The sequence below is a fragment of the Apis cerana genome, linkage group LG2 (genome assembly GCF_029169275.1).
Source record: "Apis cerana isolate GH-2021 linkage group LG2, AcerK_1.0, whole genome shotgun sequence".
NCBI lineage: Eukaryota > Metazoa > Arthropoda > Insecta > Hymenoptera > Apidae > Apis > Apis cerana.
In genome coordinates, this window is record NC_083853.1 from 3,386,989 (window position 1) to 4,446,993 (window position 1,060,005).

At 29.7% G+C, this 1,060,005-nt stretch overlaps 32 protein-coding genes and 6 long non-coding RNA genes across 88 annotated transcripts; 19 read left to right on the forward strand and 19 right to left on the reverse strand.

The window, feature by feature from the left end:
- The first annotated feature begins 16,005 nt into the window (after nt 1-16,005).
- LOC107997516 (neuronal acetylcholine receptor subunit alpha-7) lies at nt 16,006-383,012 on the forward strand. 5 transcript variants are annotated; one of them, XM_028666579.2, is made up of 16 exons: nt 16,006-17,764; nt 20,514-20,655; nt 20,910-21,156; nt 123,482-123,621; nt 140,549-140,593; nt 195,408-195,517; nt 213,666-213,846; nt 244,257-244,332; nt 250,766-250,960; nt 276,224-276,310; nt 358,473-358,582; nt 361,454-361,671; nt 363,907-364,107; nt 364,428-364,562; nt 365,977-379,456; nt 380,282-383,012. In XM_028666579.2, exons 3-14 carry the CDS (start codon nt 21,021-21,023, stop codon nt 364,510-364,512), a joined length of 1,584 nt encoding a protein of 527 aa, XP_028522380.1. In that variant the 5' UTR covers nt 16,006-17,764; nt 20,514-20,655; nt 20,910-21,020; the 3' UTR covers nt 364,513-364,562; nt 365,977-379,456; nt 380,282-383,012. The 5 variants fall into 5 exon arrangements, with proteins under 5 accessions (XP_028522380.1, XP_061927752.1, XP_061927751.1 ...); XM_062071767.1 differs by lacking the exons at nt 16,006-17,764; nt 20,514-20,655; nt 20,910-21,156 and adding an exon at nt 121,042-121,183 and having other exon boundaries at nt 365,977-374,753; nt 374,957-379,456; XM_062071768.1 differs by lacking the exon at nt 276,224-276,310 and having other exon boundaries at nt 16,008-17,764; nt 20,514-21,156.
- Nucleotides 234,211-238,009, reverse strand: LOC133665703 (uncharacterized). Of its 2 annotated transcripts, none has more exons than XR_009828918.1 (3): nt 237,857-238,009; nt 234,955-235,587; nt 234,211-234,699 (listed from the first exon to the last, which is right to left on the reverse strand). It is a non-coding gene; the product is annotated as an uncharacterized LOC133665703 (long non-coding RNA). The 2 variants fall into 2 exon arrangements; XR_009828917.1 differs by lacking the exon at nt 237,857-238,009 and having other exon boundaries at nt 234,211-234,427; nt 234,530-234,699; nt 234,955-235,674.
- On the reverse strand, nt 342,859-343,817 carry LOC133665704 (uncharacterized). The gene is made up of 2 exons (XR_009828919.1): nt 343,316-343,817; nt 342,859-343,225 (listed from the first exon to the last, which is right to left on the reverse strand). It is a non-coding gene; the product is annotated as an uncharacterized LOC133665704 (long non-coding RNA).
- Nucleotides 383,013-387,495: 4,483 nt separating the features above from the next.
- LOC107997530 (ADP-ribose pyrophosphatase, mitochondrial) lies at nt 387,496-398,616 on the forward strand. 3 transcript variants are annotated; one of them, XM_028666559.2, is made up of 3 exons: nt 387,496-387,996; nt 397,118-397,323; nt 397,942-398,616. In XM_028666559.2, exons 2-3 carry the CDS (start codon nt 397,119-397,121, stop codon nt 398,574-398,576), a joined length of 840 nt encoding a protein of 279 aa, XP_028522360.1. In that variant the 5' UTR covers nt 387,496-387,996; nt 397,118; the 3' UTR covers nt 398,577-398,616. The 3 variants fall into 3 exon arrangements, with proteins under 3 accessions (XP_028522360.1, XP_016911681.1, XP_016911682.1); XM_017056193.2 differs by lacking the exon at nt 387,496-387,996 and adding an exon at nt 396,837-396,862; XM_017056192.3 differs by lacking the exon at nt 387,496-387,996 and having other exon boundaries at nt 396,455-397,323.
- Nucleotides 390,106-394,291, reverse strand: LOC107997473 (exonuclease 1). Its single transcript, XM_028666557.2, has 9 exons — nt 393,962-394,291; nt 393,769-393,888; nt 392,867-393,128; nt 392,481-392,696; nt 392,102-392,389; nt 391,682-391,892; nt 390,743-391,506; nt 390,394-390,502; nt 390,106-390,295 (listed from the first exon to the last, which is right to left on the reverse strand). The coding sequence occupies exons 1-9, from the start codon at nt 394,120-394,122 to the stop codon at nt 390,261-390,263; spliced, it is 2,166 nt and encodes a 721-aa protein (XP_028522358.2). The 5' UTR covers nt 394,123-394,291; the 3' UTR covers nt 390,106-390,260.
- LOC107997532 (peroxisomal biogenesis factor 3) lies at nt 398,612-404,985 on the reverse strand. 2 transcript variants are annotated; one of them, XM_062071770.1, is made up of 5 exons: nt 404,308-404,517; nt 401,325-404,136; nt 400,665-400,934; nt 399,752-399,967; nt 398,612-399,657 (listed from the first exon to the last, which is right to left on the reverse strand). In XM_062071770.1, exons 2-5 carry the CDS (start codon nt 401,586-401,588, stop codon nt 399,178-399,180), a joined length of 1,230 nt encoding a protein of 409 aa, XP_061927754.1. In that variant the 5' UTR covers nt 401,589-404,136; nt 404,308-404,517; the 3' UTR covers nt 398,612-399,177. The 2 variants fall into 2 exon arrangements, with proteins under 2 accessions (XP_061927754.1, XP_016911680.1); XM_017056191.2 differs by lacking the exons at nt 398,612-399,657; nt 399,752-399,967; nt 400,665-400,934 and having other exon boundaries at nt 401,882-404,136; nt 404,475-404,985.
- Nucleotides 404,986-411,011: 6,026 nt separating this feature from the next.
- On the forward strand, nt 411,012-439,240 carry LOC107997562 (uncharacterized). 4 transcript variants are annotated; one of them, XM_017056252.3, is made up of 4 exons: nt 411,012-411,729; nt 411,801-411,899; nt 432,608-432,933; nt 433,568-439,240. In XM_017056252.3, exons 3-4 carry the CDS (start codon nt 432,621-432,623, stop codon nt 433,882-433,884), a joined length of 630 nt encoding a protein of 209 aa, XP_016911741.1. In that variant the 5' UTR covers nt 411,012-411,729; nt 411,801-411,899; nt 432,608-432,620; the 3' UTR covers nt 433,885-439,240. The 4 variants fall into 4 exon arrangements, with proteins under 4 accessions (XP_016911741.1, XP_016911740.1, XP_028522377.1 ...); XM_017056251.3 differs by having other exon boundaries at nt 411,012-411,899; XM_028666576.2 differs by lacking the exons at nt 411,012-411,729; nt 411,801-411,899 and adding an exon at nt 427,699-428,054.
- On the reverse strand, nt 438,668-441,741 carry LOC107997542 (golgin-84). Its single transcript, XM_017056212.2, has 7 exons — nt 441,414-441,741; nt 440,801-441,216; nt 440,261-440,711; nt 439,988-440,192; nt 439,672-439,911; nt 439,323-439,544; nt 438,668-439,174 (listed from the first exon to the last, which is right to left on the reverse strand). Exons 1-7 carry the CDS (start codon nt 441,563-441,565, stop codon nt 439,115-439,117), a joined length of 1,746 nt encoding a protein of 581 aa, XP_016911701.1. The 5' UTR covers nt 441,566-441,741; the 3' UTR covers nt 438,668-439,114.
- Nucleotides 441,742-441,829: 88 nt separating this feature from the next.
- Nucleotides 441,830-444,283, reverse strand: LOC107997539 (ATP synthase subunit b, mitochondrial). Its single transcript, XM_062071773.1, has 5 exons — nt 444,182-444,283; nt 443,645-443,779; nt 443,079-443,240; nt 442,649-443,001; nt 441,830-442,506 (listed from the first exon to the last, which is right to left on the reverse strand). Exons 2-5 carry the CDS (start codon nt 443,670-443,672, stop codon nt 442,333-442,335), a joined length of 717 nt encoding a protein of 238 aa, XP_061927757.1. The 5' UTR covers nt 443,673-443,779; nt 444,182-444,283; the 3' UTR covers nt 441,830-442,332.
- LOC107997538 (delta(3,5)-Delta(2,4)-dienoyl-CoA isomerase, mitochondrial) lies at nt 444,269-446,607 on the forward strand. 2 transcript variants are annotated; one of them, XM_062071772.1, is made up of 8 exons: nt 444,269-444,739; nt 444,822-444,893; nt 445,025-445,175; nt 445,256-445,344; nt 445,414-445,541; nt 445,671-445,951; nt 446,058-446,184; nt 446,271-446,607. In XM_062071772.1, exons 2-8 carry the CDS (start codon nt 444,848-444,850, stop codon nt 446,367-446,369), a joined length of 921 nt encoding a protein of 306 aa, XP_061927756.1. In that variant the 5' UTR covers nt 444,269-444,739; nt 444,822-444,847; the 3' UTR covers nt 446,370-446,607. The 2 variants fall into 2 exon arrangements, with proteins under 2 accessions (XP_061927756.1, XP_061927755.1); XM_062071771.1 differs by having other exon boundaries at nt 444,579-444,739; nt 446,058-446,607.
- LOC107997541 (dynein regulatory complex protein 8-like) lies at nt 445,613-448,173 on the reverse strand. 3 transcript variants are annotated; one of them, XM_017056210.3, is made up of 4 exons: nt 447,953-448,173; nt 447,318-447,558; nt 447,000-447,210; nt 445,613-446,206 (listed from the first exon to the last, which is right to left on the reverse strand). In XM_017056210.3, the coding sequence occupies exons 1-4, from the start codon at nt 448,035-448,037 to the stop codon at nt 446,192-446,194; spliced, it is 552 nt and encodes a 183-aa protein (XP_016911699.1). In that variant the 5' UTR covers nt 448,038-448,173; the 3' UTR covers nt 445,613-446,191. The 3 variants fall into 3 exon arrangements, with proteins under 3 accessions (XP_016911699.1, XP_016911697.1, XP_016911698.1); XM_017056208.3 differs by lacking the exon at nt 445,613-446,206 and adding an exon at nt 446,693-446,816; XM_017056209.3 differs by lacking the exon at nt 445,613-446,206 and adding an exon at nt 446,693-446,816 and having other exon boundaries at nt 447,705-447,969.
- A 1-nt stretch (nt 448,174) lies between these two features.
- LOC107997544 (cleavage and polyadenylation specificity factor subunit 1) lies at nt 448,175-454,845 on the reverse strand. 3 transcript variants are annotated; one of them, XM_017056223.3, is made up of 20 exons: nt 454,568-454,844; nt 454,268-454,482; nt 453,830-454,137; nt 453,483-453,733; nt 453,208-453,389; nt 452,792-453,076; nt 452,544-452,717; nt 452,165-452,302; nt 451,917-452,066; nt 451,693-451,854; nt 451,316-451,551; nt 451,035-451,245; nt 450,779-450,945; nt 450,464-450,707; nt 450,149-450,334; nt 449,836-450,084; nt 449,241-449,570; nt 448,901-449,174; nt 448,698-448,827; nt 448,175-448,621 (listed from the first exon to the last, which is right to left on the reverse strand). In XM_017056223.3, the coding sequence occupies exons 1-20, from the start codon at nt 454,734-454,736 to the stop codon at nt 448,435-448,437; spliced, it is 4,248 nt and encodes a 1,415-aa protein (XP_016911712.1). In that variant the 5' UTR covers nt 454,737-454,844; the 3' UTR covers nt 448,175-448,434. The 3 variants fall into 3 exon arrangements, 2 of the variants coding, with proteins under 2 accessions (XP_016911712.1, XP_061927753.1); XR_001766024.3 differs by lacking the exon at nt 448,175-448,621 and having other exon boundaries at nt 448,901-449,062; nt 454,568-454,845; XM_062071769.1 differs by lacking the exons at nt 448,175-448,621; nt 448,698-448,827; nt 448,901-449,174 and having other exon boundaries at nt 449,413-449,570; nt 449,916-450,084; nt 454,568-454,845.
- A 512-nt stretch (nt 454,846-455,357) lies between these two features.
- LOC107997483 (general transcription factor IIH subunit 4) lies at nt 455,358-458,227 on the forward strand. 3 transcript variants are annotated; one of them, XR_009828921.1, is made up of 8 exons: nt 455,361-456,263; nt 456,381-456,505; nt 456,564-456,769; nt 456,866-457,039; nt 457,140-457,226; nt 457,356-457,571; nt 457,653-457,921; nt 458,034-458,227. XR_009828921.1 is itself a non-coding variant. In XM_017056094.3 (7 exons), the coding sequence occupies exons 1-7, from the start codon at nt 455,750-455,752 to the stop codon at nt 457,732-457,734; spliced, it is 1,404 nt and encodes a 467-aa protein (XP_016911583.1). In that variant the 5' UTR covers nt 455,361-455,749; the 3' UTR covers nt 457,735-458,227. The 3 variants fall into 3 exon arrangements, 2 of the variants coding, with proteins under 2 accessions (XP_016911584.1, XP_016911583.1); XM_017056094.3 differs by having other exon boundaries at nt 457,653-458,227; XM_017056095.3 differs by lacking the exons at nt 457,653-457,921; nt 458,034-458,227 and having other exon boundaries at nt 455,358-456,263; nt 457,366-457,531.
- LOC107997482 (cyclin-C) lies at nt 458,106-460,084 on the reverse strand. The gene is made up of 5 exons (XM_017056093.3): nt 459,731-460,084; nt 459,550-459,656; nt 459,163-459,369; nt 458,766-459,017; nt 458,106-458,643 (listed from the first exon to the last, which is right to left on the reverse strand). The coding sequence occupies exons 1-5, from the start codon at nt 459,760-459,762 to the stop codon at nt 458,438-458,440; spliced, it is 804 nt and encodes a 267-aa protein (XP_016911582.1). The 5' UTR covers nt 459,763-460,084; the 3' UTR covers nt 458,106-458,437.
- A 1,496-nt stretch (nt 460,085-461,580) lies between these two features.
- On the forward strand, nt 461,581-468,624 carry LOC107997558 (sprouty-related, EVH1 domain-containing protein 1). Of its 3 annotated transcripts, none has more exons than XM_017056245.3 (6): nt 461,581-462,046; nt 462,801-463,119; nt 463,227-463,395; nt 463,635-463,693; nt 463,781-464,328; nt 464,562-468,624. In XM_017056245.3, exons 1-6 carry the CDS (start codon nt 462,027-462,029, stop codon nt 464,716-464,718), a joined length of 1,272 nt encoding a protein of 423 aa, XP_016911734.1. In that variant the 5' UTR covers nt 461,581-462,026; the 3' UTR covers nt 464,719-468,624. The 3 variants fall into 3 exon arrangements, with proteins under 3 accessions (XP_016911734.1, XP_016911735.1, XP_028522375.1); XM_017056246.3 differs by having other exon boundaries at nt 461,587-462,046; nt 463,668-463,693; XM_028666574.2 differs by lacking the exon at nt 461,581-462,046 and adding an exon at nt 462,118-462,528.
- Nucleotides 468,625-468,663: 39 nt separating this feature from the next.
- Nucleotides 468,664-469,734, reverse strand: LOC107997486 (adrenodoxin-like protein 1, mitochondrial). Its single transcript, XM_017056099.3, has 4 exons — nt 469,593-469,734; nt 469,399-469,450; nt 469,026-469,273; nt 468,664-468,939 (listed from the first exon to the last, which is right to left on the reverse strand). Exons 1-4 carry the CDS (start codon nt 469,699-469,701, stop codon nt 468,836-468,838), a joined length of 513 nt encoding a protein of 170 aa, XP_016911588.1. The 5' UTR covers nt 469,702-469,734; the 3' UTR covers nt 468,664-468,835.
- A 270-nt stretch (nt 469,735-470,004) lies between these two features.
- LOC107997534 (sorting nexin-24) lies at nt 470,005-473,159 on the forward strand. Its single transcript, XM_017056196.3, has 3 exons — nt 470,005-470,384; nt 472,145-472,338; nt 472,577-473,159. The coding sequence occupies exons 1-3, from the start codon at nt 470,232-470,234 to the stop codon at nt 472,746-472,748; spliced, it is 519 nt and encodes a 172-aa protein (XP_016911685.1). The 5' UTR covers nt 470,005-470,231; the 3' UTR covers nt 472,749-473,159.
- Nucleotides 473,160-483,594: 10,435 nt separating this feature from the next.
- On the reverse strand, nt 483,595-485,693 carry LOC107997503 (uncharacterized). Its single transcript, XM_017056136.3, has one exon. It carries the CDS (start codon nt 485,691-485,693, stop codon nt 485,085-485,087), a length of 609 nt encoding a protein of 202 aa, XP_016911625.1. The 3' UTR covers nt 483,595-485,084.
- Nucleotides 483,595-880,515, reverse strand: LOC107997499 (semaphorin-1A). 6 transcript variants are annotated; one of them, XM_062071777.1, is made up of 18 exons: nt 880,376-880,515; nt 880,236-880,301; nt 878,000-878,072; nt 877,678-877,879; nt 843,664-843,843; nt 746,713-746,809; nt 738,648-738,699; nt 664,177-664,347; nt 562,823-562,910; nt 525,030-525,134; nt 523,314-523,402; nt 522,620-522,761; nt 501,262-501,610; nt 500,354-500,436; nt 500,176-500,274; nt 499,159-499,443; nt 488,149-488,292; nt 483,595-486,190 (listed from the first exon to the last, which is right to left on the reverse strand). In XM_062071777.1, exons 5-18 carry the CDS (start codon nt 843,758-843,760, stop codon nt 485,874-485,876), a joined length of 2,118 nt encoding a protein of 705 aa, XP_061927761.1. In that variant the 5' UTR covers nt 843,761-843,843; nt 877,678-877,879; nt 878,000-878,072; nt 880,236-880,301; nt 880,376-880,515; the 3' UTR covers nt 483,595-485,873. The 6 variants fall into 6 exon arrangements, with proteins under 6 accessions (XP_061927761.1, XP_061927762.1, XP_016911618.1 ...); XM_062071778.1 differs by lacking the exon at nt 878,000-878,072; XM_017056129.3 differs by lacking the exons at nt 877,678-877,879; nt 878,000-878,072; nt 880,236-880,301; nt 880,376-880,515 and adding an exon at nt 875,958-876,367.
- Nucleotides 755,471-760,196, forward strand: LOC114577506 (uncharacterized). The gene is made up of 3 exons (XR_003697651.2): nt 755,471-755,645; nt 757,374-757,558; nt 759,602-760,196. It is a non-coding gene; the product is annotated as an uncharacterized LOC114577506 (long non-coding RNA).
- LOC133665706 (uncharacterized) lies at nt 777,683-795,043 on the forward strand. Of its 3 annotated transcripts, XR_009828924.1 has the most exons (3): nt 777,683-777,706; nt 777,785-777,856; nt 792,401-795,043. It is a non-coding gene; the product is annotated as an uncharacterized LOC133665706 (long non-coding RNA). The 3 variants fall into 3 exon arrangements; XR_009828922.1 differs by having other exon boundaries at nt 777,683-777,856; XR_009828923.1 differs by lacking the exons at nt 777,683-777,706; nt 777,785-777,856 and adding an exon at nt 785,773-785,955.
- On the reverse strand, nt 878,360-882,750 carry LOC107997501 (uncharacterized). Its single transcript, XM_062071781.1, has one exon. It carries the CDS (start codon nt 882,748-882,750, stop codon nt 881,590-881,592), a length of 1,161 nt encoding a protein of 386 aa, XP_061927765.1. The 3' UTR covers nt 878,360-881,589.
- Nucleotides 878,360-885,282, reverse strand: LOC107997502 (alpha/beta hydrolase domain-containing protein 17B). Its single transcript, XM_017056135.3, has 3 exons — nt 883,974-885,282; nt 883,145-883,277; nt 878,360-883,074 (listed from the first exon to the last, which is right to left on the reverse strand). Exons 1-3 carry the CDS (start codon nt 884,615-884,617, stop codon nt 882,991-882,993), a joined length of 861 nt encoding a protein of 286 aa, XP_016911624.1. The 5' UTR covers nt 884,618-885,282; the 3' UTR covers nt 878,360-882,990.
- Nucleotides 885,283-885,323: 41 nt separating this feature from the next.
- On the forward strand, nt 885,324-890,279 carry LOC107997500 (homer protein homolog 2). 2 transcript variants are annotated; one of them, XM_017056133.3, is made up of 7 exons: nt 885,324-885,466; nt 886,677-886,833; nt 886,910-887,041; nt 887,115-887,366; nt 887,463-887,603; nt 887,709-887,984; nt 888,218-890,279. In XM_017056133.3, the coding sequence occupies exons 1-7, from the start codon at nt 885,441-885,443 to the stop codon at nt 888,401-888,403; spliced, it is 1,170 nt and encodes a 389-aa protein (XP_016911622.1). In that variant the 5' UTR covers nt 885,324-885,440; the 3' UTR covers nt 888,404-890,279. The 2 variants fall into 2 exon arrangements, with proteins under 2 accessions (XP_016911622.1, XP_016911620.1); XM_017056131.2 differs by having other exon boundaries at nt 887,115-887,603.
- Nucleotides 890,280-891,870: 1,591 nt separating this feature from the next.
- LOC107997536 (methylosome subunit pICln) lies at nt 891,871-894,102 on the forward strand. The gene is made up of 6 exons (XM_017056199.3): nt 891,871-892,211; nt 892,597-892,722; nt 892,800-892,945; nt 893,093-893,269; nt 893,334-893,423; nt 893,553-894,102. Exons 2-6 carry the CDS (start codon nt 892,604-892,606, stop codon nt 893,642-893,644), a joined length of 624 nt encoding a protein of 207 aa, XP_016911688.1. The 5' UTR covers nt 891,871-892,211; nt 892,597-892,603; the 3' UTR covers nt 893,645-894,102.
- Nucleotides 893,841-898,810, reverse strand: LOC107997535 (regulator of nonsense transcripts 2). The gene is made up of 2 exons (XM_017056198.3): nt 898,580-898,810; nt 893,841-898,076 (listed from the first exon to the last, which is right to left on the reverse strand). Exon 2 carries the CDS (start codon nt 898,065-898,067, stop codon nt 894,618-894,620), a length of 3,450 nt encoding a protein of 1,149 aa, XP_016911687.1. The 5' UTR covers nt 898,068-898,076; nt 898,580-898,810; the 3' UTR covers nt 893,841-894,617.
- A 36,630-nt stretch (nt 898,811-935,440) lies between these two features.
- LOC133665708 (uncharacterized) lies at nt 935,441-945,020 on the forward strand. Its single transcript, XR_009828928.1, has 3 exons — nt 935,441-937,501; nt 943,927-944,125; nt 944,212-945,020. It is a non-coding gene; the product is annotated as an uncharacterized LOC133665708 (long non-coding RNA).
- Nucleotides 945,021-959,248: 14,228 nt separating this feature from the next.
- On the reverse strand, nt 959,249-983,583 carry LOC107997548 (cAMP-dependent protein kinase catalytic subunit 1). Its single transcript, XM_062071795.1, has one exon. The coding sequence runs from the start codon at nt 982,412-982,414 to the stop codon at nt 981,353-981,355; it is 1,062 nt and encodes a 353-aa protein (XP_061927779.1). The 5' UTR covers nt 982,415-983,583; the 3' UTR covers nt 959,249-981,352.
- Nucleotides 983,584-986,669: 3,086 nt separating this feature from the next.
- LOC107994252 (uncharacterized) lies at nt 986,670-990,821 on the forward strand. 2 transcript variants are annotated; one of them, XM_062071796.1, is made up of 4 exons: nt 986,717-986,916; nt 987,052-987,346; nt 988,698-988,888; nt 989,092-990,821. In XM_062071796.1, the coding sequence occupies exons 2-4, from the start codon at nt 987,327-987,329 to the stop codon at nt 989,250-989,252; spliced, it is 372 nt and encodes a 123-aa protein (XP_061927780.1). In that variant the 5' UTR covers nt 986,717-986,916; nt 987,052-987,326; the 3' UTR covers nt 989,253-990,821. The 2 variants fall into 2 exon arrangements, with proteins under 2 accessions (XP_061927781.1, XP_061927780.1); XM_062071797.1 differs by having other exon boundaries at nt 986,670-987,346.
- LOC133665707 (uncharacterized) lies at nt 988,003-988,401 on the forward strand. The gene is made up of 2 exons (XR_009828927.1): nt 988,003-988,137; nt 988,213-988,401. It is a non-coding gene; the product is annotated as an uncharacterized LOC133665707 (long non-coding RNA).
- A 668-nt stretch (nt 990,822-991,489) lies between the features above and the next one.
- LOC107997485 (probable ATP-dependent RNA helicase DHX35) lies at nt 991,490-1,000,574 on the forward strand. 3 transcript variants are annotated; one of them, XM_062071792.1, is made up of 12 exons: nt 991,490-991,711; nt 992,011-992,225; nt 996,800-996,979; nt 997,449-997,589; nt 997,767-997,929; nt 998,228-998,389; nt 998,464-998,610; nt 998,767-998,908; nt 999,004-999,290; nt 999,439-999,744; nt 999,834-999,987; nt 1,000,066-1,000,574. In XM_062071792.1, the coding sequence occupies exons 1-12, from the start codon at nt 991,681-991,683 to the stop codon at nt 1,000,190-1,000,192; spliced, it is 2,055 nt and encodes a 684-aa protein (XP_061927776.1). In that variant the 5' UTR covers nt 991,490-991,680; the 3' UTR covers nt 1,000,193-1,000,574. The 3 variants fall into 3 exon arrangements, with proteins under 3 accessions (XP_061927776.1, XP_061927777.1, XP_061927778.1); XM_062071793.1 differs by lacking the exons at nt 991,490-991,711; nt 992,011-992,225 and adding an exon at nt 995,982-996,098; XM_062071794.1 differs by lacking the exons at nt 991,490-991,711; nt 992,011-992,225 and adding an exon at nt 995,985-996,053.
- LOC107997556 (ceramide phosphoethanolamine synthase) lies at nt 992,222-995,954 on the forward strand. Its single transcript, XM_017056240.3, has one exon. The coding sequence runs from the start codon at nt 993,636-993,638 to the stop codon at nt 994,710-994,712; it is 1,077 nt and encodes a 358-aa protein (XP_016911729.1). The 5' UTR covers nt 992,222-993,635; the 3' UTR covers nt 994,713-995,954.
- Nucleotides 1,000,575-1,001,221: 647 nt separating the features above from the next.
- LOC107997555 (WD repeat-containing protein 89) lies at nt 1,001,222-1,008,369 on the forward strand. Of its 3 annotated transcripts, XR_009828926.1 has the most exons (9): nt 1,001,222-1,001,701; nt 1,002,113-1,002,339; nt 1,002,494-1,002,828; nt 1,002,909-1,003,034; nt 1,003,190-1,003,284; nt 1,003,486-1,003,588; nt 1,003,657-1,007,680; nt 1,007,762-1,007,831; nt 1,008,080-1,008,369. XR_009828926.1 is itself a non-coding variant. In XM_017056239.3 (7 exons), exons 1-7 carry the CDS (start codon nt 1,001,538-1,001,540, stop codon nt 1,003,810-1,003,812), a joined length of 1,206 nt encoding a protein of 401 aa, XP_016911728.1. In that variant the 5' UTR covers nt 1,001,222-1,001,537; the 3' UTR covers nt 1,003,813-1,008,369. The 3 variants fall into 3 exon arrangements, 1 of the variants encoding a protein (XP_016911728.1); XR_009828925.1 differs by lacking the exon at nt 1,007,762-1,007,831; XM_017056239.3 differs by having other exon boundaries at nt 1,003,657-1,008,369.
- On the reverse strand, nt 1,003,849-1,020,615 carry LOC107998603 (A-kinase anchor protein 13). 10 transcript variants are annotated; one of them, XM_062071785.1, is made up of 19 exons: nt 1,020,456-1,020,615; nt 1,019,999-1,020,089; nt 1,017,255-1,017,584; nt 1,016,125-1,016,501; nt 1,015,827-1,015,976; nt 1,015,560-1,015,753; nt 1,014,068-1,014,205; nt 1,013,610-1,013,685; nt 1,013,418-1,013,544; nt 1,013,131-1,013,323; nt 1,012,076-1,012,147; nt 1,010,632-1,010,685; nt 1,009,926-1,010,478; nt 1,009,610-1,009,839; nt 1,008,956-1,009,500; nt 1,008,403-1,008,608; nt 1,008,048-1,008,227; nt 1,007,281-1,007,981; nt 1,003,849-1,007,116 (listed from the first exon to the last, which is right to left on the reverse strand). In XM_062071785.1, exons 2-19 carry the CDS (start codon nt 1,020,036-1,020,038, stop codon nt 1,006,879-1,006,881), a joined length of 4,404 nt encoding a protein of 1,467 aa, XP_061927769.1. In that variant the 5' UTR covers nt 1,020,039-1,020,089; nt 1,020,456-1,020,615; the 3' UTR covers nt 1,003,849-1,006,878. The 10 variants fall into 10 exon arrangements, with proteins under 10 accessions (XP_061927769.1, XP_061927766.1, XP_061927767.1 ...); XM_062071782.1 differs by lacking the exon at nt 1,020,456-1,020,615 and adding an exon at nt 1,017,745-1,017,930 and having other exon boundaries at nt 1,019,999-1,020,081; XM_062071783.1 differs by lacking the exons at nt 1,019,999-1,020,089; nt 1,020,456-1,020,615 and adding exons at nt 1,017,745-1,017,930; nt 1,018,388-1,018,506.
- Nucleotides 1,020,616-1,021,604: 989 nt separating this feature from the next.
- Nucleotides 1,021,605-1,026,202, forward strand: LOC107997521 (UV radiation resistance-associated gene protein). 2 transcript variants are annotated; one of them, XM_017056171.3, is made up of 9 exons: nt 1,021,605-1,022,066; nt 1,022,330-1,022,534; nt 1,022,723-1,023,310; nt 1,023,384-1,023,556; nt 1,023,649-1,023,875; nt 1,023,948-1,024,118; nt 1,024,207-1,025,166; nt 1,025,274-1,025,340; nt 1,025,417-1,026,202. In XM_017056171.3, exons 1-9 carry the CDS (start codon nt 1,021,953-1,021,955, stop codon nt 1,025,606-1,025,608), a joined length of 2,697 nt encoding a protein of 898 aa, XP_016911660.1. In that variant the 5' UTR covers nt 1,021,605-1,021,952; the 3' UTR covers nt 1,025,609-1,026,202. The 2 variants fall into 2 exon arrangements, with proteins under 2 accessions (XP_016911660.1, XP_028522354.1); XM_028666553.2 differs by having other exon boundaries at nt 1,025,421-1,025,585.
- A 551-nt stretch (nt 1,026,203-1,026,753) lies between these two features.
- Nucleotides 1,026,754-1,028,463, reverse strand: LOC107997523 (retinol dehydrogenase 11). The gene is made up of 4 exons (XM_017056175.3): nt 1,028,191-1,028,463; nt 1,027,830-1,028,065; nt 1,027,439-1,027,736; nt 1,026,754-1,027,238 (listed from the first exon to the last, which is right to left on the reverse strand). The coding sequence occupies exons 1-4, from the start codon at nt 1,028,461-1,028,463 to the stop codon at nt 1,027,065-1,027,067; spliced, it is 981 nt and encodes a 326-aa protein (XP_016911664.1). The 3' UTR covers nt 1,026,754-1,027,064.
- A 1,040-nt stretch (nt 1,028,464-1,029,503) lies between these two features.
- LOC107997524 (small VCP/p97-interacting protein) lies at nt 1,029,504-1,032,360 on the forward strand. 4 transcript variants are annotated; one of them, XR_009828930.1, is made up of 4 exons: nt 1,029,504-1,029,645; nt 1,030,157-1,030,324; nt 1,031,178-1,031,280; nt 1,031,311-1,032,360. XR_009828930.1 is itself a non-coding variant. In XM_062071802.1 (3 exons), exons 1-3 carry the CDS (start codon nt 1,029,580-1,029,582, stop codon nt 1,031,190-1,031,192), a joined length of 249 nt encoding a protein of 82 aa, XP_061927786.1. In that variant the 5' UTR covers nt 1,029,504-1,029,579; the 3' UTR covers nt 1,031,193-1,031,313. The 4 variants fall into 4 exon arrangements, 2 of the variants coding, with proteins under 2 accessions (XP_061927786.1, XP_016911666.1); XR_009828929.1 differs by having other exon boundaries at nt 1,031,315-1,032,360; XM_062071802.1 differs by having other exon boundaries at nt 1,031,178-1,031,313.
- Nucleotides 1,032,232-1,058,196, reverse strand: LOC107997520 (uncharacterized). Of its 5 annotated transcripts, none has more exons than XM_062071798.1 (21): nt 1,056,305-1,057,019; nt 1,051,285-1,051,402; nt 1,047,150-1,047,322; nt 1,041,833-1,042,083; nt 1,039,424-1,039,509; nt 1,038,741-1,038,930; nt 1,038,097-1,038,464; nt 1,037,377-1,037,602; nt 1,037,138-1,037,286; nt 1,036,958-1,036,993; nt 1,036,654-1,036,748; nt 1,036,415-1,036,588; nt 1,036,118-1,036,315; nt 1,035,166-1,035,435; nt 1,034,915-1,035,088; nt 1,034,637-1,034,835; nt 1,034,318-1,034,541; nt 1,033,869-1,034,088; nt 1,033,624-1,033,744; nt 1,033,324-1,033,538; nt 1,032,232-1,032,649 (listed from the first exon to the last, which is right to left on the reverse strand). In XM_062071798.1, the coding sequence occupies exons 2-21, from the start codon at nt 1,051,343-1,051,345 to the stop codon at nt 1,032,495-1,032,497; spliced, it is 3,585 nt and encodes a 1,194-aa protein (XP_061927782.1). In that variant the 5' UTR covers nt 1,051,346-1,051,402; nt 1,056,305-1,057,019; the 3' UTR covers nt 1,032,232-1,032,494. The 5 variants fall into 5 exon arrangements, with proteins under 5 accessions (XP_061927782.1, XP_061927785.1, XP_061927784.1 ...); XM_062071801.1 differs by lacking the exon at nt 1,051,285-1,051,402 and adding an exon at nt 1,055,835-1,055,950 and having other exon boundaries at nt 1,056,305-1,057,015; XM_062071800.1 differs by lacking the exons at nt 1,051,285-1,051,402; nt 1,056,305-1,057,019 and adding an exon at nt 1,058,046-1,058,196.
- Between the last annotated feature and the right edge of the window lie 1,809 nt (nt 1,058,197-1,060,005).

Here is a 1,060,005-nt window from a genome sequence, read left to right on the forward strand (position 1 = left end):
TTCTAATTATCAAGAATATCGATACTGATGCGCTACGTCACAATTTCGATTATCGAATCACGAATTATGGAGGAAAATGCGCGGTAACAAGTCGGAACATGTCGAAACATGTCGAGCGTGACACGAATGCGACCCCCCAATTTCTACGAAAGGTTACATTATACGGAAAAATGTCATCAATCTCGAGCACAACATTGGATGAGAAAAAGAGAAAAATATATAAACATTACACAAAGAAAATTCTGTTAAAAGAAATAAAACATCGAAATCATTAAAATGTCATCAAATTACAGCCTGATATTACGAATCATATTTTCTTAGAAGCTATCCCGATCGAAATCGATCGAAAATTTGTCGAAATGAAAATCAAAACCATCAAAATTAAAACCGCGAAACAAAGATAAAAAAATCATATTAAAATGAAGCAACAAGTGAATTCAAATCTCGATTCAACGAATCGCGAATCATCGATGGCAACGATCGACAGAAAAAACACAGAAAAATTTAAGATATTAATTAATTTCGATATTATAATAATAAATTAATTATTAAATAAACAAAACTAATTAAAAAATTCAATAATATTCAATAATAAAATATAAATTACTTACTGCGTAGTTGAATCACTAAGCCGGCAACAAACACATCCTCTCACTACGACTTTCCACAGGAGACTGACAGCACGCTCCCCGCCAAAATTGCCTAGCGTCTTTCTGATTGGTCGAAATCGTATACATATTCGATAATCGAAATCGATATATTAAAATATATTTTAATTATTTTAATTAACAATATAATATAAGAAAATTATTAATAAATTTATATATTATAATTTTTTTATTTATTTATTATTTATTTAACTTTTACATATTTATACATTTCTTTATTATTTCGTTTATTTATTGACTTATTTATCGATTATCGATTATCAATTTATCGATTTATATATTAAAATAACAATTTTTTTTGTTTTACATATTAATATATATATTTATATTTATATAATACATTTTTTGTTTTATTTATTAATATATATTTTATATATTATATATATATATATATATAATATATAATATATATATATATATATATATATTATATATATATATTATATATTATTTATTGCTTATCAAATATATATCTATTTATTTATTCTTTTATTAATTTATTGATTGATTTATTTATACGTTCATCATTCATTTATTTAATTTATTTTTATTATATATATATATATATATATATTTATATCTAATTTATATCTTTCATTTCATTTAATTTATTTATATACTCTTTTTGATATTATACTTCTTTATTCTGTACATTTATGCAATAAATTTTTTTACTTTTTTTGTCTTACATTTATTTCATTATTTATTTATTCATCCATTTGTCCATTGATTCATTCATCATTCTTTTTTTCTTTGTACACTCATTTCATTTATTCCCTTATTTTGTTTCTTTATGCATACATCAAATTATTTACTTTTTTACTTAACATTTTTTATTTATTTTTTAATTTATTTAGTATTTATTTATTTCATCCATTATTTATTTATTTTATCCATTTATTTCATCATTCATTCTTTCAATTGATATATTTAATTATATTTTTTGTTCATTGATATATATACATATATAATGTATTTTTATACATATATATATGTATTTTTATTTATTTATTTATTTACTTCTCTATTCATTCAATTATTTATGCATTCATTCATTTTGTCATTTATTAGATTATTGAGTTATTTTTACATTTCTTTTATATTTTCTTATTCTTTCTTATTCCATTTTTGCATGCATCAATTTAGTTGATTATTTATTTATCTATTCATTTATTTATTCATTTAATTATATATTTGTTTCAGACTTCCTTATTTAATCATTCATTTTCTTACATTTATTATCCTACATTTTTTAAAATTATTTATTCATTCATATATATTTTTTTATTCATTTATTTATTGATTTCCTTGTACATTTCTGATATATCCCTAGATTCTCTTTATTTATACATATATAATTTTTTTAATTTATTTTGTCTCAAATTTATTCAATTAATTGTATATCCATTTATTTTCATTGTAATTCATTGTAATTCATTTACAGATTTAATTATATACTTCTTTTAAAATCTCTTTCCCTATTTATTTATGTATGCATCAGTAAATATGATTACTCATTTATCCATTCATCCATTTATCCATTTTATCTTTGATTTAATAATTGCATATTTATTTTTTTTCTTTATTTTGTTATTTATTTTATTTATTTATTTTTTGTACATTCATCAGATTACTCCTTTATTTTGTTTCTTTATGCATACATCAATTCATTTTTTATTTATTTATTCCTTCATTTAATTATTTATTTTATCAACTTATTTTGTCATTCATTCTTTTAATTGATATATTTAAGTGTACTTTTAGTTCATTGCCATACATATATATTTTTTTATTTATATATTTATTTATTTAATCCTCTATTCATTCAATTATTATGTTGAATGTAATTCATTTTTTCATTTTGTCATTTATTAAATTATTGATTTATTTCTTTTATATACACTTCTTTTTTACTTTCTTATTCTTTTTTATTCCATTTCTACATTCATCAATTTATTTGGTTATTTATTTATTATTATTCATTTAGATGAGTATTTATGCATTTGTCTTATTAATTGCTTATTTATTAATACATTTTGTCTATTGATATTTTTGTTATTTTATTTAAATATTCTAATTTTTTTTACACATGTATGTATGAATTTGTGTAATTTATTGTTGAATTTGCAATTTATTTAAATATCTACTCTTACATAAGTTGATTATAATACCTAATTAAAGAAATTGATGCATGCAAAAATAGACAGAATAAGAAAGTAAAAAAGAAGTGTATATAAAAGAAATAAATCAATAATTTAATAAATGACAAAATGAAAAAATGAATTACATTCAACATAATAATTGAATGAATAGAGGATTAAATAAATAAATATATAAATAAAAAAATATATATGTATGGCAATGAACTAAAAGTACACTTAAATATATCAATTAAAAGAATGAATGACAAAATAAGTTGATAAAATAAATAATTAAATGAAGGAATAAATAAATAAAAAATGAATTGATGTATGCATAAAGAAACAAAATAAAGGAGTAATCTGATGAATGTACAAAAAATAAATAAATAAAATAAATAACAAAATAAAGAAAAAAAATAAATATGCAATTATTAAATCAAAGATAAAATGGATAAATGGATGAATGGATAAATGAGTAATCATATTTACTGATGCATACATAAATAAATAGGGAAAGAGATTTTAAAAGAAGTATATAATTAAATCTGTAAATGAATTACAATGAATTACAATGAAAATAAATGGATATACAATTAATTGAATAAATTTGAGACAAAATAAATTAAAAAAATTATATATGTATAAATAAAGAGAATCTAGGGATATATCAGAAATGTACAAGGAAATCAATAAATAAATGAATAAAAAAATATATATGAATGAATAAATAATTTTAAAAAATGTAGGATAATAAATGTAAGAAAATGAATGATTAAATAAGGAAGTCTGAAACAAATATATAATTAAATGAATAAATAAATGAATAGATAAATAAATAATCAACTAAATTGATGCATGCAAAAATGGAATAAGAAAGAATAAGAAAATATAAAAGAAATGTAAAAATAACTCAATAATCTAATAAATGACAAAATGAATGAATGCATAAATAATTGAATGAATAGAGAAGTAAATAAATAAATAAATAAAAATACATATATATATGTATAAAAATACATTATATATGTATATATATCAATGAACAAAAAATATAATTAAATATATCAATTGAAAGAATGAATGATGAAATAAATGGATAAAATAAATAAATAATGGATGAAATAAATAAATACTAAATAAATTAAAAAATAAATAAAAAATGTTAAGTAAAAAAGTAAATAATTTGATGTATGCATAAAGAAACAAAATAAGGGAATAAATGAAATGAGTGTACAAAGAAAAAAGAATGATGAATGAATCAATGGACAAATGGATGAATAAATAAATAATTAAATAAATGTAAGACAAAAAAGTAAAAAATTTATTGCATAAATGTACAGAATAAAGAAGTATAATATCAAAAAGAGTATATAAATAAATTAAATGAAATGAAAGATATAAATTAGATATAAATATATATATATATATAATAAAAATAAATTAAATAAATGAATGATGAACGTATAAATAAATCAATCAATAAATTAATAAAAGAATAAATAAATAGATATATATTTGATAAGCAATAAATAATATATAATATATATATATATATATATATATATATATATATTATATATTATATATATATATAATATATATATATAATATATATTAATAAATAAAACAAAAAAATGTATTATATAAATATAAATATATATATTAATATGTAAAACAAAAAAAATTGTTATTTTAATATATAAATCGATAAATTGATAATCGATAATCGATAAATAAGTCAATAAATAAACGAAATAATAAAGAAATGTATAAATATGTAAAAGTTAAATAAATAATAAATAAATAAAAAAATTATAATATATAAATTTATTAATAATTTTCTTATATTATATTGTTAATTAAAATAATTAAAATATATTTTAATATATCGATTTCGATTATCGAATATGTATACGATTTCGACCAATCAGAAAGACGCTAGGCAATTTTGGCGGGGAGCGTGCTGTCAGTCTCCTGTGGAAAGTCGTAGTGAGAGGATGTGTTTGTTGCCGGCTTAGTGATTCAACTACGCAGTAAGTAATTTATATTTTATTATTGAATATTATTGAATTTTTAATTAGTTTTGTTTATTTAATAATTAATTTATTATTATAATATCGAAATTAATTAATATCTTAAATTTTTCTGTGTTTTTTCTGTCGATCGTTGCCATCGATGATTCGCGATTCGTTGAATCGAGATTTGAATTCACTTGTTGCTTCATTTTAATATGATTTTTTTATCTTTGTTTCGCGGTTTTAATTTTGATGGTTTTGATTTTCATTTCGACAAATTTTCGATCGATTTCGATCGGGATAGCTTCTAAGAAAATATGATTCGTAATATCAGGCTGTAATTTGATGACATTTTAATGATTTCGATGTTTTATTTCTTTTAACAGAATTTTCTTTGTGTAATGTTTATATATTTTTCTCTTTTTCTCATCCAATGTTGTGCTCGAGATTGATGACATTTTTCCGTATAATGTAACCTTTCGTAGAAATTGGGGGGTCGCATTCGTGTCACGCTCGACATGTTTCGACATGTTCCGACTTGTTACCGCGCATTTTCCTCCATAATTCGTGATTCGATAATCGAAATTGTGACGTAGCGCATCAGTATCGATATTCTTGATAATTAGAAATTTCATTCTTTCTTGACGTGTGCGATTTATTTGCTACCTAATACGTATGTATTTTCTTCCATAATTATATATTTATTATTTTTATTAATACTATTCAATTGAACACATTTGTTATTATAATTGACAATTTTTAGAAGATTGAATTATTCCTTTTCCTATATTCATTTATTTGACGGTTAGGGTTTCCAACTAGCTCGTATTATAATTATTTAAGATAAAATTTGCTTGAATATTGTTTTATTTTACTATAATAGATTAATTATATATATTTTATGTATTTATTTGAAAATTGTTATTCTTTTTTTTTTTGTATAGATTGTTATATCTAATTACTGATCCAGCTTCAAGGCGGGAAAAATTCCAATATGGATGCCACTACCTCGAGAGATTCTCAAAGAGAAATATTACGGTGTACCGTATGAATTTATTTTATTTGTATTTTATTATTCGATCACTTTTATTTTATTATTTCAAAGTATATTTATATTTTTATAATGAACATTCACTAAATATGAATATTTTGTTTCAAATAATAATTCGAAAATATACATTTTAAATATATATATATATATATGAAATTTTTTATTTATAAAAAATTGGTAATAATTAGTTCGTAATTTTAAAAAAGGATATTTTCTGAAATAATTGTTCGATAGAAAGAATACGGAAAGAATAATGAAAGGTATATTAATTCTTTTTATTATTAATGCAGCTTTATTTTCAGAGAATTTTTTTGATCGCGCGCAATGCGGTCTGTAGAGTCAGTGTTTGCTGCGTAAAAGTTTTTTAATATTTTAAAGTGCAATAGTTCTAATTAAATGTATTTTTTATATTTTATTATTTCGTGAAATTAGAATCAGTGCTCGTTTACCGATTGTAAATTAGATGTTAATAATAGTTTTTTATTTTTATTTTTTTATTTTTTAAATATTTGTTTTTCGATAAAAGATAGAATCAGTGTTTCTGAAGACAATAAATGCGATCATCATGCAAAAAAGTAATTATTCTTACATATTTTCCGCTTATTTCAATTTTTTCAAATAATTAGTATTGTATTTAAATTATGACGTTTTGTTACAGTTTCCACTTTCTCATAATTGATAACTATTTCATCAAGATGGTATTTCATGGATCATGGCAGATACTTCGCATCTATTGGTGAGTCGCATGCATTTATGTTCCTCCGGTCACTCAATCATGTCGTAGGATGAAAGGTCCAAATCGACACGGGTGACTGGTTGTATACGTAGCTTTTTTTTATACGAGCACAGTGACCGCGGATATTTATTATATCCGTGAATAATAACATTTCTATTTTATATATCTTATTTATTAGATTAGGATAGGTTTTTTTTGCACGTCGCGTTTTCAGCAAAATGATATTGATATTTTGTATTTGTATTTGTATTAATAAAACTTTAATGTAATATCAATAATTCAGATACAAAATGAATAATATAAGGTTAATAACTAATTGAAGCATGTGTGATTGAATTCATATATTATTAAATCAAAGTATATTCATTGTATGAACATGCCTATTATGTATTATGAATAAAAGTAAATATTCGAATAAATAATATTGAAATGTTTACTATTAAGTATCTTTTAGTAAAGAAGTCGGATATCCTCCGACTTCATTACAGTAAAAATTTTAATTATTATACATTAATAACAATATTGATATACATATAACGATAATAGTATATAATGTATAATATATAATGTATTGATTTAATTATTTGATTCTTTATTATAAATTTAAATATGATTTGAAATATAAATTAATTCTATTTTCTTCGTATAAAATATTAAATTATGTGCAAAAAGACATTCCGCGACAGGTAGATGTTTGAATCAGAGCAAAAATTTTAAACCTTGTTTTTGTATTTTCAAAAATATGCTTTGATGAAAAGATCGCCTGAGGTTTTTTTTCATTGATATTTCATGTAGAGTCAATTATTTTTTATTATTAATTTGTATAAATAAATTCTTTGCTTACAATTTTTTGATTTTTATCTACATTCAATATTAATATTAGTATCTTATACTGATAATTTATTTTGTAAAATAAATGATTGTTCAAGTTTGAACTAAAATAAATAAATATTAAATCAACAAGAATTAGTCCGTTATTTGAAAGATAAATTAATATTTTTTTTTAGCTCAGGATTTTCAGATTAATCCTTTCCGTATCCATTGCCAAGATCTCACTCACGTGCCCAGGTGTTACTTGGGTGAGAAAAAGGCGATGGGTATGATGATTGTAGTTTATAAGCTTATAATAATTTTTTAGCGACTGACGATTTATTAGTGTATCGTGTACGACGTATTTTCCACATTATGTATGTGTGATTAGGCTGTGGAATTGCGTCGTTTCGTCTATCATACCCTACATATTTCAAATATAACTTGAAATATTAAAAATATAGACAATTATTAATATCATTGCAACATTTTGCAATAATTTACATGTGATGTCAATTAATATCATATTTCCATACTTATCATTTTAATAAAATGAAATTCAAAGATATATCTTTTCGATTATAAATATTTATATTTAAGATATGTTTTTATCGAGTTTCACGCAATGGTCGCTAATTATCGTCAATCGATTTCAGAAAAATGGTACGTAAAGTTAGAGTGTGCGAGTAGTGTGCCAAGCTCGGGTGTCGGAGGCGTCCCGGGACGTTTTCCCTAGTGTAGGCTTTTGCGCCCGAGTATTATGAGTGAGAATCGTGGAATGAATGTGTTGGTATACTTGTTTTGCTATTTTTTAAATATAGGGCTAGGTAGGATAGGTAGTGTACTTCTGGTGTGCCTGTTAATTATAAGTAGGTAGGGCCGGGCAGGTTGTCACAGTCTCTGATCGGGTAGGCGCGTTTTCGCGTGACAATCTGTTTCAGGAAATAAAATTTGAAAAATCGAAGGTAAAGCTGAGACGAATGAATAATGTCATTTGTTTCTGGCTTCGCTTATCAATTTTTCGAATTTCGCGGTCGCGGTCGCGAAATAAATTTCGAAACGAACGTTGCGCTCGAGATTCTGCACATGTACGGACAACGATCATTATGATCATTGATCGTCCATGTGTACTTAGATTCCGCGATTTTTATAAATTTTTTTTTTTTTATTTTTTGCTTGACGATTAGCGAATCTCGAGTCTAGTCTTAAGTTTCAGCGAGCATTGCGCTCGAAAGAAGACGAAGAGGCCCGGCAAACTGCCAGAAGAAGGGCTGCAACGAATGGTTTCTCATCTTCTGGATTTTTTTTGAATCCAAAGGATGGGAAATCATCATTGTTATTATTTTGTCACTGTTGCTCGTTTTAGTAATACGTAGTTTTTGTTATTGTGTGTTGTCTGGCCAATTTGCATGCTGGCCCATCATTTGGATCCAATCATCATGGGCATCGCGATCTTATTATTAAATTGATCGAATAACGGATTTAGAGTTGCATTATTACTCTCGCGTTTCTTCATTATTGTTGCGAATTACAAAATATCGCATTTTTTTTACAAATTTCTATAATTTTTTATAAAAATTATCAAATTCGTAATTTTTTGAAATTATTTTTTGCGATTATTTTTATCGAATTTGTTTTAAATCGTAGTGTTGCGTTAATATATAATCGCGTTTATTGAAGTGGTGTTGCGTTAATATATAATCGCGTTTGATCAAGTAGTGTTGCGAATATTATATGCCCAAACTTCTTCTTCCACTGGGATTGTGGAAACGTCTGTTCCTGTATCATTTGTTGTAGCTCAAAATGTTACACGGATGATTGTACGACGATAACATAATGAAGACCACATTAAATTTCTCGTTACTAGTGTTGCATATTTAAAATTCCATAAAAGAGCACTTATTTATTAGTTTTGCGTTAATTGTTTATCGAGATTCTTCCAATTTCTTTTTTTCTCTTTATTTGTTTTTTTTATAATTTAATTAGTATTGCAAATATATATATATATAATACAAAATATAATGTATAGAATATAATAAAACACTCATCGCGGTTGATTTTTTATCATATAAATAATATTAGTTTATTAGTATTGCAATGCAAAATGTATATTCCACTCACGGTTTGCTCGGTTTCATATTGAGTGAAAAATATTTGTCTTTTAGTGGCTCTTCTAGCTACTAAATAATTTCTTTTTCAGCGCATAACAGTACACTGCATTTATTATCGATGCAAAAGAAGGTTGTATACATCAAAGTTAAAGAAGTATAAATCATGTAATTTCAATTAATTTTTTTTCATCTTGATATTAGAAATAAGTTTTCAATTTCTAATTTATTTATTTGACTATTAAAGATTTTGCTTTTGATTTTCAAAATTTTGATTCAGATAATAGAAAATATAATTTTTCTTGTTTAATTCAAGCAATAATAATTCATTGAATTTTTTACTTCTTTTACTTTTTTTTATTTATCAGTTGTTTTCCTTTATAAGTATTAATCCAATAATGAATATATTTATTTCAGATTCAAAAGCAACATAAGTCCATCATCAATTAAAAGGTAATTGTATAAAATATTACTAATTCTTTTTTAAATTTGTTTCAGAGAATACTCTTATTTTCTACAACATCTCTTTTCTTTGGTCATAATCAGACTACTTTTGCATAAGTAGGGGTCCAAAATAAATCTTAAAATTTTTATGTAGCTAGATTATATCTTTAGATTAGATAGGAAATAGAAAAAAAATTTAAATTTTTATTAGATGAATATAAAAAACATTTAGGATTGTAGTGCAGACAGGAATTACAATGAATTATATGTAAAACAAATTATTCTGAGTTAAAGTTTATTCCAACAATCCATTAAGATGAAGTGTTTAATGATGAAAAACAGTATTAAGTGTAATATGTGCAAAGTTTTTATAAATTACGAGTAATATCATCTCTTCAAATCCTCTCTCTAAATCATCTCTCTATGTTAGGGTTAATTATTATTATAATTTAGGAATTTATAAAGTATTTTTAAGTAACGTTTTGGAACAAATAGATTTGTAGAAAAGCATAATTGTTATTGCTTTAAACAGATGTATGAGTAAGTGATATTGAATTAATAGATATATAGTTATTATTAAAAGACATATATAGTTAATGATTGTATTGATAATGAAAATTTAAATTATTGAAATATATTTTTAAAGTAAATAATTTACTTTTAGAAGTAAATAACTAAATAAATTATCTATTACTTAATTAAATTATTATTAGTAAAATATTTCATATTTTTGAATATGAATATTTTAAAATATTGAAATATGTGTGTACAAAATAATACATGTGTCTCGTACAGACTTATTGGACAATCAGATTAATTGATATAATTTAATTTTTTGAAATTTAGTTTCTGTGTGTTGTGTGTAATTTAGTAATCTTATAATAGGAAGGAAAGTGAATTGTGGCGCCATCTCTTTTGTATGTTTGAAGTGAAGATGTTTCGTACAATCAACAGATGGCACTACCTATCCGTTTCGGTATGATTTTATCCTTTTTCTTTTATTTGCTGTTTTTATCTGCGTTAGTTTCTTTGCGATTGCACAGATGGTGCCACCATTCGGTTTTACAGTATATCCATCCTTCTTTTATGATTGGCCTTTCTTATCTATGTAGTTCCTTTGCCTTTGCACAGATGGTGCCACTGTTCGGTTTTACAGTATATCCGTCCTTCTTTTGTTTTTAGTTTTCCTTATCTACATTAGTTCTGTTTGCGGTACTACAGATGGCGGCACCATTCAGTTTTCTTTACTTTTATTCCTTTTCTATTAAAACGTTAGTCACTTTTCGATATAATAGTTAGCATCACCATTCGTTTTTCAATACTTTCATTGTTTTTGCATTAGTATTGTTAATTTCACCAAATTAAGTTTTGTTTTTGTTGTACAAGTGGCGCCACTATTCTTTTTTTTCTGTATTTTTATCTTTATCTATTGCTAATTGTCATTATCTACGATAGTTTCTTTACCTTTACTCTATAAATTGTGCCAATTACACAATTTTTATTCTCTTTATGTATTTTTTCCTGTATTTACTTTCTTTATACATATTTATTGTACAGATTCTTACATTTAGAAGTCGTGTTGTATTTCTAATTATTGTGAATATATTATTATTCAATTATTTGAAAAATCTTACCAAAATGAAGTTTTTTATAATATGCTATCTTGTCATGATCAATTAATTTTATGTGACAGATCTATTGAATTTTTGCTTTATATCTTGTTTTTTCTTAAAAATCTAGAATCTTAATACTGCAATTTTAAAAAATTTATTTGATTTAAAATATAATCATTATATTTCGGTATTCTTTCTGGTTTCTGTTTTTTATTCTTTTGTTAATTTTTTTAGTATTATAAGTATATTAATATTTAGTATTGTATTTGTATTAATATTCTCGTTTTTAATTATGAAGTAGTATATGTTTAAATTTAAAATGTTCATATGTTTTTTTATGTGCTGCTGAAATATAGACTGTTAATTTGTTATTTTTGAATAACAATTTTAGTTTAGGAATTCTGTTAAGTTAGAGAGAAAAATTATGTTCAGTTAAGTATTAATTTTTAAAGTTAAAAAATAAAAATTCATTTGTATAATTAAAATAAAGTAGAATAAAATAAAAATAGGTTTCTGATATTTAATATCAATTATTTTTTTAATTAATTAATTTGTGTTATATTGCATTGTGATATATTATAACTTATTGAAATAGGTTATAATATAAGAGAAGTAAAAAACAGTTTCATTTTTTTTGACGTCGGTATTTCAGTATATTTGATACAATATACCATCAAAAGATATTACATTTATTTTTTCTGTATTTGATAATTTCATTCTCGAATGTCGGTACATTTTGTTGTTAAAGGAGGGAAACGGTTAAATTCTCATCTGTGGATATATGGATTTATTCGCAAATGATAAAATCTTTTTCTATTACTATTGAATGTATTTTTTGAATGAAAATATTTTCTTATCATATTTTAATATTGCGAGTTTAATTTATAATTTTGAAAATTTTCCTATTTTAATTATTATTTTTTTATTTGATTTTCGTTATTATTCCGATTTTAGTGGTACATTCTATTTTTAATATTGGATTTTTATATTCTTTTTATATTTTTATACTCTTTAGTGTAATAAGAAAAGATTATATTTTTAAATTAAATCTTACATTATATATATGTACATAATAGTAGCATGAAATTCATTCATATTTTGTATATTAAAGACATCAATTCGATTTTGATTTCATAAAAACGTATTTATTAGCGAATTTAAATTATTTATTCTTTCTTGTTAATCAAGAAAATCAGACTTATAAAATTTAAATTTAAATGTAATTGAGTGTAATAATAATAATAATTATTTATAATATCATTTTTATATTATTTATAATATTTTTTTAATATTGAACAACTAATATGAATATAATATATATCTATTATATTATATTCATATATTTTAGTTACGAAAAGTATTTTTATAAAAATATTAATAATAAAATATTTGAAATAAAAGTTTAACTTATTTTTATAATAACTTAATACAAATTTATTTTTTAAACATTTTAAATATGTAATATAATGTCATAATACAAGTGTAATATAATTTTAATCTTCTTTTATATAATTTTATAAAATGGAAAGATTTTGAATTGTTGAATACGGCGAAATGTAAAAGAGACATGATGAAATCATAAATATAGTAATCTAAATTTCTTTAAGAAGAAATATTCAATATTATGAAGTTAATATCTAATTTAAATGAAGTTTTATAAGTATATTTGTATGATTTTTGAAACATAAAAAAAATCTAATATAGTTTTACCATTAAATACATTTTTTAAAAATAAATAATAGATATTTTTATTCATTAATCGGTATTTTTATAAATATTAGCGACTAAAATATTATTATTATAACAACAGCTATATAGATAGATACTTCATCTTTCCTTCGAGAAGAAAACGTAAAATCATATATTATATGAGAAAATAGAATAGGTGAAGACAAAGAAAAATATTTGATATCTATTTTTAGTTAACCAACATTAAAAAAACTTGTAATTATAAAAAGTAATAATAATAATTAAAAAAAGTTTATAATAATGATTTTTATATTTTAGATATTTAAATATTAATTAAAACGTATATTTTAAAATAAAATAGAATAATAGGTAAGATGTCAAAAATTTGTAAGTATGGCAAATTTGTACTATTATTTATTTAATAATAATTTAAAGCATAGAGAAAGAATAGAGAAAAAGTTAATACGAAAAATAGAATATTAGATATTTCTTCTTAATGAAATTTAGATTATTATATTTATGATTTCATCATGTTTCTTTTATATTTCGTCTTACTCAATAATTCAAAATCTTTCTATTTTATAAAATTATATAAAAGAAGATCAAAATTATATCAAGAATTAATCTCTGATTTTCATTATAAAATGAAACAATAAGCAAAATAATTCAGTTTCATATGAGAAAATACAACAAATATGAAGTAAAAAAAAAAATAGTTGTTTCGTGAGAACAACAGAATTATATTCCACAAGTATGTAGAAACTTTTCATATATGCAGCAAAGTATAGGATCACAAAAAATTGGATCACATTCACAGAAATTAATTTAATAAAATTTTTTAGTTGCTTCATTAATTTCAAAATTTCTTATATTTTTATTCGTTTTTTCTAACTTTTTTATTACATCTTTAAATATTTTGTTATGTGTAGATTAATTTAATTCTTTATCTCTAGATTATTCGAAAAATACATTCTAAAAAATAATTGGTAATAATAGAAAGAAGAAAAATTGTTATTCCATTTTTAATAACACACCATTTTTAATAAATGCATGTTAATTCGATAATAATATATAAATATGAAATAAAATTAGCGCAAGGAAACAAAAAGGTTTTTGCAGAAAGAAAATAAAAATTAATGTTTCTTTTTACAACATATAAGTATTTAACTGTTTTCGAGAGTAAAAATTTTATTAATTTTCGCATGATAAATTAACTGTTGAAAAAATATTATATTCATTTAAAATAAACGAATAAATGTAATCTATGAAAATAAAATAACACAGAGATATAGTCATTTTACGCAATATGTAAAAATCATTTTTTCTTTATCTTCCATACTTACATGCCGTTTTATTCCTTATTTTCAATAATACGACCATGCTTAGTATAGATAGATCAGTAGAAATTTAACACGTTATGTCATCACGTAATTTAAATGCTTTGATGAAAGCGCCTTTACGACTCACAATAAAATCTTCCTAAACCTCCATTTCCTCCACCTATCGATAAGGATAGATTTCTACAATGTCGATACAACAATACACCTTTATAAATAAAATTTACGGTTACTCAACGTTTACACTTATATATTTTCGATTAATTATTTAACTCACAGCCTTATCCCTCCACCATCCCTTCATCTAACATTGTATTCATCCATTTCAATCTCGTTTCGTTTCGTTTCGGCGCACCTAGCGTGCAACAAGTACGCCCGGCACATATGCACGCAGACATCATCCTTTCCTTATGGCAATGTCCAAAACGATTACAACGAAATATTTTGGCCAAACTGACCGTCTAATTACCGCTCGCGCAAAGCTTGCTCTTCTAATCGATATAACCGATCATCGAATAAATTTACTTTACGACACTGTGTCATCCCCGCAACATTCAATGCACACAGGTGCGAAATCGATCGATCGGTTCATCAACCGTGTCACCCTAGTACGTTCCACTTTTGTCGTTCGCGTTGAGAGAGAGAGAGGGAGAGGGAGAGGGAGAGGGAGAGTACAGCGATCCGAAGTCGGTCCCGGGAGATCTCGACTCACGCGGCTAATTCCTCTTGGTGGACTTGCCATGCTTGGAGCGTGGTCGTCTACGAGTTTCGTTACGACCGCGGAATCAACGGGTGCATAGACGTGTATTTAACACGCGTGCACACTACGTGATGCACATATGTAAAAGTAGTTTCGAGCCCACGCACGATCCATACACCTGGTGGAAATGGGGGGAGGGGAGAGGATGGGAACGCACACGTTGAAAATCGCACGGTAACACGGCGGTGAGCTATGGGGGTTCGCGAGGGAGACGAAGGGATGCCAGCATCCGGGCTGGTGATAAAGAAAGGAACAGGGTTCTCCTGGTACACGGTGGTGGGCAGAATATTGATCTGTGGGGTGGGCTTCGGGGATGGTGTCCTCGAGCCCTCCACCCCAGACCACCCACTCTCCTGATCCTGCTTCTCTGTCTCACCAGAGTACCCGGCTGGCAACCGAACCAGTAGTGGGGAGGACGCTAGTTGCGTGGTGGTCCAGTCCGCAGCTTCCCGCGAAATCGTGGTGGGACTGAACGCGAGCAGTAGGGGTGCCATGAAGGAAGGGATGGAGAATGCACAGGATGGTGGAGGAGGGAAGGTTGTACTCATCGCGGAAAGCCTTCCTCGCGTCTATATCGCGGCGGTAGCTGCGAGTCGCGAGAGCTCGACCGCCAGCTCGTACACGACCCCGACCGCCTCCTATTTCAGGGTACTTTCAGTTCCGTTTGGATACCCGATCACAGAACGAGGCGGTTTTCTTCCCCCCTCTTCTCTATTTTTGTCTTACTCTCTCTCTTTCTCTTTCTTGCTCACTTTTTCACTCGCCCACTCTTACACCTTCTCACCCTCTTTCTCTTTCCTTTTCTCTCCCGCTTCTCTCTCTCTCTCTCTCTCTCTCTCTCTCTCTCTCTTTCCCCCTCACAATCACTTTCCATCTCTCTCGTTCCTCCTCTCCTCTCTCCATCCTTCTCTTCCTTCCTCTTCGATCTCACTCCCTCACTCTATCTATCTAGCTGTTGCCCCCTTGACTCTATCCGCGCACACGCCTCGCTTCTGTCCGCTTCACCTTTTTCTCGGCCGCTGTCTCAGTCTACCGCGAGTCGCCTACGTCTGCTTGTAGACCTCGTAACGTGGCCGCGTGTGATAGTGTATCAACGATCGTAGTTCCGTTCGCTTGAACTCGTCGTCCGGTCACCGAGCCAACGCGCACACCGGCTTGACTTTGCCCCGCCGGTGCGTGAGATGTCCGTTCCTCGTACCACCTTGTGAGAATGCGTTCAGCAATCAAGTGATCGCGAGTATCGACGAGCTCGTCGTCGTCGTCGAGTGACGAGTGGTGACAGAGCTAATCTGCGCGAGCCCCAGGAATACGCACGGTATTCGTAGAAACGCGAACGATGACGAGGCGGTGTCAGCGTGGATTCGAGGTATAGTGGAGATCTCGAGGAGAAGATCCGAATGGAGGATGCCAGTTTCGGATGAAGGCGGTGAGCAACGATAAAGCAGCATGATTTTGTACGAGAATCTGGAAGCTGGCGGACGCGTAACGAACGAGAAAAGGGAAACGAAGTGCGGTGAGAACATTTGATGTAAGAGCAGCGAGGGTGTATAAGTGGGAGCAGCACGCTTGGCCAAGTTGCCTGGATACGGGCAGCAGCACCGTGTTGCGCTCCGGTGAAGTAGGAGGAAGCGAAGGAGGTGGAAGGTGGTGCTAATACGCGAAAGGATGGAGGGTGCAGTGGACAGTAGTGGGACGAAGAAGACGATGCACGAGGCCGAACAGGCTACGAACGCAGGCTCGTGCCGCGTCCAAGAATCGCGATAGCATAGCTGCCTTCTTCGGATACGATTGCGTATGGTAATCGTGGCGACAGAAACGTTGCTCATTCACCCAACAACGCGCCCGGCTCTCTGCACTCGAGATCCGGCATCGAGCACGAAAGCTCGAAACCTCTACGAAGCCTCGATTGACAGGAATGACCGATACCTTTCGGCTCGAACTGATCAACTTCTTTAACTTCTTTCATGATTCTTTCTCGATTCTCGCTCCAGTGAATTCCCGATGAGAAAAATTTAAAAATTAGATTAGAGAACAAGAAGTAGTAAGAGTGTGTCGACGAGAAACGAGAAGTGTGTTCGTATAATATATCCCGTTCTTATAATCATACTTCCTTAAAGGAAGAGTGTGATAGTGAAATATCGAATTCGTGATCGAATAACGAGAAAGGAGGCATTCGTATCGAATATATATACGCCGGTTGTCACGAACACCTGTGAATTGAGCACGGCTCGAAAACACTTATGGAATTCTTTTTACATACACGGATGTAACGGGCCTCTTTCCTCGAACAACGCGTTCGTTCGATGCGTGCCTGATACTACGCGAAGAGCTAATACCGTTGCCGTGTAATTGATAAATGATACCAAGTGGCAGAAGCCGATCGCAATTGTAGGTACGTCCGTATTGACAAGTTAGAAATAGGTATCGCAACTTTCCAGACTTCCAGAAATTTCTATTTTTTCTTTTTTTTTTCTTTTTTTCCTTCTCGTAAAAGCGTATCTTGCGGTGGCTGAGAAATGTGTTTTCCGTGTTCCATGACTTTTCCGATCCGTGTTTTCTTCGTAAACGAATACAGTTTCAAGAGCTCTTTCGTATCGTAAAAATTGAGGAAAAATGTAACACGTTTGAGTATCATCGGAAGAGATTAAAGTTGAGCACTGCTCGAATATCTAGGCCGGATAATTTATCACGTAAAATCGTTTAAACGTAGTATTAAATAAGAAATTCGGGAGACAGGTAAAATAATTTTAAATTTCAATTGAAGTACATTATTTGAAATAAATAAGTGAGTTTGAATACTTAGATAGTTTACGTCGTGAAATTTTTTTTTAAATATAATAAATTATCTCTTTGAACTTTTAAGGTTAGCTGTACCGTCCAGGCATTTAAAGTATTCTACTTTTTGGTCATTGTCATTGTTTATCACTTAAATATATAAAAAAAACATTTTGAAGTTACAAATTCCTTGAAATGCAGAGTTAAATATAAAATTTAAAAAACAGATAGAATAATTTCAATTTTCAATTGGATTTATTATCAGAAATAAATATAATTTCTTGAATTTTGCATTCGAAAAATAATGTATAAAACTTCGTGATTATAGAACCTCGAAATAAAGCAGCAATCTTTTTATTCGAAACATGTATGGTTTGCATAGTGATTGTACGATATAATTGATCAGGATACGCGAAATTTCATTCACTTATAGCCAAACAGCTAATCGAGAAGTTGGCTACAATTCAAAAGAATCTTTCGATTTCTGAATGCTCGTAAATTATAGTTGTCACGTTTTAAAAAAATATAGTGAATATAGTCAGTTTTAATGTCGTTTTGCGGAGAAATTCTATTTCCCGTTAGTTTCAGTCTTCAAAGTGATGATTTGCATGCTAGGTATCTTTTTGTATAAAACTACATAAGACGCGTGTATACAATTCCGTAAAATCTATTTCTTAGACACGGAAAACATAAATTTTTATCGGAATTAAAGGAAAATAAGTTTTAAATGGAGGTTGAAAAATTTATGTTTCTATATATATTAGTGAAAGGAAAAATAGGAATTTCTGTGAGGAGAATATTATATTGAATTTTAGTTAAAAAGTTTATTTCAGGATTACTCAATAGTTAAATAATTAGATATTTTAATTAATCTTTTGTTTTGATCAACAAGAACTGAAAAGATTGATCTTGATTAAAAAAAACAATTCTGATAATGCGAATGATTTATTTATGTAGTAAATAAATGGCAAATAATTTAATTATATTTTCGATAGGATAAAAAACGTTTGATTTAATTCTTTTTAATATTCAAACGTTTCGTTATTATGATTTTTTAAAGACATCTTTCTAAACTTATTTATACGTTGTTTTATTTCTTATTTATTGTTATTATAATTGTTATTATAAAAATTAATATTGTTAAATTTAAATCGCAAATTTTCTATATACAAAACATTCAAATATAATATCTTTATTTTCATTTCAATTATAGTGTTATGTTGTTTCGTTAACACGACAGAAATTAACTTAATAGATAGAAGATTTTCAATAATTTTCCCATGAGAGAGAAATTTAAATATTGTAATACGAAATAATGTTTGTAGATGATAAATTACAATAGTAATATATTTGTTCAAACATTTTAGAAAATCATATTATAAAGTGTCATCCTAACAAAATAATATAGAATCGTAATAGGAGATAATAATTATGATTTTTGAAATTTGTATTTAAAGTGATAAATTTGAAGTGGAAAAATCTGATTTTTCTTAAAAATTAAGATATATATGTGCTTTTCCACTTACAAGTAAAGTAAAATATTTGTGAAAGACAACATTCCACGTAATTTAAGAAAAAAGAAAAAAATGACAGTTTGATTAAGGTGGCATAATAAAGTGATATTTTATTGGTTTTATCATTTTCTTTAATAAAAAATTTATCTTCAAATAGAAATAACATAGAACATAGATATTTTTTATAACATAGATATATAGGCAAAAAATTAAAAGAGAATACAAAATTTAAGATGTAATCATTCCTACATGATTTTTTCATATCATTTTAGATCATTCTTAGCACAAAAGTTTCCAATATCTTCATCAAATCTAACAAAAAAATTTCCAATCCCGTTCCAAAAATTAAAATTAATTTCCTCATAAAAGAATCAACATCGTGTCACACAACAATGGTAAATAAAAGTAAATAGTACAACAGAAATCATTTACTCTCTTTTACAAATCGATAATTTCCAGACCTCCATTATTTTAAAATCATATTTCCCCAATACAAAAATTTAATTAAAAAATTTCCGCTTCTAATCTATAGTAATTTCATCAAGAGAAACTTTATCTTTATCAGAAAATTCATAGAAGATGAAAGATAGAAAGTTTCGTATACTCTTATGAACCAGTCATTTTCAGATACATCTACCAAAATCAAAAATCGTATCTCTTCTCTCAGCGCAAAAATTTAACGAAAAATTTTCATACACTTTACGATCAAATCCAGCGACAAATTCTCCAGTTCCATCCCGTCCCAGTAGCCTCATCAAAAATGAAAAGCCATCAGCATGTGAGAAAATTCGCAAAAGTAGCACGACACAAAACCATTTACCCCCTCCTGTATTGTCAATCAATTATTTTCAGGTGTATAACGCGAGCATGCTCGACGCGTGGCGAGGTTCGACGCGGACCTAGAACTGCGGTGACGATAGGAAGAGGCAGAGCAACGGCAGTAACGACAACCATCAGAAGGTTGGCGGGTCGTGTATACGTGAAAAGTGGGAAGGTAACGATTGGTTATGACGGCAAAGTCGGGCGGCATCTATCCGGGTGCATCGTTGTGACGATTAGACAAACTCGCGCGACTCGACCGGTTTCTCGACACGATGATCAGAATCAGTGTAACAGTTCGCGACGAAGAGTTCCCGGGCGACGTTCGAGACGGTGATCGCAGCTCGTAGAGAAGTGACACGCGATATATATATATATAGATATATATAGATATAGATATATATATATATATATGTATATATTATATAGTGTGTAGTGCGCGCACGAGTGGAGAAGGGACGTACAAGGGGGTGGTGGAACACGAAAGGAGTGGAGCATTCGGTGAATTCCGGGTGGCCGACCCTTGCGAATAGAGGAGAGATGTCGAGCTGGCCGAGTCTGCAAAATTCATTCGCCATGGCGAACCAGACGAGAGGTCTGCCACAGATGCGAATAAAGCTTTGTATGGTCAGCGCCGGTCTTCAAATAGTCCTTTTGCTCACCGTCCTACCTCAAGGTAAGTCCCATGCTTGCTGATTTTCCTCCATCTTCCGGTTATCGTTCGATTCATCCAAGGACCGCAATTTCCTATCACGAGGATTCGCTTCGATTAGGGACAAGCACAGGGGAGGATAAGTATTAATAAAGTTAGGAAATAGTCTCTTATAGGTTGGGATATTTGGAAAATTTTGTAAGTTTCAAAATGAAGATTTGTTTTGGGGGGATGAATGTAGATAGAAGGGAGGTAAATGTTAACAAAGTTCGGAAATTAGTTTTGTATGGTGGCAGGAAATTGTAGGTACATTGTTTTAATTTTAAATTAAGGATTTGTTTCGTTTGAAAGCAATAGAATATAGGCAAGTGTTAGCAGGAAAATAAAGCTGGATATTAACGGATAATGGATAAGTATTAGTGGATAAGTGTTAATGTTAAAGATAGAAAATCTGTCAAACTGATTTTTTTAGTTTTAATTATTGGAAACACACAGATTTTCTGATTAAAATTAGATTGAGATAATTTAAACGCAATGTATAATTATATATTTGAATATATATTTAAATATACATCATAGTTTGGTTAGTTCTATTCAGAAATATCTATAGATAAAAAAATTTTAATCAATTTAGATACGTATAAGAGAGACGAGAATACATGATACGAATACGAATAAAGCACAAACGTTATTTAATATTCTTTCCATATAATTGACTTTTTCTCGTTTTTTAATTTTTATTATTTAATATTCTACATTCTATTCTTCATCAATTTATCTAGGCAGTAATCGATATTATCAAATTTATTATTCGCAATAAAATTTTTGTCGTAAAAATCGTAAAAATTACAAATATATTTCTGTTCCTAATTTTTTCGAACATTCGAGTTAATAAAATTCAGAAATCAATTATTCAAGAAGTTTGATTAATGCACGTTTGTAAAAAATGACAAAAGCTTAATTTTTCAAAAGGATATTGAAAATGACTAATGATATGGAAATGAAATTTAGTATTGAATTATGTTGGATGATATATCGCTCTTTAAACTTGTTTTCTTCTATATCAATTAGTTTATACCACAGTCAGGTGCCATTTAACGTATAGATTCGTAATTCGTACTATTTGTGTATTCGATCATGTCACCTGGCAATATTAATTTGTAGAAAGTGTTTTATCGAAGGTATTTAACTGTAACTTTTAACCGAACGTTTGGTTAACCACTGGAAAGTGTAGGTTACAATCTGATTTAATCAAAGCGATCGATCGCGGAAACACGAATATTCCGTTGTGCAACCAGCTCATAATAATTTGCATTCTGTATCGGCGTTTCTGTATACAGATATTTTGCACGCTTGAATATTCTCAAATGTTTGTAATGAATCTGTAGATTGCGTGTTTATGTCCGATGGAATTAAATCTGGGTGGTGTTAAACAGTTGTTGTTTGATTTTAATGTTATTCATATTTCAATGTTTCGTTCCTTACGAATTTTAATATTTCTTACAAAGTGATTTGGTATAAGTACAATTTTTTAATAACAAGAAAAAAGATTATTGTATTATGAAATTAGTTTTCGAATAGTTTGTTCGTAATAACATTGAATTTTGCGTATTTTATGTAGAATTTTATTTTTTCGATGTATATAGATTTACATCTCTATTAATTTCGACAAATGTAATCCTGTAATCCAGAAAAAATCTTTTGTGTAGTAGTAAAAGTTTATTCATTTTTAATATCTAGTCGAAAAAGTTGAAAAATTTGTACAATACTGTTTGATTTCAATGAAACAAAATTTTATTAATTAGATAAGTTTGTAATATATTACATTTGTATATGCTATAAATAGTTTAATCTTCGATTTTTTTATACCTATATTTTACAAAACAAGTCTGAAATAATTTAAAAAAAAAATTAATTATTTCTAGTATAAAATATTATCTTAGATGTAAAATTTATCTATAAATTGTATGATAAATTTTTATAATTAATTTTAAATAATTTAATATCTGTGATTTGGATGACATTATTTATATATTATTTAAAATTATTAATTTATATAATAGAAATTATATCATTATTTTGAAATTATTATTAAAAAAATCTTGAATAGCTGTAGATTCCTGAATTCCATTTAATAATAAAAATAAATATATAACATTAATGTTACGTCTATAATGTTAATAGAAGTTTTGTAAAAATAGATAGATAAATAAAATAAATACTTCGCATCGTTTTTAGCAGTATTAATACATAAAAAGCTCTTTCCATAATGTCGTATAATTGCAAATGCTCGATTAATTGTAATCATTATTAAATATTATTACTAATCCTCATATTATCGGGTTACCAATAAATTACCATTAACTGATCATCCACTTATTGTAAAATAATTCACACATAGTAAATCACGTTTCGTGAAGTTTCAGATAACCGTATGTTAATATTACATATGTTCATGAAACGATTACAAGTTAAGCAAAATTAATTGATACGTTTAATGTTTTAAATCGTAAATTACATTGCTGTTATTTTACACATACAACAGAATATTTTCGTTATGGAGTTAATTATATGATATTTTTGAGAGTTGATTTCATGTTGTAATACATCAAAAGACTTAAAATAAATAATAGAAAAATTTCATCCAGTTTCTAAAAGTATATGATTTATAGTAGCATTTTAATACAAATTATATATTGGAATAAATAAATGGTATTACAACAAGTATGAGTATCAAAAGGTTAAGGGAATAAAGATATATTAATTGATGTAATATTTTACTAAATTGCGATATACGAGACTATTTTTTTACTGATTTATGAGAAGATAGATTACATGGATCAAGTTGAAAATAGATATAATGAATGAAATATACATAAAATTTAGAAAGTTACTTTAACGAGGTAATATTTCATTATTATGTAAAAGTCTGTCTTATAATCTTATGTAATCTATCTTCTACTATTATATCTACTAAAAATACTATTCGAAATTTTTTATAATTCTTATTAAATTAATCCTATATTTATGATTAAAATAATTTAAATATATTGGAAAGGATATTATTAAATTATTAATTATTAATTAAATAATTTAGAAATAAAATTTAAAATAAAATTTGAAATAAAAAGAATATCTTCTGAAGAATCAGAAAACTTTAAAATGAAGAGAAAAATTAATTCACTTTAGAATGCATCAATACAAATTCATATGCACTATTCGAAAGTGAAATATATCCTCATAGGGAATTCATAGAATAGAAAAAAAAATATGATAATAAAAACGTACTCTTGGTCGTTTCATGGAAAACTAAGCTTTTTCAAGTTATTCAAAACTAATCCTCTCCTATGTTAGAAAACTTTCGATACTGAAAGAGACAGAAATTGTACGACCTCGTTTTCAGTTCTATCGTAGTAGCTCGGTTACCACCTTGTAAAGTGGAAATCCAAAGTGAACCTTAATTAAAGGTGGTACACCGAGCTTATCGAGACTCGCTTTCAGAGCTATTTCTTCCATTTTCAATCTTTTCTCTATCTTTGCTATTGCTTTCGTTACATATACATAATATTTATATGTATAATTTATATAATATTAACATATTTTATATATATATACATATCCATATTTATTTCTTTGTATATTACATGAGAAATAAATAATCTTCCATATAAGATGGAAAGATTTTAAAATTGATTGCAAGAATATAATTGGTCATGTTAAGTATTTAATAATAAATTTTATAAAAAATATGTTAATAAGGAAAGCAATATATATTTTTCTATTTTGTTCTACAATGGTAATCTGAAAAACTCTTGTTGAGAAAAAAATATAAAATGCATAGTGAAATATATATTAAAATTAAGTTAATAGAAGGCTAGATACTTTTGATATCAAATATAATGGTATGATAATGAAGAATTGAGGATATTTTAATAATAAATAAATGAATAAACAACAACCGGAGATGTTAATAGATTATCAATAAAAAATATTAAAACATTTATTAAAAATCCATATATTGGATAATTCTTTATTAAGAAGAAACGATATCTATAGCTTTAAACAAATTAGTCATTAAGATAATCTTCTAATTAGGATATTGTTTAATATATTTCAAACGTATTTTTATATGTTTATCACTATACAAATTTTAGATCATTATATTACGTATCATATAATTTTTAATAGATTCATTTTCTTATAAAGTATGAAAAGAAAATAGGAAAACTGAATATTAACAATGTATTCAGGAACTAAATATATTATCGAAATTTTTATTTATCATAAAGTATTTTATCGCTAAAATTGAATTTAATCACAAAAAATGAACATTTCTATGTTAAGCATAACTAAATTCTGAATGAGCATATCAAATGAAGTTTTTAAAATTCCAATACTTTCATTTTTTAAATATTTCTTATTTAAACCTACATGAGAATATTTGTATTCTTTTATAATTCTTCCAATAGAACGGACATGTTCGAAATTATATTCGAAATATAATGATTCCATCATACGTTACATCGCCATAGAACTTGCATACAGCTCGTTACACTGAAAGTGGCATGTACTATATCGCGTGTAATATATCGTCTTGTCAATCATGATTACGGTTAGCAGAGGCCTGGTGACAGTGCAATCGGTATAACGAAATCAGTCTCGCTTCACTTTGTTACAAACCACGATTCGATGCCACCATGGAACCGCGTGTCCCTTCCTCTTCTCATCGTGATTGATAAATGTACATGTTTTTATTTCATCTAGTCTCGATAACGTTAAATCTTTTCTCTAACTGGTGTGTGGATCGACGAACTCGTTATGAAATAAAATTAACAAGCGTTCCACGTAAAGATTTTCACCGGAAACTTTTAAAGTAGATCGAATGCTTCTTTTGTTCCATCCAAGTTATAAGTTGCATTCGTTCTTTAAGCTCTAGCTGACTTGATTTGTCCGTGAAAGTTTGTTCTTGAGAAGAAACGTGCTTGAAATTTTTGATACCTTAAGATTGATATTTGAAAAGTAATCAACCTTCGCTAAGGAGATGGATAAGTTTGATTATTGATGATACGTGATGTTTGAGTTTAACAAATTAGTTGAAAAGATTTAGTGTAAATTTGAGATGGATAGATAAATTAGACAAATATTTCTTAAATTATTTGTTAAATATGTTTTCACAGTGCAATTCGATTTGTTTGTAAATTTTATATAACGTAAACAATAAATAATCTAAATATTAATTAACTCATAATCTAATCAATAAATAATCTAATTCTTAAATAGTTTCTGCAAAATTGAATTAATCGTGATTCTAGTAGAATGAATGATCGATAAAATATACGTCATAAAACATGGACTAGAGGTATTCGTGACGGAAACCGAGATTAGAAGCGGCAGTAGATACCGAATATCGAGTGTAGACAAAGGAAACAAGGAACAGGTTAATCGAGTGAAAAGGATTTCCTCTGAACAAGAATATGGAAATTTTCTCTAAATTATTAGTTCGTGTTTAACAGAATGTAAGATGTTATGAAGATTTTCGTTAAAATTGCTGTAAAATTATGGGATGAAGAAAACTAAAGGAGTCTATATTTTTGTATTGGCATAATTTGGTTATTAATTATGTATCCACTATTTACAAATATTCAATTAATATTAAAATTTATTTAAATAATTTATTTATTCTCAATATTTTGTTGATAAAAATTTAATATTTATATATTTATCAAATGTTCAATTCATATTAAATATTTTTATATTCAAATTTTTTTATTTTGTATCTTGTTTGTAAAAAATATTTTGTTTTAAAGTCTATATCTAATAATAATTTTCTTATTATATTGAACAATATTATGAAAAGTTTACACCAATTGTTATGCAATTCATGCATAATTAATTACCTAATTGCGTTATCTACAATAATTAATGAATTAATATTATTTCTGATTAAATATTACTCATTTTCATAATATTATCAGCACTTCTTTCCTATTTGATAATTAAAAAGATATCAATAAATTAATATTAATTCTAAATTAATTTTTTAATCTTTCTTGTTTCTTAAACATATTTAGAAGTTTAGAATAATAATTAAATAATAATATATAATAGTTAAATTATTTATTATTATAAATTATTATAATTATTTTATTATAAATTATTGTTAATATTTCATTTGAAAATTTCCTCCCTTTAATAATATACTTATTCGCAATTTGTTTTTTTCAAAAATCACAATTTTTATCTTATTTTATTTTTAAAATAACGTGTGAATGATTTTATTTCTATTTTTATCCTAGTTATATATCGTATTTAAAAAGTTGATTTCAATAATATTTCGATAAACAATATAGCAAGAACACAGAAAAGACGACGAAGCAATTAATCCATATATCTTCACGCGCATGACCAGCTCAGCAACGCAAAGCACTCGAACGTAAATGCACGCGAAATTTATTCCTTTTACTGGACGTCATTTGCTTTTAAATTCATGAAATTCTGTTTTTAAGCATTCTATTCAAACGGATGCACGTAATACATTTTTTTTTCACGTTCTTTACCGACCACTCTATTCGTACTTCTAAATTTATGATATCCTTATTTTATAATATTCGTGTACTAACACGCAGTGATTCTTTTATTCACATTATCACTAGTGCTGAACTATTATACAATCACTAAAATCGAGGGCTATTTTCTCTCTTGTATATCCTTCCTCGTCGCCATTCGAACAAGATGATCGAGAATCGGAGAAGCGATATTTTTCTTTCGTGCACCATGTGCACATTACGGAAGATAAACAACGAAGAAACGCGTAAAGAAACGTTAAATGCAACAATGTCCTCACACACTGATAAAGAATGTATTTTCAAAGGTCGAAGCTCGCACATTTCTTCGTTCGAGCTGGAGATTATAGTCTATAATAAGTCATCCGATTTATCGGTGTATTCCAGTTGAAATATCCTCTCGAAGGGGCCGGATTTCACGGGTATTCACCCCCAACGGTGCTCGCAATCGTGAGTTATTTTCAACTGGAACGCGGAAAGCTTCAACAAAACTGGCCGAGACATTGCGTATATTTTTCCATTTTAAGGTTTACGCCGACCAATGACGGTTCTCCAATCGTATTCTCGCGATACGATTCATTGCGATTTTTATACCGTTATAAAGTTAGCTCGATATTTTTTTTTATTAATGAAAAAAATTTAAAAAAAGGGAGAAAATTATGGAATAGTTTTGTCTCGTATAGTTTTATTTAAGGATCCGTATAAGAATATAAAGGTAGATTTTTAAAGAAAAAAGATATATATATTCTATGATATTTTTGAATCTAATGGAATTTTATATAAAATTGATCAAGTACAGATTGAATTATACTGATATTTCAGGATCAAATTTTTCTTAAGTTATAGAAAAAAAATTTTATCAATTATTAATCACAAAAATACTATTTTTTTTTGTTAGATAATAATGTAAATAAAAAAATTTAAAGTAAATTTCATTACAAAATAAATACATTTGTTAATTATTTAATAATAACTTAAAATACATGTTAAAATGTTATATTATATATAGAAGATTAAAATAATTGATAACAAGATGCAATCTCTTATTAGGTAATATTTCTAGGTAATTGTGTTTTTATATTTTCTGGCATATTATGATGATGCATTATAACTTAATATCGTATAAAAGCTATTATATTTTTTCTTTAGCGATGTTTTTAGAATATCTCTTAAGATAGTTTCTCGTTGTTATCTCTCGTATTATTCTTCTTTCAAATCTTTCTTCATACTCTTTAAAGAAGAATTATGCGAAATAAATTGTTTTTTTACTCTTATATATTTTTCTGTTATTAATTTAGTCCTTAAAAAATATTTATATATATTCTTCTTTTCGTTTTGCAACGTATAGAAAAGATTTTATTGAATTATTGAGCTTATTCTTTATATAAATGATCTTCTAAAATCCAATATAAGTGTTTTCATATCATAATATCAATCTGAGAATGGAGAAAATTATTTGGATATCTATCATAGATTATTCATCATTAAATGATCAATCGAATTAAGCAAACATTTATCAATTCTATGGTAAAATTAACTATATTATTGAAAATAAATCGCATTAAAATGAACATTCACGTGTAAAAGGAAATTTTAATTTATATTATCAAGAAAATAGAAATGTATCAGGTGATTCGCAAACTTTAACATTTTTAAGAGGTTAATTTTGGTTTTTGGTTTTCACTTTATCTTTTATCATGATGAAACCTAGTTTTATAACTTTTTACGATTTCTCTTTATAATTTTATTAAAAAATTTTATAAAATTTTCTAACTTTTTCATTTAAAAATTCTTTTGCATGTTTCTTTTTATTTTAAAAGACTTTTCTTGACAATGAATGTTGCAGTGACCTGAATAAATGGTTGTCTGACGAGGCAATGTCTGGGGAATATGGATAGATGTTGAGGAATTTCTCAACCAATGTGTAGCGTTGCTTATACATTTCCTGCAATATGTATGTCAATATTATTATATTGGATGACTTTTTTAATTTAAAATTATGATTATTGTTGTACTTCTGAATTTAATAATTTTTATAATTATAATATATGAAAATTTTATATATAAATAATTTTAATTTTGTTTAAATTTTAATCAAGTATTAGAATTCTCAAATATGAGCCATCTCATTTTCGATTTAAATTTTTATTTTAATTAAATTAACAATATTTTAGTAAAATTTTTTAACAAAAATATTTAATTCATATGTAGAAATATTTTAATAAAATTCCTATAGAAGATGAATCTTGTAAAAATATTCGATAGGTATTTATTTTTAAGAACAATAAAAAGATATTTAATAAATGATGTATTAAATATAGATTGATTTTTGTTACAAAATTATAAGATCATATAATATTTTTTTTACATATGTCTTATTAGTTCTATTATTTCTATAAGATATATAAATGTTATTAGTTCTATAGGATATATAAATGTAAAATTATATATTGTTAAATGTTAAATGTATTATTATATATTGATATTATATATTGATACGATTACAAAATATTTATTATAGAAATAGAAGAATGCTGTAGAAATTTATAAATTTTTTAGTTTATAATTAAATATTTAATTAATTATATATTATTAATAATAATATAATTTTATTATATTAATAATAATATATATTTATTAATTATATATTATAATTATAGTTTTAATAAATTCCGTTTTATTTTATACTTTTCATTAAATTACAAAAATTTATTTTCCAATCATAATTTCTTCCACTTTAGTTTCCACTTAGCCTCGTCAAAATTATTATATAAGAATTCAATTCATTTCAATATAAATTTGAACAGATATGAAACTTTACTTATCTTTTAATAACTGACCTAAAAATATATGTTCGAACAGCATCTTCATTTCAAAAATAATGGAAATATCTTTTAAAAATTGATGTTCCACGTAGATGATTGGAACAACGGAGTTCATCTTTTAGAATTGGTGGAATCTCATCGTAGTGAGTTCGATTATGCGGTGCAGCTGTTAGACGTCAAGATTTTTACATCGCATTACCAAGAGGCTGGAAACACATCCATAACGCTCGATATTGATTCGCAGAAACACGCGCCCCACCCTTTCGGTTGAGCGTGCACGGGCATTAACTAAAAGGAGCATTCGAGAGGCTTAGGAGAGAGATTTCACTAACAGTGGAAAATGTTTTTCTGTTATGCGTTAGTAAGCCTTTGCGGCTTAACCTGTCGCCTCTTTCATTTCCACTGTTCGAGTTCTTGTATGCCAAGCATTCGTGATCGTGCTATTGGTGGGGTTTGAAGTCCAAAGCTCTCTTACAATTATCGTCACTGTTGAATGGAATAATCTAATAATTTGAAATGAAAAAAATGATTAAACAAAGAAACAATGAATTTTTACAAAGAGAAAATAGGTAATTTTAAAAATTTATCAAACTTTTAAGAAAATTAGCTTAATATCCAGATTGTGTAAAATTATTTATAGCTATAACAATAGTTTCTAATTTTAATAATATATTTATAATAAAGAAATTGACATGACTTTAAAATACAATGAAAAGAAAAATTTTTAAAATTGAGAATTTTTTTTTTATATTTATTAATATTTAATAAAAGATAGATATAGTAATTCGGCCATCTTCACTCGTTTGCACTTTTCAAAAAAGTCAATTCAAGAAAAATGTAAAAGAAGATGTTTTAGATTTATTATAGGAAATCGTAGCTATCCAACTTATATAAATTCACTTTTCTCTGACTCATTGATCATCATAAAAATAATTCTTTTGTTTACTTTAGGATATTTACTTAATAATTTAATAATTTTTTTCACATTTAGAAACAATTTACGAAGTTCACTTTCAATATTACTATAAGATGTTTGTATAAGATGTTATACTATAAGATGTTTGTATAAGATGTTAATCTTAATTTCATTTAGAATTCAAAATTTCTTTTTTTCCAATCTTTTTTTCCAATGATGATTTTAACTTGGGAGGAAGCCAGAAAAGAGAAATCTGGATCATGTGGAAGATACCAATCCTCTAAGTAAGTTTTGCCAAAACAAGACAAAACTTAATACAGATTCGTTAATCTATTCTTTTTTATTATTGATATTATCAATATAAAAATATTTAAATTCAATAATAATTTTTTTGCTTTCCTGTTGATTAAATTAATAATTAATAATTTTAAATATTTATTCAATAAATCTTATTAAAATTACAAATTAATTTAAATTACTTAAATTTAAATAGTTAAAACTTATCTTGTTAATATAAATTTGTTATTAAATATCTTCTTAACTTTAAATGTAATAATTTTTTTTATTTATTTTTTAAGATTTTAATTATTTTTTTTGAGAATAATAATTAGAACATAATATTATTTGCATTGTTTGTTTCTCTAAAATTGATTCTCTAATCTAAGTTGACTTTTTTTAAATTATATATTCAATCAAAAATCATTCAGCAAATATTTTTACAGACATCTTGAAATGATTTTTAGGACCTATTTACTTTCTAAGATAAATCTCTTTAACAGATATCCTTTAATTCCTTTTAATCTTCCAGATACAGAGATCCTGGCAATCTACTTTTCTAGGTACATTTTTTTCTTTTAACATTCTTTTTTAAAAAACTTTAAGCAACTTGAATACAATTTTTTTCATTAATGTAGACATTCCAATTTTCTTCAATTTTAGATATCTATTAAGTAAGGGACTATTTAAGTTGTCTAAAATTTAATTTTGAATCAAGTAATTTTTCAACAAAAAAATTTAAGAAACAAATCAAACAACTTGCAAGATTCGAATTATATGAATTTAAATTACATAATTATATAATTAATTTAGCAAATATTAATATTAATAAATGTTTGTTTTAAACGGTTAAGTTACATTGAAATTTCGTGATCTCAAATAAAAATATATTCTCGAGATATTCAATGCATCTGAATACTTATCTGTGTAAATCTCATATATTTTCCATTAGATATTGTTGACAGTTTTCCCCATTTATATGGAAATTTATCGATCATTTGTGCATAAAAATTAGTGGATTTTGATGCAAAAATGTTGTCGACGTACAGTGGTACTTGTTCATCGATTGAGAATTATTTTTCATTTAATGCTTTTTGCAATGTTTGTGGAAGATGTGATTCGATAGATATAGTAGATGTGATACTTCAAGTTACAATATCTTTTGTTACGCTTTATCATATTGTTACATTTTATCATATTTGATATATTGCGATGATAACATAACTATAATAACATAACTAAATTTGCGATTGACAAATATAATTTTTTATATTTTGATTGTAATTATTTCAATTGTTAAAAATACATACATATGTCTATAGAAAATATTTCATATTGCAATTAAAGAATTCAAAATGTATTTGTAGATTTTCTGATTATCTGTTACTAACTATGCACAGTTATATTAGTTATTTTATTTTATCTTTTTTAATATCTTTTAATATCTTCATATAATATCTTCTTCTCTTTTTTTAATATCTTCATTCAATTTTCTCTTAGTTGGCTATTATTCTTATTTTATTTGAATATTTTTTTTTTCTATATTTTATTTTATTTATTTTTCTATATATATTTTTTCATACATTATGTACTCATTTTTATTTTGTTTTACATCTTCAATTTTCATATTATTTTCTTTTTATTATAATAAAGATTTTTTGACCGTAAATAAATAAAAAAAAATATTATTTTTTAGCTTTAGTTGTGCATTCTTCTTGAAGTTCCAGAATATCATAGAATATCATATATACAATTTTTCATTTTTATGAATTTAAACAAAACTTGTGTTTAGAATAGGAATTTATTAGTTCAATTTTTCAAAAAAGTTAGAATATGAGTAAAGATTTGAATCTCCTTTTAATTTTAACAATATAACAATCTCAAATTTAATAATAAAACAAAAGAATGATAATTGTGATTTTTTGTTTCAATTTTGTATCGAAACATTAAGACTCCTTTTGTTTCTTGAAACGAGGTCGAAAATAAGACATAAAAATTCGAGAATCGTAACAAGGTTAAGAAGACATTACGTCAACTAAACAGTATGGACTTGGAGTAATGAACTTCTTATCAACAACTGACAGACTTACAGTAAAACGATACTCGAAATTAAGACCAGTAAATTTTATAATAAAACAGACATATTCTTAAATTTTTATGAAATTTAGGTTAGACAATATTTCATTCTATTTACAAAAAAATTGTAATTTGACAATTTGTTTAGCAATATTTATAGAATGACATGATTAAAAATGGAAACAGATTAAATTTACACTTATACCGGACTTGAAAATTCTAATTTTAGATATAAATTTGAACATTCACGTTTTGATTTGGACTTAATGATAGTAAAGAATAATGAACAAAATTTGAATTTCATTTGAAATTCATCAAATTTATTTATTATATGTGATATTATATTTATTTATATTATATGTGATTTTTTTTATTTGAATCCATATCTAAATAATAGAAAGATTTATATAAAATTTATATAAGAAAACATTTTATTTTCTTGTAGATTCACATTGCTCATTCATCAAAGATTCTTCTAGCTTGTTTATCTCAACTGCACTTACATCCATCCTTATTTTTCTTCGTGTTTACACATTTTATTTTTCTTTTAACCCATTTGCTTTCAATCAATTGTATTACAATATAACACAGAATCTTGCCACAATCTTGGCACAATGCATCAAAAATCTCATGTATTTTCAGAATCGCATCGATATTTTATCATGAAATTATTTTATATTTTATTATATTTTATTATTCATTTATATTCTATCATAGAATCGATAATTTCATTTGATATTCACATTTCTATCTTCTTATTTCTTAGAAAATATTATTCACATTGGATGTTATAATTTACAATTTGGATGTTATAATTTTTTTTTGTCAAATAATTAAATTGAATTATTTATTAACTTTTTACGGAGATTTAAGGTAATTTAAGGAGAGACATTGCATTAAAATAATATCATTTAGAAAATGATGAATATTTATTTGTTACAAAAATGTAAGAAAATCTTATAAAATGAACAAAATATTATTTTATAAGAAAGTAAGCTTATTCTAGCTACATTAGAAATTATTTATAGATTAATATCATATAATAACCGCAATATAATAATATATTGCGTTTTTTCTCGTCAAAAGCAAAATAAAAAAGAATAAAACAGTTGGAACTAAATTACTTGCATTTTTTTGCTGTATTATAAAATATTGCAGTATGAATTAATTTTACTTTATTTTATTCTTACATCCCTATTTAATGCTGATTTATCTTATTATACATGTTATACATAGAAAGTTTTAGAAAATAATTAGAATTTATGGCTGGGAACTTTGTTCTTAGTTTGTGATTACAAGAGATTATATAATAAGGATTAAAATATATTTAATGGAATATAAAATAAAATATATTGTCATTTTTCAAATCGATTAAACAAAGATTTCAAATAATTTAAATAATTTAAATAGACAATAATTTTGAATAAAATATAATTTAAAGAATGCGTAATAGTAATAGTAAAATATATGAAATAGATAGATCGAATACTTTTCTATATGCAAATGAATCAACGCAATTTTCATCCGAAATATTTTATTTTTTTCTAAGTTTTATTCTAATCTCTTATACGTGATAAATTTATTTTATTTCATTAGAATATTGGATAAGAATTTATATGTTTTAAAATCAAATTTATTATGAAAAATCTATAGAAATCTTTTCAAATAAAAGATTCTTTTCATAGAAATTCTATCCATTGATACTATGGATATAGTTATACAGAGATATGCATCCAGGAAGATTGAGTTAAGTGAATAGCAAGAGGAAGTCTATGATTAGTCACTTAACATTCTCCAAGGCATTCAAATTACGGTAGATTAGTCTCTACCGTATAGACCTCTATAGACTAGTCGATAACTGTTCAACCAAAATCGTTTGGAAGTAGTTCAATAAGTTAGTCTCTGCTAGTGAATATTAGTTCGAGAATTAGGTTGAGATGAACACATACTATTGTGTAACTGTGTCAATTTTTACGGAAGATATTATCCAGATGCTTCCAAATATTTATAGGATAATTTCTTGATAAAAGTGTATTGAGAATTAGAAACATTTGTATTGAAAATTAATGTTTTATTGTAATTTATGCTTTCAAGAAATAATCGTGTGAAATCGGGTTAAATGGAAAAAATTTTTCATTACGGACTAGTAAATGAGTTTTAATACTAATGAGAGAAAACTTGGGACATACATGAATTGAGATAATAGCAAAAATTTATGTTTTTTCTTTTTATACCATCTCTAATATAATGATTATTTCTAAAACGATTTCAATAAAATTCATTTATAAAATTTTACATGTAACGTTATATTTTTATAATCGTTGTAAAATTGTTGTAAAATTGTCACACACTATTTCATTTTTAAAATAATGTGAATCAGATTTTGTTTTAAAATATATTTTTTTTCTTTCTTTTTCCCAATAAAAATGGAAATAAGCAGGTATATAGATATGTTTCAAATTTTTGTGGTTTTATTTATACAATACATATGACAATCAATACAATATTATATCTCGATCGAACAATTTTTTCGTTATAAATATGAAGTTAAAAACGAATTTATTCTTTAATACTGATAAAATAAAATAAATAGAAAATAAATAACTAGTCGATTAAAATTTCAAAATTAAAAAGATAAACAGAATGAGTGAAAACTCAATATTTTAAATAATTAAAATATATTTTAATAACGAATGATTATATCAATATTCATTTTTAATATTTTTTTATTTTTCTTATATTTAAGTAAAACTATGATAACATCTAGATGTCAAATGTATATTAGCATGACATTAAGATTTATTTTTAAATTTATTAAACAAATTTTTTAGGAAATAAAAATAAAAAAAAATAATGATTTTTAATAGATATACATTTTATATTTTTAGATAATACTGCTACATTTGTTGATTTTATTAGTTTATTATTATTCTGTAGTTGATATGTAATCAAATATATGAATAATAATAATGTATTTAAGAAAATTCTCATTCAAAAATTTCTTTCAATAATTGTAACAAGTACTTGATGAAATTAATTCCAATGATATATAACTACTAGTCGTTTTTTAAATCTTTTTAAAAACAATAATAAGCCTTAAATATTCTGTTTAGATCAGATTTTCCTTACACATCGTGTTAAACATCTCACAAGTGTGAATATGAGAACAAAACTCTCTCATCATTCCCACGGCGAGATGAAAATCAGCGAATCTCATATTAACTCATTCCCTATACGTTATTCTAGATGACAGTATAAATTTCATTCTCGAAAGTTCTAAACGCGTTCCTTTGGGTGTTGGCCCCTAGCATCGCCGAAATGATTAATAATCTGTCATGAAGGCGAGGATTCCCATAGGACTTGGTTAGAGAACGCCACGGCATCTTCATCATCTTGCCCCCAACTTTTCCAAATTTGCACCGCAGGGAAACGTAAAAGAGCAAAGATCCGGCCGTAGTTTTCAAGGTTCGTTTGCGGCCTCATTTCGTACTGAAATTGCCGCCATTCGGCACGTCAGCCAGCGTTTCGTGCGTTTTTAATGATGATTTACAACTGTTGGCCTATCCTCTGGTCAATCCATTTTCGGGAATTTCAAGATATGTTGAAATCGCCTGACTCGATTTTAAATATAATTTGATATGCTTGTTAGCGTGATATTTTCAGGATACTTCTTTCTCGTTGGAATAATTTGGAAATCTGTGGAAGTATTTTTTATCTTTTTACTATAATGTATATTCTATCTGATTGAAATTATTACAATTAAAACTTTTAATTTATTGTTACGACTTATTGTTTATTTTTTACATTTATATTTACCATTTTAAATTTTTCATACCAATGGCAGATCGTTTTTAAATAATATCGATTTGATTACATTTTTGCTATTCATTTAAAAATTATAACTCAGGCATCATCAAATGTGCTTATATTTTATGCTCATATTTGAATATAATATATTATATTTAAATATATTCATATCTTAATGTAATTGTTGTACGATCATTCCATCATCTCGCCTCGAAAAATTCGAAAAATTTAGAAAATAAAAATTCAATGAAAGCGTAGATACTTCTCGGCTCGACTTTCAATCGGATTTAATTTTTTTCATAATCCTCGTGCTTTAAAATTACTTTATATTTTCCAATCTACACAGGCTCACGTTCAAATCCATTTTGCAACATGATAACTGCAATGTATTTCGCATTTCCGCGCGAACTTTCTCATCTGACAAGATTCGCGTCGGTACCGTGAGTGTATAAACTGTAAGTTTTCCGTTTTCCACCGGAAGTTTACCGCACCGATCGCACCCGTGTGTGTTAGGTCGTATATTTATTCCGGCGACACAGCGATATTTCCTCTAGCGAGCATCTCTCTACCCTCTTCGACTTGCTCCACTATATATTTGCTTCTCGCGTTTAGCGGTTTGTAAATAAGCCAAACTGTTTGAGGATCATTGCCAGAAAGTTTTGGGAGATCTCTAGCGAACGAACTTGAGCGGCACGTATCCGGATCAGCGCAAGAGGAAATCGTTTATCCCCAACTTTCACCGTGTTTGGGACTGCGATCGCTCCAGGCTTTCGAATTTAATTGCAGCTTATCCGATTGATTTTTGGATCGATGGTAGAGAATTTTTGTTTTTTTTTTTCTTTAGAAAAGAATCGAAGATAACAAAAGTTTAATACAATATATTCAATATCTAGATGTATAGAAGATAATAAGATATATTTATATATAATAGAAATAAATAAAATTGAAATTTAATACTTGTTTTATCGAAAATTTACAATTACATAGTGCAATGTTCCATGGGATTAGGAAGATAAATCTCGAAATACAGTTTATCTTTGGAGCAGCGTTCAATTTCATTGGTAATCAATGAATTTCGGAAAGGATGCAATTCAAGTCGTAAATAATTGGCATTCTTTGACCTGGAAAACTTGCAATCATGGTTATATATGCGTTCGATGAATGAAACATTTCTCTGGTGTAGGTGGATCGTGAGAAGGAAATTCACGAAGTTTTAGAATTTGAATTTCTTAACACTTGGAAAGATACCACAAAATTGACTTTCGATTCTGAACGTATCCGTGGAATTCATTTTACATAAAAGCGATAACCAATATTTTTGCTTCGATTTTTTTGCTCTTGTTTCATATTTTTAACTTCTTCCCCGATTTAATTATTTTTCTTTTTTATCTTGGAAAATTTATCGCTGAATTCTTTATACGATATTACATTTGCATGATTGGATGGAAAATTTTGTAATTGAACTGTTCCAATCAATATGGTTTTATCTCAAAGTACAATCTGCGGTTTTAACAGATTTGCAATGTCACTGACTAGTTAAATAGTAAGCTTCAGTCCTTGAAATTGCCATTAATCCTTGTCCGTTTCCATTAAATACGAAGTAATCGGACGTGTATTCTGCAAATTCTGTCCTTTGGACTACTGGCGATCAAAGCGATCTCTCAGGCAATTTCATGCAAATGCTAAAGAAGCTTACACCGTAGCGCAACGACAAAGCCAGTTACATATTTAATTGTATTTTGAATAAAACTATAGATCTAGCTGTTCAATACGTTCATCGAATATCTAGTTAATGAAACGTAAAGAAAGAAAATTATGATTTTTATTGAATATTCAAATTTATTGAATATTTATTTGGAATTTAAAATGAAATTTATCAACGAATATCGCAATATTATTTTTTATATAAAAAATTTCAAAATTTATTTTAGATTTTTGTTTTTTCTTTTTTAAATGGATATAGCTTTGTATGCATTGTTTTATTAAAATTTACTAAAATTAAAAGAACATTAAAAGAAAATAAGAACAAAAAATATTAATCATCAAATAGCTAATTTCAAAATGTAAAAATAATTTTCCAATTATGATGTGTAATCTATTTTATATATAAATATGTCGATTATTTTTGAAAATTATCGAATATTGAAAAAATTTTAAAATAATAAGCTATTAGCAATATTAACAATACTATGTATATTTGTTATTTATAAAAATATTTATTTTTAGGATCTGAATTAAAATTATAATATTCATTTACTACAATTAAAAAATACATTTTTAATAATTACTAATAATCATGCATTTTTACCAATTATTAATTTATTTTTAGTTATTATTTTTTTAAATTATTAATTTAAATAATTAAATTATTTAATTCGATAGTATTAGGCGTTATTTATTATATATTAATTCCGCAGTACAATTTAACAACGGATATATTATAAAAATTTTTACCTATATAACATGTTACACATTTATTAAGAAAAGAGAAAATATTCACACATAATTGGATATCTTATATTCTTCCAAAATTATAATATTACATTAAAAAAAAAAGAATCTATTAAAATATTCTAATAATTTCTCATTGATCGGAAAATTGATGCAAGTTTCAATACCTAATCGATATTCCGTTCCCCAATCCTCTCATACATAAAATTCCCTATTGAGCCACGTCATTTGTTAGGTCTTCCACCAATGTATACGTATGTAGGCATCGATATTAGCTCAATTTTCATGCAAAGGATGGGGTATTAGCGTTGAACGGTAGATCAGATCACAGTTGCCCGATACATCATAATCGGTCAAGACTGGTAGACAGGTACGCAGCTGTAGTTCTCGCTGTGGGACGCTAACTTCCTTTTTTTTTTCTTCTTTCTTCTCCCTTGTACTCGAGCATGGCTGTCGAAGTTGCAAAGGGGAAGCAATAGAGCGTCGGAAATAGGCTGGCAAAGAGAGAGAAGCGGAAAGATCCCTTTTATAATTAGGCCCACGGGCGACATGTTGCTCCTCTAATTACCCGTCCAACAATCTGGCAACGAATGAGTAAGTGGATTCAGCCTCGAGATCCAGAGCAACCTTCGTTGTTGCAAAGGTTATTCAGTTACTCAGTCATAGTAGTAAGATCTATAAGTAACCTGTCAACGTTCTTGAGCGTCTTTTTCTTTTCGACGGTGACCAATTTCTAAATTTCGACAAAAACATTCGAGTCGAAGAATTCGGATGATATTGGGATGAAGAAGAAAGAAGGACGAGCGCGAAAAAAGATGGGAATTGTTGAAGAGTTGTAGAAGTGTCTGGTGGTTGAGATTGACTGTGAAAATTCGGAACAAGTTGGATACATTTAGCTGAAGTGTAACTCTCTTGAGAAAAGTGATAGAGAAGTGCGGGAAGTGGGAATGGAATCGTAAATTGTACTTCAATTGTTGGGTTTAAGGTTTCGTTCGAAGGATAAGTTGCTAAATTCGAACATGGAAAAAGTTACTAACGATAAGCAATGTAATTTAAAACTTGAAATTCGTTATTTTCAAATTTACTTGGATCATTGGTTATTTATTATCGATTTATTACGATAAAATTTAGAGTTTTGTCACACAGAAGTGATTAAAATTAAACATTTAATATATGATTATTAAAAATTGGTATTTAATTATATAATTTTCAATCATATTTAATAATTCATACATTCATTAATATTCACAAAATTGATTATTATAATTCCAATGATTTAAATTACATATTTCAATTAAAAAATTTTAACTTTTATTAAAATTGAAAAATCGGAAAAAAATGTTAATTTAATCGAAATGAAAAATTATATTTAAATGAATCTCTGAATGATTACGATACATTTAATTATCCGAGAAGCAAATCTTTTATTAAACAGCTGAGACTCTCGCGTGCTTATTTTTTTTTTTTTTTTCTTTCTCTTTTCTCCTTTCTTTTTACGATGAGCGTTGCCATGCAAAATTGTGCCGAGCTAAACTTCTCGATGCTAGGTAAAAGCTGGTCGTTGAGTCTCAACCATTTACCGACTCGAGAGGAAAGTTTGTGTAATTTAATATGCGAGTACTTCGAATAAATAATGTATAGGGGAAAGAATAAGAGATACTTATCTTCCTTGTATCTTGTAGTTTTGTTAATACAAAACACAGTTCGGAAATATATAAATAATGAATTTAGTTATAAGAATAATTAATCAGGATAAAAACGAATTATCTATGTCGATTAGGATAAAAAATTCTAATCTTATAAAATCAGTTACGTTATGTCTTTATTTTTGTATGTAATCCCAGAATAGGAAAAATCTTATAAGGATAGATTATATATTGAATACGATTCAGAATATTACGATGAAATATTTAATTGTAGGAGACTTATATTAATCGAGATCCTATTCTATTGGCTGATTTATGGAATGTAATAATAAAATACGAAGAAACTAGAACTCAGATTTTTTATTTTACGATATACCAAATTTCTCATTGCATATTTTATTAAATTATTGTGGAGAAAAAATAAATTTGAAATTGTTTTTCTTTTCATACAATACTTTATATAATTTCACGTAAAGTATATCAATAAGTGTATCATAATAATATTTTCAAAATCAATTATATCTCAATCAATCACAAGATAATGGCAAATAAGGTAGATATTAACTGAGAAACGAAATAGTTGATACCAACGAAAAGAGAGCCATGTGCTTTTAAAGCCTTCAGATAGCCTTTTAAATCGTCCTACTACAACTTTCTAATTACTTCGAGCAAGCTGGTTTAATTAGGCCGCTTTAGGAAGCGTCACAGACACGTCGCGCAAAACGAGTGGTTTCTTCCATTGTTACTCTCTTTTAAACTTCAACATTAATCATCAAGACGTACTTAAAACTTCATCCGCGACGTCTGTCATCCTTTTTTCCCTTTTTGTTCCGCATATTAACGTCGACAAATTAAACTTCGCTCTCGATGCATTAACAATGCTAATTGTTTTAACACGAAAATACACTTAACCTAATAAACAATGGAAGTTTGGGAAACTGTAGAGAATAACATCTCGCCGTATTCTCTAACCAAACTTATTTGACTGAATAGAAAGATTCGAAGTAAAGACAATGAGAGTCATCATCCTTTCGATTATACGCGAGTCAAGGTTGTTACGATAAATTACCACTTGAAATCGACCTACACGAGAATGTTTCGCGCGATTTCAACAAGATCGTTGGCACGCTTTCACGACTGAATATTCGGTCGAACTACTAGACTGAAAATGCTCGTACAATATACTCAGAGTATGTGAAACAGTATGTAGTTATGGTAATACGTGATATAGTTGAAAAGTGTACTCTTGTAAGCATGGAAGTTGAACGTAAAACAGCGAATGCAATGGTTCGTGTGGACTAGTATTCTGAAACATAGCGAGAAAGCTCGATAATCAATATCAAGCGTTTTCAGTTGTGAAACGAGAAGAATAAGAAATTGATTTGGGGATGAATATTTATTTAGAAACATTTTTTCAAAGGAAAGTTATTTTACGATGATTATAAAATTCCCTCTTTTTCTGTTGTTTGAAATGGCTTTCAATCTCGGTGAGACACGAGGCCTTCGAGCGGATGTGTATGCAGAGTAAATTGCCTCTTCTATTGTGAAACATTATAAAATAGCAACATCTATTGTCTGCTTCCTGCAGAATCTGATTTTTCTCATGATTTCGCATTTTGCATAGTTGAGACATAGATATAATTGGACTATTAATTATGATTTTATCTAAAGTTAAAAAAAAAAATAAAAAAAAATTAAAAATTCTTTCTTATCGTGATATAATTCAATCAATGCATCTGACAAGTGTTTCTATGAAATTTTTAAATTTAATATAAATATAAATATAAACACTGATTGGTTAAATTTGAAATTCAATACAAAAAAATGAAAATTATATGGCATAAATAAAAATAGAACTTTCAGTATCCAAAAACTTACATATTATCTGGACTTTTTTAAATTCATTAATGTAGATAATATTATTCTTATAAATTTTTTTATTTGTTTATGTTAAAGGAAAAGTATACAATATTTATCAATTAGATAATTAATTAATTTAAATTAAAAATTATTTGTATTGATTACAAAAAATATTTGAAAAAATATTTCAATGAAGCATTTTTGTCAGATCTTACATTTTCATAGTATCGAAAATATTATTAAATGCATTTTAATATACTTAGGCTTACTATATAAATATTATTACGTGTAAGTAATTTTTCCAGTTCTCTATACGATTCATTTAGAAATATAAAATATAATTTATGTGCGTTTTACAATTTATATGTATTATAAATATTTGATGATTATAAATATTTCAAACGAAGAGTTTTTATTTATCATTTAAAAACAAAAATTAGAAATTCAAATCCTTCGGCGTATTTTCGCAAAAATTTCACAGTTTTGTTATCATTTCTATCATGTATTGATTCTATGATCAAAGCTATTGTTCCCTCCCTTGTACAATCATCAGAGTGACGGCAACAAGACGTTAGAATCGATATAGGAGGAGCACATTGAAAAGCGGTAGCCAAGTGTTTATCCAGGAGCAGTAAGCTTCTGTGATTTGAGTAGCCAAGGCTGCCTCGATATCTACTGCCTCTTAAACGTCGATGTGCATATACCGGTTGACCCAATAAGGATGGAAACCGTTGCTTCAGCCTCTAGCCTTTTCCCTCCGTTAGTCTACTTTAGATCAGGAGGAAGCCACCGTTACAGGAAGATCGAAATCCTGGGAAGAGGCTGCACGATTCTCGATCCACGCTTGGTTTAATCCTTGTCGAGTAGCAAAATTACCCGGACGTCAAAACTATTTCACTCGAATGATGCTGTTACTGTACGAGAGATATTGTGCTATGAAGCCAGACATTTATATATTGGTCACTTTGTACTTCTTTGAAATAATCTGACGATGAGGCTTTAAAAAATACGAGAAAGAGATGGATTGCAATCTTCCATCTGTATATTTTATTCTTTTTTATCTCTCGTTCCTCGTCTTTTGTATCTATTTAACATGTTACGATAAAGGTAAAAAAGTAACACGTTTTACTTGTATGTTTTTACAAACGATTCAAGTGATCTCTCAAATTTATTAAAAAATTTCATTTTATTTTTAATAAAAATAATTGTAAAATAACTATTGGAATTACAAAGCTTTTTTTTTCATGAACACAAATAAGTTTTTTCAAACTGATAGTGATTTTTATTAGAATACAAATATATTAGAGAGATTAATTATTTATGTATAATTTTAATCATTTGTATTTCAATTTTTATAAATATTATTTTTTTTGTAAAATTGAATAACAAAATTCTAACTTTTAATAATAAAATCTATTAGTTAGATATCACATATTATATATAAATATCTTAATTTTCTTTTTTTTTTTTACTCAAATACAATTCTAATGTATGCAATGAAATATTTAATTTGAAAATTAATAATCATTATCTTTAAGATAATTAATAATCAATAGAAAATTTAAGTGATTCAAATAGCTAGTTTCTAAATTCATAGTATTTTAGTAAGAAAAGTTAGAATTTTGCGTATGATCCCTCATTATTATGAGAATATAACACTGAGCGATTAATTTATACGAAAAAGTAACAAAAAAAATGTGAACGTAGTTACATTTCAATCACGAATATTAGATATTATTATATTATGTAACATAAAGCGCAACAATTTAGCTGATCATGTACCACAGAAATGTCTAATGAATCCCGTCGTAAAAGCTACCAGAACGACTCTCTGCAAGCTCGCGATTCATCGAGAAGAAAGAATCGAAAAAATGAACCGCGCGTAACCTTCGTCGTGGAGTGTGCCGGTTGTTTGGCCGCAGTCAGCTTTTCTCACCCTAACGAACCCGATACAACCGCCCTTGCAAGCTCTGCTGCCACGCCACCACTTTTATCGGCTACTCACACACCGATAATCGCCGGTTGAATCGTAGTAGTAGCGGTGTAGGTATGCAGGGAACGAAAGCAAAAGAAGGGAAAGAAGAGAGAGAGAGACAGAGAGAAGAGGGAGAGGTGGCGTAGAGTAAGGGGAGGCATAGGCTTGTTGCTGGCGTGGCGGCGGAATGTAGAGCACTGTGTCAGAACGACACCCTTCTGAACTGTTCCCACCGTCACCCACCGTCGCTTAGTTCTCCGCGCTTTCCACCCCCTTTCACAAAGACTTCTCCCTCTCTCCTCGACATCCGCGCGCACAAGCTACGCCTCTCTCTCTCTCTTTCTCTTTCAATATCTCTTCGTCTCTTTTCCTCTCGATCCTTTACTCTCCCTAATCCATCTTCCCTCTTTTGCCTGAGATACTACAATCTACGCAGACACCGAGTTTCTTACTTCTCTCCCCAGCTATCCGACTAGCCCTGCTCGATTGTTTTTGCGCCTTCTCTTCATCCTTGCCTTATCTTCTAACACGAACCCTTCTTCCAATTACCCTCTGAACTCTCCACATCCGGCGCAGACTCGTCACCCTTTTTACCCCACCGAGGTTAACTCGACTTCGTACTGTACTTCTTCGTCAGGGTTTTCTTCGAAACTGATATTGTTTCTACTCAGACAGTTTCCACTTTGACTCTCTCGCCCTCTTTGGACCTCTCCATCGGCTTATTTGCGATGGACCTCAAACTTCGTGCACTTCTTGCACGTCGATGCTACTCCATTTCGTCCGCGTTTAATCTTATCCCCTTTGACCAATTTGCCATTGTGCCCTTCCGACCCTTACAGTTCGTTTCGCTTCATTTCTAATACTTTCACGGATGTATTTTTTTTTTTTTTTTGCTTCGTAGATTCGGTTTCTTGATCTTTTTTCTGTTCTCTCCCTCTCCCTTTTTTTTCTATCAATGACTTTTAGAATATTGCCGGTTTGGACGCGATATTTTTTAATTTATTTAGATTATTCATGGAGATGTAAAATGTGGTAATTTTTGTTTCATAAAATTTATCAGATCTTATAAAATTGAGAAATGAAAATATGTTGTTATAGCTTTTGTAATTATTTTAAAATTTGATTGGCGTAAAAAAAGGGAAATCAGATAAAAATATTAATTAATTATTTTAAGCAATGTTCTTTTTAGAAAAATGAAAATAAAACAGTGAACAAGAAAATCATAAGCAGAAAAAAATACAACAATAATAATAAAAATATGAAAGTTTATTTTAATTTTTCTTTTTTTAAAAAATCATATTTTGGTTAAAATCATTAAAATTATATTTGACTGATATATTTTTATTTTATCGGATTTTAGATTTTATTTTGTATTCCATATTCTATGTTCCATATTTTCATTATAATTTAACATTATTCTCAAATAATAAAATTTGATTAATTTTGAAATATGTATAAAAGCAGCATTAATAGATGCATTCATAAAAATTGAAAATTTATCAATTTAATGACAATTTATTGACGATAATTTTGTTAAAATTATTATAATCATTAATATATCAGATATGATAAAAAAATTTATCTAATTTCCTTTTGTAAAGTTATTATTAAAAAAACATTAATCAAATATTAATGGGCAAAATTACTGATAAAATTATATATATCTGTCTATGACAATCGTAGTATAGCCTATCCTATTTCATGGAATTATTATGTCATTAGTATACCAAATTACCGTGATCAACAAGTGACACTGCTGAAATGAGCTGCATTAGGGATGCTGGGGAAGTTAACGAAGAAATGATTAATTCGTACTTAGATGTACATTCCGCTCGGAATATACTGTTTTACATGATATTTCTTTAATTATTTCTTCCTGGCTATTATATAAATTATTGATGTATTGAATGAATATTGATAAAAATAATATATAATTCAAAGCTAAAGCTAAATACATGAATACAAATTTTTTATTGATAATATATATCAATAAAATTTAGAAATAATTATAAAATTTCTTAAAGTTTATTTCAATTCTTATATTTCTTATAAAATTTATATTTCTTAAAAAATTGATAATTCAATGATTAATTCAACAAATATCGAGTATTCATTATTGAAAATCGATTCATTATCTTTTTCTATAAAGTAATTTTCGTTTTTCTATAAAGCAAGATATGTTTGGCATGCTAATTGAACAATTGTTCAATGAATTTATTTTTTGGAATTATTTGTGTTTTTAGTATTTTAATTAAGGAAACAAAAATATATTTATAAATAAAAATCTAGAAGAATATACAGAAATATTCAAATATTCAATTAAATTCTCTCTGCAGAATTTTTTTCTTTCTTTTAATAAATAAAGATAATATAATACATATACCAGACATATTATTTATCTTATAGATTATTAATAATTTGGTAATAAATTTGATATAACGAGCTTATTAGATCTTTAGTTTCATTTTGAAGATATTTGTTATATCAAATAAAATAACATTTAAACAAAACATATTATATTGAATTATCCGAATGAATAATATTTTTCTTATGCAAAACATAAATCAACATTCCGTGACTCGAATGCGAAATTTGTATTAAAAGTTATTCGACGATGACGTATACATCAAGTGCATTTCATTGCAAAAAACGTGGCGCGATCGTTAATTAAGAAACACGATCAAAATTTTACGAACATTTTACTACACGCTACATCGCTTTAAAATGTTGCGGTCGTTTTCATCAACAAACGACCATACTTTTTTATATCTTGCGAGTAAAATAAGGTCGTTTGTTTGATAAATGACTTGCGTGTTTTTGCAATGTAAAATAGGAAAAAAATACAATAGAGAATATGTAAAATTCAATTTAATGAAATAATAACATTTAAAATATATCCGAAAAATAAATTTTTGTCATTTACAAAATATAATTCGGATATAATTCGTGGAAATTTAACTTGCTTCTGTTGTTATGTGATTTTAGATAGAACGTAAAAATTATAAATTTTTGATAAAAAAGAAATTTCATCTTTTTATTAGGATTAATAGTATATAAATAACTATGTGAAACTAATTAATGAAAAATTCTTTATAGGATATATGTTAAAATATTTCATTGGAAAATTTGGTTATAAATTGAAAAGTTTGTAAGAGAAAAGAGAAATTGAACAATGATATATTTACAAAAGAGTTATTTTTCAAGAGATAAATAACAACAATTTTATTTAATCAAATTCGATTAAATAAATGTAATTAATGTAAGAAATGTTTAATTATGTAAAGCGTGTTTTACATTATATATTACATTTAATAGTCATAATTTGTGATTCTCAAAAAAATATCGTTTAATTAAATGAATATATTTGTTGTAATGTATTATTACAATAAATAAGAAAGTAGCATTGTAATTAAAATGTTAAATTCGTGAAAACAAGTGAAGTATTATTACAATAGGTAAAAATTTAATTTTAATATTCTGAAATATAATATAAAAATCAGTTCTTGAAAAAAATAATAGAAAAAAAATTTTTAAGCAAGTACTTTTTTATTTCAATCTAATTTCATCAATTTTCACTTACATCAATTATTTTTTTGTTTAATTTTTGAGAAAAATAAATTTTTCTCAAATTATAGATTTACAAATTATACAATTTACAAAATATTTGAAAAATATGGATATTTAATGGTAGATCATCACTATTTATGGTATTAATAAAACTAGACAATTTCAATAAAAGTATTTTTCAAAAATTAAATTAAATTAAATTAACAGAAACAATATATATTATACATAATAAGAATTATTGTAATAGTTAAAAGATACAATGATTTAATTGCGAGCAAAAATAAAATTATAACATGATGGATTTATCATTTAATTTGGAATTATTAAAAAAAAGGAAAAACTAATTTGAACAATATTTTTATTTTGTAACAATTTAATAATATAAGTAGCTCTGTTACTATTTATTCAAGTAATGTATATAATCGAAATTGTGAGACGCATACCTTTCTTTTCAGTGACACGGACGTTTGTTCAAATCCGTTTTACTTGGATTTATTGCAGAATGTGACGTAGTGGTATTTCGGTAAATGGATTTTCAGATGGCATAGTCGGAATTACGCATTGCTAAGAATAGAAAAGCAAGAAGGCAAAAGAAGTGGCGAAAGAAAAATGAACGTTTAAAGAATGATCATTGAGAAAAAAAATAGCGAAACGTTTTTTTTACTTCGTAAAAATTTCTTAAACCCCACATTTATAAAAACTTCATTTTATATTTGATGTAAGAGATCTATCTATTCAACAATTCTTTCATTGAAATAATATCATTATGTGAAAATGCAAATAAAATACATGATCAATTTACATTTTCAAAAAATATATATAATGAAATTAAGAATTAGTTATTTTTATCATCATTTTTTATTATTTCAATTTAAAGGAGAAGAAAAAATAATAGTGATCTATTTCGTTTTTCGAACAATCTCTTTTCGGCTTCATCAATGTAATTTAGAAATCGTTCACAGTCGATTTTCTTTGTGTTTATCTATATATTATAATTTATTAATCATGGAATTATTTGTTCATTCAGACACTGCTTATATAATTTTAAATTTGTATAATAACTTGTTATTTTGTATGCTATTGTTGAAATAAATTACGATTATATAAAAGATGACTATATATTGTTAATAAAAGCAAAAGAATACTAAAGAAAAAGAAAAAAAGATGTAGAAAAATACAATATAATCTGCAAGGATATATAATACAAAAAATATGATATCTATATATATTTTTTAAATAATAGTCATTAAATATTATTATTCCTAATTGACATATTAAGTTACAATCATATAAATCATTGAAATACAAATTAAACGATTTTTCATAATGTTTTATCAGCATGAAAGATAATAGTTACAAAAAGAAATTGTTTATTTCTATATTGAATAATACGCAATAAGTAAAAAGAGCAGAATTATATCATAAAATATCGTTGCTCAAAATATTAGTAATCTATTGAAATTTTTCGACCTATCGACTTATCACGAATAACTTCTCCAATATTATGTTACACGTAGTATATATCACGTTCTTTTAATTGAATTTAAAATTTGGAAACGACACAAAGATGTACTGACACGCTATGAGCATTAGTCGTTGAAATATTTTCTGTACAAAGGGAAGAACAAAAATGACGCTTTAAACAGACACATCGAAGACGAGAAAAGGGGAATGTTGGTGGAAAAGGCGGCGGTAAACGGAAAGCTAGAGAGAGAGAGAGAGAGAGAGAGAGAGAGAGAGAGAGAAAGAAAAAGAAAAAAAAATATTTCAGCGACACTGACTGCAACGGAAAAGCAATCGAGGCAATTTCGTTCTCCCTGCAACTGCAGCTGCTCGGTGTATTTCCTCTTGCGCGCGCCTCCAAAGAAAACGCTTTACCCGCCTCTGGAGGGTAATTGCTATCTACGGACGGTGAACCTTGTCGTAATTACTCGCCGTTTAATCTCGCGTCGCTTTTTCCATCACTACTGATATCTCAAGCTTTGCTATCTTTTGCTCTGTGTATTTATGGAACCACTATGGATGTATAGATATAAATATGTATGTATCTTTTTTTTATATTTGATATGCATATATAGTATGTCTGTGCTGTACTATATTCATAAAGTGTGGAGTAGTTTTCGCTTCGGTAAAAATGTTGCTTAAATAATTGATTTATGTTATAGATATAATTTATATCTATAGTATATTTTTTCGTTTATTTTGAACTGAGATCTTGTGGATTTGAATCTTTTTTTAAACATAATGTCCAAATTTTTCTTTTTTCTTTTTTTGATCGAGTAGGAAATATTTGATAGTTTTTATAAATATTTATCTGTTAATCTTTTTAATGATACGTGATTTGATCTCGAGTATATATGTAAGTCTTCTAAAATTTGATTTTTTAAGACAATGTTTAATTAAGAAATAAATAATATTGAATATATATATATAGCTTGATATTAAGATTGTTTTAAATACAATTTTATCTTAATGTATCTTTGAGACAACATATAAAGTATTCGATTAAATAAATCTGTCAGTGTCATTAGATACGCAAGAAAATTTAATTGCTAGCAGAACTTTCACAATAATTATTTACACACGAAATTGTGAAAATTAGAACACCAGCTGCTTCGAGCATAAACTTATATGTTTATATACTTATATACGTACAATGTATGATTACGTATATAATATTTCTTAAATATATATATACATCCATATATTTTCTATTATCGATCTTATCTTAACGATAGAATAAAATATAGAGAAAAAGAAGGGCAGAAAGAAAGGCAGAAGGGATAGAATTTTATTATATGCCAAAGTGTTCTTTAAAAGCACTATAAACTAAATAGCAAGGAGCAAATTTTTTTTATTCTGTATTTAATCTCGAATATTTTCCGTTAATATTGTGTACAAACTCGGGGCATGTGTCTGTCGGTATTGTGAAAAATTCAACCGATAGGAACTGAATATTTATAGATGATATCAAAGGAAGACATTGAAGATCGATTTTATATTCATGCCCGATATTGATTGCAGCAAAAAATAGCGTCTCATTAAAGTATAATCTTAAATGTTTTAATAATTACGTAACGTTCAAACTTTTGCATGCATTTGCGATTAATTTTTTCTTTGAAATTTAAAAGAATTTTTTAATTAAATTTCGTCACGTTGTATTTTGGTCTTAATTGTATTTGACAATTGATTTAAAATATTTATTATACAATTATTCTCCATTGTATATTTCTTTTTTTTTTCATAAATGATGAAGAACAATGAATATAACTTATATCATTTTGATAAAACTTCGTATATAAATCTGCTAAAACCTTTGATGTACTATTATTTAAATTAAATAAAAATTATATTGATATTTGCAATGATTTAGGAAATAATGATATTTTACTTAGGACATTATTTGTTTTAATTTTATATAACAAGATTATATTGTATAATATTGTGTACATAATATTATGAATGTAGATAGATAGTACTAATTATATATTTTATCTTAATTTAATTTATGAACTGGGATTGGAATGTTATGACATAATATTACAATATTATACTAATGACACAAAATAATTAGAAATAAAATAAATTTCACAATTCAGAATAATAATTCCGTAACAAATCTCTTTTGATAGACACTTCAATATGGTAGGAAGTAATAACCAAATGGCTGCCGGATTTTTAGAATTTGTTATAAAAATGACGACTTCAAATACGTTTATTTTTATCCTGACATATTATAGGAACAAATTTTTCCTCTAAAAATTTTATATGGAATTTTTTGAAATAGACACTTCAATTTATGTATCGCAAACTTTATAGAAGAAAAAAGAATAAAAAATAACTAGATTCTTAAAGTAAAACTTTTTATCAATAAAAAATGATTAACTGATACGATAGAAATATTGTATAGCTCGCAACATTCTCTGTTTGCTAGAAGAGCTCATCAAAATTCCGTACAAGAAGAATTCTCGTTGTGCATCTTGTTTGAGAAGAAGTCATTTTAAAGAGCAGTATAATGTATTTAAATCGATCTGAATATTGCAATCGATCTGAATATTCTTTCATTCCTTTTCTAGTCGAATTATTTGAATGTTGCTCCATAACTCTTCCCCTTATAATTTGCAGATGGATAATGATTTTTCGAAAATAAATGATTTTTCAGTTTGCTTTCCATTTTGTATTTATTTTATTATCTAAAAAATCATTTTATAGAATTTTTTGAAAAAGTGTCCTGCGATATCTTTATTTTTATGTTATATTTTAATTTTTGATTTTATAAAGAAATATATAATATATTTGGCGTCTCATCTGATTATGAAAATTTTTGTAATTTTATGTAAAATAGTATTTTAGAAAAAATGTAGAAATAGAAAATATTCAAGAGTTATTATATGCCAATAACAATAAAGAATAATATTACGTTTCGTTAATGTACTAAAATTTGCTTTTTTATGCTTATTTTTTTAGTATGTATTATTTTTAAACTATATTCATTATTCATTATTCAAACATATACATATTTTCAAAAACGCGATATGAAGAAGTATTAATTTCTATATTTTCATAAATATATATAATGAAATTAGAAAGAAGTTCGGAGAAAATTAAGAATCAGCGGCAATGATCATTAGGTTATCTGCTGTTAAATATCAGTATTTTCAACGCCTTCCTCTCTACTTAGGTTCTAACTGTAGCATAGTTAGCGATAATGCAACTGACAGACGAGATTTAAGATAATTGGATTTCAGTTCCAGCTTAAAATGCGGTTCCCAGAAACCGTTTAAAAATGTCGCCGAGACAAGACAGGTTAAATTTTTTGTGAAAATTTAGAGATTTCATTTAGAAATTTTTCACATAAAATAAAAGCTACTTTCAAAAATTAGTTTGTACAGTGAAGATTTGGATAAATTGAAATAAGGATAAAATAATTTTTGGTTGTAGTATTAATATAAACAAATTTAATTAATTGATAGAAATTAAATATTATATTAATTTATAACTAATAATAATACATATATATAATTCTGATGGATTAAAAATGAACGAATTTAATCAATTAGTTTTATTTGGTTAATTTTGCTTAATGAAATTTTTTGATTAAAAATAATATATAAAACTTAAATACTGATGAAGTATTTCAGTTTTCTCCTAGAATATTTTGTATATATATATATGATAATATAATAAATAATGTTAATATATTTTTTAATATAAATATATTGAAGAAAATTTTAATTAAACTCTCTACATTGACAAATATGAAAACGAAAATTTTTCTCAAAGTGATTTTTCAATAATGGATGAATTTTTTATGTTTGGATGAAAATTTGTCAATAAAATTTGTCACATAAAATGATGTAACTAAAATAATTTTACAATCCTAAAATTTCGCGTTTCTCATTTCTAGAATGAACGCAATCTATAAAACAAGATTCGATTGTAAACAAAGAAACAGAAATAGAAAGAGAATCCATTGGAATCACAGGTATAGTCTATAAAAGTATAGTGTTGTACGGGTTGGAAACAGATTCCTTGGATCGTTTACGCACCCCTAGTAGCAAGACTACAGGAAAAATATGCTTAGATCGAATATACGATGGCGTAACCTATCTATCCTGTCGAGCGAATAATATCGTGTATGATACAAGTGACGAGCTTACCACCAACGATAGGTGTACACTTGTGTTTGAAAAATATACTTTTTTTTTTCAAAAATGGCTACGTTGCGTTAAATCTGAACATGCCTATATATACGTACTATTTCTATAATTGAATTTATTTTTCTTGTTATGTCGAAAAGATCATAATTTAATTTTATTCATATTGTACTTTTTTTATTTTATTTCTAGACTTTTCTTGTATTTGTTAGCATTTTTCTCGAGCTAAAATATGTTTAAATATTAAATTCATATATAAAATATATCACGTATAATTTGCATTATTTTTTAAAAATGTAGAATATAATTTATTTCACATGAAATATGAAAATTTCTAATATATAGTCAAATATTAAGAATCTTTTTTAAAATTTAATATTTTTAGTTACAAACATTATTATTTTTTACTTTATATGATAGTATAAAAAGAATGATAATATAGACAAAAAAAAAATATAAAATAAATATAATATTTATATAAAGAAATATTATTTGTTAAAATATTATATACATTCACAGGAAACATATTAATTATATGTTAAATTACTTCAATTAAATTTATTAATTGAAATGAAAGTTCATATTGTTTAATTTCTCTTATTCTATGGTTACGCTATTCTTTCAATCGCAGGTTCAATCGTAGATTAATTGAATTGCTGTCAAGCACCACTTTTATTTTAAATACCGATTTTAAGAAATGAAATCAAGAGTGCTCGTTTACTTCATTATTTTTCTGCATTTATTAGCATCAATTATTCTTGACAATTAATCAAGAAAAATAATTTCTTAATTTTATTATATTTTGAAATAGATTTTTTTATATTATTATTATCATAATTATTTATTATCATAATTATTTTATATGAAATATTTAAAATTGAATTAAATTTTTTTTTAACAATTTTAAAGTAATATGGACAATTTGAGATCTCTGACTTAGTTAATAATTAAATATATATTGTATAATTTAAATGATTATTTATATAATTGATTTTAAAAGCAAGATATTTATATTTTATCATTCAAAAAATATATAAACGAAGGAAACATTTCTTTTTATTATATAAATATAGTAAAAATTATCGTATTTTTATAAATTTATTTTACATGATAAATTTTAGAGGACGATACAAAACATCTTTATTTTGACAACTTTGCAAAGTAACACATCTTTGCAAAGTTCACTTAAGCAACAACGAACTGTATTCAAATATCAAATTATTCGAATAGCCTTAGCCCTACTTGGAAGTATAGCAAAGCACTTTGAAAACAAGTTCACGAATATTAAGAGTGACCCAGTTACGCTTAGCTTAGACAGGGGTTAATTAGTCCGAGCAACAAGCATTATGTCAACGTCGTTTCAATGGGACTTAAGTTCGACGTGAAAATGAAGTGGACGTCTCTTTTCCACTGGATTGCATTATTCCGCCCAGGAAACGTTCAATTTACGTTAGTTGTAATCGCGTTCCGTATACTTCTCCTCCATCTTTGTAATTCCTCCAACTTTCAAAAGTTCCTCCAAAGTCTCCACCTTATTAACGCCACCGAACTTTTTGCTTCCTTCTATGAAAATCGACAGGTTTATATCGGCAAATATTTGCTATGAAAATAACTCGCTCAATTTCTTCGAAATGAAATAGTTGAAATCGATAGTTCGACAGTCATTTTTTTTTTAATTTCATTCTCTTAATTCGAACGTCCATTTTCAAGCAGCTGTGTCTATGAATTAGCAGCAAGTAAATTAGGATTATCGTGAATATGGCCTGCTTTCGATGAGAAAAATGGCTGAACAGTTAAAAGATTAAACTATCGTTTCTCGAATTCATTCCGTTGAATTGAATGATCTTGTCAGCAGAATTTTCTTTATTTTGTTCTCTTTCTTTCGTGGCAATAAAATTAGAAGGAAAACTGATAAAAGTATATGTTGTTGGAAGAAAAGGAGATAAATATTTTTGATATTCTTATGTTAAATGATTAAATATTAAAATTTTTATAAACATATTAAATAATTTTTATGGCTTCTTTAAAATAGTAATTGTAAATATAAATGTTTAATTCAATTTTAAAAAATTTATTTCTTAATATTTAGAAAAAAGTACAATGCATATACATGAATTCAAATATCAAAAAAAGGTAAATAATCAATTATTATTATTTTCTTCTTATTGTTACTTGTTTCTTAATTATTTTGTACTTTTTTTTAATTTTAAAATGCTGAAAATATACATACTAGTTTATATATAACCACTGTAGTATTATATATTTCATTTTTTTAAAATTATTTTTATAAAAAGTTAAATATGAATAAATTCGATTTACAAAATTTCATAATCACTTAAATATGAAATGTAATTACTATACATCTAATTCTTTTTTATTTTTCATAGTAGATCGAAATCAATGTTGATGTTGCGAATAATTTTGTGGTACGACGGTCAGTCAAGTGCCACTTCCGTTTCCGTCAAAATAACTCGGTTATCCCAGTTCGATAACATATGGATGGTCGAGTAGTGTGACGAACAGTCTCGAAGATCGAATTTCTAGGGATGCAGTTTCAAAGACATCCAAAAGGAGAGCGTATCTTGAACGATGTCGCTTTTCATGTCTTTCTAGTCATCGCGTCCCTCGCTGTTGCTATGACGACGTCGGAGGTGGATGAAAGACGAACGTTTCCTGAGAGCCTGAACTTCAAGATTCTCAAAAATATTTTCTATTTTGCTAGAGGCGAATCCTTCGATTAATCTTAAACTTTTGTTTTTATAAGCATTTAACTTCGAATCTCGCTTAATCAATTAATATTTTTTATTATTATTATCATTATCAACTAATGCATCGCATCTCTTTGTTTCTAAAATTTCATATATCAATTTTCGTGTGAATTCGCGATAATATGATTATAATATTTTTACATTGCAGTCATTTTCTTTTTTACCGATTTTGAGAGAAAAGAAATAAAAATTTCTGTTTTTTTGACAATTTTTTGGAGAATAAATTCATATTTATTGATCGCAAAAAATCGAATGAACGATTATAGCTTCGTAAATGATCGAAAAATAGGTGAGTATAATACCAGTGAGTATATCTTCATTTATCAATATAAAGAATTTTATATAATACTAGATATCTTGATATCTTGAGACAAAAAGGAGGAAATAATAAGATATTGATATAATTTTCAAAATGACAATTTTATAAAATATTATAGAAAAATATGTACAAAAAGTGAAAAAGTTAATAAAAAATGTGCCAATATTAATTTTATAAAATATCAGTTTGAAAAGATATATTTTTATCAAAGAGGATTTTATAAAATAATTTTTCAAAAAGAAATCGAAATGTTTGATAAAAATATTTTTTTATTCACATAGTATATAAAATGTTCCTGAAGTAGTAATACAAATTGAAAGGGATTGCATTTACATGGGAAAGAAAGTCGAAAATGTAGAGTGACATTCGAAGCTTTAGTTCTGAATATATCGATATTGAAAATTCGTCGAACATGTATGCAGAATACTTATATGATCTCACTTATATTTACATGTGCACGTCATATCACTGTTTTTTATTTCTATTTAAATTTGTTATATAATTATATGATAAATGATTAAATAATTGATTAAAAATGATAATAAAATAAATTTTTTATATGAGAATATCTTTTGTTAGCCAATTGTTAAAAATGATTTTTTCTTTTTTTTATTACAACATGTCGTATTAAACTATTTTAATAATTTTACTATAGTATTACGTGTACTTTTAATGTAATATCAAATAATGTAATGTCAAATATACAAATGCTTGATACATATTTAACATTAATTTATATTCATAGATATTCAAAAATGAAACTTTTTACAAAAAAAATGTCATTCACATTTTCAACTTTTTCTTATTATGTAAATTCATTTCTTTCTATATCATTAATTCTCTTTCTAATCATTAATTTGGAAAAATTATTCATATAATATATTACATTATATTATAGCAAAAAATTTCTCTTTTTAAATATTTTGATTTTCTCCTGAAGAAAATTATTACAAAATATTTCTCAATGAAAGAAAATATAAATATAACCTTCCTAAATTCATTGGATTTCTTTGGCTAAATAAAATTAATTATATTATAATATAATGTAATATCAAAGAAATTTAATAATACAATATAATTATTGCAATACAATATTCGAAAACAAACATATTTAGAGAATATTTATTTCTTCAAATTCAAACTTTTTAAAAAACAATATTTCTCTAAACTTATCGTTATCTCGTATCTAAAAAAAAAGTCATTTGTATCGTCATTTATGTGGTGAGGTTCGTCTAAATGATCTCGAATATTCTCAAAGCTATTTCGACGGAGGCGTCGTTGTAATGAAATAAGAAGGAAAGTAATCCAGGAAACGAGTTTGTGTCCCGCCAAGTTCTTCTGATTATATCCGTAGGAGTCAGCAAAGAAAATAAAAAGAAAAAACGAAAGAAAACGGCAAAGAAAAAAAAAAAGAAGGAAAAGTGTTCTCGCTTGCGTCTTGGCAACCATGTTTTTCCTTCATTTACTTTTAATCGATAAGTTTATTTCACGGGAAAAGAAATTTCTTTCGTAGAGATCCGTGGAAATGTTCCCACGATTATCGATAATCAATAACGGCCGCGGTTAATTATGGGAAGGGGAAATAATTTTGAACGTGTCCGGTTTTAATCTTCGCTTGAAATTTTCATAAGGATCGGTTCGAACGGATGAAATGGTCGAGTTCGATCCACTTAGAAAGAAATTATTTACTTGGAAAGAAATTCCGGATAATTTATATTCGAAGAAGTGTTGTCTGAGAAAAGTTTTCGTCGCTCGTTTATCTCGAAATGGTGCCTCCGAAGGAAATTGATGAAATAATTAGTCACAGAAAGTATTTTTGCGTGAATTTTTGCTAATAAAAAGAATTTACTGTAAAGAAAAAGAAAACGATTTTTTATTTATATTATGCATAGATTCAGTAAATGTGTACATTTTCAAAAAAAAATTAAATCATTAACATATGACACTGTTCACTGTATATAATAACAACTGTTCATTGTATATAAATATTAGAACAATTCTGCAATATTTGCGTTTTATTCATCAGATTCTTTAGAATTAAAATTCCTTTTCCTATTTCCAGTTTAAAGTAGAATTATTCTTAAAAGTAGAACATTGCAGCAATATTCGATGTATTAATATTTTCTATGCCAAGAAAAAAGTAAAAATTTTATATATTTCAAATGTAAGTGGGGTAGTTTTATTAAAATGGCATTTATATTTAATTTACGATACTTCAATTTTTCGTTACTGAAAAATATAATAAATTAAAAATATATAATTTATTTGCTTTATAAAAATTTTAATTCTATTAGAACATGATAAATCGTAAGTAAAAAAATTTTTATTTCATATATCTACAAGATATGAAGAAATCAGTATTACATTTATAATTAAACAATATTTTGAATATAAGATGATAAAAAAAAGGTTTATAATTTATAGGATTTTATGATGGTGATTTATAGAAATTTTTTGCTAAGAAAAAAAAATGATCAGAAAATTAATATTTTAAAAGTTTTTAATCTAACCTTTCTATCATAAAAACAGAATAAAGATATAATTATAATAAAGTTAAAATTACAATAGAATTGCAATAAATAATAATATTTAAATTATTATATAATTAAAATATAAAATATAAATATAAATTAAATAAATTATAAATATGGAACTATATTTCATTCGAGATTTTGTTTATAAAAAAACTATTTTTAAATATTTGCTAACTCCGCAGGCAATATATTTGACAGTTATTTATTATAGTTATTTATTTATGTGTATGCAGTAGCATTTATTTATGAGTACTCGATATTTGCAATTGTTAAGATACAATAAAAAGCAATATACATTGTATCCAGCGAATTGTAAAAATAATTGATTTTCTGGAAACAATTTTATTCGATATGTTTCACTTATTTGACACAAAAAATTAATCTTTTTAAAATGATGAATTTTATATATATTTTAAAAATAATAATACGATATATAAATTAATATTATTAAACTAAAAAAATAATGATAAGAACGAATAAACATTTAGAAATTTTTAAATGGATTAAGATTGAAAAACTTAGAAGGCAAAAATAATAAAAGAAAAATAATAATTTCTTTGAGTTTAATAATTTCACTTCAACCTAATCGTATATAGTTATAAAATTATTAGTTCAATAAGAAAGCAAAAGTATGATCAATTTTTATTTATTTCAAATTCTTTTTGCTATTTTCTTATTGTTTTTAAATTATTTTATTAGTGTTATTTAATTAAATAAAATTATATATTACTCCTTCTAAATGAGGTTATGAAATGATTTAAATAAAAAATATATTTCCATATGTTAAGTGTAAATTCGTGCAGAAAGATTGTAATTTTATTATTATCGCACGCATTATGCTGCATATTTGGAACACGTCGATTGCTATTAATGATGTCAAGCTAGGGTCCAGTGCTAAAATATAATCGACAATATTGCAAGAGCTTTATGCTAATAAAATAACATCTACATTTTGATTAATCTTATTAAAGTTTTCATTGAAACTTGCTCAAATATATCTAAGTATTTTAATTGTCTGTAAATCAACTATCTCTCTGTGTGCCAAATATATTACATTTGCACTTGTAAATTCTAATCTTTCTCGATGTGATCCCAAAAGATCTCAGGCAATCTATACAAGCTTCATATCTTAAATGTATGAACGCAAATGGTACAATTTATTTGCTAAGTTTTCTATTTGCTAAATATCTAATATTAATTTTTTTTAAAATTTTGCATAATAAAAGAATGATTCAGTTTTTAATTCAATTATCTGTCCTGAATGTCCAGTAGAAATATTTCTCTTCTAAAAAAGAAATATTAAAAAATGTCTTAACAATATTATCTAAAAAATGCAAATAATTTAAAATTCACAATATATACGAAAAATTAAAATTTAATCAAAAAATTATCTCAAGATCTTTTAATGGAAAGTTTAATTGGAATAACAATAGAAGTTTGTTCGGTTACAATTCAGATAATCAACCACTTTAAATTCTATCTACATTTATATAAATAGACTTTGTATAGTTGATGTTCTATTATCTTCCTAAACGAACAAATTGAACTAATCATAATAAAAACGCTTTTACTATTTACATTCGTAACATAAAAGAAACTCGATACTCCTGTATTCAAGATATTCTTCGCAGCAGAATTATAAACTAGCAGAAGAAAGAATATAAATAATAAAACAAACCAGATCGAAAACAACGATCAATGGATCAAGAAACTTCGTCGACTTTGTCCCTTGATTGGATCATCTTTCACGGTAGTTTCACGATTTAACGAAGTCGGCTCTAAACTATCTTTCCTGTTCGAGCAAATTGTGAAACCAAATGAGCGTGTCTCTGATAGGGAGAACGTAAGATGGAAGTCGTCGTTGAGAAAAGAAGAGAAGAAAGAGAGCTTCTGGAACATGATCGAAACGAAGATGAAGGATGAGCGGATCGCTAACAACAGAACCGAAGGAAAGTAGAAAACGAGATGAAAACAAAAAAGTAGAACTTAGAATTATGAATCGAAGTTTCTCTTTGCTCCGTTGATTCCTCCTTTCGAATCGGAAGATGCTTCTCTTTCCTTGCTTTTATCGTTACGCCACTCCCTCCCTCTTCACTCGTCCCTATTTATCTCTTTTCCTCGATTTTCCCCCATGGCTCGAGCAGAGAATTCGCAGGGGAGTGAAATGGTCACCAGAGAAACGTGGACAAATGGCGGTTAACGACGGCGGAAAAGGATGTGCGGGAAGGTATCGTTAAAACAACAGAGAAACTGCGCCTGGCTGACAGCGAAAAATGTTGATATTGGAGGCAAGGATGCACGCTTCGCGGTTGATGAAGGAATTGAGATGGTTTGAGAACGAATTCTCAGAAACGAAAATATCGAGGGTTAGAGTTCGTGGGAATAGGGATCCCCTGCTTCCCCAACCTTTGAGAAATTACGAGACGAAGGAGAGAGATGAGGAAAGGTGCGTGCACCGAGTATGATGGAATCGAGTTGGAAGAAGATGGGCCAGGAATGAGACGATGGAAGGGATGGATAGAAGGGACAAGAAGAATTTTCGGGAATGCCTGTTGCTATGACGACCATCCGGGGCTAAACGGGCGACGATAGAGGCATCCGGGCACGATATCGTTATTCACGTGTAAAATGTACGCCGGGGAAATCATATTCGATTTCGCGTCATTTCTTTTCACGCTGACTGCCTCGGTCTTGGCATCGGTCCGCATCCGGTTTTTCCTTCGACCACGATTTGGATATACACATGCGACCTGGAATCATGCCACGTACCCGTGTGCATTCTTTCCGCCACGGTGTTTTGTGTATCGTATTTGCATGGGATTCGTTGAATACCGCACATGTAAAAGCTGATCAGAATCGCTATGGAGTAAGAATTTGTGATGGATCATTTGAACTAAAATAATTCCAATATTCATTTATATTGTTTTTTCAATCATTTTTGCATAATTCACTGTCTTTTACATATGGTTTCTTTTTCGAGAATAGTAGAGAGAAAGAGATTGTCTATTTCATCTATTTCATTATTTCTTGAAGGAATTTGAAATTTGCAATTAGATGAATATATATGAAGACATGTAAAATTTTAGAATAGTTGGAATAATGCGTTTATCAATTAACTCTTTGTATATTTAACAAATTTGATTTAATCGAATTTTTAATCGAATTGAAATAATATTTTTACAAATTTAAATTTGCATCATTCATAATAAATAACAACCAATACACTAAGAAAAAGTATCTTTTTAAAGAAATGTATGAATTAAAAAATTTAGAAAAACAAATTTTTTATGATCAAATAATTAAAAGATCAATGTTCTATTTTATATATCATATATAAAATTTATTATTTTATAAATTTATATACAATAATTTCAATCATAACAACTGATATACAATAGAATTGTATTATTTTTATAATTTTCCGAATCATTAATAAATATGCATAATAAATTTCAAAAATATATAAAAAATGAAGTTATTATAACATTTATTAATCTGATGGAAATTAATTTATAATCTTATAGTACGATATTAAGTTTAACTTATTTTTGAGATATACTTGAAAAATGTAAATTGATATAAATAATGATATTTTAGAAAATGTAGACGAACGGTATTTACTATTCAGTGGCGAGGATTTTTTGGACGTTTACAGATGTTTTAGCTCCACAACTGCGATTTGCACCCCGTTGAAATTATGGCACGTTTCCAACAGAATAGCTTTCACTGGTTCTAAACGTTGACCATTGTATTTTCTATATCTATGTTTGCTATTATGTTTGATTTTACACATTTTATATGTTTAACTTTTTGAGAAATGGATAAATAATTTCATTTAATTTCTTTTAATAAATAATGAATAATAAAAATCTATTAAAAAGAGGAACTAATACACAAAAAATAATTATTTGAAAAGAATTAATTAATAAGTTACATTGTTTTTCATTAAATCATTCATGTAAATAAAAAAAATAATAATAAGTAAAGTTTTTATTTTACACACAAATCTTTAAATACAAACACAAAAATACAAATTCTTTGCAAAAAATTGTATATTGCTAAATAAAGTGAATAAAATGTTAAAAGTGAATATAAAAAAAGAAGATATTAGTTAGTAAGAATATTATATGTATGTACTAACATCATGCGTAAAAAAATGGAAAACATATTCATAAAGGCGTGCTGAAAATTCGCCATTCAAATGAGAGCAACTAACGAAAAAGTAGTGCATACAAAGAATTTCGTACGAATGCACATTTTATGCAAATAAAAATAATTTAACTTATCCTTCAAAACAGCGAATTATATAAGAAAATGTTAATTTTATTTTTAATTATATAATTTTTATCATTTTGTTATAATCTGATTATCAAATTACGTAATGGTAAAAATTAATTTAATCAAAATATATATAAAATATAAGTAGACTACATTTGACTAGTTTTAATATAATAGTTTAATATTTCCAGGAATTTTTATTAAAACTTTATTGATTAATTAATATTAAACTATTATTGACGAAGAAAATTAGATTTTAGAATTGTCATTAAATTTATAAACTACTAATTAAAAGACTGGTATTAAATTATTAAATAATAATTATAAAAAAATAATAGTAATATTATATATACTTTTTTCTAAAAAAAATATCCTTTATCAATTAATTCATTAAAAACAAATTTGATTTTCATATATATTGCAATGTGTCCAAAAAAGTAAAAAAATAATTTCAAGTTATATCTTCCTTTGCGCCATTCAATTCTTATCTGAAACATTTTGTTAATATCGTAAACAAACAAGATATTCCAGGTGATCAAATTATTTTATTTATCCTGCATAACACCAAATTACATTTTGCTCGTGTTCATTTACCACAACAAGTTGTTTAGAGCGTGTATGTATGCATTATCACACGTGCACTCAAGAAAGACATTAAGAAAATACTATCTAAGTTCCATGGTACTTTTATGAAAACGACAGCTTATCTTCTCGGCCTCCACTCGTTCGAGACACGTCTACGAAATCATGGCTCGTTTCCAAATATCACCCCTTGTGTTCTGCTTCTCTCTACGGTCGTCGGTGCAATGTCGTCGATGACACTTGTGGCACGATTTAATCTAGCGCCGGATTTAAGTAATCGTGGTGGAGAAAAAAGAATGAATAAAGTAAAAAAAAAAGAAAAGAAAAAGAGGAAGAGAGACAATCTAGGAGATTTACATTTTAAATGTAGAAATCTGTTTAGAAGATTACATTTAGATTTAACGAGAGATGGTATCTCGTTTTTAAGCAATTATTTAGGATTTGCATAATTCTTTAAATATTATTTTTGAAAATTTTATTTATTGGAATTTTAGTAACTCTAATTTTATAATTAATATAATGCAAATTTTATTATCAAATTTATATATTTAATTTCTTTTTAAGAGAAAATATGTTACTAGATGAATAGGAAAGTAAAATTATGAAATTTCAGCATACTAAATTGAAAAGTAAAGATTTTTTAAATAAAATAATAATATATGCGAGATATAAATATCAAAACGAAGAGAATGAAAATATTTCATGCTGTTCAATAGATTTGAGGACGCGATTTTATATCCGTTTTATAAATAATCGGAAACTGGATTTACTTCGAGACATCGAGTAAAATTAACAAATAAATATATAAGGAATTTCCGTTTCGGCTTTCTCCGAGGATATACACCTTAGAGAATAGAGATCGATTTTCATTAATGAAGTGGGACGAAGGTTCCATCGACTTTGCGAGTAGCTAAAATATTTCCTTATTCTGCCTTGACCTGTTTAAGCGGTTTTCCCAAGTTTGTGTTTGCTAGGCTTGATGAATTGCTCCCGTCTCTGGAAAAGTGTATATTTTCTTGCATTATTTTAATCTTTTTCAAACAACACATCATCAGTTAATTGAAAATAATATAATAAAAAACAAAAATTTAAAAATATTAGATTTTTAGGATTGTGTACCAAAGAATATGCTTTGCCACTTTTATTAAAAATACTAGGGGTAGTTTTACGATGTTCATTATTTTTATCTTGTTTCTGTAAGAAGAATTTTTCATTATTGAATTTATTAATTTTTAATGATCTTTTTTTTAGATTTTTTAAAAAATTTCTTCTAAGTTTTATTAAAATTCAAAAAACAAAAGAAGAATTTAGGATATTAACAAGTGGTGACTTTAATGTGACTGAAAATTTTTTATTATCGATGAGAAATATAGATTCAATATTAAAAATAATAATTGAAAAATATTTTTAAAAAGATTTAGAAGAAATTTAAAATTTAAAATATTTTAGGATGAAAACCAAAGATTAATATAATATATAAAATCGCCGATTCATTTCAAATTCGAGAAATACAAAAAACAAACTGCATTTTTGATTTGTAGAAATCTGTTATTAAATGAAAGTAAAAGATGTAAGATGAAAAGATATGAAGAACGAATGAAAATATAGAGGATACGTGCTTCAATTGTAAATAGGATATATTCAAAAATGTGTATCAGCATTGAACATGTTTGTCTCTGAAAACAATTTTATACAAGAAATGATTTGGAAGATTAAAAGATATTGCATTGACAGTTTTCGAAAATTTTTAAAATATATTTTATTTAAAATTAAAGAAAAAGAAGAAAAAGAAAATTTAAAATTTGTCAAATATTTATTATTTTATTTTATCGTCACAAATAATGATAAAAAATATATGAGAAATTAGATACGAGATAAGTATCCTAATCAATATTATCTTAATCAATATTATCATTAAAATTATAAATTAAAACGTGATGTAATAATTTCTAATTTATAAAACATTAACAATAAGTGTTAAATCACTGAATTATATTAAAAATAAAATTACATATTCTTCGTTTTATAAAATTAGATTCAATCTATTTATTTTGTCTAATTTATTACAGTTTATACTATGTTATGCTATATTATAATCTAACATCTATTTATAATTTGATTTATTATATTAAATAATAATAATAATAATATTGCATCATTCGTTAAAAAAAAATCCAAAAGGATTAAAAGGCAATAAACGAACAACAAGATTCTTCAAAACTTCTATCGCTGTTTTATTCATCTAGGTTACAGAACGCTATCTCGTAAATCTAATCTCAAAAGCGAATCTGAAAGCAACAGGACAACGAGTATCAATTTCGCCTCGTTCCCTTTAAGGTTCTAACAATCAAAAGCTACCATTATTGACAGAGTGTCGAAGTTTTACGTCCGTAGGAAGCCATGAGGCACACGTCGATCGATATAAATGTCCAACGGTTTGTATCGGAATTGGTTGTACGTGGCAAGCGACTTCCTGTCGGATTTAAGTCCGAATCATTCCGATTTTGTAATTCAACGATCGCAACGTGACTACTATTTCACCGATGCTCGTTACATTACTGTTATTAATTCACGATTAGATAGTAAATTATTTCATCATGTTGATAAATGCTAATTGAACATTCAATTTATTGTTTTATGCGTTCAAATTGTAACATTTTGCGTTAACGTTGAAATTACGTTTTAATTTCTGATTTCAGAGTTTCAGAAATATAAATTCATAAATAAAACTGCGCAATTTTATAAATTGCAAAATTTTTTATATTATAAATTATTTTATATTATTAAATTGCATAATTGTTTTATTATAGAATATATTACAAAATAATTTAATATAATATTTTGTTTCGATTAAATCAAAATTCAAGAGGATATCTCTCAGTTTTCATAAATAATTTTCAAAGCAAATTGGCGTTTCATTTTCACTTTTTACATGTATTGTTTTTTTTAATTTTCAATCACGTTGGTCGCCAAACATACTACGCAGCTTTGTTCCCGTTTCCTCTCGTTTCTCATCCCGCTTCTCATCCCGCTTCTCATCCCGTTCTTCAGCTTATTGGCAATTCCGATTGATCGGTCGTTGATAGTGCACAGTTGCAATTTCAATCACCGATCGTAGAGATCAAAGTTAATGTAACGAACTTTCAAACTAGAAGTTGCCTGTGTGTTCGGAATTTTAAAGAATCGTCAATCGTTCGTTCCGGTTTAACATTTGCAATTTCAAGTTTTATTTATACGAAGTTTCCTGATGATACTTGTGACCCCTCCATGAGAGCTCGATGTGGAAAGAAGTGAATCGTAACAATGTTCTATATATTTTATTTGTTTTAAGTACGAAGTTTTTAGGATAGTTTTTTAAAATTTTAAATATCACATAACATTTGAGAATGATGAAATTATGTTTGAAAGATCAAAATCTGTTTAATTTCTTTTATTCGTTATTTATTTGCCACGAATATAATTTGTCTGTAACTTATTATGGAATTTTATTATATATGATATAATATTATTACATCACTGCACTAAATATGAATTATTAATCACAATTTATTTAATATTTGTATTTATGATTATGAGTATGTAATTATTTCTTATAATTTTTAAATGATTTTCATGAACAATCTTTTTCAAGATTTATTATTCATTTAAAAAAGAAACATTATTTTTAAAATATTATTAATTAAAAATATTTATATAATTAACAAAAGATCAGCATTTTGATTTAGGTAACATTGATAGAAATAATATTCTGTAACTAGTAATAATTTTTTATTGTCATATTGATCGATGTAACATTATTCATAAATATTCATGAATACTGAATATTTTTGGGTTGGATAAAATTTAAAATTTTCGTGACACACGTGATATATCGATTGGTAAACATTTGCATCAGAAAATAACACTGTTTTATATGATAAAAAAATATAAAACGTTAAGGTTTTATAAAATTTTATTTAAAAAATCAAAATATACATCCAATACTAAAGTTTAATTAGAAATTAAAAGTATCTTAAGATTTTTGAACGAAAGTATACATATTAAATTTATTTAACAATAAATTTATATTACGTTCAAAGGTTTGATTTAATTAAATATTATTGATTTGTTTTAGTATATGTTTACTTGAAAGTAAAATTATGACACTATTACTAATGTTTGGAGTATTTTATAATAGAATCCCATAGTGGCAATTAATATAAACTAAACTATTTAATTAAATAATCAAATTGTCTAATACATTAAATAATTTAATATGAATTATTTGTTTTTTTTTCTCAAATTTTGACGAACGATATTATCTAAAGTCTTTATAGTAGTCTATATTATGTTTTTGGAAACGATGTTCAACGTAAATTTATTACATTTATTGAAAAATTGTTTTATTTATAAACAACATTAAATCAGAATAAATAAAACGATTTCGACAATGTTGATATATTTCTCAATAAACTCTATATCTAGAAAACGATTGATGTAGAAAAAAAAAATTGATTCAAATTATTTATATAAAATTCATCGTGATGTTTTATACGGATAATCGATTTCTTCCATGATCTATTCATATTTCTAAATACAAAGATTTTTTTTAAATAGGAAATATATTTTTTTATATTTTATTTCCTTAAATTTTTTTTTTAATTTTTATATTCTTCCCAAAATAATACCATTCTTTCTCTATAAACAAATTCAAGAATTTCAAAATATAAAAATATTAATATTATCTTTAATTACAAAGAGAATACTTCACTCAACGATTTATCCCGTTCTAATTAAATTTCCAAACGATTCAATTCCCGCTCAGCAATGCGTTCGCCTTGTGCGTAGTATTAATGCTATGAGCGTAAGCAGAGATGTAACGTAGCAGAAAATTTCATGAAATACGTACCAACTCTTCGTATCTCCCCGAGTTCCGTGGCAAATTCCGGCTGAAATTCGCCAAGCAATGTTTCGTTGGGGAAGCACACGCGTATAAGGGCCAACTATCAATAACAGAAGTCATAAATATTCAATGCGCGTCCGGGAGTCGACTTAAGGTGATCTATCGAAACGTCGATATTCGATCACAGGCCCGGTGAAGCTCGCGGAAAAGCTGGCTGCCCTCTGTCGACCCTGCCTTCTCATTCCACCTTCAAGCTCCAAGTATCAACAAGTCACCGTACGCTGACAGAAAACCAATGAAAGGGTTGCTTACCGCTTCGATCGGTCCATCGGTCGGCTGGTGGGTTCTTGTTTTAAAAGGGGCTCGCTACTGACCTTTTATCGTGTCCCCCATACCCTCTTCCTGGCATCGTGAGTTCTCTCTCGTCTTGAGCATCCTTCAGCAGACAAAATTTCCATGGACCTCACGGTCGACAAATATTGAAGTGCACTCGGCCGGTAAAATAGAATGGTGGTTAATTAAAGAGGATGTGGTTGTGGATGTTTTGTGTTTGGTAGTTTTAAATACGATTGCTTTTATGATGAGGACACTTGTATTTTGGAATGGTGGAATCGTGGGATGGTGTTGATGGAGCGTCTTGTCGTGAAAAAAAAGTAGATTTTGCATGTGGAAACAATGGAAAAAGATTGTACGAACGAGTATGGTGTTTGTGGTGTTTATTTTTATATTATAGTGAGTTTTTTCTGTAGCACAGTGTATCGTATTTTTCTTTACAAAAAGTGTTCGAAATGTACTTCTTTTTTTATTTGTTTAAGTTTGACTTAAATAAATGGCTATTCTACATGTAATAGATATTTTAAATAATCTAGAAAGTGTAAAATGTTATTCGGTAGATTTGAGGAAAATATAAGATTTTTTGATAAATTATTTAATTAAAAATCATAATCCAATATACTATTATAATTATTATTATACTTTTTTATTATGTTTTACATATATTTAACTATTGAAATTTTATTAAAACTTCCATCTGAATTTGCTTTTATATTTTTTAAAGAAATTTTTGTTTAGTTTTAGACAATATTCAATATAATATTCATTACTTTATAATTAAAAAATATATTATTTAATTAAAGAGTACAATATGAATGTATAATCGTGTAAAATAGGAAATTACGATAGAAATAATTCTTCTATATATAAAATAGTAGGAAAAATTTCAAGGAAAAAATTAATTTTTAATAAATGGTACTTATATTTTTTATAATATTCATGAAAACGAAATATCTAATATTTAAATCAAATTCAGCGACCTACGACATTGTCATTTAATGTAGTAGAAGTCATAAATTAGAGAGATCCAGGAAATCAGGTGAACGTGAATCGTGAGTTGTTGGTCAGCTGAATTCTACGTGACTGTACTATCTACTCATATCAACCCATTTGGTTCTTGACCAAATGCTTCGTGATATGGAAAGCATACAAATATTGTAAGAAAAATATTTTTACAAATTGAATTCTTATAATGTTAAAAATTTTCTTAGATTAATAACATAGAAAAATTCAAATATTTATGTTAGAGGTATGAATGTGTAAATTATTTGATTGAAAAAAGATAATAAATATTTTCTTTTTATTTTAAATATTTAAAGTATAAATTTTAATTATTGAATTATATATCTTTGTCTTCGATATAAAAGGATATTATTCTTTAAACAATAAAAAATTTCTAATTTATATAAATGAGAAAAAATTGTGGTACTATTTTTCATTTTTCTTACAATCAGATTAGAGCTTTTCAATGACGATACAATCGTCAAAAAATCATCGTTTCTCGAACAAAAATTCTTATTGCAAAAAATTCAAGTTTTCAATTTATCGAAAAATTTTGTTCAAGAATTTTTTTACTTAAGAATAACAATATAAGAATGCGTTAAACGAAATTTTCTTAGAAAATATAAGAAAATATTCGCTAACACGAAATATAACGCATTATTAAACTAAAAAATGATAGCTTTGAAAGCTTAAACCAAATTGACTATTAATCTTGAACTGCGATGTTGACGGTGAAAATCCATCTTACTTTTTCCCGGTGGAATCTTGGATAATTAAGGGAAGCAAGATCCGCGGTTAACGTAAATGAATTTCATCTAATATCTTTCTTGAAACTCTCTTTCTCTTATCACATCAGAGATAAGTGTCGGTTTCAGCCGTTGCGCTTATAATTCGCCACAGATGTCAGAAATATCATTCCTCCTCTCAAACTTTCAAGATTCCCAAAATTATTGATTAATTGCCTGGATTGTCGTCATCTGGCATTCCAAATCCTTCTAACGGATTATTGTAATTAGAGGAGAAAAGACGTAGATGTAATAAAAGAAAAATAGGAAAAATAATATAAAAATGGAAGGAAAAATCGTTTCGTTTTGAATCTAATAATGGATTTATCAAACAAGTGAATCTTTTTCGCAGAATTAGATTTCAGTTATAATAAATTTGTGCGAATAACATTTAAATGGGTCGAGTGAAAAATGGAAAGTTAATTAAGATTTTTGATTAAGTTTATTTAAATTTATGCCATGTTTAGTAAATAAAAATTGTTTTTAATAATAAAATTAATATGTAATTAAACATTAAATACAGAAATAATAGAGATTATACTGAAGAACGAGTTTGTAAAGAAAAGAATATAAGAGAAAACTGGAAATTCACTGTATATTAGTTCTTATGCAACTCTTAGTTTTCATATAAGATAGAAAGAAAAATGATATAAAGTTTCTAAATTTCTCTACGTTTTCGATTAATACATTTCTTCCTTATTACATTCCTTTCATAAATTTTCATAATCTTTAGTCCTAAAATATTACTGCATTACCATTTGGCATAAATCCTCCCGTTTTCCACTTTTTAACTCTTCATTCAATGTTTCTGTATTTTGAGAAGTAACATATGATCATTATATATTCATAATATGATTGATTAATACAAGAAATATATTGTAATAAATCTAACGATTCGTATTTTTCAATATTTAATCCCCTAATGAACGAATGAGGAGAGAAAAGAGCCATCCACAGAATATTCCCTCAAAATCTCGTGTTTTGATAAAACACGCACATCTAATACTTAACAAGCTTGCCCAGTATGTGTATCTTAATTTCAGGGCCTCGCGAAGTAATTATGCTTTCATCAAGGTCCCAGCGCAATCGGTGACAATTAAACTCGGTGTATAGTCCTCCATTATTCTCCGACGGAGTGCGAACTAAGGATGGTTTTCAGAGGCGAAGTTTGGCGTTACAAGGAGTTTAAACTACGTTTAACCTGGTCTGGTAGCCACGAGTCACGGTTTCTCGGTCGGGTTACGTGTTCGATTCGTCGTTCGCGATAATAGGGCCAGGACAAAAGCGCGAAACCAAGCTTCGAACAGATTTAAGCACGTGCATGAAGACCAAGATGGATGGAGAATGCGGGGATAGAGAAATGGAAGTAAAAGAGAGAGAGAGAGAGAGAGAAAATCAACGGACATCGTATATTGTTTATGCTTGACGTTGTCACCGCGTTATCCACAGTCTCTGTTCTCTTGCATATTTCAGCTTATGTTTCTCTCTCTAACGACGATGCGCTAACGAGATGATAATAAAATATTTGACGACCTGTGTCCCCTTTATGGAACCAAACCTGATATGCTACGTTTCTAGAGGTAGCGTGTACACCTGAGAATTATGAATTAGTTGAACGATTGGAACTTGATACAACTTCTATCCGAGGCTATTGCACTCAACAAGTTCCATGTTCTTTTAACGCTAGTAGTTTAATTTTGCATCCCTCTAGAATGAAAATTATTGAATGTTTTAAAGTTCGTAAATATTTAGAATTAATTATATTTATGTTTACTATAGATACTAAAACTCTTTTTGTGTTTCTAGTCAGACAAAAAAAAAGATATTCATCCAATTAAACTCTAATAAAAATGTCTCTTTTATTGAAGAAATATTTTAATATCAGTTTATTACTTAATATATTTGTTGAAACAAGAAACTCGAATATAATCTGTTTCCTACGATTTATTTGATTTTTATTTAATGAGAATGAAAATGTAGGAGATAGTTTTTAATTTGTCAAGAAACAACGAACAAAACATTTTCGAATAGTAAGTTGTCAAGAAGATGATAGATCAAGAATCGAATAGCCTAGGACAAGATGTTATATAGCAGTTTGATAAAGTATATCTTCCGTCATTTAATGTACGAGTACGCGTTCATGACGTGACACGTATGCTACGTAACATCACTCGACCTCGAGATTCAGCGAAAGTTCTCGCATGAAATTTCTTGCCTTCAAGAGGGCTGCAGTTAACACTCTCGACGCGCCGTGAAAAGACGCGTATAATAAATAAGGCTAGAAGTACTTTAACAGCTCATAAATTTTCATGAATTTAACGGCAACTCGACTCGTCATTTTGTCGCTGCGAAGAGAATCCTCGTTAGTAAAATCATGGAACGATTAATCTGAGCAACATACGAATTAAAGAGAATCTTACTTTTGTTTAGCATATTTGAACTTGTTTTTAATAATTATAGATAATTTTTTTTTAATGACATACAATTGTTCAAAAATTGTTTATTTTTTCGTTTAATCTGATTGAATTTTTTAAAAAATGTGTTATTTACAGAAATCTGTTCCATTAAAAATATTATACTGTCTTCAAATTTTTGAACAATAATATAAATACACGGTATAATATTATATATGATTATGTGGAATTATTCAAAATTATACATTTTTGCATAACGTTCTTAATATTAATGCAATTGTAAATGGAACTAGCAATTAATTCAATGACCAATACTCATTATTATTATAGGGATTCAAAATAAATTCAATATAAATTAAGAAATCATAATAAATGAGGAAAATTTCCATATTCCGTATGATGCATTAAAATTCCAATGCTTATTTCATTATATGATTGATAAAAAATTAAGAATAATCGAGGAGAATAAATTATCCTCGATTATTTCTAAGAAACATAATACGATTTTAAAATAATTCCAATATTCGAATCGAATTTAAAATGACAAAATATTATAACAGCACTTAAAAAGAAAAAGAATATCGATACATTTCAACTATTTAAAACTTCCCCCGGAGAAAAGTAAAAATTGCTCTTTCCGCCGAAGTAATAAAAATCGTCGAAAGAAAAATTCCACGTCAGGGTGAAAAAAGCTAGAAAGATAGTTCAACCTATCCGGTGGCCGTTTAAAGAAAATCATCCCAGGAGAAAAACTTATTGCCCGCGTCTGACCTCCCTTCGCTAACATTCGACGTCTCATTATCTTGAAAAACGGTTCGCTCTGAAATGTTACCGACCACCAACAGAAAGCTTGGGCCCAGGTTTGCCGGAGAAATTTTCGTGGTTATCCCTGCTTTTTACTTATTCCAAGCCTCGAGGCTTTTTCGTAAGCGCTCCGGAGATTTAATATCAACAGGATATTCGACAACCTTGACTGACCCGGTCTGTGCATACGCCGACGAAATACGCCGTGTTTATATCCACGGTCTGGGGAAATCCAGGGTATGATTACCCACGAGGTTTAAATTGCAAATAGAGGTACAGGGGAATCTACCTCGAGACGCGATTGCAATGTTGAAAATCAGCATAAGTCATATTTCCCGCGTTAATAACTTTCCTTTCTGATTAACGAATTTGGTCACATAATGATGCTTCTATTATATGATATTATAATGTGGAGGATGTTGAATAGATAAATAAGTAAAATATGCAGGAAATTGTAATATATATTTAGAATGATTTTCAAAATGAAATATGTAATTTCATTTGTATTGAGTTGTATTCCGTATAACAAGAAATCATTACATTGCAAAATTATAAATGAAATTTTCAAAATTTTCAGGAAATAGAAAAACTGTGACATTTAAAGTTACTTTGATTATAATATCTTAATCAGTTGTCGATTTATAAGAATTTAAAGCATCTATAGAAATGTTTAAACGAAGAATATAAGTTTCGATTCTCAAAATATATCGTCCCCCTATTAATTCGAAATCGTTGTATCATTATAATTTTCCTCTATAATTTTGCCGTACAATCAAAGAACTTTTAAATCCAATGCAACAATCAGAAAAAATTGACTGTACATAGCAAGCATGAAGAATGATATGGAATGATCTATTGACGATTCATTCGAATAAGTATTTGGAAGTTGGACGATTTCGAGTTGATCGGTGGCGATCGACGAAAAGCCGTATCTCTTCAATTTATTCCGGAGCAACCGGCTTTTGTTGTAAGCGGATTCGAGAGTCCGTCCATTTTTGCCGGTGGAAAAGTCTGCCACGGATAGAATTCATTCTGTTGTGCATACTATCGATTATTCTCGAGTCCCATTCACCGCTCTTACGTGTCGTTTTGACTTTGAAAGCGCGCTGCCGTCTATTCTCTTTATATATATATATATATTTATATATATATCATGTCCGTTGATCGATATATATCTATGTACGTTATACTTACACGCATGAGACACACAATCAATTGGAAATCATATTTATCGTCCACTACGATCATTACTATCCGCGACATTGTTGCAGATGATTTTTAATCGAAATCTCGTTGGAGATGTATTTTATTATTCTATATAAACATAATGAAAACAAATATATAAATATATTTGTAAAGAAAATATTGTTAAAAAAATTAATCATCAGTTGTTTATTTCTAAACGAAAGAAAATGCATTAAAAGTAATTAAAAACAATTTGAAATTATTCCTAAATACTGAAATTCTTTCAATAATCTCAAAACCGCGTGATCAATGTATAGCTTCACAGATATACATGATTAATCACACTCTGAATTCCTTTTCGTTATGAAATTCCAAAAATTGCATAATTCTAAACCACTTTTTGATCAGCATGCACATGATTTGAGACTGCACATAATCGGTCAAGATGTTATATCTTGTTAACGATTAACATTGTTGTGCATCATGTTCAATTATTGTTATCTTTACCATGAAATGAATGATGATTCTTATTCATTTAGAGATTTTGCAGAGATGAGCAAAATTCTAACAATTGAAATTACTTTAATAAGTTATTCAAACCATCTAATAATCATAGTTAATTATAGTACTTAATAACCGAGATTACACGAAACGAATAATCAATTATATAAATAAAATCATAGTAATATAACATTCAAAAAATCATTGTCCAAATATCTCTATAATTAAACATAATGTTCACACTTGCACTATTTAATGTTTCTAATTTTCGCTGCCATTATTGCTTTCTGATTTCCTATGTACCCAAACTGATGGACTCGTTTGTGATAGAGTATATCTGCACATGTATATGGGGGAGTTAAGAGATCACAAACCTGACTATTCCACTGGAATAGAAAATAATGATAACTCAGGTGTAATTACGGGTCATGGTCGCATAGGGAGGCAATTTCACGCGTATCATCGTGCATGTCCTAAATTCCCGACAGTGGTGGAAACCAATCCAATCACACGGAATTCCAGTGGTGACCGATCTGGTAATACCGGGGGCAGCTCTTCCAGTACAGATGCTCATTATTCCTTCCTCCTTCTGCTTAATGCCACACGCATATTTCTCATCGACCGATAAACCAGAAATTCCATCGATAAACCGACGATAAGTTGATAACACATGTTCATAAATTTATTTTTAATTAAAAATAAAATTATTTACACTGCACCTGTGTACGTATATTATATGTATGTTAGATGTCATTGAAATGTAATCGAGATCATTTAATTGTGTATTCGATGTTTCGTTTTTAGGAAAAGAGTTTGAATATTTCAATTTTAATTTCTGTGAAATTTAAAAATTTAATTTATTCCTATGTTCATTAATTTCTCTCATAAAAAAAATCTTGAAGGCTATTACTAAAGGATTTTTAGATAAAATTATAGTCTTGAAAATTTAATATATTTTAGTATTTTAAATATTCTACATAAATTAGAAATATATCATTATGAATAGAAAAAAAGATTGTTTTTATTAATTGGAGTTATATAATATAATATAATAATATAAATGATTTTGCAATCTATTAACAAGCTTAATATTATACTACATTCTCTCCTCTCATTCATCTATTCATATTCACTCATCAACCAATCGAATCTGATACTCAATTGTCTTCTAATTAAAATCACATTAACGTATCATTTTCGTTCGCAACTGAGCTTTTATGATAAATCGGATAGTTTCGACTACCAATCGTGTATAGTTTTCGTCCAGTTCATTATTTGAACGAACATTAATGCTATTTATCTCCATATGGAAAAGAAATAGAACAGTATTTCATTATACAAAACTGTAGCCATTGGTAATTACAAATCGAAACTTCAAATAGATCCAATTTTGTATGTTACTATATATATTCGAAATTTCATGAAATGTTCGTGACCAATTCAATTTAAATAGAATAGTATTATCGATAATCAATTCGATAACCAGAAAAGTTTCTAGAAGGAGATCCGGAAGATTCTCCTTCCGATTTTGGGCACAATATCGACAATTTCATCGATTTCTTTTCTTTTTTTAATTCTAATCTTAACCAATGTTCCGTTAAAAATCGAAATTGCTAAAATGAAATCTCAAGTGAACTGTGTAGATACTCGATCTCTCATGCATGAAGTAATAAATTGCTGCCATGATACGATAAGTCACGTTGGAAGATTTATGCAACAAATTGCCAGGTAAACGTGTAACATCGGATTCTACTATCGTAAAATATATGCTGAGCAAAAAAAAAGGAACAAGGATTTTTAGAATGGCCATGTTTTAGTGAGCGGCTTTGAATCAAACGAATTTATCGCATCGTCTTGAAAATAAATAAAAAGAAATTTTATACTATTCGAATATGTATTAAGAAATGAAGAAAAATGGCATATTTTATAATCTATTAAAAAATTATAGGAATAATTATTTGGATAATGTAATAATATGTCTATAAATTTTTATTGGCACATACATAATGTAATACTATATATTATAATGGCATTAATAATAATTAGTTAAAAAAAAATGATTAAAAATATAAAGCAGATTATTTGGGAAAAGTTAAAAGTACATAATAAGGATGTAATTTTCGATTATATGAATAAATTATTAAATTATTTAAAGTATTTATACTAGTCAATACTTTCTTATAGTATTTTTATATATTTACATTATGCGAGATTCGGTGAAAAAGTGAAATTAATTGAATATAGTGAAAAAGTCGATGACTTAAAAATGATAAATTTTAATAAAATTCACGTATACATGTGTATTTTTCAAAAATTTTATTTTTTTCTAAAAATATCTTTTATCTTAACATCTAGTACACATATACTGTAATAATATGCAAAACTCATTAAAAAATATCCATTAATTATTGAGGAAACTCGAATAAAATCTAATACATTTCACAGTAAAAAATTTTTGTTCGTACCTCTCACAAAAATCTCGAAAATTCGTAACAGAATTTTCATTTAACGATGTTTGCTCTTTTGTATATATATATATATATATATATATATATATATATATATATACAACTGTGAACTATTTAAAATCCATATTCGAATAAACGAATATCTGGACATAGCGCATGCATATTTAGTATCAGTGTACAGATATCATCGTAGATGTTCCTTTATACAAGGTATTCGTATTCCGCTTCCGGGCTTCGGAACAGCGTGACACAAGGATTTCTATTCGACGCAGATCTTGTGTCAAGAAAGCGGTAGAGCATTTCCGTATTTTCAAGGTTGATAGGAATTCAATGGCTCGTTAACAATCGAAGCAATCTGTTCTTTTTTCTCAAACATTTTCAAAAAGGAAAATGCAAATTCCGAATTTCGGGATTTCCGGCACCATCGAAGAATCTTCCTTGAATTTTCTTCGTCATTTAAATATAGAAGAGAGATAATTCTATGAATAATTCTTATCCATGAATAAATTAGTTCGATTTTATATCGTACATTGTTAATAATAGATCATGACTTAGATGATGATTATAAAAAACTGGAATTTAATTGTTATTCGTGATGTTATTAATTTGAAAATGCAATAATTTGATTGGAATTTATAAATAAGTTTAATGGCCTTTTTTAATCCTTTGGTAGAATTGTATTTTTAAATATTGATGTGTAACTATTTCAAATATATTTTTAATTTTTATAATTCTTGTTTATTGCAAAATTTTTTGGCAATAAAGGAAATTTAAAAGGAAAAAATATCAATTCTTGTAATTCAAAGTAATTATTTCTTTTGAATAATTACAAAGATTCTTAAAAGATACATTTATTGAATCATTTAATTTTAAAAAATGCATTCAGTGAGGATGTTAACATATATTCGACAATTACATTAAAATTTTATGAGCACATGAAATGCTTGTAAAAATGGTTGTAATTAACAGATACAATTTTAAAGATAGTTTCTAAGTTAAAGAAACTGCGTAGTTACAGGAAATGAGTTTCAATATATATATCTGTAATTGCATATTCCTTAAATATATTTCTAGAATAATCCTATTCCTTCTTAAATTGTTTTCATTAACGTATATAAATCGATTTAAAAAATCATCAACATTATAAATCATATTCGAATTTACATTTTTCAATTAAATAACAGTATCATATTTAGATGAAAATTAATTTTATTAATCAATTAATTTAAACAGACTTATAACATTACATTATAAACAAGAAAAAAATTGTAACAAAATATGGAAGAAAAAAATTCTACATATAGATACTTAATGCCATCTGTAAAGATAACCTCTTCCAAAAGCCAACAACACGTAGTACTTTTATCCTGTTGCAGAAAGTTATCTAATCTCCTTCCAATCATTCATCAGCCTATTCAGTAACCAGAGACGATGTTCCCGACATCTCGACAAAGTTCAATATAACAAAACACGGAACAAAAAGGATCTCCAATAATTGATTTGAACTGCAGAAACTTCCCCACTATGGCGTAAACGTCTTTAACCCCTAAATCGAGTAGTTCGCGATCGTATCGCGAAAACTTGGCGCGTTTGATACCTCGGCCGCCATTGTTCCACCAATGGCGGAAGTATATAAAGCAGTTAGCAGTTCATTTATTGACAAAAGGATGATAACGGCAGTGAGACACGCAACGAGAGCGCGTATCGGTCGATGCACGTGGTTACAATCGCATTTGCAGCCCAGATTCGGGTCAATTAAAGCTGTACACAATGCTGGCCGCTCCTCGTACACGCACAAACTTTGGAACAAAGCTCGAAGTGTGACCAGAGACATAAACTATATATATATATATATTATTCGCCGCTGGGTAACTTAATCCTTTGTGAGTTGTATAATACTCGAAGGTTTAAAACGGAAGACAAAAGAGCTACGAAGTTCAAAGATTTACGCGGAATTTAAGTTTGATAAGGGGAATCGCGTTTCAATCAATTTATCCAGCTGGAATTAATGTTCGATCGATAATAGAAATATGAGTGAAGATGGATCGTGGGATGAATTTGTGATTAAAACTTAGAAGTTGTATACGCTGTGCCGCCTTGGGTTATTTCGTGAAGTTAGATTACGGCAGGGAATAGCTTGGAAATATTCGCATTATATATTAAGATGAAGCGAGGTGGATTTAATGATTATTTCTAATGGAATTAATCTCTTGATTTGCAACGATGATGATAGTATTGTTAGTTATATAATGTTTCTTGTAATTGTGACATTTTTTAACTTTATCTTCGTGAAATATTTATTTTTATGTTTGTGTTAGTCATAAATTAATGAAATTGTTATCCAATTAATTTCGATATTACATTTGAAGTAAAACAAATCTGTAAAATTGTGATACATTTTAATAAAGAATTAATTTAATAACATTAATAGAAAAAAACATAAGAAAAAATATGATAATGATTTATATATTGTATTATATAAATTTATATTCTAAATAAAAAAGATCAAACGTTAACCAAAGTCAGATTCGTTTTATATATCAAAAGAAAAAATGATCATTTGCTTATACTTTCAAATAATTGTATTGAGATCGGATAATTAATTAATAAGTTTTCTCAATGAATCTAGCTTTTCTTCTATAATTTAATTTAAAATTAAAATTAAGAAATTTTTAACAAACAATTAATAATATATTATATTTATATACACCGAAAATAATTTATAAATAAAAGTATAATTTTTAGTATAAAACAATTCAAAATTGCAAATTCGACTGAAAAATATCTATTTTCCAAATTTTTTGAAATAATTCTTTTACAATTGTGTTTACGAAATGCGCACGAGCACAAACAAACATCGAATTTCTTTCGATGCGTCGATAGTGTTCTGAAAGCTTGCAAATACTCGTTCACGATTGTTTGTCGTTCGTGCATGTTTCGTGACTCTACAAAAAACAAATTCAGGTTAGCGAATGTTATCAAACTATTTGTGTTGGCGATGGATACCCGATTTAATAGATCCTATTTTCCTAAAAGTAAAAAATAATAAAAAAAAGATTTATGTTTAAATCATACGAATAAATTTTTGTCGTCACGTAACATGTTGAAATTCGTGATTGATTTTTTTGTCTAACAATAAAATTCAAATTACATCTCCGAAATATTTTTCTTTTATTTTGCAAATTTCAAAAAATAATATCAAATGTTAAAATTTATTGTAATTCTAGATTAAATGATGCAATTTATAAGTATATTTGTTATTAATAAAAAAATAATATTATCTATTTATTCATTTAATTTATTAATTATTGTTTGTAAGAATTATTTGTTATTAGAAATATTTCTAAACTTTTTATGCATAGTATAATTAACTATTTATTTATGACTTAAAATTTCTAATATGATTATACATTCATATAAATATATCAATCAAATATTATTCGTGATTATTAATTTCCATATGATGTATAAAATGTAATTCTCAAAAATAGCGTTTTCTTCGTCATATCATAAATTTGACTTAACGATAAGCTTTAATACATTAGGAATATTGATCGACCGAACAGAACGAAAACAGGACTTGGTATCGTATTTATTATTTATCAGATCTTGAGGAGAAAAAAGAAAAAAGAAAAAAGAAAAGTAACGAAAAGTAATATGTAGAAGGTAGAAATCGCGCGATATTAGAAACGTGGCTTGAAAAACTAGAATTTTCCTGCCGTGTTCTGGCAGTTTAATCTGAAATTTGATGTATTAAGGTGCTGGAGAAATTGTCGATACGCGGGATCATGTTAGATATAAAAGGGATCGCGTGTACACGCGTATTAAAGTTGATAATGCAGCGGGTGAAAATTGATTCCTCTTCGTGTTATCTTGTTTCGCCGTATTGAGAGCTGTTGGGCCGGAAAGATAGCATAAAATTGGATATTTTCTCTTTTTCTTGTTTTATCGTGTCAGAATCGGTTGGAACAAGAAAATGATACAATATGCTATTATTAGCTCTGAGCTTGCTTTACGATTCTTTTTAACAGGTAGATTTGATGAGCCATGATATAGGCTATGATACTTTGTTATATGTAAGATATCGAGAAATATTATAGTTGCAAATGCTTATTTAGGAAATATTTATTTATAATGAATTAGATTTATGAGAATTAGAGTGATAGTTACATTTTGAATAAAATTGTTATATTTTTTGTCTTTAATTACTGATATACGATAGATTGATAATAATGTAGATAAATTTTGGAAATTAAATTAGATAATAATTATTTTAATTAGATAATAGTCATATTGAATAAATTTTAGCACAAATTATAATACTAAATTCATATAACAGTTTTCTATATACATTAATTGATATAATAACAATGTGAAATTAAAGAAAGCATATAGGAAAATCGTAATTTAATAGTTATTAATACTAACTAGTAATAATAGTAAAAAATTAAAAATAAATTAGAATTAAAATTAAATTTTATTACAAAGAAAGAAAAGTACAAATTAAATTATTTTATTTTATTATTAAAATCAATCAGTTTTTAAATAATGTTCTTAAAATAGAATCAGAAAGAGAAAAGAAAGAAAATTCAAGGAAACATTTAATAAATAAAATAATAAACGATTATTTGAATGATAAAGAAAAAATTAATTCACAAGAAACAATATCTAGTTATTTATTTGAACCATATCCAAGTCGACATAATAATATATTTTATCTTTATTAAAATATCATAATATGCTTTAAAAGTGTGATTTGTGCGACAAGGAGTCAAAAAACAATAGCTAACTAACTTGCTTTATAATACCTCATTTTCCGGTTGAACGTTCCGTTCCAACCGAGGGAAATAAAGACAATGTAGACGAGACAGTAAGTTGCAGTCCCACATCTTACACCCAAAGTCACTGAGCGCAATAAGCAGTCACATACCCCGTGTATACCGAATATGAGTTTCCCGGTTACAAGCACCAACCACTTCCATATTCTAGGCAACGTAATATCAGTGGAGAGTAACAGAAGTAATAGAAGTAGCGGTGAGGTAACACAGAGGATAGAAGATGCGCTCATATAAACTTTAATAAAATCAATTGTTTGATTTTTGGAAAGGAGAAGATAGGTTTAGAGAAAACGAATTTATTTTTCATTTCTTTTTTTTTACTTTTCTGGCACATTCATATTTTAAATCAAACATATTTAACTGAAGTGATATGCAAAAGAGACAAGAGTGTGCAATATCATTGAGAATATGAATATTTAAACTTTTTTTAAACTTTTTAAAAAATGTGATAACAATAATAATTTTTTAAATAACAGTGTTAAAAGGCTATTCGTATCAAATTATCACATTTAACTTGATAAAAAAAATTAGACGTATAAATTTATATAAAAATAAAACTTGTCAAATTTTCATGATAAGATATCTTTTTTCCCGTAATATTCATTTTCAGTAAAACATTGATGGCTGAAAACAAGTGACGTCCATAAATTTCATATTGTCATTTCAAATAATATTGCCAATCTGATAAATATGTTATGTGATTAATTTATGACTAGTTTATTTATAAAAATATATTTCCAATAATTAATCGTTTTATATCTGATGAAAATTTTTATTTGATATTGTATACTTGTACAATACGTTAAAATAGTATTAAAATAATATTAAAAATCGATTCTAACTCAGTAGTTTTGTTATGCATTTGTAAAAAATTTACGTGAAAAATATTGTAAAAGGTTTACATGCATATTCAAAATTATAGTTAAGATTAAGGTATGAAAATTCTGCAAAAATTAACATTTTCACAGCTGGAGATGCTGCGAAATTCTTCACTAAATGCCAGACATAATCCAAAAATCTATAGTTGAATACCATAAGGACCTAATATTAAAGTATGCAAATAAAAAAATAAAAATAAGTATTATTTTATAATATCATTTTTGCAATCATTTATTTTTTAAAATTAAAAAAAACATATTACAAATTCAAATTGTAAAAATTCGACTTTTTGTGAAATAAACAAGATTATTTCAAATGAAGTCATTTTTATTCATAAATTAAGAATCGAAAACAAAACAATAAAATCTTATTATTTATATTCCTATACTATTTAAAAAGAATTACAATTTTTTAATTGTTAACATATAGAATCAACAATTTTTTTTCTCTTCAATTATTATTTGATAAAATTTTATAACCGAGTTTTTAAATACTTCAAATTTGAATTTCAATAAGATGTTTTTATAGGAATTGAAAACATTCAAAACTCGTTTTCCAAAAATTATGATTTAAATAAGCAATATGTAAAATTTATATTGCATAAAACTATATTTTAGAAAATATGTATTAATAAATAACAAATATTCAAGTTATAACTTTAAATAACTTTAAACTTTCATTGAAGAAGAAAATATTTTAAGAATAACATCTTGATTTTTATTGTTCGAAAAATATCCAATATTAAATCTCATAAATCATATATTTTGTCCATGTTATAATATAATAACATAATCAAAAAAATATTTTGTTTTGGTATTAAGATTACATTTCTAGCAACAAGTACATGTTAAAAGAATATTTATCTCCGCTATATGTAACATGTTTTCCTGTATATTTCCTAATTTTCTTTGATATTTACTGCCTCATAGAAACAGACAACAAGTAGAAACTTTTGTTATTGGTAACAGGAAAGTGGAGAAACGTGGAAAAATATTCGACAACGATCGGCTTTTTAAAAAACATGAAATATCAACAAAAAGTTTCTCGTTATTTCTCGTTCAGTGTTGTTGTTTCAGTGAGGATGCAGCTTTGAAAATGACGCATAGTCATAAATTTTCAAAATGACGTAGAACTATACAGTTCACCAACACAGTTTTATATCATTATTAGTTTTACATTTTTAAATTGACGTGAAACTCCGTCGTATGCAAATAAGTTATCAAAACAATTCTTCTTCGTAACACAAACTTCAATATTTTAAAATACATTTTAATCAATAATTCACATTGTTATATAAATAATGTTGTAGAATCTCAGAAATTTTTCCTAAAATTTTAATATTATATAAGCTTAAATTTATTATTAATATAAATTGGCATTAAAAATGTCTTTGTTATATTTATATATATAAGAAGATACTTTTGCATACTTTAGATCAAAGATATTAAAGATAATCTTAATTACTTATGAAATTACTATTATCATTTATTTACATGCAAATTAAGTTTTATTATTTTTAGAAAGTACATAAATCTCCATGATTCATAAACCACACAAGTTTAAAACTTATACTTGTAAAAAATCAAAGAAATCTTCAAATTAATTTTACAAATTAATATTAATATAATCTTTCCCTTGATTTAAGTTTAAAATTATGTAGAAACTTGTTTGCAAAATTATATCAAAATCAATGACAAACTAATTAACGAAACTTTTGCTTCTTAATTCTTGTTGGTCGATGAAAGATTTCAGTATTGTCTTTCGAAATGTAATTGCGCTGGAAAATCACGTAGAAGCTCCGCGCATACTTCATTCGCGACTCTGCAGGAACAGCCATCTCTACCCGCTTCGCAATTTCCTTTACGTAACCAGCTTCAAAGTTGTAAAAGCGTAAGCGGGTGCACAACATTTGCGGCAAGCTTGGGTCATTGACCCGTATATTCTTTGCATCATTTATACGTGTATACGGACCCAGTGCTAACTTTCTAACGAAAAAGTAAAAACTAACTTATATTTCCACACTTTTCTACGTTTTGTTCTTCGATGCTTTAGTTCCACCAAGTTGCTGCGCAAAATTATGTGCACCGGTCGTGCTTCCTTCCACTGTAGTTTCGCTGTTAATGCTCTCGCGAAGAAATACGGTTCGATGATGCAGCAATATTCGAAAAATTAATATCACCATCTCCGATGATAATTTGGAATCATCGTTGTCAAAGTTTCAGTTAATATATTAATATTAATATTTGTTGGCCAGTTTTTTAATATATTTTTTATATCTTCATACATAAATTTTTTTCTTTTCAATAAAGTTTAAAGTTTATATTTATATATCAATATAATTTATGTGTGCTCACAATTTTAGTTATTTATATATTAAGGATTTTATAAGGAAAATTTTTGTTAATTTTTGTTTTATCAAAAAAGAAGAGAAATATCTTCTTTAATAAAATGGAGTAGATTCAAATTTTTTAAAAGAAATATTCATTATTATTTATTATAATTATTAATTATTAGTTATTGTTAATAGATTTTATCTGGAATTATATTGTGAAAATTTTCAATTCTTAGAAACGAATAAATATAGAGAAAATATTATTTTGTTACTGTTGAAGAAAATAATCTATATGGCAGAAAAATTGTAAACAATTGTAATAACAAATTTAATTCTTGTAACATGCAATAATAATATTTTACTGAATGAAAAAAAAGCAAAAACAAACAAAGATGATAAAACGAAATAAAATAAAACAAAAATGCATAATTACAATTTTCCAATTTCAATGTTGATTAAAAATTTGTACGAATTACCAAAATGATCACAATCGAATTATTTTCAAACAAAGTAAGAAAAAAAATAAACAGTAACAAAATAATTCTCTTTTCATATATTTCTTTTTCCTTGAATAATGATATCAAATCAAATCATTCATCTTCTAATTAAATCGATCGATCTCACCCCTTTTCGTATATAAAATTTTTCTAATCGTTCATTATAACTCGATATTATTCGTAACAGAAAACAAACGCTTAACGGCATTCAAAATTTTCATGAGTGCACTTATATTCGCGAAAGATTCATTTAAAATCAAGTGCATCTTTTCAAAGAGCATTAGACTTCTCGCAATATTTGAGAGAGAGAGAGAGAGAGAGAGAGAGAGAGAGAGAGAGAGAGAGAGAGAGAGAGAGAGAGAGAGAGAGAGAGAAACAACTATAACAGGAACGCATTATAGGATATAGGATACAGCATCTATAATGCATAGTTACAAAGGGAAAAGGCGTCTATAGGTTATTCAGATATTCCATCTGGCATGGAATTCCCTGTACATCTTCCTATATCCAGCTACGTGTGTACACATGTGTGTGCAACCCTTTAAGCGCAACCAGTCGCGAGTCTTACTCAAATACTACGAGCTTCCACGGATATTTGACTTAGCCAAGTATATTCGATTGTGACCGAATACTTCGGGGTCACGTTCAATTTGACAATGAGTTTGTCTTGTATTACCAAGACCCTTCATTAAGTGTTCCTTGCTCGACATATCATCTACAATTCGCGTATTCCTTCTTACGAAAAGATTGTTCCATCTTTTGGGACAAATGTAAACTCATAAATGTGGTTTAATAATGTTTATTCATACGAAAATTTTAATGGGAAGGTTGATTTAAACTCTATGAATGAATTTTATATATTATTTTGAGATTTGATACATATCTATCTATAATCTATATCTATAAAGATAATAAAAAATAAGTCGAAAGAATGTGGAGTAATGTAAAATAATAAATCAAACTACTACGATGTAATAGAATGAATTAAAGATGAATTCATGCCAGAAATTAGTTTAATTTATTAAAGTACATATTCCATTTTTTTTTCTTTTATTTTTTCAAAATATTGATGAGATCAGAGTTGTTTTTAATTATTTTTGTTTGTACATTAAATGTAGAGATTCAGCTTCGAAATCCGTGAAAGAGATATACAGTTTGATCAATATTGGCTTTAATAAATGTAACTTTAATGCATCTATAATCTATTTATGTATGTATGTAATTCTGTGATTAAGGTTTTAGGTATTAATTTGTAAAACAAATTGTGTAATTAGAAATTCGTTATTATACTATTGGTCTTAAACATTGGTTTTAACACAAAAGGAGAAATATCAGTTTCTTGTAATTATATTTATTATTTTATTTTTCAATAATAGACTAATTGTACAAAAAGATGTGATATAAACTAACAATAAAAATGGAATATTTATATATAATATTTTTTTCCTTCTTCATAATTTCATACTTCATCTAAACTTTATAAAACAAACCACCAAAATTCATCTCATCGAATTATTCATTGAACGATAAATTAGCATTTAATAAACGGTTGAATTTGACGAATTGGGTACGGAAATTGTGAAGCATCGTCAGCTCGAATACTCCTTTCTTTGATTTTCATCGAGCATTGGCATTACTTCGGTTATAACGATCTCATTGTGAGAAACTTCGAGAATAATTATCGAAGCAAGGGTCTGTCGTAAATCGGAGATGGACTCTTTCACGAAATACCTCCCCTTCGTGCTTCAACTTTTCCTCGAATCTACCAAGTTTCTCTCGGTAAAATTCAAAGGAAATACGAACTATACTACTTTCTGGATCCACGAACATTATTCTGCGAGCTACCTGTGTACGATGAAATGTACGATGTGATCGAAATAATTCAATGAATGGAAAAATCCTGGTGTAATCTACGATTCAATCTTGAATGGTTTTTGAGTGGATTCGCAGAATATACATTTCAATTTTCCTATCCACCATTGTGATTACGTTTGTACAGATAAATGGAAAGCAGCGAAGAGATTAAATCATACAGTCTAGTAATCGAAATAGAATTATGTATGAAAGATATAGAGTGTTAATATTTGGAAGATCGATTTTAAAGGCTAAAAAAAAAGAGTTTATGTACAAAAATATTAGTTCATTTATTATGTTATAAACAATTGAAGTTTACATTAAACAAAGTGAGATAGATATAATAATATTACGTCTCACTATCTCGCTTTATTTAACGAAAATCAATAATTGCTTATAATTTAACAAACAAATCTTAATTAACATTTTTGTATTAGATAAACAATTTATATAGTTCCATTTTAATATTTAAATTGCAAAGAATTTAAAATAAATTTAATATATATATTATTATGATATATATTACGATCTTTGCAGATAACACACATATTATTAACATAACATTTCATTAATTATTAAACTTTGCTAATGAAAATCTATATATTTTTTTCAATTTTATAAATTTTATAATATTATTACAAAAATAAAAATATTGGAAATTTTTATTCGTCAAAATTCGAATAGTAGGACATGAATTATATATAAGTCAGTCACATATAGGACAGAGAATATTGAAGAATATTATGTGAATGTTAAAAATTTCATATCTTATCTGGAACCAAAAAAATAATAGAACATATATATGATATAATAAAATCTAAAAATCTTATAAGACAAGCAATTATCATAAAATCTTTATTATGTTATTCATGAAAAACTGTTCCAGTTAAAAATACAAAAAAAAAGGAAATTCTGTTATTAAATTTTACGGAGTATTGGAATATTTTTATTTTTTAATTTATTTTCGTTATGTAATTTTAAATTATGAGACAATGAACAGGGAAAAATTATTTATTTAATCTAATCTATTAAAATATTATGAAAATGAATATTTGTTCAGCAATAATTCATCTTGTTAATCATAAATATGCATTTTGTGAAGAATGAAAAGATTGTTATATAAAATTATGATTAGATGTAAAAAAGAGAATGAAAGAGAAAAACTCTAAGATGAAGAAGAAGAATTGTTATAGAAATCTAATGAGACAGTGAATTGGAAAAAGTTGAAATGCTCTTTTTTCGATTATAATACACAAAAATAATATTTATTGCTTATATATAAATTATATAGAGGATACATAGAATTATAATACGCACTATTTATAATATATATATATGAAACAGAATATGTAGATATTTATGTCTATGGTATATATTTTAAACTTTTATTACAACAGATTTTACACAACACAAAAAATAATACATTATATTTTTTATTATACAAATATTGATATTACACTATTTATATTACTAATTATTAATGTTTAATTTAATTTTGAAATAAATTCATTTTATAACTTTGAGTTTTTTTGGAGAATACTTCTAAGTTATATATATTATGCTTATATATACTTTTACATTTATAATTTCATAATAAATATACAAATCTTGAACAAAATATTTATAAATATTTCTAGTAATCTTCGTATAGAAAATATAAAATAAAAATAATCACGCCTTTTATTTTTCAACGAAATATTATTGTTAAAGACAAACAATACTATTATTCAAAAATATATTGGAGAAATGAGTAATCTTTACTTCTTTTTATTGCAAACAGTCGACCGCCACGGTGATTTCACAGAAAAACATAAAATTCCTTCCCTTGTGGCTTTCCGCGTATATCCTAGAGCTTTTCTCATAACGAGATTTCGATTCCTGCCAATTTCCCGTGTCCTGCTGGCAGAATAGCACTTGCTTGCCAGTGAACGACACCCATGAAAGGGTTTGATGCGATTCTCGACGTTTGCCACGATCTTCTTGAACCCATTGAGAAACGAATCTCTCTAGCTTCGTGAAGTTTCTCGAGAAATTGGTTTCATTCTGTCTGAATCTGACATAAATCTACAGACTCCATTTTGAAGGATTTTATAGATTTTCTGGCGTGTGATTTATGTATCCTTAATAATTTTATATTGATGGACTTATTGTAAAAAAGTTAAGAAACAAACTAATCTTTTGCGAATATTTTGTATTTATATAATGTATTTTCTTTCTCATCTTTTGAAATGAATATATTGGAATTAAATAATAACATAGGAAGATAACAGTCCATGTATAAATATAATAAATTAGAGATAAAATTCTACTTACCAATAATCATTTCTTTTTTATTGCCGTTAATCAATATTAAAGGCAAAAGTATTTTCTGAATTAATCATTTAATCAGAAAAAAATTTTTACATTATCAATATTAATTTGTATTAATAAAATAGAATTCCAATTATTGATAATTAAATTGGTTATCGATAATTAAAAAAAGAAAAAAGTTCCATCATTGATAATTTCAATTTCATCATCGATAATAATTATTCTCTAATAATATATATTAATTTTCACATAATTTTTAAAATTACAATAATTATGATTTTTCCTAGCTCTTTAAAATTAAATAAGTTATCGTGATCAATTATGAATCATCGAAATCAATCGAAAATTAAATGAAATTTCCATCCAAAAATTATTGCGATTCCTCTGATTCTCGAATAAGAAGTAACTCGAACTTTCTTGCTCATTTTTACGATACCAGATCAAATATTGAAATTAAATGAATTCACACCTGAAAATCGAAAATTTATCACTTTCTTCGAAGTCGTACCACATCGAAGCAATTTCCTTAGTAGAAATGATAGTTCGGTCTAGTGGTCGGCAAAGGGGCTAAATGCGCAATGAAGACTCGTCAACGTTTATCGATATTTATATTTATCAAGTATCCATTCGTTGTCTGCGCGATGGGTACTTACTCGATTCGGTCGAGGTAGGAAGACGCCTTGTTGAGTTTCGTTTTCTCGATTTATCGTTTGAAACGTCAAGAGTGACAAACGATATCGGCAGCCTGCTTCTTCGAGGAACGCATTGTCGAGGAAACGATCTTGATCTCGAGAATCCTTCTTACTCGACGCCACTCTCGCATCGCATTCTGACCTTCGTCACAACTTTGACCACTTTATTCGACCATTTCACGCTAATTTATTATCGTACCGGAGAGTTATTATCTATTTCGATTGATCTGTTAATACGATTATAGAAGATTTTTTATTTACGAAAGAATCGAGAAACTTTGTAAGAGGAAGAGATTTATTTTTGAATATATAATAAAATTGTAATAAAATATTCTGTATAGTTTGGTGCAGATTTGATCCAGATTGGATAAAAAAATTCAAGAAATTTATTGCTGATTTTAGATTTCAATATTGTCGTCATAACTATATTATATAATATAGATATAAAGCAATATTAATTTTGATTCTTCTGACAAAAAAAAAAAAAATAAAAAATATAAATATTCTTTTTTGATTTATTAAACGAAAATATCAGTAAATTATTTTTTATTATCAACACAAAGTAAACATTTTTTTGATATAATAATGGATCCAATTAATAATTCGTTAAAAATTAAAATAAAAACTTATCGATTACATGAAAAAATTTTAATTACTATTTTCTTTTCAAAGTTAAATTTAAGTAAAAATTTTATTTTAATTTTTCTAAAGTTGGTGAAAATGGAGATTCTGAATTCTGTTATATTTATGATGTTACATCGTTACATCGTGGTCATATTGTTAAAGTGATACTTGGCATGATTTATGTGTACTATAAAAGTTTCAGAATGGTTACGAGATAACGGATACCAAATTTGATAAAAGCAGTGATAAACCGAAACTTAAACTCCCATACGGAAAATGTTTTTCAAATCTTTAAAACTTGGTGAATTAGAACAAAGATATTATTGTTAATGCAAAATGGTATATCGATTAAGATATATTTTAAATTCAAATACAGATAAAACTTTAGTAAAAGTTACATTATAAAAGTTCAATAAGATACGTAAACATTAACAATCCATTTTCTTAATATTCTTATTAACTTTGTGAATATTTAGAGAAACTAGATTTTGATCTATAATTGCTAATTTAATTTTTATTATTTACTAATTTAAATTATTGTGAATACAATATTGTGAATTATAATATGGCAAAAAATTTACTTACGAATTATAAATCCTGAAAGTTAAAATTAAAAATAATAAAAAAATTTCAATAATTAATAATTTTTTAATTGTTGTTTATTATCAATTTTTAAATGTATTTTATTTGAATCTTATTATTATTTGAATTGGAAATTTCAATAAAATTAAAATTTATAATAGAAAATTTCACGAATTAAAAAATAAATAAAGTATTTTATTTTATTAAATTTATAAATATTTATTAAATAGTCCAATAATAAATATTTCTTTATATTAATATTTTATTTTATTTCAAACTCTTTTAAGTTTATTTACACTGTTCGAAATTAAATATATCGATAAAATATTTCAAAATTTGACTTCAATTAAAAAAAAAAAATAATAAAAACATACAATAAAATTTACTATCTCCAAACATATAAAATTGTATTCACAATTTATTTAAATTTCATTCGAAAAAAAAGCAACTATAACATTCATCGTAAAATATATTATTGCTAGTGTTTCATCTCATTGAATATCAAATTCGTAATTTTATATTCATTTTTCTCTAAAAAATTCTATAACTAGAATATCCATTTGAAATTGTTTGAAATTGTTTTTCCATTCGTTCAGTTCGATCAAATTTGTTCCATTATTTTCATACCAAACAGATACCGATAGCTATCGTTCGTTTCAAAATTAATATCCTCTTTTAACGGTGATCTTATCGATTATTATAATTAGTGTTTAACGCAAACAAAAATTGAATACAAATATTTCACGATCTCGTATATAATGCGAAATAAGTTGATCACATATTGGTTCAGAACTTTTAGCCTGTGAATGTTTTTCCCTCCATCTCTTTCCGTGTGATTTTCAATCAAACGTTTTCTCTTTCGGATTGACCCAATTTCGGATTCCTAAACATTCTCGCAAAAAAAAAAAAGAAAAAAAAAAAAAAGTAGGTTATCCATCAAAATATCGATATTCTACGTTCTGTTGCACGTTTTTTGGAAAAAAAGAAATCAACTACACATATGTGTGATCGTTCTGTCCGAAATCTGGAAACTATCGTGCTAATAATAGTTTGAATTGAGTGAGAATCTCATTGCAATTTATTACCGTTATTCGATTTTTATTTCTTTTTATGCATATTTTTGTTTTAGTTTTTTATTCTCTATTCTAACTTTTCTCAATAATTATTCGTATAAATATTTATTTGAAATTTTCCATAAGTGAGCAAAAAAGAGGAAAATCCGAGCAAATTTGTTAGAGAACACAGGATGTGTTTAAAGTCATAAAGTATAAAGCAAGCCGCATTGTTTACGGTCAACTCGAGGTTCTCCATGTCCTGGAAATCAGTCGCTGCATTACCTCTGATTTGTTAAATCAGTCACGGATAATGGACGTGACTACCGCAGAAACAATGCATATGAAACACACCCTATAAAACGATCCTATCTCGTCCGCACTGTGAAAATTACCTCTGAATCGAACGGTTCATTTCACTTTGTGAATATGCGGCCTGGCCGAAGGTAGATTATAATGATTTCTGTATCGATATTGACGAAGAGATTACGTGAAAAATAGTACAATAATCGAATAAAATGCATTTAATTCTACCTTTTGAAATTTTTGTTTAAATAAATTAAAAATAAATTATATTTTAGAATAATAAACGGGGTATCGTTAATTTGTACAAATCAATTGTTATATAATTATTTTATAATATTATTATTTGATTATATTATTTTTTTATATTTTTTCAATCAATATATATAGTTACATTTTAATTTATCTATATCATAAGCATTAATTTTATGTACCTGTTTATGTATCTCAAATATTATGCTGTTGAAATTCTTTTATTAAAAGAATATATTGCAGGAATAATTCTATTTATTAATTTGAAAGGGTTAGTGTAATATTTTTATATAATATAGCCTAACATAGGAATTGGCTCATCTTAATATTTATCAATTATCAAAAAATATATCTTCTGAAATATTCTATAAAATATTATAATAACCAATTAATATTTAATCCTAAATAATCAAGCTTTCCTTGTCTTAATTAACAAAATTGTAAGCGAGAAATTTTTACATTCAAATAGAATTGCTTACGTGTTACACAAGTTTAATAATTTAATTAAATAAACTTCTACTTGTATAAGAACTTGTATAAAGAATTAAAATAATTCAATCATTGTAACTCGAAATGGATATTTCAGAAATTATCTAACAATAAGTACCTATAGTTCATTTCACTTTATTTTTCTCAAATTTGTCCTAATCGATTGTTGATCGAACGTTAAACACAGCATCTCTCTTGTTCACGAAAATCTCGATTGATCAGTCCCTACATGGCAATGACCGGTGTATTTGCCGAAATGCGGAAAACACGCGTCGGGAACGTTGTGATTGGTCGCTTTGGTTATGTGAGTTATGACAACCGATGCTTGCTATGGCGTATTCGAGGATCGATCTTCGATAAGTTGTCAACACACCCCGCCGTAATCCGTATGTGCATATAAGCGTAAGTGGGAAGTACGTACCTGGCGGAGTACCCAGGCAAGTGACCCGAATGCCTAAAGCGGTATTTGATTGAACTGAATAATATGGGACGAAGAGCATCGATTCTCTCTCGGTTATAATCACCTTGAAATTCCGCTGCGTTCATTTGGCGCAAACGATAAATTTTCGCAAACGTAAAGAAAAAAGAAGAATTGTGAAAATTTGATTATTTAATGGGATGAAAGATAATGGGATATTGATAATATTTTAAGTATTGTAATGTGACGCATTTTTCTTACATATATTCTTTATTGTATAATAATGATAATGTAAATGTTGGTGCTTTGTATTTTTGTGTAATGAAAGTTAATTTTGAAAGCGATTCTGAACAATTTTTATTTAATTAAAAGGGATATCTTTGTCATTAATAAGATGAGTTCGTGATTTTTTATGAATTTATTATATTTGGATAATAATTTCTACTTAATTTGTTTAAATGGATTTGTTATATTCAATCTTTGATATTATTAAATCAAAATAAGTGATTTATATTTTTAAAAATGATACTTCGAAAATAAAATCTGAAATTTGAACGAGAAATGATAGAAATTTGATGAAATAACTATTATTTTATTTTAATCTTCAAAGAAGAAAATTAAATCAGTATTCTATCATCAAACTTTTTACTATTAAACAATTTATTAATATTAAAATATTTTACAATTATGGTTACAACAATATTAGTTTGATTGTGTAAAAGAATCCATTATTATTATCCTATTTTTTTTATTTTACAATTTTCCATTGTTCCATGAATATCATGGAAACGAATAAATTTTTCTTCGTAAAAATAGAATTAGAAATGAATTTTACAAATTTTCATTGAATTTATGGTATCAATAATTTCACCAACGAAATTTATCACATTCGAAAGTTATCCATTTCAGATACAAGTAGTACCACGTACGAGTAGATCGAGAAATCGTTTTACATATATTTGAAAAATATTCGGGTTAATGGCAGAATTCATAATACTTTGTGGTAAAGTTCGCTTTCGAATTTCGACTTGAAGTTTCTCATGAACGTGCCTCTGCCTGCGTTTATGCGTGAATGCTTTGCATGCAAACATCCCTTTTTCTCTTTCTTTTTTAAACAGGATTTTATAAAACATTTATTGTGATGATATGATCGAATTATATATCTCAGACGTCGATATGAAATCATATGTTCCGTTTAACCCATTTTCGACAAAATTATTTTATTTTATAGATAATTCATATGTTTTAAATCTTTGTTTTTGTGTGATTCGTTTTAAATTATTTTTGCATAAATATATGAGAATCTTTTGATACGCTGATTTCATGATGATTAATAATGAAATTTTAATATTATTAAAATTTCCTTTTGATTTCATTTCGATGGGATCTTTTGATGATGACAATATTTTCTTATAAAATTAATCGAGGCAATCTGTCTTAATTAGTTTGAATCTCATCTCTTTTTGAATAATGAAAATATATTACGATAAAAAAGACAAATGATATGAAAATGTGATTTATTCACATTTTATTTGATTATGAATTATTAAAAGTCATGGTCGTTTATAAGTTATAGATTATTTTTGAATAATGGAAATATATGTTAATGAAAAATTGTGATTAATATGTAAATATTTATAATAATTGAAATTATAATATTTATACATATTATATTATTTTTTTAATTTTTAAAATTATAAATGTCAGATACATTATTATTTATTCAATTTATTCATATAAATTTCAAAAATAAATTTTAATTTATTCCCATTAAATTTTAATATATTTATTCTTATATATTATAGAATAGATATTAAAAGAACATAATAATAATACTAAATATTTGAAAATCCATAAGTACAAATAACAAAAAATCTTTTGATTTAATCATATTCTGTTAATAATTTAAACGAATAGTCTTTTCGATATTATACCCACATTATTTCAATAAAAAGTCTAACCCAATAACTCTTTCATAATGCCTCTTAATAATAAGATAAATGTTCTCCATTCATTCAAATTAATATCGATCAATAAACATTAGCCCAATTTAAGAAAAATTTTCAATCTAGTACAGTAAGTCACTTGGTGTAATAAAGAGTATTAAGGAGTCAGAACTTTAGTTGAAGAGCAATTACCCAAGCTTAAGTTTCCTCGCATAAAATAAAACGAAAAATATCGATTTTCTACATTCTTTATTTTTCATCCAAAATAGCCTGATATTCATCATTGTTACTATAGGTTTGAAACAGGAATTCACTTTATTATTTTACATTTATTTTTCAATTTGTGTTATAATTCAAATATAGATTCATATACAAGATGTAAAAAATTAGAAATTAAGGAAAATTAGAAATATTGTAATTATAAAAAGAAAGGAAAAATGTTTTATAATATCCAAGATATTAATTCTTTTAACAGTGTCTTATATTTGAAAGATGAAATATTGAATTATTTAAATAAGTATAGAAAATGTATCATTATATCAATATGAATTTATTATAGAATTTAAATTATTAAAAATAGTATGTTTGATTAGAGTACGAAAAGAAAATACAATGTTATTCATGATCGTAAATTGACGTAACTAACATTTGCAAAATTTATACAAATTACGTAAGAGAGGCAGAAAGGGAAAATATGTAGGTGTAAAGATAAATGTCACAGAATATGCGTGTATACGTCATATTCTCGTTAATCTAGAAGAGGCAGAACAGTAAATGAGAATTAGTTGCGTTGGTGTATTGTGAACCATAAATAAATCTCTACATATATACATATATGTAAGTATATATATTTATGTAAAGATATATATTAAATCTATATACATACAGAAAGATTTACATTAAAATATAATATAATATTAAAATATATATTATATTTTCAAGTGTATGATTCAAGAAATTAGAATTTAAAATTGTTAGCAACCAAAATGTAAAATTTACAATTGATTTATCGTGTATTATACACAGTTTAATTTTATTATAATATATTTTATGTAATTATTTTTATATTTATAAAATAAATCTAAACTCAAAATCTATATTTCCATAACAATATTAAGATAAAATGTTTCATTAACTTCCATATTTATAAATATTTTCTGAATTTCTCTATAAAAAATGAGAAATTATTTCTCATTTATAATAACAAATAAAATTCCTTCTCAAATTTCATACAATTCTTCATATAAGATGTTCTTCGTTTTTATTTTCTTTTAGATTTCTTAATTAAATTTAGATAATTTTAGTTTCAATCGTAAGTTGTATCCAATTACTACCAGAAATCTAACAGAAATGCTCTTCATTTATTATCTCCATATTTATTTAAGTATTATTGATATTTTATTTTCTCTTTTATTCGTATCATGGCCATCCTGTATACCCAAAATACACGAAACATTTTTTCTTGTTTATAAAAAATGCATAATCACGATGCTTCTTACATCTCGATCGCAAATTTCGAATATCTTGTCGTAACTTGGCTAACCAGGTGCGTGACACCGGTGCATGCAAATCGCGAATGCACCATTCCTCCTACGGGAATCGTTGGACCGGTAACGACAGAATTGATCCCTGAAGCGTGGATATGGAACTGGTTGGTCACAGACGTCGCAGTATATCGGAATACAAGGGTTTATGATACCCTCTTGCTGGCACGTTGCCCGTAAATCGGTCTGACCTAGCCCCCGGGCCGTTGGGAGGCTCGTCCGCGTTCCCGTCACGGATCCAACGGTTTCCTGCCATCCACACGTGCTTCCAGACACCTGTAATCTGAGAAGCGTAGGCAGAACGTGAAACTTCCTTGAATTTTATTCCTTTTCTTTTCGAGCTCGAGTCGCGAGGATTTTCTACGATGTGTTATGCATTCGTTGCAACGATGACACAATTCAAAATTTGGATGGAAAAATTATTGTTACTTGTTATTAGTAGAATATATTGCGAGTGTGTTTCTAAATTGTGAATATTCAATTTGATATTTTGATCCGATGAAAACTTTTTTATAGACTTGAAATATTTAAAGTAGTTTTGCTTAATCGTAATTTTTTAATTGTTAAGCATTAAGAGATATAGATAAAAGTCGCTAAATTTAACAAGTAAAATTCATAGAAGTTGTTTATAACGAATTATTTAATTGACTTAATAATGTTAATTTGTTTAAATTCTGATTACTTTTAGAAAGCATCTCATGTAGTAATTTATTGTTTTTGAGATCATAAATTATCTTGTGAATAATTATTTAAATTCTAAATGTTCATTTTTCAATTATTATCTAATAATCAAGATATTAATCTCATTATAATTCTCAAAATTAAAAATTTTCCTTGAAAATTTCGAGTAATATTCATTCAATAATTCATTCAATAATAATCAAGCAAAGTATGAGTAGTGTAGAATAGTTATAATGAAACAAGTGATATAGAATGTTTAAGGTCAAACAAATAGATATCTCATAATTAACATTGCTGACTTTACTATCAACATGCGCTCATATTTTTTAATATTATTGAAAGAATAAAAATAGTTTGGAATCTTAACTGGATCTAATTCAACTAGTTAAAAACTTTATTTATATATTTAGGCACAAAGAAAAGATTTGCCTAGGTGAAAGGTGCGTCGAAAAATATATACCGAGAGATTGGAGAGGTATTCTGTTGATTCGCTAGTCCTTTGATCACGATGGATTTGTAAATTGATACAGGAATCACATTGAACGAACCACTCGAGGGAGTTTGTTGCGTTTTGAACGTTTCACGTTTGTTGGGTGGGGATCGATGCTCAACAAGTAGCTTGAGTTACGACTGACCGCTTTAAAATCGCTTGATTTTGATCCACTTCAGAAATTTCTATGATTTTTAGTTTTTTTTTTTTTTGGTAGTTAAACTTTCTAATATAAAGATCCATTAAAAGGTAATGCAACATTTATATTTACATATCGATTAATTTGCTTCGATTAAATATTAAATATTTAAAAAAAAAGAACACAAAAAGTCAAATACTTATTATTTATTTTTGATATCTAGTGAATAAAAATCATTTAAATAATTATTTATATTAAATAATCAAAATTCAATATATTGTACTCTAGGAAATCGATTTTCTTCATCTCCTGAGAAATGACTCCTTCTGTGTTCTCCAGATCGGCGATATATTTTTTCATAGAAGTATATGAAAAGCTCGAGAACAGTAAAATATTTATAGATTTCATTATAGGATTTATGGGAATGGTGCACAAGACGATTGCATTATAAGAATGATAGCCGAGTATATCTTGAAAAGAAGAAAGTTCTCAAAATTAATTTTGTAACAGGCTGCAGCGTGCGAATTTGAAACTTTTTGTTCGAAGTAATTTCGTGCTCTCGTGTTAAAAAATCTCATTCGTTGCGCTATTTTACGTTCAATTTTGAATCAAGCTTAACATACGACTGCAGACTCTGATCTAGTGATGATTTTTTCATAGATCTGCAAACCTCGTTTTTTTCAGAATCTTTATAAGCTACTTTTTATGAAACATCTGTGTTCCTCAGAATGGAAAAATCTATGTCCTTTCAGAAAGAAGATATTTATAGTTATAGAAAATATTTGAATAGTTATAGGTATATCTTAATTTCATATAAATTAAAAAAATAATAATTAAAATAAATGGAAAATTTGTGTTTTTCTTATACAAGATTTATTTTTCTTTTATAAATATTAATTAACAATCTTATAAAATTCACTATAATAGAATATAATAATTTAAATATTTTTTATACTTTTATAATTATATATATTTATAAGTATATTTTTTTATTATTTATTTATAAGTATATATTTATAAGTATATTTATTATAAATATATTTTTTTATATTTATATTTTTAAAGTAAAAATTAAATAACATATAACTATAACTATAATTCAATACTAATTAATATAAATAATAATTAATAATTAAATAATAATTAAATACTCTAACAAACTAATTAAATATATTTTGACTGATTTTGACTGAAAAATTATTAAAATTATTAAATAATCACATACTTAAAAAATTATCAACTTATTCGAATTAATAACATTTTCATCTTCATCGTTAATTGATATCTTCATAAAAAAATCATAAAACATAATTGTCAATAATGGCTTCTCAAATATATTTTACATTTTCGACGAAATTGAATATCTAATTATCTATCTATCTCTCCAACTGAAGCGCTGTGACCAAAAAGTCAATATAAATGTAAAAAAGACTTAATTGCAATATTCCGTTAATATTTATGAGAGACTGCAGAGCAATAAGTTTAAAGTAGATGATACGAGTATAGCTAATTCGTCCTTGATGTTAAATTTAATCCTTTAAGATGTAACGAATTATTGGCGCGAAATGAGGAAATCTTAGAATTCTGCTTCGCCTCATAATGAAAAACTCGAGTGTTTCGTGAATTTCATCGTTTCATTCAGACTTTTTAGGAAATCGAGTTTATACATAAAGTTACGTTTTAATGGGAGCAAGTTTCCTTCATTGCGGAGCAATCTTTTTATATGTATATAGTATATGAAATTTCTTAGAGATATTGCTTGAAGAAATTTCATAATCGATGTAAATTTCACCAACAAAGGAAACTTTATTACATTAAATTTTTAAATATCACTGAAAAATATAAATATATGTATAATATAAAATATTAAATGGTATTGTGTTGGTAGAAAGAGATTAAAAACAAAATTTATGTTTTAGATTAATTTATTATTTAAAAGAAATTTTTAAATTTGTATATTATAAACTTATAAACTATAGTCAAATATTAAAAAATAAAATCATAAAATAATAGATACATGTTATGAAAGAAGTTTTATTAAATAACTATTCAAACATTACAAAAATTAACAATAATAATAAATGAGATATTTTTTTAAATATAAAATTATTGAATGCAGTAAAACTCATATCATAAGAATTTAATATAATATTAAAATACAAATTTAATAATATTTGAAAAATAAATATAAATACTTTGCATTTGTATATAATATTTATATATAAAGCATATGTAAAATACTTTGCATATGTTCAAAAAAAAGTTCATTTTATTGCATAAACGATAATCTAACATTTCATTTATGTCTGACCAATTATTAACTATTACTACTTAATAAATTAGCAATTATTACTTTATTAACGAAATAATCAATTTGAATATTATGTTTAATTTAAAATATAAAATTATATACGCATATATTTTCACTGATTATATTTCAATATAAAATAATAAAGTTATAAAACTATAAAAACTACAGTAATAAGAATTATCCAATTATTTATTTAATTCTAATATATTCTACTATGTATAGAATTATTTTTATCTTAAATTACAATCCTCATAAAAATTATTATTTATTTAATGGAAAGTCTTTATTTAAATTTAGTTCAGAATTGATTACACAGAACGGATTCAAACTCAAACTTGTACAAAATTGATATTACACAGAAAGACTCAACCTTCAACACTTTTTACGATATTTTTAATTCTTTTTTAATACAAATTTTAATTTCCTTAAAATCATAAATTTAATCATTCGATTATTTTTATGGAAATGTTTAAATATTAATTCTTTTAATTTTCATGAATGTTTTTTAATAATAACATTAGAAACAAACAATCTGCAACAATACTTTCGATTGTTCTCCAAATTTTGTACGACTGTGATCGGCGTTTCAAAAATTTCGTAGCAAAATCAAATGAAATAGCTATTCAAATTAGGCAAGAAAGAGACGCATAAATTCGGCAAAAAGTTTCAAGTCTATTATAATCGTGACACGATTTAAAATGTGCGATGTAAACTGGGACAAAGAAAGTGCGGAACAATCCAATGTTCTTTCCAGCCCGCTTTGATTTCTTTTGAAACGAATGAATATTCAATTTTATTGCGATATTCGTGACAACTGTCTCGGTTCCTCTCTTGCTTTCCACATTCCTTTCTTCATTCTCATCCAGCCCACGTATATTTCAGCCTTGTCTACTTTTTCTTGTACTGTTGTTGGACCTCCGCAAAGAAAATCTAATTTAAGTTCGCTCGTGCCACTTTCGATTTTCCGCTCGTTACAAAACTCGAACAATGGAGTCATCGATAATCCATTCAGGATTGTTCAAATGAATTTCGCGGTTTCTTAAACAGTTCTGTTGTAAAGTTACAACGAAATTTTATCAATTCTGGTCTATCTAGTTTTCTTTGTGTCGATTGTATTGAGGGATAATATATTTTTCTAGCGTGAATTTTATAAATCAAAACAAACAATTTTCTATTTTATTTTATTATAAATTGCACTACATTTAAAATTTCACAATTTAATAATCACTTCGAATTGTATCGTTTGAAAAATGATGGATATTCTTTTATTTACTTATTCAATATTTAATGTTCTCTTTGTAATATTTCATGTTAAATTTCATATTTTATAATTTCTAAATGTCAAGCAAACATCATTTATTCTATTTTATTAATGTTTTACATTTAATATACATTTCATATTTCAACAATCTTTTTTAGTCTGAACATTTTTAATCTTTATATCATAGAACATTTTAATTCAATCGAATTCTTATTATCTTCTTTATTCATTACCAATTTATCTTTAAAAATTAATAAATTGATTAAGTAGAGATTGAAAAAATTCAGAAAATAATGAGTAGAAAATTATGAAATTATGAGAAAAATTATTAATTTAATAAGTAACTCATACATAAAGCACAGTAAAATTAATTTCAAAACTTTTCATATTCATGAATAAATATCTATATTTAAAAAAATTGGACCAGTGAACGAAATATTATTTCTTAATGTTTAGCATGATAAATGTATAAAATTGATTCAAAATTAAAATTTTTGTGACGTATATATCGATATGGAAAATCTACGAGAGAGATGGACTGATCAATGGAAATCTTCTGTTTCCAGAAACCCAATTAGAGCTTTTGATTAGTCTGAGTCGAAACTTGAACTCATGCTTGCTGATTACCTTCCGGTTATGTAATTATATTGTATCGTGCCGCTAAGCATGACGTATAAATTACAATAACAATTGTATAACGGCATGGGCTAGTTGTATGAATAGCTACGGAACTGATTTATTCGAATATCGAACATATTTCAGTAAACTGGCATTAAAACGAATGCGTTGCTCCAATTCTATCATGATTTTCTTGAAAATGATAAATCAATCCTTTAGAAAATATTATTACCATATAATATTGTAATTTTAAATTATTACTAAATATCTACATTTTTAATCTTGATCCAGTTATGTACAATTACGTAACTATTCTCTTAATTTGTCTTTTCATATTAATTATGATTAAAATTCATATTTATTTTTTTAGAAACAGTTATTTTTTCAATTTAATAATTTATGTTTATTCCTGAACTACAAAGAAATAATATCCATAGCCTCTGATTAGTTTAATTTTTAATAAATTAATTAAATGATTAATGATTAAAAAAGAAAATGTATAAATTAGTTACAATATTTAATAATAATTTTCCTGTTTCATAAAACTAATTTATTCAAAAATTTTAATTCGAAACAATTAAAAATTAAATTAAATTACAATTATAACTTTTCTCCATCTTGTATTCATCCAAAAATCAAAGATGAGCAACCAAAAACTAGTCAGAAACACCAGAGTGAAAGTAATACTATAGGAATAGTCGTACTTTGTTCCCAATCGATTCGAAATAATCAAATTCTCGATGAAAATATTTTGGAAAATCATCACGGGAACAAATGGAGGACGACAACGTCAGATTTCCTCCGGCAGAAACCCAATTAAAGCTTTTGATCAGTCGAAACCGAACTCTCCCGTACGTCGCATGCCTTCCGGTGTCGTACTTCCGTTTCCACGACCGCACAACTACTCCACGCGGTCACTAAGTACACAGAGATACGTTCAGCGTTAGTTTCGCTAAATTTCTCCCTCGTCCCAAGTTTTGTCACTCCTGCGTTGCTTACGTGTTTACAATCCGGTTGCCTTGCTTGGGCGCGGGTGTACGGGATCTGTTTCCGGCCATGCGAATTTCCGGCTTGAATTCATTCGTGGCGACGTTTGACATTGATATCGCGAGGAAAGCAAATATGAGGCTGAGTTTCGAGATATTACAGGGAAAATAATATGGATTCGATCACATGCAAAATTTAATTCAAAATTTGAATAATCACTTTTGGATTTATGGATTTAAAATGAGAAGCCATTATTTGTATTGTTTCGATTCAGAATTCTGTTGATGAGTTTCTAAAATTGTGATTTTTTTAGTTATGTTACTGTATGGTAAGTATATAATATTTTTGAATGATTTATGTTTAGTAAATTTGGAATTTATCAAAGTTTTCATTTTTTTAATATTTGATTTATTGAATCGATTTTAAGAATGAGATGGGGTTAGAAATAAAAAAATCAACAAAAATGAATTTTTCAATATCTCAGTATTAATGATTATTGTATAAATTGTATAAAAATAACAATTTTTGTACAAAGTAATTGTGCACTAATTAAATATAATAGAGAACATAAGCAAATTTGAAGCAAAATAATTATAATTATTTTATTCAATTATATCGTAGATATAATATTAACAAACCAGTTCATCTTATTTTTTTTAACTACATGAAAGTAAACAAATTTATTATTTTGCTTATTTTGCAGTACTTTATAATATCCAATTTAAAAAACGAATTAAAATAATATGAAAAATATTTTTTTATTCATATTTTTAAATTATTTATTAATAAATATTAATAAATATAAAAAATAATTCATTTTTAACAATTAATATAATAGCAAAAATTTCAGTATTATTTTAATTAATTTCAGTATTATTTCGTTAGTCGTGGAACGATATATCACAAGAAAGTACATTTACACTATAATAATGGAAAATTTGCTTTAATATAATAGAAATTATTGAAGATTTTAAATAATTTCCTTATTAAAATAAATTTACGACAACAAATTGTTTCTGCAAATTATAATTTAAAATCTTGATTTATAAATTTACTAATTGTATATATTTTTACTACGTACTTCTATAAATTAGTTAACGTATTCACGCACAAAAAAATAAATTTATATTTACGTAATTATTATTAAATATCAAAATTTTGTTTTTAACGAAACGACTACATTATACATATCACGTTGATGTGTGAATACGATGCTGGCGGTATGTCGAAATTCAGGGAATCACGACGCTCGTTATCGACGATGAACACTATTCAATATAACACGCATATACACACATGTACACACATATATAACAACGCCAATACATATTATGTTATTGAATATCCATATAGATAATGGAATTGGTAATATCTTCGTAATATTGATTTACATGGTTAAAGGGAAGATGGTAAATCCGCGATTAATAAATATATTACAAGATAATACGATATATATAAATTACTTTTGTAATAAATTATTTAATTTCGTGATTATTCTAAATTTTATTGAATATCGTTCTTTGCTAAAAATTTTTCAATAATTAATATATAAAGTCTATGTTAATCTATCATTGTTATTACTATCAAATAAAAAAAATTATTTTAAAAAACAATTTAGTTAATATAAAAAAAATATCTATGTCTCTTAATTTTTCTACATAAAACAATAATATTGAATATAATCACATGAAAAAGCACGTAGACATCTATAGTCATAACAAATACCCTCAAATACTCTCAATCAAAATCTCAACAAAGATTATCTATTTGATATTCATCACTTATATAAGATTTAGATTTCAACGCGTGATCCACACGTTCGCCACCATTCTCGTATCAGCTTGCAACCTGTAAATAGAATTTCTAAGAGAGTCAATATTTAGAAGGGCGGGTGGATGTGTAAGTGAGGGATACTTGGACGCCCGTACACATAACATTCTGCAACTGTCGATGGAAACAAAAGTTGGAAGGGGCGAGAGAGGATAGGGATATTCTGTTTACGCGATCAAAGTACGATGTAGACGGCGTATATTTCTCCTGTGGATCAATGATGGGTTCGAGTCGCTCCTCTCTGCTTTCCCTCTTTCCTATTTTTGGCTTCTCACCACTCTTCACCCTTCTGCTTCCGCTTACTTTATTCCTCCTCGTGTCACTTGTGTTCCTATGAGCGAACAAACTATGAAAGAGAAGATAGAGGTAGTAGAAATATCAAGATTTTGATCTGTACGTAACAATGAATATTTATATCAAAAATTTTGTATATCTATATTTAAATGAAATTTATTATAATTTATTTCGTGATTTTTAAAGAATATAAATTATTGTACAATAATTACGGATTTATAATATTAATAGATGTTAAAAGTATATTTTAAAAAAAAGTATATAGGAAGTTGATAGTGTATAATAGTTAAAATTCATAATTTATCATTTTTAATCTTTCATTTGGATGCCAAGAACAAACTTGAAAAAGGAAAAAGAAGATCTATAAAAAATTACGATCTGAAATTATGTATCCAATATTTATAATATATTAATATTATTAAAATGATATTATTGATTAACACAATCGTTCAAAAAAATACTAACATTGTGTTAGTATTCAAACCTCTATTTGTTCAATTTTATCTTAATTTTAATTGAAATCAGAAATTAACAAGTTTTTTAAAAACATTGCAACATTTATATTATAAATCATTACTACATTATTACAATATAGATCTTATAGAACTTATACACTCTCTTGAGAACGTATATTTAGAGTATCGTAAATTGAACAAGCCGTCCACTCGAGAACTTTTTAGTTCCAAGAGATTCATTGGAAATCGCGGCCATGTTGTTGGTTGCCGGAGGCAATGTTGACAATGGAGAACACGAGGAATTTATTCGAATTTAACGATGCAGAGAATTGTTGTTGATTAAATTTGTCTACTTTCTCGATGCAGTTTTGTCGATATTTCGTTTCACGAACTTTCGAATTGTTACTATTTTACAGGGATTATGTAAGTACGTTTAATTATGCAGATTGACAACAGTGCGCTTGTAATTCAATTTACAAGCTGCTGTAATGTATAATTTGGATGCACAAGTGAATCAATGAATAAGTTTTAAAATTGTGTTTCATCATTGAATTAATGGATTTTTTCTTTCATAACAGTAATTGATACGTTTTTCTATTTATGCTTTCTACAAATACACTGAACTATAATTGTGTAAGCTAACAATTTCTCTTAGTTTTGCAATCTTTGCTCTGCGAATGTATTTGCCGCAGCACGAATTTCTAAAATTTCATAATTTAAAAGCACGTTTAACCCGGACTAGGCACGAATTGCGAAACATTTTCGTAGAAACATAGTTGAATGATAACAAAACAAGCTAGTTGGAACAACGAACAATTTCAGTTTATACACAAGTCGCTTATACAGGGTGATGATTCATAATACAAACGAGATTGGAGAGATTCTATATTTCGTTTGAAATAAAACGGAAATATAGAATAAAAATTTTTATAATGCTTCGTTTTCGAATAAATTTAAATTCGTGTAATCATTTATCGATTGTTGTCTTTTGTATTTGAAAAATTTTCAAATTTGATTCATTCATGAAGCCTCCCACGCGATTTAATTATTCTTGATATTCTTATTTCAAGTCATAGAATCTCTCTAGAATTCGCCTTCGTATCAGAGTTTTGGACCACTCTGTATATTCTTAGGTAAATGTAATTATACTAATGTATTAGTGTATGCAAATTTCTTGTATTAAAATCGTTTGTCTTTGTTAACGGGCACTGAGACCACGCCTTCGAGCATTCTCACTGATAATCCTTTGTATGTTCTGATATCGGATCCGCGTTCCTCGATAGGATTTCGCGTTCTACACGTAGTGCAAAGCCGTTGCGTTTCTGTAATAATAATTTTCACCACCGATGAAATGTAAACCACGCGACGATAGAGATAGGCTCGGTAGCCGGCGATTCACTCGATGGTGGCCATGAACAATGGAAATATACATTGTGTGAATAGATGGCGCGATACAGAAGCTGTAGGAGTTATCGTCTGCTTTTGTTAGTTAAGATGCAAGCTACATGGTCATATTCGAGAATCATTGGATACGTGAAATTTTGTTCCTTAGAATTTTAGAATTATAATTAGTAGACCTAGAATATTTGAATTTTTACTTTTAATCAGAAAATAGAAAATTATCGTTTTTTTATTCATCATGGAAAGTGAAAGTAACATAGAGAAGAGAAACAGTTATAAACGAATCAGTTTTATATAAATCACTATTCTTTCTTTCTTTCTTTTAGTTTTAGTTTTGGAGATGATTGAATTAATAAATTTATGACAATATTTAACGATTTGAATTTTAGGAAGAGATTAGTTGATCTTAAGAGAATTGATAATTTTTTCAGAAATGCTTTCTGAATTTTAAGTTTCAATAATCGTTTATTTGCAGAACAATATTTTTACAAACATTGGTTTATATAAATTGTATTACTATAGTACATTTTTCTATCATAAAACAAACGACAAGGAAAAAAATTTTTTCATTATCTAGTTTTATTAATTGTCTTAAATTATATTATATTATATTTATATGGAATGACTTAGTTTAATTGAGTAATGAGATTATTTGATAAAGATTTAAGAGAAAAAGTCTGCGAATATATGAGCCCTGTGTTGGATTTTCCTAGCTGAATGGGAGTAGAATTTATGTAACTCGATAAAGCAGGAAATGTCATATGTTCAAAGTAACAATGCGAGAACTCCGAGAATAGAATATGAGATAGAATATAGAATTTTACCATCCTCTCTATATTTTCTTGATTTTACACTCACGCATTTTTATTTTTCTTAAATTGATGGACAATTTATCAATAGTCCATATTAAAATAAAGAAAGTAAAAAGAAATATTTCAATCCTACAGTTAATGGTATATAATAAATATATTCGATAAATTAATAATCCATTAATTTTATAAAAATTATTCCATCAAGTAATTTTAAAAAACTAAAACATGAATTTTTCCATTCCAAAGAATTAAATTTTAATTTATAAGTATTAACAAAATTAAAGTATTTTAAGAAAGATTTTAGGAAATCTTTAATGATTTTTGTTGACTAACTAAGTAACTAATTAGTTAAATGAATTAAATTTTTCAACAGATTATCAATTTAATAGATGAAAAAAAATTTATCAAACTAAATATCGAAACTTAATATTAAAATAAAACTTATTGAAACTTTGAGAGCATTTTCAATCTAAGTAATAAATTCCTCGATAATTCAATAAAACGCAAGTGGATAGAGACTCGTCAATAATGAACGCTATTATTTTTTCTTTAATAATATTTTTCTTTAATACTATCAATAATACATTTATACAGTACCGTAACTGATAATAGCGTACCACTAACACAGGCACAAAACTTTAAACCAAATTTCGTGGCGAAGACAGTTTCACAGTGGAACCCTGACGCGAACTTCCCTAGGATTCAGAATTAGGTCTCACGACAGTCAATTTACTACTAGTCTGTAGTTTGTACCAACTATAGTAGCTCGATAGACAGGATAACAGGAATAGTATATTCGAGTTAAGCTGGCGAAACAGCGTGACTCGTGGATCATCAGCTTATGAATGCAATTTCATCAAGCACCACGTGTCAACCTACACGTGTATACGCGTCGATGGACCAATTAACGTTTGTATTTACCAAGGTCGTCATTCATAATGAACATCTTCCATCCTAATCATCCGTATTAATAGAATTACGCGTAGAAATCCCTCATTGGTGTCGAATATGGATTAATTGAGACAATCGATAGTAAGATACAATTGGAGATGTATCTCTCACAAGATCTGATATTTCTTATATTCCTAAGTTATTCCTAATTTCAGTTACAATATATAATTTTAATTCTCTAAGCATTTAAGCAGTCAAAGGAAATTATTATATCTTTGTATTATTTAAAAATGAATGAGTATCTTTTCAAGAAATTGTTTGATATAGTTATATATTATTTGTATTTATATTTATAAATAACATTATTTAAACTTATATTTGAAATTCAAACAACCAAATAATACATGATTATTCATGCATTAAGTAATATCACTATATGACAATTTTATATCAAAAAATTGAATCTTAATTATAATCTTTTCAAAAATGTTGAATGTATCCTAATTATTTATTTTTTATTGCATTTTTTGATTGTGGAAAAATACAGTATATAAAATATCTTAAAAAAATCTTATTCAAATAAATATGTAAATCAACCCAAACAACCTAACAAAAATTATAATAATAAAAATATCAATCTTTTCATTCATGTTTATTAGAAGTTTCTCTCTTTTTTTTTTCTGAGCAAATATTATCTAGTTTAAAGGTTACGAATCTTTTTCTTTTCATCATCCTGTAGAAATATTATAACTGCGACCAAAAGGTCGTAATTTTATATGCCTTTAAAGATTTTAATAGAAGATACCAAGGGATTAGCCTTTATTTTAATTTATCTCCTGTATCAAGTTACTTTTATTAGAGACAGAATTTATGGCACTGCTATTTAATTAAACGAGAAACGGATAACACGGATGCTTTATCGTATTTTTTAAAGTATCGTGTATTATTATAGTCCTCGTTCCATCAGACAGGAACTGGTAAGTTTACGAGGCGTTTGTCCACGATAATCAGGTGCACGTGATCCGCTGCATTCTACGCTTGCTCGAGCATGCATATGCGTGCAGGCGCGTATGTAATGCCCACGCGTGAAAATTACGTGGGCGAGCTGACGTTCTCATAGAAAGAGACAACATGCTATTCTCTTTCTCTCTCTTTCTCTCATACTTCGACGAGAAGTATGGTTGTTAGCACGAACCAATATTAACGACTTCTTTTTAACGTGAAAAAATATGCGCTTCAACTTTCTTTGCTATTTTTTCTGTATCACCAATCTATTTTCTTGCTTTTCTTTTTTTTTCTTCCTGTTGCTATAAAAAAATTTTCCTCTTTTTTCTAAGTAATGTGACAAATATGAAAATAAAATGGAAAATTTTGATAGAAATATATTTAAGAATAATTTGAATCTCATAAATGTCGGATTTGAATAATCTTTTTTGTCATAAAATGATGATACCTATTATGCAATGAACAAAAATATCAATATTATACGATTTCTTCTTCGTATCATCTAAAATAATATAATTATCAATCGTGTTACTATTAATCTCAGACAACGCAATTTTTCAAAATTTTTAAACCAAATCCTACAACACTTTCCATCCTCCAACGATCCATAAATTCCGTCATATCTGCCATTATTCCACATTATTTTCGATCTCCGTTTACTTTTATTCGAAGAATCCTTTCACTTATGTAGACTACGATGTAAGAGTCTGTACGTACAATATCGCACGTGCGAATATTCGGAAGAGCACGATCGTGTTTTCATTCGCAGCGAGTACCATTCATGCCGGTGGTTCCCGCAGGCAGCTTCGAGAAGAACGTTGACGTCGAAGCTGCGAAAAAGAGACCAACCAGCCATTCACGTTGACACCCGTTAACACACATATTTCGTCAAAGGGTGTAGCGCTTCGTCTAACCAGTCTGTAAGCGACGTCTCCCTTCTATTTATCATCTCTCTCTTCTTCCATCCTTATTTATCACATCCTCTTTCTCCTTCCCTCACACTCGTCTCTGGTATGCCCCTCTCTTCCTCTCAAGTTTCCTTGTTTCCTCGGCGCACACTTCCAGCGACTTTTTCAACCCCTCGCCAAGTCATTTTCATTAATCTAAATCGACGTTGACAACGTTCGTTTGAATGAAAAGCGGATCTTTTCCAGCCTCCCTTTGTAGCTAACTATTAAAAGGCTCATCTACCGTCTGGTTCAGGGAGATACGTGTGTTTGTGAATATGGTCGCGGGCGGAATTATTATGGACGATTATTTACGTTTCGATGTTATATTGATTCTAGATGTAGAGGATGATGTATATTTCGAGATGGAAATTTTTTGAATGGAATTTTATCGATATATATTTTAGTTTTTGAATAATTTATGGTTTCGTTATGGTATCTTCTTTTTTTTAAATTGTTGGGGAAATGTGTTTGAATATTATTATTATTATTGAAATTTACGAAATGTTATTTTTCTATTCATCGAATCGAAAATTATTATTCAACGATATAAATGAATTGAGAAAATGTGTATTCAAGGATTATTTAAATTTTATTTATGTTTCAAACTTAAAAATCGTGTTGATATTTTTATTTTAATATGACATGTTAATAAAGAAATTGGATGAATGTTTTCACACAATATTATATTGTGTAGAATATAATATTGAATTTTTAGATAATTTCATAATAAAATTGAAAAAGCATTAAAAAATATTTTTATAAAAGATATCCCAGATAAAAAATAATCAAAAAAAATATACTCAAACAAGTACATTGTTTTCTTCCAATAATAAACACATAATATACTTATTTTCAAGCATATATCTTTCATTTAACTTCTTTTCAATAAAATTTTGCTAAAAATATTATTACTATAAATTTCCAATTAATTTTAAATAAATTTATAGATTTTAATGATTTAACCTATTTATATATCAATCAAAGTATTCACGTATCCTTATCACTTTTATTTTTCTATTACAAAATTTAAGAACTTCCATTAAAGATATCCAAAGATAAGATATTACTCAAATATTGGTATGTAAAAAAATTTTATCGATGTTTTCAATCTTATAACTTTGGAATAACAATTTTCTTGTATCATATCAAAAGCTATCTTCATCCATTTATCAATGGTAGAATATGCTTATTGTTTGTTACATGATTTCTTAATTCGCGTATCATTTGTTATCGTTGGATTCGATAACGTATATAAATCACTCTGAAATATTCTTTGAAAAACACACTGTTCTACTTTCTATATTATTCGCAGTTCATCAATTATAAGGATTGTCTTTTGAACAATATTGAAATTGAAATATGGTTATTGTAAAAGTTCTTCCTCTTTCATCGAAGGTTTTGGGAATGCTTTGAATCGAACTAATCTCGAGAGAAGGATCGTTTAGAGTGACCTAGAATTAATCGATCGTATCATTTTTATTTATAGCTACACTTTTACCTTGATGGAAAATAAGACTAGCTTGTCATCGTGTGTATATTCAGAATGCATCTTGCGAAATATAATAAAATTTGGAGAAACGATGCTTGTCAATGAGACACACATAATGTTCAGTTTCTCAATATTCTCAATATGATCGAATTCAAGTTTGAAATTTAAAAAAAAAAGTATAAATGATATAATTAAAGAATTTAAAAGTATTAAAAATTATGTAATAAATGTAGTATATCTACTAACATTGATATGATAAATGATAAGTAGTCATTGTTTTTGATGTTAATTAAAGATTTCTTCTAAAATTTTTGTAAAATATATCATTATAGAATTATAATTTTTAGTTTAACGCACAAGATGAGAAATTTTACTTTTAAATATCTTGTTTCTCATTTAGATTATTACTGAAATTTTTTAAAAATTAATCCAATGGATAATAAAAAACATAAAGAATGCAAAAGATTATAAAAGATAAAATATCTTCAGTTGTATATTGATGATATTATTATGAAATTATATAAAAGATCTATTTTCACTAAATTTGAAAGTTTCTAAGTCCTTCGATATTAAATATATGGACAAAATATTCTTAATTTTATAAGCATTGAAACATTTAGTAGTTGAATCTCATAAATTAACTTCTAAGAACAATCTCATAGAATATTTTGTCTTCTTGAATTAATATTTCATCCATCAATTAACTTGTAAAGTAGTTGTTCCTTCTAAAATTCATCGTATATTATGATGGAAATAGGAATAAAAATTGATTAATTATAAGCTACTTAATAGTTATACTACTATACATTTTAAAAATAAAAAATTTAATTTTTAGTGTGATACATTTGAAATTTGTTTACAAGTTGAAATTCATATTATTAGTTTTAAAATTTCATATCACAAAGTATCATGTTTTTGTTACATAAAAAAATCTAAAATTTTAAAATTATTGAGAAAATAATTACAAATGTATAAGATACATATTACAAATTTTGAATCGTAATGAAAATTGTGATGCCATAACTTTAGAAATAAAATATAACAAGAAATTAATATCATTTAAAATATTTTATTTTAAAACTTTTAAAATATTTTAAAAATTTTTATTCTAAAATTTCCTAATTATAAATAGAATAATTATACAACAAATATTCTTTTCACAGAATAAATATAACAAAAGCACAAGCTCATATAAATTACACCAATTCCTTTATTGTCTAAAATCGATCAAAAATTAAGAAAATAGAAGGATTTACATTAGACTTGTTCTTGATATTTGCCAATGACAGCAATCGAGATCGTGGCATGTGTTCTGCCCATAATATTACAAAGGTGATTAATCAGCACAATGCAATATGTCTCAGCGCTATATAAACTCCAATTCAACATTAGATCAATAGCACATAATACATTTGCTTAATCTGATTAACGATGACATTGATTTCGTTCGAACGATGAAAATTCACTTTAATGCTCACATCGGCCTAATCATTTCTTAAAGAAGTATTTATAAATAACAAAAAGAATACAGCTAAATTTACTTTTAATTCATCCAATAAACTTGTTTGTTTTATATAGAGGAATGATGAAGAATCTTCATGATCAAGAAACCATATGCAATATTCTTAAGTAACTTTTTTAAATTAAATTTATAATAAAAACATATGTTTTATACGTAAAGATTAATTTAGGCGAATAAATGGAATAAATTCTAAAGTTTTTCATGCAATTTTGCTTTTTTAAAATTTTTAAATATGAAATTATTTAGAATTTTTATTTATAGAACATAACATCTTTACTATTTTCTTCATATGGAATATCTTTTTTATATTTTTATATCATTTATTTATAATAATTTTTTATAAGAAAGATATCATATAAGTTTATTAAAAATTGAATTATTTATATGATCATTATATATATATTCTATGATACATTAAAAATATAAAAGATTCTTATTCTATATAATGTCAGTTTCGAGAAAACATTATATTATTTATTTAAGTTTAAACATAGTTGAAAATTCACGTAGTTTGAGAGAATTATCAGAAAAGTGACCGTATAAGTATTATGAAAAAAAAAGAAATTTGTAGAGCGATTGATAGGATGAAAGTTTTGAAAGTTTCGACAGTTTTGCACGAAAGTTTGAAAACTCCACAGTGGTAGCGAGAGCACTAGAATGTCAATGTGGTTCGAGAAGCGAATCAAGAGAAATCGATATATCGATGTGAAAACTAAATGGAACAAAATAAAGTAAAAAATAAAGAATAAGAAAGAATTAGATTTGCGAATACAACACTTTCAATGATTTTATTTTTACTATTTCTTAAAAAGTATAATAAAAAATTTTCAATCTTCTGTATAGAAAAATAAAATAAAGTGAATAAATAACATATATGACACACAATAATGAATTCTTCGATAAATATTTTTATTATATTTCATTATCAAATAAAAATTGGATAAAAGAAAAATGTAGATCCATGTAAAAATTATAATAGTTTCAAAATTTTTAAATTTTAAAAATAAATTTAATATTACTTATTCATCTTTTATTTTTAATAAATTTTTCTACTAAAAATATATATACATATGAAGAAAAGTTGAAAATAAATAATAATAAGAACAAGCGAAAAATTATCGACAATAGTACACAAATATTTGAAATATTTGAATATAAATCAAAAATAATTTTTGAAAAAGAAGTATTTAAAATTAATCACATTTTTTATTAAAAAAATCTTTTTTTTTTTAGAAAAAAATCTTTGTACACATTTTATATTTTACTTAATTATTGTATGTATCATACACATCTTATATTTTTGAATCTCCTTTTTTTTATCAATAATTTTTTTATCAATTTAAATATCAATAAATTCTCTTTGATATCAATAAATTCGTTTATCGAAAGTATCCCTGATTTCTTTACAAACTCGCAATATTCACATTCGTCCCAGTTGCAATGACATTGAGTTCTCGCACACGTTTTAACCAAGTTCGAAATCCGGGCACGGTGGCAGGACCGAATGCGAAATGCAACAGGATTGTGTCTACAGGGAGAATAATGGCTATAGCCAGAATCGAATTCGGCGCACGTGCATCCATTAAAGACAGACCGAAATATTGCGGGGTTACGACAAATGCACTTGTTCGTGAACTAACCCCTTGCTACGTCCAACAACATCCAGGATTCAATACTCCCTCTCACTTCTTTTTATCCCTTCTACCTTCCTTTCTTTCATCACCTCCATCGCTATTTCCTCTTCCCTGCTTTTTATCAGACGTCTTTTTTTTGTTTTTCATGGCACATTCAGAGCCCCTCTGTTGTGTCTTGATATGCTCGCTTGATCGTAACCATTGACGTAACGTTTTGTGTGAGAATTACTCGCTTTTTGTTCTTTTCTTTTTTATATTTTAAGCGAAATTTTAAATCCGTTTTTATAATTGAATATGTATAATTCTAGAGAATACGTTTAATCGAAGGATATTGAATGCATGAAGTTTATGAAATATGCTGAAAGAGTTTTTCGATAATATTATATGATTTACTATATTTGAAAATATTTAATTTAATTTGTGATTGTATTGTGCAAATATATCAAAATGAATTTCTAGGAAACTGCGTATAAATAGTAAGATCTTTTTGGAGATTTATATAAAAAAACTCTTAATATTTATTATTATAATTAATTAAATAATAATATAGAATATTAAAAAATATATAAAAATAAATAGAAAATATATGTTTGTAAAAAGAGCTTAAATCCGAAAAATATTATTAAAAAATAGAATTTTGCGAATATTGTTAAAGTTCTTTCATTTTTAAAATAGAATAAAATATCGTTTTTATCTATTTTAAGTTTAGTATCAAAAACATTATAAAATCATATAAAAACTATTTTAAATTATGATACATAAAACACACTAGCTTCTACCGCAAATCTAATTACTCCAACGTAAAAGAAAAGAGTCGACGCTAATGAACTAGCACTATGAGCTACTTAGAACCTGTAATAAAAAAAAAACAAAGATATAATAAAGAATAATAATATACAAAATTAGAAACAAAATATTTATTTTTTTAAATTAAATTATTAAAATTTGTTCTATTTTATTGCATTTTTTTAAATACATAAACTTTAATTTTACAATTTTCAGAGATATAATTATTTTTCAATCTTTAGAGAATTCAAGAAATTGTATTTATTTACAATAATAAATATTATTAGTTGGAAAACTAATTATAAAACTATGTTATTATAATTTTTAAATATTCTAGAATTAGATACATTTTCCATTTTCTAATGCTAAATTAAATTTTCAATTATTATATAGAAATAAACTTCATTATATTTATAAATAATAAATATTTACGCCTGTGGAAAAATAGAATGGAGAATGAAAATCTGCTTAATACTTATACATTTGTTTTATTTTGTTTTGTAAAATATGTTTTCGAATAAATTTAAGGAAATATACGTAAAATTTCGCACACAAAAAGAATGTAATATTTTCTATGATATATTTTCCATATTTTCAAAATAAAATTATTTAATTATAAACTATTTTGACAAAAATTAAAAAGTCTTGAATCATTGATTTTATAATTTAATTAACATAAATTGTAATGTTAACATATTGCAAAGAAAAATATTTTATTATAATATTTTTGAAATATTGCAATTAGTTAATTTAAAATAAAATTTGATACTAAGAAATATTGTAGAATTGTTAAATTGTATTATTTTACATACTTTTATATTTTTATTCTTTCATCTATTGTTATTGTTATTCAAAAATAAATATCTTTTTCATATATTTAAAACAAATCATGGATTTATGAAATTTAATAAAAAAAATCACATTCCTTTATTTTATTTTAATTTTAACAAATAACTAACAAATTTCGTTTTATAAAATTTGTATAATATATTATTATTTAATATAAAATATTGAAAGTTATGAATATTTGAAAATAATATTTATATTATTTCGTTTTTAAAAAATTATTATCAAAAATATTAATATTAAATAACAATAATATTGTTGTTAAAATAAATAACATTATTTAAAACTATTCTTATTTTTATAATATACAATTATGTTCAAATATCGCGGTAATAGAAGCAATTTCTTCGGATCCTTTCGTGTAAACTCGGATACTTTCGTGTAGACTCGGAAGCGCGCGCAGCAAACGGCGCAGAAGCGAATGCGCGCGAATAGTGTATTACAAGCTGAGAGTAATGTGTCATCGTGCGTTATTTTTGGTGTATTATTTGTATTATTTTTCTTTCTGAAGACACATAGGAAACTCCAAACTACTTATTTTCATCATATACACATCATACATCGTATGTAATTTATAATTTCTTATTTAATTCTTATTTATTTCTCATTTGATAATCAATAATTTTTTTATTTCAACATTCATAACAATACAAACTATGTCTTAATTACAAATAAACAGTCTCGTTTATACTTATAAAATAATTAATTAATCAATTAATTAATTAAGCATTAAGCAATATTTTATATTTTATTTTAACAATTGTTATAAAGCGATATTTGTTATAATATTTTACTTGGTTATCTCAATTTCAAGACTAATGACGCATGCGTAATGGCGGTTTCCTATTTTATGGCAGTTAACAAATATAATTGCATCATAATTTTTGTCTAAAAAAGATTTTTTCATATATTTCACTTTTCTATTGTATGTTTAGTATAAGCGTTATCGTCAATATACATAACTATTTTAGATTTTATTGGATTTTTCTCTGTTTTAAATATTATTTTTTGTATTTATTTAAATTCAATATTCAGCATTGGAAATTTCTTTTGATTTTTAGTAATACAATCTCAAATGTATTAATTATATACTTTTTTTTATTATTATTATTAGATAATTATTATATATTATTAGATTTTATTATTATTAGATAAAATATGATAGTCATGTTAGATAAAGAGTAAAACAGTTTTATATTTAAATCAGATATTCGTAAAATATTTTAAACATTTTTAATTGTTAATATTTAAAGTAATAATTCATTTTTCTTTTATGGTGCAATCTATGATGCAAGATTATTTTACGGAAAATGTTTATAGACAATTTTATCATTGCATAATTTTTTCTTAAATAATAAATAATAAATAAGGAAAAAGGAAAGGATTGTAATTATAGAATTTCTAGCGTAGGTTCGATTAAAAATTCGTGTAGTTTCAATTTGAGGTCAAAGCTTAGTAGGTCTGCCAAGGGATTACAATGGCTTATTTGCAATCATTGCTCTATAATATTGAATCCTCGTATTCACAACGCGATCTATAATGTTCACCTGAAAAGAATTTTCGAACAAACTTTTGCTAAAAGTAGAATTTAATACGCAACAATGGAAGTTAATATCTAACCTGCATGCGATTAATATTGCAACTGTCACTGAAAACTGAAAAATGTTTCCGTCAAGTATACTTTCTAGTGTTTAGGATCTTAATGGATTGAACAATGATTGATGATATAATACATGTACATAATCTAGAATATCAGATATCTAGAATATTTTACAATATGTTAAAATTATGTTCGATATTATCCTTGTATACAAATTCTCATAATTTAAAATTATAACGTGCATTGATTCATTAATTTAATCTATAAAATGTTGCTATTTTAAATTTTGATAATTGACATAATTATAATTTTTTAGATATTAAATATTATTAAGAATAAAATAAAATTTCAACTATTATAATTCATTAAATTAAATTAAAATATAATAATTATATTCAGTAGTTTTTGCTTGATGTACAAGTATTTAATATAGAGATTTATTATAAGTAATATTATTAGATTTGCATTTTATAAAAGATCCTAATTAATCATTGAAAAAAGAGAGCATAAAGTCGTATATATATTACAGTTAAATATATATAATAATATTTTGAAAAATTATATATATTTAAAATTTGAGGAAACTTTATATGCATCGGTTAATGAAGCAATTTACATCTAGATATTATCATAATACTTAGAACTTTATCATTTTTTATTAAATCATTAGAATGTAAAAATATTCATCTTTTCAAAGTCCGTATGATATCGAAGTAGTATGGAAAAAAAAATTTTCCATACTATTTCCTCGCAAAGTCATTAAATCCTCTGCAAATAAAATATACTTTAAAACAATGTATGCGAAAAATCTTTTTGCAATTTTTTAAACAGCGAAAAAAGAAAAGACATACATAACAAATATAAAAACTACCATGTAGACATGAAGTATATCGTAACGAAAGAATATTTGAAAAGTACGTATATACATAACAAAAATGTCTGACAATGTAACAACACCAGGATGAAACATGTCTATAGTTTATTATATTAAACACGTAAACTTTTCATAAAAACATCACCAAACTTCGCGCTATATGTGAAATCGTTCCGGAAAATGCTTGTTTTCTCGTATTTTAAGTTACTTCTCTAATATTACTTTATTAAATAATTATTTTTGCCTTCTCTATCGACTAACTAAAGTACAGTCGTTCGCTACAATAACTCACGACAAAATTTATATTTATGGCAATTAACTGCCGACCCGACTAGCTGTTTTGGAACGTTTTACACAGGTTTAAACAATAACTTGTTTCTGTTGCAGAAAGCCTGTGCGGACGTCACGAGAAACGTTTGTTGAACGAGCTGTTGTCGTCATACAACACTCTGGAGCGGCCCGTCGCCAATGAGAGCGAGCCTCTCGAAGTGAAATTTGGCATCACGCTACAGCAGATCATAGATGTGGTAAGTTATTTCTCTCGTATTTTCAACGTCGTTAATCTTTACGCGTCAACGAGTTATAAAGAATAAAAATTGAAGTTAATTTTTTTTCGCGATATTGAAATTGACTAATGCAACCGAGTTTCTTTTCATTCTGAAGTGAGATTGTAGATTTTACACGTAGATTTTAATTTCTAATTGGAAGGAATTTTAAATTTATTTTGATAAGCGCTGTAATGGTATTTGAAATAAAATCGATTATATTCTGATATTTTGTCAGTATTGAATTAATTTAAGTTAGAACTCGGTAGAAATTAATTTAGAAATTAGATTATTATTTCTTTTCAGTATAAATAAGATTCAAGATGATAATTTTCCATATGTACATTTTCTGTTTTGCAATTGAAATTTATTTAAATTTGGGAATTTTCATTATTACAATTTAATGAATATATTTACAAAGTTTAAAATTTACATTAGAATTAAATAGAATTATCAGTAATATATTATACTATTGAAAAAAAAGAAAATAAATTAATATCAAATTATATAAAAGTATATAAAATGATATATACTTAATTTATTCTTTAAATATATTTTCTGTATTTCAATAATATTTACAATTAGAACTAGTACTTATTAATATCTTTTTAAATAAAATTACGAGCTTTCCAATTTATTTCAATTTATAAGTTAAACTAATGACACACTCATGCCATTGAAATTTCCAATAACTCTAGAAGAAAAAAGAAATAAATTGGAGCAACCTTAGCGTATAGATGTTTCATCTTCAGATTTTAATATCTCGAGCCATCGTTCATATTATTTTCCATTCGAATACTTCCTTTAACAGTCAGATCGGATTGAAATCCGTCATAGCCGAAACGATTCCGCGTTCTTCTAATTTGATCCCCATGTAATCGCATTTACATTAAGGGAATTACCGAGCCCGGTGCATTTCGCCAGGTTTTCTTCCTTTCTTAAGAAAATCGCATTAAAGAGGATTTACGACGGAAGACGGAATTGGCGGCAAACTGCACAATGGTTACCGGCTCGCATATGCTCGCATACTCTATATCTTATATCTATACATAGATAGCATTTCCATCGATAGAAACTTGCCTGAATGAAAGATTTCCATTATGACCCTTCTCCTTTCTCTCGCCATATATGAGAAGTTATCCGAATATCATATGTGAATACCGTCTGTTCGATCGGATTTCTTTTTTCGTGCATTCATTGCTCGCTTATCCCATCCCCCGCCACGCATTTATTCCAACGTCAAAGTAAATTGAAGCGATGCCAGGAACGGATACAATGAGATAACACCGGCATTTCAGCGAATAATGGCACGAAAGTGTGATAAAAGATTATTCTCGGGGAAGATTTTAAGGATATCGTTCTCGTTTGAGATTAACGAGGTTAGAATATATTTGCATCATGAATTCGTTCTTATGCGAATAATCGTTGGGTAAGGAAAAAATAAATTGTTCGTAAATTATCAGAAATTGGGGATGAAAAGATTATTTTATTAGGACATTGTATAAATTTATTATACTGTGGAATTATATATTCTTGTATTAATAAATTAATTGACTAAACATTGATATTTTATTTATTTTTCGTGCTGTAACATTTTAGAAATCAATAATAGTTATGAAATTTCTTCTATAGTTCTATAGTGATTATAATGTTATTATATATGAACATGACATATTGATGGAAGTTTTTTATTTATTAGCTGCTTACTTTTATAATTGACCTTTATCCTTATACACGTAAATCCTTCCATGTTTCAGATTCAAAAACAAGTTCATTTTTATAAAATTAAACAGTATAATATAAAATTAATTGTGATTATAATATATTTTGGAAAAGTAAATAAATTTACATTTATTTTATAAGAATATTATCTTATAAGATACATATCAATATATTATTGATTATTTATATTCACAAGAACTTTATTTTAGTTAATTATTTAATTTTTTTCTCTTGAAAAATATATAACTTTGAAAATAAGTTAATTAAGTCAGGAATAATAAAATATAATGATATTTTTCATTTTTTAATTCGTATTAGTATAATGAATAGTAGAATTTAACAATTTATATTCTCTCTTTTTCTTCTATTGCTAGTATCATTGCAAATTATCTAAACAATTTTTTTTGTATAATTATTTACAATAATTACAAGCAAATTTTTTCAATTTCTTTATTTTTTACTATAAAATCATCGCATATTTAGATTTATAGATTTATTCTTCCCTTGCTTTCAACTAAACTCAATATCATTGCGTCATGTAATTGAACGGCAAGCAAAAGTGGGTCGAGTATAAAAGATTCAATAACGACTCATCAAATATTCAGTGTCAATGGCCGCGTAATACTTTCTGAGATTACCTTGGAATGGAAGATTGCGAAACTCGTGGCGGCGAAGCGCAATTTTCGCTTGATGCGCCTAACAAAGCTGCCGTTTCGTAATCTTTGCGTGAATTGCAAAGATAAGAAGGACCAAGATTAGCTGGGCTAGTTTTTGCACGTCAAAATATCGGCCTTATCTAAATGAAACCATGGTTAATAGCCGAGGGGTGGAACGAACGAGGATGGAGGCAGTGAACGAGGTAGATCGCATTATGCTCTCCATCTTGGCCACCTCCGCCTCGGTCATTTACTTTATGCACCCTTCCTCTCGGCCACCGTCGAGCTAAACACCGCTCTGCGAGTATATGAACGTTGATAATCCGATATGTTAGCACAAACTGGACATATCTCCTGTGAAAAAACATAATCGTCGCGCGTTCACGTTTCTTTTTGAGTATTTTTATTGGCCAACAACTGTTTATGCGATTACTTTGTTCTGTTTTTTGTATTAGATGTTTGGAAGAATTATAGAGCATTTGAAGTTTCAACAAGAAAGTTCGCTAGATACTATATATAATATATTTTATTATATATCTTATTATATAATATATATATATATTTTATTATATATCTGTTATATATTGAATATAATTTTGAGAGTTTTTTAAAAATTTGTCGAATAAATTTTTAATTATTTCTATTAATTAGAAAAAATTTCAGAATATTGACGAAAAACATTATCAAGATTGTTATTATTTTTATGTCATTATTTATGATTATTATCATTTTTATATTTTCTTTTTAATAATAGAATAATATTATTAGGAATTCGAAATAGGTAGTAAATTTTCTTATCATTAAAGTTTTTAAAAGTTTTTGATTTAATGGAAAATATATATATTTAATTTTTCGTAGTCGATAAATTTTAATATTTGTATTAAACAAAATAACTCTCTTAAGATGAAAAGTTTGTTAAGTGTCAGTTAATTACAAATTATTTGAGTCTTTTTCAAAATATATGCTTTTCATAATATAATATCATAATCTATTTTTAATCTAAGAATTTATTAGGTTATAAAAATATATAAAAGATCATAAAAGTAAAAATAATGAATATCATTATTTTTTTACAACAATAATACAATGAATGAAAAATGGAATTAATCATCTATGAGGATAAAGTAGAAAATATTAAATTAAACTTTTAGTACAATATGTAGAAAAAAAATCTGATTTTATAAAAGGCCGGATTTGAAGAGATATTAATAATTATTTTCTAGAAAAGAAAAGCGATGAAAGAAATAAAATATAATAAAATTTTAAAAGCATATATTTCTATGATTATGTTAATTTTTGTTCATGTATAAGTATAACATGAAGTGATTAATTTTTAGTTATTTTGTAGATAAAAACACATGTAAAAAATGCAAGTTATAAAATGGGGTAGCTATAATTAATTTCAGAAATGACGTAAATGCAAAGGGTAAACAGAGGAAGTATGTTATAAAAATGAATGGGAGCAGTGATTCTTTTTAATACATCGTCGTTGCTTTAATTATAAATAAAGCAAATTAATACGAAAACATTTCAATCAGCGAAAAATATTTTAAATTTAGATTTAAAATTCTTTATCCACATTCAAAAAAATAACTTCAAGCATCAATATTTGTACAATTTGTTAATTACACATTATCATAAACATATGAAGTAATTCAAATTATATGAGAATATTTTATTAGGATATCTTCTATCATAGGATAAACTAATATTTATTACTATATTTAAGAATATTTGATATACAAAATATTTAGTAATACCGTTTAGATTACGCTAAAATATCACGTATAGGAAATACTGTACATAATAATATGTTTCGCCTCGCGGTGTTCTCCTCCTCACCCTTTGTAATACTCAATCCCGCTAATGTCTCAATGCCACATATACTGCTCGAGCATATATGAGGTGTAATTACACTCGACAAGCAAATATTTTCCGGTCTATACAATTTCGCGTGGAACAAAGCGCTCGCGGTGCTTGGAAATTCCAATATAAGACTTACTCGGTATGTAAATACGCGAAACGTAATTATTGCACACTGGCAAACAGGCCGCTCATATCGATGTGCACACACGGGGAAATCCTGATGGGGAGAATCAGGAAAAGCGACGAAAACTCGGTTTTCAATTGAATTGAAAGTTAGATCCAGGGAACCGTGAAAAACGGGACGCCAAAAGAAAATGTCTTCTTCTCTGAAGGAAAACACAATATCCTTCCCCCACATACGTGAAACCATCGGTTAAAAGTTCACTCGATTTGTCTTGTTACGGACACGTGTATCGTGGATATTAAATTTTTAACCGTTGTTACTTCATAAATCCTTGCTTCCTCTGCTAATATCTATTTATAGCGATGACGATCCAACCGTGGAGGCTCGTAAATTTTTCCTGATCATCAATGTCGCTTCGTGCGCCACGATCTCCCCCTTTGAAACAAAGGAACTTTGATTTCATTATCGAATCATAGACATTATCAGATATTTTTATTTTCGTAATTGCATTCCATCGCAATGGCGAAAGGAAATTCGATTTTTCCCTCTATCTTTATTGTTAGAGGACGTTTACTTTGAAAGGAATTATTATTCGTGATATTGGATTAAATTGAACGCGAAATAAATCATACGAGAAATTCGAGGTAATAATAATTGTGGGTGGAAAACTGTTATTTTTAATAGAATTTTTTTTTTTGAGGAAATTTTCGTATTTATTTTTTAAATACTATGATGTAAAAGAAAGAACTCATTTTTTGGGAAAAGATTTTTTAAAACTAAAAAATTTTACTTAATAATAATAAAGTGAAGAAAATAAATATTTTGAGATTTTTGAAATTATATAAATAAATAATATTTTTATAAAATTAATAATAATAATAATAAAATTTAATAATAAGATTTTCTATGATCTATCTTAAGCCTTTATGAAATTGAATTTCTGACTGGATAAACAAATATCTTCCGGTTAATTCTACAGTATTGTTTCTAAAATTCAATCAATAAGAAATTAAAATTTCTAAAATATATTTTAAAATAAATTTATCAAACAAAATTTTTATTCCTATACATTATTAAATTTATTTCACACTGTAATTTATATTTTATCATCATACCACAGTGTTTACTCAACCGATTTACATGAACATACGATCCATCATTCGTATCGATCAAAGGAAGGGAATAAATTTGTAAAAGCACTGTTTATGCTTTCGTTATATTGATAGTTAGGAAGAATTTTAATTAGATATTTCGGCTAGATACAACCAACCAAATCATAAATATATCGGAATATAATTGAATCAAAGCAAAATTTGTGACTAAAACAAATGATCGCGAGCAAGCCAATATAACACGTACATAGAATTTCCATTCGTGTTCTGTTAATACAAACGTTTATATATATATATATATATATTCTGTCCCGTGAAATACAACAAATTTCTATACTATTACTGTAGTATAAAAGATGGTGACTTCGTATACAAATGGAAAAATGTACTACAAGTTTTGACATTTCGTATCAAAAAAAAAAAAAAAAAAAAAATCGGGATTACATTTTTTTTTGGTTCTATTTTATAGTAACAAATTTTTCAGATATGTGTACAAAAAAGAAGTTTTGTTCTAGAAGTTTTAGTTATAATGTTGAATTTCATATAAACCAAAAAGACTATTTCTATATTACTATGGGATTACATTATTATGTGGTTTTTGAAATATTAACCATATACTTTGTATTGAAATTAAAAAAATTGATCAGTTTATTTTTTAAATGATTCATATAAATTGAATTATTGTAGAAGAACAATTATGAATTGTATTAATCTAGTTTTTATAAAACAAATCAGATTAAGAAATATCAATAACTTTTATTACTATTAATTATTATAATTATTATTTTTCATATTGCTAAATAGTTTAATAATTTGCATTAGATCTGATGTTGTCTAAATCTGAAGTGTTATTCGTCGATAAATTCACTCTTAATTTTATAAAATAAAAATTTTTCATCTCGCTAAATATTTAAAATGAATAAACGTAACAGATTTATACTAAACGTTTCCTGAGTAAAATACTATGTAAATGAATCCAATATATCTTATACAATAGATTAATAATGAAGTCATCATTAATATTATATTAAATTTAATAGTGTAGTAAAATTTAAAATTCGTCCATTCATATTTTATATCACAAAGCTTTTTATTTTTTTCTATATTATCTATAATATTTTCTATAATTAGATATGTAGATTAATTTTTTAAATTTTAATTTTTAAAATAATTTTTTAATTAATTTTTTAAAATAAATGATCCAAAAAGCAATTAACTTTGTTAACTAAAAAGTAATTTATAAAAAGATAATTTCGATTATAGTAAAAAATTGTTTGTCTCAAATCATTTAATAGTCAATTAACCAATCTCATTGCCATTATCCATTAATTTATTGAATTATGAGAAATATCTCAAATAATATCCTTAATTGGAAGCCACAAATTCACATATATAACATTAAAATTGCTTCATTATTGTTGATTCATCGTTGGAAACGTAATTTGTGATAAATACGTATGATTAAATTTCGAATTATTATCTTATATAATTTATAACGCTATAGAACGAAGTTATTAATTATAACAAATGTAATATGTATAAAATGTATAAATATATATAAATTTTACATAATTTAAGAAATATAAAGTCTAAAAGTATTAAGTTTTCTAGATTCAAAACATAAAATTTTTAGTTCAAAATACAAAAATTTATACTTTCAAACGATAAAAATTGTTATTGTTTTAAAAACTTTTTTTTTATTCATACTAACTTTATTAAACTTTTTAAAATATATATGTAGATGTATAGGTAAAGTATATATTATATCTTATGACTTCTAAATTTTTGATATTTGAATATGTCAATGTACCTCAAAATGTCAAAAGCCTTTAATCACATTATAAACTTTACATATAAAATACCTTCAAATCTTAGGATTCCAAACTTATAAAAAATTCATATTATATTACAATATCTTCAAGTTTCTTTTTTTAAAATTATGTTGCAAAATATTTAAAGCTATTTATACTGATATTGAGATTTTATTAAATTATATATTTATATATAGTTATATATTTTTTTAAATAATATTATAACAGAAAAAGAAAATAACAGAAAACTTTATATAAGAAAAAATTTTCATCAAGAAAAGTTACTGCTAAATATTCAGTTTATAAAAAATCAATCTTATTCTTTTCGAAATCTTAAAAATTAATAAGAGGATTATATAAATCAAAAAAAAGGGGGAGAAGCAACAACAATAAAACTGACGAACAGTAAATTCTTTCCTACTGCGAGGTATCATAGTCGATAAATGAAAACGGTAAATCTCGTTTCGACGTTGATGTCATTTGACCCTGAACCCCGTATTTATGGTCGACATAATGGAAATTGCACGCCCCCATTTCTGTACCCTCGTTCGCTGTCAGCTCTTCGCAATCTATCGTGACCTCCTGCCGATTTTTAGTTTCCATCCGCGTTCATTGTCGTTTACTATCGTTCATAACCGTGTTCAAAAGCTCATAGACAGTTACATAAATGACGAGCTTTTTCATCAGTGTCGCAATTATAAAATGGTAAAGCGAGCTCATCATATTACTCGGCTTTCGCTATTCTGAGTTGAAAGTTGTAGGATGGAATAAAGACACTGATCAGCGAAATTTCTCCTCGACGCAACCTTTTTGCTTTTTGTGACCCTTTTTCTTCTTACTTTTTTTTATATTTTTTTCTTTTCTCTTTAACTTTAACTTCTCCTTGTCTTTTATTTTCTTCCCTCTTTCCTTATTTCCTCCGTTTCTTCTTGCACTTTTCTTTTCCTCTTTACTTTTTGATTAATTTCTCCGGTTCATGTAGAGAACATGTTCTCGAAAACTTTGACATTTGATAAGAACGTGTTAATAAAATGTTGTTTTTTTGATATTTTGTAAGAAAAATTTACATTTATTAAATAAAAATTAATAAAACAGCAAAGATATTTTCTTCTTCCATAAGTGGACAAAAATTGACAATTTTCTTGTAATCCTTTTAACTCACCATTTCATTACGAAAAAGAAGATGAAAAAGAATGAAATAATTATCTACTGTTAATTATTTTGTCATCGATATTTACTTCGTGGCTATACTCCTCTTCATCAAATAGTGAACATTATTGCATATTAATAGCTAAATTACGGGATTCCCCTCTTACAGTACAAATTATCGACAATCGATATAGGACAAAAAGTTAATGCACGTTTATTTTCGTTTATCCTCCCGCAAAAACAAAGGAGGAATCCTACCTAACAACGATATTCAGTTTTAATTCAGTTATCGGCCGTTAATCACGCTATAACGCTTCTCACCGTTTAATATCAAAGTTTTCCATCATTTGATACTTGCTCATCGTGTTTCTTGCTTATTCAATCCGACATTTTACGCGTAAAAACAAGATGTTCCGAACAGTTTCGTACATGAAAGCAAGAGATATTTCTTAAGTGGAGCAAAATACGTTCCATTACTCAGCTCTCCCCTCCCTTCACCCTTTCTGTTTCCTTAAGTTGTGTTACTCAAGTTGCTTCGAGTTTTTTCACTCTTCCAACCTCTTGATGCTTCCTGAATGTTCATTGCAAAAGAGAATCGCGAACTGCTCACGTTCCCGCATTTTTTATTTATCCAAGCGGAACGAAGCTTCATATTTTCGCTTCCGTGATTCGAACGATTTTTTTGGTCGTTGATTATTTTTCAGTTGCGACGATATTTTTTTTGACAACCATTAATGGCTTTTCACATCCCGTATTTGACCGCTTCTGAACCGCTTTTCTTAACACTTTCAAGTTTAAATAATGATTATTTTATTATGTTATTATGTTTTCTTCTTTGTTGAAAAGGATTCATTTTCGATGACGTTTCGTTTTTCGTTGTTGCATTAATACTTTTTTTTGTTGTATATTGAAAGTATGAATATAAGGAAAAACTTTGAGAACTTGTAAAAGATTTTTTGATATATAAATAAATCTGATTTGATATCTAATATTTCATTTAAATAATTAAATAAAATAAATGAAATAATGAATCAAATTAATATTCAAGAAATATTATTTGTTTATAACTATGTTCATTAATTATTTTTTAATATTTAAGTAAATATCGCAGATATTAAAAATTTATATTTTATATTTTATATTTTTTTTATTTAATGCAAATTTTTTTTATTCATTTCATATTCTAAGTAAATTTATATATATATAAGAAAAATGTATTTATATAAAGAATATCCGAATAACAAATTGTTGTTATAAAATTTGTCATAAACTCTTATTCACTGGTGTAAAGTTAAGAAGATACATTCCATTAATGATATTTTATTTCATTTAAAACTTTTAAATTCTGAAAACAAGATCACATAAATTATACATCAATTTCTATGACTTAGGAAATGCCATAGTAACGCAAAACTAAAAGTTCAAAAATTTATCTTCCACGAAGAAGCGAACTAGTCGGTAATTTTTCACAGTAAAAGTAGTGTCGCAATACTACGTTTGTCTATAAACTTACTTCTGTTCTCCGCTTTCCTTTTCTTGTATGCGTTCGACTAAATCTCGACTCACGCTACTGGTTGGCTCGCGGCCCATATATTCAGCCGAACCACTGCACACTGCATACCAAGAAGATCCACAACCATGATTCTTAACACTTTGAAACAATCGTTCCATATTTTTAGCTGTCATATTCTGAATTTTTAGTTACAATATCAAACAAATAGTATAGAAGGATTTCCATTATCTGAATATATTATTTATTTTACTGTTGGAATGATTTAGTGTCAAAGCATTTTATTGTGAGAATGAATATATTTTTTTAAACTTGCCCCATATTTTTCATTTGTTTTCGTATTTTGAACTAAAAAAAAAAGAACTTTAAACATTATTGTACACTTATTGTGAAAATAATATTTGAGAAATATATTTTATTAGTAGCATCTGAAGAGCATATATATTACCAATCATTTCAACAATATAAATAAATATGGCAATCTATATTGAAACAAAAGATTTTCACTTTTATTGTATTTCTTCTATATGAATGTACAATAAAGATTAAATACGATCATCGAAATTTTTCACTATCGTTTCGTGAACATAGTTTCTTTTTCTGATTCGTTTTTCCGCAATTTTTATTGCTCTCTGAATCACGCACGAGTTATCGCCTGTAAAAGGGTTAAATTGTTTGAAACGCAAATCTTCAAAGTGATTGCTGCGCGTATATAAAAGTGAATAGGATGAATTGTATCATGGTTGTTTTTTATCTTTTATATCGTGGAAATTAATCATTGTGCAAAGTTTTTCATTTCAAAAAATATAAAAAATTAGAATATTTATATTTACTTCAAATATCTTTTTAATAAATGTATAAAATTATAGTTTTCTTCTTTTTTTAACTCATATTAATTAAATAATATTAATAATTCTTAATTAAAATAATATTATCACGTTATATAAATAATATTAATTATTATTAATAAACAAGTAAATTCGTTTCCATTTATGTTTAATGCATTTTTTTTATTTTTTTTATTCATGTTGATAATTAATTTATTTCCATATTAAATAATTTCATTGATGTGAAAAGAAAAAAAAACAATTAATCATAATGATTGAATGCTTTTATTTATTAAGTATTATAAGTATTATAAGTACTTATATAAGTAATATTCTGATTAATGTTACGCAGTTTTGTTAATATTTTTCCACTTTATGATATTCAAATTATACTTAATGAATATAGTAATAATGTTTTTTCATCAATGTGATGCAATGTAATTTTTATCGATACATGAATATCGATTTATATTTATGAATAAATAGCTTTGAATATTTAAATGAAGGTTGTAGGTGCACTTTATACTTATGTATATTTATGAACGTATATTTTAAACTGATAAGAGGTTGGGTGGACAATTCATCATTCACATCATTGAATTTTATTTTGCCATACATTTTTTTTTATTTGTCAGGCTATTTTTCGAAATCTTATAAATCTTGTATAATATATTATAATTTCAATTATTAAATAGAAGAATATTAATCTAGAGATTATAATCAATTACAAAATAAGGAAAATATTTTAAACGGTATATTGCGTATTTTGAAAATACATAATTTAATATAAAATAACGAATAAAATTATTTGCACAAGATTGTATTTATTACGACATATAAATTTTCTATTTCTATAATTAAACATCCATTCTTTGTTTTTCTTGACAGTATTAAAATACAAACAATATATAATTTAAAGAAAAAAAAATTCGAGCAATTCTATTATTTCGTTTAAAATATTCATTCAAATTTAAAACGCTAAATTTCTCCACAAAAAGAAAAAAAAATCAATTTCAACTTGAACGAATTGTTATTTTTGACGAAAAATCCATGTTTCCCAAGTATAATGTATCAGCGAGGGAAATTTTAACGTCAAGGGTTGACCCGTGTTCGATTCGACCTTCGATTCGTGTCTGCTTTGAAGTGAATAGGGGTGCAGATTAAGAGGGGTCTGTGCGTAGACCGTGTGACCAAAGGCGTTGTCAACAATTTCGATTAGTTTCGACACTTGCGTCGTAGCCTTCCGTTGTATACATTGTTTCGGTTAAACAGTTACTCGAGTGATGTGTAAACAAGTGTCCCTTGTAGTTCGCGGTACGGTTGCTAAAAAGCAACTCCCTGAAAATTGTCTGTTAATTAATTTGCCTCGAAATTAATATTTCAGCGAAGTAGCGAACTATGTCCAATAAGTAAAGAGGAGGAAGAGGTCCTTTAAGTTTTATTCTTTCAATGATTTTGAAGTTTTTATTCTGAATTGCAAAAGAATGGAAATATCGAAAACTTTTTTAAATTCATCGTTATAAAAATCTCCATTTAAAAGAAGATTCAAAATGAATCCAACAGTTGAGAAAGGGGAAAAATCCAGATGTTGCAAAATATTTCAATCTTTAATGAAAAATTACTTTTTTCGCTCAATTCCTAGTATAATATAATTTCCTTAGTGATAATTGTAATAATTTTTAGTAGAATATATGTATCTTCAATAAATATTTTATATATCTTCAAAATTATTGTAGAGAATGTATGTTATCAAATTAAATAATTTATTACGATAAAAGTTATTGTAAACATAAATATATATTAATTTTTGCTACACACTATACTACACACACGCATTTCGAAACAATTCGATTCAATTCGATCAAATAGTAAGATAAATTCATTTTAGATCGTATAACAATTGCAAACATTATTAGCCATTGAAACGAAGATCATTTCACCAATAAAAATAATAAATGGAATGAACTTCACGATTACAGGATTGGAGATAATAAAGCGAATCAATTCTTCTCGTAATTCTCAGTTAAGAACAGTTAGAGAAGAGTTCTAATAATCTAATAACCGGTTCGATTAGCATGGACGTCTCTCAGCGTGGTTTGTTTCACTATGATTGATTCGATAATTTGATCGCTTATTGATTTCCGATAATCTGCCGCTCTCTTCCGCCACGAAACATATTAAACAACGATTAATCATGACCGTGTCAAGCGCGGAATTATTTTCGTAATAAAATGGATATGTATTAACGTTTCCTGCATGCTGAAATTTATTGCACGTGCTAATTAGGGTGTGAGGTAATCTGGGTAAGGTATCTGAATATATTTTTTTTTCGAATGCGTAGCACATACGAGAAATCGAATTTTTTTTCGTTTAGAAAAATGTGAGAAGTTCACTCATGTCTTACATTTGAGTTTTGTTTATTTGTAGAATTCATTTGATTTATGAGAAAAGATTCTTGTTTATACAGAAAAGATTTATCAAGAAAAATTGTAATTGAACAAATTTGAAATATTATAAATTATTATAAAGTTATTTATTTGTCTAATTATTATTATTAGTCTAATTCTTCAATTATATATAGTTATATATAATTTAATAACAATTTATTCGATCAATTATCATCGATAGAAATCGAGTTTAAATGCAATAATTTAGAAATGTACATTGTAGCATGTACATAAATTCAAAATTAATAATATTTTAATAAATTCTTTTATTACAATCAACTAATTAGTTATATTTTTATACAATGTAATAATAAAATATATTAATGATTTTAATTTTTTAATTCATTCTTTCGATTCCTCTAGATATTGTAATAATTTTAATAAATTTAGATTTATGAATAATGTATTTATGTATTAATGTATTTCTTTAAATATTTATATAAATATTCATTGCGGATTTGTTTCAAAATTATTTTACATATATTATCATACATACATAAATAGCATGTATATTGTTTTAATTAAATTATTAAAAAATGTTATTAAATTATGATCGTAATAGCTTTAGATTCTTGCGCTAACGTACAGAATGCATATTAAAAAACGTGAAATAAATGGCAATTATATCTTGACATTAAATCTAAAATTTAATATAAATTGGCATGAATTAATACATAGACAATGTATTAAATAAAAATAATTATCTCTTCTTCATTCAATTTCTCGATGATCTTTCCAAAAAAATATTCATTTTTTTTGTATAAAATTCAGATATATTGAAATATATATACTTAAAGACTAATATTTTACATTACGTGACGATTCCGTTACAACTTTTCCAAATGAACATACTTCATTCTCGACTTATTTTTATTAAATTATGATACAATAAAATTTTAAAATTATTCGTTACACACGCAGAAAATTTTGATTTCGTAGCATCTTTTGGTCACGTGTGTGCTTCTTGACCGGAAAACTTTACGCACCGTCGATCGATCTAATTTCGCTTTGAGCCGAACGGAAAATCGACCTTGGATCTGATTTCACTTTGAAGTGGAAATCAGGCGTTAATTCGATTTCACTTTGAAGCGAAGACAAGTATTTAGCACATGCGTGGACCAAGGTTACCAATTACCAAATATCCTAACGAATTCATTAATCAAGGAGATATCTAAACAATCTCACACTAAGACTGTCACACTAAGATTTGTACAAAGATATATTCTTTGGGAAATATCAAGAAAGAGAAATATATTTTTCAGAGATATATATTTTAATAAATCATTTGTGGATGCTTTCAGATTTTAACACATTTTTTTTATATCAATTTTCTTTGTTATTTTTACTTTCTATTTATAATTTTGCATCTTGAAGATCTAATACAATTCTTTTAGAAAATTTAAATTCGTTAAATACTAATTAAGCATGTTTGAATATTTTTTTCTTCCATAAAAAAATAATATAAAATATACAAGAATTATTTTCGATACAAACTCTTCAATTGCATTCCACAAATGTATATTTTGTTCTTACAAAATATCTTTTAATATAAGTATTTTTCCATTCCATAATAACAAAATATATATATGTAAAATGATAATAATTTAGATATTACAAAAATTTATGACTATTGAAAAATTTATAATCAATTTAATTTCATTCTGAACAGTATTAAAACCAACTTTTTATTTCATCTCACTTCCAAGCGAAAATGATGAGGATCGTGTGACTAGTCCGTGTACTGTTGAAATAATAAGTTCACTTAACGTCCAGGTTATCCCTTAATTGCATTTTTTATCACTTCCTTACTATCACCACGTTCTAGCCAAGTTTCACGGGATTAACAGACCATTTTCGTCACGAATCGTTAAACTTAAATCGTTTCATACTTGTTGCATTGGTCGCAAGTTTTCCTCGCATCCTATACAACTTGAGGATACACCATTGACATGCAAATATACTTTCATTCCGCTATTAAACGAGATACGCCTTAGAAATTTTTTTCGTTCGTGACAATAATTTTGAAACATTCAGCTTTTATGCGATTTTTAATAAAGACAGAGAATTTAATTTTAAGTTTTAGTTAATGACGATATTGAAGATAGATATGTATATTTTATAGATATATATATAATAAAATGATAGAAAGGTTTGAAGAAAAATATTGTATTAATATTATTTACTCTTCAATTAGTTAAATTTTATTATGCTTATTTTATTATATAATTCATAATTTTCTTAAACATCTGGTATAACTTTCACTGTGTATTTTTTAGAGTTTATATATTGCGAATATCTTAAAGACATTGATGGTGTTTCTATATTTAAAATAATTTATAACATTTTTCTTTATGATAATAATGTTTTTCTACTCTCTATTCTCTGATTTAATTATACTTTGTAAGGATATATTGCATGTATATGCTATTTTAACAATATAGTGATAATATGATTAGAAGAAAGTTGGTCAAGTTAAACTTAAATTAGTTCTTTCTACTATTCGAGTTATTTTTGAATTTTTGAAGGAAGAAAATTATTCAGAATCGTGAGAAAGTAATTAAAATTTTATTATTATAATATAAAAGTGATATTTTAATTAAAAGACACTTATTAATAATATTAATTATCTGTTACAATTATTTATCTTGAAAACCATTTAAAATCACTTATTAAATACTTGCATGTATTCATTATTTATTTATTTTACATTTATATATTTTTTTCATATATTTTTTTCACAAGACATTTACAATTCGTTTTTATAAAATACTTTCATCATATATATTTCTGTATAAAATATTCTATATTATAATTCTTTGGATAATCCGTGTATCGTAGAAACCATACTCATAAGAGTATCATAGCTTTTCCATTAGTTAATTCAAAGAAAGGCCGAATATATAAGAAAAATTTCCCTTACAATTATAGAAGGTATCGTGCTAAGTAGTATTGGTCAACGATTAATTGGTTGGACACGATCGTTTACCAAGTGGTTTGTTCGTTGACACTATCGTTAAAGTGCATCCATTTTATAAATCACTTTGAAGTTCTGATGAGCCTGTGGTGGAGTGCGGTTCTCTTTAGAGCACTTGGTAAACGAACGATTGCAACAGCAATTTGTGGTTATTGGCTCTCTACTTTTTGCCGTAAATTTTACCATTTGCTATTTATATAACTTTTTTTTTCTTTTTTTTTCTCGCGTTTGATCATTGATCCTATGTCTTATAAACTTCTCTTTCACTTAATTGTACAATGAATGATTTCTATTTTATTAGATATTTGTATATTTATCCTTTTATTTGAGGAAATGAATATGACAGTCAATTTGGAAAATATATCATATTGGAAGAGAAATATTTAATTCTTTTGTTTTTTTATTTTTGTAGTATAGTTTTGATAATTATTCAGATTATTATTGAGGTATCATATTGAATTTGTTATTTTACATGCAAAGAAATTATATAATAATTTACATAATAATAATAATTTTATATAATAATTTTAATAATATATATCAATGTCTCAATTTTAACATAATATAATTCACTATATTTGACAATAATTAAAATATTAAATGATAATAATATTAATCATCAAAATAAACAAATGTGATAATCTTTAATTTTATGAAATCGTTAACAATTTAATTATTGAAATGAAACTAATAATATATTTCTTTTTTCAGGATGAGAAGAATCAAATATTAACTACGAACGCGTGGCTCAAGTTGGTAAGTCATTAATTACATATTTACAAAAACCACAAAGAAAACTTAAATCTTTTTAATATACAAGATTATGCCAAATTTTTTGCAAATAGAAAGTTAAAAAAATATCTCAATATTAAGTTTCGTGCAATACTATCTCTCAAAATATAAATACGTATAAGAAATAATAAATATAAAATAATAATAATACGTAAATTATTAAAATAATTTAAATAATAATATTTAAATTATTAAAATAATTTCAATGGTTAAGAAACAATTTGAAGAAACGTAAGAAACGTATCGATCAGTAATGAGTTCGCGATAAAAAATGAGAAATTTAAAATGCGCTCCTGGTATTACCTTCTTCTTTTTTTCTCTTTTTCGTGACACCAGTTCGCTTACAGGAAATCAATATACGGCAACTAATACTCGCCTGTCGGTTTCTCGCTTTTCTCATTTCTATCGAAGTGATGTTAAAAAACGTAATCTATCACCGAATTGATGCGGGAAAAAGTGTTGAAATAAGTCAACTACTACTAATTCGTGTATTTTTGTATTCTGTTTTACAAGTAGTTCTTTTTATCTTCATTCATGTATTTTTAGAATATATTTAACTCTTTTAATGTATAAGTATTCAAGTCTAATTCTTTTAAGCCGATAATGGTATGAAATATTTCAAGAGAAATCGAAAGATATTAAAGTATTTAGAAGCAGATAATTTATTGTTACTTCAGAGATATCATTCTTTTCTATTGTTCTATTGCATATAGTTTGTATACATTAAGATGAATAATTAGTCATCATTAATTAGAATTATTACAAATCAATAATATTTTATAGAAGATAAAAAACAATCAAATTATATAATTTTTTCAAGAATATCAATTTTTGATTAATTTTAATTATTTAATGAATTTTGTTCAGGATATACAATAAAATTATCGTTTACTTTATAAAATATAACATAGAAACATGTATTTTTATGTAGCACAGACAATTTAAAAATTATTTATTGCATATAAAAACAGAAACTTCACAAGAAAAGTGGATATATAATAATTTATACAACAAACCATCGATCTGTTTCTAATTGTTCAAACTTGCATACTCTTTTTCTTTTTCCTCGTTATTAATTCCAAAAAATTTCCGAAATTTTTTCCACGGTAATTTACCTCTTCGCGCATATTGAGAAATAATCAATGTTCATCTTCCATATCTCGATTCATATCATAATCAGTCACGCGTAATTTCATACGACTACTACCAAGAAGATTCGATTGCCACGTCGAATTGAATTTTCAATTTTGTTAAAATATGAGTATATACGCGCAACGTAGAATCGTGGCAATGCGAGCAGAATATCATTTCCATTTTAATAGAATCACCGGTCGATGCACTCGATTTGGAATTTCTCCTTGTAATAGATAGCAAAAAAAAAAAAAAGAGAAAGAAAAAAAGGAATGTTGTCGATTGATAGAATCGATTTTTCATTTACGTTGCATTCGTCAGACCGATGAAGCGGAAACGCAGCTGCGGTTGTCAGTGTCAATTCTTTTCCTATCGAATGGTTTTCTTGTTGTTTCTACTTAAGGAACGTCTGTTGTATCGAAAATGTGGGAAAATGAAAGGTGCGTTCGGCTTCTTCACGTGATATTCCCTTGTTCAACGAAGAATGTAAACTGGATTATCCTTAGCACTTCGAGTGGAACATGAGATTATTCCATATCCTATTTCAGATTTCGATAAATGAAAAAGGAAATTGAAGAATTTTGAAATTAATTTTGATAGATATTAATTTATGAGTAACTTTTTAAATTTTCGTTAAATAGAAAAATGTGATTTGCGAAATAATTGAAAATTAAAACGGAAATAAAACGATTTGTTATAATGGATATTTCAAAATTCTATTTAAAATTGAATTGTTCATCCTATGTTATTGTATATGAATGTATATGTTGTATTTTATCATTTTAAAATCATATTTATTAATTATAAATCGGACATATAAAAGACTGCAAATAAGATATATATGGAAGATTCAAAAGTCAATGTGGATCAGATTATTTGAAAATAATTTATTTAGTTTTAAAGTTTCTTTATTATTTAAAGTATCAGTTGAAAAATCGATTAACTAATTATTTCTATCATAATTTTTAACAGTGATACAATTGATCTGTCAATTGAAAATTTGAATGATAAAGAGATTTTTGAACAACGTAAATCACTTTTAAAGTATAATTAAACTTAAAGTGATTGATTTCTGAATCCTTTATATATTCATATTAATTAATAAAAGATTTTAATTATGAACAATTAATATACAATAAACATCAAATAAATTATCAAAATTTTCAATTTTCACCATTTCATTTACAAAAAAAAAAAAAAAAGAAAACAATCTTCCATATAATAATACATCCACATCATGAATCAATCCACAAGAAAAAAGGAAGTCAGAGAGGAAGATATCGATTTAAGGAAGGATAATGCCTACAATTCCATTCCATCCCGACATGACCAACAAATTTTCTCGTTTCCCTACGGAGAGGAACAATCCATCCCTCAACGATCCCTCAATGATCTATCAAATAAGATCGGCGAAATTGATCCCACATGCTATTGAACGTTGAATCGAAGGGAAACAGAAGAAGAACACATGGATCAGAGCCGATTCAAACCGGCTCCAGCCATCCTTTTCACGTTTCCTTTCCCGCGTGGCAGCTTCGTGCCTCCCTCGGGTGCGAAAGGGGATGTTGGACGGGAAACAGGAGGTGGTTGGCGGCCACCAAGGGGATGGAAAGTAAGATAAAAGGCGGCTGGCAACCGTGCACGGCAAAGAGGATTCGAGAAAATCGAGAAAAAGAGAGAAAGAAGGAGAGTGGAATGACGCACTCTTACGTCTTTCTGTAGCTGGATCGAGATGAAAAGCATGGACGTTGCTGCTACGAATAAAGAAATGGAAACGAAAGGCCCAGGGATGGCGACGTTTTGGCTTTTTTCCCTACTACACGCGAATTTATTCACACTCTATGCCCGTTCTTCTACCCGAGTTTCATGAGTCTATAAGTTTCGTGTCATGTTTTCGTCTCGTTTTATTTTAATCTCCAAAAACAATTGTATCATGATTATTTGATGCTTTGGTGAAGATTAAGAGATTGTTGTCAGAATTTGAAAAGGCATTCTTATATTAATGATCTTATATAATGGTTGGACTATATCTTAAAGATATTTTTTACGAATTATTCTTTGTTATTTTGATTAAAGACTATCGATGTCTTTTTTAAATTCTTTTCTAAATATTTTTCCTCGCGTGATATCTTAAATAATTGTTAAATCAATCATTTCAATGTATAAATACGTACACATCATTGTACGTATTCATTGATATTCTACAATATTAAAAATAAAGTTATAATTACAAAACTTAATACAATTTAAGAAATAATAATTATTAAAGAAAACATTAACAATTTAAAACTAATAGTTATTTAATAAACAGTCAATTGTAACAATTCCTTCGTGTTTACATTAAAAATTTAATCACATCAAATTTCTATTCTTATATTTATAAAACAATATTTTTTTATCGACAAAATCCAAAAAATCGTACAAGAGCAGCCATTTGATTGTTTATACTTCTATCATAAACTCCATCGCACGAATTAACTCACGAACTTAAGCAAACTCTTATTCCGTTCCGCTCATTATTTTTATTGACCCCCTAAATCATGTTATCGTGTCGATATCATTCCACTTTCCGTTTTATAGCTATTTTATTGTTTCTCAAGAATTGATTTCGAACGGCAATAAGAATTTCCTTCCTTTCTTCGCCCAATTCGTCACATAATTTTTTATCCCCTTTCACTTCATCACCCTTTTCTTCCCCTCGAACCAGCCTGGAATTCGATTGTGTCGTCGCTCTTTTCGATTCGCTTTTTGTTCGCCTCTTCGTTCCGGGCAATTGAGGAGAAAATCTTCGAGGAGATACTTTCTCGAGGAGATGTCGACTATCGATAGATTGTGTAAAAAGAAGTACTTTGTGCTGGATTAATTAGGTTGCAGATTTTCTTGCAGATCCTTTGAAACGATCTATCCTATTCTTTTCCATTTGGAGATATTGATTTTATGTCCATTCGATGTCTCGATAATGATAAAGAGTATCTAGTAGATCTGTGAAGTGGATGGATACAGATTGGATCTCAAATTTTTAAGAAAAGAATTTTAAAAGACAGATAGCGTAGATATTTTATAATGAATGGCGAAGTAAATTGGACATGATATATTATCTCGAGATATTATGTATATTTTGCAAAACGTTTTGTGAATGAAGTCAGATTTGATTGATTAACTCGGATAAATCGATCATAAAAATCAAATTTCACATCTGATATTACTTTTTAATTGTACTTTCGTGTTTCGATTAATTTTAAATTATATTTTTTAAATATAATTATAATAACTATTACATTGAAAGAAAAAATTAAAATTTTCTTTTTACACATTACCTTCACAATTCTCAAATATTGTAGCCATCATTACATAATTTTAGATAATTTTATTTTCAAAATGAATTTTAGTTCGAGAAGATATAAGCGAAATATTTTTTCATTTCATAATTAAAAGAATTTAGGTATATTGAAACAAAATCATTTAAAAATAAGATTTTCAATTTGTTACTCTTCTGTATAATCAAAATGTTAATATCAATAATCATCAGCCATATATAAGTTGTTATAAAATTTACAACAAATTTAATAATCTATCCCGAATCTTTGATTCCTTCTAATTATCATTAAAATTAATTTCAAAATTCTTGGCTAATGACGAAGTTTTAGTTTCGAAGAATATTAATCCCTTGTGCAACACAGGTTGCTTTGAAGCGACCAATCAAAACTTTCTAATGTATTAAGGTAAATAGAATTTCGAAGCAAGTGACGACTTAATTTATATTCTATTATAAAGTAACTCTTTCTGATGTTATTAAATAATACTATTTTAATCATTTTCCACTGATTGGATAATACTCCAGTTCATAGACTAGTTTATAAATCAATTTCATAGGTTCACAGTCAAGTTTTTCAATAATTATCGTATAGACAAAGCAATGAATAATCAATAATCAACAAACAATGATCAACATTTACATAACAAGTAATGTAATGGAATCAGTTTCTACTAATTATTAGTTTCATTATCTATAGATTTATTCTCAATCACAAATAAAAGATAACACAATAAATCTAATAGAGTTTTCATTTTAATAAAATTTCAATTCTCATTCTTTTACTTTTGCTATATATAGTTTTGCTTTCAGGATTGATTGAGAATGTATTAGTTAGTTAAATTTCATATTTTTATTAATTTTGCTCTCAGCATTATTCATAAATAACAGACAACATAATAATTCCAAAGTTTTCGTTCCATTAATTTCACTGCTTAAGATGTTAAGTCTCTAGTTTTTATATTTAGCTCTTAGCATTAGATGAAAGACAATATAGTAAGTTTAGCAGAATTTAAAGTTTTAAAACTCTCATAAGGAATAATTAATTCTTAAAAGATAAAAACTTTCATCCTTAACATCTGTAAACATCTGTACTGTATTTTTTTTCAACTGATTCTTATCAATTTTGACAATAAAATAAATTTATATGGAGAGAATCTATCGACAGAAGTCATTTTATAAGAGTTGAATCAACATTTTTTTAAAACTCTATATTTTTGAGAGAACCACAACTGTATTCTGAACTTTTTTAATAAAATCTATTATTCGAAGCACACGTATGCTCTTCACTATATAATACGACAGAGGCGAAACGTATGTCTTTTCCGTTTCCACCAGAACAACCAGTTGCGGACTAGTTCAGGACCTGTTGAAACCGGCTGTAGTAATTCATCCTCAGAAAAGAGCCACTGAATAGAGGGTTATTTCTGTCCTTTTGCTGGGAAAAGAGCGAGAACGAATACAGTTAGACTAACGAATTGATACGAACTTAATCCAGATTTTTCTCGTGTTGGAATTTATAGTGAATCAAATCTACTGAGAATTTGAAATTACAACCTGGTATGAATGAATGATTAGGATAATGTGTTCTTTAAAAAACGAAATACATTGAATCTCGGATAATGGCGATTAAAGTATAAATGTGAATTTTGTTTGAGGTATAGAGAATATAGAAAATAGTATTGCAAAAGTAGGCATTTTTTTGAAAGAAATTTTATTTTTATTATTTCTTTGTTGAATAAGAGAAACTGGTGTTTAATTAATTTATAGAAAAATGTATTAAAACGTTTTTAAAATTATTCTAAAAATATTAATATTTTGTACTACATATTTAGATTAAATAACATGTGTGCAATTAATCAATTTATGCAAACTTATATCGCTCTTTCTAAAAAGAATTTTTAAAAGTACAAGCAAATACTTATTCAAAAGATTCGAGTGCCTTATTTTATATTTTCAAAAAAGAAAGAATATAAAAGATTTATACAATATACAATATAAACTTATTGCACTTAATGAACTTGAATTTCCTCTACACAAAAATTCATTCTATATTTTCAAATTTCATTCTATGTATAATATAAATACACATATAAATTATATGTTAATCATAGGATACATATAAACTGAATATTTGTTAGTTAGTGAGTTAATATATTCAGTTTCTGAAACAAAAACTGTCAATGTGAATAATAGATGAATTGATATTTCCATATGTAACCAGTCTATCGATCATCCGATTAAACCAGCTGTCCAAGAATAGTTGTTGCTGCACCTGACTTTAACTTAACGAATCTCGATGAGAAAGAACACGAGAAAGAAATATATATCGACGTGATTTTATTCTTAAACACAATTACAAATTTATAATAATTCGATAATATAATAATATAATATAATTTAAAAACGTTAATACTTAAAAAAAACGATTCTAAAAAATCATATAATATTATTATTATAAAGAAATCTTATAATATTAAAGAAATGATTCAAAAAATATTTATTATTCGTGAAAAACGACTGCCATTCCATTGAAGAATTTATCCAACATTTGTTCCACTGGTTGCACATTTGAAATTCATCGGATAAACAAACGATCTGGCAAAAATATCGGAATAATGATGGCAATAATTCCTTGAAAAATGTGAAGGGAGAGGGGAAAAATTGTTGGTTACCTGTTCTTCTGCATTTTACACGATCAAAAGTGAGAGCACATTTTGAAACGAGCACTTGTGCGCGCGAAAGGCCGAAAAATAATTCAAACCGAAGTCTACGCAGCCAGGATACAAAATGTTGAATGCCCTTCCACTGGAAACATTCGTGCACAAAGCATTCGAGCTGAAGCTCGAGCAACTCAGATGCACACGACAAACCGACGCGACGGCCGAACGACGAAACGTATTTCCAACTGAATACGAAGCTTTCGACTTTTCCGAAAATTTCGACGTCGTCCTTTCAATCTTCCATATTTTTTTATTTTTATTATTTTTTTCTCTCTCCTCTTTTTTTCACTCGTCTAGGCGTTTGATAAATGAAACTGTCGATTGTCGAGCAATATAAATATATTGCACATATTTGTGAAGAAATTGGAATACGTATAAAGATTTCGTTTAGAATTCTATATTAATTTGTAATGTAATATAATGGAATCATGAAGTGGAGAAAAATATTGCGACAAAATGTAGAAATATATACAGTATTTGATATATAAATAATTATCATAGAAAATAACGATCAAAATTTAAGTTATTCTTTTACACATTAATCTATAAGAAAATTTATTAATATCGTATAATATATCTTTGTATCAAACAGCTTTAGAATTCAAAACGGAAGAAAATAATAATAAGAGAAAGTACAAACAGCGAATAAGATTAAATATAGATATATATATAATGTTATAATTCGCACGAATATTTCTCTTCTTTCTTTCGTAAATATTTCTATACTGATAACAGTGCACAAGAATATAATTATCAAGTAATTTCAACACCAATCTCGTTAAGGATGACGCTTTTCAAGACACGAGCTGGAACAATGCTCACTAAAGAAACACTCGTCTGCACAAGAAACGAGCGAAATTTCGTGCAACTTTCGAACATTCAAGCTGTTTTCTCAGCAAACGCGGCCAGAAAATCCCGTTTGTTGCGATGTTTCTCTCCTCTGCCAACTCTCCCTTACCTTTTCCACCCCTTCAAATGGAATTCTTCGGGACATCTGCGTTGAAAGTTCATCTTTAGCTACCATTCGGATGATCCTCCGACTTTGAATTGAATCTGACGCTCGAATTTAAGTGTCCTATACCGTTGAAAGTTAGAAGTGTCTCTCGTGGAACTTTTACAGCTTTTGCTTTTACAACGATACTGTTTGTCCGATATTCTCGAGCATCTCTTCGTGTCAGGAAACATAGATGTTGACTGGGAGATTAACTTATTCGGATACTATTATATTATGCAATATTGTGTTAAACCGTATTGTATATCAAATTGGAGAAATCTTATAAATTAGTTTTAATCACGTGAATTATATTCTATTTATATGAATGTCTTTGGAATATATAATAATAGTTGGAGATATATCTTGTATCTGTAATACAGAATAAGTAAAAAATTAATTCATCCTCTATTCAGAATAATCTCATCTTCTATTCACATCTCTGTAAGATATAATGTCATATGATTTTATTTATAAAACTTTCGAAATGTGCCCATTTTTATTATTTTATTTATGACATTGAATTATATCTTTTTATATTTCTCTTCACGTATCAACTTTGTAGCTACATAATATTTTGTATTCAGAAATATGTGTATTGATATATATATATATACATATTTATCATGATTTCTGATCATTATTAAAATGTTATTGGAATAATTGCTCTGTTTATACTCATAAAATATGCAAATTAATTTTCATCCACTTTGATTTACTGCACGAGATACTCAAAATTATTTATTGGATAGTGTTTCGCATTTTCCAATAATAATTCTCATTATTATGCAGGTATTATTGTGCAATCTATATCTATATATAGCGAATAATATACATATAGATGTAATACAATATGATTTTGATTATCTTGGTTAATTCTGCACGAATATCAGTCCATGCAGAAATATATAGAATAGTATGAAAAATTGTACATTTCATTTGTATTATATATTTTTTATTTTTAAAATAAAGGAAAAAGTATTGTTCTTTATTGGACAAGTATTTCATAATAGAAGAAAATTTTTACTACCGAGAAGAGAAATATCGTAGAAAATTACTGCTTTCTTTAAAATAACAATATAAATAGCTTCTATAATAAAAATAAAAAAATAAAAAAAGAAAATATATTTATCGATGCTATAAGATTTCATACAAAATTTTCTTTTTACTTATACAATGTTTATTTAATAAAAGTTTTAATTGATTAATATTATATATAAAATTTAATAACATTTTTTAAGTTGTTTTAGAAGTTAGAAAAGAATATCATTAATATTTTTTTTACCTTCAAAAATTGAATTTTCTGTATTTAAATAGTAGATATAATGACTCTCATAGTGACTTTTGTCACAATCTCAAAATGAGATTCACAATAATATTCACAAATGATATTCACAATAAAAAAGCTCTTTTTCCTGGAATATTAACATTCTCAATTCACAATATAAAATTTCTAAATAATAATCACTTGAAAGAGAGTAGTAATAATTAAAAGAGATGAAAAAAATCAGCATAAGTTTCGTAAAAACTATTCTTCACCTAAAATTTATAGAGCTTATAAATAAACCAAAATTGTATAAACTTATTATTCATGCATTGTTGTTCGTGTATCCAAACGTGTTACGAGAGCAACCAACGAGAACAACCCCTTTCAAAGCTCCCAAAATTCTCAAATACCCTAACGATCGCGTTTAAAGCCCCGCACAAGTTCCATCGACGTGCACGCTATCAAAATAATCGCGTGCACTTTGTCTTTAGCCGCCGTAAAACGTGATTGGCAATGGTTGCTACTTGTTCATCTTTCTCATGAGGGAGGGGGTGCGCCACCCACGCTTAACACCGTCACGTAGGGGAACGCGCGTGTTAGCACAATGCCATTGCTAAATGTATAGAAGCGGAGCACGTTGTCGCAACACTCACGTTTCACTGGCACGAGTGACTGGAATAACGTGCCTCCAGCGCTCGCATTTTAGATCAGTCAGCGTGCTCTTTCGCAGAGAACCGTTTGAAACAGAGATGAAACGTTTCCACGAAGGGAAATCTTTAATGCGCGTTCCCATACGCGTTCGTGCTTCGTTTCTCTCATCGAGACTCCTTTTTTCACGATCCTTGCGCCTTGCGTTTTTGTTATTCAAGCGATGGGATCGTTGAGAATCGCTGCTGAGAAGAGGGACTTGAGATACGAGGGATTGAAGGATTGTCACCTAGATAGAAAATCTTTACGTCTATTAATTTTGACAGATCTATTAGAGGGCTAGAATTATCTTGTCTTTTGAGAAGGATTAAAAGATACTTGGAAAGGAATAGTTTTTGTGAAAAATTAGGTTGCAATACTCTTCATCGTTGCTAACGATTGTTATTTAATTAATTTATTTTAAAATGATATTATTATTTATGAAAGAAACGATGCATTTATAATAATATTCATAATAATCATGCTTATATGTAGTATAGTTATGTCTATAAACATGATTATGAATAACCAAATTATGTTAATTAGGAAATATAGAAGACAATATACAAAATGATATGAGAATATTCAAGTTCTCTATTTACGTTCCATTTCTACAATTGTGTTTATAAAATTATAAATTTTTCATGTAATTTAATAATTACATTTTGACTACCCACTGATTTAATTATTTGATAAAAATACAAATTTTTGCTATAAATTTGTAGTATTATTTTGATTTCATTACTGTTGGATTATTTTATGAATATGAATATTTTTGAATGATATTAAAATATTTTATTTCACGACTTAACACGTAGAATATTCGAATATATTAATCGAATTTATTAATTTATTGTGAAATTTTTAATATATTTTTAATATATTTAAAATAAAATTCAAATTATAAGTCAAATTAATCAATTGTTATTAACTTAATTTTAAAATATTTTTTTATCTAGTTTCTGTATATTCTGTATATTATGTAATACTATGAATGGCATAAATATATCGCATAATACAAATTAAAATTATTATCCAGCGATATTAATTTTGTTATTCATGTACAATTTCAACTTTGTATAATTAATTTTACACAAGTCAAGTCTGAAATACGTCCCATACAAAACAAGTTCATCGTTACAAACAGGCATGAGCAGAATTTACGAAATTTGAAAACGACAGGTTGCGGTACTACGCGAATGACTTTAAAATTACATACGTGTGCAATCGAAACGCACGATCGGCCACTGGAAAATCTAATTAAGAGCTTTCGTTTCACCGAATTTCGAAGGAATGCGGGTAGATGGTGTAGCTTTGCAAACCGCAGGGTCTGTTTGACTTTCACGGAGATACCTGTTTCCAAAGTATTTTTACGAAAGAGCAAATTTAATTAATGCTATCCTTGTTGGTGTTAATGAAAGTTATTACTATTAGAAAAATTTGGTTTAAGACATTTAGATTTAATTACGTAAAAATATTTGGTATGTTTTTATGAAAATTAAATGTTTCTCTTTTAGATGAAGCTCTTTTTAATTTGTTTATAATAAATTTAAAAGATATAATACCTTTGAATTCGAATTTTTTACAATTAGATGAAAAATATAAATTTATTTTATTTATAAATATAAAGAATTTTATTTATGTATAAAGAAATGTAAAAAATTAATTAATTACAATTAATTTGATATTGTTAAATTTATCCATTTCTAATAAATATTTCGAATTTAAAGATTTGATTAATTATATCCATTTCAAAATTCTAATATTATTTCAGAATTTCGCAAAGAATTTAAAATAAGAATTTAATAATATTTTTATTTCGTTATTTCGTATATTATTCAATTATTTAGTAGGTTTATAATAAAATAAATTAATCAACACTAATAATATGAAAAAATTATTTAGAAATGGCCACTAATATCGAAATCAAAGAATTAAAAGGATCAGATGATAAAGAGCATGTGTAATTTTGAAATAAATATTTCTTTCTATCAAACGAACCAATCAGACATTGCAAATGTACATTCATTCTGTACACCCTGTACACATTTACTCTCATTACTGAATTTGACGTCTGAAAGCGAAGGTTAAATCAGAATGCCACGTCATAATGTCAGGTATAACCATCGACAAAACAAAGGAATCGATTGCTATGTAGAACATAGAGTGATTATTAGGTTATGGATCTTTATACGAGAAATTTGAACATGTAATAATATATATAACGAACGAAACAAATTTTTATTCAGATTTCATTTCTTTAATCATATCCACTTTTTAATAATTAATGAAAAATTATCGAAGATCTATAAATTGTTTTTAATTTTGATAATTTTTTTTTATATTTTGTTTCATCGTTCAATTTTTCATTAAATTTTCATCAATTAAAAAGAAGAATTGTTTAGAACAATTTTGAAGATATCAATTTTTATATTATATTGATTAATAAATTTTTTTGCTTGGCCAGCTAATATTATTATTTAATATCGTAAAAAATAATCAATTCACCATAAATGAAAATTATTGATTGTAAGAAATTACATATGGATGTTACCAAAAAATTTGTTTGAATTTCGTTTAATAAAATAGTAATATTGGGTGATATATTATTGCACGAGTAAAAGAACGGAAGAAATTAAAATTAAATCTACCATGAAATCGAAACTGTCCTCGTTACAAACTGCGAACCAATCGGGGAAAAAACAGGCGCAAGGGGAATGACATCGGCATAAATAAGCATCGTAATTAAAATTAAGCCGGCCGTATAATCGAACACGAGCGTAGCATTTCGATCATTTTTCTCTATCATAAGGATAAAAATTAAATATTCCAGAAATTATAAGAATTAATATAATGAAAATAAACAATCATCAAAAAACAAAATCATTAGTAAAATTTCCTTAAAAATTCCTCGTTTCTTCAATAATATTTCTCTGATAGTATAAAATTATTTTTTTTCATTGATTTGAAAAAAACATTAAGATGTTAAAATGAAAATATCAAAGTTTAATATATTTAATATATAATTTAATATACCTCATAATTTGACATATATTGGCCTTTTTTAAATCTTTTATAGTATAAAATAAAATTTCAGGGATTGTCCTACGTGTATTTGTAAAAATAATCTTTTGCAAATTTAAATTTAGTCAAAAATTTTAAATTTTATTTTTCATTTAACATATTCAATGTGACAATCATCTTATAGGAATCTCTGCGATTAAGTAATATAGTTGGATTTTTAGATAGATCGTATTCATTGTCGTTCTCATTGTCGTACTCATTGTCGTTTCAACATTACACCGATGTTATTACATATTATTATTATACATATAATTTCATCACTCGATAAAAACACGAAACGACCAATTCTAGCGAGACTGCCTCGTTTGCTTTTCCATTCCAAGTTGATATTCTCCTTCAGAAATGTAATCAAATAACGGTTGAGTGTAAACTTTTCAATGTATTTTCTAACAAAAGAGTCAGAATCATAATTTTATAAAAGTAATTAATTTATTCTTGAATGTCATTTTAATTTTTAACTTTGTACAATTATTTTTTTTCTTCTTCAGAATTATTTCGTTTCAAGAAATACATTGCACGCTTGTATTATATAAATATACATTGAAAAATATTTATATAACAATTTCAATAACTTAATTCATAAAATGTCTTGCATGTATAGTTTATTTTATTTAATTTATTTTCTATTTATATCATTTATTTCCTTTAAATTGTATTCACTGAACACAATTTTCTCATTTAGTTTAAGAAAGATATAGCAGGCGAAACGTTATTCGACTTTTACACACTTGTAATGATTAATTTAACGCCACGTTAGTGTAATTATATTCGAAACGTTTCACCAGAACGCTTTTAGAATTAGGTATCTAAGGACATGAATTAATTAGTTCGCATATCATGTTAAACGTTGCCTTTTCCAAGTGTAACTGGAAGTGGGCGACACGCCAGGAAGGTAAACGCTGTGAGCGATGGATGGAGCGGAAATTTGCGTGACTGTTGAATCGTAAATTCATCTAAACGATTAAATTAATGATGTGTGAAGTAACGAGCGCATGAAAAAATGAAGATAGGTTGAGCGTTAAATAAAAATGGTATATATATTTTGCGGTGAATAAAAACTGAATTTTAGATGCGGATAGATATTATTGCTGAATTTAAGTCAAGCTTGAAATAATTTTATAAATATATTTATATTTAAAAATGCGAGAAGTAATTAATACGAAATAAACTTTGATATCATACGTATCGATTGGAAATTGATACTTGATAAATTTATATTTTCATTTTATCGTTTGTAAATTAATTGAACAGCTTAACTTTCAGGAAAATTTATAAATTTTATTGAATAAATTCTCTTGTTTTAAAATATTGCAAAATATTGTGTTGGTCAGAGATTTTTCATTTTTCCTAACAGGTAACATTAATAGAATTACATTAATTAAATTGCTTTTTCATCACATAACACGTAAAAGTAGAAGATGATTGAAAATGAAAGATAAAGAAGTACATTTCATCATATTAATATTATTGTACGGATAAAAATTATATGCAAATTCAAAGAAAAGATATGTGCAATAAACGAAGAAAATATTATGAAGGATTATATGTCTAATTATTTGAATCGAATATAATAAATAATAATGAAATAAACACTTTGATTGAAAAATATTTCGAATAGCTTAAAGTATTATAAAAATGTTTAATCTAATTTGAGCACGAGAATAAATTTTCATCGAATACTTGGTCTATTTATAACGAACATGCGTTTCAATATTCGTACAATGAAATAAAGTTGGATACGATACAACGAATATAATTTCGTTCTTATCAAATCTTTGTGCTGCTTCAATCCTTGCAAATAAATTAATAACAAATAAAATCGCGAGGAATAATTCGATAAATCATATAAAACTCTTTGATAGAATCTCCGTTAACGAGTTAATCATCCACAAATTAATCCTTCACGCGTGATTATATGATTAATTTTCCTTCCGAATCTTTCAAATTCTATCTCAATAATGAAATAATCACAGTGAACGCGCTAAAAACGAACGTAGAACTTTCCTAAAACAAATAGCGAATATTCAAATTGCGTCCAGACGACTTGATATCGGTGGAAATCAACGGTGAATTTCAGCTGTGCGAAATTACCTTCGCAAATCCTGAAGAGCCGTCTTGACACATTCGAAATTAAAACATATTTGTTTTCTGTTTTCTCTCTCATTAAGAATAGAATCAAAAATAAACGATCGTCTTCGTTTAACTCGTGTGATAGAAACAATTAAAGTTTTATTGCGTTTTAGAATTTATAAACGTTTTCTGTTATTTTTAACAACAAAAATTTTCAATTCTTTTATTTTTCTTCGTTTATTTTTCTTCGTTTATTTTCGCTTATTACCGCAGAGAATTTAATTTATAAAATTGAGTGAAAATTTGGACTTTCTTCTCGAACAGAATTGCTAGAACAGAAAAACACAGTTGTCAGGAAATAACGTATGATTTTGGGCTTTATCCAATACAATACTAGCAATAGCACAGTTATTTGCTTTTTTCATTTCCATTTCTCTTGTTTTTTCTATAAAAGAATTGGCAATTCTCAATAATAAATTATACGTTGTAAATACATAAAACCTCTTTTTTTCAATTGTAAATGATCACCATTAATATTTTCACTTAAGTTCTCCCTAATTGAGGAGATTGAATCACATTGAAACTGCCAATTTTCGAAGTTTAATTAATTTTCATCGATAATAAAAATTAAAAATTAAAATTCGGAAATAGACAGAAGAAGAAGAGATTTCGAATAAATCAAAACGAATAGAAATTAAAAGTCAAATAAACTAAATATATAATATTATCATTACAAAAATTCTTTTTGTAAAAAGAAAATAACACATGTATGATAATGTTATCTGTATTAGCTATACTTTCAGTCTATATAACATTATTCTTCTATTTTCATTTTTTCGAGAAGAATTTTTCTAGTAACCCTAATCAAGTATTAAAACTAGCTAATCTACTGAATCATTCAAAACTCAAATATATTGGAACCCAAGTTCAAAATTAATCATTCAAGACATATCGATCGACGACAGGGCGCGGAATAGAATAATTTATAGTATTTAATGATTATCTCTGAATCTTGAATCTGTTACCTATTACAACACCGCGTATTAATCCCTACGACGATTCCCTTGGCCAATTTCCGCCTAGTCAGACAATAAATTTTAATGTCATGTTAACGATATCGTGCATCACCGGCTATATTATCAAGCATTCGTGCGATGGATGTCGCGAGATTGGATAGTTACCGCTCCTTCGATAAACCTGCCTCATTTATGTAATATGCACGGCAAACACGAATTGTTTGTCAACAGTAAAAATAATAATCCTGGTTGGTTTTAGTGACCACCTCTTGTGTATCTTCTCTTGTGTTCTTGCGCCTGATGAAATTCGTGTCAACAAAGAGGGAGGAGGTTGGTGAAAGGATAATTGAAAAGGGAAATTAACGTAGAAATACGGCGTAATTGAATTTACAGTATAAAGTTTAAAATATTTGTGTGTACATATGTACGTACATATGTACGATTCGATCGAACGAATTCGAGTAACGCGGATATTGTTTCAATCTGCGTGTATGTGTTTTATTTAATTAGTATATTTCATGATAGTGTGTCGAGTATTTAATTCTAGAATTATCGGCCTGTTGTAAGTATTCATTTTGTAAATATAAATGATTGTAATTAAATAAAATATAATATTAATCTTTGTCAAATATATTTTTATGTATGCAATAACCATAAAATAGAAAATATAAAATCTATCGATTTGAAGAAGTTGGTTCTGTTTTTGTTAAATTTTATAAAATTAGGGAATGTAATTTAAGTGTTATAATATATACCTCTCAATTTTTTTTATATATAATCATTTCCAAACAAATAAAAAAAAGTAAATGAAATTATTTAAAATTATATAAATTTTAAATGAAAATTTTGTTTTGAAATGTAGTATTAATTTTGTAATTAAGTATGTCACAATTAAGTAAGTAGTAATCAATAATAATAGACAAGATATAATATAATTATTAATATTTAAAAATTATTAAATATTTAATATTATTTTCTAATTTAATAATAATAATCATCAGATAAGTAGTAGTATAGAATTATTATAGTCAGACAAATAGACGTTTTATTGATCTTACTAATCTTATTAATAAATTTTGCTATTAACTTTTGTTGCTCATATTCAATTTTATTAAGCATGTGAAATAATTTATTTATTAAAACTTTTATAATTAATTGCTACAGTAATTAGTAATTAGTCCCTTAATTCCATTTTATAATTTTACTTTTTTAATAAATAGAAACAATTTTAATTAAAAGGAATATTAGTATTTTTCTAAATATAAATATTAGTATATCACTAATATTTATATTTATGTTTACGGATAATAATAAAAATATTCACAAATAATAAGTTAAAAATGATAATATCATCAAATATATATTTCATTTATAATTAAAGAATCAACGTAAGTTCTATTTAATTCTTTTATTTTATCATTTTGGAATCCAATTTAAAATTCACGAAGGTTTCGAGATTATACTTAGAAGATTCTTATCTGCTAAAATCTCAGTTCGTTCTCAGAGATCGAACTTTGAGATAGTATTAGTCTACGATTCGATGAAGAAAGAGGAGCGAAACGTATCCACGACTTTCATTATCCTTTCGAAGTTTCTTTCTGTTAAAAGTCTTGAATGCAAATCAAGTTCATGAACGGACGTGACCCGGAAATCAGGTTCATTCGTGAGTTTCTAAAACAAGGAAGCGTATACGTACGTGCGAGGGTGGAAAGTGATGCGCCACTCTAGCGGTTTCCGCGCAACAGGTTCGATTCGAACATAAATTCATATTAATTGCCTTCGAAAAATATAACAGCAACGATAAATAACATATATTTTTTCCTTAAATTATTCTCCAAAAATCTATACATCGTTTTTTCTTTATTAAATATTTTTAGTTTATATAAAAATTATTGATTGTTCATAATATATAGAAGATTTTGAAAAATTGATGAAAAATTAAAGGAAAGGAAAGATAGGTTTTACTTGTACTTGTGGATAAATATTCTATTTAAAAGAATTTGATTTTTAATTATTTTTTTTAATAAGATTGATTAAAATAAATTTGTAAACAGTAAATTATTTAGACAAATTTACTATATTTGCAGTGATTATATAGTTAAAATAATATATACTGAAAAAGTAAAAATTATAATTTTTTTAAAATAATAACATTATAGTTATTAAAAATAACAATAAACAATATTACATAATATTACATAAACTTTTAATATTTCTTTTGATGCATTAACCATATTTAAAATTATCTAATTTAAATTACTTTTTTTAATTACTTGATTTATTAATATAGAAATTATGAATGTAAAAATGTAGTATAATATTATTATATTAATTTCGTGCATTATATACGTTATATGTTATAATATGAAATATATAATATTCTTTTTTCCTTGATAGAAGTGAATATTATTTTTCAAACATTGAATCCACTTCAAGATCTTCAGATTCTCTTAGGTGAACTTACAAATAGTCTAGTACAATATAATGCACTATGGCAATAGAAACATTCAACAGGTTCGCTTATTCGATTGGTGGGTTGGGATGTCCATAAAAATTCCGAGCTCGTAAATTTTTAGTTTTACCTACATGAACCAATTAAATTTTATTTTCTATATGAGATTAAAAGCAAATAATAAATTACTTTCATATTTTCAATTGTACTGAGAATGTAGAATTTAAAATTAATTTCTTTTTCGCTATGCATCTTAGCTATTTATTAATTAAAATCATCATAATACTAATATTAATGATATTAATGATATCATAATTTGAAAAGAAATGGAATTTTTAAAATGGAGAATGTTTATATATATCATCATACAAATAAATAAATATAGAGATAGAAATAATATATAATAATATATAATAATATAGATAGAAATTAATTTTTAATAACAATTTCAATTTCTTTGAATTTGTTTATTTTACGATATCATAGAAAATAGTATTATATTAAAATAATATTATATATTTTTTTAAAAATACAATTGTATTATATATATTTAGAAAATTTTATATATTTTTATACGAAGAGATGAATTTTAAAAATCCATTATTTCTAGATTTCTCAAGAGTTTTATTAATCTGTTTTATTAATCTCAACTTATTCATTTCGTGAGTTAACATGAGTCTTGTATTTTCCAATTTAAAAAATTTCATTAGAATTAATTGAATATTTATTTAATTAATCTTACATTTGTAACACGAATTGTTTTGCACCAGAGATTCCACGACTTATTGCACACCGATTCGGACAACAAATCAAACAAGCAGGAACGAGATTTACTCCTTTATTTCCGCCGAATGCCGTAGGCTAGAACTTTATTCCATTTTGACTTATAGCTAGAAAGCACGGCAAAGCGACTGGTCCACTTGCAGCCGGAATTCTCGAAACATTTCCCAAACAATCGTAAATCATCGATCGCGGATTGAACGTTCTTTTTTTTTTCACACGGAAGTGAAACATGTGTTTCAATTCTGCACCACCAAATATTTGCATACTTGCTGCTGGATTTATTGCGTGGACTGACGAATTTTGTGAAACGCCTCTGTAAAACCGGTTGTACTGTCGTTTCTGTAAACCGTATAATGTTTATGACGATGTGAATTAATTCTTCTAGTATAGATTGTTTTTTTCTTTTTTCATAATGTCGATGATTTAAAATTTTTTTATTGTTGAATAATAACACGATTTCATTGATAATTGACGATTTTAAGTTATGGTTATTTAGTTCGATCTAATTATATAGGATAACTACTATCATATACCATCATATATTTATTATTTTATTTTCTAAAAATCAATATTAATGTGACAAAATTTGCAGTATAGAAAGAAATTTCTTCGTATCTCATCAATAGGTGTAAAAGTCGATAGCTATGTTTAAATTTTATTCGCTAGAGCACGAAGGCCATTATAAAGGAGAACCTGAACCTATTTACGGGCATAGAAGTGATAAACGCGAGCACAGTATTGATAATGCCTCAACGATGCCTCAGGGACAGCAGGAAAACGTCGTCGATCGTTAACCGATAGCCGGACAAATAGGCCCTCGTCGACATAAACATTCTGTTACAGAGCCTCCCTCCATTCTTTCTTCGTTTTTTGCCAGCTTACCACGAAGAAATTTTGGCCAACTTATATCTGAAATATCGACATATCTCGTACATCGTGTATTACGAAGAAATTTAACGACTGTGTAACCATGATATTTCGTCTGATATGTATAATGTATTCCACGATCGGATCTCGTGTTATTTATGGGGTCTGATAGAAACTGCATCTAAAGAAAAAGAAAGAAAATTGAAGAATATAGAGAACTTTAATGAGAAATGATATTTTATTGCGACTTAGTCGCGTTGCCCTAGTTAACATTGAATTGTAATGTATGAAATGGTTGTTCGCACATATGAGTAGAAATATATTTTAAAGGTTGGAAATATGTTTCTTCGTTAATGTGACAATGGATAAAGATTAACTGGAAGTTTATCATCGTTAGGTATTTGTTTCAAATTTTATCCTGGGACCTATTGTTCTAATATGGAATAATATCTTTTTTTTTAATGAACATATTTTATCTATTTTCAAAGATTTTTTAAAAAAATTTATTATTGAATTCATAGGAAATTATATATTCTTTAGATTTAGATTAATATTTTTTTTGTTTTTTATATGCTAGTATGCTAGTATTAAGATAACGATATTATTTAAAATTTTTATTCTCGTATCTGTATATATACATGTTCAAATGTTGCGGCAATAGAAACGATTCCTTCGGATCCTTTCGTGTAAACTCGGATACTTTCGTGTAGACTCGGAAGCGCGCGCAGCAAACGGCGCAGAAGCGAATGCGTGCGAGCAGTGTATTACAAGCTGAGAGTGATGTATCATCGTGCGTTATTTTTGGTGTATTATTTGTGTTATTTTTCTTTCTGAGGATACGTACGAAGCCCTAAATTGCCTATTTTCATCATATATACGTCATATATGGTATGTACATTATAATTTCTTATTTAAGTCTTGTTTATTTTTCATTTAATAATCATGTAATTTTTTTACTTCAACATTCGTTCATAACGATACAAACTACGTCTTAATTAAATAAATAGTCTCGTTTATACTTATAAAGTAACTAATTGATCAAGCATTAAGCAATATTTTGTATTTTATTTTAAAAACAACAATTGTTATAAAGCGATATTTGTTATAATATTTTACTTGATTATCTCAATCATTTCACCATGTTAGACTAGTGACGCATGCGTAATGGCAGTTTCTTATTTTATGGCGGTTAATACAATCGCATACGATTTTTTTACAAGAAAGATTCCATATATTCAGTTTTTTCTGCATATTAATTCAAAAATTGTTATCATTGTACATAATTATCGATTTCATTATATTTTTCAATATTTAGAATTTTATGATTAATAATATTATTCTTATAATTAGTTTTATTTTTCAATCAAAATTAAAAATTAATTAATTTTAAGAATTAAATAATTAATGTAGTTAACAGACTATCGTGATTATAATTGAAATAATTTCATTTTGACATATCATGAATTTGATTGTTTGATTGTTTGATTGTTCCTCAATTTCATACAATATTTTTCATACAAACTTCATACAAATATGTTATGAACTATAATTATTTTTTGTTATAAAAAATATAATAGCAATAATTATTACTATTTTGCGTCTTAAAAAATTAATTAATAAATTAATTAGTGAAATAATATTATTATAATAATATAATTTATAATTTCGTAATAACACATATTTAATTGATTAAATAGCATGTATGAAAAAATAGAATTTTTTATATAAAAGTATTTCATACTGTTATTTCATAAAAATATTTCATATTATAAAGTATCAAAATAGATTAAAATAATTCGTTTTCTTGTATTTTTATAAAATTTAATTTTCATCAGATACGTGTTATTAAAATAAAAATACATACATATTAGGATTCCAATTCATTCCAATACCAAAAAAAAAAAAAAAAAAGAAAGAAAGAAAGAAAGAAAGAAAATGATAATAGAAATAAATCATAAATAAAAATGACCTATTTCATTTCAATTCGAAAGGATTCATTCATCGATATATAACACGTATGTAGATTTCTCGAAAAAAGGTCAAGTATTATAAACTCATAAATGCTTGATCCATATTTTTTTTCTTCCTTCCAATCTTGTGTAGGTTGAATTTAATCCCAATTTTAATTGCATCACGACCGTCAAACATTTCGCTCATACAAAATTCCGATTACATATCATCGTTTCTGTTCCTATTCAAATTTCGTTCATCCTTCCATTTAATTCGGATCCCGTCTGATTTCACGCGTTGCATCACATATACACAGAAATCGCATTCTCAGTCGATATATCGGCAAAGAGTAACAACTGAATACCGAGTTAATCTTCCGTGACAAAGGAATTCGTTTGTTCGTTCAAACGAGTAATGCACAACATTCGATATCCAATCGCGATAGACTGATTTACGAACACCTAAGAGAAATGGAAGAAAGAAAGATCCAAAGAAAGATCTCCCGGGAACTAGACTGTATTTTACGGATACCTACAACGATTTCGGACGATCTAATCCCCTGCATCGTGCATTGTTAGTACATGTCGCTTTTAACGACACCCTGTAGATTTCGTTTACCAACGTATCTCAAGGATCTTAAATCTTTCACTAATCCAGACACAATCGTTTCTTAACTTGATTCCTTTTCTTCTTTAATTGGTTTTAACATCAGAAGTTTGGAAAATTTTATTCCATATGATTATTCGAATTAATCGTTTTATTTAATTGTTGTTATTAATTTGATTGCTTTGAAAAAATCAATATGCGAAAACGAAAATGATACATTTTTGAAATATTAAAATATTCAAATAATGATAAGGAAAAACAAAAACAGGGTATCGAAGTGATTATATATTAGTATTATTATTATAGTTTTAAACTATACACATAAACTGTACATATAGTAGATTATTATAAAAATTGAAAGATATAGATATAATTTATTATAAAACAAAATTTAAGTAGATAGAAACAAGCACAAATGTCTGTTTTATGTTAAGTGAATCATTATCACATCTTATGCGCTGTTTTATGTTAAGTGAATCATTATCACAGCTCTTAGGCACTATTGAGTCTAGATTTTTAGTCCTTTTTACGAAGAAATGATCGTTCTTTTCATATCTTTGCTCTCATCTAATCTACATAAAGTATTCACTCAGAGACTGTTAAACGCATATTTCTTGACCCGATTTCTTCATTGATTTCTTCGTCAAGCTTTCATTGATTTTTTTCAAGGTAGTTTATTGTAGAAATCGTAGTTGATCGTAGTCAAATAATGATGACTAAATCATAGCTAAAGTTTGATAAGAGGTACTTCCTTTGCAATTAATACTTGATTATAATATATAATATTGATTTGTTTTTAATGATGCATTTTCTCATTAAATATTAAAAAGATTATTGATGATTAACAATTACATAAAGTAAACATTAGTTGGATTTTATTATAATAACAACTTGATATTTATTTTATTATTATAATCTTTTAAAATTAAAGTCCTAATCTTAATTTGTTTCAATGAAGAAAAAGTTTAGTACTTTTAGATTTCAGAAAATTTAGCAAAAAATTATTAAACGCGTTCAAACGAAAGAAAGATCTTTCTTAATACGAAAATACTCGAAACGAACCGTTAATTTGATGATAAATTATTTTCAATTGAAACAAGCACGGTGCCCGCAGCATTCTTTGCGGACCAATTTATTTTCGTTATTCTACATCAGATAATTTTAATTAACCCAGAGAACCGTGCATTATATCATTCCTTCGGCTTTAACCGAACAGAGTAATTAATATCTACGTACCAACCCACTGTTCTCGAAATCGTTTCCGTTATTTTCACGAAGACTACATAAATTTTAGAAATAAACTCGTTCAAATTAAAGCACATCTTATTAATTTCATGTATTCTAGATATATGTACACTTCGTTTAATAAAATTTCATTTGCGTAAATCTACTAGAAAATGAACAAGTAAAATATCTAAGTAGAACTTTGCATTTAAAAGACGAATCAATTAGTTGTGCAAATTCGATTTTGTTTAGAAATTTGAAGATATCACAATATTTTGATTCCAAAATATTCCAAAATATTTTTCTATTTGTTGATTGACAATTCTTGTCTTATATAAAATTATAATATCGAGAAATTTTAATAGTTGTCATAATTCATTCTTAGCAAACATATTTTATTTATTTTTTCACCAATTACAATATTTTTTCCAATTTATAAGATTTCTCGTTTACATGAGAAAGTTTCATCAAACAATATATGTATAAAATACCACAAATTTGAATTGTCAATATATACAATATCCTATTATAGATATATATTCACAGTATAGTGAAGTTTAGTTATATTAATAATATAACTATCACTCAAATTATCACTTATAGTTCATTTAATTCAGAACTATTAAAATTATCTTTCTCATAAGTACCATTTCGAAAATTCATCTCGTCGATGTCGTCGAACCAACGATACAACATTCCTTCCAAATTTCTAAAAAAGTCAAGTACATCGCAAGATAAGCAATATTTTCCCTTTTCTACTTCGCCTTTCATTATTCTCGTCTGCTTCTGCACGCTCCATCCGCCCTTGTCTCTCTTCCCCCGCTTCAATTATTCACCTTCATCATCTGTCTCTATTCTGTTTCGATGTACTTTACCCTCCCACGTGCGCGAGCGCGCGGGCGCGTAAACAGACGGACGGGGTGAGGGCGAGCACCCCATACGGTGGCCCACTTCCGTTCGAGGTCTGCATTTGAGGCCCTTCAGGCCTCGAGGATCTCTTCTGACTCGAACCACGCGGAAACCATCTACACACGACTTCTCTCCCCCTCTCTCCCGGTCTAACTGTATTGATAACGACGACTTGACAGGCCACTATAGCGCATTATGAGCTTCGCGATTTCTAGGTCTCCATTGGGTATTGTCTTCATTGTATAAAACGATTCCACGTATATACGATCAGGAATATAGAGTGCCGGGCAAATGAATTTTTTTTTTTTTTAGAACGAAAATAATGTAAGAGAACATGTGCCAAAATTGTTGGGTAATGATATTTTTAAGTTGGATAATTTCATTTTTGAAGTATACTTATAGATGTACTTAGGAATCTATATTTTTTTTCATTTGTGATTAAAATTGTATTTATTAAATGGTATTTAATGCGATAATTTTTATTTATTTTTGTTTAGTTAGTAGGAGAGTTAGGAGTACATGTATGAAATTACAGATATATTTTAGTTTCTTCTTTTTTTTTATTTATGAAAAAATTGTATGATTAAAATATTCATCACATGTACTTATAATTAATGTAAAAGAATTTAAATAAAATGAAAAAGTTAGAAATGTTAGATTGCTGCATAAATTTTATTTTGCTATTAATTTGTTTTGTTTCGTTATAAATAGGAAATCAAAAAAGTATAATTTACTTATTATGAATAATAAAAATTGTGAAAATTTGATGAAATATTTAGAGAAACTAAAATTATATACAATAATCATATTATTATTATCAATTCTATAGCACATTATTCGCGATTTTTAGGTTTCTTTTTAATTAAATACGTATACAATACATTAAACTCACATTTTACACAAAATCTTAGCAAAATAATGATCTAAACATTTAGGTGATTTGAAAGTTTTAATGACCATATTATAAGTTCTAAAAGTACTCTTAACAAAGTTTAATTGCATGAGATTAGAAGTTGATGTACTATTATCAAAACATCTCATTACATCTTAATTACTTGCTAATAAGTCGATATACGAAAAGCGATAAATAATACGCTTACAAAACAATTAATGAACAAAATTATTTAACTAGATTAAACGATAGGAAATACTCGAAATAAATTAATACATTTTAGATGAACTCGTACAAATTTCAAAAATTATGAAGACAACAAATTAAAGACAATAAATTATTTCAATTCTGCACGCATCCAACAACAAAATTTTCAACCAGTTTTCACTTTTCCAAAATTCACACGTATCTTTATTCGTATAGACAAAACACGTGTCATCATTCGCACAGTTCACCCCTCGCGCGTGGCACCTTTTCACATAAATTCTAAACTCGAGTATTAAGCAGAAAAATATACGCATCGAAACTCTCGGTATGAACTCGTTCCAGACGAATGGAAGAGTTTTTATTGTCCATGGAAAGTTTTTCAACTCTCTTTTTTTCTTTTTTTTCTTTTTTTTTTTTTTTTTTTTTCACGAGAACTTTCGACGACTCCTTTTTACAGTGCAGAACGTTTCTCTCTCTCGACAAGAGTCTCGTTGTACATCCGCTGCATAAATTCATTAGCGGCAACTTGGTCGCGATAAGGCATGGTCTCCTCTTGTAAATTGAATTTTTCGATGAATTTTTCACGAATGACAGATTTATCGACAATACCGTGCGAGAGTTGTTTTCGAATTTTAAACTTTTATGGAATTCACATGTCTTGTTATAAAGTATATCAGATAAATTACGTATTATTATAGTTAATTGCTTTTTATATCATTATTTATTATTGAGTAAATGTTAGAAAGTATCAAATTATTTGCTTAATAATAGATACGATGAAATATTAGAAATATTATAATAGATACAATGAAATAATATGATCATGATATACGAATTTATGACGGCTTAATTTTTAATATTTTAAAAAAATAATAAAATTAAATTTCAATAAATGAATAAATATAAAATAAATAAAAATATAATTTAAAGGAATTTGTTAAATAAATGTCAAGAAATAATTGTTGTATATCTAGGTAAAATTTCAAAATATTCAAAACAAAAAATGTGGATAACACAACATTTATATTTTAGTACCGATATTTATTTCATTTTATACTTTTGAAATCGTGTAAATTTAACAAATAAACAAACAACTGGATTTTCAAATTCGATTTCTCGAATTTTATTAAAAAAACTACGAAACTATCCATTAAACTTTAATGTCAATTCCAATATTATCGTGTAATAATTATATTCATCCTTCAATATGAAATCGCATCAAAAAATCGAAATTTCCTGCAACGATCCGTCTTTCATATCGGAATTCTGTCTTTTCATGTACAAAATCTCGTTTCACGGCAATCGGATCAAAGCAACCATTCTTTGGATTTCGGATCATCAAAGCGATACTCGAACACTTTGCAAGATCTCGCGAACTATCTGCACATTGAATCAGTGCACGCTATCTGTGAAATACCTATTCTAATGCAAAAAAAAAAAAAAAAAGAAAATTCTCTCAACGATTCTGTATCGTTCGAATAGCGCGCCAAGTCGGAAATTATTTCGAATAATTACGATAGTGGATTAATTTTAATTTTCGAAAAATTCTTAAATTATGATCTACTTTAATTTAAAATACATTTTACACCCTGAATCTTTTGATCGAGCCAAAGGTACCAGGATATAATTAATAATTGACAGGGCGTGTTACGATATAGACACACGTGAAATGGAATTTTAATTTAATTTCCTTTCACGGATAATCCGCGAGATCTCTTGGGAACAAGTTCAAAAGGGTTGCGTCACTTGTACCACGTGAAAACGAAAATTGCTTTTCGATTTCTCTGCCGCTTCATAATTTATGAACAAAGTGCTCTCCATATTCTCGTTTGTCGCATTTGTTCAACATCGTTCGTTCGCGTTTGAATTACTTAATTACATCTTTTAACAGGAACAGTCCTTGCCTGACAAATAGAAGGAAATTGTGAATTGCTAAGGTTATTAATAATGCATTTATCGTAACAATATTTTTCTTCAAAGTAAGACAGAGATATAATTTGAGATTTTATTTTTAATGATAGAATTTCGATATATTTATAAAAATTAATGGTACGCAGTTAATAGTGAATAAAGTTATTATAAATATTGTTGTATATAAAGTTGAATTTAATTGCAAAATCTAATAATAATAATAATAATTTTTAAATTTTTCAATGTTAAACATTCAGTGTTTTTTAAAAATTTTAAACATAGATATGTATATTTCTATCCTTTCTTATTTTTTTAATTATTTCACATACAATTCTGGACAAAATTTTATCGCGATTTATTCTGAATTGTAAAAATTTTTTATTTCTTCTATGCTCGTTTAAATTTCATTCGCTTCGTTTATTTTTTAAGTGTAATAAAAGCTCGACATCGATTTTTCATTTTTGTCTGCGAAAATAGGTCGATATCTCGTGTCACCGTGCAACAAAATCGCAGACGTATGCGCGGCACGATCAAATTGGTCCTCAGAACCACAACAGATCCCGCCAAATGAAGCGGGAACAGGCAGTCTGTGCAAAATATAAGAGGCATCGCGTCGAGATTTACGGCATTCACAGGGTTACCTCGAAACATTCCTCTGTAACGATAGGACAGTAATCTCTGTGTTCAATGAGCCGCCAAATTTACCATGGGCCGAAACATGCGTAACATTGTGCTCGATGGTCTCTTTTAATTAATCTGAAGTCACTTCGATTACCGGAAGTCCTTCGTCGATTTTCCAAGCCTATTCTGTTCTTACCCTTTGTTTGTAATTTCACTTTGGAAACTAGGTTGGTAATTCGTAGTCGCTTGAGGAAATTGTACTTGTGTAAATTAAGAAAGTTTGTATCGATTCTTTTATCGTTAGTTTTATAATTAAATCAAAGTTGGATCAAATAATCAGGTTTTAATTTGGTGGTTATTTTTAAATTTTATTTTCATTTGTAGACAATAAAGTATTTATATTTCTTATATTTCTTATATTTCAGATCCAATATTCGCTAAATTTTTTTTTTTGGAAAGGAAATTCTTCGATATTTATCGTTGTAGTTCTTCTGTATGGTAATTTACTTTTGAATAAAAATAAATTTCTGTTTAAGATTTTATTTATTTGAGCCTCCATTCGAGACTGGGAAACCAATTACCCTTTTTTCGTTAATTCTTAATTAAAAGCTTGATTCTACGTTTGCTCATCAGAGATTAAAAGTTAAAGATTGATTAACGAACTGGGAATAAAATAAAACATTATAGAGTTTAGTCATTTGTATGCTTCGTTCGTAATTTTCGTGTTGATCTTGAAATTAGTTTAATGAACTGAAATGCTTGTATAGTTTTGATAATACAAAGAGTTTGTCAGAATTTAGGAAAACGCTCGAAGACAGAGTTAGGTCGGAATAATAAAGCATAGTTTAACAACAGTTTCTTGTTATAACATGAAGTATTACAAACTCTGAGACTAAATTTATTCGATGAATATGTAATTAAGTTTTATTATAAATGCAAATTTTCGCTCTAATTGTAAAATGACTAACTATTGAAAGTTATGTGAACGAATAATTAATAAACCATTGAAAAATTAAATTTTTCATTTAACAATTTTTAAATAGAAAATAAACGATATAAACGATATAATATTCATATCGTTAATTTTAATATAATAATAGCTTTATAATTAGCGTTTCAATAATCTTTTTTTTTTTAATTTTTGAAACATTTTCATTAAAATTAATTTTTGCAATAGCATAAATTTCCTACCACTATTATTATATCCCTATTATTTTATTATCTTGTAGTTGCAATATTATCGCTTAAATATTTTATATTCATTAATATCGAGATATCACTAATTCTTACTTATATCTTTACCTTTTCAACGCAATTTTCACATCTCAATCCTCCCCTTCTCTTTTTACTTTTTTCCCTCTCTTTTTTATTCACATACTCATTTATTCGTTTACCTAAGCAAACTTTGCAAACATTCCTCGACAACGTTCACCCATGTTACCTCCAAAAGCTTGTTACCAACTCTTTCTTAATCTCAGATGCATGGTTCCCTTCTAATGGTCGAAACTCTGTCACTTTAACATACACGTTCAGTAAAAAATTTCATACGTTATCCTAATTAGTAGATTGTTTATTCAACGTGTAATGCTATCTTTACATATTATTAGAGCCAAGTTCCTAATGTGAGCCAATAAACGCAAAAGCTAATATAATCGAGTATCGTCGTCTACAAGTTGATATTCAAATTATAGATCATCAATCATAGAGACGTTGAAGTGACAACAGTTTCTGCATTATATTTATTTAGCATTTATTATTTATTATAGAACGTATACATAGGATATTGATTGTTTCGTTATATTCTTTATTTTTGAATGATTTTAAATGATCAAATATCTAGAATTCTTTTTTTATCAATTAATAAATAATACTTGGTAATGAGTAATAAGTAAAGAAACTTTTCTAGACATTTTCGATTGGATTCGTATTATATCTCATAACATATAAATTGTTAATATATAAATTTTTTAAAAAACAGGGAAAATATTAAAAATTATAAACGATCCATATTCTTGAGTATGATTCTTATTAATAATTATCTTAATATATCTGAATAATTATCTGAATAGTATACGAAGATTTCATTCACAAAATATTCTAAATTCGTATCGAAATATTCTGGAATTATTGCCAAATACTCGAGAATATTTGATAATCTTCTAATAAAATCTCATTGGTGGATTATTGAAGTTCTATGCTATAATTGTTTATTTTAAATTTAACGTTCTAATACTGGAATGGAATGTAGATTTACTGTTATGACTTCTCGAGTCACGTTTAATATGGGAGTATTATGTGAGATTTTAAACCACAAACTAATGCATTCTCTCGTTATGACACTACATCAAGAATTATATCTATCATTTATTATTATTAATTTTTTATAGTTGCCTTTTTTTTAAGTTACAAATTTTAATAATAAATGTCATGGTTTCATCAAAAGTCAAAGTTATTCTTTTTCATCAAACGTACAGACTATTTCCAATAGTGCATTTTTATAAACCAAAAATTTGTTATACATCAAATTAAAAGATATTAATTTAAAAATTATTCTTATTGCTCCTACTTTTGTTCATCTGTACACTTACAATAGACAGAAATCTGACATTGAAGTTAGACGGGATTTTTACAAAATTAACGCATTGCTTTTTCGAGATTCAAATATTCCATAAATATGCAACATTTATGTATAACTGCATAAATGAATGGTCTAGTACCCCTTATCATCATAACACTTTATCTTTAATGCATCCTTCCCTCGGTATTCGACATTTTATAACAGCAGTTAAAGTTTCACGTTTCGAGGTATGAATAATTTCGATCATATTTTAACATTTATTCGAAAAAAAAAAAGAAAAAACGAAAAAACCATCAAGAGAGATCTTTGTGCCAGAGATCGCGAGCGTTAAATCGCAAAGTTAGCCTCGCAACGCGTTGGTGGTTTTTTAAGATGAAAGAGAAGTTCTTCAAGTTGTTTCACGAGATAGTGAGAATAATATCATTATAGGGTTTAAACAAACTCGAGGAAGAAAAATTAGAAAGTTCTACGAAGAAGGATGACAACGGTAACTTGTTAATTATTTAATTTACGAGTTATCTGCAGAATTTGTCCAAACCGGATATATTCTCGAGGAAGCTGTTCCATCTCGCTTCAAACAAAAGTTCTTCTCTTGTAAAGTATGCATTTATAAAAACGGAATTCGCGCTGAAAGACGTAATTCTTGCTTACTTTGTATATTTCGAATCATAATGATGTATGATAATATCAAATTGATAATGTAATTATACTGCACATTTTAAAATTCATAGGATAAATAATTCTAAATAAACTTGATATAACAAACGTGTGGAATTATAAAAAATATGTTGAATTTCTGAATTTGTTTGATTAATTTTAAATTATTTCATTATATTTATTGATATTATTTATAATTTCATAGAAATTTATAAGCTAAAACAGAGATTGATTATAATAAATGCATACAATTATTAGAAATGTGTAGATATAATTTTCATTTAAAAGAATTTCGGTATTAGTTGTTTCTCTTTTCGAATTAAACGAAATAGAGATCAGAATTCAATTAGAGAATTCAAGGCTAAGTGTTTTCTCTACACGATAGAGAATCATCACCAATCTTGTATAATGTATATGTAGAATATTTTAAAAAGATAATTCTTTTAAATTTATAATTAGAATTCATTCGCATTTATGTATATTTTTACATAATTATTCTAATAAAGAAATATTACATATTGTATTAAATATTCGATATTTAATATCAAATTATTATTATTAGAATAAATTTCCATATAAATTTATAAATAATCGACAATCCGTATACAGCAAAAACTTGTAAATACATACAATTTGTTACTTCGTAGTAATAATTGTTACTATTATCGTCTATTCGCTACATGGATGTCAATTGTTCTTAATTAAAATTCGTTAACTCCGTCTCAGCTGATAATTTCATTAAATTTCATGAACTTCGAAATAGAAGCGACAGCTGTCGAAATTAAGCAGAGAGAAATTTAATTTTCCACTCCATTTCATTTACATATATCATATTATAAGGATATATTCTTCAGTTAATTTTAATTATTTCTAATACAATTATACAAATAAAACTACACATTAACGTTTGAATTTATAATATTTCAACAAAATATATTAATTTTATTCTTCCAATTTTATTAATGATAAATCGTTAATAAAATAAAATAAAAGATTAATTAATTAGGATATTGTAAATTCTATGGATTTGTTAAATATCTCTGAAATTGTGTCGTATAGCTGTTTTAAAATAGGAATTTCATAAGACTGAAAATTATAAAAGATAGCAGACTATATTTTCGAAAATATAACTTGAAGGCTTACTTATAAAAGTAATATTTCATGCAATGTAATCTTTAGGTTTCATTTATCTTCCGTGCCCATGTCACTTTTGCGAGACACGCATTTTATGAAGCAAATTCTTTAAAAAAAAAATTCTTTCTTACAACATACCATTTCTTAAATCGATGCGACATTAAAGACAATATTTTAATAAAAAGGGATCAAATAATCCCATAGAGAGTATAGATAATTTGCAATTATGAAGCCCCCATAATTGAGAACTGGTATTCCATGATCAGTTACGAGACACGTACATTAGCATCTCGAGATGTTTCTTGTGATAACATCGCCCTTGTTCCGATAGTATTAACAGATTACAGAAATGGTAACGCTGCTTGAGAGCTCGTGAACTTCCTAACGATGATGATTTTCAGGGCGCATGAGCTTTAAGTGCCTCTGCCTCTCATTATCTCATTATCTCTCTGCTGCAGTTGAAACCTTTTCCAATTGTAAATTCAGTGATTTGATATGTGTACTTCTTATTGCTTTTAAATATATTTTCTGATATTATATCGTATATTATTTAAATCTATATTTTTAATTAATTTTTCTGGTACATACATCGATTCGAATATTGTATATTATTTGTATTCACAATTATGTAGACACTTTTCTTTCTTTTTCACAACGTAATATATGTGTCTCGTAATTAATTATATTCTCTGCCAAATATGGAGGCCTTGTAATTTCAAATTCTATAGCAATGTTTCCTTTATTTATTTGGAAAACACGACAACGGAAATTTAATTTGAAATCGACATCGAAACATAAACACGTACTTAATTAGTATTAATTATTAAGATGAAAATATCTTGGAAGAAGACAAAACTATATAATATTGGAAAGTTCTTTATTAATTAAATCGGATAATGGAATTTCTTGAAAATAATTCAAGAAAATAGACAATGAATGAAATAGACTATGAAACTTAGAACTCATGGGAGCTGCTAGTAGGAATACATAATAATAGATCAACAAACTAGATTTAAGCAGAAGGCAGTGACCGTATATGCGAATTGCTCCTGCGCAGTATCATAGATTTACGATATGTTTGTGTCACAAAACGTTAAGTCTCAGTAATTCATTAGATATGGAGAAATACTGATTTTCTGTATAAAGTAATTTCTTAGATCTTAAATGAGTCATTAATCATTGTGTAATGTAAATTATTCATTAAAATTTCCTATGAATTCTTGTACTCTGTATACATATATTCTTTAAATATTATTTTTCTATAAAGTAGATCTATAGTTAGTCTTTTTTTCTGAAATTATGTATATGTATATCGACGTTTAGAATGCATTTTGAGAGAGGATATGTTTTCTTAAATGAAGTGAAATAAATATTGTTTAATTTAAAGGAAGTTATGATGATATAGCAGTAATTTTGGAAAACAGCTTATTACTCTGTGTATTCCTTAAATATTGTATATTAATTAGTAATTTTTATTGATGATTGATTTTTACTGTTCATATTATGATCTCCTCGTCCCATAAAATTTCAATTAATACGCGATTAAATTTTAATTCATTTCATTCATTTAAATCGAATTCAAAGCGATTGTTTTTAGTCGAATAGGAACATTTTAGTCGAGTAAAAACATTTTCAATATAATTTTGTAATTTCCATTGTTAATAATTTTCCATTAAATTCGAAATTTCATAAGTTCTATCTTATGTTAAATATAATCCATTTAATTTTTCGTTTCCAAAATTACAATTTTTCTCTATTTCGCTGCTGCAATTTAATTTATTGCCGATAATAACAATTATTTATGAAAAAGAAAATTTTTGCAAATATTCCTGTGATGAATAATTCATCCAACTAGAATATTTCAGTGAAACGAATGAAAATGATTATCTATAAATTGTATGAAAATTAATATTTGTCGTTTATATTCGAATGCAAATTCCGTTTATTTTCAAAGCGTAGGAACACGTTACAATATATGAAAGACAATCAACACATTACAATATACATCGTCAAAAATATATACATTATCATTTTGATTTTAATGGAAGTGTATAATTAGAATTATTAAAATCACTTTAAAGAAGTGAAATTCATCGTCAAATTTTTAGCATTTAAATTTGAATAAAATTTTATCTGGGAATATTTTTACAATTGAGTAATGGAGCACTAAAATCTGAACATTTTAAATATTTCAAATTTTGCTCTATCTCATATTATTAAAATTATATTAAAAAAAGAAATAAAAGTAGAAAATTAAAACTTTAAAGATCCATTTTACCCTCTCACAGCGATATTCCAATAAAAAAAATTCGCTTGTATAATCTCAATATTCATATCTTATAGTAATTACAACTGTATTTTCAGAATTTAACTCCAATATTTCTGTTACAATAGTTTCGTTTAAATCAAGCTCTTGAATATTTTCGTTTTATCATCTGCTATATATAACACGATACGATGAGAATTTTTCCACGAAATAGAGCAATAAATCGGATAATTCGGTGTATGGGCGGATAACCAAAATCTATTTCCTGGTAAATTAGCTTTCTAGGAAAACAGTGCTTGGAAAATGAGAAATCTTTTTTTTGCTCGTGCACAGAAAGGAATAATGATTGCTTAAAACGAGAGGGAGAGTGGCTGAATCCTTTAAATATTTGTTTCGTTGAGAAAGCTGTAATTCACTTGTGAATCAAAGGATGGGAGGAATCAATTTTTCGGAGCCATCGATAAATTCCCGGACATCAATAGAAGATTTCCAGAGTCTGAATTAAATTTCACATTGAATTTCAGTCGTCGGCTCTTTCTCTCGTCTTTCAACTTTTTCCCCAATCTCAAATTCTTCGGATTTTCACTTAGAATCGTGGACTATTTTACTTATAGATTTGTATCATCGTCCCCAATTTTGAATCAATTGAGCGAAATAAGCTTTATCGCGGATGCTGTTTATTTCATCCATAGAGGGATAGTGTATATAAAAAAAATTATTTTATTTCATTTTGAACTGTAAGAGAAATTATAAATTAGAAATAAAGTTGTAAAAAAAATAAGAATAATTAATTCTTTTGTAAATTATATTGCGAAATTTGCGATATGTAAAATTGACATTCGTTAAAATGGTGATATTAAAATTGTGGATAAAATCAATTTATTATTTCATTGATCTACACGAGAAAAATCAATGAATGAAACTCAACTCAAATTGATCACGTAGAATAAAATTCTAAAAATGTTACTGTAAAAACCTCGGATAATTCGTTTATTTTTCACGATAAAGGAAAATACATCGCAATAAATTTATTGTTTAATTTCAAGCAAAAAAAAAAAAAAATCAATAAAACTTTTATGCGAGAAAAAATATAAAAAGTCAATTTCATTGTTTATAAATAGAATGATACATTAAATATTTTATAAACACAATAAATAAAATAATTAAAAATTATCAAATTCGTATAAGATTAATTACAAATGCAAAATCTTCCAAAATTATTCCACGAATATTATATTAACATTCATACAAAAGATACATATTCATTAAAATATTCATCAAAATTTACATTAGTTTATAAATATAATTATTATTTATTCTTCTTAAATATACTAAATTTATAACACATCCACGGTCTCCTTATCATCCTCACAATCTCCTTACAATACTTATCATTCTTCAAATAACAATTCTTATTACAAAATTCATTGCTAAATTACCTAATAAATTACCTAAAATCCCTTTGACACAAACGATAGTTACAGTTGTAACGTGGTTATAGCCCGTTATCCAATTTGTTCATTCATTTCCCAAGTTCAATTAATATGAAAAGCCAGCCACGTTTAAGCCGCGGTTCCAAACGACCGATGAGCTCAAAGAGGCGAACCACGAATCGGAGGATTTTTAATAGAGAATGATACGTGTACCTTAGCCACTTTATTCGCGCCTATCTAAATCACAGTTCAAAGAGGAATGCGGTAAAGGGCGTATCTCTAACTATTTAGCAAGCAACCATTTGTGGATTCAGCTGGATAAATTGCGGGGTTAGCCAACAACGATGGCAAGTGCGTCCAGTTTAATACTGCGGGGTGAAATGCCGCAGGTTTTCGTTAAAAATTCATACGGCGCTTAATCGACCGGTCGGTACCAAATGAAACCATTTTCCGTTTCCACGAGATCCTCGATTGGTCTGTGTGCACGTGTTCGTTATGGTTTCTATATTCTCGTTCCTTGTTTTCATTTACATATATTTCGCTTCAATTTTCGCCTTTCGTGAATTTTTTGATACGATAGATGAGTGACGAATGATATATATATATTACAATGGTAGCGGTTGATTTCGTTTAATAATATTTATACCGTGAGAGGAATTGTTCTTTACATGATTAAATTATTATCTTTATATTTTTTTATTCGTATTTATGTTTACGTATATTTCTTTTTATCGTTTCATATATTTGCACGAATATTTATATATATTCTAATATATCATTTTTATATTATTTTTTATATATTTCTCTAAATTATTTTATTAATTTATTATTATTATTATTTTTAATATATGGAATATAATGATTGTATTTGGATAAGTAATAACTCAATTAAGGATCAAATAAAATGTGAGTGCATAAATATACTTGTAGATATTGTAATACTTAATTATTATTTTGAAATAGAATTTGTCTAAAAGATAATAGTGAAAAGTGCATCGATTTTTTATAAAGTATTAATAAATAAGTGTACAGTAACTAATATTTTTTAAAAGAGTCAATAAAATTTATCAATAAAAAAGAATTCTCAAGTTATAATCAATTATGATTATTTATTTTTGAAAAAATATATCATTATAATATTAAAAATAAAAAATTTTATTTAAAAATCTCTTTCATCTCTTTCATCAATCAAAAAATATAATTAATATTATTTATCTGCCTCATAATTAAGAGAAGAATTTCTTGGAATGTTACAATAGAGATATTACAAATCATTTTAAACGCTTCATGCGTTATTATACGCTTGCATTGTATTTTCCTTCTGCAATAATTAAAAGCTTCGAGAAAATCTTAATCTGCATTCACTCTCTTTTGCATTAAGCTTATTTCAAAACAATAAATATTTTCTACTCGAAGTTAACACAGAAGTGGTGAAGTTGCTTCAAACTTAATTAACCACTTGACTTCGCTACTGCGAGTCCACGATTTCAAGTGGCTACCGATTTCGCGGCCTGATAGCTGTTGGTGTTTCCCAATTACACCTTCCAATCATTTCCGCGCAACGCAGACCCAAAGCTTATTGACACAAACTTGAAGAAAATTTAGGAAATGGGAAGAAATTGACTTTCGAATTAAACGAATCGAGTATGCGAGAAAAAAAATTTCGGTTGATTTATTGTCAATTGCATTTGCACTCGAACGATAACGAATATCGTAATGCTCGAAAATCGTTGATTGACACTATTGATGATAATATTAATGATTGATGCGATGGAAATTTTGAATTTTTGATCGGTTTCCGCGATCGTTTGATAACTGGTGTTGGCTGGTGATCGAATTGAAAAAGTAAAATGAAGTTTTGATTAATTGATTTTTTTGAAATGTGTTGAAATTATGTTGCAAAATAGTGATAATGATAGTTATCTAGATTAGGAAGAAATTAGAAATTAAAAATTGGATGCTTCTTGCTAATGTTATAATGTTATAATTTTGATATTTAAGATAATTTCAGATATTTGAGATAAATAAATATCTTCATATATTTTAAATAATATTTAATAATAGATATAGTTATTACATAATTATTATTATGTAATAATCAGCATTGTAATAATATTACAATATATGCATGAATTAATATTTTTCCAAAGAAAGTATAGAAAGAAATATAGAATATTAAATTCCAAATGAATAGTAAATTATAGATGTATATTGTATTTCTTCATATTATAATTTCATTTATATGTTTTATGAAACTTATATTGTTCAAAATTCAATCCTCCTAAAGATAATTATTCTAATTCCTCATAGATGAACAATTCTAGCTAATAAAATTTATGAAAAAATCGAAATTTTAATAATAATGATAAATAATATATAATATTATATATTATTATAACATCAATATCATGAAATACAATTTTTCGTTTCAATTAAATTAAATTAAATTATTATCAAATCTCTAAATAATAAAGAATCTATTATTAATATTTAAATGAAACAAAATAAACAATTAATGGTTCATCTGCAAATGTTCTTTGAATCCAGTTTCATTCGAAAATATTACAATCACTTTTTGTATACGAAGAGAAGACTGAAGCAAATGATGCGGCAACCGCGTCGTTTCTCTTTTAATTTACGTGGGTGAGTCTTCAAAGATAGCGCTTCTAAAAAATTATAATTAACAGCACGACGGAACGTCTGTGACTGTTATAAAGTAGATTGCACTCATCCCTGCTTGTTTGCACATCGTACATTTGCACAGCCGAATCAACATCAACATTATGCACGTATACTTGATGGAGAATTGCGGGGTGGTAACTTCTCAAATAAAGACGTACAGAAAGTGCACGGAAAATTGTTTATGAATTTTATACGTTGAAGGTATATATTAAAGAAAAAAAAATTGTGAACGATGAAAGCAAATAATTAAAGTTATAAGGAATATGGAAAAATAGTTTTATATTGGAAAAATAAAATTTTAATCTGTCATTGAAGAAGGTTCGATGAGTTAATAATATTTTTCAATCAATTTATATTTTCACAGATTATCATTCTTTATTATTAGTAGAGTAAAGAAGGGGAAAGATTTTTAAAGATTACTAGAGTATAAAAAATATTTCATTTCAAAAAGTTGTCTCCTCGTGTAATTTTCACTGCTTAAATTCTTTGCATAAAATCCAAGAAATGATGTAATTAGAATTATTCTCGTTCCGTTTAAAATTCAAGAAACCATCAAAAAATGTCTTCATAAATTAATTCAAAATGAAACGATAAGTGACAAGGGGATCCTGATAAAACGTAATTTAGTTGATCCATTACCCTACATTCGGAATAAGACTTTTTAGTGTGTTCTTTCTTCACTTTAATCCAGTGAGTGAAATGCGAAGTAAAATGAATAACGTTTTTCTAATATTTCTTTGATGTAGGAAACTAGTGATCGAGCATTACAAATTGATAATGAGAAATTGTTAAACGAGATCGTAAATGATCGTGGCCATTCGTTGGATAGCTGTGAAAGTTTATTGGTTAAATTTTTTCTCTAAAAATGATAATACTATTTTTTACAGCATCTGTCATAGTAAATTTTTATTAATTCTCTTCGAAAAATAAATTTCGAAAAAATTATATCATATAATCTTTATTGAATTTTTCAAAATTTGTGATTGAACCGCAAGACTTATATGGAAAAGTATTTAATACTATTAAATGATGTATATTATAACATTTTGTAATTAATATTTTTCCATGATAAAGATTATATTTGAGTCAAAATTGTCAAGATTGTTTTAAATTAAATGTTTTATTTATATCAAATATAATGATTGTAACTATCAAGCATCTAATCGAATCATTGTTTGTTTAATGTGAATCAATAATAAATTCAATTAATCGAAATATATTTATTTACAGTTGCTAGTATAATGTAAATTGATGATAGCTTCGTTATAATTTGAAATGAGACAAAATTAAATTAAAATTAAATTAAATTTATTTAATCTTTATATATTAAATACGTAATATCTTTAATTATTAGAAATATTATATATTCCAAGTTTCAAAAGTACAATTCTTAGTGAGTTTCGAATATTTTAATTAAAACACTATTCTTTGTATGTAGTTGAAATATCTTGAAATATAGTATTTTTTCGTTATTTTTTAAAATATGTTAAAATATTCAAAGTTTTATCCTTTAATTTTCAAATAAAATTGAATTTTCTTTGTGGTTTGAAGGAATTTAAAATCAGGTCAAATTTATTTTTCCTAATCAGGAAGAAAAAGATAAAAGAAAAAGATAAAAATTTTAATTTCTTTGTAATTTTATGTGTCTCTGAAAAATAAAATAGATGAAGATTGATTCTTTTTTCTTAATCATTCATTTAGTAAGTCAATGCATTCTTTTTTTTTATATAGAAAAAATTGAAAACTACTTTTTGGAAGATCAAAGAACAATTATTTTAAATTATTTTAAACAACTATTTTTAAGAGATAAGATTGATAGTCAATGCATCAGTATTACTCGAATACAACATACATGAATAAGCAACAATGAAATCTCTTGAAAAATAACAATGTTTACATAAAATAAAAGAGTCGAATGTTGCTCCCTCGAGATTTATTCTTTATTATCAAAGTTTTTCCATGCTATGGCTGCCCTTTGCCAGATGTCTTTCCCTTCTGAGCGATGGTTTATCTCGCTCTTGCCCTTTTCAAATATGCAATTTTTATATATACACGGCACGAGAGAAATCCATAACGAGAGAAAACGTATGTTCGTGGATACGTAGGAAAAAGTTGGGTTTTGTTTTATGTTCTATTTTATTACTTCAAACTTGAAGTACAATTGAGACATAGAATAAATGTAACATGAAGTCTTTTTTTTTTTTTTGTATCACAGGAATTTGGGGTCAACTAACTTTCTTGTCATGAAATACAGGAATTAAAATAATTCAAGATGAATGTATCGTTTCAAAACAATTTTTAACTTTATGTTACAATACAATATACCGAACTCATATTATATATACTACATATTGCATATAAAATAACACAATAAAATAAATGATAATAAAAACCTCCATCAATTTTTTCAGTGTTTAACTAAACAAAAAATAAATCATTTAATTTCCATTTAAAGTATTAAATAATATTTACTTGTAATTTATATATTAAAAATAATATTTTCGAACAATATATTTGTTTATACAAATATTTTAATATTTCATTAACTTATTTCAAATTTCTATGCACATAATTTCCTTCATTCGTGCATAAAAATTCACACTACTTTTCCAATTTATCTCATCAATCGATCACGAACCCTTTAATCATTTTCCACGTTCGATGCTATTTTAACGATCTCGAATCACGATTTCTCCGAAATATTCGTGATCTGGAGGAATGATATGTCATGTATATCATATGTCAACGTGTGCACACGTTGACACGTTCAAGAATTCACGCTACGTTGGCTATGATTTCTATGCAATTATCGCCTTCGCGTATACCACCACCGAGATTCAGAATTCAGCCAAGTGTGCCACGTCCTCGCTATACCCGGTTAAACATTGGTCACAGGTGTTGCGAATCCAAGAAAACGATCGTTCGATGCTAGAATAAACGCGAATTCCCCTGGTATACGATAAATAACGGGAATAAAGGAAGGGTCCTTTCGTACCTAAATCGAATCCCTCGATTTTGTTCTTCCATTATTTACCGGCCGAATGGAGACACGATTCGTCTCGAGCGTGATTTTTTTTTTTATTTCTTTCTTCTCTTTTGAATATTTGAGAAGGATAGAAAATAATGTTCCACGATTTATGATTGAATTTATACAGTCTACTGCAATATTTCTGATATAGATAAAACTATTTCATTTTTTTTTTTTAATTCAAGAAATAGATGTATGATAGAGAATAAAGGATATATGTGATAAGGATATATAATGATACATATTATAAAAAATATGGAAGATAAAACCTTTAATCCATTTTTTTTATAAAAATATGCAACAAACATCCGTAGTCTATTCATATCTTGACATGTGCACTTTTATTTATTTAGATATTAAAATCATAATGTTCTCTGTTGTTTAAACAGATGAAGCATAAGAGATATGATACATATATAACTAGTTAATGAATTTTTATTTTGTTATATACATGAATATTATAAATTTTAGTAAACGTGCAACGTTTTATAAGTAATTATTTTTATAATACAATAATTATTTACTTTTTTAAAAATAAGATAAAAGAAGTGATTGATGCCTGCAGATAATGAATCATACTAATCCATCTGCTAGCGCCATCTATTAGTATTCTTTTCTTTTGTTTTCTTTATACACATACATTATAAATATCTGCATAATTTTTGCTTAGTTATTTTATAATAACAACAGATATATCGTGCTATTATAAAATATAAAAAATATAAAACATGAAAATCGAATTCCAATCCTTGAAAATTAAAAATGTCAATGTGCAATTTGATGTTCTCAGCACGATATTACATAAAACAAAAATCATAGTATTTTTACCAACGAATTATCTTTCTAATCAAAATATTAAAATTTTCATTACACTCTATTTATCCCTTCGCAATAATTCTCCACACTTTTTGTTCGCCATTCAACCCTGTCTCAAACAATTCATTCACAAATTAGATAATAATTAACGAAATTTCGAGACCAACCAAGTTCTTCGTATCTTTGAATTGTTAAGCGAGGTTTTGTCTAGCCAAAGGGAGACTGTCTGTGTCCGAATGTGACACGAATAATTAAAAAAGAAGAGGGATCGCCGAGATCGAGGAAGAGGCCTTTCCAATGACCTTAAAATGGCTCGAGAGGATCGTTCCTCCGTGTTAGCTTTGCAACAATGGTATTGCGACCAGGTCGTTATCGTTTCTTTTCAACGGCTTTGTTCCAACGGAATGGATCCGGCTATTTCTGTCTGTACGTTACTTTAATTAGAGGAAGACCCCGAGTCTTGGGTCATTCAACGATATTTCTGTTTAGCTGTAGGATTTCAGGAAAGGAAAAAGGAATCGGATGGATATACAGGATATTTTGAAACGCGAGGACAATGGGATGGGATCTCGGCAGGAAATGTAATTTTATGTAGAAAAAACTTGCGATAAAATTGTATCTTTATACATAGAGATTTTTCACGGAGAATTCTTTGTTGCTTGTGCAAGATGAAGTTAAGAGAGTTTTTTTACTGAATGAACTTGATATTCGAAAAAATTTCTGATTCATAATGATATTAAATTCTCTATAAGAGATATATTCGGTGTATTTTCTGTTTATTATTTACAAATAATTTTTGTCTAAGTAAGTTTTAAATTTCATTGAATTAAATCAAAGATCAACAGCAAATGTTAGAGCAAACTATGAGAATAAGTATCATTAAAATTGAAAATAGAAAAATAATAATTGATTAATATTTGTCGATTATTGATTATGGTGTACGAAGATATTGTGTAGTATTGAAGAAGAAAGCAATGGTCATTTTTGAAATGAAATGGGAACGTATGTCACTAACAAGGAATAATATTTTATGCAATTGAAATTAATCCCTGTCGAATTCATTGGAGAATATTCCAATCAAGGTTTTAACATTGTTCCTGAAGCAATTAACGTAATTGGTAACGCGAGACGAACAATTGAAACACAGAAAAAGAATGAAAGTAAATGAAAAAGGGGAATTAACTTCCATCAATATTTAAATCTCTCGTTGTTTGCTTGATTATCGAGATTTCTATAATTTTTTTATCGAAATTATACAGCTTATGAATTGAAATTTTTGAAAATATATGAAAAAAAATATTAATAATAGTACATCGTATATTATTCATATTATCACATATATAAAATAATAAAAAAATTAAAATGAAATATTCAAATATTAAAAATGTTTCTTATAGGCTATTCAGAAATTCAAACTAACCATGAATATGTTATTATATTATTAAATTATTTGAATTATGAATTAGTAAATTTTTTAACAAAATATATATAATAATCGATTAATCTAAAATAATAAATTCGATGTAACTTTTTTTTTTTATTTTCTTTTTAGCATTCTTTCGCAGATGCTGTCGAATAATTTTTTAATAAATTTCGTAGCTGCCATGCTGGTTTCGGGATTCCAGAAAAACTGATTTACATTTTTGACATCCTTTCCTCTTATGACTCGTTCTAAACGATTCCATCACGGCATTTCTAAAAAGTTTTTAAACCAGAAAAAACCACGAGCAACCAACACATAAAGGGAATATCTAATGATTCATTTCCATATTACACTGTCTGTTTCCAGAATATATTTACCCGATATTATAAGTAACGAAAAGAGTTCAACATTTTTGCAAAAAAGAAAAATGGTTTCTTATTAATTATTATTAAAACTTTTATTTATCATATATATAATATTATTATGCATAATTTTACTTGTTACATTTGTTTTACATTTTTACATTTCTTATATGTATAGTGGACTTCTTTTATTGTTAAAATTTTTAATTCACTTCAGCTTTTTAGATTTCTTTTATAGAGTATTGTAAAATATTTCAAAATTCTTTATTTATTCATACGATGATTGAGGATATCTATAAACGTTACTTCAATTTCAATTATATTTGATTAAAAAATTTAATTTAAAAATTCATTATTCTATTGCCTAAAAAAAAAAATTCATTTCAAATTTATCTATTTATAAACTTCCAATACTAATTGCTCATATAAAACTACATTTACTTCTCAAATTTTAAACAATACTCTAATATCTCCTTCGAATCGTTCTAAAGAATACAAATAAATTACTTCGATATCTCTATACTAAAAGTTTCAATACTATCAAACATCTTCAAACTATCACGGTTAATAAAGATTGATAGTAAAACTTTATTTTTTCTAATACTTCGCTCCTATTCTTCGTCCATTCTATCCGGTATTTTCAACACGCGAACCATTTCACAATCATCCCTTGTAACCCATCCTGAAAACTTCCCCCACGAATTTCCGTCAAAACATCGGCCCAATAAAGCGACCGCCAGAGTAGTACGCTCGCCAAAAACTGAAGAAAACTAATTTTGTCTCGAACAAAATCTATAAGCCAGGCTCCGCCACTCCCCGTTCGGATTCCAATAACGTTTCATTGTCATCGATGTGCACAATCGATCGTGTGACCGAAGAGAAACAAAGAGAGCGAAAGAAAGAAAAAGAGAGAGAGAGAATTCACTCTATCGCGTCAAGCGAATTCCGTGGCTCGCGACCGAGGTAACCAACCCATCCCTTTATCCGTCTCTGTTGAATTAACGAATTTCCACGAGATCTTCCACGTTTGGATGCGTTTAATCCCAGGGTCAGAGGAACACCGCGTATGTTGCGCATACGTGCGCGTTTGCACATTGCGACTGGACACGAGAGAAGCATGGACGGCGTCGAATGAACAATTCAACCGACATACGGCATGCCCCGGCCTTTCCAACCCATCCCAAAACCCGGCGTAATCTATCCTGAACCGAGCTGCACACCAGTCAACCCCCGTGCAATCTCCTTCGCCGCGTAACCCGATAATTCTAATTATCCTAACGAGATCAATAATTTCTCGCTCGAACCCTGTGAACGCGCTGTCTCGCGTAATCATCCTGCCAGAGATTTCTATCGACGAGGCTGTCGCGCCAACTTCCCTCTCGTGGTAAGATAGGGGTGAGGAAGATTGGCTGCGGTGTAAGTGGTTTCGGATTGTATCGAAATTGTTGTGGCCTCGAAGCGGCGAGATCATTGTACGGGTGTGCGAGATTTAAATGGAGATTTAAAGGTGTCCCTTAAATGAAATGGTTATTTTTTTTATTTTATTTGAGAGTTGTTCAAAATTTGATTTTCGTTTCTTTTTACTTTTTTATGTGGAATTTTAAAACAAAGATTCTCGTTATTGATTATCTTTTACGCAAGATATTAATGCGTAAGTCGAGAGAGAATTATCTTTACATTCTAGAGATTAAAATTTGAAATTGATATAGAAAAATGTCGTTTAAAAATGTTTGTATAAATTATATGATATTTTTTTTAATGTTTACATTAAATATGAAGTGAGAAGGCAATAATTGTAGCTTATATAAAATTTTGGAAACATAACTCTGATGCTGAACAATTATTCAACTTTCAAACATACTGAAGAATATTTTTCTTTAAAATCACGGATATAGTTTCTTATTAGTTAATTTCAAACATTATTATTTCTGACCTAAGTTAATTTTATCCTTTATTAATTTTAAGAAAGATTAAGATGAAGCAACGATCAATTATCGATTGTATTTCACAGAACAAGGCTAATCTAAAGGATTCAATTCCTCCCTATTATCGAAGCAAGCATCGTAACTAGAGAGAAATTACGATCATTTCAGATAATCAGTATTGATATTTGCGCGTTGTTTATGTAGCGCGATTGATTTGTTAATGGCAAACCAATTCAATTCGTATGATTAAACAGTAAGATATATGCAAACGACGTATCATTAGCGTTTCTTATTCTCAATTGCAGATGTCTAAAGATTTCTGTTTTATGTACGTTTGTATTCATTGCCAAATTCCATTGTAAAAATTTAACTATATATCAATTATAACAAAATTTTTAATTGAGAAGAATAAGGAGGAATTTTTTATTAAGACTTCGTGCAAAATTCACATTACAATAAACAAATATATATTTAATATATTTATTTATATAATTTATTAATATAATATTTTCTATTTTATTAAATTTTTGGATCAAGATTATTTTAAGATTATTAATATCGATATAACTATTCATTCGATACAATACAATTATAACATTTTTTAGAATTATTCACTAGAAAATATAAATTTCTCTCTTTAGGGTAATTTTTATTTCATTTGGATAGAATTTCTCTCGACGAAATATCGTCAGTCAAAACGAATCATAATTTTAAATAATTCGCTCTACGTCCCTTCCTCGCACGCATTCACTGATCTATCCTAAATGAGACACCTGTGTGCTGGTCAGTAGTAGAGTCGCAGCTTTTTTTTTACTACTACTACAGGATACTACTACTATGATATTTCAGTTAGAACGTATTTCGAGGAGAAAAAGTAGGTCACAGTATTTCCGAGAATTTTGACCGCCATTCAACAACTCGATGCATTTGGAACGATTTAATAATACGAAGTCTTGGAAACTAATTAAAATAACGGCTTGGAACAAAATGTATCTTTAAAGATCTTCTTTCCCTCGTCAATCGAGATGATATAATTATTTGAACGTGTTAATTTAAATTTGAACTTGAAATTTGGAATTATTATGAATTAAAGTTTTGTATTATAAATATGAAGAATTTTACATGAATTGTATTTTAATGGAGAGAAAAAAAATAGGATGAAATTCTTCTAATAGATATTTTCTAGGATAACTTATTTTCTTATTAATTTTAGATGTATACAGTGCTATATTATATTAATTTGATGAAAACATTTCTCATTTTTTTATTTATTACTTCGAATAATAATTCTACTTGTAAATTCGACTTGTAAAAAAATATAAATAGAATATAAATAAGATATTAATAATAATATGAAAATATATACAACATATAATTATAATATGAAATCCATAAAATGATAAATTTATATACATTACATGTAAAAGATACTTAATACTAAAAATATTCTAAACTTTTAATTACATTCTGTAAAATTACTTTTTCATATATACTTTTTCTAAGGATCATCACAAAATAATATTCATTTTATTCTCATCTATATTTCATATGAAATTTATTACATTAAATTTTAAACATTTTTCAAAACTATTAATCACGATAATTATTATCACCATAAACACATATCAGGAGTCAAAAAAAAAAACATTCCAATCTTTTTTATTCTATTTCCAAAATTTTATTGCCGAAAAGTAATTTTTTCCTCTTTTTTAATTTACTCTTCCATAATTCCTGTATATTACCTTCAATATTACTTCTAGATTAGAAGCAACGACGTAGTATCGATATCGATTTTATCCGCAACCGATTGAGACCGACGTTTGCCTCAAAAACATAGGATAGGTTCCTCGGATTAATACGATGGTAACGATGTAGACTCAGGGTAATACTGCGGTCTCGGAAGATCGCCATTCAGCCTAGATCTTAACCGAAAGCACGCGCTGCATTAATGCACGTGAGAGATCCGGCCAAGTGCATACGCCCACTATTGTGGTCATCCGAAGATGAATGCGGCAGTCCATTGCAGATCGAACGATGGGCATTTACAGAGACCAAACCCGATTCAGATACGTCTTTTTTTTCCCCCGTATAAATGTCAACCATTTCCCGATAGCCGTTGTAATATATGGAGATGCATTCAAAAGGTCTCTTATTTTGAAAAATTGGAAATTTTTTCTTTATCCGTTTTATTACGATTGATATTAGAAAATATGGGTCGATATTATGGATATACCGTATCCGAGAATAAATTAAATAATAAATAACTAAGTTATGATGTGAATTACATGAAGATATTTTATGTGATTATTGATTTGTCAAATTTAAATTTTATATGCATTTATCTAATGTAATTCATGAAACATAAAATTTGTTGAATCAATGAAATGTTTAAATAATATAAAGATTACATTTTTACTTTTTACAAAAATTTTATAAATCCTTAGTAAAATTCTACGCCATATAAAATATTTGTATGTTCTCTTACTAGTGGTCGAGTACTTCTCGAGAGATCACGTTCTGTAGGTGCGAGATTAAACCCCCGAGAGAGATAGTAACATTGCTACTTGATCACTCGCAGGATCACATAATCCACAAACCTAAGTGTCGGTATGCTTCGTAGAAATATCATCCAGTGGAAAAAGGATTATGGCAAAATTCTCTTCCACTGAGTTTCTGCCATTTTATTTATTTCTATTATTGCTTCTTTTTCACAGATATTCACCTTAAATTACTAATTTTTTTCTCACATTTTATACACAATGGAAAAGATTAGATTAGAGTAAATAATAATTATTGTATATTCTATTTATAAATTTCATTATAGAGATAATAAAATATTTTACTTAGTTTATTACAAAATAGATAAATAACAAGTAATGTATAATTTGGAATAAATACCAGTTGCATATTATTATTATATATTATTATATAAAAGAATTATTGTTTAAAATATGAAGAAAATCAATTTTATTTGATCAAATTTTAATCAATTAAATAATGAACAAAATCTAATAAATAATATTAGGAGTAAAGAAATATATTTATCAAATTTAATTAATTATATTAATATTAGTAACAAAGCATTAATATGCAAATAAATTTTGTTAAATAATACTATAATAAACTGTTTTTATATATTACATAAATTATTACAAAAAAATAAATATTATTATAAATAAATGATATTAATATAGAAAATTATATTTCCATAAACATATAAAATATTTATTTTATGAACATGAAAAGTTGCAAATATTTGTAATTCATATTTAAAGACTAATTTAAACACTTACCTTAAAATTTTTAAGATAGAAAACATATTCTCGTTTTTCATTTATTATATAAACAAAGATATCGTTCGAACTTTGTTTAGCACAGACATTATGTAAAAACTTGTAATATTCTTACTTATAATCATCCAATGAAGTTCAATCGTTTCCTTTAAACTTTTCTTACACATTTTATGGAAAACACCTGAGACCAAAAGTCTTCTAATATCTTACAAAAACATTTATAACGATTTCTTAGAAATTTAGAATTTTTGCCATTTTATTTCAAATTTATTTTATTAAATTTTTCTCGAGAAATTTTTTATTGATTCCTAATATTAATATGATATTACAAAATGATATAAATTTAATTCCTTATTTTTAATCCAAGTTAACAAAATATTTATTGTAAATTTTTTTTCTATTGCAAAGAATGATTTGTCTTTTAAAAATGTGTTCATACGTAAGCATAAAATAAGAAACTTGTAAAGATATTTAGAAAGAATCTCGTATAGCCCTTGTTCTTTTCCCTTCTTCTTCGATAATTCTTCTTTGATTAGTCCTGCGTGTGCTTGGATATCAAGAAGGGATTGAAATTCTAAAGAGGCATCACATAGATATTGTATTATACACGGTAAATATTATATAACTATACTTTATATTTACAAAAAGATCATCTTGTATAAGGCTTACCATGTTTACTACTAAATTGAAAATCGAAATTTTAGAAGGCAATCTTTAATAAAAAAATCAACAAAAGAATCTTTGAGCAAAATAATTGATTATTCAGAAGATTGTAATGCAATCATAAAAGTATTTTTCATGAAATTGAAGAAGGTAACTTTATTTGAATATAGCAGTTATATATATATAAATAATAATTATTAACATTATTTTGTCAGATATATATTAATAATTTATTATAAGAAATTAATAATCATTTCTAAATTTTTAACTCATAAGTTGTTGTAAGTTTCGAAAAATGATAAATCACGAAATTCTTTTTATAAAAATAAAAATTCAAAAAGTTTTGAAATATGAAATCCTTTCTGTTCATTTTATACGAAAAGTATCATCTATCTTGTGCAAGAAAATATACAAAACTATTATGTAGCATAGTCAAGTAAAGCACATAAATCATATATGATGAATTTGTGCACTTTTTGGATCTTGATAAATTTTAATCAATTCTTGTCGAAATTAATTAATTTTAAATTACTCATTAAAAAAAAGTTAATCAAAATTTATCAGAAATTAAATAATACAAAATTAGTGTACATTAATTATATTATATTATTTTCATATATATAAATTTCACAAAAAGTTAAAAGTTAATCATTTGATCTCGGAAAATAAAGTAATTTTTAAATTGCAATTTTTTCTTAGCTAAAATATTATCATATTACTATCATATTACTATATAAATAATCTATATAGAGAGAAATAAAAATTATTTTTAAATATATATATATATTGTGTAAAACAAATGTTAAAAATGAAATTGCGCTAATAGAACAATCATGATTAAATAACCTAAAATCAACTATGTTATATTTCTATATCATTTAATTTTTCTTTCTCTATTCGTAACTCTTATACCATAAGATATAAAATAAGATGATTCCGTTAAGAAACGAATGAGGAATGAACTCGGGAATGAACTTTAACCATCACGTGATGGAACACGACATAATAACATAAGACGGAATAAGCTTTCAGTATTTCAACTTCTCGAGAAAATGAAAACACATCTTAGAGCGTAAGATTAAAAGGTAAAAATCCTTCAGCGTTTCTTCACGGATGAAAACCGAAAAATCAGAAAATGAAGAAAGAAACGACGAACGAAATGAAGAAGAGAAAAAGTGAGAGAGAGATAGAGAAGAGAAGAGAAAAGTAAAGGAAAAGAAAGAGACAAACGCAAAGGAAAAAAGGGAAAGCGATCCTTTAATCTCTAACTCCTTCCGGAAGCTCCAGTTGCCAGCAAATAGAAAACGGTCGGTGAGCCGTTGAGACGAAATTTTATTTCAGAACGAAGAAAAAAAAGAAAAAAAGAAAAAACGTTCGTTACGCCTCGTTTCTACGGCTCGCAGGAAGCTAGCGTATCGCCAGGGAAAGGAACTCGAAAATCTCCGCGGGCAGACGCGTCTCCGCCTCCGCGAAGGCGAACTTTCACCCTCTGAATTCCTCGTTTGTGCAATTCACCCGCGTAATCTAATGAGCAAACGCCGAGACTCGGCCGCCCGGACCTGGAAATTGAAGTATACATTATAAAACACCCCGTTTTCTATGCAACCTGCACACCACCAGATCGTGAAACCAGGTCGCCGCATTCCTCGAAAGTCGCTTCGCTTAAATATACACAACCGACGGCCGACGTAGTTCACCCTAAGCCCTTTGCCCGTGTCCATTTCCTTCGTTTGGCTTGCGGTTTTCGTTTTGACGCTCACTCAATCTCGCGAGTTAATGTCTTCGAGTGATGAACCGAGGCGAATTTGTTGTTGTCTTGTTGTGTAGATAGAGTGAGAAGTAAAAGTGTAGACTTTATGCAACTTGGCAAGAATAACAATCTTATTATCGATCAAAATCCATGAAATTGAAATAAGTAAAGTTAATTCTTTATTGTCTTTATTTGTGAAAAGATAATTTTATTAATGGTAGAAGATTTTAGATTGATTTGAATGTTATCTTAAATCATTTGTTTAAATTGAATCTTAAACGTAAGTTTAATTGATCTGACTTGAGTTTAATTAATTTATAAATTTTCTTTAATTTTTTAACCATGAACGCTCTATGCTTGTATCGTTAAAAAATAAAAATTTGTATATTGTTTTTAATCATTATAAATTCGCTCGATTTCTGAAATAAGCTTTTAATTTAAAAAATGGAAAATCTTGGAATCTTCTTTTTTCTTAAGAACTTATCTTACAAAGGACAAACAAATCCAATTAAAACGACTTTCTTTTTTTCCAATCTCAATATCATCGGTCTTGGTGTTATTTTTAATTGCGTTTCGCTTCAATCCGTCCCTCCCCGTCGAGACGAAACAAAAGGCACAAAGAGGATGTTTAGGCAATTTACATTTAGAATGGTCCATTCAACGTTCTCGCGATATTTTCGAGGCTCGAAACAATAACAATTATCCGAGCTCTTTGAAGCGTCTTGTCGTTCGACTGTAATTCACCAGCACCGATTTCCGCTGTTCTACCTACAGCTCTTAGCAAATTTATCTCCTTGAATCTCGGCGCGCTTTGTGGATTGCTCGTATACACGATGCCTTCAAGCTTTAGCCGTTTCCCGAGCCCATTCTTCAAGCCTAGGCAATCAAAGAAAGATGAAAGGATCCACGTTTTCTCTCTCAAAAGTGGAGAACAGTTCGACGACGAAATTCACGGTCGAAATTACGTCGTCGAATTCAATTTGATCGCGTGTTTATTCCACCAAAGCTTTTGAATCGTTTTCGAAACGAAAGGGAGAAAAGAATATATCCGTGAATAATTAATTTTATTACTTTTTTCTTTTCGAGGATTTAATTAATTTTACTAATTTCGTGATTCTTCGTGCTTCATTATCCCCTGCGTGCTATGGAAAATTCATATTCTTTCTGAAATTATTCCCGATAATGGACATTTATACGTGAACTAAAATTAAATTGAATTTTTCTTTTAAATGGATTATATTCTTTAATTTGTTATGAATATATGTGTGTGAATTGTAGTGTATGTTATTTTTTTGTTAGAATTAATTATATTCGTATTTCATCAAAGGATATTATAAGGATTGGATAATGTTAAGTTAAGATTAGGAAATCGATATTAATAAACAATTAAATATTGATCATAGTTTCAACGTATAAATTTTATTTAGACAAGAAATTAATTAAGGAACCTATAAATCAGAATATTTTCTATTTATAAATCTATTTATTAATGTTATTATCATTTGGCATCGTTTTTAAATGATGCATCGTTTAAATTATTCGCATGAAATAAATATCCACTAAATACGTAGTATTACACTTATTAAAATATAATATACATAAACTAACTACTAAATATATATACACGAAACCGCATAATATGCTAGAAAACAATGAAAAAAGTTAATCGACTTTTCAAAAGTCACTGTAAAGAGTATCTCTACAAATGAACAATTTGTAAAAAGGAATAATTAAAAAATTGTTTTAAAAGAACTAGAAACATTCAAATAGGTGAAATTTTTACAAATATATTTTTCATTGTAATATAAAAACATTCTCTCTTTAAAAAATTCAATCAAAAGTAGAGACTTCATCCTTTGAAATGGAGCCAGAGAGAGTATTGTACAAACTTTTTTCTCCAATTTTCAGAGATTGCCAATTTTTTTTAATCTCGTCGACGAGCGTACGCATTATCATTTAGAACTTTTCGAATCCTCTATGGTCAATTCGCGCAAAGAATTAATAAAACGCAATACATATTCCAAAAAAACTTATTTCACTGACGATAATTATTCCATGTTTCAGGAATGGGTGGACTACAACCTCCAATGGAACGAGTCCGAGTATGGAGGTGTAAAGGACCTTCGAATTACACCAAACAAGCTCTGGAAGCCAGACATTCTCATGTACAACAGGTAACCCAATCTTGCCGCATTTGCATAGGTAATTTGGTCCCGCGCGATAAATCGATCGGCGAATCTAATTATTCCCGCGGACGATGTAAAAATCCAATGAATTCCTTCACGGCATAAAAAGAAAAAAAAATCGTATTCCGCGAATGAAAATTATTTCGATCGAATTAAATTTATTTCATTAAAATTGTTCACGGTCCGGGAAATAAAGAATGAAATACGAGGAAAAAGAAGGATGAAAGCGGAAAAGAATTTTCGTATCGCGAGAAAATTCGTCAATTCGATAAAACCAGGGCGGATCTCGATGTAAATTTAATTTCTGTCTAAAAGATTCGAGTTGTACTCGTGAAACTCGTTTAATCCACGATCAACGGTAGAATGTTGCACATCCGGGTTTAATCGATAGAGATAAACATAATTTCGGTCTTCGTTTCTGTCATCGTATGTGTATCACGAATTGCTCGGTTTTATTGCTGTCAAACACTGCTGATTAATATTTGCACGGACAGTGCTTACGATGGTAGGAAGAGAAACAAGAGGGAATGAATATCGTTTTCTATTGTGTATTTCTTTATGATGGAAAATAATGTTGTTTTTGCAATTGGTATAAGGAAATATGAAACGGAATTTTTATACGTGAAACTTTAGTATTAGTATTGGTTTAATATTTAGAAAAATCAATTCTATATATATTTAATTTAATAAGTTAAGTTTTTGTTAAAGTGTATTCGTATTTTGTTTGGTATTCAAAATATAATGATATTTTTATGATATGATAAGTATATTAAAATGACAGAATACTAAATTTTTTCTCACAATAATATTATCGAATTAATAAATTATAAAACGCAGGATATAATTTCCTCTTTTATAACAAATTTAATATTAAATAAAATAATTGGATTAATTTACTCGTGAAATTTAATTTTTTTGATACAAAATTAATCACTATTATTATATGAAAAAATTTATATATCACAAGAAACTCTGATACTCTGATAAAACTTATATTTATTAGATGATTTTACAATTTCAAATTTCGCTCTCGTTAAAAATTTAAGAGAACCTTTTCCAATGGAAGCTTTCAATAAAAAAATAAATAACGCAAAAACATCAAAATATTAAACACAAAATGTTCAAATACAAAAATTTAACTCCCTATCGATTACAAATTAATCGTCATCGTAATCAACATCAAAATATTGTAAATATCATTTCAAAAAATGATGGAATAATATAAATCGAATTTCGCAAACGATATTCCGACATTATTTTTGTCCACAGAAGAGGGATTGGAACCGACAAAATCGAGTTAATTCGTGATACACGCAATACGTTCGCGTAATCCGACACATTCGAATTGCAATTACACGTGGCCGTTCAACCGCGGAGGTTAAGCCGTGGTACTTTAAAACCTCGTTCCCGAATTTGGGTCGTCAAAATCTCACGATATCAGAATCAGAAGGAACGGAACGAGTCCTGAGAAGTCGCGTGAAATGAAAGCCTTCGGCTTCCTCTTTCAAGCAGAGACATTGAAACTCGTTAAAACAAATCGTTGGATCCAATAGAATCGTGAAATCGTGAATCGATTCCCGAGTGGAAAGGAACTAAGATTTTGAGAATGTTTCAGAAAACCCGACGTTACTACCTACGAATGCGTAAATTGAATTTACGCGCGCCCTTCCCCCCTCCCCTTTTTGACGATTTTTTAAAGAATATATATAGATTTAATTCGTCGAGGGTACGTAATTATTATCCCAATGTTGCTTCGCATCTTAACCCTTTCCAGACTCTTTTGGCAATGAAATAATTAAGGAGCAAAGGTTAATTTTCAAATTTTTTTTATTAATAATTCGTTAAAAATAAATAATTTGTTTTATAATGCATTGGTCTTTTCATCCTGTTAGTCTCGAAAGGGTTAAAATAGTCTTTCACATATTATACGTACAACTCTGTCACACATACTTAAGTACACATATATAGTTATATATTATATATATATATATATAAATATAGTTTATCGAAGACCCTGAAGTGCATGCGTTTTCTTGAGTCCCAGTATTTCTTATTCCAGTACGTACTATTTGTAAATTTACATATTTCTCATTTGTACATATTTTATACATTATAGATAGATCTGTCTATTATACGTATACTATATTCTTCCCACAAAATTTTTCGATCCTAAGACCGTAGATACATTTTCTTTCGCGAGTCGATCCGTCTTTTCCCTCTCATTCTCTCAATAAGCATGAGTATCGCGTTTTTTCTTTTTTAGCTCTCAAGAGTGCGAGAACAGGTTGAAAAGAGGGAAAAAATAACTGGTCGGCTCGTGCGTGTTTTTTGTTTTTTTTCGTACATTTTGATTTACATGAATTACGATAACACAGAGGCATTAATTGCATATATACGTCGATCATGTTCATTTTTTCAAAAAATTAAAAGGGCCACGGTGTTACGTCCTTCAAAATTTGATACTTCAAATTATAAAAGCAATAATTTTACCTTTTAACTGATATAATTATATTCCATCGAAAATTATTTCGTATTTTGAAATTTTCAAAGCGAAGCATCAAAGATTAAAATAGTGTTTTCCATCTTTTTTTCGTATCAGTCTCCAAAATTTTCCACGTCTCAAAACTTTCTACGCTTCTCCCAATATGCAACACAACATCATCATTTTTTACCAATCGCATTCCAAGAAATACTTAAATTAATCCCCAATGACTTCCCCTCTCCCTTTTTTGGAAAACACTAGATCAAAGAAAACTACTACTCAAATTTCAAGTGACAAAATCTTCACGATGCTTCAAAAAAAGAAAATCCTTTCCCTCTGTTTGCAACTTTCGATTTTATCAAAAAAAAAAAAAAAAGATTCACGTAACAACCTTGAGATCAGGATCACTAGAACCTCCCCGATGGGGCGATTAACGCCGTGGCTCCCTCTGTTGAGTTCTCAACCACTTGTTCACACAGCCTCCTTAGATTAATTAGTTCTAGATTATTAATAGGCAAATGCAGCATCAACTTGTGCATATAAATTAGGAGCGGGCGAGCAAGACGCGGGGAAGATCGTCTCGTTTCCACGTTCTGCTCGGCCGCGAAATTGATACGCCCGCCGCACGACTGTCAGCCGATTCCCATCGCCGCCGAGGGGGATCGATCGCGATCCCCCTTCCCCTTAACGCCGAGACACACCCGCCGAATTATTACACATTCTCACTGTGATACCGCATCACGTAGGGCGCGATCCGCTCGTTGAATAATGGATTAACGAGCGGGGCCGTTACCGCGATTTAAGCCGATCAGACATCGGGATCTTTGGGGATAACGCGGTTTCGTACTGTGTGTATATTTTATACGGATCGAGGAGGATCGATCAATGGGATTTGACGTTCGAGACTTTATTTTTTTCTTTTTTTTCGCCCGCGCCAAAGCGGAATATATATGTATACGTGGATACCAGGAATATTTTTAAAGAGTCGCGAAAGTAAATGGATAAATTTCGTATTAGAATTTATTGGAATTAGAAATTCGTAGGATACATTTGAAAGGATTTTTAGAGATTGAAACGAATGCAAAAGAGTTATAGAGATGTGTAAGATGTTAGTTGAGATTTACATTCTCATGATAAACGAGTCTTCATCTTTGTATAGCAATTTTTGTATTTCTTTTGGCCTCTAGAATCGATCCTGCAAAGATATTCTAACTGAAAAGCCGAGTGATTGCTATATAACCAAACAGTTTTATCCCTTTAAAATGAAATCTAATTAAAGTATGAAGTGACATGTGCACGTATTATAGTGAGTAAATTGAAATTTTATTAGAAGTAAACTCAAATTCTATCTAACTTATAACTATCTAACCTAACTAACATGCTTGGAAAGATAGTCTCTCTCAATTCGCATTCCCACGCCAGTTTATCTCAAAATCGCTTAATTCTCGTAATCGTGTTGATCCTCTCAGTCCGAGAGAAACTCCTTTCGAACTTCGATAGTTCACGGGAAATCCGGGAAAACGAGTTCTGGCATTCGAATTGCCAAAAAAAAAAAGAAGGAAAGAAAACGAAAGAGTTTAAAGGGGAAAAGAGATAGTTACGAGCGGATTACGCATGCGCATAGAGGAAAAAATAGGAAGAGAAAATGGCGGGATCGGACATAGTTCGTGGAGGAAGGAACAAGAGAGAGGTTGAAACGCTGAATGCTCTAACGATTCACCACCAGTTGGTTAAGGAACTAACAAGAACCGAGAATTGCTGTCCCTGTAAAATCTCGTGTCAAATCGTCAATTTCAATTGATTTCGCTTGCTAGGAACTTCGTTTACGGACATTGGTAGCGTTCTAGTGACTTTTAAGAATCTGTAGATTTTGAAAAAGGATTTCACTGAGCTAGTTTAATCTTAGTTCTGGTTCTTGGTGATTGCGTTTGAAATTTATAATTTTTATAGTTACATTATATATAATAACTATTAATTAAAAAATGATCGCGTATAATATTTGAACATCGCGTATATATATTGTAACATTAAGATGTTTATTGTAGAAAGAAAAAAGCAGGTACAAGGTATAAGGAGATATCATTGCATGGCAAACCATATGCAAATTTAAAATTCCAATGCAAATGAGCAAATGCATGAACAATAATAAACACGGAAAGGAAAATAAACAGCCTCGATACATACAAAATTCGATTACGTTGCAGAATTCATATCATCCTTATCAATTTTTTTCTTTTTCTCGCGAAATCAAGAAATTAAGAATCCTTGATTCTTCTTCGATAAATTCAAACTTTATCCAATAACTTTGTTCCTATAAATATTATATCACAAAAAATCTACAAGATCTAAGATGATTAATCGAATCGCTTCCACGATTGTTCACAATTGTTTCTTTTTTGATTACAAAATTTTTCTCGATAATTATAAAAAAAAAGAAAAAGAAACGGTAAATTCTCTTGGCAAAATTCCTAATAAATAATATATTTAATATTTATATTTCAAATTGGCTCAAAGAGAAGAAACGTAAGGAAAAGCAAATCTATCGGTACATTGACACGTACTTTCGACTTGCTCTCATCCTCCCGTGCTAGACAAAAATAATACTAGAACACGCGCCCATTTAGCGAGACAGTGTACATACCCCGGGGAACAGTTACTGCGAGTAGTTCTTCCAAAGAGAAAGGTGTTTCCTGCGAAACCGTAAAGCGAATCCTGCTTCAAGGTACTTTTAGCCGGTACTACTGAATTTAAGCTGCTATAACCCGAGGGTTGAAGCTTTTGGGACTGGCGTACAGCCCGTAAAATCCGTTTCGTCCGAACACCTTCGCAAATGTACATAACGATCCGCCTCGCCACGACATGGCTATGAATTGATGAGATTTTTACGAAATTTTTACTATACGGATCCATCGAATTGCTCTTGGTGGGTAGATTTTGAAATAAGGATTAGAACTGTGAAGTAGAGATGGATTTATTGTAAGATTCATTTTCTTGATTCGTGACTGGATATTACAACTGATTAATGAGAAATTTGGAATTTATTTCGAATAATAATTATTATTGATACTTCGATATTCAGTTCTTTATTAAATTTAATGTTGTACAGAAGATACATGAAATGATGTCTTCTTAGGAATCGTAAAAGTCGTGAAAGGTTATAATTATTATTAATTCGTTACTTTCTTGCGAATTGTTCAAATAACTTTTGTTCCATATATTTGTTTATTAATTATTTTGTCTTGTATGAAATATTGAAGAAATATTCTACACGTATCTCTGAAATTATTCTCATTTTGTTCGATATTAAAATATGAGAACTTCTTTATGATAAAATAATTTTTTCCGTGTAATAATTTACATATGATGTAAATGTCAAAGAGATATGGAAATCCAATCGGACAACGTGAAATTCAATCCAGTGCAAAATTCAGAGGAAATGCATTGTTACTTGGGAAACGTTTTCGTAATGTTAACATAACGATGTATGTATATATGTATGTTCGATGTTTGATCAGACGAATTTCACTGTCCATATTTGTCCAGGTAAATTTCATTTCTGTCTACGATTTTCGTTAGGAATATGTTGCGGAATTACGAACAATACGTTAACAAATTTTATTATGTTGTTACATTGATTTTGACATACTTAATATCGAATTTCGAATAATTACTACAGATTTTTATATTGCAATTGTGAATATTGCAACTTAAAGTAATTAGAGTAATTATTATTTATAATTCTTTACACTTTCGTTATTTGTTTTATTTTTTTTTTATAAAATTTCTTTTTGTTTATTATATGTCTCGTGTCTTTTGTTAGATTTTTAAATAGAATTCATAAATAAAATTAAATTAAATTCCATGAAAATTAACCATTTCAAAATTCATTAACAAATAAAACATATTTCATTCTGTAATATATAATTTTTACTTGTTATAATGTTTTTTCTTTTCGTATTGTATTTGATTCGTATTGTAAAAATAATAATATTAGATATTTAAATAAAATTACATTTGATAGTAAAGAAAATTCCTGCGAAATACTTTTTTTTCATCAACTCATCATAAAAACATTTTTAAACATTTTTGCTTTGATACCTTAATGAGCGATATGACGATATATATTTCAAGAATTTTAACAAGTGTTAAATACACGAGTAGTGTTAAAACCTGTTGGTATTATTTTTATGTTATTTTCTGTCGGTTAACGTCTCGTTTCGTTTAGAAGTGGAACTGCAATAAACGCTTTTATGTTATAGTGAAGTTATTAGTAGGTATATTTTTCGAAAAGGGAATTATATAGTAAATAAGATTTTCAACATGTTGCTACAATTTTAAGCATGTTATTTTTAAAAGGAAGCACTTGGAAAAATTATTACACAGTTCTATAATTAAGTAAAGAGATGTAGATAAAAATTTTAGGAAATATTTTTGAGATCAATTCAGATTTATAAATAATTATAAAGATATATTTTTCATTTTATCATTTTCGAAAATTCTCAATCAATTTTAATCAATTTAAAATTTTAACATTTAATATATTATCTATTACATTCTTAAATATATAATATATAATATGAACATTTTAATATAAATAATATCACAAATATGTAAAATAATTCATTATAATTAGTAGTTTGTATTATCTTCATTGAATAAGACAATTATTTATTTCATTATTATTATGAAAAAGATTTTATTATCTAACTCTCTACTTTACAAAATTCCCCTAATATTAATTAAATTATGCAAAGATATCAAAAAAAGTAATCCTCTCGGCATTCTAATTAATTAATAAAATAAAATAAAAAACGAACTTAAATAATAAAATCCTAAAAGCAAAGTTAATAAAAAAATCATCACCCCTTCAATCCTCAAACCATCAAGAATCGTCGCAAAATCCGGATTTACCCCATTCTCCTTTCGTCGAATTCGTCATAATCACGTTACACGGTGACCCCCTTCAAGCGATCACTCGGCTTAATCAGCTTAGGCAAAAGCCACGATTGAAGAACAGTATCGTAGAACAAGTCTCGAGATCGTTAATCCCAATCGATCCCCATCGAAGGATGAAGAACCCCTCGCCCCAATACGATGTCTGATAAATACCGTGCAAGGACACACCCTCGCCTTTGACGTGTTCGAGGGCGCATTCCACCCGTTGCATTGCAATTCGGGATGCGGATCGCGAGGCGGAAATCGCTAGACACGATGGCGATGGCGAACAGCGGCTCGCAGCTGGGCGGCGGCTGTAATTATGTGAATAATTAATAGAGACGCGACGTCAGGCCACCCCGTCACTGCGGGCCACCGCAGCACCGGGCCCGAGACCCGCCCCCTCTAAATACGCGCAACACGTAGCTACGTTTCCGAATTCCTGCGGATGGAATACCATCGAACGCAACTACTCCAGCACAGCGAGAGTACAACGATCCATCTACACGCGAGACACGTATGTGGACAGGCACGCGCGTGGATTTGCCACGAGCTATGCAGACTCGGAGTAGTGACTATCGATTATCCATAATGTTATCGATGCGTTGTTGATCATTTTTCACGTTAAGATTCGAATCATTCAGAAGAGTTATTATTTAAGATATTTTCACGGGCCTCGAAGTGAGAATTGAATTTTGTTGTAGACTATTCTCACCCAGTTTTATTCGTGTTATTCTTGAATAAGAAAAATTCTTCTAACTCCAGTTATTTTCATTCGTTTTCGACGATATTTATTCTAATAGGGAATATCGATGACAGAGATATTCGAGAATTTCCTTCCGTTGTTAACGCGTTAATTTTATACGTTGGTTTTACACTGGATATATAGAGTATACGAGTGCTGATTGAAATCGTGTGGCTGGTTTGGGGAAATTGATTTTAGGGGATCGCGAGCGAGAGGATGATTGAACGATCGCAGGAAGAAATGGTTCGATTGGGAAGGATGGGGAAGTGTTTGATTGTGGGATTTTTTGGAAAGATAGAATTTTGAATGGGATTCGTGATTCGCCCGTGTTTGGATAACTTTGGTGAATCGTTTGTTTAAATATATGAAGTTTTTGTGAAATGTGTTGGTTTATTTGCCGGAGAGAAGAAATTTGCCGGCAAATCGATGAGAGTTATAAATTTGAAAAGTTGTTGTGATTTCGTTTGTATAGGGATATGTTCGAATTGAAGAAAAATAATTAAATTGCAATCGAAATAGATCTGAGAAAAGACTTCATTAACGATAATTCGATTTAAATTGTAGATATGTTTTGTAATTTGAAATATATCGATAACTTTATCGAATTACCATAATTTTATTCGTTCAAGAATATAATATAATTATGTTAAATATAAATTTTATTCAATTAATTTTTAATAGAATTCATTTGAATGATCGTACAATTAATACTTTCTATCTAATTTTTCTCTTGCATTTGATTAAAGTATATAATATAATGTAAGAGTAACTTCTGTCTTAATTAAAGAAAAATTCTAATTAGTTCTTTTTTGTAATAGATTCAATATTTATTCAAAAATATTTATATTCAAAAATTGAAAATTAACTAAATTTAATTAAATCTAAAGAATCTAAAGAATATATATCGCATAAAATTTAGGTTAATAAAGCTTTAAAATTATTAATTTTAATTTAAATACTTTTTATTTCATTTTATTTCGATGAAAATGTTTTATGTATGTAATTTATATGGAAACGATACAATCCATAAGTAAAACAATTTGTTGATCAAGATATAATGTACAGATGATTTCTTCTCGATGAAAAGGATCATTAATATTTTAGAAAATAACGATCCCCTGCGGTTTGATTAATTGGAGAAGATTAACAGGTAATGAAGTATACTCAGGTGGTTGTTGAAAGAACAGCAACAGTGTTCAGATTAATTCAGAGCTTAATAGAAACACTCGTTTGGATGATACCCAAGCCATAAATCTGAATATCTATTATCAAGAGAATAGAGAAAAATCGTTTTAAATATGTACACAATATAAAGTTTATGAAAATTCTGCTAAAATATTTTATAAATAGAGATAAGATGAAGATATCTTCAAGAGTTATTGATAACAATAAATATAATATGCTTAAAATAATTCGTTTCTATAATGCATAATAAAATATATTTATCATATAATCAACAAGTGAGTTGATTGAGTAAATACAATAATCACTTACTGTTGATGAATAAAAAATAATTATTAAGTAAAAATTTTCTAAATTCTAAAACAGTTATATTTACATTAAACATCCAGTGGAAACAAAATCGAACAATCTTTAATTCATTTTCTAAATTTCTATCTATCCTAAATTCTAGAACACAGTTTATTGATTTTAAATCAAGTATATTTATATCATTTCGTTAGATATTACAAAGATGGGTTCCATTAGAAATTATTCCGCCCTAAATAATGCATTTCTGTCGTAAAACGTGGTCGTAAAGTGGTTCGTCGAGAAGGGTGTAATATCAAATTTCCACTGGAAAATATTCACGCACGCGTTTAGGGAGCATCGTGAGTTGTGAGTTTCGAGCACGCTTCCAGCGAATTAATGCTACGCCACTGTGCATAGACGTGCACGGTGATTTGGCGCCCTTAACTTTACGACAGTTTGCCCGACATTTATGACGGTTGAACTAGAATTCGGTCCATTGCCCCGTTACATCTCTACTACTATTATATAGTTGATGGTTGTATAATAATTTCTATCAATGCATACACATGCGTATACATGCGCGTAAAATTGACGAAAATAAATGGAAATGTGGGAAAAAAGAAAAGTTTCTTCTGGAAAAAAAAAGTTTATTTTTGTATGGGCTTTTGCTTGGTAAATCATTGTTAATTATTGCCAAAAATTAATCATTTATTTTGTTGAGGTCTTTATCATTTTAAACTACAATTATTTATGGTGATGTAAATATATATAAAATATTTAGATATTTATTATTGGTCAGTGTTAATTACCACATATTTTTTTAATTTATTAATAATTAAATTCTTTCATTTAATTTTACTTTATTTATTGTTAGATATTTGTGTAATTGAAATAAGAAATTTCGTTTTAAATAGTAATCTAGATCATTTTCATAATAAATTAATATTCTGTTGCAATTATTTTCTTGATTAATACTTTACAATGCAAATAAATTGCAAAAGCAAGAATAATGTAAAAGGAATTCTGTTAAATTAAAATTCTCAGCAATAATTTAAACTATGGAATCCCCGTAAAAATTCAAACTTTTCCCAATGGAATAAGAAAGAACTTCGAATGAACTATAGTGCACATTAATAGTTAACTTCATTCCACAAATTATTTAAAATTATTGCAACAGGGATTCTGTATAATCTACAAATCATGCGTGGGTATCATTGGAGGTATTCGAGAAGTTGTTTGCAATCCCCAAACCAGCCATAAATAAACTTCTTTCAACTTTTACATATATTTATATAATAATAAATATATACAGGCTATTTTTAACTCGATTAATTAGGATGTGATTCAATGTGAAAAAATGAAGCAAATTTTAAAACTTCTTTTTCCAATATTTACGTTTTGAAAATATAATCAATAATAAAGAGAAAATTTAAATCTTCGAAAATTCTATGAGAAAGTATCCTTAATAATTTAAATTTAAAGAATGGATCTTTCAACAACTTACAAATTAACAAAATTATTATCTTGCTTATTCATAATGAAACATCGAGGTCACCTCTTATTTCTAAACACACGAAGGGATCAAAATAACGATATTTACTTCGATTTCTATCGAAACACGATCTTTCTCAAACTAAAATCAAGACTTGTCTGTCCACATTCGCGCGTGTCCCGTGAAAAATGACTCGGCCCAAGTTTCTCGTGCGTTGCTGGAGGAAATTCTTCTCCTCACTTGGAAACTGCACAAAGTGCTTAAGAAGAGAGGGCGGGTTCCGTGGCAAGGTCGATGAAACCTCAACCGCTCAAAAATTTCTTACGAATTTCTTACGAAACCCGCTCGAAATCGTGTGCGCGTCCTCTTGGAGGTTAATCCTCCTCGATAAAGTCGAAGAACGAGAGAAATCCGCGTTTAAACTCGCGACATAAAGCGGAAAAGGAAGGGAGAGGGTTGAATCGATCGCCGCCATTCCAGTGGATCAAACGTGGCAATTCTGTCTCGAGCCACGCCACTTTCGCGGACAGCTGGCTTGTTAGCCGTTGACAAGTAAAGCTGGTGGATACCGAGTTTACCCCGGTCTCTGTTACGAGTGGTTGTTTAGAGCGCGCCTCTGACCGAATATTTTTTACGTTTGGGGCTTTCGAGAGATTTTTACAATACTCTGGATAATTGTGAAAGATAGAAAAAGTAGGTTGGAAGATCAGTTTTGAGGGGTGGAAACGTGGGATGTGACATTGGATTTTAATTGAAAGGAGGATGGATACTTTTTGGAAATTTTTTAGCAGAGGAATTTATAAATATGATTTTGTTTCTATTATTCTAAGGGAGCAAAGCATCATTTGTGCATTTGTTCTTCGAATCAATTTGAAAATATTTTGAAATTTGTACAATTTGTAAGTTTATTCGAGTGATGCATTCATGTATTTATAAAAATTTATCCTAATGATTTATGCGAAAGTTCTAATGATTTTATCATATAATTTTTTAATAGACAGTACATATTATGGGAAATTTATTTTTTAATATAATTTCTAGCAATTGAATGTTGAATGTCAAAATTTATGATATGCAAATTTTACAAATTTTAGATTTTTCATGAAAATCAAAACGTTGCCAATCAATTTAGATTATTTTATATGGAAAATATCATTCCATGTAAAAATTCAAAAGGATTCAATCTAAAAATATACATTTTATATACAATTATTGAAATAAGATTCAAGTTAATACATTTATACTATTATAGAACAAAATGCTCATAGAATTTGAAACATCAATTCTATAAATATAAAGAAATATAAAAATTGATATGTAAATATTTCTTTTAATCTCTAAAGACGTTTCACGAATATCCATAAAACTGATTAACAATCGGTTCATCGATCCTCCACACTTATTTCCTTCATCCTGCATCGCAACATTTCAGAAACTCTCGTCAATTAAACTTTTTCACCACGTACGTGACAACGATCAACCATCAATGAATCGCAATCCCCGTCAATCGCTTTACTTTAATCTTGGAAAGGATGATCGGCCACGTAGATTAGGGCGAATCGATGCTAAGTGGCCGTCGCGTTAATATCGTTTAAATGTCCTCAAATAATGGGGAGAGGATGGTCGTTATCCGATGGAACAAAAGGAGATGCTTCCTCCTCTTAGCGACTTACTTGTTGCTCAACGTTGCTTCTTCTCTCGTGAATATCGCGCGTTCGAAAGCGCAGATATTCGCGTGTATAAAAAGGGAGAGAGTCGTGAGAGAAAGGATGGAAGGGTCAGTGATCTTGGGAGGACAGGATTCACCCGGAAACGGGAGACAATAGAAGGCGGGGGTCGCCTTTGTGCTGCGAGGAACAATCGACGAGAGGCCGTTCCTTAGAATTCGTAAACGGTGGTGCACACCGCCCACGCTTTGTAATGGCGAATGACGAATAGGAGAGTCGAAACTGAACTGTGGAATGTTGCGAATGTACCTTGAATTCGTTGCATTCGTATATTGTGATATTTAGATGGATTGCTGGTTTGATTATTCTGAATTATTTTCGCTGATCGTCGATTATCATCGAATGTTTTTAAAAAATAAAATAATCGAATATCTTAGTAATCGCAACACTCGAGAAAAAAAATTAAATTTTTATCTATTAATTTTCATAAACGTGGAACATTTCAATTGGAAATAATGCTTTTTTAAATAAAGATAAATAAGAATTCCACGTATATGTTCGAAATATATTAAGAAAATCGTTTCGAAATAATTTTCTGAAAATCGGTCGTGGATCATTCCATTCTTTTCTCAGCAATACGATTAATCCGTTGAACCCTTGAACCAGGTAGTGATTTTCCATTTTTCCATTTCTTTGTTTTTAAAATGTGCAACGCTAGAAATACAGAGGAACCGTCGCGATTGTCATCGTTGCATCGAGGGCAAACAAAAGAGGAAGTTTATGTAACAGCTACCGCTGTGAAAAACCGAGAAATTCGATGTCAATTACAGCCGCTTTTGCAGTTTCCCTTGAATTGCACAAATTGCATATTCCTCGCCAGATGCGAAGAAATGCGAGCTGTAAATATTTCGAGATATTATCCGCATTGCAAGATGATTCCATATTTATCGAATTCATATACGAATTTTTTTCTTCGTGATCCGTTGTATTTGTTGAAATCGTGAAATTGGAAAATTTTAATTAAAAAACGTAATGTAATATTGATTTTATATAAATTTGTAATTCTTTTCAATTTAATTATTATTCAAAATGGAGATATAGTGGAAGAATCATTTCATTATTTCAATAGGATTAGGTTCATTTCGATTATCATATCACAAAATTGTAAATGTAAAAATATACGTATGCATCTTTTTTGCACATTTCTTTAAATAAAGTCAATATTTAAAAATATTTTCAGAACTTTTTACATTGTACAAAATAGCTTAAATAAATAATTGTCCATATATTTCTTCGAGCTGTTTCTTCTTCTTCTTCGAATAAACATCACTATAATTGTTAAAATCGAAGATTTCGAAAAACGCTTCCGTTCTAACTTCCGACTTTCTAAACAGGCAAAGGATGGAAAATTCTCTATACGCGAAAAGTATTTGAAAATACTTAATATCCGTTCTACACATTTCTTCTTTCCAACTTGGACAAGTATTCCATCGAACGAAAGTATTAAAGTTTCTGGTAGCTCACGATATTTTAAACTTTGACCTTTGCCACTTATTTCACTCTTGCGATCCTTCGATCATTTGCATGCATATGAAATCACAGAGATTCTCAACAGTATCCGTGCATTATTCCATCTGTGGGAACGGTGATGTCGCGTTGTTTTAAAATTAAAGTTTTTCCACTTTTCCCTTAATGTTTCATTAATGTTAATTCGAGAATTATCGAGTTGCTTCGAAAATTATGGTTATATATTATCAGTGTGCATACGATTTCTGTTTCACTCAATTTCTGTTTCTTGCACTATTCTTCCGTGAGAACAATCGACCTGTGTACGAAACAATGGTACACATTTTCTGGTTTAATTGCTAAGCAAATGGTGGTGATTTCGTTTAAATTAGAGAAAGATTTCCTTTGCAATTTCTACTGTACAATTTTTGAATATAATTACGGTTTATTGTATACATTTTTTTCTTTTGTTTGTTATAACGTTCTTTCTTTTTTCTTCTTCAAACGCTTTTTAATTTTCTCGATTCATACGAGCAATATGAATTGCCGCTACAATTATAAGAACATTCTTGGATTCTATCTATCTCGAATCTGTTACGAAATCTATTTCGATCGAACATGTTTCAAGATAAATATTTGAAACATTTGATACGATTGAATTTTTGTTCCTAGAGATTGATATCTGTTTATTAAAAAAAAAAAAAAAAGTGATATGAAATTGAAATGAATCTTGTTTGTATGTGAAAATGTATATTTTGAACATTCAATGTTAGAATGCAATCAGAGATGCCAAATTGCATATAAACAAATCATTTTAATTTATTTGAAGGAAAATTTATTCGAGTGTTGGCATAAAGTTCAAGAATCTCTTTATTTAAGTTCGAAACTTTTAATTGACAAACCAATTAAATGATTATTGAAATACCGAAGTGATTAAATTGACTTGTCAATTGAAAGTTTAAACGATTCTTGAACTACAATAAATTATACGATAAATTATTTTCAGAGAATCTGATTTTCACTAATTACACTTTCTATTTATTCCAATTTTCGAAATTTCTGTATTCTTTAGAATTTTTTCAAAAATAATGAGACAATGATAGAAGAATATATTGTTGGCAACGTTTTGTAAGATTTCGATTTGTAAGAAACAATTTTAAAAGCATTTTCTGAATTTCTATTCATTTTCTTTGATGCAGATACATTTGAATATCTTCAATATTTAACAATGATGCTTCGTTTAAAATTTAATTAATGGTAAAATCAAGAGAATATCGCAATCAGAAAATATTTTTCTAATTCAAATTCCTTGTCAATAAAGTTTGCTTTTAAATATTTAATACATTCATTTATACAAAACATAAAACTTTACAAAAAATACATAAATTCTTAATAAAATTCTCTATATATAAGTTTCTTTTGAATTAACACATATTTTTTACCCATCTATATAACAACTATTAAATATAAATAATATATAAACTGATCAATAAACCACAAATGCGCATTCAAAAATGTACAAAACGAAAGATCAAGTATTTTAATAATTTTCCAAAGTGTCTCGTCATCCTTCCAAAACCGACTCGTTTCAATTACTCAAAGATAACGTTTCCAATAGTTGGAAATTAGGTCAGAAGCCTCTATCTAGCAGCTGACTAATTATCCAGGGGGAAAAAGGAAGGAGCGGTGGTTGGGAATGTATGGATTCCCTAATAAATCTCGCCGCGTATAATATATCGTGGACATTTATTAAGTGCGCGCCGTAACCGGAAACCGCGTGCAGCTGTTCGCAGAGGGACGCGCGAATATCGACAACAAAGAGACGAAAAGCTCGATAATCGAAACATTAAATCGGTACAATGAGCCAGCCCTGACGTAATTTTCGGTATTTCGCAGATCCATTTCGTCGGATTTAATCGGATTCGTCGATCTTCTGGAAATGAACCGTGGCCCGTTGATTCATGATGAAAAAAAGATGAAACTCCGCGCTTTTAATAAAGTTCCGCGCGAATATAATTATAATCCTCGTTAAATCTTCGTTTCGATCGGAGACAAGGATCTGCATGGCAAGATCAAGATGAAGACGTTAAATTAGCGGAAGGAGCTTCGTTCCTTCCTCGTGAGAAATTATAATTAAAGGTTTCGATTTAGTATTTGGTTAATTGAAGCTAATGATGATTTGTTTAATGAAAACTTCTTTTTAAAAGATATTGTATAAGTTTATTATATTTTGAGATATTTATTCGTTTATTTAAAATTAAAGTATTGATCGAATCTTTATTGTTTATTGTTATTACTTGTTGTACGTTCTTCATTTGTTTTTCCAATGTGTCCTATAAAAAAAATGCATTTATAATTATAAAATTTTCCAATATCAAATAGATAATTTTTTATGTGAATTTTTTTGAATTTGATTAATTATTCACATTTACGATAATTGCATAATATTGTACTTTTGATGACAAAAATATAAATAGAATAAATAAATTAGGAATCTGCCTCAGAAAATTCAAAAAAAGAATTTTATTCGTTAAATTTCATCAAATCTTAAATTCAATAAAAGTAAAAATAATTTTATTAAAATTTTTCAATTGTTCAAGAAAATTTATTAATAAAAAAAATTATTATGTGCAATATCAGAAGTTTTAATTTCATTTCTTATTATGATTTTGATTTATTTTTACTGTCTTTTTAGATATTTCACAATAATAAAATTTTAAATTCGATAATTGAGCATGGATCACACTCATCTCCTATTGCACATCAAAACTATCGTGTGCACAGTTCATTTAAATCTAATAACACCGGTATATTGGAAACTATGACTATCCTGCCTTTAACACGATAGAAATGATGATGATTTGTGTTTTGGATAAATTATGATAATCACGTCAAATCGATATTAACTTAAGGTAATTGTCGTCAATTAATTAATCTCTGACAGCCGTTTATCTATTTACATTGAAAAGTCAGTGCAGCACTGATTTATTTGTATATGTGTCATGATTATGCAATCATTAATGTAATACCCATTAATTATTGATACACTCTGCATTGCTAACATTTGGCTATTTGATTTGACATGTCTTTCCTCGTATCGAAATATATATTCTAAGATATTTATATCGTTCTTTTTTCGAATATATATTAAATACCAATTAATTATATCTCTAATGAATTCAATTCTAACAAATTTTCTAGATAAGTTTATTATTCATTTATCTCATTTTATTTAAGACTCATTTACACATTTGTTGTTTTATTAATAATAAATATATCATAACAAAAGATGAAATTTTAAAACATATTTTGTTATGATGATCTAAATTTTTTAATAGAATAAAGAATTTATTTTAATTATTGTTAATAAATGTTACAAATACATATGATATTTGAAAATAAACATTGTTTTCTTTGTAATAATTTATTTATAATCATAGGACACATTGGAATTAATCAATCAATTTTACATCAACGAATAATTCAATCATCAATTACTATCTCCTTATTTTTACATTTTCAATATTCATAAATGACAAATTCTAACATACATCTACATAACAAAACCGATTGCCTAAATGCTTTACGTTCTCATTAACGAAACAAAGTAAAAACTTTAACCATTTAATGATTCTGAACCAATCATCTTGTTCTTGCCAATAAATTATAAAAGAAGATATAAAATAAAAGGCAAAGATTAAAATTGAACGAAATATCCGTGTAAAACGATAAAATATCGACGATATAAAATCACGAGAAACGATAGAAATAATGAGATAAGCACGAAAACGCGAACGAGATCGATGATGATGATTAATTATATGATATGAACACGTTAGTGCGGATGAGGGTTTCGACGGGACATACCAAACAAACGTGGTAGTCACGCATAACGGCAGTTGCCTGTACGTTCCTCCGGGCATCTTCAAGAGCACTTGCAAGATAGACATCACTTGGTTCCCCTTTGACGACCAACACTGTGACATGAAGTTCGGATCCTGGACCTACGACGGCAACCAGGTACACTACTGTCTCCACTAAACACTAAACACGCTCAGAGTACACACAAAGCACCAAAAAAAAAAAGAAAAAAAAGAACTCTCTTTACTGGTCCCGAATTCTTCTAATGGCGCTATCTATTGCGCCATTTTCCTTGGACGATACAAACGTGGCTTCGAAATTACCGCCAATGGACGATCCAAAAGCGACCAATCCTAACGCTCGATAAATCGTCGTGGAGAGAGAAACGAAATTTAAATTTCTTAGTTTCTGTATTTTACTTTCTTTTTAATTTTTTAAGTCTGCATTTCTTTTTGTAAATCGAATTTTCAATTGTTTTTTGGGAAATATTTATTGTATTTGCGAAGTGGTTACATTGGATGCAATAATAGGTTATTATTTTTGTAATTTTTTTTATTTTAATTTTTCTTAATTATTGAGTGTGATTTGATATTTATAATATAATACGTAACTAACTTTCCATAGTATTTGAATAAACTATTGATTGTAATATTGAAATTGATATTTCATACGTCGATTAATTTTGTTCAAATTGGATAAAATTACATTGAATAGTTTCTCTTTTAATTAACTAAGATTTAAATTGAATTTCGTTAATAAAAAATAACGTTTTAATTATTGAAAATGTTCCATCAAATGAAAATAGAAGAGCAATCGTTTAAAGTTTAATTTTTATTGATAATATAAATTATATTATCACGATAATTATATTGAAATAAAATAATAGTATAATTTAAATCAAGGTATTAATAAATTGAAAATGTTTATTAATTATTATATTAAAAGTAAAGTACTTATATTAAAAGTAAAATAAAACTTGAACAATGAAGTGAAGAATGATAATATAGTTATTAATACAATCATTCAACATTTAATTTTTGCAAAAAAAAAAATATAAATAGAAAATTAAAATAATAATTACATCAATATAATTATTAAAACGTACCAATCCATAAATATTATTATTATTCTTAGAAAAAAATTCAAATCCTCAGAAATATAATTTTTATCCCCAATAACAAATTACTTCAAAACAAAGCACATACAAAGCATATTAAAAAAAATTTATGTTTAAAAATCCCAAAATATCTTCAAAAATTGAAAACCTTGCATCTTATTAATAATTAATCAATTATTGATAATTATTATATAAGTAATCATTTCGCGAGAAAGATTCGATGATTGTAACTTAACAACGTACGTCAACGAATGAAACAAAAAAATATCTAATATTGTGAATATCGCATCCCTCGCCAGACATAGTAATTCATAATATGTCGTGAAATAGACGATACAGTTTCTTCTATTTATTGCGAGTAGCGTGGCTCGATGATTTTCTCTCCACGATGGCGTTAATGAAAAAACGCGCTTGGGGTCCGTTGGCGGCATTGACGAATCCCACGATTGCCACGATATCCCACGATTCCACGAGAAAAGAAAGGAGGTCCTCTCGATCCTACGCCTATGAGCTGCCTCCCGAGGCTTCTTTGTCCGACACAAGAACTCAGTGCAACACAATAGCAACGCTCCATAGATAGCCGTTCATTCTCACGCTTCGTAGCTTCAGCTCGGTTCTTTATATATAATATAGGTATATTACATATATACGATACGATATTATATATATATATTATATTATTTACGTGTATTACAATACGTGTAAACACGCACATGTACCAACATATGTGAAATATTGAGAAGTGTGGGGTGAAAAGAAAAGGGGTGGTGGAAGAAAGGGTGATGATATACGATGGATAGAGATGTGAGATGTCCTCTCTCGCCGTTTTTACTGGCTTTTTCTTCTTCTTTTTTCGCATAGAGGAAAAGGGAAGCGATGTTTCATTGGTTATAAGTTGATTCTGAGCTGGAAGAATGCTAGGATAATGTATATTATTGTATAAATTTTGTTAGCTATAAAATTTTAGGTCTGTATTTTGTTCTTTATATATTAGCTATGTTAATTGGTTTCTCTTTAAATGAATTAATTTTATTAGTGAAAGTTATAAGAAACTAAAAAAATATATAACAATAATTATAGGATATTTATTTAATTTGAAGAATAAAAGAGAAAATGTACATGATTTGTACATTTACTAATATAATTATTGTGCAAGAAAATGTTAGTATCGATAGATACTATGTTGATAATAATTTATTTTCTTTTATTTTGAAGTATTTCGTTTTAGCTTATATTCTATAATTTTATATAATAAAAACTGTTTAGAATAATAAAATCTAATGGGATGTACAATATATGAAAATTTAATATTTTAAAATTGAAAAAGTTGACATAAATTTAATTATTAAATGTTTAAAAATTAATAGAATATTAATAGAAATGAATAAAATAATAATATATATAATAGGAATAAATAAATTTCGATTAATATAATGCTCGTTTGTTGTTATTATCAACAATTAACTAAAACTTAATATCATGATATAATTAATAAGGCAAAAAAGTTATTTAAAAAATAAATTGAATATAATAGTGACTTTAAAATACACTTATAATGAATCAATATTGCGTAATAGACATATATTTAGAAATATATTAGATTTAGATCTTTCTTAGAATCATTAGATATTTTTAATAATTCTTAAATCATTACAATGCATCATTTTTATTTTAAATATTTTTGAATAAATCGATAAGCTTAAAAAAGCAATAATTTTTATCATCATTAAAACATAAACTAGGAACATAGATCAAGAAATTATTAAATCAAAGATAATATTTTTTAAACTTATTTTCCACAAAATTTCACATTTTTTAAATAATTCAAACTTTTTTATCACTGAAAAATATTACTGCGAAATAATATTTCATATATTGTTGATGGAAATATATGAATGATGATAATACATGTTTCAAAAATAAGAAATAAATAAAAAATAAGATTTGAAACATATGATAGTTTAAAAATTTTAATTTTAATCGATTATTTATTTTTTATCAAGCCACAATGAAGCACCGATTAACTAGACAGCTCAGCTCGATAAATCTGTAACAATACCAGTTATCGATTATCGGGGCAAGGCTTTTAAATGAATGAACAGGCAAATAAAGTATTAAACGCAATGAATTTTAGTCTGAAGTAAGAAAGAAGGAAATACAAAATATCTTTCACTAAAAATTTCCATTAACATGATCGATTATGAAATCTTTTACGAACAATTTTGTGATACAATATCACATACAATATATAATAATAACAGAAGTATTCATATATGTTTTATATTAAATATTTTGAATATGTATAAAAAAATTATACTATTTTTTTATTAGTGGAATCACTTGCAAAAAGTGAAAAATTCCTTAAACTTATTATTTTCAGTTTATTTTTTTAAATATAACTTCGTAATGAGCAAAATTTTAAACTATAAACTATAAAATATTCAAATTTTCATTCTTCATTATATAAAAATTATATATCGTTAAACTCTTAGAATATTTAAAAAATATTTATTCTTCTTTTTTCGTATATAGCATTCAATATTTATTACAAGAGAAATATTGCAATAATTTTATTTTAAAATACCATGAATTTTTATATAATGCGTTAGATAAATTCAAGATTTTTCTCTTTGAAAAGGTAATATTTATCTTTCATTTTTGAATATACGGAAAAGCTAATACTGTAAATATTCGTATAGCATGGATTCGTTTAACAGAAATTTGTAGGACATGGTGAAAATATCGTGGTAAAGTTGCTAGGTATAATATAATAGAAAAGGATAGAAAAGGATAATATATATAATGTTTAAGAGTTTAAGTTTACATTTTTACAATATGACAAAATATACTACTATCATAAGAAATCATCAGTATACATAGTACAATGAAAAAAGAAAAAAAGAAGAAATAAAGAAGATAAAGATATTAGTTATAATATTTTCAAATACATATTATCTTATATAAAGAAAAATTTAAAAAATTTTTTTTCAAGATACAAATAAATAATACGAAAACTATCTGAAACTAACTATATTTTTCAATTTAAATTATGTATAAAATTAAAATTTAACAAATCAAAAAATATAATTCCTATGATATTATTTTAATTTTTTTGACTCTATTATCATCAATCACAATACAATAGTTTAATGTATTCTTTCAAACTTACTTTATTTTTAATTTTAAATTTTAGATTTTATAACAAATATTATTTCCAAATATATTTACAAAGACTTCAAAACTCTAACAATATTCGAATCTAAATATATTTAACCCATCATTTTTATTCCAAAACCCACAAAATCGATACTCATCGCGTCTCTGTAATATGTCGCTGATAGGTTTACACGCAAGTAACGATCGTTCCTAGTTGCTAGAATAATTAAATTCGTTACGTACACCGCATGAAACAGCCACATGTATTATTTAATGTCGAAATTTGTTGTCACGCTCGGTCGAACACAAACCGAACACGAGGGAGAGGACACGCTGATCCTCGCGGTTTCATTAATAGTATTTCACTCTCAGAATCGTACGAAAATGCGACCGATAACGCGAATAATCGCCACAGATAATATTTTAGATTTTTAATGTGACGTGATGTCACACTCTCATTTGAAAGTAATATAAAAAAGAAAAAAAATTAATTGGGAAAGAACTAACGATTGCTGTGCCATCTAGAGATGCATGTATTAAGCTGTGTTTTCATGAAATGCTAAATTGTATATCTTTTACATTGATTAAAATGTGTCATTATTTTTATTGTCATTGCATTATCATATCATTGAATTTCTCACTATGATACAATATTATACAATATTATACAATGTTATAAGGCTAAGAGAAATATTTCAACCAAAGATTTTTTCATCTTTCTTTATCATCTTCATCATTATCATTAACATCTCTCGAAATCTGCTTAATCACAACAATCAAAAATCATTTTTAATATCGTATGAAAACGTACTAGATGATGTAACAATTGCATTTTGTTAACCCTTTCTTTTCTTCCATTTCCATTATTGCTAGATGAGAGTATGACGTCATATAGCGAAAATCTAGAGGTCTAGTAATTGTGGCCGAATTGGAATTCGTCGCATTTAATTATTTCTGAATTGCGGTTAACTTGAGGTAATCATCATTAACGGAACGATCGGTCGATATTATTGACGCGTTGGTGTTCGATCGTTAATTGGCAGGCATAATTGGAACTGTAAGACGTTCGACTTTATTATCCTGCCTGGCAGAATAATTAATTGATCGTTCCTTCCCTCGATGGATGTACAATGATGTTCAATTGAATACTTATCTTGTCTTTGAGAATTTTTTTCATAAATCGTGTAACATTTTTTAAATCGTGTAATAGATAATTATTATGACTTCGTTATACGTGAATAGCTATTGTAAGTAATTGTGTATGAATGGTGAATTATTGTCGAATATGAATAGTGAATTTTGTGTTAATAATAATTTGTAATTTGGATTAATTTCAAAGCTTGTATTATTTTATTTTATTATAATATTAATTTATTTGTAATGATTATAACTTCACATTTTTCAAATCGAATTGAAAATTTGTAATGATAATAATATTATCTCTTTGAAGAGAGTTTATAGAGGATTAAAGTGAATTTGATAATTAATTAAGACGATTAGATTAATATCTTGTAATATAGTAGTAATATCTTTTTGTTATTACTTTCATTGTTTTTACAATCAAAATCTTTTTTCAAAAAGTGAAATTATATATATATAAAATGAAAAGTTACTTTGTTATTCGATATTATTTTCAGATATTATTGAAATCCATCAAAGATTTTCAATATACTTTTAAAAAATCTATAAATATTCCTTGTTATTTCTCAACATCTCTGGAATATAGTCTAATGCTTTTCGTTTGTATATCTTACACAGTCTTTTTAAAGTACAGTATGTAGTTCGTTCCTTGGAGGACTTCAAGAAAATAGCAAGGAGTATACCTTAAAGGATTCAGACTGTTCACTGAGGAATTATTTATTCGTGCTCCTCGATATGACGATATTCTATGTATCTATGTGGATGTATTTTCTTTTGCAAGTAGATTCATGCCATACGACGTTGTAGTCAGATTCTATCCAATATTAAATCTCGTTAAATATGTTCTGCTCGACTGTGTCCGAATTTCGGAGAATTTGAGATAATCGCCGTTAATGGAACGACGTATACATGTTGCAACACATGATGATATTCCATCGTTAATTATAGTATTTTCGTTCGTGGGTAGTCGTTAATTTTGCTTCATTTTATCATTGAATTGATGCACAGAGACATGTTTTTCTCCTACGTTTCTATTTGAGTTTGTTATTTTAAAAGATGTCATTAATTTTTTATAATTAATCAAGTGTTACGATCTGTTAAATAAAATTTCTTTTTAATTAGAAAGATACACATATGTTGTCGTTATTATTTGCTTTTTTTAAAGAAATTTATAGTTGATATATAGAAATATCAGGAAGAAATGAATTAGGAATTAGAATTCAGGAATTAATATAAATACAATTTCTTTATATTTGAATAATAAAATAAAAATAAATTAAAAACAAAGCTTCCCAATTTATAGAATTTATGATAGAGAAGTTTTTTGGAAAAATATTTTATTACTTTTTTCTTTTTTAAAAATATACACGATAATAATATGTAACTTTGTAATAACAACTTATAAATTAAGGAATTTGAAACTATTATTTTTTGAAGCAATGCTAATAAAAATTGCTACTTTCAGCTTCATTTATTAATAATCAGTTACCAAAGATTTATTTGGTATTTATTTAATTGCTTTCTATATCGAAAATTTTTTAATTATTGGGTATTAGATTAGTCCTTTGACTGAAATATTAAAATCAAATAAAATTATAATTAAATCAAATAAAAAGTATCTTCGTAAAGGATCGAAGTGTAACAGAATATTCATTCTTTTGATAAATATTAGAAATAGTATGTAAGTCAGAAAATATAATGATCTCAGGATAAAATATTTATCATTGACCTGAGAGAAATTATAATTTTAATATATTATAGAAAAAAATTTTAATAGAATATAAAAAAACTTATTCCAATAATTATATTAAAATTATTGCAAAAATGATCTTTTATTACAACAACAAATCCTTATTTAATAAAATTTCTTTTTTTTTTTTTTTTTGTTTTACTTTTTCATAAATTTCGAAAATTAATTGAAGTATATATAATGCAAATCATTCAATAAATATTAATAATTTATTTATTCAAATATTACTTACATCTTGTTCTTTCTTTAAAATTTAAATATTTTTTTTCTTAACGTCAAATAATAAGAGTAATAAAAATTATTACATACATGATTTTTTATTATTTAAAATATATAATAATATACTCTATATTTAATTAACCATATTTACAAAACAATAAATTAGAGGAAATAAAATATTGATTTACGAGTGATAAAAAAGAGCAGTCGATTCAAATTATTACAATTTTGTAAAAATATTTTTAAATGAAAGATATAATGCTACTTTTTGTTGGCCCGTTTTTAAATTCCATTCACTCTTATTCATATAAAATAAAAATTCATTTTCACGGAACAGTTTCTTATTCACTTTATTTGAATTTTCTTTTTTCTTTTCTTCTTTTTTTCACTTTTTACATACAACTCATTGTTATTGATCATATTATATATTTTCTGATAAAGAAAAATTCTTATTAATCTGAAAATATTTTAACAAATGAATTTTCATGAAAATTCTCATATTCAGCTTGCAGAATATTTTTTTTGCAAAAAGAGAGATAATTCCTAAATTAATTGCATAGCTTAGTGGAAAAATTTACAAGTTCATTTTTTTCCTAGGAATGAAATGAATGTAAGAAAGACATAAAACGTGCATATTTATCTAGATATCTCTTCGATTCATTTCATTTTATTATGTATAATTTAATTAACTTTATTAATAATACTAAATTAGATAAATAATATAATTTTTAAAAATAAATAATATAATTATAAATAAATAATATAATAAATAATATAATTATAAAAAAACAAAAGTAAAATTCAATTTGAAAAATTTAGTATTTTTAATGTATTAAATTATAAATTTTTCTATTTCTCAAATTGAAGATTTCATTAATTATCATATTAATATTTTTCATTTTGCAATATTCTTTCAATGTGTCATTAATCAATTGAAATAGTATTTCTTATAAATGTTCAAGCGAATATTTTTGCTTTTCCAAAATTAACTCTTAATAGACGTATATATGTCACTTCTAACGTGCCATTATAATTTTTCCAAACGTTATTTCACGTTGGAAGTGACAAAACTGAATATTTAAAATCACCAAAAATAAAAAATTGGACATCTATTGAAAGAATTAAATCCGGATATTTTTATGGAATAATAGAATCGATTCTTAATTTCAATATAACTTTATCAGTTTGAGAATCCTTTTATATTTTACTGAACGTGGAATTTGAGAATAGAACCGTTTCATCAAAATGTACTCTCGAGTCGTTCACTACGTGTGAAAATTCACGGCAGGTCTGTTGCAGCTCGTGACATCCATTTTACTCAGACACGAAATGATAAATTCATTTCACTTAGCATTTGACCTGGACAATTTGCAGCTGTCGAGTCCCGTGTTTTAGAGCCAAAAATCATATAGTTCGTTCTTTATGCGTTATAACGTTATCCGCATCACGACACGAATATACGAGTTGTGAAATTATTATGATTAAGTCCGCGAACTCTGTCTGTGTCTTAACAAACAAATTCTTTTTATCTTTTTCTTTTTTTTTAATTCTTTAAATTAATTGAAAAAGTCTCGTGCAAATATTTGAACGATATTTCGTGTAATTTGAGAGGCAATTTATCGATTCAATTTAATTGAAAGAATAAAATAATCGAAGTGAGATTCTAAAGAGATTAATAATTTTAGAACGGTATTATTATCTTTATGAAGAGAAATGTGACTTATCATTTATTAAATCGATTGAAAATTTTTCAATATTATAGCAAAATAATATCGATCTCCAATGATAATTTGAGACAGAGATAATTAATTCATTCATTGAGAAAAACTTAAATTGGATTTATAATTTATTTTGATCCTTATAAATTGAGCGATAATTCAATTTGAAAACAAAAAAACAAAGAGAAATATTAGAAATATTATAATATATGTTCATTTAATGAACAAGATGTGATGTTTGTTAAAAGGAAATATGTAGATGGAGGAAAATAAATATTAGATATCTCTATGCTACTATGTGTCCATCATATCAATGTAAAACGAACGAGAGTAAGCTCGTCGAGTTGCAATTTAATATAAATGGCTTTTGAATCTCTTTTTGATGCATATATGTAATATTAAAATTTGTATCACTTGCTTAAATCACAGTGAACTCGGAAAAATAAACTGGAAACTACGTACACAGGATTATTTAACGATTCCATCCAATGAGATTATCCAGAAATTATCGTTGATAATAATTTTTGATTTGTACATATACAAAAAGATTTTCCTCTGTATTTGAATTAAAAGGAAATATTGAAAATATTAATGTCTTTATATATTGCGTATTTTATTTTTATTGAAAAAAATGAAAATAATATATTTTTAACATAATAAAGTTTTTTAAAATTTATAATATATTTATTCGAATATTAATTATTTTCAATTTTAATTTATTATTTAATATTTTAAATAATAATTTTCTCTCTTTTATTACAAAATGAATATATGATTAATGGTTTTTAGAACAAAGGTCTTTAAATTAAAAAGATATTAAAATTATCTAAAAAATTATTAAAAAGTTTTAAAAATCCTTTATATTTATAATCTTTATAAATAAAATTGTTTTTAAAATCTAAAGATTATTTCTTTAAAAGCATTTTCGACGATAACAATTTATTTTGAATAATAATTATAATAGTACAATTTAATATACATTTAGTACAATCTCTAATATCCTAAAATTTACAAATTAAACATTTCTTTTAATAATATCGATTTTTATCTAATTTTCTCGTTCACTTTAAATTTCATTACTATAATGAAATATTGAAATAATCACTTTAACAACTTTTATTAAATCTACGTTAATTATTCGCTCCAAATGAAATTTAAACTATTCCAGAAATATCGAAAATATTTTATATATTCCGGGTGGATGATGAATCGTGACGTTTCATCTCGAATAAACCACGGAATGGCTAGCGCGTCATAAAGTTGGGTAATCATCCCAAACTGCGAAAGAACGGATGATGGCGCGCGAGAAGCGGAAGTGGATGGTGCAGAGCATAAAACACGGGCGATTTATTGTTTGAATCGATGTTTCGATGCGGTTGTCGATCCTTCTCCACTCTCCGTGAGAATATATCCGAGTTATTTCGCTCGATGTCACGTGAAATTCATGGTCTTCTCGCGATATACGAGAACTAGATTTCTATCTAACACTTGCGATGTTTCATGTTCATTATCTTTTCTTACCTGTGTAAAATTTCAAATGAAATTTTATGTCTTCTTTTACTGGTCGTTGAATCGTGATTTTTGTTGAAATTTTAGAAGATAAAGTTGAAGCAACTTATAACAAATATTAGCTTGATATTGATTATTAGTTTATTTATTGCAATTATAATATTTGTTGTCATGAGAATAATTTTAAATTAGCAATATCAAAATTCAGGAAACATTCAAGTGTTTATGATGAAATGTTCATTTCGTACATATGAAATACATGCAAATTTATTTGAATAAATTTAATTATCATATTGTATGTATTATTGATACATTAATTCAAGTACAAAAAAATAAAAAACTCGAGATAAATAATGAAAGATAAATGATGAAACTGGAAATATCTTAACAATGATTAAACGAACTTAGTATAGATGTTTAAAAGGTCAGTTGATATGAATCTTTTATTAGGAATAAACTTTCATGAAATCTACTATCTGTGAAAAATTTCATAAATATAGATTTTATATTCATTGTGGAATTTAGAGAAAAGTAATATTTTGATTTAAAAAATTATGAAATTGGACTTTTATAATAAAAGAAATTTGTACAAAATATTTATAAAAATTTTAATGTACTCCTTTAAATAAATCAAAATATATAAATCTCAATTATTATTGTAGATAAAGATATATTTAAATAAAAACAATTAATTTAAATTCATAATTTATATATTATATAGAAAATTGAATTTCTTTTTAAAATAAATTATTAAAATAATTAGAAATTTTAAGTACTTTAATTATGACAAATAAAAATTCATGTATTTATTTTTGAAAAAGAAAAAATCTTCAATTATATCTAATAGCTTTTCTGCCTTAAAATGTTAAGATATTATGATTCATTTGATTCTTCATTAAAATATATGAGAAAAAATTTTTCAACAATTTTTGAAATAACTTTACATAGAATATTCTATAAATGATGATGAAATCAAAAAAAAGCTCCTGAAGAAAACAAATCTTTCGAATAAAAATTCTTTTAATAAAGCTTGCTTGTTGAGAAAATTGAATTTTTTAAATATATTCTAATTGAAAATCTTCAAAATAAATCTTCAATTTATTTACTTTAATGTAATAGTTAAATACATATATATAAGAAATTTTCGACTCAATTTTCTTAACAATAAAATTTTAAAGATAGAAACTTTACTCTATTTTCCAAATTATATATTTTTTTTTCTAAAAATCATTATAATATAATCATGATTTTAAAAATTAGATATTATTTACAAATTTAATTGTCAAATTATGAGAGAAAAATAGTTATTTGTTTATTCAAAAATAAGAATTTTTTCTTTCATTAAATATAATACGAATCTTTTTATATATTAAATAACAGTAAAAATAATCTTTGTATTATCACTTACAATTTATTATCACACTAATTATAATTTCTAACAGATATGAAGTTCAATTATTAATTAGAATAAATAATTAGAATTGTATATTTATTCTCTTCGCAAAAATTCTCATATTGGAATAAAAATATGAGTGCTAACACTATTATTTTTGTTCTGAGAAGAGAATTGAATTCGTTCTTTTATTTTCTTCTTTTTTTCTTTTTAATGCGAGAGAGGACTATCGATCATAACAAGAGTAAAAGAAGTTATTAAATCGAAGAGGGAAAGATAAAAGCAGAGTTAGAGATATTTTATGGTTTTCCATTCCACCCCCTTTTCGAAGGTTTCACGATTGGCTGGAGTATAAATTTCGATAATGTGCACTCGTTTAAGCGTGAAAGGTCTGCTTAAAAGCGATGTCTAGCGACATCTTAAAGTTTCAAACGATTTGTTATACGTGCAAAAGTCTACATTTATATCAATTTATTATTAAATTAATCTAATCAATCTCCAATCAATCCCTTTATGCATATAATTATATCAATAAATAATACAAAAGAATTTTCCAAATCAAAATTTTTTCAAAATACGATCCTCCTTTCAAATTCATTCATATTTCTACTCTAATCTATTTGAATTAAATTTTTTTATTACAATAAATCTAATATCAGTAAACAAAAATTTCTAAAATTATATAATCATTACACAATCGTATCCTATTAATTTTGAAAAAAAGAAAAACTAATACAAAATCGTGTAATTTCTTATAATCCTTGACACATAAAAATACTTCCAATTAAATCCATCGTACGAAACGGTGAAATAAAATAAACAACGAAAATTGGAGGATCGAATGTGCTCGATTATCCCTCAATGTATCATTCCAACAGATTTTACAAGCTCGTTACAAGAGTATAAAGATATCGTGGACGCAATATGTGCTAAACTCGTTTGGCACGCACCGAGATAATCGAGCAAAAGAGGCACGCATAACAAATCGTGGAACGCATTCTCGGTACACGAATTGGCTCTAAATGTGTTGAACATCATACGTACCCTGGTGTCGGCAGTTGAACCCTCCGGATAGAGGAGGGTTGCGCTACGATGGGCTGATGTCGCTTGCCGGTGTTTCTTGCTTTCACGGGCTTGTAACCACGGAACATATCGAGCGAGCTTTCACTATATTATATATATATACATATATATATTATATACGGTATACATACGATATAATATAACAAGTACGACCATGTGCGAGAAGCGGACTTAATAGACAAACGAGGAGAAATAGAGAAAAAAGAAAAGAGAGGGGGAAAAAGAAACGAGGAGAAAAGGAGCAAGCGAAGGAGGAAGAGATATCGTGACCCCACTACTAACCCCTGACCAACCCCCTCGGGAATATACAATACATATATATGTACTACTTGACCCCTCCTCCACCCTTCGTAACCCCACTTCGTGGAGATGGATAAAAGAAAACCAACACAGATAGCGGACGTAGGGGAACAGGATGACCGAGAACACAATGACCCAGAATATACTTATACATGCCTCACACACAGATACATCGACGAGTCAAAGCAGGGACCACGTGATTATGTCTGAGCTGGAAATTGCGATTTCGCATGGAACACACGCACACGTCGCTCTACTATCGACTCCACACCCACTATTCACTTCTCTCGATGATCCTTCGTGAGAATAAACTCTCCTAAAGATCACATGATCACGCACACACACCCTCCCCTTCCTCTTCATCCCTGAAATTCGATTGATTCCTTTCCATTGGCTTACGTTCGCTTTCGAATTTTTCTTTCTTTTTTTTTTTTTTTCGTTCTCTTTATTTCTTTCTATTTTGTTAGTGTTCGAGTTTACAGGACGTTCTTGATTCGTCGCTGCTTTAATTAGATTTCGATACGCATGCTTGCGATCATTTTAACACGTATTCACCACAGGGATGCGTGCATGAGAAGGATGATAAGGAGGAGAAAGGTGAGCCTTGTATTTTGTGATGTGCAATTTTTTAAGAACACCCGTAGATGGGACGAACGTTTCTTTCTCTCTGCGTGTTGTGGAGAAAAAGAAAGGTTCTTTTTTTTTATAATTTGAATTAGAAGTTTGCATTTGCCTGTTTTTTACAGGGTTATATAAGTAATTGTAGAAAAAGAGCATGTTTAAGATATTTATATTTTAGAAGTGAGTATATTTTATATTTTTTAAGTTCGTTTCTTAAAGTTTTATCTATGATGAAAATTGTTGAGATTGTTAGTTTTAGAGAAAATGAAAGATTGGTTTTTATATAGGGGGAAAATAATTGTAAGTAATTCATGTATTGTATATTATTTTGAGAAATTTGTAATAATTGAATGCTTCTATTTTTATTGATTGATGATAGCTGCTGATGGAATAGCGTAGATACACAACAATAATATGTCGTCGTAGAATGATATTTGTAAATATAAATATCTTTTTACAAACAAAATATTTTATTTTATTTGTTTAAATGAAAGTAATTATTTGTGCGTTTCTCAATTCTTGAAATTATTATTTTTTAAATGAAACATAATATTCTTTTAAACAAAAAAATTCAATGCTTTTATCAAATCAAATTTTGAATAGAATAATTTTTGGATAGAATAATGAATAGAATATTTTAAATATTTATAATAATGTAACATTCCATTTTTTTAATGGAATTGTAATATATATAAATAATTTTTCTTAGAAGTTTAAGAAAAAAGTTTATTATAATTTAATATGAAAAAGAATTTCTAAAATATTTGTTACGATTTTATTAATAATATTATTTTGTTACATCATTGCAAATAAGATGAAAATAAATCTTGAAATTCTTAATATTTAGAAATTGATTGATAAAATATTTATCTATGCAAAGATTTTATTTCTTAAATATTTTTAATAATTGCTTTCACGTGTAAATTATTAAAAATAAATATACATTATTTTGATCTAAAAAATAAAAAAATTAGATAGCATATATCATTCATTTCCAATTTGTAGATCTCAAATATTTTCGTTGTTCTTAAAGATAGAAAAGTATTTTGACAACAAGTTATATTTGATATAAAATAAAAAAAAATGAAAGTACTTATATTGAATCTCTCTGAATATAAATATTTTAAAATTTATCAAAATGCATAATTTTAATTCTACCTATTTTATAATAATAATAACTTGTCATACTTTTTATACCACAAAAGTGACTAGTAGCATGTACTGCTTAAGCATGGAAATTTATAAGCTTCTTATATTTTCGCTTTCTAATTAAAATTTTTTTCAAGGTAATCCAGCTGGCAACACGTATACTTATGTGAAACTCGTGATAATAAATTGAAAACTTAAGGATGATTAACAAAAATAATAATAATAAATAATTTTTCTTGTTTCAAACTATTAAAATTATTAAAATTTTGTTTTCATTCTCATATTCTTAACAGCAACGAAAATATTTCAGATATACAAATGAAAATAATCAATACATCTAATAAAACAGTGCTATCTACCAGTATACTATCTTCAACATCAATTAACACGAATTATTTACAATTTTTTCTCGCCTAAGAACCTAGAATTATAATCAAATTTTCAATTACCGCCATAACTCAATTGTAACAAAATTTAATTGATCAAAAATTATTATAAGAACGATAAATATAAATAAACTTTTCTACAATTACAAATTTTACAAAATCCGCAAAATATGTCAGGCGTATCACTTTTCTCCAAAAAGTTCCATTGAGATTTCTCGATTTCTCAAGGAACAACAACTCATTTCTTCGCAATTTTCCAATTTTTCATCAGCTTCGTTATGAAAAATTATTATGCTTATTTCGTTTGACGAATAACCTTGTAATATACTTACATTGACCAGGCTTTTTTTCAAAGATCCATTTCGTTTATTTTTTTTTTTTTTTTTTCACTTGTGTTTCCATCTCGATGGCGCGATTCTTGTGTCTCGCGAAATCGGCACCAATGCCACCAAGTCAGACACGAGGATCAAGTTATTTGCAATCTGTCGATCCGTTGTCCAGAACCCAGAAGTTTCCATCGTGGAGTCGATAGCTGAGTGACGTTTCCATGCCAGCCAGTAGCGAGCTTTTGCTCTTGAAATTCTCTGGTCTACTAGGCACTCATGAGGCCTGGTTCGGCAAATCGATTTCACGTGACGATATTTTCTTTTTTTTTTTCGATTATTTTTATAAATATGGACGTTTTAACTGACTTAACAATCAAACGACGTAATGTTCCTTTGTTGCATTATTATATTTCATATTTCTGTTTCTTTTTCTTTATATATATATATGTATGTATAAGTGGAAATATTTAATTTGTTTAGAAGAATTATTATGTGGAAATGAATGCGTTATATATTAGTGATAAATGGTATATATCATTGTGTTGAATATGGAAAAAATGAAGAAAAGGAAAGATGAATGATATGAGATTTATCTTTCTATGGATTTTATTTTGTAAGTATAATAAGCAGATAAATATGTGTAGATGAATATGTTTAGTTATTTTATATTTATATATATATATCGATATTTTTATTGTTATTCTATGTATAAAAGTACTAAAATACGATGTTAGATGAAATAATCCAAAAGATGTTTTCGAGTGTGTTTGATTCGGATATTAATAGCTTGTAGTTTCCTTTGCATGATTCTTCGAATATGCTTATATATGTATGCATATATTTATTCCTCTGTTTAAATAGATAAAAAAGATTAAATAATATAAGAATAATATTCACGAAGAAATATAATTAAAAGATATTTAAAATGTAATAATAATAATTCTGAATAGACCATTTTAAATTTGAGATTAGGAAATGATATTTCAAGTATCTACTATAAATAAATACTTTTATACGAAGAATAATAAGAAAAATCGATTTATATCAGGAGAAGAAGATGTAGAAAATATCTAATAATTCTTTTAACTTTTGTGAAAAATTATATACATAGTTTGGTCTCCATTTTCTCTCTTGTTTTTCTCTGTTCAACTAAACTAAACAATCTCAATGTATAACGCATTCAATATTTTTATTTCACTTAAAAAGCCAATAACAACGTCCTACTAATAAATAAGAATTTTATATATATACAAAGAGATATTAAAATGTATCTTACATAATTCACGAAAAAGTTATTATCAGTTCAGAATATTCCAATATCTAATGAAAACCAATGATATTATTAATGATATTATTAATAACAATAATTCAACAAACAACATTCTTCTAGAAATTTTCAAAAAAATCTTCACAATAGCCTCTACAAAGCTTCACAACAAATTCATATTGATCAAAAGATAAATTGATCCAGGAATCAGAGCTCAACAAATTCGTTACGGTTGACAGACCGTTAAAAATCACGTTAATGAACAATCCCATCCCATTGTCCCGGCGTAAAAGTACGCAAATCCGGCCAGGAATCTACCAGTGAATCAATTTTACTCACCTCGGGGTGAGGTCGTTGGTAACGAGCAGACAATTAGCGTTTTACGAGAATCTCGGTGCTCGAGTTTAGTTTACGATTGTCGCAAGACTGCTGATAGGCAGCCCGTAAATCCGCGAAACTGTGACAGAGAGTGGACCATTGTTTTCCTATCTGATCGATGCTCTTGATCATAAACCGGTGATCGCGTGTATCCTCGATCAGAGAGAGATGTCTCCATGATCTCGAATAGAAATTGAGTGATTGTAGTTTCGACAGTTGTGTCGAGATTGAGATCGAGTTAAATTGATAATCGTTAAGTCAAATTATATCATAATATATCGAATCAAAGTTTGGGAAAATTGATCGGGCTTTGATGTATGTAATATAGGATCAAGTAATATTAGTATCATGATTTTGATAAGAATTTTTGGATTGATATTTTAAAAATTTCGAAATTTTTTCGGTATTATTATTGATTTGATGAGTATGATTATTTTATGAAACGAAGACAGATCTTTACGTGTTTGAATATATAATATAATATATATGTTTAATTACAAGAAGTGATACAAAAATTATAAGATATTTCATACTTGTCTATACAGTCCAAACATATATATTTATACATAAATTAAGTAATTTTAAGAATAATAATGCCATAATGTTATAAAATATATTCAAATATATTTTTTTTGTGCAAAGAAATTGATTTGTAATTTAAATTCTATAGAAATGAATAATAATTCGAAATAATAAATAAAGAATAAAGAATCTTTTCTTTCAAAAGAAAGTTTATCATAGAGTAGAGATATACGAGTGAAAATCAAAATACAATACGAACCCATTTAAGAGCATATATAAAACTGAATACCAGAACATTTATCTGGTGAACCATATATATAGTTCAAATGTTCTAGTTTATCAGTTTATCTTACATAATACATTATCCATGGAACTTTCACGAGAACTGATAATACTTTCAGTAAGCTTTTTACTGTAATAGAAGATATATTTTTTGCAAATCTTTGCAAATATCTCAAATATGAATTTATTTATTATGAATTTTAATTTATTATGAATTCCATTTTATAGAGAATGGAATCATTTTTTATTGAAAAAAAGAAAAAAGGAATAATGAAAACAAATATACGTTGTTTTTGGTATGTATATATATTAAAATATTCAATTCATTTGTTTTATTATTACAAAACTCTTTATAATTTCAATAATTTTTTTTTCTCTTCTGTTTCATTTGACAGATACTTTACTTAAGCACAAATAAAGTTTCTACTCTGTCGATTAAATATCACATGAACTATCTTTTGAAAATTTAAGAACGTTTGCTACATAGAGATTTTGAAGAGCAAATGTTCACTGGCTAAGCTTAGGCTAAGTACGTATTTGTTTCGCACACGCCTGTTAATATTACATATTACATCTAAGATTCTTTTTAAAAATTAGATAAGTGATACATCTTAAAATAAGAAAAATAAATAAAAATAAATAAATAAAAATAGAGCTTTGCTAAGTGAATCGTCGAAAATTATAAAGTTTTGAAATATTGTTGTTAAATTATTATTGTGAAAAACATTGTTCCAGTGATATATATTTTTAATTAAGCAAGTGGAAATATAATAATAATAATATAAATGTAATTATATCACTTTTAACTTTCTTATTTATTTAAATAATATTCAATTCATTCCATTGATTTGTTCAATGAGATTTTTGCGATTTTATATCCTTATAAATCTATTGATGTATTATCGATCAATATTTTCCAATCTATTTAAATGTAGAAAACTTATCCTTAAAAAGAATATGGAATTCAGAAATTAATTGCAAAAATTTTAATTCAAATCTCTGATATTCGATTTTAAATTAACTTCGATTAATTTCAAGTTTTTTACAATTTTGATAGTTACCAAACAATAAACTATCCAAAAATAAGTATCCACGGATTCCAGCAAATTCATAAATATTGATCATGATATATTTTTATTTTTTTCTTCGGGATTTATTTTAACAATAGTTCCAGCATCTTGGAATGAATGATCGACGCTTCTTTTTTGTATTTTTCTTTTTTAATAAACTTGATTCTCTCAATGACGATATCCCTAAAAAAAGAAATTTCATAATATGCAACGACAATGAAGCGGTTGCAATGTTTTTTCCAACGTTCGAGGAAGCATTTACATTTCATCGTATCGGAGAAACTTTACTTGGAAACTTCTTTCTCCTCTTCTTCTCCCAAAGATTGTAACGAAGGGATTGATTTTCAAAAGACATTGCGGGAATATGAAATGTATTTCTTCTTTGTGGACTCATTATTTTTCGAATCGTTAGTGTTCTAACTTTGAATATATTTATAACTGGAAGTGAATTCTCGTATTTTTTTAAATAATGTGTTATATCATCATATCTATTGTTTAATTAAGAATATAAGTAATTGATTTAGAAGAAACTTTAAATATTTAATGTATATTTCTATCATATATTTATTTTTTTAATGCAATCAAAATTTAATATTACGTAAATAATGTGTTTAAAATATGCTTTGTGAAAATGAAAAGATATAATAAAAAAATAATAAATTTGAAATAAAAATATTTTGATTATTTAAATTGATTCATACAATGTATCAACCAGATCAGTCATTCATTTAATTTCAAAATATAACAATAGTATATGTTACACTAATTTTTAAAAGTCTTATCTTTATATAAATTTTTGTTTAATTTGACAACTATTAATTCAAATGTAAATGTATGATGTATAGTAGAGAATATTAACTAATGTAAAAACTTATATTTTTAATTTTATTTTTATATATTATAAACATCTATAGAAATATATATTGTAACTACAATTTTAATAATAATCTTAATTATATCTAAAAATTAGAATTTCTATCAATACATTTCAATATTTTAACTACAAAATTACAAGATTTTAGGATTTTATTTTACGAATAAAATTTTTTTGTAAGGTTAAGATAAAAATTTCAAACGTTGTTTTTAATTAAATATTCAAAAGATGAATTTATTAATTATTTTCAAAACATACTTCTTTTAAAACATATCAAATATTTCTAGCATGATATCCACATTGGATAAACTTCTAAATAATCTCACAAATGTCTCGTTAACAATTTCTAATTAATTATTGAATTATCAAGCGAATTTTCATAATCAATAAATTTTTCCCCTAAACTACAAATCACAATTCCATCGTTTAATGTTTTATCAAAGGAGACTCGATCTCTTCATTAATCTCTGTCGTCCAAACCTGCATAGTAAACAGAGAATGTCTTTAGAATGTCTCACGATGAAATTTTTCTTCGGCTCAAACAGGGTGAAATAAGCGAGCCACTCGATATCTAAGTTTCACCTGTTGCACGTGTATTCCTGCTGGCGCCACCACGTCTCGAGATACTTCAAACCCACAGCCACTCCATTCTTTGCTCGTTCGAATGACGGGGTCACAGTTAATCCGAGTTCCCTTTGTTTCCCTCGCGAGACGTTTGGTCTCTTCATACGATGATTCGTGAATCAGTGGAACTTTGGTTAATATGTACAGGATGTTTCGTAGTGGAGTTAAACAAAATTTAAAATTAAACAAAGGGATTTTGAGAAGATTTAATATTAATTTCGTGTAGTTTTATTGATATTGGAGATGGGAAAAAAAGCAATCTTGCTCTCTATTTTATGTAAAGTTTGTATAAAGTTTTGGAATTACATAAGAATGAATATAAGTGAGTATTGAAATTGTAATTTTTTATATTTAAAAAAAAAGAATAAAGAATATGTATATACCTTTTACATATTTCCACTTGCTATGTATAAATGGATTTGATTTTAATAATTCTTTTATATGTAGAATGATGATAAAAAAGAAAGATTTAAGTACATCCAGAATGATACAAAGATAAAGGAATCTTCTTTGCTCGACGAACATTATATTAATACTACGAAATTTAATGTATTAAATTTTGAATCGTTTCTTGTTCTAAGAACGAAAGTTATAAACAATTCTGAAAAATTAATTTATAAATTCAACTTTCAGGAATTCATTTACGCAAAATCTTTCTACGAAATAATCTTCCTCGACTATAAAAAAAAATTGCATTAAAATTAAAAAATATATATAATCAAGAAACGTTTAGATTAACTAATATTTTATTTCATTATCTCTGTTTTATTTTATATGAACCATAATCGAAATAATCACATGCAAAAATTTATCAAACGCATTGAATTCAAATATATACGTGTACGTGAGAAAGGAAAACTTTATAAATAACAGGACGATCCACTTTCCCTTAAGAAAATACAAGAAGAACAGAAGAAAAACAAACGTGGCACGAGCTAATCGATATACTCGTGTGTGCGAAGCAAATTCATTCCGTTCGGATGCGCTCTTACATGCGTGCCTCTCGATCGAGCTGTCTGAAAAGGGAAAAACAAGAAGCGAAGAGTCTGTGACACGATGATGAAACTAATAAAAGAGATAAGAGAGAAAAAGACGCGATAAAACTTGCGACTCGAGACGTGGCACTCGCGCAAGAGCACCAAGATCTACCGACCATCAATAATACATTAAGCATCGTGTTCACCCCTTTAGATCTTAAGCGTTCATCACAGAAAAAGTTGGCAAAATGATCAAAAACAAAAATCGTTCGTTTCTTTTTTATATTTAATTTTTTTTTTATTTAGATTTTCCAATTTTCGAATTTCGTTTAAATTAATTAAACGATACATTCGAAATAATTGCTCGTATTGATTATGCATCATAAAGTGGATCTTTTGTGAGTAATCACGACAGTGTTATAGGGAGCTAATTAATTCAGTCGTATGTTTTAATTAATAGAATTGAAACTTGAGGAATGTATTCTTTGATTGGAACACGATCATATCATCGAATATGTTTCGTAATGAGGATTAGTACGAGCAGAAGGATATTGTGTAAAATTATAAATTTTCGGGAGATGATGTCGAAATTAAAATGAAACGAACGATTTTTTTTTCATGTTTGTAAATATCGAACGAAAGACTCGCGGACTGCAAAAATTGAAAAAGATTAAGAATTTTTATAAATGTTGATATTATTCTTTTCTTTGTTTCATATATAAGCAATGGCAGCGGGTTTTCTACTGGGGTTTTTTGTTACCGTTTCTATAATTTAGCTTTAAATCCTCCGGTCGTATTTTTATCTTGTTTGATTTGCGAGTTATGTTTTTTCTGTATATTATATGAAAAAAAATAACATATTAACGGAATATTTTCGACTTATTTCGATTTCGAACTAAAATTTTTAAGTAATTCAATCGATTTTATCCTCTCATATTCGCAAAATTAAAAATTGCTATAATATAAATGATGATATTTGCTTTTGCGTGTATGTACTAACCTTTTGAAACTATATTATATTTTTGAATATATACAAAAAAAAAACATTTTATAAAAAGTTCAATTTTCGATTTTTTTTTATTAAAACATCGATATTCAATTATATCAATTATATTATGAATTATATTTCAAAAGAAATATTAAAATTCTTCGCTACACATTCTACACGACACTCATAAATAATAAAAAATAATAAATTAAATAAAACTGTCATTCATACTATTATAACTTCCATCTAGCAAATGCGATAAATAAAATATTTATACGTATATTCAAGATTCACAGCAAAATACAGCAGGATGAAGATGATTTATTTATTACGAGCTCTTATTAAATAATAAAATCCTTCTACATTACTTATAAATAATCGAATGTGACATACTAACTAAAACAATCTATCTCAAACTACGCAGAAGCAAAACTCATCAATCTCAAACTCAGCGCCGCTCAATTTAACCTCGTCAAATCGTCTGCTTCAAATTTCGTAGATATTAAACAAAGCCTATACACCTTCCTCGTTTCTCGATAACACAATTCCAAACGTATATTTCCCCGGAACACGCGTTTAATCCCTTTAAACATTCTCCGTGAGAACACGCGAATTCGCCCCTTGATTAATCATCCACGAATTTTCAGATTGTGTGCTCTAGTCGCAATCGAAATTTCGCAAACAGAACACGTTAAATTCACGGGTAGAGACGCGCGTGCGCGCCAAGAAATTCGTTTTGGAAGACAAACGTGGCCGTGGAACGCGCGCGTTTCTCGAGCTTTCGACCGGCTGCCATTGCCAGACCCGTGGAAAATGCAGTCCGAGCGCATTTCATCGATTACTATGTCGCATATTACGCGCCCGCCATCGTCCCCCACTCCTCGTACACAGCCCGTCGCAACCATCGCTCTCATCGTCCAAACGAGTCTTTCGAGAAAAGTAGATGAGACGAAAAATAGAAAAAAAAAAAAAAGAAGAAAAAGAAATTTCAATTCCCCCCTCCCCAGATATCACACAAACCACTATAATTCTGGTTCACTTTACTCTTAGCTCCATAACCTCACTTATTATATATATATATAGACCACCCAATCCAACCTCAACGCCCTCTCGCGTACATCACAAGAGATCAACGCTCGATCGCGATCGAGCGATTAGTCATAAGTGTACAGCGCGTGTGTCGCATGTTATATGTGTATGTATATATACGTGTATATTTCTCTGTGTGTATTACATATTATATGTGTGCGTACATACGTATGTAAATACTCGGTCAATGTGCAATCAACGTGCGTTTGCGACACGTAGATGCATGCGTACCTCTGTCAACGATCCAGGTGATTCGTAACACCACTCTCAAATCACTCCCCTCCACCTCCTCCACTCTCATTGTCGCGGCGTCCAATCAAGTGTATTCTCTCTCTTTGTTTGTAATTGTGTGTGCATTGCGTGCGTGTGCCCGATATCAAACTGTTTGTACTATATCGTTCTAGCCAATTTTCGCGTGGATGCGTCGCACTTATAGAGCTGCGGGATTTATTACGCGGGATTTGTCGTCGAGCTTTTACATTGTTACGATTGTTGGCCTTTTTTTCGAGAGAGAGAGAGAGAGAAAGAGAGACATCCGGTATCGACGAAGCTCGCGCAAAAGCTATCGATAATAATGCGTAATATTCGTATCGTTTGGACGGGACGATTTATCTTGTCGTATGTATGGAAACCGATATTGAAACGTTTTGTAAGTATAGTACTCGAGACATTACATGCACCTCATTGGAATAGCTGCATTATTTGTTATTGTGGATATTCGTGCTCTCCAGACGGTACGATATCGATATATACGTTTTCAAGTGTTCCATGAATGCTCGAATTGACTTGGCTGCGATACGGACTGGGATAGTAATCGTTGGAAACGTTGCATGCCGATTTTCGATCTCGAAATTGAAAATTCCTTGGAGAAATTCTTAAAATATGATTGAATTGGAATTAACTCAATCGTATTATTAAATACATTAATTGGTTGGCCAATTATATCGAAATGTACCAATATGTAACAAATGATAATATTACCTATTCTAATTAGTCTATCTTTCTTATTAACCATTATCAGGTCTTTAAGACTGATTTTAAACTACTTGATTTCCAATAACGTTAACGATACCTAAAATATTAAACTCGCAATTACGTCAGATTTCTAATTAACTCGAACCGCTCGAATATTATATCATTCGATTTCCAAATGATCATATCCGGGTCCGTACGGAGTTTCCAACGAGTTAAGTCGATGAAACAGTGGCCGGATGTTCGCAGCCCTGTGCGAATTGGAATGCTCGCGCGCATATTTGTCGTCGATCGCCCTCGTGAACGAGTGCAATTGTTCGCTCTTGCATTCCCTCGAACCCTTTCCACCTATAGCAAATAATATATTACACGCACACGGTGATTCGAATATCGCGGTAGAAAATCTTTGAGGCGAAAACTCTGCCTGTTAATCGTGTTATTCGCGTACAGCATTGATCCTGAACCGGTGAGCCACTCATTCAATCGCTCTCGGGATTTGGTAATTATCGCCGAACGCGATTACACTCGAGCAAGGTTAATTCTCAGTCGGCGATTGAATACATCGATCGGTGTTCCGGGATTGTGTCGATTAAGTTGGAGAAATTACTTGGATTATTCACTTTGTTGGATACCTGTCGTGTAAAGATGTTTCGAAAAATAGAGATTTTCAGAGATTTGTGACGTGTATGGGGTAGGATATGTTTGATGTTGAGATCGATATTTTGTGGAATGTAAATTGGAATACGGAGACAAATTTTTTTTTTAAAGTATATGGTGAAGATATTATTGATACGATTATATGGATAAAATTTGAAATAATACTTTTCTTTCAATGGCAAATCAATATAACTTGTATTATATTATATCGATACTGGATATTTGTGTATACTTTGCGAAGAATCTCAATCTCATCACATTAATAAGAATTGGATATTTAATTATGATCTTCTAGAGATTTGTCTAAATGTATTATAATAAACATTTTATAACTCTTGTGCATATTTTCGAATTTGTTTCAAACTTTACATAATCATAGTTCTATCTATCTCCAATTTTAATAACATTTTCCAAATTTTATATACATTCATAAAAACTTTCTAAAAGTAAAATGTTCTAATGAAATAATATTTAAATATTTTTAATCAGTATCAATCATAAGACTAAATGAAAACCCTCTTAAATTTCACATCGAAAAGATTGTTCTCGCAATCTACAAATTTTCTATTTACATTTCGATCCCTTTCGATTTCAACTTAAATCGCGTTGTTTTATTTTCGTCCCAGAACGAGACACGTTCTCTTCTCCCTTTACGGTAATCGATATCTCGGCTGATATAACGGACGTGTCGGGACAAAAACGGTCAACGTGAATCGCATTCGAGTCTCCTGTCACCGGTTCAGGATTAATTGTCAATCGTGCATGGGCCGATAAATTTCAAACAGACCTGAGCCCACGCTTTCTTCGCCGGCCGACGAGAAATGGCAATTGAAACGATGGACGTATCCTGAGTGAAATATTATGACGTTTCTAAGAACCAGTTTTGGAAAATCGCCTGGGAAATCAAGATTTTGCTCGGTTCGTGTTTAACCGTGCAAAGTTTCCCGGGGATATGAAATTTGAGAATTGTACGAAGCGCAAAATTAACGCGGATGAAGTTTGTCGTTCGTTGCATTCGTTCTAGAAGAAGGATGATGATAGGAGTGCAGATCTTTCTTGGAATTGTACTTTTGAAGTATAATATTTGTTTCAAAAAGCAAAAATCTCTTGGTTGGTTGGTGGAAATTTTATTCTTTTTTGTTTTATTAAATGTTTCTCGAAATTATTATGAAATGTTTGCAAAATACTTTTTTTAAACATGAATAAATTTTCAATTCTTGAAAAATTAAAATGTTAATCGTGAAAAGTATATTTGAGTAATACAAAAAATATAATTAATACGAATTGAATAATTTATCAGTAATAATTGCTAGTAATTGAATTATAGATTTCAGAAACAATATTTATCTTGTTATACATATACGAATCACTTTTGCTATTGTAAATATATTGTATGAATTATATATGTTAAACTCATATCGTTCCTACCAATACGTAACTCCACTTAAATTTTCAGTGCACATATGTGTAAAATACGACTATTAGTCTCGATACAAATAGAGCAAGCTAAGCTGCATTCCCTCGAGAATAAATGTTCGAAATGAGAACCATGATATACGTGATATCCTAATGAGTTATGAGAGATTAACAGTGGGAATAAGTGTGTGTATATTGTGCAAAAAAAATTGCAAATTTGTGAAAATATGTAAAAAGACAATATTACGATGACTATGTGAAAAAGATGAATGATGATATAATCTTAAATAAAATATTTGGTTATAAATATTTTAAATACTGAATAATGAATTATGAATACAAAATTAAAAAGTATTTAAAATATTTAATTTTGCAAAGAATTTTCAATTTATTAAAAATAACATAGATTCATCATTATTTATTATTAATTTCAAAAAATATTTTTAATTGCAAAGAATATATATCATTTCGTAAAAAAAAAGTATATAACTTTTATTTTAAAGAATAAATTCCGACGTGAACATTCCAAACATTCGAAATACATTATTACAATAAATACTTTGATCGAAGAGCTAATATTTTTCGTACAAAAACCATTTGCTCTGGTCGAAAATTCCTCTGCACATTCATTCGTTCTAACGAAAATTTCCTAAAATTTCAAACGAAATATTCGAAATAATTATCACAGATTTGAGGATCTTTGTATTATGAAATTATTGAGAATTTGAGTTTAAAAACACGTTCTTTTGGAACAAATATTTTTTCCATTATCTAATTTATCAAAGATCAAAACATAAAGTGCATATAAAGTAATATCGATGAAACGAAATTTTCGTTCGAAAAAGTCATCATTACGTTTATATCAAAAAAAAATCTCAAAGATCCACTTCGAACAACGTGAAATCATTAAATGAAAAAAAAAAGAATATTCTTTCATCCTTCATCATTTAAACCAAAGTTAAAAATGTCTTCCAATACGCATAATCGGCAAAAAGGTTTAATCGAGTTCGTGAAATTTCAATTTAATGTCAGCATCGCTTCGAAGCAAATTGAGCTCGATCATCGTTTCATCTCTGACTTTTTTATGCACCTTCTTTCAATTCATCGAACAATTTTATTCAATTTTCTCGATCAGTTGGATAAAAAGAAATTCTCGAGCAATCTTGCCTTCTCTTTCTGTCTCTCTCTCTCTCTTTCTTTCCAATAAATCATGTTTCGTAAATTTTCGAGATAAATTTTTCTTTTTAACAATGAATATGAATATGATAGCAAGAAATATAATAAATTAATTAAAAATAATATTGAAAGTTTATTTTACTGAGATAAAATATTCCATTGAATAGTATTATAGTTACATTGATAATTATTAATTTTTTTGATAGATTAAAAGATTTAAAAATATAATAATATTATTAATAACTTCATATAGTAGTTCATTAATAGTATTATAAAATACTATATAATACATGTTTAATATCGTTTAATATGTCTGAATAAATCTTGTTATTAATATCAAAATTGATCAAAAATTATAGCAATGTTAAAATTCATTTTAAAAGTTACTTTGAGACACGATGTTCTATTAGTTTCAAAAAGATTAATGTGTAACTCGAGATGAACGAGAAACACGATTCTTCTTTTTTAAAACGATCAACGATACATGACGATGGAGGATGGAAATGCCGGTCATAAAAGTTAGAACACGCTAAACCACATCTCGTTTGGCTCTCGATCAAAGAGCAACAGATAAACGAGAAGCTTAAAGAGAACCGAGAAACCGTTTAAAAAGCATTCTGATGAAACAAGTATTCTTTGAGGAGTAGCTTCGGTATTTCATGTGAGTTGTTTTTTTTTTTTTTTTTTGCATGTAGAATAAAAGGAAGAAAGGATATCGGTGAATATTCTTGAAAGAGAAAAGGTAGCGAAACTTTTTAGGATAAAATGTTTTTTTTTTCAGGAAAATTTTATCAAAGTATATTCTTTGAATGTGAGAAACCGATGAAAAAAAAAAAAAGCAAGAAAAATATTTTAAAATGTCGAAAAAAGAAAAGAATATGGAAATTTATTTAAATTCGTATTTTTCTAAAATTTAATATTTTAAAATGTATTCAAAATATTTACAATAAGAACAAATTTTTTATCAAAATAATTACTACGAATTATTCAGTTATACTATATTATTTCGTTTAAAATATTAAATGTTAAAGAGATTCTATGGATTAAAATAAAGCAAACAAAATAATAAAAAGATTTCGATAAAGATATTATTTTCAAAAAGATTAAGATTAAAAAATTATCATTTTATTAAGTTTATCAAATTTATCATGTTATTAAATTTTTTAATTTTTTGATACATTGTAAATCTATTCTTGTCTTGTATTTTGTATTCTATAAGTACAAATTTTATTTTAAAATTACATACTTTCCATACAATATTTTTATTCCGTAATATTTATACTATTTTTAATTTAATCAGGAAAACTGAAATATTCTATATAACTGGAGTTACGTATTGCTTTGAATTATTTAAAAAAATAAATAATATTATTTTTTACTAATTATCAATAATTTTAGGATTTTAGCAATTGTTAATTCTTATCAATAATTTATTTACAAAAGTACACAAGTCAAGCGATGAAAGATGAATCAAAGTTTAAATCAAGATAAAATTTATATATTTCGTGTACCTCGTGTTTTCTTCAAAGAGAAAATTTCGAAGTTTCGTCAACACAGCAGCTTCAACAAGGGATGATGATGAACCAATACAATCAATATATCACGTCTGCGAAACGAAAATGTCATTTTCCAAACGTAAATATATCAATCCCGTATATACAATCAATCGAAACCTCCAAAACGCCACAAAATTTTATAAAAGAGAAACGAAATAAATGAGAATAAAAGTATCGGATTTCCTTTAATTTAGCACGAAAGATTGTTCGATAAACATAAAGAAGCAAAATTACCAAAGAAAAAAATAGAAAAGAATGAATTAAAATAATTAATTAAGTGGTTCTTGAAACGTCATTAGAATAACTAAACTATTCGAGTTTTCCTTCGACGATATTCTCAAATCCAATCAAGAGTAATTTTCGAAAACTTATTATCCTTAAATGGATCATAAGAAATTTGTCATGAAGAGAATTTACGTGTTCACTTGTGAATAAAAACTATTCCTAAAGAAATATTTTCGATTTTACTCTCAAGCATACGTTTAAACATCGGCAGAGAATTTTCTCTTATTGTCGAGGAAGAATCCAGAGGCTCAGTCTGTCGATGGCCACGGATTTTACCTATTTTTTTTTTTTTTTTTATAACAACCGGACACGAAACATTCCTTTATGACACGCCATCGTTCCTTGAACCTCTTCCTCGCACGATTTATTTATCGAATACCAACACCGCGCGCCATGTTATTCTGCTGCCCATAGCTGTTGCGAAAGTAATGGTGGTAGTAGGTGTAGAAAGCGAAAAGTGACATAAAGCTGTCGCACGTGCATGTATGCCCGCTTCGCTGTGTGTGACTTAGCAGAAATGCCACGGCCATAGATGTTTGCCTCTGTTAATCGAACTTTGACGTTGTTAGGTCGACCTCGTGCTCAGCTCGGAGACGGGCGGTGACCTGTCCGACTTTATCACGAATGGAGAATGGTACCTGATCGGTGAGTACCTCTGGATTTTTTTTTAAATATTCGATATAAAAATATTATAAGAAATTTGCATATATAATTATCTTTTGACGGTTCAAAGATTTTAGTAATCGATGATAAATAGTGGAAAATTTAATGTACTTGGATTTAATTAAGTGATGTATAAATGTTGTAATAAATATAAAATGATGTACAATTTGATGTACAATTGATTTTGTTGATCATAATATATAAAATTTTATTTGAAAGAATAGGGATAGATTGTCAGTTTCATTTCTTTCAGTGTAATAATTATTGAATATGAATATACTTCTTCTTTTTAAATAATAATTTAATGATATTTTCAATAATTTCAAACATTCTTATCGTTATTTAATTATTTCTCTTTTCATTATATCATTATTCTTTTATTGAAAAATAAAAGAGTAAGAGAAAAAAAATAATAGTCTAAAATCTTAGATCTTTTCCTTTTTTCTCAATTAGTCAAATTTAATTTCGAAATTTTTGAAAATGCTGATTTTTTATCAAGTTCTTACACTGAAACTTTATTTCTGAATAAATATTCGAGATTTCGTGATGTGAATTTTCGCGCTGTTTAAACACGAGCGTTAAAAGCTGAAGATATCATGAATATATACAACTTATATGCACTTTATATATATATAAACCATGTATACGTCGTTTCTTTACATGATAAAAAATTAGCAAATTTTTTCTTTTCTTTTAAAACACATTATATTCGTAAATATATCTAAATTGTTATACATATTCTTAAAATTTAACACAAAATTATTAAAAATACAATATAAATTTTTATTCAACATTAAAGTTTCTTCATTTTTTCGCGAAATCTTTTAATAATATTATTAGTAAAATGAGAATTATTGCAATAATGATAATCTTGAAATTTGAATTCACTGCTTTAATGTTTTTCAAGTAATAAGAAAGTCTTATTAAATGTCCATAGAAATTATGTAGATATTTTCAATCTTCCACTACCTTAAATTTTAATGAAACAACGAAATACAGATTATTCGAGATATCTTCGAATTTAATGTAAATTTATCTTCAAGTAATAATAATTTACTTCAATATTCAACAGCAAGAACAGATATATCATACCTTAGACAACTATTAAACTTAGCTCACGAGCAAGGAATATAAGTCAATAACTATCAGCACAAGTAGCTCAACTCAATATTAAATCAAACAATAGATATATAGAGAAAGGAATGTATTGAAGACTAATGTAATACAACTATAACAAAATATATATGTCTGCAGACACATATAAAATTAAAATAATATTAAAATTTTGGAAAAATGCTTTTATGTTATTACTATTTTACAAATAAGTATTTATTATATTCAACAATATTATTAGATATAAATATAGAGATAAAATTTCTAATTATCAATTTTTTTAATGCATTAATAATAATAATTTTTAAAAAATAAATAATAAATCATTAATTATTTTCAAAATATCATCCTCGTTATAGTTTTCTAAATTCTATATTGTTGAAAATCAATTGTTCGCAAGTTCTTCGTAGCATTTTCTATCAATACTCTATTATAAATTGCAAATCAACTAGTTCTAACAGCAACGATGGATCGCAAATCGAACTCGTACCAACTAGTTCTAACAGCAATGGATTATCGAAAATCCATTTTCCATTCTACGCTGATTTTGACACCGTAATAGAATATATGTCAATTTGAAGTATTAACACGTTTCAACATTGATGCAAGCTACATTCATATCGTTCACATGCACATTATTTTCATTTTAAATATTTTGATCCGTCGAAATTCCAGTTAAAAACATTAAATTTCATGCATAAAACATTTTGAATATTCTGAATTTTCTATATTAATTAGAAAACTGAGAATCGTCGTGATAGAATTCAACAAGTTCAATAGAAAATAGAATTGTAATGTAAATTTCATATTATTTTAAATTAATCGAATTATTCCGTTATTCTGTCTTGTTGGCTGTGATTATTCAATATAATAATAAGACTGAAACATAAATATATAAAATTTCTTTTTAAATATCTCTATTAAAATATATGCCTTGCATTATTTTATTTCATTTTGATTTTCCCTATTTTCCCTATTTTCAAAACTTCTCTTTCTTTGCAAAATAAGCTTAATCATACTATATATCATTTTTTTAAATCATATCTATTAATAAAGGAAATGTAACTAAAATAATATCAATTTTTCCCTCTTCAAAGTGAGAAAAAAGAAAATGATTATATACCATTACACTTTACACATTCATAGTATTTATACACATATTTATACATAATAAACTCATTAAGAAACGCAATTTTGATAAAACAATTATCTCAGATAAACACAAACTTATTTTTATAAAACTAGAAAGGATATCGTTCCAAGTTGATCTTCTCAAGTCATTTCGTTCTGATCTCGAATTCAATTCTCTCGGAATTTTCTTTGGCCATAACAAAAACTCCTATTTGTGAATACTTCCACCACGTAACATTTCTTAATAATGTTTCAACAGAGGAAGCCAATTTCCAGGTTTCCACGCTAAAATGCACTCTTCGTTTTCCCGCGCGCGATATTCGTGTCACTGACGCGTAAAGGAATGCTGATAGAAGTCGTTAGAAACCCACTTCCACGCTCCTCCAATCCCAAAAACGTCGTTGGGCGATAAAGATATCTCATCGTCTTCCGTTTCGTCGTGCATCATAAAGTCTCTAATCGATGTGGCGATCGAACAAGCCTCGAATCGTTTTACGACACTTCGAATCTCGATGTCCACGATTTGGCGGGCATTCGTGATCTCTTTCACTCTTTCAACTCATTTTTGACTCCTCTTCGATATAGCGATGGGGTCGAATCAGTGTTGGATAAACGATTGATGAACTTAAGCATCGAGAAAAAAATTATTTTTTCAGAAAATAGAATTAATCGAAATTAGAATGATTTATATATAAAGTTACTTAATAATATAATTATGAGAATCAGAAAGATCTCGTGATTTATATAATTTTATTGTTTATATAGTCTCATTAAAAATGTGAAAATATATATGGGAATTAAATGAATTATACGAATTGTAATAAATATTTCCGAAAATAGATAAGAAAATTGATTTTAAATATAAACGATTTTCTTTCTTTTGAAATTATCTTTTTTCTTTTTGAATGTATCTCTTGAAATATAATACAAGGAATTTTGTAAGTGAATTTTTCAAACCTATTCGCGAGATATTCGAACCCATCACTATTCGATTACTACAATTTCGTAGTGTTGTTCGAATTTTCTTCACGTAGGGCGATTTTGCCGATGCTCACTTGTGTATGAAAACGCTTAGCCAGGAATCTGAAAAATAATGGAAAGTGGTTGCGAGAATCTTAGCGAAAATTGCATTAATAAATTTAGCTTCCTTCAATGTGTAGCGTTGCAAACTTCTAGTCTCTATCTAGCCTCAATACTTCCCTCTTTTAAGACTTATAGTGAAAATTCTCACCGTGATACTTTCCTCGAGAATGAAAAGGCGGGATGAGATGACTTCGAGGTGAGTTTATTGCTGAATATGTTGGGTGATTTGACATAGATGGCGAGGAATAGAGTGTGTGCAATATCCCATAAGATGATGCAAAGTTGATATGACTCAGAGGAGAATGATTTTGCATAAATGCATAACTGGAAAATGACGCACAGTTTTAATATTATTATTGAAAATATTTATATTTTTTCTCTTATTGCTTGAGCTGGAATTATCTTTGAAGTTTCGATATTATATTGGAATTGCTCCCAGTGTAATACTTTTAGATACTATAAACTGATGAGTATTGTACGAAAGGATATTAACAGAATAATTGTTAAATAGTTAAATTGTTAAATAAAGTATTTAACAATTATTCTTCATTTTTAAGAATCGTTTTTATAAAAGCAAAATAAAATTAGATTATCAAAATATCTCGAAGATATATTCGTTTTTCTTTTTTTTTAAACAGTTTTCGATATTGTCAAAGCCAATGTTGGTATTTTTATTTAAAAGCAAAGCAATATCACAAAAGCACAAAATAAAGTTATAAATTCTGAAATTCATTTTGGAAACACAAAACAAAACCAAAAAAAAAAAAACAAGAAGAAAGAAATATAGCTATTTTGCATGAAATTGCGAACAGTAAAACGGTCCCACGGTCCCATAGAGAAGCGCGTGCAACGAAATAATTAAAATTGCACATTTGCACAATAAGGGCAAGCACAGATGCTGCTTTCGTTTTACGACTCAGAATCATGTGGGATATTAGCATTCTCCTTGTATAAATTCTAGGAAAAAGTGTTTCAAAGATGCAGCAACAAGTGAAACATCCTCCTTTTCTTATCCTTGAATCGTCAAAGATATCGTTAAATCGAGAAATATATTATTTAATTAAAGATAATTAAAAGAATCTTTCAATATCTATCGAACATATGAATTCGCTCTTTCGATGATGTTTTATTAAATTTTATGATATCTGTGCACGTATGTTATTTCAGTCAATATTAAACTTCTTTATTTCGAACAAGGAAGTGAAATTACACTTTGGAAATATACACATAAAGTAGGATAGGATCGTTGGAAGTACTTGTTTTATGAAAGTCAAACAACTTTATAGATATAATCGATGACTTGATGAGAAAAATTTAACGTTTATTATCTCGAATATAAAAAAATAAATACATTTGCAGTTATAACGAAGTTTTCATAATTTTTAATTCAAATAATTTCATTTATACATTCATCTTTAACGTTTAAAGAATGCATTCGTTTCATTCGAAAGCTCTTGTCAATAATTTTATTTACCGTAAACGACACCGTAAGATCTCTAACAGGTGTAGTCGTCTCATGAAAACAGTTAAACAAAAGTCACGAGACATCGTGCTCGTATTTTCCTAGTTATGACTATGCTCGGCTATCTCCAACGATGCATACTTCGCCCTCGTAATTCGAAATTAGTCTGAGAGTTCGTGTCATGCGCGCGATGCACGTTGCTCGCGAAATTAGCGAGCCATGTAATCCGCGCGCCACAGTCAGCTTGATCAAAATTAGAGGTCGAAAGTTAATTACACATGCTCCTCCAATTTGTTCTTTCCGTTTACGATTAGAGATCCGTTGTATCGTTCACGATCTTGATTTCGTTCGGGAGAAGCACGAAGATCTGTCTCGAATATAAAATTGACATTATTGTGCATTATTTTTGAAACTGAGGATGTGGAAAACGAGTGATCATTATACATCGTATTATCAATGTTTTAAAGAAATATTGTTTATTTTGATACTTTAAAACTACTATTCATATTTATATCATTACTATACTTTATATTACTATACTATACTATTCATATTATCCAGAGTATTAGTTATTAATATTTGATATGCATTATATATTCAAATTTAAAATTATTAATTATTACGATTATTTCTTTTGAGAATGATTAATTTAAAGAAATATTGTTTATTTTGATACTTTGAAACTACTATTCACATTATCAATCAGAATGTCATTAATATTTATGCATCGTGCATTCAAACTTAAAATTATTAAATAATACGATTGATATTTCCTTAGTGAAGTAATGAATGATCAATTTAAAGAAATATTGTTTATTTTGAAATACTTTTAAATTCAAACAATTTTCTCGAATCATTAAAACAATAAAACTTTGCTCCTTTTTTATCATAAAAGAATAGCACGAAACTATGCATTGTTGAAAAAGACTGGCGTAAAATTCATATCGATTTCCGATCTATTGTCGAAACCAGTGAAACACGCATCTCCCAAGGGTAAGCACTTAACACAATTACCGTATTCGGCCCGCAACGGGTGTTTAAACTCCTATCGGAATTTGCACCGTGCCAAATTACACCGTCGCGTGCAACAGTCGCCAAACTCACTTTCAGACGCGGTCAAAAGCGGCGCGTTGCATGAACGGGAACAAGAGAAGTGTGTAGCGGATGATTTGAATTTCTCCCTAAGCTTCGTTCGAAACGATTCAACGATTCTGTCTATCTAATGATGCAATACGATTGTAGTACTTTTCTATAAACTTGCCACTTAAAATCTTATCACAATATCGTATCAAGATACTATTAAATTTATAGAATTCATATGAAAAAAATCAAAATTTATAATATGAATGTTACAAAAATAGAAATTCTATGATGCGATCTATTTAAAATTTTTTTCAAACTGCATATTCATATAGCATATATATAACAATTAATAATGCATGAACTATTAACTGGCTAATCAATCTTATACTATTGATCCACTTCATATCGAGTAAATTGAATCGAAAATTATTTCAAAAAATATATTCAACTCAGGTCAAAAAAATCCTAATTAAATTCTTTTAATGAGTCAAATCGTTACAATTTCCTAATTATTTATTAATTAAATTTCGCTTTATGTTCCAGGAATGCCGGGCAAGAAGAACACGATAACGTACCAATGCTGTCCGGAGCCTTACGTCGACGTCACATTCACCATACAGATCCGTAGAAGGACCCTCTACTATTTTTTCAACCTGATCGTGCCGTGCGTGCTGATATCGAGCATGGCCCTCCTGGGGTTCACCCTTCCGCCAGATTCCGGGGAGAAGCTCACCTTAGGTAACGTAACTCGTAGCATGCCTTGCCTGCCAAGTATCACACCAGCCAAACAATAATACACCTTGTTTCTCTTTTTTTTTTCTTTTTTTAGTTTTCTATTCTTCCGTTGATTCTTTTTCATGAATTGTCACATTATACACACGATATGTATACTCTGTCTGTCTATCTCTATCTATCTCTCTTTCTATATCTGTCTATCTCTCTTTGTATATGTATGTATGTATTACACATACACTTGGAGTCTTGCGACTGTTTGATTGATTTAGTCGGATTATGTTTCTACGATATATTTATCACGTTGACCACCTATCTATCTATCGCCACTGAAACGCCATCGAGCTGTATACCACGTTTCTTTCGCGACAGAAAGGTATTTGGAAAAAGGGTGTTTTCTTTTTTTTTTTTTTCTTTTTTAAGGATTAAATCGAAATCAATCGTCGATGTACGATTCGAATGGCCGGACGACATTGCGAATATATATAATTACACGTTTTCACGACGTCTCTCCCCTTAATTATTCGCGCTTCCAACGATTCCTCCGTTATTTGCTAAGAGTCACGCGATAGGCGACAGTGGAATTTGGATAGATTTGGATTGAGAGATACGATATCAAAATTGTCTACGTCCATCAGATATATTTATGGATTTTTTGGTTTTTGAATGGGTAAAAATTTAAACGTATCGTATTTGAATTTTTTTCCCCCCCCAAAATATGGACAATAACAATTTTTGATAGTATATATACTTCTCGACGAGTTAGAGATTTTTTAATCTCAAAAGGAAAACAGGTGATATTGAAATATCATTCTTCGATTCTTGTCTTCCTGGATCAGAATCGGGCGGAATTATCGATTCTGCGTAACATCTGGTTCGTTTCATCAATCATTTGTGTTTTAATGAGATCGACCTGGTATTGAGCTTCCTCAATAGGGATCTTCGACCCCTGGTTTGATTAACGCTTCGAGATAATTGCTTTTGTTCGGACGGTGAACGAAAATTATTATTCTTCTCGATTATGAATGGAAATATTGCTTCGTTTAATAGAGCGTATTCACGGTAGTTATATATGATAGTTTCGTTTAGGTCGTCTAATCTATTTGCAGATTTATTTCAAGACTCTTTGTCGCGTGTTTTTCGATGAAACTCGGGAATTTAAGGAGAATTAAATGGATATCGTGATCTTAAACACGTCGATAAATTCGATCAAAATATTCCATGAATATTTCACGTAGGATATTATCCTCGTAATGATTTATTTTTTAATAGATATTTTTTAATAGATATTCGAAGGAATAAATATATATGCGGAACATGACGAAAATTTGGCGAAAATTTTTATATCCAAATTTCCATTATGAATTTCCGTGTATTTAATTCTCGAGATGGAAAATTTAATATTTCATTCTTCCTGAATGAGATTATACGTGTACATATTTCGTATACATATTTTCTCATTTGCAAGAATACGTGTTTTATTTATTTATTTTTTTCCAACAATTATACCAATTTAGAGCAAAAGTAAACGAGAAAAAATGAAAAGAATTTGATGATATTTCGTTTAATCCTTAATTTGTGACACGCTTGTATGTTCTTTAATTGTTTGAAATTGAAAACTATGGCAATTTTTAGCAATTGATTTAGCATATGAAAGCGAGTATTTAATGACGATGTACACGTGCAATTATGTATAGAATTTTTTTTATTAGCTCATTAAACGATATTGGTTTTTTTTATTAATGATGAAAATAAAATACAATAATTGAAAAAGGAAAACAATTACTAACATGTGATCAAATTGTTTATTGAAATTTAAATTTTAATAGTATTCATTTTTCAAAAGATAACATTTTTTTGTTCATGAATGAAATAAGTATTATTTTATTTAAAATGAAACACATTAAATTCAATTGTTTAATCTTCTAATAGTTTGTGTACATTAAAAGAGATATAAAAGTTATATATAATAATTTTAGAAAATTCTTGAGAAATTGTGATGATATTATATTAATTTTCAGTTCAGTTCATATTCAATAAATAACAACAAATTAAAACTATAAAATAGTAAGAAAAGATATTTACGAGAATAGAAACTTTCATATCAATTATTAAATTTATTCAAAAATTTATGACATGCTTTAAATTAAATACATATTATCTTACATATTATCTACGTATATAAAAATATAGAATAGCTTTTATTTTCAAGATTATTCAATAAAATATAAAAAAAATTTTATATAATTGTAACAGTTTGAATAGATATTATTCAAAAGGCTAGAAAGATTTTATTAGAACGTTGATATTCCACGTCACTAATTAAGGATCGAACGATTTCAATAGAATTTAACAGTGATAAGTTACATACGCACAATTTCATCTAACCAGTGATTATTAGCCGATATTATAAAATTTTTATTCGCATTCCAACGTGATTCAATAGTTTCTTTCTTTAAATTGCTCAGAATAATATTTTTACCGACCAACTCATCATAACTTTGATTTGAGACAAGTTACTCGATTAAATTACTTTTAATCCATGCACTATACATCTCATAGAATAATTAATCTTTATCTCAATTTAATAATTCTTGAAATTTCAATTTCAATTTTTCAAAATTCTAACTAAAAACATCACAAAGTATTTTAAAATCAAGTAACATAAACCATTTCACCTGTGACCTCAATAATATAACTTGAACGTTTTCTTATTTGAATATTTCATTAATAATCACTTATTAAATAAATTCATATCTGAGAGAGGGAGCAAAAATTCTCTCCGTGTTTCTGCGGAATTTTTATGGAAAAAAATCAGTTAGCTGTCTTTCGTATTCTTTCGACGTCGATGGCATGGATAAGAGGTTCTCTCGTAAAATGGCGATATGTATGGGAAGGCCGAGGTTCCATCGATATTTTGAGCCGCCTTATACTCGACCACGATCTCCGTTAACTCCCATAGGGGGCGTCGCGTGATTTCAATTTTGGATCCCGGCTGCATCCCGCGAATTGCAGCGGGGAAAATCTGCACAATACATTGTGCATTATATACGCGGCCATGGTGAAGTTGGACCGCTGCCTATCTATCCTTGATGAGGTTGCAACAATTGACTTTGAGATATTCCTTCTGGGATCGGCGGATGGCTTTGTGGCCCGGCCACATGTGGACACATGGTTAATTATTAGATTGTTTGGAAATAAATTGCGGTTTTCGAATTTATCGAGTTTCAAAATCACCTTCTTCGAACAGGAACAGAGTTTATCGAGAGTTTTATTGATTTGTTTGTATAAATGTTTGAAGATAGAGGATTGATAAATTTGTAATTATATTTCAACAATATTATTAAATTCGAATAAGGAAGTAAAATTAAAAAATTAGAATTTATTTCTTGATAAGCTATTTATTGAATGCTTACAAAATTAAATTTTTTATTAAAATATTATTGACAAAATAAATTTATTGTTTTTTATGGGTCAAGAAATCCTATTTATATTTTCATAATATAAGTTCTGGATTAGCAGATAAGATTAATTCATACAAATAATATCCACGTTTCTATAATTATTTAGATTGTGTTACTGTTTAAGTATGCATACCGTGATTGTAAAATTTTCTCCCTAAAATAAGCAACAATCCTCTGGAGCTCTGGATAAAATGAATAAAATTCGTGCTGCACTCAAGCTGTTGAGTCATGTAAAGATTTACAAGTACTGTCTCTAAACTGTTTGCATATAAAGTCTGTGGATGACAGTCTAGGGACACTCCAGAAATTCTATAAGATATGGTATGCAATGTACAATGTAAACAGAAAATCTGCATATAATATCCACAATGTATACAAACAATTTCTACATCCATATTTTAATATATATATATTTTAAATCTCATTTTGTTATCTAACTTGTGTATAGCTTATCTTATTATCACATAAATCATGATCAATATTTATTTTCATTTATCATTATCAAAGATTAATATTTTATAACTATTAGATGATAATATATATTTTACATTTTAAAATTGTATATTGTTTCATTATAATGAATTAAAGGTTTTCATTGGAGTAAATCTTTAATCGAAAAATATTATATAATTAAATATTTTATTGGAAAAATTTAATATGCAATGGAATTTAATATGGAAACCGCAATTTATTGTGTATAACTTATATAGTTTCGTATAAAATATGCCTTAAACATATATTAAAGTGTATATTGTCTCATGAAAACGAAACTGCACTTGCACATAAAAGAATATGAAGAATTCAGAATATTATATTTCCTTCGTTATTAGTATTATAGTTTCAATATTATAGTCCATTTAAATTTTATGACATATACTAAATAATACCATAATGTTCCAAATAACTATATAAAATAAAGTCTAAGAAATAAAAAAATACAAGTTAAGGAAAAAAATAGGGGAAGAAAAATAATTTAAAAAGTGAAATAATCTCTCAAAATTCATTTTTAGTTTAGAAATCATAATTATTGTTTCATCAAAGCATTAATATTATTGCTTTCTGAAATTTGTTAATAGAAATATATTTATCAAATCTTATAAACGTTTCATCATAAATTAATCGACCCAATTCTCTAATCTCTTTTAAAAGAGAAATACTTGTTTTTCGAATAACGAATCCTTGAAATTAGTCGTGCAAATTTTTTGAGATTTCAAAATCTCAAATGATATCAAAAAATAATTATACAAAATATTTATATCTATAAAGTTATTCAATAAGTGTGCCAATCTATGAATATGGATATATCAAACAAATGGAAGTGGATGAAAAAGAAAGATTGTTTCTTCGTACATATTTTGGAAGAAATTTAATCATAATGGTTTTGCAAAAAATATAGAATACTTTTGACATATATATTTTTCTTTTATAATAAGAAAAAGATATTATCAAAGCAATAATATATAAAATATTTCGTTTTATACATTTAAGAACAATCTTTAAAAAAAAATTGTTAAAAAAAGTATTTTATCAAAATAATCATGATTTTTGCATCGAAGATTGTAAGTATCAAAGCCAAGTATTCTTGGCTATTCAACATAATATATATTAATATATATTTAATCATAATAATCATAATTAATATTGTTAAAAAAGTAATAAGAAAATGATAATCTATCATTGGTATTTATTTGATCGATAAAATGTATCAAAAAATATACTTAATAGTTTTCATTAAGGAAGAAAACTTTTATATTAAAAGATAATAATTTACAAAGTATAATTTACTACAATATTTACAACCTTACCAATCATATGTGAATAAATACAAACATATGTTCAATCTTCAAATTCATTCAAACAACTTCAACTTAACTTTCTATCAAATCATTTAATCAATTCTAATTAACACAACTTCGATAAAAAAAGAATCCCTATATATCCTTTTCATCATGCAATCGTCCCTCGTCGTTTCGTTTTTCTTAAAGAAATCGTTTGAACGATCGACACGATTTAATGAAAATGATCGTTTTACTATTTTTCGTTCGCGTAATCAAAAGACGTCTTCGAGTGAATCGACTCGTAATAAAAACCGATCCGCCAGAAATGTCGATTCCGAACGACCGGCTACCTACACTAAATCAGATTTCATTTCACGTTGCACGTATATATATGTTTATTTCAATGGCCTCGCGTGATTGTGTTCGTTTATTCCACTCGTTGAGCACGATCGTTCTTAACTCTTTAATATTGACGTGGAGCTTCGCCTCGTCGAATGGAACACTTTTCACACGAAATAATCCGGAGTTCTGATAGATGGTATTTATGGCGAATTACTTCCAGACGTTTCCCTCGTTTATCGTGCTCTAAACGTGAATCTTGCCAACGTGATCTCTCCAACGTGATCTTTCATAATGCATGGTAGATTGTCATTAACAGTGGTCTTAGATTTATTGAAGTGTTTGCAAGCTCTGGTATCGGGAAACATTGGAAACGTGCATCATTATTTGGATTAATTGCACCATTTGGAATTTGCTCCTCCTTTGAAAGAAGAAACGTTCGTTTTCAAATTGGAAGATATGACGTTATTTAAAAATCAATTGCTATTATTAAATCGTGACGGGGTGGCTTTTTATGCAGTTTTAATTTGATTATCGAAACAAAAATCTGAAAAATATATTTTGAAATAATAATAAGATACGTAATAATATAAAATGTTAATAATAAAATATGTAATTTTATTTAAGAGAAGAGAAGTTTGTGAAGATAACTATACACAATGTAACACGATGTAAAATGAAAGGATCGAGAATTCAATTCACTGGCAAATAAACAAATTCTGTTTTTTTTTTGTCAAACTATATATGCTCGTAAACTTCAACTTTACACGAAAAAAATATCTATTGCAAACCGTGCTGCGAATACGACAGATCTGTACACAAAAAAATAATAGTACACAATAATCTTCGATAGCCATAACAAATCTTCCTTTTTTTTTTATTTAACAACAAAATATCAAAAAATTCTTCTTAACTTTTCCAATATTTTTAAAATAATTTAAATTGCACGATAAATTTAAATAAGTTTCCCATACAAGTTTTAATCCAATTCATTTTCAAAACTTACTTAATTATAATATATTTACATAAATATTATTTAAAATCTCACCTCTCAACGATTGCAACATTACTGCTCCTAATCCATCTCAAGACCAAAAAAGAAAATAATCATTGAGAACCACCTTAACCCATAGCTTAACCCGTGAACTTAAGCCTCTCCCTCAGGAGTGATGCGAAGACGGAAAGGGATTTCTGAGAAAGCACAAATTTCGGTGCGCAGAGGAGGGAGGGAAATTCAATTTCCATTGGACCCATCGCGGGCAACGACAGGATCGATGTTGGCAGGGATTCGAGCTCTCGTCGACAACGGTTGTTCCCCGTGCACAATTGCCGCTATGTACACAAGCGGCCCCGTGTATACATACAAATACGGACGTGGCCTGCATGCTGCGTGTCCCTTGTGGATACCGTGAGCGTATAATTTTCACGCACACACCGCCTCGTCCCTGGAAAACACCACCGTGAAAATGCCACCGTCTCGACAACAGAGACGCATCCATATCCCTTTGGGGATGCGCATGGACATGCAGTATGTGGCGTGATTTTTACTCGATCGAGAAAGTTTCACCAGCCTTCCTCGATTATTATATATATGGAGACGGCTCGCTCTCGTGATTTCATTCCGAGGCGTTCACGTGTGCTGCTTCGGTGGATCAGTTGTGGAGGAGGTGAAGAAATTTTCTTTCTTCTCGTTTGACGAATGACGACGATTTTTTAGGTTGAGGAATAATAATTAATCACTCGTGAATCCTCTTATTCCTTTTACTACAATAAGAAATAGAGATTTTGGGTATGTAGAGAGAGAGAGCACAATGAAAATACGTTCTTTTCTGGCAGAATATTTTTAAGAATTAATTTAAATGTGAAATTAATGGCCAATGTTTCAATGCGGTTTCCATTTTGCAAAAATTTTAAACCATAATATTCACAAATGACTTTATCATTCTGTTGTAAGAGAGATTCCCAAAATAAGATCAAATTTAAAACTTGACAAAATTTTAAAACTTGGAGATTGATCTTAAAGAGATCTCGAACATCGACGGAAGAGTTATCGATGCTTCACTATGCTTTATGCGAAGTTTCTTATATAAGACAGCACACGAAAAACTTTCGTTCATCACGATGTGTATCACGATGATCGAATAGCTGGATAGAATATCGGAACAATCTTGATCGATAAAAATACAAACAGGGATACTACTATCACCAAGATAGATAGAAGATAGAATTTCCCGAAACGCTCGTAATTCGTCGAATTTCCAAAACATCGTTGATAATATCAAGTTATCCGGAATATTGGACCGGTGTGGATCTATTCTTATCTAATGCTCGAGCGCTATAGGGTATTGGTCGAAGGAGCGAGAGTATAATATCATAGAAATTCCATTCCATCCGAGTTTCATCATCGCCGTAGCCTTAGCCAGAACTCGATGTAAAATGGATTCCGCTCGAAACCGGTCCAGAAATAAGATTCTCCTTAGAAATTCCGATTATAGTCGTGGGATCTGCATGCATCGGGGATGCTGGGAGGGCCGATGTTACAATCCTCTAATTTCTTGTCGATTTCCGCGATGGGATTGGACCGGGCAAAGAACGCTTGAAATGAACGGTGGATGCAGTCCGTGTATTCTCTGTGATTTTGGTATTGGCCAATGAGATTCTCGCGAGATTCCACATTTCGGTGGATTGGAGATCGTCGAGTAGTTTTGTATCTATTACAAATAATTCGGTTGTTTCATCGTGAAAATTTGTGTTTGGATTGAAATTTTTAAATTTCATGTTATAACTTAAGATGCAAGTTTGATAATTTTTAGAAAAGGATTGTTAGAAAGGAGAATTTGATGGAGTTTGATGAAATTGAAGAAATTTGTATAATGTGTTTGTATTGTACTATTTTTAAAGGGAACAAAACATTTTATTACATTAAAATTGAAATATTATTGTAAATGATATTATTTTTAATACTTTCTCATCGTCATATTTCTTATATTTTTCATTTTTGAATTTGACAAATGTTATATAACGCATATTAGGCAATTAGAATAAAAAATATTTTTGTGAAATATATTAAAACAAACAATATCTCTTAACTTTAAATTTTCTACCAATAAATATGCTTATTTAAACTGATAATACTTATACAAAGATGAGATATGCAAAATAGCAATTGAATTATATGAAAACTACAGTGAAAGACTTAATATAAAGACTTAAGTAAAGATAAGAAATTACTAGGATAGTTAAATTCGTTTTCTGTTTGATTTTAATTAAGTATCTTAACTTTCTTGATGCCAATAAAAGTCTTTGTAATTAAATCTTAAATTTATCCTCAAAGAAGATTCTTTCTTATCAAGTTCTTTCTTCCAATTTATATTATGAGAATAAAAACTTCATATACAATAAATATATACAATAAAAATCATAAATAAAAGAATTGCAAGATACATATAAAGAATTGTATAGGATTAGAAATAGCAATAATAAAAAAGAAATAATTGATAATATTGATATTGTGTTACATACACAATTACATAATGATAATAATAATATTCTTGATATACAGAAATTCTATTTACTTTACATCTATATCTAAAACAGTTTTCGTTCATAATATATAATATAATAAAAAAAAATCTTTATTTATGTGCTTTATTTATATATATCTACTGTTATATCAATTGTTTTAAGTTAACACATTCTCAATTGGATTTATATCTAAAGAATATGCCATGAGAGTATAATAAAAAATAATAATATACATCATAATATATAAATTTTTACTATATCCAAAAAAAAAATATACATTAATAATTAATTATACATACTTCATTCAAGTCTTCTTTAAATTTTACACGAAAAATATTGAAAATTACGAATGATCCCAATTTTTCGGCCATTTAATTATGTCAAGAATAGAAAAAAAACTAAGAACATCTCTTCTTATCGAGCGAAATAAATGGCCAACGTTATTCAAATTACTTCGAATTTCAAGAAACAACATTCTTTATCCTCCTCCAAAAAAAAAGCAAAAGAAGAAATAAATCAAACGATTCCTCCATTTCACGGACTTGCTAAATCTCTCAGCGAAGATAATAAATCCGTTGAAGTGGCGACGTAATTTATTAAAGAAACGCTTCTATGTGTGCATAATTCTCGAAAAAAAGGAGGCGACGAAAAAAGAAGCGCGACGCGCAGAAAGTGGCCTGAAAGCTCTTTCCATACCGAAGGTAGAGACAAAACGCGAAACGTTGCATAATCAAATCCCTTTGAGAACCGGAGGAATGTGTCGGTGACACACGTACCGGTGTCCGTGATTGCAAAAGGTTTGGGGCAAAGAGCAAGATATATCGTATAGAGTCGAGAAATGGTGCAATTAAAACATAACCGTGGCTCGTTTGTCAAGACTATGTGTGTCAGAGCTGCGGTTGCCCTGGAAGTGAAACTTATTAAAAATTGCCCTCGTCTACTGCAATTTTCACATGGAGGGAAACGTCTTGGAGATTTCGAGGACTATGAGAAGTTTAAAGATTTGAGTGTATCTTTAGTTTCAGATAAGTTACTTTGTGTCGTTTGATGTTTCAAATTACAATTTACGAATTTTTGTTATTTTTCTTAAAGATTTTAAGAATTTTCAGATTTTTCAGATTTTTAGGATTTTACGTGAAATGTTTTATATGATATTTTATTTGGTATATCCAGCTAATTCTTAATTTGGATATTTTGAAGTTTCTCTTATAATAAGCTGGAGAAAAAGATTTGAAAATCCTTAAATCTATCTTTAATTTAAGATATTCGATATTTTAGATATATAGATTTTTTTCTTTTTAAAATGAAATAAATAAATTAAAAATTTTTGTATTCACAGGATGATTTGTCACACAAATGAAATCAGGAAAATTTTATTGCTCAGAATGAAACGAGAATCAAAATTGTGGCTAATTCTTAATTAGAATTTTCAAATTATAATATTTGATAATCAAATATTATATGAATGATATGAGAATCGCTACTTAGAAATTGAATTGGAATATTTAGTGCACTGTATTTCCAAATTCGATACATTTGGTTAATGAATCAATCAAATTTTTAGTTACAAGTTATATAATGGCCTCATTCCATTGAGATATTTTCAATCGCGGGATGAAAATGGCAATATGCCAAGCACTTGGTTTCAATATATCTTAAGCTGTCTGACAATGAATAATTTTGATACAGATTCTAGTTATTATCGACTAGTAATTATTATTATAAAAATTGTCAAATAAATTCTTATAACGTTAAGATTGATTATCATATAAAAGATAACTCGAATTTTATTATTTTATACTTGTATTATACTTGTATTATTCATTTGTATTATTTTTAATTTATACTTGAATTATTATCTCAAAATTCAAGATGTTACGCCTATCTATACTGTACAGAGAAATTTCCATGTTTCGAGGAATTTCCTGTACAAACTAACACCTATAACTTCTTGAAACTCTGCTTTGAAACACAATAAGATGTAACTATGTCTCAAACTTTAGAATCCACAGAACTAAGTAATGGCCGTTCTTATGTGTAATTATTGAAATACGATGCTTTGAAATCACAGTAGATATTCATCTTTCATTTAAGAATTCGTTATAATTAACCAAACTGTTTATTTAGAACTAGAATTCTTTTTACGAAATAATTTAATAAGATATTTAGTTAGAATAATAATATACTCTTTCTGTAGTCAGATAAATTAAATTCTTGTTTGAAAAAAAAAATGCAAATGAAGAATAGAACAAGAAAATGCAAGAGTATTATTATTTATTTTTATTATTTTCTTAATTTAAAACCGTCAAACAAAATCTGAATATTAGAAGATATTTATAAATGATTCTGTAAGTAATTTTGAAAGTAGAATCTTTTTCTTTATACGAATTTGCTTGCAAATTTAAAAAAAGTATTTTTCAAAATAAAATATTATTATTTAATATAAATTTAAGTTATATTTAAATAATATAATTAAAATTTTGTAATTATCAAAAAAAGCAATAATATTAATAAAAGAAATTGTTATTTTATTATAATATGAATAAATTAGAAATCTCAAATTTTATCATTCAATTTTGAAATTTATATATTTTTTTTATAGATTTCTATCTTTCTACATGACAAAATTCAAGTTTTATTCGTATCACATTTAGCGTTAAATCCCCAAAGATTTCACGCGCTTGTCAAATCTATTTCATATGCAACAAACTGATACGTACAGTAGAACTCCATTAAACTGAATTTCATTTATTGAAGTGAAATTTTATATAGCAATCATCTCAACTTCTATCTCAACTTGCTTGAATTCAATTATTCAAATATGAACCAAAAGAAATCATAAATATGATCATTTCTATTCCATGAAATTATATGAGATAATAAAAAATCTAATTAAAAAAATATAATTTCTAATATCAAAAATTCAATCATTTCTACATATTTTCACATTCTAATCTTCTATTAATTATCAAGTTTTATTTAGTTGATTGTTAATTAAATATAATGTATACTTGATGTGTTTTCAAATTTAATTTTTTTCCATAAAATATTTTCAATCCACTCTTTCTCTTAATTTTTGAACCATACAATTTTTATATTCTTATAGAATCTTTGTATCATTTTTCTATATATTTTCTCTTTCACAATCTGTCAATTGTTATTCTTCTTTTTAAAATTTATATTAGTGTACGCCTCTTAACATTTTAAACGCTATTAATTAAATTCAATACAATCAATTATAGACAATTATCAATTACTTTAATAATAAAGAAATTTGAAACAACGTTACAATTCAATTTCATAAATCCATAAAATCATAAATAAAATGAAATAGTACTTTGAAAAAAAAGTAGAAAAAGAAAAAACTTCATTATTAATCTTTTCATTAACATTCTCAAATCATCACGAAATTTTAAATCACAACATGGCTGACAGACTCTTTTGAAACTTGCCTACAGATCCTACTCACCACAATCGTACTTCATCTCTTCTATCTATTCACATTCGGCAAGTAATTACGAGTTAGTCTCGCGAGTAAACGGAAGAAGAATTCCCGCAGGAAATCTGAATAAGAAAGATCGAATCTCGTGCTATCTGCGCCTCCGTTTTCCCGGTATCCTCTCATTGTTATCAGTGTTGTCTCCCTTTTGTCCTTCCGCCGTCACGTTTTCCGCCATTGTTGTCTCTTCACGCGATTTGTACGTTCCTGGATCGGTTTAAATCCTGAAATCTAACTCTTGTGAGAAAAGAATTTTCGATTCGAACCGAAACTTCTGAAACGAAATCGACTGGTGTTACGATCACCATGTTTTGATAATTCGCGAGGTTTAGGGGAAAATATTGAATCTAGGAAGTTTGAAGCGTGCAGAGTGGCGCCCTCTATCCTCTATTATTTGCTGATGCATAACGCCATGGGCGAAAACGAAGTTGAGGCGAACAAACATTTCACGTTAACTTAAGTGGAATTAATGTTCACGTTGTTCGCAAACTGTAACATTTGTGAAAACTTCATTCATTCTTAATGGGGGATTATTCTTTGTCCGCTTAAACCGTGGACTTTAGCGCTATTATGTTTGGTTTCTCTCGTTTTTAATTGTAATAAAATACATTAATATCGTTACGTTTATTATCAAGTGATTATTTTTGCAATTATTTTGATGCACTTGTGATGAAGATTCTTTAAATTTATTTAATTGTAGCAATAAGATATCCTCTTGCTAAAAGGAGGACATAAATTTTCGAATAATGGAAGAATTATTTTTATTGTTATTTAATACATTTATTTAAGTAGATATTAATTAAATTGATAGTAGTTTATTCAAAATTTCAACGATTTCCAAAGATTATTCATTTAATAAATTGTTACTATGATATTATGAAATTGCTACAAAATAAATGAAACACGTTTCATTGAAAACAAAATATTAAAATTTTTAAAAAAAAATATTAACTTTGGATTAGTCGTATTTATCTAAGAAATAAACTTGTATATTAATCTTTTTAACCAAGGATACGCTTATTTATATTTATATAGGATATTTCATGATTTAATAATAATAATATTTCATGATTTTCATCGTCGATAAATTCGTCTATCCTATTATCTGTATATTAAATTATCTCTATATAAAAAGTAAAAATATATTTAAGGAATAAAAATATCCTATTTCTAATTGTTTGAAAATTCTTAGCTAATACAAGAGGGAAGGTCTTCAAATCTATAATTTTTTTTCATTGTTGCTAATGCTGCACCAGTAGAAATCCTCTCCACTAGTGAGGAAAAAGTTTTTCGAGATAATATTTTGACAGAAGTCGATTTATCAGAATGCACCATCCTTCATTCTTTAACCCCTTCCTTTTTCTCGGATCTCGAGTTCTTTCTGTTCCGTAATTAATCACCGGGCAAACTCGGTCCCTCGTGTGAGAGTTTCCTTCCCAGTTTAATGTCGATTGAAAGCTCGCTACATGAGAAAGATCACGTAGCATTATAGACATTGGCAAGATGAGTAAAATATCTTTGTAAGATGGATATTATTTGAATTTTAATAATTTTTACAAATATTATGATCAAATTGCAATGATTAAAGATTATTTCAATGATACTATTGATACTAAACACGATAATTCTAATATTTATCATTAAATTATGATTTAATTTAAATGTATTTAATAATAATAGTGGAATTTTAATTAGTTTTATTATTTCAATGATTTATGGCAGTAAGTAAGATGAACACAAAGTCAAACAATATTAAAATAATTTAATTATTTACATTAATTATCTTACAACTTATCTACTAACTTTCCAATATGATTATTTAATGGATTTTACAAAAAGGACTGCAAACAGCACACTTATTCTTGAAAAGTTAAAAAAAAAAATTAATTGTTCAAATATCGACGAAAACTCCTTAAATTATATTCACCAAAAACTACGTGCCAACAATAAAAAGAGAAGAACCTATAATACATACTTCCAGCCGAAAGTCATTATTAAAATCGAGAGGAAGGCAGGGGCGTTCCATTATTTTTCACTAATTGAAGAGCACACCTCAATAACATTCACCCTGAAGAAAACTCGAGTCGCCGTTCCCTCTCACTCGAAGACAATTTTCGCCGTAGTCAAGAGATTATTATTTAAGGCAAAAATGTAGCTCTTTAAGCGCGCCATTATTGCGTCCATGAATGAAATTTCCATAATAATATTATGCCGCTGTAAATTCCAAGCAGCTCGGCCACCGACATACCGAATTTTCATTAACCGGATAAATAACGGGGCGAATGCATACCTCGTTAAGACTGAGCAAAAGTGACATCTCTCTCGTGGAAAGTGCATTTGATTGGGCATTAGCATGACAAAGGATTGGACGAGACTCGCGAGTGAGCATCCCTTATGTTACGAGATTGACGAGATTCTCACCTTGCTCTCAAGAAACGCGATTGTTCGAGATTGTTTCATGCTCGAGTACATGGAAAAGGAAGATGAAACGAAACAAATTGTAGTGTTCTTTCGCGGATAAATTGCATTTGACTCTGTGACAATTGATTGTTGCTTGTATCCTGAAAATTGAAATTCTAGATTGTGAAGTGATAAAGTATAATTGTATATACTTATGGAAATATAATTCTCGCCAAAATGTTGTATTTGAAGAAAATGTTATTTGAAGAGATTTCTGCAGTGGAAGAATGTTTTTTTTTTCAAGGTAATTCTTTGATGAGATTTCCAAATGAAAATATATTTTTTATATAAATCGATCAATGCAGCTAAAAAAAACTGCTAAGCTTCTTAGGCAAATCCATTAATTTTAACTTCAATTTTAAAAAATATAACGTATGGTGAATAGATGGCCTGAATCATGTAACTTTGTTCTAAAGATTTGTTTTTTTTTACAAATTATAAATAATTTATAAATAAATTATAAAAATTATTAAATTATTAAATAACGGATATATTTACTTTTCTTTAATTGTTTCTTTTTAAATGTAGTATGTTGTAAAATTTTTATATTATTTTTTAACAGTATTTGTTTGACTTTTAAAGCAAATACAATATAAATAAATATTTTTTTGTGTAAATAAAATATTTTTTATTAAGAAGTAAAACGAAATATTAATATTAAAATATTTGCAAGAAAATATTAAAAATTAATGATTAATCACAAAATTTTGTTGGCAAAGTCTCCATAAAAATACTATATAACAAATATTTTATATTAATCCGATCTTTAATCGAAAAATTCTTAAGTTTTCATGACTTAATTTAAATTAATCAAATTGATATAATTTGATCTTTATATAATATTCTTAATGTAGTTCATTGAATAAAAATCAGTAAAAGATATGATATCGTAAGATCTCTTTAATAATTTGAAGTGATTCATCAAAAAGAATGAAAAATCTAATAATTCGTGCATATCATAAATATTTTCTATTGACCTATTTCATTGGCTACTTATGTTTCTTTCAAATGCAAGGAATTAGAAAACGTAGCTTTTCATGTTATTTTAAGCGAAAAAAATCCAATGAGCTTATAGATCAGGAGAAATGGTGCAGGTTTCATCTGATTCATTTTCAAAATATTGGTTGAGATATGAAATGAAATAAGTTCTTATTACAGAATTCTATTCATTAATGCCATATATGAGCTTTCGATGAAAGATGTCATCTTTTAATAATAGCGAAGATTTTTAATATTTTTAATATTAATATTATAAAAAAATAGAAAGTAGAGGAACAATTCTCTCCAATAATATGTACGTTTCAATGTTGAGTTTAAAAAAATAGAAATATCATTACATTAAGGTGACATATATATAATGTATAATATTTTTATTTATCTTGAAAATAATATCAAATAAAAAAAACATAGTGATAAAGAATAATTTAAAATAAATTTATTAAAGAAGAAAAAAATTAAGAAAGTTAATAGATTTAGAAATATTTTAACAATAAAAAAATAATAGAACTTTAAAGTGAAAAAATTAAATAAAATTGAAAATTTTAAATAATATTATAATTAACTTTATCACAATCTAACAAGATCAATTTTCATAATTTATATTCAATTTATTTCATCTTATTAAAGTATTATTTTCTACATATTTCTTAAATTTTTTATTTTCAAATTTTCATTTTAATATATTCTGGTACACGATAAAATTTCCATTTATGATTTATTCACACTTCAACTACAGCGTATTTGGTAAATCAAGATAAGACTATACTTCAGTTATATTGAAAGAGAAAACTTTGAAGAACTTTGAAATTAGCAACAATCTTCCAGCCTTATACAATATGTATTATAACAACCAGGTCTTTTCAGTAATGTGATTTATGTTTGATCGTTTGTATATTCCTTTGAGAGTCTTATGATACTTTGTCCAATAATCACATTATCAACTTTCTGTTTAATAATCTTATACCAATTAATCATATCAATTAAAATAGCTAAAATTAAAATTTTAAAATTGGTAAACAAGATTGGTAAACGTTATAAAAACATAAGTTTTAATATAAGTTTCATTTTATATTCATTATTATCATTTATATTCTAATTATGATATGAATAATTTGTTTAAACTTATAGTTTATTAGAAAAAAATAAAGAAAAATAAATTTATAGAAAGAAGTTTATCATATAACGTATAATTTGAAAGAAAGTATATTTTTTAAATAAAAAATACAATAGTACTTGTTTAAATAAATAATAAAAATAATTAGTCACACATACAGTAAAATAAAAAAGAAAATAAATATCAAAAATAAAATTGATCATATTATATTTTACAAAAATATTTATTATTTATTAAATTGTAAGTTTTATTAAAACATTTTGAATCAAATTTTGAATCAACTAAGCAACAATTTTATAATTTTTATCATTTATTTTTTTAAAATTATTACAAGTAGATCTGCTTTCCTCTTATTAAAGATCCTCCTCATATTTTAATTTACACTATTCAATTTCTCATCAAAGTACATTCGATTGTCAACATAAAATAATCGAAAATGAAAAAGACGTAAAGAGAGTATATCCGAGTTCGCGCCATATTTCGCACAATTCGTGTCACCGATTTCTACAAACGTGTAACTAGCGATCTTGGAGCAATTTCGTAAATGATCCGTGCAACAAAGTGATTTATCGACAAATGAACATTTGTGGACCGCAAACCGGCCAACCAAGAATACGGCGAACGTTTCTCTCGACAAATCCGTGTACTTGATCCCCAGATGTAAATCCCTTTTGCAAATGCATTCTTTCTGCATCAGAATTAATCGAAAGATTAATAAAACAACACAAATTTACATTTTTTCCTCTGATGAGAAAGAATAATATATTGCCTAGGATTTTTCTTAGATTTGAATATTTTGTCCATAAATATTTTCATGAAAATAATATAAATTTTTTCTTCAATATATATCATTATAATTATTGTAGAAAGTTTTAAAAATTTAGATAAACTTTAAGAATAATACAGATATTAAGAACTTTCGTGAATTTCATGTAGTAAATATCAATCAAAAGCTAACATAATAATTATATATTTAAAAGAAATTTAATATTATTTAATTCTGCTGAAAATTATTTTAGAAATATAAAGAGAATGTTTAATGAATATTAATGAAAATATATTATAGATATAAAGTAACGGAATATTTAAATATAAAAGAAATAAATTTCTGTTGATTATATTGTTAATTATAAATTTACAAAATAAATTGGGAAAAGATTGCGATAAATTTTTCTGAATGTTACTCGTTTCCATTGATAATATCCTCTTTGAATAATCAGAGAATTGTTCTCTATAGTAGTTCTCTTCTAATAGAAATATCGCTATCATAAAATCTGGTACATTCAACGCAGAAGATTTATGAGACTCATCTCTGCGATAAAACATCATTTAAACGCACCAGCTGCGCTGCTTATTTACATTGAATCGTTTATTCGTTAATCGTTATGTAAATTACGACTACACTGACCATTTTAAAATAGCAACAAAGCAATAACACAGCCTTTAACGAGATAAAATATTAATAGAATATAACGATTCTGAATTTTGGTGCTGAATTCTGAAATTTTTAATCATTTGCCTCAAACCCGAAAATATTAAATCTTATTAAAATTAGCAAAATTTTAAACCGCTATAACTCCAAAGATAATAACATTCAGTCAACGAATAAACGATCATTGGAAACGCAGAACTTTTCCCTTTAAAATGCTTCTTCATTTGTCTCGATACGACTTTCAGTTTCCGAGATATCGTGTAAAGAAAAAGATAATTTTTCACAATTTAGTATCTCCATCCTTATCGTTTACTCGAATCTCTTGCTCGCTGATCTATCCCAAACTCTAGACGAGACGCGACTTCTTAGAAAAGCATAATAAGCATTTCCAGGAGAAATAAATAAGTCACTAGATCGCGAATCCATTCATAATCTTTGCAACACTGTGGTCCCTTTAAATCCTTATATCTCGACAATCAATTGAAATATCGAGATAAATCAAATCATTGACATGATTTTCTCTATTTCCTGAATGGGTTTTAATCACAAAATTTGTACATGAAATGTCGAAATTCATTTGCGAGTTTATATGAATGTAATGATTTATTGTTGAGATATAAAGTGATGATATATACGGATTTAATTTAGTATATATTTTGTGTATATTAATCGAATATTTGTATTACGTTTCATCCGTTTAAAAATCTGTAATCTATTAATATCTTAATATCGTAATCTTCATTCACTTTTATTTACCAAGTATCGAATCGAATTTCCATTATCCGAATATTTATAAGAAGTGGTGATTGTTATTATTGCTTGCCTGTCCACAACTTCGATCCCAAAATACAAATTATTATCCAATCCCACATCGTAGGTGAAACCTTTCTAACTCGGTTTTACACATTAATCGATCACGCATCAACATGCGTGTTACGTAACCGCGAAACCGTCAAATGGACACTCGAAACTAATCACAAGGAACTAATTGTCCGTTTTCCCTGATCCCATCCTGACCAACAAGTTTCGATTGGCGGTTTGCCACTTGCAGTCGATGCATCTTGCCGCGGTTTCCGGTTCTCGAATCTTGTTGAAACGTGATCCTGAACTCTTATCCGGATTATGTCTGGCTGGAAACGAATCGAAATTCTCAAGGAAAGACGCGTGATCCAAATTCTTGAAACGAATTGCAATCAAGAGAATTGAAGCATTAAGTTGTGTTACAAAAAGCATCTTTCGGTGCTGAGTTGTTTTAGTTATTAATTAATATAAGACTAACGTCTGTTATAATTTTTAAAAAAAGGAATGAAATTAATAAAATCATATAGTTTTATTATGTTATATTTATTATTGAATGTATTTATATATATATTTTGTATTTGTTGAAAATATTTAATATACGAATATTAAATATATAGATTATGTTCTATACAATCCTCCAATAATTATAACTTTATTATTATTATTATTCTATTACATAAAGTTATAAAATTGTCAAAGAGAAGATTATAATTTATTAAGATTACAATTTATAATTTATTTATATTATTTATTTTAAGAAACGAATGCTTGCAAGCTGACAAATAAATTTTCTATTTTTTTTTTCAAAGCATAATTCTATGAAAATATATGCATTGAAATCATCGAATTCGAATCGAATGGACAATGTAAACCATACATTCTTTCAAAATATTCGTAATCTTATATATGGTAATCCGTCTTCTAAGTTCTCAATTATGGAAATTATGGAAATTTGTGTAGTCCTTTGTGTTCATGCTTGCACGATAGCCACCATATTTGTTGAACGTGGACAAGCAACTAATGTTTATCCTCCACGTGAATTCTCTGATAATGAACGCAATCTTACGATGATGGCGTCCTGCATCCTATATAAGCCAGTCATTTTGCTTTCGATCACGAAAATGTTACGATAATTTAAAATAAAAATATAATGACAATTTTTCAAACATTGGCCAAAATATATATATATATATATTTATATATTGTTTACCATTTTCATAAAAAAAATCATATACAACACATATATTATATCACCATAAAAGCTCAATTACTGTGCCCCAAACTTTCATTATTAAGTTATCTTCTGGAAAACGTCTTTAACGAAGTTTTTTATTTGATCCATCATCGACAGAGGTCTAGGATGGTGTCTTCGCTCTTTCTTCCACGACACGAACCCGAATTAACGAGGAACGTCCCAATGGACGCGAATTATCGGCACTCCTCTGCAAACGGTGTCGGTTATCACGTAATAATGCAATTCCAGACACGTTAACCGCATAAAGTTATTAACGACTCGGCTGACTCTGTGCTCACAGCTTGGGTACAAGTTACGCAGAGCGGAATACTCGTTCACGCGTGGGATTATGGTCAGCTCGCTACGCAAATTACAAATATGCGCCCTTCGACGCGATATATCTTGCTCGTCACATGTCAATTTAACCGCCGTGTGATCGAAGAGGTGTATTAATATAAATGGTGTAATGACATCTTAAACGATATCCTTTTAACGTAACTTCTTAGGTAGAATGACGAGAGAAAAAGAGTCTTTTGGGATTTGGAAATGGAAGTTCTTTATAGTTTTTAGAACTTTTTGAAAAAAGATTATGTATCTTTTATTTTCTATATCTTATTATCATGATAATCACGTGTATAGGCAGTGAATAATATAATAATAGCAATTGAAAATTCGAAAAGAGATTCTTATTGATACATATGAAACAGGTTTTTAGAAAATGAGAGTTAAAAGAATTTTTCTAAACAGCTCGTATAATGTGCAAATAAAAATAAATAAAAGAAGCGTTTGATGATATCAGAAACAGAGCAATTGTAAAGTTAAAGTCTTACTATAATAATAATCAGGAAATTGTTTAAATTAATAAAAAAAATGTAAAGAATTATTTCTACAATTATATAATTATCATCTATTTTGCATTTTTTATGATAAGTCAGATTTATGAAACAAAAAAATATTAATATATTATTATTATTATTATTATACAGGCAGAAGATAATTATTTGAACGATGCAATAGTAAATTATAGAGCCAACTAGAACGAGTATTGACAGAATTCTTCACTAGTATATATCAAACCTACATCTAAAACGTTCTTTAATCCATCAGTGACGGCGATTGAAAGGGGTTCCATTCGTGTCACGTTCCTTTGTCGGTTGTTCCTTCGATCAGCTCGTTTATCATTCATTGAAGGCACGAGTCGTAGAAAAATAAAATTCGATGACGGTAAATTTGCTTTCTATAAAACGGGAAATGGAATAGAAGAAAATAAATTCTGTGCGAACCAATTAAAGAAGATAATTGAAATACGAGAATACCAATATGGTTTTTTATTGTTTAAAGGCTAAAATTAATTGAGAAAAAGAAAAAAAAGAAGAAGAAACTAATTTTAGAATAATTAAACGCGATATATATTGGATAATTTAAAATGTTTGTTTTTTTAATGAAATCAAGAACTCGCAAATTTTGAAATCAGATATTGTATTATGTGCCAGATAATATTATTTCGAAGCACGGAATAATATAATACGTGATTCTCTGTTTATATATTTATATTGAATTCAATATTATAAAACATTTCAATTGGATTCATATTAAAATACCAAAATTGAAAAAAATTTTAATGTATTTTGCTAACTAATGATATCGATGTATTAATATTAAAATAAATTTTTTCTCTTTTAAAATTTAAAAATTTAATGTGAAATGGGAAAAACTATTTATAAAATTTCATCTCTGTTACGATTAAAATTATTACCGTATTAAAATTTATTAATATCTTGTCATTTTAAAAATATTATAAAAGAGGATTCTTCAATATTAATATGATACCATTAGTTATCATTGTAACATAACAATATAGTAATAATATTACAATAATTACAAAATTGCTTTACAATTAAGCTAACCAGAAAAGAAATGATTCTTCTTCTTAATAGAAGGACAGGATAAATTGAAACTGCATAATAATGTAATTCTTTTATGCAAAATATATTTTCCAAATACAAAAAAAACATAAAAAAAATATATGTATTTATAAATTAATCATATCTTTTTCATATTCTCACCAAATTCTTATTTCCACGATGAAATCAAAGCTAAGATACACTTCACACATCCCTGATTGAGCTTTCGTATCTCTGTCTTCTCCGGTTTCGGTAAATTTACTTGGTCAGACTCTCTCTGTGAACGTGTGAACTTTGAAGCCTGACCGATTTTACGACCCCGATATACACAATACCTTACGAAAGTCTCAACGTTTGCTACTGGCAGACAATAAAATTTCTAGGATACACTTTGAGAAACTGTTTTTTCTGAAAAAAATTGAATGTAATTCGCCAATTCGAGGATGATAAATTTACGGATTGAATTTTGAAAATAAGAAAAAGAATATTGCGTGCAGCTTCGCTTTGCACACATTGTAATATTACAAAGCAAATATTGAACTCGTAGAAATTTTATTGTATAAGGTAGAGAAAAAGTGTTTATTTTAGTTGAATTTATTTTGCATGTTTTTTTTTTTTTAAATAATGCATTAAACAGATATATTATATACGATAAATTTAATATTTACGAATAGAGATTTTTTTTGCTCTCATTTTTAAATTTCTTTCTTGGTAAGTTTTGACATGAATATTCTATATTCTATATTTTAATTTTCGTCGGAATTTAATATTGTATAAATAATAATGATATTATATAATTATAATTATAGTGTTACTAGTAATTTTTAATTAATAATTCTTAAGTTTTGATTAAGACAGTTTTGAATTAACAAAATCAGATAATTTTCGTTTATGCATATTTTATTCACGCTAATGACACGAAAATCCAGAAACGCGTGTAACTAGCGCTTAAAGCTAAAGGTTTCAACCTCAAAATAATTCGTTTCAGGCAATCTCAAATTTAGATATCGCATAAACTGCAAAATTCGATTATCCCGTTGAAATTATACGACTTTGATATAAAGCCATCTAATGACTATTTTAAACATTTAGATTACCGATACGCGTAAATTAACATAACTCGCGGTGAGACGTTCCATCGCGAAACTTCCATCTAAACAAATATTTGCAAATTTTGATCTAAATAACGCGTAGAATTTCTGATAATTTAGTGCATCAATTTAGATAATTGGATATATAAAGTTTGGAAAATATTTGTTGGCTAAACATATCTCAGCACGTGTGCATCTCTTAATTTTTCGATCGTGTTTCAAATTTCAATCATTACATCGTAATTTATTCTATTTATTACATAGTTGTTACATAATTCATTACATAATTCTATTCATTGTTCGATATTGATCTTGAAAATATATATATAAATTGTTATTCGTGTATAATAAGAGTTATTAATTTAAAAATATTTATCAATGAGTTTTTTTTTAAACTAACTAAGACAAACTATCGCAAAGACACTTCATATTAAATTCTTTTCAAAATTTCGACTCGATTCTACACAAGTATCGACGATTTCATTTACCGAAGACAGAAAACTCTATAAAATCCACTTCCAACGATTTCAATTCCAAAACAATAAGAAAGGAGAACGAAAAAGGGAGGGAAAAAGAAGGGAAGAAGCAAAACCATGTACTTTTCTAAATCGATCCAGAGCGATCGGCTCAACCCAAAACTCGCTATCGTCGAAAATCAAGGATTCGATTCGAAAAACAAGTGGAATTCCCTCGCATTTGGCAAGCTCGACGAGTGTTCGTCGAAGCATCGCGCCAATACGAATCTCGAGCAGTGTTCGCGCGGTGAAATATTTTCGAAAAATCGGAACGTTTCTATCCTAGAAACTCGCACTGGAACCCCGTGCCCAATGACAGCATCATTCAGGAATTTCTAACAGACGTGATCTTATCATGAAACGTGTTCATTGCTCGACCTGGTTTCCAAATCCTTTGGCCAAAATTTAACAGATACCTTACATTGATTGTCGAATTAGAATTCTTATCCTAGGACTAAGACAGAGTTCCTCAAATTGAAAAATTTTGTTTTAAAATTGTTTTCGATTTTTGTAAAAGAATCTTTGTGTAATTATTTATTGTCATGTGTGACTTGATTTGATTGATGATTTTTGAAGTGATCTCGATATTTTCCTTTGCTTGAGATCATAATGTTTATAGAAAACTTGATGTTGTTAGAAGAATTACAAAAAAAATGTAACATATTCATTTTTACAAAACATATCCTTTAATATTCAATTATAAATGATATAATCATCTCAAGTTATTAATCAAGTATTTAAATATTGATCCGATAAAATCTTAGAAATTTGCTGGCCAGAAATTCTCAAGATAAATTTCTAAAATTAAATTCTCTTGTTCTCTCTTTGCATATATAATATATAATAGCCTTTGTATATATATATGTAAAAAAATAAACATCCAAATAGATCAAATAATATCAACCAAATAGGAATTTTGATCTTTTCCATTTCCATTTAGCTCGTGGCATAATTTTCTCACAAATATTATCCAGGTACAGATGGCACACCATCCGTCCATCAAAGATTCTCGATCCGAGAGACAATCAATTTTATACAAATAAAGTCTAAAGAAAAAAAAAAGATCGATTCATCTTGTTGTTTTTCTTGTTTTTTTTTCCTCCGTCTATCGCAGGAGTGACCATTCTACTGTCGCTGACAGTATTCCTGAACCTCGTTGCAGAAAGTATGCCGACCACCTCGGACGCAGTCCCTCTAATAGGTACCTACGATATATTATAAACCAAACGAAACTAAGCTAAGCGGTGTGCTGTGTTCCAGTGTTCTTGTCCTCTCTCTCTCTCTCTCTCTCTCTCTCTCCATATGTAAATATGTACATCACGCATTTGTGCCTGTCTCTCGAACGTTCCTGTCCAGGAAGCTGTGTAGAGAAAAAGTCGCGTTGGAACGGGTAAGAAGCTCGAAAGTCGTTCAGATCGAAGCAATTTTCGTTGATGTTGGTCCCGTTTCTGAAAACGGCCTTTTCGATGAAGGGAGGGGAAGGGGAGGTGTGTCGAGAGTGGTTAACGACGACGAAGAAGCGGTCGAAACGATTCTCCAACGGTTGGCCGAGGATGTCGAAGGGGATTGTTGGGCTGGGGGGAGGGGTTGCCGCGATTACACGGTGAGAAACGGTTTTAAGAGCTTTTCGAAGCTGAAACTCGAACGTAACTCGGCAATACTCGGCGGCCAGCCTTGCTTGTTCCATGGCTTTTCGTTCTGGCGGGATAATAACGCTTGTCGCGATTTGTTATTTGATGAAAAGATATATTCCGAGGAATATTATAAAATCGTTTGGAGAGAAGGTTTGAGGATTTGCGTTTCTATTAAGGATGTTTGAAAAAGGGAAAAGTTACGAGGAATTAGAAAGGAGAGGGTGAGAATTTTAATATTGATTTTAGAGTGGGTGTTCATTTGAAACGAATCAATCAAGATTGATATAAAATGTAAGACGATTCTTGTGTAGTATAGTTTTTTTTTATTTTATTTTTAATAATTTTTTATATAGAAAAATCCAACATTCTTATTCATTGAAGAAAGAATGAAAATAAATTATAGAATAGAAAGAGAAATAAAAAAAAAAAAGGAAACATCAGGGAAGAAAATTTATATCTTGATTAAATATTTATTTCTTTCGACAGGATGAGTAAGAATGAAATTAAACTTTAAATAAGAGTTCAAATATTTCGTTAATCTTTAGAACCAGACGATATAAATATTTTCAAACTTCGTTTCTACTTTATGCAATATTTAAATACACGAAGCTTGAAAAAGCTGAGATTTCCAAACAACTGAATTGCATAAGTATCACCAGCAACAGTTGCAGAATTTTAATTTATATCTTCTTTTTACGCTGCAATTTTTTCGAATCGTCTCACCAACAAAAAGCAAGAATTTGCATAAATTTTTAAACCGATCTTGAATCGAATTTATCGATAAATATATATCTCAATAATTTTTAATTCTGCTTTTAATTATATAATTTTAACTTTTCCTCCAAAGTTAACGAGAAAGAAATTCAATTCCCGCGAAAGTAGCGAAGCGAAACCTCTCCTACTATCCATATCTTCCGGGCCGTCGAACTTTCTGTAGTTTTCCAGTTGCAACGGGATCGAAAATCGCGTTACCCGTCCTTTTACTCGGCTGTGAACCGATGATTTGGAATGAAAATAAGCAAGTGGAAAGGAAAAATGTGGAAAACGTGTCGCGCGGGAAGGGAATCTAGAGCGAGGTTCTAGTTGGTCGTTGGTTCTAGTTTCAAATCATTTGCATCTTAGAGAAAAATGATAGATATATCGATAATTTTTCTTCTCGTTATATTTAAATATGAATATTTCAGAAATACCATCGAATTGATATGATTTAATGACGATATTTGAGACGAATTTTTTAAAAAATTATTGATAACAATTTGCGATTTATTTTTCTCTTTGTTTAATCTCTATTTATTCGTTTCATATATCAGGAAATGTCTAAATAGTCTAAATTTTTACCACTTAACAATATCGTGATGATATTTATAAATATTTTTAATTGTTTAAAACTATTTTTCATTTGTGAATGATAAATGTTAAGAAAGTAAATATTTTTTGTAATTAAACTTTAATTATCATTATCATTAATGTTGCCTTCTTGTTTAAAATTCTTCTTTATATTATAAAACTGATATATCATGATATTAAACTTACATTAGTATTCAAAGAATTTAAAAGTTCGTAATCAACGATATCTTTACGTGTAAAATTTCCGATTTTAATTTCACTTTTGCGCTTTCTGTAAACTCGTTATTATTTTTATAGTTCGAAATTACTTTAACAATTCAAGCGAATATCGAAGTCTCATATGTCAATAATTGTCACGGTTAATACTGCAATAAGCAGCAATACTGCAAGCAATTCTTGCTTTAATTAACAACGGCCAACCTCGTTTTAATTGGCCTCCATTATTGAGTACGTGCATTGCAATACAAGCAACTGTATTCCAGTGAGAATACACCTTGTAATATTCCGACTAAATTCTTTGGAAATAGTTGGAAATCTCAGAAAGAAAGTAGACTGACGAATACATATGTGGCTCGCGACCTGAAAATGTCAATAAAATTCAAAGTATACCAGAACTATTTTTCTTAGTCTATTTCTGACTTTTTCTTTTTGATCAGTCATTCTTGAGAGAGATCTTCATCGTGAAATATTGAACAATACTTAAGTATTTATTGATATTTAAGTATTATTATTATTATACCATCATCAATTTTTTAAAAAAAGGAAAAAGAAATAGCTTCATTAAGTTATTAAATTATTTTTAAGAGTTGTTTTATTTTGTTGAATTTCTTTTACGGTATAAAAATCGAATTGGTTTCAATTTTGTTAAACATTGATTGAAAAATTATATGTATGCATTTTTATTATTTATTTCTGAACTATTCGTATTTAAAAATTACACTCTAGTTTATATCAAATAATTTTATTAACGACAATAGTTTTAAATTTTAACAATTTTCAAATCAATAATCAATAAAATATATTTTTATCGCGTTTATAGAAATATAATTATTCGAATATTTAAAAAGTGAGAAAGTAAAAGTAATAAATAATTACAAAAGTATTAATATTAATTATCTTAAATAATAAAAACCGTTAAGAAACTATTGAAAATATTATTCCAAATCAAACTTTCGATACAAATTCTCATTTCCCAAATATTTATTTCATAAATCCAATTGAATTTAAAACCAATTGACTGAACATCATAAAAAAAGATAATATAAAATCGAATAATAATCAGCCACAGTCTTCCAAAATCTTTACCTCGTCTAAATCTTTCACCCCAACTTCAATTTCACATTCTTATCGCGAATTCAATTCATCCCAACCGGACACGACACGAGTAAAATGGTCGCACAAACGTTCCTTCGAAGAAAGAAAGTTGGCAACCGTGTCGTTAAAATCGCGTCGAGACTGTGTGCAACTTTTAAGAGCCATCGCGTTTCGCTTTGGAAGTTGCAACGTGTTTAACATCCTCTACAACTTCCCTTCCGCCCACGGTGCTAATGTGGCGCATTTTGGAAATTATTTTCGTTTTCTCTCGATGGAACAGCCTCGTGCACATCCCCAACCGACTCGAAACAATTTTCGTCTCGTTTAATCCATTCGCGATGAGGATCGTGCTCTCCCTCGACGCATCGCTCCTGTGGGAAACGGATTGACGAGGAGGAGTCGACAGCTTCCTGTTTCGCGCGTTTTGATTTTGAATACGAGGGGATGGAAAAAATTTTTCGAATGTTTCTCGTTTTACCAACGCGTTATCTGAATATTAATATCGATTATATATATATATATATATATGAAAGATAATAAAAATATTTTGTTTATTTATTATATATGTAATTTTGAATTCTAAATTTTCGATGTAGAGAAGATTAAATATTATTCCATAATTATTGAAAATATTACATTTTACTATAATTTAATTAACAATTAACCATTTAAGACATCGATATTTTGTTGAACAACCGATAAAAATTCAAATTAAAAGCATAATATAAGTGAAAGCTTTTCTGAATATAAATGGACAATCTCCCGTAATCGATTGCATTAATTAATTTTTCGTGAATATTTAAAGAAAGATGCGAGTATTTCTATTGAAATATCGATGTCCAACCGGAATAAACGAAATAAAGAAATAAGAATGGAAGGTAATAATAGTTTTTTGATCGTAGTTTCGTAATTTTTTTCTTGAAAGAAATATAATCCGAACACTATTGTTCGACGGAAGAGTAATCCAATCATTATCGTGAATTTCAGAACGAAAAGCACATCAACAAGCAGGGAAATGTTGAACACAAAAAAAAGATACTATCGTGCGATCTTTTTCACGTCGATTCTTTTCTTTTTCTCTGAGACATTCCTTTCTAAACCCTTTTACTACAAGAGTAATTCCACAGGCTTGCGTTACATTAATGTTTAGATTATTACCCAGTTTCATGATGTAACTTCGTGATAAGTATCAAAAGTCTTAGCTGCCTGAGAAATTAGATAATTAAATACGTATAAAGAAACATGCATGAAACAATTACAATTGATTGAAAATTTTTTTATATATTTTATATTATATATAGACACAATTATTTTCATTTATATATGAAATTGTAAAAAAAAATTACAATTTTCTAAATTGATAAAAATATTTAATATTATAATATTGAATTTACGAAATTATAATTCAAAAATCTTTCAAAATTATTGTGTGAGTATTAAATGATATATTACATATATCATTGTAATAAATAAATAATAGAACAGTAGAATTTGGTTGGAATTTTATAATATAGTATACTATCTTTCAAAAATATACTTAGCACCAATAATAATTGACCAATTAATCCAGTTTCTCAGGCACCTATCTCTATTATTGGTACTTAAGTTGTTCAACCCCCTTGAGAAAACGTGCACGGTTCTATTGTCCCCTTTTGATGTATTGTATTAATTGTTCTTATACTCGAACAAACAGTTCGTGTGTTTAGAAGAATACGTTAATCAAATTAATTGTCCCTGTATCCCAGTGCCATACTTTAGAGAATTTACTCGTAGCACTGAATTCCTAGGTAATATTACATTGCTGTGTTAATTGCCTGTTGAAAGGACCCATAGTTTGCCCATAGCCTGCCGTTTCATCCCTTGGGGGTTTAGCAAGGGATATTCCATCAATTTATTGGGAAGCTCGTGCAAACAGTAAGTTCAATTTCACGAGCTGACTTAAGCGTTACTTCCTTTGTAACGCGAATGTTGTTCCTGGTTTTCGAGTGGAAAAAATAAATAATTTCCGCCACTTTGAGTTAACGTTTCGGCCATCTTTGTTTTCGTCGTAACCCGTAAATCTACGATCCAGATCTGAATTTTAGTTTTAGCATTAAACGAAAATTTTTTTAATTATCTAAATTATTGTTTTTAAAAAAATATGTATATAGATACATTTAACATTAGATATATTTAGATACATTTCAAAAAGTTTTTTTACTTTAAACTCGATTTCGCAATTTTTAATGGAATACTAAATTCACATGGCATGATATAGGTAATATTACAAAGAAAAATTAATGAAAGGAAAAATATTTTGGACAGGAATGAAGCGAATCATATTTATAGAATAAATTGTATTGTTTGTATATAAGCTTTGTCTGAACGATTTTCGTAGCACGCCTTTTAAAGTAAAATCATAACATAGAAGCATAATTTATTTGCAGCTCAATGATACAGCCTTTAAAAGTCTAGTTAACTTGCAGTTACTTCTTAATGAATAGAGGTAATGAGTTTAGTTATAAGCAGATTGAATTGCCGAGAAATAATTTCAGTGATGATTAATAACTTTACTGTGAAGGAGTGAAACTTTCAAAATTAATTTGATGATATTGACGCGTAGCTTTATAAGATTATTATCAAGTTGGTGCTCGTGAAATGTCATTTCTTTGAAATTTGAATTCCTTTACTACTATTACAAAGGAGAAAATATTTTCTATAAATTTTAACACAATTTATAATAAAGAAATCAAACTACAAAAATCTGAATATTTTTTTTGAAAATATAATTGTTTAAGCAATTTTTTTAATTACCTTTCTTTCAAATTCCTTTTTCATAAAATTGTAAACGCTATATCGAAAGATTCTTTAAGTTCTAAAATTGATAATATAAATTAGAAAACTAGTTAAACGAAATATTTCACGTTCGCCAATATAATTTTTCGATCGAGAATATTAATTAAATTATTATCAGTCAGTTTCTCATTCCAGTGAAACAAATCGATTACAAAAATCTCCAATCCAAAAGAAAAAATTTTTCTTAAACCAATCTAATCCAACGATCTCTCGTACAACGATTTAAAAACGCCAATTTGAAGAATTTACAAACGAATGATTAACTAAGAAATAAAAAAAAAAAAAGGAAAATTCTTCCATTAAGGGAAGCAATAGAAAGCGACTCACGAATCGATCGATCTCCACGTCACTCGGTTAGTTTCTCATCGAATCCGCCGTGACAACATTCGTTCAGTCGAATAACTGGAAAGAAACGAGGGAGAAACGAAGAAGAAGAAGAGGCACATTAACCGGATATCAGTCGTCTTCGTTTCGAAGTGGCTGCCGGAAGGAAGCAAGTAGCAGAAACTTTAATTAGCAGCTAAGAGGGAGGATGGAGTTGCATCACGATCAAATAATAGCCAAACAAAGGGTTTGGCTCTTCGCTGCAAAATTCGTTTACATAGTTTCTTTGTTTCCGTCGAGGCTCATTTTCCCGCCAACGACATCCCGCCGATCGCCATTTCTCCTTTTCCCCCCCTTTCTTTTTTTTTATTTTTTTTTTTCGTCTGCGGTTTTTCGAATCGCACTTGGCCGCATATTCTCCTGTTCTTCGTTTTTTTTCTAACCACGCAAAACCATCGACCACGAGTGCGACCATGCTTCTGAAAATTGTTCCCAGCTGACTGCGCGAGCAACGACATCTGGATGAGTTTTCTTCTTCCTCGGCCAATTAGAGACGCGCGTGCCACGAAAATTAGTTCCTAACGAGCAATCGACGAAATCCCTAGGTTTTTTCGGGATCAAGGAGAGGAAGATTTTTCGGTGGTTGTTAACGAGCATCGAATTTGCTACCAATTAAGATAGCATACTGATTTCATTAACCAGCTTCGTTCTGATTTTTTTTTTTTACGTAAATGGTATATCGTGATGTCTCAGGGATTTCTCCAAACAAATTTGATATCAAGATTAAATTAACATTAGAGAATATTTTTTTGTTACACATATTTTAATAAATAAATGGCTATTATTATTATATTTATCGCTTATAACATATAAATTAACTTTTCATCATATTTATTTCGGAATTTATGTAAGTTTATAAACGTTTTACTTTATATTTAACAATTTCTATCTTCCAGATTCTACGAGTTATGAATCAAATATTGATGAATTGTCTCCAGATTTTAGGCTGTTTAACGGTGGATATCGTTTGGAAAGAGATTAAGCAGCTTGTTTGTGAGCTCATTGCGAATTAGAGATCCTCGAATGAACGGTTTCGAGAAATAATCGTCTTCGAGCGGATTATTTATTGGATGTTGCGTGTCGTAAGGATAAGGATTAGTGTCTGCTCGATTTGATCCTCTTTTACGATATAAGGTTTTATCGGCTAGATCATTGATCGAACCGTTATATTGGAAATTTTTATGATAGTGTTTCTAATCTTGTTTACTTTCCATTAATGCAACTTGATATAGGCTTATAGGTGATAGAAAATAATTAATTTTGCAAATTTTATGTAGATAGATTTTCAATTTGTAGATATACAAAATGATCAGTAGAATAGGTCAAGTGGTTTTCACGTCTTAAGAGATTTAGAGAATTCTCTATCGTATTTATGATTCATAGATGATAAACAACAGTTTATTTCAGAAATTAATAATAATATATTCACATATATATACATATATTCATAAAACAAGAAAACAATTTTAGATTTTGAAAGATTTTCAAGTAAAAAGTAAATTGTACGTATATTTAACATTGTTAAATTTTCGTTTATTCAAACATACAAACTGCACTTATAATGTTATTTAAGTAAAGTATAAAATTATATCAGCTATCGATATTCTGTTCAGGCTTCAAAATAATCCAAAACTACGTTGCAACTTTCCTAATTCATTTACTCCTCACAAACTTTTCATCCATTGCCTCAAAAAGTTGGTAAAACTTAGTAATCAGTCATCGATTTTTTTTTAAAATTAGAAACAAATGTACAATTTGTTTAAAGAATAAAAAGAAAAAGATCCTACTATGATCTTCTATACTTTGATATATAAAATTAATATTTAAAATAATTATTACGTATTAATAATTACGATGTAATATTTCATTATTCGATCTTTAGAAATTTATTAATTATAAGAAGATTTGATTGAAAAATATCCAAAGAACAGGATTAATATATTCAATATGATATGTCATAGAGATTTTCCAACTTTCATACAAGTATTGTCATCATTTATATACACAACCATTTCGAATTTTCTCCAACTATCTTTTTTATACTTATCGAATATCAATACCCATCATTCGATTCTTGCTGCAATCTCGATACAATATATCTTTAAAAAAAAAAAATATCTAACGAGAAACCGTCAAATGGTGTGCCAGTCCTCGTCAAAATCCTCATCTAGAACGATGTCGCGTTTGCGTCACGGAATTTTCGAGAGAGAAAGAAAGTGTTAAATATTACGTTCAATCGTCTCCTCGATTCCCATTACTCGGCAATCACACGCCATTATTTTCTCGGATCGACTCGGCTCGAACAGGCCGCAACCGATATTCGAAATGGAAATAAATCAAAGACAGAGCATTTCCGATAACCGTTGTCGCGATAAACAAATTGTCGATGCTCGAAACAGGAAGCGACAGTGGGAGTCGCTTGTTGGTTTGTTGCTACGAAGGAACGAATAATTTCTCAATTTCTCGTTGTGGCAGCTGTCCCGCTCAATTAATGTTATACCAGATAGGAAAAGGACTACCTGTTATCGGAAAACGAAATCTTTTTCGTTGAAACGTCCAGAAAAATGCTTGGCAAGAGAATCGATTTCCTGCTCCGATGTTTTTCTCCGATTCTTTCTTTCTTTTTTTTATTTCGGCTTTCTCTCTCTCTTCTCTTTCGTACGAATCGCTTTCGATACCCCTAAACGAAACATAGAATCCATTTTGTTAGCCTCGATACCCAGCTTTTAACAACGTTTTTAAAAATAAATAACAAGGTCAATTTCGAAAATTGTATAAGGAATGTCGATAAATTAATAAACTATCTTTTCTCGTGTTTTTTGCAGTTGTGAATATTCGAATCATTATCAATTTGAAGCCTCTAATTTTATTCAAGTCAAATTTAAATAATGTTAAATAATGTTGCCAATTACGAATTAAATTTCCAATATCAACGATATTCTTCTCATTCAAAATGGAATAACGATGATCGTAATTCCATAAAAAAATTTGTAAAACATTTGGACACCAAATTTCGAAATTTTTCAAAGGAAGAAATTCACTCGGCTTCAAACTTCGAAATAATCCCACGAATCTTGCTATCCAATCCTATATTTCTTAGTTTCGAGTTTCATCGTCAGTTCAAAGATTCGATGAACCGTCCAAATAACATTAAATCAACGCGTAAAATTGTGATTGCTCGCGAGAAAACACACTCTCCTCCCTTCCTCTCCTTATCATCGGCCGTGTCACGAAAATGGAGCAACGGTAGCACGCGAAAAATTCGTGATCACTCGCCGCATCATTTATCTCCTCTGTGCACAACGTTCCATTTACTTCTTACGGCGGTCCATTTATTAATTCGACACCGTCGGTCGACCCAGTTCCCTCCCCCGCTCGAAAGCTCGACAGAATAATGCATAAACGCCGGCAAGAAAATGGCGCCACGAAAAATCCGATCACACGGACACGCCTTTGTGTTTATATTTTTTCTCTTTTTTTTTTTCCGAACATGCTGCTCGATCGACGACACACCAATGCAAATTTATGCGAGAAGTCGTTGCTTTGTCCCGACAGGCAGGCCATCAGCTTTTATGGCGACCGCCTGATGGCGAACGTGTGTGTATTCTTGCGTATATGCATTAGCCTGATGTCGTCTATCCGATATTGCAGTAGTGCATAATATTATGCTGATATCAATACGTTTTCTTCTTTTTATGTGTATATTTTTTTTTTATCTGTGAGATTAAAATGATGCACAATAGACATCGGGACATAAGAATTATTCAATATCGATTAATTTCATGTTATTATGAAATTGAGAACGTGATGTTAAACATATAATTAGTATTTCGCGTAATATGAATGAGTAAATTTTAATGTTACGTTAAAAAAAAAATTGTTATATCAAATTATCTTTGTTATTAAATTATTTATATATATTATACAATATTAATTTGTACACGTTTATTTATTCGATATTTTTGTTAATGTGAACTTTGCATTGTTCAACAGTGTTTATTGAAAAGATTATATTAGAAGGATTAAATAGAAAGAAAATGGTACGTACATTTTAAATCGTTATTTAAAGTGTCAAAGTCATTATGAGCATTTTGAGAATTTTCTAGTTTCACCATTATCCACCTTCCCATCGTTCATTCTCTTCATTTTTTACTTTCTTTTGAAATTAATCACACATTTTCTACTCCATATTTCGTTACTTGGTAATCGCGGCACGTTTTAAATTGTCCGTGAGCAATTACAATTTTACTTGGTGTAGCTGGAAAGTTTCAATTGAAACTTTAATGGACGAATGAATGAAAAAGTACAGATTTAAACTGAAGCAATTAGCCATTCTATGATATCGAAATAAATCGAACAAAAAAAGATTCTTTTTTTTTTTTTTTTTTTTAATCAATGATCTTATCATGATCTTTTCAATAATATCTACGATTTTTTTTCCTTTCATTATTAAACTTTATATCGCGTTGTTTCCTAGCTGTTTAAAAATTGAAATAAATAAACTTTAAAATTTTTAAATTTGAAAAATTATAAGTTTTCCTAATGTATTAAACTTTAATTAAAAAGGATATTAAATATAAAAATATAAATATAATATATATTTAAAATTTTCTGATAATAAATCTGGATTTCATATTTTTTAAATTTATTTAGTTTGCAAAAAAAAATATATTTGTGTATTTTTTTATTGGATTTTTTAATTGTGAAGATAAAGCTATACCTTTTTGAAACATTATCTGTTTAATTGCGATTAGAATAAATATAAAAAAATTATTTTTTCTTTCAAAACAATGGATAATTAGTCACATTTATCTTTCTCTTTATTTTTTATGAACACTGTCACGATCGAGAAAATGTCGATATATATTTAATTGATTATCATTGATTATCATCCTTGGTCATAGTTGTCACACATTTTCACTTCATGTATCATTTTACGTGAAATGGCAATATTCCCATTTCCTCAACACTTTCCAAATTTCTAGAAATCTTTTATAAAGCGATAAAAACCAATATTAACTTGTCATTATACACTTTTTTATTCTTCTTTATCAAAAACCTTTAAAGATATATTTATCAAGAAAATTGAAATTGATAAAACTATCGAAATTCAATATTATCATTTTATATTTAACGTACATAAGAAAGAAAATTCAAGACTTTATGATATCTTTTCACAATTCTTTTTTCACGATTAATATAATTGGACGTAATTGCTTGGGATAATTCGAGCGCAAAATTGAAGATATTAAATTTCGTGGCCATTAAGAAGAAGAAGAAATTTACTTGGGAGGAAAGTTTGGAACGTTTAAAATTCGTCTTAGGAAAAGTATCCCGATCGGTCTACTCAAAATGGAAAATATCCGTGGAAGTTACCTCTATCTTTCACAGCTCCATTCACATGAAAGTTATTCCCTTGTTTCTTTCAGGACAGCTGAACGGACGTATCGTTGAGAAACTTATTCGATTCCATCGACTGCTGCTTCCGTTTTCTTCTCTTTATAACTCCGTCGAGGAGTTTCAGAGTTACATCTCTCCGCTAGATCTTCTCCTCGAGGATTGGCATATCGTTTGATGCGTGTAACTAATATTTTTGTTCGGGAATTGGGATTGTTTTCGAAACAATTGGACGACGTATTTTTGTCGAGATAGGTTTGTGTAATACTTGTCGTTATTTGTTGTGAGAGTAAATTTAACGTATAATTCATTTACATGTTAAACATTCATTTATTGTTAACGTCTCTAATATATTGATTAACGTTTTAACAAAATATATTATTCGAAAAATATTTCTCGTAATTTGCAATTGGACATAAACGAAATAATAAAAATATCGATGTTAACCTATTTCTTTCGACTAATTACACTTATTCCGGGAATCATTTAATTGTTTATGTCATCTCATCTAATTGTTTCGAATAATCGCGACACAAAATTGACACGAAACTTTGAATCGACTTTACTTTGCCAAAAGACAAATATTCAAAAATCCAATCGCTTTAAACGAATTTTAAATTAATAAATTTTTTTATCCCAACTCATCCATGTCAAATTCAAATTCAAGTTCAAAGTTCGATAAGTCTTTTCGTGGCTCTCCCACTGGGAGGGAGGAGAAACACATCCTCAGAGAGAGGCTATCCAAAGTTAAGAGTCGAGTTTCATCCCGTTTCCTTCTCCGCGAAATGGGAGATGTGTAACTCCCTATTCGAATTTCTGAACAGATCGCTTTGCGAGTAGTTTTCTTCCCCGTGTCTTGCATACCGTTCAGCATCGTTCGAGCTCAGAATCGCTGACAATGTTATATTTGGATTGAAACAAATCCGAGCGGAGGGCCGATCAAAAGCTGTTCCACGGCTCGAGCAACTTTTAAATTTTCGGAATGCACGATCTCTTCGAGAGTTTTCGAATACATTTGAGGGTGAAATTTTGGAGGGTCGTTCTCGTATGAGCATTTTCCGCAAGTGACAGCGTGGGTTGAAAGCGTGATATAATAAATTTTCACGCCTCTCGAAATGGTATGAGAGTTGAGAGTTATTCGCTGTTAATGAACGCTGTTTAAAAGCTGTTTAAGTTTTTATTGTTGGATAATTGTTCCCATTGGTGATAAAAAGAATCGTCGAGGACATCGTTTTTTGAGAATGAAAGTCGGATAATTAAACTCAACTTGTGTATAACTCTTGCGAGTTTCATTATTTAATAAACGTTCGTATATATATATATAATTTCAAATTTTGTAAATTTCGAATATTTTATGATATCAAAATTGCAGAACTCTGTTCTTTGTACATTTTTAAATTTTTATTTGCAATTAAGGGATTTAAGGGGTTCGTATTTTTCTTCAGAGGAAAGAAGAAACATACATAGTAATATATATAAATCGTCCTTTTAACGTTTGCCACGATATATCTTGATTTTAAGACGAGAACTGTACAATATAATCTTTCTTCTCGAGGATAACATCTATTATTTATATATAAATCTTCCTAACATAAAAATTTTAAAGTATCTTGCATCCTTTCGAAAATTATGTATTTTCATTTAAGAAGTCTAATCCAATTTCGAGACAAATTTATTGTAACATATTCTCTCTATAAAACATAATTCTCTTTATAAAAATATAATACTTTTTTTTCTTAATTTCCAAACAACTCTTTCCATTTATTCTCTTCTAATTCTAATATTTTAAGTAAGATCAAAGTAACAACATTTAATCTTGCATTCATTCGATTGACACTCGTTATTCTTTTCCAATCAACAATTTTCTTGTCTTCTCTGTAATCCTATCCGTTGTTTAATGGTCCCTTAACTCGTGCACAGTTTCAAAGCGTTCTTTGGACATTTAGAGATAACAGTCGTTTGCAAATAATACTCGGTAAATCGATTTTAAATCGATGGAATGGATTTGAAGTACGTAGGGACTACATTTCTGCTTGAAACATTGTATTTTCAGTCGAAGGAATTGAATTCGATCTCTCGTTTCGATCCATCATTCATCTATGCTGTTGTCTTCAAGTATTCCTCTTTAAATATTCCGTAACATTGTTATTTCTCGAAGCTTGTGTAATTTCTTTAATTTGGATAATAATTTGGATTTAAAAGGTGATGTCAAGTGTGCAATACATGTGTGATCTTCATTTCGTATATGGTCCTCTCCATGATAATGTTTATGATATAAAAAAATTTGGAACAATGAAATAGAATTTTAAAATGATTGATTTGACATTGCATTATTCGACGTAAAAAGTATTCTATCTCTGTAATTTGAAAGAATAATTCTTTTTAAATTAATTTTTGAATTATACAATTGAATATGAATAATCTAATCTTTAGAAACTTAAAAATGAAAAGTAATAGAATTTTTTTTTGAAATAGTTTAACACTTCAGTATTGTTTCTTAAAATAATTCAATTATTTTATTATTTCTTACGATATATAGTTAAATAATGAAGAAAAAATTAATTTAACATGACGAGACGGACAGATAAATTCGTAAATATCTTCTAAAAAGACAAATTAATTTACGTATCAAATATAGCGACAGAACTAAACGTGAATAGTGAATTTTCTCCCTTATCTTCCTAAACAAAAAGCTATTTTAGGGTGCCAACTCCGAATGATTGTACAAAACAACGTCTCGCCCGTAAACAAAACAGTGGAAATGAACGACGTTTCGAACAGCGCGTGACGCTCGATTGTGAGCGCCAATTTGCCAAACTTTCTGATTAAATGAATGGACAAAGTTATATACGCATATAAGTAAGCTTTTCCAATTATTAGTTCAATATTTTTAAACGGCAACGAATCTTCGCGCCAAGATTTTCTCAACTTTCTCATTCTTCTATCTAACCCATCTGCTGAGCTTTGAAGAAATTTTGAAGGATCAATTGTCATTTTTCGTTATTCAGAAAGGAGAACGTGTAAAATCACGAGAAGAAAGTAGAAATATTACAGTATTTCGATCAGGTTTTGGATCTTAAAATATAGAAAAACATGGACGAATTCTTCGATTTTTTTTTTTTTTTTTAATTCAACTATTCGATTAAATGTTGCGCAGAAACGCGCTCCTCGGAATCGCGCTTCGTTTCGAATGTCAATCACAATCGTTTGACATCAGATCCCGATTGTCCCTTCGTATATAACGATGTAAATGTACCGCAAATGAGAGAAAATATTTCACGCGCTTCGTGGAATAAATCGGGTTTCGCCGAATGGCGTATAGTATTTTATTACGTTACAGCGGCCATGCTTCATGACACCTGGGACCTGTGTCACGTATAAATTTAAAATTCCACCGACGTTATGCAACCACGGTTCTATATAAATCATGCGTGTACATGTAGATCGCGCATCGTCGGTTGATGGAAAAAAAAAAGGGAAAAAATGATGATGACGATTCGATAATTCAATTTTCGATGTCGATACGCGATAATTTTGACGTATTGTCGCAACGATATTCATTCGAAAGGAGCAACGCGATCTCTCGGTCTTCCAGATCGAGTGACAGGTAAATCAAAACAATGCAGCAAGAAACAAAAGTGAGAAGCAAAGAGGAAAGTGCAGGGTATTCCAGAAACACGGGTCGATCGAGTAGGGGGTGATGGAGGGTGACAAAAGAAACGTTTTTATCTATTCGATTCCGATCTATCTTTCCCTTTTCGATAAAGGAAAGATTCAAAAATTTAAGGCTGCTTTGGTTATACACTTTATTATTTAGAAGTTATTATAGAGTTTTGGTGAAAAATTTCGTGTATTATCAAAATATGAAATCTAGTATCCGATCAGATTAATCAAAACTAATTTTATTAAATCTCTATCGGTAAGAATAACTTATAATACGATACTCACAAGTTAATTCACAAGTTAATTAAATTACGACATAACCAACTTGAAACTAAAACTCTATCCCCGAATCTACTCTACTCCCAAAACTCAGAATTAAAATTAATTTCTATACAGTTGATCTATCTGCATTCTATCCAACTCCGAATTTATTCCTCGATAAACTAATTGATGGATTAATTACTTTCGATTGTTAATAAATTTTGACAGCAATGCTCGTTCTATACATACGAAAGAAACTTTTCACTAAAATAAAATTTATATCTGTACATAGTCAATTAGTTCAATCACTGTATCATCGTAACTTTCCATGGAATGAAGTTAAAATATATTGTATTATTATACAAAAATGTTTCTTGCGTTATCCCCCATCATCCTCTGCTCGATCCATCCGTGGTTCTGAAATGCCTTGCACAATGTATATATAATAGTAACAATGGAGAAGAGAAGAAAGGGATGATGAACGCCAGCTCGAGGAAAGTTATTTCGTTTATTTCGCCATATTTTATGAAAGTGACAGTTAATGCAAGTTGTAAGTTCACAGATTGTAAGATAGATCTCGAACGATTTCGCGAACAATTGAAGATGATCTAATTGAATTAATGAAAAGAATCTCGTGATCAGACGGCACAATTACACGGATGAATTCTTCGAGGTCTTGCGAAGAACTTTCTACTCGTTTTATCCGACGAATTCGTCATTTCTCAATGGATTTTTGTCGAGTCTCCTTCTCGTTGAAAAGATTAAAATCCGTTTTCTCTCGTATACGAATCGATCTGATCGATCAATTAAGACGATAATGATGATTGTTTGATTATTATTTCGTGTTAATAAAGGGTTTATAACGCAATCGTAACGCACGAAGCTTTGTTCGATTGAATTATATCGAGAAATAATTTCTAGCAAGAACGATACTCGATGGTTTTTGGAAATTCGTGACTAGTGTGAAACATTGATGATTTTATTCTGTTTTTAATTTTGAAAGATAATTTGAATATGACAAGATTTTTATTATAATTGTATTATAATAAAAGGCGAAAAAGAGAGGTTGTGATCATATTTTTATTTTCATGTTTTTATTATTTCACATGTATTAAATACATGAACAAAGATGAAATAAAAGTTACAAATATAATTTAAGCAAAAGAAGAAATGTAATATTATTTATGACAAATAAAATTTTTAGAATATATTTCTTAATTCTTTCATTTTTTATATTCAAAAATTTCTATTCTATTTCTTTTTATGAAATTAAAACATAAAAATAAATATGTAACACAAGAAGTATAAGAGTAAATTTCAATTCAACTCATTCTCATTTCTTTTCTTCTTCTTCTTCTTTTTTTTTTTTTTTTTCTACTCTTTGAAACTGAGAAATCCTTTAGTAGCAGAAATGCTTTTACTAATCATGCTTCATACATCATTGGATTATCAAGCTCAGAATGAAAATAAATCTTTCCTAACTACGGACATCCCTCTTTTTATTTCTTTCTTCCTTTCAACGATAACGATGGCTTCTGTTCTTTTGAGCTTTGTCTACTTTTTTTCTCTTTTTGTCTCTGGTAATTCATTCAAAAATAAGAAAAGAAGATTCGAGGAAATTTTACACTCAGTTTAGCATAGTTTATTTTTTCTTTTTTTTTGTTCTATATCTATATATGATGGCCAAGTGTTAAAGAATTTAAAAAAATAGCACTAGATTAATAAGATTGAACAGTTTTTTTTTTTTTTAGAAAACTTCCTTGGTCAATAATTTCAGAAAATGTTCCTTTTAGTATTAAGATCTTAATTAAATATTCAAAGTAGGAAATAATATATTATTAATAGCTTGGAAATTTCATGAAGAAGATCAAAACTGAAAGGAGATATATAATATTTTGGCATTAAATAAGTAATATTTAAAAAATATCTAATAATGATTAGATAATAGAAAATGATTCTTTATGCAAAAATAAATTGATAATATAAAATGAAAGTTTTTTTCAGAGTTTGTTTTTAAGAAAATCGATTTTAAAGAGAAATACGTGTGCACTTAATTAAGTATCGATTTTGTATTAGTTTTATTAATAAATATTTTTGCGCAAATTATTAGTTCGTGAATATCATTCGTGAATAATAGTAACATGTATAATGTAAATTCTAAGATATTTTAACAACTTATTTTTATAATGTCTTTGATTATTTTCCTAATTTCTGAGAAACTTATTACTCTACTATTATTCTTGTTGTGGAATATAAAATTACATGAATATGTATAAAATGTATACATATTCTCTTTTATTTAAATAATATAAATTTCTAATATTTTGTGATCAAGTTGAAATTAATTTTGTCGAAATAGAAACTACGAATAAGAAAACTTTAATCAATATTTTCAATTTCATTTCAATTCCATAGAAATAAATATGAAATATACTATTATTCTGCATTGTTTCAGTTTATAAGAACATTGATTATTTTTCTTCTATTATTAATATTGCATCTTCTTAAAACATAAGAATTAATAAAACAAATTGGTAAAAATTCACAAAAATTATTAGAAACGGACGTGATATCTTATACAGATGCAATTTTATTGAATTTTTTGCAAAATCGTGACGCAAAACAAACACGTATTAAAACAGGATGACGTTGGGTAATTATTTGCAATGTTGATTTTCTTTATTCAATCGAAATGTATAATTTGCTATTACAAACCTTGTTTTCCATTCCAATTAAGACTTTCGAAAAATAAATGAGAGTTATACTACAAGGAAAATGATACCATTATTTGCACACGTATTTTAAACATATTTTTTAACAAAATATCGATTAACATACATTCAAATGTTCCTAATCACTTATAATTAATATAACACATATATTATTGTATAAATCGAAAATCAGATAATAAATTTTCTTTGTAATTTTTATAAGAATTGGGTTGAAAGTTATTTAAAATTATGAACAATATTACATAGATATTGTAATAAATCGTATCATAACAATCATATATTTCAATAAAATAAATACTTTCCTTTATAAATTACAAAAAACTAATTGTAATGTTGAAAAATAGAACTCTTGATGTACGTACAATCATTCTAACCTATTCTAATCTTTACTATTAATTATTTTTCCATATCACGTTTCTCAATTCCACAGAGTTCTATCTCTATCAAAAAGAAAAACTACGACAAATTTAAACAAACAACATAAAATCAAAAACTATTTTCGCGCGAAATGTCATCTCCATATCTGTAACTCGAAATAGTAAACCCTGTCGCAAATGAGCCAACTAAAATTTTTCCATTTAGCTCGTCGGACGGAATTCCCTCGAATAGAATTTACATTGGATGTATAACGTCTGCATCGTCGATTGAAAGGTTCCAGCGAGTTTGTTAATCTGAGCAAAAATATCTGCCGATAAATCGATGCTCGATAAAAAAACCGACGAACCGAAACCTGTTATCCCGAGTGACGGTTTGTTTTTTTAGAAACTTCTATACGGCAAAACTCGTTCAATAGGGCGAATTGCTTGTTTCGAATGGGGGAAGAGGAGGGGGGAGAGGAGGATTGGGACTAACCCCGTTGATATCAATCGTAAAACTGGACTCGTCGACTTATTTCGTTCGTCGGTTTCTTCGTTCTCTGTTCCCCATTTCGATTCGTGCTTTCATATATTTTTATATATTTTCGTTACTTTATACAATAAAACGTTGATTATTTATTGTCCGTACTTGAAGATCGTTTAATTCTCAGTTGTTTCTTGTTCAAATTTGCTCTTTCTCAGCAATTAGTCAAACAAATCAAATAAAATTGATTCCAATTAGAATTAATATAGAATTCGACGTTCTTCTATGTTTATTTATTTTTTCATTTTATCATTAATTTTGTTATTATATATTAAATTTATATTATTTCATTAAAACTTCGCTTTCATTAATTCCGTTTCTTTAATTTTCTACAATTTTTCATTATTCACAGATCTTTTCCTTTGATTATATATCTTTCTATCTTTATTGTTCATTTTATTTCTTCACCTGTTTTCTTTTCTGCTCCACCTTCCCCTCCCCTTTTACATTCGATACAATTTCGATCCTCCTTCTTTTCCTCATCCATTATTCAACCATCTGTCCCTCTCCGTTTCTACGCATCCTTCCCTCCCTCTCCTCCGTTCTCCTTTTATTTCCTTCGCCTCCTTCATCGTTCCTCATCTTCAACCCCATCACTCGATACTTCGAGATGTTAAATTTACTATAAACGCGGCTATGGACAAGAAAATAAGCGGATGTGTCGATGCTTTGGGGTTTATCGATGCTGTGGTAAAAAAAAACACTTTCGTGTCGTTCACGACGCTCGATATTAACGCTTCTCTCCGCGGTATAAATGCAGAGGGGGCGTTTCAATGAAAATAGGAGGCGAACCAGGGAAACAATACAGCGCGTTGAAAAAGCCGACGATTTTTCTGCTGTTTCGCGGACCGCCCCGATCCGCTTCCGATGTAAATGCGCCATTAATTCTCTGGCCGGGAACAAAGAAATTGTAAAACAGTCTCGAAATCCCTCCGTTTTATTTACTACGATTAAATGGGAATTATCCGATATCATTAGGATTCATCATTGTTATTTCTTGCGACACTTGCGAAACGTTCAGTGCGTATTCGCCTTTTTTCCCCGTTCATAACACTTTTTTCGATGAGACGAGAATAAAAAATTTACTAGACGTAACAATTTTCAATTAAAATTTTCAAAAGTATTAAAATTCTTTACATAATTTTTTTCTTATTTAAAAATACGTATATTTTTTTGTATATTTCTTGACATGAAACTAGATATGATAAATTTATGTGTAATTTGTGGAACGTTCATTTCATCTGGAAATTAATTTTTAAGTTCAATTTCCAAACGTTTTTGTGAATGTAAGGAAGATTTTATTTAAGGACATTTTAAAAAAAAAAGAAAGATTTTAATTTAGTTGCTCGCTATACATATCGTTTATATATCGAAGTTGAATTTAAACATGTTACATATTTATTTCTATAAATCTCGTTTCTTTTAGAAAATATTAAGTATAAATGTAATTTACTTCACCTTATATGACTCCAAAATTTATGTATACAAACGATTTTTTTCTCAAAATGAGCAAATTTTTGTTAATTATTATTGAATTTTTATTGTTATTATTGAAGAAGGAACAATAGACAGAGAAAAATTCTCGGTCGTGACGATATTTTCTTATTGATAAAATTGTTATTACAACAAATCACCGTGGCCCCTAATTCACCCTGTTGCGCAGCCTCTCTTTCTCTAGCCATCTGCATTATTTATTATTTAACCCATTTCTCTCAAGGGGCTCGATAAACAGCGCCTGTTTCTCCGCAATAAAATTCCTACCATTGTTAGACGAATTTTATTTCTGACCACGATTTTCTTTGGTCCATTTATTTTCTTTTTCTCTTTCTCTTTTCTTTTTATTTATTTTAGAGAAAAGAGAATTTTCTGAACTTTTTTTTCAATAGTTAATCTGAATCATACATATATATATATATATATATTGACAATGATGTGGTTTTACAGTTTTTATGATAGATCGATTTCTGTAACGAAAGAAAATGTTCTTGACAACGAATTATAATTGCAAACGAAGGAATATATATTTCTTTGAGAAAGAATTGCTTTGTTTATAATAATCATTTATAATTAAAAATCCTAAAGAAAAGATTATGCTTAGTACTCGATTTAATTTATAAGTTATATTTATATTTGGATTAAGACATTTGATCTAATTTGTGTTTATATATTTATACAATAATCTATTCACAAATATCTTTTCCTCCGTGAGGTCCATCAATAAAGTATCAGGAAAAGTACTGTCTTGCAATAACTGCACCTGAACGATCATAAAGTACGTAATTCAATATTTCCTCGAGCTGGTCAATACGTTTTATACACACAGTTTCAAACTCGTGCATGCGTGACGATTTCACAACAAGAAACACAACTTAAACAACACTCGAAACAAGACATTAAATAAACCAATATATTTCAGAAAATCAAAAAGAGTTTCGAGTTTCGAGAAGAAGTGAATCCCCAAGATTTTCCAAAATCCAAACAATTAAGATCGAAAATCTTGTCTCAAAAGAAGAAGAATAACTGTGAAATTAGATTTCCAAAGTTGTTAAGCAACAAAGTTTCAACAAACACTTCGATACATCTCTGATCCTAAATACTACGATCGATAAAAGTATATATATATATACCGTATACCAAACAAAATCGCTACTTCAAACTTAAAATAACAAAGTTTCAAAAACTACTTTGACTACTTCTCTTGATTTCATAACGATAGTTTAAGACCTGGATCATATCAGGACACGTTGAAATTGCTTTTTGAAGAGCAAGAAGAAGGGGGGGATTCGTTCTTGCATTCTCGATCCTCGAATTGTCGGTGATCTGGACGATCAGCGGATAGAATCAAGGGACGATGCTCGTGCCGGTGGGTGAGCACGATCGTCGGTTTACTTGCTTCGAACGCGAAAACGAAATGGATCATTGAACAAGCCGGGCTCTACGACTGTTTCAGGAGTGACCATCTTGTTATCGCTGACGGTGTTCCTGAATCTCGTCGCCGAGACCCTGCCCCAGGTCTCCGACGCTATACCACTGTTAGGTACATTGAGTTTCTACAAACAAACGTGTGCCAGTGTGGATTTTCTATCTCTGTTGAGAATGGACGTGATCTCTTTCTATCCTACCATTTTTTTTCTTTTCCTTCTCTCTCTCTCTCTCTCTCTCTCTCTCTCTCTCTCTCTCTCTCTCTCTTTCTCTCTCAATCTTGTGTACTCAATATGTGTAAGTGAAAGTTTGATCGAAAGGTCTCCTTTGGAACGAAGAAATTGAATTTTGGATAAAGATGAATACACGAGCAATTTCTTTGTTCCAAAGAAAATCTTTTCTCGTTGTGACTTATTTGGGATTTTATGAATATATTATATATATATATCTCTTCTCGTTGATTCTAATCGTCCCTCTTTTTTTATCGTTGTTTTATCTCTCCGTTTTATCCTCTGAATCGATTATTGTACATAATTTGGTGTTGGGTATTCTGGCTGAAGGATGTTTTTTTTTCGACATATCTTTGATTCATTGTTTTGAAAAGGTATTCGAAAGGTAGTATCGTGGTTAGATCGTTTGAATTGGAACGATGCACTCGATGTTCATACGTTTCTTTTTTCTTTTTTTTTTTTTTGCAAAAAGATTTTTTTGCTTTACTTACTCGAAATGTTGTAAAAAGGAATGATGAAGATGAAATCAAGATTTTTAAAACACAATGCCACAATGTTGGAACTGGTATGAGGTTTTTAAAAAGGAGACATTAAAAAATGAGAGACAAAGTACAAGACAGAGTACAGAGAGACTGTAATAATAAGTTTTATATAGTGGAATAACTATTGTTCGTTGAAATAAGAAATTATTCTTTTGAATAAAGAAACAATATTTTATCGAACATCGAATATTCTTTTTGAAATGAAGAAAATTGAGAAAATTTATATAAAAACTATGAGTAAGAAAATAATTTTGTAACAATACCTGTTTAAAGAAGCTAAAATAATTTTCACATTCGATAAATCGATTTAATAAATAAAAAACGTGTGATGAATAAAATAATACTAACATTACGAAATATTAACATGAATTGTATAAAAACTTGTCTTAAAGATACATGTTTAATAAATTTTATAACTTCAAACTTGAAATGCTAGATTGGAAAAATTTATAGGCGATAATAAATTACTTTTTCCATACAGTTACAGAACAATTGTATCCAATATTTTCGACGTAAAATTTTTTTCTCCTCGAGAAAAAATGTTCTCTAGGAGGGAAAATCGATCGATCCTCGACAACTTTCCTCCAATTTCAAACAGCCTTCCCTTTATTATGATTCAGAAACTTCCACAGTAATTTTCTCGGAATTAATCCAATAACATTACGTCTATTTTGAAAAGTTTGTATTCTTAGAATTCTTAGAATCCATTAAGCGCCAGAGGCATTTCTACTGTTATTAGCCTCACCCCGTGTCCTTCTTTTCATCGAGCCACTTACAGAATTTCAAATGACAACAATCAATTTTGTTTCACGATCAGTCGTGACAAGTTCGTGCCACTTACTATTACGTTGTTTCATTCGAAACATTGTGAAAACTTCTCCTATTGTGCGCGTTTTAATTTTACACATAATTACCAGAAAGAATCCTTCCATTTTTCCCCCTTCTTTTCCTGATTCCATTGATATCATTGTTACCTACTTGTGTTATTTGTATTAAATTACGTCAAGTGCAAAATTTTAAGGGTTGAAATTAAGAATAAAGTTACTTCGATTAGTTACTTGAATAATTTATTATTCGAAGGATAAATAATTTGAATAACAGCAATTAATTATAGCGTGTCAACTGTAGTAGCAAATAAATGTTATTTAAATAAAGTTATTTGCTTAAAGTAGCTTTATTCGAAATTTTAGTTAATTAATTTTTAATTAGTATTTTATTAAACAATAACTCAACTTCTTTTTCTTAAATTCCTCAAATCTTTTTAAAATTTCGATATTTCGAATATTGGACGATCTATAATAAGATTTATTGATTACCAACCGATAATTAAGCACTTGGATTTTTTTCTTTTGAGTTTATTTTACGCGTTACGTTTCCAATTCCTTTTCTCCACTTAATGCGATGTTGAAAAAGAGAAAAGATTAGAACGAATACGTGATACGAATTTCTGTTTATTATGTTGGTAATAATTTATTGGCGGTGGCGTTGTTTCGTTTTATGTTCGCGGCAGTAAAATTTTGTTTGCTTTTTCTTTTTTTTTTTTTTTTTCATTACTATTCCTCGCTCGAGAAAATGGATTAAACGACAAAAGTTCGGTGTTAATGCTGTGATTCAGTAAGTAAAAACAATCGTAATTATATTTGTCGAAGAGACGTATAATAATGAGATGATGAAAGATGATTAAATATTGAAAATTTCTAATTATTTTGATACATTTGAGATTAATCATTTTATTAATTTTTCCATTTCGTTTTAATGTTTAATACACATTTGATATTAATGTATAATATAATTGTACATACATATTTATTATATTTGCACTATTTATAACACTGCTGGATCGGTTTACAATTGATTTATTCAAAACATTTGGATAATCGTCATCGTATATTTGCACTGTAGTTATTGTGGGTGTAAATTTCGTAGAATTTTCATTGATTAAATTCGATTTTTTTTCTTTATTTTAAAATATCACTAAATCAATATTGATATATATAATCACATTTCTCTATTTAAAAATTTTTCGTAATAAATGTAAAAGTTTTTAATGTTAATTATTTGTTTCATTATATGCATAATTTGTACAATTATATGTTTGATTGATATTTAAATAAAAGACATCATCAGTTTATGTCAAATTTCATAATCATTTTTTTTCAAATTCACGTTATACGATTCTTTACGTTTTTCATTTTATTCCATATAATTGTGCGCGAAAGCCTTTGATATACCTCGGATAAAATTTTCTTCTGTGTATTATAAACATAATTTACAAAGAATTTTAATTAACATTAAATATTTATATAAAAGTATAAGTATGCTAATGACAAATATCAATATAATGAAATAAATACCGTTTAATATTTTCTGTCTACGAGAGTTTCTTTGTACGAGATTATTAAATTAGCATAATGTAACAATTTTATATCGTATATACTTTTATATACTTTCTTTTTCAATTACAACAGCAAGTAAAAGATCGATTAATCTCAAAATAAGAATTGTTCTATGTTTCGTTTATAATATTAAATAATTTTTGTCATATTTAAACTTGTCGTGATATTCTATACTCGAATATTTTTGAAACTATTCATAATATTGGAAAATATCTCAAGTGAAACTTGAATAATTATCTGGAAAAAATAACTCTCCGCTGTTTTCAATAATCTTGAATGACAAGTTGTCGATTCTAATTAGATTTAGTGTAAATTTAAATTAGGTTAAGCTAAATTTACTACAAGTTTAATTTTGGTTAGATTAGATTAGGTTCCATGTTTCTAAGAATTAACTTCAGTTAAGCTATTAAATAAAAATTCGATCGCCTGGTCCAGAAAACGAAACTTATCTAAACTTATTTAATATAACTTAACCTAAACTTAACCTACAAAATAAATCTATAAAATAACCTATAAAACTTAACCTATAAAATATTAAAAAACTTCATAGTATCAAATTGAAACATTTTTTTAATAAATAATAATCTTTTGAAGATTAGAATAATGCTATCGATATATCAAGATCAATTAATCAATTAATCAATTAAAAATTAAAATTATTTTTAATTATCTCGAAAACTAAAATTGAATAGGAAAAAGTTCTTCAGAATATTATTTTTAATCGTTTCAAAATGACCGAAATTGATAAAGGAATTTACTTTTCTAGAAATTAACAAAACTTGCTGCACGCTTTTAAGAAAAAAAGAATTACCAAAAATATTCCCAAGATATTCAAGCAGCAAATCGATCTAAATATTTAAAACTCCAAATCAAAAATATTCATATCCATCATCCTCCAAAATCGAACAAATCCCCCAAAATATATATATATATATATATCACCCGTCACTTCAGGATCCAAAGAAAGAAGGGCAAAACATCGGTCGACAAAGTTTGTCCATTCGTGTATCTTCGATCTGAACAAGTCTGCTCGAACTGTCGAGAAGGCCCGTCGATCTTCCTTTCCGAGATGTTCGCCTCGTTATTACGTCGAAACTCTATCCCTAGTGGTGAAACGCGAGCTCGTGTCGAATTTCGACGCCTGTCGATTCCTCGTTTCTTTCCTTTCTTTCTTTTTTCTTTTTTTTTTTCTTTCTTTTTTTTCCTCGCTTTTTATCCCACGATCAGAGACCATCCATTTAGGCTTTTATCGGCGATCGAGGTAAATTAAAATGCTACGCCGCTTGTTCGACTCGATGTCAGGGGTTGTCTTTGTTCCGCGTCCCATTTCCGAGGATCGACACGTCGAAGAAATCGGCGTTTCCCCTCATTGTGGATGACACAGGCGATATTGGAACGCGGAAAATTAATTAAAAGAAACAGGGTGGAGGCGCAGAGGCGAAAGGGAAGCGGGGTAATTTATCTTGGAGGGAGGGGAGAAGGATGGCTCGAGAACGCTCGATAAATTCGTATTAGCGAGAGGCAGTTTGAGAGTTTGACGATGTCGGACTGAGAAGATGAATCTTTATGAAGGTTGTGAAGATGTATTAGAAATAGTGGAGATTTTTGTGTATAGAAATCCAAAGTTTCATAATAATTAATGACAAGATGAATTTGTTGTAACTACTTCTACGCAAAACATTTTGCTTTTTTCGATTTGATATTATATGAAAAGATTAATTTCGGATACGGAGAGAAAGATTTTAAGGGTGTTAATAATTTTGTTATTAATGTTAAAGAATAGGAAAAAATATTGATTATAAAGTTAAAATCAAAAAGATATATTTAACAAAAATCATTTTGAGATCTTTTATAGAAAAATTGAACTGAATTTAAAAATTAGAATTACTTTTTTTTTATTAGGATTTCATAGATTTCTTGTAAAAATGTTCAAAATTTTATAATATTAAATAGACAAGACAAAAATATTATTCTTTATAATTATTTTTAGAAGCATAGAATTTATTTTAGTTTTATTTTAATAAAATTATTATTTTTAGTAAAATTATTTACATTTACTTTATTATTAATTATACTTTGTTATATTTATAACGAATTTAAATACAAATTCAAAGATGTATTTCGTTTGCAAATTTTCCTTTTTGTGAAACTATTTTCTTAATAATCTTTTCTTAAATCTGTATTTATTTTCGCAACGAAATCTTTACAATGCACTTGTACAGTGTTCCAAATAATAGCAGAAGAGAAGACACGAACGATTACTACTATTTCAAATCTTAACAAAAAGTTTGTTTGAGTTTAATACAATGGCAAAATTGTACAAGTTTTATTAAAGATAAGACAAAAAAATAATAACTCGAAATAACTTTCCAGTTTCCCATTGAGAACAAAGTTGTTAGAAATTAAATGATTGAAATTGAAGCTAAAACAATGTTATAAGATATGACAAAATAAATTTCTACAAAATTATTAAAAAAAGATATTGTAATATTTAATACTTTATTTATATATTTTCTTAAGAAAATTCAAAAATATATAAATATAAGATTGTATAATATATTTTCACTATTTTTTAATTAATTAAATGAAATATGTTTAATATTATTCTTGTTATATAAGTTTGAAAAGTGTATTATATAGAGAATCATATCGCAAAATACGTTCACTTAATTATAGTACTTAACTTGAGAACATGTACGACAAAGTGACGTTAAATGTATTTACTATTGTCTTGCCTTTGATCGAACCTTTTAAGTATCGTAACGGATGCACTTCCTGTTCAGAAGATATATTTGCGATCAGAGATTGGCAATAAAAAGTGTTCGTATTTTGTGTCAATTGTTTCAATCAATAATTATAATTAGAAATTATTTTATATATAGTAGCTGAAAAAGAATTTGCAAACTATAAAAATACATTTAATAATATTTTTACATGAAAATTTGATAAAGTGAAATGTGGAACTTGAAAAATCATCTTTTCTCAGATTCATAAAAACATATATTACAAATTGAAAGTAGATATTAAGAAAATTTTTTGATAAATTCTAATTTTATAAAATATTTTTTATGTAAAAAATATATATAAATATTATTTTAAAAAGTCAAATCTTCTTTAAACAGTTATTTTTAAAAGTTATTAATTTTTAGTTTTTATTATTTTACAAATTTACATTTGGATATGTAAAAAATTTACTCAAATATCATATAATATCGTATACAAAATGCATATCACTTGTTGATTGAATTTAATTTCGAGATACATATATAAAGACAAAAAAAAGAATAATAAATTAATACGTGTCAAAGAATTTCAGTTCAATTAAAATAAAAAAAATTCGTTCCCGGGAAATGATACTGTAATAATTTACCAACATCATACCACAAAAAACTCGTTTCTTCCAGCTCGTGCCTTTTACATTTTCTCATTTTACTTCGTGTATAATACAAACAGGGATTTCACGTTGCATGTCCTTTCTCTCTACTTCGTCGTATATCTTTTCGCTTTTTTCAACACGCTAATGTATCTAGTGTTTTCTAACAAGGTGTATTCATTCGTGATTAATCCAAAAAGATCATATATTTATAAAATATTGAATAAAAGTAACATAAATTAACAATATTGTAAATAGTATTGTATTATAAATTAATTTGAATTTAGATTAATCTTTGAAGTAATATTTAATAAAAGTATAATATCAAGATAATAATATAATTCAGATGGTGAATCTTTCAAAGAAAGATATAATACTTGTTTAATGTAAAACTTCAACTTTCTCAAACAGAGATCAAGAAAACTAATTTGTTTAAATATTTTTAAAAATCTTGTATTATTTTAGTTACTAAATAACATATATATTTTTTTAAATACAAGTAATTCTGTGGTTTTGTCGACATATATTTTTAGTAATTTTGCTGCTCTTTCAAAATTTTCAATTAGATATTTATTTAACTATACATTTACGTTTTAATGATTACTTACATCATGCGCTCTCTTGTTATTAATTTATTATAATTAAAATTTATTTAAACAAGGAAAAAATATATTACATATATTTGTAATGAAAAAGATATTAATTAATTCACATACTGTTCGAATAATAAAATGTTTGCATAATAGAAACTTCAGTGAAGTTCAGATTAAAATTAGCACGTAAAAAAAAATTCAAAATATAATATTTATATCTCCATGTCTGCCAAACATCTTAAAATTCAACAAGTCGAATAACTTCTAAGCAAGAATAAATTTGTAAGCATAGTTTCACCGAACAACAACGATTGATACAAGCTTTTCTTTCTCAAGACGAGTCATTATAGATGAGCTCGTCATTTCTCTCCTCCTCGTGGCCATTTTTATCGCCACCATTCAATCGTTTTCTTTCTATCTCCATCCATTGCAACATACTCCATTTCTAAGGCGAATCCTCACGGCCGACAATAAGAACTTTAATTATCGCCCCCTTTGTGTCCGCGAACGATATTATAAAAGGGCGAAACGGTTGCATCCATAAGGGCCTCAATTATAATTCAAAAAGCCATCGGACTGCCGCCACTTGTCGCGAACCGCGTCCAACTGCTTTCAAGCAGCTTCTCATCGCTTTCGTTCAAGCGTCCTGCACAATGCGAGCAGAACGTTTCTTTGTCGCCGATATCGCCGAATATTTCACGCCGCACGAAGATTCTTAGTATTATATATGATTATCATTGTGGTTAACGTTATTTCGTTCGCATTTTGTGTTCCGATATTTACTGGGAGAGATTATAAAATGAACATTATCAATTTTTTATTCTTCTAAGAAAATAAAAACATGCTCTGATGACGTGTTTAATTTTTTCTTTTTTCTTAATAGATTAAATATTAAATTTAATATGTTACAAAAGTCTTCATACATTATCTTACAGGAAATTTATTTATCTCGAAGAGTCTGATTTTAAGAAAAATTTGTATAAGTATATACAAAAATTTATTTTTTAATGGAAAATTTCTTTGAGTGATATGAAATCAAAATATGAATATTTTATAGCAATTAATGGAAAACTTAAAATAAAATAAATTATAAAGCTAATAATATTGAAATAAATTTTTCTTCAAATATATAATTCTTATTTATTAAATTAACAACAAAGAAAAATTACAGAATTAGTATTTTTAAATAAATGTAATGAACACAAAGATTTAATATCTTCTTTAATTAACAACAAGGAAATAATAATGCAATATTTAAAATATTATAGAAGAAAATTGTTAAAAATCAAACTGAATGAAATACTTGATTCTAATTGCATTATAATCTTTAAAAATATTTACTTATAATTCGTTAAAAAAAGAAATATAAAAATATTTAATCAAATGACATTTCAAGAAAGTTTCAAAAGAAAAAGAAAGATTAATTTTTAAGATTAATAGATGACAATATTTAAGTGTAATAATTGATTTAATTGTCATGATTTAATTTTATATTTAATTTAATAATTTATATATACATAAAATTACAGAATTTTTCCCTACATTTTTCTCCATTGTACCACATTTCCAAGAATTTGAATATTCATAAAATAAAAAATTCTTAATGAAAATATTTTTCTAACTTCAATTTTGAGTTATAATTAATCATAACAAAATACAATCATTACAAGCGAGTGTATCGTTCTATTAAATTTATTACGAAATATTTCTAAATAATTAAACTATTGTTGCGTAACATCCTTCAGAAGATCCACTAATCCCTAATTAATTACCCATTATAATACTTTAAACGTGTGAATATGGATTTTGTACAAAAGGAATGCAAATGAATGCTCGTTCCTTTCGTTCCTCCAATTTCTTTTTTTCCAATCACATCTTTCGGTGCATAAACAATTATCAAAAATCCTTTGAATTTTTCCCAAATTTTCTTGCGTTTAAATTGAATGATTCACAATCTCTATTCGATTAGCAAAATAATCGTTAATGAACTCCAAATTAATGAACCAGTTAAAGGAGTTCATTTCAAGAACAATCGGACATCGCAATTCCTGCAACATGGGAATAAAAATTTCCACCCCTCGTCCTTCCCCCTTTTTTCTTTCTCCCTCCCCCTCTTCTTCTGGTCCCCTCATTTTCTCTTTGTTCTCCGTATTTCTTTTGTTCGCATCCATATGCGAACGATCGCAATCTCCACTTCCTTATTTCCGTGAGAATGGTAATTACCTGGCTTCGTGTCTCTGATAGGAGAAATAACGATGAGATATGAATCTCATGTTTAAAATCGTTGTTTCTTAAAGCTATTCTATTAATTATAATATATTCTATTAATTATAATTGTTATCACGATATCAGCCAATGCAATATTATATTATTAAAACGTTGATTGAATTTTTCGTAGAAAGTAATATAATCGTTTGAAGATATTAAATAATTTTAAATTCATTTAATTTTTTATCTAATAAATACGTATTATTTACGAAGAAAAATGTTACTGGTTTGTTTATAAGAATTTTTTACAGTGTTTTCTTGAGTGTAGAATTACTTAGTTTATTATGCAATAAAGATAAAAGTAAGTCGATTGTAAAAGAAAGATTAAATAATTTGCGAATGAAAAGTTTGAGCAAAATATTTTCTTTAAATGTCTATGTACTTTCGCCATGCAAATTATGCTACACTAATGATAATAATGAATATTTCTGGATTTTTCCAACAGTCAATAAGAGGGATAATTATAAAGAGATTCTCTTAGTAAATCCTTTGTGTATAATTAAATATCGTTTATGGTTAAAAAAGTGAAAGATCTTGATGAAAGACGATGAAAAGGAAGTAAATATTGGTTAATTAGCAACATTTTTTATTTCTCGAGTTTTATTCGCAAAAATGAAATTAAAGGAAAAGAGCTAAAAAGAAAGTTTAAAGAAAGCTTAATGATAAGATTAATTATTGCTTTCTAATAAATATTCAATAATAAAAAAAAATACGATAGAATTAGATAATTGATCAAATCCATTTTTAAATATATTTAATTTAAAATAATCAAATATTATTTAAATTTATTTTTAGATATTGACAAGTTTCTTTCAACTTTAAAACTTTCCAATTTTTCATCTTTATTTTAAAGATGAATGTTACACATTACATATTACAATAAGTGGAATTTGATAGGGTTAGGTTCGTTAAAAAAAAATTAATATAGATTCTAAAAAAAAAATAACATTGTAAACATGAATTTAAGAATAGAATTGTTTACAACAAATTGTTGAAGTCGTGTTTCAGCTACAATAACACTGATCTCGAGTCAAGAATGCTTGTATTTTCAGCTACGCTATTTGAATAGAGGGAAATTAATTTGGTATAAAAGCACGTGCATCGATAACGTTTCAATTGTATTGAAAAAAGCTTCTCTTCTATATTTTTATTTAACTTGGAAACTGTGCAACTTCGAATTATTCTGCAGAAGTTACTATCCAAATATCAGGAATTGAGGAATTTAATTGAAATATATTATTACTATAGTTGGAAAAAATTTAAGATTAAAATGATTAAAAAAAAAAATGAAAACAGCTTCAAAAAATATTTTCAATTTATAAATATATTTTAATTATATGCATATATACAGTACCAAAATAATAAGATGTTGTACATTTGAAACAATCATTTTTGATTGAATTAAAATTTATCGTTAGTAAAAATTCTTAAAAAGAAGATTTTTATCATGTCACACAAATAATTTAATTCTTACTTCAAGAAGTGTCTTATTCCTTGTATATAATTTAAAGAAAATCAAAAAATTTGATAAATAAATTAGGCTTATTTATTTTTATTTATATATCTCTATATAAAACGCACACAATTTTCTAATTGAAAATCTTTTCTACTTGAAAGTCAAAGAGTCGCATAAAATATTGTTATATCTCGAAAGACAAAAAAATTCTTGTTAAAAGATATCAACTGATATCATAGTGATCAATTCTCGATTGTTAGTCGAAAAAAAATTCCATTGGAAACGAAGAAAAATGACAGAAAAAGTAGAACTTCGTGGAGAACCACAGCGAAATAATTTATTCTTTGATTCGTTCGAGGCAACGTTCGTTCTGCATCCTCCTCGTTCGATGCATAGACAATTTTTCGAATCGGTAGCAATCTCGTGTTCCAGCCAATATAATATAATTCGACTTAAGCGCAATTGATTTTCCAATAAACTGGCGACGCACAAACGCGTGCAAGCGTTGATTCTGCTCGAGAAGATGAAACGAGCGATGAAATACGATAGAAAAATCTGTCAACCCCAGAATATAAACGATGGCTGCTCTGTAACCGGAAGCTACAGTAAATGGAGAAATGTTAGGAATGAACGAAACGCGTTATGTGAAAAATACAAATTCCAGAAAATGTTAATCCATTGTTAGGTTTTAACCTGGGTTTGAATTTTTTCTTTTTTTTTTTTTTACTTTTTAATTTTTTTTTCTTTAATTTCGAATACATTGTATTTTAGATAAATTTGAATAGTAATTGATTATGCGATATGTAATTGCGGATTAATGAAAGATTCGTTTAACTTTTTGTTAAACAAAGAGAAAATTCTTGATATAATAATAATAATAATAATAAAAATTTGTTAGTTTTGGTTTTGAACAAATAAGTTTTGTAACTATAAAATAGGATAGAAAATATAAAATTTAAAAACATGGAATATAAAAATCTTTCATTTAAAAAGAAGGAAAGAATAATATAGCAATGTATAAATTGTTATGTGTTACATATTTTACATTTCTTCATTATAATTTATTTTAATCGTTATTTTTCATTTTTTTCATAAAAATCATATCATTTATTTTTCATAAAAATAAAATGAAATAATTCCTGCGCATATATGTATATATATATATATTTAAATTTATAATATTTTTATTTATTTGATAAAATTTTTACAAAAGATTCAAAGATCTTTTACAAAATGTTAAATCAGTTTTCATTTCATTTTATATTTTTTAATATTTAATTCTTAAGAAATTGTAATTGAATTTTTATTTTCAAAAATTAATCATTGATAAATAATTTTGGGAAAAGAAAAAATTAGGTAAAATATAATATATAAAATATAAAATAAATTATGAAATAAAATTTAAAAAATATTTATTTTTATAATAACTATTATAATTTCATATTATATTTTTAACATTAATAATTTTTTTTTAATTTATATTACATAACATACTTAATAGTTATTTAATAATTACTGAAATAATGAAAAAACTACAATGCTAATTTATATTAGCATTATAATATAAAAATATTAATTTTGTTATTCTGCTCTTTTTTCTTCTTTCTTTTTTTATTAAAATATTTGCATGTAACAAATCACACATTCGCAAAATCGCTTTCGCTAGGAATGTAATTAGAACATATAATCAATATAATATATTTATTTTAGAAAATATTATATTTATAAATATAATATGAAAACCAAATTATGCTGATAATTTGAAGTTTTCTAGTTTATATTTTTTGTCTATTTATATTTCTTTCTATTCATAAATTAAAAATAATATCAAGAAGTAAAAAATATAAATACTTGATTGTTATTTTAACTTTTTATAAAAATTTCATATTATTTATCATTTTTAACATTATAAATGAAGGTTTTATAAATTTGAAAAAAATATATATGAATATACATGTATAACTAATATTATAAATTTAAACTTTTTTTTATAAAAATTTATAAGAAAATTTAAATATTATACAGAATGTTATACAGAATGTGATTAATTAATCTACAATTAAACAATAATTTTCTCTCATCAATCTTTCTTTAACAATATTTACATTTCGATAATAATATTAGTAACATCAATATATATATATTCTTGATTCTTAACAATATATATTCTTATTATAATTATGAATTGTATTACAAAAATATTTTGATACAAAATGTGCTAAATGTATAATTAAATACAAAGAATTCTTCTCAGAATCGTTTAGACAAATATTTATACGTATAAGTAATAGTTGATGAGACAATAAGGGAACAAAGGTAACAAACGAATCATCAACTCTATCCCCTTCGATATCTCGGTATTGCAGAAGCATTTGTTATCTTACCAGTCACGTTCGAACTGCTTCGTCTCAGTGCCCGCTAAGAACACTTGACGCTCGTTTCCTTCTCTTCGTTTTCACGTACCTCTGCTTCCGGCATCTCACGAATCCCTGGAATTTGTATTTTACACGTAACTCTGCCTTGTCTTCCGGCGCAACGTGATCTCGTTAGAGAGATCATCGATGTCGAAGAAATCTAACGCTATATTTTCGATTTCTTCTTTGCTCTGTTGACTCGTGTGTAATTTTCTTGGTCTTTTTTTTTTTAATTCTTATTCTTTATAAATTTATAGAGAAGAAATGATTTAACGATAATTTTTCTTTCGAAAACAAAGACATTTTCTTCAATTTTTAATTTTGATCCTTGATGGATGAAAATTAAATTGTAATATTTAAATTCTGTATTTATATTGTTTTAGTTTCAGAACTAAGATAGGAGCCTATGTAATCTCGAATTTCAGATTTATTTATTTAGTAATAAAATACTCGAAATTAATAATTTGATAATTCAATTAATTTTCATAAGATCGTAATATCTTAATTTTATAGTGTAGCCATTTAATATCATGGATAAAATGTTTATATCGAAATATCATTGAATTGTACTCATTAATAACAAATATACAAATATATAACAATGGCTGATATCGTTTGAATAATTTATAAAATAAGTATTTCTATAAAATTAAAAATAGTTTAATAACTTGCATTAAAATCCAATTCAGAAGACGAATCCAGATTGACGATTTATTTATTATTATAATAACTATTTTTTTATTTTCCTTGCTCCCAAAGTTTCAACTGTCGCTTCGCTGTTCCTTTTCTCATTTTTTTTCAATCTACGTGGCTATATATATTTACACAATATATATATATATATATTACACAATCTGTTCTGCACAATATATACTTCCATACTTCACTGTTATATCTGAAATACTTCGTATATTTACCAATTAATGTGACTTATGACACTTATACACAAACACACGTATATATAATACATACACAAACATATTCACTATATACTTATTCAGAAATAAATTTCTTCGGTAAAAATTTTAATCGATCGCGTTTTACAAGAAAAATTAATTGATTAGAGATATTAAAATTTATTATTAATTGTTCTATAAAAAAGAATCGATATTTTGCGTAGTTTATTTTAAGAAATACGACATTTGTCTTCAATAGCTTTTTCGAAATAATTTTTAAAAATAGAATACAGTGACGTGGATGAAAAAGCGATGAAAAATAAAAATAGAATGATCTAGCAACGAAAGGATAAACAAACCGAATAGAAGGCATTCGTTTTTATGCTATGATACGTGCTTCTAAAACAACGTGAATTTGACAAACATTTTTTTTATTTTATTTCTTTTTTTTTTTTTTTTTTGATAGAAGGATTAGAATTTTGTGCATCGTCAAATAAAAATAAAAATATACATCTTTATTTATGAAACTCAGAATATGATTCATCAATTTGCTAAAATTTGTTAAAACATTATGATAATGTTAATATTGAAAAGTACTTGAAGTTTCTTAATATCAAAATTTTAATATCTGATATTCTATCCTGAACAAATACAATAGTAAATTTATCAGATACGATTAAATCAAATTATAGTTTTGAAACGATAAAAAATAGAAGAATTAGAATTTAAATTCAGAATTATACCTTAATCTTGTTATTTGTGAAATACTTTATACAATAAAAACTTAAAAATTATAATCCTTGCTTTCTTGCACAATTTTTTTGTATTGTTAAAAATATACATAGTTCCTCTGTCAAAATTTAAAATAATCAAATAAACTTAAAAAAAGAATTGAAAATATTTTACGAATAATAAACTTGCACAAAAATTATTCTATCATTTCATAATATATTTTCCATGATAAAATAAAAATACAGTTGTCGTTCTTTCCTCATCAAGGAACCGGAAGTTATACTGGAAATGTGACACGAAAATTTTTAATTAACAACGTATACATTTAATCGTACATTTATTAATTATATAACCATGTCCATTGTGAATTTCAAATCTAGCAAAGCATTGTAATCCTGTAGGTAATAATTCAACCCCCTTGGTAAACAATTAAGAAAATTCTCGTTATTCGCCACGTATCTACAATGGACATTGTAATAAATGAGAGCCGGTAGTTTTTAATGCTGTCTGTGGACGAATTGAGAAATTTATGGAATTCGAAATGATGCGAACAATCGACTGGCCGAACACAAAGTGAGGAATAACGTTATAAACTTTGTTAAAATTAATTTTTACGTGTGATTTTTCGTTTCGTTCGTAGAATTTTTTTTTTATTATTTTTAAAATTATTATTATTCTCAGTAAAAGAGAAGGGAAAAATGGAAAAAAAATAATTATGAATAAATGGGAAGTATAATAGATAATTTTATATGTATTTAAGCAATGAAGGTGTCTTTTCTCTTCTTTTGTAAAAAGAAAAGTTCTTTTGCGACGAGATAATTTCTCTTTGTACAAAAATAATGAATTATTTCATTGAACGAACAGTACCCATCGTGCAAATAGTCATTGTCGATGATTTTGAAATTAATTGCCATTAATGAAATGAACACAGAATCATTTTCATGATCCCTGATTCATTATCGAAGAATCAATTAAATAATCAGAATATTAGCTAAACTCGATGCAATTTCAAATGTGTTATTTTAGTTCTTAAATTATAATTTGCAATTAGCATATACTGTGTTTTAACATAATTATTTGAAAATTGAATTAATTTTTATCTATAATATCATTTTTTTTACAATTTCAAAAATCAGAATAAACTTATAATTCAAGATTTATATTTTTATGTGAAAAATATTTATATTTATATTTAAAGTTCACAAAATTTTTATAATGAAAGTTTCCAAACATTCTTCTAAACTTAACTTGATCTAATTAAAATCTTAATTGAATTAAACTTTTTTTAATTAAATTCTTTGAATTTATAATTTAATCACAAATATAAATAAAACAATAAATATTTGTATCTTAATTTTTAATTCAATTTATTTCGAAGAAGAAAATAATCATTTTCAAATTTATTAATATTTTTTTCCCTGTAATTTACTTATCATATTAAATTATCTTCCTTATAAAACTATTTTACAATTTTAACTATTCTTCTACTAATTAGTAGAATTTGATCTTTTTTTTTTTTTTTTTTTAATATTCGCACTTCAAATAATTGAAGCTTTCGCTTTGTAGAGATTAGAGCATTCTCGGTTAAAAAAAGGCCTACATTATTCTTGTGATATCGACCAATTTTTTCCAACAACCGAGAAAAATTATCTCACAATTAAAAGAGAACAATGAAAGCGCAGTAAATCACAAAAGAGATTAAATGTTTAAAAAGTAGCGAATAACATTTACTCTCCTAACATTAAACACAATTAGTTATTTAAATAAAATTTCAATTAGGTGTCCAATTAATATAATTATCCATATTTTTTTTTATTTCGATAATAATCTCTATTCGTATTTCTTTTATAAATTGCTTAAAAAAGAAATTGTCATATTTTTTTAATAAATTTAAAATAAATTTATATATATATAATATATATAATTATTAAATATATTTTACTATGATATATACTTCATTATCCTATTTTTTTTCTTGTACTTTTTTATATCACTCGATGATTATCACACATAATCGACACTATGTATTGCATGGAAAACGATCAATTGATTTTCGTTTCGAATTAAACGACGAATAGCAAAAATCGAGTAATATAAAAAGATTCAAGTACAATAAAGAATATAAATTCCAACTTTAACGAAATATCCTTTTAACCAGATAACCGAGCAAGTGTTCTCTCTCGAAACGTTGCCGTTTCAAATTTCGTTAAAATTTTACCTCGCTAAAGAATTCGTTGGCAACTATTTCCACGTGGCATCGAACGAAAATGAATTTGATACCGAACACAAATTCGAAGCGAAGCATCGCAAAGGAAAAGAGGTCGGGCTAACGTCGTAACATTTTTCGAAGAAGAAAAGAAAAAAGAAAGAAAGAAAGAAAAAGAAGAAGGGAAAATATTGAATTTTTCTCTTTAATCTATATCTCATCGCACTTGTCCCATTTTCCAGGTTTCATAATGAGGAAAGAAAGACGACGTTGTTTCGGCCGGAAGAAAGGAGTTGTCGCTTCGAATCTTGGGCGAGCAGGGAGCTAGAAATAATCGATGCAAGAATCGCGTCTCATCTTCGTTAATTATAATCACGTTCCTGCTAGATAGACGCCAACAGCTCCTCTCCTCCTCCTCCTCCTCCTCATCCTCTTCTCCACGAAATTACTATTCTCTCGAGCAGCTAGAGTTTTCTTTCTAGTTGTTCAGCCCGTTGCTTGAAACTTGGGAAATTAAGTTTTGAACGTTTCCCTAGTTTCTCGATAATTTAAATGCGAACGTTAAAGATGTAATTCCTTTTTCGTTTCGTTTTAAACGTTGAATATAATTATATTAAATTAATATATTAAATTAGAGAGTAATAATGAATGAGCAAGGTTGCAATTACTGTTGCAAATTTATTTTTTTAAAAGTAATAATTTTCTTTTTATTTTCAACGTGAATATAATTATTTAAAACCATGTTCAACATTCACATTTTTTTCAATAGTATGCTTTGAACAGTATTTAGAGAGTTATATAAATGATTCAATTTTATTGTAATGTTAAAAATTCATATCTTCGTTCTAATATCTTCATATTATATAATATATAATATTATTATATATATTATTATATATATATATTATATATATATTATATATATAATATATAATATTATTATAAATATTATTATATAATATCAGTATTTTTAAGAAATCTTAGATTTTGAATGTGTCTGCATAAAGAAAAGAATTATATACAATTAAATTTGCATATCAGACTCGACTTATAACTTTCTAATAATATTTCTCTAATAATTCTTATCCTCTAAAATTTTTTTCAAACATAATATACTATAGATATTATTACAAAATGAATCTTTTACATTTTTCTTTTATGATACTATCTTCTTTTTGTTATAATATTTAAAAAAAAAGAGTTAAACTTTTAACTTAATTAACAATTTAACAATTTTATTTTATGAGACGTTTTAGCAAAAAGCTTTTCAATTTATTTTTTTTACAAATTTTTTCCAATTGTAATATGTATAATTTGATATAAAATTATACTCTCTATCAAGATAAACCCTCGTTCTACTTTTTTTGACTCTTTCATGATAACACGCCGGCGCAGCTTTTATAGTTTAATCCATTAATAATGTACTGGTACTGATGTCCATGTAGTAATTTGCCTTCGATTCATCCATGAAACGCTACTGCTCTCCTGCTGGTTTGCACATGATTCATTGGCAACTGGGGTATTTTTAAGCTGAATAGAAAAGTCGCATCATTAAAACATTGGAGGGGATGGCGATTAAATGGCGCACAGCTGGTTTTGTCAAATTCACGTTAGATGCTTTACGAGCGAAGACACTTTTTCGAGCAAATAATCCAGAAATTGAGTAAATTATTTCACTCTCTCATTGACATCCTCGACATTCTCGATCGATATCATTCGAAATTAGAACTCTAACTCCTTTACTTATATCGAAATATCGTTACGTATTGCCTTCTCTATCGTGTTAAATTCCAGAGAAACGTTGTAACATTCAACCAATATTTCTCGAATGTCGTATTTTTCGATGGAGAACATAACTCGCTCTATTAACACATTCAAGACCACGAGAAGAGAATTTTTCCATTTTATCGCGTCATGAATTATTTTCTCAAAAAGAATCATTCTGGATTTCGTTGGAATCCCCTTTGATCCGGTCTCGAATGTGTTGAACGTGTGTCCGACAAAAGCAAGCACACACTGTCGTCCATTGGCAAGATCTTTGAAGAAATTTTTTAATTCTAACAGAGTGAGAGAGACCGCTTAACTAAACTTCGCTTAAATTCCACGATCCTCGTCTCGATCCACGTTTTTATACACGGCATACACACACACACACACATACACGCATACACGCACAATCATAATTCACATTCGCGGTGACGTTCGGCGTAGGAAAAGATCGTTTCTCTTTCTCTTTAATTAGATCCATCTCAAAGCTACTCGCATCACTATTACCGCAAATAGTTATGACGATCTTTTTACTCACTTTGCATGACGTCGTGCCGTATTACATACTTTTTTATTATTATCACTATTTTATTGTTTATGTTCTTTATTCGTTATTACTATTTATTAGTGTTTATTTATTATTAATGCAGAGACACTTGGCATATGAGAGAAGACACATCTAGATTCGCTATGTTTCTTTTTCTTTTCTTGCTGTTGAATATATTATATTATATTATTACGAACGTATATATATATATCCAACGAATATTTCTTGTGTCGAAGTTGTCTGATGGTCTGATATCGATTTTGTGTATTCTGGCGAGCTTTTCTCTACTTTCTTATTGTCTCTTTAGTTCGTCTCTCGGTCTGCTGCTGCATAATGATTGTCGATAATGAAATATCGAATATTCCGTAATATTTCTGTATTATGCCCCCGTCTCTTCTCCCCTTTCACTCTTATTTACTTATCTTTCCTCTCCATCCTCTTTCCATCCCCCCTCTTTTTTTATCCATCCCACTTTCTAGCTTTATCTTTATTTTTTTTCTCTACAGCTCTCTTTTTCTAACAGTCTTTCTTCAACAATCTTCTTCTATTTCTTTTCCTTTTTAGCTGATTATCTATCTCTATCTCTCTCTCTGTCTTTCTCTCTTCCTCGCGCTACTTATCTATTCTGATTTTGGTTTCGTCTATGCAAGCTGCTGGCTCATTGGGTTTTCTGAAAGTGCCTGTAATACTCGGACATTGCCTGTAACACTATATGCTTTCCACATCTACGTTAAGTATACACGTGTAATGTCTGTTGATTGATGTTGGTATGTTTCGTACGAGCGATATATAATATATATATATATATGTGTATATATTATATAGCGGTTAATTTATATTGATTATATATATATAATATATTATACATATATTATATGCATTATATATAATTAATATAACGAATTAAGCTCGTGTATACGAAATATTTAATATATCGATAACGAGCATCGTGCACGATATTGCGACACACTTTTATGGGAAAGTATTTTCCAATTCATATTCATAGCTCCTTCATTCAATGCACGTTTATAAAATAACGAAACGATGGAATAGATCGTTTGACAAATAACGAGTTCAAATGATCAATTGTGAATTAAAATTTGAACATATTCGGATAAGTTATAATTGGTTGGTGTAATGTGAAAGTGTTTTTTTTTTTATTATTTTATAAGTGAAAGTATATAAGTGAAACATTGATTCGTGTTTTTTGATTGAAATTGATAAAGTAAATTGAAATTCGAATGTATATATATATTTTTTTTTTCATTTGCGAAATCTGGCCCTCGTAATTATTTCGTTTAAATTCTATAATCTACGAATTCTTGATAAAAAATTTTTCCAGAAATCGCATTTCACTGTACAAATTTTTAAATATTGCTAAATAAATAGTTAAATATAAAAATTTAGAAATTTATTTATTATGTGAATCTTTTTGTAATAATAGCGAATTCATTTTTCCACATTTTTAGTCGGTATGTTTTTTGTATTTATTTAAGTAAAAACTAATTATATTTTGAAAGAAAGAAAAATGTTTCAGAAAAGAGAGTATCCTGTTAAAAATATAAAATCTTTTATACTTTCAAACATTTTTATAATAATGATAAAATTAGCGTGAATATATTTTGCAATATTCTAACTATTCAATTTTGCAGAAATAATTGAAACAACATAATCGCTTCAACATAACTTCAAATCACAAACTTTTTTCAGAAAGATTCTTCAATCAATTATTAACAATCATACATAAGATTAATAAACGAATTTTCGAAAAAAGTCTTCCCTTTGCAAGTTGTAATTCTCAATTTAAAAAAAAAAAACAAAAAAATAATTTCTATTTTATTTTATTCAATAAATCAACAATAAATAAAAGAATATTTCTATTAATCTTGCATGATCTTCTGTTCTCTATAGATTTACATTCCAAATTTAAAATTTTATTATCAAAACAATTATTGAAATCAAAACTTGAATAACGTCGAAATTAATACAAATTTATTCAAGAATAAACAGTGACAAGTTACACGCAAAATCCATTATAATTAAAAAAGAAAAACAATTAATCATTTTTCCACAGAATCCTATCACCATGAAAATCCTTCTCGAAAAATAATTCCTGTCTATACTATATTCCATCAAAAAAATGCATTCCTCCCCCCCTGATTGAAATTCCAACGATTCGTATGTTTCATCGATCGTGTTCGGGTATTCGTCGCGATTCCAATGGACGATCTTTCATTCTCAGAATGAAATCGCTCGCGAGCAGAAACGTTTTCGGGGACGAAAAGTTTCAACTTTACGACGTCCACGATAATAATTACGAGGCCCAGCCGCAATTACGCAGCCGCATTAATTCAAGCTTTATAGACCGTATCTGTCTTTCTTCGTGCCGGCAGCGACGTTTAGTGCAATATGCCTCGGTGCCTGCCAGAATTACCAGAGCAGGTAAATGAAATTGGCTCGAGCCCTCCCTATCCCCTTCTCTTTCTCTCCGCCTCTGATCCGCCATATTTCCTTCATCTTACCCTCGATCGCTTCTAATTTCTCCGTTTCTTCCTTACTTCCTCCCCTACCCACTTTCAGAAATCCTTCAGAAGTTAGCTTTTGAAAAGGAAGAAGGATTTTATGCAATGTAAAAGATTCCCTTGAGATTGGCACTTGGTGGAACAATAAAGGAAAATCTTGTTTGAAGACAAATAATTTTAGAAGTTTTAGCATCATCGGTTGTCGAGTTGAAAGGAAAATTTTGAATATTAAGGATAATATAATATAAATTATTTTGAGAATTATGTGACATATAAAAATTGACACATAAATTACTGTTTTTTTTTATTATTAAAAAATAATTACTTTAATTTTATTTATCAGAGAGGAGAAGAGAGAAGTCTTTAAACATATTGAAAAAAGAAAATAGAGATTAAAATTAGAATTGCTACTGTATATTGATCTGAAAATTGGTACAGAGCACTCTGATTTTCCATTCTCGAAAGTATAATTTATAAAGATCATTCGTTACGAAAGTCATTAAATCAAATCCCACGCAATAACTTCCTTCCGATCACTTCCTTAATCAAAAACACATTCATTCCATAATATCCGCATATTCACCTATTTTCGAAAACTTCCAAGCAATAAGGAGAACACGCGTACGTAAAAACTCCTCCTCGCATTTCCTCAAATTACGATCCTATTTCAATCTTCTTTCCATCCATCCTTCTGTTTACCAGTCTGTTGCTACAAGTCTCACGTGTCCTCCCACGCATTTCCCTCTCACCTCTCACCTCTTCTTTTAATTTCATCATCATCCCTTCTCCCTCCCCTTTCGGCAAATCCCTTCCATGATCCTCAAACTATCCACCATCTGACGCTTCGCCTCTCTTCCCTCCCTTCTCCACACACCATCTACCCTCGACCCACTCGTTTTTTCATTTAATCATAATTCCTTCCCCGAGATCCCCTCTCCTCCGCGGGGTCCTCGAGCTCGCTCGCGATCTATTTACCCCCCTGTCATTCTACGCTCTTTTCAAAGTCCCCCTTTCTCTCTCGTCCCGTTTCCCTGTCTGTTCCCTCATCACTAAGCCGCTATCAAACCGAACTCCTTCACCCTCTGTGCGTCATCTTAACTCCGTTACCTGCTTCCTTCCTTCCTGTTTACGCGCCATTTCTCTTTATCTCGGCCGACGCCTGTGTATCCGGCGATACCTCCTCCCCCTGCCCTTCAATCTCTCCCTTCTCGTCTCTGTGCATAAAGATGGAACGTGCCTTCCATGAAAACGAGCGACCCGTGAAGGGGTTGAGGAGGTAAGATGGGGCGAATGCCTCGGTATAAAATTGACAGTTTTAACGAGGCGGGGATGCGTTCCGCTCCGTTTACGAGCTCTCGCCGCCGAAACTCGTTTTCGCGTTGGCGAAATGTGTCACCAATCGATGTGAATTTACGAAGAATAAAGGTTTCGAGCTTGTTTATTAGAGTTCCTCGCTTTTTCGCATCGATCCTTTCGCTGATTGATCGTTCTCAATTGGAGGGTTTAACGGGGGAGGAAATTTTTAACTTTTACCCTTTACGTTTGATAATAAAAAATAATATAAATGTAACGAGAAGAAGGTACACGTTGTTAATGTTAATAATGTCTGGTAATAGTAATATTTAGTATTTTAATATTTGAAGTATATATTAAATATTTACTTCTCTTTTTAAATCCTTCAATTATGAATTGCAAAATTTGTAGATGATCAAATAGTCTAATAGAGCAATAATTTTTTTTTCTTTTTTGAATATATTCTTTAATTTAATTATTTAGAAAATCAAATGTGATCGTATATTTTTATAGTGTCTTTAATTTGCTTTGAAATGTGAAAGAAAAACAATTGTATTAATAGGTATGTAATATATATTTGGTGAAATATTTAATCTCTAATTCTAATATTGTATTTTAGATTTGAAAGATATATTTGATAATTTTATTTTCATTTTATTAACATAATATTAAATATAATTGGCGTTTTCTTAATAAAAATGAAACTTGAATTGATATTGATGTTATGAGAGCTACTTAAATAAAATTTGTTTCACTTTAGTGTACATTAAAGTTCTTGCAATAGTCATAAAGAAGTTTAAAAAGATATATATTCACACTAAATTTTATTTGAAATGAAATAAGTGGCATTTTTTACGAGCACAATATAACTGTTTAAATTATCGTAATATATTTGGTGAATAATGGTAAAACATAATGTACATGTGTTTTCTCCAATAAATTCGTAGACAAAAATAAAAAAAAACTTCTATGCTTAATTATATTAATACATTATACGTCAAGATACATTTCTTTGTAAATAAAGAACTCTATTGTATAATATTATTCTATAAAATAAAATCTCATAAATAAATTAAAAGATAAATCGATCGGAATACTATAAAATTAAATTAAATTCTTTTTTATTTATTAACTTCCTAATGATTCTAATTTTAAATTCCATTAATTATGTTCAAATTGCATTATATTTATGAAAAAACAAATCCAATAAAATAACAATGAATAACAATATCTATTCTTAAAATTTGAATCACATTTAAAAGAGATATTTTTACGAATTATTCTCAAAATTATCTTTCACGACTATTTAAAAATTAAATTTCTCATAATATTTTTATACAAATTACAAGAATTAATTTCGCCAAAAAATAAAGGAAATCAGAAAGTCTACGAAATTATTGGACAGAACTCGTACACCATACAGTACTCCTTGTATTTCACCAATCATTTCTAAATCCTTGACGATGCAAGTCCAACATCCCGTGAGGAAAGCATTTCCATCAAGTTCTACAAATGAAGATCGCGTGTTTTCGCGAGATGAACGAGAAAATTTTTTCCCCCACGTTTTTCCCTTGCGACGTGTCGCGCCTCTTTCACAAAAAAGGGAGAAGTACCAAGGCTAGATTACGAACATAGACACGGTTGGTCGTAAAAACGAACGAGGAGAAATTTTATTTCTTTTCCCTCTTATTTCTTTTTTTTTTTTTTTAATCAAACACGAAAAAAGAGATTTAAAAAAGATATCGATACACTCTTGTTCGTAAGTTTATGAGGCCAATAAAAAAGATTTATGAGCAAATGAGATTAAATTTTGAGAATTATTTTCACATTTATACAATAACATTAAAAGATTTTTTTGTTTACATCGTAATAAATGTCTAAATCTATATATTTACTCGTTTTGATTGTTATTTTTATTGTAATTATAACTTGACTCGTATCGATAACAAATAATTTCATTAAATAGATTAAAATTTACAAAAGATTTCTCTTCTTTGTACGATTTATTGCAAATTTGTTCAATTACGTATAAATCACAAAATTTTCATTGTGGAGAACACAATATAATTATCATTATTCTTCTCTCAAATTTCTATCAATTCTTTTAATCATTTCCTAATAATTTGTCGATTCTTATTTATAATAAGAATAATAATATTTCGTACGAGATCATTTTTGTCCAATATTACGAAAAAATTTAATAATTTTTGGAAAGCAATAATAATCAAGTTCTTTGTATTTTTAAATAATTATTAATGTTAAATTAAAGGAATACGTATCGAATACAAATAAAAATACAATAACTGCAATAAATATTATTCTTTAAAATTATAACAAATAAAAAGTGTTTATAGTTTATATCAATCATCTTTTGTCAGAAACTATTTTGTTTTCCTCCATAATTGGGCATAAATAATCATCCTTATTACTTACGAACGAGACTGTACATCGAGAAAAGAGATCGAGCACGTATTCTTTAAAAAAAAGAATAGCAACGGCAGCAAGTTATCGATAATATCGTAAAAAGAATCGCGCGACTCGGACCAGATATTTGTTGTTTCCTTTTCGGAATACGTTTAGGCACGCAGACGTCCAATTCTTGGTTCCTATCGACATCCGCGTCACACGTATTACGGGAAAATAGGGGAGAAAAAGGATTTTGGAATTGTCAATGAGTTGAAAAGCTGACAATATGGGGATGCGACTGTCATGGAACGAGGAAATCCGATGATATCGAATGCTTTATGTCGATATTAACCCTTTCACGATATCTGTTCTTTTTTTCTTTTTTTAATAGAGATTGGAAATTTCGAATTTGAAAGTGATACGTGAAAAGGAATCCGTATTGAATGTTATTTTTTCGTTATGGTTGCAATTGGATGTTTGGGGAAATGGATGACGTATTGGCAATACTTCGTATTAGAGAAATACGGAATGTGCAATGGATTCTGGCTGAATAATAATAGTTTTGAATAATAATAATAATAATAATACTTTGAAAAGTGAAATTTTTTGTTGAGAAAATTTGAAAATTTCGAAATTCGTGTATGGTACCATTATCATTTGTAATTATTTATCACATCATTTGTTCAAAATTATTCAAATATTAAAAAATTTTGAATAATTCATAATGAATTAAAATAATTTTACATTATTATTTAAGAAAAGATAAGATGAAAAATAAAAAAAAAATTTATTTTCTTGGAATTATTTTTCGAAAAATCATTTCTTTTAAAAAAGTATAAAGTTCACGAAATAAATTTAGAAAAATAAGAAATTTACCCTTCTCTTATTATTCTTGTTCAAAAATCATTTATTTGCAAAAAGCAATATACAATATTTAAAAATTAAAAATAAATATTTAAAAAGATATATTTAAATTAGGTTTTAAACAAGAATAAAAAGCAGCAAATCCAATCATAACCCAGATTAAAATCGAGTTATCACAATTCACGATCCCAATCAACGTATCAAAGACTAGAAATCTCAAAGAGAGGAAGGGGGATCCCTCGCCAAAAGGGTTAATAACGTAGAATCGTTCGTTCTCCGACAAACTCATCCCCGACAAAAAAAGATAATCATCCCTGAATGAACAAAACGTCAGCAACGATCAGACGTAAAGAGGAATATATTCAAGAGAATCGCGATAATTAAAACGATCTAACGATCTATCATCGAGGCCATGTAAAGAGAAGGAAAGTGCAGGTTCCATTTTCTCGAATCCTTGGTGCGTATAACCTATCTATCCGTACGACACTCGTATGAAGAGGAATCTGTCTCACAATTTTACGAAAAATGGGCAGCTTTCAGATGCAGGCGCGTTTAAAGGAACCAAAAAAAATTGGCGGATCTAATCGAGGATCCTTTCGATCCTTATAAAATTCCATTGCTCGCGTGGATTGTTTATCGTTTAAAGTTTAATCTAACGAGCAATCATTCAATGTTAATCGTCGAATCGCGATACGTGAGTGAGTTACCCTCGAAACGGTTCGTGTCTCTTCGAATAATTGAAATACAGAATGTTTCACGTAACTGGGTCTAGATTTTTAAAACAAAAAATAGAATAAAATTTCTATTGGAATAAAATTAAATTATCTTGAGCGATGCATTTATATGGTATATGTGTTTAAAATATTACGCTTTTCTTCTTCATTCTTTCATTCTATATATTATAAATATAATTTAAATAATTCGAGTATTAATAAATATATTTATAGAAACATACGGAGGACAGAAAGAATATTTTGATATGTGTTAAAAGTATTTTAATTTTAGGTTTTAATATATTACAATAATGTATGTTGTGTAATATTTATTATATGAAAGACAAGGAAAGCATAAATAAGAGTATTGTTCCTTGTCTTGCACAAGCTAAAATTTACATTAACTTAAAATTGAAATATTTTTCAATTTTTCAATTAATTGAAACTAACTTTCAAGTTTTAATTTAATACAATTCTATTTTTTTAACTTAATTCAATAATTTTCGAGGCAATTATACTTTTTTAAAAGATTTATAAAGAATCGCAGAAAACAAAGAAATGTGTAGTTTTATTAAAAAACAGAAAGATGGCAGTACTTGGCACATCAACCATATAATGCATCACTCGTTTAAATTATGTTTAAATCTACCGTTTAATTAGAAACTAATTTGACTCAGTTACGTGAAACATTCCGTATATTGTCCTTTCTTTTCTTTTTTTTCAGAGATCTAGAGCGCCCATTGATGATTCTTTTCTTTTTTTTTATTTTGTTTTGTTGCGCAGACGACGTGCACGACGTTTCCCCGTTTTGCGACGATCGCGACGATTGTAGAACGAAAATCGATAGATAATTCGAGAAATTACATGATAAATGAATTATTATAAACACGCGGTGGTGTATGTTGAACGGTGATGGATATCCTCTATAACCTTAAATTTGATGAATAATTGTGTTTCTGGATTGGCTGTAAATGGTGAATTTTTTGGGTATGCATACAGTGGTGAGAATATAATATGTGCGTATGCATAAATGAGGAGATGTTTGTATTTAAATTGAATTGATTTTATTGCTAGATATTGTATTTTCATTTTTATTTTGTGAAATATATATATAATTTCTGAAAACATAATTTTCATCATATATCGCAAAATATTATAATTATCATAAAATTGATTATTTGTTGTGTTTGCATTTGATGCGAGCAATTAATTGGGGAAAGCTTTGCATGATTAGAAACTTTTGTATTTGAATTTGATTTAGCAATGGAACTCGTAGCATAGAACATAATATCTAATTAATATTATGTCACTCTATTTCGCTCTTTAATTAATTTAATATCATACATAGAAGATATGTTATGCGCATTATTTCTATTTTGCATTATCTCTTCCAATGTATAAATTTTATTTTCTCATAATGTATAATAATAATAATAATAATAACATCATGTATGTATACACTCGCCACTGTATTATATTGAAATTTAATTGCATTTTTATATTATCACGGATTACATCATTTCATAGAAAAGAATTTAATTCTTCGTTTGTGTGCTTATGACACTTAATAATTATGAATTTCTATTTTCTAAATCTAGATGATGATTGATCGTTAAATTAGTTTTGATTGTTTCTAGCAGATTATTTATAAATTAGCAAACATATCTCTTATTATCTTATTGTAGTAAACCATTTTTTTTATCAATTTATAAATATAGTAATATTAAACTTTTATAACAATTGTATAGCATAATAAGTACAAGGAGTTTTGTGCAAAGAGTGGATAAATATTCAGATACAATTTGTATGTATCAAAACAGAAAAGCATCAAAGTATTTCAAGATGTAATTTAAAATATTTTAATTATTATAAATTATTTGTTTATTTGCTTAATTTACTTTTGCCAAGAATTAGGAAAGCTTATAAAAAAACGTTACTTTAATTAATTATATCGATTCTTTTCTCGTAAATATTCGGGTTGTATATATTTCTGAACTAATATTTCCTTTCTTACACATAAAAATTTATCAAAATTTTTGTCCAACTTTTCATAAGTTACAACAAATAATACCAATTAAAGTATTTCAAAATGATAGAAAATTCGATCCAAACTGAAATTTCGGATTTTTGATCGCGCGGCAGATCATTCTTCGCTTCATCTTGAAAACCGACCCCTTCTAAAAGAAACTTCACTTCAGGGTTATAGAGGATTAATCTCCGCCGCCAACAGCAGACAAATCGAAACCTGTCAATTCGCGGGACAATCATTTGCCCTAACGAATCGCTTCCGCCAATTACACTTCATCACCGATTACCTGAGTTATCCTCACTTCAAACTTAATCGTCGAAATATTCCTTCTCGAAACGCTCCTCGAAACGCTCCTTCACCGCCCTATTATGCCCTGTGATCCTCGTCTCGCGCGCACTTGTGATCGTGACGCTTTCGACACTCGGTGGCGGCCGAAAGGGAGGCAAGGCAGGGAGAGAGGAAAGCAGGGTGGAAGTCGAGGGGAGGTAGAGGAAAGAAGAGAAAAACGCTGTGACGATGGTTGAATCCATGGTTTGCCCGCAGAACAGAGGGAACGAGTGCACGACCTCGAACAAAAGGATCCTTAAACTCCTTCAACTCCGTTATTCCGTTTTCTGTCTCCCTTTCTTTCTTTTCTTTTCTTTTCTTTTTTTTTGTCCCTTCGAGAAGCTTTCACGCGGATCCCCTCCCCTGCTGGATTCGAGGAGCGAACGTTTTTTTATCCGTGCACGCATCGTTTTCTCGTTGACAGTCGCGCGATCGATCCGTTCACGCACGGGTGCACGTCGTCTACTGGTGTAGAGGATGCCGAAACAGGCGTGTATGTGGGTACAATGTTCCAGGTGTGACCATCCTGTTGTCACAGACGGTGTTTTCCCTGCTGGTGTCCCATGTGTTGACGCGAACCTCCGAGGCGGTGCCACTTATAGGTACCGATCCACCTTTCCTGTATACCCTTTTTGCTGATGATCTCGCTAAATGTGGGAAGTTTCTCTCGATTTTCCGTCAATTTGGAATTTTGCAATCGTTGGAATTGGAGTGGTTATATAAGAGAACACCTAAGTCTTGTGATAAAGAGTATGATAATGTAAAGTGAAGTAAGTTTTTTCTTTTTTTTTAAATTGGATTTGAAACAATTTTGTTCAAAAGAATAATTGATTGGGTGAAATGATACAGAACTTTTGGAAAAATTGTAATTGATTGAAGGAAATAATGAGGATATCTAAATATATAAAAAAATCTACAGAACTTAAACATTTTCAAATATTTTCGTTATTTATTTCTTACATATTAAGAAATCTTCCACAAAATATAAAGAGAAATAATTATTATCGAGCTGCTTTCCAAATCAGCCTCGAATTACAATGCAATAAAATTGCAAATTAGAAATCACAAGCCGACGAATTCCGATAAATGAAGGTAGAATGAAAAATTCATTTCGAAGGGAATTTTTAAGTAAACTCGAGAAAACTTCCCATAAATTCTCTCACTTGCTTTAGAATTACCTTGTGGTCTATATTTCGTCTGTCCGCGTTTCTCTAGCTGACAATTCTTTCTGTTGTGTCGCCTGTCTGTCGCACATACCTCTTTCTTAAAACGAGACACGCTTCCAGCGGGTTTGCGTCCCGGAAATTGTCTCTTGCGCAATTCTACCGATACACGAACGAATCTTGGGGAGATTCTCGTTGTTTCTCTGGGATTGTTTATTTGTACACGATCGTTCCTTGCTGGAGATAAATTAAATCTCGCCCAGCACACAATATTTCGACGTCTTCCTTACGAATACGATGATTTTCGAAAAAAAAAAATAAATAAATGATTTGAATTGTGAATTTCTCAATATGTATATTTCTTTTTTCGTGAAGAAATTAGTTAGAGCTGATAGGCTAATATTTAATTTTTTGTTGATCGATAATTTTAAATTTATCAATTAAATTGTAAAATATTTCATAATTGCCCCATTCGATTTTGAAGTTAATCGTACTAAATAAATTGAATTGTTTTATATTTTTAATAACAAGAATTGTTTATAGCGACCAGAAATTACAATATAAATCAATAGTATTTATCTTTTCAATAATTAACCAATAATTATCAATCAACATTAAAAAAAGAATACAAATAAAGATCCACTGCAACAACCTTCGAAAAAAAATCTCCAAAAATCTATCTATCGAATTTGTCTATCTACTTAAAACGCTACCAGCTCCCAAAAGAAAAAAATCTCAATACCAAGAAATGTACCACGAAAAAAGAAAAAAAAGAACCGTCTTTCAACGGTCTTCAACGCGTTCATCTCACCCCCTCGAGCAATTCGCAGAAACACGCGTCTCCGTTTCTCGGCCGAGAAACAAAGGGTGTGAAATCCGCGAGGAGGCGTAAAAGCGACAGAGGGCGCGCATCGTGTTCGGTAAGGAGAAGGCGCATCGACGAAAGGAAGCCGTGGCACGAGGAGGGAAACGTTTCTTCTCCCTTTTTCTCATTTATGAAAACACCCAGCGCGACGGGCTCGATGTACCGCGAACGAAACCGCGGGATGCTCTTCTTCTTCTTTTTTTTCTTCTTCTTCTTCTTCTTCTTCTTCTTCTTCTCCTCGTGCTCCTGCTCGAATGGTAAATGAAAAGAAAGAAAGGAAGGCGAATTGAATGGGCGCATCGTGTGCGAGTATTGAGAACGAGAGAGGGAGAGAGAGAGAGAGAGGATCGTATGGCGAACGAACGAGAGAAGGAGAGAGTGTGGTTGGTTACAGGCAATGTCTGGCGGAGGTGTAATCGCCGTATAACGTGTGTACACGAAGCTTGTCTCTGCTCTCAGGTAAGGATGAGGCGGAGCTTGGATCAACGCGAATGAAATTTAATGCTTCTTCTCTGTGTCTTCGAAAAAATCGATCCGAGGGAAGGAGTCGTGAATCTTAGCGAAGATCTTTGGAAAAGACTTGGTTCTGTTCTTGAGATGATCATTTTTGGAAAGTGTTTCGTAAACGATTTTTGTTAGGGAAACCTCGAAACTTTTCGAAACTTAAAAATTTTCCAATTCTCGAAGATAACTCGAAATTCAGATGATTATATCATATGGTATAAGCGAATTATTGTTTAGATTTTAATTAAATTATTCTTATTGATATAATTTTATTGGTAATTAAAAAGATTATCTTCGTTATTTATTTTATTGTCATTGATCTTGATTAAAAGGCGAGGTTCTCGAAGATTTATATCAACCTAAGATTTATATAAACCTAAACTCGAAGAATTTTAAAAATTTGTTAAAATTGTTAATCGAAATTTCTTTAGAAGAGGAACGAACGGAAAATATGTATTTTAGGTTTCAAAAGTTTCCGAGAGTTTCGAGAGTTTCCAGACTCCGTCGAATGCTTTGAGTTCAAAGAATTTCAAAGATCGAAATTCCTTATGATTTTTCCTATTAAAATCTTCTTAAAAGAGAAAGGAGAAAAAAATACACTATGGATTTCAAAAGTTTCGAGTTTCGAGACTCCGAGTAAAGTTTCGTATTCGAGTTTCATGGGTGTAAAACAAAAATCAGGTTACGACCCATCTCTTGTCTTTGGAATGATGAGAAGTCTGTGAATGGATCGGTTTGTTCGTCGATGTCGATCGACGACAAATGAGCAGTTCCGATGAAACCGCGTTCGATTTCTCTCTCTGCTTCCCTCTCTCTCTTTCGCACTCTTTCTCTCAACTTTCTGCTATTTCTATCTGTCTGTCTCGCTCTCCTCTCTGTTTGTCTGTCTCTCTTTCTCTGTCTGTCTCTGTCGTCTAATTTGCGATTAGATCTGTTGAATCCTCACACTATCCACCTTACATACACGTTCATACGCATCAAGACACGTTGATAAGATTGATGTGATTAGGTAATTTGGGCAAATTCGTTGGTGAATTATTATTCGCGTTGGATCAAACGAAACTTGCTGATTTAAAATGTCTGTTTACAATTCTGTATAATATTTCGATTCTTCTTTCTTTGTGTTCTTTACTGTTGTTTCGTGAATGAATTGTTTCATTAGGACGAGAGAATATTCCATCGTCGTGGATGGAAATTAAACGTTGTTATTTCAATTTGAATTGAATTTGAAAATTTGGATAAATCGATTTTAGGTTAGTTATGAATATTAAAATAATGAATATTTTGTTACGTTGTTTACGATATCTTAAGTTATCTTTTATATTTGATTAATTTAAAGAATGTTTATGAATTAGAAAATAATATAAAGAGATATTATAATTAATAATTGAAATATAATTATTAAAGGAATTAGGGAAAAAGATATTCATTGAAAAATATAAATAGTTGAGAAGTTTGAATAAATGTCATGTTTAAATAATTTCTCTATGTATGATGAAATATTAAAACTTTGATAACACTACAAAACTTACTTCAACTTGAAATACTTAATAGATTCTTCTAGTTGTACTTTCTCTTCTTGTACTTTCGCTAAAAATACTATATTATTTCTTTAATTTTTTTATCAGTAGAATTTATAATCAATTTTTTTATACAAATATTATACAGCAGTGAAAAACATTAATTTTAAAAAACATAATTTTAAATGAGAAGATAATATAATGTTGTATATATTTTAATAATATATTTTCATAAGAAAATTCTTAAATCGTAATTTGACGAAATAAAATATTAAATAAAGATTAAATATTCGATAATAATGAATACGAAGAATAAAAATTCAATTAATAAAACTCTTACGTTTCACGTGTAATTAAATTTGTTAATATTTTAATATCAAAAATTTAATAATTAAACTTTTACAATATCCTTTGACTTTCCATTGATCTAGATTTTCCAACTCTTCTTTTTACAAATTTATCGTCAATATTTATAATGAGTCAATATTTATACGAGTTAGATGAAAAGTTATTTAATGTTCCAATAACTGACAATACTTTCAAAATTAACAAATCGAACAAAATAGTTCTTCCCCAAAAACGCAAATCACATATTTTACGAATAAGGTAACAAATTACAAAGTGTTTTAATTCATCTAAAGAAGAGAATATTCTCGAGAATAACTTTTCGAGAACTCAAATATATATCCCATCCTTAAAGCCTTCCTTTTTAACTCCCTTTTTTACTCCACTATTACATAGATCTAATAATTGACGCTCCACTGTATCTCTAATACCCAAGAAATCTTCCTTTCATCAATTTCTGTCGTGCCTTTGCTCGACCCGCAAGTTCCTAAAGCACCACGTACAATAGCTTTTGGGTCGAGGCCTAGACAAGAGAATGAGGGAACACTTCCGGCAAAGATGAATCACAATTGTGAGAATTCGTACGATGGTACCAGCGGATTTCCATGCAATTGCACTTTTATACTTGCCAACCCTGTTTTTATCGTTGATCAATCGCGCGAAATCGGTCACGGTTCAATTAACAGGTAATCCTTAAAATCGAATCGGCACTCTTTGAACAAGATGATCGTTCGACCGTGAAAAAGAAATTAAAAAAGGAAAAACTGCACTTTTAATGGAAGGAATACGGCATGTAAACGTACGTTTCATCGCGTGTATTTTTATCAAAATCTAATTTTCTTTATTCCGTCGTATTGCTGGGAATCGTTCGTCCAATTGATTGAAACTATGGGCGATTCATTTGTTCAGATTTCTGTTCATTCTCGATTGAAAATAAATTGTTTGAATTCGAAGGATAATTATAGTGAGACTATATTCGAAGATATTTTTGAATGTAATTTTGGGTTTTTAAGTTATTCGTGAACTGTTTATTTGCATGGACAAATAATTCAAACAAAATTTGATATCGAGTGGTACGATACAAATTTCTTAAATAAATTTTGCGCTGCACGAAAATACAGGATGTAAATAAATAATAGAGAATGCAAAAATTCGTATAATAAAAATATAATTAAAAAGTAAAATAATATTAACATTGTTTCGTTCGTCAGAATTGTCGTATATTTTGCAAGAAAGAGAATAAGCAAAATTCAAAAGTTTATGTGAAACTTCACGAATAATAATCCAACTGTTCGACGAGTTATAAAATTCGCAGAATGTTTCGCGTAATTTACCTATTTCCTTCCATTCTTTATTATGCATCTTCGAGCAATTGACTATTATATTACGAATTGCACCACTCGTCGAAAACGTATTTCTCAAACCATTTTCGAACTTTTGTTGTTTGCTTGAGAAATTTTAACGGTTCAAAGGAAAATTGAACTTTGCCGGAAGTCGAAGATCAAACTGATTGCGAATTAAAGTTTCAAAGACTTGGTCGTAAATGGTAGAAAGTCATAAATGAGTTTACATTTTTAGTTTATTGTTATAGAAGAAACGTGTTAACTTGCTTTTGCTTCACAATTTTCAAAGGTTCTATTAGTTTTTTCGTTTGATTATCGTTTCATATTCTTCAATTTTTTTTCCATTAATTTTTCAACTGTTAATTTTAAATAATAAATTATTAGATATAAAAATTGAAATTAATTTACAAATGTAATATAACTTTTTAATTAATAATACAAATAATATAAATCCATAATTTACGAGATTATTATTTCTAATCTTCAAATATTATTACGTACATTAATATATAAGCTTATCGTGAAATAATTTCATTTAAAATTGCATCAATTCAAATTAATACTCACAAAACGTATTTAAACATGTTTAACATTCGATAATAACATATTCACTGCGCAAAATGATAAATATAATTAAATTACAATACAAATGAAAAACTTCAATTTTATCGGACAAAATATTTTATCATCTCATCGTAAACAATTAAAACAATTCCGGCATAATTATCTACACATAACGTGAAATTAATCGAAACCTTATATTAATTTATAAAGTTGAAATAACTTAAATTAAACCGGAACAACAAGTAATATAAATAAATACCGTGCTGCAAATGAATTTTTTAAAAAACCCCATTTTTATTGTGTTTCACTGAAGTAAAAAAAAAATAAATAAGAAAAAAAATAAAGGATAATATACAATGGCCTGTATTTAAACTAGTGTGTAATTCAAAGGCATATAAATTTCACGAAAATCCAAATGAAGCGAACTATAAAATATTTCGTCCAATTTTCTTTTTCTTTTTGATTTCTTCGTTAGTTGTTGATGCATTATAGATAATACATAGTAAATATCGAAGTAAATGATAATTGAAATGAAATTTACACAATCGTGTAAAACTTCGATTTTTTTTTTTTTTAATATTGAATTTAATAACTTTTTTTAAAGTTTCATAAAAAAGAATTTTATTTCATTATTATTTATACATATTTTTATCTAAGAATAAGTAATATCTTTATTCAGAATCGTAATTTCATGTATATGCATTAGTTAAAATTCGAAGTAATATTTTTTTATAATTTGTTTTTTCTCTCAATGTAACAAACATATAATACAATATAAAATATAAAATAAAATTTTTAATTCAATATTATAAATATTCAATTAGCGTTAGATCGTTAATACAATTCGTTTGTCAATAATTATTTATTATTTATAAGAAGATACGTTTATATTACTCAATTTAACCATTACGATCATTACGACAAACCTAAATGTATCACCAATGGTGCATCAACAGACTATCAATTTTCTGCTCATCTTGGAAAGTGTGGACGACAATTACTAATTGCTTCCAAATTGAAAGCATCACGCGATCGTACATGCGTACAATGCACAAATTTTCCATAATGGCGGACGCCATACTCACGAATCTCTAGTGTGTTTTAATGAAACGCATTAAACGAACACGCTTGCCAGTTTAATTATTATTTGTCCTGTGTCGAGACAGTGTTCCATTCCGCTCTCGAAAATCCAGAATCACGTTTCCGACCTACACTTGTTTATTCGACGAATAACGAATCTGGTCTCGTTGATTTTGGAAACGTTTTCAAATCGAATTTCGCGCCGTGTATTGGACACAATTTTTGATTGGCTACAATTGTATATACATCGTGAAATTATTTATTGATTTTAAAATTCGTTTATCGCGGATGATTTCAAACATGATGGAGGATGTTGATGTTTTGGCCATTAACAATGAATTTGAGGCTGCAAATTAGGTTATGAGTTTGTTTAATTTTGGTCAGGAAAACGTGTACAATGTATATCGAAACTATCGCTTTAGTGAAGTGATGCAGTGATGAAAAGATAGATTTGATAAAGATATTTTTCTTTTTAATTCAGAAACGTTTGAATTGTAAATTATTTATGATTAAAATGTATTATATTCTTATGTACGTATTAATTTATTACATTGTTTTAAAATATTAGAGAATAATCTTTTTGTTATTTGTATATTTATTTTTCTATTTATAAAATTATTTCTAAAAAATTCAAGTTATTTCCTTAAAATTATTTTTATTTTTCTCACTGTATTTCTTAATATTTCAATATATCTATCTATCGAAAGAATTCAATCTCTCTTCAAGTTTAACTCCTCTTTCAATATTCTATGATTCACGCGTTGCGCGACAAAAAATTGAACTTGAAACTACATACAAAAGCATACTGTGTATAAAATGATTGAAAAATCTGCTACGTGTTGACAATGAAAAACGAATTCGTACATCGTGTCATCGGTAATTTGAACTGTCAAACCGACGATACTACTATCCAGTTATTTTTACCGCAAATTCCAAACGATCGATTCTTTTTCCTCTATTTTTTTTTTTAATTTCTTTTTATTCCCTTGTTGTTACGGTTACATCTAACTATAAAAAAGAAACGATAAAATCATCATTTGATCGATTAATTTATATCAATTTTTATCACATTGTTCTAAATTGTCAATGTTAAATGACGCGATTAGTAATTAATTTTTTCTCGATGAAAATTGTTAAACAATGTTAAATCGTCCTACTGAACAGTTATATATTTTCAACCAAATAAAGATAAACGAATCGAAATTATTTAACACTCGCAAACGATTATATTAACACTTACGTACGAGATACAATAATAAATTAATGCAAAAAGTAGCAAAAAATTAGCTACTTGCACTTCGAGTTCGCGAAATCACGATTCAACGATCGCAAAGCGCATCAGGCGGCGAAAGATGAGACGAAACAACGAAACTTTGACAAACGCGCTCATTCTATATCATTCGATCGGGGAATCTTTTTTGCATATCTCATCCATATTAACGAGCATATCGAATTCGATAAAAGTAAACGGCCGGTTATTAAAATCCCCTCTCCAACTACGAAAAACTACGCTCGGAAGATAGAAGAACCATGGCTTCCGTTTAATTAAAGAGGGAGATTAAAAGAGGGAATTGGCCCCGTGATCAAGACCGTGTCTTCCGTTTCCGTTACGCAACGTACATATGAATCCACCCACCGTACCGTTCGATTCAACACGACGCGAGTTCGTTTAAAACATCGTTCCGCCGAAAAACGTTATTAATTACGCTTTAACGAGGATCGTGATTACACTCAGGTAGAATTTTCTCTGTTAATTTGCGCCGGACATATGCAAGATCTCATAAATAATTGTTAATTATCGTGGAATGGACGCGATCGAACGGATAATCATGCGTCGTTTTTCCTTGAAATGCTTTTTTTTTTTTAATCCGATTGCTCTCGAAGAATTTTTATCGGGAAAAATATAGTGTTAAAAACACGTTCGTGGGTTTTTATCGAAGGATCGATTTTTAGAGATAATAAATTTGAGAGATATAAAAATTAAGTTGAGACTTATTTGTTAAGTTAAATAAGCAATTTGAGTTTGAATTAGATGAGAAATAAAGCGATTTCGTTCTTTCTTTTTCATTGAAATAACAATTAACACGGAGCTCTTAGATAACACGTTGAAGATATATATGTTTGATTTGTATAATTTAATTATTTGCTTCTAGACTATAATTTTTGTATGAATAGATTCAGTGGTATAGATCAATGGAAAGTCAGTCATTTAAGGAATTCTCATTTAGAAAGTGTATAATTATTCGTTTCTATTAAAATTCTAAACTAATTAAAAATATACAATTATTTCGCACATTTTATTTACAAAAATATTGAATAAAATTATTAAATAATGATGACGTGAATAATTTTCACAATATTATAAAAATAATTTAAAATATGAAAATGTTATTAATGAAAGGGATGAAATGTTCAATAGATTGAATTAAAATTTCTTTATTAAGAATATTTTAGAATAATTTATAATGTAATATATTATTGTTTCTAACAATTTTTAACCATTATTAATTGTGATTTTCATTTATTCTTTTTTTTTGCAAGGAAAAGCAGAGAAGCCAGAACGAATTGTTGTAAACAATACAATTAATTAGAGATGAAACATAAAATGCGCGTAAACGGGTTAGCATTTATGTAAATTTACAGTCTTCGAGGTTGCCGCGAAAAAAAATTTTAATAGAAAATTATTTTTCCCTGTATAATTCAACAAAAAAATACATAACGATATGTATACGTCATGATATTCAGCATCGTGTCTGATCGTGCTATTTTACATTATTAATTGCTAATAAATTATCATTATACGTTACATAAAATAATTTTCACTTTGATATCGGTATTTGAAAATTAAGCATGGCTATTCTCTTTCATAAGTTAGTCATATTATTTTTCATTATAACTATAATTCTTAATTTCGTAATTTGTGCAGATATTTTGTATTATTTGCATAAAATTATGTTGCCGTTCGTAAAAGCAAACTGAAATTTTATACTTTCTACTAATGGATGTGTAAATTATTATAGCTTGGGGAGTTTAATATTTCATTTTCTCAACAAATTAAAAAGAATTGAGAAAAATGATATTTTTTAATTTAATAATATTAAAATAAATGTTTTATAATGTTTATTGATATTTAAATCATCTTTTTGATCATTTTTTTATAATCTATTCACGTGTAGAAATTCAATCTTTGTTGTATTAAAACGATATTTTGAAATGGTAAAAACAACTTTCGTGTACAATAAAATTTATATTTCAAAATTTATATTTATTTTATATTATTATATTCGTATTATTGAATATATAAGATTATTTTCAAGATTTTCATGTATTTAAAAATTATTTATTCTTGGAAATATTAAGTAAAATATATTTAAGTTATATATTTTACACGTATTAAAATTTATTAATGATACAAAAAATTTATCTATCTATTTTCTAAATTTATAAATTAAATGTAATATTTCAAAACTATAAAACGTTATTTTATAATAATAAATTGATCTTCTTACGTCAATATTCTTAATTTCAATAGCTCCAAAAAAACAATGAAGAAATAGAATATTCTTCAAAATATTAATTTCCAAACAAATGTTTATTTCTTCGTTTCACATGCAATAAACTTTATTTATCTTTAAACAAATATAATATTGCTATTAATATTATTCTTTAAGAATATAATTCCAACAATCTTCATAATTCTCTTTCCATAATTAATCTTTCCAGTTAATATTAAACTATTAACTTTGATGTCAGTCCATCACAAGATTTATCATCATTTTTATAAATTTTCTCATAATTAAATCTACATATTTATCTCAACTCCGAGACTACAAACCTTTCAGAACAATGATTCAAAATAATGTACACAGCACACTATTCCATATTCCACAGTGTACAAACTGTCGCGAGTCGAACATTTGGACGATCAAGGCACACAAAATTTGATCAATTCCCTTTGGCACGATGGATAGACATGCGTGCACGAAAACACAAAACACAAATAAGAAGCAAAGGGGGAGCACAAATGGCTTTTGTAGCACGATAATTTCGCCCGACTGTGGACTTAATGCAATCTTACGATGCAACGAGACCCGTTGCATTTTTCACTAGGTGCTCGTGTCATAGCACGATCCCGACCCCTTGTTGATTCAGCAACGCTGAAACTGAGGAAACTTCCACGTCCGGCGTCCCATGAAAGATTGATAGAATCCATGATTAAGGTAAACGTAGATAGACGATTTTCATGTCGTTGTTTCGAACTACCGGAAGAAAGTTTTATAAATAAAACGAATAAAACCACTGTGTCGTATAAAATACGAGAGATTTACAAGGCCGTCAGACAGATATTTCTCTCTTGATTAAAATGTACAATTTTTCTTTTTTTATTCCAAGCTAAAACTAAATTTTTAAGGATACGATTTTTATTTTAACAATTTTACTTTTTTGGAAGGAAGAATGGAATTCTGTGCAGGAACGAAATTTTATACAGTAGCCTGATTATTCGAATTCTGAATGTCTTTATAATATAATATAATTAAATATGATACGAAATAAGTAAAGATTAATTTATCACAGTTATCATGTTTGCAAAATCGTTTCTAAATTAAATCAATATTCGATACATCATTATTCACAATATGAATAAAAATTCTTAATATGAATTGTTATTAATTGAATGAAAAATCATAACTGTTATAACAAATAATCTGAATATTATGTGAATTTGTCTAGTTTTAAATAAAGAAAACATTTCAAAAACAATTAATTACTTCTGCAACGCTTTCACAGTGAATTTAATCGATGCTACGAAAGTCTCTCTTGTGGCTCCTCCTCCTGTTGATGATCATGATCACCGAATTCGCTTTGCTTTCTCCGAAAATTAGAATCTCTGATATTTGCGATCGAAAAAGATTAAGAGAAACGTGCACGAATACGACAGGTTGAAACTATCCTCTTTATCATTTTTCTAGACAGATTGGGCTAAAGAAAAGATAAAAGTCTCCGTTTAACGTCCCCAGTATGGTGATCATATGCAGGTTCGTTAGTGGCAATACTCGTGGAAATCGTTCGTGAAAAAGTAGATCAAAGGTTTGAAAGTTCTGCTGAAGCGCTATAAGGAAAAAGAGTTAGACGATTCTCTGATCTCTAAATGTAGGATGTTGGGTATGCGTGTGCCTCGTAAGAAGTCTCATAAAGGGAATTCAGATTTGATAAATCGGATTTAATCGTAAAAATAAAAACGTCTATTAGGCAAAAGTTTCAGATTCACAAATAAAATCGTATAAGTATAGTGGTTTTCAATCTGTGGTATTTTTTTAAAAAGTGTGTTATTCATTTTTGATTAATGATTCGTAACATTCGTTTATTTTATCATCGATATATTTTATAATATTAAAATGATTACTCTTAACAGTTACTCTAAAAAGTCTTTAGTTTTATAATATAGAGGAGAAAGAGTGTAATATTTGAATATTATCAAGAAGGGGTTTCAACTAAAGAAAGTCTCGAGAGACTTCTTACGAGATTTGTGTGTTATATTTAACTTAAAAATTTTTAGAATATCTTTTCTCTTGTCTTTTTTATAAAAATATAAGATAAATTTAATTGTTGATAAATTTTTTCCTCTTTATATTCCTTAAGGATATATTTATAAATGGAAAATAGGGTAAAAATGTTCAAAGAAATGGAAGGAAATTGAGTTTTATTTTAAGTGCACATATATCCAAAATATCTTTAAAGTAATTTTCGCTGAAAACAAAGCTTCTATGCTAAAATTTTAATCTTGGCTCTCGATTTATTTTTCCATGAATAATCATCTCTTTTCTGATGCATCGGGATAAATTATAACGGATCACCCTTGTGTATTGGTGTATGCACGAGGACGTACATACGTTAATACGTTGCACTGCGAAAAAGCTTTGAAGCAGAGAAATGATCTCTTCCAGCACCGTTTTAAGCTCTCTGTCTCTCTTTCTTTCTCTATCCTGTTTCTCTTTCCTTCTTTCTCTCTATCATTTTGTTTCTCAAGCTGCGTTTTAACTCTCAAGTGGTAGTTTCGAAACGAATATGCCATTATGACAAGTTAATTACACCGGTGAACGAGGTGATAAGTATAAAATATGTAAAAATATTTAGTTTAGAATACAAACGAATTTCTTTAAATATTAAAAACTTAAATGTAAAAAATTTATGCATTTTTTAGGGATTAATTATTTTGAAAATAAATTATGTAAGGAATATATATGATATACTAATTATATATTAATTAATTATAAAAATAATAACTTTTTTAACTGAATTAAAAGAATATTAACCACAGAGAAACATATTGATTAGATAGAGAAAAAACAATCCTTTAAATATATTTTTTATCAAACTGTTCTTTCATTATTATTAATATTTATAAAAAAATATTCATTCGTCAATCATCATCATATCTGATACCTTGTTATATTATATCCTATTTGTAAATAATTTTTAATCGTTTACAAATGTAAAATTTATTTTTAAATATTCTTATTATTAGTATAAACTATAATATAAGCCATATAATTTTAAATCATTACATCTTAAACCTTTTTAGATCTAATCTTTTTCAATAAAAAAAAAAAAGAAATCAAGTTTAATTTATTTGCAACAATTATTAATTAAACTTCCCGAAAAAGGGAGAAAAAATCAACTCTTGGAAAAATTTAAATGCTTACAGTCTATAAATACATTATAAGTCATGGAGCATGGACATAATAATCTTCTTTTTCTCGAAAAAAAAAAGAAAGAAAATCTAAAAACTTTTGATATAACTTGAAGTGTGTATTAAAGGACCTAATCTACGATTTGGAATCACAAATACCCTCCCTAATACCACTCGAGGGTTAATCTCTTTCTTGGCTGACCACACACTCTTTCCTACTACTTATTTGTAGCCTGCGTATTAATGCTGTGCAATGGCAAATGTTGAACTCTCGTATGTAGTATGGTAATTTGATACACGTGACGAGGCTGAGGCTGATCACTATCTATCACTACTACTATCGCTGTCGCTGTCGCAATTTTGATTACTCTGCAAGGCAGTTCTTCCTTCCTTTCGAGATTGCGTTGTTGACCAACTGTGTGAATCTATCTCTTGAAAGTCTCACACACATTGCAAGTCAAATTGCAAGTCCACGAAGATTGTCGTGACACGATCGTAAATTCGTCTAGCTTGATCATTGTGCAAGCATGTTCGTGAATTAGTGCGAGTGATGATACACGATGCCTGGAATAACGCGATAAGATAGTTTATTATATGTCGTAGAATAATTCCAGAGAGCATTATTGAAAACAGAGATATTTCCATAAAATGTTTAAATAACTAAACCTATTTTATTATTTATTTTAGATTATTTAGATTAAAATATAAATATAAATTCCATTTTAAATTAGATTTATTCTGTCTAAAATATTTCAACATTTTATCAAATTTTTATCACAATTAATAAATAATATTTATAAGTGAAACTCTGGAAGCGTTTATGGAAAAAAGCGCGCTAATTCACGCGCTGCGTCACTTCCCTCTCTGTAATTGGAAGTTGTAGATCGCTGTTTGCTTCCTGTTCGGGACACAAACAAACCCCCCGCAGAGACTTAGTTGACCTTTCGCATCCGGGAAATTGTACAAGGTCTTAGCAAGGCTTACGACATGCCGCTGTTCGGTAACGAGGGATCCATCACGTAGCAAAACTGTCCAATGTCTCGAAACGACACCGTGCGTTGTATCCTGCGTTGTAATTCTGGAACAGTAGTCGCGATTATGCATGGAAGCACCTTGGTATCGTTTTCAACAAACCTAGGGGACACGCGAGCATATCACGTTGTATTACCATCTGTCCAGGCAGTCTTGCATCATGCTCACTCTTGCCATTTACTTCTTACTCTTCCTTCAAGTTTTCTTCTTCTTCTTCTTTCTTTTTCCTCTCTTCTCAACAACTTTGTTCTTCCACTTTTTCTTCTTCTTCCTCTTCTTCTTCTTCTTCTTCTTCTTTTTCTTCCTCTTCTTCTTCTTCTTCTTCCTCTGTCGCTGCTGTCGCTGCTACTACGTTCCTACTTTATTCTCATTAGTCTCACTCACGACTTCTTCTGTACACGAAGTGGCACCGCTGAAACTTGCAGTCGTAGTTACTCCATTAACACGGGCTCGGGCAAAGGGTTAAAATTGCGGAAGCACGCCGAACGAACGACCGTTTCCTGCGCGAGGAGAACGAATTGCGCCAGGGCCACGGAATAATAACGCTTATTTAACGCTGTTTAACCGTCTTCAACCGCTGCACACTCAAGCCAAAATTGGACGAAACTATAATTGCCAGGCCTGTTTTTACGTTCTCGGGGCTTATATATTTCTTGATAATTCCGCTTGTTCATTGCCGGGAGATTCACTGTGTTTACAGTGGGAAAAGTCGGGCTTTGAGAATTTTTTTTTTAATATAACAAATAAGCTTCCGTTTGAGTAATGATTGCTCGTTATAATAATTACTTGTTTGTTATATCGTGTAAATAAGAAGTGTACAAATATTTTCTGTTAAAGTTGAAATAAGAATATAAGATAATGTGAGAAATTTTTATACAATCTTCCAGAGAAGTTTAATATTATTCGTAATTTTTAGATCAAATATTCTACTTTTTTCGCTTTGAGAAAGTGAAACGGAGATCTGGCAAAAAACCCTGATATTTCCAAAAGTACACATTTAAATTCTAACTAATTAAATCCAAATATTAAATTAAATTTCTCGTAAAAAGTAATTTGTGGGAAAGATAACTTTATATAAATCTGGCATAGTTATAACGTTCGGACAACCAATAAATTATCCAACTGGACAAAAATCCTCGTAAACCCTGGCATCCTCGTGAAACCCATGAACACAGTATCCGATCATTAATGCTTATCTTTAATCGTGTATCGAATCGAATCATCGCAAATCCATTAACTCAAATACTGCATATACCATCGTATCGTATCCTCGAGCTGATAAAGTGAACAGCGAATCGCAGATTAAACGGCAATGTGGGTTTCAATTAACCATGGGGATCATGGCCGAAAGTGCAGCGTGTTGTATCGCGTGGATCGTCATCGAAAATCATGGGTCGATCGAGAGGAAACGGTCGCTTCGACCGAAGGGAAACGATCTTCGAGCGTCGTGAAACGGAAATCGGGGGAAGATCGATCGACTCAATTCGCTTCCCACAAGTGAAATAATATTGCAATTATGATTACTAATGCTCGTTTTCGTTTGTTATTTCTGTTTAATTTGATTTTGTTTAACCATCATTATTCTTATCATTTTGAATTATGATTTTAATATTGGTATACCTTATATTTTTCAATATAATATTATTTAAAGATATTGATTTTAGTTATTATATGTTATATTTTATTTATCACGCTGATTGCTTGTTTCTTTTTGTTTCATTTATTTTGTTTATGTCGGAATATTTAAAAAACTTTATCATAATTTGCAATCAATTTTATATAATATAATTTTATTATTTGAGAGAATTTGTTTTGAGAAAAGTAACGAAATGTAAAGTTAGTAAATTTGATTATTTTATCAGCATTTTGAAAGGGGAAATTCCTAACGAGCAATTACGAAATGTAAAAATTTTAATATTTCAAATATCTTATAAATATTTGTAAAAATCACTTCTCTTCACATTACTCTCCACATCTCTTTCTCAAACGAAAAAAATATAAAGAAAGAAAATCATTACTTTCTATCAAATCCATCTCAGATCCAACTCACCTCTATCTGTACAAACAGATAACACCCCAAAACAAATCAAAAAGAACCTCACGCTGATCGTTTAGTAACGAAATTGCATAAAAAAAAATTAAATCGATAATCGATCACATTCAACGGGAATTACGTATGCTGGAACCATGCATTCGAATTAATCGAATGCCAAAAAGAGAAAACGGTGAAAAAGAAAATGACTTCGAAATTTTGTACGACCAGTTTTTCGTGATATATTACAAAATGTAATTTCGTGGAATTTCGAATCTGACGAATCGAACGTTCCTGAAACAATCGCCGGAAGACGCAAAAATGCGTCCAATTCGTGGCCATATTACTCAGTTAAAACTCGTAACATTTTATTTAGAACAAAGTAATAGGGAGATATTTGAGATTGTCTTTTTTTATTTAAGTTGCTCCATAGAGGCTGGTTAAAGCGTTTTGGAAAAGAATATTTTATATGTCGAGGAGATGGTAGTCATTGTTGAAGATAGGTGAACATTAATAGTTTTTATTAGAAGATGTAGTGTTAGTTGTTTGAGTTTAATAATTGATAAAGATTCATTATAGAAAATTGCTTATAGTGAGATATTTAATGTTAGGAATTTATTGCTTGTTTTTTTTTTTTTTTTGAGACACAAGTCTTTTAATGAATTGTACAATAGAAAATGGAATGATTCTACGTAAAAATGAATAAAATATGTGATATACATGTTAAATTTTATTGTAAACTTCTTTTTATTGATAATAACTAAAAATAATTTAAGTATTTTTGGTGTTTTGATTGAATTTAAAATTTTTATATAATGATTAATATATAATGATTTTTATGTATATTTTAATTTGATATAAAAAGTTGTAAAAAGAATAAATATATTTTATTGTCTATTGTCACTTTTAATATCTAATATTGTTTTTATTTTATTTATATATTATTAATAGTAATATTAATAAATTTAAACAATTGAAAATGCATATGTATTCAATAAACTTTGAAATTTTAATTTTTTTAAGAAAAAGTTTATTATATTAAAAAATTTTATTCTCTCTCAATATTTTCGATTCATTTTTACGTGGAATGATTCTATTTACATAGTTATATTATTTATTAGAAAAAGATTTATTTTTATCTCTGTATAACATATCTTTTTGTATATTCAAAAATCATAATAATTATTTAATCATTAAACATTTTTTTTCTTAAATAATAAATTTTTAATTTCATATTATTTCTAATAAAAAATTTATTTTTATCAAAATTATATACCACTTAACAAACGATAATATTATTTGAAAATCAATTTCATTCTGATGATGTTTAGCATAAAGATTCTATTTTAAATGTATATTACTTATATATTAAAAGAGAAATAAATTCTGAGAAAAAAGTAATTGTGACAGAAACATTTCCTTCAGATTTATTCGAATTTCAGTCGTGGAATATTTTTTAATGGAATACTGACACATTTTCGTCGTTCAAATATCCCATTTCCGTGTCCCTTCGTTTCCTTTATCGCACAATATATGTCACCAGCAAGTAAAATAACTTTTTGCAATAATCTGAATGCAATTTAATAATCTGTCCATCTGTATCGAGCAAAACACATAAGTAACAAAGTACACGCAATTTTCTCTAATTAATTCTTACGTTTCATCGTATGTATCATCAGTTGCGATATTCTTTTCTTTTTTTTATTCAATGATTATCTCTTATCTATAATTAAAATTGAAATAGCACAAATGAAATTCGTAATTCAACTTAAGATATTATATTAAAAGTATCGATACAAATATTACGATTTAACAAAAAACAATCGAATATCAAGCTAATTAAAAAAAAATTTTCTATTAAAAACAATCAAATATTTATGCCAAAAATTGTAATATAACCACAAGATATTAAAAAGTCGTAATCGTTTGCGAATTTATTTACAATTCTCATCTCATGATCGATAAATTACAACTAAAAATAAAACAAAAGTAAATAACAATCTATAACCATCAAATAAAAGAAATATATACAATTAAAAAGACAAGACAGAAAACGTTCGTTTCATTCGAATCTTCTCAAACGAAACAACACCCTTGACCCATTCTCGCTCGTGTAATACGATATAAAATGTATTAAACACACCTAATCTCAAACGAGACAAAACATTCCGAAAAGAATCTCGACCTCCTGCGTGAAAAGAAAACCTATTCTCAAGAATCAGGCTAAAAGCGAAGAATCCAAAAAAAACAAAAAAACAAAAAAAAACATCCACGTCTTCACAAGCGTCTCACTCGTAGGTGTCTCGAAAAAAAATGTCTTGTTTAAACGCGTGTACATCGGTCTGGTGCACCGGAGGCGGAAGGAGAGATACACACAGGTTCTCGCGCGAGAAATACGAGAGAAAGAATCACGGCTTTTCGCCGTAGCTATTCTCCCGTGGTCGTCCCCTGCTTCCGTTTTCGTGTCCCTGCGTTCGTACACCGGAACGAGCGCGTATTCGAGAGCGTGGCTGGCTGGCGCAGCTTTGACGAAACATTCGCAAACGGTTTCCCGGAAGCGAGCGCAGCCCGCTGCTTTCTTTTCCTCTCTCGCGCTCGTCTTTCCACGACGACACAGTGAAAATTGCGATTGCACCGTGAAAGACGATCCTTTTCACCGGGCAAAGGGGGAGGGGAAATTCGCCCGCTGTTGCGCCGTTAAATGTAATATGCACGAATACAAAGGGGAGGGAGAAGAAGAGATTTTATATATAATGTTGGAAGGAAATTGTCGATTCTTGATCTTATCGATTTTTGTTTGAATATCTATTGACAGTTCTTGGAGAATTTATTCGGAGAAAGTTCAGATATTCTGAGTTTGGTGTGTATATATGGAGAGTAATTTGGATGGATTAAATGTTACGAGCAACTTTTTTCCGCTGTTGGAAAATCTGAATACTAATTGCTAAAATTTGATTAAAAAATTATTTTTCGTCTGCTAGATACACGGGTTATTGATTGAATTTTGAATTGAAACAAGAAGATTAAAGATAATGAAGCATCATTTATAATGAACTTTATTATTAATATAATAAATGAATATAATTATTTTTGGTAATCAGTCGTTAAAAGTAATCGATGGATTATCCATTTTCTGAAAATATTTTAACTTTGCCTGTTGTCAGAACAGAACAGTTCACGAAGAAACGTAAAAAACAAATGACTCGAAAAACTTAGTAGAAAAGTAATCCTCATCTGCGACAATATAGTAGTTGATGCATAAACTTTAATAAGAAGATAGACTGAAAATCTTGCTGTACAATTTCCGTGCATTTGACCAAATAAAAAGAGAGATCTGTTTAAGAAGAACTTTTGCATAATAAATTTGAAAGAATAATTTCAGAATGATTGGAAAATGCAGAAAAATAAAAATATTGAACGATAAATATTGAATCTGTAAAAAAGAGAAAAAAATTGAAATACGTATCTCTATTAAATTGGTCTATACCCTACTTTTCATTCGAATAAAATGAATTTTCTCGTGATATCGAATAATAGAATAACAATTTTAATAAGGGAAGATAAAGAAGATAAAGAAAGAAAGAAGGAACAAAGAAAAAGAGAACATTTATATGATGGAAATGAGGAAACGTGACAATGAAAAGAACGTGTTTATTGGAGCAAATATGGAAAGAATTCTGAATAAAAAATTATCAATTTCTACTCTTGATAAATATGTATAACGAGAACAATTTCTTTTTTATAAAATTTACATAATTATACTTAAAATATATAATGAATTAAAATACAAAATATATTTGTATGATAATTTTTAAATTCTCTAATATATATATATTTACGTTTAATATAAAAATATATATATTTTATTATATTTCTCCTCAAATACACATGTTACGAAAAAATAAAATGAAAGATTACAAATAATTTAAATTTAACGTATATTTTGTATTTCTCAAAGAAAGATTTTTTCATAAACAAAAACTTTTTAAGCTTTATTTAAGCTTTAATGAAATTTTTTTCAATTTTTTAATCTCAATGAATTTGAAGTGAAATTAAAATAACGAGTGAAATTCATCGAAACAAAGTACAGAATTAACACCGAAAGCATGCATGAAACAACGTTCCTGTTGCAATATAAAAAAAGTTTTACGCCGAATAATTCAAGCGTAATAAAGAGAAATAAATTAATTTTTTTTTTCGTATTGAGAAAAAATACCGAAAAAAAATTAAGTAAACTATGCAATTCATAAAATGCAAAATCAATATAAATATGAGAATTACTTCCAAACAAAAGATCAAACTTCAGATAAGCTATAAAAGATCGATAATCGCTTCTAATTGATGCAATAAGAAAAATGAAAGATTCGAAGAAAGAAGAAACTAGAAATAAAACGTATCATTAAACAAGAAATCATGAAATTGAAATTTAAACGAATGAGCGAGATTGTTATATCGAAATCTGAGAAAAAAAAAAAGAAAGCTTTATTCTTTTTTTCGAAAACTCGAATATTTCTTCGAAAAAAAGAAAAACGTGCTGCTCGATTCGATTCCAATGAACACGAGAACCACGAGTTTCCAGACATTTTCTCAAATCTATTCAGAAGAAAGATAAAGATCGGGGATTATACATGGTTTCGAAAACGAGGCGAGGATAGTTCGGGATGAGAAAAATCACGAAATGCACGGTCCATCGAGCGACAACTCGAGCGTACGGTTAAAGAACCGCTAGCAGCGTCATTAAAATCGCGAGATTACTCGGATCTACTCTACCGGGTTAATTGTGGAATTAAGTTTGCGCGGTGAGAAAGAAAGAGAGATGAGAGGAAGGATGTATATATATATACCAGACGAGGATAAAATGGGAGCAAAGGAAAAGAATAAAACATGAAACACGAGGAAGGGAAGGCTAAATTGAAAGAAATAAAGTGGCAAAGCGAGAAAGGAATAGAAGTGGAGGAAAAAGCCAGAAGAAGAGTAGGGAAAGGAAAGGAAATAAAGAAAATGAATGAAGGAAAAAAGAGATCTGAGGAAAGATACGGGAAAGTTCTATACTATTCTAATTAGTTAACATTTTTGAAATTTCATGATTTATTCTAATTTTGCCAAAATAGTATAAAGAAATGAAAAGAGGAATAGAAAAATAAGAGAAAGAAAAGGAAATAAAGAATATGGACAAATAAAAGAGAGATTTAACTAAAAAGATTGGAAGTTAAAATAATTAAAACATAAGAACACGTTAATAATATCTATATTATCCTCTTTATTTTTTTATTACTCAAGTTTCTCAATTGTTATACTTACTATATTTACAAATATTAAACAAAACACGTTTTACATTAAAAAATATTCTGAAATATCTAAAAGTCTTATACATATGTCTGACCATTGTTTCTTAATTTCATTTCCAAGTAAAATTAAATGTACACAAATATCTCAACAATCCTTCAACGAATAATTATTCATTTACAAATAATAGTAGAAAAAAAAGGCGAATGCTATAGCGAATGCAAAAGAAAAGGAGAGGACGAGTCAAATTGAAAAGGAGTGAATGAAATGAGATTAAACGATCAAAGGAAAAAGTGTAAAAGATAAATCTGCCCTAACGAAAGTAACAAAAAGTAACTAAAAGACAGCGGAAGATACTGAATCTATGAAGTAATCAAACGACAGATTGAGAGTATGGAATCGCGAGCGACGGAATGGACACTGGGAACGGATGGAAAGTTAAGGAGGAGCTGCTATAAAGAAAAGGAAAAAAGAGGAAACAGCTAGTTGGATAAGGAAACGGGGATGAACGAGCTGTACGTGACGTAGTAACCAAAGCGATGGTTCGAAGTAATCAAGGATCAGGTCGAAATAAACGAGGACCATCGATGAAAAGGATTCAATAGAGGATGGGAAGGGAGGAGGTGAGTTTTCTCTTTGAACGGTGAGAAGATCTGGAAAAGGAAGAAAACTCCACAGGGAAGCGAGGAGATAGAAACGAAGGAGAAATTGGGAAAAGATGGATTGTAAGTGTCGTCAAAAGATTTTACGATGCTTGAGTTATGAAGGTTTTCAACTGTTAAAGGGAAAAACAGTCTGAGTCTATACGTGTCTTGATACAAAGAGATAACTTGGGAAACAATTGCTTTCACAGTGGAATAGAATTATTGGGAATTTAGTGCAAACGAGTTGGAAAAATAATTAAAGAATTGTTCTTAAAACGGATATGCGATCGTGATCGAAATCAATTGTTTTATAAATATCATCAAGATAACTTATACTTATACTTCTAAATTATTATTAAATACTAAAATATTTTCAAATTTTCAAAGTCAATAAATTTGATTGATGGTATCTGCAAATGATTTTATGTAGAAATCTTAAGATTATAAAACTTTTTAAAATGTAATCATTCAGAGAGAATTTCTGAAAATATTTTCTTCTTATTTAGAAACAAAAAAAATATATATATTTTAACATTTATCTGTAAAATATTATATATTACATATATTCAGAGAAGAAAGAATCCAGTGAAATCCACAAAATTTCCTGTTGTCAGGAACACTTTCACAGGTTGACATTTTCATTTTCAAAACAGGGATTCGAAACCATTCCATGAAAATGTCAAACACCATGAGTTGAGGTCAGCCATTTTAAAATAAAGCATAAATTGATACGACTTGACAGAAAACGGAAGAGCAAATAATAATACGTACATATACGAATAATAAACTATAAATTAATTATTTTATATAAATGGAATATAATAAAGAAAATTATTATTATTATTATTATATATAAATAGAAATCACATAATATCGAAATACATTTTTAAAGTTTTTAACTTTAGTTAAACAAAACTTAAGGGTGAAGAATTTTTATTTTCTTAAAATTTTCAAAGATATTTACTTTCCATCTTCGATTCCATCTTGTCGAGGATATCATTTTTGATAACCATTTTGCACGATACTTATATATCAACACGTTCATACTCTCGTATACATCAAAGTTGCAACCCTTTCAACTGGATGTCCCACCGATGAAAATTCGTAAAATCGATCGCTGTGAAACGAATCGTTCGAATTTCCAGTATCGTAGGAATGGGAATGGGGAAAGCACGTGAAAAGTAATAAATGTTTCGGTATAACACGCGACCTACATACCATTCCTCGAATACATTTTGCATATCCAATATTTAACACTCTCATCTCCTATTTTTCCGTAATCAAAATCTTCTAAAATATATCACAATTTGATACATATTTATAAATTTATAAATATATTTTTACGTGATTTCATCTTTCACTTGTCCGAACTTTTATTTTTATCCATTTTCTAATATAGAAATTTGGAAGGAAATTTAAATTGTAAAAGATTAAAATAATTTCTTTATAAAATATCTATGAGAATAAAAGAATTTTCGTATTAATTATATTAAAAAGTGATAATTTAATTTTTGTCACACGTAACTTTACAAATTTTCATAAACATAAAAGATAAATAGATAATTGATGCTTATAAAATTATTCATACAAATAAATGTTATAATTGTAATAATAATATTTTTCAAAATTCTTACAAACACAATTCTTCTTTTATTAAATATTTTATTTGTAAAGATATTTGTCCGTGAAAGAAACAAAATAAATTGTTTATTTATCACTTTTCTTCAAATTCTTAGTCCAAACTTTAAATCATATTTTTCTTTACAATACTTTAATATTTTTATAGCTAATAAAATATCATCAAATTATTTACATTACGATCAATAAATAAATGTTCACGATTTAAAACAGATCGTTAACTTAAAATATTTTCATACATTATTCGTTTAATTTGCGCCTGAGAATAATATAATATAATAACAAACTATGATAATTTCTTCACGCGAAAAATATACAGATAATCTCAACACCTGGAAAACAAATAACATAAACCAGAATAAAAAATACGAGAACACTGAAAAATCAAACCAATCGGAATCAACGGTCGATAAAATTTCCCACTAAAAAATTTCACATCCTTTTCAAATAAATCTCTTGTTTGAACGACGAACAAGCATACATCCCTTTGTTTATCGTATGCGACACAAATACTGGTATTTAACAGCTAATTAAACGCGCGTTGCTAACTAGACCGTGTAATGAATGGTGTGATCCATATTGACGGTGCATCGGTTGAAAAAATTCCGTATCCTTTTCATATTTAAACGAAAAATCATCTGCCGAGCTAATCGAGCGTAAATTCGTTTTCTGTGAACTGAAACAGGAAGCTTATTATCAATTACGTTGCGTAACTCGTTTCGATTTTTTCACATTCTTCGTTTTACAATTTATTAGAAATTATCACTGGATATTCTTAATATTCACTGATGATGTTTTAGTCGACGAATATTTGGCCAATACAAAGTAGGTCATTATCGATTAATGATTCAAAATATTAATTGTTAGAGAGTTCCATATATCCATATGGATATATATATATATATGAATATTATAATATACTAAATCTAGAATTTGATTTTAATATGAATTTTCGATCGAAGAATTCAGAGTTGATTATTAAAATTCTCTTTGAATTTGACAAAAATAAATAAATTATTTAATAAAAATTACGTTTTTTAAAATAAGAGAAATTTTCTTTACAAATTGATTTAAATTCAATAAATAAAGAAAATAATCTAATATGAATAACATAAATAAAACGTAAATAAAATCTCTAATTTTCTAAAACAAGATTGAATGCAATTGAATGAATAAATATGTAAATATTCCAATTAACAAATCAATAATTAATTCATCTTTTGCAATACGATATTTCTCTTACTAAAAGTTAAAGAAACAAACTAATCATCCTTTCCAAATTTCTCTGTACATTTTATATCATCTACGTTATTTTTTAACTTCAATCTATTCAAATACGAAATAAATTCGCAAACGACTAGTTCATTTCTTAATTTTTCCCAATATTTACTTGTATAAACATCCACGTTAAAAAATTATTCAGTTTTTCACGACTCATTAACAAATCGAACTCCCTCTTTTTTCCAAATATATCCATTCCCCAATTAATTCCCCGATAATCGACCTTCCATTCCATTCACACACGAAATAACAATGAAAAAATTCGATATCGATCTCTCGAGGCATCCCATTGTCACCCCACCCCTCCCTTGTTTCACGCAAAATTCGTTCACGAATCAACTCTGCCTCGCGAATTCGCGAACGATCGGGAACAGGGTAAAGCTATCACCCGCACATTAATGAAGCTACGCGAAAAGCGTTTTCCCCGTGTGCACAGATCATCGCAATTTGCGTGATTCCGTGGTGCAAACCGTGCAGCTTGTTTGCTTACGTGTGCATGCAATAAATATACGCCCACGCCTGTTTACCAGGCCCTATACCCGACTGAGGATAATCGTTTACCGTAAACACCGCGTTCACGTTTAAGGGTAAGCATGAATTTTAGATTCCATCCGTGAAGCGGATGGATGGGAAGGAAACGTGTTTTTATCCTATCCTTGGAACGGGTCGGTGTGCAAACGGGAGGGGGGAGATGGATGTGGAGTGGTTAAGAGAGTGGGGGGGATTGATTGGAAAATACAGCGCCGTTAAAGGAAAGGGGATGGATAGGTTTATTAATATTTTCCGAGGCATCTGTGTATTTGTATTTGGCAAAGGATAGTTGGAGGGAATGGAGGGTTTTGGAATTGATATTTTCTGGGATGTGGAGGGGAAAAGGAATGATTGAAATGATGCTTCTGACGAGTCATGAAGTTCCAAAGTACGTGGTGCGTTATTATATGTACAGGAAAAGTAGTAAATTGTATTTTACATAGATGATAGTTGTTTAGTTGTAAATTGAGGATCATTAGTTTCTATTGTAGTTTATTGATTTGTATTGAGTTGTAGTAGAATACTATGTATTATAATTATTATGATATACGTGGGTTAATAAAATCGAAGATTGTTTAAGATATTTTTAATTTTTAATTATTATTATAATACTATTTAAAAATTATAAAGAAAAATATGTTGTAGTATTAAATATTGTTGACAGTATTGAAACTACAATATAATTTTTTAACAATTGCGTACACTCTTAATATCTTAAACGATGTTTCAAGTATCTTTGAAGTAGAAAATAATATGCAACTGATGATTCAATTGAACGTAATCGAATGCGATCTTAAAATTCGAATCTTGTCTAATTTCGATCATTTCATCTATATAATTTCCTTATTCGATTAAATATAACGATATAATACATAACGATTGCATTAGTATTATGTACAAAATATTTTGTTAAAGAAAATTTAATTTATCCAGTCAAAAATTTTAAATATGCTCTGCAAAAAATTATTTTGCAAATCGATCACACGCAATGTGACAAACGAATCAAAATACTTGCAAAACCGAGAGATGAATCATAATCGCTTCGATTCCTGAATCTTAAACCATCTTATTCGCTTAGCACATCGTGAATTTCCATTTTCCTTTAATATCCAACCCCCTTCTCCCTTCTTGGCTCGAGAAATTTCAAGCGTGAAAGTACCGAAAAGAAGTCGCCTGTATGTATCTAAACGAAGCAAAAGTTATAAATATGTAGACTGACGTTCGCTTTAGGATTCATTAATAAAGGACGAAGGTAACCGCTTTCGTGTACAACGATTAATCACATCAGTGACGCTTACGACAGCCTTTATGGAGCCGTTAAACTTCGCTATGAAGATAATCCATACTTTAAAAGCCGCCCTCTTTAACGTTGCTTTCTCTCTCTCTCTCTCTCGCGCCGAGATTAACCCTTTCCTTCTACTTTCACTTCTTTTTTTCTTTCTTTTCCTTTTTTTTCCTTTCTTTCTTTTCACTTTACCTTAACTTGACCGTTCGTTCGTTTACCGGAAAATCATGATTATTTGACAACAATGGATTTGCATTATCAAGGTTTTCTGATAGGGTAAAATATAATAAGGAGATGAAATTTTGACGAGAAATTTAAAGGAACTTTAATCAGTTTCGCGGAATTTGTGTGTAATAATAAAAATTTTATAGTGTGATTGTATAAAAAAGAGATTTAGGTTTGATAAGTCTAATGATCTTGTTTGATGTAACGATAATTTGTTTTAAATTAATATTTTATATTCTAACCAGTACGTATTATAAAATATATTCATTATTTTACGAATAACGACACCGCACAAATTTTCTCCCTCACAGTTTTATTATCTTCTTACAAATTAACAAAGTCACGCACATTACACACGTTATATTATTACACAATCTTAAAAAATATTTGGCAAAAATGTGTGACTAATAATAATCCTCAGAAAACAACAAAACATCACAAAAAAACGCTGTTCAGATCGAGGATACAATTAACAACTCCCAGTAAGTCTGTCGCATACTAACTTTTCTGAGAAAAAAAAAACGAGACGTGGATTAATTTTAATTTCATTAGACCTTCTAGGAGCAGCTTCTCTATGCGAATGCTCTGCGCATCCTTCCGTAGACAACAATTATTCGTGCGCTATATAATACCCAGGGCACTTGTGCATCCTTGTAGTAATTGCATGCCAATGTGTTAGATGTTTCCCTTTCAAGATATAGAAGCCAGGCTAGCGATGCACACCGCCACAAACGATACGAGAGGATACGTTATTAAAGTGTTCCTTAACACTTCGTTACTCGTATCCTATGTAACATCATGAATATTAGATTCTAAAATCTAATATTCTATTGAAGATATTGTGCGACAAAGGATAAATTTAAAATTAATTTGCATGGTTATACAAGATCTACGATTCTATCCCGAATCTGTTATTAAATTAAATTCTGGTAAAAGATAAATCACGTATTATTTGCAATTTTATGGTCGAGCAACATTGTTAATTTTTAAATAGTTTAAGAGAATAGAGTGACAAATTATATGTAGATATGAAATAAAAGATGTCACATAATTTATCTCATAAAAATTATACAGAATATTCATATATCACATATGCATATACAGGGTGTTCGAATGAAATAAGTCGAAAAATTTAAGTGAAGATTCTAAAAACTTTAAAATAAAAATAAGATACATATTAAAATATAATACAATTTTTTAAGTTACAATCAATTTTATATTTAATGAAATGAATTGGCGATAGAATAAGATAGTTCTGTCTCCATTTCTTTTTATCCAACCGAAAACGAAATTGTTTATAACTTAACAAATAATTCTCAACTGATATTTCTACAATTATCTTAAATTTTCTATCTATTTCGAACATCTATATAGCGTGTGTCCATAATCAAAAATACACAGCGTTAAGGATGCGATAACGAGTTCTCTCGACGTCGAAATAAAACTCAAGTTAAAACATTTTTTGCGAAATTGCTTATTTGTTTTTCGAATGCATGCAAATAAGTATTCGCTTTACTCGTTTTACAATTCGTCTATTTCTTCCATATTCTTCCACGTTCTATTTTATTTAATTTTTATTCCCTCCAACTTCTCTTCGTTCTTCGCTCGCCTAATTTCCTTCGTCTCTGCATTTCTCTCCTCCTCGTTTGGAACAATCCTCTTCAAAAGGATCGGCGGGAACACGACCTAGGATCGCCAGGAATGAATGGGAAAATGTTATGCGATCGTGTGAGAATGCGTGCTCTTCTCTGGATCACGAGTGTTAGAGAGATTTAGGATCGAGAGGGATGACTATTTTTTGTAAATAAATTATATATGTAGAAATGTGAAAGATAATCGATGCATTATGGTGTATCTGTTTCTTGTCGATTAGAAAAGAATATTATTTTCTCAACTTATTACCTTTTGTAGAAAAAAATTATTTAAATATCGTGCTATTAATAATGTGAAAATATGAAACATTCAAGAGCCAATGAGATATTTACAAATAATAATTCGCAAGCAAAATATTAAGTATTATATTATAGATAATGATATCGTAAATATGAATGGTATGGATTAATCAAAATTTAATATTTCTTGTGTAAATATTTATTTCAACTACTCTCGATCCTCGAATCTGTTTGAACAAATCCTTAATGCGTGCGAGGATGGTCACTGAAACGAATGAAAGATTATCAGGGGTGAAACAATTAGGTACACGAAAAGGAACAATCACAGGATTCGATGATTGCGAGAATTTTTGAAGTAACCCTACAGTCTTTCATTCTTAGAGACGAATAGAGTGGATCCCTCGATCCATTGCCGTGACTAATCGCCTCCTTTTTATGTTCTTTTCTTCGGGGTATCTTCTGGAACACCCCGAATTCAGGGTCGTACTTCAATTGCATCATGTTCATGGTGGCGAGCAGCGTCGTTCTGACAGTGTTGGTGCTGAATTTTCATCACAGAACGCCCGACAGATACGTGATGCCATCGTGGGTAAGAGATTTGTTTTAAATTATTTTGTGTATTAACTTTTTTCGATCGTAATATTCTATTTGGAATTGTTTAATTTATTTATTCGTATCATTGATCCGAAGATTTTAAACTTAAAATAAGAGGATTAATAATTAATTTGTTATTCAAAATCGAGTTTGACTCAATTCGAATTATCTCATTTGCTGAATTTTAAAAAACAAATAGATCGAAAAAGGTTAAAAATGAATCTCATCATTTATATTATAATTACTGATTTGAGTATATTATTTATTGAGTATATTCATAATGTACATTTTTCTTTATATTTTTTACGTTGTATAATATGTTATTATTATTATACTTTTAAAAAGATATTCTCTTTGGATTTATAATATAAGAATTAATTTCTTTTCTTCTTTTGATATTTTTACTCGTCTTCTTTTGGTTTAATCTTTGTATTATCATAAAAGAAAATAAATCAAGTTATCTCGCTTACAAAAAGAATAAATATGATTTTGTCTTTGATCGATTGTGTTATTCACGGATAACAAAAGAAGAGATCCGAATGTGCGTGATGTTCTTCCTTCTTCCATTATGAACTAAAGGAAAATATAAATTGAGAAAAAAAATAATTTCTTTTTCGTAATATATTTTGTAACTAGTTATATTAAACAAAAGAAAAAATAATTATTTTATATTGTTACTGTCTTATTGTTGAATTAAAATTAATAATATGTATTTTCACTTATTCTTTTTTTATTTACAATTTTACTATTAAAATATGCATTTTAAAATATAGTATTATCTACCAAAAATAATATATATAACATATAATAAAAATTTCAATATATAATTATAATAAAGAATCAGTCAAATTAATAAACAAAATAACAGATTGAAAGACTTTTATAAATCAATAATTCAACATTTTCGATATTTACTCGTATTATATAATTCGATGAAATATTATTTATCAATAACAGTCTATAAATATCGTTATATCATAATTTTTCATCTTCCTTTGTAATATAAATCTCTTGAACGAAAAAACAATTTGGAAAAATTAATAATACTAAAAAAATAATAATAATAATAAATTATTGCATAACTCGTGATAATAATGTATAAACTCTCGACGAATAAGCGAGATATTCGCACTTGAGATTGAATTACAAGCTTTTGAAACTTGTTCAGTTTACCGAATCGCGCGCGCGCGCGAGAGAGAGAGAGAGAGAAAACTTTGACAGATGTATGCAAAATGTAGCTGGTGTTTTCGTTCATAAAACTCAGCCCTTATCCGCAGTGGCCATTACAGCCATTAAAGACAGTGCTTTAGTCGCTGAAAGTTTAAAGTGCCTTCGAGGCGTTAGCACTTCCTCTTGGCCGTTGGTTACTGGAACTTTCATAAACCAAGAGGAAACGTACTTCAACCGGAGACGAGAATCCTACGGGCTACGAAAAATTCCACGCGGTACTTTTCCATGCCATTATTTCCAGATGGAAGCGAAACAAAGAATACCAATCTTCGCCTGAAGTATAAAAAAAAAAAAAGGAGCATTACGCTTAATATATTAAGTGATTCCAATCGTGTTGAGTAATTTTAAAAACGAGATATTTAATTTGTGTTTAATGAATTTTATACATTTATATTCAATGAAAATAAGAGAAAGAAAACATTGTTTTTTAATAAGTGAATCAAACAAATGATAATTTGAAAGATTGAAAACAAATTCGTAATTTTCGAAATATATTAAGTGTATAAAAATTTGATCATTTCCGTTTTTGTTTAATGCACCATTTCAGTCACATACAAAGCCACAAATGATTTCGAGTTTTCGAATAAAACATGTGACAAGAATCTAAAAATTTTGTCATCAAATCTATTCAGGAAATAGAGAAAATCATGCCAATGAAGACTCAAAGTGTCCGTAACGCTTAAGACTGTGCGAAAATTATGAATGGATCCGCGACCCAATGACCTACTTATTTTTCCTGGAAATGCGTACTATGCATTTCTAGGAATCGCGTCTGTCGCTTGTCTGGAGTTTAGGATAGGTCAGTGAGACGAGATGCGAGCGAGAGATCTAAATAAGCAACAAGGATGGAGATAATAAACGATTAAAAATTACGTTTCTCTTTATGACGAAAACTTGAGAACCGGAAATCGTATCGGGATAAATAAAAAGCATTTTAAAGGGCAAGTTTCTGTGCTTTCAATGATCATAGCGGTTATAGCGGTTTAAAATTTTGCTAATTTTAATAAAGTTTAATCGAGTTTAAAATAAATGATTGGAAAGTATTTTTTTCTTTATACGATAATATCTCGGGAACCAGAAATCATGTAGAAATAAATGATAAAGCATTTTAAAGGGCAAAGTTCTGCACTTTCAATAATCGTTCAATTATTGGCCGGAAGTCATTATCTTTGGAATTATTTCTTAATTTTAATACGGTTTAATCAAGTTTTAAAGAAAAATTGTAAGTAAAATACGTGATACTTATTTATGGAAAAATATTGCTTTTAAAGATCTTACTAATGGCATGTTAAAGATTTTAAATTGATTTCAAAGTTATTTTAAATCCTTTCTTGAAATAATTAGATTTTAAGAACGTAAAAGCTTTTAATAATATTATATTCGTAATATATGATTTTTATTAAAAGTCCCAATTTCGAATAAGTTGACTTACTCTCATGTAATATCATCGAATAATCATTAAAGTTTAAAAAATATATTTATTATTTAATTTTTTAAAAATTGTATGATTAATTTCGATAAAGTTGATTCTTTTAGTTTCTTTATATCAGAATTTCATTTATCTTTTTAAACTTATTAAATATTAGACTATAAAAATTATGTATTGTATAAATCTTGTTTTTCTCATTGCACTTAGATTAAAATGCTGTTTTTACAATGGTTGCCGTGTTTGCTGCGCATGAGTCGTCCAGGAAAGAAGATCACGAAGAAAACCATTCTTGGAGGCAACAGAAGGGCAAAGGGCATGGAATTGCAGGAGAAGAGTAGCAAGAGTTTGCTAGCAAATGTATTAGATATCGACGACGACATTCGTCACAAGAATAGTGCGGCAAATCCTCCTTCCGGTTATATAAGGTACCTTTCCTTAAATTTTTTGTATTTGTTTAATCTTTTCTTAAAATATTTATTATCAAAAAAATTCGTGCTATAAAAATTAAAAATATATTTTAACGAGAAAATTATAAATTTCAAAAGAAAAGTTTTCCCTTTATGTACATAATATACAAATGTATATGTTTCAGTAGTTTCCATACAACTTTAAAGTATTCTACAATATTCTGTGATTAATTTATTTTCAATGATAAATATTCTTTTCGTGATTAACAATACAATAAAAATATCATATAAATATGAAATAATGAATATTAAGAATTGTCATAAACTAATTAATTTATTTTATCCAATAATTAATCCATATAATATACGCATATGATCAGATATAAAGTACTTCTCAAAATATACATAAATAATTTTTCAAACAACTTTTTAATTGAATATCGCTTATATTGCAACTAACGAAATATTCTTCTCTTGTAAGATTATATAAAATTTAATGCATAACTTAAAAATGTATCTCAATTTTTCTTCTACTAAGTATACGATTCAAATAACATAATTAATATTCTGTAATTTAAAGCTAGTTAATCTCTCTTACGAAAAAAGCACATGTGATTCGCATGATAATGATTTGCATGACATACTGGATGTAAATGTAGTGCGAGTGAACACATTCCTATCCATGCGTGCATTCGAATCAACATAGTTGGGATGACAATGTAATTTAACACGTATAATCTTCATTCCAACATTCTGAACTTCAGCAGAATTCTTGTGATGTTAGAAGATTTAGATTAAAAAGCAGCCGGTAATGTTTTAACAAATGAAAGGCACAATGAAAAAGTAATACAGAATTTGTTTAAATTAAAATAATACGTGTATTTTAAAATGAATTAATATATTTAAAATAGAAATGAAATGAATAAAATTGATATTTATCTAGAAGAAAAATGATAATAACAATATCCAGTATGTCAGTTGATAGTTGAAGTAATTTCTTAATCTTATTATGTCCTTTTAATTATCGATTCAATCATTATTTTCTATCTATTTATAAATTTTAATAAATTTTATTATTCTTTATCTACTAAATGATTTTATTGTTTAAATACAATATAATTATTCTAGTAACAAATTAATAAAATAAATTTCTATTTTCTTTTAACTATTCATGTTAACTTTATCAAGAATTAATTGAATATGAAAATGATTTCTGATAATAAATAATTCTCAAAAAAACTGTAAATTCAATCATTTCAATTTTGAAAAATCATTTCGTGTCTCCATTTTTCTTGAACATATCTCGGGGATATAGATTTTTCCGAATAGACGAACCGCTGTCCGTTTAAATTTTCAATGTATCGGGCTTCGGTGAGGACATCTATTTTTTTCCTTCTCTTTGATGCCTGTTCGTGATATCTCATTGATATCAAATGCTAGTTGAGACATTTCCGATAAAATAATTCCATATGCTTCTCAATGTGTCCGCCATATAGAACGACGTGACAAAATTTATTTATGAAACGTCTCAACGTAAAATGTTCGATGAAACTTGGACATTAACGTGAAAATATATCACATTCCCTATTTTTTGATTCACGTATTTTTTGATTGTTACTTCAAATATTTGGTGAAAATATTATTGAAAATAAGTTAAATTCAATTCGTTAAAAACGAATTAAAAATTCAACTTATTGTGTCTGATATAGCACAAAAAATAGTATTCTAAGAAAAAAACAGATTTTTATCAAACAGATCGAAATATAAATTGTTATCAATAATTTATTATAAAATACTAGTTTAAAAAATAAAAATTTAATATAATAAATATTGCATAACAATAGATTTTCGATCAAATTTATTACATTATTCTTTTTTAAATAACTTTTTTAAATATTGCAACATATATAATTGTTGATTATCACTTAATTAATTTTCTTCTTTCACTACGTTTATTAAAATACGTAATTATTATATAATAAATTTCTAGGAAAATAATAAGAAAATATAAATTGAAATCTCGTTTTGCACTGACAATAATAATTTTCTTTCTCTTCTGTATTTATATCCTTTTATATTTCCGACGCTATTAAAATAATATTCAAATCAGAATTATGTGCTATTGAATTTTCGATTTTATAACACACATATCATATTTTTACTATATTTGTATTACATTCTATAATATCATAAATTTTCATTTTTGCAAAAAAATAAAGAATTTCCATTGAATGATTAATTTATTTGTAACAGGTCGGCGTTCGGTACACCGATATCTACCGGAAGACCAGCAACAGTCGAAGATACGTCCGCATCGTTACCTCTTAGCGGGATGCAGGAGGAATTGCACACGATTCTTAAGGAATTACGATTCATTACGGATCGTATGAAAAAGGCGGATGAAAGCGACGAGATCATTAGCGACTGGAAATTCGCCGCTATGGTGGTGGACAGGTTTAGTATATTTTATTAATATTAGATGTAGAATATTAAGTTCTTGTTAATTTCAATAATGATTTACTCCATGATTTATTCTTATTTATTATTATTTATTATTAAATATTAAATATTCTTTATAGAATAAAGATAATATAAATTATCGTTTAATTAATCTTATTAATTTAATTTTTATTTTTTCAATTATTTATTAGAATTAATATTCATCTTTTGTATGAAATATATAGATTCTGTATTATTTATTAAAAAGAACTTAATCAATAATAATGAATGTTCATTTAAGATATCTTTAATTTTAATAATTTTGTTCGTTACAGGCTTTGCTTGATCGTTTTCACGTTGTTCACGGTTTTGGCCACGATAGTGATATTGTGTCGTGCGCCACACATAATCGTCCAATAAATAGACTGCCCCGGTCAAGTCACCGAAAAAATGCACAAAAATTGCCAAAGGTACTATAGCTATTCAATATTTATTACGTATTAATCATTAGTATTTCATATCTTTCATTTTTTACATATACATTTTTTATATATAATTTATTTAAATATAATGTACAATAATCAACTAGTCTGAAGTCATTACAAAATGGAGTAATCACGACGTCATATGTTGAAAGCATTTCATTTAAAAAACGAAGTACACTTTCATATCTTCTCATATCTCGTTTCATATTTCCTTTACGATCCTCTTTAAAAAATAATTTCGCAATAAATTTAAAAGAGACGTAATTTTTTCTTAAATATTCTTTCTCGTTACTGAAATTCGCTAAATTATGCTTCTCAGCTCATTTAAATCTTTCAGATTCAACATAATATTCATAAAGGAATATATATATATGAAGCTAATCAAATTTTATTTCCCACTTATATATATCTATATTCTCCTACGCAGAAAAACATCATATGTTATTTTAAAACAATTTTTCTTTAAATTATGCTCTCTCAATATTTTTTTTACATTTTATTTGTAATTGTAAATACAAATTTTCCATTACGATCATGATGAAATGATGTTTAATGATAATGAAAGAGAATACCATTGTTCATCAATTTCTAATGACTTCTACGCGTATAAAATATATATGAATTATTGCATTCAACATCACTCTTAATTCATTAGAGTAGCATAGAAAATTAGTACAATATGAAATTATTCTACGTATAGCAAGCTTATCTCGTTCGTTATCACAATTATTTCAACGTGGTATACAATTTTCCCAAAATTATAAACTGAGAAATTAGAAATTGAATTTTCAAACATTTAGAATTTCGTGCAAACTTTAATTTCTAATATAGGTCACTGTATAAAATATAAATAAATATTCCAAGTAAAGTTATTAAATTTGACAAGTTATCTAAATAAATGTAATAAATTAATATATATATGCTATTTCGTTAGTAATAAATGAGAAAAAGAGATTTCTATTTTGTTACATCAAATGCGCACAAATCAAAAATCATGTAAATTTTAATAATGAATACATATGAAAATTATCAAATTTCATTTTTATAAATTGTTCCATATCTAGCAATAGTTCATTAATATATAAACAAATGGTATAAGAATTAAAAAAATATAATTAATCATTATATAATTTCTTAATTAATTTAAAATTAAGTATATTAATTCTAAATTCTAAGTGTATGAATAAATTATACAAATATATAAGAATCAAAATTGATAATGCGATGAAATTATTTTCAAAAATAATATTTATTATAAAGTTGTATTCATCAGCCGGTAGTTTGTACTTTTTCAATTAATTTTCAACACATATTCATACGTCTCATACATCAATATAATTTACCTAACGCATAATAATTGATTGATTCAATCCCGCAATTACTTATTTCTGTTCCACAGAAACGACGATACGTGGGTTTCGAGGAGGCTGCCACGGAAAAGCGATCAAGTAACGAGAGAGCACGAAAAAAGCTGCTCGTTGCTTCGTGCTTCCTTTCTTCTCGCTCTCTCCCTCTCTCTCTCTTTCTCTCTCTATCTCTCTATCTCTCTTTCTTTTTCTCTCTTTCTCTCTCTCTGTCTCTCTTTCTCTCTGTTTCTCCCGTTTTCTTCCCCCGAAAAAAAGAAGAAAACTCTGGAATGGAGTGATTGCACGCGAAGAAATACTACGTGTGAGACGTGCTTCCAGTTTCGTCGAAAGGAAGGAGGAAGAGGCGAAGGAAGAAAGGGGAGGAACAAGCAAGAGTGAAGAGGCCGGAAGAGGAGGCGGAAGAGGTCGAAGAGGTCGTCGTTCGTTCGGTTCTTGCTGACCGACCAAAATTTTTCAAACGCTTCGAACACACACGTTTAAAAACGAGAAAGCGCCCCTCGCGTGGAAGAACCGAACCAGAAGAACCGGAAGACTTGGCAGGAAGCGATTAGAAAAGGGACTTAGAGGAGGACAAAGAAAGCGCCTCGACACATTATACATTATTGACAATACACGGCCACGTTGTGCGTTCATTTTCTTCGGCTAAAAATCCTTTCTCTCCTCGTTTAAAACTTAATCGAGCGCAGTCGCTATCTTTCTCTCTCTCTCTCTCTCTCTCTATCTATCTATCTATCTATCTATCCATCTTCTATTTATCTATCTATCTGGTATCAAACTTTCCGCGGATGGAGGTGATCGACGCTCGATGTCGTACGACGATCTTATAATTTTAAATTATGCAAGAAGAGCGCGTCCTCGTCTCTCGAGCGAGGAGGAGCATCGATTCGTTCGAGGCTATTAGGGGGAATTCGAGAAAGCTGTGTGCTTGTGTGCGCATTCCTCGAGAGAGTGTTGTCGCGGCCTTTCAGTAACAATAGTTAACAGACACGAACGATAGAAGGGAGAAGAAGGACAACAATAATAGTAATAATGATAATAACAATAATAATAATGATAATGGTAACGATAATAATCGTAATGACTAATGATATAAATAATATTAATAGTAAATTTAATTAATAATAATAATAATAGTAATAATAATAATAATAATAATAATAATAATAATAATAATAATAATGATTGAATAATGCTAATGATGATAATATTGTTAATAATATTACATATGTTAATAACAAATGAATAATAATAATAATGATGATAATTATAATCGCTTTGTGTGCGGGCGTAATTGTGTACGATCGAATCGAGAACATTATCGCACCACTAAGTCTCTCGTGGAACTGATACGGTCTTTATATAACTGCCAAATAAAAAAAAAAAAACCAAGAAAAAACTCGAGACAGGGGTGTCCAACCTTTTCACAGTTAGATACGTAAGCTGCAATTCGAGTAGGATTCGACGAACTATAAATACACAATGTGCACAATGTATAAGAAAGCAAAAAAAAAAAAAAAAAAAAAAAAAAAAATCAAACAAAGTTCTCTCGATCACGTTTAATATCCATGATTAATTTGATAATGTTTCTTTTAATGGAGAAATAAAGTTTGCCTTTTAGGATAATAAGGACGATCGAATAGAATAATATTCGGTGGGGTTTGAGATGAGAGATGTACAGAAGACAAAACTGCCAAGTTGGACAACCCCTGCTTTCCGTACAGACACGAATCCGAATTCTTGAAAGATCTTCGATATGTCCGCAACGAAGAGTTCCGTTGAGCTGCGAATAAGATTTGAAGTATCGTAATTGATCATCAATCACGTGATTATCCTGCTTGCAACTTGCGTTCTTCGACCACATAGAAGTTCTCAATGACTGTACTCTGATCGCGAGAAAATTTTTTCTTTATAATTCTTCTTAGAATTGTTTTCTTTTGTCATTAATTAATATTATCGAGTTATTATCGTATTGTATTCATATCGAAAGATATCGAAAGATATCTTTGATTTGATATTTGATAAAAAAAAATTGAAAGAAAGAATAAACGATAAAGAGATTGAAAAATTTTTCATTTGATTAGAATTGATATAAACACTCTTATGCAATTGATTAATAAGAAAAATAAAATAGATTGATTTAGAAGCAATTTGTCTTTTATAGATGGATAGATAACTGGGTAATATAAAAAATATTACTTGAAAACGAACTGGTTTAAAAATCTTTATTCTTTATTAATTGTAATTCATATCGAATTAAATTCATATCGTGGATAAAACGAGGGATGATAATGCTATAATTTTCAATACAAAGATTAAATACATAATAAAATTTGTGGAAAATTCCATTTTTATAATTTTAAAGGCACGATATATTATATATTTTTTGCACATTTAATTTTCAGATATTTAATTACGAAATCAATAAATCAATAAATCACGATAAAATTTTGCAATTTCCGTTCGAATTAAATCATATCTATTTAAAATGATGATAGATGATCTAAAAAAGTATTATATGATTAATACTAACGTTGTGATAATTTATCTTTGCGTTTTTAAATATTTATTTATAATTGGAAATGATTAAAATATAAATTAACATTCTTCATTAAATTAATATTTCACTTTTTTTAATTGTATATTCGTTTCATTTCGATTAATCAATTAAACATAAAATAAATCGATGAAAATAAATTATAAATGTCGATATAAAAAATCGAATTTATGAAGCAATTATTTGCCTCATGTCCGAAACAGTTTTACGCAATTAGTTACGGTTTCATCTCCAAAATTACAATAGCATTAATTGCTCGAATTAACTCTCGCAATTATGGCTACCAAAAAGGAATAATAAAACCTTTAACTGCATAATTTGACTTTAATAAAGACATGCATATATAGTGATGTTATTTCATAAATAAAAGATTAATTGCTTTTTAATTAGCTTAATAACTTGTAGCATAAAAATTTCTTCCAAATTTAAATCTTGAAATTTAAATTGCTTTTGATTATAAAATATTTTAAAATGAATGAGAACTAAATAAAAAAAAAAAACAGTAGATATAAATTGAATTATGATCCATGTTTAACATTTTTTAATTCAAACAGGAGTTAAATAAATATTTAATATTTCAAAAATTATAAATTTATAATTAATATTTAGCATTATCACAAATTAGAAATCTCAAATTGTACAATTTAATTTAACGAATTACAAACACATCACGAACGAAACAAGATATAAACCGGAAGTTGGAGGTCCCTCTGTAGCTCGGGACAATTGAATTGCGTGCGTGTCTACATTTGATGGTCTGGTGCGTAATCACACTGAAAGCATTCCGAAATGAAATTTAACGTCGCGACGTCCACTTCTATGCGCGAATTCTTCGTTGAATGGCGTAAACTTCAGTTTAATGCAATAGGTGTATTTCACACTGTATCATCAATTACAAAGACCAAACCACGACAGTGTTAAATCCATTTAAATACGTTCCATATTGTGAAACGAATAAGTATTATTCATTAACAGCAATAAAATATTAAATTCAAATGAAAAGTTATATCGAAAATATAATATTTTATTAAATGATAATAGATAATGATGATAATGATGATAATTAAAAGTGTTTATACAAAATACAAACATTTTTATGAACATGAATAAAGAAAATGGAGTTTAAATAAAGATTTGTCTTATTCTTCAAATATCATAATGCGTTATATTTTGTATTTTTTGTATTTTTTTTTCATACAATGTGCATTTTGTAGATTTCTATATTTGATTCAAATTTTTTATAAATGTATAAATACATCCATAACTTAATTATTATAATAACAATAATAAAGTTATTTATAATAAATTGGTTTTATTGAAGCACAAGCGAAAAATGTTTTCTAAAGGAAAAGAATTTAAAATGACAAAAAGATTACAAAAAAAGAAGCTATCTTTCAATATCAAATATTTCAAATAATTATTTCAATTGTTAAAAAACAGAGTGTTATAGCTTTTAATTTTTTTTATATCAATTTAACATCTTGATATTTTCCCTTGTACGAATATATTCTAAAATTTGATCCAATGTTTAAATAAATTTCATGAAACTTTTGAAATTTTTATTATTAATCTATCTATAATACACAATATGGAACGTGTTAATCATTTTCTGTTCGATTAAATTTTCGAATCGATATAAATTACAGGAATTGATTCTTTTTAAATTTTTCTCTTTTTGTATATAAATATTTAAAGCAGAATTAAAACAAAAAAATAGACGATCGATAATATCTCGATGATATTTGTATCATGGTCACCATTTTCGTATATTTAATACATCTACATAATAAAATATAATACGGGTATGTTTAATGTTCTAACGAGCTTCGCATCTGTATGAAAACAAATCGAATTAATCGCGTTAATCCCTTTTTACTCTACTGAATACATTTCATCGTAAATTATTGAAATAGAAGAAATTGATTAAATAATATAACAAAATTGATCATAAGAAACGTTATATATAAAATTTATTCTAATTTTCTTTTTTCAAATAGAATATAAATGCTTCAGCGTGGCGTAGACGGATCGAAAAAAAGAATTAAGAAGAGACATGGCAGTTGCACTCCTCGTATCGTACAACGAATATAAAATTAAAAATATACACGTGAAACATACGCGAGAAATAATAATCGTATAAATACAGGATCGTTTTTCGCAACTGCATCGGTTATGTTAAATTATGGGATAATTATGGAAATGAAAAATCTAGGCGAGAGAAAATTAGAAAAAAAAAGAAAAAAAAAACGGAACAATTCAGCAGTACAGTCATTGATCTTCGTATCGCACAAATGAATCTTACGAAACAATAAATCTTTTACTTAAAACTGTGAAAATCCTTTCTATTTTTCCAGTAGAGAAAACTGTACGGAATGAGAGTGTAATCGATCAATCGTTGAAACGCGAAGTGAAATGAATAACATAATAATAATGAATAAACTTCGAGGTGTTCTGATTAAAATACTCAAATAAATTCTGTATATAGAAACATGTTTGCATGGCGTGGGGACTCAATACATCATAGCGACGTAAATAGGCGTCACGAACAGTGTTAGTAACTTGTAAGTATAAGGATAAAATTATAAATAAGAATTTAAATAGAATTTTATTATAACGATATCTAATTTAAGAAGAGGAAATATGAAGCAAGGGAAACAAAAGAACTTCCAAACAAATACAGTGTCACGTTAAAAATTTTTCTCGCGATAAATTTAATAAAAATCGTTGGCAATCTTTATTTTAAAAAAAGAATCACGCTCGAAAAATCGTCGATTCCTGATTCGATCGTTATAAGAAAAAAAAAGACAAAAAAAAAAAAAAGGAAAGATGTATCGCCACACATAAATATTTTCCAGAATTTTTTCTCAAATTTCTTTCTATTTAAGCTGCTCGTACATCACCGACAATCATTTCACATAAAATAATATTTCGATATGAAGAAAATCGTGATAAAAGAAATTGTGATAATTCTTTTTTTTTTTTTATCAATTTTCTTTCCTTCTTAAGAATAAGAACGTTTCGTTTCAAAACGATGTATGGCGATAGATCGAAAGACAAATTTCTAGAACAACGAAATACGTAATTGAACATTTAATAAAAGAGAGCAACCACAAATCTAATCGAACGGGGAGAAAATTTGGACGACGATTTCGCTTATTCGAGGAAAAAGTTTCGATCGATGAACCGTGCTCCGACCTAGCGTAATTTTCTAATTCGCAGTTTCGTTTGCTCCGAACGCGTATGTATATGGGAATAACTGCGGTTATCGTTCTTCATTCGAAATTGGCAGCGATTGACCGACAATTTACCGATTGGATCGATGCTCGGAAAGTTTTAGAATTAAATTTCGGTCGGAACATCAATAAAATGGAACCGGATCTATGCTATGGTCGTAAATAATATAAACGAAAATATTGAAATGGGGAAAAAAAAAAACAAGGAAAAAAAATCGACGTTGAGAAAAAGACACCGTCATTAAATCTAATGAATAGTTTATTCTTAACAATATGAAATGCAAAGATTTTATATTAAAGAGAATAGAGGGTGCATTTTTTAATATGAATGCTCATTAAGTCAGCCTAGCAAGTATCAGCTAAGAAATTTTACACGATATTTATATATTATTTAAGAGAACGAGGAGATTAGATTTCGTTTTCCAAGAATAAAATGGTCGCGCGTGTATTGAGCTAGTGAAAAATGAGCTAGAGAAACTAAATGGAGTCCTTGTAACGAGAATAACGAGTCCAAAGTTCAATTTATGATAATCGTTTCGTTGGTGTTTGAAAATGTTATAATGTTTTTTTTTTTTTCTTTTTGCCGGAAAAATCGTCATCGTTGATATCGTGATTGCAACTATTATTACTATTATTACCACTACTCTCTTATCTACGATATTATCAAAAGCTAATGCTGCGGAAAGTTATTATTATTGTTATTATTATTGTTGTTATTATTTTATTATCATTCTTCTTATCATCATCACAATCATTATTATTATTATTATCATCGTCGCTATTAACGATACCGATATCGCCATCATCGTTACTGTTAAATATGGCAATCAGAATTGTTACTACTATCGCCAATAATTATCGCCGTTACACAACAAAAAAAAAAAAAAAGGAAACATGATTATACGTAGGTATAGGTGAAATAAAAAAACGACAAAATGGCAACGCAAGCTTTTTCGTTTTGTTTTCTGCCGATTAAACATCGCGATTTTATCTCGCGATAAGCGTCAAATCAGTTATACAAATCAATATCAAAAAAGAAAAAAAAAAAAAGAAGAAAAGATATTTCGAAAAATTCGAAAAATTATCATACGTTTAATTAGGCATCGTGCGTTTAAACATTAGGCAGATAAAGAAAATCAAATAAAGAAAAAAGAACACTGTATATTCGAATAAAATATGCGTTTTGCGTTCCTGACGAATACTTTGCTCTTTGCGCTGAAGAAAAGAATGTTTCCACATTCGTGGAACGAGTAAAATTTTTTCGAAAAATTTTCAATTTTTGATCGCATACTCGAACAATTTTTCACGTTTCGTCGATCATTGTATATGCTCAGTTGAAGAACGTATCATGTATGTATCATATACGTTATCACGTAAAAAGAAGAGCAAAGTTTCTCTATCGTATATCTCTGCAATGCAAAAAGAGGCAGAGGATACGTTTGCAAATGACAATGGACAAAAAACGCGCAATTTTTCTCGAGTCTCTTTCCGATAGGACGGCTAGATTTCTTGTCTGTGCTTCGAAGATAAAAAAAAAAAAGAAAAAAAAAAAGGGAACGCGAACGAATGTCGGTTCGTTTGATCGAGCCACGATCTCACTCGAGGTCCGATCGATCCGAAGTGTGTATCGTGTAAATAACTTCTGTGATAAGAATTGATTATTAATCATTGCCGAACGCGAAACCCCTTGAGATTAATGTTTCCGCCGCGAGTGACGCCATCTGATAAATCGACGAACACAAAAGCTACTCTCCGTGCCGTCATTTTTTAATATTCATACTCATCATTCCCGTTGACATTTATCTCTGCTTGTCGAAAATCACGCACATATTTAGATATGTAAGAGAATATTCGCGGCCATCAGGCCAACCACTTTATTCTCGTGTAAATAATTCGTGGATCGAATTATCGAAACGAAAATCGTCGAACGAGCAAGTTATTTTTTTACGATTTCTTTCGCGGTGATTAAATCGAATCACAGATCAGTGACCACCATATCCGCCATTCGCTGCGTTTCCGCATCGAAAATCACGCGCGCACTGGTCATCACGATCGATCGATTATCAATTTTTAATAAAAAGAAAAGTCAATCGATTTGAACAAAAAATATAGCTCGCCGATAAAACAACTTCAATCAACACAGATTGGTTGGGTCAGGTTGATTATATTCCGATTCATAAGCCTGCCAATGTTTTTTCGAGTCCTTTTATTTCGATGCTCGATTCTCGTTCGCTGGTTACATAAATTTTTGAACGTATATATAAGGCACATTCGATCCTCCGTGATTCCGAATATATCGAATCATTTGACCGAGAAAACACGACGCGAAATGACGCTGTTTAATCCGATTTACCCATAATTCGGCTATGGTTAATGAATAGATTCGAACGTCTGACCAATGCGCGCCAATAAGTTGTATTTCCAGTCGGCTGGCCGGCTGGCCAAAATCATCCACTGTACATTTTATACCCTCCTATGGGAAGCAAATGCTTTCTATGCGCGCTCTTTTTCCTTGCTGCTTTCCATGCAATTTTTCTACGGCGTGTGTGTATATTTAAGATAATTCGGTTTGTTTTGGAGATGTCGAAGATTGAGAAAAAAACAGAGGCAATTAGAATATAGAAGGAATTTAGAATTTTAAATTAATTTTAAATTATTCGTTCTTAATATACTTATCGAAAGTCTTGATTTAAAAAGAGATTGTAATTTGAGGATGAAATTAAGAAATTGACAATTTAAGGAAAGAATTCCAAGCACGGATAAAAAATCGTGATCATAACAATTTCGAATGGACTACTTAACATCGGGATATTTAATTTTAATTTTGTGTTTTTCTAAATAATTGAACTAAAATTCTTGCAGTCTTTCGTTGTCCAATAATATCAAACGAAAATTAATATACAAAATTTCATATTACTTTCAATTTAAAACTATATGTATATGAAAAACTTCATCCAAAGCTTAAAAAGTGATTTAAACTTTGAACTGGAGTATGCATCTTTTATGTCCATAAAAAGTTAAGGTAACATGAAAATAAATCTGCATCTTTTATCGTTCAATATTTTTATAAAGTTTCTTGGTTTCAACGAGTCATTAAAGATTCGAACCAATCAACTTTTTTAAAACGTACTTCATTATTCTTACAAAATTTTTCCAACTAATCTCTGAAATTATATTTAAACTTGTAAATTAACAAGAATTTTTTTTCTTTTTTTTAATTCTCAGATTTGTGTAAAAGGAGTAATTTTCAAACAAACGAAAAGCAAAATTCACAATGGTTACATGACAGAATTTAACGTGTCTTCATTCGTGGCTAAACGCTGTCAATTACGAGGAGCTCTGCTTGATGAACAGAGGAGCCTCATAACGGAAATGACGAGGCTTAACGTGGAAATTGCCAATCGTCGTCTAATTTATCGGGTTGCAGCCAATTTCGACTTGATATCGAAGATCCACAGCTCGAGATTCGATACTGCACGTGCTTGGAACGCTTTCGACAATCCGGAAATCTTTCATTGTGGCTTCTATTAGAGATTTCGTGACTAATAGGAGGAAAAGTAAATGACGTGTAATCATATTTGATTTATCATGATTTATATCATTTATTTCGAAAACGAAAATTGCTCAAAATTAATCAAACCAATAATCAAATCAATATTAAGGAACTTTTTGGAAAAAGAAATGAGAAAAAAATTATAAATTATAAAAAATATTTTTGAATATAATTTAAAAGTAGTTAAAGAAAGAAGTGATTTAATGATTGTTGCAATAAAAATGTGTTATGTGTTAGACACATGATGATTAATTAATAATGATTTATTGGGAAGAAATTTGTAGATTCTTTTTTTAGAAAGTTTCTCGATTGTATTATATGTTTATACAATTAAATTAGGTGTAAGGTGTTAAATTTCTTTCAAAAGCATAAATGATGATTTTATTCACGATTTTTATATTCTGAAACATATCAGAAATTTTTAAATTTCGTTTTCAATAACATATCATTTTATATATTTTTCTATAATTTTTTCTAATGATAAGATTCACTTCGAGAGTTAATGTAGTTTTTAAAATGAGAAAAATACACGAATGTTTAACTTTTTTATATATTATATATATATATTAAATTTCCGAATAATCATTTATTTTACATTAATTCAAAAAATGTTAAACTTAATATTAACTAAGAGATATTTTCAATTTTTTAAAAAAATTGAAACATAATAATATTTCATAGAACTTTGACAAAATATTGAAATATTTTTATGAAATACTTATGATAAAAATTATTGTAAATAATTATATATAATTTTTATGTATATACTATATTTTTAAACATATATGTCCACGAATCATTTTTTCAACTATTTTCCAATGATAAAAAGACTCTCTAAAGAATCTTATTATTATGATTATAATATTTTTCATAATTAATTTTCCTTTACAGCAATGTTTTCAATTATCTCCAATTTTTAAGATATCACTAACACGCTTCGATCTCAGATGGCGCCACGATCGGCGAACAAGAGTCAGAGCGCGTGGTCGTAAAAGCACATTGTTACATGTTAAGCGATTTCGTTTCAGGCGAATGAAATAAAAGAAAGAAAGAAAGAAAGAAGAGAAGTAAAAAAAAAAAAAGAGAGAGTTATTGTAAAGCGCATCGTATTAAATAACAACATGCATATACATACACGCATACTATGGAATATACATATACGTATAAATATAGACGCGAGCGCGTATGTATAGATACATGTATATTCATCAAGTATAAATAATATAAATAGACATGTGCTCTTAGGTTATAACGTTATATAAATATGAATTCTATAAATGACTTATACATAATACATACGCATATTCACACACATGTACACACGTACCTACACTTAGCGAAAGTTATACATACATAAGTTATCACGGGAGGATAACCGTGTTTAAGAGGGGAGAAAAATCGTAAAAAAGATATTCGCCATCTTGCGGAACGCTACGAACATTCGTGGTGTTACTCGAATTATACATAATTATTAAACAAAGGTTAATAGCGCGAAGTGTTGATAAGAAAAATTGAAAAAAAAAAAATAAAAAAGGAGAAAAAGATTAAAAATTGTAATAACTTTAAGGGAATTCATTATACAATATTATAATGAACTAAATACAAAGGAATTGAATTAGGTTACACGGGCAACCAAGTAGTCTGTTCCCATATTCGTCTCTGTTCCTATTCTCTCCAACGTACTCGACCCGGGTGTACGACGGAGATGTTGATTTTGTATCGTTCTTCATCGTTTCTCGATTGCAAAAGAGAATATAATAACCGCGAGATATATTTAATTAAAACGCGCGAACTTACTGTGATCGGTGTTACCGTGACGTTGACCGCGTATCCTCGGCCATCGCGACTCGCTGGTATCATTTTTACCTTGCAGCCTGAATCTATTTCGATCGCTCGAAATCGTGATTCGTCGCGTAGGCTGTTCGTTAAAAATAATCCAGCCAGTCCCCACCAGAACACATTTGTTTACATTTATATGAATACTACCGTATGTATGTACATTATTATTATATAATAGGCGTACTACGGAATGCGACGAAATCGAAGGAACTCAGCCGCGCGAAATTTAAACGAGAAGGATCCGGAGATAGTAGAATTTGTACGACATCTCTCTCTCTCTCTCTCTCTCTGCTCTCCCTTGCGTTTCGATCAATTTGTTGAGTTTCTGAAGAGAAAGAAGAGGGGAAACGTAGCTTGTTGTCGCATGTGCTCGAGATCGTCATTTTTGAATTGAAACGCGCGAAACATTTTCATACCACCCTCTCCCTCGTTTTTACGCTCGTATCTCTTATCCTGTTAACGAGCTACGTTCTTCCTCTTTCTTTTGGTAAAAAATACATTTGTATGCTTGTGAGAGAAAGCGAACATATATATATATATATATTATATATGTGTGTGAAAAAAGAAGACCAATGAGAGAGAGTGCTCGTTACCGTGATCCGATCTGAGTTCACCCGATTTATCGACACACCGATCATTGCATGTCACTCGAAACGACGCACAAACGACGATTAATCGTTACGATTCGAGAATATGTATGAAGAAGAAGAAAAAATACATAGGAAGGAACGGGGGAATTATAAGCCGCATCTATCGACCATTGTATATATCTCTGTACGTAAAAGAGGAAGAGGAAGAAGATACACACGTCGAGCATATGTAATATCATGTACACACTTATACACACGCGAGAAAAGGCCGCAAATCGCGAAGCGAAATCGAGTGAAATGGTACGTCAAATGGTAAATTACTAAGTTGGAAAGCTATGCCCTCCCTTTCGATCACACCACGGATCACCTCGAAACATTTTTTCATTTGCCAATCGTTTGCGATCGAGATCTCGTCGTGCTGCGTCGTATAATAAATATTCGATAATCGTCATTTCAATTTCATCACTCGAAAGATTTCCCTTAATTTTTGTACCGATTTAGCCTGTTTCACGGTGAACATGTAAACACATGTGATCAGAATGGAGGCGCAGTTTTCACCGATAATTCGGTATTTATTATTTGAAACGCTGTTCAACTCTCTCATAAACTAGCCGTTGAATCGATCCATAGGCGTTTAAACGTGGTTTTAGATATTATTATTATTATTACAATTACCTATTAAAGAAATGTTGCTCGTTCAGGCAGCGTGCGATCTGCACAAAAAAAGGGGGAGGGTGAAATCCAAGGGGATATATAAATTTAAAATAAATAAATAAATAAAATATAAAATAAAATATAATAATTAAGGGATAAGGGAAAAAAAATAAATAAAGCCGCGCGGTATGCTCAAAACGTAGAGGAAAGTTTTATCTCTGTACATGCGCTTAAGAGAATCCTTACCTAGAGAATATTACGATTATTACGATGTTTAAAAAAGATAAAAAAAAAAATGGAAGAAAAAAAAATATGAAGAAAAAAAATAAATATGATGAATTAAATAAAAGATGTAATGAAATGCGACGATTCGATGCGATGCGAACAAATCACGACTCGTCATGTTTTAGGATTAAGTTAATATTAAACAAAAGATATTACTGGAGAGCTGGATCGGGATTTCGTTCAGGAATCGTGTTCGCATGGCACAATAATATCCGTTTATAAGTTGACGCGAAGAATCGCATGGCAATGTAAAATAAAGAAATAAATATTGAAAAAACCAGTGTCAAAATAATTTAATACTAATGATAATAACTAAGGTAATATATTATACGAAATTTTCTATTCAATACTTTTCTCCTCTTTGATATATTTCTGTTAAACTTTCCAGTGAACGATCGTTGATCTAAAATTTTCTATCTTTGAAAAACTTTGATAATGTGTTTCGGGATAATTATCAAAAAGTAAGATTATTTTTTCTTACAAAAAATTAAGGTAAGCTCGAGATAAGCTCGAAATAAAACACTCGAAACATTCGATAAATTTCTAATCTCGAAAGATAAATATATCGATTGATGAAATACTTTGTTCGTACGTAAAAGCGGCAATTTTGAATTCTCGAGCTCTCGAAGATATTTTGTGCTACGCGAATCGATGTTTGAATGGAGGCGAAAAAAAGCAAAAAAGAAAAAATATATATATATATATCGGAAACGTCCTATCAGCTCCGCTTTTTCCGCCCGAATGGGACGAGGACGAACGACGACGGGACGTAAACGCAACAAAAGAATGGAAAAATCCGAATACGTACGTAGAGCGATAAAATAAACATCCGTATTATCTTCCGAAACTAAATATATACAATAATATGAAGAATTTAAGGATAACGTTAACGATTAACGATACGTATTAAATAAAAAGGGGGAAAGAAAAATATAAAATGGCCGATCGAGAAGCGCAGGATCGATTCGTAACGTCTTTGTATTCCATTGTTAAATTTCATGAAAGTATTACTTTATTATCGTTTGCTTTCTAATTATCAATTGTTTCATTACCTGTTCTCGTTTGAAGATGAAATAAGATAAATTAAAATATACGAATTTATTATTAATCTTTATTGAACTGAAAAATGGAAATTTCTTTTTATAATATCTAAAGAAACATAAATTCAATGCTAAAAGAACGTATATTTCAATTCAAATCCATCGAAGAAAATCCTCCACATTATTAAATAATTTAAATCTTACTCTCATTCCTTTCTAAATTCAATCGGTTCGAACAAGATTTCAACTAATCTTGCCCATAAAATGTTTCATTTCTATAAACCAAGAAATTAAATTCATTGACTCTTCATTGGAAAAGAAGATTATAATTTCTAACGATCGATCCCGCGCACGAAAACGTTCGAGTCACATACTCCTAATTTGTATTCAAGTTTTACACAAGTTTATGAATTTACCGTATTCTTTATGAAAGCTTTTATTCTATAATCTGTACACGATTTAACGAGCTAAGGCCGCGTCGCGACAGCCCCGATGGCGTCGGGGCGCGGCCATACGCCTGGAACACAATTATCGACGATAAAATATATATATATATATACATACATACATACGATATATTTTGTGCTAGACTCATTTCCACCAATGCAATGACGATGGCAGTCAATATCGTTTCTGAGGATAGCTCGTCAGATAGTCGGATATCGACAGGCGTCCATGGCTTTGTTCAAATATTGTTTCGAACGCGGAGCTGTATGTAAAATTTTAACGATCAACCGGAAAATGTGCGGACAAAGCCTATATGCATACAGTTACGTTTGATCGGGAGCTTGTTTCTGAATAGTTTTGGATTTTCGAAATATTAATTTTGAAAGAGAGTGATTTTGTGGAAGCATTGGTATACGTGTATTTGTAATTGTAATGTCTAAAATGTACGAACAAATTTGTTATTTGACATTAATAAATGTGATAACACGTATCAAGTAGGATAAGAAGATAGATAAAATTTAAAAAAAAAAAAGATTTGTTACATGAGATAGATAAAGTTGAACTATTGAAAAATGATTGTTATAATATTTTTATATTAAAACGTTAAAAGCATCAATCGCACAAATTATAAGATTTAAATATTAAAAGATTACTTTTTTGAATATATGAAATTATTTTTTTTTTATGAAATCGTATTTTTTAATAATTCTTAATAATTTTTTTTTAACTGTTTAAAACAGTAATTTTCTTTTTGAATGATTATTTTGTTCGAAATACAATTAGTTTTCATTAATTTCATTTTAAAAAATAATAACTTAAAAAATAATAAAAATGAAACAGTTAAATTCATTAAAATAATTTTAATAATTATTCTTTGAAAATCATTGGTAACGAAAATATAACGAAGTCACGTTATTATTTTAATAAAGGGATATTTCTTTCTTTTATCATTGCCTTCATTTATTTATTTATTACATATAAAAATATAATTAATACTAGAATCTCTACTGATGATCATTTTCATTCGTAATTTTTTTATTCAATCATTAATAGCGATAATTAATATCATAGTTATATATTTATAAATTACGAATACATTGTAAATGAAAGCTTCCAAGCTATTTAAAAAATTTAAATTTAATTAGAAAATTGAAACGCTTTAGAAACAAGCTCAATAATTATTTTATACATTTGCTAGTAATAGTTATTTTGTAAAAGTTTCTGCGTTCGTGTCAAGCTCATAACTTGTGTCCACCTGTGTCTATATTATGAACTGCCGCCAAAGGAAGTCGAGTCTCCTGATATTGCATCGCCTAGAATATTAACACTTTCGTGACCGTTCTCTTACAGACGTAGAACTTGATTAGAGGCATTTTTCTCTTCTAATTAAAATGAATGAATAGTATCCTTTAATTCATCAATTTAACGATTTAATTACAATAATAAACAAATACAATGATAGCATTCAAATTATTCAAATTTTCACTGTGTAAAAATTTTTCTATTTTTTTATATAAAATTTATTCAAATTCAATATTAGAATTACCACGTTAAATTGACAAATTGACTTTAAATGCTTTTGACAAGATTAATAATTTTATTAAAAAATTTTAACAATCGATCATTTATGTTATACAACATTATACATATATTAATAACATTACATTATGTTAATATTATGTTATAATAATAATTATAATACAGATATATTTTTATAGTAATACAAATTGATAGATCTAATTAAAATTTTAATAATGAAACATAATTAAATTACATAATGTTCAATGTTCAATAAGTTTATAATAAATAAGAAATTTAATTCAATATAAAATTTACTATTTCTTCAAACGAGAAAAGAACAAAACTCAAGAACGGTCACGAAAGCGTGAATGTCGCGTGTAATTACTTTCGTTGTACATATTACAAATTCAACGAAAAAGAATATAATTCGTGTTTGTCGTTATTGAAGATTGTATTCTATAATTGAATTTTATAACGAAAAATCAAAGAATATATTATATATCTTCCTCTTTAGAATTATATACCTAGAAACATGACGATATGTAGCCAAAAAAACTAAGCGAAAGAAGAAGCAGAATCGAAAAACAAAAAAAAAGAAAAGAAATTCTGTTGTTTATCGCTAATTAAACAGCGAATAATCATCATGGTCGACTATCTGGAAGCATGATTCCGGAAACCTGCCTCGGATCATTGAACGTACCGCGTCATTTTTCGAATGGTTTCACTATCCAGAAGAAGTTCTGTAAAAGTGCGTGTAGCTTATATTATATTATATGAGAAAAAAAAAATATATTATATAGAACGTGTCGTTCGACTGCGTTGCAAAGAACGATCTTATTTATACTTTGTATGTAGGACATCCGGTGGAACGTGTGCCATTAAATTACAACCAAGTTTATTGGATTATATTCATGCATAATCGAGCCTGGTGCATTGCCTTTGAGCATTCACTTTGAAGGACTAATTGTAATATCGATCGTCGCGAATTAATAAACTGCGTTGGGGGGAAATAATTCAATAGTTTCCACCGGCGCCACAGCGCATGCACATTTATTAAAATGTATCAAATGGCGGGACGTTTCATTCATTCTGTCGCTCGTTTTTTAGGAGAGACGACAACACATGACGTTTCGCATTCCTCCGAATCGTGTAGCGTGTAACGTTTTTCTACGATTTTATTTGACCGTGTTGCGTCGCAGACATCCTTTGTATATGAGCTGATTTTTCTGTACATATAACAATAAACAATAACAACAACAACAACAACAACAACAACAATGAATAACAACACGTGCGTCACACACAGTTGTGTTAAATGAGAAGAATAAAATGTCTTATTGAAATTCAATAAAGTGGAATTTATTTCTTAATTGTATATTAAATCCTGATGGAAAAAAATTAGTAAAACGATGACGAAAACTCTATGAGTGTTTTTTTTTTTTTTTTAATAAAAAGCTATATTTACTTGTGATAGATTATAAATTTATTTTTAATTGAATTCATTAAAATAAATAAAAAAATCTAATTAAATGAACTTAACTTATAAATATTTTGCTTTTTAAGAAATTATTTTGATTTTTTATAAATTATTGTATTATTATTTATTTTTTAATAATATCATTTATTATTATTACATTTTTAAAAATTACTTATCATCGTTATATTTAAAAAATCAAAAAACATTGAAGAATAATTTTACGAAAATATGAAATACAGTTAGAAATTTATTAATAAAGGAATTATCATATATTCATTCATAAGCTTAATTATTTTTTAAATTAAAAACTAAATTTTTTTATTATATCCAGAAAAATTCTTGAAATAATTCAATTTGTATCGTTTTGCCGTTTTTCTTTATCTTTATATATATATATATATATATGTTGAATAATGTTTATAGATCAAATAAAAAAAAAAAATTTATTTCCTGCAATTATTTGCTTTGTTAGTAAATTTATCGGCGCCCTCTTATACTGCATAGGTATAATAAATTTTTCTCTTTCGTAATTTTGCTACTGTAATTTCGGCTTTTATAGCGTTTCATTTTATTGTTTATCTTCTTTCCAGAAGTCTGTTAACGTTTCTCTGTTCAAATTTACGATTTACTGTTATTAAACATGATACAGAAAAAAATGAAATATATTATTTCAATTATTGTTTAATTTCATTTCATCAATTTATAATACTATAAAATAGAACAAAATGATTTTAAGAGATAAAAAAAAATCTTCTGTTTTTTGTAATATGTATATATATTAAAAATAATATATTAATTATTAGATATAAGATTTATAATTTTTAAAATATGAAAAAAAGAAAATAGGAAATTTTATCAAGCTATAGAAATTTCCAAATTTCTAAATTTCTAAACATTAACATCAACAATGTTTTTTTTTTGTCTTTAGAATTACAATTCTTTTATAAATTATAATAAATAAAATTTTAAAAAATGAAGTAAACACTGAAAAAGTTGAACTCCAGAAAAAGATAAATTTTAAGCAATAATTAATAATTAATAATAATTCTAAAATAATTAATAATTAATTCTAAAATAACATTGAACATTGAACAACTATAAAATTATTACAATTATTATTGTAACTTAATATTAAAATTGTTATTGAATTTCTGTAAAATATGATATAAAAGAAATAAAATAAAATAATTTTTTATCATTAATGAAGATTATGTATTAATCGTTTTTATATTTTTATTATTGTAATAAATTATTAAATATATAAATTAAGAACAAAATTTATTGATCTCAATAAATTCAATTTTGAGATTTTATTTTATTTTATTATTATTCTTCATGTAAAATATATTAATATATTAAAATATATTAGAATATTTTAATAATAATAAATCAAAAATTAATATCATAGAAAGCAAATTTAATTTTATTCAATAAAAATATATATTAATTATTTCATATAGTATTGTACAAAATTATTAGATCCATAAATTAACATTAAAAAAAATTAAAATTATTAAATTATTAACTATTACATTCAAAAAATCAGTTTTAATAGAATTAGTAAATAGCGTATAACTTTGGCAGTCTTCACGACCTTCTATAAATACAAGCCAGATTATGAAATAATCATTTCTTAATCAACCTTTCTATTAGAAAGATCTATACTATAACACTCTAACTAAATTCTTATAATATAGAGAATATTTTTAATTATTATATAAAAATATTTATAAAAGAATTATTTATAAAATATTTATAATTACAATTATTTATAAGAATATTTTCAATTATTTATATTTAAAAAATTTATTTTAAATTAACATTTAATATTATTCATATACTTATTTATTCATTTTACTTTTTAATTACTATTTACTTATTGCTTTATTTTACTTACAATTAGTCATTTACATATTTATTTATTTAAATATTTACTATATGATTTATTAATTTCTTTAATTATTTATACAATCATTCATTTTTTTTATTTATTCATTTGCTGATTCATTTACTTAAATTTATTTTTTAATTTATATATTTTCATTTATTTATTATTTATTTAATTTACTTAATTTTATTTTAATTTACTTTTATTTTATATTTTTAATTTCTAATTTTTTCACATTGGTTATTGTTGTAACAATTAAATTATTATCCTATTTTACAATATGAAATTATTTAATCAATTCTGAATAAAGTTTAAGAATTTAGTTATTAATTTATTATAATTTATTATTAATAGATATTGATTGAAAATTTATAAAGGAAGATTGGAAGAAGTTTAGAAGTAAAAAGGCAAAAAATCGAACTATAATCACGGATGAAACAACAATATCAAAACGTTTTTATTGGATCATCATTTAATCATGTATTCTATGATTGGTAAGTTGCATGTTTTAATTTTTTTGAATAATAAGTCAAATATTCAAATATAATTATTTAAATTTCATATATAAATTATAAAAATATATTAAAAAAATGTTTAAATTGTTATAAAATATTATAAATAAATTGAAATAAAAATTCAATATTTTTTTCTATTTCTTTATTTGATAATATAATTATTAATTATAATCATTTGATATAACTTGCAATTAATCTATTGCAATTATTTTTCAAGAAAAATGGCATTTAGAATATCTTATTACCAGTTAATAAGTTGAAAATTAATATCAGAGAAATGTCAATTTAGTTTTTTTAATTTATAAAAATGTATTAATTATTTCATTTATGACATAGATTTAAAATATTTACTTAAAATTTGATTACATGTCAAAAATAATTATTATAAAACGTTAAATTTATCTTAATTTGTAAAAATATACATGAATTATTATATATAATATCACAATGGATTGTTAAGTATATAAATTACAAAAAAATTAAAAATTAATAAATTATCAACTATTATATCTAAAAATCAGTTTTGATAAAATCGATAAATAACGTATAGTTTCAGCAGACTTCGCCATGATCTATAAATATGAGCCAAATTACGAAATAACAATCATTCAATGATTTCTTAACCAACCTATCTATTAGAAAGATCGATACTATAACACTTTAATTAAATTCTTATAATATAGAGAATATTTTTCAATTATTTACACTTAAAAAATTTATTTTAAACTAATATTTAATATTATTTAATATATCGTACAATATAAGTATTCATATACTTATTCATTTTACTTTTTAATTACTATTTACTTATTGTTTTATTTTATTTACAATTAGTCACTTATATATTCATTTATTTAAATATAACTTCTTTAATTATTTATATATTTATTTATTCATATACTATTATATATTTTTGTTTATTAATTTATTTATTAATTTATATTTTTTTATTTATTTATTAATTTATTAATTTAAATTTTCATTTACTTTTTATTTATTTATTTTTTTTTTATTTTTTTAATTTTAATACTAAAACTTATTTTTATTATATTCTTTATGTTACGTGGGTCTCAATGTAGTCACCTCCTCGTTGGTGAGACCTGGTAATTGGCATCAGTTTTCATATTATTTTAATTAATTAAAAATATATTAGAAAATTGTATTACAAATTTTAAATTAAAAATATCGTATTAGAAGTATTATATTAGAAAGATTAGTTTTTGAAAATTGGTGCCAAGCTAAGAACTACATTAATTTTTTTTTCTATGTTTCAGATTCTTCTATTGTAATTAAATTATATATTATTTTTTTTTGTCATATTGCATGTTCAACTTATAAAATTTTTATTATTTTGCAATAAATTTCGAATATTTATAATTCACGACATATTTTATTATTAAAAATTATCTAAATTTTGATAACGAACATTTACAACGTAATTTTTCTAAATTAGTTAACATAAATTCTTAAAATTCATAATCATTTTTGAATCATTAAAAAATATTTTATAATTCATAGCAGTATTTTCTTATATAAATAATTGATAAGAAAAAGATGGAAAATATTTACTTAGACTATTAAGTATAGTCTTTATAGCCTTCTTTGATTTTTTTTTAATGATTTAATGAAAATATTGCTAAAAAATTTGCCAATGTGAATTTTTAATTTTTATAATAATTAAAATAATTACTTAAAATCATTATAATATATATATTAATAAATAAATTCAATTCATTTCTTTAGAACAAATGACAATAATTATTTGTCAAAACTAAAATTAAATTTTTCTTCGTGTTAAAATTGAATTAAATTTATATATATATATATGTAAAATATTAAAATCAAATTTCTTTTATATTTATAAAATTTCTAATTTTATTTATGCTTCATGTGATTGATTATTTTTATATGTTTCAGATTTTTTTCTTTTTTTTAAATTTACTTCATTTTTTTAATCCCACAAAGCATCGCGAGATACATGTATTTTAATTTAAAATTAGATTTAAATTCTAGTTTTAAATATAGTTTCAAATAAGATAGGTATTTAAATTAAATTTATTATGAGCACATTCCGTACAAAGATACTACGCTCCTTAACGAATTATATGTATTTTCAACTCCTTCACTTTTCCTCTTCTCGAATAGAATCAAATTGTTCTTCGTTCTTCTTCTTTTTCTTTCTTTTCAAATTTTTATTTTTCTGAACGTATCAGAGAATTCCATTATCTTCTTGGTGTAAATGTCAAATCTAATTCTCGAGTCATTCTCGGCCATCGTCATGCGACAATGACAAGAGTCGTTGGTCTCTCTTCCAGTGGCTCTACTTCCAGCAATCAGTCGAAGATCCACGGTTTGATCAATTGGAGAACTCAATCAAAGTCAGATCGTAAATCGTTGTTCTCGTAAATCGATTTCAGTGATCAGAGGTTTATGCCTTGCTTTTTTCATCACGACTGGTGAATATCATTTCCAATTTAATCATCTCTAAATTAATTTATTGTATATTATTTTATACAAGGATACATTGATATTAATTATATAAATCATTATATAAATCATCATAACCAGATAATTATTATGTTTTAGATATTATAATACCTGAATATTGAAATACTTTTTCTTATATTTCAATTTTTTCTAATTTTCTTTCTCAATTTGCATACATTCTTAATTTAATTACTATCTACACTTTAAATCTTTAGAATTTTTTAACTTTCATGTTTCTTTTTTTATTTTTTGAATTTTTCTAATCTACTTATTCATATATTGAATTTCTTTATTAAATTTTTATAAGTTTTATATTTATTTTTTATCTATTTTATATTTTTATATTTATCTTAAATTTTTCTGATTTCTTTAACTTTCAAATTAATAATTTATTTTTATCATAATCTCTTTAAATATAGATATCATTTTCATTGTGGGATTTAATATTTTTTGTAGATTATTTTTTTTTTAAATTTCAATATTGTTCTTAAGCTAACACTAAATTATTTCTCAAAAAACAATATCAAGCTAAAAATTTCATAATATGTGTCTGCATCTAAAGATATAGCCAAGATTTCGTTAAAATTTGTTTTTTAATTCAGCATTTTTATTCTATTGTTCTACTTTAATTATGGCCATAAAATGTTTTATATAAAATATAAAAATACAAAATATATATAAAAAATATATTATATATAAAAACATAAAAATATTTATATATGTAAAATATATATAAATTAATATAAATAATTAATATAAATAAATTAATATAAATTAAGATTAAAAATTTTTTTTGTAATTAATAAGTTGAACAACGATGCAATAAAATTAATTAAATATCATCATATTCTTAAATACAAACTTAAAATGTAAAATATATAATATAGACAAGGAAAATTAATAACAAAAATAATAATAAATAGGAAAACAAAATAAAAATATATAATAAATAGAAACATAAAAATTTAGAAATCAGTACCATCTCCAATATATCATAATGAAATAAGCATAAATAAGAAGAAGAATAATAATGAGAAAAGAACAGAATATAAGAATTAATCGGCAATGCTATCTTTTGAATATCGAAAATATTTATTTAAAAATATGATTGTATGATAAGATAGAATAAAAGATAAATATCAGCGTTATCTTTTGAATTATTTTTAGAAATATGGTTTTTGAGAAAATATTTTTAATAAAGATAAAAGATAGCTTTACCGATTAATTCTTACATTTTATCTTTCTCGCACTATTTATTCTCCTTGTTTATATTCATTTGTAATATCCTAAAGATGGCGTTGATTCTCAAATTTTTATCTTATCTCCATTGTTCTCTCATTATTTTTTATCCTATATTTAGTAAAATTTAAAACATGAAATCTGATTAAATTTATTTTTTTTTGATTAACTTATTAATTAAAAATCTTAATAAGTCTATTTCATCCAATTTTTATATCTAGTAAGTACCTTTGTAGAAATTTTTTTAATATTTAAGTAATGATCAATTTTTATCATATATATTGATAAATTTCGTCTATTTATATTATGTTTCTTTTTAAACTTATTTTTATGTTAAATTTTTTTATGTTTTTTGTCTTTTTTAATGTATTTAATTTTTATTGTAATTTTGATAATATATTTTCGTTACATTTTTTTTAAATAGATACATTATAGATAAATAGTTTTATTTTTTCTATTAATGAGATTTTATCATCGCTTTCTAAAATCGTTTTTCAAAAATATTAAAATGAATATATTAAAAATATTGTTGTAGAAAGATTTCAAAATAATTTAAATTTAAAAATATTAAAAATTTATTTTATTAATAATAATAATAAATACTTTTTGAAAACCAATGTTAAGCTAAAAATTATCAGTTCAGTCTAAATTTTACATAATTTCTTTTGATTTTATTCAATTATTGTTGAATTATAATTATTATTGAATTCTGAATATCAATAAACTTTATAAAGATATTTTCTTTGCGTTTCTTTTTCTTAAATTTATATTTTTTTTTCGAAAATAAATTTCACTTAAAAAGTGATTTTAAGAAGGAAAAATATAAATACATTTATATATATATATATATGTAAAAATATATTTAATATTTTTAAAAAATTATTATAATTATAATAAAGTTAAAGTTTCTCAAAGTCTTGTACATATTTTCTTTTTTATATTTTTTACAAATATTTTATTATTACAAAAAATTGTAGCACAGTACACGCAATTTTTATTTATAACTTTCATGTGCGGAAAAATATGATTCTAAAAAACAAAGAAAAAAAATAAAGAGAAATTTGCAAATAAAGAGAATATTTAAATAATTTTCGGAAAATTTCAAAATTTGAATATGTTAAACTTACTTTTTTTTTCAAAACCATATGTGCTTAACAAACTTTGTTGTTTATGTATTGAATGTAATCGTTGGCTTCGACGTGTACTGCTTGTCGTATTTAATTTAGTATCTATAAGCTAAAAGAATATTTTAATATAGTTCAAACAAATATAAAAATATTCTCGATTATTATATCTTCGTCTTAATATTTAATTAATATACTTTTTTTTAATATTTTTAAAGTCATTCAACTCTTTACTAGTTGAATTATTATAGCACATTTATGATGACTTAATGCTTATACAACATGCTTATACAACAATTATATTTAATTTATTTCTTATTTTTAAGAATTATATGTTAAAATTAATACTTACTTTAAAATTACAAAAGCGTTTATTTTTATTTTGTTTTGTTTTATTATTAATTTGTGTAAGTTCTTTTGTATCAGACCATTTAAATGAACTACAATTCAAATTATCTATAGTTTCTTGCGGAATTAAAAATTCGGAATCTTCGAAATTAAATTCTGATGAAGTACTTGGATTATTTATATTAATATTTTCTATATTTCTATTCATTGAAATATCTAAATGTAATTTTCCTAAATCACAATTAGAAAAAATATTTGAATTTTTAATATTTTTACATTCATTTGATACAAATGATATATTATGCTCTTCATCAATATCCATAGGATGTGAATTTGTTTCTATTTCGTCATTTGTCATTAAAATTTGTAAATTAATATTGCTTGTTTGATTGTTTTCATTTGATTTTACATTTTTTTTTTCTGATAAAATTTCATTTGAGTTTGTAGATAAATATGTATAATTATTATCTCTAATATTATTAGTTTCGTCAATAGCTTTAAAAAATTTACTCTCTGTAATAATTTCTTCACTTATAATTGTTTTTCTAACACACATTCTATTTCCTTTTATTCGACTTTTATTCTTAAACAGAAGACTTGGAGAAGTTTTAGGATTAGATGATTTCGAAAATGGATTTGTTCTTTTAACTAAAACAGGAGATATTTTATTTTCGTTAGAAGTATTTACTTCTGAATTATTTTCAATATCTATTATATCTTTGGATTCATATATATTCAAAATTTCTTCTTTGTTTAATTGTTCATTCTCTGTAACATATGTATAAATATCTTAAATATTAATTTTCTAATATATATTAGATGTAATATGTATTAATATATCTGTATATATTAATATATAATATAAATTAATATCTAAATATAGGGAAATAATAATATAAGAAATAAATATATATAGTATATTATATATACTATACATAGCTACCAGAATTATCTTGTTGTTTCACTAAAGTAGGTTTTTTTAAGTAACTTGTATGAGGAATTGCTTTTTGATCAACAGTACTACACCAATCCACAATATTCTTTTGTTGAGAAGATTTTTGCATTTGATTTTGTACATTATATTCTTTTGACCAAATACTCTGTTGAGAAAATTTTGATTTTTGTGTCCATTTGTTATGTTTATTAACTTGATCCTAGAAAATCCCAAATTTATGTATTCAATGTTTCATGATATATATAAATATATATAAATATAATATATAAATATAATATAATAAAATATAATAAAAAAAATTACATATAAATTTAATGTTTGTATATTTAATTAAAAATTCTAACATTTAATTTGCAAGAAATAATAAAACCTACTTTAGTTTATAAAAATAACTTTATTAATGGTTACCTTTATATTATCAGGATCAAAATTATGAAGTATTTTTAAAGTAAAAGGATCACAATTTCCAAGTGCAAGTTGTAATGCAATATCTGGATCTGTTTCTGTACCAGCATAATATAATTGTTTTTCTGTTATATCAGACATGGGTGGATTTAAACGAACTTGTTTTCTTTTTAAAGGACAAAATACTAATTGATGTTTAAAAGTAATAACTGCCAATATAAATGAATCTCTATACTGTTTTGAAACAACTAAAGATTTCATATTTAAATAAGATCCTAATCGAGTTAAAGCCTATGAAAATAAATATATATTTATAGAAATATGAATTTATACATAAATTTAAATAATTTGTAAATATATATATATATATAAAACAATTTACTCTATATATATCACAGTCTGTATTTCCGCTTATAAATTTTTTTGCTTTATTTAATCCAATACCAGGGAGAGATGATAAATAATCACAGCCTGATAAAATACACATATAAAGAAAATTATCCATATTAAAATGTTCAGAACGTACACCCATTACAAGATATAATTGTTCTTGATCAACTAAAAGACCATTACCATTCACATCCATTTTAAATAATACCTGCAATATAAAATACAAAGATATATATTTTAAAATATAAAAATATGTATTTTTGAAATCTATAATCATTTTTATACTTAAATAATATAATAAATAATAATCGTTCTTTACTTAAATCGATTATAAATTCACTTATATAATGCTAAAATTATACAAAAAAGAATATAAACCTTTTTACAACCAAACAATATCAAGTCACTATCTTCAGTGATAACAACATCAACAATTTTATTAATATTAAGATATGCTAATTGTGCATCTGCTTCATATGGTGCTACAATACAATCTATATTCATTTTATGACATTCTTTAATTAATTTTAGAGCCATTTCATGTGTAATATCTATAGATCTCTTCATTAAATTTTTTGCCTCTGCATGTTGTCCCATTTGCATTAACTCATGAGCTTTACGAAGGTTTATCTGTCTATTTCTAAGTACATATAAATGAAAAATACATATATTTAAATATTTAAATAAGTAAAAATTAGAATAATTTATGAAACTAATAATAAATTTATTATACATAGTAATATAATAATAATAATAATAGTAACATAATTAATATAAATTAATTAATAATCAAAAATTAAATAATTTTTAAATTTATTAAATTGGAAAAAAAAATTTAATAATTTGCATTAATATATTCATAGTTAAATTAAAAATTGAGGATTGATTATAATATTATCAATATTTTCTTATATGTAAATCATTAAAACTCAATCAATTATTAAAACAGATATTAAAAATCATATTGAAAATATGAGCATAATATATAATACATTCAGTGAGAGAAGAAAACTATTTTATTTCTTTTTTTTTTTTTTAGTTTCCAATTTTTTTGAAATAAATTAAACAAACACATGTTATTGAAACGTTACAGTAGAAAATTTCCATGATACATAAATGTATTGCATGCAAAGTTTGCACACATAAATGTATTAAACAATTTTATTAAAATGTAAAAACAATATATAAAATTAAAAAAAATTAATATTAATTATTATATTTCAAAATTATCTTTTTATTATATAGAATTTTTATTTCAAATTTTCAAAGATTATACATACTCTCGTCGTTTTGCTTCAGTTTCTTTTTTAGCAGGCAAATGTTTCCCATCAAATACAAGAATTGGCTTTATTTTATAAGATAATAGCATAGATATAAATTTCATACAATAATGAACATATCTAAAATAAGAAAATAATTAAATAATTATGTCAATATACAATATACAATATAAAATAATAACATTTTTCTTACGCATCTGTCGGTTGTCCCATTGACAATTGTTCAGCACAACAAAACACACCTTTATGCAACCAACAATAAGAATCAATAGCAACAACACCACCGGAAAACTGTGCAACATTTATATTTTTTGAAGCTTTTTTCAAAAACGGTAATAAACCAGTAATACCCATCTTTTAATTTAATATGCAATAATGAACAACAATCATATAACTTTCACTTATTATAGTATTCACATTGCCGCCAAAATATCTAATCACTGAATATAATAATATAAGATACGTAACTTATAAATCAATACGATATTATAATTTTATAAAAAAAATATGAAGCTATTTAATTTTATATATTTTATTCTTTCTACTTACAATAAAATAATATTATTAATAATGATAAAATAATATTATTAATTATAAAATATATTTTTTTCATACAAATCAAAAAAATTTTACCGTTATATAAAGAAACAATATATTCTTATTTTTAAATAAAAAAAATATTAAAATAGTATAATAATAAAAAAAATATTAAAATAATATGTATTTATATTTGTATTTTAAAAATTTTCTCAAATATATAATAATAATAATAATAATCAGTAACAAATAATAATCATACATATTTTAATTTAACTTTTATTTTCATTATTTAAAATATATATAAATATTTGAATAATAATACTTTTAAGAAAAGTTTATGTATTTTCACAATAAATTATAAATAAATGATAAATAATAATTTTTAAATTTTAAAAAATTTAATTTAATATTTATTATTCAATAAAAAAAATATTTATTGTTAATATTGTTGATATATTTAATAATAAATAATAAATAATAAAATAATAAATATTTAACAATAAATAAACATTTTATTATTATTTAAAATGAAATAATTATTTATTATTATTATTTAAAATGAAATAATTATAGAAATATATTTCTGATCATATTCCAAATTATAAAATCACTAAATTTATAATATAGCGCCATCTATTGTTTGTATTATAATTTAATACATTTAAATTGTATTTATTTTTTTCAATTATACAATATAAAAAGGAAATTTTCAAATTTTCAAAATTATTAAATTAATTAAAAGTAAAATAATATAAACATAAAAAACATTTTGATATTGATCATTCATTTACATTTTAATTTTCAATATTGTCATTGTAACACATATTCACACATGAACTTTATAATTTAAATATAATATTTTATAATTCATATTTAATTACTTATATGTTTTATTATCTAATGAAAAATCATAGTAATAAATTTATTATTTTTCATTTCATTTTTTAAAAAATTTATACATAAAATAAATTATATATATCGCATATATAATTTACTTTATAATATATTTAATGTATAATAATTAAATTGTTTACAAATAACAAAAACTTTACATTGTATATATTTTTTAAATCTGTTATATAAATTATTATTGTATATGTAAGTATATATTTTAATGTATTATTAATGTGCTAATTTTTTTTTATGTTAAAAATCTTAAGCATATTTCTTACGTTAACATATTCAAACATATTAAACATACTTCAATTATAATCTATTTAATATATATCTAATATCTATCTATAATTTATTTAATATTATTTATATAATATAATTTAATTATTTATTATACATATAATATTATTTATTAATATTAACTTTGTTGAATAAAATATCTAAAGTCATTTCTGAAAAAAATTCGATATAAAATAATTTTTATAAATTTCATATATTTAATTAAAAAGTGTATTAAATGTATTAAATTATTAAAAGATTATATTCTTTTTCTAAATCATTTGTTATTTTTTTTTCCAATTATATTTTTTTATCACAAAATTATAAATTAAATTACAAAATTGAAAACAAAAATTTTTGATATTAAAAATTCCTATTTTATATATATCAAATATATCAAATGATATATATATATATTTTATATATATCAAAAAAAGATATATACAATTTTTTTCTGAAATTTTAAAATCTAAAATTTATAGTATTCAATTTGAATTCTTGTAATTTTAAATCAAAAGAAAACAACTTAAGAAAAGATAATATATAAAATTTTTAAGATTAAAAATTATAAAATTAAAAATTATTTGAAATTTATCTAGAAATTTTTAATAATTTAAAAATTTTGTATCAAAACAAATTTATGTTATCTAATGAAAAGTTGATATCTAATTTTTTTAGAAATATATACTTTATATATATGTACTATTTATACATATATTTATAATATTTTTATGTATTATTTATGTTTATATATTCATTTATATTATATCATATTATATTAATTATCTTTTTTCAATATTGAATTTTCTTTTATAATTTTATTAATTGAAGAATTCTCAAGAATGTGCAAAATAAATCATTTAAATTTATCTTATTTCTTTTTAATAATGTAGAAAAATAATATGATAAATATTCCAAATAAAATTTGAATTTCAGAAAAGTAGATTCTGATGTTAATCTTTCGTAAATCTATTATTAATTATGTTTTTTTAAATAGAATTGTAGATTTTTCAATGAATACTACACTTTTTTTATTATTTTTTTAAAATTAAATATCAATATAATTCGAAAAATTAACTTAAAAAATAATTAAATATTTAATTTTTTAATTAAAATGACGTACTTCCGCCTTCTTTCAAAAGATGTATTCCCTTGTGTGACAAATTAAAATATATAGTGTGCTGTAATTATATTGTGATCATTTGTAGTAATAATTTATAAACTAAGAATCATTTCAATTAAATAGCTTCCAAAAATATGTAGTATAATATGCTTATAATATGCATATAATACGCTTAATTTTTTCTTCTTTCTAGAACGAAAAATATTTATAATTGATAAGAAATTTTAATTTTACTTTTTGAATATCTATGAATATCATGTATATTGATTTGTCTACTTTTGTTAACAATTATTATTTCACTATGAAATTTTATTTCACTATATTAAAATGAATAATGAAATCTTTAAAATTGTATAATATAGTAATGAAAAAATATTGCTAATGACAACTAACAAGTTTCAGAGTGAGAAATATCTTATATTCCCTTCATAATAAGTTTTTTTTATTTTTTCTGATAAAATAGTAATAAATATAAAGATAATTGATTATTTTGATGTGGATTGTTTTTATTAGAATGATTCATTACGAATGTAGACAAGGTTTATATCCATCTAGCAATATAAAACGTTTCGAAGTACCAGAAAATAAAGTAGCATGGAATGTCGAATTCCCAGAATACAAACCAATTGAATATACTGCTGCACTTGTTAAAGGAAAACCTTGGGCAGATCCAGAAATTGGAGAAATTTCATTTAAACCCAAGTGGAATTCTATTGATGGTAAATAATTATATAAAATGTTATATTAAACTTTTTAAACTAACAATACTTAACCTTACTTTTTTATAAAGTATGAAATTACAGATAATAATTATTTTATTTTTAAGTTTTTAATTTATATATTATAGAATTCATTACTCATAATATATAAAATATTTTTTATATTTTAAAATTTATTTTTTTATTATCATTATTATAACAATAATTATTATTATAATTAAGTATATAATTATAATTATTGAAAATAATTTTTTTATTTTATTAAAAATACTATATTTTATCAAAAATAATTCTTTTACTAAAATGTCATATCATTAATACATTAATAATAATAATAAAATATAATTTGTAAAATTTAAGTTTATTACATATAAATTAATTTACATATAAATTATATATCAAATTTTTATTATATATTTTTTTCTATTTATTATAATAAAAATTAATTTTACTTTATAAAAGTTTTATTTTATAACATTATCTTTTAATATTTTATGATATATAATAATATATATATAAGTTTAATTGAAATATATCTATTAATTTCATCAATTATATTAAATATTCATATTAATATATGTTTTAGATATATAAATTAATTTATATATTAATTAACAGGAAAAGTGAATCGTAAAAGTTATACAAATGATTATAATATAAATAAAAATGGTTATCCTTTAAATCCTATTGGTCGTACTGGTATTTTTGGACGTGGTCTTTTAGGACGATGGGGACCAAATCATGCAGCAGATCCAATTGTAACACGTTGGAAATCGAATGTTTCAGGAAGTACAGAAATAAACAAAGATACAAAAAAACCAATTTTGCAGTTAGTTGCCATACAAAGACATGATTCTGGAAAATGGGCTATTCCTGGTGGAATGATTGATCCAGGTGAGACAGTTTCAACAACTTTAAAAAGAGAATTCATGGAAGAAGCTATGAGTTTCTTAGAAAAAAGTCAAGCAGAAAAAGAAGAATTAGAAAAATGTATCAGAAAATTATTTGAAAGAGGAGAAGAAATTTATAAAGGATATGTAGATGATCCTAGAAATACAGATAATGCTTGGATAGAAACTGTAGCTGTAAATTTTCATGATAATGATAATAGTCTTTCCAAAAACATAACATTAAAAGCTGGTGATGATGCACGCAATGTAAAATGGGTAGACATTGATAAAAATTTAAAATTATATGCTAGTCATAGTGAATTTATTAAAAAAACAGTGTCAAAACATAATGCACACTGGTAAAAATTTTGAAATTTTAAATAAAAATGATTACTTAATAAAATTTCATTCTTTTATTGAACATTCAGAAAATTAATCAAAAATTTTATATATATATATACTACAAAAAATAAGCTTAATTAATATATTTTAAATGTATTTATATGTTCATCACAGATAATAATTTTTATTTCTTAAAATTATGTAAATTCAAATCATTCTTTAAAAACTCTATATCTTTATAATAATATATAATTAAATATTTTACCAAATTAAATTATTTTTAATATTATTTTTTTAAAAATGTATTATGAATTTACATAACATGAAAAAAAATGATATTTTTATATATATTTTATATAATACAAAGATGATAAAATTTATTTTATGAACATCTTAAAATAACTCTTAAGAAAATGTTATATTAAATAAATATTAAAATAATAAATTTGTAAAAATACTGCTTAAATAGATCCTGCTATATAATTAAGTAATTTTAATTTTTATTTTAATTTTTAATTTTGATAATTCATAATGATATAATTAATATAAACATTATGAAAAATTCTATATAATCTATATACAAACAATATTATATTTTTACATTCAATAATTCTGCTACAGCCTAATAAGATACATTACAATTATTTGATTCTATAGAAACATTAAACATTTTTGGCTTGTTTAAATCAAACATATTTGAAATTAACTTTACAGGATTTATATATTCTATTACAGATTGTTTATGATCAGAATTTTCTAAAAAATTTTCTTGTGACTGGATATTTAAAGTACTATTATAATTAATTAGTTTTTTAAGAATATAATTCATATTTTTATTATTTCGCATACTTTGCAACATATTTTTATGTTCATCTGGAAGAATTGTATCAGTTTCTTTTTTCTTAGCTTGGTAATAACGTTTTTCTAAATCTAATGCATATTGCGCTTGGCTTTGTCCTAACTTTGCTGCTTTGACAAAATAACTACGAGCTCTATCAATATCTACTGTAAAACCACCCCTACCTTGAGCATAAAAAACTCCTAAGTTATATGTAGCATCTGCATGACCTCGTTCTGCTGCATCATTATAATACTTTGCAGCCTAAAGAAAAATATAATATTTAATAAAATATAGATTTTTGTAATTTATATTAAATTATTATTATATCATCAATATATCATTAATAATATCATACTTGTGCATAATCAACCAAAGTTCCAAGCCCTAATTCATAACAAAGTCCTAAATTGAACATACTAGCAGCAGATGATAAATTTGCACCAGCAGTAAAATGTCTTATAGCATCCTTGTAACGTCTCTCTTCTACAGCTTTTAAACCATAATGAAGTTCAAATTCAGCCACAGTAAAATTATGAGTATTAGCAAATTCTTCAGTGGCTTCTTTTAGAGCCTGAGAATATAAAGAAATAAATATTAATATAATACTTTTAATATAATAACTTTTATTTTAAATATTTTAATAATTAAATTATAATCGTATATCGTATATAAATTAATCAAAATTTTTAATATTTTTATTGTATTTATATGTATATATATATATATATATTGAATATATTATATATATATATCGTATTTATATATATTATATATTGTATAATTTTTATAATAATAATTTTATATTTTATAGTAATAGTTATATATTTTATAATAGTATATTAATTGTTATTATTAAATTTCAGTAAACATTTTTTTTGGAAAGGAAACATAATAAAAATTTTTTCAAATTTATATTGTTTATGTTTTTCTTTATAATTTTACATTATTATAAATATTATTATAAGTATTATTATAAATAATAATTAAATACTTAAAATTACAAAATTATTTATTAAATTATTGATTACAAACGTAAAGTGGACTTTGAATGATCTAAAAATATTAAAATTATAATATAGAATATATAAAATATATTTAACATTTATTAAATTATTAAATTATATTTAACACAAATTAATTAAGGTTTATAGTAAATTTAAATGATACAATAATGAGAATATATATTAGTTTAATCATAGAATGTTATCTGCTTTCTATTATAATTTTTTTTTTTATATATTATAATGTCTGCAAAATAACATTCTTACCTCTTCATTAGTAATTGGTCCGAATGGCTTGTCAGCTTTCCATTCTTCTTCATTATTTTCTTGAGCATATATTTTACTATTGCCAATACAATTAATAAGAGGTAAAACATGTGGTTTTAAATTTAATACTTGATCAAATAAGTAAGAATTATATGTTTCTGGCACTTGTAATAATTTATTTTTTAAAGAATCAGTTTTTTCTTTTTCAAATAGTCTTCTATGAAGACATAAGGTTTGACACACTACCCATCCGACAGCTAATACGCTTGTCTATTAAAAAAAATTATTATATTATTTATTAAAATTATTAAAAAAATAAAATTAATGTTATTATTGCTATTATTATAAAAGTAATATATTAAAAAGTTTTACGATTAAAGTACATCTAAAAAATTTATATAATTTTAATAAATATCTATAATTATATATATAATACAAACCGAATTATAATATCAATTAAAAAATTGAAAAAAAAAAAAAATAATGAATAATTGAAAAAATTTAGAAATAATAAAATATATTACGATGTATATATATATATATATATACATATAAAATTTTAAAAACTTTTATATTTAAAGAAAAAATAAATTAAATTTTTTAAAAATGTTAAATGAAAAAATCATAAATGTGAAAGATAAACAAAACGACGCAATTTACCCATCCTATGGCTTCTGACCAAGTATATTTCGTATTCCATTTGGAATCATGATCTTTGTCCTTTGTACCACTAGTTTTTGTTGAGCCACAAAATTCTTTATTAAAGATGGAAAAAGTTGATGGTAGAAATTTATGATTATATATCAAACTTGTTTTAACCTCATTTTTTGAATTTGGATCTTGAGATGTTTGATAATAAACATTTGTACGACATACACGACGTTCTAAAGTTTCACGAATACCACGAGTTACAAACTTCCACATTTTGCCAACCGATTATAATATAAAAAAAATATTAAAATTAAGATAAATTTTTACTACTATCGACTTCTAATATCTACATGCGCCCGCAAGAAGAGCGGCACACTGAAAAAGTTGATGCTGACAATCAAATTCTAGAACTTTTTTTTATATATTGCGCGCGCAATCATATTACAAATGCATTAAGTTAATTTTATTTTATAATTTTATACATTATATATTATTTAAATATAAATTTTTAATGTATTTTTAAATAAATTGTTTTTCATCTTTATTAAGTATAAATAAAATAGTAATTTATAGAAGTCAAAAATTACATTTATTTCAATATTAAATTATTTATAAACATTCGTTATTTTTAAGAAAATTGCTATAAAAAAAGAAAATAAAATAAAAAAAATTTATTTGAAAAATAAAAATATATTATAATTTTTTGTATATAATATCATAACGAAATAATTAAGGAATTTTTACAATTCTGTTTTTATATTATATAATGAAAATTCTATATAATTTTCAATTATATAGAAATACATTATTATAATAAAATAATTAAAAAATAATTAAATTTTACAATTTTGTTTATGTATTGTATACATAATCATATATAATAAAACCCGTTATAATACCTTATCCATAAAACATTTTACATATAATAAAAGAGTAAAATATCAGTACCTTTCCTCGCAATTTGAGTAATATACATATATAAGAATTCTTTTCATATTATATAAAAGATTTATATATTTTTATTTAAAATAAAAATATATTTAAACAAAAATATTTATAATTATATTTATCAAGTATAATTTGTTAAACAATTATTTTAATCACTTTTACATATAATATCTGATATTATGAATATTTAAATTCTTAAATTTAAATACTAAATGCTTCATATATATTTGCTCCAAGTGCTTTAAGTTCATTATTTGTTATAAGACGTTGTAATAAATCATTTTGAAAATCTCTTGATGTTGATTTATCTGGTACTTGTCCATTTATAATTGGTATTAATTTAGCCATTGGCATTGATACTTTATTAATATTTGTAAATATATTTGAATCATATTTCATGCTTATGCTATTTTGATTTGATGTTCCTGGCACTGAAATACCATTTTGAGCAGTTTTACTGTTTTCTATTATAGGAGAACCAACAAAGAATGCAGATATGTGATCCACTAATAAACTAAATCCATTTCTAATATTACTTTGTGTTAAATTTTGTACTTCTTCAGTTTCCAAAAGATCCAATGTTTCATTGAATAATTTTAATAATATAGGTGATTGTTCTTCCTCACAATTTGATAATAGCATATATTCAGCAAGATTTTTTATAGGATTCTTTGAACTATCTGCAGAAATAGAAGATGTTAAAGCCCAATATATTTCTTCTATATCTCTTAAAGTTAATTCATCTTTCAAAGATATTGATGCTGTTATTTCTGCCACTTTATCTCTTATAAGTAAACTCAATTTTTTTATTTCATCATATATAAAATGACGTGAAAGTGACATATATTTTGTTTGTATAATATTTTCTGTAGTTGTACCATTAGAATTTTGAATGTCCTTGTATACATGACCACCCATTACATTAAATTGAATTCTTATTAAAGTTGCCAACATAGCATATGAATAAACTACTACAGCAGACCTAGCAATTGCTAAAATTTTTAATTCATTCCAACATGCTATTTTATCAGGACAACCATTTCTGAGCTTATTTACAATAGTATTAGTATCCAAAACTTTTACTATAGAATCTCTTAAAGTTGATGTGAGAGATACTATCATCTGACTGCATGTTCTTTCATTACATTCAAAATATTGCCGACGTTTTGATCTGTCCAGCATATCTTTTATTTCTTTCTCTTGCCATTCTCGAAGCCTACGTGCTGTATATCTGATAAAAATAATACTACCAACAACAATACCTCCCACTATAAACTTTCGTCTATGACGATTCACAAATCCACGAAGTCTTGAAAACATTTTTTTTTTACATTAACTATATAAAATTTGACTTACATCATAATTTATATTATGTTGGTCTTTTTATTCTTGTTACCAAAGGAATAAAATATAATTCTTATAAATATCCAATTATTTCTTATTAATGTTTTTTAATCTAACCCTATTATTTTATCCCTATTATTTTAATGTTTAAAGTAAGGGGTCTTATTGATAAATAAGTCCTTTTTTAGCATCCAAGATGAAAAATTTCTCTTTTTCTTTTTTTCTTTTATCTTTCAATATCAAATATACTTTAATAATAGTAACAGTATATTTATTTCAGTTTGATTATGAAGATATCTTGATTAAATAACATGTTATATATTCATTTCTATAAAATATATTAAAACACTATATTTTTCAATTTGTGCAATAAAACTAATACTTATTGAAGAACTCTCTTGTATACACAATTGTACAATATAATTTCAATTATTTGAATTCAAGAAATTATCAGTTGTTTCAACTAATAGTTGTAAGTTGATAACTGCATAGTTAATAGCAAATCATCAGTTAACTTTACTATCAATCTCTGTGAAAAAGAAATTTTTATGTAATTCAAATATATGTTAAATATATTTGATATTTATATTAAAGAATGTATTAACATTAATTAATGTATTGTGAAATGTATATTAATAACATTATTGATACCATATAATTACGACGTTACGAATTTTATATTTGTATAAAAAAAAATTACCATATAAAACATAATAACTAATCGGTATTTTCTTATTTTTTATTTCACAATATTTGATGACATATATTATTTTAAAGAAAGTTTTAAAATTTCAGAAGTTTATCAATTAGAAATTATTTTAATTCATATAGTTATAATAATTTATAAAGAAATATTCATAAACTAACCTGAAATTATTCACTTTTGCTTTCTCACTGAAGACTTGTATATTCATTGACTGTACCTTTCAACTTTGATCTTTTATAAATTTCATTTTTTAATTTTCATTGTATTTTGAAGTTGAAATATTATTTATATTTTATCTCTATATTACTGTCATTAGATTAATGATTATTAAAGAAAATATAAATAAAATATAAATTTATATAAATTTCTTATAAAGGATATTTTTATTAGAGGAAATATAATTAATCAAATTAATGAATTAATAATGACTTCATAATAATGATAAAACTGTATTTTAAATTGAAATATATTATGCAATTTTTAATATAATACATGCGAATAAATTATATTTTTTGATTATTTTTGAAAAATAAATTTATTTTTGTAATTTTTTTTCGAATGCGTTTTAATTTGAAAAAAAATGAATAATGAAATACCGTCACTATGAATAAACATAATATATGCAATCTTAGACACTATTATTTGAATTTAACTAATCTTTATTAGATAATAATTCCATTAACTATTTTTGTCGTTAGATGGTTGTAGTTTCCAATTCTTCTAATTTTTTTTATCATAATAATGTACAAACTTTATGAATTATAAATTAATAGTTAAATAAATATATAATAATCTTTTTATCAAATGAATATTTTTTTAATGTATTTATTAATATAATTAAATTTATTTATTAAAATATTTTTATAATATATAACTTTTTATGAACTTTATAATAAACACTTATCTAACTTATTTTTTTTTATTTATATAATTATATGTTTTATTTATTTGAAAGGTAACTATTTATAAAAAGATATTTACATTGATATCAAAAAATAATAAATGAAATATCTATAATATGATTAACATTTAATGCAAATTGTCAAAAACTTGATAAAATAAATTTCTACAAAAGATAAAACTTTTTTATCTGAAATTCGTTTATATCCTTACAATATAAATGTATAATTATTTTATATATTAATATATTTTAATATACTTTATATATAATATACTTCATATTTTAAATATACTTTAAATGTATAATTTAGATGACTATGAAATATCTGAATCTAATTTTAAAACTATTGATGCAATAAACATTAGATAAATGTTGCAATAAAGATTTCATAATTTAAAAATATTACTTAGCAATTTTTAAATGAAATATAATTAAAAATTTGAAAAAATTTTGTATATAATTTAAAATTTATATTTATATTTTATAATTTAAATGTTAATTTAAAATTTTATTTAAAAATTAATAACGAAATTAATGTATAGATATTATATATGTTTTGAATATCTTTTTATTTTTTGAATATATTTTAAGTTAAACATATAAATGTTAAAATGTAATTATTAAAATTAATTTAAGGAATTATAAAATAAATTATTATTATATAACTTTCTCAAAAATTTAATAATTTACATTTAGATATAAATAAATCAAATAAAGCAAATAATGTAAATCATGATCTAAATAATAATAACTTAAATTTATTTTTCAAAAAAGAACTTTTAATTTTTACATCCAATCTTTGTTTGATTTGCCATAATTATTCAATAGTGACATCTATGAATTGATTATACAAGTATATCCTATAAATTATCGATAGTCAATAATATTGATTACATCATTAAATATATAAAAAAAAATTAAAAAACTTTATATATTAGTTTATAATATATCTACGGAAATTTAAACATAAATTCTTAACAAAGTTATTTTTTTTCACTTAAATTATATAAATATTGATTTTTATCTGCAATTTCTTTTTAAAAAGTGAAAACTACTTTATCTTTAAACTTTATTGAAGATAACTGCCATCTACAGTTCTAGTTATATATTCTAGTTATATATTTTAATAACTATATTTATAATTTAAAATCATTTTATATATATTATTAATATAGTTATAGTTATTTTGAATATAATTATAATTATTTTGAATTTAAATTTATTATAACAATTAGGATGTTCATATTAATTTTCTTGAAATATTATATTAAAATTTAATATGTATTTAATTATTTTTAAAATATTAAAATATGTCATAATACAATTTGTATTTATTTATAAAAAGATAATAAATATTCGCATAAACGATAAAAAGATAATAGATATAAGAAATAAGATATATGAATTAACTTAATAAAAATATAAGACTATAAATAAATAAATACAATAACATTATCATTAATAACAAAAAGATATATCTAGAGTAATAATTTCAAGTTTTGTAATTCGAATAATTATATTTAATAGTCAGAAAATAAAATCGTAAATTATATTGTCAATCAATCAGACGATATGATAAAAAATTATGCAATTAAACTTGGTGAATAAATAATAAAAAAATAAAATTTGACTTGAAATATCGAAAATATCAGCATCGTAGAAGTCGAATTTAAAAAAAAAATTTATTTGAAAAAAAAGAAAATATTAAGTATATTTATTATTATAAAAGCGTCATACGAAAAGAATATTCATAAAATTTTTTTAAAGATATTAGAAAATATGAAGATAATAAGATTGTTCAATTTTGTGAAAATGTCAATTAAATTATTTGACAAACTTTTAAGTGTATCGAAATTTTGCATATAAATACTAGAATATTGCTGTGATTTACAAAAAAAGTTACTTGTTATATGAACAAATTTCATTTATTTCTTCATTCACATCGCTCATGTTTCAATTGCCGGAAACTCATTACAACAAATGCATAGGAGTTTTTATATTCCAATAAATCCAGTGATCGATAATGATTGTTCAATAGTGTATTAATAATATTTATGAAACATATTTTAATTGAAAATATTTTTATTTATTAAATATATTATTTTTTATTTAGTTATCTTATCTATTATATAAAATAAATTTTTATTATTTATGTTTCTATTGTATATTTCTATATGTATCAATTTAAATATCTTATAAAAATATATGAAATATATGTTTTAAATATATTTTTTATAAATAATTATCAATTTTATTTTAAATTTTGATTTAAACATGTGATAAATTTTATAAAGATATATTAATGGAGTATCTTAATAATTCAAAATTATTATTATCGTGAAATATAATTAAAAAATGTAGAAAATAAAAAGAAAAAAAATGAATTTCACTAATAATTTATCGTAACATTAATAAAAAACAATGAGTATGTACATATATTTAATAATTTTATCTTATTTCCAATCTTTTTTTATTTTTATAATTAAGCTCAACATTTTAATAGACAAGGAACATAAATCGCACTGATAATTTTAAAAATTCCTTTGTATATTTAAAATATTTTATATTATTTACATATTAATAAATCTATTAATAAATTATTTATATTGACTTTAGCTTCATCGTTAGACAGCGATTATAGTCATTGCACATATAATTGCGTCGATAATCGCATACATGCAAATATGCACTGAGATTAAATGTGCAAGCCACGTGGAAGCATCGCAAATGATCCTGATTGGTTGCAGATCCCAGCGATATCTGACGTGGAGGGGAAATATTGTGATGGTCGAAAAAGGTCGAAAGACCAGAAGGGATGGGAAGATTGCTGAAGGACGCTCCTTTCAGCAGAGAAACCGAACGAGAGTGGGGAAGTTGCCTACACGTGCGACTTCCTTCCCCTTCTTTCCCTGACCTGATCTATTTGTCTTTTTCCTTACAGTTGCGGCACAGTTATCTCTCTCTTGCTCCCAAGCCATGCTTCTCTGCACGCACTACCAAATCATTATTGCGACCCCTGTTTCTCGCCTTCCTGGAAGACACGTTTAAGCAGTTTTGCAATTAATATGAAATCTGAAATCATCATATAACCTGCAAGTGTTTGTCTATTTTAAAATAATTTTTTCAAAATATTCTTAAATATATATATCAATAAATGATATGTGTAAATAATTATTAATATTAAAAATATAGAAATTGTGATTATTCAAGGAAACAATAATAATTTGTAAATAATATTTAATTTAAAAGTTATTATAAAAATATATATAATGCTAATATTTATTTAATGAAATCATATATTTTTATTTCATTCGCCTTGCTGACAATAAATTATTGTATAATTTCATACGAAGATAAAAAAAAATAAAACATTCTTTTTATTAATTATCTATTAAATCTTTTTATATTGACAATGGTGAATACTAAATTTAATTATCAATTTCTGTTTATAATACAAAAATAATTGAGTTAATATAAACATACGTTTTTTAATTATTTCTTTTCTTTTTTAAAAGCAATAATTTTTTAGGTTTAATTATTTGCATTTTTAATAGTATGAAAAGTAATTGCACATACACATTTAAATAACGTATATTGTATAAAAAATTTTTTCCTTAAAGGAGTAGATAAATATAATAAAAAATAAAGCGAGAGTGTAAATTGAAAAAAGGGTTGAACAAGTTAAGTGCAGTTAAAAACAGTGTAAATGGTATATTATAATTAAAAGTAAATTGGCTGGACGAAGGGTTTCCGTAGCTTTTTTTTCGCCAGACAATATCATTCGGCCGTTTAAATAACATGTTGAAATTCTTATTGCGTAATGTACCGATGTTTTTAAAACGTCATCTGTAAAATGGAAGAAAAAGAAGGAAGATAAAAGAGGGAAAGAAATAGAGAAAAATGAGAAAGAACTGTTATTTTAATTTCTATCGTTCTTTTCACGACATATGAGATCTTTTTCATGAACTATTGGCAGCGTCAGTCACGGAAAAATATGCCGTGACGCCGTTTGACTATATTAGACGCGCGCAAATATTTCGAATGAACACGTGTGGTTTTAAATTCTATTGCAAGAATAATAGAGCGCCATAATTCTATTTCTAATAATATCCAAAATACGAGATCTATCTTGATTTAAGCATAACCATATTGATAAAAAACAAATTACTTATGATAAAATTGATGATTATCAAAACATATTAATTTTTTTTAAAATGAATATTCAATAATTTATTTTATGGTGATGAAAAAAAAAAGATTTAGATTTTGGATTTGTGAAGAACTAAGATACATTATAAGAAAGTATATTTTTTTCTTAGTAGATAGTTTGTTTTTTTTTCGGACAGCTGGTCTACCTGAAACGGTTAGTTGAATATTAATAGTCATCATCTTGGAAATAACCGGAAAACATGCCGACAGCTGATTACTCAATATGGGTCTTGCTGGCGATATATAGTGCCACGAATGGATGCTTTTCATATGTCATCGAAATTACTAAACCCTTTCGATGAGATCGATATGAGATGCGTAACCGAGTCGAGACCACGTGTTGTTAGAGAAACTTTAATCCTTCGATTGCTTTGACATAGATTTCGCATTCGATTTGGAAATATTCTGGTAAGATTTATAACGATATGTGATCAAGAGGAATGATTCATTTAATTGCAACATATTATAATTCTTGTCTATCGAAATATTGTATTTACCCATTATTAAGTTGTAAGCGTAATATAATTTCTAAAAAAAATATATAAGCATATATTTTATAACATATAAATATCTTTCAATAGGAAATTCATTTCATACTAATTGATTAACTAAAATATTAATTGTTAATCGCTAATCGTAAAAATTTATATGCATTTGTGAACAGATTTTATTTTATGAGATAATAAATTAAAATATCTATTGCTGAATTAAAAACTTTTTTTAATATTAAAAATTAACATATATAAAATTATTTTGCTTGAAATATTATTAAAATATTTATAAAAAGTTTTTAAGAAATATAATTAAAAAATATGTGATCACTTATAAAACTGATGCAACATTAAGATAGAATATCAATTTTATATTCTGAGTTGTTAATGAGTTTATGAATTTCGAAGCATTTTTTGTTTTAATAATATATTTTAAAGTATAAAAAAGATAAAATAACAAAATTTGTAATTGAAGGTATATTTTTTTTTAAAAATGTTTTTAATGTTAAACTCATTTTTTAATATCGAAATGAATTTCAACTGATTATTTAATTATAATGTTTTTTACGATAAGAATAATATTAAAATTAAAATTATTTATTTTTGTTTGTTAATATATTTGTAGAATAGCTTTGAAGAGTTGATTTTAAAGGTCAAAACAAATAATTGGTATATAAAAATCTTGATTGAAGCTTTTTACTAAGTTCTAAGTTTATATAATGAAACGAGGGAACAATGGACAATTTCATCCTATTTTTATTTTACTTCGCTTAACGCAAAATTCAATTGTAATTTAATAAATAAAGTTCGACCAATATTTCTATATCAATTTTTTTGTTTATTTTGTCCTTTAGAATCGAGAGAATTTAAATCGTTTAAAGATATTCTATAAATATTAACATTTTTTAGATGTTGATATTTGATATATGTTTTATTTAATTTCATATAATATATATTAAAACGTATTAATAATAATACAATAAAATGATTTAAATATTAATATATTTTGATATCTTTGTTACGTGAAATTATAATAAAACAAAATATTTATTTTAATGCGAAAATATATAAGTATATAAAAAACATCAAATATTAATCATATAAAATATTTTCATTATGTCTAAATATAATATCATTTTAAAAAATAATTTTTAATTTTTAGAAATAATTTATAAAACATTTATTTCAAAGTAAGTTTCTATTTTATATTACATAGAGTGTCTAATTAGAAGAATGTCTAAACACTTTCTTTATTTAGGACTTCAGGCTTTTTTCGGAAGCATTCGAAAATCACTTTGAAGCTGAGACCCGTGTTTTGACACCTTTAAGACGCGTGAAACGACGAAATTCTATGAAACACGCGCGTCCTGCTTTGCTTTCCCGCGGAACCTTTTGGAAGATCCCATTCGAAGTGGGGATGCACGTGCCGCGGCTTTTGTTATCGAGATTGTTGTAATGTCGAAGCTTTAGGCGCGTGCATGAGGATCGTGCATCTGCGCACGCGTGACCGTGTTGCTCGCAACCACGAGGGGGGATAACATGGCGGTACTCGATCGCCGTTAGTCGATGTACAGACGCCGGTAGATTTGGATCATTCTTCTGAATCAAATGAAATAAATAGTGATTATGATTGAAAATTCACGAACATTCTATATTGTCATTATTTGTACAAATTATGATATGATTTAATATTCATTGTTTTATCTGAACAATTCGCGAGTGTCGATTGTAAAAACTCACTGCACGCGTTAAGTGACATTTATAAGAGTTTACTCTGACATCATTCGAAAACGCGATTTAAGACTCTGTTGCCAAGTAAGTTCAATCACTATATTGCGAAAGTGATTTTGTAATCGGTTGCCGTTTGAACTGTTTCAATTTTAAAGTGATTGACAGCAAAAACGAAGAAGGCGGTGAATCTTGTCAACCATTTGAATCTGTTTTGAAACTCTTGGGACTGCATTATAAAGATATTCTCTAAATAGGTACGTTGCCATATAATATATAATAATTAATAGTTATTCTATATCTATTATCTATAATAACAATTTTTTGATTACTAATTTGCAATTAATTTACATTTTTATCAGTATGTAAAATCAAATAATTTTGATGCAAGATTTTTTATATAATCTGTTTTTGAATTTTAGTACAATATAGGTAATGTACAATGATTGTTAATTTATCAATATAATTATTATTTATAATACAATTATCATTTGTATAATTATATTAACAATCGTGTGTATTATTTTTTCTATTACATTTTATCATAATTATATATCTTTAATAGAAAATATAAATAATTCTGTGTTAATTTATAGTTTCAAAGAAGTAATATAACCAAAAATATACTCTTAATATGTACTCTTAAATTTATAACTCTAGGGAATTTGATAATTTATTATCGACATACATTTGCATTTATATAGTATGAATTGAATTCGTTTTTCAAATTATTGCGTTCATTACATCGATCATATAATATTTAATTATATTATCGAAACATTTATTAATAAATAAACATATTAAATGATATCGTTACATACAGTCTTCTCAAATCAGTTTTCTATTGTAAATAATAATTCTTGGCACGGCAATCATTTATCAATATATTTGAGAATATTAAGCAATAACTTCTTGCAGTGCATATGTGCAATTCTTGACTCTTAATTTATTTAATGAATAATGAATTTCGAATATTTGCGGATTGATTTATAATTATATATATTAATAATTATTCATAATTCAAAAAAATACAAATTAATAATTATTATTGATAAATTACATATTTATTTTGAAATTTTTAATAATTAAAGCAAATATAACATAAAAAAATGTATATGTAAAAAATAATTATAATAAACTTCACAGTTTGTTTTAATTATGTATAACTTATTTTTCAATAATGTTCATAAATTTTAATTAGAGTTTAAAATATATTATTTAAAATTTTTGTAAATTATTTTTATAGATTTAGCGTATTATGTTACCAAATTATAATTCATTATGAATAATGAAAATTATAAATAGAAATAGAAAAAATATTATCTATTAATATCATTACAAATGTCACTATTATATATCATTATTTAAAAAAAGAAATTTATTAAACTATTATTATAATATGTACATTGTTATATATATTAAATATTTTTAAAATAGAAATTATAATTTTATAAGATATTACAATTTATATTTTGTGATCATTATAAATGATTATAAAATTATGTTTTTATTTATAATATTGGTATGTATGATTGATGCATAAATATATGCATATATAGGTATTTACTATAATTTTATAAAACGAAATTTATACATATTATTGTTATTTGAAAATTTAAACTTTTTTTAATATAATATTTTTTTATAAAACAGATTTCTCTAAAATATAAAAATGGATTTATATATTTAATTTTTTATATTACAAAAAAATTTGATACATTGTATTTAGTAAAATGAGAATAATGAGTAATAATGTATTGATAAATCAATTATATAATACTCAAAATTAGATGCTTTTATATGATGTTTCTTTTTCTTTTTTAATTGTATAATTTTACTCATAATATTCAAATTTAATTTAAATAATAATAAGCACTAATTCACATAAACATTTTATATAATAGATATTAGAAAAATTTAATTTTAATTTAATTTAATAATAGTATTTAATTTTAGTATTAAAATTAATTTTTTTAATACTATTTTTACTTTAACTAAAAAAAGAATATAAATTTTAATAATGCAAATAAATATTATTGATTATCACAAAATTTATAAATCCATTTGAAACTTGATTTTTAATATAATTTCGTTAATTATTCATTTGGCATGTATCGATAATAAATATATAATAATTTTAATCTTTCCTCATTAAAATTTTTTACAATTATTCACAAATTTCGTCTCCCAATTTTTAGACAAATCGCTGAAAAATATCTATTATTAACTGAAAAATTCTAGTTAATTCAGAAAATTTCGCAGAAAATTTCGGAAATGGATAAGTTTATTGAATAATCGTACGTTTCTATCCGGCCAACCACTTCGTTTAATTGCGCAATCGATCAGCAAAGCACACAATTCTGCTCTAAACTTAAACGCGCGTCGCCTCGATCTCTCACGGAGGGCCCCAGAATCCTGAAAAACGGACGTTTAATTTCATTTAAGTAAGTACTTATTTTAGACCGAACTGTAAAACGTGCGCTGATATGCGCGATCGCACGTGGACGACATTTACACGTGGAGTACAACGAGGCTTGGAATGGGTACTTACGAGAAGGTCAACGAGAATTTCAATCCATGCTCTATCAATTCTCTTTCTTTTCTGCGTTCACTTTCTTTCTTAACATTAGTGACGTCGCGTCGAGTTAAATTGTGTATGATATAGTATTTACTACAATTTTCAGCACGTGCAACTTTCGTATTTAAATCATGTTTTAACGAATTTCTAAGTTTTGATATCAAAGACGACCGACAGATTTTATTGTTTTTGACAGATTTATCGAATTATTAATATTAAATATTGTTTTGAATATTTTCAGATTTCTATTTTTAATTATTAGAAAATGCAAGTGCTTTTGACAAAAATTAAGACTTATATATTATTTGATTCATTGTTATATATATCTCTTTATTTTCATTTACAGATTATGAACTGCATTATAGATAATTATGTAGTTTATTCTTGCAAAAATTAATATGGTTAATTTCTGTTTTTATAATTATTAAAAATTTATGAATAATATTAATTAACAAAATTATATCATAAATTGATAGATATAATATTAAAATTGAATTTAATTAAAAATTAAATTTCATGATACTTAAATCGCAAAATTTAACATATTTAAATATAGTTAAATTAAACATAAATCTTGTTTCTTTCTATTATTTGAAATATTCAAGTCTTTATATGAAATAATTGTGCTAATTATTTTTAAATTATTTTTGCAAAACGTAATATCATTTTTTTTATTTTTTTTTTCTATTAATGCTATTATTATTGTTAAAGGATTTTTAAGTCTATAATATAAAGAATATAATTAATATAATAAAATTTAAAAATATGTTAATTTTTCAAATTATATTTTATTTTTAGACACTAATAATTCACTTAATCAAAATTAAATTACTTCAGTAATAATAATTCATATCTTTATATATTTGTTTAATTTCTAATATTTGAATTAACCATTACAATTTAAAATTTAAAAATACTATATTTAATTAATAATTTCTTATTTTATTACATATTAATTAATTTTTTAATAACAATTAAAAAAATTTCGTAAATAATTTCTATTACTAACTATCACAATCGTTATATCGCGTATTTGAAATACATGGTCACAGTATACCGTAATTAAAAACTTTTACACGTGCAATCAGGCTAGTGATGTTTTTAATCAACAAAAGAATGCATCGAAACGGGTTTCTTGCGCCAGGACACGTGTAATCCATATGATGATTGGTTAAAGCTTGCAGATTTTGTGTCACGTCGTTGATCGTGTTACGAGGTGTTTCGTCACAGGCCAATTTATCGATTCAGAGCGGGAAAATATTATACGGGCGTACAATGTAAGGACATACACGTGTGTCTCGTTTATAGTAAGCATCTATCCCTTCCATATTTTGAAGGATTTCATTTTACACAATATTTGCCAATTAATAATATCAATAAATTGATAAGTGACACAAGATAGATTATAGATTTCTATTGCACTTCTATTGCAAAGAAGTTTTTCTAACTTTATATAGGATAATTTTTTTTTTTATAATTTATAAAATTTTGGAATTTCATTTGTTTTATTATCAAATTATTAATCACATGTTAAACAAAAAAATTAATAATTTTATCAATAATTTATCGATAATTTATATTTGAAATTTTATCAATTTTGTTAATAATATTACTTTATACAAGATAATTGTACAAAAGATAAAAATATACGAATGTAAATTAGTTAAATGATTGGTTGTCAAAATAGAATTTGAAGAAAAGAAAGAATTTTGTACGTACAATTACATGTTATTAAATCAGTTTTGTAATAGAGATAGAGTTATAATCCTTACGTAAGATTAAGAGATTTATATTTTTTTGCAATACTTTTCCTATAACGATAATTGAAGTCATTTTTCTATTTGCTTATTTATTTTTTTTCTTTTTTCTTTTCTTTTTTTTTTTTTATTATAATGTTAAACTCATAACTATCAAGCATTGATATTAATATCTATTATCACTGTGTTAAATCATTGGCTGGTGTTGAGTCATTTGCTTTGGAGACACGTGTACATTATACTGTTAATTTCTTAGTACGATATCATGAGGTAAATCGTTCGCGTCAGAGTTAGTTCAAATAAGACAATTGTAATTGAACCTTATTCTTGGTATTATTATTAGATTGATGCATACGAAATAACATTTTCCATTTCTAAACTTTAATCATAAATAATTTTTTTAAATCTATATTATTTTTATCTATTGTAATTTTTAAATATTTATAATATATTTATAAATTTAAATAAAAAATCTTAAACGTTTTAAACAAAATTTGAATGTAACATAAAAGCAAAAAATCATTTAACTATAAATTTTTTCCTAAAACTATAAATTTTAGTTTAATTTTAAAAAATTTTTTCATAGCTTCCGTGAAAATTGTTTCTAATTAAAAAGAACAGTTAACAGGTCAAAATAATCCGAGATATTTAATCACAATAATAAATTAATTTCATTATTCCAAATTTATGAGAATTATTAATTCTAGAATACAAAAATTATTCAAATTTCTTATAATTTTTTTTTAAGCAATTTTTACATTCATTATCCAGATGAAATATAGAATATTTCTGTTTTCAAGTGATGAATTTATGTTTCTATGTTGTATTTATCAAGTAATGAATTTATGTTTCTTCTGTTTCAACTTATGTAAAAAATTACATGAATATTCTGATTCATAATATTCATAAATAATAATTTTTCTTATAAATTTTATCGATATTAAGTATACATAAGCACTTATAGCAAGTTTTCTTTTTTTAATGTAATTAGCAATACGATGGGGTAAAATTTAATGAATTTTAATTTTTCAGAAACAATATTTTATATGCATTAATTTAATAAATAGATATATTAACAAAATAAAAACAAAATAGATATATCAAGAAATTTATGCGATTTAATCATATGAAATATTTTACACGAACCATTCAAGACAAAAAATTTCTACTAAATTTATTTTCATCCGTATATTTGAATATTTTCCATTTTAAAATTGGCATACATCCACGTATATTGAAATTTTATAGATGCACATTTTTAATAATGTTTTTTATTTCGATATTTTTATTTAATTTTAAATCAGATTTCTAAATCAAATTTATAATATTTATTTAAAATATGAGTTTTAAAATATAAAATAAAGATATATTTCGTATTTTTTGCTTTTCAATTTACTATATTTTTATTCTTAAATATATAAACAAAATTTTAAAAAATAAATATAAAAATTATACTGATATAAATTTTGTTTTTTAGAATTTAAAATTATAAAATAAATAAAAATTCGAAGTTCTTTATTACATTTATTACATTTTTATTTTTAAGAGAATACCAATATTTTCTTACAATCAGATAATAAACATTTAATCAAGATATCAGTGTAAATTAATTATTTAATTTTTAATTTTTATTATCGAAAATTAATTGCAATTTTTGGAAATATAATATTCAATATTGAATAATATTGCTTAATATAAAATTTAATCGCAATAATTAAGATTGATAAAATTTTTAATTTTTTTATTTATGATATATTATTTTTTGTTATAGGGAATTTATAAAAAAAATTCCATATAATAAAACAATTCCATATAAGTAATAATATTCTGCGTATTCTTTGTCCCATTTCCTAAATACACGAAATAACATTTATTGAAATATCAAATAATATTAATTTAAATTCAAGAAAATTGATAAATCAATATGATGATAATATTTTCTCGTTTTTTTTTTTTTGATGTTTTGTAACTTATACAAAACTATCCCTTTCTATTTCACCAGCATGTTGCAGCATGTAATCCCACGTGACGTGAGACGTGTGATCGCAATTGTGGCCAACGTGAGGCAACGTAATGCCTCGGTTGGATATCTCACGCAAAGCCAAGCCACGTTCTTTCGCTTTAATTTCGTTAAGTACTTCTTACACGTAACAATCGTGGTTTTATATCCGAAGTCACGTGTACCGACTTGTTAACGGAAATTTGGTCACATTTAATTTACATTTTTCCTCTTCTTTTTATAACGGTCTCTACTTTCACACCTAATTTTGGAAATATTTCCTCTTTATTTCACTAGTTAACCATAGAAATTCGTTGTTCTTAATTCTTTCTATTTTAATGTGATTCTGTATGAGAGAAATGATAAATGTTTTTAATTTTTCTTTTTCTTTTTGAATAAAGTTTGTATATGATAAGATAGGAGAAAGGTCTTTGAGATTTAAATGACTTTCGACATTTTATTCTAATTAATTTATATTTGATAAACTATTTTTAGAAAAGATTTACAATTTAACTGTATTTCTATATTTTTCTAATAATATATTTATATCATTAATATATTTTTAGTTTTATTAATTTTCTATACTATTCTATAGTATTCTTTAATTTATTTTATTAATGTTAAATTTAATATGTAATTTTTTTAAATTTTCAAAAATTTGAAAAAAATGAGTTATTTATATTTCATTAATTAATAAGTTTTTTTAAACTAATTATTAAAAAATTTCTTCAGTAATCAAAACAATAATCAATATTATTATTATCGATATTTTAAAATGAAATTTTCATTGTTCTTAATCATGAAAAGTTATAAATATTATTTTTCTATAAATATATTTTTCTATAAAATTGAAAAAATCAAATAAAATAAAATATTAAATCCAAATTAACATAAAGATTTAATATATACGATGAAATATATGCGAGGTACATAGACATTTGAAATATATATAGAAAATTAAAGAATTATTAAATTTATATTGGAAAAAACGATAAAATTTAAAGAGAAGAATAATTAAATTTTGGACTTTATTTTCTTTGAAATATGATGTGATATTTTATTGTATTATTTATAGAGTTATCTGTTTTACAAGAAAAGTGTTTCCATAGTAGTATAGTATCCTAATACAACAAACAGAGATGCTACTGTGTAATAATATTATGTTACAGATGCATTAATGATACAATATCATTATAGCATATAGAATACATTGATACTGTTATGATCTCCTAATACAAGATGCACTGATCTTGACAATGTTTTAATACAAAATGCATTCTTGTTGCAACATTATAATTAAATGATTAATATATAATAATTATTGATAAATTTTTCATTATAATGCGATATATATAATAAATTTTTAATTTTTTATTGAAGCTGAAGATAATACGATGAAATATTTGAGATTGTAACTTGTAACAATAATTTACATAAATACTTTACTTCAAAAGAGTAGAAAATGTATATAAGATAAATGTATATAATTTATTCAAAAATATGTGCAATGTTTAGAATACTAAATATATATATAAAGATATTATTTTACATTGTAATTACATTTTAAATCATTATAGATATATCTGATAATTTTTTTACACAAAAAAATATACGTATATTTAAAAATAGAATATTTATTCCTTATTATAAAATAAATAAAAACTAATAAATTAATATAAAATTTAAAAAATTTGAATGTGATAAGATATTAATTTTCTGATGAATGTGAGATAAATAATCTATTATATTTATAATACATATAATTTCATCAAATCATATATATCTATAATATCAATATATTTTTATGAATTAGCCTAATCTTTTACTTTCAATTGTATAAATATGTATGTACAAATATGTATCAAATTAAGATGTTATTAAGATGAAATTATTTCAATTGCGTTACAAAATCTCACGCAGATATTTTAAAGGGAGAAAATTGTAATAAAAAGTAATATTTCAAAGAATTCGATTTTATAGTCACAATAAAACAGTTAAGTGTTAATTCTTAGAAGTTTATTTCAACGTAATAGACTTAACTTAAGCTTCAAATAAACTTACAATGCACTCTTTCTAAAAGAATCACGATCTTCTTTCCTCATTTTTTTCGTTTAAAAGAATATGATAAACCAAAAAAAATTTTCAATAAATAAATAATAACATAATCATTACTAAATTATAATTAATACATTTTTTAATAATTCATAAATACGCATTTATTTGAAAGCTTTATTATTTCACATTTATTGAATATTTATGTGTGTATATGTACAATTATGGAATTTGAAGTAAATTTTTTTTTGATTCTCAATTTTATGATTTCTGGGAAAAATAAATTTGAATATATTTCATTAATTTCACAATGTCTATAACGATTATACACGTGTATTTAATTATCTGTATTCTAGAATCACAAATCTCATTAATACACGTGTGCCTATAGGTGTAATTTTAATAGTAAAACTTCATTGACTTAATGCAATATAATAATTTTATCAAAAATATTTATATGTCTTCAATAATTTGATAGGTCTACAGTTTTTTTTATTTAAATAATAATCAATTCGATAATAATTTCGATTAATATAATTCTATGAAAAAAATACGTGATATCATTTTAACAAAGTCAAAGTGATTTTTATCTTTTTACTAAAAATAAAAATAACTTTTTAATAATTATTAATACACAAAAAAATAAAATAGTTCTTTTGAATCTTTTAATTTCACACATCTTCAAAGAAACTTTAAACCCCTGCTGCGATCAAAGTGTGCATTATGCATCAGTGCTTTTTTTTCCATGCTCATGTTCCCCCATCGGGAAGCAAAAAAGTAAGGATCAAAAAGGATGGAAGAAACTGCGTGCAAAAATAGTTACGACGATAGAACACCAGTAAGTGGGCGGTCAGAGAAAGGGGAGAAACGAGAGGAGAATAAGATCGTTGATTGCAGACTGCAAGGTTCTGTCCAACACTAGTAATGGGAACAAGCTAATTGGAGTAAATATTGAAATGTTATCTTTATCAAAAAAAAAAGAAAAAAATGCAAAATCTACTATTTACAGAAATCTAAAAATTCTGCGAATTTCTATAATAAGCTTAATGTGATAAGATTAAAAATAAAATGTAGATTGATACGAATATCAATTTTTTATCACTATTTGATAAAATTTTCCGTTATAATAATTTTATAAAAAAAATTGGAAACATTTAATTCCAATTTCTTTTTTTCACATTTTTTTAAACATTTTTCCAATCCATTCTGTTTTTCGATTCATCATAATATAATATATCTCGCAAGCATCAAAATTCGTATTGAAAAATAATTTGTTCGTTTACTCGTGACTGAAGGTAGTCGAATAGCCATTGCTACTTGAGGGAAAACGTTGCCAGACGGTAGAGTCGGTACCTCCTGGGGGGAAACAAGGGGACATCGTACGCATCCCCCACCGGTACATCACCGAAAAGCACTGCGTGAGGACGCACAAGCGAGGTCGTCGAACCCGGCAGCGGTGGCCACGTGTATCCACGGGAATATCCCATCCTTTTACCGCGAAGAGGGTGCGTGTAGTGTGAGAGACGATCGTCAGCCAGTATGGATCACGTGGTGGGGATGGTACGCACCCATTGGCGAGACACCAAGATGTTCGATGGTGGGGGAAAAGCTGCACGTGGCTGTACTTGAGCGTAGTAGAAGTCACAGAATGCAGCGACCTGCAATTCGATAATTTTTCACATTTAATGGATCGATATTTTGTAAAACGATGCATTTTTTCAAGATATGTAATTATGAAGAATATATTATAAATATATTAAATGATAAATAATATTATTATTTTTTCAGTAATTTAATATTTTGAGTGTTAAAAAATATAATATAAAATATAATTTTATGAATTTGATTCATCAAATTTTTTATTTTACATAAAAAAATTATATTTTGATAATTTGTAAAAAAAGAATGTAATAATTTACAATATTTATTAATAATATTACAACGATATTTTATCAATAATATATCTTAAATTACAAACAACATCCAATTTTTTTTATTTGATATATTATATATATTAAAAAAATTAAGAATATTTTTATTCAATTATAAAATATTGATACTTAAAGCATTAATTTTTAAATCAATTAATGAATCAGTTATTATTTATTTTAAATTAAAATAAATAATTTTAAATTAAATTATCTCTACTAATATTTATTATTATTATTATTGTTATTGTTATTATTATTATTATTACCATTATTAAAATTATTATTTTCTTTATTCCTATATTATTTTATTTCCTCAAATTAAATCTAAACAAAAAAAATTAACAATTATTACAAGATTTAAATGTTCATTTGAATATTTTTATTTTATTTTCATAAGAGAAAATTATTATTAAGTTTATAAATATTTATATCAATATGATATACATCATATATTCTATAATAATATTCACTTGAATCCTTTTAATAATTGATAGTCAATCAATCAGAATAAATGTTGCAATAAGAGTTGGAACATTTTAAATCTTAATAATTTATTTTAATCCTAAAGCAAATCTCGTTTCGCATGAATGCATTTTTTTGCTAAATATAGTATTCATATATTATGTATACATTCTTCGTTTTCTTTTTCTTTTCAGTTAAATTTTATAGGACATTATGTATAAATTTAAATATATAATAATTTGCATTGATGACATATTTACATATTTTTTTCGTTTGCCGTGTTAAGTCATTTAATGATAATATTCCAATGAACGCACGTGGATCCGGTTATTTGCATCATATTTACTAAACTTCCTTTTATTTCAGTCCATGTGTATACCGAGATTATAGAATATTTTATCTTGTCAAATCTTCGTTTCCTTTCGAGGGAATTAAATCGAAATTAATCGTATCATTTGAAAGGAAATAAGGAAATCTCGTCCCTTGGAATTTCCTAACAACATAAGAAATTAAAATTTTTTCACGATGAAATTTCTCCCGTTTATTGATTCGATTTTGCTTTTGAATTGAATTCATTCTTATGCTAAAATTAATTATGATATATATAATATGATAATTATATTATACAATTTCAATAAATCATATATCCATTTATTTTTTTGGTTTGAAATTAAATTTATTAAATTTTTTTTAATAAATTTATCGTTTGTTTTATCATTCCATCATTTTATGATCTATAATTCATTTGATTACGAATTTTAAATTAAATTAAATATCATTAAGTTAATAAAAATACATATTTTTTAATAATAAAAAAAATAAATTTGTTGTTAAAGTAAACATAAAATTATAATTTATAAATAATCAAAATAATAATTTATTATTAAACAAATATTTATAATTTTTTATATTTAATAGGTTTTAATAGAAATTATTAAAATTATTAAAATATTAAAATTTTATTATATATAAGTATTATATATAGATGAATTATAATAAAATATTATACAATATCGAAATAAAAAAATAACATAATAGAAAGTAAAATTTTATTCATTTATGATAAAGTGATTATAATTCATTTATGAAAAATTCATTTATGAGGAAAGAAAATTTCTATTTGCAGAAATTATTCATAAATTCTGTAAGAATAGTATTCAAAAAAGTTTTTTACTTAAAAAACCTGTTATAAGAAATCTTCCAACAACCTTTTTCTTCAACTTATCGTAAAAAAATGCTTTTATTTTAATATGAATATATTGATTATTCCATAAATATATAACATCTTATTAAAGTATAATCATAAAATAAAAAAAAATAAGTAGTTTTTTTGAGTATGTATATGTATTTTATATAAAAAAAATTTTCGTAAATGTATTTTTCTTTTAATAAAAAATATATGTAATATTTTTACGCAATTTAAAAAAAAAGATAACGATTCTTCACAATTATTATTCTTTCAGAATTATTGAGATTCATATTAATAAAAAATAAATGTCTTTCAATTAATTATTACTATAGATAATTTATTTACAAAAAACTTTAGGATTTCATTTAACAAATTTTTTTATCTTCTTTACAATAAAATAAAAATCTAATTTCATTTTTTAATGAAGATTGATTTGCTAAATTATAATAAAAAAAATCGTAAAATACTTCATCTCGAATATAGCTTTGGTATAACGTTGGTGTTAATGTAGAATTTAAAATCTTTCTCATACATTCAACAAAAGTGAATCGGACACTCTAGTCGTATAAAATTAGGCTCTCAATTAGAATTCTGCGTATAGATCGTGACTCTCGGTAACACGGTCATTTGTGGGGTGATAAATTTTAAATGTATCTCATGTAAGATCTCGGACAGCTCGTGAAACGGTAATAAACGATCGATAATGCTGTCACGCGGGCAATCTAGTCATTCTTATGAGTTTCTGATATCGACAGCCTACGCATGCCTGAATAGAATAATAAGATTCTTTTTCCCCAAGCATTCGACACGTGGCACGTATAACGAACTGCATGTGTCGCGGAATATTGCATGAGATGTTCCTTTAAACGTCAACTGAATGAATTAATTGAAGGTTAAACGATTGAAATAACTTTGATAAAATTTTTTTGCAATTATTTAAATTATTTAAATATTTATATATTTATATAAAGCATTATTTAAATTATAATATAGAAATTGATATATTTGAAATAATGAGAAATGTATAATTATATTTGTCACATGTACATTATAATGTACATGTCAAATGTACATTATAGTTTGTCTACAATTATGTCATTTTAATCATTGCTGCAATATTTTAAGTCAATTTTGAAAAATAATTTTATTTTAAATAAAATAACTAAATATTATGTACATTATTAAAAATGATTAGAAAATTATACATTAAATATTCTTAACTTTTACAATTCAATATTTCAATATAATTTTTTATTGTATAAATTTTCTAAAAAAATCTATCTGACATTTTATTCCTCTATGTCGTTAAACCATGTTATTCTATCAAAACAATTAGCGAATGTCTATTATAAGCAAATATTTAATGATACGTTTCCGGTTGTTAAAGTTGTATTCAATTCTTTGTATTCCTTTTTTTTTTTTCTATTCAATATAGATCTTTCAACTTTTATTCTTCTTAAAGATGAGAGGTGATAAATACATATAGTTTGATTGTATTCATATTGCTATATTCCATTCTCTTTTGAAAGCAGACAGTTGTCCCAAAAATAGGAAAACTTCGAACAATCCTCAGAGAATGTATGACATATATATTTTTCTGTTCAGTATTCTATTCACGATAAACCAACTATAATTTCTAAAGATTTGGAACTATATAATTTTTTTTAGAAAATTTCCAATAATTCCATAATATTTTTTTTACTTTCATCGTAAAATTGTAAAATTAAAAATATAATTCATCTTCTACGAATGATGTTGTTATATTTCCGAATAGTATTTTTACTTTTTATTAACTTTTATTACTGACACATGGTGTTTTCTTTCCAAACTTTCTTTCTTCTTTTTTTTTTTAATTTTTTATTAATTTATTTTTTTTAATAATAAAGAAAAAATCTTGATCGTATATATTACAAGGTTGCATTACACGTGTAACACGCTCAGAAATACCGTAGGCTCAACGATAAATATAACCGTGCCACTGAACTGTAAATTTAACACGTGTATCGGTAAAATTTATATATATATATCTAATACAAACTACTTTTATTCACTGCATCTTTCGAAATTCATTTTTAATTAATCGGGAAATAAAAACTCACGTAATTAATTCATTTTATTAATCCATTTTATATTTAAATTTTAACGTTATTCATTATTTAAATAAAACAAATATGTATAAAATATTCATTAAATTAAATTTATATAAATAAAAATACATTTAAATAAAAATTTAAAATCAAACATTTAATTATTTAAAATTATGATCTTAATTTAATCGTATTTAATATAATCAATTAATAAAGTACAAATAAAATAAATAAAACAAAAAATTAATTTCTGTTCTGTTCTATTCTATTCTGTTCTATTATATCAATTCGATTTTCTGGTTATCGAGATTAAGAGAGTGAATCGAAACGTGTTTCCCAACGCATGATAAATTGGTGCTTCCTTAAGCAGAGGACTTCTAGACGCGCACGTGCGAAGCTGGTCTAAATTTTTAACGACGTCCTAGAAATTCAATGCGCACCGCGTTGACTCATGACAGATTCTTGGAAAATTGCCGTAAACTTCAAATATGACACGTGGTGTGCAGTCGTAAATATAGCGGTTATCGACGAGACAAGTTACACGTGCCCTTCTTCACTAAAGGCCTTGTACTTCCCCCTAGTTTCGCACTCAGCAACTCCCATGCAGTTGCATCACTTTATCAAATAGTTTCACTTTCTTTATCTAACTTTTTATCTCGAGAAGTTCACACGAAATAACTATCCTTTAATAACATTATTCAGTTATTTATATAAGTACTGATAATTGTGATTTTGCAAGATATGTGTTATACATCACATGATTATTACAGTTATATCTTTACTATTATTTTTTTTACTATATAAACATTATTTTATCATAGAACCATTTGCAAATCGAATAATTTTTCAATTTTGGTAATTGAAACAATTGTAAAAATTAAATTATGAATTTATTACGATTAAAAATATAAATTTATATAAATGTATTAAAAAGTGAAACTAATAAAATAAAAATCTGACTAAATAAAATTATATTGAATATTTTATATATTTAATTAATATCTTTTTATTTTTTTACTTTCCATTCATTTTTTTATTTAAACAATTTTAATCTACAATCTACAATGAGGTTATATTATATTTAATTAATTTTAAAATAATTTACATATATTTAATATTTTAATTTTTAATTTTCTTTTTTTCAATATATTTTAAAAAATAATATTGTTTATATTTCTTTTTATTTTACTTTTAAATACAGATGTAAAATATTATTATTTATCTTCTGTTTACTCCATTATAAACTGTATGGAAAATTTAAATGTTATAATATTATATATTTCATATATTCTTATTACAAGTAATTTTATATGTTTCTTATCCAAAATGCTTTCTCGTTAATATTTCACTGATTATGAATACGTTTCGATCCGAGTCAGCACGTAGTTTTATGATACACGTGACACTCAGATCACACAAGGTATATTATGAATCATAAAATTTAAAAAAAACTTATCATACTAATTAATATCCACTGTAAATGAATTTTAAGATATAGAAATTTATCAAAGAAATTTAGCCCAAAATTTTACAAAATTCATGTGGAAATTTAAAAAGTTTGATAATACACAATATACTAAGATAACATAATAAAATAATAAAACAAAATATATTAAATATAAGCAAAAGATCAAATTCAATTTTTTTTTTTTTTTTAATATCGCAAGAATGCCAATTCATATCTCATTCTTCTGGTATAAAATTAACCAAAAGATCGTTATCGTTTTTCGTTTCGCGATAAAAATAATCGTGCAAAACGTGCAAATTACGAAACGCAACGAATCCACGCAAATCGGGGACGGTTGGCGAAACGCGGTAGACGAACCGAAAATTCAGCACGTGTGCCCTTATTGAAGGCCACCCAGTTCCCTCGCAGTTTTCCGCTCTTCCTCTCTCCCTCCCTCAGTCTCCCTCTTCCTTTCCTTCTCCCTTTTCCCCACGATGCAACCCCTCTGCAATCCGACTGTGGAGAGGCCTCTCCTCCCTATTGGCCTTCATTCGTAGGGAAGTTGCCGCTAACGGATGTCTGTATTGTAGAGCCCACCACTTTACTTTTCGGCTGGGTTCTGGGTGCGAATACACGAACGCACGGATGACACCTACGATATATCACGGCTGTTCCCCTTGGTGAATTATCGCGCGTATATCCGTCATGAGTCAAAAATTACCGTTAGGCTCCTTTGATCCTGTTGCCACGTGCATCGGTGGCTTACATTTAATAGAAAAGATCGCGTGATTATGCTCGAGCCATCGATGGAATTCTATTGAAGAAACCGTAGAGAACGGTATTAAGATTTTGACACTTTCACGATTACCGGCAAGATTATAACGGATGATAGTTAACGTACGTTGACTGGGTGAGTCTTTAGAAATGGGATTATAAATATAAGTCGATTATTTGGTTATATAATTTATCATGGCTAAGTTGTTGCGGATTTATATCGAGTTCGATTGAATTACTGTTACGATCTTTGAAGTTTATTTCAAAAGAACTTTTGCTAAGAGTTTATTTATGGATTATCTATGAATATATTTTATCTGTGACTAGAGGTTAAGAATGAAGTGTTGAATAACATGGAAAATTCTGCATATTTGAAATGTTCTAACATTAGTGTACATGTGTTCAGAATATGCACGACAAAATTCAGCAAATGGAATCTCATGCCAGAAATGTACTTCGTTGAATACTTATTTATAATTTATAGAGATTAACGGGAATCATTTCTAATTTAAGAAATATTCACAATATCGTTCGAGAAAAATATCTACATTCGATTTCGGATTCAATTTATATTAAATTAAATCTTATTATTCTAAATTATTCTAATATTTTCAATAGTAAAAAATCTATAAAATTTCTTCCATGATCTAATTATTTTTTATTTCTTAAAAAATACATATAAATATTACTATTATTATAATGATTACCATAATAATTAATATATTTTTATTTATTCTCTAAAGAGTAGAAAAAAAGAAAAAATTATTTTGCACTCTCAGTTCATTCATTTCAATATATCGTATATACATATGCGTTCATTCATTAATGATGTATCAGGAATATATGATATAGCTGTATGCGCGATATATGATATATTGCGCAGCCGCAATCGGATTATGGATGCTTGCATGTAGCGTTATCAGTATTGTTTCATAGTCGCACGTGGTGCGACGAAATCCGAGGTCAAAGCAGTCGGGGTAACCGGTCGAGGGGTGACGAGAAGTCGTGGCGAGGCTCTATTGCTTTATTTCGGTGCAGGCACGTGCACCGACATTCACAGTAATCAGGTCATCGCCTGCATCGATCGCGTCGCCAACCGGTACGAGTGAACACGTGTAATTCATAGCTAAACTATAGTTAAATACACACATGTTGTAGAGAACCCTTGATTTCGAACGTTAGGATCTTGAAAAACTACTCTGGTTACACTGATTAAGAAAACTAATCCGTAACTTGTTCTTTGAATCGTGCTATAAATGCCTCTTATAATGATCACGATATCTGTTGAAAAGTATAACGAATTTCAATACGGATGTGAAGATAATTTTTATTTTTTTAATTTATCGAATTAAAAAAGATTTGGAGGAATAATTTTTATTGTAAAAAAATAGTTTACTTTTGTGTATTATACGTTTATTTATTAGGTTTAATTTTTCTTTTTTTAAATTATGTATGTTGTACTTATGTAAGTTATTAGATAATAATAAAAATATAAAAAAAATTATGTAATTTTTTCTAATTGAATGATTTAATATATAATTCCTTTCGATATTTATAATTCCAATTACTGAAACCTTTAAATTTCGAGACAAAATCTAGGTCGTTGATAATCCAAGATCTATTTCATCCTTGGTTTCCTTTTTTCTAATTTTTTATTTTTAGAAAAAAAAATCTCAAATATTTAACTTAACGAAAATATATAAATGTATTAGAAATAAATACACACATAATTGTCCCAGAATTTTATTAAACTTTTTGAAAATTTAAAGGAGTAAAAGAATTAGACTTGAAAGAAATGTCGTATAGACATCAAAGTATTGAATTTAAGTTATGATATTAAAAATATTAATTATTATTAAAAATTCAATTTACATATTTCTTAATAGAAAATTATATCTCTTAATAGAAAATTAATTGATAAAGAATATAAATTAATTATATCTTTGTATTGTGTCTAAAAATCTTTAAATAAAAAGATTTGTTCAAAAGAAAATGATTAATCTGAAATACATATGAAGATGAAAAACTTGTAATTGAAAAATTTGCAAAAAATTGAACATTACCATCACCAAATTGATAATTGCAGAATGATTTGATTTGATTAGCAATGATCCACGTGCTGACTTTTCATCGTTCTTGCTTAACCGTTTTTATTTTAAAACGTTTCACGTACCTTCACGCGGACGTTGTTTAAGTAGTCACTTTTTACATCAAGCATTACCGCAGGTGTACACGTGTCTCCTGTGGTCAAGGTGCAAGACATCGGCTCGTGTCAGTATTATTAGGCATTTATAACAAGTGAAAGTCTTATCTCTCCATCCTTCATTTATAAATAATTTTCTAATCTCAAAATAAAACGATATTTCCACGCCAATAATCATTTGCTTATTATATTAATATTTTCTTGAAACAAATAATATTAAAACAAATATTTTAGATTCGAAGAACATGATTGATTTTTTGCTTAGATATATTTCATTAATCCGAATCTATAGTAATTATACATGAAGATTACAGAAAAAAGATATGACAAGTTAAATATCTTTTTTATTTTTTAAGAAAAAATATCTTAATATCTATTATCAATTAGTTTTTTTAAATTAAAATATTTTAAATTATTTAATTATATTTTAAATATTTTAAATATATATTTTAAATTAAAATATATCTTGAATACTTCAATGATATTGATTAACATATTATGATATTGATAACATCATGCTATTAACGTTCTTAAAACTTCAAAATTTTAACACTTTATTTAAACACATTACATTATCTTTAAATTTAGAATTGTTCTTCTTTTTTAATTATCATGATGAGATACTCTTTTAATGTCTAAAATTGAAAAATTAATATAAATAGATCTATCATGTTTTTTATATTATGGGCTAGACATGGACTTTGATATCAATTATATATAATCACGTTTTAATATGTCAAATTTTTTTAAATAAGAGTTAATTAGAATCGTATTTCATTAATGTAATTATCTTAATTAAATTTAATAATTGAAAGCATGATCTCGATTAAGGATTTAAGTACATTCTACAAATAATGTTTCAAACAAGATAAAGTTTTATAATTCTCTTCAAATATTTTCTTTGTGAATGCAGATTAAAAATATATTATCATAAAAATATTATAGAATAAAAATATATTTTTTTAAAAAATTTCTTATTTATTTATTTTTGAAATATAAAGTATCTACCTATGATTAACAAATAAATTAATTTTCATTCGATATTCTTTAATTTTATAATTAATTTTTAAGTTAGAATTAAATTATATTTAAATAATCTTCATTTTAAATTATAATTTATATCGCGAATATGATAAAATATTATTACAGATAATTAAGATATTATTAAAATAAAATTAAGATTAAGATAAAAACTAAAATATAATATCGTTCAAAAATTATTATTAAATTAAATATAATTTAAATTCAAAAATTAAATATTAGTATTTTTATCATTTTTGAATAAATATATCGTGTATAAAAATTATTTACTTAATGAAAGCACTTTCACATAATAAAACGCATCATTGATGCGTATATAAGTAGGTCATCGATTATTGTCTGTTCGTTAAATTACGCAGATGGCTAGTATCATTATGTATTGTTGACAGGACAATTACCATGATCGATAGACCAGGCTTGTATAACGTATAAACATAGTTTATGGAAATGTGAATCCATTTTCATGAATGGATTGGTCCATGAACATTCGTAAAAATCGTATATATCAAGAAGACAAATATATTGAAATGAATGTGGATATACGGGTAATTGTGTAATTGTGTAATTCTTGCAAATTATGCATAAATTGATTTAAATATTGTATATGTATAAAAAAAATATATAACTATACGTACAAAAAAATTATAATATGGTATCGCTTTTATTACTAAAATTATGAATAAAGATAGAAGAAATAAATTTGAGAAAAAATAATCTTATCATAATTACAAATAATTAAGGATAATGTATTTAAAGATAACTTTCTAATTATATCAATTTTTTTTTAAAGATAAATGCATTTTCAAACATTACATGAAAAAAATACAAAAGATAAAAAAATAATTAAAGATATATATAGATAGAAGAAATATATATATAGATAGATATATAAATAAATTCTTCGAAATTTACATATATATATATATATATATATATATTATAAAAATTGTATTATTTATTAAAAATTATAAATATTATTATTTTCTTGTTACTCTTCTTTCTAGCTTTATTTTCGCTTTTTTTTATTTTTGTTTTCAAATTTTTAATTTAAAAATAAAACTATTTATTATAATAAGATATTTAGATTTTATTTTCCCTTATAAATATATAAAAAGAAAAGATATAATTTTTTTTTATCTTTATTAAATATGAAGAAATTTGAAAACTATGAAAAATATAATCATCCAGAATATTAATATAAAATCAATAATATTAATGTACGACAAAATATGAACTATTAAAATTATCATATATTCATACAAGTATATTTAGAATTTTATTATTATCGTATTTAATAACATATTTTATTTTTATTATTAGTCTTAATCTAAATGAAAATCTCCTCCATAATACCTCTTTTAAATGATAAAAGAGGTTCTTTTTTTCTATAATATCTTTTTTAAATGAGTATCTTTTTTCTAAGAATTTTATTTTTCTGATTGCAGATTTTATTATAAAATGGCTCCGACTATTTACTTGTCGGAGATACCTGTTGTAAGAACATCTACAATCCCATGTTCACGACGAAGACAAAGGATTCATAATGGAGCTGTTGCAAAACAACAAAGGCTAGAAATTAGACGATTAGAAACGAATGAGTCTTCACGCGATAATGGATCTTTGACACCACCGGAAAATTCTCTTTGGGAATCAGAAAATTCCAATGACTCCTGTGATCCGACAATCGTTAGTTCTTCCTTTCCAAATGTTTCTGCTAGAGTTCCAGTGGACACAAAGGAACATTGGAAAGTGTTTCTAGCGAGACGAAAAGGTGTAGTTTTTAATACAATTAAGTGAGCACGTTGCGATTGATGAACAAAAACAAAGCAAATTTTATTAAAAGAACGATTTTTTTTTTAATAACTTTTTTATTGAGTTTAAGTTTTGAATTTTTGTTAAAAGATCATTTAAAAGAGAAGAATTTTTACTTAATTTTGAAATTTTTAATTCTATATAATACTATAAATTATTTCTAATTATTCCTAATTATTAAAAAATATGTAAAATTATGTATATAAATTATAAAAACTAATGTAAATGCGAATTAGATATCATTTTTAATTAATATTTGATAAATGAAATACAATAAATTATTAAAATTTAAAATACAAAATATTTCACAAGAAATGTTGTTTGGAATAAAAATTTTATTATCTCTAATTCGTTATTTTAATGAAATTTCAGTATTTATTTTAGAACGATATTCATCATTCATCTTTTTACATTATCATTATAATATAATTTATATCATTTCAATATTTTTACAAAATTGATGGATTTTTACAAAATAAATATAATTTTGATTATTTACAATAATTTTAATTAAAATTTCTTTTTAACTTGAAATTTAAGATTTATTTAAAATTGGAATAATTATATAATAGATCATTCGATATCATCATCAGGTCTTCTAGACATTGTCGTACGTACTATGGCTCTGATACGACGAAACAACATTCTTCAAGAAAGAGTAAACGCCCTGCGCGCAGAGACTCGAGACTTTATTCATTCAGTATTGAACAATCCCGAAAACAAGTGTATACAACAGAGATTGGATATTATTGACTGCAAGGAAACGGATGTGACCTCGTCGACGGAGAAAACTATACCAAGACCATCGCTTCCGCCTACACCAAACTCGATAAATTCCTCGTCAAACGACGTCACGTCAACCTGTAGTAACAACGAAAACGACTCTGAACAATCTGACATCGAATCGTAATGTTTGAGAATCATGCGCAAGAAAAAGAGGTAATTCGTAAACGAAATCGAAAAGAATAAAACGATTTGAGTCATTTGATCGTTTTACGTAGAATAATGATGCGATCGATTCTTAGTTGAACGAAACAGAATAAGAATGCTATTGGAAAGAAGATTGAAATGATGCAGATGAAGTTTAATTGATAGATTTCTTAGAATGTATTGTCTTCATCAATTCGTTACAGGAATTATTAATGATATTGAAGATTTTAAATAAAATTTCATGACTCTATCTGTAAGATAGTAAAATCAATAATATAATTTTTAAGTTTTTGATTTAAAATTTGTTCTTTAATATCATTAAAATTTCTTACGATTTAAATTGATCAATATAATGTATTATCTTTTATTTATTTTTTTTATTATTATTTTTAAAATTTATCGTATTATTTAAATAGTTTGTAAAAATTTCGTTTTATGAATTATTTCTATATAATATTTTAATCGTAAAAAATAATCCAAATAATAAAAAAATGACAAAAAAGAAACCATTTTCTTATTAGAAAATATAAATAAAATATAAATATAGATAGTAACTCAAAAATAACATAATTTTAATGTGGAGCAATCATATTTCATATAATATAAATTTTTAATAATAAATACCCAAATAAAATGATTATTTTTAATTTTATAAATAAAATAAGTATTTAAAGATAAATTCAATTATAATCTTCATTAATTTTTAATAATGCACATTTATCAAAAATTTTACCGAAGAATAAAGACTACTTATATTACAAATTAAAATTTAGAAATTAATAAAACTCTTCAGTCTATAAATCATTTGTAATCAAGAAAAGATTGTGTGGAATTGCACTATAATGTATAATATAAAGAACTTGAAATTATTCTATTTGACAAAGATTATCGAATTCTCCAAAAGTATATCATCTAATCTTTACATAATAGTTGTAAAAAAACTTGCATTATCAATGAAAAACTTTCTATATAGTTTCTTTTAAAAACTAAAAGATGTTTTAATTATTAAATACAAAATGGATCACATAAATGCAATATTTTTAATAATGGTAGAAAGAAAATATTCACTATATTTTTAGTAAAAGAAGTTTGCATGTCAATGAAGTAGCTATTCAGAAAAATTATAAAGTAAGTATAACGTTAGAAGATCAACAGTATAAAATAATTTGTAGTCATATAACATAGAATTATTTAAAATACAATTATTTAAAATATTTAAATACTTATTAACATTGCTATAAGACTTTCAGAAATAAAATTGCAGGATTGCTTCACACTCGAGTTTAGTATCCGAATTTTAGAAGCAAAGCTTATCTCTAAAAAGAAAAAAAATTGCCTGCAAATTTGTGGCTGTGAAATTTGTATTTGACTTGTAACTCTGCCTCTTTCTCTCGTTTTGCGATATAAGAATTTTGTGATTAATTGAATTAGTTTTAAACAAAATGGTGGTATTGTCTTAAGATGATCGAATGATTTTTGATTAATGAATATACTTCTATCAAATCTATCAGCATCGCGTAGAATTAAACGATAAAAACTTTTCATTCTAAATAATATAGATTTTTTAAAATATTTCATATTCGACATAATCTTAATACTTTATCAAGAGAATAAAGTATTTTCGGACTAAATATATCATAAAATAAACGTCCATTTTTATCTTATTTCAGTTAATATTATATAAATACATAATGTTCAAGAGATAGAAACTTATTATAATAAATATCATTTTATAAAAATTAATAATATAATCAAAGAAACATAAATAATAAAATTCAAGAAAAATTTTCTTAACTCATATTCTGTTTACATTAATAAAACAATAAGCACAATCTAAAGACAAATATATATTAATCTGCATGTTATATATTTTTACATAATCTCTTTCTAAATATAAAAAGGATTATAAAAACAACAAGAAATAAAAATTTAGTATTACTTTTTTAAAAGAGGTTCTGCAAATATAGTTTTCAATTAGTGAACCTCCTTATTTATCAATCGTGAGTGATATATATATATATATTTCATAAGAAGAACCAAATTTAAAAGCAATGCTAATTCTGTTAATGTGAAGAAAAAATTGTGATCGTGTATTCATATTTCAAAAATATAGTTTACAAAATTTCATACTGAATTATATATATAATGATCATTATTATAAATTCTTTCAATTCAAAATTATTTTTTTAACATTTACATATTATCATAAATATTTCATTATAGATATGTTTTAAGTTCCCCGTTTCCACTAAAATCTATTAATTAGTATTACTAAAGTAATGACAGAATTAAATATCTTATTCGCGAGATATATTGCAACAATCGCAAATTATTATTATCTTTGCGCTAATGATTATAAAATTTTAGATTATCAGAATATATTTCAAAAAAAATTCTATTTAATTATTTATAAACAATGTGTATGTATGTTCAAAAATATTAAAAAAATAACTAAAAATAATTATAAAAAAAATTTTATTCATCACAATAATTTTTTTTAATATTTTTAAAATATAAAAATACATTGTTGCAATCTTCCAAATTTTTGTTATGCTTTTATCGCTTTAAAAAATTCTTTAATTTAAAAAAATATATATATTTATTTTTAGGATAAAGTAGAAATAAAAAAACACATATATTAATAATAGAATGAATTCCAGAAATGACTGTATCAAAAGTTCTTAATTTAGCTTCTTTTTTCTCTTAGTAGGATGTATAATTTTATTACTTTTATTATTATTTAAACAATCAAACACGTTTGCCAAGAATTAAACGTAACAATTTATCGATTTGAAATATCGACAAAAAAATGATTTTTAATGAATCTCAAAATGAAATAGACTTAGATATTTGATTCGATTTTGATTAATACTTACAATGAATAACAGAAATGGGATTTATAATTGTTAAAAAAATATTTTTCACAATCCTGTAAAGAAATTGGTTTCAGTTTATAAAGAGCAATTCGAACAAATACAAACAAATGCGTATTATTATATTTTTTTCGTTGTTTAATATATGATATATATATTATATATATTAATCCTTTCATTCCTAAATTATTTGTATTTAATTTCTATTTCTAATAAACATTATTATTTAATGTAAATAAATAAATGTTTCATATGAAATATTAAATATTTTAAATAAAAATTAGATATTCGCTCCTGCTGATTTCGTTTTTTAATAATATTAAATATGATCATATGGGAAGCTCATATGGGATCATAAAACTCATATGGGAAAGAAAGGATTATATAATATTTTATATATATATTATATATAAATTTATATGAAATTAGTAAAAATTATATGGAATTAATTTGAAAATTATAAATAATATAGTACTAATATTAAAAGTCGAATATAAATGATTGAATTTTGAATTATTTATTTATTTTATAAAATGCACGTTTCTTTAAAATTTATAATATTGAAAAAAATATAAAAAAAATTTCAACAATAAGAATTCATAAATTTTATAGAAAAATAATAAATATATTTTGATTTCAATTTTCTAACTTATTGTTTTAAAATTTAAATTTAAATAATCGACAAAAATTACTGTATTTATATAAAATTTGTATTCATTTGAATGTTTAAATACTTAAACATTTTAACTTTATTCTAATATTCAAATTACTCAATATTTCAATTATTTTTGCAGTAAAAAAAAGAATAATCTAGTTCTGTTTATTTAAACTGATTATATTTAGATAAATCGGTTAATTATAAAATTTGTGCCTAAAAAGTATAGGAATCATACACTTTCCCGATTGCTAGAGCAATATACATACATAGTTGTAATTTATTCTACTTAAGTATTATTCGAATTGTTACAATTAGCAATCAGCAATGAATGAAATCTCGTGCAGCGTTTTTGCGAAACATTTGATAAAATTGTATATCTTTATAAAAATATATTATATCTCGTAAAATAATCTATATTTTAAATTAATGTCATAAACAATAGAATAATAGTAAATTGATAATTTGCAACAGAGGCATAGTATTAAACGTTCGATCAAACAACAACAAAAAAACTGCTCAACATATTATTAATATTTGGAAATTATTTGATTAACGTTTCATGTTATGTAATTACAAACAACAAATAAAAAAACAACTTCTTAATTACCAAATGCATATATTTGCAAGATATAAAAATAAAATAGAAATAGAAATTTTATTTATTCGCATGCCTCTGTTTTATATAGCATATCAAATTCTTTTGTTTTAATGTAGTAAAGTAATGTATAGCATTAAGAATCAACCAAATCACATATTAATAATTAGCGAGATATGTAAAAATAGTGAATAATTAATTAGATTATTTAGATATTTTTGCTTTTTGTAATGATATATGTAAAACATTTAAAAAAAAAAGAAACTAAAATCTGATATTATTAATAAATTAGATATACATTAAAATGATCTCAACCTCTAAAAATTTCTAATAAATTATTTTTTCAAATATATTCCATAAAAATTTTGAATCCTGTGATTATGTTCGATTTTATATATATATATTTTTAATAAATATTATTTCATAGAGAATAAATTCTTAAGTATATTTATAATTATAATTGAATATTATTATAATTAATACTTATAGTTGATCAAATAATATAAATTTATATCAATGAAATTATAATTATTTTATTATAAAAAAAAAAAATACATAAAATTTATCGATATTACATATTTCATTTTAAAAATTAAAAATTATCTTTTTCAAAGTATTTGATATGAAAAACTATAATGCAATTAATATTATTTATTTATTCATTTATTTAAATTGAATTAAATACATTATATTTATTATCTTTGTAATATTATTTTTGTTTTTCTGTATAGTGCAAAAATAAATAATGATTTGAATAGAGAAAAATATTTCATTAGTTATTAATTGCAAATATAGAATTTCTGTTCCATATTTACAATAATTTCATAAAAAGTTATTAACATGATATACATATATTCAGTAAATACTATTTAATAAAACTATTATTCAAATAAATGTTAAAAAATTAATTTAAGAAATAAAATTTTTATATATTATATAATACATTATAAACTTGTAAAGAACATTAAAAAATTGCAGATTCAATTTATAATTATAACAATATTATATGTGCATTATTCCAATATAATATTTACAAAAATGTTCTATTGTATTATATATATATTGAATGTATTATAAATATTGATTAATGTGCTTCTGGTGATTGTGATAAAAGAACTATAAGAACCCAAAATTGAAGTAATGCCTGTAAAGAATTGAAAAAATATAAAACTTAAATTTCAGTTATAATAAATATACAGTCAATAATTAATTAATGTTCAATTTCAATATTAATTTCATTTTTTTTTTGTACATTGGAACTTAATGATTCTAAATCTATATACCATACTTACCATATAAATTAATACCAAAATCCTTGCAAGAGGATATCTTCTTAAAAATACTCCTGTGCGAATACTAATAGCATCTAATAAAGAATAAGCTCTTTTTACTCTTCTAGTAACTCCAGTATCAAATGGAGTTTCTATTAGAAATGTCGGTACTTGAGCTTTAGCATCATCTGTATCATTTATACTATTGTAAGGAACATTACGACGATTGTTCCTAAATTCATGCTGTAAAGAAAATATCTTATTATTATACATATAAAATCGTTAATATTATAATATTTCACAGAATAATATTTTCATATTTGATACTATTTATTCCAGTTAGAAAATAAATTATTTTTAATTAACATACTTCTATTTTTTCTAATTGTAGCCTTAAAGCATTTCTTTCTGTTGTTAAACTTTCTAATGCTTGTTGCTTTGAAACTAATGTTTGTGTAAGAGATGCCAATCTCGATTCTACTTCGCTATTTGGTGTTGAAGCTGCAGATAATTGCATTCTAAATCGAGCAATTTCAGAATCGCTTTTTTGTATTTGTGTAGTATAATTATTACGTTGTCGAATTAATTCATCTTTTAATGATCTTATTTCCTAAAATAATGATTATTATTAATTAATCTCATTACATACAACATATATAAAACGTATAAATAAAATATTAATATACATCTGAATGTAATCTTGCATCTTCTTCTGCATCCAATCTTCTACGCCTTTCCGTAGCAAGAATTTCTTGAGCTTGTACATTTGCCTCAGTAGATTTTTGCCTCATTTTTTCTAATTTTACATCAGCATTCATTAATTCTTCACGTACTATTCTTAATTGTTCAGAAATTTGTTGATTTTCTTCTCTAAGTATATCACGTTCTTGTCTATCATTTAATAATATATATTAAAATAAAATTAATTAAATATTTATTTTTTCTAAATTTATATTCACCTTAATTGATTTAATTCTATAATAGTTGTATCATCCATTTTTGTAGACTCATTGCATCTTAAATCTGCTATCAATTTTTCTTTTTCTTGTAATGTCTTTAAAGCTCTAGCTTTATGTTGTTCTAAATCAGATCTAGCAGAATTTAATTCTGATCTACTTCTTTCTAAAGCAAATTGTAATTCTATTACTTGTTTAGATAATTGCATTTTTTCTGTGTATAGAGATTGCAATTTTTCATTCAAGACTGTGATTTCTTTTTGATGGTCTGTTTCTTGTTTTCCAAGTAATTCATTTCTTTCTTCTAAATTTCTTTCTACTTCTTTTAGATATTTTCTTACATATTTGTTGTGAGATGAATTCATTAATTTATTTATTTCTATATTTTCTTGTTTCACATCATATTTATATTCTTGTTGTATAGTATCAGTTTTTTTTTTAATAATATCATGTCCTAAAATAAATTTGAAAATTAATTATTTGATTAAATTTTTAAATTAACATAAATTTAAAATATATATTTTCCATTATTTAAAATAATACCAGAAATTTGATTTTCTACTATTTCATCATTTAATGTATCTATTACTTCGTTTGTACAAAAATTATTGTTTACATTTACAATATCATAATTAAGATTATCTGTTACATCTACAGAAGTATGCATAAAACTGGGACTGGATCGACCACTATGAATTGATAAATCTGATACAGAATCTGTAGTATCTGTTGGATGTTCAACCATAAGTGATGAAGGTGTTGGTGGTGATATTGAAACTTCTGCTATATTCTTTTTTGGACTTGAATTTGGTGTATTTAAAAATGTAAGAAGCTCTTCATCTCTAGACATAATAGAATTTGTTGTCAGTGAAGAAAGATTTGATGTTGAACGAACATAAGAAAAATTTTTTGGTGATTCTGTAGTAGATTTCAAAATCATATCATCTTGTTTGTTAACACTGAAATATCAAATTAATTGTGTGCTTTATTTAATAAATATTAATATACAAATGAAGATTGATAAAAAAACAATAATATTTAAATTAAAGAAAAAATTAATCTATTCTTTAAAAAAATAATATGTATAATTAATAATAGATAATATTTATATAGCAAGATAAAATATTAATGACATTTAATAATCAATTTTTTTTACCATGACTCAGAAGGAATCCATGTAACATGTGTCAATTGAGACTGTGATAATTCATATTTGTCTTTATTTAAAACTGCAGCGGTATTTTTATCTATTTTATTTAATAAATTTTCAGCTTTATCAGCAAGACCTGATAACCATGCCATTTTCATATAAAAACAAAAATAAATCCTTTATAATTTTGATGACGTTTAACACTTCACAAAATTCATGTTCTTATCTATAATAACTTAACCTAAAATAATAGAATATATACATCTATATATATATCAAAATTATTTAAAAATTTCCTTTTATCTTAAATTGAATTATTAAGAAATATAAATATGATTTAGTAAATATTAATAAATTTTTGTAAATAAAAGATATAATTTATTCATACATTTATCGTGAATAAAAAAATGATATAAAAAAAATTTTATTTTTGATATATTATTTTTATTTACATAAATATACTATCAATAATTTAACATAGTTATTTCATATATGCACTTAAATTATACTACATGATTTTATATAAAATTCAAATTTTTAATCATATTCCATATTTAAAATATAATTATTAACTATTTGTATTAATATATATTTAATTAATATATAATGCTTTATAAAATTAATTTATATGATAACAAAAATTAAATTGAATTAAATCAAAATATCAAAATATAATCATCATAATATAATTAATATATAATTTTTGTATTAAAGAAACAAAAAATATTAACATATAATTTAATATTATTTTTTTATATTTATTCAATGAAATATTATATTATATTTATAAATACTCTGATAAATAATGATTTAATTTCAAAATATTACATTGTTTTTTCTTATGTAATATTTTCATATTTTTTAAAATATACTAGCCCAGATATTACTAATAATATTTTTATTTCATTTTGTTCAGCATAAAACTTCAAGCTTTTGAAAGACTTTCAAGATCTTTAATACATTGTAGAAGATTAGCTTTTTCTTGTTCAGGTGTGATAGATGCTAATACACTATTTATAATCCACTGCATCATATGTTTCTGAGAAATTCTACGATTTATATTATCTATTTGAGCATGATAATCAAGAATTTTTTTAACCTACAAAGAAAATATATAAATAAGCATAAATTTAAATAGACATATGTAATAAATATTTAATCATATTTGTAATCATATTTTGTATAAGAATATAATTTCATGCATCTTTTAAATCAATATTTAAAAAAAAGAAGCTTCTTACTTGTGAATGAATAGTTGCCAAATTTTCTCTATAACTTGCTTCCAATTGCATCCAAATATTTTGTTTCTTTACATCATAAAGCATTAATTGTCCATCAATGCGCCATTTTTCTTTTTCTAACTCATCAATCTGTTTCTGAATTTCTTCTATATTTTCATTTTTTTGATTATTAAGTTCTTCTTCTTCTTTATCAACTCCTTTATCTAAAAATGCTCCAATTTTCGCTCCAAATTTATATTGGACATATATAATGATTGAAAGCAAAGAAAGTCCATTATAAAATTCATGTTCCATAACATACCATTCCTTGGATAATAAATATGTTGAAAAAGTTGTTAAAAATACATATGGGCCTAAATATAAAAATAAAAAATCATATGTTATCTTAAACCAAAATACTAAATAAGTATTTTATAAATTATCAATTTACCTGTAACTCCAGTTTTAGGATAGAAAAATTTAAACCATTCTTCTGGAATAAATCCTAATCTAACTGGAGGTGCATCTATGGGTCGCTTTACACGTGGTCCATTAGATGATGCTACAGCAGTTGTTTGAATTCCACAAGCTAGAGTCTTCACTTGTGAAGGAACTATAAAATAAATTATAAAATAAAAAAATATAAAAGTTAAAAAACATTTTTTTATTATTTAAAACTAAATATTAAGTACTATACTAGAAAAGTCATTTATAAATTCATTATTTTATCAAATATAAATTTTTTTTTTAATTTCAGTCCAATTTTTTTTTATGCAACATATTTTTACTATATTTAAGCATATTACATAAAATATAATCATAACAATCAAATTTGTAAATTTAAAAGCAAAATATTATAGAAATGATATAGTTACATAATGGCAATAATAGATATAAATTTTATAATAATAGAAATATTATATTATTATATTATATTAATTAATATATTATTAATATTGTTTTTAATTTTTTACAATGCAATAGTTTTAATTCATTTTTATAAGAATTTTATCTTACTATTGCGAAAAGTTAATCTCGACAGCATTTTGTCCAGTGTAACACCTTACAACCAGTTTGGACAATAGAGTCCATGAAGTTAGTTACACACTCTTACACATTCTTAAGCACTTTATAGAGATAAAATAAATAGCACTAGATAATAAAGTAGTATAATCCTTATTAATTTAGTTAAGAATTTAGTAAAATATTTATATTTATAAAATATTTATTTTATTATTAATATTATTAATTTACTATCAATATTAATATTTTATCTTACAATATTACGTATTTATTATATTATATAATAAATAACTATATATATAATATAATATAATAAATAAATACGCAATTATATATTATAATATATTATATAATATATATTTTATATATTATATTTATTGTAATTATATGTTATATATTTAATACACATTATAATATATATTATAATATATAATTATTTATTTATATATAATATAATATATTATTTATATATATATAATATTTATATATATTATATATAAATAATTATTTATAATATAATAAATTCATCACTTATGCGTTTTTCTAAAATATGATTTCACTTTTTCTTAAAAGTAATACTATAGAGAATTAAAAAGTTAGCATCTAAAAGGAACATAGATTTAATTAGATTTCGTAGATCCAATAATCTTAAAAATAAAAGTATATATATATTATCGCATGTTAATGTAAATGTAAAGAAAAATATTTCCTTTATTTTTGTGTCAATTTAAATATTAATTTTACAGCTCTTTATACTTTATACTAATACTTATAATATTTATGATAGGCAATTATAATACAATATATAATATATTATATTTAGAATAAATTTAATTTTGTTATTGAATTATTTATGTTATGTTGATAATAAATTTTCTAAATAAATTAATATAAGAAATAATATTATATTCTGTTATATAATCAACTTAGATTTCCCTAGATTTTAATTATGTTTTTAATTTTGATTACTTTCAATATGGATTATGATTCAGTAATTCTTTAAACCATACATATATGTTTATTATATATATATTTTTGATAATTTTTCAATGATTTTTAATTGACATAATATTGTTAAAAGAACATAATGTATATATTCTAGCATTATATATATATTCAAGAAATATACATAAATATAAAATATAATTAATAATTATTTTTTTATTTTCAGTTTTAATTTATAATTTTTTCATTAACATGTTTTTAAATACAATTCGCTATTGTTTAAAAAATATAAAAGCACGTAAGAATTAAATCTTAATTGTATAATGCATTAATATGTTCCATAAAAAACTGATTTTTAAGTTTCTTAGTTGTCTATAATAAAATAAGAAAATAAAAAATATCATACAAAAATACATATAATTTTTTCAGAAACACAATATATTTATAAAATGAATTATTCTAATATTAAAAATTTTGATAAATATAAAACTTTAACAATATCTGTACCAAAAGAATTTGTTTTTATGATACAGTTAAACAGATCTGAAAAACTTAATGCATTAAATGATGTTATGTGGAAGTATGTATTTGCATTAAATTTCAATTTATATTATATTTGAAATTTGATTATTATTAAATTTTAATTTAATGATTATGCAGAGAATTTAAAATTTGCTTCAATGAATTAGCTACAGAATCAGAATGTAGAGTAATAATTTTGTCAGGTATTGGCAAAGCATTTTGTGCAGGTATATCATATTTTATTTTATAAATATTATATATAATTAAAAAGAATTAAATATTATAAAATTTCATAGGTATTGATGTGCAAAATATGATGAAACTTAGTCAAGATTTAATAAAACATGAAGATATTGCACGAAAATGCAAGATTATACGATTAAAGATAAAAGAATATCAAGAGAGTTTTGATGCAATAGAAAAAGTTGTATATTATAATTTTGTTTAAATATAAAACTATTTACTATATTATTTAAATTATTATTTAAATTAAGATTTAATTATTCTGTATATTTATTATTATTTTAATTTTTTTTTCAAAATTACTTTTTAGTGTCCAAAACCAGTAATTGCAGCTGTACATGGTGCATGTATTGGAGCTGGTGTGGATATGATATCTGCAGCAGATATACGTTATTGTTCTTCAGATGCATGGTTTCAAATAAAAGAAGTTGATTTTGGTATGGCTGCTGATATTGGTACATTGCAAAGATTTTCCAAAATTATAGGTTCTGACAGTTTAATAAGAGAACTTGTATATACTGCAAGAAAATTTTCAGCTGTTGAAGCTGCACAACAAGGTTTTGTGAGTTGTTTATTTGATAATCAAGAAAGGTAAAAGAATATTTTTTTATGTAAATAATAAAAAAGGAATTTTTATTTTTTTAATCTTTCTATTTTTAAGAATTATTAAATTAAAAACATACCTTTTATTTTTTAGTTTATTGAATGGTTCAATAAAACTTGCAGAAAAAATAGCAAGTAAAAGTCCAGTTGCAATACAGGGTTCAAAATTAAGTTTAATTTATTCAAGAGATCATACTGTTCAAGAAGGTTTGGACCATATTGTAAGTTTTAATATTTTTCCACCTATAAAAAATTTAATAATTTTTTTATACATATTTATATATTTTTTTAAATTATATTTTAATAGGCCATGTATAATCAGAGTATGCTTCTAAGTGAAGATTTTATAAATGGAATTATGTCACAAGCTACTAAAAGTGATCCTCCAATATTTTCTAAATTATAATATTGAAATTTTATGATATATATGAAATTATATATGAACTTATATTTTATATATATATAATAATATTATTCTTTAATATTATTCTCCTTAAAAAAAAACTAAGAAATGTTTTATAATTTATTTTTATAATTATTTTAATACTAACATATTTTTGATATTTGTTGATTATGTATTTTTTTAAAGTAAATTGTATATTAAAAAAAATGACTATTAAGTCAATAAAAGATTCTCCAATTTATGTTTTTTAGGCATAATTTCTAATTTAACAGCATCCATTATATTATTAATGAAATATATATTGATCTCATCAGATAAATCATATATTAAAAATTATTGATAAGTAAGTAAAAGACTATCCAATTTAGGTTTTTTAGGCAAAGCTTCTAATCTAGCAGCCTCCATTAAATCAGCAATGGAATATACATTCAATGGTTCAGGTATTTTTACCTATAAGCAATATATAAAAATATTCTATAGATTTCAATTTAATTATAATTATATGTAAATTATTGTAAAATATTTATTTTATAATAAAATATGTATATAAAATATATATTTGCATAAAAGCTATAAAATATATTATAATACATTATCTATTATATATACTATATATAAAATATCAATACATACAAGTAATAAATTAATATAATGTTCATAATTAATTTGTTTTGTTTCGGGATCACATGCAATAGCCATCATGTTATTTATTTCTTCTGTTGAAAATGGTTCTCCAGTTTCCATCATTATTTTTTCTAAGTCTTCACGCATAATGTAACCTCGATGTTCAGGATCTAATAATTGGAATGCTTTTAATAAATCTTCTGGTTCTGCTGGCTTATATCTATGTTAAAATAAAAAATTAAAAACAAATTTAAAATAAATATACTCAAAAATGTAAATATCATAACTTATATCCTTTATTGAAATTCAAATTTATAAAAAGCTTACTTGTATTCACCAATAGCTTTGGACATATATTCTAAAAACTTTTTTAATGGTATACGATTAGTTACTACATCTTCCACTTGAACTTGTATTTCTTGTAATTCTGCTTCTGTGACAACACATCCTAAGGTTCTGATAATAATTCCCAAATCTTTAACATCTATTTCATCACTTTTTGTAGTATCAAATATATCAAATACTTCACAAATTCTTTTTTCTAATATTGTTAGTTCTACTATTGGTGCTGCATATAAAAAAAAAAGTTTTCTAATATAAAAATACATAAAAAATGTATAATAATGTAAAATGTAAAATCATAAAAATAGAATATAAATTAACTTAAATAATATAATTAAATAATATAATAATAATTGAATAATATAATATTACACTGTGCCATTTATTTCTTGTATGATATAATATAAATTATCAAACAATATTGTATTAATAATTGTAGTATCATGTCAATGTAGTATTTGCTATTTAAAATTGTTTAATCAATATACTGATACAAAGTATATTGATTAAATTGAAAAGTATTCTTATAGCAAAATTTCTGATTTAAAATTATTTATTATATGTATAACTTATAATATTTTGTTGATATTTAAATGACTTATATTCAAATGACTTATTACCTATTACTTCAGTCTTCGTTAATCGTCTTAAAGCGATGCTTTGTTTAATAGATAATCGACTTATCGATTTGTCTATTTTCTCCATTTTTAATTGTGTATTATAAAGTTTAGTTCAAAAATCGTAATAACTTATGGAAATAAAAAAAATATTAGATATTTCAATCTTTATAAAAATTTATTGTCTAATTAATATAATTTTTGTGACAAAAAATAACTCATGAATTTAGCAATTTAAAAAATCACTATATTCTTGATCTGTACAAAATTCATTTTAATATGATATACATACATATTTAAAATTTCAGCTATGTTTACAATAAACTTAAATTTCTAAAAATGTAGATTTTATAAAAAATATAAATACAATTATAACTATTATTATTTTAAATAGAAAAATATTCCTTAATTAAATATTTCATTAGATAGAAAAAAATCTATTTAAAATGGAGTGTAGGTTTGAAATAATAAAAAGATATTTTTTTTTAAAAATGAGCTGTTTGTCTATCTATTTCCGTTAGATCTTCTATTATTTCTTGTACACGTGTACCGATTTTTTTTGCTACATCTATTTTTTCATTGTTAGGTAAATACAGATAACGCCAAACTAAATCACCATCAATTATACCTCTTGCAGGATTACCTTGAGTTCGAATGTGACTTTTATAAGTACTAAAAAAAAAAAAAAAATTATTGCATTAAATATTTGTTACTTAAATTTTTACAAATAATCTCTTTATATAATTACCGATATGCTTTGGGATTTAAACCAGCAATATGACAAATGTGTGTTACTAAGACATTTTGTAACATAAGTAATCTTCGGTATGTTTTTTCCGGTACAGGTAAAATGTAACCAAGATTGCCATCAAGTGATGCTAATATCATAAAAAATATTATAATTTTAAATATATGCAAGGAATTTTACAATCATATTTAAATTGAACTCACCATACATTGTAACATGTCTTTTATCTGCATCAGAAAAATGCTTTTTATCATTCGCTGGATCCGAAATTCTACATCTTATACGGAAAAATGTATTTACTTTTTGACCAAGATGGAAATCGGCTTTCCTAATTAATTTTTGTCCTCCGAGACTTTCTCGCGATTCTGGTTGATACATAAATAAAGCTATATTACTTTCACCATCAGCAACAAGAAATCCTAAATTAGTATTGTCAATTAAATATTCAATAGTATAAACTTCAGCTGGTCTAAAATCCTATAAAAATTTTTTTTAAATTTATTTTTTGTAAAAATAAAAGATAACAAAAAAATTTTTACTTACTCTACTAACAAGAGATAATGTTCTATATTCCTCTTGAAATCTTAATAAACTAATAGATTTATATACATCAGCTATTAAAATTAAGCTTTTAATACTTAACATTTGATGAATATAAATTTGTGTATCTATGAAAGCAACTCCAACAAGATCATTATCTTTCAATTGCCAAATATAAATTTTTTGACCAACTGCTGAGACTAAAAAGCCAGATACTTGTGTAATTGCAGTTATGGGACCTTTTTGTTCTTTCGCATAAATTTGTTTAAATCTATTTTTTGTTAATGGTTGACCAGGTTCAGGTACAACTTCAATTATATCAAATATGAGTATCTATAAAATAAATTTTCAAATAAAATTAAATTTAGTAGAAAATTTAGAAATCAATTAATGTAAATCATATTTTTTAATAAATGAATTAAATCACTATTTCATTAATTTAATAATGACTTAATTAATTTGTCAACTGAAAATTTTAACAATTTTAATAAAAAAATTTTTGAACAATTAAATCATTTTCAGAAAATATGATTTACACTTTAGATTGGATTTTAAATTCTTCATATATTTGCAGTTAATATATAAAAATAAAATTTACTCTTCCTCTGCTTGTAATATCTTCTCCATAATTATAATTTGTACCTAATACTATATAACCCTTTAAACCAGATCGTGTACCTTCATAAGCTAAAGAAACATTTTTTAAACAAGTAACATGTTCCCATTGATCAAGTTCAATTTTAGTGTTAGGAATTGTTTCCCATGAAACAGGTGAAAACAATACTATTGAAAATTGTTCTTGTGAAGGAAAAATAAATCTATCAGGTCGTTCTTCTTCTGTAAATTCCTAAAATATAATAAAAATATTATCTATTATCTAATAGCTTTAAATGTTATATTTGTATTTGTACCTTATCTTCACCATTAAATCTGTAATAACTTTTAAGCGGTTCAGCTATACTCGTTATGACACAATAAGTTTTACTTTCAAGATGATATGTAACAAAATGTGGTGTACATCGTAATGGTACTTTCCTAACAGGCCATGGAGCATCATATGATAAATGAGTTGGCAAAACACATATTCTTAATTCTTCCTAAAATTGAAATATAAAAAAATATAATTATATTTTAACTTAATCTATATACAAAAATAAACATAACGATAATAATTATAATAATAAAAAATATTAATAAAAATAAAATATTGATACGATTAACGATACCTTTCTATTAAAATATAGAAAACCTTGTGGACAATTTATGTTATTAAAAGGTGCAAATGAGGTAACTGGGCCATCAATACCCATTGGATGTGTACGTAATTCGCCACGTCCTGTGAGAAATATCCAATGCGGATAATCACTACAAATAAATACACCATTGTATCCAGCGATATTACTAAAATAGCGCATCATGCAATGTCGAGTATCATTCATTGCAGGCATATCTTCATCCCTTGGTCTTGGTCTAAAAAATAAATTAATAATTAAGAATCATGAAAATGAATATATATTATAATTTAAAAAAAATATATGTACCTTAAGTGTCCTGGTATTATACCATGATCTAACTTTTTAAATCTTAATTTTAAATGACCTTTTGGATATCTATATGCTTGATAAATTTGAAGTTCAGAATCAAGTCGTACTAATAACATTGGCCTATTTCCATGATGACCTAATGCTACCATTAAAATTTCACGCACCTAATAATATATTTTTTAATAAATATAAAATAAAAAAAATATTAAATTTAATTAATACTAATACTAATTTAATTAATTATTTACAATACCTGCATTTCAGGATTAGGAATTTCATTAACAGGTGTTGTTTGTAATGTCGTAGATTCCATGCTATCATGCAATACATATTGCCCGTATCCAAAATTACGAATAAGATAGGATAAGCGTAAATCAGGAAGAGAATAAATTTCCAGAGTTCCACTATCTCTATATACTAGTAACCAATATGTTGGTTTTATTTCTTGTAAATGTTTTTGCCACCTAGTAAAAATATTCGAATGTTATATTTTAAATATTCAATTAAATTGATTAATTAAATCATTAAATATACCAAGGTGTTCTTTTAAATATTCCTTCAGATGATTTAGTATGTGATGGTGTAGGCATTTGAAAAGCTGGTGCATCACCATACAATAGATCATCTTCATTATCAATATTACCAACAATAGGTGGTTCTTCTATATTATGTTCTTCTTCAGGTACTTCATCTTCTACATTTTCAGGCAATTGTGTTGTAAATATTCCACTAACATCCCTATAAGCACATAGTGCTTCTATTTGAGGTCGCTATGATTAATTAAAGTAAAAAAATTAATTAAATTAAAATAGAATTAAAACATAGCAATATTATATATTATAAAATACAATTGAAAACATAGCAATATAATATATTATAGATATATTATAGATATATCATAAAAAAATTACAAATAATAAGTTAGCTGTTTGAGCATGCAATCTTGCCGTTCCACGTCCTTCTCTAAGAGTTAATAACATAACTTGACCGTCTTCAGAAAGTAATGTCACATAAGGATCTGCACAACTTGCATGGACAATTGGACATCCAAGATCAATTGGCATATGTTGGATCTATTTATGATATAAATATATTTAGATTTTTTTAAAGTATTATCACAACAATATTTTATCACCTGTTCAATTCCTTGTAGAAGACGTACACCCATTTGAGTAACTTGAACTATGTATCTATTTGCACCAAGATTTCCAGCAAATATTGTACTTCCCTGTGTACTGAATCCACTTTGATCTACCTCATTAATTTCCTGACCAGTTTGTAATATCTAAATATATTTTAATATTAAATAACATATGCTTAATAATATTAAATAATATACACAATTAAAGATAAAAATATAATAATTATATAAACATATAATACCATTGTTGAATCTTCTTGACTTAAAATTAAAAAAGCATGACTTCCTTCTGCTTCAGGTCTTATTTGTTCATCATTATTCAATGTACCAATAACAGTCCACATATCTTCACATCCTGGTAATTCAAATGTAGTCACAACCTATTTTGAAATTAAACAATATCTTTACATATATATATAATTGTATATTTATAACTTATAAATCTTATAAATTCAATAAATATAATTTATGATTATTAATTATAATTAATAGATAAAGTCATGGTAGTATTCATTAGCATCTTTTAATATAATATATGATATTTACATTTTTATTATAATTCATAATATAGAATACATTTTGAATAGATTATTGAATAGAATTTAGATTTATTATACTTACTTGTGGTCGAATAGAATGTTGAAGAACACAAAGTGCTCCATTTTTACCATAACCAGAAGTTGTAACAAGTTCAACATCAGGATCTTGATTATGTGAAAATTCTTCTGATAAAAAAGCTGGTTCACCCATTGATATATTACCACAAGGTCCAATATTTAATAAACTATCACATACCTATATAATTTATATATTAATATAATAAATATTTTGTTTTTTTAAATTATTTATTATAAGAAATAAAAATATACCTCAAATATATATGATGTAATCTGAATGGAAGTATGTGTTTCACTTCCATACACTTCTAATTCTTCTGGATCTTTTATATCTAATACATCAGATGCCATCCAATCTCCTATAAAATCTTGTTTTATTTTTTTTGCTGGAGTTTCTTCAGTTTCATTTTCTTCAAGTATTATTTCATTCTCATTTGTATTTTGCAAATTTTCTGGTTCTTTTTCAGTAAATCTTAATAACAAGGAATTACCAAGTCGTGATCCCAAAAACAAATAATTATCTTCACACATGCACACCTACAAATTTTTGTATTATTCTATATAATAATGTTTTTTTAATTATTAATTATATAATTATTAAATTATATATATATATAATGTATAATAAAAATGTTTCATTTATAAATAAATTAAATTATTACACTCACACAAGATGTTAATACACTTGCTGCAGCTTTGTCAAAATGAAAACCTCTTACTGAACGCATACTATCTGCGAATAAAGATAATACATATAATTCTCCACTTTTTAATGAAATAACTAAACGATCTGAAGATATAAATGCAACTTGTGAACCTTCCAAACTTATTTTTACCCCTTCTTGTGGTTCTGTAATTATAAAACGTTATTAAAAAAATTTTAAATATATTGAATATATGAATATTTGAAAAATTCATTAAATTAATTATATTTAATACAAACTTAATGGAAAATTTGTACTTGTTTCTGCTAAACTATTTAGGGATACTCCATATGGTGGTATACTTTGATTTAAATAAATAAGAGAATTAACTGCCATAATTAAAGTGCCACCAAGTGGTTTTTTTACTGGTACTGCTTGATAACAATCAAATGGTAAATTTGATACAGACCAAATTATAGGATGTACTCTTTGTTGAATATTTAATGATATTGCAACCATAGCACAAGTATCTTGTCTAACTGCAATGCGACTAAAATTTTACATATATATATTATATTTATTATTTTATAAAAAATCAATAAAAATTAAATCAAATAAATTTAATTAAATATATTTAAAAACTTACCCAGAAAATGTTCTTACTGGTTCATATAATATTAATAATGTTGGTTCATAATAACCATGTAAAAATTGCAAATCTATTATATTATCCATTTTTTCTTCTAAACATTTTAATACAATCATATATGATGATAATATAGGAGTTTTATTAGATGATGCTTTTGAATTATCTAACAAATCTCCATCATCAAGACTTGGATCCTTTTTAAAAGGTAATACAACTAATTTTCTACCATATATTAACATTACTGCACATCTACCTTCAGGATCTACTCTAACTATAGGAATATGATGATGATTTGTCCATCCATCCTAAAAATAAATAAAAATTATATAATATTTTAGATCATTTTTAATTATTTTATTATTAATTAATATTTTGTTTTTGTTAATTTAGAAAATATATGTTTAAAATTTTTATTAATATTCTAAAATTAATTACTCGTATTTCTTCTTCTTCAAAATAATGTAAAGATACTGTTCTAAGATCATGTGTATCTTGATCATATTCTACAACAGATAATTTTGCATCACGAAAACTTAATAAAAGAGAATCTCTTTGTGATCCAACAAGAGTTACAGCTTGCATTGACATGACATTTCCATGTAAAGTATATTGAGACAAACATTCTAATTTCATTTTCGGTGGACGTGATTCTAAAAAAAATAAGGTATTGATTTTATTTTTAACTTTATCACTTTCTGTTCCTTTTTTATGTTATTAATAATTAATAAAAAGTACCTGTATATTTTTCTTTTTTTGTTATATCCACATCTGGAATTAAACGAAATACTCTAATAATGTTTGCGCCAGCTACTACAAGACATTTTTCTGAACGATTAAAGAAATAACATGTTATTGCATGTTCTACACCTGTAGCTGGATGAGTACTTTTACAAATTGAATACATTTTGTATTTACAACATTACAAAATCATTCTATATTTTGTAAGAATTAAAATATACGCAATGCACTGCTTGCTGTATTGTCATATGAAGTATGCTAGATGTTATTTAAAATTCTTTATCAACATTAAAATAAAAAATACACTAGTTAGATTTTTAAGTTTTAAACCAAAATATATTATGGAAATTATTTTTAAATATATAAATTAAACTTCGATTTAATACAGATCTAATATAGATTGTTTATCTATTCGAATTAATCAAAATAAATAAATCAAATAACATAATAAATGTAATTTCAATAATTGTCAAAATGTCGTATGAAGATCGATTTATATCATTATACAAATTTTCACAATATTTATGAACACCATCTTTTCATAAAAATATATTTATAAATTTTCATTTCAGAAATAATTTATTTTATTATTTTATTATTATATTTATATTATATTTATATTGTATTTATATTTGTATTATAAATAATTCTGTAAATAAGTTAATATGTAAAAAAATAATATTTTATATTTTGAAATTTTGATCATATGACTTCAATCTAATTTTTCTAAATTTTAGTCATATGATTTTATTTACATCTAGTAATTGATCTCAGTGAATAATATGTATAATTGTGAACGCAATTACTTATTGTAACCAATAAAATTAAAGGAAAATAAAATGTATTTGTATATCTTCTATATCTTATATAGATTATGATATAAATAATACACTTGTGCTAAATGCCGCGCTTACTTACGTTTAATTGAAAAGAAAACAAAAAGTGTGGATATTAATTTTATAATTATTGTATATAATTATAATTATAATTATTCGCAATGTAATGTTTATATAAAGTATAATATTATTCATGTGATTTATTAAAGTAATTTATACTTTTTTCTGTATATAAAGGTTAAATATAAAAAAAATAAAATATTTTATATTGATTATAATAAATTGAAAATTTTTTAAATACTACTTGATGCTACATGTAATTCCTTATTAAATATAAAAAATAATGTCAAATACAATAAGTGGAAAAAATTTGTTAAGACCTACTGGATTGCAATGTAAAAATCTTCAAGAATATTTAAAATCACGTCCATCAGAAGTGTTAAACAAATTATATCATAATCCTCCAATTTGTTTGGCTGTTTTTCGTGAATTGCCAGTAATAGCAAAACATTATGTTATGAGATTATTATTTGTTGAACAACCTGTTCCTCAAGCAGTCATTGCTTCTTGGTGTTCCAAACTTCATTTTGAAGAACATCAAAAAGTAGTTCTAATACTTAATGAACTAAATGTGTGGAATGAAGCATCAATACCAGGTGGACTTCCTGGATGGATTCTAAATATAACATTCAAGAAAAACTTAAAAATTGTTCTTTTGGGCGGTGGAAAACCATGGACAATGTCAAATCAATTAGAAACTGATAGCAAACCTAGAGATGTTGCATTTTTAGATTCATATGCATTAGAAAGGTGGGAATGTGTATTACATTATATGGTTGGTTCACAGCAACAAGAAGGTAATTTAATTGAAATTAATATAATACATGAACATATCTAACATAAGAAAAAATATAGTTTTTTAAAATTTTAATATGAAATAATATTATCTTGTATTTTATTTGCTATTATATTAGGTATATCTGCTGATGCTGTTAGAATTCTTTTACATGCTGGATTAATGAAGCGAGATGAAGCTGATGGAAGCCCAGTTATTACACAAGCAGGTTTTCAATTTTTATTATTGGAAACTGCATCACAGGTATTTAAAGATAATTATTAAATTTAATGATATATTTATTGTTTTAAATGTGTTTTAGGTGTGGTATTTTATTTTACAATATTTAGATACAATAGAAGCAAGAGGACTTGATTTGGTTGAATGTCTTACTTTTTTATTTCAATTAAATTTTTCAACACTTGGTAAAGATTATAGTACTGAAGGAATGTCTGAAGGTTTATTAACATTTTTGCAACATTTAAGAGAGTTTGGTCTCGTTTATCAACGGAAACGAAAAGCAGGAAGGTAAAATATATTTTTTTATTAAAATTAATTTTTATTTAAAATAATATAAATTTATTCATTTTAAATAAAGTTATATTAAATAATGAATATCCTTAGATTTTATCCTACAAGATTAGCATTAAATATTGCAACTGGACAAAACAAACCATTATCTAGAGATCCAGAAAAAGAAGGTTATATTGTTGTTGAAACAAATTACAGAGTATATGCTTATACAAATTCAAATTTACAAGTTGCTTTACTTGGTTTATTTTGTGAAATGTTATATAGGTATATTAAAAAAAATTAAATATTTTATATTGAATGATATTTTGTATAAAATATAATAATTATAATTAATAAAAATATAATTAAAATATTTTGTTTATAGATTTCCAAATTTAGTTGTATCAATATTAACAAGAGATTCTGTACGTCAAGCCTTAAAAAGTGGAATTACTGCTACACAAATTGTTGGGTATATAACAAAATTATATTTATATATATTTATATATAAAATATATTAAGATATGCTAAAATTATAATAAAATATAGTATAGTAAGATATTGCAGAAAACACTTAATTTGAATTTTGCTATATTAACAGTTATTTGCAGCAACATGCTCACAGTAAAATGATAGAGGCAGGTCCTCCAATTTTACCTCCTACTATAGTAGATCAAATTAAATTGTGGGAAAATGAAAGGAATAGATTTATATTTAGTGAAGGAGTTTTATACAGTCAATTTCTTTCTCAAACTGATTTTGAAGTACTTAGAGATCATGCTCTTTCTACTGGAGTATTAATTTGGCAAAGTGAAAGGTTTATTTTTAGATAATATTTTTATATTTATCTTAGAGTTAAATAAATAAATACTTATAACATAAAATTTTGTTTTTATAGAAAACGGACAATGGTAGTTACAAAAGCAGGACATGATGATGTAAAAAAATTTTGGAAACGATATTCTAAAGGTTCCAGTTAATATAGTAAGAATAACTTTAGAAAGCAATTATATTTGTTCACAAACAAATTTATAGTAAAATTTCATCTTGAATTATAATGTATTTTTCTAATTTTAATACTTGTAAGATAAATGACTTATTAAATATTATACATCAAAAAATAATACATAAAATATAAATTTGAATGTCATAAATTAAAAACAAATTGTAAGTATAATTAATAATTTAGATAAATTAAGATAATTTATATTAATTAAGATAAATAATAGATATAGATAATTTTTATTAATCTGTATAAATTTCTTTATCAAAATTTCAGATTGAATTAATGATTATTAACCATTATTAATTATTAATAATATCTCAAAAGTAAATTAAGTAAACAAATATATATTGTGATACTTTAGAAAGAAAACTTTTATTTTTATTACATAACTACAGATTGTCAATAATATTTGTAATTTTAGAATTTATTTTTCATTTAATAAAATTAATTTTTTAAATTATACAAAATATACAAGATATTCCATTATTTTTATTTTATTTTTTATTTAGAATAATTTTGTTTAAAAAAATAATTATGGTAAAAATATAATACAAATATAAAAATTAATATTTCATAAATTAAACCAGTTCATTCGTCATTTAAACATAATTAACAAAAGTAAAAATGTTTACTTTAATTAGTCAGTCCCAAATATTAGATGATAAAAGAACTTGTTGTCAGTGCTGTGGTGGTGATGGCGTAGGCTTTGGCATTTTAGATAATAAACCTTGAATTTCTTTTTTTTCATCATATGTTTTCCATAGTTCATATAAATTAATGATATATCGTGCGATTTCTTGAATTTTTTCCATATCAGCATTTAATTCAGCAAACCATGCTTTTAAATCTTTTTGCAATATAACACAAGCTATTTGCAAACACCCTAAAAATATTTTTATATCTTTAACAAACTATAATTAATAATTTAAGATAATAAATATTGATATTATGAATTACATTTTATTTAATATATATATTATTAAAGTACTTTTTATTTTTTCTTACCAATAGCTATTTGATGTGGTGGATATAATAAACATACATCTGTACGTAAACTATCATTAATTATACGCCATGCCAATGTAAGTAATTGTTCATCTGGACCTATATCTTGAATAAGAATTAATAAAGGCCGATATGGTTGATATACTATTAAACAACAATCTAAATGTTCCAAAAGATAAAATTCACATTCAGAAATATGACTTCCACGATAAGGAAATTCTTGTGAATAAGCATAATTGAATTTATTTTTTACTGAAATAATAATTAATATTTAATAATTTTTTAACTCTAATTTTTCTTTTTTAATATAACTTATTTTATTTTTTTATTTGATTATTTTATTTTATTTATTATATATAATAAATAATAGAATAAATAAATATATATAATTACATACCTACAGTTTGACATGCTGCAATTAATCTATTATGAGAAATAACTCCAAATTCTTCTACTTTTGAAGCTAAGAAAACAGATGTAGGTGCTAATAATAATGGATCTATACATTTTAAACTATTACGAGCATAAAATCTTTTAAAATAAACAGTTGCAGTAGCTATAACTTGTTGTCTGAGTTTTAATTGTTCACCCAATACTTGTATTACTGAAAAAATATAGAAAATTTTTATTTAAATTTTTATTTGAAAACGAATGTAAATATATGAACTTGTATAAGTGATACAAATACAGTTACATTGGAGGTATAATAATTCCCTAATCTTCGCAATATAAAGTCACATTGACAATATTTTCGATTATTTGATTAATCGAACGTTTAGCTTACAATTGGAGAAAAAGATGAATAATTTTTGATATTCTTCTTCTGTAAAAATTGAAAGATCATGTTGTCGTTCTCGCACTAAGTCTTGTTTATCAAGAAGCCATTGTTGACTAAAAGAGATATTTATTTATTTTATAAAATAAGAATGAAAAAGGAAAGTTTATTAGAATATTCAATATCTTACTGATGTGAACTTTGCCAAAAATTACCAGCCATATTACTATCAAATTATTATCACAAAAATAAGCAAGTCTTATATCACACTACACGTCTGATTATCGTCTGATGAATATTTGATTATCTCCAGATTCTATAATAATCCAACATATAATAATTTGGTATTTATTCATTTGATTTTTATTTTAGTCACTGTTTATTTATAAAATTTAATACAAATCTTAAACGTCAACATTTTCGCGGTCATTAGCATTATTTAAATTTATGTCTCTTAAAAACTTTGTATGAACTTTTATGTTCGAAAATTTACTAATTTCAATAAATTTGAAGATGACTGTACTATTTGATGTTAAATTTCTTCATTTTAGTATCTTCAAATTTCCCTATATTTTCTACAATATTATTTGTTGAAAATTAGCCTTTAATGAATTAGATCTTACTAGTAACTTTTTGATAACCGGAAATACTTAAAAAGACGTTTTTCCGAACGTAATATAACGCGGTACAAATAGAAGTTTTAATAATAAATTTTAAATATAACATATTTTTATAAAACTTTATCGATATATTTTCTATAATAAAATATATTAAGTATAAAATAAGTATATATATATATAAAATAGTTGAAGAAAAATATAAATCAATGTTTGTTTTTACATGGGAATATAAGAATAGTATAATGTATATATATTTTCTATTGTGAATGAGAATCATCAATCATTAATTATAATAAATTTTATAGAAATAAATTAAGAAATTGTATTAAAACAAAATTATAAAAACAATTTTAATATTATTATAACATAATTTAATTTTTTTTTAAATTTTTTTACATATATATATATATATATATATATATATATATATATATATTAAATATACTACAGACATCTTTTTTTTTAATAATAAAGAAATATACTTTATAACTTTGCAAAAATTATCAAAATGAATTTAACTACAAAATATCGATAATGAAAAATATATTAATAAATATCTGTAATTTGTTTATTTTATAATTTATATGCGTTATAATTTTTACTTTTTTAATTGAATTATATCATACTGTTTAATGTTATCAATTATTAATTTTATTGGTGTAACTGATTTTTTCTTTGAATTTTTAATATGAAAAAAATATATATTAGATTTTTAATATTTCTGAACATATATTATTAAATTTTATATTCAAGAAACAAATTAAACATGATATGATATAATATTTAGTATAAATTTATATTATCGATCCATAATTATGAATTAACATCGGCTAGATAAATGTACTAGAAAATCAACGTTTCAAGTTCAGGGACGTATTTAAATATACAAGCCAATAATAAAGCAATAAAGTTAATTCTATATTTTATATAATAAAAAATTTTATAAAATAAAAAATCTTATATTTAATGTATATTTTATAATTAATTATATATCAATTAGTGAATATATAAAATATTAAAATTTATATTAACATTATTTATTAATATATGATACAATAAAATTTAATTTAATAAAATAAGAAAAATATATAAAAATAATAAAATATATAACAAGTATATATAAGAAGCTATACAATTTTCATGTAAAATGATTTTTATGTAAATTTAAATATAAAAATATAAAAATAATTAAAATTTATTTAAAATCTAAAATTTATATAAAATCTAAAAATATCACAAATTATATAGTAAAAAAAAGAATAAAAATTGCAATGTATTTTATAAAGCAATTTCACAGAATTGTGAGTAATTTAAATGTACATTGTCCGCCATAGAGAGTTAGCGCGCTTAATTATTAACAAGACTGTATGAGCAGCATCGATGAATGAATCCTGTTGCGCAGACCGGTAGCTTTCATTGTAAAAGCGTCGATAGCTACCATATAGTCAGTCAGTTTCACGGGGTGAACGTCGATGCGTGTGTTTTGCCAAATATTTTTTTTTGTATTTAGACTAAGAATTGTAACCAAAAAGATTGTGCGATATGATAATATTTGGACAATATGATTAGTATTTTTATTAATGAAAGTATGCTAAAGAATATGCAAAAGAAGAGATGTTTTCGAAACGAAAGCGACGGTCGGTAAAATCTAAAGGGAGCAGGCGTGGACTGCGAGTTCAAGTCGGGCGTGGGGATGAACTCTACGGGGAATGCGAGAGGGAGGAGGACTGGGGCGCTTCCTGTGGTTGGCACTAGCCTAAAAAAGCTCCATAAACAGAATCGCGGCCGAATGTCTTTTCAATGCAACGAAAATGGTGAAGTGTGGGAAAAAGTGGGCATTGAGTAAAAGCTTCGACAGCTCGAACCATGACAGAGGCGTCGGAGGAGTAAGTAATATTACAATGTCTGTCGTACTTTTTGATAATTCTTTCGAAACCTGACTATGTTCATGACTATGGCTTAAATTTTGTATTCCTTGATATCACGTTTGCAATGCGGCACTTGACAGTTCAGACTGATTTCATCTTACTGATTCTCTTGTCAACATTTTGCATATTTATTAATTTGCTTTAAGTTTTTCAAATTTTTTATATTTGAAACAATTCTTTCTTCTTGAAAATGTTTCATATTCATTAGATATCTAAAATTTTACACAAGTAAACGTATGATTTCGGTCAAAGTGTTGGTGTGTTATCCTATGTCCGTGTAGGGGTGACCGTTCATTCATTAAATCGATGTCAGCGCGTAACATCTGCTATCTCGTATATAACAGCGATTCTTCGCTTTCGCGTATATGTCGGTCTTGCGCGTTTTTAAAATATCTTTGAAGTAATTTCGATCTTATATTGGTTCCAAACTTTTTTATTAAGTAAGAATTTGTGAATAAAATTTAATTTCTTATAAATCTTGTTTGATAAAAATATATTTTATATAATTCTATAATATTATTATATTATTATAGTTAAAATTAAAATATTTATAAATCTGTTTGTAATAAATGTTTTTATTTTCCATTAAATAATATATGTGAATCTTATTTTTTTAAGTTACTCTTAATAAATATATTTTTATTAAATATAATAATAAATCAATTTTGTAATGTGAATTTGTAATATTAATTTTTTTTTTTGGCATTTTTAGTGGTAACTATTTAGTGAGGGTTCGTGCCCAGGTAATGACAAGGGATGATAGTTCAGGTGGTTGGGTTCCTCTAAGTGGCGGTGGTTTAGCAAATGTTTCGGTTAGACGAAGACCAACTTCTTCAGGTGGACATCAGTCTAATAATACCAATGGATCTGGTATTTCTACTACGACTGCCTCTACTACCAACACTACACAATCTGTATCTACTACAAGTATCACTAATGCCCAAAGTCATGGATCTTCTAATAGTTCTCCACCTGGTGCAAAAAAAAGACATGAATACCTTATTTATGGGAAACGCATCACTGATCAATCAGTAATAAACATATCTATCACTAATTATATATTATAATATTATATATATTTAATACATTATAATTTATGTATTTGTTGTAAATATAATACATTATTATTCTTTTATAGGTTGTTCTTAGTTGTACAATTAAAAAAGATTTTGAATATAATAAGGTAATGCCAACTTTTCATCACTGGAGGACAGGAGAGAAAAGATTTGGACTAACATTTCAAACAGCTGCAGATGCAAGAGCTTTTGATAAAGGTGTTCGTACAGCTGTTGAAGAATTACTAGAAGGTAAATTATTAATTTAAATATAATATTTATTTTAATAAATTTGATAAAGATGATAATGATAAAATTTTGTATTAATATTATTTTATATTTCATTATTTGTTATTTTATTGCTACTTTTTGTGGAATATGTAAATGGTAAGAATGTTAATTGTATTTTAAATATTATTAAAATTTAATATTTTAATTTTACATAAGTATATAAAAATATTTTCTTTTCTTTTATATTTTTTATAATTCAGGACTGACCAATTCAACATATGACAATTCATTAGATGCTGGTGATGAGGATGTTTTTATGGTATGTATTAAATAAAAATAAAAAAAATAGTAACATGTTAATATTGAATTTATTTATTAATATGTTAATGTATAATTTATTTTATAGACTTTAAACTTACCTGTGGAACCACCAGAATCACGTTCATCATCAGATACTCCTCATGGAATACGAGTGCCCAATTATCAATCCCAGTGTTCAGATCTTCCTGATTCCCATAAACCTATTCATTATATTGGTGGACCATCTATAAAAGTGCCACCATCTCAGCATCCTTTGGCAACAACTGAAGATGTTGGATCAGATAGCTACTCTTATGTGCAGCTCACAACACTTAATCATGAATATTTATATCCTATCATCGGTGATCATAAAGGAGATCGATTAAATAGACATAATACCAGCAGTTCTTTGAAAAAACCAGATATTATAGTATCTCAACCTTCTAAAAATACTATGAAACGTAACGTTCGATTACGATGTAAACATTGCCAAGAATTATATACAGAGCAGCACAATCCTAGGGGATCTTGTGAATATGCACCTGATCCTATTAGACGAGGAATCGCAAAAATTTCGTGTCTGTCTTGTGCTCAGGGTATGTTATATCACTGTATGAGTGATGCTGAAGGTGATTTTGCCCAAAATCCTTGCAGGTGAGTAAAATCTATTGAAATATTTATTTTGATTATTTTTGTTTAGCTTTTTTAAGATTATCTAAATTCTATAATAATATAATATAATAATAAGAAAGTTTCAAAATATAGATGTTTAATATCTATAATGTATTCAGTAATTATTTGACAATTAAATCATTACTACATATTTTTGGGATGATTTTATAATACATAATTAAGAATACATTATAAATCAATATTAAATTATACAGTTGTAGTACAGAAGAAGGATGTGGACGCAGATGGTTTGGTTTGGCATTATTATCACTGATCGTTCCTTGCTTATGGATTTATCCTCCACTAAGAGCTGTTCATTGGTGTGGCACGTCCTGTGGCATGTGTGGAGGACGTCACCATCCGATGGAATAACTGGAGGAACCCTTTGATATCTCTGCTCCATACTCAGTTCAACCTACTACTGAATCAACCAACTTTTTTTCATCACGTGGTGCTGTGGCTAATGTGTATGAATGTCATGATCTGAGTATGGGTCGTTGTCAGAGGTATCAAAGGGGTAGACAGCTTCCAGTACATGCACTTATCCATCAGCGTCATCTTTGAAATAATTTATTTCAAACAAACCAAAAAAGATATGAGCACAAATTGTCGCATTTAGCTCTGAAACCATGTATATTCCATACATTTTGTATATTTTATTAGCAAATGCATTATTTAGACACATCTGTACATTAAACAATTTGGAATGGACGTCGTTTAGTATTTACTCTGAATGATTGGTCCAATAATATTATCTGGACTGACCAACTATTTGTGATACATGGTGCACACTGTGAGAATTCAGTCAAGAAAAGAGATGTAATTTGTTATTCCCAGTTTGAAAGCTAGTTTTCGTCTCGTATGAAAATGACAAGGAAAATGTTTGCTATATTATAAGATTAAATTTTACTGTAATTGTCAAAAAAGAGAATTACAGAGAAATAAATTAAAAGTTTTTATTCTATTATAAATAAATTAAAAATATTATTTATTAATTTTTTTATACTTTAAATTTCATTAAAGAATTGAAAATATTGAAGTTTTATTATTATAATATTACTATTATTATTATTATATAATATTATTTGAATCGTTTTCTGTTTTTTTTTATTTTTAAGTAAGATCTTGTATATTATTTGTATATTTGAACCCAGTGTTGAGACATTTATGTTATAGTATTTTATATAATTTTTCTACAAGAAATAATTTGAATTAAATTCAATTTAGTTAACAAGATGTGCAAAATGTGTGTGTATGTTTATATTTTAAATTTTAAATATTTAATAAAAAAAAGTACACAGAGATTTTTAATCTGCTTCAGTAATTAGCACAAACTGGTTAATAAAAGCTAGTTGCACTTTCACAAATATGTATGAAATTCATGATTAAATTGTCATCATGTTTTATCAAAAATATTTATAATCATTCAAAAATAATTCTGAATATCTAGTAGTAAATAATTTTGTTCACTGATATGCAATTTCGTTTTTAAGGTCCTTTCGTATTGTGCTCTTTGTATCTGCAAAATATTAATAATTATATAAACTCTATAGTCAAGTTATCTGTTAAATGGAATTTCTTATACTACTATGTTGGCACAATATTAAATGCTAAATAATATCAGTATTTACTATTTACTAGCATGGTACTTTTAGTACTATTGATCTTATTGTTACTTCATACATACTGAAGATAAGCTTATAAAACTTTAAGTATATGTATTGTCAGTTTGAGGCTTATTATATATTGGAATAATACTTTCAGTTTAAAATTTTATCATATTATAATTATGTATATATTAAAAAGATAATTTATATTAAAAGATAATTTTATGCAATGTTTGCATGAAATTGTTTACAAATTTAAAATTTTCTATTTTATAATATATTATAGTTTTCTAACATACATATTTGGCATTCTTGAAAAAGTTCTGATTTATTGTATTATTGTATTATTTTTAATTATTTTTTTTAACTGTATTAGTACCCAAGAAGTATTTCATTTTATTCTATGTATTTTACAATGATTGATATGGATTTTTTGGAATATATTTATATGAAAATTTTTTTAGCAATAATTCTGCTTATTGATGATTTGATTATACATTTTTTTTAAGTTTCAACTTCATAAATTATAATATAATTTTATTCAATTTAAGAATTTAAATTATATGTTTAAATTTTAATTTTATTGAAAGAAAATTAATTCTGAATTTATCAAAATGCTATGAATTAAGCATAATATAAAAATATAGTTGTTTTCTTGTTCATTTTACATGACCATAAATATTAATGCAAGAAAACTAAATAATTTGAAAAATTAAAAATTCAAGAATGATATAAAAATTACATAAAATCAATAATTATGTTATGAATGTCATAGAATCTTTTTAAATTATTTTTGAAATGCAATTTTTAATAAATAAAAGTGCAACTTTGGAATAATAAAATAATTTATTGATCAACAACTTTTATAGACATTTAGTTATTAAAAAAAAGCAGTTATTGCAAAAATATTTTTCAAATATACATAAAATGAAGAATTAATTATTATTATAATAATTTTAATTATGCCTTGTGTTTCTAGTCCAATAATGATAATATATTTTTAATTCATTTTTTAAAATATTCTATATCAAAATTGTCTTGAACTAAAAATTTTAAATGTATCTATAGATTTTATCTGTGTAATTTTGTAATTGATTAATATCATTTCATATATAATATTGTATTATATATTTAATTTTAATTATATTTTTTTTTTTTTTTGATTTATAATGATTTCAATTTTTTTATAATTCTTATTTACTGATTTTATGTGACATAGTTAAATATTTCAAACTGCATTAGTGTAACAAATTTTATCTGCTATGAGTTGATTAATTCATATATTACAAATACACTTAATGGTATTAAAATATTTTATCTCTCTGAGCTTAATATTTTTTTAAAATTTAAATATAATTATCATAATTTACAAATACATATAATTTTTAATAATTTTTATTATTAAATATAATATTAATTCTGCTGTGTGAAATAAAATATATTTAATATCTTACAATTATTAAATTAAATTAACTACAAGTATATGAATATAATACTTCTTTTAATAGATGAAAAGGAAAAAGAAGATATATTTCATAATCAAAATGCTTCCAACCAAATGATTTTATTTTTATATAATATAAAAAGATTATATTTATATTTATTTTATAAGCTCAGTGAGATATACAGAAATAATTAGGCTTTTTATATTGTATTATAAATTGATTACTATTTGTCAGGATTTGTTTTATAAAAAAAATTATAGAAGAATATTATTATAATATTATAAATACTTTACAGAATTCATGACAGAATTTTACTTAAAGTTTAAATTATGTAAATATTAAATTATTTACTGCCATAAAAAATTGATAGTTTAATTTTGATATTGAACAAATTTCTTATTTTTATTGAGTCAAAGTATTCCATTAATATATGTAATGTAAACAGTTTTTTTCTATATATTTAATTAAATATCATGATCTATTTTTAGTTATAAATAAGTACAAAAAATTATTTTTTCAATAAGTCCGTTGTGATGACTCATACCAAATGAGATATATATGTAATCATTTTGACAATGTAGTTTTGTATGATATTGTGCGATTGAGCGAATGTATTTCTATTTAAATTCTTTTAATTACGAAGTATGACTGTAGGTTGCGATTGATCCGAGATATTACAACGTGTCTATAATTATAGTGATCAATAATGAACAGAAAATATAAATAAATATAGTTTGTATGATAATTATATAACAATGTTGATGATGATAATTATCGACACAAAGACATGTGTGGATGCATAAAAAAAAGTGCAAATTGCGTACGTATATAAATATAGGTAATGAACGTGAGAACGTATGCACATATAGAGAATATGTATACACAAAGTTATTGTGAAAGTTGTCAAACTGGGAAAATGCATAAAGGTGCCTGCCAGAAGTGAAAAACGTGTAAACACATTAGTGGCAGTGCTCAAATGCGATCAGTTTGCAAAAAACTTATAGAGTATTTTCACTGATGTAAATGCTGCAAGATTAACAAATACAATTTTAATTCACGGATTCATTATATCATAAATGTTTAAATCTTGTATCATTGTAATTAAAGATATGTATCATAATCCAAATGTATAAGAAATAAATATATTGTACCATGACAAATGTCATATAAATCAAGTTTGTTGTTCTAAAAGTTTATGAAATACATTAAAGTACATTCTGAAAATATAATGTTTTTTTATCATTCATTGAAAAAATAAGAAAATATAATATTTAATTTATATTACATTTAAATTTTATACATAATAAAGTAAAAGTTTATAATTATATTAATTATATTATATATAGAATATAGAATATAGAAGATAGAATATATACATATTAATTTAAATATAAGATACAAATAAAATCTATTATTAATTTATATTATTATTTTATATTAATGTGGAGTTGGTGTATGACCATCTACATAAAAATTTCTTGTTGCTTGAGGTAGTTCCAATTCTATGCCATCTAATTCTTTTGTTAATATAATTTGACAACCTAAATATATTAAATTGTTTTAATATCTTGAATGAAATTAATATTAAATATTAAATTATATTATATTATAATTTATTTTTATGTACCTAATCTTGAATTTTCTCTTAAAAAAGGAGCTAAATCTAAAAGATCCTCTTCTTTTTCTTCAGGTATTGGGAGTTTATCTATATAATCTTGATGTACATATACATGACAAGTGGTACAAGCAAGAGATGCTTCACAAGCACCTTCCATTTCAATTCCATATCTATGAGCTAAATATAATATATTATCTCCCACTTTTCCTTTTACAGGTATTCTTTTTCCCACTTTATTAATAAAAGTAACATTTACACTATAACATTTAATAAATTATATTAATTAAGATACAGTAGATTTTATATTTTAATTCTTTTTATAGTATAAAATTATGATATTTATCTATAATGATGTAATATTCATATATGTAATTTTACCTACATATCAGCTTCTGATTTTGGATCTTCCATTTCATATTCACCAAGAAAGGAATCTAAAAATTGTATTCATTATAAATTGTAAATTCATTATAAATGTAAAATAATTTATTTTTAAACAATTTAAACAATTAAAATTTATATTGAAGTTATTTCTATCACATGTGGTAAGTTATATTTAAATGTAACTATACTTACATTTTGACGTATGGATATCGAAATTTGATATTATTATTGTTTGATTTATTGGTAAAAGTGATCTTTGTATTAATCCTTTCCATATTGACAACTTTGTAAGAAATGTCATTTTTATATATTTTTAATTGTAACTTTTATTATTACAATTATACCGCGAACATTTTACAAACAAAAGCATTACTTTTATTCCAATGATTATGAGGAACAAAGATAAGAAACTTAATATAAAAAATAGACATTAAGACGTTAAAATAAAGGTTAAGACAATTGTTACTATTATTTCATATTACTAGTGAAATAAATTTATTTTTTTATTTCTGATTGATTTTAATAAATTAAATTAAATGAAATATTGATTTTTTAAAATGAATTTTGATTTTATTATTCATATTTAAATAAATTTATCATAGTGTAAGATATATTTGAAAAGTTGGTATTATTTTATGCACATTTTGTTTGTGGTAGTGCATTTTTCAATATTTTGTGTGCGATATACGACAATATATTGAATTGACAGGTGCTTGATGATAGAATAGTGTTACGTTTTTCGTGTTTATTTTAACTTTATTACCATATTATTACCGTATTATTTATTTCTTATAAGTGTTTTAAGATTTTTAGAAAATTACCAGCGATGCAATGTATCAAGTTTTCATTAGCGGATACCGTTTGGCCGAAGTGTCACACGGCAAGCCCTATTATGTTTATTGTATTGAGGTTCTGGAGTCAGAAAGTGGTATTCGATACTTTATCGAGAGAAGATACAGCGAATTTAACGCGTTACATCGCACGGTATACATTTTATTTTTATTGAAATCTTAATACTTATATTAATATAATTTTTGTTATGTAAAAAAATATCAAACATATATCTAGCACTATATAAAATCTTATTTTTTTTTGCATTTAGGATTAACAATTAATTTTTATTTTTAATTTTATTTTTTATAAAAATAAAATTTATTTTTTAATAAAATTCTGTTTTTTAAATATAATATTGAAATAATAATATTGATATCTTCAGACATTATGTTGATAGTTATTCTATATAAGATGTTATTATAGAAATATAGTTAAATTGTACCCATAATAAATTTCATGTTATAAATAAAAAAAATGAGATATATCTTTATTTTTATTTAATATTTTTTTTATTTTTATTTTTTATTTTTTTTGTGTAAACAAAGATAATGTTTTTTTTATATTCTTTTTCCATTCAAATTTTGTATAAATAACCTAGATCAATATTTATGAAGATATACATATTACAAAATATTAAATAGTATATGCAAATATATAGATTATATATGTTTATATCACAAATTATATTTAGAATCGTATTCGAATCGTTTTTGTTGTAACTAAATTTATACATGATAGTATTTCGAAATTTGTTTCAATTAATTATTTTAATCATTTGCTTAATCAAATTGTTTTTAATAGAATTAATTAAAAAGAAATTAATTTTATTCTGTCATGCAGTATATTTTTTCAATAACATACGATTAATCATGTTAATAACGCGTTATTTCATCAATCTTTGAGCGATATATGATTTATGTAGCTGGGAGTTCTTTGTATTGACTCACTATAAAATATTACATTTCACAATACTACTATATATACAATAACTATATGCAATTAGCATTTCCGATTTCTTTTAGAGAGCAATTGGATTGCTCAAAAAGCGAGCGGAATAAGTAGTAAAAGTATTTAATAGGTGTGTGTACAACATATTAATTTGAAATAATGTTCCAGATTGTAAGTTATAAATATATATATATAAAATATTTATTACTATATGTATATTAAATTCGTTTTTATTAATTATTAATGAATTTTGAAATTTGTAAAATTTTTATATAAGAAATTTATTAGATTCATTCAAAATTTCTTCTATACGATAGAAATATGACAGGATAGAAATTATTTATTTGTTAAGATAGAAATTTAAAGTTTAAGATTATATCATTTTAAATAATATAATATAATATATACATTTTGATTTATTCATTAAATTTTATTCACTTAAAAAAAAAACAAACTTTTTTTTATATAAAATTGTATACTACGTATAAATTATATTTTTTTTATTTTTAATATTAATAAAATTAATATTAATAAAATAAATAATATTATATATAACATTATATATAAATAATAAAATAATATTAATATTATTCGATTTATGCAACAATATTATTTGATTTATTTTAGTTACTTATAGCATAAAATTATAGTATAATATATACATATAAATATAATATGTACATATATATATATGTTTGAAAATCAATAGCATGTGTGTACGTGGATTTAATATACATATATGTAATATGCATACTATAAAAGTTTTTTTTAATATTTTTTTAAATAAAATAAATAAAAATTATTGGTAATATGTTTTTAAAAAAAATTGGAGATACAGTGTATTAATAAAATATTGTGCATTTTAAATTTTATTTTTTTCTTCATATTTTGATGATTTATTTTTTTTAATGTATCAATCAAAGGCATTTCATAAAAGTTTATTAACATTCGTTTCATTACAGTTGAAGAAAGAAAACGCGGAAGTTGCTCCGTTTCCGCCAAAGAAGGTAAGAAATTGTCAGCCAAAAGTGCTCGAGCAAAGGCGAGCCGCATTGGAATTGTACATTCAAAAAATGTTAAGGCTTTCAACTACGAAGCAACAGGTTCTCAATTTTCTGGGCATAGAAGATCGAACATCAGGTGTGTCATATAAAAAGTATGTAGATATTTATTATTCTTTTTTTTAATATAAATAATAAATAAATTTATAATTACGATTATAATCAAAATATTAAAATTAAATATATAAATTTTAAATATCTTATGAAAAAAGATAAATTTTAATTTTTATAATAATTTATAAAATAACATTTACTTTTTTTTACAAGCTTAAGTATTCTACTTTTGCATGCTATTTTTTCGTATCATCTTAACATAAAAATATTCTATTTCAGTACGTTTCAATACAAGGATACGGAAGATTCGCAATACGTTGACAGCAGTGCTTTTAGTCATCAACCTGTGTTAACTTTCCATTACGATCCATATGTTGAGTCTGGTTCTACGTCGAATAGTCTTCCAGATATAGTGATTAATGGTGTGCTTTCCGGAATATATAAGTCCTGAGAAGCTTACCTTAAGTTGCTTATAATGATATCTCCCATGAAAAATATTATATTTTATGGGAAATTTCAGCTATTATAAATCGCATAAAAATTAAGGAGGCCGTTTTTATCCATTATTTTTATCTCGCAAAAGATAAAACGGTGGGTGTATGTCGATAAATATACACATATGAAGAAATAAGTGCTTCCATTTTATACATATTCTAATGTCTTTAATTTCATTATTGTCGCTATATGCAACAATTTCTAATCTCTTTTCGATTAACGAAGAAAAGAAGAAAGAATTTACAATCTTGCGTTTGAATCAATCAGTCATTATTTTCTCAATCTGCGATATATTTAGATAACAAGAGTAATTTTTTATTAGTGTATTCAAGATATGCGAAAAAATATACGCTCTGTTATATTTGAATCATCGTCTTGTTTATTTCATCTCATTATTCTCAGAGTTTACATTATTTGTGACATTCATCTTAATTCTATTTAACTTTACTGGATATTTGGATTGTAAATGTAAATGTAACTCATAAGCGGATTTCTTGCGGTATTTCTTATTCGCATTAATTCGTTTACTACCGTTTCGAAAGGAAATCACGGACACTTAAAAATCCATCATCGATATATCTTATTTTCCGGTAGATAATAAAGTATATAATCGCGATAGCATTTTTTCCGCATCGAGGACAGCGTTCATTCATTTTCTTATGAGATGATATTCTTTAAGCAACTATTAATATTGAACGATAATCATGGGAAAAAAAAAACACGTTTTTAACTGATTCCAGTCAGATATACAACGCAACGATATATACGCTTCTTTTTTTTTTTTTTATTTTTTCGATTTTATCCATTTTTTGTCGCTGTTGCTGATAGGCGATCACGCGATTAGCAAGTGATTGATCTAGTGCCTGATTATGAATAATTATAGCCACGAGATTTTAGTTTGTCTCTATCTGTTTGTCTCTGTATTTTAAATTTGTCTATAGAACGCTAAATGGGCAGAGACATGAAAATAATGTGAATTCAGGCGGTGTAATTCATTTTGGTCCACTGGATCGGGCGTGTTTGTCTTGCACTCGACGCGCAGTTTTCTTGTTTTCGATGGACTTTTTTTTGCTGAAAAATAGGAAATCTCTCTTTTTTCGGTTTTGGTCGCGACGTTTTTCTTTTCTTGCACTATTATTATTTTTTTTCTTTAGAAAAACATGGAAAAATGGTACACATGCAAACCGGAAACGCCGTGACAACGGTAGTAATCATATATGTATATTCGCGATAGTAGGACCTTATTTTTGTATGTACAACTTACAATCTCTTTTTTATGCTGTTACAAGTATTAATGTCATGGTAATAAACTGAACCTTCCAAAGGTGAACGCCTCGTACTTTTCTTTTCTTTTTTTCATTTTATATCAAATGCATTAAATGTATAATTATATACAAGCTCCTCAGTCTTGTGCGAAGTGTAAGACGATTTTAGGTTCTAGCACTTCCGCCTCGGTCTAAACTAATCGTTTACGAATATTATGTATCGAATCATTCTTTTCTGACAAACATTTCGTTTCTTTCCTTTTTTTCCTCTCCTGTTCCGTTCCGTTCTTTTTCATTCTTTACGCGATCGTAATTATTGTGTATCGAGCAAACGAGTCGAAAGACGATTCATTCCATTTCTCATAATATGATTCTGTTGTTTCATTATGAGCTGATGGTATATACAAAATTCATTGATTAACACATAATGTTTAATTATTGTAATTTAGAAGCTTATTGGCCGTGCGTGGCAGTCTGTTGAACTTTCAAAATCATTCGGTCCGATCACAATTTCGATTCGTCCAATCTCAATTCGACTCGCTTTTTTTCAACAATTTTCTATGGCTCGAAACGAAACGAACGTAAAAATCTATAAATCTATGGGTACGTGTATATCTAACATAATGAAGAAAATATTATAGAAAAGAAAGATTTACTTTTAACAGCGAAAGTTCTTTTCACGACTTCTTTTTTTTTTTTATATTTACCAGTACCAATAACGTATATTTCTAAGGCTTAATCAAGTTACTTATATCGTATAAGTCTCGTAGTGTAACTTAGAATAAAATAGAGCTGTTGATCGCCATTAAATACGCGGACAGTGTAGGTCAGCGCATCGTTTCACAAGGCAAATATTCGAAACGATATGTAGTCAAATCATTCCTGTCGTTTTTTTATCGTTTAAAACGTAGCAAAAAATCATTAGCATTAAATGGTAGTAAATAATACTATTTGTAATATGTCAAGGTAGCCGTTATTAAGATAATTATCATCCTCACCATCCCTATATGTACGTAGTATTATTATCTTATGTATACATGAAAAAAAGCTCTAACTTACTAATTTTTTCCAAATGTAATGAGTATTATTGTACAAACCAAGAGTTTCGTATCCACGTTCATAACGTGCATACGACTCACACGCATTGTTTGGATAATACAAGATTAATCCTTTATTTGATGATTTTTAAGCAACAATATTTTTTTCGCACTTTTCTGGTCATTTTTTAAATTATACTATTATACACTAATAATTTTTCAAATTTTTAGCATGTATCAAATAAAGGATTAAATGTAGATCATCGTTTTTGGGCGCAACAACAGATATATTCCGTACAACCCCGTTCCTAATGTATTCGCTCATGCGTCGATCGTGAATTTTTATCAATATTTTTCATTGATATATTAACTTACAAAACTAATGAAATTTCGTTCTTAAACAAATACATTGATTAATACTTATAAAAAAAAAAAAAGAATAAAGAAAATATTCGTTTTAAAAACTATCGTAAAATATTTATAACGCGTTCATTGTCTACATTTAAAATCCAAGTATCACATATTTTTACAAAATTCTTATAATATCAATTTATCTAGGACGCAAATTAAAAATCACGAAATTCTGAAAATTGAATCAGCAATAAACGTGTTAAAATATTTCTCAAATCGCGAACGATTTTGTTGCACAACATCGTATAACATGAAATCGATATCGCTATTTAATCTAAACTAACATTTTATTTGCTTACAAATCCCTTCACTAAACCTAATATCGAAGTATGTAACATTCTGATCGCTGGTTTTATTCATAATTTCCCTTGATTTTTCTTCAATAGTGGACGCGTGAACGAATCGCAGTTTTTACAAGAAAATTACATCAGCTAATTTGTGTTCATAATATAGAACGGCGCGGTTGGATGACTCGTTTCGTGTGCCTTTATCGATTTACTTCTACGTATATGCCATCGTCTACGTCAACGTGATCCCAGCTACACTCTAACTAATATTAATTAGAGCTACGATATTATGTACAGAAAACGCATTGCATTGGCACAGCAAACATGTGCGCCTGGACTGCCATCCATTGTTTCGACGTATAGCGTACATTTTAACGCACGATCTAGGTATTACTCGTGTACTACTTAGATAGTTACTCATTTGTCATACTCTCGTATCTTATCGTACAGTATAAATATAAATCAAACACTTTTCAATTCGATAATTTTTCGATTCGAATGTTTCTTATCGATTTTCTATTAGATAACAGATAAAATAAAATAAATTTTTTTTTTATAAATCAACGAGAATATGTCATTTTTATTTTTAAAGTCGTTAAGAACGTAGTTTTTCGTTTCGAATTCTAAGGAAATAAAGAATTATTTGTAAAACTACAATCCCTGATTGTCGAATTAGAACCATTTGAATAAAGTGATTTGATAAGTTGTTAAAAACTTCGAAGTTTTTAATTTCAATCCTTCGATCAAAGGAAAATTGATCTGAATTGAAAAGTAAAAGATTTAACTTTTATTTCTGTTACATCTATTTTTAGCAATTTTAACAAAATTATGAAATTGGAATTTTTATAATTTTTTAACAATGTATAAATAGTCATAATTCGATAATTAGAGATTCTTTTTATATAATTAAATCTGAGTCCTCTTGCACAATAATTGTAAAATATTATTTGTAATTTGTATCGCACAAATAATCATGGTTCTATTCTGCAAGAAGACTTTGATATTTTTTTATAAGTTAAAAATATTCTTTTTAAAAATAAATTGAGATAACAGATAAAAATTAACTGATCCGTGTTTGCTTAATTCCAATCTTTAGCATTTGTCTTGATTAATTACAAAATACATAAATCAGAATGATGTCAGTTTTTTCTTGATATAAATAGTTCCCTTATCAAACATTGTTTTTATATTTATGACATACGAAGGTCTACGTATTTATCATGTATATGCTAATCATTTCTAAAGTATGAACGAAATTGTTAAGCATAATTTTGTTACACAAATAATGAAGAATATACATTTTTTTCACTTATAATTATTTAAAATTATTATCGAGATTATATTTTAAAGCAATATTTTCCAATCGATGTATCACGACACAATAGTATAGCAAAAGTTTTATTAAAAAAAATTATTTTATTTATTAATATTTATAAATATCATTGGAAAATGTGATTCACGATTGAGAAAAGTGAATCGATAATTAAAAAAGATTATTGATTTTAATGTATCGTGTCTAACAAAATTAACTGGATCTTTCATTAATAATATTAAAAATTATAATAAAATAAATAAATTGATTTTAAATTTAAATTTTCTATTTTTTAAATAAATATAACAAGAAAATATTTCAAATAGAAATTTTTATTTTAAAAATTATGATGTTATATATATATCGCAAAAATCGAAGTAATCTTAAAATGTATAGTTAATCTAAAAAGATTGGGAGACATTGCCTTAATAGGTTTATCTAATGATAATAATTTTAAGACAAATAATAAAATAGATATTGATAATGTTTTACAAAAATGTAAATATTGCAAAGTATAAATTACAGTACGTTTTAATTGATATTATAAAGATATCTATTTGTTACGATTATATGTTTAAAATAAATTATAATAGAAAATTTTAATTGTAAAGCCTGATAAGTCCACATATCAAAGTAACATTTTTATTATTTTATTTCAATATATCAGGTTAAAATTTGAATAATATGAATAATGTTAAAGATATTCAAGTGATATGATTCATATGTCGAATGATTCATTTGCTATGAAAAAAATAAAAAAAAATATGGAATAAAATTTATTTATTCAAGATTTAATGTTTTAAAAAGTTGAATTTATATTTTATTGTTAGTTATAACTAACGATAAGATACAATAAAATATAATTCTTATATAATATATATGATATCTATTTTATAATTCTTGATAAATTTGATAATACGATTTTTAATTCATTGGAATTTTTATATAAAGTAGAGAAGTATTTATATAAATATTATATTAATTATATATCATTTGATAAAGTGTACTTTAACTGTGTGCAATGTGATTTTATTGAAAATTGAATTATTTAAATAAAAAAGTTTTAATGTATAATTTTTTCTTATTTTTTTACGATTATATGAATCACATCATTTGTACATAATTTTTTATGATATTTTACATATATAAAAATTATTTTTAAATTGAGGATTTATCTAAAAAAAAGGATCTAGAAGATAAAAATTAAAAAATTAGCGAATTAAATCAATTACATTAGTATTTTCACAATTAATAATAATAGTCATAGAAAAATATAAAATTATACATAAATATAAAAAAAAGGAATCATTATAAAAAAATAAGCAATAAAATCCTTTTTTTTTTAATTTCTCAATTAATTTGTTATTTACGTTATTATATTTTCGAATTTATAATTAATTATAAAGGAATCGATTCAATTTTTTTGAATTCAATGAATCTTTCTTCCAATTATTATTTCATTTTTATTCAAATCATCACGTAACATCAAAAAGGGATGGGAATCATTACAATTACAGTATATAACGAAGCTATATGATATTATAAAATAAAAAAAAACGCTATTTCACGCAATTTCTTATTATTTAATTCTAAGAAATTAAAAATTACGCTTAACTTTGACAAATAAGAAGAATATTTTCTAAAAAATGCATGATCAATAAAAAAAAAAACGTAGGACTTGCCTGGCTTTACAATCCAACTTACATTCGATTCTTAGTTTGTTCTTGATTTGCAAAGTTATTATAGTAAAAATTATATCAGATAAATTTTTTGTTATCAGAACAAATTGTATATGAAGAATATCGATTGATTGGGAATCATAGCGATCCTTCTATCTTTCTTTAATCTATCTCTCTTTATCTATCTCTATATCTTTTAATTAAAAGAATTTTTAACATTTTTTAAGAAAAATTAATATAGAATAGTTTTCCAAATTTTAATCTTCAACAATCAATCGTTAAGTTAAAAATAAAAAAAAGAATGTAAGTTTAATGTGATATGATATCAAATAATTTCAAATATCAAAATATCATCTCTCTAATCTTCTAATATTTCTTTTTTAATTTTTAAGATAAATCTGTTTTTAAATAAAAATAAAAACTTTTATATCCTTTGTAAAAATTTAGAATCACGTTTAATTTATTTCTCAAGTCAAAGGATATCTCGAAGAAATCGACAAAAATTATCGAAATGTTAGATATAAAGTATCGATTAAGGTAAAAGTGGAGTAAAAAAATTCTAATTTTCTCCAATGTTTCGATAATATTATAAAATAATAAAAAAAATAACACGTATAATAAACACTATGATTCGCAATCCTTCCAATTGACGCGATTTTTAACCGCTATTTGTGAACCGGGTCGGCAGTCCCGGGGCTTCTACCTGGAATGTTGCATTTATTTTACCTAATTAATGCGATCTTTATTACGTTATATCCTAACGCTAGCGCGTGACGCGTTTCCGGTACCAGGTATGTAAGTGAATTTTCGGTGAATCTCTCATCGCCCGATCAATTCGACTTTCAAATCTAGGAAACGTACAGAAAGAGAGAGAGAGAGGAAGAATCGAGGGGGCGTCTACGGAACTACGTCGTTCTACGGAAGGGAACGTCCCCTGTCGAACGGAATAACTCGAATAGTTCCAATTTATTCGAATCGTTTGAATACTTCGTCCATCGCGCGAGAATATCGTGGAATCCCTCGAAACTTTTCTAGAATGAGTACGACCGATTTTCTGAGCAAGATGGCTACACTCCCTCCCTCTCTTGCGAATTCGTTTGCCAACCGGAAAACGGATTTCTTCCCTCGAACCGTGACGCAAACCGTGCGGAAGATTAGCATCGAATCGGGTTAGCGTTCGTTCGAATCAGTTTTTGCTTTTGGAATTCGATTTTTCGTTAAGTCAACATTGGTATCCGTGTTTGTTTGCCTGTATATATAGTTAATTCATAGATCAAATTAAAATAGCTGATTTTTCGGCAATACTTTGAAGATATAATTCGTGTAAATTCGTGTAATAGCTTTACGTCCAAATTCCTTTACATTGGATGTGATACGTGATCGAATACTTTAATTTTAGAGACAATATTATATATTGCATAACAAATTGATTTTGTTGATTTATTGTTGAAATTTTAATCATTCAATTACCAATTATACTTGATTTCCAAATAAAGTACATTCACCATGAAGACAATTCACCGTGAGTAATTGATACATCATCTCGATTTTGGAGAAAATTACGAATTATAAATTTTGATCAAATTGATATTTCTTAAAAATCGATTCATTTTTAACAAATTGCAGAATACCACACCAAATACCATCTTCGCGTCACGCATGACTTTCGTCGCGTTTTGAAGTCTTATCTCTTATATTTTTAGCGCGAGAAAAAATCATTACAATCTCTCGATTCGAAATTTGAATATAATGGGTATGAACAATGAGATACACAATGCGAATTTGGGATAGCGTGCAAGCGTTTCTGTCTTAAAAATTAAATGAGACGAATTAAAAAAAAAAAAAAGAAAAAGGAACGGAAAACATGATCGAAGAGAATCTACGATGCAAATTCTTGAAATTTTGTAGCGCGACGAAGTCAAGTTTTCAAATGAAGTAATAATATGTACAATTGTCCTTATAATACGTAACTCTAATAAAACGCTTTGTATACATGTACATCCATAATATTTATATATATATATATTTATATGCCTCCTCGATTCGTCTAATTTAGAAATATTATAGCATATAACAATCTGCCAATAATATATATATATATATAAAAATTACACATATATATATAATTTTTAATTATATATACATATATAATTTCTCATTTCGACACAAGGTACCTAAGTTGGATGCTTTTTTTCTTTTTGTATAATATAAACATCGTATTTGTAAAATATTTTTTTTTTTTTGCCGAACACTCGGTTGTTAATTGTTCCTCGCGAAACGTTAAACGAGAACATACCGCGATATTGCTCGGCGGAATTTTAATTAGAAAAGATCGCGGACTTTCACAAAGACCGCCGAAAAAAGTATGTAATTAGCTGCCTCTCTTGTTTAGCGCATTTTTTTTCTCCGTTTGTATAGTATATTTTTATCTATGCGGATTAAAAAAAAAATATATATATATATATTTTATTATATGCGTGTGTGTGTATATATATATATATATGTATATGTATATGCAATAATGAAAATGCAATTATTTACGTACACAGGTATGAAACATTCACGCGCGCGCACACACACGTACGTGTGATACATGTATACGTAAATATTAATAATGCGTACCACTGCTGTCCGCGTGACGAGTAGCGTAACGAATGAAATTCTCGATCTTGCTTTAAAATGATTTCAACGATAAAAAACAATTTCTACTTAATATTATGTACACGACTTTCTTCATTCTTCCATCATGCAACTTCAGACCATTCTCCATGTTGTTCCTTCAATCGTATTCAAACCGTGTATGTAGTGTATGTCTGTGTGTGTGTGTATGTCTTTATTAATGATCATTTTAAAACGCGTATATTATGATCTCTCTGTATGTACGTACGTATATATGTATCTTGTGTGTCGAGATCCCTCTTTATCCGATCATCGTTCATATCTCTCTCCTCTTCTCTCTCTCGGAACGCTCAGTGACAATCAGTGGAAATCGATGTATTTTATTTAGAACTCGTCTTATTGTTCTTCGTTCTTCGAAGGATATTAGAATTGGCGCGGCAGTGTTGGTTAACGAGAGCGGCTGGACGTTTGTCCATCGATGTTGAAGGATGAAAAGAGGCCTATTTACCTATTTTTGTCCCCTTAAACAACAATCTAACGATCTAAAGATTCTAATCAATCTAAAAAATGTTTCTTCTTAAACACACGTCGGATCCATCCTTCCTCTATAAAGCGCGATTAAAGCTAATGCTCGCGATCGTTCTCATCGCCTATATATTTACAACGCTAACTCGACGAAGAGCTGGATAAATCGAATCGCTCTATTTTCGTGGTATCACGGTCACGTTCTCGATCTACATTCCCGCCTTTGTTCTCTTTCCATTTTTTGCCCGATATCTGGGACAAACGTTAGCCGCCGCTTCTTACAGGCACTCGATCCGCGGTTAAGCTGTAAAGGAAATACGCCCAGTGCTCGCTATTGTACCTAAGTAAGACCGATTTACGCCATTGTCAAAGGCATCTTGCCAAGATTCCTCTCCCTCCTTCTTTCGAACAGAGCTCCCTTTCGAACAGAGCTTTCTTCGAGAATACTTTGTCGTAGAGAACTTTCGTACACGCTACCAAGTTTTCGCTAAGGTGTCGGATAACATGCGGTACCGGCTCTAAGGAATACATACCAGCTGAAGCGAATCGCGCGAATGCGTTTATCCGAACCCGAAGTCGCCTTTTTGCCCGATTTATTCATTTTATCTTGTTTGCTTGATCGATCTCCGCGAAACTCGCTGAAAAATCGTTCCTCTAATTTCTTTTTTATTCACGAGATTGAATTTTTTTGAAACTATACAATTCATTTAGAATGATTTATGATTTTTTTAAGGTAGGATTTTTGTCATCCGAACTTTTATTACCTTTATATTTTATTAAATACTTTTTTTTTTCTTTTTTTTACTAAATACTTTATTATTCGAATATTTCCTCTTCTACGAAGATATATTTTGTTTCGCTTTAAATTTGATTAGAGTATAGCGTAGCGATAGTATAGTAATTTGTATATACATGATTAAAATATAGGATAAAATAATTTCTTTTTAGATGATTCGATAGATACATTTGTCAATTATATCAATACTTTTAGTAAAGAGATAAAATAAAATTTGAGATATTATTTTTTTTTCAATATTTTATGAAAAAAAAAAAAAGAACATTGATACACGAGTAAAAACATGAATTCGAAATTACTAAAAATTCTTTCATATCATTTCTTTCCTACTTACACTAATAAATATTGTTGCGTATTTTTCTTAGAATGTATAAAAATTATTATCAGTTCGGATGTCGAAAATTTTACCTTGCGTTTCTACATTTATAAAATTAAAATTGATCTTAACCTTGGAATTGTTATCTTACATATTGGAATAAAATTGATAATCGCATTCGAGCGATTCATTCGCGACGCAGCATTACTTTATCTTAAGGATTAAAAATAAAAGAAGGAAAAAAAAAAAGAGAGAAAAAGATACACCTCCACATCTCGCCCGTTTAAACAGTTATAAATCGATTTATAACACGTCCCAGCCAAAAATACATAACTTCTCGAAGACGTTACAACGCGTTAAATGTTTCTTCCATATTTTCATTTTTCATTTTTTTTTCTTTTTTTCATTTTAATAACCGTACTCGTGCCTCAAACACTACAAATTCTCTCTTGCTAATAACCAATATACTCACAGCACGGCAATAAGTGCACAACAATACTTCGAATAAGTCTTACGTAAGTCTCTATTATATTTCTCTCAATCTCTCTTTCTCTCTTTCGCTCTCGCTCGCTCTCTTTCTCACCCTTTTTTTTTTCATATTCACCACCCATATCGTCGTCTCCCCCCTCTTCCTCTATCGAATATTTCATTTTTTTTTAAACGAAACGCATAAATGAGGCACTTGCCCGAATCTATACCGGCCGCATTCTCCCGTTCCTGTTTTTTATAGATCAGAAATTTGCCAACAATTAATATACGGAAGGCACGCCTCGTCTCCCGCGAATGCTTTCGAAACGTCCCTCCACGAGATCACGTTTCTCAAACTCCAACCCCCCCTTTTTTTAAATACCTCTTCCCTTTACAAAATCATCTTCCTCCTTACACTTGTAACTTCTTAACTTTTTTTATATTATATTCTCGTTAAAACTATCTTCAACCTTGTCTCTAAGATCAAAGCGAATTTGATAGGCGATTTCATAGCAAGCGATTCTTTTCGTTTTTTTTTCTCTCTCGTAAAACGAATCTCGTTTGATAAGTTTTCTTTTCATCTTGTTGAGTTTATTTCCCTTGTTACTATTCGAGGGGCGAAAAGTTCACGAAAAGGTGTAGTTTGAGAAACGTGGGCCCGAGCGGCAAGACGCTTCGTCTACGTCCTTAAATCACCGCGGTTCTAAGCACCTAAGCAGGCCACTGCTACGAACACAGAACTCTCCTCAGATCGTATCACATTACACAGTTACGAGTCCGATCCTTTGTCCCATCGTCGTTGTTTGCTGCTTTGTTTGATATTCCATCAATTTTTTTGTGTGTCCCTTCATTTCCCATGTATTCCCTCCATTGCCGTACTAGTGAGAAACGGAAAGGAAGAACTCGAAAATCGTTCGAATTCTGTACAAAAATTAGCTCAAGTTGTGTTGGAGCGTCCGACACGCGATGCCGCGCTTATATAAGACATTCGGAGAGAGCCTGAATTGTGAGTTATTATCTTAAAAAAATAGTTCCAAAGTACGCGCGTGTCTCTGTTCTCGCGGTACATATATATCAGACGATACGACACGTGACACCGGAAGCACGTGGACTTGCGACGTACCGGTCGTTCTGTACACTTCTGGTCGTATTGAACGACGACGAAAATGAAATCCGTGCCTCTCGAGTACACCACATCCTCGAGACATCTCAGGTAACGCCGACACTTAGGTATGCATAATAATATCGTGGTCTTCCCTTGAGTGAACTCGCTTCACCGCAAGGAACAAAAAGTTCTTCCTTTGATATCAGGAAGGACGATCATCGGGTAGGAGAAACGATGATCCAAGGTGAACCGTTCTCCGAGAAACAACAGTTTCCTCCAAGTAGTGGCCTGTCCATCTTGCTTCACAACTTCCACCGAGCTTCTCCCTTCGTTCGATCGAGCATTTCCTTCCATTTCTTCCGGCAGCCAAGACAACAGTGTCCCTTAGTGTCGTCCCTTACGTTTTATCGCGCGTCACTCGATCGACCCAACGTTCTATCCTTCGTTTGAATCCGAATGGGGACAACCGGTGTCACTTGCGCGCCGCTTCGTACGTTAATCCACGGCGGAAGAACATGGAACTCGCGCCAACGCGTTTCTTCCGACAGCTGCTCGACCGCCTGAACAATCGATCCTCCCCGTCCGCCATCGAGCGCGACCTAGGTGGCGGGCTTCGTCTGGCGTCGTACTGGTTCGCAACGTACATGATCATGTCGTTGAAATTCGGCAGGAACTGTGGATTGAACAGCGAAAGTATCCTCTCGTTCAGCTCTCTCGGGTCTCTGGTGGGGACCATGTAATGATCCCGGGGGCCCGCCGACTCGTCCCCCCGATTAAAATCGTTGAGGGCGCGCTGACGATGCCCGCGGCAAAGATCGTCGAGGCTGTTCGCGCTGCTGCTGCTGTAATCTTGAAGCCCGTTCACCGGCTCCATTAGCGCTGTTTCGGTGTACTCCCCACCGGCGATAGGAAACTGGTGATCGTACCTTCTCCCGTAATCGACGACCTTCGACATGGATCGTGAGTCGTAGGTCGTCGCCTCCCTGGGCGTGGCGAGGAACTCGAGCGATCTCCCCTCGCTGGCCACGCTCTCGTAGGCGTCCTCGCTCTCGTGTCTTGCCACCAGCTGGTCGCCGATCATGCGACCGACGCTCGCGATTCGATTCTCCTCCCCGTCAACGTTGTCCGGGTCTTCGTCGTCGTCGTCGTCGTTGCGATCGTCTGATTCCGCGAGGTCGGAGGAGGAAGAGGAGGAAGAAGATGAGCCGGAACCCGTTGGGTCCTGCGGCAAGCCTCAGACGGCCCTGTGTCGTCTTCTATATCATATGTACGTCTTCTTCACCTTCTGCACCGGCTTGTTCTCAGCCGACGAGTTCGCGTTCTTCCCGTTCGGATTTTTAGGGGGCACGTTCAGCACAAGGTTGATGGATTTGTTGTTGAACCCCGGGGACTCGGAGCTCTCCGTCAACCGGTTCAACTGCTGCCGCTGCTCCGATGGTTCCGGATAGGGCGCGCCCCGTAGCCTCTGGGAGAACCAGAAACCGGAAGCGAAGCCGGCTACCAGCGAGAAGAAGCAGGTCCCTATCAGGGCACCGGTCAGAGTCTGGGCGGAGTACACCACCGGTGTCGCGATCACGTCTGCAATAAAAGTTGAATCAGTGATCGGGGGGAGACAGGGCGTGTGTTTGCTTCTTGTTCTTGGCGACGGGACTTTTCTTCGAGGAAATAGTAGAGAGGAGGGAAGGGAGAGGAAACAGATTTGCCGAGAAAGGGACGCGATTGTACGGTGTACGAGGTTGTATGGGCTTTTCTTTCTTTCTTTTTTTTTTTGTAACTGATGGTACTATTGGATTCTGGGGACGAGAGAATTTAAAATACGAATTTGAAATATGAAGTTTCTGGCTTCGTTTCAAGGTGTATGTATGTATGTATGTATGAATTTAAATATAATAAATTTTTGTTTGAATTGTAAAATTGTTAATTTAACACGTAAAATCTTGCGATCTTAAATGATACAATTTTATTGAAAAATTAAAATAAGTAAAAACAAGATATCCAGTTTTATTTTTTCCTTTCCCACGTTCAATCAATGTTCGAAAACCATTCTCTCGCGAACGAAGCCTCGTACCGGTTCATTCCACAGATCCATCTCTCCTCTAATTATACCAACAGTTACAAATCTCCCATAGAACGCTCGACGCGAACAAGCCTTTCGATCCCTCATCATCTCGCATCAAATTAGCAACGAAGGAGCGATCGCCTTCATCCCTTTATCAGCTCATCGATGAAAATCACGCAATTAGCGTACAATTAGCGAATCGATCATATTACACGATATGATATCCGTAAATTTCGCTTTTGACGACGTCAAAAGCATGATCTCTCTGATTACGATCCCTCGTAGAATGGCCGCTTGAACCACGATCGAAAAACGCGATTCTATCTAACGTGGTAAATAGCCGATCAGTCCTATTCCCGCCTCGAACAGCTTCTTCGAACGTTGGGTTCACCGTTACATTCGACACGAAGAAATCGAATCACGAAACTGGATCGCCAGCCGGAGGGTGTTGCACAGCCAGCGTAGCAATTCCCTCCTCGGCAGAGGCGCAATTTCATGCTTCGAGTCCCGTTCTCCAGACTCTTTTCACACGTTTTCTTTCCCTTCTATTTGGCTGTACATCTTAATAAAAAAAAAACCAGGTGGCAGGCCGGTCGGTGCAACTAGTTACAGACAACAGGGTGAGTACGGTGCACAAAGTTAGGACACACTGTATACGTGAAACAGATACATATAGACGAGGAGAGCCGCAACAGTGTGACGCGAATGATTGAACCAGCTCGAATTGTTCGCACAGAATGGAAAATGTGAGTCGAGTTGGTATACAGGATAGTTTCGACGTTTCCTGATCGATGCTCGTCCATGTATTTTAATAATGGTATAAATAAGAGAAAATCGTAGATCGTTTGGAGCTTTTTTTTTTTATTAAAAAATTGTAGCTAAAGCATGATTCGTATTTGCAGTTATCACGATACAAGAAAAATAAATATATGTTTACAATGAACTTATAATGAAATTTATATTCACGCATTCTATTGTACATATCTAAAAGAGACGATAAATTGTATCACGACTCTTTCTACACAATTTTATTCTATCTTAATCGATCACCAACTTTTCCTATCGCGATGTTACTCGCCCATTTAGACACCCTGTTATACATCATCCTCTCGAAAGAAACGTTGTACAACAAATTCTGTTAACGTCAGGTCTAACGATACCGGGGGACGAAGCATCGTTCATTATAACTTTTTAATAACGCTTCAAACGATCTGCAACGTTTACACAACAATTTTTATCTCATTTATAGCCATACAGAACGCGCACAAAAGAAAGTTTGGTCAGGAAAAACTACCGGGATATACCCTGTATACCTATCGGATGATTGAAAGCGTGTGGGGAGGGGGGAAATGGAACGTGTGTGTACGTGTGATCGAGAGAGACTAATGAACAAAAGAAACGGAGGGAGGAGGGGGGAAAAAATGTGTCGGTGACATGAGATGTGGGTGGACCATCTGGATATTGCGCAAATGATTACCTTGAGGCTCGTTAGCTCGTGGCTGCGTACGACCGTACTGATTTTCTCGATCCAGCTCGATGACGATTTCATTGTCCCGTTCATCGGGCAGCTCGCCTCGCCCGTTTTCGGGCAGAACCGCTGGTTGCACGGGCTTCGCCATCTCTGAAGCAACATTTCACTGATTTGATGACGGGGGCACAGATGGCAAGTCGAGTTTAAGGTAGACAGAAAAAAAAAAAATGATATTCCGAGCGTAAAGTAAATGATTGTATACAATGTTGATCTCGTTTTCAATAGTTGACCATGTATCGAGCCGAATTTGCATGCGATCGAAAAATACCAGATTGCCACAGAGACGTATGCAAATCTAAGTCACGTGATCATGATTCGACGAAACTGTGATGGTGATAGAGGGGACTTTGATTTGCATCGACTTCTGCAACATTTATTCCGCTTTATTAACTGCCAATTTTTCTCATTTATATCGAGTCACTTAATATCGGGGAGTTTCTCAAATTCAAATTTAAATACATCCTTAAATGATTACGTTGGCAGATAATCGTCGAGTTAAAATTAGCAAGTGCGTAATAATTGATTAATATTAATCACCGAAACCATTGTTATTTAATAATATCCACGCCAATATGTATCGCTTATAAGATTGAAATGATAAAAAAAATGAACTTTACTGTCCATTAATATATATACTACTAATAATCTTATTCTTCGTTTCGTGAAATGCTATTTCGAACGATGCTTCTTAAAAAGAAAAAAGAAAAGCATCTCATCAAACGTATACACAGGCGTGAATCGATCGACATTATTAATTGGTATATACTTGTATATCGTGTTTCATGAACAGTTAGTGACATGGAAGAAAGACGATTCGCTTGGGCACGATCGTATTAGCTATTAAAAAAGGAGGCCAAAATGATTTCGTAACTCCGTTTGGTATTTGCCATTGAGTATATTACTCGGGCTGCTCGATGGTGGAACGAGTAACAACACGCGATGTGGGCACATAAGGTGGGCAGGGAAGCGAGGCTGTTAAACAATGTGGCAAAGATGGAGAGCGTATGCGGCAAGCGTTAGTATAGGTGACGGTGAAAGGGTTTAAGCGGTTTGCAGCTAAACGTAAGTAGTCGTCACGGTCGAAGGAGGGACACCATCGGGGGAAAAAGACAGTGTGCGCTTTTACTGATCCCGATGCTCGATACGAGGATCCGTTTCACTGTCACTGTTTACGACTTTTGTCGCCGTGCAGTTGGCTGAACATTTAATCACGCCGTAATTTTATTTTATACGACGAGTCGAAAGGAAATTTTGTTGCGTGCGAATAAATTTCATTCGATCCTTTTTATTTTTACACGATATATATCGTTTTATAATTTAATAGAAATGCGAGTTCAAATATTGTAAATAGCCTCCGAAAAATTATATATCGCGAATCGATTGCTGTCGAGTTGAAAAGTTTATTAATAATTTCAACGAAAAATTGTATCTTCTGTAAAGGGTACTGACTTTCAAAAAACTGGAAATTTTTTTCTTTCCTAATTAATAGGAATAAAAATTTAAAATTATTTGGTATATTTAAAAGAAAGAAGATAGATCGAAAGTATAGAATATAGATCGCAATATAGAATGTATATCGCAAGTTTAAATGCAAAATATTCTATATAAGTATATTATGAACTAAATATAATATCTACTATAATATTTTTTTTTAAGTATAATATTCCTGCAAATATAAAATAAATAAAAATAAGAAAAAAAAGATAATATCCAATATTCGAAATTCTTTCTGTGCCATTTTAATCAATATAACGAGAACTTAGCAATATTTTCGAATGCGTTACGTGCAAAGCGTCTTAAAAGAATAAAAGCATTTTCAAAAAGAATAAAGCATCGGATAGAAATCTACGTTACAAATCACTACTGTATCGAATAAAAGTGTAAAGGAAGAATCGTGAGCGTTATGACAAAGCTAGAAATACCAAGCTTGAACACGTCGTGTTGAACTTAAACGACGTAATATAATAACCATAATTAACAGCTGCGATTCCTTATTTCCTCCTACAGAGAGCTTCAAAACAGAGAAATGTCCTTTCGAAGATGAACGATTCGATCACGATCATCCGTGAATATTTTCAATATTTCCTTTATTACGGTATCAGATTAATTTTTCATTTCTTTTTTTTTTTTTTCAAAGCAAAGTTAAAAAAGATGGCAAAGGGAAAACGCTATTTAATATACTTATTTGCTACAATTCTGCGTTTCTTCTTCAACAAGACTTCAAAGGATTAAAAATATCTTTTTTTTGAAGATGAACGATTCGATCACGATGTCGTTTACGCATATTTTCAATATAATTGTATTTCACAAGTTAAAGAGATCTTATCGTCTTATGACAAAGGGATACGTATGTAGCGAAAATTAATTTCTCATCAATTGTGGAACGATATTAAAATATTTCGCATAATCCTTTTTACCTTTTTTCCTTTCGTACAAAAGTGAAAAATTCTTTGCATTCAATAATCTTTGCAAGAATTCCCCTCCCCATTTTCTACAAAGTATAATAAAAATTAAGCTCCTCCTCGATTCCAAAAACGATATTAAAAATACTTTATGCAACGTTCCCAGCTTTTATTTTTCTCTCGTAAAGATTTCTTAAAGAAATTTTCCCCGTGAAAATCGAGTCAATTGTAAAACTAGCTATTAAAAATGCTTAGTGCAACACGCTCATCGCGCACGTAATTTCCATTTTTCCATTAACACACGGAGAACAGAAAATTTTCCATTCGTTGGCCAAGTCGTACGAGATCTCCCTCCTTTTTGCTCTCTGTTCGCCAATAAAAATCCAAAGCACCGTTCGTTGTACCGGTTCCCTGCGATTAATGCTTGTTACTCGGACAATCTGCGAGCATTACACGGTGGAACGATGGAATAAGGCCCGTACAGTTAGAAATTATTCCGTCGCGGGTTTATCGGGAGCACGTCTGCGTTCTAAGAAAATTATACGTGTCTCAATGATAAGCGCGCCGTGTGCACCTTGTTCTTGCATTTGCGGGCGAAATGTTGGCAAATCGTGCTCACGCCATCCTGAAATCAGTTCTCCTCGGGAAATTGCTCTTTCGCATTTCTATTTAACACGGTTGTCGCGTACCGTGTCGAATTTGAGGCGTTATGATACGAGGCGCGCGATATCGTTAACTGTGCGACAATAAATCCTGAGCATTTCTGAGAAATTAAACAATATGGTATTGGTTGGGGTCTTTGATTAGAAGTCTGTCTGTTCGTTTTTCTTTTTTTTTTTTATAACGTACGAATATCGGTTTTTTTTTAAATTATATATGCATTAACTTTTAAGTAAAGTTGAAAGGCTCTCTCTCTGTGCTTCGTGGGGAGATTTAATTTATTTTTTTTAACAAAAACTCTTTTCTGAAAGAAAATTATAAAAACTTTATTATCTGCATGTACGTTTTGAAATGTTGGGTACGATATTTTAAATAAAGAGAATATTAAGAATTAATCTTGTATGAAACGATAGCCTTAATTAACATCGACAGTATTTATTTTCTTATGTGTGCTGGTTTAATCAATTCCAAATATAAAAAAAATGCGCTTCAAAGAATTTGATTACTATTCAGGGGAGGGATGATGCTTTTAAAATTATAAGGATTATGCAAGCTAATTTCGAAATCTAAATTAGATATTTATAGGAGTATGTAATACTTTTAAGTTACATTTGAAATAATCCAATCTTGTAACATCAATAGAGAACCTTGAAAGACAAGAAATTACATATCATATTACATGCAATGTAGTTTTGATTTCACTTGTAGTTCTATTATAACTGTAGTTAACTATTATAACCATGAAATACCATATATAAAGATATCGTATTACTGTGATAATTATATGTTTGCATGAAAGAAAAAATTTTTGATCGAATTACTCATAAAAGGATCGACTCTTATTTAACTATTTCTAACATTTTTCAAAATACTTGTAAAGTATTTTAACTTTTTTTTCCAATTATACGTATTGCACATAATGATTGAGAAATCTTGTATATCGTAAAAACTTGTTAATATAATAATTTTTCTCTAAACTTTTCCATTTATCTATACTTCGAGATAAAAATTTTTACCATTCTTAATAGATTAATAGATTCTTTCATTAAGAATAATTAAAACAATTAAAAAATCGATGATTAAATCTTCAAAAATCCCCCCGCCCAAAAAATAGAGAAACGACAAGTGACACTTTCACAAACAATTTCACTTTCTGGAACACGAAAACACGTCGTCTTCTTCCAACGAAAAATCAATCAGCTACGAGTATAGCAAACTCGATTAAAATTAATCTATCGTTCCTGCGCGGATTTAAGAAACGATCGTAACCAGTTAGCGCAACAAGTACCACCCGTTTCGTCTCGTGATTTTCTCCCTTGTTTGACTTTCGCTTTGATGGCATGCGCCACCAACACATCCTGAACTTGCTTCCTTTTGCTTTTACCGGTAATAAGATCAGCCGATTTTCCTTCCCACGAGATTTAAACGCAGCTTTTCCTGCGAATTCGTCTCCCTGGGTATAATTCATGACCGAATAAAACAGTAGGTCAAACTTTGCATCGACATGCGATCGGTTACGTGGTAAGAGGATCGAAGCCGCCACGGGATTATTTTAATGGGCTGTGATTAACGCGCTTTAACTCCGTGCATTGCGTGATCGTTCCAAGACTGACGGGATTTATGGACCGTTTAATTCCATTCCTAGATTTTGATAACGTGAGAGTATTTATTCGAGCGAATTTCTTATTTTCCTCGATATCGCGGCAACTTGTTATTGTGCGAGCAATTGCAACTTGTGTATCGCATTTTCAATTAATTGCTACACGAGGCGATTTTTGTATCGGAATATAAAAATAATTATTTGCATATACGCGACGCGGTATTTATTCGAGTCTCTTTTTTCTTCTTTTTTTCCTCGCGTCGCGAATCGGTAAAATTGTCACTGCAATTTTCGCGATCAATTGCTGCAAATGGTAGATTTTTGCAGGCGGAATTTTATCATTTATTTTTCTTTGATCGTCGTGATAAGTTGTTATTGTAAAAATAATTGAATATATATTTCCCGTATTTGATTAATTGGTATCCAGCAAGATTTTATCTGCCTAAAAGGTATAATTGTATTGGAGTGATGATAAATAATATATTTGCACACGTGACATACTTTATTATTTCACACAGTTATTTTAAAAAGTATATATGGAATAAGATTTCTCGAATAATGAAAACGGTTGATTTAAAGATTTCGTTATCGTTAATTGAAATTGTCAAAACTCAAATATTTTAACAACGAAATGAAATTTATGATTCAATTTATTTTATTGCTATCGATGCGAGATATTTTTCAATCAAATTAATTTAATAATAAAAATGTATCTAAACCTCTTAATAACACTTTAGAAAATTAAAATTATAATTTATTGTGAAATTTCGAGAAAAATTATTTTCTCGAATCATTACGAATCATTTTAACCACGGGCAGAATCATCGACCCACGATCATCTAAAAGAGACGCCGTTTCGCCGAACAGGCGTAAAAATCTTAAACTGGCGTCTGATTCATCGGCTATTCATGCTACTAGGAGACAACACGAAGCTTTCGAATTACCAGTGAATTTCGCCATTTTAATACGGCACTGTGACTCACCGCCAATGTGATCTACGCCTAACGCCGTTAAAACCGAGCACTGTTCTATTTAGTGGCTGTTTCTAGGACAGTCGCTGGAAAAAATCCATTAGAGATCAAGCGTGCCGAATGGCAAAGAGCAGAGGGCTACGTTACGGTCTCTCTGTGCGATGTTTGCACAGAGAGTAAAAGCGCGACTTTCGTTTCTTCAATTTCTCTTTTCAATACACGAAATTGCAGATGGCGAAACGGCCGAGTTTGGCGCGATCGAAGGTCGGGATAACTCCTCCGTTAGAGGACGATTGCTTGCGAGATGCGAAGCAGATATATAACTGTGCTTTTGTACAAATTGTTTCGTGGCTGATTGTGTAACGAGAATAGCATTGGTTTCATACGAATATAATATCGTAAGAAAGAAATGTATAGAGAACAAGAATAAAATAAAATTTACTGTGCGAAACAACCTTACGTAATATGAAGGAGATAAAAAAGTAGATCGTTCTTTTTAATATATATTTAAACATCATTTGTTGAGCAAGTATTATTATCCTCGTCGAGTATGAAAGCATATACGTGGTTGTATCATATTATGAAATTTCATTTTTAGATAGAAGAGAGAAAATCGACAATTCGTATAATTTATAACTATAGTTGATGCTTATAAAGGAAAAAAAAGAATTACACGGTTATTGAGTACCACCCAAAAATCATTCCGATCGATCCCTCTTGGAGGATCACGATCTACAAACAAACGTAAGTCCGTACCGCAAATCGGCAAAGAGCACCCTCTAATCACCGTTTCCCGCCCCATCGTATGGAAAATCGATTTCCCCGCTTGACACACAACCGCTTCGGCCTGTGCTCATTGTGATCCTCCGGAGCACTTTTAGCCAAGCGGTGAACGGCCAAGTAACGCTCGTTAGGAGCGTATCGGGCTAGCGTAAACCGACGCATAAATTCCAATTTATCCTGCGGGCCAGGTTGTACACCTCCTCACGCTGTTGCACGCCGTGTCGAATACCATAAATCGATTCCAGGATACATTTGCATCGGGCCACGCCGATAACCGGTACGCTATCTCGTCTACGTATCTTTCTAGTAGTACGGTGTCCGGTCGAAAGAAGTGTATCATCAGTTGCTCGCTACCGGCTCTATTCGACGGTTGAATCATCGATCGAGGAGAAAATATATCGCGGGAGGGGAAAAAATCCGCGATGAACGGTTCGAGGAAGAAGAGGAAAAGACGGCCCCTCTGGTAGGGAAGGAAAAATGTGGGGGATGGGGGGGAAAAATCGGTGGATCGAAATGGCCGATGGAGTAACTAAGTAGCCGGTTATGGCCGGCCAAGGAAGGGAATCGCGTTTATGAACGGTTACGATGCACCTCGTGCAACGTGCGCCTTCGTCCCGTGTGATGCGAATTTGATTACGACGGAAAATTGATGGAGGTCTGATAAAATGGTGAAATATGAATATGCTGAAGTTTGTAAGAGTTTATATTGGTAAAATGGAAGTATGAAACGGTATTTGGACGAGAAATAGCGTTACCTCGGATAAATGTTTTTTCGTAGATCATTTTTGGAATTTTACGAATTATTTCATTGTATGTATATTTTCCTTTCCGATTTATCGGGAATATAAGTAATAGAATTTTTGAAATTTGTATTATTTCTTTGTACTTTTGTTTTTTCTTTTCATTCTTTTTTATTTTTAAAAGAAATATGAAAATTCGTTACCCAAGTTTTACGAATTTTTTTCTTTGTACTCGTTTCTTTTTATCTTTAGAAAGAGAAGAAGACAGCGCGATAAAGAGATAATTGATATTCTAGAAGGATAGAGTGTATCATTGAAAGGATGAACTTTTAAATTGTTCAGGAGATTAACGCAAGAATTTCCTCGGTTTAATAGACAAATTCCTTAGAAAAATTCCAGTGAAATGGCTGAAAATTTTCATATATTGAACGAGGAATAGAAGCAGTGTTTAATGCGTTTTGCACATATTTCTCAAATTTGTCACTAACAGTAAATTTATTATGTTACATTTATATTTATATAAAATGATTTTTAGTATTTCTATTTCTAAATACATCATTTATTTTTTGTTATACATTTTCAAAAAAAATTCGTAAAAGTTAGTTAAAACAAATTTATTTAATTCGAAGAATTTTTTTATCAAAAAGTTTTTCTTTTTCGTTCTCATTTTTATCTGATAGAATTTCTAATTTCTTTTAGCTATTTCTTTTAGCTAGAACGTAATTTCCAAGTTTAGAAAATTTTCTCAAGTATACGAAAGTTTTTGGAGAAAAAGAATAAGTAAAAAAAAAAAAAAAAAAAATAATCAAATTATATTAGCTATTCATATCTCTAAATAAATTGAATTTTACAATTTAAATATTATTAAGTAATATTTTTAAATATATAGGAAAAAAATTTTGATTAATTCGTCATTACATATTAAATTATATAAATAAAACATGAGATTTGTTATTCTTTTATTTAAAACAGTGAAAGTTTTTAAATAACGATTTTTGAAAAATATTTTATATGATAAATATTTTAAATTACGTTAATCTTTTAAAAAATTGTAAATTAATAATTATATTTTATACTGTTATATTGTTAAAGTAATCTCTTCATCAAAATTGATTTAAATCGTTTCAAATAATGAAAAAAAAAAAAAAAATACAAAACGAATAAAAGATTAAAATTAAAATTTTAATAAAGTCCAATAACACATATGTTATATAATGTAATCTAATCTATATTAAGTTCTTAAAATTTTTGCAGTATATATTAAGTGCGAAAGTAACGTCAGTTTTTAGGTATGAAATCGTGCTATTATCTAGCTAAAATAATTTTTCCCATTATGCACAACTTTTTACAATTTCCGGCTAGAATTTTACAGCTAAAATAATTCTTCTTTTAAGGCCACCGACCCATTTTCGGATCTCTTCTACATTTTAAAATTCTTTTTTTAAAGGAACTAAGTTTCATGGATCAAAATATATGGAAATTCAAAAATACAATGTAGAAAAAATATAAGAGGTAAAACTAGTAGTTTCTGTACTTATAATCTTCTTAAAATATCTTTTAAAAAATCAAATTCAAGTCAAGTTATTCAAGTTACAACTTAAATGTCATCGTTTAATTTAATTATGAGGCATTGAACCAAGAAATATTATTAGAAATGCTAGAAATCATTTAAAAATAAAATAACGAAAGAATAAAAATATTCTTTTTTTGAATTATGCTATTATTATTTCTTAGAGATCTGCAATAACTCTTCTCAAAGATTTCTTCAAATGTAAAAATTACAATCTATAAAGAGAAATTATTTATTGCATCAAACAAAAAAAAAAAAAATGATATTAATATTTTTGCAAAATACGATGAAATTTGCAATAAATAAATTTTGAAATTTGAGATGAAGTCTGAAAATTTATAACGTCCCGAAGACATCTCGTTTTATAGTAAAGAATAAATCTTCGCGAATTATTTAGTACCATCTGTATAAACTTGCCAACATTTTTCCCGAAATGCTAATTACAACTTTCTTCAATCGCTTCGTGATTTACGAAGCACTAGTTATACCGCATTCATAACTGTATTTACAATGAGTTACAAGGTAAAAGTTGAAAATTTCTTCTAAGAAGCGTGCTCCGTTCGTGCTAACGACGCTCTCTTCTTTGTCGAGATCTCTCCGAGAGGAGAGGCTGTGAAATCAATCAAGAAACGTGATGGACCAATTTTCACAGATAGCTTTTTTTTTTCCATCATTTTTCTCTCGACGTGAACACGAAAAAGCATTGTATTTAAATATTTAAAAAATTTCTAAATGATTTTATGGTCATGATCTATTGTGTATTATCTCTTCAGTTTCCAATCAAAAATTTTTAATGTCGAAAAGAATGGCATTTAAATTTCTTGAAAGATATATCCAGAAATCTTATATATATATTAATTTAAATTATTATTATTTTTCTGTTACCATTAAAACTTATTCATATAAGAAAAGAATTTTTATTTAGAAATTGTTTAATTTCAATAGGAAAATCTTTTTTTTTTCAATTTAAGAATTAAATAGTGTGTTCGATTGTATTGATTTTATTATAAAATCTCTATCAGTTAAGAAAGAAATATTGAAGGATAAATGTTGAATACTTATTTAAGATAGTTTTTACCAGTTGCTGCGAAAGTTGTTTCGTAAAAAAACTTTTAAGTCTCAGTGTCGTCAATGAAATGAAGTTTTAATCCACAGCGAATTAAGTTGTTGTTTTGTTTCAAGTAGTTTGTATTTGTGTAACTACTTTCGAGAGTATTAGGATGTAAATTAAGCTACGCTTTTTTTTTTATTCTTTTCATGATTAAAAACACATAGCAAACTTTTTAATCAATACTACAATTTCTATTATTTTTTTCAATTTTTTTTTCATTTATATATTTATTTATTTTTAGAATTTAATGATTAAAACTTTTCGAATTTTAATGATAAATTTTTATTCTCTAGTATTTTTATCTCTGCAGATGAATTTTTTATTGATCAAAAATGCTAAACTGATAGAAAAAGATAATAAACCGATCAATATCGTGCAATATCTGGTGAATATAGAGGATGTGGTAATAATCTAATATATCTATTTCAATTAATATCTTATTAATAAAAAAAATAAAATAAAAGATATTTGTGAAAAAATTTTTCTTTCGTCTAAAGAATTAATATATATAAAAAAAATTAAAGAAAAAATAACAAAATAAAAAGTAATACAATCATTTCATTATTTCTATTCTGTAATTTTATTAAAGATACTTTTTAGTTTTTGTCATGTCTATCCTCTATCTTTCTGTTCAATTGATATTGGTAATTTAAAATTATATTTATTAATATATCATAAAGATCATGATAATTCCACAAATTCATATATATTTGACACGAATTTCCTTCGAAATATCATCGAATAAATAATTTCAATTCCTTCATCTACTTTTAACATCCGAAACTACCGTTTCTGACATGAACAACCGAATCTCAACTGGACAACATTGCGCCAAGTAATTTCAGTTTGCTATTTCTTTCACGGGAAAATAAAAAAAAAAAAGAAAAAAGAAAAAATAAATAGAAAAAAGAAGAAGAAGAAGAAGAAGAAGAAAAAAGAAAGAAACTAACAGCGTGTATTCATTCGAAGAACGAAAAGAATAGGAATTCCAAGCGAGAACGACAATACCGACTTTACAGTGCCGGTAGAGACGCGCGGTCGATAACGTTTCATAATGATCGCCGGTAATCGAGCCTCGTTTCAACCCTATTAAGTCGAGTTTGCGTAAACGAGAATTACCTGGCTCGTAGCCGCATCCCTTGTGTCTCCCGTTCACGATGTCCTGGAACAGGGTTTTGTCGGCGTCGCTGTCGTGCAGTTTCGTCGACACGGCCACACACAGATTCTTGGTCGCGTCCCAGGCACAGTGAGGATCCTGAAGACCGACGCAAGACGCGCAGGTGGCCGCCGCAGGGGCGTCGCAATGATGCAGTGGTACCGCGCGAATTTCGGAGTCAGCAAACACGACCAACTTGCTCGCCTCGCCGGCCAGGTGGACCACCAACAGATCCTTGATCGCTTGTCCTGCACGTGAACGGAATTGAACACTTTAATTCTCGTGTAGGGATTAAAAGGGATGGACCAGTGTCTCTCAACCTTTCTTCGGAAGATCTATTTTTTTAAGATAGATAATTAATTAAGATAATTGCACAAAAGTATAATTACTTTTGGCAATAATTATTTTTTAGAAATTGAAAAACATTATTTTCTTTTGGTAAATTAATTTAAAGTGTGTACTTTATCTTATTAAATTTTTTGAATTTTAAAATTTACAGGTCTAAAAATTTACAGCTATGTTTATATTCCTCATCTTTCTTATTATTATTCTTATATTCTTCATTTAATTCAAATAATATACATATTCGTAATTATTCTTTTAAATTTTAACTTGGTATGGTGAAGAACAAGCTGTGAATGTAGTTATAAATAAAAAAAAGTTTATTAAAATTTGATAAATATCCAATAAATAATAAATTATATAATTAAGAAAATTAATTCCAAATGATAAAATCTCAATGAACAATTTCATCTTGTTTTTTCTTCTTAAAAAAAAGAAAAAAATGAAACGATTAAAATTGTTGAAGATTAAAATTTGGATGCAGGATCCATCTTCGAAATTTCCTATTTTGCATCGCGTAATTGGATTGATGCTTATCGGACATGCACGATCGAACGTCGAATTTCACGAAGCTCCGAGCGTTTTATTCAGACGTAAAAAAAAAGAAAAAGTCGTGGAAATTTTCAAGTACTGCTTACCATACTTCAGCACTTGAACGTCGCTTACGATGACCTGGCTAACATTGCTCAGTGAATCCGGTGCACGAGTGTTGAGCGCTTTGAGAACTCGGCCGTCGTCTATGCATAATTATGAAATTATCATAATTAAATCCGTGCTTTTGTTAGTTGCGGTACACACACAATTGTTGTATCTCACCTGTCCCGACATACAGAATATCGTAGGCCTTGCCATCCAACGCCTTCACTTGAGGATCCACGGCGACTTTGGTAAATCTGTAACTGGAACATAACATTTTTCGAATTACCTCTTTCGAACATTTTTAAATATTGCGGAGAATATATAAATTTTAATTTTAAAAGTCGTTAATAATAATTTTTCTTAAATATAAAAATATTTGTATTAATGTGTAGAGTTAAAGTATTAATTCAGCTAATTATTGAATTATCAGAATGATTAATTTTTCTACAAATTTTAATATCCATCAGAAACTAAATAATTTATCCCGATGGAGTTGTTTTGTAGAGAGAAATTAATGTTCAACAAGTTTGCCAATTCGTATAATCTTATTTATTTAGCAATCTTACTTAAGTTACCATAAATTATTATCAGGCAATATTTGACTTAAATATTAAGTTAGTTTCCGTCTGATTCACTTTCTGATTACTACTGCTAACAACTATAATTCCAAACCAAGCTCTAGATACATTCAACGATTAATATATATATCAAGATAATTGGATCGTGAAATTTAATTACTCAAGAAATTTTCTACAATATACTATCATAAAATAAGATATAATAATAAACAATACAATTGAGGGAAAGCACAAGAAGCATCGAATTAAAAATTAAAAAAATTATTGAATACAATTCACATGATTTATTATCCATTGAATTATTAATTAAATTAAATTAATTAAAGTCGCAATTTCATCGAATAAGAATTCACAATCAATTCTTAAAAATAAAATTTTCACACCTATTATAGAAACAACATAACAATAACAATAAATATATTATTTTTCCCTCTGAAAATTTAAATACCAAATATTGTACATTATATCGAGAAACTTTACTTTCTTTCAGAAAGTGTAATAACTTACTTGAAGCTGACTTTGGTTATCACAGGTAATGAGAAGAAAGATTGGACCGCGTCGTCCATGAGGGGGTGCGCTTTCACAAAGTTCACGGTCACGTCTGGAAGCGTTCTGGAGTCGTTCACGCATGCACCAGGCCTTGGCTCGGGCACTTTTTCCGGAAGTACACGCAGCCAATTGCTGTTTATGGTCTCCTGCTCCTTGAACGCACCCTGGAAGACTTCGAGGACGTTCTTCATGGAGAACGCGCAGACGGCTGAGCCCCCGATCGAATTCACAGGGGTCGTGAACACCCCATAAACCAATCGGGCACGTTCACCGGCGTAAACACCTTCCGTGACGTCGCTCGTCGACTCTGGAACAATTATAAATCGTTCGATAGATTTCTCACATTCAACATTCCTTATATTTTTCGATATGAATTGCAGAATTTGTTACGCGATATGATTCTTTTCGAAATTATGTTTAAAGGAAGGTTTGATATTTTGTTCGTATAATGGATTAGCGATATCGAGAAATTGAGAAGATGCGAAACGTACGACGAAATGATAACGCGTCGATTTTCAGTGCTTAAGATCAATGCAAATTTTGTTTTAATATATAAAATATTCCCTTTTGCGAGGCTAGGAGGATACATTATTCGATATTCGAATAATAATTATTTCTTAAATACACAATTAATTGGACGTTAGCCTTTGAATCGTGGCCAGTTTCCAGCATTGGAGTACACCATTGGATGGCCATTAATATTAAGAATTCAGCTGGGAACAATAAGGTTATAGAAACGTAATCTAACTGAGGAGGAGATTGAATGGAAGTCGGGTGAAAGAAAACGCGGCGAAAGTTTTCTGTCACCTCCTCGTTAATTCCGCACGAGCGGGGCTAAAAACCATTAATGCGCCCCATTCTTCGTGGGACATTAGCACGAAGAAAGGATAATTCGTGTTCGATAAAACATTGAATAAAACGATGGACTTGACATCCTCGGAGGAGGAGAAAATCGGGAGATAGTAGCTCTCAGAGATGACGAACTTTTTATTGTCATTAAAGTGCTCGTAAATTGAGCCGGCGAAAAAAGCTCGTTTTGGCTGACAAGATTGCTCGTGTTCAGTTACGAAGCTTATTTGAATAATTAAACGTTGCAATACAAGTTACACAGTGGCAGCAAGATAATATTGGCATTAAAGTAACCTCGCTTTTGTGAGAAATAGATCAATATATAAAATAATGTATTTAATATATTTAATCTTTAAACGATATCGTAAAAATGTTGCGTAGTCCATTGGTTTATTCTCAATATTTTAGAAATTAACTTATCGTTCAAAGATCAATGTAAAAAGTAAATTATAAATTACATAAAAAGATTGAAAACTGAATCTAAAAAATTTACCGAAACATGTCGTATTATATCCGTCAAAAATAATTCAAGTAATCGTGTAATAATCTATTCTATATACGTTTAACTTTTCTTTAATTGAAAATGAATATTTTTCAAAACGAATTCTGAAAACTAATGATTTCACGATTTTAATAATCTTAATAAATTTCTTCAAAAGATCGAAAATTCGGAAGTAGGATTAATACGATATACAGGGATGATTTATCTACGTCTTGCGAGAAATCGAGTTTAGTTGAAGTCGGATTTAAAGTTTAGTTTCGTTGCAGAACTCTTATATAACAGTTATCATCATATTTACAAATTTCTCAATTTTTGATGCACAGGATTTACGAGTTTATTATTTGCAGTGAACTTTCTCTGGAACTAAGTTAATTTCACTAGGAAGTTATCGCTAAAAAGTGGTGTCCCAGTTATCTCATCTTAAAAAAGGGGGACTCGCTTAGAAGGAACCTGGGATGACTTTCTTGAGATTAATAAAAAATGTTTGAAAAATGTGTAAATATTGTTTTTCTTTCTTTATTATTATCGTTGAATTTGTGAAAATATTTGTTCTTTTTTATAAGATTAATAATAATCTTATAAATTTATAATTATATTAATTGTAGGTTTACGAGTTTTACTTGAAGCTCGAGTTCCTCGATTGTTTAAAAAAAAATATGATGGCTTCCAATTTCTTGTTTCTTAGAAATATCTAATTTAATATTTACGTATAGTATAGTAATAATAGATAAAATAATAATAAAATAGATATGGAAGATTAAAAATAATGAAAATTTTGATATTAATATTTACATTAATTTGAGAGAATGATTATAGAATATCTTATAAATTATACAAAAAGAATTGTGAAAATCTATATTTCAAGAATTTACACGTAACAAATAAACAAATTATGCAAATACATATCAATTAGCAATAACAAGATTTTTTGAGATTAATGGGATATAAAATTAATTGAAATATGATAACAATTCCTCTCTTCTTTACATTATTCACTACTTAACCTTTAAAAGCTATCGTGGATGAAATTTCATTACAAGCAAATTTTGCTTTAATATAATTTTCTTTGACGATAGCTTTTAAAGTTACTAATTAAATTAAAACAAAAAAAGGAATTATTAATTACGAGTTATTAAAACTACTAGTTTTCTTGATCTTCTTCTAAAAGTGATTCGTACAAAAAACCTGTACAAAAATTAAACAAATATGAATCTCATTTATAATTTTCCCCCTTTATATCGTTCTTGAAAATATATCTAAATTTCCAATTTAAAAGTTAATCAAAAAAACTAGATCAAATAAAATTAATTTTTCTAATCTCCTTAAAAAAATAAGTTCCTCGTGATTTACATGATAAATCCACGATGATAAATTCCCTAGAGAAATATGAATCTTTAGAAAAAAAAGTTACTAGTGCAAAATTATTATTCAACATTTACATATTACGATTCAAAGTATTATTACGAAAGTCCGGTCAAATGCGAAAACATTGCATTAATTCCACGAGCTTCAATCTCGGCCGAGAATCACCAACAATCTGCAATTGCGTTTATCGTCGCATTTATCACGATGAAAACGTGGACGAATAGTCCCCGCGGTGCCGTGAATTCGAAAGTGAATTTTCGCGGTAAAGCGCGAAAGTGTGAAACGGCCTTTGCACCGTTAAAAGAGCGCGGCCTCGTCGCTCACGCTGAGCGGAATCATGTAATTACAAATTCGGGCGTGGAAATTCGGGGAAGGCGTTGGTTGAAAAGATGATCAACGGTCCGGAAACGCGGCGACTTCTCCGAGTGCAAATTGTTGTTCGTTTCCCCCGTCAAAGAGGAAAGCGTCTCGCTCTTTCGAAGTACCATCGCGCTTACGAGAGCAGTTTCCAGTAAATACACTTGCTTGCTTTTAATAAAGCTGCGGATCCTTGATCACGAAAACACTCGACTAGATGAATAACGGGCGACGAAGTTGAGGCTGAGCCAATGTTACCAGGTCGAGAGTATATCTTTTAAAAAAAAGAGTTCGATCAATTTTCTTCGTTCATTTTTTTTTCTTTTTTTTTTTTTTTTTTTTTTACAGCAATACGATGCTAATCTCGCGCTTCTATTTTTGTTTAATTAAGGACCGGTGGTATGGATCGGTGAATTTTAATTAATTCGTTATTTTCGTTGAAGAGTGAATTATAGAGGAGAGTATCGTGATTACAGAGAACAGGATTTTAACAAAAGGATATGACTACTAGTCATGAGACTAGGTTGAATAAATTTTTTGTTGAGAGAAATGTATGGCCATTTTTATACAGTTGTGCAATTATCAGATATTTTAAATAATTGTAAAAGGATGTTGCATAGTTTTTTGTTGGAGAATATACAATTTTTTTCGAGTCATTATATAAAGGATATAAGTTTGAACGAATGATTAAAATATATATATATAATAATTGGATTAACAAGTATTAAAATTAAAATGGAATAACAAAAGAGGAATAAAATTAAAGATTTTATAAACGAATTCATCTATAATTTATTTTCTGAATAATTATTTACCAAAAATTGAAAGTTATATACAATACATATTTTATTATAATATGTATAAATAATTCGACTATCGCATAGGAGTATTAATGGATGAAATGTTTAAAGAATCAATCAGAACAGTTTAATGAACTACAAGGCCAAAAATATATCAGCATCTGGTAGCCAAATGTTTCGTTTACACGACACAGAGGTAAAAAAGGATTGTGCCTTTCAACAACTTCCTGGAATTTGACGCATGAAACACTACAGAGAAAAGTTTTAATGGTAATAAACTGTGGATAAAATAAACTATCTTCATTTTTGATGGATGCATTAAAAATTAGATATGTAAGAATATATAGATAATGTTAATATTCAAGGAAGAATAATTTTTATATTTAAAAATTATAAATAAAGCTATACATTGAATTTTATATTTATATACGATATAAAAATATGAACTGAATGAAGCTTTTGAATTTTTATCTGTGAAATGAAAATTGAATAAACATAACTAAAACATTGTATCGAAAAATTAAATAAATTATATAATCACCTTTGCAATATCGTATAACGTTCCATTTACGAAAAATCAACAACAGTATAAAATAAAAACTTTATTTGATGTAGTTATATGTATTTTCATAAAATTTGTAGAAAAATTTTTTATCAAAAGCTTACAGTATAGCCAATTAATTTCGATAAACTTTGAAAAAAACAATTTGCTTTTATGAAAAAGTTTTTAGAATATAATTTTATTAAAATTCCTGCGTGTAACATCGTATAAACATATTTAACGTTTTAAAATAAAAATCATTTTGAAAATTTACCGAAATATAATACGGAATGAAAATATAACATTAATAATTATTCCATGCTTTCCATATTATCTTCTTCACATTTAATATAAATTATTATCCATAAAATATTCAAATAATAAAAAAACGACAGTTATTAAACAATATAACAATAAATATAAAAAAAATGAAATTTCATTTTGAACAAATATTTTTCCCCAATAATACGATATTATAATATGATAAAATATTAAGGATAATTATTAAATATTGACACACGAATTTTTATAACCTAAGAGTATCGCACAACATCAACAAGTTACTTCACACTTTCGAAAGTGGACACCGGAGTAATACCGGAAACAAACATTTCCTCGTGATTCAATGCATGAATCGCCGTAAGAGGAAAAGTTGTGAACTTTTCGATCGGGTGTGTGTTTCCTTCCTTTCCTGAATTTTAGTTTAACTTCTATTCGAAATATGTTTTCCAACTCGGTGCTTTCTAAACGTCTCTGCGAGTTTCTATCCCCAATGTTACGTAACAAAATGTTTTTACTCGGCTCGAATGGCCGATGTTTAAAACTCTCCGTGGCAATACATCGGGGACGAATATACACGAGGAGGGAGAACTTTGGAAATCTTGGCGGGCATTCGACAAACTTTTCGAATCAAACATGCATGCCTCCCCTCCTTTTTCATCCAGCTAGAATTATTTCGCTTAATGGAGATGCAGATGTGCTTTCAGGATTATTAGAAAGGGGGATATTTTCGTTAGCTAATAGAATCTTGGAAGAGGGATAAAAATATTCTAAGAAGTTTCAGATCTTTCTGGAAACTCGTGCTAAGATATCTAACACTTGAACTCTGGAAATTTATCCTACTTACATAATCTTTTCAAAAGAGAGATATGTAAGAAAGATTGGATTAATAAAATGGTGAAAAATTGTATTCTTTGAAATAAAGAAATTACATTTATCTTTTTAGAGATTGAGAATTTTTAATGTAAATTTTATCTAATTGTCTTTATTTAAAATCTATTATATATTATTTTTCATTTTTATTCATATTTTATTTTCTGATGAATTTTTAATTTCTATTTGAAAGAAACTATAATTTGAATAATATTTCTGCAAAATTCCAAATTTCTTAAAAGTTTATTGCCAGATAACGGGAAAAAGAAATAAGAATAAAATTAGAACGATTGAAAATATGAAATGCTCGATATTTTATAAATGAACGTGTTTCATTGAAAATTATTCTGCACTTTTGACTATGCATAAATTCAGTTTCATTAAATTGCTGCCATATTATTAACTGTGCTGCATGTAATTGCGAAAATGCTTTTCGCTTTTAACTTAAAAAGGTGAATATTTTAAAAGTGATTAGGTCGCGAAATGCGTTGTACTATGCCAGAATAAGGTTTACTTATCCTTGATTATATGTAAATTTAATGAAGCATTGAATTAATAGTATGTAGATATAATATAACGTGTTGTTTCTGTTACATATATTACAACTATGCAAACATTGCAACGTATTAATATTTATAATTATATCATTCTTATAATGGTAATTTAAGAATATTTTCATGAATTTATATATTTGAAAATTGATATAACAATTGTATCATCACACACTGAAATTTTTCTAAATTAAAAATCAGGATATAAAATCAGGATATTTCTCACATTTTATTAATTGTATCAAATTTATATTGTGAATTAAGAAGAAGTTTATGAAAAAAATTTTAATTCTTTAAGTCAATAATTTCCAATTTCTTTCCAATTTCAAACATTTTCTTTTAAAATATTATATATACGAATCGTTTAATTAATTCTTTTTTGAACAAATTCATCCACAATGAATTTTTTAAATATGTCAGTTATAAAGTTCATTTTTATCGTGTCGAGTCAATATCTGGTCTCAAAGTAATTACGATGAAGTAATTTAACACGACTGACACGATCGTGAGTAATTATTCTCGAAACTCCTCTTCCTTCCGCTAGACATAGCATTGCAAAACAACGTGTTTACGAGACAGTCTGCTTCTTACTTTAATAAACTACGGCGATGTACATTAAAGTTGAATGAAACGTGGAAGCAAAATTTCTCTTGCTATTCATGACTTTTGATAGCGAAAGATTACCTTTCATAATTAACTTGTTAAAAATAGAATTAATAGAAACGGCTAATCAATATCAATTTTTGTACATGCGGATCTCTAAATCGAAATATAAATTGCAGGAAAGAGACGATCATTATTGATTTCGTGTATGATGAAACGACTAGAGAAAGCAAAGGAAGTCGTTTTCCTAAAGCAAATATTTAATTAACCTCATTCGTTATTAAAAGATCGGTTTTTATAAAGAAATTCAGGAAATAATTTCCTGAAATCGGTGTAATTAATAATTAAAGTAATAATCTTGCGTTATCACGTATAAGCTTAAATTTAAGATAGTTGACAATAAAAATTTTTCTTTATCAAGAACAAGATTAAACTTAAAATAAATTCCATGTTAAATTTCATTTTTAACCTAAAAATAAATGCTAAAACTAATTTTTTAAATTACGAAAATAAAGGAATATAAAATAGATATTGTAAACAAAGATTTTCGAACAATAAATTTCCTGGAACATTTGCATTAATTCATCGCGAATCATGATTCAATTCAAAACACAGTGAAGTAAAATAAGAACTTATTGTAAAAAAATTACTCAAGATTCTAATTTTCTCGAAATTTCTCAAATACTATTTGGAACAAGAAATTTTCAATTAAAAACAAAACATTTAATCAAGAAATAATAAAATTTGTTCCGAGATATTTTACACGTAAATATAGTAAACACGGATAAAATTAATGGAGTTGTTCAGAACATGGCTACTTTCATAAGTTATAATTACATCGCGTGGGTTATCGTTGACCCATAATACATCATGTGCATTAGACGCGATAATTACGTATTGATTAAGGATATTATGGAGCGTTTCGTGATACTATTTTGTTACAGGAAGTATCAGTCTCAAAGTCTCTAGTGAATCGTCGAGGAACATGTTGTAATTATTATTTCCAAGATGATTTTGTAATTAACAACAAAAGCACATAGATTATTTTTTATTAGACTAGTAAATAAGAAAAATAAAATTCTACAAATAAATATGAAATCTTGTTTGTATGATTATTAATTATATATCAAGATATATGATCTAGAAATTATTTTTAATTTATAATAGAAATATTAATTAATTTCTACCATATAGAATACTAATTATCAAATTGAATCCTAAATTATATATTATATTCATAAAGTTCATTTTGCTTTACCTAAAAAAATGGTATTGAAAAAAAAACAGAATCTATTTTTTTGATTTTAAATGCAACCGAAAGTGGAAATAGCTTGAGCACAGCAAGTTTCAGGACAAAAAACTTTTGGCCAAGTAAATTCAAATAGGCGTATTACACGTCACGGGGAGCTCGATGTTTTCGAAAACTTGTGTCGCCAAGAAAAACGAATACAGCTCGTATACGTTACATGATGAACTTCACGACTCGTATACCGAGAACTAGGGATTTTTGTTCAAACGATTCTCGCCATTGTTTCGACTTCAAAAGAAGGATAAAAGTATGAAAAGTTATCATTTAAAGAGAAAAGAGATTTTTTAAAATTTTCGGTTGAGACAAATGACGAGTAAACGAATTTCAATTTGTAATAAATAATATTAAAAATATAATCATTATTATTATTATAGGATATTAATAATTATTAAAGGCTTATTTATTCGAAATAAATAATTATAATTTATCTTGATCAATATACGATTTGATCAATATGTAGAATGTAAATATCAATTAATATATTGATATAATTATATTTAGATATTCATTATACCTACAAATATATATATCCAAAAGTCTCAAATATCCTAATTATTACTTATTTAAAACGAAATAATTATAATTTGCCTCCTCAAAATAATAGAATATGACAATCAATAATTAATAATAAGCATATTCGTATTAAAATTATCTATTTATTTAACTGTAATTCGAATGAAATAAATAATTAAAATTGAAATATATCCTCGATACAATCGTATTGTTATCTTTAATTCGAGATAAATCGGAAATTCTCCGTTTCTTTCGAAGCAAGAAAAGATTTTACTTTTTGATATAATAACATCGCGAGCGGATAAGTAACTGGTTTTCACGATGAAACAGAAATCGATGATATATGACCTGGGGCAGAGTTTTTAATCAAACTACATATCGTACAGGATCAACTGATTCTATTTTCTATATGTTTTCAAAGAGAAGCTGATTAATTTCAATAAATGCAACGTCGAAACTGATACGAATTTATTAATTGTCGAATGAACTGGTTGAATTTTTTGAAATGGCGAGACAAATATTCGAGGATTGCGATAAAAATATTTTTCGATTATTGTAATGATTCCTGGCAAAACGAGATACTTTTCTGTCTTCATTTTACAATATTTACAATATTTACAATATTTTTGTTCCATTTTGTGCTTGTTTATATTCCACGATTAAATATAAGAATATGTGTAACGTATATGAATAATAATAGAAAATATATCAAACATTGTATAAATCGTATATTAAATTACTATATATCTTATCAGATCATTGTACTCCCAAATATAATTTCGATTTTTCATAAAAATTTATCAAATGCCATTGAATTCACTTTTTGTTTTATCCCGATATCTCAATCGATTGTTGAGATATAAGGATTCGAAGTATCCGTAGCGCTTAATACATTGCAGAGATTATGAATGGGCCAGCGACCCACTGACCCACTTATTTTTCTTGGAAATGCGTACTATGCTTTTCCAGGCATCGCGTCTGTCGCTTGTCGCAGTTTGGGGTAGGTCAGTGAGACGAGGTGCGAGCGAGAGGTCCGAGTAAGCGACAAGGACGAAGATAATAAACGATTAAAAATTACGCTTTTCTTTACACGACGATATCTCGGGAACCGAAAGTCGCACCGGGATAAATGAAAAAGCGTTTTAAAGAGTAAGGTTTCGCGCTTCCAATTATCTCTTATTCGTTGACTGGAAGTCGCTATCCTCGGAATTACAGCGGTTTAAACTTTTCCTAATTTTAATGAAGTTTAATCGAGTTTCAAGGTAAATTATCCAATAAATATCTTTATTTCTGAAAGAATATTATTTACAATAATCTTATAATGATAAATTGGAGATTCTAAATTGATCTTAAAAAGTTCTTTGATCAAAATAAGTTGGGAATTTATTACTATGAAAAGTTGCAAGAATATTTATCTTCAGAACTTATTTTTCTAATTACCTGTTTTGAGTTTCTTTTAATTTTATTTACTAAATTGTAACTTTTCGAGTTGTGATAATCGATTAATTTATAAGAGAACATTTTTTCCTATTTAATTCTTTAAAAAGAGGAAATTTATATAATGCGATTCTACGCTCATCTATTAAAAAATATTAATGAAAATTAGATATGGATTCGGATGGTATTAATCATTTTTTCTCTACTTATATTATATTTGTATCGTTATCCACGTTATGACAATAATTTCATATTACGAAACAAAGGAGAACAATTCCACTAATGATGCAAATAACAATTATGTAGCTACTATATTCCCATAAAGGATTAAATTACACAATAATTGATATTTCGTTGAATTTAGTACAAAGAAATTTTGGCTGTGTTTCGCCTTCATTAATATTATTGCTAATATTAATACCATCATTCGTTACGTAAAAATTAATAAACATCGAAACTTTTATATCGTACGGCATTGAAAAAAATTAATATTCAACAAACGAAAATAACTTTAATTTTAAAATCAAAATCAAATAATAAAATTGATAATTAAAATTGAAAGTGCCACGCCATTAATATTCTTACTTCAAGGAGAACTTGTTTTATTTTTTTTCTCCAGAATGCTCGTTTAAACAAATACTAAAACGTGTCACACATTAATTTATTTCAAATTATTCAACACTAATTATCAGTTCCAACGATTCTAATCTTGTTTCAATAATTTTTTCCTCTCTAAGAAATAACGAGGATATTAAACCACCCTTTCGTTGCACTTATTCGTAAAAATAAAATATTTCCATGAGTTAAACGGGCCCAGATATTCGAACGATATTACCAATACATGGTCGACAAATATCGTTCCGAATTCTCTCCCTAATCTCCTATTTCCCTTTATGGAAGCGTTTCATTAAGGACCGAAATTTTCTCATATCGAATTCTTTGGCAAAGTAAACGATCGTTGAATATCTATGTATATTGCTCGATCTCGCTGCGAATTAATAAAGAATCAAAAATTACAACTATTTTGCATGTAACGATCTCTTTATTTTATCTACGTGTCGCGGAGATTAAACCTTGTTCGACCAATTTTATGCGAAAAAGTTTGGTTAATCTTTTCGCCATAATTTTTCGACAAGCAATCTCATGATACGATTATTAAAATCGAGAATGTATCGATCTCTGTCGAAGGATAAATTTTAATGTTTCGATGTAGATAGTTAAAAACCAAATGATATAATTATACAGGTATGTATCTTGAAGTGATTTGATATTTAAATAACGTTTATGTTCCGGATCAATGATCGTTAATTAGATGAATTTATTTAGCGTATATGGTTTAGCAATTAAATTTATTATATTTGATTCGTTGTAATATTATTATTCGATATAATTAGAATAGTTTGAAAATTCAGGGTAAAATGCAAAAATCTTTCTAAAATTCGAAAAAAAAATTAGCATCATATATCTTATAATATGTTTATAATATTTCATATAAAATTTTATATTATTGTCGATAACGCACAATTTATTAATCGAACGATACTCGATATTTGTGCAAAATCAAATTTTTATTAACATTATTAAAGAAAAGAAATTATGTAGAAACTCGCTTCATTCTTTTTCTGTGCTATACTTTGCGCTTTTTTATATATATTCTGCAAATTTTTGCACATTCAAATTTTGCATAAATATCCATAATCTTTTCAAGAACAAAATATAACCGTAATGGACTGCTGTGTACTTGATCTCCAGTCTCTTATAAGCATTATCGTCCATTATCTGCTTCCTTTTCTCACCTATATACTTAAGAATCATAAATTTCCCTTGCCATTTTTACCTCTTTCCTCATTTTCTACGTATTCTTCGTATTAATAAATCCATAAATACATTACAAAAAAAAAAATATGTCTCGATTCGTACCAGAATAGAAAGACTTTTTAAAATAATTCTAGAATGTTTTTCAGAACTATCTTCTTCCATTTAACTGGAAGTTATCTGACACCGCTGCTCATTAGTTTCCCGATTCTTGAACGAATAATATTTTCGTGCCTCGGGAAACGTATTATTCTCGCGCGATTTTATCCGTTAGATACTTTATATATATATAAAACTGATCTCTTGTCCTTTACTGAGAATTTAATCTCCTCCCTCGACTTTTCGGTTTCCAATGACGATGGATCATTTATTATTTGTGACCTCATTACATCGGGAAATATGGATCTCTTAACGAAGATTAAAAATCGACAAGCGATAATTAGGCGACTGATGGATGGGCTCCATGGATGATGTAAAGTTTAATAACAATGGCGAGTTAAAAGTGATTGCGTGAAATATACGTTAGAACTGAAACTGAACGTTTATTTTGGAAATTTCGAACATCGAGTATATGTAATAAACATATTTGGAGTTTCAACTTATTTGCATGCTCGATTATAATAATAAATAATCTTTTGCGATCTATATAAAGTGTTTGATTATAGGTTATAATTTAAGGATAAAGTTTGACTTTGACTTTTCACTATTAATTTTTTATATTGTATTAAATTTTCTGATTGCAGAAATCGATCAAAACGGACGTTTAAACATTTAGAAGTATTATATTTTAAAATTGGTTGAAGTTAAAATAAAATAATTACTGGTGAAAAAATTTAAATATTAATTTAAAATTTCTTTTTCAATTCATCACTCTCTTATACGAATTCTCTTATGCGAGTTATGCGAAGATTTCGAAAGTATTGAAAGTAAAATGGTGAATGGAATTGCGTGCAAGGAATAGTAGTAATTTCGAAGTTGGATATCGATTGCGTTCAAACGTAAGGATTTGCAACAGAAATAGGTATTATTGGAATAATAACTGACATTGCCCCACTTATTGCGAATTTATCTATCGTAATGATTCCAGGAGAAACGAACGTGCAACGATTGGCTTGTCAACCGTGTCCACATTTTTCTTTCAATTGTCACGTTATTATTACGTTGCAAGGTGACGGTAACCAAATGTAACATTATTGGAATGAGTTCAGGGATATCGTTGAAAGTAGCGCGAATTCTTGAACGTTTGAAAATTTTCAATCAATAACAAAATCAACATGGGCTTGGCATACTTGGCATCTAATTATTATGCAGCAATGACAATCGGTTGATTGATAAGCTATTGGCGTTCGAATAATATCGCGTTTTGCAAATGTTAATTTTTGATGATAAGAGTTAATGATTAATGATTAATGGTAAAGATGCAATTATTATAAAAAAATTTTGATTCGTTAATAAATGCAAATAAATTTATAAGAAAATTAATTTTTTAAAATTCTTGTTGAAGAAGTTATAAAGAAATTCGAACTAGATTTAGAATATGTAGATCAAGAAAAATGAAATTTAGAAGATAAAAGAGGCAAGTTCTTTTTGCTATTTTATTAGAGAATTGAATATCTTTTTTGATATGCATATTGACTAATTAAAATGTTAATATTTGTTCAACTTTATACAAAAATACCTTATTTTAAATATTTTTCGAAGTTTATTAAGATCTGATAACTTGGCGGATAGTCGATTAAAACATGAGTTATTAAAAACTTTCCACCGTGTATACGTGATACGAAAACGCAAAGAAGAACGAAAGTTTCGAATTTCTGGCCGCGAGTGAAACTCAACTCGACGTGATCCATATTGAAGAATTAAGTGGACTGGAAGCGGTATGAAGTTGAAATTTTGTTCATGAAAATCCAATGATTCTTTAGATAAACTTCTCATCGAGACTGCTCGGTAAAACATTTTCATTAAAATACTTTAAAGTGAAATTGTATATGTATATATATATATATATATTTTCCTTTCATTCGATTCGTATAACGAAGAAACGTATCTAAAAGTTTTTACTTGTATTTTTGTTCAATATGAATGTATATTTATTTGATATAAATTCTAATTGAAACGAACGAGCTATACAATTAATTCTTTTGAATCTAGATGTTTAGTTATTTGTTTCGATATTGATGTTTTTAGATTATAATTTTTAAAATTATTTTTATTGAAACAAATATTTCTATATTAATTCTTATTATTGATCAAGCTTGATCAATCTACATTTCATACCTGAGAATAAATAATTTTTTTATTCCAATAAAAGTGAATATTAATTTTATCAAAATTATAAATTATAAAAATAAAAAATTCGAAATTCATCATTTTGAAATTTTGATATATATATATATGTATCTATAATAAACTGGAATAAAAATGATTCAAATTACATAATGTTTTATAAATATTCATAAAAATACAATCTTTCCACATTTTCTTTAATGTTTGTACGAGTCAATAGATAGTGCACAGGTATTTGAATAAAGAATCCTTTAAAATCTCTTGAAAGAAGAGATGATACAATCGCAAAGAATATCATACACAGAGAATCGGAGCTATTTTCTTTCTGCTCATTTTCTTTCTAGACTATGCTAGCAGCAGAAAATGTCCTTATGTTAATTTCAAGAATGCCTGAAGTATGTAGTACCTTTGATGTGAAAATTTTAAATGTTTACATTCTCCCTAGTTGATATTCCTTTTCCTTACTCGCTTATATTTTTTACTACATGTTTTCAGCTCCACGAACCGCAATACAATATCTATTAACTTGGTGAACTTTTTTAAACAAAAATGTAATCATAAATATTTTTAAACGTGAATATAATTATAATACTTATATAATTTTATTATTTTTAAACGATTTATACAATGATGAGTGTCTAAAAAAAAAAAATCAAAATTAGAAAAATAAAAAAATATATCTATTTCAATCTTCAATTATAGTTCAACTATATTTTAATATTTAATCCTTAAAAAATAATAAGTTTGAAGAAAATCTGGGTTTCATCCAAGGAATTATCTTAAAAATACTAGAAAATGATGACAACAACGAATTAACAGAATCTCGCAATTCCTTTAATTACCTTTTAATTAATATACCGAACAAAACTTGGAATATAAGAAGGAATACAAGTTCTTCCTTCCATCAACTCTCTCTTCCGATAAATTTAAAAAATTCACCAATTAAGAGCACCATCCATCGCAACAACAAGGATCCTTTAACATCCTGTATCAAAGAAAAAAAAAAACAAAAGCTTCCCTCCTCTCAGAGAAGCAACCATCTCTTCCCCATTCGAAAGGAAATTCAACCCGAAAAACCGAAAATCCTGCTATCCATCCCGATCCCTTAGCCGACCCATCCCACTAAACCGCCATGTATAACCAAACCAACCCAAACCGACCAACTTCATCAACGACTTATACCAGCCAATCTATCTCCTCTACCCAAAGCATCTCGTAGCCGCTTACTCGTAGCCGCCAGCTGTTCCCCTTTCCACCCCCTCCCGCGGTGGTTTATTCCCCCTCTCCCCCGCGAATCTTTATCCATCTATCCGTCCACATCCCCCTCCAGACATTTTTTTCTTCCTCGACCGTTGGCGGCCGTCATCTGGGAAGGGCAGCGGCGAAGGGTGGAGGAGAGGCTGTGGACCTTCGCAGCAGCCAGATGAACGAGACAGACGTAGGTTGGGTGTAGGTTGTCCGAGCAATCGGCGGGATAGTCCGGAGCCGCGATTTGGCAACGATCCACGTCGGCTCTCACGAGCTGGACCGTAGCCAACTTTTCCTCGGTCGGATAGGAGGGATTTCGGTTCGATGTGCGGCGACAATATTCTACGTTTATACGAGAACCATGCTCTCGTCTCTCTCTTTCTCTCTTTTTTCGTCTCTATCTCTTTGTGTAGTCGCGACGTGTCCAACGGTTTCGGTTCGATCCTGCGGGTCGACGGCGCGCGGAACGCGGCCATTGTGTTCCTCACTCGAGACTGGTGCCGGTTCATTTCGTCGCTACTCCATAAGCAAGTCGACTTATCGAGTGACGAAGTATATAAGCGTGCGCGTGCGCGCATAGAAAATCGCTGAAAACGTGGCGATGAATGCTTAGAGTGCAGGAGAGACGGGGAGAGACAGGGAGAGACGGGGAGAGACACGATGATTCCTCGAGCATGATCGTGAAATTATTGGAGAGAGAGGGCAGCACGCGTGTCGAAATGATGCGTTTGACGCGCTTCTTAACTCTGGAGTCGTTAGTTTTTGGATCTTGTAGCGAATCTTTTTTTTTGAAAGGGGATGGATAATTTTTGATTCTTGTTTTTGAATATATATTTGACAATGAATTACTATTCATATCGTTTTTTTCTTTCTTTTTATTATTTATTGAAAAACGTTCATAATTCTCGTATTTGAATATTTGTGAAGAGTTTTTGTTGTATTTTTTTTAATGTATCTCTTCATGAAGATCATCGGTGAATATTTTTTTATTTTTTGAGATTTGTCGAATGATATTATATAATGATAATCTTTTTATTTTATGTATATTAAAAATTGATGTAGTTCTCGTATGGAAAAGATACTTTCACTTTTTTCATTGAATATTATAAGCTTTTTTTATCGCGATAATTGAATGTAATTAAAAATAAAATATTAAAAAAGCACATATAAACGATATTTGGGAATAAATCAAATATATTTTTGACGAAGTTTATAATAAAATGAGCAATATTTCATTAGAGGAATTCCAATGCACGAAAGCTTAATTATTTAATAATTGGAAATTAAAAACGTACGGTTGTGTTACATGTTGCAATTGTATTTGACAGCGTATTTTTATACAATATTATTGACGTTCGTGGAGAGCTCGTTAAAAGAGAAATAAAACAGGTATCAATGTATCGGACATCTAGTGCTCCTTCGTATTGTTCCATGTTTTTTGACATTTTTCGATCAGCGTCGGAACTTTTTCACTAGATATGTAATCAGTTCCATTTCTATTGAAATACTATTCAAAAAAGATACTCAAAAGTATTCAAAAAAGGAAATAAAAATTTGAAAATATTAAAAATTTCGTTAAATTTCATTTTCCTCTTTTGCACTTTCAAATAAATAGTTAATTAATGTAGTTGAAAATTCAATTTTATCTTGCATAAATGAGAAAAAAAAATCCGTATTATTTTATTACCGTATTATATTAATGAGAATTTCGCAAAAGATGTAATTATATAATTTGACGATTCATTTTTTTTATCATAAAGAAAACTTTAAAAAATTATTCTTATTCTTCAAATTTTATACGATAATATTGGAATAAAAATTGTCGAACGAAAATATTAAACGTAATATCTACAAATTTACAGTATTACAAAAACAATATTAAAAAAAACAAATTCACAAACAATTAACACGATCAACACGTTTGTAAAATTATATCCCTTCTTTTCTCCCGCGACAATAAAATCATTACAACACATTGATTAAATCGATTAAAATTCCAGTAAACGAACATTGTGCTCAAAATTAGAAGAGATTCAAAAATTTATGCACGAGAGTGTACAAATAGCGTGTGCAACAAACGATCCCACCGTTAAATTAACTCTTGACCCGTTTCGTGGGTGAGATTTTGAAAATTCGTTGATTAAAAACTTTGTTTATGACACGAGATATCCGCGCGAGTGGCTATCGAAAATGAAAGCTTCGTTTATCCGCTTCGGCTGCCCTTCGCGCGGCGGAAACGTTGCGATACCCACCCTAACCTTTCCGGTAATGCACGGGGGCCAATATCTGACGAGGGCCATTCTATCCGCTTTGTCGATTGACACTTACCATTGTGTGCGCGCACTTATGACGCGTTATATCGATTTCTGTTAAAGAATCTCTTTCGACTTGCATTCATGGGATTTTACACCGTGTGTGAAATTGTATAGTGTTGCTAATATATATGGGTGCAATTCGTGCATTAGCTCCATTCGAATCGAAATGGAGATATATTTGGTTTGTTTTGGCCCATTTTGCGATGCAAACAATTTTAGATTCGTTCAGTTAGAATTCTTAATATATGAGAATTTTGATATTTATGATTTCATTGAAAATGTTATTAATTATAATTTGATTAATCTATTGAAAAGTATATTGGAAAGCGAGGTTAAAATTATTACGATTAATTGATTATTAGGAAGATTATTTGTTCAGTACTTTGTACAAGAAAATACTCAAATTTGAATAGTTCATTACGTATGCAACAATCTGATATATTTGATATAAAAGATATATAATGAATATTATAGTATTATATTGTTACATTACATTAAATGTTATAAATAAATTTAATTGTTTTTCGAATAAGAATTTTCGTTGCAACAAAATATTTAGAATTGCTAAAATTTTAAATGGCACATTCATAAAAGATATAATATTTTATTGGAGAAAAGTTATTTGGCAAAAGTGCGTTGGACGAATGTAATGGAATTTCGTATTTTATCTCAATTAATTTTAATAATTGATAATTTGCTGTGATAATTTGCGAAATGTGCGGTCGAATATTATCGCAATTAATTTAAGCAATGACACGATAAATCGCGTATTTAATTGTAATGTGTTAGGTAACGTTTTTGATAGATAATTTGAATTTACGATCTACCGACTCCATTAGAAGCTAGTAAGTACTGTTCCCAATTATTAATGTGCAGTTAATTGGCACACTTTGCCAAAATGTCGGTATATTGCGAAAAATCGATTAAAATAATATACTTATCCGTAATACAATAGTTTAATACAATTGTTAATTTCTTTTAACTCTAACATTTTTTAAAACATTCTTAACGTTAATCTCTATTAAAATAAAAATTATTTTATCAGAAATTTTTTGAAATTATTATTTTTCTGGTCGATAAAATTTTGCATAAACATTCATTCAAACTATTAAAAATAACTTCTTATATAAAATTTAAATAATTTCCATTAAAAATTTCTTATATTATTAATCACATTGTTTTGAAAATGAAATACGCATCAAACACTCCCAATATTCACACTTACGAATCCAAATATCTATATATTTATTCTCCACGAGAGAAAGAAAGAGAGAGAGACGGGGAAAATCACGACTCATATTCATCCCCTTTTCCTTCTCCTTCCAACATTTTCCATCTATTTCATCCCCAATGTATCGATCCCCGAGAGAAATTCTCATTTAAATCGATCGCTTTTTTTGCCAAACAATCTCCACGGCAAACTCTCTTTACAGATACATTCTATCCTCCCTTAACGATAAGAGCAAAACGGAATCAACCCCACCTCCCCCATCACCGCCATCACTATCACCGTCGTAACGAAAATGAGACTTTGGCCGAGCGTAATCGAAGCTGAAGAAAAATCGTTCAATTGTTATTCGCGTGACGCAGCAGAAAGATATTAGGGGTGGCCGAGGAGCCCTATAAAACGCGGGGCGGAGGAATGATAATGTAATAAGTGGCGGTGATAAGGAAAACTAGTTTGGCCGGTGTAGGAAATCGGTGGGTCAGCAATGGAAAATCGCTGAGCAGAAACGAAGACGAGGAAAAGAGCGAAAGGGGGTGGAGTAAAGGGGTGGGACGAACATAATGGAAATTGAACCGAGTCGGACGCAGTTGGTGGGCCAGTAAGGAAATCAAATCCATTTGCTCGTCACCTTATCGTTAAGTCATAATTGCGCACCAAGATCGTTGTGTACTTCTCCCTTTCTTTCTCTTACTCACTCGCTCACCTACTCTCTTTTTAAGGGTGGCGTTCGAAACGATCGGCGCGGATAAAACGTGCTCCAGAAGAAGAATTACACGAGCGCGTCCGTTGATACACAGCCAGATAGAGAGAAAGAGAGATCAAGTCGAATGGATTTCTGGTAAGCCCCCGTAAGGAATATCGAAGGCGTTTTATCTTGGAGGATATTTATAACCGGGAGGGAAGGCTCTCTATTTTCCTTTTCTTCTTTTCGCCAATTTACGTTGCATTTCTCGAAATTACCGGCTGGCAATTACTCAGACGTATTGACGTTGGAATGAAGAATAAACGAGTTGGGATTTTATCAAGTTGGCAGGGGGATCGAGATTTTTCCTGGTTTATGAATCAAGTATCGTTCGAAGAGCTTCTCGTGAAAGTAGTTTTTGAACGTTATCGAATAATTGTAACGTACGTTTTAATTTTTTTTCTTTCGTATCGGGATTTGTAGAGATTCGATTTATAAATAAATTTATAAATCTGATCAACCATTGTTTCTTATCGTTCTTTATAATTTTCAAATAATTTTCAAATAAAATAGGATCATTGCAATAATTTACAATAAATTTTGTCTTAAAAATGAAATAATTTAATCACATTTCCTTTTTAATTTTTAAAAAATTAATCGTCTGCTATATATATGCGAAACGTTTATCCTAATAAATATTTTTAATATTGAATAGAGAGAGTTCAGTAAAACTTTGGTTCGAAAAAATATCGAATAAAAGAGCGATTCCCTCTTTTACAGATTTAACAGATTATATTACACGATGTATTATTTGAAATGCGAAACAGTGAAATTTTCGAGTTAGCCTATTTTTCTCGTAACGGAGGTGAATAAGAGAAACGAATAACGAATGAAACTTCTAAAATCAAGTTGCATTATACGTGAATCGTGTACAAGGGATACAAAATTGGAGAGCATGATCCTTGAGAGTTGTTAGACAATTTGGAGCTTGGACTCCAGCCCAATTAGCCTATGCACACATTCGCCTTGCTTTTAGCCAAAATTTGATCTCTATTTAGAGATTACATTGCTAAACCTTTCCAGTTACGAAGACCATTCTTCCTAACTACGTACCCCTGAGGCAGAAATGTTGAGTCCTTCTTCAACGAAATTTAATTTTAGACATTTCACTAATTAACTCCACAATTTTTCCTCTTACATCGATTAATCATAATACATCCGATTCCATTAATCTCATTTTAAGTATACTCTCCTTTAATATTTAAATTCAATTCAAAAATATCTCAAATATATGAAACGTGTGAGTATCTTTTGAAAATAACACTCAATTCTAATTATTTCCAATTTTACTATTCCAATACAATTTGAATCCATAAAATATTTACTTAAAATTCTATCATCTGTATTTGAAAAGAAAAATATACATACTTATATTTCAATTTTTCTTAAAAAACTAAATCAATTTCCAAAAATATACTTTCCCATCTCTCTATCAAATAGAGCGATAAAAATAAAAATTCACGGGATAAACGATAAATTTCTCGGTCCAGTTTGTTCGCAAAATTGGCCCAATCCTACTCGATAAGTCTGCAAGGTTAGTGCACCGGGTCAGGCCAACCCCTCTGTCCGGTACACAGGGTCCGGAGAATGCACTCGACGAGGGTTCTCGGCAAACGTCATAGCGTGGCGAACTTATGGTTGTATATATATGTATACACACACATACACACGATACGTGTACACACGTGTACAGGCGTACTCACGTATTTCATTGAAATAGAAAGGGTATTCGCCGGGCACGGAACAGTTGAGCCTCGCTTTCAGGAAGCTCGTCCATCTGTCGTTGAACGCATGAGGTCCGCCCTTGTCGTGCTGGCACACTCTACCTACCCGCGAGTACACCGCCTAAAACACAAATGTGCACGAACCTTTGGAACAATCCTTCGATATTTTTCTGCTCTTTGACGGGACCGTGCTCCTCCAACCTGCGTACGAGCTATTATGCTCGGTTACTTTGCGAGGTTAGGGAGAGAGGGTTGAGAGAGAAAGACTTGGCGTGTGAAAATTTGAGGAGAATGGATTGGGAAAATAGGTTGAATAATGTATTAATATATTGTGCTTTTGTTGATTATTTAAAAGGGACGATTATTTGTTGATAATCGTTGGTTTAAATACTGGTGGGATATTTTGTTTGTGAGATAATTTATTATTCAAAACTTTTAGTAATGTTTTAATAATAGGAAATCTTTAAAGCAACGATCAAAATATTATTGCTGTTTTTTAATATTGATAAGTAGGAATAAAAACAAATAAATTTAATAAAAGTGAAACAATATTTTAAACGATAAAATAAATGAAATTTAAAGTAAATAACGAAGAGGATTCAATAAAATTCTTATTGTAAAGTATTTTTTCAAGATAGATATATAATATAATATACTTTTAATCAAACCTCACCTTGCCACAATTCATGTACTCGACAGCTGTTTCTCGATAAAAGAAAAAGACATAATCTTCGTATGCAAACGAGCTGACGAAGTTCGGACCTGAAATAACAAAGTTTATTTATTCATCTCCATAAAGTATTAAATTGTTTCAAAGTTCTTCTCTTTTGATTCCTTCTCTATTTTTTAATCGATATCAGAACGTATCGATTCAGTTTTTCTTACAAAATTTCAATAATATTAACAAGTTTTACAAATTAATTAAATAATCAATTACGATAATTTTTCATAAACGAAATCGAATTTTCTTCGAACGTCATTAATCAAATGTATTACGAATAAAACAATTTTGAAGAGATACAAAAGTTCCATCAGCATACATTCCAACAATGAGAATCCAATCCATCTCCATAATCCAAAGGATAAGAATAAAAATTCTAGAGAAACGAGAGAGATCTGGAGATAGGAAAAAAAAAAAAAAAGAAAAATTGAAAAGAACTTTTGAGACAACCTTATAATACTTTCCTCCAACATTTCTCCTTCTATTTCTAATTATATCTCTCGTTCGATTTCCACGTATTTTACGACGCAAACGAAATTATCCGTTCGTTTCGGGGCTATAGATGGATCTTCCAATAACTTGGTAATTTCGAAAGAGCGGCCAGTATGATAAATTGCCAACGGGAGATCGCCTACACCCCCGTTGAAATTGCGATCGATCAAAAATTCCGCAAGCATTAAACGGATTATGCAATTTATACAAAAAACCAACGTGTCAGCCAACTCGCGATCAGCCGATAAATAATATTTGGAAATTTACCGGAGAAAGAATAGCAGGATAAACGGTGATAAAAAAAAAAAAGGAAGAGCAAATGCAAATTAAAGCGTGTAATTTATACAAAATCTTCTTACATTTATTTTTAGTATCGTCCATTATACGCGAGGTGTAAAACAAATAAAATAGCGATAATTTTTCACGTGCGACGATGTCGTAAAATTTTATACGGATGTGACGCACGATAGGGAGATTCGAATGTGGCGTGGAAATTGTTGTGTGTACGTACGTTTTCGATCGGTTTTCCAAACATAGCCGTTAAAATGTCGATTAAATAAATATCGAATATTTCAACTCACCGAACGGCAATTTGGATATAAATAGCTCGTGGAAAAATCATTTTCTACCATGAAAATCAATATTATGGTTACGCGTTCTCTATCAATATTTTACAGTCAAATGGATTGCTGTTCCGTTATCCATCTGGATCGTGGTTATTTTCGTCCATTAATCGAACGACAAGGTTACGATCGTTTAACTGGTATTTTTAATAATTTTCGCCATGTTATCGGTGCTAATAATTTAGAGTTTGGAAAATATTTGAATCGATTAAACCGTGTAGAATTATATTAAATAGAATCAAAGAATAAATGAATATCGAAAAGTTTTAATTCCACGAGTTCGTCTACAACGATCATTGGAGTAACCAACTAATTAAAGAATCAATAATTCACCCATGAAAATCGTCACTTTTAATTTTATGCATTTGATGCGTATCGCGATACGCAATAATTCTCAAATTCCCTTCTCCAACCCCCCTCTCCAGCTCCAGCTCGAACAAATCAAATCCGCGGCTAATTGAAATTTAGAAACGCGGTAAAATCCCTGCGCACGATAAAATTCCACGCGTCTCGTGCACGAATATTCTAATGCAATTTGCGCGAGTTCCATTACCGTTCAGCTGGTTCAAATCCGAGCGCTCGGTGCGGATCTTGTCCCTGTGAATCAGCGGCTCGCCACCAGAGAAATCGGCCACCGTCGCCGCGTACAGCTGCCCCTCTGAAACATGCATAAAACGTGTCCCTGTCAGTCGTAGTCAGATCCACCCCCTCACACCTCCCTCCCCCCTCACCCCGCCCCGCCGGCATTTTACACCGGTTAAACGAGCGCTGGGTGAGCTACAGCTGAAACGAAATCCGCTAAAGGCGCCTTCCACTTCATTTTCAACGTGGCGCGCTCCGTGGCCGGAAATCGTTCGCGAAACGAGCCACCACCCTGCTCGCGGCTGTGCCTAATCACCGTTGCATTGTCTCTGCCCACGGTTCAACGATCGCAACACCCGGCTTTGGAAACGGGGATTATAGCTGTGTGCTCGAAAGCGGAGGAATTGGCGCTGGCTTCGAGCCTGGCAATTAAAGAGTACCGAAATTCACCTGGGACTCGTGTACTCACAATTAGTATTCATTTTCGCTGTTGGGATTAGAGGGAGGAGGGGGGAGGGGCAGGAGACGTGTAATCCAAGATACGGGTGTCGGTCTGTGCGAGTCGAAGAGCTGTTCGATGAGGGGATGATTAGGATTAGGGGATGGAGGTTGGGTATAAAATATGTTGGCAAGTGTATTTAGTTTTTAAATATATTGGAGTAGAGATAGCGTTGAATTTTTCAACGACGCATATAAAGATATATTTTTAAGTTACAAATTTGTAACTTTAAAAGATATGAATATTGCTAGATATCAACTGGTGTATTAAAATATATATGGTTCCATTTAAAGAAACAATATTTAACGTTTACAAAAGTTTTATCTATACGAAGCTTCTATCCGTTAAAAAATAAAAAGCAGGAGGGGCCACTCCTCGAAACCACGTAACTTTTATTCGAAACGTTTTTTTTTATTTCTAAAAACAAGCGAGATATACTAGATAATACTATTTGGACATTCAGTAAAGTATTCAGTAAATCGGTCATAAAAAACAATCGAGATATTTTAAATGAACAAAATACAAGTGCTTGAACATTTTTAAAAATTAAAAAAATGATAAAAAACGCACTGAAAATGGCAGCATTCACGATAAAAAATAAGTGTGTAACAAGTGAATAGTTAAATTTATATAAATTGTGAAAAAAAATGTTTCAAAACTCTAAAAAAATACCAATACTAAAAAAAGTGGTAAAAAAACATGTAGGAGCACGGTAAATGTACGATAAATGTGTAAAAATTCCTTTTAAATTATGCTCTCCTAATACAAAATCGAGTTTACAGCTAAAACTTTCGATCTATTGTACGTAGACTTGGAAATTTCCAAGAATTTGACGTCAATTCCAAGAAGCATAGAGATTCACAGAAATCGACGTCATTTCTTGGAAAAATTTTTCGATCGACCTCCTGTCATATCATGTTCTCCTAATACAAAATCGAATTTTTCGACAAATATTTTTCCTTCACCGGGAAATTTCCATATTAATCTTTTTTATCGAATATCTCGTTTATTATTCACAATATTAAAAAATGTTTCGAATAAAAGTTGAATGGTTTCAAAAGAGCTATATTTTGGTGCTCTCATTTTTTTCGTAGGTGAACTCATAAAAAACTTATCGAGTTCAACTTTATTTTTTTATATATGATTATATAGTTTTTGAAGCACCAATCGATGTACGATAGCATTTTCTATAAAAAAGTACTGAACCATTTATAGCAAAAAACCATTAGTTTAAAAGATATTTAATTAAATTTATTTATTTTCGAAACTATAAGTTTCTTGCTATATGTGGCTTAGCACGTTTTTATAGAGAATGTTAGGAGACATTAAATAGTGTATTATAAAATATAAAGTTCTATATAAAAAAACTATATTCGCTTTTACAAATCCTCAACGTTTCTTTCTCTAAAAAAATAAATTACAGCAGAATATTTCTCTCTCGAAATCACATAACTTTTATTCGAAATATTTTTTTATATTTCTAAAAACAAGCGAGATACATGCAGATATTTCGGATAATGCAATTCGGACACCCGGTATAATATATCATGCAATTGGTTATTAAACACAATCGACATATTTCGAATAAAAAAAATAGTCTCAGAGTATTGTAAAAATTAAAAAAATGATAAAAAACGCATTAGATATGACAGCATTCATGGTAAAACATAAATGTGCAAAAAGAAAGTATCTAAATTTACATAAACTGTGAAAAGAAGTGTTTTAAAGCTCTAAAAGAATCCCAACACTAAGAGAAGTGGTAAAAAAATATATAGTAGGACGATAAATGTACGATAAAACTCCTTTTAAATCATGTTCTCCTAATATCCTAAAATCGAGTTTATAGCTAAAAGTTTCGACCTATACGAAGACTTGGAAATTTCCAAGAATTTGACGTCAGTTCCAAGAAGCATAGAGATTCCCAGAAATCGACGTCATTTCTTGGAAAAATTTTTCGATCGATCTCCTGTCGTATCATGTTCTCCTAATACAAAATCGAATTTTTCGACAAATATTTTTCCTTCACCGGGAAATTTCCATATTAATCTTTTTTATCGAATATCTCGTTTATTATTCACAATATTAAAAAATGTTTCGAATAAAAGTTGAATGGTTTCAAGAGCTATATTTCAGTGCTCTTATTTTTTTCGTAGGTGGGCCAATAAAAAACTTATAGAGCTCAACTTTATTTTTTTAAATATCATCACATCTTTTTTAATATACTAATCTATACATTTTCATATTCATTCTAAGAAATATTTTATTATATAGAAAAATTATTAGTTCATAAGATAATTAAATATAATTAAATATCTCTTAAACTATTAAATTTTATATAAACGATTTAGTATTTTTTTACAGAGAATAATGCGCTGTATTTATTTATGCATTAAAAAATGTATGATTCTATTCAAGTATAGCAAAATTGACTTTCATACAGCTTCTGTGTGTTACCTGAGGAATAAAATAATTACACAGTACTTAATACTAAATATACCTTTTGGTATTATTTAAACATTTTTATTTGAAACATCTTTTAAAATTTCCAAAAATAAACGTGATATATTAGATAATACTATTTGGACATCCGGTATATTATAATCAGTCGTATCCCGTTAATTTTTTATAATATTGAAAAATGTTTCAGATAAAACTCGTATTATTCCAAAGAAGAAACACTCTGATTATTATTAATTTTTTCGCAAATAAACAAACGGATCTACAAAAGTTTTCTTTTCCTTTTTTTTTAAATATAACAAGTTTTTAATTATCCAATTTATAAGCAGAATAAGCGCGAAAATGGACGTCGGAAGAACGAGTTCCATACTCATTATCTCCACAGCTCGACGGTAAGTGTCAATATACCTGAATTTATATCGACCGTCAAGCCCGATCCCTGATAACTGTCCACTAACCTCCTTGCGGATAAATGATAACCGTGACTATGTTGCAGAATTTATTAGGAGCGGTTTAATTAAACGCGCCTTGAAAGGCGTTTTAATTAACCGGGGGCGAAGCGATTAAAGGAAGAATCGTGGATTTCGGTGTGAATAACGAAGTGGAAACGAGAATTCGAGTACACAAATTTTACGGCTGTATTAAAGGCGGAAGAAAAGGTTGGAGTCTTTGGGGAGGGAATGCTAACTAGATTGGCCTTCGGTGTGCGAAGACTTCTTCGTCTTGGAAACTGTTGAACTTGATTGGCTTTGTTATTGCTCTTGCTCCATGGAGAAACTTGACTAATGGTGTGATACAACTAATTCGACGATGCATCAAACGACGGTTGGCGAGGATGAGGAGAGCAAGAATAATTCGTGAGCACGATTCGACGTGGCTCGCAGTTGTGTAATGGAAGAGCGTAATGGTGTTTCGCAAGTTGAAACAGACGTTTCTCTTATAACACGTATTCTTGAGGATGGGTTCTTACGAAGATGTTAATCTTTGGCGGATGGAATGAGATTCGCAAAGTGAGACTGCAATTAATCAATTTTCTTTTTCTACTTATTTCTTTTCCCGCAAAATTTTGTTCCATTTTAATTTTGGCGAGTTTAAGTTTTTTATATCGGTACGTAGTTTAAAGGAATTGTTGTGAGTCAAAATTATCGACAAGCTGTCTTATCAAATTAATTTATAAATAATAAATTTAAAACTTGTACGAGTTTAATACGAGGATAAATAAATAAATCATAGTTCGAAGTTTGAAAATTTATAAAAATTTAATAAAATAGATGAATCAATCAACTTTTTTTGGATTTCATTTGTGGAAATCTCGTTTGAAAATCTCTTCGAAATTTCACTTTCTCCATCTACGAATTTGTTCGCCGTCCAATCGTCTCTATCTCGATATCAACTTTATTTTTCCCATATTCTGTCGATCATCATTTTTGTACATCACGAGTTCAGACAAGAGAATACAATTTGTAATATGGAAATGTACTCATCAACATTCAATACACGACGCCATATCAACGAATCATTTTGCAACATGAAAATACCCATATACGATAAATTGTAATCGACTTTTGTATCATCAGGCTGTCGCAAGTTTATTATTATTATTATCAAGTTCATCGATTATAAATAGAAAACAGAATTCCTATCTATAAAATTAACAACGTCAAAACAAAACAAAGAGAATTATTGGGAAAAATTAAGGTTATCGATAAATAAACTTTGGACTTTAATTTAGAGATACAGCGCAGAAAAAGTAAAAAATAAAAGAAGAGACGTAACTTAATTAATCACTTTTTTTAATATGCACAATCATCTTCATCGAATACAAGAAAATTTCACGAAAATCAACCAAAGAGAAACTAAACGGAAGACAAAAGAAGACGAGATATAAAAACAAGCAATTTGCAAAGACGAAAAACCCGCGAAAGTCAAACTAACTAATTGACATTGGAAAAAAGACGCGACAAGATCTCAGCTGACCAATTTTCTTGTCATGGAAACCCGCAAGAAGCTCTTTGCGCACAGACACACTTACGCACACGCGCGCGTACAGAAGAGAAGATAAAGGGAGAAGGAAGACTGCATTTTCCTCGCGAAGAGAGATCCTCGAAGAGGCGCACCCTCGACGCGAGCCTTCCATATTTCACGTTCAAAAAGCACGATGGGATTTGAGGGTGGCCAACGTATGCGCGCGATAAGTGTATATAGCAGGAGACTGGCCATATATAACAGGGCAAAGTAGACGTTAGACTTAGGGGATGAACGTGCTCGTTGCAGGCTACAAATCTACGCTGAGCCCACCAACGCCGCCGAAGCCCGCGAATAACTGTACCGTCGTCGGTCCACGTAATATCCACCGACCGAAGGAAGCTTTCCACTACGTGCCGGCTTCTTTGCGCAAACTTCTCCTCCATTATTATTAGCCGAAGGATAGAGGATCAGGCGGTGATACCGGTTCGAGGGAACGAAAAGCTTGATGCGTCTCGCCGATTTGGATTACGTGCGTGTATGCATCGTGGTGGGTCGTGTCCAAGTTTCGAAACTCGACTGTTGGTATATTAAACGTGGTTTCTATAAAATATATAAATAAGGAATAAATGATTTTCTTTATAAATTTTTATTAAAGTTTCGTGTTATTATTATCAATCAAATTTTTGAATTCTCCGGCAAAAGAAAAAATGAGAAGAATCATCCTCTGATTATTTCTTACGTCTATTCAGAGAAACGTTCTTTGAGAGATAAAAGATCACGAGTATGAAGAGTTCCTTGAATTCTATCGTTTGCAATCGATCGGATTGTTTTATGGGGGAGAAAAGAGGTTGGATTTTCAGTTAATGTTATCTTGTTAACGAGATCGTGTTCGTGTCTCACAGGGACACGCCTGAATTGCAAATTTATGCATGTTCGTGTTTGACACGCCCGATACCTTGGCTACTCTATGCTTCTTTCTTTACAGTTGATGAGATGGAGGATTTATTTCATTCCACTTAGTTTATCTTGAACAATGTGTTATTCTAATTTTATTAAAACAATGTATTTTCGAATATACGAATGAAGAATGTTTGCTCCAAAGATTCAAAGATTGATTACTTAATCCGATGATAATTAAATACCGAGTGGAGTGTAACTGCTCCTCGATGTTCTTTTTTGTTGTTACTAAACAATGTGTAATTTAATTAGTTTAATTAAGACAAAAGAATGCTACAATTTTAAAAGAATTAAATTTAAAAAGTAATATTTTTACAATGTTTTGTGATTTTCTTGCATAAAGAAAATATGATATAAACTTGAAATTTTACTTAGAATATTTAAATTCTTTTTCATGAATTAAGAATGAATATACGATAACAATATATTTAATTTTTATTAGAAAAAAATCTACCACAATACATTATTCATCCATTTTATACAAACTCTTTTATAATTGTCTCAAAATTTAAATTTTTAGAGAGTATTGTTTAATGACTTCTCGTTTTAAAACATAGTGATGTTTTAAGTAGTGATGTTAACATAATGCAATAGTTTCGAACACGTATTTTGCAATATATTTTCTGCAACAAAATTATACGTGATAATAACATACATCGCTACGTGCTTTCTGGCATCGTAAATTACACTTGATAAATTATATTTTCTGAATACCGTTTCAACCAAAATGAAACGTCTAACTGTAAAATGGATAATGAATATTTTAACTATTTTTACAAAATTAATCTTCATAACTGCCATAAATGTAATATGAAATGAGAAAATAAAAAAAAAAGAATAAAGAAAAATATCCTTCAAAAATATGGAAAAAAAGCTATCGTCAAAGTATCAAAGATAACACTGTTACTTTTTTTTTACAAAAAGTTTCGTAAAATTCATATTTCATTTCTCTTTGCATTCAATTAATTTAATAAAAATTGAAGAAAAAAAAAACAAAGTTTCACGAAACAAAGCATTCATAATAAATATTACGAATATACCATGAAAAATATGTTTCACGATATTATCAGTCGACTATTCGCCATCAACACAGACTCGTTAACGTCTCTACTAATTATTGTAATTCCTCTTCTCAACCGAATCAGTTCGAAGATTATTCGAAATTAATTGGATCGGGAGGGGGTCTGAACTCGTGGCGCCCTGGATAATTTTGAAACCATCACGTGAAAATTTCTTTGTCTGCAATGACGATCCACTCTCAGAAAATTAACGCCACCGATTCTCTCTCGTTTTACAATAAAATTGTTCGTCTCGATGACCGGCTCCTTTAATCAATTACGGTTGTTAAAGCGCCAGACGTGATTCGTATCAAAATTATTATCGAGGACGCATGATTTATTTTGCAACTGGAACATCTTGCATTAACGCAAGGTTTACGAGCTAATTAAGGAATTTCTGGTATGATAAGATTAGTTGATAGGCGAATTATTTAAAATTAATTGGATAGTTGGACGAAGAGGATGCAAAAATGATTTTTGTTAATTAATTTTAAACCGTCTTCTACACGCGAACCACCTCGTTCGTCGCGATCGAAGATTAATTTTCAGGAAACTTCCTTTTTATTTTATCGTAAAATCGTTTGGTTTCATGTACATTTTTCATGATTAATTTAATAATTACAATATTAGTACGTGTATTTGCCCTAATTACTATACTATTTTTATTTTATTTTGATACAATTAAATAAATATATAAATAATTCTTCGTATATTCACATTAAATTGTAACTTATTATACCTCGATAAATTAATTCAATTATCTGATCTAATTTAAAGTTACAATTTCCTTTATTCTATTTTCAAATCGAATAACCTAATAATTAATGGAGGATCGTTAATTTTCAATGGGAGAAAATTCAATTGAAAAATCCACCACCATCGTTAATATGAATTTCAACCCCATTCTCCTTCTCACCAAAAACACCCTTCGCATAATATATCACATAATCGAATTTCATTAAATTACAAAATAACCATATATACATATCCCATATTCTATTACGATTAAACAAATAATTACGCAAACTTGCGTCCGGGAAATTATACGAAATCAATGCACGTTAATTCGAAATCGTGAACAAGAAGTCTCGTGATCAATCTTCCTCGAATATACACATATATATATATATATATCATTGGTCCAGCTGGACGTATAATAACGCGTAATTAAAATGCAGTGGCGGATCGGCGGGCAGTTACTTGTTACGAATGCAATTCGCGTATCGACGCAGTTAATTTTGGAGTCAGGGAAGGAACCATCGACGCCACGAAACCAGAATGAACGCGAAAATTGAATAAAAAAGAAAGTTGAACGAAATTGGAATTGCGGGGGAGTTGAAAGTATTCCGAGGGAGATTTGCATGTAACGATATTGGAGAGGATATTTTGAACGGAAGTATTGCACAATACTGAATATTGTATTGTGCAATATGTACGAGTGGATATGTAAGGGTGTGGGTAGCGTGTAATTCGGAGGTTTTTTTTATTTTTTACGCGAATGATTCGATATATTTTTGATCCCAAAAATTCAAATAAAAGAAATAAGTTTAATCGTTACGATATTTTTTAACTTCATTTTTAATAAATAATTTGTATCAGGTATACTTTCGATGACTGAAATTCAAATACATACGAAATACATCTCTCAACTTCATTAATCCTGAAAATGAGAGACATAAGACAGTATTGAATTAATTTACCATTGTAGAATTAATACGGAAATATCAGGAATATTTCTGTTATTTTAAATATTGCGAAATATTTCAAATATTTTCTTCTTGTAAATTAAGTTAATAAAAATTAAATTACAATTATTTATAAAAAATGAATGCTTTATAATTTAATTAAAATATATATATATATATTTTTATAAATAATAAACTTTTCTTGTTGGAATTACAGTTTGGACGTTAATAAAGGACAGTAGAATGAACTGAACAGTTGATCAAAGGAGCTAAAAACTGATAAAATATTAGCAATTTAACTTTGTATTGCAATTCACAATCACAATACAAGATATCCCTTCTACGCATGGTGTTACATCTCTTATCGACGAATTTCGGTAAAATTTAATCTTTCCATCGCAAGAACTGGTATTCGCCGTTCGTGAAAAAGATTCGACGATTTCGCCAAAAGTTTAACTTTTAATTACCGACCGTTCATTTCCGACACGATGCTGATAAAAACTATTTGAACGTCTGCCAGATGAAAAAGGGAAAAATATGACACGAAAATGCCTTCAACAATCGTTTAACAGTGTATAGAGTATATACAGTGGCTCCAAAAAGTACGCATCGTGATAATTTTTTTTTTTAAATTTGACTCAACGAACTTGAATCGTTTTTAAGAAGTTAGAGGGATCAATTTACTTCAATTTAATTTAAAAAAAAAAATGCAAACAAAATCTTTGGAATATAAGAAAATACATTTCTGTCACGGTTTTTCTTTTCTTACACGCACGCGAGAAAGGTTTAATTGACGGAGAAGAGAGAGAAAAAAAAAAAAGAATTGAGAATAGAAACAGCGGATGTTTGTTTTCCTCGTTTTCCTCCAAGTATACGAGATCATGAATCGACAGTTCGATAACAACTGTGCACGATATCTTGTACTTTTTAGACACGGCAACTTCGATTAATTCGACGTTCGACTGCAGCTTTCTTTGTTCTCCGGCCTTTTTGTTCAAGCATCGGGTAAACTTCCGATCAAGATGATGTTTTCATTCGGATTGAACGTAATGGATGATTGTCTCTTTTCGGGTAGAGAAATGCGATTTGAAAGAAACAAAGTCGTTTCAAAGGGTTCTTTTGTTGCGTTTGTTATAAAGTACAATAGTGACATATATTATATATATTATAATAAATTTTTAATATAATAATTCTGATCATATTTACTTACCATGATATGTATGGGTTAATACGTCTTTTATATTTTACTTTTTATACGTTACCAAGTTTTAATTGTAATCATATTTCTAAAGATTGATTCGTGTAATTGTTATAATTTGAATTTTCAGTTATATTTATCGTATTAATTATCAATCTCTTAATTATGCACCGTAGTTTCGTGATAATTGCTAAATTATATGAATTATTTTCCAATTAAGTAAATCACATTTGTGAAATTATTATACCCATTTCTATTCTCACAATTCTACCGGAATACTCGATTACCTCAATAATTACTAATAACTACTAGTAATTACAATTGTTGCAATTCATTTATTAAACTTACTCATCGAGCCAATTAATTTGTTACTTCGTTAATGCGTAACATTTCATAATTCTCCGTTACTTTACCAATATTTTATATACTCAAAACAGACAAAATGTTGAATAATTTTTACATTATTTATTTATCTTTTTCCTCTATTCAACCGTGTAAACTCTTTTATACGAAATTCGCCATACACGCCGGCAACGATTTAATATTTATACAACGATATTTTCCACTTTTGCTCGCGTAGAATACACTGGTATTCGCGGGGAAAAAATCAAAGCACTCCATATAATGAAATCCTCGCGAATTGTATACACCCTCTACGCAAAGAAAACGCAACAAAAGCAGCTCATTCGCAATTCAAGCAACGAAGCAACCTATCGTGACTCCCTGCATTCAAATTTTAAATAAGTACAAGCAATACTCCCTCTCTTGAATTTCCAGAAAACCGAGCGCACCGTCATTGCGCTTTAAAATATACAACGATTTATTAGAAAATTTCTTGTAAACAAAACTGTTAACAATTAAACATACACTTCTAATACTCAGCTTCCTGCCGTTCCAATTACTACAAGACAAAAATACCAAGGATCATGCGTGTAAAAATAATTTCCCTCCCCCCTTACAAAAATAATTTAATTTCCTCGTTACGAAGAAATGAAAGAATCGACTTTGATTCTTCCTTAAAAGCCGAACGCGAACGACTCAAATATATTTCTCAGTTAAATAAAGCCTCCATGAATTACCATTGGAAAAGTTACGAGGGTAGGTCGTTAAAGAGGGGCGCGAATATCCAAGGTTTTGGGCGAAAACGCGTTTCGATGACAAGGGTACGGTTTAGATGTAGTCTACGCTACATGCCACGTTATTTGTGTCACTATTATTAGACCGGTATGTGGACATTGCACTTGTACTGGGCGGAACGATGGCGGCCGCCGTTGATTCGGCTTTGTTAACGGCTAACGACTAAGGTCCGGCCCGCTTTATTCCGTCATATAAATTTTACGCCCGTGTATTAACCCAGGTTTGCCATAATAACGCGGCGGAATGACTTACGTCGGCTCCACCGCCACCTCTAAGTAGAACAGAACTAAATTGGACCGCGCCGCGCGAGATCTTCCTTTGAGAATTTCGTTCCCGTTTTGAAAAAATGGAATTTAAAAATTAATACCAGCAACTTGGAAAGATCTTTGTGAATGAAGGATCGAGGATAATTCATATTTGCATCAATTTTACAATCGTTGTATAACACAGACACAACGTGGATCCTGATTTTTCACTTTTTCCTCTTACTTCCTCCAGCCGCTGTTTCGTAAGATTCGAAGGAGGAGGCAGAGGAAGAGGCAAGAGAGAATCAGATCGAAGAGGATCAACGATGGCTCCACCCCGAATCCATCAGAGTTACAACGCTAAACCCTAAATACGCGTTGCACGCTTGGATTCGTAATACCTAAGACAAGGTTTCCTATCCGCTCTAGTTGTTCTCATCCTCATCCGACGTTGGTATTACGCATATTACACGTGTCGCGAGTATTCACGAACCCCGATGCCACGACAGTGTCGTGGCTGGTTAGATATGATAGTAATTATGTTCAACGTTATGCGCATCCGTGTGTATTATTGGCTTCCACCGGTGTGTGAAAGTGAAAGGGTTGGAAGAGTTTTAATTGCCACGCAATTAATGTAACAAGACGAATAATTTCGCAATCTTCTTCCGTCGAAATGTAAATGGAAAAAGTTGAACATGGTTTTGTCATTTGCGAATATATGGTTTGGGTTAAGTAAATATATATGTTTGAAATATTTAAAATATTGGTCAAATTTGTAAGATTTTTGTAGAAATTAATAAAATTTTTGTTACAGAATTAAAAGTTGTAATATTGCATTCGTTGTTGGAAAATTTGCTTCAATATTTCTTGCTTGGGATATAATTAACGATGTAATAATATTGGAAGGATAATTTTCTACTTTGATATGGTAAAAATATTATTATAAATTATATTCATGGATTTCGTGTCTCTTTATTTGTACATTCATAACAATAATTAATTATATTTTACAAAAGGAATCTGTTATATGACAATTAAGTTGCCAAAGGATATCAATGAAATAATCAGAATAAGCAGAATAAAATTTTTCAAGTTATTAAATTTAAATCCGCTCTGTATAATATCAATTTCATTGCATTCTATGATAATATTTCATTGAGAATAATCTGGTTTTTTTTTAATTAAATTATTACAATGATTGATTTATTATAATTTCTAAAATAGAACTTATATTTTAATTATGATTGGATATTTCTTATGGTCTTTCATCAATTTTGTATAAAATTACAAATGTGTATAAATAAAAAAGAAAATTCATTATTTTGTTCTAATAATTACCAAATAACAGAGATAAAGTATACAATAGAATATTATAAATTAAAAATTAAATATAAAATATTTAAAAAAATATTTTTACGAGGAATCGTATTATACGAATAAATTGCCTTACGTATTTTTAATAAATAAGAACAACTATTACCGATTCAAAATTCATTTACGAAAAATTTAAACAAATTTCGTCTATTTATTTCGATCATCACGATTCTTTACAAATTACAAAGAAAAGCAACAATTTATAATTTCATAATCACCATCATAAATCGATCAATCGTTTTACACGATATTCTACTCGAACGACAAAGTTTCGAAAATTTCTAAATGGATTTCAGATTCTCGAGAATTGAACCATCGAGAGTGTGAGATAAAGAGGTTAATGCGGAAGTGATACGGTTACACGACTGGAAACTTCACTCGAACTAAATCTAATTGAATAGAAATTCTACTGTCGAGATAAAGTAACCAATCTTCCCAATGTCCATAAAAACGTTTTGCGAGGACGAGAAAAAAGAAGGGAAAGAAATAAATAAGGACAAAGAAGGAAGGAGGATTCTTTCGAATTCTTTTTTATAAATACCCACATTGAAATAATAATTCAATGGGTGTAATTAAAAAGCATTTGTTGCTCGTGATATTTGATTTATATACACTTTGTTCGGAATATATAAATGATATTATCGTTCGTATACGCTGAACAGACGTCATAAATAGTGATTATTCCAGCTACGTATTCATACATCGCTTGTTCTAACATATGCGAGAGGCAACATGTCCAGATCTCGAGGATTCGTGGAAATCGTGTTGGGATGATAAATCTCCATTTCGCTTTAATAAAATCATAAGGGAAAAATTAAATAACTTCGATTCAGCCATTTTGACTTAATTAATTTATTAATCGTGATTCATCAACGATTGAAAATTAATTTTGCAAGGTCACTCTCCTCGAAATTGGATTTTTTAATTTTAGTTCGAGATCTTTGGTTAAATAGAATTTCATATGTTAAAATAAGTAACTCGTTAAAAAATGATAATCTATTTGTTTCTGTGTAATCTATGTATTGTTGTAATTAATTTAATTTATGCGGCTAACTGCGCAAAGTCATAAATTAAAATTTCGAATAGATTTTAATACGGTTTGTTCAATTTCTATATTTTTAATTTCAAAGTATATGTAACGTGTTATTAATTCAATTATAATTAATTTACATCGTGTATTTTCTATATTTCATTATATTTCATATAATTTGAATAATCTTGAATGAAATCAATACGAATAAAACTTACTTCAAATTTAATTATTGAGAATATTTCCACGTTCTACGTTAATTTTTCAGTAAACTTTTATTTTCAAGATATATATTTCTTTTTCAATTTTCAAGATGAAGATGATATACAAACCTCGTGCAATAAAATTCCAACGTGCAAATACGTGGAAGGAGATAACATCGTGATATTTTTTTTCTGTGAAGCTGAATAAAGAAAATACGTATAAAATGCAGAAAGTGAGAATACAAGTTTGAAAATATTTTAATAAACCAAAGAATGCAATTATTTGCGAATGGGCTCGGGGACTCGCAGAAAATACACGATCACTTTCCGGAAACGGATACGCTCGTTCGAGGACCATTCTGCATTCTGACGTGGCGCATACGTGAACAAAATATGTTTCCGCTTTTTATAATGCAACGCGTTTTCCGTGGATATCTTTTACGGTATAAATTCGATGAATAATATTCGCTTGGACACCTACTCTCCTGATTCATTCTCATTTTTCTCGCATATTAAATTTCATTTTGATAAAAGTAACGTGAAATTATTCACCTTTATAATTGCTATCGCGAGATTAAAAATACTTTTGTAATAAAATGATTTAAAAGCACGATTGATCGGACGTGAAGGATATAAATCGAGATTACAAAATTTTTGATTCTCAAATATTCAAGTTCGAAGAAATTCGCTCGATAAACGTAACGAATTTGGAAACAATTTTCAGAAAATTGCCAAATAACGATGATATTAAGACACCAAGACAGAATTCCCCGTCAACAAGAAACGCTGCCGATTCAAATAAATCTCGCATGCAAACTTCATCATTTATCCCCAAACTTCGTTCAACTTCGTTCAACGAAGCGACCCAACGACTCTCTTTCCCTTTTTCCAAATTCACAAAACTTCCCTATCTTGCCGACAAGGACTTATTAACATATACTCTGTCTCGTTCGAAACAGGATGAGTTTTAAGACGAGTTTCGTTATTCGTTCATCTGATTTTCCATTCAGAACGGATGATTCAACAACGACGTATTACCGGTTATATAAAATTAGCAATTTTCGGTTAAACTTGGCCACGTAGTGAGAAGCAAGTTGTCGTTGCTCTCAACACGGACGATAAATCCACGCGTCTATGAAATATGGATAACCAATCTCGTGGCGAAAGGCGCCAAGCTTGTTAGATTTTATACTTGGCTGTCACTTGGTTACGACACATAGGACATATTACACGTGTACACAAGCCGTGTTTGTACACGACGATCGCGTTGACCGTGGCAAACGGTCGTAGCTCCCATGAAATTTCTTCTTTCGACGGGGAATGAAACGTAATTTTGAGGGATAACGTTGTTCCCGATCGAAGGTTAATTAAACTTCCGACTGAATACGGGCCCCTCGTCGTCGATTATGGAAAAATCGAGACTTTTAGATCGATTTCTAAGCATCAAGTTATAAATATATTCTACAAATTCCCATTGTTTCGTTCAAATCTTTTTGCCAGGGAGAATAATTTAGCGAATTGTTTTATTTATTTTCAAGGAGATTTATAGATTCGTTGAATAAACGATTCAAACTTGACTTTGTTAACCGAGCACGCCCACGCGTGACGTATAGATTTCCGGGGAAAGAGAACGTTTGATAGAGATATTTATGAACACATCCACCATCGTATATTCTTGTTTCCAAACTCTGAGTTATCTGCGCTTCTTCTCTCTTTTTACAGAAAGGAAATAATGAGGTAATGATAAATTTCTCGTTCAATTAACGTTTGAAATATATTTGTGGCTTTAATGCAATTAAGAAGAAAAAAATTAGGTCTAACGTCATTTCTTTTTTTAAAAGATACAAGTGTAATTCGCTCGAAAAATTTTGGATTCTCGAAGAAGGGAGTTTGTATTTCCAAAGTTTCCCCTCCAGAACTTTCGCTTGTAAAACGATTATAACGCGGAAAATGTAGAACGTTTAAGTTATTGAATCGAAGAGCGGCTGCGAATCGGATGGTTTAACTTCAATTAACGGTATAACGAAGCATTGTTAAACAGTTTCGCGTTATATTGTTTTCTCTGGAAGTTTAACAAATTGTTTCAGTTTCGAGAATCGTCAGATTCCCTGGGAATTTTTTCTCGATTTTATCCAATGATACAAAAACATCGATCGTTTTTTCTTATAAGATAATATTAATTGATAATTACCAATGAAAATCCGTAAGAGAATTTATACAAACTCCACTTCCTCTCCAGCCGCGGTTTCGTAACCACATTAAATATTGAAATCCAGTTTATCTCAATCCTAAGAGGCATTAATTTCGCTATTTCTAGTACAACTAACCTCCAATCACCGTGTTTCTGCAGTTAATCAAATCTAAAATAAATTCGTGTTAAATCGACGATATCTGTTTCACCAACAACAATTATACAAATTATCAGCGAGTCTTGGAGTCCAATAAGGATCACGAACGTCGTTTTCGCTAATTTCCACGGAAAAATCGAACCGCGAACTCGGCCGCAAGCCGCGATTAAACTCGAGAGATTCGAGCGAACGAGAGAGGGAGGCGCCGTCTTCCGGTGGGGCAAGAGGGTGGAAGACGAGCAACCGTTCCGGTAAATAAGCTTCTGCGGTTTGCCGGATTTCATGGTGGATTCGAGTCTACGAAATACAACCGTTCGTTCCGGCGGAATGCCTGTTGCCAACCCACGATCGAACCGGTCCGCGTGGATTCGCTTAATTTCCCCTGCAATGGATATTTGTGGAGAGAAAAAGTCGTAGGATAGGAGTTGGATGTTGTTTGTCTATCCGTTCGAAAAGCGTCTAACGAAAAGTTTTGCCGGGATAAAGTTGCTGGTCAAAGATGGAGGAGAAGCTTTCTCTTTCTTTTTTGAGCGCGATATATTCGTTATTTTGGAAATAAGTCGTTTCCATATTATTGAATATCGAACAGAAATATAATATTGAAAATCAATTAGCAATATTTTAATAATAGCGCATTATTACCGTTTATTATTAATTATTAGAATTCTATTATCATCTCCTATGGGATATCCAATCCCAAAATCGAATAGTCAATTAACATCACATTTGTATCTTATAAATAAAACAAAAATATGCAAACATGTACGTATATAATCAAATAAAATCTAAACATACATTAAATCAACATATATCAACACGCAACGAAAACAATGATCACTTTCACATCCTTTTAAAAATTTCGGAAGAACCGATTAATCGCAAGCAAAAAAGAAGAAAAATGTAATCAATGGAAACCGCAACACTTGGAAACGTATTACATTCGTATAATATCGTTACCGTTCACATTTAATGTCGGCAGAAATAAATGTGTACTCCCGATACAATTAACCCATTACAATCATTCCTGCCGGCCGTGTGCCGAGGACGAACGTAGAACGCATTCACGAACAGCCGGATCGTAAATTTGCACGTTTGCCCGTAGGGCACGTGATGTGCGTAATCTAATAGTTATCGGATGACTCGATTATTGGTTGCAACGGGGAGGGCGATTGTTGCTCCGGGCTTCGTAAAATCCCCACTGTGTTTTATTCGACTCGGTACACGCGCGGAATGTGGCCAATCGTGAGCCGGCAAACGTCTATTCAGAACAGTTTGCCATTTGATCGACGAGAGTTGACAAAGCGAGGTCCGATATTTGCGCTGTTAATGGAACACCCTTAAATTCGATATATCAATCTTGCACGTGTTTCTTCTTCGCTTTTGAATTTCGGCTAGTCTCTTTTTCTTCTCTTTGTACAAATGTATCGAGGTACTGTCGGAGACGCGGCAAATGAGAAACGAATGGAACCGGATTATTTTCTCTATCGTTTCTTTTCGTCTAAATTCGAAAGAAATTTATACGAGTGTCCCAGTTTTTCGCGAACAAGCGAAAATTTGTTCTTTGATATATAAATTATGTCATCTTTTTAATTGTTTTTGAAACCTAAAAATATATAATAATAAATATAAAATATATATATATATACTTTAAAATTATTATTTGTATATTTTATTTTCTTAAAAATTCTTAATTATCTCGAAACAAAATCAAACGTTACATAACAACCTCTTATATAACACGAAACTTTTTAAAGATAAAATTTTCTTTAAATTACCAAGAAGTAAACCTTCTCTCAAAAATTACCTTCCAAACCTCCAATCAACCATCATCTTTTGATCCAAAAATAGATTAGCCTCGGCCGCGTTGTAACAAATTTTTCCAGATACGTGGTACCTTACGCAAGATGCCATTATCTGTTCTCGCCTGTTATTCCCATCCTTTGGTAAATTAACGAGAAAACAATATCCTTGATGTTCCAAGCTGGAGCGGTAAACAAAGCCATAGGGAGTAGCTTCGTTAAAATGGCGGATTCCCTTAATATTTACCAAACAACGTGAACGATTCCATACAAACCTTCGAGATTATCGGAAAATTCGCATGAATTCTCATCGAAATCGAAGGAAAAAAAAAAGGAAGAAGGAAAAAGAAGAAAAAGAATCTGATAATTGAAAAGAAAAAAGAAAGATTCGACCCCGGAAGAGGATCGAGTCTTTCGAATCTTTGCCTTTTAAATCGGATTACAGTCTGGAATAAACTTCCGCGTCAAGTTTGTCCAAGATTTTCGGGATTAACCACGCCTCCTATTAAACGATTCGACCCACCGATACGGTGTATCGGAAAGAGACTACGGCTGATTAACATTAAATGGAATCTGATGGAAGAAGAGACAAGCGCTTCCAAATCGCCATTTAAACGAGCCGCGCCGCTATCGTGGTTTAGATCGAATAACCTTGGGTAAACATTAACCCTTAATGGAAATACCTTTTTACCATCTTTATAACTTTTATTATCGGTGGATATTATTGCAGAGATAAACTACTCTATACCGTGCAATTATTCAAGTGAAATTTTTATTCCGTTTTATTTTTATTTCTATTCGAAGGATAAATTATTTCGATCAATATTTTTTCCAGTTTCTTTTAAGTTTTTTCACTTATTTCAGTAATTTTTAATTCAAACTATAAATACATTTTAATTATTGATTAATAAATATTATAACAAAAAATAAGCTCACAAACCTCGTCTACTTTTATAAAATGTATAAATATTTTAGATAACGATGTAATTTAACGCTTCGACGATAAAATAAAAGAGAAAAAAATGGCGAAGAATTCTTCATGGATTTATTTCGAAATAAATCAAGCTTCATTAATTAAAAAATAAAAAATATTCCGAAATATTACTAGTACAGTAATAATGATTACGTACCTTCAATCTCGAAAATAATTTCCCAATTGTTCCTTTTTTGAATTTTTCGAGATAACCTTTTACAAAATACTATTAAATCAAATGAAAAATATTAAAACACGCACATACCTCACGAGCTTTCAGAATTAAAATTCGTATCTATCTCCAGACTATTAATTTACAACTCGAAATACCTTTCGAAATCCCATAACACGATTAATAATCGAACATCGCTATTTACAGCTACGGAAAAATCTACTTGCAGCACGAGCCTTCCGTTCCCTAATTAACAATCAATCAAAGTGTTTCCCGAAACGGCAGTGTCCAGTCGAGCGAAGCTTGATTTATGACACGGGAAAACGGCTGACAAATATTTCCCCATATATATTACAATGTGGTCGGGACTACTTTATCGAACCATATACCGGTTCCTATGCTTGTTTACTGTTTATGCATTGTCGAGCACTTGTTATGCATCGTTTATTTGCACAACGACAATGATATAACACAAGAATCACGATTCTGAAATATTTTAATAAATATCGTAATAGAATTTTTATAATATAATTTATAATAGTAGGATATATCAAAATTTTATTTACCCTGTAGAATTTTTATATTTCTATTATATCGTATTTTTGTAACGTTTAGAATAATGTTAGACGTTTTATGTTATCTTATCCTTTTTATCAATATTTTAATAATGTATCACACTTATAACCCTCGATGGTATCATTAATCTTTTTCAAATATAAGGATTTAAAAAATTCTAAGGGTATACGTGTATACATTTGAGAATAAAATTCTCGAATAGTTTTCTCTCGAAAATTATTTTTTGAAATTGAATTAAGAGTGGCAATTGCTCTCAAATGCCTCTTAATGTCCACTTAAGGAACTCCACTAGAAAAATAGCTCTCGAGAGCTAAAACTTTTGCTCTCAAATGTATTCGCATTTCCTAAGAAAATTCAGAATTATCTCCTTTGCTTTATTAACTGGATCAACTGGATAATTGCTAAAAGTTTCTTAAATAACAATCGAAGTCACGATGCACAAGTGGAAAAATGAATGTTTTCAGATCTCGTTCATCAAATTTATCATTTCGTTATCGTCATTCGATTCGTCGAAGATTGCAATTCGATTCTTTCTTTTTCTTTTCTTTCTTTTCTTTTCTTTTTTTTTCTATCTTTCGCATCGTTTCGCATTGATGGGAACACATTACTTGCAATATTTTTTTTTCTACTCGTGAGAACGTTGATCAAATATTTGGCGGGCATCGATACAGAATCGTTCTATGATCCGAACAACTGCACTCGAGAGCATAGACACGGACCGCTAGAATTAATTTCCTTTCGCAGCCATTTTGTAAATAGACCAGCTTTTCTCCTCTTTTTTTCGAGTTTCTATCTTTGTTCGTGTTTAATATTGACACCGATAGATACATGAAAGTTTAATTCCTTTCCTTTTCTCTCTCTCTCTCTCTCTCTCCCCCTCTTCTATTCTGTTTGATCGAGAATATCGATCGATTGTATATCCAGTTTGAAAGTCAGTAGTAGGTGTTTGATTTCGACACTTTCGTATTTAAACGACGTGCTCCTTTTTTGTTCCAAGAATTCAACGGTATATTAATCGTTGTGTCAATATTATTTCTCAATCCAATGATTTGAATATAATACTAGTAGTAATTTTTTTTAACAAGATTATTAAAAATTGATCAAACATTTGGCATGGAAAATTAATATTTTGAATATTTTAATGTAATAATAAAGTAATAAAATAATTATATCGTTGAATAATCTATCAAATTTTTTATTTATATCATTAAAATATTCGATCGCAGTATTTAACATTCCCTTTCGCTATTTAATAGTATCTGTGCATTTTGATTATTCTCTGTCTAACTTTGTTCGAACGTAACGCAGAAGATTGTCTTTCCTCGTTTGATGGAAACTACTGTGTTTCCGGTTAATGTCGCGGGGGTCACCAGTGACCCACATACCATGAAATGTGTTAATTGCTAACACGCTGTCAGTTATATGAATTAATTGCCAGTTATGTGCACGTAATTGTCCAATTTGTCAAGGATGCGCGTATGGCTTTGTACTAATCTTTACTTTTCAACAATTAACGTTATAATTAACATCGCCCAATTAACGCCTTTTTACAAATGCAGTTAATTTTAGATACACCAGCAATTAAAAATGATTCATGGCGCATTCTAAAAGTATAATATATCTATTATATAACTATAATTTTTTTGTTTAACAAATGAAAAGCGTGTTTACTTTTTAAAATAATATTCATCGAATAAATTTTATACAAAATTGTATAAAATAATATCGATCAATGATTTAAAATAAAATTTGTAATTTTATTGATCAAATGTATCAATACGTAATGGATTAATTAATTCAACTAATTAATTTATGTATATCATATTTGTTCACCAGTACAATTTCATGTCAATAATACAGAATTTCTGTTAAATTATATAAATTAACGTCTAATTTAACAATTTCTAAGTATTATACCATTTATTATAATTTCGTTGCATAGATCATTATCTAAACTTTCAATTGTTTTAAATTAAATATTTTATTTCACTCTGACACAATATCTTTTAATTATTATTACTTACAATATCATTAAATAATTCTTTTATCATTATTACTTGCATACATTTATACAATGCCAATAATTTTACATAATTTAACTTCAATTTCATACAATCTTTATGAAAAGATTAATTTTTATATTTTTATATTATAATTTAGTTTATTTCAATTGTTGGACTTTTATTATGATTAGCATAAAGATTAATCAGTGTTATATCACATTCATGTCAAAAGTATTAATATTTACACGAATACGTTAATTTACGTATTTTGTAATTTTCTTTTTAACGAGTTAATTATTTTTGTTTATTCAAATTTTCAGCGTTTCTTATGGCGCAAAATTGAATATTCTTGTATTTTGGAACACGTTAATTCACCAATTCGAAACGGAACGATGTCCAAATATTCAACATTTGTATTTACATCGAATATTTACATACGAATCGCAACTTACACGTTTTAATTGCAATTCCTGTAATTTTCGTATGCACTGTTACAAGTTGCGTATTTTCATCTGTTAAAAGTTTCGAAAGATAAGTGAATTCCTCTTTCACGGGTTAGCTTTTTCGTAAACTTCAAGCACATTTGGCTGACGAGGGGAGTTTTTGCAAAAGTTTCACCATCCATAGATTGGCAAAGAGTTTACTTTCTTGGTGAATGAGTAATTTTATTAAATGTAAGAGATAAAACTCCATGCGAAAACGAAATTACAAATTTTCGCTTGTTTTCATTCCTCTACTTGTTATTCTCAATTCAATTTATTTGATCCACTCTATTTCTTTCTTGTTGTAAGTAAAAATTTAACTATCTTATTAGTAATTCATTAGTAAAATTTGCAACATATGATTTCGTGAAGCTACATCTGAACAAAGTTATTGACATTGTTCAACTTCATAATTTAACCCTATCTGAAATTATCTCATATAACACGAGTTGGAAGATCGTACTGAAATACCATTCGATTTCACAATTGCAACATACATCATTCATCCTCAAATTCAAACGATTCTAAACACATCTTATTATAAAACTACGCCCACTCATCAAACAATATAAACTCTCTAAATTGGATTCATTAAAATTCATATTTCCCCAATATTTCCCTTCAAGCATCCTAAACAATCGTATATCAAACGCTATTCAACCCCATCAATCAAAATAATTCCTTTCGAAAGTTATTGAAATTTCCATTAAATCCAATTCCACTGTGTCAAGTCGTATTATTTTATTTTATTCTTCTAATAGAAATGCACACTCGAATCAACCAGGAAAACCTCTCGGCTTTCTTCCAAGGGTTCGACCGTTCGCTTTTCCACGACAACGGTTAAAACGCAGCGCGAGGAGAGCGTGAATATTTATGATTCCGTGGACGTGTTGGCGTGGAACGTGATTTATGAGGGCCCATTGCACGCGTCATTCATCAACGTGTACGTGATAACGAGGCGGAGAACCCCGCGGAATGATATCTTCCCGCGTTTTTACGTCGGTATACAACTTCATCGACGGGTTGCATCGATGCAGCGAAATCGATATTTGCCTTGGACAAACGTGTCTAGTTTGCGCGTGATAGACGTGACGCGAGGGAGAGAGAGAAAAAAGAAATTTGAAATAATTCTTAGTTATTTAATTATCAATTTTTAATCAAAGTTTGTAGATTTTGGATATTTTATCGCTTCTCAGATAATCGTTTAACGAGAATGATCAAAGAAATTTTAAACTTGTGAAGCTTTTTAATATCTCGATAATTCGATGCAAGAAAGATGAATATTTTCTTCAAAAAAAAAAAAAAAGAAAAGAAAAGAAACTAGGATACTCTATCTGTCGAAAAATATATATATTTCAGCTCTAATAAATTTTCTTGTTTCCGATTTCCGGAACTCTTCAACCGTGGCGAAGTTCCGATCCATGTTTCACGACGAGAAGAAGAGGAACGAGTGTGATCTAACGTTACGATATATATATTTCAATCGAAAGAAAGGGATAAAAAGTAGAAAAACATCGGTTACGATGTTATTAAACACGATATTGGCCTCGTCTCCCATTTACGATGTGTGTCGAGCATGAAAGATACTACTGTCAGCTTCAACAGGGTTTTATTTATATTTTGAATTGGCAATAATTTCTATTAATTTTCCGGCAAGCAAAATACTTTGTCGAATAAATTGAAAGCCGGAATTTTTAGATCCGAATATGAAAAATTCATTGAACGTGCCGTATATTTGGTAGATGGGAGAGATTTGCTGGCGTGTTTCTTTCCATATCTGAATATGAAGATTGATGAAGTGCAAAAATACAGACTCGATAACGAATTCAAGTCTTTTTTTTTTTTGGAAACTATCACGAAATTAGGAATCAATAACGAATATTAAATAACGATATTTATAAACAGTTTGTTCAGTAAGATTCAGTTTGTTAACTTTAATTATACTGAACGCTAATTAAATAAATTTTTCCCATTCAAAATTTATGTACACTCGGCTGCCTCGTCGAAACGAAATTAAATTTCTATTGAACTTTCATTAAAAAAAAAAAATCTATTTTTATTCCACACAAGAAATAGAAGAATACGATAAATTCAAAAAAAAAGAATCGAAAACGGGGCGCTAAAATTTCATACGCATAATAAACCTAATACAAATTTAAACGGAGTGTTTTCGTATCGGTAATACAGCGCGAGCAACATTTCCGTTCCACGCTATTTCCCACGTTTCCAATGCATTCCAATAAACGGAAACAATTTGACGAACCGGATCTCTTAACAACCGTGACACACAGGTCACCCGCTCGAATTTTCGACTTTCCGCTCTTCCTCCTCCCCCATTTCGCGAATAACGAAGGCAATCGAGCATCTCGAATGAAATTTCATACGTCGAAATTTCGCGCTTATGTTGAAAATCACCGGTTATTTATAGATCGCGTGGCTCGCGCATATATATGTGTATAATACATGGGGAAAATTGGGAATATTATAAGCATATTCGTCCCCGTAATAAGCACGGAACAAAACGGAATAAACGGTTTGTTTCGAATCGAAATATTCACCAGAGATCGGTGGTTTTGGATGGCTCATTTATAATTGGCAGGGTTAATTCTTCTTTTGAAAAGAAGCCTTCGAATCGGGGAGGATAGATAGGGTTTGCGACACGAACGATTAAATTTGCGATAAGTCCGTGAAAAGCTTCCATTTCCATTTATACTGTCTGTTAACACGCGATATGAAAAGTGAGTTTATCGATATTTGTTTTTGTATCGATTTGATTTAAATCGTTTTTTTTTAAATAAAATAAATTAAATAATAGGATCGATAAATAAAAATGGTGGAATGTAGGTTGAATAAAAATAATATATTGGTTAATTAAATAATCGAAATTTTGGTAAATAATTTTATATGCTTATATGTGTACGTATGTGGTATTGATTAAAAAATTCTCAGTTATACAAATTATTAAGAAAATTAAATATTATAATTAAGGCTTTTTGAAGAATCATAGAAGATGTGATATATCTGTTCCGATTTTCAACATTTTTGTTTTTTTCAGAATATAAATAATCAAAGAAAATAAACATGAACAAACAATATTCGATATAATAGAAAGTGAAATTCAATTTATACGATATCTTTTAACAATTTTTCATAGATACCACATTTCGCGTCCACCATTACGAAATAATGACAAAAGAGTTCGCGCTTTCTTTCCTTCTTTATGAAATAAATGGTAAGAAATCGCGGCGACAAGCATATCGAAACGCTGGCGGATAATATTCCTTTCGTTTCGTGGTTAAATAGAGTTTTAGTGCGCGTGAAACGTGGTTTCTCTCGTGGTTTTGGATGGAATTAGTATTGCTTTGCGGTTACCTAATTTTTCTGACCGACCAATTTTCGAATTTATGTGCTGTTTATCACATCTTGAACATTTAAAGTTTACCACGCACGAACGTTTATCTCATTAATCGTCTCGTACGTAATTTCATTTCTTTTTAAAAATGATAATCGTATCGATATAATTGTTCCATTTCCTAGAAAGAATTATTCGTGGTGGTGACTGATTAAAAATAATATTATTCTATTAAAAATTTCCATATCAAATTCGAGATTCGCATTTTCAAGCAACAAAGAATCCTTTAATAACAAGAATCGTAGCACGAAAATTAAAACGAGATTATTCCCTTTCCAAAAATTTTAAAAATTTGTTAACAACCCGCCATGGTTCTCGAATTAGGTCGAAAATAATCCCCAAAAACGTGGCAAGATAAATTCATAAATTTACGAAGAAGCATCTCTAAAATGACGATACGCAAATAAATATACGTGTCAAACGCGTAATAACACTCTGTATGTTACATTTATTCCTCCAAGAACAAATCGTTTACGTTCAAACATTATACACACTACGTATCTTACAACAATCCGGTATAAAGAGCGATCCATCAAAATCTAGACATCTAATTATCTTCTTTGCAGCTAAAAATAGAGGGAAATATTATAGGCGAAAGTTGATGGTTACGTGGTGGGAACGAGGTGCAGCAGATAATCTTCTATAAAAGTAATTTTTCTTCTGGCCAATCAAGATTACCTATATCTTTTTAACCATACGTCTCTCTCTCTCTCTCTCTCTCCATGTAAGAGTACACAAGACTTTTTTTTCCAAAGCGGATGATATTCCATCATCGTATGTGTGCTTATATGTATTCATAAATCAGTTCAGTTGGTGGCGATAAATAATTCGGTGTTTGCGCAAAAAATATTTTTTAATAAAAATTTACACAGCGTTAGTTATTAACACGAATATTTAGCGCGATTTAATTAATCGAGGTATAAATCACGTGGCAGTATGACAATGTTAATTAATTAACAGCCCCGGGGAAAATAAATAAATATGTGCCGAAAAATATTTTCAAAATTCAAACACGCGCCTTTTCAACAAGTTAGCAACACGTTTCGACGCGGTATCAATCGATTATGAATCCAAGAGAGAGTTTAAATATTTAATCCCTGTGTTCGTTGCGAAAGGACGAAACGTTAAATAACATTGTGCGTTCGTTTTTTCCTATGTTTGCGTTTGCCAATATTTCACGATTCCCGTTGCATTATACAAATTCCACGTTTATTTTAACGTATCTCGAGTCCAGCGTTGCTGCGATTGTAAAATAATTTTTAACTACAAAAATTATCTCGTGCATACAAGCTTCTTTTCATCTAAAATGTCATCTAAAATCGAAGAAGATTATACAGATATTACAAGTAAAATGGAGGACAATATTTGTACCTGCGCGAAAGAAAAGCAAGGTGAAGTTTTCTTTCATCTTTCACTTCTTTATCTTGGAAAAATTGCGATAATGTGTTGGACACGCATAATCGAATTGCGCAATTTTAGTAATCGTAGGAAGCAGTTCGTGGTGGATAGAAAAATTCACGGGTGAATCCCGCGTGACGAACTATCGATGATACAACCGTGTCACGCTTCTGCATATTTCTCTGTCGTTCGTCGGGGCTGAATTACACCGGGCTCGGTATCTTTTCTTTTTCTGGAGTAGGTCGCTTAACATGCGATTCAGTCACGCGAGCCAGCTTTATAACGCAAGCCACCTATCGGTTAAATGCAAGAATTAAGACGTATTACTTGTAAACAAGATACGCGCGATACCAGATCATCGAAAAGAAAAAAAAGAAAGAAAAAAAAATGTGAGAGGATAATTTGTTCTTCGATTAGATAAATATAGGGTGGCATTAAAGAAAGATAAGTCGAAAATGAAACTTTGTTGAGTTTGAACAATTTTCAAGAACAATTAAACGTACAGAATGGAACGCAATGTATACCACAACGATAACGATGATGTAATTATAATTGAATCGAAAATCGAATTTTTGAAAAAAGGCAAATTCTTAATTCTTTCGAGGCTAATAGATTACTAGATTTTTAGAGTCTTTACGATTTTAAATATAATGGATGAAATAATAAAAAAGATTATGTTAATCTAAATATTATTTATTCTATTATTTGTTTCAACAAAATAAACAAATCTTTGATTTAATCATCGGATAAAATAAAAATTATCAATTTATATTGGCAAAAAATGACGTATTTTTTAACCCACTTCTAAAATGCGATTTTTAATAATATACATCATCAAGAGACGAGACACGAGAACAGTTCATTATTGGACTATTCTGAACGAAAGAGCACAGAATGGTCTAATCTTAATAATTGGATTCGACGATATAAGAAAAAAAGGAAGAGGAAGAAGGAGAAGAAAAATAGGTAAGTAACCAGAAAACTTCCACTCCGGAAGACACGACCCGTTTTGTAAAACATTGACGTGTCTCTCTCGCCGGAAGTTTCGCGGTGGCCCATTTAAAGCGACGCTTTCCACGCTTTTCGGAATTTTCCGCGCGAAAACTCGTAATTGTTGGCCGTGAATAACTTCGTTACCCTGAAAACTTCACTCTTATACTCGGAATAATATTTAAATTCTCGGCCTCGTGCCGAGCTTTCAACTCTAGAATCGAATAGATACGAAAAATTGTCCAAATAAATTTTAACTAAACTGATACTCTGCTACGATAATTTCAGAGATGGACGACAAGTTTTTACAAACTTGAGATTTTGAATAGTTTTAAATTATACGCAAATTGATATCCTTTTGGCAGATGGATCTATAGATCTAATTTACGTTGGTTCATTATGCTAGTAGGAAGAAATTGTATGATTGTATATCTGTTAAATTTTTCTCGTGAAACACTTTTTTAAAAATTTAACTCCTGAATTAATCCACTTTTTTTTAATTTCTGCACTATTTTAATTTTCGCCACTTTGCTACTTTCTTTTGTTTTCATGTTGTGTAGAAGAGAATACAAGCTTTTTTTTTTTTTGAAAATTGTTGTTTCAACATTAAAATTAATTATTTAATTTTGTTTTCACGATAGAAGGTAATTGATAAACGTAGACCTGGCTAATACAAGTCAATGAAAAAATAAATTGAAGAAACCAAAAAAGATATTCGTCGATAAATTACTTGAATCACTTTCAAAAGGATAATGTTATTTTAAGAATAAAGTGTACAATCTTAAATAAAGATATAATTTTATTTAAAATAATAAAACGAATTATTACGAATTATTTAAGATAGTTACAAATTAAAATAGTGCTTAAAACGTTTATATTTCCTAATCAATTTTGAAATTAACGAGATGATGACTTAAACCCTCCCTATTTTCGTACGGATTGCAACATATTAAAATGCCATTTTAATTCGTCATTTAATTTAAAAAAAATTCCGAAACATGTAAAATGATCGATCGAGATAATCCATAAACAAATCCATTATAATTAATATCTCTTAACATACGAAAAATTTAATATTTGAAATATTTTTTCGACGAAAAAAATAAAAATGAATATAATTACACTCGTGACATTTATAAAAATTAACAATTTTACGCATTTGCGTACGCAATAACGTTTAATTATTCAAAACAATTAACAATTTACACAACGATATTTATAAGAATTAAAAATTTCATTTACATATCGACATTATAACGTTCATGAGAATTGTCGATTCGTATCAATATTTTTATAAAAAAAATTTCAGCGTATCACATAACATTCATGTCCATATTCGAGGTCGAAACACCTCTGGAAATCACTGGATAATTTTCCAGAAAATGCGGAAAGATCGTATCGTTCTCGTTATTCGTGTTACGGAATACGAATAGATTTCGTTCGTTACAGGTCTAATTCATTGTTTACGATATGCGTTCGAAATGCGAAAAGCAAACACACAAATAGCTTGCACAGCCTGTTATTCTATCGTTTCGTTGTGCAGGATAATATTTCTGCATACTTTGCTACCGGCTACGATATCATCGAAAGAATGCATACTTTGCACACTTCGAGTTCATTTATCATAAACCATTCGCTTTTACTTAATCCATACACTTACTATTGGAATAAGTATCTCGTTTCTCTCTTTCTTATTTCATTCTGAATTTTGCCAATGGAAAATTGCATTCTTCGTAGTTTAGTTAAAATTTTTCCGAGAAATTTAAATTTTGCAGTTTCTTAATTCGTATTATTTTATCATTATTAGTACTCGTTAATTCAAATATTTCACTCCAGTGTAATTTTTTTGATTGATTAAAAAGAGGCATCAAGGAGTCCATTCATATCTAATCGTCTGATCACAGTATCACAATAGTGGAATTAACGAAACTTGTACGGTTTTTGTCATATCCGGACGCTAATACTGATTATGGTACGTGTTTCAATGACTCATATTTTCTAATGTACTCGGCTTTTCACGGTACACAATGTCCTTGTACTAATCTCTATGTTGCATGTACACTCTCGTTTGTAAGTATGAGGACACCCACAGATCTCGTACAAAAACGTGATAATTGACCTAAATTGTGAAAAGAGACGATTAATCAGTCAGAATATCAGTATTCTTATGGGATAAAGGTCCACAATGAATAGAACGCATTTGTAAAATTGTATAAAAGTTGAGGACAATTGTAGGATTAAAATCGATTTCGTAATTTTATCATTTAAAAATTTTATTAGATGTAGAAGATATTAGATGTAGAAGAAAAATTTCATTTCAATTTTAATTTTTAAGATATTTTTTATAATATTTGTTACCTATAAAATTTACAATTTATCAAATATAACAATTACGAATTTTAAAGAAACGTAGTTTAAAAATATTGATACTTTTTACATTCTACAATTATATTAAAATCTTTCACAAATGCATAGGTATCCAATAATAATATTAATAATACGATTCGAAAATTCGAAAAACGAAAAATAAATTCCGCGAAAAATTCACTGTTTAAATAAATTACTGCAAATATTTCCACGAATCCGATTATTTTCGATTTATAAAAGAAATTGCAAATCTCTTGTGCCATTCTCCGTAGCAACAATTAGCGCATATGCATAGCATTATTCTTCATACGTTGTGTTCATTCGTGACGCGACTTTCACACAACGTATCGATATGCCACGAACGATGTGCAACCGCATTGTACTTCCGCATATTTCTCCTTTGTTGGACCTCACTGACGCCACATGTTCGATATGGCCGACGTATTCGCGCACACGTCTGCTTTATTAATGATAGAAAAGACTGGAACATTTAACGCGTTAAACAATGGTTGCGGTTGATTTTTAATTGCGGAATTTTTGAAGCCTTCGACATCATCGGAATCCCTTGTAATCGATTCTCAAAGATATGTAGAAATTCGACGAGCTTGATTGTATGGTAGATAAAAAAAAAAAGGTATTTTTTTATCACGTGTGAAGAAGTTTGAGGAGGATGAAAGTTTTCACGAGATTCGAATATGATTTAAAGGAGCTTTGTAATTTCGTAAACTCCAAGTTATAGTTGCAAATTGTTGCAGATCTATGCAGATTGGCGGCGATAAGAATAACATTCGTTTAGCATAAATTAACTGGACGTGAGTAGTACGCAACTTGTTTAAACAAAACATTGGTTAAACGCGCGATTGTGCTCGAGTGTTATGCACTTTGTTCCCGCCCTGTTTGAAATAACATTGTCGTTTCTTTTCAACCCTTTCGACACCTTCGATCGATCGAACGGAAATTTCAATTAGTCTTGTTAATTTTTATCTTCTTTTTTTTTAATTTAGTTAAATGTAAATATTCGTATATTTATATAATATCGATTAAAAGTACTTTGTTTATTACTTTAGAATAGAAAGAATTTAATTACTAAATTATATCATCCTTTTTAGATGTCTGTTTTGATTGATATTTTGTAATATCCGAGAAAAATTTATTTTATTTACGTATATCGTTTTTCTTTGTCAAATACAATGATTGTATTAATTAAAATTATAATTATGAAGGAAAATTTCAAGCATTTGTTTAATATTTTTTCCCATCGTCGTTTCTTATTCCATCGTAAGTATTCCACAAAGTGTTAAAAATTTGAATTATTTACATCTATGATAAGACTAAATTTTATTATCTCGTGAAAATGCTTTTCGTGTTTGCAATTTATTAATCCTTTCTTGTATGATATCATATAATATTTATTATATTTATGAAAATATGAGATTGCTTTGCTAGACTTTTTGATACATGATAAGAAAATAAGAAAAGGTAAAAGTTCTTTCTTATTATCATAAATATATAGAATATTAATGGAAGCTCGAATGGAATAATACGATTCAAACACGTTACGATTACATTTTTATTTGATGCAATCTCTCTGATCAACAATTTTTACGCAAAAATGATTTTTTACGATATACGTCGAATATTGAATTTTGAAAAAAATATTTGTACTCGATTTTCAATATTTGTTTTCAAATGTCGTTTTGTATAAAAAGAAAAAAAAAACAAAAAAAAAAATTCTTCCAAAGTATAATATAGTAAAACCTTTTATATTCGCAGTTTTGCGTATACCATGGTTGGTTGTGGTTGGAAAAAATTAAATAAAACATTTCTAAATCCTCACTGAATCGCCAGATCTAGGATTACACGAAGAAAATAATTCCACGTGGCAATAATAAAATTGGGTATATTTACATCATTTTACATCATCTTGTAAAAATATTAAATCGTTCCTTATTTTTCAAAATATGAATTTTAAAAATTACTTAAATTAATGATTTTTTCTCGTTCTTTTATTATAATATAATATAAAGTATCAAAAGATAAATAATATTTCTTCATATGCTCGTTTTTCATTTAATCTTTTTCAGTTTTAGAGCAAAGACTTTTAAATGTAAATAGAATAAGAATATAAAGGAAAATATATATCGTTATTTCAAATCCTAATTTAAAATTTCTCAAAAATGAATTTTAAATTAAAGAATTTAATTACGAATAAACTATGGAATAAGATTAAATGATATACTCTTCCTATATTATTGAGCATATATCCATGTTACGTTTAAATAAACTCGTATTATTACTTTTTTTAAATCGAATCTCATTCAATTTTCTCAGAAATCGAATCGTTCATTTCACGCGCAATTCGAATAACGCATACATATCCTTTTTTACATACTTTACTTATACGAAGTAAGCGCTAAAAGGGTTAATTTAACACGTTCTCTGTTCCACCGATTTTTGATGATTTTCTCTTCACGTTGTGTGAATCGTTTGCGCTCCACTTTGTCAAAACCAACAGCTTTCTTCATGATATATGCATGATATAATATTCATAAGGATGGAAAAATCGTTACCAGCAAAAAGAATATGTTACATTGAAAATGCACTGTGAAACGAGAACTCTCGACATTTTATGTATGCAGAGATTTTTACGAAATATTGTAAAGTTGTTTAATGCAAAAAGAAAAAAAATATATATTCAGTTTAAATAGAAAGTAGGATATGCGTTAATATTAATTAATTTCTCGCGAAACACATCGGAAAAATCATTTATTTTTTTTTCGTGTTTGCGGAAAAAGAGAAAAATTTATGAATAAAATATTTTTGTATTTAGAGAAATAGCACTCTATTGAATATTTATTAATTCTGATTTTTCTATTATTTATTATTACATGGGTGTTTAATTATTTTCTTTTTCAAAGTTTATATGTAAATACCTCGTTACCTTTTTCAATTAAAAAATATTAATTGTTATACAAAAAAATACAAGCTTTTTAAATTACCTACTATTAATAATTATAATATAGCTTAAAAATGTTCTCTTTCTTTTAAAAATTTCTATTCAATTTAAGTAATAATTGGCGATCAATAAGCATTTTTATTATCTTATAATAATAATCCTTAAGAAAAATTCAATATTTGTATTAAAGAGAAAGAGAGAGAGAGAGAGAAAGTAATACGATATTGAAGAGGAAACTTTGTAAATAATGGTCATTTTAAAATTATTATGATTTTAATTAGTGCAGTATTTGTACAGTTAAATACAATCTCTTGTCATCGACAACAAAGAAATAATCTCGTGAAAGCTTCTGAATCTTTTTGACATGGAAATGATCTTCTGCTTGATAATGGATCCTTGTGTATTTTTGAGGCAAATTAATTGGATGAAGATTAGAGTTTTGAAATGTGAAATGGATAACGAAGCTACCGTTTATTTTTCTTTGAACAAATCATAAATTATTTATATTGTTTCAATATAATTATTAAATTCTTTCTCTTCTTCCCATTAAATTTAATACTTATACATAAACTGATGTACATACTGATACCTCTAATTGATTTTCATTTGTATTATATAATCACCTTAATTGATATCTAATATCTAATAAATTAGATAATGAATTTTCCATAACAGATCAAAAATCTTTCGTTCTGGAATTTGAAAAATTCTAGAGTTACACAAGAATCACGAACGATGATTTTTAAGGAAATATTCGATAATTGTTTGAGAATAATCTTCTGAAAATTACACGGTAAATTAACTTCGTTTCGCTAATGGACATTGCTGCATCAGTAAATTACACGTGATATACTAATCACGTGAACACATTTTCAAATCAAATGGATTGTTTCTGCGATGATGATAAAGCAACGAGCAATTCCAATGAAACACTGCTTATGTGAATTAACAGACTTTGGATACTCGTTTGCTTAGCACAAACCCGCATTGAATGCATTAAAAAAAAAAAAAATTAGCCCTATTCACACCCACGCAGAATCAATACTACCTTTACCAAGTTCCTGTCAAACAATACACAGATATATATATATTATATAAATGTGAGATATCATCTCGTTTCATCCAAAATACATTCGAATATATATAAGATACAGAAAACTCTTTTTCATTAAATCACATTAACCTAACAAAGCCTCAAATATTTCTTACTTCAACTTTCCTATCTATTCTACAATTTATATATCAACATCCTACATTCTCAGATTACAATCAACATCATCAGAAATTCACCAAACATAATTAGCCATTGCGCTCAAACGTCGTCGAACATCGTGAAAGAAGTGTGTCAGAGAGAGAAAGAGAGACGTGGATTCCAACAGCATCTTTCGCGATGCAAACTCGGTAGATGGCGCGCCAACCGTGTTCATCGAATTTGTCGTGAATCGTGTTTTGTGTACAATGTGTACGAATTGAAAGCGTACAGAGAATAAGTGGCCTCGTGGATCGGTCGAGAGCACGCGCTGGCTCTTTACTTTCGCTCGTCAAAGCCACGCTCGTCAAATCTGCATCTACGTGTCTCGCCAAGTAATCAAAGGGTTCTTCAACAACGTTTCACAACGGAGGGAAAACGGGCTCGATGTGGAACGTCGAGTGATTCTTCGATATTTGGGGAGGGAGTGGAAAAAAACCTTTGTTCGAATTTCGATGTTGCATTTTTTTTTTTGCTCTCGAGGAGTCGTGCGCATCCAAGAAAAGTGATTTCTTTTTTATAAGGTTTTTCCAACTTTCTCGAATCTTGTTGTATGGAGAAGAGAAGTGAATATTAAGTAAATAAACTGGGTCGAATTGGATAACTTCAGATGGACTAAATGTATGAAGTAGTGTTGATGCGATCAATGAAGAGTAATCGATTTTCTGAATGAAAAATTGTAGGTCGAGATTTAATCTTATTTCTTTGTCTTATATTAAACGAGTTGCACGAGTGATATTGAACGAATGATAATTGAGTACGTATTTGACATATATGGAAAGAGAAAGGCAAGTATAGAAATATATTTTACACTAATATTTATTATTCTAATAATGAAACTTTAATGGTTCGAAGTTAATGCAATGCAGAATGTATAATCAAGAATTATATGTTAGATATTGAGTATAATATACAAAGATGGATAATCTTGTAACCAGCTCTGCACGCTGTTATACGAGAATGAATCTTTAGGTATTCTCTTTGTGGTGTGTGTTTATGATTATTCCGCTTCTGTATATTTGTTGGAATATGCTGCTGTACTATGAAATTACATTGTATGTATAATGTACATCGTTTAAAATAACTTTAGAAATATCCAAAAGGATCATTCAACAGCAATTAAGTTCCTAAAGAACTTACATGGGTGTATTTTATCCATTTAATATATGCTTTAAATTTACATACATTAGAACGTTTTAAAGGTGAGATAAGAAGGAATAAAAAACGATTCAATAAAAAAAGAATAGAAGTGAAAAATGTCCAGCATATTTATACCTACAATCATATACAACGTCTAATCTAAAATGTTAATCCAAATACATACGAAATAAGATTGAATTCCTTGAATATGGCAAGAAGTCAAAAAATCGTAAATTCAAAATATCTGAAAACTGTAGAATTTATTTTCATGCTGTATTATTCTTCCTCTATACATCTACTTTATTTTTTACACAAAAATATCCTTTTACCTATACGCGAATAAATTTTTATTTTTCTAACAAAGTAACTAAAAAAACATTTAACTAAATATCTCACGAATTGAATTCTAACAGATTTAAATTACATTTTCGAGATAACCTACAGTATCCAGTTGTTTTTTTTTTTTTTTTTTTACTTCTCTTAATCAGATCTGCTAATGTATTCTAAACATTCGACTAAACACTCTCTGAAATTGAATTCCAACAGATTTGAAATTCTACTTACCTACTACTACACCAACAAAGTGGATCCCAGCTCCACAAATTTTTACATCCATTCTGTATCAGATTTATATTTAATTTGTACAAACATCATACGTGTTCGATCAACTTTTCACAATTAAATCTATTAATTGCAAGCACGAGAAAGTAGCTCGATTTGAGAGAGTATATCCGATCCGGCGGAATTGAATTTTCTACAAATTAGATCCTTAAGGCTCTTGTAGTTAAAACTGTTAGAGGTTTACGGGTGTAAACCCGTACCCTTTTGAAAGACTGTTTCAAAGTTTCGCCCCAGCATCCTAGTTAACTTCGTCAAGGGATCCGAGAGACCTTGTACTACCGTATCGGTATATTCTCTGAGAGAGCCCTGATGGAACTAACAGAGATGCTGGTGAAACATCGAAACATTTTTTCCCTCTCTTTCTCACTTACTCTCTCTCTCTCTCTCTCTCTGTAATTCGAAATCATTATCGATTAAAGAGTCCCCCGATTTTCTTAATACTCTTTAATTACCTGTGAACCGAACTGTTTAACAAGTTAAACGGAATTCGAAGTGAATCGATTTAACGCGAAATTACTTTTTTTCAACGATGGAAATATCATTAGAAAATGGAGTCAGATTCGCTCGGATGTTGTGGTAGGATAAATCGGTAATTAAATAATAAATATTATCATCGTGAAAATAAATATGCAAATCGAGGGAGAGGGAGAGGGAGGGAGAGAGAACTATTTTAGGGGTGCCGTGCCGAAGATACGATCGTTTTGCGTAACAATTTCGCTCGGTTTTGCGATCGCGAAGAACGATAAGGAAATACCTTTTTATGCATAAAAGGGGCCACGTTTCGAAGGAGTTTGCTCTTCTGGGAATTTCAAGAGCTTACGGGAAAGTAGGTAACTTTCTTTCCGTTTGAATCGCGAATCTCGAAGGCATACGCCTCTTTTTAAAATATTCAACGGATTAAAACGATTGTTATATTTGTAAAAAGTGTGATTCTGCGTGGAATTTATTTAATATCTTTGTGAGAATTTTGTACATATAAATAACGTTATTACACATTTTTAATACGGTATAGAAAAAATCTTTGTTGCTTTTACTGATAGAATTCTGAAGATTCGAATAAAATCTTAATTTTTGTGTCACTTTTCAAAGCAAATATTTCACAACGAAGAAATATTTATTCAAAACACTGTAGAAGATTATAGAAAAAAAAAATACCCGTTAATATATCCATTTTTACAACTTAAAATTATTAAAAATCCGATAAATAAGAATAAATACACGTGCAAATAATCCATGCAGCCAGTGTGCAAACGATTTATCGAATAAATTCCGCGTAAAATAATCGGTATTTAATATCATCGTTTCAGAGAAAACGCCTATCTAAATCTATCACAACGATATACAACATTTAAGAAATTTTTCCAAGAACGAATAGCTGTATATACGTTTCGCAGCGGGGAACGTTTTCACGCGATACATTTCGCCCGAAAATAAATAAACGAAAATATATTGGAATCTGTAACTCACCGACGAATACCGCAGTGCTGTTGTGCCTTGGATCGTAAGGGCAGAGTCCCAGCCCATCCATATCGCTTTCCTTCGCGTACGCGCCATCCTGGAACACGAATCGTAAGTATCAAACGTTAGAAATCGCGTGAGAAACTCGCACCTTTTCCTTCGGTGGTCAACAATCGTATATCGCGCCATTTTAACGCCGCTTGCATGCTCCACTTCCTACCACCGATTTTTAACCACTTCATTAACCACCCCATCCGATTACAACCAAAGATTTTTCATCGATTGTAATTATGTACGAACATAGACGTTTATTATTACAGATAAAGAGAGTTTTTAACTCTTTTGACAATCCTTTCATTATTTTTGTGACAATACGGAATGGAAAAATAATCGAAAATATATCTTCTTGTATCTTAGGGGATCGAAGGATTTTGGAATGGGAGGAAAAGAAAAGTATGGAAGAGGGCGAGTCACGCAATTGGAAGGAATCGCATTTCCTGTTTGTAAAACAACGTGGCTTATCTGCGACCTTATTTTTCCGCGATGCGCCTGCAACGTTTAGTTTCAGTTCCCTTTTTCTTCCCGTTTTGAAGAAAGTCTGGTTTGCATGTAAAGAAATTAGGATGAGGGGAGACGGAGAGAATGAATATTTCATGAAGTATTTCGAAGTTCTTAATGAAGTGTAAAGAGAGGAGTAAATTTGTATTGTCTTTTCTTTTTTTTCTGAAATTTAAAAAATTCTTGACTATTAATGAAACAATGATAATCGACGAAACTCGATCCCAGTTTTCCTAGGAAAATTATTGAGAATTAAATGTATATGTTTGAATTAGAATTTTATCGAGTATTACCTTGTAAAATTTATAGATTTCCGAGTTTTATCCAATCTGTTAACGGAAAGGAGAGAGAGAAACGAGTCGAAACAAGATTAAACGCTTGAAAGCTGTGTTCTTATCCTCTTATTTCATAGTATTGGATTTATCTCCATACAAATCGATCATTTTCTTCTGATTTTACCAAACGTATACATTAGAATAAATAGATGGAAAAGACTTGTCGAACAATCTGATAATAAATATCACCTTTATACGCGAACGAATATTTATTCCTCAAAAAAGGATTGAAATATCTAAATTCCAAGAAGAATAACATTCGTATAAAAGAAAAAAAATAATAATCCAATTTTATATAGTGGTTTTTAAATTTTGCACGACAGTGGAAAAGCAATTACAGGAACGTTTGCTCCTTGGAGCGTGAATTTGTACCGCGTAACGGTTTAAAAACTAAATTCTATCGAGTTCAAGAGAAACCGATCTCCTATCCGCCTCGAATTCTATACCACGGGGACAATCGCGTTAGTTAACACGAATCCGATCGATTCGATTCAATATATACCATCCAGCTATTAAGCCAACTCTAGCATAGAGCATATAAAATGTTTCACGAAGTTAACCCTGCTCCAAGCCACCTTGCCTAGAAGACCCAAGGGAAATTTCTTTGACAGGAATTTCCTCGAGTAAGGTTCTCTTTCTAACCCTCTAAAAAAAAAAAAAAGAAAAGGAAAAGGAAAAGAAATCGTCTTAAATTCAATTAAATAATATTACACTTGATCCACCATTATTGAAATATATTCTTTTCCAAGGAAAAAGAAGAAACAAAAATAAGTTGGAAAAAACGGTAATTTTCACGTGGAAGTATTTATCAGAGAGCATTGAATTTACGAGGAACGCATAAAAGAGAGGAAGAAAAAAAAAATGGAGGAAAGGGAGCAGAGATTAAATTTGTTTACCTTTCGCGTCCGAACCTTTTTAATTCGAAGCAACAACATCACGCAATTATAACTTCACCCACGCAACTTCCGCCTACCACCAGCTTCGAATTTCACCGTGCAATTTACTCTGTTACTCCGCTTCTTTCCCTGTAACGTTGTTCCATGAAAGGATTATCTCGTTATGCACACTCCTTCCCTCTTCGCAAAAAACTTTTTGCCATAATAAGATCGTTTCTTGCCCTCGTGCAAATTCGAAAGAGGAAATTTTTCTATTTTCTCGTCGTCTTTTGCACACTCGTTTCTAATTTTTCGTCGTGTATTTCGTTGCAAGTGCATAATTTTATTTTCGCCGTTTCTTCTTTTCATCCAAACGATCCCCATTATTTTATAAGATTTTATAACTTATATTGTTTTACAAGATGGAATCATTTTTATTTAATATCTAACCTGGTTATCACTGTTAAAGACTTGTTAGTCAAATATTTTAAATTTCTTTTCGCACGGATGCGTATCTTTGCATCGATATTTCAGAGATTGTCTCTGTCGAAATTTGTCTCTGTGAAATTTCAGTGCGTTTGTACTTTTGAAAGAAAGAATTTCCAAGCATACACTTTTATATGAATTTCCTTTACGATGAGATCAAGCAAAATGCAATGACAAAATTTTGATCATATATTGAATATATTCTGGATACCATTGTTTAGAATTTATATCGCAGAATGGTATTTTTATACAATTTACTGTAAATAATTCACAGATGAATTAAAATGGCAGTTTCAAAAAATGTTGCCATAGTTAAATTTGACAAGATATTTTTAAAAAAACGTTTATTTTCTTTTCAATTACAGAAATTCATAGTATTAAATTAATTTATTATAATGCTAATTTATATCGTTATATTTTTATGTACTTAAATCTCAATACTCGTCAATCTTCAAAAGTCTTCAAAGATCAAACTTCATCACTATCAATGAATCTCAAAAAAAATTCTAAAAAACTGACCACAAAAATTAAATCCTCTATCCTTTACATTAAAACTTTCTAAAAATCTCATAGAAAATAACTGATCGAGTCAAATCATGCATCCAAAATTCCTCCATTTAAAGACCACTTTCACCACTCTCTTTCCAAATTCTCGTATCGATAAAACACACACATATACACAATAAAACGTATCTATCTATCTAAATGGAAAAAGGAAAAAATAAAAAGAAAAAAAATTGGAAAAATCGTCGACAATCGGTGGCATTGCTTGGCTGCGCACAATCGATACATTGTGTGCAAGTGAAGAAGCGTTTTCGAGATTGGTTCGTTTCGCCAACCACTTTATTCCTATCCCGCTCTGACCTTTCTCGTATTTGTATTTCCGGTGACGTGTATCGTGCACCGAACCGGCAAGTTCAGAGAAAATCTCCACGTTCGGCCAATAATTCGTCTCTTTTGTTGGGAAAGGATCGGGGGGATAGGTTTGGTGAAAGTCGAACATCATAGAACGAGCTCGAATTGTTTCCGTGTGAGCCGAACACGCGTTGAACGTAAAGGGTGGCTCGCCAGATGTCTCTGTTCTCGTTATTACACATAATGAAAAAATGTTTTGTATACGAAAAATGTTGAGTAGAATATCCCACGTAATTTTCTTTTTAAAATGATTATCTTTTAAGTGCAATCGACACACTTGATATTCTTCGTAAAAATTTGTAACTATTTATTTATGTCTAAAAATAGTTATATATGTGTTACTAAAATTTATCATAAAATAAAAGACAAAGAGTGTTTGTATAATAATTTAATTATATTTGAAATTTTCTTTTTCCGCTATCGATAATAACAATGGTATAAAACGAGATGGTAATATTTAATGAACCATCTTGTATAGAATTGATTATGCTGATTTTAACGCGTATTACGGATGTACGCAAGCGAGTATGCAGCTTTAACGATGGAACGAGAAAGTTGCGCTAAATAATTTCTGATTTAATGAATTTCTAATCGATTTTGTATTCAACTGTGATAATTCAGTATTTAATAGGATATTTGCATTGCAACAAGCAAGAAAATATGCGTAGATTGGGAATTGGAAAGGAATTTGGAACGGGGATTATTCGATTTTCTTTTGGAAATTTATCGTTTCGAGCCTCCTTGTTATTAATATTCGATAATAACTCGACAAGTTATAATACCTCCACTCATATTCGAATTTCAATTTTTTGACAAGATTATACAAATCATTATTAATACAATATTTATAAACTCCCATGACTTTTGAATATTCTTGCGGTATCATAATTAAAAGTGTGGAAGTAATATACGTGCAAGAGTGAAGGACGCGCGTATGTAATAAGTACACGAGGAAAGAAAGAAGAAAGAAAGGAGAGAAGCATGCTAGAGGAATGCATAAGAAAATTGGAGTAGCATCGTTATTCCTTTCACAGCGAGACCCTTAAACCTAAAAACGCTCAAGGTGTAGAGAAGAAGACAATTGTTATTCACTTGAATACTTCTTTCTTATTAATCAACAAGTACGACTGCGAATAATAATGGATATTTTGAAAATTTTAAAAAAGATAATTAAACGTAATCGCAATATCCTTTCTAATTATAGATGGGGCTAATAATTAGTCGTGAGAACGATTAAAATTAATTAACACATCACAATTTCCTCTTTATCGCTGTTACTTTTTATCTTAATGCCACGAAAAAGGAGAAAAAGTTTACCGCATCGCGAAATTTAAATAACAAATCTCAACGGTATTTCCTGTGCATAATTACACCCCTTAACCTCCCTTTCCAAAATCAAAAACCCTTCTATTTCACGATATCATTAAAAAAAAAAACACACAAATCAAACACATCCGCTTCGATTCTCAAATTTTTCCCAATCAACGCGATCCAAAAGATTGCCACTGGATAAAAATGATAATAATAAAGAGGAAAAAAGAATTATTCTTGAAACTAGGGAAAACGGAAATACGTATCTCGAACCGGTTTATCTTGCAAATGCAGGCTGGCGAACGGAAGTAGGGGGCGGAAACAAGGGGGTATCTACGACAAAAAGAGGAAGAAGTCGCTGAAAACAGGAGGGAAACAAGAGTTTGGAAAATATACAAGGGAAGAGGTATAAACGAGATATATAAGGGAAGGGAAAAGTTGATCCTGGTTGGGAGTACGTGAGATCCAACGTTACGCTCCATATATATGCAACTCGAAAAGAGAACGGCCTCGTGGCGACACGAGGTGGCGTTCCAATCTCTTTATATGCATGACGCTTAGAAACGCAAACACGCTTGCATTTCGTGGATGCGGTTGTCCACGTTGATATCCCTCTGGTTACGTGAAATTTTTCGAGCCACCTTTCGCGACGTGCACTCGAGATATGCGGCCTATGTGTTCGCGTGAGCTTGTATCGAAGATGGGGAATTGGAGGGAATTTTTGAGGTTAGGATATATCCGTTATGGCGTTAAAAGTCAAGAGCGTGCATTTGAGGATATTTATTTGTTGAGAAATATGAATTTCTGAGTGTAAAGTTTATAAATGATAGAAAAAAAATAAAATAATAAAATATGTATTATGGAAGAAGTAGAAATTTTATCCGAGATTAGGAAATGTATAAATTATATGATATAATTATAACATATATAAAATTTATGCAAATTCACGATCGGATATATTTGGTTCTAATTATAGATAGAGAAAAGGTGATTTTCAGTGAAAATTGGTTTTGTTTGTTCGATTATTCGCGCGATTTAGATATATGGGATTAATGAAGGATGCAAATAAACGGATTTTTAATGAGAAATGTAATTGTTTTAACGAACGATGTGGGATTTTGCGCGGTTATACGTTTCCGCGAATCGGATTGTTTTTGATGAGTTGATGATGGTTTGTTAAACCAATTGGGTATAACTGTTTGTAAATGAATTTGCGGGAAATGTATTTCTGGAATACAGAGAATGATGATGAACAAAAATCAAATAATGATTTTAACATTTATCTTCCTTTTTTTTTTTTATTTAGATATTCGTTTTCGATAATTCTGTTTAGGAAAATCATATATATTTACTCGAAACAAAATTTTAATACTAAAACAAGCTATTATTCGTTCATTTCAAATAGAAATCTTACTTTAAATGTTAAAAAATTTCTCTTGCCTAGATCTCAAAATTACGATATCACGCGATCAATCGACTTTCTTTCAACAGGGGGAAAAAGAATTATATAAAGGTATAATGAAATTCATCTCCGTGTCGAAATTGGTCTTAAAATATTAACGAATCGAGGCATGTAAGAAAAATTATCTATTCGTGTTTGATATACTTCAACCGAAACGCGATGGAAAAATTATTCCCGTGCATCACGCGATCTTATTAATTACCCACCAATTCGCCTACTGGAATTAACGTCGAAAATTCGCGCATTCGGATCATGATTCATCCACCCCTAGTCCACCCTAAGAAAATTAGCGTGTTCTCGTTCAACTAACTCCAATTAGGAGAGCTGATAGGAGCATGCGATGGGAAACACCGCGCATCACTTCAATTCGATGCACGAAAAGGGAGAAACAGGAAATAATAACAGGTGCGTAATAGAAAATGGGCTGTGTACAGGGATGGTAGACGTTCGGCCGACGTGGGGTTGAAGCATTTATAACGCAAGCCAAGATTACGACGATAGATATCGTTCTAAACCCAGTTATTAAGCTATTCGTCAAATTTTTATGTTCCCTTATGTGGATACATGCATTATATAGCGAGATATAATTTGTCAAATATTTGAATAAAACATACATGCGTGTTGTTTTTTTTTTTTAAAGAAATTAATTAAAGATTGGTCTCGAGAAAAATCAATGTGCCGTGTGATTAAAATTTTCAAGAAAACAATTTTTCTATTATTACGTATATAAATTTATCAATCATTGCAACACTTTTGTTTTTGTAGTTTATAACGAAAAGAATTTTATGTCATGAAAACAGATGAAAAACCAAGATGCAATTTTATCACTGATCCAGATATTTTTATGTAGTTTTTTAAATATCAGAATTTGAAACGTTACAAGACAACGATCATTTGTTATATAATCTTTTCTTTTCAATGTTGAATCCATTACATTTTCCTTCAGGTTCCTCGTTTCTCTTATAATTCTTTGGCGAAACATTCGTTGCTCCCCCTTTACTCATCCCTTTAAAAGTTTACTTCGAAACTTTTCCCACTAATATTGTAAATTAGAGTTCCAACTTTAAATACTTTTTTTTTCCCTCCCCGCGAATGGTTAAGGATGCTATCTTCAACTACATTAAGTGAAAGTAATAATCTTTTCTCTACAAAATTTCCCTTTTCCTTGAGAATTAAAGTATCGTTCCAACATTTCATTAAAATGTGTTAAATATACATTGGTTCTAATTGTACTAAAGAATCTTAGAGCATCGTTTTTTTCAACCCGTACAAAATTGAAAAAATGGTTAATACCGATATTGAATTCTATTTTTAACGTTGAATTATATCATGACAAGACAATGGTGGATGCGAGAATTGTAATAAAGATTAATATTGATAATTTTCGATTATATTATTGAATCACGTAAATCTTATGATAACGATAATGTATAAAAATAAGATAATTAATATTAGTTATCATATATTGCCATGTCACGAACAATTAATTTATTTACGTATTTAATTATTAATTATTAAGGATAATTGATTTAGTTTGTACATGGATATGATGATCGACCGAAACGCGGGATTTGTGGTGTTTGTGCAATTGCAAGGACAGGGGGATGACAAGAGTGAAAACAGATTAATTAGAGGATACGAAGAATTAACATTTCATTGGGATAATAGAGATTTCTTCTCCCTTAAAAATACTCTTAAAATAGAATTCTTATAATTTTTATAATCGAGATACATTTTTCTTTGAAATTTTATTTAGTCAATCAATTTTAATTCGATAAAGATATACATATACGAAGCATCGTTTCCTCATCGTTTATATTATTCATTAAATTATTCTGATAACTGGTATCAAAAAGGAGATCATATTATATATTTTAAATTTACGATAAAAATTTGAACAACGAAAATATCCACGTGATTTTAGAAAGAAAAATAAACTTCGAACGTAATTGCGAGAATTAAAAATTTTAAAAAATCTGATAAGACGAGTCTAGCCAATTTTAATTAGGGAAAATTAGAATTTCATTTTGGAAATTGTATATAGATTGATCGGATAGCTCATATTAAAGACTAAATACTACGTCGAGGGCACGCAAGTTGAGGAAGACGCTCAGGTGTTCGAAACTTGAAGAACACAACGGTACTTGAAGTGCTCTTTATAGATTTAACTTATATGAAGCGACACAACGTTACGTCAACAGCTTTTAACTCGCGCAAACTAAGAAATCTAGCGTTATGTCGAGAACTTCTAATTTTCTACAGCTAAGAAACGCCTGTACCCACACCGTGAGAGCTTCTAATTTTCCCATTTCAAAGGACGTAATAGAGTGCGTCGAGTACTCTTCGCTTTAACTTGCGAAATCGTGTAGAACTATCTTCACGATCCTTAACTTCCACCAGGTTAAACACGTATTAAGGGCAGGTTGATTAAAAGACACACCACTCTATGAAATTAAAGATCCTCGATATTAAGTAGAGACACGACCTTGATTAGAACAAACTTGAACGCGTTATTGAGTAAGTATTTTCGAAAATTGGAGATTTAAGGAGAGACAAAACTCGCTTATACCTTAACAAATAAGTCTCGATCAACAAATTCTACGTTTTGACTTATCCAAAGATAGTTTACTTTAATTTTCCCAAATAATTACACGTCAATAATTCATTTAAAGTTCATTACTCGAATACAAATTCGAAACTAATTTCCTAAACTGTTTTATATTACAAATCGATTATTGCTACTCTCATCTCGTAGAAATTATCAAATATAACCAGTCTCGTTCTACTTCTCTATTCCCAATCCACGATCGATAATACGCAAGATATTACAATAATTTCCAACAACCCTTAAAATATAACACACAATCGATCGATCCACAATAAAACCAAGCAAATCAAATCCAGCCAACTTCGCCCAACATAAAGACATTACGATTCAATCTTCCACCCTCCTATCATCCTAACGACCCACCTCCATCATACTTACCGCCCACCTTATCACCCCCTTTCTTCCTCAAACACCCTACAATCAAACCCGACTCTCAATCTCCCGAATCAAAGCCATCCACGCGTTATCATTCCGCACAAACCTCGCCACAACCACGTGTACAGCGTGTTCGTCGCACTCACGATTTCCTCCTCCTCCCTTTCCACAGGTTTCATCCACCGTTTTCTTTCTCTCCGAGGGAGGAGGAGGAAGGAAAGAAGAGATCGCGACATTCTCCTCGAGCCTCTGAAACGATAACGGAACCGTTTTAGGGGGAATTCGTATGCCAGCCTCGTACAAGTCTCGCATCGCCTCTTTCTCTCCCCGATTGAGTTAGCCAAGCCGCCGCCGCGGTGCACGAGAATCGGTCGTAAAATCGGACGACGGTTCACGGACCACGAACGAGGCGAGGGCCGATGAATACGTGATATCACCGTGAGTATATATATATATATATACTTTTTCCGCCTCTGTCTGCGCCTTTTCTCCCCCCTTTCGATTTTCTTTCCACGACGACGACGACTCTGAAACGTCGTTGCGAAACGCAGGCTTTCAGGAATTCATTAACCTCTATTAAGCTTCTCGTTCATGCGATTGTTAATTTGCGATGTGGCCGCGCTGCTGCTCGTCTTTCCGCCAAATTCAGTACTGTTTTCTTCGAAGTTTTCAGAGGAGGATTTCGTTTTCACGATGGATTTTTAGTTCGAACGTATTTGAAGCGATTGAAAAACTGAATATTGGAAATAACGAATGCCAAGATAATTTATATAACGAATTTATATGAAAGATCGAAAGGGTGGATGAGGGGAAGTTTCGTCTGATGAATGAATGATCGTTGTCAATGATATCTTTTCCAATGAGCAAATGAAATTTCTCACACTATTGAATCTCGACAAAAGAATTATTCGCGATTAATGGCGTGTCGAGCAGAAGCAGGCGATATCTCATTCTTTGCCAAGAATGGATTCCAACGCGCAATATTATCCGTTTGATTCATTTCAACCGCCGATCGCCGATTCGTTAATCCGTGACGGGGAATGCAAGAACGGTCATGAATCCTGCCTCTTTAGAATAATCGAATTATATCACGGCCGGTTTACGTTCAGAAAATTGTCGCGTTGAAAACAATGAGAGTGTCGACCTGGTGACACGGATGATTGATACGTATCGATAATTATATGTCCGTTCCGTTTCGAGCCGCATTCTCTGAAACAATGCCCCTCTCTGCCCGCTCTCTTTATACACAAAAATATTTTTCACCCTGTTTTCCATCGATGTATATCACCGATCAAAACTGTCCACACCGCCGCCGCCTGACTTGTCGATTCGAATACTTGGATGAAATGCGTTCATTTATCAAACTTACGATGTTCTTTGCAATTTTATCGTACGTATTACACAACGTGTTAAAATGAAACGTGTCGGTGATTTATTAAATTCTAATTAATCGGCAACATTTAACAAATAATAATGCGCATAAAAATCTAACGAGTGTCTATATTTCATCTTTTTTGTTGTTGCGCATATTGGAAAATGATATGTACATATATAAATTAATAATGGATCATTTTTAAGATTACATATCGATAGAATATTCGTATCCAATTCACTCATGATTTTTCTCTCCTGAATTAATTCTCTCTGACAAGTAGTCATTTTAAAAGGAAATTTATATTTGTGAATCTTCATAATTAAATGCCAGTCGTCGTATATAAAAAATTAGGAAAATTTTTCAATCACAACAGGGTAGAAATATATTTCGTTCCTGCCCTTCGATTGATTAAACTTTACGATCCATATATTTCTTCTTATACGTTTCTTGCCATGATTTATTCGGTTTTAATTTTACGAAGATCAAAAGGAAATTTGTATTAACGAATAACACGATAAATTAATGTCAATGTCCACGATGAGAATCGTCAATGGTGAAAATCGATCGAGAACGCGTCGAAGTTATAATTGAAATTTTTGGATCGATTATGATTCCTCTTATTCTGGAATCCAAATCAATTCGTTAAATTCATTTTCTCGAGTCGCGTTTCGCTTGGAAATTTTCTGGATTCGGTCAATTAACCCGAATGGATAATAATGCAACCAAGTCTGAATACGGAAATGGAATCTGTAAGGATAATTAGGATTGAACGATGGAAATGATAATTAATTATTAAATCCTCTTTAGTTTCCATTGTGTGCCTTGCTTATGCAATTGTATTTAATATGTATTTAATATATAAACTTATCGATATCCGAAAATCGATCGTTAAATTTATTATTGTAAATGGAAAATTACAATTCCGTCGAATCGAGAGCAAAAGATTCTGAGAAAATATTCAGAAATAGGCGTGGCATTTACACGAAAGGTGAATAATTCAAATCTTGACGTTTTGGATTTTAAAGTTGTTTATATCTTAATTAATTTATTTCGCATTAAATTACTTTAACGTTTATTAAAACTTTATTAAAAAAAAAAAAAAACAATATAATTAGTCAAAACGAATTTTCCAAAAACCAGATATCTTTCCAATCATCGAATTGATTTTTACTTTTTTTTTTTACTCCGATAATTGGATCTCCTCGTCCCTGTAAATTTAACTATCAATAAAATCCTATAGGAAAAAACTTGACAATTTTATTCTCACCAAAATAACAAACAATTTATCCCGCCAAATATCAAATAAATCATTTAATTAATACTTATTTATACTTCTCGTATAATTATATATACAATCGTTGGAAAAATAAATTATTTCTAAAATTTATTTCAAAATAAATTTATTCCTTTAAAAAGAAAACCCCTTTACGGATTAATAAAACGTCGGGGATAAACAATCGAACAATGAATTCGATTTAGCCTCGATTATCGGGGCTAATTGATGTCGAAAAACGCGCGACTCATCCCTGATGGGCCACATTAATTATTTCGACATTTTATCAGCCAGCCTTTGTTCCATACGGCTGTCCACGAGGGTATGAATGACGAAAGGCAACCGCGTGCGGCGAATACGAAATTTCCTGGCTGCTCGCGCGGTCGAGGTATATTGTTCCATTTTCTTTCATAGGACGAAACCACTGACGCCATTGCGGACACGGGCTTGGTTTTCGCGGTGATTCGTCGTTTTTTCATTTCGACTTGGATTCAGAAGATTTGTATGCCCCTCCTTTTTTTTCCCTCCCCTTTGTCGCGAGAGAGAACGAATTGGATGCAGATATTATATATATATATAGATATTATTTTTAATCCTTTATCATTTAAGAAGAAAGAGTTCAAAATCTGAAGATTATCGAATGATTTAGTAATTTTTGTCGATCGAGAGGAAAACTTATTATTTTAAAAAAGTAACCCCTTTCGATTGTAAATATTGCTTCTTGCAATTAAGATACTTATTTTATTCCTCCAAGGTATATTTAGCCTTAGATAGCGTTTAAAATTTAATGTACACGATATACAGTTTGTTTATTAAATTGGATGATATTAGACACCGCGTTTAGTTTGGAATAATAATTCATCGACGATAAAATCTCTTTGTTCTCGAGCGAAACGAGTCGATACCGGAACCCAGTTAATTCGAAATTATTTCACCAACTAATATCTAAGAAAGAAAATATCAAGTATCGTTGTTCGTATCGATAATCTCGAAATTATTTCGAAATATTAATTTTTCCGTAGGAATTCCATCACGCGTGTCAAACAAGATTAAAAAAAAAAGAAATTAAAAATGGTTGATAGGAGAGCAATAATACACGCTAAATGGCGTTCGAATATTAAAACGAGTCATCGTATATTGCGCAAACAATCGCCACTTTCCCCTCGAAACGACCAACCTACTTCACTAACGATCGCCCGACAATCCTACATTTATCAAGCCTCCTCATTCTCCTTTATGAATTCTATTAACCAACTTCGCAACTACATCTCTCGAAAGAAGTAATGTGTTTCACTTAACCGAAGCCAGCTTAGCCTTGACTCGGTTAAAACTGTGTGTATTCGTGCGAGGAGTTAGTTCAAAAAAAAGATTCGATTTTCTTCTCTATCTTCCTTTGCATCTCTTTTCCACCAGAGTATTCCCTCTCTCGTTTCTTCGCTCGTTCGATGTCTCTTTCTTTCTCCCTCGCTTATCTACCTTTCTTTCTCTCCTTTTTCTTCCTTCGTTCAATCTCTTTTCCCTTCTTCTTCACTCGACTCAATCCCCCCTCCTCTTTTTTTCCTCGCTCACTCCCAAATGTTTCGTGCGGGCGAACTTTAACGAGAATCGTGTAATTACGAGCGAAGTTGAAGAAACAAAAGGTAAAACGGATGCGAGAAGCAAGAAGAAACGAGTAGCCGATCCGAGATAAGAACGGCGTATGCCACACGGCATCTCCAATTTCCGCGCAATCGGCGGATTTTCTACCCCTTTTTCCATTTCCTTGTTTAAAAACTGAATCAACCGGCGGAAACCGGTTTATTTTCCGAACGGGCCAAGATTTTCGAAGTCGATCCAACGCTTTGTTATCTGGAAGCAGTTTATTCTTAAGCGATTACTGACGGATCATGGACAATTTTAGGTATATACATACATTTTCACAATTTCGAAATTTTTAATTATCCCTGCGAGTTAAATCGATAATTAAAAATTAAAGTTTTAACATTTTAACATTTATTATTTGATTAATCGAAAATGAAAGTAAAAATCAGCGGAGATATTGAAAATATCGATATCTTCCCTCTGTGGTTAATTTAAATAATGTTAAATTATTGTTATGACTGACATCCGTTCAGTTTCAACGGAAGAAAGAATTATATTATATCGAAAAATTAAAAGTATCGATAAAACGTCAAAATCTTTTGCTTTCCCATATAACTAATCTTGAGTTAAACAGAATGAAATCAATTATCATTTTTCTTTTGAGCGTATCAAATTGAAAAATAGAAATTAATTAATGTTTCTCTAAATAGAGGAAAGGAAAAACTAACGAGAAGAAGAATGCTTTTCAAAAACGTGAAATTTTACATGGAATAAAGAAATGATGCATAAGTAAACGGTAATTCAAAAATCAGCTTAAGTGTAAACTTGAAATTTCTATTCAAACTTGTTTTCTATTGTAACACAGATATATTTCTCTTTTTCTGAATTCCAAATAAGATCTTACAAGCACGGTTTTAAAACAAACTTTGTACAATAGTATCGTTTAGCAGTTAGTACTGGAATCTGAGAAGCAACTGTATTTTAAACTAACTTTTCAAACGGTTTACTGTTTTAAAGAAGGTAAGAGGGTTAAAAATACCAAAAAGTTGAGAAAATTTTTTCAAGGCTTTCATTCGGTTGTTACTTGTATTAAAATATTTAACAATGTGGAAACAATCTGTTTAAAAAAGATAATTGATATATCATTCCTCTTACTATGCCAAATATCAGATATATCTGATATATATATATGATGAAAGTTCTAAACCAATAATATTATCATCGATCAATGATTTAATCTCGTAACATTAACTATAAAAACTCCATCATGAAAAATTCTATTATTTCCATATCAAAAATCATCCAAGCATTGTCCAATCGTCAATCAACTCGCTCAATAAAAAAAAAAAACTAGAATTCTTTCCATGAAAGTTTGACTTTGAAAACATCCCTTTAACAACAGTTCAGACATCCATTTTTATAAGAAAAAACTCTGCCATTCCACAATTCTACAATATTTTATTACTCGTTGAAATTTCCATCATCGATCAACAAAACTCGAACAAGAAAAACATTTCACCGGATCAATAACATAGTAAGAAAACTTAATCAGAATTTCTTCGCTTACAATAATTTTCCGCTCCACTCTCGATTATTCCCTTGGACGCGTTACCAACCGCCCTTACTCCACTCACGAAAATTACTAGCCGAACTAAACGTTCCCGAACTCCTCGCAACTAATCAAATCCGGAAATTACCGGAACACCCTCTAAATTGCATTTCTTAATAAAACCTCGGTTATTTAAATCTTTCGTTCCCGGCTGCGAAAACAAGCCTTTATATAACCAACTCCTCCTCCCCAAAAACCCCTTTCCATAAAAATTTCACAAACATTTTTCCCTGGCAACGAGGCGACAATTCAAACAGGCGACCGACAGAGGAATTTTTATTTTAAAATAACAGGTGAAAGGGGCGAGGTTTACGCACCGCTCGGACAAGAAGAAAATATCACCGAGTAAGAATGAAGAAACAAAAGGGAGTTGGCTTTAGGTTTATCTCTAAACGAGGAAACGTGGCTACCCCGCGGATGGAATTTTCAGGAGGAATAAATTACTTACTCTCTTTGGAGAGAGGCGAGATCGCTAATTAAAGGATGCACGGTTGGTTCTTTCTTCTCCTTTCTTTTTCTCTTTCTCTCTCTCTCTCCCTCTTTTTTTTTTGTTTTAATTAAATTTCTTGGTCGGGATAAAGCCAAGACGAGAAGAAAAGTTCGAGGTGGAAGTGTAATTGCGATGGGGGTTAAGGTTCGCGCGTTAGACGATAACCTTGCAACTCTTTTGTCATTGTTTCGGTAGAAGCGAAGAAAGTTCGCGATAACACGTAACCAGAGAGAATTTGATGTCGAATAAACCGGTTGACGATGCTTTTAATTTAATTTACAGAAAATAACGTATGGATGAGATGATTCGTTGAAATTGGACGAAACTAATTCGAAGTTAAGCAGAGGATAATAGATGAGACGATGAATTTTTACTCGGTTCATACGTCAAAATTTTTTTAAATAAAAAATTCAATGGAATGTTGATTGTTCATTGTCTAAAAAAAAAATTATGGTAAAAACTCTCAACATTCCAACATTTCCAATTAATCAAACAAATTATCGAAGCCATTCTAACAATCGTACGAGGCATTATCACGCGAAAACCATCGAAATCCGTCTACATTCCTCCATCAAATCCAATGAAAGCACGCAGAAGAGGGGGAAAAATTGGAAGAGAGAAAAGGAAATCAGCCAGATGATCGTATATCAGAACAATGGCAGTGGAACAATGGCCGCGTATAAATCCGCGTTTACGTACGATCCATTTCTTATCTCGGCGTTCTTAAAAACTTCCCCTTCCTCGGCTAATTATCATTAATTAGAAAAGTTGCGGCTGTTCGCCGGTGAAAATAAAAAGGACGAGAAGAAAGGTCCTCGCTTTTCGCCTTTAAAAACTTTCGCGACTCGTGATAAATTTCATTGTGAAACAATAATTGCGAATGCTAGCTGGGATAGCCTCGAAGCAGCGGCCACGAACCATTGCAATTTGTATCGTGCACAGGGGTGGTAACGAAAAAAGGGAGGAAGAAGAACAGGACGCGCATTTACATTCCAGCTTTCTCCCCGATGGTTCTCTTAGCGAACGATAAACAGGACCGTGATCAACGATGCTAAATATGTTTCCGAGTTTTCACCCTGGATTTAATCCTCCTCGCTCGATTCTATCTCCTTCGTGAAAACGATGGCAAACAAGAAGATACGCTTTCTCTTCTCTGCTTCTTTCTTATTTTTCTCCTTCGACGATATGATTTTTTTTTGTAACTTTGTAAGAAAGGGAGGAGCAAAATTTGTCAGGGTTTAGAATTTTATTATTAGGGGAATTATTGGAGATTTGAATTCGAGAAGAGACAAAAGTAAAAGAAGTAAAAATTTTAAGATTAGGGATTTTTGGTTGAATTTAGCATGATATATTTGAATTTGAACGACGATTGCGCAATTTTTAAATATTGAAATGAATTTATCAACAACGTCATTTCGAATTTTAATTCTATTGGGATTGAAGATTTTAGACGGGGAAAAAAATGTTTACATATCTACATGAAATTCATGGATAAAGATAGACTACTTTGTATGCAACGCTTCCAATGCAATCTACACTATCTGTAATCGCATACAGATTGAATGATTTGCAAACTGGAAGCTCGAATATTTTACGAATGATCAATTTTTGAACGTACGTTTAGCTCATTCGTTTATAACGTTGAACACGTGTATGAGAATTATCAGTTTAGTGGGCCGTATGAAAATTGTTGTGTTAATTTTATAAAAAAATTATATATATCAACCTAATATTAATACTTATTTATTGTACGTCATGAATATATCATTATCGAACAATATTTACAAGATTTTACCAGAGTCGACGTAAAATTAAAAATTTTATTTCGAAAATATTTTATTCATATCCACAATATCCGATATTGAATTTTTTTTTTTTAAATTGCACTTGTAATTAAATCATATGTTTTTCCCATCCTCTTACATTGAAGATAAAAAAAAAAGAATAATAGTTTGATAATATATCTTATAACATTTGTCGTACGCTTTCAGATATTCGAATCAATTAATTTTCATTCAGATATTCAACGTCAATCCGAATTTAATGCAACTTCCGTTAGATTCGGCCAATGATTTCGTAATTTGGTAAAATTTACCAACAATGCTCCACTTAAAATCGCGCGTGTAACGCAAACCGTATTTACATTAATACCCATTTAATTTGTGGTCACTGATAAGCGGTGATCGTGTTGGAAATTTTGCGGTGAGGCAAAATTCGATAGCGCCGCTAGATAATCCGTACACACTTTTGCAATCAGTGTTAAATTTAAGCGAGGGGGGAGAAAAAAAAAGAAGAAAAAAAGGAAGAAAAAAATACAAGTGGAAAAAAAAAATGAAAGGAAAAAAAATGAAAATGCCATAATAGGTCACCGTGATCTTTGCGAGTGATACTGACACGCGAATGAAACTGACACGACATCGTGTACGAATGAAACGAATGCCATGTTGTCGACAATTTCAACCTGAAAAACAGACTGTAAAAATATAGGACTGTTCGCGTTTCTATCAAGAAAAATATTCCTGAGGGATATAAACCAGGTGAAAAATATTGAACGAAAAAAAAAAAAAAGGTGGGAAGAGGGAGTGGCGAAAATATAGTAGCATCGTGTCATCGAGTTTTGCGAAAAGTGATTACTATTGAGGATTGAAACGAAATTTTTATATTTCTTGAAACGATAATAACTTATCGTAAGTTCTGTTTTATGAATAATTTAAAAAAAAAATGATAGATTTGCATTGTTATATTACGTTCAAATTTTGGTTAATTAAATACATATTTAGATATTTTAGGAAAATTTATAGAGCTATTAAAAAGCTTTTTCAATTGATTTCAATATTTTAAAAATATCATATTTCCATACTTTTATCGATACGAAATCACAATTGCGATTGGTATTTTCATTTATCGAATAAAAACTATTAATTACCAGTATTACGAATATTATTTTCAGCAAAATTTATTTTTATTACCTATATTTCATTCGACAGATTTTAATTGATCAAAAAGATGCATTGATTCGTTCATATCATGCATAAGTTTTTTAAAAAGAGGATAGGATTACACGAATAGAACGATTTTGCGCCGATTTTAAAATAAAATAGAAAATGACTTTCTCTCGTACTAATTTGAAAGAAGATTTAAATGCGAATCATTGCGAATTATGGGTTAATAAACAAATACACGATCAATATATTACAATATTTAATGCTGTATATATTATATTCCGTTTAATAAACGCTTAATTCGAAGATAACCGAATACAATTAATTCTCATATATATATGTATTCTCGAACTACTGGCGATAAATATGAATTTAATTATTGCTAAAATTGCTCGATTTTCGAAAAAATTTATGTAAACTGTAATATAAAAAAAAAAGAATTAATTAATTCATTGTTGCAAACTCTCCTGTAATAATCCTATAACTGAGAAAAATAAAAAAAAATTCCAAGAGCCAAAATAGCAATCCTATAAAAGTCACCGATACAATTTCATTGTACATAAAAATCATTGCTATAAAATTACGAATATTTAAAAAACAAATCAATTTCCCCAAAAACCGAATACAATCGAAAGATAAACAACAATGCAGGAATGCCATTTATTCATAATCAATATATTCGCGATAAATTTTTAAAACTCTTCCTCCATGCGCACACACGAAAAAAGAAAGAAAGAGAGAGAGAAATCGAAAAAACGAGTATCAGCAACAAGAATCGTAACAAATTACCCGCGTCACAGCCACTGTCTTCTCTAATTTGGCCGAAATCGGCAAACGGGCAGCGCAAATTATAGGGGCCGCACCCTCTTCCCGCGCGCGCGCAACCGAACAATAATCCGTCGTTGTCTTTGTGTAAACAATGTCGCAATTATTCGAGCTGCAGCCTGAAAATTTGAATGGCCACGGTATTCAACGGCCCCGGCCTCATAAATCTCCCGATAAAACGATAATTATTTCAAAAGAGGGAGAGAAAGAGAGAGAGGGGTGAAGCAGCGTGGCAGAGACAGGAACCATCTTCCCTGGCAATTCCTGCCAAGTGCGAAAACTCGGTTACAAATTGCACAACGAGCCAACCCCTAACCGGCTTTTGTTTCGCGGCGATCAAAGCGAAAACAGCGAGGCCTGCCGTGATAACATATCATTAATAACGGTGGAGGAGAGACTTCTCTTTGGAAATTCAACTATGCGGACCTTTAAATTCGTAAACGGACAGTTGCACGCGCTCGTTATGATCGTGCCATGATGTATGGTTAAAAGGGAGCGATACGTTTCGAAAATGATTTCGTCGATTGTGGAAAGTGGATTTGGATTTTTCTTCTTGAATCAATTTCCTCTGCAATGTTCTGTGTATTTGGATAATCTTTGCGATATTTTTTAATATTGCAGAAGCTAATTCATTGAAGGTACAATAGAGCCTGCAATTATTCGAATATTGGAATAATTGTAAAAGGATTTTATATAGGAAGTTTATGATCTACATCTTTTTCTTAATTAAAAAATTCTTAAATTTACTTATTATTTTCTCATGGAAGAATTAACGAATCAAGTATTTTAATCTTGAAAATATTCCAATTTATATAATATGTTAAAATATATGATTCTTCGATGCTCCTACCAGTTTGAAGTTTCAATTTTTATTCGTTATTTTGCATGTTTGCGCAACTCTTAATTAATTTCCATATTTCGTATTTAATTGGAGTAATTGGGCATTAATTTTGAAAATGAAAATTCATAGAAAATCAGCAAAGTGCAAATTGAACAAAATTATACTTCGATAAATTAAGTTCTAATTATAACCCAAAATTTTTTAAATATTTATGTAAAAATTTAATTCAATTGTTTAATTTGTGATCCATATGATATTTAATATTTTTTATTGAACTTATATATTGTACTTTGAGCTGTGAATTAAAGAATACTTTTATTAATTTGATTAAAATTTTATTAATAACGTATCATTATTTTATTAATTATTTGCTGTGAACGAAAATATCTTTATAATCTTTATAAATTGAACGTTTGATTGATTTGATAATTACATTTTCACGGAAAAAATTACATATGTATGAATTTAATTATTGTAAATTACAAAATTTTGCTGCATGTTTAATAAATTATCATGTAAAATTATATTCAATTTATATTTCTTGATAAATTAATTTTCATTTTCATGTTTCGACAGGAAGTAATTTAATAAATAAAATTACATTATTCGATAAAATTAATTCATTTTATTTACTTTATAAATCATAATAATTAAATTTTTAATTCAAGCATCTCATTTAATCGATAATACGATGTAAAAAATATTCGTTAAAAATCTTTCACAAAATTTAATAACAATAGATATATTGAATTATTCAACTCAACTTTGTTTTACGTTTCGTAAATTTCAAATGAAAATTGCCAATACCTTTAATTAATTTCCCAAGCTAAATAATTTTAATCCATTTATTAATCCCTCATCTTAAAAGATGATAAATTATTTTAAAAATTCCATATTATAATAAATTCCACAGCTAACGATACATATAGCTGTTTATTTTTTACTTTATATGTAATATTATGCAGCAAAGTAACATGCTAATGTGCAGAAATAAACGTGAAATATAAAATAGCTTCACGTTACCCACCATGTAAATATTTTATACTTGATATTGTGCACATCCTCCATGACACATGTATTACAAGTTAGTGCATGCATACATGGATCTTCACAACAGTTAGTAGTAGTTCAGTAACTACTGTCACATTAATATCTTCAAAAGTTGAAGAAAAGTTTGAGGTAGAATTTACAAGAAATTGGATTAATGATTCATCTATATAAATGTTCTTGTTCTATTAGAAGGTTTTTCATTTACTTGTGCATTAAAAAATACAATTATTCTTAAAATACATACCATTCTGTACAACACAATTTATCAATGTTAAGTATTTATTCCACTTATTTATATAAATCAATTGTAATATGATACTAATAAGAGATATGATTTTCTTTTGAAGCTTCTGTAACCATAATGCATCACGAGAAAACATTTGTACAACAATTTTTATTTTTTATTTATTATTCGCAAATATCACACAACTCGACGACTCTATTTTACGTATCATTCGAATATCTAAGCATCTTTTATACATGGATTCCCGCTCTTTCGACGAGCCTTCGAGTAATATGTATACTCGAGATACAAAATTGGTGGAGAAAGACTGGTATCACTCGTCATTAGCCACGAGGATTTCGCAGGAAAACCGTGTATTCCGCCTCTCTCGTTATTACACGCTATTCTCCATCAAAGTGAAGATGCTACAGGGCAGACGTGTTTACGTCTGTCGAGAGATGATATTTCGTTTGGAGTAGCTCTGGTGTTCGACCCCCGTGTGTGCACGGGAACCACGATCGAAAAGCCTCGAGATGTTGTCGAATCTTCGTGCCATCCGATTCCACGTCACTGACTGATTTGATTAAATTGCGCGACGAGTATAAAGTGACGTTGTTACATATTGCTTATGTCGATTGATCTTTTATCGATGTCTTCCGTTTCGGGATCGAAAGTTTGAGATAAAGTGTCTTTATAACAGGATTTTGTTTTTCTTTTTTGAAAGAAATGAATATTGACCGGATTTTCTGAATTATTCTTCCCTTTTTAATAAAATATCATTTCACACAAAATGTGCTGTATATATAGTTAAGGTGATATTTTTACGAGTAATTATATTTATTTTGTTGAAAACTCAAAAAATTTCATATTGTTTACACGATACTATAATCCTTAATAGAATAAATATTATAATCCTGAATGAGGATTCACATTTCTCCATATATTTCTATAATATTTTAGTTGAATTAAAAAGAATGATTTTGCTCTAATTTCCTTGTACCTTGATAATACGTTATAATATGTTACACATTCATTCATTAATATAAAATGAAATATTTACACATTAACAAAAAGAGAATTTATTTTATTTAAATAGTGGATGAATTCTACGTAATTTTGATTTTATTTAAAAAATTATAAATTATAATATTCGTTCAAGTTTTCGAGAAAAATATAAATTTCCCTTCTTTCGTATCATTTATTTTGGATTTTGTGGGTAATTTTAAATTCAATTAATTCCTTGATACGTTTGAAACGAATATTTTATGATATGCGGTAATGTGGTAAAATAATGTTATAGCTTTTGCGGTAACATATGTCACACATGGCTGATTATGATAGTTTAGAGTTATACCTATTAAATGTTGTTATAACATATTATTGAAATAATTAATGGATACATAATGGATCGTATATTTATAATGAGCAATTCGATAGAATTTATCGAATTATTAAACTTCGTTAACAACACATTATAATATAATCTCCAATGGGTAATTACACATACACGATGCTCAATCTTCTTTGAATTTCAAAATTAATATTTGTCATCAATTAAAAATTTTAATACAAATCGAAATCTAATACAATACCTAAAATATATAAATTCACAAACATTATATTAGATACATGAATTAATTCCATCCCATTTAAAACAAAATTAAAATTGCATTTATTTACGGATTACGGCAATATTATATTAATCGTAAAATCATTTCAATAATTCAAAAACTAAAATTTAAATTAGACAAATCTATATATATATATTATAAAATTAATTCTAATTAGAAGACTGATTGAAAATTATTTTAATAATGATCATTAAAAATGTTTTTTTGAATTTTTTTTTTACATTTATGCTCTATTTTTATGAAAATATAGTTTCTCGATTTATAAAAATCGATATCATCGATGAAAGAAGGAATCATGGTAAAACGAATGAAAAATAGAACCGACGATTCGAACAACTGCTTCTCCAAATAGCTTCGAGCCCATCCCCAAATGGTTTCGTCGAATTTTATGAAAGCGATCAATCAGTCCCACTTCGAAAGCTTCAAGCAGTTAAAATTTCAATCTTCTTCACGCTTTATTATCGCGATTTAATCGTGATCTCTATTCATAACGTTCATATAAATGTCCGTTCCATCGGCCGTCATCTTTCTTTGGAAAATATTCCCCGCTATTTGTATCCTCGTGTCTCATTCGTACGATTAATCAAACGAAGCGGGCTTCTAATAACGATTAACTTCGAAATTCGTGTCATGCGTTTGATTCCATTCCCAAAATTGGGGAAAACTTGGATATATTAAAGTCGATTTATATTATAAAAGCATGGAGAATTTTGGTGAATTTTTCCGAGGAAAAATTTAACATTTTTAACATTTCACTTTATTAAGGAAATTAAATCTGATAAATTTTCAAAGTGTAGATCAAAATTGTATCATCTATTTTTGAGAAGATCAAAAATTGAAGATACACTTTTCAAATTCAATTTTCTCAAAAATTAATCACACACATATAGAATTCTTATAATCCATTCGTATTTAATCGAAAACCATCCAATTTCACTTCTAACTTTGTAAACTTTTCAAACTTTACACAATTTATCTATTTATTCTTTTCCTCCGATTTAATTTTATAAATACAAAATCACTAATCCACTTGTAACATTATTTCGCCAGGATACCACGCACGAACGTTCTCCATTATAATCCTCGAGAATATTTTGCCAGAAACGAAACTAAACCAAATTCGCTCCATGCTTGAATCTTTACAGGGACGGGACAAAACGAGATACACTTGGGTACAATTTCAAAAGGCGGAGGACCGTCGGAAATGTCGTTCCTTTGTTAAACCCGAGGGGATTTGTAATAAGCACGATGAAGTAGAATCAAGTATTATGCCATCTAATGCGTCTAATTAAATTCCTGGCAAGAGGCGGGCTTTAATTGCGAAATATAATTCAAAATACCAGTTGATACACCACGATTCGTCGTTTTACGCGCCCCAAGTTAATTATACCACCCTATATCAACGAGGAATGTCTGGTGCCGATTCTATGCTTTCCAACGAACTGATTCTCCTCTCGTTTCTTTTTCCATGCTCTTCTATTAAATAGGAAGAGTCGATGAAGTAAAGAGGTTATCGAGTTCAACGACTACTTATTCTGTAACGATTAATTTGTAATATCGAAATTAGCATATTAATTAGTAGTAATGGCAGAATTGGATTAATGGTTGATGATCTTTGTCATTTTCAAATTAGAATTTTAAATAATTCCTTATGCTTCTAATATCCTTCATATTTCAATAAAAGAATTTACAGTTCAAATTTCATATCGTATCTAAAATTTCATTCTTCGATCAATATTTACAAATATCCACGAACAAACCAACATCTCGACGAATTATTTTTTTCCATACTTCTCACAATTTTTCAACACAAATTTTCAAATTTTTCAAAAATTTAAATTACGCCGCGAATTAAAAAGTTACATAAATTCATCGGTGAAGGATAATAATAATCGTCCGAATAGAACCTTCCCTTTTCAGCCATAATTCGCAGAAAATACGTCGCGTCGCGCCATTGTTTCCGCGATGATCAAAGCGGCGACGTTCCTCGGTAACCGCACCACCTCTGCTAACTTATTGTTAATAACTGGCTGCTGGATCGAGGATGCGCCGTATCAAATTAACGCACAAAGGGAAAGAACAATATCGCGAGTCAGAATTGTAATGCGAAGCCTAGAAACTTGTCTTTGCTCGGGACTCGTGTGTCGCAGAGGGTTATTGTTACGCACCGGCGCATTCGAAATTTGTCGTTTTAAAATTTTAATGCCTGAACGTGATGTATACATCTTCTATATCTCGATGATTTTCAATTTATTTCTAGAATTTTTAAGCATCACGAATTAAATAGATTTTTATATATTCAAATATCGAAAGTATGTCGTATTTATACTTTACATCAAAACAAAAGAAATTAAGATTTTTGCTATCAAAACCCGTTCAAGAAATAGAGAAAATCGTGCCATTGAAGTCAGTTTTCGAATTATCCCGATATCTCAATCGGTTGCCGAGATATCAGGATTCAAAGGTTACGAATGGGCCCACTGACCCACTTATTTTTCCTGGAAATGCGTACTATGCGTTTCTAGGAATCGCGTCTGCCGCTTGTCTGCAGTTTGGGGTAGGTCAGCGAGTCGAAGGGGGAGCGAGAGGTCCGAGTAAGCGACAAGGACGAAGATATTAAACGATTAAAAATTACCTTTTGCTTTACACGAGGATATCTCGGCAACCGGAAGTCGTATCGGGATAAACGAAAAAGCGTTTTAGAGGGCAAGGTTTCCCGCTTTCAACCATCTCTCATTCGTTGACCGGAAGTCATTATTTTTGGAGTTATAGCGGTTTAAACTTTTCCTAATTTTAATAGGGTTTTAAGATAAATTTCAAACAATAGTTGTTAATAATTTATTTAATTAAATCGTTCGGGCTTAATTATGTTGATTCGTTTATTTTTTTAAATTAATTGTTTTTTTAAAATCGAAAATGGTCAGAAGTATATTGAAATTATAGCATAATTAGTAAAATGAAATTTTCACAACAGCAGCGTAATTTTATTTTTACATTATTCATTATTCCAAGATTGAGGATTAATTTTCCATAAAATATAATCATTCTATTAAAAAATCGTATATATGAAATAACGCTTTCTATTTAGAAAGCACAAAAAAATGAAATATTGCTAAAAAGTTTATATATTAAACAACGTTTATCAAGTTCAATCAAAAGGAATAGTTGTTTCGTATTCCATGGGAAAATATCGATGCAATAACATATAATAAATTCTTTTGAAAAATATAAAATATTACGTGATAAAATATCAAGGATAGTTGAATATAGTAGCAAAAAAGAATCGTAAAAACATGTTTGATTTGATTTTTTTCGATTTGTTATTAGTTTTTAAAATCAAATATTTGAACTTTTTTTTTGATATCTACATGTTTATGTTGTACACAATAACGTACAATGATCGAAAGATATCAATGGAACAACGCATTATTTTAAAAAAATAATACTAAAAATCAAATAATATAATTATATAATTGAAAAAGATTTTAACATCGTATAACTTAAAAGCTATAATAAGCGGAATAAATAACAAAAAGATAAAAATCACAAAATCACTCAAAGAGAAACGAGGAGTTTTATAATTAACAGAGCGTATCTAAAAGCGTATCTAAAATTGACTCTTCAAATCATTGTATCGTGTTTATAACATAAACTTCTTTTTTATTCGTCTCTCCCAACACCAAATCCATTATTCGATTCTAATTCACCAATCAAATTAGAACATTTCTAAATTTAAAAATCTTCGACTTTGTCACGGATTGCAATTCTAAATTGGTTGATATCCATTTGATTAAAGAGACATTTTAAAGTTAGTTAGTTTAGTCCAATCTAATTCTGGCAGTCTGACGTCCATGACATGACGTAAAGATGGGCATCAAGGATACTTGGTCGAAAGAGAAGAGAAAGAGAAAAGTCACATCGAGAATGGAAGTGAAGGACAGTGGAGAACACCTTCGTAATTCTTGATAAGTCCGTTTTAATACGTTCCAAGATTGTTTAATTGCCGCCACGTTTGTCACGCGCTCGCAATTCCCTCTTCTTCCTTGTTAACCCGGGAACCATTTCGAAAATTTCTCATGAACGAAGTGTAACAACCCCTTGGCCGGGTTACGAAATTCGTTAAGGCGAAACTCCACATTCTTTCTACTTAAGCACGATTTATTAGACGGACGCAATTTTCTTCTTTACTCGCGCTTAAATACACGTTTTATACTCGAGAATCCTCCTTCATTTTAATGATTTTTTCTTTAATCATGATTTAAGTCCCATTTCATCCCCGATCAATCAGAGGATGATTTACATTTGTTATAATTTATCAAAATAAATTCTAAATAATTCAAATAAAACTTAACTCGAGGCTATTAAAAAATAAGCTTGAAAGAAAAATGAAGTTTGTTTTTTAAATGGTTCTAATTATTATGTTAAATGATATCCGAGATACAAAAATATCTCAATAAATCAGCCAGTATATCACCATGTCATTCACTATATTATTACACGTAGCTAAATCTAAAGTATAGAATATAAAGAAAACAATAACTTCTTCTTTCTTGTCCCTCCAAGTTGCCTCAATAACTAATCCGTTGTTATTATTTATTTTATTCAAAATTCCATAACACGCGTCATTAAACCATTCAACTTTTGTCCGAAACTTTTTTAAATATTAATGGTTCAATTTAAATGCGCCACCCTGTGCAGTATACTTGCATTAGATATACATTGTACACATAGGTCGGTAGTTTCAACGTTCTATTCCATAATACAAAGACAGATCTCACCGAGTACAACCGAGTAGATGAAACGGGCAATTGTTCAAATATATAATCTCAGTTGGAATTCAGTTAACTAAAATTTCCCTCGCATAAACGGAGTTCCATTGTACACACACACACACACACACACATACATACACACTGTAGATTTACTTAAGCACGTGCGAATAACCATGACCATCGCGACCATCTTATCGGCACCGAAAGATCTATGAATCATCGTGACTGGCGCTTTCTGTCGAATCCAATGGAACTTCGTCCTGAAAAACCAACATCCTCCGACTTTTTATTCTCCCCCCTTGCCTTCTGTCCCACCTTCCCCGTCCAAACTTTCCATCCTTTCTTCTCTCCCCCTCTCGTGGAAAATTTTCGAACTGTCGCGATGGCGATTCATCTTCGAAAATTTAATAGACCGATAAATCTCTGGGAATCGTCGCCAAGTTAAACATTTAAATCAATATCAAGCGTTGTTTTACGGCCAGGATCGGCCACTGGGGAGGTTGGTTAAACAGATTAGGGAATTGGTCGTTTTTGAAATCGTCGACGGATTTATTAGATGCCCTGATAAATGGATAATTGTCAACATTTCAAAGAAGATAATACGATTATTAATCTTGGACGATAATTTATCAGGTGATGATAAATAATGCATGAATTCGTTACAGGTATATCATGTGCATTACAGTTTTCGCAATTTTTTAAATTCGACAAGTTAAGTAAGTTGTGATTTTATGAGAGAATTTATTATTATTGGTAAGTGCAGTTTGTTATTTGTAAAATTTTATCGATAATGTCAATTTCGCGAGCCTAATGCATGGAATAAATAATAATTCAAGAGTGTAAATATAAAACATTTATAATTAATATTATTCATGTTTGTATTTCTATGATAAACGATTACATCACTTTTTTCAAAGAAACATTATTTTAAAAAAATACAAACAATGAGATGTCTTTTTTAGTTACTAATGACCAATTTGTTACAAAAGACTGTATCTCAAAAGATTTCTCGTATCTAATATTAATCAGAATTTGTGGATGTAAGCTGCTTTTCTCTGACAAATGAATTGGACGATTTAATCAAATATTCCTGCCAAGCATTCACAAAAGGTCTGTGAAATCATAATAAACTTGATAATAAAGACTTTCTTATAGTAAGCAATAGTAATATAATTTTCCTACCTGTTGCCATTTTCCTTTTGTACTTTGTAAATTCATAATTGCGATTACGATTAACTGCTAATTAACACAGCGACAAATTAATGAGAAAAATTATTTAAAGAATTTCGAGCTACTATTATCTACTTGTTTTATTTATGTCGTTAAAAGAAAAGAAAAGAAAAAGAGAAAAATGAAATGCTTTTATTCGAAATAATTGAATAACGGATAATAATGAATAATGGATAATAAATCGCTAGATTAAAAAATTAAAATTATTAATTACAATACTATAACTATCATAATCGGTTGGTTCGAAATATACGTTAGACGATTGTATACAAATAATAATTAATTAATTTAATCGTCATCGATCGATATTAATTATTTGAAAGATAACTTCCAAGTGCTACAAATGTTTCAAACTTCTCGTCATTTCAATTAATCTCAATGTAATTTTCGAGTAAATTCGAGTGAAAAATAAATGAAAATATCGCGAGCTCGTACAAATTCTCTTTCTCTTGACGTTCAAATATTTCATTATATGAGAAAACTACACGCGATAATCACGATAAAAAAAAAGATGAAAACAAAAATAAACCAAACACAAAGCTTTTACCGACCCGATTCAATATTCATTATCGTCGATTATCATTATTCCAAAAGAAATGAAATAAAAAAAAAAAAGAAAAAACCAAACGAGACCAAGATCAAAATTTTAACAAATTAACCCTCGCAAACACCTAATCAAGCACTGCAATAAACCTAAAAATAATAAACAAAAATCTAAATAATATATCCCTCAAAATTTCCCCCAAGTTTCGAGCACAAAGCGCATTACCTTTCATTCACTTTGCAATCCCGGTAGAAACGAAATCACTCAATCCTCCCTTTTCCAACACGTATACACATCCCCGTTGCTTTGGCGGTCCGTCGGTTAATTAATTCGTAATTTCGGGGGATCCGCGGAGATCCTTCCACGGAAGTTGCCGTGCCGTTCCGTTTCTCCGGAAGCGCGCACGGTCCTCGCCACTTTCACGAAGCGGAAGGGCGAAGCGCGATGGAAACCGCATCTCGAGTCTATTTCAAAGTCACGGCAAGTGCACGACACAGACGAGACCCGATTAACCGACAGATCGAAATAAGCTCAGGCTCTTAATTAAAGCTAATCGAGTTAACGAATATACATACTTGCCGTACGTATTTCCACCAACCTCCTCGACGATGTGTCTTGATACCAATCTACAGTCGCAATTGCTGGCGTGCTGCTTGGAAACCCGAGACTCGCCCTCCAAATTACCCTATCCACTGTCCTAACAGCTCTCCCTCCCTCTTTCTCCGCGACTTCGATTTCGAATATCTGTTTCTCCGTCTCGCTGTATTGGAGATGGAGAGACCGTTCGTATTCGCGTGGCTATGTCGACGTAATTACTCATAATAGACGAAGGGATATCACGTTTCGTAGAAAAGAGAGTGTTTGTTTTGGAATATTGAGAAGTAAATAAGAAGTTTGCTAAGCACAAACTATGAGGAGTGGTTGTAAATATTTTTAGAATGGAGAAGCTAAAATGTTAGCGTATGATAATGATAGATTTAATTTGTATTTTTAATTAGAAGCTTTTCGAAAATAATGAATATTATTGGAACACACGAGTTTATTTTGAGTAAGAATATCGTATAATTTATAAATCAATTTTTCTTTGTTCCAAAGATAAGAAAATTTGATTTTAGATTGAAGCATAAACCGCGGATATCCTCAAATTATTTTTGATGATGATTAGAAGATTGATTTATACAGATATAATAATAATCGGTGTAAAACGTTTAAATTATTATTGAAAGTTAAAAAAAAAGCTCGAAAATATTTGATTGATTTATATATCGAGAAAGAAGATAAAACAATGTACTACATACGATTTTTACTTAAAATAATCTTTCAAATATGTTAACAAAATTTGTCGATTTCAAAGAGTGGAACGCATTACGCATATAAATTATATTTCATTAAAAAAGAATATTTAAATTCCAATAATGTTCCCTTTAAAATTTTCATTTCGTGGTCGAAAAACTACCTCAACAACAAACCTCTTCATTCGTAATAATAAGTTATTCTCGTCATTACGAAAATTCGTTTGCCTTTCGATCGCGACACAGAAAATGTCACATTGTTAAAAGGTTTCCAATGATGCAATTTTCTCTTTAAAGCGCAGAATCAAGGGCCACTTGGTTTGCTGAAAAGTGGTTGTTTTGACACAGCGCTGTATCACGAAAATGGTCAAATGTTTACTCGATTGATTCGTTTTTCCTACGAAATTAGAAAGCTTTTGTAACGTTGTTTTTTTTTATTTTTTATATACGTGTAAACAAAACGTCACAGAAGTGAATGCAAACGACAAACGTATAATACGATTAAAGTACATATTTGTGGGAAATTTTCCTGTTATTCTATGTATATTTTGTCCTTTGATGTATTAATTTCAAGATCGGATGGAAAAACCAGATGGATGTATTGATTATAAAAAATATCACGCATACCATTAATTAAGTTTAAGTGTATCGATAATATTTTATATTTATGTATGCAGATATGAAAATGATATTTTTAAGTTTCTCGCTTGAAGAACTATTTTAATCGAGGAAATATTTATTTCGATATTTTATTAAACAGTTCGTGTAGAAACAATTAAATATTTTCTATTAAATAAATGTATAAATATATTCAACCTTTATTTGTAATTTCTCAAAGTAAGAATAATATTTACGCAATTCTTATTTACACGTATACACGTGATTATGCTAATTTTGTACCACGAAAATCAAATATAGAATATGAAAGAAAGAGAGTAATAAATAACATTTATCTCTTTTCCGTTAAAATTGTAATTCTTTACAGTTGAAAAAACTTTAAAATCAATCCTGATCGTAGAATTACAAATGGTACAATGTACACCATGTGAAAAAATAAATAGAATAATTTTTTATGCCAATATTTTTCTTTTTTCTCTCCCTTCCCTTCTTTTTTATTTTTATTCCAATTATAACGAATATCTTTTACAATTATTACGCGCTCGTAATTTATTTTAAATATAAAATGAGAAAATACAAGAATTTTCTACAAAAATAATTCAACTCTTTATTTTTCTTCTTTTCTCTCTTGATTGTTGTTTCTCTTTGCACGTTCGAGTTATAAATTCCCCTGATAGACCGAGCTAGACTAAAAAAGAACTTCGTTCGTTTGAAGAGATCCTTCTATTCGTTTCAGAAGAATTGTTTTCGAGTGCATATCATATTGGATGCACAGAGGGAAGATTCTTTGTGAGCAAGAATCTTGCGAGGAATTCTTTGCGTTGCAAAAAATGTTGCTTCCGTGGAGAGGAATCAAGGAATGAAAAAGGACTAGAGAGAACCAGCGTCATGCGATTTGATCGTAAATAAATAAACGAAATATAGTGTGCACGAGTGCGGAAAATATCTCACAGCGATGGAAAGTATAAAGCTTTCGGCCGATTTATCTTATAATCCTGTATCTTCCGAAATGGATATAATAAAATAGACGAATCTCAATTATTTTTAAATTGTTATTCATCGTTTTGATTATATGTCGTTTTATTGGAACGAGAATGACTGGATTAAAATATAACGTAACAAAATAATATTTAAAAATATGATTTTTCCTTAATTATAAATATTTTTATTTTTATTTATTTATCAAAGATTCATAAAATTGAAATTTAAAATATTTCCATTTTTCTACCTATTTAGAGCAATTATGGATGATTTGGAATTTACAAAAATAGAACGAAGGATTTGGTTTATAATCGATATGTATAATGATAAAATTCAAATTTAATTATAATGATGCACCGTACGCGTGTTCGGATTAATTTAATCTCGTTATATGATTGTACGTATTTAAATAAATGTTATGCATACATATAAATTATATTGTTCAAATATTTCTGCTTAATAAACTACGTCATTATTAAAAACACCAGTAGATTATCAAATATCAAATTTAACGATTAATTTCGAAGAATAAAAAAAAGAGAGAACAGTCGAGAAGTTGCTCTCATCGTGGAATAATTATATCAGTGGAAAAAGAAAGAAAGTAATCTCGAAATTTGCATAAGCAACGATCCGAAGAATTCGGGTCAAATTTCTTCCATAAAATTTTTCATGCTCTGAATAAGTGTCAGAGATATATCATAAACATTTTTTACACCACTACTTTATTATTTTCTAAGATTCTTCTATTTATTATTTACTCCATTCATTCTCATTCCTTATCGTATTGAATAATAAACTCATTCGAATCATTAATTGGACAAAATTTTTAAAGTTACATCTCCAAATAATTTCTACATCAAATGTTTGATCATTTCAAATTTTTCAAGAGAAACGTATACTTTCGAAATACTTCTAATTCATCAATCTTGATCAGAAAAAAAAAGAAAAAAATGTATTAATTACACGGCCAACAACAAATTGGCTCAAATTCAGTTTCAATAATGAAAATTTCTCCGCGTGTTATGGATAAAAATCAAGCTTATTATATATTCCTCGCGGAACAGCTTTTACGAAAATGAATAAATTATGCACGGTTTCGTCGTTCATCAATACCAATTTCCAATTCTCGGCCCGGCTTTCTGGCTGGCAGCCGAGACTCGAAACTGGCTCCTCTCCGTCTCGAACTCTGAACCCACTTTCTACCGTGCAGGTTCTTATCGATAATTTAATAGCACCCCACGGGTCCCTCGAGTATTTCGGCATCGATAAAATATGCAAGGGACGAGAGACCGAAACCGCGAATTGGCCGTGCACTTTCTCGCGATGCATCCATGGACAGAGGGGGAGGAGGGTTGATTAGATTAATCCGTCTGTACTTAAATTATATTTTCTGTACACGAATGGGGAGCAAATCCGTTCCTTTTGTAAATTTTTTTATTTTTTTTTAGAAGAAATGTGAGCAAGTATATTTTATACGAAGATTATCAAAAGTTTATTCCCAACGAATTGGAAATAATTAATACGTGGAACTTATAGATTCGATAAGTATCATTTACTTGATGAAGATTTTAAGTTTAAGTTGTTGAGACTTTATACATGCAGGGAATAAAAATTACCTTTATTCGATGCTAATTATAATATTGGTATGACGTCTGCTCTTACCTGAAACAAAAAAATAAAAGTATTGTGATTAATTATTACGAATAAAATTAACGGAGAGATATAAAATATCATGATTCTAATACTATTTTTATGGATGTTGTATAAATATTTAATATAAATATTTATTCAGGAAAGTAATGGGACTTTATTGAATACTTAAGTTAACCATAGCTATCTGTATTTTTGAAGAATCTATAAAATGAAATAAAAACAAAGGTATTGATTCAGAAAATTATTAATATTGGTTACAAGTTATGACAGTAACTTGAAGAAAAATAAGAAATTTTTCTGAAATTAAATATGATCAATAATTATAAAACTATTCTTAATTAATTGTTAGATTACAATTTCCTCAAAAAATTATTTAAAAAATATATAAGAATATTTGTCTTAATCGATTTGGTGGTTTTCATTTTTATTATCTAAAATCTATATGTAACTTTCCATCTCAACAGTTATTTCTCTCAGGTCACGATATTCTAAATATAAAATTCTTGATATACTATTTCCAATTATTTCTCTATCTCCTAAATCGTCTTATTAAACTACATATATCAATGTCACATATAATCTAATAAACCATTTAAATATAATTTCTCAGATTCATCGTCTGTATAAATCTATTTAAAAATACTTCAGACGTATTTCAATTTCATAATAACAAATATTTAATCGAATGTATAAAATTGTTCGTATATCATTGTGCTAATATTTCTATATAAAAAAAAAGATATTATTCAAAAATAATTCCAAATTTATTCTTTGAAATTAAATAAAAATAAATTAAATAAAGATATTAAGGAATAATTTAAAGTCTGAAATACTTAACTTAATTAAATCTTTATCCACACATAATGAGAAAATAAAAATTTCATTTAAAAATCATGACTAAAATTTATATTCTTCTTTAAATCTAAATCCTTAAATCATAATAGAGATCATAATCCATCATCATAGTGATGTCATCATAGTACAAGATTATTAAAGGATTAAACATCTCTAAATGCACTTTCTCATTCCTTATTTCATCCTTCCTTGCACTTCCATTTTTAGAAAGTTCACAATGGCTTTGAACTCGTCTCGTTTCAAATCGTCAACAATACGCTATTTATCACGTCATCAAGTGATTTAAGATTTTCACATACGAATGACATGGACATCATACGTGACATTGGGCCGCGATCAGACAATATCCAGTCGCCAGTTGAATCGCATTATTACGAGTTATAGGAATCACGTAGTCGATTACAAGTATTGTACAGGAATAGAACAATTGATTCTTTATAGTGCAAAGATGAATTGAGATGATAGAATAAAATTTTTTCGCTCGAAGCTTTATTTTCACACTTTTCAAAGTAAAGAGGAACAAAATGAATATAAAAATTCACTGACAATTTTTGATTGTACATACATTCTTTGATATCAACTTGTTCAAAAATATGATTTTAACTAACAAAATTTGATATATTCGTATGATGTATAACATCTCGTCGATAATTTATTTACACTTACATTATTCTTCTTCTACGTGTGAAAATAAGTGAAAAAAATCTGTGAAAATAAAATTGTTCTTTGTGTTCTTATTTTTGAGAAAATTGAAAATATACAGCGAAGGGATAACTGGATATAGTATACATATATAGTATAAATCATAGACGAAATTTCTGGAAAATTAGTTTTTAAATAAAAGAATTTTACTCTACGTTTATTCATATTATACATTTTCATATAGAACAATCTTTTACCCTTTGCTATATCCAATCTAAAGTTATCAAAATTTACTTGAATTTGAAAATTCCTCAAACAAGATTTACCCAAAATAAACAAATTCCATCCCTCTCTCTATTACATTTACATACATACCTTTACACCAGTCGATCTAAACATCACCTTGTACAGAAAATATACATAAATTTCCTCTACCTTTTAATATCCTATTTTACAATATCCTAATGATATTTAAAATATTAAATATATAATTATACGATTTAGTCAAAAAACGAATCTCGAACAAAATTCACCCCTTTTTTCCCAACTCGTCTCATCATCATACATAAAATTATTCTTTATCTCTTATTTACGCACTGAAATAGATCCTGAAATAAATTCCACGTTTCCTTTCTCCGGCCAAAATATTTATAAAAAACTTCTCAACCATCTCTACACTGAAACACTTTGTTTCAGAAGAAACCAACCCGTTCGTTTCTTCCAAAGCGGCGCCTTGGAACAAATCGATCGATCCCTTCGAATTCTTCGCGCGCCATCCTATTTATACATCGTCTTCGAATTACCCCGCCTCGAATTATATTGCGCGCACGTATTTATTTGCATCGCCGATACGATCGGCTCCACTTTCAGCGATCCTTCCATTCAGCGTCGCGACAAATATCGGCGAAAAGGAGTAGTGGGGGTGAAAAAGAAAAGGAAGAAAAAATAGGAAAACGAGGACGACACGGATCTGCCAACGATTCTACGCGGGCATCGATATTTTTTTCGTGTCTTTGTCGAGCATCGATTCCGGCTCAACTCGGAATTTCCGGCGAAATTGCGTGCACCGTGTAATTCCAACAGAGGGGGAGAGGAAGGAGATATGGAGAGGAAAAAAAAAAAGAAGAAAGAGAAAAAAAAGAAAGGGGGAGAAGGTGATCCCTTGTCTGGAGGGAGAGAATGGAAAAATTCGACCAGCGCGGGAGATTTATGCCGCATCCTGCTAGACGTTGAATTTTGAATAAATCATTCCCCATGACAGTTTAAATCTTTCGGATTTCGGAGGAGAGGGGGCAGTTTTGCAGAGTTTGTTCGATGCAAGTTTTAAGAATCCTGGTATGATTGGGGTTTAAATTAATATTGAGTATGGTTCCGCTTCAATTTTTTCTTTTCTATCCAAGATATGAAAATTTTGGAATGTTTTACACACGTGATTGAAGATGACGTTGATCGCACGATTTAAAAGTAGTCCATTTGTTTTTTTCAAAATTGGATGTATCATACAATTACACATTTCGAAAGCTGTTGTTACAGGTTTCAAGGAGCAAATATTCCCTCCCCCTCCTATTAATAGTTTATAGTTTAAGAAGATTGTAGAATTTGGGGTCAATCACAATCGGATAAGAAGATAAAATATTGCGTATACGTGACACCAAGCGTGAAAGGATTAAACGTAGCCGTAGCAAGAATAAATATTCATTCAACGTGAAAAAATTTATGACATATCGGCATCGATCGAATTGGCAATAAAATCAAATGTCAAAGTAATTGATCGTTCAATTGGTTTGTTTGTCACACGTTAATCTGCAATCTAAGATCGTGTGTGCCACCGTTCCTTCGTTGAATTTAAATAAGCGAGCATTGTTGACACAGGCTGTTCCGCGAGGCGCGCAGACTTTGATCGAATAACGTTACGTTAAGTTAAACACCGTTGTTTACAAAATTCGGCGCGCAAAATGAATTCAACTTGTCCCCCCCCCCGGTTAAAATTCTAATTACAGTTTTAAATAATTAAAATACGATGTTGAGAACAGGGTTTTAACAATCTACACGCCAAGTTAAATGATTGATGGGTATATGGCGGAATAACGTTTTGATCAACTACCCTGTTACCGGATCCTGTTTCTTCGATCTCGTTCCGAATATTTTTTTTAATTATGCGTTTAATAACACCGTTTTGTAAATTCGAGTGTTCCAATTGCATATTTATAAAATTATTCTCCTTACTCTATTTTCGTATTACTCGTACAATTATTTTATTTCGAAGATTTATGAAATTATTATTTAATTGTTGCAATCGTAATCACAAATCTTGTTCTTCTTTCTTTTCCTAGAAAAGAATTTTAAAAAGTTTTCTCCGTATAATGGAAATTATATTATATTTGTAAAAATAATATTTAAAGTTTAAATCAGAACGTATATGATTTTGCATAAATTCCGGTGAAAAAATTTCAAGTTTTCTGGATAAAAGACTAAGATAATTATGAAGAGACAAAAATAAATAAAACTAGTGTGAAACAACGAGATAAGACGCATAAATAAAATTATAATAAAATACCATGATGTTGATTTAAATATTACGTTAATATCCGAGAAATAACTTCACCTTAATTTCTTGTCAATGTTGTATAGTCAAAATTGTACAAAATTAATTTCACAGCGAATAATAATTAAATTATTATTCATTCACCGATTTATTATTGATTTCCACACACGAAATATATATACCCCTGAATCACGAAAAAACCTTTAACCCCTTTAACCACCTCCCTCTTTCTCTCAAGGAGAAAAAAAATCAAGACACTTTTCCTCCAAGCGTTTGATCTAGATCAAACGTGTCCAAAAAACGAATCGGTCCATACCCTCCTCCTCCCAACACGGAAACTAGATCGATCGTTAAAGAGATCCCTCCCCCTCCCCTTCTTCTGGGCCGCGAATTGGCCTGCGAAATGGCCGGCTAAAAGCTAAAAGCCGGACGAACGCGAGAGTAAAAATGGTGTATGGGCGGCCTGGCCGATCCTGAAAGGGGGATAGAGGGAGGATAATACAGGGGAGGGGGACTTTGTTGGAAGAAAAGAGGGAGGAGAGAGTTTTTTTCCGGCGTGAGATTTACGCGAGATATCCGCGTGCAACGGAACTACGTACGTATGTATACCGGGGTGTCTGCTACACGGGGAACACTTTCTGTTCCTCATCCCCCTCCCCCTTTCCACCGATCTCGTTCCTCTTCTCGCCGCTGGGGGAGGAAAACGAAAAGCAGGCGTGGCCGGAGGCATAAATCGCTAAATCCCGTCCAAAGGATTCCTCCTACAGAGGAGGTCCTTTTCTCTTTCCTTTCCACCGGTTTTTCCTTTTTCCTTTTCCTTTTTCGGGGGAGGGGGAGCGTCTCCTCGAGACGCTCGTCGTCGAGATCGCCCTCTCTTCTTTTCCTCGGGGTTCCTCGAGATCTCGAAGAAGAATGTCGATGCTCGAGAAGAAATTTTCGCGGTACTGAACTACTGATCGGGTTAGGAATGCGACGATCCTCGTGTTCTATCGTCCGGCAGGGAATTTCTCTCGCGGTTTATCGGTTTTTCTTTCGAAGAAGAAGGGGACGCCGTTTCGATCCGTCCGTTCGAACGATTCCGTCCAGAATTTTTCCAACTTTGTAAACGTGACAGTTTCTTTTTGACAGTTTGTCTTTTCCGTTTGGGTCTGCTGCTTGTTTCATTGTTCTCGATGGCGCGTCTCGAGACGGAGAAGAGGATTAATTTATTCTGATATATAAAGGAAGTGTTATGCAAGTCTCATTATTCCAACAGGATAATCATTTTCCTATTTAATGTATCGCGAAATTGTTGCATGTAAGATTTCTTTTTCAAATAAATTTGAAAAAAATTTCACTACATCATTCGATGAAAAAATAGTATATTGCGAGATTAACTAAATAAATTAATAATAATTAATAAAAAACTTGAAATATTATGTTGCGTAAAAAGGTTTAACCTATCTCTCATTTATTTCAATTTCATTCGTATTCTTTGTTACGAATATAGGGAATTCTTTTCTTATGATTTTTTTTTTTAACAGTCGTGCGTTACTTTTCTTAGAACACCCGTATAATTTTCGAAATAAAAAGTCATCGTCTACACGCGAAACAAGCAAATTTCGTCTTTCGCGTTCTTTGCAGTGATTTAAGCGGCAGACAGGCGTTCGTGTTCGTGGAATCGAGTTTCACGGAATTTGAATAGTTCTCCGACAGATGAGGAAATCCGGTGTAAGCTTGGAAGAGTTATACTGTACACGAATGCGTCTTGTTTTGGAAAATCCGTTTTTACGATTTATTATCTTGATTTAGACGATATTTTCATAGTTCGATAAAAACAACATTGAATTTTCATGCTTCTGTCGAAAATTGATTTATCGATTCATTTAATATTTAATTTTGAAAATTAACATTAACATTTTCGTAACATTTCCATTTTTTATTCGAACCTTACATATTTATCACAATCGAAAATTTAAAGTATAAATACTTCAAAGAATAACATAACCCTAGAAATAATATACACACACACATTTTACACTCCGATCTTCCGAATAAGCAAATCGAAACACTTCCATTAAGACCGGCACATTCAATCTTTTCGAAACGCATCCCTTAAACCTCACCCTATTCAAATTTCTTCCTCCACCCAAAAAACATCCACGCGTTGAAAAAGAAAAAGAAAGTTTAAAAAAAGTTTACAAACCTTTTATTTCTCGCCGAATAAATCCCTCCTTAAAGCCCACGATTGCTCAAAAGCGGGCGAGATATACGGGCAACAGTTTCTTAAACGGAATCAGCATTCTTCCAGCCGTGGAATAAAGGAGAGAGGGTCGTTAAATCAAGGGAGAAGAAAGAGCGAAACACATTATTAAATCAGACGGAATAAAGAGGCATTAGGCTGGGTTTCCACCGACCGTTTTATCGCCACTCTTAATCCTTGCACGCTCCCCCGGCTCCATTATAAAACACATCGAACCCCTGCCTTATTTTGATAAATTTCTATCCTATTCCTCCTTTTCACGGAGGAAACGTCGTAAACATGCCTCGTTTCGCGTCTAACGAGAACAGGCGAGACGTTCGGCATCCCTGAACGCTCTCGAGAGCTCTTTCGAGCCAGTCAAGGACAAGTTTCTCTGTTGGACGAGGATTTCGGTCGGAGGATCGTTACAATCGCTCACCTCCTCTTGGCGAGATTTCAACAACACGGTCCCGCGTGTTAAGGTTTTGTAACTGGTTTCAGGCTAAGAGGTGGTTTTGGAGAAGTTTAGGGGGAAGTTTATTGAATTTTTTAAGTGGTTTTATTTAAGTTTTTGGAAATTATAAATTTTATCTTTAAATTTTATCGCGTACTTTTGTTATTAGGATTGATGATTCTGTAGAAAATAAGTTTGAACTTTTGTAACAATATTTTCTAACGTTAAATTTAAGTGAAATAATTTTATTTTATTTTATTTGGGGAGAAAATTTTTCATATGATATATATCCTCTCAAACGGAACGAAATGAAATTTGTAAATTAAAATTCTCTTTGCACGTTTTGTTCGTAACAAAGAGTTTCTTCCTTAAGAGACATATAATCGAGAACAAGGAAGTTAAAAAGAACAAAGTTGAGTTATTTTATCCGTCGAATAATCAGTTCTACTAACTTTCCACTAACTGTGATAGAGCTAACACCGCAAGAACGACGAATAGTAAATCGATAGTTTCCGGTTCAACATGGAAAAACCGAATATTCGAAGAAGTTGGAAACTCCTAATCTCGCCTCACATTAGCTGCGAGATCTTCCAAAATCTACTTGTCAAACTTTTCGAAATTGCAAAAACGCTGCACAGCTCGATGTTTATTTACTTTTGGTTATCGTCTAAGTTTACGATTTCCGCGGGATAAGTTAAACGAAGTGTCGTCTCGGGAAGTTTACGAGAGGAAAATTGAAGGAAAAACACATGGAAATATGTACAGAGATTTTCCAGAATCGATGGATTTTGAAGTTCAGAGTTCTGCTTTCGATATACACGTAAACAATAGAAATGATGGAATATTAAAATTTCTTCGTGTTATACTAATTTTCCTTGAACAGTTCTAATTGATAACAATAAAATTCGAGGATATTGTAATAAATTACGATGATTTTTATGAAAAAATGTTAACGTTCCAACAATGTTATTTACGACGAAATATTTGATTCGCGATAACATAAGTTTGTATCGATATTTAATAAATCCTTACTTTGCTTTTAAAAAAGTAAAATTTCGTAGAAAAAATAGTGAAGATACAACGAATTTTAAGAAAATCTACACTCGTTATCAAGAACAGCAACAATGGAGAAGGATTTATATAGTATTTCTCATAAAAACTTGAGACTTGAAAGAAGTGGTAATTTCAAAGCGATCATAATGCTTTGATCACTCGCTACACTAGTTAACAAGTTTATGCCTCGTAAAATTAGCATGCACATTTCAATTTTGTTTGAAATTCAATGTTTTCGAAGCTTAGCGGGCATTCAACTCGTTATGAGAGAAGCGGAAAGAAAACTGCCGGGGTCCTCTCGAGTCTTAATTAAAGTTTAGAGTTTTCTTCGTCGTAAACGAATAAATGAGAACGTCTGGAGGCAAAAAACTATTAGCAACTTTCAAATGTAAACCGTATTCTTTAAAAATCTAATTACTATCCTCATGCAAGGGAAAATTTTAATTATTTCCCAAGAAAAGATGAGGGAAAGAAAATTTCCTTACTTACCGTTACGTTGATATTCACGCGGCAAAAATCTCGTGTTATTCTCCAAGATCGTTTTTTGCACGGGCGTTTTAATTATTGTTTCGGAGAGAGAGAGAGAGAGAGAGAAAAAAAAGAAAAACGAAATTTCCCCCGCGTTGATATATCCCGATCCATTAGAATTTCGCCTTTGAATCGCGCGTAACTTGGCAGAATTGAACAAACTCGTTGGAAAATAATTTCAGTTTCAGGGTGGTAATAACGGATCGTTAAATTAATTATTAAACATTTAATAGACAAAGTAATAAACGCCACGCCGTAAAATGAAATCTAACGCGTATCTCCATGAAAGTTGCTCATAAACGGTGGAAAGTTATTCCTAGGAATGGGCAGAGAGTAAATTTGCGGCTGGAAAACTCGTTAATTAGGAATTACTCATCGCGTCAAACGTTTTATCGGGAATGTTTGAGAAACGTTTAATCTTTGGAATAAGGGGGGAAATAATTATTAAAGTGAAAATTAAGTGAAAAACATCCGTGAAGATCAATTTATGGCCAAGTGTCATAAATTAAAGAACATTTAGCCAATATATGAATGCATTTACGTGATATTGGTCGCTATATACTTAAGAGAGAGAAATCAACGTTTCGAGGGTTTAAACGTTACAAAATGTTAAAACCTCTTCTTGTTGAAACTTTCATTTAAATGGAAGCATCTTGTATCTTTCCAATTATTTTCTCGCTTATTACGTCATTGTGCTCGTTGAAAACTAAATTTGAGACTAATTAAAAATTAATTATAAAAATTAATTATAAACTCCATTTCGCTTTTGTCCTTATCGTGTATTTTTAAATTAATGTTTTCTCTTTTGCGCGTGTGTTTCAGATTAATCAATTTTCTTTAGGGTTACGTATATTGTAAGATATTTTTTATTTTAAAACATTGTCGCACCAATTTTCCTCTTCGTTCCACGATCAATCCATTTTGATTAGAAAAAACATATAAAACATTCACACCACTGAGTGTTGTAAAATCATTAACATCACTTTTAACTAAAAATTATGAATAAAATTTAAAAGTATTTAACTGAAAAATCGTCTCACCTTAAAACCAAACCACATAAAAAATCTAAAACTGTTTATCCTCGATCACATATGCGAAAGAAGGATATATACAAAAAATTCTTTTCCTTCTTTAGAAAAAAAATTCAACAGAACAGAAAATCCCCTCGACCCATACACCTACATGTGCAAAGAACCACCGAGATATATGATTCGAGAGAGGAAGACAAGAACTGGATTAATCCAATCCTCCACGTTAAAATCGTGCTCGAAAACCAGGTCCTCCACGATCGATCGAAATTTTCGATCGGAATTATTCGACTTGGAGATTACGATCCCAAGAACCGGGGGTTAGAGTAGCTGGAAAAATTATAATCGGTGCCACCTGTTGTGCACCGATTATCTCCTCCTTCGAGAGGATCTCGTGGTGGAAACACGCGAAAATCGTGGCGGGATTTCGATTAGATTTCGGTATACGATAACGGGGAGAGGGGTCGTTTGTTTTATAGTATTAATCGCAGAAATATAGGTCGTTGGGATTTCGGGGAGAGAAATTTATATGTGTAATCTTGCGAGGGGAAGGGGGACGTTGAATAATCCAAATTGGTGGCGAAGTTGATGAGAAATGGAGATTAAAAGGTTCTTAACCTGTGTTCGATGGTATTAAGCGAAATTGGTTTTTGCGATTCGTTGGGTTTCCACGAATTTGTTTGGGCCAGAGTCATTCCGACCGATTTATTTGCGTGTTTATGGATCAATTTGGTTCGATTGGGTGAACGTGTGTTGGGTAGCTCGCGTAACGTGATTGTTCTTGCTAGTTTGTTTCGTTCAATTATTAATTTGTATTAATGTTCGATATTTATTTAAGTAGCAAAGAATTATCCAGCAAAAAGATAATCAGAGGATTGTACAAAGTTTACCGAATTATTATTGTAACTTTTTTGAATAATCGGTTCCGCATAATAGAAATCACGTTTCCGGAAAATATGAGATTAATCGTTCTATGTGAAAGGAGGAGAGACATCGTATCGAAATCTCGACTGTTCGATGCCCCGAGGCGTGGTTTTGGAGAGTCCTTTTGAAGCTTTGGCCAGTCAAGAACGTTCGTGGTCGGATAGAAAGACGATGCATTCGAGGATTACCGCGAGGATCGAACTTCCCGTGGAAATTCTGAAGAGTTTGCGAACGCTAGTTTTCGTCCATATTATTCAGTATGTGACAAATGTAGTCAGGCAAAGTAAATTCCATCTTATCGACATTTCCTTGCGATCTTTAAATAGAACGAGAGAGTCAGGAATAAAATAAATGAATTCTTTTCGAAAGTAGTCTTTTCAAAACTTACCATATATATATTTGAGCACTCGTTTTACGATCATTGCATCATTCACAATTCGATATTTTATTTTAATGTTTGATTATTCGAAATTTTCGAGAGCTTCGATGATAAGCGTCGATAAATTTTATTAAGAATACATTTCTACTACAATTCAATCAACCTCGTTGTACAATAATCAGAGCCAAACCAGATTGAAATTCCATCTTTGAACGAAACGGTCGAATCGTATCTACTTTCGATCACACATCCACTTTATCAAATCTCGAAAAAGCGCGAATTAGTAGCAAGCTGGCAATCTTGGAAACTAGTCGATCCGGTTCGTTACGCGAGTAATTGGACTCGAAACCGGTCCCTTTGCCGAACCAAAAAAAAAAAAAAAAAAAAATCGATATTCCCTCTTTATCTTTATTGCTCGGCAATCGTTCGTTCAAGAATGTTTTACGCGAGTCAACATGCGAATTTGTATCTAATAAATTAAACGAGCCTACGCGTACCGGTTACACGAATAATCTTCGATCGGAAGAATCAAATACCTGCACGTCTCGAAATATATTCTTTTCCCCCCTCCTTGCGCTTTCTTACTTCTGAGCATCGTTCGAACTGCGATACCCGGACGACTCGGAGGGAAATGCCGTCCGATATTATAGACGGCCAAGCGATGGTACGGCGCAATAAAATTTCAGGCGAGCAGGATATTATTTTACGGTGCAAAGGAAACGATGGCAGTTTAGAATTTTTTTTTTTTGGATGTAGAGTGATCGAAGATTTTTTTTTAGGGAAGAAAAGAATCCACAAAGCGAGGCGAGTAAATTTTAGTTTCAGTAGTTTCGAAAAGAGTCTTTGTACAAGATGGAAATATATTTTTTTTCAAAGGGTGAAACATTGCGTTTTCGCTAAATTCCGCTTCTTTTTTTCTCTCCCCTTCAAAGGAAAGAACATCGAGATTATAGGAGTGTCTTTGAACGTTTTCAGAGGATCGTCCTTCTATTTCTAATTGAAATTTCCTCGCGCCCTGATTGAAAACCGCTTTTATCGGGTTTTTTTCGCGTGTGCACGGGATGGAATTAGCCGGGGCAAAAAAGTTTTGATTGTTCCACGTCACAGTATCCGTTGACTGGCCGTTGACATTTTATTCGATGCAATTTTTATAGATGATGCTGTCCCTCCCTGCGAAATTGGCAACGATCTGCACGAATGGAAAGCAGACGTTCGACATCTTCGAAATACGCTCGAGTAAAATTTGTCGAATTTGGACGGGATAGGCTCGGATAGATTGTAAAAAAGATCTTGAAATAAAGATGGAGCGGGAAAAAGGATCGATTAGGATCGTTAAGCTGAAGCAAGAAAAGAGGAAAATTATTCCAAATGGATGATTTGGTAACTGATTACATTCTCAGTTTCCTAATTTCCACTACGCTATCCCCTTGGTTTATTATGAAATTCTACTTTTTTTATACGAGTTTACATCGAATTTCTCAATAGAGCTCATTTTCCTTTCCACTTCTATCCTTTCTATTTACTTTAAATTTAGCTTAACGTGGAATATAATTTCAACTTATATCATACTGATTTTAATTCATCTTGAATGATAATCTAAAGATTTAATAATCTCGCCTTTGAAGAGTATTTTTCTGTTTTACTGTTAATTCAGGAATTGTATTACTCTTCAAATTAAAATAGAACGCATAATAAAAAAAAAACCGAAATTATATAAATTATAGCTCTAACTTCAAGATGATAGAATTATGCATAGTAGAATTAAAATTTATAATAAATTTCAAAAGATAGAGCAAAGAGTTAGCGACGATCCCTCAAGTTTAATTTATCTAATACAAATTATTTTTATTTACGCACGTTTCTCATGCATTTGTCTCGCGTATAAGGACATACTAATTGCTGTGAAAACGAATTATGTTCGCTGTTTGCTAGAATCTTAATACTCGTATATCCGGTCGTTAAGGCCGCTTATGTGGTTTCCAGTGGGAGGGAACGAGTTGAAAATTACGCAAAATGGGGATACCACTAAATTGGACTTTGGTCTTCTTGAATTTTATTTCCATTTCTACGACGCAACTTCCTGAACGATGCACAGGTGCATTTAATCCGAACGAAAGGCAAGCTTCTCGTTCAAACCTAATTTCGTCCAGGTGGTCTTAATCTGGCAAAGGCACCGATTAAAGCTGATTTATGCCAGTTATCCAAATTTTGACTAACCGAGAATACCGTTTCGAGTTACTCTCTCAATCTTCTCAGTTTTCCACACGTAATATCGATCAAAAAATTATTTGAAATTGTTGAAAAGAGAAGGAAACAGATTTGGAAAGCAATATCAATCTATGATATACGAGTTAAGATTAATATGTTTAACATGGAGATTATAAGAAAACCGATTATCTAGATATTAAAAATTCAAATTCAATTACTGTAACTTATTATTACTATCAAATTCTGAAAAACGTGTACACATTTCGTTCTTTTTAACTTGGAATTCCCAGATCACCGTTAAAACCACGATTTCACGCATATATCATTGGGTACATGACGACGAAATTCATGACGAAAATCCTCCTCCCACGTATTTCGCGCGTCCATCCGGCCGCAACAATGAAACTGGCGAAGAATGCAAAATAGGGAAATAATCACCCTGCTGCGTCCCGTAAAAAACGGTTTCAAGGTTTCCTCGCAAATTGCGCTCGAATTATCGCGAAGGAAATCCCTGTACGTCGGTTTCCAATGTGACTTGGCAAAAAGGGAGGAGGAAAGGGGGAGAGGGAGAGAGAAGGGAAAAAATGAAGCGGACGAGCGACATATTTTCTCCAGGATGCATCCGCAACGTCGTTATTTCCCAATTGACAGGAGTTGACGAGAACACCTGTATTTTCATCGTTGCGCCGCATTCAGGATGACGTTAAAATCGCCGACCATGAAATTACTCGCCGCGCTAGAAACGTGAGTTTCGAAGCCAAAGAAGGAGAATAGCTTTTTTTCTCCTCGTTTCTCTTTCTCTTCTCCTTTCTTCTCCTTCCTTTTTTTTCTGCTTTGGTTCTCTATCATCGTGGCTAATAAGTGCTCCGTTTCACGGGATAGGATGGGGTAAAAATGAAACGATTAGAACAGTGGAGTAGGATGGGAATTTCAAGCGAACTCTTGAACACTTTTTTCTCTCTCTCTCTCTAGATTTTTGTTTGAAAGATATTCATTTTCCTTCAGTTGAATCGGATGAGTAACGGAGAATGGTGAATCGGTTTTAATAGGGAATTTTTTCCCCCCTTTCCGAGAAATGACGCGATTCCGAGTTTCTTAATACCTTTTATATTACCTCTTACAAGGTATTCGACTCTGTGAAATGGGTTTATGTTTCGTAATAGGCGTAATGAGATTAAATATATGGTGCTTACGATGCTGGATAATGATGCGTTATTTTTTAATTTTATGATGAAAGATAAAGGGAATTTGAGAAAAATTCTATTTTATTGATTTTAAATCGTTGCAAACAATGGCAAATTGTTGTATAATAATATTATCATAATAAATACACCTCGAATAAATGTTTAAAAAATAATGGAAAATTGTAATCCACGCAATTCGAGAAACAATCGCACAAACTAAAACAGATTACTCTGAAAAGATTTCGTATGTACATTTCGTACGATTTATCATCATTAATGACATAAACATACCTCGAATAAACGAACCGAAGGATTAGAAGCAAATGAAGAATGAATCGCAATTTTGTTTATTTCTCAAAAGAGGCTCGATATATCGTTCAAATATAACAGTAAATTTAAAGAAAAAAAACAGATTATCTTGATTCATAAAAAGAAATGGATCAAGAATCGACTTTTCGATTTAAAAACTAGAAACCTTTCAGACGGGATAAAAGAGGAACGAAGGGAGAGCGGGGTTAGAAACTTCCCTCCGTTTCTAATGAAGATTTATTCGGCGCAGCTTAAATACACCCGGCGCCAATTAATCGCGCCTTGTGAACCGTTCAACGATAAACTTTCCTATTCCTATTTTCGAGTCTGGTACTTTCCTGGAAAAGTATCAAACATATATCGTATCATATCCAACAGCAAACGTGTTAGAACCGCGAAGAATCGTTCAGAGTTTAATCGAGCATGATTAACGCAGTTAACATCCAACTATCATTGAGAAAATTCTTCATCTCATACGAAATCGAACGAAACGCATCGATGGCCTGGAAGCGTCGAGGAAGATTTTCAGGGTTCGTTGCTCCGTGTTCAACCTTCTAACAAAGGGAAATTTGCAATGGGAATGTCTTTGATCTTCTGCCCGTGGTACCGCGCTTTCCACGTGTTTCTTTTTCTTTTTTTGCCCCTCGATATGTGAAGCGACTCGATACAGCGTGTTGACTTTGGCCACCAAATGGATTAACATAATTGTATAACGTAGTTGTAATTTTTTTGAAAATAGAATTAAATATGATTTTCGTATTTAAAAGTCTATAAAATACGTAATAATTTTTTTCGAGAAGAGAAAGTAATGAATTAATTAAATAAAAATTAAATAAAAAGAATATCATATTTTTAATAAGATGTGAATTTTTTTTAATTTATCTCTAGTTTTTAAATATATATTTAAACGTAATGACGACATTAGAATACGTCCAGCTATTTCAATTCTAATTTTACAATGATACATGTTGCTATAAACACAATCACGTTCCATTCCTATGGCTCACTATTGGCTTTCTATTTATCGATCATCAAGCTTTCAAGATTGTAGCTCATTGCCAGTAATAATTCACGTTTGACTTATAGTCCTGCTTTATCAATTTCTCGCCATATACTATACGACGTATAGGCATTGACCGGGTCGAGGATCTAAGAATCTATTAATCCTCTATGATCGACTATGATTGGATCACTTCAGATTCGAGCACTGAATAAAAAGGAAGGACGAATCGTTTTAATAGAATATCTCTTGTAGAGTATCTTTTACAAAATTCGTAATTACAATTTCTCATCCAAGGAAACTTTCGAAAAGAAAATAATAACAGGTTGACGATTTTCAAAACGTAAAAGCCTAAGATTTTTGTACGTAAAGAAAAATAATAAACAGCTAATATTCAATAATCATTTACAATTTATAATTCCAATCTGTTGCCTTGTATATTAAACAAATAAAAATATGAAAGAAATTTATATAGCGAATAAACAGAAAGAATACGTTCGAGTTTCACAGGGGTTTTGAAAAATTTTCGCTGTCTTTTAGAAGAAATGGAAAGGAAAATAATTCGTCAAGTTCTTTATCAATTCCCTTCCGCAACGTGTGCCAGTTAAATCCGAATCTTTGTGAAGCGAGTATTCGAGCGAGGAAATACAACGAACAATTAACAATGGATTGCAAGTAAAAATTTCGAGTCGATACTTTTGGCCCTTTAACCTCTATCGTGCTTTGAGCTCGTGTTTCTTTCACGGTACCCGTATTTATCGAAAGTCTCGGCCGAGTAAAGAGAGCGAAATGAGTCGTACTTTGAAGAGGAGAAGATAAACATGTAACAGGAAAATAAGAGACCAAGTTGATTTTCTTGAATTTTTTTTACCGAGAGAATCAACAAAGAGCGAATCGATACTGAAATCAATACTGAATTTTATGAATTAATTTTGATCGATTAAATTGTCGATTTAATTTTGTGACAATAGGTATAGGTAGATTATATATAATTTGACGATGAATTGATGCATTCATCTGTCGTCGTTTATGAAACAATCGATCAGTAAATCAATAAGCTAGTTTTATTTATTAACTTTGACAATTGCTCTTGATTCACTTTGGATAGATAGATTTTAATTGGTTAAAATTGATTAAAATATTAATTCTCGTTTTTTGATAAGAAAAGTGCATTTAAAAATGCAATTTATATAATAACTGCGATAAAAAAATTTGTTTCGACACATAATTAAGAAGTTGATTATTATAAAACTCTTTAATGAGTTTCATGTAAAATTTAATTAAAAAAAACTAATTTAAAAATTTAATCTTTCGAGTAGCAGAATCACGGTAGCGAAATTAATTTTTCTTTTCCTTTTCCCGCATAAATTTAGTAAAAAGTTTCATGACTTAATTATTATAATATACTATGATATAATACAATATTTATTTATTTATTACAAAAAAGCTCATGAATATTTAAAAAACTTCAATATTAAATTATATAGAATACGATTCTTATTTTCATTACATTTCAAAACAACAGATAATATTTCTACAAGATTATCTCGTACGTGATTAATTTCCATTATTTATTATAAATTTAAATCTCTTTATCACATCTATCAGAACGTTGCATTCGTACAAAGTTCCAAATGAAACTTTAATTTTTCCATCCAACATGAAAAGCAATTAAAAATATTCTCATTAAAACCCATTCAGAAGATAGAGCAAATCATTGAAGTCACTTTTTGAATTATCCCGATATCTCGATCGGTTGCCAAGATACAAAGACTCAAAGTGTTCATAGCGCTTAAGACGGTACAAAGATTATGAATGGGTCGCGACCGAGTGACCTAGTTATTTTTCTTGGAAATGCTTACTATGCTTTTCTAGGAATCGCGTCTGCCGCTTGTCTGCAGTTTGGGGTAGGTCAGTGAGTCGAGGTGGGAGCGAGAGGTCCGAGTAAGCGACAAGGATGAAGATAATAAACGATTAAAAATTACCTTTCGCTTTACACGACGATATCTCGGCAACCGGAAGTCGTATCGAGATAAATGAAAAGGCGTTTTAAAGGGCAAGGTTCGGGGCTTCCAATGACCTCTCATTCGTTGACCGGAAGTCACTATCTTCGGAGTTACAGCGGTTTAAATTTTTCCTAATTTCAATCGAGTTTTTAAGACGAATCGAAAAACGAAGTTGGAAACGTAATTTCTTTATTCTTAATTTTTGTCTGGAAAATTTAAATATTTTTGAATAAGTAAAATACGATATATTCGTAAAAGCATACGAGTGATGCTCGATTGAAAATCGCCGTATTGAAGTCTATAAAATGCACTATGGATAACCATGGATAAATAAGGTGCGAGGTATATAGAGGAAAAACGTAGAAAGAATAAATCATAGGACGGATAATCAAGATACACGTTTGGAAACGTGCACGTGTCACAGTCAATGACAGCACTGCTCGAAAGATCAAGCGGTACATTAACGAGGGTACTTTCGTGATAAAGTATTTAACATAGGTTGCAGGCGATAGAACGTTTAACTGGGTGCATCTAAATGTGCAGTCTATGCACATCGTTGTCTATGTACGTCCACATGCATAAAGTCTGATACGCGCACTGGGTAGTTAGTTCAGTAATAATTTCTTATTAAACCAAGAATCATCCGTTTCAATCACTTTCTGTTCTCGATATATAATTTTTATCCATTCTAGATAAAATAAAATTCGAATACCTACAATTTTAATTACTCCAATGAACGAATCTTTATATTTTCTTACAAAAGTTCTTTTTATCGAAGATTTAAATTTTCTTTGAAATGTTCAACGTACATCATCAAATAATTATCACAAAAGATCCACAGAAATTGGAAATCGAAATCAATGAAGAAAACTATCCAAAACACGCATACCTAAAATCGTATCACCAAATCCTAAAAATAAAACCCTTCTTCCCTTTCCGCTACAAAGAACGAATCGATAAGTTGAACGAGCCGAACCTAAAAAAAAGGAAGAAAAAATTAAATCCAAAAACTCGTAAAGGGCACTCAGTATTTCCCAACACACATACACAGAGAAAGAGATAAACCGTGAGAAGCGGAAGGGTGGCTCGACCCTCCTTTACGGAGGTAGAGGTACGATAGCCAAGTTAGCTGGCTACGCTCCAAAACACCGTACGCCCCCTATCTGGCATCTCTTAGCAGGTTGGGAGAGTAGCGCGCGATATTGCTCCGCTTACCCCCGGCAATGTAACCCGCATTATCTACCCCTTACATCCGGCCTGTCGTTCCCGCCGAAATTTAGGGACCCATGGAACCGATCGTCATTAGCACGAGACGCCTCGCCCTCCCTCGCCCTCTCTCCCTCTCTCTCTCTCTCCGTTGGAGGGTGTAGATATCCGTGTCTCGATCCTTGGTCGATAACTAACGGCCGGTTAATTAAGAAGGGGCCACGCGATTGCGTATTAACAATGGAGGACGCACTATGGCCGAGAGCTGGTAAACCGAAGGGCGACCAAGTGGCAGTAGCATCAACGATAGCAACTTAACCGTGAGCCGGCTGGTTATTATTTATCTTGTGTGACGAGGCTTGTATATTAGAATCGACGATGGTATATCGAAGTCGGGTATATATATATATAGATTCGTGTGGAATTTGTGGGAAGTTTGATTGGAAATGCATTGTTACGGAATTGGAAAGAAGATTTTGAATACTTAATGAAAGGTGAAAGGTTGGTTATTTCTCTCGAACGAGATGGCGTTCTGTGGAATCGGAATAATGAGTGTGTTGTATATCGAGATCTATACGGTGTACTATAAATAATGGAAAATTTGTGTATCTTCTTTTTCTCGTATACAACATATCCCTAAATTTCCATTTAAAATACTTTCCACTTTAATAAAAATATACGGAAAATATTTCATCCACGTGTCGCGCGAGTAAAATTTTTAAAATATTGCCCCCTCTGGAACAAAAGTTAAAAAAAGGATAAAGAACAATCAAGCGTGCGACATGTGCGTGGAACGTTATTCCTGCCACTTTCAATCCTATTTAGATTGTGCCAATTCTCTGCCGATAACAAATACGCGCGTGCAACGAGTCGGCCGCATAACGTATCGCTTAATTAAACTACAATTAGTTAATTATGAACTGAATGCACCGCTCTAAAACGGGCTCTGACGTTTACAACGCGTCCTACGTCCGTTATAATAACCACCGGATCCGTGATTAACATTTTGGAACGTGGAATTTCGTGACAAATAGATAGGGGGCCGGTTGATTACTCGTTAGTTAGGAATTCGATTGTCCACGATGTATCGAATAGAAGTCTCTCGTTCCAATAATTTGATTCCAATTTGCCAGGATTTTTGTCGCGACACGCGCTTAATTTTTCCACGCGTTCGTTACTTGGGCCGTTCAAAATGTTCCAATTTAATGGGCAATATTTAAGGATTTCCATTTCTCCGTTTAAAAATAACGAAGTCTATTTATCTATATTTGTTCACGATTTTATGGATACAAATGAGAGTATTGGAAAATTCGTTTAACTACTGATTTTTCAATGGAAATTTGTTATGTACGAAGAGTACACGAATGTAATGAATTGTTTCGAATTTTTTCTAAAAATGGATTTTCCATTTAAATGCCATCAATCAGGATCTCGAATAAACTGAAAACGAAATCATGACGCGGCAGTCGAAATATTATAAAAAATTAAGCGAAATGGATAACGATTAATCGAAAGCAAATCCTGATTGCGTATATTTTGTTTCACGGATTGGATTTTGCTTTGGCACGATTGTGTATTATTTGTTTCGCGGTTTTGATATTTTATTCCATGAAATGGCGTTGCAACACGGTGTATCTTTGGAAAATGAAGTAGATCTTCAAACAGAATTAGCGATCAAAGAGGTATAAATAACGAATGTTTCGCTCGTGTTACGGATGTATAATTTCATTAATTAGTTTGTTCCCCGATGACGAATTCCTTTTAAATGTGGATAAATTTTATCTGGAAGAACAATGCCACTTTTAAATTGCTTGGAAACACAACGTATATCATATTTTATTCTTGATTCTCACTTCACGGGTTGTAATGTGTTACTTAAAAATAAGTTTTATCGTTTTTGAGTGTACGATTAGCAATTAATTTTCCAAAAACTGAGAAATCAATCCGAATAGAGTCAATAACTTATTCGATTAGCTGCTGTATTAATAATTTAATTATTATTATAAAAAGATACGAGAAAATTAAATTAAGGAATAAAATATTCCTCTATTCGAGAACTGTATACAATTCCATAAAAAAATTTCTATTATACTTGACGAATATTATCGCAATAAAATCGTATCGTTAAGAATTTCCATGAATCTATCGACCACGTTCAAACACACTAAAAGGCGAATGAGGAGGGGGAGAAAAAAGTAATTTCCCATTGAGCTCGGGCCAGGAAAGGGTTAACAAGCTCAAAGGAAAAATGTATCTCTCCAGAGTTTAGTTGCATACTCGTTGCACGCCGTTTAACTCGTTTCGAGCTGGAGTGCGTTCAACAGACATGGAAGTTCGCGTTATTACCTGGTAGCCTATATTACGTATCACTCGAGACGCGAGAATATAAAACAAAAATATGCTATATATACACGAAAACTTCCATTATCTAACTAATAGGGATGAGATAATGGAAGAAAAATTATTTTTAAATAAATTGTACTTATACGAGGAAAGCAAGTAATATTTATTAAGAATTGTTTGCAAGTATGCTACATTGGGACAATGAAAAAGGATCCCATATTTTTTCAACTGACAAAATTTCACGAATTTTTCAATGTATACGCGAATTATGTATTTTCAATTTTATCTCCTTTTCTCTCTCAATACTGGATTTTAATGTTACTTTTATGCAGCATTCTTGTAATTCTTTCAATTTCAATAGTTGGTATTATAATTACAAATTTACGTTTCGATCTTATTGTGCCCAAAATCGAATTAAACTCTATCCCCTGCTACATAAGAAATGATGTTTACATTATATGGGAATGCAATTCAGATAATAGAATGTTCGGTTAGGATAATGAAGTTGTATCGCAATAGCTTATGTACAAAGTATTGGAACATTATTGATAAAATTTCCATGTTGAAACAAATTACAAAGGAAATAACATTCTTAAACAATAATCAACGATTTAAAAATTGCCCAACGAATTTTTCACGCGCGTTCCACCCCCCTTGTACGTAAACGCGAAGGAAGGAAGGAAGGAAAATAAAATATTGGAGGGGGGGAGGGGAATTGTACGAGGAAATTATAGTTCAGATCGAAACTGATAATTTCAGTTGCTGGGAATTCGTTGCCGCGATCCGATGCGAGCAACATTCATAAAACTCGTGCGTCCAACTTTTCTTTTTTTTTTTTTTTTTGCACGGTACGTGAGCGAGGAACAAAAACTGCAACAAACGGGAGCCTTGTTTTCGAGCGTTCCAACGAATGAAAAACGGGTGAATGATTCGCGAACTCGGTGATATCATAAGCTCGATGGTCTATAGCCCCTGCGCAGGTGTGTGCGACAGCTTTCTGAAACAGTGATCATAGGCGAGCCGTGCTCGTCCGTATTCGACGAGTGTTGGAAAGGGTGAACCCTCGTCGGAAAAAGTCTCTAGATATTTATATTTCCGTGTATATACGGATATGTGAGAATTTTATCGAGTGTGGAAGGGTACAAGTGCGATTTGATGGCGGAGAGATATTGAAATTGATTCTTCGTTCCTACGTTTTTCATTCGTGTAAACTGTGCAACAGGGGGGAAAGTTTGTTTTCACTTTTGTTGTCGTCGAAAGAGGTTTTTCTTTCGTTTTTGTACGAATGTGGAAAGGTGCTTGACGAGGTACTTTGATTTAAAGATCGATGGAAGTGAGTTAGTTTGATTAGTCAAAGAATGGTTGATTGTAAACGGAATGAATCTTGTGTGATAAATATTTGAAAGTTTATGAGGGTAAGAAATTTGTGAATGCTTGAAATTAAAAATAAAGACAAAATTTTTAGATGTTTTAATTAAATTGCAGATATTATCCTATCTAATTCATTTCATACCGAATTATATATGTTTTTTAATTAGCTTTGAATATTTGCTCTCGTATCATGATGATAATAAAACATTTATAAAAATTCAGCAACTATATTTAGCTTACAGTTCGTAATAAATAGATTATTAAGTTAAATTTTAATTTTTATATTTTCTAAAGAAGATGTTTTATGGAAAGGGGGGAAAAAAGGAAATAAAAAATGTACAGAGGTTTAAAGATGGAATATATATTTTTTTTTAATATCGTTACCCTTCATCGAAAAATATACGATTACTCTGAAATTTTTTTTCTATTTTTTTTAGATGGAAGTAAACATTTTTTGAATATTAAAATAGGTGGGAAATTGAATTCTAATGGATTTTTTTCTCTCTCTATGAAAGGATTTTTAAAATTTCATCTATGTTCGAAAAAAAACTATACGCGTTTTATTTTTTTCTTCTTTTTGTACCTCATAAAATAGTACAACAAAAATCGTGCACGGAAACACACATATATTTTTTGTCGATGAAATTCTGAATTAACAAATTCTATGAAAATTAATATTTTCATCTATCACTGCCGATATTACCCTAATATATCAACAAAATAATTTAGATTCGTATATTTCACAAATATTTCGATCCAGAAATATTTATTAAAAATATATATATGGAATAAATTGGATCGGTGGAAGCGGGAATAAAATCGTGAGTTAAATTTACAACTTCATACGGGATAGTCGTAAAATGCACGATCACCAAATTAACGATACAATAGTTTTTTTTATAAAACTTCTGGCGAACAATTTTTGAAATTAAAAAAAGGGACGACACAACGGTATAAAAAATTTATATATAAAAATAGATAGATGTAGAAATGAAAATTCTGGATTTTTAATAAGTAATTATAAATTTCAATATTACATAATTCATGTATTCATAAATATAATTAAAATTAGCGTTGAATTTATCATTGATATCATCAATGATCCATCACTAATTAAAAACTATTTTTTTCCTAAGAAACAACGGAAATAATTAAAAAATTAACATAAACTTTAAATCCATTATATCCTGTTCATTGAAAAGATAAATAAAGAAAATTGATTGATCGTTATTAATTTGATCTATCTTTTATGATCAAGATATCAAGAAAAATTGAATTGATTTTTATCGATCAAATTTTAAACTTCTTTTGAATGTCGACGTGCAACAAATATTACTCGACATTTACATTACACTCAATTATTTTTATATTATTTCCACAAATTTGAAATCGTTTCACGCGCAACAACTATCTATACAATAATCCAGTTTAACCTGATTAATCTTAAATTAAATAAAAAAAAAGAAATAAAAATAGGAAAGCGAGAGAGAGAGAGAGAGAAAAAAAAAAGAGAAGAGAAATCTAACTAGAAACAATTGTGAAACAGGATAAACATAAAATGTCAAGATAATCCCGCCTCAAATCCACTTTTTCGACGTCTATTCGTCGTTTAATTGAATGTACCAATAATGTACAATGAAAGGCACACGGGCAATCGAGTTCTCGTGGCCGAATAGCCCGAATCTCTCCTAGCACAAAACGTTATATTCCGCTACGAATTTAAAAAAAAAAAAAAAAAAAGAAAAATAAGGAACAAAGGAAGAGAGAAACAGAGACAGACAAAGAATCGAAAAAGAAAGAGAGAGAGGAGAGAGAGAAAAAGAAGAGTACACGTGATAACACGACTATGAATTACATCGGTGGAAGTAACACGCAAACGAAACTTTGTGGATATTGGCGTTACAATGAAAAATTCATTTCAGGAGAAAAAAAAAGAAAAAAAAAAAAATTCGACAGGGGAGATTAAATAGGAGAATTCGATCGATGTTTTCTGATTGTAAGAATTTAAAAATTGGTCGTCGATCGAGCTATCCCCATTTTAATAATAATTCCTCGAATACACATAAAATCGATTAAGAAAAAATATAAATTGGAATCAACGTGAAGTTCGATTATTCTGAATATTAATTAGTTTGTGTAAGACGATAAAAAATTAAAATGAGAAATTAAGATTAATGTTAAAAACTATTATTTCTATAATTTTGTTATGATGAAAAATTATCGTATGAATATTACAATATGTGAAATGAAAAAAATGAAATTGAACAAATAAGAGTATTTGATATTTTATGATGACGTCGTGAATAATCATATCTAATTATTAATGTTTAACAGTTCAAATAACGATCAAATATAATGAGATAATATTTGGCGAGGATATAAAATAATTTTTCGAACGAGATTTTATAAATTTAATATGATAAAGAAGTTGCTGTATCGTTCAAATATAATGATAATAAATTGTCATTTATAATGAATATAGAAATGATTTTTTTAAAATTAAATTCCATCAATTCAATATGATAAAATGGTAATTAAACGGTTATATCTTTATCAAAAAAATATTTTTAATAATGTCTCATTGTTAATTTTTTCTTTGACGAGTTTCACTCTTCGAAGCAATTAAGAAACAATCGTAGAAAATGTTTCAAGCGTCACGAGTAATATTTAAATGACATTTAAAACGAGGATAGCATAATCAATATCAAGAATTAAATCTATCTTTTTCTCGTGTGCGTGCGTGCGTTATAACATTATTTCATTTTTAAAACTACATGATTGATAAGCGTAATATGAAGCAATTTTAATAACTCATACTCCACACAATTTATCTATATTGAACAAAATAATTTCAATCGTTCACATTTCTTTATAATCAATAATTGTATCCGTATCGATGAATATTTCTATTAAAATCGTCCTACCGTTACATAAAGGATTAAATTTTACACAATTCAAAATTGAAAAAAAGAATATACAGAGAAAGAGAAAACAAAAATTACGAGAAAGAAATTAAACTCGAGAAATTTTTACCGTAGAATTTTACATCACCCAAGTTTCCATCCCAGCTACATAAAATATTTATCGTGTGCATCGAACTCAATTTATACACGCGTGCATAGAATGATCCAATAACATTGACCATTTGGACTATCTCTATCATATTAGAAATATTGGAAAAACTTGTGGGGGACTCGTAACGTGTATAAAATGTGCGACAGGCTCGAAGAAAATTTAAATATCGTGTCATTTCTTTTATTTCCCCGCACGAATCATTCGTATCTCCGTATTTTCCTTCGTCGCACTCGAATTTATTTTTATTTCAAATTAATATCGAATAAAATATTTTTCAACTTGCTCAAGGCAAGTGTACAAAATTTCGAGTTAAGAAAAATCGAAACATTTTTCATTCGCGGAATAAATGTGTTAACAAATGTGTTCCTCCGTATTTTAATCGTTTCAAAAGAAAAAAGGAAAAAGTCTAACAAAAACTTGTTCCTCTCGAAAATCAACAATAGAAGAGTTACGCCATTACCATTATTCCAAATCATTTATATTGAAAGTTATTGGACCACCAAATGCAAATGCACCCGAGAGCGTGGCGGCGGTGCATTGTTTAAAAACGCGATCGGCCATCGATTAATTTTTGTAATCGCGTTTTCCTCATTAACGATCGATCGATCATGAAAGAAGCAAACAAACGAAACGCGCGCCGAATCTGGAAAACGCATATACGCGTGCAAATAAATTGCGATTATAAATCCGCCATTATGGCCAGTCTACCCGTGACAATGAAAAACCGATCGCATTTGTTGGACGATTAATGCGCATCTCTTATTTCTCGTTTTCAACGTGTGTTCCCATGGTTTTGTCGGATAAACGCTGTGATTTGTAGATATAGTATACACAAAGGCATGGTTAAAATTGACGTGTTCATCTGGACGGAAATTTTTAATTTTTCTTTTCTTTTTTTTTTTTTATTTTACATCGATCATTTCTTCAGAAATCGTTGATCTTGATTTGATCATTTTCAGTGACCAAAATCATACGATATATTTGCGTTATTAAGTAAAAATGTGTATGAAAAATTGAAAAGATGAAAGGAATTAGTACTTGCTCTTGCCAAAAATTGAAAAAAAAAATCATATTCTTCATGTTGCGATTGTAAATCGAAATTAATATTAAAATACGTGACACGTTTCTACGATGGAAAATTTTCTGGAAACCAAACATCGATATGTAAAATATAAAAGATTTCATATAAAATAACCATTTAAAAAATTCTTTTATTATTGCCATCGTGAAATTTCTCTGAATCTTCCTTTAAAAATACAGGTTAATCAACATTGGCTCTCGATCACGATGATATCTGATTAAATAATTCAATTCCTCCAAACCGAACGATTTTCTTTTCTAATTAAAACAAACGATCGATATCAATAATCACGATTAAGCGATGAAACATCTGGTAAAAATTATTCCACTATTATTATTTCCCAAAACAATAGATCCTTTCGCGTACCAATATCATTTTACGAAATATGCTTACTTTTTAAGCAAAGCATACAAGTGAATAACGATATTCTCATATTTAATTATCCTTAAAAAAAAAATAGTAAATAAAAGAAAGAAAAATATATTGGCTTCGTAGAAACGAGTAAAAACTAATTTAATTTTGATCGGATTAATAATAGCAACCGTGATTCGAAAAATCACGTATTCGATTTAAACCATTATTTGATTTAAAAAAAAAAAAAAAACGAACACGATAAAAACGAGAGAAATTTTCAGTTGAAAAATTATAAAAAAAAAAGGGGAAAAAAAGCAAATATAAATTGTTATTCCGTGTGATGGTGTAGATCGGTATACGTTGAAAACGAGGTCGTCGACGTTTCAACGTGTAATATTCGAGACAGTATGTTGTTCGAATACAGTATGGTGACGATGCGCATAAGTTAACAAAGTTCAAAGTTGTAACTGAGCCAACTGTGTCGGCCGATTTGCCGAATAAATTGGGATTATTCTATCATTCTGTCGGACGATAACTCTGCCATAAAAAAAAGAAAAAAAAGGAAGGTCGAAAAGAGAGAGAGACAAGTGCAACGAGACGAAAGGAGAGGAAGATAAAAATTTTATTCGTTGACATACTCTTCTAATAAGAGTATTATTTTAAATTAAAGAAAATCGAAGAATTTTCAAAACGTTTAATCACAGAGCAATAAATTCGTGCAATATATAAACCAAATCATATATGATTCTAGGAATTTAAATATACGAAAATGAAAAAGCTGAAAACATAACAATTTAATAACAAAAAATACCTATATAACGTATATCAAATGATTTCGATATTCAACGTATTCTTCAAACGATCGATAATGATAGATGGAAGAAAAGGATCGCGGGATCGAAAGTTTCGAAACTGGAGCGTGAGACACGGGAAAACGCGTGTATTGCGTTTGCAAAATTAACGTTTGCGCATTATCGTCGCGCATTTACGGTTTAATCAAGGTGTACACGTAAAGATAATAGCCGATTAATGTTTCAACGTTGTTTGTACACTGGTTTTCGCGAAAAAAAAACATCTCATCCCCTTTCTCCACTTTAAATCCCCGCCAATGAACGATGCACAGGTATATAAATTAACCACACAGGTGCACAGGTGTTGCCGCGCCAAATGCGTTCTCGCCGATTCGTGGAAATAAATCATTATGACTCGCGTTCCCCGCATCCTGCGACACTATCGTTCCACAGGATCTAACCTCGTGTATCACGATATTTTTCGAACCGTTTTTACCACTTTTTTTCTCATCACATCCTGTACGAAGTTAATTCAACCGAGAATTCTCCTTTTTTCTTTTTTCTCCCAATCGATTTTGTATTTCTAATTTGTTTGCTGAAAAAGTGTTAAAGAGAATCAATCTTGTTAATTAGCAAAGATTTTCTTTCCATTGTTACGAGTAAAAAATTATTTTTATGCATCTCGTGTTATGGGATGCACGAAGAGTTTTTTTTTTTATTTCGCTTTTGTAATACGAAACATAAGCAGATTTTAAATAAGTTGATGTAACTTGGGCACAAAGTAAACTTGTTAAAGTACTAAAAGCAAAGATTCTCGAATTCGATAACGTTTTCTTATCGAATTACAAACTGTAATATATGGATAGCTGGAAATTTACGAAACCTCGTTTTCAGAAACAATTTTTTAGAATCGAATAAATAACGAGCAACATTATCTTATAAAAATTTATTTACGAAAATCAGTTAAAATATAAATTCTAAATATAGGAAATAAAGCATCGATTATTATCAACCCGATAAAATAGATCTCCATGTCGCATCTATGTTAAAGAATATTTAACGATATAAAATTTAAATAACCACACGATATAACGCAATAATCTAATAATTTCTTGAAACCATCACATATTATTAAATTCTCCTTTAAACCATTCCAAAGTAAGCACAATCGATTTTACCGTTTCAAACGCTATTGATTCACTAACAATAATTAATAAGCATAAAGTGAATCATTTGATTTTCGATTAATCATCGTTCCCGCGCAACGAATTCTTGCCTGTTGGAAACGGATGTACTACGTTATTGACGTTGGTAAGTAATACATGCGCGCAACAATATTCCTCGAACGTGATCAATCGATGTCGCACAAAGTTATCGAAACGCGTGGTAGCAACTGCGACGTCAAATGTATCGGTTAATTCTCGTGAATAAATCGCAATTATCCGTTAGCTCACGCGATTCTGTCGTTACAACCCCACGTCTTTCCACTAACCGTTCTTAAATTAATCGCACGCTCGCCGAACAGATACATCATCGAAGACGATGCATGATACGCTCGTTGCCGATCGATTTATCTTTTTACGATTAAAGGAATCGAAAGTAAGAGAATTAGAATTAGCATTTCTGTGAAACTTTACAAATTTGAAATTATTAACTCAAAAATGCACAAAATACTTCAACGTACATATTGCAAAGAATCATTTAATCCATATTCGAATTATTTCTCAACTATTTTGAAAAGTTGGAATCATTTCTATCATCCCAATTGCAGCACACGGAATTAGGAGGACACAAATAATGGGCGAGTTTCTAGCGACTTTTCACGGAAGAGGATTGGAAGGAGGGCGGAATAATAAAACGATAGAAAGGAAAATACACGGTGGACCGTTTACAGTTGGCAACTGGAATAATCATGCCGCTAATATTAGCGCGATAATTCATCCGAATCGAATTCGTGTTGATTCGGCCAATGTACAAGTAAACAAAGCGTGTTCCCGGTCAAAATCCATCGGTCAGATTGCACGAATATCTCTGGTTAAAATTATATCGTGTGTCAATCGTTACGCTATCCGATATGATGTTCAACGACTAATTTCAAATTGTTCTACAGTTTCCGGCAAATTAATTCGCGGGATCACGGGCGTTCAGCAAACAAAATTAAACCTGTAATTGAATACAATAAAGGCTTCGACTGCGATTAAGCAAACATCGTGTCGGGGCCAATAAGTACACCTCTCGACAATTTGCAAACGTTTAATTTGCAATGAACTTGCAAACTAAATGTCTTTGTTCCGATTTTGTCGTTTCGGGATAATTAGCGAATATTGCGCGAACACGAGTTTTACCTTTAAATTAATTTCATCGTATCAACAAGCAATAACACCGCTGATTGATCAAATTCGATTTCAACGTCGGGAATTACGAACGCGTTAACAGCCGGCTAATCGATATTATCGGGGAATAATATCAAGAAAAGTATACATGTATATTGCTAGCGTCGCGATTAAAGTGAACTCGAGTTATCAACTGGATGGAAGTAATTGGATCGTGTAGGTTTCACGAGGAAAGATTGAAAATTTGCACAGTTCTTTTCGAGAGAACGAAACATCGCGCTCCCTTTTTCTTCTCTTCGCAAAATTGTAATAAATGAAACTTTCAATTGGAAAATTACAAATCGCACGAGCGAACGTTGCGAAAAGACGCGTGATAAATTAACCCACCGATTTCATCGGAATCCCGATTAAGCATAGTAATAATGAAATGCACGTAACATAAACTTCCACTCAAAATAACGTGCCGAGCAAACTATCGAAGCTTCCTCCATCCATCCCAGTAACACCTGTTCGACACTCCCGTAAAATACATCATCGCTAATTGAAATCGCAGCGTGTTACAAAGCCGCAACAGAGGTTCTCAAGCTGTTTGCTTTCCATCATCTTTACCTCCACGTGTATAAGTGGCAACAACAATAAGCATTAATTTTTCTTAGTCCTCGAGAGACATAAGTTTCCAATGTAATCGTAAAAAAACGTTATCACAATAATGTTATCACAAATAATATTTCAACAAAATTTATCCGTATATTCTTTTTCACACCGGAGAAAGAAAATCTCTTTTTAAAATACGTATTAACCATCTAAAACAGACGCGTTAATTAACGTTCACACGCGAAACGATCTCTAATTAGCCCCAACGTATATATATATATACGCAATTCCCCAAATAACTGCACCCAATAAACGGGGGAGCGTAGAAAGAAATCGACGGGAATATCGAGGAGAATTTTTCTCCAGCGGCAGAATGGCCAATTACCGATCGACCACGGCCTGGAAATTCGACGAACGACAGCAATACACGAGGGGGCAAACAAGCCGCGAGGGTCGCCTCGCCCCGAATGGGACGGATTTGCGGAGGGATCGCGATTATCCGCGCGCGATTACGCGCGATAACGGCGGTGTCGGAGAGATCACGACGGATACGATGGGGCAAATGACGGAAAAATACGAGTCGCCGGTAAACAGCAGCCGATCGATCGATCAACCGCGGCGCCCGAGACCGGAAACGGATCAAGGGGGGCCACGAACTCTGGCCGCGGGTATGCACAAGTCCTATTGTGAGTCCTCTTTCCGTGTGTACGGTCGTTTTTTCACGTGGCAATTCGAGGAACCGTGTGTTGATGGAAGAAAGATGTTTAACGAATTCATTTATTAAATCTGTGTAATTTTGGGCTAACTTATATCATTTCAATATGTTTTTGGTTCATTATATTCAAGAGACGAATCTTAGGTTACGAGGAATATTGTATCTTCGGATTTGAAAATAAATAATTCATTTGTTGGAATCAGAAATTCCTGTATCCTGAATGCTTATCCGTTATGTTTGTTTCTATATTTTGTCTTGATTCGAAACGAGTCCTCGATGACGGGCAGAGTGACAATACGCGGAATCGCAATTCTGAATCTCACGAGAATTGTTGTTTGAATACTTCTATCTATATACCCGCGAATCCCGTGTGAAAAAGGACATGCACATAGGGGAGAGTAGAGCGAAGGAAATAAATTTTTGAAACGGATAAATGGAAATATATATATTTTTATTTCTGCCAGAGATATAGGATTTTGCGAATAATCCTCTTTCAAATAATATTCTACGTACGAGAAATAAATATTTTATACGCAAACAATTTTTAACTTCGCTTAATTTTAAACTAGCCGGGTCAAAAAATTTATTTAAGAATCATCTAAAGTCATATGAAGTGAAATCATCGAATAAAATGTGCCGAATCGTTCAGAAATGGCTGCGATCAACGTTAGACGCTAATTATCACGAGCATCGATCAGGTAGCTATTTAGTCCCATAGTTGGGCTCAATGGATTTTGCACGGGTTGGAGATAGTGGTAACTGTTCGCCACGCGTCGATATCGTAGGATGAACACACGAGGTTGCGTACAACACAGGATTGTGCAATCGCGTTCCTGTCTTCCGTGAATCCGATTATATTGGAACGGAGGGGTGGTTTAGAGGGTGAAATATTGGGCGACGTGATAAGTCGACGCCGGTTCGAACTGCCAGGTATGTCTGTTTACGAGGTTCTTCCAAGTTCACGTTAAGTTAACTTTGTTCCTGATAAATTTCGCCGATTTCGTTGAAGAAAGTATGCGATCAGTGTTTAATTTCTCGATAAACTCGATTGTTATTTCGAGAAATAAAATTGAAAAATATCGTGGCAAAAGAAATGAGTTAAAAAACAAAATTTGCTTTAGAAACTTGCATTTCTTCTTATTGTAACTTATGCGTTTGATTTATAATAATGAAGGAACAGAATTCTGACGTGTCCGATCAAAAAAATGCACGACCGTTTGTGACCGATATCACGGTGAAATATTGATTCGCTGCATAGTTCGTCACTGACGGATCATGTGCAATCAATTTTCCATTATCTCCACGCCACAAGTTCAAATTGTGCCCGATATTCTTTTCATAATTGAACAGAGATCATGAAATAAATAAAATTCCGAACGCTTCGAGTTCTACTTTCGATATAATTGTATCGATATATAATTCGTTAAAAAATTTGAAGTATTTAAAGTGACCGTTGACGGAGAATTAAAAATAAATATCTATAGATTTATATGAAAAATTTACATTTTTTCCCAATTTTGAAACACTTATCTATGCAAATACCGGCACTGATAAACTCACAGAAACTCTTCGAATCCCTTCATAATACACCTCGTGGCTGCATACATTTTTAACGTGTAAAGATCAACCCATTCGAATGGAATATTCACGGATATTCCCACGAAAGAGATAAAGATGGAAGATTTCCTTGGTAATATTCACAAGACAACGAATCCTGCGGAATTCAATTGGGAACCGCGGATGTCCCGGTGGCGTGTTCCTTTCGAGCGAACGCCGGAGCTGGCGGAGAAAATGGACAATGAAACGGCCCTGTTAATTATTCCAATTAACCGCGAGTGTCTCTTCCGCGATTCTTTATTTAACCGAGACAGGTTACCCGCTTGAATCACAATTCTACCAGGCACTGAACTGTCTAATCAACGTCTTTCGAGCAACCATTGCTGGAACTTTTCAAATTTATGATTTATACGAGTTATGCGCGATGGTATATTTCGAGAGTGATGTTTCTTTTTTAATGAAAAAAAAGTTAAGGTAAATATTATTAGCTAATTAATGCAAGTGGATATTCGTGAAGATATAACATTCGTACAAATGTGAGCGAGAAAAGAAATGGAATTGTCGGGTTTGGATAAAATTATTACAATGATCCTCATCGAAAAATAAATTCTTCTTCCCTATGGGTGTAATTTATTTGACACGGCGAAAGGTCAAGGAAAAAATTGAATGGATTAGCTCTCGCGGTAAGAAATCAAGGGACCAGAAATAGCCTGTCGTAATTTTCGTCGATTCTCAATGACCTGTCATGAACCTATGACGAAGTGTATACAGTCAGTCGCACTAATAGACACGCAGCGAGAGGTCCAATTTCCCTGTCACATTCTGCACCAAGTTACGGATTGCAAAATTGGATAAGAATTCAAAAAATTTGTATAACATTTGGTATCACGAAATCATTAATCACGTCGTAAACCCAATCCATGCATACAGAAAAAGATTTCAGATTATTATGAATCATACAATTATGTAAAACCGCCTTCGAGTGTCTCTAAAAAAGGGATAATCTCTTTCAGAAAAATATATTAAATTTTGAATTAAATCTACGAAACAAAAACAAAAACTTTTTACAAAATTAAAAACAAAATGATAATTGAAACATCGATCAACGCTTATATATTAAAATCAAAAATCTTTCAAAAAGCGTACATCGGTATCAATAACTTAAACTTTGCGTATGCAGCCAAAAATATAACCATAACCATAAAAAAAAATTTATCGCTACTTCCAACATTTCGTTCGCGATACCCATTTACAGTACTTCACTTTCCCCTCCCTTACGACCGCCATCATCTTCCTCAAGGACATCCTCCGCACGTATACTAATTTTCAAGAAATCCCATTTTTACCCAGTGAAACAGTTAAAAAAAAAAAAAGAAAAAGAAACACGGATATTATTAACACATGACACTTTAATAAACCGTGAGCATAAATTTGCTGGTTAATTTATCCGCCGCCATAACCCATTATAAATATCATTCGAATACGCGAAAAAAAAAATCGGAATATTAAACGCGCCACAAGCAAAGCTATCGAATGTCCCGTTTAGTTAAAACCCTTTCTGCCCCATTCCCACCGCGCGATGCTAAACACGCGGAAGACATTACGATGCAACCACTCGGATGTGCGTTCGTAATGATACCTATCTGTGGTACTTTTACCAATGGAGGAGAAGAGGCCATTTCAACGAACGAAAGAAACGCGATGAAAATTAATAACTGCGCCTTTTTGCAAAGTAACGTGATCGTTCGGTGTTCGCATGACCATTGGAAACTATTGGGATGGGAACTTTTTGGTGATCATTTGCGAGGTAATAGTTAACGCCATTCGAAATCCCTTTGGAATATCGTTTTCGATGATCTTTGAGTATAAAGTAAATTACTTTTTTTATTTTTATTAGAAAATGATTGGATAATTAAATTAAAATCAAATTATGCATAGGTTAATACATTCGTATCTTTGGAAATTCAATTTTAATAAATGAGTTCTTACGTTTTCATTCCGATTTCTAAAATTGATATCGAAAAATAATTTTGACAACGCGTCATAATAAATCATTGAAATGTGGAAAATAATTAGCAAACATTTCTATTCCCGATACGAAATAACAAACACAAATGGCAAAATATCGCGTCTAAGTCTGGAAAACACAGCGAGCAAGTATTAGATATCAAGGTAGGTTAATTAACGTACTGCGACGTAATTAACTTGCTTTGGGCGAAAGTACTTGGCAAACAGGCTTTAATGGAAACTGTGAAAGCATTTAACAAGTAAACAAAGACTATACGTCAAACAGCTGTTCCTCTTTCACCTCGAATACTTTTTTAACCCTCGAACGGAGAAGCGATGGATTCGCGAGGAAAAACTCTGGATAAAGATTTCCTTCCTATTCTTCGTTCTTTTTTTTCCCCTCTAAACAAGGATTATCAAGGAAGAATACGAGAACTTTTGTTAATAAATTCATTGCGATAATTACACGAGATGCATATATTTTATATATATATTATCGCGTTTTCTTCCATTGTTTCCTCGCACGGCGTGACGAGCATGTGTTTGTCATTCGTACAATGCATCATTTGTATCACTTGTATGGCGTGAGAAAATTTGAATTCGCCATTGTTATGATAATACAATTATCTTGCTTTCGTAAGTGGAATGATAGATCGAGAATATAATGAAGCCAATGATGGATGATGGAGGAGGGAATGATTATTCCTCGAAATAGACTTTTGATTGATTTCCAAGAAGATGAGATAATTTAAGATTAAGTTTAATAAAAATAAGAAGCAATTATTTTTGATATTGTTATAATTTTTGCAAAATGATTGATAAATTTTTAATTAAACTTGATGAGCAAATTAGATAATTGAATTTGATAGTGAATTATTTCGGTAGATCTCGACTCGAGCTTGTTTGCAAATTTTATTATTGCATAAGATTGATGGATATTTTGTTAAAATTAATAAAATTTCTTTGCTGAATTTCGCTCGTGTGAAAATATTTTTCCAATTTTTTATATTATTCTTTGAGATGCACGTGAAATAACATTTGATGCGATATTAAAATATTTCTTTGATGAATCCGAGCTCTCGTCGTATTATTATAAATTATTGTAAATTTATTCCATTATATTCAGATGAAGAATTTTGCTCAATAATAGTTGAAATGTACGTAAACTCTACTATTATCTAAAAATGTCGTAAATTTTTCTGATTTCATATTCATGAAATTTAAAAATTTTTCAAATGTTCGTTTTACAATATTAAAATTTTAAAATGTTAAATTTATTTTATCAAAAAATTATCTGTACGTTTTGAAAAACGACGATAAGTACAAAATTGGAATAGAGAAGATTATCTTTTCCCATTTTTCAAAATGACTATATTTATTTCCCATACCAGTGAACTCATGCGGAACCCATTCTCTTTGCTCTTTCTATTTGAGTTTAGCGAATAATTGTAAAATGATGCAGTTTCGTGCGAAATTTTATCTCATTTATTATTTACTCCTCTCTCTTTTCAATAGTTTCCAATTACATTTTCTACTTTACGCGTCAATTTTAATCTATTTCCCTATATATCTTTTTCATCGATCCATCTATAAACCAATATAAATTTTTTTCTTTTTAAATTAAAGCCTTCGACAGTTTTTACAATAAATATTTCAAACTCAAGTTCACAGAAAAATTTACGATTTCGATGATTCATGAATCCTAACAATTCCACTGTAACATTTCTCAATATTCAATCCACGTGTAATTCACAGGGAATTCCTTCTCAAACGGCTCAATATCGAACAAAATTCAAAGCATGTTATTTCCGTGGTAATTTCAAACTTTAAAGAAAACACAATTTGGTATGCACCGATCTTTCTTCTCTCTTGTAAATCCGATTTTAATACTATTAAGAACGTGATAAAAAATTAATTAAAGTTTTAAATATTACTCTTAAATAGAATATACTCAAAATATCTTATAACACACATAAAATGAAATCCTATTTTCATTTTTGCTATTCCAAGAATACTTTCAAAACATAAAGATCACAACTCGTTCAACGAATGAACATTTATATAGAGATCCATTTATAAAAGAAATCATCTTCTTGGAAGCAAGAAGATAATCGCCACTAGAACAGCTCTCGTGACAAAGATAAAGAAACTACTCCACTCTCGAGAAAAAATCGATGCTTAATGCAATTTTGATATCACTTCTATCCCGGATACGTGTAGTTTCTTCTCAACGAGCATCCCCTGCAAGTGTCCTCTTCTCGTTCAATATTATTAGATCAAAAGTAACTGGAAAAATGTGAGAATAGTTGTCGAGACATATATACAATGAAAAACGATAAAACGGAGAACAAGGAAATTGTTCCAGAGAGTGTACGGAATTCATACACGACACTGACCACGTAGCAGAAGGGTTAACATATGTGCATCGGTCGCGTTCAGCTTTACGTATCCGTACGCGTAATTTCACAAATGATCGCCTTTTGTGCACGGTCTCGTAAATATGCGAAATTACGGCAACGATTGCCGCCTTTCTGGACTGGATTTTCAATTGGTCGTGGAAAATCGAGCCGAAATAAAAAAAAAGAATGTACGCTCTTTTTTCCGTAATGGCGGGTGCTTAAAATTCGATCCATTCGCGTGACGAGCTTGATAAATACGAGAATATTGTCTGTCGGAGGAATAGCAAGTATTGTATGCTTTCTTTCTCCGTTACAGGATGCTCGAGGTTCAATCTGTTTGTGCCAAGAGCTTGATAAATATTGTGAAAGATAAGGTAAGTGAAATGTAAATAATAATAATAAACGAGAACGTTGAGAACAATTTTCGAAGAACACGCGTATATGCTTTCTCCTTGCAATATGATTTACTAATGGATTCAATTTGTTTCCCCAAGTGTTTGATAAATATTGAGAAAATTGGAAAGCGTTTCGTACGGCTTTTGGATGAAAGAGAAATCCAAATCTTTCGTTTGAACGATTAAGCCATTAAAATATATATATATAGCATATTTCAATTTTAAAAAATCTAACGACAAAAATATTCGTAAATATATGAATTCTATCAAAAATTATAAGAAAAACTAGCTCCATTACACTTTTACAATTTCACTGAAAACTTTAATATTCGCAGGAACAATTAATTACTCGAGACATTTCCATGCACGACTTGTCAGAACCAATTATCATCCGTCCAAAAATAAAAGAGATATCGTATCCTTTTGCTAAAACGAAAAAATCGAAGGATAACCGATCACCGAACCGTCAAAAGACGCGTGGAAAAAACCTTTCTCCATCGCAACAGTATTACAGTGTTTCCCCGATCTCACGTTCCGTTCCGTTTCGCTTCACAAAAGAACAAGTCGCACGCTAGATTTCACGGCTCTGTTTTTAGAATTTCATTTGCCAGCGAAGTTGCCACGAATTCTTGGCAACGTGACAGCCCCCGTCAAGAGATAGATAAGAGAGGAGTGGGGAGAATAGGCGAAGATACGAGAATACGTGACTGTACGGCCACCCGTTATATACGAGGATATACACTCGCCACCACTCGGCCGAAGTGTTTGATCTTTCCTTGACTGTCGGCCAATACTAACGACCGCGAAACAAACCAATTTTCCAGATACGACGTTGTGTTGCGGAAATTCCTCGAATACGAAGAGACATTCCAAATGCTTTGTTTTATTGCATCAAACTTTGAATTCGAGGGGAAACGTAAACGTCTTCCTTGTATCCTTCGATGAAATCGAATTGGAAAAGTGATATTAGACTTGTTTCGAATGGGAAATATTGGATTTCGAGATATAAATGTTGTTGCTCGAAAGTTTTGAAGGTATGCGCGAGAATGGAAGGACTCGATTAAATGATAACGCTGGAAAAAATATGAAATACGTTGAAATAGTTTCCAAGTCCTCGTTTTTGTTCGAATTATTTACAACCTCGATTTCTCGCTTCGCGTTTATAATTCGTGAAACTAATATGAATCACTGAAAAATTGGGAAACGAGAGAAGTGAAAATAATTTGAAATAAATTTTTACAAGATACAACTATTTCCAAAATATTTTTCACAATATAACATCTATTACGTGCCATATTTCATCATTGTAATATAATTTTTATCTGGCTGAAGAAATATCTCATTCGATTTATTTGGCCCAAGAATTTCGAAGAGGTTAATTTTATCGCATAATAATGATAAATAATAAAAAGGAGAGATCGATGCGTTAAGTTACATCGATCGAAATAATCGGTAAATCTTCGGATTAATTTGACTTTCTTTTTCCAAGACGCAACGTAAATAAAGAATGTACATCCACTTGTAAATCAATATCGATTCGAATAAATCTCTTAAATCTCCACTGATCCAAAATACCTTGAATTTGAAATTCACTTCTACCTGTACAGTATTATTATTACACGAGGTGGAATCGAGTATGTACAGTTCGAATGAATTCCAAAGCATCTGTTTATACGGAACTGCAGAAGATGGCGTACATTAATAGGCATTCGAAGGATTATTTTACGTGATCAGCATCCCAACTTGCTACGTACTGAATGTGCAACGAAGAGGAGAGCTCGACCGCCGATGAAAAACTGCTTGGTATTCTTGTGAAACACGTTCGAGACGCCTGTTTAGAATCAAACGTGTACGATACACGTGTACGACTGTAACCTAAAGAGTTACATATATATACACACTCGAAAAGAAACTGAAGAAAAGAAAAAAGGGGAAAAAAAAAGAATAAACCGGAACAGATTTTACAAAATCATCTGAACGGAATTCATCGATCACGTTACACGTGTCTTTCTCGCGTATAAGAAAAAAATCGACGTCCGATTGATTTCATTATTGGCGGGATTGCAACGTCACGCGTATCGCTGAATCGACGTATCTCCGGCGAACAAACGCGGCCAATTTCGAATACATCAATATCCGTGTGAATTGAAACGTTTCGAGAGGTGAAAAGGGTATCATCGAGCGGGAAAGATTATGAACGTTTTCACAGCCGCGTTTGCTTCAGATTTACTAGATAGAAGAGATCTAGGAATGGAACGATTGAAAACGAAAATGTTTTTTTAATACAATTGTCGATAAGTTTCTTCGTATAGTTCGAGAAAAATAATATAAAGATGTAGTATTCATCCTTGGATAAATATATTTTCGATTCATTCTCGTAATATCCAACTATTTTCCAATTGTATTTCGATACTTTCTTATATATTTACAAAAGGAATATTTTATTATTTTATTAAATAAAAGTGTATTCGTCTTAAAAAAGAATCTCCTATTCTTTCATTTTATTTGGATCTCTATCCTTTTTCTAAATTAATCTCGAAATTCTCGTTTTGCGTACAATTATTACAAGTTTCACTTTTACGTTTTAATTCGACAGAAATAAATAAGGATGTAATATATAAGAGGGGAGGGAAAAAATTCTGGAAAAATCCAAGCAACGCGGAAAGTTCAGAAATAATCGGGGAGGTTATGCGTTGAAATCATGCGGTCACGGACGGAAATTATGCCATTTAAAATCAGGAATCCCGTATATACCAGCCAGGAACCTGATAGTTGCACTAGGAAGGAAACTCGGCTAGAGAGTCAATTTGTAGCCTCGCGTGTTTATTGCTATGTGGCGGTTCTCGTTCGTTGATAAAGAGGCAGGAATTCAGGGTTCGGCAAGTTTGAGGTAATAGTGGCCTAGATCGCGGACAGTTATCGAGGGAGGTGTCCATTTTAGAAACGTTTATATCGAGACAACCGTGTATTTCCGTCTGGACGAATTGATAAAGATTTTAGATTTATTAGGCAATTAAAATGATATTTCGTGAATTCGTGCTTCGAAACATTGGCAATAATTAGTACGGTGTTTGACAGATGGAAATGCGCGGAATCTGTGCAAGTTTGTTTTCCTGGAAAAAATTTCGTTTGAATATTTCTTTTCCTCAAATTTATAACAATAACTACGTATATTTCATTGGTGGAAAATTTGAAGAGATGACATAGCAGATTTTGAATATTTACATTCCGTTGTATTCGATATAATCAATTTTTCTCGTCCATGCTCGCTTATCCTTCGTCATCGAATTAAATATTCGAAATACGAATAAGAGGTTGTAAAAGTATCGTACGATTATTAGAATTTATTATTCGTTCCAAATGAAGTTGCAGCGCAATGTCAACCTCCGATCTATTTTTAGACGACCTAATATTCGAGTATCAATCGGCATGCGGAATAAATTATAAATAAGATTTTTAACATTTCATATTATTCAACTCGTAGCAGACAAGATGTCTTATCGAATTTAAATAAATAAATAAATAAAATCGCAGAATCGATCGGAATAATCTTGAATTCTTACAGAATTAATGAGGGGAATCTATATTTCACAAGAAGATTCTTATTACTTAATATTAAATGTATCCAGTGCCGATAAAACGAACGATAAAAGAAACGTCCGTTGTAACGAGAGAGACAGACAGACAAACAGACAGACAGAGAGAGAGAAATGATCAAAATATCTGGTGGATTAAAAAAACCGGCTAATAAATCAACTGACATTATTAAACGAGGATATTAATGGTGGAACAATAATAACCGATTAAAACCGATCAACACGCGCGGGCCAGTATATCGGGAAGATATTTTAGGAAAATTCCACAAATCGGATTAAGTCGAAGCAAACTCGCGGCGAGCAGTTTACATGGGAAAAATGGGAAAGCATTGGCAATTAAAAAGCTCGGCCTCGGGAATTAAATTCGAATCTACGCATGATCGGGAATTAGGATCGTAAACGATCCTTGTCGCCCATGAATTATTCCGCAACCTTGTATCGCGATTATTTGATCAGCGTTTCGTGCATAATCATAAAGAGCAATCCTTGGTGTTCCTTGGTGATCGATATTCCTCGATGATCGGTTAAAGCCGATGCACGACGCTGAGAATCGAGCTGTCGTTCAATCGAATATCGTGTAACAACGGGATACGAGTTTTATAGCAAGTGTACTCGAAAGAGGAGAGGCATATATGAATATGCTGTATATTCTTCTGATATTAATTTTATTCGTGATAGTTATTTTGTAATTGTAATAGATTCTATTTTGTTCTTTTATTACACGGTTTTGATATCTAATTTTGTTTTAGTTGCACTTTAATAATAACAAGAATGCATCCTATTCAATGATATTTTTCAATAATACGAGTAATCACTTTTTGAGATTCACCGTTTGCTATTCAAACTTATAAAAAATTGAAATAAAAACTTTCCTATCAAAGGAATCAAGGAATAATTTCAAAAATTCACCGCCAATTGCGAAAACGATCGAATCGGTTTATCCTCCCCTCGATTAATCAACTCGACTCGAAAACTAGCGATCTGCCATCTTCTGGCGAAACGGAAATTTCATTTAACAGTAAATTTTCCCTCCGGAATCTAGATAAATTAGCTTTCTTTATGTACCAGGGGTTGATATCTAACCTATTTAGGATCGCAAGCGGCGCTGGTTTCTGCTCATCTACGAGAAGGGACCCTCCTCCTCGTTCGTATGTAATGATGATCGATATCCCCCGCAGAACTGTTGCGGTTAATGCCTATTTCGGATGGTGCAGAATTGAATGCGTATTACCCCGTTCTAAATACCATTTTCTCTTATCCCGTCTTCAACCCGGGTATTACCCAGTGTACAAGCAGTTGGATATTAATCTAATTTTCAGGATTATACCCCCCCGTAATCATGAGTTTGTTAATCGTATATACCACCGATGGTTGGTAACGGTATTAATTTCGAGTTTGCTAAAATGAAATTACTTTATCATTAAGACACTTTGATAAACATACACGTTATCACACAGGCCCAAAATCCTTATTTTCTAATACTTTTTACTTTTATTTATCATATTAAATTTGACACTGTTATACATTTGATCAAAAAAAAAAAATAGATTTATTTCGTTGCTCGATCGTACAATATCACGGAAGGCTGGGACCCAAAACAGGGGTAACTTTTTGGAACGGGGCGATCGATTCGGCGGTTTCGTTGGGAATTTACTACGCGATCGAAGTTTCCGCTCGATGTCTATTCAACTTTGACGCCGATGAACTAGGGCTCGGAGTTAATTACGGCCGGGACATGCCGATGGCAGACTATGGGAACGGTCCATTTGTAGCGGTGAATTGCGCGTTTCTGCAGGCGAGACCCGTTTCCCATGACAGAGTTAGCTGGAAAGAATTCTTCGACTGTTTGGAATAGTTAATTAATTAGACCGACCGGCCGAAGAAACGAGAAGATCGTCAATCACCTAGGTCACACGCGTGCCAGCGCGCCACCAGAGAGGATTTCCTCGCCATTACCGGGTAGTGTACGAGAAATCGATATCCGGTAATATGACTGTTAACGAGAAGATATTCCACAATAATTAATTATTATCCTTCGTAAGAATTTCCAAAAAAGAAGGGACCAAGGGAGAATTTCATTTTCGAATAATTTTTCTCGAAGGAAACGTAAATAATCGTGGAGGAATTTTCGTAAATAGAAATTTGGCACTCGAGGAAGGGAAATTGGCGAGCAGAACTTATGATCCACGATTCCAAGGACAATTCGAGTATGCCACTTGTCTATTTATTGCACGGCACAGTCATATTGAGTGGTTAAGGCGCGGGCCTCGGGGTTCATTAAGTCTGCGGTAATGGCGATCGATATCCCGCATGACTGTTCCGCGGAATGTTCTGCTTAGAATCGTGTTCACCACCACCATCCATGCCGCAAACTTTTTACCCCTTTTTTCCATCCAATAACGTCACTGTTCGATAGTTGGAATGGCGTTCGTCCAATTGTTCCCTGCCAAACCATTTTCGAAAATGAATCGATATTATCGCGCAAAGTATGTTACTACGTTTGTAATCCGTTGCTTCCGATTATCTCGAGAAGAGATAAAATGAGATTCCTTTTTCCAATCGATCTTATTACTCGTGAAAATTATTGTATTTAGTCATGATTCGAGAGAAATGCAGAAAGCATCGAGAATGACATTATTTCCGATATTTAATATTAAATTAAAAATCCATGCATTCTATTAATCCATTCGAGGAACTAAACAAAAATCTATCGAAAAGACTATCTCATATTTTCTCACCAAGATATTCGCAATTCGATTCTTACTCGTATTTCTTAACTCGAATTAACGAACTTAATTCCAACCCACACCCTGCTTCTTCAATTAATTCTCCCGATGATCATCCGTAAGAGAAATCGCACGATTATCCTCGAACCAGTATCCATCACGGAATGCAGCAACGGTGGATCAAAATCCTCCGGTGAAAACGAAGCAACGATATCCCTCGGAAGCGCACTCTCCAAGCGAAGGCAATCGAAGGTACCTGGCCCCTCCGAGGCTGGGAAATATGATAACAGTAATAAAATCTCGGCGAGGAAATCATATCGGGCCAATTACCAGCCGCATAATAAAATCATTTTAAAAACTTGAATCGCGGGGCGCAACGTCCCCTCCTCCCTTCCCACGAGGGGATGATGGCCTGGCCCGTCTTGAATCTACTTATTACGCGACAAAGGGTAACTTTATTCAACGATGAAAAGGAGGAGGAGGCTCTTGATTAAGTTGCCGGCTGGGAACTATGGTCGATATTCAGCGCAGATATTATTCGCCTGCAAAACGTCTGGATTATAATCATGCTCGAGTGCTCGCGAGAAAGTTTCGCGGCCACCGGTAACAAGACTGTAAAATGGTCCGTCAATCTGCGTCCTTTGCTTGCCTCTTGGAGGAGGAGAAAGAGTAAATAGCGTAATTTGGCAGCGATGGGGAATGCGGGTGCCTCGGGGAAGAAGAATCGAGCCGCTAATCAATCGGGGAATATTGAAAATTTGGACGATCTGCTGACGATTCCATATTTTTTCGAGATTTTATCCTTCTCCTTCGTCGATCTGCATCTTTGATCGCGAGGGAGAGGGGGAGGAGAGTAAATATCGCGATGATTTGACGAATGTGGGGCTCTGAAGAATCTTTGGGACACCAAATGCGACGTGTTGATATTTCTAGTGTTTGTAAGAGCAACGTTTACGTTCTTCTTTGTTATTTGTTACTAGAAATGCGTCGATGATAATTTTAATTCGATTTAATGAAACGTGCAAAATGACGATACAAAATAAAATTGGAATAATTACATCGCGTTGATTTCGAAATCGTTTAACCAAGTAAGCACACCATTCTATATCTTGAATCGAACGAGCGGCTGCTAGTTTTTATCCAAATTACTTCTTCGAAAACAAAAAAAATGAACAGAACACGTTACAGAACAAGTTACCAAAATTAGAAAAACCGGTTTACACCTGACGAATTAAGCGAAAAATTGTTCTCTAATTATCACAGGCTGGACACTGGCAATTTTTTAAATTAGTTTAAAACGACAACACGGCTAATTAACCGCATGAATGCTCTTATTCACAGAACTGGTACAGATATACTAATGGATTCCACTTAACCGACCTCTATTTTAAATTCCTTTAAAGGTTAGATACACAACAGAGGATAACTTTTAAAAGCTAATATAATTTAAAATTGGAACTACGAGTTTCTTCATTGCGAAATCCTGTGTAATTATAGATTTCTTCGTTGTGAAAATTTTGAAAAATTTCTTTGAAAGCCGGACAAACAAGAAAGAAATCTCCATCATCTTTTCGAGATTCGATTTGCAACTTTATACAAATTTTTTAAACGGAGAACAAATTCTAATATAATTACAAATAATTCAAAATTACAATCATAACTTTTCCACCATCTTCTGTATATATATATTTACAAAATCCAACTTTTTTAAAGGATAAAAACGCAGAGAAAATTTTAATACCAAAATATAAAATTACGATTATAGATTTACTCACTTTTACGAAACATTCAACACCGATGCCAACGACCAACAATCGAAGCAACGTCTAAAATTTCAAAAAGGATTCACGTTTCGAATTTTATCAAACTCGCTCAACAACATTCACTTTTTACCACTTTATTTTTATCTGCCGCAGAAAACAAATTAAAAAAAAAAAAAAACAAAGTATTCGATTCCAAGATATTTGAAATCCAGCAAAAAATTATTTTCCAAATGATCAACCGTGGCGACGTTAAAAACATGATTGGATATCATCCCCCTTCGATAAAAGTCAACCCTCCCCCGCTGATCGATAATTCCCATCCGTGAGAGCGTCTGTTTATAATTACGAGCGAGCAAGGAGGGTGGTCCTGCCAGTTGCCATTTCGCATTAGCCGTATAACTTGCATGCAATTGCGCGGGGAGGTCACCCGCAGTTGCACCTATGGCGTGGGTGCGCAGTGTCGAAACTCGACACCGGCTGCACGAATTCGAGTGTAACGGGGTTAGAGATACGTGGCGACAATCGGCCGTAGATCGTGTGCAAGAGGAGAAGTTACCCCTTTCGAGGGAGTAGAGACCCGTATAAACTAGGGGATGAACAAACGCGTTGAATAAAATATAGATATGAAATTTTGAACAACGCGTGATTTTATCACTGGAAAATTTGCTAAATTTGATCGTCTAATAGAGATTCGATTACCGTTTCTTCGTTACGTTTCCAATAATAAATTTTTGGAACGAAGTTGATAGATGGAGCATATTTCTCGTACGAAAATAAAAAAAAGTGTATCCACGATTCTTCTCTCGGGGAAAAGATTAGGATGAGAAGAAAAAGAGAAAATTGTTGATCGAGAGGGAACTCGGTTACGCTAAGTTTTTGCCCTACGCTGCTTTTAAACGCAAACTCAATATTTGGTTAAATTTCACTTGCACCTCTTCCCGTCCACTCTCTCGAATATAATCCAACCTGTGTAAATTAACCTTGTACCTACGTGCTCACGCAACATTTTGAAACGTGTATATATAAAACACGAGTTGGAGCTCACGCATAAGAATCGCAAATGTATCCCGTTTATAAACGTCGAAACGTCCAGCCTGCCTTTCTCTCTTGGAAAAAAAGTTGGCTCGCTTTTTGCCGGCGAGTCGATGGAAAAATATGCTCGCGCACGTGAAATTTACGGAAAGCTTTTTCCCTGCCTTTATTATACTGTTCAAACTTCAAGCCTCTTTCGCCGAATGGAATTGTTGTGCAAGTGTAGGAAAGAAGGTGAATCGATTAACTGATTATTACATTATCGTGTAATTACGCTGTTCGACAAATTTTATCTTCTTGTTCAGCGGACGTTTCTTATGAATTTTAACGTGCTGAATGAATTACTTTGAATTTCGAAAGCACAAATAATTTCCAGATTTTCCAGATTTTCGAATTTAATTCCAAACGCTTAATCGTTTCGAACAAACGCATTTCTCACTTCGCGTTTTAAACAATTGCTTCTTATTTTTCTTCCTTCCGATCTCTTCTAAAAAAAAAAAAAAACAACGATTCCTCGTCTTCAATTTCTCCAATTTAATCAATGTATGCCTTCTCCAACCGTTCTTTTCAACCGTTTAATAATACTGAAATCACATTCTCCGATACTCAACAAAAGCTATGTAAATTCCCATCGTGTTCACCGCGGAGCATCGAACAAAGGAGAGAGGAGCGAGGCGAATAAACGAAGAAAACGATGAATCTCGATGCAATCGCGAAATCGATGGAAGAGCACAACACAACCGTTTCCGTGTCGTCGCCGATGAAAAATGAAAACGTACGAATACAACAATGGAATTCATAAAGCTGCAATAACGAAACGTACACCGCCTTTATGCGTGTTTTATGGAGGGAGCGGGCAATAGAGGTTGCCCCTGGGGAGCACGAGGGTGGCGGAGCTAACGAGAAGATAAGGACAACGAGAGATTGAAAAGGAGAATGGGGCGGAATCGCTGGCTGGATGGATATTTTGTCAAATTTTTAATAATACCCTCGGTAACAGAGGCAATTGTGCGTGCGGAAATGAGTCACGTAATTGCGACAAGAAGTATGTACAGTGGTAATAATAACGAGGTATTGTCTTTTCATGGCCTCGCTTCTTTCGTAAGGGAGCTCGCGAAATGCAATTGCACTTTCCTTTGCTGGAAAGGTACACACACGCGCTCTCTTCAACATATTGAATATTTTACGGATGGGAGTGCGCAGGAGAGGAAGATGCTTAAGGGATGCATGAAATTTGGATATGTTTATTGGAATTTTTATTAAATTTTTGTTTCCTTTGAGTTGGAAATTTTTAAAGAAATTGCGAAGAAACTATTTCTAAAGTAAAGTATTTATCGAAGCTGAAATATTTTTTATCGATTTATAATTTCACTTCGTTCGTTTTAAATTTTGTTTCTTTTTTTTTTTTTTTTCTTATGCTCTCGATGAAGGTTGTATTTTGGAAGAAAATCCAAAGTGTAAATAATAAGTTTTAAAAATAGATATTTATAGAAAACAGGGAAAAAAGTAGCATAATCGTATAATTGTGTCTCGAAATATTTACTTAATAAACGAATATATTTAAATAAAAAAATATTCTATTCGTACAATATCAAAAACGTATATTTATCTTTTTGACATGGATATTATTAAACGAAATCGATAACGTTGAAAAATAAATATACAAAAATATCTGAAAAGACTGTGTTCAATGTACATGTAAATATATAAATATTTGATCGGATAAATATCGTATTAATCATTATTATTTTGTGTACACTTTATAAACACATCTGTACGTGTACGACCAAAAATCAAGAATAAAAATCAAAAAATCTTAACTAAGAGAAAAATAAGTACGATAATTCTATTTCATTTCTTCTATATCCTCGCAAGGAAAAGAGAATAAAGGAAGAGGTAGATATTCATTTCAAAGAAATCTTCTTACGGAAAAAGAGAAAATACAATCTATCCTGAAATACGCAACCGAGATATCAAAAGCATGAAAAGACGTCAATGTTACACCACTCAATTTTTCCACGACCGGTTTTACGGGTTTTGAATCGAAACCAGGCATCTATACTACCAGTTATTCGATTTGCTATATTAAAATAAAATGAATAAGATCGATAAAGACGAAGCTTGTATTCAGGATATTATAATGTATATATTCGTTTATAAAATAAATATAAAAGTTGATATGCAAAAATATTGCTCGAGGCGAGATATATATTATAAGAAATTTGATTTTGCACCAAGTGAAATAATTCGTCACACTCTATATCCGTATCTTGCTTTACGTAATTCAAAATCAATCTTGCAAACTTAAATTTTTCAATTGTAAAGAAAAACATTCAATCATATACTTCCAAATATTTGCTTATATATATATAATTGGTTATTCGAATCAGGAAATTATACAAGTTTAGATATTTTTCTATGTGGATTTTAATTATATTTTCTTGTAAAAAATAATCGATTGTATTGAAATTGTCCTTCTCACGACTATTTCATAATCGAAGTAACAAATGTATATATATATATATTTAGAAGACATACACAGAGGACGAGAAAAATTCACCAAGATACACACGTTGCCCCAACAGACAACTTTTACGTTTGTTTTTTCGTTACTCGATTTTTCACGAATAAATATTAATAAATTTATCGTTCCACAAAAAAAGCATTCGTTTGAAGAGAAATATAAATTACGATTACTCCGCTCCTAAACTTTTTCCAGCAAACGTATCCGTTGCCACGACAGAAATTACGTTTCTTGTTAAATAAATAATTAAATGGAACAAACAACCACGTCTTCGTCCCGATATTAATGTACATTATTCCCCTGTATACGTGACGTTCCCTCGAGGATGTACGGCCGAAGATTAAGGGGGGAGGGGATCAAGGGGGAAGAGAAAAACTGTGGGCAACGTACACAACGGGACGGAGGAAATGGGATAAAACGGCGAATATTTGACGAAGTTTTTAATGCGGAATTAAAGGAGAAAGTAAAATTCCGCTCGCGGAAACGCGCATAGGCAACAATGAGCGGAGAACAACCGCTAAGGGGGAATTTCGCGACTACATTTCACGCAAACAAGAAAGAGGTGTGGTGTTACGCGCGATAATTCCCCTGGGAATGCGTGGAAGGCAAGGAAACATGGAAGATGTACGACAGCCGCGCGGAAAATAAAAATAAAACGGAGGGAGGAATTAGAGTTGCGGGTAAATTTCAAGGGGGGAGGGAGAATATTTGATAAAATTATTAAAACTTTGGCCGAATAATGGCGCGTTAATGAAACGAGGAATTTTTAAAATCAATTTTGGTATAACGCCCAGAGGGATTCTACGTTTGAAATTTTACGAAACGAGGACTTTTCTTCCTCTGGATCATTTCTCGTTTGATCATTCGTTATATTTGCGAAATTTTTATTTCGATGGAAATCGGTTCTTCGAAGTCCGTTTATTCTTATCTATTTATTTGGATTAATTTTTCTTTCCATCAATTATTAATCCTTGGTGTATACACGTGGAATCGATACTCTGACGTTATATCTAATTTTAGTGCGTTGAAATTATTCATGAAGAAATTAAACATTTGAAATCACGCAATATTTTCAGATGTAAAAATAAATTCTCGTAACTTAACTCTTCTCGTCCAAATTTTTTCTATTATGTTTCTCCTATCTCTAATAATGCATATATTATTTATAACAAAAACATATTCTCCCGTTTTTGTAAGAAAATACCAGAATTATGAGAAACAAATAAATTTAACCTAATAAAGTTACAATATTCTTCCAATCAATTCTTCCCAAACTTTTACATTCTAATGCAAAATTATCCACAGTACCAAAAAAAAATCTCTACTTATCTTCAAAAGGAAAAAGGTAAAATCTAATCTAACGTGTTGTTCAGAAATAAAAGAAAAATTAAGGTGGACGTGGAGGAGTGGTTACACGTTTCGGCGCATCACGAGGCGATATTCTTCCGTACCGAATACACCGTGGAAATGCGGCACGACGCGTATGAAGAATCTTCGCTACTCGATTCATAGCGCTACGTATACATTGAGCGAAGGAGGGTGAATGCAAGCAGTATGTATTCGACCCGACAACTCCCTCAGGAGGGCTATGGTACAAGTTGAAACAAGTGTGGAATGGGAAATGAAGGAGGCACGCGAAAGGGAGAAAGAAAGATAGGGAGAGGCAGGCAGCTCGAGAGAGAAAGGGGTTGCACGAGTCTCCTCCTTTCGAGCCTCGAATTGGAACAATGGAAACTGGTTAACTTCAAACGAATATTCGATAGGATTGCCGACATTCGAGCAATGAGAGAAAAATATTAGGAGGAGGACAACTGACGTTGATAGGCGCAGCTACAATGAAGGATATGTGTGTAACCTTCACGATGCTTTCCCTTTTCCTTCGAGTGGCTCCCTCGGGAATACAAGAGAGAATGGAGCAAGAGGAAGAAGGGGACTGGGTAATAGGGCTGGGATATTGACATTCATCCGTTTTTCACCTATGATTTTAGAGGATAAAAGCGATTAGCAAGCGCCATGCTGCTCGATCGATTACAATTTTTTTCTTTTTCCTTTTACTACTTAAAAGAATCTTGAGAAAGAGAATTACACCGTGAACGAGCAAGTGTTGAGATGTAAATTATAACGAGACTGTGCAGGGGCTAGCAATTTACGACTAATGTGTAATTTTATGTAGTGTCGAGGTAATGAGGATATAAGCATTGAACGAGTGCAATATACAGGGTGTCCAATTTGGAATTATTCGATGTTCTCGATGTATTCGACGAAGCATTTCAGTGTTAGAAACTTATGGAAGGAGAGTCGTAGCATCATCGATGTGATTGAAATCTCGTACATGTAAAATCGTTATCAATATCATCATTAGCCTCCAACATATTCCGTGCATATCTCGTGAAATAGATTCGATTAAATTTTCGCAGGAATAAATCAACCAATAAAAAAGAGGAACCAATGATTTTACCAACGAAGGAACGCGCTCTCAATAACGATCTCTAGAAATAATAAATTCGCATTCATTCGTCGAAACAGCGCAAAACTATCGCACAGTTTTTTTTTCCAATCCGCACGAAAAACACCTGCAAACTTTGCCGCGTATATTACATGATACATGCAATTTTTCCAATTTCTCCGTTTCCCCACGTTGAAATACACGCGCGGAAATAATTCAAAGGACAAATTGCTCGGGGCGAAAATAACAAATAGGGAACGAGTTAAAACGGTTAGATGGAGAACGGGTGCCAAACGATCCGATTGCGTCTATCAGTTTCGATATCCCCTTGGAAAGTTGGAACGGCAACTCGGGTATTACCTTTGATACTCCGTGCACCCGAGAATACTCGTATCATACGTTTACCCTTCTGCTCGTATATCAACACAGCCCGCCGGTCCGGATAGCCTCGGTAAATACAAGGAAAGGAGGAGCAAGTTGTTCTTTGGACAATTTCTGGGGACGATTCCAAGATTGAAAATAGATCCGGAATAAAGGTCAATCTGGATGCGAGAGTCGAGTTATTGCCTGTCGTCCAGGTCACCGAGTTTGAATTGCGAAAAAAGAGGAAGGAGAAAGAAAAATTGGTATTGAAAATGAAAATGAAGGAATCGCTTTATGCAACGAATGAAATAAGGGATAATACGGTGAGGCAAGAATGGAGCCACGGATGACCTGTAAGATAGAAAGAAGCAAGCAGTAAGGATGGAAAATTTATTCGATCGACGAGCAGAAAGGGATTCGTCCTCGATGATTAAATATAATCGTTCCTTTGATTTTCGTGTGCAAATCGATCTAATCTTGTTTTATTAATTTTAGTTGCGACTTGCTCCTTTTTCCCTCGTCTACGAATATAACTCGTGATTCCTTTCCTCTCGTAATATAAAACGAGAGTTTTATTCCCGATAGTTTGTTTTTCGGATATTGTTTCGAGAGTGAAAGTAAACGTCCACGCACGAAAAATACTCTCGAGAGCAATTCCACAGAGTTTTACCTTGAAATGCATTCGCACTATTATAAAGCTACGTTGGTCACGGTTAGTATTTGAATAGGTGGTCGTTTGGGAATATCCGTGTGTTGCTGGTAATGGTTCGGAACCACCTTAAACTGTACGATACCTGTTAATGGCCGCAACAATCAAGTAGCCGGTTAAGTAACAAATAATAACATCGACAGTTTTATCGCTGTGGAAAAAGAGTCGTTAAATTGCTTTTCAAATTATGATGACATTTTTATATATCGCCAATTATTCTTGGATCATCGAATTCACGGTGCATCGTTTTTGCTTATCCGACATGTTTGATATTTAATTTAAATTAATTTTGTAACGATACAAACTGAAATTTCATCGAAATAATTTTTAATTCTTCCGCTGTTAAAATAAAAAGACAATTCTCACAGATATCTCGGAGAATTATCGATGTATAGACGCAATTTATACGTCACGCTTTAATTCTCTCCTTATTAAAACGCGATATCAGTGTCTCATTACGAGGGGCTCGACGGCTTTCTATTTTCTCAAAGGCGTTCAACGAGGCTTCCACCAATGTCGTACACTTAATAAAATTGGCAATTTTACATGGCGTGGTGAAAACAATATCTATCGAGTTAAGATACCAGTGGAGGAGAGAACAATAGGATACTTATATAGGGTGACCTATTAATCCATTGTTAGACCAAAACAAGATTTAACCTAACCCTAGCATGATGCTAATCTGATCCAATGACTGTCTTAAGCAAACACGATGACAGTGTTCCTCATCAAGGAACACAATGCCAAGAACATCTTGAATAAGAAACCACTACATGTAACCATCTTTTTCATCTCGAGACAATGAAGATGTTGCGTTTGTCGTGTATTTAATTTATACGTTTCTACGTATTATAAATTTAACCCATTCCCAATTTTACTTTAAAAATAAACTAAACACAATCTTTGACAAAGATATTTATTTTTATAGAAAAAGTTACAATATCTTTCTTCTATCATTATCCAACAAAGATTTCTCATTTGCTTCCTTCTTATTGAACCCGAATTAAGATACGTAAATAAATAAACGAAAATTATCGATTTTCATTTATCTGCCAGAACACAGGCAAAGAAAGGGGCTATTACTAAAATTGATTCGAAGAGGAGTAGGTGAAAGAAAAGCGAACAACAGCCTCTCGCACGATAATTACAACCGTAGCACTTCATTACACGGTTCTGGTTGCGGATAGGATACACGGGGGAGTGGCGGGGATGTTGATTGACAATTGCCCCGGGAATATGAGATCAGATATGGCGAGCGAGGGCGAAAGGGTCGGGCGAAGGGATGGTTTCGGTGTCAAATATTGGCAGTGTCGAGTTACGAATCGACGAAAAAGGGAAGGCACGGAGTGCTTTGGCGGAAACGAGTGCTTGTCGTTATTTGAAATAACGAATGCAGAAAAGTGAAAAGGGAGCCGCCGGTAAAATGACACTGGTAAATATTGGATTAATTGAACTTTTTTCTACCAAGAGTACACTAAGTGAAGAGTAGTGATATTAAGGGGGAATGAGAAGATGTTGAAAATATTTTTTGCAGGAATTTTATGATGATAAATTTACGAAGGAGCGAAGTATTCGAACTTGAGGGAGAGAGGGAGGGAGAAAGGTATCATCTTGCGATCGTCCCTTGAAAGTTAAAATTAATATTGGAAAATAATTGGAGTAAAGGGGTTATAATAATAAGAGTAAGCTTGTGAATATCACAAAGAAAGGTTATAGGTAAAATATATAAGGCGTTATATTATAAATAGATTAAGTTTAAAACGATATTTGAACAACTTTTCTAAAATAAAACGCAATTCTGAATTATTTAAGTACGCGATCATCTATAAAATATAAAAAGATGATAAAAAATCATGCAACTTTTCTTTTAATAATTAAACATGATACGTGTTTAATGTATATTTCTTCGATTTGAATACGAGATTAACAAGTTACAAATTACAGATTGACATTCGTATCTATGCAAATATTCCTGTCGTGTTCTTGTTCACTATTTGACGTACATACAATTTCCATTCATTGTTATGGTCCAACAATCAATACGCTGCCATCATATTTATATCACAATTGTATAAATATAACCTCGATACGATATTAATACAGATAATACGCCTTTATTAAATATTATCGTTTCAAAAAACCTTATCCCAAACGCTCGAACAAATTTAACATTAATTTTTATTCTCACAATTCCACCAAAGATTTAATTTAATCTTTCCATCCTAAATCTTTCTTGCAAGTAATCCTTCCGAAAAAAAGAAAAAAAACAAATTTCACCAGTTCTAGCCAGAAAAAACTCGGACAGAAACAAGATACAAGGATACGTGAATGAAAACTTGTTTGCCAAGGGACCAAGAAAGAATTACCACGGTTTGCAACGGGAAAAAGAAGTTGGAAACGTCGAGAGTGGAAATCTACGTAACGATAAAGTAGCAACAACTTATATACATATATATATATATATACTCGTGTGTGTGTGTACAAGTTGGTTCGTTCAATTCGAAAGGGACGAGATTCACCCAAATATCTCCATGCCGAACAATTCCCCTTATTCCGTAACGATATTGAATCGAGGCGAAAGAAATTGTAGAAAAGAGGTAAGGAAATATGTAAAACGAAGGAAGAGTCGAAATGAAGCTGTAATTCCGGACAAGGGACATCGAAAGTTTTCTGAATGCCTCTGTTCGAGAGGAGGGGGAAATAAGTTGGAGCTCATAACCGCATAAAAGAGGAGTGTCGGGTAAACAAGGGAAAAAGGCTAACCTGAAAGGGCTCGACGCGGCAAAGCAGAAACAATGCAACGAAACGAAATGACGAGATATGAAAAATCGGGAGGAATTTAAGGGGTTGGTTTGGAGGCGCGTATTAAATAAAGGGCTAATGAAATCGCGCTTTAACGCGGAAATTCTCAGTTATAATGAAAAGACTCTTAAAAATTTCTCTCTGATTGATCTCGATTCGCAGCATTCGAATATGATTTGAGAGAATTAAACGAGAGAAGAAGAACAACGATTGAGGAAGAAATTCGAAAATTTCTAAACTCTTCGATCGTATTTTAATCGACGATATGGAAGCGTACAAGAATGTTTGGTGATCAATTAATAGAATTAATAGATGGATTGAATTAAATTCTGCGAAGCTAGATAGATTTGCTAAAGTGATGAGTCAAAAGGCTGATGGTACTTTTAAAATCTAGTTTTCTTTTCTAGTTTTTCCTAGAAAATATAATATTTACGAATTAGATAAGAACTAAAAATTCGCAGCGATATTTGATTTAATTGAAAAATATAAGTGTAAAAAATCATTTTTTGTAGAAAATTTTAATCTTTCTATTCGCCTAATTTGACCCGTTATAATCACAATAATTCCAAAACATTTATTTACCATTCCAAAGATAAATATAAAAGTAAATATAAAAGTTCTTATCGAGAATTTCTTTGAATCAACTTGTAATTATTTTTAAACGAAAGAAAGATTGGGACGTAAAAATTAATCGAGAATTTCGTTCAAAGAAACGATCGAAGGAAATTCTTTGGAAGAAACGTTAACGATCGTTAGATGTTATTATTAACTTGCACACACAGTGTTCGATCGAGAGAAAAATCTTGAACTGAAATCTCGGATCATGATGAGATTTCAAGGCGAGTCAAGGAGGAGAGAAATGTGAAAAGGCGCAGGTTGAAAACGATGCTAAGAACCGGCTTCGAGCCGGAAGGGAGGTGAGAAGAAGAAACGATGGAGAATGAAGTTAAACGATATCCGTGGAAATGGATCGCGCATGTGATTTAAAATATCCGTGTATGAACATGCAAAATATTATTATATATAAAATGAACGTCTATGACGAAGTTCTATTCGCAGATAAGGAACAATGAATTAGTTCCGGAAATGGAACAAATATGAAGAATATAACGAGAAGATCTCAAAGATCGAAAAGAAGGAAATGGATAAATGTACAAAGTGACAAAAATTGAAATAAATTGAACTTGAGTCGAAGTTAATTTTTGTAAAATTTTATATGTAACACCGGACGAAAAAATTGATCACTTATTTTTAAAAATTTGAAATAAAAAACGAAGCTTTAACCGAATTTAATTATCATATTCTTTTGTGCAATTTGAATTAAAATGCTAATTATCGGTGTATATTTCTATGAATGAACTTATAAAAAAAAAATTCTTAAACGTTTATGACAACAATTCACATAATTAAATATTTTTAAAGAAATATATAATTCTCCATCAAAGGAAAATAAAATACATTTAATTTCTCCTCCCTGATAAATTAATAAATTTAATTTAATAAAATAATATTTTTGTCCACGCAAATTCTGTTTCTCTTTCTCGTAACGTAACACAGTTAAGTGTAAAGGGTTAAGTAATTTCCATAAGAATGATTTGGGAGTTAAAGGAACGCGAAGGGCTCGTGTTCGGACGAGAGGTGAATTTCGAAAAAGGGGAGCCAAGCAGGTAGGAAGGGACGATCTCTAGAGTGGTCGACGAAGGAAGGAAGTAACCCAAAAGTTGAAGGAGAAACGTGTTCCGGGAGGAGTCGACCTTCTCTAGCAAAAGGACCCTTCGAAAACGATGAAAGAAAAGAGAGAAGGGGGTGGAAGAAAGGGGTTTGGAGGAGAAAGAAGATGGACCAATGGTGTGGGCTCGCATTCAGAGGCTATATCAGGCCACGTGACCCGAATAAACCTGGCCACTCGAATTTTCTTTTGGCTGTACGTGAGAATTAGACTTCGATAAAGCATCAAACGACAGCTCGGATCAGTGCCTGATGTTCCGTAACAAAAGAAAGGGAAGAATACTGTTGATAAACAAAACAAAAATTTGAATAATCAGTTAAAGAATTTTATGTAAATTATTATCGATTGATATTGACGAGAAAGAAGAAATTTACTATAAAAATATTAGAACCTCTTGTTATAAGTTTTCATGATTAATCAGAATATTTGTATAATTTTTTATGAAAATTAGATATATAAATAAAATTGCGACGTTAGAAAACTCAATGAGTATTCGATAATTTTGAAAGAAATTGAATAAATCATCATACTTTACAAGATGATAAAAAGGAAAAAAATTCATCATTCTTTAAACGTTTCAACAATTTTCCTTCCACTCAATTAATTTATCTATCCATGCATTAAAAAAAATGTTGAAATCAAACTTGGCGCTAATAGATAACATCCACGACAAGAGAAAGAAACTCTGAAAAAAACTCTCCCTCCCTCAAAAAGAAACGACAATTTAAATTTTTACCTGGAACGTCTACGAAATCTCCAATACTTCTTCCACTCAATTAATTTACTATCTATGCATCGGAGGAACGTTTAAATCAAACTCTCCTCCCCCTAGATACCATCTATCGTGAAAAAGAAACTCTGGAAACTCGTTTCACAATGATGTCCAAGTTAAAAGCGCGAGCCTCCCGCTCCCTCCTCGCCGAGGATCCGATCAGATTAAACTCCATCTAAATTTTTGAATCCCGCTCGCGAGGGAATCATCATCCACGAATATTATCCCGGAATATAATTCCACTTTTACCCCGCCAACTTTTTTTCAATCGCTCCCTCATTTAATAATTTCTTTACCGTTCCACACCACTCCTTCCTTCCTTCCCTTTCCTCCTCCATCCCCGATTCTTCCATTATCCCGGTCCGTATTGACTTAATTAATCGATTTATACGAAATCCCCCAAGCTCGATTTCCGATTCCTTCGCCTCGTTCCTCTCTTCCTTTCTCTCGGCCAACACCCCGACGACGGGGGATGATAAAATTGGCAGAGTTTGGTGGCGGACAGTATCGAATTCCCTGCAGAGCGAAGCACTCGAGTTTTCTTCCGATAAGAGGGCCGTGGAATCCCGTGCGTGAGCAAGATGGATCTTGCCGCGGGATGATAGGATATCGATGGCGACGAAAGGGGACACCCGCGTGCTCGATAACGGTGAGCGTCACGGAGGGGGAGGGGAGGCTCGCCTCCTCGATTGATTACACCAACAGTTCCCCAAGACATTCGAGCGAACGACCGATACGTGACACTTTGACGTGCTCACGTGAGAACGAGACGTTTCATTCTGTGGCGTGTACCCCTTCGATCGGTCCATTCCTACTCTCGCGGATATCGGTTCACGCGCGACCCCGCCGCCGGCAACTTTGCCTTCCAACTGGTAATTGCGCAACACGATAGCCTGCACACCCTGCGATCGACACCCTTTACTTTCCGCCTGTCATTGAGCCAACTTTACTGGCGGCCACTATGTCTCTCGTCGAGTGTGACGCGTTCGTGAATGAGAGTGGAGAGATGCTTTGGGTTGGTCGTACGGTTTCGAATATAGTTATATTGCGTAATTTAATCGATTTTTGAACGAGAGTAGACAAGTTTGTAGTATGTAAATGTGGAATGAACGTTTAGGGGGAAAGGATTTGTTTAGAAGGAATGAAGGAATTGATGATATTTCAATAAGAAAATGAGAAAATACGTTAGTACGATAACTCTCCAAGTGAATTTCAAGATTTTACAAAGACACAGATGGTTCGATCCTTGAGACAATAGTCAATAGAGTTGGATTCTTTGTTATTGACTTCTTACAATGAGCATTGTTCGAACTTACTTCGTTCAGACTTACTTTTCAAATCAGTAGTCCGACCAGTAATTTCTATCATCCCCCATTATTTCCATCATCTATAGGTGTAAAAGTAAAATTTAAATTCATTAAACACGATCATAAAATTAATAATTCCAAGTCCGTTATTTTTGCAGGATTGTTCGATATAAAATAGAGAGAGGCAAAGGAATTCGCGTCCATTTCACCAGTTTTCGTCCTCCATAATGGAAAAATTGCCGTAAATACATTTATCCGCTCACCCTTTCTTTCACGAAGCTATAATCCGGTGTAATAGGTGCAAAGCATGCATCGTAACACGTAACACACATACACCCTCTTTCTCTCTCTCTCTCTCTCTCTCTTTCTCACCTTATCTCGTTATTCTTTAAAATGTCGATTGCCTACGTTACCGCAATTACGTTCCGCTACCAACCACCTTTATATATTGGCCCCTTGCACTTGTCGTTGTTGTCATCGGCCAATGAAACGTAAATACCCGGCCACGAAAATAATATTTACGATAATAACGTTCCGTTGAATGAAATCACGTCGTATTTTCTACGTTCGACACGGCAAATTGGCCTACTTTAAGCAAGAAAAATAATCGAGTTAAATATCTTTATCCACGGGGCCTTTATTCGCAAAATTATAGCTCGTTGTAATAGCTCGAAACCACGTATGCACGTTCCCTTATCTCCATTCCCTTTAAAATGTCACTTGGCTAAGTCTTAACCCTCCAACGTGTACAATCTCGTTCACAAGTGTATCTCATATGAAATTTTTTCATATAAGATATAATTATTTAATCTATTTTAAATTTTGATATTACTAATAAGAAATCTATAGGATCTTATTAAAAATGAAATATATATTTCAATAATGCATATTTATCTTCATTTCGTAACATCGAATGAAATTCTCCTCTCCCTTTATTTAAAAAGAATTATTCCCGAAAAAACCACGCGATTTTAACGCATAAATTTTGCCTGAAGTTTTTAATTATTCAAGTGCTCTTTTATGTCTTCATAGAAAAAAAAAAAACTAATAATTTATCAAGACTACTTTATCTTGCTACAAGCGTCTCGAAATACTTGCGAAAGGGAGTGTACACGCACGAGTGTGCGCATTTTCTCCGACACAGTGAAAAGGTGAGTAAGGAGACACCGGTGCTATTTGCTCGAGATCACGAGAAGAAAGAGAGAGGGATATGCGAGCAGATAAATCACGAGTTCATGCCACTTTTCGTCTTCTCCTTTTGCACACCACCCCTTCTCTCTCCACCCCTGCCGGCATGACGCCGCGTTTCCACGACGTGCCATTATTAAGACGCTGGGCGCCACGACGCCCTACCTATCCCCTCTCCTCTTCGCTTCCTCCACCGTTTCAGCGCAAAGGCCTTGGCCGTTGTCAAGCGATCGCATAAAGAAGTTATCTTAACGTTGCGATTTATTCGCAGCAAAGTTTACAAGGGATTTATACCGCTAGCAGCAGTCGATGAAAACGGGCGAGCGACGAAATACGAAGCGGGTCGAGATATATTGGCAATATCTGGTGATAAATTTTCGATCCTCCTTTTTTTTCGAGAGAGATCTTTTCGGGCGCTGTTAAATCTTTGGAAATTGAATACGGATTGATACGAAACTGATGAGAAAATTTGAAATTGATCGGGGAGGGAAATGTGTTGTTAGTTTTGATAGTAAACAAAAGAAGAGTATTGGTCAAAAATGTGATTTTTAAAAATTTGAAAAATATTTTTGCGAATGTAATTGTGATTTTTTTTTGATTAACTGGATAATGTATCGTTGATAAGAAAGATTACTGAAATGTCTATTAAATTTTTCGCAAATACACAAACATCCGCAGTCTATTTCTAATACTTTTAATTGATGAAACAACTATAACGTTTTCCCCATTCTAACGTTGTTATATTTAAATAAAGAAAAGTTTAAATAACATGGAATCGAAAAGATAATATTTCACATCTATTTCGATATATCACTTTCCTAATCAAAATTATCTAAATTATACGACATTCTTGGAATAAACTTTTACGAGCATAATAATAATCGTAATAAAAGGCACGCAATATTTTATAACACCACTTCCGCTTTATTCGCGATAAACTCCTCGAGTATCGAAAACGAGGACCAATAAAGCCCCTGCGATTCATCCTGGAAACCAACAAATTGCGACCGACGGTGAGAAACAAAAAAAAAAAAAAAGAAAAAGAAAAAGAAAAACCTATTGCACTTTTACAACTGCAATAAACCTTAAGATCCTCTTTTTCCTTATCACATGCTTTGCCCGTTCACAAAGTGTCCACGAGAGCCGGAATTTAACAGATCCCGCTCAGATACGATTGACAGACTTGAAAGGAAGAGATGCAGGTTGCAGATTCGCCACAAGTCGTTACTCCCCCATCGGCGAAATCGGCGTTAATTTCTCTTTTTATTTTCCTTTTTTTTTTCTTTCTTTCTTTCTTTTTTTTTTCTTTATCCCTGATTAAAAATAGTGCCTTCGAGCGACGAGGTTGTGTACAACCCGCGAAACTGCCGGCACAAAGAGACACGAGGGTGAAAGAAAGGGGAGGAACGCGATTCGCCGGCTGTAAACGCGAGAGGAAAAGGTGTATTACAAGCTGAAGCGTGCTTTTTCGAAAGCTTCCTCTCCTCTTTTTCCTACAGACAGCTTCTTCAAAGGAGAACCAGAGCGTTTCAAAAGTCCTTTTGAAAATCTTATAGCCACCCCCCTCCCTTCCTGTTAAAACTTCTTTGGTCTTATAGCGGATATCCGGGATGCCTCGGAGCGAAAATTCGACGCAACAAATGATATTAAAGCGCAACGCTTGCGTTCCAATAAATTTGATTAAAAGCCGGAAAGTGGAAAGGAAACTAATACGAATATGGGGAAATGAGGATTCGAATCGGTGTCGGTTTTGCTTCCTCAACCAAGATGATTGCACGATCGTTTGTTCTTCGCGTCTTTGAACGATACTGCTATTTCGTACTATATGATTTTCAATATGTTGTTAAAATGCTATGAAAGATTCGTAGATGCGCTTAAAATATTTGTATACGTGAATCCTATTATTTCCTAATTTTTCAATATTTTATTTTTATTTTATTTTTGCAAACAAACACGAGAAGAAAAATTTTATTAAGTTTAAGTTAAACTAATATGTTTTTAGATATATTTATAGAATTCTAGTAATTAATTTGTATGTGGTATGAAATAAAAAAAATTTTTAAGAGCTAATTCTGTGAATAGAGATTTAGAGTGCAATTAAGTGGATTTAAAATGTAATTTTTTTAATGGAGTTGTACTGTGGAATGTCGTATGCTTGACTAATAATTAAGTCAGTTAGAAACAACATAAACGTGGCACTATATATGCAAGCTGGATTAATTGTTTCCATATATTGAATTAAAAAAGTAAGTGAATTTAATAGTTATCAGTACTATTCATTGTGCGATTGTAATTCTGAAAAACAATTAAAATAATTGCACTTTTTTTACTTTACTACCTAAATGAATTTTAGAAATATGTGTACCTATTGCAGAGACAAATAATATTCTATTGAAAGCAAAGAAAATTCTTCTTTATTTCTTAATTGCAATTTTTTTCTTTATTGCATAATAAAATTTATCTATCATTTCGTCATTTAAGAATTTAATGAAAATAACGTACAGGATAAATCACTCACAACATTGATATGCATGAAAGAAAAAAATTTCATTTCTATATCTCTTCTTATAAATTAATATGAAAATAAATAAAATGGTTATTGTAGAAATAAAAAAAAAATCAAATTCATATTTCTTCATCCTGAATTTCAATAATTTACATTACAACGAAAATTTAATGCAATAAATGTTAAGGTATTATGATAAATTAAATGGAAATTTAATATCGATATAGATATTCTTTAAAATGAAATATCATAAATATTAATTCTAACTGATGAAAACAATATCCAACTATCCTATTATCCATATAACGAGCAACCTTTTGTGATACATAACAATAAATTATAAAGATACGAAATGTACAACTTATGATGTTTTTCATAAAAATCACCCAAATTGATCTGAAAATTATTCATTTCATCATTGAAAAGAAAACAATATCAGAATTGATATGAAATTCAAGTCTTTAATATGGTGAATATACCGAGTTAATGACCATGAGAATTAATACAATGTATCATGAAGAACAATGTTAGCAAACATTTAATTGACTGATGTTCTCGAGAAATATATTAAATTCCCAAATATAATTACCGAAATGTTTATTTATATCAAGCTTGGAAATTTTATGTAGATTTTATAAAATATCAGATTTCGTTGGAAATGTATTACTTTTATGTAATTTGTGAGAATTAAAATTCTTACTTTTTGAGATAAAATTCTTCAAAAAATTGCGACGAAAATTACATAATTTTTTACAGTTTCCACATCTACCTTGGAATGATTAAAAATTTTATAAATTTTAAAAAATTTTACTTTCATTTAATTTCACTCTATTCTTTCTTTTCTTTTTCAAAATATAAAGTAAAAAAGATAAAAGACTTTCAAGATATTAATTTGAGTTATTTACAAATTAAGGAACGACGTTGCGTAATTATATTATAAATACTCGTTAAACGTTAAAAGAAAGAAAAATTTAGAAAAATACGTTATTACGCTGCTATGAAAAATCGTTGTTGCAAAAGAAAAAAAGGGAGAAAGGGAAACGTGAAAGGGAACAAAGTACGCTAGCTTCCACGAGTAAACTATTACAGATAGATACAGTATTAACCGTGTTTTACGAGTTATTATGTGATATTAGCAGTGGCCTGTGATAAAGTAAAAAGTTGAAAAGAACTTCAGTCTATTCTAACCTCGTAAAAGACCTCATAAAAGCTCCTGCCTCTATTGCCCGTATTTTCCCGAGTCAACAACCGGATAAAATTTCTTTCTTTTTCTAATCAGAACTAGATCGATTTATTCACCTGAACTTCAACACGTTACCACGATTAACATCAAAACTTCACAACGAAATTTTTTTCGTAAAAAAGAAGAAGAAGAAGAAAAAAGAAAAAAAAACTACACAGCAATATATTTCAATCAAGAGTTTCCTAGGGAAAAAAGGTTAGTAACGCCTAATCAATTTTAATTAACTGTATCTATATCTAACGTACAGAGTATTCAAGAAAAAGAAAATATTTTAGAATTTGTGAAAAGTAATAAAAAAATTCTATTTGGTTACTAAATATAAATATAAAATTTAAAAAATTTGTTTTCTTTCATAGAATTACTATGATACGAAAAAATAAAAATATAAAAAATAAGAAAGAATAAATTCAATAGATTTTTATTTATAAGAATAAGTTTCGAAATACTCCGAATTTAAATAATTTTTATTCGAAAGATATTAAGAAATATTGCAAGAATATCTATATCGATAACAATATAATACAAACATGAAAATAACATAATAAAAAACAAAATTTATAAACAAGATAAGATCTAATAAAATAATAATTTTTCTATGATCATTATCATATCATCTTTTTTTTTATTATCTTCAAAATATAATAGAAACATAAAACTAAAACTCCAATATAAATCGTTCAATTTAAATTTTATTTTATAAATCCTTTTTCCAAGAAATTTCTGAATATTTTTTAATTTTTGAAATGATAAAAATGTTGAATTATTTTCTACAATTTGATTTGTTTGGTTAGAAAATACGATAAAATACTTTGCACCGTCATTACACTGACGAGAATCTGATTATAGTTCCCCTATCGTTCTCTCTTATTACTCTCATTGCATAATCATGTTACATGTTCTGTTTGTTGCGCCAATATTTAACATCCAGCAATAAATTATCCGCAAATTCTACGTTTCTAATCTTATTTACCTTTTAATTTTCCTTTCTGATTTTAGAGCCATACTGTTAAAATCCTTTTTCTTTTTGCGTATCTCTTTTCCTCTTTTCAGTTATTAAATAAATAAACAAAGCAAAATCAAAATCAAATTATCGTGATTCATTGTTTTATTGATGCGTATATATTCGACAAAGGCATTTAGATAATCAAATTTTATTTTGTGTGAATTATAAGCGTCACAAATTAATTAGAAAAAATAAATAGAGTACATTGATTAAAATATAATAACGGATTGTTATTAATCTTTCATATAAACGAGTAGTTTATTTAAAAAAATATTAAAAACAAAGCTTGTTAATAAATAATTAATAAAAATCTACCGATGGAAAATTCAAGAAACAAAATGGATAGATTTATTATTTGATTTTGCTTTAGAAATTTAAAGTGCAAAAAGAAAATATAATGTAATTTGTAAAATAATTTGATATTATGAAATTATAGATATTTGACTTTGCAACTTGAGATGAAAATATATTATAATTATTAATCCTAATGATTATTTAAATTTCTCTATAATTCTCTCGAGTTCTTTATTCATTATTAAATTTGAGGAATGTGTGATAAATGAATCTACTTTTTGAAGATAATCAGTTTTTAAATTATTCAATATTTCATATATATCTACAATAGCTATAGACCAATACCAAACAAAATTTTTGCCAAAATTTACCATTGTATCTATTATATTTTTAATTAATTAGATTCAAATATATTATATTATTTAATAATATTTTCATATGACACAATATTTTCGTTATAAAAATTAGATGAAAATAAAAACGAACTTTTTATTGGAAAATAAAGATATGTGTAAATATTTTTTATATCTGTTGTATATGTAATATAATTGATCATAGAATTGGACATTATTTAGATCAATATATTTACATATAAATAATTGTTTCAATCATATTATCGTTCATTATTATCATCATTTATTATACATATTTGTAAGAATTTTAATAGATGTTGATTTAATAATCAACTCATTATAACAAACTATATTATAATCGATAATATAATTAACATTAAATGAACAATATTTTAATGAATATTACTTATAATTGACGTTATCGTGCTTGTGAGTTCAATATTAAAATAATGTTCAAGTATTTAAATTAAAAAATTATATAAATAATTATCAAATCGATTAATCACATCTGAATTGATAATTAAAATTTTTAAATTGTTATTCATTAAATTGTCATTCATTAAATAATACTATGCCCATATCTGATTACATTTATATATTCTTTAAGAAAAAAAATTTTTGTTTCTTTATAAACAAACGAACTAATTATTTGAATATTCAAGTACCATAGTATTTTTGAATTTTATGTTTTATGAGCATAATTATTGAAATATTGAATCATGTATCTATTATGATTAATAAATATTATGATAAAAAAGAATAAAAATTTTTATTGAAATAATTATTACTAAATGTAAAAAAATTAAGATTCTAATTTATTAAGATATGCGATATTTCTTGTAAGAGATTAATTTATTAACGATACACATATTTTATATATAAATACATATATTTTATACACATATTCGTTTCACAAAAATATTTAATTATTAATGGTTCAAGTAATTGAATCAATATTTCAACAATGCTAAAATATAAATATTACGTTTAATTAATCATTAAAATAAAATATATCTTTTAATTAAGTGCTAAAAAATAAATAATAACATCATTTGTATTAAAAATATCCTTCAATTCAAAAAACTTAATCTAAGTAATTTTATAATTCTAAATATTCAATTCCTATTAATAATATTAAAATATTAAATGTTTATATATGATAATATATATAATATATATATTATATATTATAATTTATATAATATAATTAATATATAATTTATGAATTAATATGAAATAGATTTTTTTACTAATAATGAAAATACTTTCCAATATTAAAAGATAAGTTACTGTGTTTACTTTATTATAAATATATTGCTTAATCAAACATTAAATATTATTTCTTATTTGATTTCTAATTTTTAAATAATTATTTTATACATTTAAATGTTATTCAAAAAATAGGGTGAATAAGGAAAAATATAGCAAAATCCAGCAAAATATAGAAATTTATGAATGTCTTTTTACCAATCAATGTGTACGTAATGAACTATGATAATCGAATATTCAAATGATTGGTATTTGGCGATTTAAAATAATAAACTACATATCTAAAAACATTACATTATCGCCAGATAAAAAAATATAATACTTACCTTAATAGTGAATTGTCTGCATGCTGGTTTGTATGCATTCGTTCCACAAACAAGAAATTGATCAGGTCCTTGTCTGCCAAATACTCGTACATAATTTTGACACTCGTCCTCACTACGTCCTTTCAGATAACAAAGTTCGCGATGCGCCCCGCTGCTGGACCACTGCAACCTCTACATAACAAACAAGATTAAACAAAAGTTACATTTATCTAATTCCCAAAACGAAACATTTCATATCAGATTACGAGAAATTTGTAAAATTTGTAAAATTGAATTGTAAAATTCTTCTAAGTATAATCAAAACGCAAAAAAAAATATAATTGCAAAAATAATATTTAAAATATTAATAAATAACCTACACAAACCTAATTTTTTAACTTTTTTTATAATTTCTTGTAGCAAAATATCACATTGATCACACAGAACATTATTTATTTGTCACAATTATCGTAAACATGTGCAATTATTATCAATAATAATATATCGAATAAAAGTACTTTCAAATCTAAATAAGAATTAAAAATCAAAATATGCTAATCATTAGAAAATAATATAAAAATTGAAATACAAGAATCACAAACACACAACAATTGACAAGAGACAATCGCCATATTGAAAATTTATTACGCGCGAAAATACACTATAAAATACGTAATACTTCGAATTAAATTCCGAACAATTAAACTCTAAAATGAATTTTAAATTCTTTAAAATAAGAATAAACAATTATCACTAATAAAAACATATCACAAATAAGGAAATACAAAATATGTATACAAGACGCAAAACATAAATTTAAAATATGTTAATTATTAAAATTTTACATAAGAATTAAGTTACACATGTAATGACACATAATGCTTAACGAGACATCCGCCATATTGAAAAATTACGCGCGAAACAATTCAGATCATAATACTACGAAATAGACTTCAAAAAATTAAAATCAGAAATGAAATTTAAAAAATTTATTAAAAGGAATCACATTTATTATTAAGAGGAATCTATCGCAAAACAGGAATTCTATATTTAAATAGAATTAGGCGTCAAAATGTATAATTTATTAAAAATTAACAGCAAAATTCACATTATCAATACTATAATAACGCAATGCTCAACACAACTACCATATTGAAAAATTTATACATATATTATACTTAATATTTCGAACTAGATCATGAACGGAGGATACGAATTCTAGAATAAAATTCTAGTTGATCATTACAAGAATACACATTTATTATTAATAACAATGTATTCCAAAACAAGATTCCTATAACTGAACGAGAATCTAAAGTGGAAATATGATAATTATTAGAAAATAATGTAAAGATCGAAACATACACATACGAATACACAATGCCTAACAGAAGACGATCGCCATATTGAAAAGATTATTATCCGCGAAAATATGATTCAATCACTTATTTCAAAAATTAATTCTAATTCGAAATTCTAGTTGATTATCACAAGAATATATACTTATTATTAATAACAACATATCCCAAAGCAAGATTTCTACAGCTGAATGAGAATTTAAAACGAAAATATCTTAATTATTAGAAAATAATTTAAAGATCGAGACACACGTATTACGAACACACACTGCCAAATACAAGACGATCGCCATATTGAAACAGTTATATATTATACGCAATATTTCGAACTATATTACGAACGGAGAACACGAATTCTAAAAGTGTAATCGATTATCACAATAATTATTATTAATAACAACGAATCCCAAAGCAAGATTTCTACAGCTGAATGAGAATTTAAATTTAAATATGTTAATTATTAGAAAATAATGTAAAAATCGAGACACACGTATTACGACACACAATGCCTGGCAGAAGACGATCGCCATATTGAAACATACACACATGCATATATATATATATATATATATATATATACACGCAACTTCGAACTAGATTACGAACGGAGAATTCTAAAAGTCTAATCGATTATAACAAAAATACATATATTATTAATAACAATGTATCCCAAAGCAAGATTCCTATAGCTGAGTGAGAATTTAAAGTGGAAGTATGTTAATTATTAGAAAATAATATGAAGATCGAAACACACGTATTACGAACACATACTGCCAAATACAAGACGATCGCCATATTGAACAGTTATATATTATACGCAATATTTCGAACTATATTACGAACGGAGAACACGAATTCTAAAATGAAATTTTAATTGATTATCACAAGAATATACACTTATTATTAAAAACCACGTATCTCAAAGCAAGATTCCTATAACTGAATAAGAATTTAAAGTGGAAATATGTTAATTATTAGAAAATAATAAATATCGAGCATACGTAATACAAACACACAAATCCTAACAGAAGACGATCGCCATATTGAAACACACATATATATATATTATACGCAATATTTCGAACTAGATTACGAACGGAGAATACGAATTCTAAAAGTCAAATCGATTATCACAAGAATTATTATTAATAACAACGAATCCCAAAGCAAAATTCGTATAACTGAATGAGAATCTAAAATGGAAATATGCTAATTATTAGAAAATAATGTAAAGATCGAGACACACACATTACGAACATGTACTGCAAAATAGAAAACTATTGCCATATTGAAACACACATATTTATATTATATGCAATACTTCGAACTAGATTACAAATGGAGAATACGAATTCTAAAATGAAATTTTAATTGATTATCACAAGAATACACACTTACTATTAATAACAACGTATCCGAAAGCAAGATTTCTATAGCTGAATGAGAATTTAAAGTGGAAATATGTTAATTATTAGAAAATAATATAAATATCGAGACACACGTAATACAAACACACAATGCCTAACAGAAGAAGATCGCCATATTGGAACACATATATACATATATATATTATACGCAAACTTCGAACTAGTTTACGAACGGAGAATACGAATTTTAAAACGAAATTCTAGTTGACTATCACAAGAATATATATTTATTATTAATAACAACGTATCGCAAAGCAAGATTCCTATAGCTGAATGAGAATTTAAAGTGGAAATATGTTAATTATTGCAAAATAATATAAAGATCGAGACACACATAATACTAACACACAATGCCTAACAGAAGACGATCGCCATATTGAAAAATTTATACATATATCATACCTAATATTTCGAACTGCATTACGGATAAAAATATAAATTCTAAAATGAAATTCAACTTGAACATCACAAAAATACACAAAAATATACAAATAATATTAATAGTAACGTATCATAAATCAGATTTCTATATTCAAGTAATAATTTAAAATCGAAATATGTTAATTATTAGAAAATAATATAAAGTCTGAGATACACTTATTACGAACTACGCTTCACAGAAAACGATAGCCATATTGAACATGTATACATATATTATACGTAATAAAACTAAATTACGAACAGAGAATACGAATTCTAAAATGAAATTTTAGTTGATTATCACAAGAATACACACTCACTATTAATAACAACGTATCCGAAAGCAAGATTTCTATAGCTGAATGAGAATTTAAAGTGGAAATATGTTAATTATTAGAAAATAATATAAATATCGAGACACACGTAATACAAACACACAATGCCTAACAGAAGAAGATCGCCATATTGGAACACATATATATATATATATATTACGCAATATTTCGAACTAGTTTACGAACGGAGAATACGAATTTTAAAACGAAATTCTAGTTGACTATCACAAGAATATATATTTATTATTAATAACAACGTATCGCAAAGCAAGATTCCTATAGCTGAATGAGAATTTAAAGTGGAAATATGTTAATTATTGCAAAATAATATAAAGATCGAGACACACATAATACTAACACACAATGCCTAACAGAAGACGATCGCCATATTGAAAAATTTATACATATATCATACCTAATATTTCGAACTGCATTACGGATAAAAAATATAAATTCTAAAATGAAATTCAACTTGAACATCACAAAAATACACAAAAATATACAAATAATATTAATAGTAACGTATCATAAATCAGATTTCTATATTCAAGTAATAATTTAAAATCGAAATATGTTAATTATTAGAAAATAATATAAAGTCTGAGATACACTTATTACGAACTACGCTTCACAGAAAACGATAGCCATATTGAACATGTATACATATATTATACGTAATAAAACTAAATTACGAACAGAGAATACGAATTCTAAAATGAAATTTTAGTTGATTATCACAAGAATACACACTCACTATTAATAACAACGTATCCGAAAGCAAGATTTCTATAGCTGAATAAGAATGTAAAATTCTTATTCGATTATATTTGATTTTATTCGATTATAAAATTTTTAATCGAAATATATTAATTTTAGAAAAAAATATAAAAATAGAGACACATGTACTATACACATTAAACGTGACAAAGGACGATCGCCATATTGAAAAATTAATATATATACACGTATATAATATATATGTATGTATTAATATATTGATATTTTATATATATATTAATATATATTTATTTTATATTATTTTTATATATTAATATATATATATTTTTATATATATTAATATATATATATATATATATATATATATATATATATATATATATATATTTATTATTAAATATGGCAATCGTTCTTTGTCTCACTTGATGTTTTCATAATATCTGTGTCTCCGTCTTCACATTATTTTCTAGTAATTAACATATTTCCATTTTAAATTCTCATTCAGCTATAGGAATCTTGCTTTTGGATACGTTGTTAATAATAGTAAATATGTATTCTTCTAATAACTAAAATTTCATTTTAGAATTCGTATTTTCCGTTCGTAATCTTATTAATTCGAAATATTACGTATAATATATGGATAAATTTTTCAATATGGCGATCGTCTTGTGCCAGGCATTGTGTGTTGTAATACGTGTGTCTCGATCTTTATATTATTTTCTAATAATTAACATATTTTCATTTTAAATTCTCATTCGGCTATAGGAATCTTGCTTTGGGATACGTTGTTGTTAATAATATATGTGTATTTTTGTGATAATCGATTAGACTTTTAGAATTCGTAGAATTCTTTGTTCGTAATTTAGTTCGAAATATTGCGTATAATATATATGGTAAGTGTTTCAATATGGCGATCGTCCTCTATTTGGTAGTGTATATTGTAATGCGTGTGCTCCGTCTTCACGTTATTTTCTAGTAATTAATATATTTCCATTTTAAATTCTCATTCGGCTATAGGAATCTTGCTTTGGAATACGTTGTTGTTAATAATATATATGTATTTTTGTGATAATCGATTAGACTTTCAGAATTCGTGTTCTCCGTTCGTAATCTAGTTCGAAGTTTGCGTATAATATATATATGTATATATATATATATATATATATATATATATATATATATAATATATATATGTATATATATATATATATATACACGTGTGTGTGTTTCAATATGGCGATCGTCTCCTGCCAGGCATTGTGTGTCGTAAAACGTGTGTCTCAATCTTTAAATTATTTTCTAATAATTAAGATATTTCCGCTTTAAATTCTCATTCAGCTGTAGAAATCTTGCTTTGGGATTCGTCGTTATTAATAATAATTATTGTGATAATCGATTAGACTTTTAGAATTCGTGTTCTCCGTTCGTAATATAGTTCGAAGTATGCGTATAATATATATATATATATATATATATTTAATATGGGTGTGTTTTTCAATATGGCGATCGTCTTCTTCCAAGCATTGTGTGTCGTAATACGTGTGTCTTGATTTTTAAATTATTTTCTAATAATTAACATATTTTCATTTTAAATTCTCATTCGGCTATAGGAATCTTGCTTTGGGATACGTTGTTGTTAATAATATATGTGTATTTTTGTGATAATCGATTAGATTTAGAATTCGTATTCTCCGTTCGTAATCTAGTTCGAAGTATGCGTATAATATATATATGTGTGTGTGTGTGTATTTCAATATGGCGATCGTCTTCTGCCAGGCATTGTGTGTCGTAATACGTGTGTCTCGATTTTTACATTATTTTCTAATAATTAACATATTTCCGCTTTAAATTCTCATTCAGCTGTAGAAATCTTGCTGTGAGATTCGTTGTTATTAATAATAATTATTGTGATTATCGACTTTTAGAATTCGTGTTCTCTGATTGTAATCTAGTTCGAAATATTGCGTATAATATATAACTGTTTCAATATGGCGATCGTCTTGTATTTGGCAGTGTGTGTTCGTAATACGTGTGTTTCGATCTTCATATTATTTTCGAATAATTAACATATTTTCACTTTAAATTCTCACCCAGTTATAGGAATCTTGCTTTGAGATACGTTGTTGTTAATGATATATGTGTGTTTTTGTGATAATCGATTAGACTTTTAGAATTCGTATTCTCCGTTCGTAATCTAGTTCGAAGTATGCGTATAATATATATGCATATATATATATATTTGTGTGTGTACTTCAATATGGCGATCGTCTTCTGCCAGGCATTGTGTGTCGTAATACGTGTGTCTCGATCTTTAAATTATTTTCTAATAATTAAGATATTTCCGCTTTAAATTCTCATTCAGCTGTAGAAATCTTGCTTTGGGATTCGTTGTTATTAATAATAATTATTGTGATAATCGATTAGACTTTTAGAATTCGTGTTCTCCGTTCGTAATATAGTTTGATATATGCGTATAATATATATATATATAATATATGTGTGTGTGTTTCAATATGGCGATCGTCTTCTGCCAGGCATTGTGTGTCGTAATACGTGTCTTGATCTTCTTGATCTTTAAATTATTTTCTAATAATTAACATATTTTCATTTTAAATTCTCATTCGGCTATAGGAATCTTGCTTTGGGATACGTTGTTGTTAATAATATATGTGTATTTTTGTGATAATCGATTAGACTTTTAGAATTCGTAGAATTCTTCGTTCGTAATTTAGTTCGAAATATTGCGTATAATATATATGGTAAGTGTTTCAATATGGCGATCGTCCTCTATTTGGTAGTGTATGTTGTAATGCGTGTGTCTCCGTCTTCATATTATTTTCTAATAATTAACATATTTCCACTTTAAATTCTCACCCAGCTATAGGAATCTTGTTTTGAGATACGTTCTTGTTAATAATATATGTGTATTTTTGTGATAATCGATTAGATTTAGAATCCGTATTCTCCGTTCGTAATCTAGTTCGAAGTATGCGTATAATATATATATATATATATGTGTGTGTGTGTGTTTCAATATGGCGATCGTCTTCTGCCAGGCATTGTGTGTCGTAATACATGTGTCTTGATCTTTAAATTATTTTCTAATAATTAAGATATTTCCGCTTTAAATTCTCATTCAGCTGTAGAAATCTTGCTTTGAGATTCGTTGTTATTAATAATAATTATTGTGATTATCCACTTTTAAAATTCGTGTTCTCTGATCGTAATCTAGTTCGAAATATTGCGTATAATATGTAACTGTTTCAATATGGCGATCGTCTTGTATTTGGCAGTGTGTGTTCGTAATACGTGTGTTTCGATCTTCATATTATTTTCGAATAATTAACATATTTTCACTTTAAATTCTCACCCAGCTATAGGAATCTTGTTTTGAGATACGTTGTTGTTAATAATATATGTGTATTTTTGTGATAATCGATTAGACTTTTAGAATTCGTATTCTCCGTTCGTAATCTAGTTCGAAGTATGCGTATAATATATATATATATATATATGTGTGTGTACTTCAATATGGCGATCGTCTTCTGCCAGGCATTGTGTGTCGTAATACGTGTGTCTCGATCTTTAAATTATTTTCTAATAATTAAGATATTTTCGTTTTAAATTCTCATTCCGCTGTAGAAATCTTGCTTTGGGATTCGTTGTTATTAATAATAATTATTGTGATGATCGATTAGACTTTCAAAATTCGTGTTCTCCGTTCGTAATCTAGTTCGAAATATTGCGTATAATATATATAAATGTTTCAATATGGCGATCGTCTTCTGCTTGGCTTTGTGTGTTCGTAATACGTGTATTTTGTTTTTTTTGTTATTTTGTAATTAATAAAATAATTCATAAAATATTTAGATCATAAACTCTCTATCACGTAAATAAATCCCGTTTCTCGTTATGTTGTTAAGAATAAATATACATTCTTTAAGTAAAAATTACGAGATTCATTTCGAATTCACTTATTAGTAATTTTTAAAATGTTAGGAATTGAATCATATTTTCGCGGGTAGTAATCTTTTCAATATGGCGCTCGTTTGCTACCAGGCGTTATGTGTCGTAATACGTGTGTCTCGATTTTTATATTATTTTCCAATAATTAATATATTTCCACTTCTAAATTCTCATTCAGCTGTAGAAATCTTGCTTTGGGATTCATTGTTATTAATAATAATTATTGTGGTAATCGATTAGACTTTTAGAATTCGTGTTCTCCGTTCGTAATATAGTTCGAAATATTGCGTATAATATATATATATATATATGTGTGTGTGTTTCAATATGGCGATCGTCTTCTGCCAGGCATTGTGTGTCGTAATACGTGTGTTTCGATCTTCATATTATTTTCTAATAATTAACATATTTCCACTTTAAATTCTCACCCAGCTATAGGAATCTTGCTTTGAGATACGTTGTTGTTAATAATATATGTGTATTTTTGTGATAATCGATTACACTTTTAGAATTCGTAGAATTCTTCGTTCGTAATTTAGTTCGAAATATTGCGTATAATATGTAACTGTTTCAATATGGCGATCGTCTTGTATTTGGCAGTGTGTGTTCGTAATACGTGTGTTTCGATCTTCATATTATTTTCTAATAATTAACATATTTCCACTTTAAATTCTCACTCAGCTACAGGAATCTTGCTTTGGGATACGTTATTAATAATATGTTTGTATTTTTGTGATAATCGATTAGACTTTTAGAATTCGTATTCTCTGTTCGTAATCTAGTTGGAAGTATTTCAATATGGTAAGTGTTTCAATATGGCGATCGTCTTCTATTTGTCATTGTATGTTGTAATACCTGCGTTTCGATTTTTTTTATTATTTTCTAATTAATAAAATATTTCGATAATGAACTTCCTATCACATAAATAAATTCCGTTTCCCGGTACGTTGTTGTTATGAATAAATATATATTCTTTTGGTAAAAATTACGAGTTTTATTTCGAATTCACTTATTGGTAATTTTTAAAATGTTATGGATTGAATCATATTTTCGCGGGTAGTAATATTTTCAATATGGCGATCGTCTTCTGCCAGGCGTTGTTTGTTGTAATATGTGTGGTTCGATCTTTATGTTATTTTCTAATAATTAACAAATTTCCACTTCTAAATTCTCATTCAACTGTAGAAATCTTGTTTTGGGATACATTGTTATTAATAATAAGTGTATATTCTTGTGATAATCGATTAGATTTTTAAAATTCGTATTCTCCGTTCGTAATATAGTTCAAATTATTACGTATAATATATGTAAGTGTTTCAATATGGCGATCGTCTTCTGTTAGATATTGTGTGTTCGTATTATGTGTGTCTCGATCTTTATATTATTTTTTAATAATTAACATATTTCCACTTTAAATTCTCATTCAGCTATAGGAATCGTGCTTTCGGACACGTTGTTATTAATAGTAAATGTATATTCTTATGATAATCAATTAAAATTTCATCGTAGAATTCGTATTCTCGTAATTCGTAATTCGAATTATTACGTATAATGTATATATAAATATTTCAATATGACGATCGTTTTCTGTCGTAGCGTAAAGTGTTCGTAATACGTTTCGATTTTTATATATTTTTATATTTTTAATTTTTGACAAGAGATAGTGCAAATTATATAAATTATATTTCAATCTTTTGTGTTTAATTAAAAAAATATTTATTTTCAATATATTTTGTAATATATTTTGTAATATTATTGTACGAATAGTAGATGTTATGATTCATTTATGAATTATATCGAATCATTAGAATAATATTTTTGAACAAATCACTTTGTATTTTATTATATTTTTTATAATAATATTGATTCGATAATACATATATAGAAAATATAAAATCTTAACGACAACATTTCAGGAAGTTTCATACAACAGAATATTAATGGAAATATTATTTTCTATATGCTAAAAGATCGTACAAGTGAAGTTATCAAGTATTAAAGGGCTAAAACAGAAACATATTATTGTTATTATTATTATTATTATATCATAAACAATCTCAAAATAATCAACACGATAAAAAAAACTGTACTCGACATAAATGAATATATATTTCACCAAAAATCCAAAAGTATAATTTTCTCAACAGCGAACGAATAACGTCATGAACGTAATTACCCATTAAGCAAGGTACATATTATACATTCGCCTCATACGCTGTTGAAAAATCAAACGTCGCTCACCCTGACTATAAGTTCTGGATTTCCTTGCACGGGCCGACAATCGCTCAAGGCGAATGTGCAAAGATCCAACGTGTATAAAACAACGAGAATCAAGGTGGAACGGAGACCTGGAAACGTGGAGAGAAAGGGTGGCGGGGTTACGACAGAAACACTGCAGCTGCATTCTGTCGGAGCAGAAATCCTTGAACAACCTATCCACCAGCCCCACCCCTAGATCACGCCGTAAGTAAGCGTATCCACGCATTTCATGCCATCCATTTTTTCTTTTTCTTTTTTTTTTTTTTTTACGACTTCACCATAGTCGACCCAGAAATTTCCTTTTTCTTCAATAATTTCGGATCCATCAGGAGGTAGTTACAAGCCACGGAAGGTAAATCTTATCACTGCGCATCGTGGATGCACTTTTCCACGAATGGAGGAATGGCATTACCCGATCTCGTTACGGTGCATTATCTAAGATCGTATTTTGTTCTGACAACGTATACATCGTCGTGGGCGGTCCTTAAGTATATACGTAGCTTCCATCCCCGTATTCATTTCCCCAGGTCTTGCGTATTTTCCTTTATCATTTTAATAACGTTGTATTACTTACTTTAAACAATGTTTCGCTATTCGACGCCGCGATATAACGTGCACGATGACGAGGTTTTCGATAGATTCGTTCGAAAATTTATTCCGTTACCTCCTAGTGACCTGAAAATTTTGTCTACCGTGAAATTTCATTTTGTATCGTAGTTTCGTGCGGTTCGAGTGTATCGTGAACGATGAAAAGTAAATTTTAAGTTAATTTTGTTATTTAGTTTTCAGTAGCTTCTTCTTGTCTGTCTTTTTTTTTCGCTTTGAGGAAATTTGTAGTTTGATCTTGTTATTTAATCAATTTATTCTTTATCACAGTATATTTTTGCGATAGCTGAAGCGTTTTAAACATCATCGGATAGAAATTTTTTAATCATCTTAAAATTAATAAGAGAAAATGACTTTGTCAGATTATTTGAAAATTAAAATTATAAAAATATTTATACTTAACGATAAGTTAATTTTTTGCACGTGTGATATTTTAAATATTAAAATATATAAAATAAATAAATGCACAAATATTCTGCATACACATTTTATTTGACGTATTTACAGGAAAATAAGTAATCAAACGTTTCAAAAAAATCTCGAACGTGTTAAAATCACTAGGAAACGAAAGAATTCAAATCTGTCAAATACCGCGATTCAATCATCGAATCGAACGATCAGAAATGATATTTCACGATGACACGAGACGTGTCGTAGCAACGAGAATATTTCTCCCCGTTTCACACACCGGTTTTCAATCAACGATCAAAGCAATCGCGTCAAAACTAGATAGATACCCTCGACAAGCCAATAACACGTTGCAACAAGAAAGTCGATTATTTCGCTTTCGAACGAATGAAACTTGAACAACCTCGAGCAACAGGGGGTACGAAATCATTTGATCCATCTACCGAACCGTGCCATCCGATAATTCGATCAACTTTTAATCATCAGGTATCGGCCCATCAAACATTCCTGATGCAATTTCCTGTTCGGCTTACCATGAAAAGTGGTTCCTAAAGGAAAAAGATCGGATGAGCCTGGAAGAACCTATTCCTAAGATGGGAGAAAGGTGGTCCTTTTCCTTAGGAAAAACCAATTATTGCTCGCGAGCCGCGAATTCAAAACTATCCAATCCACGAACGTAACTGTCCAATTAAACGTGATTTAAACGTTATCCCGGAGCCAATATCTAATTAATCCCCTGCCTGGCCTATGATTTCTTGCCGCACTTCCCACCCAACCAATTAAGCCGAACGCAGATCTCGCTCGGAGCATGATTTAGAGACAGAGTCTATGCGTTTTCTACTCTTCTCCTTCATCTCTCCTTCCCCTCCCCCCTCTCAACCTGCCATCTTGTTCCCCTTTAGTTTTTGCACTAATTAGAATACGTCTGGAGATCCACGGTTCCACGATTTTCGTCCACCGGAGGGCCGAGGCAACGAGTTACAAGCGGAACCGAAAACTTTCGACCGCAAAATCGCGCTGCATATTCATCGAGTAATACGATTTCACACAGTTTCGAGGCTTGGAGCCAGGTTTCACGCTCTAACCTCTCGCGGATAAATCCGGGACACCGGTCTAATCCTCGCAGCCGGCTCTATCCCCAACCAGGAAGAAACTTTTTTTCTGGGGCGGCGCATACATTCTGCCGGATTCCGGACTTCGCTTTGACGAGAGAATCGCGGAGAGCGCGGATCATACGGAACCGCGCTCGCATTTGAAAGGGTAACGATCCCCCCCGGACGGGTATCGAAAAAGTTAGGCCAGCTCTGTTTGGACTTGTGGCAGAGGGAAGGAATTACTCCTTTCATCCCTTCTCTGTATAGATTTCGGCCGACGATGAAACGATGAAAGAAAAGTTTCTTGGTCGAGTTTTTTTATAAGAATAAATTGCGATTACCGTTTGAAAAGGCAAAGTTTCTTTCTTTTTCTTATCTTTGTTGGAGTGGAAGGTATATTTTAGATGTTGAAATATTATATTTGGAATTGAATAGATAATATTGGAATAGAATGTGTAGAGTATTTTGAACATTGAGAAACATTTGAGATAAATATATACTGGAATTATATACTGGAAGTTAATGAAGATAATATTTTATTAGTTCGATTATTAGATGATTGTAATTAATCTAATTTGATATGGAAATAATTAAATATATATAGGATGTCTCGTTTAAAATTAAACGAGATAATTTAATTACTTTTTTAAATTATATAATGAATCTCATAAAATCAAGAAATTTATATTTACAGAAGATACAGAGAATGCCATCTAATTTTTCCCTTTAATGGTAATTTATTTCAAGCATATCGACCAAGAAACAATTTTATAATGCAAAACGGATACATATTTCGAAATTGAAGCTTCTTTTTCCTTACAACCAATAGAATTCGATAAAAGATTATTCGCATATGATCGTTCACAAGGTGATAATTTTCAAACAATAATTAAAAATAATTGACATTATTCCAAAGCTTATCAAAAATCAACTTTTATAAAAAAAGTGTTGAAATCACCAAGAGAACGCTTAAAAGCAAGCTGACCGAAAGCTTCAATTCATTCAAAAAGCCGTCGCCCAACGAGACGAGTCAAGATCCCTATCTCGACACGAAGCCATTCGCGTTAATTCCCATTCGCCACGCTTTAATTGCTCCCGATTAACGAATCTCCATGGTGGTGCGCATTCACAGAACAGTTCGTCCGTGAAAATGAAATTTTAATTACTCCGTTTACGCTTCCGATCTTTAATAGACGATACGTCTTCCCTTTCCAAACATTTTTCGCAGTCTACGTGGCTTAATTTCACCGTACAGGGGAGATAAAACTATCTCGGTGGATACCTTTTCAATTTCTCTCGGATACAATTCCTTTGGAAATTCCGCGGATTAACCCATAAGCACAGTGTACACAACCGGAAGATACGGGGTCACGTGCTGTGGCGCGCAACGAATTAGCAGTTAATCAAAGAAGAAGAAGAAGAAAACGGCCACGTGACCTTTTTTTTCTTTTTCTCGCTCTCACGTACGATCTCACGTGCGTCGTTTCATTCTCGTTTAAACAGGGATACGTGTTCGAGAGCTATTTATAATCGGAATAGTGGTTGGGATTTGAATTTTTATAAAACGCGTAAAGTTTTTTTTTTTTTTTATTAAACTTGAGATATGTAATCGCAAGCATATTCGCGTTTTAGGTCTGTAAGTGGATCTCGTGTTATAATTGGAACACCACGGTTGGTGGTTGGAATTTCAATTTTTTAATAGAACGAGATGCATCGTCTAATTATCTTTAATTCGTTATTATATTTGAAGGGTAATTGCACGTTGCGCTCTTTGCTGAGATAGTTCTAATGAATCGCTGTATAAGCGTAGATAATTGAATAGTTGAGGATGTAATTATTTCTGGTTATTAATTTTTCACAGATTTTATTGAGGTTGTATTAAATAATGGGGATCATTGTAGAGAATGATGGATAATTTATAATGGTGGCATTTTATTCGAAAAATTATTTTATAGGATATTAATGATGGTTCGAGGCAATTTCGAACACGATTATTTATAAATTTCGAAGATATTTTCATACTTGAAAGAACAGAAATGATAATTTTTCATACAAGTTTACAATTGTAAGTGAAAAATTATTGCAAGAATATTACAAAGATTATTTTCCAATTAAAACACTCATTTTCAAAAGATTAGAAAATATCGAAAGCAAAAAAATTATCTGTAATTTCCATAAATTAAACTAAGCACTTAAATCATAAGCCAAATCTAGAAACTAATTATAGATAGTCTAATTATGTACATTTTGTATTATTCAAACAAAATGTAATAGGTATTACATCTGAAATAGTATGAACTTGCTGCACGATTTAATATTAATAGATGCTATACTAGATTGCATGGTCATGTGTATTAACCATTTCGTGAATATGTACATCAGTCTATTAAATGACGAACTGAATTGCTGATTTCACATTTGATTAAGTAGCTACATTCAATATATTTACGATATAGAATAATACTATAAATAATGTAACGAAATAAATATTTGTTACTTTAATTTATTATCTTATACAAGAATTATTTAAAAATCGTATTCAATGCTAATTATTTATTACAATTTTGTAATATGCAACAAATTTCTTTTTAGATATAATATTTATTTTATAAAGATCTAAAAGAATTTTATAGAGGAAATTATTTTAAATTATGTTAAAATTCAAGAAAAAAGAAAAGAAGAAATTGACTTCAAACACCGACTATTTTAAAAGATGCAAAAGATTGCACATAGTTTGCTAGAAAATTATATAAAAATGGGTGAAAATCGTGGAGTGTCACTAGGTGCAAATTGTATAACAATATCTAATGTAACATCACGCTGTTAGAATTGCATATCTTGAAACCGCAGGTCATCATCGTTCTACGTTACCGTGACGCTATTTGGTTAAACTCAAATTTCTCAAAAACAAAGGCTCATTTTAACACAAATGGCGACAAGGTGTTCTGTAATACTAGGTACATTCCAAATTTGTGGTCTCGAAATACAATCAAAGTAATTTTAGCCATTGTTATTACTTTTAATTATTTAAACAGAATCATTTATACTGTTTTTTTTAGAAAAAAAGAATTAATTTAAAAAAGTTAGAAAATCCACAAATTTTATCTATAATTGTATCTTGTCTCTCATTAGAACAATCTAATAATAGTACAATAATATTAATTTCAACGATATAAAGAAATATTAGTAAATACATTTCTTTGATTGTACGAGATACGATTGTAGAGACGAGCGAAATTTCTTTCTTATTTTTAATTAAAACTATAATTACTTTTCTAACACCTCATCTATCCGGCATGTGATAAAACGTTACTCGCCGTTGGAACGCGTAACGCTGAAACTATTACGTATTCGCAATGCAAAACACCCTCGCCGCAATGAACAAAGATACCATTGCCCCTCCTCCCCCCTCGGTTCACCGCATTGGCTTCCTTGTCACGAGGTTGAGGGAAAGCGATCTGCATTTTTCAATTTCCCATCGGTCGATACCTCTCTGCCTCAAATAAATTCACCGGAAAACGTGAAATATGCGCGCGACTCGTTTGGTCATTGGCCTCGAACCGGAAACGAACTTCGAAATTATCGATGTGAACTCTTTGTAACCGGTTGCTGACTTGTTTAAACGCAGACAGGTCATGCATATTCGTAGAGATAAAGCAATTAATCTAAAAGAGGTTTACGCGGCGACGGATAGGGAGAGAAGAGGAGAGGGGAAAAAGGGGTTGAAAAAAGGGGTTATAGATAGATGCGTTCAAAGAATTACTCGATATATATATTTTTTTTTTTTTGTTAAAAATGATATCGTTGAATATTTAATTAATCCGCACTCGTTTTGAGATTACGAGGAAAACTTTGTTCGAAATCAAGATTAATAAAAAAAAAAAAAACGCAGATTTCCATTTATATAATGTTTCATGTAGTACGTTTCTTTTTTTTTTTGCGTTTCTTCTTCTTTTCTTTCCTTTCTTTTTTCCTCAATTTCGGTTAAAATTAAAAAATCCAACGTCGGTTTCCAATGAAATATCCACGAAACGTGTTTTACTCCCCGTGAGCAATTTTTCTGACGAACCGCGGAACAAGATTCTCTCTCTCCTTCCCTCCCTCTTCCTCTTTTATCTTTTTTTTTTCTCTCTCTCTCTCCCTTCTTTTATTCCCATTCTGGTCTACCTCCCTTCGGTTACAGACCGAGTTCGTTGTCAAGCCGAACTAAAAAGTTTCCACCGAGTTCAAATGGTATTAATATTCATGCTTCTGCCATTATTAGTCTCGCGGGAGATTTCAGTTCAATTTATTCTGATGCGCGTTTTAAAATCTGATTGAACCGACGGGGAACGATTCGCTCTGACAAAGCTCTGTAGATTACTCAATGGAGATTCGTATTTTTAATGGGCAGAAAGGAGTCGCGGAAAGTAACGCTATTTATCAAAGATTCCCTATCTCTATCTCTCTCTCTCGATTCTCCTTTGAACCCTTTTCACGTTGTTCTTTTAATCCTTATCCCGCGTAATCCTTTGGCCGAATGCGCATATTTATATTGTATTTAAATTTGAGTGGGAACTCGAGTGACTGTAAACGAGGAACGATGTTAATCAAACGAAATTATGGAGAACCAATTGAGATGCTATGTGAAATCGTTGTTAAGCTGTTTGATTAAACGAATATGAAGATATATCGATGAGAGGTGTCTAATGTAATCTGAATTCAGATAGAATCCTACGAAATGGATTAATATTTCTCGAAGACTTGAAATCCGTTTTGAAAAATTAAACGAATATCGAATTTAATTTATTTTAATTCCTGATATTAAAAAGTTTTTTATTCGTTATTCAACCAACAAATTTGTTACTTTATAAAAATGACTTCAAGATATATAAACTATGACAATTATTATTGAATGATAATAACAAATGTTTATTATCAATTTGTTCTAATTTTGTAATAATTTTGCAACCAAAAAAAGAAACTTTCAAATCAATAACATAATTCAAAATAAAATTCAAATAGTCTCGTTTCTATATAAATAATATTCCATCGAGTTTACCGTTCATTTATTTCAAAACAAAAGCAAAATTTTCCATCCATTTCATCAATATTATTTAAACTGCAGAAGAAACCACGAATTAACTTTACTACTAATACGATTATACGTACATATACGCCATTCTCTTCGATATAAATATAAAGAATCCTCGTACAAAGAAATTTCATCTCCTCGATTCGTTTCCAATATAATCACCGCTCATTCCAAATTATCCTTTAATCCGCGTAATTTTATAAACCTTGCGAAACTACGGGCGAGTTATCATATCGACACGAGAATGTTTCATTAATTTGCAAACACGGGGTCGCTCGTTTATACATACATACGTCGTCGTCGGTGAGCAGATTCGTTTCGAAATTGGCGCGTGACCGGGCAAAACCGACATCGTGCAACGAATCGATAATAATTAATCAACGAGCATCTGGCCAATTATATCTGCCGAGGAGGAACGTATTTGCGCGACATCGATTAGCAAGAATTCCTCCTCGACGAGGAATTTCTCTTATCTATATAATCAGGCTGAATCTCTTCCAGAAAATTTCCTCGTCGTGGGGAAAAGATGATACAGAGTTATTATTATAAAGTTTGGAAGTAGAGTAATCGATTGTAATGAGTGTTTATTGATATTAATAACTTTGGGCAAAGAAAAATTAATCCTTTATGAAGTGTAGATATTCATCGTTAAATAAAATTAGATTAATTTAAATTAAATTCTTTAAGTTATTCGGTTAAATTTTCATGTTTTTCATTATTTTTAGATCTTTAATTCATAATCTGATAATTTGATTTTGTGTAATATAAATCAAAGTCGACAGAATATTCACTCGCAAAGGGTTAACAGATAGATAGTGAAAAATATTTAATTTGTTTGGTGAATCAAATCAAAAATAATCGTTTAGATCGAAGTAAAAATTTGATCACGTATCTTCTATTCGTCGTCTTTGTTTCAATATATACGTCTATTCAAACTTTTGTTGTAATAAATAAATTTAATACGTGACTTTTGATATTTTATCTATCAAGTTCCTCATTGTTTCCAAATTAGCGATAGTGTACGTACATCGATACAACTTGAGCACACTACGGGAGAGTTAGTGGTACTAACATCTTGAGAATCCACACATGAATTATGTACCTATAACACAAAGCTCAGTAATTTACCTTTGGGAGGGCACAAAGGGAAGAGGAGTATTCCTCTCCTTTGGTTACTGACACACGATACTGCCACGTTATTTGTCTGATCTGACACTTTCAATTGTCAATGTGATGCTTTAGCATCCAGATTTTTGTTCGTTTTTAATTGCTATCCTCGTCAGATCTTGAGAATGAAATCTCTGAATGAAGTGCTCAAATGTGTTGAACGAAATTTTTCCGTCCTATTTCTTTTTATTTTCCTCATAGTCAAAAAAAAAAAAAAAAATAGAATGCTAATGACGTTCAAATTGAGCAAAAGAAAAAAAAATTCTCTCCTGGATTCTTATACATATACATATTCCAGATTCTTCTATTTATATAAGAATTTAAAGAGCGTGCAAACAAATGAATAATTTATATCCAATCACAGAGTGCATTTTCATACAAGATGAAAACATTTATTTACAGTAACTGAACTAAGGAAAATTTATATATAAGAAATTTAAATATAAATTTAGGAAATGCGTGAAAAATATCCAAAACTTATTTCTCTTCTAGTTGTCCTCTGGTAAAAACTTCAATTTGCAATAATCTAATAACAATTTTATCTTCTGAAAAAGTATAATTCGAAGAGTATACAGCTTTTAAATATTTTTAACAGGCAACATATGGCTCGATATACGAGATATAAAAAATTAATCGGTATTCTATGGGCCAAGAAAATAGGAGCACTTTTTCTCTTCAATTCTGCCGCCAATAATGTTCGCGAAAGAGGGCAGCAGCTGTCGCGCGATATCTATCTGATCGTGACAAAGATGTCGTAATTCTTGCCCAATCTTTCCTAACTGACTACGGCTAAAAAACCAGGAACATTTTTCAATTTTACCACGGCGACAGCTGGCTCTGGTCCTCGCCACGGTCATCATCCTCCTCCTCCTCTCCCCGTGGCGAAGTTTTTTTCGACCGCAGAACTTTCCTTCTAGCTTCTAGCGAAACTTTCCCAATTCGAAATTGTCGGAGTGGGGGTGGAATCGTGGCCAGGAAAGTGGTAAGAATAACATTCGACAGAGGAGACGTTCGCCACGAATCTAGGAATGTTTGCACGCCCGGTATCTTGGATGTATGCAAAATGGCAGGGCACACTTGTGTAACGCAAACGATTGTGCTCGGCTATATACAAGAGGACCAGCGTTCCCAGCGTGATGGAAACAGTGCGATCCGTATAAATATGCAATCAGCAATACCGGCTATGTGCGCACACGTTGGGGGTTGAAATACGATTTATATGGCAAGTGCCCGGAACTTTGTGTCGTTTACGTTGTGGGAAGATAAGATTGGTTGGATGGGATTTCTTTTTTTTTTTTTGTTTTTTTTATTTGATTAGAGGAAGGGTAATCGGATTTTTGTTCTGCGATGAGACTGATTCTAATTTATTACTCTGGAATTAACATTGTGATAGAGAGAAGATTATGAATTTGATGAATTTATCATCGAGAACTTAAGTTTGTGGGATTAGCTGTTTGTCTTTTCTCCGAGTATCGTATAGTTTTTGGTTTAGAAGATTATCTTTCGGATATTGTTAAAAGTAAATATTTTATATCACGAGTGATATGAAATAAAAATGATTGGACGTAATACTAATTTTTTTTTTTAAGATTATTGCTTGATAAGTTTTTGCAGTTTTTCTTTGATAAATGAAAAATCGTTTTGTTTTTTAAATTATAGCTTTGTCCAAACATTGGTTATTTTCAAGGAAAAACGTTTTTTCCAGAAAAAATGTCTTTCGTTGAATGATAACTATAGACTCAATAAATGGAAAAATTTTGTTTTATTTGGATTTCAAAATACTGAGAATTGATGCCAAACGAAAAACATGCTTCCGGCCATTGTGTTTCCATTTTTCATTAAATCTATATAAAAAATACATAGACATTTTTTTTTGTTATATTCTTCACCAGAGATAACATCAATAACTTTTTATTTTCTTTAAAAAAATCACGAAGTGTTTTTTGTTTTTAAAACGTAAAATTATTACGTTTTTATGTTATAAAGAATACACAATGACAAATTCTTATTTTATATTTCGACTTAATTACATTTTATATTTATAACATATAATGATTTTTATTCAGGTTTAAATCCAATTTTCAATATTTAAGATTGACAACTTACAGCGTCGATAATTTGTAGATATCTAAGATAGATAATCTTATCGTCAGACGAAAAGAATGATTCATATTTTCAATAAAATGAAAAACATGATTTCGATTTCTTTAATTTTACGGTCTGTAAAGAGCATATTATCGATGTTTTAATAATAAGAGTCTAAATAAAGAGTTCAGAATAATGAAAGATTGAAGATTTCTTTTTCTTAACATTTGCATTTCATCACGAGAATTTTCAATAATAATTTCAGGTGAATAATTATGCGACAAAACATCTGATTTACCATGCAATACGATATTTTAATATTACGTAATCCATATGCATATACCATACAATATGTTTTGCACGGAGAATAAATATCATATCTCTACATATAATAGGAATTACGTATCAATTTTTGATAAAATAAATGATTGAACATTGTATTTTACAGTGATGCTTCTCTATAGCACAAAGAATAACAGATTATATTTGATTCAAAACGTTGTACAACGTGTTATAAAATTATTAAAATCGATCTAATCGAAACACAAATATTGAGGATGAAACAATGTCGATATCAAGAAAGAGAAAGAAAATTTTCGCCAATTTCTCTGCGATTTTCATCAATTTCCTCTCCATTTATTTAATCCTCTCAAAAAACTGCTTCTTACCGCAAGAATAGCATTCACAAACAGCCACACCCGCGATATTCACGATCCACTTGATGGCGTACAACGCTTCCTCCATCGCTAATTTCTTCCTTTTTTCTTCTCTCTCTCTTCTTTTTAACAACGCAAAGCCTTCTTTCACTTGTGCCGCGCGCAAACTTACACACGGCGTTACGGTTCTCATAGTAAATTGGCTATCTATCAGTGACACGGTTCGCCATACAAACGAATCGATCAATGGTATAATGCATATGCGATCAGCCGGCCTCGTGTACAGAATTGAAATACGATTTATACGAAGTTCGAAGACGCCTCCATTCCCACTTTAATTTAATCCGCTTTGGTGACCCTGGCAGGGGGAGGGGGAAGGGAGAAATTGTCAATCGGAATGAATCCATGGATTGCAACGGTGGTCCACGTTTTCCGCAATGACACGCGATACAGCTATTTTTCTTCCGATCGACAATCCCCATGCAAGTCACCTTCGCTTCGTTAAAGGATGGATGGGATAGAGAGAGGATGCGTTTGACCCTCTCGTTCCTTTGATTAAGTAATAAGTAGCGAATATGGATTTAAATGAATTTAAATCTCTTTATAATTTTGTAAGAAAGAATAGGTTATACTATTTTCTGTACCATTCTGATTTGATAAATTATGTGGAATGGATGGAATCTATTTATGGATGATTAATAATTGATTTGTGATTGTGTGTGCAAGTGAGCTATTATTTAGATATTTTGAATATTTCAAATACGAATCGTACGAATTTGGTTAAAATTTATTCACGAGTCGTTTAAAAAATGATTTAAAAAATATCGAAATTATCAAAATTTCGGGTTTTAAATCTTTTATTTTTGTTCATACTATTCGATTCTCTTCAAAGTATTTAACTATTTATCTTATTTTCCTTTTCACCGGTATATATCCTTTTACTTTGCTCCAATATTGAGATCGTTGCGACTTGAATGCTAATAAAATTCCCTTCGACGTGCGGCTAAGGTTATAAATCACCTTTCAAATTGGCAAGTCTACTTTACCTTCCTGAATACGCTCAATATCCACTAAGAGTAAAACGCACATAACTTCAAAATCACGTCTTAACGCCATTCGCGCAACCATCAAAAGATAATTCTATAAAATTAATATTTCGTATAAAAATTATACGATCCCATAATATTCTAAGATTGTTCTCTATCGCTAAGTAAATTGGTTGTCCGTGTGCTATATATATATATCTAGAATGAAAATAGAGATTAAATGATCGCACTTCTACGTTATATTTACAATAACACGTGACTATGTAGTTGATTTTCTTCGAAAAGTTTGTTTACCGTATGAAAGATTTTGCTTAAGTGCTAAAATTATCTTAGGTTCTCATATTTCATATCTAACGTGGAATAAATACAATAAAATTTTAAATTAAAAACTCAATCGATGAAATGATGATTTAACTTTAAACAAACCTGAGATAACTTTTAAATCAATTTAAAATCATCCATATATAATTACAAGTAATACATTTCCAAAAATAAACGCATCTATCGCACAATTCACTTTAAAACTCGATTAAATTCGATTAAAATTAGGAAAACTTTAAATCGTTATAACTCCGAAGATAATGACTTCCGGTCAACGAATGAGCGATCATTGGAAGCGCGGAACTTTCCCCTTTAAAACGCTTTTTCATTTATCCCGATACGACTTCCGGTTCCCGAGATATCGTCGTGTAAAGAAAAAGTAATTTTTTAATAGTTTACTCTCTCTGTCCTTATCGCTTATTCGGATCTCTCGCTCGCACCTCGTCTCACCGACCTATCCCAAACTGCAGACAAGCGGCAGACGCGATTCCTAGAAACGCATAGTACGCATTTCCAGGAAAAATAAGTAGGTCACTGGGTCGCGGATTCATTCATAACGTATTAAACGCTGTGGCCACTTTAAATCCTTATATCTCGGCAACCGATTGAGATATCGGGTTAAATCAAAAAGTGACTTCATTGGTGTGATTTTCTCTATTTCCTGAGTGGTTTCTCTTTGTGCTTTTTTATATGAAAAATCGAACCTGCATTTTGAGTGAATTTGAGCGAATGCAATGATTTGTAAAATGTTAAAATCGTAGGGTTATTTAATTGAAATTGTTTAGATGAAAATGAATACGATGATTTCTTACAAAAGGTACAAAAGGAGAGATATATTTCACTAGTAAACAATAAAACACAAAAGGGATTGTTTTAAATATTGGGTCGTTTGGGAGCTTCGAAGTGTTTTTGACAGTCGATATATTCTGTTTTGTATTTCGATGAAATCGAAAGAAGTTTATTTATTGCAATCTTCTGTCAAATAACAAAATGCTGTACTCAAACAAACATTGCTTGAAGCTAGACGATAAATTTCACAATTAAAAAGAAATATCCAGAATTGGCATAAATATCCTTTTGTACATCAAGCTTTATTTTGATAAATCCACAAATTTATAAATTAATTTATCTTATAACAGTTAATCTTACTAAATATCAATGTGCATTAAACCGTAGCTACAATCTCTTTCTATAATCCAAAATAAAAAATTACATATTCCGAATACTTAATAATCAAAAAAATATTCCAAAATCCATTCCAAAATATTAATTAAACAATTACAAAACTAGATATCAGATAAACTCTCAATAAATTTTCACATTCAGCATCCAATAAAAGTCCAATTTCCCCAAAAATACGGCATTCCCGAATCCCCCCTCCCCTCTATCGATTCCTGCGCGAACTTTTCGAACAGAATTCATCAGACTACACGTCAAATTCCAACGACAACCCTCCAGAAACCATAAACTTTCTGCATCGCGATCATTCCGCGACACGTGCGCGACACCTCTCAGCATCATCCAGCATCGTTTTAATATTCCGCCCACGTGTCGCATTAGAAACTGAATTGCAGATGAATCGGATGGCAGTTCGAATACACGGAACACTCTATCTAACCACGGTCGATCAGCTTCCCTCTGAATCGCGTTTCGAAGATTCAAACATCCCTTGCATGACGTATGAGCTTATATAGTTGCTCGTGTAAAACACCGTGGCATAAGCACGATTTCAGATGTTTTGGCCCAGTTTTCACGTGACGATCGTCCAACCGCTTCTTCGTTGTGCGGATCTCTCGGTCTGGAAACGGGGATGGGTTGTGTCGTGTCTCCAGAACATACGGAAAGACGAAGGCGACGCATGGCACCCCCTGTGAACACTGTGTATATTTGTGGCAGGTGGAACCGTTTCGTGCGGTCGACGCCTGTTCAACGTTTAAACCCGTGAATTGTGCCAGGCCACGATATTCAACTTGACGATCGTTTGCATTCACACAATTGATTATTTGTATTTATTTATCCTCTTCAATAATTGTGCGCGATATGAGTTACTTTTAATCAATATCTTTTGATATTACATTTCACTTTTCGCGAGGTTCAGTTGTTATTGATCACTTGTTTGTACTTTTGCAATGATATGAACATTTCACGGGATAAGAGTTTTAAAACTGACAGTAATTATTTAAACTTTCGCATTACGATCAATTAAGTAACTGTAATTTAATCGATTCGTCAACTGGAAGTTGAAGAAGAGATTTTTGAACAGTCAAGTTATTTTCAGAACGTGACTTGATTTCTCATACGGCTCTCAATACAGGGGAAATAAAAGAGGAAAAATCGAAGGAAATTTAAGAAAGAAAAGCCGAGGAGGGTGTATTAGAAAGTTCCTAAGCAGCGAAATAATTAAACGTTTCGCTCGAGCAAGTTTCTTCAAAGAAGGAACGTTCCGTTTCATTTGCCTGGGGTTTAAACGGAAACGATTTCTCATTTGCGCGAACGTGGGGGATGAAAGAGATCGAGGGGGTGGCGGACCACCGTGTGGTCGAAGATTTCCACGATCGAGAAGTTTCGAGTTGAGGTTTGGAAGCAACTTGTAATACCGTTTCTCCAAATTGTTGAAATTTGATTTTGGATAATACAGTTAGGGATGAAAATTGTCCTACGTCTTAACAATGAGATTTCGACAATTCAAAATGTGTCTCGATACAAAGATGTCTAATAGAAATTTAAAGCGGTGTATTTTTCGAGAAAGGAAAAAAAACGGAATAACTTCTATAAATTTTTAAAAATGTTATGAATTAAACAAACGCGGAGTGGAAACATATTGGAATGAAAATGAAAGAATTATATAATTCTTTTCAACAGAATAAACAATACCAATTTTTATGCAATTATTCAGGAATAAAACTAGGTAAAATTTCAAGCTCTGATAAAGAATTTCACGTTCCAATTACCATTGGGCAGACAGTGGAAATAAGGTTAAAAATCGAAATCTAAAAATAATGAAAGTGAGACGAGGGTGGATAGAGAGAGAGAGAGAGAACAAACAAAGGACCGACAGAGTTTTCTACGTTGGTGGTGGTTTTACGCGTGGTGCGTGGTGGGCGATGCTAATACTCTCTTACGACGTGTACACGAGTGCACGAGTAATAATCCACCCCTTACTTACGATGCAGTTCCAAGTGTCTCTTACGTACCGTAACCATAAATGAACCCTTTTCTCGTGAGTGCAAACTTCTTCGCCAACTTACGAATTTCACCGTCGAAATGAGCGAAAATGAGCAAAGAAACTTTTCTTTTTTCTTTTCTTTTTCTGTTCCTACGAGAAAGGTATTCACGTACACGTGATAACGAGTGGGGCTGATTAGAATGTGAAAGGAGAGGAAAATTTATCACTATGGAAGATTCTTTTCTCTTTGTTTTTGTTGTTATTAAAATATTTTTATATGAGTAAATATGATATATTCTAATGGAATTTTTCACATGTGTGTGTTAATTTTTTTTTTTTTTTTTGATTAAGTACTTAGGTGAAGTAAGGAAAATATATTATAACGTCACTTATAAGTAATCACTTTTTGTATTCTCATTCCATTTTGAAAGAAAAATCTAACGTGTATTAATATTTTTTCAGATCGATTTCTTCATTTGATGTATTGAGATTTACACGTTTTTCGTTCACTTACAAAAATTTTATTTTGATTATAAAATAAATCGATTGAATGAATTTGAATTATTGAAAGTTTTCGATCCTTTATTTTTAATTCTTTCTGTAAAATTACAATTGATAAAGTGGAATATTCTATTTAAGATGGAATGAAGACGTTATTGTTTCTTTATTGATTTTTCTGTTAAGTATAATGAGTATAAGTTTATGGTGAATTATGTTTCGCTGTAGCATCAAAATATTCAATGCTTGCAATTAGAACTTTGATGCTAGGATTGAAGCTATTCGTTACAATGTACATCGTCATAATTATAGGGACGTCGGTCATTAAATTGACAAAACTATTTCATTACTCTCTGTGTACAAGTGTTTCAATAGACACGACTAAATTTATAGCAAAAACTTTGATACTATTGAACTTAATAACAAGCTTAAACGTAACGTTTCGAATATTTGATAGAATACTCATAGTAAATGTAATAAACATGTAATGAAAATTTATTTTACATTTGATTCTAAAGAAAATAAACTTAAGATTATTATATGTTATTGCATGATGAATAATTTAAACTTGAAATTCTTTATTTTCTTACATCATATTATTTTTTTTTTTTTATTTACTTCATTCTATCACGAACAATTGATGAATAATTTAATTCCTTCGTACAATTCTTTACATCTGTCACTAATTATCCACTTAATTTCAATGATATTCATGAATTTAAAAATTACAATATCTTATATTAAAATATATAATTTTAAAGTTCAAAAGTATCAAAGTTATTTTTATTATAATATATCATACAAAATTTAAGTTTCAATGAAAATTTATTAACGACTTATCTCTCTTTCCAAATCGAATCGTTTCTCAAAATCTAAAAAAAAAAAAAACGTATGTAAAAACGTAAATTATATTTCAAACTTTAAATTACTTCGCATCGTATCAACCGTAAATCTCGATTCAACAGCAATGTTCTCGAACAATGACGTGACAGTATCTATAGAACTATTAAACGGAAAGGCAAACACTATAATCGAAAATGAGATTCGACAACTAGTTAACAAGTTTATTGGGTCAAGTTTCTACGATAAAAAGTGAAAAGTACTTATCGATGAAGTTTAATTAAATCACAATTGTTTAAGTTTTATTTCTCATACATCTTTATAGCATTATCTTCTTAACGGTTAAAGTTAATATTTAAGATCATTAATTACAATTAAATACACGGAAAATTATAGATAAGTAAAAATAATCAAATTACAAATAATTTAATTATCTTTTGCTACAATACACAAAATCTCCATTAATTGCTAAAAAGAAAAATCTACTATTTTTCCCTCCCATCTAATAGGAGATTAAAATCCAATAAAATTCACAAATCCAAACGAAATAATCTATATACCATAAAGATGTATAAAGAACAAAACTTAAACATGCAACAACGATGATCACTTTAAATAAACTTTAACAATTATTTTCACCACCTTAATCATTCATGCTTATACACCTCCAGAACTGAAACAAAGAGAGTTTAAATCACGTTTAATCGTATGTAGATATTATATATACACACTAATACTACTTACTTAAAACATACAACTATATATATAATTATGAATTTAATCATATCATGCGGCTTTCTCAATCGTTGCTTTCGTACGACGTTCCATACATCACAATAAATTGCTGGTCGCCACGAACGGATTAATATTGTATCTTGGCAAGCAACGAGAGATCTATTCTTTGTATCGCGGCCCATTCTTCAGTTCAAACACACCGTGCACCGCGCCGTTGTTGATCTTGGAAAAATTCAACGGTTACAAAAGCTGGGATAAACTTTTCCCCACCGATAACCGTGCAACTCCTGTATGCATGTAAATATGTATATGCAAAACTCTCTCTTTCTCTTTTTCTCACGAATACGTACGAGGCAAGACTTTCATTCATTCCGAATGGTGAAGATGTTTTCCATGAAAATTCCAACTATCCTGACGTGTGTAACTTGGCACGCTCTCCTGTCTCTCCCTTGGAAAACGGTATCTCGCCGTTCGATCAATTGTCATTCCATCGAGGAAATACGATGCGTGGTGCTGGTGGAAGAGTATATTATAAAATTATTCGTCAGATCGGTGTATATCGATCGGTAGGCCAGGCAGCCCTGGATTTGTATCGAATTATAAGGGGGTTGGTCGATCTATAAGACGAGTCGTCTCGAATAATCACGGATTTTGCGGATGAGAAGGAACGTGCTGGAGAAAGGGTGTTATTTAAAAGTGAAGGAGGGAAAAATGGTGCGTTTGATACTTTGTTTTTGTAATTGCGAACATATCTCTTTTTAAATGTTTCTTTTCTCCTTTCATTTAGCATGCTATTATGAATTATTACGATGTATTATCTTGGATGATGGAAGTAAATAAGCACGATATACGCGTGATAAAAGAAGTAAATGCGTGTAATCATGGAAATAATCTGAATGGATTCAGTAATTATACACTATTATCTATTATCTCTCTAATCATTATTTTAATCGTGTGTTACTTTTCTAATTTTGTATTCCATGTTATTGAATTTTGTTTCTTAATCTTCGATGATCGTTTTTCAATAAAATATCGAATACATTGTTCTGTGAATAATATTTTAGGATTTGAACACGATATAAATTGGAATATACATTTTTTGAAAAGTATAAATAATTACTTCGTTTCTTGCCGAATGGAAAATTACTTTATTAATATGAAATTATCTTATGATTTTTACACCAATTTTATATTTGCAAATTATTTAACTTTCATTGAATCGTAGTTGTTTATTATTGTATAACGATAAATATAAGCGATTCAATTACAAATTCTATGTACGGCGAAGTTCAAATTATACCGGTTAAATCAATATCATCCATTGATCGGTACGCCTAACATATTGAGTCTATAAATAGACGTCGATGTTGAATCACGAGTTATCGATATACTATATGTGTACCGATATATTTTCCTTACCATTACGAGCTTTGCATCGTAATACCATTTTCAAAAATAACAGAGTTACGAGTTTATTACGGGGCACGTGTGTATTGTATTATTATTTTGGAATTTAAATATCGAATGACCGATTATAGGGAAGATAAGTATGGAAAGTAGAGTTTTTTTTATATTACAATATGAATGAATAATTATACAATATTTAATTAATTAATAATTAATAATTTAATCGCTGTTGTAAAAGAGGGATGAAATTTATTGTTAGTTTAAAGAAGACAAATCTGATAAAAAGTACGAATATGAAATTTTGTTTCTTTATAAATTTGGAAACTAAAAGATCAATATTTTGCATCCATAAATTTTAATATTAATTATAATACAGAAATAATATATTATATCTAAAAAAATGTTAGGATTTATTCCTCAAAAGTCATGAATATTTAGAATAAAATTTTTCGTATGAATTTAAATTTGAAATAGCAATCATAGGAAAAACATATATTGTAAATCAATAGCAATAAAGTAACGCTGTTGAACAAATGGGAGCCAATCCTGTTGCGCGATATCCTATGAATTCGAAATGAGCATCGAAAAGCTTCAAGAATTAAAATACGAAATTTGACGAAACCATTCATTTCTTTTTAGACATCCAAGCAAATTTTGAATAAATAAAATTTTCTCGAAATTAGCAAATTCTAAAAGTAGCAGAAAAATCATTCGATAGGTTTTTGAAAAGTGCTAGTTTTTATTAATAAATTTTAAAAATACACAAAATTAGTTTACCATTGAAAAAATTACGGTGAATCGCGTAGAAATTAATAATTTAATATTATGAATAATCTGTTTAATGAATATTAGAGATATTATTTAATCAGATTCAATAGTCATGGAATTAAAAGTTAATCTAGAGAAATCGATTTCAATTAAATTATTTTTAACGTTGCTTTTAATATTTATAACAAGCTTTCTTGTGAATTCAATGGAAAATTAACATAAATGCATTATTTCCAGAATTATTTGACAAATTCGGAAAACGGATATAAAATTCTTTCACGAGTTTCCACATCTTTATATCCACACGCATATAAATATATACAGTATTTCTTATTAAACTTTAATTCATAATTCTCCCAAATTTTATCGAGAGAATAATTTTCCTCGCAACTTTCCAAACAACAGAAACGCGATAATTCATCTTGCGAATATAAATTACACGACACACAAAATATAAAAAAATCCACAAAAACAAAGAAATCATCGTCTACCAAATAATATAACTTTAAAAGATTAAATTAAACATCCGAGAGAAAAATAGTAAAAATTTTATTCGAGGAGCATTTGTTATGCGCGAAGCCGCGATACGTCTTCCACTAAAAAAAAAAGAAACGACCAATTTTTCACCACTTTCAGTTCATACAAACGAAATACGCTCGAATTTCCGCTTCTTATTCAATCTGCATCTGCGTAAAGTAACACGTTTATTTCGAATGTTTATTTTCTCTCGTGTTTTTTACCGAATTCGAATTTCTCCATTATATCTATTTCTCCTCTTTGAAAATAAATTATAATAGAAACGCTTCCTAAGGCAACTTCCTTAATAAGCGAACGCGCTACTTAATCGCACCGGAATCGGTGTAATTAAGTCGCGTGTTTTTGAAAAAGGAGGGAGAGAGGCACGTTTATTATCGCGGAAATGAAGGTCGAAGATGGTTGAAAAAAGAAAAACGAACAACGAGAGGAAGCGTTATGTTGTAACGCGAGATGTCGTTCTCTTGAACTAAAAGAGAAGGAGAATTAGAAAAGTTTCTTCCGCCATAATAAATTTCGTAAGATCGATGTTTCCATGTCTCACGATCTTGGGTATTTCGTTTTATATTTTACTTGGAATAAGTAATTAATTAATAAAAATAAATAATCATTTTGAACGAAAGTAATTTTAATTAACGATTAAATGAATTTTTGAATAGGGTGAAAAATTGTTGGCTATTAATTTATTATATAATATTAGTAGTCGTAAATTTTATTTGAAAAATTATCGAGTATTTTATTTTATTGCAGAATAATAATTCTGAATATATAATTTTAATTAATGCTCGATGAGTGAATCCTTTTTGAGCGTGTGAAAATTTATAATAAAATCTCGTTTTGAACTTTTATTGAGTATCTGCTATTTGAAAGTATGGCTGATTGATTATAAGAAATATTGGAACGGAATCTATTTATACGAACACGAATCTCTATTAAGTTAATGAAAGATCGTAGGAATTAGAGAAGATTAAGTAGATTCGCGTACTATACGAACTTCTTGTTCGAGGAGAGGTTCATATAAACGGAGTTCCACTACGATCGAAGATATACCTGATTCTCCATTGGAAGTAAAGTCTCCTAATTCAGACTTGGATCTGAATTATTGAACTTGGATCTGCTAATTGAAATTGGTGTAATAATGTTTATAAGAAGATTCGACCAATCTACATATCTGAACGAGATAAGACATTGTTCATCTGGAAATTCCGAAACTAATACAATACATATTGCTCTAAGTTTTTTCCTCAACGAGTCGTGCTAAAATTTATAAGGATCTACTTTAAAAAAGATCATTCCATTGAATATTCTTTTAATTATTCTACGACGAAATTCTTTTACAACCCGTTACATAAACGGAACAATAATTCCATTGAAATCAGATTTTCCAAAATACGTAAAATAGCAAATAGATTACGCACGAATTCATAGCTCCACTTCTTTAATTAAGTTCATAAAAAAAAAAAATTGCTCTTTTCGCGTAACAATCTTTCAGCTATAAATGAATAATTCAAACGAAGAGGATTTCACGTAAGAATATATTGCGCCAGTTCAATATACGAAAATAACGTCGTTAAAAAAGCCGATCAGCCAGAGAGCAGCGACTCTCGACCGATATTTTCGCGATCCGTTTCCACCGTCTCCGTTCCCACTCTTTTCTCCCCTCAAAAAGGAACGATACGTATATTCCTTTCATCGTTTCCATCGCGATAGACACCGAGGCGCCTTCGGTGAGCGATCGTTCTCCTGCGTTAGCCTGGAAAAGACTGCAGTGCCCCCTCCCTCCTTTTTCCTCGTCGAGCCACAGCCTTTTCAAATAAAGTTTTCGGAACGAATGCAGTCGCTAGTTTCCTATAGTTGGCCCCGTTATTGCGCGATATTCGTATGTTATCCACGCTCGATTTATTTGTTTCGCCGCGTTGCCAACGATCTCGTTATCGGTTCGATTTTTCTTCCTTCTCTCTCTCTTTCTTTTTTTGTTCTCTGTGTCGTTCTCGCGGAGAGATCGGAAAACATTTTAATGCAATAACTCTGTGCGGGAATAGAAAAAAGAATTGGCATTAACAACGGTACAAAGAAGGTTCGATCAAATTACAACGCGATGATCCACGATCTTCGCTCGAGGTATATAGAATTTTCTTCACCGCAAGTACGAATATTATTGTAAATTCGTTAATTTCGTACTATCTGTGACGGAGGAAAAAATGATAGTCGCGAAAACGCGCATTTCGTGATACTTGAAAAAATTTCTTCGTTAAGAGAAAAAAATCAGAATTCAAACGGAACGAGCCATCGACGACTTTCAAACTCTGTGAGAAACTGTTTCTTATTCTCTTCTCTTGAAGAACAGTAGATCTCTTTCTTTCTTTCTTTCTTTTTTTATTCTCCCAGAAATTCGTCTACGCGATTTTATTTTATTTTTTTTCCTTTGAACGTTGGAGGCACTCGCCTCTATAATTCTCGTCGCTCTAACCACGTGTAATTCGCCTCGTATAACGCGATACTGCGATGTTTATTAATTGCATAAAACGAAGCTCTCACGGAAAATAGGGGTTTCCCGAGCGAGTGAGCATAATGAGGCTCGTAATGGGTACGAGGAGCGTGGCGGAGGATCGAGATGTACGAGTCTGCGTTGATTGTGCTCTGGGTCTGAGGGGGGAGGGCTTTTATGTTGCCAGAGCTTTGATTCTCGCGTGTTAGGGGTAATTTGATTTTTCGTCCCGTGATTTTTTAAGATTTTTTTAAATTTGTTAAGGGGGATGTTTTTGTGGAACGATGTAAGACTTTTCTTTTTTTAAATATGCATCGTTTTTATTTTAACAATGGACGCTAAAATCGGAAATTTCGTAAATGATACGTGGTATCTGTCGTTAATGATTATTTGACAAATGTTTTGTAGAATTAAGAGATTTTATCGTTGACGAATCTTTGTAAGATTAAATATTTTTAATGTTCCGCATATTGATAATAAATATTAATTAGGAATATTTGTCATTCAGAATGGATTTGAAAATCAGAATTTATTCGGGTAAAAATTCAATTTCGATCGTTAATAATAATTAAATTTTTCATTCATCAAAAATGGATAATAATAACAATAATAATAATAATATATACAAAGATAAGAAAGAAAAATTATTTTAGTCCAAATTATTCAAGTAATAATATTTTTCTCGGTGAAATTTGTAATTTGTGGTAAAAAATTTAAATTTATGATATCAATAAATCAATCTTTATATTACTTATTTTTCCTTAAAACTATATACTTTTTTCCACTTTCTATCAACCGTCGTTACTGCCAACATATATAACAATTAATACCGATTAACACCAAAAAAAAAAAAACAAATTTATCACTGTTATCGATTATTTATTTTACAAAAACCAAAATGTAAGAGCGAGATTTATCTACAAACGAGACGAATCTCTGAAAAAAAAAAACCTAAAATTTCAATTTTCAATCTTTAAAGAATCAAAAACCTACCAAGTATCTACACCGTTAAAAATTCCTCCCGATCGAGGCATACACGACTAACCAACCCTTCCTCGAAATAATTAACCATCGTCCCTTCGTTCAAGCGTAATTGCATCGTGTCCCTTTTCTCGGGTACGAGAACGAAGCAGCGTTCAAACTTAATGCACGTGACTTGAACCCCCTTCCCCCTGAAAAGTATCAAGAACGGTAACACGCGTGACAAACACGAAATCCACATTAATGTCCTCGAGATTGGTCGCGACAAAGGGAGAGAGGGGCAGGCTGAAAAGAGCGGCAAAACGCGTGTATCTCTCGAGGAGAGGAAGGGACGCGTTTCAGGATAGGGCGGAATGGAAGAGGGGTAGAAAAATGTCGAGCACTCGAGCCTCAAAGACGCCTAAACCTCGAGCAACGTTTGCTCGAACACCCGGCTTCCTTTCCAACCCATAAAAGTCTCTCACTTTTCGCCAAGAGTTTGAAGAAGGGGCCGGTTGCTCGCCGTACGTGCATCATCCGCTCCACACCTTTCGATAGACGCAGAGAGTCTGCCTTTACCAGACAGAAGAGAAAGAGAGAACCGTGCTGACTAATGGCGCGCGCTAATTGCGCAGCCCCTTCCTTCCTTCCTTACATGGAACCCCGTTGAACAACGACCGATACGTAATAGACGAAGGAACGAGGGAGAAAGAGAGTGGCAGAATCTGGTTCGAGACAGTGACAACGGAGGGGAGAGAGACAGAGGGTCGAGGAAGCGGCGAAGAGGGGCAGAGAAAGAGATACACGTGTACCAGGGATACCACGTACTACTACCTCGGGGAGCGAAGGGGAGGAGGAAGGGAGGGGAGGCGCTTGGAACCTGCGATAAATAGATTAAATTTGCCCCTCGACTACCCCTTTTGACGGTGCGTTCGGCGGAAATAGATGGATGGCACGCGACCGGTATTACGCTGATATACCGCATCGTATACCGGCACGCTGATAATCGAGCGAATATCGACGACACGGATCCTCCGCGGATCCTATGGGCAAGGTTGTATGCATCGCGAGATGTGCGCGCAGTTGCACGACTTATTTTCGACGAGTACGAAAGCGTAAGATAAGTGTACAATCGCGTTGAGATCGTATATTTTATATTATTATAAAATTGGGATTTAAGATATATCTTTCACAAAGTGGGATCGGATAAGTGGTGTGGCTGGCTGTAAACGTACCTTTAACGTTGGTCTAAGAAACGAGAATGTGTTATGGATTCGTTGATGCGAGTTAGTTGGGCTCTAATTGAAAGATTTTTAAGGTTAGATAAAGAGTGAAAGAGATGGTCGAGGCTAACACGTGTAATTAGTGGAACAGCGTCGTTATCTCTTGGGAATTTGCAAGGACATGTTTATTTCTTTGAGGAAAAAAAATTGCAGTAACGCGAAGCTATTATATGAAAGGTAATGTGTATGTTGGAACGGGCAACGCCCAAGGAAAAGTACTTGCATTATGTTCTCGAATGTGAATGCAAGTTTTCGAGGAAAATAAGACCGATTTTTCGTGAGATAAATAAAATCGAAATCAAAACAGTTGATTATTAGTATCAATGTATTAATTGTGATTGTATTTTTATTCCGTGGGGAGGAGAATTTAATTATGATTAAAGTGTTAGTTTGTGCGTTTGGGACGTAAAGTAAGATCGTGCATTCCAGATTAAACGAAAAATGAATTCTGGCTGATCGTATATATAGATAATCTGGAATGAATGAAAGGTATTGTAAAACAGAGAAAGGAAAATTGTACGAGTTTCAGAATAGATTAAAATTGAAAATATTTTTGTCTCATCATAAATCTACGAAACAATATTTATTTTCGAATTAAAAGAAGATAAAGTACAATTCTTTAATTTCCTTTCAATAGTTAATTTAAAATGAATCGTCAAATATTTAAGAGAAAACTTTCAAAATAAATCGCAGATGAAAATATTTCATTCGATGAATAAATGAAATAATAGAAAGAGAAGATTAAACTCGTGATTACTTTTTCAAACACACAGGACCAATCGAAGAAATCAAGATAATTTCTACGCCCTTTAACTACACTTTCGATTCTTTCCTCGAGCAACATTCGCTTGAGAAATCCATCCAAGCATTTTCCATTGTTGTGACGAGTTTCGTTCGAGTGTAAACAGCGACCGAAGTAGGCGAGACACTGAAAAGAATGTGAAAGTAAACAAGAGCGTTTCTGATAAGTTTATGTAACGAATATCGCGTTGATCATTTTCCAATAGCGGTTTAACCGTTCGTTCCTTTTCTCGTGGAAGCGAATTATTAGCACTCCTCGAGTGGAATTTATATTTGCCGTGATTGCGGAGGAAAAAGCGTAGAAAATTGGAGATCACGAGGAAAAAAAAAATGGAACTAGTGGTTAGTAAACGCAGGTCATCGAGATCGAGGAGAATTGCATTATGCTGTAAGATTTCGAAAGTTCTGTGAAATTGCGATGTTCTGCGTGTTTTCTATTTCTTTTTTTCTTCTACTTTTTAATGATTCGTGAAGAGAGGGACATTAGAAATATATCGCAGCTTATAACGTAACACGGATTTTAAAAAAAAATTGGAATGAAACGAAGAATGAATTATTTTGGAAAGCGACGCGTGAATAATACCATAACAATTTGTACATACTTCTGCATTCCCTCGACAGAGATTTTCCGTTTCACAAACTTCATCGCGGATTATGAATAATTCGCATCTCTAGGCACGTGATTGTGATAGATGAATTAGGAGAGGCATAGATCCACACCGGCCGTCGCAACGCGTTAACGCTGTTACGTTGGTGGATGTTGGAAAAATAATTCGTCGAGAATTTCTTTCGGAGTTTTTCGTGATTTCATCGAGGAAGACGTGGTACATCAATCTCACTTGTCGTTTCACGCTCTTTGGAACGAATAGAGGTCGCAATATGGGGGTGAAAATCATGTTTCTACTTTTTAATCGAACTTTAACTTTGAATTAACTATTTAAATTGTTTAAACTAAATGGATGAGATAAATCTTCGATCACTTTATATATTTTATATTAATACAATAAATATATATTAACAATACTCAAATATAATTTCAAAGTTTTCAATTTCAAATAAATAAAATAAAAGAGAATTTCTATCTCATCATCATCATTCAGAGATCGAAATTCTCATCTTTTAATCTTCTTCGATTAAAGTATAGGTGTGCAAATAAATTTTAATTCCAGCAGCGAGGCCAACGAAAACACTGTTCCCTTATTCGAATTTTCGGATGATGCGATTTTCAAAGAAATTCGCGCACGAATCCACTAATTTTCGAGTATCTCGTCTATTTCCAGCACAATGGAATTCTAACGTAATTTCGCGAGCATTCCGCTCGTTTCCTAGGAGCTCGCATCATTTCCACAGTATTCCACCACTAATCGAGTCGATCCAATCAAAGAAATTCTTTCAATTTTTCATCGACTTTCCATTTTACAATAAGATTTCATTCTTTGTTTTTACGATAGAACGATACCAGTGAAGAAATAGTTGTGATTGTCAGGAACTTGAAAATTGAATATTTTTCTTTTTACAAGAATTATTTTTGAATTTCACTTTCAATTAAAATAACGACAAATGTTATGCTTCCCATAGCAATGCTTTGTTTAAATGTATTTTCTCAGGCATGGCTCGGCTCGTTTCCTTATCTCCTGCCGCTTAAACTGTTTTTATTACGCATCCAAGAGAGTGAGATATTGTGAAAGGAAACATTGGATTTCTGATATTTATCGACTTGTGTTTTTTTGTTAATTAACAAGTGTTTTAAAATAGTTCAATTTATTAGAATGACTCGACAAATTCATTAACCATGTTTGTAATACTTTCTTGTCTGTATTATAAACGCTTCTCTGATATATAGTTACAAGATTTAAGTGTGAAAAAAAAATTATAGGATTTGTTCCAGATTTGCAGCAATGAATTACAACACTAGTCATTTCATAAGTTAGTTGTATTTATAATATATTCGAAATCGTAGAAAATTAAATTCCTAATGTATTTCCAGATGGAAAAATATAATAAAAATGTTCAAAGTTTCATTAATATAATTCGCAAGTTTTTGATTCGCAATAAAATTATGAGAAAAATAATATTTCGGTGATAATTGAGTTAAAAAAATTAGAGCGATGCTTATTAAAAATGGGAAAAAGATAAACGGAATATTGCTCGTTTCACAATTTTTCCAAATTTTCCCTTATGATATTAGCCGTGGAAACGTATGGAGGTCTTAAAAAATTGGATAGTTAGCTGGAGCGATAAAGTCGTAGGAGTAAGTGGATTTCTAATTATTTTTTGCGGCCGTATAAATATAACTGGCCAGCCAGTAAAAATGTGCGGCAATTTCAGAGAGCGAATGTAAAAAATGAATATACTACGAGCACCTACTATAATCTCTGGTTTATGTCAGATTAAAATATCCTTTGCATTACTTACAACCTGCCAAGCTGAAATCTTTACTTATGTTTATGAAAAAGTAATATCGCGATATCTATCTTGCGAATACAAATTAATTCGATGCACGTGTATATTTTTATGCAGATTATTTCAACCTTAATTATTTCTCTGTAAAAAAAAAAAACGCGTATTTTGATACGCGTTTAATTTCTATGAATTTTTTAAAAATTAAAATTTTCTTTTGCGCGAGGAAAACTCGATGAATGTGATATAAATTTTGAATAATCACGAAGAAATATTTCGTGGAAAAATAATTCCACCACACGTGTACATTTGTAATTTATTTTAATCTACTAGAAATTCCGCGATATGCTAAGTACGTGCCTGTACGTGTTATACAATGATTAAGTAGCATTGTGAAATTCTCGAGAGGAGCTCCAAGGATTAGGAAAGAATTTCGAATGTTCTTTAACCTAAAAATACCCACGGTCTTAAATAGTTTCGAGAGGATCTGTTTAATTTAATCGGGACAAGTGCAGGGGCTTGTGAGCAGATGAGAATTCGTGTTTGGCGAAGGAAAGCGCGCCAATATGAACTTTCTGCAAAGGAATTTGAGAAAATTGTTCTCTGCATGATGATGAAAACACATTCGTACAGAAGAACAAAATTTTGAGAGGAACGAATCGACGAAATTGAAAATCTTCTCACGTTTGTACATTACATTCGTTGCTTTCTTACAAATATATCGAAGCAAATAAATACATTTAAGAATTTTAACGTTAACTCGAGGAACAGTTAGTTTTAATCAATATAAATGTACATTTTATCTTGATGATTGGATCCATTAACTTGGCTTTAAATTATTTGGTTAAAATTGAGATTCTTTTAATCTTTTTTTTTTATTTTTTGATTTGAGAAGGCGAATTTGTTGGAACAAGTGGAAAATAACGGTGTTATATTAACCTAATACAAAGAAAATATAAAGGAATTCTGCGTTAGATTGTCGTAACACAAGAGGTAGAATGATAACATTTAAAAAAAAAATGGAACAGATCCCAGATGACCTAATATGCAATAGATATTTAAGTATTTTATATCATTAATATATTTGCTGCTATAATATTACGAATGAAACCAGCATAAAATTTTCCATTTAAACCTTATCAGTTACTGGTAATCGTCATGCGATAGATGCGTCGTGTGTTAAGATTACGTATCTATGTAATTACATACGTTTATTTTTATAACATTGTAACTACGATGATAGTAACAATAATAAAAACGTAAATTTCGAAGAAGCAACCAATAATATTATAAATATTAAATCTGTATCGAAAAATCAGTGTCCGGATGAAAATCAAAAATTCCACGATTGATCAAAAATCGAAGATCCACTTTTCCTCCGTTCCTTGCATACAAACCGCTATTCGTAGCTAATCGTTGAACCAAAAAAATCTCCACCAAAGGATTCAATTTCAATTTACCAAGTAAATAATCGCACCAATTAACATCGTATACCATTTTCCTTTGTTTTCCATTTCCAATGAAAGAAAAAAAAAAGAAGAAATCATCACAATATTTCACCATCTCCTCCACTTTCCATTCACGCGCAATGCCGATATTCCCAAACTTGGACCATTACCATCGAAACGCGAAGAAGCCCGCAGAATTCCGCAATGCGAAAGACATAAAAGGCACGTATTATAGCAGCGTGCACCAATATCGGTAACTCGAGTCGATCGAGGCGAGGGGACAGGGCAAATAATCCCGCGTCTGGCCGCAAGCGTATCGTTCTCCTTAAAAGCGAGGAGAGCAACGACGACTCTCGTCAGACACCGCGACCACTCGTTCCCTTCTTCTCGATTCGAGCCGAATTGCCGCCGCTGGCGATCTCTCTCTCTCTCTTTCTGCGCCGATCCCCGCTAAACTTTTCACTTCGGATCGATCACTCTGACCGGAATGGAGAAACGAGAAGGTATTATCCACGCAACTATTCTTTGATTACAAGTTCGATTATGCGAAAGTTTGTTTCGAGCGACGCTTAATCTCGTTCGAAATTTTGTGTGCAAATCAAATTTTAAAGTTTCAAGTATCAAGTGAAATTGTATAGAGGTTTCTGATGATTTTAAAGACAAGGGATCGATGCGTTCGTCATTCTTCAGTGGGAGTTTGAAGGAAATAGATTTTTTGAGTTAAATATTCTTGTTTCTTCAGAAGAATTCAGAATTTCACAAATAAATGATACTTTGTTTGAAAAAGTAGTAGTAAATGGCGATTCGTGTAAATACTATTTTAAAACGAATCGCGGTTAATAATATTTCAAATAGTTTCACATAACTGGAAAAAGGAAAAACGGAAGATACGTAAAAGAATACACGCGTTACATTCATCAAATTCCTGTACGAAAACTATTCAAATACCTCGAATGCTTTGAAGGAGGAAAAAGAAGTGAATGGTCGGAGAGGATCGGCCCGCAAACTGCAAAAGCATCAGAAACGAACGAAAAGCAAGGTCGTTAAATAGCGGTTCGGGGGGAGGTGAGCAGAGGTTACTCACAAAACATGGTAGTTCCGGCGAAAAGGGGTAATAGAATCGAACGGAAGGGGGTAGCCGAGAGAACGGTTCACGGAAAACCGTCTCTCCTCGGTGTGTGTGTGTGTGTGTGTACCTCCTCGTGACGTTATCGCGACGGTATTAACTCGAATCGAGCTTCCGTTAGGTCGAACCGCAATCAGCTACAACGAACGGAACTCGACGGAGCGTAATCTTTCTCCTGGCCACCCCTTCCCGACCCCTCCGCGCTTTCGATATCCCGCCATTATGCGCCAAGAGCGGAACGCTACTCCTTTTCTGTGCCAATGAACCGACCGTGGATAAGAAAAAGAGGGAAAGATAGCCCGCCTCGACTCTGTCGAGGACAGAGGACGACGACGATGAATGCGAGAATCGAAAGAAGTCGTGCGAGAGCTCCCCTTGTCCTATCCACGGAAATTGGACCGGAAAAAATTAGAATTAGTTAAAATACGCTCACGCCGTTCAGCTTCTTTTAAAATTAATCTTGATAAGAGATTGGAAAATTCTTCTAAAATTCTCCTAAATTATCGCAAGCAAGTAACATTAATCTCGAATTGTAAAAATTTTATCCATCCCGCTTATCGGATATCTCCCTTTTTCGGAACGAGTCGTCGTCCGAATTGTATTTTCTCTTCGGTACATCTGTCATCGGCCTCGAATCGGATCGCGAGTTTTTCCTTCCTCGACCGATTCTAAAGGCGCGCCAGACGGTGCTGGCACGTCTGTCGAACTTATTGCCGGTCGAACAATGAGCCGGTGACCCGTCGCCGCTTCAAGAGGAAACGATCGATGGGTGTTTTGTAGGAGCTCGACCCGACTCTGGCCGATTTTACGCGCTTATATACAGGTTTCTTATAGAGGGCTGGTTTTGGTCGATTACGAGAGAAGATTTTGGCCGTTCTTTGATCGTTGACGAGGATTATGGAGGTGAAATTAACGTGGAAAACATTTTTCTTTATTACATACAATTCGAATAACGTTTCTTTGAACGAGGAAAAGAAGTAGCATTGATAGAGCATTTTTCCAGAAATGGAATCCGTAAGTAAATCGATCTTCATAATTAGTTACGAAGCATTCATCACGATCGAATTCAATCATAGTTTACGTCAATTTCATAAACCAATCTGCAGATAGCTCTAGTAAGCGAAACTCACTTCGCCATTCACACGTCCATCCCCCATCAACGTGATAGATAGATTCGATAAATAGACATCCAATCCCTTCCGAACAACAACAAAAATCAATGACACATATGTATATATATATAAATTCTTCGATAAACGATACTCCACGTATAATATACCTCGTTATATATCATTTTTCATTTTAGGTTATGTCGCATTTTTTCTTTTCATTCATAGTATATAACTGGAGTAAAAGATTTAATAATAATATTTCGCTTGTTGAAATAATTCCTTTCTCAACCGTTTCCCAGAAAAGGCGCGCGATTCGAATAACGAAACGAATCAACAATACGATCAACGTTACGTTTCTCGAGCGTTTGAAACGTGCAAAGAAAAGCCGAACGACAGGATCGAACGGCACGAAGAATCGCAGAGACGGAAGGGTGAAAAAAAACATGGGCGGTTTTGTGTCTGTCTTTCGCGATTGGAAATTGCCCGATACGGGTGAAACACGGCCGAGAAGAATCAATAACCACGCACGACAGCGACCATTTGCAAACATCGAGGCGTACGTAACAATTCATTGTCGCACACCGCGTTCCTTCCTTCGTCAAAGTTCAATTTAACTTTTCAAATCTCTCCCTCCTTCTCTCTCGTATTCTCATATTTCCTTCTTCTCATCATTTTTCGTTTTCCTTCTTTTCTTTTTTGTTTTGTCTCTTCCTCGTTTGTTCTCGCGGAGTGCACGCGGTTTTTCGACGTCAGCCCCATGGTAATTTCAATGGAGAAAAAACGGGTGCATGGAGTTCGGTTTACCGGTGAAGAAAACTTTTCAACGATGAACAGTGATCGTTTTTCGTCGTATCCTTTCCTCTGTTCGCCTGCCAATTGTTTTTTTCCCTTCCATCCCTCGGTGCAAAGCGAACCGGAATGGCGCAGTCCGCGGCGTCTTCCACAAACGGGATATTAAAAACGGCGGAAAGGGCCTTCGACTGGAACCGGCCGCGTTATTAAATTAAAAAGAACGTTTGTCGTTGCGGCTCCACGGTGAAATTCGTGCAGTTTTACGGTTTCTATTAACTCTTTCGCGGATGGTGATTTTGACCGCCATTTCCCGAATCTTGGGTGAAATTAAAGATACAATTAAAGATAATCATTATTGGTTAAGCAATTTATTTTGGGCGATTAAAGGAATATTTGGAAAATAATCTATATATTTCTTACTTGATAATAACATTCAGGGAAATAATAATTGTTGGAAGAGTATAATATTGTTAATAAGAAATAATATAAATAGCGTTGAAATGAAAATAAAAGAAATGGGAGCATTTGAGATCGAAATTAAAATTAGAAAGGGATTCTCCAGATCGTTCAATATGATTGAAAAGTCTTGCTCCTTCGAAAACTTAATAAACAATGTTAGAGTGTTCGACGGTATAACATCGAAATTTCGTTCACGCATGTAACGAGAATGTTCAGATGGACAGAACGATTGAATTTCCTGGCTGTTTGGAGAAGAGACTCCGGGCATGTGTATCCATCGTAGTTCAACTTTACCTTTGTTTTATTTTTCAAGTAAAACAGACACTGCGAATAAAAACAACGAGACGTGTATTGAATCATTGAACGCCCTCGGGTAAGATATATTCTTCCCAACATTGAAAATGTTAAAATCGTTTCTAAGAATGATAAAAGATTCAACCGTGTCCAAAGATTAATGACTTATCGTTTGATTTTTAAAATTGTTACTCATTCGTGATAATTTGATTGCAAAAATCTAAATTTGTAATATCTGAGTATATTTATTCGATTGTAAATTACGTTATTCAAAAAGATGAACGAAGTGAAGGAAACAAATTACAAGAAATACAGAGTAAATAATATTTTATTTAAGGATAAATATATTCACCTTTGTAAGTAAACGTTTTAATTACAATTTTACTAAACAATGAAACAATACTTTGAAATTTACTCGAATAAAAATTCTTGTCTCGGCAAATTTTTATAGCAAAAACCAAACAATAAAATTAAATTAATAACTTATTCAATTATCAATATAAATACCCTATAATACGATTTTTTAAATGCAAGATTCGATGAAACGATCTCTTCCAATTCTATCTTTCAAATTCGTGAAATATTTAATGAATTTCCTCTTCTTTTCTCCTCTTTTTTTTGCATTAAATCACAGACGTATGCATCGGTATAGGATATTCGCGTTTTATCGCGAAAAGACGATAAGGGAAGGAACAATTTTTCCAGAGGCAGAAGACCAGTGAAACTCGAGTGGGCAAGAACGGAAGTCACTTTGCGGGATGAGCCGCTTTCTTAAAATAAAAAGAACAGGAATAAGAAGAGAAAGAGAAAAGGAGGAATGGGGGAGGGGAAAAAAATTGGAAAAAAATGGGAAGGAAAAAGAGAGAACGAGGTAAAAGGAGGAAAAATGAGAAGTTAGCCAGCGAGTTGCAGTCGTCGCAGGTGCGGTAAACAATTCCTATTTCATTTTAATTCTACCGGAAAAATTCACGTTTTCAGCTACGTTTTACCATTCACCGTATAATGGCGTTCCTTCGTCCTTTTTTTAATCGCGTGATCTCTCGTTGGATAGCGAGGATATTTTTCATTCAGCCATGGTTGCAATCAATTTTCACTTCTTAATATCTGTCGGCACTCTAATAACTTTCACTTTATCTACTTTAATCATTAAAAATAACGCAACAATATAGCGTAAAACAAAATTTTATGATTAAAAATTTATATAAAAATATTTTACAACTTTTAAATTTGTGTATAGCTAGTAATTAAAAATCAATATTGAAAAATGTACGTGCTATGTTTGAGTGTTCAAAATGTCAATAGATAGATCAAGGAGTAAAAATTAATAATAATAATAATAAGATCATAATTAATAGAATTGATAATCATAGTGCAAGAATCAAATTTATTAATTTCAAGATTAATTATTTGATGTTTGAAATATAAAACATTAATTATTCTTTGTAAATCTATATATATATAAAAGATAGAGAAATTTCATCATATAAAATAATGAAATAAAAATTTATTGATCGATACATATTTAACTATTTAATATTGTATTTTTTGATAAATATTTTAATAATAATATAATTTTTGAAATAGTAATTATTGTATACTTTTTTAAATTACAGTCGTACATATATATTTTCGAAAATGATAACTCGATAAACTCGTTCGATCGATTAAATAACGCTGTTCATCATTTCAATTTATTTGCAAAGTGAATTAATAAAGTATTAAATGATCCTTCGTTAAATGAATTATACGCGTTCCGATTAATTATCATGGAATATCGTTTTTCAACGGCTTTGGATATGAAACATTTTTGATACGTTTTACAAATATATCTTTTTCAAGATTGATATATGTAAATCGTTTCAAAATGTGTATTTATAATTTATATTGTAAATGAAGATAAATATTCTATCGAGTTCTATCTGTTTATTTTTATTAAACAATTTTCCAATCACGATAGAATAACTGCTGTTCCTTCTAGTTTTTAAATAAAAATTAAAAATCAGTATCTCTTAATGACGAATGTGGAATTAATTCGTGTTAGAAAGAATGAAAAATCTCTCAATGTATAAAATATTTTTAATGTTACTTTTTATTTTATTCGTTTTAATTTAATTTTATCAGTATATGTAAAGTGAATGATTATAGTACAAATTGTGAAGCGATTCATGTTTATATGATGATCATCGAAAATTGTAGTAGAGACAATGTCAGAAATCACTAATTCCATTAAGAACAGAAGCTTCACAGCATTATGTCGCAAACTACCAAACACATTCCTAAATTCCTCGAGCAACTCGCATTGTTTCACAGCTATGTATACGTAAATACGTGAGTTGAACGTAGAAACGGGTTGTACTTGATAAATCAAATATTTGAAATATAACAATGAGAAAAATAAATTAAAATTGATAAAAAAGAAATATTAATAATATTAATTTTAATTTGAGAAATTTGCATATAAAATCAATGAAGATATTAATATAATTGAATTAGAATTTTCCTTTTAAATTAAGATGCTTAAAATTTCTTTTGTACTTTAAATCTATTAATGTTCTTTTTTAAACTTAAATAAATAAAATAACAAAGCAATAGAATTTAAAAATTTCTAATAGAAAATATTTTCACGATTAAAGAGATAATCTTTAAAAATTCTCTCTCAGAATTCCTTTCATAGAATCTAATAATCAATTACAGATCACAGTATCTGTAGAGTTGCTCCAATTTAAAAGCGAGTGCCAGTCACAGAGCGTCAAAAGAGATTATGTCTCGAGACAAGTTTTGTATTCTGTCCCATAGAAGTTCAACGTTTTGTAAAAGAAGTCGGATCGGACGAATATCACTCGAGATATTGTCATAGACCGAAAATACAGTCCGTCTTTTGCTTCGCTGTACTTACGAAAATAGAGAAAGAAAAAATTCCATCCAGAGAGAAGAAGAAGAAACGAAAGAAGAAACTGATTTCGGTATGGAACAATCCGAAAAGAGCAGCACAAAAGTATTATAAAGTATTATTTATCATTGATAAATATTTACAAAAAATATCACCCTTTCGTTTCAATGATTCTTTTTTCAAGATCAAAATCATCATAATTTGTGTTGAAAATTTTAATGATTGTTTATTATTGATTTAATCCAATCTTAACTATAAACGAGAAATTAAATTACATTTCGATATCAATTAATTTAAATTAACTCTAAATTTAATTTCATCTCAAATCAAAATTGCTAGCTAATTTAATTCATGTGAGCTAATTGTCTTAATCAATTGTTTGTATTAATAAATCTTATTTAAAATGGTTTAATCTAATTTAAATTATTTCGAAGAAAAGTTTTTGTCAATTACTCTTTAGCGATCACTGAGTAAAATAGTGGTAATAATCTTGATAATGTTAAAAAGTTGAAATGGTTTTTGTATAAATAATTACTTTGTATTTTTTTTTTATAAATAATTACCTTATCGTTTACTCTCTCTCTCTCTGTTATTTTTGTAAACAAAACTTCCCTCGCAGAAGAGACTTCTTTTACGTTATAAAGTCTTTAATATTGGGCCGAGAAAGTGGAGAAGGGTGCACGATTATCAGAATTCCTTATCAATGAAACTCGAAAATTAAATTTATATGCAAATCATTCTGTTATCTTAGAATAGCGAAAAAATTCATGGAATTCTACCCGTGGATATATTTTTTCAAAAAATTATTCGTCATGTCCGTTTAAGAGATAAATAATACTAGAGAATAAAAAATTAAATCGAACTTTCTCATGGAGGAACCTTCCTGATTATAACTCGAAAAAAGTTGACTAATTTTTCTTCTTTCCTTCTCTTTTTCAGAAAATATATTCTTTCGTTGTTTAAAAGTTTCATTTGATTGTATAATAATTGAATTCGAAAGGTATTTTAATTATATTATGAAAAATTATATTGTACAAGCACGATAAGCGATCAAGTTTAGCAATTTCAATAATTTTTCACTCCACAATTTTTATTTTTCAAATTACGATAAAATAAATATAACCTTCGCGTCCACGATTTATTTACCAAATTACTAAATCAATTAATAAACAATCTATTTTTCGAATACAAATATATGCACTCGTAACAATTTTCCGTAATTTTCCATCCCAAAAGTTTCAAAATTAAGAATAATTCCAAATAAAAATATAAATATATCTTCCCCCTTGTTCCCCTCCGAATTTTATTTTTCCACCGATTTCACCGAAAAACACGTATCTGATATTATACAGTATTCCGATATAACTGTATTCCAATTTTTCATCGCTGTTCGATCGAATGCGCTCTTGGAACCACAGAGTCGAAAGCCACAGGTGGCCGTGTTACGAGTTTTTTCTCCCTCTTTTATTTCCACGAAATCGCATTACTACCCTCTAATCCAGCTGTTAATTTCTGAGCCGAGGGGGCATCGAGACGTTTCTCGAAACAACGAGGCGGTGTCCACGCTCGATCGAGCCACTTATTCCCGTGTAATTAGCGGGAATCGAATATTTTTAGGTCTATCGAGGCTTTTCGCTCGGCAGAGAAGCTTCCCTGCGGAAAGGAAGTTCACGAAGGAATTCCTGGCGTTTTAATCGAAGAGGCGCATCGTATCCGACCACGTCCAAAGAGATTAGAGCTTTGAAGAGTGTCTTCATCAACCCCTCCTCCGCCCCGATAACTCGATCGTGAACGTCGTAATTTATCCCGATATTTCCTTCCTGCACCAGTTTCTCGTCAGATTCTGCACGGAATAATCATCCGATGGAATATTTTGCCCGAGGAAAATGCGCGAAGAGCAAAAATTCCGTGCGTGAACGAATCTCGTTTCTGTTTCTTCCACGATCTTACCTATTGTTCTACTTTCTCCAAATTACCCTATATAATCAGGCTTCGTGGCGATCTCGTGCTTTCGAAACCGTTTTTTTTTTTCACGAAAATCGGCGGTGTAGAAAATTACTTGAGTTCGCGTTGCTCGAATAATAACTTTTTAACAGGTATTTATTTATTTAGGCAATTGGTGTGCTAAATTGTGTTAAGGAATACAGATCGAAATAAATTAAAGCAAATTTCATCGTGTAAATTAAAATAGAAAATTTATTATATTAACAATTCAAGATAACGAAAAGAGAAATAAATCTCTAGACTAAGAATTTTGAAATTTGTGTTATAAAATTACAATTTTTTTTTAACTTTTATACTTAAATACTTATAAATAATTATATTTCTTTACTCAAGCACGTACAATCTATTTAATTATCTTATCAGAATTGTTGGTAGATTGCAAAAAATTTTTTTATTTGCATTAAATTTCTTTTTATCAATTATAATAGGATATTAAAAAGAATAGAAACCAAGAAAGTACATATTACTAGAATCGTTGAAAAAAAATTAGCATACTATTAATTGTGCACGCTTTCTTTCCAATTACAACGTTTGAAAAAGGAGTACACCGTTTAAAACAGCCGAGATAATTTCGCGATGTTAAAAAGATACAAAAATTCGCGGACCACTAGCTTAGAAAATCTGTTTTCCTGTTCAAGTTAGAGCTCGGTTTTATTGCGTTGCAGGATAATAGATCTTAAAAGTGACACAGAGCAGACTTGTTTCAACGTTATGCGCTCTTAAAGAATGAGTAAGTTTAATACCATTAGTTAGCCAGACTTTTAGTGGCGCCTTTCAATCATTATGAAATATATATATATACATTTCGTTATACAACTTTGTAACGTTTCTCGTAATAACGTTTCATCTTAATTCAAATCCATCCTTTCAGGCGAATATATTTTTTGTTTTCATGGCTGGATTGCTTTATACTCTTGTAAGAATTATCTTCCCTTTTTAAAAGGGAATGAAAAATGAGATATGTTTATTGTTTTTTCAATTAAAATTCTCTTTTAGTCTTTTTTCGTTTTTTATTTTTCTGAACAACGTATCAACGGTTGGATTTATTTTATTTTATTTATTTTTCAAAAATTTATCTTTTTTCGAATATTTCTATTTTCCTTCTCTAGTTCTTCTTTTGACAGCCAGATTACATTCACGTCTTTAGAAATATTATCTTTGTAAACGAGAACTCAATTATTCTGTTTATCTATTTACGTTATCACAGTCAGATTATTTTTACAGTCTCGTAGAAATATTCTTATGATTCTCACGAGAACTCATCTTTTATGAAAGATGAGTTTCTATGTCATTCCGGTTTATCACGTCATAACTTTTCAAACTGCATTTCACGCAGGATTTTATTGGCCAATAAAAAGAAATTACAAAAGATAGTAATAAATCGAAAAAAGTACGAAGACTCTTTATCTCTCATGATGAAGATGATATGCTTTTATTTTCGATATTTGTTTCAGACAATATATCCATTTCTTCTTCGTGACTGATACGCACAATTCAAAATTATGTAATTTCTAAGTTTTGAACATCTTTGCTCTTCGATATTTTTTCCAAAAAAAAATAAAAATAAAATGATATTAACATATACTCTTTATTACAAATAATTAATAATAATATAACAAATAAAGTTTCTAAAAGTTCCTAATCAACAAGTTCGTCTAGATCGAATGCATCTGTTATCGATAAAATATTTAAATTAATTATATTTCATAAAATTTTACGTTTCACCTTACTTTCTAAATACACATATCCTGAAAGTACAAAAATATCCACGTTTCCGTATATTCCTCGACTTAAAAAAAGAAGAAGAAAAAAAAGAAATTTACACGTGTTAAAAATATCCTCATCCCCCTTATTAACCGATTAACGCAAATTTATCAGGAGAGGGAGGAGAAAACTTGCGACAAACCATGGAGGGAAAAAAATTGAAAAATCTACATAATTTCCCGATGAATTTCCCTTAATTCATTCGAGCCACGAGGCTCTCTCTTCGAGCGACGTTGAGCCGCTTTCTCGGCCAATGAAAAGCTGATCAATTCTCGCTGACGTTGCTGGCAAAGTGAAGAACACGCCGCGCCTCGAATAAATTCCCCACCCTTCTCTCTTCTCGCCTCTCTCCTCGTTGAAACGAGCAGCTTTAAAAAAGAAAAGGAAAAAAAAAAAGAATACTGTGCGCAGCACGCGCGTTCACGCGCCAGATATCATCCCCTTGATCGGGAGGAGAAGCAGCTTCGCACGCCAACTCGAACGATTCACCTGGAAATTCAATGTCGTTTCACGCGAATCTCCTCGCCCTCCCTCCGCGACATCGAATCGAAAATGGAGGAGATGAGACGATTCCAGAAGGGAATGTTTTTTTCTTTCTTTTTTTTTTTTCACTTATCTATTTCCCACCCCTGGCAATTTAAATTCCTTTTTTGCTGCAATTTGTAGGGAAATTTTGTTTTCTTACACACTATTTCGTAATGGAGGAAATTTTGTAATTAGATCAATAATTCTAGGAATGTTATTGATAAGTCAGGATGTTTTATGCGATATAAATAAATTTTTGGATGGAGAGATTCGGCGTTAAAAATTATAGTTTTGAAAGAGGACAATTTTATACGTGTTTTAAGATCGTCGTGGTTAAATTTAAATAAATCAGTGCACTATATAATAATCTTTCTAATAATACAGGATAAAAATTGCGACAGTCCTTCCATACAACATCGTTTAATAAACTCACAATAGACAATCCTCGAGTGTTTCCACAACATTTTGTCGACATTCCTCCGATTTGTATTAGCTCTAAGCTTCGTTTAACGCGATTTCGTTACGATACAGATCGAATCCACCGTGTTATAAAGGGGATTGATTACGTATCGTAGCATTTGAGTATAAAACAAAAATAAAAATAAAAATTTCATTCCCTTTTCGATCAAAAAATCGTGAATTCGTTCACATTCGCATTTGGATCAATAATGGGGACGCTTTGTCTAAACGAATATGCACACTGCATCTATGAGCACGTGATCGCTGTGGTTAAAACTATTTGCCAATTTACAAGTTCTGTTAATGGGTTTGGCGTGGCCAACTTCGGTATTGTGCATCTAAATGGAGCAGTGATTCTAAACATTCTTGAGGACGTGCACCACTACTTCCAAACCACCAAATGTCTGTTTTTAACAGGTAGCAACTTGATTAGAATATTATCGATAGAATACGATAGAAGTATAATATCTTGATCGCAATTTCACTTCAAATAATAAAAATATCAATGTTTCACCATTAAATGTAATGATCAACTCGAAACTCATTCCAATATGTTCACTGTCGAAACAAAGAAGATTTGCTAGAATAGAATCGTGGAAAATTCTTTTGACTGGTTTATTAATTAAACAAAATAATCATTAACGATAATCCAGCAACGTTAAGATCTTCCATCTTCGCACGCTCGTCACACGCAAACAAATAAAAAGTCGAAACCGTTCTTTCGCCAAGACATCATCATTCAACAAGAACAATTTGTCTCGCGTCGAAATATCCTTTTGGAACGTGTCTCGCGATAATGCAAATTGTTTCTCTTTTGAATCGCTTATTTTCTTGGCTAATGAAGTGTTACACGAGCAAACACTTCTTACATAATAAACTCAACAGCCAAGAGGATGCCATCATCATTTCTCTCGATCCGGATTTCTCTTGGATTCCATAAAAAATTAAAATGTTTCGTTCGGCTTTGAATTAAACGATTAAACTAGAACGATATAACCCATCGCGACAATTTCTATCATTTATTTATTTATTTCATATATTTTCACAAGGATTTCGCGGGGATCGATAATTCAAATTGGTTAATTCAAATGCAATGTTGCATTCTGCAACAGCGTGTTAGTTTTTCAACAATTGGTGGATCCGTGTTGTATAAATACAGTGACCCGAATTTTTATTTTCTGCCTGTCGCAGAGAAGTGTAAATTTATAATATTTATATTAACTGGTTTTGCGATTGAAGGATTCAAATATTGAGAAATAACTGAAAAATTGAAAATAACAAATGGAGAAAAATGTAATTTGCAGTAGCAATTTGATTAATCTACAATTTTTCAATTTCTTTTGGACAAGTGTGTTCAAAGTAGCACGGTAAATTTTCTCTTTCCTCGTTTGAAAGACATTATTTACAAAAAAGAATAGTAAGTCGAAGCAAAAATTGAAAGACATTGACGTAAGATACAGGAAAACGCCATTCGAATCGCCAAGTCACGAGTTATATTAATCGTTCTCGAATCCATCTTCGTGGAAAACGTGGAAAACGCGAGGCCAGCCAGATTTCCATGTGGAGCACTCAACGCGCGAAAATTTACTATCGTATCGAGAGAAGCAGCCTCGTTTTTCTCCTTCTTTTATTCTTTTCTTCTTCTTCCCCTTTTCTTTACCTTGTTCCTTTCCTTTCCTTCTTTTTTCACGAATGGACGAAAAAGAAAAGGCGATGGCAGCCGGTCTGTCCGCGTGGACTTATTGTTGCACGGCTGAGAGGGGAGGACCAATTTGTCTCGAGACGAAATATCCTTGGAAAATGAAGTGGACGACCATGTAAATCGCTTCTCGTCAATTTTATTTTACGTCCGCTCGATCCTTACGCGGAATCAGCGCCAAGATTTACGGCCACTAAGTCACTTACTGCTTCGACCGATCCATATCGGTGCTCCAAGCTTTACTCCTTCATCATTTTCAATTAAAAAAGCTCGTAAAAATATATACACACGTGGAAATTATAATTATCGGTTATCAGTTTCGTTATTAATTCTTTATGATTGATCGAGATCGTTTAGGAACAATTTGAATTTTAAACAATTTTGACGTGTGTTTCAATTCGAAAAATCGACGAATCACAACGATGATTTAATGGTATATAAAATTGTTTATATATATACGTATATAATACGATTAAATTAGGGTGATTATTTTCTTCGTTTCGTTTTCTTTCTTTTTTTTTTTCGTTTTCCAATATTGGCGCAAATTACAAAATTTTAGAAAAGTGTAAGTTTGAAAAAGATAAAAGGTGAAATATTTACTCGCATCACTTTGAAAAGAGGACTAGCGAAGTGTTTCGCTATATGTGTTTGGATATACATATTTTTTTAAAAGTTTTTCACCATTCGACAACAACCGTTTTTGTTTGTGTACCTTTGCACCTTTCATTACGGAATTAAGGGAGTCACTGGATTTACACATTCGTTGAGTGCATTTTAATCCGTGCTTTCAAACCGTTCGCGGAAGTAGATGGATTCGTACACTTTATTTTTCTAACTTTTTAAAAACAACTCCGTTAAAAAATTTGAAATTTCTCGTGGAATAATAATTTTTATAAAGCTTGCGGCATTTTTCTAAACGAGATAAACAATCCAAGAGACTCGTATTTAAAGGGATAACGTAGCCAATTTAAAAAAACGAACGCGATTTATATTCTGATCTAAATTCTCGTAAATTTTCCTATTATAATTTTATATTATTCGAAATTAATCGTTTCACATTTAATTTATCTATATCTTATTTATTTTGTGCCAATTCTATTAATTAATAATAATCTTATTTCGATAACAAGGAAAATTATAAAAATAAAAGTAACATTATGATATAAAATGAAATATAGAGTAAAATATATATATATCATTTTTCGAATTGATCTTTTATCAATTCTTTTTATTAAAAAATATATTTATAAATATTTTCCACGGATGTATCGAACAATACATTTTTATTCCTTATATATATATATATATGTACATGTGTATTCCTTAAGAAGTCTAGTATAAAATCCACGTATAAAATAAAATACAAATTTCACAGTGTAATAGGATGTTTCAAGCGCACAATAATAAGGTTTCAAATACTAATATCACGCGGCCTTAAAAATTCTTGAATAACCTTAAGCTCTTCAAAGTAAAGTCTTGAAACTAAAATAGCCTGTAGTATATAACTACCAACCATTTCTGTGTTCAAATACACAATTTTCCGGCTTTACAAGTACAACAATTTAATATTCAAATTCGATAAGAGTTCGTTCCACCGTCATAAACCATCGGCCACCAACGTGACGAGCCCTTTCAAACCGTAATCGCCATTCCCATGTAACACGTTTTCAACGATTTCTGTTGCATTTTTGAACCAGCCACGTTTATCCACCAATGGACAATGCGAGGAATGATTCGATTCGAGGAATCGAACTCTAAAAAAAACTCTCTCTCTCTCTCTCTCTCTCTCCCCCTCCCTCTCCAAAAAAAACAAAAAGGAAAGAAAAAAGAGAAGGAGACAAAGAGGGCAGAGTGGAGAACATCATAACTCGATATCCGAATATTACGTATCAATCATTCCCCTTTTCGACGAGGGGAAAAAGAGACATTGGAGAGTTTCATCGGTCCCGTTTTCACCGGGATGAAAGGATTAAACGATGAGAGAGCATTATATTCCATCGAGCAACCGCCATGGCGGCCCTAAATCCAGTGTACGCGGAAATTCAGCAGCGATACGATCGTTTTTGCTCTTTTCTCACCGATTCTCTTCCTTTCATCTCTCTGTCTCCCTTTCCATCCCATTCTTTTTGTCATCGTTTTATCTTCCCCTCCCTTTTCCGTCCACAGCGTGCACCATTGACGACGAACGAACAGTACAAAGCCAGCCGCGGCCTGTCGACCAGACTCATGGTTACGAGCGAGAGGGAGATAGCAGATACATCGAGACGCTGTCTCGAAATGCGCGCGAAAATCAAATACCCCATTTCCTTGAGGTAAAGTTTTACTCTACGCTCCTGTTCTCTTCGTATTAAATAAATACGTATCTTTAATAAGATTAATAAGATACGTGTATACTTTAACTCAAGATGAAACTCGTAATACAACCTACGAAACCAACCTCGAAATCTTAAGCTCGATAATCAAATTGCAGAGATGTTGAGGCCAATTCGCACGAAACACCCGGTATAATTTTATATATCTACCCTTCTCGCATATATGTTATTATGTTACACATATACTTGCACGTAACAGGCCGACACACGTGCGGAGCAAAGTAACATAGACACGGCGCGCGTACAAGGTAGCGGCAAGTTTTTACGCGGGCAGCCCGAGTGAATGACCGGTCAGAGCCGCCTCTCACTCTCGTCTCTCTCCTCGTCGATTCATTCGTCTCTCTTTCGCCCTTTCTCTCCCTCTCCCCATCCATACATATATATATATATATGTCCAGACACCGAGAGAGAGAGGGGGGAGGAAGAGGGATAGAACGAGAGGAACACGAGTGGACAGAAGGAGAATCAAACCGATGCGGAGTCTGCAACTTTGCTCTCTCTCTTTCTCTCTCCGTCTTTCTCTCCGTGGCTACGCACCATTCGATGCATTAGGCGACGTGCACACTATAAAACAGGGGAATACAAGAGACAAAGGTGGGTCGAAACGGACCCTCCGACTTGGAGCTCAACCGAGCAGGCTTCCTCCTCGCATCCTGCGGGAAACCTATTGTCTTCGTATTTCAATATTTCGCGCAACTCGGCAAACACAGCTGTTTTTCCTATCCTTTTATTCCTCCTTTTCTTTTCCTTTTTTTTTTGGTTTGTTTCGTTTCGTTTCGTTTCGTTTCCATTCCCTTTCTTCGTTTCTATTTTTCTTTCTCCTTTTTTCCCTGTTCTCTTATTTTTTCTTTTTCTTCTTTTTCCCCCTCCGTTTTTGCAACTTCGGCTCGCGGCACGTCGTCGAGATACGTAACTGTTGTGTATCTCGTCCTTTCGCGACGACGATGTCTTCGCGCCGTTATTAAAAATTTTTTACCCAGCGACACGTATTCCTTGTCTTTGTTCGTCCTCCGTGTCGGAAACCGCCGCTAGTTCCATCAGAGATCCCCCAACTTGCAACTCGAAAGATTTCGAGCGGATGTTTTTATCGCGTGTGTTTTTTGAATTGCAGATACCGCGTGCGGATATTTTTATACGGGGGAGAGATTGGTCGTACGTGTGGATATTGTTTTTCACAGTTTCGGCACGTGACGGACATAGACACAGTCGTCTCTTCTTGTTTTGGAATTCGGTTTAGTGCGACAGAGAATGACTGGAGAGCGAAGATATATTGGATTAAGTGTTGTTCTTTTTTTAGGATTTTAATAATAACCATCATTTTTTCGAAGGAAATTAAATTATCGTATATATATCAGACAGATCTTGCAAGAAAAGAATCGTACTTACTTCTTAACAAAACTCTCGCATATTAAAAATCTATTCAAAACATTCTTACACCTTTGAATTATTCAAAGTAATTCATTCCAGAACGTTAGTTTGAGAAAGTTGCGCAACGGAAAAACTCCCGTTTCCCCCCACACGATCGATTCACGATCAGCCAGAAGAATACAAATCTTTGCCTCTTACATAAAACGATCTCCTTTTATCCAAGATCCCTAACAACATGTTCAATTTCCTTGCACATCTCGTTACACCATTTCATTATTATTTCGCTCCACAAGAAGACAATCCCCAATCCCGAAGAAAAAAGATAACGACAAAGAAAAATGGTCGAAAGTCTGTACGCGTTACAAACGGCCATATCGTTATCGTCGAGCCACTGCTAGACATTTATATCCCTCCGACGGATTTGTTATTTATTCCTCATCCTCCTTGGCGAAAAATTTTTCAATTTCCTCCTCCTCCTCCTCCTCCGTTCACCACCGGCCGCCATATTGCATTCAACGTGCACGTTACCATAAGAAAACGTATCGCTCCTTCACCCTCCCTCCCTCCACCCTTTCAGGATTCAACGCGCATCCTATGCCCCCGAAGGCTATTCCTACACAGGAAAGCTTAAGCGCTAAAGAGAGCGGAGAGGATCCGGCGATATCAGATACCGCACTTTGTTGCAACATACTCAATTTGCTTGCATCCTGTGTCTTAAAGGTTGATCCACACGATACGTAAGCGAGAGAGTCTTTGCTCCGGGAACCGGTTGTCCATGTATATATATATATATATATATAAACCGTTTGCTTTTTAATCTGGTTCTGCCCTTAAATTCACGGCGTGTCTCGCTTCTTGTCTTGGCCGGATACCGCGTTAACCAGCTTCCCCTCCGTGATCGATCGATCGAGGAAAAGGAAACGAAACGGATTTAAGAGGAGTGGCGCGATCAAAGGGGATCGAGAGATCGATCGTCTTTCTCTTTTGCGGGTCGAGTAAGTGGAATTGGATGGAAAATTGGCTGGATCGAGTTTAATTTTCGAAATTAGGATTAATCGGATTCTTCGACGTGTTAATAACGGTTGATGAATTTCGCGATTAATTTGCATTTTATATTATATTGAATTTTATTAGGAGAAAGGTCGAGATTAGTCTTAATTTTCTTAGTTTAATGTTCGGTATATCGAGTTGAATACAAATGTAAATCAGTCGAGTGATAATGTCCTTTCTTTTCTCTTGCGATGATTGATATTAAATGGATCGGTTTTCGATTAAAAATATGTAACGTCGGGAAATTGGATCAAATTAATTGTAATTAAATTAATTATTACTCTTTATGAATAAAATAGATTTAATGGATATAGATATTTTTAATGTGAAGTGGATTACGCGATGGCATCGTTTGACTTTTTAATGAAAATATATTCGTTCGATCAAATGAAAATAAAAAAACGGAACAAATTAAGTTTAATTTAAACTGAATTTGAATTTTGTCAATTGAAATTTTCAACGAAAGAATATTTCAATCTTCGAAAATTATATAATTAAAATTTAATACATATTCGCATATTATTTTATTTTTAATGCGAAACGATTAAATTTTCATAGACGAAAAATATCGAAAACACGATTAAAACTCTTTTATTAGAAAAACATTCGCATATTTAATAACTCTTGTGTTGGATATCATCAATCATGAAAAATGAATTCGATATGAAGAGAAAACGAGAGATCTATTTTCATTCCATAACATTTAATAATTTGCATCTCGTGCAAGATAGGGATCATTTTTCTTCGAGATGCAAATTTATTTATTCCTTTCATTTTTCAATCTTTTTAACGCGTCAATAATGATAAAGCTAAAGATTATCTTTTAAATTGTTACGTTATAATTTCTTCGCTCTTTTTCATTTCACTTCTTATTGACTCAATCACATTCGTGTATAATGGTTTAGAGACAAGAATTAGGGGACACGTAGAGTTTAGAGCGACAAGGGTCTAGAGAGAGAGTTTGGAATGACAGTTTATGGGGCGAAACGTATTTAGAGATGGTTATATCGTGCCAACTTTGCCCCCTCCCCAAAATTTATTATCAAAAGTTTCTCCAATTACGATGATACATTTACATAAGATACTACTCACGAAGCAATGCTCTCGATAAACAATTTTTTTTTTTACAATGTTAACACAAATTTTCCATTATTGGAGGAATGTAAACAAGAAGGAAATACGATCACGAACTTTAAATTTCTCTGAATGTTGAAATATTGTAAATTTAAATTCTATCGTGGCAAGGAATAAATACTTTAGTGAACTTTCTCAAAGTTAACAATTGAAAGAGCACGAATACAGAGGTTGGCAGTGAGTCATAATTTCTTGTCCAGTTTACAGCATCCTGTTTTATTCTCGTTCTTGATCGCGAAACACAAGAAACGAAATAGAAGATCAGGAAATAAGATTAAAAAAAGTGTATGAACAGTATAAAATACAATCTTTTGTAAAATTAATATGTATATGTGTATATAGAATAGTTGCAATTAATGTAATATAATTAAAAATGATTTACTTATAAAGATAAAACGTTTGTAAATTTATAATGGAGAATTATTCTACGATATTTTCGATAACAAATTCGAAACAAAAAATTTTTATTCTATCTTTTATTTATCACGGAATAACTTTCAACCTATTATCTAGTTTCAGAATTAGAATAGAAAAATTCGTGATACTTGGTACGTTTTCAAACTGGATTTCAAACTCTAAAAACGAGATTTGAAATGGAACAATTTTATTCCACGTTTTCAATTTAATTTTTTTTTCTTTTTTTAACGTAAAATTTCCCTCTTTTATAACTACACGATGAATTTAAATTCGACAATACGTGAGAATAAGATAGATAATGCGATTTGAAGCTCAACTTGAAAAAAAAAAAATAATAAAAGCATATATATAGCCACTGATGCGATGGAAAGTAAGAATTCATCGATATTCCATGTAATCACTTAATGTTAACAATCTATTTCGGAATACCGACAGTTTCTGCCGATACAACATTGACATTGATGAAAGACTCCATTACCGTACACAAATTTTCGCCATAATATCGTGTCGAAGGTAAAATTCGTTATCATTTTTCTTATATTTTATTTTTATAATTCGTTATAATTTGTTTAATTTCATACGACGCACGATTGCGTTTAAATATTTCATGGCGAGTAGCAGTTATTTATTTAATTGCCGTCATCAAATTTAATGAGTTAAAATTTTGCTGTATATATGTCTATGCAACGAGGTTTCATTTTCAGAGAGGTTCCCCTCTCTCGAAATTATAATAATATTACGTTTTCCCTGGGAACGTTAGTCACCTTTGTATATTTACATAATTCTCTTTTTATTTTTTAAACAACGAACACGTGAAAATTAGCTGGAAAATTTGTAAAGTTATTTTTTGACACAATGGCGGGAGAATTTAGAAACTTTATATATTTTTAACTTATCGAGATTAAAACTTGAGAAAATATCCGTTAGATATCGATAATATTTATCCCGTTATTTATTTTTAAAAAACTGGAGGAAAATTTTACGACAGTATATTCAATTCAAAAATATGATATGATACCAAAAATTCTAGTAATATCGTTGAACGATCAAAATAAACAGGACTAAAAGAAATCACAGGAAGAATTTAATAAAGCATCTAATGATATTACTCGAAGATCATGATCTTCTTTATTTATTCAATGTAAATTTACACTTTCTCGAATCGAAACGTTCTCTACTATTTAAGAAACAATTGAAAAAAATTCAAATAATCGAAACATATAAATTCAACACGATCGAAATGGAGGATCGTAGAAAGTCACGAGCCATGCTGCGGTTCAAGCACCGAGTTTTCTGGGGTCAAGATCTCGAGCGGTAACGGAGGAGAGAAAGAGAGATAGAGGAAGAGGGAGAAAGAGAGAGAAAGAAGGATCGCGCTTCTTGCAACCAGTTTCCGGAGCCGCCTTATCTCCGGTGTGCAGCAACAACAAGTGCATCGCGCCATTACGTGCTGATTATGCGAGACAATGGCCGTGTTTTTGCCATGCGAATGATCCGAGTTATCGAGAGTCTCATCCGTGCGAATCTTACAACTGTTTGCGGCGAATGGAAAAACGTTTGAAAAAACGTGAGCATCGCGGGAAGAAAACGCTAACTTTCTTGCGATCGAAAGGAAATTTTATTTCTTTTTTTAGAATTTTTTTTGGGATTTTGATTGATGTTATTTATTATTGTTTTATTGAATTTTGCAGATATCTCGGATTGATAATTTTAAATTGCGATTAACCGCTTTGTTTGCTTTCTTCGAATTTCTGATATTATTCGATAACAGCGATATTTCTTAGACGGAAGATTGAATTTCAGTTATGATTGAAAAACGGAATGTTCAATAGTGAAAATTCTATACGGTTATATCATAAACACGATGTACCAAATATCATATCAGACAGCCTCTATTGAATTTCGAATGTTTTGGGTGGCATGCAACAATAAAATACGAGATATCTCGTGGAATTATTTGCCGATTTTATGACAAAATCTTTATGAAAAATTTTTAAATCGAAAAATTCGAGCGTATTTCGATGGGGGAAGAATTTACAGCTCAAAAGCAAGAAGAATCTTCATGTTCAGTATTCAGGAAAATGTAAATTTAAAGAATCTAGAAGAATAGAAAATTATTATCGATAATAATAATTCTACTTAACGACTTCGTTATTTCTTATTGTTACAATAATTTTTCTCCACAGCCAATTTCATTAGTTTTGAGATGGTTCATCTCCAAATTATTCGATAACAAAAGTTTCTCAAGTAATTATCAGTTTAATCAATCAACAAAACGAATGGAAATGAATATTTCAAAATTAAATTTTCATCTTATATTTGCATACTTCCATTCCGAAAGAATTCGTGAAGATCATTAATTCTTTCTTGATTCAAAGATAACAAGATTTTCTTAAGCAAGCAAGTTTCGAGCTGTTATGCCGCACTTTTTTTTTTTAAAAAAGATCGATATTACGAAGGAATATTTACGTCTAATCAAGGTCTGGCATCGGTTGTACGCATTGCCTGATAAGATTACCCACCCGTCGATACATCGAGAATCGCGTGTTCCTAGTTGCCATAGACGGTGCATAAATCTCACATGGTATTAGTCGCAGTTTATTCCAGAAAGATATTGGATAAATCAACGACGACGCGAAACATTTTATTGGATAACGCATTCGAGGATATTCGATTTATAAAATGGTAAGATTTGCGTCCATTTTATATCGAATCAGTTGAGATAAGTTTTAAAGTTTCTGATAAAAATTTTATATATATATATATAAAGTTTTTATATATTTATTTTAGAATAGAAAATACCATTGATAAGGATGACAAGCATCGGTTAGGAAGCTTGCGAAATTTTAACTCGGCTCAACTTTCCCCGCTATCACGATGCCCGGTTGCCTGGTATTAAGAAGTTGGATGAATCATGAATAAATTCATCCGATAAACGGCCGCCTTTGTACGAGGCAAGTTTCTTTATACAGGCTGGACCCTCACGACGACGATGATAAAACTTGTCTCTCGAGTGTGCTTGAATTATTAGCGGGCGCAAATAGAACGAGCTGTCGGTGAAATTCTCGACAACGTCCATTTCCTCGCATGTTCAACTGCGTGTTTCACGATCGAGACCAACGATATATCGATTTATCGATACAAGTTGAAGAAAATTACAATCTGTGAGAATTTTTCGCCGATCATTATGAGTTTTCACGCTTGAAATATTTCGATCGTGTGATCGTTCACAGGGGATGGGAGAAATTTCATCGTTAAGGGATAATCGAATTGGGGAGTTGAAATGATATTTTTTTTTTTTTTTGAAAAAACTAATGCATTTTATCGTTATATGGGGAAAATTAAAAAGTATTATTGTATCACAGGAACTGTGAAATGTTTTTGATTTTTTTGAAAGTGGTGGAAAGAATGAATTTAATTTAAACAATTTTATTTGGGAAAATTAAACTCCTGTTAAATGGTAGTGAGAGGTTTTGGTATTAAATATCAGATATAAAGTGCTTTTAATTTTTTGGAAGCGAAATTTATGAAAGTAATTTTCCAAAAAAAAAAAAAAATTAAACAATTAAAAGTATTAGTTATTATTTAGTGGAAATAATCGTATAATTTGATAAAAGTTTTACATTATACAGGCAATAAAAAATATTAACAAGAATGAAATTTTTATATATCTTTAAATTTTGCAAAGAAAACAGAATTGGAATATTTTATTATTATATTGCACAATTTTAGATTTATCGATACAAGCAACATTTTCTTCCTGTAAATTTATCTTTACGTGTAACATGTTTAAAAAATATCTCACACAAAGTCGTACTTTACTTTATATATAATTAAAATTAATCAAGAATTGCAGGTCAGTACAATATGTATCAAGATTAGAGCTTCATTTGTAGAAACACGCAAGTGTAATTATTTTGCTCTTTCTAAAAAGGGCTTTTAAAAAAAGTAAAGCGAAATACAACGTGTTTTTTAATAATGCCAAAGTAAATATGAAATGGCAGTCATCCAATAATACCATTTTACCATTAGCTTCAAACGAAATGAACTTTTTCGTCATTGATTTCGTACAATTTAATAGACATCTCTATTCAAAGAATTTTCAAATTTTCAATTTTCTAAAAATATTGAATTTTCACGTCGAATATTATATCATATTTCGAATTTTCCATTTTCTTTCGCTTCGTAAAAATCACTTCATCCTCGATCGTACGAGGCACACGACTTTTGACATAAATTCGATAAATTTGAAAAAATATTCTTTGTTCCAACAACTGGAAAAAAATTTCTTGAAAATTTTGCGAAAAATCGCGCGATCTCGATACGATTATACAAATCATAAATTGTAAACGGAAAAGAAATTAAATCTCTCCGCAATTCGAGTCGATCGAGATATCAAATCTTGAATGTATTTACATATCAGGTCGATAATGGGTCATCCGTACTAAGCACCCGCAATATAATCGTGTTATCGGATGATCCGGATAATACTATTGCACGTAACACTCGCATAAATATATCTGCAATTTTAAAATCGTAAAAATTCAAAAATTGTATTTATCCGATAAAACGAGAATCTCTTGCAATAATTGTTGAAATTCGCGTAACCACGCTCTAATCTTGCATGTTGATTTTAAAATAAATTGGAGAATAAAAAATCGGAGAAACAATTAATGCTATAAAAGCTTGAGTTAATTTTAACGATATTTATAAAAGATTTTATAGAAAATTATCATTAGAGATGATTCGTATTTTAAAGATTTTTAAAAATATTCGAATATTTGCTTTTTGCTTTACACGTATCTGTAAAAATTTGATCGCCACGGATAAAATTAATTTAATAAAAGTTGAAATTCCCTCTCGATAGTTGGAATTAAGAGGTGTATAATTTTATTTCGTAGGAACAATTTCATTTCTGCTATAGGTATGAATTTTCAGAGAGTCCTTTATACACCAAGTTCTAGTAAATTCTATTACGCGTGTAAAACGATTCAACTTAAAAAAAAAATTTCGAACGCAGACGGCCAATGGAAACACCTATTATTCGATTACATGCTTTCACGAAACAAATGGAATTTTAGGGAACTGATATAAACTGGTCGGAAAATTTCACGGTGAAAAAGAATGGCGAATTAATTTTGTAACAAATAATTTTTTTTCTTTCACGGACGTGAGAGCAAAATTTTACCTATCAGATTTTTTTCCATCGACTCCTGGATGAAGGCAATAATATAGATACTGGGAAGAGTCGAAAAATAATCGAGTAACGATAACAGAATATTCTGTATCGTTTATTATATTGATATCACTTTGAAAAATATAGAGAAATGCATGGAAAAAGAATAATTTAAAAAAAAAAGAAAGAAAGAAAATGAAATTGAATTTTTAAAAAAAAGCAAAGTTATACATTTCACTTTGTCTTGAATTGTCTTGAATTTTTTTCTTATATGTGAGAAAAGAATTAATAGGAGAAATAACATGTCCTTTCTTTTTTGATTTTTATAGCAATTTTTAAACCTAGAAATCGATGAAAAATATTTAAATGTTTCGATACATATTAAGTCTGTGGCTTAATATACGATACGAGAAATGCCAATATCATATTTTTCCAAAAATTAATTAAATTTATTTTGCAAACAATTATATATTCCACGCGAAAAACATTAATTCTCTCTCTTTGCTAGAAAAGAAATTCAGAATGTCAGAAATTATTTGAATTTTTTAATCCAATGCTAATATCTCAATTTTATAAACCTTGACATCGATCACTTCTTTTTTAAGATTAATTTTACCATTATTCAATTTCTTTTTATTATTCGTCTCTGCATATTCAATCACACTTAATAGCAAACAAAATACAAAATTTAGTATAAACGTGCCAATGAAATTTATCCCGATACAATAGAAAATTGCTCGTTTCAATTTAATCTTCTAATTAACTTTTAACGTTTGAAAAAACTCAAAGTTTCCCTCCCTCCTCGCGTTCCTCAACACGATGACCAGATATGTTCACCGACTCGGATGAAAACTCGGGCAAAAATTGAATTCATTTCTCCATGGTTCTCCACGCTGCGCTTTTCAGAAACCGTCATTTCTTAGTCGGATTCTGGAATCCATTTCCGTAGCAGGGCTATGCGGATAGCCGAAAATTTCGGGTCAGATAGCATGGAATATTTTGATTGGAATCTGGTCGTGATCTCAAAAGTATCGAGCTGCATACGAATCCACCGATACATACGTAACTTCGGTCTACCCCAAGATTCGATTCTGGTTGAATTACGTTCTACGTAACTATTGGTTTTCTGACAGCCCGTCATGCAAAACTATTCTGTTTTATAAAGATACATACAGTTGTTTCACTTCGAATCCGTCCCGGCCGTTTATTAGATATTAAATTTTCCTCGACAGATTCAATATTAGTTTTACAATAATACGAGGAATAACAATTATAATTATTTTTACCGATAAAGGGATATTTATGAAAATATTTGAAATCTGAAAGAGCGGCAAGCCTCAGGGAATAAAAAATTGATTGAAAAATAAAGGAAACATACGATTTTCGATGTCACGAAAATGTTATACTTTATTTTTCCGATATTCTGAAAAAGATTAAAATCGATTCCAAAACATTTATTCGCATATAATTCTCTAAAGAAAAAAAAATTCACTCCTGAATACTAATATCAGGCATTCTCCGCAAAACTCTCAACTCTCCTTCCTCGCCAACCGCACTCAACGTTATTAAAAACTTCAATTCGATATAATCTCCACGGCTAATTCCTCATTCCTTAACCACAGACTCTTGCCAATAAAAAAAAAAAAAATTCCTTTCACCCAGACCTTCCTCTCCTTCCCTTCCCCTCTCACCACCTCGTCATAATACAACATCCCCCTTAAACAGAATGCCATCCGCCTTATCTAAATAATGGACGACCAAGCGTCTTGAAACGTCGCGAAGAATTCCTCTAAACCGCATCGAGTCATTCAAACGAGCCGAGCCAACCTCGAAGGAGGAATGAAATAAAAAAAAGGAAAAAAAGGGAGGAAAAAAAGAAAATAAAAGAAACCAACGTCACGATAAAAGGGGAATAGAAAAGGCAAGGACGGGTGGGGAAAGAAGGAGAAAGAAAAGAAAGGGAGGAAGAAGAAAAAAAAGGAAACAGAAGGAGGGGGTAAAAGATCGATCCTTCTCTTATCTCGGCCTCATTGTCGTCAGAAATAACGGTCCTCCTCCGTGTAAGGGGGGGTTGGGCTGCGAAACTTGCGGTCGCAGACCGCCTGGATGCCAGCAGAGGGAAGGGAGGAGGCTGGAAAGGGGAGGAAAGAAAGGTGGAAGGGTGTCGGTAGACTCAATTAGCCCCGCGGAAAACTTTCGACGTGGGATTACGACGTCAACAACGTCGTCCTCCTTGGACGTTCCGCGCCCACCAACGAAATTGCTCCAGTCGAAAAGGCGATTTCTCTCCCTTTCTCTGCTTCTCGTTTGAGGAGGAGGAAGAAGAAGAAGAAGAAGAAGAAAAAGAAGAAAGTGATCTCGTCGGGAAAGCGGCGCGGCGTGTTTCCAGTCAGCGTTTCCTTCCATCGTGCCAACTTCCGGTACCGGAGTCTCGTCTCGACTTATCGCCATCTTACTTCGCTTCGAGCAAAGTTGGCGCCGAGACGACGAATGTCTCCGAGGAATGAACGTGGTTCGATATGGTTTGAGGGAATTGTTGTTGCTGCTCCAGAGTACCATGTTTTTTGATCGGAGATTTATTTTATTTTTCAGGGTAAGGGGATCGTTCGTATGCATGGGACGACGATGTTTTGTTATTTTCGTATAAATTATTGCGCAAGAATGTTAATTTTGGGGATCGAATTAAATAAAGGAATCATTAATGGTTAAGATTTGTTTATTGTTAAGTTGACAAGGAATTGAAGTTGGTTTCATGAAAAATTTAATTGGGTACAATTTGATGAATGAACCTGTTGTTTTATTTTTTTTTTTTTTTGGTTTTAGAATCGATTTCAAGGTATCTTATAAATATATATCAATCACGTATATTTTACGTTACGAAAATTTAAAAATATTGAATATCTTTATATAAAACACCATTGAACGATATATTTATTTTGTTTAATTTTCGATTAATTTTAAATTAAATGGAAAAGATCAGGATCAGATTGTTGTCTGTATATATGAAAATAAAAAGTTTTATTTAAGAAAAAAAGGATAATATTTTTCATGCATATTTTTCATGCAGCGATACAAAAGTAAAAAATTCATTTTAAAAAATATTTCATTTTTCACAACGAGTCATGGAACGTTGTATTCCATTTTCATTTCAAAATTTCTTCCCTCTTTCGAGGGACTTTCGTTGCTTCGTTACGAAAATATTACATGAAACTATGGCCAAATTACGAAACAATTGTTAAAAATCGAACTGTTGCATTAGACTCGAAGAATTAAAAAAGAACCCACTTATGGATTTATTTAATTATATTTCTTGAAACGGTCAGTAACAAAATATCTGTTGTTTACTTCGAAAAATTTATTTTTCCGTCATTCTGTTTTAATAATTAATACAAAATAATTTCCATATTATTTAACGTATACGAAGATTAACACGAACATGATAAAATGGGAAGAAAGGGAAAAGAAACGAAACTTGGATCAAAAATCCTTCAAGGAATCCAATTTTTTTAATTCCATCCCTGGATTATTATATCTTCGAATTCTCGACATCGTTCATCAAATTCGACGTTACTTTAATCCGTTTCCACGTAACAAGCTCCGTTCGAGTGCTCTCGAAATAGAGAGCAAGGACATCGGTGCAAAATGATCCACTACTCCCCTCCCCATAAAAAGCATTCAATAGTGGAGAGTTTAATTGATATGAAAGAGAGAAAGAAGAGGAAGAAGAAAAAGAAGAGGCTTTCGCTCGATTAGCCAGCGCAACTTGCCTGGTTTAACTAATCTTAATTTGTCAAGATCTCCTGGAAACGTTCTTTCAAACGTTTCCTCCTCGCCTTCCGCCCTTTCTTCCTTCGATCTTCACGGAGTTATGTCGCGGGCTGAACTACGGGAAAGAAGTTTTTCTCCTCTGAAACGCGACATGGAAGGTCGAGGGGAATAACAGTGTCACGTAGCTAAGCTGGATCTGGAGAATTCTCGCGATTCTACCAGAGTCTCTTGGAGCGGATTGTCTTTGGAAATGGAGGGGATCGCTCTTTAATCTCTCGTTTATTTACGCTGGAATTGGTGAAAGAGAGCGAAGAAAGAAAAGAAAAAGAAAAGTGAATTGCAAGCAAGCTTCTATAAGGTTGAATATTCGTGTAATTTTAGAAATCTGGAGGAGACACTTAAGAGAAAATTGAAATTCGAATGTTATTAAAGTAGTTTGTTAGATACAATGTAAAGAGTCCACATTTTCTTTCTATAAATATATTCTTTGAAAAAAAAAATACTTCGAGTAATTAATGTATCTCTTATACTATTTAATTGAAACGGATAAATAAAGGCGATATCTTAATTTTTCCGGATTTTGAAATCAACGAAACGAAATCCAGAAATTGAGGAAATTGCATCGATTAATATCGTGAAAGTAAAGTGGAGTTTGAATATTGAAAAGAGAAAATAGATTTTTAAAATAAATATAAATGGAAATGAATATTTTTATTTCTTCGAGTGATACCAGGATTTTGAGAATAAAGTTTTCTTTTGAAATAATATTTCGAATATGTATGTAATATTTTCATACGAAATAATAATACTTGGAATAAGCTTTTTAAACATTTTTAATTTTTGCATCGAAACTCGTACCTTCTTCTTTTCCATATCGTAATTCGACAAATAGCGAGTAATATTCATTTATTGAAAATATATCTCAAACTTCTCCAATCTTGCAAATATTTTATATATTCGCAATAACCATGAAAAAATTAATACTCTTTCGATATTAACGTAGATGCACGATCGTTCATTTTTAATAGAGATATAAATTGTTTCTAAATTTTCTTTATCAATTTCCTTACTTTTTTAATCACAAACTGACTTTTTGGAACGAGATTTTTGGTGAAAACATGAAACATTGCGTGTCCTCGTTGCAATGGTGGAGAAACTTGCTACAGGGATTGCCTGTAATTGATTGTTCATGCAGACATGGGAAAGCAGGAAGAGCTTGACAGTGAAATGATCGAAAGACTTTCACCTTGCACTGTTCATGACGACGTTGGTCGTATTACAGATCGTTAAACCAAGATCATTTTAACAAACGATCTACGTGCAGGCGATGTTTCGCGCAATTATTTGATTAAATCTTTCATCCATTACGGAAAGAAAAGAGAAATAAAATTTCTTTTGAACAAAGGTAGATGGTTATTATCATTTTCTTACGAATGATCAAATACGTAACATCATTCGCATGTACGAAATTTATTAATCGTTTTATTTATCCAAGAGACGAGAAAAAAGTTGTGAAGACAGATTATGTATTATGTATGCTTTCAACCTGCATTGCATTGGTGAAACCAAAAAAATTGTCACGTAAGATCAATTAAATATTTCAATCGACAGTCGTAATTAATACTATTTTCAAAATGGTTACGAAAGACTTTGAAAATTTTATTCTCAACCACCAAATTTTTGTGATTAAAAATGGATTGGATATTTTGAAAATAAGTATCATTGTTGCTCGATGTAATATCGTTACGAAATTGGTTGGTTGATACAGAGAAGGAAACGAGTCATCGATTTGACACGGTAGCTGAAACATAAATGATTCGATTGATACGACGACAGAGATAATCATAATTGAATAGAATAATCAACAGAAGTGTTAATTATTGTGCATTATCGTCGAACAGGACGGATGCTAATAATAACATCGATCAACGATCAAAAGATGTTTCGACTTCGATTGAATTTTATTTCGTATTTTCATCTGCGATTCTGATTATTTTATCAACGATATAAGTTTATAAACCTAAATGTATATGCGATTAAATATCAATATTGCTATGAGCCAATATTAATCTCGCTAAAAGCACTTGCAAAAATCGTTAATAAAAAATCTAGAATCCATCAATTTGATGGATACATAATCCCATTGACGCCAGATAAAAAAATAAAATCTACGAAATTTAATCAAAAAATTTCTTTCTTCGAGGCCATAAATCGTTGATCATTGGGAACAATCCTTGAAACGAAATATTAATTTTGTCAAAAGCGCTTTACCAAGCCTTTAATAATAAGTCGAAAAACTTGAATCTCCTCGATTGCGCGAAAATTTTCGAAATGGCGATAAATAATTGGACGGAATAATTGGATAGGGGGAGTGCATCAATATTTCGAACGGTGTGAACTGTTAATAATCCAATTTATCCGGAAATCCACTTCTGCAAGACAAAGTTGTTTCTGTAAATACCGTAACCGCGAAATCCACCGCGCCACGAAAGCGGTTGTGGAAAGGGAGTGGATATAATCGAAGTACAATTCTCTCCCATCGTAGCGGAAATGAAGTGGTTATGGTGGCGCCACTACGGTTTCAGATATTAATTAGCGCTTCCTGGTAATTCAATATGGCGGCAGGTTTTACAACTGGCAGAAGAAGAAGAAATACAAATGTAATTTTTAATATTATCGGCATTGTTAGTTGCGTGGAACGCGATGAATTTTTATGGAGAGTGTAATAATAGGTAATATTACATTTTTGTCGCGCTCCAGTTCCCTTGGCGAAAGAGAGGAAAGGAAAAAAGAAGAATTGGTCTATAATTTTAATTTTTATCGTTTAAGGGTAGAGCGAAGAGCGAGCCATAACAATAACAGTAGCCTTTTTTCCTTTTTTTAATAAGCTTAAATTATCGATTAATAATTTGCATAATTTGGTATTGATGGATTGAGGTGATCCTTGATTTTCTTTTTATAACGATTTAAACTGATCTTTAAATTAGTAGAGTATAATTACTTTAATATAAATATATTTATACCATTCTTTTTGTAACTGCATAAAAGTGAAGATGCTACATGAAATAATATCTTATCACAAGTAAAATTTTTCATTGAAAACCAACATCGCAAATATTAACTTCCTCGACTTTTGTATCTCAGACGTGATTCACGACGAGTCATTTATTTCTTTCAAATATTCGTTTCTCTATGCATAATCGTACAAAAGAACCATTGACTTACAAATTAAAGGGCAATTATTAATTTTTTTAAATCTGTAAGTCCATTACTCGTTTCCTTTCATACGTTCGTTAAATTCATTATTCTAAACTGTATACTTGTAGCAGCGTTCAACGATGAATTTTCTTCCAAGAAGATTGGTATTCGCGAGAAAAACTTCAATTCGATAGCAACGATAATAAAATTAATCATTTCCATACTTCTCGGGTATAAACAATTTAAAGAAAAGACACGATCCTTAATTATAATCCGAAGAATCAAAGTATCGCGAATCTAAATTCACGATAAAATCCACGATTGACGTGGGCCGCCCCATTTTTAGAAGCTTTTCAATCGCTTTTATCATTCACGCAGCCGGAAGAAATCCTATTTGCTAGATTGTGCAACGCTTACGACAAACGTATCTCGTGGCAGTGGTATCGGTGTAAGAGTAATTGCTTCCAATTTATTACATCGTCCATGAGGACTTCGAGTCCGCAGATAGAAACGTCGATTAATACGTGTCACCGTTCTATCAACCGAGCCGCACGATGACGTGCACGATCGTAACCGGAAGCCAAATGTATCGAATCGATCATCCGACGACAAAGACGGACTATTCATATCTCGTTTATTAATATAAACGGAGGAAAAATACATCCTCGTTCAATTTCACAACAACGAATCATCAACAAGGTAATAATAATTAAGTAATTAATATACATCATTGTCGATAAAATATTAATTTTCCAGAAAATTGAGTAACTTCGATTTTATTAACATTTTCTGACTTCCGGAAGGAGAAGTATAGAGTATAATTTCTACGTCGAGCGAGTAAATTTCCTTCGTTAAAACGAAGACCTGAAATTTTATTTCACATCACTGCAGCGATATCTAAACGCGAGGAGATCGGAAAGGAGGGGGAGAGGTTAAATCCGCTGGATCAGAAACAATCGATCGTGGCACCGTTTCGAGTCCACGGTATACGTAAAACCGGGCGATAAAAACAAACGAATTGTGCAGCTGAGAGAATCCGCTGACTTTTACTAGCTCCATCCTTACGAACGACTTACCGTTATGGCCAAGGAACGCGTCTCTCTCCATCCATCTCTCTTTATCGCGTTACTCTTCCTCTTACCTCCTTTGTGTATATATATATATATATATATATATATATATATATATACATCTCTTTCTCTCTGCTCCCTCGAATTCCAATTCTGACTAAAAAGAATCATGGTATCGCGTATATGATCCTCTTGCTATTAAAAGAGAATCGAAGGATACTCGTTCGATCGTTTCGAAAATAAAGTTCACGTGAAAAGAGGTACATTATACTCGAGAGAATCGAAACATGGACGAGAGCTTCGACATGATACGTAAGGATATGCGAAATCTTAAGATCAGAGGCGGATGCAATCGACGAGACGAAAAACTTTCGAAAACGGGAAATCATTCTTCGATTCCCTTAACGATACACGCGACTGAATCGATAATCCAGCTTCCAATTTCGCATCTCGGCGTCGATTTCACGCGGTCACAGGAGACACGGATCGAGTTCGCCTCTCGTGGGAGAGATCCAGATCTATCCAGTTTGATTGATGGGGCGCGTGAAATAGGGGGTGGGGTAGTAAAATGTAAGGGAGGAGGGAGGTTCTCGTTCTTTCTTTCTTTTTTTTTTTTTTCTCCCGATTTGGCGAGGAATAATCGGCACGGTTTCCGTGTCAGCTTGCTTCGAGAAAGTCGATCAGCCGATTCTCTGCGCTGTTTGCCGAGGGATCCTCTCGGATTACACGCGGAACACGAAAAACACTTATTACCATGCAAATCTATTCTTGCTCCCGTTCGCCTGATTTTAAACTTGTCGCAGATTCTCCTCTCCCCTTTTCTCCACCCCCGCCTCCCACTTTTTTATATCTTATATCGCCCACTTTTTCTTCGTTGAAGCGGAATTATACCGGCGAAGAACGCTGGTAAGCGGGATTTGTATAAAAAATGTGTACTAAGGAAATGAATGGATCGACCGAGTTTAAGAGAAAAGGAATTGATAGGATTGAATCTTTAGAGATTCGAATTGTAATATTGTGTTTGATCGTAGCTAGCTTATAAAAAGCACACATTTATTATTGGTTATAATTCGTTATTGAACGGTGAAGATATTTTGACGAGAATCCAACGGATGAGAAGAATTGAATCTAGCTCAGACAAGGATATCACACGTATCGATTGAAAAAGAAGAAGAAGAAGAAGAAAATAGAACAGAGGAACCTTTGTACTTTTTCTCTTCTTTCTTATATCACGATGGATACCATTCTGTTTCTCGAGAGATGAACAAGATAGCCAGAAAGAAAGTCCGATTTCTGCGAATAGCAAAGTCTACATCAATCGTTTCCTTTCGTGTATAAGACATTTAAACGTTGTTCTGTTATTTCCCTCGATTTCATGTAAAGCACATTCCAATTTTTAAAAAAAAATATCCCTTCTCATCCAACGGGAAAATGAATCCGACGACAGAATATTAATCGAGATCGATCGTTGTTTATTCGAGTTTCGAGTTTTCAAAAAGAAAAAAAAGAAAAAGTGATCCCACTCACCTGGTCGACGATCTCCGTCAGGTCGTGCAGACTTATGTTGTAAATGGCGTTCCTGGAACAAAGGGAAAAAGAAACGTTAAGTCCTCGTCTCGTAAATCCTTCGCCTAATCTTTCCGCGCATTCTTTCGCCTGTTCGCACGATTCCGAGTGGGGATAAGCATTAGTAATTACGACGAGCTTGATGGAAGAACGCCGGAGAATGGTGGGGGGAAGCGCTCGAATGCTTCTCGCAAAACGAATAAACATTCGGCCCACGTTTAATCTCTTGATTTGCCGCTTTCTTTACAAGCCGAATGTTTGGAAAGCGGATGTCGCCCGGTTTTGATTAAATTTCCATTTGTTTGATATCTTTCATCCCATGTTTTTCGAGATCTTCCCGCGTTTTGGCAAAAATTTCACGGTTCGTTCGAAGCGATGGCGATTATCGATCGATTGGGAGGAGAGAAAGATATTTAATTGGTCGAAACGTTGCTTTTTTCAGAATTTGAGAAAGTTAAAATTTCAACATATTTAAAAAAGAATTCTTCGACACGTAAAATGAAAATATGCTGTTTCAACGGTTCCGATATTCAGCTTGATATTGATTCGGACAAATACAGTAATTATTTTAAAACAAATTCAAATTAACGTATACCGTACATCACGGGAACAGATCATTACAATCGCAAAATATCTTATTCATAAATGAAATTCGTGAGAATAAACTAAAATTTTTATCCTCAAAATCTACTCAGAAAATAGAGGGAGCCATGCCATTGAAGTCACTTTTCGAATTATCCCGATATCTCAATCGGTTGCCGAGATATAACGATTCAAAGTGTCCATAATGCTTAAGACGATGCGAAAATTATGAATGGGTCCGCGACCCAGTGACCTACTTATTTTTCCTGGAAATGCGTACTATGCGTTTCTAGGAATCGCGTCTGCCGCTTGTCTGCAGTTTGGGATAGGTCGGTGAGACGAGGTGCGAGCGAGAGGTCCGAGTAAGCGACAAGGACGGGGATAATAAACGATTAAAAATTACCTTTCGCTTTACACGACGATATCTCGGCAACCGGAAGTCGTATCGGGATAAATGAAAAAGCGTTTTAAAGGGCAAGATCCCGCGCTTCCAATGATCGCTCATTCGATGACCGGAAGTCATTATCTTCGGAGTTGTAGCGATTTAAAATTTTGTCAATTTTAATAAGGTTTTAATCGGCTTTAAGGTAAATGATTGGAAAGTATTCTTTTCTTTACAGGACGATATCTCGGGAACCGGAAGTCGTATCGGGATAAATGAAAAAGCGTTTTAAAGGGGAAAATACCGCGCTTCAAATGATCGTTCATTCGTTGACCGGAAGTTATTATTTACGAAGTTATGGCGGTTCAAAGTTTTCTTAATTTTAATACGGTTTAACAAGATATACAGGAATGATTTATTTTTGAACACAACGATTTCAAAGTTATTTCTCTTGCTCGAAATAAGTTGGATTATTATATCTACCTGTTTATGAATATAATAATATTAATTAAGCGTTTCATGCGATTTGTTTATTTATAATTGTTTACTGTACAAAGAGATTTTGTATAGATAAATTTCATTAGGAAAAATTTATATGAATTTTATTATTAAAAATAACACGATTCACATTCTGTTAATATTGTTTCTTTATGAATAGCTTCTCTATTATCTAAATAAAACTATAACAATAATATTATTGAAGATAAATCAATCAAACTATGATAATTAATAATATAAATAAATCAGAGTGAAACAGAATAACATTGTGTCATAGTTAAGTATATAATTATGATTTTTGTTTATCAAATATAGTGAGTTATGACATTCCATTCTATGATGGAATATCAGGGATCGATTTCATCATAGCAAAAGGATTAATCATAGACTTTGAAAATTGAGAAATAAATAAGATATATATGTTTTCACGTAGACATACCTGGGAATAAATTTTGTGATTATTTCCAATTCTTAAAAATCTTAAACTTTTTTACAAAATACAAACAGTGTTTATTAAAGTTTGTTCTTATCTATTACGCGACAGCTTTGTAATGTATGCCAATCAAAAAATTAAACAATTACAAATTGTATATCTGGAAGAATTCTTCGAATAAAATATTTTATACTTCGATATTCATTTCGATTAATTACAATTTAAAACTTGTTTTAATTTTAACAACGTTCAATTTCAATAATCCCCGTTTTCAGTTTTCACTTTTAACATTGATTCAACTGTATTTTCTTTCTTTTATCATCGTCACACACGTGTTAATAACTTCTCCTGCTAAATTGATTAAACTACTGTATTAAGTTGGTCCAAGTATTAAGCTGTCCCTGATGTATCGCCTTTAATGCGTCACACGTAGCACAACATGGAAACTTTGCTCGCCCCTGTTCCATTGTAATTAGTTTATTTAATCGCGACAAAGCCGTCGCCACTTATCCTTGATGATCCAATCAATCGCTTACAATCTTTGAGATTCGCGAAACTTAACCCATCCCCCTTATAGCACAATGTAAATAAGAGAATCGCAAAATTCCACTTTCCAGAAGACAAAATAAAAAAGACAATACTTAATAATGCATTTAACTTATTCCTGTTATCCATCGTGATATTATTTAACGAGAAACATTATTATTCGTGCACGAATAATATAACTCTCCTTGTGAAAAATTATTATCACAATTATCTGTACAATATTATACGGTAAATTGTAGAAACATGGAGAAATTCGTGTATCATTGAATCACACTTTGCCTGCACGCCGCGCAGGTGATGTATTTGTTTCCATAGTTAATTGTTGGAAGATGTTCGCACACATCAAAAAAAAAAAATACGTAGGAGAAGGATAAAAGTTATTTTTTTTTTTTTTGAATTTAACACCGGCGCAATTTCGAGCTGTATATCAACGGAAAAGGGACCACTTTATCTAAAAACGGTGCACGACGGCCGCGGCGGAAAAATAAAGTCGTTCAATCCGAATTAAAATAACAGAGTTGCAAAAATTTATGTTATCGGAACAATGCGCATCGGCCAATGAATACCGACAGTTATTGTTGCATACATACCGATACAATTATATACACATGACCGATTCATCGAATCTATTTATGGAGCAATTATGAGCTTGATCAGATTATCGTTCTGCAATGAGAGAAAATTTTTCTTTTCTTGTTTTCAGATAACAGTATTATTGTTAAAAGAGAGAGAATATCGTACTTGTATTTATTTTTGGTATTTTCAAAATTGTAAAATTAAAAGTTTTTTCCTGATAATTGATAAAAGATTACGTTTTTTATTCTTCCTCGTAGATATTAATTTATACGGAATAGTAGATTATTAAATTCGAATAATATTTAATAGTAGATTCTTATTTTCTCTCTTTTAATTACGAGTTCTTTTGTAAGTGAAAGAAAGATTGTACATTCTTTGTTGTAAATTATTATAGCGTGATAAATCAACAATATTTGTGTATGTCGAAGGAAAAATTAATTTAATCAACAATATATATTTTATTTATAAACGTATATATAAATGATGGAATTGTAACCAAGATTTTGTGACAGCAACGATTCCTAATATTTTATAACTGTGTTATCATTACACTTTCGTATTAAAATAACAGGTTACTTAACGTTCAATTAACTGTTGCAAGTTTGTCTGCCTCGGTTAATTTTCTGCTAACTTGCAGTTACGTCCAACACAGGTTATAATGAGTTTAAATCTTTGTAAGAACATGCATGCAAGTTTGTGATGTGATCAAACGGGATTGATTTACTGGGGTACTAGATTATCGGTGTTTCGTGCATTTTTCCCCAGAAAACCAATTTCCCATAGATATTAATGATCGATGAGTTCATTACCTAGCTGTCGATGACTGATTCGTAATAATAAACGCGTAATATCGGTTTTTAAAATATAAAATGTTTGAAATTGTTGGAAAAATTGTAATCACGTGTCATATTTAATTGCAACAGTAATTATTTAATGATTTAAAAAATATTCATTCTCTTAATAACTTTCTAAAAACTACACATAAATTTAATTACAAAATAATATTTCAATATTATTTCTCATCAGTAATGTAGTAAGATATCGATAAGAATTGCAATAATTTACTTTTTATTTTAAATTATTTTCCTATATCAAAATGTGGAATTATAATCAAAAATAATCGGAACGTTGTTTTTAAAGAAATATTTTCAAAGACAAATCGTAAAGATAATGCGATCAAAACGAACGCACCATCATCCTTGCAGAATCCTCTACAGAGAAAAAAAAACCGAAATTAGCACATTATTAAGAACGTCTGCTCACGAAAGAAAACGCTCCTGTGAAAACCCTCTTTGCCACGTTGATAGGATCACTTTTTAACGTTTGAAACGACACGACGAAGTTAATACAAATTTCCATGAGAAAGGAAATCCTTTTGAATACAATCTCCTCGTAGCCACGAACATCGTAATCTCGTTTTCTCATGGAACAACGATACATTAAAATATAATGAGCATTATCAACCGTGTCCCATTGAGAACTTTCCATCGTATGAAATCTGTTGGAGTGAAACAAGTGAAACAGAATCTTATTTATTCATAAGAAATTGAAATAATTTGCGTTTCACTCATTTCGTAATAATTGCTTTCTTTTCGATGAAGTTGAAGCGTCTTTCATCGATTATTAATTATTATTTATTAATTAATATTATTATTATTTAAAATTCAGAAACATCAATAATCTCTTCTTTGCCACTCTTTTTGAAATTCTTAAAGGAAACTTCATCTAATAGCACGACAGAAGCTTTCGTCTTCGAATACACAGATTCATAAACAATAAATTGTTATTAATACAAACATTATTTTTAAATAAATAGCCAAGGACACTTCCTTATTCATGCTTTTAACACCGAATAGACCCGTCGACATTTTTATATATTCCGACTTTTCGATTTCTAGGATCCTAGCAAATATTAGGATAAATTCGAAGGTGATCTCCTTCGAATCAGAACCTCGCTGAGAACTCACTGTAAAATCAGTATATCCCTTCCCTTCACGATGGGCCCTTCACGATAATTAACAGAGCAAAGCGTCGAGCTTGTTATTATTGTTACATCGGTTACCCGACCAATTATACGAAGTATGCCGTACTAATAACCACCACGTTGTAATAACTGGTAACAACCGAGCATGGTTTACTCACTCGAGCCACCATCCTCCTCCCTTCATCCTTCGCGGTTGTAAATTACGATCCTTGAATCGTGTGTTACGCAAAGGTAATATCGAATCATTATTGTATCTGTAACACACGATGGTATCGTGGAAACGCGTGTTATCGTGATGGAAAGGATTGAAAATTATGCAATGGAAGCTTGGATTTAGAACGTAAGAGGGATAGGCAAGGGTTTTTAGAAATTGAAACATATTTATTATCTTGCAAATATATTATTATAATTGTATTTTTGTTGGGATAATTTTGAAAATAAAAAGAGCATCTTTCTCATAATCGAAAGGAAAATTGTAATTCACTTGTACATGCCACTTGAAGGATATCGAGATATCACGTTTACCTTCAATGTTATTCTAAAAGAGAGAAATTAAAGAAGCAAAGTGTAGAACTTTGAACTGTGGAATTTTGGTGAGATTGTTTATTATTATGAGAGATTGAGAAGAAGATTTCAAGTGTTTAAAACGTATAAACTAGAGAGAATGTGTCACAGAACGTAGATTAAATTTCAGGAATATTAAGTTTATGTAGAAACGTAAATGAACGTAGTTATTAGAAAAGAAAATTATTAAATATATCCAATTATAGAAATTCTGTTCTTCTGAAATAGAACAAGAAAGAGTACTTGAAATAGAAAGAAAAGTTCGAAAGTTGAACGCGTAAGTTTTACTTTGGTCACACACAAAGGGATTTCTTCGTTCCGGAGGAAGAATAGAAGGAAAAGTTTAATTTAATTTTCTTAACAATTTTCGTCAAAAAAAAACATATTTCGTCGTGGAGAAATGAATTTCGTTCTACATTTCTAAAAACGGAAAAAGAGAGAAAGATTAAAATGTAGAACGATCAATGGATCTAATAATGAAAATTTTAACAAGATTGAATATCGATCGAGCGAGATATCTCTTGAGAAGATATTTCGAGGAATACAAAAATATCATATTTTCCTTAGGAAAATTGATCTTTATTCTATTTCGTGCTTCACGGCGCACTCGTTCGATAGACCTTCGCCTTTAAAGTGAAACATATTCCTAGGAAAAGTGTGAGGAACGTGTTAAAAGGAGGGAAATACGAGCCTCTATCTAGAGGAAATACGTTATCGTTGAAACTCGAAAATGTAAACTATAGTTGACTGGAATTCCCTGTTTTTTCCGTTCGAGCTATTTAAAATTTACGATTTTTTTTCTTTTCTTTCCTTCCTCTTTCCCCTCCGAAAAATTTACATTCCTTTTACCACAGCTACTTCTGACTTTTCCCCGTGGAGGTAATATCGTTCCAGTGGCCCACTTTTATTGCCTTTAATGTAAACGCTTATATGCATATATATAGAGGATGGTAAAAAAACGAGGGTTCATAACTTTTTAAGGTGTACAAGTGTTACTATATTCGTGAGATATGCTTCAATTTACCTTTCTAACTTTTACGTTTGTTGCTCGAAATTCACTTTTCGAAAGATGTACGAACGATGAATGTACATCGATAATTTTCTTAATTATAAAGTTACATTTGTACAGGATTTCTGATCAATTCGACAAAGAAAAATATAATATGATATCGGGATATAAATTTGAAATTTTTGTTGTAAATTTAATTTGTATTAAAACAAACTTTATGATATTAATATTATACAAATAAATAAACTTAATCGATTAATCTCAATTTTAAAAAAGCTTTAAAATATTATCGGTATGATATGCTTATGCTGACGCAACTATGACGCAATTATATTCCGATAAATGCTACCACTAATAGTCTGAGATATAATTGAATTAAGCTACCCTGGAGGTAGACAACAATGCTCCGCAACGCAATGATTATTGCAATGGTTAATTGAATATTATCCTGAAAGAATACTGCATTCAAAGCAGGATCTACGATTGCTTCTTAAATGTATGGTAACGAGATTAAAACAATTCTCAATTGAAAATAAAATGTTTCCTTAATTACAAAGAAAAAGAGAAATAGATATATTTGGTTAACCTCTTTTAACATATTTTAAAGCTTTTCTAAAATTGAAATTAATCGATTATTAAACTTATTTATTTATACGTAATGTTTAAATTCCAATTAATTCGATAATTACGTGTCACTAAGATGATAATTTAAGGATAAACTAAACTGATTGATAGCGGTTAGTAATATAGACGATAGACACGTAACTATGACTCACAATGATCATAACTCCCCCTTGTGCAAACTTCGATATATCGAGCGAAAATTTTCCCATTCCTCATCACAATCCCACGACAATCTTTTCGTTATTCCGAACGAAATTTCAACAAAATCATTATAAAATACGTAATATTTCCGTTTTCTTAAAAACGATTTGTTTCTTAAAAATGATTTGCAAGATGATCTATTACAAAAAATAAAAAATAAAAAAAGTACTTGAAATAGACTCGCATCCAATTAAAAAAGTCTAAAAAATTTCAGAATAGAACAGAAATGTACATTAAACGCAATCATCGACGGAAAAATACCTTTCTCGACTGCCGGAGAGGCGCGAATAAATCCACCAACCTCGCGTTAAATCTCGCTATATCTCGACAACAATTTACGCGATCACAAGCGGCGAGGATCTTTCTTTTTCTCTCTCTCCCCTTTAATTGAAAGCAATTTATTTCCACGTATCAAGAAGACCGATGCGGCGATCGATCGAAGGGAAATACTCTCATGTAAAATTAAAGAGGACACGTCATAAGGAGAGAAGGGAGGGGGAGACTTCGTCATCGAGGGCCGCGTAATCGAGGGAGTGACTCGAGAAACTCGGGTGGCCGATGACCATCTGCTGGCCCTTTCCTCCCCCGTCCTTTACACGATAAAGAATCGAATCACGTAACAATTACCTGGCGCCAATCAGGATGGAAGTGGTCGCGCGCTCCAGGAGCTTGAAGTGCTCCACGTGGCTCTCGTTTCCCAGGAACCGCTGGCCAATCACCTCGCCTGGAACAGATCGAACGGGGATATACATTGAGAAACTTCTTGGCGCTTAGAATCTTCTCCAACTCGTGTCTATTATTCTTGTTCCCTTACCTACTGGGTTTCTATGTACTTTTATCGCGTAACGAAAGAGACTCGATGGTCTAATGAGCGCGGTTTTAAAAGGGGTAGGATTATTGTAAAGTTTGTTATCCGCGAAGGAGGGGAAATTGACCTCTTTTTTTTAAAGGAGATTAAAAATTGTTTAAATACCGTTGAAAAATTTATCCCTTTCGACAAGAATCGAAACCTTGAACGGAATACTGTTCTGTCGATTAAACCGAAATTTCGAAATTAATACGGAGAATAACCCTCTCTTTCAAAGAGTCGAACACGAGAGAGGAATTATCACAGAGCGTGAAGCTAAACAGAACAGAGTGGGATCAGTGACACGCCATCGAATCCATAATTCGACGCATCTATAATGCCCGCGAAACCGTTACACCCTGTCTATTACGCCTATTTCGCGCACAGTTTGCTCAAAATCACCACCACCCTCTTCTCTCAAACTCCCCACGGATAAACGGCCTATGATAAATCACGCAGCTGCGATTACGCTACGTCACGGTTCTTTTCCACCTTCGAAATCGTAAGACCCTTTCGAGGTAAAAATTACATTACACGGGATCTCTCTCCCCCTCTCTCCCTCTGTTTTGAGGAGGAGGAATGTTCGTTGGTCGCCCACTATCTCACGGCGTGATTCTCACCTGGAGATCGGTTTTACCGCGTTATAAAACGGCTCATCATCGCGATCCATGAATGGATTTTGCCCGTATACGCCGGCTGCACGCCCACGCGCGCAGATTTATAAGCCAGATACAGGCGCGTGGGTGTATCGACGCGGCTGAATGGGAGGAAGGACTTGTTACGGTGGTCGGAATGGTTGGATAGAGACGCAGGAGTGCTCGTGATGGGGAACGATGTCGAGGAGAAAGGTGTACGAGGAGGAAGAAACAAGATGCTTGGATGACGGCGAGGAAGAGCGATTGTGGGGAGGGGCGAGGTGTGCTCGAGGAGCAAGATTCTAGGATTTAAAGTTGAACGATAATGGATAATGGAGAGGGAAGAAGGAGATGGCCGAGGGAAATAAGATTTTTCTTTCGAAGATTAGAAGGAAAGTACGCTAAGAATTGAATGGTGAGAAGAACAATCGTGAAGCGAAATATAAAATCGTATATAGAGCACCGATAAAATGAGAAGAAGAGGAGGAGAAGAAGAAAGCCTCGATCAAAGAGACTAGGAATTAAGAGAAAGAGAGGCGTAGGAGGACCGGTCAAAGAGGAGATGAAATTTCAACGAAGGGGAGAGGAAGGAAGGAAGGAAGGAAGCAAAGGGGCGGATGAAAAAAAAAGAATCGAGAGAGAACACGGTAAGAGAGTGGAGGAGAGTGTCTCTCAGAGCCTTGGTCGACGATAAAGCGGTGCGCCTACTTTGTGGCGGCTCCCTTCTCCATTCTCTCACCCTCTCGCTCGCGACTGCCGCCACCAGGCCGCTTCTTGCAAAACCCAACGTTTTACGACTCGCCCTCCCCTTCCTCCGTCGTCTCTCCACTCTGCCTCCCCTTGCATTCCCTTGTATCTGGTGCATGCTGCGTCGCTCCTGTCCTTTCTCTCTCTCTCTCTTTCCACGTCCTCCATTTCTCTCCCTTCGCGGTTATTCACGTTATGCTTTTTCATCCATGTACTCTACAAACGCGACCGCAATAAAGCGCTCTCCGCTTCGGTCGACAGGCAGAGAGGGAAAGGAGGGAGAAAGAGAGGAAGAGAGGGGAGGATGTAAGAGCATTCTACGCCGGTGCTCATCCGATTGTGGAAGTCATCCCTTGAATTGGGCAGTTGGATCGGGGGAGGGAAAAGGGATCTGCGTTCGACACTTTCCAAGATGTTCGAGAGGGTCCCGCAGTCGTTCTAAGCTGAGGGGGGAGAGAGAAAGGGGTGGGTAAGAAGGAGCAATCGAGCGACGACGAATTTATGAGTATAAAAGAGTCCTCCCTTTCTTGGAGAGAGAGAGAGAGAGGACGTATTTACACGTAGGATGGAGGCTTGTCTCGAGTGGATAACGTTCAATTAATCCTCGAATCGATCAAAAGAGATTCAGGTCGTGAATATCGATATAAGATCGGGTTTCTTCTTCTTCTTCTGTATATTAGATTGGATGGAATTTTGAAATTTCCTCCACTCGTGAAGTATGCATAATAATATGGAAATTTTCTTGTCATAAATTTCTTGTAATGACATAAGGAATATCTCTTGTTCCTTTTATCACATCTGTTAAAATTTAACAAACGTTACGTCTACGAAAAGTTAATTAAAGTTCTTTCAACGTGCGTTTTTGAGCAGAGAGAGAGAAAGAGAGTGAAGTGACAAAGAACTAAAATTTTTTAAATTGTTCTTCTAATTATCGTTCAACTTTTTTTTGTGTGTGAAATAAAAAAAATGCAGGAAAAAACTTTATGATATAAATTTGCTTCGAAAAAAAAAATTATACGGTATTGTGCGATTTTAAATTTATAATAAAACAGAATAAATATACGAATTAAAATAATTATGTGTATAATATAAATTTTATTCCATTAGGATATTAAAAAAAAAAAAAAACTAACCAATAACGCGTTTCACGTACAAATCAGCAATTCACCGTGATAAAGTATTTCCATTATTGGAAGGATTTATGCAAATGACACGAGTCAAATATATCTCAGTTATCAGGCATTGACGAAGTTTCGTCGAAATTGGTATCATGGAACGTGTTTTCTCATTAACGATTAAAACGATTTCTGTAACTGCTGGCATTTATTTTTTAGCCATCACTCAGGAAATTTATGCAGATTTAAACGTATTCGAAAATAATTTACTCTCATGTAAATGGGAATCTATCGATATCGGATAATAAACATCAGATATAACCAAGATATATAACCAACTCTGACGATTTCACGGCATGTTGCCTTCCTAATTACATTTTATTATTTAAAATTCGCGTTTTTAAAAGTGGAAACTGACAATTTTATTAAAGTTGGAAGAGCGATAAATGGTGTAAATATCATTTATGGAACCGATATTGTTAATGCAGTTGTAGTATAATCAATTCTGAATACGAACAAAAAAGAGGTGATAAATATTAAGCGCGTAAATTAATATCAATGTTATTAAATATTATTAATTATTAAGATCGATTATTCAAGTAAAAAAAAAAAAATAAATCGTTTCAAGTTATTTTATATTAGATTATATCATATTATACGTTTCTCGCAATTATCGTATCGCTAGAAAAATTTAATGATAAAGGATTAATTTGATACATTTGATATAAATTTGATTAGAATTTCTTTAAAGAAAAGAGAATGGAATAAATTATGAAGGTGTGTAAAACAGATTTTTCCTACAAAGAAGCAGCTTTTGAAATCAGCTTATATCCATAAAAAGTGTTCGAGCTATTGATCGTTTATTCCGATACCAGCTTTACACGTCCCTTTCTTTCATCCTTTTTATTCGCACACACATATGTGTCTATATAATCGTTTATTATAAATATTAATAAATTTACCACGAGTAGTTTTCAAAAAATTTTTAAAAATAAAAAGAAACTAAAATATTTTTAATAAGTATATTTTCAAGAAATTTATTTATAGAACAAACAAATCATTTCGAAATCTGAAATTTCATTTTAACATTCAACTTTAATACTTCTTTTCTTCAAAATTAATATTTTGAAACAATAAAACTGCGAGGAAAGTGGAGCCTCGCAAAGGGACTAAAGATTAGAATGAGTTACGTTACGTTTAGTGTCGGAATTATCAAGAAATATAAAAATTTACGAGGTATTTCGTAGAGAAAAGCTTAAGAAAATTATTCCCGTATCTATCTCATTTATTCTGAGAAGAACCCCAGAGAACTATTAAACGTTAGAAAATAATTCTGATACCATGTATTTTTAACGAGTTTTCGAGAAAACTGCTTGTTACACTTACCATAATATAAACTCTACAATTTTTAAAATTTCTTACATTCATTGTGAACATTCCGCACACTTTTTCTACCACATATTAATTTAATTATATCAAAACTTTATACTCGAATATAAACGAACAAAATATAACTTACTTATAGAACTTAACATACTTAACTTAATAAATAAATCTCGATCAATATTTTTCGATTTTTTTAAAAGTATCTCACAAACACGAATAACAAAAGGTTAACTCGCTCGATCGAAGTTCATTTATCACGTTGATCGATGAAAACTTCCCTCCATGTTCCGCAATTTTAAAAAACACCAAGAAAGAGACATCTGACGACAAGTGCCGAGTAGAAAAAAAAAATGATAAACATTCGACTCGCGTCTAAACGCAACGATTTTTCGTTCAGTCCCGGCTTTTATTTCGACGGAAATGCATATATATTCGCCGCCTCTGTGTTTAACCCGTATATACATATATATATCTATCCGTTCATTCATTCGACCACGATCGCCCTCTCCCGTGTTTCAAGTTCCCTTGAAACCTTTTCTGCAGGCGCGTGCACGCGTATTTTATATTACACGAGTTTTCCACGTAGACACGGTGGAATAAAAAGCGCCTCACCCTTTGGTGGTGGACGAAAAAAGAGAAAGAAAAAGAAAAAAGGAATGGAAGAGAAAGGAAAAAGGGAAAAAGAAGAGGGAGAGAAAAGTTACGTTTGATTACTGGTTGCGAAGCTTGATGGTCTTTGCCCCGTGTCGCGGATATAATCCTTGGTGGCGCCACCGGTATCTCTCTTTTTCCCCTTTCCTCGTCTTTGTCCATCCCATCTTTGTCCCTTTCCATCGCCGGCTAAGTAATTAACAACTCGGTGCTCGTTAGATCTTTTAATCCGATCGGATTGCGCCGTTTCGCGCCCAACCTTTCTCCATTCTGCCCCCCCCTCTCTCTCTCTGTCTAATGTAGAAGGAGAAATTAAAAATGGAAAAGTACAATTGCCCGCCGTTATATTCGAACGATTTTTCCACCTTTGCTGCGCTCGAGCCACGAGAAAAGTGGCGGAGGGAAAAAAAATGGTAAATCGATGGATGGAAAACTTTTGTTTTCTGTCCAGTGATTTAAAGCAGCGGCACGATTGCGAGAAAAAGAAGTCGTGAGCTAAGGGTAATCCTTTCGAATTCTCTTGAGTGTCGCGTAATTGAAAGCCGTGTGCACGATTTGAGGGTAGAGTTACATTAGATTTTTTCGATTTTTATTCGATTTATTCTGATCTATTTTCGGAAGGCAGAGGAAAATAGAGTCTTTTTATTTTAAATTTATATGGAGACTTTAACAATGTTTGATCAGCGTCAAAAATAATCACATAAATCGTCTCTTTAAATTTTCTTACACTTTAAAGCGAACTGGTGATATTAATTGTGCAATGTTGCCGCGTGCAAAGTGTCCATTATTTTTTAAACCGTATTATACGATGCTCGCCGATTCGTTAAGGGGTTAGATTTCTTTCTTATCGGCAAGCTCGATCATTGTACGGCGAAAGAGTTATAATCCTGACGTCACGCTTTCAACGGATAGAAAATTTATTTGCGAAAAAGTACATTATAATTATATATACGCGAAATTGAAATGAAATGGCTTTTAACCTAATCCCAGCTTTAAAATATAATCACGTGAAATGGATTCGGATTTTAAATTGAGTAATTTCACAAAGAAATCTTTTTCCTTTCTTACTAAAAAAAAAAAAAAAAAGAAAAAGAATTAAATATTGTAAAATTATGGAGACAGGTAATTAATATTACGAAACGATCATTTAAATTTGATACGCGCACGAAAATTTCGTTTCATCATTTTATCAAAAATTATCCGTCCATTCCACGCTTACACGGTTATCAACTTTTGAAGTGACAATTTTTTTTTTAAACACATTAATTTTTCTCGAGGAAAAATCATTGCGATTCTTCGTATATTCTTTCTCCATCCAGAGGGGAAACGACACTTGAAAATACGAAAATGCGGCGCAATTTGGTTCGAACGAATGAACGTGAACGATCCGCCGGGGTCATGATCGTCCAGCCTGTTTACCGTGTATCGAATTTTTCCACGATTCACGTGTTTACCACCTATTAATTCCACCAGGATGCATTTCACGAGCCGGTAATGCGCGCAAGTGCGGCACAATCGAACCGGGCTTCTATCTTATACCCGAATTACCGGATAAAAGCCCTCGAATCCAGTCGAATTTTTCTATGTTCTCTTCGCGTTATTAACGATAGAAGCAGAAAAGAAAAAATAAATAAATAATGGACAAACGTTGCTATAAAAATGGGTGGGTGGGATAAACGGAAATAATAAATAAGATTAATTGGGCTGGATAGGTTATTGGTGCGTAATGAGCGTGGACCGAGTGGAATCTGGAAAATATTCGAAATAAAATGCACGTGAACGTAATATTTATGGTAACAAGATTGGACAAATCTTCTGTGTTTTAATTGTTTTTGCGCATAATTTGCGAATTTGCATAAATAAACGTAAAGTAATAACAATATTATATTATTGATCTTGAAATATTGATTTCATTTGTTCGTTTATTATTATTATGTACTCTTATTTTCTTTTCCTTTACGTAACGTAAAAGGAATTTTAATTTTCGATTTCATTATTCTTTTTTACGTAGAACATTTAAATTACAAATTGTATCATTGGATTAAATTTTCGATTAATGCACCTGCCAGAAATCGATACGATTCTTAAATGATTTAAAAATGATGGGAAGCATTATTACACAAATACCACTCGCGAGGGTATCACGTTCGCGATTTAAAGGTCCGAGATCCGTTAAGCGGATGGCTAAACAAACGAGCGATTTTCATTGGACGGTATTCGGATTGCAAGGATTCCATTAAGGTCGGGATGGAAGTCGATGGAAGATCTCGAAGATGCACGGCTCGACGCTGACTTCCTTATGCCATTTTACGAGCATAATGCACCTTACAAGCTTTACGTGCCCGCGTACGCGAGCGCGTGTGTAAATGCCTCCAGCCAATTTCCATATATTACAATGGGAACAGAGTTTCATAGAATTTCACCGAATGCTTGATTACGCCGTTTGTTAATCGCTCTCCCTGATCTATTCCGTTAAATCCTCCTTAAAAAAATATTCCCCGATGATTATATATATATGAGGAGTTAATTTATTTAAATAAAAAAAAGACGAGAGATCCGGATCGAAAATTCGAAGAAGCCTGCAGCCTCTTCCATTCGATGCACCGGTTACAAGTTCAAGAACATGGCAAGTGCAACGGGTGAACCGTTAGTTACGGTAAATTTCCGTCCACCAAGTCTAACAAGTACATTGTACATTGGCTGGCAACATGCTAGAGAGACAGTAGGTTGCTTTGCCTCTCTCGACATCACCATTATAATCATAAACTTTTTCTTCTTCTTCTTCTTTCTCCCCCTCCTCCTGCGGCTTCCAGCAATTCGAGGGGAAGCATAGTCGAGTGGTTGGCTAATTTGCCTCGGTCACGAGCTATCGTAAAAGATCCTAATATTCTTGGGATTATAAATCGCAGGAGGACATTCCTCGGCAATCTTCTTTCTTTTAAATTTCCCGCCGCGAGGTGAACCCGTGCGCGGCTTTGTAATTTGTCCTATCTTCATTTTCTCTTTCTCCGTCGTTTCGATATCACGTCGTAATTGGTCGATATATATATATATAGAAGGAGAAGTTTGATAGGAAGAAAAGAGATCGTGTACTCTCTATAACGTGACTCTCGAAGTCGATAAATTTTAGAAAAAGGAGACAAAATTGCAAACTTGTTATCTCCTTTTCTCTCTCTCTCTCTCTCTTTAAACAAGAGATTCGACTTTGAAGTTTCTTGTTACTTTTGTTATCGATAACTCGATCGAACTTTTTATTTCTTAGTTTTAAATTACGTCTTTTTTTACGTATCTGAAAGATGAAATTTTTAAAAAAAAATTTATTATAGTAATGATATTAAATTATTTAGGAATTATTAAATTACAATGTGTATAGGTAATAACGACAAAAGTACTTATCCTATGTAAAGTTTCTCTTAGCTCCTATTTTTCTAGTCATTATAACATAACGATAATAATAAAAAAATAGCACGAACAATAGAAAGTATTCGTCAAATAAGCATTTTCACTTTTGCCCAGAGTAATTTTCCAAGAAAAGGAAGAGACAACTCTAAAAATTCAAGAAGAATCTCCATCTAACCCTATTTTAACCCCTTTAAACCCTTCTCCCTTCGCATCCATCCAAACAATTTCCCAAACAAAAGAAACTAACACTACATCCATTTAAAAACATACACATACGTTTAAAAACAAAACTTTCCACGATTGTTTTCATTCTCCAAACGCTTCGTCGAAATTACACCGTAATATCTATAATATTTACACCGCGCGTATACAAACAGAGGAAGGCGAAACTTTCTACGAAATTATTCTGCAAAAACCAAAACCACTTCTTCCTTTGTATACACCGATCGACCCGAACGAATATTACGACTCGATTCGTGTATCCAGTGCGAGGAGTGGCCGCGAGTGGAAAGGAGCGAGACTTTCTAAAGCCGTCTCTCGTCCTCCCTGTTAATTTCGCCACCGCTGTTCTTTACGAGGCGGCCGATGCATATGGATGCAGCGACTATTCGCGATACGAGAGAGCACGGCACGCGCCGACACTTACAACGTAATTTCTTATTCCCGTGGTAGCCGCCTCTCCGTGGCACGCGACCCCCACCGGATAGCCATCGATCTCTCCCCCAAGAACACGTAACTCCATCGCCTGTCGATCGCCGTCTCCCTCAATTTCGATTGGTATGTGCTCGTTTTTAATGATTTTTACCTTAAACGCTTTTCACCTGGGAAACGAGACGGAATTTAACGTAAATAGACACAGTTTTTGCGGGGAGAAAGTTTTGAAATGATTAAAAGAACGCGATGCGGGAAATAATAGTAACGATCGCTTGTTATTTTTGTTCGTTATGGAGAATGAAAATAAATGCGATTATACGAACGAAATTTTAAGTACCCAGGTTATATATGCATGCGCATTGTAATATAAAGTCAATAATTTAATTACAATTTGATGTATCATTATACGTTTTAGAGAATTCGTGTAATTCGTGCTTGCGATAGATTTACATAAACGACGCGATTGATTTTGAAGCGAATAATTTCGAGCAATCGGCGCTAAAAGATACGAAAGCAAAAGGAGGAAGGCGCATTAAAAACGTTGCCCGACCGTTCCAACCAACAGCCACTTTCGACAACCACCGTAACATTTTCCGATATCGATTTGAAACGTGGTCGCCCCCCTCCAGCCCCGTTGACGCTGGTTCACCACACCACTCGCCGAATGTTTCATCGAATATTAATCCTCAAGGACTGCGACAGTTTGGAAAAGCTTGGAGAGAGAGGGTTAATCGAATTCCCTTAACGATTCGGTTTTTCGCGATACGTCACCGATTCGAAGTTGGGGCAAAGGGTTTCGAGCCCTCAAGTTGGACCTCCTAAGTAATTTGCTCGATCGAATTAACCCTCCACCCTCCCCTAGTTTCCATTAATCACGCGTCATTTTAACCGCGCACCAAATGCACCGTGTGCTAAACGAACTCCGCCGAGTTAAGCGTTGCAAGTTGATTCTCTCTCTCTCTCTGTGTGTGTGAGTTACAAGGGGAAAGTTTGGTCGGCACGAGGTTGTATCGAGGAGTTCATCCGCGTTACGTTGTCGCTTGGATAACGAGACGAGAGTTTGCACACGTGGAATGCGCGTTGTTCTTTCTCCGAATGGAGCGAATCTGATTTTCGAGGCTGGAGCGGTTGTGCGAGGAATAGCGACGAATAGGTGCGTTGTCGTGGAAAATTTAAGAAGGGAAGTTCCTAAGATTATCCCTTGTAAATCTCCCAAATTAATTAAAACGGCAAGAATAACTGCGCGAGCAATCCGTGAAACGTGTTGGACAGTTAGTTAACTTCGAGCCATTTCTCAATTCTGGAATAGAATCAATGGAATTCCAGCGCAATTTTTCCAATCCTTAACGAGGGGGGATCGCGTAATTTCACTTAAACCGCTAAATACGAGATATATATACCCACTTCTCTTCCATTTACATTTATATTGGCTTATTATACCCGCGCCTCGCGTTACTCGCGCCTTCCTGTTCCTCAAACCGCAACCCCTCCCTCCCTCACTCCACTTTTCTTCCCGACAGGCGCGCCAACGGTTAAATGTATGCCGCTCTTAAGAGCTTACCGGCCGGAAGCATAGAAGATGAAATTTACTCAGCACTCTCGATCGCCCCTAATATTCACAGGGCGTCTGCCCTCCGGGCGGAATTCGCCGCTCGAGGGCGGCTGCTTGATTCGACTGGCAGACGTGCGGGGCCTATCTACCGATCTACGCTGTGGTAATTAAGTCAAACAAAGGCAGGCGTGACGATCGATTCGACCGTCTGTACGAAATGTCGCCGCTGTATATTTCCTCTCTCCGTCTTCGTAGTGTTCCTCGTCAATTTACGCTCTCCTTTCTCTTCTTTTCGACAGAGGACGCACCTGTCTCCCGTTTCGCTCTCTCTACCTGTCCAGAGAGGAGCAAATGTTGATAATACCATTCGATCGAGGGAGAGGAGGGGGCAGATTCCTGGACGAATACCGGGCGACTGGAATACAAAGGAGGGAGATTCCGCGGCACGCGGAAGCTCGCTATTAGGTTCTTCTCTTTGGTGGAGGTAAGAGGTGTTGGTAAGAGTTTCTTTTCTTTTTTTACGCCAGCCATGATTCGTCTCCACTCGCCGTGACCGAGCCGGTTCGATGGCTCGAGAAGATTCCCTCGAAGTGTCGCGAAATCGTTGTTGCATCGATGGTCCTTTTTTCCCTCCTTTGGCAAGAAACGACGAGAATCCGTGGACGGTTTGGAGGAAAGGAACGATTGAGAATATTTAATGTTTTTTTGAGTTGGTTGGTTGGATCTCTTGCTTGTTTCGATAAGTATATTGTTTTTAATTGGCTATCGCGATGCCCGGAATCCGAGGCATTCGAAGAGGGATGGTTCATTACGCACCCCTTGCAAACTCGGCATACCGATAACATTATGTCCGAGCACCCCGAGAACTTGGTCGATTGCCATCGGGAAATTCTGTAGTGCCACGCCTTTTTGATATAGGTTTGATAATTAATAGGTGGCACGATCATTTTTGTATTATAATTTTATCAGCCAAGTATCACCCTCGTGTCGATATATTGATTATTTATAATAAAGCGTACCGTTATTGTATCTCTATTATTCTTCTTACTATATCACATCGAAATGTCTCGAGTTTGAATCCATCATATATTTCACATTTGAAAGAGACTTATCCTCAAAAACGCAATTTTCGAAAGTATAAATCTTTACACTCATCTTTCTCGAGAAAAGAGGAAAGCAACAAAGTCCTCGAACTCGGAATACATAGCAAGCAGATCTTCTCGATTTCGTATGCAAAGTCAGAGCGTTAAGTTTCACCGAGTTATTGGATGGCGGTGGTGCAATTAGGAATGGTAAACGAGAATGGAAGGGAAAGAAAACGGAAAAGAAGGGTCTTTAAAAGGCGGAGGAGAGGTGGGAAGGAGAGGTGGTCTGATGAGCGTAAAAGGAATAAAAGCGTCTTTGCTCGGCCACTCTTCGTGCTGGATAAATGAGGTCCGGTCTCAAAATGAGGTTCGATTCCATTAACAATAAATATCTGTCTGTCTATGCGAGCAAGTGCGAGTTCAAACTGCTCGCTCGCTCGTGTAACTAGTAGAGGAAGTTATTGAAAGTTGTTAGAGTTGCATCGCGATACGACGATTTTAACCGTGCTGGGGGGTAATATGAACTTGTTTCTTTATTGTAGACACTTTCATTCGGAGAATAAATTCCAATTGTTGTGGCAAACGGCGTGGAGGAATCTTTATTTTTTTCTCGGTAAATTTGTAAAGATGATACATCTAGAAAAATTTTTGGAGTCGATGTTATAGAATATTTTATGCATACGAGTGAATTTTCCAAGCTGTCTATTTTTTCGTGAAACAGGTCAAGTGATTCGAAAGTGTATCATAGATGGAGTAAAATATGCGATGTTTGCAATACTTGATCGATATGTCATTGACTGAAGTCTTGGAATGCAACACCGAAAGCGGAAGAGGATATATGAGATACAAACGGAATAAAAGACACTCGCCCATTGTCCTTATCGAGTAACGATGTCAATAAGTAACAAACGATGTTTGCCGATTAAAATGTCGCATTACGATCGTTCTGAATTATAATTATTATCGAAATTGTAAAAAAAAAAAAAAACGAAGAAATTTTCAAAATTGCAAAACATTTTCCATTTCATCGTATTCAGAGGTTAGAGAAATCGACAAATTACGTGACAAAATACCGACACTTTGTTTAACAATGCTTCCATGTTGACAATTTCCTCGTGCATTAACAGTCATAATAAACAATATGTTTATTAAATTGATCATAATATCGATTTAACACGTATTATTTGATTTCAATTCGAGCTAATCAACGTATCAATAAATTTATTTAATGGAACATCTTCTTGGAGAATTGAATTAACTGATCGATTCTTCTTTAACTAGGCAAGAAAACGAAGAAGCGAGCATAGAATCTGACTCGATTCTATTAAGATTTCGTTTTCGTTAAGCGAAGGAGAACAGTTGATTCAATTAACCGTTTATACGCCTCTATTAGATGCATTATAACCCCTAAGTTGATCGATCACAACTATTTATCTTTACAGTTTCTCTGAAGGAACGAAAGGATGAGCGACCCGCAACGGGGAAAGGCTCGAATCGATCGTTTGCTCTCTCGATCCCGATTGTTGGAACGGATCAAATTTACCAGGAGGGATACAAATGTTCGAAATCACGATTTCGAGGGCGAAAAACGAAGGTTGACGTGTAGAAGTCTGCGTGGCGGCGAAAATCTAGTTTCAGGCCGTGACAAATAAATCAGACCTGTTGCGACATGATCCTATTAACGCTAAGTACCGTGATTTATCGCGCTATTTGTATCGAACAGGCGGAAAGGACGTAGAAATGTTTTGTTTGCGGCCTCCATGGGCGATCCATTAAACTATTAACCCGGCTATCCGCCCATTTCCCTCGCTCGAGAATCCTCTACTCGCGATATTTTTCAACGTTTTCAGCCTAAGCGGTGCATCGTTAAACCCATCGTTCAAAATTACCCCAACGATCGAAAATTGGCTCGAGTTTTTAAACCGGATTCGGGCGAAAATTGAAAACGAGAGAGAAAGAGGGAGAGAGCAACGCTCTCCTTTAAGCGTTAAAGTTAAACTCTTGCTTGGAAACATCGCGAATTTATTATCAACAGTGAATATTATCAGCGCTGCTGAAAGAAACTTTCTCTAAAATCGTAATTAGCGTTAATGATCATTTTAGAAGCATACGTGCCCTTCTTAATATTTCTTCTTAATACGTGGATTTTTGAAATTTGCACAAAAGAACAGGAAACTTTTAATATTTTCGTTCATCCAATTTCGAATTATTTTTTATGACCGGATTAATAATAAATTTCTTTTAAAAATCGCGCGAATAATCGGGGGGAGATCCCGATTTAACAGAGATTTCGTATGCGAGTAACGAGTGTATAATTTCGCCGGAGGATTATTATCATTTCCAGGGAACATTTAAATTCCTGCAATGTTTAAAACTCGCGCGGAATTTTCGTTATTAAAACGGATTAAATGGCGGACAGCGGGTGTTCGCAAGTTATTGCAGACGATGTAATTGGACTCTTAATGTATTTCTTTCGTATTTTGTATATAGATATATATTCGTTTACGAATTAAAAATAACATCATTAGACATTTGCAGACATTTTGGCCTTGGTAAGATAATATTTATCGACACGATTGAAATTTTTCTTCTCGATATTTTATTGCCAATTGAGACCGTCGATGAAAGAAATAATTGAAATCGGGATGTATCGGCTGATTGATAGAGAAGTTATCTTAGGTAACTTGTTACTTTTCCAACTGATTTTTCTTTTTAAGAACGGACTTTTCAACAGGCGTTTGAATGTTTGCAAAAATTTTACAAAGTATAATACCATTCATTGGACTCGATGCACCACAGTGACGTAATATCAACGACTGTCGAGTTGTTGAGTGGATCTTTGATGAAAGAATCTTCTAAGAGTATCGGTCGATATCGATCGTAAAAAATTATTTCCAGGAATCGACATGTTGTTTTATTACTCTCCCTTCCTCTTTTTATTAAGTCACCGATCAAACTCTCTATATATAAAAATGAGTCAAATTCAAATGCGTTACTTTAAACGCAACAATCCGCCTCTTTATAACGAAACACCGACGATAATTCCAACTTAAATATTCGATCAATTCAAACACAACGAATCCAGAATTATTATTCTCAACTCGCGATGAAAGATGGAGGGGATGAAAGGAAAAAAGAAAACAATTTTCAAAAAATTTATATTTCGCCCTATTTTCCGGAGGAATAGGATTGAAACCGCGATGAAATCTGGAAAAGCGTGGCGATGGGAAGAAAAGAAATTCGGGAAGAAAATAGGTCGTGCGAGAAACCGCGAGAGGGGAGGAGGAATTAAACTCGCCCAAGAACTTTTCGCCATTGTTGTTTTCTCTTTTTCGAGGGAAGGGACACGCGGATAAAGCGGTACGGTTTGATAGCGATATATGTTTGTCCAGGCGGAAAGCAAACAAACGAGACAAATTCAAAAGCGAATGTAGGGGAGGGGACCCCGTCCTGTTGCTTCAAAGGATTAACTTCGCGACTTTTATCCTTTGTGCTCCGTTCGTAATTATTTTGCAACGCAAATGTTATCGTCGCACTTTACATGATCGTGTTCGCGCGGAAATTAAATCTGCCATCTTTGCAACGGAGTTCGAGGTTAGGTTGGGTTAGGTCTGCCTCGCCTCGAGTTACGCGTACGAGTAGTTCCTGTGTCCTGTTGGGAAGCTGTTGGAAACGAAGGGGTTTTAATAAAAAAAAAGAAAAAAAATAACTTCGTTGTTTCGAATGTTTCTGCTTTGGAAGAATTTTTCTTTTTTTTTATTATCTATTTAAAAGGGATCGAGGCATCGGTCGAAAACTTTTGCCTCGTTTGTTATTCCATTTCCTTTGTCCCTTTACTTTTTACTCTTTTTTTTTTTGCGCGCGTTTCATAAGAACTTCCTATAATTCTTGAGTCTTTCAACAACAATTTTACAAATGTATAAGTCTTCAAATTATTGACTCAACATGTTCCCGATCGTTTCAAGATGAATAATTCGACGAGAAGCCAGTTTTAAAATACAGAGACTGTCGGGTTTTTCTTCCTCTCATTTGTAATTTGAAGAATGTAGAACTCGAAAATGATATTCGTTTTTACACGAGAGGAGAGGGGAAACGGTTCGAGCGAGCGTTTCAGGAATAAAATATGCGGATGGAACGAGGAACGACAAAACGTCGAAGGTATCCGACCGTTTTCGAAACGAAGGAGAGCCGTGAATTTTTCAATATCGAAGAAAGGAGCAAACTATCGACGAGCATCTCAAACTAGCTTCTCGTTTTATACAGTTCAAGTTCAAACTCTATCGACTACGACCATTGGTTTTACGAAGAAATCTCGTGTTGCTCGTCGATTTAAATTTTACTCACTCGATATACAAACGTATAACAATTTTCACACGAGGATATCAGCGTTTTTGACACAGTTACATTCAACGTGGAAATTACAAATTCGATATTCTTTAATTTTTTTTTGGCAAAACACATTTGTAATAAATAATAATTTGACGTGGTGTCTTGGAATTTTTAAACTCACAGGAGTTTATATACCTTGAATATAAAATATAAGAAGACAATTATGATGGTGTTCGAAGTTGAATTTGAATATAAAAAAGATATCTATCGCGTGCAACAAGCTTTAATTTACGCGTGGAGCGGATAAAAATATTTAAATACGAGATAAAAATCAAGCACGATCCACGAAATTATGAGCCACGTGTACAATGTCGAATTACTCTTGTTGGATCATTGTCCTCGTCGGACCTTGTCTGGAAAACTGGCCGTGTCATTAGCATCGATGCCCACTCGAAATCGTACGTCCCCCCGAGCTAATGGTGCTCGATGCTGGTAAACACGGAGGGAGGGGGGCGAAAAAAGGGACGAAAGGGAGCAAAAACTCGACGATGCGTGGGTCGGCGAAGCGTTTGATCGCGTGGCCCTTTAACTCTCGCATCGCCGTTTTCGAGAAACGCGTCTGACACGAGATCATACGAAATTATAGTACGATTCGCGATATTCTTGAGCAGGAATTCGACGTTTCAGTGTTATTTTGAATTTTTCTCTTTATCCTTCTCGAATGTGCAAAGAGAAAGGAAAAGTGCATTGGCTCGATATCAAAGAAGGCACGACACACGCTTTGATAACGGGGAAGAGGAGGGGAGGAAATGTTCGAATTTGTTCGAACAATGGCGGAATGCAATGCGGAATGGACGACGAGGAGATAAAAGATTCAGGCGTTTTAACGTTACGCGTTATTTTCCCACAAGAATTCTCATAGTTGTCTCTTCGTGAGAACGTACAATGGTTTCCATCAACCATGCACCAAGATGCCTCCAGCTGAGATGAGATTACAAACTCGTCGAGATGATTCCGCCCGATCTGCGCCCGTGTAACACGTACATATGTTACGTACGAGGGAGAATAAGCTGGGGCAACGCACAATACTGCACGAAGAAATTTCAAGGAGCCAAATGGGATTCGAATCGTCTCTTAAATTGCATCTATTTGTTATTTGATTAATTTTATTTTCTTTTCAGCAGTATTTCGTCATCCCTCTTCTTAATCTCAGGTATGCGATAATTTAAAAAAAAGTGTATATACGATATTCGTTTATTCGATAAGATTTATAACACATTTGTGTACGATAAATTCGAATCGATGTAATTGACCGATTTAATTTATGTATTTTGATCGTATTGAGTTTTACGGCATCGTTCATATACGGAATTTTTAAAATGTTTAAAACGAAGGCATTGTGCATACTCGATAAGGCTTCCATCTTCGCGAGTGCACGAAATACGCAACCAGGTTTTAGCTGGAGAACGATGGAAGTAAAAAAAATTGCATTAATGAAACGGCTTTTAGATGATCATACGATGCTCGCGGAAATGGAGAAGTTTCAAATTTGGGAAGATTACTTCCATCTTCCTCAAATGGAACTACCTTTCCTTTTTCTTTACACCCCCATAATAAAAATATAACTCCTTGGAACGAATTCTCGAATACAGAATTTACCCTAGAATATCCCTATATCTAATAACTAGAATCCTGGAAAATCTTAATGCGGATTAAATTTCTAAGAAATTTCCACTCTCCCGATACTTCTCTACACAGGAGAGATCGAATCCGTTCCTATTTCCTCCAAAACAATTCCATCAAGACACGCGTCTCTCGATCCAGCTAAAAATACACGAAGAAGAAGAAGAAGAAGAAGAAGAAACTGGGGAGGATAAAGCGCGAAAGGCCAGTCCCAGTGGCGTTTCGAAAACAAATAAAACCTTTCCCTCCCTCCTGTATCGACCGGAACAGAGGAAGAAAAAGGGGAAGAGGAGGATTAAGCCTGCGAGAAGACGGGTCACGTCGCCCCGGATAAGCGTCCGCCATCGATTCGAGTTAACGCGTGACGTCACGATTTATCGCCTCGTCCAGGTAGGCAGGGAGCAAGAAGAGAGGGAGGGAGCATCTGAAGAACAGTGGCGCGTTTTCAGAGCGAGTTCGCATTATGATCCTCCTACGCAAGAGGGAGAGAAAGGCCCTCGAGAAACGAAGCGGAGCCTGTCGCGCCACAATGAATGGACACGATAACCTTTTGCAGCACTCTGGAGTGGCGACGGCTTTCCAGACCTTTCTAAGCACTTGGAAGTCACTTGGAAAAACGCGGCGACCTACACCACCGGGGACGAAGCGGGCGAGGCTTCAAAGCTTTTCTATCGGCCGCCCAACTTTCGCGACAGCTTTCAGCCGAAGAAGCGGCTACGATTCCCCGGCTATTGTTTTCGCGTCTGTCTAATGCACCCGGGGCACGCGGGAGAGACAGGTGCGGACCTGTTTTATTGCAGCCCCTCGAGATCTCCGGGAAAGGGGGGATGATGGGCATTTCCCGATTTCAGGAAGACGATAAATTCGCGGTATTGGCGAGAGAGCCAGTATTTGACGGTGTGAATTGAATGAACGAATGATTAGGAATGAATGGTGGATGAAAAGAAGGAGAGGAAGGTGATTTTTGTCGAGCCGTTTCGAAATTTTAATGAAAATAGGAAATCTTGCCTGTATAACGGATTCCGTTTTCCTTTCTAAATAGAAAAAAAATAGTTTTTATGGTAATTAAATCCAAGAACTCGTGCAACACATTCATTCGCCTACGCTTAATGATAAATTATCGTCAGAATTTGGTAGCACTGATTTAACGAGTGTTAAAAATTTTTTCTTTCAAAGTACACAAATAATTAAGGATTCACGCTTCTTTTTCGTTTCGCAAATTATTTAAACGGTTTTATTACGATAGCAGGCGACATTTCTCTTTAATGGCAATAAATCGTGGTCTGCCAACACCATTAAGGCTCTTCACGGACATTCTGATAATCAGACTTTCCCGAGTGGAATACTCGTGGAAAATCCGAGGGAAATGACGTTCACCTGAAAGTCTCGTTTGACCAATAGAATTCAAGGAATCTTTATTTAAACGTTTCGCTCGAAGGGTAGTTAATTTCATAAAAATTGGCTCGCAAATAGTTGGATTATTTTTCATTCACTTGTAGTCAGTGAATTTGTTATTAATGCGAATTGAATATAAATTGAATAAAACTTTACAATTCGCAATTTCATATATTATTCATATTATTGGCTTGTTTTTTTTTTTTTATTTGTTGCTATAAAACGTAATACGTTAAATGTAAAGATTAAACACGCGGAGAAAATGAATACAATTTTATTTATCCTTTACTCGCGAAAACGTTTAATCCATAATAATTTATTTTATTATTATTCGTTGCAATATTCTTACGAGCTTTAATGCATCGCATAATTACGTTTAAAGAAAAGAAAAAAAAAGCGAATTAAAACTTCGAACATCGATCTCGCCTTTCCACGACACTGAAATTACGAAACCAACTCGCTCGATCGACCAATTTCATACTTTCCCTTCGCAATTATTAAAAGTTCGCGAGTGCTTTCGACTAAATCAATATCGATATCGATATAATTTTACTCAAATACCGAGGCAACAACGATACTTTCACTTTTGCCATCCACGCGCAATCCAATGTTTAAATATTCGCCTCGTTGTTTGAAAATTCTTCTATCGTATTCAAATCATCGCATCGAAACTGCTTTCTCTCGCCCCTTTTCTCATCCATTTCACAAAAACACGGAGGAAAACGAAACCGTTCGAGAATCCCCGATATGAGGCGGAGGGGGGGGTCGAATACGATTCGGATAAATCTTACGATCGAAGGGGGAAGTCACGTCAGCGAAAAGTTTTTCGAAAGTTTCGTCCCTGGGAACGAAAGGCATCGATCCAAGGAAATCCCCTCCCCTGTTTCTCCCTTTTATTAAACAGTTCCGGGCAGGGGAGAGATTGAAAGGAACGGGAAAATGGAAATTTTCATTCGAAAGCCAATTCTGCTTTTTCTTTGGGGGGAGAAGATGGGAATCGATTGGATGTTTACCGATCACGCTTTTTCGACTCGAAACCTGTCCCGTTTCCCGGTCGAAACGTTTCGACAGAGCCGATATCCGAATGATTGATGCGTGTCAGCAGAGTCAATGGTGTTTATCGGTGGACATCTTGATGAAATGCACGGGTGAAATGTTAATCGCGCGTTTTGTTCGAGATTTGATCGATAAAATTAACTCGCGAATTTTTTCAATAGAATCGGATGTTTATTTATTGCATTTCATAGTGGGGTTAAATTTAACAGTGAAATTCATTATACGATCGAACGAATAATTAATCGTCGAGATCGAATTAAATTACGTTAAATTTCGTATTTTATTTATAATTGGATTCTACGCGCTGAAAAATTTGGTAAATATAAAATTTCGTCAAAAAGGAAAAGAAGTGGTGGAGAATAATTTAAAGAAATGTTTAACGGTATCGTTTATTTATTCCACGATATAATTTAATAATTATTGTACATTTTATTATATTCAGTAGCGGAACGATCGTTATCCAACTTTAAAGCATCCATAATCATCCCTGAACATTGCAAACTTTCAAGATCCCTTAAACTAGTAAATTCGAGTACTCGCTACTTAATAATTCAAAATTCAGGAGAGGCAACGATATACCGTAATAATATTTAGTTCAAACAGTCGTAACATTGTTTATGTAATAATCAACTAATTCTGGTCAATTGCACAACGATTTTAGAAACTAATTTACAAACAACGCAAAAATTACCCTTTTAAAATTGGACAAAACAACTTTTTTACCTATCTATCCGTAATGATAAACAGTTTTATCAATCGATAAAGAAAGTAGAAGAAGCTGTATCTAAAATAGATTTTCAAAGGATTATCCAATACCTTCTGTCAGGATCTCCCCTTTAAAAAATCGTCAAATCAAGCCGCATCGTTCAACATGCTCGATTCCAAGCAAGCTTTTTTCGAGTGAAATTGAACAATATCGAAAAGTTTTTAGCTTTCAGTAAATCCATAAATAATTAACCCTTTAACTGTGGTTTATAAACAATGTTAATTTCGATGTAAACCCAAAGTCCGAAGAATACTTTTGACAACTTGTGTCAATTATTGTCTCGGAAACCGATCGATATTTTGCCGTCTTCTAAGAGTATTATAATTTGATCCCAATAAAATATTTTCTTTTCCTTTCTTTTTTTTTTTTTTCAGAGCTAAAAGTATCCGTAGTTAAAGAATTAAATAGATCGCTTGCTCGACGCGAGCAGAAACCAGGCATTCGATTCCCTTCTTATCTGGCTTCTTTGTCGACCATTGTCACTTCCGTCCCTTGCATGATCCTCGCCTTCGACGATGCAATTCGACCGATTCTGATGACGGGAGTCATTCGATCCCCCTTTACACGTTTTCTCTTTTACAATGTAAACTTTGAAGATCGAGCAAAGATTTGTGAACTATTGATCCTTTCCTCGATTGATCCTATCGATTTCTGGTATCTGGAGATCGGTATCGGTGGTCGTCTTATAACGATAAAGCCTGAATGTATTGACGTTCTGTTTGTAAAAGAATATTATTTGATATATTTTAATTAGAAATATCGATGTTTCGATTGTCTATTGCAAGGAATTTTGCTTGCCTGTTCAATTTCTAATGGATCATGATAAAATAAATATTTTTAAATAGAACGAATTTTATGAAATTCGTGTAGAAAGGAGGGTTGATTTTGGAACGACAAGTTTCTATAAAACGTAAGTTAATAGTAATAATAGCAATGATGATGAAAGATTGCGATTAAATTAGAATGATAGTAATAAATAATAAGGAAGAAAAGGGGAAACTTATGAAAAATTGCACGATAATAATACGCAAACTTGTGCGCGATTGGCGTGATGTAGCCAGTTTTCCAAAGTGAATATATCATTCCAGAATATATTGTTGAATGATCGTCAAACTTTATGGTACTATAAATAATATAATAGCTATATCATTGATCTAGGATTGTCTATGCAAATGTTACGCGAAAGTTATAACTATGCTACGTAAAAGTTACTTCTTCTTCCTTTTCAATTGAAAATCATATTTCGTTCGCACTAGAGATAGATTCTTTTATACTTTTTAATTTATCGATTTTCTCTTTAATCGAGCGTCGTTTAAAAATCATCAAAATGATAAGATTGGCTCGATATCGTTTTCAAGTCGACACGATTCGCTTCGATTTTAATTAACGATACTCGTTTCATTTTGTTTATACTTAATTCTCTAACGAAAGAAATTTTTCTATTAAAAAAAAAAAATAACAAAATTACAGATTACAGTTTCAAAAAGCGGTTTTAAAATGGTTCTCTCTTTGACCATTTTAAAAATCTCATTTTTTAATCAACGCTCGCAACATCGAAAAAGGGGAAGGAAAAAAGGGGAAAGTTCAACGTCGATCGAAGTAAGACGAGCAAAATGATTCGCTGGAAAATGGAATGGGCTGTAAAATTTTTATCGGGTCGAACGATGGACAATCGATTCAAATATACTTTTTCGACCTGTTTGTTCGACGAAATGAAAATTCAATAATAAATGTTGCCCATGTATATATATATATGTATACATTATATATCCCTCGGTCGGGAATCGACGTGAAAGATTCATTCTTGGAAAATTTGGACGATCAACCGGGGGCCGTGTATTTTTAATAATCTCCATAGTCTTTGGTTGGCCGTAAAAAAATCGTCAGGGGCGCGCACGTAGGTTTCCGGATTAATGGAAAAAACGGACGTGACCAAATTAATTCCGCCCGATTCGTTCTACTTGGAATAGTCGTTGGATAGGATAAAATTTTTCGCGATGTTCCGCCAAGGAAACGGGCGTAAAATTTCGTGAATTTAATCTCGCGATTTCGATTAAAATTTCTCTGGATTTCTCCGCGACGTCGAATTTGGAATTTCGAAGTAGGAACAAAATTAATCGATGCGATTAGAAACTTTAGATGAGATTCGATTCTTGGAATATGGTGATTAAAAATCATATCCTAAGAGCCAGAAAAAAATATAATGCAACATAGAGCGAACATAAATTCTCGTAAATATATTTAACTATTTATTTAATTCGTTCATTACATGGAGTGATTACTATTAAATTGAATTTAACCTTCAAATCAACCCCTACCCTTCGAAACCACGGATATACGTTGACATAAATTGAAATTCCATTCAATTTCTCAAAATACGTTCAATCCTTCGGTTTTATTATACATTCGAGATAAATAGCGATGGAAGAACGTTGGAGCGGAACGGAAGAAGGAATTAAAAGGAGAGAGAAGCGGGGAGAAAAAAAAACGAAAGCGAAAAGGAGAATCGACAAGCCCGCCGCGTTTTAGTTCTCTTTCACGAACGTTGCCCTCGAAAGAACTACGTTTAAACGCTTAAACACGGCCGTGTTTAAACGTTAAATCATTCTCTTCCGTTTCTTTGCTCTCTCCTTCCCTTTCCTCGTCTCTCTCGCTCTCTCTCTCTCTCTCTCTCTCGCGCACGCCTTTGTCTTATTGACTCTGAAAGGAACCGTAGGAAAACTTCTAATTTCAAAGCTCCATTTAAATTAACCATCGTTCGAAAAAGGCGCACCTATCTCAGGGTGTGTTCGCGCAACGCAGAGAACGTTGTACTCAAAACGTTAAAATTCCCCTAACTCGGAGATGATGAATTAGATAAATTTTTCCTGCCAAGGACTCTCCGCTCGAATTTGCTCGGAGGAATCAATCCTCGAACTTTATTATTCTTTCGTTCATTAGAATTTCATTGAATTTGACTTTGGAATATTTTACGAATACGGAAGAAGGATCTTCTTCTGTCTCTCGTGCCATTGTCACAAGATCGAAAACAAGATTTATTAAATTCGAAAAGAAATCGGACGCGATAATTTCGATAATTTCAGAGCGTAAGTCTACAAACATTAAAATATTACATTGTTTTTTATTCACAACTTTCGAATGGTTTGGCGTATAGCAAATAGAAAAGTGCGTAAAAGCGGGCGTCGCCGTTTCGACGCATGATTTATGTAATTAGTTTTTATCGGCTCGGGAAACACGGGTGAAACGTGGCGTGATTTTTATCATGGGATCGATTCGATACAATTTCCTCGAATAAAAATTTCTTCCATTGCGCCCCGCATAAATCAACGACGCCCGTCCACAACGTGTTTCTTTATTCCTACCACTTTCATCGCGTGTTATTTTCGCCAATACAATCGATGAACAGTTGTATAAAAATGCTTGAGGCGAATGAATTTATAAACAGGCACAATTATTTTTTGAATGAAAAGTTACGGGGACGTATTCTTCTACGAGTTTGGAATAAAGCAAAGATACAAATTATCGGAAGATTAATATACAATTGAATGGAAGAAGTTTAAAGTAATTTTTTAAGGGAATTCTTCCTCTTAATAAACGAAATTATCAATTTTTCCTTTCATACATTATATGACGTTAAGAGACGTTATTCGTTAAAAAACGTTAGACGTTTAACTAATTCAAGTTTTAACAATTTTAAGTATTTTACCTTCCACGCTGTTCCATACCTAGCCTTATATCAGAACGCCTTGTTATACCCCTTTCTCCATACTCCCTTTCCCTTCTTCACACCGCATCACCATCGATCCCCTTGAAGCGCGACTTAATCAAGGAAGTTATAAGTGTTATAACCTTCCTCCACCTTCCTATCCATCCATTTCCTCTCTCGAGGAAAGATTCCACTTGACCGCGAAAGATCCTTTCATTTTATCGTCTTCGAAGAATCTCCCTCCTTTTTTTTCTTTTTACCAATCTTGAGGAGTATTATCGCGTTTGTTTTATTGATAGACGTTTCATACGTATTCAATCGTAAAATTGAAAGTGTGCGTACGTGTGATTCGAAATCGCGTGCACGGACGCCGGGCTCGATGAGCGTTTCCCTCGTAATTGAAATTAATTTCTGCTTCGATAAAACGCTCGATTCGCCACTCCAATAACGCGTACCGATTCGCATCGTGCGTTTTCCTTCCCCCATCATACTTTCTCTTTATCTCAAGTCGGTCGTAAACTGGGTTAACGAGCGTCTGTTAATTCCATTTCGATTACATTACCGTATTTATAAAATGATTATCGTGCGTGTGCAGTTTTCGTTTCTTTTTTTTCTTTTTGTTATATACGGTGTTTGAATCGCTGTTATTATTTTCAAGCGATAAATCAATTAAATCGATTCCAAGTTCTTTTGAATTTTTTCCAATTCACTGAAATATTTACACATCATTTATATATAATGTTTCAAGATTTGACACCCTATATACCAAGGCGTAGAAATAATTAGTTGTGGAAATTCGAAAATACGGCGTGCACGAGTGGCAACTATAAATTCACATGTTGCTTTTAACTCCTGTATAACGCGAGCACAATACGTAAAGAATGATTTATCGCGCTTCCGAGGACGATCCTCTTTTATGCCAAATGCTAACAAACGGGGCGCCACTTTCGTTTCGAAAAGCAAGGTATCCACGGCTGACAGGTTGATAGAACTTTTAAAAACCGTTCAGAATCGCGATTAACCACGATTTTCAAAATTCAATTAATCCCTCTACTAATTCAATACTAGGGATGATCGAGATCCAAATAGCACGGTAATCGCGTTATATCATAAATTAGCAGACGGGGTTGATATCGAATTAATCCCGCGTCAAATTTATCGTGGCTTTGCTGAGATTCGTCAAGATTCCGTGGAAGAAACCGTTCGACGTCGGACACGAGCAGTCTGCCTACATTAATCGAATTATTTCGATATTGTTTCGCGTCACTTTTCTAATGGATTCCGGGACGCATAAATAATTTCCATTTCTCGAAATTTTTCCAGTGATAAATTGTAAATCTTTCGATAAGGACTTTCCCTAAAATCAACCATTGCGAGCTTCACACGTCAATATTTTCGTAGAAGAGTCTAGACTCGCAAACTTCAATTACTTGTAACGTGATAAATAAAATTTTTACACGCCAATCTTTTTTAAAATTTTAAAATTGACTGTTGGAAGGTATTACAACACTGTGCACACCAGGACGATATCATTCATGGAAGGATTTATGGATTATAAACACCATATACCGATATTTATTTAAAATAAAAAACAAACTCGATACCTTTATTAATTTACGTGAAAGCATAAATCACTCTTCGACAAATCAAAGATGGAAATTTATTCGATACATCGACTTCCTTTCGCTCGTTCGTTTCGATTCGCCACCCTTTTTGCCGGACATCGATCTCGAAGGGAAGCTCGATCACCGAGGCAACAATGCCTATCTTTCCTCTTCTCCGGGTAATCGTATCCTTCGGACGAGACAGGAAACCATTTACGTGAGTCACGGAACGACGTGCTGTTCTCTCTCTCCCCCTCCTTCTCTCCTTCTCTCGTTGAGTCGAAAATAATTTTTCAACATGGGGACACGGTGCACACACCGTTTTATTTTACGTACGTCTTACGGTTCGGAAGTAGGTAACGCATGGTACACCTACACGAGATAGGAAGCGAGGGGAATGAACCTTATCGGGTATCTTATCTTTGCTGGATAATTTGATGTGATTCATCGTAGAGGCGAAACCGACGGTCTTTTTTTTTTTTACTTTTGCAGCAGTGAGTGTTATTAAGGACGTGTAATAAAAAAGAAAAAATAGTAAGGGAAGTAAAGGTAAAAGATTTTTGATTGCGGATTAAGAGTCTGATGTATAAGAGAGAAATAAATAAATAAATATAACATCGATTTATGTGGAATATAAAGATGGAAAATATTCATATTTGTATAGAGGATATCGTCGAAAATTAATGGATATATTTGGATATCCTACAATACATCTCGGTATTAAGACTCATCAGATTCCACGTTAACACGAAACTTCATCAAAATCTTCCAATTCCAACAAAGTCTACATTACATAAAAATCCTGGCGTATAAATTATTTATAACGATCGAAGAATTGACGGATCGAGAGAGAGAAACGATCGTTCCTATTGGAACGCAATAACGTTGCTATTATCCTATCATCGTGCTGGAAATATTTACACGAAACCGAAACAAGGAGGGATTAGTACGCGATTCAGGAAACGATCGTATTTACGTGAATCATAGAGTCTAATGGGCAAACTAGCGCGACGCGGTATTCCATCGAGTCGAACGTTCAGTTGTGAATCATGGCGGTCAGAGGCGCGGATCCCCACAGGCTATGCCATTGGAATGTCCGTAGAATTTGTGGCATTGCCATCGATTACAGCCTCCCTCCGCGCTCGTTCAATAATAACGCGTGCACGACAACACCTTGTTACCAGCGTCAATCACTTGCTCCAATTTCGATCTAATGAAATTCTTTTTTCTCGCCTCAGGTCGAGAGCGAACTTCGATCGACGAAGGTTTTCTCTGCGGAGGAATTTCGCGGTCAACGTTTCATCAGATTATCGCGCTTAATGGAGGAAGAACGAGAGAATGGATCAAAGTATATATATATATATATATATGCATGATTTACGATGTTTATTCGTTTACACGGTGATATTTTTATAATAATCCTGAAAGCGTATCGAAGTGCTTTCTCTGGTGGAATTTATGCCCCTTCATGGATCGTTTATCATGGCACGACGTTCGGATGGGGGTGGGGGAGGGTTAATAAAATAAAATCCTAAGGGAGCCGTTGCCCGAGGAATAGGAAGGGGGCAAGGTGAATAATTCTCCCGAATATTTAAAAAAGTTATTAGAAATGATAAGGAGGCGGGGATTCGTACATCCATCATGGCCCTCCAGGTTAAATTTTAAACCCGGTCCTTAATCTCAATGAGGGGAGGTAATTAGAGAAATTCTATCTTGAAGTTCATTGGGCCAGAGATCGGCGCTTATTATTCATCCACGTTTGATCAAACTTTTACCAAGATGATGATCAAGTTCTCTTATACGTGAAAAAAGAGAGATATTTTAATACTCGGGTTTTTATTATTTTCTTATTTGCTCTTTCAATTTGTTCTTTAACCAAGAATTTTCCTACTTTATTATTATTGCTCATAAACGTGAGTAATCGGTGAGTGATCATCATTAGATTCGTCGGATGAATCATTTATTTTTCGGGAGGAAGTGACGCAAATTTTCCTACAAACGAATCCTCAAAAATTGGTATCGAATTCAACGACTATCGATCAAGAGAAAATATACAATTAAATAGAAAACCGTTCTAAGATCTCACTTACGATTACCAAAATTACAAATGCAAGATTTGCAACCCGTTGCAAAGCTTGAATCGGCGACAGCCATAAGTAACGCCACTCCAACACCTCGAACACCCCGCTGGATAAATCTCTGTCACCGTAGTTATCCGTTACACGGAACCCCCTTCCTCCTCCTTTCCAAAAATAGATATCCTACGGGAGCCGTATCCTCCGGATCTGCAACGAATCCGTGAGTGGGTCGCGAAAGAGAGTATACACGTGATGGTGGAAAACGAGGCTGGAAAGAAAAAAGGGGAAAAAACGCGACACCGAGGCGGCTCTCGTGCGCTCTCGTGAATGGCCTTAAGGGATATCGTGAGCCGGTCGGCGGAAGAAGGGCAGAGACAGTTGGGTAGGGAAGAGGGCAATCGTTTCGAAGGGGGCCTCGAGGAAGAGAAAGAAGGATGGCGAGGGAGCGAGGAACGGTGAATCATCGGGTCACGCGACCAACGCGAACCCCCTTTGCGTCGGTGCCGACCGGTGCCATTCTCCCTTAACCTATCCTAACCTCGGCTCGGAGACAGAAACCGACCATTCTTCCCCTCCTCCTGCACTCTTGCCCTTTGTCCTTTTATTTTATTTTTTTAAAGCTTTTGCTCCTCCTCCCCGCCTCCTCTTCCCTCTTTGACGAACCTCCTCGTCAAACGGATTTCAACCCTCCCTCCCCCGAGCTTGGCTTCGACCCTTTTCGCTTTCGTGACTCACAATGAGCCTTATTTATCGCTTTATAATTTCTCTACTTTAATTTTTCCGCCGGCTTCTTCCCTCAAAATGGGTGCACGTATTTGGCTTCCGGTTTCTCGTTGAAGAGATCGTTGATTTTGGTCTTCTTTTTTTTTTTTTTTTGAGCTTCGATGAGAAATTTGAAGTATTTCGTTGTTTCTTTTATTTCTTGTTTTAACTCGTTCAAAATTGAAGACATTTTTAGTAGAAATTTTAAAACTAAAAGTAGATTTATTGATCTGTGCTCCTGGATGGATTTCTTTTCCCTTTTTGTCTTAACAATTTCGATTATTTATTTTAGGACAATTAATTTTCAATGTTTCTAAAATATAACTCGTTCCAATAACGAATTTCTATCGCATTTCATCCGTGGAAACGTGGAAAAAATAAAAGTATTGAAAGTTTCTTTCAATACTTTAGTTGACAAATTTAGAAAATTGGAAATGCGTATTGATTCATCGGCTTAATATATTTTTCAAAGAGGAAACACTGGCTCTATGCATATGCCGTCGCGCCACGACCACGCACGATATTGGAAGATTGAAATAACGCGATAAATAAATGTACACACATCGTTAAGACACGAGGACAATCTCACTTTTAATCGAATTCAACCAATCGAATTAGCAGACCTTTCACTCCAGGCTACTTTACCAATTAAGTTAACAGAGTCGTCGACGAATCCTTTCTCTCTGGGCTTCGTGTGCAATTATATTAATTCTCACACCGCATCGTGTTTCGTTTTTCCCCTTTGCATCGATTTATGCAGAATCCTTCTCGAGAACGTGGTTCTCTATCTCGATAGATCGTCGCGAAAATATTAAGAATTTTAATGGAATGGAGAAATTACAGAGGCATCGAGAGGTAAGGAAAATGTGTAATTCGAAATTGATTTTTGAAAAATACTTATTGTCAAAGATAATGTTATTCGACCATGATGATATAGATATCAAAAATGTAAATTATTACTGATAAATTGATAAGATTAAAGTCTTTATTTCGTTCCCTTTTTATTGGAAAAAATAATCTCTTTTATTCGATAAAAATTGTATGATTATTATCATGGTCCATTATCCATCATCGATTTAGCTAAAAGATATAAAAGGGTATTGAGAATTATAAAAGGTTGTTTTGAATTAATGATATATTATCGATTAAGGAATTTCTAATTTCTTTTAATGCATTCGAATGCTAAATTTTTATTAAAAAAATTATATATATTGACATAAATTTAGAAAAATTGGAAAATGAAAAATAAGAGAAATGTGAAAAATCAAAAGGAAAGGAATTTTACAGTATTTAAAAAGGAGAAAAAATTCGAATCGATAAATTTTTATACTCAAATTGAAAAATTCCACGTTCCATTTTTCTTTAATCAAGATATATTTTAATTTACCGAAATTCTCGATACTCGTCCACTTTCGACATCGGTTACTGCCATTTCCATTTCATCGCATTAACCAGTGAGAATATTTGAAAGTTCTCGAGATACGAATTTGTAAACTCAATCAGCAAATCAATCGGAACCAGCGAGCAAGTAACATCAAACTTAGAGCAATAAACATTCTAAATTAAACCTTTCTATCGTTATAACGCCATTCCAATTGTTCAAACAAAAAAAGATGATCGGCGTATGAAAAGCTCAAAAATTAAACGAGAAATAATTTCCCTACGATCTTCGATTCATCGAAACATCATCATTGTCACGTGGCGCGACAATTTCATTCAACTTCGCCGCGACATTGATATTTTATTCAATTCCGTCTCGCTTTTTGCCTTCCAACATCGTTGCAAGCCAGTTAGACACGCCGTGCCCAACATAATCCAAGTGAAATCGATACGATACACGTATAAATGTACATAACGTACGAACATAACCTATAACGAGCATAACAGCGTACACGCGAATCGAGCTTTTTTACCGACAGGACGCTGTCATTCGCGACGATCGTCGACCCAGTCGATACGTGACCGTGTATAATAACCGGAAACCCGATGATAGGCAGAACTAATTACTTTCACGTCCGTGTACGCGTGTGTAATCTCTCTGCGTTGTTTACCTGTACTACTGAACCGTACTAGTGTGTTGACTCTACGCCTTAGAGATAAGAAATGATTCGCACGTAAATAGCCATTGTGCGCCGAGATCTACGTACCCGTCAATGCGTCGCGACAAGGTAATTACGAATATTAATTAGACTTATTAACGATATTGCGATTAATAATATACGTTCTTCGCGGTATATAAAACGCAGGTTTTTGAGGGCCTCTTCCCTTGTTTCTGATTCCACGCGTTGGTTGGAACACTGGTGGTTGTCATTATCGAGGTATGTGGTAAGTGTCAGATGGGATTGTTGTCTGGTGAGGTGAGTGACCCGTGAGCAATGTGGATCGTGCAGCGAGCAAGATTGAACCGTAATATGCGTCTACGTTTTAGAAGCGGTGTCCTGCGTTATTTCGATCGATTCGTAAACGGAGCGAAACGGAAATAATTACCCCGGGGTGCGAACCGCTGAATATGCATCGTCGTTGATCTCGTTCGTTTTTTCCTTTCTCCCTCTTTCTCCTCCCTTCAGGTTGAAGCGTTCGGTATAGCGCGGTCGGACGGATTGAAAAAAATTTCTGCTTTATTTAGCTTTTCTGCACCGACGCGACATAAACACGGATCTCAATTAAACCGGCCGGTGAATTATTTTTTCGCGCGGGGGAATATCGGCCGGGTTTTTTGTTCGAAACTCGTCCCCGTCACACGTCACGCAACGATTGAAAGCGGCGCTCCACGCTTCCCCGCGTTTCCTGTTTTTTCGGCTTAATTATTATTTTTAAAAACTCCATCGATCCGCATATACGACACTACGGCCCGTCCTGTAATGAAATACAGGGAAATGTCTACGTATTTATGATGTGAAAGCGCCAGATCGGATTTATATTCCTCGATCGAAAATAAAAAGAGGGTTGGAATCGGATTTTTTGATTTGCGTTTGCGCGTTGGTATCTTGATTTAATTGAGATGAATTATAAAATATTGAAACTATCCCGCTTTTTAATAAGATATTACGTATATACGATAAAATATTATTGCGCTAATGCGTTAATGCATACATTAATACTACGGTATTTTCGCGGTGATGCACGAAACATGCATAATTCATCTGTCGGTCAACAACATGTTAACGTTTCTCAAAATGATTGATTTCTTTCATAAAACGTATTAACAATTACAAGGGTGATGGAAAATCTTCATAAATCGATCAGCGGATATCGGTTAAATTTAATATTTTTGGAGGAGGCGTGGAGGGAGAATCTTAGATTTATTTTTAAATCTCGAGGGAAATAAGAATATATATATTTCCATTTGCAGGGAAAGAGACGGAAGAATGGTGGCGAAGCGTGATGCGGGATCAGATATCTGCATTCGGGATTAAAGATAGCCTAACTTGGCAATTTATAACGTCACCGGTGGCGCTTTACACCGGATGTCGATTAAATTCCCCGATGGCAGCAAAAGTTGAGGCGCGATTTCGCTCCGGACCAAATGACCGCGTTAATTTCGATCGAAGCTGGACGCTGATAAATGCGCGATACATGTCGTTGAAAGCTTAATGAGATCTCTTTTTACCTATTTTTCTCGATCGCATTTGGGCGCAAAAGAGGAAAGGGGGAAGTTGGATTTCGTTACTTTTATTTTATTATTTTTCTTTTTTATAAACAAATCACTAATCAACAACGAGAATCGGAATTACGTTGATATAAAATATTTATATTCTCATGTTTCTTGTAGATATACACATATATAACGACGAAATTTAAACGTGTATAATTAATTCCTTCATCAAAGATGGCCCCTATGGCGTCGTATTCCAGCAAGTCCAGTCACCAATGGGTAGCCCTCGTGGTAGTCGAGGGGTTAACTATTGTAACACGGATCTAAAGAAGCACGAACGGTGGATTGGAAGCTCAAACAATACTTAACAATCTTCACATATTCAGAAAATTCCAATTCTTCTCACTTTTTATGCAACTATTTAATAGAATATTCTATTTTTCGACGAAACAATTTCTTTTAACAAATATCCTTCGATCCGAAACGATGGCCAATGAACAAAACCCAATATAATCCGCCCAACTTTTTCAAAACTTCGCAACGACGCAAAACGACGTACACGAGATTATTATTTATCCCCCTCCATCATATTTATTGCGGCCATCGCGTGATTTCTGGCGCTCAACTGAAATATCGTCTTCGAATCCCTGCCCGTGTAACCAACCGAATGGCACACGGTGCAACCTTGTGCTGCTCTCTCTCTCTCCTTCCGAAACGAGACAGAGAAATAAAGACAAAAGAAGAAACGAGAGAAGAGGGGAAGGAGAGGTCCTTCCTCGTTCGCCTTGTTTTCCTCCTGTACGCGCACACACCGTGCAAACACGTATACACGCCCTGTGTGCGCATTGTCCCGCATTCGAAGTCGAGTCAGGGTCCGCAACCAGTTCCCTCTCTCCCCTTTTTTCCTCCGTCTCTTCCTCTCCTTCTACACGACCGTCTGCCTCTTTCGCTCTCTGGCGGCCGACACGCGGCCTACCTGTAAAAGCTGTCGAGATCTGGTTTACCTACGTGATTCGCGTTTCCCAACCACCGGCGTGTTTCCACCGACGAAATTGGACCGTCCATTAAGCGGACGATTTTTCTCTTCGGTGTTTCTTTTTTCTTTTTCTTTTTCCTCTCTATCCTTGGCTGCTTACTCGTTTGGGTTACTGGTTTGGGGAGAGAAATTGATCGGGAGATCGATCATTGTGTCTTTTCTTCGTCGGTATGGTAATGGATTAAAGAAGGAATCGCGCGCTCTTCTCACGCAGCCTATCCTCTCGAGTCGAGAGACGCCATTTTGTTCGAATAGAGAGACACGTTCAAAATTAAGAAAATTAAAAAAGCTAGGGATTATATTCGTATATGCTAGTTTCTGAATTGATTTTCTGAGAATTATTATTATATGATTAAAAATTGTAGTTTAAAGTTTCTTTTTTTTTTTTTTGATATTTTATTCGAAGAAATTACTTCAGATTCTATATCTATGGCAGCAGTATAATAATTGCCTTATCTACGATAAAAATTTAAAGTATAAATTTCACTCCCACCTGGGACAAACTGCGAAAAGGTTAACCCCTATGGGAATTCGTATCTGCGCTACTTCGTCACTGTCCCGAATTTTCTCCTTTTATTGTATTTTCCATTATTTTTCTCTCTTCTCGCTCGATGTTGTTCGTCCTTTTTTCTCTTTTTTTTTTTTCTTTGCCCCATTGGACAATTTAACAAAACAGAGAACGGAATAATTTCGAATGTTACCCGATTCCCCGGGCACATTATCGATCGATCAATCAGCTTGCGAATTAACTTGTACACGGTTGTAACACTCGTCCAGATATGCAATCGCAAAATAAATGATCCTCGTCTATACAAGTTTATTTTCGGTCAATTAATTGGCCGTGTAATCGCCGCGGTTCCTGAATTTTCGGTGCCTCTCACTTTTCCCGATCAAAATATCGACCGCCGATGTTTACGTAGAAGCGACTTTGTTCGTCGAACGCATATAAACTGCGTGTTTGCCGCGCGATAAACAGATAAGATTGATTTCGCGTCGATCTTAAGAGAAAGAATCTTGGCAATTATATTAAATTTATAAAGGAGACGGATATAATGAAGTAAGGATAATTTTATTTAATCGAAATTTTGTTTTAACAAAATTTTCGAAAGTAAATATTATTTGGAGATAGTTATTTAAGAAGGATGGAAAGATTTTATTTAATTTTTAACGATTGGCGTTGATCTTAATTCGAAGGAGAAGGAAATAAGTTGAAATTAATAGCGGGAAATTGATATAATTTCTAAAAGTAAATAGCATTCGAAGATGCCCGTTCCATTTAATGTTTGAATTACGGGCGAACGCTATTCACGCTTGAATTTCACGGTATGAATAAAATATTTATTTCCCGTTTAAAATGCGATAAAACTTAAGAATAACCGTGTTTCATTTTTCGTTATTCCTTGGAACAAAGAACTGAAAATGAACTCGAGTTTGTTATATTTTACGTAACGTAGCATGATTCGATTCTAATAAAAATTAACTTAAGGTTAAAATTTAAAAATTGTTTCGAAGAAATATTTTCCTCGATTCTTCTATTTTAACCCTTTTGAATTCACAAATAGATATTAAAATAGTGGAAAAAGGAAAATAACTCCAATCTTCTATCCTTCCAAATGCATATTGGAGAATTTTCACAATTGGCTAATTGATAGATGCGTTTTTTAAATATATCCTTCATTCTAATTCGTAAACATTGCTTATATTGAAAATTCTACAATATTCCAAGTACGCTATAATTATTACGAAGAATTACAACGAAACGAGGGAAAAATTTAATGATGAAATTAATATAGATTATAATATAATATTTTTCGAACATCTTATTGCGAGTGAATTTTAATTAAATCCAAAATTATTAAAGATGTGTAAACGTGTGTGTACGAAATAAAATTGATAAACACGGTGCACGGGCAGTTTTGCACGAAGTAAAAAATTGTACGAATAAATGCGTTTTATTTAAAAACAAGTCAGAGAAGAATATTAAAATTTACGTTATTCGAAAGAGGAAATGTCAGAAAACGCGAAACGAGATTGTTAACGAATTATTTTACCGTAATTTCGAAAGAATGGTCGTTGTTGAACGAGGAAAAGAAGTGAAAAACATCAATTATTTCAACTTAATTAATATTCCTTGAAATAATTAGTGCCTCTAAAATTAAACAACATTTCTTTCGAAAAACGACCGCACGACTTAAAATAACGTCTCGAATACCTTTATTAAACAATTATAAAACGATATTTTTTCTTTATTATCGTAACTCGATTTTCACAACCGGCTCACTCGCAAATGATTAATTTCACTTCCCGGCAAATTTTTAATTTCAATGCAAAACGTCTCAACTTCAAACTTTACGCGTAATTTTTCAAAAAAATGATCAATCTAGATCGCGCTGATAAGTTTCTCGGATTGTAAAATATCGGTGTATCGACTTGAAACCGAAACAAAGTTTTCCAGAATTACGATTTTCGTTTGTTCCCTTTCCTCAGATATCGAATAATTTCGAAATAATCCTTTCTCCCTCTTCTCTTTTCTCGCCGAGAAAAGGTTTTAAATAAAACCTCGAAATCGTCATCGTTGCACAATTTCCCTACCGACATCTTAAAACTTCCATTTCCAGTTATTAGCCGTTTTCACTCGCCGATCCGTACCACCTGCGACCATTTCGAATAAACGTCGCATTAATGGAACGTATAAAAACCGGGGCGACGATTTAAAAGCTACAAGAACGGAAACCGGACCCGTTTCCTTCTTCGCAAAACCTTTCCACAGCGAGGGAATAAAATAAATAGAAATAAGAGAAGGAAAAACAAGCCTTTTCCTTCTTACATCTACGCGAACGTGAATTCGTGAAAGAGCGTTGCCAAATTTTTAAACCAATCTCTCTGGAATTGTACGATAAGATTAAATTTCTATATATACAAATTTTCGTTTCACGAAATATAAAAAATTTCGGATCCCGAATTTCTTGATTAATTTCGCCCGTTTCGAGCGACACACTCGGGGACTGTTTCGAATCCCTTTCGAAAAATGGAGGCCGATTGCGCAGGGATATAACGCTTGGACGAGGCTGTAAAAACAGTCGAGAAAGAGAGAGGGAGAGATCGAGTTTCGCAATCGCGAACCGGTTACGTTAATCCCACAATCTCGTTCGACACGGTTCGCCAGCCGAGCTGGAAACAGTGATGACTGCTAGGCGACGATTCATCTCCTCTCGCATCATCAATGACTTCGTGGCCTTCGAGTATTTCTTCGAGTGGCTCGTGACGTTCGAATGAGGCAATCTGTCGCGGATCGCGATTAGAAACGTGCCTTGGAGACGGTTGCAATGGGGCTTGGAGTTAAGTGGAAGTGATCGGTCGCATATATTCCATCCTCTTGAATGATTCTGAATTATTTCCAGCGTACATTTTCTCAAACTCGCTCGTTAAACGTCGTATTAGCTCCGTTTCTAAAAAATATTTCTCCGATCGATCCATTATCAAAATTTCACGCTCAACCAACGACATTTAAACGATCCTCTCTATCCGGCTATCAAAATTCCTCGTATCGATCATCCTCGATACACCCACCGATACACTCGCGTCATTTCCTCCATACATCTTCCAACTCCCCTTTTTATTTCGATAAACACACGTACCGCTCTACTTTTTCCACCCCTCGAGGGAGAAGCGTCAGACCTTGACGATACACCGAAAGAAAGAAAGAAAGAAAGAAAGAAAGAAAGGGAGGGGAAAAAAGACGAAGGTCTAAGTTGCGAAGAAACGACGGAACGATGAAGGAACGATGACGAATCGAGGACGGGTGCAACCGACACCGAATCGGTTTTTTCCCAGGTGACAAATGTTCGCCATGCTCGAGAAGCGCCCCATCGTTAACGCGAGAGAGAGAGAGAGAAAGAGAGTTACCGTGGATTTTCTACTCCGTGTGCCTCGATCATATTCGACACGCTGAAAGGAGCCTTCATTACGGGGTTGGGTGTTTCCTCGGCTTCGAAACGATGCCCGTGCACGATGTATAGATGTTATTAGGTTGATCGATGTCGCGGGCGAGGGGAGAGGTTTTTTTTTAAGGGATATCAATTTCACACCGAGCAAATAAGGGGGCAATCATTCTGCTAATGTCGCATCTTTTTCGCCAAATGATAATAGCGTGTAATGATATTGGATGGATCGATGAGGAGGGGATGCGAGTGGAGGAGAGATCGAGTGTTGGGTTTGATATCGTTTTGCGTGTAAAAAAGGATTCTCGAGTTTTATTTTTGAACGTTATGATGGAAATTAAGCAAGGAAAAAGTGTTACGGTACTTTTGGTAAGTTTTCACGCTCTTTTGTTTGGTTGGTTTTTATTTTTTAATATCAATCTTTGATCGATTTTTAAAACATACGTCACGAGTTAATAAGAGTTTGTACGTTGAAGATATTTTTAGGAATTATTTAACAAAATGTAATCACGCGAAATAATATGTTAGGAGATAAAATAAAATTATTATTTTAAATTAATATTTTATGCGAAATATATATCGCCTCGCTTTTGTATTTTATTAATAAGATACTGAAGATTTAATGGAAACTTATATGGGATACTATGTTTACGGCTTTGCGCATACCTTTGAAAATAAAATAGGAAATAAGTAATGGATTCTTTTGTGAATATTGAATTGGAAAATATGTAATGGGTATCTTTATGAATTTTAAATCGATAATTGTATATCGTATTCCTATTATAAAATGAAGAATAATATGTGTTGGGAAATAAATATTCAGTGATCAATCTTTTAAAAAAATTTATTATTTTTATTGAAAGAAAATCTCGAAATCAATGATTTTTTACTCGAAATATAAATTGTTTAATATTTTAATGATAAATTAAAAAGCAACCTCTTTATATTTATTATAAATGGATAAAATATTGATTATAGGAATAATTAAAGAGGATTTTTATTTAAATAATTTATTGTTTAAATTAGTATCGTAATATAAATTTTCATCTTATATCGACGTCGAAGTTTTAAAATTAATTAATAATTCGTAAGAGAAAATGCATAAAAGATAAAGGTGATATCTTGCAGAGGAAAAAAAAAAGTTGTTCGAAGGGAAATCTATCTGAAAATTTAAAAACTCTAAGAAGTATGAAACTCGATACAAGAAAAAAATCTCGAGATAGAAAAATATAATCATAAATAAAAATATAGAAAGAATATATCATATCGAGGCTGAAAACTTATCCTTTATTATAAGCTGTATTTTATAAAATAACGAATATCTCCCCCCCCCCCTTCAAACTAACACTTGTTACGAAATAAGACAAGTTACAAACTTTTTTAAATTCATCAACCGTGCTCTTCTGCATACTTCACTTATTTTCAACTTACTCGATCATATTCTCCTCGAGTTAAAAACTTTCTCAATGTCGAGGAAAAAAAAAAAAAAAAATATAAAGACGCTGTAATTCGTAAATATTTTTTAATTCGTCGCGTACAAATTTTTTTCTCGTAAACTTTTTAATTTTAACGTACAATACAAATTAAATATATGATATAAAATAATTTTTTTAAAAAATTGTAAAAAAAAAATTAACAACAACAAGCCAACGTTACCTGTATTGTTATATTATTATATTATTACGAGCGTACGCCGAACGGAATGTCGACACGAAACGCGGCGAGGAAATAACAATATCGGTCGTCATTGATATCCAAAATATCGATTCGACGCAGTCGCTTTCCGGACACGGAGCGGAGCGGACGTGTTTCTCTTTGCTCCTCGAAAGAATATCGCATTATTTGGTAAATTAATTAGTTTCGCGCAAATAGTTATAAATTAATCAATTGTTTATAACTATGTACAAGTATAAATTAATTGATCGTATCAACTATCGCAAAAATTATAAATAAAGATACATTACGAGGGAAAAAGTGTGCAATATTGAGGTCAGAAGTGCAATATTTTTTAAGATTACGCACGATAATTAATTATTAAAACAGTTGTATCCCAATAATCTCAAATTCACAATAGTTCATTCCAAAATGAAAAATTTTCTCGATATCAATTATTAAAACAAACAAATCCATGGAATATTTGTTTATTTTTTTTTTTACATTTTTCTTCATTTTTAATACTTTGTATAATATTTTTATATATATATATATATTATTACTCATAAATTTCATTCGATCAAAACGTACACAATTTCTTTTTATTAGAAAGACGAAGAGAGAGAGAGAGAGAGTGGAGGATAGATCTAGAATCCGCAAAAGCGTCCGCAAAGGCTTGATAAATGGCGGTGCGATCGACACCTCGCGAGAAGAGCGCACAGTTATTATATTTGAATCGTACATATGGCGGATATCACGACGAGGACCTCATTTCCGTCCACTTGGAATCATAACGTCGCGATGTATTATATCGAGAATGACATAGGAAAGGGTTATTTTTCGTACCAAGCATTCTATTCGTAATTAAATCCTCTCTTCATCATCCATTCGATTCGTGTCGACACAAAAATTGATAGCTTTTTGAAATTTTTATTTTTGGAGAGGCACTCGAGAGATAATATATCTCGCGAATCTTCTTTGCTCGTCGTAATATTTTAACAGATTTTCTGACGCGTGTGTGGAGAAGGCTTTGATACGTTATCATTCGGAGAATTGTTATCTTTGTGTGATAACAGTGTATCGAGAATACGGTGAATCACGAGTGAGATTTTTCCTCGACTCTTCAATTTTTCTTAAACGCGGGATTATCGTTGAGAAAAATCGTTGAGAAAAACAAGATAGAAATGGTTATTTTTTTAGACGAATTTTGATTTCTTTCCATCTAATTTTCTGATAATTAGGGAGTGGTTCGTAGTTTCTTCTTTTCTTTTCTTTTTTTTTTTTTTACGTACGAAGGAATGTGTGTAAGAAATGGGACGGGGAAAGTTATTGCGAAGAGAAAAGTTGGTCGACTGACTTCCCAGGCAGGAACATCAATCTGGATTTACTATAGTAGATACTGCTAGGTTTTTATATTGGAAAGGAATGTAGATCTCTGAGATATGAAGTTTTTGTATTATCACAAGGAATAATGACTATATCTATTAGAAAGTTTCTAATTCTTGTTGCGCGAATAAGAAAGATATGCAATAACATTTCATTGAATATTCTCTCAAAATTCTCAATCGAAGTAGTAGAAAAATCTGTATATCTTTCTGTAGATATTAAAAAAAAAAAAAAACTTGAATGACTCGAAATAAAAGAAAGATTAAATTTAAAAACCAAATTCAAACAAATTGTCGATTTCCGTTTCAAAATTCATAAAAATCGAAATAACATTTCCTCCATTTTTCTACTTCAAAAATATCAATAACATACTTGCACGCGCTGAAAATCGAACTGAAAATTCCACGAAGTCTACGCCAATCTTATAAATCTCAGTCAATTCGGTACAATCGGCGTCCGGGGGTCATTTTCTCGATTGCGTGTCAATTTGCCTTCGACACAGATTCCCATAAATAGAAACCTGACTACGTGATATTCAGGCTAAAATAATTCTCCTCTCCAATTGATCGATCCTCCGCCGGCTCTCTAAAATTCCCCCCTTTCCATAAATAAATATATTGTCGTCTTACGAAAATCGAACACGCAGATCATCATCGTTAAAATTATATTTTTTTCGCATCAGCAGCATTATTCAACCATGTTTTGATCCTCGAGGCAATTTCGAAACAATGGACGAATATAAAACGCGATTCGAAGACGCGGGGGATCCATAAAGGTATCGCGCTGTTATCGCTGAAAGTATCGGAAAGTAATCGAAAAAAGAAACAGGATTAAAAAGTTTCGAGTCGAGGACACATCCTCATACGCGCGATGAAACTTGAAAAATTGGAAAAAGCACATTTTTATTGTAAATGTGCAACGAATTATTAGATCGTTTCGAGTGTTTCGATGTTTTGCTTCTTTCGTTCGATCATTCCTTTACTGATTCGTGATATAATACAAAAAAATATTCGCAGCAATTCCGCGCAGACGTCGTGAATAATGTTTCCATTCTCCGATGATCGAGGAAAGATATTTTTCATTTGAATCGTTGGAGGAAATGGAGGAAGAGGATCGTGAATGAGGGAATTATTTCAAAAATAATGCGTGGGTGTGACATATATATCTCTCTATATGTCGCGTGATTATTTAAGAATTCGATGCGAACGTAAAGAGTCGCGAACAAGTAATGTAATCGTGTCGATTATTATATCAGAGCCAGAATAAGTTACAACAGTTGGTTAAATATATTACGTTAGACTTTATTAATCTTGCTGAGCTACTACTTGTCTATGTATTGCCAATGTGGAATATATTAGCTCCAAGTCGATTACGAAAACGGCACTTTAACTTAAGTGGAAAATGTTGGTTCAATATTCATCCTTTTGATTCATGCGAGGGAGGTAATTCTTAGGGAATGATCTGGGTGAACGGAAGTGCTGGCTTATCGCTTGAAAGATGGAATGGAATGGAAGTTGTAACATTCTGAAAAAAAGAGAGAAGAAAACGTCGTGCAGATGCACGATTATCATATGCGAGGTTTTTATTAAAAATTTAATTTACGAGATATCGAAAACTTGTGCCTCGTTAAATTTTTCCGATCGAAAATAATTTCGAACTCGTACCACGCAATCCATATTTAATTAAGCTCCCAGTCATTTATGTTTCATCGAAATTCGGATTGGTTTCAAAATTAACATACGATCAACATATCGAATATGTCTCGTTTTGTAATTTTTTCGAATTTGTATCAAACAACAAATATAATAAACCTCGAAGCTAAGCCTTTTATATCCTCAAATCCCTGCCACGTCAACCTGTCTCCTCCTCCCAAAAGATTTCTATTCGTGGAAAAATGAATTTTAAAAATAATCGTCGCATAAAAAGAAAATTTCGTTACGTGGAATCCATCTTGTCCCTATCATCCACGCGTCCAATATCGTGAAAATATAATTTTTAACAAATTCGCCTAGCGAATCATCCGTAAGAAATTATCTGCCTGCCCAATTCTCCTATACGCGTCTCGTGTTGTGCAACGAGATCGCGTTCACGTAAACCCTTCACACCGATCCAGAGCCCGCTAACACACGATAACCTCGCCCGAGGATTAGCCCAAGTGTCCCCTCAATTATGGAAATTGTTTTTACTCGAGCGGAAAACGCTTGTGGTTACGAGCGGCCGTTAGATGAACAGCTCCATATAGTTGAACACCGCGGATGGGAGGAAAAGAAGGAGAAAGAAAGAGAGGGGAGGGGAGAAAAAAAGGAGAGAGAGAAAGGGAAAGTGCGTGCACGGGATGGAGAGCGTAACGTGAACGCGTGTGTTACATTTCCTCTCTAATGGCCCCCGCATTGTCCGATTGTGCGGCAAATCGTCGGTCTGGATAACTGTTGGTAGGTGGCAGGTGGAAACCATCTTGCCGACCGTGAAAAACACGCCGTTTTATCGTGGGGGGATCCATATTAAAGAAAAATATTTGCGAATAACAAGGATCCTTTCGTCGATGCCTGGCTGGTTCTTTTGTGGCCGAGGTTACGAGGACTTTGATGACGATCTTTTGGGTAAAATATCAGGAGGATATCACGCTTTATTCGGATTGGAAATTAAAATTGGTTTCTGTCTCGTTCTGTCGGGTTTTCTTTTTTTTTTTTAAATTATTCGTCGAGTAATAGAGCGAGGAAAGAGTATCATTGAATGTATACCGAGGTATAATGGAAAAGAAATAGAGTGGAAGATGAATTTTATTGGAATGAGAAATTTTATATTGGATGGAGGTGAAAATCTTTGGGAGATTGGAAAGTCCTTTTTTCACGCACAAGCAGCTTGCGCTCTGCACTTATTACGTGTGTGCATGCTTGTAATGGATATTAAAGTCTTGCAGACGATATTTTTATAACTTTAATACAAATTGTTGGTTTTAATGACAATAGGTTCCGTTTTATTTGCGAACATTAATAGTAAAATATTGGTCGAGAAAACAATTTTATTCTGCATGGATAAAAACGTGGGTATACTCGAAAAGGGAACGAACGAATTTGTACAAATTGTATAAATTCCAGCAATCTTGCTGCAAACTCAACTCCTTTCGAAAGATAATCTCCATGGTATTTAATCTCGTCCACGTTTGTAATTTCTATTATTAAGTTATTATTATATAGCTAAAACGTGTTCAAATATTCAACTAATATATACGGAATATATGCGTCACATTACACTCCATGTCCACAAATAGAATCTCGATTTTTCTCATATAAAAATTACGGGAAAAAAATTAAAAATTTTCTCATCAAAACTTTCTCGAGAGATAGAGAAAATCATCCCATTTAAATCGCTTTTTCAATTATCCCGATATCTCGATCGATTGCCAAGATATAAGGACTCAAAGTATCCGTAACGCTCGAGACCGTGCGAAAATTATGAATGGATCCGCGACCCAGTGACCTACTTATTTTTCCTGGAAATGCGTACTATGCGTTTCTAGGAATCGCGTCTGCCGCTTCTCTGCAGTTTGGGATAGGTCGGTGAAACGAGGTGCGAGCGAGAGGTCCGAGTAAGCGACAAGGACGGGAATAATAAATGATTAAAAATTACTTTCGCTTTACGCGACGATATCTCGGCAACCGGAAGTCGTATCGGGATAAATGAAAAAGCGTTTTAAAGGGCAAGATCCCGCGCTTCCAATGATCGCTCATTCGTTGACCGGAAGTCATTATCTTCGGAGTTGTAGCGATTTAAAATTTTGTCAATTTTAATAAGGCTTTAATCGGCTTTAAGGTAAATGATTGGAAAGTATTCTTTTCTTTACACGACGATATCTCGGGGACGGGAAGTCGTATCGGGATAAATGAAAAAGCGTTTTAAAGGGAAAATACCGCGCTTCCAATGATCGTTCATTCGTTGACCGGAAGTCATCGTGTTTGGAATTATGGCGGTTCAAAAGTTTATTAATTTTAATAGAGTTTTAATAGAGTTTTAAGGTAAATTTTAGAATAAATATATTTATTTTTTGGAAAATACTGTTTATAATAATGGTATATTTGTGCTTTAAAATAATTTAAAGAGTATTTTTGATCGAAAGATGAATGGATTTTTATTTAATCGATTAGTTTGGGATTTAATTATGTTGATTAATCAAATGGGAATTTGTTAGGCGAATATTTTACGTTTATGTAAAATATGCAAAACATATGCAGTAGAAAGATACGTATTCTCATGAAAATTTCATCGTTATACGTTTAATGAAAAACAGTAGCGAATATAATCCTCGACAAAATAAAATAAGATTACAATACGAGAAACTTGCACACGCAGCGTACGTGCATCAAGTGCATCAGCACTTGAAAATAAATAGAAGTAAATTGAAGAAACAGGAGTGTCAAATGAAGTATATTAGGGTTTACTTGGGTCAGCTGCGATTCATTTCAACTATTCTGCTATTTTACAGAGTTCCAAGAATGTTATAAAAGATTCCAATTCAACGCAATATGTCCTAAAATAAAATAAATTCAATAAATCTTAAAATAATTTCGACAATACCTTTATCAAATTATCTAATGGAATAAATGTTTTCTAAAATAAAAATAAAATTGCAAATTGATTTGTATTTTCTTTTCAAAATTAGTTTCTTTCCAATTCTAAAATAACTTTGTATCTCTGTAATACAATCTTCGTTTCTAATTCAATTTGTGTTTTTTTTCCAGAATGAATTCCTTTCTAAAGAAAATTTTCTACAATAGAACTTCCAATTCCAAATCAATTTGTATTTTCATTCCAGAAAGAGTGATTATTTTTCTTACAAGAAATTTTTTTTCAGTTTTGAAAAATTTCTATTCTCGTTAAATACATATACACAGATATAGATACAGATAATTAAATACAGTTAAAAATAAATCTTCATTGATGTTTCAAGTGTGCGATAAAACAAAGAAGATATAACATATCACTGGAAACATTCTATCGATGTTGGTGTACGACAATAAAAAAAACAATGCATGCAGAAAAATATTCAATTCTGATGACTAAGCACACGATTCGCTTAATATTTCATGTAATTGATGGATTTGTATATGAATCACGTACAGATATTTATACTATCGCTCAGTTTTCAAAGAAAAATAAGGGGCGAGGACAACTCTTTAAGATCGATTTATAACGTAATTTTTGTCTTTATATTTATGTTGCCAACATTTTAATTCCCCTTCTTTTTTTTCAGATTTTTTCCCGAGAATCGTCAAAGAAAATCAGCCAGAGCTGGCTAATGCGAAGAACTTTTTTTCCCAAGAAAGAGTGCTCAACCCTTCGCAATCTCAATTCTAGCTCTTTTTTACCAACATCTCGTAGTAGCACCCTCGGATCCATTTAATTCTAAAGTTCCTTCGATCCTCTAGATTTTCGAAACACGAAAAAATTCAAAATTCTTGACGTTCCAAATTAATAATTAACAACGATAATAATTATCAAATAAAGTTTAACCATTTTATTATATATTTATATCGGAAAATTGAATTACTTGCGATAGATTGAACGCAGCCACAGAAAATTTACGTGTCAAAATCCCAGGTCAACACGACTAAGATATCCCCGACAGTGTTGCACGATGATGAGAGAATTAGGCGGAGCAAGCAAAGTATCCCTCTTGTCCCCAACGCCTGTCCCAAAGGAGACCTCGGTAACGCATAGTACATGGTGGAACAGAACAGGTAGTTAGTCCGACCTCGTGTTTAATACCGTGTTCACACATTGGCCAGAGCTATATACTACTAAACAAAGCAATATGTATCCACCTGAATTGGCGAGAATGGCTCGTGAACAATTGAGACGTAACTAGGAGAAATGGAAATAATGGGAAGCAAAAATACATAGCAATAGGAAATTTTTAATAACGAAATCTTTCGACGAAGGATATGCACATACATTGAATTATAACGCTTATAATATGGATTATCGTGGAATACAATAATTATTCATTCGGACACACAGGTGTGAACGTAGCATAAATATTTGATTTCTCGAAATTTGACGCATCAATGAATAATATTGCTCATCAGGATTAGTTGGAATAGTCTCTCCAATACTATTCCAGGGCATGCTCATTCTACCGTGCTTCCTCCTACAATTTGAGCCAGCTTTGCGGTTTCAAACTCCTGTTACGTCAATAACCTGTTCGATCTTCCCACAATACTAATTTCTAATCTAGTTTCAAATAAGAAGAACGGAGATTAGCATAATAAATTTTGTAAAAGAAAATATGATAAAATATCTCGTATATAAAAACTGGTCTGAATTATGAATACACGTAGCATAGGCACGAATTAAAAGAGCAAGCGTGGGAGTTGCAACGTGCCTGAGAAACAGGATAGGAAAGAGCGCACATAGTTTCATGAAAAGTGAAGATGAAAGTATATATATATATATAGAAGAGACAAAGTAGGAGGATATAGCACGCGAGCTCGCGTGATCAACATGGATGTGTGGACAAAGAACGAGAGAAGAGGAAGGACAGGGGCAGGATGATGGAGGAACGATGGAAGAGCCCTTCCACGTGTAATATAGTAATAACCGCGTGGAGAAGCTTTATCGGTATAGCTGCCCCTTTATTTATTATTCATCTCGAGTCCACAGCTCGCGAGGACGAGATCTCGTCGTCTCCTCTCCTGGAATAAAGAACGGGTTAACCCTCGTTCTCGGTTAGAAGAGCGCAGGCTCGTTCAGGATTTGTCCTACGATTACGACACCGCACAGGAGAAAATGTAGGAAGGATCTTCTTTTTTAAGAAGATCTTTAGAAGGGAACGTAGAAGGGATTCTCGTGTTTGTAGAAGATGGAAGGAATCGTTGAGAATCTTTGTTATAAAAATATATGTAAATTGGGATGGAATTTTCTTCTATTTGTTCATAAATGTGTAACAATTTTTTCGAGATAGTTGTATTACAGGCTTTACAATTTAGGCTGAAACAACGCGTTAAAAATTGTGTCAGAGAAATTATTCCCTTTTTCGCTTAATTTTTATGGATGTCACGTGTCTTGCCTCGTCTCCTTACTTTGTCGAGGTAATTGTCGAGGTAATAACTGCATCGAAGAAAATGTTGAAAACCCTTGATTTAATCTTTAATTTTTTTCTATCGATTGATAAGAAAATTAAAAATAAAAACTCGCGTTGATTTTTATAATTTTCGTAAAGAATGGAAGGGGAGGAAATTCGTTGTACATCTCTTTTTAGTTACTTTACGAATCCTACTAAAGTTTCAAATAAATTTTCAGTTTCAGTAAAGTTCCCTTGTCAGACCCAGGCCAAGGAAATTGCTCAGTTGCCGAGTTTCACATCCACTTTGCATTCGCCAAAACATTTTCTGAAACTGGTGGGAAGGGGCTAATGAGAAGTAGTTTCTCCATCCAGGAAGAAGTCAGATTGTGTACATCCGCGAACGAGAAAATCGAACTCTATAAGGAACAACTTCCAAGAAGACTGATCGGACAATCTTCGCACAATTCTCATCTTTAAGGAGAGACCACCCCCTTGGATGGATCCGTTCAAACAACTCTGTCCACTTTGTGGAAATCCTTGGATAGGAAGAGGAATTTTTCTTCTTCTTCTTTATTTATTTATTTGATTCTTCGTGTAAGATCAATTTTATTCTCTTATTTACTTATCTCGATCAGAGAAAATTACATCGAAATGATTTCTATTTGTAGCTTCATGGATTTACTCGAATTATATGATTTTTTAATATCGTTTAAAAAAATAAAGGGACTAATAACAATAGAATATTCGAACAAGAAAACATAGAAGAAAGTTTCTACGAATCGAAATATATATTTCTCGTGTAATTCTAAACGAGATTTCTTTCTAAAAACTCGCGTTGGTAAATAAATTTTTCAAAGCTAATCCAACGTTACCCTTGTTCAAGAATCGAAGAAAATTAAATTACCGTCAAAATCTTCGAACACGTAATCCATTGCTGGTAAAAAATAAATCGTCCATCTTCGACCGTCTAACCCTCTTCGCTGCTCGAATCGTGAAAACTACGAACGACACGGGGAAAAGGTTGGAACCACGCGACACAAACTTGGAAAAGGATGCACGAAGAGGTGGAAGGCAGCGAAACTCGAGCGGAATCTTAAATCAATGGACCGTGTTACTCGGTTTAATTGAATTAGAGCTACACCACCCGGGCGACTCGTTTACAGAGACAAATTTATGAGAAAGTTTTTAATCAGTTGGGAAACGAACGAGGAAAGTATGTTAATATCCCGAATCCCCTGCGAAGCGGCAAACACGAACTTCGTTAATCGGCCGAAATTAAAATTCATTTCCTCCCTCGCCAAGGAGACGAACTTTCCACCCTGTTTAGACCCGAATTCGCGACAACTCGATCCATCCATCGTGGATACAAAGATCATAAGAATCGACGCAAGATCGACACGAGGAAGCTCGGCCAAAATCGAAATTTCTTTCGATGGAGGAGTGTTAATTTCGCGAGACTTGGCCCCCCTCCGTTTTTCGTTCCGCCTCTTTCATTCATCCCGGCCGCGCGGACGAAACTGAGGAATTTAATTAATTTACCAGAGTTCACCAGGGAAGGAGAGAAAAGGAGAGAGAGAGTTGCAGATGCGACGAAGCGTGATCGGGGTCAGGTATTGTGCGATGGTGGTTTATCTCGCACTCTTCTCCATCGACTCAACTTCCCCCGCCGATGATTTATCTTCGTTTCCCCGTTTAACCAATTTCCGGGGCTGAATCAGCCACGAGTTCGGCCACACTTTAAATAACTTTTGCAACCCGAGCTTTACTTTACTTTATATCCACGGATGTAATTTTCCACGGTGTGGAAAAGCCGTATATCGAACCCTGGCCGGAGACACGCGATCGAGAATTGGCTCGATTTAATTGGCTCGTTTCCTTTCAAACCTGACCCGGATAGGAGGGAGGAGGGGGGCCAGACGTGAGCAAGGATTTCAGTCTCTAATAATAACAATTGGAATCGTCATTGATTCGGTTTCTCGAATTATATCGGTGAATACTTCCTCGTGCCAAATTTAAATATCGTTTTTCGGATCTATTTTATTTTCCAAATTGGTAAATGTAGGTGTTCGAAATTGAATCGATTCAAGATAATATTATTCGATATTTTAATTATTCTTAGGGATCACGGTTCATTACACTTGCTTACATCACGAAGCAATTTCAGGAATCGTACCTCTCCACGACTAGTTAACGATATACCTTGCCATTTCCTTCCAAGAACGTTGAAAGCACAAATGCAGAAAAGTCTGGTTACAAACGGCACTAAAACGGTTCCGCTGCCTGCTGGCAATAGGACAAAAGCTTGGTAATTTCAAAGAAAAAGCGTAGATTTACCGTAGGGAGGTAAGAAGTTGGGATCGAACGGGAAATAAATTCAGCTTTCCATTAACAATCTCGTGCGCGCGATCGCGTGATTAATCTCCTCTTCTTTCCTCACCGATCGAGGAATGTTGCTTACCGGGACACTTGGCTCGAAATTAGTTTCCAGAAGCTCGAGCTCCAAGGGCTGTTTCGACGTTACGCAATACGGTTACGATAATAAAAGCGACATAAATATTAATGCCGCAATTAGATCAGCATCTTGCGCAGAAATGGAACGGAGTTTCGACATGGCATAGTTTACCGAAGTTTCGTTATCAAGGATGGGACGAAGCAAATTCGATATTTTGATCAAATGGATAATTTTTCTAATCTTTTACGGGATTTTAAATTATTACGAATTGTAAAAAAGTTTAGGAGATTGTATAATTATGCAAAAGTGTCACGCGATCTCGTTCATTGATCTCGTTCATTACACTCTCCAAAGACAAATACTTGGCTCTTTCGTTCAATTTTTCTAAAATCCCTGCTCGATATTCTCGAACAAACGAAATTCATCATCCCATTACCTCAAAATTCCATTAAACCAACACGCTCGCGCTTATTACTTCATTCTCACTCGATCTTCTCTCGAATCGAAACGACGACCCCCCTCCCCTTCTTCCGAAACACGAATAACCAATTATCCAAATATCGATGTAATCCCGACCGACACCGTCTAATAATCGCGCGTTCTTAACTTCAGACCGGTTTCTCCTCCACTTTCCTCCCTATTTCCAAAGCGAAGCTCCAGTTAAAGCTCCAGTTACGTCCGTAACGCGAGCCTCTCCCTCCCCAACGATTTATCCTCTCTTATCGCGTAATATTCATCTTGGCAGCGTTACAAAGCTCAGACAGAGGCCTAGAGGAGGAGGAGGAGGAGTCGGCACCACCCTCGAGTCGGTGGTGTGGAATTGAATCCACTGCTATCCGTTAACCCTTTGTAATCGTCCCTCTCCCTTTTTTACTCCGTCTCGAGAAATCGCTCGATGAATGAAGAATTCCAACGATTAATCGGATATTACGCTGCAGGGTAAACACTTGGAGGATCGGTAAGCGTGATAGTTTGGACTGTCAACAGGAGATTTCCATACTTGAAATCGCGGGGCTCTCTCTAATCGCTTCCGACCTTTCTTCGTGTGTAACTTTGCCTTTTGCGGGATTTTAGGGGGTCCAAGTGTCAACGTTTGCGGGAGAGGAGTTTGCTAAGTCTTGTATTTTTCTATTAGGGCAAAAGAGCGGAGATTTAGATTGGATTAGCTTGGTCGCAACGTAACAAGTTTTATCCATGATTCTTCGCGTGTGTGTGAAAAATAATTGGGTGAAACGATCGAAGATAACGGTATCTCGTTGTGTGCATCGAATTTCGTGTGTCCAGTGTAAAGTAGGCACGCATTAAACGGTGCAGATTCTTTTTTTTTTCCTCTTTTTCGAACGAGGGAAATCCATATGCGCCATGTTTCGTCGCGTGACACTGCGTCGAGCTCGTAAATATAAAGGATAATTTTCGTTAAACTGCATAACTAGACATGTGGCCGAAACGTAACACCGTTAACCGACTCTCGATATTTTGTTTTTTAGAAAACGTTTCGTTTTAACAACGAATTTCATCGAGTGTGTAAACGCATTTTAATCCGAAACCGGGTCGCTTCTTCGTCGAAAATTACTTGTGGCGAACGATATATCTTCTTTGGTCCTGCTGGAAGATATAATTATAAATTTGTTTCGACGTTTGATAAACTGTTATTCCTGAAATATGCGACGAAAACGTATCGATATAAGTTAGATAGGAAGAATTAGGCCCATTCTCGAGCGAAAAAAAAATAAAGAAATCGCTCGCTTCCCAACTTTACAACCGGCGCGTTCAATCCACGTCGCTATCCGACATAAAAATATCGCGTTACATCTCGCCGCTGTGAGATTATACCACGCTGCATCGCTCTCCACAGTTCCAATCCAGAGTTTACGACACAGTGTTCCTCGAAACTCGCGGATCGGTGTAAGTTTTGCAATAAAGAAAACTGTGCCGCATTGCACGCCGATTTTACACGCGCGCTTTGCTCCACTCCTCGCCTCTCAGAATTCCATTTCTAACAATTTAGATTGATCGATTATATAATCGGATTAATCGGAAAATCTCGACACGATCGTTTATCCATAGAGAAGTCTTTTCACACGGTGCTTCAATCAGCTTCAAAACGTGGAAGAATATACGTATACAGTAGATATTTGAAATGTACTCGTCAAAGGAACTTGTTTAAGACAAGGATGAGTCAAGTTATAATACATTTATTAGACACATGCATTATTCGAACGCTCGCATCCTGGAGCGAGAGACATTTTTCCATTAATATAAAATTGTGTATATAAACATCTTTTGGCTGCACAATCATTTTCATTCAATTTTTGTCTTAAACAAGTTTCTTTAACATGTATATATATATATTTTGTTCATCGAAAATTGCAAGGATTGGAATACTTTTGTTATATAGCTCGACCCTGAATCAATGCTACGCAGAAATGCTAGACTTTGAGCTTGTATCGCTTTTACGATGCTGCAATTTGTAACGAGGGTCTTGATTGTTTCCAACGCGTGCGTTATCGTTTCGCGCGTGGTGTATTGCCTCCCCTTTCAATTTATATCACGCTCCATCGCGATTCTGATTACTTAGTTTCGTTAAAGCTGAAATCTATCTTTGGATGGAAAAGTATCGCCCCTCTTGTATCATATTGGCTTTGTTGCTCGACTTTGAACTTACAGGCCAAAGTATCACTTCGATCCACGTATCTTTGTTAGATAGTTAAATTATACTCGAGCAGTTTAGGTTCCGTAGGTTTGGATTAAACTCGATCGCTCGATTTTGAAAGGTGCAAACGCCATCCTCGATTCGTCTTCGTTTATTTTCAATTTTTATTTTTTTCGAGAGCAATGTTTCGCTTCTTGACTCGATGTTACTTTTCGAACATTACCTTTTGATCCTATTTCCTCGATTCTCGATTCATCCTGCATAGAGATCCAAAAATTAATGCGAATAACTTCCTTCCTCCTTTCTTTCTACATAACTTGCGATTAAATTCGAATTATATTTTAAGAATATGCAACAATTTCGATATGGCGTGCGAGAAGCATCGCTTTTTGCATTCAAGCTTAAGAAACCAGATACTGAAATGGTTTATGCGCAAAAGTCGTACCAAAGATTGAGAACTAAAGAAATCGACGAAAGTCCGACCCAGACGCGAGAGGAATTGGCAGAAAGCGTCCGTCCGACTGAAATAAGTAATCTTTTCAAACGTAATAAATAATTGGCTGAAATCGATGGACGCTTTCTTGCAATCTCCATCCCTCCTCCAAAATTACAAAATTACCCTCGAGCTTGAAGATGAACGCCTCTTCGTTACTTGGTCGATTAGGGGGAGAAGATGATGCTCGCAGGACGCGAAATAAACGCGTGATGAAAGGATTGGCGCGCGGCCAATGCGTATGCTAAAATGGAAGGAAAGGAGGCGTCTCGCCGTGTCCCAGACGTGGCTGGTTATAGGCAGAGTCATTAAAGGAGCCTTGGATTTGACGAAACGACGTCGTTGGGCGAGGGAAATTACGAAATGGTGGAAATGGAGGTGTATCGTCGGTGGCTGGACTTGGAACTCGGCAATTGTTGGGTGATTAGGGATCGTGGGGAGGAAATTCGGCGCTGCGTGCGGGAATGGATCAAGAGAGGGGAAGATTTTCGTGGGAGAGAAGGATTTTCCGGGGAATTTCGCGATGGATTATCATTTCAGAAACTTGTCATTTAGGAAAATAGTGTGAATGAAATCTTGAAATGGAACGTATCTGTTTCTAGGAGATGATGATAAAAATGATAGAACACTGTTGGGAATAATAATAATAATTTCACAATTCTCAATTCTCAATTTAATAAAAGTTTGTGGAAACTTTGAAAAATTCAATTGACGAAAACAAGAGCATCACGTTAGATTTTACAACACTTGTAAACTTGTTGTAAATATTAATATCGAGGACACGTTATTTACAACTATTATAGATACGAAAGAGAAAGAAAATATAGTAGCAAGGCAATTATATATTTAAAATATATAAATTTCGAATACGAGCCATTTTCTCGCATCTATTCCAGACAATTTAACCGTGTCTAGTGTGCGTGCTTCCTGAATTGTGCCCTCTCTATTAGAATAATTACCATCCTCGAGGAGCACGAAGGCAACGAAAGAAAAAAGAAGGTTGAAATACAGTGCTAAACACCACCACTGGCGACGCATGATCGCGCGATGAATTAACTGCAAGTTAACTTCGAAACCGAGTTTATTTTATCGAGCGGCCCGCTTTTGCAAAGAGCCTCTTAATTCTCGCACATCACACGAGTCATTTTTTCCTTCTTCTTCAGAGTGAGAGAAATTCGAAAATTTAAGATTTAAAACGAAAGGATAGAATTATTTGAGAATTTTTGTAAATTGATTTTATATACAAAAAAAAATAAAAATCAGATTTAGAAAATTTTACTTCGACTAAAAGGAGAACAATACGAATGCTCGACCGCAATGTCGTCGTCCCTGTTTTTCATACGTGTCGAACGAACGTTCTCTCTCCCTCCGCGTTCCGATTCGAGGTTAAATTCGCTGCTCGATCTCGAATACAATAAAGCCATCTTATCTGAAAGAGGGAGAGGCAATCCTGTCGGCCAGATAGCAACTTGTAGCAGCTCTAGCTTCGCGTTTTGAATTCGTTTAATGGTTGCCCAGTCACGGTCCCAGGATCCCTGAAAATCTTGTTTGTTTTTTATCGAGCGAAATTCTTATCGCAGCCTCGCGTGCCACGCCGTGTTACCCCGCCTACTTTCAATAAGTAGACTCGAGTGTGTATACAGGATGTCCAAATGGAACTATTCTTCGAAACTTTTTTAATCTTCCTTTTTTTTTAGAGAGAGAGAGAAATACGCATCAAATCGAATTTACGTACAATTAATTTACAAATCGTTCAGCCCGGTTTTTACGAAATTTCAGACAGATAAATTCGATTCCAGGATATACGTGTCTTATTCTCTCAGGTTGAATAGAAAGCCACACACGTATATGGAAACACGGTGCACGTTTTCCGCTACGAAAAGGGTCGAGAAGGGTGTCTTGATGAAGGGAGAGAAGGGCACCCCTTTTCCCTCGAATTCGAATTTTGCAGAAATTTGTTTTCCGTTCGAACGGAGCCGTTCTTCGCTCGGCCAAACGAAATTCCGATGGCCGACGTGTGTACCGAATGGTTTTATCGCTTTATTTCCGGGCAGGAATTCGAGGGCACGGCATAACGTGCACCGGTTAAAATTGTTGTACACATTTGGAGAATTGGAGGACGAGGGTGGTTTGCTTGCGTGCGAGGAAAGAACAAGAGGTAAAAAGGGGAGGAGGGTGGAGGTAGAAGCGAGGTTTCTTCTCGTTAAAAGTGATTCACAATGGCAGAGATGAGAAATATAAAAATCTATCCTAATTCTTCGCGATTTATAGTGGAACGTAAAAAATTTCACCATTTCGACGCGAATAATTTATTTTTTAAATTTACATTCGCGAAGGAAGAAACGATGATTTCGTTGATTTTTAACCATTCGTCTGTGATATTAATTTTCTCAAAATTTCTTCTTGAAATTTTCGCCAGTTTAAAATCTTTCCAATTAATCGATAGTTTTATCCCGTGGTTAAAATTGGTTGGCGCAACAGGAAACGAAATTTCTTCGTGGTTGATCCAATGTAAGCTGCGCAAGAAGCGATGAAAGAGGAAGCCTTCCCTGTCGTGTAGAGATATACACCCCGGCAAAGAAGAAGACGAATGGAGAGGAAATAGATCAAAAGAAGTGTCTCTCTCTCTCTCTCTCCAGACGAAGGAAAATCGTACACAGTTTTCTTTCTCTATTCGGGGAACGGTCTCTTGCATTGATTTCTCATTTACCTTGTTGTTTGTCCTTTCCTTTTTCGTTCCTTTTTCACCGGTGTTCGAAACTTATTCAAGTTTCAATTTATCTCACGCGACTTCCGTTGTTTAAACATTACCAAACTGAGAAAGATTGGGCATCCAATCTCATAAACTGCAACTCAAATTCATCGCTTTCTCCTTTTTTTTAATCGCGATTCGAAAATTATTATATCGAGAAAAAAGGTCAGTAAATATTGTAGCTCTGACTTCAGAATCTTTAAAAAGTTGCACTATTTGTGAGAATCTATGAGATTCAAGATACATTTATCATTATTTCTGTAACAAGAGAATTGTCGAAGAAGACAATTTCTCACCAAATCCACACGGACAAAAATTTTTGTCGAATGACTCGAGCAAACTCGAGGGAGAAGATGAAAATGATCGAGGCGGGGTTTTTTTGAGTTTAAAATATATCCATCCCCCTTTTCTCCTTCAACGTGGCCGTCGAGTATCGAAAGGAAGGGGAGAATCTTTTCACCGGATCAAGACACGAGCCAGTAACCTCGACAAATCCACAAGTTTCAACTACAAATCCAACTGTCGCGGGGCTAGGGAACAGAATTAACGTTTCCAGCACAGCAAACTGAACTTGGTAAAACTCAGGAAACGGGAATAAGTAACGTGGCACGAAATAAGAGGCGAGATCGCGAGAAACCGAGGAAATTTTCATTTTCGCGCGCCGAGAAACAACTTGGTCGTAAGCCATTCTCTCCCCTTCCTTCTCGTCCAATAAGGAAAGAACAACGCGATTTTTTTCTTTCTTTCTTTCTTTCTTTCACCCTGATTGAAATGCAGATACCAAAAGATTGTTCCTCTTTCGTTTTGTTCAATATGAATGTACTTAATAATTAGTATTATATCGTTTGTAAAAGAATGGACGAGGATGGTCTTATTTTACACGTTCTAATATTTTATCGTACAAAGAAACGGAATTATTACGGGATTTAAATTTCAAATAATAGAAATATAAATATCTCGGAGGATATTACAATAATGTATCAATATATTAAATCAATTTGATTCAATGCCAAAGCGAATTTATCACAAATTTCCCCCTCGTACATTCCCTGAAATTAATTGATAATTCATCCTTATTTTTCATTCTTATTCTCCAATTAAATTTGTAGATACGGAAACGGAAACGTGTTGTTCTTAGCAATTAAGAGGCGATCCATTTCCGAGCACGTTTACAAAAGACTTTTCTTGTAATAGCTAATTAAGAAGAAAGAGAGAGAGAAAGCAGGAGAAGCAGAGAGTTTCGTCTCTGGTTTCTTAGAAACTGGAGGGGTGGTGTTTCGCGCGAAAAGAGAAGAGGAAACGTTGCTTTTTTCCATCCAATGTTGAAAAAGGATAAGAGACAAATACGGGGGATGAGGACATTTGCGATCTTTCTTTGATTTATTGATTCTCCATCTTTGTCTTCGTTTTGCATTTCGAGAAGGAACAGCTTTCCCATTCGTAATGGAATATAATTTTATCAGCTCGATTGTGTGTTTCGTGAAGATTTGTATCTTTAACGCTGATTGCTTATCGAAGATTTTTAAACGACTTAATACTTTAATTTGCAGTTTCGAATCGAATAAAAATTCTCGAATCTCCTCTATATAATAATAAGAACAATGCCGGAAGCAATTAATTTCTTAACAAAAATTTCCAAAAACAAACTCCAATTTCCGTAACAACGATTAATCAATCCAATTAATTAATCCATAATGCGGATATCATTCTGTGCGATACAAATCTACCGCACACGTGATTAATAAACGCTCGAAAAGCAAAAGAACCATATCATCCCCTTCTCCAATGAATGAAAAATTCGCGCGATCATCGATTTCAATTTTCACGCGGACGAGAATGGAAAGGAGAAAAATGAAATTTATTCGAATCGAATAGAGGGGAAAAAAAAGAAGAAAAGAAATCCATCGACACCGATATCCATCCATTAAATTAAACCTCGCGCGAATCGTAATCAAACCTCTGCCTGAGATTCTTCTTCCGCCTTATAATACGTGTACGGCGTGGAACTCCGTGCAAACTGCTCGAAGAATTTTCATTTTGCCGCCCAAAGTCGTAAAAGGAACTGCGGCCTCTTCCAGTGACCGTTCCTCTCGACGGAACTCGACGTTAATCTTCCGAGAGGAAAAGTGCTTTTCGAGAGGAGAGTCGCATCGATACGAAAAATATCTGGATTCCAATTAACAGGAGGGGGATAACGATTTTGTTATAATACCCTCAATCGAAATTATTAGCTTTTAAATAACGATGGAAGGTTTAACTTATTTACTCGTATTCCTTCGTGTAATAAGTTTTGCAAATAATTATTGCCGCATCGAAAGTCGCTCTTCGACGAATATAACAAAGAATTAAAATTCCGCATTGATTCGGCTGCCCGATCTATCTACATCTATCTCGCGAAAGGAATAATACGAATAACGAGAGAGAAAAGAAGAAAAAGAGTCGACGAACAGAAGAACAGAAAAACGTCGGTCGGGAAAAATTTTTTATTCCGTCCGCGTCGAGCATCGGCTCGGCCGGCCGACATTTCGGCCGAGACCGTGACCAGGATTTAATACAGGGCCCTCCATTGTAACGCCTTAACCTGACTCTTCCCCCACCTCTTCCTATAACGCACACGTACGCGAGCGTAAAACGTGGTAAAACGCCTGTAAATTTAAACGGCTTTGCACGAATTCGTCGTCGTCGACGAGGATTTAACCGTCGACCGTGGCCGAGATTTCGCGAGAATCGTTCATAACGGGGGGAGGGAATCCCCTGGACGAGTCGATCGCGGTTTGGAAACTCCCTTACGCAGTCAGCACCGCCCGATTCTGGCTATTACCGACCGAGTTAACGAAGCCCAGGGGACTTGGCTGGGTTTTACCGCACGCGATACAGATACGGTTATGCTTGATAAATGCGATTCCGAGGGATAGGGGAAATTACGGGATGCTGTCTGGGTGTCGTTTTTTTTTCCACGCTTCGAGCCTGAGGGACATTTTGTTTTTTTTTTCCCTTCATCTCTCTCTCTTTCTTTCTCTCGTCGAGAATCGACGCGAAACGCGATGGGGAATTTATTGGTATCGATATTGGGAATGATAAACTCCCCTCGTTAATTCGAGATTTTTGCGATTAAACGTTGCGTTTCGTTAGAGGCTTTGCGGTTTGTTTCGTGTCGTGGTATTTAGAGATTTTTTTTCTGAATTCGTTCTAATTCGAATCGACGATTATTTGTCAGCTTCTTGAGGTGGCAATAAAAATTATTCGTGGAAAGAATAAATCGATTGAAATCGAGAGATACGTTAATAAGAAATTAAGCCTGGTTTACCGTACTTCTTATTAGTCCTCCGTGTTTCTTATATGCATGTACTTACCTGAAACATAAAAAAGAATCACGATTAATCCACAAATATACATCTACAAGCGCAATTTTAATAACGAATTGTTCTTCAAATTTACGAACACGCTTCTCCTCCCTCCCTGGGAGAAACGTTTCCATAATAACCGAGACCTTGCCATCTAAATTAGACGTTCCCACGATTAACTCTCTTTTATATTCGCCTTATAAATAACTACGCATTGTTGTTACACGACAATGGACTTTCCAGCAACGCTGTTACACCCTAATTAGCATCGAACGATCGATACTTTTCGCACACGCAACGGCCTCCTCTTCCGCGCGAATCGTTTCTTACGATTTTCGACAGCCGGAAACGGGTGGAACCGTCTCGAAACTCTTCGTCGCGGAACTCACCTCTCGTTGAAAAGAGGCTGGAAAATCCGAAAATCCTAATTACTTGGAAAGTTAGAAAGCGCGGCTGGGAGCCACGTCCAATTCCCCGCGACGCGTGTAATATCGGTGGCTCGTTGCCAAATCTGCAGTCTCTCCCTTCCGGTTTGATGAAGCGGCGCTCACTCGGTAACGATCGATGGAGGTGAAAATTCTTTCGAGGGTATTGGACGAGAAAAATTGAGGATGGAAAATCGGACGAGTATTTCTCTTTCTTTTTTTGGAATTTTGGAAAACGCGTTCGGAGGTGAAATTCTTTCGAGACTATTTTTCTTCGCGTTCGAGCTGATATCATAGAGTTAATAATCCGGGGAGATTGATCTTATCGTGGAAGGGATCACGAGAAACACGATTTCCACTCTCAAATATATTCTTAAGATACGAAACTCTCAAGAATGGCTTTCTCAGAGTCGCTTCATTTCTCTCGAATGAAAATATTCTTACGTTTAAATAAATTCCTCCGACGAAAGCCAGTTCGATAATCGCGGAGGCTTAATCAAAGCACCCGTCCCTCGTTTCTCGAAAGGAAGGGAGTCGATCTTTCTTCCTCGCCGTGACGAATGCACCTTGACATTCCAAGGGAACATCTTCTTCGAAAACTTTATCCGCCCGACGATAAGTAGCTGAATACACGCGAGAGGAAAGTAGTTGGCGTGAAATGGGGCTAATTTAGCCTTCCTGCCGCGACATGGATCGCCCCACTCGATCTTCGCCCCGAAAAAAGCGCGCACCTTCGCGGCGACAATGGCGCGACTCGCTCCCCCATCTCTTTAAAGGGATTCGTTTGGCAAGAGAGACGAATGGCCACGCAAGGTGGAAGAAGCTCTTTCCATCTCGAGCCAGGGGGAGGGAGGAAAGAAGAAACTCTCCACGAGATGAGGACTCTACACGACTCTAATGGGGGTCATTTTGATTCCCTCTGCTACGTGCATTCGTTTCGATCTCGGATCAGAGAGGAGGTTAAGGAGTTAAGCAAATTTTCATGGTGTGCTGCTCCAATGATTCGTTCGTATAATAGATATAGGAATTGTAATCTGTATTTTACGTCGATCGAGAATTTTACTTTCTCTCGAATATATATATATATATGTGACTTTATATTTCGTATTTTAGCTTGATATAACGTAGCCCTTTGGCGGCGATATCGGTGTTTCGACGAGTTAATAACCTAATTAATGTAACAATCGGGACGATATTAATAGTAACGTTAACACGTGCAGTGGATAAAGTTAATCGATAGAAGTGGGAATTGATTTGGAAATTTGCAATCTCGATAATAAACGGCGAAACGAATTAACGCGTTAATGAACGGAATGTATTTCCATCCGTTGTGCGATTACGTTAAACAATCCTCTCTTATATATAATTCTGCGGAGCTTGTAAACACTTTGCACAGTTTCTTTTTTTTTTTGACAGATTTTCATACAACACGATGTGGAAACGTGAAAGAAAGAGCACAATCGAAGCCAGGCATTATCCACAAGGCGATTCGTTGATCCAACAAAGTTCAACAGAAGGCACTCAGGAAGGAGATAAAAGGAGAGAGAGAGAGAAGGAAGACGTTACAGGGGGATGAAAGTGGCCGTGGGTCGAAATTGGCGGTTCTGACTGGGCCGACCTTGCCAAAGCTCCGTTTAATAATCTCGATAGGTCTCGATAGTTGGGGTGCTGCCATACAGAGGACACACACACACACACAAACTCCACTCCCTTTAAACCTGGAGCCAAAGGTAGCGTAGATCGATAACGCAGTTAAAGCCTCGCGATTTCTCGATCCTTACCCTCTCGACCTCATTGGCCGTTCCCTCGAACGAGCGTTTTCAGAAAGAAGGATAATATAGAATAAATCGAAGGGAAAGTCCCTCGTTAGCTTACTTGTCAAATAAAATTTCATAACTCACGCCCTACCCTCGAACATCATCATAGGATCGGAGAGGTGCAAAGAGTGGAGAGAGAAGCTTAAAAGCGAGAGAGATGAGCCTCGAACAGAAGAGGACCCAAGTATCGTAAAAATTATTCGTTAAATCGTGAAACGGAGCCGTCTCACGCGCCATCATCGTTACCCGAGAACAGAAGTCGAGAGTGTTCGGTGCGCGTGTCGGTGGGCTCGAACTAATGGGCTAACAGGCTAATGTCGACTCGTTTTGCCCTCTGATCCCCGCTCGGGCCACGCAATTATCGGAGTCAACTGGTACGAGTTGACCCACCGGCTGCTTTTTACGGGGCCCTCCATTCATGAAACCGTGGCGCTGGAATGTCGCGCCGAGCATTCCAACCTCTATAAATGTGTATATATAGTTATGTCTTCCTTCCTCTCCTCCACGCTTCGCAAGAGAGACGTCCCCTCTCTCTTTCTCTTCCGTGTACATCGTAAGAGTTTAAATTTTTGAGATTCAAGGGATCGGGTCCCTTTGGCTGCAGGGACGTTAAGGAGCAAAGGAAATCATTAAACTATCGTCGTTCTCCCCCCTCCTCGTAACGCGCATTGAGAGCGTTCGCTTCTTGAGGAGAGTTAATGGAAGAAGCGAAGGAAATAAATGAACGAGTCACGCCCCTTTCTTCCCGCGAAATGATCCTCTTCCCTTCGTATCTCTTTTCCTTTTTTTCTCGGCCAATTAGTTTTCTCGTGTTTATAAGACGGCTCACGCATCTTTTCTTGGATAAAATAATCCTTTCCAATATATATGTATACTTTTTTACATCTTCTCTCGTAGGAATAAAATACAGGAAAGATCGATTCGAATTCTTCCTCTCCCCTTCTTTAAAAAAAATCTCATTCGCTCGTATTCGTAATGGAATAACGAGAGTTTGTTGTTTCAGAAAAACTACCCTCGTGGAAAATTTCCATTTTCCCTAATTTGCAATTACATCCTCGCGAACAATTCTCCCATCTGGATATATATATATACAAGGAAATCGACAAATGCAAATGTCGTCGTCTTAGACAGAAAGAGGAGGGGGTTTTACCGCGATACGATAGCGAATAAGTAAAAGCCGTGGAAGTTGGTGCATCGATCCCCTTCGATTTACATTAAATCGATATAAATATAACCCACTCGATACGTATCCAACTCCGCTTACATCTGTTGAGCAACTTTCCATCGCCAATCCAAACGGGTGGATCAACTTAATCGGTGAAACCTCGCGCGTCGACGGTAAAAACAGGCGGGAGAGCGTACTCTTACTCTTGGAATTTCTACGTTCAAAAGTTCAATTTCAAGAAATTTGCGTAGAATCTTTGCGAAAATGGCGATAGCCCTCGTTTCGAAGGGAGAGGAAAAGGAAGGAGTGAAAATTAATTAAAAGAGAATTTATAAAACGAAATATGGGAGAATTTTTACACGTTGAAGGAATTGAGAATAATGAGCCTTTCTCATAGATATTTACAATAATTTGCAATTATTATTATAGAAGGAAACGAATCTATAAATATTGAACGATATCTCTGTTCGTTAAATTTTATTATACACGATCTCGGATGATTCGAAAAATAGAAATAAAAAGGGAAACGAAAAACGATGCAACGACCGTCGATACCAATAATCTTCAAGAGCGCGTTCGTCAATTCGAGCAATTAAAATTTTTACCACTCGATTTTACGGCCACGTGTAACCACCGCCTGGCCAATTTTACCTCCGATTTGCATACGATCTCCAACACGGCCCATAAAACGCAATCACGCGAGAGACAAGTGATCTTATTAAAATTACACGCGAAGACAATCCAAGTTCCGCGAATAAATTACCGAGGAAAATGAGAGGGGGAGGGGGAAAAAAATAAAGAATTTCCTCCTCCTCCTCCTGCTTGCAAATCGCTTCTCCCAACTTCTCGAAACTCGTTAGGCAACGATATTCTTTATTTATCTCGAAAAAGAAAAGAGCCATTCGTCTTTTTTTTACGTTTTTAAAAGAAACAGGATTAATTGCATCGAAATTCATATTCGCGTAGAAAAACGATCCTCGAAAGGGAAGGAGGGAAGGAGATTGGAACATTTGCCGTGGACGCACAGGATTAACCAAAGGCCAATTAGGCCAGGAGGCGAATAAACCAGGCGAGTTAAACGGGGAGAGGGAAGATTAATTCGCGTGTTTCTTATCGGTGCTAACATTGATCTTCGTATTGCGTCGACTCGAGGGGGGGGACGATTGTTTTTCAGGGACGAGTATCGAAATCTGTTACGGAAGTTAAGCTTCTGTTCGTGTTCGAGCGAACGTATGTATTATTTATACACTGCATGTGCATGAGGTAATTTATATTATTGCATTGAACTACGATAAGTGATACTGTTACATAAAATAGAAAGAACTTGACGATTTCTCTTGATTCTTTTACAGTGAAAAGCGTTTCGAAGATGAATATTTAATGTAAAAGAGGAGAAGAAAAATGTAAGGATTAAAAAATGCTTTCGAACAAGGTGTACAAGGGAATTGAGATGACGATTGCTGAAGTAACAGCTTGTTGAAACTTTGAGATTTATTAATGGAATTAATGGTAAAGGATAATATAAATAATCTCTGGGATAAAATATTAATAGAAGAAAATTTTAATAGACGGATTTGATCGCGTATATATTCACAGAATTTCTCGGAAGAAATTTCGAAATTCGAAATTAGGAATGACACCCGTTTTAAAGCGATCGAAAATGGAGCGTAACGTGATAGGTAATTAACTGGCAAAATCGCGTGGCAAAAATTAAACGCGTCGTTTCACGCTGTGCTTCATCCGATATCATATAAATCCCCTTTAACGAAACTTGTTCCCTCGGGTATCTAAATCACTACCCTCCTCCATCCCTATCTTCCTTACATTCGCTAATTTCGAGATAGGCTTTCGGGCTATATAAGATGTAAAGCAGAGGCAAAGTTTAATGAACAGTCGAACACATCGATTTCCAAAAAGTATTTGCCCTTTTCCGATACTTTACACTCGATTTCTCGACCTCGTGCCTTCCTTCTTTTTAAGCAATCAGTAAATAAAATGGAATAACGAATATACAAATATATATATAAGTACAAAAGCGCATCCTCAAAATCGTTGGGACGACATTAATCCAAAAAAAAAAAAAAGATGCTTCTGAAAAATATTTTTCTCGCCTATTCTTTATTTTTTTTAAACGTGATTAATCGTTCCGCCGACTAATATAATTCCATCCCCTCGAAAAGATTAATTCAACGTTGTATTTTTCATAGGTCTGGGGGAGATGGATCTTATTAGGGCGTCTTATAGGATGGGATAGAAGATTTCGTTGAATCTCTATTTATAATTCGAAAGCTGGACGGAACTTGTGCAGCGGGAGCAACGAACAAAGTTCCAAAGCTGGGGAAACTTCCGAGTCTCTTTTCGAACAGTTGAGCGGGAATAAAACGAATCGGTCTAAAATATTAATGAAAAACTTCGTCGCCGTTTGCCCTTTTGGCCTACACTGCGCTCCTAATTCGGGCACTCGTGCTAAAGATCATCCCCTCGTTTTTTTCTCGAGCTTCTTCCTCCAATTCTTTCACGACGAGAATTATTTTATTTTCTTTTTTTTTATAATCATTTTTTCAGATCATTTATATTCGAGCAATTTAACACAAAATCAATCCAAAATCACAATCGATTCAAAGTTAGACTCCAAAGCATCATCCCTAAGAAACACTCTCTGCTGGTTCAGGATCCTCGAATCTGGCAACTTGAAGATAGCCGGCAGTGAATGAAAAGACCAAAAAGGGATCCAAAAGGGGAGGAGGGGTGCTTTTGCAAAAGGGGTAGAAGCGTTCTGGCTTGCTGATACCGTGGCCTGCGAGCATGCAGATATACGGATCCCCATCGGCCATTCCCCCTTGGCATTCTTCCCCTTCCCCCTAAACCCAACACGTTCGAACTGCGCAGAAAAGCGTGCAAAATTTCTTACCCAATTTAATTGAAAAGAAACCTTAAAATACGTAGAATGTACTGGAAGCGCGTGTCCTGTTAATATTTTGGGCCTTAAGAAACGAGAAATGCTCGAGATAAAAAAAATTGCGCCAAGATAACGAAAAGCTATCACAAAGAGTTGCTCGTGTGTTAAATTGCGAGAGAGAGAGAGAGAGAGAATTTTAGGGCAGATACGAGGCGTGTGAATGGCGAGGGGGAGGGTTTGGCGTTGAATTATGCCGCGTATGCAAAGCGCGAGTTATCTTGGCAAGTGATAAGGGAGACACGCGAGTCGTGCATATCTCAGAGGATATAAGCAACGACACTTTGCCACCGGTGCGGTCAGACCGATGCGAAACGTACTGCGGGTGCAGTCTCTAAAGCGCAACGCGGTCGTCGTCGCTGGGAAAACGGTGGTTGCTTATTTGCATAATATTTATGCAACCACGACCGCGAGGAAACTGTCCACGATGCGCTCCTCTGCTACTGGATTTTGGGAGCCGTGGAATCGGGTCGGAAGTGGATTGGGTGGAAAGATCGGTAGGGGAGTTGGAGATAAGCTCGGTCTATTTCCGAGTCCAGATATCTCGATTATTGGTATTAATTTATAGATAAGGCTAGCTTAGAGTCTGCGAGAAAAATTATTGACACTAGATTTTTAAAATCCGTCTTCTCGAGGAATATATTAAAATTTCTTGTAAATTATTTATTTAAAATCTATGGATCTTTATTCACTTGTTTTAAAACTACCTTCAATTAAAGAAATTACTTTAATTTACTTTTAAATTCTCTTTCATATTTATATTAAAATAAATATTCCAAAAATTAAATTTATTGAAACTCATCTAAACCTTGAATATACTACATTTTGATTTGAATTATTATTATCTAAAATATCTCTAACCCAAATTAATTCAAGCTAATTAAAACAACAATACATAAATTTTAACTCAAGTATTTCTTATCGTGGACTATCAAATTAATCGACAAGTTTCTCTAATTAGATATAAAAAGCCGCCATATTATTTAATTTTAATGGTTCAACATTTAATAGCTTAACAAATTTCTTTATCTTTTTATAGTAGGGTATCTAATCCTAGTTTTTTACTAAACTTTTTAATTTCTACCATCTTCCGTCTTCGATACATTTTTTACTCTAAGTTGGATGTATATCTGGATTACTTTGGACGAGTTTAAAATTTTATTATATTTTTATATTCTAAGTGTTGGACAACAATTTTCGAATTGACAAGACGATTGAATACGGGTTAGGTTTCCGTGAAATTATATGAGATTGATTCCTTTCTATTTTTCGTGTGTATTTCGAAATTAACGATCATGTGAGCGCCGGTGAAAATGGGTCGCTCTTGGCCGTGATACAACATTTTCAGTTATTTTCAGTTTGTTGGCTGTTACGTCCGCGGGCGGTTTAAAAGTAACAGTGGATTCGTGGATGTATACACGGAGAGTCATCAAGATTTTATCCGACCTTTAGTCGATATCGCCGGCTTAGTTATAGAGCAAAAATAGACGCTTCCTTTTACAACAATCGCGATATTATCGTGTTGATTTAACCTTTCATACGACTTTGTATATTATTAACTCTAACGAAACGTTATTTTTCAATAAAATTTATTTTGTTCAGCGGACGGGATAAATTTGATGGTGTTTTACAATATATGTAATATTTGTGTTGTCGTGTTGTCATATTTATTCAGCTTATTTATATAATACGGAAAAGAAGAGGATTTAATCGAAGGATTAATCGCTTGAAACGTTCCTAATCGAGAAAACAAATTTCCATTAATTCACGGATATCCTTTTCAATACAGAGAGAGAGAAAGAGAGAAAGAGAGGCTGAAAGTGACACTTACTCAAAAATAATTTAACCGTCGTTAAACGTCGATTGATTCAACGAATTCAAGCATCGCGTTGAATTACATCCAGTTACCAACAACGATAATCTCGACACCGGTTATAAAAATAATATCGAAAATAACACCTCTCGACTCCAGGAAATCTCATCGAGAGCCAGACACGTTCCCGCTTTTATTTTTCTTTTTTAAGCGGGCGCGGTAGTAAATCTCATCGAAAATAGAATTCATTTATCACGCGTATATATTCAAGGCCCGGATCTTTAATCCCCGCGTATATAATTTCTTCATGCTGATTATCTAACATGCAAGGTTAAGTGACGCAAATCGCGGCGCCAATTTCGTTTAAAATCTCGCTTATGGTGGTCTATTCGAAATTTTTATCAATTTTATTGAGAAATTTATTCGCGAAGACGAAGCAATTGGAGGAAATAAATTTAGATAAATCACGTTTGTTTTATTTATTAATGGAAAACAAATGAGCCGTTTCCTTGGAACGAGGATGCTGCGTATAACATTCCAAATCTCCGAGTGATGATTCTTTTTTCTCGTTGGTGAAACACGTTTGGCGACTTCCGATAATCAGGATAGATGCATAAAGAGATACGGCCGGGTAGGCCGGGTAATTAGACGAATGAAAATAAGTCGGATATCATAAATCTGCTCGTTTAAAAAATGTCTTATCTAGAATTTCGAATCCAGAGTCGAGAGAAATTTGCAATTTTATTATTCTCCTTATAACGATACCCTCCTTGCGATAAATAAATAAATTTAAATTTCTAAATCTTTTTTTTTTTACAGGATATTCCGTGAAATGTCACATCTTTCATCGTTTATATATGTTTTTATAAACGTGAATATAAAAACGAAATGTTACGCAACGAAAAGTCTATAAATTATTTATTTATTCGATAAGACGGAGAGTGCATCGATAATACAGAAGTAATTAAATTTCTTTTCTTTTTCTCTTTTTTCTTTGCCGATATATCATAGCTGCCTTTACTAATCCTTAATTATTTAATCTCTTCTTTTTCCTCGAACGATTTTATAATCACAGCGTTTGTTATATAAAATATATAATACAAAATTAAATTCGCAATTTGAACGCGCTTATTGAATTTCTAATAATAGAATTTAGAGGGAGGGGGTCGTTACATAAAAATAATTTACATCGTTCATTAAAGAATGTCTACGTACTTGTGCACAAGAGTAGTGTATGTATGTAGATATCGGGGAGAACGAGCGGAGATAACAAGTAGCGATTAAAAGAAAATCTTAATTAGTTGGGTAGTTAAGTAAATACACGGGCAGATAATTAAACGGCCGTGAATGGAAAACCAAGTGGCTGAATAACCGAGCTAAATTAACGATACGGAGGAATTTTTCGGAATAGCGAGATCAAGCAAATCTAACGAGCGGAGTCTTTGTCGTCGAGGGTACGAAAAATGTGTGCAATTTAATCTTTGGTAAATTTTGGAGTTTGTCAAGTTAATGGAAAAAGATTCGAATACCCGGCGAAATTACATTCTACATTTCCACTTACTTTTAAATTATTTTTAAATTTAAACTCGTATAAAAAAACATTCTACTGTAATTCTTTAAATAATCAAATAATCGAGAAACAATCGGATTCGCCTTTATCTATTTATATGCTGCGTGAATATCCGAATACCATGTAGATAAATAACAATATAAAAACTCAAAAATTTACAAATCTTACCTCGTAATTAAATATTTTTCTCTCTTTTCCAATAAGAAACTGCACGACTTATCGTGCAACAAATTTACAAAGGATTTTAAATCAATTTAAACGAAAACTCCATCGATCTAAAAACTAAATACACAGAAGGAAACAATCCCTATATACGTTTCAACGAAAAATCTTTCACGTAATAATTCCTTTCTCAGCACATATCACCCTCGTACCACCCTCTCCTTAAACCCTCCTTAAACGTGACTTTGCCCCGTGAAAAATGGGAGAAAAGGTAGCCAGACGAGCGGAAAACCGGCAATTCCAACGCTTTCTCGCGATCGAACAGGGCTCCCTGATTATTAAGCCCCTTTAAGGAACCGAATTTGCGCTTTTCCCCCCCGCGTGCATGCAATTTAACCAGCGTAAGCGCGTAACAACGAAATGCAACAACCTGCTGCGGCGTGTAAAATGATTTACAACGACAGGGAGAGGGGAGCGCGCGACCATTGACCGCATTGGTTGAAACCGCAACCGGAAGAGGAACACGGGAGCGTTGCACCTCTCTTCTCGCGCACGTAAGACGAGCGTAATATCTACAATGGGAGGAAACGGCGAGGAGCAAATTAGCGAGGAAGCTCCCGCGCCCACGGTTAATTAATGCGGCAGGAGGCCTCGTTAATCGAGGAGGAGGGGGGCCTTGCCATTGTATTTCGTGGCCGAGAGATTTTTCAACCCCTTGTTTCACACGCAACGCACAGCTGAGGGAAATTTTGAGGCACGGTCGTCTGGAATATTGTGCGGTTTTATTTATTAAAGTTTTATTATCTTCATTTTGTTATTGGCAGGAAGGGATTAGGATGATCGTCGATCTGGAACAATGGAGCTTTTGTAAGGATCTTAGAGAGTGATAATGTGAGAGGGATGACGATCTTTCGATACACCTGTTCTATACATTATGTTGTAAGAGTTGAGGAAAATTTTGAGGTACGATCATCTGGAATATCCTGCGGTTTTGGTATAATCTCCATTTTGTTGTTCGCAAGAGGATTATGAGAAAGGATTATTGTCAGTCAAAGAATATCGAGCTTGAAGAGTTTTAAGAAAGATTGGAGGATCGAGGATGTTTGAGGAAAATTTGTTCCAAGGAATCAAATACAATGAATCTTCGTTTGAAATTTTATATCCAGTGCAAAGTGGTATTGCTTCTTGAGTAAAAAGAATCGAAACAATAACTCGAGCCTTTATAACTCATAACTTTAATTTATAATATTTGTCATACGTTTATTTTTACCCTCACAACTCTGTGTATTAAGTGAATTGGAAACAATTAATTTTTCCGATATAAAGAATTTGTTCGTTTTTGCAAATGCAACTAATATTTTTCAAAAGTACAAAGAGAACTACAAAGGGAAAAATTAAGATTTTATTATCTCCCATACATTGACTCTCGACTCAATGTGAAAACAAGGGACCAATATTAGTTTCTTTGAAAATTCACTCTTCAATTTTCAACAAGGAATATCTAAACGATGTGGGAAAAGATCGATCGAGGATAATTTCGTCCGTTGTTCAATTTTCAATCGACCAAGTGCGTTCACCACTTTATTCCTCTTTCGTTCCAATCCACTTCGCAACGTAAGTTGACTTTTAGCGAAACGCATTAGCATTGCTGGTCCTCAGTCCTTTCACGAAGTTTCGTGCAGTTGCAAATATCGAGACAGGCCGAAAGAAGTTCGATCCACGCTCCTTGCTTACTTCGAGCAGCAGACATTCCGATTATACCATCGACCTCGACATCTCGTTTTATATATGTTTTATATTTGTAACTCGAGTTAATTAAAAGTTAAAAGAGCAATCATTTCTCCTTCGAATGTTGAAAATGATTGGCACAACCCTCCCGTTTCAGAAACCGCGTACAAACTGCGAGGAAATTTTCAATTGTGCCGTCCTTTTGACTCCACGCCCGAGCCGGATGGATCGGATTGAGCATTCGAGCATGGCCGGTCACGGATCGCTGTAGAGGAGGAAAACAAGCGTCCTCGATTCGACGGATTCTTCCGCCACTATCGCAATTTCCGGCTCGTTTCTGGCCTGCTCGACTCGCGGACAGTGTTTCCCAACTACCCTTTATCTTCCACCTTGAAGATTTTATATAATCAATTTAAGGTGAAGTTCAAAATGCAGTTGAATATAAATTATTCGAGTAAATATAATTTTTATATAACAAACTCGTGCTGGACAAGAGTTTAAAAAATATTCTGCACGAAGCAGTTATCGTCACTAATTATAATAATAAATTTAAAGAGCGTATGAACACAAAATTTGGAAATACGTCACGTTGAGAAAAGAGAGAAAATATCGATATTCATCGTGAATATTTTTTTTTTTTTTTTAATTGCCTCGAAAATATTCGTACACCTCGAGGAAGGCGACACAGTGATAAAAGACGGGCCGCATATTCGTCGAGCCGCGTTACGTTGCGCGCCGCGACAAATGCAACGCAAATTGTGGTGCATTAGTGTAAATGAATGCGGACGAGTTGGCGGTATGCAAAGCGGGGCGTCTACGTGCACGAAGCGGGCAGCCGCGCTAATATTAAATTGCATTCGGTGGGTACGCACATCCCGGACGAGAGGAGGAGGAGGAGGAGGAGAGAGGACGAGGATACGTCGCGAGTGAAAAGGTGAAAGAAAAAGCGCGCGAGCGGCTGGGAAGAGTTGTGAACGAGTTGTTTGTCGCCGTTAACAACCCTTCTCTCTTTTGCCTTTCCATCGATTCTACCACGATCCATCAAAAAAATTGTGTCTAACATTTCATGGAACGAGGGGAAAATTGCGTTAAATTCTTGCTACATAATGCTTCGAATCGATTTCGATCTTTCTTCGAGTGCATCGCTGTTGAGCAGAGAAATATGCGAGCTATGATAAAAGAAGAGCAATGTTGGGATAAAAACAGGCATGTTGGATATAATGGATGGTATAGGAAATTATAACGTAATTTAAGCGAGAAAGAACGAACGTTCTACTATTTAACCGCTTTCCATCTCTGCTTCTCTCTAATTATCAAAATAATTTACATAATATCAAAATCATACTTTGTTCCGCTCGAACTTCATATCCCATTCTCTTTAATTATCAAAAATAATTTCTGTGAAACCAAAATTACGTACTTTTGGAGTGTTCTCCGTCGTTCGACAAAATTAAAAATTGAAAAATTGAAAATTCCATCTTCGATAACACGTCGTGGTAGAAAAGAAAGATTTATGTTTCTTATTTTTTCAAGAAACGTGAAAACGTGAAACCTCTCTCCATTGATCCAACTCTCCATCCCCAACTCGGCTCCCCACATTTTCACATTCAAGACAAATCGATCTATCGCATATTTGTCGCTTCCAAGCCATCTGTTTTTCTGCTATTCGCGTCCAGTAATTAGCCCCGTTGACGTAACACCCGTCCATTACGCACTGTTCTTTAGGCATTGTTGCCTCGTTATCCCGATTAGAATCGTTAACGCGAACCACCGCTCTTCCTGCACGCGAAACATTCTTTAACGAGGCCCCCGTCTCGATTCCAATCCAACCGTGGATACGCTAAGTTTAACTTTGCGTTCCACTTAATTTCTTTCGCCTTCTCCGAGGCGAAAGAAAACAGTTTTCGCGAGGACGAGTTTGAATCTCGCGCCTCTCCTCTTTCTTTCCGGAGAGCTCGGTCGATAAAGCGAAACGTCGAGTATCGGAAGAGTCGGTTGGTTCAAAAAGAGGGGGAAAATTAAAGCACGAAAATAGTTGGGTATAATCGGAACGCGTTTCAATTTTCCTTTATCGTCGCTTCCATTTCTCGCACGCCTCGACTGATTATTTCGATACATTGAGCATTTCCTTGCCGTGGCTTCGTCTCTGCACAAGCCTTTTTTGCCGAATAAGTGCGATTCCGTCTTTTTTCTTCCTCCATTGCGACGAAAGCAATGAAATTCGGATTGGATGAGCGTTATTTGTATCGTGGATTATTGAAATAGGATTTTGATGCGATTATGGATTAAATATTTGTTAAAATATATGACGAAAACGTAATAATGTTATTATTATTATTGTTCATATCATCGCATTATGCTTGCACATTGTATCGTAGCATTATAGTATTAAATGTGGATAACGTAACATGATAAATGTTACGTAACGACAATAAACACAACGTGATGAGTGATTTTCAAACTTTTTTCTATTGAACAATTTCTTAGAACACGATTATAAAAATTTAAACTACGTGGTTAACTATCATTTAAATTTATCTAATATTTTTACAATCCTTGCTTTAATTCATGCATAAACTTATAATCAAAACTCACGTGTATATATATATAATTGTACAAATAAAGTCGTGCATCTTCAGATCCAACGATCAACGATCCAACTAAACGTCTCTTCGAAAGACAAAAAAAAGAATTCAATCCAAACGTGAAACTATGTAAAAACACCTCTGCAAATCCCCCATTCAAAACTTGTACGGATAAAATTAGAAGCATGAAATTAAACTCAAGATTTATCTCACACCCCTTGAGAAACGCTGAAAGCGAATTCTCTCGAAAGAGCGAACCGGGAGAGAGAGAAAAGAAAGGAAAAGTCTCGCATCCCACACTTTCAACTCGCGCCACGAGAAATCATCCTCGCCATCGCGCCACGAGCTACGCCTCCTCCACTGGCCGAGCAAAAGGGACGCAACAGCATGCTTGTTATTAAAACCTCTCCTATTCCCCGATGAACAATATCCACGTCGATGGCATCGTTGCCGCGCTCTCGAACGCGACCTTCACCCATCCACTATTAACCTTTCTTATCTGAATAGTTACGGCGCTCCTTTGCTCCTTTTCCACGCGTGTCTCGCGTTTTTCGCGCCTCCGATTGGGAACAAATGGCTAAATATAATCCTTTAAGACGTTGAATAGTTGTCTGAACATAGGTGTGAAAGATGGTTCTTTCCCTGGAACAATTTTGATAGGTATGAACCATTTAATGATACGTGGTAATTTGTATAAAGAGAAGAGAGAAGAACTAAATAAAGTAAAAGTTAAAACACTTTACAAACAGAGAGATTTACTGCAAAAGACGGAGGGACAAAAATTTTATTATTGGATACAAGAAAAAATAAACACGCTATTCCACGCTCGACTCGTTTATTATTGACCCTCGATTAAAAAGAGAATTGCGAAAAGTATCGCCTCTTGACGCAACTCGTCGTTAAGCCATATCCGGAAACCTTAAACCCTCTAAAATCCAAAACAACCCGGGATTAACGTTCCAAAAAGCCCGGTTATTTCATGCATAAACCACACGTTCATCCGGCGAGAGCCACTCTCCTACAATTTCGCCCATCCCCCTCCTCGCGCCCCTTATTATTCCATTTCATTCCATCTGTCGAGTAGCCAGCCTTCCCCCTCTCCTTCCGTCCTCCCCTCCTCCTCGTCGTGCACGTATATCCGCGTAAGTAAGAAGTTTCCACGCGTATAAAGCGACGATAGTATAAATACAAGGGGGTCGTAAAGTCGATGCCGAGGAAAGTGATGCGGCGAAACGCCTCTCCATCCGAATCGTAAAGTTTCCCGCTGACTTGCAACCGAATAGAAAGGATACATATATGTATATATATATGTGTGAGAGAGAATGGCGAGCGAGCGAATTCTGGGATACATATTCTGGCGTATACAGGGTGAGTCGAAATTCGGAAACGAAACGAAAAATTCGAGATTATCAGATGTATATATATATATGGAGTAATGTAGAATAAACGTGGAAATTTTAAATTCCTCCATAACTCGTTTATGTAAGAATAGTTAAACGCTCGATCGAAGAAGGTCTTGTTAATTGTTAACGAGTTTAACACTCTTGCTACGATAAAAAAATTGTGTTCCGATTCTTTCCCAAAATTTTATCCACAGAATCTTTCCGATTTGTATCGTGAATTACGGGTCACCCTATATATATATATATATATGCAAGTTTAATCGTGCGCATAAATCGAGAGTACGCGCGGAGAAAGGTGGAATACGTGGTTGAACGCGGGCTACCGACTGTCGGTAATAATTCTAATAGCCGGAAGCTTTAGACGCGGGCAAAATGGGAGTCGGAAGTCCGCGTTGGAAGTCGTCAGATATTATTCCGGCGATGACGGAATCTCACGGGTTCTTTCGCGCGAGCGAAAGAAAAAGAAGATGGGGAGGAGGAGGAGGAAGAATTCTGTTTCTTTTTTGAAATTTAATCCGTTAATCCGGAGCGGGAGCCTGTGTTTTCTCTCGCGAAAATTCTCTCCGCTCCGAGGGAAAACGGGGCTTTCAGGCTGCGAGGAAACCTGAAGAGGAAGGAAAATATACCGATTGCTCCCGGTCGAATCGTACACTACCTCGAGTAGAAACAAGCGGAGGGAAAGTTTCGAGGGAGGTGTTCTTCGCAAACAAGTTAGAGAAATTTATTCATTATTCGTTTTGCGAATGCTTCGTGGGAAAAAATATATCGGAAGGATCTATATCGAGGAAAAAGAAATGGTGGTGGAACAGGATGATTCATAAATTATTCCCAGGTATTATTTATATATGATAATAACTGTATAGTATCTACTCGCTCGATATGTATAACGTAGAAAAATTTGATGTTTATGATTATTTCTCTGATATACGTTTAATTTTTTTTTTTTTGGCACGCGTCTGTAAATCACACTCTATATCAACGAGTGTATATAAGAAAACACTTGGTCGCGGGATGAGAGGCGAGAGAAAAATACACAAACACGCAGCTTTCGTTTCGACTCGAGAATCGTACGCTAAGAAGCCTTATAAAACAGTTAAGAACGTATACTGAAACACGGTGAATGGTTGGCTCGCTGTTTACCTTAAAGTAACGCTTACACGCCTCTGAAACGATAAACTTTACAGATGTTTCAGAACGTTCCCTTTGCGCCCTCCAGGGGAAACGACTGGAAAAAAAGAAAATCTACTATAAATGCGCCCTCTTAAACAACTTTTTTTTTAACCACTCTATATTCAACGAAGCGTTGGCTTCTGGCATCGAGGAATATCGCGAAATGAAACGTGGTATAAAAATAATTACCATAATAATAACCATTAAGATATAACGAAATCTTGTCCGACTGATGCGAAATTATTCGTTGTAGTATTCGTTGAATTGAATAATCAAGCGATCAGATTATCCCAACTGGTACTTAGACATCGATATAAATACATATACATATTTTTAAATTAAGAAACCACCGCTCTCTCCAACTGTTTCCTTCCCTGTCCTCTTGCTAAAAATATATAACCGCTGCGATAAAGTTGCGCGACTTTATAAAATAGAGCACACTTTAATCGGAGCAAATTCATTCTGACCCCGTGGCTCATCGCACAAAGGAATTAATCGCGATAGCTCGTGAGAGGTAATTAAGCGTGAGCAACTACAGCGCGCGCGCACGCCTTCGATCAATCGATCAAAACGACTAGCATCGTTATCGTCAGATCTCGAAACCTTCGAAAACTGTCGTGTATTGATCAACAATGATCTAATTCCAGAGAATTAATTTCGAAAAATCTGAGAAACCTTCTTCCTCCTTGCACGAAATAAAATGGAAGGGAAGGGGAGAAACGGGTAAACGAGGTGGAAAATTGGCAGAAGGACAAAGGGAAGAAGACAAGGAACAAAACGAGAGAGAGAGGAATTGTAAAGGCAATGGATACGGAAAAGATCGCGAGAGAAAAGCCACTTAATAACAATTTCGATCGTGGTGCGTATCGTCGAAGCGGGAAAGAAGTGCACTCGAGATTGAGCTGAAAAGCTACGTGTGTATCCGGCTCGAGAGTCGTCCTGCCTCGCGCCTCTTTTCAAGCAACGCTTATGTACGCGCGCTGGCACCGCTTAAAGAAGCGCGAGTGCCTGCTACACTCCCCTATTCCTTCTTCTTTTTCTTCTTCTTCTTCTTCTTCTTCTTCATCTTCTTTTCGCGTACTTTAAGGCGTCGACTCTCACGAGCTGCAGTACGTTGCTCGGGCTCTACTTATAATTACCATCCTACGTTGGAGATGGAGAAGGAGACGCTGTATAGGGTGTTCGAAGTAGTTAGGGAATTTGGACGAGCGATTTCGTGCGAGAAAGCGTCGATTTTCGATTAAAAATCTTGGTGAATTAGAGGATTTTACTACTTGTCATTTTCGTGACGGAAGAAGGATTGGTCGAGGATTTATAACTAACAATTGTTATCATTTCAGATATTCCGTGTGGACACCCTATATGCACGCGAAACCTGAATGAAACGAGCTTAGGCACTAGAGGTGCAACAACAATCTTCCTCTTGATAAAATCCTGACGATAAATTAATCGAAGAAGCTGTCGAGTTTTTTCCCCCATCCACATCTAAGAGAGAATCTTTTCTAACTTGTCTTCGGGATAACGATTTAATACCGAATACTCCTTGATTGAACGTGATTCGGAGAGACTTTGGAGAGGAAATTCTCTCTCTCTCTCTCTGTCTCTCTCTTTTTTTACGCGAAACAAATTGCTTCGAGAGTTTGAAGCAATTTCTTTTTTGTAGATAGGATTAATTATAAAAAAGAGTAACGAGTAATGGTAAGTTTGTGATATTTTTTTTCTTTTTTCCGACAAATTTTGAAATATCTCGCGGAATATTATGGTTTTGTACCCTTTTTTCTTTTTTTTTTTTTTCAGAAAATGTATACGTTTCTTTTTAACGCGAAACGGACAGGATATGACGGGTCGGGTTCGACTACGTGTATCGTACAATATATGAGTTTGTTGAAAAATATGAAAATAAAACACGTTTGTTGTTATATTTGAGAAACAGAGAGAGCGTGCAAATAAACAAAGAGCGTATAACCTCTTTTGGAAAAATGGCCAAAATTTCCAAACGTTTTATTCCAACATTCCCCAATAAAAATCCACTATATGTAATACTACGCGTAATCCTTAAATCCTTAAATCTCGTTATCCATCTTTATTTAAAAAACGAAACACCGAATTAATTTTCTAGAGAAAAAGTTTCAGCACTCGAAATACCGAGTAATTTAATCATTGCATTTCTCTCTCTCTCTCTTTCTCTCTTTTTTAACATTTCTTTCATAGCCAGTAGAGAGTGAATCATAAATATCAACCGACTGTCCATCAATCCGAAAGAGTAATCGGAAACGTCTCTCGTGTTCCATCATTCGAGCTTCGATATTGACCATCGTTAATGACACGTGTTCATCTAGCTTAGTTATTTCGAATTTTCGAAGGAAGAAAAATTCTAATTATTGTTGATATCATGCAGAGAGATCCACGAAATGGAAAGAATCGAATAATTGATCGAGTAATTCGAGTATTAAGATTTTAAGAAAGGTTCGAATGTTGCCGCGAAATTTCTGAAAGCTTCTGGAATAATTCGTGAGATCAGAATTTCAAAAACTTTTCAATAATTAGTCCCATATATATTGATAACAGAAATATTGATAAGAACGGGAGTAAATCGTACAAAGAAGACGAAATATCAAATTTACGTTGGGAACGGAATAATAAAACTAGAACGAGAAAGAATCTGCCTTGAAACAAACGCCTCCCTCCACCGAGATTAATTTATGGTTCCACGTCTTTCGTTTATTTTAACAACTAACGCATCTAAATTATTCCGCTCTTTTTTTCAAATCGTGCCTCGCGTAAAAACAAAATAAAAAAAAAAGAAGAAACAAACGGAAAGAAAGAAAAGAAAGGAAAACGTTCCATGCACAACTCGTAATAAATAGAAAAGAGGGATATATAAACCGAACAGGCGACGAATACGCCGGAATTCCGCGCGCTAATTGTAAATTCTTTTATTCCCGCGAGCCAACACAGCTCGCTCTCCTCGCTAATGGAGATACACCTCTGAACACTGGGGGTAAATTGCCTCGCAAAAAGGGCGAGTTTCCACCCTAGGAGAAACTAGCCAGGGCACGAGTTCGTCACGGTGGCCGATTACACTCGAGGAGAGTGTATTACATACAGTGCTCTTATTTTGTGGGCCCACCAGCTCATAATTGTCCATTAAGACAATGTTTAGAACGATGGAACTAATAAAAGTTTGAATTCTTATTGCGCTTATATCGTCTATGAGCAATGAATCTTATACTATTATATTGGCTCGCGAGTAATGATGAGGACAAAGAAGCTAATGAAATGAAGATTTGAGATTTTAATTCAAGGCAATGGAACTAATAAATCGTCTATGAGCAATGATGGTTTAAAACTTTGGACCTTATTGAATGAATTATGCCGTTACATTACAATTCTGAAAATTGGGCTGGAGACTTTAATTTAGAGCAATGCTGCTTAGAGGCAAATTTGTAAAGTAAAAACTGTACTGGGCCCTATTTGTAAATATAAATTGGAGATTCGAGGTCTTAATTTAGAGCAGTGTTACTCAAATTATGATTGGATCTTTTATATTATAAGTCGCATACGATAATATTGAGAATAAAGTTGTGGGCTTGAAATTTTAGTTTGGGGCAAATTGGTGTTTAAAGCTGTGAACAAAAGTCTTGAGGCCCTATCGAGTCTTTTATATTGTCGCATGTTTTAATCGCAATTCTGAGAACAAAGTTATTACATAGTATTAGATTTTAGACTCTACTGAATAGCAAAATTAGCGGGGTGTAAAGCTTGAAACTTGAAGCTTCTTCAGTATTAATTGTAAGACGAAAAATTGAAGAACACTTATCGTTCTCCATCTCTGTGAGATATAAATTTTTTTCTCTCTCGCATCTCGTATTCAATTTTCCTTTTGTGTTGGAATAGTTTCAATTCCGCTTCGTTAACGGCCTCTCTCTCGTTCCGTAGTTTTTAGCAAATTTCACCAGTTCGAAATTGTCCTTTTGAATTGTCGACGCTATTATTCGTTATTCTTATCCGTTTTGTTGTTTTTTTATAACTGTTATCGACGATGATGCGAGAATAAAATAAAAATAAAATATACGGTATTTTTAATTTTTAAAAGATAATTTTATAATTGTAGTAGATAAATGTCGGATATGATATAGTGTCGTGTAAATATTGGCAGAGGTACACTCTCTCTCAAAAGTCGTGAGAAGTCATTTTGTAATTGATATAAGATTTTAAAGAGAATTTTGAGCAAGATGATACCGAATGCGCAGTTAACGGTATCAATTCTATTAATAAAAATGTTAAACAAAAAATATTTTATTGAACAATTGATACGAGTTATAAAAATAGATTAAATGAAATCAATGATTACGTAAAATCTTTCTATGATTTCAATGATTAAAATATGATTAAAAATTTCAAAATTTTTTTAAAGCTGATACAATATCGATATCAGAATAATTAAAATTTCGTATCATCGATGTTTAATCATTGATAAATGTACATAAATTTGTAATGTTTTTGTGTAATTTTAAAAACATATCGTAAAATTTAACTAAGAATATTAATTTCATCAACCATCGTGTGTCCAATCCATCTAATTTAGCTTGCAGGCAAACTTAATGTCTGTTTCCGCATTTAACAATACAACGTTCTACTGACTCAAACAACAGTCTACGAACTTTTTGATTGTTTCGTGGATTAGCACGGGAACGCAGTTGTTTAACTTTGAAAATAAGTTAGAATTCATCGCGAAGAACGATTGTGCTTGATGTTTACAATGTTTCGCGATTACATTGTCCAAGATCTCTGGGGAATCTCTCAGATTTTAATAAACCGCGTGCTCGTTAAGAAATTTAAAAGAAGAAAAAATTTTTCTTGTTTCGTTCATTCGTTTCTTCGTTTATCAAAAGTTTATTTTTAACAATCCTGTATAATTTCTTCGTTTCGAACGAGTTTTCGACGAGCAAAAATTAAATTCATCTTTAAGATTTTTCGATTATTGATCGGAGGAACGCGCGAAGGGATATATTTTTTTAAATATGCTTTCACTAATACTGAGAAAGTAGAAAAATTTTTATAGATTTTGTTTGCAAACTTTTCGACGTTTACGTTTCCATTTTGTACGTTTCGAGGCAGCAAGAACATGCCTCGTTTAAAGCCTCTTTGGCCATCCTCAAGTTACATCAAAGAAATACGTGTATATCCGAGGAAATAAACGAATAATATATACGAAACCATTTCGAAAAGAGTATCGGGCAAATATTCGCCGTTTCATCCTCGGCGAGACGCAACGGTTCGAAAAACGGGGCTAAAGGCGGAAAGATCTCAGCCTTGCATAATTCAAACATTCCTTCTGGTATCGATTAACCGTGAAACGATAACGGGAAAATAAATATCCGTCGAAAAAAGGCTAAGAAACGCTCTAAGAAACGCAGCCTTTTACCAACCTGTACGATGAGACTACTATCAATTTCGAAAATAGATCACGAATATTTTCTCAACCTCTTAAGAATAAAATTGGCAAAGTTTTAGTATCGTACAATAATAATCTGGCCTTTTGATATCGTAAAATATACCTCAACTGACAGTTGAAATATTACTTGATTAAATTATTACTATACAATGTAACGATATATATATATAGTTATAGAAAAATGTTTAAACATATTCGACAATCGTGAAAAGTTCGCTTAGTTTTGAAGAGTTCTCGAGATTAAAGCCCTTTAACCGATTACTTCCGATTATTGCCGAGTTTATCCGAGTGCCACTCGAACTGTCGACGTTTCAAACGCGAGCAATACGATCTTGCCCGAATTATTCCGAACTATCCCGAACGATTCTTCCGTAAAAACAAAAATTATATCCGTAACTCGGAAAGCAAAGGTTTCTATAAGATTATTTATACCTAGAACTTTTTTCATCCTCGGATAGTATTTTTATATAGCGTATTTTTTTTTTTAAATTTATATTACTTTTCTCAACTTCACTTCTTGGCTAACTTACTAAGCCGTAACTTAACATACGTGTGGATTCGCAAGCACATGCAAGCAGTTGCGATCGTCGATGCGCCAACGCGAGATATGCTCATAGATATGCACGTGAAATAAGCGTAGATAAATGAGAGGAACGTTCGTTCATGGGTGATAGTGAGCGATTGTGTGCGTGCGTGAATGGTTGATTCAGCTTATCACGCGAGAGTATGTTCGGGCGTGTAGCTTTGCAGCTTTATGAACGACGTTTTGAAATTGGGACCACCGATAGGAAATTTGCAAACAAACATTTAATCGATGGCTCTCTGACAGACTTACTTTTAAATACGGCCCCGTGAAAGGTCTCGAACGCGAATTCGTGTTCGATAAATCGATATCTATTATCTTTCGCGTTTGATGCGTTTGATTGTATTTTTTTTTTTTTTTTGCGTGTTGGATCGTTTCGTCAGCGGTTTTTTAATGGAACTGCTTTTAACAGGGCAAGGCTTTTAAGGCTTTTTTATTTATTTATTTATTTATTTTTTGAATGTTGTTATAAAATGAACGAATTTGATTTTTCGCCTTCGTATGTATGCGGCTATGCGCTGGCAAGAATGCTTTTTCTTTGAGGTTACTCCCAATTTTGACGAAGAAATTCCTTTGGAGCATTTATTTGCTTTATTTTCAGCTCGTCGGCTGAGGGAATTGATAGAAAATATCGTCTATCTTTTCAAAGGGGTTCATAAATATGAAATGGAGAAACGTGGGATATTTGAAGAATTTATAAACCAAAAGCATCAACTTTTACGATGCTCTATAAATTAAAAAGTTCTTGCAATCCGGATTAGAAAAAAACGTTTGCAATAAATATTTTTATATCTTCGAAAATCTTGATATACCGTTTCCATTGTGATATTCTATTATCAACAAAAAAAAAGGACAAGAAAATAAACAAAATTGTAAAAAAAATAGCGAACGTCAGAAGAATATCCCAAGAATTCCAATTTCAAAACTCGTTCAAATTTGATAAATGGGAAACAAGAAATCGCGGTATATAGAAACCCCTCCTCCCCCGTTAACACATTTTTTTTCATCTTCATCTTTATCGCCACCCTATATCCCGCATTAACATTCAATAGCACGAAAGAGATCAGAGTGAATTCCCTGGTTATCCGTAGGGCAACAACAACAGGATCGTAGATCACGGGGAGGGGGAAGGAGTAAAATTGCATGGCCTCCACCATCGCGGTATTACTCGCGTCGACATAGCCGCTGGAGGCGCCGCTTTTTCTAGATACAAAATAAAAAGAGATAAACGAACAAGGGGGTTACGTACAAGTGGCTGTGTACACCTATACACGAGAAGAAACTTGAGATAACATTGGTGGGGTTGTACACGATAGAGGCGAGAAGAAGGTTCGATAAGCGGCCGCGTAGATCGAATACAAATTTTCGTAAAAACCGTTCATCGATGTTCGAGAGAGAGAGAATTTTTATTAAATTCACGGATTGTACAGATGATAGACTGCGAGGAGGAGGGCGATTTTCGTCGAGTTTGAAACCGCGGCGCAACGTAAACGATTCGATTATCGGCATCGGTAAATATTTGACGGCAAGGAGAGAAAAATATGAGATCGGGAGAATGGGACGGCAACGATAATAAGTATTTGCCATTGTCAAGCGGTTCGGCACACAGTTTATTTAATGGGAACACCGGCCGAGATATTTTTGATTGGATCCCGATGCGAGAGATTACATCCGTCGACGAGATTTGTAAACCGTACGATGAAAAATTGAAAGCCGTACTTGTTGTGTGTGCGTATCGAATTACAGATGCGTAAAACGCGATCGCCCTTTCGTTCGCGAGAATTTATCCCCGTTGATCCCGTGAAATTTAACGCGTACGTATTTCGTATAAAAAGTGCATCGAGAAAATGACTTTGCAAGATTTTGTATTTGATCAAAATTAGGGTGGAAATGGAGCGTTTCTTTTCCTTTGTATAGAATATAAAATAATAAACTAATAATATCTCATTTAATAGGAGATTTGATTGTTAATTACGTTAATTTGATTGTTAATAATTCTTTTTTTTTTTGGTGAGTATAGAATATTAATCTTAACTTGTAAACTTTACATGCAATTATTCCACGACGTTCCATCATTTCCAAGTGCAATACCATTCCAAGAGTAGAAACTTTATTTCCCTTCGTCAATATTTATTTTCGATATATAGCCTTTTCCATTATTATCCGTCTCATCGATTTCCTATCGTCGTTAATTATCGGCAAATTCTTATTGCGCGTGTCTGTATACAACGTGTCCAATTTGAAACGCAATAAAAAAAAAAAAAAGAAAAAATACGAATGGCATTAAAAAGATACCACTTATTCAAACTAAGATAAAATCTTGTGAAAATAAAAATTTCTCTGCAATAATAACAACAACTCGGTATTTTATCTCTCAATTAAACACGACCTTCGTATCAATCCGATCCTCTTTGGAATATCTCTCTCTCTCTCCTCTCTCTCCATCTCCTCGTAAATCGTTATTTATTCTTAATATAACGTTATCACGGCCACCGCCGTCTTATTGATTTCCCGTCACTCCTGCCGCGGGAGAATTCTATCCCCCGGACATTAATAAATCTATCCGTCGAAACGGCGTCCTGAAACGTGTGCGGGTCACGGATTGACGCGTCGCGACGCGACGATCGCTCGGACCGTGAAGGAGGAGGGATGCCTCGCGGGACGATCAATCACTTGGCCAGGCATTCTTCCCTTTCTTCCGTTTCCTTCCTCTCTCCTATGGAAATCGTTTCTTCGTTCGACTTGGGACGATCGTTTCCGTTTCGTTTCGCCGACGCGTAACGCTTTCTGAATTGGGCTTCGAGAGAAAGAACTGTCCTTGATTGGGCGGCTGTTTCTAGGAATTATACGGATTCGTAAGATAGTAAATAATAGTATTTGTCATCCGAGATTTTATACGACTTTTATCGTATCATATATATATATATATATAAACGTCGTTTTTTGATTAAGGAAACTGTAAAAAAAAGAGTCTAATCATCGAAAGTGAGTAATGGTGTATAAAATTTTCAAAATGTTTCCTTTTAATGCAATTTCTCATTAATGCAATGGCGCAATAATAAATCCATTTTCTGCCTTCGTATCTTCGAAAGTGTTACTGTGCATGATTTATGCGATGTTTTGTATTTGTGCTTACATTCAATGTACGTGTCAGAATACAACTCTTTACAAATATCCTGATGGCTCTTGCTCTCGTATCAAGAATAAACGATAATTTTAATGGATGTTTCTGTTATCGTTTCAGAGTATCTTTATACTTAAATGGCAATTCACTGATTTCTTGTTTATCCTTTATTTTTCTCCCGCTATTATCTTTGACAAATTGCAATATAAAGTACTTTTGCTTCTCTTTTCTTTCCTTCTTTTTATTAAACCGATAAATACTTCTGTTCGTACACGCGAATCCGTATTTCCATCCAGAATTATTATAAACGCGTAGAAAAGTTATATATTAAATCTTGTGAATCTTCCACGATAATTTCGTGCATTATGAAATTTTCAAGATATCGCATATAAAAAACATATACGCATACAAATTTCGAAAGTAAAGGATAAAATACCCATCCAATTTCTATACGAGATTATCAATTATTAATATTCTCTTATAAATAAACGCGAAACAGATTCGTTACACGATCTTAATTAGTTGATTAACGAGCGCATTAAAGAACGAATACGACGAGGAACAATGTGGGATCCGGATACACATCCCGCGTAAATCTATACAGCTTTGTACACAACAGTTGCTACAACTTTGTCGAACAAACGAGGATGATAAGCTTAATTAAGCTTATCATGCGCGTATACATATAATACTCTATCACTGGAGAAAAAATTATTACAGAGATTATTACGATCCTCCACCCAGTTTCTGGGTAATAAATATTTTTACCGTGAATGGAACAATGAGCGACGATTCGAATCCCCCTGTCCGTTAATTATAATAATAATCGGTTTCGGTATCGAGAAAAATTAGATTACCTTTTGTGCCGTTATGTCGGTCAAGAATTATCAGAGGTGAAAACGTTCGAATCGATATTTTATACCTGGAACTGGCTATTGTACGATAGCTTTGCGATTTAAACGGTTAATAGAAGGGGATAGTAACCAGTTCCCACGTGAAAATTTGATCAAGAAAATTTAGTTTAATCATCGGCTCGATAATATCTTGGAATTATTCGGTTATAAATGCGATCGGAGATACGAAAGCGTATCCCGTTCGCTGTTCTTTCTATAAGAAAGAAATAATAAAGAGGCGATAAGTAGTTTCTTTTTTTTTTATTAAACCTGATAAGTTTGATATTATTCGTCGTGTTGCAAAGCAAAATTACAATTTAGAAGGCGGGATAAACTTATTATTGGGAAAAATGATATTTCTTTTCTCTCTCTCCCTCTTTTTAAAGCGAAAATTAACAACGTTAAATCGATTCGTGGTCGATAAATAATACCTCTCTGTGGCGCCCCTTTCAAAATATATATCCCAATAAAGCTAATTGTCGATTCTATACCTCGGTCGAAAAATATCACCTGCCCCCCCTCGATTTACAAAAAATATACATACATTTTAAATACGAAGGAAAATTTTTCGCCCCTCCTGTTTTTATTACAAACAAATATTTAATCCCACGATCACGAGCAATAATTCATCGAGCGTTGAAAAAAGGAACGCGGAATATGAAATAATACATATCTCGACGAGAGTAATACGCACAACGTATTATCCGTATAGATGAAAGCGGTAAAAACTGTTAGCAAGATTGCAGCTGGAAGCTTTAATAAAAGCCCTAAAAGCTTTTAATAAAAGCCGGTACACACTTTCATTTCACGTAAGACTATAGTTGGGCCGCAAAATGCCATTACTTAGGCACGATTAAATGCAACTACCACACTTCAACGGTGCTAAATCAGCTCTAGCAACGATAACCCAACGAGTCTTCCTCGTGCGTACACCTCGCTTTCGTTAACTGTCAAATATCGGAAGAGAAAATCCCTCTGCTAAATTTTTGTATGTAAAAATTGCGTGCAATATATACACATACATATATACCTATTTTCACGTATTTGAAATTTGATGTAGATTCGATTTACAGGAAAAAAGAAACGAATTCCGACATTTTCTTGGACGAGAAGAAAAGAGAGCATCGATCGATAAAGTATCGGCAAGACTTCGCGGAAACCTTGGAAGCGCTGGTAATCGCTCGCCCCGTTGGCAGCGGGTAACGTTGGGCGATTTCGAATTGATTATCGATAAACGATTCGATTAATTTGATAATTACGCGCGTAATCCGTTTCGAGGCGGGTTTATGCGCGTCTCGTTCGATGGGAAAGTGGATTTGCGCGAGCAAAACTTGGCGTGCGACAAACTTCTGGTTGAATCGGTTTCTGGTGCGGCGGAGGGAGATCTTAGATAGCGGAAGATTAACCGGTAAATAGAAATACGGGCGACCATCGATCAACCCCCCCTCGTTTTCGCGCGCAATGGATATGCCTCGAACGAACGAATGTCGGGGCAAGAATTTAACGTTTCTCGGCCGGGAATTTAAATATCGACAATCGATGTTTAATTACATAACGTTCGCCCCTAATTAACGTCCGATTATAATTTCAATCGCGCGCTTCGATCTATTATTACGAAGGGATTCCAAGATTCAAAGAATTTCATTATACCTCGGCTCGTTTGTCTATTTTTCACGGGTTTTGCGGTGCGCTCTTTAATTCCGATTACCGGTGAATGCTGGGTTTTCTTTTTCTTCAGAGCGCTCAGATGTTTGTCCAATTAACTTGGAATCTCTCGTTCGAACGGGAGTGGAATTTTTCGGTTTCGTATCTTTGATTTTCTTTCCTTTTTCCAATTTTCATAACGCAAATTCGATTCGTTTAACGTAGCGATACGAAGAATTTCTGTAAATTAAGACGTCTCTGACAATCTCTTAAAAACTCGCGATTAATTTCCGGAACGATTTAATATTTAAGATCAATTTTCTCTTTCTTCTTTAGAATCGCCCTTTTTCACGGAATACATTTTACTAAATAAGATTTTGCATCTATTTTCGAACACTTCCCATTTCTCCATCTTCTCACGCACGAACCAATCGAAATCGAATAAAAACCAACCGAATCATAATAAAAATCCCAATCTAAAAATTAATCTCGAAAGAAAAGAAACCTCCTCAGAATGGATTAACCCTATTAATTGTTAAAATCTCGTCCGAATTTCAACGGTAATAACAATAAATAAGCACAGAGGGGAGAGAGGATACCCAACACAGTCGTCACGCTCGCTACGCACAAGAACGGTTAATGGAAAACGGGACTACCTGTCCCGTTCTCGCACGCATCGCGCCTGGAATAAGCGCACCTGCCCGTACAAAAGTCGTCCTGAAATCGACTTACTTTAAAATAGCAAGCAGAAGTAAGAGAAATTGGATAAGAAATGCGTGGAGGGCGGCAATTTCGCCTTGCCATCCTCGATATCGGCGTCAACCGTGTATTCGTGCGAGGATATATCTGGTGTGTTAACGGGAGATCGATTTTCCGCGTGGAAAATGATTTATTGTACCGGAGGGGGTGGGTTCTTTGTACGTTTCTGGGGGTGATTTAATGAAACGCGCTTATTAAAACGGTGGACGGAGCTATTGACTCGGGATGAAAAAAATGGAAAGGGGATTGGGAGGGATTAGGGATGATAAATATTGATCTTTGATAATAAATGCGAATGAAATAATTGGCGTATACAAAAGTCGGATAAACTTTGTTTTTCTTTTTGGAAAATTTCATAGGATCAGGGTGGAACGGAAAATTCCTAGTTCCTTATAAACTCTCCTTGAAGAAGAGAAATATTCTGCCGTGAAAATAAAAATAATTGTTAAAAATTGAGACGAATTCGATTTGCATCGAAGATGACTTGTATTCGATAATTTAAACCGTTCTCATCATAAATATACATTATACAGAAATTTCATTCGATCATCGAATAAGAAGATGTCGGAGAGAAAGATAACATTTGATTACTATGGTTGATTGCGTTAATGTAGAGCTATTGTCGGCTCGAAGACAGTTCCGTTAGTTTCACGATAGTTTGACTGCTCAGCGAACGTGCATTAATAACGCGGCTGAATTTACATTGATGAATGTATCAATGATTAACGGCCGTATCACCGTCACAAATTTCCAACGTCGAACAAATATAATGGCTGTCGTGAATCCAAACTATATACCCTGGCCATATCTCTCGAAACTTTGCTCAAAGTTCAAAAGCGCGCAAGATTATAAACTATATCCCGGATTAATCCGAAACTTGAACTCAAAAACTTGTATTCTAACGTTCTATTATTGTTATTACATATACGAAAAGCGAGTAATTTGAAGAGAAGAAGAATCGACTCTAATTACATCACTTGTTAGAAAATATTATTCGTATATCGCCTCGATTATTTATTTCCCAACCAGTGATTTCATCGTTCAAAAAATATTGTTGGGAAATTTTTTTGAAAATTTCGACTCGAACGCGTGGAATTCAGACACGTCCAATTACGCGCAACTCGTAATTCGTATTCGACGGAATGGTAAAGCGAAATTTCGACAAACATTCCCCCCTCCCCCTCCCCCTGAAAAATCGTGAAAACGTGAAATTCGACGGTATAACAAATTTTCCTCAACATTCCACGTCGATCGATCATTCGAGAATCGGATGGATCCGCGTCCTGCGCGTTCGATCGAAGGTGATTGTGAAGATATCTGCTCGTGATAGCCGGATGCGGTGATAATTGAGATCACAAAGGCAGGTGGCTGTAACGGAGGCAACCCTCTCGCATATTCGAGCGACCATTGACGACGCGCTCAGCTTAACAAAGTTCTTCTCGGTTCTCTATAACGAGCTTACTCTTGGCAAAAGCCAGCCAAGTGTACGGCTTCCGCCGTTGCAATGGCTAACCTACATACCGTCGTCATATTATTGCATCCGATACAACAACGCGCGCGTCTGTGTTCCCTCGTTGCCCGCAATCTTATGCACAACTTTGCGACTACTCGCAAAATCTGCCGATATATAAAATTTGAAACTCCCGCGACAATTTCTCCTCGATGCGCCATCCGGGAGGTAAACCGTGTCACGTAAGAGAGTTAATTTTAATTTGGAGAGGCGTGCAACTTTTTTTTTTTAAGCTTTGATCTCTTGGATCGAATAATAGAGTTTCAGGAATTTTTCTCTCACGTTCGAAACTCTTGAACGGAATAATTTGTTAATGGTAATGGGAGTACTTTGGATTTTTTAGTTTGATTGTTCGATTTCGTTTTCTAAATTTGTAATATTGATCTTAATCGATATTAAGTGTATTTGTTTTTGAACAAGGTAACAATTTAAAAAAGTAATTATTTAAATAATTCTTTTTCTCTCTTTAGTTTCCTCTTTTTCCCTTTTTATAGATTTATAAAAATATTTGATGAAAAATAATGAAACAAATAAAATGCAAAGTGCAAACGATTCAGACCCAGCCATTCTTTCTCGCAATGGCAATTAAATATATTTTTATGAAATATACTTTTATATATGCGTATATGTAAATGAATCTTTATATATTCAATTCGTGATTCTTTCTCCTTTTTTTTTTTATTTCTAGTTCAACAAATTTTTAAAACTGTATCTCTCGCTTAATTGTCATAAAACACGCGTGGGATTACAAGGAAGCGGAAATAACAAGCAAAAAGAAAAAAAAAAGAACGAAAATCGCCTTTTTAAAATCCGAAAGAGAGATTAAATGGATCCGTACAAAAACGTTAATTCACGCACATATGGTCGTCGATAGGAGCAAAGATAAGTGGTAAAAAAATATTTCGTAACAATTTCTGATATTTGTTATTGGATCAAACCTGATATCTTGGATATATCTAATAATCGCGACTGTTCCTTTGATAACACCCACAGCCGATGTAAATTCTTTCTACGCTATTAACCTGGAAATATTTAAGAAATCTAGGTCGACAATATGCAATATAGCATACCGATAAAGGAAGTCGTATATCGTAAAAACTTATTTTCCATACGCGCAACTTTCGAAAAGTATATATATATATAAAGAAAACGTATAAAAAAGTGCAATAACAATTCTATTATGAAACTTCAAATCTCGTGTGTATTTCAAGAAAAGAAAACTTGACCGTTATTCTAAGATAAAAAAAATAAACTAAACTATTTAACTTTTATCGAATCGTTCTCACGGAAAATGTTTAAATTACTTTTGAAACAACAGCTTAGAGCAGAGATACAATAGATATAAAACTAAGAATTTTATCACATTTTCCTTTGTTCGAATCCCATTTGATATCGAAGTAAAAAATAAATTTCCTCGCGAAAATTAAATCCTATCCTATATGCGACGAACAACAGGAAAAATTTATAAACGTCGACAAACTCAACTTTATACCACTCTCCTTCTTCCCAGAAGAGAAAATATTTACACGAAAAAAATCGATGAAACGAGGAAAGAAATTGAACCAGATAAAAATTAAATCGGTATAATTCCAAAATCTATTTCCATCTCGAAAAATAAGAGGCAAAATAAAGCCCCCGACTCGAGTTCGACGGATACCACGCGTATTTCCATAATATTGTACACAATTGAGGAAAAGCATCCGAAAGCGCGAAGTGCGCGATTTGTACACGGCCGTCCAATTTCATCCGAGCTAGAGTTGGCTAACTACGTATGTATCCCGCCCGTCCCCGACGTAATTGAATACTCAATAGGATTTACCAAAGCGGACCAACGCGGTTGCCGCGTCGATCGACACGACACACGCCAATATTTGATCCGTGTCAAAAGCTTCGAGGCAGATTCACCCACGGATTTCGAAGGGTCGTTAAACTCGGTGAGCAACCCTCTCTCTCGCTCTTCCTCTTTGTATTGTATTCTTCCTTATGCTTCTCCCTCTTTCGACTTCATTGTCTTCGACTTTCCGCTGAATTTTTCTCTCTCTCTCTCTATTTAACCATTTTCCTCGTATCGGATGGTGTTCGTGGGTCGCCTTTGTTCGTGGGTTGGGTTAATTGCGCGCCAGTGTTCCTTTCGCAGAAGTGGAAAATTTATTGTTATATAGGTTTTTTGAATGTGTTCGTGCAATATTGTAAGAATCTTTGTTATTAATATGATAATAATAATAATAGGAGATGGAACATTTCCTTTCTTTTTCGCGAAATCGGATATATAATGATTGGTAAGGTAAAATTAGCAGTGATGGGGGATTCAATTGTGAAATTAGCGAATTACTATGCGAACGGTTTCGAATCGATGACAATTCGAAATGGGATTGATCAAGGAATTTGACGAGAGCGTTTTAACGAATTTAACATTCGATTTGCAAGAAAATGGAGACTAACTATTGAGAATTATTTACCTTTAAAAGCTAATATTATAGAATAGAATGTTACGAGTGTTCCGTTGTAAAATATATATTTTTGTTTAAATCTCGATTAAAATGAATGTATGAAAAAATATGTAATCGAAACAGTATTGATCTTTTTTCAATTGTATACGCGGAAAAAGTATTCGTTTCGTTTCAATTTATTCTGATATTCTTTTTTTTGTTGTTGTTTAAATCTCGCCTAAAATATTTGTATCGATCGATTTTTATTTTGAATATTCGTGTATAAAATTATAAAAATAAAATTAATATTTTTACTTCACTTCCCCTCGACTGTCAACTGCGTAAAACCGTAAAATCAAAAATTCCCTTATAATAAAACTTGGAATGAAAAATTTCTACTATAAACAATTTTAATGGTATAGTTCGATCGAAATAAAACATCGAAATATAATTTCTCCATTTCTATTCAACGATTTAAATACGTAACACGGTTCAAATTGAATTTTGACACACACACACACAGAAAAAAACACAGGCAGCCCTCGTTGCACGTACTTCACCCCACTGGTACTCCACCCCAAGAGCTTAATTCCGTGTTATAAAGCGGACCACCAATAAGAGAAAAACAATTCGTTTTACACGGTTCAAACGTGCGCAATGATTAAAAAATGATATACACTTTTCGGATGTATAATCCCTCGGATCTCTTTCCCCTCGATCCTATTCAAATCAATTGTCTAAAGCAATTTAAGGGTTTATCCGATCCTTTAAAAGCTTCAAAATACCGTGATTAAACGAATTGGATTATTCGTTATTCAGAACGATTGCACGCTGATTAAAGAGCACAATAGAAGTATATTTGTTCCGCCGCTGGTTCAGCCGAATCACTTCTCCAGTAACGTGATCTTCTAACTGTTCTAACCAACCGGTGTAATTGCCAACCGGCCTCTTTCCATTCCATACCGCCAAACGCGTGTCGAACACACGGGCGAGAGCGTATTGTTTTGTCTTCGATCGACCGGTTCGCCGATCGAAGGCAATCGTCTATCGATACGATTTACATCGATTTTTAAAAATCATAATCCCGAGAAACCGAGTTGTGAAACAGACTCGCGGTTAAGGGATTCCAAGAAATTTATACCACGCTGGGAGGAACTTGTTAAATATTTAATGGGCTGTCAACGTTCAGTTGCCAACCTGCTTCAATTCTGGAAATTTTGGAAAGGTTCCATAATAGTTTGAAGAATCGACAAGTCTTATGTATACGGAGCAGCTTTCTTTCAAGAGACGATCGAAAGAAATTCTCTCTCTCGTCATCCGCTCATCCGCGTTATCTTAAACATCGACACTTGCACGGCCAAATCCACAGGTGCGGTCGAAAGGGTGCTCACGTCGCGCGGAAATGCCTTTGAATCGATGGAACACAGCCGACCTCGACGATGAAATCGTCGCGCGTGACACGTGTACCGGGTGTACGGAAATTCCAAGAGTAGATTATTGAAACGGGCCGAGAATGTCGTCAAATGTGATTTAAAGTTACGTGTAATATAAAATTTAAAAAGTGAGACTCGTATCGAAAATATTCCATCTTAATGTCCAAAAAAAAAAAAGGAAATCGATCGTAATAAAACTATTTAATTTAATTTAACTTTAACTCCTTCCAGGCTCAGATATTATTAAATTTGCAGAAACTTTTCTATGATTTAAAGGAAAGGAAAGAAGGTGAAATGAGTAGGGGATAAAGAAAGAGGGAAAAGGGAGAAGGTATCGTTACACCAACAGCAAACAGGAAGCGAAATGCCATTTGACTCCATCTTTGTTGTAAATTTCTCCCTTATCTTCACGAGCACCACAACCAACCTCCTTCAAACTTCGACCTTAACCTTTCGGAACACCCAGTATGCACGATTCTCCTCATCCTGTCTTGTCCCTTTTCTCACCCTGTCTCCCCTCTCCTCCTTCCCTTTTCCAAGTAGCTGTTCAAGGTAAAACATAGTCGTTCCCGATTCTCACAGGGCGACAACCTTCACTTCCATGTGTACGGATCGTTTCATTCCATAGCGCGTTTTCTATCAGTCGGTCGGCTCTCTTCTCCCAGGTTTCTTTATCTCACCGGGGAGGAAATTAAATTTCCCGTGTGAAAAGAATCGCGTGAAAAGAAGAGCGTTTGAATCGGTTTCCAGAAGGAGGACTGGAACTAACTTTTTCTTTTCCTTTTTTTTCCGAATCGCCGCGAAACGGGTGCGTTATTGTTCCCGATAAGCCGGCGTGCAAACATTCTCCACTAACGTTAACGTGGAAAATTAACTGTGGAAAAGGAGGGAATTTTTATCGATCGATAAAAGGTTATCGTATAATAGTGGCGATAGTTAAGTTGTATACGGTGGAAGCTTGTTAATTGCATGGATTTTGCAAAAGGAAGAAGAAGAAGAGAGCAAAAATTGAGATGCGCGCAACAAAAGAAGTAATTAATTACATCGTCCGTCTTCGTAATATTTTCTTAAACTCTTAAGAAGTTTTAAAAGTGAGAATCGATGCCGAAATATAAATAATGTACGAGACTAATGAAAGAGTAATTTGAAAGCCATACAGAATGCAATTCAAAGATCGATTTTATCGGTTCGTTTATGAACCAAATATTCGCAATAGAAGAATATTACACAGATTATACAGATCAGAAAATTAGCGTATGCTAAAAGGAAGCCATTAGAAAAGAAACGAAAAATAAAAAAATAGCCAATTCGAACTGTCTCGAGAGCTTCTTAAAACATTATTCTCCTTTTATTGCAACTTATAAAAGAGACAAAACTTTCTTAAAAAGAAAAACAGACACATACAATAGGAAATTAATACAATATAAAAATCTTTCCCTTTCCACAAAAATTGAGGAGGACTGAATCGAGAAAAGGTCCCTCCCTCTTCTCCTCCTTTCGAAACTTATTGTTCCCCCATAATCTGTCACAGCAATGAAGCGGAACGAACCTCGAGTCCGGAAGCGTTCCTTCGTCCACCGGAAACGCGGTCGTTAATCGGCGAGATTAATTTTAGCGCGGAAGGCGTGAAACTTTTATTCGAAGGTGGTCTTTTATTTTTTTTTTTACTTTCAAAAGGGGGCGCCTTTTAGCCGAGATGCATTTGCTCGATTGGCAAGTGTATTCTGCGGGATGAAAGCGCGGCGTTGAGGAAGAAAGAGGGAAAGAGAGAGAGGAAAAAAGGAAAGGAGGGGAGGAAAAGGAGGGAAATCGATTCTATGGAGAGAGCAAATTGGTAACGCGCGATTATTTCGAGCATCGGCGGGTTAATGACGTGAAATAAATGCGCGGAGCGTGGTTGCGTAAAATGCACACACCTCGGCTCTTGATGGCTCTTGATCGATTAATTTGATTAATCTTAATTTAATATCCACGCGTACGTGTGTGTATATATATATATATATATATATGTATATATGTAAATATACATATATTCTAAAACGTGTGTCGATTTAATAATTCGATACATCTATATAAAATAGCATGGCGGCCTTCGTTTCATTAAATTGTCGTTCGCAAAGGCGGCCGATGAACCGAATTAAGCGATACATTATCATTAATGTGACGATAAAAATGCACGAAATAACTTTTGCACCCTTTTATCTCGGCGCCTGATAATTCATTCCTCTTTTTTTTTAATAATGCGTCCAGCGAATCGAACGAATTCTCGTGTCTCGTGTAACAATGAAGCAGGTTTTTGTTTCAAAGATTTCGTCGCGATTAAAGCGGCGAATTAGAATGCGAATCTGATCGAAATTGGAAACGCTTTCGATTTGAATAGAGGGATTGAATGGAAAATTAGAATTATTTTCTTAAAATCTAAATTTCATTAGAACCATTTACGTGAAGAAGAAATAACAAAATATGGAGCGAATTTATAATTTGAAATGATAAAATTGGATAAGAACGATTCGAGCGTAATTTTGAAAATAAATTTTTCCAATTCGTTTCGTTTTCGTTTCGTTGTGTTATAGTAATTCGAAATAAAATAGAGATTAAAAATATAGAGTCGTTTTTCTCGCTTTTCACCTGAAAATGATTTCGCGGATGTAACAAATACATAGTCATTACAAAGAGCGCAAAATAACTTGTCAGAAAGATAAAGAAATTAATTTCACGCGTATATCGAATCCATTAACCGACAGACAAAGCGAACAATTCAATTTCTCAAATTGAATTATTTCAAATGATTTTTCGAAATATTTTTATGCATAAACAAAACTCAACATAATTTAACCCTGCATAAAGAACCCCGTACAAAATTTCTGTCCCGTTTTTTTCTTTCTCCTTTTCTCAATTTTCATATACGAATAATCTGAAATTGAAAAATAATTGAAAAATTCCAAAATTAATAAAATTTCCGACTTATAATTAAAAAAAAAAATGAAATAAATAATAAATTCCCTTTACGTTAAAAAATTAAACGAGCGAGACTTTTGTTCCCATGCTAAGCACGATAAATGGTTCTAATTGCTTTTGAATTAAGAAATCAATGCAGCAATTATGCTCGTGTGAGATGAATATTACTGACGATGTTTGACATGCAGCCTAGGAACCGGATCTTGCGGCCAAGCCACGTTCTGCGCAGCTAAGCTGATTAGCGCCAAAATTCGCAGCGATGTGCTCATTTTGGTAGCGAGTGGCCCTGCAGGGTATCCTATGAATCAGCGGTAGCTTTCAATCCTCGTCATCGCCGCACCGATCGTCATTCCTGAAAAAAAAAGAAAGAGAATTTATCGAACTTTCGTTCAAAGTCGAAGAAAGTTTATAAATATATTTATTTTTACTGGTTAAACTCGAATAAAAGAATTTAAGAGGAAATTATAGGGGGAATTATTCGCATTGTTAATTATAAAGTATTTATTTTTAAAGTTTAATTCGACTCGATTATCTCTCGATATCTATCCATTAAAAATTAAGCTGCTTAACAGAGCAATAAAGAAATCATTTCGATTTATGTGCTTGATAAAAAAAATGAGGAAAGAATAAACATCGCGATATAAACACTTTATCATACGATATATAATACTTAATTATCTAACTTCAAAGCAGTACGCTTAAAGAGCTTTGCTGGAATCTAGGTCCCTCCTCACTTTATTACCGTGGAGAGGAACTCGAAAGAAGAAGTTACCTAGTTCATTCTCATAAATGTGCCGCCAAGATGAAATCCGGCAATAATATTAAAAAAAATAATGTCGACAACAATTCGTGTAAATATTAATTAATTCCGCGTGAAATAAAAAAAAAAAATAAAAATTCTCCTTCCTCCATTAATTATTAATCCTTTGCAATATTTTTTGACGATCGTAATATAAAACATACAATTTAAAAGAAAGAAATGTTCCCTCCCCTCCCATTTTCTTCTTTCTCTATCCCTATCAAGAAACAGAGAAGAAATTCGCCATTGAGAATAAAACGAAAAAGGAGGGGAAAAAAACAAAAAGTGAACTCGGTGACACGTAATTCCACGATATCTCAACAGAGCAGAGAAAGATCCTGGTTTGTCACCGTAGGAAAAAGTTTCTCACGTGGCCGCGTTAAAAATGCATGCATTTCTTAAAAATCTTGCCGGTTCTTAACAACGCTGGGATGGCGCAACGGTGGGCGCGGAACGGTGTCACGAGCGTCTTTGTTCTTTTTTTTTCCACGGACGAACTTATACACGGCTTCCTCCATCCGGGGGGGAGGGGTGGTATCAGGCCAGACATTCGAGGAGGAAAGGAGGGGGAGAAAAGGCAACGAAGGGAGGGAGAAGATAAAAGGCTAACGAAGGAGAAACGTTGAAGGACCTCCGACTGAAACGAGCGCGGCAACGACGATGAACAAGACGACGACGACGACGACGATGGTATGCATTATGCAGAGAGGTCGCCAGCTCAAGCTTCTATTTGTCCTCGAGCTTTCGTGGCAGCCGACACCGGTGCTGCCGCGACTTCGAATACATTCGCGATTAGGTGGCAAATGCATACATATATATGTATATATATAAAGGTTTTCGTTGAATCGAGCCGCATATCTAGCGCCGCCAACCAACCGCCATTCCACACGCAAAACGTACAGCTTAATTCCGTTTCCGTTTGCCCGACAGCTTCTTCCCCCTCCCCTTCTCGAGCGCCATTTGTCATCTCGAATCCGCTTGAGATCCATGAAAGGATTCAGCATCGATCGAATCGAGTTGCAAAGAACAAAGGGGGTTGGTTTTTGATACTGTTCAAATTCGAGGGATCGAATAACCGACTTGGCCTACCAAGTATCGCGTATCGTGCGGTCAGTAAGAAGATTCAACTTCGTAATAGGATTATATCTTCGTTGGATACAACGAATTAATTCCTCCTTCGTGGGAAATAAAATTTTATATGACGTTTATCTACAATATATATCTCTCGTTCTCTACAAATTTTCAAGGAATTGGAAGAAAGAGCAGGCGGAAAAACACGTGGCGGATGAATAATCTTCTTTCCTTTTTTTTACAATTTCCGCCTCCTCAAATGCTATTAGCCTAATCCGATTTTTCCATGAACGGGTGTAAAGATCGCTCTCAAATTCAATTTAACCCCGTGCGCGCGCGTGTCGAGTCGCGAAACGAAACCGCGATTCCTCTTCGATGATCTTTCGAAACGGTCGCTCATCGAGCCCGTGGCAACCGGTACGAATTCTAATCCCTCGTTTCAACGCACGCACGGTGGAAACACGTTCAAACAAAGACGGAGAAAAGAGGAGAAGAAACAAGGTTGCGGGGAGAGACGGTTCTCGATAGTTTGTACGGCGATACGATCGTAAATTTCGCGAAATAGAGGCGTACGTTTCCCAGGGGACCGCTTGAAAACAGGAGGGAAAAGTGCAACACGGACAAAGTGCTCGCCATATATACGGTGCACGCATCTGAGAGAGGCCGAGAGTCGGTCTCTTAGGCGTGGCTCGCCCTACTTTCGAGACGAGCCACTGTTGGATCGAGAGTCACTTCTCTCCAGCATCCTCGCCGTCACCGTCGGTTTCCGATTCCTCTTGGTAGCGCGCCACGAAACCAGACTTTCTCTTACGAGTCACGAGCCGCCGTTATGACCCGCCCAGTAAGCCAGTCGCTCGATCGTGAAAACGGAAACGCAGTGGATAGGGAAGGGATCGATTTAATTTTCCCCGTCGTCGATCGGGGGAAAAATCTCGAGGAGAGGTCTGAGGCGAGCACGTGGATCTGGAATGATTTCAAAGCGAAGGAAATGTCGTCTGATCGAATCAGAATTGCCGAAACGAGAGGAAAATTAAGGCAGCGAGATTCTGTTTACGAGATTTTTATTTGATTTCTCTCTCTCTCTCTCTTCCTTTCTTTCTTTCTTTTTTCGAATTGGAAAATGGCGTGGAGCGTCGTATCGCGAATAGGGTTAATTTTGGCTCGTTACTTTAGTCGAGAGATGACACCGATCGAATTTCAATGGAGGTCTCTGCAAAAATACCGGGCCATTCAATCGTGAGAATATAGGGCAAACCGTGCTCTCGATATAAATCGGCTAAAGGTGAAAAAGAGGGAAAAATAAAAAAAAAAAGAAGGAAAGAAAACACCTTTTATTCATACCGTTTAAACACAGCTATTCTGCGAGGGGAAAAAGAACAATAACAAGGGAATCCTTGTATAAAGGGCCATAGAATCGCGATAACAATGAAATCGCCGCTGCAAGCGCAACGCTGCATCGTGTTTCCAAATGGTATCCAAACGAAACGTGATTTTAATGAACTTTTCGTGCATTAACGATACCCACGCGATCAATTTTTTCATATTCCAGAGATCAAAGTGGGTCAAGGAATATCGGAAGAATATATGGGAGAAAGATGGGAAGGTAAATAAGAGATTAGAAAAATTTATTGTCGACGGTAGGTTAAGTACGAAAGCAAGTACATTGGAGAAGGAGTAACGGACTAGTCTCTCGTAATTATTCATGCGTTCGCATTGTGCGTGGTTCAAACTAGGTCGAGAAGTGACAGGAACGAATTGAAGACGGAAAGGAGACGAAAGAGGATCGAAAAATTACAGAGATAGATGGCGAAACCCGAGGCAACAATGGCCAAGTGAATGGGAGAAAAGAGAGCCAGGGAAAATTCACGGGCAACAGCAACGCGCCACGTGTAATTATCCATGCGCTTTGTGCGTACAGCGCCTGAATAAGAGCAACCAGCGACGACACGATCACGTGGCCGCTCGGACCGTGTATAATTCTAGACCGATCATTCACCGTTCAACGAGCCGAGGATCAAAGCAAAAACAGTAGGCCTGCTCTCACGTCTTGCTCGCGATTTCCAGCTTTGTGAAATCCTCCACGATGTTCTGTGCCGAGATCGTTTGTTTCGTAACGGCGCGGCTTTCAAAGAGCGTCTCTCGTGTACAAGGTGTCTCTCGAATTGCCAATGGATAATCGTAAGCGAAAGAATTAGTCGATAAAAAGAGAATATCATCGCGTTTCGCTTAAGCCTTCGCTTTCGAATATTATTCTCAAACGTGAATCAAATTACCCTCTCGATAAAATTCTTTTCCTATTATTTTGGCTAAAAGTGATCCCTTCCATTTTTTTGCTCGCTTGAAAATTTCTTTAAACGAAGAAAAAAATTTATCCTATTGGAACCACCCTCTCCATTTTCCACCATCCCACCCGGTACACACGTATCGATCTAACCACGCTCTCCTCTTTTTTCCTCCCCGTCTCGTTTTCCTACCCTTTCTCCTTTTTTCCCTCCCCCCGCATCGTCATCGGCTAACACCTGTGCAACGCCAACGCCTTCCCGACTTTTTCTATTTTTATCGGTGTGCGTTTACACCTAGAGATCCCATTCCTTCGCGAGTGGGGCAGGTCTATCGCGAATTTATCGGGCCGATAAATCGGTGAAGCCCGATCGTCGTGATCCATTTTTATTCCACTTTTTTTCGCATAGCGGATACAATACTTATTCCGCCGTTGTACGGGCCATGAATTCACGGACGTGTAACCGGTTGTCCTCGATTTTTCCACCCCGTGGATACTCCTCCCTGTCGATAAACGTCCGCCAACTTTTCTCTCCGCAGAGAGGGGGACATTTTCGCGCGCTTCCACTCTTTTCTCCCCGGTTTCGAATCCGTGTAACGAAAGTGGATCGGATCTTGGCGATCGTTCGGCCCCTTTTCTCCTCGAAAATGTAAACGGTACAAACGAGAAACGTTCCCGATAGGGTAAACTTGGTGCACAAGATCACAGTGTACGCGTGTGCGCGCCACTTTATGGACCAAGGATGAGCAACGGAACCTCGAAACTTTATCAAAACTATCCCTGTCTCGTTGCGACAAACTTCTCGATGGCGGCATCGTGTACAAGACAAATATCGCCGTTGAGCGTACAATTTGCCGCAAAGTGTGCGTTTCATTTTCATGGGGAAACATTCGTTTATGAAGCATTTGCAATAACAATGACCACGAATAATGGTAATTTTCCTTCAACGACGACGTAAACATATTCGAAGAAAAATATTTCATTCGTTGGAAAGAAAAATTTGCGACAAATGCTCTCCTCGATCGTTCTCCGAAACAGAAGACGAATTTGCAAATGGATTGTCGCAACGCTTCTTAAACGGCTGAGAGTGCACGGTTTCCATAAACGTAATCCCAATAAATAAGCGTTCCTTGCGAGTTGTCACGGATTTGTCAACTGTTCGCGCGCTTATCGACAGTCGTAATCGCGCGCAACAACTGGCGGCCGTTTAGGAATGGAATTCGTTGCAAATCTCCGGATTGCGACAAGTTTCGAGGGGAAAGATTGCGTCCTCTCCTCGATGGTTCAGTGGAATCGAGGGAAAAAGGGAGCGGAAGTCGATGCGTGAAAGTGAGGAAGAAAGGAAGGGTAAGATAAGTCTAGTAGATGATGAAAGGCGCGAAAAAAGAGGATACACAAGATATCCGCGCGACGATGAATGAGTCTAGCTACGGGTCTTTGAGCCTCCAACCAGGCTGTGATTAATAAGTAACGTCGATCTCGGCCAAAGTGAAGTTTCCTCGAGCTTCCTTCGCCGCGCCCGACCTCTCTGTGACAGGTAGGAAGGAGGTAAGTAAGTAAGAATTTTTCCAAAATAAATGGCGTTCCCCTTTTCGCGTGGATAAGAATTGAGTTTTTGGTAAAAAGTTTAAAGCGAGAGAAGTTGACCAGTGATTAAAAAATTAGGAATTCCAGATAATAAATAATATTTAAAAATGAAAGAGAAGATGGAGAAGACACGAGCTTGTAATTAAAGCAAGGAGGAAATTGTGTTTTATGCATGTTAATAATTATCAAATATTCGTATCTTTAAAGCGATCCTAATTTCTTCCAGGAATCTAGGACGACAAATATTTGATAAGACTGAATTTTCTCTTATCGACGTTCTCTTCTTTTCAATTAAATACACACGAAACGAAATATCCATGATTAGACACTGACAGAGGCGTGATCAAATTCAGCAACAGCGTGTGCAAATTCATTCATTTACTTATATCAATTTAATTCTACCAGAGATATTACACGCTCTAAACTTCCAAAACGAAATTATACCTCCGTATTCCAACAAGTATAAGCAGACAGATCTGATATCCCAATTAAATTTCATCACACGATCCCGCCACACGTTTAACCCCCCGCGACATCTTCCTCGAGATAAGAATCGGGCCAGCGACCACTGGCCAGATATCGAGGAGAGCTCCACGTCGAGAGAAAGAAAGAAAAACCGATAAATCCAAGTTGCAAAGCGTATCCTATCCTACATTATACTGCTACTCGAAAATACGCATACTTGCAAACTTCGTATTATCGGCTATACTCGATAAATAATCTCACCCTCCACGTAAGCGGGGGAGGAACAGGTATGGAGGCATTTATACCTCTGCCGAAGTATGTACGATCAATGATACCCGTTATCTCCGTGAACAGGTGAGAGGGTACGCAGGCAGGTTAACGCGATTACACGCCGATTTCTCTGTTTACACGCCTACTTATCGGCAACGCAGCGAGCGAGGAATGGTTGCAAAGTTGCGGGGTTATCGGAGCGAGAGAAGTGGCGGGCCAAGTGGCTACCGCGGTAACTGTGATCGTGAAAGCGAGGGGGAAGAGGAGGAGGGAGGTGGCCGCATAAGATAGCGGAAGGAGACAGAGGCGGCGAACGTGGCGGGCTATTTAAACGCGGGGTGAATGAATATTCAGAGGCGCACGGGAACCGGAGAGGAACGCGGTCTTCGTGCCCCAGGTGACCTCTCGTGGAAACGAGCAGGTGAAATGGTCCAAATCACGGCGAATATTCAGATCTCGAAACCACCCTCTCGCTGCCGTCCTTGTGCAAATTATTCTCGTTACGAATGCCTGCGATCGAGACCGTGCCCAACTATGTAAAAGAGTGTAACCAAAACCGCGATTCCCCTTGCAAATTTCTTCGCAACCGAGCGTCGCTGTCGAATGGAGAATACGCTCCTCCACCTGCCCTCTCTTTCTCTTTCTTTCTCTCCCTGCTCGAGCGAGAGACGTGGGAATTTAATGCCGCTTTGAATACTACCGTGTCTACGCCTGTTGAAATATCTATGCCGGATTGTTAAGTTCGATATCAGCCCCGCGGGAACGTCTGAATCTCAATTGCTTATAAATAATTGATCGCGTGTCATCTGCGAATATATATATGTATGTATACATTGGACATCGAGGGAATCGAGTACATGTTCTCGAGGTTTGTTCAAATGTGAGAAAAAAGGGATACAATAATTTATAAACTTTACTCTCGCTAAATATATAGAATAATCATTCTTGCAAAATTTCTCTAATGACATTTCTTCATTTTTCCAATTTTCGAGTTAACGGTAAAGTTAAATTCGGTAGATACAGCCAGTTTTTCACGGGTCGTCGAAAGGTAACACCTGCACATTCGAGCATCGTTACCCTATTCGAATACTTCCGGCGTGTTTCACGTGGGCGGTTTTACAACCCTCCCACGTTTTTCCTCTGCTGTCTCGGACGAGCAAACTGCAGCGACTTGCCACGTTGCTTAATTCGAGGCTTAAGATCGCGTTGCAAAAGAAGCAGCTGACTAACTACACTACAGCTCCCACCCGACGACAATGTACGACGATTAAGTTGCTCCACGTGTATCGAGGGCCCTTCCGCTTCGTGTCGTTCACGAAAATACACTTAACGGCTAACTCTGCAACGGTTCCCTAACTGCGAAAACAGCTGCGATGTGTGCATTAATCCCTCGGGCTTGCTGCGTTAAAATTTTACGAATTTTTATTTCTCAAATTGTCTGACAAATTGGATCGAATTAGTATCTGATGTTGAGTTGGGATATTTTCTCGAGCTCAGAAGCTTGGTCAGAGAGGAATGTTAGCTATGTTATCGCATGGCTGGGCATTGAATTACGTAAGTAGAATTTAAGATATTTGAGGCCAATGGGTTAATAACTTATTGAAACGAGGTAAACTCGGGCTAACAATATATTTCTCAATCTTCATCTTGGCTTTCCTTTTTTCTTATCCCTCCGTGATTTGTCCCGAGGAGCCACAGTTGTTTAATTATGGAAATTATATTTGATCTACAAGTGAGGATCTTACTGTGCGTGAAAATGTCCAAATTTACATTGGAAAATACGCGATTTTGAAATGCAAATATTTGATCGATCCGTTCCGCAAATATTCCCGCAAGTGTAACTTTAATGTAAGACGTTAGAAAAATACCAGCGGTAATAACAAGAAATTCCAATTCTCCCTTCGAATTCGCGCCGGTTTCAAATTACGACCTTACCTTAAAATTACGTATTAAGCTGATATTTTTCCATATCGTAATAAGTAATGACAATATCATCGATCGTGTGCTGTGAAGGACCGAGATGAAAGAGTTATCGCGTAATAAAACGTTTATGCACGTTTCAATGGCTCCGATATTTTTGTTACGAATACTGTCTTATTAAAGAAAAGCATTAGAAACAATTGTAGCTGCAAACGTTCGAAGTTACACACCGAAATCAACTGTCGTATAATAATTGATACGAATAAATATTTATTCGAAATTTTTAATGCCCAATTCTTGAATCGTTACGTATCTTCAGATTCGATATTAAAACGGATTGTGAACGGAATATCTCCAATAATAAATTTCATCATGATCGAAAGTTCCATCATTGTACCTTAAATACATTTCTTCTCTCAAACAGGGGGGAAGAACTCGTTTCTCGATGATGGAGCGTGGTAAAAACGGGTGGCCGAAAACTGCGTAATAACAGGGAACGAGAATCGAGCGCGCTCCACCGCGGAATTAGCTCTTGCTCGAGTAATTTCCTCGGGGAAGAATCCTATAATGTATAACAGGGGCGAAACATTGGGCAGGCCACGATTGTGTTTGCCTTCCAGGACGACGAGCCACTCGTTCCCGCGGATAATCGTCGCGATTAATACGGCGAGCGTATTAACGGTAAAAGGTGGGAAGAAGAAACGGAGAGGGTCCACGTGCCGGGAGGAAAAGAAGCGAGGAAAAAGGTGGAAAAGACGCGGCTGACGGCAACGGTGCCTGCGCACAACAGTTTCTGGAATGTATACCTCTCTCTCTCTCATAATTTCCGTTAGCTAACCCACGTTCGCCCACGTGAAACTATTCTTTGTCGGTCTTGCAACGTGGAATGCATCCTCGGATGCCTTGGATGATTCTTCTCCGCGCTATCGAAACGATACGAGGGGATAATTTTCCAGGACAAAAGAATTATCGGAAGGCGAATCGTTACACTTGGTTCTCTTTCCTTCCTCTCTTTTTTGCGATGTAAATCAGGAATGAACGCGCGATTGATAATAACAGCGATGAAAATTTGCATTTGAAATTCCCGCGATTTCGCCAACAGTGACGATATCAACAAGTATCTCGTCACCGCCCACGTTCGTTTAATCTTAATCGAATCTAAACTGTCCAAGAGAAATTCTCGGAAGCAAAGAACGGGAGGAATATCATTACTCTGTACAATTGATTAATCGACAATCTTCCGAATAACTAATATTAAGATCCGTTAAAACGAGCAAAGCCACACTCCGAGGGAGTGCGTTAGTGGAAAGTGCGCGAATAATCGTGTTCCACGAGTCAATTGGTGGAAAGGAACGCGGGCATCGTTCCTTCGATGGAGACGATAAAACCCAGGAGGAAGGAATGCATCGAGGGAACAAGACCAATTTCTACGTTTCACGAAAGAAACCTATCGAAATCGTCCAACCTCTCCTTCCTTCCACCCTCTTACTCTCGCCCCCGTTTCATCCCGCGCATACAGACGCATCGCCTCTCCTCCCTCGCGTTTACCTCACGTCACGCTACAAAATTCATTTTATCGCGACAGGGACGACGAATCGATATTTCTCGTTTCTCGGCACGGGCTCGCAATCCGATAAACGAATGACGAGAAGATTGCAACCGGCGGCGCGATGCAATAAATGGATATAGATGTGGCGAAGGTGTGGATACGAACAAGGGTGGTCGGTGTTGCACGTGTATGCGTGTGTAATACGCCAGGTGTCCGTGCCACGTTGCTTGCCAACATGCATAGGCGCCGGACACGGTGTCTTAACGCGTTCGATCGGATTCACGTTGTCGTAATAATTCTTCCCATATTCCTCCACTTCTCTCCAATTCTTTACAGGGAAATACAATTACGAGAGAGATCCTCGTTATTTATATGAAGTAAGTGAGACTCGCCGTTTAAAGCATCCTCTCATTTATCACCTCACGCGCGGCAGAAATATTCTCTATAACCGCTCGATCGTGAGAAATCAGGAGGAATCTCTTCGGCCGGAAAAAGCCGCATTCCTCGATGATGCTCCTCCATAAGGGGGGCGAAAATTCGATCGATGGAACAAACGCATCGTAGCTTCCAAGCCTTCCAATTTCCTCGCCCCCCTAACTTCCGTCCTCCAAGGGCGGGACACGTAGATGGGAACCGGGTGGCCCCGAGCACCTCGCGCCTGTGGACGATTGTCATCGATCGATTTCCGTGCACGATTTCCACCAAGACGCCGTCGTGTCCGCCATCGTCGTCGTAGCTGCGGGCCAATCGAATTTTCATCACCGCGAAGGCAAGCCCTGAATATTCATACCCTCGAATCCCTGCTACCTTGCACACGTCCCCCAGTGGTTGCCTGCCCCCCTGCGCTAACCTATACGTACACAGCCGCCGGGTAATCGTGGAGCCCTCCCTCCGCCAGCTGAATTTAAACTGATGTGCAGGGAGGGCGCGTGATCGCCGCAGGGGCGCTTGAAGGCGAATCGAACGCCCTGCTCGAACACTCTCTCTCGATATCCTCCTTACCGCTATTTATGCCTCCTATCGAGGATGAATGGGCCAGCGCGTGGTAAATCGTCGCGGTGATTATCGAGTTAGTCAATTAACGACGGGATTCGCCATCAATCGTCCTGCGAATTGTTGATTCTTCGGTGGAGAGTTAGCTTCGGTCAGGGACTGTTGCAAGTATTGGTTGGAACTTTGCACAAAGGCGCAAATAGAATGAATAACTCGGTGAGTTACGCAACGAGAAGTGTAAATTTTGAAGAAATTTTCGATAATTAATTTATTGTTGTCGCGAGTATTATTATTATTATTGATGAACTAATGCGTCTAATCCAGGGGCGGGAAAAAATTAAGTTTGACCAGAGGAAATATTGAAATATTTATTTTCCCCTCTATTTGAATTAATTTCATGTTTATCCATCCGATGTTGAATAATTCAATACGCGGTTGAATGTTGGCAAATACTGTGAGTGGGTGAAAATGCAATCACTATCGCGCAAATATCCGGACGAGGTGTACGAAGTATAATAATAAATATTGACATAATAATATTGTAATAATAATTTTAAAACGGGGAGCATCGATAATATTAATTTACTCACCGGGTGAAAAATTATTTCTACTTTGATCTAATTAATCCCAATTCCAACTAATTAATTTTATTTTACGTTTCAGTTCGGCCAAAGCTAAAGCGTGTTCCATATTCATAACTCGGTGCCAACGATAAGAGTCGTTTTCCGCTTCTTAGATCCGCAACAACGCATTAGAATTATAATCCGCTTGTTTGCGGCAAAATCAAGGAACGAGGGGTCGAGGGGAGGGCACACCTTATCGGTCTCTATGAATATAGAGCGTACAACTTCGTAACTGGTTGGTCCGAAATTACACCGCGGCAAATCTGTACAAATAAATGGCTGTATATCGAAATAAGGAGTGGAGGGTTCTGTATGGCCCTCATTTGAGCCAATAACGACTTCTGCCCGTGTAACGCACTTGAAGATAAGAGCTTTCCGATAGTTTGAACGAACGCAGAAGAAAACCCGTTTTTCCACCGCTCACATTAGTCGCAAGAATTTATTCTTGCGGCTAATAGATCTCTCTGCAAGATGGCAACTCTGGTGTTTTTTTCCCCTCTTTTCTTTTTTTTTTAAACGCGCCGCCTTACGTCTTACGTCTACTTTAGAGCGCACTTGACTCTTTTAGTACGTCGCTTTTTTTAGGAAGGAAAAAGAATAAAAAAAAAGAAAAAACTTTCCACGTGCTTGGTTGCGTTATGAACTTCGCCTGCAACGACTTTTGTAAATATTTAAATTTATAAGGAATAACAATTTAACGGAGGGAAGGTAGTAAAACTCGATAGTTTGAGTAATTTTATTGCGCGGATAGATTGATCAATGGTTTATTTCGTTTAATTTGTTATCTCACCGGACATTCCATCACGAGAATTTAAGGAATAATTTTATCTTCGATAAGGAAGAAATAATTTTGTGTTATACGTCGAGAGAGAAAGGGAGAGGCTTCCCTCTGTAATAAAAATTAACACGCCCATCAATCTCTGCAAAGTGACAAGGATAATCCACTCTTGCAGACGATAATTCACAGTCGAACGGCGTATACGAAATTCTCATCAACCTACTTTCGACACGGTTCACGTGTCCACGTGTTTTAAGGTCGTTTCTTTTAAACGAGCGCGCGTGTTGTCGAGCAAAAAAGAGACAGACAGAGGGAGAATAGGCTACAAAGGGTAACGATAGAAAAAGACAAGGAGCGGATAAAAATCAGCCGCTTTTCAGTCCAAACCACTCGACGCTTCTTGCAGCCGGGGTGATCTGACGCGTGTGCAGCCGTTAAACCGAGGGGAAAAAGAGAAAAGAGACTGTGAAAAAAAGAGAAAGGGTGGCTGAAGAGGGGCAAAAGAAAGAGAGAGAGGGAGAGAAATGTCCAGAGCTGTTTGAGCAACATACGCGAGCAGGGGGATACAACTGGCAGCTGGCCTATGTATGCTCGCCTATCTTCCGCCCTGGTGGAAGGGGAAGGGGGAGGATAGGGTGCAGGAGGAAACAAAAGCGAGCGATGGAATTCTCCGTGGAAAAGGGGGGAGGGGTTGGAAAAGAAGAGGGGAGGGGAAGGAGGTAAAAAGAAGCGGCGAGGTGGCCGGAAGAGGAAAAAGCGGAAGACAGATCGAGGAAATACGGGGGTGGAAAGAAAATGTAAGAGACGGTGGAATCGTTGGGAAGAATCGAGGGCTCGCGGCCGTCGTTTCTTCACCGAGATTTCTCGTTCAAAGTACTCCGCAAACGCGGAGCCTACATCCATTCATGATTTTTTCAAAGGAGCTCCCTATCCTTTCATATCTTCTACTCTCGTTCCCTGTGGCCTCTCAACGGCCGGCCGTGTGGACCGCGGGCTGAAATTATTTAGCCACAGTTTCTGACCGCTGCTGGCAATGTGCTTATTTTTTTTCCCACTCTCTCTCTCTCTTATTCTCCCGGATGGGTGTTTCAGGTGAATCGAAACCAATTAAACGTGACTTTGCGGTGAGAACGTGGGACTCGTGATTTAAGATCGAGCGTGTCTATCGATCCAGATCCTTTTCTTGCGGAGGAGATTATATTGGATTAACTCTTTGTAGTCGAATTCAATGATAACTGTGCGATGTGGAGAAAATTTTAGCATTGGAAATCGGGAATCTAACGAATTATTTCGAGAAAATAATTTAAAGAGTTTTGATCGAGATTATTCTTTATACTTTCGACTCGATCCATCTTCCTTCGAGCCAACTTATTTTAGAATAATACAAAATAAACGCCCCGATATTCTTTCCTCGTCTTGAGAGATTAAAATGTATGATCAAAATTTATCGAAAACGTTTGCTTACCGCTCGAAACGAGGTAAACTGGGACGATATTTGCCGAGAGAATTTACGGAAGCGAACGATATTATATATGTATGTCGTCGATCCTAAAGCGATTGGATATTTTTCTCGGTCAAAGGTTAATAACCCGGTGTATAACGCCGCGGTTTTAATTCATTTTAATTTGACACACCACGTTGCCACCGATCGCTGTATATTTCGCGCCGAGGCGAGTTCACAGTTGGACGATAAATCGACCTTAACGAGTGCAGATTTCCCGGGATGCAAGCGTCCGTTTCAACGTTTTCAACGCGATGAGATTCATAATGGATCGTAGTTTTAAATTGCTTTGGAAAAAAAAAAAAAGAAGAAGAAGAAAACCCTGCTTTGAAATAGTATTAGGGTCGATTCTATACAACTTTGTGCGAGAGTATCGATCGAACGATAATTATTGTACCGTTCGGTCAATGATTATTTGGAGGAAAATGAATAGGATCGTTGAAGAGGAACGAAACAGAAGAAGAAGCGAAACAACGGTATTGGCAACAATAAGAGGGGGAGAGAAAGTGAAGTATTTCGTCATCCGTAAATATTAAATGAAGCTTGCGTCTAGAATGGTGTTGCGTTGCAAATTTTTCGAAATGTTTCGAACAACTATTTCAAGATCAGGAATTATACAAGAAAAGGTAATAAACAATTATATCCTCGTTTTTCAGCAAATTTTATGAAATATAACGTCTTTCTTCTGAATACCCTGAATTTCGTTAAATCTTAAAAAATAGATGGGAAACGAAATAATCGATGAATTTTAAACAGCCAGAATTTCGTGAAAAATTATATCAAAATCGGTTTATTACACTGTCCACTCCTTTTTGGCTGGCCTGATTTATTTCTTTATTCGTTTTTTTTTGATCGATCTCGAAAAAAACGCACACACAGGCAAATTTTCATCTATCCATCTGGCCATTTATCCAAAAAGTAGCGCAACATTCGTTTTCACCGTGATCCCTGGCTACGTTAAAAACCGGATGAAAAAGAATCCATCTGTGCAGCGGGTTTTAAACGAACCACTACATTATTCGATCCGCTCAACCCTGTGTAATGAAATCAACGAAAGCAAAAATAAACGCAACAACATTTCACCAGCTTTACGCTGAAACAACTAAACCCGTCAAAATGACGGATCACGTATTTTTCGTGTTTCACGATCATTGAAAATGTTTTTTTTCCTTCTCCTCTCTCTTTTTTTTGGCAAAAATTAACGTCATATTCGAGATTATTCGTATATTTTCACGAGATTATTTTAATTACGATCATTTATATGTAAAATAGACGGACCGGTAATTCCAGTTAATGTACTTTTGTATTTTATGAACACCGATGATTTATTAACCTCGTTCATAAGTATATACATTTGCTGAATCCGTAAAACTCGGCAATTAATCCAAGGAATATTACGAAGGAACGGTCTTTGTTAGCAAAAATTTCCAGAAAAATTACAATGCATCGAGCGACGAGGATGCCAACACGCTTAGATTTAATCGACGCATCGACGTACGAGGATCCATCAGATCCATCATCATGATAAACGATTAACTGGCAGCATTAATAAACACGGTCTGCTAGCGAAAATCTTCACCATTCGCCATTTCGATTACCAGCCAACACCACGTTCAAAATTCACCGAGCCGTTGCTTCTTCATTACATACAGGAAAGCTTATCCCGGTTCGAGGAAGGGAAAGGAAGATCGATTATTCGATCTTGGAGTGATTTAGACTGCGAACGGGCCAGCATTCCTAGCCAAGCGCGAAGACTATCTTTCTTCGTACCGTCAACCGCGGTAAAAGAGCGGAAACGAGGCGAGCAACAGCCGTAAGTACGGTGTAACGGTATTGCAAACCTCCGTTCCTCTGCTCTTCCCTCCTCCTTGAATCGCGAGAGACGGTTCACGGTTTTTCGTAACGCGACTCTGCTTCTAATCGGCCGTCGTAATCGAACTTTTAAGGCGAACTCCACTCGAATTCCAGGAATAATTCCTTCGATTCGAGGCCCGATCGCCTCGAGTAGCCAATTTACTCGGAATCGTGTAATTTGTTTCGACTAAAATGTCGTGTTTAGTTTGTTTTAATTTGCGAATTTATCTGGGAAACGAGGTTGGGCAAAGTTTATCGGGAAGAAATTCTTTTTAAGCAAGAATTTGAAATGCTCAATTAAGTAGTTTTATTCGTTGAGAAGGTTCGGATTTTGGAGAAAGCGATTATTTTTCAGCGGAATATGTTATTTTGAGGGGGTGAATTGGTTGGAAGCTCTCCTTTTTATTTTTGTCAAACACGATTTTACAACAGCGACGGATAAAAGTTTAAATGTAGAAAATATTCGAGTCTCCAGTGAAGTTTCTATCATCTCACAGTGAAGGATATTTTTCGTTTGAAAAAAAAGGAAAAAGGTTGAAAACTTTGATTCGAAAGAAATTTTAAAAGAAGAAGTTACATTATAAAGATATCATTTCAAGTTTTAGTTTGAATCTCTTTGTATATATTTGAATATTTCCACCTAAGAGCATTCTTGTTCACCTAACGAAACTTTCCCTTCTAACCACTGCCGCCGACCTTCGTGACACCAGCGTGTTAACCAGTGGTACGTTAAGAATGTTGAAAGTAGTTCTCCTGTAGACGTTTGGAAGTTAAGTCGATATCAAAGTAATAGCCTTGAAACTATTCAGACACGTGTCCTAATATCACGTAGAATAAGAAGCTTGTTCGTGACGAAAGAGATACACGTCCATTTCTTGAATGATCTTCCTTTCGTTTATTCTTACTTTTGCGATCTTCATCTTTTCGTCAAACAATTGTTTTGTTTTCGGTAAAGATAATTAAAAATGACAGACGAACGATAATCATTTATTGCTTGGAATCGTATCGATCGTCATTATTTATTTTTCCTTTCCATTCCCGGTTCTAATTCCTCGCTAATTGGCACATTTAATGTCCGACTAGGAATATATTCGGAACTTTATTCTATGGTCGAAATTCAAAATTAATCCTCTTACAACTAACAAATCCGCAATAGAGTTTGAATATCGAAATTGTTAAAAAGTTCGGCCAACTTTCTATACAATGTGTAATAAATAACAAGAGAAATTAAACATACGATTATTTTCATTATTTTTAAATTAATCCCGGAAGGTGAAATACAATTTTTATACGTATAAAACAAAGAATGAAGATTTCTATTTGTTTGTAATAGTTGCAAGCAGCAACATTTCTCGCTTCCATCGTATTTTTATATTCTTGCCTATTGTCTACCTGCTGTCCACCTTTCTAATTCCGAACAATGGTTGTTCATAAATAAATTTCTCAGATAATCAAATTCCTCAGGCATTCGTCATGATTGTTGCATCGAAACTCTTAAAATTACTCTTCCTACATCACTGTGACTCCAATATTTTACCAGGATTGACATTATCCGAGATACAACAACGAGCCATTAGACGAGAATAAAAGGAACAATTTATATAGATATTTTTTTTTTACAGTCTATCTTTACTTTCGTTTAATTTTTTGGCACATATTTAACACTTCTAAATCCCGATAGTGATTTAATTGAATCGATCGTCACAGGATTTAAACTGTACACTCGTAAATCATAATTTAATTCGCACGATCAAACTGTCCAGTCCGTTCTGATCAACAGATATATATACGCAACGGAATATGATGGTCAATGTCAATCGATTTATCGCACGAATTTCTAGTTGGAAACTGCACATACGCAAAAAAAGGAAAAAGAAAAACGTATCAATGTGTCATGCATGTGCTGTTTTCAGCGGTATTTCAATATTCCGACGAAAAATGAAACGAAACAAGCTGCAACAATATAGCTAGTTTTATTACGACTCGTTGAAACAATACGAAAATGCGTAGAAGAGGAAAATAAGAGGGAAACTGAACGAGGATAATAAAAGTATATAGAACGCGTAGAAAGTTAGAAATGGGAAGATATGGGAAAGCGTATAAATTTTTATTCGATCTAGAACGAGTTCGATAGAATGTTTAACCAAAATAAATATCGTTTACTGCGCACTTTTTCTCCCCCTTCCCGTATAAAAATAAAATCGAAACTCTCGACACATTCTCCGACACATTTTTCGTTGAATCAGAAATCGCGATCGAATCGAAACAACGGGCAGATTTTCAAGAAATAAATTACTTTACCATAATAACCATCTCCGAAACTATATATAAGCTCACGAATTGCATAAATTGGCCGGAAAGGCAACATAAAATGTTCCACGTGACTCGGTAGTTTAATTTTAACGGGTTAGAGTAAACGCAGCACAGACGGTGCGTGCGCGGGTAAAACTAGCAACGCGCGGACTTGGCGTGCCGCGTTTTACTTGTAACTGACACACAAGGGGTTCAAGTTAAACAAGAAAACGAATCAAACTAACTCGACCGACCTCAAATACCGTCAAACGCCGTCAACGTCGGAAATTTCTGTAACGCGGTTCCGGTTGCACGATACAAGCCGAGCTTCCATCCCCCTCCCCTTCCTCGAGCGTAAACGCGTTAAAGTAGACGGGTGGGTAATAAACCTCGGTATAAACCTTCTGCGCATCCACAGAAACTTTGCATCACGAATTGGTGATGGATGGCGAAGTCGTGCAGAGATCATCACCTTTGGATCGAAAGTATTGGCAATTATTGAAATATTTGTTTTTTTTTTGTGTTTGTCGTGTAAGTTGATTTATTTATTTGCTCGATTCGTGTGGCTAGATATTCTTTCATAGTCGACTGTTGAGTAAATTTAAAAAAAAATTGTTACGGTTCAAAAATATTTATAGATTCGAGGTAAAATTAAGGTGAACGAATTAATTTACATATTTAAGATACTTGGTGGTTCGCTCGTGTTTATTGGATAAACAAAGTACCGTTAATTGGTTTACGTTTATTTATTTTTAACAAAATTCAAATACCGAATTGAATTAAAAATTAATTAAAAATTTTTGGATAAAACGGTGGTTTGTTAATTAAGTAGAACACGATAAATTTAGTAGATACGTATATAATTACAATTACAAAATATTTCGATATTTTCGCCAGAAGATAATTTAACGCTTAATACAAATTTAATTATAAGATGTACGCAATTAATTTTTAGCATGCAATGTTTATAATTCCCCTCCAAAAAAATTACCCTATTCTTCCAAATCTAACTAACTCACTCGTTGCAAAATCAATTGTCCACTTTATTCTTTTAATTCTTCCTTTTAACCTTTCCTTCCTCGACTCTATCTCGTAGATCATCAAAGACGTCGCGATCACGGATTACCACCTCGAGTTTTCTTTTCCAGATCCTCGAGCCCTGTACAACCTCCTCCTCATCGAGTCTCCCGTCAACCTCGACGACCATTAATATTTCTTCTTCTCCTCCAACTCCTCCCTCCATCTTCGCAGGTCGATCGGAAACGAGAGGTACGCGACACCGTCTGAATGGATAACGAGACGCGTACTACACCAGCGAAAAACAATTTCGAATTCGACACCGACGAATAAAACGTGTCCTCTCCGCGCGATTTCGTGTCGACTTTATCCGCCATTACATTCCCTCCAGATTTTATACATCGTGTCCATCCTCTATATAAATATTGCTTCTCCTTTAATCAATCCTTTGGATATTCGTTTAATTCGAAGAAATTTTTCGTGCGGAATTTTTATTTAATTTTTTTTTACCCATCGATGCTTATAACAGGAATTGCAGTTGTCGTTGCATCTTCTTTTTGAGAATGAGAAATATTGAATGGAACGGAGATATTCTTTAATTATGTATCTTTTAGATATACGTATATATATATGCTAGATTTATCAGAAAATCGAACGTATCGAAAAGATTAAAAGGATCGATTCTCGAATTTTAAAGTTAGAATTATAAAGTTTTATCATAGACTAACTAAACCAGGATTTTAATCATCTTAGAGATTCATCGATCACGAAAGATAAAGATATTACAAGCTGTATATAATTCGTCCTCCTTTCCCCTAAAAGAGGCAGATAAAAAAGGAAGCAAACATCACGGATCGAACGTTTATTTTTTGCCTTTAATTTCGCAAGCGAAACGATATTAAACGATCGCGGCAATTGGCAAAAGTAATTTCGCGAGGCGGAAAACGCGAGGCATTTAACGAGGCACTACAGTTATCATAGGCACCGGTGTAGCGAGCTCTCCAAACGTTGCCCCATCTCCGAGAAGATGGCAAGCGTTAACACGGCACCGTGAACGCATTTGCTCAGAACCATGAATGAGTAACGAGAGACACCGCCCAAGATAACGTTTAGCATCTTGCGTAATGATCCCGGAATGGGGTTGTCTAGGTGAACTAATAGGATGCGTTCGCGATAAACAGTAATGAAATTTATCATCGCAACGGTAACGGGACGATCGCTTTTCGAACAAAGAATCGAGCGATTCGCAATCATTCTCGGAGGCAACGATCTTCGAACACCTAAAGTGTTTTCGAAAATTTTCGCGGATTTCTTCCTTAACGTTTTCTCTAAAATAAAATTTTATAAAGTAAAGTGGATATTTTTTTAGAAAAATCTGTCGTTTAGCGATCGATCTGTTCATTTAAATGTGCACGGTCAATTACTTTATCGAAGATGTCGAACGAGGTCTTTTTGCGTGGAAGTGGCTTGGTTTAGGAGAGGAAACCTGTTAGCGGAATTGAATTTCTTTTGGGATCAATTTATACGAAATATATATATATATAATTTTTCGATATCGATAGTTTAAAAATTTATAATTTGCAAATCTATAAAAATAATTCTTCATCAACGATATTTAATTTATTTTTTCATTTATGGAATTATTCATAATTTGGATAAAATTAGCTCTTTTAAAACACCCAAAATAAATGTAAATATTTAAGATTAATAAAACGAAAATATCGTCTACAATCCTAATAAATCCTAAGATTCTCTATAAAATTACGTGCAATAATTGATCATCGAACGAATGAATTAATATTACTAGTCAAAACGTGTAATAAATGAATAAAGGACAATTACAGAAAGTTGCAAAAAATTTTAACAAAATTCCTTAATAATATTCGAATTTATTCTCAGTACTCTCAATAAGAGAATACAACGTAATAAGAAAATAGGTTGGACAAAAGCAGGTAAAATTTATACGCTCAAATAAACGGTAAGATGCTTAGTACTTTAATACAGAAACACCGCAACCATTTTACGTGAATTATTTCCTACATAAACATCCTGCGTTTAATCATTCCTTTGACACAGCGCGATATTATTTGTCGCTAATGTGTTTTCACATAAAGCGGAACTCCTTCTCGCTTAAAAACGATGCTGTCTAAACGAGCAATTAATAAAAATATAAATAACGATAATTACACGGAGCATGCACACGTGAAAATAAATAAACAATTAGAATTTAACTCGAACTCGAAATAAATTTATCGTAATATACTGTCGACCGAAAAATTAACTTTTTCGTATTACAATTTAAATTGAAAATTTCTCTCGAATCCGATATAAAATATAGAATCTGTACAATATAAAGTATTACAGTGCTATCTTCGATATTTCATAAAATAATCACGTGCACACGTAAATTACGATATCAATCGATTTAAAAAAAGAAGTATATATACATATATTATCCAAAATAATTTAAAAATTAATCTAAACACGATTTAGGGAAGAAAGAAGAGAAAGAAAGGAAAAGCTACGTGGAAAATAAGATGAATCAGAGAGGATTCTGGTAGGTATTTCTGAATCTTTCATCGTTCGCGAATTCCATCTTTACCCAACAATGGATCTTCCTCTTTAAAGTTAAATGCTACTTGAGGAAGCCTCAAGAAAAATACAGGAGTGTCGGCGTGTGTATATATGTACACATTGAATATCCACGCCATGGATCAATACCTATCTTACGTCGTAGGTGAACAACGTGTCTGATCTGAACATCCATACTTGAGCTCGAGACGTGCAAAGTGATGGTACACGGTATCTCCGCAACATATATCGTAAGACAAAGGATATAGATAATCGTTAACGTATGCGTTTGCCTGACAACATAAAATATACGCGTTGAAAAATGAATATTTGCTCAACTCCTATTGAAAAGATGAAGTTGGTTACTTGTTCGAGAAAGATAAACAGATAAGAATAAAATATCGGTGGTGGGAAAAAATGGTAGCGGGCCGAAAGTGTTCTTAAATCATTTATCAATCTGGAAAGTTATTGAGTTATTTTTCTGGAATTCCATTTTCGAGATTCGGTCATGTTTCCCTCAAACTTGAACGATACCAATCCAATTGGAAAATCCATGGATATATTATAATATAAGTTACACCGATGAAGTATAACCGTTAGAGAAATTTAAAAAGAAAAAGTATTTAAATCCATCAAACGAAATATTTCCTATGCTTTCGAAATAACGAAGTCTACCAATCCACGCATCAAAAATAAATATTTTCCCAAAAAAAAATTCATAATCCGAGCGGATTATTTCGAGTCTGTGGGGAAGAGAAATTTTTCGTAAGTCGAGAGAGAGAAATCTGAGATATTCCATGATTATTCAAGCACCATTTTCGAGGATTAATAAACGGAGCGGATGGATGCAGAACAAAATGCCCGCAGTCGATGTCGTTCAGCTCTCGAGATGGTGGAAAGCATCAGCCGGTCCTGGGCATAGTAAACCTCAAGGCTAACCGTTCGCCCGTGTACAGTCCCCGACATAAATTACAGACAATGAGACCAGCCATCACAGCGGCAGTGTCTTGAAAATGAGCGGCGCGAGCAAGGGAACACGATGCATCGAATGGTGATACCATTCGCGCGCCAACAATCTCCAACGCAATATTACATCTTGTAAGGTGTAAGCGAGATTAAGGCGTTCAGATAACGCAGGATTGAAGCTTCTGTGCCCGTCTTAAAGTAAGGGGAACGAGAAGAATCTAACGAGGAGAGATTCTGAAACTGTAACGCTGATAAATTTTAAAAAGCTAAGAATCCAAATTGCGAGTTATTACTATATGTTATTGCGTGGTATAATAGAATATTCAAAGTTGGAACGATTATTCGAAATAGCACATATAATGTTTAATGTTCTTAGACGCGTTTTCCTCTTATTAGATGAATACGTATTCTTTTTACGTAATAACCATCCATATTTGAACATCGTTTGATTGTTTCGTAATATATTACGTTTGCTTCTTGCCGATCGATTAACCGATGAATCGTTTACTCCAAACGATTCGTTAGCCAATTAGTTAATTAACATTCTGCCTGGAATTATTTTCCGTTCTGAAGATGTTAATAAATCTTATTAATTGAGGAAAAAAAAAATTTTTTTAAATTAATCGTGGTTTCGCGGATTCAAATTTCCATTTTCTGTATAATACAGAGTAAATGGATGTCAAAAGGGCGTGCCCTGTTACAAATTCCGCGCTGGTTTGTTGCATCGTCAGGTTAACGCTTCGAATTATGAAATTAGCTTAATGCGTCTGAAATTTGTTGAGCGTTGCCGAAATATGGTTCTGTAAACTTGTGCTCAATTTGAGTTGTACGCGCGATATATACAAGAGGATTCGCAAAGTTTAGGGATGAGTTGGCTGACTGCGTGTATTTCAACGTGTCGTCAACGGTCGAGAACTATGTTAATTTATACCCTCATCGATGTCATAATCGGGAATGTTGCGAGGAAATTAATTGATGCAAATATTTGTCGATCTGAACATTATCGTGGAACATTATTTTCATACTGTCGAACGAGGGGAAAAAGATCAGTGGACTTTTTTTAAAGCCTCCATAATTCCACGGGATAATTCTTTGGGACGAGAAACTCGGAAAAATCATCTCTGCTAACCAATTTACAATTTTTTTTTTTTGAAGATTCAAGAATTCTAACAACGATATTTCATCGGTACGACGAATTCTCTTTAAAAGAAAAGTTTCGCCTTCTGAATAACTCGATTATTTTAAATCGCTTGAAATAAGGAAATGCAATTCTACCCCTCTCAAAACAATAAGCATTAAGAAGAGTAGTACAAGAGAGGCGCGTACATTTAAAACGATAAGAAGCTCAACGAGTAATAAAATCATCCAAGTGGATGGACGAGAGACAACTATTATTATAGTATCGTCACAATAATATACTACAATTCTTTGCAAACTTATTAAGAACAAAAAAAAACCAAAGCCGCTTCTTAAGAAACCACGATATTAGTATCATTTGTCAACTTTTCGAAGGGACAAAGGACAAGGGAATTTGCGAGGGAGAGTTGGCTTCGAAGAATAAGCTTCGATGAAAGAAGAAGAGACGAAAAAAAAGAAAAAGCCTCTTCTCCAACTCGCGCTTACCCTCGCATTCAGAGGAAGGTGGCCGCGGGCTACGGAGACACTTGCCTCTCAAAACATTCCCGAAAGAGCTTGGCAAAAGTCGGAGAAGCGCGCGTGCACTTGCATAACTACGCCGCAAGAAGAGGGAGTGTTCGTCCGGAAGCAACGATTCCCCGGATTAGAGGAACTGAATTTTCCACGCCTTCGCATACGAAGGAAGGGATTTGTTCACCGTCGCAAGAACTTCCCTCATCACCCGTCAACCTATGCGTCCGCCTGTACGTGATAAAAGCCCGTCCTCCCTCGCTGACGCGTTTCGCACCTGTTGGAATGCGAAAGAGGGGGAGGAGGGTGTAGGTGGTCGCAAGGCCGGGGGGAAAAGTTTAGCCGTTCGCCGTGTGTGTGTGTGTGTACGCGCGTGTGGCCGAAAAACGGGCGGGAAATGGAACGAATCGGACGGATTAAGGATTGCGTAAAGACGCGGTTTGCGAAAGTGGACCCGCATGCTGGCTGTCGAAAACTTGAGTACGGTGGCCAATTACGAGCGTGAATAAAACTGCGTGAAAGTTCTCAGCCTCTTACAAAACGGACAGGTTATTACCTCGTGATTGCAGGTAGGATGATTGAATTTTGGATATTTTAAATTGTTGAAATTGATTGTAACGGGATCATATCTTGGGAACGGTTGAATTTTTCATATTTTTCTTTTCTTTTCTTTTTTCTTTCCTTGAGTATAGAGGCGAGAAAATAGAAAATTAACGAAGATCGATTCATCTGCCGGGTTTTCCTGCCGGTAATCTTCGCGCATAAAAATTTAATCAACTTAACCTTATTCTCGTCATACATCTTTTCCGATTAAAAATGATATTTTAGAAATATCTTGCGAAACTTGTCCGAATTGAATTATTGAGCTCGATCGACTTTTTTGATCAGCTTGATGTAATGCTGGAAATGCTTAATTTTTCGAATTGGCATCGATCAAGTTGACTCGCTTCTTAAAAATACATCTACGAATTTTGGCTTACTTCGAATTCACTGGACACCCTCCGTAATCACGTGCGTCGCGTTTCAATCGCTGTTTTCGAAACAGTTACGATTACCAGGAGGTGAAGATTGCGCAACGTGCACGATTCATCGTGTAATCCCTTACACGGGGTCTCGGGGGATTAAATATTGAAATTACGGCGATGATCGTGCACGACTCTCGGCTATATCATCACCGGGGAAACGTATCGAGTGGCCAAACCGTATCCCAAATCTTGTAAAGGGAACCTTATACCATCCGTTTGCGCTACTTTTAACCCGATATCTCGCCCTTAATTATCCGGCGCGAAAATTCGCTCGTTACACGCCTCGCGAGAATCCTAATCTCGACGTCTCGATCGAGGAATACGCCCACGAGCTCGAAAACCGGAATCTTTCGTAAATCAATGCCAGCCGAAAACTATATACCCTGGTTGGAGCGAGAGGAAACGTGCAAATTCTAGTGATGGGATCGAGTTTATTTCGAGTGGAATTGTACGTGGTTCTATGAACATCCAAAGGAATTTTATATTTTTATATCGATACTCTATTATTATTATTGAAAAAAGGAAAAAGAAAGAAAGATATTCTAAGAGAATTTTGAATTAAGATCCGCGAAATATTTATTTAACTGCATTATTTTTATTATTCTCAATAGTCGAGAAATATGTTGCGATGATGATGGTATTTGATGATATAAAAACCATCCCTTATAAATTATCTTTTCATAACTTTTTCTAATATCTAATACCCTTCTCTGTTAATTCACATTGAACTTGATCCCACCTTTTACTACACACCTTTGTTACGCACATACATACACGCGTAATTATTCTCCGAGTGTTTTAAATTATCGTTTTTTTCGTTTCAAATTATCATATTTCATGCGCGTGTTACGTAATAAAAGAGCGGTAGAGGAAATATAAAATGGACCTGTTCCACTCTCGACGATAGTAGGACGTGTGTATTTCTCGGGTCGAGTGTACCTGGCCCACGTTTCTTACTGTCTGTGGGTAATGGCCTCTTCCCGCTCCGTTCTTCTACCTTCACGCTCGACCGTTCTGGCAACCGATGACAGAGCTGCTAGCTAGTACCCCGTTCGTTTGTTCGCCTGCTTGCCAGCCATGAAGAACGGAGCGAGCAAGATGGACACTCCATAATGGAAATTGTAGCCGGCGAGAAAGAAACGTCCGGCTCGGTGTACAACACTGGGAGGGGAACGAAAAACCTTGCTCGTTTCGATGTTCGAATTTTTAGACCCCATGTGAAACGGTGCAAGCTTCGTTGTTGTATGTATGCACGAAGTTGTTCGGAAAGTTCGTGCCAATTTTTGTGCAGTTTTAGTTTAGTTTGAATATGCAGGAACAAATGGGAATTCGGGTACGAGGATATCCTTTTTTTCGAAAATGTTTCACTGTGTAAGATTGATTTCGCTGAGAGTCGATATATTACTTTTTTTAAAGAAAGGAAGTAGAATATTTTCATGCTCTTAATGCTTCCCTCTCGTCGAAAAGAGAAAAGTATTATTTATTGATCTCGATAAAATCGGAAATTATATAAACGTACGTAGTTTAAGAGTATTTTTCATTTGACTTTCAGAAGAAATTTTATATAATTTTAAAGAAACCATTTTATCGAGAAGAATCATGGAATAGAAAAAAATATTCTGAACTCTCTTTAAAGTTTAAAGATTAAAGATCAAGAATCTACTCAATGATAACGAAATCGACGCAAAAAAAGTTAAAAAATTCCTATCTTCTAAAAATTCCTAAGTTTACTTAAAAATCTTCGTATCCAATAAAATTGCTAGCCGAGATAAATAGCGCGATAAAGTTTCGTATAGCACATTGATCCAGTGAGACTAGTTGAAAACATGCAAGAAAAGAAAATGTAAAAATATATATATATAATGGAACTAGGAGAAATTATTATGGAATACTCGTGAGATATGGAACGAGATAAGAGAAAGGAAGAAATATTGATTCATTTTGTGAAAATAATATACAATTACATATTTCTATAATAAACGAGGTGAAAATATCAATGGATAGAACAATGAAACGCAAAGTAAGAAAAAATATCTCGATAATTAATTGAATACTGACTAATAAATTATTTACGAAAATAATGATCTTTACACTAATCATGTAATCTCTCTTTTTCCTTTTAACTCGAAAGAAACACTACAGTTTATCGGGAACAAAGAAAGAGAGAGAAAATAATGAAACAAATTTATTTCTTATTGTTAGCAAATTATTGTTCTCTCCAATTTCAAAGATGAAATCTCCATAATAATGACTTTTTCTAGAAGCACAGCGTAACGAATAAAAAGAAAAAGCATCGCATATCACGAGTATTGTAGTCAAAACGTAGAAACGAATAACAATAAGCCAGAAAAAATAATATGACGCGGAAAAGAATATTTATATTTATTCAAAAATCTATAGATGAGAAAAACAATTACAACAATTCCATACAATGATTCCTTCCCCCTTTATATATATATATTTATCCTTCTAAAGGAAAGAAAAACAACATGCAAGAAATCACTTTGGATTTCGTTGCAACGAAACTCGAATCCTAACTTAAATCCTTTCATCCCTTCGACTCGTATCGCGAAACGGAATTTTCATTCAAAATTCCAAATTAGCCAGGTACACGCGAACGAAAGAAAGGGTGGAGAAGAACGCGAAAATGGAGGAAAGGCGAAATAAGAAGCGGAGGATAAAGACAATCTCGTTACTCGTATCGCTTTCTTTATCCGCTTAAGACTCGAAGAGAATCGTTAACCTCGTATTTCGATCGGACCCAACAATTCTCGTATAAATATCGAGCAGTTGGCACGATTCCGAAATATTCGACTCGTCTCTTTGCATCGGCGCTGTTCATCGAGGCGACGGGAACACGAACCAGAAGGGGAAGAAAAAGAGGGAGGAATGTTTTGTCTAGACAGTGCGAAATTGAGAACGGGAAAAGAGCAGGGCAAACGTCGACACGGCCGTCGTTGGCAAGTGTCCGCGTGCTTCGACGTCGTCGTTATATATGAACGTAGAACTGGCACTTTCTCTTCCGCGAGCCTGCCTACACGATTCTCTGCTTTAGCAGAGAACAGTCTATCCGTGTTGCGAATATCAGCTGTTCCCGATGACATTAATGACCGGAGAAGAGCAACGTCGACCGCCTTTGAAAGCTGAATAAGCGACATCGTCGTCGCCAAACAAACTAGCGTAATCTGGCAAATTAAGGAGGCTTCGTTAAGAAAAATTACGTTCGAGTCGTGTATTATTCCATTTTGATTAATCTTTCTTATTTTGAAATATCAAATTTTAGCTTTTTCGCTCATATTGGACAGCTGCTATAACTCGGAGTTTTTAGAGTAATTTATGGATTAGTTCGGTGCCGAATTATCCCGAAATCTACGCCAAATTTAATTTTAATCGGGACAATAATTGAATTTGAATCCTGCTAAATGATCGTTACTCGCGCATGACAAGTGAAAATGAACTTGTAAAATGAATTTCATTTTCCTTAATGTGATTGATAATAAGAATTAGCAAGAAAAAAATTTAATAAGCCTTATCAATCCATCAAATTCAAACTGCGATTCTCAAACTAATCATTCGAAAAGTCAAACTAACTTAATCATATCTTTTCTCCTAAAATTAAGAATCTTCTAAGAGAGGGCGAAGTTAATTAGTTTGGTTTTCTTATACGTTGGCCATGTGTTTAATCCAAGCATTAACTTGTTCGCACGTCAAAGAAGCGGATAAACGAGATTCTACCATGTGTCAAGTGGAGAGTAAATCGAGGGATTTTCTGGATATTCAGAAAACTGGTAATCGACGAAGTACCGTTAACTCCGCTATTTTAACGGAACGAGTTTAATAAATGAAAGCATAAGAAGATTCCACGCGATAAATCATCGTTACACGACAGGATTTATACGTATGCACCACGGTGCAAGAAGGGTGTTCATAAATTCCAAGTAGAAGTCAAAGGGAAAGAAGGAGAAGCAAACAGAGAGAGAGAAAAGAGAAGTTTGCCAATTAGAATAATATGAAAACCGCTTGGTTCGCAGATTTACATGAATCGTTTATTCGCACTACCGGTATCAACTCTCGCTCGTGACAAATGACCAGAATGGAATAATGCCAACTTTGCGCAGCGCGATTAAGATTGTCGAGCACACTGAGATCCTGAATAATCGGTGATGTACATTATGCATGGATACGAATGGAAAAACGTGAATTTTTCGTATTGGACGAGATACCATCTAAATAAACAAATCTCGATACTTTTTACCTGCCCGTGTTAAAAAACGGAGGAAATTTCTCTGATCGATTAAGAAAATCGTGATCATAAATTACAAACGATACACACCCTCTTGTATTCTTGTTACGCGTCTATTATTATTTTTTTTTTATGCAGATAAAACAATTCGATGACTCGTCACGAGGTTTTATCAACTATAAAACTGTTGTCGGTTCAACAAATTTCTTTACTTTATAAATATTTATAAGGCGAGGTAAGATGTGGATCGCGATATACACGTTATAATTGACATAATTCGCGATGGAACAAGGTGCATTGAAAAATGTTCAATGTAGAGAACGACATGGAACTCCATATTTCAATCTCGAGTAGATTTATATACACACATCTGTGAAAGAGATTTCTTAGACAATATATCATTACTTTCTCTTTTCTATGGGTCCAAAGAAATGTATATATTTCCATAAATACGTCTTTTTTTTCTTTTTTTTTAAACTTTCTCCCGTCGAAGAGGTTTGTAAATGTTTGATGAAAGTTCATGGATCACGCAAAAGGTTACTGTACATATTTCTTTAACAAACATGACATACTTTACTCATCCTAATGCATGTCTCGTGTTTGCATCCACTGACATGTTCTTTTCTTACGGTAGTAGTCAAGAAACAGTAAACGCGACTGAATGGAAAAAGAATTTTGTCTAGGAGTCTAAAACATACTTGCGAATATTATTTGCGTGTAACGATAAAATAGTAGCTATCAAAGTATACACATTGAAAGATACGTCAATAAATAACTGTTCATTTTAGGCTGCTTTGTGTGAATAAGTTTACTTATAAATTAAAGATAAATTACTTATTTGTACCGACCTCCGGATCATTTGAATCATTACAAAACAAAAAAATAATTCATTTATTATGAACAATAGATACTGTTCTAAGTAACAAGCGTCATAGTAGCGATCGATTTACATTTGCTGCAAGCAATTATAGAGGCTACTGGACTTTCATTGCATTACAATAAAAGATATTGAATGAAAATCAAGCTTTATTAGTAAGTATTTACCGACGAAAATAATGCAGCATGAGAATAGTGTAACGTAAGATCATTAAAAATATTTGAATACGATAATACGATAAAAAACTACAATATATTCTAAAATGAATTTGAAAATTTAACACTAATATTAATTTGATAATAATATTTCTGAATAAACTAAAATATAAATCATATCGCTCATTTGCTATGATAAAAAGTATAATATATAACTTTAAAAAAGAATTTGAATGTAATTAATTCTTATAAAGATGATTAAACGCTTTGCTACAAATATATTTCAATTATTGTAGAATATTACTAACTTCAAAACCTAATCTAAAATTGCAAATATTATAAATGAATGCAAGAATTCAATTTACGACGAAACACTACTATAAATCTCATCACAAATCTCATTATATGACATTTATTTAGATTTAAATGTAACTTATGTTTGTGAGCAGCAAGGGTTAGCCTGTAAATCACAGATGTCGCTCCTAAACGCTATCGACACATACATCGACATATCTATCTATAACATGAATTCACTACCATCGAAAATATTTTAGAAATTTATTACAATCTATAGAAACTATAATCTCTGCAATCGAATTGTTATACCTATAAAAATATTTCAAAATATCTCTAATTGCATTTATAATTTTCAAAATGTACGCGTTAAAGAATTTAAAAAAAAAATGCCATATGTATATATAAAAAAATAATAAAATTCGATAGTTATATTTGGAACATTTTCCTTTAGTCTCATACAGACCCAATATGACTACAAGCTTATCGTGGTCGACCACCACGCGTCGTTACGTTCAAGTCGTGGGACCCCTCGGGCGAAAAGCTCGAAACCGGTTCTGAACGTACAGAATGGCCGGGTAGCCGGTCAGCATGTATATACGATTGGCTACGACTTTCTAAACTTCCGTCGCACAGCTAAACGTACGCTCAAGCCGTGTGCTTTATTTTTCATTTTTCTCTACCGACATGTCACGGTGAAAATGTTTGAAAAGAATTTACCTCGTTAAATACTCGCGCCATCGAGCATTGACGCTACACACGCGATTAGTAATTTCGGAAATATTATGCTATTACGATGCTTAATAATGGAGCGTGAAAGGAAACGAAACGAATGTAGAAATATAGAAAATTATAATAGAAAGAGACGTTTCATTAGTTCATTTATTTTTATACGATACTATACAAATGAAACAGAATTTCATTTCTTCGATTCTTAAAAATTTCAACCTGTTTGTTTACGTCTTTGATAACACTAGGCACAAATTCCAAGAAACAATGGAAGAACGAAAGAAAAACGAAACAACAGCTTTGAATGATGATATCATACTGTTTATGCGAACTTCGTCATTAGCATACTACGAAATTAAATATTAAAAATTGTTATGTTCTAATATATATATATATATATATATATATATTATGGATATATTTGAAGATGTTGTTCGTTTCGTATTTTGAAATAATATATGAAATGATGGAGAAGAAAAAACAATTGGAAGAAAAACGCCAATCGGGGCGCGTAAATTTTCTAACGCGTAATGTACGCTAGAGTCGACACATCACGGCATGTTGGCGTCGTCGCGGCACACGTGTATTTACTATTTATGACAAAGGATACAGCAGTTGTACGAGAATAAACCAACCGTTATTGCACTTCGTGCCAAACGCCATGCAACTTTTGCACGCTACTAGCATTCTTAATTGCACCGGACAACGGTTCGTATTCACGATATTTTTCGTTCTAAGCGACTAAACGTAAGTGTTTCGAACTGTGATAGAAGACCCTAACAAGGTGATAGAAGACCCTAACAAGGTGATAGAAGACCCTAACAAGGTCTTCTATCACCGGTCAACTTCGCGTTAACGAATTATTCACATATTAACGATTCAATGATATTATAAGGTAAAAATAATACAAATGCCGCCTAAAATAACCGGAAATAAATAAATATATTTTACAAACTTACCAGAAATATAGTCTGGATCGGTGCGAAGCGTATTCGCCCAGTGTCAACAACCCTCGACGTGAAGAAGTAAGTCACAAAAAAATCCCAATGGGTGTTTAGCAAAAAATCTTCGTAAAACCTACGCGAGAAGAACTAATCTACGTCTTTTAACATAAACTAACGTTAAACACAGAAAAGTAACACTGAAAAACACCACCGAATTCACTGTCCTGCTTTATAGGACGTCCCACGTAACTACGGTTTTCCTTATGATACCGCGTGGGCGCGAATCGCGACACAAAATGAAAAAAAAGAAACAAATTTTGTCGGCACGTAAAAGCTTCAATAGCTATCACGAGAGGATAACACGCATAGGACGGAACGAAACAACACGCGCGCTGTTCGAGACGCAACTGCCGCCACTACCGACTCATAGTCCCGCTCTACCCCACTTCTTACCCCGCAATCCCCACCATCATCATCCATGCTCCCCACTCTACTGTCTTTTCTGACCATTCTTTAGTCCCTTCAACCTTCGACGATTCTTCGATACTTATACTGCACGCAATACATACTACGCTTGTCTCGATCAAAGACCCTTGACACTTGTTACGAATACATAGATACACATATATTCATACATGCAAATGTTTACCCGTGATTTATTTTCATTAAACGATTCATTTGAAATGAACATAGCATTAAATTCGCGAAAAAAATTAAACTTACACGAAAAATTTTTCTTTTTATATAGTTCTCTGCACGCAATTCACTATATAACAATCATTGGTCTTTGTAATGATAATTATTTTTATAACAATCATTTATTCTTAATATAATATCAATCAAATTTTTGCTTATAAAAAGTTTTTTTATATGAATAAATATTGATATACATATTTATTTATTTATATGTTTTTAATATTGTACAACAATTATTATAACATTTTATATAAAAAAAAAAAATTATTTTTAATATATGATACGTAATTTTAATGCTTTTGATTGTAATATGTTCTCTTTTTCTTAAAATAGCGGCAGAAAGTTAGACGCCTACATGCCATGCATACGACGCGTAAACGCTCTAATGGACACTACGACAGCGTGTGATATGGAATAAGTACAATTGTTCAGCAGACTGCGTGACGCTATACATCGTGGGCGTGGCAAAATCAAGTTGTTAATAAAGCAATCTATCGTAATATAAAAAAGTGTATCGTTCTATATTCATAGAAATAATATCACAAGTAAACTATTTTTAATGATTTTCAAATTTCAATAAAATAGTAGATATAAGATTCGATACGATAAGATCGATATATCATAAAAGAATAAAACTATAAAATTCTTTTTATTTTAGATAAATATAAGAATCTTTTCTTTATAATAATTTTTATAAGCAACAAATAAATAATAAATCTGATGAAAAAAGTATCAAATATAAAAAAATATTATTTAGCACTTTACTTTATATTGTTATCTGAAATTTCTTTTTTTTTCAAATTATTAATATGAACATAAAATATATATTTTATAAAAATATTATTTCTGAAATATTAAATTTTTTTAGGAATAATGAAAAAATCATATACGATGGCTTATACAAGCACCTACCTGCTACGTGTAATTTCGCATAGATTACATATGAAATAAATCCAGAACCATATGGAAGAAATCATTGGCGATGACAATTACGAATAGATTTTAATCCTCGTGACACGACGGTAGCAGAAAATTTTACCTCTTCTTTGAAGCAGTTTTGTAGGCTGCTTGAAGGTATAGTGCAGCCATTGGAGCTCAAGCTGCCGCGTAACCTGTTCTCATTTTTATCGTCAGCATCAGGTTTCAGCGCAGGTGAGCTGCGAAGGTGCTGAGCCAAGTCCAGCGAACCAGCTCATGGTTCTCGAGCATTTCCTTCTCCCTCGTCATAGAAACGCATTGACCTTCAGGACAAAATGCCGACGATCAATGCAAACGTTGCACCGTATTATCGTTATTCGAGAATATAACCGGAATTATGCGATTGCCTAACAACTATCAAACTAATTGCGACAGCATTTTACCCTTTGTGAAATTTAAAGCCATGCTCAGGAACAGTCTGCTTCTCCAATCCAATAAAAAAAAACTTGATGGATACTGAGAAAAAAGAAAATAATTTCCAAATATGTATAATTAATATTCTTAACTTAATTTAATAATGCAATTAAATGTCCAAACAAAAAAAATAATTTAAAAAGAATTTTTTCAGCCTTTGGTAATTCGTATCATATATTTCTTTATTATATATTAAAAAGAAGTTTTTATTTCATATTTTCAAGGAACTTGTTGTATTTCAGTACATTTGGGGGAAAATTTTTAGTTTGATAAAGGACGTGCAATTGGATCGTATATATAATTATTAATGGACAAAACACGCAGAAATGTTTTACTGTCATTTCTATAGGATTTTATTAACATTGTTACTTCAATAGCATTAATTACAGATACCAATTTGCAATGATCAATACTAACTAAAAGAGGAAAACGTTTTAAAAAAAAGGAAATGAGATTACGAGTACATATATAATTTCGATTTTTAGAAAAGTATGACAATGAGCGGCTGCATTATTTAAATACAATTCTATTATTTTAACGAATGTAATTTATACGACGACCAATCGCTCAAATAAAAGGATAAGAATGATTCTTATGAGAAATGTTTTATTCGATAATGAATAACGTTAAAACAAGCTGTATATGAATAATGCGAGCTTGTGTATATGATTTACATACATAATAATTATATATTATTTTAGATTTCGCAAAGATTAATAAAGTATTTCGCAATGCAGTACGCTCAAGTCAAGTGCGATCGAAGTATAAAATCTTAAAACAACCCTAATCGGGTGCCCAGCAATGTGTTTCAGACTATGCATTCTACACAATCTCAGAAAGAAATAATATTATTTCGGCTGGTATTATATCTTTATGCGCTAAAAAAAAACAATAATTTCATTATTTACTCCGAAATAAACGATACTCATCTTTCTTCTCTTTCTTCTCTTTCCTGTGTTATAATAATTTTGTAATGAACTACGTGTTATTTATTTATCAAACAACTAATCAACTAATTCACTTTGTGACTACATTTTGTGATACATATGACATATGACTAACGATCGATTCAAGGGATTTCGTAATCTCTATCATTGTTATCTCCTCCCTCCCATCTCTTTAATCTATCTTCTTCTCCCGTAAGTACATTAGATACGACCGAACAGAACATCGAGTATATTATTTCTAATATTTCACTTATACGCTAATATGTACAGTTATGAATACCGCACCGTGATTCGCGTGATACCCAAAGAAAAAAAAAAAGACCATTGAGTACCATTCTACCAGCACGATGCAATTATGAAAGACGAAAGTGCTGTTCAAAACCGGTCGATTGCTTGACGCGTATTGAGAGACAGAGTAGGATAATAAAAAATAGTAAAAGAAATGAGCGAGAGAAAGAGAGAAAGAGAGAAACACACGACGGAAAATGAGAATGAAAGTAGAAGAAAGAGGGGACACGTATGCGTTCGAAATATGCTGTACAAAAGTTATCTTTTTATCCAGTTTTATATACGACCAAATTTATTTTTCGTCGAGCACCGATCATTTTGTTATTCTATATATGTATATGTTGTCTTTACTAAGTTTACTATAAAATTCGCTCTCTGAAATATTCGCCGTCTATAAAACTGGATATTTGTCAAACAACAGTATAAATTTTTTTTTTCACAAGTTACGAAATAGATATTAGAATTGCGATCGATACAGATCAATTTAATAACGGCTACGTGAAAGCCAATGGAAGAGTAGTATCGGACTCTCGATACTATAATGCATCATAACGTATTCTAAGAGATTAATATTAAAGGAAAGTGAATATAAAGATTGATAATTGGATAATAGTTAATAAAATAACAATGCAAAATAAGTAACAAAAGTAATATTTGAAGATACAACAACATAGATAACAACAATTAAGAATATCAAACTTATAGATAAAATAACGAAAATTATACATTATTCTTAATTATTTTGCAATAGTAATTTATTAGATTTGTTTTGTTTTGATTAAATTTTAACAATTTTATATTCACTTTCCATTCATTCATACCATTACAATTACATGTACATTTAATTTTAATTTATACTCATAATTTGAAAACATTCGTAGTAATTTATTATTTAAAAGATAACAAGGACGGGTAGAAATTTTCAAGAAAACTCAAAATTAAAAAAAAAAATTTCTACAGAAATACATACATGTACTAGCGCCGATTCATTCCATTGGCTCCGTACAGTCACGTTGTCGCATACATTATACATACACTAATGAAGAAAAAATTATTTAATTGTACTGTATTTACATTATCGAGATATAAAAATACTAACAAGAAACATACCTATAGACAAGATCCTCCAAACGATTCATCTCTTTAGAAATAAACTAATTCATAATCAAGTTTGGCAGTAATATTGTCCCTATCTAGTTGCATTCTTATTGTTATCTCATCATCTCATTCATTGTCAGTAAAACGTAGCGTCTTTTATGACGTCTCACACTTACACGATTTCTTAACGCTATCCATTAACTTTTAATCTCTATTCTAAATTCTTTGCTATCTTGGAAGATTTCCATTGCTCACTGCACAGGCCTTTGCTGTGGGTCAATATAAAAACAAATGTTTTCGTTATCGATACAGCTATCATATACACTGGTCACAGTGACAGCGATTTATTTATAAAAACATGCGATTTCACATTATATTTGTTTCATCGCTGAGCCTAATTTATAAAATTGAGTCATAAAAAAAAATACTGAATGCAAAATATACATCCCATTCACTATAAATAAATCTATTAATTGTTGTTTATTTTTTTTAGAAAAATTTTTAAAAAATAAGTTTAAATGCATAATGAAATAATGAATGATGATGAACAAATTCTTAATTAACCAATGATAATATAAAATTATATTGAAATTATTAAATTAAGAAATATAGGTTCAGCGAAGAATATTTCATACCACATACTTGCTACAGGCAAGTATAATACCAATCGTGGTAGCACAAAGTATTTTAATGTAAGCCATTCGACTCCCTAATCTTAAGGAAGATAATAATAAAAATAATAATAATAATACTCGACGTATTTGTCGTAACAACGTTCCACAGCATACGCTATAAAAACGGCTTACAACATACACACGCATGCACCAGTATGTGTGCGCATGTGTAATAAGAATATTTAATATGCACAGATATATTATTTCATATTTCTAGAAATATAATAAATTTTATGTATGTATTATATGTGTATTTATGTGCACAGTCTCACTAGCACTGTTACAGCCCGAATAAGTGTCGTGCGTATAAATCTATGATTTCTTTAAAGTTATGTGGAAGAATAATGGAGCGACAACTTGTGGGATTCATGTTATTTTTAGTTAACACTTTGCCTCTAAAGTTGCTTTGTTAAATTTTATCAGAATGTTCTATATATAGTTTTCTCTTTAATTTTTGAATAAACATTTCCTGAGCATTCAACTGATGATGTTGGAAGTCCAGTTTTGTCCAGAAATAGTTTCATTCTACTAGATGAATAACTCAAGACTGCTTCACTTGTTGACAATGTTGCACAACTCACCGACGCTTCTGCTTCGAGGCGTATATCGTGATTTTTTAAATTGTTGTATATTTGAAAATAAATTAGTTTGCATTGATGTCCTTTCTGAAGACTTCGAACTAATATCCGTTTGTACGTCTATATGCGACGGACTCTTCGAACGTACAGCATAATGAGGACTTTCACGATTTATAGTAAATCGGGATAGTAAACTGGAATCATTGGATAAAATTTTTGAACTTGCAGCCAATCTACAAGCGCAAGGAGAACACTTTGGTAAATTTATCATAATTTTATCCGGTTCGATTGTCAAAGATGATCGACCAAATTTTCTTAAAGGACTGCAAAGAATTTTTTTAGCTTTCAATTTTTTATCTATAGGATCATTTTTTCCTTTATCTTTACATGTTTTTTCAAAACTCTTACTTGCAAATTTACTGCTCTTATTACCCCATGAAAACTTTTTTGTAGATTCTACTGATTTTTCATGATGGATCTGTGTATCATGTTCTTCAGACTTCTTATCTTTTATAGTTGTATCTTTATTTAGAATTTTATTACTGCAATATTTCTTATTATTTTTAGTACATTCTGAATCCAACACAGATTCTATACTGCTATATTTGAACTGATTTATAGGAGACTTTTTCTCTGATTTGAACTGACTTTGACTATTTTTACAATCTGAAATACTTTTATTATTATCATTAGATATATTGGAATATGATGACAATGACTTTTCTTCAATAGTATATTGTCGGCAGTCTTCAACCTGTATGTCAACTAAAGTTGTATGGGATATTTGTATATCAGCTTTCTTATGACCTTGACCAAATGAATTTTTTAAAGTTCTATGGACAATATTCTTTTGACTTTTAGTAAATGGATTTTTTATATTTTTTGGCAAAGAAATATGTTTTTTTGCAACTTGACTAATATGATTTAATCGAAAGTTATGGCGAATAGAAGTACCTTCCAATATTGTTTTATTATGTTTCTTATCTTGAATATTTGTTATCAATTCTTCTTCTTTCATATTTTTTTCATCTTGTTGAATAGCTTTTTTTGAATTACTATCTAAACTTGAGTCATCATCCTCAGAACATGTTTCTTTTAAAGAATTTTTATGATGAATTTTCTGATTAATATCCATCTGTTGATCACGAAAGAAAAATCCATCATCTATAGAAACAAAAGATGATTCTTCATCACAGGGGAGGACAGGTGCCTTCTCCCCTGTGGAAGGCGATTGCTAGACAAGCTTTTCAGTCTGTGAGCTTGTTGAAATAGAACTGGTAGTGTTTGAATTATTAGAAGTGGTATGTCCTTGACTGCTCACATGTGTATGTCCTCCTCCCTGCCCCCCCTGATTCTGGGAGAGGCTTAGTCGCCGTCAGTTTATCAGTTCTACACTTACAAATTGCTTCAATCGCTCTAAATATTGATCATACAATTCTACATCATTATGACCAGCACCCTGAAAATATAAATATAATATTTATATAATTTTTTTTTAGTAGTTAAAAGAAAAAAGATAAAAAATATACCTCAACCCATAATGGTTCTACTGCTCTTGGACATCTCTCATAAATTGCTAAACCATGATTGAAATTTATTACATCATCTTCAGTTCCATGAATTACCAAAACAGGAGATGTAACTTTTGGTACTTTATCTATACTGTAAAAAAAGAAAATTTCAATGATTCATTATATTTTGTATGTATCATCATGAAGTTTTACATGAATATAAAATATATAATATATTAATAATATAATAAGAAAACCAAGTATAATATTATCAAATTTATTTTATTGTACATTTTATCTTTAATTGCTTAATATATATTACGAAAAAATATAAAAATAATATTATTTATTATTTTTTAATAATTATTATTTTTCAATTAATTTAATTAAATAAATAAAAATAAAAGAGATAAATTGCAAATAAGCGACAGTAAAAATGTAAAACCTATTAGCGAATTATATGTCAACGGATCATGTAATTTATAGGTTTCCATGTGACACATATATAGATAAACTTTTATTGCTTCCCATATTTTAATTCCGAAAAACTATCACTCGACCATAAAAAAAAATATAAGTTTCCATAAATTCGTTATCAATAAAGGTGTTTAATTTTAAACTTAGTTTAAATTGTAAATATAGAATTTTCTTTTAAATACTTGTGTGTATGTGTTTGTATATGTACACTTATATCTGTACCACGTGTATGGATGTACACCTGAACTGGATGATAGTGTCATGCGCGTAAAGTTAGCTGTGCGAATCACAGCATGCGATAAGCGGATTATAGATCGCGTTTCATTTAACACAATAAAGGGGGATACATGTATTTCAAAGTTTAACCTACCTCGGGAACGCATCAAAGAACCAAGTTCTTTTGGTATTAGGAAAAGCAACTCGCATTCCCGACATTAAAGGTGAATGCAGAACAACTGCGCCAACCTCATATCGCGCGGCCAGATCGACTGTGGGTACAGTCCCGATACTTTGACCATATAGAATGATGTTTTCCGGGCTAATACCATAACGTGTTCTAAGAGCATGCCACGCAGCATCTATATCCGCATAAAGATTCTTTTCTGACGGTTTACCACCAGAAACTCCATAACCCGAATAATCATAACTAAATATGTTACAATTTATTCTCGATCCAAGTCCTAAATAAAAACTAGACATCTGTCCCAGATCGACTGCATTTCCATGGGAATATAAAATCGTAAAACGTGCAGTAGCTGAACACCGTACAAATAAACAGGCTATTCGATTTCCTCGTGACGTTCTTGCATAGAAACCTTCTACCGACTCTTTCTCCCTTTCTGTATATTGCCATTCTGCTCTTTCAGATAAAGAAATTGTAACTTTGGAACCTTCATCTTCAATAAATGCATACGTAGGTTCAGGAGGTAGAAACGCTAGTTTTGCAGCGATTCTGGACGGGCAAGGCGGACAGCAAAACAAGCAACACAATTCACTAAAACTTAACCCGTTCATCGTTCCACGGGGAAGTTACGCGCACGCGAAAACGCCGTTTATCACGTTTCTTCGTGGAATTTCCACATCGAGATTACCGTTTTGATTCAAAAATAATTCCATGCACTGTACTTCTTACACTTAATGATTCAATCACAATGTCATTTGTTATCGTACTCTTGAAAGAGTCACTCACGATGAATCAGCCATGACGGCTTTCAAGACGAACAATTTCTCTCCCTCTTGTTTTCTCTCTTTCTCATATAATGCCCCCACCCACTGAACGTTGCGCACTTTCATTGTATTCAGGTAAAACGAGATACATACTCACAAGATAAGGATAGAGATAATGGCACTACTTTGTACGTTGTTCTTCTATTCATTGCTTGCTATTGGTGAAAGATTTAAAAGCAACGAGATGATTCGATATGTAACGAAGAATGGTCGCGTATTCAAACACCGTTAACTATATTACCAACATTCCAAATAATAATGCAAAACATATTATCGGAACATAAGTATGCGCCTTGCGATGCAAATGCATCTAGTGATTTTTCTGAAAGAAAGCTACGAGGTTAGCAATAGCAACCTTTCGTGGAAAATCGATTAAATCCAGGTATATGGTAGAAACTCGACTAGTTTCATGTTGTTGCGTGATCGTTGTCGTTCGCTATACAGTTTTAGCCGATGGCGGCTGTCAATTGGTATACTTCTGCTTTTCGTCGAATAAATTTTTATAAATCGTTAAATAATTTTGAAAATTTTTATTCGTAAATAGTCATTACGCCTTTATATTGAATTGATTTTTCTATGAGACTGTGAAATTAGCATTTACAACATTTGTATGACATCGGGCAAAGAAACAATGGGGTAAGTGAACGTGGTGGTATTCTGCACCGCCTTTTAAGGGTGTGTAATATATGTACACACAAAGTATGATTTTCATATCTCATATAAATACGATAAATTGTTCTTAATTTTTTTATTACCGAATACCATCAATTGATATAAAATAGGTCGGTTTCATTGCGTTAGCTAATGAATAGTGCTATCCTTTCTTGTCTATTTACTATCATATTCTCGACATCATCGCAGTTACGCATTTAGATGGGTGCGTACATAAGAAGACTCTGGACCACAATGTTTTTCTTTTTTTTTATCTATATATAACCATAAAATAAAATAGCGAAAGTGGGATAAGTCGACACCGCGTGAAATGTGTTTATTCTAGTTGTTTACTCGTGCATTATTTGATATATTTTTAAATTCAAATTATGAAAGTCAATTCTGTCAATTGTAAAAATATTTATCATACTAATATTCATTCTACTATTTTTTAATATGATTAAAATATTAATTATAGCAAATATGGTCTTTTTTAGTTTTGATAACAAACTTTAAAAATTAAATTAAAATTAAACTAAACTAAAATTTTATATAAAATATTATTTCTTTTTAAATTAATTTTATAAATGATTTTATATTTTATTAAATACTTTGTTAAATGTTAATTATTTTTGTTGTAGTTATTTTTTCATATGAATAAATTTATTAAAATTGTTTATTTTAAACAATGTATATAAATTGTACATATATTGCATGTGAAAAATTAAAATATTTAAATAAAAATATAATTATTTTTTATAAAAAATATAACTGAAAAATGCTTGTTTATATTTATTTTATTTGATTTCCTCCAAATTTATACAATATAATCTGTATTATTATAATGTTAAAGTGTAACATTATTAGATTTCCAAATTTATATGACATAATTCATATTATTATAATATTAAATTGTAACATTATTAGATTTTCATTCCATTAATTTTAAGGCATGTAAAATAATATGTATATTTGACATTTTTTAATGTACTTAATTTTGTTATGTTTCTGTGGAATATACATGTAATAAAATATGTTTTACAAAAAAAATAAACTTCAAGATATTAATATATATTCGTTATTATTAAAACACCTATAATTTTTATTTCGAATATAAGATATAAATAGATGCTGCATGTATAAATTAAATCAATATATTTAAGTACCTAAGTTTCTTGCTTTTAATAAATTGCAGCGAACAACCAATTTTCACGTGTAAAGCACACGTGTTTCATATTGATCCTAAGACAAAAAGATCTTGGGTATCAGCATCTACAGCAGCAGTCTCTATTTCATTTTTTTATGACTCAACAAGGAGTCTATACAGAATAATTTCTGTTGAAGGAACAAAGGTAATTAAAAAAATAATTTATAAAAAAATAAATTTATAATGTATTTAAAAATTATTTAATTCTATTCTTTTTTTAGGCAGTAATAAATAGCACTATTACTCCAAATATGACCTTTACAAAAACATCACAGAAATTTGGACAATGGTCAGATGTTAGAGCTAATACTATATATGGTCTTGGTTTTTCATCTGAAGTAGAATTAGGAAAGGTTTGTGAAATGTATCTTAATTTAATGTACAACTATATATATATCAATATTGACAATATTATTTATTTGGCAGTTTATAGAGAAATTTCAAGAAGTGAAGGAGGCCACTAAATTAGCTAGTGCTAAATTACAATCAAACAGTTCATCTGTTACACCTGCTACTAGTGCAAATGTTAGCCCAATTACATCACGATCGGGTATGCCATCATCAGAACAAGATCTTATAGACCCACCAAATTCATCGATGATTAATTCCAATGTGTCAGCATCAAATAACCCCAATCCAAATGCCAACGTGATTTCTACACAAAATAGTGTGTCTTTGGTAAGCAGCAGTCCCTTACCTGGTAGTTGTCAAAATAAAGTGGATGATGAATTGAAAAATACAGTCCATTCAAGATCACAGAGTGTTTCTCAGCAGAGTACAGAAAGTCCACAACATCAAGGGAAATCACAACTTACAACACAAGGAGGACAATCAGCTGAAATGCAACTTAAGTATGAGAATGATAGGTTGAAACTTGCATTAGCACAAAGTTCTGCAAATGCTAAAAAATGGGAGGTATGGTTTTATATATTATATTAAAATAAATATACATGTTCACAAATTAATCATTATATATAATTATATAATATATAATATAATTCATTATAAAAAATTTGATAGGTTGAATTAACTACATTAAAAACAAATAATGCCAGATTAACAAGTGCATTACAAGAATCCACAGCTAATGTTGATGAATGGAAAAGACAGCTACAATTATATAAAGAAGACAATGCAAGAATCAAGGCCAAATATGCAGATCTAGAAGCTGGAAAAATAGCAGAAGGCAATAGTGAAGCATTAAGGTTGAGAGTTGAAGCATTAGAAAGTGAACTTAGAACAAAAAATGAAGAAATCAAAGCTCTTACTATAGCTACAAAAAATAAAGATTTTGTAGTATGTATATATTATTAAATATTAATAATTATTTAATTTTTTGAAATATGAAATATTTATTATTTTATAAATAAGATTTATTATATTAATTGTTATCTCTTCAAAATGACTTTAATTTAAAAAGCATAATAATTCAATAATTTCAATAATAATGAGAAGAGAAAAACTTAAAAAATACTATTTTAGGTGAAATCTAATTATACACTCAAATAATCTATAATTTTATTTTTTAGGCTTTACAGAAAGAAAATCAAGAACTTCGTGAAATGTTAAGGGTTGTCCATGAACAATTAGAACTTGCATTAAGCGCAAATAAAGTCCAAAAACAAAATTTGGATACATTAAATGCTAGATTAGCTGGGTATATACAAGATTTGGTAACTGTACATCGAGAAATTACAAATACATTGCAATCTTAAGTTTACATGTAGTGATGTTTAAGAATATTCTTCATGGGAGTTTTGTATTTATGATATAAGCAAAATATACAAATGGACGGTGTAGATTAATACAAAGGGAAAGGTTCCAAAAAAATATACATAATAAACAGAAATCTCAAAAAGTAAACTAAGAATATCTATCTTTAAATAATAAAGATAGATTACATCTTTTTAGATATTTATTGTGTATTAAGTTAATAACAATATTTGATCTTTTCTTCATAACTCTTCGTGCCATATTCATGTTCTTACTGTATATAAAAATATGTTTCTTTTTTAACATCATTTTATATATATATATATATATATATATATTTTTATTTTTGCAGAGATAAAAACATAAATCTTATTTAGGTATTCTTATCTTAGATTTTATATTGTATCATAAAAATATTTTGAAATTATTTTTAGAGGTTATTTAATTAAAATTTATTATATTATGTTTTTACATAAATTAATTACTGCAATCAATTTTATTAATTTTTTTTTAAATTTATATTTCTGCACAGAATATAAATCTTATTTAGATATTATATAGATTATAACATATTGTATTATAAAAATATTTGGAAATTATTTTTACAGGTTATTTAATTAAAATTTATTGTATTATGTTTTTACATAATTTTTATAATCAATTTTTATTAATTGCGAAGATTAGATTTACGTTTATATAAGTAATTCATTTTTTCTGATAATTTTGTTTTAATGTTTGAAAAATAAATTATAATTGCAATTATAACATACCATCGTCACTAATACTAATATTATTTCACTGATTTCTGTCAATCTTTGACTCATTACTAAGCTATAACTTTTACGATATTTTTACTATTATTAAAATTATTAATGCTATTATAACTACCTCCACTGCTATTGCTACATTACTAATTGCTGTTATTATTGCTTATAGTATCATCGTTAGTGCTACTTCTATAACTGTTATTACTGTTATTGTCAATCATGTTATCATTACATGCCTACAAAAAACTTTTATGATATTTAAAAACATAAAACATATCAAAAACATCATGAGATTTAATGTGATATATGTTTCTCGATGTTTTTTGGAACTTAGTCCCTTGAAGACAACAAAAAATAAAATTCAGTTACCCATGAACACAACTAAGAAAACTGCACAATTAACATTAGTAACGTTTAGCGATATTCAATTATGTAGTATAACTATTTAATTCAGCTGTACATTGTATCCATATTGTTCTAGCACATATTATTTACCTTTATTAATAGAATAAAAAATATATAAAATTGAAGAGTCTGGCATGAGTTGTACAGAATCATTGATATCTAATATAAAATATAACATGAAAAAATATATTATAGAACCCATTTACAATGGGTAACTTAGTAATTTAAATACAAAACTTTATTAGATATTTTAAGAATGAAAAAAGATGTTTTTGGTGTGCGAAATATTTTGTTAATTTTTTTATGAAAACCATGATCGTTATTAATTTATTGTTAAAAAAATAAATGAAATTTTTTCTAACGTAAATGATTTATTCATTCATTACTAGTTTTTCAAATAATTTATAGCAATCAAGCCAGATATTCTTCAATATGTTGTTTAAATACATAGTATAGATTCATTAGGAAACAAAATTTGCCGAAGGATGCTGACCGATCGTCATAAAGATATTGAGGTGATATTTCTTGTAATAATAATTTCTAGTAGTAAATAAAGTGCAAAATACTAAACAAAGCACTTTTTATTGTACTGACAGTATGTATGTATGTACGTAAAATTGTTATGGAAATGAATTTTAAATTGGAGGAATTGGAAACAAAAGCCTCGCTTGCCACATGTAATCTTAATAAAACATTTTCAGATGGCTTTCTTGTGTTCTATTATCATATTCATATTTTCATATATCAATATTATTATATATGATATCATTATTATATGATAAATTTGATTTAACAATTGTTATGAATACCTTTTTATAATATAAATTTTTGTTACATATATATATTCATAATTGAAAACTAAAATTATGGAAATATGATAAAAAATTTATTATTTTGCTTCATTATTTTATATATTAAAAAAAAAATGTAACAATTATAAATGATTTTTCACTTTACAACATTCAAGTTACATTTTATGTATGTTTATAATAAGAATCTTTTAGAAAATCTCATATATAAAATTGAATTATATTTTTATATTAGATAATAATTAATGTAGTAATTAAATTATGTTTACATAACATAAAATATGTAAACATATTCATAATAGATTAGAAATTAATATAATTTTATGAGTGATATCTGATTCAGTTAAAAAAAATTATTCAAATAATAATAAAATAATAGGAAAAAAATCAGTAATAAAATATATTTATATCATAATTCAAATATTAATATTTTATTTTATTTTAAAATAATACTTTATCTAATTTTTTATCCAACAAAATCAATTATTATTATTTACTTCTTATTTTTTATTTTAATTGTATAGATTATATATTAAAATAATTTATATTTTATATAATTTTTGTATTTTTTATTTTTTTTTATTATTTATTTATTTTATTTACATATATTAATATTTTTAAGTAATTATTATTTGTTTCATTCTTTAAAAATGATAAAAATAACCTAATTTACCTAATTAAATAAAATACATAAATTTTCTTTAATTTAATATTTTTTTATAATTAATATTCATAAATAATATATCGTGACAAATTTTTTTAAAATAAATATTTCTTTTAGTATATATATATTGAATTAAATTTTATTACTAAATTTATTTTCATTTAATTAAAAAGAAAACTAGTATTATAAAATGTTTTATAATTTAATATTTAAAATAAAGTTTAATGCATAGAAATTTATTATAATAAATATAAAAGAATATATAAATAATAAAAATTAATTAAATTTAAAAAAAATAAAAAAGATTAAAAACACTTAACTTTTCATATAAAATATAATTAATTTTAATAATAAATGACAAGCAATTCATAAATTTTTCTCAATTGTAAAACAAAGAATAACAATTGATTAGTTTGTTCATTAGTACTTATTAAAATATTGTTTATTGTTATTATACTTTAACTTTATTCATTTAACAATATATATATTAACAATATATAGTAATATAATATTTATTTAATATAAAAATATATATTCATTAAAATATCTTTATGATAAAACTTTTTATATTGTTTCTTTGTTATTATAATAATAATAATTTTAAGATTATTAAATAAATTATTCTAATGAAAAAAAAAAAGTAAAATATTCAATATAATTATTATTACAATTAAAATAATTAAATAATATATAAGTGATATATTATTTAAAATAATTATTTTTTTAAAATTGTTTTTGAAAAATAATTTAAATTGTTTATATTTTATTCTATTTAAACTTTTTTTTATTTGCTATTGACTCAATTTGAAAAATATTTAGCAGATTCTCCCGCCTTTTTAAGCATGTATAATGCACTGATACTATCTATAGTTTATCATAAGATACATATTCTGCATCAATAACGTAAAATAGGAACATAACAGTGTAGAAAAATTTTATATTTCTAAATATTAGAAGATGAAACAGTTACATATTGATTGACATTTGTGATTATAAAGTTATAGTGAATTCTATTAAATATATTTACTATTTCGAAATACAAAAAGTGATCGAAATATTGTGTAAGAATTGTAAAGTTGTAAAATCGTTGCTAAGTTTACAAGTTTACTCGTTTAGTGGAAAATTTTGTGTCTTGTTATTTATAATTTATTTGTAAAACAAATAGGTAATAAATTTATATATTAAAAGTTTGTATAAATAGCTATATAAATGTATAAAAAAAATTATAAAATTAAGAACTCTTCTATTTAAAACAATAATTATATTATTATTATATTTACTATATTATATTTGAAAAAAACTGTATATTTAATTAGTTACATTTCTGATCATCTATTTTTGAAGCACATATTTATATATATACATGTACATATATATATATGTATGTATACATATATTTATATGTATAATATGATCAAATTTATAATTGTATAAATTCCGGCATAACCTTTTAATTTATTTTTGCTTCCTGCATTTGTTTAAATAGCTACCTTCTCTGATCAAATTCTATTAGTTTTATATTGCAAATAATTTTTAAATAAATGTTGCAGATAAAAAATGGTAGTGCTTAGTAATTTTCTTGCACCACAAGAAGGAATACGTCATGAAGAGCAAAATACTACCGTGTACATTAATGATAGAGAAGTAGGAAAGGGAACTCTGTATATTACAGAGAGGTAAAAATTAAGATAAAACAAAGTTTTATATTTAGTTATATTATATCCATATTTTAATATAATTTTCATATTGGTAGCTTACTTTCTTGGGTGAATTATGATACACAACAAGGATTTTCACTAGAATATCCTCATATATCATTACATGCCATATCACGAGATGAACAAGTACATCCAAGACAATGTTTATATATTATGGTTGATGCAAAAGTTGATCTTCCAGGTATAAGGTTATTTAATTATTTTTCAGAATTTAAAAATAAATATAATTTAGTATATGACAATATATGAAAATAAAAACTAAGCTTTTATTAAAAATATTAAAATCATATCTCATCTTTACAATAATGTAATATAATACTTTATATAGATGTATCATTATCACCAGCTTCTGATAGTGGTTCAGAAAATGAATTTGAAGATGCGGATACACCTATCACAGAAATGCGGTTTGCTCCTGACAACACAAATAATTTAGAGGCAATGTTTCAAGCAATGAATCAATGCCAAGCACTTCATCCTGATCCACAAGATAGTTTCTCTGATGGTAAATAAACTTATTATTACAATCTTTTATCAACAATTTAATGAGATCTTATATATCTTTATAGCTGAAGAAGATATTTATGAAGATGCAGAGGAAGATGATTTTGAACATTATGATGTTGGTGCTGGTGATGCTCCCTACATTTTACCAACAGGTAAAATTTAAAAATTTATAATTATTTTTACATTAATTCAATAAATTTAATATTAAAATATATATGTATAAATAATTTTTATAAAAATTTTTTACTTAGGTTTTTTATTTTCATTTTATAACATTTTAGAACAAATAGGTACCAATCATAATGGAACAGAAGCAGATGATGCTATGGATATAGAAGCAGGTCAGTTTGAGGATGCAGAAGAAGATCTATAAAGTATGGAGATAATATAATGCAAGCACGCATTTAGTATTAATTTATAATTACCAGTATCATATACCATGGTAGATATGTGATATTATGGCAGACTGTATAAGAGAGCAGTATCAAACATAAAAACAGCTAACATTTATTTATATTCATTTTGTACACGGTAATAATTTCTTAGATAAAAATAAATAATTGTATATCAAATTTAACTCCTTATTTGTATGTATATTTGTATTTGTTTTTTAGAAAATTATTAATTTTTTACATTTATTTATACAATAAAAATGAAACTTAATATAACAAAATTCTTTGAAAATATCTGCATACGCGCGTGCGAAAGAAAAATATACTAATATTTATGAAAACTTATCCATTTTAAAGTAACACAATTTCGTGATTAATTTTAAATGTATATATATTGTATCTTTTTTATTGTTAATAAATGTTTAAGTTATTAAAAAAATGTCAAAGTATAATTTAGCAGTAAAAAACTTTTATTACGTCAATATGTAAATTTTGATTGCAAAATTTGCATTTTGACAAATAATACTGGTGTAAAAATTTAGTCAAATTAATTTTTTTTAAATTTAAAAATTATTATCTGTAAATGATATATTTTTTTATACTTATACCAAAATTAGTTTCTTTAATGTACCAATTATGTATCAAAATTGTTTTTCTTTAGAATAATTATTTTTCATTTATAAACATATAGAAGTACATATTGACACATGACGCATTTGTGTATTTTTAATATAATTGTAAAATGTATTTTTACACCAAAAATCATATAGTATGGTTGAAAATTTGTTTAAATAATGTATATGTAGATATGTATTCTAAATTAAAAATAAAAATTATTAATTTGTTATAAATTCTACACAAAAATATGGACTTCAAATAGTCCGTAACTTAGATCACTTGTGATTTTCTAATAGGAAAGTATTAATTTGTCCCAAAAACATTAAAATATTAAATCTACCGTATTTTTTTAGGACCAAAAATAAGATCGGCATCTGGTGCACCTTTGGGATGATTATATTTTTGTCGCCGTTCTCTATTCAAGTTTACCGTTACTGGCTTGGTACTCTGATTAATTGTTTCTTGATAATCTTCTTCTTCTTGTCTTTCTGTAATATTTAATGTCAATCTTTTAACTCGTTCTTTTTCTTCTTTCTGTTCTTGTTCTCTGTTTCGAAGATTCATTGCTAATTCTGATGATACTGGAACTGCTAAATTTTTGTATTGTTGTTTGTTACCTTTTCTCAACATAAGTACAAAATCAACTGTACTATTATCAGAAGGTCTTTCTTGCAATTGTTCATATGTTTTCTTAGTACTTTTTACATGTAAAGGAACTGAAATATCTACTTGTTGTGGTTTTACTGAATCTCGCATTCTATCTTGTATATTATCTGAAACCATCTTATCAAGAGCAGACAAAAAATCATCATCTTCAGGACAACTTACTCTTCTAGGACCAGCTGGTAATGCTGCATTTAATTCTGTGACATCCATAATAACACCATCAGTACCACCTTCTGAAAGACTTTGATCTCCTTGGGTATTTTCTTGTGTACCCATAGTGTAATCTCTTTCTGCATCAGCAGTCCAATCTTCTTCTGATTGCGCTTCGGAACAATCTTCAGATTCTTCAAAATGTAAATCAGCCACACCTTTTGCATCTCCACTACCATTTCCAGATGTTACAGCTATGTCTTCATCTCCTTCAGCAATTACACTCATATCAGATTCTACATCAGTACGTTCAGTACCATCTTCTGCAATAGGATTTCCAAGAGTGGGATATAGTGTATTTCGTAATTCTTCTACAGCGCATTGTGCTTCTTTGTAACTTTGAAACAATTGCATTTTGGGTCTCAACATTGTTAATGTATCACGATACATATAATCTATACCCACTGGAAATGGATTTTCTGAAGTCCAAATAGGATCTGTATATTTAAACCAATAGTAATTTTGAAAGAATATTAAGAAGTAATCAAGTTTTTTCTTGCTAGAACCACCACTAAAATATTGTCCACAAGTTTCTAATAATGTACAAACTAATCGAATTCTAAAAAGATGATCAGGTGGATCTAAAATACTTGGTATGGAATGATCCATGCTAACTCCAAATGTAATCAAAAGATATAACGTCCGAAAAATATCTCCACTTTCTACCATACGATAATTATATAATTCTCCGAGATATTTAACCATAGCAATGCGGCGTTGATTAAATTTTGGTAAATTTATTTCCATGCATAGTCTTATATCTTCTAATACACCATCTACTACATGAGGACCTATAGTTTCATAATGTGCAACAAGTCCAGCTAATAAACTTCCTACACATCGAATATTTAAATATTTAACATTATATGCGGCAGTGAGACATTTAATAGCGTAAGATGATACACTTTCATCTTCCCAGTCTAATTTGCGCATCCATTTAAGAACTTTATCAGTATTTGTTTTTGAAAGATCTTGATATAATAATTTTCTTATGAATTCGTGAATAGGAGGTCTATCTTTTTTAGATACACCTCCTGTAGATTCTGGTGGATTTACATAATAATATGCATTCTCAATTATTGTTACATAACGTGAATCTAGTGCAGTAACTGCCTTTTTACGCATCATTTGTTCTAAATATACTTTTGTTCTTTGATGTGAATCTGGTGAACAAAATAAGTATCTTCCACATGTTTCTAATAAATTACAAGCCATTTCAATATGATGATGCGTAAAATCGTGTAACAAAACTTTTAAGCAATATAAAGCTTCTATTTTAGAATAAAGTTTAAATTTAACAAGCTCACCAATGTATCTAACAACTTTTACTTTTGATTCAATGTTGATTTGATCCTTTTTACGTACATGATATTTAAAATCATGTTTTAACATTGAACATAAATCATTTCCTACATCAGACATAACAGGATAAAGAATAGCCGCTAATCGTGAATAAAATGGTAATAGATCTAAACGAATTCTAGAAACGCCAAACAATGCTTTCACTAACTTTTTTTTGTTATGTTTTGTGTTGAGATTCATTAAGAAATGTACTGCTGCATTATCAATTAATTCACGATTTACACAATTTGGTAAATGTGTTATAAATGCATCTAAAAGTATTTTATTACTTATATTTGAAACCTGTGGTTCTTCCACTTCTGCTTCAGGTTCATCTACTTTTTCAGTTTCTTCTAATTCATCAAATGTTATTTCCTCATCTAAAGCTTCTTCACTTATTGGAACATCTTGTTTAGGTACTTCTTTCAAATATGATCCTGGAAGAAAAACTGTTAAATCTGGTAAAACTTCATAAAATCGTCTGGTTTCTTCATCTCCCCACATATCTTCTAGAATGCTATTTTCTTCTCCTTCACTAATCATTTTCAATGATTCTTCTGCTTCTGCTTTCATTTCACTATCTATAGGGAGTTCTGGCATGGGTTCATCTAAAGTATCAGAAAAGCTTTGTACATTATTAAGTAAACGATCATAAGATACTTGAAGACTTTCAAGTTTTTCTTTTCTTTCCGAGCTTAGTTCACCTCTAGTTTGTAAGATTTTTCTATTTTGTTTTTCAAATGCTTGAAGATCTTTATGTTCTTTTAATAAATGCTTACATAATGAATTATAATAGTCTCGTAATAATAATCTAACATTTTGTTGTTTATCAGGAGAAAGTAATTTGCTTTTAGGTATGGTTGTATTCAACTTTTCAGATATTTCCCTTACTTTTTTGGGTACAAGACCTGCATAATCTTCTCCACAATGTTTACAAAAACTTAATATGATGCTTGCATTGTTATGTTCTTCTTTATCCATATTAATTAAAACAGTTAATGCAGAGCCAAGCAAAGGTAATCCTTGCTTATGGGTAAAAATTCCTGCATTAACTAGTTCAGCATAAAATCGAAGATCTACTCTAAGTTTGCTTGGATTTGTAATTTTATCCACAACCTTTAGAGATAAAATTCTTTGCCAATTTTCAAAAAAATGAGTTGAAAATTCTGCATATGTCTGATGTAAGAAACTGCATACTTTAATAGCAGGAGCAACATCTGTCATTTTTAATTTAGCATCCACCAAAGCAGTAGCAACTTCACTCACATATTTTGTCAAATTTAAATGTGTCATATCTTTCAAAACTGTATCTAACTGTGTACTACTAAAATTTTTTAATTTCTTAACAAATGTGGTATTTCTTTTCAATGTTGAATCTAATTTGCTAAAATATGTTTCAGGTGGTCTATTAGGATTCAAATTGGCTGCTCGAATTTCTTCTTTTGCATTCAGTCGTTGTTCTGTTTCTTTTATATAATCAGTCAAATATTGTTTATCTTCTTCAGATACAGCATCTTGTTCCGAAGTTACTTCTGCTGTTTCTGGTGCTGCTTCTTCAACTTCTGACATTGTTTAAATCTATTACATAAAAAATATGTATGCTTGAAAAATATCATTTAGAAAAGATACTTATAAATGTTATAAATGTATTCATTAATATCAATTATATCAAAGAATTAATATAAAAAATAATTCACATGAAAAAATTCATGATCTAAGGATATTTTTTTAAAGAGTAAATATAAATATTTAATAAAATATAACTTATATGCTTCTAAATTAAAAAATTATTAAAAATTACAGAAATAAAATAAAACATAATTACAGTTAATAACTTCTTTATTTTAAAAAATATTACATTTATTCATACCGTATTATATATTTTTTTTACATATAATATAATTTCTTTTTATTTATTTCAATATATTACAACTAATGTACGATATGTTTACGTTTATAACACGTAATATAAAATATAATAAAAACTAAAAAATTATATGAAAGAGATTGAAAATAAAAATTATTGTATTTATGTTATTTTACATAATTGTAATATAAATGTTTTGAAATTATTTACTTACAATTTTTAAATGCAGGAAGGTTATTTTATGGCAGACGACAACTGATTTCTTACCATAGATGAGATACGGAATAGACTTAACATCCCGTATATTATATTATTGTCATTTTTGATGTTACCGATTCAACGTAGAATATAATTGCAACACAGATAAGATATAGAGATACATATTCAACGGGATTTTGTGTTGTAGCCTATGTTCTGAAATACCGATAGCACAAAAAAATAAGGATATGTTTGATATGCCCTCTACGATTAGTATACCAAAGTAAATGAATTATATTCAATCAATCATAAAAGTTGATAAAGATGATAAAATTTAAAAACAATTTTTATGATATATTTATTCCTAAATATGTATTATATACATTGAATTGTAGATTTTTTTTTTATTAAATAATATAGATTCATAAATTATTATGATATATAAATATATAAAAATAAACATGTATAAAATATACTTATAAAAATTGTATCGAATAGATTTTATTAAGAATTTTAATCAATAGATTAAGCAAAAAAAAAACAAAATTAATTAAATATCAAATTATATAAATTTTGCGATATATAGACGAAGAGATCAAAGGAGATTGAAGGACAGAGATAGGATATAAATTAGAAAATCAGCGCCAAAGTGCCGCACATAAATCTAATATAGAAAAAGAAAGTAAATACTAGAAAAAGATAGAAATAAGAATTAACAGTTAGCGCCATCCCTTGAGTATTAAAAACATTTTTTCAAAGATAGGGTAAAGTAGAATAAAAGTAGAATAAGAATTAAGAAACAATGCCATCTCTTTTTCTGATTTGTAAAAAAACTTTAAATACTGTTTGCATTCAAGAGATGGCAGTAATAATCAATTTTTATCTGCATTTTCTATTAATTTTATCTATGGCAATCCAGAGATGGCGCTACTTTCATAATTTTTATCCTACTTCAATCCTTTTTCTACTTTTCTTATTTATTTTTGCATTACAAAATTTTATAAGTTCAAGAAATAATTCAAATATCTGATTAACTTTTATTTTTTTTTAAAACTTTCTTGAATTTCATATCTTACAATTTCACAATTTTTTTATTTTAAAGCTTTTTTGTATTTCATATTTTATAATTTTATTTTTTTTAATTTATTTTTAATTTAATTCTTATTAATTCTTATTTTTAAACATGATATAATTTTATTTTAAGAAAGAAATATAGATAAAAGATAAATATCTTTAAAATTAAAAAAAAAAGGATTAAAAATTTCAAAAAAATGGCAGTTATTACAGATAAAGATATATATATATATATATATGAAAAAATGTATTAAATAAATTATTTTTAAAATATATTAAGTTTATCAATTTTTGTGATTAAATTGAATATAATTTCCTACATTCATTGTTACAAATTAAATTAATTTTTATATCTCTTATAAAATTATCACACTAGATTGTCTATGACTAAATATAAGAAACTTTTATATTTAATTTATGGTAGACTATATGTAATATGCTAGATGAACATTTTGATTTTTTTAAAATCTACTTTTTAAAATATTTCAGAACATATGATACAAATTCTATAAGATGTTCATCTATACTGCTTTTTTTGTTCATTTGTGATTATAGCGCTACAATCTTATTCTATGCTGAACTGATAATAACAGCGAAATAATGGTTTTTGAAAGTAGAAATATGAAATGAAAAATGCATTGGATGGCGATTTTTATATATTTTATCCATAATAATAGATCTATTCTATATTTCATCTGTGATTGTAATATTTTCATGATAAAATCTATTTACAAATGCATTAAGGTACACTGTATTGCAACACTATCTAACGGTACTTATATGAATTAATAATATATAAAAATATATAGCAGCGAAATTTCAAAATAATTCAATCAAATATATATATATATATATTCCTTTATTTGATCTATTTATTCGTTTATATCGATATTATGTATATATATATGTTATACCTTGATAACAAAAATATTTTCGAATATATTAAAAAAAAAATGCATATCACATTGGAAAATATAGATATTGCCAAATATTAATGGAACATATTTAATTTTTTACAATACAGAATAACAAATGTTTTAGCAATATTGATATAAGAAAATAATCGAATGTGGTTTTTTTTTTATCGTTATATCTTTGTATTTTATCTTTAAAAAAACTATCCATTTGCATCATAAAATAAAATGAAAAATATATCCCCGTGTCCATATTTAAAAACAAATAGATAATATATTTTATATTATATCTTTTATTTTAATTATAACAATAGAATTGTATAAAATTTAATCAGTAAAAATCTAAAATTCTTTACAATTATTTTCATATTTTTTTTTTGATATTCATCTATTGTATATTCTCATGATGGTTAAAAAAAATTTTCTATTCTATTCTATTCTAATTCTATTCTAATTTCTATTCTAATTTCTAATAAATTGAATATTTAATCGTTATATTGTATATTGTATCATTTCTTTTCCTTATTCATAGAAAGAAAAAGAAGAAAAATGTATTGAATCATATATATATTTTCATTCGAATCATTTGGTAAGTGTTCTATTAAAAAAGTTTAAAACTAAAATAATGCATATTTTCATTTTCAATCGTAATACGTAAGCAAATATCTTGCCATATCGATATTCCAAAAATGTTCAAAAATAAAATAAACTCGATTAGCGAACGTTAATAACGCGATGCCATGGATGAAATGGACGAAAGAGAGCAAAAATCGAATTCGTTCGTTTTCTCGTTCGATGGTCCGCGATATTATTTCGCAAAGATAACACGTTCAATCGTGATCTTGCGCAAAGCTTGCCAACCTTACGGGACAACGACGTACACGTGCGTGTAATCCCCAGAAATAGTTGTCCCCAAACCGACCTAATTTGTCCATCTATCTGTCTGCCACGTTCCACTTAAAATGTGCACTGAAAACGCTATGCTTAATGGATTGTCCGGCACACGCTTTCATTAACAAGGCTCGGAGCCATGGCCGTGGAAAATATCGGACGAACCGAACTGACGAGCTCGTTTCGTTACTTTTTCACACGTGAAAATTAACTCATATTTTTCTCCCTTTTTTTTTTTTTTTTTAAAAGAGAGAATGGAAATGATTTCCGAAAGTTAGTAAGAAAAGTCTTAAAATACTAATTCTGATTTTTCAATGAGGATTTTATATAGTGATAGATTTTTATGAAAATAAAGTTAACAAAATATAAAGAAAATCTGATCTTAGTTATAAACTTTAAGATTTAGAGTTTTTAATTACTATGATGATATACAGTAGTTATTATCATATATATATACGCGTATAAATCATGTAAAATGAGGATTTTACGAAGGGCTTTTGGTATTTAGAAACTAATGTTATTACTGTTGCGCTAATGGATGGAAACTTGTCTACGTCGTTGAGAATAATGTTAAACTATGGAGTGGGATAAAATTAAAATATAATTATTATTATAGCCATGTAACCATGAGCACGTATGCTATATCTCTGAAATATACACATGTGCTATCAATATTATTGTGCCATTACGTTACGTATACTCGTACACAATAATTCATGTGTTATATAGTATACAAACAAAATATATCGGGGAGAATTGAATTATATTTCTCTCTATATTTCCAAATATTATAATTAATCTTCGAGAATGTAAGGTAATTGTATAAATTAATTAATCTGGCTAATTTTATTAATGCACGAATAATTATTTAATATATTAACATTATTGGAATAATTATTTTCTAGATTAAAGGATCGTGATCAATTGTAATTCTTTTCCCACGACTAAATAAAAATTCCTGAGTATGCAGAGTTGATTATTCCAATTTATTTTACCGATAACAATCCGCGATAGACGAGGTTAATCAAAACATTTATCTTTGTTCAAAAGTCACGCATTCAATACTTTTGAATCACCCTGTATGCGGGTAATTGCATCATCTACGAATGGTTATGCATACTAATAACGAAATTTTCATCTTCCACGTGCAGGAACAGTGTCAATGTATTAATCCTCACGTTTTTTCGTGTAACCACGTTTAAATCCGAAAATTGATCAAACATTTGTTCCAATTACGGGAATGTATTAAAAAAAAATATTCTTTCAACAATTTGATAACACGTTAATTCAATTATTAATAATAAATATTTAAAAGCAAAAATTACTTTGTTCCCAAAAATCATCAAAATATTTTCCTCGTTACTTGATTCATACCGAATAAAATTGATTTTCTTCTTTGAAAGATGACACTCCCTTCTCTAAACATAATAAAATTAATACAAATTACATCGTTAATAACATTATTTTATATTTTCAGAGAGAGTGGCCCCTAAAAAAAAATCTATCTAAGATTAATTTGTTATTTACAATTAACGGTTAAAAGTTACGAAAAATTTGGGAATTTTCAAAAGCAAAAAATTCAAAACTCTGCGATAAATATCGATTAAAGCAGTGCAATCGGCCCGACAATCTCGCGAGACCGTTTTCAGATGAAGTACTCTTAATTGGAAAGGCACATGCAACTTCTCCGGTAAATGCGACAGATTCCATCAACGCGAAAATCCTTGGGAAGAGAGGCTAATTACTAATTAGTAAGGCGAATGTAGAAACGAGGAATAATTAACGAGAGAGGGCGGGCACCGAGAATTGTTAACTGCATGTAGCTCGGTTATAACCAGTTAAATTTCGAAGAAATTCTCCACTCCATTCTTCATTAACGTTTAAATACCGGTTTCAATTGCTTTATTAACCATCAAGATCTTTAATTCCTCAAATTGATTCTAAAACATATGTACGAATCATAGAAGTACATATGTGTGAACAATGGGAAATGGGGTAGAAAAGAAAAAGGAGAGAAGAAAAAGTCGACAATTTTTGTATCATTATATCAAGTTGCATATTAAAAATATTATTCAACAATTTATTTCATCATTTGAAAATGTTTGAATAAGATAAATGATGGAGGAAATATTGATCTGAGTTCAATAGCATTTTTAATTCATACTTTGCAAATCTTGCAGTACATTCTTTCTATTTTGTATATTTGTGTTTCATTCTATTTCTATATATAAAGGAATCTATACAATTTCATCGTTCTCTGAGACTTATTCTAATTCAAAGATATTACAAAATCTAATTATTTAAATTACGTAAAAGAAAACCAGGATATTTTCATCATTAATGAAATTAAATGTGGATTCTAAAGTCTATAATTAAAAAAATATATATTATATAGAGTCATATTCAATGAAGAAATGATTTCAAGTGAATTTCAATTCATATTTATTATCAATTTCTTTTTTTATAAATTTTAAAATCGTTAATATTATTACTTAATAATAAAATTCCTACAATCGAATCAATATCTATTATTATCAATTTAATATTTAATCCTTATAAGTTTGTGCAACAATAATTGACTGAGGTTCTAAAAATATAAAATCGAAGAAATTTGACTGTGATTTTTTAACCAATTTGGAATATTATTCAATACACACACACACACACATATATATATATCTAAGACAAATAATTAAAATATAACAAGTAACAATAATCGATAATTGAATAAATATTTATTCAACACAATTCTTCCCTCTTTGCTAAATCTTGAAAAAAAAAAGAAAGAAGACATTTTATCGAAGTTTTCACAAAACGAAGGAGATGAACAGACCTATAAAATGCACATACACATAGATATATTAAATCCTTTTATGTTCCATCTTTATGCAAACGTGAATGGGTTACAAAATAGAAATCGTCGAAGGAACAAAAAGGAATAAAAGGTAAGCAGCAACGGAGAGGGTCACATTTTCAGAAAACGATTCACGTTTCCATATTATTTTCTCACGAAAGAGAATTCGCAGACGCAATTTCTCGAACTGTGGAGGAGAAAGGGAAACGATGCAAAATCTTACAATTTTTTTTATCAGCTTTTTACGAAACATCAAAGAAGTTATAGTTGGATGGAACTCGTTGGAACAAAGTTAAAGCTAAAAGGATGAGCTCCGGATCGAAGTGTAAGAGAAAACGATTCGTTAAATATACGCGTTTCCAAACTTTTCTAGTTTGAAGTAACGTGGAAGTACTATGATCGAGATGCAACAACTTTTTTAGAATTACCACTTTTTTAGAATTACCAACTTTTTTAGAATCGTTTACCTAACATGAATTAGATTGTATTCTGTATTCTAAAAGGAAAAGTAATTCACAAAAAATAGAAATTTGAATAGAAATTAAAAAAAAAATTCCATTATGGAAACAATAATGGTGATAAAGATTTGATGTGTTAAATAAAATATAATATTTTGTTAGAAAAATTAATAAAACATTTACTATTTTTAGGTAAAACGAACAACAAATACAAAGTACATGACGAAAATAATAATTGTGTAATGAAGTACTGTTTCATACAATATATTAATAGTTGAAATTATCAAATTTTATTGCAAATTGTTGTTTATCAAATTGTTTTGTAAGTATGTTGGAATAAATGCTATTTCTCTCTGCATAATTTAAAATTTTTAATGTATTTCATTTTTTACCAAATAATAGTAATAATTCTCCTTTTCACTTGTACACAAAAAAATCATAATATAAAGAATAAAAATATTATATGAGGAAATCTCTGAAATGAAGATTTTACAAATTTCAATAAATAATAACAATCTGATAGTCAAACAAATGAAGTTTAAGATATTACAAAATAATATTATTTGATCATTCTATTTAATCATTTTCAACCTACAATTTATAATATAATATAAATTGATAAAGTTATCATATAAGAGTTTCCAAAAAATAAAAGAGAATACAGGAAAAAGAAAATGTATACACTTATACTTAATACAATAATATAATAAATAAAAGAAATATATTATACAATATATAATACAATAATACTACATGAATAATACATAAACTAATATAAAAAAGAAAGTTTTATAAATATAATTAAAATCACCACGTTCTCAAAATTTCATTCCAACCCTCTCTCCACATCAAGCCAGAGTCCCTTTAAAACTCGAATCTTCCCCAACGATTAACCCACCCTTTTTCTTTACGTATCTCTTCAACCCTTTTCCCCTTTAACTCGGTTCATCTATCCATCTATCACGAGCAACCCCCTCCACCGATCCACTCTGTTTCTCTATGAAACTATATCTTTCCTCTTCCTCTTCTTCTTTTTTTTTTTTACTTTTATCACGATCTACCCTCTCTCCTCTATTCCATATCATCGGCTTTATCCAACCATCCACTCTTTTCCTTCTCTTTCTCCCAATCTCTCTCTTTCTCTCTCTCCCTATCAACCCCATGCGCACACGTGGATCCTTCTTTATCCGACCGATTTCATCATCTCTCTCTCTCTCTCTCTCCCTCTCTCGGTTGCCATTGAAAGCCCTGCAACATGTTATGTCTAAACGCCAGTGAATAAAAGCTCGAAGCCAGCGAAGTGAGTATACGCTTCGTCACTTCTAATTTTAGCACAAAGGGTGCGGCGGGCCTCTGTGTACACGTTTTCGCGCGTGAACTTGTGCGGCGCGCGCGTGCACCACCTTCTGTTCCATCGTAAAACACTTATACAGGCGCGGAGAGAGAGAGAGAGAGGGAGAGAGAGGGAGAGAGGATAGAAGGAGGTTGCGCCCCGTCCAAGTTGTGCCACATCGAGGGGGGTAGAATATCTATCTATGGATTTCCACTAGCTTCGATAGCGTTCGCCAGGCCATTTTTATCGAGTCTTTCTCTCTTTCTCTCTCCCCCTCTCTCTCTCTCTTCTTCGATCCGCTTCTTACCCCTTACTTTCCCCCTTCTCGTTCAAGAGAATTATCCGTCTTAGCTTTATCTTTTTTCCCCAACGATTAGCGATGGGATCGAGTTTAATACGTGGTTGTAAATCACCTGTTATGGCAAGATGTGATCATTTGATCATTGATGTAGGTTTTGATTTTCGAAAAAGTAATTGTCTAGAAATTTTGAAGATATACTTTGTTAATGAATCGAAACTCTTAAGAGTATCGAGAAAGAGAGAGAGAGAGAAAGAGAAAGATACGTTTTTCATTGAATTCTTGTAAGGAATTTAAGAAAATGAATAATACAGAATTGTTAACAAATATGTCATATTTGAAAATTATCTTATTTCTAGTTGTTTCGTAATGTAAGAATTCATAAATTTAATTCTTCCTCATCTTCTGAAGGATTATCTGAAAGGATTCTGGATTAAAATCTTCCGATTAGTTCGGATAATTTTATCATAAATCCTTATTTTAAATCGCAATGTATAAGTAGCACATTATACGAAGGTTATCTATACTTGGTTCTCATCATTACCGATCGAGCCTTAGTTCGATTGAAATACGATTTCCGGTCTCACTGCATTTAGACGATGCGAAATTTAGTTATATATCGGGAGAAAATTAGACATTCGTGAGATGGAACAGAGTGAAGAGCACGTAAATGAAACCGATTATTTATTTAATCGGGTTAATGCAATAATTAATGTAAAGCCGGGAAATTTGAAAATGGAATCGCTATCGTTTTTTAATGTAAAATCATTTCTAAAGAAAATCTCTCGATCGAACAATACCTGATTTAATATATTCTTGATTGTTTCCTGTGAATTTTTCTTTGAATCTGACTAAGTTTCTCGTTTTAATACGCGTAAAGGAAAAAAAAAAAATCAAATATTGTCGGTATTTTACGATGTTTTTCTCGTACATGTGAATATTTATAAAATTGCCAATGGATAAAAATTTCATTTTATAATACATAGAAAAAACGAAGAGTTAACTGGATTTTTAATCATGGAATCAATTTCTGTTTTTTAATTCTTATTGATGAATTTTTATCGAAACGAAAATATAGAATTTTTTCATTGGTTATGAAAGTAGAGCTACGTGAAAGAGGATTGATAGAATAATATTACGTGTCTGCGCATTTTGTTACGTGAATTGATATATAAAGGGAAATTGTAAATATTATTACAACAATCACGATGAATTCAGGATGTTACTTTTTACTTTTATCTCTTTTTTTTTTTTTTTTAGGAATTAGATTTTATCACGTTTATTATAAATTTAACAAAAATATAGACAATTAAAATATTTTTCGTTTACTTTTATATTCAACATATGGAATATTGAAATTCACAAAAGAAAAAAATTAAATTTTTTCAAGATGGAAAATTTTGTGATTACTCGTTCATTTCCACGAAGAGGAAAATTGATTCAATTTAAAATTACAAGAAACGTGTTCAAGGATAAGATTTTAATATCAACTTTTCTTATTTTTTCCTTCACAGGAAAAATGTTATTATAAATACGACACCGATATTCAGTGATTTTATTTATAAAATTACTTTTTCAATTGTAAATTGTAACAAAAAAGAAAGAAAAATTAATTCAATGAACTCATTGACAAAATCTAATATTAAAACATTATTTTTCTAAGAACAAATATTTCTTTTCATACATTGAGAACAACTAATAAAGTTTCTTGCAAATTTAAAGAAAATGATCCTCGTATAAAAATGTTTCGTATAATGTCTAAATTAAGTCACATATTTGCATTAACTTTTAAAGAAAATTCAAAATCTTCGTACAATCACGAAACTTTCGTTTTCTTTATTTTCTTTTTCTCTCATCTTCTGTAATATTCTTAGTAAATGTTAAAATAACAATTGAAAGATCTCGAACTTCTTGCCTAGAAGTGTTACGAATTATTCAAGACGGCAGATATTATTTGGTTAACCGATGCAACGGTTGATTTTCAATTTTTCTACCAAACCGAATGTAAAGGGGGACGAATACATTTGTCGAAATAAAATATCTACTCGATTCGCACCGTCCCTGACCCAGAATCCGATAAAAAGATCGTCAGAGATCGAGAAAGTTTTTTTCTGTCTTAAGAAATAAAATTTCTACGGAATATTCTAACGCATTCAGTAAAATTTCAATAAACGATTAAGAATATTTATTAGTATTTATTCCAGAAATGGAAATATTTCGATTCTACGATATTAATTTAAAAATTTCAATATTTAAATATTTATAAAGCAACTTGACGTTATTTTCCCAGTTTACGTGGTGAATTTTTTATTTATAATTTTTTAAATCGAACACGAAATTATCATAAAAATAATATTTATCGTATCAAAATTTTAAATTGTGATCCATCTTTCGTTTATTATTCTGTTTCGATAAATCTTTATAAAAGTTTTTTTTAAAATAAAATTAACTTAAAAAGTATTATCACGATTAAATAAAAATCTAAATTTTAATATAAAATTTTTAAAAAATCATCGATTTAATACATCGATAATTTAACATATATTGAATATAATATAATCCAAAATCTATCATAATTTTTTATTTTACGTATGTAAAAGCTCAACTCACTTAATCAAGCTTCACGGATTCGATCTATCTAAATAAGGAAAATAAATTGGATTCGTTATATTCGTATAATAAGAAAGTAAACAATCTCGAAATTTCATCGTCGTCCCAGAAATCTGTTCTACGTTAAACAATAAATTTCAGCGCACAAAATTAACCTTCCGCACACACACATATAGCAAATAATCTCTAATATTAAATTATTAACATGAAATTTAAGATCTCGTAAGAATAATAACTTAACTTCGAGGTAACTGTTTGTTAAGAGACTGACTTCTTCTTAACCAAACTTGTAAGATTGAACCCTTGCGTGGGTGGAATTTAAAACTAAAACTCTGGGAATCTCTGATTAGATCTAAGGTCACTCTTTTTTTTTTTTTTTTCTTAAGACTGCTATTACACTTTTTTTAAGTTTCTATAGACAGTATCATTTACCTCGGTGCAATTAGGGGGACACTTTCCACAGCTTCGTTAAAACTTTTCTCTTAGTCTACTATTACAATTTTCTGGGTTCAGAAAATTGGCCCTAATAGGGCAAAGAGATCGAATATCAAATTGTCATTACAAAATCTTATATCTTATAAAAATTAATTAATTTAAAAAATTTATACCATTTATATATCTCGATTGATCTATTATTATTATTATGTATACTTAACTTTTGATATTAGTCAATGTATCAAGAAAAATATATTGTTCGTATGTGTACTTAAAATTTCGTAAGAATAAATTGGAATATAGAAAATATACATTTTTTTCTCGCTGGAAAATTCCATTTACATAATAATAAGGATAAAAGATGGACCAACAGTTCAATATTTAAATGCTATTAAAAGATGGAGTTACAGTTCTATTAAAAAATCTAATCTCTTCATTTTAAATCCACCATTTTATTAATTTATTATCAACGGTAAAAATCGTACAGTTTTATCTTCCTCCTCTTTCTCCCCTCCCTTTTCTGTTTCTCAACCATTACACTGACGCTCGAGTCCAGCCAAAGCATTAATATATCTACGAGAAATAGCGATTAACAAGCCCAACCTTTTTGCGTGATTCTTTCATCTCGTCGAACGCTCGTTGCCCCTCTTATCCCCCCCTCTTTCACTAGGCCGATGATTCACGATGTATCATCTGGTGACGGTCTGGTGGAACGCAGAGGATTTCCGAGTGGTCTGAAAAGGGGCTGCACGAGTACGAATAGAGGAGTACACACGAGCTTCATTTCCCTTTGACACGATGAAATGCCACCAGTGGTGTTCTTCTTCTTCTCATCACGTGGCAATGGTAATATTCGCCGTGTGTTTGAAGGTTTGACTTCTTAAGCGACAGGTTAGGCACGATTTGCCCAGAATACAACGTGTTAGGAAAGAATAATTTCCTGGATGAAAAGTGGAATGGTCGTTAGTGGTGGTTTTGATCAATAATTAATTTGGAAAGAACGTGTTGGATTAAAATATTTGTTACTTACGTCGTTCATTTAGATTAGTAAAAATTTTAGAATATGTTATGTAATTTTTTGTACCGAGTTTTGATTATTCAGTTTACAATGTAGTATTCGTTATTATTTATGTCTTATATTTGTCGAAAAATTTATAGGAAAGTTATACGATTTTATAAGTTTTAAAGGAATTTTATTATAAGACGAAAGTATTTTAAATAATATTATTATTATTATCGGTTTTGTTCTTACTTTATTATTACTTAAAAAAGAAAATTTTTTATTTACACGATCGTAAACGATAAAAAAGATTGTGCTATTAAATTATATATTATAAATAGTCGAGAAAAAAATATTTAAAGTTTTAAAATATCTTGGTTTTTTTTTTTTTTTTAATATTGGAATAACGTTTTTGCGCGTTTCTTAATAATATGAAACTTATTATTTTTCACAAAGCAAATTATATTTTCTTTTTAAGATACGTCCAAGTTATTTTTAGAAAGGATAATATTTCGTTGTACGTGTCGTTTTAGGTGATTGGTTAGCATTTTAATTATAGACTTATCAATTTCGAGTAAAGTTTGTGTACATTTTCTGACAGAGAAAAATACGCTTGAGGTATTCCGTTTCAATATTGATTTTTCGTATAAAAATAATTAAACGTTTATCCTCATTAATGCTTTGTTTCTAAAGTATAATATAACCTGGCTTTAACCCTCGAAATATGCGTAAATAAATGAATCATCTGATTTTATTGTAATAATATTCTAATAAATTACATACGTATTCCTCTGTTTTAATTATTGATTTATGTTAAAATATCAGGACAAAATATTCGCAGATGTAACAATAATAATAATAATGTTGAAACAAAAGTTAATGCAACATCCATTTATTTTCTTTCTTCTTTATATTTTTAATATTCAAATGAAAATATATCTCTATTATTTATCATTCTACGAAAAATTTGTATCAATTAATACGAAGTAATAATTATACGTTCAAATATTTAAAGAATCACAAAACATCAGATAGATAATATATGTTGTAATTAAATGGATACAGCTTTTACATAGCAACGAAGACAACAATTAGAACAATTCTTATAATAATTGATGTAATGAAGTACCGTGACAAAAAAAAATCTTTGCTAAATTTCTCACATGGATAAATATTATAATTATTCAAATTTGTAGATTCATTTGACAAGATGTATCCTCTCCTCTTATCTAATCTATTTCAAACTTACTCGAAAATGAAAAAATTGTTTAGAAAAAAATCTCATTCTATAATTTTTAACACATAATCACTTTTTATAAAAACTTACTAATGAACTATTAATCTTAATTATTCCTTTTATAGATTCAATATTCAAAATTGATAAATAATTGATTTCTATAGTAATCGATTCGAATGGATTTGAGAATGAATCAATTACTCAGAAATGAAAAACGGATTATTCATTGGATAAATATTCTAAGAATTCAGAGGTAAAGGTCGTAAATGGTAAGCTGAATTCTAAGAACAATTTAATTTCAAATCATACGTGGATAGGCTATGAAAAGTATACATGATTCAGCAATGTTTACTTCGTACTTCATTGAATTTTCTAATAATATTTCCTGAAATTTCTTATATCACCATCACATCCACGCCTCTCCTACATTCTTCCAGATATTTTTATTTTTACTCAAGTCTACTCAAATTTGTTTTCTCCTCTATCGATATATCAATGTAAAATATAGCAAACAGTTTTATATTTTTTTTTCCAATCATACGTAAATAAAAACTTGAGCCATCAAATACTAATTTTATTAAAGGCTATTTATTCTGTAAAACAACAAATTACGAGAGTCTCTCTCTCTCTCTCTCTCTCTCTCTCTCTCTCTCTCTCTCTGTTTTAGAGAATTATTACCCTGACATTTTCAGAGTAAAATACGGTCGACTATAAAATTCCACTACGATCATGGCTGCGTGCTCTTTTCCCGATAATACGAATCGAAAATGGTATCTCCCTGTTGTTTTACGAGGACGACATTCGCCAGGCTATTCTTGTAAGAAATTCTGTTTATCCCGTTATCGTTCGTCAAGTCGGTGGAAAAATCTTTATACATTTTAGCAAAAGAAAAAAAGTACACCTTAAGCCAATACGTTTTCTCTCTTCCTTTTTCTCGGTTGAAAGTAAAGTTCAACATTATATATATCTTAAAATATAACTCTTGGCAAAACTTAGGAAACACTTCTTTAAGTAATTTTGAACTCGATTTCTGAATATATCTTTTTTTCAGTTCTGATGAATCCTCTTACGAAAGAGTTAATATTCACAATGCAAAAAATTACATTGGTATTTCATTAATATCTCTGCATACTATTAATAAAGAACAATATAATTCAATAATAAAATAAAATAATACAATGTTTTGAATTATAAAATATATTATACTAATTAAAATAAATCTTAAATTAAAACCTGGAAATAATTATTACGTCAATCAAGGACTAAATTTTTGTTCGTCAATAAATGAATTTGATGAAACGAAGTCCTCTCATTGACTTCAGAGCATGAATATATCCCTATTCGCGTGATCTGGCATAGCTAATAGCTTCTGTTACAAGAAAATTCGATTTGTGAAGGAACTCGAATCGACGACGAGGCGCAAGCTTTCATATTGGTAACTTTGTTTCAAGTTGGCAATTAATTTCAATTTGTCCCATAACGAAGCCCCCGTCGGGAGAGGTCAGGAACGTTTTAAGAAAACAGGCTTGAAGCGGACGGATGCCGATAAATGCCGATGAATTTCTCAGGCAAAGGACAGAACACTGTCTTCGTCAAAGAACGGAAAAACGGTTGTTGGACAAACGACGCTCCATGCCTGCTAATTTCGTTTCTTCTTCTTTTTTTTTTCCAACGATTTCTAGCTCTCCTTGATGCGATTTCCTTCTGCGGTTTACCGTAGACGGGCACGTGGATTAAAGTAAATAAATTTTCCTTTCTTAATTGAAAAAAAAAACGGGGGAAATTGGTCGAAATCGAATAATCAAGAGATGATCGAAAGATTCTTCTAAAGAGCAGAAAATTGGTTTAATTTTCCATTGGAGATTATTATATTACTCATAATTTTATGATTATTTTTCTTTTAGAAAATATAAGATATAATAAAATCAGGCTTGAACGTTCTTTTGGAATAAAATTTTCTAAATAAATACAATCGTTTTGTTATATTTTAAGTAATACGAAGTGTTAAAGTTTTCGAAAGTTTTCAAGAGTATTAGATTTAATACTGCACAATACTTTATACTAACATTTGATATCTCTTTTTCAGAAAATTCTCGCGCGCTATGAGAAATGCACTTGCGTGACATTTCAAGCGTATAGGAGGGTGAATATAAATATATATTGAAGCGAGCCAAGCGACCCGAACTTACATTTTTCAACGCAAAAGACAATTGACGTAAATCGATTCTTATCCCCTTCGACCCTCTTTCTTCTGTCCACCAACCGCATGGAAATATCCAGGGAGATATCCACCTTGGGCCTTCCTTCTTCCCTCTTTGTGAATTATATATAGCGAACGATTATAGGGCCCTCTTTATCCTCCTTTTAAAAAAATCATATAACGATTCCTTGAACGGGAACTGGAATCTTCTTTATTTTGTCCTTTTAAATTTCATAACGAATTTCGAAAAGTAACTTCTTCCTTTGTTTTTTATAGATGCTGTGCGGATTTTAACTCTTTCTTTCGTGTATTCTGATATGTATTTGTATATATATATCTTAACAATAGGACCTTCAAATTTTATACGCTAAAAGGATTATTATAGAAGATTTTGTCATTAGAAAGCAATTTTAGAAAGCATTTCTAACGAGAAAATAATAAACTGTTTATTAATTATATTAATATATATTTTAAAGTACGTGTAATATAATTTTTAGTCAAAAAAGTATAAGACATTTATAATTGAAAATTACGAGGGGAAATGATAAATTATTTTTAATTTTTTTCTTTTTTTTTTTAAGAAGATTAAAAGGGATGAACAAGGAAATGATTCGACGAATAAGTTTAAAAATGCTCCCTCGTAAAAATTGAAAGTTGTGACATTATTTCAATTATTATTGATCGTTATTAATGTTAGTTTAGTGTTTGAAATTACATTAAATATGACAAATGCTAATCTAAATAGGAAAAAAAGGAAAAATTGAATATAAATAATAATGAAATAAATAATTATTGCAATTAATATTCATAGAATCATTTAATCGAAAAAATAGAATCGTTTAATCGAAAAAAAAATGGATTAAACTTTATAGAAAAAGAAAATTAATTTCTCAAGAAAATATGATAAAATTATTATAAAGGTAAAACTAGGTCGCCGTGGAAACTTTTAATGAGTTTCCTAGAGGAATTGATTTTTTTTTCATAAGGAAATGCAATTGCAAAAAATAAAAAGAAATTTGATATTAAAATAAAATATCATTCAAAGATTCGTGAAAACAATTGTTTAATTTTTTCCAAGAGTACCATTATCCCATGAAAACACGGATTACACAGCATAAACGCCACTAAAGTAAATTAGAACAGGAGATTGAACTTCGAGGAAGTCTGGGTTAAACGGGATAATATTACATTTTTTTTTCCAAAGCAAGAAATAAACTGTTATTCTCGACTGAAATTATATTAAGGAAATACTTTTTCAAGAAAAATTACTTATCGTGCTTCTAAAAATTATAGGATAATATAAACAAATTTTTCTTGCATATAAAGAAAGATAATTTAATAGGTCGAGTAATAATTTTGTTCTTGTTTCATTTAAAAATGTTTAATTTTATCTCCTTCTAATGATCTGTAAATTAATTTACAATTGCTTTGCTGATTCTAATTGCGAGAGTTCATTAAAAAGTATTCTTTATAAACATTCTAAGTATTTTTAAATATTTTTCTACAATGTAACAAACAGTCAAACGTTAAATCGAAATATTATTCGTATTAATTCAATACAATTTATCCTAGTTGGATCGTTTCTTAATTAAATTTTTTTTTTAAGGTAGAAATAAAAATTAATAAAGACAGAAATTATTTTTAATTATATCCGCTTTGCAAAATATAAATATAATGTGACATAAAACATATGAAAGTGTAACAATTGAATAAAAAGGAAAAATCTCGACATAAAAAATGACTTAAAAACACTTACTTGACAATGACTTTTTAGAAAGAAAGCAAAGCGAACTGCACACACGAAATTTATATGGTTAAATTCATTTGGCCTTTTACAATGCACCGTAATTTTCCATTTCCTTCCACGTAGAACGCATAAAAAAGAGATATACTCGTCCTACAACATGAACTTCTCACAGGATCGTTACATTTTCTCGAATCGTTGTACTTTACAACTTCTTACGATCTTCTTCTTCTTCTTCTTCTTCTTCTTTTTCGCCCGTGAAACACGTGGCGCAAGAACTCATATCGGAAATAGTATTAGAATCAATAGAACAAAACTCTATCTCAGTTTTGACCTACAAAAATTGATTGAAAAATAAAATTCGTCTCTGAATTTAAATAACACGGTTATTATGACAATGGATAGTTGGTCCAGGTACAAGTGTTTCTAATGGAAAATTAAACGTGATATATCGGAGCTGAAAGTTCGTAAATAAAGTTTGTTTATATCCCTGAGAAGATACCAAATGTATTTATTAGTCTCTATTCTGTATACACCTTGTATTACACGAATTGTATATTGTAGTAAAATTTAAGTGACGAAATATTCGATCAAGTCCGAATAAATAAATTTGCGAAATAATAACATTTTATCAAAAATTGATATAATTTAAAATTATTAAAATTATATAAATATAAATTTAATAATGTATATTGACCATACATAATAAATTACGTTCAATCAGATAGTTATAAACAAAATACTATCGTATAGCTGTAAAATAACTACTAGTCGATCCTTCTTTTTTTTTTTTTTTTTTTATTTAGAGAGATCACGTTTGCTATGAAAACTGAAATTGATTCTTCTCGTGTGTCGGGAACAAGAACGAAAATAAAATATCATAACGATCATTGAACGTGGAGCGAGGCGAAATTTATTCCGAGATAACAGTAGCGATTCCATTGTGGATCAAACTTAATTAATATCGTCGTGAATAATTCAACGACATAATTACGGCTAGAAATATCTCCTACAATTTCCTTTTGTTCGTTGATTATTCTTGGCAGAAGATTTTAATATAAATTAATCGGTAATGAATTGTTTTATCTGTCTATGTATAAATTAATAATATATTTCACTCGGATGTTTCTAAAATTAGTTAAAAAGTTATTGACTTTAAAAGTTTGTAAATAATAATTGTTATTTCAATAACAATGTTCCAACAAGTTTATATAACAATTATATTGTGACTATAGATATATCGAAATCGAAAATAAGGATATCAAACTTGATTAAACCGAGTTCTTTGTAAATTGTTCAATTTATTGATAAATGTACTGATATTTTTGATCGAAATATTTATATTTCAAATTTATATTTTAATTATATTAATAAACAAAAAGAGCAAATCGAAATTAAATAATTAATGCAGTAATGTTTTAAAAATTTAACTTTCCTATAAAAAATTTATACAGAAATACTTTTGGAAAGCATATCTTTTTTTTTTTATTTTCGAATATATCTCAAATAAATTGATTTATCGATACAACGAATATGAAAAATTTGAAAGATCTCATAATTTATCATTCCAACAGCTTATATATTCTAATATATAAATTTCTTGAGATAAGATATATAATTTGAATTTATCTTATTTCATGATAAAATAATGTTTAAAATATTAATAGAAAAATTTAATAGAAGAATTATTATATATATACGTTTTATTTTTCGTTTATATATCCTATAATTAGTTTTATTCAATACAAACTACATTACTGTTTATAAAGACATAAATTAATTTTATTCGATTGATTAAACCACAATCAATTAATTTATATCAATTACTATTATTTCGATCAATACTATAATTATGCTCTCTATTGTTCTCAACATATGTGTTTATATATATATATATATATATATTTCTTGCGTACTATCGAAGGGCCTGGCTTAATTGATTAATATCAATGTAATTATTCGATGACAGAAGACAATCATATGCTTAATTGCTTCCAATTTACAGGCAGTAACATATTTGTAGTAAAAAGGACAGGTCAAGATTGTCAATTGAATTCTATCGTAGAAATAAATTAGTTAAATGTAGAAATTCATTTATACTTAAAATTCTTAAAAGCAGTCTATAAACTAATTTAAAACATGAATAACACTTCAACTATAAGACGAGAAATTATTTGATAATCCCACTCGAAAATTTTATAAAAGTAACTGTGTAAACTTCTACAAGTTTACTTGTACGAAGGGATACTTAAGATAAGTGGTGAGAAAATAAGAAATCACTTATATGTAAGCAAACAAAATAATCGCGTCAATTTATCAATATTATCAACATTCATCGTACAATTAGTCAATAATTCCATCAACCTTTGATAATAAAATATAATTTTAGAAATTTTCAATAACTCGAAATAAAATACGTATATACAATATTGAGCATCAAGTTTTAAAATATAATCTCAATCTCGATTGTTTGACTACAAAATCAATTAGAAATTTTGTACATTGTATATCTCAGAAATATCTCATAAATTTCTTTCAAACAAAAACAATACATTAAAAAATTCGAAAGTGTTTCAAACAAATTTCTACAGTGTCGATAATCTTCTAAATAAAAACAACACTTTGTATACTTGTCCACACAAAGAAAAATTCATCATAACTTCAACAGAATCGAAGTGACAGAGAACAAAATTTCTCCTCTCTCCTTCTAAAATAAACAATAATACGTATTCGGGAATTTTGAGTCGAAATTGGCATGTCAATGTTATCGACAACATGTATTAAATAACACGAAATAACACGTACACAGAATGAGAATCATCGTGCAAACGAATCTCTGTCGCGTGCCTACGTTACTTATATATATATATATATATATATATATATATATGTATCGATTGCTAATCAACGGTGTTGATTGACTGATAATGGGTATCGATATTCCGAGGGAGCCACCGAGTGAAGATTCTCCCGAGTATTCGAATATTCCCCTCCGCTCGTCTCTTTCTCCACCTGTAATTAAACGGCAGCAACTCCATCCATGCTCGATGAAAAATTTAATAGCCACGATCCGCAAAACCGATTGACATGTACCGACCGAGTCGATGCAAATCGGTGTTTGTCACAGAGCTTTCCATATGGAGACACATATGGAGAGAAATAATTAAAGGCGCACGATATCTGTACAGACAATACCTCCGTGTATTTATTAAATTGAACAGCCTATCGATACGGTTCACTGTTCTCGAGTTAAATATAAACTTTGATCATGCGCAAGGATTATTGCGTATCATCTGAGGGGAGGGTTATATTCGATAATGCGAATCTTGGATTGATGGTAATTTAATGGGCTCGAAGATTCGTGGTGGATTCGTGCCAGTTTCTTGGCGAATCGAATCTCGAGGATGGATTATATACCGGTGAAATTTTGATCGGTATTGGAAGTATTTCCAGTATGTAGATTGTTAGAGAAGTTGGTTTAATTATATGTTTTAGTTGTTTGCATTTGATTATATGAGAAATTGTACGATGAAGAATTTCAATTTTTTGTTTATTTATTTCGATTTAGATATTGAGAAAATGTTAAACATCTTGTGTGCCATTATGCGAGATTTTTTAATATCTCTTTTTAATTTCCATTGGATGTTAATTCGTTTTTGAAAATGAAATATTTTGTGTGTCAATTTATCAATACTTTATAAAATATAATTGTGATAAGGAAAGGAAAAAGAAGATCAAGAAAGATTTTTATTTATTGTATTTAGAAACAGAACATTTAAACAGTAATAATTTATCTAAATATTTTTGATATTTTATAAAAAAAAATGTAGATAAAAATATTGCCATTTTTCTAAAATAACATATCAAAGTTATATTAAATTGTTCAACATTCTCACTTACGTACTTTTAGACATTCTAAATTAAGATTTTATAGGAATCCACCTGCTCAATTTTAATCAATTGCTCAATATGAATTTTTGGCAGAGAACCAATGAAACAATTGTGCATCAGTTGTTCGGAATTTATGATCTCAGAAAGAAAAAATAATCCACGCGATTCGATCGTGATGCGATAAATTCTCTGTTTTAAAAATATTGAATATCGCAAAATATTTTTCTTTTAAAATTGGTCTTAAATCTGGAGAAAGAAATTAATTATTTGAAATAATATCATATATTATGATTGTAAAAAATTTATTCACATTTTCTTTTTTTAAACTCTTCTCCTACGTATTTCAATATTTTATAAATTACATCCACTATTAATACCAATAACTTGAAGGATATATTCCAATATCCTTCCAAGAGATTAGGGTAATCAAGTTAAGTGATTCATCCTATATACACAATCTTCGATCGTTTAATTTAGAATGAATTTAAAAATTTCCAATATTTTTTCTCTATTTTCTTTTTATGAAATTCAAAGGTATGAGCGAACTCTGATTAACAAAGTTTATTAATTAATAAAACATTACACGCTTTGATAATTTGTGCTCGTTACGATAACTTTTTTCTCCCAACAAAATTGTTTGTTATAATGCACGCAATAGTAAAAAAATATTTAAAAATTATCTTCGGGGAAAATAAAAATTTCATTTCGATTAAATCATTTTTCGCTTGTTTTCATTTTAATTTATTTCGATGCGATTGAAAGATCGATATATTTACGGCATCCCCTTGGGATAATTAATAATCACTAATCTGCTTCAAAGGCAGATTGGTAACAAGTTAATTACTATGTATATAGGATCATTTACATATTTAGTTAGATTGAACTTGACTGATCAAAGACGGAGCAAATTGAAAAATTTTACACATGGTTCTTTCGGTGATGGTATTAAATTTATCATCACCTGTTGAAATTGAACTCGTCGTGCTCAAATAATGAAGAGAGAGAGAGAAAGAGAGAAATTTACACCTTCACATTTTATCGACGTTCCCGCAATCTAATTACTTGGAACAAGATTATAAAGGGAAAAAAAGGTGCCGATCAAAGCATTCTATTCTCGACAGTAAACCCCAGGAATAATTGCGAGTGGTCGCCCACCTCAGCCAACTGTCGCACCGTCTACTTGCAAGATTAAACTTACCATAAGTTGGATTTATTTAATCGTAAAATAGACGATGAGATTGTTCTCTTCTCGATAATTCAAGGATATTTAAAAAAAGAAAAAGGGGGGAAAAAAAGAGAAAAGAAATTCGCGATTCATATAATATAGAATACGAATTTGTTCATTTGCATTGAAATCAATGTTGCTATCGTCTCGTGTGAAAAAATGATTTAAAATATTCAACTCTTTTTCATGAGTCCTTTCCTTCATACAAAATTTTCAGACAACAATTTGAATAATATTTTCCTAAGTTTTTCCAGACGATTACGTGTCTTACTTCCATTCAAATAAGTATTACACCCATCTAACTCGAAATATAAATATTCGAATTGAATTATTTTATATTATTTAAGTCTTAGACTTGTCGTTGGGATGGTATTTTATATAGTTTAACGTCGTATCCGTGCGTAACTCGAGATCTGGTGATGAAGAGAAAAGTGTTACTTATTCTCTGTGAAGTTTTACGACTTTACAGCTGGAATAGGGATGACACAGGACCAGGGGAGGTTTTGACGGTATTGATTTCCCAAGCCCGGGACCTCGTACCATCTGCAACTCAAACTGCTTCACTGAGATACCCTTACGTGCTCTAACAGAATTATATAAAATCTTATACAAAGCTACCTCGATGTATATCACCGATCGTTTCGTTTCGAAAATTTTCTGTCCTATTCTTGCCATTCTCTATCTTATTATGACTCGTTGGAAAACGAGGAAAAATAAGGAAAAGTTGATAGAGGATTGCTCGATTTAATTGCGATCTCGTAAATTGTACACGATTCGCATGCGTTTGAGTATCGAGGATGAATGAATGAAGAAACCTATCTCCGACATTCATCAAATTTACAAATTTTTCCGATTATTTCGCTTGAATATCAATCCTGAATGTTTACACACGTCTGTTATACTTTTTCATATTTAAAATCGCCCACAGGAACTTTCAAAACTGAATTAACGCTAGCAAATATTTGTATAATTTGACATTAAAATATTAAGTAATATATGAAAAGTTCAGTGTATTTAAAAAAAAATAGTGCAAATACATTTTTCTTTAAATATAAAGAGAAGAGAATTAATATATTTGTTTCTACATCGATTAATTGTTATTTTTCCTAGATTTTGTTTATATATAGATATATAGAAACGGAGAAATTATTATTAAAATAATAAGATAAAAATCAAAATTGATAAGGAAAAGAAATTTTAATAATCTTTAATCTTAAATTTAAATTAATATTTGGAAGAATTAAAAATAAAGGAATACTTACTGATTGTAAAAAAAATTTCTTACCATTTCGATTGACGCAATCTGACTGTCTTCGATGCATGTCATCCCACACGTCTTTCTCGTCTCATTATCGAAACAAAGGAAGCCCGGTTACTGGGTCAAAAGTGACAAGCCACCAATTCAGAAAATTGGCCTAGTAATATTTCCATACAAAAATCATTCACGAAACTAACTGTTATTTATGTACTTTTTATTGTTTATAAAAAGTTGTTTTTACTAAAATATAAATATTTGTACGTATAGAAGAACACGGAATAACAAATTTGCAATAAAATTTAATAATATTTTATTTGAATAAAAATGTGTATTTTTTTATGTGGTATTACACGAAGATTTTCACGAATAACTGTAATTTTAAATTCATTCAAAGTATTTATAAAATGTTATTTAAAGGGGATATTAATGATAAAATTTCCAATGTAGCGAAATATAACATAAAAATGAACAGAAATAAAATACGGGCAAATGAATGAAAATAAAATTAATATAATACAATTAAACAGCACGAAGATTGAGAAATGAAAATTAGACACGTATTTCCTAAACAAATATAATTAAAATGGTAATTTTTAAAAATTATAAAAAGATAATTTAATCTCAAACTCGTGTTTTTATTATTTAAAAATTCTTTTTTTTTTTAAATGCACACATGTGACGTTAATTTACGTTTGAATAAACTTGATTTCTCAGATACAAATCTCTCCGAAAACCGTAGTTGCTCACGTGGGAGATGTTCTTAATTAGAGAAGCAACCTAAATCAGCAACGAGAGTTGCTAATAAACCTGTGTTGCATGACAAAGTGGTAAACAAAGTGGAAATTAGAAATTAGAAGGAAAAAAGAAATTGGCAGCAAGTCAAATTATTGCTATTATTAAATTTCCAATAAGTAAATATTGATTTTTAACACTGTATGCACTTTCAAAACTTAAAAGTATTACACTCTGTTATTTTATATAGGTATCGAACAAGTTTTTCACGTAATAAACGTTGTTTGATTTTGGAAAACATAAAACATAATGAAATGCGCACACGTGAAATTCTTTAAACTCGGTTCAAATCTCGAATCTTTATAAGTGGAGAAAGAAAATCTCCATAAGTAAATAATGGATCGAGAGTAATGGCTGACTATGAATGTCACGTAACTACTTAATAAAGATGCTTCATCTTCAACGTTTGAAGTTTTCTCTCTCTTCTCGTTTTCTTGCTTCTACATTAAAAATGCAGATATCAAGGTATCAGACAATGGTCTTACACTTTCTGATATCCCTTCCCAGTTTCCCTTCTGTTCATTCTAATGAATAACTGTATCCATTACTTCATTGTACGTGCAAGTTCGAAATCCTATAATGCTATTACTACTAGCTTGAATGAAAGATCAAGGGAGAACGACGTTCCTTCCACCTACATAAGTCACGAATCCTGACAACAAAGAAATAATAATGGAGCTTGATCTCAAGAATAGATCCAATAAATAATAAGAGATTCGAATCTATGATAATTTTCGATTAACAGTTAAAATCATAACAAAAATTAAAACTTTAGAAAATTAAAAAAGTTTCGTCGTATAAAAAACCTTATTAAAACCAATTCAATTCAAATAAATTTGAATAGTTTCTTTCTATCTAAAAATACCCAAATATTTATAGATTACACAGACTGAATTATTACATAAATAAAATATCCGGAATATTTAGGCGTCTCAATTTTAGATTATTTGAGTAACTAATTCCTGACAAATCGACGTTTAATACTTGAGTCGCAGTCGTTTAAAAATTTCACATCTTTTTGCTCTAAGAAACTAATTAATCAATTAATTCTTCACGAAAATATGAGATTCGATGAATCACGATGACTAATTTCCAAGACACGTGGCATCACGGACGATTAAACACATTGAATTGAGAAGATAAAAAGGCGATCACGCGAAACGCAAGGTGTAGAAAGTGAAGATGGTATATATATATATATATGTATATATATACATCGATGGTTCGTTAAAGGAACCTCCTACCTTTTTACTTTATTTCCGTACGTAATCAATAGGCGTTCGATCGAGTCGGTATATTTCCGAAGTGGCGTCTCCAATGTTCACAAGAGCACCTCTTCTCCTTTATCGGGATTGTCGGCGCAGAAACGAGCGAGGAAAGGATGCGTGGGGAGGGGGGCGAAATTGGAAGAAGTGCGCAGGAACCGCTAATACATCTTCTTCAAGAATTATAGGTGTCGTGTATAAATAACCGGCTGCTTATTTATCGTGCTCTATCGAGAAAGAAGCGAGAAAGGAGGGATGAAAAAGCCATTTTTATACGATAGGTGTATACTCGTTTAACACTTTAGGCATTGGATATTGGTTTCATTTTTTTTTTTTTACATGTATATATATTTTTATATTATATTTCGTATGAAATATAAATTATAATTGTGCTCTATGTGCATTTTCTATTTTCTGTGTTGTGTGTATTTTCAAAAGAATAAATAGGGAGAATTATTTTCCTTGTATCTATCTTTGGAAAATTATAATAAATATATCTAAAACAATTATGGGGTAAAAATTTAATAATTGGTTAAGAAATGATAAAATTTACAAGATACAAAAATTATTCAAATTTTTATTTTTATAATTTTCTTTATCTTCTTCTATTTTCTTTATTCTTTTTTCGAAATGTATAGAAAAATTAAGGATTATCGTGTGTTGATCCTTAAGGAATATTTTCATCTTTGAAGCAAATTGCATAATTTTTGGGAATAGTTAAATCTTCTTGTTACTCGATTGGAGTAATATTTATCATACGCTTTCCCAAAACTGTTATTTTGCGTGTGGAACAGCATTTGCGTGAAATAAATTTTAAGGACATCAAGATCGTTGCTGCTATTTAGTTCGCCTTCTATTAATAATATTTTCTATAATCGATGTGAAAGATATTTACTCTGGCAAAAGATGGCGAGCAAGCTATATATAAATAGCTAATCACTTGTTTATCGAACATCTCTAATAAAGCCAAGAATATTAATATATAATATCTATAAACCTGGTTTCTAAATAATTATATTTAATTTTATTATGATAAAAATCCGTGCAGCTATAACAATAATAAATATAGATAAATATTTTTTTGATGGTGAAAAAAGTATTTTCTTACAACTTCGTATCCCTTTCTATGCCTGGGATTAAATTAAATATCAAAAAGCTTTATTTAAACTATTCATTTGAATAAAAAAAATATTCATTTCTCTGGCATTTGATTTTTCCCCTATATAAATGTATATATGATCTTTTAACCGTTCAAACAGGATATATCTCATACATATTTCGTATGTATTTGGATCGTGGCTTCATCAAAAAATTTCATTGCACATCTATTAATCATTTCGACATGTCTCCTGTCTAACATTTCTTTCGAATCGTGCTGCAAATCGTCCTCGAGACGCAATAAAAAGGGATAGATAGAAGGAGGAACCATCAGGTTATAAAAATGTGAAAGTTCAAGTTTTATTTACTATAAATTTCGCGGAGGAATACACGTTTTATTAATAATACAACGCATTTTCCTTGAGAAACGCAGGCATCGTTTATAAATAACCGGCTTATTTGTCGTTGCCCAAGGAAAAAGACAGGATCGTTATCGTGGTGGTATTTTTAAAAAAAGATGCACGGAGTGGGGGATGGAAATGCTCTTTTCTTTTTTCTTCTCTTTCTTTCTTTCTTTTTTTTTTTTTCAAAACGTCGGAAGTTACAGACGATTTAACATCGCTATGACAACGGAATAAAAACGAAATTCGATCGAAATCGTGGCTTCTCGCTCTTTTGCTTTAACGAGTCAATCACTCGTGAAGCAAATTTCTCATTAGGATTGAATTTCTGAAAAGAAAAAATATTCGTAAGTAATCTATTATAGTTTTGTTTCTCAGTCGATCAATCAATGATCATTTTATTTAACGTATCATTATTATAGTTTACGATTTTTACGTGAAATCGGGTAATTTGTATCTATATTTAATACTTTGTTCGTCTTATAAAACTTGTACTCATCATAAATGTTTGAAACTCGTCGCTTTTATACACTTTCACCAACAATATTAATTCAGTTATGCAAGAACAGACTGATCATACTTTATTTCTACGTTTCATCACTGATTCCAATGTATGTGTTAAAAAATATCGGATGTGTCAAAAGTGTCAAAATAAATTTAAAGTGGAAATTAAATATTTTTTATATCCAATGAAGTGGAAAAAAAAATATCAATATCAGAATTAGATAACAACATTACATTATTTTGAATTTTTCAATAAACACAATATATTCGATGTGAGTATAATAACTTGAGCTCTAATATATTAACAAAATATATATTTCAGTAGAGAAAGATCGTCAACAACGCTAGATATCTCGCCACGAAGTGTATAAATAAAACAGAACGCGCATTTATAGAATTCATTATTTATTCCCAGTCAGAGGGTTGGACGTAATATTACAGCTCGCGTGAGCCGTGTCATTAAAATCCGATTTCGAAAATTTTACATTAACCGATAAGAATTGATCGAAAGTATCCTCTCCGTATTTTACATTAATTTCTCCCCCCTCTCGAGAAAAATATAAAAATAGCTCAAAGTATTTCGTGGCTGGTCTACGCGCAAGGAAAATGCCGTTGTTTCAATAAAAGGTTTTTTTGTCAAAGGAGAAAAAGAAAGAAATAGAAACGCGTGTCGTTTTATTGAATGTCCAATCGATACATGGAGAGTAAACTTTAATCTATTAGAAGAAACGTTTCTACTAATGGTATTCGAGGATTGGAAAGTCGGTCGATTGCGGTATATCGTTTAACTTGTAATATCGAGTCATAATCAAAAATCGAAGATACGTGTTAAGGATTAATTTTAATTTTGACTTCTAAATTGAGAGCGAAATATTAATATTATACGATTAAATTGTTGTAATATTTCAATATTTCGCCCAAAGGGGATAATTTATATGCCAATACGAATCAAAAATTATCAGAGTTAAGAGTAATAAAAGTTATTTCAATATTTCAGAAACGTTTTAAAGATGTCTTTCAAATATTTTATTTCACTCGCAACATCCTTGTACAAACGAATTATAATGTTGTTACAGATCATCAATTACCATTGAATTTCAATTACAAAGATTACAAATTTTGTATAACGAACGATGTTAATAAGCAAATAGTATGATCTAAAATATATTTTTAGAATATTTACATTATTCTATAAATTCTCTGAAAGTTCCACTGAAAGGAAAAATAGAAATAAGGATTAAGAAGACGATCAAAAATCCCTTGGAAATCAAAATTAACGAGAGCAATATTCCATCGTACAATTTCCAAAAAATATCAAAGGAATTAAACAAACTATTTAAAAAGTAAATCACAAAAATTAGAAAAATTAAAAGATACGTATCCCTTCGTCAAATGAATTCGAATAAAGCGAGCTTCGAGAATTTTAATCATAAAACAAAGGCGCGTAAATCTGTGCATAAATTATATTGATTCATTCGTCTGGCGATCGTCCATTTTCCTGTAATTTTCCTCGTTGGAATTTATTCGGTATGTCGGATTAAAACTCGATCGAGCCCAGGTCTCGTTATTGATCAAAATTCCACGATTCCAAATATTTACAAAATCCAAGGAAATTCTATCCACCTCCACGTCGAGATCATCGCCATGGACAGATTTCTATTCTCGAAATAAAATAAAGTCCATGCACGTGACATGACGTGACACGGCCCCATGAAAATCACGGGCCCACGGGGATTCACGGGGTTTCCTTGGCGGTTTTAAAAACGATCGTGACACGATTGCATGTCGCGATAATAACACGCGCGAAAACATGGGAGACAACGGAAGCCTTGAAGTGCATCGCGGAAGCTGAAACAGCTGAAGAAACGAGGGGGAGAGAAAGGTGGGGAGAGGGTGGAGAATCCTAACTAAGATTACGGAGCGCTTACCGGGTCATGGTCTGTCTATTTTCTCATTCGATGCCGTGTGTATTTACGAGTGATACCCTCCTTTTATTAATATAATCAGTCGTTGAGAATTTCGAATTTTTCTTTTAAATATAAAACGTTTCATTTGTCTTGGGTTGTTGTTTAGGTTGGTTTCATAATATCGTATATCTTTGTGACTGTTATTTTCTTGCGATGATTTATACAGGATTTATACAGGAAGAAAAACGATGAATAAGTATATATGGCGAGTAGTATTTGAAAATGGAATTGGATTGTAATGAGCAAATTATATTAATATCTGTGTGTAAAAGTGATATATTTTTGTTGGTAATAATTAAAGCATATCGAAATATATGTTGATATATTTTATTCATTAAAATATATCTTTTTTATATTTTTCTTCATATCATTATTTCATTTACATTTCGAAATTCTATATCTATATATATTATTCGTATTATTTTCCTTCGCATACAATTAGTCACAGAAGAATTTTGATGCGAGTTTAATTGTGTTCAAAATAAACGAAGATTTTATTTCTTATTTAAACTTTGTAAACATAATATATAGTAATTGATTTTATATTTTATATTTTTTTGAAAATTAAGTTTTCTTAAAATGTAATATAAATAAACTTTGTGACTGACTGTACACGTGTGCGACCTTTTTGATTCGAATGACCTAGCAGCAGAAACATGTTGATAAAATTTGTTCGGTTTACTCTTGGGACGCCTTCTATATTGTCTGATACATGGATGGTAGAGAAAATAAAAAGGAAGCTCAGGATTAAAAATCAAAATAAATAAATAATTCGACGTTCGAATAAACTTTGTATCAAAAATAAAATTTCCAAAGGTAGTTTTCGAAATTGAAGGAAAGAGTATAATGATTATTTTTAATTTGCAATTATTTATATAATTTTTACGTATGAAAGTTTCCAATTATTTATCTATGAATAATTATATTATGTTTTTTATTGCCAAATAATGAAAAAAAATATTAAAGATTAATCGTGTAATTTTTTTAATATTTTATTAACGCCCTCATCATAAGTATCTTATTTAAAAATATCTATTTGATTGTAATTTATTTAGCTATTATAAAAAAAAGGATTTTGTCTCGAAAAACGTTGAGAAATATTGCGTTAGAGATTGTACAGCAACAGCAAAACTTTTTTACTCTTTTCGGAATAACTGTAGTTTATAAGATTTTCAGAAATTTCAAGTTTGAAATGTTTTATGATTTTATAACAGTCCACCCTGTGTTTGATTCAACTGTGTAACCGACAAGTTTCGCTTCTCGTTTCTTGTTTCCATAGTTTTCTTTCACGAGTAGCATCGACGGAGTTGAGAAGTTTTTGAGGTTTCTTTAGTCACCTTGAAGAATTCGAAGAAATCGCAATTTTATTTGTATCGTTGCTGTAAATAATGAAACGAAACAAAAATTATACGAGAAAATTTTGCAATTTTGTTATAAATATTTATATGTTTTCGCGAATATATGAAAGATGATTTTCAATTTTTTTTTTTACGTAAAAATTATTTAACCAAATGAAGAAACTTAAAGATTAAGTGATTTTTTTGATAAATTTAATGAATTATAAAAATATGGTTTGTTTATTTTAAAGGATATTATACATTTTGCAATTATAAAATAAACTAAATACACGTTTGACGGGATTGTGAAACGTTGTCACGAACAATGATGATAAATTAATCACCACATTCTACTCAGAATAATGATGCTGACTTGTTTTGCATTAAAGCAATTTAACATTGGAACATCAGCACCAGAACCGCGAAACAGAGCATGATACGTTCCAAATTAATAGATGACGATCATATTTCTATGCTAAAAATAGTAATAAATTTATCACCAATCTTCCTCGTGATATTTCATGAAAAACATATATATATATATGTATATATATATATGTAAAATAATTCAATTTAACTACATTATTTTATTATTTAAAGAAAACAAAATTGAAGAAATCAAGTTAAGTTTAAATTCAGATAATTTTTCTCTTTCGTAATATAAAAAACTATGAATATTAAATTATATATGTTTAAACACATTATAATATAATATTCGAAGGTTTCATTAAATACACAGAAAATATATTAATGGAAACAAGACATAATTTAATATACACATATGCATATTTCACAATTTGGAATCTAATATTCATGTTTTCATTCAACTTATGTCTTAATATTACATAATATTTTATCAAGTAATAATATTAATGAATCCACGAGTTACATGTAATAAGCTAAACTTTCACAATTTTATATCTAACAAGATAATCAAGTAATTTATTACATGTAAATGTCATTTATAAAATTTTATTCATTTTTATCATTAAGCATGTTACTTTATGCAAGGAAAATTATAGATAACTTCTTAATAGTTTATTTATTTTAAAATTAGAACTATATAATTAAAATTAATTTCTTTTAAAACAGAAAAATAAATTTCAATATATGTATATATGCGTGGAAAATAATTTATCATATATAAATATTTCTTATTTTATTATAATATTCTTGAAAATAAATAAACTTTAATTATCTTACTAATTTATCGATAATAAATTGTAATAAATTTGCAAATTCCATTTCAAAGAATAAAAATAAAGAAGAACGAAGAACTAATTCCTAGAAGAGATGCTTAAAGTTATCGATCAACCAAATGATATAACTTGTTTAAGTAACGTGGAAACTTTTGGAACAAATAACTCAAGACTTATGAAGCCTTTATATGATGCTAATTTATACAGAGAATGTACAAAAGTTTGTGTATTCTAAAAGTTTCATCGAATCTAGTGATCAAAAGCTAGCCCCCTTCCAGAAACTTATCAAAGAGTCTGGTTAACAGTTTTGACACGTTCGCTCCTAATAGAATTTTCATTACTATAACTTACTAAGAAATAATCTTATCTAATTATATAAATATTAATATAAATTTTTACATATTTTTTTATAAAATATTCCATTTACCAAATTCTAAAAAATACATGCCATCGAAGTCTTCAAAGAAATTGTTGAATGGAATACTTAAATACTTAAAATTTTGCAAAGAAAACGATTATGATCGTTCTATTTCTCTTACTATTCGAATCATACAGTATTAATAAATTTTATGCTATCTTAAGACAGATTGCAAATTATTCTTTTAAAGATAGCTGTTATCATTTTTAACGTTTAATAAAATAATAATTAATATTTATAATTAATATTAATGTCCACTTAAATGAATTTTTACAATATAACATATTTTTTGATAGAAAATAATTCATCGAATAATTATCGCTCGCAAAATATTTTCCAAAATTCGCTACGTGAAATGGAATCGAACAGAAAGAGCGCGTACACGTGTAGCACTCGGTGTTTTCCACCGGTGTCTGCTTCCCTCCACTCCCTGCCTCGTTTCTATATTTATGTCCTCGACAATTTCGCCTGATTCTAGTAGAACGGGACCTGGAGAACTTCGTGAACTAGGTCTCGGGTGTTCTAGGACTAGGGCAAGACACGGTTTTGCGGTCTTTGTACCGTATACCCCCTACAGCCGAATTTAGTTTCGGTTAAATATATTACTGGATACCACGTGTGCATTGCCGAGGGTATCTGTGACTTTGATTAATTCGAATTTCGAGTTCGATGGTCTTGCTTAAAATATTTCCCGAGGAAACTGAACGGGTTGGTGTTTCGTAAATGATCTGTGATAATTGAGATAATTTCGTGAATGTGTGCTTCGGACGAAAATTTTGAAACAATATTTTAATATTGAAGATTCGTGGGGTAAATTATATCTTTGGGAATTTTATCGTTTATAGAAATGACGATTGTAAAAAATATATTTTGTTGCTACGTTGAAAGTTTATTTTAACAGATAATCATAGTTAAAATATAATATTCGTGTTGATTGCGATAAAGACACTCTTTAATTTGTATTTTATTTTTCGAATGAATAAAACATAATACGAAGCATCCTGGAACAAAAGATCTAATCAAAGAATATAAAGATAAAAAGGATAATTTATTATTATTATTATTATTATTATTATTATTATTATCATGTAATCTGATTACTATCACAAGATTATTTATTATTTCTGATGTTTCGCTTAATTAAAATGCAATTTATAAACTGTTTTATAATATTTCTTATTTTTTTTGTCTTATCTTTTAATTAGCAGTCAGACTTTTCTTGGTAAACAGTTGATATGAATCATTTATAATATAATAAATTCTCAAATTTTCATTAAATTCTAGATTTCTAATATATTTTCAATTTAAAAGTTAAATTTTATGGCAATGAAATAATTCCAAGACGATAAAAATGAACGATACACTTTTGAATTTTAAGATATTTCTATTCAAGCATGTTCTATTGATCAAGATAAATGAAAAACTAAACATACAATGTAGGAAAAATACACTTGCTTCTCACTCAATTTTCGCATTGTGTTAGATGTAAAGAGAAATCTGACTCATTGAAGTGGATAACTTTAGGCTTTCCCCTTCTGGTTAATAGTCTCTTTTGATTCAATGTTTATTTTAAATACTTAAATTTATCACTTTTAGCATTCTCTTGTAACATTTTGTTCGGTTACGTTGAAGAACATTGTATGTAATACTGAACATCTTTCAATATCCAACTTATATATACAGAATATCTTTTTTCACATAAATTCATCAATTAATGTTATTTATTTAACATATCTTGCCTTCTTATAAATTTGAATATTTTATTCCTAACTAAATCAAGATACTTTAATACATAATTTAAAGTAGAATAATTTTTCTTTTTAATTCGTGATATAAAACTTTCCAAACACATTTTTTAAGATTCATAACGTAACTTATTCTTTCTTCAGGAAGGCAAGAAAAGATATGTCATTTCGAGCAGCATCGACGTCTTACTTTGTAACGTTCGAAAAACTTCTTTAAGATGTTTGTTTGACATTATCAAACATCTTTAAAACGTCCATAAAAGCTTGCTCTGTGCAAGAAGTAAGTCGTACATCTTACGCGAGATATATCCAAATTCTTCCATCTATGAACTTCCTCTATCCTTTATATTGCCCATTATTCCATCTTTCCATTTAAATTATCTCAATAAATTGGCTAATTATTATTTTACAAATGAAATTGTTTAATTTTTGTGCACTTAACTTGATTCATTTATACATTTTTCAGTGTGAAATTCTATTTGCTTGCCATGATTTACTGTGTAAAATAAAAAAAAAGAAATTAAGCAGAGCACGTAACAGAACATGGAAAGTTTTCACGTGGATTTGAAGTCGAATTAATATCAGAAAGAGAAGAGAAAAGAAGAGAGGGAAAAGGAGGGCGCGTCACGTTCGTTTCCACAAAAAGAGAGAAGTATAAATAAATAAAAATTATTCGCCGAATTCTAATGAGAATAGTTTCGGTTTCTCGCAATCCAGTTTTCGCCCAACTTTTTCAACGAGCACGTTAATCTAAATCCGTTTTCAAGGGAAACAATAAAAGCAAATACGAGATCCCAATTTTCGGGATTGCTTCGTAAACTGGTGCCGATTCGCGGGGAGACAATTAAATCTGGCCGGAATATTTATCGAAACGTGACACTCGACGAGAAATCGCGCATCGTGTCTATAGATCGTTTGCGGTCTACCGGATATTCGCGGCTATCGATGATATCCGGAGACATCCTTGGCCTGATAAACGGAGATATCCTGTTTATCCGTATAACCATAGCTCCATCTATCGATTAACGCGATCTCGAGTGTAGTTGAACGAGTAAAAACCAGTTCTCGTTTTTATCCGTTGTTCCATTAATTTTCTCACATTTACGATGCAATAAAAAAATCTATTATTTGTATGAACATCATCGTATCCTCCTCTCGTTCTGGGATCAAAGAAACGAAACAGAGATCGATAATTGAAATATCCTGAGTTTTTATTACAAATAAATATTTTGTCAAGCTTGTATTACATTATTTTAAAAAAGAATGATAATGACGAAATTTTACGAACAATAATTAATCCTCATTAATATACACCAAGAAATGAACATTTTCTCGTATATATATATATGATCGAAAGATCGTAGAGGCCGACCAACGTTTCGAAAGAGGAAAAAGACCAAGCGTTCCATCATCGATTTCGTTCGCTCCATTTTCGTTCACGAGCATTTCTCGTTACCCACCCTCCCTTTCTTTCGTTCATCCCCGGCGAGCGAAATGGGGAATATCGCGTTTTCTTGCCAGCCTGGCCGGCGCGCAAGATGAAAATAAAGCAACGAGGAGGAATGGAGAAAAGGAGGAATGAAAGGAGCCGGCTACGCGGAAAAATCGAAAGCACCCTTTTTTCTTTTTTTTCTTTCTTCGTCGGCCAAGCAACAGGGCGCTGATATTCCTCGTTGGTTTTACCGTATTGGGAGTACGAATAAACTGCGAATAGCTGTTGCTATTATCGGCTATACGTGCGAGGCGATAGACCGTGGATTCTTTTCCAAAGAGGTTGAGATGATTTTTTTTCGACACAGTTATTGCTCGTATTTATTGTTACTATTTATAGAATTGTAGTATTGAACGTAAGATTTTTATCGAGTTTGTTTATTACCAGTGGGGAAATATTATAATAGTTATACGTTGGCAATTAAATTTTAATTAACAAGGATCTGTCTGCGTTGATGATACGATTCCAAATGTAAAATTTATATCGAGGGAAATAATTTTTCGAGAGGCTAAGGTATAATTAAGGTGTTATTGTTTGTTTAAAATGTAAATATGAAAGTTTACATCATAATAATTTAATCGTATCGTTTAATTGATTTGTCGATAAAGCGATTAAGTTGTATCGATAAAAGTAAATTGGTTATTTGAATAAATGGATAAAATGTTATAAGAAACAAAAATAAATAGGAATAATTTGAAGCAAATTTTAATTTTTATACTAGATACGTATATTACAAAAATTTACCTATATTTCTCTAATTTAATCTATATAAGAATGTAATGAAAATAAAAATAATTTATACAAATTATCGTGACACTGAAAAAATATTGAATATTCGTCGTTCATAATATATTAAACATTTTATATTTATTACGATAGTGTTTTAAAAAAAGAAAGAAAATTATTTTATCAAAAATATGTTTTTATATAATTATGAAAAACGAAGGATCATGATTGTTGCAAAAGGAAGTCTCAAAAATAGATAAACACACACAATGGCCGCCAAGAGATCTTATATCAAATACGTATTGCGCTCGAGGACAGGAAGGCATTCGAATACTTAATTAGAGATTTTTATGTTATCTCGTTTGAGCTTCCGGTTTTGTGTTATACAAGTAACGTGCACGTACTGTTGTGGTATCCGTTTTTTTCAGGGATTAGTCATCACTGTTATTTTTACAAAACTCGTTTGAAGAAGTATTACAAACGAGGAGGAAAAGAAATTAAAAAATTCTTTTTTTTCTGCTTGGGATTTAATTTTTCCTTTTTTATTTTAAAGATCTTTTTTTTAATTTAATATGACATTATTATTGTTATTCATCCATAATTATTTATTCGATATAATTATATTTTAATTCATCCTATCGTTCATTGTTGAATCATGTATGTATTCTGCTCTCTCTGAAATGTACTATAATTGTGACCATGCTGTTCTAAATTCAGCCCCTGAGAGCTGTTCAATTAAAACAACCCAGAACGAGTATAAACCCACCTACTGCATGTATGCATATATATAGATGGAACACATATTCATAAATAATATTGTTAGCAACCACTTCATTGCATTGTTCTTAGTCAAAAACAAACGAACAGAATGTCGAAATCATGTAAATTTGAATATAAAAAGTCCTCGCGTAATAACATGTAGAAAAAAAGAGAAATAGAAAATTTATAATTTGGGAAAATTATTATTAAAAGAATCAACGAATTTGCTGATATTTTCACAATATAATAAAAGTGATATATTTTAGTTATTAAAATTAGTACTTGATGTCATAGAATATTTTATTAATAGAACATAATAATGCTGATTACAATTATATATATATATACATATACTTATCAAATTTTAGAACATCCGTATTTGCGGTTTTGTAAAGGAAGTTATAAAAATGTTAAATTAATTTAAAAAGAATTTAATGATTGAAATAATTTTATAACTTTCTTTTCTATTTTTGTTATTTGTACCAATTTTTAGAATCACTTATGATATGAATTTTGAGACCATTTGTCTCACTAATTAAATTTCCCAAACAGATGATTCTCATTTCAATTATTACGAGATAAAATGCAATTTTATGGTGGAAAAATTTATAATTTTAATTAAGAGCTACAAATTTATGCAAAATCAACATAATGATTTACTTTTTTATATATTTTCGAGCCTGATAATACAAGCAATACAATACTCCTTCTTTATTCTAAAATTGATCACGTCACTTTGAACTGTCATTACAGATTATTTTTTATATTTTCAGACAATGGACATCTTTACCATCTACTTGGATCGCTATCAAAATTCATCCTGCACTTTATCCTGCTGTTTGTTGATTAACCCGTGAAATGTCACGTTGTGGCTGGCGTTTCAAAGAGGAATCTTTGTACAAATTTTACAAGGCGAATGATTGAAGGTAAACAAAATAAAGAAAAAAGAGGGAGATCGCGAGTATTTAATAATAATGAGGCGAACGTTTTTTGAGCGCAAGAACGCCTCGGGTTACGGCAAAGGTCCCCTCTTAACACACTTAATAAATATGTTTATCGCTTCGCCGACTTCCGTCTATCGGCTGAGTGGGTCCAGTGACGTCACTGCCGTTTTTCTAACGTCACGATAAAACAAAACCGCAACTTATACCGGGATGGCGGTAAAATAACTGGCCGTAATCGGAATGGGCGAGCGTTGTGCAATCGCTGTACCACGTTTGATGCATACAACCAATTCTATTTATAGCTCGGCTTCGCGATTATTTTTAACGGAAACGGACAAAGTCGAGGAACGAAACTTCTGGTGATGACTTCTTCGATAAGTGGTGCCAAATTCGTCGAGTCTGAATGAGATTTGCCTCTCGACTGTTTCTACTTTATCTGCTTTGAACTTTACCAGTCTGGTGTAAAGGGAGTTGTAAGTGTTTTTGTGTTTGATTAGAGAGGAGATAGATTTATTATGGAAAAAGAGAAAAGAATTTGGAAAGATTGTATATATATATTTGTGTAACAACGGAAGAATAATTTTTAATTATTTAAAATTGAGTGTAGAATATATCATTTTATTAATATAGAAAGGTTATATATGCACATAAGTTGTTTTTGTATTCAAGAAATGCGTTGTATATAATTAAATATAGTTTATAATTAAATATAATATTGCAAAGGTTAATTTTATTTCCTTTGGAACGCACTTATACGAATGAATATCTGTGTTGAATGAATATTGTATTTAAATAGAGTAAAGAAAATTTTTAAAAAAGAATGGAGGTTAGAAAATTTAGAAAAAAGAAGTTAGTTTCTTGTTTAGCATGTAAGTAAAAAAAAAGTAAAAAAAGAATACAGTATGATAACCTATTAATAATTGTTTACTTATATACATGTTAGGTGAAACGAAAAATTCTAGGAAAATCGATAAGTAAAAAATAGCTGCTTGTAAATAGATAGTGTATCACTTTGCTTATTTCCCTTATTTCTTTTCTACGTCGTTGCATTTGAATAAAATAAATAATTTAATTGAAATCGATTAACTAAATACGATTTTCAATAGAGATTAATAAATAATTCTCCTTATACGTATGTGTGTGTGTAAATCTTTTATTTGTATTTCTTCTTTTATATTCGTGATCATTTATGATAATTAGATTCATTACTCGAGTAACAATGAAAATATGAAAATGTCAACGTTAATATCTAGAAATGATAAAAGGGATTGTATCGAGCTCACTCTTATAATTAGTATCATACAGCTTTGTTTACTTTTAAAATTGCTATGACAATTTTATTGATTACATTTACTTGGCAAAAAGTTGGCAAAAATAGTATATTTTTTTTTGTATTCAACTTGGTTAAAACTGCCAATCTTCAACCTTTTGTTAATTTTGTTTTATTGCCATTAACTTACAGTCTATGTATGTAATTAAATTCAACAAAATAAATTATATATACTTAAAAAAAAGTCGGAGACTTAATAATATTTCACAGAGATCGGAATAAAATATATTAATGACACAAAGTTGAAAGAAATTAAAATAATACGTTAGGAAATAGCAAATCATGATCTTATTATAAATTGCTTTCATAAAGTTACTCACCTACGCACTCTTCATCCGTTCTCTTTTATAAAAAGATACATGTAAATGACCTTACCTCAACGTGTGCATGTGTAATTGAATAAAGTGCTTAAAAATTCCAACGTTAAGAAAGAGATCTTAAAAATATAAATGAAGGTGATTTATCTTCATTTTGTATATCATATTTATGATAATATTAATTAAAACCAACCAACTTTGTGAGATGTAATTTTTATCTTATAATCTTTTTGTTTAAAAAGGACATGCATTAAAAGATTTAAAAATCATTTAAACTACATATAATTGTATAAATTATATTAACCAATTTATTGTAAATTTAAAATGGAAGAATTGTTTTAATTTCTATTTCTTTCCATTAATATTTAAAAATATAAAAAATATTTTCTTGGATCAAACATTTAATTGCATCACATTTAATAAATTTAAATAGAAATATATAGTTAACTTGGTTGTCAAAGGAATTTTACCATTATATAAATACATTTAAAATAAATTTAAAATGAATTATATCTATGTTATACTCTAAAAATGTACTAATTATATTATCAAATATTTTCATTTGACATACTGTCAATAAATGTAAAAATATTACTTTCTTTCAGACACTTTTTTGAAACGACTTTAACAAATGTTGATATGTCACTCTACTCTTTATAAGAAATATCAACAATATTTTTTTAAACGTTTAAAATAGTAAAATCTATACGTATACTGGACAAGAGGAAGACACACATTAAATGTTTGTTAAGCTATTATATCACGAATAATTGACACAGACACGTACAAAAGCATGTAGTTTCTAAAACTAAAATAGACACAGGAAATGATACATATTAAGAAAACTTTTTATAACACAAAATTAATCGAGCAAAGTAATCTTTATATTTTAAAATATTGTTATCATGGAGACAAAATAAATTCATAGTAGAAAAAAACAATAGAAACAATTTCACGGAATACTATCGAACTCTCTTGAAACCTTAAACGATAGTCAACGTATAAAAGAGAAAAAATCAAGAGTTGAGAAGTTTTGAGGGGTTGCAGGGTCATCGAAAAACTTGTCACTTCCATTGCAACCACGAAGCAATCAAGCTATATCGACAATTAACAATTGTATTTCGATTATCAAACAGAATACGTAGATTTTGTAATATAAGAAAAATATCATTTTGACCTCCGTTGCTTTTCTTTTCGATTTTCTTCCTTTCTTTCTTTTCTTTCCCCTTCTTTTTTCGATTGTTAAAAAAGAATATCTGTCGTTTGAGAGAATATCTACCTTCTCTGGAGCAACACGTCTATTTCTGACACACGGTTCATACATCAAACTCTCATTCTCTACGTACTGACCCACATATGTAGCAAGCAACGTCCCGTATAAAATCCCATACTCTGATAAAATGACGAATGTAAGGCTACATTTCTATTCGACGATGTTCTGCCATTTTATCGAACGAAGGTATCGTCCTTCACCGCGGGTAACATAAATATTTTACAAAAAAATGCATATTTATGTAGCTTAGGAAGAAACCTTAACAATAAAAGCTTATCCAATTTTGACATTGACGAAAGAAATTGAAAAATCAAGAATTTATTTTAGAGGGATTTTATTATGAACGATGCTTTACGTTTATAATTTTTTTCAAAAAAAGGACAGTAAGAAAGGGGGATTTTTATATCTCATGGCTTAAGCTTTAAATTTCCAAATACGGTAAAAAAATGTAACGCGTAACACGTAAATATTTTATTATTTTCGTCGATATTTCGACAAAAAAAATTTTACCGATAATTTCTCTTTCTTTTTTCTAAACTATGAATTTTATATAAGCTATGCAACTTTAATTTGTTGAACTAAAAAATACACAGAAACGTGCATCTATAAATTTATCAAATTGATTGATTAAATTTTTCTTTTTTTTAGTTTTGAATGCAGCTTATGTAGCATGTTAAAGGAATTTCACCACGCTCGATACAAGATTCGTTTTGTAAATCAGGATCAACGCGTTGACATTTCACTTACTTCTCGTTGAAAGAGAAAACCGTATATACAACTAAATTATAATCGTTTCAATCGTTGTAATCCAAGCATAAATTGAGTGGAATTAAAAAAAAATTAACGAATACTGATTATTCAACAGTGTGATGAAAAAGCTAATAATCAATCCGAATAATCTGTGATCAGCAATTAAATAACATCATTAACAAAATATAATCCAAATTTTTAACGATCTTTTAAAATTATTATATCGATAAAATTATTAAGAAACATTCTAACTAAATCATTTATCAAATAAAATAACGAAAAGGAATGTTTAAAGGAATAAATATCATTAATTAATAACAATTTCTCGATTTTAACTGAAAAACTAACTTGCTGATAACGATATAATAATAATAAAGCACAATAATGAGAAATTATTGAGAAATATACACGCAAAAAAACAGAAAGCAGCACGTGGTTGTTACTTATATTATAATCGGTAAAAAGGAGCGAGGTGATCGATATCAGGTCAAATTAAATTTCTGAAACCCCACTTTGACCTTCGATCGACATCTTACACCTGTATGAACCTCAAGATTAGCTTGGATTTGGACGTTACGCAAGAACGGCGATGCGGATCAAGGATGAGCGCGTCGAACCGGTTCAATAACGTTCATAGGGCTCGGAAGCGACGACACGTTCCATTTATTCTTAACCAATATCCTCCATCAAACGAATTTACATCATATTCTCCCCTCCCTCGCAACGCGATGTAGAAAAATTCTTTCACCACATGCCGCTATTGAAAACTCCGTTGTTTCCCTTCCCTTCGTCGGAAATGAATCTTTCCCCTTTCTCTTTTTTTTTTTTTCGTAACAAAAACGAAAAGAGGTTATGAATTTAATAGGTTCGAACATGTACGATGCCTCGTATTTTCTTCCACCACGTGATAAAGGTAATTGAAGTGCTTGCAGGAGAAAGATATATTTGTAACGATTCTCAGGGGGATTGAAAAAAAATATTGTAAAATATCGTAAAATTGTTCCTTTGACCGACGTTGAAATAAACATTGATTGAAAAAAATTTGCAATGTTTTTGTTTATTTAAATAAGTTACTTATAGATATTTTTATACGCGATAATTTTAATATATTTATAAAAAAAGGAAATACGTAAGAAATATAAATTAATTTATTGGAGAGAGAAATTGTTGAAACTTTATCGATATAATAATCAAATCGATTTATTACACGAATAAATCTCGATTGTTCCGATTGAATTTTCGAGTGGTTTTAATAAAAGATTTCACGAGATACATGTAACGAAAAGGAACAACCCATCCGGGTAAATGACAGGTACAAATGTGTCAATGATCTCACCTCGTCCCTGAACAATTCACGCATACTAATCGAGTATTCGTGGCAAAAATTGGCATTAGCTCATTACACGATACCTTTGACAAGGTTAACACCCGTTTAAAGCGACATTGCCATTGCCCTCACTGCCATTTCGACTCGTTACTTTGACTGCAAAATGCTATCTAAGTCCGTTGAACGCCGTCCTCGTAATCACAAGCAATTTATTTGCCAAATTATAGATAATTCAAGGTTAATGGTTTTTCTTTTATCTCCTTTTTTTTTCTTCTAATTAACGAGAAAATTTATTTATTTTCTTACACATTTTTAAACACACTCGATTGGAAATGTGTTTTAAAAAGATTACAATTTATTTTTGAAAATAAAAATAAAAAAAAGAAAGAAATTTTTCTCACAACATTATCATTCGATATAATCTCAATATTTATAACTCGATAAAAAAATTCAGCGAAAAATACCTACGTTTCCCTCAACGAAGGGAACACGGTGAATATCTAATTTTTCTCGCACATCAATACTCGCACGAATAAAATAAATATCCTTGGCAAATAATTTAATTTTGAATTAATAATAATAACAAAGGCACACGAATAAAAACTGTATTTACTAATACAGATTGAGAATTGTATGCCTCGCTATGTTTATATTATACGAAGCCGAGTACAAAGCGTCTCTTTTTCATAGTGGAAACAAACTCTCTCATTTATCCCCTTCTCGTCCATCCAACCGCAATAGAAACGCGAGCACGCTATATAAACTTCATTCATCGATCCCGGCTTTTAAATTTACTGAAACCACGTAACACACTATCACATCGTTTCGAGGCATTACGTAACAACGCTCGAGAAAGAAAGGGAGAAAAGGAAAAAAAAAAATAGATGCAACGATTACGAGCCATTACGTCGCCATCCACGATAGGAATTTCAAGAAAACCACGAAATACGATCGAGTATAAAATCTCGAAACGAAAGCTCGAAGACACGTTGCGTTTCATTCGCTTGCGTCTTTCTCTTCACTTCTCTTCACACTCTGTTTAATACACGCGCGCGAAACGGTCCCGGATCGAGGAGGTTCCCGTATCTCGAAACGTACGATCGTCGTTGTTTTATGTGTACAATTAAAATAAGAGAGAATGACGAATTGATTTCGATCGATCGAGAAGTCGACCGATGGATACGACGAAGTCGACTGGTGCAGGACCTCGCGAGAGCCTTACCAGGCTTGCCTGTGCACATCGATCCAACTTTGGCCTTTGGAATGCATCGCGCCATTATATAATTACGTGGAACGTAATGTTACATCGTTACGCAATGAAGCAAAGGCCCGTGCCACGGACGCGGCCGTGCAAAATGGATAGATCGCGGCTCGTCGAGGCTCTAAAATTAATTTCGAGCGTGCCCCTTTAGCCAGAAGTTGACTGATTTGTGAGCAGGGATTCGCGGATTATTAACGAGTCGTGACGTTTGTCGTCGTCACTTTTTTAAACGGTTGTTATGATGCAGCGGCGAGAAATCTTCACGGGTCGTTAATTCTGAATTTTTTCTCTTTTCTTGATTTTTCTTTTTTTACAGAAAGAGAATCAAATTCTTTATCCCGTGATGAAAAGTTTTTTATTTTTACGATTTTTCAATGCTCTGGAATTTTTTAAATTTTGAAAATTATTCAGGATCGATTATCGTGTGAATTTTCCAGAGTTTCGTAAATAAAAGTTCTTAATGTAATTGTTATTAATGTAGGATATTGTTAATTAAAATCTTATTAAAAAAAAATATTTGTTTATAGAAAAATATAAATAAAAATTGTTGAGAAATTTTGAATAATAACAATGAAATCAAAATACTTGGTAAAAAGGAAATATTGATTTTCTATCTATTGATTTAGAAGAATAAATAGATAATTTGTCTATTCTTTGTCTATTTTATTTTCACGTTAAGCTAAAATATATTTGTTAAAGGATATCCAATTTAGATGGATATCCGAAAACTTAATTATTAAATTTAATAAATTATTATAAAATATTATATAAATATTTAATTATTTATTAAAACAAGTGTATATATAATAAAAATTGTTGGAATATTATTGGCCAGGTTTTATGTGTAATAAAGCATCTTGTTTCGTAACAAAACATTTTTCTCACAAAGGTTTTAAGTTGCATAACTGACATCCCGGATGATAGAGATAAAACATTGTCAACAAGGTTGCTAAATATTTATTTGAAATTTCACGCTATAATAAAAATGTATTACAAATAAATTAGTGTTATTTTTAACTTTATTCTTATTTTCCAGGTATCGTTTTTTTAAATTTATTAATTTAAATAAGAAATAAATTAACTTAACATGGAAAAAGAATTCATAATTATGTGATCCAAATATTTTCACTTTGTTTGAAGTTAAACAAAATTTGGATCATTCTTAATAGATGTCTCATGTCAATAATCTTTTTAAAATATTGATTCACCGTTTTCTTAAACAAGCATTTTAATTGGTAATTAATTTTTAATTATATTTTTATTTTATAAGAATAAAAATATATTTCTACGTGCAATAAAATAATTATTACTCGTGTAACAGGAATATAACATGTTCAATTGAATATTGCAAGAAACAAGAAAAATTCTATTCTATCGAAGAAATTAACTGGAATAGAGAAATAAAGTCATAAAAATTTGAAGCATCTGTTTATAATGTATTTTTTTATTTTGTAATAAATGCTTGAAAAAAAAATGAAAAGATTGATTCGAATAACAGGCAAATAATGTAACAATTGAGATATTTAAATAATGGAATATTTATTAGATATATTTTTGAATAATGATAATTCTCAATTTTATTTACGATCGAAATGTAGATCTGCAAATTTTTGGCAAAGAACCGATTTATTTTCTTGAATATTTCATTACAAAATGAAGAATTTATTGCCAAAAATTTATACATTTACATGCTTCGTTTCAAATTTCATCATAAAATTTTCAATATGATCTAATGAAATTATATTTTATATTAAATAAATTCATACATTCACAATTATAATTATCAAATAATTTTAAAATATATCCAATCTCATTTTAAATTTAAGATAAATAAAACTTTTTTTCAAATTGCAAAATTATTAATTGAATATAAAAGTTCCAATTGTTCTCGAAAATATTCAATGCAAAAATTCCTAATAGAATTTTTAATAACATTTTAATTCTAAAAACATTATATATCATATCATTAATGTTTACTGTTAACTTTTGTTAATTTTTTAAAAATAACTGAAATATGATCAAAATGTTTTCAATGTTTCGTTTATTACATTCGTTTATTTTAATTAAATTTCAATAGATTAAATTTCTTTCTTTTTATTTATTTTACCTGAAAAAATTACAGTTCCTACAGTTGTGTCATTACTCTTCCAGACATCATTGTCCCTCATAACTACATTTGTGCAAATAATTGACACATAATTAAAACTTTATAAAAAATCATCTGCAGCCGAAACGCGACAAAAATACATTAACTCGAAATCGATCGACTTGTGGAAACCCCTAAATCCATTTATTCCAATATTCGACTATCGTATCCGGTGGAAACATTTCCTCCGTTCTCGATAAAAAAAAAAAAAAAAGAAAGAAAGAAAAAGAAAAAAAAAAGAAAAAACAAAATGCAACGGACACAAAGGAAAATTTCGACCCACCTACTCTTTTTACTGGTCATCGACATCGGCGTAGGCGTAGAGAAACATCATGAATTGGAGTAGCGTAAAACGATTCGCCTCGTCGACCGAATCATCGATCGGATCTCCTTCATTTGATATGATTTATATCTAATTGCAACGTACGAGGCTCCATGGGAAATGGACGTGGAAGAGGAGGCGTGGAAAACTCGTATCCTCGACATCGACGTACGAGATGGTCGATGCCGCAATTGATGGTCTTCGCGGTCTCGAACGAAGGAACTGGCTTAATTGAAGAATTAGTTTAGGTAGGAGTTGCTCTCGCTCTCTCGAGAACGTTTAAGACGATCGTTAGATGCATTAACGTCTTCCGATTTCACGATGCGATCGGCCGTTTTGGATTAATATTTTTTGTAGAATAAAAAATTATTCTTTTGATTTTTAAATTTGTGAAATTCTCGAATGTTTTTAAGAAACTTTCTATATTTGATACTTTTTTTGTGTGTGTTTGCAGATCATGTAAGCATAATTCTTAAGAGATAATAATTAGCAGACGAAGAGGAATAATTGTGAAATATATATATATGTAAAGATTTATATCGTATGTGAATTAAATAGGAAAATAGATTGGCCAAGGACTTAAGCGATTTATGAAATTTATGCTATAACTCAAAGGTAATTATACAAATGTGATTTTCCGATAAGAAAAATCCAAAGAAAAAAAAATTGAATATCAGATTTGAATAATGATTATTTAAATGCTCGATGCTAATTCATTTCCACATATGTGAAAATTTTTATACGCGAATATTAATTATTCAACATTATTTTTCTGCAATATTCCTATCGCAAATATTTTTTACGCTATATTTTTATACGAATAATTGATGCATGAACATTAAAATCAAGTATTTAAATTAAATAATTGAATAAGTATATTCAACAAACACAAAATCTTCCATGAATTATATATTCATAAGAAATTAATTCTTCACAATCTCTGTGTTGACTTTTAATTATGCATGGGAAAAAAAATTATTCTAATAATCTACTGATTAAGAAGTTCATTATGTAGAGGAGCTCGAAAGATAACGATATAATTTAAATCAAAATTTCAACGTCATTTAGTGGATTAATGATTTTACTTTTTATTTACTTAATTTTATAATTTTTGATTTTATTGAAAAGTTATTAAATTCGTTATCTTGTCCAAATTAATCCGACCAAGATAGCGAGGATAAGAATGAAATATAAAAAAAATTACAATTAAATTTAATAACTAAATATTAAACAAAAATTTAATAACACTTAGTAACATCCTTCGATCAATATATTAACCCTTTGAATACACGTCCTGTACATTACACCCTGATCATTAAGATAAGCCATAGGCGGGTGTGTCTGACCGAAAATTTGGGATCGAATCGATTGAAAATTTCAATTGTCGATAAATAATAAATAATAACAAGATATTTATCTCTAAAATTATCATCCTACTGAATTGATTCGAACGAGTGTTGGCCGGATACACTGCTTCTAATTGTTTACGAAGTAGACATATAACACAATTATTACGCTCATGCTTCATTCTGTTCCCCACCATTAATACACATCCATAAGTCCACCACGGTAAAACCGCATCGACCGATGTGCACACGCTTACGAAAGTAAACGTTACGTTTCTGCATGCACTCCTTTGTGTGCGAGCTAAATCGAGTTGGTGCTCAATTTCAAGCCGACTTCGATTCGACGACCGACGCAGAAACTCGGGGAAGCATACGTTTAAAACAATAATTGCGCGCCATTCAAACGTGTGACACCGTTTAATACCGTTATTCAACGGGCGGCCGATGAAATACACCGTCGGAATACACCTTCGCTCCTTGAAGAATCGCGGACCCCTCCTAGTAATTGGAAAGTTTGTCTTCGAATTGTTATTTAGCCACTTCAAACGAACCTGGAAATGTTCGACGTTTCTCTACGACGTCCCTTTTTATCCTTGCCAATTTAAGCGTAAATGTAAGCGTTTCTTTGATGAAAGAAAGTTTGTAGAGGTTATGTAAATTTCATGAATACAGAAATGTGTCTTGTTTAATTTTTTCTCTTCTTTTTTTAAATTATAAATGAATTTGAAAGATTCGATCATTATTTCGAGATTATCTTGGATTATCATTGAGATTAAATCTTAGAAAATAATTCTATTTTATCGAAATTGAATTAAATTATTTGATATTTATTTGTACAAATACATATGTATTTATGATATTTCAACAAGCATTTTATATTAATTGTTTAAATAGATATAATATATTTTTCTACTTAGTTTACTTATCTGCTTTTACAAAATCATTGGAAAAGTAATTGGAAAAATTAAAGGGTTGTTTGGTTAATTTATATGTAAATAATACCATTGAATTCTATGTATTTCAACACAGAATATTACATAATTAAGGGTAGAATGAAAAACCAATTAAAAATGCGAGATAAAACTTTTTTCATTATAGATGTTTCGTAGGAAAAAATCAAATTGAAGATCCATCAAATACACATATATATATATATATTTATAATATAGATGCTAAAGCATGATATAATTAAATTGTAAAAATAAATATCAAGGTTGAAAAAAAAATTCAAAATAATTTCATCCAACTTTTTCCATTCCATTTTTTCCTCCCTTATCATAGAAAATACTTTTTCAAAATAATTTACGTTTGTACCCATATTAAATAAGAATTAATACCTCGTTTTAATATCTTATTTCCTATAATCTTAATAATCGTGAATCTAATAAATCACAATAATCGAAATTATTATTCTAATACTTCCTTTTCGACAACGAACAGAGAATCTAATTAATCCAATTTAATACGTGAGCTAGCTAAAACCAATTCTTATCTTGGCTATCTAATTAAACTGCTCGTACATAAAAGGGTGATATTTATTAAAGAACCAATCTTTCTTGTGGAATGAGAATCAAGGTGAAGATAAATGATACGTCTGAACAAAGTCTCTGAGCAAATGTAGAACAACATTATGACAAGGCATTATTAATAATACGAATAGATGTAAGCTACAATTAAATAATACTTAATTTAACATTGCTAACATAAGGTGTGCCTTCCATATATAATAATTACATGCAATAACATATGCAGAAAAAAATTTCAAGTTCATCTTACACATTGTATATATATATATGTATAAAATTTTATATACTACTTACCTGATCGAGAAACATCAAACGGTGCATTCCTGGGCGAATGCATTGTAGAAATAGAAAGACACGGATCGATTAACTATTTTAATTAATTTATTTGTATTTATCGTATAATCACTCGTAAGTACCGGGGGATACGTAAACAATCAGCTCAAATTAGTTTAAATACAAATAGCCTAAAACACATCTTTGTTTACATACTTGATATTATTATTATTATTATTATTATTATTATTATTATTATTATTATTATTATTATTCACAGACAGACTTAGCCACGTTTTTTTTTCTTATTTCCGGTTCATGATTCGATAATATTATCTATATTTATACATATACAATTGACCCGTATTGTCTCGGATCATAAACGTCAAAGAGGCCGAATTGCAGCGAACCTCGGAATAATTCGGCGACTTCGATCCGCACTTTAGATTCTTTATTTATTATTTCTCTCTCATAATTATTCGTATTTTTATATATATATATATATAGATTTACTTATTTATTTATATTTATATTTATCCATATATATATATAAATATTTATATTCATTTAATTTGTAGGTACATCCTTACGGGCGAACATGTAATAATTAAGCTGCGAATCGAAAAGAAACGGCGAAATGTATCTTTGGAAAAAGAAAAAAAACGATACGAGTCGACGTACGCCCCTTTGCCATTTAATTATTGCTTTGAAAACTGGTATTATATAATTATTTATTGTATTTCCACTAAAAGGCTGGTTCCAGCGTATTCGGTGAATACAACGGTGTCGCGTTTCTTTTTCTCCCTTCCTTTTTTGTCCCTTCCAAGGCGATGCGAATCCACATCTCACGATAATTGGAATAAAATTGCTGCTGGCAATATATTTTTCTTTTTTTCGTGGACACTGCGTTGATTGATCCAAGAGTTAATTTCCATTCTCAACCCAGTGTCCATTAACGATTGAAGTAATCCTTCTAGAAGGGGAACTCGTCTGAAGAGAGTAAGCCGATGAATTGGATTCGCGCCTTAAAGTTACAAATTGTTTACATCGAAATTATTTTTCCCGCTCATCATCCGGAGAAGCTGGTATATAATCGATCGAGCGCGTGCGTTTCCTTCGTAATAATATTTTCTAAAAAAACGATGCGATGCCTGGACGAGCAAATGGTCGTCACATCGAAAGCCGCATTTCGTGGTTTCTTTTCGGTTCCTATTTCGTCTCATGGCCAACAGCAACAGCAGCAGTGAAATGGTAAGCCCATAAAAAGGTACCTTTACACGTTGACACTTAAACGATAGCTTCACGATAACGGTCGAACGATTCAGGAGTACACTAAAACGGGTACAGCATTCTTTCTTTTTTTTTTCCTTTTTCTTTTTTCTTCTTTTTTTCCCCTTTTTTTGTTTTTTTTTTTTTTTTTTTTTAATAATCTGAAAGATCGCGTGAGATGCTTCGTGTGTGAGACATTTTAACTAACTGCGCTCGGTGGACGATCTACTTAAAAACGACGAGTGACTATCTAAACCAACTGTATACCACTTTACTTGTGTACAGAGCTCTCCTTCTTTTTTTTTTTTTTTAATTTTTAAACACAACGACGACACGTTTTCCCCTTACTCCAGGCAAAAATATACATATATATATATATATATATATATATATACCTATGACTTTGGCTCCATCCCAAAGAGATCCCACAAATTGTTCTATTATTATAATACGGGATAATACCTTCGATATCGCGGTATTGATCGCGATAACAAAAGTTTTTGTGCATCGGAATACCTGTTTAATATCATCCCAATGATTAAAATCTATTTGTATTCTATCTCAGAGAAAAAACCCTGTGTGGACGTATAATATAAGATAACTAATAATAAGGTGATGTTTAAACTCGTGATCATCCCTTTCAGCAAATTCAGATTTGCAAAAATTTTGTTCATGGGCGAAGTGATCAAATGATCGTCAATTTTGTAAGAGTTGCAGCTCGAGTCGATTTAATTCTGAGTTAAATCTTACATTCTTATTATAATTTAACTTAGGAATATTAGAAACTATTTTTCTTATTTTTTTGTGATTCAAAACTAAAAGAATGTAGAATATTATTAAATATCGGAATGTATTTTTATTTAATTAATGAAATTAATAATTCATATTTAAAATTTAAATTCGTTTTCATTGGTTCACGCATTTTACAATAGCTTGTAAAAGGAAATAAAAGTGGTGAATGTAAATTTCATGATTTCCAAAATACAAGTGTATTTTGATCCTCTTCGAAGTGACATTCCGAGGTTTCGAAATCCCGCGACGTTTTTCATTCTTCAACTTTCTAAAAATCAAATTTCCATCTACCTCCGCTGCAAGAATTTCAATTTGATCCGTGAATAAACAAAGCAAATCTCGCGTTGAACAAGGATACGATTAAGCCGAGTCAAGCTGAAACTCAAAGTGGAAGGATCGATCCGTTTAAAGTTAATCTCGATAAAATCTCGAGAACGTATATGTGGATAGGAAAATATAATAAAATTGGGTTAATTATTTCGAACTGTTATCGACATCGAAAGAAAGAAAAAACTCAGCACGAGACATTTAATGTGTAACGAGATTCGACGAGCGCCATTAACAAAAAGCACGCTTCAAGAGCCCTCTACGAGCGATTGGAGGCAACAATTGGCAGGTCACGCACACTCATTCTGCCCAGACGTATGCCTAAAGCATTTAAATCGCCTTCCTTTTGTCGTTACGTGCCCTGCCTGCACGCGTGTATTTCTCTCTCTTTCTCTCTCCCTCTCTCTCTCTCTCACACACAACTCTGATGTGAATGGAAAAACGATTTGACGAGTTCTAATACAGCAAAAAACACTTTTGGCTAACGAGTTTGACCGGTTGTATATGTCCAGAAACGATTTTCGTAGCGATAAATTAATAACGGTATCGTGGTAGATGGCACATACGTGGAAAGAATTTACATACGTGAGGGATAAGATAAAAGGAAATGTTCATATATTTTACTTAACACTTTGTGCTATATGTTTGTCGTCCTTAATTAAAATGTAGTATTACGTAGTATTTTCGTTTTTTTATTCTTTAATATATGTTGAAACACTTGAAGGTCTAGGAATTTTTTAAACTTAATCGATTTGTGAGATTGGTTGGTTGAAATCAGATTTAATTTAATTTTTATTGAAAAGAAACACTTTAATTTTCTGACTATATTTTGAAATTATTAAATAAAATAGAATTTTCTTCGTGTAAGGTAATTTCGAAGATTTGGTATATTAAAAAATAATAATAATAATAGAGGTGTTTTAATGATAGAAAACCAAGAAAAACCAAGAATGTTTCCACTACTTTTGATTAATGTAAAGCTGTATTACGTCAGAAGTAAAGCTTCTTGAATAACAAATGAACGAAGAACTCTTTGCATATTAATAAAATGGATATTTCTTGTTGATATCATATAATAAAAAATGGATAAATTGAAAGTTTACAAAAAAAACTTAAAGATAATTTAAAATAATATTTTCTTTTCATTTCCTTTTGTAAAGCTTAAGATATTATACTATTAACAATATTGTTAAATTTTTAAACTAGATTTTTTTTTGAAAAATCAAATATATCAAAATTTGGCTTTTTCGATAAAATTGTTTTACAACATTCCGTTTTATCCCCATACCTTTTCAAATATTGAAGTGTTACAAAATTGATTGAATGGTTCAAAACTGAAGCGAGAAAATATTCAATGCATCAATTATTAACCGTTTGCCATTCGATATTTCGTTGTTCAAAAAAGAATTTGCCTCGAAATCTGAAAAAAAAATCGAATCTCCTTTTTTTCCATCCATTTATTTTTTATCTTTGTTTGCATGATTCATATTAAAATAAATTGCATCCTATTATTACGAGTTATGTAATATTTTCATAGATTACGAAGAATTTATCTTGCCTTGCAAGCAGTCAACCGAAGAGAATCAAGTTTAAATAAATCGTATACTCGACACGATATAATAGCATTCAATTTTGAGCATACAAAGTATCATTTTAATGATGCATAAATTTTCAAAATGAATCGTATTAATATTTTTTTAATCAAACTGTGAATCGAGTATCAAATATTCACGTATAACATTAATTAAACATTTCGCATTGTTCTTCCACTCTTGCCTCAATAAAATCAGGAGATAAAATCGCTCATTTTTTTTTTTCGAAATATTTTATAAAACGTAATGTTTTAAATGCACTTCCACTTCTCTCTCTTCAACAATTCTATCTCCACGAACAGCTGTCCATCATTTAAAGTGGCATTAACAAAATCAACGAATAATATATTACATCCCAACATTATTAAACAATTTATAGCTTTATTCCTGACAATTTCGACAAACAGCGAGTAAGTTACATAGACATAAATCAATCCCTTAAACATTCGACCATGAAATTTTGTAAGCCGTGCCAGAGTCAACGTGTGTCAAAATCTTCTGAGAAATATATATATATATATATATAAAGGCGAAACTAAAATAGCAGAACTTTGAACCAAGTTTATGCAATATTTTTCATCAGTTTTCGTCCAAAATGGAGTCAACCAAAATAGAGGCAAGTGTCCAGCAAATTGTGTTCATAAAAGTAAACATAGGATTTCACGTTTAGGAATAGGTAGATGGCAAATTTTTCAAATATTTCAAAAAGATGGAAACGTTTGTTGCCTCTTCTTTAGCTACTTTTAATTCTAAAATTTCTTACAACAAAATTTACTATATTTCTAATAAATTCGTTTTAATCATACTTTCGTATTGTGATAAACTAATATTAGATTGTTCGAAACGTTCATAGGGAAATTTAATAAAATATTGTTGCTATTTCAAGTGAAAAGTTTCTCTGAGGATCTCTAAAATATTAAATTTCTCCTCACAAGCTTCTTTAAATAAATGTATATATTTTTTTTTTTATTTAAGACTCGCTCACAGACATCTTTCTATTAATTCAATGATTAAATTTCCTTTATCTTATATCAAGAATAACTTTTTGCAATTCCTCCAAACAAACATAGATAATATACATTTAGAAAAAAATTGATTGTCACAAACGTCTACGAAACGTTTCAAATAATCTAAACCATCACCCTCTTGTAAATAAAATTATTTTTGCCAACAATATATATATACATATATATATAAACGTGATTCTGCTATATTAATTTCTAAAACGGAGTAACAGTATATCATCAGTAATATCCTGTTCACCAACCACACTTTATCGCAATGAACGGCGAAATATTGCGAGCAACCTGTCACCCAACGACACCCGATAAAAATATTATCTCCTATTAATCAACCATTCATCGTTCTTACAGAGAAGAAGAAAAATTTATTCCTGAATATGGTGGAAAAAAATTTATTCTTTATATATAATAATCGACACAGCACTGTCTAATTACTATACACTCGTCGAGGACATCGGTTCGCTCTTGTGGAAAATGTAAAATATATGTATATATATGATACGTGTATACATCTTATTATATTCTAGTTTAATAACGCGTGTGTATACAGATAATAAATGTACCAGTAATAAGGAATCACTTCGTGTTATATAGAAATAGAAATTTTCTCACACGAGGAGGTGTGAGACGCGTTTAAAAAAATAATGAGAAGTACATAATGCGGATACTTCACACCGTGACGGTGGGAAACACTTGGTGAATCGGAAGGGGTTGGAAATCGTCAATCCTTCGCTTGAAGTAGGAAAATTTCCACGTCGATCGTACGTGAAAACGAAATGTGTCGTTAACGAGGACTATAAATAAAACTTTCCAGCTGATCGAAGTGTTACCTGTTAAAATACACTTGGACAGATTCAGCTCTAATCTTGGTCTTCGATGAGGTGGCGGATTATTGGCGAACATTGTCCCTTAATCGTATCTCTTAATAAATATTGCGAGAAAATGTTTCGTTATTTCTATACGATTCGTATATCGATCAAACTGATTAACAAATTAAATTATTTTTCTTTAAACAGATACTATAATCGTAATTTATATTCGTAATTAATTATTTTTGATAATTTAAATTATCATGAGCCGTGGATTCGAAGATTCCGAGGTCAAATTAGATGAAGAAAGAAAAGAAACAATGATAGAGGAAAGATATTAAGCAAATTCTTGGAATTGTTCATAATTCTGATTTTGAAAAAAATGTGATGTGATTACATCGATTCGTAATCGTTTCGGAGTGGGAATAAAATTTTTCTCCGCGTCCCTTTCAAATTATCAGCCTCGTCTCATAAATCGTCGCCGTGATGACAAGTTACACACGAATGAGAAGGAATCCGCCGTTTCGTTGCGATTATACACTCGTTGCGAAATTCATTTCCTTTGCAACCAAGTGGAAGAATTGGTACAAATCGAGGCAGAACATTGCGTGGCCTTGTATTTTCAGGACTCAACCTAGTTGAGTATAATTTCCCTTTTTGTGTTACGACGGTAAACACGTGACAAACCGTTGAAATTGCAAGGAAATTTCCTCTTTAATTTGTCGTCTTCCGTGCATCTTCGTCTTCGTCCGGGCTTCGAACGAATCCGAATAAAATTCGAAGAATTAATGTAGGAAAAATATCGAAAAAAATCATTTCTTGAACAGAATCAAACAAACACGTAAAAGAGTTAAATGGAATTCTTAATACCTTTTCATCGTTCGATCGAGGAGGACGATTATCTTTTAATGTCTAATAAATGTCATACATAGAAAACGTGACTCAAAAGTTTATTGAACACGTTTATAACACGTTTATTTTTTCTCGTTATTATCGAGAGGAAGGATCGACGAAAGTATCTTCATCTCTTAAGGGAGAAAAAAGAAGAAGAAGAAGAAGAAATAATTCAACAGCTCCGTCGATAAATATTTTCTGGTCCACACGCATTAAATTTTCTTCTCCTTCGATACGATTTAATTCGATTCAAGATGTACGTGAATCATCGTATATACAAATATTATGCAAAAAACCGAAGATAACCGCAAATTCGCGCGATAACACGGTGGAGAAGTGGGGAGAGCCATCTGACGCCCATCAAACAGATAACAGGCATAACCTTCCAATCTCTTCAACCTCTCCGGCCGACTTCCGTTTTTGATTTTACGATCATCGCGGAAATCGAGAACCGCTCGTTATCAAATTAAATCGACGGACGTAATACTCACGTGTTCCTCGAGGAGAATAAAATATACGTGTCGCGATAAATTATTAGTCGAGCGTCCCAAGTTTCCACTCCTCGAGCCATCTACCTGGCTCGCAACGTCGTACAACATTACACTTCTCGTGTAGAAACCCGATACCCTCGCTTTCCATGCAATGACACACTGTGCGAACCGCGAACGTTTTATAACAGAGTCAGCGTAATGAAACGGCGGCGGTAACGGAGAGAAAATGCTTTTGATCATTTACTGCAACGCGTTGTTATTTTTTTCATCAAATGCACGTTGAGTTTGAAATTCCACGCACCTTTGTTTATTCCAACTCGAAGATACCGAGTCGTGAGATCTCTCGAATATTTCGAAAATTTTAGACATAGGATATTTTGATTAAAGATTAATCTTTCGATCCATCTTATCGTAATGCTCGCAGCGATAATAAGATGTACTTATTTTCGGAATTATCGATTTAACTTCATTAATTAGAAAAGATAATTAACGCATCGATCGGCAAAGCATTCGACATATTCAAACTACTCTTAAAATATCGATATTTGAATTATTATTAGAAACGACGTTTATCTCGAAATTGCTCTATAAATAGTCGTACTTACTTGCATACAAACGTTTGCCTGAACAGAATCATTTCTTACTACTGTTCTCTTTCCGGGAATTGGATACCAATTCGATAAATTTCTGCTCGAATAACACTCCTCCGATTCGAACTCTATTTCCATAGAGAAACTATCGATCGAAAAACCAATTTTCTTAAGGATTAATCCCTATTTTTACCCTAAATAATTTACAACGGATAAAAATAACCACCTTCCTTAAACTGAAATCGACGTGAATAACCACTTATAGTTTAGAATTCGATTCCACTATATTGTTTGCATCTAAAAACACACGAGTTAACGAGTTTGACGCAATAATCATTTCTTCGTGACACGAAGGCACGAAGAGACACTTGCCCAATGCTGTAAATGCTTCTTTATGCTTTTAGAGCATCGTTGGACGATGTATCGTTGCGGTAACATTATAATTGTTCGTGCACACCGGGAGTGGTACGAATTTAGACGCAGCAACAATCTATAGATGAGCCAAGGTCGTGCCGTTGGCTTTTTCACACAGAGCCACTCCTCTCAGCCGCCATTCTATTTCGAGGATTTTCTAAAATTTATCGTCCAGCACCGCGCGCAGTCATCATTATACCCGCTCTAATACACTGGCGCCATCAATTTGAAGCTGTGGCACAATGTTTGTGCTTCGTATATATGTATATATATATACGTTTGTTCACATTCTTGGATCGACCACGGTTGCAACATTAAACGGTGTAAATTTGTCCACTATATAAGAATGTACCAAGCAATTTGCGATCGTTCGAACAAGTGCCAATAACAGAACTTTAATAAACGTGCGTGATATTTCATCCTACATTTCATTTTTACAGGTAATTCTCCGAGAAAGGAAATTTATTTTGCTATTTGCTCTGGCGGAATTTTTTCAATGGGAAAATCGATCTGAAAATATATCTCGCAATTGAAGATATTTATAAGAAGTGGAGAAGTGTTTTTTATTTGTCGTAAAAAATATGAGAAGAAAATTCGAGTTCGAGTGAATTAATTTTAAAAGGACAAAATTATTTAAAAAACGATATATTAAGAAAAAATTATTAAAAATATAAACAAATAGTCTGAATTATAAAGTTATTAAAATTTCTATAATTTAAATATTTGTATAATTGATACTAACTTTTTTCTTTCTCTTTTTTGAAGGAGAAATATGTTTCTTCAGCATTGCGGATAATTTTTCATCGCATAATATCAGGACGAATGCCAGAATTTTCACATTCGTTGAAAAAGAACTGCAATGCCGGTGAAACGTTAAAAAACTTCTAACGTTCTCCTTTGGACACGACGAAATATCTCATCTCAGAATTAACTTATGATCATCAATTTTGAGATAAATTGGATTGTAATCTGATCCTCACTTTGAGAACCATTGGTTTATTCCACGTATCCTGTTGTTCAATCATAATCCCAATATAGACCACGAAAAGTCAAGATTTAGCATCCGGTATCAATGACAACCGCAAACGTTACGATATTAGCACGATTATTATCGATCATTCATAAATCACACGAATGGATATTCGTAGGCAATTGTAATCGTATTGTAATTACTTCGTTTCAAGCTATTTTTAGCACAACATTCTTTTCTCTTTTGTCAACAACTTTTTAAAAACATCATCTTTTTATCTCTGATAAGAATTGAGAAAAGAATTTTATAAGTTATTGAAAGTAAATCAATTTTTTGAAGAAAAAATTAGAAATACGTATATTCAATTTGCGAAAATTTAAACAATTGTTGTGTTGTATTTTGAACAAAAATTAAAAAAAAAGGAATTAGATTATTATTAATAATAAATTAGAAATATTTGTAAATATTTATCATAATTGAGTGGATGTTTGTAATTTCATTCGAATCATATTTCCATAACAATATGTTCTTTTTTTATTAATAATGAAAACTCAAAAATTTAAAAAAAAAATTTAGACGATCAATTCTTTTCAAATGTAAAAAAGGAAAAAATTAGAAATGTGTACGGTCAATTTAAAGTTAACGATAATACGTTAGTTTAACGATAAAAGTTAACGATTAGTAACTATAATTACTGAAAATAACGACATTACGTATATTATGTAACACAACAATGCATTTGTTCGTCTTTTACGAGTAACGTGTAATTCTTAACAGAATTGAAGAGAAAGAAACATATGCGCGATGAAACATAACGACTTAAACGAATTGCTTATATATTGATACGATAATTTCCCTGTTTTTTTCTTAATTTCGTTTTCAAATTTTACATTTTGATTATACAAATTAAACTATTAAAAAACGTATATACCAAATTTATATAAAAATATTTGTATTTAAATAATAATAATAAAAAAATAATAATAATTATTGCAAGTTTTTTCTAATTATAAAATATTATATATATAAGATATTAATATATAATCGTATATAATCGTAATCAAACCAATTTGAAATATTGTACGCACTTCTCTATTCTTTTCTTTCTGTGAAAATAAAAAGTTCACGATATTAAGGAGAAAAAAAAAAGAAAGAAAAAAAAAGAATAAAAAGAAAGAATATAAAGTTACATTTTGATGAAAACGAAAATGTGAATGAATTTTTTCGTGTAAATTAGTTTTATTTTACAAACATATACCCATTTTTCTCACGCAGAAACGCATTCGCCATTATTTAAAAAAAATAGCACACTATGTGCATGATAATAATTTTTTTTTTCTCTTTTCTTTTTCCTTTTTCCTTTTCCATGCATACACGAAATGGAATAGAAAAAAATTTCATGCGCCATCGATGAATCAAAGGGGGAAGAGAAAAAAAATAAATAGATAAAAAGAAAATGGAAAAGCGTAACGGAGACAGACAGACAGACAGAGAGAGAGAGAGAGTGAGAGAAAGGATCGAAGGAATACATGCAGTACGATTTGTCTTGAGAAAAATTAATAAAACATAACGATATTTAAATTATACAATCTTTACACAATAAGATTTATTTTTTTTTAAATTAATATTTACAAAAAATGAGATTAGTTATATTCATCAATGAGTGCTAAGATAAAATAATACAAGTCCGTTTCTCGAAGTATCTAACATCATACATCGTATTTATAGGAATCGTAAGTTGGCTACAATTTACAAACATAAATGATCACAAGGCGAGGAAAAGGTATTCCTCGTTTCTTTTTTTTTTTTTACAATACTCCTGATGCAAAATAGTGATGATATCGATTTTCTTCCCCTTGACCCACCTTCCCTTTCTTCTCCCCTCCCTCCCATCCTTTCTTCCTCGTTTCCTCCTCGCTTCTCTTTCTTATCCCCTTTCAATTCAAACATATTTTTATATTCACAAGAGGATCTCTCTATCGTATCCCTTATTACACACGACACAGATAAATTACTTCACTCGTACGTACTTATACTTTGGCGCAACAATTCATCAACGAACAAATTAATTTATTCATCTTCTTTCTTTTTCTATCCTTATAACAATAATAATAATAATTGTGGCTTCTCTCGACGCATAATATACGTATGCATGTATATATATATATGTATATATATATATAACAATCGCTCACGTTTCGTATTTTATCCGTTTATGCATTACGGGTAAAATCTTGCCACGACAATCATCGATCACGTGGAGGAGGAGGAATCGCGACGCGAATTGTTAATTTCGAATCGGCCGCGAATCGAATTATTATTTTTCAGCCTACTTAATTATTATAAGAAAAGGTACGTGGAGGATTTGATTGGTGCATCCGTGGTAAACGAGTCGTCGATACAAACTCCAATCAACGATGAAACGACACGTCTTTCGCTTACCACGAGGCGCGGAAAGCTTCTCGGCGGGAAATTTGAAAAACGTTCGGCGTTCGAAATCTCGACTCGAGACTCGACACCGTTATTATACACGGTGATTATCGAGCTGAATTTCCACTGGTCGGACATCGACAGGAACTCGATCTATCGCCGTCTAATCCTACGTAATACCCTAATAGCAGCCCTAATGCGGGGGAGGGAGGGGGGGAGGGGGCTAACTCGGGAGGCTAATCTCGAAACTGTCGTGTTCAATCTCGGCCGGCGTTTCGAGATCGTGACAAAAGGAAGAGCTCGCAAATTCCCTCTCTCAAGCGACAGCGTCGAAATCGCCAATCGTCCAAGTATTTCGACGGGACGTGGGGCGTTGAAAATCGTCGATCGATCGGACACGCCTCTCGTTTTCCTTCTCGTTTGTGCTCTCTGCCGTTCGTTTGTTCCACTATTTTCCCATTTCGACAATCGACGCAAAGGGAAATTACCGATTTCCTCTATTATGTATACACGCACGCCCTCGGATCGGCGTGTATGATAAATCGATACACAAGGAAACTAATAATAGTACGGCGGCGAATCGCCTTTCTCTAGGAAAATTGTTACGATAAAACGTAATAAATTCGAATTTATCGAAATTATCGATAACGTGTCGATAACGTTGAATTTCTCTGGATTTCCTCTGGACGAGGCGGGTGAACGACACTCTCTCTTATACACGTACGTTCCGTGACTAACGGAAAAATCAATACAAGCGTGGCTATCTGGTGTCGCGGTTTCAACGGATTTCGCGATTTCGTTTACTACTACATTGTTGATTTCCAGCCAGTGTCCTCGATGAATCAACGATGACGGGGAGGGGGAACGGAAGGGGGAAATTTTTTGCTGATATTTTATCGTACGATTTTATTGCAAGTTGCTTCGCCTTGCGATAAAATATCAAAGGAAATCCGCGTCAGCAACGAGAAATCGTTACTTTTCAACATATTTCTTGGTAGAAGCGAACATATGTATATTGCTGATCAAAAGTTTGGAATCAATAGGATCTTTTTTTTCGAAATTAGAATAAGATTCGACGTAAGGGTAAAGGTAAAAAAACGATTCTAAAACTTCTGATCATTACTGCGACCTTCAAAACTAAAATAAAACTTTCTCCAATTATATTGTTTTAGTGTGCGCAAAAAAAAAAAACGTGTCTCGAAAAACGTGTTAGCAGGCACCAAAAAGTTTCTCGTTGTTGGTTCAGCGAGGACACATGGCTTAAGGCTACATGGCTCGCTTTTCCCTCTCTTGCTCTCTTGCATTTCCGCTTCTTTCTTACTTTTCCATGTGTTCCTCCCGTTTTAACCAATCTCGAAAGATAGCAGAAACCACGAACGAGACAAAGAGAGTGAATTTTCGTGTCGTTTACGATAAACACGCATCCTCCATCGAACAGTGAAGTAGTGAAAGAAAAATCCTTGACATGCCAACGACCTGATATTTCATCGCATCGCAGCATAAGCCTACTTGTACACAACTCCCTGTTGAACGCTTCGAGTTTTCCAATTCTTTCTGGATTATTCTTTCCAACTACCGCATATGTGTATGCCCCCGTGTGCATGCATGTATCCCGATGACGAAACGTATATATTTAAGTCGGAAAGGGTCCAGTGTGCAAGCGAGTAAAACGCTCGATACGTGTACAACGATACAATCAGATGATGTTCCAGATAACCGATCCGAGCTAATTAATTTTCGTCGAACGTTTCCAATTAATTTTCACGGGAAACAGTTAATTAACGAGGGCTGTATAATCGAACGTTCGCAGGATTCGAGGACGCGACCCTGAAATTCTCGAAGAACGACGATCCCTCGAACTTTTGATAACGCGAGATTTTAAACGGCCGAGATATTTTTGTGTAAAAGAGATATCCTTTCAAAAATATTTACGATTATTCTTCTATCCCTGTTATTTTTGAAAACTTGTAAAATTAGTTGTTTAAAATTGTCTCTTTTTTTTTAGCAAAAATTTTATCATTCCCGTATTTACGTGTGTTATATTACGAATAACGATGGAAGACTGGACATAAAGAAAATTGGATGTATTAAAATTCTTAAAAATTTATTAACAAAATATATCAAAATTTGCTTTGTACATTATCAGATTAAAATCTTATTACGGACGAAGAAAAAATTGTGTGTTATATCATGGAAGATGGAAATCTACGCGATACAATTTATTATGACATTTACGGTTCTTTTTTATGTCCAGTCATATTCGAATATACAGAATACACATACGACCCATTTAATGGTGTGATCAATTTAAAATAACCTGTATGAATTTTACAAATTTAAATTCAATAAATAATTTAATATTCATAAAATATATGTATAATTTAGAATCAGATATAAAATAAAGTTCAAGAGAGATCGATGTTAAAATTATTTACCATTAAAAGGGTTGAATATTCGTGCACATATTTCTCCTGTATTAACAAGATCTGCGTCAAACTGTTCAACAAAATTGCTTTCAGTTTCGAAGGAACCGTAGCGAAGAGGTTGAATCGGTAAAAGCAAAGATAGATTAATCGAGTGGCTAACTATTCTTGAAAGGATATCTTTTCAACAGCCATCTACATAATCTAACTGCCGTTCTATAAAACTTCTCATCGTGTTGGATAACACAGAAATTACTAAAGAGACTTTATCTTCTGGTTACGTCATCGTGTTTGTTAACGATCGAGAAGTGAATCCGGTGCACGTTATCGATGGCGAGAAATAACTAGATATAACAAATGATTACGAACAGTGGCAGAAGCTATCCGTCATGAATCTTCCATTCTGCACACGCACTTCATTCTTACACATATATGATTATTTTCTAATAAAGACTCGTTACTTTGACCGGCAAAACACGCACGATATACAGTAGTGTCCACTTTAACCCTCACAGTTCAGAATCGGGATTTGAATGGCTTGTGATTCGAAAATTCGATTCGAAAATGAGAGGAAAGAAAAAGAATTTTAATATAAGATACTCGACGCGAGGATTCGTGTAAATCAGTTACTCAGATATCGACGTTCTATTTTATTTATATTTAAAATTGGCGCCAAAAAATCTGGATGCTAAAGAGGGCACTAGTGTAGTTATCATCGCTCGCATCGATCTTTAAAATTCGATTGTCTATGACACTCGACAAATATATACCTTCACTCGTACCTAATTATCTCGTTATCACGAATAAATACCTCGAAGAGATATAAATTTGGTGCGTGATCAAGTTCTCGTGGAATAAATAATATTTCTCTCTTGGTTACAGTTGGTTATAGAGTAACTTTCAAAAGTAGTATTTTGGAAATTCTCGTAAAATTTTTTTAAACAAATTTAAAATCGTGAAATTTCAATTGCATTGATGATAATAATAATTAATTATTAATAGAACCTCGATCAATCAATTATTTACGATCAGATCGATTATCAAGAATCTCATATGTCGAAAATTTTTTTTCATAAGTATAACGAAAAACGATCAATAAAACAAACACTATCACAAATTAAAAAAAATGCGAACAAATATATCTAAACATGATTATGAATAAGAATGCACTTTAATATTTTTAATATCATTCTGAAAGTTTCCATAATTTTTATTGTATTTGCACATATTATTATATATTATCATTATATTATTAAATATATTTTTTAAATATATTTTAAATATATTTTTTATTCATTCCTATATTTCTTTGATTGATTAACCAATTATTATAATATAATAATAAAAAACTATTTCAAATAAAAATATTAATTTCTAATGAAAATAGTTAAATAACTACGAAAACTTTCAGAATGATCTAATAACTTTTCCCTAGATCTCGATTATCTGGAAATGCTCGATTAAATCGGTTAATCGAGGTCCTGTTTCAAGTTATAATCATTATTCCTCAAAATAAAATAATTATATTACAAACTATTTCTCTGAAAATAATTTGTAATATAATTAGAAATATTATTATTTCTAATTAATTCAAAGATTTCTTTTTACCGTCTGTTGGTAATTAACTTTTTCACAGTTCGAAAGATCTTGGACGGTGTAATCCTCCCCGAGGTATTATACATAATTTCCTATTTAAATACGCATTACATCTATTCGAGGTTCACAAGGTTCGCTTCAATCCTTAATATCCCATCAAGACTAGAAATAGGAGCAATATAACAAAAATCTTTTTTCATTTTAGTGTTACGTACGCTTATTTAATGAATTATATTCATATATATGTATATGTGTATTACATGTACAAGAGCATAAAAAAGTAAATTGGATGTGTACGCGATGGAAGGACTGTTTCGTCCCTGCCCTGACACCTGAGATTCTCCACTCACTGATAATGAGATTTTTGTTACAAACAACAGCTCATATGCCACTGATACCAAAGGTAAAGATTATAATTACATTCTATGAATTTTTGTATCTTTTTACATAATGTATGATTACAATTACAATAGTACCCGCTTTATCGTCTCTTTATTCAGAACCACGTACGGATGTTTATCTGAAGAAGATTTCTAAAAATTTGATTGAAGAGAGGAAAGAAAAATAGATACGAGAGAATAATGGATTCGAACACGTGATATTCTTTGGAAAGAAACTACGTTTTCCAGAATTAATAGGCAAGCTCTAAAGTGAGTACTATTGAATAACTCGTATAATAGTACTCGATAAAATTAAAATATGTTAATGTAAGAACTCCCTAAAGCTAAGTAAGAATGAGAACGTCGAGATGAAGAAAAATGAATTCATCTATTGAGAAATATTACGCGTTATTAAACCGAAAGCATCTATCAAGATCATCGTTTCCTTTTCAAATAAAGATCTGAGGAAAATCCAGATGAAAAATCAAGTGATTCGACAGCCTTGAAATTACATTCATATTATAAGCGATAGATTCTTCTTGGGAACGAGATTACATTTCTACGAGGTTTTCAATCGTTTGGGAAATGTTAAATTTAAAAATTAAAAAAAAAGAATTAATTAGTAAGAAAATTGAATATAATGTATATCCAATGAACTGTAGTCAAGCAATTCTTTCTTATTGTGATACAAAGATAGATGTATCTTTAAATTTAGGATCTAATAAATAAATTTTTCAAAAGAGTTCTTGCTCAAATTAAAAAATCCACATTTATAGTATATAATCTGTTATAATATAAAACATTTTTGTATTTGGACTTCTTAGAAGTCTTTCATGAATATAACCAATCGAGAAGCTTTAAGATTTATGCTATAAAAATAAGTCAATCTTTGTCTCAAGATTAAAGAGAAAATTTTATTATCTTAATTATTAATTATTCTGAATTTTTTTGTCTCGTTTGATCTAAAAATAATAATCATTTTACATAATGCGTGCATTAATTATAAACGCCAAAATTGGATGCAAAAAAAAATGTACAAAGAAAATCGAGCATCTCGGGATTAATCAAAGTCCTTCTCCTAAATTAAAACACCTTGACCTCATAAACGAGATCTCCATCAGATTTCTCCCAACGCCTAAAGAAAAACTGATCAAACTGAGGAAAATCTACATAGAATTGATATCAAATTGAGAAATTAAAATATAAATCGAATCCTAACATAAACAATTATCGTTTTTCTTTTTAAAATTAGATTGATTGTAACGTTGACACATGAATCAACGAAAAATATTCTGTTGAAACAGAAAATTGCACGAACGAATTCGTAGTACGAATTTCAATATGAATCATAAATACATGCGCCATGGTGTGAAGTACAGCTTTCGAGATGGGTCTCGATGAATCATTTTCATTTGCATTGAGCAACATGTCCTCGAAACGTTTAAGTACATCGAACTAACAGCCATGTGCGGGAATATGATTACCAGACATTCATAATTTCGTTCGTTAACCTGTTATAAAGTTTCCAATCGAACAATCTTCCATCATTTTATATCTGAGAAAGCTCGTGTAACGAAATTCATTGCTCGAATCATTGAACCGTCGAAAACTTGAGTCATTTTTCACATTGAACGACGGATGTATATATGCAGGATTATCCTTGGACACATTTTAACCCCTTAATTATAATGCTTCGTTAAGAATAAAGAGACATGGTATTAATTAATTATTTTCGTCATTGTAATTTCTATGGATTTGAAAATTACGATATTTCTAGATTGCAGATTTTTAGTGAAGCTAAAATAAATTTGGATATTCAATTAATATACAATATAGAAAAAATATCGTGTTATTGAAAATATAATATTTGCGAGATATTAGTAATTTTATTATGTATAAATTTATTTGTATAAAATTTGTGCTATGATATTGTACAAAAAAATTTCTCATGTTTGTCTGACAAATTATTATATTGTTTATTTGAAAAAATTTTCTACAAAAAGAAGTTATATTAAGAATATATTGATTAAATTCGTTTATAATTATTACAAATGCAAATAAAATTAACGTTAAGAAGAAAAATATATATAATATGAGAAATATGTACAAAAATCCACAATCTGTTCAATATCAATAAAAATATTTAACTTATGGAATAATTATATAACGTTTATTTTATTTTCACTATGAATTGTTGCAAACAAAATTTTTCATCGAAATATATTTTCAACGAAAGATCAAGAGAAAAAAAAGATTTGAAAGTCAAGAGGTTAACGAATTGCTATTTCAATGGAGAGGAATATTAAATGAGGAAGAAAATGGAAAGGATGATCTGGACGTCTCGATGAGACGTTCGAGAGGTGACACAATGATGAACTGGAAAATTGCTCGCTTAATGTTCTGCGTCTGATGTTCTCCTCTAATTGATTTATCGTTAGATGAGAAACTGCTGGAGCACTCTATGCAAAGTGTCGATGGATCGATTGAGACTAAAACGCAAAAGAACCAATATCTAAAGCTGCCGGCAGAAATTGCAATAATTGTTCGATAGCGAGTATCGCATCTGGGGACCAGACACGACATAGAATGCATAGGATTAGAACTAACGAATAGAGCTATTGCTCGAATTAAAGCACATAATTTGAGACATTAGACTATCTTATTTCTTCAATCAATCTGAAAGATAATAATGATAATCCCTTTTAGCATTAGAACTACCTGTAATATACTTAAATATATTACACGAACGATTAGAATTAAGATATAAAAGCCTGCTAATAACAAAGAACAACAAATTTGAAATTAGTCAATTTAATTGATAATTTTATGTATATATTTTATAACATAATACATGAATTCCTTTGAAAAACATATTTTATTTTGTTCTTCGTGTATATAACGAATAACAATGAGAAAACTGAGTTACAGTTGCTTTTTCAAATTTGAAAGATTGTAGAAAGAGGACAAAATTATAGAGAAATAAGACTGAACAACGAGATAATTTATTTTATTGATTAAATAAGAGAATAAACGCGAATAAATTCAATCGTCAAACGACGATAAAATTCCAATGGATTTCCATCTTTGCATCTGGCAGAGAGGAACAAAGAGCGAAACGACGAAAATATCAATTGACGAACGGGTTGCCCTTTCTTGTCTCCACATTTGGAAGGAAAGATTAACGAGGCCAGTGAAAACGGCTTCGCCTGTTGGCGGCGACAAAAAAATTCTGCGGCTGAACGCCTAATGAATGCAGGTAGCCTTCAGAGGTCGAGGCATTGCGTACGGAAAAGCAACGAACTTCATCAAGGCTAACTAGTTCGCCTATGTACAAAAGGCTTTCATATACTTGTATATGGAACATAACCCTGTCTCATAGTACTCGGATATCGAAAAAAAAGTACGATTATATTATATTCAAGCATATAAAAAATATCCGAAGAAATCGATTAACTGATCGTTTCCAATTTTTTTCTAAAACGAGGAACCTTCAAAGTAGAAAATTCTAGATTTTATAATATTTTATGATAAAAGATCATAATATTTCAGATTTTTATTAATATTCGTTAGTGACTCGACTTAGATATCAACATGTTTTCGAAAAATTATTATTTGAACATTACAACTAGTATATGCTTATGCAAATTCGTATTTTCAAGATGATAAAAATTTTAAAAAAAATTTTGTTTTTCTCGCATATTAAATATTGCACTCCGGATATTTTATACGAAAGAATCAGGGATAAAGCGGATTATTTTTCAAAAATGAAACAAAAATGACTCGTTCGTACTTAAATCTTCACAGAGATTTTTTAAAAATAAGCAACATTTTGGTTTGAATAATAACTCCGTATAATCTTTTCAAATTAAAAAAACTCGCAACACTTTTTACAGATATGCATTTTGTACATGTATAATACACTCTTAAATTTCTTACATAAATGCATAAACATATTCGTTCTCAAAAATGAAATCAAGAATGATGCTCATCAAACAGTATCTAGTTTTTCTTTAATTTCACTTTATAATCCTAGGGATCCCTAAACGTTCATATAGTGACAATTCGAAAAACACGTTTTCCCAATCGTATCTTCTACTTCTGCATAAGAGTGCGATATGCATATAATAGATTATATATCCATTTTAACCGATTATTATCCTTTTTTAATTTATCCAAATATTTAAACACGATATGTTGATCCTGAGATGTTGAATGAATCTCAAAGGAAAATTCGAACGATATTTTTTCGTGCTCAAGATTTCGACCAGGAATCGAGAAAAATTCGCGAAATGATTCGACGAGAAAACTCTTAAACTGCGTCAATTTCTCCTTCCTTCGAAGAATTTCAGGATCGAAGAAGCTAGAGACGTGAAAAAGAGAGAGAAATCAGAGAAAAAGAGAGAGATAAATATCCTCTCTCCAACCGATAGAATTATCGAAGAAATCGGCTTCATTTTCGATGAGAAGGGACTGTTCTCGCTATTCAAGTTGCATCACCATACTAAAATTACGCTATACGTCAATGGAGTGTTCGACAGATGGGGAACACGTCACAATTGCGTCTAATATTCGCAATCAATTCGCCTCGTTTCTTATGGATGAGTAATATCTTATCGTCACGCGCGATCGAAAATCGTTACCCCTCACAAACTTGTGTTATCAGTCGCGTGTCACCGACAAAAGCAGCACACGTGTACACGATAAAACTCATAAAAGCTAGTGACGTGCTAGTTCGTTTAATCTCGATGCAGGTAGAAAAATATTTACACCTATCTAGAGCGAGAATCGAAAGCGAGATCATCCCCTTGTCATTCAGTTTGGCAAATATTATTTTACTAATCGATCAACCCTCAACTAATTGGTACTTTGGTAAATTGTCTTCTGTAAATTCGTTCTTCTGGAAGGGAAGAATTGAAGAAGCGACGTTTCCATGTTTCCTTTATTCGAAACATTTGTTGTATTTAAAATTGTGATTCCTAGGAAATTTATGCAAACATTGAGAGCTCTGTTCATCGTAATGGATCTTGAAAAGTAATGTAAACGATTGAACGGATAACTTATCTGCGTCATTAATAAAGTTTCATTGGATATATGATTGATATTATATCGCAAATATATAATAAATATCGTTTCCAGTTGAGGGTTCAAATTGTTACTTACAAATATTGAAATATTGAAATATACATATTATACACACTTCTGATCAAATCATATAAATATATGTACATTTTAAGGATAAAATGTTTGAGATTGTACATGCTGATACATTCTATAATTACGATGATGAATATAAAATTTTTGAAATGACTATTTCACTTCTCCAAAATAGTTTTCTTTGTAGAGAAAAAAGAAACAATAGAAACAGAAAGAGAAAGACATAAAAATACAAATTTGATTTCAATACCTTATCATCGTTGATTAATAATTTTTTTGTATAAAACATTAAAATTTCTTTTTAAGTCTAAAACACGATACGAATTAAATAGATAAAATTATTCTCCCAAGAAAATTCGAAAAACCAATTATTATAATTAATCTACATTTCCAACAAGCTTATAGCAATAAAACTTCAAAATTTTACGTAGTTCAATTTCTAAACTCTAGATCACACATCAGACAGAGCTAAAGCTGTGTTGGGACTCAGCACAATAATCTTATATCATCTCATTCAAAACGACAATCTTGTACTGCGACATCAATCATCTCATATTTATTTTACTCATTGTTATTCTTTATGTCATATATATATATATATCATCGTGGAAAATTTTATATATCCATATCAATATCAGCCTAACAATCTTTCTACACGCATCTATCTTCCAAACAATTTCTCAAAAAAAATTATTAATTTTAATCTTCAAAATATTCGCAAACTTAAGTATGTTATATGAAAAAATTAATCAATTATCAGATCACATTATATACGAGAAGATAGCTTCTTTGAAAAACACGAATCCTAGTTCACACTTGACAGATATAACTTAACAGAAGAAAATTTAATCGTACAGGTGCAACATTATAATAAAATTTTGACTTGTCGAATTTTGATTTTTCTCAAAAATCAATTTGTTGGTTTTCACATGTCGAAACTTGAAAATCAAATATAATATAATCTTAATAACATGTATCTCTATGTATCTGGCTTCTTGCATCATTCGATAGTCAGTTTTAACGCTTGTCTGTCTGATGTCAAGTTCAACGAAAGTAAACTTCTTTGAACATTCTCTGAGAATGCAACATTAAACCACGTCTCGACAAAATGATATTTCTGATTGGTGAATGGTTTGATGGACGAAACTATTTTAGACGTAAGGTCAGCCACAAGTTGGTACACGAAAATAATTGATCACATTGAATACTTGTTACAACATCTTAAAATTGTGCATCGATCAAGAAGGAAGTAATTCGATATCTATTCTTATTATAAATATTTCTTATATTTGATTAATACTATTCGAGCTTTCTCTCATGATTCCTCGAACTATAAAACTTTTCTCACACACTTCTTACTCGATTCATTGTAGAATTTAGATTTAAAGAAATAAAAAGAAGATAAAACCAGTTAAATGTGAAACGACAATGTATAGCATGTCACAACTTCTGTTACAAATCTAAATTATTGGAAATATGTCCGAATATTCAAATTCGAAATATCCTATTGAAAATCCTAATATCGTGAAAATAGATAAAGTGAAAGAAAACGAATGCAAAATGGTCAGAAGTGGCCGAATGGTACTTTTGCTACCAATTGTATACGTACAATTTGCAATTTCTCTATGAGAATATGTGTCACGGGGGAGGGAGGGAGGGGAGGGGACGACATTTGGTCCCATAAACCAAGAGGCACGCAACGTATACGAATAACGGCTAATCGTGGTGATCCCCTACGTGTTAAATTAGAGGGCGGATCGAAACTTTGCTCGCTAATGAGCATCACTGGAAGCAACACGAGATAACGCGGTTTTATTCTCGTCGAAAGCGTCGAGAGTGACTATCTATAGTATATCAAGACGAGCGGTGATAACATCTGAGAAGCAGAAACACTATCGTGAGCACAGCCACAGATGAGGAACGCCGGCTGAGGAGGGCCGACGATTAATTTACTACGGATGGTCCTTCTTTGCGCGCTTGATAACGCTGTTGTGTGTCAAATGAGTCCGGGATTACTTCTCGAGAGCTGGATCGAATCATCTTGTGCTTGTGATATAAAAAAGAAAAAGGAAAAAAAAAAAGACACGACTTCTTCTCTCCCCCCATCCCATCCCCATCCCCCTGGTTAAGCATTGCCCGAGTCGGTGGAAAATAGATTTCATCGCGTAATTCCCGGGATAAAAAAAGGGAATAACGTAGTTTTGAATTGCATACAGCAAAATTGGTTCGAGCTTGGGGGAGAGAGGGGAGGAAGAGAGGTGGTTCTTACGAATTTCAATTTTCACGGGATTTTATCGAGGCAAAAAGTTGTTCTGCCACTTTTTTTTTCCTTTTTTCTTATATAATTTTCCTGTTTTATAACGTGAAAATGACAGATTTTTCTGTGAGGTAAAGAACTTGAGAGTTAATTGAATTTTATTTACGGAACTATGATACTCTTGATTAGACTCTCGTGGAAATTTTCTGTTTCTCAATTTAATAAAATAAATTATTAAATTGTACACGATAATGGGATATTGGATTGAAATTAACTGATTAAAAAGTTTGATAATTGCTGCTTAATTAGTCTCGAAAGAGTTATTAAACAATACGAAGAGGTACGAACTATTATAATAAACGCGATTGATGCGAATTCAAAATCTAATTCCAATTTCCTTTAACGATAAAATTACGAAGCCACCGAGTACTATATACCTTACAAAGTACACTGTGCGAAGCATAATGATGTCACAATTACATTGTAACTCGAAATGCGTTTCACATCGCGGGTGAAACACTCGAAAGCGGGCCGAAAACGATGAGCAAAATCCTATCTACACAGTTCACTCCATTACATAATACATAAAACGTGATCCACGTGCGAACGATTCAAATCTCTTTGAATTTCCGTTTCCCCGATCCTAATTATCACGCTAAACACTTCCGTTCCCCTTGAATTTCTTAGTTTTCACAGCGAGCCATTTGTCTAAGTACGAAAGGGGCAAAGGCGGTGTGCACGTCGACCATGAAACAAAACGATTCAGAATTATAGAAGTACGAACCGTGTGTTCTCTTGCATCGAGTTCTCTCCGATCGAGAAATGAATGAAATGAGATCGTGTGCAGCGATAACGAACGAGGAACAATGTTGAGATATTAAGAAGAAACGGCATAAATCGTTGGAAAAGAGAAAAAAAAATCCTTTGAAAAAGAAAAGTCATACCGACGCTTTTCCAACAATCCAACTCGTTTCGTAAAGGATTGATCTCGATGAATATATATATATTTCGTTATACAACCTCGCTTCGTTCTCTGGATAAGATTGTTATAAATTGCAATTTCTACGAATCGCTTTTCTTCGTGGCATTCAACGTTATTTACGATCGTAATTCGAGATTTTAATGAAAAGGAGTTATAAAACACTCAAGCATTGATCTAATAAAATTGATAATGCTATATGCAGAGAGAGAGGTTTATTTTTTCTTTTTTTGAAAGTGACATCGTTTTTCGAGTTAAAATTAAAACCATGTAATTAGAAAAATTCGATGTAAATTAATTAATTCTGTTCTATGTACTCGTGAATCGATTTTGATTGGTTAATTGGTTAAACACGAAGAGTTGCAACGATTGTCAAATACCTATTTGGATTGGATTGTATAAAAAATTCCTATGCTGATTAATAAAAATATATATTGTACATTCTTTGTTCAAAAGTACGATATGCAATTAAGAAAACGACAGACATCATCAACGTTCTATTCATCACGAGACAAATGTTGCAGCAACAAATGTGAAACGGAACTTTTATTGATAAGCCAATATCATAGTTTACGAAGTTCTTTTTTTAAAAAAAAGAATTATTTCACGATTCGTTTAATAATGTAATGTAAGATATCTCTGAAGAATAACATACTGGATGGTTACTAGCATGTTCTCATCTTGTTTCAAAGTACATAAATTGATCGTTAATAGCCCAATCGTAACTTTTATGAGAGTAGTTGTCATAGACGTTCTGTGTCATATTGCTTCGCTCTTTAAGATTATTATTCCCTCTCGTTATCTTCTTCTCTCTTTACTTCTTCCTCTTTCGTTCCTATTTCTCAACCATTTCACATGTCTCCTTCTTTTATTCCGTACGTTACAATTATTTACACGAAATTTATCTATCTTTATCAAAACTTGATCTTTATAATTGTAAGAAAAAATTTCAGAACATCGACATTTTAACATAAAATATAAAATGTAAAGGAATTAAATTTGAATTCTATTTCGTAAAAATTTTTCTATTTTTTTTTATGGAAATATCCATTCAAAATTTATATGATTAATGATATTTCACCATGAGAAAAATGGAGAAGTCAATAAGACAAAACGTTATATTTTTGATCTAATCGAAGAAAAAATATCGAGGATTATATTATTTCAGAAAAGAAGAACATGCTGGCAAAATTGATAAACAAATTGTCAAATGATAATTCATAATAATTACTCTAAACACGAACGTGGGCCAGGAGTCTCGCGCGTTTTAATTTATTATTTTATAAATGTTGGATCTGACGAACTAAATGCGCAATGCTCATCGATTTTCAAATCCCTGAAGAAGAAAGGACGAAGTTAATGTCAATTACCGTGTTGCATTTGCTAGTTAATAAAATTGTAATGATAGGAAAATTTCCAAGTATATATATTCGATGTTCTATCATAGTCGTCCGTATATTATCGAGTGCTCTCTTAACCCCTATCCTCTTTCCTTCATTGATTCACTTATTAAAACGTTACAATGGTTCGTCTGTTGCACGGAGGAGGAAAAGAATCACTCCTACGTGCACATGTGTGTGCATATTTCATGAATATCGAATTTATTAATTCGAACCTGAACTCGTCTCGACCAAACTTGACATTTCACGTTCAATATTCACTCCTCGTGCTTCGTTCTAGGGACTACGTTTGACGTTTCGGAACATTATTACTGTTGCGGTGAAATATAAAACTACAAAAGTATCGATGAATGTGTGTCATATGTATTTCTAAAATGGCCTCTGCCTGTCGATCTTTTCGTAATATTCCAATTTTAATTTTATTTCTCCTGTCTTCGATAAAAATAAATTTTTCTTTTATTTTTTGAAATAAATAAATTGTAGATAGTGTAGAAAGTATAATTGGAATTAATGAAATTGATATTATGATTTTAAAAAGAAGTAGAATAAGAGGAATATGGAGAAAATAATGATAGGTTTAATTCGCGTTTAATTCTGATAATAAAATTTTAAGAATTTGAATATTAATAAAATCGCATTTTAATTTAGATTATTTTCGAGACATCCGATATGCGTTTTATATATTTTGAAAATGATTCAAATTTAATACATATATTTTTTTTAAAAAATATATTCTTTTCGAAAAAAATATCAAGAATGTTATATTTAATAAGTTTTTTTCGTATAATACATGATAAAATATTGTTAAAAATAATTGGAAAAATTTCTAAATGAATCAAAAGAATAAATCTACTATCAAAATTATAACAAGATTTGTTAAAATTCTAAAATAATTTACTAAAAAAATAAAATTATTCTGAAAAAATATACGTTTTTTAAACCGATATTGTTGAGTTACAGGTAAACATAGTAATAATAATAGATTATTATTATTATTAATTAAATTCTTGTTAACTTTTCCTTTAACTTTCATTCTATACATTTTGCAACAGATATTACTGATGATATTTATCACAAAAAATAAAGAAGAATTAAATAAAATTAAAATGAATGTTAATAAATTTAATGAATTAAACTTATGGAGTCCGTGTATGACACTTATTATAAGTTAAAATCTAAAATTGGAATTTATAATCCTACCTAATAGAAAAAATAAATTTATTTTAAATTGCTTCGAGCTAATTCGAATCTAATATTAAGACCTAACAAAAATGCATTAAAACAAAACAATTTCCACTATCCTAATCATCGATGGAATCGAAAGAGCTAACTTGAAACATTTGTAGTAACGTTTAAAAAAAGTTACTTATTCAAATTATTCTTCTTTCTACGTAGTATCACGATAAGAAATATACTACGTGGAAGCAGAAATATTACGATTGTTCTGCTATATGCAACGATATTAATGGGCATCGAAGGCAAAGCGTTACATGACAGTGGATGAAACAATAAAATAACGCAATTGACCGCTTTCCATGAGCGGAATTGCACTTGATCTGCGTTCAATAAATAATTAATTCCAATTCGAGAACGTAAGAACAACAGACGGAAAGTAACCATCGGCACATACATACATATACTACTATATAAGTCTCTAAGACCACTTCCATCGATGTATTATATCCTTGTAATAGTAAGCACGATATCGAATGTGATATTCAATATCATCTCTTTTTTCTATTTTATAGCTGTTTATACTATTTATCCGCGTATTAAATATCATCAGTTTATAACATCATGTATTCATAATCAATGATGTAATATAATAAAAATCATTAGTACATAATTATTGAATTGAAAAAAAAAGGTTTTGAACGTATATTCAATATTATTTTACACTTTCCATGCGAAACAAAATTTTTATGGAAAGTTCTTGAAACATTGGGAGAGAAAAAAATAATAAAAATTAATGGATATATTGATTAAATATAATATAAATTTTTATAAAAATAACGAAGCCATGATTAATACGATAGGATTTTTTCATTAAATTATTATTATTTTTAATAAATCCTCGAAATGAAAATACTTTAATAATAATTCAATTAAAAATACGATAAGCTACATTAAATAAAATAATATATACAAAATTTTTCTCTACAAAAATAATTGTTCCACGAAAGAAAAAAATTATTGCACACAAATTTTGCACATAATTATAAAATAAATGCGAAGTGATCTCGAACTTACAACTCCTCGTAATAATATATACATGCTTATATATTTTTGTGCGTTCACGATTTTCTTCGAATTCGTTAATATTAATTTCTTTAATTCATTTACGAATTTATCCGACCACCGAATTTTCGTTCCATCATAAACTGTTGTTACGAGGGAAAAGGGAGATAGAATTCCTAGGTGGTTAATAACGAGTCCTAAAATAGATCCTTCCCTTAGCCGACGAGCACAATCATCCAAAGAGATAGCAGACAAAGGACAAACGTAAAGTACTAAACACAATGGGGAACAAAGCGTTATTACCAGAATGCATGCGTTTGTAACGGATGCAATTTACCATTTACGATATGAACTCGAACGAAGATGCTTTCGATATGATTACGTAAGTATTTATACGTGCGAATATTTAAAATTATATCATATTCACACGCACGTGATGGAACGAATTGCGTAACGATTGTTCATTGAATCAGGAGAGATAATCTATTTATGAATAGGACAATAACGGTGCCCATTGTCAGGAGAGATATCGAATCGAAGAAGAAATTGGAAAACGAATAATGTTACTTACAAAGAGATCCGACACATAATCGAAAACGACTTAACGAGATATCCCGCGAAAAATATCCACGGAAAATAATTGCTTAACACAGGAAAATTACAATAATTACAACTAGTATATATAATGCGATTTTAAACGATTACTTACTAGCTAATATTCACAAAGGATCGTATACCGTACGTGCTGTTAAAGAATTATCCAAATAGAAAAAAGACCTATACAACAACTTTTATTAAATGAACACGATTCAACTTCTGTTATTCTCCGGAAATAAATATTATTCCGAATTTGCATTGGCATCGCATTAAGACGTTATAATCTGCAATCACTCAAATAGAAGCTATTATCGTATCCACAGAAGCCAGGAATGGAGGTCTTATCTTTTCAAATCCTGTGATAAAGCTTAGATGATTAGCCTTTTGTAGTTATTCTAGGTCAGTTAAAAGCAATTGATCAGATATGACCTATCACACAAAACACGATATGAAACATTTTCATGCATTTAAAGTTATCTCATTCATAACAATTTTTTGATACTTGATTGAAAATTTTTGATAGCGCATCATTTGATCACAATCAAATGAAATCGAATGAAATGAAAAAACATAGGAATAACTTTCTGCTAAGAACGTTTAAGTATGTAAAACTAAAACTACTTTAAAAATTTTTAAAAGACTAGATCCTGCTATCCCTTTCCCTTATATAAATTTAAATATCCCAAATTTAAATATCCCAATACAATAAATTTAGCACATCCAAATAAATATTATTAGATAATGTTCTTGCACGAATTGTGGCAATTAGTTTGAAATATAGAATAAAATGGATTTGCATCCATTTTATCCAAATAATTTAAAAAAGTTTTTCCTTTTCTTTAAACATTAATAAAAAAAAATAAATTGAATAAGAAAAATATGCGAAAAACTAACTATCTTATGATTTTTAAAACTCGAAATTTAGAAAAAGGATGACGTGATGTTAGTGGTCGTGTGATATCGTCATATTAAAATAAATATTTCAATTTATATATATGAATCGAACGACAACCAAAATCGGACGATTTAAAATTATATCATATCTCGGTCGTGCAATTTCTTGCCAAAGACTTTATGTTTCTTTGTTCAAACCAAGCCTATCTTCGTTTTTTATTCGACCAATACTGCAGCACGAACGAATAAATAAACTGCATGTGTATGCTTAAAGTAATACACATCCTAGAAGTCACGAACGCGGCAAAAAGGATATATAAATAGATGTTCTTTTGCCTATACGATTTGTGCTTGCATTATACTGCAACGTGCTTGTTTGCTGCACGAGTGACAGAATTTCACGTTCTCTCTGACTATTAGCTTTAAGAAGAAATTCTTTGTGAATATTCTCTCCTCTTTTATCGATTTCGAGAAATCGTAATAATCATTAATTATATCCTTGTTGAAAAAGAATTTCGAATTTATAAAAATGATATGCAAATACGTTCAAAGCAAAGAAAGTAAGTCTCGTAATATATAAATATAATTCGACTTGTGTTACCCGTTAAGTTTCTCCTTTCCCCGTTCAGCCATTCTCTTTCTAGTTGCAACTTCGATCGTTAAGTTTCATCTCACTTGAAAAGAGGATGAATTTGAACAAAAGTGGGAACTGCAGTAATCGCCCAATGTTACCATAAATTTATCTGCGTCTTTCTCTTCCATTCTCTCTGTTGCTTTCTCGTTCTCGCAACGATTAAGTCGATTTGATCAAGCTATCAAAATCAAATTGATACAATGCCCCTCGTGTTTTCAATGATTCAATTGTACAATTCTTTTCTATCATGCAACGATTGACAATTCTTTGGATTCGAACAAGTACGTTATGTCACAAGCCAATAGAAGAAACTTTCGTAATATCATATGTAATATGTCCGCATACACAGTGTATGTATTTTTTTAACGAAGTTATGCGTGTGTTGGACTTTCTCGTGCGTGTTTCATCGTAAAATCGATTCTCATTATGCGCTATCGATGCGTGTCCAATCGTCGACGGTCAGGGCTCGTCGTTGGTATTGATATTTCTCGTGTTTCTCGCGTTTCTTATATTTGATCATCGAATTTCAATACCGTCAAGATATGATGCCATAAAGTATCTCGTATGCTCGATCTCGGAAAGAAGTTTTAATCGATGTAAAAAGAAAAGAAAAAAAAAAAAAAAAAAAAAAGAAAATTAACAAATATATCGTCTTTCAGCGATAATACTCTCGCTGTCATTTACTACTGCTGCTGTTGCTGTTCTATAATACATTTCATTATCTTATTCTTTTATTCTCTTCCGTTTAATCATTTATTTGTTTTTTTTTATTTCTTCTTTTTCCATGATTTGTTTCTTTGAATAATTTTCTCACGATTTCGTTTTACACGCTTCTATATATATCATTTAATGAAATTTCATTTCACGTTCTACACGCGCAATTTCCTTTGGCCATCTCGCGCGTGTGCATCGTTCATTTTTCTCTTTTCTCTTGCACGAATACAGGATTGTCCACACGTTTACATTCTGTACTAAAAGTGCAGCTCTATATAAAAGATAACGTTGCTTCTTTTGCGCACAGCAACTTAAGGCGATATAATTATATATGAATACTCTTACAATGTATCTATGTACGAACGCCAGTGGTCCTCTATTAAAAACGTTCCAAAAATGAATTTCTATTTTACTCGTACTCCGTCGATCGTATTTTCACAATTATCTCTCTCTCTCTCTCTCTCTCTTTCTCTCGCTCGTTCGCTTTCATTCTCTCTTTCACTCTTACTCTCGTTTCTTTCTTTTTCTGTATTACTTATGTAAAATACAATAATTCAACAACGAGCATCTGTAGCCAGTATATAACGAGTATTTTTTCATTTTTTTCTTTTAATAAGATTTGATATATTATAATATAAGGATCTACATTTCTTTCTCTCTCTCTCTCTCTCTCTCTCTCTCTCTCTCTCTCTCTCTCTCTCTCTCTCTCTCTCTCTCTCTCTCTCTCTCTCTCTCTCTCTCTCTCTCTCTCTCTCTCTCTCTCTCTCTCTCTCTCATCATCATCTCTTTGTTTCTCTCAAATGGTGTCCACAGTAAACGATCGATGAAAAACGAGTCGTATATAAATATTACTCCAGCGGAATAATCATGTGACGACTAGCTGCTATAATATAAACACGATTCATATCGTGGCAAAAATTTTTCCTCAACGAGAATGAAGAGAAGATGCTCGTAGACAAATAGATAATAATGCATGGCATGATTATTGGTGTATATTATATCCTTTTCTATCGAAAAGTCTTTCTTTTTTGTATGTGCTAAAAGAGGCAGAATGGTGGAGAAGAGGGGCGTGGTGTAAAAGGGGATCGGGGAACATTGATAAAGAGTATATAGCAACACTATATGTACAAAATAATTCCGGCAAAAATGACGTTTTCCCATATTAATAATAATTATTGAGAGTAATCTTTACACCCGCCTTCTCCGCTAAACCGGATAATAAAGCCATCTTAGGGAACACACACATATACGTATATATACTATATATCGTCATCCTCATATCTCAATATGTTATATACTTAGGGGGGGAAAAAAAAAAAAAGAAAAAAAAAAGATCTTTCTCATGTAAAAAGTTGTAATGGTATAATGACGGTACCGATGAGAATTGTGATGTGTGTGAGTGTACGCGTATGCTATGTGTATTTATATATGATATCTGTTAATGTAATATATTGTAATTTTTTTTCAATATATTATTATATCTGTTTGTTTATCTCTTATGCTCCCTTTTTTTTTTTATCGATTGAACGGCGGGATACACCGTATTTTCTTTGTATATTACTCTTTCCGTTTCCATTCTTTTCAGAAGTTCGATCACAAAATAAATCGCAAAATCTGCCATCTGTTTTTTATATATTTATCTTCTTTACTTTTTTTCCTTTTTGGTCACTCTTCTAAACCATCTTCCTTCTGTACATTATTGTACCGAGCGTACTCGCAAACGCACACAATCATACATGTGCATGCACACACACGCTTTCTTCCGATCTTGCATACATATAATACATTCTTTCGTTTACATTCTATCTTTCTTACACTCTTTCGTACTCTCTCTCTCGCTCTTTCTTACTTTCTCCTAATATTACTGTCTCTCTCTTACTTCATCTATCTTTTTCGCTCGAAGAAAAGCGAGCAATGAGCGACAAACCATCGCATATGAATGCATACACGACACATATATCCATCTTGAATCAATATGGGAATTCAAAATTCGGCGAATTCCTTGGCGCACTTCTCCGTCAGTGAAATCCTAAGTGTCTCCTCCTCATAGTCGTCGAAATTGCTCGTGTCTCCTGGCCCTTTACATTTTGGTATGAATGGGGCCTCGATTTTCTTTTGGAAGACAGCTATCCAATCGGTACTGGCGAACCACTTGTGACCCTTGATATCGTTTACACCAGCCTTCAAATTCCCATACCTTTTGGTAAGATCAACTTGTAGCAAGTTACGTAGTAAGTCTTTCAAATCGGATCCGAAATGAGACGGAAATCGTGGTTTTCCGCTAACAATCTTCTCATAAATTTGAATTGGTTGATCAGCAAAGAACGGTGGATAACCGGCAGCCATCTCATAGACAAGCACACCAAGCGCCCACCAATCTACAGCTTTATTATAACCTTTGCTGAGAATTATTTCAGGCGCGAGATATTCTGGCGTACCGCACAAGGTCCATGTTCTACCCTGTACCCTTTTAGCGAAACCAAAATCTGTGACTTTTAAATAGCCTTGTGAATCAATTAACAGATTTTCTGGCTTGAGGTCCCTATAGATTAAATCGAGGTAGTGAAGATATTCGAACGCTAATACGATTTGTGCCGCGTAAAAGCGCGAATGTGGTTCCGAGAAACGACCAACCTTTCGTAGATGACTGAACATTTCGCCTCCTGGCACATATTCGAGAACCATGTAAAGGTAAGAATTATCCTTGAAATGAAATCGCAAGGAGACCAAGAATGGAAAGCTAATCGCTTGCAGTATTCTTTTTTCATTAAGTGTATGTTCGACTTGCTTAAGTTTCACGACCTTTTGCTTATCGAGTATCTTCATGGCGTAATATTCCCCAGTTGGTTTGTGTTGCACTATCATGACACGACCGAACGAGCCAGTACCAAGTGTCTTGATCCGCTCGAAATCATCGAGACCAGCAGTGTTCGTTGGGTTTCTTTTCCACTTGTCCTCGAACTCTTTCTTTGCCTTGTCAAGAAACTCCTTGACGCTCTCAGCAGCGTCAACCTTTTTGTTTGCAGTCGCGGCATTGTTGCCCATCTTAGCAGCCGCGCTTGTACCCGAGCCTGCCAGGGCTCTATACAGCTCGAGAAGTTCCAGAAGACCGCGTCTTCGTTTTCGTTTTCGTTTATCCTCTTCCGTAGCTGAGCCTATCAAGGCCCCACCAAACTCCAGTCTTTTCGAAATTGTTACTATTTCCTATGTTTCCCTTTATTATACTCACTCTTATTATCACCGACGGTCTTCAATAGTCTTTATCCGATACTCGTCGATGTTGGCCCTATGAGACCTATACGTCCGAGAGGGCACTCACACTTATGCAAGAACTGGGCACACGCGCACACTGCACGATGGATACACTCGTACCAATAGCGGACTACCCCTTTCTTTTTTTTTAATTTAATTCACTTAACCGCAATTTTTCACACTCGGTTCGAAACTTAGTATTTCCTTAATTGTATGACAAAGTAAGACCGAGCGATTTCGCGCGGAAAAATGGGTCAACATTAATCCTCGTCCGCACCTCGCGCCATCTTTCCTGTCAATCGTACTAGCCCGTCGTTGTCGTCGTCTACTAGAGCTGTCTCAGTCTTTCTTTTCTTATCCTTCTCTCTTTATTTCTACTTTGACTTGTATTCTCATGCACTACAAACGTCTTTCTCCGATGTGTTTGTCTTTCTTTGACAAATCAAAACACTAAACACTAATTCTCAAAATAATAGGAACCGAATGACAAAATTGCAGGTCAGAAACAATAGTTTAAACAAGGGTCGATAAAGCGAGAAAACAACGTCGGTTTCGATCGCTCTCAACCCTTGAAATACTTGCGAAACGTCGTCTGCTCAACTTGTACAGTACGCACACACAAATTTTGAACGTATTAAATGAACATCGCGAACGAATGTGTATCGCGTCTTCTCGCGATAGAAAATAAATTACGCGCTGTCGCACTAACACACAAAATTCTTTTACTATAATCGCGGATTGATTTTAAGCTCTTAAAACGAAGCAGGCGGCGGTAGCAGAGACAGTCGGTACCGTTCCTAAAGATGGCGACGCGGCTCGCTCCACTTGTTCGTTCGGGATTTCGCACGGATGCGAAAGTGACGAAGTGCCGCTCTACGAAGCAAGAGAGCTACTGTACTACACAGATCAGCTATTGCTTTGACTTATCGCCGGTAGATGTAGCACTAGAAAATTTAACGATACTCTTGACAGGTGCTGCCACCAAACGAAAGCGTTGACGTACTTTAAATTTAAAGGAACTTCTTTTTCACTTCTAAAAATCAACGTTTTCATTTTGAATCGTGGAATATTTTCTACAATTGTGTTAAAGTTTTAATGTAATTCTTTAAATCATCAAAAAAGAAATTGTGTGTATATTATAAATAATTTATTAGATTGAAATTTATTTATTTAACAAATTATTAAATAAAACTATACTTAATAATTTGATAAAATAATTAAATAATTTTTAATTTACTGTATTACTTGATCAAATTTATGATTATAAAGTAAATTTAAAATTTATTTAAATTATATAAATACACAATATTTTGTTAATTCAGTCTTTATAAATTATATAAATTTGTATTATTTTTATAAATATTAAATATTATATTTTTATAATATAAATAATAATAAAATTTGCTTTTCTTAATATGTAGAATTATTTTATTTCAATAACATTAATAAATTTTTTTTTTCTAATAATCTGAAAGAATTTAAATATTACATGTGTAAAATCATTTTTACAATATATTTTTTTTTTCTAATATTTTATTTGATTAATATACATTATAGTTATCTTAATACAAATCATTACTGCGTTAAGTTTATCATCAATTCGGTAATTTCATTGCTATTAATAATAATCGACCTGTTTTGTGGTATTGAACCGTGGTAGTACGTACACGGAAGGTTGAATACTCGCTGACCTGTGATAATCCTTTGGCGATTAGTTTCTAACTGTAGATAGGCATATAGGCACAATTTTAGAGCGGCAGATACGGTCGAGAAAGCTAGGTGGAGTCGGTGGAGGACGGGACGAACCGGTTACAATCAAGTCAAAAAGGTATGATCAGGTCAGACCTTTCAGATATATACAGGATTTTTGCGTATAATCTTGCTAATACATTGTTAGATTAAGTAAAAGTAGCAAAATATATGTCTACTGAAATTGCGCTCGAATATATTTCTTGTATTAACTTCAATTTATTTCTACCCTATAGGATGCGCGCGACCACGCGTTCTATTGATTCCATGACCCGAAGCTGAAAGTGATGTGCCAATTTGTGGAAGGAAAGTAGCAAAATCAAGATTTAGCTTATAATATCTTTTGAATATTTTTTTTTAAAATTTCTGTATGTAGAATTTCTTGATAAAGTTAAATCACTAATAATAATAAAAGAATGTATTTAACATTAAAAAAAACCATTTATAAATTTTGAAAATTTTATATGTATACACATATATATAAATTGATATATGTAATATTAATATAAAAAAATGATATAAATTATTATTTTTATATATATATATTTATTATATATATTTATATTTATACATATATTTTTTATAAATTTTTTATTCTTTTATATATATATATTTTTTTTTATAATGCGCAAAATTAAGGAGACATGTATGATAATCTATATCATAATGCCTAAGAACGCATCAAGAAAAGTGGGAATTTAGTCCAGTGAAATGAAAATTTAGATGCGTGGATGCTATCTTTAGTTTGACACTGCAAAGCCAGTGGAAATATAGGTTACTGTCATCGAAATAGCTTGTGGCTGAAACTTCCACTGACCCACTAAAACGAAATTTAATTTTACCAAGTAATACTGTATGTCACCAATTACATAGTTATTTCTGATAATAAAATATAATAAAATATATTTTTGAATATTAAGAAGTTCTATATCTATATTAAAGTACATATCAAAATACCTTCATACATACATATATGAAATAAATAAATTAAATAAATTACTCTTAAATAAATTACTATTAAAAATAATTTCATTATAAATAGATAAATACAATTTTATTTTATATGTATTTTTATATATGCATTAAAAAAAGAAATATTTATTCGCTTTATATTATAAATAGAAATGTTATAAAAATATTAAATATTGCATATTTCTTTCTTTATGGAAAGTTTCATTGAAAATCTAACTCAATCTAGCATGAATGTATCTTCAAGTGTTTTATTGTATGAAGGATATTCAAAAAGCATCTGCTTCACACGTCTTCACCTGCATTGCATTCATAGCAGCTGCTTGGTGTTATCTTCATGCTTACGTAGACTCTGGCACGTGGCATATACGGAAGAGTAAAATATATTACTTAATAGAATAAATTAATACATTCGCATCATTTTTCCAAATATGAATATTGATGAATTATTAAATATATATTAGTTTGCATAGAATTTTAAAAAATATTTTCCTCAATTTTCGAAAATACATTAAAGATATTAAAGACATTGATAAAATTACAGATATTAATTAATAAAATATAAATTGTATTGTTTTATATGAAGATTCTATAATATCATACAATACATTTCAGAATATATATTTAATATCTACTTTCTTTATTTCTTACATAAAAAGAAAATAAAATTATATGCAAATATTAATATTATGTTTATAAGTAATATTATACATATATATATCAAATATATATATATATATGTATATAAATAATCATATTTATATGTATGTGTACATACATGTATAATATATGAAAATGTAAATAATATATATTACATAAAATTATTGAAAATTAATATATAATCTATTATAAAGATATTTATTATCTCATGAGTTAAGTCTTATTTCTAACTAAATTCTTTGTAAAACTTTTAAGATTAAAATCATAATAAAATAACATTATAACAAAAAAAATAATTTTACTATTTCATAATAAAGGCAACCTGTAACATGGACGTACATAAATGCAGCAAAGCCTTTCAGACGAGTGCGTGGATCAACCTGAAAGCATCGCGCACCTTTTAATATACACCGGAAATGGAACCATACGCGAAACTTCTAGAACTTTCTGCAGTTTGTTTCCATTTATATTTTGTATATTATCCTAAGTATACATGAAATTTCATTAGAATCTAATCAATGTTATAAATCACACATAAAATTTAATTGTCATTATTTTAAAAGCGATATAGTGTTAAATACATGTTTTTCAACAATACATTCACCAGCGCCGGAAGCGCGGGGATTTTTTATGAGTTTCGTAAGACAAGATTCAATTGGTCAGTTGTTATTTGGAGGGGCATTAACAATGCGGTAGTGGCGAAGCTACCATTACTACGAATCTAAAATCATATAACCGTTGACAGCTTTAATTAAATATATTATACTTCACATATATCATACCTTTTTTTCAAAAGAAAATAGAAATAATAACGATTTTATTTATATTAGATATTTATTAAAATTCCAATATATTTTACGAGAAATTTCGTTGAACCATGCTGTATTAATGATTAAAATATAGCGGCAAATTTATATGTATATATATATATATATATATATTGTGAAATTAATAAGTATTATTGATAATATCATTTTATAGATATTTTAAAGGAAATTTTTTTTTATAAATTATATCAATAATTTTTTATTGTTTTAAAATTGTATTTATAGTAAATATACATATAAGAGATTGATCAATGCGCCATCTGTAAACGAGCGGGAAAGAAAAGTGTTTGAAGGCCGCCGGCCTGCCGGCCGGGCCGAGTAACTCGGGTCTCGAGCGAATCAGTGTGCGAGTCTCTGCCATTTGCGCGTCGGTACGCGGCTACGCGGCAGTAGTGATACCAGAATTCTACGTCTGCTTACCGGTGCGTAGAAAACGCAAGCCTTATTAAGTGCGTTTTGTATCTAAGTGCTTTATCGATCACACGATTAAATTAATCAACATGGCGGATACAGAAACTAAGTAAGTATTACAGATTTTTTTTATTGATCTATTGTAAGAAAATCACATATTTTCACCGAATGCTTTTGTTATATTTCTCTATCGAATACAGTAACAATGGATCAACAATATAATCATTTCATAATCTTCATTACTCATCTGTTTTAAACTCAAATTGAAACCAATATTCTTGTTTTGATAATTTTATTTGCATCATAGTTGATTGTATACTTTTGAAAGCGTACGTAGTACTTCTGTATAACCACGAGAAAGGGACAACGGAGAGGGGATACTCTCTCTCTACATGATATTCTCAGCTTGATTTGTAAGGCGCGTTACGTTCTCAGGATTACCTGCTTTTACCATGACATGTGCTCTACTTGCAGAGCCGCTTTTCTGGCGGCATCGTTTACCTTTTATTTTTCCCCACTTGTAGCTTCAACTATATGAAAGTAACTAATTACAACATGCATTTATTTGTTATTAATATTTATTTTTCATGAATGTTTCAATCATGATATTTCATTATTATTTATTTAGTACTAAAACAATTTTTATTTATATAACTTTAAATATTTTTATAAATGTAACGAATAAATATAATTGCAATTCAAAATGTTTTATAATATAAAATTGTAATTTTTTAATGTTAACAATAATTTGAACATTTTTACATAAACAAGGGTGATTTTGATTATTCATACATAAAAAATAGTAAAAATATTTTATGGATGATTGTACACGCATCTTAAAAAGAAAATGGACAACGTATCGATCTGCCCTCTCTTACCGACTAAACGTCGAAAATACTGGTATTTTACTTTTCACTTCACATTTTTAAGACAAAATATATAATGTTTGTAATAATAAACATCGGTGCTATTTAGGTTTATTTAAGTTCCAACTCTATAGGAACAAATGTATATGTAACATTGATGTATATATTACGGTCCACGAACATCCACGATTTGCCGCGCCGAAACAATCTGTATGTGTGCGTACATGTACGTGTGTTCTGTTAAAAGGAGTGGGTTGAGAGAGAAGGGAGAGACGAAAGCAGGATAATATTAACATCGGTAGGTGCCGCTACGGTTGGCGTCCTATCTCTATTTCTTTCCCTTGCCGCTCCATCTTTGTCTGTAGCTGTTTAACCATAGTAAAGAAAAAATATGATAGAGATAGAACTTCATTTTAAATATATCATGTTATTTAACTTTTTTTTGTATTTTTTTTTTTTTTTTTTACAAAATATATGTATTTGATTTATAAAAATATAAATGTCACTGATGTTATTTTTATACTCATATTATTACATATTTTTTAAACTGTATAAATTATGTTAATTGAAATATTGATCGATTTTAATTTATAGAGACACCAAAGTTGCTACAACTCCAGAAAAGAAAGTAGTAGAAGAAGAAAAAAAAACAGTTCAAGAAGTTGACGAAGATTCAAAAACATCTGAAAATGGAGATGCCAAAGAAACCAAAGAAAATGGCTCAAATGAAGAAAAAGAGTCAGAAAATAAAGAAGTAGAATCAGCAGAAAATGGGGATTCTACAGGTATTGATTAAAAAATATTAAAAAAATTAAATTAAATCAATAAATTAGGTAAAATTTGTAATTTTGTGATTAAATTATAAATGGAAATAATTAAACTAATAATAAATAATTATTAAAAAAATATGTATTATAAATAATTAAAATCAATAAAAAATTCAATTTATATTTATAAAAATAATATTAAATGATATTTTTATTTATAGATGCATCTGTTGATAGCTGTTGTATAAAAAGGAAATCAACAACTTTAAGTGAAACTACAGAGGATACTGCCACTGATGGTGCCAGTCCTGAAAAGAAAAAAAAACTTGATGAAAAATGTGCTGAAACAGAAACCAATGGAGATGCTGAAGCTACGGCCTAATGTTTTTTTATGTTCTATTGCAGATTTAATCTATAGATAATTTTAACAGCTAATTGACAAGTCAGGACATTTAAAATTTATTATCCATGCATCGTCATGATAGACGAGCATTAAAAACAAAAAGTTTAATATTGTATTAATGACTTTTGTGTTCAGACATTTATGTGTGTTTATTGCGACCATTTTTATGATTTTAATTGGCAATCGTATATATCTACATCATCATAAATTACCATCTTAGATTATTACCATTCATGTTTCCTATGTTTTCCACATTGATGTCCGTACATAACACATATACACTGTGCTAAATTTACAAAAAGAAAAACATACAGATAATCTTATAAATAATATATTTCTGATACATAAAAATAGATGATGTGTGATATGGTGCTCGAAAAAGATATTTATGGGAAGTATTCCATAAATAATTCTCATTTTTTCTGATACATAAACAATTATATATTAAAATTTCATATCAATGAAAGAAATAATATTTGTTTGCAAATCAAAATACATTCCTAAAATAATTTAAAACTCATCCAGTGTTTATTTTCTGACAAAAAATATGAAATGAATTTTATTTATAAACTATGATAAATATTTGTTTTCTAATGTAATCTATACATATATATTAAATTATATGAATTACATATTATTTAATTTTCAACAAAAGTAAAAGAATAATTACAGAATTTATTAAATGTGTAATCATATTAACAAACTGACAATTTAAAAGTTGCAAACAATTTCACAATTTTTTTTAAATAATAAATTTCAAAATGAGTCATTTCAATTAGTTTATTATTTTTATTCTAAAAATAATTTGCAAAGAATAAAAGATTTTTTTATTAAATTATTTAAATATCAAATTTTTTATTTTATTTAACCTATTTAAATAAAATAATTTAAATTTTGGTATTCTAATTTCAACTTGTATTATAATTTTCCTAATAAATACAAGTAAATATAAATATCGTAATTTAGTTGAAAATTAGCTTATAAGCTTATTTCGCTTATAATAAAAAAGTTTGGTTTGTTTTAAATAATTTAGATTAAAAAACAATTTAGATTAAATTATGTTTAATGAAAAATATATATTATTCTTCAATTATTAAAATTGTCATTTTTTAATAATTCTTTTATTAATAGCATAGAGTGCAATTTATAAATATTTTTTTTTTGAAAATATATAATAATTTTACGTACAAAAAAATACTGGTGAGTAAAAAATATCAAATGCTATTCGCAATAACAATGAAAGAAAATACTGCGTTCACAGTTTTATTTTAATAAAAAATTGCATATCAAAAGATAGAAGTTTATGTGTAATTACAATAAAATATCTTTAGATAATACGGAAAATGTGAAATTAAAAGCAATCTATTGTATATTATATGAATATGATCAATTGATTTATAATATTAAACACAAAACTAGTACTGTATCATCATTAATCCTCTTTAGCTATTATCTAGTACAAATTGTTTTCGTATATAAAGTATGATACAATCAGAATAACTGTGTAATATTATTTTCTATATAATAAATATTACATAAATATATAAACTGAATAAGATTATATTAAAACATATCCAATAACAACATAAAGTTAGTATAAATATATTTATATTAAATGTCTATATTCATATATTTAAAAAAAATATAAAATAATTAGTATTAAAATTATTTATGTACAAAGTATATATCTTACTTTTGTATATATATTACAATTGATTATATAATGTATAATTATAATAAAAATTCATTTTCAATTATTTTCAAAATTTCATAAACTTAACACAAAAAAAACATTTTATATACTATTTGTATATTAATTTTATATAAGAGTATTAATATTATATTTTTTAAACTTAAAATTTAAATATGTATATTATTATGTTATATTATATTATATTATTCATTTTTTTATTTTTATATATTTTTTAAAATATTTTTTAAGTATTTTATGACATTATTGTAAAATTTTAGAATTGAAATTAATTATATCTAATACCTAATACCTCTATACCTGAATATAAAAACGAAATTTTTTACTTTTTTACTAATTTAAACAAAATATAATAAAAAAATAAAATTTTCTATTAAATTTTTTTTAGTTGTATAACAATTTATTATAGAAAAGAAAATTATAATAAATAAAATAATTATATCTAATAATTATAATAATATCCTAATATTTTAGAATAAATACAAATTTTCAAATAATACAATGTCATCTGTAGGAGAAAATTGAAATGTTTTAAAGAATTTGATAAATGTAAGATTGCGTGTTTATATGCAAGTGCCGGACGCTATATTTTGTTTGTTTGAATTGAAACTATTACTTAAATATAAAATATTATAATTTAATGACATATTTAAGACATAATTTTATTTCATTGTACTATTTATACAATTATATAAAATGAATGTGAAACCAATTTTTTCTAAACCTAGTAAGTAAAATTTTTATTAGATTTTTATTAGATATTCATACGAATATTTAAAGTAACTTTTTATTTATTGAAACTCTACCATTTTTTTATTATAAGTTTTTTGAGCATAATTGTGTGCTTTCTCTATTATATTTTATACATATATAGATTTATTTCTTCATATAAAAATGTATAACATAACCTACTAAACTAATATTTATTTTAAATATTATGTATTATATAAATATTATTAATATATGTTTAAATGTATATTATATTTAAAAAAAAATTTATACATTTGATCATTTTTAAAATTACAGGAGATAATATGTGGCAAGAAGATAAGTCAGATATAGAAGCTCATTCATCTACACAATTTGTTTATAATGCATATCATTCTCTTGCACTTAATATGCAACGTCAACGATTACCTACATTTAAGTATAAAAGTCATATTATTTATTTATTGGAAAAATATCAAACATTAGTTTTAATTGGAGAAACTGGATGTGGGAAGAGCACACAATTACCTCAGGTATATTTCTATTTTAAAAAAATTTTTTATCAATATAAAAATTTAGAATAAATTTAATAGAAAAATTTAAAATTTACAAATAATATTATAAATAAATAATATTGATAAATTTCATTACATATAGTATAACATAATTCTATATAGTTCAAACATTTTAGATTAGTGTAAAGCATGTATATACATGTACCTTTATAAATAGCTATTACTATGCATGAAATATTTTTTATAAAATTATATATTAAATATATAAAATTCAATATTTTGAATATATTGTTGAATTTTTTATTTTTTAAATTTTTAATATATAAAGTAGGTTATTATTCAATATATAGAATATCTAATACAAAAAAATATAAAAATATTTTTAATATGTGTATAAATATATATGATATTTATAATTTTATTAATTATATATTTTTTATATTATTAGATTACTTATAGATTATTTATTTTTATTCGTGTAATATATGTACATATTTAAATCATAAAAATCATTTTTCGTAAAAATTTTAGTAATTCATAAATTCGCGCAGGCGCACATATAAAAATATTGCGTTGCATCGCCATTCTATTAGTCAAACAAGATCCGGCAGTATTTCATCTGTTCAAAGTGTAATGCGTTTTGGTACAATTTGCCGGTTATAATAGTTTTTATAAGATCATTGTGCTTAATTTGATGAACAATCATGTATAATAAAAAAAAATACTACGGAATAAACATTTTTATAATTAGTTATTTTATTGAACAATTAAAAAAAGAAATTATGTGACAATAGTGCGATTAAAAATTGATTAAAAAAAATGTCATATTGTATTGATAAATAATACATTAAATAAGCTCAAAATGCTTTTTAAATCTTCGCATGAAACATGCTAATATGATATATATTAATTGATCGAAATAATACATTCAGAATCTATAAGATTTCATGTAACCATGTGGGATCATATCATACTGCGAATCTTTGAATATCACATTCTTCGTTGCAGGGCAAAATACTGTTAATTATGATAATACAATTGTTATATGTACATATACAGGTTCATCCTGCAAAAGAATATAAATCGTAGTCAAGTGAATTAGTCACGTGATGAGTTCAAAAGTTGAACGACTGTATTTTTTAACTGTGATACATGAGTCATTTAGATACATACATCGAAAAAGTTAAAATATAAAAAAATTATTATTTCAGAATAATAAATGATTGTGTTTTTTTATTCCAAAGATATATAGCAAAATTATTAATCAATGAATTTATTGTTAAAATTTAATAATGCATTTAAATTAATTGCATATCTATAATACATTTAAATCTAATATAAAGAAAAAAGATAATAACAAAATATATAATAAGTGAAAATATAATAAAATATATTTACCAATAATTACGTGCCAAATTTATATGAAAAATGTTTGGTACAACAACTCTAGTGAGCAGGTCATTCCTAACAATTTTGATATTATTGACATTATACTTCCTTGGAATGGACCTTTTGTTGTATTCTAGAATACAAAATTATGATATAAGACCTACATTAAATGGTACACCATATATTTCAATCATACCTTGTGATTTTAATCCATTATGTACAGTGACTGTAAAAGGATTAATGCTTGATCATCCAAATCATTTTCTTCTGAGCCCTCTTGCAGCTATCATGGATGATTTATTGCAAATAAGTAGCTCTTGGATATGGGTGACGCCAAATGCAATCAGTTGTTTTCATATATTCATAGCAGTGGCAGCTGGTAAATGTGTATCAAGTGATTCATTATCTTATAGACGCTTAGGTGTAATAATTTTTCAAGCAAGGACATGGTTGGATGATTTAGATGGACATGTTGCTAGAAAAAGAGCAAAGATTAATGGTGAACGATCAGATATTGGTTCAACTGGTTATATTATTGATGGTATCTGTGATGGTTTGGGTTGTGTTGCTTTTATTATTGGCTTATATCAATTTCTTGCCCGTAATTCAAGTAGACGTGGAGGTTATGATAAGCTGCCTCAACTTCCTGTATCTTCAGTTCTGGAACCTGGAAATGTAACATTGAAAACATCAAATGCAGCATTTCGTAATATATTACTTATGACCGTCCATTTGTTCCTCACCAGTGCCGCCTGGAATCGATATATATCTTTATACCAGGATCTTCTTGAGACTGATTATAGAACACCATCAATTAGTAGAGAACATCTTTATGATAGACAAACAACTATATTCAGAAGTTCATCTTTTTCAATAATAGCTTTTTGCTGGAAATTTCTAAATTTCCATGCTGTCATGGATTATCTGCTTTTGGCAATATTTTTTGATCGTATGCGAGAATATATTAGGCTTGTAAGATGGTCTCCATTTGTTATTGTATTATTACTTGTTTATATAACTGAATTTCATTTTTTACGGGCCTATACATATATACAAGAAGTACCATCTTTAATTGATGAAGAGATATCTTCATCTGATGTTTTTACTCAAGGATGACAGTGTAAATCTTGGAAAATATTGTTTTGTATATTTATTTTTTACCGGTGATATATAATAATTACAATGACTATTGTATATTTAAATTTGCAAATTTGTCTATAAAAATATCTTGATAAAATTTTTTGTATTTTCTATTTTTCTGCATGTATTTTGTATAAATACCAGGCTAATGTATAAAAAATGTGTATAACCCCTTAAATGGCAAAGTAATAATATTTTTACAATTTATAATATTTTATTTTATTATTATGATATTATATTCAATTATATTTCATTAATTAAAATTTTCAGACAATAATTCAATTTTTAATTAAGCTATTTATAACTTGTAATATATAATATTTATAATGCAAAATCTTTTAAAGAAAGATAACGAATTATTTTAACTTATTAAATATTTAATAATATACTTGTCTTCCTGATTAAATATTTATGTAATATATCATAGTTTAATGTCTATTGTATGTAATTATTATTAATATATTATATAATATATTACAATACTACAAATTATTAGTTTTATTAATATTTAATGTTAGAATATTTGACATTTATTTTCATTTAAGGGGTTAACATTATTATTTAATTATATAATTATATAATAACAGGAATATATACTTGAAAAATAATTTAATGGATCTGAGCTTATCCATTTCATGAAATTTTTTTTAGTATGTTTTTTATATCTGTAGTTATAAATGTAAAATTATTGAAATATGAAATTATAATTATTACATATTTCAATTTAGTCATTTAATCTAAATAATAATCTATAGGTTGTATGTATTATATACAAATATATATTTATGTTAAATATATATGGCAAGTAATATATGTTTATATATGTGATAATTATTATTACTAAGTGCATAAAAAATATAATTTTGTATTTTTTACTTGTAATAATTAACGACCTCTTGCCTTTATCTATATATTTTAATGTGATCCAGTATCGCGAGTTACCTAGTTATAGTACTTGTAAGTTTGCTGAAGTCACGTGGTAGACTTTTACATATATAAGCTGTTATAATGAGCTTTCAATAAAATCCGATATAAATATGACATTAAATCACGAAGACATAATATATATAATGTTCTTCCGTTACCGGATTGCGCCAAGATTAAAACCAAGAGTAGAATCCAAAGTGTAGAGCTTCACGTTGAACTTGAAAAGCAATGAGTACATTTAACAGTGTACAAATCAAGTTTGTGTAAAATATAAACTTTACTTATCTGGCATACGGTGTTATTTTACTTAGCCTTATTATTAGCCGTTCTATGATAAGGATATCAGTAGATAAATTTTGTATTATCAAAAGCTATATATTTCAATATGTAGTAATACTTTCATATATATTAAAAATTTATGTATCTAAAATAAATGTAAAATATTAATTTATTGATATTAAAATAAAAATTTATTTGTACAAGATTTACAAAATAAATTTATATCAAACATAAAAAAATTACTATTATTATTATTAGTAATAGTAGTAGTAGTAGTAGTAGTATTAAGTATTAAAATAAAATAATATTAATATTTTTTACTAATCTTTATAATTTTATTTAATTTTATAAATATTGACAATTATTATAAATAAATTATATATAATTCTATATTGTAATAATTATATTGAACAAAATTTTGTAAATTATATATTATTAAAAGTTTAAAAAAAAGCTAAATTTTTTATAAAAATTAAATAAATTAAATTAAATGAAAAAAATTAAGCAAATGTTTTAAAATCAGATATAACTTGTATAACTTATTTCTAAACATATAGATATTTCATAGAATATTGCATAAATTTTACGAATATTTTTTTAAAGAATATATCAATCTTAATTGTTTTAATAAAATTGTCTTTTGAAAAAAATCAAATTTTTTTATTTCCAAAGATGATTATACATCATTTGATTTTTAATATAAAATTTTTAATATAGGAAAGATTAATTAGAAAATTAATTAGATTAATATAGAAAAGATTTAGTATTATTATTAATATTATATATATTATTACAATATTTAATGTGCGTATTTAATATAATATAATATATATATATATTTTATAAAATGATTACAGTATCTTCTCGAAGCAGGATGGTGTTCAGATGGAAAAATAATTGGCATCACGGAACCAAGGAGAGTTGCAGCTACTTCTTTAGCTAATCGTGTTGCTGATGAACGTAATTGTATTTTAGGAACAGAAGTTGGTTATTCAATACGTTTCGATAATTATACAGACGAAACAACAAAAATCAAGGTATTATTATTTTACAATCATTTGTATTACTAAAAATTAAATTTTAATGATTAAATCAAAATAAATTAAAGAATATGAAAAACAATGATTATTTAATAAGCAAAATAATGAAAATCTGAAAAATTATATCGAACTTAAAATATTTTTAATTTTTTAATCATTTTAGAATTTAATTTCAGTAATATATACGAAGAAAAAATAATTTTTTTATTATAATATGTTTTATATATATATAATATAACATGTTAGAATTCAAAATTTGTTTAAAATTTATTTTTATACATTTTGCTTATAATTAAATAATTATAAATAATTATTATTATTAAATATTATTATTATAAAATAATATGTTTTTCTTCGATAATAATAATAATAAAAATATAGGAAATATAAAATATTAGAAGACCAAAAAGTATTAAAAATGTGAAAAATTAATAATTAATTCAATAATTAGTTGTATTATTTATAGTACATGACAGAAGGAATTTTACTTCGAGAATTAATGAGCGATCCTTTGCTGACAAGTTACTCAGTAATTGTAGTAGATGAAGTACATGAAAGAACTCTTCTTACTGATATTATTATGGGACTTTTGAAAAAAATAATTCGGGTAAAATATATGCAATATTTTTTACAATTAAATATAATTAATATAATTTAAATATGATATAATATTAAAATTAAAATAAAATAATAACATATAATCAATAATTATAAATTTATGTTTATTTATATTTATATTTAAATAAAAGAATTAAATATAAAAATATTTTTTTTAATATTTTAGAAACGAAGAAGTTTGCGAATTGTCGTTTGTTCTGCTACGGTTGATGCAGAACAACTTCGAGATTTTTTCAATATAAATACAACAAAAGATTCAACGAAAGATACCGCGGTTATTCTTACTATTGAAGGTAGATTATATCCAGTAGATATTTTTTTTATAAAAGGTATATATTTATATGCATTTTTTATATTTATATTATATAATTATATAATATTATATCATCCTACAAAAAAATAATAAAGTAATATAAAAATAATATATTTACAATCGTTATTACAATATATTTTTTTTATTTTTTGCGATTTTTTTATTGTTTTGATTTTTTTTGATTAATTTTCTTAATTTTCTTGTTTCATTTTCTATTTTTTAGAATATTTGTAGGATGATTTTACATAATTATATAAATATATTAAATATGAAATTAATTTCTTATATTTTGGTGTATTTTTGTTTGATTTTAGAACCAGTGGCTAATTATGTGACTAGTGTGATAGATACTGTTATGAAAATTCATGAAAACGAAGAACCTGGTGATATTTTAGCATTTCTTACAGGTTTAGATGAAGTAGACCGAGCAGTTTCTCTTTTATCAGAGCATGCAAAACTTATAAAAGAAGGAAAATGTGAGTAATATTCTTGTCATTATATAATTTTTAACATTTAAGATAAATTTTATTGTCTTTATATTTTTTTGTAGTGAAACTTTTACCTCTAGCTATGTATGGATCTCTTCCAAACTCAGAACAATTGAAAGTATTTTGGAGAGCTGCCAAAGATACTCGTAAAGTTATCATTGCGACGAATATCGCAGAAACATCAATTACTATTCCAAATATAATTTATGGTACGATTTTAATATATTCTTATAAAATATTCATTATTTATATTTTAAATAAAATTTATTTACATATTTATATCATTATTATTTAAATGTAATAATAAAAATTTATAGAAAAATTCAGTAATAATAAAAACTAAAAATATTGAAATTTTAATCTAGTTATTGATTGTGGCTTTGTAAAAATTCCATGGTACGAGACAGAAACTCAGACAAATTCTCTTATAATTGTTCCAATATCTAAAGCCTCCGCGGATCAACGTGCTGGTCGAGCAGGTCGTGTTCGAACAGGAAAAGCTTATAGGTATTTGATTTATATAAACATTCAATTATTTAAAACTTTAATATACTTTTGTTGTTTATTTATAATATTAAAAATATTAGTAAGTAATATTGTAGATTGTACACAGAAAAAGCATACTCGGAACTATTTGAAACAACACCGCCAGAAATGCAACGTTCGGATCTAGCACCTGCTATCTTACAACTAAAAGCATTAGGAATTGATAATGTATTAAGATTTAACTTTCCTTCTGCTCCACCAAGCAAAAATCTTCTTACTGGATTGGAATTACTTTATGCATTAGGAGCAATTGATAGTAATGGAGAATTAACAACACCATTAGGTATAACAATGGCAGAAATGCCATTAGAACCTGTTTTAGCAAAATCTCTTATAGTATCAGGTAAAATTTTTAATAAAATTTTTAATAAAATTTTTAATAATTATTAATTTAAAGTAAAGAAACAAAATTTAATATTGTATTTATATATAATTATTTTAATTATATAATTTTTTAATTATTATTTCTAATTAATTCTTTTTATAAACAGGTGAAATGGGATGTTCCGAAGAAATATCAACGATTTTAGCTATGCTTCAAGTACAAAATGTTTTCATAAGACCAGCAGGTGGCCAAGCTGCTATAAAAGCAAGAATAGCACAAAGAAAATTTGAAGTTGAAGAGGGAGATTTATTAACGTTACTTAATGTATATATTGCATATGAAAAAAATAAAACAAGTAGTTGGTGTCAAAAACAGTTTCTTAATAATAAAGCATTGCGCAGAGCTATAGAAATTCGAACGCAAATGCATTCTATGATGAAAAAATTAAATATTCCATTGGTTTCATGTAATCGTAAGTTAAGTTAAAAATGATATTGTTAAATATAAATAGATATATTATAATAAATATAAAAATTTTTATAACAATTATTTTTGTTCAAGGAAATGTACAACAAATTTTAAAATGTATAACTGCTGGACTTTTTTCGAAAGTGGCTTATTTACATTATACTGGAACATATAAAACAATTCGTGGAAATAAAGATTTATATATACATCCAAATAGTTGTTTATATACACTTCAACAACCACAATGGTTTGTATATTAACTTTAATATTTTATATTTTTTTAATAATATATTTAATGTACTCAATTCTTATATTTTTGTTCAAGGTTATTATTCTATGAAGTTTTACAAACAAATAAAACGTATATGAAGGATATAACTGTGATTCAACCAGAATGGTTATTAGAATTAGCGCCTCATTTTTATGAAAAAACATCTCTTGATTCTATTTAATATAATTTTTATATATTCTTAAAACAATTTATTAAATAATTTATTAAAGAAAACAAAAATGAATATTTTTTTTTAATAAATTATAATTTAATATTATTAATATAATATACTATTGATATTATTAATACATATATAATATATATTAAATATCTATATTTTTTTTTATAATTTTAAAATTTTTATTTTTAAAAATCAAAAAAATATATTATTTAATAACTTATTCTATATTTTTATTCATAAAATTAATACAAAATCTTAAAATTTATTACAATGCAATAATTAATTAATAATTATTAAATTAATTCATAAATTAATTCTACAATAAAAATTAATATATTGTAATTTTTAAAAATAAAATTATATCTTTTTAAATATTTAAAAATCATTTATATATAAAATAATTTGATTTATATATAAATCAAATTATTATGATTAAAATTAAGTGGCGAAGTACAAATATATCAAATATATAAGTATATTTTGTAAATCTTAAATAATATAAAAAATTTGTAGGTTAATATTTATGATTTTTTTTTAACTATATGATATTAAATCTTTGTTATTTTAAATTCAATAATAGTTAATTAAAATATATAATTAATTGTCCAAACAGTTAATTATATATTTTAAAAATATTTTCCAAGATTACAAGTAATGAAAGAATAAATTTGACAAATGAATTTTCAATAGTGTCATTTTTCAATAGAATGCTTTAAATTTCTTTTTATTTCTTTGTTGTTGGTTAAGATTTTTTATTATGTTTATTTAAATTCTACTATTTTTATTAAGTAATGCTTGACATCAAAGTATATATACATGATAAAAGCATATTTTTAATTTTATTTAAATTTTTATTCCTACCATAATGAATGTTAAAATAGTTTTTCATAATCTGTTGATAATGTTGTCAATGATATGAAAATGGTAATGCTTTAGAGTTCTAGAAATGTATCACAAAAATATATTGCATTATTGGTCTATTTCTATACATAGTCTGTGGTTATGAAAAATCCATCTATCGATAAAGTAGTAATGGTTTTATCTTAATGAACACCAAACAAACTTCACAGTTTACGTTAGTTTTTGTTCCTACCGATGTCAAAAAAAAAAATCGCGTCTTCTCTGTTCGGCGTAGTCTGATGAAACTTATTATTAAATTAAGAAAAAACTTATATTAAATAATTTTATACGCCAAACAAAGAAAGTTAAAGATAAAAAATCTAATAGTTTCGATTTTGTTCAAAGTGACAAATATTTTATATTTTCGAAGACGTATGGCTATAATCCAAACGTGATATTAACCTTAATTTTGTAATATCTGCTCGGAATTTTAAAAACGAGCAGCATGGCTAAAATAGTTGAATCATTAAAAAGATTAAGTGTTGAACATGGTACACGTAAACATGATGACAATCGAACCGTCAAAAGAAAAAGCGAGTTAATATCATCGATAGAAGAAGCAGTATCTCTTGATCATAATTATATTCTTGCCGTCTGTGGAACACAAAGGCAAATCTTGCTTTTTCTTATGAAGCAATTTATGTCAAATCTATTAAAAAAAAGTATAATATTTCATAATTTATAATTTTTAAAAAAATTTGTATATATATTTTATTTCAAAATATTGAATAGCATCACGCAATTTTCCCTCCATTTTATTTAAAATATATTTTTTTATTATATATAACGAAATCAATGTTTTTTGAAATTTAGATTTAGATGATATTTAATTTTTTAATTATTGTAATATTATTTATTTATTTTTATATTATATTTGATTATTTATAAAATTAAAAATATTATTATTATATAAAAATATATTTAAAAAATATTATATTTGGAATTGACATGAATTGTCTTAATTATATATATTAAAAAAAATCTGTTCAAGATATACTATAAATTAATTTTCATGTATAGTGATCCAGAATTTCGAATTGGTACTGCTTTATCTGATCATACATGTGTAATATATTCTGTTGGGGAAAGTTTAAACCAGACTATTACATTAACTCATAATCAAGCACCTATTGTTGGTATTAGGTTCAGTCCTACTTCTAGAAATATTTTATATACAGCAATGAATAATGGACAAATTACAGCATGTGATTTACGAGCTAAAGGCAAAGTTATTGCAAGGTTTAAAGGTATGTAGAAAGTTCTTCTAAAAAGCAGAAACTGATATAATATAAATATTAAATTTTCCATTATATATATAGTCATATAAACTTTATATATAAACTTTATATTTTTTATACATAACTTCATATTTTTATCTTTATACTTTCCTTGTATTTTTAGATAGTACAGAAGATGGCAAAATGAGACCTCTTTGCAGTTTTGATGTTAGTTGTGATGAAAAACTTGTAGCAGGTGGTACTGAGCATATTGGAGGAGATGCATTTATTTTATTTTGGGATAGTCGACATACTAATTCAAAATTGGATGATAAAAATAATCTTCTTGGTGGATATTGGGAATCTCATATGGAAGATGTAACCTCTTTGGCATTTCATTCTAGTAAGCAGGATGTCTTAGCATCGGGTAGTACAGATGGACTGATTAATGTCTTTGACCTTACACAGCCATCAGAAGATTCTGCATTAACTTATTCCTTAAATACCGAATCATCTGTGGTAAGCTAATATTCTAAATAGATAAAATCTGAAATGTATATAAACAAGATTGAAATTTATATATGTTAAAAAAAAAAAAGGATAGGATAGGCTGGTTAAATGATGATAATCTTTGGTGCACAACACATAATTCATTACAACTTTGGGACTGTGATGGAGCAACTCCATATGCTAAATTTGAACGTAGTAATCTAACAGTTTCTCAAGTTAGTATGTAATAGTATAATTATATTATTATTGATGTTTATAGAAAAATTCAATTTCAAATAATTTGATTTCAAAATGAAAAAAAGTAAAATATTATACAATCTCTTAACAATCTCAAACTAATATATATAATAATTTATACTATTTTTTTCAGAATGATGATCCAGATGATTGTTATATAGTTAGATTTCATGCTTCAAATGCACTTGGACAACCATTCCTCCTTGCAGGTTCTAGTAATGTTAAAGGGTAAACAATATAAATTATTATTAAACATTTACAATATGATTTAAATAATTTATAAAATAGGATAATATAACATTTTGATATTATATTATGTTATAACATTGACATCATAACTTATAATATTAATTAATTAAAATTTCAACGTGTTTAATTAGTCTTATTTAGTACAATATTTTTATATATTTTTTTCTTATAAAATTTTAGGGAAAATTTGAGATGTTTAAATATCATAAATGATCGATTAGAAACATGTTATAATATGATAGGAAATAAACAAATAGTACGTGATAGCTGGCTACATGAAAAGGTATAATTTTAATATAAGTAATATAAATTTATTTTAATATAATGAATATTTTAATGTATTATTTGCAGAGTGGTTCCTTAATAACAGTAGGTGAAGGTGGACTTATAAATATTTGGAGACAAACTGAAACTATACCTATCCAACAAAATTCTAGCCATAAATTGATGGCAAAAATTGGTACCGGTAAAGGACGGGATCGTCAACACAGAACTAAGCCATATTAAAATTGATAGGATAAAAATTTGTAAATGCAAAAAGAGTTTTTGTAAGTAAATATAATAAACAGAAGAGAAATATTACGTAACATTAACATAATCGTACATTTCCCTCACGTTTTTCTTTATTACAATAACAGTTGTATGTACATTTATAATAAATAGATATTATTTCCTTATGCGGTTAATGATTTAACAGCGATTCATGTATCAATCGAAAAATGTAGCATATGTATATAAACGTTAAGGAATGTAAATCACATATCAGTATGTATATATCTGTATAGAATTGAAACAGGAAGAAAAATATCGTAAATATTTATTTACTTTCGCTAAGTAACAGATTAACTTTTATGGATCGCCTTCCGGAAAAAATGATTTTATTTCGGAATATAAAAAGTAGTTTAAAATATGTTTACGACATGCATTTGTTATAAAATAAACACATTTTATGAATAAATGATAATCTTAATGAAATAATTAAGCAAGTAATATAATAAGTAACAATTGATATTAGCATATAACTGACATAACGATTTTTAATTTAATTTGTTAGATTTTAAGAGAATTAATGCTGATTTATGAAGTAAACGCGTCCTAACAAATACGCGTTTATTTGTTAGATACAATTTTACGTTAACATTTCCATAGACGATCGCAGTAGCGAGTATCACAATGATAACAATAGATATAGTTTTAGAGTAAAGTAGTAGGTACAGAGTAAACGTACAAAAATACTTCCCATGAGCGTCAGAGACATAAAGATTCATTAAAACGTGGAAAACCGCGTTATTAATAATTCTTTATATCCTTTTTTAAACTTATGCTGCCTAACAGCATCAAATATGTTAGATGCCAAAAGACGCATGTAGGCCGCCGCACTACTCCTTAGTTGTTATTCCAGTTTGATTCTTCGCGTTACCCTGAAGATGGTGTGCGACTTCATTGTACAAGGATAATATTTAATAACAATAAATTTTAATTGTATTAAGCTACATTTGACATAGTGCAATATTCTTAATGTATATAAAGAATATACAATTTATATATATATATATTTTGTAATATCTAACTGTGGAATGATTTTTTGGAATTATGTTCCAATATTAAAACTTTTCATATATATATTTTATTTTTTTATAATGAGCATTGACATGACATTAAAAATGTTTTATTTTATTAAGTGTTCTTGAAATGAAGTCGAACACTCATCCATGAAGGCTACTAACAGATTAATACAATATCCTTATGAGCTGATATATGCTCGATATTTTTTTCTTGTTTTCTTTTTTTTTTTTTTTTTTGTAATAGACTTATAAGAATTAAATTTTTTTTTATAATCTTTAAATCTTACGGAAATATTTTTAAGAACTATTGTCACCACGATTGTGTGTGTATGTGATTGAGACAAAATTGAGACAAATTGATAGTATTATGTTTCCTTACAAAGATAAATTAATTAGTTATATATTTTATTATCGTGCCTCGACGACGCTGTTCTTCTATTCGATCATATTGCACGTTACAGCATCTTTTGAGGCAAATACGTGCAAAATCTAAACATACATATATACTAAAACAAAAAATATAATGATGATCTATATTCTAGAACCACATTCGAGATTTTTATCCTTATCTAATATCTTAAACGTGCAGTATGATCAATCTTTAAAGAATACTTTTTCTAGAATAAATTTTACTTCCAAAATAATCAAAAACTTTCTTCACAAAAAAAGTCTCGTATAAATAAAATAGTTTAAGCAATCAAAAATTATTGCCGATTTTAATATATATATAATGCAATAAATAAAATAGTTTGTTATATTACTTAAAAAAGAAGAAAAGAAAAAAATTACAGATTAACGATAATGGCAGTGAATAATCTCGAAGAAAGATGTAAAATGTAGTTTGGATTGCTATTGATTTTGTTAAATTAAAAATGATTTATACATATTTATTAATGGAATGATGTAATGATATTCAAAAAATTAATGATTTTAATCTGTGGCTTGGCACACGTAACAGCAATGCACTATTGATAATAATAGATTTTATCCGTCGTTTTAGCACGTATTAAAATACTTTTAAAGTTACAGTATAAGAATAGCTACCGCGGTCACTCAGGCATTCGTACACATACATGCATTCACATTTACAAATACACACATGTACGTGTCACAAATGTTACATACGAATTCATTTTTTCTATCTCTTTTTCATTCATATATTTTCACACATTTTCGTTTTCAACATACGTACAAGTAATGCCATACATATGTCATGAAAAAGTATATCTATATACACATCCATGTATATGCAATTCTAATAATGTATTTTTTCTATCTTATATTCAGCAAATTGCAACAGATTTGCTTTAAAAGATTCGTCTAAAATCATGTCTCTAAAATTGTCAGTCGGCTTAATAACATAACGAATAAGGATTCAACAAGATCGGCTGATCTATCTCACTAAGCCATTTTAACATTTTTTTCCCGCAATATTTCTGAGCACTAATTGTTATTTTTTTATTTGTCCATATATTTTATAATTATTCTTTTTTTATAATAGGTTTTGTGAGAATTTGCATAAAAATTATATTATTGCCCTCAGTAGCAGTTGAAAAGTAACACTATTTTTTATTTAATTTTATATTGAAAATAATATGTATATTCTGTTTTTATTAATAGTCGCACTATTATTATGGACATCTTAAATGCATCACTTGTGTACTATATTGTATTTTGATATACAACATAGATAAAATTGTTAAGAGAAAAAAAAAGAAATAAAAGAGAAAAAATACCAATAAGTAAAAAAAAAATATTAGAAACAAAGGAATAAAAAAAAAAGACAATATGAACAAGAAAAATTGAAATTAATAATAATTATAAAGAAAATGAAAGTAATTTTAAGTTCTTACCGAGAAAATGTTGAAAGTCAAAATGACTTTACACGACTTCTAGGTTGAGCATCTTTTGATTGATTTCGGGAGGGAGTTAGTGTGGAAGTTGGAGTAGCTTCGCCAGTTGTAGGACGAGAAGATCGAGAATGTTTCCGACCAAAACGAAAGAAACGTCAGAAAAAAATTACTTCTTCCTCCAAAGGTTGTTGCTGTTCTGTTCGTTGATGCTGTTGTTGATGTGGATATTCTGGAGGCGATCGTGTAATTCGAAGTGAACGATTCGAGGAATGACTCGTTCCAGCATGATTATTTCCTAATTCTGGTGAAGAATATGTAGATCCAGTAACAATTGCCGGGCTACTTCCCGTTCGCGAATGTCGATCGGGACTATTATTACTTGTACTTCCACTTCTAATTTTTTTATTAAATAAAAAATATATTATTAGAATATATATATATATATATGTATATTTTAATATTAATTTTTTAATTTAATTTTATATGTTATATTTTAAATTAAATTTTAATTAAATTAAATTTTAATTATATAATTTATAAATAATATTTATACATACCTATTATTATTGCTCCCACTAGCAAGTTTTAAAGGCAATTGTTGTTTGACAGGAAGATTACTTTGCACTTTTTGCTGATTAGTAGCACTAATTAAATTTAATGGTATTCTTTTAGCATCTGGTTGTGATTTTCGTGTTTGTATAGTGTCATTTCCTTGCGTCAAATGAGATAAATGAATAGTCGTAGAAGTAGGTGCAGAACCTGTAACTAATGTCACCCCTTGTCGTTCCAATGCTTCGAGTCGTCGGTATAATTGATCTCGTTGCTGTGTAACATCTCTTTGTTCTGCTGCCAGTTGTTCTCGTTGCCTTGCCAATTCAGTCCGTTCTTCTTCTAATTGTTTTTGTTCTTGTTGAGATGCAGCACGAAATGCTGCTTTTTCTCGACTTAACTGATCTTGTAAGTTACGTAATTCTTCTAATTGTCGATTTGGATTAGGTCTATTATTTGATTTACCCATACTTCCTTCTTTATATGCAGCTAATTGAGCCTGTAGACTATCAACTGTTGTCATTTGATTACTAATTATACAGACCAACCTATAAACATGGTGAGATAAACGAATTGCTGCCCATTGTTGATCTTTATTTATTTCTGTATCTTGACTTTCTTTTTCATCTAAATTTTCTTTCATAAATTCACTAACTTTTGGAAGAGAAATTACGGAATGAATTGCAGATTCTCGTAACGGATATTTTTCCTAAGAAAAATATATAATTATTATTTTAACTTATTATTTTAATTGCTCAAATAGTAACGTATTTACCTTGTTATGATCAAAACCCGCAAATGTTTCAGCTCTTCGAGGAACACAAAGAGCAGATGGAACATAGGCTTCAGTATGTCGTTCTCCTGCAGAACTCAAGCTTCTTGAAAGAGTAGCACCACCAGCACTAAAAGATAATGAGCTAGCAAGTTTTGTTGCTTCTTGAATAGCTGCAACCACCTATAAAAAAATGATTTTTCAGTTTTTATTTATTCAATTTTATTTATTCAAGATATTTCATAGCTTATTATTTATATAATTTTTGTAATATAATTTCTGGAAATTATATATTCATGAATATAATTTCTTATATTATTTAAAATTTAATTTTTTTAAAAAAATATAATAATATTACCTCTTGTCGTAATTGTGTAGTATCTGTTCCTTCATTATGAACTAATCTAGTATAATCTAGGATTTCTTTGTCAACTTTTTCTATTCTTTCATTATCACTATTTTCACTTGTATTCCAAATATTTGCAGCATGTAAAAGTTGCATTTGTAAGTTGATTTTTTCTTCAAGTAATAATGCTTGTTCTGCATCTTTTTTACGTAGTTCACCTAATTATAATAATAAACTGTTCTTAATATATTCAATCTAATAACATTTATACAAGATATTAATATATTCAGAAAATATCTATGAAGAATTAATTCTAAAAACCAAATAAATATAAAAGTTATACAAAAATATTGATTAAGATTTATAAATATATAAAACAGAGAAATTCAATTACTATTATCTTATCTTTTTATAGCCTCGTTTTTTCCAATATATTTAAATTGCTTATATATTTAATAAATAAATGTCAACCAATATTTTTTATCTGTTTTGTATCTGTCTTTAGAATATATAGTATATATAATATGCATACATATATACATATATTATTAAATATCACACATACCAATTATCTTAAGAACATGTGATTCCTTAATTTTAATTAAACGTTGTCTTTCTTCAACAGAAAGAAACGATATAGAAGAGGAACGTGTATCTCTTATTTCATTATTATTATTGTTTTCAGTTAATGTATCAATTTCATTTTCAAATTCTTGTGGGCAGGCTTCAACTGCTGATCTAATTGCTTGTATCCATAATTGTTTATCTTTAGGTTTTTGAATTTTTAATTCAAACATTTCAGGTTCAGCTGGATTGCTACTTATTAAATAAATACCTCTAGATTCTTGACCAGCCTTTTCACGAACCAGTAATTTTTGAAGTGATACTATACCAGCCTTATTGTCAGGCACAAAAAATGCATATTTTTGATCTCTTTCAGCCAAAAAAAATAATATGTCAGAAAGAACAACTACTACAATGGCAGTCATTTTTCCACGACCTTGCATTAAATATGCAGTACCTTCAAATTTTAAAATTCTATTAAATGCCATGATATCTGATTTTTTGAATTTGGTACCACGATAAGTTGCAAAAGACTTTGCATCAATTCTAAATAATAAAAGATATAAAAAAGAAATATGTTATTTATAGAATTTATAGAATTAAAGAGAGCAAAAAGAAAATTAAAAATATACTTTATAAAATATTATTTTCTTACTTATTATAAATTTCTAATTTTCTATCTTCTCTTTCTTTATCAGCAACACATGCATCCACATCAGCTAAAATTTCTTTAACAAGACTCAAAGCTTTACGTAAATCTTCACCTTCTTCTTGTGCAATACCCGTTTTTATGAGTGGCTCAACTAACAATGGATACTTTGTTAAACGTTGAGTAACAAATAGGATACATTCAGGAATTCCTTTCTTCTTTAACAAAGGATGTGACTATACATAAACATTGATTATGTATTCCTTTGTTATTGCATCAATTAAGTATAAAATGAATAAAATATATATCTCATTATAGCTACCTGACATTGACGTACGAATCGTGCAAATCGAGGATCATGACGTAAATAATATTTGTAAGCTTCAACAGCATCTCTGTGACGACTACAGAATTCTCCATAGGCACTCTTCATACGTTGCGCATTCTCTCCAGAAAATTGATCTACTAATATATCAGCGATTGTAGGAACAACAGGATTTGTATTTTGTCGCTTACGTAATTTTTGTAAAAATCGTAAATGAATATCAATGAGATCACGTAATCTCGGGAACATGCGTTCTAAATCTGGTTGACCTAAACGAAAGTGACGTCGAAGACCTTCCGCAAAGATTCTTTCCATAGCGAGAAGTACTAAACAGTGATGTTTTTCCGTAAGTACAAACTCATAAATGTGTTCTTGTCTTTTTACTTTTCTTTCACAATTATCAACTAGTCGCAATGCGATATTATGTCCAATGGCGGTACTCCAGGAATCAGGTTCTTCTTTAGCTAGACCCAATTCAGGATCCAAACCTTCCAAATCACCCACAGTAAATTGATAAGTATCATCTCCAAGATCAAATCCTTCTAATCCACTAAAATATTAAACAAAAAATTTATAATTACTTTTTAAGTAATTATTAGTTTAAAACTGGTAAATTAATTATCCTTTAAAAAAAAGTTATATGATGAAAAAAATTTAATTGAAAAAAAATTTAAAAACAAAATTTAATCAAAAGTTCACAAACCTAGATATGTCACGATGTTGTCCATCTCCATCTTTTTCCTCATTTATTGTTTGACTGAAAGAAAAATATATTTCATATTTTCAAAATATTTTTTTCATAATAAAAAAAATTGTTTATTACATGTCATAATTAAAATTAATTAAAATGGCTTATATTTTTGGTTTTTAATATAATTTTTAACAATGTTAAAATATATTACTTATTTACAGATATGATAAATTATATTTTTATTATCTTTGATATTATCTTTTATATAAATGTGATTATTTTTTGTTATTGTTTTTATAAATATGTTTCAATACATTTCTATACAAATCATCTATCTTCTACATAAATAAAGATTAAATGATATTTAAAATATGCAAGACAAAAAATAATTGATAAAAATTCAATTTTTAATAACTGATTTATTACAGTGATTATTTTAAAAATAATATATATAAAAAATATAATAAAATATAATAAATATAATAAAATTGATAATTAACAATTATAACTAAAATACTTGGTTATTACCTGTGATTAATGATTAAATCTTTATTTAACCTATATATAATCGTAATTAATTATTATATATTTAATTATTAATTAAATTAAATTAATTATTTATTATATATCAATATTATATTATTATTATTATATACATTATATATATTATATTATTAACTATATTTTATTTCACAAGTAGTTTTAAATTATAAGTTAGAAAAAATTATGAAATATAATTATAGGAATTATATATATAATTATAGGAATTTCTAAAAGATGAATGCTTAATGAGCATATTTAAGTCGGGTATGAGATATTTACATTAATACCTATATTTTTTCAATTATTTAATCATTAATAAAATATACGAAAAAACAAAATATGTGATTCGTTAAATTGCAATATTAAAATAAAATCTTTCCCAACCCGATCCAAAATATTTATTAATATATTTCTAAAAAATTTTTATGTAAATGAAAAATATCAAATATATATTCTGAGATAGATTTATAGCATGAGAAAGATTATAAATAAAGTTATAAATTTATAACATGGAGAAAAATAAAAGTAATAAAGAAATTTATATCGATTGGAAACATAATACTAGATGCTCATTCCTGATAATGCTTGGTAAATAAATTATTTAATCATTTAATAATGGTGAGTTTATATTATTATGATTGAATGAAGTTACAATAAGATGTATAAAATATATTATTGAATAATTATAAAAAATTGAAGCAAGCATGTCAGAAGCATAGGCAGGGGTAAGGTGATGTTTCCGTCAATATAACACAAAGAGGCAATTCAATTGCCTTTTAAACAATGTGTGCGAGAAAAGAATCAAGGAACGATAGACACGGGTTATCCTACTCTGTGTAGGATTAATACACGAACAGAAACGTACGAACGCTTCGACAAAATAGGAGATACACATCAGACATCTGAGACTTACTTGACTCCAAGTTTAGTAGCAACTCGCCGCCAAGGGCTGTAGCTTGTCACAGTTTTCTTGCTGTTAATTTCCCTTTAATCGACGAGCAATCGATCGGTTTGTCGTTGCACGAGAGGGAATGCACGGGGGAAGGAAAAAGCACACACTGCATTAGGGCAACCTCATTTTGCCTTTTGTTTCCCTTCTTTCTTCAGTTTTCTTATTCTATTATGTTTTTTAGTTTTATACATTACTTAATACTTGAATATATAATTTTTGATACGAAAACATTATCTTTTCAAAAACATTTTACCGCAATATAAAACATATAAATATGCAGCGTTAAAAAATCATGTGTTCTTTTAATTGTGTGACTTCATCAAATTATTTTTAAATTACTAATAATTATTTTTCATATTGTATAGTTTATATTAAATTTATAAAAATAATATTTAAATAATTAAAAAAGTTTGGGTATAGAATTTTATATGTTAATTATATAAATGTTTATTAATTCATATTAAAAACACGAGGATAAACACGCTAAAGCTTATCATACTATTGGCTAATAAACTGCAAAATTAATTAGAAATAATAAGCTTATGAACCAGCCAAAGCTTCTGAATAATAAGCAGATACAATCTCTTCTAGCTATATATTTTATAAAATATAGAAATTCGAGAAGATTTTTTTAGTATAAATATAAATATGAAATATAATAGATTATTTGAATTTTTAAATATATGTAAGTATATTTGGAATTTTTCTAAATTTGTAAATATATTTTAAATTTTAATAACTGATCATATTGAATTAATAATAAATATTATTAATTAAATTTAGTTAATTTTATCAAATGATATATTTTTTATAAAAATTTAATGGACAAAAAAGTAAAAAATTTCTTAAAGAATGCAAATATATATATTTTCAAACTTATATCTGTTGCAAATAAGAGGAGTTTATAATAAACTCCAAATTTAGGCCTAGCCATGCCAATTGCGTGCGAATCTTGAATCACAGATACGCAGATCCAATGCAGGAAATTTATAATTTCGATAATAAAAATTATTTACCTTCCACTTCCAGATGATAATGGTAATGGTAATGATGCAGTAGATCCTCTTTTAACATTATAACTACTTGAAGTTGTGGATATGCTTGATGTAGTTTTAATGGCAGCTTTGCTAGAATGATTTTTTGATTTAATACATTCTAGCACTAATTGATCTTTACATCCTTGACTTTGATGTACAGATATTCCACAATCTGATATAATGACAATATCAATGAATTAATAATAATTAATATCAATGAATAAAAAATACAAATATATTTATATATAATTAATATAATTAATTACGGTCACAATGTAGAAGTATGGGTTTATTTGTTGAGTGTTTCATACAAACATCACATAAACTTCCCTGAGATCCTGCCATTATTGTCGTCCATAAATGTTGTTGACTAGTTTTCTTACCACTTTTATCCTGTAATTTCATCATAACATTTAAAATTATGTTTTATTTATCTAAACTTTTTATAATATTGTTACCTTTTTTTTACGGAAAAAAATAGATCCTCGTTTTCTTCTACTTTTTTCTGAATGATGATCATCATATACAACTGCACTAAAAATTAATTAAAAAAAATTGTATTATAATTAATGTATAAATATAATTAATCAAAAGAATTTAAAATATGAAACAATGTGAAAATATTTAACAGTAAATATTTACAAGCAGTACTACATGATATATTTACACTAAGTGATTAAAATAAAAATATTATAAATTATGACTAAATACATAATACATTACTGAGCATTTTGTGAAGAAACAATATATATGTAGAAAAATCTAAATAATATTACAATTTTATTATGTGTATACAATTAAAAAAAAAAAATTAATGATGAAACCAATACAAACCAGTCAATTTTTCCTTTTTTTTCCTTTCTTCTTAGAATATATCATATATATATGAAAAACTCTAAAAATATATAATACTTACTCAGTTAATAGTTCATCAAGGGATATCTGAGCATTTGGAGTGCCTTCTCTATCTTCATGAAATTCATGGCTGTTTGGTGTGTGAAGATCCTCAGTTTCAGTCTCACTTCCACTACCCTTTTCATTTCTTTCACGTCGGCTGTACCATGCAGGATGGTAGGAAATTGTCAAGTACAAACACAAAGTATGCGACTATTGTGTAAAAGATGCAAATCAGAAATTCTCGTGTGGTTTTCCACCGAGAGTGCCACATAAGTGCCACAAATATGCAAAGTTAGGATATACAAAGAGTATAAATTCAAAGTAAAATTCGAAAATTTTTTTTAATAATTTTAGGAATTAAATATTATGAAGATGAAATAACATCTTTTAATTAAAGTGCGATTTAATCTTGAAGAAATTAAAAATTAAAATAATAAATAGTGCAATCATGCTAAATCATTTTCATCTACAAATTAATGCAAGCATTCTTAAATATAAGATTATTAAATTAATATAATATTCTTTAAAATATTTTAAAACATATTAATAAATCATGCATTCATTTTTTTTATTATTAATTTAAAAATTGTTTAAAATGTAAAAAATATATAATCACAATTGAAATAGACCTAAAATCAAATGCATTTTCTTGTTTCATATTTCAATACTTTAGAACTATCACTATTTTAATAACATTTTCAACATTACAGATTTAGTATAAAATAAAATTGTATTAGTGTTTATTAAAATTTTAATTAAATTCCAATATAAGATATATTAAATATATTATTATTCTATTCTATAGTAGAAATATAGTATAAAATAAAATATTTTATAATCATAAATAAAATTTATATATAAAGTTTACATATATATAATTTTTATATATTATAATATTAATTGAAAAAATATTCATTAATTATTACAAAATTATATATTAATAAAAAATCCATATTAATCATATAGTTGTAAATAAAAAAAATAATAAAAAATAAAATCTTTTAACAATTTATAGATCATTCTAATTACTTAATAAATTGGGTTATTCTTTTGATTCAGTAATTCAGAATCAACAAAGCTAAAATTTTTAATGATAAAAAATCAATATAATAAACTATAACAAATTATAAAGATATTTTAAAAAATATTTAATATTAAATCCCATAAGATAATAGATCTATTTTATATCTTGATTTTTATATATCTTATATTTGATATACACATAATGTATGAATTGTTTTGTATTATTATATGTAACAAAAAGATTGCAAGCTAGATCATAAAAACCAAATTATTGTTTATAGGTGTAAAAAATTTATGAAATTAATTTAAAAAATTAAAATTATTAATAAATAATAATATTTAAAAATTCATAATTTATATTTAAACTTATATTTATTTCATTGTTTATAATAATAAATAAACTAATACTATAAAATGCAGTATAATATTTTTAAAATTTATATTATTGATCTAGCTGTGCAATCTAAAAATATTTTTAATTTACTTACGTTTTAAGTGATGGTGTTGTCCTAGTCACAGTCTCTGCTAAATGAGCATTAACTTGGGGTGTGACAATTGAAGGTGTTGAAATAGATTTCTGAAGAGGTAAACGAGAGCCTGTGAGACCAGGCATTAAACCACTACTGTCTGCTAATCTTTGACTACCTTTGAATCGTTTTGTAATTATCTTCTGATATTCACTCTGTTAAAAAAATTTTCAACCTCTTCATTACAAATCAAATATTCAAAAAACTTGTAAGCATTCTCTAAATTACCTGTACTAGATCAGCTTCATTGAGAGAATGAGTACTTGCTTGTGATCTGCATGTTCGATTACCAACTCCTACAGGTCTGGTACAAGACTTTCCATGTAATTCTATTTCCATTTCACTGTCTAGACTACTTAAACTAATACTGCGTTGTCGCTGAAATTGTAATAGAAAAATATTGAGTATTGTAATGAAATAAATAGATAAAAAATTTAACAAAGCAAAATGAAAAAAGCAATAAAGCAATCATGCTACAAATAAGATGAAAGTATATCTTTTAAAATATGTATAACATAATATTAACCATATTTTGTGCTTGTAGGTGATTTTGTCCAGAATATCTGCGACGTCCACATCGAGTATCTTCTAGATCAGTCCAGCTGCGTCTCCTGTCTATACCTTGTGCATTATGTGAACGAGAACCTACTGATGGAAAATGTGTAGGAGAACTATTGGTGGAACAGTTAACAAGGAGATCAGGATCAGATCCTGTATCATTATTACTCGAACGTGGTGCAATTTCAGATGAAATTAAAGGACAAAGGGAAGGACATGATGAAGTTAATCGTTGAGGTACATCATTGTGGGATGTGCGATGATTATATCCCCAATTGCTCAGCGTTAAATCTCTCATACGTTGAATACAATCATGGATTTCATGCAGATGTTGCAAGTTGTCCTCTGCAAGGAAGTGAATAAACTGTTAGCCACAGAAGCACATAAAATTTTATCAAGCGATATTGAATTCATGAAATGTAATGAATAGTGTTATATAAATTAAGAATTATGATAGCCTTTACATTCATTATAAAGAATAGAAAAACAATACTCGCAAACAATACTCGCAAATATCTTTTTTCTTCCTTTTTCTTTTATTTTTAACATCAAAATTGACTTTAATCAAATAAATAACAAAATAAACAAATAATCAAGAGCATGCATCATCAAAAATTAAAATAGTAATGAATATCATAACTATTGAATGCATAATTATTTTCCTAGGATAATTACACAATTATAATATCAATGTAATTATCCTAAGATAAATATGATTTATTATATCGATAGTTAAAATATTTCATGATATACATTTATGCAATGTATTAAATTTCTGATATAATCAGTTTAAGAATAGCAAAATATAGGATTAATTTAATATTATATTCTTTTTTACATGTTCGCCTGCATTTTAAAAATTAATTAGATACCAAACAATTACAATATTATTAACTAAAATAATATTATAATAGTTTTCTTATATTTTAAAAAATTACTTTAAAAAATTTTTTAAAAAGATTTAATTATATCAAAAACAGCACTTTATAATTGCTTTTTTTAACAAAATATATCATCTAATTTTTATATTTCGATGATTACGATATAGATTTAATTATTACTAACAAATCCATAATTCAAATAATGAAAAAAATTTACCTAAAACAGGATAATTCTTAGCAAGACCAGGTGAATGCGGCGTGACACTGATAATTGGCACCAAAGGATTAGTTTGGATTTGATTATTAGTGCCAAGTGTAAGCAATGAATGCTGCTGTTGCTGTTCATCAGTTCCTTCAGACATTGTAATAGCCGTTTTTTCCGTATTATCTTTGGTGTAGCCAGTTTCAGTAATTATATTTCCATGTAAATTTAAACTGCCAAGATCTCCATTAATAATAGGTATACGATCGCAATCAGAATGCGATGATCCCAAATAATCAGTTATTACATCTTCTTCGCTATCTTCTCCACTATTTGGACACTCATCTATAAATATATTAAAAATAAATTTATCAATTATGAGTATATATTATAAATATAACAAAGTTTTTATTATATAAATTTAATAATTAATTTAGATAATAAAAATACGAATATTATAACATAAATTACTCAAAAATTATAAAAAAGATAATAAAAAAAATACTCTTTTGCGAAAAAGATGATACTCGTGTGCAAGGAATGTTGCATTTCGTGAACTGCATCAAGATATAGGAAAACCAATATTCAAATGTCCTCGCGCATATCGACTCGCGAAGAGAACAAATAGGACCCGCTCGTGACAATTGCAGCAGCATCTCATCTTCATGTTAGTAATGTATAAAGGCATATTCTATGAAAATCAGGTCAAATATTTCTATAATGCTATTTGTATTTATATCTTTATAAATATGCAAATATTAATATGAAAAAGGAAATTTTGTCAAATTTAAAATTTTTTATAAAAAAAAAATTAAACTAAATTCATTAATTAAGTTTTATTGTATTAAAATTGACTATAAATCCAAGATCGATTATCAAATGTTTCAATTCAGAAATAAAAATATTTTATTAAATCAATCTAACATTAACTGATGATACATAAAATTAAAACTCTTTATTATTTTAATCCTATTATTTTAATTGATAATAAAACATATTTCATCATAATATTTGATTAAATATTTATATTATATTACATATGATATTTAAAAAAAATGAAAAATGAGTGTTGATCATATGAATTACACGGATATTAATACACTTCTGGTGAAAATATTCAATCAATTAATATATTGTATTTTACCTACACGTTGACTTGATAAATCGTTTATTGTCATCCCAATTGAGTATAAGTAAAAATGGTCAAATCATACCAAATACTTTTCCGGGATAGACACACTGTTGCTTTTCCCCGTAACTCCCAAGCGCGAATTGATCCGTTGGTCCGCGCGTGCCACCCCGCCTCTATACACCCCCGATCCTTAATCGACCACCAAGCTTTAATTTAATATTTTTATTTCTTTTTTCAATAACTTCATCTTTTGCTTCCGTTTTTATAATTCATTTTTTATAATTAAATATTATTTCGGAAGTTATTATTACTCTATTTCAATCGAAATATTTATAAATTCAAATCATATCTATAAAATTTTATTTTTAATCGATATTATTATTATTATTCATATTGATTAATGAAATTATTAATTATTTTATCATATTTTTAAAATTTTTTAAATATTAAATATTTATCAAAATATATATTTTATATCATCCATTTATGTATATATTAAACAATTTATTTTAAAATTGGGATTAAAATTTGTAAATTTGTTTATTCAAATCTTTAAATCTTTGTCAAGAAAAGAATAATCATAAATAAATTTTAAAGTAATTTAATTATAATTTATTCCAAATATTTTTTTATTAAAGAGTTATAAGAATGAAAATATTATTATGTTCATTTATTTTATAAAGATATAAATATATTTTTACATATCTAATATTTTTTAGTAGTTCATTTTTATTGTTTTTAATATTTAAAAATATTAATTAAGTACATAATTTTTAAAAATCAATATGCCCTTTACATTACTTTCATGTTTATGAATTACATCCATAATATGAAAATTAAAAATATATTTTCAATATAAATCCTATAATTATAATAAATGATAATTTTACTTGAATATTACTATATTATTAAGAAGTTTACTAATACTTAAATTAAATCTTTATAAAAAAAATTTATTCAATATAATTAATTTTTTATAAAAAGAATTATTATTCAATATATGTAATATATATTTTTTTTAATTTTCTACTAAAAAATAAAAAACTAAATAACAAAATCATATTAGAAATAATATTTAAATTTAAATATAATATTTAAAATATTATAAGATAATTAAATTATAAATTTATTAAAAATATAAAAAAATAATATATAATATACATTACTAATCATCTATTATTAAACTTCATATAAAATTATCATTTCAAAGATACCACAAATTTTTTATTTTTAATAACTAATGTATACTTAAAATATATTAAAGCTATATACTTTTACATTTTATTATTATATTTTAATAATATATATTTATTATTTATATATAATATATAAATAAATTTAAAAAACAAATTTCTATTATTATTAAATAAGCTTTTCAATATAATATATGCTAAAATGTAGATATATTTAGATTATATAATTTTAATATATTTTAAAAATTTATATAATACAAAGTTTTATTTATAAATTTTATATTAAAAAGCTTCTATTAAATAAAATATAGACAGGATATTAATTCTAAAAAATATTAAATATTTTCTTTTTTAATATTTTATTGCATACAATAAATAAATATATTGACAGATAGAGAAAAATTATTCATATTCTTATTTTAATAGCAACTTACCAAAAGAAAACGGAGCCAATATTTCCTGTCGTTTCTCCATCTTTTTATTTCCAATAATTAAATGAATATTTAATTTTTCAGAGAACAGAAACTGAAATATTTGAAATATACAAATATTATTACATAAAAATTTTCGTTTCAAAAATATTTTTATAAAATATTATATAAATTTAACAATTATAATATATATGATATTTAATGAAAAATATAACACAGTTATTGTATTTTAAATTCATTGTAAGATAGAAAATATCAATTATGTATTGAGTGTTTTATACTTTGATAAAGACAATATTTTGTTATCAAAGGAAGCCGTATTGACAGGTGAACGCTCGACTTAATTATTTTGCTATCTGTCTATCATATATATATATATATATATATATATATATATATATAGCAAAATAATATATATATATTATATATTACTTAAATAGCAAAAAAAAAAAATACACCCCTGAAATATAATAATCTTTATAAATCCATTAATATCACATGCGATTTATTATATTTAACTCTTTCATAGGCAAATAAAATGTTGTATCAACCAATCTGTATCATACAGTCAAGGCACGTCAACCATTTTGTACTAGCTGAACTATATAAGTAGCAAGAAATCGTAGAGATGCGGCATGTGATGGGAATAACAGTATAGAATTAAGCGCGTATTTAAAACTTATACGATAAAAATTTGTTAAAATTTATTTATTAAAAAATAATAATTTTAAGAATAAAAAAAATATTGATAAAGAACATCGAAATAAAAATTTTAAAAGTATATTGTATTTATTTTATTTTATAAATTATTAAATATTTAATATTTTTATTATATGTTTAATGTAAATGAAGATATGATATGTTTTGAATATATATTTTAAATTAAATTATATATTATATCATATTTAATTATATAAATTTAAAAAAAAACGAAAAGAAAATAATATTATTTTTTAAAATAAAAAAATTAATATTTTGTCAAAAAATATTCAATTATTTGAAGATAAATTTACTTTCTTTACTTTCTTTTTCTATATATATATTATATTATTTATATATAATTTTTGATTATAAATATTTTTATATTATAATTAAATTTTGTGTTTTATTTTTAGTAATTTATCAATTCATTTATCCAAATATTTATTTAAAATATTCTATTATATGTATTTTATATAATTTAATTATAGAAACAATTATAATATATATATATTGTATAACAATAATTAAAAATTATTATTGCAAATACTTATACATTATACATAAAGAATGTTTATGTGATAATAAAATTGATTTTAAATTTAAAATTAAACTAATTAATACTATAAAAATATCAAAATAAATTAAAATTTTTTTTTATTTTTTTAAGATATATTTTTTATACATATCATTTTGTATACATTTTATATAATATTTTATTAATTCTGTACATAAAATATTTTCATGTTTCTTTTAAATTTTAAATATGATACAATATTTTTATGTCTTTAAACAATATTTTCAAAATTAAAATAATAATATATTTGTATTGTTATGTCTATATGTTAGTAAATTTTTTTGTCAAATATCATTGAAATTATAAAGTAATTTTAAATTTACGTGCTTGGCCGTACTGATATCTGGTCAACTCAATGAACATCGAAATATATCCGAAGTGTCAGTGTAAAGAACTGTCAAACTTTAAAAAAATGACAGTATTTTATAATAAATTTACGTCTAGTTAAAAATAATTATTTACAAAAATAAAATTAATAAGATTAAAAATTTATGTGAGAAAGCAGTATTTATATTCTACATTATTTAATCATTATTTACTTTAAATTTTAAAATACACATATATATATATATACATATAACCTAAAAAAATCTATTACAATTTCGAATATTAATTAAATATTGTCACGTAATATATTCCACTATTAATTTATTTTATTTTTACATAATTTTAATATTATGAATGCATACAATGGAGATTTCAGAGACAAAAAACCTTGTTAGAGATTTGGATTTAACTTTACAACCTCGTATTTTTCCACGATATAAAGCTTGGCTTCCTCTTGCTACACAACAGGTAATTATTTATATAAAATGATTATTCTCTGTATATTATGACTTTATAAATTTATTATAATGGTTAATGGCTATAAATTTTTTTTTTTTAATATAAATCAGTTTTCAAGAAAAATGAGATTTTAATTATAAAAAAATAAATTTTTTGATTAATAATAGTAATTATATATAATAATAATAATTATTTATATTTTAATATTATTTATGTATCAAATAAGATTTTTATGCACATGCTAATTTATTTTATAAAATATATATTTTCAGTTAAGGCTTAGAAATCTTATACAAATAATAGGATGCAATCTAAAAACAAATATAAATAATGAAATTTGTTGGTTTTATTATACTCTACATAGAACAAGTATGTCTTCTCCTTTATATACAAGTGAAGTAATTGATAATGTAAATCCAAAATGGTCAAGTTTGGAAGCACCAACCATATATGCTACCAATTATTCTACTGCCAGTGGTGAGCTTTGTAATCTGTTAGTACCTTGAAAATAATCATGTGCTCATAGGTATAATTAAAATTAATAATTAAATATATTTTTTCTATCCAATTTATAATTAAATAATAATGATATAACATTTAATTTAATTTATAAATTTATGTTATATTAAATATATAAAAAGAATGTATTTCTTTTTTTTTAATAGAAGTCATTGTAAGATTATGGAAAAGAGTGATTATTAATAATATAACTACTGATATAACTGTATTTACATGGGGCATATCTTTTACTGGTTTGGCATATATTGGTCCAAAATTACCAAGTACCTTAGAAACTATTTTAAAAGAAAATTCTCTAATTTTTCAATTTCATGGTGGTTTTTTTACACCAACATATTGTTTTGCTGAAACTCCTGAACTGAAAAGATATCTACGTATAAAAGTTAATTCATCTGAAATAAGAGATAGTTATACTGTGAATAAACTCAGCAGTTTGAGAAATAAAATGCAAGCATTAAAACAACAAACAGAATCAGTACAAACACTTCGAATGCGAATTGCCTCTGGAGATAATTTTCATGCACCAAAATATCCACAAAGTTCATTAAACAGATTATTTCAACCTCGTAAAATAAATAGGGAAAAAAAAGCTGAAATAATAAAAATCCGTAAAGAATTAGAAATAGCAAAATTTAGAACAAAATTATTAGAACAAGAAAGAGCAAGAAAAATGGGAGAATTGAGAGTGTTAAATCAGATGCATTCTAACATTATGGAAGAAAATCAAGATTATGGTATCAATTATTAAATTATTTACATTATATTATAACTTAAATAAAATGATTTTAATATATTTATTAAAATTAGGTTCTGATTTAATGGAAAAATACAGGGAATTAAATAAAGATATTGAAAGATTACATGAATGGCGACAAAATCAAATAGATACAAGAGAAACATATATTCAATTGAGTAATCAACTTGCTCATAGAAGAAGACAATTGATTTCAGAATTAAGTTTAATATATCCTATTTCACAAGTATGTGTATGATATTTCATAGGACATTAAATTTTAGAGAAAAGTAATATGAAATGAATCACAGTATAAATGAATGTATTTATATGGCACAGGATGGAAATCGAAAATTTAGAATACATGATGTTCATTTACCAGATAGTGAGGATTTAGAATTATCAAATGATACTGAAGTTGCTGTAGCATTGGGATTTGTTGCACATAGTACACAAATGATTGCCAATTTTCTTAATATACCTACTAGATATCCTATTATACATTATGGATCACGTAGTAAAATTATAGATCATATTACAGAAAATTTACCTGATAATGAAAGACAGTGAGTATTTTTATTTTTTATTTATTTTTTAATTTTTATATATATAATTATGTTATATGTATAATTTTTTAGATTTCCTCTTTTTGCTCGAAGTAAAGATAAGCTGCAATTTCGTTATGCTGTTTATTTATTAAATAAAAATATAGCTCAATTAAGATGGTATTGTGGCCTTCCAACAACAGACTTAAGAGCAACACTTTCAAATCTTGCTACTTTAATAAATATTAAACCAAATCAATCTCAGTATGTTATATTTTCATGATAAATATTTTATAATTATAATATATATAATTAATATTTTTTTAATTATAAAATTTTTTCTCTTTTGTAGTTTAGATAATTCAAAGCGAACATATTCTACTTCATCTTTGGATATTGAAGTTGGAAATAATAAACAAAGTATAACGCCACCAATACAAAAAATAATTTTTGAGAAATGTCATCGATCTTCACGATCTATGAGCCAGTTGAAGAGTATAAAATCTTCTCTTGGTTCATCTTTAGATCAAGGTTTAGATAAACCTGTACAGTCTCTTGTTTTAGGCAGTCAATCAAAGCGAATTTGTAAATCAGAAGAAAGTGCCATAGACAATAAAACATTGGTACTAGTAAAAGATAGATCAACTAATAGTAGTAATGAAACTTTAAATAACGCTATTTTAACTAATAAATATATAAGTGATATAGACAATGAAGATAATTTTCAAATAAATAAGATTGCAATAGAAAATAATATTGAAATTATGATACCAACATCAGTGTCAAAGACAATCAATGTTGTAGACAGTTTTGAAGGTTCAGTAAGTGTAAGAGATAGAAGTTCGAATTCTATAAGTAGCTGTGAAATGGCACTTACTAGTAGTCAAAATGGGGATGATAGTTCAAATGATAATAATACAAAAAAAGATGAAACTAGAGAAATTATTTCAATTACTAATGAAATTTCAATAAATGTTAACGATGTTGTAGATAATGCTTTAAAAAATGGAAAATACAATGAAGATTATAACATAGAAAATCAAACTTCAAAAGATTATAATAATCTTAAAATATTAGCTACTAAAGTAGATAAGAGTTGTAATGATCATGAAAATACATTAGCTGCAACAGAAATCTCAACATATAATAAGGAACATTTGGCTAAATCATGTTTATCTTTGGATGATATAATGTGTTGTGCTTATGAAGAATCTGAAAAGAAACAAAGAACGAGTTCTATTTGTAGTTATCCAGAAGAATATCTTTCATCAAAATATCTTACATCGCGAAAACGATATAATTCTGAATCAAAGTAAGTATATATTAAAATATATACTATAAGAAATAAAATAGATATAATAACAAAATATATATATATTTTTTTACTAAATAATTGTTTTTTTTTTTATATATAAATAGAAAAGACCGAATAGATTCTTTACATGCTAAAAATTGGTACCACAATAACACAAGTAGAGAATCAATGGTAAATAAATTTATGTTAAAATTTTTATAAAAATGTAGTTTTTTATTATTAATATAAATATTTTTTTATATTTCAGTTAGAAACGGAATTAATAGAAACAGCACAAAAATCAGATTGCTATTTATATGATGAAACAAACAAATGTGACTTTCAAGCATCAAGTGAATACATTGACATTATTAGACGTAGTTCAGAAAATGTATATGCTCGTACTGAAGCTTTAGCTAATAAGAAAACTAGTTTTAAAGTTATGAAACCACGACTGTAGTATTTACCATTCTAGGATATAACAAAGTGCTGTTAATTGTTATAATAGTTGATTTAAACGCACCAGACCCAACAAAAATTCACTGCATGCCATATAGAAAAGATTAAATTAATATAAATACTGTTATTATTATGAAAATCGAAAATAAAACAGTCTCATATATTTCTTCAAATTATAAAATATAAAATATTTATATTTATTATAATTATTTATTTAATTAAGTAGAAAACATTATATTTGTTCATTATGTTAAATAATATTTTAATATTTGTATCGCTTTTTACATTCAATGAAAGATTGCTATATGATAATAACCATTTCAGGTACTATTACTTACATAATAAATTTTAATACATGTGTGCAATACATGATGGGTCGTGCAATAATAATTGTGCTTTTTATTGTTTACACAACATTAAAGAGATAGAGTATAAGAAAAAAATTATAATAATGATTCTTTATACATAATATTAAAATTAGAACATGTTTATATTTTTTTAATTATGTAAAGTTATTATGTAAAGTTGATATTGTTAGCATTCCTATGTAAAAACAATATTATTAAATTGACTTAATATTCCTATGTAATTTAAAGTAATATTTATATATATATATATATATATTTAACAGATTTCAATATTTTGGACATTTGATTTCAAATAATATTTCAACATATTGTTTAATAATTAGATTTTAAAATTAACTCTATTAATTATATAAATGATGCTAATATTTAGGCAAATCTATATAAAAGGACCAATTGAAGAAAATACTAGTTATTTAATATATTGGATTAATTATGTTGTAACTAATAATTATGGTAAAGAATACTTAATGGATTAAAGAAAACAATGAAAATTAAATGATTATTGAAATTACTATAACTTATTTCAATGTAAAAAGAAAAACAAAGAAATTAGATTAAAAATTAAATATGTTTAAATAATTTGATATAAAATTGTACAGACTTATTGCAACCATGTAAGTATATGTTTTTTTATTAAATTTAACAAGTTTTGTAGTATTGTAATTTACTATAATGAATAATATATTAAAATATAGATACTAGTACATAAATTTTTTTCTAATTTATAACTTATGAATAGAATGATTCATATTAAATACATCAAAAAAATGATTAAAAATTTTATTATTACTGATAAAAATTTTTTATTTTTTATTTTATTGTATTTTAAAAGGATTTAATAAAATTTATAACATTTTCAACATCCTAGTATTTTAAAAAATTATACAGTATGATCTTTTTATTTATAACATTGCAAACAAAAATATGTTGCTATTTCTTATAAGATTTATGGCAATAATTTTTTATTTTATTATATTATATTTTATTATATTGTTATATATTATTATAGTCTTTAGATACAAAAATAAATATTAAATGGCCACTGAGATATTAAAAGTAAATTAATGTATATAAAATAAATGAAAATGTTCATTTTAGAAATTCATTAATTCTAGTGAGTTTTGCACTTACATCCCATAAACGTAATGCTACATTAGGATCTAATTCCTTTTTGGAAATATAAAGTTTACAATCACGGTAAATATTACCACTCTCATTAAATAAGGAAGGTTCTATTGCACAATGTAATACTGTTTGTGCACCCTATAGTAAAAATACAATAATATATTAATAATAATAATATAGTATATAATAATATATTAATTATATAAATATTAATTATATAATTAATATTTATTAATATTAATTATATTATTAAAATTATATAATTATATAATTAATTATATAAATATAAATATTACAAATTAATATTTTGAGACATATTATATATAAAAAATAATCACCTGATTTGCAGTACGTAAAAATAATAGAGCAACAGGTGAAAAAATAATGTAATGAAACCAACTCCTTTTAACATTTCTGAATAAACCAGTATAAGTGAATCCAGGACAAACCATGTAAACATTAATACCATTATCTTTTGTTCGTTTAGCAAGTTCAATACCAAAATAAGTATTTGCTAATTTTGAATTACAATAGGCAGGATTCATGCGTCCTTTAACTACCAATCCTTTTTCACAATTTAGATTGGAAAAATCAATTATTCCAGATTCAAAAAGTTTAGATGTCACAATAACAATTCTATTAAAAAAAACAATTAAATATGTAAATAATAAATTTAACAAAAAATAAATATTTTATGTGGATATTTAGAAATAAATATTTATGGCAAACCTGTTTGGTCCATTTTGTTTTAAATGTTCCAAAAGTAAATTTGTAAGCAAAAAGTGACCTAAATGATTTACTCCAAAATGAATTTCAAATCCATCATCAGTTAAAGCTTGTTCTTTGAAAGGAACATATACTCCAGCATTATTAATTAATACATGAATCTCTGCAAAATTTTTTATTACTTCTGTAGCAAATTCTTTTATCGATGAAAATGATGCCAAATTTAATTCCATTGGTACCTAAAAAGATAATACCATATTTTTTTATATATATTATAACAATAAAGATTAAACATATAAATTAAAATTATAATATTATATCCATATATCTTATATTGATTGTAAAATATAAATAACTAAATTACCAATTCTCCAGTAGATATTTGAGTGCGTATATCAGATATAGCATTTCGAGCAGTTTGTATATTTCTACAGGCTAAAATAACTGTAGCTTTTCTTTTAGCTAATTCTTTTACTGTTTCTTTACCAATACCGGAATTAGCACCTGTTACAATAAATACTCGACCTACCAAACTGTCTGTATTTTTACATCTTCCCCATGTACGTTCACGACATTTTCGAAGTAAACCAATAAATAATACTACTGGTAAAATGAAATAACACCATGAAGATACCATATTTGCTTAGGAACTATGACAATATTAAGTAATATTTATTTATATGAAATGACTAATCAATATTTGATTATTCACTGTACTATGAATTAAAAAATCACACAATTTTAAAAGATGTTTTATAAGTTAACCTTGTTTATTACATATTTCAATATTAAATTTATATTTCACAAATTGTATCTTAATATAAAAGTAATTATTATAAGAATATATTCGTTCATTCATAATATATAATTATTAAAATAGTAATTATTAAATTACAACACTTAAAAATTCATTAATAAGCATAATAAAAACTAATAAAACGTATATACCTATCGTAAACGAATAATTTTCTATCAATAAATATATATGATACGTATATATATGTATCTATATTCATCAATAAATTTAGTAAATTAATTAAAAATTTAAATAATATTAAATACAATAAGATTTAAATAATAATATTAAGACTTTTAATGTTATTTCATTTAATTTGTTTCAGTTATATTTATGAAAATCGTATATAATCATATATAAAAAAATATTATATATATATTTTAAAAACTTTTTAAAAATATTTTCTAACTATTATTCGCAATTTTATAAGATTAATATTTATAAGAATACTAATCTTATTATTTTTAATAAAAAGACAATTATTTAATTATAAATATTAAACATATAAATATATAATTTTTATTATTTATGGTTTTTTATTTTCATATTTTATAATGCTAATGTTTTATATTTCATATTAATGTTTTTACAATAGTCTTATCTTAATAACAATATATTTTATTTTGCTTATACTAATCTTCTATCTTATTCTTTTCAATTCAAGATATTTTTATATATATTTTTATATTTGCAATACATATAATTTTATAGTAATTTAGTTTATTTAATGAAATATTTATAAGTTCATATAAAATTTAATTACATAAATCATTATCTATATGTAATTTATATAATGATTATATGTTTATTGATTGGAAATATACTAGATGGCAACTCTTACTCTTATTATTATCCATATTCGATAAAAAATTCTATATTTATTGAAAGAAGTATAAGAAATATAATAATACAAGTAATTTAAATCTTTAACTATAATAACACTTAATTATTTTTATCATGGGAAATCTTTGTCTCTCTTGTTGCAAACAATCATCTTCATGTGAAGATTTAACGCCAGACTTGGTAAGATTGGAAATTTTAAGGTTATTCCAAATATATAAAAATATTTCTTATTTAATATTTTTCATTGATATTTATTTTTAATTAACTCAATTTATGTTTTTTGGCATAAATATTTTATTAAAAAATTTTTTTTTTGTGTATTACAATTCTAAACTATATATTTAATTTTTGCATAATAAATTTTATATTTATTATATTTGATATTATTAAAAATTTTTTTCCTTCATTATTATATTAAGAAAAAGCTTCTTTAAGAAACTGTTTATTTAAAATATATAAAAATAAATTTTATTTAGATAATTTTTTAATATAATATAATTTTTTAATATGATATAAATTTTTTAATATGATATAAATTATGAAAAAAATATTTTTTATTTTCAATATCTAAAAAATTATAAAATATTATTGTAACAATAAAATATCTGAGTAATATTTCAGTAATAAAAAAATTTTAACAATAATTTTTTGAAAATTAAATTAAAAGATACAAAAAATTTTTTTTTTTTAGGAAACTAGAAGAAGAAAACAAATGGAAGCTGCAGAAAAAAGAATTGCTGAACAACAAAATCGAGGAATTAAAAATATTGAGGCTGTTAAAAGACAAGAAAGGTTAGATCAATTACGTGAAAAACGTCAAGAAGAAGTCGGTAACAAAAATGTACAAAGTAATTTAAAGGTAAGATATTTAATTTGATAAATTATTTAGGTCATTTATATAATTAATCTATAACTATTTATACAATTAGAAATAATTTAAGAATATTTAATAGAAAAAAATATAATAAGATCTTGCAATATTTACCAAGAATAGAAAAAAAATATTAAATAAAAAATTGTTATAATAATAATTTTTTAAAATAAAAATTAATATTGAATTATAATTAAAATATAATTTAGTATTTTTAAAAATTTTAAATATTTCTTTCTAAAATATATTTATTGTCAATATATATTAAATATAAATAAAAAATTATTTAGAAATATATTAACCAAAGAAATTTAATAAAAAATATTTTATAATCATATAAGATTATTATTAATATTAATAAAAATAATAAATTATTTTTTATAAAAGATATTTAACAAATTTTCAATTCATTAAAAACAGAATTTATAAATTTTTTATGAATTAAAAATAGATTATTGATATGTAGATATGAATAATACATTTTATTATTTGACATACATGTATTTTTTATTTACTTATAATAATTTATTATATTATTTATTTATTATTATTAAATATATTATATATTAAAATTACATTTTACATGAAATTTTAGAATTTGTATTAAATATTTTTAATTTTTTTTAATCAATATTGTAAATTTAACAATATTTTTTTTTAATTTTTAAATGTTATTAAATTAAATAATATTATTATATAAAATAATGATATTTAATAAAATATATTTATTTTAGTTTATCTTATAATTTTGTAATATTTATTTATTCAAATTAAAATTAAAGATTTTGAAAATTAGATAATAAATTAGATAATAATGTAATAAATTTTTTTATTATTTTAGTGGCAAATGAATTAATGGGACATTTTAATGGAAATTAATTATTTGCTGTACCTATAAATTTATTTTAAGAAATATACAATTATTTAATTTAAGATCATAGATAATATATATATATATATATATATATATATATATATATATATATATATATAAAATAATGTACAAAAATTGTATGCTATATGATACTATTTCTTAATAGAAATTAAATGATGTCGCAGATCTGCATTTTGCAAAATTTAAATATTTAGAGATATACACATTTACTTATGTGTATATCTGTTTTTATATTATGTTTTCTATAGTGCCTTAAATATTTATATAAATTATACCATTTTATATGATACATAATTAACAATATAATTGTAATGTCACTAATTATAAGTCATAAAATATTATTGTTATATATTATAATTTTTGTTTAAAATTCTATTAATATTTTTTATTATAATATATTTTAATATTAGAAATATATAGGTATAATATTGTTATAATCAAATTCATTATATTTTGTTGTATTGTTGTTAAATACTTTTATTAAAATATATTTATATATGATATTTAATAATATATTAATTTAATTAATTAAATATTGAATTTAAATATTGAAAATTCTCTTATTTTTGTTTAACAAAATATATTTATAAAATACAAGGCTAGTGCATGCACATGTGATATAAAGCTAATTTATTTACTATAATACAAAAAATTCAAAATCAAAAATATGTAAAGTATACATATATGTATACATATAATTATGTTTTTGATTAAATAATTGAAAATAAAAATAAAAAAATTTATATATAAAAAAACAAAATTTATAAAACGATATAATTGTTAATTTAAAAATATATTGAGTTATACAATTATTAATAATAAAATTTTCAATATTTTATTGAAAAAAGAATTAAATATACTATTTATTTAAGAAAAAATATTAGTTTTAAATTTTACAAATATTAAACATAAGAAAGTCTTTATTAGATATTATTTAATTTATAATTTAAGAAAATTATCTTTCATAAATTTTTTTCATAAATCATTTTACAATGAAAAGTGAAATATCTTATATGTATTTTATTATCAAATATTACAATTTTTATGTGAGATAATATTAATAAATTTATTTATGCATATAAATAAATATGTATATATGTACATGTAATAAAATATGTAAAATATAAAATGAATTTGTAAATGTTTACTATCACATCATGTTTTTTTAGAGGAAAATCTTTTAATTTGTACATATGTTTGGCAAATTATAATTTTTAAGAAATATATTTAAGATTGATTAAAAATACACAATTTTAAAATATTTCAAATTTTTCCTATCCGATGAACTGACCAAGATCGAAAAAGTTTTTTTGTGGATTTATTCTTCATTTCTCTTCCATGAGCAATTTGTACTTCTAATGATGCTCCATTATTTAATGCCAACCATGTATGAATTTCATCTGTTGCTGCAGAAACACCTAAATATAATATAAAACAATTAAGTGATTTATTAAACAATATATTTATAATTATAATTATATAATATATTTATAATATATTATTAATTTTTAAATGAAAAAAAATTATTTATGCAAACGTATATATATTGTGAATCATTTTTAGAGGGTTGATTCAAAATAATGCTTCAATAATTGATTCAAAAGTCAATATATAAAAATGTTGATTGAGGCTTAGGCTATGGTTACAATCGATGCTTTTTCAGACAAACTAATAGTATTCAAAACAAATAAATTCATCAGAACAAATAAATAAATTTCTTATGATAATACATAATAATACATGTCTTCCGTTTTTCAAGTATATGTTATGTACGTTCCATAAATATTTCGGATTTTTATTTTTATTTAATTATTCATTAAAGTATTATTTGATGCTTTTAAAATCTATCCTCAAAAAATATTCTCGAATATTATATTACATTATATTATATATTAATATTATATTCATATAATTGGAAAAAAAATGATACACGTGAAAAATAAGTAAAAAATATTGTATGAAACTTTTTTATCTAAAGTTTCAGGAAAATTGATTTTTAAAATTATTGTTATTTTTATATTGATATAATACAATTGTAGAAACCTTCTAGTTTGAAGAAAACTAAAACAAAATAAATTAAATTTAAATATACCTAATAATTCATGTAAAGTGATGCGTCGGCTTGCTAATAATTCTTTACTAGCACTTCTGATTTCAAATATTAATAAAGATTGTCTGGGAACATTATCACCTTCTATGTGAAAATCTATACTAAATTGTGGATTAGGCATTGCAGGTAAAAGTCGAGATTTTGCTAATGTTTTACCACTATTTGTTGAAGATGTAATTTTATCTGGACTGGTACATCTAATAAATAAATGATTTTTATTTAAAAAATTATTATTATTATTATTTTATATTAATATCTCTATTTTCTTTCAATCATACATACATTTGTAGCTTAATTCTACAATATAGTTGAGCAATATGTGCGACATGAAGACCTTGTGCTTGTAGAACTTTACCTTCTATACCTGAATATTTTTCCTTAGAACCATTGACAACTTTCAATTCTAATTGAATAAATATATTAAATGATAAATTTTAGTTTATTAATATGTATATTATAATATTATGTAATGATTTATTTATTGTATTATAATATAAAATTTTAAGAAACATGTATGATTTACAAACCATTTGGTCTCAATTTTAAGCGTGGACTAGGTTGTCTTATTCTGCCAAGCATATCAGGTTGTGATACAGCATGAGCTAAACCAGATCCTTGTAGAAGTTCTGTAGCATCAGCTTCTCCTCCTCCTCTAGGTTCCAAACTTAATGTTATACCTTTTGATTCATTCTTCTCTTCTATATTTACTTCTGAACGAAATCTACGTAGTTTTAGTCCTCTTTTTACCTAAAATTATTTATAATGCTAATTTTATTATCAAATATTATATATATAATATATATAACATATTTTTTTCATCAAACGTATTACGTTTGACATATAATAATAAATATTAATTTTAGACTATTAATAGATTAGATAATCCTATATTATATTATTGTTTAAAATTTGCTAATAATTTCTACATGTTATGTATTTTAAGAATATATATATAATTATTAATTATAATGATAACCTTTTGTTTCATAACACGAAAACTATTATATTGTGGCAATTTTTTGCCAAAACTTTGTTCCGGACTTGGAGTCAAACTGTTATGAGAAGATCGCCGTTCTCTTAATTTTGTTGTATCAGTTTCATCAATTACATCTGTTACAGATTCTGTAATAACTCTAGGTATCCAGGAATTTTGGGTTCCATTCATTTCATTGGAATCTTTACTTCCAATACTAGTTTTATCTATTTCAGATAGTTTAAGTATTACAGAAAGAGATTTAAAATATTTACAAATAAAACATTTATATAGTATGTTATATTTCTAAGAAATAATTTACCAGATTGACTAGAAATGATTGGTTTTAATAAAGTGACTGTACGCGGAGGTGGTGGTGGTGGTACGACATCTAAATGTAATCTCATTTTTGACTTTTCCATTGAAGGTCTTCTTATAATGTTTGACACTGTCTCGGGATTTTCAATATTTAATTGGATCGAACTTTCGCTAATATTGCTGGCTGCGTAAGTGCTTTGAGTCTAAATAAAAACGACAAAAAATCGATTAAATTTAGAATATTTTATTCAAATAAATAATTAAAACAAAAACTTTTTATACCTCACATTCTTCGGATAAAACTTTAATTTTTAATTCTACAGATCCCGTTTTAGTTCCTCTTAGCGTGAACCAATGGGACTGATCATTATTTGATAATTTTCTAATATCATCGAGAGTCAATGATACTTTTCCAAGGTAATCCTTCATACCAAAAGTATCATGATCCCATAATACCTGTACCAATAAATAAATAGATTATTGATTATTTATCATTATTTTATAAATGTATCATAAGAAAAAAGAAATCTTACAATATCCAATGTTTCGCCATTTCTAGGCAAACCCATAATAGAACTTTCATCCCAGCAAGGATTTAATGTTTTTTTCTTTATGCTGCTTTTATATTTAGTTTCGTTATTTAGTTTTAACTCACAAAAAGGATCGCTGAAACCATTTAAATCTTTTGCAACAAGATCTTTCGCGCGTATCAATGTCACTTCCATTAATCCACTTCCAGTGGAAAGTAAACTGGATACATCTGATGAAGTGGGATCCATATCCTTGTGAGTTAATAGTAATTTCTGAACATAAAAACATATAAACATATATAAGAGAGAATAAAAATTAGTATAGTATTTATCATAATAATTATAATCATTAATTATATAATCATCAGACAGTAATTCAATAATCTTGCTCAATATTCATTTGAATGATTATCATGTATGTATGTTCATTACATTAAAAAAAAATTGAAATATATATAGTATAATTGAAATAAATATTTTCCATTAATTATCTTCATATAGATTATCTCATATGTCAATGATAAAGAAAGATATATGAATTATTAGATAAAATATTTAAAATAAAATTTATATATAAAAATTATATTATAGAAATTTATATAATATATATATAATATAATATATATATATTATTATATATATTATATATATAAAGCAAACTATACTTGCATATTAAAATAAATAAATAAATATGTTTTAAAACTAAATAAAAAATAAATATATACTTTCTACAATAATATGTATATTATTATTATAAATAATTAATTGCAATTATTTCATGATTATTGAATTAATTATGAACTTTGATTGAATAATTATGATTATTTCTTGTGGTTATTAATCAATTATTATTGAATAATATTATTATTATTTAATAATAATCATGATTAATAGCGAGATTTTACATTAATTATAATCTTTAATTATTAATTGTTTTATCTAAGATTATACTAACTGCCTGTTGCATCCATGGTAAACTGTTTCTTTTAGATTTTGGTTCATCATCTGATATTGGAAACGTTAAACTACTTCTTCGACTTGTGACCACTTGCTGTATACTTTTAACAGGATAGAACAATACAGAAACTATCATTGTCGATGTAACATTTGAACCATTTAGAACTAATTCTTTTCTAATTATCCATGTATTTTCCTGAAAAATTGTTTTAAACATTTACTCTATATAGACATATGTAAATATATATTTATAATTTACAAATAAATATAACTAAAAGCTTTCTTATAATCTTACTTGAGATAAAGATAATATAGCTAATCCTAACATGTCACTATCAGTTGATTTCGATATATTCCACGAGTATACAACAAAACTTAAAGATACTTGAGTATAATCTTGAACAAGAAATTGTGCTCTTGATTCCCAACATGGTGATATAGTACTTTGAATGTAATGAGTCGTCTTCACCTATAATATAAAAATACAAAATGTTTAAGAAATTAAAAATCTGTTTTTTAATAAAATAAACGTACCTTTTTACGATTGTTGAATAGTATACAATAAGGATTGCATTGGGAACTGTCACTATTTAGATTTTCCGCTGAATGAATATAAACTACAAGTACTCCTGAAAATTATTTTCTAATAAATTAAATTATAAAATAAATTAATATATGATATATGAAATATAATGCTATAAAAGTCATGATATTGCTATATAATTCATAAAAATGAATGAAAAAGATTTAAAATGTTTTAATAAAAAGAAACATTTAAAAATCATGCCCGAAAACTACATTCATCATCAATACTACAATAGTTTTTTTTATGTTTTACCTGATTTTTGAGCTCGATTGGAATATTTTCGCGACACTGAAAATATTAGATAAAATAATACCAAAAATAATTATATTTCATGTTATGCTATTCGATGGATGTGACTTGTAATAATTCATTTATTTTTAATAATTTCGATCATCAAAAAGATAATATAGAATATTAAATTCTCAAAATTACCTGATAAATGCAAATTATCTTCCGTTAATTCTGGTTGTGGTAAGTCTGGATCCAGTTTTGGTAGTGCAGTATATTCTAATCGAGCGTTGATATTTGGGATGTTAGCACTATTCCGAGACGGTTTCTTTTGTTGCAATATTGTTTCAATTCTTTAAAATAAAAATTATGTAAGTGTAAATATATATTCTTTCAGATATATATTCTTGATTTTTTTTATTTTAAATAATATGTAAACTTACACTTGTGAATTATCCCAGTTATAAACTCCAAGCGCAAGTTCAAATTGAGCTAACGTGATGGTACTAACGAGTCGTTTTGCTTTTAATTTGATAGAGATTTTCTCGTTATCTAAGGCTCCTACTAAAAAAGATATGTCTTCGTTCCACGTGGAATTTAAAGTAGCTGTAACCCGTCTTTGATCTCCCAATGTTACTACAAGCCATCTCATTTCATCTCCGATGGGGGCTATGAATCATAAAATATGAATTTTTTTATATTTTTGAAATAATAGTTTGAGAAAATATTTAAAGACGATATTTTAAACGATATATTTTATTAGAATTTAAATTTTAGATATATTTTAAAAATTATATAAATTAACATTTTATTTAAAAAAAATAATTTTTAAGATATTATCAAAATTTAAGAAACTTCAAAAATATATGTACTCACAATATATCAGATTTAGAAATTGAATTAAAAGAAATTGAATTTATAATTATTATGAGAATTCTTTTTGTATAGGATAACATAATTTTATTCATATCTTTCATATCTTTATATTTTGTATCTTATATTTTATATTTATTTAATAAGTTAAATATTTCTAAATTAAATTTTTCACAAGCAGTGGAGTCATTATTTCGATTCAAACACATGCAACAAAGTTAAGGAAAGAAAAATATTATAAAGATTAAATTATAAAGAAAAAAGAGGAGAGCAAGAGGAGTGCTGTTCACCTGAACATCCATTTTGAGATAGAACAACGGTAAGCACTCCTTGCGGTATGGAATTAGTTAGTGAATCAAATTTAGGTCCAGGCCGTTCATGAGCTCTTAGATTCATTTCTAAGTGACCCGGATCAACGATCCAACTAGCTAGAGCATCCGTGACCACCGCATGAATCCACGTCTTAATTAAAGGCATTTCCATCATTTGTACCGTTTTCAGGATTCTCACGCTGAACCAAACGTCTGGTTTTTCTAAGAAACTCACGCTTAAAGAGGTTGCGTGAGGAAACGGTGCATTGGAATTAAGAGTCAGAGTGGCGAGAATAGTACCCGAGAGAGACAGTTTTTCCACGGCTAGATCAATGTCCATACCAACCCTTTAATTTAAGATTAAATTTTTATTCTAGTTGAATTATTTTAATTTCGATAATTATCTTTAAAACGAAATTTTGATTTTATAATTAAAATTGATATGATTAAATTTAATTTATTTGCAATTTAAATAATTTCTTTTTTAACACATTCATCAAAAGTAACATTTTTAAAACATTTTTGAAAAGATCTTCTTGAAAATTTAGTTTCTCTCTTAATTGAATTTATTTATTGAAAACATATTAATAGAGTTTTAATGTGAATGAAAAATATATACTAACCCTTTAAATAATCTTGTTGTGATGAGCATACGAAATTGTTCGCAATCAAGTTGTATATCAGCTTCGATTGACAATTTTATTTGATCTGTTTGACTATCAATATCATCGTCATTTGCATAATCTACAGTTCTTATTCGTGTGATATAAGGGGTTTGTTCTCCAAGCGTGAGTTCTCTCAATTCTAGCGGCCCTAGAATAATGTTTTCCATTAAAATCATTTTTTATAGATATGATAAAATTCCTTATGATGAATTTTCCAAATCTTATGTTCTCATAAAAAATATATTTTTTATATCGTGTAATATTAAAATATGCTAAATGATGAATTATTGTTAAATTAAACTAAAAAATAATACAAAAAATGAATTATATAATTTTTTCGAAAATTTTTACTTTTCAATGATATCTTCTTGTTATTTGGAATAATGAGCATATTAACTTTAAACTCTCTAACATTCTTATATAAAAATAATTTTTAATTTTAAAACTGGAAGCAAAAATTTAACAAAAATATTATTATATATTATTCTTTCTTAATGTTTTTATATAAATTTTATTTTTTAACATTATTTTATATTATAAATGAATTTTATACTTTAAAGATCTTAAAACACAATATTCAATATTTTACTCTTATTTGAGAATAAACAAATTTTTTTTTAATGAGAGCTATGAAAACTCACCAAGTATTCCCGGTTTAGCTTCATTTAGGACAGGTTCCAGTCTTTCTTTTGCTAAAGAAAATATACTGGCAGCACTAAATCTCCACCTATATATATAATAAAATTAAACATTAACGAAAAAATAAAAAATTAATATTTTAAAATTTAAGTTATTTATAATAATCATATATAAATAAATAATAACCAAAAATTAATTAATAATATTATTAAAAATAAATATATATACCTTATTTTATTAATTTCATCAAAATAATAATGCTCTATTCAGATATTAATTTTAATCAAACCTAAGTATTTATTGATACAAATTTTCGTACCATATCTGGTATATTTGAAAATTAAAATATTATAATTTATTATAATTTAATTATCTGAGTGCTTATTGAGATTATATCTGGTAATGATCAAGTAAAATGGATTGTAAATCAAAATAATTAAATTTAATATAGATATTAATAATAGCTTTATTTTCTATCAGATAATTTTCAAACTTTATATATTGGAAATATTTTATTTTTTTACTTCATTGAAGTTTATATTGGATTTAATACTATTTTCACTTTATCTAATTTTCGAAAATTTCTCGTGGCATTAAAAAACTAAAATTAATTTAAATTCAAGATCACTTTCTGTGTTTTAAATCTAATATTTAAATGTTAATTTATTTTTACTTTAACTATTAATTTAATTTATTACTTTAATAATGCATTTTTTTTAAATTGTTTCGTTATTATGCCAAATTAAATAAAAATTTTTGATATTACTTATGTAATGTCACATGTGATACCACATGAATATAGATGTCCGGTTTATGTTCCTTTCCCCATGGTACGGTAATGAATTTGTGTCATTATCGTTAGAGCGTAGTTAACTTGCATAAACTACTTCAAGTTATAACGTTACGTTGTAAAATATTTTACGGATCGTTTCCTTCTGTTTGTGTATCGTATTTACGGAAAAAATTGGAGTAGAACTGAATGGAATGGAAACAATTCAAGTAATTTTTTTAAAAGAAAAATTTACATCGCACAAGATTCATGTTTAAAACTTCTATCATTGGTGTTTTCTATGTTATTAAAGATATTTTTTTTTATCCTTTGATATTTTGCTTGTTTAGAAAATATATCAATAATTCGACTTTGCCTTACTTTTTCTATGCTCTGTTTTTTGTTATTTTTATATCATATAAGTGAATAAGTTTTCTATTTTCCACTACTTGTATCATAATAACAGTTTTAAACGTGAAGGCATAGCAAGAAAGAGAAAAAGGGTTGCTCGAAAACAGCTTGAACAGGTCTATCAACTATCCAAATAAGTAGTATTCTTTCCAGATAAGCTCTCTTACGTTGTTTTACTATCTTCGAGATCTTAACAAACGAGAAAATGTTGGAGATGTTGAAATCATATAGCTAGAATGACAACAGGTGCAACAATCAGGTGTAACAATCTTTAACGTAATTACATTCTTATTTCAATGATGTTAAATTTTTTCTATCACTTTTTATATCTTTTGTTTGAATTATCGTATAATATTTTTTCTGCAGCAATATCATTAATACGAAGATTTTTTTAAAATGAATTTTAAGAATCAATACCTCGCTAGTAATAATTTATGTAAATTTAAATTTTATTATCGAATTGAAAAATGTTAAAAATAATTTTTTCGTTTAAAAATATATATATATATTTGCTAATTATATTTATATATATTTGTTGAATTTCTAAATACATATACATATATTTTCTATTATTTACTCCGTTTGTTTTTATTTAGGAAATTTACTAAGATTTTTAAACAAAATTTTTATTAATATCATAATATATTTCGAAAATGAATTCTTTGAAAAATGTATTCTCAACAGTTATATTTGGAAAAACTGGTTTTAAAACAAGCATATTAAAATACGAATGGAGGTCGGCTCTAAACCTCTACGGTTTTGTCAACTACACATCAGCAGCAACAGTATTCATACATACATGCAGTAAAGTACTAGTGAAACGTGAAAGGCAACGGTTATACACTCGAGGAATGTGGAATATTTACAAATACCTACATACTATTGATTCCTGAACTACGTTCGTTCACCTATAATACACACCTACAGAATTTAGCAATTATCACGAATAGATGAATAATTTCGATTTATATTTGAATATAAATTGAAATAAATTGAAATTTTTCGCTTATATTTGTTTATACGAAATTAATAATCAATACTTATAATATTAACTTTTATTACAATAAGAATCGATAAAAAATTAAAGTGTAAAAATTAAAATATTTTATTCGTATACAATATGCACGGCGTTTATATTAAAATTATTTAATATAAAAAAATCAGATATTTAAATTATACATAAAATAGAAGTAAAAATTATTATGAGATATAACGTGAAATGAATAATTACCATCTATTAAGTAGTAAACTTAGCCATTCAGCAGTTTCATCTTTATACAAAGCTCTTCTTCGACGTAGCCTAGCTAATTCACGTTGAACAGTTGACTCAAGAAGACGGGATATTCTTGCTTTAATTATTGTCGCTGCTAATGCTAACACTAGCACTAACCATGCTAGTGATAAACCTACAGCACCTATTATCCATGCAATAATAAGAGCCATTCCAAGATATAATGCACCACGAATGGCTTCTGCATCCCTCTGTAAAAAATAAATAATAGTTTGTATTGAAAAATATAGAATTATTATTCTATCTCTTGATCGAGAAATATTTTATTGGAAATTTTATAAAGGAAAGTAGAGATTTGTATAAATTTGTATAAAAAAAATTAAATTTCTTAGAAGATGTTTCTTATAGAAAAAAGTATATAAAGTATACTGTTCCTTTTGTTAAAAGATTTTTTACGTTTAAGGAATAAATTGTTTCAATTTTGGATTCAAGTTTTTTTTAAATTTAAATTAATTCAAATTTTAAATTAATTAATTAAAAGTTTTCTTGTATGTTCAGATAAAAATGAAAATTGAGATATAAAAATTAAATCAAGATAAAGTAAATTTTTAATCATTTATTATATCAATAGTGCAATTTTTTGATACTATTTACTCAAAATGATGATTAAAATATTTTATTTTCGTATTAGAATAGAATAGAATAGATATATTTATTTATTAGTACATAAGAGAAACAAATTAATAAAAAAAATTTTCTATAATTCTAATAGAAACTTTTTATACATAAATAATTAAAATATTTTATATGTATGTACAAAATTAAATACAAAAATTTTAAATGCTTCATTTGTACATGAATAATTTATAAATATCTATTATATTATAATCTTAAATTCTCTTAATATTATATAATATAAAAAATATATATATGCAAAGATACATATTATATTTCAACTTTATTATTTTTACGTCCTGTTAAGAATGTATTACGATTATTACATTTTCTTACGAATATACCGAAGTCTCTCTAATAAAAAATGAAATAAAGCGAAAGTCGTACACAATAAAAAATCATTATTCATCTTTCTAAGATATAGGACACGATTTATGTATACTCACGCAACATCGCGTGCAAGTTACATTTTAAGAAGTTTCTTTGGTGTCATGAAAAACACCATTAACTTAAGAGTGATCAAATCAAATTGCATGGATAAAAGCAGTTGATTTGAATAAAAATATTGCGCATGTTTTACATTTTTACAAATAACTAGTAGAATATTAATATTTACATTATTTAATATTCAATGTTATTCAAATATTAGTTTCGCTTCACCTTTTCTCAATTAGCATATAACAAAATAATTATGATCTTTTTAAAATAAATTATAGCTTTTATGTGTGCACAAATAAGTATAAAAGTATAGTATATATGTATTTGCTATATGTCATCAGAAAAGCTTTAATTAAGAGAAAGTTTCATCGCAAAATCTATAATAAATTTCTTTTAATATACGCGATTTAATACAAAAAAATTTGTAATTAAAACTAGTAATCTTTTTATTATAATATTATATAATGATCATTTAACAAATTTCTTATTTTCTTCGTTTAAATTTAAATATTTGAATTGACTTTGTTAAAACTATATCTCTATATAATATCCCTGTAAATCATTTAAAATATATCCATAGTATTTTCTGCTTGTCGTAAAAGGATTACAGATTGTTATAAAGCTGTAATTTTTTTGAAGAAATACTTTTAAAAAGAAAGATTATAGAATTAAAAGAAAGAGAATGTAATATACAAAGGGAATAATTAAAAAAGAAAAAAAATGTATAAGATAAAATAAAATATTAAATTAAATAGATCAATAATTAAATTAAAATTACAATTATAACATTTATTACAATATAATTTTAACTTAAATTTAAAAAATTTATTAAATAAATTTTAACTTAAAGATATTTCAAGGATAAAATTAAAATTATTCAGAAAATTAAACATTATAGAATTTGGTACAAAAATGTACTAAATTTTCATATCTTTTGATCTCATAAATAAACTTTGGATTTTAAGGCTATAAAAAAAAATATATCGTTGTTTCATATCGTATATTTTCGCAATAGTAATACTATCTGTACCGTCAAGAACGTAACATTTCATTAATTAGAAAGTTGTCCAATACTAAGAGATCGACTTCGATCGTAAATCACTTGGTATTTCGAGAAGAAATCTTTGGATAATTTAAGTAAATACATCTCTGTTCTTCAAAACTGGAACATATTTAATCTACGTTTTTAAAAATGATATATTCTTAAGGCAAAATTTTTAATAATTTAAATTAATATGTATAATCAATTATATCAAATATAAATATAGATATAGTTTATTAATAAAATTTAAAAAATATGATTTATGATAATTTAATATTGATATAAATATATTATATTTTTATTATTTCTCTATATAATGAAACTTATCATTTTAATAATTTGTATGCAATCATAATCATATTTTATGTATATATAAAATATACATATATCGGGATAATGAGACCGCGTAGCGTAAACGATCATCCAGAGCAATATTCTGGAATTTTTGAAAGCGTATCAGAGCTGACAAACATGTTACATTGCTTTTCAATTTATATAGCTATATATGTCTCTTACGTTTGTATCATTCACAGACAGTAATACACAATGTGTGCGAAAAATATAAGTCCCGGACAAGTTTCGAGACAATTTTCATCACGCAAATGATAAATGACTAACAGTTAATAAAATACGATTATGCTTACATGTAAAAAGAAAATAATATTAAAGAAAAACCAAATTAATGAGAAATTGTAAATTGTAAATATTTTATGTTTTTTATGATTTTTAAAAAATAAATTTTAAATTTTATAAATATATATATATATATATATATATAATCTGTAAACAATAATAATTATATTTTTTTTTAAACTTTATATCTTTTTACTTATAATTAAATGAATTTAAAATTTTTTTGTATTTATTTCTATAAAGAAAAATATTTATCGATTTATTCTTCATGTAGAATTTTATTAAAACAAAATAATTTAACTACTTATATAAGATTTAATTTGTTAATTAACACAAGATTTTATTACATTAATTGAATATTATAGAATATATAATAAACATTATTGCAAATAAAAATAACACTTGGAAAAAAAGATCAAGTGAGAACAATTTAAAATAAGGTACTTTCATTGTAATTTCAATATATTTTAAAGTCGTTTAGTTTTTATACGTATTGTAGATAATATGAGGATGTATATATAACGTGTCGTTCATGAAATATGTTTTTTCAATAAATATTACATTGTGCAAAGAATGAAGAAGACTTTCTATGACACGAGTATTTTTTTCTTCAAGGATTTCGCGCCTTAATAGGGAGATTATTCTTCTCTCTTTAATGTCGACGAGGTAAGGAATGTAGCGATAAAAATCGCCCAAGAAATCTCACGAGTTCCGCTCCGGAAAGAGTTGCTTGGTACATATTTCCCACGTATATAGACAATAACTTCTTTCTTGCATCCATATCTACTCAAAAATGGAATATCGTATTGCACTTCGCTTAATTGGATGCATTTATGATTTATCATCATATTTTGACTATGAGAATTAAATTAAATTATTGCGATTGAAATTATCGCGCAAAAAAAAATAATTGAATATTAAGTGATATTGATTGTCCATAATAAAAGAAACAATGTATTAGATGCGCATGTTAATTCGATATAATTTTAAAAAGAATTAAAATTTTTAATTCTAATTTAATTTAACAATAATTTAAATCTAAATTACATACTTAATAATTTTTAAGGTTTTTTTTTTATCTTTTTCTTGCTTACATACAATAAAAATCTTATTATATCATTAAACAATTGGAAAGAATGCTTTCTATAATGATATTACAATAATTTTCATATAAATTACTTTGATTAAATTAATTTGATGCTGCATTTACTGTTACCTGAATTAGATATTTTCTGTTTCCACAATAAATTATAATTCTTTTGTAAAGATAATTCAATTCCGCAACCGTGGAAGAAAATCGAGAAAATATCGTATTTTCAAATTACGATTCACGTTAAGCATCTACCAATCCCGAACATTTCCTGGTGAACAACGCTATTGTATCTTTTACCTTTGATGAGGTTGACCATTCGAATCACGTAAATTCCGTCGAAAAATTCCTACCGTTACAAGAACACGGACCATTGGAACTATGTATTTGCGTGCATAGCATTACATATGAAATGAGACATGCAGCTATTCACAATTACACAGATGTCTCATGCACAATGATAACTTCGTATCATGACATACGTCTTTCCTACTTTCCATCATCGACACGTGTACACCTGTTTTTCAGTCGATACTAATTTATGAAACTTTTAAATATTGATTTTCTATGTGTATGCATCCGATGACGCAAATTATACCGTTTTTCAGAATAATCACCGTTATGATAGAGCTAGTGTCCATCATAACAATATTCTTTATTTTTAAATTATTTAGGATAATTTAATAAATTATGCATTTAATATAAAAAGTATGTATATTAATAATTTCAACGATCTTATATATGCTGTATTATTAAACGAACGATTTAATATTCTAGCAGAAGCTATTGGTAATTAATATTTGGAAATGCTATTAAAGGAAACATTAACATGCTCATTAATTATATGGTTGTTACAGTAATATACTCCCGTAATCCGTTTTAGTGCATGAAATTTACGCAGAATAGTTGCATTAAGAACTTTTTATCGAGTAATTATTATAAATTTATTATAAGTAAAACTAACTGTACTTTGTATTAAACATATAAAAGATAATTGAGACATTAATTTATTATTTATTTTTATAAAATTAATATTTTATCTATATTATGATTCATGTTTTATAAAATAAAACAGATTGTTAATTTAAATATTTATTATCCACCATTTTGATTTACAATACGTTGATTTACGAGTGATAATAAATTATTGATATCACTGTAAAGATGAAAGATAACACGATCAATTTAAATTATTATTAAACTATAAAACTTATTTAATTAAAAGAAATTTAAATTTACATAAATATATAATATCACTATACAAATTACATACATTCCTCATATTAAAATTCTAATTTAAATTCTCTTTAATTCTAGCTTTAAAGTTTCTACTCTTTCTAAAAGATGACATAACATTATATATGTAAATAATCTTGTCACACGTTTATACCATACAATTATGCATAACAAATATAGGAATATATAAAAAAATTTCTCACCTGAGTTTTCTGAGTAATAGCTAAAGCAAACTCTTCATCGGGAGCAGTATCTTCGGGGGTCATATTGGCACCCCCAGGTGCAACACTGTATCCACCAGTATTGTTAATAGCTCTGGACAGACCCCCTATCGAACAATTACTTATTGAGCTTCCTCCAATGATATCTCGTTTTCCTGCACAAAAAAAAGAGAAAAATAAATATTAATCAGAAAGAAAAATAATTTTATCTGATATAATGATTTGAATATTAATGCAAATCTATAATTTTCAAAATAAATAAGTAAGTTAATTAAAAAAAAATTGTAATTCAATATGAAGTAATCCATTGATCAAAACTATGAAACTTTTCAAAATTTAGTAGTCATCATTGTTAATAAATTATTATTTCACGTCAAATTTAAACTTGAATATAATGTCATAAAATTAATATTCGATATTGATTCAATTTTCGCAGAAGCTACATTAAGAAAATAGACAATCCGCCATCGATGAAGAATTTAGAACTATATTTAGAAATATGAATATCAAAAATAAACGAAGAAGATATCAAAAACGATTGAACTAACTTGATAATTATTATAATATACAATCAAATAAAAATATATTAAAACTAAATAGATGATATTTTATATTAATATTATTTATAAAAATTTACAAATTTATATAATTTTAAAAAATATAACATATATATAATTATTTCATTTAAATATAATTATTCTCCAATTTTTGCAGTTTCACATAAAATACAATAAGATTGTCATCAATAGTAGTTTAAAGATGAAAAATTATAAGAAAAACGAATCTTTTTTTTTTAGTAATAATTTTCTTTTTTGTAATTGTATTGTTAACAAATCATGATATCAATACAATCTTTATATTTTTTTCTGTGCATAATGTTTTCCTAATCAGTATGCATATCAATTAATATAACTGGTAAAGGTGCAAGGACGAATGCCAGACAATTAACGATACCGCAATCTACATATACGATGAATCCAGAATAGTCTTTGAGATATATCGCGTTTACTTGATCCATTTATTAACTCGTCCACCTCGATTTATGCTCGTCCTTTGAAAATGTCGTGTGAACCTTGTACATGAATCCGAGGTTGAAAATTCTGATTTCTATGAACGAAATCTCTATGATTCTCTTTGGAAAATTAATATATATATATATTTTTATTTGTCATATCTCTTTCCGAATGAGAAATTTAATATTTTAAGAAAGAAAGAGAAAATATATAATGAGATTCTATTAATTATGTAGATGCAAATTGTAGAATATGTATTAATATATTCATTAAAATTTTATCTCTAATTATTCTATTAATATAAAAAATAAAAATGTAATAAATTAATTTTAACTTGTTATTTATTATAATAAATTTTAATTAAGATATTATATATTCAAATTATATATTTGGATTAAAAGATATTAATTTATACGCTTGTTAAAAAGACATAAATGAAAACTTTCATTAATTTTAAATACAAATGCATGCATCTTTCCTATAAATACCTTGAAAACGATGAATGTGAGATTGTATTATAATTGGAATGATTTATCCGATAATATATCTATATGTATAAATATATATATCTAATATCAGGTTTTTAATATGATTTTTTAAATTTAATTAAAAAAAAAGTCTAGTACGTGATATTCTTCTATAGTTTTTTTATTACAGGAAATAATTCAGATATTCTTTAATTTTTAATTAATTTTTATTAAAAATTAATTCATAAGTTTAAAGAAAAATCTTGATCTTTTTTTTTTAATTTATTAATGCTAGGAATTTTAGATTTATTTAGAGATTTTTGAAAAATCTAACTTCACGATTGAAATGTCAGTAGACATGCACGACTTGATATACTTAAGAATACGAGCAGGAATAATCGAGGACAAGACCTTGGCATTATAAGCATCCCATGTAGAAATTGATACCATACCTTTTCAAATGTTATCGCACATCGTTATCTAACAATCGAGTTATAGAACTATTCAAAATCTACATTTTTTGAGATCGAGTAATTTCTTTTTTTATAAATGTAATAAAATTATAAAAAAAAAGATAATTGAAAATTAATGTAATTATTTCTATGTAATTATATTTAAATAATAATTTTAATTGTTCAAATTGAAATATTAAATTCTATTGATTTTTATTCTTCTGCAATATTGATCTAATAATTAATGCTAATCTTTGATTTCGAGTATAAATTATTCTAAAATAAAATCTTTAAAGTACTTAGTTAACATTTTGTAAATATATTAATATTTACACTCTATATAATTTTTAAATTACATATATCTAAAATAAAAAGTAAAATAAAAATGAATGAAAGTGTTTTTTATTTCTTTCTTTTTTTTTTTTTTGTAAAACAAATTTATGTAAGTATAAGAATTTATTGTAATTATATTGAATCGTACTTACGATATACGATTTTTATATATGTTTTAAGCGATATAATATTACGTTTCAGTTAAGAATCATTGCAGTATCCGCACTGATCATATAATACTAATATCGCGTGATTATAACTGCTTCTTTAAAACTTCACATAGATATTTCGGTTTATATTGATCAAATAACGTAGATCATGCGCTTTCTATCTTTGATTCTATCTATCGTAAGAAAGGTAAAACAATTTCATACTATAATATTGGTCTCATGGAATACTATTTAAAATCTTTTGACATCGCTATAATCGTGTAAGTAACGATAATAATAAGCAATTAATTTAATTAATTTAATTAATTGCTCACAGAATTGAATATATCCAACATGAAATTTAATAACATGTTACGTGAGTATTAAATAATAGACCTATTTTGAATATAATGAACTTCAATTTCTTTGAAGTTTCAATATATGAATAATTATAATTTCGAAAGTCAAAATATAATTATAATATAATTCGTATGTAAATTAAGTGAAATTTAAATGAAAGAATAATAATATTATTTGTTATATTTGTAATAATTTATATTTTCTTATAGATTGCACAATTTATATCTTAATTCCTCTGATGATAGATAAATGATAAATTTAATACATGTTTAATATCTTTTCATATTAATTAATAATTAGGTATATATGCTACATGAAGTACATATCCAATAATCTGGATATAAACATTTTAATTTTATACATGCATTTAATTTTATACATTCTATTTTTTAACGATTAACCATTGGTTGGTTACGATTTAGATATTAATTTTTACAAATGATTCCATGAGAAAGTAGCATTTATAATTCTCTTTAAATTTACATTTACATTATCTGCATAGTAATATTTCAAAAACAAATCATATCAAGGAAAAATATTTTTCAATAACATCCTTTTTATAAATTAACCTACTTTATAGCGTATTTCATTTTTTCCCATTTATTTCAATATTTTCATACATTTGTAATTTTCTATATTGCTTCTGCAATACAATTTCTTTTACTTATGAAAGAGAAAAGTTATAACGTAATAACAAATCTTTTCTTCATTCCAAAATCTGAAATTTATAGTAATAAATTATCATTTTTCTCTCATTATCAAAACATTATTTTTCCTAAATCCTTTTATAACTCTCTATATTTCTTTCATTTATTAAAAAGAAAAATATAATTACCTATAAATTTTTTCCAAGCCTAAAATTTCAAGTAATAATAATAATAATAATATCACAAATAATGATTTGAGAATCAAATGCAATAAATATGTAACTTCTAGATAACGTGACTTTATAAAATTAATCTAAAACAATCTATCTTCTTACATCCCATTAATTTTCATACGGATAAAGTATCTTCTTTCGTTTCGAGACAAATAGTTAGGAGAAAGTAAAACAGAATGAGGGATTAATAGTCAAAAAAGGAATACAAAGGCAAGATTGTTAATTCAGCTTGACTGATAGAAAGTCGTTGAAACGGAAACGAACATGAAATCACGAACAAATCCTTCGATCGTGGGAGAATCGTTATTAATTGGTCGTGTATCGCCAAGAAAATCGGAGAGTCGACAGTAACAAGTTCAACAAAGAAGAATGCAGCTCGAGAAACTCGTACTTCTGTCTTAGTAATTACGGTACTATTGTTTTAAATGAGTGTTCACCTGGTGTCTCGACCGCAGTATCGTACCTTTTTTCAAGGATGCTCCTCGCTTCAGGTGCCTCGCCATGAAGCTGGAAAGTAGCTGCATACTTTTCTTACGATAGATTTCTTCTCCTTTTCAATGGGACAGCCTCACCATCGGTCACTTTTATCCCGATAAAAATTATCGATCAAAGATCATCACAGTAATCATATATATTTTGTTGATCGATGCACGAAATAATTTATTTAGAGTTATTTAAGATGGATGATAGAGATTCTTTTTTTTTTAACAATTTTTTAACCGACTTGAACAAAAGAATTTGGTAAAGTTTCTTACGGTGCTGGCAACTTGTACGTGCTCATCGTAGAGATTTTTTCACGAGATAACAATGATTAAAATGAGTGATTCAACATGAAATATAAAAATACATAGCTTGAAGTAGAAGTTGTGCGGTGAGGTAATTCTTTTTTTTTCGAAGAAACAAGTGAGCTTTCTGTTATAGTAGAATTATTTTTTAATGATGAATTCCTTTGAAATATTATTTTTAAAGTTTTTGATAGTATTCGATTTTGCAATGGAAAGAATATATCATTATATTTCGTAATATTTATTATTCTTATTAAAATTTTCACATCTATAAATATACATCCAACTTTCTGTAATATTAAACATTGTTAATGTTAAACATTATATAAGATTATGTAATATTGAAAACTTGAAAAATAGTTAAAACAAAAAAGGTTTTTTCAAAAATAATTGTACAAAATGGAATGATCATTAAAATTACAAGAAACTGTATAATTTTAAATCTTTATCTCGTAGAAAGAGGTATACAGATTTTGAAGAAAAAACGAGTCTTTTCTCAAATAAAAAGTATGGAAGAAGAACATAAACATTGAAAATTAACATTGAAAAATTAATCTCTACGTTAAATATTTCGCGATAAAAATTTCTCGTGAAAAGTAAAAACTGAAAAGGAAAATTCACTTTCATTCATCGTGCCAAAATCAAAACTGTGAATTAATCAAAAACCACTAGGAACAACTGTATCATAGAATCACCAAATATTTTTTTAATTAAAATCGATCGATAATTTTAACGCAACATCCGTTTTTCATGGCACCAAAATAATCGAACTCGAATGACGGAGTTCGTATTTTCGGATTTTCCATTGTTGTCAGAAATAAATTGTATTTAAGTACACCGATGCTTTTCTACCGGCACACGGGCTCATACTGAATGCGATCAAATTGTTGGTACCGCGGATGCTACCATCTGTTTTTCTCGGAAATTATTGGTTACATTCGCGCTTGCGCTACCTTTGCGCTATCACGGTACACAAGTGTACATTATGGGCCTGCCATTGATTAGGAACATATTGTTGAAATGTGAAGGATTGGTTAATCAAGAATCTGATGTTCTAGTTTTTTTTTTCTACAGAACTTATCATCTTGTATCTTGCGTATCTTGTCACTCGTTAAAAGAAGATTTATTACTCTTAGAAAGATTTTCGTTTTTTTTTTTATTCATGACAGTTCATTATTCGTCTTTTATTAATATTTTTATAAGCCCATAATTTAACATTTCAACTGATAAGTTTTTCTTCGTACAATCTTTTTTCTTCTTGAATCGGATTTTTTTAAAACACGAATTATAATTAGAAGAAAACAATATCAAGAAATGTAGGTGTATTTTTTGATAATTTTTTTGCAAAGATTTCTTTTGAATATTTTTTAGAAATAATTTATTTAGCTCGATTTAAAAGAAATTTAAACATTTAAATTTGCTGTTATTGAAATAATTTATTAAAAAACTCATTAAATAAAATTATATATGAAATTTAATCATTCTATATTTGAAATTTACAGACTATATTTTTCTTTATTTATTCATCTGTATTCTTGCAGAGAATTTATTCGTGTATGAAACTTCAAAATAAAAAAATAACGAAACGTATATTTTTGAAACATGTTCACACATTATTTACTACAATAATGTTAGATCAATATCATATGCATGATATAAGAGTGCATCAGTATATTACGCCTTCACATGAGATCTGTGGCTCTTAATGTTCACAATTCCAGTGCATCATTGTATAATGGCAATATGCATGTAAGGTGTAATCTAAGATATTGATAATATTTATAATGGATTATCTACATGATAAGAATAAAAAATCAAAATTATAATATCTTTTTTATTTATTTATTTAACAATTTCGAAATTTTCAAATTGAAAATGTTCCAAATTATAATTAATAATATCGTTAAATCGAACAAATGAAAAAAAATTGAAACCACTTTCCATTTAAAAATTCAAATCCTCTTTTCGTGTAATATGAATAAATGATCGTAAATTTTTAGACGACAGTATTAATCAAACGACAGTATATAAATCAAATGACACCATATGAAAAGTTCATCTCTAAAAATACCGTGATCCATTTTTTTTTTATTCTTCACGATAAATATACGTTCCATCCAATTACTACGTTACAACATGGCCGAGGTAAAAGTAATTATATCGACGATATATCACGTTACATTCATACATGTACGTATGAATGTCCATAAACGAAGTCCAATAAATCGAAGGAATGAATGAGCCAATGAATGACGGTGTATTAAGTTTTTCCATGAAAATAAAGGACACCCGCCCTCCCCAGCAAGTGGCATAATCTTCTACGGGATTAAAATTAAAGGAGCTAAATCATTAAGATCTTTTGTGAAAGATATCGGTGAAATGACTAATGATAGTAAGAGCGATCCTCGTCAGATTGTGGCGTTGCCTTTCAGGCTACCAACTCTCGTCGCCGACCTCTCTTTTCCTTCTCTTTCTCTTTTATTTGTTTCTTGGCCAACATCTGTCTTACGCGCCATACCTTACTATGCCGCATTACATTGCCACAACCCGTACATAACGTGGCGATCCGACGAGTCCGAGTTTATGGTGCAAGGTGCACCGTCTGCTTCGAGAATTTCAGAGAATTTCTGAAGAGAAAAAGCACTTCAGGGACGTACACTCGGACACGTGACGCCCTGTGTTGATTAAACGATAGAATCGATGTTAGTTTTTCTTCTTCTTCATAAAGAAAACTTTAAACGATTACCGAGCCTGTAATTTCAGCGGTACATTCAGGAATTCCACGAATTCCAGAAATCAATTATGCGTCTCAATTTTTATTATACGATTTAATGGAAAAATTATGTGTTTAATTTTTGTTGTAATGTTTGATCATCAGATCGTTTCAATGAATCAATGGTTATCGTTCATGTTTTTACAAATTTCAGTAATATAAAAGCAGGTTCAAAAATATTTCGAAATTATAATATTATCGCTATTATCATAGTTACTTATCGGTGCATTTGCGATTATTATATTTAAAAAAAAATCCGGAATGGATAAAGGAGATATCTGTGTGTGATATATAAATAAATATAAAAAAATTTTCGTTTTAGATTTAGTGAATATATCTAATTTATATTAATAAAAAAAATGTAAAAATGGAATATTTATGGGGAAAAAAATATTTTCTTTGTCTAATAAAATGTTCTTACATACGTACATAGGTATCTTAGGGGACAACAGTTTTTACAGGGTTAAGTTATTCAGAGTTAACTTCAAGTTCTTTCTGAAACCTGTTCTTGTTTTGTCGAAGGAATCGACGCCCTGACTAGCTTCCTATTCTGAACTTATTTACATATTTATACAAAGGTACATACGTGTGACTTGAGGGAGATATGCACCAGTTTACTTTCTACGACGAATGTTACCAGACTTCATTTCTAAAATTATCCACCGACTATTCGAGTTTTTTCTTTTATTTCTAAACTGTTGAACTGTTGGACTAAAATAACACCCACGTATTTATTTAATAATAAAATTTGCGTTAATTAAATAGCTTTATTCTAAAAAAGATTCTAATTTTTGATTTCTTCTATCGAAGATATAATAAATAAATGAAAAAAAAGAAAAGTGACTTTACAGAGAAGTTTATTTAGAATATACCAATTAGTTAGAATAAACTAATATCGTCATAATTAAGATTTCTCTCGATAATAAAGTTACGTTTTCAATTCTTTTTCTTTTCATTTCTCCAAAAGTAATCATTGCATAATTTCTTTACACAGAAAGGAATGAAAATATCTTTAATTTTCTGTCATGTTTGTACTATTCAAAAACGGACGAAGTAAATAGACGAAGAAGGAAAAAAATATCATTGAATGCAACTTAGGAATAACAATAGAAAATTACTTAATTAGCATAAGAATTTCCTGTTCGCGATACTAACTTTACTGTTTTCTATCTCTTCTTCCCTTTAACAATAATCGTTGCACAGTACACGCAACTGCGTGAAAAGATTCTCGATCTTCTGCCATATTTAAACTATTGAAGACAGTAAATAAAGGAGGCAAAAGTGACATTGAATAGAACTTAGAAATACCAAGAAAAATGAGTTAATCACCATAAGAATTTTCGTATTCGCAAATATTAATATACGCAATATAATTATATTTAATGTTTCCTGTTCTCTGAAAAAAAAAAAATAATAAACTTTTTTTGCACGGAACAAGAAAAATATTGCGCCTACCTTAATCGAAGTTAAACCAATTTCATAAATTACACGAGCCACAAGCGTAATTAATCTTCTCGAATATATAGTGAAACACGATGATGAGTAAAATTCATGTGATAATAGCACGTGCACTGGAAAATATATATATATATAATACTCGCGTTTCGTGCAGCATGTCGATTTTGTACGTGATTCCAACGATTCAATGCGCGTGACACACGCGACGCTTTTCACTATATGAGCAGTGGAAGAGCGTTTAAGTCATTAACGAATGCAGTTTCTTATATTTTCTTATTTATTATTATTATTATTTTTTGTTTTTGGATAACACGTTGATAACATAGAAATATTTCGAACTTTCACAAATGTCATATTTGCATCGTTTCGTGATTCCACAAGCGAAAGCGCGTTTTCCACGATTTTCGTTCCATGCGACTTGACGTTCCATCGACGTTATAATTAAAATCAAAGGATGATATACGTACCCTGACAGGATAGCCTATTTAGCGCGGTTAGGTGAAATCGTTGCTCCACGTGTGCGTGTGTGTGTGTGTGTGTATATATATATGTGTGTGTGTATCAATCACATTTCCAAATACAAAAACTGTTTTCACCGATCATATGTACAAATCGACGACAATGATCAAAGAGACGTGAGGAGATCGATTTTCTTGCGTGAAAACGATCATGTATAACCAGTCAATGCATCCATCCTCGTCCACGAGTACAGCAACACTGACCTGCCGTCACGAGAGGAGAGCGGACCAGGTAACAGAACTCTCTCTCGAGTGTTCCCTTCTTGTATCCTCTTTCTACTTCACTGCTTCTCTTTCACCTTCTTTTTTCACCTTCTTCTTTCCTTCCTTTCTTCCTTAATCTTTCTCTATTCTTTCTTTTTATCTTTCTTTTTTTATCTCGTCTTCCTTTCTTACACACCTGTGTTATTTACTCCTTTTGACTTCTCCCCCTCCCCTTCTCCTTTTTTCTGATTTTCTCTTACGTGTCCCTTTTATGTACAATTTTTCTTTTCCGCTTTCTCTTCATTTTTTTCGTTCTATCGATACTGTTCTATTTTTTCTTCACGTTGTATCATTCTTTTATTTTTGTTTTCAATGATAGATTTTTTTTTTATTTCTCTTCCTTATGCAAATATGAAGAATTCAAGAAACGAAAAAATAGAGAAGAACTTCAATATAATCAAACTAATATAACATACAATTTACATGTTTTTTATGTTAATTTTACTTTATCTATTTTATCACTGTTCTACTATATATATCATCTTCTAGATATTTATCTATTTTTCCAAATTTCCAGTAAAAATAAAAAGAAAATTGTAAATTAAGTGTCATTACTTTTTTCAATAACAATCAATCAAAATTTTGATTATAAAGAATTAAATGCGCACTATGAATATTTTTAAACACTCTTCTGGAAAAAAAGAAAGAAATTACGAGTAACATTTATTTCAATCATCAGTCTTTTCTGAAAAATGTAGAAAAATTACTCATAGTTACTTACAGCATTTACTCATAGTAAAAAAATATATGTGTAATAAATTTTGATAATTCATTTTCACGTGGTATATAATATGATAAAAGAAAAATGATAATAAAAGATATATAATTGTACATGCGTTTATAATCCAATGATAAAAGGATTATAAAGCTAAGTCTAATTTGAAATAAGTGGCTTTCCGATAAAATGTCCTTTTTATATTCTTTTATATTGCTTTAAATATTATTCAAATATCGAATAACAATAATTTGAAGAAAATCATAATATAAATTTAAAAATCATTAGTTAAAGTTATCGTTCTGCGTCAAAATTATTAATTATTTATATTACATTAATTATATTTATATGATAATATAATTTCCAAAATTAAATATCAATTTAAAATAATATACCCATTAATTCTATTATTCATTAAATTTTGATTTTACTAATCATTTTAGTAATCAAATTGATCATATTCAAAAACATGAATTTTTACTATATCCATTTAATCATATTTAAAATGAAATCTATTTTTTTGTCAATTTTAAATATGTGTAAAAGAAAAAAAAAATGAAACTAAATCAAAAAAAATATTTTCATTTCACATTCGATGAGCATATATTATTGACCACGTATATCCTCGTTAAAAAACCGATGATCACACATCTTGTTTATATATCGAACTAGCAAGATCGATATCTCGCCGAAGCGAATAAAGTTCCTTACCTGCTGCCTATACGTTCTAGTGGTTTTACATCGCTGTAACACTGGTAATCTAGCAGCCAGTAGCGTGCGTGCAACGAAGTTCACCGTCTTCTCTCGTAACTCTGCGTAGAGCATATTGCTCTCGCATGCAGAGAATGCATTGTTACGGTCGTCAGCTGCTGTTTCTCTTCAAACGGGTATATTCTTTCTAGGTGGGGATATGCATCGAGGTTCCAGGGGTACGATATACCGAAGGGGAACCACTAGGGTGTAGGGAGGGGAATGTGTTAGCTATTGTTCGTATACTGAATGTACGTGCAATTCTCACTTGATGATTGTCTCTGTAAATTGGATATTCGTCATTTATTCGTAACTTATGTGTTAAAACATCAGTTAAAAGAAACATTTTTTTTTTCGATACAATTCATTGACTTTTTCTGTTTAATGCGTATAATTTATATATAATATTCATTTCCATTCTTGTAATTAATTACTTCTTAACGAGTTTTGTGTTATACATCATATTCTACAATATATAAAATTACAATCTATTTATTTTGTAATGATTTAATATTAATATTGATGTAGCATGAAAGGTTTATCTCAAGTCATTAACTCATAGCGAAAATGTACCCTCGCGGAAGTGAAATTTAGCCTCGAGGAAGCTAAATTATTTAATGTTAACTGTATGAATTAAACTAACGAAAATATGTATGAATACATTTTTTTGATATTTGATATTGAATAATTTTTATAATAAAAAATATTTAAAATAAGAAAAGCGACAGCATTGGCAATCAAAATTTTTATCATATTGATCATAAATTAAATTAATTATATGTAGAAATACATATAAGTAGAATTTAATAATAAATTAAAAAAAATTTTTTAAATGTTTAATTAAATGGATTACATAGTAAAAAACATTTTATTATACATTTAAAAAATATATATATATTTAATATAAAATTATTTTTTGTTATTTTTTTAAAAAAGTTTATTGTATTTCTAAATTTTCAAATATTCAAATATGTAATATATTTAATGTGATATTTTTGAAGTCATTTCTTTTCATTTTTTTTTTAATTGAGTTTCATTTAATAGAAAAATTATTTAATATAATATTTTATGCGATATAACAAATTTTAATAATTAATTGTGTTTCATAAATAATTGAAATTTAATTATAGATAAAATACAAAATAGATATAAAATTTTCGTTATTTTGTATTCAATAACAATTAATTAAAATATTATTATATAGTTAAGTATATAGTATATTATTATATAGTTATTATATAGTACCTATCATTAATGATATGAATTTTAGAAATGCTTTAGAAAAATTATAAAATAAATTTGCTAAATCTTCGATAATTTAATTTTTCTAAAAAATGCTTGAAAATTTCTTCTTATTTTTTTTATTATTAAAACAAATTTATTTAAATTCTATCTTTGTCGCTGAATAATGTGTACATCAAAACATTAGCAATATAATACTATATAAAAAAATAATATATCAAAATATATTTTGCAAAATATCTTTAGCCATTTTAGAAATATAAAATCGAGAATATAATATTTATATTTTTTACTTAATGATTAATTTTTTTTATTAATGATTAATACATATATATATTTGAAAAAGAAATGATGAAAGTGTATTTAAATGACATATCATATTTTGTTATGTAGCATGTAATCATATATCAAAATCAAATATGAATAAAGAGAGCAAATAGTGGAAAAAGGATAGCTATAGGAAAAATATGAAAATCAGCGCCATCTCTAGAGTGCCGCAAATTAAACTATATAAAGAAAAGGAAAGTAAATATTAGAAAAGGATAAAGATAAAATAAGAATTGATTAGTGATGTCATCTCTTGAGTACTAAAGATATTTCTGAAAAATAGGATAAGGTAGGGACAAAATTGATTATCAGCGCCATCTCTTGAATATAAAGGAAAATATTTTCAAGATTT

What these genes read in the sequence shown, in the direction of transcription:
- LOC107997516 (XM_017056162.2), top strand. Translation starts at nt 121,042, where the DNA reads ATGCGCGCGAATAGTGTATTACAAGCTGAGAGTAATGTGTCATCGTGC. An exon ending in TCATATACACATCATACATC is followed by an intron (nt 121,184 to 123,481) that starts GTATGTAATTTA and finishes TTTCTGTTGCAG; the next exon opens with AAAGCCTGTGCGGACGTCAC. An exon ending in GATACGTGATGCCATCGTGG is followed by an intron (nt 358,583 to 361,453) that starts GTAAGAGATTTG and finishes CATTGCACTTAG; the next exon opens with ATTAAAATGCTGTTTTTACA.
- LOC107997473 (XM_028666557.2), bottom strand. Translation starts at nt 394,122, where the DNA reads ATGGGTATTACTGGTTTATTACCGTTTTTGAAAAAAGCTTCAAAAAAT. An exon ending in ACTGAAGCAAAACGACGAGA is followed by an intron (nt 393,129 to 393,768) that starts GTATGTATAATC and finishes ATATGTACTTAG; the next exon opens with AAATAGACAGATAAACCTTC. An exon ending in ATATGGTTTTGAAAAAAAAA is followed by an intron (nt 390,296 to 390,393) that starts GTAAGTTTAACA and finishes TTTGTTTTTTAG; the next exon opens with AATCATATTTTTCCGCACAT.
- LOC107997530 (XM_017056192.3), top strand. Translation starts at nt 397,098, where the DNA reads ATGTGGATTGTTTTTATTAGAATGATTCATTACGAATGTAGACAAGGT. An exon ending in CAAGTGGAATTCTATTGATG is followed by an intron (nt 397,324 to 397,941) that starts GTAAATAATTAT and finishes ATTAATTAACAG; the next exon opens with GAAAAGTGAATCGTAAAAGT.
- LOC107997532 (XM_062071770.1), bottom strand. Translation starts at nt 401,588, where the DNA reads ATGTGGAAGTTTGTAACTCGTGGTATTCGTGAAACTTTAGAACGTCGT. An exon ending in GGTCAGAAGCCATAGGATGG is followed by an intron (nt 400,935 to 401,324) that starts GTAAATTGCGTC and finishes TTTTTTTAATAG; the next exon opens with ACAAGCGTATTAGCTGTCGG. An exon ending in GACCAATTACTAATGAAGAG is followed by an intron (nt 399,968 to 400,664) that starts GTAAGAATGTTA and finishes TTATATTCTCAG; the next exon opens with GCTCTAAAAGAAGCCACTGA.
- LOC107997562 (XM_017056251.3), top strand. Translation starts at nt 432,621, where the DNA reads ATGGCTCCGACTATTTACTTGTCGGAGATACCTGTTGTAAGAACATCT. An exon ending in GTTTCTAGCGAGACGAAAAG is followed by an intron (nt 432,934 to 433,567) that starts GTGTAGTTTTTA and finishes TATCATCATCAG; the next exon opens with GTCTTCTAGACATTGTCGTA.
- LOC107997542 (XM_017056212.2), bottom strand. Translation starts at nt 441,565, where the DNA reads ATGAAAATGGCATGGTTATCAGGTCTTGCTGATAAAGCTGAAAATTTA. An exon ending in ATAGAATTAAATCAATTAAG is followed by an intron (nt 440,193 to 440,260) that starts GTGAATATAAAT and finishes ATTAAATGATAG; the next exon opens with ACAAGAACGTGATATACTTA. An exon ending in ATGCAAGATTACATTCAGAT is followed by an intron (nt 439,912 to 439,987) that starts GTATATTAATAT and finishes TCATTATTTTAG; the next exon opens with GAAATAAGATCATTAAAAGA.
- LOC107997539 (XM_062071773.1), bottom strand. Translation starts at nt 443,672, where the DNA reads ATGCTGTCGAGATTAACTTTTCGCAATA. An exon ending in GAGATTAACTTTTCGCAATA is followed by an intron (nt 443,241 to 443,644) that starts GTAAGATAAAAT and finishes TTTATTTTATAG; the next exon opens with TTCCTTCACAAGTGAAGACT. An exon ending in TGGCAACTATTCATTCACAA is followed by an intron (nt 442,507 to 442,648) that starts GTAAGAAGCTTC and finishes TTTTCTTTGTAG; the next exon opens with GTTAAAAAAATTCTTGATTA.
- LOC107997538 (XM_062071771.1), top strand. Translation starts at nt 444,848, where the DNA reads ATGTTTTTAAATACAATTCGCTATTGTTTAAAAAATATAAAAGCAC. An exon ending in TGGCAAAGCATTTTGTGCAG is followed by an intron (nt 445,345 to 445,413) that starts GTATATCATATT and finishes AAAATTTCATAG; the next exon opens with GTATTGATGTGCAAAATATG. An exon ending in GTTTTGATGCAATAGAAAAA is followed by an intron (nt 445,542 to 445,670) that starts GTTGTATATTAT and finishes ATTACTTTTTAG; the next exon opens with TGTCCAAAACCAGTAATTGC.
- LOC107997541 (XM_017056208.3), bottom strand. Translation starts at nt 448,037, where the DNA reads ATGGAGAAAATAGACAAATCGATAAGTCGATTATCTATTAAACAAAGC. An exon ending in AAAGCTATTGGTGAATACAA is followed by an intron (nt 447,211 to 447,317) that starts GTAAGCTTTTTA and finishes ATTTTAACATAG; the next exon opens with ATATAAGCCAGCAGAACCAG. An exon ending in ATTATATTAATTTATTACTT is followed by an intron (nt 446,817 to 446,999) that starts GTATGTATTGAT and finishes TATTGCTTATAG; the next exon opens with GTAAAAATACCTGAACCATT.
- LOC107997544 (XM_017056223.3), bottom strand. Translation starts at nt 454,736, where the DNA reads ATGTATTCAATTTGTAAAAGTACTCATCCAGCTACAGGTGTAGAACAT. An exon ending in ATATTTAAAAGAACACCTTG is followed by an intron (nt 451,246 to 451,315) that starts GTATATTTAATG and finishes TATTTTTACTAG; the next exon opens with GTGGCAAAAACATTTACAAG. An exon ending in GATTTAATGGTGAAGATAAG is followed by an intron (nt 450,085 to 450,148) that starts GTACAAATACAA and finishes ATTATATTTTAG; the next exon opens with GAATTTACAGAAGAAGAACG.
- LOC107997483 (XM_017056094.3), top strand. Translation starts at nt 455,750, where the DNA reads ATGTCAAATACAATAAGTGGAAAAAATTTGTTAAGACCTACTGGATTG. An exon ending in TATTGGAAACTGCATCACAG is followed by an intron (nt 456,506 to 456,563) that starts GTATTTAAAGAT and finishes AATGTGTTTTAG; the next exon opens with GTGTGGTATTTTATTTTACA. An exon ending in TTTTGTGAAATGTTATATAG is followed by an intron (nt 457,040 to 457,139) that starts GTATATTAAAAA and finishes TTTTGTTTATAG; the next exon opens with ATTTCCAAATTTAGTTGTAT.
- LOC107997482 (XM_017056093.3), bottom strand. Translation starts at nt 459,762, where the DNA reads ATGGCTGGTAATTTTTGGCAAAGTTCACATCA. An exon ending in ATTCATCTTTTTCTCCAATT is followed by an intron (nt 459,370 to 459,549) that starts GTAAGCTAAACG and finishes ATATTTTTTCAG; the next exon opens with TAATACAAGTATTGGGTGAA. An exon ending in ACCACATCAAATAGCTATTG is followed by an intron (nt 458,644 to 458,765) that starts GTAAGAAAAAAT and finishes AAATATTTTTAG; the next exon opens with GGTGTTTGCAAATAGCTTGT.
- LOC107997558 (XM_017056245.3), top strand. Translation starts at nt 462,027, where the DNA reads ATGACAGAGGCGTCGGAGGA. An exon ending in TGTTGAAGAATTACTAGAAG is followed by an intron (nt 463,396 to 463,634) that starts GTAAATTATTAA and finishes TTTATAATTCAG; the next exon opens with GACTGACCAATTCAACATAT. An exon ending in GTGATGAGGATGTTTTTATG is followed by an intron (nt 463,694 to 463,780) that starts GTATGTATTAAA and finishes TTTATTTTATAG; the next exon opens with ACTTTAAACTTACCTGTGGA.
- LOC107997486 (XM_017056099.3), bottom strand. Translation starts at nt 469,701, where the DNA reads ATGACATTTCTTACAAAGTTGTCAATATGGAAAGGATTAATACAAAGA. An exon ending in CGATATCCATACGTCAAAAT is followed by an intron (nt 469,451 to 469,592) that starts GTAAGTATAGTT and finishes TACAATTTTTAG; the next exon opens with ATTCCTTTCTTGGTGAATAT. An exon ending in CCAAAATCAGAAGCTGATAT is followed by an intron (nt 469,274 to 469,398) that starts GTAGGTAAAATT and finishes TAAATGTTATAG; the next exon opens with TGTAAATGTTACTTTTATTA.
- LOC107997534 (XM_017056196.3), top strand. Translation starts at nt 470,232, where the DNA reads ATGTATCAAGTTTTCATTAGCGGATACCGTTTGGCCGAAGTGTCACAC. An exon ending in TTAACGCGTTACATCGCACG is followed by an intron (nt 470,385 to 472,144) that starts GTATACATTTTA and finishes GTTTCATTACAG; the next exon opens with TTGAAGAAAGAAAACGCGGA. An exon ending in TCAGGTGTGTCATATAAAAA is followed by an intron (nt 472,339 to 472,576) that starts GTATGTAGATAT and finishes ATTCTATTTCAG; the next exon opens with TACGTTTCAATACAAGGATA.
- LOC107997503 (XM_017056136.3), bottom strand. Translation starts at nt 485,693, where the DNA reads ATGATCGGCGACCAGCTGGTGGCAAGACACGAGAGCGAGGACGCCTAC.
- LOC107997499 (XM_062071775.1), bottom strand. Translation starts at nt 806,626, where the DNA reads ATGATATCAGCTCGAACGCGAAGAAAAATAGTCTCGAAAGAATTTCAC. An exon ending in ATAACCAAAGTCAGCTTCAA is followed by an intron (nt 500,437 to 501,261) that starts GTAAGTTATTAC and finishes GTTATGTTCCAG; the next exon opens with TTACAGATTTACCAAAGTCG. An exon ending in TATTCTGTATGTCGGGACAG is followed by an intron (nt 500,275 to 500,353) that starts GTGAGATACAAC and finishes AATTATGCATAG; the next exon opens with ACGACGGCCGAGTTCTCAAA.
- LOC107997501 (XM_062071781.1), bottom strand. Translation starts at nt 882,750, where the DNA reads ATGGATATTAATCAGAAAATTCATCATAAAAATTCTTTAAAAGAAACA.
- LOC107997502 (XM_017056135.3), bottom strand. Translation starts at nt 884,617, where the DNA reads ATGAACGGGTTAAGTTTTAGTGAATTGTGTTGCTTGTTTTGCTGTCCG. An exon ending in TTCTTTGATGCGTTCCCGAG is followed by an intron (nt 883,278 to 883,973) that starts GTAGGTTAAACT and finishes CTTTTTTTACAG; the next exon opens with TATAGATAAAGTACCAAAAG. An exon ending in TAGAACCATTATGGGTTGAG is followed by an intron (nt 883,075 to 883,144) that starts GTATATTTTTTA and finishes TTATATTTTCAG; the next exon opens with GGTGCTGGTCATAATGATGT.
- LOC107997500 (XM_017056131.2), top strand. Translation starts at nt 885,441, where the DNA reads ATGACATCGGGCAAAGAAACAATGGG. An exon ending in TCGGGCAAAGAAACAATGGG is followed by an intron (nt 885,467 to 886,676) that starts GTAAGTGAACGT and finishes AATAAATTGCAG; the next exon opens with CGAACAACCAATTTTCACGT. An exon ending in CAAATGCTAAAAAATGGGAG is followed by an intron (nt 887,604 to 887,708) that starts GTATGGTTTTAT and finishes AAAATTTGATAG; the next exon opens with GTTGAATTAACTACATTAAA.
- LOC107997536 (XM_017056199.3), top strand. Translation starts at nt 892,604, where the DNA reads ATGGTAGTGCTTAGTAATTTTCTTGCACCACAAGAAGGAATACGTCAT. An exon ending in ACTCTGTATATTACAGAGAG is followed by an intron (nt 892,723 to 892,799) that starts GTAAAAATTAAG and finishes TCATATTGGTAG; the next exon opens with CTTACTTTCTTGGGTGAATT. An exon ending in TCCCTACATTTTACCAACAG is followed by an intron (nt 893,424 to 893,552) that starts GTAAAATTTAAA and finishes ATAACATTTTAG; the next exon opens with AACAAATAGGTACCAATCAT.
- LOC107997535 (XM_017056198.3), bottom strand. Translation starts at nt 898,067, where the DNA reads ATGTCAGAAGTTGAAGAAGCAGCACCAGAAACAGCAGAAGTAACTTCG.
- LOC107997548 (XM_062071795.1), bottom strand. Translation starts at nt 982,414, where the DNA reads ATGGGCAACAATGCCGCGACTGCAAACAAAAAGGTTGACGCTGCTGAG.
- LOC107994252 (XM_062071797.1), top strand. Translation starts at nt 987,327, where the DNA reads ATGGCGGATACAGAAACTAA. An exon ending in ATGGCGGATACAGAAACTAA is followed by an intron (nt 987,347 to 988,697) that starts GTAAGTATTACA and finishes TTTAATTTATAG; the next exon opens with AGACACCAAAGTTGCTACAA. An exon ending in AGAAAATGGGGATTCTACAG is followed by an intron (nt 988,889 to 989,091) that starts GTATTGATTAAA and finishes TTTTATTTATAG; the next exon opens with ATGCATCTGTTGATAGCTGT.
- LOC107997485 (XM_062071792.1), top strand. Translation starts at nt 991,681, where the DNA reads ATGAATGTGAAACCAATTTTTTCTAAACCTA. An exon ending in ACTTATAAAAGAAGGAAAAT is followed by an intron (nt 998,390 to 998,463) that starts GTGAGTAATATT and finishes ATTTTTTTGTAG; the next exon opens with TGAAACTTTTACCTCTAGCT. An exon ending in AAAATCTCTTATAGTATCAG is followed by an intron (nt 999,291 to 999,438) that starts GTAAAATTTTTA and finishes TTTTATAAACAG; the next exon opens with GTGAAATGGGATGTTCCGAA.
- LOC107997556 (XM_017056240.3), top strand. Translation starts at nt 993,636, where the DNA reads ATGTTTGGTACAACAACTCTAGTGAGCAGGTCATTCCTAACAATTTTG.
- LOC107997555 (XM_017056239.3), top strand. Translation starts at nt 1,001,538, where the DNA reads ATGGCTAAAATAGTTGAATCATTAAAAAGATTAAGTGTTGAACATGGT. An exon ending in GTAATCTAACAGTTTCTCAA is followed by an intron (nt 1,003,035 to 1,003,189) that starts GTTAGTATGTAA and finishes TATTTTTTTCAG; the next exon opens with AATGATGATCCAGATGATTG. An exon ending in GGTTCTAGTAATGTTAAAGG is followed by an intron (nt 1,003,285 to 1,003,485) that starts GTAAACAATATA and finishes ATAAAATTTTAG; the next exon opens with GGAAAATTTGAGATGTTTAA.
- LOC107998603 (XM_062071782.1), bottom strand. Translation starts at nt 1,017,895, where the DNA reads ATGCTGCTGCAATTGTCACGAGCGGGTCCTATTTGTTCTCTTCGCGAG. An exon ending in ACCTACAAGCACAAAATATG is followed by an intron (nt 1,015,977 to 1,016,124) that starts GTTAATATTATG and finishes TTACAATTTCAG; the next exon opens with CGACAACGCAGTATTAGTTT. An exon ending in ACAACACCATCACTTAAAAC is followed by an intron (nt 1,014,206 to 1,015,559) that starts GTAAGTAAATTA and finishes TGCATGGTACAG; the next exon opens with CCGACGTGAAAGAAATGAAA.
- LOC107997521 (XM_017056171.3), top strand. Translation starts at nt 1,021,953, where the DNA reads ATGCATACAATGGAGATTTCAGAGACAAAAAACCTTGTTAGAGATTTG. An exon ending in TTACCTGATAATGAAAGACA is followed by an intron (nt 1,023,876 to 1,023,947) that starts GTGAGTATTTTT and finishes ATAATTTTTTAG; the next exon opens with ATTTCCTCTTTTTGCTCGAA. An exon ending in CGATATAATTCTGAATCAAA is followed by an intron (nt 1,025,167 to 1,025,273) that starts GTAAGTATATAT and finishes ATATATAAATAG; the next exon opens with AAAAGACCGAATAGATTCTT.
- LOC107997523 (XM_017056175.3), bottom strand. Translation starts at nt 1,028,463, where the DNA reads ATGGTATCTTCATGGTGTTATTTCATTTTACCAGTAGTATTATTTATT. An exon ending in AAATATCTACTGGAGAATTG is followed by an intron (nt 1,028,066 to 1,028,190) that starts GTAATTTAGTTA and finishes TTATCTTTTTAG; the next exon opens with GTACCAATGGAATTAAATTT. An exon ending in TTTTACGTACTGCAAATCAG is followed by an intron (nt 1,027,239 to 1,027,438) that starts GTGATTATTTTT and finishes TTTTTACTATAG; the next exon opens with GGTGCACAAACAGTATTACA.
- LOC107997524 (XM_017056177.3), top strand. Translation starts at nt 1,029,580, where the DNA reads ATGGGAAATCTTTGTCTCTCTTGTTGCAAACAATCATCTTCATGTGAA. An exon ending in AAGATTTAACGCCAGACTTG is followed by an intron (nt 1,029,646 to 1,030,156) that starts GTAAGATTGGAA and finishes TTTTTTTTTTAG; the next exon opens with GAAACTAGAAGAAGAAAACA.
- LOC107997520 (XM_062071798.1), bottom strand. Translation starts at nt 1,051,345, where the DNA reads ATGCAGCTACTTTCCAGCTTCATGGCGAGGCACCTGAAGCGAGGAGCA. An exon ending in AACTGGGATAATTCACAAGT is followed by an intron (nt 1,037,287 to 1,037,376) that starts GTAAGTTTACAT and finishes TTTATTTTAAAG; the next exon opens with AATTGAAACAATATTGCAAC. An exon ending in CTATATTATCTTTATCTCAA is followed by an intron (nt 1,036,316 to 1,036,414) that starts GTAAGATTATAA and finishes ACAATTTTTCAG; the next exon opens with GAAAATACATGGATAATTAG.